The sequence below is a fragment of the Homo sapiens genome, chromosome 6 (genome assembly GCF_000001405.40).
Source record: "Homo sapiens chromosome 6, GRCh38.p14 Primary Assembly".
NCBI lineage: Eukaryota > Metazoa > Chordata > Mammalia > Primates > Hominidae > Homo > Homo sapiens.
The window spans coordinates 128,812,360-129,830,300 of NC_000006.12; the positions used below are offsets into that span (position 1 = coordinate 128,812,360).

Sequence of the window (1,017,941 nt, forward strand, 5' to 3'; positions counted from 1 at the left end):
TTAATTCTGTTCTGATCTTTGTTATTTCTTTTCTTTGCTGGTTTGGGGATTGGTTTGTTTTTGTTTCTCTAGTTCCTTGAGGTGTAACTTTAGGTTGTTTATTTGTGTTCTTTTAGACTTTTTTATATATGCATTTAATGCTATGAACTTTCCTCTTAGCACTGCTTTTGCTGTATCTCAGAGGTTTTGATAGGTTGTGTCAGTATTATCATTCAGTTCAAATAATTTTTAAATTTCATTTTGATTTTATTATTAACCCTAAGATCATTCAAGAGCAGGTTATTTAATTTCCGTGTATTTGTGTAGATCTCAGGGTTCCTTTTGGAGCTAATTTCTAGTTTTATTTTACTGTGGTCTGAGATGATACTTGATATAATTTTGATTTTATTAAATTTATTGAGACTTGTTTTGTGGCCTATTGTATGGTCTGTCTTGGAGAATGTTACATGTGCTGATGAAAAGAATGTATTCTGTATTGTTGGGTAGAATGTTTTATAAATATCTGTTAGGTCCATTTGTTCTAGGGTATAGCTGAAGTCTATTGTTTCTTTGTTGAGTTTCTGTCTTGATGACTTGTCTAGTGCTGTAAGTGGAATTTTGAAGTCACTCAATATTGTAGCATTTTACTGAGGACTTTATTTCCCATCATACCTATCATCACCTTTATTTTAGATTTAATTTTTTAAATTATAGAAAATGTAAAAATGTAATAAATGAGATAGAATGGTATAATAAATCCCCTGTATTCCTCACACAGCTTTGACAATTATCAACCCATGATCAATCTTTATTACCATATGCCATCCACCCCTGATTATCATGTCATCTGAAAATATAATCACAAAGCAATCCAAACCATTTGTAAACCAGGTTCAGGCTTTTTCCTACTCTTTTCTCCTCCCACATGACCACCGGTGTGAGTTAACATGGGTGATAGGGGATTCTGGGATGTGTGATCATGTGCCTTTTTCATGTACTTTAGCCTTATTTGGGCTTGATCCTGGATGTATTATTTCCATCTTACAGTGTATGGCTTCCAGGTCTGCCTGACTTTATGACTTAGTGGACCCAATAGTACACAGCCTATGATAGGGTTTTTGAATGGTTTTTCTTCACAATTTTAGAAGCATTTTATATGTTTGTGATATTAACTGTTTTCTGTGACAGAGATTTACTTTTCTCACTTTCTCATTTGATTTCCACTTCGTTCATGACTTTTTTGGTCTCACAGATTTTATGTAATAAAATGTATCCATCTTTCTTTCTTATAGTTTTAGAATCTGAAATTTAGAAATACATACAATTTTGGTATAATGGTTATCCTTATACTAATGCCTTTATAACATATTCTTATTCCTTCCCCGCTGCCTTTTCCCCACTATTGGCCACCGGTGTTCTACGATATTAATGAATTTAGTTATTGTATTTATTTCTTAGGGTTACCATAACAAATTACCACAAACTCAGTGGCTTAAAACAAAAGAAATTTTATTCTTTCATGGTTCTAGAGGCCAGAAGTACAAATTCCACGTGTCAGTAGGGCCATACTCCTTCCAGAGGGTTTAGGGAGATTTATTCCTTACCTCTTTTGGTTTCTGGTGGCATTTCTGGTCATTCCTTTGCTGAATAACCCCAGTCTTTTCTTTCATGATCACATTGCCTCCCGCCCTTCTCTATTCTCCTCTGTGTGCCTCTTATTCTTCTCATTGGATTTAGGGCACACTCAATCCAGGATGATCTCTTCTCAAGGTCCTTACCTTAATTACAGCTGTAAAGACTCTTTTTCCAAATTAATATTTACAGGTCCCAAAATGTGATATGGGTATCTTTTGGGTGCTGGTTTTTAACTTATCACAGTTAGTATCTGTTCTACTTCCTTCCCATACCCAATATAAAATAATTATAGTGTATGTATGCTTCCACAGAAATATAGCCATTGTGACTGTACTATTTTCTTTATAACTATCATTTAGTTTTAGGTCTATAGGTAAATATATACTTAACACTCATTCCAGAGCTCATGCTGATGGCTCCCAATTTATGTAGGTTGTTGAAACTTCTTCTCTAACAGATTTCTCCACAAGTGCTCATAGAAGCAATATTCTCTGTGCTCTTGATGTTTCTAAGAGTTGAATGCCTTTTATGCCTGTATATATTATATGTTTATAGGCATGTATGGCAGTTAGCCTGAATAGAAAATCATTGATTTACATTTTCTTGCATCATGTTTTGAAATGTTTCTTCTTTGTCTTCTGACAGAAAGTGCTAATGTCAAATAGTCTAGTAAGGGTCCAATTTCCTTTCTCTTTTAAGTGTCTTGGTATTTTGCCTAGACACTCAAACTCCCCTACATGCTTTTTTTCTTTTTCCCCAAATATAATAGTTTTCCTAAAAGTTGTCTGGATCTTTCCTGTTCTGGATCATTTGTCCATGTATACAGTGTGCCTTACAATATGTACTTTCAAGTTCTCCTTTTTTCAGGGAATTTTTGAATTGTGTTATTACTATTTCTTATTTCATGATCTTGGTTTTTATATGTTGGATCTCGCCTATCTTCCACCTATGTCTTTCATTTTCTTTTGAATCCCCACTTCATCTCTTTCTTCATTTTATGTTGATTTTTAAGCATTGGCTGCTTTCCATCTTCCTTTTCTCTGAAGTCATTATTTGTGTGTGTGTGTGTGTGTGTGTGTGTGTGTGTGTTTCCCTGCTAGTTTAGTCTTTATTTCTGAAATAATTTTCTCCTATTCATAATTCTTTCTAAGTTTTGACAGCTTTTGTTTCTCTGGTAGTCTCCATTATAGGTATGTATAATTCTATTTAAGCTGTTCGTTCATGGCTTCTAACATTTTCTTAATTTCTTTGGATTCATTTTTAAAGATTAGGTAACTGGTTTGTAGGAATGTCTTTCTAGTGGGAGATACTGTCTTCATTGTCTATGGAGACATAAACCTTCTCTTTAATCTCCATTTTATTCCAATAATTTTACATGTGATTTGACTATAATTCTTTTTATTGTTCATGCTTGAGATTCATTTTCTTGTATTCTTAGGAGAAAGGCATGGGTAATATTATATTTCCAAGGTTCATAATTTTAGATATCCTTCTTCTGTTAGCTAGGTGAAGTTTGAAAACAAATACATCCTTGTACTCTCTGAGACCTTATGGCTCTTTTCTTCCCCCCTACATCAAGTGATGTTTCTCTTTCTTTGCCCTATTGCTCACCTACTCAGTTTGATTCTACTCGCCGGCAGGTTTTCGAAGGCATATTGCTTGAGCTTTGTTTTTTGTTTTTGTTTAGTTTTAGTTTTTTAATTTTTTTACTGAGTTCAGAGGGCTCTGACTACTCCAACACCATCTGACCTTACCATGTTTTCTTAGATTGTACCTGCAAATTGAAGCCTGTTAAGTCCTTTTCTAAATCAGTTACTTGTCCAACATTTGCTTTCCACGCTTTCCAAAGCTTGGTGACTTGGGTGTTCTCTAGATCCCGTGGCTCTCAAAAGTCCTTGTGCCTTCCCTCTGCTTCCTCCTGCACAGCCAGCCAGGCTATGTGGGTCTTGTTCTTGCAGTTTATATCCTCACCTATTAGTATTTTAAGGTTTGTGAGGATAACTTACCACCCAGTATTGATGTAGAGGTTGTCCATGGTTTTTGATGGTCGTACTCCAAGTGCTCTGTCTGTTTTTATGGGAACATTAGGGAAGATAAAATGCCATACATATTAGTTTGCTAGGGTGCAAAAGCAAAGTGCCTGAGACTAGGTGGCTTAAACTCCCCATTCTGGAGGCTGGAAGTCCAAAATCAAGGTGTCAGCAGGTTAGTTCTTTCTGAGGGCTATGATAAAAGAACCTGTTCTAGGCCTCTCTACTTGGCTTGTGGAGAGTCATCTTCTTTCTTGGGGTGGACATAATTCAAACCACAACACTACATAACAACGGCTGACTTTCGATCTTTATTTTCTTATTTAATTTTTTTATTTATAAATCAAAAATTAAAGCACTTTACTTAATCCATCATATGTAGTTATAAAGTCCATAAAAGAAGATTGCTGTCTTTAAGGAGTTTGCAAACAAACAGAGGGATAGTTGTAATACTGAAATGCATGAAAAAGTTGAGTGTTGCACAGGTGCTTTAGGAGTTGAAACAAGAGAGCTCAATAAAGGTTTTTATAATCAGAAAAGGTTTTCTTTGAACTGAGAGTTGATCCAAGTGTTGAAGAATAACGGGAAGCATCTGCATAAATGAAAAGAGCATGTTTTCAAAGTGATGAAGGCCTAGATGTGCATGCCTGTAAGTTTATAGTGGGCCTTGGGAAGTAATGGGAAAATGTTGGATAGGAATGATGTAAGCAGCTTTTGGTGACCTTGAAGGTTAGGCAGAGTAGCTAAATTATCTAAGAAAGGAAACCGAAAGCTGATCAGTTTTGAGGCACGTTGTGTGTAAAACAAATTTAAGGAGAGTGTCAGCAATGTGCTTGATGGAGTCAAATTGAAATTAGTATTTTAATTTATAATATATAAAATAGGCTTATAATTTTTTTTTGAGACAGTCTCGCTCTGTTGCCCAGACTGGAGTACAGTGGCGCGATCTCAATTCACTGCAAGCTCCACCTCCTGAGTTCACACCATTCTCCTGCCTCAGCCTCCTGAGTAGCTGGGACTACAGGCACCCACCACCACACCTGGCTCATTTTTTTGTATTTTTAATAGAGATGGGGTTTCACCATGTTAGCCAGGATGGTCTCGATCTCCTGACTTTGTGATCCACCCGCCTCGGCCTCCCAAAGTGCTGAGATTACAGGTGTGAACCACCGTTCCCAGCCTACATCGTTTTTTTTTAATGCTGGTGGAAGTTAGGAAATAAAAATTAGCCTTGATAATATCCCAGAAGATTTGCACAATTGTTATCTCATCTACTATTTGCAAAAACACTTTGATGTGTGTGTTAGTGCTCATATATTACACATAACAAAATTAAGCCCAGAGAGTTGAAGCAACTTCCTCAAACACATATATTTCATACATGCTTAAGTTAAAATTTGAATCCAGGTCCTTCTGGCTTCAAAGTTCATGCTCTTCACTATCCTACACTGCTATATAAGAGGTTACTATGTTTTAGAGGTGTTATAAAATATATATTAGAGATCTGGCAATAAAATCATAGAGGAAGGGATAGGCATTTTAAAGATCTGGCAATAAAACTGTAGATGAAGGGATAGGCATGAGAAATTTGGGGGAAGGAAGATGAGTTAGAGAGCGATCATATATTTTTTGAGCTCATTTATGCATTCCATGAACCCAGCATATTGTGGCAACACATTAGTGTCTTTACAAACTTTTTTTATGAGAATGCAATGGTGAAACTTATTCTCAGTATTATGCAAGTCAGAATAGCATTCTATGATCTTTCCCCGCACCAGAGTAAAAATAATGTGCAGAAAATCAATAGTATCTAATTAATCATTCCTGAATATAATTTTCCTATATATTAAAAGAAAATATTTCATCGTCATTTTTGTTAAGTTAGTGGTCAACTGTCTCCTACTTATTGTGGGTATAATGGATAATTTTAGTATCAACTTGACTGGGTTAAAGGATATCTAGATAGCTGATAAAATACTATTTGAGGGTATGTGTATTAGTCCATTCTCACACTACTATTAAGGACTGCCAGAGACTGGGTATTTCATAAAGGAAAGAGGTTTAATTGACTTACAGTTTCACATGGCTAGGGAGGCCTCAGAAAATTTACAGCCATAGCTGAAGGGGAAGCAAACGTCTCCTTCTTCACATGATGGGAAGAAGGAGAAGAATGAGTACCCAGTGAAGGAGAAAGCCTCTTGTAAAATCATCAGTTCTCATGAGAACTAACTATCACAAGAACGTGATGTGGGAAACGGCTCCCATGAATCAATTATCTCTACCTGGTCCCTCCCATGACACATGGGGATTATGAGAACTACAATTCAAGATGAGATTTGGGTGGGGACACAGCCATACCATATCAGTATGTCTATGAAAATTTTTCCAGAAGAAATAGGTATTTAAATCAGTGGACTGAGTTAGGAAGATCACCCTCATCTAGTGTGGGCCAGCACTATCAAATTGGTTGAGGGCCCAGATAAAACAAAAAGTCAGAGGAAAGGTAAATTATTCCTGTTTCTCCTGGAACTGAGACACCTTTCTTTTCCTGCCCTTGGACATCACAACTTCAGTTTCTCTGGCCTTTGGACTCGGGACTTTTACCAGTGGCTTTCCAGTTCTCGGGACTTTGGCTTCATTCTCAGAGTTCATATTTGGTTCTCAGGTGTTTGAATTTGGACTGAGCCAAATGGCTTCTCTGGTTTTCTAGTTTGCAGAGATTATCATGGGACTTTTCAGACTCCATAACCACATGAGCCAATTCTGATATTAAATCATCTCATACATCTTTCTCTATATCCTAAGGGTACTGTTTGTTGAGAGAAATCTTACTAATACAATGGGTCTGAGAGAAGTCTATTTGATAGATGAAAAAGTACATAAAGAAAATTGAGAGGAGGAAAAGAGGAGCAGGAATCACTAGTCAAGTCTTGCTTTTTGTGGGGATAGCATTTAGCACAATAGCAATTCAATCATGGCATTTCGCCTCCCTCTTCCCCAGGTCTGGTTTCTGGTCTGTTATATTTCTATGTTCAGAATAAATATTGGACCTCCCTTAATTACATCACATTCTAAATAATTTAAGGATGTTAATGTGTTGTCTGCACAAAACAGGGACATGATATAAGGGATACTAATTCCCATGAAACATGGACAGAGTAAGAAGTTTCTTTCATTTAGTATTTTAAATTATGTTTTATATAATGTTAGAGATGAAGGAATTACATTAGTGCATTGTGATAAAATTTATATTATGTTAAATTATTTTCTGTTAAAATTATGAAATTATGTTAAAGATTAAGGAACATATATTTGAGCCTCATTAGTAGTCATTGAATGTTATTTTTAAAAATACTTTTGACATATTATACAATAAAAACTTTATAAAATTAAACTCTAACAATCAGGTGATAAAGTGAATGTATTAAGTTCATTTTTATTATAAAAATAAATTAATATACAGGAATCATGGAGATGTTGCCTTATGAAACTTTTTTTTTTTTTTAATTGAGACAGAGTCTCACTCAGTAACCCAGGTTGGAGTGCAGTGGTGCTATCTCAGCTCACTGCAACCTCTCCCTCCCAGGTTCAAGCGATTCTCATGCCTCAGCCTCCCGAGTAGCTGGGACTACAGGCACGTGTCACCACGCCAGGCTAATTTTTTGTATTTTTAGTAGAGATGGGGGTTTCACCATGTTGGCCAGGCTGGTCTCAAACTCCTGACCTCAAGTGATCCGCCTGCCTCAGCCTCCCAAAGTGCTGGGATTACAGGCAAGAGCCACAGCGCCTGGCCTGATTTTTTTTTTTAACCAAAGAACATTGATTAGAGTTCTGATTCCAGTAACGGTGAGTAACTTTTATCAAACTGACCCTCCTATTGACAACCATTACACCTCTAGTTTTAAAAAACTGTTTGAAGATATTAGAAAGCAATGAAAAGCACCAGAAACTTCATGGGATACAATCTTTTAAAGACAAGAAGTGAAGAAGGTAATACTTTTATTTAGTTGGTTTTCCCCCAAGGGTACTTCCCAATTTCCTGAGACATGTAGAGAAATAGAGGTCAAATAAAAATTTCCATTCTTACTGTATTGAAAGGACAGAGGCTGAAAAAGACAAGAGCAGACAGAAATTGAGGGGAAAGTCTCAGGAATGAGAGAGCCACAGAAAAGGGATATCCGCCGCTAAATTCTGGATACCAATTCTTCCCACACTTCTTTTAAGTCCTTCAATAATTCCTAAAATATGCACATGACCAGCAAGATTCAAAAGAATCCAAAGGAAAGCAGAGCTGGGAGGCCAAGAAAATGAGAAGAGACTTCAACACCTGCCCCTTGCTCAGGACAAAGTTTGCCATTTAAATGTTGCTAAGTTAAGTCTCTAGACCTGTGAGAGAATAAGTGTCTCTTGCTGAAGTCACCCAGTTTGTGTACTTTGTTACGGTAACCTTTGTAAACCAATATAATGAGCAAATCACATGCAGCCACATGTAACCAAGATAATAAATCATGACCAAGGGCAGTTTATTCCATAAACGCAAGATTGATTTATTATTTGAAATCATTCAATGTAATTTCACCACATCAAAAAAATTAAAGAAAAATATGATCAATAGATGCACAAAAATTATTTAATAAAATTCAACACTAATTCATAAGAAAAAAATATCCCAGCAAACTAGGAGTACACAGAAACATTCCTAACATGATTGAGGACAACTGTGAAAAACCTACAATTAACATAATATAACTCTTAGTCGTTCACTAATATATATGTTATTCAAATGAAAAACCAGACACTCATTGCTCTCAGCACTTCTAGTCAATGTTGAAAGTCCTAGCCAGAAAGTTAAACAAAAAGAATAAAAGCAGGCTATTTCAAGAGAATGAGAAGACAAAGCACAGGCTGGGAGAAAAAATTTTCAAAAGATACATCTGATTAAAAAAAAACTGTTATCCAAACTACACAAAGAGCTCTTAAAACTCAACAACAAGAAAATAAACAATTAGGTTATAAAACAGGCTAAAGACTTTAACAGAAACCTCACCAAAGAAGATATACGGATGGCAAAGAAGCATATGAAAAGATGCTCCACATTACATGTCATCAGGAAAACGCAAATTAAAACAACAATGAGCTATATAACTAGACACCTATTAGGATGGCCAAAATCCAGAAGGTTGACAACATCAAATACTGGCAAGGATGTGGAGCAACAAAAACTCTTGTTCATTGTTGGTGGGAAGGATATGGAGCAACAAAAACTCTTGTTCATTGTTGATGGGAATCCCAAATGGCATGACCACTGTGGAAGACAATCTGCCAAGTTTCTTACAACAAAACACACTCTTATCATTTGATCCAACAATTGTGATCCTTGCTCTCTACACAAAGGAGTTGAAAACTATGTTCACACAAAAACTTGCACTCGGATGTTTATAGCAGCTGTATTCATAATTGCCAAAACTTGGAAACAACCAAAATGTCCTTCAGTAGTTAAATAACTGTGGTACATCCAGACAAAGAGATATTATTAATGGGTAAAAAGAAATGAGCTATCACAACATGAAAAGACATTAAGCAAACTTAAATGTATATTATTAAGTGAAAGAAGCCAATCTGAAAAAGCTACCTACTGTGTAAGCCCAACTATATGACATTCTGTAAAAGGCAAAACTAAGGGGACAGAAAAAAAAAAAAGAAAAAAACAGGGAGTAGGGTGGCGATGGGAAAAGGGATGAAAAGGCAAAACACAGAGAATTTGGAGGGCAGTGGAAATATTCTATATGATACTGCAATTGTATTTACATATACAACCCTGGTGTAAACAACTAATTTCTGGTGATAATAATGAGTCAGTATAGGTTCATCAACTGTTAACAAATGTACCATTCTAGTGAAGGATGATGATAATGTTGAAATCTCTGTACCTTACTCTCAATTTTGCTGTGCACCTGAAACTGCTCAAAAAAATTAATTTTTTAAAAAAGTTATTTTTTTAAAAAGTAGGAAGATTAGAACGGAAGAAGTAAATTTTTTTTTGTTGAGGATGACATGACACATTGTATACATAAAAAAATTCTAAACATTGTAAAAATAAAGCAAAAACAAAAGCAAAAGCCTGCTAGAACTAATGAGTGGATTTAGTATGGTGACACAAATGCTTCCAGAAAACTGAAGAGGAAGGATTTCTGACCTATTCTTTTGAGGCCAGCATTACTTTGACAAATGTATTACTCTGATAAACCAGACAAATGCATTACAGGGAAAAAATTATAGAACAATATCCCTTGTTAATGTAGATTTTAAAATTAGTAACAGAATTGTAGCAAATCAAATATAATATATACAATTGATAAAGTGATATGAAAAAGTGGTGCTTATGACAGTAATACAAGTTTAGTTTAACATTTGAAAGTAAGAGAATATGACTCATTATATAAACAAACTAAAAAAGAAAAACCACATGCTTATCTCAATACATGCAGAAAAAAACATTTAAGAGAATCCAGCTTCTAGTACTATTAGAAACACTCAGCAGGCCGGGCGCCATGGCTCCAGATGCTTTGGGAGGTGAGGTGGGCAGATTTGCTTGAGCCCAGGAGTTCAAGACAAGCCTAGCCCAGCCCGCATGGCAAAACCCTGTCTCTAAAAAAATTGCAAAAATTAGCTGGTTGTGATGCTGTGCACCTGCAGTGCCAGCTACTTGGGAAGCTGAGGTGGGAAGATCTCTTGAGCCCAAGAAGCTGAGGTTGTGGTGAACCGAGATTGTACCACCACACTCCAGTCTGGGAGACAGAGCAAGACCCTGTCTCAACAAACAAACAAGCAAAAAAATGAACAAAACCATTCAGCAAATAGGAGTGGAAGGTATATTAGTCAATATTCTCCAGAGAAACAGAACTGATGCAGATGGATAGATAGATGAATAAACGGATGGATGCAGAAAGGCATGGATTGAGAGACATTCATTTCAAGGAATTAGTTCATTTGATTGTAGTAGTTAGCAAGTCTGAAATTCGGCAGGCTGATAGGCTGGAATTTCTGGCAAGATGTTGTGGTCTTGAGTTTGAAGGTAGTCTGGAGGCAGAAATTCTTCTTTTGGAGACCTTAGTCTTTTATCTTAAGGCCTTCAACTGACTGGATGAGGCCCATTTGCATAATGAAGAGCAGCCTACTTTACTCAGAATCTACTGATTTACATGTTAGTCACATCTGAACAACATGTTTACAGGAATATCTAGACTGGTGTTTGACAAAATAACTGGGCACCATAGCCTAGACAAGTTGACACATAAAATTAACTATCACGGAAGGGAATGTCTTCAACTTGATAAAAATCCATCTATGACAAACCTACAGTTAACCCCATATTTAATGGTGAAAGATTAAATGCTATCCCTCAAAGATGAGGAAGAAAGCAAGGATACTCTGTCTCATCATTTCTATTCAACATTGTATTGCAGATTTTAGCCAATACAACATAGCAAGCAAAAGAAATAAAAAGAATCCAGATTGGAAAAGAAGTTGTATTATTTGTAGCTGACATGATGGAAGAATATCCCATGGAACCTATAATAAGGCTACTCTAATTAACGAGGGAGTCTAGAAATGTTGCAGGATATAGGATCAATATGTAAAGTTAATTATGTTTTTACATATTAGTAATAAATAGGAAAATGGCATAAAATAATACTACTTAAAAATACTACATCAAAAATATAAACTAGGGAAGAACCTGACCAAAAAATGGACAAGACTTGTATCCTGAAAATTATAAAATATTGCCGAGGAAAATTAACAAAAAGCTAAATAAATGGAGAGACACACTGTGTTCATGAGTCAGAAGACTAAATATTGTTAAGATGTCAGTTCTCTAAGAACTGATTTACACATTCAATGAATTATATTCATGTACATGTTGCCCAAAGCTGCTTTAGCACTACAGTAGCCAATTTGAGTAGAAGTTGCCGCAAGGTATGGTATGGTCCATAAAGCCCAAATTATTTACTACCTAGCCTTTTACAGTAAAAGTTTGCTCTATTTCATTTTCCACACCGGTCCTAGATCTTTTTCTGGCTCCTTCCTGTATCACCTCCGACTTACACACCAGCATGCCAAACTTCAAACACATTTTCTAATGTACCATGCTATCTCTCATCTTCTGTTTCCTCTGAAAGATTGTAAGTTTTCTCTGAAATCTTCATGAGGAAGGGATTGTGTCTAATTTGTTTACTGGGGACTGGCATATAATATCTTCTCAGTAAGTAACTATTGAATGAATTAATATACAAATGTCAGCTTTGGACAAGATAGGTTTGGACCTAGGAAGAATGGTCAAAAAAAGCTTTTGTGAATATTATAATGTCACTTACCATTGTTCTTTTCCAAAAGAACTCTATGTCATTTCTCCTGGCTAGACTAGATTCCAATTTGAGATACAGAGTTACAGTTCTTAGAATCTAACTTATTTTTTTTAACAAATTGTGGAATCATATCACAAAGAATTCTTATATAAACATTTGTGAAATTAACCTTCCCTCTGATATAGCATTGATAGATTTCTGAATTTTATCTTTCAGAATTGCTTTCTGAACGTTTTTTCAATCCTATTTTAAATGAAAATAAAAATTAATTTATTGACTGATATGCTAACACAGGAGGTGAATTCCCTGGGCTCCTTTTTCAGACCAACCACTAACTTATTTTGTATAAAAAGTGCACATTTTTATTTGCAGCCCAGCTTCTTCCTATTTAAGGTGGTGAGAGAATTAGTTTCCACATAATTCCTTAATATGATTGTCGGGAGAATCAGCATCCCTGTAATATATTTAAGTACAACATTTGGAAGATCTCTGAGTGCCACTTCAGGGGTTATGGAGGAAGAACAGGTAGGCATCAGCAGCTGAGTAGAGAAGACAACAAAAAGTTACACTTTTGTTATGTAAGTAAATACTATCTTGATATTCAAAGTAAATAAATGAAGTGGTTTAAAGTACAAATGAAACTTGAAACTGGGTGATGGGAACAACCATATGATATTAGTAAGTGATATAGATGTGCCAAAGTTTTACCAGTGAAAGTTACAAATGGAAACTTGAATGAAAATTACTCATTCAAATCACTAGTTACCTAGTTTAACAATTGAAGGATCTTACCTGGGGCAACCACATTTCGGTGGAAGGAGAAGGGGCAATACAGCTCTGATACTATGTGTTTGGTAGTTTGGATTAAATGCATTAGGAACAACCTTAGGAAGGTAGAAGGTACAGTGAGATATCTAAACAATGAAGGGATGATATTTAGGAAGGAAAAGCAGGTTCATTATTTAGACATTACAAAGTTAAAAGGATGTTAGACATAGTGCTTTTTTAAGATAAGGATTTATGTCATAACCATGTATTGAATTATAAGGAAATTGGAAAAATCGATTGCAAAATATAGATTTTAAATTGGCTAGAAAGAATACAAAGTGACATCAGTCATGTTGCCCCAGAAAAATAATGTCCTAAAATCTCTCTTTGTATTTTTTTGGTGCAGAGCATTTGGCTTCCACCTGTGCAGGAAAAAAGGTGATGAGCAGAAGCTGCTATCATCCCTGCAGAACATTTTTGACTCAGCAGCTGAAAGTGACAGCTTAAGTTACAGAAAATTGGTGGAGATACAATTGTACAAATAAAAGTCATTTTTTTCTTTCAGAAGTTAGAGTGTATAAACTAAGAAACAGAAGTTTGCAAAGCCAAAAAAATCCAAACCTTAGAGAAGTAAGCAGAAACTGTTGACTTAGAGTAAAAAAATTAAAAAGATAGACAAAGAATGAACATATAATAGGATTACTGATGCGTTATGTTCTTTTTGGGTCATCTCATTGTTTCCAGAGACAAAGGAAAGATGTGTGAGAAAATAAGCAAAACAACAGCAATAAAAAAAAACACCCAACAACACTGCCAAAAAAGACACAAAACCCCAAATGTGAATATTTATGAAGAAAAATATTTATGAGGAAGGACAGACTTGAAATCAATCAATACATCTGAATTAAGTAATAATTTATCAAGTGATGTATGATGTTTCTTGAATTCATAAAGTACCTACCCTCAGAGGGAATGTGTCCTTAGAAGAAAAACAATAAACTCTTTAGAATTGGGTTTAGAGGATGGAACTTTATTCAAATTTGGAAAACAGAAACAGCTGTTTCTGAAGAGGTGCTATTATTAAGATAATAACAAAAAAATGTTAAAAAGCCTTTAGATATAGGAAAAAATCAATTTATTCAACATGGTTCCTTCAACATTGACAGATGACAGCATTGCCCATGGATGTTGGGTAGGGAAGTATGGTCCAGGTACTTTTCTGGACACTGGAGATTCTCAAGGAATTCACAGTGTCAGTTATTAAGTTGCTTACAGTATATTGAGAAGGAGATGTGGAAATAAAAAATACACTACCATATATTTTTGGAGAGGTATGCATAGAATACACATGAAATATTGATGAAAGAGCTCTTATGTCTCAAATTTTCAGAATGGATTCTCAATTTGCAGGCCAGAGAGAGATCTTACCTGCCTTATTTAGCACTGTATTTCCAGTTCCTAGACTACTGACTGGCACAGAAGAGTACTCAGCATTTTTTAAAAGAATGAACAAAAATTAAATCTGCCTTGGGATGTTAGGCTAAATTTTACTGTGGAGATGATGCATAAACCGATTCTATGGGAAAGACAGGAAAAGAATACATCAAGTTACTCAATGGCACAGAAGGACAAAACAGCTTGATAGTCTGGTCAACAGCCAATAGGTCTGAGTGGCTGCCAGCCTTGTTTGGGAGATGAAGTCTCTAAAGGCTGAAAAGCCTGGAGACGGGAGCAGGGGTTATCATTTTAGATAGATTAGACATGTGGAGGATACTGAAGGTTTGGTAGGGAATTCGCTGAGATAAAGGAAGGAAAGCACTTGCTTGAAATTTCTTCCTGAAAAAAATAGGTTTCAATACTGTGTTAAATCTGACTGTGGCAAGGTTTGAATGGGCACCGCAACCACAGCAGAGGAAGTTCTGAGACTTGGAAATGACAGAAGCAGTTTTGGAGGCTGGACTTTTGGTATGTATGGATTGCCTCTGGCCATGGGAAGGCAGGCCAGGAGAAATAGTTCCGAGGGTTGGACTAGAGCTACTCCATATTGTAGTATAAGTCATTTACTGTTCAATAATTCTCTTCCATTATCACACAGTGGTGATATCACCTAGTGGGGTTCATGTCTAAAGTTGTAGCCTGGTCTCAATTGATGGTAGGATATTGAGATAAAACCTTGGGATACCCTCATGGAAATCTGCAATGAAGCCATTGATGTCTTTTGTGGTTGCAGCTTGAATAAGACACTTTGGCACATTGTTTGGACATAGGAAGCACACATAAATGTTAGTTGCCTTTATCTTTCTTTGTCCTATATCATGAAAGGCAAATACTTATGATTTCCATGATCACAAACATTTGCCTTTCACTGCTCTTTATCAGTATCTGAATTTAGTGTCTGATCTTTTTTTTTTATGTAGACAACTTTTAATCTCCTTCCTCTGCTTAAAATGCTTACCTACTTTCTCTCCAACAAGTCATGTTAATCAAGTCGATTAAAACCTGAATATTATCTCTATAAGGATACCTAATATCAACCTAATCTTGTGTATTTATTTCCTGTGCTTGCTATTGGTTTTTCTTTATTCTCACCAGATCTTAACCAACACTTAAGGCCTCTAAGTTCCCATCTAGTGCAAAAAGATACCTTCAGCCCTACTGTGTTTGTTTGAATTCAAATTACTATTGCTTTTAGATCAGTACCACTCGTTAGGTTTTAATGATTTTGTGTGTTAGTGATGATGTCACCAATAGGTTGTAAACTCCTGACCATCGGGCCTTCTGTGTATTTGTATCCCTCACAATGCTAAATCCAAAGCTCAGCGTATACTCATTAAGTGCTTGCTACTTAAAGAGTCCACGTGTGGGTGGAAAAATGATTCTGAAGTCTCTCTACAGCCCTAACTCCTGCACCTTTTTGATTAATCAGAGTTGGGAGGTGCCTCTCTCACCACTCTTCTCTTCCAGACATCTTTATGACCTTTCTTTTGACATTCCACTATTTTCTCTCTGCCATCAACGATTTGCTCAGCTCTGCATCAATGAGATCTTTGTGATTATAAAATAACATGAGGTATGCATGGAAAGAATTTGTTGCATATCACTATAAATGAGATGTTGCTCATATGAGGTAATGTGATATGGCAAGCCCCAATCACTGGAATGTTCTTGGTGTATTATTGAACACAACAAAAATGGAACAGTTACACCATGCACATATGACTTTGCAAATTTATTCTCAGAAATGGTGAAGTAGAAACCCTAAATAGCTGCTTATAATTTGCTGTGTTATATATAAATACAACTAAGTGTAGACTTATCTCCAGCAACTGGTTTAGTAAACTGGTTATCAGCTATCTAAGGATCTTTGCTATTATATGAATACAAAATTTGAAAATGCTTGGTTGAACTTTTCTTTTGTGCTCCTTAAAGGTAGAAATAGTAAGCAAGAATATTGGAACATTTATGAAGAAAATAAATGTTTCACAAAAAATCTGTATAGAAAATTGGACTGTTGATATAAAATTGCTATCACTCTGAATATTTTCATATCATTATCTCAGAGTTTTTGAATATATCATTTTCTAAGTTATTCTAAACAGCAAATGGGAATCATGTACCCAGTTAATTGACAATTTAATTAGCTGAACTATGATAGTATTTTTCTGATGAGTAACTTGGAATATTAGTTAAGGCAAGCTGATGTATTGTCTGCATTTATTCTGCAGGCAGAACTGTGTTTTTACTTCTACTGACGATAAAAATTTTTTTAACCCCGATTTGTGACAAAGAAGGTAAGACAGTCATTTTTCTCTAACAATATCTGTGGTTGTTATTCCCAAGAGAAATTGCCTAAAGGCCCTCTTCTCCAGTTATAAGCTTTCTCAAAGACAAAAAAATCAGTCCCTCAAAAGCCATGAAGAGCCGTGGGCAAACTAGGCTTTTCCCAGTGGATTTTCCTATAGCATTCCAGGACTACTGCTTCAGCCGTGCCCCTCACTGCCGTTCAACTGGTTCTTATTTAGAAACTGAATAGAGTTATAAATTGTTAGGACAAGAGAGACTATTTGGAAATATTGGTGAGATCAATTTAACAGTGACAAGTATGCAGTCTATGCTCTCTCAATGCTATTTAAAATTAATTAAATGTGATGGGAGGCAGAACCCTAGAAGAAAAGAAAATCAATACAACTAGACATCTTTACTACTGTTTTTGATTGTTTGTTGGTTATTTTATAATGGCAAATGTAATGAAGTGAGGATTATATGTAGAACTTTTGTGTGTGTACTTACATACACTTTGTTACGTTAAGAGAACTGTTAGCTTCGGGGCGGTTCCAAGATGGCCAAATAGGAACAGCTCCAGTCTACAGCTCCCAGCGTGAGCAACGCAGAAGACGGGTGATTTCTGCTTTTCCAACTGAGGTACCGGGTTCATCTCACTGGAGTGGGTGTTGGACAGTGGGTGGAGGACAGTGGGTGCATCCCACCGAGTGAGAGCTGAAGCAGGGCAAGGCATCGCCTCACATGGGAAGTGCAAGGGGTCAGGGAATTCCCTTTTCTAGCCAAGGGAAGCCATGACAGACAGCACCTGGAAAATCGGGTCATTCCCACCCTAATACTGCGCTCTTCCAAGGGTCTTAGCAAACAGCACACCAGGAGATTATATCCTGCGCCTGGCTCAGAGGGTCCCATGCCCACGGAACCTTGCTCATTCTAGCACAGCAGTCTGAGATCTAACTGCAAGGTGGCAGTGAGGCCAGGAGGCGGGGGTGCCCGCCATTGCTGAGGCTTGAGTAGGTAAACAAAGTGGCTAGGAAGCTCCAACTGGGTGGAGCCCACTGCAGCTCAAGGAGGCCTGCCTGCTTCTGTAGACTCCACCTCTGGGGTCAGGGCATAGCCAAACAGAAGGCAGCAGAAACCTCTGCAGATTTAAATGTCTCTGTCTGACAGCTTTGAAGAGAGTAGTGGTTCTCCCAGCATGGAGTTTGAGATCTGAGAACGGACAGACTGCCTCCTCAAGTGGGTCCCTGACCCCGGAGTAGCCTAACTGGGAGGCACCCCCCAGTAGGGGCAGACTGACACCCCACACAGCTGGGTACCCCTCTGAGATGAAGCTTCCAGAGCAACAATCAGGCAGCAACATTTGCTGTTCAGCAATATTCACTGTTCTGCAGCCTCTGCTGCTGATACCGAGGCAAACAGGGTCTGGAGTGGACCTCCAGCAAACTCCAACAGACCTGCAGCTGAGGGTCCTGACAGTAAGAAGGAAAACTAACAAACAGAAAGGACATCCACACCAAAACCCCATCTATACATCACCATCATCAAAGACCAAAGGTAGATAAAACCACAAAGTTGGGGAAAAAACAGAGCAGAAAACTGAAAATTCTAAAAATCAGAGTGCCTCTCCCCCTCCAAAGGAACACAGCTCCTCACCAGTAATGGAGCAATGCTGGATGGAGAATGACTTTGACGAACTGAGAGAAGAAGGCTTCAGATGATCAAACTTCTCTGAGCTAAAGGAAGAAGTTTGAACCCATCGCAAAGAAGCTAAAAACCTTGAAAAAAGATTAGATGAATGGCTAACTGGAATAACCAGTGTAGAGAAGTCCTTAAATGACCTGATGGAGCTGAAAACCATGGCACAAGAACTACGTGACGAATGCACAAGCTTCAGTAACTGATTTGATCAAGTGGAAGAAAGGGTATCAGTGATTGAAGATCAAATGAATGAAATGAAGCGAGAAGAGAAGTTTAGAGAAAAAAGAGTAGAAAGAAACGAACAAAGCCTCCAAGAAATATGGGACTATGTGAAAAGACCAAATCTACGTCTGATTGGTGTACCTGAAAGTGAAGGGGAGAATGAAACCAAGTTAGAAAACACTCTGCAGGATATTATCCAGGAGAACTTACCTAACCTAGCAAGGCAGGCCAATGTTCAAATTCACGAAATACAGAGAACGCCACAGAGATACTCCTCGAGAAGAACAACTCCAAGACACATAATTGTCAGATTCACCAAAGTTGAAATGAAGGAAAAAATGTTAAGGGCAGCCAGAGAGAAAGGTCGGCTTACCCACAAAAAGAAGCCCATCAGACTAACAGTGGATCAGTCAGCAGAAACTCTACAAGCCAGAAGAGAGGGGGGGCCAATATTCAACATTCATAAAGGAAAGAATTTTCAACCCAGAATTTGATATACAGCCAAACTAAGCTTCATAAGTGAAGGAGAAATAAAATCTTTTATAGACAAGCAAATGCTGAGAGATTTTGTCACCACCAGGCCTGCCCTACAAGAGCTCCTGAAGGAAGCACTAAACATGGAAAGGAACAACCAGTACCAGCCACTGCAAAAACATGCCAAAATGTAAAGACCATCAATGTTGGAAGAAACTGCATCAACTAATGAGCAAAATAACCAGCTAACATCATAATGACAGGATCAAATTCGCACATAACAATATTAACCTTAAATGTAAATGGGCTAAATGCTCCAATTAAAAGACACAGACTGGCAAATTGGATAAAGAGTCAAGACCCATCAGTGTGCTGTATTCAGGAAACCCATCTCACATGCAGAGACACACATAGGCTCAAAATAAAGGGATGGAGGAAGATCTACCAAGGAAATGGAAAACAAAAAAAGGCAGGGGTTGCAATCCTAGTCTCTGATAAAACTGACTTTAAACTAACAAAGATCAAAAAAGACAAAAAAAGCCATTACATAATGGTAAAGGGATCAATTCAACAAGAAGAGCTAACTGTCCTAAACATATATGCACCCAATACAGGAGCACCCAGATTCATAAAACAAGTCCTTAGAGACTTACAAAGAGACTTAGATTCCCACACAATAATAATGGGAGACTTTAACACCCCACTGTCAACATTAGACAGATCAACGAGACAGAAAGTTAACAAGGATATCCAGGAATTGAACTCAGCTCTGCACCAAGCAGACCTAATAGACATCTACAGAACTCTCCACCCCATATCAACAAAATATACCTTCTTCTCAGCACCACATTGCACTTATTCCAAAATTGACCACATAGTTGGAAGTAAAGCACTCCTTAGCAAATGTAAAAGATCAGAAATTATAACAAACTGTCTCTCAGACCACAGTGCAATCAAACTAGAACTCAGGATTAAGAAACTCACTCAAAAGCTCTCATCTACATGGAAACTGAACAACCTGCTCCTGAATGACTACTGGGTACATAACGAAATGAAGGCAGAAATAAAGATGTTCTTTGAAACCAACAAGAACAAAGACACAACATACCAGAATCTCTGGGACACATTCAAAGCAGTGTGTAGAGGGAAACTTATAGCACTAAATGCCCACAAGAGAAAGCAGGAAAGATCTAAAATTGACACTCTAACATCACAATTAAAAGAACTAGAGAAGCAGGAGCAAAAACATTCAAAATCTAGCAGAAGGCAAGAAATAACTAAGATCAGAGCAGAACTGAAGGAGATAGAGACACAAAAAACTCTTCAAAAAATTAATGAATCCAGGAGCTGGTTTTTTGAAAGGATCAATAAAATTGACAGACCACTAGCAAGACTAATAAAGAAGAAAAGAGAGAAGAATGAAATAGATGCAATAAAAAATGAAAAAAGGGATATCACCACCGATCCCACAGAAATACAAACTACCATCAGAAAATACTATAAATACCTCTACACAAATAAACTAAAAAATCTAGAAGAAATGGATAAATTCCTGGACACATACAACCTCCCAAGACTAAACCAGGAAGAAGTTGAATCCCTGAATAGACCAATAACAGGATCTGTAATTGAAGCAATCATTAATAGCCTACCAACCAAGAAAAGTCCAGGACCAGATGGATTCACAGCCGAATTCTACCAGAGGTACAAGGAGGAGCTGGTACCATTCCTTCTGAAACTATTCCAATCAATAAAAAAGAGGGAATCTTCCCTAACTCATTTTATGAGGTCAGCATCATCCTGATAACAAAGCCTGGCAGAGACACAACAAAAAAAGAGAATGTTAGACCAATATCCCTGATGAACATCGATGCAAAAATCCTCAATAAAATACTGGCAAACCGAATCCAGCAGCACATCAAAAAGCTTATCCACCATGATCAAGTGGGCTTCATCCCTGGGATGCAAGGCTGGTTCAACATACACAAATCAATAAATGTAATCCAGCATATAAACAGAACCAAAGACGAAAACCACATGATTATCTCAATAGATGCAGAAAAGGCCTTTGACAAAATTCAACAACCCTTCATGCTAAAAACTCTCAATACATTTGGCATTGATGGGAGGTATCTCAAAATAATAAGAACTATTTATGACAAACCCACAGCCAATATCATACCGAATGGGCAAAAACTGGAAGAATTCCCTTTGAAAATTGGCACAAGACAGGGATGCCCTCTCTCACCACTCCTATTCAACATAGTGTTGGAAGTTCTGGCCAGGGCAATCAGGCAAAAGAAAGAAATAAAGGGTATTCAATTAGGAAAAGAGGAAGTCAAATTGTCCCTCTTTGCAGATGACATGATTGTATATGGAGAAAACCCCATCATCTCAGCCCAAAATCTCCTTAAGCTGATAAGCAACTTCAGCAAAGTCTCAGGATACAAAATCAATGTGCAGAAATCACAAGCATTCTTATACACCAATAACAGACAAACAGAGAGCCAAATCATGAGTGAACTCCTATTTACAATTGCTTCAAAGAGAATAAAATACCTAGGAATCCAACTTACAAGGGATGTGAAGGACCTCTTCAAGGAGAACTACAAACCACTGCTCAATGAAATAAAAGAGGATACAAACAAATGGAAGAACATTCCATGCTCATGGATAGGAAGAATCAATATCGTGAAAATGGCCATACTGCCCAAGGTATTTTATAGATTCAATGCCATTCCCATCAAGCTACCAATGACTTTCTTCACAGAATTGGAGAAAACTACTTTAAAGTTCATATGGAACCAAAAAAGAGCCCACATTGCCAAGACAATCCTAAGCCAAAAGAACAAAGCTGGAGGCATCACGCTACCTGACTTCAAACTACACTACAAGGCTACAGTAACCAAAACAGCATGGTACTGGTACCAAAACAGAGATATAGACCAGTGGAACAGAACACAGACCTCAGAAATAATACCACACATCTACAACCATGTGATCTTTGACAAACCTGACAAAAACAAGAAATGGGGAAAGGATTCCCTATTTAATAAATGGTGCTGGGAAAACTGGCTAGCCATATGTAGAAAGCTGAAACTGGATCCCTTCCGTACACCTTATACAAAAATCAATTCAAGATGGATTAAGACTTAAATGTTAGACATAAAACCATAAAAACCCTAGAAGAAAACCTAGGCGATCCCATTCAGGACATAGACATGAACAAAGTCTTCATGTCTAAAACACCAAAAGCAATGGCAACAAAAGCCAAAATGGACAAATGGGATCTAATTAAACTAAAGAGCTTCTGCACAGCAAAAGAAACTACCATCAGAGTGAACAGGCAACCTACAGAATGGGAGAAAATTTTTGCAATCTACTCATCTGACAAAGGGCTAAACAACAACTCAAGCAAATTTACTTGAAAGAACTCAAACAAATTTACAAGAAAAAAACAAACAACCTCATCAAAAAGTGGGCAAAGGATGTGAACAGACATTTCTCAAAAGAAGACATTGATGCAGCTAACAGACAAATGAAAAAATACTCATCATCACTGGCCATCAGAAAAATGCAAATCAAAACCACAATGAGATACCATCTCACACCATTTAGAATGGCGATCATTAAAAAGTCAGGAAACAAAAGGTGCTGGAGAGGATGTGGAGAAATAGGAACACTTTTACACTGTTGGTGGGACTGTAAACTAGTTCAACCATTGTGGAAGACAGTGTGGCGATTCCTCAAGGATCTAGAACTAGAAATACCATTTGACCTAGCCATCCCATTACTGGGTATATACCCAAAGGATTATAAATCATGCTGCTATAAAGACACATGCACATGTATGTTTATTGCAGCACTATTCACAATAGCAAAGACTTGGAACCAACCCAAATGTCCATCAATGATAGACTGGATTAAGAAAATGTGGCACATATACACCGTGGAATACTATGCAGCCATAAAAAAGGATGAGTTCATGTCCTTTGTAGGGACATGGATGAAGCTGGAAACCATCATTCTCAGCAAACTATTGCAAGGACAGAAAACCAAACACCGCATGTTCTCACTTATAGGTGGGAATTGAACAATGAGAATACTTTGACACAGGGTGGGTAACATCACACACCGGGGCCTGTCTTGGGGTAGGGGGAGGGGGGAGGGATAGCATTAGGAGATATACCTAACGTAAATGATGAGTTAATGGGTGCTGCACACCAACATGGCACATGTATACATATGTAACAAACCTGCATGTTGTGCACATGTACCCTAGAACCTAAAGTATAATAATAAAATAAATAAATAAATAAATAAATAAATAAAAAGAGAACTGTTAGCTTCAATGTAATACAGACTTACCTTTTTTTAAAGAACTACAGTCACATCACCTTGACTGTTGATGTATTTGATGAAGCCAGAAGAAAGCCTTACTAAAATGGGAGCCACAGTCTGTACGAAACATGCTAATGCTGATAATTTATTTCTACTTCCTTTGCTTTTCTTAGTCTTTCCTCAAGACTTGGACCACACTAGCCTTGAACATAAGTTAAGTTTAGAGTAAGAGTTACAGAGACATCAATCCCTCAGCCCCCATCTGGCACTGTCACAGGTGCCCCATGTCATTCTGCTCACTTAAATACTTATGTTTTCATTTACTTGTTCAAATCCTTTTTTTTTTTTTTTTTTTTAGATGGAGTTTCACTCTTGTTGCCCAGGCTGGAATGCAATGGTGCACTCTTGGCTCACTGCAACCTCTGCCTCTGGGTTCAAGCGAATTTCCTGCCTCAGGCTCCCGAGTAGCTGGGACTACAGGTGCCCACGACCAAGCCCGGCTAATTTTTTGTATTTTTAGTAGAGACGGGGTTTCACCATGTTGGCCAGGCTGGTCTTGACCTCCTGACCTCAGGTGATCCACCCCCCCTTGGCCTCCCAGAGTGCTGGGATTACAGGCATGAGTCACCATGCCCAGCCTCTTCTGGTAATCTTTTGCTGTGGCAGTTGCTTCCATTATCGTTGAGAAGCCCCTAGAGGACTGTGAGGGCCCATCCACCATGTCTATCCTTAGAATATTAATGCAAACTTATTTTTCTCACCAGTACTCACATTTTTTCCTCACCTAAATACTATCACAGAATACTGTAAATTCACAGAATTGGAAGAGATTTTCTTGATTGATTTCAGCATAACAGACCAAAAATGTGTCATTGTATTTCTCAATGATTACTGCACTTTATCTTCAGCTTTATAGTCCTTTTCACTGAGGTTACAAAGACAAAGCTAACAAAATATAAGAATTCTCTAAAAAATATTTTCAAAAATGTTGCTTTGGCACTCACGTATATGGGCCTTTTGAATCTCTCTTCAAGAAGAACTTGCTGTTTAACTGTAAGTATTGCAGTGAGCTGAGAGCCTACAGCTGTGAGCACATTCAGTATCTTTTGATCCAAGTCCATACTATTCCCAAACAGCCCCTAATCAATGACTGAGCATGGTCTGGGTAGTGGTCCTGGTACATCTGCCCAGAACAGGACTCCACTAAGGGACAATCTTTGCTCCAGAGTTCCCTGTTGAGTTGGTTGAGATTTCATCAGATCTGTATCACTGCTGAGAGATATCCCTGCCCAATCCTTCTTATAGCTCATTTTTTCCTTTTGTAAGTATGAGATTTTCTTTGTGACCACAAGCCTTTCTCTGCCAGATTCTGCTGCTTTCAACTCTTATCTTTTATGTGTATTGCCTCTCAATAAAACTCTTGACTGCCTATATTTGTCTCAGAGTCTGCTTCCCAAAGAACATAGTATTTTACCTGATTTGTTTAATGCTTAAAACGTTTGCTGTGATTTATAATCTATTCCCCTTTTAATCTCTTAAGTTCTTCAAGAAGCAAGTTTGAGACCGGGGCTTACATCTGGACAGCTTATTTGCTAAGTTATTCTAACGAACAGGAGTGGACGCTGAACAGAATGAAACAGATAATCCAAGGGTAGTTAGTCAGGTGGTCTCTGTGAGCTACTGGAGCAAAGTACTATTAAGTACCTGTTGAGGAGGTTGGTCAAACCCTTTCAGAACTGTTTGCTGGAAGAATGGAAAGAGGGAGTTGATATGACTTGGATGTCTTTCCTTACCCAAATCTCATGTTAAATTGTAATCCCCAGTGTTGGAGGAAGGACCTGGTGGAAGGTGATTGGATCGTGGGGATGAATTTCCCCCTTGCTGTTCTCATGATAGTGAGTGAGTTCTCACCAGATCTGGTTGTTTAAAAGTATGTAGCACTTCCCACTTCACTTTCTTCCTACTGCTTCTGCCATGCAGGACGTGTCTACTTCCCGTTCGCCTTCTACCATGATTGTAAGTTTCCTGAGGCCTCCCCAGCCATGCCTACTGTACAGCCTGCAGAATCGTGAGACAATCAAACCTCTTGTCTTTATAAATTACCCAGTTTCAGGTATTTCTTTCTAGTAGTGCAAGAACAGACTAATACAAGAGTGATTTTCATCACCCCCTGTCCCTCCTTGGTCAAAGGTTGCCCTTAGGGTGTTAACTCATTTGTGCTGCCTGGTTTAACCTGTGTATCCTTATATCCAAATGATTGAATGGATTCCTGCTGGCAACCCAGGAGTGGGAGAGCAGATAATCCTTTGCCAGGAAGTGAGAGAGAGGAGGAACACCTGAAGCAAGATGCTATCATTTATACCTCTGTACAGCTGTTTGCTGCATTAATGGCTAAAATTAAAAGGCAGGTCAAGAGAATATGAGGTGTGCCCCAAGAGGTACCTAATATACCTTCTTTGGAAGCTTCATTACAAATTAGGTTCAGTTTCTCTTATCTTAAGGACTTCTGGCAATTTTCCATCTTTAAGCCTCTTTTCACTGTATTAAGAAAATTTTGAATAAATAAAATTATAACAAATGATGTAATAGGACCCTACGTACCCAGCTTTAACAACTGTCAATATTCCGCCACTCTTATTTCATCAATTGCTACATCACCTTTTTGTCTGGCATATTGTAAAGCAAATCCAATGCGATATATTAATTTTTATCTATAAGAACTTTAGTATATATCTCTATTAGATAAGAACTTTAAAATCTAATCACAATATCATTGTTACACTTGGCAAAATAAATGTAATCTAATGCCAAGTTCATGTTCATTTTTTCCTTTTTCCAAAATGCTTCTTATACAGTTGCTTTATTTTCATTGAATATATAATATTGTGTGTTGTGTGTGTGTCTGTGTGTGTATACCTAACACCTCATTTATTTGTTGAAGCAACAGCAACTAGATCATGTGTTCTGTGGAATTTCCTATACTGTCTCACTGACTGTTAATGATTCCATGGTGTTTGTATAAGATACTCCTCCCTAACAGAGTTTTAAACCTGGGTATCTCAGATCGATAGAACTCAAGGAGTCTATTACTATGGATTGGACAGAAAGCATCTTTATGTTCCCTGATGACTAACAGAAATTTAGCATTTCCTTTATATTGAATGTAGGCAACCAATCACAGAAATATTAGCACTGCTATATAGGCTTCTATTTGTCACAAGTAAACAAGTAAATATTTCCATATAATATTACAGTTGTTGCAGATATCTTGAAATGCTATTTTCCTTTATTATTCTTCTATTGATTATTTTACATCAACATTTAACTGTGGATATTAGATACCCTACTAGAATATAAGTAATCAGTCTTCTTGTCCGCAATCCTCGTTAGCCAACTAGGAACCAAACCTGAGCCTAATGATTATTTATCGACAACACCGTGCCTTGGTTTGGATAGACTACATGAGAGTACTCAACTCTGTTTGTGTTATTAAAAGGCAGTCTTTTGTTACACAAGCTATGAATGTAGACTATGCAAGTTCAAATATATCTTACAGTTGAGGTAAATACCATGTTTGCTATTTAACGTAACTTTTTATTACTACAATTCGATTGTGTACTTCCAGCTCTAAGCTTTGTGAGTAGCAGAGGCTTTTCTTGTTTATCTTTTTTCTTGGGGCTTTTTGAACACTATCTATGTCATGAAACAAAAACTTTCACATACTAAAATATTAGCAGTGAAATTCGATTTCAGGAAGACTCTATATATGTGAGAAAAATCTTGGAAATTTATGTGTTGAAATGGATTCTGATGTATTTCTTTTGACAGGTCTAAATCAACTAAAAATTATTGCACCCAATCTGTGTCACTTGGAGATGAAGAAAATAAAAGGCAGCGAAAAAATATTCTTTGTTAGAAAGAATTCCATTTTACCATTTTATTTAAAAATTCATAGAAATTCTTAAGTTGTTGAAAATTATTTATCAAGTTATAGGTGGCAAGAAAACATTGGGGATTCTTATTGTACTTGTCTTTCCTTCCATATAGTTCCTAAGTGAGTAATTTTATTTCTTTAGTAAGAAAAATAAAACATGATAAAATGATGAATTATTTCTACATGATAGTAAGGTGAGTGTATATTTTATCATTTTTTCCCTGTATTGTTTAAATTTTCTCAGTATTAAAAAAAACTAAAAAACAATGACACCATTGCTACCATCAAGGAGCAATGCAATAAAGAAGAAAAGCAAGTAAAACACCAATTTGGAAAGTGTGTGACTAATGCTATGTTAGAAGGACAGACTATGTGCTATGAGAGCAGAGAGGTTGGGTGCCTAACTGATAGGAACTAGGGAACAGCTTCCCAAACGCATGGCCAGCAATTAAGAGATGAGAAGGAGTTGATGAACTGGGAACTGCAGGTTGAGTTTCTGGTGAAGGCAGTAAGAAGAGTATTTACAAAGGGAAGACAGCCAGAGAGAACATGATATTTTGGAGGAACTGGAAGGAATTTTTAATGTCTCGGGTTCAAAAGGTGTGTGAAGGAGTTGTGAGAGTGGGGGCTGGAAAGGCAGGCAAGGGTGAGATGCTGAAAGGAAGTAGATTCAACTCTCAGGAGTTTCAAGTTTATCCTGGGTGAGGGAACCCACCAGACACTTTTCATTAGGGCATAATATTACCAGGTGTAGATTGTAGAGAGATCACTGCAGGGAGACCAAATAGCTTGATCTTATAATAGGCTATTTGAGAAGTGATTGTCTGAACTAGGGAGAGAAGCAGTAGGGCATAGGGGAGGAAATCAGATGTAGGAAGTGGAAACTGTAGGACTAATTACATGTGACTGTGAGGAACAGAAAGAATAAGCAGATGACTAGGTGAGTAATTTTGAATGAACTAGGATTTTTATTATTGTTTGACAAGTGTTACTAAAGGTATGCAGTATAAATGTGACCTATTACTTTGCATATTTTTTGAAAGACTACCTTAAATATTTTAAATGTTAACCAAAACTAGATTTTGAAGAAGTTACAACTTATTAATAATTACCAAGATTTAAGTACTATAATATTAATGAGTTGCTATTTGCTACACTGTAAAATTTAGAATCCAAACGATAATGATAACTTTGCATTTTGACATCAACTGTTATTAAAATAATACCTGAAGGAAATAATTAAATGTATTTATGAGATAAGTAGCTCTTTCTCACCACATACTTTTTCAGTCATTCATTTAATGTTGAAATTCTCAGATTTGTACTGAATCTAAATCAGAGGTTCTCAAACTTTAGCCTGCATCAGGGTCACTTGAAGGCTGTTAAAACTCAGATTGCTGGCCCAGAATTGTTAATCCAACAAATTTGGAGTAGCATTTGGGAATGTGCCTTTCTCAGAAGTTCTTACTTGATGTGGAGGCTGATGGGCTAGGAACCACACTTGGAGAATCACTGTTGTAAAATGTTATGTGAATTTATTTAGTCGTTAATTCAACCATTGTATACAAATTTAGAATGAGTACCTACTATGTATCAAAACCTAGAAATAAAACAGTGGGAAAGCTACATTTTCTTTACTGGAGGTGATTATTCTGAGTGAGTGTGTAAGTTTGGTTTATATCACAAATTAATCCAGTGTTTAGCTACTACTTGCACTTTCATGTTTCTACAGTATTTTTATGTCACTCAATATTTTTCTATATGGAATGAATCAGTATTTTATTTATCAAATCAAGACAATCATACTTAAAATGAAATGTAAAGCTATTTCACTAAATCTGAAAAGTGAGATAGATCTGTAGATCTTATATTTATAAATAGTGATTAAGATACTGTGTTAGCTTACTAGGACTTTTATAACAAAATTCCACAGAGTGGTTTCAACAACAGAGACTTATTTCTCAGTTCTGAAGATGGAAAGTCTAAGATCAAGGTGTTGGCAGGACTTACCTTCTTGTAAGGCCTCTTCTCTTGGCTTGCAGATGGCTGTCTTCGTGCTGTTTTGTCACATGGCTTTTTCTCTGTGCCTGTGCCTTCCTGGTGTTTCTTTCTCATCTGATGAGGACGTGAGTCATTTTGGATTAGGGCCCCACCCTACTAGCCTCATTTTGACTTCACCCTGTCTTTGAAGGCCCTATCTCAAGTACAGTCACATGGATGAAGGTCCACGTTTATGACTTCATTTCACCTTAATTACCTCTTCAAAGGCCCTATCTCTATACACACTTACATTCTGAGGTACTGAGGGTTGGGACTTCAACATACGAATTTTGGGTAAATGCAACTCATCCCATAACAGACATTCACAGTTGTTACGAGAAAACATATCCTTGAAGTACAACTTTAAAATTGCCCCCTTTGAATTTGTATCTAAAACATTCTCTTTTCTTTTTCCTACAATCAGTCCTTCTATAGCCATATATTAAGGGCTACTACATTTCCAGGGCTACCATAGGAGCCAAGGGAATAAACAAAGCTTATTTTGCCTTCATTTTCCAAGGTTATTTCTAAATATTTATTTGTAAATTTGCCTATTAGTGAATTACAATGCATAGTCCTATAGAAGGCATATTTTGTTAAAGGATCAGTTTCTCAGAAGATCTAAAACAGTACATTTAATTTATAATGAGATTGAACTCTCATATAACTCACAATATAAACCAACCTAATCCCAGTTTGGGCTAAGGATAAATTGGATTTTCTTGATGCAAGTGGTAAAACAATTCACACAAGGTTGCTCAAAGGAAGACTCCTCTGTGAAATAACTATTTAGAGAGATGTGGACAGGGTTGAGAAAACAAATGAAATCCACTGAGGTGCACCAAGCCTAGCCATTACCACTCTTAGATCAGAAGGTTCAAAGGCAGGAAAGTCGGTATTGGAGCCTGCTGAAAACTGGAATCAATCATGGAGGAAGGGGACACACGGGGGAGCTGTAGACGGGTGGGTGAGTTAAACTACTCACAGAAATATGGCCCAAAGCAATGGAGTAGTGAAAATATAACACTTAATTTCTCCTTCTTTCTTCCCTCTCTTCCCCTGATGGTGCCTTCTTTTATTCAAATCCCATAAGAAGCCAGGCAACAAAGGAACTTGTGTAATGTAGTCCACGGGGATTGGCAAAGAAAGAAGTAGAATACGTGAAGACAGGGGAGGGCCAATGAATAACAGCAAATAAACAGTACAGAAGCTGCAGTGGGGCTGAGATTACAGTCAGCATAGCCATTCGGATATGTTATTTACAGACAAGAATATGTGTTTGTCAAGTATTGTTGGTATAAAATAAGCTTGTTGTATTCTTCTGCCTCTGAAATTGAACCACGGAGAAGACTAAGAAATATGCACAATAGATTACAAAGCCAAAAAAATAAACAATCATGAGCTAAGTCATGTACTGAGAAAAAAAAAGTGGAGGCTCAGTCCAGGAGAGATCACTGGGGGTCACAAATTTATATTTTAACAAAAATCAGTTGACCAATTTATTTAATGATGGCTTAACTGGTCTCCTGAGCTTATTATGCTCAGTGTCACGGTAACTCAATGGTTGATGTAAGATATTTTCCCAATCCTTGTGGAGGATAAGCCCTACTGGAATCTACTTCTTTGAGAACCCTTTGACAGTAAAGTCTTGGCGGTATTCTCAGAGTGACCAAGTCTTTCTATCTTTGGAAAGAGTTACACAGTTTCAGAAACTGCTAAGATAGCTGTGTGGTACTTGAGCTCTATAGGTGGATAGTGTAAATTTGTTACTTGACAAGATAAATGAATACCATAGAGTAATAGGAAATCACCAAGTTTTTTTTTTCTCTGACTTTTAAGTTCAGGGATACATGTGCAGGATGTGCAGGTTTGTTACATAGGTAAATGTGTGCCATGGCCACACAAATCATCTCATCACCTAGGTATTAAGCCCAGCATCCATTAGCTATTCTTCCTGATGCTCTCCCTTCTCCCAATCCCCACCCTCCAACAGGTCCCAGTGTTTGTTATTCTCCTCTGTGTGTCCATGTGTTCTCATCATTCAGCTCTCACTTATAAGTAAGAACATGCAGTATCTGGTTTTCTGTTCCTGCATTAGTTTGCTGAGGATAGTGGCTTCCAGCTCCATCTATGTTCCTGTGAAGGACGTGATCTTGTTCCTTTTTATGGCTACATAGTATTCCATGGCAAATACATTCTACATTTTCTTTATCCATTCTATCATTGATGGACATTTAGGTTGATCCCATGTCTTTGCTATTGTAAATTGTGCTTCAGTGAACATATGCGTGCATGTATGTTTATGATAGAATGATTTGTATTCCTTGGGGTATATACCCAGTAATGGGATTGCTGGATCAAATGGTATTTCTGCCTCTAGGTCTTCAAGGAATTGCCACACTGTCTTCCACAACAGTTGAACTAATATATACTCCCACCAACAGTGTAAAAGCATTCCTTTTTCTCCACAACCTTGCCAGCATCTGTTGTTTTTAGACTTTTTAATAATAGCCATTCTGACCAAGTATTTACATATATAAAAAAGCAAAAATTAGAAATATCTTCATAAAATATTTTTACCTCATTTATCAAAATAGTTGGAGCAATTATAAGTAAGAGAAAATCCACCATCTGATTAATTAACTCTTATCTTTGCACAGTTTCCGGGCTTTCTAAAATGCAACATATTATTGACAAAACATTCCATCTTTTAAACAAATTCTACAACTTTATCTCCTCTGACAAATATTTCTAAGTTCAATCTAACAGAACCCATAAGCACTAGAACTCATTATTTCCTTAGTGAATCATTTGGACAAATAATACATCACTGCTGGAAATAATTAGCTAAATTACTACATTTAATTCTATTCATATAATTGTTTGACATCTGCCTCTTCAAACATTTGTAGTAATTATTTTATTTTTATTTTGCTAAATTTTAAATTGGAACAGGACAGATATGTTGGGAAGAATCACACAGTGATTAATCCTGTAGGCTTGCAGTAGAGTCCACAGATTTGAGCTTTGGCTCCCTCCTTGCTAACTGTTACTTTAATGAAGCTTTTAAACTTCTACAAACTTTACTTTCTTTATCTGTAAAATGAGGAATAATAATACCTCTGCAATAATTATTATGAGGAATGCATGAAAAATATATCTTGGTCAGCAATTTAAGTATTTAAATTATTATTGCTATTGTTATTACATATAGCTAATATTATACTCATCTAAAATATCAAAATAATGATAATATTTACTTATTTATAAGTACGCAGTTTTTTGATGTTTATATCACTGGATATTATCACAAACAACACAATAAGCAACGTTCTTATACTTTAGATTGACACATTACTTAATTTAGTGTATAATATGCCTATGAATAACAGTAAATTAATATTTTAGACTTAATATTTCTTTTTTGCAATTATTGATCTTTTAGAATAATTTATTATTGGTGAATTGAGAGATAAGATTTTAATATTAAATAGTCCATCTTATAAAAAACATATAATAGCTTAGTAATTTGAGTGAAATTTTAGAGAAAATAAATTCCTAAATGTTAAGAGCTTCCTGGTTGGGCATGGTGGCTCACACCTGTAATCCCAGTACTTTAGGAGGCTGAGGTGGGAGGATCACTTGAGGCCAGGGGTTTGAGACCAGCCTGGGCAACATAGCATGACCCCATCTTTACAAAAAATAAAATAGAAAAATTATCCAGGTATGGTGGCACATGTAAGTAGTCCTAGCTACTTGGGAGGTTGAGGTGGGAAGATCACTTGAGCCCAGAAGTTTGAGGCTGCAGTGAGCTATGATTGCACCATTGCACTCCAGCCTGGGCAACAGAGTTAAGCTCTGTCTCTAGGAAACTTTTTTTAAAAAGTTTCCTCTAGTCAAATTCTGAGGCGTTCTAAAAAATCAACATTTCCATCTGTTCTTTCTATCATTAGTAAAGCAGGTGGTGTATGTAATATCCAAGGTAAAGTAAAAATCATTTGGGCTTTCAAAAACTCTAATACAAGTTTATAAGAAATTAGTACTACTCCTGCTTAGAGAAATTTTTAATGGAAGATAAATAATTATAGTCATAGATATTTTATTTTCCCCCCATAAAAATAGTGGAAGACCTTAGGCCATTTGTGCCTAATCTCATGTATTTAAAAAGTAGACCCCCAAGGAAAGATAATTCTAGAGATCAGAAATTCATATCCACAACTAGTATGCCTTGGCTTTTCTACCATACTTGACTGCATTCCTCATGTTGCACGTAACATACAGACACAGACACCCAAGAGAAAGTGGCTTAAACATTAAAGGGGATTTATTGGCTTTCATAAGTATGTAACTCTGGAAGCCCCTTGACTTTCTGAGTTGGTTTTGATTCAACAATCTAATGGTATCTTTACAGACCTAGTTTTTTTTTTGTTGTTGTTTTGTTTTTTTTGGTATTTATATTCGCCCATAGTCAGCTTTATCTTAGAGCTTTCCTCATGATGACAAAATTGCTGCAGCAATTCTAGTGTTTATAACCATACATCATCCTGAAATAAGAGTGTTTCTTTCCCAGCATTCTAAGCAAGAGTCCTAAAATTCACTTGTCAAAGTTCAGCTTCTGATTGGATCAGTTAAGATTACCTCCATACCTTTGAAGTAACCACTATGCAGGGATTCTAAATGTGCTGATTGATTTAGGTCAATCGGATGCCATGCTCTCAAGTCTAACTTTTCTTATAGTATCTGGGCTACATAGCGGAATGGTATACATACAAACTGAAATTCATAATGCTTTTAGGAAGGAGAAAGGAGTCAATAGATGCTGACTAGGTGGCCAATTAATCCACTGCAGGGACATTTTTCAAAGTCAGAAAAAAATCACAAAATTCAAAGAATCCAATCTCAGAGATTTTGCTAATATAACTCATCTTAAATTACATCTAGAAATAAATAAAAACACATCTAAAGAACATGTTTACTAATATTACAGTAATTATTTAACTTTTTTTTTCTCAAAGCGAGACTGTATTACCAAGGGTTATCTATTTTTTTTTAATGTAGATCTTACTGAAGCGTATAGGTCTTGGGATGCAAAAGTCTTAAATGACTGTAGCCAAGTGTATATTGGGCAGTGTGTTGCAATGGATTGTACTATTAGTTACATAAATTGGGTACTTAAAAACTCCTAATAAATAAATAATATGACAGATAAATCTTCTAAAAATATCCACTCCTAATGACATCTGGGAGACACTTGTCATGTGAATCCATCATGCTCAGTTCAGATACCTTTTCATCTGGAAACATGGTAATATTGGATTTCTAGATCTGGTTTAATACTGGATGGTTTAAGAATGCAAAAGTATAACATATATGAAAATTATATATGGTTTTATCTTTCCCATTTCTCTGGTGCCATCAACAACCACACCCCTATTTCAAATAGACCTCCAGGACAGACAACTGTGTATGAAGAGGGAAGGAAGAGTTAACATTCCTCTTCTGTCTTTTTGGTTTTAGCACAACCACTCTGGATGAGTTGAGGCAAAACTTCAGTTAGAAGAGGCTTGAGAATATTGGGCCAATACACAATATATATTAGTCAAGGTTCTCCAGATAGTCAGAACTAATAGATACTGAATAGAACCTATGAATATTATAAGGAATTGGCTCATGCAATTATGGAGGCTGATGAGTGCCCAGATCTGTAGGTGGCAAGCTGGAGACCCTGGAGAGCTGATGGTTTTGTTCTAGTTGAGTCTGTAGGCCTGAGAACCAGATACAGTTCTAGTATGAAGGCTAGTAGGTTTCAGACCGGGAAGATCCAGTGTTTCAATATGAGTCCGAAGGCAGGAAAAAACCTGTATCCTAACTCAAAGGCAGTCAGGCAAGAACACTTCTCTTACTCAAGAGAGCCTCAGCCTTCTTGGTCTATTCAGGACTTCAACTGATTGGGTGAGTCCACTGGGTGGGGACCCACTCACATTATAAGGAGGACAGTCTGATTTTCTTAGTCTACCTATTCAAATGTTAATCTTATCCAGAAACACCCTCATAGACACAATGATGTTTGACCAAATGTCTGGATATCTCATGAGCAAGTCAAGTTGACACATAAAATTAACCTTCACACAATATAAGCTCAGGATGGTTTATGTGAAAAGTTAACAGATGCTGTGAATTCTTCTTTAGGGACTGAACAATTCTGTTCAATTCAAATGAACAAGATATAAAGCTTTGCTCCAAATTTTTTAAGGCTTTAGAGCCAAAATTCTTCAGTTCTTTATATATTTTTATCCACATGTAATGACCTACACAGAACAAATAAACATGGGTTTGTATATGACTGCATTTGGAGGAAAGAATTAGGAGGATTAGGAGGATTAGGAGGATTAAGGATACAGAAAACGTTATTTAGCCTAGAAAGGAGTTCCAAAAAGGACACCTTGAGAATGTGCATATCTTCAGGCCAAACTATGCTTAAAACTTTCCAGAAAGTTTATTGGTGCTAATATTTCTTAAAATCCTCCAGAAGAGTAGGCTCAGACAATAATTTGAAAAAGGGAATTGCTGGTAAGTTACGCCATGCGTGAGCTGATTTACATGAAAAAGAAAGGGCTTGGCGGTAGTTTATGCTTGGTTGATGCTGGAGGTTGGAGAAGTGCAGAGAAAGACCCCCTTGACTGCATCTCAGCTTATGCACAGACAGGCAGCAGCTAATAATTGAAAGAGCCCTTTTTATAAAGGATTCCATGAAACAAGGGAGGCTTGAGCATTGTCAGTTCAGGCCTCTGGTCTGAAATGTGACCGAGAGAGAGCGGTATATTCTACTTGTTTATTTGTTTCTAAGCAACACAGCATGACATAGACATAGAGAAGACTGAAGGAAATCCAGTGTCATTTTGTTCCCTAGTGAGTTGGCAGCTTTGTAAGCAATGAGAGAGATTACCCTTATCTGGAAATAATATTTTCATGAAGGGCACACACAGCAGCAGCAGTGTGAGAGGCCACCCTCAGAGTGCTTTGGTAGAGAGCGAATTCAGGGAGATGCTGGACTAAGACCAGAGAATTGTTTGTAAGCTTATACAAGACAAAACAACAGGGGGAGAGGACTGGGTGGGGATGCGGGATATTTTTCATAGACAGATGGAGTCGTAATCCAGTGGTATTTGAGTTGTTGCTGTTAATAAGATTACTTCATATTGGCAAGGGATGTATTCAATAGCCCATTTTTTAGCTTTATGATTGCAAAAACAAAACAAACAAATATAAAAAGAGACAATTAATGAACCTCAAGGCAAAGAGTACTTGTATTTATGCTATGTATTTCAAGAGAACTCTGTTTCCTATTACATTACTTCAGCATCAGTGACTTCTAAAGTCAGTTGTAAAAAGGATTGTGGATTACTTACCTTCAGTTTAGAGGTAGTTTGATTGCCTGAGGCATGGAGAATTAAATGAATAAAGGAAGACCCAGGAGTTCTCTTTTACATTGTGGGAAGCTAGCATTTGATATGGAAACCTTTAAAGAGTAATTCTTCCGATTGGTTAACATCGTTAGAGATGAGAAATAGTTACTTATGAGAAAAACATAGAATGTTTTTGATGGGTTGGCATAAATGACTTCTCTACATGGCCCTAATTCTGATGTTTTCTGATGTTTTAGGTAGAACTCTTTTTTTAGTAAATTGCAATATGTGAGCTATACAATAGTCTTTCAACACATTTCTTGTTCTGCTTATATTAGAACTGTGGGTTTCAGGTATTCAGACAAGAACTGTGTCTGGTAAATGGATCATATTTTCTATGGAGTTACTAAAAGACACATACAGTTTTAACACTTGAGTATAAATAAATAATTGAATTTGATGGTATTTGGTTCAGACTGGTTCGTTAGACTCGGAAAGTTTTCTTTTCTCATGTTCATTGCCTCTTGACTCCATCAACTTTGTTTTAGAACTGGTTTTGACCCAAGAGAAGAAAGAGTAAGAACATTTTATTCAGTAGATTGAGGCTCAATATTATCATAATGACCATCAGTCTAGCTCTCATCTTTTACTTATTTCTGAAAATTGGAATTCTGGCTTGCTCCTGTTAATAGGATACAGGAATTAATTAAATTAACTCATTTTTCAAGGATGTGAACAAGGTCAAACTCCCTACAACAATAACAAACATTGTGGCGTCCAAGTAATTAAGTTTGAAAATGTCCTTAACTCTACTTTCTACCTCATACCTTCTATCCCATATTTAGTTGTTTATCAAGTTCTATGTTTTCAATGTTCTCGTGAACATTGATGGTGTTTTGCCCATATCCCCTTGGGTTTTCCTGTCCTTTCCACGTAAAATGACCTGATTTCCAAAGACCATTTTTGTCTAATAGCAGCCCTTGTGTTGTTGAATCCATTTTGCCCTCCTGCTACTGAATCCACTTCACAAAGTAAGAGTTGGAATGAAGAGATAAAGAATAGAGGTTCCTGGGAATTAGCATCCTTCTGGAAGGAGCCCTTAATTGCTAAGTAGCATATTGGCTCAGGGTCTGCTCTTGAGGGAACTCCAAAGTTATACACTTCTTCTCCTGTTTTTCCATAGCACTTTTCCTCTATGTTTCTTAGATTTCATTATAGAACATCTATTAGATCTAATCTCTTTTGCCTCCTCCTCTCGACTACTCCAGCAAAGGGACTTATCTCTGCATTTCCACGATCTTGGGCTAAACTTGGCTCATGATGGACCTTTAACAAATGGCTACTGAAACGAACTGGGATTATCCTTTGTGTCATTGAAATCCCTCAATCACCCTTTTTAGTCCTCTGATTCCTCTAGAATTGTGGAGTGTTTGACCCTGTGTGGACCATAAAGCTTGTCTTTCAGGGAATGGACTCTTGTGCCTGAAATTCCACCTCATGACTTTTGCCTTCTAATTGATGACAAGCTTCATTTTATTTGTTTTTCTGATTTTTGCTTTCCTGGCTAGTCTTTCAAAAAAAAAAAAAAAAAAAGAAAAAGAAGAAGAAGAAGAAAACAGAAATGAATTAAGAAGAAAGTGAATGAGAAAAAAAGAAAAGGAGAAAATAAATGAACGAAATAAGAGAGAGATTGTTGTGAGAAGGAGGGAGGAAGTAAAATGACAGGAAAATTAAAATAGAGAAGAACATTGAGAGTTCATGTTAAATGTTCTTCCTCTTTTCAATAAAGTTGGAGAGAAAATCAATTGCCGAGATAAAGAGGTAAGAAGATACAGGTTTGAGTGGAGTGGAAAAGGCTTGAGAAACCTGAAGAGGAAAACAGTGCAGATAGATAATCAGCAGTGAGGCACAGTATTGGCATTTCTTCAATCAGTAAAGAATTATGGAACACCTATTATGTATTCTGTCCCATACTGAGCATGACTGAGATAAAGAATACACATCCATTTCTTTATATCAGTATTTTCATTCTATTATTTTGACCAAGTTTATCCCCCAAAGCATCTAAATAATACTATTAGTCAAAAATATGAAAACACTTATTTAAAAAGCAAAACATATATCAAATATTTAAGCCTTGAAACTAAGCATTCCTCCATTACATATAGCTGCTACCAATGTCAGAATCTATTATTTTGCTATTTTGTTGTCCAGTAAAGAGAAAAATACCTCTGGCAATATCACTTTCTTTATTATCTTTGCTGAAGTTATCCAGAAAGCAGGATATTGAGTCATTGTCCCAAAACAGAAAAAAATACCTGCTGAGGTCTGCTCAGAGGTTTAAAATATATTCTAAAGTAAAGTATAATTTTATAACTAGAGTCTTTTGACTCAATTTCACAATTCTAAGAACTTTTAGGCCTATGGCCAAAATCTTAATCTATTGGTTCAGGTTTTAAATTCAATTGTAATCTTACATTCTTCTTCCATATGACATTTCCTTAGTGCTTTATCAGTTTTCCTCAAGAAAGAAGGCAATATTATATGTCAAAATTACTATGTACACTATTTACACTTTAAACCTTGTGCAAAGTTACTTATGCAATTATAAACAATGTACATAATAAGTAAAAGGGTGGAATTGGCATCTGACACACCTGAAATAAATTTTTTTCTGTCACTTATTAGCTGTGACCTCAAAGAAGCTATTTAATCTTGTTATATTTTAGATTCTGCTCCAAAAATGGGGTAAATGGAGTAATGTAAGAACCAAATGAATTAATAGATAGAAAACTAATAAAAAAGTGGCTGGTAATAGCACAAAGTTGATAAATGTTAACAACTTCTACTGAATATTTGCTTTTCTTTTAGTTTGTTTTAAGCTGTTCATTATGTGGTCTACTTTCCTATATACTGAGAATTTCCAACTTAAAACTCTTGGTGAGGGAGTCTACTGTCTTATATAGAAACGTAAATGGCAAGCATTTATGATGCTTTCTTGTCTTGCCTCTCTCGCAGTTAGGCTTGGAAACCAAGTGCCATGTGGCCTATACTTTGAATTGAGATAATGTTGCAAAGAAATATACACGGAAGTGAATCTGTCTTGCAGAAGAAAAAGACAGCCATAGCAGTGACAACCACCTTCCAGGGGCAGCAATAGCAGGAGTCCCAGCAGACATTTAGAATTGTTAGTGGTGCTTCCTGTGGCTTTGAATGTGTTTCAGCAGTGGCAACAGTGGCAAGAAAAGGGGCAAATTCATAGGGTATCATTTTGGCTGCTGGTCTAGCTGTGTGGCTGCTAAGCCTGGTTCTCTAACACCACTGGAATTATTTCAAAACATGCTTTTCTCTTGAATCAGCCAGGTTTAGTTTTTGTTGCTCTCAATGAAGAGCCTGGATTCATATAAAATTGGGACCAGAAATAATTGCAAGCAACAAGCCTAAGGGAAAATTAGGGATGGATGTTGGGGGGTTGAGAAGTCTGGGATTTGTTAACTGGCTTGGAGGCAGAAAAAAAATCTAGTACTAAGGGAAAGAACTTTGGTAGTCAATGGTATGTGGTACCTAAGCCACTAATTAAATTATCCCCTGTGGTCATCTACTATGAAATAACCATTCAAAGAAAGGCTGTGACAGACCCAGTGGCTATTACAGTATAGTATGAAGGGCAATTCAATTAGTATGGAAGACTTTTTTTCTGGATATATGGACATCCTAAAAAAAGAGAATGGTTTTCTCAAATTCCAAAATTCTTGGCTTAAGGCACGGACTGTCAGGGAATTTCTATGTGCATGCTGATAGAAGAAAAGATATCTATCATTTTTTGCTACACATGGCTAAGACACTGAAAACAAAATGTAAACTTGGGTTTATGTATTGCTGAATTGTGTTGAGTGAATTCATCGTTCATACTTTTATTAGTGCATGCAAAACACTGTCCAGATACAAAGATAAATTAAATAGGTCTTGCTTTTCAGTACAGAGAGGCACAAAGAACTTAATCATAGTTGTTTAATCACCCAGATGAACCCATCTGTTTTTGTTAGGATTATATTTGCCTGCAAGTAACAAAAGTCCAACTAGTATGGTATGTACCTAAACCAAGAAGCCCCGAGGTAAGAAGTGTTCAATGCTTTCAAAAGCTCTGTCGTGTCAGGGCCTATGGCTCTGTGTTTCACTTTGATGTTCCCTCCTGTCAAAGGATGGCCACTGCAATTCTTACCTCTTCATTTATGTTCAAGGTAGGGCCATGTTAAGAAAAAAGGGGCTAAATCTCTGTGTGTTGCCCCTTTTATCAAGAAAGTAAACATTTTCCAAGAAATACCATCAACCTTATGCACTTCTGCTAAGGTATCATAGTTAGAACTGAGTCATGTGTGTATGTCCACCCTGACAATAAGAAAGTATAGGAAAAAACAGGGGTTTGTCGTGATGCATTCCACTGAGCTACACACATTGCTCTCTGAATCAAAGTGAGAGTGTTAGCAAGAATGAGGTAAAGAATGAATATTAAGTTGTCAACTAATAAGGTATGCCACATTATCCTGTATTTATTTTGCCAGATTCTGAGAATATGATTGGAATACATATTTTTAGTAACTTGTAGCACCTCCATTTACTCATCAAAACCAGGGAATAAAGGTCACTATGACAGAAAGGACCAAATGCAATCTATGGTGCTTTTGTTTCCTAGCAAGATAGTAATTGAAACCAATACCCTATCCCTGGAGAAAATACCATTATCGAAGACTTGAAAGAAGCCCAAGATACAATAATTTGCCGTTCTTTGGAAAGGATCTACTGGCATGCCTCAGACCACTGATATATCCCCCACCTCCACCAAATTTCAGTGATGTGGTAGACCCCTGATTTTTCGTAGAATATATTTTCTCTCTTCTGCAGCTGGTTTTTCTCACCAAGGTTTCCAGCGTGGTTGTCTCTCATTGCTTATCTGGCTTCTTTAGCATAATGTCATTGATGTATAAGTAAACTCAGTTTTGTGCGGTATCCTGGGGCTTCAGGTCCCCTCAAACTATATTGTAAGTGTGGGTGTGAGTTAACAGAGATGAAAGACAAGCATTTAAGTGTATATGTCAGGAGTCACATCAGTGTGCTTACCTATGCTTTGGGTTTGAGGGCCTGATGAACGAGTCACTTGAGTGTTTGTATGTGTGTGTGTTATTATGGGTGTGTTTGCAAAGACAACTCTAATACAGTTACTGGTTTATTTCTAACCATTCTTTCATAAGTTATTTGGGTTTTGGATTACCATTCCTAAAGGGAACACATATTGTATTTTTAATTAGATTGGTTATTAGGCCAGCCCATACAGGCCAACTTAGTTTTGTTAGACTATGAAGTAGGTATAGTGTGATTGCACTGAGCATTTTAGGTCCTGTGACAAGGAAATCATGAACTGCAGTGGAATAAGAAAAAAGAGGCATCTTTCTGTCTTTAGGACTTTGAAAAAAAATAAAAGAATCAAAACTGTTTCTATTCAACTTCCTGGTTGATGTGTGGCACTCATCCAACTTTACTGTAAGATATAAAGGTATACACATTCCAAAATTATTGACTTTTAAAAATTAGTTTACACTAATATTTATAGCACTGTATTTGCTAGTAAATATGAAGATGCTTTACATTTGTGTTCATAAAGCGCTATTTTGGTAGGCTGGCTCTACCTATAGGTCTACCCCCAAGTTTGGTTCGCCAGACCTCTTCTGCTTTCTGCAGCTTCTTCTTTTCTCCAATTCTAAATACATAGATAATTCTGAAACTTTATCTTCTGGAGATTCCTTTGGTGGCACAGCTTGGCTTCTAAGAATTGGGACAGTGGATAAAGGTAGATGGTTAAAATTTTGGGATTATCTGTATATTGAGTTTTAGTGAAACTGAGGCCTGTTTAAAAAAATTATCTTCATTATTAAGCAGATATTGTCATTAGAAAGTCCTAGTAGTTTTATTCAGAGGCCCCCGACGCCCTAGGAGCTGCAAGAAAGCATATCACGGACCTCTGCAAGGCAAAGAGGGAAAAGGAGAGAGCTGTTCAGTGGGAAGGGCTCCAGCTGTCTTCTTTGCTTAAAGACTTTTGTGAAGCACTAGATGATATTTAATGCCCATTCCAACTCCAAAATTCAATAGCTTGATACTTACAAACTCACCACTTATCAAATCTTAATTTTTTTGAAATGTGTATATTTTGAGTATTAAAAAATATTTGGTGAATTTGAGAGAATTAAATAAAATGAATTTTAAAGTTTGATTATTTTTATTTATAATTAAAATCAGTAATAGATAAATACATTGAATTTTAGAACAAAATGAGTCTTTTTTTTACTTCCAAGGCTTGATAGATTAAAGCAGCATTAAATCCCTATTCCACCATTTCCTAGCAATGTGAACTGGAAAACTGTCTTGAACTTTTATTCTTTAATTTCCTCATCTGTAAAATGAAGATAATAATGGCATCTATCTAGTAAAAAAATTATAAGACATTTAAAAGCCTTAGGAGAGTGACTGAAAGATAGCAAGCACTCGATATAAACTATAATTTTTATTATTGCTTATAGTGAAATTATCAACTCGATATGGCTTGACCACTGAAAATTAGAATGACTAATTTATGCAATTGCAAAAAAAATAGGACATCTAGAATAGTTTGAAGTAGAAACGCAAAAAGGAAAACAGATGGGCAATATCCAGTAAGAAAATTTTGCTCGGTATTGCCCATCTGCTTCTCTCTGCCTGCATGCTTTGCAGTAATATAAATTTTCAAAGAGCCAAGTAATATAATTCTCAATATAGTTTAATTTGTGTTTGCACTTCATTGGCTACTGGCAAGGGAATGGTTAGATTCAGATTTGATGATAATGCCACATAGTCCTCGTGTTTATCCCATGAGAGGCAAAGCTGTACAAAAGATTAAAATTAGTAGGAGGCAATTATTCTCCTTATTAATCAATTCTAGACACATTTGGCAGCTTTTTTCTTGCAACAGAAGTACTATTCAAATAAAGGCGGTAGAGACTCTTTTCAAAAATGTTATTTTAATTGAAAGTGTCAAGCTCTCTTTAGTAGACCATAACTTTCTTTGCCTAAGAATGTGTTAAGATTAGTATTTTTTCATTTGAAAATTACATAGTTTTCTAAAAGCATGATCATTATTCATTTTATTATTACCTTAAAGCATGCTTCTTCACAGTGAAAATAAATAGAAGCTTATTTGATTCAGGAATTACAAAATAATGCACTTTCCGCCTAACAGGAAAAAGTTGGTATTATTTTGATTTCTTTTAATAAATGGCCATTCATGCAGATCCAGATTAGAAATTGGATGATGGTTTTCCTAAACGCAAGACTGAAATAAAGCTTCTATATTTAGTAAGTGGTTGCCAGTTTTTGCAGAAATAAAGACAGAGATTAAGTCTGTAGATTACTAGGCCACATGATCATTTTTCTGTTTTAAGAAGTCAATTCAAGCAGGCACTTGGGAATGAAAAATAAAAGACAGTAATTTTTGGTTTACTTGTACTCCTGAAGGGGAAAGTGTGCTGAAGGCTTTTCCTCTCCTTTCTCCTGGATAATTCTTAGTAGAGATAGGAATGTAGGGATAGGAAGGTAAGGATAGGAATGCTCTACTGCAATCAAAGACCCCAACTTCTCAAGGTCTAATAACAGCAAATGTTTAGATCTTATTTACACTACATGTCACTTAAAACGGCATGGGACCCAGGTACTGCCTTCTCCGGACCATTGCTAGTCTCCATGACAGAGTGGGGAAAAGCATGCTGAAGAACACAGAAGTGACAAATACCACGTTTCTTATTTCACTGGCCAAAACAAGTCACATGGCAAGCCAGGGTTCAAATCAGTGAATTGTAATGTCCCCACTGGTAGGGTCAATGAATTACCCCTTTCAGCCCTCATCGCAAATACAATTAAAAGAGACCTTGTCGAATCCTCTGCAGACCTGCATCGGAAAAGTAGGAGGAGAGAAAAATTCTAGTTGTGTTGGGTTGGTCATTTTTCTAGTGTGGGAAGAGAGAGAAAAGATCCAATAAGAAGTAAAAAAACTTAAAATTGACCTTTATCCTCTAAGCCATCCCCAAATTACTCTGGTTAAGAGTGTTTTGAGATTATATGTCCTGACATGAACAGGGTGCTTCAATTTTTTAAGGGCAATTTACTCACTAACTTAAAATTCAGGGTCTGTCAACTGATTTTCTTTCTCAATACCTCTTTTGATACATGTGTTCTTTCAGTTGAAAATTTTTGTAACACTATGCTAGTTACAATGAATCTATAAGTACTTCATAATTCTTTCTATATTTCTTGTCATAATTTTTGCCTCCATGTAGATAATGGATATATTTTGATCCTAATTGAATTATAATATGGTGTAAGGTAAAATAGGTTGGTGGGACATTTGGCTTCTAAAGAATATTGTTTGACACTTAAGATATAAATTTCAACCCTATTTTTCTCCTTCAGAGGAGTGCTGATTCAGGGAGCCATTCTACATTCTTGAACCTGTAAGTCAGTGTTAATGATGTATTTGATGTTCCATACAAGGGTTTTATCTACTGCAGAAGTTTTGTAAAACAGTACGAAAGAAAAGAATTTCCTATACAATGGTAGAAGCTGTTCTATGGCATGTGTTATCAATTATATTCATAACTAGGAGCTCATTAATTATTTTTTGAAATGTTTTTGCCTCTTTATGGCAGCCTTCTCCTAATTAAAAATTAAAATCCTCACCGACTCTTCTGGTACACTTCTGCCTTTCTCGGTTTCCTGACTGTCTTTTCTCCAGGAGAAGAGGAGAAAATTATCTGGTTCATAAACTGAGGAGTAGGAATTGGGCATGTAACGCTGTGGCTTTGCTATTTCTGATATTTGACTGCTTGCTCAGGTCCTCTGCTCCATAAATAAGTTTTCTTTGTGTGGAGCTCTGTGAAGTGGTGAGGGTGATGCTTGTAATTTCCTGGAATTGACTGCTAGTTGGTGGAAGTGCCTCACTCCGGGATTTGGTATTGAAAAGCTCTCCTGGTTACACAACAATACTGTGGTACTTTCCAACAATACGATGGCGTATACTGATTTTTTATTTCTTCTCTGTCTGGCTCCTTTGTCTATCTTTTAACAGATACTGAACTCAGGCAAAGAGAAAATTTTTCAAATCCTAAACATCCATTCCTCCTTTAACCAGTCCCGTCCTAGGTTCACTGCTACAGATTAGTCCATCCAATTTCCCTGCTACTCTTCACTAACTGAACTGGAATTGCTGGAGGTGGGTCTGGAAATATATATTTTCAGAAAACTCCATATATATTTTCATATGCTCACAGGTTAATGAAGATGTTGACATATTGATTATATGTGTTGCATATTTTTGTCAAGTTTATGTTTATGTTTTCATATTGTTTATGATTTTTGACATAAAGGTTTGAAATTTACTGATAAGGCTATTCATCTTTATATTTTTCCATTTCTATCTTCCTCTTTTCTGGGAGTTGAATATTTTCCTGTAGATTTTAGGGTTTGAATTTAAAATAGGTTATTTAAAATCACTACATGAATGCATGCAGATTGTTTAAAAAGCCCTAAATTGTACAGAAACATATTTATTAAAACACAAAAGTTGCCAATTAATAGCACTTCCAGCCTTACAGGCAACCATCAGGAACAATTTGGTATATGCAGATAGAGCTTTGTATTTCTAATTTTAATGTTAACATATATATTCCTTAATAACTTTAAAAAGTGTCTTTAATTTTGTCAGTACATAGTGGGTATATGTATTTATGAAGTACATGAGGTGTTTTGTTACAGGTATGCAATGAATAATAATCACATCGTGGAAAATTGGGTATCCATTTCCTCAAGTATTTATCCTGTGTGTTACAAACAATTCAATTATACCGTTTTAGTTATTTTTAAACATACAGTTAAATTATTATTGACTATAGTCTAACTATTTTTTTTGTATACATCAACCATCTCCATCTCCCCAACCCCCATCACCCCCTACTACCCTTCCAAGCCTCTGGTAATTATCCTTCTATTTTCTACCTCCATGACTTCAATTGTTTTGATTTTTAGGCCCATAAATAAGTGAGAACATGCAAAGTTTGTCTTTCTATGCCTGGCTTATTTCACTTAACTTAATGACCTCCAGTTCTACTCATATTGTTGCAAATGACAGGATCTCATTATTTTTTATGGATGGATAGTACTCCATTGTGTATCTGTACCACATTTTCTTTACCCATTCATCTGTCAATGCACACTTCGGTTGCTTCTAAATTTTACCTAGTATAAACCATCCTTGTATTCCTAGGATAAATCCCACTTGATCATGATGAATGATTATTTTAATGTATTGCTGAATTTGGTTTGCTAGTATTTTGTTGAGAATTTTTGCATCAGTATTAATTAGGGTTATTAGCCTGTAGTTTTATTTCTTGGAGGTGTCTTTGTCTGGTTTTCGTATGAGGGTAATACTGGCCACGTGAGAATGAGTTTGGAAGTATTACCTCTTCCTCTGTTTTTTGAAACATCTCATACATCAGTGTGATTGATATTAGTTCTTCTTTAAGTGTTTGGTAGAAACAGCAGTGAAGCCACATCGGGTCCCAGGCTTTTCTTTTTGGAGAACTTTTATGATGGCTTTATATTCTTGTTACTTGCTATTGGTCTGTTCAAGTTTTGGATTTTGTTATGGTTCAATCTGGATAGGTTGTATGTGTCTAGGAATTTATCCACTTCTATATTTTCCAATTTATTGGCATGTATTTGCTCATAGTAGCCACTACTTATCCTTTAAATTTCTGCAGTATCAGTTGTAATGTCTCCTTTTTCATTTCTGATTTTCTTTATTTGGGTCTTCTCTCTTTTTTCTTAATCTGGCTAAAGGTTTGTCAATATTGTTTTCAAAAAATCAAATTTTTGTTCATTGATTTTTTATGTTGTTTTCATTTCAAATTCATTTATTTCTGCTCTAATTTTATTATTTCTTTTCTTCTACTAATTTTGTATTTGGTTTGCTCTTGCTTTTCTAGTTCTTTAAAATTCATCATTAGGTTATTTCTTAGAAGTTTTTCTTTTTTTTTTTTTTATGTAGGCACTTACAGATATAAAGTTTCCTCTTAGTACAGCTTTCACTATATCCCATAGGTTTTGGTATGTTGTGTTTCCATTCAATTTTCTTCTTAATTTCTTCATTGACCCAATGGTCATTCCAGAACATATTGTTTAATTTCCATGTATTTGTATAGTTTCCAAAATTACTCCTGTTATTTATTTATAGTTTTACTTCATTTAAGTCAGAGGAGATGCTTGATATTATTTCATGTTTTTGATTCTTTTAAGACTTATTTGTGACCTAATTTATGGTCTATCCTTGAGAATAATTCCTGTGCTGAAGAGAAAAAATGTGTATTATGCATCCATCGGATAAAATGTTCCATAAATATATATCAGATCAATTGTTCTGTAGTACAGATTAAGTCCAATGTTTCTTTGTTTATTTTCTTTTTTGGAGATCTGTTCAATGCTTAAAGTAGGCTGTTAAAGTCTCCAGCTATTATTGTATTGGGATCTATATTTTCTCTCTTTAGTGCTAATAATGTTTGCTTTATATATCTGATTGCTCCAGAGTTGGGTGCACATATATTTAAAATCGTTATATCCTCTTGCTGAATTGATCCCTTTATAATTATATAATGACCCTTTTTGTCTCCTCTTATATAATGACCAGTTTTTATCTTGATATCTATTTTTATCTCATATAAGTATAGCTAGTCCTGCTCTTTCTTGGTTTCTATTCACATGGAATATCTTTTTCCCTCCCTTTATTTTAATTCTATGTGCTTCTTTATAGGTGAAGTGTGTTTCTTGTAGGCAACAGATCATTGGGTCTTTTTTTTTTTTATCCTTTCAGCACTCTGTCTTTTGGTTGGAGAATATAGTCCATTTACATTTAATATTGTTATTGATAAATAGGGTCTTACACCTGCCATTTTGTTATTTAGTTTCTGTTTGTTTTTCAGCCTTCTCTGCTTTCTTTCTTTCCTTCCTGACTTCCTTTAAGTCATTTTCTCTGGTGATATGCTTTCGTTTCCTTCTTTCATTTTGTGTGTCCTTTGGATGTTTTTCAATTTGAGGTTACCATAAGACTTGCAAATATTATCTTATAACCCATTATTTTAAAGTGATGAAAATTTAACTCTCATTGCCTAAACAAACATGCAAAATTAAAACTAATAAAAACTCTACACTTTAACTTCGTCCCTCCACTTTTTAGCTTTTTGTTGTTTCTCTTTATGTCTTTTTATACTATGTTTTGAAAAGTTGTTGTTGTTATTATTTTTGATTGTTTCATCATTTAGTTTTTCTACTTAAGTCAGGAAAAGTTTACACACCATAATTACAGTGTTATACTATTCTGTGTTTTTACTATTACCAGTGAGTTTTATACCACCTGATGATTTTTTTCTTGCTTATTAAGATTCTTTTCTTTCAGACTGAAGAATTCCTTTTAACATTTCTTATAGGACAGGTCTGGTGTTGATAAAATCCCTCAGTATTTGTTTTTTTGGGAAGTTCTTTATTTCTCCTTCATGTTTAAAGGATGTTTTCACTGGATATACTACTCTAGAGTACAAGGTTTTTTCTCTTAGCACTTTAAATATGTCATGCCACTCTCTCCTGGCCTGCAAGGTTTCCACTGAAAAGTCTTCTGCCAGATGTATTGGAGCTCCATTTTATGTTATTTGTTTCTTTTCTCTTGCTGCTTTTAGAAGCCTTTCTTTATTCTTGACATTTGGGAGTCTGATTATTAAATGCCTTGAGATAGCCTTTGGGTTAAATCTGCTTGGTGTTCTATAACCTTCTTGTACTTAAATGTTGTATTTTTCTCCAGGTTTGGAAAGTTCTCTGTTATTATCTCTTGGAATAAACTTCTACCCCTGTCTCTTTCTTTACTTCTTCTTTAAGTCCAATAACTCTTAGATTTGCCATTATGAGGCTATTTTCTAGATCTTAGAGACATGCTTCATTGTTTTTTATTCTTCTTTTTTTGGTACCCTCTGACTGTATTTTCAAATAGCCTCTCTTCAAGCTCACTAACTGATACAGTTTGGATATGTGTTCCTGCCCAAGTCTCATGATGAATTGTAGTCCCCACTATTGGAGGTGGAGCCTGGTGGGAGCTAATTGGATCAGACTTGTAGAGGCCTTAGGGGTCTTGCATAAGATCTGGAAGAATTATCTGGATTACCAGACAGAGACTCTTGGTTTTTTTCCCCTACTTTCTCCTAAACATAAGGAATTTTTCTCTCTGTGCTGAGCCACCTAGAACTGGGGGTGTGGTGATACAAGCACCACTGTGGCCACCAATACTGGGACTGTATAGGTTCTGACCTGAAGCACAACATAGGGCCTTATCCAAGCCCTTCCCTTCAGGGTGTCCAGTTCCCCCAGGTCCCAAGCATGTCTAGAGATGCTGTCAGGGAGCCAGGGATTGGAGTCAAAATCCTTAGCAATTTATCTAATGTTCCATTCTATTGTGGCTAAGCCGGCACTCAAGCCACAATACAAAGTCCTTCCCCCACTCCTCCCTTCCCTTTCCATAGGCAGAGGAGCTTCTTCCTGTGGCCACCACTTGTCCATGGGTTGGGGGGTTTCTGCTAGGCCACCACCAATGTTCACTTAAAGCCCAAAGGCTCTTTTGTCAGCTTCTGGTGAATGATGCCAGGCCTCGGACTCACCCTTTGGGGAGCTGGCTTTTTTTCTGGCCTAGTACAGGTCCAGAAATGCTGTCCAAGAGCCTAGGTGTGGCCTTGGGAACCCCAAGAGCCTGCTTGTTGCTCTACCCTACTGTGGCTGAGCTGGTATGTAGGGTATAACACAAAGTCCAGTTTAATTTTCTCTCTGCTTTTCTCAAACAGAAGGAGTCTTACATCATAGCCACCATAGCCGGGAATGTGCTGGGTCTCCCCTGCAACCAGGAGTTCTCAGAGCCCGTGGTCCATGGCGTTCCCTTCTGGCCCATCAAAGGGAACCCTATTCCTTGAAGGTTATATCTAGAAATGCAGTCTGGGAGCTAGGGCCAGCACTAGAAGTCTCACAACTCTGCCCAGTGCCCTATCATGCTATGGCTGAGCTGATATCTAAGATGCAAGACAAAGTCCTCTTTACTCTTTGATCTCTTCTCCTTAAGTAGAAGGAAGGAATCACTTCTATTGCTGCAAGCTGCACTGTCTGGGATTGGAGGAGGGATGGCACCAGCCCTCCCTTAGCTGTGCCAGGTAGTGTCTTCCTAGGTCGTGTGTCACCCTACTTTGCTGGCTCTAAGCCCAGCCCAGCACTAGGAGTTGCCTAGTTGTCTTTGTGTCCTAGGTTGCCTTTCACGTTTACCTAGAACCACAGAGCACTTTGTCCTGCAGTGGAGAGGTTTGCCAAGGTGTGCCAAGAAACTCAATTTCTGATGGCTGGAATGGACCGTTCCTCTCTGGCTAGTGCTGGTTCAAATGCTCTCTCCATGCACAGGCACTGGCTGAGCCCAGTATGGCTTTATTTTCCACTGTGAAAGGGCAGCACTGAGTTCAATATAAAGTCTCCCAGTTGCTGTGCTCTCTCGCCCCAAAGAACGCAGATTCTCTCTCTGTGTGCCACTGCCTCTGCAGGGAGAGATGGGGAGGGGTGGTGTGGGTGATTCAAGACTGTCTCTCCCGCCTTCCTCAATCCCTGTTTACATAATATGAAGTTAAAACCAGGTACTGTGATTGCTCACCTGATTTTTGGTTCTTCTGACAGTGCTTTCCCGTGTTCAGATAGTTGTTAAAATTTGCTGTTCCAGTGGGGGAGACAAACAGTACAGGCTTCTATTCTACCATCTTGCCTTAGTAACTTTTTAAAATTAGTATATCTTGGTGAAATTTCCATGCCTATGGAACTACTTCCTTTTGATAATGGCATAGTATTCTCTAGAAAGGAAAGACCATAATTTTTAAAATTCCCCCACTGATGGACTTGAGGTTTCCAGATATTTACTATTGCAGACACACCTTTTGCAAGTACAAGCTTTTTTCTTTGAGCTCCTAAAAAAAGAGCCTCATGTTCTTCAAATTAGTGCAATTAAGATGACATGGCATAAAATAGGATTGTGGTAGACCACTCAATACCTGTGTGCCATTGAAACTAGAGCACCAAACAAAACAGAATATGGTACTTGGGGAGATAATGTGGACTGCCCAGGCAAAAGAGCTCTTGTGTTTGGAGGCTGTCACAGTGGATATTAAAAATGTACAAAATCACTAAATGGAAATGCTGAAGAGTAGGTGCTGAAAGAGTGCAGTTGAAGAAGAGCTGTGAGCTGGATGGAGGCCCTTAACATGGGCAATGAAACCTTTGTGAGATGAAGGCTACATGAGGCTGAGGGCAGGTCATCATGGGAAGCTGGCTGCAGGCGCTGCTTCTTAATGGAGTCCTGATACTATTGAATCAGCCCAGCTGTAGGCTTTTTCCTTTTACACTGGAGGTTGTATTTCTATTCATGCTTCCTGTATTTCCTTTGGCTGGAAAAAAACCATGTATTAACCCTACACAGATTCTGTGTGATGTTTGCACCCATTATCTTATTTATGAATCAAGTACTCGTAATTCACATTAGAGAAACATGGGCTGAGGTAAAACAGACTGTATTTATGAATCGTATGTTTCTACAAGAGGAATAATTAGGACAAAGGAGATGTACGTTTTAAATGTTGTGGATTCTGCCAGATTGTTCCCCCAAACAATGATAATAATTTACAACAACAGGGTTTGAGAGTATTTTTTCTGTATGTTCATCAGCACTAGGTAGGATTAACTTTTAGATTTTGTTTGATCAATTTATTTCACCCACCAGAGTAAAAATTCATGATTAAAAAATATCTAAGTAGTTGAAAATTTTTTATGTCTTTTTTTCAATTGAATCTTCGTTCTTGTGAATTATTTATTACTATTCTTTGCCTACTTTTACACTGGCTTGCTTGCTTTCTTCTTTGTAGTTCACAGAAACTTAAAAAAAAAGTATATAAACCATGCACCCATTATATGTTGAAAAAAATTCCTCACAGACTTTGGCCTGTAACTTAACATTACATGTGGGTTATTTTCACATGAAAAAAATTTAACATTTTTATGTGAAAAATTATGCTAATTTTTCTCTGGTGGTTTGGAACTTTATGATTTGTTTAGAAAGTACTTTCCTACCCCTATATTATTCACATATTCTTTTATAATTTCCATGTAGACTTTTGAAATGCTATCATATTGTTTAAATTTGAATTTATTTGGTATTTATTTTTCTGTAAGATATGCAATAGTCACCTGTTTCCTTTTTCCCTCAATTGATACATAGTTAATGGTCATAGAGCCAACCTTCCTCCCGTAATTCATAAGGATTTTACCTACCTATAAATCTAAACATACACTATTAAATTGATTTATTTCCAAATTGCTGAAGTGTTAATGTCTTCCCTGGTTGTTCTTCTTTTTTTAATTGAAATTTTGTTTTGGCTATTTGTAACCCATTTCTCCCCTAAAAGAACTTTTTTAAGGTAACTAAGACCCTCTCCTTGAGCAAATTTTAATTAGGTTCTTATGAGCCCTCTTCTGGATAAGGCCTTGACCCTGGACTTCCATGTCTGTTCTTGCAGAGTCCAGGTTTAGCAAGAATCCTGCTAAGTCTGAGTGAATCCCGCACCCTGATATCAGATCACTCTGGCATAACTTTAGCAAGAATCCTGTTAAGTTGGTTTAGCAAGAATCTCCCTGCCCTTGATGTATCCTTTTAGTAAGTTTTCATCCACTGACCCCACAATCTACTCCTTGGCTATGAATCCCCACGTGTACTTCTTGCATTCAGAATTGAGGCCAATCTCTTTCTCCTATTGCAGCAGCCTTGACACATACAAACAGTCCTCAGTTAAGTGTTCTTATCTTTTTAACAAATGTCAGAATAATTTTTTCTTTAACAAGAATCAACTTGTCAGATTTCATAAATAATTCTAGGGTTTTAATTAGTATTGATCAATTTTGAGAATAATATATGTAATATTTGATTTTTTCTTAAGGGCACATAGTCTGTATCTCAATTTTAGCAGGTCTTGAGCTTCTTTAAAACAAAATCTGTTACATGAGTATAATTTTATTTTTATAGGTCTAGGTATGTGCATACAAATACACATGTGTGTAGTTTTAAGCTTTGACAATATCAGAAGTATGGACATAAACTTACAAAACATATTTAAACGTTCATTTAATTTTTTTACTTTTTTATTTTTGGGAATCTGAATAATACATTTTTAATTCTTTTTAGTCAATGTTTGCCATCTTCAATCAGAAAGACTAAAACAAAATTAAAAATTAAAAACTTATGATTCATTAAATTAAATGCATGTATAGGAAATGTAAACAAACTTTCAAATGGTTTTGGGGATAGGTTTGTATAATTTATAAAAAGGCACATTTCAAAGTAGATAGAGGGGAAAGGCTTTTCTTGGCATTTTATCCTGAAAATGAGACTAAAAATATAAAACAAATATTTATCTTATGAAAATAAGAGATCATTTTAACTGCTCTTATTTGTGGCATACTGAAAGAATGAAATGAGAGTGTTTTGTTGTAAATTTTTCTGGTAATGTTGTATGAAAACATGATATAAAATTATTTATTTCACATTTGGCATTTGTAACAAGGTCCTTAAACAGGTCAGTTTTACTTAAGTATGCAAGCTTGGTTTGTTAAGCACTTTGATCTTAAAATCATTCTCTTTTAAAGCATTCATCTTGTTACTATCCTTCTTCATTTTCTCTTCTTTAATTGCTAACTGGACTAATTTCAAATGATCTGGTCTGTACCTTATGTAGTTCCCAAGGTCACTTTCAATGACTTCATGCAACATTATAATTTTTGCATAATTTTCATTTTCATATTGTAATTGGTTTGTATTGTATTTTTACTGTACTATTAGAAATAATTTCTAATAATCAATAAGAGACTGACCAATAATTTAGCGTGACATGCAGGGATATGCTTCACTGAAGTTTGGGAACTAATTTTAAAATCGAGCTATTAAAATAGACTATTTTAATGTTATAATGACCTAATAATGATTTTATTTTTTTCTATCTAATCTCACAACTGTGGAAACTCAGAAAACTTTTACCCACACAATCATACCCTTTCATCACGTGAATATTATCCTGTGTTTTTTCAGTCAACTTCCTTTTTTGGGTAACTTTTATATTACGTATCTTTCCATGTTAGGGCCTAAAAATATACTTTATTCTTGTATGTGGTATATATACTTCATAGGTTTATCAACTCCCCTGTTGGTAGATATTTAGGAGACTTCTCATTTTTCACTAGTACAAAGAATACTGTGCACAGCTTCTTAAAATTATTATTATTATTATTATTATTTTGGAGGGAGCACCCAGATCATAGCTTTTTTTAGTTATATGAGAATATTTCCCGATAATAGACGTGAAATGAACTTGCTGGGTTGAGATGTTAGGTATTTTACATTTAAGCATATTTTGTCAATCTGTACTCCTCAATGTGTTTGAAAATTTTGCATTTCCATAGACAGTACATGAGCATCCCATATTATGCTTTGTCCAACTCTTGAATATTTCCAACTTCTTGTTTTTTGTTTCCAGCCTGATGGATGATGGCATTTCATTGTTTTAATTTGTGTTTTCTTACTAACTGGCAAGGGTGAGCATCTTTCTCTATGTGTATTACTCTTCCCATTTTCTCTTTTGTGAATATCCTCAACATATATTTTGCTAATTTTTTCTGTTGAATTATTTGCCTTCTCTTGTTCATTTCTAAGAATGTGATATATGTTTGAAGTACTAAGCTTCTATCTCATATACGTTACACATACTTTCTACCTGTCTGTTGCTTATCTGTTAATTTTATTTATTGTAATGTTAATATTGTTTATGGCTTTTCAATTTTGAGGTGTTAAGAAGGCTTCTCTATCTTCAACTGTATTTTCTTCTAATGTTTTTATAATTTTATATTTAACAGTTTTAACATTACCTTTAAAACTTAGCTTTAAGTTAAGTTTAGGTTCTTACTGTGCTGGAATTTTGATTTTGTGAAAAATGTGAAGCAAGGAAATCCTGTGGGCTCTATCTTTAAAATATGCCTAGTATCCATCTCTTCTCTCCACCTCAGCTACCCCCTGGTTCTAGACACCATCACAGTTACAGATTTCTGCAGTAGCCTGCTAAGTGATCATCTTTTGTCTGTACTTGTTGCCTTCAAGCTATTTTAACACAGCAGCTAGAGGTATCTTTTAAAAATGTAAAATACACTTTGGGAGGCTGGGTTGGGCAGATCATGAGATCAAGAGTTTGAGACCAGCCTGACCAACATGGTGAAACCCTGTCTCTACTAAAAATACAAAAAATTAGCCGGGCGCGGTGGCGGGCGCCTGTAGTCCCAGCTACTCGGGAGGCTGAGGCAGGAGAATGGCGTGAACCCGGGAAGCGGAGCTTGCAGTGAGCCGAGATTGCGCCACTGCAGTCCGCAGTCCGGCCTGGGCGACAGAGCGAGACTCCGTCTCAAAAAAAAAAAAAAAAAAAAAAAAAAAAAAAAAAATTAGCCAGGCATGGTGGTGCACGCTTGTAATCCCAGCTACTCAGGAGGCTGAGGCAGGAGAATCGCTTGAAACCGGGAGGTGGAGGTTGCAGTGAGCCAAGATCACACCACTGCACTCCAGCCTGGGCAACAGAGCGAGACTCTTTCTCAAAAAAAAAAAAAAAAGTAAAATAGCAATAGCTGCTGTTTTCACTCAGAGTAAAACCAGTGTGTTCATAATGGCTAACATGATCTGGCCCCATTCTCGCTGACCTGTCTCTTATCATTTTGCCCACCCTTTTCTTCATTCCTCAATGTCTTAAAGTCTGCATTGGCTTTAACTTACACACCACATCAGCTCTATGCACATATCCCGCTTTCTACGCAGAGTACTTAAGGACAACCTGCTCTGTTCCCATAGGCCTCAAGCTAGGTTGCTGCTATAACAGCTTCTTCTGCTTTAGACTGATTGGCCTGCTCTTGCTGCTGTTCCTGGTCCCTTTTTAACGTAAGAGCATAACCTTTCTTTTGCTTCTTTTTTAGGGTTCCTGTGTTGCCACTAAGTTTCAATACATGGGCAGCAGCTCTTCGCTCTTCATTTTACTAAGCACCCAAACTTGTGCAACTCAGAAGTGTGGAGGGTAATTCCTAAATGGTGAACTTTGATGAAAGGGTGATGGAGTCAGTGGATAAATTATTTTTCCCTTTTCCTCGTTTTGGAGGCAGAGTAGCTTCATGAAATTTCTGAAAATGTCTTGCATGGCTAAACAATTGGCTTACTATAAATCTGTGTCCAGCTCAATGATATTTTCCTTTATTGTCTTCTATCTAATTCCCTGCTTTACTTCATTTTTCCAGCATTCCTGCTTCTCTGGGATTGTACTTCATAATAAAGTGTTAGCACAAATGTGTTTCCTTCAGGGTCTGTTTTCTACAGCACCATGGCTAAGACACATTTCTCTGCAATGTCATACTTTCACTGAAGCTTATCCCAGCCACCCACTCCAGGCACTGCTCACCCCCACAAATCTCTTTGACTTTTTCATTTATTATTATCTAATGTATAATTTACTTAATTATTATAATTATTATTTGTATCTTCCCTCCTTCCCCATAATAAAAGCTTCAGGTTATAGAGAAACAGATATCTTTGTTTTGTTGATAGCTGTATCCCCAGCACCTAGAACAATGCTGGGCACATAGTAGGCCCTCAGTTAATATCAGTTGAATGAACTGAAATGAGGTCTGGTATTGATACTACTGATGAAGCATCACCACCATTGCCACTATAATAAATTTGAACTTATCGCTGCTTCTTTATACTATCAGATGTAAGTTATGAGGCCTGTTTGGGCAGGAGCTTCTGATTGGCAATGTTTAACACTCTTTCCCTTATCAGCTTCCAAGAAAGTGGTTTGTTTTCTGTATTGGATGACAACGCTCCTCTTTCTACCAAAAACCAAATAATAGTTGGTTTCCCAAAAGAAAGATGAGCTGAAAAAAAGAAAAAAAATTCCTTAAAGAATTGCATTAGATTTACAAATTAATTTGGAAGGACTCTTTATAACTTTGAATATTCTTATCTAAAAGTATTGAATAACCTTTTATTTATTTAGGTCATCTCTTATGTTACTTGGATGTTTTCAAAATATTGCTTTATATCTTTGCTTTATGCATTTTTTGTTATATTTATTACTAGATAGAATTTTTCAAAACTAATATGAATAGACTCTCATTTTCTAGTTGATTGTGTTTGGTATATACCACAAATGTTTTTTATTTCTATAATAACTGTGTATCTATCTTCCTTGCCATACTCATTATCATTGTTTTAAATAATTTGACATTTCTCACATTTAATTGCTCAACTTATTTGGAATTTTATGTATGACATTTAGTGAAGATCTAACTCAATTTTATTTTTCCAATTGCTCACCCAATTGTCTAAGCCATTATAGTTGATACTTCTGTTTTCTCCTCATTAATTTATGATGCAAATGAGCATATACTAAATTATTTTGTGTTTAGGCTAGCTATGTTTTTTAATTATGTCCTCCACATTCATTCCTCAACTTCATAGAGAAATCTATTCCCTTGATTGTGTGCTCTGTCCCTGGATGACTATGAAATGCTTGTATAAGAACTAAAAATAACCATCTGGACATCTCCAATGGCAATTACTTCAATACATCTAACTCACACCTGGCAGTCTTTCTCTATGTCCTATCTCAGTTATTAACACTGCCAGACGGCCAGTTGCTCCAGCCAGAAACTTTAGAATAATCCTTAAATCCCCATATCCGGTTGGTTGGGAAGTCTTGTGAATTCACTGTCCTGAACATCTCCAAAATATTTTCTCTCCTCTCCACTGACACTGCATTCATTGGAGTCCTGTCGGCTGTCAGATCTCAGCTTAAATGTTACCTCCTGGGAGAGGGTTTCCTGCCACCCTGTTAAAGAAGCCTTCATCTTACAGATACTGTTATATCACCTCGTTTCTTTCCTTTATAAATGTTCTAACAGTTTGTAATGACTCATTTAAAACTTTCTATTTTATTAATTTACTATTTATTTCTCCAATAGAATGTAAGTGCTGTGACAGTGGGCCTTGTCTATTTTGTTTTCTATAGTAACTACAGTGTCTAGTTTTTAGCGTATAGCAGGCACTATGTAATTATGTGAGAATGAATGAATGAAAGAATGAATGACACAATGCCCTTTTATTAGGTTTATTTGCTTCCACCTGTCTTAGTCATTTTCTTCCAAACAACCTCTGCACTGATAGAACTGGTTACCAAAATAGAGATCTAATCATGATAAATCTCATCTTAAAAACCCATCACTGTCTCCCTAAGTACAAGATAGATACTACCTTCCTTAGCCTATAAAAAATGATAGAACTGCTTTGAATCTACTTTAAATGAAGTTTTGAGTAGAATTGAATATATGATATTAGATCAAAATCTTAAAATTCATATTTCTGTATTAAATTCTGTATTTAGAAAAACTGAGTAGTTTTAGAGGGAAAAAAACTAACATGAGTTAATCCAGATTATGTGTATCCTTTCGTCAAAGATGTTTCCAACTTATTTTTTCTCACATATTAAATTCCTTTATTTCTATTCTCCATAGGGATTTTTTTGTTTCTATTAATTTTTTTTCTATATTTTAGAATCTTAACCCTTAAACACTATTTGTTTTTCTAGGTAGAGCTACAGAAATCCTACAGAAAATAATTGTGTTTTGAGATTAGACGGTGAGGTTGATTTCTCTTACGCCATTTTTCCTTCTACGGATAATAAGCCAGCAATGTGTGATAAAACTTTCAGTGACAAGGAAAATGTGCTGTGTTCACAAATACTGTCCACATGTGGCGTTTGAATATCTAAAATGACTAGGTGACTGAAGACTTGAATTATTAGTTTTATTTTACTTTAACTTATTTAAATTTAGCTAATCATGTGTAGCTAGTGGATACTGCATTGGACAGTGCTAAACACTCCAGGAAGAAGGCAAAAATTATCAGCCTGTTTGAAAAAGCAAGACTCAATTATCAGCTGACTATAGGAGACAACTTTTATACATAAAGATGGAGGATGAGAAAAATATGCAAAGCAAAGATTAATTATAAAAAATATAGAATGGATATATGACTATCGTGCAAATGGATTTTAGCAGAAAAAATATTACCAGAGATAAAGAGAGATATTTAATAGTGATAAAAGATCAGATTTTGAGGAAGATATAACAATAGTAATGTGTGGACACTGATAATAGAGCTTCGTCATGAGTAGAAATATTATGATGAAGAACTCTTAATCTTAAAATGATGAAAAATCTCATAAGATTGTGGTGGTTTTAAAATATATTCACACGTTTTCTGATACTCCCCCTTTGTAAGGCGGAGTAACCTAATTTCCTGTATCTTGAGTGTGATCTGTACTTATTAATCTACTTAGAGTAAACAGAACTTGATGGAAGAAGTGATGTGTGACTTCTGTAACTAAGTCACAAATGGCATTATGGATTTCTCCGTGCCCTCTTTGTCTCTCATATCACTTGCTCTAGGTAAGCCAACTGCCATGTCATAAGGACACCTAAGGACCCCTATGGTGAAGCACATGTGGCAAGAAGCTAAAGCCTCCTGCCAATGGCCATCTTAGACGTGGATCCTCTAGCCCCATTCTAGTCTTCAGATGACTGTAACCCTAGCTAACTTCTTTATTGCAACCTCATGAGAGACCCTGAGTCAGAACTACCTGAGTAAATTATTTCTGAGTTCTTGATCACAGTAACTCTCAGATAATAAGTGTTCACTTTTTTAAGCTGCTAAACTTGATAGCAATTTTTTATTAAGCAATAGATAACTAATAGAAGACATAAAAGGTGAAATAGAAATAGCCACAATTATAGTTGGAGATTTCACTGCTTATCTCTTAGTAATTGATAGAACAAATTAACAGCAAATGGTAAGTATAAAGAAAAATGCTATAAACAAACTTGACTTAATTAACCTTTATAGAACACTCCACCTAAGAAAGGCAGAATACTATTGTTTTCAAGTGAATATAGAATATTCACAGGTATAGATATACCATATCCTAGAATAAAAAACAAGTTTCAGTAAGTTAAAAAGTATTGAAATCATGCAGATTATGTTCTCTGACCATAAATAAATTAATGAGAAATTAATAACAATAAGATATTGTTATTTCTAGCAAAAATAATAATAATATTATTATCAACAATAAGATATTGTTATTTCTAGCAAAAGCTCAAAAAATTGAGTATTAACAACACACTTAAAAATAACATGTAGGTCAAAGAAGAAAACACAAAAGAAATATTTCAAGTTTTTCGTTGAATAAAAAATTTTTAATTTTCAAATTTGTGTGATACATCTAAGACTCTACATAGAGGAAAATTTAGTGCTTTAATACTTAGGAAAGAAGAACAGTCTACAGTCAATCTAAGCTTCCACCATAAGAAGCTATAATAAAACGATGAGTGAAGTAATCCCAACATAAGTAGAAGGAAGGAAATTTTAAATATTGAAGTAGAAATTGAAGATACAGAAAATTAAAAAACAATAAAATAAAAACTAGTAAAGCCAAAAGCTGATTCTTTGAAAGAATCAACAAAATTGACAAGCCTCTAGTTTGACTGATGTTAAAAAAATTGAGGAGACACAAATTACCAATATCAGGAAAAGGGGGTATCATTAAAGATCCTATAGACATTTAAAGGATAATAAAAAACTATTTTGAATAACTTTTTGCCAATAAATTTGACAACCTAAACAAAATAGATACATTCCTTAATAGGTACAAATCACTAAAACTGATATAAGAAGAAATAGAAAATCTGAATAGTAATTCTATATTTACTTAAAATATCATGATATGATTTGGCTCTGTGTTCCCACTCAAATTTCATTCTGGATTGTAGCTCCCATAATTCCCATGTGTTGTGGGAGGGGCCTGGTGTGAGATAATTGAATAATGGGGCAGTTTTGCCCATACTGTTCTTGAGATAGAGAATAAGTCTCACGAGATCTCATGATTTTACAAGGGGGAGTTTCCCTGCACAGGTGCTCTTTGCCTGCTGCCATCCATGTAAGACATGACTTGCTCCTTTTTGCCTTCTGCCATGATTGTGAGGCCTCCCCAGCCATGTGGAATTGTGAATTCATTAAACCTCTATCCTGCATAAATTACCCAGTCTCAGGTATGTCTTTATTAGCAGCATGAAAATGGACTAATACAGTAAATTGGCACCAGTAGAGTGCAGCACTGCTGAAAAGATACCTGAAAATGTGAAAATGACTTTGGAACTGGGTAACGGGCAGAGATTGGAACAGTTTGAAGGGCTCAAAAGAAGACAGGTAAATGGGGGGACGTTTGGAACTCCCTAGGGACTTGTTGAATGGCTTTGACCAAAATGCTGATAATGATACGGATGATGAAATCCAGGCTAAGGTGGTCTCAGATGAGGATGAGGAACTGCTTGTGAACTGGAGCAAAGGTGATTCTTTTATATTTTAGCAAAGAAACTGGTGGCATTTTGCTTCGCCCTAGAAATTTGTGGAACTTTGAACTTGAGAGAGATGATATAGGGTATCTGGTGGAAGAAATTTCTAGGCAGCAAAGCATTCAAGGGGTGACTTGGGTGCTGTTAAAGGCATTCAGTTTTAAAAGGGAAGCAGAGCATAAAAGTTTGGAAAATTTGCAGCCTGACAATGCAATAGAAAAGAAAATCTCATCTTCTGTGGAGAAATTCAAGCTGGCTGCAGAAATTAGCATAAGTAACAAGGAGTTGAATATTTATCACCAAGACTATGGGGAAAATGTCTCCAGGGCATGTCAGAGACATTTGCAGCAGGCTGTCCCATCACAGACTGGAAGGCCTAGGAGAAAAAAAATGGTTTGTGGGCAGGGCCCAGGGTCCCTCTGCTGTGTGAAGTCTAGGGACTTGGTGTCCTGTGTTCTGTCTGCTCCAGCTGTGACTAAAAGAGGCCAAGGTATGGCTCAGGCCATGGCTTTGAGGGTTCAAGCCCCAAGCCTTGGCAGCTTCCATGTGGTGTTGAGCCTGCCAGTGCACAGAAGTCAAGAACTAAGGTTTGGGAACCTCTGCCTAGATTTCAGAGGATGTATGGAAGCGCCTGGATGTCCAAGCAAAAGTTTGCTGTAGGGGCAGGGCACTCATGGAGAACCTCTGCTAGGGCAGAGCAGAAGGGAAATGTGGGGTCAGAGCCCCCCCACAGAATCCCTACTGGGGCACTGCCTAGTGGAGATGTGAGAAGAGGGCTGCTGTCCTCCAGACCCCAGAATGGTAGATCCACTGACAGTTTGCACTGTGTGCCTCGAAAAGCCACAGACACCCAACACTAGCCTGTGAAAGCAGCCAGGAGGGACGCTGTACCCTGCAAAGCCACAGGGGCAGAGCTGCCCAAGATCATGTGAACCCCTGCCTTCCATCAGTGTGACCTGGATGTGAGACAATCAAAGGAGTCAAAAGAGATCATTTTGGAGCTTTAAGATTTGACTGCCCCCGTGAATTTCTAGCATGGGGCCTGCAGCCCCTTTGTTTTGGCCAATTTCTCCCGTTTGGAATGGCTGTATTTTCCCAAAGCTGTACCCTCATTGTATCTAGGAAGTAACTAACTTGCTTTTGGTTTTACAGGCACATAGGTGGAAGGGACTTGCCTTGTCTCAGATAAGACTGTGGACTTTTGAGTTAATGCTGAAATGAGTTAAGAGTTTGGGGGACTGTTGGGAAGGCATGATTGGTTTTGAAAAGTGAGGACATGAGATTTGCTAGGGTCCAGGGGTGGAATGATATGGTTTGGCTCTGTGTCTGCATCCAAATCTCATCTTGAACTGTAGCTCCCATAATTCCCATGTGTTTTGGGAGGGACTAGTGGGAGATAATTGAATGATGGGATGGTTTCCCCCATACTGTTTTCGAGGTAGTAAATAAATCTCAGTCAGATCTGATGGTTTTATAAGGGGTTTCTACTTCTGCGTCTCTCTCGTTCTCTCTTGCCACTGCCATGTAAGAAGAGCTCTTCACTTTCTGCCATGATTGTGAAGCCCCACCAGCCATGTGGAACTGTGAGTCCAATAAACCTATTTTTCTTCCCAGTCCTGGGTATGTCTTTATTGGAAGCATGAAAACGGACTAATACATATTATATTTGAAATTTATAGTGAAAAACCTTTCAAAAAAGTAAACTATAGCCCAAAATGGTTTCACTGGTAAATTCTATCCAACATGATGTAGGGAAGGAATTATAGAAACCCTATATGAACTGTTTCAGGAGGAAGTATGCTCCAACTCATTATGTAAGGTCATCATAACCATGATACCCAAACCAGATAAAGATATTACAAGAAAAATTACGATAGACTGATGTCCCTTATAAATATAGAAACAAACATACTTTTTTAAATAGAAAAAGCTTTATTCAAGTATAATTGATATACAAAACACTGTACATATTTAATGTATACAATCTGATGAGCTTGGACATATACATACACTCGTGAACCAATGCCATAATCAAGGAAATAGACATGTCTATCACCTCTAAAAGTTTCCTCATGTCCCTTTCTTCTGTGTGTGTGGCAAGAACACTTCACACGAGATCTACATTATAAAATATTAAGTGCACAGGATAGTATTGTTGACTATTAGATACAACAATGCTTAACAAAATATTAATTAATCTACTCAGGTGCACTCAAAATGGGTGCACTAAAATCTTAGACTTCACCACTATACAATTCATTCATGCAACCAAAAGTCACATGTATTCCAAAAGCTTTTTGAAATAAAAAAATTATTTATTTAAGAAAAAATAGTAAATCTAAACTGGTGATATATAAAGGGATAATACATCATGACTCACTGGGGTTTATTGCAGGACCGTGAATTTGATTTAATGATGAAAATCAGTCACTATAATTCACCATATTAACCAAACAAAGAAAACAAATCATGTTTATTTAAACAGATGCAGAAAAAGCATTTACCAAAATTTAATATTATTTTGTCACAGAAACTCTCAACAAAAGAAGAGAATTCCCTCCACTTTGTACTGAGCATCTATTGAAAACCTGGAGCCATCATCATAACGGTGAACGAATGTTTTTTCCCTCTGATAAGAAATTAGGCAAAAATGTCCACTCTTACCATTTCTATTCAACTTTTTAACTGGAAGTCACAGCCAGAACCAAATAGCAAGAAAAAGTGTAAAAAGCATACAGATTGGAAAGATAGAAATAAAACTGCCTTTATTTTTGGATAGCATAATCCTATATATAATAATCCTAAAGAATCAACATATAAACTACTTACAAGTGATTTCAACAACTTTTTAGGATCCGATGTATATAACCTATATCACTTATATTACTATGAAACTAAATTTATGAAAAATTAAATTGAAAAATATTTACAATAGCACTCAAAAACTTGAAACACAAGTTAAATTTTAGAAATTATGTTGACATGTACATGAATGGGAAGCCAAGTTGGGAGGATTGCTTGAGCCCAGGAGTTTGAGACTGGCCTTGGCAACATAGTAAGACCTTGTCTCTCAAAAAAAAAAAAAAAAAAAATTAATTAGCTGGGTATGGTGGCATATGCCTATAGTTACAGATACTCAGAAGGCTGAAGTGGGAGGATTGATTGAACCCAGGAGGTTGACGCTGCAGTGAGCCATGACTGTGCCACTGCACTAGAGTCTGGGTCATATAGCGAGACTCATCTCAAGAAGAAGCGCGGTGGCTCACATCTGTAATCCCAGCACTTTGGGAGACCGAGGTGGGTGGATCACTTGAGGTCAGAAGTTCAAGACCAGCCTGGCCAACATGCTGAAAACCTGTCTCTACTAAAAATACAAAAATTAGGTAAGCCTGGTGGCACACATTTGTAATCCCAGCTACTTGGGAGGCTGAGACAAGAGGATAGCTTGAACCTAGGCCAGAGTGAGACTCTGTCTCAAAAAAAAAAAAAAAAAAAAAAAAGAAACCCAAAAGACATGTACATTCAAAACTATAAGGCACTGCTTAGAATATTAAACATGTAAATAAATGAAGACGGGCTATATTTGTGAATGGAAGTCTAAATATTGCTAAGATATCAATTATCCCACAATTTATCTGTAGGTCCAACCTCATTACAATCATGTTCCCTACTCTCCTTTTTTGGGTAGAAATTAATAAGCTGATATTTAAAATTATATGGACTTAAGAAAACTAAACATATTCTTACCATATGATCCAGGCAATTGTGCTTCTGGGTATTTACTCAAAGGAGTTGGAAACTTGTGTCCACACAAAAACCTTCACATGTGAAATATGAGAATAGTTATAATCTATAGTGACAAAATTAGATCAGCAGTTGCCTTTTTCTGGGAATGGAGGTTGGGGGATTTATTGCAAAAGGTCAGATGCTGATAGCAGTTGTATCAATAATTGTCAAAACTTGGAACCAACCAAGGTGTTTTTCATTAGATGAATGGATGAGTAAACTGTGGTACTTCAAGATAACGAAATATTTTTTCAGTGCTAAAAAGAAATGAGCTATCAAGCCATGAAAAGAGGAAACTTAAATGCATATTACTAAGTGAAAGAAACTTATCTGAAAGGCTATATATTGTATGATTCCAAATATATGACCTTTTGGAAAAGGTAAAACTAAGGGGACAGTAAAAAGATCAGTGGTTGCCAGTGTTTGGAGGTGGGGACAGGGAGGAGGCATGAATACGTGGAGCACAGAGGAATCTCAGGGCAGTAAAATTACTCTATATGATAGTGTAATGTTGGATACATGTCATTATAAATTTAATGTAATTATAAATTACATTAAAACCTAATGTAAACTATGAAATCGGAGTGATAATGATATGTCAATGTAGGTTTTCAGTTGTGACAAATATATCACTCTGATGGGGCATGTTGATAAAGGGGGAGGCTATGAATGTGTTGGGTCAGAGGTATATGGAAAATCTCTGTACCTTCTGCTCAACTTTGTTGTGAATCTAAAACAGCTCTAAACAATAGTCTATTAAAATTAAAAAATAAAATATTCAACTTCACCAATGAATAGATTTTTACCTAAATATTACATAATATGTGAAGAACCTAAAATAGTAAAGATAATTTTGTTTTGTAAAACAACATTATAGGATTTACCTTACCTAACTTTGAGGCTCACTGTAAAGCTACAGTAATAGAGACTGTGATAGTGGAATAAGGAGATATATATATATATATATATATATATATATATGCCATTATATATATATATATGCCATTATATATATATATGCCATTATATATATATATGCCATTATATATATATATGCCATTTTATATATATATATATATATATATATATATGCCAATGAAAAGAGAGTCCAAAAATAGACCCACACGTGGTCAATTGACTTTTGAAAAAAGATCCAAGGTAATTAGACGAGGAAATTATATCTTTCTCAACAAATGATGATGAAGTGAATGGATATCTACATGGAAAAAGAAAGCCCTTACCTAAGCCTCTACTTCACAGCAAACACCAAAATTTGCTGGAAATAAATCATAGACCCAACTGTAGAAGCTAAGACTATAAAATCTCTAGAAAAAAAATAAAGAAGATAATGTTCACAACTTTGGTGTAGGCAATGATTTCTGAAAGGGACAAAAAATATTAAGCATAATGAATGATTTAATAAATTGTATTTAATCAGAATTAAACACTTCTGCTCTTTGAAAGCACTCCAAATGCAAAGTCAAGCCACAGATTGAGAACAATACATATTATAGTAAATGTACTTGACAAAGGTCTTTTCTCTAGAATATGTATTTAAATCTTATTAATAATCTGGCAAACAAAGCAAAATGAGCAAAGATTTCAAGAAGAATTTCACAAAATAAGATATACAAATGACGATTAAGCACATGAAAATATGTTCAGCATCATCAAAGAAGTGCAAATGACACCACCAATGAGGTATCACCACACAAGCACTAGAATGGCTAAAATGTAACAATATTAGATGTTAATAAAGCCATAGAGCATCTGGAACTCCTATATATTGCTGTGGGAGGAATGTAAAATTATAAAACAACATTGGAAAAGAGGTTCACAGTTTTGTATAGCGCTAATTACATACCTGATAATATAACTCCTAAGACTTGATAGGAATAGAGAAATATAAACATGTCCATGCGAACACTGTGTTTAAATAATCATAGCAATTTTATTCTTCATAGCCCCAAACTGGAACAACCCAAATGTACTTTAATAGTTGAATGTATTAAAAAATTGTGATATATCCATACGATATAGAATGATAGATACTATTAGAATGATAGAATATTATTCAGAGATGAAAAGGAATGTATTACTGATATAAGCAACATGACTATACCTCCAAAACATGTTGCAAAGTGAAAGAAGCCAGACACAAAAGATTACTATTTTATTATTGTATTTACATGAAATATGAGAATAGTTATAATCTATAGTGACAAAATTAGATCAGCAGTTGCCTTTTTCTGGGAATGGAGGTTGGGGGATTTATTGCAAAAGGTCAGAAAGAAAACTTTTTGAGATTATAGAAATAGACTATGTATTGGGTACTTTGTCAGATGAGTATTTACATCTAAAAAATGTTTCAAATGAGCATATTTATTGTGTGTAAATTGTACCTTATTTAGGTTTATTTGGAAAAAATATAGCTCTAAATATACTGGTTCATTTTAATTTGGGTTAAATATTTAAGAATTTTTTCCATGTGCTGAATCAAACAAGTAGAGTTGACAGTGGAGATCATAGTCTTATTCTCAAGGCATTTTCATGTAAAATAGGAACTCAGGTAACTGCAGTAACTGCAGAAAAGCAGGTACAAATATTGATTATAAAATCCTGGGAAAATGTAAAGAGGAAGGGGATAGAGGGAACATGGTATATTTTCATTCCACAATTAGAGTTAGCAGCTGCATCATTCTGATTTTCCTTTTTATAAATATTTTTTATTATTTATTAGATTAACTAATTTGAGTTGAGGCCACAACATGGTTGAGTAAAAATAATCATTTTCCTTTTTATAAATATTCAATAAAACTTTTCCTTTTTATAAATATTTTTTATTATTTATTAGATTAACTAATTTGAGTTGAGGCCACAACGTGGTTGAGTAAAAATAATCATTCTGAGAATAGCAATAGGTTTAGAAGGTTAATTTAGGGTGCCTCTCTGCTATTAGATGTACCTGAAAAACACTTCTAGGCAAAATTAGACCAAATTAAAAACACTGGGGCTTCAATTATAATAAACTCTCAAATATAAGTTTTATTATTGTTTATTATAATAATAAATAATGTATAAGTGTGCAGACATGGGCAGACTACATTTTGCAAATTTCCACAGTAAGGTAAAAGGATTACAAAGCTTTCTGGTATAATATTAACAGAACTAAAAGACATGAATAATATTAAAGAATGGGCTTTGGCTAGTGATTTTCAATCAATTCTCTTCAAAGCAATACTCTCTTAATTTTACTGAAAGAAAATTCAACTTTAATATAATATTTAGATAAATCAATACATCTTAACTATAAAAAAGAAAACTATCTATATAAGACAATATGTATTTCAACATATAAATGCTTGGGTAAAACTTCCTTAGGAGGCAAAATAAAATAAAAGTTTGCACCTATTCTTAGATGACCCCAGTGTAATCGATGGGATGTTGATATTGTGCTGGTGACTCAAGTACCATGGGCAAGGTTGTTATCAGTGATGTGCTTCTCTGAAAGTACATCTTTACACCCATTGACAAATGGGTGTAAAATCCAAAAACACAAAGTAAATTATCTTCTCAATGTATATAGTAGATGCATCCTAGAAAAAAACAAACAAACAAACAAAAAACACACACAAAAATTTGATGTGGAAACAAACTTAAATTAGGTTTCAAATATAAGGCAAGGTTTTGTTGTTTTGTTTGTTTGTTTACTCACTACATAAATGACCAGTGGCCCATTCAGAAGTCTAAGGACAAAATATGTTGTAGGACTGTCCTGACCACTGAGGGACAGCTCACACCCTGACCCAACAGTACACTAATGCCTGCAGTACCCACCGTTCCCGGAGTAAACCAAAAGACATCCTGCGACTCACAAAATCCATTATGGAGTTGTTTTAAACCTTATGAGAACCACTGACCTAGGCCATAAAAAACAAATGAAAAAACAACAAAAACTAGGAATGGCAGTAGTTCTGTTGAGTTAAAGAGGAGAAAGAGGAGAAACCAGGACTGGAAGAGATGAAATTGTGAGTCTGGAAGGAAACTATTGCAAAGGCCTTTATTACCTTTAAGTAAATGTCTCCTAACTGAACTGAAAGCCTTCATTCTAACCATTAGTTTGGTCAGGAACATTTCAGGGACGCCAGGGTGGCTGTTTTATTTTGCACTTCCTTTACTGCCCTCCCAGCAGCCTACCTAGCAGTAAGTTCCCCAGCCTGCAGTGTCCCCAGAGGGCACCTTCCCTCGGCTAGTAACTTCTCAGACACTCTGGCCTTGGGGATGTCTTGGATCTTCTAGGTACACAGTGGCTGCACACAGTTTTGCCAGGCCTTTCTCAAGAGGTAAAAGTTCCTAGCTGTTTGCATTTCCCAGAAATAATGTTTTCCATGTGTAGGGATTTTACAGATTTCAAAGTGCTTTCATGTCAATTACTTTCTTTAATTTAAAAGAAGTTCAGATACCAGGTCAAGCTAGGAATGATCCGGTCTCAGAGGGAAGGAGCGCTCTAGGAAAGGAGGATCCTTTAATAGAGGGCCGTCCTGGGGCCGCGTGCCCATGGAAGGCGAGAGTGGAGGAGTGTCCTCTTTCTCCCCCACCCTCAGGCGGCGGCCCGGCCAAAGCCAGAGGGGGCTGTCTCCTCCTCTTCCCCAGCAGCTGCTGCTCGCTCAGCTCACAAGCCAAGGCCAGGGGACAGGGCGGCAGCGACTCCTCTGGCTCCCGAGAAGTGGATCCGGTCGCGGCCACTACGATGCCGGGAGCCGCCGGGGTCCTCCTCCTTCTGCTGCTCTCCGGAGGCCTCGGGGGCGTACAGGCGCAGCGGCCGCAGCAGCAGCGGCAGTCACAGGCACATCAGCAAAGAGGTACAGTCGAGGCATGGGCTTGGGTTGCATCCTTTGCCGGGACCGAGATTCCTCACTTCTTCCACTCTTCCGAGAGTTGCTGTCTGTGGACTGCCGTCTTGCTTCGCCTTCAGAGAGTGCGCTCTGGGGCAAGAGGAACTTGAAGCAAGTTCAAGTTCAATGCCATGAGAGCGTAGTGTAGGGGGAATTACCTAAGTCCTGCAAAAGGAACGGGGAGTGCTTTTCATTGTTCTTTAGTTTCGAAGAGGTCTTGCTATCACGATACATCCCGTAAATTGATTTCTGAAATCTTTCCAAGAGGAAAACTTTTTCCAATTGGAAAAAAAAGAATTTCTTCAAATCAGAGCCCATCCTGCAGAGAAAGGCTTCCCAAGCTGTGTGGTTCATCCTGGGACTTTATGGAGGGTAGCTGATGCATCAAAAAAAAATTATATATATATATATACACACACACACACACACACACACACACACACACATATATATATATATAAAGTTTTACAGAACTTTGTTTTCAACTTTTAAAACAGGATTTCTAAAGAAGTTATGTGGTTTTTTTTCTTTCATGGCAATGGCGCCTCCAGCCTCACCTTTTTCAAACCCACATCTTATCTTCATATCCTATTTTATTGTAGTGAAATCGTGAAATTTCTCCTTTTGCTTAAATACAGAGGAGACTTCTATGTCATGTGTACTTTAAGGCCACAGTGACTAGATATACACTTTGGAGGACTTTGGAAGATGGCTGTATTTAATGTAACTTAAATAACTTATTCTCCTCAGAGCCTCTTAGTGTTTATGTATATATAGCTCTCATTTCTGAAACTTTGGGGAGTCTTTGAAGAGTTATTTTATTATCATGAATTTTACAGGAAGCACATGTGCAGCATTGTAAGACATACTTTGTAACACATTATTTCAGCAAACAATTCTTTAAGTTGGAAAACCTGTATCAAAGTAAAAAAAAAAGAAATATTTATTATTCGGTTTTAAATATGAAAATGTTTAACCTAAGAGTACAAAATCTGTAGGTTAGAAGCTTTTAAAAGTTTTAATGAGGCTGAATCTGCTTAAGTTTTGAAGTATACTTATCCTTCTTCCAGTTAACTTCTAGCCAAGTCAATAGTTCTGATATTTGTTCTTATAATCTAGCATTTTTAGCAGTACTATTTTTTAAGGAGTAAAGAGATATCCCAAGCTCTTTCTATAATAATAACTCCCTGATTAAAATTCTTGGAATAAAAATGACCTTGCATTCACTATATAACTTTTTTCCTTCTATTTTTGCTTTTGCTTCTCTGAGAGGTAAAATGGGGCCAATATGACTTAATTAATATAATTTACGAGAGTGATTTTAAGAGTATCTCTGGCCACTTATTTTTAAAAATTCTACTTTTAACTATTAAACTTTGCTCAATTACAAGGTGTGTTTAAACAAGACATAATACTTTAATAATGTTAGGCAGCTGGGAGAAATGAGGGGCCAGGGGCACCAATCCTTATGTCCACTTGGAATGGGGCAGAAACTCAAAGCATGCAGAGTAAGGATCAAGTAAATTGTTGCTAAGAATTATCCTGAACACACACAGGATTTCTCTTTTTTCCTCTCCCTTCTTATTTACTCTCTTTTCAAATAAGGTAATATTAACTCTGATTTCTATGACCCAGGCACAAGATGAAGTGAATTCAGGAGGAAGGGTTTATACTACCATTCTGTCAAGATACCACTTAAATGCTACATACAATAAGGAATTTTATTCAAAATAGCTACAACATACAATCTACTATAGGCTGCTATAATCTGCATTCTAGTATATATTATTGTCTTTGTCATAGACCATTTACAATATATCTGGAGGTTGGCTCAAGGATAAATGACTTAAACCTGTTAATGTTGAAAGTATGTAAAATTCATGAAACTTTAAAATTGGATAGTGATTTATGATTTAAAAATGCCTTATGTACACGATCTTTATTCACCTTCAGATATTATTATTCTCAAAGGACAAATTTAGAACTTAGGCTTCCAGTAGTTGTAATTTAAGTTTACATAATAATAACTTTATTTCAACAACTAAAACACTTCCGGTATTGTTTGTGCTGAATTCCCTTTTTTATGGTTCCAAGGTTTCTTTCCATTAATTGTTTAGGCCATGTTTTCTTTTTAGTGTTGTTCCATTGAAGCAAGCCCTCTGTGAAAATCACGGGATATGAGTTTGACTGGAGAAGGGTTTTCCTGGCTATGATCAACTTTTCTGTTTTCGATTATACTAGCACTGACCTTTCTAGGCAAGCGCTAATTGTGTAGAAGTTCTATTTCCCCTTATAATTCGATACCACTTTATTAAGAATTTTTGACATGAATCAACCATTTTTAGATGTTGCAGTTGAGTTAGAAACATAACCAGACTTTTTGTTTTTTACTTTTTCTTTGAAATCTTATGTGGTTTCTATAGCATACTCGATTGTAGTATGAATAGCATTGATTCAGCAAGAATGATATTCCAAGGAAATTCTTTAGCTATATTTAAAATTGACGAAATAGAATGATGCAATCAAAATGATTCTGCATTTCAGCAAGGCAGTGTCTAAAATGTTTTCTGATATTCTTGTGAATAATATGTGGAAACTGAAGCATAATGGCAGGTAAATTGCAACTGATTGAAAAATAGTTCACAAAGAATATTGCATAGTGGATTAAGGTCAATCCGGAAAGAAGTCTCTAGCAGTGCAACAGAGGTTTTCTTATACTCAACTATCTTGGTAATGGCTTGATGGAAAATGTAAAATCCAAGCTTATCAGAACTGCATGTGGTCCAAAATTGATAGAGGTGGCTAAGCTGGTTACTAACAAGTTCAGAAATTTTAAAGGTCTCTATAGCCTTGACCATGAATGGCACCTACATGAAGTTGCTTTTATTATTCATATCCACATGTTAAAAAAAAAAAGTCCATTTGTGCTCTTCTGGAAATTAGTTACATTGTTTATATGTTTAGGAATGAATATGAAGACAGGAAGAGAAAGGCCACTCTGAATTGCAGCAAGTTCGATATGAACATATAGTGTAATATGGTGACAAAAAAGGTTGGCTCACTTTTACACAAAACTCATAGAAGCACATAGGTCTGTTGCTTAACACACATTTGGGTATTTCATTGACAAATGGGTGTAGATGCAGAGAAGGGAGAGCAGAATGGTTAAGAGTCTGAGAAGATTTTCAGAAGAGGAATGTCCCAAGTAAAATCTTTCCATCTGAACAAGGAAAGATTTAGGGAAGGCAATCATAAGGACTGTCCTCAAATTTTCAGAAGAGTCGTTATGTTAAAGAGGGACTATTCTAAAGGCTGAAGGTGGATCCATAGAAGAACATGACAAACAACCAGGTTTGAATTTTATAATATGGAGAAAATAGCTCCTCTCCTCACTTCCTCCCCATGCCATTTTGAGTTGTTCAGAAATAGCTGAATTGTGTTTGAGCAACTTGCTTCTGGAAATGACCATGCAGTGATCAGATGTACAGTTAGTGAGGGATGCTTTATGAGGGAATGCCTCTACTGAGAGGAAGTTAAGACTCATCAACTGTCTAGCCATTTGTCAGTTCTAAGATTCTAATATTATAGTCTATTGCTTTTAGAGTGCATACTTGCATTTAAATTTCTGAATTCTTAAAATGTCAAGAAAATGTTAAATATATAAAAATGTGTTTTTAAATCCCTTCTGGGATTTAAAATAAAAACATGTTTGAGACAATCCTCACACATTTTTGGCAAGAATACTTAGATATTTAGCATGGATTTTCCACATCATCGTCAATTGCACAGTTCTAAAACATCTTGTGTTATAACACGCAAGAATACTTTATAAATTACCTGAGAAATTTTCAGGGGATTCATAGTGGCCATAAACCTGGAATTAATTTTTTTAAATATTTTTCTTTGCTGCATATGTTAACTTTTTGGCTTGTTTGCCATATACTGACCTAATCATTTAGTAAAAATGATTCATAACAGATAAAATGCATGGCATTTCAACATATTCAAAATATTTATATGAACATATTCAACACTGAATATTATAGATGTGATAGAATTAATAAAATTTATATAAATTTTATATTATGTTATATTTCACATATCAATGTGTACAGATTTCTGGTCTATCTTAAGATTTTTCTACCCTAGGATTTCATGCAAACTAATGAACTGAATCTATATCAAGGGATGCTGGGGGCTGGGCAAGGTGGCTCACTCCTGTAATCGCAGCACTTTGGGAGGCCTAGGTGGGTGGATCACCTTAGGTCAGGAGTTCAAGACCAGCCTGACCAACATAACGGAAACCGTGTCTCTACTAAAAATACAAAAATTAGCCAGGCGTGGTGGCATGTGCCTGTAATCCCAGCTACTCAGGAGGCTGAGGCAGGAGAATCACTTGAACCCTGGAGGCAGAGGTTGCAGTGAGCCGAGATCGTGTCATTGCACTCCAGCCTGGGCAACAGAGGGAGACTCTATCTCAAACAAAACAAAACAAAACAAAACAAAAATTTAAAAAGATTTGCAACTTATCATCTATCCAGTTTGCAGTAGGGCCTTATTTAGCATCTAGAAACCATGTGAAAAAGATCAGGAAGAAATTATTGTAAATAATTATTGTAAATGGTTGCACAAGTGGTTTAACTTCTAATCTAGAAGATTCGGGTTTAGGATTTGTTTACAGTTGCAACTTGAGCCTCGATAGCTAAACAGGAATTTAGGCAGAAGCTCCGTTTCAGTAAATGAGAAAACAAGACAGAGTTTAGAGAAAGATAAAAGTAGATTTTCCAGGCTTAGTATATACCAAGCAGATAGAAATAAAACTAATTCTAGGCTTTCCCCATTGGTAAGACTGAATTTAGAGGTCAGAAGTTGTGAAGGAAATTGGTGGGGTTGGGCCTATATGCATTGGAATGTGGTAAATGAATGAATGTTTACAGTGAGTAAAGAAGATAAAAAAATTCCTGCTCTTGTGGAACTAATATTTAGTTGGGATGGAGATGAGCAGACAGGACTATGATGAATATATGATGAAGCAACAAAAGAACACCTATATTGTATAAAATGTAGTTGATGAAAAATGTCCTGGACAAACAAATACAACGGGGTAAGGACAGTCAGGAGTTCTAGGAATGGAGGGAGGTTGATGGCTATTTTGTTGGTAAAGGTTGGTAAAGGTTGACCTCTTTGAGAGGATCTCACTTTGGCAAACACTTGAAGATGACGTGGGAGTGATTTGTGCAGTTATCAGGGGGAAGAGTACTCTCTGTACAGGGAGCAGGCCTATGAGGATCTAAGCTTGGAGCATGGTGAGAAGGCTCAGAGGAGAAATGGGAAACTGGAACACATAGCATTGTTGACCTTAATTTTAAAGATTTTGCCTTTTTGTCTGAGTGAGATGAGGAGGCATCGGTGAGTTTTAACAGAGTTAAATAAATGAATAAAATCACAGGTTTTTTTGTCTCAAATACGCACTAATCCATGGGACTAGACCAACAGTCCAAGCATAGAATTATTTTAGATTTATCTCTTGTCCCAAACACTCCACTGATAGAACACATTTAAGTGATTCTACATTCAAGAGCATTCCACTTCAACCATCTTATCATGGTGAAGCTCAGATGTGTCTTTGTAACACTCTTTTCTTCCCTTTGGCAACTCAGTGCTATTCCATTATTCAAAATATATCAGTACCTCAGAAACAATTTGTGTGCAGGGAACTTCCGCAGCTTTTAAAAATTTTGCTCCAGTGTAGTTAGAAATATGACAGATTTTTAAGGGTAATTTTAAATAGTATGCACTTTAAAACAAAAATGAATTATTCACAATCCCACATGGACATATAGGTACTTTGGAGTTCCCTTTTTTATTATCTATTTCAATCTCAGACGCTAAAGTTTAGACACAATTGTTGAAAATGACATAGTGATGTATTGATCTGATGATTTCTTTTATGATATGAAATTTGAAATGCTACCTGTTTTACATTCAGAAACTTATTCTATGTTCTGTTTCCATTTTTGTTACTGTTTTAAGAATCACTTGTAAGCTTTAACAATAACGTTTTGGACTATAGTAATGCAATTTTGGCCTAATTTAATTCTGTCATTTAGAACAAAAAAGGTAAAAAAATTGGATAGCTTTTCCTTCTCTCTCCCTCTCTTCTCTTTCTCCCTTCCTTTCTTCCTTCCTCCCTTTCTTTATTTTCCTTTTCCCTTAGTATTCTTCCTGTGAATAAAATAAGGTAATTAAAATAGATAATTCTAACAAATATAACATTTAGGAAGATAGTAAGGCAAAACTTTACTTAAATCTTCCTTATTAAAAGCCACAGGTAATTACTATCTAAAGATAGTTTGAGACATATTTTCAGGGTGAGTTAAAGCTAAAGACATTTGCTTGTCAAAGATGTATAATATGGGTTTAAAAATGTTTTTCTCCTAAGTAATCTTGAGTGTGGATCTTAATATGGGAACTTTATGCTATTTGGATTTTATTTGGACACGTGACATTTACAAAAGATCATTGAGGATTGCCTATTAATGGGTTATTATTCATAATATCGGCCTCTGTGACATGCCTAATCTAGTTCAAACAACAAGTTAATCTATGCAAATTCCTGATGATGAAAACCTCAGGAGCTATTTAGTGCCTGGCACTTAGGAAATGTACCTTGTGCAATGTTAAGTATGTCTCTGTATGTGTAGTCCACTCAACTGACCCCCGAACTGTGTACCTCCCCAAGGCTCTTCATTTAGCTGCGTCTTGAGTGCCAGATGGTTTAGATTGGTATAATAATATGTAGTGCATTGTGAGCATTAACACATTTACTTACGTAGCAGAGCTGTTTAGTAGATTAATATAATTATCCTCAGTTTGTAGAAGGAAAATATGCCCAGCAACTTGTCAAGGACAAACAAAAATTCCAATGCTTATTTTAGAATTAGAAATTAAATTACGGTCCTGCTCTTGACTTTGTAGATGCTAACTATCACCTCTTTTGGACTTTTATATATTTATCTTTCATAAAATACCCTGAGGAAAAAAAAATCCATTTCTAAGTTATGTTAGTCTATCATATCCAGAGATTCATTTGGTATTATGGAAGAACAAAAAATAAAATGTGTAGTCTTGAAGGGTCTTTTTCATTTAAATACACACACACACACACACACACACACATGCTGCTTATTACTATGTAGACATATACACACATGTATTACTTAAAACTATGCATTAATTCAAATGCATTCATCAAATTTTAGTGTTTACATTCTTGGAACTTTGATTACTGGACACTAGGCTATAAGAAAATATTAATTGATTCTTTATTGGCTTTTCTGAAGTAACTTTACAGAAGTTACTTCAGCAAGCTAGAAACAACGGTATTTATTATACTGTATAATGAACCCTTTAAGAATAGTCAATGTGTAAATGTCAGTGAATGAAAAGAACAAGAACCAAACAGATATACCTAAGAATCAGAGCAAGATTAATCTCAAAATTCCTTCTGAAAAGATGAAAAACCTTGACATCTTCATAAAAACATTTAAAGACTTTCATTTGAAGTTGAACTCAGTTAAGACAAAAGTCTTCCAATCTCCCAGATTTTGAGAGGGTGTATTTGTGTATGTATGTGATTGCAGCACCAGTGCACATGTACCATTTACAGCCTAGCACTCACAGGACCTAATTTGTATATTTAGTATGTTTTCTGTTTGATTTTTGTTGTCTTAAGGTATTAGATTTTGTTTATCAAAATCTTTGAATAAGAAAATCTAAAAATTGAATTTCTAGAAAACTCTAGTTGCCTTGACAAATGATTATGGACCAAAGAATAAATTATAAATGAGACAATTATAATATTCCATCCAGTAGCTATACTGTTAAAATTCCAAGGTATAATCCCTTTCGAGTTGCTTGTAACTTAGAAGGTCCTATTCTATAGAAGAAATAGAGTTAGTAGAGTTTGCTGCATCAAATATATTTTTTCAAATGCCTACATATTATAGTTGACACAATTTCCTGGCTTTATTGCCTTCTGTGCAATTTTCAATTATTGGATGAGGCTGAAAGTTTGAAAGAGAATATGAAGCAGTGCAATTGTCATTTCAGTGAGCTACCTCATCTCATTGGTTTGTCGTGGTACATATGTAAAACACTGAATATAAAACATGAAACATCTAGTAAGGCCTCAATAAATGTTCATTTTCAAAATGCCTCAAAAAATGAATTAAACCTAACAACCTAACATGACATTCTCTGGCTGAAAGAAACACTCTTCTCCAACATCATGTGGTATACCAAATTCAGTTGAGACTGTTTGTGAAGGAAGGAATTTGCTTATATACTTAAACACACAAGTATTTGAATTCTAATTAGAATTTGTGCTGCAGTATTTCTTTATTCTCAACTTTATAGCTTAGCCTACAATAAAAACTCTTATCAATACGTACCTCTTTATACCTTTAGTTTCCACATACAGTACTCTTCTTTGGAGGTAACTGAATCGTAGAAAACGTATGGACTTAGGAGAAGGCTAGACTCGGATCCATAGCCAAGTCACCACTTTACTAAGATCAAAAGCCTGAGTCAACGGAGTTAAATTTTCTATTCGTAAGATAGGTTTAGGTTAGATAATAAATGTGAAAATACTTGCCAGCTAATCAGTAAATACTAGCTCTTTTCTTCTTTATTTTATGAGCATAAAACTAAAAAAAAAGATTTGCTTTGCATATAGCATATCCTTTTTGCTTAAGAACAGCAAAATATTCTAAAAATTTCTTTGAGGAGACCCTAAGAGACTATAGATGGCAAACTATTTATCTCATTGCCAAGAGATTGAATAATTCTGTCGAGGTTACACAGCAAGTCAGTAACAGAGATAAGAAGAAACACAAGTTCCTATAATTAGCTAACAGTTATGTTAGTAGCTCTGTGTGAGAAGTGATTTAAAACAGGCAACATGATGGAAATTTTTGCAATAATTTGTAGTTATTCATACTTCAAATGTGGTACAATAAACGTTTTTTCTAGGAATCTCATTGTTGAATATGTATTTATTTTGTTGATAAACTATTTTTTAAAAACTTCTTTAATACTTATAATATGTTTAGATAAATATATGGCATATAGTAAGCACTTCATAAAGGTTAGTTATTATTCTTAGTCTATGAAGTATATGTTTTCATTGACATCTGCTTGGGTAGAGATGACAATGTGGCGTGTTTGACACACAATGTAAGTTAATTTCAGCATGGCCTTCAGTGGAAAGTCTAATTGGATTGCAGAAAATCTCTCAATATAGATTGTCTTTATTTGGACTCTCCCTAATTACTATAGTAAAAAAAATTCTTGGAATACATTATTTAATACAACTCTGGATAGGGAGGATTCTTAGTGTGTCTACTTGTGTATTAAATTTTTAGTGTGTCTATTTTGTATTAAATCTACTATTAAAAAAACCACCAAAAAACAAAACCAAAAAACCTACTTCAGAAAATCATATAGTACTCTAACAAATCTCTAGAGAAAACTGCTTTTCTAAACTTGGGAACGCTGGATTTTGAAAATATTTCAGACAAAACACTTCTTAAAGGCCCGTTTACCATCAAAAAGTTTCAATCTTGCCTAACACATAATGTGCAAATATTCATTTTTTCATTCTGATACATTAGAAAAGTCACTGGATTTGTAATTGGAATTCCAAAATATAAATTTTCCCTCTAGCTCTTCCTAAAGAGATTACCTTAAACATGGATAAGTCACTTAACTATTCTGAAATTCAATTTTCCATCTAAAAAATGACAATGTAATGTTCGAATCTATTTCATGGGGTTGTTATAAGGGTTAAATAAGGCAGACCATACAAATACCATTATTAATACTATTTGTTATTATAATAAATGACAGAGTTGGTCTTAGGCATCATTGGTTATGAAGTTTTGCTCCACCCCCTTTCTTTGTTTTTTTTCCCCAGTGGCTCCTAACCATTTGTTATTAATTAATAATGTTATGTATTAATATACATATATGTATTAATAATGTTGTTAATAATGTTATGTATTAATATACTTAGTTCTCCTGTTTTCAAGGACCCATGACACATAGCTTTCAAACATGGCACAAATTATTTGTTTAGTAAACATATACATACTACTGCATAAGAAGAAAATATGGTATCTGAAAGTGTACATCAGCTTCCTACAAACAAGTAGCAAAGAGTAAGTATTCAGTGAAATTATAAAACTATCATAAAAATAGCCTAAGGGCTCTGAAACATTCTATGTCAAGATTCCTTTTTATCCTCTTAAAAATAATTGAAACTTTGATTTATGGTATATCTACTATTTGATTGTATTAAAATTAAAATTGGGAAATTTAAAAATGTTTACTAATTAATTTAAAATACCAGTAATAAAACAATTACATGTTGACAAAAAGAACATAACTTTATGAAAAATAATTTTATATCCAAAATAAAACTCTTCAATGTCTGGCTTAATAGAAGAGAACTGGATTCTCATTTCTGCCTCTGCGTTCAAATTATTACATGTTATTTTAGTTTAAATTATTTTGGTTTAAGCATATTAAGAAATATATAACAACAAACATAGATAAGCTATTGGAAAAAAGAGGAGTCTGTCAGTGCCTTTTAAGATAGCTGTAAATATTCTTTGATTCTATACCAAAACTCAGTAAGTGGTAGTTTTCAAAAGATTGGCTGCAGTGTGGTATCTGAAACTGCATCAACGATATTTTTGTACGCTTTTATATTAAAATCTACGGATCTATCTTACACCTGGAAAGAATTTTACCCATGTGTGATGTTATAGTATCATTCATAGATCATTTGGAAGATACTGATTTACTAGTTATGCAGATCAGCCACAACTTGACAGATTTTCTTATAAAATATTTTAATTACATTTTTTATGACTATTGATCTCACCAGAAAAGTCCCTAAATATTAGAAGCTGTTAATCTCACAATGGTAGAGACAAATTTTTCAGAATTTTTATTTTCATTTGTAAGTTTCTGTAGTTATTGACAAATTTTGTTATTTTTCTTGAAATAGTTACTTTATTCATTCTTAAGAAAATGTTTATCAAACAAATGAGTCTTAAAAACCATAGTTAGATCCTTTTTGTAGTACATAGGGTATTCCACGAAAAAAGTGGCTAGTTTAGCTTGCAGCTGAAAACAACTGTACAAATGCTTTTCCTCAAATCAACCATCATGCTTCAGTATACAGTTGATGTTAAAAAGATGTACCCAAGATTTAATAAATTTAATCATTGTTACTACTTCATCAAGTACATTCATCTGTGAAACTAGTTGTTTTTTTCTTCTGGGAGTGTGTGGTGGTGAAAACTAAACTGACCACTAGCATGGTTTAGTACCCCTGCCTTGATTTGTGCTAATGTACCATCAGTGTTTCCCACCACTATTGCTTTTGCACCATCAGTGCACATGTCAACACAATGAAAAGGCAGATAATAATTAAATCTTGTTACTAAAAGGATTTTTGAACTTGTGTACCTATGGATAATGTATTGTGGACTCCCAGGGATTCACAGATCTTTCTTTGAGCTCTACAGGGTTGGACTACAGTTAAGTTCCTCACTGCCTGCCTCTTCACCAATTCTACAAAATCTATAGCCATATGAAGGTAAATTTTGCAATCAGAAAAAGCCAAAACCACTTCAGTTTTTACCTCAGGTCTAGTCTAGGAGAGTGATACCATTTCTTTTTAAGGGGGAAGAAATCCAGAAAAGCTTCTTCTGTGGAAAAAGCAGGAAGTGTTAAAACCAGCCAGACATACATATAGAAATCAAAATCTCTGCCATATCATCTGCCCTTCTTAATTTCCTTTCACTTGCCCAAACTATAGTAGAGATAGTGTACTTACCCACAGTTGGACATATGATGTTATTCCTAATAGACTTAAAAAGTGAACTCATGGCGGGGCGCGGTGGCTCACGCCTGTAATCCCAGCACTTTGGGAGGCCGGGGCGGGTGGATCACGAGGTCAGGAGATCGAGACCATCCTGGCTAACATGGTGAAACCCTGTCTCTACTAAAAAAAAAAAAAAAAAAAAAAAGCAAAAATTAGCCGGGCGTGGTGGCGGGCGCTTGTAGTGCCAGGTACTCTGGAGGCTGAGGCAGGAGAATGGCGTGAATCCGGGAGGAGGAGCTTGCAGTGAGCCGAGATTGCGCCACTGCACTCCAGCTTGGGCAACAGAGCGAGACTCCGTGAACTCATGAGCAAGGTTTAGTACAAAGGAAACATACTAATATCTGTAATTCTGAATATTAGCAGAAGAGATTTTTATTCCTTGCTGAGCTCCTGAACTCACATCAGGAGGGGTCCTTTGTTCTTTTCATAGAAAGAATTCCTGTTGGAAGCACTGGATATCGTATTTCTCAAAATATGGAATTTCCTTCATTTATTTCTAGCCTTTGAAGTTTTGTGATTTCTAAAGCATTTAAAAGGTTTTGTAATGTTGAGAACCTAAAACGTGATTCTTTTCTCTGTGCCCATCTCATACCATTGTATGTGTGTCATATGATGGATCTGGTTTCTTTTTCTTATTTGTTGGGAGATGTCCAGAGACTCAAGGATCTATCCTTTGACCAAATTTTTCACTCTTCAAGGGCCTCATACTGCTCTGATTTCAGATGTATAGATATATTGCTTATCAAACACTGATGGGTCTGAACATGAGTGGTAGTAAGATATTTCCAGATTAAGTAGACAAATTGTGCAGAACTTTTTAGTATCACTATTTAAATGACTAAATTTTTGAGGTTTATGTGTATCCAGCCCAATATGTCCTCTCCTTATCTAGTATAATTTATCTTTAAAAATTAGACTGGCTTGGCATATGTCAGATTTTGTATTTAACAGACTTTTTATATATTTCTTTGTTAGGAGGTGTTCAATGTTAGACAAAGTGAACAGATTACTTTGGAATCCATGTCCTGGTCCTGCTGAATAACATGTCCTCACCCTCCTTCCATTTTTTTTTTTTTCTGCCATACACATTCCAGTAACACTGAAAGAGTTAATTGATGTGTCCCATCTTTATTGCTTTTGTAAATAGCTATAGATACACTTTATATGTAGATAATGGTATGTTTTAAAATTCTGCAAAAATAGCTTTTCAATTCTCTTTATTCTCTTTCTCAAGCTTTGATAAAATATTTTTCATTCAACTTTTAGGGACTGATTTTCTCCATAGAGTTCCTGATGTGGTGCTACTGGAGTGATGCTGAGAAAACATTATTCTAAATGTTTTTTAGAAACATTTTTTAGAAAACATCATTCACCCAGAATCTGAAATTTTATCTTTATTTATTTATTCCTTTGGATAAAACATTGCCCTCACAGGCTATTCTTTTCTAAAATGTTTGCTGTGCTGTTATTATTCACTTTAATGGAAATTAATTTATCTGCTGACCTCCTTTTTGACAGTTTAGGACTGTATTAAGTTTTCAGATCTGCTCGGTGAGAAATAGTGAAATAAAACTAGTTAACATCTATGGAATACCTAACTATGGGCCAGCACTGCTGTAAGCATGTCTCATGCCTTAATTTATCAAAGGTAGATGCTATTAATCTCATTTAACAGAAGAGAAAACTGAAATGCAAAATGTTAAGTAACTTTCCAAAAGTAAAACAACCAGTGAACTGGTAGAGACCAAGATTTGGACCTAGGTAGTTCTACTTTGTGGCCCATTCACCTACCCATGGCAGCGTGTGACCTCAACCCTGAAAGAGTACAAATTAGTAAGTAAAGGGCTTCCTTTAGTGACATACTTCAGAGGTGATTTTATTTCCCTTTTTTGTGAGATTTCCTATGAAAAGATTAACAATTTAAACAATATTTGCCATTTAGATTCAGCACTATGTCCTGATATATCAGAAGAGTCTATGAACTTTTTTTTTTTAAAGACTCCTTGGAGATAGCAATGAATGAATTCTTAACTGTGTCAGGCATGCCTGAATTTTTTGAGTCATATAAGAGTTTGTAGCACTCCTAGAATTGTTAACTTAATTGGTAAGAATGTGCTTTTTTTCTCTTTGTTGTTGTATGAAGTGTTAAACCAAAAATAATCAAGGCCCAGGGCTTTTCCTGGTCCATTAATGGATATATGACAAGTGATGGCAAAAGGATAGTTACAGTTATTAACTTAATCATTAATTGGCTCAGGGTATCCCCAAAACCGCAGTTGGAACTGAAGTGCTACAAAAATGACCATTTTGTTGTTATAGCTTTTCTTCACATAAGGAAATAAATAAGCAAAAAGAGGGAGTGTCTTATCTATTTGTTGATCAAAGATCTTGTAATTCTGCTTATGGTAACTCCCAGAGTAGAGAATATCATCCAGTTGGCCCCCTTTATGAACTTGGATTGCAATGGAAGTCCTATCGGCCAGTTTACTAGTTAACAGGAGCTGTAGTACTAGAGCTATGACTGCATCAGAAGTCCAGCAGTGTGGGCACAAAGCAGCGCAGCACTTTTGAAGTTAGACATCGAGAGTTTGAGTCCTAGATTCACACCTTGCTGGCTGAGTGCTGTTGCAATAGTGCTGTTGAGTGAGTTATTTAACTTCTTTAAACCTGATCATCCTCACCTTTAAGAGAATGAAAATAGTAGTGCCTTTTTAAGGATTAAATGGAATTAAGTATTTAATTTGTATTCAGAAGAGGATGGAATCATCATTCAAAGACTTTACAATCAGTGGTGTTTTCAGCATGGACAACTGGAGCTTTAACTTAAAAGATCTAGAAACTGGGCTTGTTGGCCACAGTTTTAGTGTGATTAGAGGTGGTCATAGGGTAGTCAAAGTTGCCACTATCCTGGTTATGGATGGTAATAGAACTGCCTATTTATTTGATGTCTTCACTTAGTTGTCTCCTAGGTCCTTCACAGCGAACATTTGCCAGGATTGAACATAGGTACTCTGCATTTCCTCAACTCTTTTCCCATCAGCTTTTCCCAACTCAGAAAATGGTACCATCATTCACCCCTTGAATCAAATTTGACATCTAGAAGTTACTATTAACTTCTCTCTTTCCTTCACCTCCCAGATTGAAATAATCAGCATGTCTGTCATCCACACCACCAGAGTTTATTCCATAAATATCCACATCTTTTTGTCCCTATTGCCTTCTAGACCACAGCACTCTTTTTTTGCCTATGCAACTTCAGCAGCCTCCCAGCTGCTCTCCCTTCTTTTCTCTTTTCCATTTTACAATCAATTTTCCATGCAATAGGCAAAGTGAACTCTGAAAATAGTAAATCAGATTAGATCTTTCCTCTGCTTAAAACCTTTCAATGCATTTCTATTATAAGAATAAATTCTAAATTCATTAGATTTTAAGTCTATTCATGACAGCTCTTGTATTTTTCTCTGATTTCAAATTATTCTCTTTTTCTGTTATTTACCAGCAACAGTAAAGACTTTTTTTCCGTCTCAAGGCCTTTGTCCTTGCTGTTCCTCTGTCCAGAGCATTGTTCCATTAGATCCCTGATGGCTGTCTCCTTCTCAATATTCCAATCTCATGTCAAATGTCACCTCTTACAGAGGCCTTTCCAGAGGACCACTTTAAATTAGCTTCTGTCAGGCACTCATCTCCCTGTTGTAATTTCTTTGAACAATTAAATGTTTATCTTGAATACCCTTGTTTATTTACTTTTCTTCTTTGTTGTTTGTCTCCCCAGACTGTTGGAATATAAATTTTGTTATAAAATGGCCTTCATCTCCAGAGCTGAGGAGATACATAAATATTTTTTATTTTGAATTAACACATGGCTGTGTTCAGGCTCTTCTGAATGTAATTCCATGGAGGAGGTCAAAATTGGATTCCTGTATGTAGTGAATCTGTCCCGTTTATGATTTTCAGTTATATAATTAGTTAGAAGACCAATCCAATCATATTTCAGATAAACCTCAAGAGCAATTGCTATGGCAGAGAACTAGAAGGGTATTTAATCAACTAGTTCCTTTTCCAAGATCTTTAGCTCTTTAACAGTTATAAATTAATAAAGTATGTTATATAATGCTAGGACTTTTTGTCTTTCATTGTTTCTGTTGCTTTATCTCCAGCTTCTAGTCTGACATATGGTAGGCACTCAAAAATTGGATGAAGAAGCAGCTCTTTTTGGACAGACCAAGAGTGTTGCCTTTTAAAACATTTTATGTGTACTTTTTCCCCCTGATCCTTTTATAGTATGAATGAATGTTTGTATAAGACATAAATTTCTACAAATACTGAAACACAGTATGGACAGATATGAGTTATTATTATTAATATCACCTAGATAATAGATAAAATATTTTAGAAAGTGAGGCTACCTTAAATTATCTTGCTTCTTGAGTTTTTTTTTTCCCCTCTAAGGATATTCCAGTAAGAGTTGAGCAGTATTTAAGCTTTGGATAAGGAATGCATATTTCTTGGCTTAGTCAGAACTTTTCTGGATGGAAGGTCTTTTTGGATGAGAATTATACTACATAAGATTAAAATGCCCATTTAAGATGTAAATTATAGGGATAAAATATAGATAACTCACATGGGGTGATTTGATTGGCATCTGTTTTCATTTTTCTTTGTTTCTTTTTAGATACCACCAAAGTCCTTCCTATTTCAGGCAAAAAGATATGTTTTAAAAACCACTCACAAGGCCTCTACAATATGTCAGATAATGCATGTGCGTGAATGTCCTTGGATGTGTATGGTCTCTTGCTTGAAGTTATCAGCCAGCAAAATGGTGAAATACTTAGAATTAATCAAACATCTGGAGGTCAAGAAACGCAGTACCTATATTCTTCTCCTTACTTTAAGAATGAAACTAATAAAAAATAAGGCGGAGCTGGCCCTTCAGCAAAGGAGGGATTTTTATTATATGAGTGAATTTGAGAGAAAGGGGGACAAGAAAAGACCTTTGAGATCAGGGCCCAGGTCTGTTTTGTTACTACTGTATCCTTACTGCATAGCACAGTGCCTGGCACCTAGCATGGTCACAGTAAAGATTGAATGATAGAAAAATAGAAAAGGAAGAGCTAACTTTTAGGAAGGAACACTTACTTCCCACTTACAGTTATTGAAAAAACTATGAAGATGGTTAACATCATGATACTGTCGGATGTAGGCAGTTACAATTTCTACTCAACGATAGAAAAAAGAACTAAAGAGAATTTACCAGGACATGAAAGAAAGGTGTAAGATCATGGATTCCTGAAACAGGATGTTCCAATTAAATATTTAAATTTAAGTGAGGATTGTAGGAGTTTAACAGCTATTTAAAATACGCCCTGCTGCTTTCCTTCCTAGGTTCTCCACACCTTCAAAGCTCATCACTTGGATAAGATTGCCTCTTTACTTTTTCCAAATCAATCTGGTTCATCCATTTTTTGCAAAAATGAAAACTCCCCTCTTTCACTAAGGTATTTGAGCCATCAAGAACACCCTCCTGTCTAGGCATGGTGGCTCACAGCTATAATCCCAGCTCTTTGGAAGGCCAAGGCAGGAGGATGGCTTGAGGCCAGGAGTTCAAGACCAGCTTAGGCAAAATAGTGAGATCCCTGCCTCTACAAAAATAAAATGAAAAAATTAGCTGCGTGTGGTGGCACATGCCAGTGGTCCCAGCTACTCAGGAGGCTGAGATGGGAAGATTACTTGAACCCGGGAGGTCGAGGCTGCAGTGACCCATGATCACACCACTGCACTTTAGCCTGGGCAACAGAGCAAGACCTTATCTAGGAACAATAAAAAATTCATTATTCATTATTTGATCCAAAACAAAAACATGTTATAGACTATCTATAGATTCAATTTTCAAAAATCCTATGCTTCTCATCTCTAAATATTGTTATAATACTGCAATTTTCAAATTAGCTTTCACCTTTAAGAAATGCTACTTTCCATATTGGAATGAATAATTAATATAGAACCAAAATGCATGTCTGGGATTTAGAAAATCTTGGGATTCTGTTTCCATCCTTGCTTATTTTTTATTAAGCTAAGTCATTCATTTTAAGAAATGATCCCCTTTACCCCAACTATAGAGGTATATACTACCTTATATACTACCATACTTAAAAGGTTAGTGAAGAGGCATAGAAAGAGTAGTGAAACAGTGAAACCTTCTAGATGCCAGATGCTATACAAATGTGAAGCATATGACACCAGCATGGTGAAAAAGGAAGCTAATTAAGACCATCAGATAGTATTTGATTTTATCTCTCCATAGAAATCATGATAACTATGTTACATAGTTACTGAAATTTAGACATTAAGTTTGTGGAATCTCTCTGACAGTTATATTAGCTAATCACTAAACAGAAATTTTAAAAGAAGTATTTAATATTAATTCTCAAGTCTTAGGAGAATATTTAGCTAATAATTCTACAGTTGACTGCAGAGTTTATTCATTATTTAATTCATAATGTCTTTTCAATCACTTTACTGTTTCTTGATTCATGAAGAATACATGCCAAGTGTATTAGTCTGTTCTCACACTGCTGTAAAGAACTGGCCAAGACTGGGCAATTTACAAAGAGGTTTAATTGACTCAGTTCCACCTGGCTGGGGAGGCCTCAGGAAACTTACAATCATGACAGAAGGGAAAGCAAACACATTCTTCTTCATGATGTCAGGAAGGAGAAGTGCAGAGCGAAGTGGGGGAAAAGCCCCTTATAAAACCATCAGACCTCATGAGACTACTCACTATCCTGAGAACAGCATGGGGGAATCACTCTCATGATCTAATCACCTTCCAGGAGGTCCCTCCCCCAACACATGGGGATTACAATTTGGATTACAATTCAAGATGAGATTTTGTGAGGACACTGAGCCAGACCATATCACTAAGAGAATAAAAATGGACACAGAATGCCACTTTCCTATTCCCTTTAAATATTTCCAGTTGAAAGTATTTCCATGACCTAGTGAGTTCTTAGAGAATTCAATCACTATTGATGTCCCAACTGGTATAATAAAAGAAGAAAACACATAATTTTGAGACAAATTCCACCTTTCTCACACTCTCAGCATATAAACACATAATCGAAGCAAGAAAAATGAGAAAAAATCAAATATATAATATGATGAAGAATTTTACACTATTCATTATGACATGTGGGGCCAAAGTGACAAAAGTAATTGGACAAAGGTAGACTCAGCAATGAGGACTTGGAAGAAATGAGCTTTCAGTCCCATTTTAAAGTAGAAGAGAAGGTAGGGTATCAAAAGTAGGGTGCGCTACGCAAAGTGGAGGGTGTTTTTGTTGTTGTTGTTTTTAGAGACAGGGTCTCCCTCTGTCACCCATCTTTGCCCACTGCAGCCTTGAACTACTGGGCTCAAGTGATCCTCCTGCCTCAGTCTCCCTCAGTGCTGGGATTACAAATGTGAGCTACCCAACACCCAATGTTTTCTTGATTGTAAAAGAAAATTGATGGTTTCTCATGTTCACCAGAGGGAAACATCCATTCATTTTATCAATGTGTTTAAAATAATTCTTACTCCTTCTTTCACTTTAAAGTGTTTAACTCATTTTTGCATTCTATTCATAAATATGACCAGTCACAACTTAGAATATGTATACTGTATTATTTCATATTAACACACACATTTTGTTCTTCTATAATAGATTTGTGTATGGTTTCATATATTAGAGTGTTAAATATTGAATTTATTGTAATTTACTTAGTGAAATACTGATGTTAACATCTAGTATGTTTATTTGAGGGATATAGGAGGCTTACAGTGAAATCATCCTTTCACCAAGATTTCTTTGTAAGACACTGTTACTGGAATTGTGCTTTGTGCATTACATTTCATTGACGTAATTTTAAACTTCCATTCTACTTCACTACAAATGGAATTTCATTATATCTGACTCCACAATAAGTGGGTTCCAGAATCGTTGACATTTAGTAGAATTACAGATCTTAGTGTCTTTGTACATTCTGTATTAAAATGCATTATGTGTGCTTTCAATTCTGTTTTAAAGAAATTGCCATTGATTTACATGGTTGTATGGAAGAGTTTTGTTTAAATGCCATTGCCTGATTTCCTGGTGGCTTTTATTTTCCTTCTGAAATCATTTACAAATATTTCTTAGGGTATTGGCTACTGTTGGTTTGAAATGAGATACAACTTATGGATTATAAATATGTTTGTGCAAATTTTCTCTAGCAGTAATTCTAAAACCTTTGTGGACATTAAGCTGTAATTGTAGCTTTCTCTTGCAAGCTTCTTTATCCTCTGCTTTATTATTCCCTTGTAGGAAATTAAGTATTTTATATAATAATGCTTAGAACATCTTTCTCTTTTAAAGAGGGAAATTAAGATAAAGAGCTTGGCAAATATAGGATCTTTCCTGGATTGTATGTTTCTGAGATTTGGTGACAGAGCGTCTGCTGTGGAGGATGGGGAAGGACGGATCTGGGCTGAAGAAGTAGACAGAGACAGTGGACTTTGGTTTTAAGAGGCCTGCTGCTGGGATCTTCTCACCCATCCCTAGCAGAGCTCAGAAGTAGGCATCCAGCTGCAGGTAATTGTGTTTTGGGCTCAAAGGAGCCCTTAGAGTGCCAGACCTAAAGAGGCAACTCCCGATAAGAGTTTCAATAGTTTTATCCATTCTAGAACCGCCATTTCCTTAAGAGTCTGAGGCCCAGGGACCAACGCCCAGGACATATATACACTTTGATAGGAGGAACATTTCAAATTCATCCAGGTCAAGATCACTCACTAGGTCTTGTGCACCTCCTCCGCCTCTTTTCTGTCTGGAGTTAGTAACCACCTCAAAAGACAGCTTTCTGACTCGTCATTATACCACCTACAGTCTTACTTTTAGCTTGGTTTGAGGGTGTCCTGTTCATTACTTACAGAAACAGATTTGGAGTGTGAATGCCCTTAACACCAGTTTTAATAAGCATTTTTAATTCTACAATAATGTGATTCAGAGAATTTTTTTTTCCTTTGTCTCTATCTCCCTAGATAGAAATATGTGGAGGTTGGATTTCCTGCTGAGTTTCTTTATTTTTTTCCTTTCTTTTTTTTTTTTTTTTTTTTAAGATGGAGTCTCACCCTGTTGCCCAGGCTGGAGTGCAATGGCGTGATCTTGGCTCACTGCAACCTCCGCCTCCCGGGTTCAAGTGATTCTCCTGCCTCAGCCTCCTGAGTAGCTGGGATTACAGGCGAGCGCCACCATGCCTGGCTAATTTATTCTTGTATTTTTAGTAGGGATGGGGTTTCACTATGTTGGCCAGGCTGGTCTCGAACTCATGACCTTGTGATCTGCCTGCCTTGGCCTCCCAAAGTTCTGGGATTACAGGTGTGAACCACAGTGCCCAGCCTTCCTGCTGAGTTTCTTAGCATTATTGCCAGGTCGGAACTTAGGCATAGTAACATGAAACATGTTCTGCATCTGAAGGCCAGAATATAATAAGCATTGTTAATTTAGTTAAAGGAAAAGGCTGCTGTTGAAGGTTAGACTTCTTGTGTATGTGTGGGAGATAACAGAATAACGTCTCTTTTCCAAGATGCATATGGTTTTCTTTTGCTTATGTGCCAATTTTAATCAATGGAGAAATTAATATGTTAAATGAAATAATTAACCATTTTATAATTTTAGTCGGATATTGGTTGACCAGTACTTATATGATGGTATAAAGTTCTAGAAACTGGATAACTTTAAAAATCTTTCCATATAATGCATTATATTCTGGGTCATAGTTTCCTATATTATAACTGCTAAACAACATAAACCAATTTTATTTTCAAAATCAATCTTTGGGGTAACTTCTACTTAGAGCCCTGACCTAATAAATGATGTACGTGTTTATTTCTGACACGTATTTTGATAATCATTTAGATTAGTCTTATTTATGTGGATATGTGTAATAAAATTTCTTTGGAAAATATGGTTTATTGAGTTTAAACCTCTTACCTCCATTTCACTTTCCTAAATTTTAACTATTTTTTTCTGTTCCATTGCAGGCATAGTACCAATTCTGTGTCAGGCATTTTATTCACTTTGTTTCAACTGTTCTTGAGATCCCGGAGGATTAGGACTATTGCAGTTATAAGTCTATAACTGAGGAAAGGAAGCTTATCTGGACAGGAAGATATTTAGAGTATGATATAAAGACAGTCTCTTTTTAAAAACAGCATTTTAAAGGTATAATTTCTTTTTTGTTTGTTTTTTTCGTTTTTTTATTTTTTATTTTTATTTTTTTCTTTTATTATTATACTTTAAGTTTTAGGGTACATGTGCACATTGTGCAGGTTAGTTACATATGTATACATGTGCCATGCTGGTGCGCTGCACCCACTAACTCGTCATCTAGCATTAGGTATATCTCCCAATGCTATCCCTCCCCACTCCCCCCACCCCACAACAGTCCCCAGAGTGTGATGTTCCCCTTCCTGTGTCCATGTGATCTCATTGTTCAATTCCCACCTATGATTGAGAACATGCGGTGTTTGGTTTTTTATTCTTGTGATAGTTTGCTGAGAATGATGATTTCCAATTTCATCCATGTCCCTACAAAGGACATGAACTCATCATTTTTTATGGCTGCATAGTATTCCATGGTGTATATGTGCCACATTTTCTTAATCCAGTCTATCGTTGTTGGACATTTGGGTTGGTTCCAAGTCTTTGCTATTGTGAATAGTGCCGCAATAAACATATGTGTGCATGTGTCTTTATAGCAGCATGATTTATAGTCCTTTGGGTATATACCCAGTAATGGGATGGCTGGGTCAAATGGTATTTCTAGTTCTAGATCCCTGAGGAATCGCCACACTGACTTCCACAATGGTTGAACTAGTTTACAGTCCCACCAACAGTGTAAAAGTGTTCCTATTTCTCCACATCCTCTCCAGCACCTGTTGTTTCCTGACTTTTTAATGACTGCCATTCTAACTGGTGTGAGATGGTATCTCATTGTGGTTTTGATTTGCATTTCTCTGATGGCCAGTGATGATGAGCATTTTTTCATGTGTTTTTTGGCTGCATAAATGTCTTCTTTTGAGAAGTGTCTGTTCATGTCCTTCGCCCACTTTTTGATGGGGTTGTTTGTTTTTTTCTTGTAAATTTGTTTGAGTTCATTGTAGATTCTGGATATTAGCCCTTTGTCAGATGAGTAGGTTGCGAAAATTTTCTCCCATTTTGTAGGTTGCCTGTTCACTCTGATGGTAGTTTCTTTTGCTGCACAGAAGCTCTTTAGTTTAATTAGATCCCATTTGTCCATTTTGGCTTTTGTTGCCATTGCTTTTGGTGTTTTAGACATGAAGTCCTTACCCATGCCTATGTCCTGAATGGTACTGCCTAGGTTTTCTTCTAGGGTTTTTATGGTTTTAGGTCTAACGTTTAAGTCTTTAATCCATCTTGAATTGATTTTTGTATAAGGTGTAAGGAAGGGATCCAGTTTCAGCTTTCTACATATGGCTAGCCAGTTTCCCCAGCACCATTTATTAAATAGGGAATCCTTTCCCCATTGCTTGTTTTTCTCAGGTTTGTCAAAGATCAGATAGTTGTAGATATGCAGTGTTATTTCTGAGGGCTCTGTTCTGTTCCATTGATCTATATCTCTGTTTTGGTACCAGTACCATGCTGTTTTGGTTACTGTAGACTTGTAGTATAGTTTGAAGTCAGGTAGTGTGATGCCTCCAGCTTTGTTCTTTTGGCTTAGGATTGACTTGGCGATGCGGGCTCTTTTTTGGTTCCATATGAACTTTAAAGTAGTTTTTTCCAATTCTGTGAAGAAAGGCATTGGTAGCTTGATGGGGATGGCATTGAATCTGTAAATTACCTTGGGCAGTATGGCCATTTTCACGATATTGATTCTTCCTACCCATGAGCATGGAATGTTCTTCCATTTGTTTGTATCCTCTTTTATTTCCTTGAGCAGTGGTTTGTAGTTCTCCTTGAAGAGGTCCTTCACATCCCTTGTAAGTTGGATTCCTAGGTATTTTATTCTCTTTGAAGCAATTGTGAATGGGAGTTCACTCATGATTTGGCTCTGTTTGTCTGTTGTTGGTGTATAAGAATGCTTGTGATTTTTGCACATTGATTTTGTATCCTGAGACTTTGCTGAAGTTGCTTATCAGCTTAAGGAGATTTTGGACTGAGACAATGGGGTTTTCTAGATATACAATCATGTCGTCTGCAAAGAGGGACAATTTGACTTCCTCTTTTCCTAATTGAATACCCTTTATTTCCTTCTCCTGCCTAATTGCCCTGGCCAGAACTTCCAACACTATATTGAATAGGAGTGGTGAGAGAGGGCATCCCTGTCTTGTGCCAGTTTTCAAAGGGAATGCTTCCAGTTTTTGCCAATTCAGTATGATATTCGCTGTGGGTTTGTCATAGATAGCTCTTATTATTTTGAAATATGTCCCATCAATACCTAATTTATTGAGAGTTTTTAGCATGAAGTGTGGTTGAATTTTGTCAACGGCCTTTTCTGCATCTATTGAGATAATCATGTGGTTTTTGTCTTTGGCCCTGTTTATATGCTGGATTACATTTACTGATTTGCGTATATTGAACCAGCCTTGCATCCCAGGGATGAAGCCCACTTGATCATGGTGGATAAGCTTTTTGATGTGCTGCTGGATTTGTTTTGCCAGTATTTTATTGAGGATTTTTGCATCAATGTTCATCAAGGATATTGGTCTAAAATTCTCTTTTTTGGTTGTGTCTCTGCCTGGCTTTGGTATCAGAATGATGCTGGCCTCATAAAATGAGTTAGGGAGGATTCCCTCTTTTTCTATTGATTGGAATAGTTTCAGAAGGAATGGTACCAGTTCCTCCTTGTACCTCTGGTAGAATTCGGCTGTGAATCCATCTGGTCCTGGACTCTTTTTGGTTGGTAAGCTATTGATTATTGTCACAATTTCAGATCCTGTTATTTGTCTATTCAGAGATTCAACTTCTTCCTGGTTTAGTCTTGGGAGAGTGTATGTGTCGAGGAATTTATCCATTTCTTCTAGATTTTCTAGTTTATTTGCGTAGAGGTGTTTATAGTATTCTCTGATGGTAGTTTGTATTTCTGTGGGATCGGTGGTGATATCCCCTTTATCATTTTTTATTGCGTCTATTTGATTCTTCTCTCTTTTTTTCTTTATTAGTCTTGCTAGCGGTCTATCAATTTTGTTGATCCTTTCAAAAAACCAGCTCCTGGATTCATTAATTTTTTGAAGGGTTTTTTGTGTCTCTATTTCCTTCAGTTCTGCTCTGATTTTAGTTATTTCTTGCCTTCTGCTAGCTTTTGAATGTGTTTGCTCTTGCTTTTCTAGTTCTTTTAATTGTGATGTTAGGGTGTCAATTTTGGATCTTTCCTGCTGTCTCTTGTGGGCATTTAGTGCTATAAATTTCCCTCTACACACTGCTTTGAATGTGTCCCAGAGATTCTGGTATGTTGTGTCTTTGTTCTTGTCGGTTTCAAAGAACATCTTTATTTCTGCCTTCATTTCGTTATGTACCCAGTAGTCATTCAGGAGCAGGTTGTTCAGTTTCCATGTAGTTGAGCAGTTTTGAGTGAGATTCTTAATCCTGAGTTCTAGTTTGATTGCACTGTGGTCTGAGAGATAGTTTGTTATAATTTCTGTTCTTTTACATTTGCTGAGGAGAGCTTTACTTCCAAGTATGTGGTCAATTTTGGAATAGGTGTGGTGTGGTGCTGAAAAAAATGTATATTCTGTTGATTTGGGGTGGAGAGTTCTGTAGATGTCTATCAGGTCCGCTTGGTGCAGAGCTGAGTTCAATTCCTGGGTATCCTTGTTGACTTTCTGTCTCGTTGATCTGTCTAGTGTTGACAGTGGGGTATTAAAGTCTCCCATTATTAATGTGTGGGAGTCTAAGTCTCTTTGTAGGTCACTCAGGACTTGCTTTATGAATCTGGGTGCTCCTGTGTTGGGTGCGTATATATTTAGGTTAGTTAGCTCTTCTTGTTGAATTGATCCCTTTACCATTATGTAATGGCCTTCTTTGTCTCTTTTGATCTTTGTTGGTTTAAAATCTGTTTTATCAGAGACTAGGATTGCAACCCCTGCCTTTTTTTGTTTTCCATTTGCTTGGTAGATCTTCCTCCATCCTTTTATTTTGAGCCTATGTGTGTCTCTGCACGTGAGATGGGTTTCCTGAATACAGCACACTGATGGGTCTTGACTCTTTATCCAATTTGCCAGTCTGTGTCTTTTAATTGGAGCATTTAGTCCATTTACATTTAAAGTTAATATTGTTATGTGTGAATTTGATCCTGTCATGATGATGTTAGCTGGTTATTTTGCTCGTTAGTTGATGCAGTTTCTTCCTAGTCTCGATGGTCTTTACATTTTGGCATGATTTTGCAGTGGCTTGTACTGGTTGTTCCTTTCCATGTTTAGTGCTTCCTTCAGGAGCTCTTTTAGGGCAGGCCTGGTGGTGACAAAATCTCTCAGCATTTGCTTGTCTGTAAAGTATTTTATTTCTCCTTCGCTTATGAAGCTTAGTTTGGCTGGATATGAAATTCTGGGTTGAAAATTCTTTTCTTTAAGAATGTTGAATATTGGCCCCCACTCTCTTCTGGCTTGTAGGGTTTCTGCCGAGAGATCTGCTGTTAGTCTGATGGGCTTCCCTTCCAGGGTAACCCGTGCTTTCTCTCTGGCTGCCCTTAACATTTTTTCCTTCATTTCAACTTTGGTGAATCTGACAATTATGTGTCTTGGAGTTGCTTTTCTCGAGAAGTATCTTTGTGGCCTTCTCTGTATTTCCTGAATCTGAACGTTGGCCTGCCTTGCTAGATTGGGGAAGTTCTCCTGGATAATATCCTGCAGAGTGTTTTCCAACTTGGTTTCATTCTCCCCGTCACTTTCAGGTACACCAATCAGACGTGGATTTGGTCTTTTCACATAGTCCCATATTTCTTGGAGGCTTTGCTCATTTCTTTTTATTCTTTTTTCTCTAAACTTCCCTTCTTGCTTCATTTCATTCATTTCGTCTTCCATTGCTGATACCCTTTCTTCCAGTTGATCGCATCGGCTCCTGAGGCTTCTGCATTCTTCACGTAGTTCTCGAGCCTTGGTTTTCAGCTCCATCAGCTCCTTTAAGCATTTCTCTGTATTGGTTATTCTAGTTATACATTCTTCTAAATTTTTTTCAAAGTTTTCAACTTCTTTGCCTTTGGTTTGAATGTCCTCCCGTAGCTCAGAGTAATTTGATCATCTGAAGCCTTCTTCTCTCAGCTCGTCAAAGTCGTTCTCCGTCTAGCTTCGTTCTGTTGTTGGTGAGGAACTGCGTTCCTTTGGAGGAGGAGAGGCGCTCTGCTTTTTAGAGTTTCCAGTTTTTCTGTTCTGTTTTTTCCCCATCTTTGTGGTTTTATCTACTTTTGGTCTTTGATGATGGTGATGTACAGATGGGTTCTTGGTGTGGATGTCCTTTCTGTTTATTAGTTTTCCTTCTAACAGACAGGACCCTCAACTGCAGGTCTGTTGGAGTACCCTGCCATGTGAGGTGTCAGTGTGCCCCTGCTGGGGGGTGCCTCCCAGTTAGGCTGCTCGGGGGTCAGGGGTCAGGGACCCACTTGAGGAGGCAGTCTGCCCGTTCTTAGATCTCCAGCTGCGTACTGGGAGAACCACTGCTCTCTTCAAAGCTGTCAGACAGGGACATTTAAGTCTGCAGAGGTTACTGCTGTCTTTTTGTTTGTCTGTGCCCTGCCCCCAGAGGTGGAGCCTACAAAGGCAGGCAGGCCTCCTTGAGCTGTGGTGGGCTACACCCAGTTCGAGCTTCCCGGCTGCTTTGTTTACCTAATCAAGCCTGGGCAATGGCAGACGCCCCTCCCCCAGCCTCGCTGCCGCCTTGCAGTTTGATCTCAGACTGCTGTGCTAGCAATCAGTGAGACTCCGTGGGCGTAGTACCTTCCCAGCCAGGTGCAGGATATAATCTCGTGGTTCGCCGTTTTTTAAGCCCGTCGGAAAGGCGCAGTATTCGGGTGGGAGTGACCAGATTTTCCAGGTGCCGCCCATCACCCCTTTCTTTGACTAGGAAAGGGAACTCCCTGACCCCTTGCGCTTCCCGAGTGAGGCAATGCCTCACCCTGCTTCGGCTCACGCACGGTGCGCGCACCCACTGACCTGCGCCCACTGTCTGGCATTCCTTAGTGAGATGAACCCGGTACCTCAGATGGAAAAGCAGAAATCACCTGTCTTCTGCGTCGCTCACGCTGGGAGCTGTAGACCGGAGCTGTTCCTATTCGGCCATCTTGGCTCCTCCCCTAAAGGTATAATTTCTATAAAATAAAGTTTTTTTACACATAAGAAATGTATGTGACATTTGACAAATATATATATACCCATATAACCGTCAGCCCAACAACAACAAAAAATAGAACATTTCTCCTTTCCCAGAAGGCCCTCACTGTTTTTTTGCTGTCTTCTTCCACAGCCCTGAAACTCTTATCTGATTAGTTTCATCTGTCTTAGAATTTCCTTTATATGAAACACCAACTAAGTACTTTTTTCTGTCTGCCTTCTTTCACCCAGTCTACTGTCTGTAAAAATCATTCATGTTTTTGCATCCATCAATATTTTGCTCCTTTTAATCGCTAACATTTTCCGTTGAATGAATGTACCTCCATTTTTATTTTATTGGCCTGTTGATGACATTAAGACTGTTTCCAGTTTTTAATTATCATGAATAAAGTTGCTATATACAAGTCATGTACAAGCTTTTTTATGGACATATGTTTTCATTTGTCATGTTTATCTGGGAGTAAAATTCCTGGGTTGCATGGAAAAAATGTTCGTTTAATTTTATAATAGACAAATTGTTTTCTAAATGAAGGCATGATCTTAGTCTAGTAATGTTTATTTACTTCTATCAACATATGTGTTTGGTAAGTTAATTTTTTGGATAATGAATGATACCGTAATGGATATTTTTTTCTCACTACTTCTTCCTTTCTCCCTCTTTTTACACAATTAAAAAACTAAAGATAAAAGTTGGCTCTATAGGGAAAGGTTTTATTTTTTACATTTCTGGCAAATTTGAGATTTCTATAAAATTCTTCATAGGTATATAAAACAGAGTAAGTATATTTTGTTTAACTTTTAAAGCAGGGTATTATTCATTTGTTAGTTGTTTAAAATCTACTATAATTATGGGTAAGGCAGTGATACAAAAGGAAGAAAAGAAAAATCCCAATTTATTCATTAAATAAGAATGTGTCAATGCATTTTGAATGAGAAGTCATTTTAAACTCCAAATACAAAGATGAGCAAGACGATTTTTTAACCTCAGGAATGGCATAGTAGGGAAAAAAGTAAGTGTATGTATATCATTAGATTCATACAGTCAGGCTGAATGTGGAAAGGGCTTTAAGAAAGTTATTAAAATTGTTTTTACATTCTGGGGAAGTAGAAACATTTCCATCTAACAGGAACAGGGCAGTTTCACAGAGGAGTTGGAATTTGGACTGAGTTTTGAACAGAAGAGAATTTCGATGGGCAGATCAGGAAAAGAGCAGTTCAGGAGGAGGGAATGGTGGGCTGTGGAGCATGGGCGACCAGAAAGGCAGATTAAGTTAAAACAGGGTTGACAAATTGGGAGAACACAGGATTAAGGGACTGGAATTTAAGTTTAGATTTGCTTTAATAAAGAAAAATGTTACTTTGTGATGAGAGAAAATAAGCTAAAAATTAAAAATTTAAAAACCAATCCACTCTGAGAGATTAATTAAAGTGAAGATGGGGTCTGCTAATGTGTTACTGAAGTGAACTGCAGAGTACAGTCACTGGCATTGATGAGTCTAGATGCTGTGAGAAAGATCATTAGCGCATTGACAATTCTAAGTAGCTGGAGACCTTTTAAACTTTCAACTTCCATATTTTTAGTAATTTTTCAAATGTGATTAATTTAGCCCATGAAAACACACCCCATCATTGATATAACCAATCATTATAATTATTTATTCGACTGGTGTACTTTGTCTCTAAATGACACATTTCTATGAAAAAAAGATCAGTTTCACTAACTCCTCAGGCTTCTGGCTGTGACTTTTCATAAATGTCTGTATGAACGTAAGCTATAACTTTGCTTCATTGTTGTTTAGATGACATTAATAATTGGTTTTACTTACTGACTATGGGCATTTTAATACAAGATTCCATTTTAAAAGTGTGTACTTGTAGCTTATTGCAACACAGTGACCAAAGACACCATATTCTTACTTCTGGAATCAATTTGTGGGCATTGTTAACAGTATCTTCACAACTGCACTAGTCAAGCAATCAGAGCTAAGCTTTCAAAGCAGATTAGAGGAAGCTTATTAGCAATAAAATATAGTCAAAATATACCAGGCATAATCATATTTTTATGTAGTGGAATTACCTCAGCACATGGAGAATCTAAATTAAATGAGTTTATAATTGAGGTTTGTGTGCAAGGGAAAAGAAAATTCGTCTGTTATGGAAACGCTCTATATTTTTTACATTATAGCCAAAGTCTTAGTTACCTTTTGAGGGTATCTGTAGGTGCCATTAAATTCAGCTATCCTCTTCTGCTGTGGGTATAAGCACATGGCAAACCCAGGCAAAAATTAGAAAAATAAAAAGGATTGTAGAGAAATGGAGATATAAAAAATTAATAAGAGAAGAGGCAAGCTAACTCCCTTATCCATTTTTTTCCTCAAGGTTATTAACAGAAATTATTTCCAACATAAATGTCCATAAATAATTTTGAAAATCTAGAAAGAAATTGCATTTCTACTTTAAAAATAGCTTTCTATGGCTGAAGGTTTGCTTCAGTTGTTTTACTGTCACAACTCCCAAAAACCAGCTGGTTCTGGGATGTCGTAACAATTTGATACTTCAAACCAATGGTTTGTGCTCATTGGCTCCCTGGTGCAAACAGGGAGATAAATGCTACTTAAATAGTAGGTGAATGTAATTTTGCACTTTAGAAAATGTCTGCATGTTTATTAGAGAAGTGAATGCTGAAATCAGCGAACAAAATGTAAAGTGAGCAACTAAGAAATACTTATAAGGGCTCACTTGTATTATTTAACTGTGTAATCCTCTATCTCATATATATGTAATACTTTCTTCAAGTTCATTATAGCTCCCGGGCCCAGTACATCCTAGTCCAGTTCCAACCATGTCTAATTTTAAAATAGCTATGCTCACTTCAAACGAAGATGTTGCTATAGCTTTATTTTATTTTATAGGCTTCAATTTTAAAGTTGTATCACCTATAGATAACAAAGACAGCTTTCATGGACACCTCAATTTAGAAGAGTCTTATAGGCACTTTGTGAGATAAACTGTAAGTGTATGTGCTAATCAGATAATTCTTTTACTAGAGACTTTAGGTGAAGATAGCAAATCTTCTAAAACAGACTGATAATTAAACTGGGTTGATCATTATTGGGTTCATTATTATCAAATTGAAATATGCTTTATTTTGTAATGTTTAAAATGTGTTCTTAAATTCAGTAGAATATTAATATTATATTATACTTTTCCATTTTTAAATCATATTAAAAATAGCAAAAATATTACTTCTTCAAAAATGCTTTATACTTCATGTATATTACTGATTTTAAGTAAAAGTACAATTAAGACAATTAGCCAGACCTATTTATGAGTAGCTCTAATTGGAGCAGCTTGTTGCTGGACCCTATTCAGTGGTAGAGATAAGGTTGAGATGGCTGAATAGTTCATCTAATTTGAAATACTTTGGTGTCACATGGACCTTTTCCTGAATACCATGGCTATGTACTCACTATTTGGCCAAATGCTGAAAATGAACATATATTTGCCTCCGTCAAAATGTTTTGTAAATGTTCACTCAGACATTGACATAAACAAGGCAGAAAGGTTAATGGATAAAAAATTCTTTTTCTTTAAAAAAATACATACACATACGAATTTTCTCTCTTTTAGTTGCTAACCTGCTTTTTAGATTAGTCCATGGTTATCTTGGAAGAGGTGTGGGAGAACAAGGTGAGAGCTAAGGAAGGAATTCTATGCAAAGCGTTTCTGATTCTCTTAGTATTTTGTGGAACAGCATGAGACATGTCTTCCAGTTGTGTAGGATAAGTACAGCCCACTGAACACTGCTTACCAGCAGTTTACCACAAGCCAGTTATAACATCAAAAACATCGGAACCCTTTCTTTTCTTCTATATTTGAATAATGATAAATGCCTTCATGCTGTGTGAGCACTATTGAAGTGTGTTTCTCTGCAGGTAAACTTGGCAGTGTCTTATATAACTACACTCGATGGGAGTATTACTTAAACAGTGTGAAATACATTGTCTGATAAAAATTGTATCACAATTTGGAATGACGTTTATGCAAGTGGATAGTCTGCCAGTTATTTTATAGTCTAAAAAAATGAACCTGTAAGGCTACAGTATAAAATCCAAGTCTTTATAGTTGTATATTTGTAGTGAAAACAACCGTGGGGGAATAATATAAGCTTAATCATTTGGTGATTAGTCTACCAACTATTAATGATGAGAGATAACCTATCTGTTCTTTATTTCTAAAATAAGATGTGTAATACAGCTAATTAGTCACTATTTTAAAAGGAATTTAAATATAGTTTTCATTGAAATTCAAATATTTAATTGCATGTGTACCTAATGCCTAATTATTTACATGTTGGCTGATGTTCTCTATTATCTAACTGCTGTGCTGTTCTTAATTGCTGCTAGTTCATCTCCGCCCATCTCCCTTGGTGATGATAGTCCTGCATTTCATGGCAATTTTCAATAGCAGTTTAATGGTCTTAAGTGGGTAGCATAATAGCCAGGTGAACAACAAAAAAAACAAAAACAAAAACAAAAAAACTATTTGGCAAATTGGGATATGAGAATTGAGGCCAAAACTTTTAGTCCTTGCCAATTTTTTTTAAAACTTCAATTATCTTGATTCATATTCCCATTTGTTGGGTTGGTAGGCACTCCAAAATAAATATAATAATCAGAGAGAACACCAACTGTAGGTACTAGTTTTAGCAACTGAAACAACTGGCGTTAAAATCACTGAGCTTCTGTTACATGAATACCTGAGTATTATGTGGCTACTTCTGAAATGGAGTATGCAGTGCTCTTATAATTGGGCATTTCAGTTGAACACTGCTTCAGTAAAGTAACTGGCATTTCAAGTCTTCCTTCTGTAGTGATTGCTTTGTCTTTATTCAATGATTGCTTTTTTAAGTTAGAATCTGGTTGCATAGTGCTCCATGGTTCTTTCCTATGCAGTGGTGTTTCTCAGTGTTGATGTGGAGAAGCCAGGAGACATCCTACAACTCTGAGAAGCATTTGATGTTGGCAGCAGTGGCTGTGAGGTTAGCCCATGAACTTAGGGCTAGAGGTGAGTCTTAACCTTCCAATTCAGCATCTTTTCCATCTGAACATTCAAGTCAAATGGGAAACCTGTTGGCCCTCCAGCTGGATCTTTCCACTGTTTTAACTGGAATGAATTGGATAAGTTATAAGGCAGATGGTAAGATTGGATCTGATGGGATGGAGTTTGGTGAAGTGGAAACTTTTAAGCATTAGGTTTGAGATAGCTAGGGAGTGTTGACCTCTCTTTCCCCCTGACATTATCCTCACATTTGTTTTTATTCCACCATATCTACCTTGATCCACCTGATTCTTTTCATTTTTTTCTTTCATTCTCTTTGTGCTGGCTTTCTTTCCTTTTTTAAAATCCCATGGTATCTCATCATCTCTTCTTGTCCTCCCATTCTACAAATAGAACATGAAATTGAAGCCTTTTTTAAAAAAAAAAAAAACTAATTACAGAATTAATATATGTTTACTATGTACTTACTACAATTAGAAACTATATATAAACAAAAAAGAGAGCTTGCCCATCAATCCACATGCAAAATTGGTTGAGTACCTTGAAGATTTGTAATAGTATATAGAGAAGAACATTATTTTTCTTAACTATTTAAAAGTGTATTCTGCATTCTCAATTAAAAGTCATTTTATCTTTTACTTTTTCTTTTATTCCTTTTTAAGCAACAAATGAATTAAATTTCCTTTGTTTTATATATGACCTATTAACCTCAATGGAGAAAGAGGCTCCCTTTGTTTGCTTCAGGACTTACATATTGTTACAGTTAGTCCTTAGGTAAATGAAATGAGAAGAGCTTCACATCAGCACTAGTTCTTCCCCATGGAATTTTAGTTTCTCCACAACCACTTTACTGAATGTGTATAATTATAAGAATTATTTCATTTTCTTACAACTTTTTCTCTTTATTTTATACTCTCACCCTATTATCTGTCCTTTTTCTTTTTTTTTTCTTTCTTTCTTTCTTTCTTTCTTTCTTTTTTTTTTTTTTTTTGAGACAGGCTCTTACTCCGTTGCCCAGGCTGAAGTGCAGTGGCAGGATCATGGCTTATTGTGCCCTTGACATCTCAGTTTCAAGTGATACTCCCACTTCAGCCTCTTCACTAGCTGGGACTACAGGCTCTTGCCACCCCACCTGGCTAATTTTTCTATTTTTTTTGTAAAGATGGTACTTTGCCATGTTGCTCAGACTGAACTCCTGGGCTCAAACAATCCTCCCCACCTCGGCCTCCCATAGTGCTAGGATTATAGGCATGAGCCACTGCACCTGGCTTTTATATTCTTAATATTTCTTGTTTCTTCTATTTATTTTCTTTACTTTAAACTCGTTGTTATAAAGTGGTATGGGTTAATCAAGAGTGATGGAAAGATTAGCTCTGTTTTTCTGTGTGTGAGTGAAAGATTTAGAAGTAAGAAAATATAATTATTCTTCTTCCCAAAGTAATGATGTTTACCAAAACACTGGTAACATTACTTTAAATTTCCTAAATTTATAATTCAATTTAGTAAAGTAGGACTTCTGAAATGGATTTTTAGATATATTGGGGAAAAACAATTCAGGATCTAAGGTAAACTTTTTAGGATGTATATATATTTGCATGCCATTCATGGTTGTGTTTATCTGAAAACCTAATACATTTTTATCATAAAAATCTACATAATTCTAAATCATCTCAAGTGAAATTAGAATTAATATAAAGAAATAAACAAATATTGGAAGTTAAAATTTTCAGATTTATTAGGTGTTAAACTGAATTTTTCGTCTTCTACTCCTATCCTCCCGTAAACACTATCTAGAAAATTGTCACCCAACCTATTGTAGAACTAAAAACCTAGTGGTCTTCCTCATCTTCATTGTCTTCATTATTTCCACTACACGAAACATTCCCTTGTAACAAATATAATATTCACAGCATTGTGCAAAAAATGTACATTTTAAATTTCTAGTATAAAATTTGATTTGTGACTCTGAGCCCCCAGTTTCCTTAGGGCAAACAATATGGGTGCTTTCAGTTAATTTTAGTCCAATCCAGTAATTTTTCAGTTACTTTTCCATTTAAAACAAGTAGTTCGAGGTTCAGCCTTCTGATCATTTTCCTGATATGGAATCTGGGAGCAGCAGGGAACATAAGTAATGTCACGGTGTCAGGATTGGGAGGTGTGCATTTTGGATCCTGATTAAATGTATCAACGTAGGTAATATATTGTGATTGTTTCAAATAGTGGAGATCAGGAATCCTTCCTGGTACAAATTCAGTTCCCCACAGTAACCTCAAAATTGACTTCAAACCTACTGACTTCAAATCTGACTCATGATGTTTCTCCTCTCCCATCACTTTTCACTGTGTTCTGCTGATCTCCATACTGTTTCCTCAATGATGGGCCCAAAAAATGCTGGAAGTTTTCTTCTATTTCTCTCTTTGAGAATCATGAGGCACTCATTGGGATTGTGGTTCTTGGATTGTTTCCCTCTTTGTATGTATTTATGTATGAGCCATATACAATCAACTGTTCTCTCAATATCAAGAGGTAGCAATTTTAAATGTTCTGTGTTTTAAACTTTAATGTATAACTTACGTCAGTCAATCCTGATAATACCACTATTCTCACTAGTCATCAACATCATTATCATCATTGTCATCATCATGTAACAATTATATAATGGTTAATATTGGCCACAAATCAATCCTAGTTCCTTAAAATCTATTAGTTGAGCCTTATGAAACTGCCCTTTTTGTCGGTTCAAATGGTGAGTAGAAGCAATTTCATATGGTTCAACTTATTATTACTTCAATTTCCTTACAGGCTTACAGCCAACACAGTGATTCAGGCCACCATCATCTCACAACTAGAAATCATCACTGTGGCCTTCTAATGGATATTCTTGCTTGCAATTTAGCCCTCCCCCATTTGTTTGTTGTACTTCAGCTAGGTTAAGCTTTATAAAACACAATAGTATTGAGCTATTCCTCTCTCTAAAATGCTGTCATGGCATCTGATTGACCTTAGTATAAAATCCAAGCTCTGTTAATGTGATTTATAAGTCATGTAGCCGTACATCCCAGTTAGTCTCTGACAGCCCTGGTTTACAACTGCTGCCCCAGCCTAATTAATAGTGGTGTTCCCTTTATTCTCAGAAGTGGACTGGTTTAGATGATGAATTACATGACCACCTTATTTATAATGTACCTCATGCTCTGCCCTGTGCAGTTCTCTCCAGCCTCATCTCTCACCACTTTTTAAATCATAAAAATGAGCTGTATCCATTCTGAATTCCTTTGGATTTATGGAATATATCACTGTCTCTTTCAGTTCAAAGCCTGTGCCCATAATGTTGTCACTGCCTAAAATATCTCTCTGTTAACCTGACTAATGCATACCAATTTTCATGCTCATTTTTCTTTTCTTTTTTTTTTTTTTGACGGAGTCCTGCTCTGTCACCCAGGCTGGAGTGCAGTGCTGCGATCTCAGCTCACTGCAACCTCCACCTCCCGGGTTCAAGCGATTCTCCTTCCTCAGCCTCTAGAGTAGCTGGGACTACAGGCGTGTGCCACCACGCCCAGCTAATTTTTGTATTTTTAGTAGAGACAGGATTTCACCATGTTGGCCATGTTGGTCTCGATCTCTCGACCTCGCAATTCGCCCGCCTCAGGCTCCCAAAGTGCTGGGATTACAGGCGTGAGCCACCGTGCCGGTCCCTCATGCTCCATTTTTATAGTTTCTCCAAGAAGCACTTTCTGACCTCTAGACTAGTTTGAATTTTCCTATTTCTGTACCCATATTGGCTCTATTCTTCCCCTAATCAAACCCTTTTCCCAATTAACCATGTTTATATCCTAGTTTATGTGCTTCCTTTTAGCATGTACCATTGTTTCTCTAGGGCCTTATAAGTATTTGTTATACAGACATTACATATATATATATATTATATATACATGTGTGTATATATATGCATATATATGCACACATGTATATGAGAGTATGTGTGTGCACATGTTGAACAAATTCATGAGACAAAATACAACTTTAGGTTGCTTTTGGACTTTGACATCTGCTCTTGACTTTTTATGTTGAGAAAGGGATGTTGAGAGTATGAAGCACTATAGCAAGGGAGAAGAAAAGAAAGAGAGACCAGAAAAGGGCTGATTATTGAATATCAAGAAAGGAACACATAGAAAACAAGTAAGAGGCTTTGAACTGACAATTTGGATGGACAACTACATTCCATTTCTGATCATCGATCCTGTCTTTGCACTATTGCTTGCACTTATCTTAGCAGGGGCACTTAAAAAGCCTGAAACGCGTATCTTGCCTGCAATGTACAAACTTATCAGAACATCTCATATAGTAACATAATTTTCAGTATAAGTATAGATAGGAATTACGTTTAAATTTGAGTAAGTATTGGACTAAGATTATCTCTCCTTTTTTAAAAGTTGGTAAGTTATGTTAAACAAAAACAAAACAATTTCTAAAATGATGACTAAAAGTAAGGGTTGTTTAAATCCATTTTATAAGATTTACTTCCAGAAGATGAAAGTGGGAAGCTGAAGTGGCATATCATTTCTAAGCTATTTTTGTAGGTTGAATTGCATCCTTCAAAAAGAAATGTTGAAGTCTTAACCCCAGGTAACTATGAATGTGACCTTATTTGCAAATAGGGTCTTTGCAAATATAATTAAGTTAAGGTGATGTCATACTGGTTTAGGGTGGACCCTGATCCAATATGACTGGTATCATAGAAGAGGGGAGGAGATACAGAAATACAGGGAGAAAGCTGTGTAAAGATGGAGGCAGAGATGGGAGTGGTGCATCCACAAGCCAAGCAATGCCAAGGAAAGAAGCATGGACATTTTTTCTTACTGTGTCTAGAAGGAACCAACTAGGCTGACATTTTGGTTTCAGAGTTACAGCCTCCTGAACTGTGAAATGAATGTCTGTTTTTTTTTTTTTTTTATTATTATTATACTTTAAGTTTTAGGGTACATGTGCACAATGTGCCGATTAGTTACATATGTATACATGTGTCATGCTTGTGCGCTGCACCCACTAACTCGTCATCTAGCATTAGGTATATCTCCCAATGCTATCCCTTCCCCCTCCCCCCACCCCACAACAGTCCCCAGAGTGTGATGTTCCCCTTCCTGTGTCCATGTGTTCTCATTGTTCAATTCCCACCTATGAGTGAGAATATGCGGTGTTTGGTTTTTTGTCCTTGTGATAGTTTACTGAGAATGATGATTTCCAGTTTCATCCATGGCCCTACAAAGCACATGAACTCATCATTTTTTATGGCTGCATAGTATTCCATGGTGTATATGTGCCACATTTTCTTAATCTAGTCTATCTTTGTTGGACATTTGGGTTGGTTCCAAGTCTTTGCTATTGTGAAAAATGCCACAATAAACATACCTGTGTATGTGTCTTTATAGCAGCATGATTTATAGTCCTTTGGGTATATACCCAGTAATGGGATGGCTGGGTCAAATGGTATTTCTAGTTCTAGATCCCTGAGGAATCGCCACACTGACTTCCACAATGGTTGAACTAGTTTACAGTCCCACCAACAGTGTAAAAGTGTTCCTATTTCTCCACATCCTCTCCAGCCCCTGTTGTTTCCTGACTTTTTAATGATTGCCATTCTAACTGGTGTGAGATGGTATCTCATTGTGGTTTTGATTTGCATTTCTCTGATGGCCAGTGATGGTGAGCATTTTTTCATGTGTCTTTTGGCTGCATAAATGTCTTCTTTTGAGAAGTGTCTGTTCATGTCCTTCGCCCACTTGTTGATGGGGTTGTTTGTTTTTTTCTTGTAAATTTGTTTGAGTTCATTGTAGATTCTGGATATTAGCCCTTTGTCAGATGAGCAGGTTGCGAAAATTTTCTCCCATTTTGTCGGTTGCCTGTTCACTCTGCTGGTAGTTTCTTTTGCTGTGCAGAAGCTCTTTAGTTTAATTAGATCCCATTTGTCCATTTTGGCTTTTGTTGCCATTGCTTTTGGTGTTTTAGACATGAAGTCTTTGCCCATGCCTATGTCCTGAATGGTAATGCCTAGGTTTTCTTCTAGTGTTTTTATGGTTTTAGGTCTAACGTTTAATTCTTTAATCCATCTTGAATTGATTTTTGTATAAGGTGTAAGGAAGGGATCCAGTTTCAGCTTTCTACATATGGCTAGCCAGTTTTCCCAGCACCATTTATTAAATAGGGAATCCTTTCCGCATTGCTTGTTTTTCTCAGGTTTGTCAAAGATCAGATAGTTGTAGATATGCGGCATTATTTCTGAGGGCTCTGTTCTGTTCCATTGATCTATATCTCTGTTTTGGTACCAGTACCATGCTGTTTTGGTTACTGTAGCCTTGTAGTATAGTTTGAAGTCAGGTAGTGTGATGCCTCCAGCTTTGTTCTTTTGGCTTAGGATTGACTTGGCGATGCGGGCTCTTTTTTGGTTCCATATGAACTTTAAAGTAGTTTTTTCCAACTCTGTGAAGAAAGTCATTGGTAGCTTGATGGGAATGGCATTGAATCTGTAAATTACCTTGGGCAGTATGGCCATTTTCACGATATTGATTCTTCCTACCCATGAGCATGGAATGTTCTTCCATTTGTTTGTATCCTCTTTTATTTCCTTGAGCAGTGGTTTGTAGTTCTCCTTGAAGAGGTCCTTCACATCCCTTGTAAGTTGGATTCCTAGGTATTTTAGAATGTCTGTTGTTTTAAGCCACCTAGTTTGTGGTCATTTATTATGGCAGTCCTAGAAAACTAAGATACCTAAATTAGGAAACAAATATAACTATATTAAAAGGGGATAGTATATCCAATATATTTAATACAGAAAGGATGAAGATATAGATAGTAGAATGATCAGAGGAATAATAATTTTTTTCCCACTGTTCTCAATATCACTGCTAATTCCTATAAGAACACAATTACTCAATCACTAATCTGCTGTAGTAGTCTGATTGATGCTAAGCCATGCTGCAGGAATGAATAAACCCCCAAATCTTAAAATCTTAGCATTATAGAGGTTTATTTCTCAATGATGCAATGACAAATACAGGTCCATCTGGTGACTCAGGGTCCCAGTTGTCCTCCGCTTATGATGTTTCCAACTCAGGAAATGCCTTTTATGGTTGCTATGGCAGAGGAAGAGAGGAGTGGGGAGCTGGCACCTAGGTCTTCAGTGCTTCAGCTAGGAAGTCATAGTCATGACTCTGCTCCACATTTTTACAATCTAAGAATAGTCAGATGCCCCTCTTAACTGCAAGGGGCTGAGAAGTGTAGGGAACACAAGAATATTTTTTGAGAGCTACTATCTCTGCTTACATATAATGGCAGAAGAAATATCCTCCTAAATCTATTAAAATCATACTATGCTCTCAAAGATTCTAGCTGCTCCCTTAATTTGATATTTTATCCCTGCTATAATTTTTACAAGCTTCTTTTCATATATATATACACACACACACATATGTATTTATGTGTGATGTATGTATACATAGCTATTACCCAAGTCTTTCCATTAACATGGTGTTATATTTGTCCTTACCAGAACTACTGACTGCTAACAACATAAAACTCTTTTCCATCCAAAATCATTCCTATTTAAACATTTATTAGTGTTCAATTCTAATACCATTCAACTGCTCATAAAGGAGAAAGAGGAAGAGAAGGAAGAGGAGGAGAAATTTTCCAGGTAAGTTTATAGAGTAAAGGAAACAACCTGCCATTTTGATTGTTTTGAGTATCAATTAAATTATCAGTTAATAATTCAAGAAAATATATCCCAGGAAAAAAAAAATCCCCTGTATAATAAACTAAAGCTTTTTTAACATCCTTCTTAATCCCTCATATGAAAAATTTATACTCCCCTCTTAGATATTAATAAAAGCTCAATGTACAGGTAGCTAGGGTGCCCCCCGTCTTCCCTGCTGGATTTGTAGGTCCTGCTCATGCAGAGGGGTTATTTCCCAGCATGTGGATGCTCTATTTGACTCCACTGTAGGCCAACCACCCCTTCTCATCAATCATGTTGCAATTATTTTTTACACAATTACGTCTTCTTTTAGAGAAGAGAATTATTTAACCAGAAATAACATCAACAAGCCTTTTACAGAATATACATGCTTAAGTTTCACACCATATTGTTGAGATATTTTAAGTGTTTAAAAAATAGTATGTGAATATATTTCGGTTGTAAAAAATTCAAAGGAAGCTTTATACCCATTAGGATGGCTGCCATAATTTTAAAAATGGAAGGTAGAAATTGGTGAGGATGTGAAGGAATTAGAAGCCTTATGCATTGTTGATGGGAATATAAAATGGTGTGACAATCATGGAAAACAGTATGGAGGGTCCTCAAAACATTACAAATAGAATTACAATAGGATCCAACAATTCCACTTCTGGGAATATGCCCCAAATAATTAAAAGCAGGGTCCTGAAAAGATATTTATACATCTCTGTCATAGTAGCATTATTTACAATGGCCAAAAGGTGGGAGAAACCTGGCTGTTGACAGACGAATAGATAAATAAAATGTTGTGCATGTATACGATGGAACATTATTCCGTCTGTAAAAGAGAGGAAATTCTGACACATGCTACCATATGAATGGACCTTGAGGACATTCTGCTAAGTGAAATATACCAGTCACAAAAAGACAAATGCTGTTATGATTCTACTTACCTAGAGTAGTCAGAATCATAGAGACAGAAAGTATAATGGTGATTACTAGCGGCTGCAGGGAGAGAGGAATAGGGAGTTATTATTTAATGAGTACCGAGTTTCAGTTTTGCAAGATGAAAAGCATTCTGGATGTGAATGGTGTTGATGGTTGCACAACAATGTGAAGGTACTAATACTACTGAACTGTATACTTAAAAATGGTTACAATGATGAATTTTATGTTATGTGTATTTTACAATACTTTAAAATAATTCAAAAGTAACATCCTCACTCCCAGTGCTCTATACAGAGAAAACCAATGTCTTTATTCTTTAGTTCTGCGTTTACATAGACACAAATTCTCACATAGCAATATATGGTTTATTCTTTGATTCATTTTTTTTTCACATAAATGCTATCTTAATGCATATCTTGTTCTGCATGTTCAACAATGTCTCAGTCTTGCCATGAGAAACGGAGCAGGGAAACTTCCTGGGCCTAAACTGAATAGGCCATTTTATTCTCTTCTCTGCCACATTCTTTGTGGTTCTGTCTCCACTGGACTGGGACTCTCCATTGGTCCTTTACCAATGAGCCATTCTATTCTCATGAAATATTCATGAGAATGTTTCACCAGATCTAGGATTTCTACATATTACTTCTAACATTTCCATATTTCTTTGCCTAAAATTTTCCATTCTATTTGAAAGTTGTGTGCCTTTTTTCTTTTTCTTTTTATCACCTACATGGGGAGGTAGAGTGTTGGCTTTCAAAGGTGAAATTGCATCTTTCCACAACTCTGAGTTTTCTGAGTTTTGAGTCTGTTCTTGACTTCTTTTAAAAAAAAACTCTTTGGTCATGGTGGCAATAGAGGTTAGAGTATGAATACCAACTCCTCTCGTTTAGGCCTCTGTTCTTTAGATATGGTCATTTTACCGCTTCAAGGATCAGAACATATCATATCCCAAATTTATAATCCCCAGAGGTAACTCAGATATGTATAATTCTTTAATAACAATCTGATTTGTTCTCAATATTTAAAGTGAACCCAAGATGAAGAGTTGGAAAGGAAATTTTTAAAACTCTAATGCTTTAGTAGGCTCTCAAACTGCTGACAGCTCAAGTGTTCTGTCTCTTTGGCAACATATAAAAATCCAGAATAACAGTTAAATATTCCACAGCTAACTATTATTTAATACTAATATTATGTCTTGGTTAATGGAAGACACCATAGACCACATTTTGAATATTTGTGCTCCTTTTTAATATTGGTAATCCTCCTTCTGAGATAAATTCAGGAAATCTGACCTTTCTCCTCAGCCCTTTTGAAATAAAGACCACTTTTCCAATTAGGAATATCTAATGTAGTGTTAAAGCTCAGAGTTGAAAAGATGTTTTAGTATTCATCAGATATAACGTTGTAGTATTATTGGTAACATTGTGAAACAAATTCCAGTACACTTCAGCTCTGCTAACAAAGATGAAATAGAGAATAAAGTAGGTGTATGCTGAATCTTATTAAGGTTGACATCCAGTTTGAATACATTCATCCTCTAAGGTATAGTTTTGGGTATAAACCATCGAGCAAGCACAAAACAGTGAAGCTGAGAGCTGCAGAACATAGAGATCTGGTGGATTCTAAAGGACTGAGAATGATCGATGGCTACTGAAATGAAGTGTGAAATGGTATCCATAGCTGATATTTGTCTTTAACTGATAAAATGGCTAAAGCATTTCCTGGTCAACACACCACTCTCCCTCCTCTCTTCTCATTCCTCTAGAACAGTGGCCTTCAAACTCTTTTCTTGATAACAAATGCACTTAAATTGGAGAATATCTCTCTTTCTAACACACACATAACAAAAATGTCATGAGATGTCTTAAATACTTAGACATTTTACATTCAGTGTACTCCAATATTTCTATTTTATATTCTTTTTTAAATACTGGTTTTGACCTATTAAATGGACTTCAAGAAATTTTTCAGTCTCATCTAGGCACACAGATTTAAATATTACTTCTATGTTAGTGACCTCTTCTGTGAGTAAGCTCCGTCTCTAACTTTCTATCTCCTTTGGATATCCTTATTCGCATATTCCTTCCAGAACGTACAACTTAACGTGGCTTAAACTTAACAGCTAAACATTCTCCCTCTGAAGTATCCCATTCTTTCCACAGTCCTCACCCACCTCCATCAAGTTATTTTCCTCCTGTTTCCAAATTTCTGCTGAGGGTCCCATCAGTCTTCCAGGTGTAAACCATTAGATTCCTACTAGATCCCTATCTTTCTTCCCGTTACTATATCAGTGAGCAAGGTCTTGATTCTATTTCGTTTTTTGTCACAATTAATTATTATTAATAGAAAATAAACACTTATTCCAGTTTCAAAGTTGTTATAATTGAAGTTGCTAATTTTAAAAAATGAATTTTAAATAATCACTTAATAATCCTTCTTTGACTAAGACAATGAAATGTGGCTTTAAAAAAAGTAATCAGCACCATTTGCTTATAGGTCTTTCAGAATTTGTTCTTAAAGTTTCTGGAACTTTCCTCTCTGTAAAGTACAGGAAATACTGAGCTACACTGGAAAGCCTCTCTGGGACAGGCAATGGGGAGTTAAGCAGTCATCATAAAGGAATCAATGTACATTCAGCATAGTGACTTGGACTACACAACAATTCCTTCTCCTCTACGGTAGCTCAAGAGAGACATGCTTCTAAGCACAGAGGTATGAGAAGTCTCAGACTGTTATTTGCTGTTAGAATTGGTCTCCCCATCTAATAACAGTAAATCTCTGGCACAGATGCTATTGGTCCTTAATGTCCTGTGATTTTAGGAAATAGTTTGGATTTAGTTTAATTTATTCAGAAATCAAACATGTTTAATTAGGTTCACTGCTCTGGCAGAGTAAGGGTATGCTGGTTTAGTATCTTTATAATATATATATAATGAGTAGGTAAATCATAGTCTTAAATCATACTTAGAATACTATATTATTTAAACCAATATCTATTTCAACAAAATGTTTATAAATAAAAACAGCTGATGAAACTAAATCCAAAGGTATGACAAAGACGACTCAGCTCTATGTTGCTTAAAGAACTTTAAAAAGCATGTGCCCATAAAGCCGTTCAAGGAGAGGGAAGGAGGTCCCCTTCTCCTTATTCTTACGATAGAATTCCTATTGGGGCTGTGCCAGAAATGAGCACTTCTAAGTATTTCAGAGAAGTCCAAAGTGTTAAAAAGTCTTTTATGCAAAAGAACGTCTTTCTGAATCAGTGAATAGTAATGCTCATCAGAATTTTCTAATAACACAAAAACAAAGCCAAGTCCATACATTTGATCAGTTGTCAAAGTAATGGGAGGTGGACTATTATGTCAACCTTAGTCAGAGCTCCTGCTGGCTTCTTTGTATACACTGTTCACCAATTTGAGTAAAGTGGACTTTGTGAGAGAATAGTGTTTGATGGCCAGGACCTCTTTTGGGCATTTCTTCCTAAGTGGAATACACAACAGATAAGGGAGTAGAGGAGGTAATACAGGGAAGCTACTCATTCCAGCTCAGAAGGAGCAGAAGGAGTTAGATGAAGCCCATATATGCATTCAAGAAGCCAATGGTATCCTCTAGCTGTGGATAGTGGCTAATGTGGTCATCCAGAATCCACACTGTGGACCGCAGCAGCGTTTTCCCGTACAGATCCAAAAACTCTGGATAGGGATTTACAGGATCCAATGGCCGGTAGATAAAATGAATGGGGATAGTTACAGAGGCAAGAGCTCCCACCCAGCGCCTTCTGAGCTTCTTCCTCTGATTGATGTACTGTAAGAGACCGTCAATGGCTAAGTTCCCGTCATTGATGCGGATCCCTGCCCACATGTCCCACAGCTCACTCTCACAGAGCCAAGTACACGGCCCAAAGACTGGGGTGAGACCTCGAGAGAATACAAAGAAGTTCATCAGTCATGTGAGGATGAGTGATAGCACACCTCCATCTTTGAGTAGCTTTTGGAGAAGGAGTGGACGGTGAGTCTCAGGAAAGATACCTCCATTTGACAGACAGACTCTTTATGGTATGCCGACCAGATCGATTCTGCTTGTACCTGTAGAGAAACTCCTGAGCGACAATTATCTCCATAGTCATGAGACTTGATCCTGCAGTTCTGGAGCCCCAGATGCCGCAAAAGCGCTTCCACGATGCTGACCTGCTCAAATATGGAATAGTGATGCGGTCTCGGTTTGTCACTGAAGCCAACGCCAAGAAATCAAGGGCAATCACCCGATGAAACCTCAAGGTCAGACCTTCCCAATTCTTGTACCAATCGTAGCTGGATATTGGAAAACGTGTAAAACCACAACTGTCTCCTGACTTCCAACCACACCCACAGAGTCTTGGTAGAAGATACGCAGTCCCTTGTAAGTGAAAAACTTGCCTGAAGACTTCCACGAGTGAAGATCAGGTGACAGCTGAGTGTATGGGATGTGCAGGTACGCAGCAAGCAGGAGCGCGGCCCACAGCCCCACCTGGACCCACCACTCCCTCATCCTGCGGAGGCGATCTTTGCGCACGGCGGCGTTATCCCACGCTGCCAGCCTCGGCGTTGCAGAGCACGGGGCGCCGTGGCGCCCGCAGCCCTGCAGGGCCGGCCGGCAGCGGGGTCTCAATCAGCAGCCCACAGCCCGCACAGGGCGGCGCCGCGCCCGGCAGCTACAGCCACTCTGACGTGCACGGCGGCACTGCGTTTGCTAGGCGCGACTGCCACAAGGGAAGTGCCCGGGTGTGCTGGTTGCCGTGGCCTCTATTTCTAAAGTATTTCTTATATTTTCCTATTTCTTTTCATTCCTACTGCTTACACCCTCATTGACTGAACTATTGCAACCGCCTCTTGAGGTGACTGAAATATTCATAGATATTGCAGTTATTCTCCTTTTGGGCATATAGTAGGATTACATTTGCTCACCCCTGAAATTAGGCATAGACACCGTCAATGAAATGTGAACAGAACTGACATGCTTTACTCTTAGATTGAATACGAGTTTTACAAGCCAGTGCATAATTCGCCATGCTATAGAGACAGATGATCTTCCAGATGGATGCCTGAGTGTAGAATATATAGATCAGTTCCCCCCACCCTTCACACATGGGCCCAAAATGTACACGGAGCAGGAGCAAGAAATACACGTCCTTGCTATCTTTGTTAGTTTAATCCACAGAGACTTTGGAGTCTGCAGTTATACAGCATCCTAGCCTGTCCTGACTGATATGATCCCTTAACTGATTTTTCTACTCAAAGTCTCTTCTCCCTCCGATTATTCTACATCACTATCATATTAATCTTTCTGAAATAGAACTCTAATTATATAAATTCCTTATGAAAATCTTTGAATATTTCCCTGTTATCTTCACTGGCTTTCAAGACCATCACAGTGTGCATCTCAACTTCCTTTTAAAACACCCACGGTTTCCCTACGTGTACACACACACTTTCTAACACGTTCGCTTTTCTGTTCCTATGATTCTAAGATGCTCTCTGCTAGTCCTGTCTAAGTGCTACCTATTCTTAAGTAACAGTTCAAATGCCAGTATCTCTATGAGGCTTTTTCTGGATCTCTGCAAAAAAAAAGGGACAAGAAACACCTTCCTCCCAAAGGAACAAAGAATGGCAATTACTTATAAGTAAGCCAGATTTTAGCAATTGGACCATTTTTGTCTTAAATATAACTAACCTGTCTCTATAGCTTACAAGGTATTCATAAATTCTTCAAACAAAAGAAATTTATCATAAAGGATACAGGTAAAAGTTCTGTGAAATTGTTTAAAAAATAACTAAATAAATGAATTCCCAAATGATTTTGAGTCTTTATTGTAGTTCTTATCACACTTTGCAGTGGCCATTTCTAGCACTTTTCAGGCAATAAATGGTCTTCTTTCACTTCCATATTATTGAAAATTCTTTTGCATAATGCCTAGCAAATATCTTAATGTTGAATATCTGAATGAATGAATGAATGAATGAACGAATGAAATTAAGGTTGCATTTTATTTTAAAACTACCGTTTTTTTCTTCAGAAATCACAACGAGGCAAATGTTGCCAATAAAATAGTTATTAAGTTAAAAAACATAAATATCTGAGAAATGAACTGAGAAAAGGAGAAATCCTTACAGGACATGAATGGTACAGGAGAATAGTACATATCAAAGGGTGAACTCTGGGTCACAGCTTGTGGGATCAGGCAAGAACATGTCTAGTCATAGTCTTTCAAATAATCTTATTAAAAATTATTTTTTCTAAGATCCACTTTTACTCTTTTCTCTGACTAATTTTATTTAGCTTTCAAGCATTTCTTTGTGGCTTCAGTTTTGACTTCAGTTTTTAAACAATTTAAACAAATAAAAATTACATTACAGAATTGTTACTTTTAAACTCTTACTTTCCACGGGGACTGTTATTGTAAAATCTGTTCTTATTCTTTTAATTTAACTCCATTATTTTGTTTTAAATGTAATGATTGTTCATTATATTTTTCTCCAACTGCTTTAAAAGCACCAATCCTTCTTTGCTGTATATGTATCAAAGTCCATAAATATTCTTTGACATTATCCTAGCCTTGAATAATAAAAGGAAAAAAACCTCTCACAACTTTTTATTCTACAAAATAATATTAAAATATGCCCCTATTTTTACTGTAAATGTAATCTTCACAGCAACAGTCAAGAGAACAAGACTGAGTCATTCTTCATCACACATTGCAAGGGCTATGTCTCCTCTGTTGTGAGGAGAATATTGCCCTGCAGCAATATTCTCACAAGTGGAGCTCTGGGTCATTGACTGCACTTTTGCTAATAAGAAATCTTCAGTAGGAGTGACTGGGCCTTGTGCAAATCTCTCCAGTAGTTTCTTCCACTAGTGACGCATTAGAGCCTCAGAATCAATCACTCAACAAGTGTTTACTGAAAGCTTACTGATACCCAGACCTTAAACTGTTACCAAACAGAATGCCAGATATGGGATATAATTCCAGCCTGAAGAGTTTATGCTCAAGACAAGACTTACATATATTACAGAGAAGCGTAACAGAGCAAATGATTAAGTTCTAAGTTTCACTGTACACCCTAAAAAAAAGGAGAAATTGATATGGAACATGAATAGTATAGGAAAATGGTCCTTAGGAAGGCCAGACATGAGAGGGTGAGCTCTAGGTGACCACCTGTAGGATCAGGAAAGAACATATCTAGTCCTGGAGTTAAGATTTCTATTTTTTCTAGATTTATAGAGGTATAATTGACAATTAAAAATTGTGTATATTCTAGATATGCATGACGATTTAATATACATATACATTGTGAAATGATTACCACAACCAAATTAATTAATACGTGTATCACCTCACATAGTTATCACTTTGTGTGTGCGTGTTTGTTTATGCATGGAGGACATTTAAGATCTGTGTTTGGAAAATTCCAAATAAACAGTACAATATTATTAACTATAGTTACTATTCTGTACATTAGATCCCTAGAACTTATTCATCTTATAACTGAAACTGTGTACCCTTTGACCCAAACCTCTCATTTACCCCAATTCCTGGCAACCACCATTCATTCCACCATTCTACTCTCTGCTTCTATGAGTTCAACTTTTTAGATTCCACATGTGAGTGAGATCATACTGTATTTGTTTTTCTATGTGTGGCTTATCTCACCTAGCACAATGCCCTTCAGGCTTATCCATGTCATTGCAAATAGCAGGATTTCCTTCTCTTTTATGGCTGAATAATATTCCTCTATCTCCCTCTCTCCCTCTCTTTCTGTGTGTGTGTGTGTGTGTGTGTGTGTGTGTGTGTCTGTGTGTCTGTGTATGTGTGTATACTATATTTACTTTATCCATTCATTCACTGATGGATACTTAGGCCATTTATTTATCTTGACTGTTGTGAATGATGCTGCTATGAACATGTGGATGCAGATATCTCCTTGAGATACTGATATCACCTTTTAAAATATATAGCTAGAAATGGGATTGCTGGGTCATATTGTAGTACTATTTTCATTTTTGGAAGAATCTCTATGCTTAATGCTGTTTTCCATAGTGGCTATGCCTATTTACATTCCCACCAAAAGTGTAGAAGGGTTTCTTTTTCTCTGTTTCCTCACCAACATGTGTTATCTTTTGTCTTTTATATAATAGCCATGCTAATAGGTATGAGGTGATATCTCACTGTGGTTTTGATTTGTATTTCCCTGATGATTAATGATGTTGAACACTTTTTAATATACCTGTTGGCCATTTGTATGTCTCTTTTTGGAAACATGTCTATTTTTTAGATATGTTTAGGTCCTTTGTCCATTTTGAAATTGGCTTATTTTGTGTTTTCTTGCTATTGAGTTGTATGAATTCCTTATATATTTTGAATATTAACTCCTGATCATATATATGGTTTGCCAATATATTATCCCATACCACAACTTGCCTTTTTATTTTGTTGATTGTATCCTCTGCTGTAGAAGTTTTTAGTTTGCTGCAGTTACACTTCTTTGTTTTTGCTTTCATTGCCTGTGCTTCGGGTGTCGTACCCCAAAAATCATGACCAAGACTGATGGCAAGGAGCCTTTTCTTTATATTTATTTTAGAAGCTTTATGGTTTCAGGTCATACATTTCAGTCTTGAATCCATTTTCAGTTGATTTTTGTATATGGAATAAGATAAACATCCAAAATCATTCTTTTGCATGTGGATATCTAGTTTCCCCAATACAGTTTATTGAAAAGACTATTTGTTCCCCATTGTGTAGTTTTAATGGCCTAGTCAAAGATTAGTTGGCCATATATTTGTGGGTTTATTTCTGGGCTATTCCGTTTCATTGGTCTATATGTCTGTTTTTATAGCACTATCACACTGTTTTGATTACCATGGCTTTGTATATAGTTTGAAATCAGGACCCATGGTGCTTCTGGCTTTGTCCTTCTTTCTTAAGATTGCTTTGGATATTTTGGGTCATTTGTGATTTCATATGAATTTTAATTATTAAAATTCTTATTCTTTTTTTTAGAACTGTTTTTTCTACATTTTCTTTCTTTTTTTCTTTCTTTTTTTTCTGAGGTGGAATTTCCCTCTTTTCGCTCAAGGTGGAGTGCAATGGTGCAATCTCAGCTCACTGCAACCTCCGTCTCCTGGGTTCAAGTGATTCTCCTGCCTCAGCCTCCTGAGTAGCTGAGATTACAGGTGCACACCACCATGCCCAGCCAATTTTATTTTTTGTATTTCTTAGTAGAGATGGGGTTTTGCTATGTTGGACAGGCTGGTCTCAAACTCCTGACCTCAGGTAATCTGCCCACCTCAGCCTCCCAAAGTGCTGGGATTACAGGCATAAGCCACTACACCCGGCCATTTTTTCTACATTTTCTAAAAAATTGCCATTGAAATGTTGAGTGACTGCATTGACTCTGTAGATCATTTTGGGTAATGTGGACATTTTAACAATATTAGTTCTTCCAATTCATGAACACAGAAAGTCTTTCCATTTATTTGTGTTGTCTTCCATTTCTTTCTTCAATGTCTTATAGTTTTCAGTGTACAGATCTTTCACCTCCTTGGTTAAATTTATTCGTATATATTTCATTATTTTTGACGCTATTGCTTTGGTTTCTTATTATTATTATACTTTGAGTTCTAGGGTACTTGTGCACAATGTGCAGGTTTGTTACATAGGTATACATGTGCCATGTTGGTTTGCCGCACCCGTCAACTCATCATTTACATTAGGTATTTATCCTAATGCTATCCCTCCCCCAGCCCCACACCCCCCCCAACAGACCCCAATGTGTAATGTTCCCCTCCCTGTGTCCATGTGTTCTCATTGTTCAACTCCCACTTATGAGTGAGAACACACACTGTTTGGTTTTCTGTCCTTGTGATATTTTGCTGAGAATGTTGGTTTCCAGCTTCATCCATGTCCCTGCAAAGGACATAAACTCATCTTTTTTATGACTCTGTAGTATTCCATGGTGTATATGTGCCACATTTTCTTTATCCAGTCTATTATTGATGGACATTTGGGTTGGTTCCAAGTCTTTGCTATTGTGAATAGTGCTGCAGTAAACATACATGTACATGTGTCTTTATAGTAGCATGATTTATAATCCTTTGGGTACTTAATTCTTTTTTGGATAATTTGTTGTTAATATAGATGCACGACTGATTTTCATATGTTGATTTCATATCCTGCAACTTTATTGAATTTCTTTATTAGCTTCTAATAGCACTTTAGATGGAGTTTAGGGTTTCCTTCATATAAGATCATGTCATCTGCAAACAGAGACAATTTACCTTCTTCCTTTCCAATTTAGATGAATGTTATATCTTTTTCTTGCCGAATTGCTCTGACTAGGACTCATAGTACTATGTTGATTGGGAGTGGTAAGACTGGGCACCTGATAAGGTTAGGCTTTATGTCCCCACCCAAATCTCATCTTCAGTTGTAACCCTCATCATCCCCATAATCCCCAAATGTCAAAGGAAACCAGATGAAGGTAATTGAATCATGGAGGCCAGTTTCCCCGATGCTTTTCTTGTGATAGTGAGTGAGTTCTCATGAGCTCTGATAGTTTTATAAGGGGCTCTTCCCCCTTCGCTTGGCACTTCTTCTTCCTGCTGCCTTGTGAGGAAGGTACCTTGCTTCCCCTTGGCCTTCTGCCACGGTTGTAAGCTTCCTGAGGTCTCCCCAGCCGTGCTGAACTGTGATTCAATTAAAACTTTTTCCTTTATAAATCACCCAGTTTCGGGCAGTTCTTTATAGCCTTGTGAAAACGACTAATACAGCACCCTTATCTTATTCCTAATCTCAGAAAAGCTTTCAACTTTTCACTATTCAGTATGACATCAGCTGTAGACTTGTCATATATGTCCTTTATTATGTTCAGATACATTTTTCTATACCTAATTTGTTGGGAGCTTTTATCATGACAGGATGTTGAATTTTTTCAAATGCTTTTTCTACATCTGAGATGATAATATGATTTTTATTCTTTATTCTGTGAAAGTGGTATACAGTAGTCCCCCTTTATGCATGGGGGATACATTCCAGGACCCCCAGAGTATGTCTGAAACTGCAGATTGTACTGACACCTACATATAGTATGCTTTTTATTCTATGTATATACCTATGAAAAAGTTTAATTTATGTTAGGCACAGCAAGAGATTAACAACAATAGAGCAATTATAACAATTTACTATAATAAGAGTTATGTGAATGTTGTCTCTCTCACTCCCCCTCAAAATATCTTATTGTATTATACTCATCTTTCTCCTTGTGATGATGTGAGATGATAAAAGGCCACCATGATTAGATGAAATATGGTGAACGACATAGGCATTGTAACATAAAGTTAGGTTATTATTGATTTTCTGATGATGCATCAGAAGGAAGACCATCTGCTTTGAGCGACCCTTGATTATTGAGCTATGACAATGTTGATGGTTGGATGCCAGGTGCATATGATATCAATGTCCAACAGGTCGGTTGTGATACAGTTTGGATACCCTAGAAAAAGGAATGGTTCATCTCCTGGGTGGGAGGAAACAGGACAGTGTAAGATTTAATCCTGCTACTCAAAATGCACAATTCAAAACTTATGAATTGTTTTTCTGAAATTTTCCACTTAATATTTTCAGACCATGATTGAGTACAGGTAACTGAAACCATGGAAAGTGAAACAAAGCATAAGTGAGAATACTATATCACATTTATCGACTCATGTATGTTGAATTATCCATTTATTCCAAGGATAAATCCCTCTTAATCATGGTGAATGTTCCTTTTGATATGCCGTTGAATTTGATTTGCTAGTATTTTTTTGAGGATTTTTATATCTGTGTTCTTCAGAGATATTGGCCTGTAATTTTCTTTATTTGTAGTGTCCTTATCTGGGTTAGCATTGTATAATAGTTACCTCATATAATGAGATTGGAAGTGTTCCCTCCAAGTGTCTGGTCTTGAACTTTTCTTTATTGGGAGATTTTTTTTTCTGATTTATTCTCCTTACTCATTATCAGGTACTCATTACCCAAATTTGTTCAGATTTTCTATTTCTTCATCATTCAGTCTTGGTCGATTCTATGTGTCTAGCCTTTATCAACTTCTTGTAGGTTATTGTATTTATTGGTGTATAATTGTTCATAGCAGTCTCTATGATCCTTTTTTATTTCTGTTGCAATGTCTCCTCTTTAATTTATAATTTTATTTAGTTGAATCCTCATTCCTTTTTTCTTAGTTTGGCTGAAGGTTTGTCAATTTTGTTTATCTTTAAAAAAACAATTCTTACTTATATTGATCTTTTCTATTCTCTTTCTAGTCACAATTTCATTTATTTATGCTCTAATATGTATTATTCCCTTCCCTTTTCTATCTTTGTCTTAGTTTTTTTTTTCCTATTTCCTTGAGGTATAAAGTTAAGTTGTTCATTTTAGATCTTTTTTTTTAATATAGGCATTTATCAATGTAAACTTCTCTCTTAGAACGTCTTTTGCTGCATCCCAGAAGTTTTGGTGTGTTGTATTGTTATTTTCATTTGTCTCAAGATACTTTTGATTTCTCTTTGGATTTCTTCTTTGACCCATTGGTCATTTTGGAGTGTGTTGCTTACTTTCCATATATCTGTGCTGGGATTAATATTTCTGACTTTTTAGCCAGGCTGCCTGTATTCTAATTACAACTTCACCACTTACAAGGTATTTAGCTTTAGGTAAGCCATTTAAACTCTCAGTGCCTCAGTCCCCTTATCTGTAAAAATGAGTAATACAGTGATATTAATAATAATAATGAGAGTATCTACCTCCCTGACTGATTGTGAAGATGAAATGAAATAGTCAGTAGAAAGTAGTTAGAATAGTTCACAGCATACAGTATTTATTATTTTTATGATTAACTAATGTTTTATGAGGTCCTTAGAGTGCTAGACACTGTTTGCATGAATTATTTTATATGATCTCACCACAACCTTATAAAAAAGTTTTTATTGTCCGATGTTTTAGACGGCGTAGTTATAGGAGTTAGTTTCAGCCACCAGTTGTATATAGAGAAGCTGCTAGGCAAACATAAGATTTTTTTAAATCTAGCACAAGGACCTGAACTTTACCACATCTGTCTCCCCTGTTGACTATCAATTCAATGCCTAGGTCCCATGAGGGAAGGGTCAAAGCATTTGATGTTAAAATGTACTTCTCAGAGGATGTCCTTCGGAGAAGTATTCTTTCTCTTACTTATGTTTTGTTAATTTTTGCTTGGTTTTGATTGTAGACATCAGTTTGTAATCAGAAATGAAGGGAAGGTCCTGGGAGTACCAACATTTAAGAGTGACCAAAAGAATGGAAGCCAGCAAAAGGGATAGAATTCTATCATCTTGACTCCCAAACCTACTCCATGTTGATAGTCTTAATCTTAGTTAATGATCCCTGCTGCTTGATCCAAAAACCTAACAATGACTTCACTCATTTCCCTCCTTCTGCACTGTTGTTACCTCTTCAGGGACAAAATTTCAATACTTTCCACTTAGACTTTCACTACTGACTTCTAACTCATCTTTTTGCTTTCTCTTATTTGGAACAGTTATTCAGCTTACCCTAAGTCCAGAGTGAATTTCCAAAAAATCAAAGGTTCTGCAACTTTTCATTTCTCTTCAATTCCAACTCAGGTTCACACGTTTATCACCTAGTGTAGAAGGGCTTTCCTCCACAGTTTTGCTTGGCAAACTCCTTTTCATCCTTCAAGACTCAACAAAATTGTTGCCTTTTCATGAAAAAGGATACTCTTCCATCCTTCTGATATTAATAATTTTTTGTTCTTGTGTCCATGATAGACTTTGTCATAATGTATTACAGTTTATCCTGGAGGAAAGCACCACAAGACCAAGAGTTTCCTTTTTTTTTTTCATCCCAATGCTTGATACATAGTAGCCATTTGATAAGTACATGTTGAATGAAAGCATGAATTTATAACATATATACCTTCACCTGACTTGGAGTTTCATAAGGAATGCAACAGCTTCCAATTCATTTACTTTCTTTTTGCTTAACAAAGTATCTGACACATAGTACAAAAGTTAAATATTATAAATAAAAGATTAATTGCACAGATATTTTTAAAGGAGACAGAAAAGATTTGAATATCCAGGAATTCCACCCAACGATGAAAGACCTATAGGCGGTTACAAGTAGGTAAGCAGAGTCCAAAATGTAGGGTCATTTTCAATGGCAGAGAGGAATAGGAGAGTCAATAAGAAGCAAATGCTCAAGGAGCTTGAGTAGAGACGGGAATAGGCATCTCTTTATTATCTTATTGGCTGATTTATACTTCTTGTAAAATAATTAGCTTAAGCTAATTATCTAAGAAACAAGAATCTCTCCTAGGCAGATTCAGTTGCCTTTCCTGGTTCTCCCTGAGTGCTCTGAGTAAGCCCCACCATTGCCTTCTAGAAAAACTTTCTTTCTTCTTTCTTGCCCACTCCCATCTGATCCCTTCACGGCATCCAGAATGATGATCCAAAAGTTTGGGTCCAAATGTGATGCAAAAGTTTACAGTGGTCTACCATGGTTCCTTTACAAAAAAAGACCAAAAATGTTCTGCCATTCTTGCTCATCATGATTTTGCCTCAGTTTTTCAAGTTATGTTTTGTTCATAATGGATTTTTTTTTGTTTGTTTTCTGAATGTGTTCTGTTCCTTCTACTGCCTTAAAAAGCCCTCATCACTGAGTCTTCCTACTACTTCCCTCACCTCCACTTACCCTACTGAATTTTCAAACTGCAAGTCAAATATTACTTCCTTAGGGGAATCTCATCAGACTGTCTCCCTAGACCACCACACCCCACCCAACAACTAGATCACATCCCTTTATTAGGGGTACTATGTTTTCAGTATAATTGCAATTATAATTATTGACCCATTGAATGAGTTGATTCATGTCCCTTCCTTCTTTATTATAAGCTTTAAGAGGGCAAAAACTATTTCTGTTTTTCTTACCATCTTTCCCTCTTTAGTGCTTCCACATTGTCTGGTACATTGCAGACATCTAATAAATATTTGTCGGAAGGAATAAATATTAGTGAGAGAATAAATGGGTAATGCATTCATGAGTGAATAAAGATTATATCATATTTTTGTGGTAAATATTTTGTTTACCTTCAATGACTGAAACAAAGAGTTCCATATCCTGAAATATGACCTGAAAGCCATGGAATGAAAGGTTTGATAAAGCTGGACGTGGTAGCTCACACCTGTGATCCCAGCATTTCTAGAGACCAGGGTGAGAGAATCGCTTGAGCTCAGAAGTTCAAGGCCAGCCTGGGTAGCACAATACCTTGTCTCTACAAAAAAAGAAACAAAATTAGTTGAGCATGGTAGTACACACCTGTAGTCCCACCTACTCCAAAGGCTGAAGTGGGAGGATTGCATGAGCCCAGGAGTTCCAGGCTGCAGCGTGCTGAGATCATGCCACTGTGCTCCAGGCTGGGTGACAGAGCAAGAGCCTGTCCCCCCCAAAATTTTTTTAAATAAGAAAGTTTTAATAAGCAGAATATTAGTTTAATTATGAATGAGAAGAGATGTATAGCATTTGTAGGGGTACAGAACCATGTATTCCATAAAGGAAGAAGTTAAGAGCAATGATGTGGAATAAGCATGGGGCTTTTAAGAACTTGTCTGAAAAGAGGATATTCTTTGGTCAATAGTTGAAAAAATAAAATAAGCCTTGCTGGAGTGGAGCAAGTCAATGGAAAGCCTTCACAGTTAGGTGGAGCATTTACACTAAATGACTTTATTTCGAACATTCAACAAACACTGACTGATTGTCTATTGGTTACCCGCCATATAATGTTAGGTGCTGGGGAAATAGAAGTAAGTAGAATGAGGTGGGGGAGGTTCACTGTGGCTCTTGGAAAGGAAAATACATAATCAAAGTTTGTGTTAGAAGGGTCAATCTGAAGGCTTTTGAAAAATGGATCTGGGATAGGGAGGATGTTTGTTGAATGAATGAATCAATCAATCCAATTAATTCAATAAACTAATCATGATTTTAGTGAGTATTCTATGAACCCTCACTTAGTTTGATTACCTTGACTGTGACATTTAACTTTGTATTTCACTACTTCTTTGCTTCTCTTACATTCAGTTAAAAATATTTTTAAAATACAATTTTCAAGGTTCAGAAACAAAAAAAATAAATGACATTCTGGAAAAAATAGATGTGCTCAGAACTAAAAAATAAAAATAATGGAGATGGTAAATATATAAGTGAGAAATATGATGATGATTTTCATTAACAAGATACACCATTAAATATATTCTCACGTGATCCAAAGTAATTTCGTTCTCTGTGCCCAGCGAGTTGGTATCTACTGATGGTGGTTTTTCAAATGCACCGTGCAGTTAGACGTCATCACTGAGACCTCAATAATAGACCTCCATCACTGAGAAGTTCAGAGGTAGAAGATGCAGGGGGACAATGTTGGCCTGCATTAATCTTAGCTTGAAAAGAGGATCTTTAGATAACACTATCTAAATTTAGCTGTGTTCAAAATGCTCCACCACAGAAGAGCAGCAAAAAGCAATCTCATTAAAACAAGCTCAGAAAACAATTCCAAGATATATGAGTAAAAGCAAACTAAACAACGGAAGCACAAATAGTATGACCTTCTCTTGACTTCTACTTGCACAGCTCTACTTATTCAAGCTCTGTTTCGGACATTAAGCTTTTTTCATAGCCATAACTTTCGTGTTTTTTCCATCATCCTGTCTATTATATTTCCCCTTTTATCTTTTATTGAGTTCTTTTAGGAGAAACTTGAAAAAAAAATCTCTATAAATGGAGGTTTTTTACTCAAGAGCTTTTAAAATAACAGTACATCACCAGATCATTTTTAAAAAGTGTTCTATTGTAGTTAAGTGAATATTTATTGAAATTTTTCTCGTCTTCCCATTGAAGACTACAGAAATCTCTTTCTTCCAGTTGAGCTCAAAAGGAAAAGCAAAAAAAGATGGACAGAAGCCAGAAATGCTGAATAAATTAGTGTCCTTTTTATTTACTTTTTAAAAACTATGAATTGGCTCATTTAAATAGATTCTAAAAGTATTTGTATGTGGGTCTGAACACTGTTGTCATGGAGATTAAAACATTTTTGTTGTTGTTGTGTACAGTGGAGATGGCAGTTTTCTTCTAGTTGATGCTTCTGTAGAATAAAAAAAAAAGTTTAGCTGAGAAAGGTAGGTCTTAATGGAATTGTTAATATGTAGTCTTATTTTGGATGACATTTTAAAATCACTTACGTATTTAATCTGTGGATTGTAGAGCATGCTGGGAAGTTATCAATTCCATTGGTACCTGCCTCAGTTGCAGTTCAGCCTTAAGTACTTACCAAAGGGAGCTCATTTGGGGTGGCAGGGGTAACCGAAAAGTGTGGGAGCTGAGGTATTGTTTGAGAGCCTGTGGGCAGTGTGACTGCTCCAATCGTAGTTTCAGTGAGGAAGAGCACCATCTGTGCAAGATTTTCTCAGATGTCCTCTATAAGACTTTCATTGTCATCAGTTCTATGTGCTCTCAAATCATTGCTTTTTCTTCTTTATTTTGCACATAAGCTATAAGCTATTTTTTAAGACATATAGGTTTTATTTCTGTGTGATCAAAAACTATGTCTCGGGCAACTTCTACTTTTTGGAATTAACAATTATTTTCTTTGTGGTCTTGTGTGTGTGTGTATATATATAAACACATACGCACAAGAAGACTGTCTCTCTGTTTGTATATATACATACACGCACATATAAATACACAGAGAGAGTGTGTGTGTATATATACACAGAGAGAGAGAGAGAGAGAGAGAGAGAGAGAGAGAGAGTCAGTCTTGCTCTGTTAACCAGCTGGGGTGCTGTGGTGCAATTATGGCTCACTGGAGCCTCCACCTCCCAGACTCAAGCAATTCTCATGCCTCAGCCTTCTGAGTGGCTGGGACTCCCAGCATTCACCACCACACCCAGTTAGTTATTGTACTTTTTTTTTTTTTGAAGAGACAGGGTTTTGCTGTGTTGCCCAAGCTGATCTTGAACTCCTGGACCTCCAGCAATTCTCCTGGCTTGGCTTCTCAATATGCTGAAATTATAGGCGTAAGCCACCTTGCCTGACCATCGTCCATATATTTTTGAAAATGACCTAGGAACAATGAGACTTTTTGAAGTTTTTTCCGTTTGCTAACTTATCAGAGAAAACTAGTGGAAATAATATCAAAAAGAAATCATCAAATGCTACCCATGGATAATGTACAAGAAAACTCAGCAAAATTATTTGGCACAGATGAAGAAGACAAGAAAAATGTCTGCTTTGTGAGAATACCATAGTAGGTCCTTCAGACAGGAGGTACTTTATTAAGAAGGAGCAATTCTCATTAATAAAGATTTAGAGAGATCACTTATAAGATGTATTTATGGCAGCAAGCTCATTTGGTACATGTATGTATGAGGGAATCAAGATCTGAAAAGATTTTCATCGGTTAGAGTGATACGTCTGTTATGATGCAATTAATTGTGATATACTGTCTACTGGAGATTTGTTCTCCAAAACCTGACAATCTAGTACTTTGTAGGAACTAATGTGTATAATCTTAGGGGGCTTAGTGGACAGAAAGTTCATTAGCCGTTGGTACTGTGATAGGGGAAAAAGCAAATGGGACCTTAAACAATATGAATAGACATGGTTTCTCAAAGAATAGTCTATGGTTCACCTGAGCACACATCACAAAGGATGCTGACAATGCACAGTTAAGGTACCCCACCTAGATTAAATGAATTAATTTTGGACTTGGGTTTAGATATTTACATTTTTATCAGGACTTCTTATGTTCACCCCAAAGTTTGCAAAATGCTCATCTAAAATAAGAAAGATGATAGGCCTGATCCATCTTCTGTTTACTAGGTTAAATCTGGAAAATATAAACCTCAGGTGCCAGACTTCAGAGGGATATAGAAAAACAATTACTTTTTGCATTAGTCCATTCTTGCATTGCTAAAATCCTAAAGACTGGATAATTTCTAAAGAAAAGATGATTAAGGCGGGATGCAGTGGCTCACGCCTGTAATCCCAGGATTTTGGGAGGCCGAGGTGAGCAGACCACGATGTCAGGAGTTCAAGACCAGCCTGGCCAACATGGTGAAACCTCGTCTCTGCTAAAAGTAGAAAAAAAAAAAAAAGAAGAAAGAAAGAAAAGACGATTAAGTGGTTCTAGATTCTACAGGCTGTACAGGAAGCACAACAGCATCTGCCTCTGGGGAGGCCTCAGGAAGCTTCCAATCATGGCAGAAGGTTAAGGAGGAGCAGGCATGCCACACTGCATAAACAGGAGCAAGAGAGAGTGGGAAGGTGCTACATACTTTAAAATGACCTCATGAGAACTCACTGTCATGAGGACAGTTCCAAGGGGGATGGTGCTAAACCACTTATGAGAAATCAGCCCCTATTCTCCAATCATCTCCCACCAGGCCCCTCCCCTAACATTGGAGATTACATTTCAATACGAGATTTGGGTAGGATCACACATCCTATATCACTTTTGGAGAAAGAGTGGAGGTAGCTCTGAAGGTTTGTTACATCACAGCATTTGAGGAATGGCTGGGGTGATGGCAAATATCATACAGAAGAGCAGGCGTAGACAAGATATACCAGTTGTTTTCAAATATCTGAGAAAATATCAGTAAGAAGAAGTATAGTCATGAGTGTGCCTCACTTGCCTAAACATTTTGATTAAAAATGCATTTTAGTAGATTTAATTATGCCTTTTTCCTCTGGTGACCATCTGTTAAAAATTTTTAAAACCTTGACCTATGAAAAAATTTGTCAGTAAGATGCATTTGTTGTACCAAACTTCTCAGTTCTGGACTTTTTAATCAGTGTAGTTGCCATCGGACTCACCCACCAGCTTGCCTGCTAATCCATCTGATCTGTGTCACTCAAATACAGCAGGCAGTGAAGAACAGCTGCTTTTTCTTATTTCATTCTCCTTCTATCTGTCATAAAATCCAGGTACCAATAACTAGGGATAAGTGTTTTACCAAGAGCAGTTATTTCAATAGCTTGAACTTAAATACCAGATTAATTTTCACAGAATAAAAATAATGTTTAGTATAAGTTTTAATAATGGCATGTAGATGAAATATTTGGACTTGGTGACTTTTAAGTTGTGGTTGCTTTTTAAATGACTTCTCTGTTTGAGGACTTTGTGTATACACATTTCCTATCACATTTGTGGTAGGAAGATTCTAAGATGACCCTCAAGATTCACAACCTCTGGGGTACACATCCTATATGATCCCCTCCTGTTGAGTGTGATTGGAGCCTGTGAATATGATGGGACATCATTCCCATGATTAGGTAACATTTTACAACAAAGTAGAAGATATAATTCGGATATAACTCAGGTGGCTAAATTAGTTTTCTTCAAGCTACTCAAAAGGAAGATTATTCTGAGGGCACCCAACTTAATCAAGTGAACTCCTAAAAGAGTGTCTAGTTCTCAGAGAGCTTTTCCTGCTCTTGAAGAAGCAAATAATCATGTGAGAAGGCCACACAGCAAGAGGCTTAGGAGGCCTCTAGAAGCTGAGAGCAGCACTGGATTGATAATCAGCAAGAAAGCACAGCTGAGCTAACATGGAGACTGCAGCCTCTCTAGGTCGACAGGAACTGATTATCAATGAATGTTGTTTTAAGTCACTACGTTTGTGATAATTTATTATACAGTAATAAAAACCAAATACAAAAGATTAAAAAGAAATCTAAGTTGAAGATATCTTAAACCGAATTGCATTTAATACACCTAACCTACTGAACATCATAGTTTAGCCTAGCCTACCTTTAACATACTCAGAACACTCACATTAGCCCACAGTTGGACAAAATTACCTGGCAACACAGTACACTGTGGAATATTGTTGGTTCACCCTCATGAACATGTGGTGGACTGGGATCCTCAGCTTGCTGCCCCTGCCCAGCATCACAGAGAGAAATGTGCTTCATATCACTAGCCTGGAAAAATATCAAAATTCAAAATTTGAAGTATGATTTATATTGACTATGTATTGCTTTGGCACTATCACAAAATCGAAAAATACGAAGTTCAACCGTCATAAATTGATGACTATCTGTACCACCAAATAGCCCATTACTCAAATCCTCAACTTTTTCTCTTCAATGTATGTGACCTCTATTTATATAGTCAATACTTCTTGATTTGAAAAAGGATTGGATGATAATAGAAGTGAAAAGTTTGAATGATTATACTCATTTTTCTTTTTCTTTATCTATAAACCAGCGCCCAGTTGGAACATTTCCATATTTTAGTTCTAAGGTTGTAAATTGCTGAAAGTTTAGGTTTTCTTATTGATGATTCTCTGCTAACATTTGATAAGTAGGTCCCATTGAATATCACAATTAATCTATTTAAGAAGGTTGAGAGATATACTGTTAAACCAAAGGGAAAATGGTAAATGAAATTACAATTTATATTTTTCCCCTAATTCATGGGCATTGAATATTAACTTAGTGGTCTGCACTTGTAGCTTGTTAATTGTTTGACATCTAGCTGAAAAGTAAAGTGTTATATCACAGATAGCTTTTCTAATTGCAAACACATCACCCTGTTTATTCATTGGTTCACTAAGCCTTAATTAGGTATCTATCCTGTACCAAATGGTATGCCAGGGGTGAGGATACAAAGATAGAATAGAACTTTTTAGTACAATGTGAAGAAAGAAACATAAAGAAATAAGACTGCTGAAGTATTTTAACTACCAGGTTTGCACGTTGACTTCTTTATGCTTCATTTGGATTTTCTGAGGCTTTAACGTTTTCCGTTTTTAAGACTAAGCTCAAGGGTCAACTCTTTCATGAAAATTAATTGCTATTTATGTTTCCATCTATAAGAAGAGTGAAATAAACAATGAAATCTAATGACACTGAAAAGTGCTTTCAATGTACTGTTGAGTGGGAAAAGCCACATTTTTAACTTGTATATTCAGTGTGATCCCAATTTTATAATTTTACTCTCAATCCATATATGTGAATATAATACATAGGAAAGAGGTTGGAAGTAATTCAATCATGAGGTTAACAAGTTTTATCTCAGATGAGATTGTGTGTGATTTTTAAAAATTATATTTATTCTACCTAATAAGCATTTATTACTTTTATAACCTGAGAGATAAACATTATTGAAAAAGAAGAGCATGGATTTAAAGCGAGGATGTGAGACTGTGGCTGTTACATATTTTTTTGGTTTGGACCTTGGTTAAGAAGGCAAAGAGGGATAGAGATTGTGGGACATAGAGGGAGACGCAGGCCTGAGGACAGTTACAGTGTTATAAAGGGAGAGGCTTAAGTATCATTATAATATGAGCAGAAATTGCAAAGAGTGAGAAGCTAAAATGGAAGGGAGACGATAAATAGCTCAGCAAGGTTTTTAGGGAAGCAGAAATGACTCAGATTTGAAATATAGGTGACAGAATTAGCCTTAAGGAGGAGAAAGAAAAGATCTTTTGAGACTATAAGAAAGGAGGTGAGAGTTGATGTAGCCATAAAAAATACAGAGATGAAAGGGTGGGGAGTTAAAAGAGCCTGTGTATGTAGCCTAAATTCTTGCTATGAACTAGAAAGCCAGGTCATTAGCCGAAATTGACAATGGGATAGGGGTGGTCTTGGGGAGGTTAAGGCTAGAAAAATCCAAGCAAAGCAGGTAACAAGAGGACTTGATTCCAGACTGTGAACAGATTTGAGGCAGGGTCAGAAAGCCACCCTGAAATTTCAGTGCTATAAACCTGTAGTGGGAACTCTATAGGAATACTAATTTCTCCCTTCATCAACAAAGATATTATACTGGTCCTGTGAAGAGGCTTAGTCACTTCCCAGTTTATGTATTTCAAGATTATATTCCTAAAACACAGAAGTTTTTCAGTTTGTTCCCTAACCTGACCCCAGTCTACCTGTTTCCATCCAAGACTATCACTACCACTTCTAAACCACCTCCAGCCACACAAAAAACACACACTATGCTTGAGTCATTCCAAATTACACACCTTCCTCTAAACATTAGTGTGAAATTAGGACATTTGGGAAATGTGATTGATATGATTTGCATGTTTGCCCCCTTCAAATCGCATGTTGAAATGGTATTCCCAGTATTGGACGTGGGGACTGGTGGGAGGTGATTGGATCATGGGGACAGATCCCTCATGAATGGTGTAGCACCATCCCCTTGGTGATAAGTGAGTTCTCCCTTAGTTCCCATGAGATCTGGTTGTTTAAAAGAAATTGGGATCTCCCCCTGCTCTCTCTTGCTCCCACTCCCTCCATGTGACATGTGTGCTCCAGCTTTATCTTCTGCCATGACTGGAAGCTTCCTGAGGCCCTCACCAGAATCAGATGTCTGCACCATGGTTCCTGTACAGCCTGCAGAACAGAGAACCAATTAAATATCTTTTCTTTATAAATTACCCAGCCTCAGATGTTTCTTAAAAGCAGTGCAAAAAATGGCTTAACACTGTGATATTTGGTATTTTCTAGTCCATTAGTGCACATCCCCCCGATGTAGGATAAATATGGTATGAATATTTGAATATTTTTATGAGTAATAATTAAGCTTATTGAATTATCACAACTCCAGTGAGATAAGTCTAATTTTAATATCATTAGAAAGGTGAAGAAGACAAGACCAGCGAGGGCTACTAATTTCTCAAGGACACGCTCATCCTCATGTGAGAGCTGGAACTCAAAACCAGACCTTGACTTTGTCAAAATGCACTTTTGGTTCCCAATCTGATATTAGGTGCAGATTCTTCTCTTCTTTAACCAAGGGCCAAATAATACAGCCACCCACCCCACCCTGCCCCAGCTCTCCTTTTAGAACCAAACTGTTGCTCTCTCACTTTAGTGAGGTGGAAGGAAGACTATTTCAAATTGACTGATGAATTAACCCTATCGAAGGTCAGAAAAATGTTAGATAACTTAAGGGGGAAAAAAAGAAAATAAATATCAAAATGTGGAAATGTTTGAAAAAGAAAGACAAGAAGGATAGGGGAAAATAGAGAAGAATAGAGAGAGAAAGGAAGAAAGAAAGGAGGAGAGAAGGGAAGGAAGGAGAATGTTTGATGAGCTTATGAAGGATGTCTCTTTGCAACTGAGTGTGAATTTAGATGGGATTACATAACATGAAACAAAATGAAAAGAAGAAAAAACAGATACATTCAGTGATTTAAAAATGGGGTAATTCTTTCTGTTTTTATTTCACAAGTCTTTTGTAACTTATTTTAGAGTTTTAAAACTTTGTAGACATATTTAAAATGTTCAATTTTCACTAAAACAATCACATTTTTAAACATAAGGGCATATATTTGGTGTGACAACCTAACATTTGCCACCAAGTGTTAAAGATGAACCAGTTTTAATTTTAACTAGACGATTTGAAACTTTTTTGATATACTTGAGAATTTGGGACTACCAAAAAACCCCTAAATATGATCCTTTATATTTTTTATTACTTCTAAAATATTTTGATTCTAAACAAATATATGTAAATACTATGTGGAGAATTTAGATACTAAAAATTTAAGTCAAATATTGTTTAAGTACTTACAATATGCCCGGGACTGTACATGATGCTAAAAGTAGCCAGATGCAATGGTTACTGACTTCGAGTGGCATCTTTTTGAAACAGAGGGCAGAAATGAATAAATCTGAGATAACATGATGTGAGCTTGTTCCATACTGGAGAATGGGGCACTCAGAGAAAAGAGTGTGTGCAACTGCAGGTGGGGAGAAGCTTTGGGTTTGGCACTCCAGGAAGATATGTTCAAAGCAGAAGGGTAAAGGGCACTGATTGTTCAAGAAAAGTGAGTAGTCTGGAAAGGGTCATTATTTCAGAAGCAACATACCAAGAAGGAGGCAGGAAAAGAGAAGACAAAACAGCAGCATGGAAGATGGGTGAGGAGCCAGGCCACGTGGGTAGAACTTGAGTATCATAATATTTCTCCATCTAAATTCTACTAGGACTAGAAGTCTTATGGACATTTTATTTACTCTACAAAGTGCCCACGTCAGTGACAGATAAAGAGTCAACATCTGGGAGTAGCTTAGGTGGGTTCCACATGGCCCAGGATTGAACCTCTTTCTCTCCCTTCTTAGCTGTTTGACCTCAGTCAAGTTATGTCACCTCTCATGCCTCTGTTTTCTTGTCTGTAAATTGGGAATAATAAGGTAATAATAAGTATTGTGAGGATTATATATACATGTATATAATAATACATCATATATAACATTAATATTTATTAACACACATATATAATCTGCACATATGTTTATTATGTATGCCCATATATATATTACATTATATATTCATGTATACATATACATGTAAGGTGCTTAACAGAGTCCCTGGTACCAAATAAGCACTGAATCAACATTAACTATTATTATTTGGTTTATCTGAAACATTCAAATGGTATAGCACTAAGGCCATGTAAAAATATCATGTATTTCAATTATTGAAACTTTTTCACATTTTTGGGTATCCAGGATAGAGAAGGGGAGGAAGGATCTAGTCACATAATATTTGAGAGTCAGCAAATTCTTTCAACAATAATGTGATTGTATTTGTCTGTGTGAGATTTCTATGATGGTCATTTTCATGGAGCCAGTCAAGCATTGACTTTGAAATTAGGCAGATATGAATTTGAAAAGTAGTTTTCCCTCCACTAGCCGTTTGACCTTGTACAAGTGACTTTAACTCATTTTTTATTATTAAAAAAATAGGGATTTTTTCTTTGTAAGATTTTTCAAGAGGATTCAATGTGGTAACAGGTATAAGTGCCTGTTAGAGGGCCTGTCATAGATAAATCCTCAATGAAGGGTAACTGTTACTAAAAGGAAGATATAAGGAGAGATATGACACTACTTCCAAATAAAAACCCTGGTTCAATATTGGAGCATGGGGACCCCCTTTAAGAGAAGCATCCTCCCAGCATAATGTCCAAAATGAAAATATTTCATTTGTAAGCATAAGAAAGGGGTCATTTTAAGTGAAATGACCGACTTATCAAGCCAGTCCACTGAACTGTAGCTTGGAGTCTGAGTTACAAAGTAATCTATAGTGATCTGAGGGAGTAATACAAACTCCAAGTTAATGACTGTAGAATAAATTCTACTGATATTTGCAGTCTAGTGTCATCAAGGCTAATTCTCCTTTAAAGAGGCAAAAGCTTCTTATTGTCCCCAAAACTGTTGATATAGTATGTAACTCAGCATGTCACAGAAATGTTGTTTATCCACTTTGGCTATTTTGTTTAAAAAAAACTTTTCTACCCTTTTTATTTATTTATTTTTAAATTTCTATATTTCATAAGTAAACCAAGCCTCAACACTCGGCATTTCAGGCCAGGTATGGTGGCTCACACAGGTGTGTGGTAATCACAGCACTTTGGGAGGCTTGTGCAGGAGGATCGCTTGAGGCCAGGAGTTCGAGGCTAACCTGTGCAACATGGGGAGACCCTGCCTCTAGAGAAAATGAAAAATAATTAGGCAGGCATAGTGGCACATGTCTGTAGTCCCTGATACTCGAGAGGCTGAGGTGGGAGAATTGCTTGAGTCCAGGAGTTTGAGGCTGCAGTGAGCCATGATCTTGCCACTGTGCTCCAGCCTGGGCAATGGAGCAAGACCCTGTCTTGAAAAAAGAAAACAAAAACAAACCATTTCAAATTCAAACATATTTTTCTGAATTAAAAAAGAAAAAATACTCTCTTTAAGTATATGAAAAAGCAAATATCTTTCCTAGAGTATATTACATTTTAACAGCTCTTGAAAATTCAGTTAAGTGGTCTAGTGCTTGTGGTAATCTGGATGTTAGCTAACAAGAATAAAAATTAATTCCATACGTTATCAACAGCAAAGAATTTTGGAGCAGCTACCATAAATAAGAAACTGCTTTAGATGCTGGAGATCTAAATTTGGTAAGATATAATTTCAGCCCTCAAGGATCTAGTTTGTTAAGAAACATAGGCATCATAACAAATAAATGTTCTTGAATTCAAAAAAAATTAAAGCTTGATTGTTCAGAAAGCAATTTCATCTATATTTAGGAGATGTTTACAGGTGTTATATTTTATAATGCAGATCTGAGTTCACTTTTTGTACAAGTAGAAGAGTCACACTTTTATATTAATAGTGATAATATTATTAACACTGTTGGATTTCTTCCATGTACTGTCCTAGATATTTTACTTATTCCTAGAATTTTATAGAATAGGTCATTTTGCTTATGTTAGCCTTCAGTTGCAGGTGATAGAAATCCAAATTGAGCATCTATTGACACCTCTATTGATCTGTCCAGGGAAGTACAGAGGAGACCTGCCTTAGCCATCTGTTGACCAGAGGACCAATCACATCAACAGGACTCTCCCCTCTCTCTTCTAAGCTTTCCTCTTTGTTGTCTTTATTTTCACTAGGGTTTTCTCTGTAAGGTGCCTAAAATGGCTACTAGTAGCTACAGGTTTAGGACCTGGTCCTTAGCAGTTTAAATCGGAGGAGGAAAAATACCTCCTGTTCTTAAAGTCCCTATTAATCTCTGTTGGCCTTGCATGGGTGATGGGCCCAACCATGTAGGAACACAGGGCAGCTTAGGTCACATTTCCATAAATATCAGAGAAGTGGTATTGCCTGATATGTATTTCATAGCTAGCAAATGACAACTGGAATTGAAGTCCATGCTTCTTCCGAGTGATCACTGTCCCTCTAATTGAGTACCTTTCAATTGAACCTGTTTCCTGGCGTTACTTTAATTTTGTGTGAAAAACTATCTTCTTGATTTTAAGTAAAAGCAATGAAAAAAGGCCCTCTAACATTTTCTGCTCACAAAAAAATTAGCTTTACAGATAGTAGACTTCATCAGTAGATACAGTCTTTAAGGAAGAAAAACATAGTTTGTATAAAATATTACTATACCCTTTACTATGTAATGTCTCCTGGATTCTATAATAATTGGTGGGCTGTGTGGTCTGCTTGCCATCTTCCAAGATGTGCCCCTTATTGAAAAAACAAAAACAAAACCTATGTCTGTAGTATGTATATTTGTGCATTTAAATGTTTGTGCCCATGGACTTGTGTGTGTGTGTGTGTGTGTGTGTGTGAATGTATGTCTATATATATATGTATGGTGTTTGTGTGAGAGGCAAAGAGAAGAGAAAAAAGAATGACGTTAGCTTATCAATATATTATAATAAAATTGTGTTGACTAGTTTCTTTATCGTTCTCTTCCAAACTGATAAAAGGACAATTTTTGGTGTGCGGTTTAAAAGAAATGAACTTTTCCCCCTATACTGAGGGCAATTTTAAAAGAAGGTAGTTTCTCAGGTGTTTCTAGTCAAAATGACAAACCTACAAAGTACATTTGCATTATTTTATGTATACTTTACTGATAGAGTCCTTTAAATGTTGAGTTCAAGCTAATTTTTCTTAATCTTCAAAAAGTTTAGGGATCAAATTGTATCCTGCAGATTTTTGTTATGCTAAATTTCATTTCATCTCTTCTTCTTTAGTTCTACAGAGAAGTTAGGTCAAGATTGTTTGAAAGTAGACTTGAGTCCAGAAACTTGTCTCTTCGACCAGTGGATTATCTACCAATTTGAAAAAATATAGCATGCATGTGGAAGAAAATGTTACTTTTGCATGTCAGCATGTTGTCATTATTATTAGAAGAACACATCTTTCAAAGAAAGGAAACATAAACTCCATAATGCTGTCTGATATTATTCTTGAAGACGGCTATCATTTTAGCTGTTATAAAACAGGAAGGAACATCATGGAGCATTAGATTATAATATCTATAGTCCCACTAGCACACCATTAAATAAAGTGAAGGTATGAATATTTAAATTAGAATTTGTTTTTTATACTATATTATGTCAGGAAGAAATTGCAAGCTCTGGAAATTCTTTGTGTCTTAGGAAAATGAGATTCTATTTTTTATAGCTCTTTAAAAAAAATACCTGCATCAGCAGACAATTGGTAACAGTCATCATATTTGGTGTTATTTAGCATTTCTCAAAAACATGGCAGTTGTTTTTATGTGGGTGTGGCATGTTGGCATTTTTACATTATCGATTCCTTGATTCAATTTCTACTCTGTGCTGACCTGTCATATGGGATAAATCTAACTACAGCAAAGCTCTGTTATTCTTCAGTACAGTACAACAGATAAGTAAGCCAGATATAATACATTTGGGTGAAAAAACTACAAAATCATAGAGGGGGATCTTTTTAAGAGCTTTTAAAACAATCTTTTGGTTTAAGGCAGAGAAGTATTCTACAATGAAACACTAGATTGCATAAGATAAGCCTGTGCCTGTTCCAACTTAATTTTCTTTGTTACTCTAAGAACTCCCCATATATATGTAAATTTCAGCAGTGTTAATGGGCTTTCTTTGGTATGTCAGAAGAAGAATGTAATTTGTGAACTAGATAAATCTATAAGGCACAGGTGTGAGCAAAAAAAAAAATAATAAGAATCACTCCTCACAAGGAAATACTAAATAACAATTATTATTGAGATGTTTCATGCATTTTTTTTATCCATAGTAGTAAGTACTACTATCTCTATAAAGAGGAAAAATTCAATCCAACAGTCATTAAAGTTGTTCTATTAAATGTAGTGATAAATCTTCAGTTTGTATTTTTAATATAAGATCTGAGGGATAATCAAAGCAAAGGCTTATGTGGATAGGGCATTTATTACATACCAGGAAATGTCCTGAACTCTTTACACATGATTCATTAATTTTCTGAATTACACTTGTAGATAGGAACTATTGTTATCCTCATTTTATAGACAAAGACACAGAGATAGAGGTTAAGTATCTTTACTGGGGCCACACAGCTAGGAATTGGCAGAACCAGGATTTAGGCACTAAAATCTGTTTATTTAACCACTAGCCTACATGGCCATTGGAAATGAATTATACAGAGATGAAAAGTTTTCGTTATAGATTCCCTCGTTGAAACTCAAAAACAGAAGGCAAAATATGTAAAAGAACTCAAAACTGAGAATATTTTTAAAAATAGAATAAAATGTCATAGAAAAAAATCACATTTAAGAGTTTCTTTCTTCTATTACTTTTACCATTGCAGTTATGGGCGTTTGGATACAGTTTGGGTTTAATAAAACCCCCAAGTTTGGTTTTTATTAAAATAAGTCAATCTATCATTGGTCAATACATCACATTTATCTCTCTTTTCTAGTAGTGTCAAATCTGAGGAGCAAATATATAGCTACTATACAAAAATCAAAGATTTAAAAGTTTTAGCATTGCATTGAGCTATTAATCATTGTAAAAACATTTTAAATGCCTCCATTTTTTAGATGATAGCTACACATTAAAGATGGGGTGTAGGTAGGGTGGTTGATCAGTGTATCTAAATAGACTATAGTATGCAAAAACATTCAGTAAAAAATGTTCCTTGAGCAAGAAGAAAAAATAAAGACAGCTGATCAAAACACATGAATTTATATGACTCAGTAATTCTTACATTATCATAAATTTCGCTACCACTTTTATGAAAGCAATTCACACAATTCACAATGTGAGGAGCAATTACCATCAAAGATACATAATAATATGCCATGTGGTATATGGAGCCACAGGATGAAGATGGCAGGTTTTCTTGGGCCATCAATTTTACTCAAGGGCATTTTAAAATAATATTTTAATATTAAAGGAAGCATATGATACTGTAGAATAAAATTTATTTGCATTTTTAAAATCTCCAACCTGACTCTTCTGTGAAATTTCAGAGCTGTGGCTGTTAAATTGGAACTATGCCACCAGACCCTGGGGTATGTCTATTTATTCTTCTCTGCCTTTAGGGAATTTTTTTAAAAAGTTCAAGAAGCCGTGAGATAATGCAGCCTTCATAGTTATTCTGTTTGTAGATTGGTAGTAAATTTTTGATACTTATTATGAATCCAAGAGTGGAGGTGAAACATAGCACTGGATATTTTTATATGTGTTGGTCTATGTCAATCAAATAGGAGAGATAAAATGATAGTCTTGTTAGTGAAAGAAAATAGGGACAATTAATGTATAATAAACTTAAAGTTACATGATATGACAGCATAGAATTAAAAATATGTCTGTCTAGTAATTTTTTTCTCCTTCGCAATTATTGCTTTCTTCATAGGCTTTTCCTATTGTTCTCTGTCAAGACACTGCAGTCTGTTTTAATCATTATCATCTACTGCTTCTATTTTACTTGTTATGTCATACAAATTCATGTTTGGTTCTCCACTAATACTGTTTCAAGAGGTCACGAAGAAGGTATTTTTTTTTTTAAAGGAACACCAAAATCGAATGATGGTATGATGGATTTTATGTGTGACTGAGCTTGTGTGGAGTGAAGAAAAATTCAAAATAAATTCCTCTCTGAGACACACTGCATGGAAATATCAAAGCAGTGCAATTCTTTCATAAATTAAAGGTTATACTCTCATTCTGTTTTGGGTCCATCCAGAAGATGATAATGTTTCGAGAGCAGCAGTTTCTCAGGACACTCTTCTGTGTTTCACTATGGTACCAAGAAATTTGCCAGGGAAAGAAATGATTTGCCTTTATTCTGTCAATATTATCAAATTAAGAATGTTTTTCCAAAAATTCTTTTAAATTATTGAGTGTTTATTATGAGTATTTATGATGTGCAAGGTGCTAGGCTAATTGCTGGTTGTATATAAAGGTATTTGGACTCCAGTACTATTCTATTTTTATTTTGTAGTCTGTGTGAATTTATAAACCACTAAATCTTACAGGTTTAATACTCAAAACTCCTCTTGTCTTCAATATACCTACCATAGACTGTAAGGGATTATTTCGAGTAGTCAGTTGGGGTTTGATATGGTGTTAATTCTTTATGCATTTACATCATTCTATCAATTTCAAGTGTGTTCTTTTATTCTTTTTCTTTTTTCTTTAATTTTTCCAGGCTGAAATAGTTATCTTTTAAAGTCTGTTCTACAGCAGCTGCTCCACCCCAGTCATTGCCTTTAGCTTTCTCTAGATTGCCATTAGGCCTTCTTGAAGTCGTGCTTATTACAGATATGTGAGGAGTGCTTTTTTTAGGGGGGGAAGGGGAGAAACAGATGTAGAATAATCCTTTTTTGTTGTTGTTTTTAACACCCTTTTCTATGATGGCCAGTGTTTCACTGATGATCTTGTTGGCTGTCTCCGTGGCTGGATGAGTTGTCTCGAAGAGCAGTTTACACTCAGTAGTGACCAGGTCCTTGAGAGCTCTTAGCTCATCATCCTTTAAGTATAGTTTGGAGTATTCTTCCCAGGCTGTACTACTTCATGCATTTTTTTTTTTTTTTTTTTTTTTGCCTATTGTATTTAGAGTTTTTCCTGAAATGAATTTCTCACTATGTATTTGACTATCAAGAAGAGTTGTATCATCTGCAAGTTTGAGGTTTCACTTGAAAATCCTATTAGCCCATACAGGGAATAATTCATTCCAGTAGGTTCTTAATAGCCCTTCCCTGTTCCCTGTTTCTAATCCATTTATTGCTCTTTAAAGATTACCATGTACTCCTTTTTCTTATTATAAAATATTGCATATTCATATTAAAATCTGGAAAATTCATAGAAGCAGAAATAAGTAATCTAATGAATCAAAAACAATGTCAAGTAGTGTTTCTTAATCATTACAATTATTTATGAATTTTGGTTTTAATTTTTCAACATTTGGTCTACTTGATGTGTGGCACACATTGTTCTATGAAATCCAAACAGTGTTATTGTAAAGTCTCTGGGCTTCTTAGAGCAAAAGTTTTAAAACCATCATTTATATGTTTAATATATTTTTATCTATTTCTAGATTTATTTTAAAGGCAGTAAAATAATCTAACAGGCTCCTGGGTACCCATGGTGTTTATTATATTATGAAGAAATAAAATATTACTCATACAGTCGAAACCCTACAATTAAATTCCTTTCCCTCCCTTCAGAGGGAACCTATTATAATGTGTGATTTGTGATCATGAATGATTTCAACTAGTTTTTCTGATATTTATATTTATTCTGCACCTTCACCCTCATCATCATCCTTACAATAGGCTTTATCTTTTGGAAATACATATAATATTGATGTGCTCTGGTTTTAATCATCACCTGCCTCTTGCCTCAGCAAGCTCTAGGTTGTATTTTAAAGGAGATTAAATATATTTTCACTGAATTTAATTGTATCTAAGTAATACCTTTCGAAGAGTCAAATAATACAGAAAAGCTCATAACAAAAAGTTGCAATTCTTCCATCCCTCCTTCACTCTCAGAGACATGACTGATCTATCTCAGCTGTTTCTTCTAGCATTTACCCCCGGATTTAAAAATAATATATTTAAACAACTATAACTTAATTTAAACATTTTAGACATTATCTCTTCCTTTCCTAGTATGGAAGACAAAGATTGAGCACTCTCATCTGACCCTCACACATTTCTGCCTACATCCTGCAACATATACTTAAAATAAATATATAATGCTAACATTGTTAAAACCATATAAATATTACTCACAGCTGAGCTCTGTGGTGCACTGTGTCTCTCTTTTCTTTTTTGTACATCGTTGCCTGGCATTAATAATTGCTTTGTTTTGAAAAATTAGTCTTAGTTTACTACATACATTTTACTAATTTTAAACTACACTTTCTGACAGAATTATTAAACTCCCTTCAGTATGTTTCATCACATTTGGAAATCTATTAATTGATGATTTTTGTTATTATTTGTGTTTCATTGTTAAGAAAACCATCCTGATGCTTTTCTCTCCCACATTTTTGTAGCTTCCTTAGAAAGAGTGAAGAAAAGGTAAATGTTTTTAATAAATTATGTGTCTGAAGATGCCTTAATTCCCCCCTCTTTTAGATATCAGCTGGCTCTAGAATTCTAGGTAGAAAGCATCTCTTCTCAGAATTTTGAAGATATTGCTTCATGGCTCTCAATTCTTCACTCACCTTACTCTATGAACCCCAGGGTCTTTACATCCCTTGAGGACTGAAGTGTGTTTCCACTTCAGGTGCTTTGCACTGGCTGGTCTTCTATCTGGAATGCTTCTCCCCAAGATATCTTCTGGCTAACTCTCTTTTCTTCTTAGAAAACTGCTAAGATTTACCATTCCCAATGAGCCGCCTCTTGTCCTTTTATTTATTTTTGCAAACTGCCCCTGCCCACTGCCATTCCTGGTCTCCCTAAACAAGTCTTAGTATTTCTTCCCTTTCTCTTTTCATGTTGAAATACACTATATAGTTTACTTATGTATTAGGTAAACTTTTTATTGCCTCTCTCTGTACTCCCCAAGCTACTTCTTGACCCTTGAAAAAATGTAGATTCCATGATCGTATAAAATTTTTATTACTTTAAAAACTTTTCTAAATTAATAAATTATAAAAAATTAATATATTCAAAGCAACTAGATGTATGCCTAAACACCTAGAAAAGTGCCTGGCGCATGTTAGAAATTAGAAAGTATTTCTTATGAACAGTTTTATGATTTTTCACATTGAAGTTGAAGAGTCTTGCCAATTTCCCCTATCTTATATATGTGATCAGATTTTTGCCTCTGTAAACTTTTAGGATTTTATCTTGACCCCAAATGTTCTGTAGTTTGATCACAATATGACCTGTGCTATGAATTTTTTGACCCGGGAAATTCATACACCTAACTTAAGGATTTTAATTTTTCATTATTAATTATTTAACAATGTGTTATTTATCTATGGAACTCTTCTTTGTTAGATATTGAATTTCATGGATTAATCCCCTAGCTTTTTGTCTTTGGTTTATTTTGATTACTCTTTTTTTTTTTTTCCTTTTTTTTTTTTGAGACAAAGTCTCGCTCTTGTCCCCCAGGCTGGAGTGCAATGGCATGATCTTGGCTCACTGCAGCCTCTGCCTCCCAGGTTCCAGCGATTCTCCGGCCTTGGCCCCACCCCGCCCCCGCCGACCCCCATGAGTAGCTGGGATTTCAGGTGCCTGCCACCAAACCCGGCTAATTTTTGTATTTTTAGTAGAGATGGGGTTTCACCATGTGGGCCAGGCTGGTCTGGAACGCCTGACCTCGGGTGATCCACCCGCCTGGTCCTCCCAAAGTGCTGGGATTACAGGCGTGAGCCACCACGCCCAGCCGATTTCTCTTTTCTTTTATTTCCTTTTCTTTATATTCTATTGTTTCCCCTGGGGAGACCTCCTCACCTTTATCTTACAACATTTTAAATATTACCATAATTTAATAATTCTTTTGTGCTTTGAGTAGTCTTTTAAAAATTAATATCTCATCCTGTTCTTGTTTTGTGCATGCCATATGTTTTGCTAGTTCTCCGAGAATATTGACTCATTTTTGAAGTTTTTAATATTATTTTTGCCTTTGTTTCCTCTGTTTTGTTTTCTTTCATGGGAGATACAAAATTTCTGGGAAAATTTTGCTGTCCAATAATGTTTAGCTGAGACACTAAAATTGTTAAATCTCTGTATGTCACGAAAGCATGTTAACTCAAATATGAACAAGGTATCATTTCATTGGAAGACTCCCAAATATCCTCTCGGTAGGCTATTTTTATGGACAGGTATTTTCCAATCTTTGTCTGCTAGCATTTTTGTTGAGAACGGAGTATGAGCTAAGGATGAGAATAATCACACTCTACAATATGTAGATTTTCACTTTTTCATTTTTAGTATGAATTCTTATCCTCACCCCTCATCCTTCACTGCATGGTAATTGGACACTTTCTTATTAAATTTCCCTAGAGAATTGTATTAGGGTTCTGTAGAGGGACAGAACTAATATGATATATATATATATATATATATATATATATATATATATATATATATATATTAGTTTATTAAGTATTAACTTATACGACTGCATATATATACATATATATATGTATATATCATGGGAGTTTATTAAGTGTTAACTTACTCGATCACAAGGTCCCACAATAGGCTGTCTGCAAGCTGAGGAGCAAGGAGAGCCAGTCTGGGTCCCAAAACTGAAGAACTTGGAGTCTGATGTTTGAGGACAGGAAGCATCCAGCAAGGGAGAAAGATGTAGACTGGGAGGCTATGCCAGTCTCTCCTTTTCACATTTTCTGCCTGCTTTATATTTGCTGGCGGCTGATTAGATTGTGCCCACCAGATTAAGGGTGGGTCTGCCTTTCCCAGCCCACTGACTCAAATGTTAATTTCCTTTGGCAACACCCTCACAGATACACCCACGATCAATACTTTGTATTCTTCAATCCAATCAAGTTGACACTTGTATTAACCATCACAAGAATAAATTCCCAGTGGTCTCTTGCCAGGTCAGCAATGGGATAGTAACGAGGTTTATAGGGTTGGCAGGGGGATCTGGATACCTAACTAAGATTTTGCAGCCTCAACACTTACTCTAGCCTTGTAAATTATTTGGTACTTAAAATTTCAGAGACATTCTGGGGATCAGCAGCTCAAATAACACTTCTTGCTGTGGTTTGCTCCTCCCCTTGGCAGACACATCCTATCCCCAGCTTCCTCTGCTCTGGGCTAGTACCACTCACTCCATCCACTTTCCTTCCATCCTATATTAATTTGTTGACACTTCTTTTCTGATGTCATCCTCTGGACCATATATATATATATATATATATATATATATATATATATATATATATACACACATACACACACACATACACATATTTATGACTTAACTCTTATTTTAGAAGATTTGTAGGTTATAATAGCATTTAAGTGTGTGTGTTCATGGTCAGGTTTAACCAAAGTCCTAGGCCTGAGTATTTCAATGTGAAGAACAAACAGAATATGATATTACTTTCATACCTCTATTTTTGATAGTCTGTGATTCTGAGCCCTATCTATGCTTTCAGTCAAATTACCAATGGTATGAAACTCTTTAATTTTGTGTGTCTCACGTTTAGAGGGTAGCTTAAGAGGTTCTTTAACTGCATGACTATTGTGAGGAGGATACTTATGAGTTGTTCTTCATTTCCATGGGGACAAGGACAATGAAAATACAGTATAATACATTCAGAGTGTTATTAGAAGTTAGGTAGTACCTTTTAATTGTTAAACAATAAAGTAATAACATTGCTCATTAGGCATGTGCTTATGAAGACAAAAAGGCCTGATTTACTGATTTAGTGATTTAGTCCAAGGCTTTGACATCCATATGATGTGGACCTCTGGGTACTAAAGAAGTCTATAAATCCCAATCACAACTGTGATTAATTACAAATATCTTATGCATGTATTTCTTTAGCTAAAGACAGAGGTAGAATCAAATAAAAATTACTCCAAGTTTACTGGCTCTATTTCTCTTCATTTGAAAACAGAATTTTCTCAAAAGGCAAAGGAAAAGTTTGTCATCCACATCTCTTATTAATGAAAGTGTAACAATCATATACTCACATTTCTCCTTCTGAATAAAACAAACTACTGATGAGAGATAAAGATAATTATTTTTAGTACCTCTGTTGTCTTTTAAATATTCCTTTTTTGGAAAAGCAAAACAAGACATGATTATATTGGGAGAAGAATGGTGACCCAAGAACTAGATGGCCTTCTTCTGGTACGGTTCTTTCACTATCTGGTGTATCTCTGAAGTGTGATCAAAGGTAACTGATCATAACTAGATAATCGTTAAAGCCCCTATCCTCCCTCCCTTTCTGTATTTTTACCTTTCTTCCCTTATTGATACTAAGACCTTGATACTAAGTTGTTCACAACTGGCCCACATTCTAGGTTGAAATGATGGTGCATGTTGGAGACAAATGTACAAATAAATACCATATGGTTATATTACTACTGTGAAAATGTATGTAGAAAATGCTGGGGTAATATGGACTATTTTCTTAATAATCTAATTTCTTACCTAGTAGACAGTCAACATTTCCAATCATGGAAATGAACTAGTGTCCACATAACTGAAATCCTTCACATCTGGCTATCTTTAGGCCCTAAATTATGTGAAATTCACTGAGTATTTTCCACAGAGTTGTTTACTGTTGTAAAATCTTAAATCAAAATGTTACATCAAAGGAAGAGTTGCATCAAAAGAACCTCAGCAAAACCTCAAAACAACCAAACACTCCACTTGTCTGTTTAAATTATTAGCAAAAGCAGCTCTGTTATCCCAGCTTCTAAGCTAACCAGACTCATCATTTTGGCCTTTCATGTATGCTTTTCCTATGGCCAAAACGTCCACAAATTACTAATAAATGCTGACAAGGAGAGAGGTTAAAACCAGGAAGCCATGCCTTTTAGCTGACAAAACATTCATTGAAATGCTATCTGGGTGAAGCACTGAGAAATTAATCATCTGAATAGTCTAAATTATAGTACATGAAGAATGCAACTTGCTAGGGAGACATACCTTCAGCATTATTCGAGGTTAATTTAAACCAACATGTAAATGTTTGTATGCTTCATGTGTGGTATCCCAAAAGGTTGTGTTTTCTCTTTTGATCTTTGAATATGCTGATCGCCTTTCATGAACAGTGGCATTCAATGCACTTTGAAAAAAACACAGTCTTTTTCTTTGAAGGTAAGTTGTAAGAAAGAGAAATCATTAAAGCCTGGAGTGCAGAATTGTTGTCGACTGAAATGGTATCAAGTGAGTTGAATGCCTCATATTTTAAAAATGGGCATGATCTCTATTATTACTAACAAAAAAATCTGCATTTTATGTGATATCTGACATGGGAAAGGGATGCTTGATGAGTAGCCAATGATGTTGAACTGGCTGTATTTTCCGACTGACTTGTTTTTCTTATGAAGGCAGCATTTTAGTAAAATTGTGTTTGTCTTTCTTTCTGATAGGCTCTAATTGAAGTTTGAAGGTTCATTACACAATGCCTGGGAATATGTTGTCAAATACAATTCACCTCTCCCACAGTGAATATTGGCATGATTTTATAGGACAGGGTACTCTAGAGCTCAGCTGTCATAATATTTGGCTCCAATTTCATTCATAATGGACAGAATATCTACAATGTTTTGAATCCCTACTTTCAAATGTCAGCACACTGGAACAAATATTAAAGAATGGGTTTGAATCTAAGTAGATGAGTATTTCCTTGAAGCAACATGTTATAGCCTAAATGTTGTTTCCTTCAATTATGTTTAAACAATGTAACCTTAAATGTTTCACAGATGTATCACTTGAAATCCAAAACACATACTACTCATCAAAGTCATCTTTATTTAAGCTTAGGAAGAAAAATAGAAATCTGAAATGTTTGCTCTTAGTCCACACACACTTCTCATCTGGCAGGACATTTCTGAATTTATTTGGGAAATTGAATATATGTCAGGTAGGTTTGGGTTGCTGGGTAAATGAGTGTACTTCAGTGTCAGGACTGTTTTTATTAACAGATTTTATAAACTGGCTTGGTAGTTTCCAGTTCTGTGGCAAGAACAATCTATCATAATAAACCTGTAACATAAAAGTACAGAATACATTCCTGTTTCAAGAGTCTGTAAGAGGAGTCCCCTCATGAACAGTTTATATGAGAGGATTATAAAATGAAGTTCAGCAGTAGCACAAGCAACTGCAGTGAATGGTGTGTTGTTAAGGTTCTTTAAATCATGAAAAAAATATACTTTCAAGGATTTATTAATCTTACTCCAAATATATATATTTTGGTAAATAGCAATTGGAAAGAAGGGTTTGTATTTCTTAGAAGCACTGAGCTGACCAATATATTGGAAAACTAAGTAAAGCAGGCCAGTGATCTCTATTCTGAGTGAAATATTTTGCTCTGTTTGACATCTGGGTGCAATGATGGCTATGTCAGTGTCACTTTATTTTTCTCTTGTGCAAGTTTGATAAAACTCTTTAAATACTAATGTGTATTTTAGAAAACACAAATTCTGTTATATTCCAGGAGGAAGGAAATTGCCTTAGGATATGAATCAGATTTGATAACATGAACTATCTTATTTAATTATTCTAAATTGAAAACATCATGAAAGATAATTGGGATTTTTCCATTTTTATTTTCCTCTTGTTTCTTGCTTATTTGAATCATTCGTTTTATTCTTCTTTCTACTTAGGCTAAGCTCTCAAAAGGAAAGGAGATGTAATTCAATGTATGTAAGTTTCTAAGTGTAGGTATTTTTCAACAAACACATAAACAATCATCGATGACATTATTACTTATGTCACATAAAAACTGTGTTTAAACAGATTAAAAATATTTTCTGGAGAGTTTTATTTATTTTACAATGTTTACAAGTGAATTGTCAAGATGTCTCCCAATATTATTTCCTTTCCAGACAGCAATCTTTAAATCCTGCTTGAGTCATCTTTTATTCCAGTTTTCCTTTTTTTGAGTGTAAAGGCAATAAATTATAACAATAAAAGACTTATACTCTTTGTCCCATAGTTTCTCTTTTCTGTTGAAATATAGCTTGCTCTTTGGAATATTAACATGTAAACCAGAGGTTTTTTTTTTTTTTTTTTTTTGAACAATCTGACTATTCTAAAACACTTTTTAGGATATCACTAATTGTCAATAAGGAATTGAGATCCACAGATAAACTTATCAGGAACAGAAAATTGTTTTGAATACATTTTTAATATTTAAATAGTCACAGATCAAAACTAAATTTTTTTTTAAAGATTCTGTTGAATAGGTAGGACTTCACATTGGATTCAACCTGGTATTTAAAATGCAAATACTTTTTGATTTCTCTTTTTGCTAAGTAATATTCTAAGAGATTAGCCATACATTTTAAAATGTTGTGACTGTTTTTGTGTTTCATGTTTGTATAAATGTAGAGATTAGACACTTGTTTAAGATCCTTAAAGATCTGAGGTAAATTATTTTTGGGAAATACAAATTTCTTTCTGTAATTTCTACCTTCTGTGAACAACTTCTTGAAGACTGTTCTGTTGCTCTTGGTTTATACGCAGGTCCCTTAAAATAACAAAATAAAAAATAAGAAACAATACATAAGGACAAAGACTGGAAATAAAAGAAAAATAATTTAAACTCAAGGGATTTTCTTGGGTAAGGCCTCAGAGAATGTTCCAGCTGTTCTTAAGAAAGACATTGTATATAAAGGCCACATTTAGCTGAATAGACTGAAAAATTCTTATTATTTGAGAAATGATTCAATTGTTGTCTCAATGCTAAATATTCATAAAAACTATCCATTCATTAATCCTTTTTAAACTGAAGTAATTAGAAAAAGCAGGTCAATGTGCAAAGAAATGGGCTTTTCTTCATCAAATGGTTAATTCTTTATTAAATGGTTATTCTTTAAAATGAGCAAAGATGAGCTCAGCAAATAAGGTACTTGTAATAATGAAAGTACTATATGCAGGAATACTGGCTTTTTGTTTTTAATCTGCAATTAGTTAATTAAATTTCATTGTAGATGTATTGCATAAAATACATTTGAAAGGCACCATTCTTCCTCATAATACAGCTAGTGAAGGTCCAAATTTCAGTGACTCAAGTGTAGGTGGGAAAAAGTCCTCACAAACTTTACGCAAATTGTTAGAAAAGCTTATGTAAACATGACTACTATGAATACAGACCAGGGATGTGCCCCAGAGTCAATGAGTTCAATTCACTTGCTGCCACAATGCTTTCAGGCCTAGGCTCTTTGCAGACAGAGAGCAGCATCAGGGAATGATTATTACCTGTGCCCAGCAGGGTTTGTTCAACTGCTAATGGTCAAGGTAGATTCAAGCCCTCTATCATTCCCAGAGACATACAAAATCAAATACTGACTTAAAGAGAAATATAAATGAAATAAGTTCTAAAAGGAAAAGAAAACAAAGAAATGTCTTTTACAAGGCACTAAAGAAAGACACAAGGGAACATTCATATAGATTATTTTATTAAATATTTATTGAGCAAAATATTTGTGCCAGGCACTGTTAGATTGGCCTCATGAGCTTTGCATGGGCACCCACTTGCTATACATCAGGCTTGGAAACATACTCCTGACCAGCATTTATGCTAGACATGATTTATGTCTCATACTGTGCTAAGGGGGTGACTAAAATCTATATTGACCAATACTTGATGAGTATATTTGACAGATGTTTAAAAGTTAACCCTGCTCAAAAATGTAACGGGATCTTTACTAATCAGGATCATAGGTTTGCATGGGTTCCTAGGAGGAAAAGAATGAGTGGGACCAGTTTATACACCAAGCATCAAAGGACTCCATTCTCACCCTAGGGAAACACGGATTTTACTGCTCAGGGGATGATGAAAATTGGATTCCGACTTTTACACCTCAGATTATTTCTATTAATTACACCTCAGATTATTTCTATTACACCTCAGATTATTATCTCAGATTATTATCTATTACACCTCAGATTATTTCTATTATTCAGTCTTAGCCGAAGATTCCCAGCCCCAGGTCCATCGTTGCTCAAGGGTAAGATCACAGACCTAGTGCCTGCATTATTTCCCTTCTGTGCAAATCGTGAGGGCCAATTTTGCTCTCTAAAAATTTGCATTAAACAGACCAATCACTAGATTCCTTCTACAGATCAAAATGCATTTATTCAATCAAACAAAAGGGAATCCATGTGAGGCAACTAAGGAAGGGCTTTCCCTCCAGTCTGGTGAGCAGTGGCTGTGGCTCTGCTGGCTCTATTTTGTGAGGTCTTTATAAATGACCACAATTAAGCTGTAGATGTACTCATGCCCTAGATGTAACCATCCGTTCTGGGGAATATGGCTTGATAAACCCATTGGTGTCTAACACTTATTCATGTCACTCATTCATTCATTCATTTATTCAAACAAATATTTTTGAGCTCTTATGAGGTGCCAGGCACTGTTCTAAGCAATGGGAAAACAGGAGTAAACAAGTCCCCATTCTTATGATGTTTTTATTTTAGAGGGGATAGGAAGAAGGAGAAAAAGCCAATGAATAAGGAAAGAAATAAATCAACAAGATAATTTCATATAATGCTAAGGATGGGAAGAAATGAAAACAGGTGTTGGAATAGATCATGGGGTGGGAGTTAATTGAAGGGGTAGTCAAGAAAGGCCCTGCTAAAGAAGTGTTGGGTTGGTTAGAGCCCAGCAAGGGACTTTTCAGCTCTGGAGATGCTTGTAGAGAAATGCAGAGGTCCTAATATGGGAATGAACATCTCATGTAGGGTATAGCTTCTCATGTTTGAGGAACAGAAACAAGGCCCTAAAGGCTCTAATATTGTGAGCCAGGATAAGGGCAGCCAGGGTAAGGGCAGATGACATCTGGAGACAGGTAGGGGCCAGGTAGGACCTTGTACTGTGTACGTAGGACCTTGTACATGTAGGAGTCAGATCACGTGGGACCTTGTGCTTCGTTTGAATTTTATTCTAAATGTTGGGAATTGATTAGATGATTTTAAAAATAATACTTTCTTAATACTGTGTCACTCTGCCTACTCTCTGAGAAACAGATCATAAGGAGACAAGGGTTGGAGGCAAGCAATGCTTCTACAGAAGACTTTGGTAGGTTCGGTTTCTATAATTTCCAAGCTCTGCAGGAGACCACTACAGCTTCCTCCTCAGTTACTCTTATTTACTTATGGGCCCAAACCCCTGAGCAGTTAAAATCTGGCATCAATAACACTATCAATTCTGGCTAACACCTTGGCCAGTGAGAAGGGTTAATATAACAGGAGGGAAGATGACAGACGGAAAACCATTTCTTTTACCTCTTTTTTGGTCTCCACAGGTTGACAATAACATGTTGTAATAATCACATGTATGCAATTTACCAGAAGTTTTGAAATCTTAGATTACCACTAACATTCCAATTTCTAAAGACAGTGGACATGAATTCCTGCAGCTCTCTGAGAATAGATTTTAGCTGTTAATATTATATTACAACTTCCTACATAGTTGTAAAAATTTAGGTTAATGATTCCTGTGAATTTATTTTTATTTTTTTGAAATGGGGTCTCACTCTGTTGCCCAGGCTGGAGTGTAGTGGTGTGATCTCAGCTCATTGCAACTTTGCCTCCCAGGCTCAAGCGATCCTCCTGCCTCAGCCACGAGAGTAGCTGGGATTACAGATTCACGCCACTACACCCAGCAAACTTTTGTATTTTTAGTAGATATGAGGTTTCACCATGTTGTCCAGGCTGTTCTCAAACTCCTGAGCTCAAGTGATCCACCCACCTAGACCTCCCAAAGTGCTGGGACTACAGGCATGAGCCACCTGTGAATTTAAAGTAAATTAATATTATGTACACAGAAGTTACAATAAAAATGCTTCTATTTGGATAAAACAAAAAAATTAAAACTACTGTAAAAGTGAAAGATACTACATACTTTAGGAACAACTGGTATTTGTATGCAAGTGGGCCTAAATCTAATGTTGTGTGAAGATCAAAGCCAAGTACAATTGTAGCTCATGTTGCAGTTATTTCGAGGTCTCAAAAGGGATAACAACAAAAATCTATAATAGAAAACAGAATCTGGGTTAAAATCAGTGGAAATAATTTTTATTTCAGAATTAAATAAATTGAGTGAAATGAAGTATCTGGCTCTTGGAGGAAAATATGGTATCTTATTCTTTAAATGTCTTTAAATTTATAAGTCATAAGCTGCAAGTCAGTAGCATCATTATGTTGATGAATTACCCAGTTTAATTCTTATAAAAATTGAAATTATCTTCTGAACTCTAAGTCATATTTTAGCCACAGGTATTTTTTTGTTTTGTTTAATCAATAATTCCTGAAAGAATGAAACTTATTCGACTTTTATTACGTGACAAGGTTTAAAAAAATTTGCTTGAATAAAACATTATGGAGTCTGAATTCAAAGCATAAAGGCAGAAAGTAAAGTATGAAGATCTTTCAAACGTCTGTCACTTTTAATAATTTTGTTCTATGTTATATGACCTACGAATGTTAAGAGTCTGTAAGAGTTTCTTCAGCTGCATTTGATTTTACCAACACCTTGTGGGTACAGTTAAGAAGATGACTTATTTGAGGCTTTATAACTGAAATTGGATATGGTTCAAACGTTCAACAGATATAAACATATTTTAATTAAGAATAAATATTTTTATAAGATTGCTGAAATGACTTCTCTCAAAAATTTATGCCGGAACATCAACAAATAAATTTGCATTACAAAATAGAAAATTCAATTGTGGAAAATCATATTCTAACTTATTCTGATGAAGTAGTTCCCTTGTCAGGAAGCTTTTTCTTAAAGTGTGTTTTATGATTTGTGATAGAATTACCATCACTAAGTCGATCATTGCCCATTGGTTAGTCTACATGTACTGCCTTTTAGTGACATGAGTTCAATTCTAATTAAGAATGAGAATAGCCTATAACTATGAACACAGATAGCTACATGTGTCTCTAGTGAGAGGTACTAGTCCTCTTTGACATTTCTCTTAAAGCGGAATTTATTTGGGGTAGTGATGGTTTTACTGGTAGCCATAGGGGAAGATAAGAAAAGGGGGCCAAGATATTCATTTCTACTGCTGGCATGTGGAATGCTCTTTTCCTGCTCCATGCCAGTCTCTCACTTGATTTAGAAAGATTTGTGCGTCCTTAGCTTTGACCATCAAGAAGAGTCCATCTCCTTTGCCTTCCTGTGCCTGGTACCTGAAAGACCTAGTGAAGACTGAAAGAAAAGTTTTTATTTTCTTACATAGTGAAAGCACTTTGAAGCATTTTGTTACACATATCTATAATTTAACATGATAATTATATTGATCATTTACAATTCTACACATTATTTTAGCAAGTAATGAACGTTCTTAAGTGCCTAGTGTTGTCATAGGTATAAATCAAGTAGGATACCTGCCCTCAAGAAAGTGTATAATTTTATGCGTAGAGATAAGAGATGAGTACTTTCGCAGAAACAAATGAATAATTATATACCAACATGGAGAACTTAAGCTCATAGGTGAATGTGGGAATATGGAGGAGAATGAAAATCATTGCCAGGTGAGTGATCAAAGAGTGCATTCTAGAAAAGGTGGTACCTGTACAGGGGTTTGGAGGATGCATTGGTATTAAATAAGAGAGAAATTAGAGGGAAGACACATCTTCCAGGCAGAGTGTCTAGAAGCAGAGCCAGCAGCAGATTTTAGTGTAAGCAATTTATTGAAAAAGTCCTCTCAGAAGATATCTATGAGATGGTAAGAAAAGCTGAAAAAGGTAGGGGAGAAAGTGGACAAAGATGTGATCTCTAAAGTTGAGCCTCAGACTGATACATGGCATGGTCTGGAGGGAAAATTGCACCACAGAAAGAGGTACCCCTTAAGGAACAGGATGCCAGGATTTTACCCCTCATATCTGTCAGTTATCGGCTACAAGTCCAAGGGGCAGGGGGAAGTGCAAGTGATGTATCTTGCTGGAAGTCTCAGGGTCAGGAGGCTCTCATTCAAAGAGGCAGGTCTCTGGAATGATGCAGCTGCAAGCCATTAGCAGCCAACCCTTGCCTCAGCTGAGAGATGGGTACCAGGATGAAAGGCCTGGTAAAGGGTTATGGCTGTGCCACCAGTGGAATTTCCTACACTGGGAATATACATGCTAGGTGCATAGAATGTTAGGTGTGAGAGGGGAGACCAGCCTGTTGGAAAGTATTCATTAATGCATATTTGTCAAGAATTCTAGCTGGTAACACTTTATTAAACATTAGATATTGCTATTTTATGTGCTTTGAAGCAATTACACTGTTTGAAAAACCTTATTTTGTAAAAAAAAATCTGTTCTATTCACTGTCTCACAGATTTAGGACAGTTTATTAATTAAGAACACTAGATTTCAAGTCAAACAGACCTGACCTTAAACCTTGACCTTGTTCTTTGCTGTATAAATGGTTTTGTATGAGTTACTTAACCACACTGAGCCTCAAATTCCCATCAGTTATATGTGGATTATAATGTCTGCCTCATGCTTGTTGTGAACATTCAATGTAATCATTCATATGAAGAAGCAATGAACACAGGGTCTGGTGCACATAAATGTTCAACAAATGATAGACATTACTTCCTTCTGGATGAGCAAAACCTTGATGCTTTCAGTAGAAGGTATTTGGAACTATGGTTGAATCTTTTCTGGGGGTATTGATGGGACTAGAGTCAGGATGAGGTGGATGAAATGCCAGGTACTTTCATCTGTATGACTTGAGAGTGTATGCATCAAATTTTGCACCCTCGAGCACCTCTCTCACCTCCACATTGAAAAAAATACATGCCAGATTAAAAAAAATGAAATTGGAAAGGATGGTTTGTAGAACTGTTAGAGCATCCATAAAACTCATTACAAAGTAAAATATATTAGTAATAAAATGATTTTAGTAATACCTCGGGAACCACTCTAATTCCAAATCATCTCTCTGTCTCTTGTAATGGCTTTCCAATATTCTTTGAAAAATATTGAGGTTATTTTAGTTATGATATTGGTACTTTGATTTGGTTTAAATATCCTTTTATTCTTGAGATATACAATTTCAACTGAATGGCAACTATGACAGAGTTGAAAATGTACAGAAAAATAAATTATAGATTAGACAACGTATTAATTTAAAAGCAGTTGCAAGCAAGTTACTATATTGCAATGAAAAAAAAGTTCCTAAAATTGGTAATTCAACTATTGCTGTCCTAATAGCTGAAGTCATTTTTATGTATGGCAATCCTAAATCAAAGCCATCATAAGATGCTGCAGACCTCTTAATAGCTTGGCTCCAGTGATAATGAGCCCAGGACATTAGAGCTCATTTGAGAGCAGGATTCATAATTTTTTTTACTGTGCAATTTTCCTACCTCTGGCTTTGTCTCAAAGACATAGCCACACATGGAGAAGGACACTGATAATAAGAGAGTTTGACATTCTTTATAATTTTTCTTTTGCCAGGATCCTTATAATCCTTGAATCAAAATGATTGAAGCAGTTATTTTTAAAAATAGAAGCTAGATTTAAAATGTATTATTTTGTGCCTCTTTTGACATTATTTTGTTTAGAGCACCTTTAAAAACTCTACTGGTGATTAAAATATTGAAACTATAACAGTATTTTTGGCATGATTTTTAAATACTTCTTTCAGCTATATACTTCTCTAACTTATTGGCTTATTATTTGATTTAATTGTCCTTAGGCAGTGTTAATTATGAGAGTTTGCCGAGTTTCTTCTTGGGAATTTGAGAATAAAGGATGCGGGAAAGAGGAGGTGGGTGGAGGATGGATATAAACTGTTTTTTCAATGTACTGAAGGCATTTCAGATTACCAGAAGAATCACAGAGACAAGGGACCATTTAGCCATAGGGTTAAACCTGTCACTTTACCTACCCCACAAATAAGTAACTATGGCAACTCACTGAAAGTGCTTAGCTACCATGGGAGTGGATGGAGTTCGTGCTTTGTGGGGACAATGCTGTGGGACCTCTATGCCCCCATCCATAAGGGACCCTGGGAATTGCCTTCTAGCAGAGAGGCCAACTCACATTTCAAATAAGTATTTTTCCCTCCTCAACTGCTTTTCTAAGCTTTGCACATTAACACTGACCTAGTGCACCATTTAAAAGTCCTAAATATATCACACAGTCGCCAGCCCAATCAAGGTGAGTGGTCAGACACCAGCATGCTGTGCACAGTATGCTAGTTGGCCTTAGAGTAATACAGGGTACACCATTTATGTCCAGTTAACCAGGTGACCCTCTAGTTGCTTTATTAAGCACAGGCTTGACTGTCAAACAGGTCACAAGGAGGACAAAAAGTGTCCTTGCATCGTATGAAAAGAGTTGCTTGAAATCACAGAATACCCTCTATTAATTGCTAAAATCCAATTTCCACCTGAAGACATGCCTCCATGACTCGTGAGAAAAATCAATTATTTAGGTAAATAGGATCTGCAACTCAAACACTCAGACCTATTAGAGTATCTAGCAGCATGCCAGGAGATAGACTGAGCTGCAAGATAAATATGGAACCATCTTGTGGAATATAAATTTCAGTTAAAGGTTTTAAGGAGTATATAATAAGGAAAGCATTGTTTTATATTAAAATGTATTCAATTATATTATGGGATGGAACTGAAAGTTCACATGCAGTTTTCAGATGTGTCCCCCAAAGTTAATATATTTCCTGGGTACTCATTCACACTCTTCTGCCAATAGTATTAATGCTTTGGGAAATGTTTGAGAAGTGTTGTTCCAGTGGAAATGAGCCTGTGGGTTCACTGATTCATTTATCCATTCATTCATTTATTCCTTCATACAGTATATAGCTTTCAAGCCACTTTTATGGACTATTTTATTAACTTTGAATATCAAAACCAATAAAATAGACTTTGTGTCTGCTTTGTGACACAATTTAATGAGTAACAATTTTTTTTTTTTTTTTGAGAAGGAGTCTCACTCTGTTGCCCAGGCTGGAGTGCAGTGGCACGATCTTGGTTCACTGCAAGCTCCGCCTCACGGGTTCACGCCATTCTCCTGCCTCGGCCTCCGGAGTAGCTGGGACTACAGGCGCCCACCACCATGCCCAGCTAATTTTTTTGTATTTTTAGTAGAGACGAGGTTTCACTGTGTTAGCCAGGATGGTCTTGATCTCCTGACCTCGTGATCCGCCTGCCTCTGCCTCCCAAAGTGCTGGGATTACAGGCCTGAGCCATCGCGCCTGGCCATGAGTAACAATTTTTAAAATAAAAATAAATAGCAAATGATGAGTAAAGTACAACAATAAATCAAACAAAATGCTATTAGGACCATATGGCAGAAAAACAACAGAATCTTAGAAGAGTTAGGGAAGACTTCCCAAAGGAAGTGGCAATTAACCTGAGATTTTTAAAGATGAGCAGGAGAATTTCAGGCAAATAAAACTTGCAGTGGGGTTGGGAGTAGGTGGATGGACCATGATATTCCAGGTGAATAATTGAGCACTTTAGCTTGGGAGGAGGGCCCTAAATGAGAAAGTATATGACCTATTTCAGGAACTGAAAGAAATTTGGAATGCTTGGAATATAAAGTGTGGGGCAAATGATGGAGGACAAAGAGGCAGCAGGGATAATATAGTTTGGCTGTGTCTCCACCCAGATCTCATCTTGAATTGCAGTTCCCACAATTCCCAAGGGTCATGGGAGGGACCTGGAGGGAGGCAATTCAATCATAGGGGCAGGTCTTTCCCATGCTTTTCTCATGATAGTGAATAAGTCTCACGAGATCTGATGATTTTATAAAGGAGAGTTCCCCTGCACATGCCCTCTTGCCTGCCACCATGTAAGACGTGACTTTGCTCTTCAAGTACTTTCTGCCATGATTGTGAGGCCTCCCCAGCCATGTGGAATTGTGAGTCAATTAAACCTCTTTCCTTTATAAATTACCCTGTCTTGGGTATTTCTTTATTAGCAGCATGAGAATGGATTAATACAAGGCATTAGAGGGAAAGAGTGGGGAGAGGTAAAGTTGAAAGACAAGCAAGAAGCAGATCATGAAACGCTTTGTGAGCCTTGTTAGTGAGTTTCAGGGAAATCCCTCTAACTGCAATGTGGAAAATGAATTGGAAAAGTCAGAAGAGGAAAATTCATTAAAAGGATGTGAAGTAATTAAAGGGATTTAGGATAATGGCCTGAACTAAGATGGTGGCAGTGGGAATGAATAATATGAATGGACTGACAGGATTTTTTTTGTATTTTGACTCAGCAGGTGTTGGTAGCATTAGATATAGAGAGTGGGGAGGAAGAAGGCTCTAGGCATGATGCTCAGATTGCTGATTTGGTTAAAGGAAGCAGAGAAAGATACATCTGGAGAGGAAACAAGAATCCCCACTTTTTGTTTTGTTTTTTCCAGTTCCTGATAGATAGCCATGCTCAAGTGTCCCAGTGGCAGTTGAGTATTTAGAGTCAAAGCTCAGGGGAGAACTCTAGCTGGTGATAATGATTTGGGAATTTTGGCATAAAAATACTCATTTGAACCCAGGGAAATGGGAGGTAACATCCAGGATAAGCTTGTAGAAGGAAGAGACTGTGTAGTAGGAACACAGGGAAAGATATCAACACCAGAGAGGAAGAGATGCTTTGCTTGAGGGTGTACTCTACATTTAAATTTTTCTCTTTGAGAGAAGAATCATGACAATAAGAAATTTGATTTATTCCATATTTCAGATTGTTTTGAAAGTGGTATGTCACTAATGAAAGGAGTGTGAAGTGAATACTGTTGACATTCCTGAGAAATGTATCTGGGGGGCCTTAAAATCTGTAAATATCATAAATATCATACGAATCCTAAGAAATTCTGGGATTTAAGGATGAGTGGGAGACTTAGGTTCTTGGTTCTGTGTTGTAAGTCATTCTCCAAGTGTAGCAGGACCATAGCACTGATGAAAATGATTTATACAGTAGTCTTATGATCCAATGCCCATGTATGAACAAAGGTTACTGTTCCTGTCTTCTAAATTGGGGTTCCCAGTGTAATACAGGAAGACTACTGTGTGCTAGTAAACAGAAAGCACAATCCACATTTGACCATATTTTCCTCGTTGGATGTGTTTATGGATATATTTTATTCTGCTTTTATCTTTCTGAGATTAATGCCTTATCTGGCCTTTTTTCCTATGAGTACCTTTGGTTATAAAGAACTTCGCATTGCTACATTATCAATTTTCAGCCTCTCTTTTTTATTTTTAATTTCTTTGCCACCTCTTCTTAATACATAATGCTCTTTCTTCCTTCGTTCCTCCCCCTCTCTGTTTCTTCCTTCCTCCTTTCTTTCTTGCTTTCTTCTTTCTTTTCTTTATTCTTTCTTTTTTTTTTTTTTTCAAGGTCTTGACGTGTTGCCCAGGCTGGAGTGCAGTAGTGAAATCATGGCTCACTGCAGCCTCAACCTCCTGGGCTCAAGCAATCCTTCCACCTCCGCACCCCCAAGCAGCTGGGACTACAGGCAAGGGCCACCATGCCCAACTAATTTATTTTTGTTTTTCATAGAGATGAGGTCTCACTATGTTGCCCAGGCTGCTCTCAAACTCCTGGGCCAAGTGATCCTTCTGCCTCAGCCTTTCAAAGTGCTGGGATTACAGACATGAGCCACCTCACCCAAACTTTTCTTTTTTTTTGAGAGATTCTTAAACTAGATTGTACTTACGATAAATGTTGACTGATTCATTACCTTCAACAGTGCTTTCAGCCTCTGATGGTTCAGAGAAATGATTGTGTATACTTTATATTTCACCTGAATCAGGTTTCGGTTGAGACAATAATTTTCTGAGTATGTCTCCACTTCACAAAATTAATTTATTTTCAACTTTTCTCTAGTTTTACCACTGTTTTGATAAATAATCTTACAGTGGAGGAAGACTTATTGAAACAATTTCATCACTTTTTTTTCTCTTGTTTGCCTCAGAGTATGGTTGATTCATTCTCTCCCTAGGTTGGAGCCATTGCAGAATCAATATTTTACTTTTAACTGACTCCAAAATATATACATTCTAGCTAAGTACTTTCAGCACTATGAGTTGTCCTTCTTTTAAAGAGAAATTTTTTTAAAATGATATCATTAAAAACAAGCCATTCCATGATTTATTGTATAAGAGAAGATAAGTACGGAGTTGTAAACCTGCAATAGAATAATACCCTGGATATCCACCTTCACTGATGAGTTTAACTGACTCATTCTTACCTGTTAACCAAATGCTTTTGAGAGTCAAAGGCAGGGTCTGAGAGGAATTATCAATGAATATTTGTAATGAATCATTGAGGTCGCTTGTGAATAGTTGAAACTTCCAATATTAAGGCTGTGTAGGCCAAGAATCTAGTTATCCTTTCAGAAATTTTTTTTTCTGACCACCTACTCTGTGCCTTAAGCAAAAGTACCTGCCCTTCTTTCTTTCTTTTTTTTTTTTTTTTTTGAGAGCATGGTGTGGTCTCGGCTCACTGCAACATTCGCCTCCCGGGTTCAAGCGATTCACTTGCCTCAGCCTCCTGAGTAGCTGGGATTACAGGCGCCTGCCACCAAGCTGGGCTAATTTTTGTATTTTTAGTAGAGACAAGGTTTCACCATGTTGGCCAGACTGGTCTTGAACTCTTGACCTCATGATCTGCATGCCTGAGCCTCCCAAAGTGCTGGGATTACAAGCGTGAGCCACCATGCCCGGTCAGTACCTGCCCTTCTCTAAAGGCACTTGCTTGCAGTCTTTGGAGGAGATAAGCTTTGATCAACTCATCAACCTAATGGCAAGTATCATTTGACTTGAGAAAAGATAAGAAACAGGGTTCTCAATAGTGTGATCTACAAGATAGACAGCAGTCAGTAGACGCTTGCTTCTCTGAGGAAGTGACTCTTGGAAGAATTAGTAAGAGCTAGGTGGGCAAATTCGGGTAAGACAGAAGGTTGAGAAAGATGTTTTCAGAGAAGGCTCCACAGGAACATAGTTCCTCTCCTGCTGTATTATGGAGAGAACATGGAGCCTTCAGAGATATAAAAATGTCATTGTGGCTGGAATGCAAAGATGAAGGGAAAGAGTTTGAATTGAGGAAGGGATCAGAGCATGCAAGGATTTAAAGATTACTTTAAGAATTTGGTGCATTATACTCATTAAATGATGTTTGCCACTTGGGTCAACAAACATTCTGTAAAGGCTTAGATAGTAAGTATTATAAATATTGCAGGTGATATGGTCTCTGTTGCAATTACTCAACTCTGCTGTTGTAAGGGAGAAGCAGATATAAACAATATGTATGTGTGAGTAGATGTTTCCATAAAGCTTTATTTACAGAAACAAGCCATGACAGTATCTGGCATATCTCCTGATCAGATAAATCCTCATGTTGCTGCCTTATTTCCCAATGTCTCCGTTTGAACTAGTGCAGGGATATTTTGGAGACTTTAGCAATGCCTAGTCAGCAAGCATCAGTGTACTTTAGACATTGAAAATCGGGTTAGGAAAAAAAAAATATGGACTGCTTTGATTTTCCTTTGAAGTAATGTCACAAGAAGAAAACAGCAAGCTGGTTCATTTGCCAAGGAAGGAAGAGCATGAAAGACAAAATGAAATGCCAGTAACTAGGTACTAGAGGAAAGGAGTGCTAAGAAAATGTTCAAAAGGGATCTTGAAAAGCAAAGATCACTTGGTAGATGAACTTGTTCAAAGTGTTCGCTAACTCACCTCTTGCAAGAACAAACTATCTTGCAAGGCTCTACTGCAACATGTCTGATACACAGCACCTGCAGTCAACAGACTCTGTAGTTGCAAAGTATTGAGTTTTGTGCTCAAGCTATAGAAGTTAATGGACTGTCATAACATTGTTCAGATGAAACCCAGCAAAGCTTAACAGACTAAGGTGGATTTTGCCTCCCCTTTTAATCCAGTGCTAATTTCTTTGAGTAATCTCAGAAAACTTTTTTATGCTAAAGTGATTCATTTATAAAGTTCTTGTCAAAACAACCAGTGTATTTAAAATATTTTGGAATTATAATACAGGACACAAATGAAAGAAGATATTTATACTAGGCAGATGGGCTAGGTTATGCTGCAATAATGAACAACCCCAAAATCTTAGTGGTTGCAAACAACAAACTTTTTTCTCCCACTCACAATACAGGTTCATCATAGTCAGCAGGGGGCTCCAGGAATCATAATTGCTGATATAGCCACCTGACAGATCAGTAACCTCAGTGTAGCTGGTGGCCATGAGAAAAGGCGATAATCATCTTTCATATCAAATATTAGAACAATGCAAGAGAAATATGGTGATTTTACTCTCTATATCAATATCACACACACTAACACTTGGTGTGCATTTTAGAATATCTTGCTGGTTCCCAGTAAATATGTCAACTTTTTGCACTATATACCGCTTGAAATGTCAATACTGCACAAATACGCGTAGTCTGCTGACAGTAACCTGCCAGGTTCTAGACTTCCATATTGATTACTGTTAGCAAAATGTGTAGGTGAAATTTTTGTAGGGTACGCACGTGACCATTCACAGAAGGCAAGAGGTTCTCTTTGGAATTTAATTTTCTGTGTGAAAAATAAATCACTTTTTTGTGTGTGTGGAACATTTCTCATGGAATAATGGGTCATATTAGGTTAAGTTTAGGAAACTGATGTTTATTGAGCTGTGCACATATCTGCTAAAGGAATTTCACATCTATAAATAAATAAGCTTATTTTTCCATGGTGTCAGAGAGATAATGAGACTTTCATATAAAACTATTTTTGCCAGCTGAAATATCATGATTGTTATTCTAATATTTCCTCCACAAAGACTTAGTGAACTGCATGTCCATTTTAGAAAGTAGGAGTAGATATTTTAATTTTTTCTTGCTTCTTGAGAACTACTATCAACAATAAAAAAAGCTTTGATTTTAACGTGTATATCTTAAGATTTCTTTTGATCAATACTAATGAAAATAAACCTGAAACGCGAATCATTGGACAAATGTGAGATTTTTCCTTTAATTTATACATTAATTGATGTAAGATAGTATTTAGAAAGTTTCAATCCTTTCCAGTTACAATTGTAATTGTCACTTACCTCAAACTAAACAAACGGACTCTTTCCCATATTTTTCTACTTGGTGAAGGACATTCTAATCATCTAGATGCCTAAGTCAGAAACCTAGGCATCATCCCTTCATTCTTTCTGTTCCTCACAGTCACACTTAATTAATTGAACGATTTTCGGTCCCTACATACTTCCTGATTTCCTCCCCTGTGCCCTACTGCTTCTCTCCCTAACTCAGATAATGATTTCTCGACTATCCTATTTTAAGATCAGGCTATTTTGTCTCCTTGCAATGATCTCTCTATAACCTAGTAATATCAAGCCCTAATGAAAAGTCTTTGGTCGGCTTCTGTCACCCAGGATAAACGTGAAACTCCTGAGAGTTGGATCTACTTCCTTTCAGCATCTCACCCTTGCCTGCACTTCTAGCCTCCACTCTCAAAACTCTTTCACACATCATTTGAACCTGAGACATTAAAAATGCCTTCCAGGGCTTGGTGCAGTGGCACACACCTGTAATCCCAGCACTTTGGGAGGCCAAGGCCAGCAGATCACTTGAGCTCAGGAGTTCGAGACCAGCCTGGGCAATATGCGAAACCCCATCTCTACCAAAAAAAAAAAAAAAAAAAAAAATTGCTGGGCTTGGTGGTTGAGCCTGTCGTCCCAGCTACTCAGGAGGCTGAGGTGGGAGGATCCCTTGAGTTCAGAAGTTCAAGGCTGCAGTGAGCAGAGATTGAGCCACTGCACTCCAGCATAGGTGACAGAGCCAGAGCCTGTCTCAAAAAGAAAATAATAATAATAATACTGCCTTCCAGTTCCTCCAAAATAACATGTCTTTCCTTGGTAAATACTCTTCTTACTGCTTTCAGCAGACATTCAACCCACAGGTCCCAGGTCGTTGACTCATTCTCATCTCTTAATTGCTAGCCAGGCCTTTGGGAAGCCGTTCTCTAGTTCCTACTCAGTTAGGCACCCAACCTCTCTGCTCTCATAGCACATAGGCTGTCCCTCTAACATAGCATGAGTCACACGCTTTCCAAACTGGTGTTTACCTGCTTGTCTTCTTTACTGCATTGCTCCTTGAGGTAGCAAGGATGTCTTCTTTATTAGCTTTTTTATACTGAGAAAATTTTAAAATACAGGAAAAGAAACATGATAAAATATATACCCACATTCCTAACTCATAGAAATAACTGTTGACATTTTGTCATGTTTTCTTTTCTTACTAGAGAAAGAAAATGAGATAAAACTAACCTGCATTTCTATCCTACTTTTCTGCCTGTCTTAGAGGCAAACACCAACACAGGTTTGTTGTCAATTTCCTTCCCATTAAAAATACTTTTACATACCTACTGTGTATCTATAGCCAACAGATCTTATATTTATGTGGTGTTTGCGTTTTTCCAATTTTAGAAATGGTTTCCTACCTTTCTTAACCTACGACTTCTGACAATTTTATTTCAAAATTATGCCAATATGTATAGATCTCAAAAACATAACATTGAGTGAATATGCCAATAGGTAGAATGTCATGTAAAGTTTAATTTTTGTCAATTTTATGAGTGAAAATTGTATATCACTGTTGTTTTTATTTACCTTTTTTTACCAGTTTTTTTCCAGTTTTGTTTTATTATTATTTTATTTTATTTTATTATACTTTAAGTTTTAGGGTACATGTGCACAATGTGCAGGTTAGTTACATATGTATACATGTGCCTGCTGGTGTGCTGCACCCATTAACTCGTCATTTAGCATTAGGTATATCTCCTAATGCTATCCCTCCCCCCTCCCCCCACCCCACCCCACAACAGTCCCCAGAGTGTGATGTTCCCCTTCTTGTGTCCATGTGTTCTCATTGTTCAATTCCCACCTATGAGTGAGAACATGCGGTGTTTGGTTTTTTGTCCTTGTGATAGTTTACTGAGAATGATGATTTCCAGTATCGTCCATGTCCCTACAAAGGACAGGAACTCATCATTTTTTTATGGCTGCATAGTATTCCATGGTGTATATGTGCCACATTTTCTTAATCCAGTCTATCATTGTTGTACATTTGGGTTGGTTCCAAGTCTTTGCTATTGTGAATAGTGCCGCAATAAACATACGTGTGCATGTGTCTTTATAGCAGCATGATTTATAGTCCTTTGGGTACATACCCAGTAATGGGATGGCTGGGTCAAAGGGTATTTCTAGTTCTAGATCCCTGAGGAATCGCCACACTGACTTCCACAATGGTTGAACTAGTTTACAGTCCCACCAACAGTGTAAAAGTGTTCCTATTTCTCCATATCCTCTCCAGCCCCTGTTGTTTCCTGACTTTTTAATGATTGCCATTCTAACTGGTGTGAGATGGTATCTCATTGTGGTTTTGGTTTGCATTTCTCTGATGGCCAGTGATGGTGAGCATTTTTTCATGTGTTTTTTGGCTGCATAAATGTCTTCTTTGATGAATAATGAGATTTAACTTTTTCCCATTGACCATTCACATGTTCCCAACTCTGAATTTCTAGTAAATTCATGTTTTTCCAGAGAATGAAAGAGTGAATGGCCACTGTCTTGAGGAAATGGGAGTATTCTAGATGCATAGTCAGGCAGTGTGATTAGTATAGTGCAAGAATGGTAGGAAAGGATGGAGAGGACAATGGGAAAACACCTTGCTAAAAAGTTTGGATTTTGTCTTCTAGTGATAGAAATGTACTGATGGTCCCTGACATGGGTAACAGCTGCTTTAGAGCTGAATTTCAAGAATCAGCTTGTGAACAATGCTTTGGAGATTAAGACAGTAGGAAGGAGAAGATTTGAAGCAGTAAAGTGATTTAGAAAACTATTTCAATGGACCAGACAAGAAATGGTAATGGCCTGAAATGAGTGGAGGGAGTGGAAATGAAGTCACATGGCTGCAGTTGCCATTTATTGGAGAAACTGAATTTCAGGGATTTGGATCAGGTCAAGGTATGTTATGCACATAAACCAAATATTAATGATATTTATTTAGTGTGCACCAGTGATATTTGTTTTTTCCTTCGCTAAACTGAAGATTAAGGCAATCAGAACCTAGTAAACATTGCTGAATTCACCATTGTATCCCCCAGTGCTAATACACAAAAAGTATACAATGAATTCTACTACCTACCTTTCGCAGTGTGGCTATCCTTGCAAATTTCACCCTTTCCCTTCCTTTCAGTCATTCTTGTTTCCCCATGCTCCATAGATCATTTAGCCACCACATCTTTTTGTGTTATTTTGTTTTCTGCAATGATGCTGGTATAATTCAGAACTACTAGCAAAATCTCATCTCTAGCTTCATGTGATATTTTCCTGCTTATAAACTACCCATATTCTTGCTGTGCTATAGTCAATATGTGTAACTCTTCTGAGGCCTCCTCATTCATTGCAGATGTTTGCAAACTTACCTCTCTTCTTAAGGGCCCATTCGTATGTACTTAAATAGGAAGATCATCAGAGACAAGTATCCACATGTGAACTCCCTTAGCTACTGTTCTTTTCTCTAAATTTCTCTTTTTCTCTGTTCAAAAAATTTCCAACTTTCAACTTTGTGGACACTTCTGGAAAAAAAGAAAGTCGTGTCTTACCAATTTTGCAGAATTGAATTACAAGTTTCTCATACTAAGACATTTTTCTATGGAAGAAACAAGGTTCTTTTGTAGAGATGAGAATTTAAATGATTTTTTTTTTTTTTTGCAATGGGAAGAGAGATTTCTCACTAGTCTTACTGGTTTTCATCTGACTTTATAGTTTAAAATTGATAGCCATTTTGATGGCAACACACATGGTTTAGTTAAATTTTACTCCGTCCTCAGTTTTCCTGAGGGAGTGTCAGCTACTGTGTTTTCTTTACAAAACAACATAAATTCCATGTATCCACCCTGGGAATCACTTCACTGCGTTGAATCTGGATAGGAAATAAAGATTCATGAATATTTCACAATTTACTAGGAACCATCACTTTCTTGCTCTTCCGTGTGGATTTTCTACTAATTAGTTACTTGGTATGTCTAAGATACGTTATTTTTATTATACAAAGACTGTATCACTTTTTATTCCTTTGATATAAATCATAATACAGTGTCTGATAAGTACAGCTTTTTAAAAACTCTTTTCATAGACTGTCTTATTCTTTTTAGATTTATGCCCATGATGTGCATGGTCCTGAATGTGGAATGGGTCTCTCTGAAGAAAAGTGGGTCAGATGGTTGCTTGTGCATATTGGAAAGAAACTGATAGCTTCCTGGTCTCTTTTGAAGGGTGCTGTTGTAAAATACAGATTAGTCAAGGTTTACAGTGCTGTTACTAGCCTGAACACTTCAAACCACCATGCAGTTTAAAACTATTCAGTGCTTATGGCAAAATTCAGGTCTTTTGATGTTGGGGCAGGAGTAGACATTTTATTGGAATGTAAGGCAAAAATAGAGATGAAAACATTGAATCATTTTTGGTGGGGGGATTGACTTACCTTAATAATAATTTTTTATACCTTTAAATCCAGAAATGTCAAGAAAATGACACACAAGAACAAAACAAAAGAAAAATTCAGTTTAGAGCCTGCTTAAAAATCTGACATTGATCTTCCAATGCCTTAAAAATGTTTTTATTATGAAAAAATTTGAACATATAAAAAATGGAAGATATGGTATAAGGAACCCTCAAGTACACATTACTTGCTTCAATAATTATCACCCATCAACTAATTTTTTTTTTCATCTGTAACCCTACCAACTGTTCTCCTTTCCCACTGGAATATTTTGAAGCAAATCATCATATCATATAATCTGTAATCTGCAAATATTTAAGTATGCATATCTAAAAGTTAGAATTCTTTTTAAAATCATAATCTCAGTATAATGACACACTAAAAAATGAACAATAATTATTTCATCCCATCAAATATTGACAAGCTATTATTCTTTTACTATATATTGGCTAGAATTTTATGTAAAGAAAAGCTTTTCACCATTGACTCTTATTTACCTACAGGTAGAATTCAAACAGGAAAGCAGATCAAATACTTGATTCTTTCTTTTTATTTCCCAGTTTTTAGAAAAAATGAGTTGGTTTACTAGTATCCTTTAATGATAACCAGTTTGCTTTTTGTATCTCTATGAACTCATAGATTTTAAATATATTTGATATGTTTCGATTCATTGCAGTTATGATTCTTTTCAATAATCAAATTGTCTCATCTTTGGTTGGTAAGAGTGTCTTCAACTTGGCTTTCTAGTCCTTTAAACTCAGTTTTCCTTAATGATTCTCATGCTTTTCAGTGTTAAGATGTGGTAGGATTGTTTTGCATATTTCCTGTCCTGGTTTTAGAAACAGTCATTTCTTGGAGGAGCCCTGGTTCCTTATAGTGAAAAAGGGTATTTCAAGACCACAGGTCGGTAGGGCTGTTCACTGTTAATATGTAGGTTGTTTCTAGGTCTTTTCAGTGGATCAGGTGGGAAATATATATTTCAAATAGAGAAAATACATTATAGTTTATTCTGACATGCCCATTTAGGAATATGAGGCTTATAGTTAAATTCATTAATTTCATATTTGTATCTTTTTTCTCATCCACTGAAAGTTTTGATTCCTAATAACTTATTTGCTCTATCATAGCTCTCTATATATCATTTCATAATAATAATAGAAATATTATCATATACAACATAGTGGCTGAAATGACTTTGAAAGATTTCTTAGCCACGATTTTATATTTATAAAGCATCCCACTAGGCATCTACAATCAAATTACCTTTTTTTAAAAAAAAATCACTTGAAAAAATTATTTTATGGTTAAGCCACCAAACAACTTCATTTGCTTCATTTGACTTTTTGCCTGAAAGTATTTTAAATATTTGTTTTATAATGATGTAAAAACTTTTACATAGTTTCAAGGTCAAATTTGCAAAATAAGTTATATTCAGAGACTAGACTCTCTAGATCCATTCATCCTGTTTTCTTCCTCACTAATGTGTAACCATTTTATTTAGGGTTATCTTTCCATTTGTTAGAAATATTATATATATAAATAGTTTGTTTAAACAGTCCGCTTAAGAATATTTTTCTAGTCTTTTGCTGCTACAAATAATCTTGCAATCAGTTGTTTTGTGCACGTGTCTTTTGCTTTTTGTCATTGCATCTTTAGGATAGTTTGTTTTTTTTTTTTTGTTTTTTTTTTTTTTTTGAGGCAGAGTCTCTCTCTGTCACCCAGGCTGGAGTGCAGTGGCAGGATCTCAGCTCACTGTAAACTCTTGCTTCCCAGGTTCAAGTGAGTCTTCTGCTTCAGCCTCCCTAGTAGCTAAGACTACAGGCGTGTGCCCCACACCTGGCTTTTCTTTTTTTCGCATTTTTGGTAGAGACGGGTTTCACCATTTTGGCGAGGCTGGTCTCAAAGTCCTGACCTTGGGATCCAACCGCCTCGGCCTCCCAAACTGCTGGGATTACAGTTGTGAGCTACCGTGCCCTGCCAGGATAGATTTCTAAAAGTGTGATTACTCAGTCAAAAGGTAAAAGTAGATAAATTTATTAGATGTTGTCAAATTCTTCTTTGGGAGTAATGCCATTTTCCAATCCTAAGATCAGCATGTGAGAATGTGTTCTGTTTCCATAGGTTCTCCAACAAATTATATTGCCAAACTTTATGTTCCAAAGCTTTGTGGGGATATGTCTGGTAGTTGATTGGGGCAGAGAAAATGAGAAAAACTTAGTATGAAGAAAAGAGTCTTAGGCTTGAAATTAAGACACAGGTTTAATTCTTGACCATTGCTGATCACTTGTTTCACCTTAGACAAGTCAGCCAACTTTTTTCATCTGCTCCACAGATCTGTGGTAAGGATTAAATGAGATGACATCCATGAAACATATGACAGAATACCTTGCCATAGTGGCTACTCAGCATGTAAGTTTTTTGTTTGTTTCTTTGAGACAGAGTCTCCCTCTGTCACCAGGCTGGAGTGCAGTGGCGAGATCTCTGCTCACTGCAACCTCTGCCTGCTGGATTCAAGTGATTCTCCTCCCAAATAGCTGGGATTACAGGCATCCGGCACCAGGCCCAGCTAATTTTTTGTATTTTTAGTAGAGACGGGGTTTCACCATGTTGGCCAGGCTGGTCTCGAACTCCTGACCTCGGGTAATCTGCTCGTCTTGGCCTCCCAAAGTGCTGGGATTATAGGCATGAACCACTGTGCCCGGCCTAGCATGTAGTTTTTAAAAGGCAAAGCAATTGAAATTTGTAAAGCATTTGGATATCTACAAAAGTTATTTGACGAGAACATACAAGGGGACATCTCTTATGGACTGGTAATTTTAGGATTGTCTACTTGATGTTAACTAAATATCCTTCCTAATGCCAAACCAACACATGGGGTAAGAATAAGTGATGCTGGACTAAAAAAAAAATTTGATTTCTCTATCAAATGTACTTTTAGGTAAAAAAAAATATGCAAAGTATAAAATATTTGTATGGGCAAATGTTTTACTAAGGGTGTTTGGGTTATTTTCTATTGAACAAAACCTGCTAAACCAGCATAAGATGCACTGAACTAAAGTGCAGCAGAGATGCTACTGTCAGCAAGAGAAGGATTCAAAGAGAGGAAGCCCAATCCGAGCATTACCTGGACAATTAAACAGTCAGTTATTGGGATTTTCACAATTCTTAGCTTTTTTAACTTTCACAATTCTTAGCTTTTTTAACTTTGAGTTTTAAAAATCATGATGGAGAGAAATTTAGTTCTTAACTTTTATTTTCTGGGCTTGATGAAGATTGAATTTCATCAGAGATGAGCTAAACAAATTAAAACTGAAGCATTTAATTTAGAAAACTCAAATTTCTTCAGCCTAAAATTGTTCATTTAAACAAGTTTGTTAGATTCTCAAATTAATAGGATACTGAATAAATATGAAATTATTCTTTCCTGGAAAGTTAAATGGAAAAACAGGACAGAATCGCTATTTTATAACTAATACATATTAAGTCAAGAAATAGTAAAGGATTATTTGTCTTCAAGAAAACATCCTGTAAAGAATGGCAATGTTGGTGGTATATAGATGTAAAATGCTTAAAAAGAATGATTATCTAGAAGATGTTATACATGTTATAATTATCTTTAAGTCTGCCTTCTCTAATTCTGTAAGTTAAACACAAATATTGATACTTTAATTTTTAAAATATTTTTAAAAGTAGCTGAAAATGGGGCTCCATCCTTCAAAGTTCTAACAATACAATTTATAGTAAAGAATATGTATGAGAAACATTTGTTCTTAGAAGTTCAGAAAAATCAAATATATAATATGAAGATAGAATAATGTAGAGAAGTTAAAGAGGAGAAAGGGGTGACTGATTCTGAATCAAGTGAGTTTTAGCTTCTTTTAAGTGAAATCATGCATGCTCCTCACATATGCTAATGTATAAAACATCAATTTATAGAATAGTATTTGAATTACCTGCCTAGGCTTTGCAAGCCTAGACCTTTGAATTTGCATTCAAATTCTTGATGTACATTTTCTAGCTGGGGGACTAGAAAGCAAGACACTTTCCTTTCAGTACCTTGGGCTCCCCATCTATTAAGTGGAGATCATTAAAATCTGCCTTGCACCGCTGTCCTAAGGATTTGAGATAAAGCATACAAAGGGCTTGGCACATAGTAGGTGCTCCTAAATGGTAACTTTATTCTTCACATCAGGCTTTGCTTATACTTATAAAAGCCAGTTTTGTAGATAATTTGCTGAATAGAACTAAGAATAGTTATAAATATTGGGTTAGTTTATTTGAGCTGCTATGATAACATACCATAAACTGGATGGATTATAAGCAAAGATAATTTATTTCTCACAGTCTGGAGGCTGGGAAGTCCAAGACCACAGCAGTGGCAAATTCAGTGTCCAGTGAGTACCTGCTTTCCTGTTTATAGACAGCACGTTTTTTTTCTGTAGCCTCGCATGATGAAAGGGAGCAAGAGGGACCTCTTTCAGACGCTGGTCACCTCCCTAAAGCCCCACCTCCTGATATCCTCACATTGGAGATTAGGTTTCAACATATGAATTTTAGGGGGACACAAACATTCATAACATAGAAAATACATATTATTTTAAAATGCTTTCTTATTCTTTATTATGACCACTATTAAAACCAAACAGAAAACTGTAGAACTAGCCAAGGTATCTTACAGAGATATGTTTCAGAGGAGTGTTTATTAGATTCTGTTGTATACACTATTTGTTTAGCTTTTTCTGTTTTTTAGGTCCTCGGCCTATGCTATTACAGAAAGAATATTACTCTCTTTTGTATTTACTATTGGTTTCCTGAGGGAAGCAATTATTTTAATTATTGATTATTTATGGTTTAATGGGGAACCATTGTATTCTAACTCACAGGAATAAAACAATAACAAATAGGATGCATGCAAAATATCTCATAAATGTGTACCTAACAAATAAAACATACATCTTCAAATACGAATATGCATTTAGAGCCTGGCTTGCTGTCTGAGGTCTTAACTTGTTCTGTGCTTCAACTCCCTATTATAATGGATGCTACACATGGAAGCTCTTGGGTCACCATTGGAGGTAATAGCGCCCTATAGAGTTTTGTGTCTGGGAAGAAGTGGACTTTGTAGTTAGGCGATTAAATATTTACCAGCTTGCCTTAAGCCAAGTACATGTTAAAGGACTATTTTGTATTATTATTTTGTTTTTAAATAGGCCCCTTTCTCTCATATTTATCTTGCCTTAATTAGGGAGTTTATTGTTTATTAAAAAGCTTTAATCTGAACTACTTTCATTGTGTGGGTGTGTGTGTGTGCTGTTTGAAACAAATGAACTAAAAATGTTTTTAATTGAGCTGCAAGTGAAGACTTGTCAATACATAAATTATACAGTATTATATATCTCTATATATGCATAAAGAGGATATTTTAATCAGCACATGTCCCTGTATTTAAAAGTTAAAAGAACCGCTCTACAGAGCTAAGAATACAGGTATTTTAATTTTTTAAATGATTATAACGGGGGAAATTCCACTGTTGTTTCTTTAGTGTTTGATGAGGGATTGTAATCTAATCAGTTTAAACGACTATAAACACAGCGATGATCATTTAAGTTGGATTTTGATTCGAAAAGTAAGTTCTTGGAATTTAGGGTATTGCACAATCTGTCCCATACAGGGGAAAAAAAAATCACCTACTTGTGATTTTTACTAATTTTTTTCCGTGAGAATAGAATCCTGCTGGGAAGCTTATTTTATTCTCTTAGATTTGCTTCCTCCTTTTTTTCCCCCTCCGGAGAACGATGACTGGTTTACAAATAGCAATTTATATCAACTGACACAGTCCTTTTTCCTTATACTGTTGATCTCAGAACTGTTCTGCAGTCCTGAAGTATGAAACACTATTGCCATTTTTTGGTACAGCCAGTGCTCTAAAAAATGTAAATGGATGAAAGCGATTCAATCTATTATGGAAGCAGAAACATCTTCCTATTTGCTTTACAAATTTTTCCGAGTAAAATGCAGTCAGGTTTGTAACATTGCATAAAAACTTGTTTTAGAATTCTTTACACTAAATTAAAGATGATAAAGCAATCTGCTTTTCATACTAAACAGTGAAGTGAAAAGCATTATTTTAAAGAAATATTTCTGTTTTGTTAGTGTACGAAATTCTGTAATAGTGGCTAACTTCTTTAGGAACCTTTTTAGGTGAAACTTATGATTGACTATGAAATCTATTCTAGGACAAAATAAAATGAGAATAGAATTATATGTCTAATTAAATGATATATCTAGGCAAACTAACCATTCAAGTTTTAATTTTTATGAAAACTTTCTATGTGCCCCTGACATCTGTACATGTGTTTAATTTCCAGTGAGCTCAAAATACTTCAAGTGATCTCATTTGAGTATTAACTAGGGAAATACATTCACAGTCCAGCAATTTTCTTTTATGTCTACATTATTTTAAATCATAGCATAGATTTTCCACTGTGCTTTATGACCAGAACACATTTATTTGCAAAGTATTTTCACTTACCTTATATTGTAGTATGTAGTATAGGACAATTGATACGGTCAACTGTTTAAAACGTCAGATGCAATGATAGAGCCTTAGCATTTATAGATGTAGCATTCACAGTTGCAACTCTTTCAGTTTCAGACATTTGTGAGGAATCTCATAGGTGTGTAATATGGTTTGAAATTTGTGAGGACAGCAATTCGTGCTCTGACTCTAGTCATTGGCGGCCAGTGAGCAAGCGCAACTGATCACCCAGTATCAACTTCACAATGTGGTTTCCACTAATCGGCACCTTATATTAATTTTTATGAAATAATAAAAACCTTATTTCATAGCAGGAGCGGGTACCCAAAAAGTAGTTAAATGGCTAATCCTTTACAGTTTTTATGTTTTTGGAAATTTGTGATCTCAAGACTATCCCTCAAGAATGTCAAGGTTTTGCTGAAGTTAAAGACATTTGTTATTCTGTGGTCAGATTATTTCAGTAGTTGAGATGTAGTCTCACATTAAGGGAGAAATCTGCAAACTAGAAATGGTTTGCAAATGGCAAGGCAAAGCATTCAAATAACTGTTACATGTGATAAAAATCTCTTTTGGGTTTCAGGATGACAAGGTACAGGGCCCAGGGACTGGCATTTAAAGAGAACTCCTATACACACACTTAAATTCAACAAAAAAGTCTGTATTCTATAATATCCAATTACCTTAATTGTGTAGTGGGGAAAATGAAGAGTTGAATTTCTGGTTAGCTAGACTAGGGTAGGAAGACACCAGCTCTTTGTTTGTTTTGTGCTTTGACATTTCAATTTTCCCGCTTGGCTTTGTCCTTCTGTCTTCCCTTGACATTGATGATTTTGTTGTAGGTACGTCACCTCCTTGAATCTACTGATATGAAGAGAAAGCTATAACTAAAGTTAAGACAATGTTAAAGTAAGGTCCAATTCTCAGTTATCTACAGGGCTATCCAAAAGAAAAATGGAAATTTCATTTAAAATAGCTGCATCTTTTAAGTAGGAATATTTTGGGCTATTATATGCCAGACTCATCACTGGTGCTATTTAATTTCTCCTCCCATCAATGAGAGCTCTCCCTGAGACACATTGTGAGATCTTTCTGAGGATGAAATCACTTAACCCCAGCAACGCCACTGATTATTTTCAGCTACAACAACCACACTTCTATGCACACACATCAATCACGCCAAAAAACATTCTGACTAAAAAGCTCAAAAGAAAATAATTAAGCATTCTCTTTTCCATATGAAGATATTACTGACCAGCAGAAAGTGGAAAAATGTATACATAATGTTTATAGATACTGACTTAACAATGAGTGAACAGTTGCGTCTCACAAATTTCAGCAGCGTTGTCTTGACAGTGGATCATGGTGCTTCTGTGTTGCTAGGCAACCCGAGGGGATGGAAAATTTAAACTCAAATTTACTTATGTATGTTAGATTTTAGACATATTATATTGAGAGTGTATTACACATGTCATTACAGGCTAGTTGTACATTTCTATTCTGTCTTTTATGTGAGTTTCTCAGTATATACATGAAAGACACTCTGCCTGTATCCTTGCTCCTCTATTTTTGAAAATTAACATAGTCCTAATATGCATTTTTATGGTTGACAGTCGTGGTATATGAGAGAAAATATGTAGCCTTTGATGTAAAAAGATTGTTTTTAAAAAAACATAAACTTTACAATATATGCTTGTGTGTGTCAGTCAGAGGGGGAGGTGGAGAGAGGCAGTGTTTCTGAAACAAGAGATCTATGAAAGAAGGGAACAGTCTGTTAGTTCCACCTGGTTCTTCTCATTTAATTACTATAATTAATATATGCAGAAGAAAAATTAATAGGGTTCTTAAATCCAGGGAGATATTAAATGTCAAAAATGTGGATATTTGAATTAAAGACTAATCAACTTGAACAATACATTATAATGTTAAAGAACTGGTAGCATATTAATTTCAAGTGAGAGTTTTAAACTTGATAACTGCAGTGGTTTTGTGAATCCAATTTTAAGAGTTAAATGTTGTGTCAATGCCATGAATCAGAGAATAGATATTTATAACAAAAGATCTGTATGAAATGATGCATAATAGATGGTGATGGCTGAAGCTGCTGAAAATTGATGGTCTAAATCAAAAGGATGGATTAGGAATCTTTGCGGAATTATTACAGACCTGTAGTTTTGTGAGAAAAGCAGAGAATGTCAAGGTCTTTTACTTCAAGGAGGATTTGAAGTATTTGGGGGTATACATTATTGCATTAGCTTAGTCAGTTTACAGCTAGCTAGACAGTGCAAACTTGTGAAGGAGGATGTTTTCAGTATATCACACTAGGATCATGGCACCAGTCCTGAAGAAATAGGGGGAACTTTTGATCTCCATCATACCATATACACACCTATGTGTGGGAATGCTAATGGGATAGAATCTGATACAGTTAGGGTCTGAAACACTACGAGTTCTTATGGTACTTTGATTCAATATTTAGTTGAGTAATTCTTGTTCACTTATTTGTATTATCCTCATTAGATTGAACCTGTATAGGTTTATCTTTGAAACTAAAGATTAAATTGAATTTAAGTTCTACTGTATTTTTTATCAAGATTATTTTTAAAATAGCTTGTATCACAGGAATCCTGAGTACATACCTAATACTATCCTCTACTGTATAGAAATTTAGTAATAATGAAAAAGTATACTCCTGGATTTGGTTTTCTGGGCAGAGAAAATTAAAAACTTTAAGCAGGTATCATGTAGAATAACATACTCAACAGATATTATTTTGTGGGTGACAATTTTTATAGACATTATATGTCAGATGAAATAGCTAATTAACATTAATTCTATTATATTTAACATAACACCCTATATACCTCGGTGAATAAAGAAGATTTCTAAAGGATGAGTTTAAGAGGTATTGATAAGGACCAGATATTTAGTAAAGAAATCCCATGATTCCCTAGATTTGTGACTCTTCAGTGACACATTTAATTAGTTAATGCTTTGTGAATCCCAGAATTCTTTGTATATACTGTGATATACCATATTTTTGTCATAGTAACAACAATTTAATTCTGATTCTCCTATAGATGAATCTCTGCGTTCTATCTTTCATGCTACTTTGAATTCGGTTTTTAAAACTGAATTTAAATATCACAGTACTTATCATATGATATTCAACAACCTGACTGTTTTCCATTTTATTTTATTTTATCAACTTTTATTTTAGAATCAGGGAGTACATGTGCAGGTATATATCACACAAGATATATTGTGTGATGCTGAGGTTTGGAGTACAAATGAATCTGTCATTCAGGTAGTGGGTATAGTACCTGATAGGCAGTTTTGTTTTGAGACAAAGTCTCACTCTGTAACCCAGGCTGGAGTGCAGTGGCACGATCTCGGCTCACTGCAACCTCCACCTCCTGGGTTCAAGCACTTCTCCTGCTTCAGCCTCCATAGTAGCTGGGATTACAGGTGCCTGCCACCACGCCTGGATAACTTTTTTGTATTTTTAGTAGAGACAGGGTTTCGCCGTGTTGGCCGGGCTGGTCTTGAACTCCTGACCTCAGGTGATCCGCCTGCCTTGGCCTTCCAAAGTGCTGGGATTACAGGCATGAACCACCGCACCTGGCCCCAGTAGGTGGTTTAAACCCTTTCTCCTTCTCTCTCTCCCCTCTGTTGTATTGCCCAGTGTCTGTTGTTCCCACTTTTATGACCTTATATTTTTCTTCTTTAAATCAGTAATTTTTTATGTTGTTAAAATCAATTTTTGCAGAGATTAGAATGTATTTGGCCTAATTTCTCATTCTTAAGTAAAACAAAATAAGGACATAATTTATAGACTTGACATATACTGATTTTTTGGTATAGATCACTAAATAAGTACTGAACTTTTTTCTTTAGGACGTTTAGAGTTTTTGACAGGTATATAGTCAAGCCCTGCTCTCTTTTACTTCCTTTTTATTCTCTCTGATGATTTGTATATGAATTCATTCTTTATTGATAGTATCAACATGACAAAACATACAAGGCCTTTGTCCTAATGGATCTTATAAATCTAATGCAGGAGGCAGACAGTAACTAAACAATATAATTGTATATGCGGTAAGTGCTATGAAGGAATTAAACAAGGTGACACAACAGAAAGTAGTTGTGTCGGGCAATTTTAGATAAAATGGCGAGTGAATGCTGTGCATGGAGGTGACATCTTGCCAGAGACAGGAGAATGAGAAAGAGTTTGGCATGTGAAGATCGGGGAAATGAGCACATGGGGCAGAGGGAGGGAAATGTGAAAAGGCATGATGGTGGGGAGTGTTTGAGGGGTGAGAGAAACTATCATCAGAGTAACAGGCAACCTACAGAATGGGAGAAAATTTTTGCAATCTATCCATCTGACAAAGGGCTAATACCCAGAATCTACAAGGAACATAAACAAATTCACAAGAAAAAGCAACCCCATCGAAAAGTGGGCAAAGGATATGAACAGACACTTCTCAAAAGAAGACATTTATGTGGCCAACAAACATATGAAAAAAAGCTCACCATCACTGGTAATTAGAGAAATGCAAATCAAAACGACAATGAGATACCAACTCATGCCAGTTAGAATGGCGATCATTAAAATGTCAGGAAACAACAGATGCTGGAGAGGATGTGGAGAAATAGGAATGCTTTTACACTGTTAGTGTGAATGTAAATTAGTTCAGACATTCTGGAAGACAGTGTGGTGATTCCTCAAGGATCTAGAACCGGAAATACCATTTGACCCAGCCATCCCATTACTGGGTATTTATCCAAAGGATTATAAATCATTCTACTATAAAGACACATGCACACGTATGTTTACTGCAGCACTATTCACAATAGCAAAGACTTGGAACCAACCCAAATGCCTATCAATGATAGACTGGATAAAGAAAATGTGGCACATATACACCATGGAACACTAGGCAGCCGTGAAAAAGGATGAGTTCATGTCCTTTGCAGGGACATGGATGAAGCTGGAAACCATCATTCTCAGCAAACTAACAGAGGAACAGAAAACCAAACACTGCATGTTCTCACTCATAAGTGGGTGTTGAACAGTGAGAACATATGGACGGACACAGGGAGGAGAACATCACACACTGGGGCCTGTTGGGGGAGGGGTGGGAGGCAAGGGGAGGGATAGCATTAGGAGAAATACCTAATGTAGATGATGGGTTGATGGCTGCAGCAAACCACCATGGCACATGTATTCCTATGTAACAAACCTGCACATTTTGCACATGTATCCCAGAACTTAAAGTAGAAAGAAAGAAAGAGAAAAGAAGAAAGAAAGAAACAAAGAGAGAGAGAGAAAGAAAGAGAAAGAAAGAAAGAAAGAACGAAAGAAAGAAAGAGAGAGAGAGAAAGGAAGAGAGGGAGGGAGGGAGGGGATGGCCAATGTGACTAGAGTGAAGTAAGAGAGGGGAAGAATAGTATTAGTCAAAGTTGAAATTGAAGACACAAACTGGCTATTCAAGACTTTATGCCTGTGATGTGGCCAGGCATGGTGGCTCACACCTGTAATTCCAGCACTTTCGGAGGCTGAGGCAGGTGGATCACTTGAGGTCAGGGGTTCCAGACCAGCCTGGCAAACATGGTGAAACCCTGTCTCTACCAAAAATGCAAAAATTGGCCAGGCATGGTGGCACATGCCTATACTCCCAGCTACTCGGGAGGCTGAGGTAGGAGAATCACTTGAACCTGGAAGGCAGAGGCTGCAGTGAGCCAAGATTGCACCATTGCACTCCAGCCTGGCCAACAGAGCGAGACTCTGTCTCAAAAGAAAAAAAAAGTTTATACCTGTAATGAGATGAGAAGTTCAGATTTTCCAGTGTGTGTTGTATAAATGAAGGACCCAATTTTCTCAGACAGAAGATAAAAGGAGTTGAGGTTCGTAACGAGGTGATTTTAAGGATGGATCATAGAATCATCAAGCCAGGAAGGAGAGAGTGAAATCAAGGAGAAGGTGATGGATAGGAGAAAGGACCCTGAGTTATTATAACAGAGTCCAAGAGTCAGAGAGCTGCACAGATGGGGTGGGATATGCCAGGTCAAGGAAAGGGCCATGGGAGTGGGTGCCTGATGCGGAGAGGAGGAAAAGAGGTCAGCGAGGAGGTAAAGAGCCTGGGCACAGTCATGTTGGTAGATTTTACAGTTACATAAGGAGAGGTAGGAAGGAAGATGGCGAACCAGAAAGTAAGTCATTAATAATGGCTGGAAGGTGGTTTTATGAGGGATGTGGATTTTCAGAGAGAAAGAGAAAACTGATTAAGAAGTAGCATCAAAGAGGAGCAAAGTTGATGCACAACCTATCTCTAGATCTTGAAGGTCTTATAGAATATTGTTTCTAAGTCAGAAGTATGATGACAGGGGGAGGAGCCAAGATGGCCGAATAGGAACAGCTCCGCTCTACAGCTCCCAGTGTGAGCGACGCAGAAGACGGTGATTTCTGCATTTCCATCTGAGGTACCGGGTTCATCTCACTAGGGAGTGCCAGACAGTGGGCGCAGGCCAGTGTGTGTGCGCACCGTGCGCGAGCCGAAGCAGGGCGAGGCATTGCCTCACCTGGGAAGCGCAAGGGGTCAGGGAGTTCCCTTTCCGAGTCAAAGAAAGGGGTGACGGACGCACCTGGAAAATCGGGTCACTCCCACCCGAATATTGCGCTTTTCAGACCGGCTTAAGAAACGGCGCACCACGAGACTATATCCCACACCTGGCTCGGAGGGTCCTACGCCCACGGAATCTCGCTGATTGCTAGCACAGCAGTCTGAGATCAAACTGCAAGGCGGCAACGAGGCTGGGGGAGGGGCGCCCGCCATTGCCCAGGCTTGCTTAGGTAAACAAAGCAGCCGGGAAGCTCGAACTGGGTGGAGCCCACCACAGCTCAAGGAGGCCTGCCTGCCTCTGTAGGCTCCACCTCTGGGGGCAGGGCACAGACAAACAAAAAGACAGCAGTAACCTCTGCAGACTTAAGTGTCCCTGTCTGACAGCTTTGAAGAGAGCAGTGGTTCTCCCAGTACGCAGCTGGAGATCTGAGAATGGGCAGACTGCCTCCTCAAGTGGGTCCCTGACTCCTGACCCCCGAGCAGCCTAACTGGGAGGCACCCCCCAGCAGGGGCACACTGACACCTCACACGGCAGGGTATTCCAACAGACCTGCAGCTGAGGGTCCTGTCTGTTAGAAGGAAAACTAACAACCAGAAAGGACATCTACACCGAAAACCCATCTGTACATCACCATCATCAAAGACCAAAAGTAGATAAAACCACAAAGATGGGGAAAAAACAGAACAGAAAAACTGGAAACTCTAAAACGCAGAGCGCCTCTCCTCCTCCAAAGGAACGCAGTTCCTCACCAGCAACAGAACAAAGCTGGATGGAGAATGATTTTGACGAGCTGAGAGAAGAAGGCTTCAGACGATCAAATTACTCTGAGCTACGGGAGGACATTCAAACCAAAGGCAAAGAAGTTGAAAACTTTGAAAAAAATTTAGAAGAATGTATAACTAGAATAACCAATACAGAGAAGTGCTTAAAGGAGCTGATGGAGCTGAAAACCAAGGCTCGAGAACTACGTGAAGAATGCAGAAGCCTCAGGAGCCGATGCGATCAACTGGAAGAAAGGGTATCAGCAATGGAAGATGAAATGAATGAAATGAAGCGAGAAGGGAAGTTTAGAGAAAAAAGAATAAAAAGAAATGAGCAAAGCCTCCAAGAAATATGGGACTATGTGAAAAGACCAAATCTACGTCTGATTGGTGTACCTGAAAGTGATGTGGAGAATGAAACCAAGTTGGAAAACACTCTGCAGGATATTATCCAGGAGAACTTCCCCAATCTAGCAAGGCAGGCCAACGTTCAGATTCAGGAAATACAGAGAACGCCACAAAGATACTCCTCGAGAAGAGCAACTCCAAGACACATAATTGTCAGATTCACCAAAGTTGAAATGAAGGAAAAAATGTTAAGGGCAGCCAGAGAGAAAGGTCGGGTTACCCTCAAAGGAAAGCCCATCAGACTAACAGCGGATCTCTCGGCAGAAACCCTACAAGCCAGAAGAGAGTGGGGGCCAATATTCAACATTCTTAAAGAAAAGAATTTTCAACCCAGAATTTCATATCCAGCCAAACTAAGCTTCATAAGTGAAGGAGAAATAAAATACTTTATAGACAAGCAAATGTTGAGAGATTTTGTCACCACCAGGCCTGCCCTAAAAGAGCTCCTGAAGGAAGCGCTAAACATGGAAAGGAACAACCGGTACCAGCCGCTGCAAAATCATGCCAAAATGTAAAGACCATCGAGACTAGGAAGAAACTGCATCAACTAATGAGCAAAATCACCAGCTAACATCATCATGACAGGATCAAATTCACACATAACAATATTAACTTTAAATATAAATGGACTAAATTCTGCAATTAAAAGACACAAACTGGCAAGTTGGATAAAGAGTCAAGACCCATCAGTGTGCTGTATTCAGGAAACCCATCTCACGTGCAGAGACACACATAGGCTCAAAATAAAAGGATGGAGGAAGATCTACCAAGCCAATGGAAAACAAAAAAAGGCAGGGGTTGCAATCCTAGTCTCTGACAAAACAGACTTTAAACCAACAAAGATCAAAAGAGACAAAGAAGGCCATTACATAATGGTAAAGGGATCAATTCAACAAGAGGAGCTAACTATCCTAAATATTTATGCACCCAATACAGGAGCACCCAGATTCATAAAGCAAGTCCTCAGTGACCTACAAAGAGACTTAGACTCCCACACATTAATAATGGGAGACTTTAACACCCCACTGTCAACATTAGACAGATCAACGAGACAGAAAGTCAACAAGGATACCCAGGAATTGAACTCAGCTCTGCACCAAGCAGACCTAATAGACATCTACAGAACTCTCCACCCCAAATCAACAGAATATACATTTTTTTCAGCACCACACCACACCTATTCCAAAATTGACCACATAGTTGGAAGTAAAGCTCTCCTCAGCAAATGTAAAAGAACAGAAATTATAACAAACTATCTCTCAGACCACAGTGCAATCAAACTAGAACTCAGGATTAAGAATCTCACTCAAAGCCGCTCAACTACATGGAAACTGAACAACCTGCTCCTGAATGACTACTGGGTACATAACGAAATGAAGGCAGAAATAAAGATGTTCTTTGAAACCAACGAGAACAAAGACACCACATACCAGAATCTCTGGGACGCATTCAAAGCAGTGTGTAGAGGGAAATTTATAGCACTAAATGCCTACAAGAGAAAGCAGGAAAGATCCAAAATTGACACCCTAACATCACAATTAAAAGAACTAGAAAAGCAAGAGCAAACACATTCAAAAGCTAGCAGAAGGCAAGAAATAACTAAAATCAGAGCAGAACTGAAGGAAATAGAGACACAAAAAACCCTTCAAAAAATCAATGAATCCAGGAGCTGGTTTTTTGAAAGGATCAACAAAATTGATAGACCGCTAGCAAGACTAATAAAGAAAAAAAGAGAGAAGAATCAAATAGACACAATAAAAAATGATAAAGGGGATATCACCACCGATCCCACAGAAATACAAACTACCATCAGAGAATACTACAAACACCTCTACGCAAATAAACTAGAAAATCTAGAAGAAATGGATACATTCCTCGACACATACACTCTCCCAAGACTAAACCAGGAAGAAGTTGAATCTCTGAATCGACCAATAACAGGCTCTGAAATTGTGGCAATAATCAATAGTTTACCAACCAAAAAGAGTCCAGGACCAGATGGATTCACAGCCGAATTCTACCAGAGGTACAAGGAGGAACTGGTACCATTCCTTCTGAAACTATTCCAATCAATAGAAAAAGAGGGAATCCTCCCTAACTCATTTTATGAGGCCAGCATCATTCTGATACCAAAGCCGGGCAGAGACACAACCAAAAAAGAGAATTTTAGACCAATATCCTTGATGAACATTGATGCAAAAATCCTCAATAAAATACTGGCAAACCGAATCCAGCAGCACATCAAAAAGCTTATCCACCATGATCAAGTGGGCTTCATCCCTGGGATGCAAGGCTGGTTCAATATACGCAAATCAATAAATGTAATCCAGCATATAAACAGAGCCAAAGACAAAAACCACATGATTATCTCAATAGATGCAGAAAAAGCCTTTGACAAAATTCAACAACCCTTCATGCTAAAAACTCTCAATAAATTAGGTATTGATGGGATGTATTTCAAAATAATAAGAGCTATCTATGACAAACCCACAGCCAATATCATACTGAATGGGCAAAAACTGGAAGCATTCCCTTTGAAAACTGGCACAAGACAGGGATGCCCTCTCTCACCGCTCCTATTCAACATAGTGTTGGAAGTTCTGGCCAGGGCAATCAGGCAGGAGAAGGAAATAAAGGGTATTCAATTAGGAAAAGAGGAAGTCAAATTGTCCCTGTTTGCAGACGACATGATTGTTTATCTAGAAAACCCCATCGTCTCAGCCCAAAATCTCCTTAAGCTGATAAGCAACTTCAGCAAAGTCTCAGGATACAAAATCAATGTACAAAAATCACAAACATTCTTATACACCAACAACAGACAAACAGAGAGCCAAATCATGGGTGAACTCCCATTCACAATTGCTTCAAAGAGAATAAAATACCTAGGAATCCAACTTACAAGGGATGTGAAGGACCTCTTCAAGGAGAACTACAAACCACTGCTCAAGGAAATAAAAGAGGAGACAAATAAATGGAAGAACATTCCATGCTCATGGGTAGGAAGAATCAATATCGTGAAAATGGCCATACTGCCCAAGGTAATTTACAGATTCAATGCCATCCCCATCAAGCTACCAATGACTTTCTTCACAGAATTGGAAAAAACTACTTTAAAGTTCATATGGAACCAAAAAAGAGCCTGCATTGCCAAGTCAATCCTAAGCCAAAAGAACAAAGCTGGAGGCATCACACTACCTGACTTCAAACTATACTACAAGGCTACAGTAACCAAAACAGCATGGTACTGGTACAAAAACAGAGATATAGATCAATGGAACAGAACAGAGCCCTCAGAAATAATGCCGCATATCTACAACTATCTGATCTTTGACAAACCTGAGAAAAACAAGCAATGGGGAAAGGATTCCCTATTTAATAAATGGTGCTGGGAAAACTGGCTAGCCATATGTAGAAAGCTGAAACTGGATCCCTTCCTTACACCTTATACAAAAATCAATTCAAGATGGATTAAAGATTTAAACGTTAAACCTAAAACCATAAAAACCCTAGAAGAAAACCTAGGCATTACCATTCAGGACATAGGCGTGGGCAAGGACTTCATGTCCAAAACACCAAAAGCAATGGCAACAAAAGACAAAATTGACAAATGGGATCTAATTAAACTAAAGAGCTTCTGCACAGCAAAAGAAACTACCATCAGAGTGAACAGGCAACCTACAACATGGGAGAAAATTTTTGCAACCTACTCATCTGACAAAGGGCTAATATCCAGAATCTACAATGAACTCAAACAAATTTACAAGAAAAAAACAAACAACCCCATCAAAAAGTGGGCGAAGGACATGAACAGACACTTCTCAAAAGAAGACATTTATGCAGCCAAAAAACACATGAAGAAATGCTCATCATCACTGGCCATCAGAGAAATGCAAATCAAAACCACTATGAGATATCATCTCACACCAGTTAGAATGGCAATCATTAAAAAGTCAGGAAACAACAGGTGCTGGAGAGGATGTGGAGAAATAGGAACACTTTTACACTGTTGGTGGGACTGTAAACTAGTTCAACCATTGTGGAAGTCAGTGTGGCGATTCCTCAGGGATCTAGAACTAGAAATACCATTTGACCCAGCCATCCCATTACTGGGTATATACCCAAATGAGTATAAATCATGCTGCTATAAAGACACATGCACACGTATGTTTATTGCGGCACTATTCACAATAGCAAAGACTTGGAACCAACCCAAATGTCCAACAATGATAGACTGGATTAAGAAAATGTGGCACATATACACCATGGAATACTATGCAGCCATAAAAAATGATGAGTTCATATCCTTTGTAGGGACATGGATGAAATTGGAAACCATCATTCTCAGTAAACTATCGCAAGAACAAAAAACCAAACACCGCATATTCTCACTCATAGGTGGGAATTGAACAATGAGATCACATGGACACAGGAAGGGGAATATCACACTCTGGGGACTGTGGTGGGGTCGGGGGAGGGGGGAGGGATAGCATTGGGAGATATACCTAATGCTAGATGACACATTAGTGGGTGCAGCGCACCAGCATGGCACATGTATACATATGTAACTAACCTGCACAATGTGCACATGTACCCTAAAACTTAGAGTATAATAATAAAAAAAAAAAAAAAAAAAAAAAAGAAGTATGATGACAAATGGTCATTTTCCTTAAAATAAAATCATATATCACTACTTACTGACTTGCACCTATATGTACTTCTGGGAAATTTAGCCAGCATGTATTTCCACAATACAGGGATAGTTTTTGTTCTGTGGACTGCTAAATGATCACAGCCTAATGTATTGCCTTCTCAGTAAACACACGTTGACTTAAATCAGTTGGGTAAATTGTAAACTCAATTCCTTACTTTGACTTTAGTTTGCAAATTAAGAATAGTGTACTTTTCTTATTTTCAGGCCTTATTTATAATTCCTAATGCTATACACTATTATGTTACAGCTTGCACTTGTATTTTGACACTTTCTAATTATTGTCAAATTATAAATACTACTAATTAATATATCCTTGATTCTTCATAATATTCTATTAACCAGCACTTAACACCTTTTTCATAAAACACTTTTCAGGATATATATATAGTTAGGGCTTGTTGACACTATTTCATCTTGATTTCAATTTATGCAATCCGAATTTTCAAGTAAAACCTCATGGAATTATCAGATTCATCACTAACTTTCAAAACTTTTATAACACATCTGCTGAGTTTTCAGACATTCATTCTGGAAAGAAAAAACATGCTGGAAAGAAAAATTTTACTTACTCTAATGTGTTTTATTTTAAATAAAAAGTCCTATAGGTTATGATTTTACTGTCCTCTTTTTTTTTCTGAAAAACATTAAGGTTTCTTTCCCAAAGCTTATTAGTTAATTGTCAGTTTTTATGTAAGCCCATGAGGTTAGACCTATATAAGGCAGTAATTTTTAATTCTCCCTCTCTTCCCACCCTTCCTTTTCTTCCCTATCTCCTTTATTTTCTTCCTTCTTCTTTATTAGTTTTTAAATATGCATATCTCTTTTTATAGGAGAAAGGATGGATAATGATTGCAGCATTCTCTGACCACTCTAATATCTCACCCTAGAAATTTTAATAAATGATTTACTAACATTCTCATCAGGCTTTTTATTATAAAATAATATCAAAGAAAACCTGCTTTTTAAAAAAATATCTTGATACTTGTATTTTACCAAATTCATGGGTATAGATAACTTTTTGATTTCTCATTACTTTCAAGTATCTTCTTCATGTAAAATTTTAATCAAATTTCAGATCCCATGCTTAACACATAAAAATTAATAAATTGATGTTGAGGGACTATCACATTATTTTATACTGAAAAGTTGTTCAATTATTCTAAAGTTCTATATATTAATCCAAAGCCGTCTCTACTTGGGGGAAAAATGTGTGTGTGTGTGTGTATGTGTGTGTATAATTTTTTGGATCTATCTATCTATGAGGATGACTGCCTTATTACAAGTTTCAGTACAATTTATATATATGGATTATATCTACATATATATTTTTTGGTTATATATATTTTTATATATATAAACGCTTGGCCATTTTGTCTATTTACCTATCTACCTATAAACTTCAGCATTTTTTGTTTGGGTAATTAATATTTTGAAGTTTTCTCTCTTGTTTTCCTTCTTGTTTGGAATGATCTGTTTGAGACTGTGTTTTTAACAAAAGTATATGTAAGTTTGATATACTTAACCTTATTTTTCGCTAAACAACAACAAGAAAGACCCCCTAATTTTGAAAAGTGTCCATCAATATCACTGTTTGGCAGTTTATCATAAAGATTCAATCAGTATACAGTAAATCTATAATTGAATAAATAATGTTAGAAGCAAATATCACAGGCTAGGATCAGCTTAAGAAATCTCCAAAATGTGAGCCTACATAATTGAGACCAAGTGACATTTCATTTGGTGTTAACATATACTATGTAAAAATGGTATTATATTTTCAGTGTTTTAATGGAAATTTTAACATGCTTTCTGATAGTTTAATATCTTTTAACTTGTGCCAATAGATTGTTTTAGCAAGAAATGAGTGATAATCTTAATTTTATTTTCTTTTACCCGATTCAAACATTCTTGCCTTGATCTTAGAGGCTGGAGAATAGGCAGCATGACCTCTCATCTCTTCCGTTCTTTCCTCAGCCTTAGTGAAGGGTGTCCCATTCACCCATTTATCCACACCATGAGCCATACTGTGGATCATCCACTCAGCCACCAACTCCTGCAGGTGCTGCCTCTTTCCAATTTTACAGCCACTGCCTTCATTCAGAATCTAAATATTTCTGCCCTTGATTTCTGAACTGCCTCTGCAGTTAGTCTTCTGCTGCCCTCTCCTCATTCCTTTCATCTGTCATTCCTGCTTAATACTCTCCTAGGGCTCTCCATCGTGTCCAGTATAAAATCGTACTGAAACTTGTAATCAGGAAGACATCCCCTTTGTAATCAGATCTCCATCACCAGTCCAACTTGGTCTTTGACCTCTTCTCACTGACATTTTATGCTCCTGTCATGCTGGACTCTGCAGTTGCTGGGCAGTGTACCCGCATGCTTTCCTGCAGGCTATCCCATCTGACTCTCTTCTCCTAAACCTCACCATATTTGCATGGGTAACATGTCCTCACCTTTTAAGAATTTCCTGAAGCTCTCCCTGACATCCTGATTCCTGAACAACCACCCCTTTGTGCTCACAAAGGTCTTTGTAGTTACATTATTTATCATACAGTGTTTCCACTGAAAGTTTAAGTGCCTGTTCCCCATCGTGGCTCCTGAGTAGCTATGCAGAGGGCGTAGGGGAAGCAATCTGGTGAAACTGGGCCAAGGAGACTTGTCTCTAAGCTACATTGGCAGAGCAATGTTTTACTTAGATTATATCTATTTAAGATGGATTTAGGGAGGCTCAGGGAGATTATTGGAGAGAGGGGAAATATGAGAGACCCTAAGCACCTCTTGGCAGCACTGCTGTGTTTCCTCTACTGTGGAGTGAGCTCCTGGAAAACAGGGACTCTGTCTGTCATCTGTGTGTTTCCTGAGCACCACATAGTGTGTGCCAGATAGATTGTATGCCTGCTACATAGTAGGCTCTTAATAAATAAGAAGTGAATTGAGGATTCTAGATGCTATTCATCTTCCCATATTAAATTGCTTTCAAAATGTAAATCCTCTGTGGCACTGAAGTCTATTTAAAATATGCTCTTCTGCCAAATAAAATGTCTCCTCCAGGTGATTTGAGGAAGACATGTGGGCTCAAATAAGATTAAACCAAACCATTGTCATGTACATGTAAATATTGCATGAGTAACTAGTCTTACATTTTCTTCACTAATGGGGATTTATTCTAAGGAACTTTTTTGTTCAGTATTTTCTGATGAAGGAATAGTCAGAAATATCAAAATCCTTCTTACTCCATTTTAGGCTGCCATTTTTTTCCTAAGAGCTGTTATACATTGAGCATACCTAAATTGCCTTTCTGAAATACAGGAACACACTGTATTGTCAGTAAAATGGTCTGTGTTGATTAGTTTGTCTTTGGGGTGTACTTGATTCATCAGATGATGGAGATCCTGCTGGCGTTTCATGCAACCTGCTATGGTATGTGGGCTTTATTGGCTTCCCAGCAGCGACACTGACACAAATTGTCAGATTTTATGGGCAGTTTTAAACCTAATGAAATACATCCTTGAGAAGCTTCCTTCACCATTTTAGTAGCTGTACAATTTGAAAGAAAAAAGTCAATGTACACCACACAGGGTAGTTCACTATTGAAATCATGGAGGACAATGACAACACGCTTATTTTGCTCTTGAACATGCTGTCATTAACTGCACAATGGGATACTGATGCTGCCTCAGAGGCTGGTATTAATCTTTGTGCCAAACCTTGCAGAAACTCTGTGTGCATTTACTGACGTAAGCATTGCTCTCCATCTCTTTGATCTTAAGATTACTCCTTTGGGGATAGAAGGTAATATAAGGCTGCTGAACTTAAAAAAAAAATGCTCAAAGTGAGTGAAGGTAAGAGATGTTCATTTTCTTCCAGTACTGAAAATTAAGAGTACAGACCCACATGCTATTATACAAGAGAAAGTAGTCCTATGACTGCTGGATAATTTACATACATTATCTAATTTATCATAACCCTGGGAGAGTGGAAATATTGCTATTCTTATTTTACTAGTGAGAGACTAAGTGATTTGCTGGTTTTTGATCCCGGGTCTACATGAATACAAAGCTACATCTTTAATTAGTTCTCTATAGGGTCTCAAAGCAGTCATTTTACTAAATTTTTGATCTTTATTAAACATAGATGCAAAAGTAATAATAATATTTCCACAAATAAAGGGATGTTAACCAAAATTAATGTTCAAGAATCCTTTCAGTGTTTCTCTACCTCTTTAAATATTCCAGAAATGGTGATACAGTCAGGAGCAATATATTGCCAGGAACTTTGGCAGGACGAGAGATTACTTTTTGGATAGAATCAGTTGCAGGAATTTTCCAAACGATTCACACAGCATCAACTTAATCTTCTGGAAAACATTTTAGGGACCACAAATACATATTGTACCCAGGATGTAGTGTACTTACTGCAGTGTGGTCTATGATTTTTCTTGGCATGCATAATTCAAAGACCCAGATAGAAATGACTGATTTTAGCACTTCTAACAATAAAACAAAAGCTCTTCTACAAGAGAATATCTTCATTCATGTTAAACATATCAATATCTCAAGTAAGTATGATGAATTTTGAGATAGGGATCATGCCATTGGGGTCTCATCTGGTGGTCATGGGGAAATGGTCCTCTTTCTTGGATATCTTTGGAGAGTATACTATTTGACTCTTTAGTCAAACTGAGGATCAGTATTTTAAAAGTCTATAAAATACTTAAGCCATCTTGTAGAAATAAATAGTCTTCCCACCCAGACCATAATCTCTGAAATAATTATTAGGAATTTTCTTTTTCTTTCAAACACTTTGGAATTATAATTTAGATTCTTTAAAAACTGAGTTTTATGACTGTTTTTTCAAAAAAGCTTCAAAATTTTGGCAAATGTTGCATTTTTTTTTCCAATTAGGATAAGTAATTCAAAAAGTCACAACATGCTTCAGCCAAAAATCCATTGTGAAAATAGAAATTAGAAATGATCTTTCAAAAAATTAAGAAATCATTTTTTGAAAAAGTGTGGAGTCATTAATTAAGTGTTTGACCTTTTGTGCCTTCTCAAATGTCCATTTTCAAAAAGACAGATGCAGTTAGAAGGAAAAGACTATGAATGTAGGTTCAGGGCCAGAGGACAAAAACTGTTGAAATTGCCTTGATATAGATTCATAGATTGCAAATGAGCACTTTTTAAAATTTAAACCCTTGAATATGGTATCTCAGGCACAGAGTGAGTTCTTTATATATACAAAATGTGATTCTTACCGCCTACCAGCTGTCTTCCGATTTCACCAGATGACCTTCCCTATAAGTTTGACACGTAACTCATAAAATGCATGGCTCTGGAGAACAATTATCATGACGGGAGTATGCTTTCTTGATTATATGGCAGGATCCTCTTTCCCACCTCTGCTTTTGAAGGATATTAAAGGTGAGATTAAAAATGCTCCAGTTGTTCTGCTTGTCTGATTGTAACAGTGAAGGAGACAAAATTGATTCTAGCTTATGGCTCAGTGTTTCAATGTTATTCTGCAGCACTTGTTTGCCAGCAGCTGTTAGGGATTATTGCAGGTTTCTTTGTCAGGAACAGTGTGGCAACAATAATAAATCAGATTTAGACTGGCTACTGAAGGGGTTTGTTTAAAAGATTTAAAAATCTCTTCAGAGTCAAAGATGTTAATTCTACCTGGTGAACCAGAATGATCCTGCATATATCTTGGGACAGACTTATATTTTCTAAATCTGGGTAATGATCATACATGCACTGAAAAGAAGACCATCTTCTCCCAGAAATATACAACACTGAAAGATTCTCTACCAAACATGCATGAAAAGATAGCAAAGGTACAATATTTCTTTAATTTGTTTCTTTCCTCTTTCGTTTAGGTGAAATAGAGGATACAGCTCTGATCATTAGAATTTCATATGGCAAACGCTCACACACATAGTGGATTTGAGGAAATCAATTTTCACTAATCTAGAAAATTCTCTCCTCAAGAGAAAAGGGATTTAAAAACTTTCATGATGTATTTAAATTCAACATATCTTTTGCCTACTTTAAATAGGGAAAAGGTGACTCTAAGGTCATAACGTGAAATTGACTTTACCCTTCCTGGTATAGAATGGCATTTCACATTGAGAAAAACTAGGGAGAAGCACTGAAGAATTAATGGGCAGTGGGGAGAGAAATGTAGTTCATTACTTTATTATTTGTCGTGGTAACACATACTTTATACAATCTATCACTCCTACTTGTCCAAATATGTGTTTCTCCTGAGGTAAAATTTCAAAAATTCTAGATGATGTTTTGGAGGTTCTGTAGAGAAGGTGAATGGTATAGAGCTAAAGCAAATCTTGTATGATTTTTTTATTTAATATGTTTACTTCCTATACCTATGTCTTTACTGTGTATACATATACACCCATATCCCTATATATTCGCGTGTTCACTTTTGATTTCAAATTTTATTTGTGAAAAAAGCAGATTTATTCTTTTTTTTCTTTGAGATGGAGTCTCGCTCTGTCACCCCCTGGCTGGAGTGCAGTGGCTTGATCTTGGCTCACTGCAACCTCAGCCTCCCAGGTTCAAGTAATTCTCCTGCCTCAGCCTCCCGAGTAGCTGGGACTAGATTTATTCTTAATCCCATTTATCCATGTGGAGAATATGTCACCCTGCTCATTTCACTTTGCAAACCGACTTACTATTCTTTGTACCTCTCTCCTTCTCTTTTTGCTCTGTCACTAATAGAGCTTTCAGCTACTAAGACACACAGGAGTCCTTTCTAGAGAGTAACTGAAATTAACCACATACATCATTTTGGTGGCAAACCTCACAGCCACCAGTCATTTATAGTACCAAGTCCCTGCTCTTTGGGTAACAGTGGATAAGAAATGCTACACAAGCTCCTTATGTGGAGAAAAGACTGTTCTCCTATTTGGAAGCCTTGTGCCCATATCCATGCCCTTTGCACATTTATCAAATAACCGTGACTTGTCCTTTATGTTTTTTCAAGCATTTGTATCATTAGGCAAGGCTCTGCCTAATGGAAGAGATTTACTCTTACTCTGTGCCCAGGTGGCTCGTCCATCTCTGGGTATTTTCAAGCATTGGAGGTGGCAATAGTGTGCTTAGCCTCAAGACTGAGCAAAGAAATGAACTTTCCAGAGATTACTCTTAAAATATCCCATTCTGAGAGCACATGTTTCTCTTAGTACTGTTTACTCCGGACTTTCAGGGTCAGTAGGCAAGCTTTTCAACAAATTTGGTTTCTTTTAAAAACTATTTTTGGTAGTTTTGTTAAATGTGTCTGGTAATTCATTTTAAGTGGAAAAGGGATGGAGATAAAGGGTAGGTAGAATTGTAAATGTCCTAAGCCTCTTTTATCATCCTATGTTTTTGATAAGTTTTATCTGGTAACAGACAAACATTGTAGAAGCAAGAAGGGGTTTAATGTTGTTAAATAAAGAAAATGTATTAAAAGAGAAAAACGAGGCACTGGGCTCTTCTACTCTTGTTTATATTCTTCACCCTTGTGTTCCTTCTACTCAGGACTCCATTGTAAATGCTCAGGATTAATTTTTTTGTCATTTGATGCAGTTCTATACTGTACCTTGTCTTTCTGCAAAGCAAAGATAATATTGTAGTTTAAAACTTGGCTATCCACCACCATGAGGGAATATGCTTCTCTTATTTTTCTGCAGAAACATTTAAAATTTCTTCAGCTATATTTTGTACTTACCTGAATTTTAAAAATAGAATATAGATAATACATTTCCCTATTTTTGTGACTCACTCACTGTTATTAATAGTTATTTTTCTAATTTGAATATTATGCTTTGTTAAGTTATTTAGAACCACTTACCCCATCTGTAAATAACCCCGAACTCCTATACTGTCATCACCTTTGTTTCTTCTAACATGTTGTAATGTAAAATCAAAATTATTAAGTTATAATTATTTATGATATAAGAAGTATTCTGTGGATAAAGTATACATTTATTTTGGATATTTAGAATAATTTTTGTTTGTTTTTGGCATAATTCCTTTTTCTTGACTATTTACAGGAAATAGCTAGTTATAGGTTTTACCTAAGTCTCATTCAAGCTAATGGATTATGCAAATAAAGTTTGCTCACTGAAGGACAAGAATATTCTGTATCTTTTTTCTGGTTCTTCAAGGTGATAGTTCATAAAGAATATGTTCCATTGACAAAGTTAGTTATGTTTTTTAGCTTATTAAACTAATTTAAGGACAAAGAAGAGAAAATAATTTTCAAACCCACTGTGCTTGGCCCTCACTAATTATGTTTTTGCCTGTGAGATACGGATTTTGGAGGCTGTATTTGCAATAAGTGACACATACACAATTTATAAATGATAAAATATAAAATATTTGTCTTAAATAGGGAGATGCTGTAATGTCTCTTTCCCCTCTTCAACGTATCATATTACAGTGATTCCTCAATGAGCAGCTGAATTTCCACCTGTTCTTGACGTATTACCTATCACCATCAGGCTATGTTATGAAACTCACTTTTAGAGATAAAGCAAATTGTCCAAATGTCACCAATTATTGAATCTAAATGTGGGCATACAGGTTTTATTTGAAGCAGTCTTTCAGCTTTTCTATATGATTACATTTTTATTTAAAAATTTTGAATAGGCTGGGTGTGGTGGCTCACGCCTGTAATCCCAGCACTTTGGGAGGCTGAGGCGGGCGGATCACGAGGTCAGGAGATCGAGACCATCCTGGCTACCACGGTGAAACCCCGTCTCTACTAAAAATCCAAAAAAAATTAGCCCGGCGTGGTGGCGGGCGCCTGTAGTCCCAGCTACTCGGGAGGCTGAGGCAGGAGAATGGCGGGAACCCGGGAGGCGGAGCCTGCAGGGAGCCGAGATCGCGCCACTGCAGTCCGGCCTGGGCGAAAGAGAGAGACTCCATCTCAAAAAAAAAAAAATTTTTTTTGAATAAATAGAATAATGTGATAGCAAATGGCTAGACAGCTATTAAGGTGGTCAAGGAAAACCCACTAAAAGAAACCAGCATAGTATTTTGTATGAGCATAGAAGGTGTGGGTTAGAGAAATCCAATGTCTCTATTTTAGAAAGAAATGTCATCAAGGTGGACAGGGACCAGAACATGTAGCACTTTGTAAGCCACGAAAGGCATTTTCATTTTATTCTTGTAGATTTTAAGTAGAGATGCAGCTTTCTTCTCACATATTTTAGAAATATTTATTTGGTTACCATATAGAGCCAGTTCTCATATAGAGAATTTATTCTCTATATGAGAATAGAGAATAAATTTGGTGCAAGAAATAAATATCGGGTGCAAGATCTAAAATAGGAAGACAGGTTATGAGGCTGTTGGATCCCCATTATAATGGCAGCTTGGATGAGATAGGTTTCATGAAAATGGGAAAAAGCAGACATGTGTGGGATGTTTTAGGCAGCTGGAATCAATAGTACTTATTAATGGCCCAGAGGTCTGGGTAGTAAAGGAAAGAGGAGAAACTTTAGATAAGGCAGTTAGAGAAGGAAAATCAAGGATAGATTCTAGATTTTTGTCTTGAGCAACTGCATGGATGGTGATGTCATTGAATGTGATGGAATAGATCGGGAGGGGTGCAAGATTTTTCATGGAGGGAAGGCCAGAGAAGAAACAGTTCTGCTATAGCCATACTGAATTTTAGGCACCTTTTAGACATCTAAATAGAACTATTGATTTAATATTTGGATATGTAAGTCTCATCTGTATGCCATCTGTTCTGGCTATCTTACATTCGGATCCTGTGTATTTTTTACACTGGCCTGGAAAAGCTGGCAAAACCTAGAACTGCATTTGTCCCCTCTGCGTTTATACCATTTCAGTTGACAGGTCTAATTTTAAGTTCCACCTTTTCATAATTGATTATTCATTTGTACACAAGTATTTGTTGAGTACCAGAAATAGCATTTAGTCATTTCAAGCTTTAGTTTTTCATCATCCTATTCTCCAGATTTCAGCAGCATCAGAAGCCATATAAACACTGCCTTCGGATGGCCCTTAGATGGCCACCAAGATCCCCTAGTTACATTTTCTGTGTACAAAGCAGAAGAAAGATGTCCTTCATTCTGTACACAGTGTGCTACACTGTGGTTTAGTTTATTATTAAAGAGCATAATTAAAAGAAAAAATATGCTATTTAGGTTTGGATTACTAATTTTAAGTTTAAATGCCTTTATATCATATTTCTTTGAAGCTAGACATGTATTCAAACCTCAGCTCCCCCAATAATTAGATATTTGAACATGGTGGAAATAGTGAACCTATCATCTTTAAAACAAAGGATATAAAATCTAATAGAGTGGATAACATGATTATAATAAAGATATAAAGATTATAAAATATTAAAAGTTCAATATTGTCATTAGACTCTAATCAATAATGAGTATATCACGTATTATATTTTGACATGAAGAACTATTTAGCCTTAGAGCTTTGAAATATAACTAAGAAATCTATTAAAATAAATTAAATAGAATATATTCCAAAGTAACTAATGTTTTCCCATATTAACTCAGAATAACTTTGTCTGAAATTAAACTGAATATATATCATTTATAGATACAAGCATAGAGTTTAAATTCAGGTAATCTTATTTGGATGTACAAACCGTGAATAGAGACATTAAGGAAAAGTAGTCATAATTAATTATATCGAATCTTCAGAGTTCACACCATTCCTCTTCCTAAAAACACATACAGGTTTAGGCTGATCAAGATATCAATGTCTGCTCTGAGATCATCAAAGTAATGCGTCCATTCTAAGAAGCACTAGTGGCATATATGATCACGGTAGAAGAGCAAGAAAAGGAGCCCTCACTTAGAACCCCATAAGACAGGAAAGATACAGCATCAACCTCTCCTCTCCAGTTTATCTGTGTTATGGATTGTAAGAGTGTTTTGAAATAATATTTTACTTAGTAAAGTAATATCCACAAGCATTTCACCATGAAAAACATTAAACATTTTAAGTATATAATATGAAATATACCATCTCTGATGATTATTTTTATTGACCATATTCTTGCCAACTCTAAGGTACTCTAACACTAGAATTTTAAACTTGTTATATTTGTTACTTTGGTACGAATGTCAAAGAAAGGTATTACCTGTAAGTATTAGAGCATTCCTCATTGTTCCTAAACAAAGAATTTCTTTTTATGTAGTCTGCACTAGGAATTGGAAATGATGCACATAAAATACAGCTTTTTAATCTGTGAGATTGTTTATGCATCTTAGGTTTGCTTAGTTTTGCAAATGCGTGCATTTAAAATCACCATTTGTATTTTGAACTCTTCTGGCTTTTAACTGTAGTGGAAATTTGGATTGAAGACAATGGAAACCGTGAGGTACAATATATAAACTTGCATCCAACCGAGAAAAACCACTACTCTTATCTGCACTTCAATCAGCAGGAGGTTCTTTTTCAGTTTGTTTAGAAAAAGTAGGGCCTGTCATCTGCATGGCATACAATCTTTACAAAGAAATTTTCTTTTGCCCTTTGTGTTTTAACTACTGAGTGCTGCAGAAACTTCTGTCTAACTGCAAAACAGTTTAAGGTATCATCTATGACAATGTTAAAAGTAAAACCCAATCAAAGTTTATATTATCATGCATAATAGACCAAGCACCATTATCTGAATACCAAACGGGGCCAAATAATTCTCTATGATTCAGATGAGACATAAAAGTGCTTTAAAAACAAGTATGTGGTAAAAATCACTTTGGAAAACCTTTGGCATTATCTAATGAAATTAATATGTGCCTACTCTATGATGTTGCAATTCAACTTGTAAGCATATACTCAAGAGAAATAGGTGCACATGTGTACAAAGACATATTCAAGAATGCTCATAACAGCACTATTAATAATATCTAAAGCTGGAAATAACCAAATGACATCGCTATTGGCATGAATAAATATTTCATAGTATCATAATATTAGGAATACTATAAAGCAGTAAAAATGAACAAACAACTGTTATACCCAACAGCACGGGTGAACCCTTAAACATAATCTTAAGGAAAAGAAATTAGACATAAAAGAGTATACAGTGCCTGATTCCATTCATATAACATTCAAAAATAGATGCAATTCAACTTTCATGCTAGATAGAAGTCAGGATACTAGTTATCTTTGGAAAGGGTAGAGATAGGGAGGATTCTTAGTATGGGCAATATTCTCTTTTGATCTATATGATGGTTACATAGGTTTTTATATGTAGGTTATTAAAATAATATACTGATAATATGATCATACATTGAGGTTTTTATTTATTACAATAAGTTGAGATTATTCAAAGGTACATTTGTTCATTTTTCTATACATATATACATTATATATTACATATACATATATATACCAATTTTTAAAATGTTCTAAGAGAAAGAAAAGCTCAATAAATAAAAACACCCCATTTCCTTGTCACTAGAGATGAATTACTATTATGTTCAAATCGTATATACAGCATATTTTTTATATATGTATCTAAAATATGCTGAATAAGCAAATCAACAACTACATCTAGACTTCTGCATCGCAAACCAGAACTACATTTAAATGCATTTTATCTCACACTTAAAGAATTAAAATAAAACTCTTTTCTGAACAATCTTCCAATATATTGACCATAAGTAAATGTAATATGAGTCAATTATTTTAACCGTTTTGTAACTCAATGTCTGTTGGATTTATCTTGATTTTTATAAAGTTCAGCAATTCAATTTCCACATTTTCTTTTGTTTCTATTTTTGTGAGGCACTATAGTTTTTATGTAATAAATGTTACTGATATGGCCTCCTACTTAGAAAATGTTATTCATGAGAGTATATTGATTTTAGCAAAATTTACATATTTACATATGTACATCCACAGGTTTGCATATGTAAAAATATAGATTATTTACTTACTATTGAAAAAGTGTATTATGGAAGATAAAAGGTTTTCATCTCTGTCAGATACGACAGGTGAACTTTGGTAACATAAGGCCTAGCAAAGTTTTATTGATCTTACATATATATATATATAAAATGGTTTTTCATAATTTCATGGGATGCATCATCCAAGAGAATGATCACAGTGATACTAATTACTGCCATTGACTAGCCACCTGCCACATGCCAGACACATGGTGACATGGCTGATGATAACATGTGATAGGTGTTTCCCAAGAGAGTCCCTTTAAACAAGGTTTTTTTCCTGTCTTCATATTGATGAAGTGTTTTTTCTAACGCCATTATTTCATTTATTCTATGAAAGACAAAATTGGCATTTTAAAAGTAGAACACGGTCTTTTGATACCTGTCATCTGAGATACCCAAAGGATTTTTTTTTTAAGTTAGCATCAAGGGTAAATAATAACAAATGAAGTTATTTTATGTTAGATCTTGTAGGTCTAAATATATGCACAGCAATATTTAACATCCTGAAATCAGAAATTTTGTTTCTGATGGCATCTCTTTCCATTATGTGATTTGAAACATTTTAGGGATATTTTCCTGTCTACTTTGCATGGAAAAAACTACAGACTTTGTCAAATCTAGTTGCCTTGGAAGAAGAATGAATAAGAGGAGATGTGTTAAACAATACAAAATATTTTTGCTATTTCAAGTTTGAATTGATTTTGAAATAATAGTTTCAGGCTAAATAATAAACTGTCTTTTTAGGAAACAAAAGAAGTATTTTAGAAAAAGACATTAAAAAGACTTTATTAAAATAGAGGACATGATGATCTTGTTTGTTGCTTTAAGCAGTTTATGTAGTAACTTTAAGGTGGTAGAAAGTGTCAGGAAATCAATTTGAAGGCAAATCTTCACATATGAAAAGAATCAGAAATGTTAACTCAGGTCTTAAATAAAAAGGAAGAATTAATATGATATATTAAAAGTGATACGAAAGTCAAAGGAAAGATTGATGAGACTTATTAATATGAAATGAGGTTTCTTCAATAAATATGTAAGTACAAAAAAGTTAAATTGTATTAAGAAACTTGAGATTTAAAAAAAAAAAAAAGCGAAGTATTTAAACTACCCCTCTTGAGCTCCCAGCCACATTCCTCTTAGTTGTCTAATAATAACACTTCTTGGCTATTTCACTGGATATTTCTAAATGATAGGGTCCTATTCATATATCTCAACTTGTCAATTTTTAATATCATCAATTGACATTCCTTTTTTAGAAATCATGACTTAGCTACTTATACTCCATCTTCAGTGCTTATCCTTCTAATGTAATACTATCATAATTTTATTTAAATACTATATGTCTTTTATGACGTAAATATTGTCTAATACTAAAACATCTACTATTCCATGTTTCTGTGTTTTATCTTAAGAGGTTAATTTTATTTGTTTATTTTTCCTGGGTCTTTAGCTTTTCTTGTATTCTTGTCCTATTTGCCATTATTATATTATTTTCCCACTAACATTTCAAAATATTAGTTATTCTAAATAGTCTGACTTTTCTTTAGAGTTCTTCACTCAAAGTCCTCTATGTTCTGCCTGAATTAGGATTGATTATTCCCTATGCCCACTGTACTGTTTTTCTACATTGGATCTACCTTGTCAGGGATCCACACCTTCCTCTTTCTTGGTTTACTTTCTCATTTTGCTGGAGCACATCCTCAAATGGCTTCTTAAGAAATATTACATGGGCAGTGAATTTTCTGAGTCCTTCCAGTTTAACTCATTGCAATATACAAAATGGCAGGCCCATTCAATTTATATACTTATTCCTTCAAGTTTTGGTAATTTATCTGCATTATTATTAAATAATATATTAATATATTACTTAAAATATAAATTAAAACATAAATTCCTTCTAATTTCTCCAGTCTACTTTTTTGAAACTCCCATGAGTCAAATTTTTACCTTGTTGTATTGGTGATTGATATTATCATTTCTCTCATATTTTCAGTATTTTTTTGTTTCTCTTTTGTGGGTGATGCCTTCAACTTTTTTGTCCAAGAGTCATATTAAAACTTTATTTTAAAAGATTTGTATTTTTCCCTTTTTAATATTATTCTATTTTTCTTCTTGAATCTCTTCAAAAATATTAATTAGCAGTTTGCTTTTAAAAATATTATCAGTTTTTTAAATAAGCATTTGTCCTCCAGATTTTTTCCCCTGTTTAATGTTGATTCTTCTTTTCCATGAGGGACTATTTACGCAACAATCTACATAATCTTTATTCCCTACTAACATTTAACTGTGATATCCTAAAATGGCCTGATTGAGGAACTGATTGAGATGATTAAGAGCTCTGTAGCAGGGCGCAGTGGCTCACGCCTGTAATCCTAGCACTTCTGTGAGGCTGAGGCAGGCAGATCACCTGAGGTCAGGAGTTCGAGACCAGCCTGGCCAACATGGCGAAACCCTGGTCTCTACTAAAAGTACCAAAATCAGCCAGGTGTGGTGGCAGGCACCTGTAATCCCAGCTACTCAGGAGGCTGAGGCAGGAGAATTGCTAAAAACTTGGGAGGCAAGAGTTGCAGTGAGCTGAGATCGCACCACTGCACTCCAGCCTGGGCGACAAGAGCAAGACTCCATCTCAAAAAGAAAAAAAAAGAAAAAAAAAAAAAAAAAGAAGTCTGTGTATAGGGCAGGACGAAAGGTGATTTGGTAGAAAGCTAGCTGTTTTGCCAGGCAGCATTAAATGTAAGAATGTGCAGATTTTTTCCTCTGGGATCCTGTCATTTCTCCAGAATGGTAATCTCCATACTTATTCCTGGAGGAGAGGTGGTTACAAGTATTCTGGGGCCACAACTATTCTTGGCCTTTTGTCTACCCCTGAAGTTTCCATCACTGGAATAAACTGGACAGTTAGACAGATTAACATGAGAAAAGGCATACACATTCATTACACGCACATGTACCTGGAAGGCAACAAAGTATGAGACTTAAAGAGGGGCCAGATGGTTGAAATTTAGATAGCATCTGGAGATACGGAAGGAAGGAAATAAGGACTTAAAGTCTCTTAGTAGGTGGTGGCAACAAGCTGTGGGAGTGTGAGGAGAGGAACTGCATGGCAAGCAAAGGTTGTCATATCATGAAGATAAAGTCTCTAAGGTAGCAATCCTCAGAAGAACACGTGAAAAGGTGTCCCAGGCGTGGTGTCCCGGGAGTTTCCTCTCCTGAGATAGGATTTAATCTTCTCTAGTTCATGTAGATTCCAGGGAAGGGGTTCATGACAATTACATTCCTTCTGGAGGAACTTCCCTTAGATAAGGGGGAACTTCAGAGAAAGCCTCTCCCTGTGCTTGAGGAGAGGCAGAGGGGCGAGAGATGGGAGTGGAAGGCAAGTCAGAGAGAACTTGGTTCTAAGGTGGCTTCTTTAGTCCAAAGTGCTCAGCTCCTCAAAGCGCCATACTTTGGAGTACTATTTTCTGAGCCCTAACAGCCACAAATGGAAGAAGTATTCCCCTGTACAGAAAAGTTTGCATTACTTTTGTCAGATTATGTCTCTTAATATAATCACATTTTATGAATAAGTTTTATTTCACTTAACAGATTTATTTATTTTTTAAAACCACAACTTTAATTCCCAAGTAACTCTTAGAAGTTTCTCCTTTTTGGATTTTCATTTTGATGTTTAGTAGGCTTAAATTCCAGTGTTTAACACAACCCCCAGCTTTTGAGTCACAGTTTATTTCATTATAGTAGACCCCTGATTGCCAAATTACAATATCTTATGAACCGGGCAAAATGTTGACTTATTTAGGACATTATGTTACCTATTTATTCCAAAATATTTCATTTGAAAATCAGCTACATTCCCATGTAGACTTTTCTTTATACAAAAGTTAAAATAATTACAGAAAGGTAAATTATTCTGATGCTAAAATTAGCCTTTCATTGATTTCAAGTAGATTGTAATTGGCTAGGATCAAATACATGCTTTATGTAATACAGTTTATTTCTTAAACTGATACAGAAAGTGCACATAATTCTGGAAGTAAAAATGTTCAAAAGCTAAGAAGCTCTCATGTTATTTTTCTTCAATTTGCTACAAACATATATAGAGTGTAGTTATTTTCTAGCCATAAGAATTAGCAGAAGCTTTGGAGAGAAAAGGTAGGAGACTGAATGCCCTGAGCATCCCTTTGAATAGCTCAGGCAAGAAGAGGTGCTATTATCCCAGGAGGAGACTGTAAGTGACGTTTGTGTAATTCAAGTATGTCCTGCCTGGATAAGGACTTGTGGGTAAGGAAACAGAGTAGTAAATAGCCAAAGGGAAGAAAGTCAGAAAAGCTTGCTGTGTTCCTCCACTTAAATATATGTTATTTCTTTAGGGACTGCAGGTTTTACAAAGAGATGAAGACTAATTCGGAATGCTACTTACCTCTGTTTCCAAAAGAAAAAGACTCCTCCAGAATGTGGTTTTAAGTAGGCCATGGACCAAAAGTAGGCCACAAGGCATGGCAGGCAGCTTTATGAACTTCAAGGTTCTAGGAAATTTCATCCATTGGAGAGTTCTCCAGTGCTTTAAACAATATTAGAAAGAAAACAGCGGTACAAATCAACCATGCTAGTAAAAATCTCTCCTGCAAGACATTACTGAGTGGTGAAGACTAAGTGGTTTTGCCATTGTTGTTGTATTGTTGGTTGGATGGTTTGCCTTGGATATTTGCTTGCTTCTTTTTTGTTGATTTTTAGCATATAAATAAAATTTATAAGCCCAACAAAAGAAAAGAAAGCAATCTTTCAAGAGGCTTTAAGATAACATCATACATTTTCGAGGTTTTTAAGGCTGAGATTCTATTTTGTTTTACTTAAAAGGAATGTTACAATGCTGTTAACGTTTTTGCTTATTCTACATTTTTGCTTATTCATGAAACTCGGGAGAAATTCTGTCTATTGGCAGGCTCTCATTGTGTATTCATCACCACACTAACCACTCATTTACTCCGAAATTAAGTGCTCAGTGATATGCATGTTATAAATTCATTCTCAGTTGCAAAATTTTCTTGGTGCTTAAGAAATTGTACTTTAATCGCTTTTAGCCAAAAAGTTTAGCAAAAATAGTACTTTGACATAGTACTGACAGCCTGTGCTTAGATTTTGATAAATGTGGACAAAATCAATAGATAGATGCATAAGGAGTGCCCAGATAAAATCATCATACTTCAAAAGCTTTTTCTAACATAACTCACAGCTGTAGACTTTTCCTTTCAATAATAAGCAAAAACAATTTTCATAGCTACAAACCGCCGACACAACTTTCTATTTAAAGAGGACTTCTTTGCAGGAGGCAGAATAATAACTCAACAAAATAAATAGAATCTCTAATTTCAAAATACTATTATCCCCAAAAGTAATGGGAATTTTAAAAATTATTTAGTGTTTCCAGTTTAGATATTTAAGAACACCACTCACATCTACATGCCAAATAAATTGACTCCACCCTCCACCCGTTATATCAGGGCCCCACTCCATCCATTGTCTTTTTTCTTAGTTATATCTTGATATGTCACCCTATTAGTTTTTTCCTTGCAGCATTTCACTTGCTTCTTGCTTTTTTTAAACAAAAATTTATGCACTACCCTCCCTGCATCCATGTTCCTGCTGCCTCATATTCATTCATTCTTCAGCTGGTGGCAATCAGCATTCAGTTTCTCTCCATAAAACTGTTATTAAATCCAATAAGCCTTTCATTTCTGAATCAAGTGAAGATTTTTCTCTATCTTTGCTGAATTCTTTATGGCATTTAACATGTCTTTTCACTCCATCTTTCTTTGGGGACTCTCTTCCATGACTTCTAAGACAACACTTTTTAATTCTCTTCCACCATTTTAGGTTTGTCTTTGTAGGTAACCTTTATAGATTCTTCTGTGTAATCCTTACATACCAATGTTCTGAATTCCATTCTGCTCCTCTTTTTCCATTCCATAGAGTCTGATTGTGTACTTGCAAACACTTCCATGGTATCTATTTCAAGTGTATTTTGAAAAGTCTAACATCTAGGCTTTCAACTTGATCTGTTGTACTTTCTGTATTCTATACCTGAGTGTCAGCAAAGACGCCTGGGAGCTGTCTTTGAGTCTTCCTTCTCTCTTACCTCCATATTTAATGGATTACCATTCTCATTGATTTTACCTTCTTAATTTCTCTTAAATTGATTTTCTTTCTCTATACCTAATGTTAGTACCTTTCCGCCATGTTTCTATCTGGTTTACATTGCTGGAACAGCACCTGATTTGCTATCTTGTTCTTAGTCTTGCCATCCCAACTTAGTCCATTCCTCTGATGTCTTTTCCTTTATACAGTTATCATACCATTTATCAATTTGCATTATATATCTGATTTTATTTACTTATAAGTCATGTTCTTTGTTAGCTCATTAGGTACCAATTTTATATCAATATTATTTTTCTGTTTGTCATTCAGTCCATTTTTGTTGTTGTTGTTTTGGTTTGGTTTTAGAGACGAGGCAGGTGAATAGGTATAGACTGAATGCTCCTAAGCTAGATGATAATGACCAAATGATTACTGAGACAGGGATGAGCGATGGTCAGTGAAATTGAAAGGATATTTTAGCAGCTGCTTTAACAAGTATCTGGGAAAAGTCCGGTCTCTTCCTTGCATTTCTGAACGTTAATTTGTATTAAAAGCAGCATGACTCAGAAATTTTATATAAAACTCAAATAAACCTTAGAATTGGATCTTATCGAGTATTGTGTTATACAGAGAATATGGAGAATATGTGGGATAAATGAGTCAAATGGTATGTTAAAAAAAAAAGTAGGAAGCATGATAGACTCAATTCTTAATTCCTAGAGGAAACAGAGTTATGTCCAAGGAACATATTCAACCCAATCACTGTACAGCTGTAGCTTTTTCTTTTCTTTCTTTTTTTTTTTTTTTTTTTTTGAGACAGTCTCAGTCCATTGCCCAGGCTGGTGTGCAATGGCATGATCTCAGCTCACTGCAACCTCTGCCTCCCAGGTTAAAACAATTCTCCTGCCTCAGCCTCCCAAGTAGCTGGGATTACAGGCACCTGCCACCATGCCAGCTAATTTTTATTTTATTTTTTTGTATTTTTAGTAGAGACGGGACTTCACCATGTTGGCCAGCCTGGTCTCAAACCCCTGACCTCAGGTGATCCTCCCACCTTGGCCTCCCAAAGTGCTGGGATTACAGGCATGAGCCACCGTGCCTGGCCAATTTTTCTAAATAAATTAATATGATGATGATAATGGTATATCCAAATAGCTACCCAGTTTTTGATTAGGCAGAAGTATGCTTATGGTCAGTCAGAGTAAAAAGTGAGACCAGCATGGTGGCATGCACATGTAATCCCAGCTACTTGGGAGGCGGAGACAGGAGGACCCTTTGAGCTTAGGAGTCTGAGGTTATAGCACACTATGATTATGCCTATGAATAGCCACTGCACTCCAGCCTGGGCAGTGTAGCAAGACCCTATCTCTGAAAAAAGAATCAAAGGCCTTAAGAAATATTTTATTTTTACCTCAGAAAATTTAAAAATTAACTTAGAGCTAAATAGTTTGGGTTTCATTATGTGTAGAAATGAATCTTGCAACAGTAACAGTTTCCCATTACACATTATAAGTGTCTGTTTTGAGTAAATTTGTTGAGGAGTCTAATTTAGTTTGAATCACTGGGAAAAGACACAATTGAGGTTTTATAAAATGTAAAAAATCAAATGAACTCTGTACTTCCACTTTTTTACATAAAGTACATCTTCCACTTCTAGTTACAAAAAATTTTTTTTTTCTCACTTGAGTCGTTTATCTGTAGTAAGTAAATTTGGGAAAAGTGCAAGTATTCATATACATTGTTTTGCATTTAAAAGAAAAGTGATAATGTTCAAACCCATGCTATTTACAAAAATCAAAAGCTCAAATCATGAATTCTGTTTGTGTTAAGGATTTAAAAAAATAGTGGCGTGAGAATGGTTATTGCTCTTCAATAAAGATAGAGATACCACGTTTTGCTTTAACATATCTAGAGGCAACTTTTTCATCGATAGCTTTATTAGTAGGTCAAGGAGAAATCATACCTAAGTAGAAAGGTCCGTGGAGAAAAGAGACAAACCATATCAGAGTTAAAATTAAATTGAAAAAATTTAAATCAAGGAAACCATTTTCACTTCTTTCGATATGATGTGCAAAATCATGCATTTTAAATGGGAAATGGGAAATTTCATAGCTTCTTAGCAATGATGTGAGCTCTGTGGTCTGGGTGGATGCAGGGCATGTGGGTGCTTTTGCTCATTTAAGGAAATTGCATTTGAAACATTCTCAATACATTATGTAGCCACAAGAAAATTTATAGTGATTTCTTTTTGGTGGAACAAAGTATATGCTCTTTTCCAGCTCAGGATCCTTTTCCAGTCTTCCTACACTTAACAGCCAGTACAAACTTAGTCCATAGAACGTATTTGTTGTGCACAGACCTGCACAAACACACACACATGCAAGGTTTCACGAATCAGGTATGTATTTTGTGTATGTGTCAAACTTAGCCATCAACTGGAATTTGTGTTTTAGTTTGGATGCTGATTTACCTCATCAGTAAAATGCCCTTCACTTACTCTCCCTAGACATAGACTATTTTCCGTAAAATATGTTAGTGATTTCATATTTAATGTGATATGGAATAGAATGAGAGGTTGTGTGAAATTAAAATCATGATATCAATTATCTTTCTGTCATGCAGAATAAAATAAGTGTTTTGACAAGATATAAAAAATATTTATGGTAATTAAGTACATTCATACTGTATCAGCTAAATTTGTAGAATATTGATTTCTGTATTAAATTATGTAACATTTTAATTAAAATAAATATATTGTCGAGTTGTGAGCAGCACAGTGGTAAGAATATTTTGCATGAAGATGGTTACATAAATATGCACTAAAATTGAGTCTAACTGCAAAAAAATGAATGCAGTAGCTACACATTTAGAAAGAAGTTCTAAGAATAAAGCAGTTTACAAACAAATAGTATATATACATGTATATGCTTTGTTAGAAGAAAGAGAATTTATTGTGAGTGGGATACTTTAACTCTTTCAGATGTTAAGGATTCTATTTCCCAAATAACTTCATTCATGTAAGAAGTATATTTCATGTGAGTCAGGTTTTATTCTCTAGGTGTTTTCTAATGTGGGAAAGTGAAATACAAGGGTTTGAAATGGTTCTGGGGATGCAGTCTTTCCTGTCAGATTCCAGCAGATGCTGATATAATTTAATATTCGTGGAAGACAGGGCAAATATAGAATAGCATCAAATTGATTTTGCAGAGTTTTCAAGCCAGATGTCCCTTGGCATTTACATGGAAGAAGTCTACTGTGTACCAAGTTGCATATTTTTGTGTGTAAGTTCTCAGCCATGGTATGTAGTCATTGGTGTTTTGACAGCCATCTGCTCAGACCTTTATTTCTCTGTTCAGCCATAACTAAAATTGAACATTTTTCAAATGTTCCAGGTAGTTTCAATTTTAAGATAACAGAAAACTAGTATTCAATGGTTAAAAAGAAAAAAAGCAATACCTATCTTTGGCTTAGTAATAACCCCTAAATTGAAAGTTAATTTCTTATAAATAGCAGTGCAAAATGAACAAACTTTGAGAACAGAGGCCTCACCTTATTATCAAATGAGTTTGTTTTAATCATGTGGAAGGCTCTCAGCTAGACACTGAGGAAGTTATAGAAATGGGTAATTCCAAGGTGAATGTTCCAAGGATAGCTATGTCTTATACATAACAAGCACTTCATCATTATTTGCTGAATGAATGCGTATGTTAGAATCCATATGTAATAGCTTGTCCATTTGCACATATTTTCACCCCACTGATAGTTTTTAATATGTGGAGGTACACATACATATCTCTGTGTTTTTTGTGGGTGAGATATGTAGGCTAACATGTCGTAAGTGAATGAAACTGTGTTTGATAAGAACTGTCAAGTGTTGACTATGCACCTATTGGTGTGCTAGACATTCTGAAGATTCAGAAGAAGTATACAACATTATTTCTAATGTTATGATTACATCTACAGACAAAGAATCAAACAATGATTCTTTTTAATGGTAACTTGTGTTTTTTAATGTTAAAGATATGGGCCAAATGATAAAGAACAGGAAAAGATGAGTTTTTTTCTCTATCAGAAGGATAGATTTTGAGCTAATCTTGAAAGAAATACTAAATTTAGACTTATGGAGAATAATTTAGGAAAGCAATTGAACACTACCCAGGGGAGGTGGGAAGTGAGATGCTGTGTTCAGAGTGAGATAAGGAAATAATTTGACCAGAGCATGGGATTTTAATTGAGAATATTAAGAGATAAAATTATAATAAATGTAGGGAAGGTGTATCAGAGTGAGATTATGATATACTATACTTGAAATATCTAAATGAAGTATTTATGTTTACTCTAAAAGTCAAGTGAGAGAGATTCTGGAGTGAGACAAGAATGTGAGGAATGGGGACTTCTGTGGAGTTTAATCTATAGTAATGCACATGAATCTGATAAATTATTATAATCTTTGCTTTTAGTAGAAATGGGGATTTAGAGTACATCAGTACAGGTGGCGAAAAATGTGAATTTAAAACATATTTTGAAAAACAAGGATAAGAATTAGTGTTTAAAAGCTAAAAGAGAAGAATTTGTGTCAGCTGCAAAATAAAGTAAATACACATACACATACACTACATACATGCTCATAATTTAAATTATGAACTATTTTATCACACTCTGCTGTGTAAGTTTTTCTAACTCATATTGTATATCAGCCATGTTGTATTCTTGCATTAATTAATGTATTCATTAAATATGTCTTCAGTACTTTTTTGGGTCCAGCATTACATTAGGCAGATATATTATTCAGCAAGTTTTCAATTTAGTTCAGGGAAAGAGGGATGATAAATATTATTATGAGTGTTTAGAAATATTAAGAACCCGAATCCATTTATCAGTTTCATAACAATGATTTTCAAGCTTGTTTCATTTCTCACAGGGTAGACAAAGACAAAATATATATCTCATAAAAGTAATAATCTACCAGGCATGTTTGTTGTAGCCAAGCAAATATATAGAATTCTAAAAATATTGTTTATAGCTCTTGTTTCAACATGCTTGGGACAAGTTAATGTTTACAGTTTTGTGAGTGAATGAATCTATATACTGAAAACATTTCATTCAATAAGTTGACCTTCTTGAGGTTTGAATAAATTTTGGAGCCTGAGGGAATCAATATGGTTTTTAAGTTGATCTCCTAGGTATGTCTAAGTTTAAGTTCTTAATATAATTATCAACCCTTTATTATTTTAATATTTCATTACATTAATTATCTTTTGGAATATTTTCACTGATCAGTAACTTCTAGTCATAAGCCGTTCTGGTACCAATCATCAAATTTCATATTTGTAAGAAAAAATGACTAGCCTTTGGCTGTCTTGACATGCCCAAATCCACCAAGTATATATCTCACTTCCAAAATAGTCTCAGGATATGTTTTCTAGATATGATCTTAGATGATGGAGTGTATTGTTAAATTAACAAGTAGTATAAAAATAGACAAAATATTATTAAAAATACAAGGAGAAAGGAATATGTTAGAAACAAGTAAGAAGTTCCATATGGAAAACTGATAAGCAATTTTTTAGAAGCAAAAATCTCATGACGCTAAAACAAGATGATGAAGAAATTACTCTGTGTGCAAGTGTGGAGAAAAATAGCTTGTGATACCATAGTGATCTTAGAGCTCATTATACATCAGCAATGAAGAGCTTTAACTACCATGCAATTAAAATACTAGAGAGTATAAATAAGATTGTACCATGTGTATGTGGCAGCATATAAAAACTCAGAAGTGGAAGGAATTTTAGTCAAGTGTTACTCTTGAAAAAGCAAACGGATTAGGAATATTTAATTGGAGAACAACATAGACACCTTCTGTAATATTATTCAAGTAAGAATGTCTCATTTTGGACATCTTACTTATAGTCAGATTGATTCTCAAAACACTTTTTAAATGTCTAGAAATATTTACAATGGTATTTATCCTGAGAAATGCTAAAAAAAATTAGAAAATGTAAAGGTGACTGAAGTTAGGAAATAACATAAAATTGGTAATGATGAGCAATTTTCTTAATGGCTGTTCATAACTGGAAAAAAACAGATATGCTCCGAAATATATGAATTGTGAGATAAACTGCAGTAAAAGACCCCAAGAAATTGAGGGAAACTATGGAAATGATTGTAGCAAGTGGTAGCAAGCTATTTTTGTTTGCATTTTGAAAGCAGTTTTTAGAAATTTCTAATTTTGAAAATCTTAAATTGATTTTTAGGAATTCTGGGGCTACTTTTTTCTCAGACCTCTAGGGCAACCAATTGTAGAGACTTCCCCCTTCTGTTAATTGACTCAGATCTGCTTACATATTAAAGGCCACCTCTGGTTCTCAGCTGGAAAAAAGAGTTCCTCCCTTTTGAAACAGTTGACTCAGAATCAGTTCCTTCCTTTCAGATCCTTATCTTTAATTACTTTGTCTTCTAACCTGGGGTCCTAATCTTTGCCTAGGAATTTAAAGTAAAGATTGGCCGAATCTTATTTCTCTTGACTTGTATCTACCTTTACTTTAGCTCACCCTCTGGGCGTGGCCTCTAGCCAGTCTCACTTTGAGTATCTTTGAAACTCTCTCCTTATTGTCAACCCCTTACTTTGATTATTTTTTTTAATTTAATGTTTCCAATGTAGAAATACATCTCAAAAATTATGCAGAAGTTCTATCATATAATGTTCTTGCATGGGTCTGAAGCTCTTTGAAGGCAAGGGTCCTTGACTATGTTGTTCATTGTTGTGTAATTACTGCCTAGATGAGTACTTGGAAAGGTGGAGTGATTCAATGAATATGTGTTGCATATAGTTTAAGAAGAACTGGGACTGGAATTAGAAACACATGTTCCGTCTTTAGCAAATCACCCATCATTACTAATCTTCCATTATTTTATCTATGATATTGAGCAAGTAATGCCTATCCCATCTATATTATAGCTTTGTTGGAAGACTCAAGGGATAAAGTGAAAATGCTTTGTAGAGTTCAGTGCTACACATTTATTATGGTCAATGAACTGCATTACCCAAACCAACATTAATTGTACATAACATGTGACAAAGAAAGGCTTATGGTTTTGGAGTTTGTTTATTTTAGAAGACCAGATAAACTAGAACAAATATTTTCCATGAAGAAGTTTTTTTTCGTGTTAGAACTCATGTGATTAAATTGATTCACAAAATTTGAGGTCATTTATTAATTTTATGAATATTTTACTGAGCACCTATATGATGTCAGTGACTCTAATTGTCTCTGAAAATAAAAAGATTAATAAATCATGGCTTCTGCCTTCAAGGAACTTAGAGTTTAGTGGTTATAGAATGTTGGTTTAAAAAAAATGGCAAAAATAAAATTCTGACAAAAACTCATAATATCTGAGAGTTTATATGTGCTTGCTAAATGAAAAGAATTATTAGCAATACTATGCTGAATGACTGTAAAATGCTGACTTTTTACTTGAAATATTTACAAGAGGAAACAGAATATTTGTGGGTTTCCCTGCATATTTATGTGTGTGTTCAAACAGCTGCTAGAGAACAAAGTGTTTTGCTATAAACACTGTCAAATCTCACTGTGAAAAAAATTTGTCTATAAAACAAGTATTTTCATAGATATACTAAAGCTGCATAGAATTTGCTTTTATAGCATAAAACAGAATTAGATGCTTGAGTCAGCTATGAAATACTTTTTCATGCAACACTCATTCTAATTCTTTACACTATGCATTAGGCTGAGGCCTGGTGTAATTTGAAAGTGATAATGCAATAGAGAAATTCCAGAAGCTGGGGGTGGGGGGAATAGACTGGATATTGCAAAATGCATCAGTTAGTCAATCAAACTCCTAATTTATCAACCAAACCAACCTAATCCCATAGAGAATTCAAAGTGACTCACGAAAAGACACACAAAAGAAGAAATGTTTTGTTTATTTTCCAAGATGGAAAATGTAAACTATCCAGAGGACAGTGGTATGGGTTTAGAAAGACAATTCACACAATAAATTTTAAGGAAATAATGGTTTTAGTCTTTGATGCTAACATTATTTCTGGGCTTCCAAGTCACTAAAACAATACATACATCTTTTTAAAATGTTATTTTTGTTGTGTTGTTTGGTTTTGTGTTTTAGTCTTTTTATTTTCTGACAAAAGAAAGTTTGCCATGTCTCCAGAACAGGCACACAATTTATGTACTAAATCCTGATATGAATTTCTTTTCTTTTCTTTTCTTTTTTTTTGAAATGGAGTCTTACTCTGTTGCCCAGGCTGGAGTACAGTGGCACGATCTCTGCAACCTCTACCTCCTGGGTTCAAAATGATTCTCCTGCCTTATCCTCCCGAGTAGCTGGGATTACAGGCATACACTACCATGCCTGGCCAATTTTTGTATTTTTAGTAGAGACAGGGTTTGGCCATGTTGGCCAGGCTGGTCTTGAACTCCTACTCAGGTGATCCTCCTGCCTCGGCCTCCCAAAGTGCTGGGATTACAGGCGTGAGCCACCAGGCCCATCCTCTGATATGAATTTCTTATTGGAGAATCCCTTTATGTGTCCAGCCCTGTGGTAGGCTCTGAGAATATAGTAATGAACAAGGTAAACAAAACATACATAGTCTCTCCCATCATGAAGCTTACGTTCCAGCAAGGAAGCTAGACCTTCAATAGATAATTATCATTTAAAATTATACCTTGTAATCAGTGCTATGCAAGAAAAATAAGGCAGAATTAGGGGCTGTAATGAAGGACCTGTTTACAAAGCATTAGGAAAGCCCTCATGGAGGAAATAAGACAAGGAAGAAACACTTGTGAACAATAGGAAGGTATGTGAAGTGAAGGAGCGTTAAGGAACAGAGATTTCTAGACAAGCCCTAAGCAAGGAAAAAGCAGAGCTTTATTCTAGAATCGGACTAAAGGCAGTATTCGTTGAATGTGATCAGAGGACATTGTAAGCCAGGATAATCATTTTGAATTTTAACCTAGGTACAATTATGATCTATTTTTAAGAAGACTGACTTGATCAGATTTGAATCTTAAGAAAACTCATTATGTAAAAAAAGGGCTAAAGAAAGGATAAGGGTAGTCAGCAGGCCATTCAGGAGGCTATTGCAGATGTCCAGATGTTACAAATGCTTGTGACTTGGCCCCAAGTATTGGCAATGACCCTGGAGAGAAGCAGATGGATCTGATATTTATTTCGGAGTTAGCATAATATGAAATGATGCAATGGCATCAATAACGACTCCCGGTTTTCTCTATGAGACACTGGGTGGGTAAACTAAGATGTGTTGAGCTTGAGAGAATTCAGGAGTAGCTAAATCTGGGTGTCCCTTCGGGTGGGGATTAGAACGCTGAAAACCACGAACTCTACTTTGGAGAGTAATATTAAATTTGTGATGTTCCTGAGACGTCTAAAAAAATGGAGATTTAACCAGGCATTTGGATATATAGCTCTATACTTTCAGAAAGATACCTGGTCTGGAGATATAACTTGGGAGTTATTGACTCTACAGATGGTGTGTAAATGGGTTGGAAGTGGGTAAGATTTGGGGAAGAGAAGAATGAAATAAGAAAATGATCCAGGATTAAGCCCTGAGGAACGATAATAGTTACTGATAAAAAAAAAAAAAGAAAAGAATGAAGTAAATGAATGTGACTTTTCTGTTTCATTTTTTCTAAGTCTTTTAAGCCAGAGAAAACATAATGTGGAACAGTGTTTTTATGTGTGTTTTATCACTAGAGATAAGAAATTGTCAAGCTGTCCTTAAGGACCAGGGAGGGCCCATGGGGAACAGCATCTTTCCTGATGCTGTTGTATTCATCAAAGCATAGATGAGTCTCTTCTGATATTTTTGTTTGAGGAACATGAATATAAGCTCATGCTCCTAGCATAGCAATTAGTTTAGAGATTTATCATTGTTTTATTTTTATTTTTTGAATTATTAACTGCAGACAAAGCCCTAAATTTTTTTTGTTTTCTATATCACAAGTACCTTTTTTTGGTTTAAGGTTCTAAATTTCATTTTCCGTGACTTGAAACTGTTTTGCACTTCCTCTCCTTGCTTTATATTTTGAGTTTACACACTAACCTGCCAAAGAGACATCTAGTTTATAGGCTTGATTTTGGAAGAAAGACAGAAGAGAGCAGATACTGAACATATGTTCCGCTGATATTGATGAAGTGAGGTTGGAAGAAGCTTGGAAGCAGTCTATTTCTCTCCAACTGCCACCCCCTCTATGAATATTTTGGGTACCCTTATGCTGGAACATTCCAAATAAGTGCCCCAGCTATGGGTTTTTTTTTTTTCTCATAATGATTCTGAAAGCCTTTGGGATGATTTAGGATTGTTCTACAAGTGGAACATAAACCAAAACAAAGCAGTTCGTGGACTCTAATTTTAAATGGGTGATGGATGAGATTTCAATGCAAATTGTAAAGACTGAAAATGATGTGACCAGAGAAGGGACCCCTAGATAGTAAGTACTCAATAAATGACAGAAGCAGGGTATAGTATGAACCTGTTTCTTGGGAAAATAGACTTGAAGTTAGACAAGAATCTATTTAATCAAACTCTAGATATGATGTTTTGCTAACTTTTGTTTTTTGTTGCTTTGGTTTTTTGGAGTTTTTTTGCACTTCAAGAAGTCTTTTTGATCTGAGGTAGTGTAGTCAACTCTAATTTATTAAGCATGAAGTGATTGGTTACAGGTATTTTAACAAGTATTTGGAGGAGTTTGGGGAAGTTGAAGTACGAACACATTATTTGAAGTCACTGTTACAGAGGTGCACTATTTTGTCCTTCCTGATGTAGCCATTAGTGTTCCTACAAGAAATCTGGATTATCATGACAGTTTTTTTTTCTTTTTTCCTTTTTCTTTTTTTAATTTTAGATTTAGGGGATACATGTGTGGGTTTGTGACATGGGTATATTGTGTAATGGTGAGGTTTGGGCTTCTACTGAACCCATCACCCAAATGGTGAACATTGTATTCAGTCAGTAATTTTTCAGTCCTCATTCCTCTCCCAGCCTCTTCCCTTTTGTATTCCTGGGTGTCTATTATTTCCATCTTTGTTTCCATGTGTATCCATTGTTTAGCTCCCACTTAGAAGTGAAAATGTCATATTCAATTTTCTGCTTCTGAGTTATTTCACTTAGGATAATGGCCTCCAGCTCCATCCATGTTGCTGCAAAGGACATGATTTCATTATTTTTTATGGCTGCACAGTATTCCATGGTGTTCATATACCACACCACATTTTCTTTGTCCAACCAACACATAGATTGTTGAGCACATAGATTGAGTCCATGACTTTGCTATTGTGAATAGTGCTGCAACAAACACACAAATGTAGGTGTCTTTTTGATATAGTTAGTTCTTTTCCTTTGGGTAGATACCCAGTAATGGGATTGCTATATCAAATAGTAGTTCTCTTTTTTGTTCTTTAAGAACTCTCCATATTGATTTCCATAGGGGTTGAACTAATTTACATTCCCACCAGCAGCGTATAAGCATTCCCTTTTCTCTGCAACCTCACCGATATCTAATATTTTTTGACTTTTTAATACTAGCTATTCTAATTTGTATGACTTGGTATCTCATTGTGGTTTTAATTTGCATCTCCCTGATGATTAGTGATACTGAGCATTTTTTCATTTGCTTTTTGGCCACTTGTATGTCTTTTTCTTTTCTTTTCTTTTCTTTTTTTTTTTTTTAGAAGTGTCTGTTAATTTCCTTTGCCCACTTTTAATGGAGCTATTTGTTTTTTTCTTGTTGATTTAAGTTTCTTATAGTTTCTGGATATTAGTCATTTGTCAGATGCACAGTTAGCAAATATTTTCTGTCATTCTGCAGTTGTCTGTTTATTTTGTTAATTGTTTATTTTGCTGTGCAAACGCCGTTTAGTTTAATTAAGTCCCATTTGTTCATTTTTTTTTTTTTTTGCATTTGCTTTTGCAATTAGTCTTAGTCATTAATTCTTTACCTAGGCCAATGTCGAGAATAATTTTTCCTAGGTTTTCTTTTTATGGTTTCAGGTCTTGCATTTAAGTCTTTAATTGATCTTGAGTTAATTTTTGTATATGGTGACACATAGGGTCCAGTTTCATTCTTCCGCTAGCCAGTTATTAAATAGGGTGTCCTTTCCCCATTGCTTATTTTTATTGACTTTGTCGAAGATTAGTTGTAGGAATATGGATTTATTTTTGCATTCTCTATTTTGTCTCATTGCCTTATGTGCCATTTTTATACCATTACCATGCTGTTTTAGTTACTATAGCCTCATAGTCTCAGAGCATAGTGTGAAGTCAGGTGATGTGATGCCCCCAGCGTTGATCTTTTTGCTTAGAATTGCTTTGGTTATTTGGGCTCCTTTTTGTTTCCATATTAATTTTAGAATTGTTTTTTCTAATTCTGTGAAAAATGACATTGGTAATTTGATAGGGATTGCACTGAATCTGTAGATTGTTTTGGGTAGCATAGTCATTTTAATGATATTGATTCTTTCTATCCATGAGCATGGAATGTTTTTCCATTTGTCCATGTCATTTATGATTTCTTTCCTCAGTGTTTTGAAGAAATCATAATCAATTCCTGGTAGAGATCTTTTACCTCCTTGGTTAAATGTATTCCTAGGTATTTCACTTTTAATAGTTATTTTCTTATGTATGTCTAAATTTTAATCACAGCAAATTTATGGTGTAATCCTATCTTAATTAGATGGATGATGTCCTTTGTTGGGAATTTAATAAAATCTAATACTGCTTAGCTGGACCAAGTGGATAAGATGACATTTGAATCCATAGTGGACCTTGTAGCCCTTCTTTTATTTGGGTATCTACTATATAGAGAAAACATTGGTATTCTATAAACATGCCTAAGATCCATTGGAGTATGTATGGTTAGCTCTGTTTATTTTCTTTTTGGTTACAATAAAAATACTTAACATTTTCACTGTAACCTGTTTGGAAGGAAGAGAGTAAGCAATTTTAAAAATTAATTCAACAGAGAAACATGTACTACTTTTTCTGATTAAAAAAAAAAAGAAGAAGAAGAAAAGAGCCCACAGCAGCTCAGAAGCCTCCAAAAATACTCTTTTATTTTAGAAGCTGAAAAGGGCAGATCTAACTAATGGTACAAGACAAATTGAAAGTCCTATAAACAGGAATAGAATACTTACTCTCTTTGGTTTTGTTTGCTTCTGAACAACTGGATTCAACCTTCTTTCTTTCCCCCCAGCTCTTAGGCATTGTTGTGTCAGGACAGCTATGGTTCAAATTGGGCTGATTTTCCAGTTCTATTAAACCCTTCATCTGCATCGTGGATCAAATACATTAACTAGCTGTCTGCAGTGCACAGCTGGAAATCATTCTCTTCCACATTTTGCTTTGTGCCATTTTTGTTTTATACCAATATGCTCTGACACACCCACATAGCTCAGGATTTCAGCAGTCAATTATCTCCTTTTCTTCCTTGATAGGTCTTAGAACATTTTAAATTGGTGTATTCTCTTTTGTCTTTTAAATATTGAATCACTTGCAAACATCTCTGCTTGCATGAATATTTTTCAAAATGCTCCATAGACCTAGAAGCTGAAATGGAAAGTTAGAATCATTCAAACACAAATTTTGATTTTATTCCTTTGAGAGATGGTAGGTGATTGGCATGAAATAGCAGGATAAATATTGTCTACCAAAAGTAAGATGAGAGAGAGAGGAAGACAGAGAGACAGAGACAGAAAGGATAAGGATCAGCCATGTATTATTGTAAACAGTATATGATATCTTAGAGATTATTTTAAAATGAATATATTGAAGTGAATTGTTGCATTGACTGAATGGCTTTTCCATAGAAAGACTCCAGCTATCATCAGTTATCAATTACATTATTGGTGGTCTTTACAAACTTGACTATAAATGTTGAGACATTTTTCGAGAAATACATACACATGTGTGTGTATGTGTGTGTATAAGTATCTATTGGTATCTCCGCATGTTAGTTAAAAATATAATAATATGCCAAGTACGGACAATGAAGACAGCTACTCCACAATATTCATTTAATTTAATTTTTTTTTTTTTTTTTGAGACGGAGTCTCGCTCTGTCGCCCAGGCTGGATGGAGTGCAGTGGCGCGATCTCTGCTCACTGCAAGCTCCGCCTCCCAGGTTCACGCCATTCTCCCGCCTCAGCCTCCCGAGTAGCTGCAACTACAGGTGCTTGCCACCACACCTGGCTAATTTTTTGTATTTTTAGTAGAGACAGGGTTTCACCGTGTTAGCCAGGATGGTCTTGATCTCCTGACCTCGTGATCTGCCCACCTTGGCCTCCCAAAGTGTAGTTTAATATTTAAGCTGATAAAACAAGAAAATATATTTAAAAAATTTTTGCTAGACTACATTAGAAAGATTTTCTTTAAAGATGTGAGCTAGATAGAGGTCATTTTAAAATGATGATTTATCAAATTTTACACAGTTAAAGATAGTGAAAATAAAGAGCACATTAAAAAATAACTAGATGGAAATTTTCACTGTGAAACAGAATTTCTGAAGTGACACGGTGTTCACTTCTGATCATGGTCATTGTACAACCATTGAGTCTTTGTATAATTGCTGTGAGTAGTGTCACTACCATTTTCCCTTCACTTTTTTTCTATAGATATTTAAATGAAGCAACTGTATACATATTTATTCATTTTGTCAGTTATAATCAAGTTATTCTATCCTAATCTTTCTATCTTCACTCTGTGTGTGAGTCTGTGTGTACATAACATGTGATATTTATATCCATCTTCCTTCTTGATCATGAGCAACAGGAACCACCAATACTATTTTACTTAAGCTGAAATACATTTGAAATATACCATATAACTTGCAGAGTTGATGGGAAAATTTGAAAACCAGGGTGAGAAGATGGCAGACATCAAGGTCATCCCTAGGTTTTGATACCTGTACAGAATAGTCATTGCTTACTGCTGCCGCCATCACTACTTTCTCTTTCATTCCTCTGATATGACTATCTCTACTCCTATCATTATCTGATTTTCCTTATCTCTCTAGTCTGTGCTTCACATGCTTAATATTCAAATTCCTAGGCCAAAGTCACATGTACATGCCCTAACTGCTATAGGGTAGGGAGAAGAAAGGTCTCCTCTATTTACATTTCCTTGGCAGGAGGTAGGACACTGCATACCCTCAATAGTAGACACAATGCCAATTACTCAAGAAAAGAAATGGAGGATGAATGTTGGACAGCCAAGAAATGATGAAGGTCTGCCACATTTTTCATATAGGTTGGCTTTTTCTTTGAATGTTTTCACTTAGCTAGTGTACCAAAACAGTTCTACATTTCCACCAAATTAAAGGTCTGATTAGTTTAATGCCCTTCATTTGCCATATTTTTCTCAAGAAAGATTATACAGTGCATGAACTCATTCTTATTCAGTAAATTTAAATTTGAGTGGCATTATATTCCAACTAGTGCTATCCATGCCCTCAGTAATTTTATAGACTTGAGAGCCACCGTAAAAAATACTAAAGTTACAGTATGATGAGGGTTCTACTAAATATCAACTAAGTAATATACGGACACCAAGAAAGAAACAGAAAATTCTGTGTGGCAAAGTCAGAAAACACTTTCACAGAGCAGGGAATATTTGAGCTATGAAAGATGAACATGCAACAAAAAGGGAGAACATTCTTTGTTGAAGGGACAAGATAATGTCATCACAAAGCATTTTCAAAATGCCTGCTATATTTGTAAATAGGAAGAGATCAGTTCACTAGATGTATAAGAAGGCATGAAGGAGGATAGCAACAGATGAGTTCAGACAGGTAGAAAGCAGGCCTGATTATAAATGTTTAGATCACCAAGGAGTTTGTCTACGACACTACAGGTGACAGGCAACTCACAAAAGTCTTTAAAAAAGAAAGTGAGTTTTAGGGAAGATAATTTCAACAACAATGGGGAAGATTAATGGGAGTAGAGTCACGCAGGAAGACTAGGAAGGGCAGTGGTGCTCAACCTGTTTGGCACCAGGGACCAGTTTTGTGGAAGACAATTTTTCCATTGACAGGGATAGGGGTGGATGGTTTCAGGATGAAACTGTTCCACCTCAGATCATCAGCCATTAGATTCTTATAAGTAGCTCACAACCTAGATCCCTCGCATGCACAGTTCACAATATGGTTCACGTTCCTGTGAGAGTCTAATGCTGTTGCTTATCTGACAGGAGGCAGAGCTCAGGTGGTAATGCTTGTTTGCCAGCCACTCACTTCCTGCTGTGCAGCCCTGTTCCTAACAGGCCACAGGCTGGTACTGGTCTGCAGCCCTGGGGTTGGGGACCCCGGGTTAGGATGCTACTGTAATAAATGTAAAGTAAGGTTAGGATATCTGAATATAAATGTTGATGTGTTTGTGTGGCGGGGAGCGGTGTGTGTAGCTGAATTTGAGGTAGAGACAAAAAGTAATTAAACTGGAAGCAGAAATCTTAGAATGGGGAAAAGTAAGGCATATTTGTTCACAAAGTATCTTTTAACATTTTCTGGTTTCTGTGGAGTCACATTTTATTAATGCTGGTTGACATTTATCTACCTAGAAAAAAATGACAGAAATTTCAGGAACAAAGGTGACTATGAATTAGGTACCAATATTTTTGTGGATGATCTTCATGAAGTCAGCCAATAATGGAGATGAGTATGTGGAAAGGATGGATTATTTGGACTTTTTGAAAAGAAGTTATTGGGTGAACATGATGGCTCATGCCTGTAATCTCAACAGTTTGGGAGGTTGAGGTGGGAGGATCACTTGAGGCCAGGAGTTTGAGATAAACTTGGGCAACAGAGCAAGATCCATCTTTACAATAATTAAAAAAAAAATAGAAATTAGCTGTATGTGATGGCTTGCACCTGTAGTTCTAGCTACTCAGGATGCTCAGGCAAGAGGATCACTTGAGCCTAGGAGGCAGAGGCTTCAGTGTGCCATGATCATGCCACTGCACTCCAGCCTGGGCAACAAGAGTGAGACCCTGTCTTAAAAAAATTAAACAAATTAAAAAGAAATGAAGTTATTGAGTGACAGTTAAAGAAACTGATTTGCAAGTGGCCTTCAGGAGGCAGAAGAAGGCTACTTGTCTTTCCCCAGTGATTTTATGAATCCATTGAGGAGATCTGCAGAAGTGTTGTCACTGCTGGAGAAAACCAAGGCTTCACTTGCAAAAAGGAGTACTTTCTTAAAACTGAGAAATTTGGAAATATATCATAGGACTTGTAAAGCTATGATGGAAGTTAGCCCATGAGTGTGTTTACAGAAGGCAGAGCTAGATGGCATAAGACTCAGGGATGATGCAGGAGGTGATAAATATTTTTGTTTAGAGTAGTGAGAAGAGTGAAACACAGTAGATCTTTAATAATAAAATTTTCACTCATTTGGAATTATGAAAATTGTGTTTGAAAACCAGCTGTGCCATTTAAATTCTGGGTATATGTTTCTTCATTTGTAAAATTCAAGTTTGAACTAGGCTTCTTTGAACTAAATTCTTCTTGCCACCAGACAACAACCTTCTTCTTCATCACCTAGAGGAACATTGCCTGAAGCCTAAGGAAGCAGCCTTCCCTGTGCCACACAGAAGACCCCTTAATTGTTCAATGAATTTCTCATTGACTTGTGTAGTGCTTCAAAAGAAAACACTTACACATCAAACATGATTCTAAGTCAAAGTTCTTCATTTATATGAGATTAAAGAACTGGAAAACTGTACAAGAGAAATAGTCACCTGCTGATTGCAGGCCTGTGGGTTTCTTGGAAAAACTCAGCAATTTTGCTTATCCAGGACTATCTTTTTGCCCAGTTCCTCTGATTCTGAAGGAAGTTGAAAAGATAGTTTTCCTTTGCTGTATCCAACATCCTTTTCTACATTTGATTTAAGAAATGTCAATTTAACTTTTTATTGATACTGATATTGAAAATACATAAAATCCAAAGAATGAGATAAATCTTACATATGTGTCATATTTCTATAGATTTTTTTGACCAACATTTTATTTTGAAAATTTTCATGCACTTGGTAAGGTTGAAAGAATCATACAGTGAACACTATGTACTCGAAATCTAGATTCTAAAATTAGGCCAAGCATAGTGGCTGATGCCTGTAATCCCAGGGATTTGGGAGGCTGAGGTGGGAGCATTGCCTGAGGGCAGGATTTTAAGACCAGCATGGGCAACATAGTGAGACCATGTCTCTACCAAAAAAAAGTAAGGCCAGCACGGTGCTGCATGCCTGTAGTTACAGCTACTCAGGAAGCTGAGGCAGGAGGATTGCTTGAGCCCAGGAGTTCAAGGTTACAGTGAAGTATTATAATCATGCTATTGCACTCCAACCTGGGCAACAGAATGAGACCCTGTCTCAAAAAAAAAAAAAATAGTTAATGCCAGGCGTGGTGACTCATGCCTGTAATCCTAACACTTTCAGAGGCTGAGGCAGGTGGATCAGTTGAGGTCAGGAGTTCAAAACCAGCCTGGCTGATATGGCAAAACCCCGTCTCTACTAAAAATACAAAAATTAGCTGGGCGTGGTGGCAGGCTCCTGTAATCCCAGCTACTCGGGAGGCTGAGGCAGGAGAATCACTTGAACCTGAGAGGCGGAGGTTGCAGTGAGTTGGGATCATACTACTGCACTCCATCCTGGGCAACAGAGCGAGACTCCATGTCAATAATAGTAATAATAATAATGATAAATTAATTTAACATGTTTGAGTAGGGAGGAGATATGTGCTTTATCACATATCTATCCATCTGAACATATCTACCCATAAATCCATTTTATCTTTTAATATACTGCAAACCTCATTCCTATACACATGATCATGAATATCATTAACTGGAGTTAAATACTGCTAATTTTTTTCAAGCTCAAATTTATCTACATTGAAATGCATAAATTATCACCCCGTGTAACATTCACTCACTGAATGTAATATTTAATTAACAAATACATACACCATTATAATACAAACTGCTATCAAGAATATTATCATCATCCCAGAAATTTTCTTTATGCCTCTTCCCAGTCAGTCTCTGCCCCCAAGCTCCCAAAGGCAACCATTTTTCCTGTTTTATTTTCCTAAAAGATTAGGTATGTTTAAAAAGATCATATAAATGAATAATAGAGTATCCACTCTTTGGTGTAAACTTATATTATGTGGCATAATCCTTTTTGGAGTCATCAGCATTGTTGTGTGTATCAGTAATTTGTTCCATTTTTATGTTGAATAGTATTTCATTGTTTAAATACACCACAGTTTTTGTATCATTTCCCCCATTCATGGAAACCTAAGGTGTTTCCAGGTTTGGCTATTATGATAAAAACTTCTATGAACATTTTTGTTTAGGTCTTTTTAAGGACATGTAATGTCATTTATCTTGGATATGTACCTAACAGGGGAAAATTTGAAGGACTTTTATATTTATTAAAAACTACCTGTTTTCTAAAAGGGTTGTGCTAATTTACATTCCCAACAGCAATGCAGCAGACTTTTGATTGTTCTACAAACTTTTTAATATTTGATGTTGTCAATCTTTTTAATATAATGCCATTTAATCTAAAACATGAGAACTTTGTCAATATATAGGTCCAGTTACTGTGATCTCTCACCCACCATTTCTTTATTATAGTTGTCATATATATTCTATTTACAAACATATGCAATGATGTGATTTTTTGCCTTAAATATTAATATGCATTTAAAAGAATTTAACAGGGAAAAAGTCTATTGACATCAAATGTACTTATACTGTCTTTTATCATCTCCAATTTTCTATTAATCACATGTAGTGGATTTTTTTTTCATTCTAGATACTGTGTTACATTTTTCAGTCACAGAATTTATATTCAATATTTTTTGTTGTTACCATTTCTTTTTTGCTACAAGAATTTTCGTATGTGTGTATGTCCTTGAGTATAGTTTAAAAGCTGCTTGAAGATGCTTGTTTGCTTATTCCAACATCTGGTTGATCTCAGTACAATCTCCGTTGATTGCTTTTTCTCATAAGTATGAGTTACTTTTTATTGCTTCCTTGTATGTCTAGTATTTTTTTTTAATTGCAACCTGGATGTCATGAATAATAGCACATTGTAGAAACTCTGGGTTTTGTTATGTTCCTCTGAAGAGCACTCACCCATTCTTTTTTGTTGTCGCATCAGTTGGTTAACTTGACTGGGCTCAAAGTCCCAACTTTTTTCTTTCCTGTAGAGTGCAGAACCTAAAATCTCTGTTCAGTTTTTCAGCCCTAGCTGGGCTACTTGGAATCTGACTAGGGCAGGTGTAGGTCTGGCATCAGTGAGCAATTTGGACAGAGTTTATGCACAGATTGAGGCTCCCTTTCTGTGGACCTCTCTTTACACCTGCTGTGGCTATTTTTAGTTTTGTTCACTAGTTCTTCAAGCCAGTAAAACTGTGGGTTTCTATTTGAGTTTTAGCCATTCTGGAGCTCATCCAGTGCCTTTTCCTTCTAAGTATTCATAGTCTTCCTGGCTTACCTGTTCTTAGGTGCACTCCAGATATCTGGTGTTTGCTGTGTGTATATATATATATATACACACACATATACATACACACACCAAATATATACACAGAATTTATAGCTGTTATCTCTGGGAGCTTTGCTCCAATAAAAGCTACTTCACAATTATTAAAAATAGAACCTCCATAAGTAGATTTTAAAATGTTTCTGCCATTTGAAACCAAAAAGTGGGATTTTGAGAATGTAGATCATCAAAATCATGCCAACATGTGTGAACATACTACATTATTTGAGAAAGCAAATATGGTATAAACACATCCAAATAAAAACAGTGGAAGTTAGGTGATTTTTTTCAAATGTTTGCCATATTGTAGCAGAATTTCAGTTTTTCAAATTTTCACATGATATACACTTAGCCTTTTTCTAGATATCCTATTACCATATATATATATATACACTATAGAACAGAATATATTATTCTATATATAATATGAATATTCTAATCTCTAATAAAATACATAGTATAAACAGAATATTGTTTGATTTTTGTTCAGACATTGTTCCTTATAACCAGAACTCCAACTAAACTTATTTAGTCTAGTGCTATTCAGAAAAAAAATGTCAATCATAGTTGTATGGATAATGATCACTGGCTTTTATGTCATTAACATTACAGGACCTTAAGTTGAGTTAAGAAGATGTAAGTCAATACTCTCTAAAGGTTCATCAGCTATTTATAGTTAATTTACACTCCTAATGTTTACATAATCTTAACCAAGTAACACATATTGAATATGGAAATAAATATTGCCCTGGTGCTTTTGAATGGGAATAAGTAGGCACAGCATAATAGATTTAACATATAATGAAAATGGGTTGCAATCTATAATAAGACATGCTGAAGATTCAATAAAAGCTCAGATATTGATTCATTCTTCAAATTGGTCATTCATTAGCAACTAATTGGAGACCTTTGCTGACCAATATGCTTAACCGATTTTTAAAAATAAACAGCAAAATAGCAATGAAATTTCATAAAGCAACTATTCCCTGACCATAAAACAAGGCAATTAAATTGTGCAAAGGTTAATTTTGAGCACATAATCAGTAACTGTAATAGAAACAAATCAAAGAAAAGAATTGAAAGATCCTAAATGTAAATTTTATTAGTGTCTTTAGTTTTATGGTTAGAAAACTCTATGAAGCAACAATGGCATGGTGAGGGATAAGTTATTTGTTTTATTAAAGATTTAAATAAGCTTTACCAAGGACCAGATTTTGGTTCTACTTTAGGCCCTGACAAGAAGTCTTGTAAGCTTTTTAAAGAGCTCACTTCAAATCATAGTTATCAATCTTACTAATTCATAACTTTGTACATATCATTTATCTTCTCTGAGCTGCACTTCCTTCATTTTTATAAAGTGGAAAGAATTAATAAAATTTATACAATGGGTTATATGGGAATTAAATAATATGAAGAATATAGAATAGCTTCAGAATCAATGTTTCTTGTACTCTGTAATCCCTTTGTAGCTGTATGCTTTTGCTCTCTTTATTTATTTAATTATGTGGGATAATTGGTACATAATCCAATTCTATATTTTCTGAACATACAACATAAAGAAAATACTTTATCCCTGGTCTCTTTTCTTGGCTTCCTCCCATGATTGCTGAGGCCTGGGAAAGTACAGGCCTGGCCTGCTCCAATCAGGTCTTTCAGGGCAGACCAAAGCAGGGCACAGGGAGTCTTACCCATACCTGCAAAACAGGAATGAGGCCATGGTCAGGGTCAGAACTAGTCAGTGCTGAGGGAGGAGGCAAAAATCCGAGAGAAAAAGTGACAATGCCCTGGTGAAGTTTTAGAAATGTTAGCACCTGCCTGAGATGGCTTTTGTGTAAGTAAGCTGGCTGTCTTTGAAGGGGGCAGATGGAGCTAGACTGCTTAAACTCATCATATAAGCGAGCAAGAGAAGTATAATTTTGCTCTCCTTTAAACAGAATTCCCAGCATGTCTCTTTGTTCTTACTACTTATTTTTCTATACTGTAAATTAAATTTTTAAAGAACTGGAGAAAAGTCCACTAAAACAAATTACTAACAGTGACAAATAAGCAGTGCTTTATGTTAATATGTAAGTGCACCATTGTATTAGTCCATTCTCATGCTACTAATAAAGACATACCCAAGACTGGATAATTTATAGAGAAAAATAGGTTTAATAGACTCACAGTTCCACATGGCTGGGGAGGTCTCACAATCATGGTGGAAGGCAAAGAAGTAACAAAGGCAGGTCTTACATGGTGGCAGGCAAGAGAGCATGTGCAGGGGAACTGCACTTTATAAAATCGCCAGATATTATGAGACTTATTTACTATCACGAGAACAGCATGAGAAAAACCTGCCCTCATGATTCAAATACCTCCCAACGTGTCCCTCCCACAACACATGGGGATTACAGGCGCTACAATTCAAGATGAGATTTGGGTAGGGACACAGCCAAACCATATCCACCATTATGTTTATTCAATGTGTAACCTATATGTATCTGTATCTATAGCCACATCTATATCCAGACAATTACATAATCTTATATGTTGAAACAATTACAGATTCAAGTACTCTGACTCACTCATCATTTACATAAGCTTTCAGCAGAGAGACCATACTTATATGCCATTCCCTCTGCCTGATATGTTTGTTTTTTCTTTCTTCATTTTCCCTAACAGATAAACTTCTATTTCTCCTTGAAAATTCAGCTCAAGATTACTTCCCATGATAAGCCCATCTTAGTAATATTTTTATTCTCAGATCCTTTACTGTCTGGCATAATATGTGCTCAAAACATATTTGATGAAGGAATAGTTGTACCGTTAAATGCAAAATGGTGATGAATGACAAAATAGAAAGATATACAGACAAACTTTATTTAATCGCATATCATTTATTAACCTAGAAAATAAAATGTCTAAGATAGATAATGGCGTGGAGACCATCTAATTATTTTTAAATTTGTAACCTGACAAACGTCACAAAATTGTTAGGAAGTTTTCACTAAGGCTTATATCATGGAAAAGATAAAAAAAAATAAGGTAAAAACTTTTAAATGGTACTCTACTTTTTATAAAACATTACATTTTCTAATGAAATAAATAATACTTTATGAATGTTTAATATTTCTCTAACCAACAATTACATTAGCTTTCCTTATGTCACACTGACAGAATGTCTCATTGTGTTGGGGCCAGAGAGCACAGAGATGAGGGGGGAATAAATGTATCAGGAACAATAAATGAGATAGTGATTAAGTGAAAAAGTAAGTACCATTGGCAAATCAGGAAAAATTGGGAACCTCAACTTTCAGCTGAAGAAAAACACAAGGCAGGAGGCCAGATGAGAGTTGGGGGTCACTATTTTGGAGGAACAGGATTAAGGGATTTTTAAAGACATATGTATAAGGAGGGAGAAAAGAAAGAAAAGATTCTTTGGGGGCAGCTCTTTGGGAGATCTTAAGAATGACTGAGACAAGAACTGAGTTGTCACTTGATCTTTTGAATTCATTTACCTGTGGAATTTTTTGGAGTGATTACAATAAAGATTTAAACTATTTATAATTGCAATTTTTACTGTACTATTATCTTTTTTTAACAGAAAAGAAAACTTAATAGTCAATACATACTCTAATAATCAAATATTATAAAAATCTTCCTAATTTACTTTCTTTTTTAATTTTTTGTTTCTTTCAATGCAATTCTAAGGCCAACCAGGTCCGCAAGGTAGCACTAGATCTATGCTGGTTTCATAAAACATTGTAGATGCCATTCAGTAGAGTGATTAAGAGGATAGACTCTGGAGCCAGATTGCTTTGGTTCAAATCATAGCTCTGCTACTTGCTAGCTGTAATCAGGAGCGAGTTACTTAACACCTCTCTGCCTTCTTAATAAAATAGAGATAATAGTGGTATGAAGCTCATGTGGATGTTTTGTGTAGCAAATCATTGTAGGAACAGTGTCTGACAATAGTGCTTGGCACATTGCAAACATTCAACGATGCTGGCTATTATGATTATAATTATTATTATTATATGCAGATGATACAGACAAACATTTATGAGTCCAATATTTATAATCTAATTATTCGTTTATTTTACAAATACATTGAGTGCCTACTCTGTCCCTACTATGTGCCAAGCTTTGAGGATAAGGCAGAAAATACAAATTCAAGATCTAGAGATCTTGGTAAAAAAGGCAGAAAACACAAACTCAAGATCTAGGGATCTCAGTAAAATATCAAGCCATGAGATTTAGTCAGGAAGGTTTCTTTTTTCTTTTCTTTCTTTCTTTCTTTCTTTCTTTCTTTCTTTCTTTCTTTCTTTCTTTCTTTCCTTCCTTCCTTCCTTCCTTCCTTCCTTCCTTCCTTCCTTCCTTCCTTTCTTTCTTTCTCTCTCTCTCTCTCTTTCTTTCTCCTTCCTTCTTTGCTTCCTTCCTTCCTTTCTCTCTCTCTCTCTCTCTCTCTCTTTCTTGACAGAGTCTTCCTCTGTCTCCCAGGCTGGAGTGCAGTGATGTGATCTCAGCTCACTGCAACCTCCACCTCCCGGGCTCAAGCAATTCTCCTGCCTCAGGTTTCCAAGTAGCTGGGATTACAGATGCCCACCACCACGCCCTGCTAATTTTTGTATTTTTAGTAGAGACAGGGTTTCACCATGTTGGCCAGACTGGTCTTGAACTCCTGACCTCAAGTGATCCGCCCACCTCAGCCTCCCAAAGTGCTGGGATTACAGGCGTGAGTCACCACACCCGGCGAGGAATGACTTTCTATCAGAAGTTGAATTGATATAGACCTACTTGGCACATATATAGAGCTGAAACAACCTAGATGGTCGGCATATTTTCTCCATAAATAGAGTCAAATTATCTGTAATTTCAAATGTACTTTCTCCAAGAACAGATTTTTCAGTTAAAGAGTGGCTTTTGATGAGTGACTTTGCTATACTGTTATTGAAAAAGGGTCTATAATATGCAAATGCTAGACATGTATGAAGCACAATTGACATTAACTTACAGGAAGAAAAGAGACTGAATTTGGTTCTCAGAGGGAATAAAAAAATCTCCCCAGCCCTACACTTAGATGGACCTCTGAGATCGTATCTATGAAAGTTAAAAACTTCTATTATATCTAAGACATAATTACTGGTGTATGATCATGGACCACTATAATGGCTTGTTTCTGGCAATATATTGCTTTATTATATTGCTGGATGGCATGGAAAGCAGTAAAAATTGGTATTCCAAAGTAAACATTATCTATCTTCTCTAGTCTGGGATAAAGAAGTTTTAATAATTATTTACACTGAAGGATAATTAGAGCATGAAATGACCATGAAAAAATATATTTGCATAGTTGTGCAGAAACATTAACATGCAATTATGTCTTGATACTAGATATAAAATATCTGAAATGGAAGATGGAAGATTTAGTGGGATCTTTTACCAATAACTTCAACAGAAGATTTGTGTTTTAGAATGTGTCCTAGAGACAGGACCTTCTTCCTAGCTAAATATTAGAGATAAAAAATTAAAAAGAGGCTTAAAGTCCATACTTAAGACCCAGAAAGAAAAATAGTATTCTTTTGATAACACATAGTATTTATGTAGTATACTGAATTGTCAGGTATTTATCATTAATTATCTCATGTTGGGTTACTTTAATGCTCCGAAAAATATTTTATCTCAATTGCTTTTAAAATGTATCAAAATCCTAACTTTGTTTCTGGTCTACACACCTTCATTTGTCCATCTTTTTCAGGTTTATTCCCTGCTGTCCTGAATCTTGCTTCTAATGCTCTTATCACGACCAATGCAACATGTGGAGAAAAAGGACCTGAAATGTACTGCAAATTGGTAGAACATGTCCCTGGGCAGCCTGTGAGGAACCCGCAGTGTCGAATCTGCAATCAAAACAGCAGCAATCCAAACCGTATGTATTTTAGTGTGTAGGTGTGTGGCGCTGGGTAGGATCTATAATTGTGAGATGTTGAGGCCAAGTTGCATTAAATTCAAGGGTTTGTAATACTAAGAATTCCTAGAATTCTTTTTACCATTAAGAGCTTCTTCCTGGCCCCTCTCTGTCATTCAGCAAACATTATTGGAGTTCCTGCTATGTGCTAAGTACAGTGATTGGAGATGATTCGCCAGCTGAAGGCCTGTGGCAGTCATTGGGTTTACTAACTCCAGATACCAAAGTGGTTTCTGAGGGTGTGGTTATTAACTCAGGCTGTCATCATTCATTGGTAATTTATGTGCCAGATATTGTGCCTGAGATCCAGGAGGAATAAGGTAGGATATCGTCTTTGAGCTACTGATATATAGTGTGGTAAGTACAAAGGAAAGAATGAGCACAGCGTTCTGCAGAAGAGAGAGGATGGCCACAAAGGCTTGGTGTAAGTAAAGGCTTGCCAGAAGGAGCGATATCCAAGCTGATGACCAAGGACATGAGCTAAACAAGGGTATGAGATAAACAGGTAAAGAGGTGAGGGAGGGGAAGAGGAGAAGTCATGCCAGGAAGAGAAATCAGAATTAGACAGAAAATCCTAGTTACTCGGGGAGCTACAAGTAGGAATGACTAGAACTGAAAGTGCCAAAGGGCAGAGAGTAGAGATGAGACTAGAGCAAAAGGCTGGAGCCAGATTATGAAGGCATTTAACAACCACAGGAGAAGTGATTTAGGGAGAGGCACCATGTAAAGCCCTCTTTCCAGCCTCTATGAACCACAGTGATACCTCAGACTCATTGATGTATTTATTCAACAGGCCTTTGAACACCTCCTACTAGCAAAGCATTGTATTGGAGCATAATGTTAAATTACACATAACCCCTGATTCAGAGGACCTAGAGGGGAAATAGAGGCAAAAGAAAAGTAAATTCAGTGCTAAAATAACATGAATGCTCCATGTAGATGCTAAAGTCATCTAAAGATTTCTGGCTAAGAAATCTTTATATCTATATATCTCTATCTGTATCTATCTTTCTGACATGCCTTCTTCTCTTCTCCTCGCTTACCTCTCTCTCTCTGTATATATATAATATATATATAAAATATATATAGCAGGTAGATATATACTTATATGTAATCTACATAAAGGTAAAAATATATATTATTTATATTTATTTATATTATTTTTAATGAACAGATATATTATTTTATTTTTATTTTGTTTTTGAGGCAGAATCTCACTCTGTCACCCAGGCTGGAGTGCAGTGGTGCGATCTCAGCTCACTGCAACCGCCATCTCCCGGGTTCAAGCAATTCTCCTGCCTCAGCCTCCCGAGTAGCTGGATTACAGGCACGTGACACCATGCCTGGCTATTTTTTGTATTTCAAGTAGAAATGGGGTTTTACCATGTTGGCCAGGCTGGTCTCAAACTCCTGACCTCAAGTGATCACCCGCTTCAGCCTCCCAATAGATATATTTTTTGTTAATATTATTTCATATATAATATATTAAAAGGTAGATATATATTATATGTAGAGAGATATATTTTACATATCTATAGATCGATCTATAGATATCTATATCTATAGATCGATCTATAGATATCTATATCTATAGATAGATATATAGAGGCCAGAAAGTAAATGAATTGATGGATTATTAGTTTCAGGTTCATTAGGCAAGATGATAAAGCCTGATGGAGGGAAACCACCATTGGTTCAGAGACTGGTGGCCTTGAAAATTTCATGAAGAATATGAGAAAGCCCAGGGGCATGAACGGAGTTGTGGGGAGGAGGTGCGAGTGTGTAGATGTGTGTTTAGGATGGGCTGTGCAGACGGGGAGAATTAGAGAGATAAAATATGTAAAACCATAAGTGTGTGTATATGTATGCAGGTATATATATATATATGTAGAGAGAGAGAGAGAAAGGAGGTAATAACGTGAATACTTAATGCCAAGTGAGGTGAACTATGATGGGGGTAAAGCTTCACAATTATATTATTTTAAAATTTGCTTAGTATTTCTTCTCCTTTTTTTTTTTTTTTTTTTAGGCAGAGTTTCGCTCTGTCGCCCAGGCTGCAGTGCAGTGGCGCGATCTCGGCTCACTGCAAGCTCCGCCTCCCGGGTTCACGCCATTCTCTTGCCTCAGCCTCCCCAGCAGCTGGGACTGCAGGCGCACGTTGCCACGCCCGGCTAATTCTTTTTTTTTTTTTTTTGTATTTTTAGTTGAGACGGGGTTTCACCGTGTTAGCTAGCACGGTCTCAATCTCCTGATCTCGTGATATGCCCGCCTCGGCCTCCCAAAGTGCTGGGATTACAGGCGTGAGCCACCGCGCCCGGCCTTTTCTCTGTCTTTTTAAATAGACCTTATTTTTAGAGCAGTTTGAGGTTCACAGCAAAATTAAGAGGAAAGTACAGAAATTCCCCATATTTCCCCCGCCCCAACACATGCGTGGACTTCTCCATTACCAAAATCCCCCTCCAGAGTGCTACATTTGTTACAGTCCATGAACCTACATTGACAACAGCATCACCCAAACTTCATAGACTGCATTAGGGTTTACTTTTGGTGGTGTACCTTTTATGGGTTTGGACAAACTTATAATGATATATATCTACCATTAGAGTATCACGCAAAGTAGTTTCATTGCTCTTTTTTTTTTAAATTATAAAATGTATAAAATGAGAGCTTTTTCTCACAATTTACATTTTTTATCCCAAAAAGAAAATTGAAAGGCATTGTGCCTTTTTTCTTGGAGCTGGTTAAAGAGAGGCATGCATAGTCCCCTCATTATATAATTTAGGAATGCAGAAAACATTACTATATTTCAGCAATTGACACTTGTTTGATTAAAATTAGTGGTCGTGTGTATCACAGAATATCAGAAAACATGTTAAGACACCAAAGAAGGCAACCACCAGAAACCTTTCCTATTAATGACTCTGGTTAATTTCTTTCTTTTTTGTTTTGTTTTGTTTTGTTTTATTTTGAGACGGAGTTTTGCTCTTGTTGCCCAGGCTGGAGTGCAATGGCACGACCTCGGCTCACCGCAACCTCCGCCTCCCGGGTTCAAGAGATTCTTCTGCCTCAGCCTCCTGAGAGGCATGCGCCACCATGCCCGGCTAATTTTGTATTTTTAGTAGAGACGAGGTTTCTCCATGTTGGTTAGGCTGGTCCCGAACTCCAGACCTCAGTTGATCCAACTGCCTCGGCCTCCCAAAGTGCTGGGATTACAGACATGAGCCACTGCGCCCGGCCGACTCTGGTGAATTTCTCGGATGTAAGTTGTTATGGTATGTGTGTAGGAGTGGGGAGTATAGTTGCATACCCATGTGTTTGCTAGCTCTTGTATAGAATGTAAGAGGAAAGGACATATGTCAGAGCCCTTTGCTTTTATGTAAAAGCCAAGGGAGTTCAGGTAAATGGAGTCAAGGCAATAAAGGGAAACAGATTTCAAGGGAAAAAAATCAGGAAAATGAGGCATTAGGTATGTGATGAAGGAAAGAATTTTTAGGAAGAAAAAGTAACAGTTTTAAATGCTTCGAAGATAATTGAGTAAGAAAAGCATAAAATAGGTTTCCCTTGCTTTTGACAACATGGCCATCCATTGAACACCTTTCTAAAGTACTCAGCAGATTCATAGTGGCAAGAGGCACACTGAAGAGGTAATAAATGAATGATGAAGAAGAAGAGGGGACTATAGAAATATTCTGTCAAGTATCCTTGATGTGAAAGAGAATGAAGGACAGAGGAGGTTGTGGAGTTGCAAAGGTTTTCAAAGATAAGAGACATTTGAGTTGGTTTAGATGCTTGGGGGGAAAGGCAGGGAAGTTGAAGACCAAGTGGTGGTGGGCATGGTGTCTCTCTAGAAGTAAAAACATATGGGTCATTAAGCATAGGCAAAAACCTTATATTAGAAGATACATACTTTTAACTCACCAAATCAGAAAGAAGAAAGAATGAATAGCAGCAGTCAGCAGAAAGTGTTGGGAGAAATTTCTTATTTGATGATCTTGATTTCTTCATTAAGATGTAAATCTGGGTTACCTGCTGAGGAAAGAAGCAAACATTTAGATTATGAGCCTCTCAGGGGAATAGGAGGGGATCACTGAGCCGTAATCAGAATAAAGTGGCAATTCCATATGGAGTAAAATAAAGAATCAAACGTGTGGACTGATACTCTTGGAGCATTACAGGGAAAGTAGAATGGAAAGAGAAGATGGCAAGAAAATTGAAGAAAAGGTCAGAAAGTAAATGAATTGATGGATTATTAGTTTCAGGTTCATTAGGCAAGATGACAAAGCCTGATGGAGGGAAACTACCATTGGTTCAGGGACTGGTGGCCTTGAAAATTTCATAGAGAATGTGAGAAAGCCCAGGGGCATGAACGGAGTTGTGGGGAGGAGGTGCGAGTGTGTAGACGTGTATTTAGGATGGACTGTGCAGACAGGGAGAATTAGAGAGATAAAATATGTAAAACCATAAGTGTGTGTATATGTATGCAGGTATATACATATACTTATGTATTTATTAAATATTTAAATTAAACATGAAATATATGATATGTAATATAATATACTTATATAATATTAAATAAATTTATATAAATAATATACACATATAAGTATAAATATTATGTATATATAATAATATGTACCTATGTGTATATAATATTTACACTAGAAAGGCAAGAAATAAGAAAATGTATCCAATCATAAAAATGGGATGGAGGAATGATGCAAAGATTGGGGTAGAAAATAATTTAGTTCTCCACTCAATTATTTTTATTCTTGGCTGGAAAAATGGATGAGATGCATTGTCAGATTGAGTCCAAAAGCTATTCTGTCTTTCACCCTCTTGAAAGTTCTACATTCAGAGTATCTTTTGTCTCGTGGAAGATAAATATATTCAGCCAATACTATCCATGTTTTCACATTGAAACCAAAAATGAATCAATTATTTCAGTAAAGCAAGGTGTATATAAGTTATGATTTGTATTTCCCCATTTTTATTTACCTGTAGTGTTTTCTAAACCAGTCACAGTCTGGATTTACTTTACATTATTATTATTTATTATTATTATTATTATTATTATTATTATTTGAGATGGAGTCTCACTCTGTCACCCGGGCTGGAGTGCAGTGGCACAATCTTGGCTCACTGCAACCTTCGCCTCCCAGGTTCAAGCGATTCTCAAGCCTCAGCCTCCTGAGTAGCTGGGACTACACGCGTGTGCCACTGCGTCTGGCTAATTTTTTTGTATTTTTAGTAGAGATGGAGTTTCACCGTGTTGGCCAGGCTGGTCTTGAACTCTCGACTTCACATGATCTACCTGCCTTGGCCTCCCAAAGTGCTGGGATTACAGGTGTGAGCCACCGCGCCTGGCCTGCATGATTATTTTTAAATGACCAGATTCATTCCACATTTCCAGATTATGCTTTGATACTAGAAATTTAGAAAGAATAAAACCCCACAAGAATAAAAATCTAGCAATCAACTGCATGAATATATTTTAGTAAAAGTTGGAGCAACAGATGATAAAATTCCACAAATTCAGTGAACTCTGAGAATAAATATGGAAGGTCCGCAGTTAATTATCCTGCAAAGAAAACGAACCTTGAACTTTCTGTTAATAGACTTTGCTTCCCAATTAAAAGCTAGCAGTTTGAAAGGTTTACCTCATCAGCGATTCCCTATCCAGTTTTCAGATGCAGTTAGCCCTTGGATTGACTTGCATATTTATCCCTGTTGAGGATGTTATACGTTTCTATCTCCTTTTAAATAAGGGAACTTTGCCAACAATTCGTCAGTATTTGCAAATTAATTATGATTAAACTTTCATAATAGGGATTATGGTTAATTGTTGATTCATCTCCCAGTCCTCCTTTTTGTGACTAATTCTCTTATCAGTTTGACCTGAGGTGGCAGATACCACAATTTCCTATTAGACAACTTCTCTCACAATTACCTAAGAGCCATGAATTTGATTTAGAAATGGGGTTGTATGTGTGTGTTTTTCTATCACATATTAAACGCACAATCTGTAAAAAAGATTCAGGAGGATGTTTGGGAAATGTTTTCTGTGATATTTATTTTTCTTCAGAAGAAGTGCCAACAATATTTCATTTATGGTTTTGATTCCCCATATGCCAATTTCAGCACCCTCTTATTTCACCAGGGTCATTTATTTGGTATTTAGTTATGCTTCTGATATTTGCTGTCATCATAAAGACCTGACATCTTCCCTAGCTTCAAAAGAACAATTTGACTAATGCTAACATTTAAATATATTCAGAAATTTTACTTTTCATTAATGAGACAGGAAGCCTCATCTCTATGGACTGCTAACATGATGATTTGGTGGAAAATAAAGTCCAGCCAGCTGTTAAGTTGAATTAAAAAATTTACCAATAATAATGGAATATTTTTGCCCTGTCTTGTACAGTCATATTAAGATTTGCAATATGAATATCCATATCTGGAATAGGACTATAATACCATAAATAGCTTAAAACATAGTCTTCATGTTTTCAGTAAATGTTATGACAGTGTATTATATATTAATTATAAATTAATATGTAATACAAATCTTCACAAATCTGAAAATGCCAAATTTAGTGAATATTCAGCTTTTTAAATTTTGAAATGGAGTCTCACTCTGTCACCTAGGCTGGAGTGCAATGGCGTGATCTTGGCTCACTGCAACCTCTACCTCCTGGGTTCAAGTGATTCTCCTGCCTCAGCCTCCCAAGTAGCTGGGAATACAGGCACCCGCCACCATGCCTGTGCTATTTTTTTTTTTTTTTCATAGAGATGGGGTTTCACTGTGTTGGCCAGGCTGGTCTTGAACTCCTGACCTCAGGTGATCTGCCCACCTCAGCCTCCCAAAGTGCTGGGATTACAGGTGTGAGCCACTGCACCTGGCCAATATTCAGCTTTTAATAAAATTTTTCTTTTAAAGATGATTTTACTTTCTATCAGATTCCTATTGCATTGAGGACTTAGTTTTGCTTTATTTTTATTGTTTTTTCAAATGTTTTACCAAGTACAACTTGTCTCTAAGATTCAAAACAGTGTACATTTTGAATAGATGTATCATTTATTTTATGTATATGCATAATAATGGTTAGAATGCTCACAGTTATACTGTTCATCAGTAACCCTGTGAATACAGGGTTCACATCCAAGATGTTCTCACTGGTCCGTGGCAAAGTAAGAAAATGAGAACAACTTTCCACATTTTTCATAAAAATAGAAAGGATACAATTTAAATAATTGTCCTCCATTTTGATATTATGGGTTTTAAAAACTAATGATGGTTTTTAAATGCCCTTTGTTTCATGAAATAATAATGATGCTTTATTAAATGATAGAAATATATTGGAGGTTATTATTACTTGGAAAAACTAAGAGCTAGAACTCCTATATCAATTTCACAAATCGATCACACATTTATTTTTAATTTCATATTTTTTCTCTGAAAATTATGAATCTGGAAACCACTGCTGTGAGCGGAATTTTGTTATTCCTAGATCAGAGATGACACATAATGTTGAATGATTTGTCTGTGGTCAGTTACGTACTAAGTGGTGGAGCCAGGAGGAATATCAGCTACCCGTGTGCCAGCACCTCATGGTCCCCCTCTCATCACCATTATTATTAGAATACATGGCTAGATTGCAATATTAGGTAGGCAAATTGAGAGTCCATGTTTGTTCCTCATAGCAATGTGATTTGTTCCTTATGTGAGGTATTCCTTCAAATTTAAAAAGGATTGTGTTCTAATCTAAAAGGTCATTCATAAGCCACTCATTCGAAACATCTTCCCAGATACTTAGTTTTATGAAATTCTCAAGACTGACACCCCAAAGCATCCTTAATCTATAATAAACACAGGAGTACAGGGAAGCTCACCTCCACTTTGTTTACATTTCTATGGGCAAATGTGCCGACTTTCTAGTGAGATGTGAGGAATTTAAGTGCCCTTACTGCAGCCTTGGGAATAGAAACAGGATCATCAACAGCCTCCACTCCTGCCATCCTCACCCATGCATGAGCAAGGCCTGTTTAGAGAGGGAGAAAGAAAAAGACCTTATATTACTTGGAAAATGAGAAGCAAAGATTTTAGACAAGAACCAATGACTGGGAACCAAAATGCAATGAGGGCTTGGCAGCCCAGGAGTAGTGGCTGCTGTTGTGAGACACATGGAGCTAAAATGGGAGAGATGAGAAACTGTGAGCTTTGAGGATTGTAAGAAGGAAGGGAGCTGCAACAAAGGTCACAGGTCTGTGGGGTTGCCACGCCTCCTATTTTCTATCTCTAATCTCCCTTTTGATTTTCACAATTGGTCCTGTTCTTATATGTCTGGGTGAAAGTAAGGGAAGATCTGTGGTTTTTGGTAGGATAGAGTTTCATGTGCCATCATCTCCTTCCTTGCCATTATTGTAAAGATTCCTCCACTAGAGTTAGTGATGATGGCAACAGACAAATGCCGGATGAGAGGTTTGGGTTATCTCTCATATTATTAAATAGTGATAGAAAATTGGCAAGTTAAAGACTGGCCGCAAAAAGCTTCTGTAAGGGCCAAGGGAAAACTTCTCTTTTGCCCTCTGAAGGTTTGCTGAAAAATCAACTGAAAAAAGTTAGCTTGGTAGGTGAAAGGCATACAAAATGTATTTTAACATGCATAGCATGGAAGAATCACAGGAGGATGATTACCCAATAACCCAATAGGAGCATAGATGTAGATATACCCTTCTTCACGGGGGAGGGAAGATGGGGAAAATATGGCAATTTGGAAAATAGTAAATGATTTTTTAGGGGAATTCAAGAACCTACAATGGCCTGGGACAAAGTCTGTTGGGCCCACAGAGCAGATAGTGGTTTGTAACAAAAGTCTGTTCAGGTGTGCCGACAGACTTCAGTCTCTCTTCATGTGAAATGAGTTAAATTAATGAAAACTTAAGCAAGAGGGCCAGAGGAAACTTTTCCTCCTGGTGGGATCAGACTGTAAGTAGATACGGGAGTATCAGAGTAAAACTTATTTCAGCATTTGCTGGTCTCCAAGAGCCTTTAATTTAAAATAATCAGCATACCAGCATGCTATATTTTCGGGTATTGGTTTCTGAGCCTCAATATCTCATAGAATGAATTTAACAGCATTTTATGTTAAAACCAGATATATATTGGACTCCCTACGTCTTAATAATAATGAATGTGTCAGAAGGGCAAGTGTTCAAGTGTATTTCAACCACAAGTCAGGATTTTATGTTTCTGTTAACAAGGTTGATGGCATACTAGAGCTGTCTCAATAGTTAGTTGTTGCTTTTTTGAATGATTGACAAGTCAATTAGATTTTAACATTATATCTTTACACTTAATTTCTGTAGTTACCTTTAAAATTGCCCATTTTGGTTAATGGCCAGAGTGCTGACCAGCTCATTCCCCTGCAGCCTAAGCATTTAAACATTTCCTGCTACCTTGTATGGTGCTATGAGACAGCTGTCATTGAAGAAATTCTGTTGAGAATCTGAATTACTCTCCTTCTGTATTATTTTAATGTTTGATATTCACATGATGGTTGTTTTAACCATTTTTTTTTACTTTAAAGAAAAAGCTATAAACTAGTTATATGATCTTTTCTTCTTCCTTTCATATGATGCTGCTAACTCAATAGAGAGACACCCGATTACAAATGCTATTGATGGAAAGAACACTTGGTGGCAGAGTCCCAGTATTAAGAATGGAATCGAATACCATTATGTGACAATTACCCTGGATTTACAGCAGGTATAGTTCCTCTTTTTTTGTCATTTCCACTTTTGAAATTGCATTTTACATTTGCTATTTGTTTAGTTAGTGGTTTGTGGGTGAAAGGATACTCTTTCTTATCACTCTCCATTGTTTTCTTGATAAGATGAACAAAGGGTCCTATTCATATAGCGTATTGTTATTTACGAGTATTCAGCATTTAATTATAAAGCACAATTCAAATGGAAGCACGTGAAGAGCTTAGAAATGAATTAGGTGCTAACTCTGTTTTAGCTAGCTGGACTTAATGATGAAAATATGGATCAATAAAATTTTACATAACAAAAATATAATAGTATCATTTTTAACTTTTAAAATAATACATTGCTCCCACTGTGCTGATGGTGTGTGCACTTAAAGGTTCTTGGATAACAAGGCTCTTGAGCAAATTGCCTCTCATTACTGAGAGCTGAGAAAGTTTTGACAGTTGCTTTCAAGTTAAACTTGGGTGACTAAATGAAGTAACAAGCTTTGTAGTTATACAAAATTGATGCCGGAAGTTGTTCAAGTTTGTCTTGCATAGGCCTGGGTGCCTTCTATGCTTAATCTCTTTCTTCCTTCTCTTCACAATATTCAGGTCAGGCTGAAGTTATTAATCAGGAATCGCCAGCACCTCAAATTATTTAGGCTTGCAATTAGGATGGAAAGTGGACAAATGCCACATTCCATCCTATTTGTATGCCTAAATAATGTGCAGGGGTGATGGTCAGGATAGTTAATGACAGACACCATACACTGTAAAGGTCATGGTTTTTATAAGTTATCACTGTGTGGGGAAGCCCCCAGCCAGTGGGCCAGATCAGCACAAGACATTTTCCTAATGGATGCCATTTGCCACCAGCATGAGTACAATCTCCCTCCTCCAGTGTCTAGGTTCATTTTGGTGAGGGCTGCATATATTCAAGAGCCACAGAAAGCTGGCTGGAGCAAACAAGCTGGTGGATTGCACGGTAGACCTGCCTTCCACCCATATGGGCCTCCTCGGGATATGAGGAACTGGTGGCGGCAGGGGCTCAGTGCTGCAGCTTATATCACCAAATGGCATGGACTTATTTCTACCCTCACTAATATACAGCAGCTGAATGTCAGTCCTGAGTTAATAATATTTCTCAGGAAGTCTCAGAGCACTATCAGAGAATGGCAGGGCAAGCTACCACACTGATCAATCATGCTTTAGGAAAATTAATCCTGTGCATGAATCCCCTGGGGATCTTAGCCTCAAAATGGACTGCATACCACTCCTGATAAAGACAACTTTGTCCTTTATTGGTCACAAGAGTTCTCCCCCTTCATGTGATCATTGAAAGTCTAGTCTCCCAATCAAGAGTGAGTCTGCTGTGCATTGACTCAGGTCATCTCCAGGGACAGGCAATCAATAAATAATGATGCTTTATTGTTCTGGTTTATTCTCCATTTATTCTTTTAGATTGCACATAGAACAATGGGGTCAATTATTAATATAATTTGCACAAATCACTTATAGTACTCTTTGAGCTGAACAGCAATATTATTTACCTGTTATCAAACATGGCAGCATTTTTCCCCTCCTAATTTACAACTGGATGGCGCAACCACAAGTTTTTACTAAATCATTTCTAACTTGCCTGTTTTTATCAATTCAGCAAGTCAAAGAGTTTACCTGAAAGCCTATTTTTCAGTGATGTCATTGATATTTTCCTAAATTTACTTTGCATACTCACTCATCCATTCCCACACAGTATCTTAAGAATTATGTGGATTTGTCGTTCTGTTTTCTCTTCCTCCCATTTAGTTTAATGGAGGTAAGATGAGTGAATATGCCAAGACATATTTTATGCTTCATTCATCATAACAAAGTGCCAGAATTCTGTATATAACCCAGGTCTACCTGACTCCAAAGTCTGAAATTCACCAAGTGGAATTGGTACAGAGCATATGTGTTCAAATTGTCCCATATTCCAGGATGGTGTCCATCCATATCCTTATTTATTCCAGCTTTCTATTTCCTGAAAATCAACCTACTGTGTGTGTAGAAGAAGGGGAATTCAAGTAATCTCTAAAAATGTAATAAATCCTTATTTCTACTTGACTCAAGATTTTAATTTAGTCAGTTATTTAGTGATGTGAAAAGTTAAACAGGTTTTGTAATCAAGTTTCGTGATGGAACTTCTCAGACAAGAAAGAGCTTCAGACTTCCAATTTGGCCTCAGGCTTTGGAATAACAAACTGTGAGACATGTTTATAATACTTATTCAGCTATGGATGGTATATTGTACTGCACTGGCAACAGAGAAAATGTGGACATTCTTATTATGTAACTCCTCACAATAATCCTGAATAAACCAGCTAATATTAATATTCCTATTGCATAGTTGAAGAACACTGTGCTTTAGAAAAGTTCAGTGACTTGGCCTTCTTTCTAAAGCTTATTATGGGCAGGGCTGGGGCAACATGAATAGTCTGAATCCAGACCCAAATACACTATCTTTTCTAATGGGTATCTGAAGACATAATCCTAGGGAGCTCAGGATAATTTTTATTATATATTTTCAAGGGCTCCAAATGTAGTTCAGGTTCAAGAAATATTGCACTATCTTCTCCTGGCTTCTATGGGATAATATAGCCAACAACCTGTTTCGTTATAAAGCAGGGGACTAGAACCCTCATTTTCTAGTATACTCTAGTGTGCCTCTAAAATGGCAAAGCTTCTGTCTTTTCTACCTACCGCATGAAGGATTAATAGGTTATTCAAAATAAGATGAGCTATTATCCAACTGGGATTAAAAGGCAGTAAAATTATAATGAATAGGTAAATATCACTAAATGTTTGTTTGTCATTTATTCAGCAAGAGACTTGACCATTTATTAGTTCTTCTTTTGTATAAATTTCAACAAGTGCCAGTATTGTTGTTGATAAATGCTTGGCTCCTCTGTGACACATTTTCATAAATTAGTATCTTAAACATAACAGAAACGATTGCATTTATTTGATTAAATCACTATAGATTACAGTGGGTTTTTTTTTTTTTTTTTTTACATTTTAACATTCAAGATAAGCACTAGAAAAAATAGCAATTTGTTTGGAAGAAAGTAGCTACTTATTTTATAAGTAGATTGTTCTTAGATACGTATTACTAAGGGATTATTAACTTTTCTCATTCTATTTACTCATAGCATATTTTGAGCAAGTGATTTAATCATGCTGTGCCTCAACTTCTAGATTAGCAGACTAAATATTACAATATCTTGGCAAGAAAATTAAAGTAATGATAATGGCAATATAGCAACTAAATTCCATCTCACAATTACAGCTATTAAAAGGATCTAGAGTCAGCATGAACTTAAAGAAAAGCTTAACTGTTCCAGTGACGTGTATATAAAAACTCAATATAATTGCGAACAAAAATATACAACAATTTAAAGGAGACAGTAATAGGGACTCAAACGTTAATAAGATGTCTAAAACATTCTATTTTAGTCTTTTTCCTACCAGATTTCACCAGAATATGTCATTATGTCTGATTTTATTTATTTCTTTTAAAATCTAGCCATTATCTCCGTCATGCCCTTTGATTTGTTTCAGAAGAAAGCTGATTGGCAGGCGGGGTAAAACAGAGGGAGGCAGCTTTTCAGTAGACTTTTCAAACACATATTGAGGTGATACTCACTCCTGGCTAATCCAGGAATGCCATTAATTAGTTAAGCTCATGTCTTAACTAGGAGTCTTCTCCTCAATAAGCAATTCACTTCTCTTCCTGGTCTATCCCTCAAAACTAAGAATGCGTTTACCAAACAAGATTATCTTACAGCTACAGAGATCACACTCCACATATTCTTAACCTAAATATTTTATTCACTGATCTTGCAGAGAAAAATTTGTTTGGACAAGTTAACAGTTTTAACTGGAATTTATGTTTTAGGAGGAGGATAAACTACTATTTCTATGCAAATATTACTATACTTTTAGAATCCATGTGAATAGTATAAAATGATTTTTCTCTAAAGCCTAGAATCATTAATGTAATGGTTAAACATTTCTGCAATAATAAAACATAAAATACGTGGAAATACTTTATATATTCAAGTTTTAACAATCATTTAAACATATTAAAGGTGATCCAATTTTCAGTCTTGAAGGAAGGTCATTATTCTTTCATGTCAATTCTTTCCTCATGCTCTTCTTACTGATTCCTGATTACTGATTAAAGGATGTGTTGTACAAGGAGGGAATTTTGGAAAATTCACAAATACATGGAAATTAAACAACATACTCCCAAACAACCAATGGATAAAGAAAAAATTAAAAGAGAAATTTAAAAATAACTTGAGACAAATGAGAATGGACACACTAACACTGATAAGAAGAAGCAAAAGCAGTTCTAAGAAGAAAGGCTATAGTAATAAATACCTACGTCAAAAAGAAGAAAGATCTAAAATTAACAACCTAAGGTTACATTTCAAGAAAGCAAAAAAAAAAAAAAATGAAGAAAAGATAAAAGAAAGAACAAACTAGGCCTAGAAGTAGCAGAAAGAAGGAAATAATAAAGGTCTGGGTAGAAATAAATGAAATAGAGACTAGGGAAACAATGGAAGAGATTAGCAAAACTGTCACTTGGGTTTTGGAAAATATAAGCTAAATTGACAAAAGTTTAGCTAAACTTTCTAAGAAAAAAGATCAGAATTGAAAGAGGAGACATTACTACTGATACTTCAGAAATACAAAGGATCATAAGTGACTACTCTCAACAATTATATGCCAACAAACTGGATAACCTAGAAAAAATGGAAAAATTCCTAGACCTACTAACACTGAATCATGAAGAAATAGATAACATGAGCAGATCAATGAAGAGTAAGGAGATTGAATCAGGAATAAGAAATACCCTATCAAAGAAAAGCCCAGAACCTGATGGTTTTACTGCTGAATTCTACCAAACATTTAAGGAACTAATACCAATCCTTCTCAAAATCCTCCAAATAACTGAAGATGAGGGAGTACTTCCAAACTTATTTTATGAGGCCAGCCATTAGCCTGATACCAAAGCCAAAGACACTGCAAGAAAAGTACATTACAGATCAATATTTTTGATGAACATAGATGCAAAACTCCTCAAGAAAATACTAACAAACCAAATTCAGCAGCACATTAAAAGGATCATTCACTGTGATCAAGTGGGATCACTACCAGGGATGCCATGGTTTAACCTTTGCAAATCTATAAATGTGATACCTTACATTAGTAGAATGAAGGACAAAAATCATATGATCATCTCAATAGATGCAGAAAAAGCATTTGACAAAATTCAACATTGTTTAATGATAAAAGCTGTCAACAAATTAGCTATAGAAGGAATGTACGTCAACATAATAAAGACTGTATATGACACATCCTCAGCTAACATCATACTCAATAGTGAAAAGCTGAAAGGTTTTTCTCTAAGATCAGGAATAAGACAAGGATACCCACTTGCACCACTTCTATTTGGCATAATACTGGAAGACCTAGCCAGAGAAATCAGGCAAAAAAAGAAATAAAATTGTCATCAAAATTGAAAAAGAAAAAGGTAAAGTGTCTCTTTTTGCAGATGACATAATCTTACATATAGAAAACCCTGACTCCACCAAAATAACTGTTAGAACTAATAAACAAATTCTGTAAATTAGCAGGATACAAAATCAATATACTAAAATTAGCAACATTTCCATAAACTAACGAGGAACTATCTTTAAAAAAATCAATAAAATAATCCCATTCACCATAGCTAAAAGAAAAATAAAAAATTTGGTAATAAATTTAACCAAGAGGATTGCTATGATTTGGCTCTGTGTCCCCACCCAAATTTCATCTTGAATTGTACTCCAATAATTCCCATGTGTTGTGGGAGGGACCTGGTGGGAGATGGCTGAATCATGGGAGTGTTTTCCCCCATGCTGTTGTCGTGGTAGTGAAAAGTCTCATGAGATCTGGTAGTTTTATCAGGGGTTTCCGCTTTTGCATTTTCCTCATTCTCTCCTTGCCTGCTGCCATCCATGTAAGACAGGACTCCTCCTTACCTTCCACCATGATTGTGAGGCTTCCCCAGCCACATGGAACTATAAGTCCAATTAAACCTCTTTCTTTTGTAAATTGCCCAGTCTCAGGTTTTTTTTTTTTTTTTTTTTTTTTTGAGACGCAGTCTCGCTCTGTCGCCCAGGCTGGAGTGCAGTGGCGGGATCTCGGCTCACTGCAAGCTCCGCCTCCCGGGTTCATGCCATTCTCCTGCCTCAGCCTCCCAAGTAGCTGGGACTACAGGCGCCCGCCACTACGCCCGGCTAATTTTTTGTATTTTTAGTAGAGACGGGGTTTCACCGTTTTAGCCGGGATGGTCTCGATCTCCTGACCTCGTGATCCGCCCGCCTCGGCCTCCCAAAGTGCTGGGATTACAGGCGTGAGCCACCGCGCCCGGCCTCAGGTATGTCTTTATCAGCAGTGTAAAAACAGACTAATACAGAGATGAAAGACTGGTACACTGAAAACTGTAAAACAGTGATGAAATAAATTGAAGACACAAATAAATGGGAAAACATCCTGTGTTTTGTGGAATAACTAATATTATTAAAATGTCCATACTACTCAATGTGATCCACAGATTCAGTGCAATTCTTGTCAAAATTCCAATGACGTTTTTCACAGAAATAAAAATAAATCCTAAATATTTTATGGAACCACAAAAGGTGCTAAAGCAATCTTGAGCAAAAAGAACAAAGCTGGAAGCATCACACTATCTGACTTTAAAATATACTACAAAGCTGTAGTAATCAAAACAGTATGCTGCTAACTTAAAAACAGATACATAGACCAACAGAATAGAATAGGAGCCCAGAAATAAATCTAAGCATTTATGGTCAATTGATTTTTGACAAAGATGCCAAGAACACACAATGGGATTGAACTGTCTGTCCAGTGAAGGGTGTTTGGAGCAGTAGATGTCCACATGCAGAAGAATGAGTATAGACCCTTATCTCATGCCATATAAAAAATCCATTCAAATTCTAAATGAATTAAAGACTGAAACTGTAAAACTACTGAAAGAAAACACAGGGGAAAAGTTCCATGACATTGGTCTGGGCAATGATTTTTTAAAGATATAAACCCCAAAGCACAGGAAACACAATAAAACATAGACAAATGAGATTACATTAAACTGAAACACATCTGGATAACCAGGGAAACAATCAACATGGCTGCTCTTCAAATCACTGAATTTATTTTGTTGGTACTATTTGGGTCACTGCTAAATTGGTGAATACCAAACTAACACAGAAGAGATTATAATATACATGTTCCAAATGTAGATTATACCTTACCTGAGTATACCTTAAGTACAACAGAATATAGTTAAAATCACAGTTCTTTACCTGTTTTAATTGTATATAGATTTTTAAGATCATTTGTTCAGTATCACAAGTAGAATCTGTGGTTAATTAGAAAATATATTTTCCCTTTAAATGAATTTGTGCTGACTTTTAAAATTATTAATAAAGGTGACAGCTAGCTTTGGTGTCTATATTGAAGAAAATGTTCATCCTAATTGGTTTCCGTTTGTCTACCCTTTGGTCTGCTTTCAACACAGCAGTCACAGCAATCTCATTAGTACAGATCACATAACACTTTCCACTAAAAGTGGAAATCTTATTAGTACAGATCACACAACACTTTCCACTAAAAGTCTCTACTGGTTTTCCATCACATTCAGTGGGAAAAGCACAATGACCCACAAGGCCTTAAGGACCTTTTCCTCACCTCTTTTCATCTCTGGCCTCATCTGATCTCTCTTCCTCAGTTGCCCAGCTGGTCATCCCGCTATGTCTTGAACACTCACACCTGCCTCAGGGCCTTTGCACTTGATATTTCTTATGTCTAGAATTATTTTCTTCAATTTCAATGTAGCTTGTTTCCTCACCTCCTTTTGGTTTTTATTCAAGTGTTACCTTCTCAACAAGGGCCTCCTTGACAACTCTATTTAAAATTGCAGCTCCCAGCCTGTCCACTTCCTAAACCACTTTCCTGCTTTATTTTTCTCCATAAAATATATCACCATCTAACTTACTATGTACATGTTACTGTTCAGTTGAATATTTATCTTTCTAAATGCAATTTTTTTGTGCGTGGAGCTATTTGTTGTTGTAATCATTGCTTTCTAAGCACTTAGAATAGTGCACAACATATAGGAAGCATTCAATGTGTTTGTATTAAGTTAATAAATGACTGAATGAATAACTAGTACAAACCACCAATCCATAATTTAAGAATCTTATTGAATCTGAGAATTAAAGGATTAAGTGATTTCACTGTGCTTCTTATGATAAAACACACTGCACTTTTTCTAATTATGAAATTTCCTTTAAGGTTGAATGGCATTGTTTTAGTCTATTTGGGCTATTATAACAAAGTACCAGATGAGGTGGCTTATAAACTGCAGCAATTTATTTCTCATAGTTCTGGAGGCTTGACGTCCAAGATCAAAGCACTGGCAGATTCAATGTCTGGTGAGGGTCTGCTTCCTGGTTCATAGATGGCCTTCTTCTTGCTGTAGCCTCACATGGCAGAAGGGGCAAATAAGCTTTCTGGGGTTTCATTTATAAGGGTACTAATTCCATTCTTGGGGGCTCTGTCCTCATGACCTAATTACCTCCCCAATCCCCATCACCTAATACCATCACATTAGGGGTTAGGATTTCAACATATGAATTTTAGGGGAACAGAAACATTCAGTCTATAGAAAGCGTGAAGTAAATTTTCTTCCAGTTCCTATGCATGTTCTTACTCTGCTTTTAAGCGTATTCTAAATTTCAGTTGTATCTGTCACTATGTGACTTTACCACACTTACAGCTTTATTTAGGAAAAGAGATGTTAATTATTTTAACTCTTCTTTTGTAACAGAGAAGTCTGGGACTGTCATTTTTTGTTTTTTGCTTGACATTGTATTTTTTCCTCATAGAACAAAAGTTAGTATAAAAGAAAGGGAAAAAAGGCCATACAATGATGCTGTTTAAACAAGAGTGTAAATGTAGGATATGTATTTTGATCTAAAATGTTGATAAACCAAATTCTAGCAATACCATGAAAATGTAAACATTTTGGAGACCCAGATCCTATTTCAAATAGAGTCAAGATGACTGCCCTAGAAAATGCTTCTTGAAGTCATGGAATAAATTAGATGATTGTTTATTTAAAAAAAAAGAACAATAATACATAGGAGATCTGTTAAAAAATCTGTGAGGAAAGAGCTGTTAAAATGTTGAAACCACATGAATTCTGTTATGGAAAGTCTGAACAAGACTTTCTAAAATAGATTGAATGTGGGCAGTTTTCACAGCTGCCTGATGACTTCCACACACAAAACATCCACATTTCATCCTTTTGGTGGAATACTGTGTATTTTCCAATTTTATTCTTAGAGTTTAATTTTTTACTTACATATTATGCTTATGTATATCATATTTGTTATATATATTATATATAACTAATATACAATTATATTATTTATTTAAAAATAAGGAATTAAAAACAATTATATTATTTGTTTTTAAATAAGGAATTACAAAATAATGAAGAGACCGTATTTATTATAGATCTTGAAACTGTGACTAAAAACCCCATGCACAGAGAAAATTCTTGAGTCAAATGGCTTCATTGATGAATAGAAGTTAGAATACTGGTTATTGTTACAAGGAGAGGGAAGATAATGACTGGGAGAGGGTATGAGGAAAGTTTCATTTCTTATTTTTGATTATATAATTGTACAATAATAATGTGTTAGTACATAGAACTAATATAATTGTAAATAAGTGTGTTTATATATAATAAAATATACAAAATATAGATAATATATTGTATAATGTATAATTATATACAATATAATAAAAATGTGATAAATAATATTGTATAATATATAATTATATACAATTATATTAATTATATGTACTAATGTATTAGCTATATGTATTTATATGTACCTATATATAAGACTTTTTCTAGAAATTGACTACATATTTGAATTGTGAGACAGCATGTATGTTTTGATTCATAGATAAGATATGTTTCCAATATTACCCATATCTCTAAAATACAAACATGGCAAAAAAAGGCTGGAGTGAGACTAAGGAGAAAGGAGGAGCTATAAGTGTGCCCAGATTCCATTTCTTTACCTATGACTTATGCGTTGGTACATTTACCTTAGGTAACTTGTCCCACTTTTATGCTCTTCAATTTGGTCTAGTGTAAAATGGAGCAAATAGGCCCACTTCCTTATTACGAGGCATATTATAAGGATAAAGTGATGTGTTATAGGCAAAGAGCATAGCACACTGCTGCACTTTAGGTGATACTCAGAAAATATTACTTTTGGTCTTCCACATTGAAAATAATGGTGAATGGAGAATAAATGGGCTAAGTTGTAATGTGAAAAATGGAAAATAACAAAACAAAAGCTCAAAAATGCTTTAATTACTGGATATTGAAATGATACCTATGAGGTTCACTTTGTATATCACCTAAGAATATTATTTTACTCAATATATTTTTAGCACTTTATGGACATTAATATTTCTATGGAGAAAGCTTAAAAAGTGTCACTTGTGCATTGAAACTCTTTTGTAACAGCTTCTTTACTCTTCTGTTGTTGTCATGATATCCTCCAGATTACTTAAATTTTTAACCAAGAAGTAACCTTACTTATTACTAGTATGCTCTTTCCTTAAAAGCTTTTCTGATTTATGTTATTTTAATTATATCAATCTTGTTATTATGTACAGTTTTTAATTATTTTAATAATTTCAACCTTTCTGCAACTTTCCATTTTAGATATGTCTCATTAATGGCATATAGTGAAGTTTTGACGTTTTGTCTAGTTTGGCAGTGTTGGTCTTTTAATGAAACATGCATTTTCAGTGGATCTGTGTGTATCTAAGTGAAGCATGTACACAGAAAAGGTGACAAATAAAAGTCTGAGAGAATTTTTGCTAAATGAACCTTCCCAAGTAACTACTACTGAGACAAAAATAACCAGCAACCCAGAAACTTCCCTCATGCCTTTTCCAATCACTATCTTGCCTTCTCCCCTAATAGTAACCAGTATTCTAACTTGTATTCACCAGTGAAGCCATTTGATCTAGGAGTTTTCTCTGTGCATGGGTTTTAGTCACAGATTCCATATCTATAATAAATGTGGGACTCACTGGAGTTTTCATTTCTTATATTTTCAGTTTAGTTGAGTTGGGCTTTTCAAGAAATTGATCCACTTACCTAATTTTTCAAATATATCGACATGAGTTGTTAGTGATATTATCATCTTTTAATTTACAATGATCTGTAGTGATGCCCTTTTTTTATTCCAGATATTGTTGTGTAACCTTTGTTTTTCCTTTACAGCTTTAATAGGTCTTCATAATTTCATTAGTCTTTTTCAAATAGCCAGTTTTGGGCTTGATTGATTTTCTCTATCGTGAAATTGTTATATTGTATTGAATCCTGCTCTTATATGTCTTGTTTTTTACTTCTCGTTATTTTTTATTTTAGTTTACTACATTTTCTTAGCTTCTTGAAATGGATACCTATGTTATTAATATTTCAGTTCTTTTTTCCTAATATATTTATTAACGCCTACAATTTGCCTCTACATAGGGCTTTAGTTGCCTCCTACAAGTTTGATATATTGTATTTTTCATTATCATTTATTTTAAAATATATTCTAATTTTCATAGTAAATTTTTCTGTGGCCTCTGAGTTATATAGAAGTGAAGTGCTTAATTTCTGAACAATTGAGTATTTTTCTAATCGTTTTGTTTTTGTTGTTATTCCTTTCCTCACTAATTCCACTATGGTCAGTGTATTTTCAATTCTTTGAGACTAAACTTTTTGAGACTTGTTTTTATCCAACATATGGCAGTGACTTGAAAACAATGTGGACCAGTTGCCCTGGCTCACTCCTGTAATCCCAGCACTTTGGGAGGCCAAGGCAGGCGGATGGCTTGAGCCCAGAAGTTCAAGACCAGTGTGGGCAACGTGGTGAAACCTCATCTCTACCAAACAAAACAAAACAAAACAAAACAAAACCCCAAAACAAATTAGCTGGGTGTGTGCCTGTAGTCCCAGCTATTCTGGAGTCTGAGGTGGGAGAATCACTTCAACCCAGGAGGTAGAGGTTGTGGTGAGCCGAGATTACGCCACTGCACTCCAGCCTGGGTGACAGAGCTGGACATCAGACCCTGTCTAAAAAAAAGCAAAGAAAAGAATGCAGATTCTATAGTTGTTGGTTGCAGTACTACAAATATATCAGTGAGTTATATTTATATATATTGATACTTTTAAATTAGAGACATACAAATTTAGGATTATTAAATTTAATAATTTAAATTTTGTATTAACTCTTTTGTATTAACCACCTTTTTAATACTACTGCCAGCAGTACTTCTATCTTTAGAGTGTACTTTTGTATGTAGATTCACTAGCTTCCTTTTTTCTCTGTGTTTGCGTGATATAGGTTTTCTCATATGTTGAGTGTACTTATATTTAAGGTGTATCTTCTGTGAGCAGCATAAATTTGAATTGTTTATTTAACTAATCTGATAATCTTTTCCTTTAAATTGGATACTTAATTCATTTACATTTAGTGTTACTATACTGATATATGGGTTCAAATTACCATATTCTCATCTGTTTTCTGTTTGTCTTATCTTTTGCTAATTTTTCTTCCTCATAACTTTCTTACTTTTGGAATACTGAAGGTTTTTCCCTATTTAATTATTCCATTTCTTCTTTCATTAGCTTGTCTTCTGTGAAGTCTTTTATTACTCATACTAATTACCATAAATATGGTAACTTGCGTCCTTCATTTATCAGAACTTTGTAATATTTTACCTCAGTCCCACCTCCCCATCAGATTTAATTCTATAGTTCTCATATGTTTAATTCTATGTATATATTAAACTCCATAGGAAGTAATTGTTACCATCATAAACATGCAGTTTTCATCTAATTTTAAACACCTTTAACTTTTTTGTTTATTTTTTGTTAGTATACTTTGTTTATTTATTTATTTCTGTTAGTAAACTTCCATCAAGAAAGTATCCCATTTCTTTTCTGCCTTTTTTAAATGAAAGCCTGCTAGTGATAAATCTCTCATCTTTTGTTTGTTTTTTCACTTTTCTTTACTTTTGAGACTTATTTTCCACCAAGTATAAAGTAGAATTTCTTGCCTGGTTGGAATTTTGTTTTGTTTTGTTTTTTTCCAGCACTCTAAATATATCCTATCATTATTACTTGTTTTTCATTATTTCTATCATGAAGTAAGCGGAAAGTCTTATTGCTGGTTCTTGGAAACAAGATCATTTTTCCTTTCACTCCATTGAAGGCTATTTTTTTTAATTTTGCTTTTGGTGTTCAGGGGTTTACCACAATGTACTTAGGAATGATTTTATTGGTATTAATACTATTTGGGATTCAAAAGCTTCTAGATTCTGTGGATCAATGTCTTTCACCAATTTGGTAAAATTCTTAGCCGATATTTTCTCGAATGTTGTTACTGTCCATTCTTTCTCTCCACTCTCCCTGAGACTTCAGTCACATCCCTGCTAGACCGTTTGCCGTGCTCATTATGTATTCTATGGCTTCTTTTCATTTGTCTTCTCTTCTTTTGAGGTTTCTCAGTCTGTACATTTTCTGGGTGACCTGTTGTTTGGTATAAATAATCCCTTTTTTCTGCTGGATTCAATCTTCTATTACATACATTTACTGGATTTTTAATTTTTGTATTTTTATTTTTTAGTTTTAGAATATCCATTTGATACTTTAAAAAAATTAGACTCCAAATATCTCTCCACTTAGTCATCTGGAACATATTAATAACAGTTATTTTAAATTATATGTCTGATAACTCTGACGTTGGAAACAACTGGGAGTCTGTTTCTATTGTCTTTTCATGCATTCCTGTTTTATGACAAGCTTGGTCGTTTTTGATTAAATAATGTATGTGTCTGAAAATGTATAAAAATTCTGGAAGATGTTATTTTTCTCTTAAAATGATTTATTTTCATTCTGTCAAGAGTTAGTGTAGAGGCAAGTTGCTTTGCTTCAGTCAGCAACTCAAATGTTTTGTAGCTTAGTTAGAGATTCTGATGGTTGTTTCTAGTTTACTCTTAGTTCTAGGGATAGACTTTCAGGACTCCAGTGGAAACCCCGACTTGTTTACCACACTCTTTCCTTCTTGGCTGACTCTTAACTCCAAAGTTTGTCTTCCCAACTCTGGGAGACTTCCCAAGGATCTTCTTAGTTTTTCACTTCTCATGAGTTCATTTTTGCATGATGTTTATCTTCTGGCTCCTTCACCACTTAGAAATTGGCAAATCTCTTGAAGGCAAAAGCTGTGAAGAATGTAGGTCTCATTTCTCTATGAATTATGGTCCCTCACATCCTAGCTGACTTCATAGCCCTGAATTCTAATGTTTATCTTCTTATCCTGTGAGATTGCTGAACACACTAAGATGTAGCTTTCTCTATAACCTCCTATTCAACTGTCAGCAAATCAATAAAAGTACCCTGAGAGGAAAATGGCTAGCTTACCTTAATTTGCTTCCCTTTACTTAAGTCTGGCTGCCTTGGTTGCTTGCTGATGCCTTCAAACTGCTGTTTTTAGTATTTTATCCAGCTTTTATGGTTGTTGTCTTTGAGAGAAAATGGAAAGGGAAAAAATATTTATTTTATTTACAGTTTTAAAAACAAAAATCAGCATATTATCTGATAAAATTATTATTGCTTTTTGTGAATTTAAGGAATGTTCTGAATTATTGCTTCAATATTAAAACAATAATTATTGGAACATTTTGATGGATTATGAAGAAAGAATATGTAAAATTGGGATCGTGTGGAAAATCTGGTATGCATGAAATTGGCATATAAAGTAGGCCTAAACAAAGCAGGTGCTATTCTTAGTAAGAAGCTTCATGCCCCTTATGGCATATCTGCCCTGAATAATACATAAAGAAAATAATTTAACAATATGCGTTTGAAAAATATTTGTTGAGCAACTACTGTTTTTTAAGCAGTGTTCTAAGCCTGTAGGTCTGTCCATGAAGGAGACAGGAGTCCTTGCATTCCAGGGTTTTCAAGTAAACAATTTAGAATAGTGCAAGTTCATGAAAAAAAAAGCATAAGATTATAATAAGATTATAGACGGTGATGAAAGAGCTAATTTACATGTATGTTCTATGTATGCATTTTTCAGGAAGTGATATTTGAGCTGAGAATTAAAAACCAGAAAATACCAGTCATAGAAAAATCTGGGTAGAGTTTATTACCAGCAGGAATAAATGTGGGGTGCTGAGGAAAGGAAAGAAGGCCAATGTGGCTGGAACCTAGTGATCAAGAGCAAAGGTGGCATGAGATGCTGTCACGGAGGTCTCCAGGTCTTCTTAGCTCCTGAAGGGAGTAGTCAGTCATGATAAACAGTTTATATTGAATTCTGGGTATAATGAGAAACCCGCAGTGGTATTTAAGCAGGTGTAACATGATTTCCTTTATCTCATTAGAAGTAACATTCTGCTAAATGGAGAATGATTATAGTGAGATAAGTGTGAAAACTAGGTGGCAGTCAGGAAACCATAGTACTTTTTTAGCAAAGAGATGATGGTAACTTGGAATAGAGTGGTAGTAGCAGAGAGAAGTGGCAGGCTGAGATTTATCTGGAGTTCGGCATCACCCGAATTGATGGTGGAACAAATGTGGAGAGTGGGGCCAAAATGTTGACTCCTAGGAGTTTGGCCTGAAGAAATTTTCCTGAAATAGTATGGATTAAAGGAGGAGCAGAATGGAGATACTGGGTGGCAATTAAGGGTCTGTTTTAACGTGTTATCTTTGAAGCATTCGAGTGGTGCCAGGCATGGTGGCTCACTCCTGTAAGCCCAGCACTTTGGGAGGTTGAGGTGGGAGGATTGCTTAAGCCCAGGTATTCGAGACCAGCAACCAGCCCGGGCAACAAAGTGAGACCCCTATCTCTACAAAAAAAAGCAAAAAATTAGCCAGGCATAGTAGTCCCAGCTACTCAGGAGGTTGAGGCAGGAGAATCACTTGGGTCCAGGAGGTCAAGGCTGCAGTGAGCCATATTCATGTCTCTGCACTCCAGCCTGGGAGACAGAGCAAGACGCTGTCTCAAAACAAAACAAAAAAATTATTCAAGTGGAAATATTAAAGGGACAATTGGATTTATGAGTCTGGAGTTGAGTGATGTGCACTGGGAAAGAGACTGTACTTAACAGTAAAGGCCTGTTTAAGATCATTTAGAAAGCAGGTATAGAGATAAAAAGAGGGCCTATAATTGAATCCTAGGCACTTCAAATTTAAAGGTGGTAAGATCAAATACATCAAGAAAGAGGGAATCTTCAGCTATGGCAATGCAGATGCTGTGAGGTACAAATTAAACCACTCAGGTCTTGGAAATACCTAAACATAGGGGGAAAAAACACCTAAATTGTAATGAGTATATGTGTGTATATATATATAAATATATATAATATATTATATATAATATATAATACATATATAATATATCTTATATATTATATATAAATATATATATATAATATATATAAAATTAGAGAATCTTTAATAAGAGGTGAATGGCTCCAAACACAGATTTAATTTGGAAGCTCCCACCCTAGCAATACCTACTGGTGTTCATTTTATTTATGTAAACACACAAATGTTGACTATGTAATTTTTCAATTAAGGAAATAGCCAATAAAATTGTGTGGAAAAAAGATAGCGGTAGCAGATAATAACATCTTTTACTTACTAAAGAGATTGTGTCTAAATATTAAAAGTAATACATTCCCTTGTCAAAACACTTCATTTTTGTTTGTTTTCACAAATATTTTAATGTGGATTTTGAGTCAAATTTTCTGTAGGAAGGTCATGGTAGATTAATGTCAAATTAGCTGAAACAATAAACACAATGAAAAGAAAAATCAGCCTTGTAAGACAGTACAACTAAGGAGATCAGTTTAAAACACTAATGAGGAGTTGCCTCTCAGCACTGGGTCATTATGATTATACTAATATAATAAGTTAGGTTCAGGTTAGAAAGCAAAGATGAATAATCTTCAAAAGGCACAGTAAATAGTCAATTTAGTTGTCTACCTTCATAATATTTACTATTTCCATACTAAAAGCTTACAGTTGTGGGCTAGAATATATGATATTCACGTAATAATATTTAAATTGAATTTCATTTTTTTGCTTCTTCATTATCCTTACCTCTACCCTCCTCAATAAATTCATCTCAAATGATAAGATTTTCCATCCATCATTGTGAAGAATAATTTATTTACTTAATGATTCTGGAAATATGGGAATGTTTATAAAACGAAATACAAAAATTAAGAAATGGAGTGGGCAAGTAAAAAGACATTTTCCCACTGATTTTAGAATATACTCAAGAAAATTAAACTAGTGACAAAATAGATTTATTTAACTTATAAGCTAATTCATAAATTAATGGCAAAATTTATCACAGTATACATAACTGAGACTTTGCAGATTTTTTTGTAAATAGATAACATTCTGATACAATTAACAGATCTCCATCAGCTGCATTAGATTTCAAGTTGCCCTGCTACCACTGTATATATGCACATAGATAAATATGTATATGTAGTGCAACACAGATGAGAAGATATAAAGTTGTTTTATTTTGTTCGAATATGTATTACAGAGAACCCTATGTGCTGTATAGCACCTTATATATCTTTCTTTTAAGAGAACCTCATAGGACTTCCAAATTCTTCACTGAAATAGCTCCTACTTCTTATATTACCTTTCGATATGTCAGAAAGATTCTTTTTCTGGAAGCTGTTGTTCTCATCCACATCATTGCACAGGCTGACAATCAAGACACTATTTCTCACTTTCTTTAAAACTAAATCAGGATTTGAGGGAGTGGAGGGATGACTAGGCAGAGCAAAAGGATTTTTAAGGCAGTGAAAATACTCTGTAGGATAGTATAATGATGGGTACATGTCCAAACCCGCAGGACGTGCAAGGCCAAGAGTGAAGCCGAATGTAAACTATAGGCTTTGGGTAATTTTGACGTGTCAATGTCATTTCATCAGTCATTACAAATGTACTACTCTACTGGGGGATAGTGATAATAGGGGAGGTTATATGTTTATGGGGGCAGTGAGCGTATGGGAAATCTCTGTATTTTTTTTTTTTTCTTTTTTGAGACAAAGTCTTGCTGTGTCGCTCAGACTGGAGTGCAGTGGCACAATGTCGGCTCACTGCAGCCTCCGCCTCTAGCATTCAAGCGATTCTCCTGCCTCGGCTTCCTGAGTACCTGGAACTACAGGTGCGCGCCACTATACCCCGCTAATTTTTGTGTTTTTAGTAGAGACAAGGTTTCACCATGTTGCCCAGGCTGGTCTTGAACTCCTGACCTTAAGTGGTCTGCCCATGTCAGCCTCCCAAAGTGCTAGGATTACAGGTATGAGCCACTGCACCTGGCCAAAATCTCTGTATCTTCCTTTCAATTTTGCTTTGAACCTAAAATTCTCCCTAAAAAATAAAATATTAAAAAATAAAAGAAACTCTATGTACCCTACTGACTCTTTGTCAAAGATTATCTATTTTTTTTCTCAACTCATGCAATGTTTAACACTTTGGACCATATTATCACTTATGGTTAGCCTCTTATAATATGGTATGGCTATTTTTTTAAAAAGTCATGGTAAAATGACATAACAAACAATTTTTTATCTTAGCCACTTTTAAGTGTACATTGTTGTGCAACCATCATCACCATTCAGCTCTACAATGCTTTTCATCTTGTAAAATTTGAAATACTGCACCCATTAAATAATAACTCCCCATTCTCTCTCCCCCAGTCCCTGGCAAACACTATTCTACCTTCTGTCTCTATAAATTTGATCATTCTGGGCACGTCATATAAGTGGAACCACACAGTATTTGTCCTTTTGTAACTGGCTTATTTCATTCAACATAGTGTCTTCGAGATTCTTCCACGTTGTAGCATATATCAGAGTTTCCTTCATTTTTAAGGCTGAATAATATTCCAATGTCTATGTATAAGTAGACTCACACACACGTACATATATGGCACATTTTTTGTCCATTAATCCATTGATGAACACAGGTTAATTCCACCTTCTGGCTATTGTTCTTAATGCTATGAACATGGGCATATGGGCTTCAATCTTTAAGGTTTCAGTTACTCATGGTAAACTGAAGTCTGAAAATATTACATACAAAAACATTTTAAGAGAGAGAGAGGGAGAAGCTACATTCACATAACTTTTATTATATTATATTGTTGTATTTTTTATTAGTTATTGTTGTTAAATCTCTTACTGTGCCTATTTTATAAATTAAACTTCATCAAAGATGTGTGTGTATAGAAAAATACATTGTATATATGGGCTTCACGCATTGAATGAGGGTCTTAGGATGTATCCCCTGAGGATAAGGAGGGACTACTATAATTCTACTGTTAATTCTTTGAGGAACCACTATATTGTTTTCCATAGTGGCTGCACCATTTTACATTCCCATCGGCCATACACAAGGATTCTAATTTCTCCACACCCTTGCCAACACTTCTTTTTCTGTTTTTTTTTTTTTCTTTTTAAATAGTTAGCATCAAATGCGTATGAAGTGGTGGTGGTTCATATTTTCAGTCATCGTTTCCCAGTATTTCTTGAGACAATTTTGAAATATTGTAAGAGATATAAAATAACTTTGATGTTGGAAAGAATAGCAGTGAAGAATGCCCATGTAAAATTTGAGAATCTTGAAACATGACAGATACAACATTGCATTAAAGGAAATTAAATCCTGGACAATTTTGCTTAGCTTGTAAGTACATATACAACACATATACAAATACATGTACCTATAAGTACATATAAAATATATCCTTTCTAAATTTGGCTATATTGTCAGATACCTGAGAAAATTATTATCTTTATAGCCTCTGTGATATGTCGCCAATGCAAGGCCCATGAAAACTCAAAAAGAGTCAGTTAGTAAATGAACTCTTTTATTATTTGTATAAATTATAGTTTTTATAATTTAAATGTAACATATGAATACTTGTGTCTGGAATTACAATAGACACATTTTTATCTCCAGAGAGTTACTACTGGCACTTTTTGAAATCCTGTTTTGTCCTAGACACTGGACAAAATATTTTACATAAATTATCTTATAGAACTTTTCAACTCCGTAAGAAAGATACTATTATAATTAGTACATTTTGTATCACAGAAATTAAACAACTTCCTCAAAATGACACAGTTAGAAAACAATAGAGCACAAGATGAATCCAGTTCTTTCTGATGTCAAAGCCTGCCGTGTATACTCCAGATGACCTGAACCTTAGAGTAACTAAAAGCATCAGGGCTTCTCTGATATATAATTGTGAGAATCTCACTAAAAACAAGATTAAATTACTACAGAGGAGTCTTAGAATTTAAAACTCTAAAAAGTGAAACTTAGGATTTACCAAAAATGTTTCTAACTTCTCATATACATGTATGGATGTAACCTGAAATGCTGGGTTGATTATTGAAATGTCCATATGAACTTACAAATTTACCAGAAAAAAATCAAACTACCCCATCAAAAAGTGGGCAAAGGATATGAAGAGACACTTCTCAAAAGAAGACATTTATGCAGCCAACAGACACATGAAAAAATGCTCGTCATCACTGGCCTTCAGAGAAATGCAAATCAAAACCACAAAGAGATACCATCCCACACCAGTTAGAATGGCGATCATTAAAAAGTCAGGAAACAACAGGTGCTGGAGAGGATGTGGAGAAATAGGAATGCTTTTACACCGTTGGCGGGACTGTAAACTAGTTAAACCATTGTGGAAGACAGTGTGGCGATTCCTCAAGGATCTAGAACTAGAAATACCATTTGACCCAGCCATCCCATTACTGGGTATATACCCAAAGGATTATAAATCATGCTGCTATAAAGACACATGCACACATATGTTTATTGTGGCACTATTCACAATAGCAAAGACTTGGAACCAACCCAAATGTCCATCAATGATAGACTGGTTTAAGAAAATGTGGCACATATATACCATGGAATACTATGTAGCCATAAAAAATGAAGAGTTCATGTCCTTTGTAGGGATATGGATGAAGCTGGAAACCATCATTCTCAGCAAACTATAGCAAGGACAGGAAACCAAACACCGCATGTTCTCACTCATAGGTGGGAAACGAACAATGAGAACACTTGGACACAGGGTGGGTAACATCACACACCGGGGCCTGTTGTGGGGTGGGGTGAGGGGGGAGGGATAGCATTAGGAGATACACCTAATGTAAATGACGAGTTAATGGATGCAGCACACCAACATGGCACATGTATACATATGTAACAAACCTGCACATTGTGCACATGTATCCTATAACTTAAAGCATAATAATAAAAAAAGAAACTTAAAAAAAATGAAATGTCCGTATATTTTCTTGATTTTTTCCAAATGTTTTGAAGAAAGTTTTTGTATTATTAAATGCTATTCATTGGTCAATTTAAGTAATCTTCTTTTAAGAAATCATTCAGAAATTGTAGGTCCTTGATCGTAATTCTTTTTGGGTAATTTCAATTGCAATAGGTTAAACACTGTGCTGGAAGATTTGAGAAAGATTATCATTGGTCCATTTTGTCAAAATCATTTCCAGAAGTTTAAGTCCTTTTTTCTTCATTTTTAGTGTGATTCATTGATTTTCCTAAGGAAGAACATTTAACTTCTCTCAGTATTCACAAGGAATACCTGCTTGAATGTTTAAGTACCAACAGAGGATTTAAAGTTCTTATTACTTATGAGCATTAAATGAATTCAATACTCCAAATTTTATAGAAGAAGCATTTCTGAAGATAGAAAATAAGGATAATTTTTAAACACAAGAAATCACATGCTTTTCATATCATTATCAATGTGGAAAATGCTAAAACAACTTGCTATTAAAAACCATTTATCAGAAACTTGTTTAATTAATATGTCAAATATCTGGGTTTTTAAATCATGTATAACAATCAAAATATTCCTAAAAACATATTGAGAACTTTAACAAAACATTTTACAGTTGGAATGAAATTAGTACTGGATGATTGGATTAAAAGCCAGTAGAAATTATATATTATCCTATTTAAATGTAGGACTATATAAGTTATTGGTAATCCTTTTTCGTAATTTTATTACTTTTTCCAGTACCTAAGTGGATACTGGTGACTGGTATATAATAAGTAACCAATGAATAGATATTGAATAATGCATTGCTTTGCTCAATTTTCTCATCTCTGAGCTTTCCTGTCTGTGCTACTGCAACATTACTTTCTTAATTATATTCTCTCACTCCACTGCAATAATATTACAGATGTTATTCCCTGATTAAGAATAGTATAAATTGACAATCCAACCCCTCAAATGAAATTTTTTGGTGATCCAAACGTTTTAAACATCCAATAAAGATATAACATGCTAGTTCTCTAGTAGGCACCCATTTCCAGGTTTCCAAACGTTTCAACAAAAACATTTATATATTTCTCTATTGATTGCATAATGTGGAGATTCTGTTTTGAGAATGCACATAAAGTATATTATATTCTGAACTGTAACAAAATGAGACTCTAATTTATTCACAGTCCTTTTTAAATTTGTCTGTATTTTTGTTTTCCTGAGAAAAATCTTATCTTTATAGCCTCTCTGGATATTGAATATCTTGAGACTAGCTTTAATTCTCTTGATTTTTATTAAAACTTCTAATTCCAACTTTATTCGTGAACTACATGCTTATATAAAAGTACGTTTCATCAAACAGCTTTCTCTTTATCTCTTTAAAATCATTACCTTTTATTATTTTCAGTATGCTTTAATGCTTTAAAATTTTATTCTTGAAACATTTGGTTTTTCCATTGCTACTTTCCTATTGATTGTTTTCCTCATATGTATCTTGAGATTTTAGTCTAGGTTTTATAACAAGCATAGCTATATTTACAGATATTTTTTCTATAAAGTTTTCAATATAGATTCTGATTTTTTTATCTTATAAAAAATAGTTAACACCATTAACGTTTGGATTTATTTCTGTCTAGTTCTCCTCTGCTCACACACACACACACACACACACACGTGTACACACAAATACATATATATAAAATGGGCAGCACACTAATAAAGATAAAAATAAACTTTATAAAGTTTTACATTTTGTAACTGGATATTATATTGTGAACATCCCCATGTAACTGTGTAGTATTTGAAACTTAGTTATTTAAAAATTAAATTGCAAATGTATGATCTTATAGACTATTTTCCTGCTTCCAAGACTTCTTTGGAACTGTGGACTCCCTGAAATGCCAGGGTAACATAAGCGAGACAGAACAGCTAGCAGAACCTCAGGGAATACCACTGACTTTATGGTGTCAGCCAGTATCATGAGAGCCCACAATGTTGCCTTTCAAACCAAGTGATACATTTCTATCAATAATTAAATAAATTTGAAAGTACACTGCCATTGCATTTGCAATCTTCTTTCTTTGTTCTTTATTCATTGCAATAATAAAAACAAACAAACAAAAAACAACACCAAATCAAATGACTGTTGATGGGGGAATTATAAGAATAGATGGGAGTGAAGACCCAAGCTGACTTTACCTCCAACTCAAAGATTTTTGTCCACTAATCTAATTTCTCTTTCTCTCTGTGTTTGTTAAAAGTTTCAAAGTAGATGTAGGTTCTCTTGCCAAGTTGATACTCGTGTTCTTTCCTTTTCAAGATTACATAAAAAGTATAGCTTAGATCCAACGTATCAACCTGGAATAGGTGAAAATATCACTATTGATTATAACTAGTATTTAACGAGGCTTAATATGGACCAAACACTGATCTAGGTATTTCACATGTATTATGTTTTGTAATCCTCACAACTTTATGAAGGAAGTATATGTGTGAGAAAAGATACACACGATTAGATTTTGAGAGCCAGTGCAAACTGCACCGCAGGTGTATTGCCTGTTCAAATTTTTCTTTACCACTCTATATTAACACCTAAGTTAAAGGCCGGCACAATAAGCAATGTGTTGCTTGATAATATTTGTAAAACAAATGGATTAGTGAACAAGTTAATATGTCACTCTGTGGTCTTTAAAATATATATGGAAATGCAGAATATTAAAATCTGCAATACATATTTTGAAAAACAAAGGTGAGAGTAATGCTAGCCAAAGCAGGTTTGACTGCAGGCACAACTGTCCTTCCCACTCTTCTTAATTGAAGAGTCACCTCAATCCCCATTTGAATGTTCTCTTTTCAACCTCCTAAAAAGATTACTGAGAATGTAGATATTTAAATGTATTCTGTTCATCTTTAAATAATTTCATTTATGTTTAAGCTGCAAAAATTGATCTGAAGTTAGTCTGGTATATTGTGTACTTTAAGCATGTGATACATTTCTAAAATGTTGTTCATGTCAAGAATATCTACAATTCAAATCATGACCTTCTTTTGGCTTGTATTCTAATTTTGAAGTTTCTGACCTAGACACAAAAATGATTAACTGAAGAATTTTAATAGTTGTACTGTTGTTCTTCACTTCTATCAGTGATGATATTTGATAGTGTAATATGCTGAGCAGGCAAACAATGAAAAAGTCCCCTCCATGCAAAATGTATGTAAAATCAGCTTTCAATAAGTGAACAGTATTTACTACCTGCTGTTCCTTTTCACCATTTGCAGTACCATTCTTAGACTCACTGCAGGCATAAACCCTGGGATAAGGAAAAGTTAAGCCTCCATTCTTCATACCTCTAATAAGGCTTTGCCAATGGCTGCAATCATTTTACAACCATCCACTTATGTTTAGGTTTAACAGAGTCTTGGCTTCATAATGAAATACTTCATTAAAGTATTTTTATGATATCTGTTTACACATATGTTCATAGTAGAATTACATGGTGTTCTGTTATCCAGTCTTTGCCATTCACATGGACTCAGTTTATAGTGTCTGGTTATGCTACTGAAGATCTTCCTGCTTTACCATTTGCTGTTAAGTAATTGTAGTCAGACAGACTGCCCAGGAAGCCCCATGGACTCAGTTTTATCCCTTGGGTATCACAAATGAGGAAGAGTTTGATTCCATATTGGTGAAATACTACTTCTGTTTCCTAAAGATATGTTGTTTTCTAAGATTTGCTTCTAGATTTTGTGATTAAATGTTTTATTGGACAGGGATTTAAGAATCAGAATTTCATGACATTTTGTCCTACTTTAAATGGAAATGTCTATAGACTTTTCTAGTGAAGGCTTTTACAAATGTTAAGGGATGATTGAATGCTCACAGCAGGACACATGGCATTACAGAAAGTCTCCAAAATTATTCATCCTTTTGGGGACAACTATAACCATGATTTTTTGTGACACTCATAACCTGTTGAATTGGAAAAATATTAATGTTAGAAATCTGTTCTCATGTCACTTTTAAAATTCTTCTCCTTTTTTGCCTCCTGTAGCATGAGTCCTAGTTTGATTAAACTAGACACTTGATTTTCTCCAATGGTAACATGTTTTTAAAAAAGGACTTTTACTCTGTTGGAACCAATTAGGCCAATGTGAGGAACTTTGGAAGGAACATGAGCAGCCAAACTTGCTAACAGCAAAACGTATTTTTCTGAAGGCAGCATGAAAAGGACGGAGGAGTTCTCTAAGGACTGTGAGTTCCACGGGTCCTTTTGAGCTTCAGAAATCCAGCTCTCAGCACTTCATAAATCATTTCTGACCTGATGTCACTGAAGTTGTATTATTATGTGGTTAGTATAAAATTCAGAAAAATTGGGAGAAAATACAAGGAGAAGAATTTGCAGGGTGATTGTTGTAAGATTTTTATCATGTCCTCTTAAAAATGGTAGCTTTTCAGAAACTTTTGTTAACTGCTTTGCATTCCATCTTGAGAAAATGTCTGTATAGTTAGATGAGCATCATCTCCTCTCCTTGTTTTTAAATCACATCCAAAATGACATCAGGCTTGCAGCCGTCTCATTTTTTCCTTTTATTTACACTCTTCACACTTCATTGGCAATTGAGGTCACCACTTTAAAATTTAGGGTGAAGGCTAAAGACCAGCTTGACAAACTGTTGGCGGAATGCTCTCTTTTGCAAGTCTTCGTTTTGAAGAAAGAATGTGTGATTTAGAAATATTTAAGATTGTCATTTTGGTAGAACTTCTCATCTATCAATGCAGGGTGCAGCATCCCTATTTATTAATGTTGTGTTGGTTAGATATGTTCACCCATTAGGTACGTGCAGAGGTACCTGAAACCATCTGAGAGGTGGTATCCCATTTTTCATAATCTATTCAATTGAACTTTAAAAATAACTGAGCATCTTTTATATACAAGACATTAACAGACATTTATATTCTATGGTATCTACTGCTAGCAACTTATAACAGTTTTGGTGGTAAAATAAAGGCAAACTTGCTTCATAACAAAACAAAATTAAATTATCAAAAAGAAATGCTCAGTTGTTAATTTAAAATATAAAATGAGACATGAGAATAACCTTAGGTTAGAAATTCAGATGTAGAAAATATCTGTATAAAGAAGTTAGTTGAAATACTCATAGGCATGAAAGGTATTTTGCAAAAAGCAAAAGTAGGCAAAACTGGATCTATGAAGTTGCTCCATAATGTACTAGTCAGGTGAAGTAGCACAAATTACCTAGTGTATCAGTTTTCTTTTGTTAACACAACATATTACCACAAACTTAATGGCTTAAAACCTCACAAATTTATCTCACAGTTTAATAGGTTAGTAGTCTGACACAAGTCTCACTGAGCTAAAGTCCAGGTGTGGGTAGTATTGCATTTCTTTCTGGAGGCTCTAAGGTAGAATTCATTTTCTAAAATTCATTCATTTAGGATAGAAGCTGAAAGAATCAGTTTCTACAGGCTACCTGCATCCTTTGGCTCATGACCCCTTCCTCCATCTTCAAAGCCAGGAACAGGTTGAATCCTTCGTTGTACCACCCTAACCTCTTCTTTTGCCTCCCTCTTATACTTTTCAGGACCCTTATGATTACATTGAGCCCAGTGGATTATCCAGGGTGATCCTTTCATCTCAAGGTCTTTAACTGAATCATATCTACAAAGTTCCCTTTGCCATAAAAAGGGTCATATTCACAGGTTCCAAGAATTAAATATAGACGTCTTTGAGGGACCACTGTTTACTCTACCATAACTAGCCTATCTCATTTCAATTTTCTAATCAGTTACTACCTGTCTCTTAGAGTTCTTGTTAGCAGAAACAAATTTCTGTGTAATAAAGTGCCTGGCAAAAAGTAGGTCCTAAATAAAATGTTATTTTCCCCAAGGGAAAGATTATTAGGAATTATAACATTGGGACACACCTTTGTTTAAAAAGCTCTAATTAACAAGAACCACAGCAGGGGCGCACATACAGGGGTTGGAGAGAAATTCAGTTAGTGCTGTCTTCTGGACACTCCTTCTATCTTCATTCTCTCCTCTGCCATTGTTAACCTTCCATTTTAGGCAAGGAGCTGTATTAGGAAAATGTGGTTTCCTTTTATTAAAAGAAAATCTCTAAATTATTAATAGATATTACTTTTCCAAAGAAAATTTCAGAAAGGAGAAGAACAACATAATCAAAATCTGTGGACACTTTAAAGATAAGGATGATGGAGAAAGACTGAATTTTGCAAGCAGGTTATAATAACTCCTGAGAGTGATTGTAATAGGGTGATTAGGTCATGCATGGACTACAAGGGATCAAGTAGAAAAGGAGTGGTAAAGTAGTAAACAGCAGAGGGTACAGGCTACTCTTAAGAAAGTCCCTAGAGAAGGATAAGAAAATGGGGCAATACATAAGCTTGGAAATAGATGATGATATTTCTTTTTTTTTTAATTTAATTTTATTTATTTATTTTTTTTATTAATCATTCTTGGGTGTTTCTCACAGAGGGGGATTTGGCAGGGTCACGGGACAATAGTGGAGGGAAGGTCAGCAGATAAACAAGTGAACAAAGGTCTCTGGTTTTCCTAGGCAGAGGACCCTGCGGCCTTCCGCCGTGTTTGTGTCCCTGGGTACTTGAGATCAGGGAGTCCTGATGACTCTTAACGCGCATGCTGCCTTAAAGCATCTGTTTAACAAAGCACATCTTGTACCGCCCTTAATCCATTCAACCCTGAGTGGACACAGCACATGTTTCAGAGAGCACGGGGTTGGGAGTAAGGTCATAGATCAACAGCATCCCAAGGCAGAAGAATCTTTCTTAGTACAGAACAAAATGGAGTCTCCTATGTCTACTTCTTTCTACACAGACACAGCAACAATCTGATTTCTCTATCTTTTCCCCACATTTCCCCCTTTTCTATTCCACAAAACCACCATCATCATCATGGCCCGTTCTCAATGAGCTGCTGGGTACACCTCCCAGATGGGGTGGCGGCTGGGCAGAGGGGCTCCTCACTTCCCAGAAGGGGTGGCCGGTAGAGGCGCCCCCCACCTCCCTCCCAGACGGGGTGGCTGGCCAGGCGGGGGCTGCCCCCTACCTCCCTCCTGGACGGGGCGGCTGGCAGGGTGGGGGCTGCCCCCACCTCCCTCCCGGACGGGGTGGCTGCCGGGCGGAGACGCTCCTCACTTCCCAGATGGGGTAGCTGCCGGGCGGAGGGGCTCCTCACTTCTCAGACGGGGCGGCTGCCGGGCGGAGGGGTTCCTCACTTCTCAGATGGGGCGGCTGCCGGGCAGAGGGGCTCCTCACTTCTCAGACGCAGCGGCCGGGCAGAGACGCTCCTCACTTCCTAGACGGGATGGCGGTCCGGAAGAGGCACTCCTCACTTCCCAGACTGGGTAGCCAGGCAGAGGGGCTCCTTACATCCCAGACGATGGGCGGCCAGGCAGAGACGCTCCTCACTTCCCAGACGGGGTGGCGGCCGGGCAGAGGCTGCAAACTCGGCACTTTGGGAGGCCAAGGCAGGCGGCTGGGAGGTGGAGGTTGTAGCTAGCCGAGATCACACCACTGCACTCCAGCCTGGGCAACATTGAGCACTGAGTGAACGAGACTCCGTCTGCAATCTCGGCACCTCGGGAGGCCGAGGCTGGCAGATCACTCGCGGTTAGGAGCTGGAGACCAGCCCGGTAGATGATGATATTTCATTTGCAATAGCTAAAATTGACTAAGTGTTAAGTGACTCTGATCTGTTGAAAGAATTCATGAACCAAGATCAGAAACTTTCTTCTGTCTTTGATTTGTTATTCTACTCTGTTAACATTATACTTCTAACACTTCCCATCACTACAAATCTTTGCTATTAGTCCCCAAATGCTTTGAACTAGAGTGATTCATTTATGTGTGTAATGTCATAAATTGGAGAATGTGTAGGTTCATCTTACCTTGGTAAATACAGAAGCACAAAAAACAAAGGCAATGCCAGGTATTTCTCCAGGGTGAATAAATTTTAGAAGGCAAATTTAAACTGTCATATTTCTGATTGCCTGTGATTCACACCATTGTTGTACTCTGTGACAGTTTCATTGAAAGGACTGTCATGTTCCATGAGGAACTCAGCCTACCTGCTCTTTTACCAGTAGCTGGTGGGAAAGCCATGCTGTGCCAATGACTTATTCACAGGAGGCAGGTCAATCTTTTGAAACCACAGATTGTTTCAAATGAGAGAAAAATATGTGAGAAGAGAATAGATGTCAAGGGTAGTGCTAAAGACAAGGAAAATGCTTGCCTGGGTTTTCCCTGCAGCTGACGTTGTTAAAAATGATAGCAACTTAATGAAGCATGGCGTACTAAATGCATTAATAAGCTGAGGGAGGACCTTATTCATTCCAATTTGGACTCTGCTCACTCGTGTTACTCGTTTTCTTAAGACTGGACTAAAATTGTGAGACCTTATGGGCCAACGATACCCTTTAGAGCTGATAATTAATTTGAAAGAATTATTAAAGCATATTTCTTGAGCTAAGAATGCAGTGTATTCACAGTAAGAGGCAGAGTTAACCATTTATCAAGATAATTAAGAAAATGCATTAAATGTTTGCTCCGTAAGAGCAAGCACTAAATTACCAGTAGTAGTAATATTATTATGTGAAAGGGAATCAATAGTTTGTTTACTAAAATGAGATGCATTAGCAAGCTTTTTTATTCTGATATAAAAATTTTCAAATATACACAAAAGTATAGAGAATACCGTGGACTCAAATGTACCCAACACCCATCCATAAGTATTAACTCAGGACCCCTCTTGTATCAGTTTTCAACCCATCCACATCCTACTCCACCCCTCCAGATTATTGGGAAGCAAATTCCATATGTATTACTCGCTTTGTAACTACTTCATTATGTATCTCTGAAGGATAAGACTCTTTTATAAAGGAAACCATTGTCACATCTAAAAATTAATACTATTATACTGATTCTTTAATATTAACAAATATTTACTCAGTATTCAAATTCATCACACCTGCTTCCAAGTTTTTTAAAAACAGTTGAATCAGGATTCACAAGAAGTCACATACTGCATTTGTTCGATATATCTAGGTCTCTCAATCAATAACATTTTAACTTCCTTGCAACTTATTTTTTTGAAGAAACCACGTTGTGTGTCCAGTAGTGTTTCTTACATCCTGCATTTTGCTACTTAGGGTTCCTGTAGTACTGTTTGCATATTTCTCTACTACTATATTTCCTGAAAACTGATAGATAAATTTAGAGAGTTACTCTGATTCAGGGTTCATATTTTTGGCACAACCACTTTATAGATTGTGCTATGTGCTTCCATCACACTGCAGAAAATATCTGGGTGTCTCTTTTTTGGGGATGTTTCTGGTCATTGATCAGCATTAATGGCCACAGGTCCATCATTTTATGGGGGCTCCCTTCATAGTAAACTGCACAGTAAACTATACACAGTGAACCTTGTGGTAAACTGTAGCATCCTGTGTACTATAGCAATTTACTCCATGTTGCTTTTTTCATTTAACAATAAATCCCGCCATTCATTGCTCTTCCATCTCAGGGTTTTCTTGCTTATTATTGCTTGTTAAAATTCTTCCAAATCACATTTATAATCAAGTCGTTCAGCACTAAGGAAAAAAAATAACATTTTCATGAAAAAATGAAATTGCATTACATTTATATATTCTCTTAGGGACATTGAAAATAAGTCTTGCTATTTTTCAGAGCTAGACTTTGAGATTTGCTTTTTTGCAGAGTGAGATAGAGAAGTCCTTCAAATACTGTCCCTTGAAGAGTTAGGCATTGATTTAAACCCTTTTGAAAAACAATTTCAACAAATAATTGAAAATGTTCTCTTCAAAGTATTATCATTAGTCATCCAGTTAGATTATTATTATTAGGAATTCTGAGGTGGTGGAATAATTCATTTTCCAATGTGTTAACTTCTCATGAGTTTAATGTGAGTATAAAAAGTCTGTTTTAACTGAGGGCAGAGTATTCCTTTTTCTCTTATAATACAGGAGCCAGTTACAACACAGGAGGTGAAATGGCCTGTTTGCTTACCTGCAACTTCAGGAATTTCATGCTTAGCAATTAATTGCAGTACACACTTGTGGGGGTAGGGGTAGGAGGTTGGATAAGTGGGTTGCACTTAATAATTCAGTGACAATTACAAATCGTTTCACTATATGTGAAAGTATTTGAAGTAAATTTACCTGAAGATAGAAAATATGGGTGGGCAAGCTCCTCCTGAACTCCCCACCACATTATTCTAGGTTTATTGAAGTAAATGTAAACTTATAAGGGGACATAAAACTCACACAGAAAATAATAATTAGACATATTTCCACATTAATGTTTTTAAGTTTAAAACATCATTTAAAAATTTTATCACTGATGCTTGACTTAAACAAGTCCACTTATAGCATTGTCAGAATCTGTATAAGTATCTCTTCAGGGAATTTTTAAGATGAGAGTGAACAATTTTCTGAGATTGCCTACACATTTTTGTTACACAGTAAGAGCCAGGTTCTATGTGGCTTAGGTGGGGATGGGGCTTTGAGTGAATCCTCTGTTGTACACAGACTTAATACATTCTCCATTTCAGCCCACTTTTCACCTCTGTTTTCATCAGACCTACCTCGGTGAGGTTCTAGACTTCTGCCCTGCTGCAGCTACTCAGTACTTTAGGCCATGACCTCCGCTCTCCTTCCTCAGCAACTCACCACAGACCTTCCAGAAAAATGTTAAACCCTTCTCATCCTTTTCTTGTTATTGGTTTCTATTTTCTTTCTTTCTTTTTTCTTTAGCGTCACAGGGGAAGAGCTGATAATTGTATTGGCTATATGTATCAACTCAAACAGAGAGACATTACCTGCAGTTCTATAAAGATTCCCAGATTATTCCAATGGGTATTAAGCTTGAAAACATGATGTCTATGATCCTTTCTGGTTCTGATATTGTATAACTCTCATCACTTAATGAAAGCCACCGTTCCTATTTGGATAAATAAGAGAATTGAAAAACGCACTATTAGAACTGAGAGTACAGATGAGCTTTCCAAATATATTAGAGATGGCATCACAGTACATGGAAATGTTAAAATCCATAACATGGGCAAGAGCACATACTAGAAAAGTGCAGAACCTCTTTAGAAGTGAAGCATTTTCGTTCCATGCACATCAATTTGCTATAGGAGTTCAGGGACAAATAGCAATATGGGAAGGAGGCGGAGCTCAACATTGAGCAGAAATTAGACACATGCTGTTCTCTTGAGAGATTAAGAAAGAATAAATAGAAGAGAGTAAGTCAGGTCCTATGAGAAGGATAAAGCATTGTCTTCCATAGAGAGTGACCTTCATTAATATTTTTTACGGCTTTTGTGGAGATCAGCCTAAGGAAACAGAAGTCCTATGGCCTTATTACATCATTACAGAATCACACTTTGGCTGGGTCTCTTAACTGTGTAACAGTGGTGCTCAAAAGTCTCTGTAAATCTCCAAAACACAATACTCTTTAGTAGCATTTCTTAGATTTGTGATTCTTCTGGGGACAAAGGATCTGGGATACAATGGGTTCCCGAGTGCAGTGGTGTGATCTCGGCTCACTGCAACCTCCGCCTTCCGATTTTCAAGCGATTCTCCTGCCTCAGCTTCCGGAGTAGCTGGGATTACAGGCGCCCACCACCACCCCCGACTAATTTTTTTTTTTTGTATTTTTTAGTAGAGACGGAGTTTCACCATATTGGCCAGGCTGGTCTCGAACTCCTGACATCGTGATCCGCCTGCCCCAGCCTCCCAAAGTGCTGGGATTACAGGCGTGAGCCACCGTGCCCGGCCGAGGATTTTTTTTTTTTTTTAAATCAAGACTTAGCAATGCATGTTCTAGAAACTGATTCTGGTTTTCAGACTTAACTAACATGGGTATAGGTGAGCTAAGATATTAAGCTGCAGGGAAGGGTCTAGAGTAGCTAGAGTTCCTGGGCTGCTCACTTCAAGCTATGAGGTCTCCTGAACACTGGTAAAAACCCCAGTGCTGTACAAATATCATTTTATCTTAGCCATGATGTTCAAGATTGGAAAGCATAACTCTATGTGATGATCATTGTCCGTTGCTTATTATTTTGAGACTAAAGGATTCTTAAGAAAGACCCTATTCTCCATTTCCACACTAAATGAGATCAAGTTCTTAATACTCTTCTTATTATAGGAGGAACATCTAATTCAATGCTACATCAGTAATTAAATGATATTTTGTTAGGTGACATGCAAATGAGTAACAAATGGAATATGAAATAGAAAGTTCCCTTTGTTATGTAAATTGTCAAACACTTGATATTGTTTTTAAAGTTATTTGGGATTTTTTTAAGACACCAAGTTTGTAACAAGTGCCCTTCAACAGAAAAGACACTTGGATATCATGAGATGTTCTCTTAGGTTCCTCAAAGCCTAGCAGTCATAGCATTTTAATACTTACTAGTGGGGAGTCTGCCTTCCCTGCTGCACACCAGAACAGACTGGGGTGGGGGTTAATCATCTGGAAATGAGGTATTATAACTACTGATTTTGAAGAGTCTTTATAATGAAAACAAGACACAGTTAATAAAAGTAGCATAGAAAACATTAGAGAGTTATTTTATTAGGGCCATTAAATATTTGGAGTACAGTACTTAGAAAATCACTGTTAAAATTGTTACAGTTACTCTCTGAAGCCTGCTAAGAATACTGCTATTTATTACATTTTTAATAATGCTATTCACTACATTTTAAAAGTTTACTCAAAAACTACATGACTTTCAAGTCATTTAAGAAGTCCAAAAGAAATTCCATGCCAACAAATTTAATTAATTTTGCATGGAATGTGAAAGAACCCATAGAAAATAAATGAAAGAGGGATATTGTTTTGAAATGGGACTCATTCAGTCTTCTGTAAGGCGGTGACTGCTTTTCCGTGTCACTGCTGGCAGTTATGTTGAATTATAGAAAGAGTCTGTGGGGTCTCTAGTAGAACTTCTCTTCGTGGATTATTTTTATCTATTATTCCAGAGCCAACACAGGAGCTATGAAGTCATAAATCCACATTGTAGCTGCATGAGAACTTGGCCTTATCACATATTTGCATACTCAGTGCTTTCTAAGCAAAGTTCTTTATCCATAACCTTAGTGTAGTCTTATTTTTCTTAGTGGGTACCTGTGATCTCTAATATGCTTTGCTATCTCTCTTTTTGTTTTATATCTTTAAAAAAATCTCTATGTTTTTATTTTTTCTGGAAGGAAACAGGCTCACTTGGAATATTTACCTAGATTCTCTCTTTCACAAGAACACGCAGTATTTTGTATTCATTATCTCATTATCTCTTCCCTGGTTGTGTCTTTAGAAAAGAAACAATGGATAACAGAGGGTAAAAGAGTTTCAGTAATTTTCTCAGCTCACAGAGACCTAATAGGACAAATACTCCAGGAACGTATGCCTTAGTTCCTGCAGATGACAATATATGCTAACTGGGATTCAAGCTCTAACAAACAGGCAAGACCAATGTCAAACTAATAACCATAACGTGGAAGCACATTACAGTGATTTTGGCTATCCAACTAAATGTAATAAATATCAAATGCCCACCATTTCAGAAGAATTATAATAAGGAATATAGCATCTTTAACCCATTTCTCATTTGCCTGAAGAATACTTGCAGACAGCATTTGTGGCTTAATGTTTACCCTGAGATAACTTGTGGCTTACTGTCCTAACCTTATCCCCAAAGTTTGCCATGAAATATCTCACTTTTATTATTATTTTTGCATAGGTCTAGCATATTGACTTTGGAAACAAAAGACATCATTCTATTTGTAGCATTCTGTGTTTGATAGTAGTATTTCCATATACAAAATATAGTAATTATTGATTGCTGAAATCAAATCCTAGAAAATACAGCATTCCTATATAAAAAATTATTAAATTCTGATCATCATATACATTTCTGTTACATTAGGATTAGAGATAAGTTTTATTTAGAAATAACTCTAAGAAACGTTTTTATATTTTATTTTCACATTGAAAATAAGTCAGATTTGCTTCAGCCTCAAAAAATGTGTTTATGTAAAATTAAATGAGAGCTGGCAGTGAGCTGTACATTTTTTTTCCTAATGGGACATGGGTTATGGGTTAAAGATGTACAAGCTGGCCGGGCACGGTGGCTCATGCCTGTAATCCCAACACTTTGTGAGGCTGAGGCAAGTGGATCACCTGAGGTTAGGAGTTTGAGACCAGCCTTACCAATATGGTGAAACTCCATCTCTACTAAATACAAAAAAAAAAAAAAAAAAAATTAGCCAGGCGCAGTGGCACCTGCCTGTAATCCAGCTACTTGGGAGGCTGAGGCAGGAGAATTGCTTGAACCTGGGAGGCAGAGGTTGCAGTGAGCCAAGCTTGCGCCATTGCACTCCATCCTGGACAACAGAGCAGGACGCAGTCTGGAAAAAAAAAAAAAGTGTAAAAGCTAGAGGCCCTGGCCTCCACAAGCCCACAATTTAGTTATTCTTCTTCTTTATGATTTTAAGACCTTGTCAGGAATACTTTGGGATTATCAGTAGTTAGGACCAAGATATTTCATATTTTATAGCAGAGACAACTCTATCTGTGCATTTTATAAGATTAATCCATTGGTATGTTTCTTGTTGAATTTCTATATAAAGACATTCTACGTGATGAGTTGTTCAATATGAACTGTCTAAAAAACAATTCCTTATGAATAATACCTAAAAATGCATAAGTAGCAAATATCTTTTATAGTGGTTGATGTAACATATTCTATGTTGTTCCTACTTTTGCCCTTTCTCTGTTACTTATTTTACTTTGTCTTTATTTTAAAGATAATTTTATTTAAAAGTAAAACATTTATGTTCATACAAAAAATATAGCAGAATACGGGATGGAAAATAAAAGTCCTCCTCTTTTCTTGACTCCTAAAGGTGGCAGCTTTAATATGTTCACATAATTCCTCTCCCAAAATGTCTTGGCATATTCAAGCAGTTACAGGCACATACATAGATATGTGTGTCTATCTGCAGTTATACCTATCTATATGCCTTTGTAAATATAAATTCATCAGTATTTCTCACCTGCAGTGATACTCAATAAAACAGAATGCTCAAAGCCCAGACCCCTCAGGACAAATATCTTGGCTGTCCTTGCTATGCTGGGGTCAATCAGATGGTCTCAGGGGAGAGGAGGCATTTGGGAGGTTGGGCAGCAGTGATTTGTCAACAAGTACAGAAGCATTTCAGTATTTTATCCACTAGTTGTTCCACAACTGTGCCTAAAAGGCTAATACTAACCCTACTTTGACTCATTCGATGGGTGATTTCCCCTCCATGGCTCTCAAGCATGCATGCATTCAAGTAAACATCTTGAAGGAATAGCATCAGAGCCACCTGTATTACCGCATTCCATACCAAATTTTTATATTTTTAAATCTAGTCCCTTAGGGTATACCATAGATCCTATACACGTATGCATGAGTTACCATGTCAAAACTATGAAGCAGATAAAATTTGTTTCTAGAGCATCCCTTTCAGGATTCCCTCTGTAGCTCAGCAGTCCTGTTAATCACATTGTAGTGAGCCTGTCCTCCCAATTGTGCCCCACCAGTGACCTCATCCACTTAGAGCTTAGAGCTGCCAAGCTCTCATACCTCATAGCATTTACTAGTCAAGAACATATCATACTGTTTTATTATTATAGCACTTTTCATTTGTCTCATTATTACAATATATTAACAACACATTGATGGTGGAATAGTAATTTAAACTAATTCATATCTGTCTTTCTACCTAGAACATTGTACATAAATGTCATTCCATAATGTTTCTTCACTATTCTTTTGGACTACATTGGTAAAGACACAGATATGCACTACCACAAAACATCTAGAATATTTCTTTTTTTACGTCTTCAAATTCTATATAAATTTGTAAATAGAGCATTGCCACATTCCTCTCCATTGTCACTCTGTTAACAGTAACAATACCTCTTTATTTCACCCCTTTTCTTGCATGTTTACCTTTTGTAAAGAGAAGGTACAGAAACCCTTCATTTAATGTGTTTCAGGTTCAATCCGTTGTCTTCATAACACTGGAATTTCTCCTCCATTATTTTCTATTTGGGGATGTAAAGGAATGGACATTTATTGAGGATTTACTGCCACAATGCTAGAACCACAATCTGAACATAGGAATGTGTTTATGTTGTTTTTGCTGTACCATACTAACTGCCTCTAAATGGCACTTTTTTGAGGATTATGTGATATAAGTAAACAAGTTTTCTAAACTATCAAGCACTATTCACACTGGGAATTTCTAGCTTGTATTTTACAGTCTTTAACACAGTAAGGTGAGTAAATTGGTATGTACTATTAATAAATGTTTTAGGTGGTAATAATTATAATGGAACTTTAAACATCAGGTGAAATGTTGCCAATGAGTTGTTACTAAAATCCAGTCTTAATCCATTTCTTTTAAAGCCATGGTTGTCAAAACAAAACATCACTTCTTAGCAAAAAATTATTAGATATGAACCTGTAATAGTAAAATCATTTCAGAGAACATTATAAGATTATAGAATAAAATCTGAAATAAAATCTACTGTAGCATTTAGACTTATATTTGACATAAAATGATGAGAATATTTGGGAATTCAATGTTATTGTTGTTGTTATACTTCCCTAGGTGTTCCAGATCGCGTATGTGATTGTGAAGGCAGCTAACTCCCCCCGGCCTGGAAACTGGATTTTGGAACGCTCTCTTGATGATGTTGAATACAAGCCCTGGCAGTATCATGCTGTGACAGACACGGAGTGCCTAACGCTTTACAATATTTATCCCCGCACTGGGCCACCGTCATATGCCAAAGATGATGAGGTCATCTGCACTTCATTTTACTCCAAGATACACCCCTTAGAAAATGGAGAGGTAAGATGAGAAAACTCACCATTTAAGCACATTTGATACGGTGAAATAGGCCTGTCAGAAAGACCTGAATATATCAGTAATTAATGTCAGGGAGATTTTAAAATAGGATTTAGCAAAAGTACATTTAAATGAGTTATTAAATAAAAAAGAAAAACCTGAGGTGATTAGAATTTTAACTACCTTCATGTGTCTCCCATCTCCAGTAAAGATCAGAGAAGAGGAAATAGGTTTAATCTGGAAAGTCAATGATTAATTTTACATATAAAGAGACTTTCTCAACAATGAGGATTGCTAATGATTAGAGAAGGATTGGAGACCTTAAAGGTGGCCTTACATTTGAGTGTACTTTGGTCTGAAGATGGAGACAAAAGAAATGAATTTGTGAAGAAATGTAATCCACATGAAAGACCCAAATGAAAAGTAATTCTTTCAATCTTTTGATGTTTTTCTGCTGTCACCACATAGGGCTACAGTGGGGTTTCTTCCCTGGGTCAGGCTTTGTGGAACAGTAATGTGCAGGAAGTCTTAGGTTCTCAGTGATGTGCAAGCTAGGTTACGTGCTTAGTTCAAATATGTTCTTCTCCAGTGTCTGTCATCCTGTGGTTAAGATTTTAGATTCATTCATTGATTTTAAGCCACATATTCTAACCATGGCTTCAGTTGTTATTAGTTTATTAGTTGTATGTGGGGGCGGGGAGGTTTTTTTTTTGTTTTTTTTTTTTTTGTTTTCTGGCTTAGTTGTGTGTTCTTGATCCAGTTACTTAAATTCTCTGCACCTCAGTTTCATCGCCCATAAATCAGGAATAATAATAGTTCTTACCTCATATAATTGTCAAGAGGATTAAATGCATTATTGTATTTAAAGCATTAGAACAATGCTGAAATGCACACTAAGTACTCTGTGCTATTTTTATTGTTTTGTTGCCATTAAGGAAATAATAACCATTACTACTATTATTTTTATTATTATCCTTAGTCTTCTCTCAAATACCCAAACTTTGACTTAGTGACTCTCTTGAATTATTCAATATTTCTTTAGTATGTTTCCCTGACTTGTCTCCCTTTAGTATATGTGACCCACCTCCTTTCATGCTACCTAATTATGTATATCTCCATTGATACTCATGTCTGATATTCTCTCCCACATAGTCCAAACATCTGAAGCTAGTATCATCATTTATATTTACATTTTCAGAAAACCCATATTCACATTCTATCATGCCCACCCCAGCCAATCTAGGGTTATCTCTCAACACTTCTAGGGAAAATTAGGGTTTTGGCATAAATCTGTCAGACCCTCATTAGGCACTATTTTTATATTAATGTATACCAGTGCTTCACTATATTTTAAATTCCATGTTCAAAAATACCAGTTTTGGGGAAAAACATTCCAAATGGTACTCTCAGCAGAAATCTCAATCTGCCAAATGACAAGGACTCAAATGCAGTGAGTCAAACAGCTGTTCAACCTGCTTTGTGCCTAGAGGCATCCAATTCCTGGCCAGTTTGGCCTGAGGATATGGGAGTAGGGAGTGCAGAAAGAGTTTTGAGTTGAATTTTTATTATTTTTTATCCTAGATTCAGTTTACATAAGACTAATAATTCTCAAACAATTTAAGACTATTCTATACCTTTAAAAATGATTCAATTCAGAAATTTATTAAGCAATATAAAATACACTTCGGCAGGTATGTAACATGCGTGTCACAAGCATATACCCTACCCATTCTCTCCCTTCATTAATAATGGTTCTCCATTCCTTAAACCAAGTCAGCCTGCCAATATGAAACAAAAGACATGTTTATTAGTTAATTAGTTAGTTTCTTTAATTGGCTATATTGTTTTCACTCCTAAACAACACTTACTAAAAACTGCTTATTGATGGTAACTATTAGGAGCAACTGACTGAACTGTCTCTGTGACATGTTTCCTTACGTCTATTTGTCACTCATGGGGAAGTGAATGAAATAAGGAACAGAAAGTAATTCAAAATATTTGCCATAGAATGATAAGACTGAAGAATAAGAATTAAATTCAGACCTCTCCTAGGCTATCTATTCATTTTATATAGCTTACTTTGTGGAATATGTTACTTTTTTGAATAGACAGGTGATATCCTCCAAGACTCTCAGCTCAATGATAATATAACTGAAATAATAATTGAGGTCTCTGATTCTCAGGTAAATATTTCATCCATAATCTGGTAAGGATTAAAAGTTGACTTTTAAAAGTTGACAATCGCTAAACTTAAAAATGGTTCAGAGGAGATACAATATTGCTGGATCTAATGTAAGTAGAAAGAATCCTAATTCTGATATATCATGGCATAGAAAAAGACACAAGGAATTAGAAGACCTGGATTCTGGTACTGGTTCCAGTTATTTGTGGGACCTTGGTCAAATGATTTAATCTCTCTGGGATTAAATTTCTTTAATAGATGAATTAGTTCAATGCCCAGATTGTTCTAAGGCAGCATGGTATTTTCTAAAATAATATAGCTTTGGCTATCATACAACATTTGAGGATATTCTAAAAGTTTTGGATACTTTTCTCTAACATTATCCAGACAAAGTAGCTGTGGAATAAATCTCACTCGTCAGCTTTAGTTTTAAAATTATGTACTTTCACATAATCCCTGGAATACAATTATTAATTGTTTATGTTCAAAACTTTACAGAGAAGTGACAGTCAAATAAGAGAAACAAACATATAAACCAGTAAATAAAACATGATTGCATAAGTACTGTAACAGTAGTGTATACAGAGAGCAATAAATCTCCCCCTGCTTGAGTGGAAGGAGGCACATTGAGAAGATAACTTCTCAGAATATGGGAAAACCAGCAACAACTCTTATCTCAAAAGTCTCAAAGCCAATATGCAAATTCATCTCCAATAATGCCTATGTGTTAAACTCGGTACATACAGAATTTACCTCCATTGTTGAGGGATATTGTTATCAGATGTAGAATTCTAGGTTTGCAGTTATTTTCTTTTGGCACATTTTATTGTTTTCTGATTTCCATTGCTTATGTAGAGAATGCAGCTATCCGATTACTATCTTTTGGAGTGACTTTTCTCTGATTTATTTAAATATTTTTTTCTTTGTTCTTCAGTAGTTTTACTATGATGCTTCAGATCTTCACTGCCCACTACAATAGCCACTAGCCATATGTGGTAATTCAAATTTAAATTTCAGTTAATCAAAATTAAATTAAAATTCCATTTCCCCATTACACTAGCCACATTTCAAGTACTCAGTAGCCACATGGGACTAGCAGCCACCACACTGGATTGGGCAGAAAGCAACACTGCCATTATTGCACAAAGTTCTGTTGGGCAATGCTACTTTAGATTGTACCTTTTTATTTTCTACATATCTGCAAAGTGATGTCTTTCATCAGTTCAGAAAACTGTTCAGTCATTACCTCTCTAAATATTGCTTCTTCCGCATTCCCTCTGCTCTATGATTCTAATTAAAAATGACTTGGAACTTTTTACTGTATACACTATGTATTTTAAACTCTCTTCTTTAGTTTTCATCCTTTTGTCTTTCTGTATCTTCATTCTAGGTATTTTCTTCTGGATTACTTCTAGTTCATTAATTCTCTTCTCAGCTATGTAAATATTGCTATTAAAGTTATTCATAGGATTCTTAATTTCATATATTTTTCAGTTTCTAAATTTCTCTGGTTCATTTTCTTTTTTTCTTTCTTTCTTTTTTTTTTTTTTTTGAGACCGAGTCTCGCTCTGTCACCCAGGCTGGAGTGCAGTGGCGCCATCTCAGCTCACTGTAACCTCCGCCTCCCGGGTTCCCGGGTTCAAGTGGTTCTCCTGCCTCAGCCTCCTGAGTAGCTGGGATTACAGGCGCGTGCCACCATGTCCACTTGATTTTTGTGTTTTCAGTACAGACAGGGTTTCACCATGTTGGTCAGGATGGTCTCGATCTCTTGACCTCATGATCTGCCCACCTTGGCCTCCCAAAGTGCTAGGATTACAGGCATGAGCCACTGTGCCCAGCCTGGTTCATTTTCAAATAGAAGTTGTTTCTCATTTTACATTGAAATTTTATATTTATAGTAAAATTTTAATTTAATAATATGATTTATTCTAAAATTTTCAATATTCTATTTTTAATCTCCTTGAGCATAAAGTAAAAATTATCTTTAAAAGTTTTTGTCTGATAATTCTAATATATGGCCTTTTTGGATATATTTTATTTTCTGTTTCATCTGCTGATTCTTTTTATGCTGTCTTACATTCTTGTGTGCCTGATTATCTTTGTATAACAGAAGTTGTATTTGAAAGAGAATGTGTAGAAATAATTTGAGAGCTAGTATATTGTCTTCATCCTGTGTGAACTTTCTGATGCTACTGCCAGGCAATGGAAATCTGGATCATCTTAATTCAATTTTAGGGATTCAAATTTCTGGGACATTCAGATGATTCAAAGCATTGCTATAACCCAGTGACAGCTGCTTTAATTCCAGTATACGCTCATTCCCATGCTGCTTATCTTTGGAGTCCAAGCCAGCGTGTGTGGGAATTACGAAAGTCCCACCCATGCAGTCCTGGAATCCAACTTTTGTCCTCCTAATACAGCAGGGCTGTCAAAAGAGCTGCTCAGTCTCTCAGCCATGTGTCTGGACAGGAAAATGCTCACAGGACAAAAGCTGTCACAACGTACCAATCACCTGTCTAGACATCTCTTTTGTCCTTGATGTTGAGAAGGTTATCTTCACTCTCTTGATAGCTCTCACATGGCTTTAAACATATGTTTTTGTATATTTATCCAGTTTGTCTAGTTGTTGTCATTGAGAGTGTTGACTCTTACTGTATAATCTACCATAAATAGAAGCGAAGTTGCACATGCATTTAATTTTTTTTATTTTGGAATTATGTTAAGTTTACACACATGTATGAAGATTATAGAGAATCCTCACATTCCCTCATCCAGCTATCCCTAGGAATAATATCTTAAATAATGACAATGCACATGTTAAAACTAAGAAGTTAGCATTGATACATTATTGTTATCTAAACCACAGACCTTATTCAGGTTTCATTCATTTTACCAATTTCATTTTTTCTCTTCTGGGATCCAATTCAGGTACTATTTTGCATTTAGTCACTGATCTGTGACAGTTTTAAGAGATATTTTAAGAAATATTTTAAGAGATATTTAGAGATATTTTATAGACTATTATTCAGTTTGGGTTTGCCTGATGTTTTTTCATGGTTAAACTGGGCTTCTGGATTTTGGGAACCAATACTACAGAGGAAACAGTTTCTCATTGCATCAATCATTTTTTATTAATATATGCATATTTTTTTCTTTTTTATTGGTTTATGGGGCTTGTGCTTCTATTAATAGGTAGATTTTTAAAATGTTTTTAATTTTTATGGTTACATAGTAGGTGTATATATTTTAGATAGATTTTTAACGTGGACAGCAGTATCTAAATATTTACTGTGATTTGTAATGTATATTTTTCACTAAGCATTGAATGGTCATTTTCTTCCAGACCTTCAAAATATTCCTTAAATATGTCAGAAATAAGAAAAACAAGTCCCTCCCTCTCTGCCTTCCTCCCTTCCTTCCTTCCTTCCTTTTTTTTCTTTCTTCTTTACAAACAGGTTCTCATTGTGTTGATCAGGCTAGAGTCCAGTGGCATGATTATAGCTCACTGCAGGCTCAAACTCCTAGGCTCAAGAAATCTTCCTACCTAAAAAATCAGCCTCCAGCTAATTTTTTAAAATTTTTTTGTAGAGACAGGGTCTTGCTATGTTGCCCAGGCCGTTCTCAAACTCCTGGCCTCAAGTGATCTTTCCACCTTAGTCTTCTAAAGTTACAGTCTTCTGAGATTACAGACATGAACCACCATGCCTGGCCCAGAGGAATTTTTAAGGCCCACCCATGTAACAAGGCATTATGAAATAAACATGTCTCAATTGTTACACACTAGTTAGACAACAATGTTCATGTTTTAGGCTTAGAACATTAATAGGAAATAGTTTTCTTGTGACTAATGCCAAATCCACTGAGTCTAAAGTTTATTACATTTCCACTTGTCTAAAGAATTTTTGAGACATGTGCCAAAATCTTTAGAACATTAGAGCTGAAAGATACCTTAGGTAAATTTCTCATCAATCTATTAAAGGATATTCAAGCCCCCAATTTCAGCCTCTGTATCCAAACTTCAATACTGCCCTATGTTCATATCATCACTGGAGAGGTCTGGCCTTTCCTTATGGCCTCTTTAATCTTAATTGCATCATCTCTGATGTTTTATTTGGCTTTGTTTGTTACTCCAGTTACTCCCACCTGTTTCCCTTCATGGTTTGGTTTGGCCCCTTCTCTGCCCTCCACTCCACATTGATTTCAAGAGATCAACAAATGTTAGAGAACTGGGTTCAACTACTACCAAGAAAGAGCTTAACCCTGAAACCTAGCATCCTAGGCCTGCACCCAAAGGGAGAAGAGAAGCTTATTCTGAGCTATGAGATAATCGTAAGGTATCAAGTCTCAGGGCCTGGCAAAGGAGGGATAATGGAGGATATAGGCAAGATAATAATATGACTGGGTATGTCGTTATCCAGGCTGCAAATAGAAGGAGGCTTTGAGCAAAAGCCTTAAAACAGTTTTATTTTAGAAGGGCAATTTTCTATCATCAATGCCAAGAGAAGGCTCAGCAGGGACCCTACTTTGTCCTGCTTTGAGCAAATGATACTGAGCTCCCTAATAGGAGTTGCAGGGTATGAAGCAACAGACTGCAGGGGCCTCCATTACTTTGAGGCCAACCACAGGGTAGAGCTCTTGTGGGAACAGCTACATAACATGCATGTCCAGCAGTGCCCCAGGGAACCAAGCCATCGAGAGCTACTATCACAGCCCAAGTGCTGCCTCTGCAGAAAGCAGTAGCCCAGATGCTATTGAGAACTGCTTACAAGAACTGCCACTTGGAAGCACCCTGAGAACTTGGCTTTACTTGGAAATCACCTAGGAGCATTTGAAAAATAGCTACTCCTGAGACCAGAACTTTTAATTCATTATATTTGTCAGAGGCTCATTAAGCCCTATGTATATTTTAAACAAGTACTCTTGGTGATTCTTATGTCTGTATTCCTGGCTTAATGTTCAGCTATTTCCAGCCTTTTAAACCCTGTAGGAGAACAGGGCACCAGTTATTTAGGGAAAGAATATTGGTCATTCTAACTACTTCCAACTGAAGAAAGAGACTAACTTTTTCTGTCAACAAATGTGATAGGTTTTGGTGGACTGAGTCTCTTGGCAGGTTTGAGTTGAGCAAATAAACTTCGAACTAAAACTAGGTTATTGATGGTCAAAGGGGTATCTGAGAGAAGAATCACAGTAATAATATTGAGGAGGACGAACTTTCTAGATGGCACTGCTTTAGAGATCCTAGAATTAAAATTATAATATTTTTCTGTTGTATGAGACTTTTCCCTTTCTTTGACTCACATTATTGCTTTTAATTTATTTGGATTGTCACTAGACTGCTAGCTAAATATTCGTGGTTACCATAGTGATTTTGCTTCCATTTCCTCATACAGAGGCCTTTAAGTTATTTACATATGATTTCCTTTCCTTCTTACCACCACCTTCTCACTCTCCTGGACTGCAGCTCAATGGAACTTAGATTCACTTTGATTCTGCTTTGAAACATGGCAGGCTTGTATAAAAATCCCTGGAGAAACCATCATTAAATCTTGAAGACACTTTTTTTTTTTTTTGTAAACTGTATGTAGAGCTTTGATATTATTTTGATTTCCTATGTGACAGAATTTTATATATACAGACAGAATATTTTTCTTCCTCTTTTCATCATCTGACATTATGGTGGTCCTTAGAATTGCAAATACAGGAGAAGGAAGACACAAACCCAAGACTGTATTAAAAAATGTTTCAGAAATTCTCCTTTGATATAACATTGTTAAGGTTATAACATGATTTTGCATGTGAGTTTGTATGGAAATGAGGGAATGGAAATGAAGACCTAGCCTTTCTCAATTACCCTTGCAATTGTTCCTTTAGGGAGAAACAGCGGAGTATTACTAATTTGTATTGGTTTTCAATAGAAATTTAGGTAAATAATTATTTGGGGTTTCAGGCTTCCTTTCTCTAAAAATAATTCTTTTTAGACCAATGTGGGGCCAATCAGTACCTGGAGCAACAATATTAAAGTACCTCCTTACAGTGAGGTTTATATGGAGTCCTCTAAAAAATGAAATGTTTCAACTCTGGTTGGAATACACAGAGCAGCTGAAATATTTTGAAATGACACACACATAAAATACATAATTTATTTAAGGTAATTTATTGTTACATTTTAAAAATACATCTTTTTAATAAAATAAAGATAAAATTAAGAGGATTATATTCCTCCTTTTTCTTTGTTGATCAGTTACTAGACTCCCTTACTCCTCCAAAAAAAAAAAAAAATATATATATATATACAATGCCCAGAAAGTATCCACAAATCCCTGTTAAATTAATGCAGTATTGTTGAAAAACAAAGATGGCCAGAGAAACTGAATGAGAATGGAATCCTGAGGAGAAAACACCAATATTTAAGAGACCTGGTTCTCTCAGTGTTGTGGAACAGGATCCACTGATATGGAACAGAAGGGTAAGCTTCTGTTAAGCTAGGTAAGGAAGCTTAGGGTTGTGAAAGAAGGTACAAAGACACTGCACACTGACTTTTGGGGAATTACCTGGATTTGGCTTTCAGGTAGCTCTGCCAAGGATTAACAATAGGGTTCAGAAAGAAGAGTAAACCATCTAATATGTGCCCCAGCCAGTTTACGTGGTTATAATAACGATCAAATTAGATTTTTATGGCAAAACTCTCTTTAACCTCTACGATATGATAGTATTTCCAGCCTTTTTATTCTCAAGGTTCAGTAGCTAACATTGGCTTAAGCCCACTCCTAACTATGAAATGACTGAGCTGGCTCAGCCTGGAATGAGAGTGGGGAGCATGAGAGGGACACAGCCATACCACATGAGGCCATGGCTAGGGAAGGCAGAGGCTACTGAACAAGACTGAAGGAATAAGCAAAGCAAAAAACCACAAGCTTGCTGAAGTTGGAGGACCAGAAGGAATAGGTGAGGGTCTCAGTGCTAATGTAGGGTTAATCCAGGGCCAAGTAGACAAAAATAATAATAAAACCACAACAATAATAATAATAATAAATGATGGCTAGCATTTGTTGCACATTTATTTTATGGAGGGTGTTAATCTAAGAAATTTCCCATGTATAAATTCATATATACTAATACTTGTCGCATTTTACAGTTGAGAAACAGGTATTACAGAGAGGTCAAATAACTTTCCCAGGGTTCCACAGCTAGTAATTTTTGGAGCTGTGATTTGAATTCAGTGTATTCTCAGAGCACCAGAAAGGTACAAAGCTAAAAGTTTCCTTCTGTGTCTGGGGTTTCCTGGAAAATCTGCTCTGCCCTATAAGCTCAGGAGTCCCCCCTCCTAGCAGTTCCTGCTGAAGCTCTATGTGAGATTGCACAGACCTGAGTTTGAGCTGCTGCTTATTTTTTATTTTGGGGTTTTAGTATTTTCATGTTTTAGGTTAAAAAAATTCTTTACCTTTTAGCTTTGATGAATTACTTCATTTTTATATCTAATAGGTTTTTTTAACCTTCACTTTAATTGATTTCTTAACCTCTTTATCTTGCTCATTTTTTAATCTTTTTAATGATTTTAAAATGCTGATTTTAATAATTTTATCTTGGCATATTTATATTTATCAGTTTTTCTGCTTCAAGCTTTATTCTGGCAAATGATGTATATTTATATTTCTTTTGTGTTGTTTTTTAAATATTTTTTATTTTTGTTTCTGGAATTTAATGTATGTCAGTTGTGCAATAGACTTGTTAGAATTTTGTTTGCTTTAATAATTTTTAAAGTGACTTTTTGCATTACTTTTGATCATTTTACTCTTAGCTTATTTTGAGCTTTTGATGTCTAAATATAACTTTGTTTGTCTAGTGTTTTAGTGTCTTTAGTCATTGCTTCTACATGGCAATAGGAAATATGACCATAAAAACCTCAGTGAAAGTAACCCACATTTAGAGAAGGCTTGTATTCCTTAATCCCGCCCCTCTACACACCCCACCCATTCAACCCATCTGTAGCCTCCCTTTCAGCTGTTCTTAAAAGACCTTCCCTTTTAAGGGAACTTACATTTTCCCTTCAATACTAAATCCCAAAAGCTAATAGCAATACAGAAGATCCACTGACCAACATTTCTTCCCAAGACAATAATAGTAACTTATATGCATAATTGTTAAAGCAATTTTAAGATTTTGTTTTGTTTTTTGCTATCCAAGTTCCTAAGACATGTTATTCCTCTAAAAGTTTACTATATGAAATGATTGACTAATGGTTGAACAAATACTATAAACACATAAGGAAGGTGATATGGGTTTTACTCACAGAAGATTCCTCAAAACGCATACCTGATTTGGTTTTAATAAGGATCACATTACAGGAGATCCAATAGAAGCTACTTAAAAAGTGTTTTAGAAAATGTTTTTAAATATTAATTTGCATCCATTATAACATTACTATTTGAATTTAACTTCCTTCCAATATACCTGTAGAATGAGCTATTGAGTTTAACTTCTTTCCAGGCATGGTTATGGAGCCTGCTAGTGTGTGGGTGTCCCGGGGCCACACCGTATTAAATAGGCTAGTGATAAAATGGATAGGACAAGATTTCTCATCAGGAACATTTTTAAACACAGAATCTGTTGATTCTGTGTTGGGGGCAGAGGCTGGGAGAAATAGGGAGATATTAGTCAATGCATTACTTTTATAAGTGGGCAACAGAACCCATGTTGTGTGGTCAAAGTACTGCAGAACTTCTCAAGCATTGTACACGTTTCAGTTTTTGACTACGACTTTAATGGTCCACAAGAAAGGCCTCTAAGAATCTTTTTCGTGTCCATTTCTATAAGAGAGAACATAATGCTGTGTTAGACATAGTTGAGATCCATTATAATAATGTCACTACATTTTGAAATAAAATTCTGAAATGCCTTAATACATAAATCCTTTTATGAAGTCTTTAAAATTGGCTGCTAAAACCAATAAAATTATATTTTTGGAACATAGTTAACCACTTTGTGCACATAAGTGAGGCTGTAGAAACTAGGGTTTTTAAATGACTTAAAAGATATATATTTCTCCAAACTATAGGTAATTATATCAATATTACTTTGACAGAGATATAGTAATTCTCCATCTTATAGTAAAATTTATGAAAACATTAAGTAAACCAACAGGTAAATACATTTTTGGTCAAACAAAACTTTAAAAATTATGTTTTTCTTTTATTTGGCTCAAGCTAATTCTTTCTGTTATTTTTATTATTAATTGACTACTCAGGTAAAATTCTATCTGAATTGAATTGACATCATTGATCCCATTGTCAGAAAAGACAGCCCTCTATCCCATTCAATTTATTAAACTGCTAATCTTCTGGACTTTTCTTCAAAGCTTGTCAGTTTTGATCCAAAAAAACTTCAGATTTCATTGTGTGGACCTGTTACTTCTTGTGTGAAAAACAGTATGGTTTCATGGAATCCACTCTTGGCCATTGTTAATATTGTACAGATAGGCACACAAGCATTTAAATATGCTAGCACCTTATTGCAAAAAAAAAAAAGTTCTACTTATATTCATTGCAATTTATTATAGAAAATGTTTTCTGAACTGAAAATTATAAACTGTTGTCAATAATTCAGGTCCCAATTCTGAAGTGTATTGAGATTACCAAACTGTGAAGCAGGAACAATATTTATTCTCTACATAAAGAAAGAAAAGAACTATTAAATGAACTTGATATTATAAGAAGCACTTCAGGTTGTCAAAACTCATATTATGACATCTATAATCTGGCCTAAAATCACAAGCAAACATTCCATGATGGAATGGCAGATCATGCTAGATTTGCTGGTTATTATCAGTTTTATTTTACGTTACCTAAGTAGAATTTAAGCCTTTCAGTTAAAATATGACTCCCAAGCAAAAGGAAGAGGATTAATGGATTAACTATTGTTTGTGTTATCAATAATATTGGCAATAACTATTTGTCTATGGTGCTGTGTCAGTTACAAGGCACTCTGCCATGCATTCTTCCATCTGATCCTCACCAAAGCCTTGGAGATGCTTCAAGCCAAAATTGTTATTATTCTCATTTTACAGATGGAGGTGAAGGAACTGATTTGAGGTCACACTGTGGTAAATGTTCAACACTAATCTCTGGTCCAGGTCCAGTCCAGATCTTCTGATGGCAAACCTTATAATCATTCCACTTCATAAATGGAACACTTAGGTCCAATCAGTCATTTTCTAAATGTGTATTTACTGTTGGTCACAAGAGTTTGTGTGACACTGTGTGGATAATTAAATGCCATCCACCATCTCTACTCGGAAAAACCCAAGGGTGTGTCAGTTAATCAGTCTTAACAGGAAAGATAATGTACTATTATCATTATGGCAAAAGTACACTTGAAAATACAACAAAGGATATTGAAGCTATTAAAATAAGCTTCTTATCCTTAGGGAAACTATTTCAACACTAGAGCTATCATCAAAAGTCCTTGAGACAAGTAACCCAGGAGTGGAATGGTTATGATTACACTTTATAAGCAAACTTAAAAAGATATCAGGAGCTGCTTTACTAGGCCCCTGCTATGAAGTGAAAACTGGAGAAAAATCTACAGCAAAGCATTCTAGCCTGAGGATGTGTACTATTTTGCAACACAGCAGACTGACTACAGCCAAATATTTTCATTGGAAAAATGTAAATGAAAAATGTTGCTCAATTCTGCTACCTGGGTAGTACATAAGACATGTAATTTAAATTCTAATCAGGGATAACAAAAATCCTATGATACTTATTTTGCAAAGGAAAATGGCAGTCCTGGCAAGGTTATAAGTTAGAAAATTATATTTTCTTTGTGTAAATTTGTTCTTTAGCTTCATTCAGTAATCAGAATTATTTATTTCCTTATTCAAATTGTAAGTGCCTTCTAAACCCGAGCCTACTACTATTATGTTGAGCCATGGGAAATTGCCAATATTTGACTATTTTAGTCCATTAAAATGCAGTTTCATATGGTTTAAACTAATATGTGCCAAAGCATGAATAGAAATACTTGCAGGAATACTGTCCTAAGTATAACCTCAGATGCACACAGTATTTTAGCAAAAGTATCAATGGGAAATCAGGCAAGTCCTTTCACTGAAACAATTTATAAGTATAATAATTTATTTTGTGAAGGCCTTTTCTTTACCAAATTAGTAATATGGTGAATATTAAACTAAACCTGAGTCATACTACATTTGTTTTTAAATTTTGTAGGGAAGGGGGGAATAGCAAATAATATTTTATGCTAGTAATCAGGCATTATATCAGTTGTTGTAAGGAACTACATGAAAGTTGGTGGTATACAGGTTACCAGTAGTAAGTTTGGGAACTGTGTTGTTTTGGCTCACAGAATATAAAGCGTGTATGTATATACCTGTGTTTCCACATAGACACACTCTGTTACCCTTATATGTATTGTATAATCACATGTGTAGATGTTCATTGTATCTGGAGTGACAGTTGACACCTTTTAGGGGCATTTTACATGTTTTAAAACCTGACATCCACTTACAGCACTTATCTACTACTCTCTTCAGGATAAACTACCTTTATTGCAAGACTTTTGCTAAAAATTCTTAGATTATGTCAAGGGAAAAAAATCCTCTATTGCTTTTTAAAGAAAAAATTATCAGAATGATTTAATTTTGTGTTATTTTTTATCTCCACATTAGTTTGTTATTTCAGTGGTTATTTCAGTTAAAGACATTTTTCTCTTCCATTATTTCAATTTGTTACATTGTATCCATTTATCTCATAGAAAGATAAACTTTTGTGTTGAATTAGCTGTGGAAGACCAGCTCACACATTAATCACTACTAAGCAAATGCGTTACAAAAAAGAGAGGACAACAAAAATGAGCTGGAATACAGTTTCAGTTCAACCACCAAACGATTTGATATCATGAATAAATTTCTTGGGTATATGTAGCCAGTAAGTAGACCTCAACATTTAGCTATTTTTTTCAATAAATAAATATTGAGCACTGTCTTTATGGCAAACACTGTCTTAGGTGCAGGGGATAATGGACATTATGCTTTTGGGGGATTAGATAAGAGAGGAAATAAGTCAGAGAAAAGATCTCTAGCACAGAAAAGTCTGGTTACAAGATTACAGAGAGAGAGAGAAAAAAAAAACTGTAGTGACTTGTCTAGGGAACTGTGTGGTTGCCACATAGAAAATGTGGAAGGGAGTGATGGGAGACAGGCTATGTTCCTAGCAATTGCCTTGACTCACCATAATTATTTCACCTACTGAATAACTGAATAAATTGAGTAGAGAGGCTGCTTGTACCAAACTGTAAAACAGTTTCAGGATGAGAAAATTACATTTTAAACATACACTTAGGGAAAACAAAAACAAAAACAAAACACCTGCCTTGCAGAAACATGTCATAGAAACAGATTTTAGGCAGAATTATTTCCCTGTACAACAATTGTGATTAAGTAAATGTTAAAATAAAAAGAAGGATGTTTAGCAGCATAAGGAATAGAAACATTTGGAGTTTTAGCTTTAGCTTATACAATGCATCCTGTTTTATAATTGTTTTCCAACAATGTTTACATAATGGGAGGGTCACTCTTTAACATGAGGGGCTCTGTCACTAGAATTGCAGTGTGTTAGCCCCTCATTTTCTCCAGTGTTTTTGTAAATCTTTCCATTGACAATCTTTTAATAATTTCCAAAACAATCGGGGGTAATGTTCGAATTCTAAGTTCTTGTCATAAATGAATCAATCCAGTTGGCAGGAGATGGATGTAGTCTTTTTGCTGGTGTTCCGTGCTAAGAAAAGCACACACATTTTTCTTGAGAGTATGGCTAGCCGAAAAGCATCTGAGAATTGATGGAATCCTAAGGCAGACAGAAACGCCAAAAGTCAAGTAACTGGTTTTGTCTCCAGCACTTACAGTTTGTTGTCTGGGTGCCATGACATACCCTCTACTAGTTAATTCCATTAAGCAACATGGGCCATTTAAATATAGGCAAAACAACAACAAAACAAAGCAAACAAGTAAAAACTCTGTGACCACAGAAAGAGCCTGTAACATAGACAGAAGACTACAAATAGTGTTCTTAGAAGATAAATCATTAAGACAGTAGCAAAATGAGAAGGAATAGTGTCCTGGGCAACATAAAGTGTGTGTACCCTTCTACCTGCACAAACACTCAACTGAAATTTGCCAAGGCTCACTAGTGTCTTTGAGGCACCCTAGAGAGGGGAGGCTAGAAATAACCATCATCCTCAGCTGTTCCATGGTAAGGCCCTACACTAGGACTCAGAGGAGAGATAGTTTGGAACATTTTATCCCTATCAGTGGAAAATAGCACAGTTGGTGCCTAACTTCCTTTCGTTGAAAATAACACAGGTAATTTTTTAGCCAAATGAGATTTTTATCAAAAAAGCAAGCAAAGGCAGAATGTGAAAAGGAGCTGATATCAGTAATTCCAAGGATACTAAAATTTGTTTTAAATAATAAAGAAATAGCATCTTCAGGCCCTTTAGACTTTGGACTCCAAAATTGGATGCAGATCAAATAGGATATTTATATATTAAAAAATCCCAAGAGAACTTGTACAGCATAAGGTAAATACAAATCAAGGTTGAACAGGTATAAAATAATTAGGTCAAGAGCAATCAGCAAAATATATGCAGAACCAAACAATACTTTGATATTCTGGTCTGGAAAGAGAATTTGGGGTTATTCTGAAAAATACTGTCACTACAACTCTGTCCAGAACCCACAGCTGCAGAAATGAGTAAACAAGTCATCTTATTAGAAGACTGCAAGGTTAAAGAACAGCTAAAGATTCAAAACTAAATGACATTCTTGTTAGTTCCCATTGATACGATTATAACTCACACAATTCCCTAAAGGAAAACTACAAAAAGGATGTTTCTTGAGATAGGAATACAAATAAACTTTTGCTTGTTTGTTTGTTTTGTTTTAAATCCAGTGATAAGAATGAATGTTTTCTGTATTTGCTTTTTTTAAAAAAACTCTATATTTTATGTGCAGACATTTAACATAAAATCTTTTCCCAATGTCTTTCTTAGATGATTAGGTAGTTGAAAGACGCTACTGTTTACGAGGCATTGCTAAAAGCTTTTGGGTTCCATGAGGGAGAGGGCCATGACCTACTCCTTTGTACATTTCCCCACTCCTCCGTTTACATCACATAAACATATATGTATGGTCTTCCATGCAGTCAGCCAAATCAGACAAATCATGCCTAGGAGTTGAAAGTGGGAACTGATTTGTCTAGTTTGAATATTCTGATTAGTGAACTAGCTAGCTTAGAATTTTGTGGTATTTGCATATGTCATTCATTTATGTACTACAGCTACACCTAAATCCCAGAAAAATCGGTAACAAAATAACCTATTATTCTAGATTTAAATTTTAAAATCCACATAAGAATATTAATAACACAAATTATTTGTATGACAATGACTTCTATTTTTTTCATTTCACCCTCAGAGATCTATATACTTCCTCTATCCAAAAACAACACAGAAGCAAAATGTTACAGAGACACCAGAATGTTGCCCAGAAAACCATGCATTAATTACTCAAGCCAGGAAATTCCCAATTTTGCAACTCTATTTTATCATTTAAGAGAGATCTTTCCACATGTGTGTTCTAAAAAAGAACAGAGAAATAACCAGTCCTCTGTAACTTAGCAAAAATACAAATTGGTGTTTCCACTTTGATTTCTCTTTTTGAAATAAATTTTCAGCTTGACTTTCTTTTGCCTCGGGTATTCTGGATTATCATTTTGTAGCATCTGGATAATTTTACATTAACATCTGGAGTTGAGGGTCTTTTTATTTGTCGGATGCATATAGAATACTTCTGTAAGAAATGTATTTTCCCAGCTGCTGTTTATTCATTTTAAAGAGACATGGTTAAGTAAGTCTAACAGCCTCCTTAGGAAATTCAATTCCTAAATTCCTTAGGAAACACAAACCATGTTTAATCTGAAGTCCTGCCAGTCTGTTTTCTCTCCTACCAGCTTTTCCCATGGCAGAAATGGTTGAGATCTGTACAGAAGGAGGACTTTAGTCTGGTAACAGGTGGTGTTGCTGAGTGCAAGGGCCTTTGAAATCAGGCCTGGTTTGGAATCTTGGTCCAGCAATCAATAGCTGTGTAATCTTAGGTAACTCTTTGAAGTTTAGTTTCCGCATCTAAGAATGAGGAAGTATAAATACATATCTGCCCACGTTGGTTGTATTAAATGAGATAATTTACATAACACATCCGACTAAGGTGCAGATGTAATAAATGACAGCTGTTATTATCATTTATTTCAGCACGTTGCAGAAAGCAACTTACAATTTCTTCTTTTCCTGACCTCCTAGGGCTTTTATGCATGCAATTAGCAATTTGGGATTTGCACAAGGTTTTTCCAGAGTACAAGATTTTTGAGAGCTGTGACTGAATCTTATTCTTTAGAAACTTGCTCTTTGAGTGGAGGAAAAGGAAGAAACTAAGTTGACTAATGACATTATAAAAGCAGGTAGAGAATCATTTCTTTCTGAGCTTCTGTAGCACAGGCTATGAAGTGTGCTAGTAAAGTAAATACAATTTTAAGCAAAGTTTCAGAAATCACCATAATAAAATAAAGTCTGTAAGTCCCAGCTATTAAACTGGCAGGGACCTACATTCATTAAATTAAATGCAATGTGCAATGTTGTTCGAAAGTTGTTCAAAATGTTTTTAGAATTTTTCTTGGAGTTGATTGCTTTTATAATGATGACTTCACGTCTTGACTCTCAGTGATTTTGTTTGTCTCCTTAGCCCCAAAATTATTCACCTTAAAAGATGAAATTTGGTAATATTAAGACAGTCAAAGGAATGTCCTGAAGTTCTGATCACAGCTATGAATAGTTCTAAAATCTTCTAAATATTTTTGGGATATGTATAGAACCAAGATGATTTGTGTGAAGGGTTTTTCCATTCACTTAGTTGTATTATATTTTAATATAATTGTTTAAAAAAGATTCATGTTATAGTCACAGATTAAAAGGCAGTTTTTAAAGGAGATGAATTAACAGTTTCAGAGAAACAATTTTAATAACATGCATTTTATACATTTATTTATTCTGAAAACAGTAATTTTCAATATACTATTTTCTTATAACCACTTTAAAGAAATTAAGGACTTGCAGGTTGTCTGGTTTTTTACTATTTTTCTTATCCATAGCAAGGTTGGTGCTCAATAATACTAGATGAGCAACTGAATGAAGAGATGACAAAAATAAATGAATTTATTACCACTGCATGTTAAAGAAGTGTACTTTTTTATGCTTGTCTTTGAGAAAAGTGTCAAGGTGGCATACATGACAAAACACAACTTTAAAATGACAACAAAAAATTAAAATTTCACTGAACAAAATAAAATAAAAGAAAAATGCATACTAGCTGCTCATCTGGGATGAGTTAGTTATTGCAATTCAACTTGTAATTTAATGCAGAATTTTCAGACAATTAGGGCCAAAAAAGAAAATGTTAAATTAGCTAGTGTCTGACAAAGAAGAAAGCTTTCAAACTTTCAAGACGAACATTTTATTAGCAATGAATTCTCAGAGCAAATTTAATGCAGTCCTTATGTAAGGATGTCAGATAGAAAAAAGTAAAAGGATTTCAAGCATCACTAGTGCAAAGGACAATATTACTTGCTTATTTCTGCAGTGTAACAAAGATGAAGATATTCTCTTAAATTTTTTACTCAATGATGATTCATGTGTCTCTGAGAAACTAAGATAATATGATTTAATTCTGTGCTTTTGGGATAGTCTAACTTAATTCATGAAGGAGTACAGGGGATGGGCGCTTTGTGTGTCCACTTTGTTTGTCACTCTCAAATGTCAGATGTGCAGGCAAATTCTCAGAGTTAAATTACTTGACAGGAACTTAAGCATCCGTATTTGTTGCCAGGTAGTCTTCTGTGTGGTTAAAGTACAGAATGTACTCCTACAAAAGCAGAGAGGCGGCCCGTTGCCACACAAAAGTGTTTTTTCAGATGGCTTATGGTTAGAACCAATATATTTTTCTAGCATACAGTTTGAGTGATAATAGCTCACATTCCCCGATCACATGCCTTGTGCCAAGTACCATTCTAAATGCCTTGCATCTTGTAACTCATTAAACCTTTACAGTAACCTCATGCAATGTACACTCTTGTTGTTCCCATTTTGCAAATAAGAAAACTGATGGGCAATATTACCTTGCCCAAGTTTATACAGCTGGTAAGTGGCAGAGTCAGGATTTGAACCCAGGCTGATGGTATAGTCTGCGTGCTCAGCCACAATCATGAACTTACCCTCAAACTGCCTGTGTTTGCATAATCATGTGGATACTACAGGATAGATTCTTTAGACTCATCTTATGTAGGAGGAATAGTGACATGAACCATCATAAGAGGAGCATTAACTAAACTTTGCTTGTCTTACCCATGAAAGAACATCAGTGTGACTCCCTGCCAAATATCTGATAATGAAAAGAAATGCATTGTGATCAGCAAGATAAAATGAAGAAAATAAAAATGTACACTGAAATAGCTGAACGAATGAATTAACAACCTATTTTATAGCATTGTGCTGGAGAAGAATGCTCATCTTACAGAGGTGATTGTGTCTAATAAAAACTGCACTGGATTTGAAGTAAAAAATAAAAAACAAAAACTGGATCTAATTTCCAATTCTATCACTCGTAGTCTCTGTAACCTCCTAGTCTCTTTCACTGGGATCTTAGATGTGCCTTCTTAGAAGCTAAATTTTCTTATCTGTGAGTTGGTTTACGATTCCTTCTTCCTCTATCCACTCACTTTATTGTGATATCAAAATAAGATAGCATATGTGCATATCCTTGGAGATTTTAAAGCTATCTGAAAATGTGCCATATTTAAACATACTGAACATAGTTAAAAGACATGCATCTGATTAATGTAAAAACTATACCAATTTATTGTAGTCCACTTGGAAAGACAAGTAGCTTACTTAAAGATCTATTTTGTTGCATTTAAAGTTGGAAATGAACCTGATATAAATCTCTTCCCAACTACTGTGATCCTGTCTTTAATACAACTTTAATAGACTGGAACATATGCCAAGAGTATACAGTCAGAATCTCTCTAAGAATCAAAGACTGATGAGAAACCTCTGAAAGCTGTGAAAAGTGTGTTATTGTTTTTAATTGCTTCCCTAAAGAATGAGAGAAGGCAAAGCTGGGACCCTAGTGGTATTGATGGGCTGTTGCTCCTTATCCATGATGTGTAAGAGTGAGGAACTAAGTCTGAAAACTTTTTAAGGGGAAAATAGCAGTATAGCATACTGAAAGTTTTGTTGTAATATTTAAAAATGCCAATTAAAAAATAGTGCAAAATTGTATAACGCAATTATATGAGAATTGTTTTGGGATCAGCGGTCCAAAGACAAAGAAAGTCCCCTCTTCTCTCCATGTTCTTTTCACTGCTAGCAGCAATTAACATTTGGCATATATCCTCCTAGATTTCATTTTTTATGCATAAGTGAAGACATATCAATAAAATGTGTTCTTGTTATATTACATAGTTCTTGTTTTAACACAAGTGGAATTATCCTCTACATGGTGTTTATGATTTGTTTTTGCACTTATGAGGTTGTGTTTAAAATGTTGTACATTTTTTTAATTTTAGCATTGGTAAATTTACTTTGTTTTTATTTTAACATAGTATTCCACTGAAATGTAATTATACTGCAAATTATTTATCATATCTCCACTGACGGTCCTTCAGGTTATTTCTAACTTTTCTTGATTATAAGCAATGTTGTAATGACTATCTTGTACAAGTATGTTTATACTCTTCCATTAATACTTATGTAAATAAATCTGATAAGGGAAATTGTAGGCTAAAGCATATATTATACATTTTATTTTATTTTTTATTAATTAATTAATTAATTATTTATTTATTTTTGAGACGGAGTCTCGATCTGTCGCCCAGGCTGGACTGCAGTGGCTCGATCTTGGCTCACTGCAAGCTCCGCCTCCCGGGTTCACGCCATTCTCCTGCCTCAGCCTCCTGAGTAGCTGGAACTACAGGCGCCCGCCACCACGCCTGGCTAATTTTTTTGTATTTTTAGTACAGACGGGGTTTCACCGTGTTAGCCAGGATGGTCTCGATCTTCTGACCTCGTGATCTGCCCACCTCGGCCTCTTAAAGTGCTGAGATTACAGGCGTGAGCCACTGCTCCCGGCCCACATTTTATTTTTGATATGCACTGGCACAAAATTGTGTGAAGAACCAATTAATAAATATGTCTAAGGAATATAGTTTCCATTGTTTTAATTATCAAAAAATTATCACTTACATGGGCTCTAGTTATACCCATGATATGACCAATTTAAGAAACTTGAAAATATAATTTCTAGCACGTGTATACTAATGCGAGATAGAGAAGTTTTATTTACAACCAGAAATTGTTGGGTCCATAAAAGAAACAAATATGTCTAGAACATTTTAAAGTTGCCAGAGCAGATTTCAAGATATTCCAGCCTGAGTCCCTCAGATATGTATTTTGGTGATTGTAAAAATATCAAAAGAAATTATTTGTGTCCGAAAGTCACAATATGCGTGAGTCATCAACACAATAAGATAAGGCTAAAATTGAGTTTCAGATATTTTGGGATTTCTGAAAAAAATTTATAAAAATCCATAATGTAATCATTTGTAAAATTTTAAAGTTTATCATTACGAAAAGGAAAGTCAAAATCAAATGAAATAAAACAAGCTTTGTTCCATGGGATAGTGTCAGTCATAAAGACTTACTAGTTAGGTGCTAATTCATTTTGAGCTTACAGGGTTTTATCAGGATCAGACTAAGTAAAAATGTATAATTATTTTATAAATAAAAATGTTTTGGGGTTTCAGATTTAAAAATCAAGAGTAAGAAGTTTTACAATATTTACTAAAGATTACGATTAGTATACCACAAAACATCTGAACTTTAGATATTATTTATATGACCTTAAAAGTCAGACCTTTCCCTGCCAATGACTTAACTTCTGTCTTTAGTGCTATTTTGTTTGAAGGCTTATTTATCTGCTATGAAGTGATTTTTCTACGACTTTCTACATGTCTCTTCACATTGGGTTAGGAAATCTTCAAGGAAATTAATATCCTCGGGTATACACAACCTTTTGCTGTGGTATTTGCTCTGACATGGAACAAAGGCAAAAGATACGGGAAAATGTAGAAGTGGGCATTATAGAAGAATCCAAATGTGTCTAATGTCTTCTTCATACTAATTCCTTCTAGCCTTTATTTAAAAAATAGCTTCTGAATTGCAAGGATATTTTTAAGCCACATGAATCAGTATGCCCCTTCAGCTGGACTTTTCAAGGAGCCTGTGAATGCTGAAATGATTAACATTATGTGAAGCTAAATTGCACTGAACCGTGGAACCATGTGGTGTGGCAATAGTGGGTGGGGAGACATATTAGTCTAGAGGTCCCTGCTGAGCAAAAGACAAAGACCTCCTTCTCCATTGTCCCGCACTGATGGTGGGCTTGGGATGTATTTTCAGAAATAATTATTTGCAGGGAACTTATAAAAACAAATGAATCACCCTCATCACTGTGCTTGTTCCGTTTTGGGATGTTTGTCTACTAGACTTTCTAAATTGGGAGATTTAGAAATTCAGTAAGAAAGATATTTAAAAAAATTTTTTGAGGTCCTCAGTGTCTTCTGCAAGTACACTTTCAATTTTTATTACAGACAGACTCTCTTGATGCTGTTGTTTACCATTGCATTTTTATTTAACTTGAATATTTTAATTTAGCATGAGTCATTCCCATGGATTAGCAACTTTGTATGCTAGCATATCTAGTTGTATCTTCTGTGTGTTTTCAATGGTGTGTCTGCTACTCCAAAGATCTTCCTGAATTTTACATATTAGAAGTGGCATAGCCTCATGACACTTTATATCAAGCAGGAAGTTCTGGAAGATGATGCTAACAAATACCTCAAATCTGGAAATTGTAGGCTTTAGAAAAATAAAGTCATCTTGTTAGTGAATCTCTATATTAGACTTTCTAATACCTTATAAACAGGTTTTCAGAAATTAATTATATTTATAGCCTCGAGAAACTAGGGAAAAAGCTGGATCTCAAAGACATTATTACAAAGCAGTAGTAAATTATAAACAATATATTTTGAATTCATAATTAAAATTAACGAGTCAATTTTCTGAGGCATTGACCTATTAAAGATTTATGAGTTACCTAAAATCCCAAATCTTCCCTGAGGTAATAGCTTCAGTTGAGATAAAGGGAAGGTATCTTATTTGTCGCTTCACTGCAGGAAAAAATAAAATTTGTGATTATGACTCATTATCATGATGCCTATTGCAAAATTACAGCTCACTCTTAAAATTATGTGAAAAAAGATCATTAAATGTTTTAGACATTTCTTAAAACTTATAAGCAAAACTTTCAAGTTTTTTAAACTGATTTACTGGTTGTATATGTAGCTAATTGACTATGAAAACTTGAAGCTTAACTCTTTGTAGACCTTCCATCATACCATTGCTTTATAAATTATTACCAGAATATTGAAGGAAATAAACTTTTTTCTAACCATATTTATGCAATCAATATTTATTAGGTAGTTTTTGAGAAAATCTTATATGAGAACTTATTCCTTGTATACCAAATGTTTCATGGAACACCACCAGCATAGACATTTTTGTTTACTCTGTGCAACTGGATTTCGTTCTGGGGAGCTTCAATTTGTACATGAGCTCATTTTCACAAACCATCTTACCGATACTTAGAGTCCAAAGTGAAATTCAGGAACTATGGCCCAGCAAGCTTTCATGTGCTATTCTTTGCTTCATGACTTTGGAAATCTATGGGAGACCCTGTATCACTAGACAGAATACTGAAAAGCAGGATTACATATGAAGTTTACCATCTGATTTTTTTCCTAAGGGTTTTTACATGAACGTTTATTCCTTGTCTTTTTGTGTGGATTCAGCAATCTCCAGGTTTACTGAACAGGGGTTGTGAAGGGCAGTTGTTCACAACTGAGCTCATTCCCACTGTGTTGATATACTCCGGTTCCCCCACATAGCTCCACCCCGCTAACTCCCAACCTCATGCATAGCTCCACCACACTATTGGGCTTGAATCTAGGCTCTGCCACTTTCTAGCTGGTTCCTGAGCAAGTTCTTTAACCTCTCTGAGCCTGTTTCCTCATCCACAAAAAGGATGAAGAACAAAAAGGACGAGGCAATACCTTCTTAACACTGATAATTAAATAAGATAAGCTTAAATTATAAAATCAGCACAGAGGGAATGTAAATTGGTTCAACCATTATGGAAGGAAAAAAGTAGGAAGGTTCCTCAAAAAATTCAAAATGGGACTGCGAGGCCGGGTGTGGTGGCTCAAGCCTGTAATCTCAGCACTTTGGGAGGCTGAGGCAGGCAGAGCATTTTGAGGTCAGGAGTTCGAGAGCAGCCTGGCCAACATGGTGAAACCCTGTCTCTACTAAAAAACATCCAAAAATTAGCCAGGCATAGTGGTGCACGTCTGTAATCCCAGCTACTTGGGAGGCTGAGGCAGAAGAATTGTGTGAACCGGGCAGGCAGAGGTTGCAGTGAACTGAGATGGTGCCACTGCACTTCAGCCTGAGCGATAGAGTAAGACTCTGTCTCAAAAAAAAAAAAAAAGGAACTACCATATGATCCAGCCTTCTCACACATATATATATGTGTGTGAGATATATATATATATATATTCAAAGCAATTGAAATCAGGATCTCAAAGAGATATCTGCATTTCCGTATTCATTTTAGCATTATTCACAATAGTCAAGATATGGAAGCAACCTAAATATCTGTTGACAGATGAATAAATAAGGAAAATGTGGTATATACATACAATAGGATATTACTTAGCCTTAGAAAAAGAAGGAAATCCTGCCATTTCAGGCAATGTGGACAACATGAAGGACATTATGTTAAGTGAAGTAAGCCAGGAGTGGAAGGACAAATATTACATGATATCATTTATATAAGGAAACTAAAATAGTCAAAACTCAGAAACATGAGAGTAGAATGGTAGTTACCAGGGTCTGGGTTGGAGGGGGAAACAGGAAAGTATTAGTGAAAGGATAAAAAGTTTTATTTATACAAGATGAATTAAGTCCTCGAGATCTACTGTACCGCATAGTGCCTAGACTTAACATTACTGTATCGTATGCTTGAAATTTTCCTAACAAAGTCAATCTTACAAATGTTCTTATCACAAAATAATAATAATAAAGAGAGTGAGAGAAAACTTTTGGAGGTTATTGATATATATGTGGCAGAGACGGTGGTGATGGTTTCGCTGGTGCATACTTATCTCCAAACTCATTAGGTTGTATACATCAAATACGTAAGGCTTTTTGTATGTCAATCAACCTCAACATGTTTTTTTTAAAGCAGTATAGAAATACCTATTTTTTAAAATTATTACAACTGAAAGCCTTCTAACTTGTGGTGTTTTCTTGAAATAATAATCGTATCTTGGTTAATAGTTGAGATCTAAAAGCTTAGGCCTAAATTCAGATAGAAAGCTTGGCACATCTGTTGTAAGTTTTGAAACCAGGTGCACAGACCATCTTTGTTCCAGACGATCTTCTCAGGGATGTTTGTAAAGTGAACAGCCTTGGAAGGTAGAGATGATGTCCCCCTGGGAAGCAAAGGGTAGGTTTACTCATAGCTTGGGAAGAGAGAGATGGTGTCTCCCTCCAGATGAGGGGAATATATTTACCACCCATAAGAAAAGATTTGAACCCATTAAGCTGAGGGTTCCTCTTCTGTAACACCACCCACTGTGAGTGGAGGCATCAGCTGGCCTGCTTTCTATCTCTCTGCAGGAAGTAGAGCCCAGGCAACTGGCACCAAATATGCCAAAGCTTATGCTGCTTCCTGGGCTGTGAGTAATAAAGTCCCTTTTCCCTCTTTTAGAAGTCTCATATGTTCTGTCAGCAGCCACCAAGCTGTGTCAGGCTAAATTGCTGTCTTGCAAGTAGAATAAAATCCCAGACCCTTTGCAATCTTTTTCATAAAAAAAATTTTAAATACCATATATTTACCGCATACAGTTCAGAATTATTTATTAATAGTATATTCACAGAGTTGTGCAACCACCACCACAATCCAATTTTAGATCATTTCAACAACTCAAAAAGAAACCTTGTACACGTTAAGTGTCATTCCTGTACCCACTCCCTGAAAATCTGCTTGCTCTAGCTGTGTTGGATTGATGTCAGAACACAGGAGGGAAGGGCAAATGCAAGGGAGCAGGTAAGAGGCTTTCACAGCAACTCGGGACAAATGATAGTGGCTTGGAGCAGGGTAGCAGCATGAAAGTAGTGAGAAGTGGCGGAATAGAAGATACATTTTCAAAGTGGAACCAATAGTATTTCCTGACCAATTGGCTCTGCCAAGAGGATGTGCTGATCAATTTTCCGTGAGGTGTGAGAATGAGATGGCTGAGGGATGAGTCCATGGTTTTGGCATGAGCAAAGGGAAGGATTGAGTTGCTTTGAAATGAGTTGGGGAAGACTGTGGGCATAGCAGGTTTTGACAGAGAAGAATAGGAGTTCAGCATTGCATATGTTAACTGAAAATGTCTATTAGACATTTTGGTGAAGCTGAATAGATAGTGTATAGTATTCTGGAATTCAGATGAGAAATGCTGCTTAAAGATACGAATTAGAGAATTTAAAATCATGAGACTGCATAATATCACCCAGGAAGTACAAGAAGACCTAGAAAAGTAACAGTCTGAGAACTGAGCTCTAAGGAACATCTACCTTTAGAGGTCAGAGAGATGAAGTAGAGCTTGTAAAACCAAGGAGCAAGCACACACAGTTTTGGACACAGAGATTTCCCATAAGAGCATTGCAAACGTTACATATTCTCTTTGTTGGATGTGAAAATAATCTTTTGGGAAATGTGTGCTTAGACCTTGATGTGATGCATAGGGACAAATTTCTAATTCTATTTGCTTCCTAAGAAAATGAAATGTTACTAAATAAACAGCGTCAGGGCAAGGAGTCCAGGTCCATAAAGAAAAACTTGCACAGCATGGTGAATAAAATTAATAATGGTGTATTGCAGATTTTAAAATTGCTAAAAGAGTAAATTTCAAATGCTCTCATCATAAAAAATATTAGTATTTGAGGGAATGGGTATGTTACTAGCTTAATTGAATTATTCCACATTGCATTCATATATTATAACATCACTTTGTACCCCATAAATTTACATAATTAGAAATTGTCAATTTACAATAAAAAATAAAAAGCCATCAAAAAACGCCAGGCAAAAATATGTGATATACTTATACCCATATTTAAACCTACACCATAAATTATATTTAAATTTATAATTCTGCCTGCTGCTGTTTTCAGTAATTAATATCATTAAGAAAGCACAGGTTAAATCAAATTTCAACACAGTATCATTTCAGTATAAAATCTCATATTTTGAATAAAACAAACATATCTTTACACATTATTAAATGAACTACGCTGACAAATTTTGTTTCTTTTTTTGAGAACCAGAAAAACAATTATACTTAGATGGGCCATCTAAAATGTCCTTCCAGCTTGTGGAGTAGGTTGTGTTTGTTTTTCAATGAACATCTGTTTGACAAATTGAAATGCTAATTATGATTTATCATTTCCATGACATCAAATATCCAGATAGTAATAAACGTTGATGACTAACTATATTTTTCAGTTTCAGCCAGATGTTTGGCATCACGTAAGATACCACCTTAGTTTTACATAAAAATAAAATGTTTCTTGAGTCTGGCTTATCATAATGGGGAGGAAACTAATATGAATGAAGCAGAATGGTTCATTTTTTTTCTCAATGTGTACAATTCTACTGGTAAGACTTTTACAATATCATAAATAAAATTGTACTTTAAAATAAGTGTCTTTCAAACTTTTACAAATACAAAGAAAGCCAGAATCAAAACCCAATTTTGAATATCAAGTGTTAAATATGAATATCAGAAACTGAATATATCATCAATACAAATTTTAAAAAAAATAAGTTTGTAAATTCAGAGTTTATCCCTCAGATGTTATTTCAAGCATATATCATAGTGACATATCCTTGAATATATATTTAAGATCCGATAGGGACTGGGCACAGTTGCTCACACCAGCATTTTGGGAGGCTGAGGCAGATGGATTGCTTGAGCTCAGGAGTTTGAGACCAGAATGGGCAACATGGTGAAACGCCACCAGAAAAAATGCAAAATTAGCAAAGTGCGGTGGTGTGCACCTGTAGTCCCAGCGACTTCGGAGGTTGAGCTGGGAGGATTGCTTGAGCCTGGTAGGCAGAGGTTGCAGTAAGCTGAGACTGTGCTACTGCACTTCAGCCTGGATGACACAGGCAGACCCTGTCTCAAAAGAAAAAAAGAAAAATCTGATATGATAATTTAGAATATGGGTCCTCAGGGCCATAAAACAGCATATGCTAGTTTGTTGGCTTTTACTCACCATGCTGTGCACTAAAAGTAAAAAAATATAAAGTAAAGCCCATTCTTTTAACTGAGATTTTGTGCCCTTTGACATAATCTCTCCATTCCCACAGCCCTCAGCCTCTGTAACTTCTATTTCACTCACTCCTTCTAAGAATTTGATTGTTTTACATTTCACATGCAAGGGAGAACATGTAATCTTTCCAAATGACAGAATTTTCTTTTTTAAAGCTAAATAGTATTTCATCGTGTATGTGTACGACGTTTTCTTTATCCATTCATCTGTTGATGGACAGGTTGATTTCAAAATGTGGCTAATGTGAAGTGCTGCAGTGAACATGGGAGTGCAGATATCTTTTCGGCAAAACTGATTTCACATCTTTTGGGTAAATACCTGGAAGTGAGATTGCTAGATCGCATCGTGATTCTACTTTTAGTTGTTTTGGAAAACTCCATGTAGTTTTCCATAATGGCTGTACTAATTTACATTCCCACCAACAGTGTACAAGGATTCTGTTTTTTCCATATTCTCGCCAACATTTGTTATCTTCTTTTTGATATTACCTATTCTGACAGGTGTGAGATGATATCTCATTGTAATTTTAATTTGCATTTCCCTAATGATTAGTGATTTTTTCATTTATCTCTTGGCCATTTGTTAGTCTTCTTTTGAGCAATGTCTATTCAGCTTCCTTGCTCATTTTTAATTTTTTTTTCTTCCTCTTAAGTTGATGGAACTCTTTATATATTTGTGGATATTAACTTTTTATTGAATATATGGCTTACAAATATTTTCTCCACATTCATAGTTTGTCTCTTCACATTGTTGCTTCCTTTGTTGTGCAGAAGCTTTTTAGTTTGATATGACCCAATTTGTTTGTTTTTACTTTTGTGGCCTATACTTTGGGGGTCAAATTCAAAACATTATTACCCAGATCAATGTCATATACTTTCTCCCCTGTGTTTTCTTCTAGCAATTTGGAGTTGCTGGCCTTATACTTAAGGCTTTAATTCATTTCGAATTGAGTTTTGTATATGATGTGAAATAAGGGGCCAATTTTATTCTTCTGCATGTGGATACCTAGTTTCCCCAACACCATTCATTGAACAGACTATCCTTTTCTCATTGTGTATTCTTAGCATCTTTGTCAAAAATAAATTGGTTGTACATGCATAAGTTGATTTCTGGGCTATTATGCTGCATTGACCTATATTTCTTTTTTGCCAGTACCATGCTATTTTAATTAATACTACAATAGCTTTGTAGTATTGTTTGAAGTCAAGTAGTGTGATATCTTTATTTTTGTTTTGTTTGCTCATGATGATTTTGACTGTTCTTGGTTTGTTGTGGTTCCGTGCGATTTTAAAATTGTTTTTTCTATATCTGAAAAATGACATCAAAATCTTGATAGTGGTTGCACTGAAATCTGTAGATTGCTTTGGGTATTATGAACATTTTAACAATATTAAATTCTTCCAATCCATGAACACAGGATATCTTTCCATTTATTCATGCCTTCTTCAATTTCTTTCATCAACATTTTACAGTTTGCAGTGTATGCAGATCTTTTCAACTCCTTGGTTAAATTTATTCCTAAGCATTTAATCTTTTTTATAGCTATTGTAAATGGGATTTTTTAACTCCAAGTATATTTCATAGATGGCATTGATACAGTAAAATCCTTTATTCTGTAAATGGCATTTATATAGTAAAATCTTTTCCATGGTGAATGATTATTAGTCTTAAGTGAAATACAAAGATTTGATTTTATAAGTGAAATATTTCTTAAGTAAACTATCCTTGGCTGCCAGTTTCTTTCTTAAAAGTTTAATATTTCCCAGCAACTTCCTGTGGTTGACTCTTAAGGATACTGAAGCTGAAAGGAGCCCAGCAATTCTGGGTGATGGAGGAAATACGTGGCCAGGCTCTGCTGTCCGTATCTTCCTCAATTTTCAACTTGAATTTTATACTTCTACTCTGACCTTTAATTTTTGTGATCTAATTTCCTTTTCCCCAATAATATTTGTTTTTGAACTAGTCTTCCTCATGCCATTTAAAGAAAAATTTCAGGAATAAGGAAAAACACAGGAGTATTAAAATGGAGAAACATCAATATTGTTATAAACAGAGCACCCCAAAATAATTATTTTGAAAGAGATGCACTCATTTGAATTTATAAACTCTGGAATGCTTATTTTAAAATTAACTAATGTGTTAACCTACATACAAATTTGTATTTTTACTTGAAGGAAAAGCAGCATTGCTGGTAGTGCACATGTGCTTCTGTACATACAGATTGTACACATTGAGGATGATGTTTATGCCATAAGAGAATCATTTCCTCTCTTTTTATCAGGGCCATTACATCATTTCTCAAATAGACCACTGTTAGGAAGTAGGGATATATAAGTATAAGGGAGGAGACTCAAGTAAAACCAGAGTGGTGCATATCCTACAAATTGAGAATAAGGCATATTTTATCTTTTAAAATAACATATTTTGGCCGGGCGCGGTGGCTCACGCCTGTAATCCCAGCACTTTGGGAGGCCGAGGCGGGCGGATCACGAGGTCAGGAGATCGAGACCATCCCGGCTAAAACGGTGAAACCCCGTCTCTACTAAAAATACAAAAAATTAGCCAGGCGTAGTGGCGGGCGCCTGTAGTCCCAGCTACTTGGGAGGCTGAGGCAGGAGAATGGCGTGAACCCGGGAGGCGGAGCTTGCAGTGAGCCGAGATCCCGCCACTGCACTCCAGCCTGGGCGACAGAGCGAGATTCCGTCTCAAAAAAAAAAAAAAAAAAAATAACATATTTTAGAGACTCAGTAAAATAATTTTAAAGGGGCAGAAGTACAGATGTAGCTGTTAGGAGGAAGCATTATTTCAGCTACAGCACATTATTGGAGGATAGGAAGAGCATATGGTATTCCAGTGAAAGAGCTTAATTATAATAGAGCAGAAAGGATTAGAAACAGAAAAGAAGGTGGATTATCAGGAATAAAGTCAAAGAAGGGACTGAATATTGATCAGATTTTCAGAAAAACCTGCAAACAAACCCCACCACATACTAGCACTAGTCATAGGACTGAGATTTGTCAAAGCTAGCTCTCTTCTGGTGCACTCTGGTTCACTGTGAATATAAGTGGGCCATAGAGTGTGACCATTGTGGTCTCTGGCCCTAGGCCATGGAGTGAGATAATTGAGACAAGAGAAGTCTGTATATCATCTCTCCACATAAGCAATAGAGCTGATTGGGCTGCCTGTAAACAAGATTTTAGAGACTCACTTTTCTTTTTCTTAAAAGACTGCCACACTTAGCCATCTGATATGGAATGGCATCTCCTCTTAATGAGCCTGTGTCTTTATTTGCACCTTATCAAACTGGGAGATACTGAAGATGGCAGTGATGCTGATAGTGGTGAGACATGGAAGATGTAGAGGAAACCTACAAAGAAGCCTGAGATAGGAGAGAAAGGGTAATTTTTAGAAGTAGATTGGGAGAACTGCATTCTGGGCAATAAATATTCACTGGACTTACAGCGTATTCCTTTTTTTAAGGAACCAAGTTCACAGTTGTTAGAACTACAAGAGCACAACATTACATAATCATGACATCAAATAAGCATAAAAATAATGCTTATTTTTAATTTTTACAGGTGCCATTTTATAAACTATCTCTATAAAGAGATTAATGTTAGCTTCTTGTTTTGGAAATAAGATAATGGGAGGGAAGGATAAATGAAACAGTTTTGTTGCCATCTCTCATTGTGAGCCAGTTTAGAAATGAAAACAAACAAACAAAACAACTCTTAAGCCCAACAGCAACATTCATTATAATTTTCCTAATTACACTCCCTTTTCTTTTTGCTAAGAAAGAACGGTTGTATTTTTGTCCTTAATAGAAAAGGGAACAGTGCCTAAACAACCTATTATAAATTCTTCTGGGAAAGCATATTACAAATAATTGAAAACAACCCTGATTCTGTGAACTTGGCAGCAAATGTATAAAAGAAAGCAATTCAGCCCTGGCCCCTGGATGATTGATTAAATGTTTTATTCTTTTTACCTTTCATTCATGCTGTGTTTGTCAAGAGGAAAGAGAAAAGGAATGTTGTGAAATGAAGTCCACTTTAGACAAATAACTTACAATAATGATCAGTGACTTCTCATCAGCTGTTTATTCATTTTTCTTGAGTTGTAATATTTCTTAATATTAGCTATCCTGCATGGACCCGACAGAAAATAAGGTCCTGAGTTTTAGCTTGTCCCCAACTCCCTGCCAGCTAACCATCAACACAAGCTGTATCTGAGCTTCTTTGAGGGCATGGCCCTGCAGCTCCCTGTGGTCAGTTATTAGTCTGAGTCCAGCAAAGGAACAAGAACACTGTGTGCTTGCTAAATCTACAGAAAACTTCATCTTCTGGTTGTGTGGGAGGAGAGGTCCCTTTGTGTACTCTGTTTCTTTGAAGGAACTAGGGATCTGTTGGTGCTGTACAGATGTCGAGGTGCACAGAGCCAACATCCTACAAAACTAGTAAATAGATGATTAGGATCCAACTCTGTACAGAATAATGGTAGGAACCTAAACCTTGGGGTACTGTTTACTTGTATCAAAATTGTTGTTGTCCTATAAGCCATGTAAAATTAACTACAAATCTCCTCAATGAAACACTTTCTTAGAACTTTGATATTTTTAAATGATATCTCACCATCTGTGTACATCACAATGTTGAGCTACAAATGTGGTGGCTCTAACAAAATTTTAAGTATGAAGTCAGATGTATAGAGGATCCCTTCTCCATCACGTTCTTCTGTTTTTCATTTCCCGCTTCTCACAAACTACTCCCCAGATGTCAATAATTCTACAATCTCCTCTTCCTACAACCTTCGTGTTGGTCCTTAGTCGTCTACTCTGATCTCAACCGCAAAAGTCAGGGGATGAGACTATAGGCCATCCCCAGAGCAACAGCCTCAGCACCTCAGCACAGATCTGGAGGGGATTTGAGCTAGAAAGAACTCTGACCTTACTCTTTTTTTTTTTTTTTTGAGACAGAGTCTCGCTCTGTCACCCAGGCTGGAGTGCAGTGGCACAATCTCGGCTCACTGCAAGCTCCACCTCCCGGGTTCATGCCATTCTCCCACCTCAGCCTCCTGAGTAGCTAGGACTACAGGCGCCCGCCACCACGCCTGGCTAATTTTTTGTATTTTTAGTAGAGACGGGGTTTCACTGTGTTAGCCAGGATGGTCTCGATCTCCTGACCTCGTGATCGGCCCGCCTCGGCCTCCCAAAGTGCTGGGATTACAGGCGTGAGCCACCGCACCAGCCTCTGACCTTACTCTTAATTGCTTGCATGAAAATTGGATATGGATAAGAATGCAAACCCAAGAACATGTCCTGCTTTCCTTGATGCACATTCTCCTATTGATGTTCAGTGACCTTAGCATTTCCAGAAGCACCTCTTTATTGTGGATGGAAACTTACTTATTCATGTTGTCTCAGGCTGTCCAGGTTGGTAACAGGTAACTGCTATAAAGGGTGGAGCACATCCTGCTAAATGGAGAGATCCAGTGTCATTTACATTTTTTTTAACTCTTTCAAGGGTAATGGCAACTAACAATAGTTTCTCCTGTGTGCTAGATATTGTTCTAATCATTTTACATAAATTATTTCTTTTAATCCACCAAACAGCACTATAAGATAGATATTATTTTTATTTACCTTTGTTAGAGAAAACTGAGGTATAGAGAGATTAAGTAAATTGTCTAAATTCACACAGATAGTAAGTGGAGGAGCCAGAATTTGAACACAAGCAATTTGTCTCCAACAAATTTGATCTTAAACTATGGTTAACTCTCTGAACACACACACAAACACACATACGTACATGCAATCACACAAAGTATCAGGCACATGGGGATAGACAATATTAGAAAAGCATATACATACAAACATCCTTACAGTTGTACACATAGACTCAGGTTTATAAACCCACTGAAGTGAAGACTCATCATTTATGAAAATATACAATTTTGTTCTGCAAAATAATTTAATTTTTTAAAATTCCTTGTGCAATGAGAAAAGATCAGAGAGGCCTACAGTTTCCTTTTACAGAGCTAGGCCAGGGGCTGTATTTAGAGTAATTGAACACATGATTTTACTTGAATGCGGAGAAACTTGACCAACTGTGAATATGCAATTTCACTCTACAGATGAAATAAAATTAAACGGGGCAAAAGTAAAGAAGAATGGAGACTAGGTAAAGTGATGGAAAGAGACACCAAAAAATTAGTCATGTGAAAGCAAAACTAAGAGGAGAGGGAAAGGTGGCAAAAGAAGGGAACATTCAGAGAATGTTGATATATTGAGAGGTGAGAATAGGGAGTTGGTAGGCAAGTGTCAGAGTGTGGGAGGATGGTGACAGTCACTAGGAACTCCAGTTTGCATACACACAATGTTAAGAACATTAGAAATTAGCTAGCCAATGGAATGCTCAGTCTTGAAGAGCTTGTGTCTCTGCTTAAACTCCTGTATGCATTAGTATGATTCCATAAATTTAAAGTCTCTGACATCTTGAGTTTTAAGCTTTCTGAACATTAAATCAGTGGAGGCTGCTAGTAGCTATCCTGAAATGCTGCTTCTATACATATGAGTAAAAATCCAAATTAATGTATTTATACAGCTTTTCATTTGTGTACTCGTAAAATACACACACACACAGAGACAATTCAACACACACACACACACGCGCACACACAATTCAACTTTTCTCTGAAGAACCTTTGAGTCAGAGAATGAGAATGAAGGAGACTGAATTTCTCTTTTAAGTTCCTGTCTAGGTTTTGTTCCAATCTAATGACACAGGATCTGGCACTGTATTTAGACCTCCTGCTCCAAGATTTTATTTTTATTTTAAACAAGTGTTCCCACACGGGGACTGAAAACAAAACAGGAAAATGTTGCTTAAGTTTTCCTTTGAGCTGCTGTTATCTGACTTTCAAGTGTACTGATTGTTCCGTCTCACCAATGTAGGTCATTGTACTCTCAGTTACTTTGTTTTCTATCGGAACTTTCTCTAGCAGCTCTCCACATTAAGGGAGATCATGTTATTTCACATATTTATTTTTGTTATTAACATATTTTCTTCATCTCCCTATAATTTGAGGTTTTAGCACTTTCTTCTTTGTAGAATTTACCATAAAGCATACGTATTTTTGAAAACTAGGGAATAGCTTTTACTTACTAAAGTACTTAAGTACTAAACCTATCATAACCAATTTCATTTATTAAGATGTTAGTAAGACTTTAGGAGTTGTTGGTTCTTTTCCGGAGAATAATGCTTTAGCCCAGCAGTCCCCAACCTTTTTGGTACCAGGGATTGGTTTTGTGGAAGACAGTTTTTCCATGGAATTGACAGGGGGGATGGGGAGTGGGGATGGGTTTCCAGATGAAACTGTTTTACCTCATATCATCAAGCATTAGTTAGAGTCTCATAAGGAGCCTGCAAGCTAGGTCCCTCACATGCACAGTTTACAATAGGGCTTGTGCTCCTTTGAGAACCTAATGCCACAGCTGCTGATCTGACAGGAGGTGGAGCTCAGACACCTCCTTCTGTGCAGCCTGGTTCCTAACAGGCCACAGATAGTACTGGTCCATGGCCCAGCAGTTGGGGACCCCTGCTTTAGCCCTCAACTCTTAGGCATGTTTCAGTTCTGATTTTGGTCAGCATAGAGCTTTCCTTCTATTTACCAGGAGGGTCTCTACTGATATGGATCAATGGCAGGAGGTGATATTGGGTCTGGAACTATCCTTTGGCTTAGTGACATTTGTACTCTAATCTGCCTCACTCCTGCCCCTTCTCAGGGGACCTGGGCACCGTCGGATCCCATGACAGGTCCTACATGGTGACCTAGGGCACGGTAAAAAGTCTACCCCAGGAAGCCTAGAATGGATAGAATACAAATTCATCCAACACAAATTCATGAAGAAAAGCCAAGATCTGCAGAAAATCAAACAGTAAAGACTATTCCAGAAGAGCAACAGGAGGACGATAAAGAGGAGATGGAGTTAAAATACTGGGTCTGTCATAGACAGGATTGGAATGGAATCCCAAATCAGATGATAGAATGAAGGGAAGGTACATGGAATAGACTCTCACTAGTGGTGAGCTTTCGGTCACTACAAGTCTTCAAAAGGGGCCTAGATGACCAGTTCTTTTTCATCCAACAAATGCTTATTGAACCCTTCCTCTGTGGGTAGTGATGGGCACATTCAGTGAATTCAGACTGGAATCGAACACATTGTAACCATTAAATGAGTTAATCTTATATGAGTTCATACATACAGATCACATGCAAGAGTGTCTCATATCCAGTAAGTTTGCAAGAATAACTACTATTGTTTTTGTGTACAAGATCTTGTGTATTGTAATTTCTGAAATAGCAATGAGGTTGGAATACATGACTAATGATTTTATCCTCTTATGATATCTCTGGTTGGGGCACACCCAAAACAAAATTTGGAGCAATGCAAATGTTCGAGGAGAGTGAGAGAACTTCCTTCTGGTGTTTTTCTCTAATGACTTGCTCTGAAGCTACTCCTCTTAGATTCTTTCCTAGCTGTGTATTCCTATATAGTCTTAGCTTAACAGCACAAAGATTTAACAGTGGTGTCTGCATTTGATAAAATGTAAATGAGAAGCTCCCAAAAGAGATTGAGAAGCTCTATTTTGACAACTCTTCTTTTATCTGTGTAATTATTATATACTTTAACTGAAGAAAGAAAAACACAAAGATAAATACAATATTTCAACTTCGAGTACTTTTTAAAAATTATTTGAAAGCATTTAAAAATAGATGTAAAATGAACTCCTGTATGTCAAATTCCTTTCAGAGAAAAAAAAAAGTGAGAGGGAAGGGGGAAATTTGCATTTAGTAATTTTTTTTGTTTTTTTGAAAATTTCAGGCACTTAGTAATCACTGTTCCTTTTGTACGTCATGCCCAATGGGAACGATACCAGGATCTTTCACTCAATTCTGTGGATTACAGGTCACCCACCTGGGCATGTTTCAGATGAAACTAACCTAAGCTCATCTTGAGTAAGGGGCTTAGAAGTAAATGCTTTGTTGGTTGCTTTGAGTTGTACAAAGCAGGACGACCACCAGAGGCTTTCTAAGAAAAAGAATCATAGAGACTTTGATAAAATTGGAACTCCTAAAGCAGCTAAGGCTTTGCTTCTATTTTTGATCATTTTTAAAAAGTTAGTTCTTCTGGTGTTTGGTAGTTCCATAGTAGTTAGAAAGCACTGCCACATGAAATCTGCTATTGGTAGAAAAAGAAAATGTTACAGCCAACTCTGATACAACATGAGAGAGAGACAGAGAGAGAGAGAGAAGGGAGAGAAGAGACATGTTCTTCTTTGACCAGCAGGAAAAAAAAAAAAGCTGCACAAACCTTTTAACTAGTTTCACTAGCAGAAAAGAAAAATAAAAATATAAAATAGCAAATAATCTTTAAAGAAAACTGATTTTCTTATTATGCTGAAATTTATTAAAGACTGTTGTGTTGACTGAAGAATATGTTTAAATATTTTGTGGAAGGCAAAGCTTTCATTCAGGAATGACAAGTGCAAGGACTGTAATTCTAAAGAAATTAAAGAAAAGAAGAATGGCAATTTAAGTTCAGGGACAATTGGAATCAAGCAGTAATGATTTACAGCTTTTTAAAATTTTCAGGCACTTAGTGGTCAGTGTTCCTTTTATGCGTTATGACCAGTGGGAAGGATACCAGGATCTTCCATTCAGTTATTATGGGTTACAGGTCACCCATCCGTGACCTGTGGTCACAGTGTTAGGTATCGAAAGCATAATACCTTCTTATCTAAGAAGGAAAGACCTGTTAAGTCTAAGCTTAGGGGTAGAGTTGTCAACGATACAGTCATATTTGTTGAACAGTTCAAGTTGCCATTTCTTGTATTCTTGGAAGAGGTAAGTTAAAGAAGGTTGTGCACAGTTCTTGACATTTTATTATTACAGCACTACCTTTCAAGCCACTCAGTAGTCATCGGACATGTAAGAGTGGTTGTTCTATTTGGTCGTGTAAATTTCTAGTGACAGTAGGAAAAAAAAAAAAGACCTTTATTAAAGACCTTCCAAACTAATTCAGTGCCCTACATGCTGCATGAAAATGAGGACTTTCCAGTTCTGAGTAGAAGGAATATTAAGGCACCTGAAGGGACAAATCCATTTATAAAATTATTTTTCTTTTTGTGATAAAAATATAAATGGCTCTGCTAGTATACTAAAAAATATAAATGGCTCTACTAGTATATTTAATAATCCTTCATTGATTTACCTAAACGTATGAAGATACCCATATAATATTTTTAAAAATAAGTTATTGTAGCTCTAAAATAATTTATTAGACTAGAATAAATAAATTTATACTAGAATTTATGATGAACAGTCAATAAATGGAATTAAAAATATAGGTAAAATACAGTTAAAATATATACAAATTTTAAGTGATACATGCAATGCACAAATTGTAAATGTTTGATTGAGGAAAGAGCTAATTCATTGGAAGCTCTAGTCCAGTCTATAGTATTTGGGGACTGCTATTGATATGTTCATTCAACAAATAATTACTGATAATATAGTATGTACTGAAATCATTATGCTAAACACTGAGGGTTTACAATAAATAAGAAAATGTATAACCTCATTGAACTTAAATCTAGTAGCAGACACAAGCAAGTAAATTGGCAATAAAAATAGGGGGAGTCAAGGGAGTTTGGATAAATTATAGAAGAAGCTCCTAGACAGTCCATGGAGGTATTTGTGGGAGGATGGAATTGGCAACACAGCTGAGATTTTAAAGATATATAAAGTACATCTGTGTAAATGGCAAGCAGTGAGAACACAGAAAAGGTGTTTGAGGAAAGGGCCTAAAGATAAGATAGACCATGACACAGAAAGGAAAGTAAAAATGATTCAGTGACCATCTAGTAGATATCCAATACATATATTTGAGTGAATGAGTGATAGACTGACTATATGAATGGGAAATATTGAAATATAAAGAGGAAGGCCAGAGATAAAGCTCTGAAAGGTAAGCATATATTTTAAGACTTCAGAGTACCTAATTTTCTGAATATGCAAATGAGCAGTATTAGAATTAATAAAAATAACCCTAAAAATGAGAACTCTTGGTTGGAGAAAATAACAAAATATGAAGTAAAGGAAAATTGACAGAATACTTCAAAAACTGTGCCTGATATAATTGGAAATAATGCCTGGAAACAGATTGAGTCCATAATCCTGTATGTGTTCATTAAGGCCAGGAAGATTCTTGGTAAGGAAATGTCTAGTCTGAAAGGTCTAAAGATTTTATTAATCTGTATAATAAATTATATCTTATGAAACTCTTGTCATTTATCCAGTATATTTGAATTACCCGTGCATTACTGTTTCATATATTCATGGTACTTTCATATTTTATAACATTTAAAAATATTTCAATATTCCATTGATTTGAATAAGATTCTTTAAATTACAGTGAAAGCTTTCTGATAAGGTATGGTAAGATTATTTTTCAGTAATTATGCTGATACATATAATAAAGCTACTGACAATTCATAAAGATGATAATACACTTAGTACAAACTGAGCTTCAATGGGATTACTAAATGAGTATGTGAGGACAGAGCAGAGGAAAAGGCCAAGGGTTGAGCACTGTGGTGCTCTATTATGAGAAAGTTAGGAAGGATTAAAGTTGGCACTGAAGGGGATTGAGAAGGAGTAGCTGAAGCGGTAGAAGGAAAACAAGAACAGTGTGTCCTGGAAGTCAGTGGAGTAATCACTTGTCTCAAATGCTGCTAATAGGTCAAATATGGTGAGAACTGAGAACTGGACATTTCATTTAGTAATGTGAAGGACGTTGGTGACTTTCCCAAGAGCAGTTTCAGTGGAATGGAGGAAGACCAATGGAATAATAGGAGCATTGTGGAGGAATAAACCAAAATGTACCTATTTACCATCCAGAGCCAGACTCAGAGCCTTTACTCTGTGCTAGAAACACAATGACCAATTGTTGCATTGTTCCCTTTCCTTGAGCTTTCTACAGCTCACCTCGCTTCTTCAAACATGTACAATCAGACCTCTGAATCTGTGGATTCCACATCCATGGATTCAACTGACTGCAGAAGAAAAATGTTAGAAAAAAATCTGCATCTGTACCGAACATGTGCAGACTTTTTTCTTGTCATTATTCCCTAAATAATATGGTATAACAACTATTTACATAGCCTTTACATTGTATTGGGTATTTAAAGTAATGTAGATGTGATTTAAATAATTTTGAAATATGTGTATAGGTTATATGCACATACTATGCCATTTCATTTCAAGGACTTGAGCATCCTCAGATTTTGATATCCACAGGAGGTCCTGGAACCAATCCCCACAAATCCCCTGAAACTATAACTGATGAGGGGTGATGGTACTTCTTTTTTTACACAGTCAAAATAAAAGAGATTAGGCTTGTTTTTGTTATTTCTCCCCAAATAATGCCATATTGAGCATGACTGGATTTAAGAGGTCCCCAGATGTCTCAGCCACTCATTTACATAAAAATTCTTTGTCCATATCTGTACATCCTTAATCTCAAGCTACACATATGGATTTACTGTTCTGTCTCCTGGTGTCAGCTTACTTTCAATTTGTTTTACCTGTTTCATTGGCACACTTGTAGAGATTGATAATACAAAAATGTTTTAGGAGAGAGCATACCACACATCAAGTTGTCAACTTCATCCACTTCTGCTACTTATTTCAAAGTTTCTGATACTTATTCATGATCTTTCAGTAGCCTTCATTCTCCCATCCATCCATTCACTCAAGAAACTTGTATTGTTAGGGAATGTATTAGAATTATAGCTCTTCAAGCTTTCCAAAACAAATGTAGCAACATAAATAGACAAGCATAATAATGGAAAATCGTCTATACGAGAAATCTAATTATTTTAGGCACAAATCATTTTTTAAAATGTATTCTAAAATAAAAATGCCATTGAGGCACAGAGGTCTTACTAATCTGTAAAGCAAACATGATTTATATAGTATGCTTACATTAGTAAATCAGGATTATTTGGGTGAACAGAGTATAATATTGATATAGTTATTTGGTTATAAAAAGAGATGTTTCTGATAAGGTTTCCCCCCCTTTATTTGCCTTGGAAAACAAATTTCAAAGAAGAGTGTCATTTTAAACTCTAAAAAACCAGTTGATAACCATAGTCTGATATTTGCAGTTGGAATGAATTCCTGTGACAGCATGAACATACACCCACCAACATGTCTGTAATAGAAACCACTTTGGAAGACACTAGAGGCTGCCACAGATTTCTCAGGTCCTCACAGCAAGACAGTGGTGGTCTTGGGGATGGATACATTTCATCTTCCTTGAAGACAGATACCACCCTCTGGCTGTCACCCCATAGGAAATCAGGAAGTATGCTAAGCTATCCAGTGGACTTGGAATTACACTGTGCTGTGCTAGTGGAAATATCCTATCCAACATTATGATTTATTTTGAAGGAGAAAGGAAAAAAAAATACACACAAAACGGTGGAAGGAAGCTGCACACAACATCGCCAAACAGCTGGCTTGTTTTATATCCCAGAAACAGCTTGGGACTAACTATATTCACAAGATCTCTTGGCAGAGTAGCTTGATGAAAATACCAAAGCTGTGAGAAGTGTTCTTTTGCTGAATCCTTCATGTAGCTATCACACGGTTTATTAACCTAAATGAGAATATGTACACCTTTTTTCCAAAAAGGTCCTTTGTATGTTTAAGTGAGAAACTTACTGATTCTTCATACGGCACAAACATGATTCACCACAGCATTCACACCAAATAAACTCTAATAATGTTCAGAAACTATAATCCTAGACATGTAGCGATTTCCTCCTTTCTTTCAAGTAGTATTTTTGGGGACAGTCAAGAGAGAATTTGATAGAAATGTAAGCCTGAGTTCAATGGCACTGGTGACTTTTTTAGGTGCCAAGGTTAATCTCAGAGGGAAATTAGTTTTAATGGCTTCATCCATATATTTATCCATTCTTTTAACATTTAACTCTAACCTCCTTAAGCCAAAAATATAACTCAATTCTAAACACATTTCTGGCTCACCTGCTAGGTGCCAGAAATGCGGATCTTGAGGAATATACAAGATCTGCTTCACTCTTTTAGAATCCCTGCATTAGAGAGGATTCAGTATTTTCAGATTCATATTTTAGAAGACATTGCATTCTATTCCTTACTAAGCATCCCAGGTAGATTCAATTAGGTGGAACATATTCATATTTTTATCATGAGGCATTTTGAGTCTATTCTTTGTGACACCAGAATTAGTTTCTCATCTCAGAGTTTGCTGTATTTCTCTGGTGACTCAAGTAGTTTATTGGCAGTCAGTTTGTAAAAGGCTCCCTGGGATTATCTAAATGCAGGACGTTAGGAATGGAAATATGTATCATTGCCTCTCCTGTCAAAAAATGTAATTAACACACATGATATATCATCTTACAAAGTGGATGAAAATTCCAGTGGGTGACCTTGAGTCACAGCTCCTCAGTGCACACACTGTCCTGTACCCAAGCATCTCCCAGATAGCACAGAACTCCCACTTCCTGCATCCCTGTACCTTTAGCACTGTGTGCATGTTTGTGTGTGTATGTGTGTGTGAGTGTGAGTGTGTATGTGTATTTTCAGTTCAAAATCTACCACTCAATTTCACTTTCTTTAACAATTTTGGTTTGGTTCAATTTGTTGCATAGGTAATAATAATCCATTTACAGAATACAAAAATAGTGTAAGTATGTGCTTCTTCCTATCTGTATGTTGAGAGATTCCTCATTCTTTTTTATGGTTGCAGATAATTCATTATGCAGATATACAATTTATTTAACCAGTCCCATATTGATGGATATTAGGTTATTTCCAGTCCTTTGATGTGACCAAAAAAGATTATAATAAAAAATGCTGAAAGAATAATATTGTCTTTGTCAGTTTGGGCGGCCATAAGAAAGTTCCATAGACTAGGTGGGTTGTAAACAAGAGAAATTTATTTCCCCACAGTACTGGAGGCTGAAAATCTGAGATCAGGGTGTCCGCATGGTTATGCTTTGGTGAGGACTGTTTCGGGGCTTGCAGACTGCTGACTTCTTGTAGCCTCACATGGTTGAAAGAGAGCTAGCTAGCTCTCTGGCCTCTTTTTATTAGGTCACTAATCTCATTCAGGAGGGCTCCACCCTCAGGATCTAATTACCTACCAAACGCCTTGCCCCCAAATATCATCACATTTGGGATTAGGGTTTCAACATATGAATTTTAGTAGGGGGGAGGCAAACATTCAGTCCATTAGCCATATTCAGTTCACCTGTAATATAGTATCTGTATTATTTTATGTCTGTAGAATAATTCCTAGAAGTGGAATTGCTAGCTCAGAATTACTGTGTGTTTCTAATTTTGATAGTTACTGCTCAATTGACTTTCTTGAAATTTGTATCATTTTACAGTTATACCTGTAAATGTAAGAGGTATGTATCTACTCTCTTAGTCTAACCATCAGAGAGTATTACCAATATTTGTGGGGTTTGCCAACCTGAAAAAATGGGAAGTTTATCAGTGTGTTTTTAATTAACATTTATCCTATTATGAGGGAGGATCAGTATCTTATAAACTTTTAACAGTCATTTTAATTTTCTTTTCTTTGAATAGGGCCCTCATATATTTGTGCATTTTGTTATGGTGTTGGTGCATTTCTTTATTGATTTACAAGAGTTCTTTGAGTATTAGGAACATCCTTCCTTTATCCGTGCCAACAGTACCTTTTATTTTGTCACACAGTTTATTCTTCATCAGAATTCTTTGCTCTTGAGAAGTCCCTGTGAGAGCCTGCCAGCCTTCTACACCTTTGGAGGGCAGTTTGTTGGCAATTTCTCAATTTTTCTTTCACATAGAAAATGATCTGACTGAATTTTATTTCTCTTGATGTCAACTGTGCTGAATTATTGTCTTAAAAAATTCACCATTCCATTCAGGTTTAACATATTTTTTAGAGTGTGATTTTCATAGGGTATGTTACATTCTTGATGAATTTTTATCTTCTTGACCTATTAATTACTAAAAAAAAAAATACAGATAACGACAACCTAAAACAACCTATTGAAATATCTCACTGTGATGATAGATTTGTCTAGTTTTCCTTGTAATTTTTGTTCTCCATATTTTAAGGCTATATAATGTGATGTTTTCAAGTACAGAATTATTTTAAGTTCCTAATGGGTTCCTTTTTTAATCTGATATTTTATAACTTTTTCCCCAAGTTTTCTGGTTTCCCACCATACCCCAGATTCTTAAGTAATTTAGGGCACAATAATTTTCAGAGAAAGAATGATTAAGAATTTATGGAAATCTTAGGAAGGTCGAATTGACGCAGTGCCTTGGAAGAGAGAAATATAGGTAGTTGAAGTATAAGGAGAAATGCCTATGATATAAACAAACAAATTGCATGTACATGTATTAAGAAGACTATAACATATATCAGTTACTTCACTAGATGCCAGTGCATAGGCATGTACCTGAATCTGCGTAACTAATTGGGAGAATGGGAAGTTAACTTTATTTTTCCAAGAAAAAGAAACAAAATCAATATTTAAATTTTGGAAAACATAATTGTTAAATTATTTTTCATATTGTGTAGATTCACATCTCTTTAATCAATGGGAGACCAAGTGCCGATGATCCTTCTCCAGAACTGCTAGAATTTACCTCCGCTCGCTATATTCGCCTGAGATTTCAGAGGATCCGCACACTGAATGCTGACTTGATGATGTTTGCTCACAAAGACCCAAGAGAAATTGACCCCATTGTCACCAGAAGAGTAAGTTATGATGAATCATATTAGAGCCTACAAATGATATCCCACTTATCTTTTTGTCTGTTAAATACTTTAAAAATGTTTTCAGTGATTTGTAGGAGTGGTTATTATCAAATTTTTATTTTAGAATTGTAGATTATTATTATTATTATTATTTGAAATTTGACAGACTTTCCTTTGTTCAGATCCAAGCTGTGCCGCTTATTACATGTGTAACATTTATCAAACATTTTAGCCTTCTCAAACTTTAATTTCTTCTTTTGTAAAATGAGAATCACAATGTCTACTTAATAATCTTATTTTTCAGAATAAAATTAGCCTTTGTCACCTTAGGGGATCTATACTACTATTATAATTGGCTTTGGCGAGTTACTACTGGAAGTGCAGGGGCTTTGAAACATTTTTTTGCCACCACTGAGCCAGTATACACACATGCACACATACAGAGAGCAGTATGTCTTAAACCTTAATGTGTATGGGATTAGCCAGTGATCTTGTGGAAATATAGGTTATGATTCAGTAGGGCAGAGCTGAGACGCTGCACTTCAAAAACTTTCCAGGTGATGCTGATGTTGCCGGTTTGTGGGCCATCAAATAATTTGGTTTTATGCTTGATTAATGAATCACAAGCCATAGTTTTAAAAATGCAGTGCTATAGGAGAAAACTGATTCTACATACTGTTTTATTTTCCTTTACAAATAAAATATTAGGGGAAAAAGTTTAAAGCATCTTTTCAAAAGCTTTTTGAACACAAGAGCTAACAGAAGTGCTGTCTTCCAGTGTTAAACAGGAATTTGTGGGATTACAAGATAGATGATCAACCCAGATTGCTATGAGTGATAACCGTGCTTCCTCCTGTCTACCTTCTACCATATTCACTGGTTTATGGCACCTCCCACATATGCTGCTACACAACCAAGGCATTATTACCAGGGAAGTCAATTCAGCCATAACTCTATAAAGTAAACTCCTGTGAATAGAGTATCTACTGTATGACTAGAGGTATAGCTAAGAAAAAAGACTATAGGGAGAAATTAATATTGTAGGACAAAGCATTTAATTCTAGAATGATCCCACTAAGGTAAGACCACCGTCATCGGTTGCAAAATTGCTGAATCACTAGGGTTAATAGTTACAGATCCTAAATACTCCTCACATGTTTTCTTTCCTCGTTACTTAACTTCCCACACCCAACCTCTCCATCATCACAAGATAACTTTTAAGGCTTTAGTTAGTCCCATGCAACATATGTCAGATGTTTTAGTGCCCTGTATTTTCCAAACTTGAAATAATTTCCCCTTGTATTATACCTCAACATATTGTAAATTGTCTCATGCAAAACTAATCATTATTTTATAGCAATGTTTGGATTTTTCACTTGTTTAAGAAAACATTTTCAATTCTAATTTTGGCGGGACTTAAAAATATACACCAAGGAAGACTGGTGTGAAATTGGAGTGAAATTTAATCTTTCTTGACAGTATGTCTATCAGAGAAAAAAAATCAATGAAAATAAATTAGTGTTCTTTCTATCATCTCTTGCAGGAGGTAGAGTGGGGGTTGGGGTACACATCTATTATTTATAACTTTATCGTACATGAGTCTTTAAAATAATGCAGTATAAGTCAACATATAAATATGTTTTTTGAAAGTACTCAAGTTCAATAAACACTCATTTAAATATATAAAAATAAGATAGCAAATTTCAGCTCTTCTTCATGACTCAAAAGCAAAGCATTATACATTTATATTTAAAATAGATTTCCCAGTTTTAAAAGCATTTACAAATACTACTGTATCAGCTTTTTAAGCAAATATCTCTATTTGTGTCTATATTATTAAGTGATGAGGTTAAATGGAAAAAATATTTTTATACTATCCAAACTCCCTAGCCAGTTCCATTAGTTCAAGGTCTAGGTATATCAAATAAGATAACATAACAAAAATATTTTCAAAGACACTATATGTATGTAACAAAAACAAATAGAAGGAAAAAGAAACAAAGAAGTAAATTGGAAAAAGGGGATTCTTAGTCAAGGAACTCAGATATGTGTCCACCTACATATTCTAGCTAAATCTGTTTTTTTTGTGTGTGTGTATAATTGGAATAATAGAACTATCTAACGCTAAGATGATTATTTGAATATGATAATGTAAAGTGCTCTGACAATTATAAAATGTTATATACACATTAATTAAAATTTTAAAAATAGTCTAGCCTCCATAATTATCCTTAAAAAATAGCTGGGTAGATTAAAATAATTAGTAACATAGCTCTATGTTAACTTCATATACAAAGGTAATTGTATGGACTATATTACATAGTAATATAAAAATGCAAATGTTCTGCACAATAAACTTACAGTTAATGACTTTTTAATTTTCTTCTTAATATGGTTAAGGAATATATTGTTATGAGCACAATTTCTACCCAGATTTTGTTGGTTCTTTTCAAATCCATCAAGTAAAACAGTGTGCGTATGATTTGTGAATACTGCAGTTGCTATAATCACAATAAAAGAGGGTTTCTTGCAAGAAACTATGTAAAACAACTTTTATGAAGAATAGCTGTCCTTAGCCCCAGATAAAAACTACTGTCAGCCACAGGTACTCTAGCATGGACTTGGTGCTGACTGGGAAAAAGATATTTCTAAAATGCCCAACTAGCTTAAATTAAAGGCCACTCTTCCTTTGGGCTAAGATCACAGTGCTAAGAGTTACTTTGTCAGTTTTGTGAGTCCTCACTTGTCCTCAAGAAACACAAATGTCCTTCAAACTAAGGATAAAAGCAGAAAATAAAGTTTTTACTGAATGTCCCCTTTTGTTACTTTGACCTTGCAGTCATCTTAACAGGATTTCTCTCTGGATTGCTTTTTGCAGTATTACTACTCGGTCAAGGATATTTCAGTTGGAGGGATGTGCATCTGCTATGGTCATGCCAGGGCTTGTCCACTTGATCCAGCGACAAATGTATGTATATTTATAGGATGCTTAGGCAAAATGAAGCCCTGAGCTGTAAAATGTTTCATGACAGTCTTTGCTGACAGAGAACGCTGTAAATGGGAGTCAGGTCCCCACTTAGACAGTGTAACAGAAATCCATGCCAGGGTGAAATAAGAGCTGGCAGTTAGGATGATAGACTTTGAAATCAGCCATCACAGTATAAGAAAACAGATTAGTTTTTCCTTTTTTTTTTTTTTTTTCAAAAAGGCTCCAAACTGGTCTATTTTGAAATCTCTCTAGCTATGACAGCCTGCCTCATGATATAGCTTTAGAGAACGCCTGCCATCAATCAACCTGACCATTTCTTTTAAAGTTTCTAATCAAAAAATTAATGCAAATGAGTAAAAAAATGTGCAGGGAAGTAAATATATAAGTGACAATGGAACAGGAGGATAAAATAGGGCAGGGGCAATAAGGGGGTGGAGGGGGTGGAGTGGGTGAGAGAGTCAAGAGAGTACTGATAGTGGCAAGCCGGAAAATGCCAGAATGCTTTTTGATAGAATTTTTTCATTAATGACAATGAATTAAGTGAACATAACCTAAAGGAGAAGATGAATGAGCATCTATTTTTCCTGTCATAGACAAACTGGTGAAATTCAAACTCATCTCCTGTATAGTATATGGAAAAATACATTGAATAGTAAGATCAGTGAATGTAAATCGGGCCACAGATTTTTTTTCTCAAATATTGTAATGCAAATGACATTATACTCAAAGCTAGTTTTCTGATGATTGGATTATAATGTTATCTCCTAGGAAGATTAAAGTACACTAACATATTTTTATGGGCAAAGCTGCAGTGCTGCTTTCTGCCTGGTATGGGTGCTTTCTTCTTTTTTTTGTTTTCCATTTTTTAAAATTTTACTTTAAATCCTGGATACTCGTGCACAACATGCAGGTTTGTTACATAGGTAAATGTGTGTCATGGTCATTTGCTGCCCCTATCAACCCATCACCTAGGCATAATTTTCCACAGGCTTTACAGAGTCCCTTTGTCTCACTGGCTTTCTGCATTTTAAAAATCCCTTTACTGTTATTTTATTTGGAGGAAGTGAAAAAATGCATATGCCACCATAGAATACTACGCTGCCATAAAAAGGAATGAGATCATGTCCTTTGCAGGGACATGGATGAAGCTGGAAACCATGGTCCTCAGGAAACTAACACAGGAACAGAAAACCAAACACTATATGTTCTCACTCATAAATGAGAGCTAAACAATGAGAACACATGGACTCAAGGAGGGGAACAACACACACCAGGGCCTATCAGATGGAGGGAGGCAAAGGGAGGGAGAACATCAGGACAGACAGCTAATGCATGCAGGGTGCTTTCTATCAGGTGTACAGATGATCAGTGTTTCCCAGGCTTTAAAAGTCCACAAGACAGGCTTGGAAGGCCAATTCCAGGTGGTAAATTGAGACTGTATTCAGAGCATGCACAGACAGGAGATTTAGTCCTAGAGACATTAGATTTCTGGTTTACCTGCACCCCTAGAGGCCTAGGAATCAACTCCCTCCTTCTTGCCATATCCAAAAATATTAACAACATTTTGAGGGGAGCCTTAAAACAAGCTAATCGACCCCCAAAAAACACATAGATCCCAGGCATCAGAGAAGGAGAATTCAGTCTTCAAGACCACTCCCAGCTGGGCCTTCCTGCTTTCTTCTGAGCCTAAACCCAGTGATTAAAGAACCAGCCTGGACTTCCTTAAGGTGATGTTGATCAAATATACCCACTTCAAGCCTGGCACCACTTTCTTCCCAGGCTGGCTAGTTTTACATTTTAGTACACAGTCCAGATGTTTTCTCTTTTCTTCATAGTACCTTTAGAGAGAGGCTTCCTTTATGGTTCTAAATGAGGCTAAAATTTGTGCTTCCTCCCTCTTTTTGACTAGAAATCTCGCTGTGAGTGTGAGCATAACACATGTGGCGATAGCTGTGATCAGTGCTGTCCAGGATTCCATCAGAAACCCTGGAGAGCTGGAACTTTTCTAACTAAAACTGAATGTGAAGGTATGTTCTTTAGAAGCCAACAAAATATGTCATTCTTCCTTTCCAAGAAAAAAAGCCAGTAATGAAAAATAGTGAAATGGCTGGTTATGCAAATGTGTCAACAAATACTCATTTATATTATCACTTCGAAGACAACCCATATGTCTAGCTTTTCCTAAAGGGAAATATCTAAGAAATGTAGCAGATGACTTTATAGCCTAATAGTGACAACTGGTCTTTTTAGGTGACAGGTATCATGGAGAAACCTGTGTTTCTGGAGATTTTCTCAACCCAAGAAAAGACCTAAAAATAGTCTTGGGCTGAACTGCAAACCTAAACTAGTATGAAGTCCAATTCAACTGAATGCAAATATTAATATTACAGTAAATCAGCCCTAACCACATTTTTTTCAGCTCACTAAGTATATATGGCCTTCAAAAACAGCTTGATAGACATTTTAAATTAATACCAACACTATATATCCTTTGAATAACAAATTAACTCAACTCACATTTATCATGTACAATGTGTCAGACATGACAGGTCTTTAAAACTATTGAATCATAACACACCTTAATCACAAAATGTTCCCCACCTATAAGATATAAAGTCGGCCTTCCATATCCATGGTTTCTCCATCCATGGGTCTAACCAACTGCAGATCAAAAATGTTTGAAAAAAAGTTGCATCTGTACTGAACTTGTAAAGACCTTTTTCTTATTATTATTTCCTAAGCAATATAACAACTATTTATATAGCATTTACATTTTGTTAGGTATTATAAGTAATCTAGAGATGATCTAAAGTGTACAGGAGGATGTGCATAGGCTGTATGCAAGTACTATGCCACTGTATAACAGGAACTTGAGTATCCTTGAATCTTGGTGTTTGAGGGAGGTCCTGGAACCATTCCCATGGATATTGAGGGATGGCTGTATTTTCTTTTTAGTTTGAGATTCTGCATATATGCTATTAGCTCTCCTTATTTTCTGCACTCACTTCATTTGCTTTTGGATTTGTGTCTGCCTGTTTATAAAGATATTATGGATTAGAAATCTCCCATTATTACAAAAGCATATCTGGAGGCATGAGCCACCATTGGATCATCACTCACCATGCATGGTAGGGGACCATTGGAAGCCCAGCCTTTTGTTTCCTTCAACTACTTCCAGCCATGTTCTGGCTAATCCCTTAGTTCTCCACAGCTTCTCCATAGAGAACAGACATTTGTTCTTAATAGTGACTTTAAATGTAATGCCACCCAGGGATGTTTGCTCTCGAGCTCCTTTAAATTTTAATTAAATTTCTCTTCTGTTTGTAGAATATCAGTAATCATAAGTGGGAGCAGCACTTGAAGGTAGGGGTCTTCCTGTTGCCACTGACATGCCTTCACACAGTGATAATTGTGTAATGTTAAGTGGCTCTGCAAAATCCTTTACCACTCTTTACTTGTGTTTCTACGTTTAAATACAAAACAAAAACAATCGAGCAACTTGTTAGCAATAGAGGTAGACTAAGCAAGGCAAGACATTTCAAACTGCTACTGTACACATTTTTAAAATAGTGGAATTGTGAAACACTTTTTTTCTTTCCCTGTAGGGAAGAGGGGAGGTCGTATTTCCAAACTGAAAAACAAACATTTTAAAAACGCAGAAATTCAAGATGGGGATCTTAGCCATAAAGCCATACATAAAAATCACACTTTCAGCAATGAGTACATTCCTGAAAGCTTAAGTAAAAATTTTCTTTTCCAAGTTGAATCATATTCCAATCACCTTAATATTTAGAAAAATCCTTCCATGACATGACAAATCCCTCCATAAAATGAATAATCACATTCTAATTCATTTGAGTTTAATTTGGATTTTCATCAATCTAGCTTACATAAGGCAAGATAATATCTCTAAAAAGCATAGAATATTCATTCAGTTGCTGAGCCTTTACTAAACAACAGTTTCATATGATATATCTTGGACATTCTGTGAAATAGTAAGTTGCTGATGATAGAGAAAAAACATGGCTTTGTGATCAGTTACTAGCCATATTCTTGAAGGTTACAGACAGAGCGGGGTAGGCTGCAGCCTACAGACAGAAAGTGGGGCTGTAGGTGTAGGGTCCTGGCTGCACAGAGTGTGTGATGGACCGTTTATTTGGCATCAGGGTTTTACATATAGTAGCTCATAGTTCTAAACACTCTTGACAACACGAATTCTAAATAGTGTGAGAATAAGTCTATGTTACTTTATGTTTTCCTCTGCTTATACTGGCAGCAGAAGTTTTGACTGTTTTTTGAAATACACTATTACAACAAAGCTTTTAAGAATTCATAGCCAGGTCCAGTGGCATGCTCCTATAATCCCAGCTACTGGAAAGAAGCTATGGTGGGAGGATCTCTTGAGCCCAGGAGTTTGAGGCCAGCCTGGGCCACATAGTGAGACCCTGTCTGTATCACTCCGTTTTCACACTGCTGTAAAGATACTACCCGAGACTGGGTAATTTATAAAGGAAAGAGGTTTAGTTGACTCACCCTTCTGCATGGCTAGGAGGCCTCAGGAAACTTATGATCAAAGGGGAAGAGGGAGCAGGCACATCTTACATGGTACAGGAGAGAGAGGAGAAAGTGAATGGGGAAGAGCCCCTTATAAAACCATCAGATCTTGTACGAACTCACTCACTATCATGAGGACAGCATGGGGGAGCTGCCCCCTTGATCCAGTCTCCTCCCTCCCTCCATACGTGGAGATTACAATTTCAAATGAGATTTGGGTGGGGACACAGAGCCAAACCATATCACTGTCTTTCTGAAGAAAAAAAAGGAATTCTTGTATGTTGCCCTAAAGATATAAAACTGCTTACAATGCCTAGTGATTTGTATTGATTACTATGTGTTCCCTAAAGTTTGAAACTCTCCATTAACATAGCAAAACTACTATATTCTAAATCAAATGTCAGCAGGTTGGGAAAGGTATTTACAACAAACATGACAAGGGGATAATAACCTTTCTATATTAAGAGATCTTACATATCAATAAGAAAAAAGTTAACCTGTTAGAAAGATCAAAACAGGTATTCCTCAGAAATGACATATAACTTTGTAAAAAGATAATGACACTCATAATGAAGGAAGTATCAATTAAAACAATGACATATTATTTTTCACCTATCAAAGTGTTTATTCTTCTACTCAACAAATATTTGAATGCTTATTATGTCCAGGAATTGTATTCAAGGGTTGATAACACACAAGGTTGGTGGCTATGGAGAAAGTGTTTTATCATATCTACTAGAGGAAAAGTCATTTGTCATAGCGTTCCTGGAGGGGAATTTTTTAAGCGATTAAAATTTAAATTTTACATATCCTTTGACTAGAAATTATGCTTCCAGGAATTTACCCTATAGATATATTCATATAGATGTACAGGCATATTATCATGATCCTCGTCATTATTATACAAGTGCTACCACTACTGCTACTAACATTTATTGAGCTCAGTATTTAGTATGTTTCAGGCATTCTGCTAAGCATTCTCAAAACATGTATGAGACAAGTACTAAAGTGATGCTAGGACTCGAGTTTTTGCCTCAAAGTCACTCAACTGGCAAATAGGAAACTTTTCTAACATTAGAGCGCCTCCCTCCACCCGGCATCCTTGTCCTCCCAGTATGTGTGTGGTGTTATTTGTAAAGGGAGAAACATGGAAACTGTGTAACTGTTCATTAATAGGGACCTGATAAATACCTTCATTCAAGTAGTACCCTGTGTACCCTTAGGGGATACACATGCTAATATGGAAAGGGCTCCATGATTTACTGTTAGTAAAAAGAACCGGTTCTAAACAGTATACAAATGCCCCTTCCCTTTTGTAGAATAAATAAAAAGATTGAGCTGTATGCATACAAGCACACCTACACACACACACACACACGTGGAAATAAATGTAAGTACTCCTAAGAAACTCAACATGTCAGGTAGGAAGGAGACTGCATCGATATATTTCCCTGGTTCTATCCTAATATAAATTCTTCATATTTAGAAGAGTCTTACCCAATCCTTTCTGGAGAAAGTGATTTTTCACTTCTTGGAATTCTTCTAATGTAACATGAAAAAGACAAGGAGGAAGAAAAGAAGAAAAATCAATTGCTAACTTCTTTATAAGACATTACGCTAATGATTTCACATGCATTATCTCACTTGTGCTTTTAAATATCCCAATCTAGTAATTACTATTGACCACTCCATGTATTATATGGAAACTGAGCCTTCGTGAAATTAAGAAGTTTCCAATGTCATATGACTGCTAAGTAGAGGAGAGCACACCCACATCCAAGACAGTTGGTTGCAAAATAGCATGATCTTAGCCACCAGTAAACTAGCTCTCGGTTTGTCTTAATTCCTTGGCACCTGCCATGTATCTTATTTCATTCACCGGGTAGGATGTGAAGAGATTCTGGCAGTCTTTAGCAGTGCAGACTCTGGAGTCTGGCTTCAGAGGTTGGTTTCCAATACTGATTAGAATATCTTTTACACGTTATTTCACTTCTCTGGACTCAGGTTTCTAGTATACAAAAATAGGTTAATAATAATAATACCTAATTCCTAAAAGCATTTTTGAGGATTAAAATCAGTAGCAACAAATATGGAGCATTTAGAACAGTGTCTGGCATTGAGAAAACCTATGTTTTAGTTGTTATTAGTATTAAAAGAAAGGAATTATATTATACATACTTTTCTTTACCCACAGGCTCTAATACAGAAATTTCCATATGGTAGTAATTCATTACAGATTACCTAGCTGTTAATCATTCAGTGCCATCATTGAATAATTTATTATTTGTTATAATAGGAAATTGTAAGTTGAACCATATAAAATTGCACGTTAGTCAAAACCAAATATTGGCAATTGCATATGATTGAGCTTAATTTATATGTTTTAATCATTTCAAATTCTATTAAAATGTGTGAATTTATTAATACCTCCAATACATCCAGATACTTTCTGGATATGTTTGTGTGTGTGTACGCTAAATGTAATTTCCCGTATGGTATAAAAGTCTAGGCCGGGGGCAGTGGCTCACGCCTGTAATTCCAGCACTTTGAGAGGCTGAGGCGGGTGGATCATGGGTCAAGAGTTCAAGACCAGCCTGGCCAACATGGTGAAGCCCCATCTCTACTAAAAATACAGAAATTAGCTGGGTGTGGTGGTGCATGCCTGTTGTCCCCAGCTACTCGGGAGGCTGAGACAGGAGGATTGCTTGAACCTGGAAGGCAGAGGTTGCAGTGAGCCGAGATCGTGCCACTCTGCACTCCAGCCTGGGCGACAGAGTGAGACTCTGTCTCAAAAAAAAAATCTATTATGTATAACAGAAATGATTTTTAAATGTATCTGAAATCAAATTGATGTTTATTAATTTATTTTTCCTTAATGCAGCATGCAATTGTCATGGAAAAGCTGAAGAATGCTATTATGATGAAAATGTTGCCAGAAGAAATCTGAGTTTGAATATACGTGGAAAGTACATTGGAGGGGGTGTCTGCATTAATTGTACCCAAAACACTGCTGGTATAAACTGCGAGACATGTACTGATGGCTTCTTCAGACCCAAAGGGGTAAAGTATGCTTTTTCTTTCATAAAGAGTTATTTTTTTGCTTTTTCATACAAAAATGTTTTATACAAAAAAATAATAATTTTGAAAGCTTCTGTAAACAGTTGAACTTCAAATTAAAAGGTAAGTAGGAACATTTCGTAGTTGAAACTGACCTAAATCTTTGAGGATGTAAGATAAAACTTTTCCATCACTCCAGAAAGTTTTATCATGGCTCCTTCCAGTCAAGGAGTGGACCCCTAGGCAAACTCTGTTCTGATTTTTAGAACGTAAATTAGTTGTGCCTCTTAGAGAATTTCATAAAAATGAAATCATACAGTACATACTAGTGAGTCTTTTTTCACTCGACATAATATGTTAAGATTTATCCATGTTGTTTGTGCATCAGTAGTTCTTTTTCTTTTGAAAGAAATTGCTGAGTAGTATTTCTCTGCACGAACATATCAAAATTTTAAATCCATTCTCCTGTTGATAGAAATTAGGATCATTTCCAGTTTTAGCTTAGCTCCTACAAATAATTTTATACTAGTTATTTTATAGTCATATTTTTATTTACCTTGTGTAAATACTTAGGAATAGAAAGCTTTTTTCATAGGATAGGTAGATGCTTAACTTTATAAGAAACCGTCAACATTTTGCCAAATTAGTAATAATGTATAAAATGTTCACCAAAAAGTTATATGAGTTTCAGTCATTCTATATCATCTCTAATATTTGATGTTGACTATCTTTTTGGATTTTAGTCATCTAGTGGGTGTGAAATGGCATCTGATTATGGATTTAATTTTAATCGTAAGGGCTTATTGACCATTCCTGTATCTTCTCTTATGAAGTAGATGTTCAAAGTCTAAATATTTTTTTATCCTAAAAACCAAAATTTTAACTTATAGAGCTATTACCCATATCAAGTAAATGTTTGTGTGTGGTGTGAATAAGTAACCAGATTTATATGGTTAACCTGAAGTTCTAGCACCATTTGTTGAAAAATCAATTGATCATATTACATGGATCAATTTCTAGAACCTCAGTTATCTATTTTTCCTAGCATCTATTTTTCCCTCTGCGTGCTAATACCATACTATCTTCATTGCTTTAGTAAGTCTAGAATTTAGGTAATATAATGTACCAACTTTATTTTTTATTTTCAAGATTGTCTATAGTAGGGGCTTTTTTGTGTGTGTTTCTATACAATTTTAGAATCAACTTGTCAATTACAGAAAATATTAGGATTATTGCTTAGACTCTATATACAAATATGGAAAATGGAGCTTGAGGAGATGTTGGTCAAAGAATATAAAATTTCAGTTAGATAGTAGGAATACATTGAAGATATTTATTGTACAGCATGGTGACTGTAGTTAATAACAATGTATTTACTCTTAAAAAATGCTGAGAGTAGATTTTAAGTGTTCTCACCAAAAAAATTGATAATTATGTTAGGTAATATGTTAATTAGCTTGATATAACCATTTCACAATTTGTATATATATAATATATATATACAATGATATTCAAAATATCATGTCACACATGATAAATATATACAATTTTGTCAAAAAGGAAATTAAACTTTAAAAGCAAACAAGTATTGAGGAAAATAACATCATAATAATATTGAATCATTTAACCAATGAACATAGCATATCTCTCCATTTATTTCTATCTTCTTTATTCATGTCAGTGTTCCAGTACAGAGATCTTGCATGTCTTTTGTTAAATTAATCTTTAGAATTTTGCTTTGCATGACTGTAAAAAAAATTTTTAAATAATTTTCCAATTATTTAATGTAATTGTTAAAGAATTTTGAATATTGACTTTATGCCCTATAGCCATCCTTAATTTCTTTTTTTTTTTTTAAATAACTTCCCTTTTAAAAGTTACTGAGAATAAAGAATACAGAACATGGTTATAGGCACTTACATTGCTATCAAATGCAGGAATTCACTTCAATAAGAAGTGCTTTCTCTGTAAGCATGGTTCATGGCAATAGAAGCTCCAACTTAGGAGAGGATGTTTTCCGTGACAAAAATAATAACAACAAAAAAAATGGTGGTTGAAGGAAAACAGTCCAAATTTACAGATGCTTTAAACTTCTTTTGGCCTTGGCATCAGCTTTCATGTTAAAAAATAAAGCTGGTGGGGAAGCTATCTCACTTGCAAAGTAAATGGCTTGTATGAGATTGGCGAATCTTGGTCAGATATTGCATTTTTAAAGCACAAAACCACCGGCCACCAATATCTTCCTGTGCATGCATATAAATTATTTTCTTCTAATTCAAATGGCAACAGAGGAATCCTGGCGTGCATGTGCATGGAGACACACACACATCACTAAGGAGACAGGACAAACTATCATAAACTAAGCAGTATCCCAAACACATCATCATCTATAGGCTGTTTTACAAAGGTGGAATACAAACGAACTGAATGTCTCAGGTAAAAGGCAAAGTCTATTTCTCCAACTCTGCTGCACTCATTTATCTTCTTAAGGCTTTCACAGAAAGCACCGTTTTATGAACAGGCAATTCAGTACCCAGAGCTTGACTGGAGACACTAATCAGGATTGAAGTCTTGATGCAGTTCATAAAAACCCATTTAAAAAAAGGCATCAAAAACCACATTTAAAATAAAGTTGTCCATATATAAAGAATGAAGTGTTTAGAAGTTCCCAGCTTGTATCCTAATAAGAGTACTGAAAGGTTTAATATTAGCAGCCTGTGAACACGTAGTGAAGAAAGAGTCTGAGAACCAAGTTAACATCCTTATTCCACTCTAATTCCACCCATGCCATGGGTAAAAACAGTTCTTGCAGTCTAGAGTTTCTCCTCCGATGGTTTAACCGTCAGATTTTTACATCTTGGGATTCAACCATCTTGGCAAGCGTCTTCTTAATTCTCAACGCTGTGAGTCTGGGGGCTGGATTGTGGGCCCAGCATTCTGACATTAGCTTCAAAACTGCTCGTAGACATTCATCACTGTTCCACCGATTAGACACAATTGGCCGCAAACGTTTGACACACACAACCTCACGCATATCTTCGTATGACGGATCACTCGGTACCATGTTATAATATGGCAATTGGTAGTCTTCCACGATCCCTCCTGTGATACAACGACGAGCCATCTCCCAAATGATTAGGCCGAAGCTGTAGATATCAGCCATGATGTAGGGCTGGAAGTGGTTTTTGTTCAGGCTTTCGTCCAGCACTTCTGGAGCCAGGTAGCGTTTGGTGCCCACCCTGGTATTCAAGGGCACATCAACTTCATTTGTGTCACTGTTGAATTTAACAGCAAGGCCCAGGTCAGCAATGCAGCAACTCCCATTTTTCTTGATGAGGATGTTTTTGCTCTTTAGGTCTCGATGAGCAATTGCGGGCTTTCCTTGGGTGCCATACGTTTCTGTGTGCAGGTGGCACAGACCACAGGCAGCTGAATAAGCCAATTTAAGCAGGGCTCTGGTGTCCAGCGTAGCACATTTCAGGAAGTCATAGAGAGATCCATTTTCATGGTAATCAGTAATCAAATAGAGCTGAGTCCAGGAACCTGTACCTTTAATATCTGCCGCTATGAAACCAAGTATGTTTTCATGGCGCATTAGCACAGTTTGGTAGATTTCTGTTTCTCGAAACCAGCTGGCTTCTTCAGTGGTAAAGAATACTTTCACCGCCACTCTTTCGCCATGCCATTTGCCCATCCGTACTTCTCCATATCGGCCTTTACCAACTTGCCGGACCATCTGAATCTGTTTGGCAATAGTTCGCTGAACCAATAAAGGTAGTCCAGACCCACTACCAGAACTTTGTGACTGGTCAATAAGGTCTTTTAGTGATTTTCCAACTGGAATAAATGCTTCATCCTGTTCCAAATCACGATTGTAACGACGTCTGCTTGAGATGCTCTTGCAATAATGTTTGTAACAAAAGCAGCTGGAGAAGATGATCATAGCAATTATGCAGACAGCCATAGAAATGAGCAAAACCAGCCATCGAATGCTGCCATCAAAAAACGGACCTATGACAACAGGGGGCATGTGGGTTGCAAATACTGGTTACATAAATTGGTCCGACAACATTCTATTGTCCGGCGTAGCTGGGCTTTTGGAGAATCTTTGCACTGAAAATCAGATCCTTCATATTTCATACACCCTGAAGCTAATGTGGTTTCTCCCTGGTCATCTTCTTCTATGATGGCAAAGCAACGTCCATTAGTTATGCATGTGTTATTAATAGCATCATCTGGGCAGTGCCCTCAGCAATAGCACTTGAAAAAAGGCAAGGTATCCTCTGGTGCTAAGGTTACTCCATTTTCTGACTTTTTCTGGTCGGAGTCTGATTTCATCCCAGTGCCGTGGAGCATACTATCCAGATTCTGTCCTTGAACACGAGAAATGATGAACAAATAGGCTCCCAATAATCTGATGTAAATGTATAGCTGAGTCATTGTTCAATTGTAATGTTTCCTGTGTACTGTCACCTTTAGTAATTGGTCTTGCTACTTCACCAATTTAAATGACTGTCATTCAGTGAGATTTTCTTGTAAAAGATCGCAAGCACTTGACAATGACTTCAACTCCCACTGCTTTCTTACGACTCCTCCAAGATGTGGCTAGATAAAACTGTACTTCCGATTTTCTCCAAACAGCTTTGACCTATGCTTCCATCTCATGAATTCCAAGACAGTATTAAACTGATGCATATTTTCATAAGTCGCTCCCGGCGTCTCTTCCCGGGCTCCTTGCCAGCGTGCCGAGGCGCAGGCAGGGTGATGGAGGCGCCCCGGCCGGGAGGATCTGCCGGGGAGAGCGGCTTTCCTCATCGATTCGGGAGCACCCACCATGCTTAATTTCTTTATTAATTCTAGTAGTTTTAAACTACATGCTTTAGAAACGTACACATAAACAATCATTTTACCTGCAAGTACATTCAGGCTTACTTCTTCCTTTGCAATCTTTATGCCAAGGTTAACTAAAAATGGCGAGAGCTGACATCTTCACTTTGTTCTGAATTTTAAAGGGAAACCTAATATTTCACTATGGAGTATGATGTGAACTGCATATTTTTTTATGGACACCCTTTATCAGATTCAGTAGGTCCCCTACTATTCCTAAGTTGCAGAGAGTTTTTATAACAAAATGGTTTTGCATTTTGTCATATGCTTTTCGAAACCTACTGAAATGAACATAAGGATTTTCTCCTTTATTCTGTTAACGGGGACAATTTATGCAAATTGAATTTTAAAATATGAAGGCAGCTTTGCATTTGTGAATTAATCTCCATTTGGTTATGATATATTATCATTTTTATATATTGGATGATTCAATTGACTAATGTTTGGTTAAGAATTTTGACATCCTCTCATAAAATATATTGGTCTATAATTTTATTTTCTTATAATGTTTTTGTCAGGTTTTTTATTGGGGTATACTGGCATCAACAAATGATCGGGGAAATGCACTTCCTCTTCTGTTTTCTAAAGTAACTTCAGATTAAAATTAATTCTCTTTAAAATGCTTGATAAAATTTCCTAGTGAAACTATCTGAGTCTCTAGTTTTCTTCGTGCATTGTATTGGCTATTTTTTATTAGACATAGGGTTAGATAGGTTTTGTATTAATATCTTTAGGGAGGGTCAATTTTTGATATATTGTATTTTTCAAGTAATTTGTTCAATTCATCTAAATTGTCAAATCATTGGCAATTGGCAGTTTTAAAAATTGCCTTATTATCTTCTTGAAGTCTATAGCATCTATATAGATATCCCCTGTGTAATTTTTAAAATGATTAAGTTGTGCTTTTCTCCTTTTATTGATCACTTATGTTAGGGGTTTATCAATTTTCCTAATCTTTTCCAAAAAAACTTCTGCCTTTTTATTTTTTGTGTTTTTATTGATTCTGTTCTATTTATTATATTATTCATTTGACCTGTTTTGGTTTTAAATTTCATTTTCTTTTTCTACCTATCAATTTGGAAAGTTAAATTATGATTTTACACCTTTCTTCTTTTATCATATAAACTTTTAAATATAGATTTCCTTCTAGCAGTTCTTTAGCTGTTTCTCATGAATTCAGGAATGCTTTATGTTCATTGTCATTTATTTAACATAACTTCTAATTTCTCTTGTGATTTATTTTTTGTTAATTTCCAAATATTTGAGCTTTATTAAATATTATATTTTTGATTTCTACACTGGATGTTTATGATCTGAGAACATACTCTCTAAGATGTCAAACTTTAGAAGTTTATTGAAATTTAACTTATGGCTCAGTGCATGGTCTCTCTTGGCAAACAAATAAATGTGGATTTTTCCAATCTGCGATTATGGATTCCTACCTTTCTTTCATTTTTTTCAGTATTTCTTCCTGTTCTTTGAAGCACTGTTATGAGGCACATACATATTTAGAATATTTTGAATCTTTAGATTTTTATATCTTATAAATTAATATTTTGATAACTGTGAAGATCTCCACTTAATCTCAGATATCACTTTTTGTCCTAAAGTCTACTTTATTTTTTATTAACATTGCCACAGCAGTTTTCATATGCTTACTCTGTATGGTATGTTTTTTCTGATTTTGTTTAACTTTCAACCTATCTTTATTTTCATTTAAAAGATTTCTTATAAAGAGTAAAATAGATGGATTTTTTATCCTGACAATTACTGTGTGTTTAGTCCCTAAATTTAATATAGTTAATAATATGATTGGGTTTTGCTATTTGTTTCCCATTTGTGTCACAAAATTTTTGTTCCCATTCTTCCTTTTCTGTCTACTTTTATGTTAAACAAATATTTTTCAGTATTCCATTTTATTTCCTTTATTATCTTTTTAGCAGTACCTCTTTGTATAATTTTCCATTCCAACTTTTATTTTAGGTTCAGGTAGTACATGGGTAAATTATGTGTCATGGGATTTGGTGTACAGATTATTTTGTCACCCAGATAATAAGCATAATAAAATTTTCAATCTTCACCCCCCTCCCACCCTTTTCAAGCAGGCCCTGGTGTCTATTGTTGCCTTCTTTGTGTCCATGTGTACTCAATGTTTAGCTCCACTCATAAGAGAGAACATGCAGTATCTGGTTTTCTATTCTTGCATTAATTCACTTAGGATAATGGCCTTCTGCTCCATCCATGTTGCTTCAAAGGACATGATTTTATTCTTTTTTATGGCTGTGTAGTATTCCATGGTGTATATGTACTACATTTTCTTTATTCAGTCCACCAATGATGGTACCTAGGTTGATTCCATGTCTTTGTTATTGTGAATAGGGCTGCAATGAACATAGGCATGCATGTGGCTTTATGATAGAATGATATATATTCCTTTGGGCATATACGCAGTAATGGGATTGCTGAGTTGAGTGCTAGTTCTGTTTTAAGTTTTTTGAGAAATCTCCCAACGGCTTCCCACAGTGTCTGAACTAATTTACTTTCCCACCAGCAGTGTATAAGTGTTCCCTTTCTCTGCAACCTCACCAGTATCTGTTATTTTTGACTTTCAGTAATAGCCGTTCTGACCAGTGTGAGATGGTAGTATTTTAAGCTCATGATATAGTGATATAGTCCTATCTTTTGGACTATTGTTTTCATATATTGCACATAATTTGTAAGCCAGCAATACAATGTTGTCATTTTTGTTTGAAGTCACAAAACTATGAAAACAATCTTAAAGAAATGAAAAGAAGGAAAAAAATTTACATTAACCATACCTTTCCCATTTTCCATACTCTGTGGTTCTAGCTTATATATATTGCCCTCCTGCTTGAAAAATTTCCTTTAACATTTTTTTTTTGGTAGTGCAGAGCTGCTGGTGACAAATTTTCTCAACTTCCCTTTATCTGAAAATGTCTTTAATCTACTTTCATTATTGAAGGATATTTTCCACATAGTTACAGAGGTGTGTGTTTTCTTCTTTGTTTAGCACTTTAAAGATGTGGCACCATTATTTTCTGGATTTCATTCATCCTTATGACAACATAGCCATTATTTGTTTCTTTGTTCTATATATATATATCTTTAATTCACTAGATGATTTCAAAAATTTTTTTATATCTGCCTTTTGACACTTATACCATGTATGATAAAACTTTGGCCCGTAGACCAAATCTGACTCATGGCCTATATTTGTATGATCTGTAAGCAAAGGATGTTTTTACATTTGTAAAGGTTTGTTAAAAGGAGAAGTAGAAGAAGGGGAGAATGAAGAGAACTAGGAGGGGGGGGAAGAAGAGGAGGAAGAATGAAGAGAGTCTTTATATGGCTTATTTTACTATCTGGCCCTTTACAGAAAAGTTTTCCAACCTCAGAGTTAAATAAACTATGATGTGTCTATGTTTGGCTTTCAAGCTTACCTTGCTTGATTCACAAAGCTTCTAGGAACTATAAATTGAGATTTTATTCCACATTTAGGAAATTTTAGGCTATTTTTTTTATTTTTACTTATTTTTTTTAGGCTTTTGTTTAAAACCTGTTTTTTGACCAGTGTTTTTCCTTCTCTTTCTAGGACTCCAGCTGCATGTGTGCTAGGGCGTTCATTGTATCTGAGGCAGTGCTAAGTAATTTTTTTTCTTTCTCCGTTCTTTAGATTGGATCATTTCCATTCATCTGTCATTATACTTTGGTCTACATATAATGTATCTTTAATTTACTAGCTGATTTTAAAATATTCTCATTAGGCCGGGCACAGTGGTTCACCCCAGGAATCCCAGTACTTTGGAAGGCCGAAGCAGGCAAGTCGCTTGCGGTCAGGAGTTTAAGACCAACCTGGCCAACATGGTGAAACCCTGTCTCTATTAAAAATACAAAATTTAGCCAGGCATGGTGGCAGGCACCTGTAATATCACCTACTCAGGAGACTGAGGCAGGAGAATAGCTTGAACCCAGGAAGTGAGGTTGCAGTGGGTCAAGCTTGCACCAGTGCACTTCAGCCTGGGCAAGAGAGCGAGACCCTATCTCAAAAATAAATACAAATAAATAAATAAATAAATTCTCATTATATTTACTTTTAACAATAGTATCATGTTTGAGAAAACTTTGGCCTGTAGACCAAATCCTGGCCTATGGCCAGATGACTACAAAAGTAGTCATTAGGTTGACTACTCTTCCTCCTATCATCTCTACCTGATGTTAAGCATATCCAGTGAATTATTAAATTGAGGTATTTTACTTTTCAGCTTTCTGGAGTTCTTATGTTCCTTACAGCTTCCATTTCTCTGAAATACTCCATACCTTCACTCATTATAAACATTGTTTCCTTTATATTCTCGGACATATTTACAGAACTTACGTTGACTTCCTTGTATGCTAATTTCAATATCTGGGTCACCTCAGGATCTGCTTTTATCAACTTCTTTTTTTAATAAGGTCAACATTTTCCTGTTTCTTTCCTGTATATCTAATACAGTAGTCCTCCTTTATTCACAGAGGATATGTTCCAGGAACCCCAGTTGATACCTGAAATCACAGATAGTACCAAACCTATATATACTATGTTTTTTCTATCTGATACCTGTGATGGGACTAAGTGACTAACAGGAGGGTAGTGTCTATACAGCATAGATATGCTGGACAAGGGGATGATTCATATCCCTGGTGCGACAGAGCAAGATGGCCCGAGATTTCACCACACTATTCAAAATGACATGCAAATTAAAACTTTTCAATTATTTATTTCTGGAGTTTTCCATTTAATATTTTCGAACTGTGGTTAACCATGATAACTGAAACCTCAGACAGCAAAACTACAGATGAGGTGAGGACTACTGTAATTTATCATCTCTACAGGACATTTCGGAGAATACAATGCAGACACTGGTTTCTGTTATGTTCCTCTGAAGAGTTTGAATTGGTTCTAATTAGTAATAAACTTGCTGAGTGATCACCATGAAGTCATGAAAGTTTACTTTCATACTTTGTTAGGACAGATTAGTGGAAAACTCCAGGTATTCATCAAACATTTCTAATGTAGTTAACTTAAAGTCTGAATTCTCTTTACTTTATGGTTGGTAGCACCTGAAAACTCTTCTCACCTTGTTCAGTTTCCAGCGGTTGCTTTCCACTGAATTTCCTAGAATCTCCTGAGTGAATATACAATAAAGGGATCAGTTAAGGCTGGGAAGGGTATTGTTATGCAAATTTTGTGAATTGCAGTTTAACAGCTAAAGAATTTATCTCTATGATGTTCATAAAATTATTGTCTTAAAATTTGATTTTAGATTTTTCCACTTAATGACATTTAATTTATATGTGTATATAAAATATGCCTTACCTATTCTGTGCACAGTCCCAACTTCATAATGGGGGAATGAATGAATGTATCTTAAACAAATGATGATTTTGAAACTGACCTGTGAACTTAGTTAATTGAGATTCAGTGAGGTATATAAATAAGTCTAATTTTAACACTCTGATTTATAGTAGCAAACAAGTTTTCATTTGTAAATTAAGCCTAGATATATATACATATGAACTATATTGAATAGGTGGGCATTTCTTGGGCAAATAATTTAGTTTTTTTTTTTTTTCCTATTACATCTGGAAAATAAATCTTGTATATACAGTATATGAACACAGTGTAGTTTTGTTTAAGTAAACTAGCTTTGTTGATATACTATGTATACAAGATAAAAAGGAATAAAACATGAAAATATCAATAAGTATTGAATCTAAGTAACAAATATATAGGAATTTATTATTCTATTATCTTTACTTTTGTGTAAGCATGTAAAAGAACTGGATTTTAGAAATTATAAACATGTATTAAAGGTAATTCTTATAGTTTTCTCAATAATTTGCTGCTCTGTATTATTAAAACTACTTTGTCTATAAAAGTTTGCTGAAGTGAAAAATATTGCTGTTTCTATTACACTTCGTTAAATTCATTTTAATATTTTTGTTAGGTATCTCCAAATTATCCAAGGCCATGCCAGCCATGTCATTGCGATCCAATTGGTTCCTTAAATGAAGTCTGTGTCAAGGATGAGAAACATGCTCGACGAGGTGAGAGCTGCAGCAGAATGTCACTGCTCTGATAAAAGGACAACTAAAAGCCAAATATGATTATTTTCAGAAGAATATTTTGCAGTAAATGTTATTCATGTAATAAATTTATTCTTTAATCTATCAGTGTATTAGCGTTCCCTCCAGGAAGTAGTTTTTAAACTCATCTCAATAATTACTTTCATGTTTAATTATAATGTTTTCATAGCAAGAAGAGTTGAATTATGTATTTTGAGATACACACACACACATACACAGAGATAAAGAAAGAGAGAGAGTCAATCACAAATCTGTGGTATATGTAATTTTTTCATATCGTGTTATTTATTAGATTGTTTGTAGCTTCTATGAGTTCTAGCATGAAATGCCAGCGTTCACTGAGGAATGTGTGTGCTGTAGTGGGAAAAGCAAATAGAAGAACTCACACACTGAGATGTAGGCAATAATATAGAAAGCAAGAAGTGTTCATAAAGGACTAAGAAGGTAGTAGTCATGAATTAATGAACAGAAAGAGGCTGACACTAATTTAAGCTAAAGCCTTCCTTTGAGGAATGAAATTCATGAACTCCAAACATTAAGAAATCAAATGCCAACATAACTCCTTGATATAAAAGCGTTTGGGAGCTACTTCCAGGGCAGTTGCTCGCCAAGTTTAAGTAGGAAATTCATAGAATGCACTGGGACGCTTCTTCTCTAGAAAGACTAAAATTAATCAAGGCTACAATGTAGTGTTTTTTTCCCTAATGACTTTAGCGTTAAAAGACCAGCAATGTTTCTTAGGTACAATTCTTGTTACCTGCTTTCTTTATAAAACTGTAGGATTATCAATCTGAGCATTACATGTAGACTAAATTTTGAAATATTAAAAAACGGATACGTTTTGATAGTCGAATGATGAATTACTGAGCTCACTTTTCGTTTTAAGCCTTTTCTCTTTGTGTTTACAAGTAAATCACAATGTTGTTTTCATTAATATCATTTAACTCTTCCCTACCCCTTTTTGAGTAATGAGTATATGATCACAGAATAAAAATGGAAAAGTAGAAAAATAAATATACAATTCAGTGGTAATTCAGGAGAGATACCACTATTAACATTTTCATATATTTCTGTCATAATGCATACAAAAATTTCTGATATTGCTCCTCTTAACTTTATGTGATGAGTTTCCCCAAAAATCTATGAAAACTTTCTCTGAAGTCTGGCTTCAGCACCTAAATAACACATTATTATATGGTCGTGCCATAATTATTTACCCTCTCAACTTTATATGGACATTAAGATTGTTTCAAATTTTTGTTTATTTTAACCAATCCTTTAATAATACTTATTCCATATAATTACTTTTCAATTATTGTAAAAACAATACATAGTAAAATAAATTCTTAATAGTAAAGAAATAAAATAATAAGTGTCCTCTTCAACCTATTTATCCCAGTCTTACTTCCAAATTTAAAAATATTGAGCCTTTTTTCCGATTCAGTTTTTATTTTTTTTAATTATACTTTAAGTTTTAGGGTACATGTGCACAATGTGCAGGTTAGTTACATATGTATACATGTGCCATGCTGGTGCACTGCACCCACTAACTCGTCATCTAGCATTAGGTATATCTCCCAATGCTATCCCTCCCCCCTCCCCCCACCCCACAACAGTCCCCAGAGTGTGATATTCCCCTTCCTGTGTCCATGTGATAGCATTGTTCAATTCCCACCTATGAGTGAGAATATGTGGTGTTTGGTTTTTTGTTCTTGCAATCGTTTACTGAGAATGATGTTTTCCAATTTCATCCATGTCCCTACAAAGGACATGAACTCATCATTTTTTATGGCTGCATAGTATTCCATGGTGTATAAGTGCCACATTTTCTTAATCCAGTCTATCATTGTTGGACATTTGGGTTGGTTCCAAGTCTTTGCTATTGTGGATAATGCCGCAATAAACATACGTGTGCATGTGTCTTCATAGCAGCATGATTTACAGTCCTTTGGGTATATACCCAGTAATGGGATGGCTGGGTCAAAGGGTATTTCCAGTTCTAGATCCCTGAGGAATGGCCACACTGACTTCCACAATGGTTGAACTAGTTTACAGTCCCACCAACAGTGTGTAAAAGTGTTCCTATTTCTCCACATCCTCTCCAGCACCTGTTGTTTCCTGACTTTTTAATGATTGCCATTCTAACTGGTGTGAGATGGTATCTCATTGTGGTTTTGATTTGCATTTCTCTGATGGCCAGTGATGATGAGCATTTTTTCATGTGTTTTTTGGCTGCATAAATGTCTTCTTTTGAGAAGTGTCTGTTCATGTCCTTCGCCCACTTGTTGATGGGGTTGTTTGTTTTTTTCTTGTAAATTTGTTTGAGTTCATTGTAGATTCTGGATATTAGCCCTTTGTCAGATGAGTAGGTTGCAAAAATTTTCTCCCATTTTGTAGGTTGCCTGTTCACTCTGATGGTAGTTTCTTTTGCTGTGCAGAAGCTCTTTAGTTTAATTAGATCCCATTTGTCAATTTTGTCTTTTGTTGCCATTGCTTTTGGTGTTTTAGACATGAAGTCCTTGCCCATGCCTATGTCCTGAATGGTACTGCCTAGGTTTTCTTCTAGGGTTTTTATGGTTTTAGGTCTAACGTTTAAGTCTTTAATCCATCTTGAATTGATTTTTGTATAAGGTGTAAGGAAGGGATCCAGTTTCAGCTTTCTACATATGGCTAGCCAGTTCTCCCAGCACCATTTATTAAACAGGGAATCCTTTCCCCATTGCTTGTTTTTCTCAGGTTTGTCAAAGATCAGGTAGTTGTACATATGCGGCGTTATTTCTGAGGGCTCTGTTCTGTTCCATTGATCTATATCTCTGTTTTGGTACCAGTACCATGCTGTTTTGGTTACTGTAGACTTGTAGTATAGTTTGAAGTCAGGTAGTGTGATGCCTCCAGCTTTGTTCTTTTGGCTTAGGATTGACTTGGCGATGCGGGCTCTTTTTTGGTTCCATATGAACTTTAAAGTAGTTTTTTCCAATTCTGTGAAGAAAGGCATTGGTAGCTTGATGGGGATGGCATTGAATCTGTAAATTACCTTGGGCAGTATGGCCATTTTCACGATATTGATTCTTCCTACCCATGAGCATGGAATGTTCTTCCATTTGTTTGTATCCTCTTTTATTTCCTTGAGCAGTGGTTTGTAGTTCTCCTTGAAGAGGTCCTTCACATCCCTTGTAAGTTGGATTCCTAGGTATTTTATTCTCTTTGAAGCAATTGTGAATGGGAGTTCACTCATGATTTGGCTCTCTGTTTGTTGTTGTTGTATAAGAATGCTTGTGACTTTTGTACATTGATTTTGTATCCTGAGACTTTGCTGAAGTTGCTTATCAGCTTAAGGAGATTTTGGACTGAGACAATGGGGTTTTCTAGATATACAATCATGTCGTCTGCAAACGGGGACAATTTGACTTCCTCTTTTCCTAATTGAATACCCTTTATTTCCTTCTCCTGCCTAATTGCCCTGGCCAGAACTTCCAACACTATGTTGAATAGGAGCGGTGAGAGAGGGCATCCCTGTCTTGTGCCAGTTTTCAAAGGGAATGCTTCCAGTTTTTGCCCATTCTGTATGATACTGGCTGTGGGTTTGTCATAGATAGCTCTTAATATTTTGAATTACGTCCCATCAATACCTAATTTATTGAGAGTTTTTAGCATGAAGGGTTGTTGAATTTTGTCAAAGGCTTTTTCTGCATCTATTGAGATAATCATGTGGTTTTTGTCTTTGGCTCTGTTTATATGCTGGATTACATTTATTGATTTGTGTATATTGAACCAGCCTTGCATCCCAGGGATGAAGCCTACTTGATCATGGTGGATAAGCTTTTTGATGTGCTGCTGGATTCGTTTTGCCAGTATTTTACTGAGGATTTTTGCATCAATGTTCATCAAGGATATTGGTCTAAAATTCTCTTTTTTGGTTGTGTCTCTGCCTGGCTTTGGTATCAGAATGATGCTGGCCTCATAAAATGAGTTAGGGAGGATTCCCTCTTTTTCTATTGATTGGAATAGTTTCAGAAGGAATGGTACCAGTTCCTCCTTGTACCTCTGGTAGAATTCGGCTGTGAATCCATCTGGTCCTGGACTCTTTTTGGTTGGTAAGCTATTGATTATTGCCACAATTTCAGATCCTGTTATTGGTCTATTCAGAGATTCAACTTCTTCCTGGTTTAGTCTTGGGAGAGTGTATGTGTCGAGGAATTTATCCATTTCTTCTAGATTTTCTAGTTTATTTGCATAGAGGTGTTTGTAGTATTCTCTGATTTTAGTTTGTATTTCTGTGGGATCCGTGGTGATATCCCCTTTATCATTTTTTATTGCATCTATTAGATTCTTCTCTCTTTTTTTCTTTATTAGTCTTGCTAGCGGTCTATCAATTTTGTTGACCCTTTCAAAAAACCAGCTCCTGGATTCATTAATTTTTTGAAGGGTTTTTTGTGTCTCTATTTCCTTCAGTTCTGCTCTGATTTTAGTTATTTCTTGCCTTCTGCTAGCTTTTGAATGTGTTTGCTCCTGCTTTTCTAGTTCTTTTAATTGTGATGTTAGGGTGTCAATTTTGGATCTTTCCTGCTTTCTCTTGTGGGCATTTAGTGCTATAAATTTCCCTCTACACACTGCTTTGAATGCGTCCCAGAGATTCTGGTATGTTGTGTCTTTGTTCTCATGGGTTTCAAAGAACATCTTTATTTCTGCCTTCATTTCGTTATGTACCCAGTAGTCATTCAGGAGCAGGTTGTTCAGTTTCCATGTAGTTGAGCAGTTTTGAGTGAGATTCTTAATCCTGAGTTCTAGTTTGATTGCACTGTGGTCTGAGAGATAGTTTGTTATAATTTCTGTTCTTTTACATTTGCTGAGGAGAGCTTTACTTCCAAGTATGTGGTCAATTTTGGAATAGGTGTGGTGTGGTGCTGAAAAAAATGTATATTCTGTTGATTTGGGGTGGAGAGTTCTGTAGATGTTTATTAGGTCCGCTTGGTGCAGAGCTGTGTTCAATTCCTGGGTATCCTTGTTGACTTCTTGTTGACTTTCTGTCTCGTTGATCTGTCTAATGTTGACAGTGGGGTGTTAAAGTCTCCCATTATTAATGTGTGGGAGTCTAAGTCTCTTTGTAGGTCACTCAGGACTTGCTTTATGAATCTGGGTGCTCCTGTATTGGGTGCATATATATTTAGGATAGTTAGCTCTTCTTGTTGAATTGATCCCTTTACCATTATGTAATGGCCTTCTTTGTCTCTTTTGATGTTTGTTGGTTTAAAGTCTGTTTTATCAGAGACTAGGATTGCAACCCCTGCCTTTTTTTGTTTTCCATTTGCTTGGTAGATCTTCCTCCATCCTTTTATTTTGAGCCTATGTGTGTCTCTGCACATGAGATGGGTTTCCTGAATACGGAACACTGATGGGTCTTGACTCTTTATCCAATTTGCCAGTCTGTGTCTTTTAATTGGAGCATTTAGTCCATTTACATTTAAAGTTAATATTGTTATGTGTGAATTTGATCCTGTCATGATGATGTTAGCTGGTTATTTTGCTCGTTAGTTGATGCAGTTTCTTCCTAGCATCGATGGTCTTTACAATTTGGCATGCTTTTGCAGTGGCTGGTACTGGTTGTTCCTTTCCATGTTTAGTGCTTCCTTCAGGAGCTCTTTTAGGGCAGGACTGGTGGTGACAAAATCTCTCAGCATTTGCTTGTCTGTAAAGTATTTTATTTCTCCTTCGCTTATGAAGCTTAGTTTGGCTGGATATGAAATTCTGGGTTGAAAATTCTTTTCTTTAAGAATGTTGAATATTGGCCCCCACTCTCTTCCGGCTTGTAGAGTTTCTGCCGAGCGATCTGCTGTTAGTCTGATGGGCTTCCCTTTGAGGGTAACCCGACCTTTCTCTCTGGCTGCCCTTAACATTTTTTCCTTCATTTCAGCTTTGGTGAATCTGACAATTATGTGTCTTGGAGTTGCTCTTCTCGAGGAGTATCTTTGTGGCGTTCTCTGTATTTCCTGAATCTGAACGTTGGCCTGCCTTGCTAGATTGGGGAAGTTCTCCTGGATAATATCCTGCAGAGTGTTTTCCAACTTGGTTCCATTCTCCCCATCACTTTCAGGTACACCAATCAGACGTAGATTTGGTCTTTTCACATAGTCCCATATTTCTTGGAGGCTTTGCTCATTTCTTTTTATTCTTTTTTCTCTAAACTTCCCTTCTCACTTCATTTCATTCATTTCATCTTCCATTGCTGATACCCTTTCTTCCAGTTGATCGCATCGGCTCCTGAGGCTTCTGCATTCTTCACGTAGTTCTCGAGCCTTGGTTTTCAGCTCCATCAGCTCCTTTAAGCACTTCTCTGTATTGGTTATTCTAGTTATACATTCTTCTACATTTTTTTCAAAGTTTTCAACTTCTTTGCCTTTGGTTTGAATGTCCTCCCGTAGCTCAGAGTAATTTGATCGTCTGAAGCCTTCTTCTCTCAGCTCGTCAAAGTCGTTCTCCATCCAGCTTTGTTCCGTTGCTGGTGAGGAACTGCGTTCCTTTGGAGGAGGAGAGGCACTCTGCTTTTTAGAGTTTCCAGTTTTTCTGTTCTGTTTTTTCCCCATCTTTGTGGTTTTATCTACTTTTGGTCTTTGATGATGGTGATGTACAGATGGGTTTTTCGTGTGGATGTCCTTTCTGTTTGTTAGTTTTCCTTCTAACAGACAGGAACCTCAGCTGCAGGTCTGTTGCAATACCCTGCCGTGTGAGGTGTCAGTGTGCCCCTGCTGGGGGGTGCCTCCCAGTTACGCTGCTCAGGGGTCAGGGGTCAGGGACCCACTTGAGGAGGCAGTCTGCCCGTTCTTAGATCTCCAGCTGCGTGCTGGGAGAACCACTGCTCTCTTCAAAGCTGTCAGAGGGACATTTAAGTCTGCAGAGGTTACTGCTGTCTTTTTGTTTGTCTGTGCCCTGCCCCCAGAGGTGGAGCCTACAGAGGCAGGCAGGCCTCCTTGAGCTGTGGTGGGCTCCACCCAGTTGGAGCTTCCCAGCTGCTTTGTTTACCTAATCAAGCCTGGGCAATGGCGGCGCCCCTCCCCCAGCCTCGCTGCTGCCTTGCAGTTTGATCTCAGACTGCTGTGCTAGCAATCAGCGAGACTCCATGGGCGTAGGACCCTCCAAGCCAGGTGCAGGATATAATCTCATGGTTCACCGTTTTTTAAGCCCGTCGGAAAAGCGCAGTATTCCGGTGGGAGTGACCCGATTTTCCAGGTGCCGTCCGTCACCCCTTTCTGTGACTCGGAAAGGGAACTCCCTGACCCCTTGCGCTTCCCAAGTGAGGCAATGCCTCGCCCTGCTTCGGCTCGCGCAGGGTGCGCGCACCCACTGACCTGCGCCCACTGTCTGGCATTCCCTAGTGAGATGAACCCGGTACCTCAGATGGAAATGCAGAAATCACCGTCTTCTGCGTCGCTCACGCTGGGAGCTGTAGACCGGAGCTGTTCCTATTGGGCCATGTTGGCTCCTCTCCCCGATTCAGTTTTTTAGTGAGTTACCTTTAGTATCTAAATAATATTCTTATCAGTACTTTTATCACCATTACATATTGCCTATTGACTCTCCGTCTTGAAAGGTGAAGAAATGTATCATTCACAACACCTCCCTCCTTCATTCCACCATCCATACATTTTTATTATGTGTTTCTTCTACGATATCTTTATCATGTTCAAGAGAGCTTACATGTCTATTTCATCAATGACTACATTTAGACTTTCTCTTGAGGTCCTACTATATAAGATGTGATAAAGACTATCATCCCTACATTCTTCACCACTTGTCAGTGTCTGTCAATTACATATCTTTGAAATCTTTTCAAAGATTTTCACAGTTACATTCAGCTCTGGACCAATAATTAATGCTTATAATTCAAAAATAGAAATATAATAATCAAGATTGTAATACTGTAATTAGATACATATTATTTGATACAGGCTCGAATTGCAAAATTGGACACATATTTGTAGGTCATTTTTATCTTCATGCTTGCTCTGATAACTTATTTAGGAAAGAGTGTAAGATGTGGTCTCATGGTTTGCACTTCTTCATCAGATTACATAACCAGATAGTAGAAAAGGATATTTTAGTGTATTACTGGCATTCATTTGATTACGAGGGAAATACGATGTATTTCTTCTCTGATTTTTCTTTTAGTTTTCTTCATTTTCTTTTAGTAGAAGGAAGTTTTCTCCCTTGTAGATTTGTAAGAGCACTTTAAATATTAAAAACAGTGATAGTATATCATTTTTTAATAATCAGTTTTCAGATTTGCTTTGTGTCTCACTACTGTTGATAATTTCTAGTGCACAAACTTCAAAAATTTTATGTAATCAGCTGTCAAAGTTCAGGTAAAATTCTTTACTTATAATAATGATACCAACCCATGATTATTATATATTTTGATTTTTTTGTGTATTTCTTACATGCTTTATAATCCTAGAACTCTCATCTATCCCAAGATTAGAAAAATGTATTTGTTTTCTTCATTTGTATGATTTCATTTTATAATACTTAATTTTTTATTCCATCTAGAATTTATTTTGTTATATTTCATAAGGAAATTTTCAAACTACATTTTGTTTTCCAATACTCTTTTTTACTCATCTACATTTAATATTACTTTCAGCTCTTTAGACATATTAAATATATTTATTTTATTTTCGGAATCTGTTAGAAGCACTCTGTTATTGAGTCTGAGTCTGCATTTTTATTTCTCTTCTAACTCTTATTCATATGGACTTCATTTTCTTATGTTTCGTAAGTGTGTGTGTGTGTGTGTGTGTATGTGTGTGTTTTGTGGATGTATGCGTGCATATGTATTTCTTAGTTTATTCTTTCAGAAGCCTTGAATTTACATGAAGTTATGTGATAATGACCTACCTTATATAGGACCTAGAATTTTTTGTTGTTCTTCTGTAAAACCATGCTCCCTGAACTGTAGTCTAGTCATCAGAATTTGCCAGTCAACTCCAGGAAAGACATTGTTTTAAAGAATGACGTAAGCTTTCTAGAAGTCAATTTTGTAGTTTCTCATCTCCAAGGGGTTTCTTTATTTCTTGCCAGCGCAACGATTCTGTTATCTGCCATCTGTCTTTCGATCTATCTACCTACCTACCTACCTACCTACCTATCTATTTTTCTACGTTTAATTTTATTCTGTATCTTCAACTGTTCTGAACAGGAGGGGTTTTTTGGACATCTAGTCTACAATACTTCCAGAAATAAAAGTTAAGATAGACATTGTTTAATACATGAAGTACTTCTACATTTAGCCTCAATTTCTGGAAATTTTAACATCAGAAATAATGTTAAACTATTTAATGCCTTTGCAAACTTTATTAAAATTATCAGATTTATTTCCCATTTGGTCTATTGGGTAATCTATTAGAAACGAACTTACTAATATCAAACAATATTTATTTTACCAGAGTATGTTCTACTTGGACATCATAGAGGATCCTTTTAATGTACTTTAGGATTCAGTTTGGTGTTTTGCTCATCTGGATTCATAAGTTAATTGCCTGTGACTCAGACACCCACCAGTTGTGCTCCTTTGGCAAATCACTTAATTTCTCCATGCCTTAGTTACCTCATCTGTGAAACAGGAAAAATAATAGTGTCTATCTCATATAGATGTTTTGAGTACTAACTGAATTAACCCCTGTGTTTTGTGTAATGCTAAGTATAATGACTACCATAAGATAAGTGCTATTTGAGTCTTAGAAGTTTTGTTTATTTGGGGTTATCATTTGCATTTGGGTATCAAGTTAGAATTTGCTTCATAAATTGAATTACATAGCTCTCCATTTTTATATGACCATAAGAGTTTCAAGTTTTGAAAACAGTCTGTAAAAATTAACTAGCATTACAGAAAACCAAACACCGCATGTTCTTACTCGTAAGTGGGAGTTGAACAATGAGAACACATGAACACAGACAGGGGAACATCACATGCCAGGGCCTGTCAGTGGGTGGGGGTCTAGGGGAGGAACAGCATTAGGAGAAATACCTAATGTAGATGACAGGTCGATGGCTGCAGCAAACCACCATGGCACGTGCATACCTATGTGACAAACCTGGATGTTCTGCACATGTATTCCAGAACTTAAAGTATAATAATAAAAAAAATTAACTATCATTAAAACATGTTTGTGGTAGTTCTTTGATAATTTGTCCTCTTTTGATACCCTTGATTAGCTTTGTTTACCGTTTCCTTTTGCTTGCTTTTCTTTTTTTCAAATCTCTTTACTTCCTGTGGTGTTTATATTTTCTCTTTTTTATACTTAAATGAATTAAATTTTAATTTATCTATTTTTAAAATAATGGACTATTTAAGCCTATAAGTTTACTTTTGGGTACAGTTTTTCCATACTCAACAAAAATTAAGTTCCTTTTTTACTGCTATTATATTCTACCTAGATAGCTATTTATTTTTAATTGAAGTCTTGATTTTCTCTTTAACCCAAGAGTTATTAAAGAGAAATATTTAGGCATTAATTTTTAGAACAGTTGAATTTTGCATAAAATTCTCTCATCATGTTTGATATTCAGAACTAATTTAATCTTAATTTTTGTGGCATTTGATACACATCTAAAAGTAGTAATTTATGTTAAGAAAATAAGCCTTAGATAATTTCTGCTTTGATAATTGAGTATTTTTTATAGTCAATCACAAACTATGGTAAATATTTAGTTATATACCACATAATATGTAATTTGATATTATTAGATTATTCAAATTTTCTGTTTTTTCTTACTTCATCTGTAAATACTTAAGATGAGTAAGTTAGCATCATTTTCAGCCATTGACTTTTAAAGTTTTTATTTCCAATATATTTTGTTGTCCACATATTTTTGTACTGATAATTAGTGCTTATTTGAAGCATAAACATAATAATTTAAATCATGTTTTTATTATATTTTTATCAATGTAAAATGAGAGCTTGCCTTACTGAACCTAGTTTATTTGAGTTCTACTTTGGCCCTATTTAATATTTCACAACTTTTTTTTCTTTTCCATACGCTTTCTTGACACACATTCATTTTCTTTTACTTGTAATATTTTATTTGCAATATTCCTGTTCATTTTGTTTATCTCTTGTGCACATTACATGTTTATGTTTTTAATAAGAACAGTAAGACTGCTTAACTCATTAGTATGTATTTAGTATGCATTTCTGACACTAATTCTGTCATTCTGCTTTTTGCTTTCTCTCCCTAATGTTTCCTTGCCTTTTTTTCCCTCCTCCTTTCTTCTTTCTGATGGACTATATATATTACTGATTTGCTTTTATCTTTCTCCAGATTTTGAAGGTCTGTTAGTTGTATTCATTCATCCTGTATTATTTCTATTTTTTAATCAAAGACATGAATAAACATTGTGTTTTGTATTTCTGTATGTTAAAAAAGTAAATTTAAACTTTTCATTCCCCTCATCTATTGCTTCTTATCCCCAAAATATCAATTCCAATGAACACCTTTATTTTCTTTAGTAATACTGCCAGTGGCATGTTCTTAGAGTATCATTGTTAAACTGTTATTTTAAGTAATATGTCTTTATTCCCAAGGCTACTTTGCACCTGTAATAGTCTGGTGGAGCAGGCTTGTTCCGTGAGCCACTAGTTTTGCATTTGTTACTGCTTATTCTTCTCAATGTAGCATCATCAGCATTAGCGTTTGTGGAAATTTCTCCTTGGTCATTGTTTTCTATAGCCATAGTTTGGTAGATGCTTTGAGATTTCATCTTTCTTGTTTACATTTTTAATATTTCTATTGACACTTAGAAGATGCTATGTTCACGTAATCATAGAAAGCTTTTAATTAAACCCTCTACTCTTTGGTTTTAACTTTTCTTTATTGATATATATAAAAAATCTATTTTTGTGTCAAAATAGCATTTTAAAGGTTACTGTCATTAAAACTTTAACAACTAAATTATGTACTTGTTTTAGAAATGTTGATATGTGGCTCATCTTTCTTTAGGTTTGGCACCTGGATCCTGTCATTGCAAAACTGGTTTTGGAGGTGTGAGCTGTGATCGGTGTGCCAGGGGCTACACTGGCTACCCGGACTGCAAAGCCTGTAACTGCAGTGGGTTAGGGAGCAAAAATGAGGATCCTTGTTTTGGCCCCTGTATCTGCAAGGTACATTGTTTATTCCAGTAATGTCCCACTGTCAAGACAGAAGGTTATTTTTCTTGGCTTCTCTGTTGATTTCCTTGGCATTAAGCAATTTTAATGACTTCTGGAAGTATCCATAATCTATTCTACGTGTGGTGACCCACCAGGTTCACTGTAGCAGGATGTTTATAAGGCACTTATCTAAAAGCCTACAAATGCACGGAGGATAAACCACGTTTAAAGGCTTGTTATTTTATAACAAAAACACTTTCACCCCATTGCCCAACTAGTGTGTTAATTTAAAAATATACGGCACTAGAAATAGCAACCCTTTAAAACTAAAGTGCATTCAAATCTACCTTTGCATCTAATTCAGTAATGAATTCTGTCAAGGGTTTTATTCTGAATTTTTAAATAATCTTCTAAAGTTTGAACCCAGATAAGCCTTAAAATACTCATTATATTCAAATTTTTCTGTTCAATTATAAAAAAGTACAAAGCCCTAATGGAATTAATTAAAGGCTCAATATTTTCTTCCAAGATTACTTTTAGAAATGCAACTTTATTTGTTGTACATGCTCACCTAATAACAAATCATGTTAACACCAAGGGATGCATTACCTCTGCAGCTTATAAACATTATGAAGCATACAGGCATGCACAAGTGAAAAATGAAAAGACTGATTTACTTTACCTATAGTAATGAGTTCTATAACATTCTGACCAGACGGTGTATAACTACATTAGCTGAGAGAATGAACCATTCTTTGAAAAAGTTAGCATACCATACTTATGTAAAAATGAAAGTTACTACTTTTTTCTTTATTTTCAATTAAAGAGGGACCCTTATTAAAAATATTTTTATTAACCTGTTAGTCTTATCTTGGCAGCTATAAAATATTATATAGTTATATTTGGTACATGTGAGCATATGTGTACATATACAACCATTAAGCCATAATATAAGTAGTAAATATTAGTTTTAATGAAGTGTTTATGAATTGGGACAAGAATGTCTGGAAATATCAAGCTAAATATAATAATAATAGTTACATAATAGGTATATGTTACATCAGGGGCAATTTAGGTTCCTATTTTGAACTACTGAAATAATAAAACTCCTGTGGACACAGTAAGCAGAAAAGTCCACAAGCCCATAGTAAAAAGTTGCCATGTCCTGGAATGTAGTAAATTTTCTAATCTATTACATTTCATTCCAATATTATCTGAAATGAAAAATTGCTTGAGTTGACCAAGATTGTGTAGCAGTGTGTGAGTGATTGCTTGCTTAAGGACACCTCCCCTCTCCATCTTGTATGTCTCTGTGGGCAATCCTGCAGGCTCTTAGTGCATCTTCTCTAGTATTTATCAAAACATGTCTTGTGTGTGCTTTATTCTCTTTTCAAAACTCCACAGAAATCTCTAACCTTTACCACTTGCTCAAATAAAGGACAGTCAAAACTAAGCTTAAAATGGAAAAGAAACCTCCTGAGTTTCTAGAATATATAAAATCAAACAGGGAAGAAAAACAAGTGCTTTTCTACACCTACCACTCATACAGTGGTGATGTCTGGTATTTGCAAGGAAAGGGAGTAATAAGCGAGTTAATTTTCTTTGGTAAATATAGCGAGAAAGGCTGGAGCAAGAGAGCTGTAGTGATTAGCAGGGCTCCAAGGGAAAGCCCCTTGAGCTACTTACTGCCTGCTCTCAGCCGAACTCAATATTGTACTGAGAATTATTATAATCCTAATAAGAAAGATGCCTCCTGTGTAGACACTTGAAGCTCTACACAGACAATTAAAATGCAACAATAAACAGCAATTAAGAAATCATAAAAGAGAATGAAAATTAAGTAAATAGCATTATTAAAATAAATGCCTTTCTACCATGTGATATCTTAAATAGAAAACTGTAAGTTCTTATAAACTAAATTGTTTCAGGATTAAAAACTTGCAGAAAGCAAGTTTCATAAAACATCTACATAATTATAAAAATCACAAATTATATGCATATAACATGAATTACATCACAGAATTATATATCACAATAATATCACAATATGCCACGATGAGTTATATCAAAATGTGCATGCAATGTACTACAATTAAGTGCCTACAGTCTCTTGTTTAAAAAATAATTAATAACCTAGCATTTCAACAAAATATGCATACAATTTAAATACTGAAAAGACACTTAGTGTAGTGTATTTAAATACTGAAAAGACACTTAGTGTAGTGTATTTAAATACTGAAAAGACACTTAATGTAACAGTTCATACTGTTTCACAAAAACATGATTTGACATAGATATGTCAACTGATTGTAAAAACAGCATGGATCAAAATGCTGCTTAAGAAGCAAAATTTTATTGAAAGACTAAAATATTGGAGATATAAATTCAAATTAAATGACAGGTTTTTAGCAGAAGGGGAAGAATATATACATAAGTGTCCATATATTTCTATCCAAGTTAGTAACTTTAAATAAGTATTTATCTGTAAATAGAAATAATATAAATCACATATGAAATAATGTGTATATAAGTATTCATCTCCAAAATGCTTATTAACCTTAAACATTTGTACCTTTATTCTCTTATACTATAACATATGAGTTTTTAAATAGTTTTTTTTTATCAGAAAGAAATATCTTACTGAAGTGTGAAGACATTTTTAAAAAGAGCTTCATTAGGAAGTCTTGGGCCTAATTGTTTTTTGTTTTATAAATTTTAAATGACTGCTCTGTGATGAGCCCATTTCAGTTGAGGCTGTATTATTTTTCCTGTGGGTAAAATGACATACTGAGCTGATATGGACATCACTTCTCCCACTTTTGCTATTTTAAAAATACAGATATGCTGCATAAACATAGCAAATAGATTTATAAACATTTAGATTCAAGAAAGAAAGGGAAATTCCTAGATGTCAGACCAAAGAGGGAAATCTAAGTTAAGCATAAGCAAAAGCTCAAGCTAAACTGAGCAACTGGGGTCATGGGGTGGAGGGTGGGAGACAAGTCTTAGTTCTAAGATCAGGGCTAAAGTTTGGAGTTTTAATGCCCTCACTAGGACTTGACACTAGGATTTGGACCCACAGACGGAAATTGCAGCTGAACTCCCTGAAGCAGGGACACTAGAAATGCTTTCAGACAGTGAAATGGGGGCTAGAAAATTCTTCCTGCAAGCCTACAGAGGCAGCTAGAAAATTTTTCTCTTAGGGGCTCTGGGTGGGTAAAAGTTACTACCTTGTGTAGGACCGAATCCCCAAACCTGTGTGCCACGTGGGAATGGGATACATTTTTATTCTCCCCTTATGTGCTGGCATTCTTCAACAAGTCAAGGAAATGATATTCCCATAGGAAAAATAATACAGCCTCAACTGAAAATGATCTCATCACAAAGCAAGTAAAGTACACAAAAGGAAAATAACTACAAAAGGAAACCAGTAGCCACAAAAATGAGGATATTTGTACACAAAGAACTAGAAAGGGTAGTCTGAAATAAATTTGTATTCATAAAAATCTGTGATCATATTCTTATCACATAAATCATAAAAATATGTTTAAAATGTACAATTATAAAAGCATGATTAGAAGATTGAAGAATAAACAAAGAAGGAATAGAAAAAAGTAATATAAAATAGACGCTATATTAAAATTCAAAAGTAACCAGGTTTGGAAAAGAAACATGTATAATTTACTTCCAGAAATGAAAAAAATATGCAGTCATTGAAATTAAAAATTCAATGATTGGGTTAAACAAGAGATGAGAAACTGCAGGATAGAAAATCAGAAATATAGGCCTGAAAAAATTACCTATAAATTGACATAGGGAAGTAAATAAATATGATGCTAACTGACTCACAGAATTGTAAAATTGAACAGAAGTTTAGCAGAAGTTGCCAAAGAAGAGATTAGAAGAAGTTGAGGGAAACAATATTCAAAAAAATAATGAAGGAGAGAAGAATGATCATGAGTTAAAAACTATTATAAATCCTCAGTTTGAGGATGATAAAAAATAAGTCTACCCCTAGTAGAAAACCTGTCAACCAGCAAGACAAAGAGAAAAATATTAAAACTGGGGGCAAATATCTTTATTGTGAGTGTTTACCACTCACAGTCCAACTTCATGGAAAGAATATTAAATAATATATGTCCTTTAGTAAGAATATTGAACCCATAAGACAGTTTCACTAGATTATAGTCCAGAAGAATCAATCTATAAAAAGCAGTAGTATTTCTATATGTCAGTGACAAGCAAATAAAAAATGTAATAAAAATACTTAGAATAGCAAGAAAAACTTCATGATACCTAAAAATAAGTGTTTGTAAAATTGAGATAATTTTTAAAGGTTATTGAAGAACATAAAATTCTAAATGAGGAGACAGCTGAGGATCACCAAGTACCAGTGAAAATCTGTGAAATTTGAAATGTTTACCATTTCTATTAATAGAGTTAATTAGTACCACAATTTAGGAGGGCAATATGGTATTATCTAGTATCTTTGAAGGTGATAAAACCCTGTCAACCAGCAATTCCACATCCAAACATTTACCCCAAAAAACTCTTACAATGTATAGAGAAAAACCATCTAAAATGTGCTCAACGTAAATGTACTTACTATGATGAAAATGAGAAAAATAAATAGCAAAAATAAATTGTAGTGTTTCCTTTAATCTGATAAAAGAAACAGTTAAAGTGGTTGAAATAGATCTTCATGTATAAACCATGATAAATTTCAGAAACTTCAGGTGGAAAAAACAATGTCATTATGGTATTATTTATATCAAGTTGTAAAACATAAAACAATGCTACATTGTTTGTGAATACATATATTATAATTAAAAAATTTAAATACACTTGTAGGGTAAGTACTAATTTCAGAATAGTAGTTACCTCTAGAGAAACAGGAAAGGGAATAAAACAGAAGTGAAATGAGATTCATTTGTATCTAAGTATCATTGCTTTAAAAATATATCTGAGGCAAATATAAAATATAAATATTTTGTTACCTCTAGGTTGCATGGGTAATGCATGTTATATGTGCTTTTTGAATGTCTTAATATAATTTCTAATTTAAAATTTCTTTAATTGAATGTAAAAAAGAATTCCAGATTTAAAAAGAGGAGAATGAAATTTTTAATACAATGTCAACTACATTATTACATTTTACACATAAGATTTTCTCTTCAACAATGATGTTAATGAATATTATCATCATTATATTTCAAAATGTGAAAGCAGTGCTAGCTCAAGACACTCAAATGTTTATAATATTTTTGCATTGTTAAAAATGTTGAAATTTCTCTCACGAATTACAAGAGGCAAGTCAATCTCAGATATATGACAAGTCATTGACTATAAGTGCTGTCTGACTCTCAGTATTTGTTTATTTCAAGTACCATATGCTAGAAATTGGCTCTTTTGCAGTTTGGTGTCATATTATTTATGCAAAATCAGTTGGTATGTAGAATCTCACACATAATATAAATTGACATTGATCTAGTTAGGAACATGTGCTTTTATTTTTATCAAAGTCTTATAATAGAAAGATAAATAGTGAAGTAGAAGACTAGAAATCAAAGTCTGTATTTTCATCTTGTTTTGCTTTGTTTTTATTGCATTTTCCATTAAGTCCTTACAGGCCCACGAGACTATGTGATCTGGCCTTGGCTTACCTCTCCAGAATGTTCTTGAGTTTCAGTCACTGTTTTTCAGCTTTGCTTAAATTTCTTGAGTCTCTTAGTTGTTTGTAGCATCTGGAATTTTATAAGTTCTATTCAGATTTCTTGGGATACCTCATTTCTAGCCCTATTCCTTTGCTTAGCCAGGCATTTTTAATGGCTCGGCTTAACTTCAACTTTCTCAGGAAAGCTGCCCCTGCATCCTCAAGTCATATCATTCTCATGGCATAATCACTTTTCAAACCTTTTTCTTTTCTTTTATGATCTCATAATGAGTAATTCTGTTTTATGTCTATCTTACCTCTGGTGATGATATGGACCCTATATATTTTCTTTACCATTGCACAATAAGAAGATAACACAATGACTCATACAAAAGAAAGAAGGAAGGAAGAGAACTAAAATCTCGTGAAGCTTTGACAGTCATTTAGCCTTTCCGATTCTGTTTTATAATCTATGAAATGGTGTTATTGAATCTTTTCTGCCTCTCAGTAGGTATAATTATCACACTGAAGCCCTGTACAAGTATAAAGTATAACCATAAATACCTACTGGATTACTTTTTGTTGTTGTTTATATTGCTTTTCCCAAGTAGAGATAAGTTTCTGTTCTTTTTCCCTGAAAGGATTTTTATGGTGTGTTAACATTTTTATTGGTTTTGGATTTCCCTCTTCTTTTTCATTTGTGTACAGGAATGGTCACTTCATTAACTTGTAGACTTGATTCCTGGGCATTTTTACAAATGGACTTCAATGTGTACATTTAATCCTGAATCTAAATTACAGATGTAGAATTTTTGGCATAAAAGGTTCATGCATGAATGAATTTATCTCTTGCAACCCCTACAGTTCAAATAATATTATGTTAGTCAATTTTTTACATGGACAGACTCTCTCCTTGACCAAATTTTGGAAAGTCTTCTCTGAGTCCTCTTTTTGATGAGGCCTCATCGTTGACCCTTGTCCTCAAACCTAGCTTGGTTAAAGCAAGAATTCTGCTAAGTCAGTGTGTTAAGAACACCTTACCCTTGATATCTGATCCCTCTGGCCTGTCTTCAACAAGAATCCTGTTAATTTGGTTTAGCAAGAATCCCCCCTACCTACCCCTGATGTCTCCTCTTAATGATTGTTCGCCCCTGATCCTTGCTCGTGGCTATAAATCTCTACCCTTTTCCTTGGCACTGAATCCCTACTTGTTCATGTTGTATTGGGAATGGAGGCTAGTTCTTTACTAAGGTTGCTTTTTCTCTATTGCCATAGTTTCTCACTGAAGCCTATTTTCATCGTTTTAACTACTGTCCAGCTCTGGTTCTCTTTCACAATATTAAAAGCTGAACTTGTGAAAATTGAGAACTAATGTTTATGTATTTCCTTCTCCCTCCCTAACCCATCAACTATTATCTAGCCTTGGAAAAGTGTGTTTTAGGAGTAAGTCCTCAACAAATACTGCTAATTAACTAATTATCCTTCTTTTGTTAACTTATTTTAATACTAGGATGCATTAGTCTAAAGGTCATAACAGAAGAAAACCTGTAATTAACTACAAACTACCAAAAAACCAAGCATGACTGAGAAATTCCTGAAGCAATTATCACACAAAAAAAATAACTTAAATGTCACTGGAGCTATTCCTGGTAACTTTGTCAGTAGTACTCCCAGCTGACTAACAATCACAGTTCAATATGTACTGCTGAAGTTGTACCTAGTTTATAAAGCAGTAGCTTCTATGAGAAAGAATACAAGAAAACTACGGTGACTATTTCTCCAGAGAAAAACTGTACTGAGGAAACTATAGCAAAAAGAAAATTGATGTCAACACAATAGTATCTCACTTCAAGAAATCAAAAACAAAAGAACTTAGTAAAATTTTTCTAATTCAACTTTGTTTTTAAAGGGAAAAGAGAACTAAAGAAAAAAAAGACAGCCATGATTTTTTGTAGCGTAGGCCACAACATTGAGCTATGTTCAAAGGAAATAGATGTCTAAAGCACACATTTCTTCCTAAAAGAATGAAAATTGGTTCTTTGGGAACAAAAATATCATATTGATTTTATGTAAAGGCAAACATTCACATGGTGCATCTGTACATAAAATATATCTGGAGTATTAAAGTTTCATGGTGGGGATGATTATGAAAAAATGACTATATAGGCTCCATAGGGACATGATGATAAAAAATAGATTAAGTAGATTGAAAACACTAGTCTAAAGTGAAGTGATGTGTTTTAATATCATAATATGTGAGAATATAAAAGTATTTACGTATGGATTATTTACAATGGAAAAATGACTATTATAGTTCATATTTCATTTTATTAATGTAATTGATTAGAATAATGGTATAGAAATAGCAAAAGCAGAATATTTGGTTTTAAGAAAATATGGTGATATAAGGGAATGAATATTAATTTCTAGAGTGGAAGTCTGTAGCGTTCTAGAAATTACCGTGTTTTATAGGCTGTAGTGTGAAAATTATCATTAAATACGCAAATTGAAAAGAATCACTAATGGACTCTATACAAATAAAGTGTTAAAATGAATTTATTGGATCAATAGGAGCTTCCCAGTAGGAATGCTGAGAGGTTTAATAGATTAGACTCCATTTTGTTTAGATTAACAGTTAAAACAACTTTAAAAATTTTTATTAAATTATGTTTTTGCAACCATTGAAGTATAGATAAACAAAAAAAGAAAAAAATTAATTATATGTTAATAACTTTTTAAAATTCATCAGTACAAATAAATTATAGAATCATAAAGGAAAATAGAAATCTCATGATGATTAAAATAACATTCAGTCTGGAAGGTACAAAACTTTTACCTTCATCATTCGATATTTAGGTTCAATTATATTCCCATCTATGCTTTAGGGACTGAATTGGATGGTGGTAATAAGGTATAATATATGGTCTGTGCCAATCTTATGGATGGCAAGAAAAGAACAAAATTATGGTTTTACTGTGTGTATTTATTTATTTATTTATTTCAATAAATGCCCTTTAGTAGATATTTTTACATCTGGAGACATTCTCACATCTGGAAGAGGACACTGCAACAGTAGCCTATTTTAATCTTGTCATGAAAATCTTGGGATACATCTTTTTTGCTCAACTCCCTGGTTTTTCTGTCTTATTTTTTTCTTCGGGGCATAGTGGACACTGGTGATGAATTTGGTGTCAGATCCAGAACATGTTGTCTGTACCCCTCTTACAGCAGTGATTTTCTTCCACCTTGTAATATAATTATCTGAAGTCCGCCTCATCAGAAAGTACATAGGGAAACTATCGTGACTCTATTTCTCCAAGTAGAAACTGTGCTAAGGGAACTAAAGCAAAAAAGAAAATTCCTACTTCCTTTGCTATAATCCTCTTGAGGGCATTTTTATATTCCCTGTGATATCTCATATGTCTTGTATATAGTAGTTCAGCTATGAGTTGATGAACGAATAATATAAAGAATAAAGCAACGATAAGAAATAATGAGCAGAGCATTTATTAATAATTTGATATTGATAACAGAGGAAGTTAAATTATTCAAAGAGCTCAACCATAAAGCAGATGGCTTCACTTTCAAGCTGGGAATCAAAAAACTTTAAGTGCTAGAATATTCATGTCAAGAGGATCTTCCAAGAATAAGCCAGGAATGCAATTAGGGGCTGACTCATGGATGACAATGGTCGATGAGTCACAAAGAAATTTTGAAAAAACAATGATGTCCCTGGGGACACATAGAAAGAATTGGAACTAGACTGTCAAGATCATATATATTAACAAGCTAATAGAAGGCGGGAAATTTTGGTCTCTATGAAAATGTGCACAAAAGTCCCAGAACACTATACTTCTGTGTTTGAACTGTGCTACTCTAAATTATATAAAATATACTCTATAATGTAGTAAAGAAAGATTTCTTTATGCCAATGTCTCACATTTTATAGACATTTTACCTGCTACTGTCAACTTAAGTTACTCAAGTATAGTTCTGTTGATTTATCTCCTAATGAACAACCGCTAATGACTTACCAATTCCTAAGGAATATCTCTTAGGATGGACTTTCTGAGGGCAGGGCCCTGGATCTCAAGTACCAAGTGAAGTTCTAGCATACAGGAAGTATTAAATACAGGCTGAGTATCCCTTATCCAAAATGCTTGAGACCAGAAATGTTTCCGATTTGGTATTTTTTCGGATTTTGGAATATTTGCAGAATACATACTGGCTGATCATTCCTAATCAGAAAATCCAAAATCTGAAATGCTCTAGTGAACATTCCATTTGAGCATCATATAGGTGCCCCCAAAGTTTCAAATTTTGAAACATTTAAGATTTTGGATTTTCTGATTAGGGATGCTCAACCTGCACATTTGTCTTGAAAAATAAATAATGAATAAACCTCCAACTTTTAAAATGAATTCTTGTTCCCAATGTCTTTGCTAACATCGGTCTCTCATTCTATCTATGTCCACAAGTTGAATTTTTAAACCATGCTTCAAGGATCAGGTCAAACTCCACTCCTGTCATAAAGCTTCCTTAAGCCTTATAGCAAAAATTAGTGCTTCCTCTATGTTCCCGTAATTATTTATTTCTCAGATGCACTTACCATATTCCACCTTGCATTATAGTTGATTGTGAGTATATCTTTTTACCCAACTAGATATTGGCCTTTAAAGACAGACTTATTTAAAGACAGACCTTGACTTATTTATCTTCATAGTGCCTAGAATTCCTACCCTAATGTGTTGCTTCAGGTTATTAAATAAAATTGAATGTGAAATTATTTAATCATATTTTTTCAAGGTCATTTTACTAGGCTAAAATGGAGCTAAGGAAAATGTAGCTAATGTCTGCAAATTTCTAATTGTTGAACTTAGTCTGAATCTCAGAATAGTGGCATTATAAGCTTTCAAATTAGAGTAAATGAAAAGTAGATTAGACCAAGCGCATAAGAACACAGTATACAGAACAGCTGTACTGTGTCCTCAACGGGATAAACTAAATCATAATTACAGATATGTTTCATCTTTCTTGCCTTTATACTCTTTTGAAGATGCTCTCAACTTCAGTGCTTTGGGGATTTATTTGTCACTGTAAGTCTGAAATTAGTTTGATTAGTTTTGCTGATATCTATCATTTCAAAATGTCTGAAATCTGCCTTAAAAAGTAAGCTGGCACAAATCTTGGGGCAGTGCTTATTAAGGTTCCCACATAGAAGTGGCTGAGTTTGTAAATGAGTCATAGAAATTCAGTATCAAAAAGTTAATTTAAAACAAATTATTCTCTTGGATATAAGGAGGACTGCTTTGTTTATTCTTAAATTTTTCTCCTTACTTCTTCATGCTATTTTTCTCTTCTCTTCTGATTTTCCTTATATGTTCTCAGATTTTATCATCCCTATCTTCTGCTCAATCTGGGTTTGTTTAAAGTGTTTTTATTCAGCTCGTACTATGCGTATAGCACTTTGCTATGCATGAAAAACATGACTGCCAAGAGATTTATTTGAACTTAATAAATTTTATGAAGCTAATGCTCAGTGCTGTACCAGGAACCATGTTATTTTCTCAGACTATAAAGTTAGTAAGACAGAATTTCTACCTCTGAATAGATTATGGTAGATAGCTAGAGAGAACAATCTTTGAGCAATACTTTTTTGTGGTTGTGATAGGGTAATGTATACAGGGCCACGAAAACTACATGGAGAGAGAAGTTAGTTGTCCAAGGGAATTTTTTAAAAAGCCTCAGTATTGATAATAAGGGAATTCAAGGAAGAGGGGAAATGTAGAGAAAATGCGTATGTAGGGAATATTACAAATCTGTTTCCTGGAAAGCAGGATGCCTTCCTTTAGAATTATTAGTTAAGATTAACCACTCTTTAAATTGAGAGATTATATCCTTCCCTGTTTTTCATTATATGGTCAGCTTTCACTGGCCTGAGTCCACATTTTAAGCTCAACTATATACAAATAATTTTTCAGTATACTGAGAGTAGGATTAATGAAACCAGTCTGGAGAGCAGTCACAGAATGAGAATAGATCTTTCCCATAGTATCACTATGTGACTAACTGATTGTACTGATGTGTTACAGAAAACACTGTAAAAAGTTAACCAGAGGAAAACTTTGCTTTCTACTTTATCTGATCTTTACCCCAGTTTCTCTACCTGTCAAATTCCTATGCTTGCCTCAAATGTACATATTTTTAATCTGAAATGTGAAAAGTATTTATAACTGGTGTAATATCAATGTTCTATTATACATCCATGCATTAATGTCTTTAATTTTACCATGAAATTAAATGAAGTACCTCAATAACAGAACAGTGAACTTTAAATGAAGTAGCTCAATAACAGAACAGTGAACCTAACTGGCCCCATTTTAGTCAATCTAATGCATTCCTGCACAGGTATTTATCATGACATTTACTCTACACTCAACCTACATGAAGATCAACATAGTCACTTTTACGAGAGTAGATTTGCATCCATCCAATAATCTTTCTCACCAGTGTAATTAGAAAGGATACAGCTTAACACATAGCTTTTGAGCAGATTTTTAAAAATATCATTATACGTTAAATATAGTTGAGAGGGTAAAATGAAGAATGTACAGTTAATATTTTCCTTATACAGACATGGACGCAGCTCATAATGTTGAAGGATACCTCTGTTGCTGATACATCTCTTTATTTGCAGGAAAATGTTGAAGGAGGAGACTGTAGTCGTTGCAAATCCGGCTTCTTCAATTTGCAAGAGGATAATTGGAAAGGCTGCGATGAGTGTTTCTGTTCAGGGGTTTCAAACAGATGTCAGAGTTCCTACTGGACCTATGGCAAAGTAAGCAAGCACCATTTGGTTCTGTTTGCTGCCCCAGCAGCCTTCTTTGTTGCTTTCATCGTTGTTCTTTTGTATGAACAGTTTCTGATAGTGAACTTCTACATAAAGTTACAGGAAGAAGTAATGGAATTTTCTTCAAATGCTGTTGTGTATTTTTGCTCAAAGCCTTTGAGGTTGTATTTGTAATATTGTGTAGACTGGAATTTCTTAGAATAGGTAGACATAGTCTTTTTAGTGTCCATGATTACTCTATGAAACAATAATGCAATTAAGGTTTCAACTCCAAGGGTGCATGATTTAAGAGAGAAAACACTACATTGTGATATGAATTATATTTTCCATTACTAGTATGTTCGTATGCAAGTTGAGAAAAACTCTGTATCATCTGTATACATAATACATATTATCCACCAACGCTTTAGTTACTATTTGATGTTGCCTAGGCTCTTTCATTATTAAAAGGGGACATTAAATATAGGCAATACCTTCATTCTGAGTTGGTTTGAAAAATTATTACTTAAACTATTTAATAGCAACTGAAATTTTCTTTCTTTAACGTAAATGTGTTTACCTTTCTAACTTCACTGCCTACACTACCCACTGCCTTTTCAAATCTGTGCAAAGAGCATGTTGTCTCCCTATACAGAAAAGTGTCAGAGGAAAATGGGACCTTCTGGGAATTTCACACAGCCTGTGTGGCTGGACTTAAGAGTGCAGAATGGTAGGAAATGGGCTGGAGAGAGAAAGAAGTCTAGACGGGGGAATGAGAATCTAGAACTTATAGGGTTGAATATACTAAGAATTTGAGATATTTTACTTGGAGTGTCATTGAAGAAATTTAAGCTAAAGACTGACATTATCAGAGTTGTGTTTTATAAAGACTACTATTTAGATAAACTATTTCCTAAACACTTCTTCCTTTCAACTTTAATCAGTGAACTAATCCTGAACAGAGCTATAAAATATTTTCTCTGCCTGCAGTGCTTTTAAGTCAAGCCTCATATTATGAAATATTATCTATACGTTATCAACTGTATTGCTTTCAGAGCAGACTTCAAAGAATCAACCACAGATGGACATCTAGTCTAACTTCCTCTTTTGTTTATAAAGTCCCACCCCACCCTCCAGACTGCCCCACTGATAGATCAAAGTTTCATAGCCAGCCAAGGGGCAGAGCTGGTACTCAAGCTTTGATCATCAGATGCTAGAGACACAGAATCCCATTCAACTGTCTTACAATGCCTCAAGGGTGACGTTAGAAAGGGAAGAAATGCAAGGAATATATTACTTGTTGTCCAGAAAGTCAACAGGTTGTACCTGGTTTCTATTTCTCATTTAACTAAGGGAATTGCAGTGATTCCACAGCTTTGGGATAAGCAGAGTCAAATAGTCTATGAAGAAATTTTAAAAAATATTTCAGCCACATAGAGTCACCCTTAGCATTCTGCTTCCCATCACCCACAACATGAAGCAGCTCATGCATGTCTAGTAGGTTCCTGGTAGCTGGTACCCTAAGCCCTCAGTAATCAGTGTTTTGTCCTGACTAGGTAGGATGCTTTAAATTAGAGGTGTAGCTGTAGGCCTGACCTTGGCTGAAGCATAAAGATGTAAAAACAAATCATTATGCATTCCCAGATTCCTCCTTTAAGGTTCCTTCCATTTCTGGGCCAGGGATCTAGGCTGTAGGTCCCCACAGCACTTCTGACCCTATCTGAAGGAATACATACAGTATTGCCAGGTGTTGTCATAGCACCAAGGCTGGTGGGTTCAAATATCCTTAAGCCTCAAAGTAGAAATTTTAAAAAGTGGGAGGGGTGGAAATACTGAATGAAACACCACCTTTCAGGTACTTGCATAGTTTCTTTCTTTTTCCCTCTGCATTACAAATACATACGCAATACTTTTTCAGGTTGTTTTTTCCAAAAGCAACAATAAACTACTAGTGGAGTAAAAAATACGGAACTGAAAGTCCAACTGTTTGATTAAGTGTATGTTATAACCATTGTATGACTTTGAGTGAATTTCTATTTTTAAGAAAGTGGTATTTGGAACCACAATTTTTTAAAAAGCATAGGTTCAATGAAAACAGATTATTATAGAATACCTTGGAAACTCCTAGAAACATCAAGGAAAAAAAATAAACAATGGAAGCCTATGTGAGTACATATAATATGTCTAATGATATTCATAATGCTCAGGTTTTTTTCTAAATGTTTGTGGTTTGGTTTTTTTTGTTTTTAATTTCCAAAAGTGGACACGACCAGGAACATGAAAGAGAAAAGCAGCTGATAGATATTTTTTAAAAATTAATGATGACTGTGTGTTTTCTCTAAGATACAAGATATGAGTGGCTGGTATCTGACTGACCTTCCTGGCCGCATTCGAGTGGCTCCCCAGCAGGACGACTTGGACTCACCTCAGCAGATCAGCATCAGTAACGCGGAGGCCCGGCAAGCCCTGCCGCACAGCTACTACTGGAGCGCGCCGGCTCCCTATCTGGGAAACAAAGTAAGTCCACGCTTGCTTCCCGCTATTCTGCTTTAACTGACTGATCGTGAGAATGGGTTTTAGTTGGTAATTCTTTTAAAGAAAGACAAAATCAAATACACACTGAATTGGATTGCCAGAACCAGCTAAATCACATTGAGTTGGGCGTTTCTTCCATGTTGCACAAGACCTTAAAGAGCCACGGCATCCTTAATATGCAACTTTGTATAGCTGATGTTCTATGTAAACTTTTTGAATGGGCAAATAAATTAATGAAGCCGCTAGTGTATTTTCGTAAAGCAAATTATAGGTATTGGAAGAAACTGTGTTGTGTTTATGTGAAAAGAGCTGTTTTCTGGAGTTGTCTGTGGTGGGATACTTACTAAAGTTTTTCTCATCGGTTTCTATTTCATTTCAAAACTGATACTCAGGAGATTTACTTTTCCTTCTACCTGATATGAATGTTAATTGGAAAAGAAATGTATTACATAACTAATTAAATGCTTGCCATGAGGCTTATGTAAACAACATATTTGCTGGAGCTCAGGCAGAAACTACCCTAAAAGTGCCAGATTGGAAGCACGTTTGTTTTAAAGCCCACACATATGTAAAAACATACACAGATAAACAAATGTAGCAGCCTCAGAAATACAGGCTTATTTTTTTCTGTTGTGGATTACTTCTATCTAGATAGATATCCTGGGGTTTAGAATTTTATTTTATCTTGCCTAATACTTTGTTGGAAACAAAATTTGGTGACTTATTTATAAACGTGAATACTTGCTTGTTCTGTGAAAGTTAATACCTTCTCAGCTGATAGTTAAAATACCTGATCACACCAGAAGGTGTGATGGGAAAATCCCTTCCTAAATTAATGTTGTTTAAGCCTAGTTTACACCTAACAAAATATAGCATTATTTATGAAGAAATCATAATTGATTAAGCAAATAAAAGTATGTTTATAGTCAGTGGTTTTCTTGCATGACATGTGAGTATTGAAATAGAAAAACTTAGTATCTCATATGCTACTCAGTGAATGGGAACTGGTGGTGTTGGCTGGTTGAAACACTTTTAACTTATGGCCAGTTTCTTATATTTAACAGAACTCTGAATGCTATTACAAAAAATGTGTAAATGTCTAAAAGACATTTTCAATGAACATGTATTTTAAGAGACAGAGTATGTTGCATAAAATTCAATAGCTGTAAAATAAAAATCGAATTAAACTTTTATTTGCAAGGCCCTTTACAGCAAGAAGTCATTTTATCCTATTCTATTTAGGAAACTCTGGTATTCCCAAAAGAACAAAACAGCACATAAGACTTGAATTTCTACTGCTTAAAATTGCCAAAAAAATATAAAAATATACTGTCAATTTAAAAAAAAAACAACTGAGAGCTCCAAGAAGAGCCTTAGGTCAAAATTGGATGAATTTCAGAGGCCTTATTTCTTATATGATGGCAACACTTAATTAAAGTAGCTTATAATAGAAATATTCTTTACCAGATTTTCCATCCTTTCTTCTTTGGTCATATGCATTTTTTTTTCTGTTGGCTGACAATCAAACTGACAGAAGGAAAGCAAGCAAATGGAATATTCGGTAGAATCAGAACAAAGAATTTGGACATCCCATTAGTAGTTGTTGGTTCCCGAAGATAACTTCCCTTATCCTGGCTGAAATATTTTTCTTATAACCCACAGTGAAGCTCTTCATATTCCCCTACCGATCATTTTCACATCAAAACACTGTTCTTGCCTGTACTGCCGTTTCCATTCAGTGAACAAAATAACATTAACAGGGTGTGCAAATTGTTTGAATACGGAGGACATTTTTAATGTAACGTGGAAGCCCTTGGTGGTTTACTGTCAGGCATCTCAGTATGAATGAAACAATTTGCCTTAATAACTGAACCATGTAAATTTTTGATACTACAATAATACTGCAAGCTCTCAGAAATTACCACAGTACATCTTAACTGTCATGTCACATCACGTAAATTATAGTCATGATGACATGCTTAGCTTGGTTGATTTAATATCTTGCTAAGGAAGTGGAAAATTGTAGGGCCTTGTTGGTAAATTCAATAAAGCCACTTTTCTAAATAGTTGAGGCTAAATTCTTTACCAGTAATTGCTGTTCGAATCAGAACCATTGCCAGAATCTGACAGAAATAGCGTATCAAGATACAAGTGCATCTGCTTAAATATTGAATTTTATTTACATCCATGACCAGGAGTCTATGGTACATAATCCTTCCTCTGCTTTTTTAGTGTTATTTCCTAATTGGAAAAAATTATGAGATGCTATTAGCTTTTCCTAAATATTTATATACAGACTTTCAAACATTTTCCAAGTTGCTTGGTTATAAGGCTTCTTCTAACAGAAGGGCGATATGCTGTGCATGTTCTCTTATAATGGAGATGCCACATGCTGTTATTCTTTTTTTAGGAGCCTAATCCCAAATAATAAAAGTGGCTCACATGGGACACATTTTTGCTAACATGGATGTCTGCCTGGTTGTAATAAAACTCAAGAATACTAGCCAATTTAGCAAAGGAGTGCTTTGTATCCTGTGAAACATTTTTCACATTTTTACTGTTTTGGAATAATGAAGTATAAGTAAGTGATTATAAGTGTATGTGTGGATAATGGATGAGGCCTAGGAAAACTTAGCACGTTTTTATACTTTCTATTTTTGAAATTCCCACAGTCTCAGCTAGGAGTTGTTCCTCCAATTTTTTCCCCTATGTACCAGTGAATATTTGGCACAACTGGCAGAATCAAGTGTTAATTTTCCCGCCTCGTTCTTGATAGTCAAAGAGAATTAAATCAGGCACCCACAGGGCTATCCTAGGTGCATTTCATTTTCAAAATGCTTGGCAAATGTTAATGCTTGGTTTTAGGGCATTTGTTTAAGCAACTAGGCAGCAGTGGAAAGAGCTAGAGGACAAAGAATCCTGCTGGTTTGCTGCAGGCTACAGCTATTCAGAAACAGTTTGGGAATTTCAGAGTTGGGATAATTTACTGCCCTAGTAAACTAAGTGCTACTGGAACATTGCAACAGTCATTTGCTTAAGGTTGCCCTAGTGGTCTGAAATAGTTGAGGCAGCTTCCAAAAGCAATTCTCTTTGCATCTGTAAAGTTCTGGGAGAAGCTAGCTTGGCTTGTCTGCTGTTCCTGCATTACCATTAAGGTTTGAAATTCTCTCTCTGAATATTATTAAATTAATCTTATGTGATTTGTTCTTTACCAAAACCTGCTTATTTTCTACAGCATTATGCTATCTTTCTGTTTCTAGCTTAGAGAAGCCTTTAAATTTGTTCATATAGTTGCCAAGAATACCTATAGTCTAGTTTAAGATGCACATTAGGAGAGTCTGCTGACATAATAGCATCTGGCTTCTAAAAGTAATCTCTGGTAAACTCTTTTGTTTTGTTGTTCTTGCTTGACTTTCCATTCTACTTCACGGATCTCAAATTAAAGCTATAGATTTGAAGAAGGAAACTGATATTTGAGATTTGTAGGACAGGGTAGATCTCATCATATAAAAGAAGCTCAACAAATACCTTGTAATTGATGCTACATGCTTAACACAAACAAACAAAACTCTAAGAAATTGTTTTTTTTAGGTTGCTCAGAAATGCCCATTGAGTTGGATTTGTGGGAGTTGAAAGATGAATTCTGTCTTGCTTTACAAAATAATTAAAAACTCGCTAACAAATATGTTCCACTCTCCTTTGAGCAGCATATTTTGTGACTTCTTTGCTCCATAGTCCTCAAAATTATTCAGAAGTGGAGTTCAAACCCCTCCTCGCCATCCATAACTTCCTCCTATTTAAATCTTGGATTAAATGGGTTAGTTAAGAAGATCATTATGCAAGTGAAGAATGGTATGGCTATAAAAGTAAATAGGATAAATCAACTGTGGTTGATTTTTTATTCCATAAATCAGATCCCATCAAGACTAACTTGGCAATGGAGTAGAACCAGGAAGAAGGTTTGCTGCCTAGAATAAACTGAATGAATTTGTAAACCAAAAATAAAATTCTAAGACCCCTGACTGAACGGACCCCCTTCTTGGCCAAGGGAATCCCAAAGAAACCTAAAGAAACCTGAACATCATGGGAAGGGACGATTACACATTCCTCATTATACCCTGCTCCCTTTGGAGTTTAGACACCACAGACCAACAGTAACATTAAAACAGAGATTTTAAAACTGACTAGACAGACACTTTACAGCAACAAGATACCAAATTCTAACCTCACTCTGGTATAGCATAACATAACAGATAGCAGGCCCTAAAAGAAATCAAAGTATTTTATACCAAAATATATTTATTTGACATATTCTGAAATGACCTTGCAAAGCTGTCTCTTGGGGAAATTTGCATTCTATAGAGAATCTCCTTCCCTTACTAAGTCTTTTCTGGAGAGTCAGATACCTTTTAAGGTCTGGCAAGAGACATTCACCATCAGCCTGCTACTTTACCCTACTACCTTGAGGCTTCATCTACATGACAAGAACCGTGGCTTCCACAACCCACTCTCTTAACTCAAGCTGACTTCAACTGTTCAGGCAGAATTTTACTCTTTCGACCAATTGCCAGTCAGAAAATCTTTGAATCCATCAATGACTTGGAAGCCCCCACCTCGCTTCAAGATGTCCTACTTTTCTGGGCCGAACCAATGTGTAACTTAGTACTGGTGTATGTCTTTGCCTGCAACTTTCGTCTCCCTAAAATATATAACGCCAAGCTGTAACCCAGTCATCTTTGGCACATATTCTCAGGACCTCCTAAGGCTGTGTCACAGGCCATGGTCCTTAACCTTGCCAAATAAACCTCTAAATTGATTGAGACCTGTTTCTGATACTTTTTGGTTTACAAATTGTTAAGGATAAATGAGAAAATAAGTATTAAAAAACAAAAAAAATCAAGGACTCATTTATTTCCCATAGCTATGATAGAATCTGCTGTGTAAAAGTAACACAAATGCAGGAGCTCAAGGTCAAACATAGAAACCTCTGTCTTACATATCCGTCATAACATTCTCTTGACGTTTTTCCTAATTAAATTTATAAAGCATTAGTTCTAATGTTAAAAATTGTTATATAAAAAGCATTTTAATATTCACATGCATCTGTCTACAGTGTTTTACATTTTGTTTATAATTCGTCAACTGAATGAATACTAGATAGGAGAATGTTCCATTTAATAAAAACTCTTGAGAAAAATAAAATAGCTTACTTAACAGTAATTTCAATGTGAGTTGGTTTGTGATGTGGTTGGCAACAAAACTTACGTAATCTAGGGCTACATTGGCAGGAATTTACTGGTCAGGACAAAGGAGGTAGTGTTTATACAGATTCTGCACAAAACGCATGTCACCTAATATTATTATTAAATATTATTAAATATTATTAATATTTAGCTTACTTGTGAATTTCTCTTTTTATCTTTGTTAATATACATGACCCAAGTCATCAGCTAATAAACCAAGAAATCCAAATTAGGAAGAAATAGAGCCAGGATTACAATCCAGATGTGTCTATAGCCCATTCCAGTTAAGCATTTTTTCAATCAGTTAAGTTTATTAGTTCTTGCAAGGCATTGATCTTTGGAATAGAGATGCTGAAGCAGCTTATTCAAAAGAAAGGGAACGACAAAGATATGAATTTATAAAAATACAAATGAATGAGATGAATAACAAATGTCAATAGAGGGGACACAAATCCAACAAGTTTTTTAAATGGTTTCAAAGCTCTGGCAAGATTAATCAAGCAAAACGTGGGTAAAACACAAATAAACAATTTTAGAAATGTAAAAATGGGCATAACTGCAATTACTTCAAAAATAAACAAATAAGGAAGTATCAGAAAATAAACAAATTAAGAGTATTATGAAAATTTACACACAATAAGAATACAATTTAGAAAAAGGAATATCCTTCTAGGAAAATGCAACTTAAAAAAACTGACTCAAAGAAAAAAAATCTATAATGTCAGATAAACATTAAAGTAATTGAATCAGCAGTCAAATAAACCTTCCAATGAAGTTAACTCCAAGCCTATTGATTTGCAAGTAATATCAATCAAAATTCAAAAATTTTTAAAAATGCAAAATTATACAAACTTTCCAGAGAATAGAACAACTGGGACGTACTCCTCACATAATTTTATGTGGCTTGATATAAAATCTTGACAAGAGGACTATGAAGAAGAAAACCCCTACCCAAAGTCACTCATGAACGTAGATGAAAATATCCTAAATAAAATATTAACAACCCAAATCCATCAGTTTATAAAAATAGTCAGGCTAAATTGGCCAAGTGGATTTTATCATCCGTGTTTGAGGTTACTTTAAAATTAGAAAACCAGTTTAAGTAATTGACCATATTGACTGATTAAAAGAGAAAAAAATCAATTATCTCAATAGACACAGAAAAAGAAATGGGTAAAATTAAACATTCTTCATGTCTGAAAAATTTTGAAAACTAGAATTGGAAAAGCACTTTAACTGATGAAGGCTATCTACATAAAAATCAATAGCAAATATCTTATTTAATATAAAATGTTCAAAGTATTGTTTAAGATCACAAACATGAAACAATTCTCACTATAACGACTCCCACTTAACATTGTGCTAGAAGATGTGGACAGTGCAGTAGATAGGAAATAAAATATATAGGGATCAGAAAGGAAGAAATAAAACTCACTTATAGATGATATACTTATCTGCTTGTAAAATCAAGAGAATCTACAGACAAATTCTTAATCAGTGAGTCAATAAGGAGACTATATGCAAAATTAATATACAAAAGTCAATCATGTTTCTTTATATCAACAACACTTTTCAAAAAAAATTTTTAAGAGGCCATGTATAATAGCAATACATATAAATAGTACCAAGGATTAAATTTGTAGGGAAAAGCCAATGGCCAAGAATAATCAAAAGAAATTATAGATGGGGTGCGATGGCTCACATATGTAATCCCAGCACTTTGGGAGGCCAAGGTAGGTGGATCACCTGAGGTCAGAAGTTCGAGACCACCCTGGCCAACATGGCAAAACCCTGTCTCTACTAAAAATACAAAAATTAGCCAGGTGTGGTGACAAACGCCTGCAATCCCAGCTACTCGGGAGGCTGATGCAAGAGAATTGCTTGGACCCAGGAGGCAGAGGCTGCAGTGAGCCAAGATTGGGTCACTGCACTCCAGCCTGGGGCATAGAGCGAGACCCTCTCCAAAAATATATATATACACGTGTATATGTGTACACGTATATATATGTGTATATATATACGTGTACACATATACACGTGTATATATATATACGTGTACACATATACATGTGTATATATACATGTACACATATACATGTGTATATATATACGTGTACACATATACATGTGTATATATATACGTGTACACATATACATGTGTATATATATACGTGTACACATATACATGTGTGTATATATATACGTGTACACATATACATATACACGTATATGTGTACACATATACATATACACGTGTATGTGTACACATATACATGTGTATATACATGTACACATATACATATACGTGTATATGTGTACACATATACATATATGTATATATATACATGTACACATATACATGTATATATATGTGTATGTACACATATATATGTGTGTGTATATGCATATATGTATATATGTGAGTGTGTGTATATATATATATTTAGAAATTCTAAAGGAAAGAAGTGGGGCTTTTTGGAAAGGGATTAGGTCATGAGGGTTCTAATCTCCATGAATGGAATTAATGCCCTTATGAAAATCTTATCTGATATAAAGAGTTAGGACTTACTTTAAAAGATATAATGACTAAGGCAAAATGCTATCAGTGTGAAAATAAACCAATAGACCTGAAAAAATAGCCCATAGATATCACATACATAGATGAATACTTAACTTTTATTGAAATAGGCATTGCAGATCAATGACAATGGGATAGACCCTATACAGTAAATGGTCTGGTACCACTGATTATCTAGAGAAAAAAAATAAAATTTCTGCATCCTTACTCCACATTATACATAAAAATAAACTCCCCTTGAAACAAATCATAAATTTTCAAAAATTATGCTAAAGACAAACCTTTATAAAGACAACACATTGAGATTTCTGCTCCTGACCATAATTGAATAATAGTATCTAGATTTCCTTATCTACCTTAAACAACAACAAAGCCTGAGGGGGAAAAAATGTGGAACAACAGTTTTTAGACACTCTTCCACAGATAGCATAAAACTGTGATCTCTGAAAAAGAGAAACAAATGGGGTGAGGTTTACAATTGCCCCAAGATTATTGCCTGGGGACAGTCTCCAGGGTGAAGTGCATTGGTATATTGAGAAAAAAGCCAAACACAGCCTGGCCTTGCCAAATTGAAAGACAGAGGTTAGGGTTCATGGAGGCCAAGGCAGCTAGCATTTGTGAGGCAGCATACAAGGGAAGAGGAACCTGACCTGCACAGAGAGAGAGACGAGGAGAGAGCTGCAGCTATCTGCAAAGAGAAACCGGAGTACTGAGTTGCAAATATGTGAAAGAAAACTACCTAAGGCTAATGAAAGAATCACTAAAAAGTAGTAAGAGAAACAATTCCTGAGCTGATACAGGGCTGCTAATAGTTTATTTTCCTAACACCCAAAGTGGAATGTCTTCATAAGAGGGACTAAATTAGCTCCAAACTACAAGCTACTCTAGGTTCACCCCAACAAATCTTGAAAACAGCCTTAAAAGAAGTCAACTTATTCCAAATAAATTAACTGCATGCCAGAACAAAGTCCAATACTATTTAATTACAACAAAATCCAGCACTCAACAATGTAAAATTCATGATGTTTGGCATCAAATCAAAAACTACCAGGTACATAAACAAGCAGAGCATATAAGCCACTACCAGGAGGAAAATCAATCAATGGAAACAGAACCCCAAATGGCAAGAAAATCATGTCAAGATATATCAGAATCAAATTATTAAAAAGACAGATAACTGGAAAATTGTAAAAGCAATCAGAAAAAAACTAACATGGCCAGGCGCGGTGGCTCATGCCTGTAATCCCAGCACTTTGGGAGGCCAAGGCAGGTGGATCACGAGGTCAGGAGTTCAAGACCAGCCTGGCCAATATGGTGAAACCCCATCTCTACTAAAAATACAAAAATTAGCTGGGCATGGTGGTGCACACCTGTAGTCCCAGCTGCTCAGGAGGCTGAGGCAGGAGAATCACTTGAACCTGGGAGGCGATGGTTTCAGTGAGCCGAGATCATACCACTGCACTCCAGCCTAAGCAACAGAGCGAGAGTCTGTCTCAAAAAAAAAAAAAAAAAAAAAAGAAAAGAAAAGAAAACACAACAGGTGCAGAGGAACAAAGATAAGGAAGAATAGTTTCTTGTCAGACCCTATATGCTATGGTCCAAATGTTGGTGTCCCCCTAAAACTTATATGCTGGAACCTAATGCCTAATGTGATAGTATTTAGAGGTGGGGCTTTTGGGGGAGTGATTAAGTCATGAGGGCTCTAATCTCCATGAATGGGATTAACATCCTTACAAAAGAGGTTGAGGATGCTGCCTTGCCCTTTCCTTTACGTGAAGGGGCAGCAAGGAGGTACCACCTTGGAAGCAGAGAGCAAGCCCTCACCACACATCAAATCTGCTGATGCCTGGATCTTGGATTTCCTAGTCTCCAGCACTGTGAGCAGTATATTTTTAATGCTTAAAAACTACCTAGTCCCTGTTATTTTGTTGTAGCAGCCTGAATGCATCAGTACACTTTGCAAGCCAGAATACAATACAGAGATATGTTAAAGTATTAGGAAAAAACAACGCAAGCAATCAAATGAACAAAACAAATACTATCAGTCTATAATTCTTTACCAGGCAAAAATGTCTTCCAAAACTGAAGAAAAAACAAAGATTGTTTCAGAGAAATAGAAGTTGAAAGAATGTGTCACAGACTGATGTACACAAGAAGAAATGTAGAAAGTTCTTCAGGCAAAAGAAAAATGTTACCAGATGGAAATTTACTCCTACAAATAGAAATTAAGTGTATCAAACAGGTGAATAGCAATGCTTTGTCACTAGTGCTAGCTGTCACAAGACCTCTAGCCAGTCATGTTTTCAGCTGTAGGGCCTAACACCATGGTTAAGGAATGGTTACCTAAATACACAAACTTAAAGTAGAACTTCAAATACTTCCTGTATAAAATTTTCCCTCTGAAGTTTTAAAAAGAAAGACTGGGTTGTAAGAAGAGTATAAAAAAGGCTTGCTTCTCCAGCTCTCATTTCTCATTTCAAACTTAAAGAAAGAAAACCAGCACCAATTTGAAAGTGTTTCAATAAACTCTCAATGTAAAACTTCACGTTGTTTTCTGTAGCTTTTCAGTAACTTCTTACACTCATGTTCTATGTGCGGCTCAGTGGGGAACTATCTGTATCCAGTGGATTGTTGGTTCTGACACACTAGCCTACGTGCATATGGGGCAACCCCCAACATGCTGGCCCCTGCCACTTGCAATAGATCAGACCCACCCCTTGTGGTTGAGTGAGGCAGTATTATGTCAATTCTAAACCTGGCATTTTGTTTACTGTTGTTGAGTGTTGTTGGTAGTGGGAGAAGAAAATAGGTCACAGACAGTGTGAAGACACAAGGAGAAGACAGCCATCTACAAGCTAAGGAGAGAGGGCTGCAACAGCTTAATTCCTTGTAGTGTTCATAAAGAACCAATCCTGCTGACAGCTTGATCTCACATAGCAAAATAATACATGACTTTTTTTCCTCCTTGATTTCCATGAGAATTGGGTGAAAGCTATTACTCATATAAGCGGATGACCTGATTCTCTCATTTTTGTGGTTACCTTTGATTAGTGTTTTGGTCTTTATGCGTTTCACAGACCTGATTCAAATGCTGGATCTCTGCTTTATTAGCTTTGTGATCTTGGACATATCCCTTAATCTAGTTGAGCCAGATTCTCATTATCTGCAAAATGAGGCTTCTAGCACCCCTCAGAATTGTACAAAGCTCTCGAAAATGTCCTTAGCACACAGAAGCTGTCCGATAAATGCCAATTGCTTTATGAATTTCTGTAGTTGTATGCTGCAGTAATTTATTTTGGAGATCTTCCTTATATCAGTAAAAGACGTTTGTTAAAAAACACTTTGTCACCTGTCTGACATAGTATCTGGTGGTAGTAAGGATAAGACATCATTAAAAATAAAAATTGACAATCAGAGAGAGTTAATTTTAGCAAGTACGTAGATTATATGCCTTTAATGGCAGCTTTGCAGCAAAGTGCAAAACATAAATAAATCAGTTAACCAGATTTGTGAAATACCCGCAGAGTGTTTTAGACTTTATTTTGAAGGTGCCAAATTAGAGCTAACATGCATCGCTTCATGTCTTCCCAAGAAAATTACATGACAAATATCTATCTCTGCTTCACTGACAACCTGGCAGTGAAAGGGATTTGAGGTTTGTGCCCATCAGTAACTAATTAGAGAAGTAAATGTTATAACTAGTCAGTATTCTGTGGCTACAATGTGGCAAGTTAAAATAATATCCTTAAGGTGGGCGCTAACGCAATATGACTGGTATCCTTATGAAAAAAAAAAAAAAGGACAATTTGGAGATAAACACACCGACAGGGTAAACACCATGTGAACATGATGATGGCCATTCACAAGCAAAGGAGAGAGGCCTGGAACAGATTCCTCTTAGCCCTCAAAGGGAACTAACCCTGCCGATACCTTGATTTCAGACTTGTAGCCTCTAGAACTGTGAAACAATACATTTCTGTTGTATAAGCCACCCAGTCTATGGTATTTTATTATGGCAGCCCTAGCAAACCAATACAAATCATAAAACATCAATTATTTTTAAAATCTCATAATTTTCATTCTTGTTATATATATATAAAACAAATAAAAGGTGACTCTCTCTAATGTATAAAGAAGTTAAAGAAATTGATAACAGAAAGGCCAGCAGTCCAACAGAAATGAATGAGCAGTTTATAGAGAAGGAAATTTAAATGGCTCTTAAATGTATGAAACGGTACTCAACCCGACTCATAGTATGCTAACTACACTGAGAAATCATTGTCTTCTAACATATAGGAAAGTCAACCAAATGAATAACACATGCCATTCCTGTGGCTTCTTCAGGAACAAAGGTCCTCCTAAATTGGTAGTGTGAATATACATTGATGCAATCCAAAAAAAAAATCCAAAGTTATAGCTGGGCAGGGTGGCTCATGCCTGTAATCCCAGCACTTTGGGAGGCTGAGGCAGATGGATCACGACGTCAGGAGATGGAGACCATCCTGGTTAACATGGTGAAACCCCGTCTCTACTAAAAAAAATACAAAAAATTAGCTGGACCTAGTGGCACACGCCTGTAGTCCCAGCTACTTGAGAGGCTGAGGCAGGAGAATCGCTTGAATCCAGGAGGCAGAGGTTGCAGTGAGCAGAGATCATGCCACTACACTCCAGCCTGGGTGACAGAGCAAGGGATTCCATCTCAAAAAAAAAAGAAAAAAGAAAAAAAAATCCAAAGTTATAAATGCACAGTCTTACATACTTCTCTTCTGGGAATTTATTCTGTAAGTATATATATATATATACACACACACACACACACACACACACACACACACACACACGTGTGTGAAATGACATATATGCAAAGTGATTCATTCCAGAAATGTTTGTAATTGTCACCACAAAGCTGCCAATCACTGAGAGACTGATTAAATGAGTTTTGGTACACTCGTGCCATCAAACACTATAAAATTATTAAAAAAGGAAGGAAGATTTTTGTATAATAATATGGAATGATCCAAGGTGTATTTTAAATAAATTAAACTTAGGAGGCCAGGTGCACTGGCTCACGCCTGTAATCCCAACACTTTTGGTGGTTGAGACAGGCAGATCACTGGAGACCAGGAGTTCAAGACCAGCCTGGCCAACATGGTGAAACCCCACTCTACTAAAAATACAAAAATTAGCGGGTGTGGTGGTGTGTGCATGTAGTCCCCACTACCAGGGAGGCTGAGGCATGAGAATCACCTGAACTCCGGAGGCGGAGATTGCAGTGAGCTGAAATTGTGCCACTGCACTCCAGCCTGGGTGACAGACTGAGACTCCATCTCAAAAAAAAAAGAAAGGAAAAGAAAAAAAGGAAGGGAAGGGAAGGGAAAGGAAAGGAAAGGAGGAAGGAAGGGAGGGAGGGAGGGAGGAAGGAAGGAAGGAAGGAAGGAAGGAAGGAAGGAAGGAAGGAAGGAAGGAAGGAAGGAAATTAAACCTAGGAACAAAGTAGTTTATCTATCTAATCTATATGTATGACTACTATTTGTCTTTTAAAGTGGAGAAACGAATATGTCCTTGTAATTATAAGGTGACTTAGCTATTTAGAGTCACATCTAGCATTTGCATCAAGGTGAGTTTGTCTCAAAAGCTCTGTTCTAGTGCCCCACTCAAGAACAGATATTGTCAAATTTGTAAAAGATATTTTAACTGGAATAGACTTGATTTTTATTGCTGATTTAATCTATTACAAACTATTGCTTTTCTATTCTAAGCTGTTGTAAAAATTATTGCTTTAATATGATCACTTAATAAGCATTAAATGCCCCAATCCTATCTGCTAAAAATTGTTTGGCATGTTTAATTGATCACAAGGATTTGAATAGCACTCTTATCTTTTCAAGTATCTTCAAGAAATTCTTATTTTCAGCAGGGCATGTTGAGGAAACATAAAGCTTACATTTTTTATTCCTGATGTCTTCTCATCACTTCCAACAGTAGCCACTGAGTCAAAGCAGTTGCTCTCTTTCCTTACTTTTTCTAAAGCTCTCCCTCTATATTAGCTGTGTCTGAGATTGCAGGCAGTTAAAATCCAACATTTGGCACACTGAAAAAGGGGCTATGTGATAGGGCCTCCAACTGAAATGTGATGAATTATTAAACAGGTAGTTTGTTGGGTGATTGAAAATTACCTGTGAAAGAGTGCTTATCTCCTTGAGGCACATCGAAAGCTGACGGAATTGAGCCAATTAGACTGACTGTCTCTTCAATGAGTTGTGACCTATCAATGGTAATAGCTTATTATGATGATAAATGAACCCATCTCTCAAACTGAAGCCTGAGTACACACTTCAGCAGTTGCCTTGAATCATGAGGCCATTGCCTCTCAACTTCAGATCGACAGCAGTGACAGCCACAGGAGCAGAGAGCATGCATGACTAGACACAGATGATTGTTTTACTCAGATGAATATATTTACAGCTATTTCCAAAGAAACGGGCCCTTCTTTTGCATTGTGTATTCGTATCTGAAATAGTTACCATATGACGTTTCCTTCATTAGGAAGAGAACCCCTCCCTGGCTGTAGCATTCTGAAATAACTGGATTTTGAAGGTCTTTTTTTTTTCTTCACTTTTTGTTTATTGTTTACAATGTTTTAATTTCTCATTCTTGTGAGTAATAACTCAACTCCTGGTTAAGTAAAATTTCAGAATAAAAATATTGTTTTATAGTAAAGATGCTTGTAATATCAAAACAAGTATGTTTTTAAAAAATTAATTTCATCCTATTACATTTCACATTTTATATTTGATGTGGGTTGGAGGAGCCCCTTAGAGATTCTTTTTTCTTTGTAGAGAAGTTTTGTAGAGATCAATAGTGTAAGAATCATACAAGTGTAAATAGTTTTGTTTCCTTTTAATTTTTCAAAATATTTGAAAATTCTTTAAGTAGTTACTGAAATTTGGTAAGTTCCATGTGCTGCTATATTGATACATTTTGTTTTAGAAGAATTAGGAGCAAAAGGGTTATTTTTATAATGAAATACAATCTTCCAGTTCCTAATAAGTATTAGACACCTGTTAGCTGCCAACTTCCCAAAAATACCCCTGAGAAAAAAAAAAACCTGTTGGTCAAGAAAGTTCACGAAGTTATTACAGTAAACAAGAACATCACCTTGATATTCTTAGTAATGTCTCAGAAGGTGAGGGTCAGGGGAAGATATTTACAGGCTTTAGGGAAAAGGCTGGTTGATTTCAAGGCAAATCTTGAGTGAGAGGGAACTGGTTGGGATTCTGCAGGGTTTATTATATAATAGTTTTGGATTTGTCACCAGAGTGAACAAACATTGAAGAACATGTTATGAGTCTATAAGGAAGTTAGCTTAGATGGATCACAGAGCAGACAAGGTTTTCTTGGAGATTGCTCACAGCATTCTTAAAATAGGGGGTGGACATTTTTCTTACTCCCAGCATTATTTAGCACAGGAAAGGAAATTGTGTTAGCGTTAGAAGAAATTGTGTTTGCTTTAGTTCTTACAGACAATATATTTACTTAATCTTCTGTGACACTGTTTCTTAATGTATAAAATGAAAATAATATGAATACCTACTTTATAGTGTTATTTTGAGGGTTAAATGAGTTAACACATATGCAGTACTCAAGATGGTGTCTGAAAATGATAAGCATTTGGTATTAGCTATTATTATTAACTCCAACTGGGCTTAATTTGAGGTCAGGCATTATTTTGTTGAAATTTTAGAAAGACTCCCCTCACACATAAACAGACAGAAAGAGAGAGAGGAAGAAAGAAGAAAAGAGAGAGATAGAGAGAGGCAGAAAGAGAAAAAGAAAGAAAGAGAGAAAGAAAAGGAAGAGAAAGAAAGAAAGAGAAAGAAAGAGAAAGAAAGGAGGAAGGAAAGAAGAGAGGGAGAAAGAATGGAAGAAAGAAAGAAAGAAGAAAGAAAGAAGGAAGGAAGAGAGGGAGAAAGAAAGAGAAAGAGAAGGAAAGAAAGAAAAAGGAAGGAAGGAAGGAAAAGGGAGGGAGGGAGGGAAGGAAGGAGGGAGGGAGGAAGGAAGGAAGAGGAAGCAGGGAGGGCAAGGAAAGGAAAACAATGGAAAGAATAAAGAAATAAATGCAGCAGGAAAGGAAAAAGAATAGGAAGAATTTGCTCATATCTGTCTAATTTTTAGGGTATTTTGATATACAAAGTAACTGACTGTCAGGACCTGTCTTAGAGATGATCTGGTAGGACAGTAAATGGCTTTTCTTTCCAGTTTTCATCTGGGACTGGGTTTGAAGTGATCATCAGCCTCAGTGTTCTGGAAATAAGTCATTTATAATGAAATGGAACTGGAAATAACCCACAGACAAAAAGCTTTGCAAGCCATTGAAGTTCCCCTAGGCCATTTACTGCCTTAAGCTCGTTTTTACTCATACTGCAGGAAAAAAAAGAGTGAGTAGGGAGGTGGTGTTCTTATATCACATAATTTTAAATTAAGATGTGATGGTTTTATATAAAAGCAAAAATGCTTTATTTTGCTTTTTTTGTTCAAGACAAGTACAGGGATGAAATGTAAATATGTTAATATCTAATCTTAAGTCTGCTCTTGATCCGAAACTCTTTTGAAACTTTACCTAGAAAATGATAGAGCAATTTAATGTGTCTCACAATCTAGCAGAGATTTGGAGGGTGATGGATAGAATAAGGGCTTAACACAAGAAATAATTTCTGTTGTACAAAGCTCATGAGCTTCATGCATGGTGAAAGATATTTAGGCTAAAGAAAATGTTAACTATGCAGGGAATGAAACTCGTGACAGCTTGATCCCATAAAACTCAGCAAGGATGAGGTTTGACTCTGCATCCCTGATTTATATAGTACAGTATGTTTATTTAAAGGAGATAAGCCAGGTTAAGGGGTTCAGCAAAACTGTTAAATTAACTCCTTTAAAAATCTAGTTATTGCTATGAAAGTCTCTCAAGTGCGGTGCTCAGGCTTTTTTGCATCAGTCATCTGGAGTCTTTATTTAAAATGTTTATTATTGGCCGGGCGCGGTGGCTCACGCCTGTAATCCCAGCACTTTGGGAGGCTGAGGCGGGCGGATAACGAGGTCAGGAGATCGAGACCATCCTGGCTAACACGATGAAATCCCATCTCTACTAAATATACATAAAAATTAGCCAGGCAGGGTAGCGGGCACCTGTAATCCCAGCTACTCGGGAGGCTGAGGCAGGAGAATGACGTGAAGCCGGGAGGTGGAGCTTGCAGTGAGCCGTGATCGCGCCACTGCACTCCAGCCCGGGCGACAGAGCGAGACTCCATCTCAAAAAAAAAAAAAAAAAAAAAATTTTTACTATTGACCCTTACTCTGGATTCACTTATCCAGAAGATCTGGGGAAATCTACGTTTTTAATCAGCTCCCCAAGTGATTATTTACCCATAAGAATTTGGGGGGCACTCTTTTATGACTACTTTTTTAAATTACTGATGATTAATTATCTGCAGATAGTTCCCTAGACTTTGACTTTCCAAGGCTTTAAAAAAACAAACAAACAAAAAAACCTGCAGTATGCTTTTAGTCTGAATTCAGGGATTGACTTTCTTATCCAATAGTCTATCCTGTACAAGGGAACCCTAAAATAACCTCGTTAGCCACCACCAAAGACTATGTAAATACAAATTTATTTATCAATCTCATTAGAAACCGAACCACGCATGTGCACGCACACACACACACACACACCACACCAACCACACATTTACATTGGAATAAAATGAATCTTAGAAAGCAGCTATTTTTAAAGAAACAGGAAGTCTAACATGTACTGCCATTAATTTGGAATGGGAGAGAAAGGAGACTTGGCAGAACCAGAATATTGCGTGAGGATTGAAGATAGCTTCAGATTCTAGAAGAGTTTCTAGCTCTTTCTGAATATGTGTTAACAGTTTCGCTGTTTGAGCTCTGCTACCCACTAGCCAGTTATAAACACAGGTAAGACCCTTAACTTCACAGGGCCTGTTGGGAAGAGGTTATAATTTTTTAGCAACAGAACCTGTTTTTCAAACAAAATCCTAATTAGAACACCCAAAAACAAACAAAATAAAGGATTCAAATGGGTGACATGGCCAGTCCTGGTTACAGTATGAGACAGATGCCGGTTACGGTGGGCAACAGAACAGATGCTGGCTACAGTGGTCGACAGAGTTCATTTTAGTTCAAGCAGAAGGTAGGGCTGGTGCTTGTTACAGTGGCCAGTAGGCCTGGTTTCTGGTTATAGCACATGGCAGAGTTAGGAGCTCTACCTACATTATGTCCCCACGGCCTCATCTGTGGTTTCCCCATAAGAAAACTACCTTTTGGGAAAACATGATACAAACAGATCAGGTGAATTAGAAGGTCTCCTGCAGATTTAAAATTTTATGAATATAATGCCAAATATAATCTTACACTCAGTTGACTACTAATAATAAATAACCCTACAAAATATGGTAAAGTGACTCCATGACAACAATTGAAAAGAAAATAATTGCACTCAGCTGAGCTATTGTCCATATCTAGATGCACTGATGATACACAAACCCAGCCACAGAAAATGTGGCATGTGTCAGAGCAAAGCAACTAGAATGATTCAAGACACTGAACAGCCAGTGTTCAAGCTACGTAATTTCTTACCTATATTACAGGAAAAAACCATCTAACTCTTTTTCTACCTCCAACCTCCCTCCTCTGAAATGTTATTCACATACCTGGTGGAGAAGAATCTTTATAAAACTCAAATTTGATTACCTTAGTCCTCTGCTTAAAATTTCAGTGTCTTTCAATGAAAGCTCAGAGACCATTCTGGACTTATAACTCCCTTGCAGCTCAGAAGGGACCCGTGGTCCAGTAATTAAAATGCCCGTGGTAAGTGTTCAATGCTCTCTCATGCTTTTCTTCTCACAATGTCCCTTCAGTACGGGATTTCTTTCTACCATTTTCCTGAGTAATTACCTTCTAGTCATCATTCAAAAAGCATTTAAGCATTGAATTCTATAGGAAATGTTTCTAATCACCCTATCCCCCAGCTCTGGCTGAGTTAGGCCTTCTCTGCACAATTCCCATGAAAGCACCTACCACCCAGCAGGCAGAAATATCCCTCTTTGACTTTCTCACTAAACTGCAAATTCCTGGTGAGTGACAACTGGATTCTATTCTTCTTCTAACCTCTAGAACCTAGCAGATTGCTTTGGAGACCTTAGGAACTTAATAATTCTTTGTTGAGTGAATAAAGGGATGCTTTTTGTGGACAGCAGTTATTTCTGTTTACACAAAAGATAAGAGAAAATACAGGTAAAATTATCCTAAATTTTAAAAAATTTGAAACTTACAAAAAGTGTTGGATTTAAGTTCCTTTGTCTGTCTGGATTTCCGAAATATTTTTAAAAGATTTTTTCTGGGATCATTTAAGGCCTCATCTGTTCAGAACCAAGGGGAGGACCGAAATAGTATGCCAAATTCTTTTCCAGCCCTCAAATTTTATGAGCCTGAGTTGCATTGTGTGGGTAAAAGTCTTGTGCTCTGTGGATCAGGAGGAAGTTAGATGTTTTGGATATTTACATAGAAACAAAGAATTTGAAGACTGGAAAGAACTTGAGCAGGACTCTATTAAATGTGTTTTGTGTGAGATGGTTTTCACCCTGTGTTCTTGTGGTTCCTCCATGCTAGGGGCAGGAGGTAGGATGGAGCAGATAGGGAGTCTCTTTTCCTCTTAAACCGGATGTTTTTTTTAAAATCAGTTTTATATGTTGAGAGTCCATGGAATGGAATGTGGAAACTGAGACCCTGAAAGATTAAGTCACTTGAACAAAGATATACAGCTTCTCCAGAGACCAGGCAGACACTAGGTTTATGATTTCCTGACTTCCACTGCAGATCTCTTACCATTTTTCTATGAGAGTCATAAAAAAAGAATCAGCTATTTACTTTCTAGTCAAGGTGGGTTAAAATCAAGCCACTTGTTTTCAAACATCGATTTCGGGTTCATGCCATCAAATTAAAAAATTCACTTAACTGAGTTTAATTTGCTTTCACTTAGGAAGCAGCTGCCTTTCAAGATAATAAAATAAACAGATACAATAATATTTGGTCAGCTGTGGCTTTTAATTTAAATGTTTGATTTAATGTTGTTTAGTTTGCTGGATTCCAAAATATTCTCTGCAAGAGAAGCATACACATTCTAAAGCATTTCAAATGTTTATTATGATGTCCTAGAGGTGGCTGTCTTTCTGTTGCTGTGCATACCCTGAGCAGACTTGACATTGCTTTGGAAGCACATATTTTCTGATAGACATATTACTCTCATAATCTAAAATTTTTCAGAAGTGACAAAAGTGGGGTTGACCATTTTCTTCTTCGCTGTCTCCATGATTTTGCTTTTTCCAAGATGTCATGTAGTTAGAATCATACAATGTGTTGTCTTTTCAGGTTGGCTTTTTTCACTTAGCAATATGCCTGTAAGGTTCCGCCATGTCTTTTCTTGCCTTGATAATTCATTTCTTTTTAGCTCTGAATACTATTTTGTTGTCTGGATATAACCACAGTTGAATTATCCATTTACCTCCTGAAAAACATCCTGCTTGCTACCATGTTCTGGCAATATGAATCAAGCTGCTATAAACACTTATGTGATAAGTCTTGTGTGGATATAAATATTCAACTTATTTGGGTAAATACCAAAGAGTGCAATTACTGGATCATATGGTCAGAGCATGCTAGTTTTGTAATAAACTGCCAAACTATCTTCCAATATGGTTGTATAATTTTGCATTCTCACCAGCAATGAACAAGAGTTCCTGTTTCTCCACATTCTCACCAGCATTTCATATTGTCAATGTTTTAGACATCAGCTATTCTAATAGATATGTAGTGGTATATCGTTGTTTTAATTTGAAATTCTCTAATGATGTAAGATGATGAGCATGTTTTCATGTGCTTATTTTCCATCTGTATATAAGCTTTGCTGAGGTATCTGTTTAGATTTTTTCCAATTTTTAAATTTATTTTCTTGTTGTTGAGATTTAAGAGTTCTTTGTATGTTTTGGACCATATCAGGTATATCTTTTGCAAATATTTTCTTGCAAATGGTAGTTTCTCTTATTCTCTTCACAGTGTCTTTCACAGAGAAGATGATTTTTAATTTTAATAAAATCTAAAATGAATTTTTATTTCATGGATCTTGACTTTAGTGTTATATATAAAGAGTTACTGCAAACTCAGGGTTATTTAGATTTTCTTCTATGTTATCTTCCAAGAGTCATAGTTTTGCATTTTATATGATCCATTTTGAGGTCTATGATCCATTTTGTGTTAATTTTTGTGAGGGTCTATATCTGCATTTATGTATTTTTTCACAAGTTATCTCAGTCAATTTTCTGTTGCTATAACAGAATACCTGAGACTAGGTAATTTATAAAGGAGAGAGTTCTATTTAGCTTGTGATCCTGGGAGCTTGACTAGGAGATCCAAGTTAGGACAGGTGCATTTGGTCAAGTTCTGGTGAGAGTCTTGTGCTGCATCTTAACATGGTGGAGAAGTGGAAGAAAAAGTGGGCATGTGCAAAATGACCAAACACAAGAGGGAGCCTTCCTTTTTAACAACCCACCCTCGAGGTAGCTAATCCAGTCCTACAAGAGCAAGAACTCACTCTAAGAAAGGTATTAATTCCTTTTTAAAAACCTAATCACCTCTCCAAGGCACCACCTCTCAACATCACCCCATTAGGAACCAAACCTCACTATGGATTTTGATTGTGACAAACCATATTCTAACCATAACACAAATGATGTCCAGTTTTTCTAGTGCCATTTGTTGAAAACACTTTCCTTTCTTCATTGAATTCCCTTTGCTCCTTTGTGAAAGATCAGATGGCCATATTCATGCGGGTGTATTTCTGGGCTGGCTATTCTGTTCCATTGATCTAAGTGACTTTTTTCTGACCAGTACTATATTGTCTTGATAACTATAGTTTTATACTAAGTCTTGAAGTTGGGTAGTGTTAGCTTTACAAGTTTGTTCAATATTATTTAATGATGTGTTGGCTGTTCTTGGTCTTTCCTCTCCATATAAATTTTAGAATCAGTGTGTTGATATCCAAAAAATAACTTGCTGGGATTTTGACTGGGATTACCTTGAATCTACACAAATTGGGAAGAACTGACATCCTACCTTGAGTCTTCCTATTTATGGACATGGAATACCTCTCCATTTATTTAATTTTTCTTTGATTTCTTTCACTGGAGTTTTATAGTTTTCCTCATATAGATTTTGTACATAATTTGTTAGATTTATATTGAAGTGTTTTGTGGAGCATGCTAGTATAAATGGTCTTGTGTTTTTAACTTCACATTCCAATTTTCTTTGCTAATATATAGGAAAGCAATTGACTTTTATACCACCTTTTTCTTCAGACAGATGGAATCAAGTGACTTAGAAATTGGCTTTGTTGCTCTGCCTGAGTATCTTGAAAATTCTCATCTTCCTTCTGAGAACCATAACCTACATATCTCAAGGTTATAGATAAAATGCTACCTACAAAATCCTTGTAATGCTTACAGTCTAAAAGACTAAATAAGGCCTCAAGAGATTATTCAAAATCAGAGTTGTTGATTCCCAGTAGAGTCATAAAGGGCTATGTTATGTTAGCTGCAATTCTAATCCTATATCAAAGCTTCTGACTTCCACTCCCCCATATCTAAGGAGGTTTCCCTCAACAGTTGAAAAATAACTGCAGATACTGCTTTGCCATCCCATGCCACAAAAATGCATTTCTGAAGGATGCTGCAGAGAGATATATATTTCTTAAGCCCAGCTCATATCTATTTCTCAAGGCTGTGTGATATCATAGAATGAATGATGGAGTCAAATAAATAAATATTTATTTATTTATTTATCAGTCAAATAAATCTGATTTAATTTTTTAGAACTTAACATTTAGTAGCTGTGAGATCTTACAGAGATTTCTTCACCTTGTATCCTTTGTCACTTTATCTATAAAATGGAGAGTGTAAATACTACTTCTTAGAGTTATCATGATTCTTTAATCTAATAACTCATGAGACACTGGATATGTAATAGGAACTGAATAATTCTTAACCCCCTTGCTTTCCCTTGACATTTCCAGAAAATAAAACTTGATTGAGTATCTAAGATTATATAACAGATCCCACTAGACTAAGTGAATCTGAGGGAAGATGTATTTGTCACTTTTCTTCTCTTCTTTGGTTTTTAAAAAGTATCATTAGAAATAGAATCAGTAACTATAAACAAATTTCTGTGTACTGATCCAGTATTAACAGAGAAAATAATGGTTGACTGTGCCTTACTGTGCAAGGCAAAAATGAGCTCAAGATATTATCAAAGTCATGAATCAGAAAGAGAATTTCGTTTTACAAATGATGGATAGCCACAAAACAACTAGGACATACAATCTCTGATTACACAACTGCAGTCTATAGCTACATTCTGCAGATTAAACACCACAGTAGAGATGGAAACTTTATTGTTTATATTTTATGAAAACTGTTCTCTTTTGTTTTTATGTCAGTTTGAGAGTAGAAGAATATCCTTGAGGGCAAAACATGCCTTTCATACATTAGAGCTGCCTAGAGCATAGTCTGGCACATTATATAAATATTAAATAATTCCTATAATTAAACTGATGTTCTTTGGAATGAGGATGGAGACACATAGTTATCTGAATTGCCTTAAGCTAGTTTTGCAATAAGTAGATTTTTACTATTCTAGAATATGTAATGAATGAATCATGCTATGTTACAAGTAAGTATTAATTAATGGTTGAAGTACAAAAACATCTTCCTTGAATTATATGATAATCTACATCACAGTGAAAGGAATTTATCATGACAAATGCTAGTCAATGTTGAATCACAGAGGGCTATATGAGATCCATTTTCATTCTTAAAGAAAATTATTATATCTTTTTATTAATATGGTGGATATTTACTCAGTAAATAATAAAGAAAACTAATATGAAGTGCAATTTGTAATATTCTATTTATGATGCATGATTTTTGTTGCACAATTAGAAAATACTTAAGTTCTTGAGAATAGTTGGAAAGGGTTGTAATGATCAGAAACACATATTATACCTAAACATGTATTAAGACCTTGTTTTAAAAATTAGATCTTGGAGCAAGAAGGTAAGCTGTATCATTACGTTCTTAGAATACAGGGTTGGGCGTGGGGGCTCATGCCTGTAATCCCAGCATTTTGGGAGGCTGAGGCGGGTGGATCACGAGGTCAGGAGATCAAGACCATCCTGGCCAACATGACGAAACCCTGTCTGTACTAAAAATACAAAAATTACCTGGGTATGGTGGCGTGTGCCTGTAATCCCAGCTACTTGGGAGGCTGAGGCAGGAGAATCGCTTGAACCCAGGAGGCGGAGGTTGCAGTGAGCTGAGATCGTGCCTCTGCACTCCAGCCTGGTGACAGAGCGAGACTCCATCTCAAAAAAAAAATAATAATAATAATAAGGGTAAATACAAGGAGTGTGTTTTGAATACAAAATATCTATTTTTAGAATCTCAAACCCATGAGTTACTTTCTTCCATATATAAGTCCCAACATGTTTTCTATAATCAGTCTATGTCTATTAGATGTGTAATTATATTAATTATGTAAATGCACATGAATACCAAATTATTTGGTTAATCTTCGAATTTCTTTTAGCAATTATATACTCTCCTCCAGGTTAGATTGAGCTTTCCCTTCAACTCAGAGAAATCAGTGTCAACAGGCTACCTTCTGTAAGACTACCAGAGAGCTATGCATTACTCTGTACAAAGGATATTTCTCCTATAAATAGTGCTTTCAATAGAGAAAATCTGTTATCATGTTGTCAGTAAATTCAAATATTTTCTCTTTTGGAATACTCTGTTCCTATTAAAACAAGAGCTGTTTCCTTCTTTGAAACAAGTTATTTATATTTATGTGGTTAAGATATCCTATCTTAAACCATAAGACCTTTTTGAATACTTCACATACAGAAAAATGAAAAAAATTAAACAAATATCAGAGTTGCTGGGAACCCCAGGATATAATCTACTGTGGATAGTCATTCATAGACAAAGACACCTCCTATTTATAGGCTTGGGACAGTTCAGCTTCTCCAACTTGAAGAGAGTTTTGAAGATCAAATACAAATGGGTCTTGTGAAGTTTCAAAAAATGTTTCTCAAAGTCCTTTGAGAAAAATAAACTTGGGCCTGTAGCCAATAGTTTGTATTCCAGGCTTTTAAAAAAAATTCAAATACAGAAACATCAGATTTTCATTGCCATAGGGGTCATGACATCTTTTAACATAAGTGCAGAAACTATCTGTAATGAATCAAAACTTAAATCAGATGACATTAAGACCAGCTTTGCTATTACCACAGATGGCATCACAATTAACTTTTAATATATCAAAAATGTGAGTGTACTCATATATTATCAGTCATTTGATCATGATATTCCAACATTAACATCTCAGTGTATTGTGAAAATGATTCATTTGTACAATATTTTTCTTCTTCTAGACTTTTAATTTCTTGAAGGAAGGAACGCATTTTACTCATCTTGTAGTGACCCTCCCTGTACATGTTGCCTGAGACATAATAACTATTCAAAAATGTTTACAGTATTCAATGAAATTATATAAATCTTGGTTTAAAAAGCTTGATATACAATGAAACATACTTGGGCAAATTATAAAGCTGTTCCTGAGAATGAGCTAATACATATTTAGTTGTTAAAATTCTGAGGGGAAAATGTAAATTAGATGTGAACTACCTCTACAATATAAGATAGCAGTAGGCTGTAAGTTAAAATAATCATTTTTCTCATTTTTCAGTAACATTCATTAAATGCCTGATACAATTCTGTACTTTCTGAAAATTGACTATAATAAAGAAATCCTGGCCATTATAAAATTGTCATCCACTCATAGGTAGAATAAATGAGAGAATTATGGTGATCTAAATATAGAAAGCATTTAAATTAGAGAACAGCTGAAATTGTGCTTCTAAAACATTTCAGTGTTGTTCATTTTCTATATGTTATATTGAAAAAAGTAATATGGAAATGTAATGTTTTCATTTGCAGATGCTTAAATTTAGATACATGTTTAATACTGTAATCATTTTGATCAAACAGCAGCTATTATTTATTATTCAATATTTATATGTAAAACCTGAAACTTTCATCTACCTTAATGATGGTATTGTGATAAAAGTACCCATGTATCACCAAGATTTGCCAATTCTTTTTATTCCTTAAAGAATATCTGACAATTTGCTGGTTTGTATAAGTTTGAGTTAAGACACCGTAATAATGTCCTGCAGTATATATGTCAAAATACATGGGTCAAAAAGACACTCTAAAATAGCAGTCTCCAAGAACCCAGGAAGTATGTGATCCATAGGAGTGTACATATTTTATTTTCTTTAAAAAATAAGACAGACACTTCTCAAAAGAAGACATTTATGCAGCCAAAAAACACATGAAAAAATGCTCACCATCACTGGCCATCAGAGAAATGCAAATCAAAACCACAATGAGATACCATCTCACACCAATTAGAATGGCAGTCATTAAAAAGTCAGGAAACAACAGATGCTGGAGAGGATGTGGAGAAATAGGAACACTTTTACACTGTTGGTGGGACTGTAAACTAGTTTAACCATTGTGGAAGTCAGTGTGGTGATTCCTCAGGGATCTAGAACTTGAAATACCATTTGACCCAGCCATCCCATTACTGGGTATGTACCCAAAGGACTATAAATCATGCTGCTATAAAGACACATGCACACGTATGTTTATTGTGGCACTATTCACAATAGCAAAGACTTGGAACCAACCCAAATGTCCAACAATGATAGACTGGATTAAGAAAATGTGGCACATATACACCATGGAATACTATGCAGCCATAAAAAATGATGAGTTCATGTCCTTTGTAGGGACATGGATGAAATTGGAAATCATCATTCTCAGTAAACTATCACAAGGACAAAAAAACAAACACCACATGTTCTCACTCATAGGTGGGAATTGAACAATGAGAACACATGGACACAGGAAGGGGAACATCACACTCTGGGGACTGTTGTGGGGTGGGGGGGAGGGGGGAGAGATAGCATTAGGAGATGCTAAATGACGAGTTAATGGGTGCAGCACACCAGCATGGCACATGTATACATATGTAACTAACTGGCACATGGTGCACATGTACCCTAAAACTTAAAGTATAATAATAATAAAATAAAAATAAAATAAAATAAGACCATTAAAAAAAAGTTCATCGTATGGATTGACACTGGGCTGCTCCCTGGTGGAGTACCAGCTCAAGATGTTTTGAGGAAAAAATTTGCATTTACCAAGTGGGAGGATTTATAGTGGTGATTTCACTTGTTCATTGATTTAGACATATGAAATATTATATTTTTTGCACAACTAAGTTGGCTTTCAGATTATATGACCATATTTTTAACTAAATGAAGCTTTGCTGAATAAATACATGACTTAATATATTCCTTCAAAAAACATATAGTGAAATAATATTAACTACACAAAGATAAGCAATGAGCAAAAAAACACTAGTGCTTACCACTGCTCTTGGTAAGAGCTTTCCTTCAGGCACAAAATGAGATAAAAGTAATGACAAGGTAAAACTGGATGAAAATTGGTCAACAAGTGAGGAATTAACTGCCTTGCAAAAGCAGTTTTTATTATACAGAAACCATTTTGAAAGCAGTTATTCAGAAAGTTTCTATCAGTATATGATTTGTAGCTCAAATTATTGTTGGTCTATCAATCACAAATACTATTTTCTGCATAATATAGCTAGAAAATATAATTATCTAACTTATTTTTAAAGTCTTCTAAACATGAAGTTTCAGTGAGCTTTGAAGCTTTTTGTTAAATATGTTAAAATGTCATACTTTCCAAATAGTTTCCAATTATAACCAATTAGCATCAGAAAATTTATTAGCCAAATTTCACCAAGAACCTAATTTGTGAGAGAATTGAAAAATGAGTACCATAATTTAGTATGCTCAGCCACTGATGTAATGCTTATAATGGGACCTGTGTATTTTTTGTCTGTGCTGTATCTCTTTTCAGCTGTGAAAACTATTATTACTAAGTATTAAAACAAACTGAGGGCAAGGCACGGTGGCTCATGCCCGTATTCCCAGCACTGTGGGAGGCCGAGGAGGGTGGATCACTTCAGATCAGGAGTTCAAGACCAGCCTTGCCAACGCGGTGAAACCCTGTCTCTACTAAAAATACAAAAATTAGCCGGGCATGGTGGCACATGCCTGTAATCCCAGCTACTCGTGAGGCTGAGGCAGGAGAATCGCTTGAACCTGGGAGACAAGAGGTTGCAGTGAGCCAAGATCACACCACTGCACTCCAGCCTGGGAGACAGAGCAAGACTCCATCTCAAAAAAAAAATAAAAATTAAAAAAAAAGCCTGAACCTAGAAACGGACCTACAAATGTCAATACTTAGTAATATTTTTAATTATTAAGCCAAGATTTCCAAAAATAAGAAAAGCATAATTGATTATACTGGTTTCTTTTTTTTTTTTTTTCATTTGGAACATATAATTGAGAAAGCTTTAGTATCAAGCATATGTAAAGACTCATAAAATAATAAGGAAAGGCCAAACTGCCTGATAGACCAAAAAAAAAAAAATCAACAATAAACATTTTACAGAGGAGAAACAGAGAAACATATACAGCTAAAAACATATGGAAGGATCTTGAGTCTTATAGCAATATTGATGAGCAAATCAATATGTAGAATAGCAAATCAGTATCATTATCAAAGAGATAATGGATATCTCTTTATACTCAATTTATTGGCAATAATTAAGAATTTAAACTACAGAAATATTGAAAAGTATTTGAATCAACCAGATTTCTTATATAGTGCTAATATAAATTGGTTAACCACTTGACATTATCTTTTAAAGTTTAATATTCACACACCCTATGACCCAACAATTTTCTAGATGTATATACTAAAGGAAATTATTACATTTGTGCACCCAGATAAACACATAAAAGTGTTCATAAAAGTACTGTTTATATTAAGAAGAGCCGACAGCAGATGCCTATCCAGAGGTAAACAAATTGTAATATATCTGGAATAACTTGTTGCAATGAAAATAAATGAACTACAGGTATACGTGATAATATGATGCTTAGTGATAGGTTCTCAGATGATCACAGCATGATGGTCTTTATAAGCAATAACATTTTTGAGCAAACATATATTTGCTGAAATTATCTTTTTAAAAATGTAAGAAAATAATATAAACACAAAATTCAGCATGTCAGGGTTATGCTGCAGGGTAACGGGGTGGTGAGGATTGTATAGATAGTTGCAAACATTGCTCATGTTCAACTTCTTGGGTTGGGTAGTTGGCTTTTATCACTAACAAAGTAATAAGCCAGGGAATACAATGGGTAAATGAAAAAATAAAATAGAGTCACGATTAGACCAATGATGATAGTATATCATAAATCAAGTCTTCTCATCTTTAAAATGGAATTAGTAGGAGTACTTAGCTTCCTAGGGTTGTTATGAAGGTTGAAATTCTTAGAATAATGCCTGGTACATAGCATTTTTTTTTTTAAGTTAAGTTCTAGGGTACATGTGCACAATGTGCAGGTTTGTTATGTATGTGTACATGTGCCATGTTGGTGTGCTGCATCCATTAACTCGTTATTTACGTTAGGTATATCTCCTAATGCTATCCCTCCCCCCTCCCCCCACCCTACGACAGGCCCCGGTGTGTGATGTTCCCCTTCCTGTGTCCAAGTGTTTTCATTGTTCAGTTCCCACCTATGAGTGAGAATATGCGATGTTTAGTTTGTTGTCCTTGTGATAGTTTGCTGAGAATGATGGTTTCTAGCTTCATCCATGTCCCTACAAAGGACGTGAACTCATCCTTTTTTATGGCTGCATAGTATTCCATGGTGTATACATGCCACATTTTCTTAATCCAGTCTATCATTGATGGACATTTGGGTTGGTTCCAAGTCTTTGCTATTATGAATAGTGCCGCAATAAACATACATGTGCATGTGTCTTTATAGCAGCATGATTTATAATCCTTTGGGTATATACCCAGTAATGGGATGACTGGGTCAAATGGTATTTCTAGTTCTAGATCCTTGAGGAATCGCCCCACTGTCTTCCACAATGGTTGAACTAGTTTACAATCCCACCAACAGTGTAAAAGTGTTCCTATTTCTCCACATCCTCTCCAGCACCTGTTGTTTCCAGACTTTTTAATGATCACCAGTCTAACTGGTGTAGGATGGTATCTCATTGTGGTTTTGATTTGCATTTCTCTGATGGCCAGTGATGATGAGCATTTTTTCATGTGTCTGCTGGCTGCATCAGTGTCTTCTTTTGAGAAGTGTCTGTTCATATCCTTTGCCCAATTTTGATGGGGTTATTTGTTTTTTTCTTGTAAGTTTGTTTGAGTTCTTTGTAGATTCTGGATATTAGCCCTTTGTCAGATGAGTAGATTGCAAAAATCTTCTCCCATTCTGTAGGTTGCCTGTTCACTCTGATGGTAGTTTCTTTTGCTGTGCAGAAGCTCTTTAGTTTAATTAGATCCCATTTGTCAACTTTGGCTTTTGTTGCCCTTGCTTTTCGTGTTTTAGACAAAAAGTCCTTACCCATGCCTATGTCCTCAATGGTATTGCCTAGGTTTTCTTCTAGGGTTTTTATGGTTTTATGTCTAACATTTAAGTCTTTAATCCATCTTGAATTAATTTTTGTATAAGGTGTAAGGAAGGGATCCAGTTTCAGCTTTCTACATATGGCTAGCCAGTTTTCCCAGCACCATTTATTAAATAGGGAATCCATTCCCCATTGCTTGTTTTTGTCAGGTTTGTCAAAGATCAGATGGTTGTAGATGTGTGGTATTATTTCTGAGGGCTCTATTCTGTTCCATTGATCTACATCTCTCTTTTGGTACCAGTACCATGCTGTTTTGGTTACTGTAGCCTTGTAGTATAGTTTGAAGTCAGGTAGCATGATGCCTCCAGCTTTGTTCTTTTGGCTTAGGATTGACTTGGGAATGTGGGCTCTTTTTTGGTTCCATATGAACTTTAAAGTAGTTTTTTTTCCAATTCTGTGAAGAAAGTCACTGGTAGCTTGATAGGGATGGCATTGAATCTATGAATTACCTTGGGCAGTATGGCCATTTTCACGATATTGATTCTTCCTATCCATAAGCATGGAATGTTCTTCCATTTGTTTGTGTCCTCTTTTATTTTGTTGAGCAGTAATTTGCAGTTCTCCTTGAAGAGGTCCTTCACATCCCTTGTAAGTTGGATTCCTAGGTATTTTATTCTCTTTGAAGCAATTGTGAATAGGAGTTCACTCATGATTTGGCTCTCTGATTGTCTGTTGTTAGTGTATAAGAATGCTTGTGATTTTTCTACATTGATTTTGTATCCTGAGACTTTGGTGAAGTTGCTTATCAGCTTTAGGAGATTTTGGGCTGAGACAATGGGGTTTTCTAAATATACAATTATGTCATCTGCAAACAGGGACAATTTGACTACCTCTTTTCCTAATTAAATACCCTTCATTACTTTCTCCTGCCTGATTGCCCTGGCCAGAACTTCCAACACTATGTTGAATAGGAGTGGTGAGAGAGGGCATCCCTGTCTTGTGCCAGTTTTCAAAGGGAATGCTTCCAGTTTTTGCCCATTCAGTATGATATTGGCTGTGGGTTTGTCATAGATAGCTCTTATTATTTTGAGATACATCCCATCAATACCTAATTTATTGAGAGTTTTTGGCATGAAGGGCTGTTGAATTTTGTCAAAGGCCTTTTCTGCATTTATTGAGATAATCATGTGGTTTTTGTTTATATGCTGGATTACGTTTATTGATTTGTGTATGTTGAACCAGCCTTGCATCCCGTGGATGAAGCCCACTTGATCGTGGTGGATAAGCTTTTTGATGTGCTGCTGCATTCAGTTTGCCATTATTTTATTGAGGATTTTTGCATTGATGTTCATCAGGGATATTAGTCAAAAATTCTCTTTTTTGTTGTGTCTCTGCCAGGCTTTTGTATCAGGAGGATGCTGGCCTCATCAAATGAGTTAGAGAGGATTCCCTCTTTTTCTATTGATTGGAATAGTTTCAGAAGGAATGGTACCACCTCCTCCTTGTACCTCTGGTAGAATTCGGCTGTGAATCCATCTGGTCCTGGACTTTTTTTGGTTGGTAGGCTATTAATTATTGCCTCAATTTCAGAGCCTGTTATTGGTCTATTCAGAGATTCAACTTCTTCCTTGTTTAGTATTGGGAGGGTGTATGTGTCCAGGAATCTATCCATTTCTTCAAGATTTTCTAGTTTATTTGCATAGAGGTGTTTATAGTATTCTCTGATGGTAGTTTGTATTTCTGTGGGATCGGTGGTGATATCCCCTTTATCATTTTTTATTGCATCTATTTGATTCTTCTCTCTTTTCTTCTTTATTAGTCTTGCTAGCAGTCTATCAATTTTGTTGATCTTTTCAAAAAATCATCTCCTGGATTCACTGATTTGTTGAAGGGTTTTTTGTGACTCTATCTCCTTCAGTTCTGCTCTGATCTTAGTTATTTCTTGCCTTCTGCTAGCTTTTGAGTGTGTTTGCTCTTGCTTCTCTAGTTCTTTTAATTGTGATGTTAGGGTGTCAATTTTGGATCTTTCCTGCTTTCTCTTGTGGGCATTTAGTGCTATAAATTTCCCTCTACACACTGCTTTAAATGTGTCCCAGAGATTCTGGTATGTTGTATCTTTGTTCTCATTAGTTTCAAAGAACATCTTTATTCCAGCCTTCATTTCGTTATATACCCAGTAGTCATTCAGGAACAGGTTGTTCAGTTTCCATGTAGTTGAGCCGTTTTCAGTGAGTTTCTTAATCCTGAGTTCTAGTTTGATTGCACTGTGGTCTGAGAGACAGTTTGTTATAATTTCTGATCTTTTACATTTGCTGAGGAGTGCTTTACTTCCAACTATGTGGTCAATTTTGGAATAAGTGTGATGTGGTGCTGAGCAGAATGTATATTCTGTTGATTTGGGGTGGAGAGTTCTGCAAATGTCTATTAGGTCCACTTGGTGCAGAGCTGAGTTCAATTCCTGGATATCCTTGTTACCTTTCTGTCTCGTTGATCTGTCTAATGTTGACAGTGGGGTGTTAAAGTCTCCCATTATTATTGTGTGGGAGTCTAAGTCTCTTTGTAGGTCTCTAAGGACTTGCTTTATGAATCTGAGTGCTCCTGTATTGGGTGCATATATATTTAGGATAGTTAGCTCTTCTTGTTGAATTGATCCCTTTACCATTATGTAATGGCCTTCTTTGTCTCTTTTGATCTTTGTTGGTTTAATGTCTGTTTTATCAGAGACTAGGTTTGCAACCCCTGCCTTTTTTTGTTTTCTATTTCCTTGGTAGATCTTCCTCCATCCCTTTATTTTGAGCCTGTGTGTGTCTCTGCACATGAGATGGGTCTCTTGAATACAGCACACTGATGGGTCTTGAGTCTTTATCCAATTTGCCAGTCTGTGTCTTTTAATTAGAGCATTTAGCCCATTTACGTTTAAGGTTAATATTATGTGTGAATATGATCCTGTCATTATGATGTTAGCTGGTTATTTTGCTCGTTAGTTGTTTCAGTTTCTTCCTAGCATCGATGGTCTTTACAATTTGGCATGTTTTTGCAGTGGCTGGTACTGGTTGTTCCTTTCCATGTTTAGCACTTCCTTCAGGAGCTCTTTTAGGGCAGGCCTGGTGGTGACAAAATCTCTCAGCATTTGCTTGTCTGTAAAGTATTTTATTTCTCCTTCACTTATGAAGCTTAGTTTGGCTGGATATGAAATTCTGGGTTGAAAATTCTTTTCTTTAAGAATGTTGAATATTGGCCCCCACTCTCTTCCGGCTTGTAGAGTTTCTGCCGAGCGATCTGCTGTTAGTCTGATGGGCTTCCCTTTGAGGGTAACCCGACCTTTCTCTCTGGCTGCCCTTAACATTTTTTCCTTCATTTCAACTTTGGTGAATCTGACAATTATGTGTCTTGAAGTTGCTCTTCTCGAGGAGTATCTTTGTGGCATTCTCTGTGTTTCCTGAATTTGAATGTTGGCCTGCCTTGCTAGGTTGGGGAAGTTCTCCTGGATAATATCCTGCAGAATGTTTTCCAACTTGGTTCCATTCTCCCCGCCACTTTCATGTACCCAATCAGGCATAGATTTGGTCTTTTCACATAGTCCCATATTTCTTGGAGGCTTTGTTCGTTTCCTTTTACTCTTTTTTCTCTAAACTTCTCTTCTCACTTCATTTCATTCATTTGATCTTCAATCACTGATACCCTTTCTTCCAGTTGATCGAATCAGCTCCTGAGGCTTGTGCATTTGTCAGGTACTTCTCGTGCCATAGTTTTCAGCTCCATCAGGTCATTTAAGGACTTCTCTACACTGGTTATTCTAGGTAGCCATTTGTCCTATCTTTTTTCAAGGTTTTTAGCTTCTTTGTGATGGGTTCGAACTTCCTCCTTTAGCTCAGAGAAGTTTGATCGTCTGAAGCCTTCTTCTCTCAACTCCTCAAAGTCATTCTCCATCCAGCTTTGTTCCATTGCTGGCAAGGAGCTTCATTCCTTTGGAGGAGGAGAGGCGCTCTGATTTTTAGAGTTTTCAGCTTCTCTGCTCTGTTTTTTCCCCATCTTTGTGGTTTTATCTACCTTTGGTCTTTGATGATGATGTACGGATGGGGTTTTGGTGTGGGTGTCCTTTCTATTTGTTAGTTTTCCTTCTTACAGTCAGGACCCTCAGCTGCAGGTCTGTTGGAGTTTGCTGGAGGTCCACTCCAGACCCTGTTTGCCTGGGTATCAGCAGCGGAGGCTGCAGAACAGCAGATATTGCTGAACAGCAAATGTTGCCGCCTGATCGTTCCTCTGGAAGCTTCGTCTCAGAGGGGTACTCGGCCGTGTGGGATGTCAGTCTGCCCCTACTGGGTGGTGCCTCACAGTTAGGCTATTCAGGGCTCAGGGATCCACTTGAGGAGGCAGTCTGTTCATTCTCAGATCTCAAACTCCATGCTGGGAGAACCACTACTCTCTTCAAAGCTGTCAGACAGGGACATTTAAGTCTGCAGAGGTTTCTGCTGTCTTTTGTTCGGCTATGTCCTACTCCCAGAGGTGGAGTCTACAGAGGCAGGCAGGCATCCTTGAGCTGCAGTGGGCTTCACCCAGTTCAAGCTTCCCAGCCACAGTTTGTTTGCCTACTCAAGCCTCGGCAATGGCGGGCGCCCCTCTCCCAACCTTGCTGCCACCTTGCAGTTCAGTCTCAGACTGCTGGGCTAGCAATGAACAAGGCTCCGTAGGCATGGGACCCTCCGAGCCAGGTGTGGGATATAATCTCCTGGTGTGCCGTTTGCTAAGACCATTGGAAAAGCGTGGTATTAGGGTGGGAGTGACCCGATTTTCCAGGTGCCGTCTGTCACAGCTTCCCTTGGCTAGGAAAGGGAATTTCCTGACCCCTTGTGCTTCCCGGGTGAGGTGATGCCTCGCCCTGCTTTGGCTGACACTTGATGGGCTGCAACCACTGTCCTGCACCCACTGTCAGACAAGCCCCAGTGAGGTGAACCTGGTACCTCAATTGGAAATGTGGAAGTCACCCATATTCTGTGTCGCTCATGCTGGGAGCTGTAGACTGGAGCTGTTCCTATTCCAATTATACTGGTTTCTAAAAAAGATTGTAATATATTGTTGAGAGTGAAGGGAGTTTTATATCAATAATTAAATTATTTTAAAATATTGTTTATTTCATTTCTCATACTTCAAATTACTTATTTACATTTTAATAATATATTAGTATCATAACACATGTGTATAATACAGCTAGAAAGAGAGAGCATATATACCCTGAAGGCATTTTTAATTATAATATTGTAAAACCAAACTCTAAAGACTCCTGTTCTAGGTAATTGATTAGTCCAGTAAATGTAGGCATAAGAAAAATGTATGAAATAGATGACGTTAATCTTTCATGCACAATAACACCTTTCTCCAGCTGTGGCTCTAACTGTCCTGATGGATTCTTTACTGCTCTCAGCTAATCCATTATATGGTTTTAGACATCCAGGATAGACACTGAAAGGAATAACTATTACAAAAGTAATTTTAAGAGGAGCATTTGATTGACTGATGCTCCTCTTATGTATTCATTGTGTGTATGTATTGAATTTGTGTATTCATTGTATGTATTCAATATTCAATGTATGTATTCATTGATCCTGCATATACTTGATGATTTGATTGGTGGTTTGATTCCAGTTATATTAACTTGCCAGAAACTTTCTAGTTTCCAAACAGTGAATACAACTTAGACCTCATGAAGCTTACATTCTAGTTAGAAGAGAGAATATTAATTAGATAAGCACATAAAATATACATGTGTTAGATAGTGATAAATGACAAGAAAAAAAGTAGAGCATGGAGGGCCTAGGAAGGATGATAGTGGTTGAATAGACTTTAATTTTATATAGAATATTAGGTCAGAGATCTGAAGGTGACTAGGAAAAAGTTATGTGGGTATCTGGAGCAAGAGCATCTTAGGACAAAGAGAAAGTAAGTGAAAAGGCCCTAAGATATGAATGTGGCTGGCATGTTCAAAGACCCTCAAGGATGGGGTAAGAGTGGGGAAGAGTTGAAGGATATGGGGAAGGGGAAAATATCGTAGGTCTTTGGCACACTGTAGTTAATGTCTTCACATTTTTCTTGCAATGCAATGAGAAACACAGACATGTAATGATCTGAGTTATGTTTTAATAGGGTTAGTATGATTGTTACTTTGAGAGTTGGTTGAATGAGGACAAACAGATAGACCAGTTAAGAGACTTGGCATTCATCCAGTCATTAGCTGTGAAGTCTTGGACCACAGTGATAATGGTGAAAATGATCAAGTGTGGTTTGATTCCAGATACATTTTGAAGGTAATGCTGAAAAGATATGCTAATAGTTTGGCTGTGGAACATGAAAGAAAGAGGAGTTGAGGATTATTTCCCAACTATGGACCTGAGCAACTAAAAGACTTGTCATTGATTTAGATGGGGAAGACTGTGGTAAAAACAAATTTTTTACAGGAGATCATGAACTCAGCTTAGCTAATTATATAAAGTTAGAGATGCCTATTATATATCGAGGTGTAAATGTTAAAGTGATAGCTAGTATACAAGTCTGAAGTTCATTGGGTCAGGAACATCTGAACTGAAGATGTAAAATGTTTGAATCATCAATCCATATGTCATTTAAACCAGAAGACTAGATGTGATAACCAAGAAAATGAATAACGAGACAAAATATGAGATCTAAGGATTGGGCCCTATAGCACCCCAACATTTAGAGGTTAGGAAACTGAGGACGAACTAGAAAGGAGACTAAGAATCAGTGACCAAAAAAGTAGAAGGAAAACCACAGAAGTCATGTATTGAAAGTCATTTGAATGAATCAAGTGATCAACTTTGTCAGATACTGTTGATGGGCCAAATAAGGTAAGAAATGAGAATTGACCATTGGATATAGCAATGCATTCGACCAATGACCTTGAGAAGAGTATTTCAGTGGAATGAAGGGCAACATGGAAACTAGAGTGGATTTAAGAGAGAATAAGAAGAAAGAATATGGAGATAGCAAGTGTAGACTTGTCTTTTTCTAGAAAGAAAATAAGGGCATAGATACTTTTATGGGATGTGGAATGGTGCTGGGACATGTGGAAGTCTCTTCTATTGGTCTGTATATTCTTAGAAAATAGAAAATAATTGAGTATGAGAACATGGGAGGAAAATGCTGAAGATTCAAGGAGAAAAGAGAAAGTATGAAAAAGTATCCAGGAACATAGCAAAGAACATGGACCAGACAGCATTAGGGATCTATGTGAGTTTAGTAATCATGAATTTGAAGCAAGGTCAGTCAACAGGTACTATGAGTTTCTTCAGATGTATCCAGCTCAGCAGTTGCAGGTACAGAGAAGATAGAGGTTAGATTTAACTGACGTTGTGGTTAAGCCAAGTGAATACAGTAAAACTAGAGATTAAAATAATTGACCATGGAATCTAAGACAGTGATGAGAAACCCTCAAGCTACAGCGATTTCCCATTGTCTCCCTAAATGCTATTAGTACTGTAGCCAAGACAAGTCTTTCTTTTATAGGACTATACAAGGCCTTAGAGGATATTTAGTATCCTTGGCCTAAAGGATAAAGGTAAAGTGGTACAGTACACATTTAGTGTGCTGTACACTAAATATCAGTAGCACTTTGCCACAAATTAAAGGAACAGTATATAATCCTTGACAGTGCTTTAACTCCATTGCATTTCCTTCTTTTTTAGAATGGAATTTTTTTCTATATGTTCCCCAAAGCAAGGCTAGTTTATATAACATTAAATTACTTATGCAAATGCAAAAATTAATCTGAACATCTATTTATTATATCTAGCACAAAACATAGAAACAAAGAAGGCATAGGTTATTATTTTGAAATTATGCTTTACTGAACACATAGGAATTGCTACCAATCGTTTAAATAGTTGCCTTATTTCTTAGACAAATAGTAACTGAAATGTATGGAGCATTCATGCATATATTTGGAATGTATTAAGTGTTCATGTGTATACCTGGCGCAGAGTTAATTGTTTTGCCTGCATTATCTGATTTGATTTTCCCACAGTGCCATGAAGTATGAATTATCATTATCACTATTATATAGTAAACAGTATAAAAATGTGTCTATGACTTGGAGAATGGAAAAATGTTTTACAATATTACATTCTGGTTGTTCACTTCCCTTCCATTCATGTTGACATTGAATTGTTCTAGGCTGCTAAGGCAGCACTGTCAGAAGCCACGTTTTTTCTAGGCATACACACACTTTATTCCTTTGTCCTTTAGTTCCTTAAACTACCCATGCACTTTCCTCCTCTTTCTTTTTACATTGATGATTAAAATAGTGAGCCTGAATTTTTTTAAATAAAAACCAACTAAGTTTTTTATTATTTATTATTTGGAGGAACATATGCCCTCCAAAATATCATTTAGTGCATCTTAGACATAAAACAATTTAACTGCTTGAAGAAAATGTCCAGCTTCTGAAATGGCATGCCATTAGATATTAGTGACATTTGTTTATAAACAAATAAATGTCTTCAACCTCTATGTAGTTACTATCAATATAGCCATGCAATATATATGGAGTTCCAAATACCTTTCAAAAAGTAATGTTGATACAGTAGTGATCACTTATGTCCTTTTGATTGAAACTGCATTATACGAAGTTCTTTCCTTTCAGCACAATAACCTGAAAAATATAGCTGTCTATTTAAAGAAGACATTTTCTTGTTTGGCAGAATATTATCATCATACAGCATATGTACAATATGGTCCTAATTTGTGTCGATATGTGCTAGGCTTAGAAAACTCACTTTAAGTTTTACTAAATTTATTTTGGAGTTTAACTCTTACTTTTGACATGATTTATATTCTAAGGAGATCTCAGCTTCTTCCTGCTTAAATGACATTACATAGATAGAAAGGTATATATTCTTATTATAGCAGTGTCTGCCAGGGCTGCAGTCCTGTTGTTAGAAGGCTGTCAGAATTTTAAATGTAAGCCTTCCTTTCCCAGGTGTTATAATTTAATCTTCTAACTCCTATTAATTTCTGAAGACTGTGGGGCCATCCTATATCTTAGAACAAAATATAGATACGTACATTCCTGATTTTTTTCTCCATATTTACCTTCCCCCAAATGTTTTAATTTTATTATTTCAAAATTATAATAATAGCAATGGATTTCAAATTAAAATTCTGGCTAGTGAATCCCTCAGGTATTTCTTTATATTGACTGATTTGTATGTTGTAGGCTAAATAATGCCCTCCTCCAAGATACCCATAGCTGAATTTCCAGAACCTGTAAATATGTTCCCTCTTACATGGCAAAAGGGACTTTGCAAATGTGACTAAGTTTAAGAACCTTAAGGTGGGAAGATGATCCTGCGTTATCCAGGTGGACCGAATCCAGTCACATGAGACCTTAAAAGTAGAAGAGGGGGTCAGAGTGATGAAACAATGGAAGAAGAGGAAGGAGAAGTTTGAAGCATGAAAAATATTTCATTCATCATTTCTGGCTTTAAAGATGGAGAGTCCCTTGAACCAAGGAATGTGAATGACCTCTAGAACCTGGAAAAGAGCATTGGCTGACAAACAGCAAGGAAATGGGAACCTCAGTTCCACAACCACAAGAAATGAATTCTGCCAACAACCTGAATGAACAAGGAGATAGATTCTCCTCTAGAGCCACCAGAAAGGAATGTATCCATGCCGACACCATCATTTTAGTCATTTTAGCTAAAGGAGACCCATATTGGAATATTCGCCTACAGAACTGTATTCCAACAAGGATGCATATGTTGGAATATTCACCTACAGAACCATGAGATAATATATTTGTGTTGCTTTCAATTGCTAAGTTTGTTACGGTAGCAATAGGAAACTAATGCAATGTACAGTTGACCCTTGCACAATGCAGGGATTAGGGATGCTGACCTCTACACAGTTGAAAATTTGTTTATAATTTTTAGCTCCCTAAAAACATAACTACTAAGAGTCTACTGTTGAACAGAAGCCTTACTGATAACATAAGCAATTTATTAACATATTTTGTATTTCATATGTATATATGCTGTATTCTTATAATAAAGTGTGTTAGAGAGAAAAGAAAATACTAAGAAAATCATAAGGAAGATAAAATATATTTGTGTTAATCAAGTGAAAGTTGATCATCTTAAAGGTCTTCATCTGCATCATCTTCATGTTGAAAAGGCTAAGGAGGAGGAAGAAGAGGAGGGGTTGGTCTTGCTGTCTCAGGGGAGGCAGAGACAGAAGAAAATCCGCGTATAAATGGACCGGACTTGCACAGTTCAAACCTGTGTTGTTCAGGTGTCAACTGTATATGAAGGCTTTCTTCTTTAAACAGAAAGGAAGTATTTTGTGCCCAAGATTTGGAGAAAGCAATGGGATAAAAATATCATAGAGATTTTATGGTATTTGTCCTTTTTTTCCTTTTCCCCTTCACTAAGGGTCTTGAAAAACTGGTCTGAAACTCCGCTCCAGTAGAGCAAAAAGAAGAACTGAAAGTTAAGAAGATATTTTTGTGAAAAATGTTGTGAGACAAATTTTGACACAGGGTTGAGGAACTCTTTTTTTCCGCATCTGACCAAGGGCAGGCTTGATATCCTGAAGGTTAAGAGCGGCTTTGCCTGAAGCAAAGTTCTCACTATGGGAAGTTGCAGCCGAGTAGTGAAGAGTTATCTTGATGGGAGGCCGGAACAAATTTGCTTTGGAGACGTAAAGGGAACTAAGAACTATTCTTACTGGACTCCAATATGAGACTTTATTTCTATCCATTGGTTTGCAAGGCCTGGAGATATATGCATTAGATAAAAAGACTGTATTTGTAATTAGAAAAGCCTCCAGTAATTAATGTCCAAATATGCAACCAATTTAAATGATGTCTACATAATACCACACATAGATGAAAATCCAAAAAGTCAAACATTCATTATAATAATTCTTCCAATCTAGTTGTTGTTATATAGAAGCCCCTCAGAGGGCACCCCATTTTGCTGAATTTCTTGAGTTTTTTACTTATATCACAGAATCAGGATGTTCAAAGTATAACAAAGATGAGAAGTAAGTTGAAAAAAGAATTATTAGTGATATTTCTTCTACCATATACATGTTATCTTGGAATTGGAATTTTTTCATAATAAGAAATCCATTAGCATAAATACAGTTTAAATTGAATAAGTAAATTTCATTAAAAACAAAATATTTATTTGGGGGTACATTTTATAAATAGCTGCAAAATCAAAACTGCATTTTTGAAATGTAAGCCATATTGATGCTAGTAAGTCAATATGCTCATTATCAATTGTGTATGTACTTTTATGTTATTTAGAAAATTTAATTACACGTACGGTGTTTCAAGTATTCAATAGATAAACCACCTAGGAATATAACAGGGGGCATAAAACATATTATCGACTCTGTGTCTTTATGAAACTAGATAAAGCAAAGAAAAATCTGTCAATTACTCAGCCAGTTTCATCTTAGTAGCCTACTGTAAATTGAGGTCTATGTTTTTGAGTGAATGAAATCTAGTAAATTAAGTTCACCAGGTCTTATTCTAGTTTATTTTAGATGGAAATGTATGATTTTTAAAAGTGGGAGTAAAATCTTACACATATTTCTGAAATGTTAAGAAGATAATTTTATAATTCAAACCTGTACAAGAACTTAGTTTGCCTATCTGAGCAAATTTTACATTCACTAGTGAATGCCCATGTGAAAGACAAGCAGGAAACTTCCAGGGGCCAAGGGGCTTAGAACCAACTGAACTGGTACAAAATAAACATTAGGTATTTCAGTACGTAGAGTTTGTGGACAAAAAGAATAGGCTCTTACCAATTACTATGCTACTAGAATATCCAATTTTGCTTTTACCAAGCCTTAGTGAAAAGTGAATGAATTCTAACAAGAAGACTCAAAGACACTGGTGCTCCCCCTGTGTCTCCCTTCACTTATTCTGCATGGTCAGCACCTCTTCAAAAGACCAATAATAATGGTCCCCTACAAGAAGTATACAATTGCTCCTCTGATGTGAAAGCATATGAAGAAAATAAGTGTCCAAAGCTGCATAAATATTTGCACCCCTTTGAGAGTATGAGAAAGTGTGTGTTTTATGTTGTGATTGATAGGACAACTTTCATGGCCCACTTTGAACTCTTAGCAGGAACTTTGGAATGTCCTGAGGGTCTGTCTGCCTTTGTATGGCAGGAACTCTGTTTTCTTAGAAAATAGTAAAGAACAGTTTGTACTCCTTTGTTCTAAAGGGTACCTATAGTTTATGGGAATTGGGGAACTTAGTAGAAAAATCACCAACGCTCTCATGTTTCTCATAAAAAATGCTCAGCTTTATTTGGAAACTTTGGCCATTGTTTTCTTTTTCTTCTTTCTTCTTCTCCTTCCTCTTTTGGGTTAAAAAGGCCACAGTCTGACCTACTTATATGTGTGATGAAATGTGCAGACTCTGCCAAGGCTATTTATTCTAATGATTTATCTACTCAAGATAAAAAGAAATAAAGTGAAGACAAATCTGAAATACTGTGCAATGTACTTACTTGAAAGCAGTAAGTTCTCATGTTAGAAAATTTCCCTATTAAGCAAGAAATCTTGAACACTTCATTAAAGTCATATGATCTGATTTTTATTATCATTTAAGTCAGGGAATTTTAGAACTAAATGTGTCAATTATAAAACTGTACATATGTATAGCCTCCAAAATGTGTTAAACATTAGTTCATATGAATCTCAAAATACTGTAACACAGTAAAATGAGCAAGAAAATTTTTGAAATTTGCACAGTAGAGACGATGCTGTTAATGTTCACCGAGGTAAATAATTTGTCCAAAGTTCTATTTCTGTGAGATACTCAACTGAGACATAATCTCAGCTTTTTTCACTTTCATATTCTATATTTTGGTTTTCATTTTGTTCTTAAGAAACAAGTATTTTTAAAATGAAACATCTGGTTTCGGCAGTGCTGGCTAATGCTCAGAACTCCCTTCCCTTGTTTTCTTCAATGTCACCCTTCTATAAAAACCTCTGAATATCTGAATACGTTTTAAGAGCACCCCTTATAAAACACTTTTTGCTTTGTTATGTTTCATTTTGCAGGTGCCAAAGTCACAAATATTTCACCTCATTCAGATATTCCAGGTAGTAAGGCTGATATTTTTATGAGTCATTTCATCTGACAAAATTAATTTAAGAATAAATAACATTGAAATAGTAAGTAGCATGTATTTTGGACTTAACTCTTATTTTCCCTATTTCTATTCTTCCATGTTTTAATAGATTAATATATACTCATGTGTATATATGTACATGCACACTCACACACATATAAGTATATATATATTTATTTTTCCTCATCTTATACAAGTGGAAACATACTATACACATTATAAGAGCACAGTATAATTTTTATGTAATATAATTTGAAGTTAATTCCATATTGGATAGTTTCTTCATTATATGTGTAAGTATATGTAATATATCATATGTATCTATGATTGTGTATTTCATTGAATGAATGCACTCAAACGTGTTCAGCAATCAGCACAGAGGTTAAACATTGACTCTAGTACTAGACTGTGAAGGTTCAAATCCTGCTTTCACCACCTGCCATCTTTGTAACCTTGAACAAGTTATGTAAGTACTCAATGCTTCAATTCCCTCATCTTTAAAATCAATGTAACAGTTATAAGATTCTTACCACATAAGGTTGTGTGTGGTGTTTTGAGAATGTAATGAATGAACATATCCAAAGCCACATTGTAGAGTGCTTAGCACTTGCAAAGCATAATGTCAGTGTGAGTTGTCATTTCCATCATCATTTTTAACATGTTTAATTGCAACCCCTATTGATGGACGTACGGACATTTTCAATATTTTTTACTACAAACGTTGTTATACATTGTTTTTCTGTTGTTGTTGTTGTTGTTGTTGGAGATGGAGTCTTGCTCTATCACCCAGGCTGGAGTGCAGTGGTGTGATCTCGGCTCACTGCAACCTCCACCTCCCGGGTTCAAGTGATTCTCTGCCTCAGCCTCCCGAGTAGCTGGGATTACAGGTGCTTGCCACCATGCCCAGCTAATTTTTGTATTTTTAGTAGAGACAGGGTTTCACCATCTTGGCCAGGCTGGTCTTGAACTCCTGAACTCATGAGTCACCCTTCTCAGCCTCCCAAAGTGCTGGGATTGCAAGCGTGTTTCAGTGAATAGCCATGTGCCCAGCTGTTTCTCACATGCACCCTTATAACTGTGGGATAAATCTCTGAAGGTGAAACTGCTATGTCAAAGTATATATGCATTTATAATTTTAACAGATATTGCCAAATTGAACCCATATATTTTAGACATGCTACCACCAATGCATGAGAGTACTTGTTTCCCTAAACCCCTCTCTAATAGAGTATATTATCAAACTTTTGGGTCTTTGGCAATCCAATGGGTGAAAAATGACATTTTGGGCTGGGTGTGGTGGCTCACGCCTGTAATCTCACCACTTTGGGAGGCTGAGGCAGGCGAATCCCTGAGGCCATGAGTTCGAGACCTGCCTGGCCAACATGGTGAAACCCTGTGTTTACTAAAAATACAAAAAAAAAAAAAAAGCCAGGCATGGTGGTGCACACCTATAATTCCAGCTACTTGGGAGGCTGAGGCATGAGAATCACTTAATTGCTTGAACCTGGGAGACAGAGGTTGCAGTGAGCCAAGATAGTGCCATTGCACTCCAGACTGGGCAACAGAGCAAGACTCCATCTCAAAAAAAAAAAAAGGAAGAGAGACAATTATATTTTTTTCCACACAAGCATTTAAAATCTAATTCAAAAATCTATTCTGAACTTACTGAATCCCAAGAATAATTAGGAGAGGAAAAGAAATAATGTTTAAATAAATTCTATCTGCCTGTTACTATAGAACATGAAGAATGGGTTCTGTGTTCCTCTTATGAATTTCTTTTTAAAACCCTTCAAAGTAGGTATTTTCATGCCCTTTTAGACATAACATAACGTATAATTCAGAGTTGAATTAATTTTCCCAAAATCACACAGCAAATATATAGACTACAATTAGAAAGTGGGTAAGTCTCATTCTTAAACATATACTTTTGCATTATAGTCACATGAAACCACTGAGCGTGTTCATGTGTGTGTGTGTGTGTGTGTGAGAGAGAGAGAGAGAGAGAGAGAGAGAAAGCCCAAGAGTGAGAGTTTGTCTTGAGGAGAAGTGTTTAAAAGGAATATATAAATCAAGGATGCACTATAGTATCACCAAAGTAACAGTGTGAACTTGAACAATTTAACCTCTTAGAGCCACGATTGCTCCATCTATACAATAGAATAATAATAATAAACCTACATTATACAATTTCCGGAGATTAAATGAGGATAAAGAGTACTTTTGAAATTCTAAAGTTCCATGAAAATGTTAGCTTTGATTACATATGGTTCAGCAATTGGGTCTCCTTATTTTTTGAGATCTACCTTTTTTTTTTGTATTATCTGTAGCTTGCTAAAATAACATACCAGATGTTTTTGTTTTCAAATTTTAAAAATCCAGATCATACTGATTTGTTGCCATGGTATAGTAGTCAGAGAATCTTGCTCTGGGCAGTTACAATATTTTGGAGATTGTTTTACATAATAGCAACAATAACAGGAACAATGATAACTGCTAACTTGTTTACATTTACAAAATGTCAAATACTATTCTAGATTATTCAATTGAATCATCACAACAACGCTATGAGGTAGTTACTGTTATATTGTTTTGATTTCCCTGATGGAGACTTGACACAAAGAGAGACTAAGTAATTCACTCCTGTCACACACAGCTAAAAAGTGGCAGAGCTGAGTGTTTTGCCCCAGGTAGTCCAGTTCTAGAACTGTACTCTTTTCCACTATGCTATACCATCTTCCTAATACTATCTGTACAAGAAATTTTCTCCTAATGAAATGTATTGCTGTACCCTATATAAGCTTTAGCTCTAAAATTGCAGAGCAGGAAGCAGGTGGATAAAGCTAATTGCTATTCTATTACCCTACAATAGAAATTTCAGTGGACTAACTCTAATATTTAAATAACCCACTGTTAATAAACTGGCATGGTGCAATTGCATGTTTCCCAGTGAGATCAGATCTAGTCCAATGTCTCAGCAGATATAGGAATTCCTTTTCTATCACCCCAGACAGGTGGATCTCTACTCATGTATCTTCAGAGAAATGGATACCCTACAAAGCAGCACATTCCATTTTCAACAGCTCTAGATATTATTTTATTTATTTATTTTAGATGAAGTTCTGCTGTGTTGTCCAAGCTGGTCTCAAACCCCTGGGCTCAAGCAATCCTCCTGCCTCAGCCTCCCAAGTAGCTGGAATTATAGTTGTGTGCCACTGCATCTAGCTCCAGATTTTAGAAGTTAATTCTTACACAGGGTTTTCTGGAGGGACAGAACTAATAGGATTGATGTATATATGAAGGGGAGTTTGTTAGGAGAATTGGCTCACATGATCACAAGGTGAAGTCCCACAATAGGCCATCTGCAAGCTGAGTAGCAAGAAAGCCAGTTCGATTCCCAGAACCTCAAAATTAGGGAAGCCAGCGGTGCAGCCTTCAGTCTGTGGCCGAAGGCCCGAGAGCCCGTGGCAAATTACTGGTGTAAGTGCAAGGGTCCAAAAGCTGAAAAACTTGGAATCTGATGTTCAAGGGCAGGAAGCATCCGGCATAGGAGAAAGATGAAGACTAGAAGACTGCGCAATTCTAGACCTTCCACGTTCTCCTGCCTGCTTTATCCTAGCCACGCTGGCAGCTGATTAAATGGTGCCTACCCAGAATGAGGGTGGTTCTGTCTTTCCCAGCCCTCTGACTCAAATGTTAATCTCCTTTGGCAACACCCTCACAGACACACTCAGGTACAATACTTTGCATACTTCAGTCAAGTAGACAGTCAATATTAATCACCACATTCTCCAACGCTTTCTCATACAGGTTCTATTTCTCCACTATGAACAGTGAGATTTTTTTTCTGGTATACTTGATAGGCCTTCAAATGTTCCAAGAAAACAATCATGCTTTTCCTAAGTCTTCTCTTTTTAAATACTCCCATTACCTTTCCAAACCTTTTGTTCAGCTGTTGGGACCATCAACATCCTGGTCACACCTCTATGGATGAAGTCTAATTTGTCAACTACTCTCTTAAATGGTGGTGTCATGAATTGATCACAGTGCTCTGGATGTGCTCTGACTAGCTATGACTGCTCCTGGATCGCCGTTTCCTTTAATCTATACACTATGTGTCTTCCTAATACAGAGAGTATGTTGTTTGCCTATATATCATAACAAATTGAAAATGCATTTATAACTTATAAAGTATATATTACTAGGTGCTAGAATTTACACTATTATCCTAATATACAGAAGCTGGGAAAAGTAATGCCATAGAGTTGATTTATGTGTGTAAATGTCTAAGTGACTTAAATATTGATTTTTCTCCTTCAACTGCAGATCAAACTTCCCAAACACTAAAGCTTCCTTATTTTAAAACAAATGCATTTGTGGTTCACCAGTCTGCAGTACAGTAAGCTTTTTATAGGTAAGCTCAAATCACAGAAAAGCTCAAATAGATACATCTCCTTTAGCCTATTTTTAGGACTGATAAAGCTAAGAACAGAGAAACCAATAAAGACATATTTTAATGATGGCAGGGTATCTCATGGGGTAGTACAAATTTATCCCAGTTTTTTATGCCTTCTCTATGTGTAATACATTGAAGTGATATATGGTGTTGAATGTGATTAAAATTCAGCAGATACTTATGCAAGATCTACTATCTATAAGATGCTTATGCAAAATTCCATAGGGAAACATTAAGACGTGAATAAAATCTGAATTGGGCCATCACTATGATCTCTCCCCAAAACGTGGGATTTTCAAGTGCATTTAGAATTATGAAATAAACCACTAGGTTTTTAGTGTGAAATGTTTACAGTATTTTAATTTTGAAAACTATACTTATTAAAACAGTATGACAACATTTATTGAATACATGTTATGTGCTAGGTACCAAGTGGGGAGTTTTATGTTTATTTTCTCATTTCATCCTAAGAGCAAACTTCGGAGGTAGGTGTGATTCGTCTCATTTTAGTGAAAATTCACTGATGCTCTGAAAGCAAAATTAACTTTCCCAAGGGCCTTGTAGTGCTTAAAGGCAGAATCAAAATCCACAACCAGCTCTGGAAAATCTCCAGAAATGAGCTTAATTTTTTGTGTGATTTATATATGACTCCAATATTAACAGACATGTCAAACAACTAACACAACCCTTTACCTGTTTATTTTGGAAGAAGACACTTAAAATGTATTTTATTACCCTGTTGATTCTCCTCTGGAGTGTGACTTAGTATCCATTGCACCTTTGGGATTCTTATCTTCTAAAATTCACAACCACTTTCTACTGCTGTAAGAAAGAATCACCTGCAGAGTTCACGAATGAGGGAAGAGTGAAAAGGGAATAGTGGCAGATCAATACCACTTGGCATCACATCAAAATAGTATTCCAAGGTTGGTGTTCTGGCTTCTGCTTTTCTGGGAAATACGTTGTCTGCTATTTCAAAATGCCCTCCATCTGAATAATGTAACCTGAAATTCATTCAACTCATATTTAGCACTTTAGGCCATATCCAGGGTTGTGGAAGGTGTACGTAAGCAATGAGGATTGCCTACAAGGCAAGATGAGAACTCTGTTTTCTATACTTTCTATTGTTCCTCCCTTTGCAACAGAAGTAGAAAGGGCCATACCATAGCCATCTACTGTCCAACATGATGAATATCCTTAAAGACAAAATCTTTAAGCAGTAAGTGAAAGGTTAACTACAATTCTCATTTAAAAAGAAAATTGCATTGCTGATATCTCTTTGTTACATAAATTTTCCACAAGGATTATACATTTTCTTTTTATTCATTTGTTATCTATTTGACAATAGCAAGCCTGTTTCTCTTTAGCTTAAAGGAACTTGGATTAAAATTTTTTCTGTTATTTTAATCAGCATTGATGTTGTATATTATGAGCGTGTGGCTTTTTGTTTTCTTGGCAGAGACCTTGAAAAAATTTTGAACCCTAGTCAATAAGAAATCTCTGTATTAATATAAAACTATAACTTATGGTTTATTTGATTAGATCAATGTTTAATTATGGATAACATGTATTTTTTGCACTGAATATTTACACACAAATTAATCTAGCCCATAGTAAAAGTGCTAATGGAATGTTTCATCCAAACATAAGTTAGTAAATGGAAAACAAACAGCTGTTGCAAAGACCCTGTTTTTGGGTCTGGGCCTAACAGCACGAAGCACTTCAGAGAATTTCACCACTACCATTTACTCACATCTGTTGAGATTGTACTATTTCAACTCAAGATTTGATCAGTGTATGTCATAAAGTAACAAGTAGTACGCTAAGTCAGAAAACTTAAAGGAAACATTAAATACTCATTTCCTATATGGAATGTTGCCTTTCTAAGCACATCATCTTCTTCTATGTGATGTTTTGCAAATCTATTCATAGGAGATTTATATTTTCAAGTGTGCTCAAATGGATCTGTGTTGGGGAAAGATACGTGAAATAAGAAAATAAAAGCTAATCCATTTGTTTTAAAATTTTGTCTGCCTACCACATTTTGTTGGACTTCTTGTTATATGAGAACTCCTAATTGTCTGGTTTTCAATTGCAGCCAAAAGCATTCTTACCTGATCAAACTCTTCAAATTCTATTTACTTTGAATTATAGCTGAGTACATGGAAAGTATAATTGGGCCTTACTTTGTTACACAGCAGACAAAACATATGCTCAAGATAGGTCAGTGCTATTCCAGTGAATAAACATTTTAACAAAAATTTGTATGAGAAATTCATGTTGGCCTCTCATTCCTCTCTATATGCCTTTCACAGTTACTCTTTTTCCCCTTGCCAATCAAAACACTATAATGAATATCTCTTGGCCTTAACGATAAGAAACACTGTATATAAATATTGTCTAGGCTGTATTTTATGAGAATGTGGAGTTATATGAAATGTAGGAAGAAAAAATATGAGTGAGTAATCCTGTGAGCAGTGGACGGGCTGAGCTTCTAGGACACTGATAAGCAATCAGTGTTAGTTACACTTGAGGCAGTATCTCTGGTGGTCTGTTCCAGAACTATGTCCTTGACTCTGTCACATTCATACTTTTCATCACTACTTTTTATACTTCTGCAATTTAGGTCACCCAATACAGGTTATCTTATCAGGTTAAACTGATTGTAGTGGTCACATTGAAAAAGAAAAAAAAAATCCCAAATTCAGGACTTTTCCCAACCAGTTCTAATTAATGCACGTGTGAAAGGACATAGTTATTGTGAAAAGAAATGCTATCAAAACAGTCTAATGGCTACAAGAAGAAAAAGAAAAGAAGAAGAAGAAGGAGGAGGAAGAGGAGAAGGAGATGAAGAAGAAAGCTAAGGAGAAGATGGGTAACAGGAAAAAAAGAGGGCAGGAAAAGCAGATAGGAAGGAAAAAAAAGGTGGAAGAGAGAAATGAATGCAGGCAGGCAGGATGTTTTCCTCGAGGTTTTTTATTTATATCCCCTGGACTGCATAACTCAGTTTATTCCCTTCTAAACCAACTTTTCTAGAATGTGTTGTCTCTGTTCGACACCTACAACTCTGGTTCATTTTCTATGCATTAAGGATGATGTAACTTTAAAACCTCTCATGTAAATTCTGCCTGTTTTCTAATTCTACAATCCTCTTGTTTATGTTCTATTCTAATAATTATCGAGCTTTTAAAGAAGAGAAATCTGTTCTTAACTCAAATTTATACATACACTGAAGGAAATAACAAAACCTTGAAGTAAAACACTGTTTCTATGATAAAAGAGAGCTCTACAAATAGATGCATGAATAAACACTTCTATGGGAGGGATACCTTTTCAGAGTTTAAGGCTCGCGGGCTTTGGGATCTAAGAAGATGAATCGCTTGCCCTGTTTGTGATCCTAAATGGAAATTGACAGATATGTTTAATTTATCCTGCTCAGTATTATAAAGCCTTTTTCTCATTTGATTTTTGTGTATCCCTCCTGAAATATTTGCTCTGGTAAGCAAAAGCAAATATTAGGTTTTACACTCCATTTAGTGAAATAACAGTGATGATAATCTGACATCAGAGAACCAAATGTTCCAGGCTTATTTCATGAAAAGGATTTCCTCTCCAGAAACATTATCCTCAATAGGTTATCCCATCCTTCATTCCTCAATTCATATTTCTTGAGATTGAGAGGGAAAAAAAAAGAGGCCAGACCACAAGTAGCCTACTGCTAAATTCTTTTATGAAGCTTAGTTTTATGAATTACCTTTTAGCCTTCTCCAGTCATGTGGGAAAACTTTCCTGCCTCATTAAATCTTTAATGCAATGTGCACCATGCACACTGTATTGTTATTTGTGACATTAGGTTATATATTGCATAGTAACTATAATATTACTTGCAAACAAGCTGGTTTTTCCCCCTGAAGGTAGAATTAAAACAGGTACTCATGGGAAACAGCTACTTGTGTTCTTCTTTTCTTAATGGGGTGAAGCTGAAGAACAGGAAAGTGAATGGCTTAGCCTAGAACCATCTCCAGGAATGGAGGTAAATTTTTTCCTGCAGTGCCTTCTCAATTTGATATCTGAATCTCCCTGAAGAGAATTTGCCTTAGTAGATATGGAGAAAGAGGGAAAAGGCCAAGCCTTTGGAGACCCTTATGAAATGGAATGAACCGCTCTCACTAAATTCACTTTCTCTTTGTATTGAAAAGAGATATAATTTTCATCCCTAGTAAATATAGTCGAATCCATCCAGTAATATAAGAATTGCCTCAAAGTGAACTAAAATTGCACTTACTCCTACCTGTGGAAAACCATATTTCTCTAGCCAAGAGAACAATGACAGATTAGTTCCTAAATAGCAGGAGAAAATGAAATGTTCTATTGGCTGAACACACAGTGCTCTGTAAAATCAGAGAAATCAATATTGTCCCCAAAATGAACTAATTTGAAAGTCTCAAAGATGTTCAATTTTATGAAAGACTCGTAAAATTAATAAATGAGTCTGCAAAGTCCAAAAATGTGGAAAATTACAGTTATTTGCAGTACGTATAACTTACCAAGACCACTTATATTTTGTTAGAATTTTTCAATGAATGTTAATGGATGAATTTTTTTATATAGAGTTCTCCCTGTTTGGAATCTTTTAGTTCCCTTATTTACTGTGGTTGCCACTGACTCTGCATCAGGCTTTGGAAATATCACTAAAAAACTGTTTTTTCTTTAGTCTTCTTACTAGTCAAATATCAGCTAAACAAACAAAGAAAATAAGTGTTTGAATGGTCAGAGAACTATAAGAATGAGAATTCTGGCAGGAAAATTCATTTTTAAAAATCCAAGTAACAGAATGGATAAATATAAAAAGAGGCTAGATCAGACATACCCAGACATTCTCAGTTCAGAATGTTCATAGCGTATTCATAATTTTTTCATAGTGCCTCCTTGACCAACAGAAATAAGCCACAGTTCTATTTCTTAAGTAGTTAGTGCCAAACAACTTAATAAATATTCATGTTTTAACAACCTAGCAATTGTTTAAAAAGAAAATGGACAGAAAATAATAATTTTTTTCATAAATAACCAGAATCACTTACTGATGGGATGTGGTACCTTTGGGGTAGTATATACCTTCTCAAACTTGAGTATCAGATTGGATAATGCTATCCTTATTTCCTTTTCCACATTGACTTTTGTGCAGTTCTTGCTTTTAATTACAGTCTCTTCTGAAAACCTTTCTTAATAAAGATATAAAGTGGCCTAAAGTACAAGTAAGCAGAAACATGGCTCAAAATGTTGAGAACATTCTTAAGTGGAATATAGCATGTTCTAAGGTTTCAACTTGTGAACCACCTTGAATTAGTTATTGCAGTGCCCAACAGATATTTAGTATTGCTGTGTGTCCTTCAAATGTTTACAATATTCCACTGTGCCTTTGTGAGTTCACTGCAGCACCCTGGGGCACCTCTACACACAGTTTGTGAACACAGGGGTAGATAGATCCTAGAGGCATTGAAACTACACGGAAACTTGAATGACGTTAGGGATCCCAGAGCCACTGGGGAATCTTCATTAGGGAAGTGCAACAACATATGAAATAGCTCATTAAACTTTCCCTATCAAAAAAACTGAAGTCAGAGAGATGAATTCAGATGCTTGATGAGAACCTACTTGGTAATGGATTTGAAGGAGAGAGTAAACGTTAGGATACTGAAGGGATTCTAAGAGAGTGCAGAAGCGAGGGCAAGGAGGCACAAAACGAAGGCGGCACCTGGAACATGGAGGAGTGGACAGATGGAGAAGAGGCAGAGAATTCTTTATCTAAAGCAAGAGGAAAGGGCAACGTATACTCAGAATATTCTCAAAGCTTTTTCCCTGAATAATAGCATCCTTCAGAAAAGAAGTCTTGTAACTGACTCATTGCAAAGTCTCTTACACAATGGTATGTACTCTTTGGGGAAGACACAACTGGAAACAACACCAGGAAAAGCTTGATTTTACAGCTTATGGAAAGATTGTGGAGTTGAAGGAAAAATAGAAGGAAAGAAATTTTAAAAAGAATAAGTTAATATTCCTAGGGGTGCATCCTCTAAATTGCAGAGTGATATCTTAAGCAATCCTTTTAAGAATTACTTAAGAGCCTGAGCGTGGTGGCTCACACCTGTAATCCCAGCACTTTGGGAGACGGAGGTGAGTAGATTGCTTGAGGTTAGGAGTTCAAGACCAGCCTGGCCAACATGGCGAAATCCCATCTCTACAAAAAATACAAAAAATTATGCAGTCATGATGGCACACACCTGTAGTCCCAGATACTCGGGAGGCTGAGGCACAAGAACTGCTTAAGCCTGGGAGGAGGAGGTTGCAGTGAGCTAAGATGGTGCCACTCCACATCAGCCTGAATGACAGAGCAAGACTCTAGGTCAAAAAATAAAGAAAGACAGAATTACTTAAGTAAGTACTTGACTAACTGGTTATATAAATGTGATCATAAACGCATACCTTTAGGGTAAATGAAAAAGACATTGATTCTAATATTGTGTAAATGGGTAACTGTGGCTTGGGAAAAAAACATCTAGTAACAGTATCCTGAAAATTGTTTAAATGGTCCGTGTTTCACACAACTTAAATGGAAGTAAAACAGCTTCGCTCATGACAATTTTCAGGCAATTCAAAATACGTTGTAATAATGGCAAACATGAGTATCAGAGATACACAAAAGAGTTTAGAAAAAAATCATTTTATGAAATATGAGCTAAAACAATGTTTTACTATTATCGCTATTATTATTAGCCCTCAGCAGAATAGGGTAAATTATTTCTATTCCTTAGTTCATGTTTTATATTATCGCTGACCTGCATGAGGAGCCCCTATTTTTCTGCGTATTTATTTGTTCCTCTTTTCCCCCTTCCCACCTCTAATTCCTCTCTCATAGTATTTTAGTTTATGTCAGGGATCCCCAACTCCCGGGCTATACAGGTCTGTGGCCTGTTAAGAATTGGGCGGCACAACAGGAGGTAAGCATCAGGCAAGTGAGCATCACTGCCTGAGCTCTACCGCCTGTCAGATCAGCGGTGGTATTAGATTCTCACAGGAGCAGGAACCTTATTGTGAACTGCGCATGCGAGGGATCTAGGCTGCACGCTCCTTATGAGAATCTAATGCCCGATGATCTGATGTGGAACAGTTTTATCCCAAAACCCCTCCTCTGTGTCCATGGAAAAATTGTCTTCCACGAAACCCATGCCTGATGCCAAAAAGGTGGGGAGTGCTGCAAGTTTCCATTATATGTGACTTTATTATAAATAGGTATGAAAAACACATTAGCAAATCAAGTATCATAGGTGATCTTTTTCTACTTCATCTATAGTCGTAACAGCTTTGACATTCAAATTATACACACTTTGACTCTTTTTATTGACAAAATGGAAAATTATCCTTAATTCAAAATGTATTTTATTTGAGCATATGTGGTGATTTCATATATTAAGTTGATATTTTTCTTTCCTTTTTAGAGAAGCCATATTCAAGAAAAATAGCATGTAATTCAAATTTTAAATAATCAAAATAGATTTGAAAGCTCAAAATTTTGGAACATTATAGGCCTATGTCCCAATATTCTTCCCAAACCTCCTTTCAAACGTATTTATTAATTTAGAAAATTCTAAATAGTTCAGTCCTTGTTTGAAATATATACAACATAAAACTTTTTTTTCTCCTGCCTTTCTAGAATCCTTTTATTGAGAAAATGTGTAGCTGATCTGAAGAAGCATGCTGTGTGAAATTTTGAATGTTTATCTTAATAGAACCTAAAATCTTCCACATAGGTTCACCCCTCATTACTCACAATAATGCCAAGTGCTGTAGTCCAGGCAGATATTTATTATTTTATATGTGAAAAGACATTCGAATAAGGCCATTTCTCAGTGGATTAGGGGAATCAGAGTTTTCTGAATTTAAGTTCCTTATAGAGCCCCATGTAATGAGCTCTTAGAAGACATTGCAGAGCTGCAATTTAAAATCCTGTTTAATCAGCCGTAGCGAGCTATGTGCCATTCTCTGTGGAACACTAAGAGGAATCAGGGTTCTTCCTCCTCCATCCAGTACATTCCCAACCAGGAATTGCTGTCTGGTCAGGGTTGGACGTGAAAGGCCATAGAGAGCCAACCCTGCGAAGCCAAGTCTCTGCATGTCAGCACAGAGCAAGCAGCAGAATACAGATCATCAGCTTTGTTTTATGAATATCTCTATTTACAGTGCTGGAGTGGAATTTTAAAAAAAGGATTGCAGCATTTGCATTGAATCTGTCACTCACAGCTTCAATTTTGATTCCTGTCCTATAAATGATCTTGCTTTCCTATTTTTTTCTGAATTTCTACAAGGTGACTGTCAATGTCAGAAAATGTAAACCTCAAGTGTACATTGCATGGGGCTTGGCATGTATATTAGAAAGAAAGAAGTTTGCTTAATGAAAAGAGGATAATATTTATTCAAACTAAGCCTATTTAATTGCACAGAGGAAAGTATACCTTCTTTGCCTGTTTTGTTTGAATTTTAATATAAAATAAAATTTGCTGCTAACCTTTTGTTTTTCTTTGACCAATAACATTTCTCAGCTTAGTGTATGGGCTATGTAAAGTGCCTGTCAAATGGAGGGATGTCTTTGTTGAAAGAATCCAGACTCACAGAAAGTGAGTGACTTTCTGGTCAGATGGTTAGAACTCTCCCAATTTTGACAAAGATCGTTCTCTGTTTGGGATTTGTAAAGCTCAAACTGTAGACTAAGATGATGACAGGAGGATCTGCTGTTTGGCTTCATGGAACTTAACCTATTTCAGCAAGCCTGCAATACTGGGGAAAATAATACATATATTTATGTTTATGTCAGGCTTGCAGTTGATGGGTAAGGTTCATAAAAGGTTACTCCTAAATAAATGCCTATCATTCCCACTCCGTACTCCAGTGATTTCTGCGTCTTGCAAATACTGCCCTATAGAACAATAAAATTCGTATACAACAGTAAGTAAAATATGATTTAATAGCCCATCTCCTATCCCGTAATGATTATGCATCTTCTGTCTTGTAGCTCCCAGCAGTAGGAGGACAGTTGACATTTACCATATCATATGACCTTGAAGAAGAGGAAGAAGATACAGAACGTGTTCTCCAGCTTATGATTATCTTAGAGGTAGAGTACTGAGAGCATGTTCACCCGTGTTACTTCCTGATGTTACTTAAGGTTACCAGTACTGTATTTTTTACCTGCCTGGTTTGACACTGACTTACAGGACTACTAAAAAAAAATATACCTTAGGAGATTTTTGTGCCACTCTTTTGTTTCACTCTGAGACATATCTAGAAGATTGAGTATATTTGTTGGGTTTGAATGATAAAGGAGAACTTTAGACCAGACTTGAAATTAAATTTCAAACATAAGGACCATATTTCCAAAATTTAAATATTATGAAAGTGTTTAGGTACATGCTAATTTACATGGTTGTGTTTTTCCTGTTTTCTCTTGCTTCCAGATAGATTTTATTGTCTACTCCCTTGTTTATATTAGATAAAATAAAATGAAACAGGAAACTTGTTTATTTAGCTATAGTTAAATCTTGACTTCAGAATCCTGTTTTAGGTAAGAAAGGTACAGGAGAAACTGCTTTCAAGATTTGAAGGGCCATAGGCAACTTCAAAATGCTCAAAGCCTGAAGTTTCCTTAGAGGCTCTCTGCCACCCTTTCTTATCATATCCATTCTTTCCAATAATGTATCTCCTCCCCTTGACACTGATACGTATTCAGAGGCACACACATACATGCATGTTCATTATTCCAAATGGGTAGATGTTAATTTAGCACCAGGCTCTGTTGTTTCCTGTCTTGAAACTTTCATGCATGTGAATCTATGACAAAATGAAAAATTCTTTTCTCAAAATGGACATTTTCCAGTATTGGATGAAGTGGTCTGCTCTCTCTCTTTCTGTCTCTCTCTTTCTCTCTCTCTCTGTCTCTCTCTTTCTCTCTCTCTCTCTCTCTCTCTCTCTCTCTCTCTCTATATATATATATATATATATATATATATGGCAACTAGATGTATACTTTGGAATTCCTTTAAGGTGAAAAGAGTTCTCTAAATGTAAAGTGTTGAGTGAAATTATTTAGCATTCATGTGAATGAACTAAGACAAGAAGGATTACCTAAGTGTCATAGGTCATTCAATATACTCCTTAGATGCCATTGTCCTATTTTGAGAATTAGACTGCAGTCTTTTTTGTTGTTTGTTTTTTCCCATGTAGTAAGTTCCTTTAAAATAATAGCTTAATTCAGTTTTAAGTTTCTTTCCCTATTGTTCTACACAACCCACATCCATCTACAGTTTGAAATATGTAACTTTCGTGCACTTTTTTCAATTCAAGGTGTTTGTAATCACATATATGTTTATGAGTTGTCAGGTAGCTATTATTTTAGTTAACAGGGAACTAAGGTCATGCCAAACCAAGAAGCATATGCTTCATAATGCATTTGGCTAAGGCTAATATTGAAATTGCATTGCCTTCCCTTCATGTATACCACAAATATATTCCCTGAATGACAGGGAAAGCCAACCTGAAAATAAAAGTCTACTAAGGCCGGGTGTGGTGGCTCATGTCTGTAATCCTAGCACTTTGGGAGGCTGAGGCAGGTGGATCACCTGATGTCAGGAGTTTGAGACCAGACTGGCCAACATGGCAAAACCCCCGCCTCTTCTACAAATGCAAAAAATTAGCCAGGCTTGGTGGCAGGCGCCTGTAATCTCAGCTATTATGGAGGCTGAGGCATGAGAATCGCTTGAACCTGGGAGGCACAGGTGGCAGCGAGCCGAGATCGCGCCGTTGCACTCCAGCCTGGGGGATAGAGCGAGACTCTGTCTCCAAAAAAAAATAAATAAATAAAAAATAAACATAAATTTTTAAAGTTAAAAGTCTATTGAGGGTGGAGGATACAAATATAGATATGTTTGACACTTTTGTACCCTCTTTTCAGTTTTACTCTTTTTTATTTCTTTTTTTTCCCCCTTTAGGGTAATGACTTGAGCATCAGCACAGCCCAAGATGAGGTGTACCTGCACCCATCTGAAGAACATACTAATGTATTGTTACTTAAAGAAGAATCATTTACCATACATGGCACACATTTTCCAGTCCGTAGAAAGGAATTTATGACAGTGCTTGCGAATTTGAAGAGAGTCCTCCTACAAATCACATACAGCTTTGGGATGGATGCCATCTTCAGGTAAAATCAAGAACTGCAGCTCCAACGTTCACACATTTACTTTGGGGCCAAGGTGCAGGAGCCGCCCCAGGAGTGAATTTTTTAAGGCACCTAGGATTTGCTGTCTTCAAAGAGCAGATAAGAACGGAGCCCTAGTTTTCTGAAAGATTTTTCTCTTAAACCTTTACAGTTTTAAATATGCAGAATAAATTTGTCTCGGTTTTTATTATTATTGATGATTCTTTCACAATTGTCAGAACATGTGATCAATAACGATTCCTATATTGAGAAATGTTATATTGGAAAATAAAGTCTCCTTTATGATGGCTCATAGCGTGGGAAGCTAAAAAGATATAAATTCCAGGGCACCCCTATTTGGAAAGTGGTTTTTAAAATATTTCCTTCCAGTAGTTGTTAACTAGTTTCTGGCTTAATAGTATATAGATTGTAATAAGAAAAGTAAGTCTTTTCATTTAAGTGACCACCCATCTCACTATAAAACACTTTAAGACTATAACAGCCATATGGTATAAAGGAAAGAATATGAACTTTGGAGCCAAACTGAATAGAAATTCAATAAGCTTTATTGCTTATTTTATGTGTGACCTTTGGCAAGTGATTAAGCCTTGAGGAACGTTTCTTTTCAGTGTAAAGTGGATATAGTAATGCCTACTTTTCAGGGTCTTTGTTAACATGATATGTGATCATTAGGAAAGTACTCATCACCTAGAACACTTTCAGTTTTTTTCTTGTTCTCCCCGCCCCCTTTTTTTAAAAGAGTGAACTACCTGACTTGAACCAAATATGCTCGGGTCTGATTAACTGCTGTAAGGCGGCTTTGTTTTTTTTATTTTTAAAACAATGACATTTTTATCTGACAGAATTTTAACTTCAACTGTGTCTGAATGAGCTCTTTACGCTTCTCGTTTTCTACTCTAATAATAAATAACACAAGGTGTCATAGGAACTTCCTTCTAAATCAGGTTAAGTTAGACATTCAAATGTGACCCCAGCCTGACAACCCGGTATACCTTTAATGAAAGCAATGTCTCCAATATTGGAGTTTTTATTGCTGACACCACCACCTCTCACCTCCCTGTCCCTCATCATTTCCCTGTGCTGCCTAGTTTGCCTTTCACTGGTAATATTTCAACTTAGTCTAATCATCATTACCATTTCCCAAAGGAGAGAACTGCAGAATCATAAACAGAACCATTGCCAAACAATGTACCTCTTTTGCATAGGCAATTCTTCTAGAAGCTGGGTTAAAATGCCATGGAGATGAGAAGCAGCACTTAGGAATTAATTATGTTTTTCACATTTAGCAAATAGAGGTTGTCATGATGTTTAAACAGTACAAAGAAATGAGTCCTCCAGCTTTCAAAATGAATGACAACCAAATTGACAAAAAAAGTGTCTGGGGGGCTTATATATTTTTGTCAGCATTGCTTTTCAGGCTAGTTAATACAAAGACATTTCCCCCTGATTTATGTTGGACAGTTTCAGTGTCTACCCGTCTTAAAATCACTGGTTTCATTTGCAGTCTTCTGAGGTTTCGCCATACAGGAGGAATGCATTCACAGCGCGGCTCTGTGAAATGACACAAGAGCTAATCCAAGTAGGTGGCTACTTTCTGTCACCTACATTACCTAAAGCACTGTGGTTCAATAAGTAAAAGCCAATGTCAAATTTGAAACTCCTACCCACTCAGGTGAGCTGAAAGTCGGCATGAATCTGGAGTCAGTCAGTAAGCTTGTTATATTTTATCTTTGATCTACTAGTAGATTGAGTCATATTTGTAAAACATCACTTGAATTGATTTCAACTTGTCTTGCACAGTAGGCTTTCGACTTGGTATACTGTTTGTGTACAAGCACAAGTAAATTGAAGCTCAACAAAAATTCATATTCAGACTTATTTACAGTGGATTTACTTCCATGGCAGTTCTTTCAGCAAATGGGCTTAGGTTCCTCCAGTTAGTTATATGATTAGATGGAATTGTATAACAGAAGGAGAACTGGACTGCGGGTCAAGAATTTTGACTTTTGTTTTCAACTCAGCTATTTAATAGTTGTAAACATAAGTATGGCTTTGACCTCTTTGGACTTCAATCACTTCATCTGTAAAATAAGGAGGAGGACAATTGCTCTGCCAGCTTCAAAAAGTCACCGCAAGAATTGAATTAGAGAGCTGCAAAAGCACTTGGCTAGTGGTAACCCAGCACACAAATATGAAGCATTTCTATCTTATCTACTTCATCCCAAAGGATCACATTTTCTCCAAATACCATTAAGACTTAGAGACCTCTAAAGAAAGGCACATACTGGCATTTCCATACATATGACAGTTCTTACTATCATTTTTATCCAGAATGCTGAGACCCATTAGATAAAATTAATTTATTTTCTTCTCGCTGTCTTCACTAGGAAGATGAAGGCACAAGTAGAAAACTCTTCATTCTTCTTTTAAGAATATAAGAGAAATCAACCTAACTGAACTGTGCATCTTTCACCTTTAAATTATCCAAGACTTGGATTTAGTAACATCCTTGGTCTTTAAATCAAGAAAGGCTTTTATGAAGCACCTATATTAGATATAGAACTCTGCACAAAGTGTATTTTCCTCTAACTTTACAGTAGACATTAGTAGAGTTCACCAAATTTCCAATCTCATCTATAGGGGATATTGCATTTCTCTAATCCTGGAGGGTAGATGTGTCACATGACTTGGTTTAGCCAATGAAATGTGGTAGAAATGATGTATTTTTTTTTTTCCTGAGGTAAACATTGAATTTCCAATGTGAGACTCTCTGCAGCTTACTCAGCAATCAGAAGATTAAAAAACAGCCTGGGGCCGGGCACGGTGGCTCATGCCTGTAATCCCAGCAATTTGGGAGGCTGAGGCAGGCAGATCACGAGGTCAGTTGTTCGAGACCAGCCTGACCAACATGGTGAAACCCCATCTCTACTAAAAATACCAAAATTAGCCAGACATGGTGGCACGTGTCAGTAATCCCAGCTACTCAGGAGGCTGAGGCAGTAGAATCACTTGAACCCGGGATGTGGAGGTTGCAGTGAGCCGAGATCGCGCCATTGCACTCCAGCCTGGGTGACAGAGGGAGACTCTGTCTCAAAAAAAAAAAAAAAAAAAAAAAAAAAAAAGCCTGGAATACTGATTTAGCACACAGAGGTCAGCTGCCCTAACAGTCACCCAGGCCTGTAGAGGATTTTACATGAGTAAGCCTTTGTTTTCTGTTAAGCCATTGAGATTTTGGAGTTGTTACCACAGCATAACCGAGTCCATCGTGACTTCATCACGATATAACTCATGAGTATTGCTTGAAAATAAATACAGAATCTTTTCAAGGCAAGATATTTTTACACAACTTTTAGTGTAAATTTTGCGGTTTGGGATCAAAAAAGATTATACAGAATTTATATAATAAATAATCTAGAAAAATTCCTTTGTAAACAAAGGAGTCTTTGATAATCATAGAAATAGTATTGATAGGTACACAGTATACCTCTGCCTTCTGAAGTTAATGATTTGGGTAACTACATTTTGAAGACATTTTACTGATAACACTAGGACTTAAAAAGATTTTTGCAGCTCACTTGGCATCCGGCCATTGGTAAGAGGTGCAGCCAACATTTTACCCTACGTTTCCTTCCCATTATCTTTGACTACCTCCCAATGCTATTCCATAAGTGTTGGATTCGTTCAGTCTGCAAATATTTACTGAGCACCTTCCATGATTATCTCTGTAAATCTCAGTTCCTCTTGTATACAATGGCAGAAACAATGTCTAAATTTCAATTGGCAATTAAGTGAAAACATAATGTATGTTAAGCACCTGAAATAGTATCTAACATATGTTGGGAGGCAATGCAGGGTAACAAGGAGATCTTTGGTTTTGGAGTCATGCTTGGGTTTGAATCTATGCTGCACCCTTTGCTAATGGTATTATGTTGGACAAGGCTCTTTACTCCTCTGAGCCTCAGATTCTTCATTTGTAAATGTGAATAGACATGGGTTGTTACATTGTTTATTGATACTTAAATGAAATGTCTTTCCAGCCTGTATCATAGTACACAGAAAATAGTAGACAGTAAGTAGTAACTATTAAAAAGCAGTCATTCTAGGCTAGGCTATAAGGATACAAAGGTGGACAAATGATCATTCAGTTCAAAGAAGGCATTGTACAGTAGAGAAGACAGATATACATATACATACTGTACATTTATGATAATATAAATAGTGCAGAAGAAGTGTGCACAATGCATATAAATAGTGCAGAAGAAGTGTGCGCAGTGCATACTGGTAGAACTAAGAAGGAAGCAATGAATTCTTGTGTTAGCATTTAATACACTTTTAATAAATAGCTGCAAAAGTATCAGTTTCTGTCAGTTACTGCTCTTACTCGATGTGGGATTGAAAATGTTTAAAGAAAATATCTTGCTATATATATATAAAAAACAAATTATATAGCATATATATATATATATATATATATATATATATATATAGTGGGTAGAAAAAAGACAATTGTAACATCAAGGGTATTTTTGTTGTTTTAAAGTGTCATGTTTTGTGCTGGTTGTTTTAGTGTAATATAGCATATCTTACTCTGGTGGGAAATGTAGTAAAACAAAAATATTGAGAACAATCTTTAAGGCAGCACCAAGACAACGTTTCTGAAATAGTTCCAATATTATTCATAGTGGCTTGTATAATTATGTCCTCTCTCTTCATCCATCATCTTTTCTGTATTTTCAAGGCATAAAAATAAGAGGGAAGAGTCAGCTAAAGCATTTGACTTAGTTGACAATTCTTTGATAGCTCATGCATCTCTAAAATTTAGTACTATATTATTGCCAACATTATGTATTTAAATGAATGCAGCTTGATATCAAGAGAATGACCATACTGAAGGGGAAAAAAAAATAAACTGCAGCCTTCTTCATGAGTAACACTTGAAACTGTTAAACACATTAAAATCCCATTTAACAAATAGCAGAACCTAATGAACATTGGGATTGCTCAGTGAGTACTAATGTGGAATATTACTGGGAAAGATGTTTGAGTGTTGAAGTTTCTCATAGCTCAGAATGGTTACACAGATTAAGGAGAGGAATGTCTGTTGTTCAAAAGACAAATGAAATTTGTCAGTTCACTGAAAATATTTTTGTTTTTGTATCTTTTTTAAAACTGTTTCTTAAAGTAGTCAACTGCTCATTCTTCTATTTTGAAATTTCCAGAACTCTTTGTTTAAGTTTTGCATGTCAATTTTATATGAGAAATTCTTGGACTGTATCTAGATACAGTTAATCAATCTGCTGTTTAGTAAATTGTGGTGATCTATTGTATGATAATCAACTAGTGTATCAACCATGAAATCATCTAATTCTGAAATTAAAAGGATCAGAATTATAGGTTTATCAAGTGACAGTCCATTAATTCCAGGCAGTTAGATTTCACAATACATTCAGGCGAGTTCTGGTCTCTGGCCTCAAGTTCTAATGATAACAGTTTCCATTTATCTTCTATGTCAAATCAAACAAGTAATTTGTCTTTTACTTTTCTGATTTTATTCATCTGAAATGTGGCTAGTAGTCTTTATTGTATCCTTTGCCATGGAGTTTGTTAGTCATTGTTTGTAATAGAACTGTTTTCCATTCATCTATTCATTTATTATTTAAGTATTTAGTCAGTTACTTTTGTATACATTTATCTGTCTATCTACCCATCCGTCCACCCATCCATCCATCCATCCATTCATCAATTCACCCATTCGACAAAAGTCTACTGAACATGAACATGTATGGAGATGATCATCCTGCATATATAGATGGCAAGATAGGTTTCTGTTCTCAAGGAGTAGCCCATAAGCTCATGCCAACATAAGTACTGGCTTTAGTAACTCTTCAAAACCCCGTTGTGTTAAGGAGACTTATCAGGCCCAGAAATTCTGTTTCTAGATATATATCCAAAAGAACTGAAAATAGGTATTATGTGTTCATGAATATGAATAGCAATATTATTTATGATAGCTCGAAGGTAGAAACAATCCAAATATTCATCAACTGATGAATGAATAAACAAAATGTGGCATGTACATGCAGTGAACATTAGTCATTAAAAGGAATGAAATACTGATACATGCTGCAATGAAGTTATCTAGAATAGGTAACTTCATAGCAACAAAAGCAGATTGTTAGTTTACAGGGGTTAGAGGAAGAGGGGAAAAGAGAATGACTGCCTAATGGATTCTGGGTTTTCTTTTGGGCTGATAAAATGTCTTAGAATTAGATATATGTCGTAGTTGCACAACATTGTAAATGTACTAAATCACAGAATTGTACAATTTATTTTTTAAATTTTAAATAGGTTTGAAAATTTTCATCCTACCCCAAATGTCAAAGTTCCTCTCTATGTACAACTTGAAATGCTTAATTTTATATGATGTGAATTTCATCTAAACTAATGACAAGAAAAGTAAATGCCTGTGACACTGCATTTTTCATTGACAGGGTTCCTCAGTGAGGGGGGAAAAAAGCATTTAATGATTTTCAAATGACACATGTAACCTAAACACTATAGGACAGTGATATTTGCCTAATCTAGAACCTTCTACCAGGTTGTCCAAGATGTGCCCCTAGAGAATATAGCACTCAATTAATAGTGTTGGATGAGTTTATTTACAGGTAAAGATAATTGCCTTGTGTTTAGAGGGTGCCATCTGGCACTCAGCAGCCAGGATGATTCCATCCAACTGCCTATATCTGGTGATTTCAGGGTTAATTTCCTTTTCTGCTTCCTGATCATATATGAGCTCATACATATTCAAAAGTACTGTCAAGTGTCTAGGATTAGCAAAGTGGGGGTAAAAGCAATGAAAATTTTAGAAATCTATTGCTGAAAAGCTTACAATTTGGATAAAGATCATCACTTTTGAAGATATGTTTACACCTTGTAATGAGCCTTTTAGCTTTGCTCTCTGGCTTGATTCCCAAATTCCCAGCATTGATTCCCAAATCTAACAAGTTATTTGGTAATTGTGAATCACTGATCAACAAAAATCTACCATCACTCCTGAGAAAGGAACTGAAAAATGCAGGCCATAGCGAGAATCAGTTGCTTCTTTCTTATGGTTACAAGATGCCATATCATATGCTATAAAATGTCTATCGGTAATTTTTAAAACTGTGATTATTATGAGTCAATAGTAGTCATTTAATTATGTGCTCTTAGAGTTTATTTAAAATTTATTTTCATGCACTAAAATGATTTGGAGATACAAATAGTGAAAAGTATATTTCTTGTAATGTTTTGTAGTAATTTTTATTTGGTTTCAACAGTCAATGAAAATAGGTTAATAAAATGTCTAGTATTTCATAATAACCTACTGTGTGTTACATATTATACCAAGAAGTTTATATTCATTTCCTTTTAAATCAAGCTCATGGTGTATGGACTATTATATTATCTCCATTGTATAGAAGAAAAAATTGAGGCCTAGAAAGAATAAGTTATTTTCTTCTAGGCCACAAGGCTGGTAAATATCAGAGACAGGATATAAATCTTGGTCTATTTGACTCACAAAACTGTATTCTTAATAATTAAGCTTTTAAGATGTCCTTTTACACAAAAATAGGAAAAGCAAGTAAGATACCAATAACATTTATTTAAAATGTGAATGCATAGTAAGAAAAGAAATATGTGTGTGACAGCATTTTTTTCCAATTTTCCATTTGGCCAAACCAGCTTTTCTCTAAAATAATGAGTTATGCCAAATCACTCTGCTAAAATCACCAGATTGTACAAAAGTACCAATAAAATGAAGGCCATAGATACAGAGAACAATGGATTTAATTTAGGCCAAAAACAAATTCCAGAGATCATTCTAAGTCAGTCAACTGAGCACTTTGAGAAAGTTTAGCTTATACCAACTACAAACAAGCAGATTTATCTCTAAGAAAAAGAAAACAAAATTGTTTCCATCTTTTATTTCAATTTAAAAGCTAAGATGGAATATTAATATTGCCTACTTCTGCTTTCCTTGTTTAAGCACTAAAAGAAATCAAGCAGTCATTGGAATGTTTTCTTTTTTAAAAGACCCTTTAACTATATGATTTTAAAAATGTCTGTCTCCAAAAAATGAAAATCAAAACACATAGCCAAGAGCCAAGAGACGAGGAAGAACATTCTCATATCTTTTCAGCATTTGGAGGTGGTGGTGATTGTGAGCACTTTAGACTGAGCCAACTTGACCTAATATGACAAAGGACCAGAGCTTTTGGTTATGGTATTCATCAGCTTCCTTTCTCAGCATGCATAATTGGCTTATATTTATGTCATTGTTGCTGTACGATTCCTACAGCTGTATAATACCTAAGAACTTTACTTATTCACCATCTCTTTTTTCCTCTGCCATAGGTTGAGCTCTGTTAACCTTGAATCCGCTGTCTCCTATCCTACTGATGGAAGCATTGCAGCAGCTGTAGAAGTGTGTCAGTGCCCACCAGGGTATACTGGCTCCTCTTGTGAAGTAAGCTTGCAAGAATGTATCCTTAGTGCTTTCAAAGTTCCCTCAACATTGCTTTCAATAACCTATTCTAATAAGAGCTGTTTTTTTTCTATCAATAATTACACAAATAATGTGTATCACTTAAAAACAAAACTTGAATATCTACCAAAAGCTGTGGCTTTCAATTAGAGTATTAACCACATAATTTCATTTTGTAACTCTTTCTCTCTGAGATATTTTGCCTATAACTGAAAATCTGATGTTTCTGTCTTTGCTACATATTTGATCTATTGTATGCTGGATGGTAGCAGAATAGCACTTCAAAATATTTTCTCTTCATTTTCATCATAATGTTATCCAAAATTTAGCACTCTATTTTTTTTTTACTTTTCTCTCATTTTTTAATTCTGTATCACACTTTTCCTCTACTTCATTTCTAAGAATACAACCAAATCACAATCATCTGAAGCATATAATCTTCAGAATGTCAAGAATATAATATATGGAAAAAATACCTTGATATAGAAAACTGCCTACAGGTCTTTGATTTGTTTAGCACCTAATGTTTGAGATATTTATTGTTGTCTCAATATCCTAGATTTATAATAAGATTAATGGTTCTTACTTAATACCGCAGTGTGTCATCCTAAGGTAACAATTTTTATTTGCTTCTGTGTATTTTCTTTTACACAGAAAACTGGTGTGAAACTGGTTTTACTTGAAACCTGGTCAAAAAATGTGAACACTATTTCCTTGACAGAGCGCATGGCTAGCAGATAAATAGGAGCTTAGTTTCTTTAAAATGGTGCCTTTAAGGAATCATTTGAGTGTACTGAGATGTTCCACTTCAGAACACTACCTCATTATGCCATTTATAGAAATACTCTAGGCATTGCTTTGTCAGTTCTCTCGTACTTTTAAAATAATGCATACATCTAGAGATACGCATTATAGTCATATTCATGACAGCTGTGTTTCCTTTAACTGAGCTCAGATTCACCTTTCTAGAAATAAAACTAGATATAACTTATAGAAGTACTTGCTTTTCCAAAATTCATGTAGATGAGAGAAAAATAATTATGGATATCAATTAGCTATGTCAACCCAAATTTGATTTTACATATAAAATACACAATGTATTTGATGAAACAAGAGCCTTTTGCTCTTGATTCCAAACTATTTGAACTTTTAAGATCCTCTCTCAATTGGCATAATAAATAACTTAATTCTACTCTTGTTTTAAGGCTTGTTTCCACATACTTTGTTCTCATCCTTTGCATTATCTTTTATACAAATTCTAAGTGCCCACTGAATATAAAATTACTTGAATATTACAATTGCTTAATTGGCTATGCTTTTAGTCTCTTCCTTCTCTCCTTCAAAAATATTTTCAATACATTCTAGATATGTTTGATAAATTCTGTAAATTTACCTGTATAAATTATTAATAAGTACATACAACATAATCCCTGTCCTATCTGTTTAGGGAGACAATAAATATCTATGAAAAATGGGATCTCAGCACTGTATAATTAAGGGAGAGGTATGTGCTACAGAACATACATGCAATAATCATTCAAAGGGATGAGCTACTGCAGTGGAGAGAGATGCAAAGTGTCCTGGAGTGGAGAAATCTTAAATTGGATGCTAAATAATGGTAACAGATAGATAGAAGCATTTGAGTGTGAAAAAAAAAGGAGAGATAATAAAAGCTTCCTGTATCTGTCACACAATAATTGTTTGATAAATAAAATTACTTTGTAATCCATAAAAGAACTTAATTGAATCAAGAGACAATGAATTTTGGAACTTTGGATTTTCTCTCTGACTTCTTCATTTCTTCTACTCTCTAAAATTCATTTTTTCCTTATCAAAACTTTCTGTCCCTAAATTCACTATTATTCAGTCCTATCCTTTCATTATTTCATTTGCTTTTCAATTAAGTGTAGTTTGTAAGGCCAGTCATTCTAGCCTTGTTATCACTAATATCCTGGGATCCCTTAAAAGCTGAGTAAACGCCAAAGACCATTAATGTCTTAATTCCAGCTTGCTGAGAACCTCTGGCCAAAAAAGGATCAAATGACTCCATTGTAGACATTCTCTTTTACTTCATTTGGGGCCATAGTGTTGATTCAGGATCTTTTTTCTCATTTCTACTTGACTTCTTGTGAAGTGTTCTGCAGTTAAATCTTTCAAAAATTTTCTTACTTTCATAGTGCTGTCATCATAGATTTCACTTGACAGATGAGACAGGGGATATACTATTAAAAAGAGTGTTATGCAATCTCAGTTTCTTCTTCCATGAAATGAAAATAATATTAACCACCTCATAGAATTGTTTGTTTGTTCGTACTTTCATTTAGCTGACTAGTATTTGATGAGCGTGTATTTTGAGACAAACAAGACCCTACACAGGGAAAATAGTGCCATTAACAATACAGATATTGTCCCTGTCCCCAAGGACGTTGCACTGAGTGGTGGCATTAACGATATGCCAGAAAGCAAATAGAAATAAACGTGACAAATTCTATGAAGGAAATAAACAGGGTGAAATAAACAGGGTTCTATGATAAAGTTACTGCAAGTGGTTGTATGAAGGTTAGAAAGTCTACTTTGTAAAAGTTTGTCAGGAAAGGCTTCCTGAGGTGGTGACAGCTAAATCGAGTGTTGAAGAATGAGAGGGACAACGATGTAAAACCAGCTGCTAAGGAAGCAGCATAGATCGTGGAGTCTGTAAGGACTGGAAAGAAGGAGCGTGGCTGGAGCCTTGTAAGCAAGGGGAAAAGTGGGACAAGAAGTGATTGGAAAAGCAAGGCCATGAGGAGATTTGCACATATGATAAGAAATGAGCATTTTATTCTCATGGCATGGAACATCATTACAAGCCTTTCAGCAGAGTAGTGGAGTAGTGTAATCTGATTTACATTTTTGGGTTTTGGGGTGTTTTTTGTTGTTTGAGACAGGGTCTTGCTCTGTCACCTAGGCTGGAGTGCAGTGATGCTGTCATAGCTTGCTGCAGCCTCAAACTCCTGAGCTCAAGTGATCCTCCTGCCTCAGCCTCCTGAGTAGCTGGGACTACAGGTGTATACCACCATGCCCAGCTATTTTTTTTTGTTTGTTTTAATAGAGACAAGATCTCAATATGTTGCACAGGCTGATCTCGAACTCCTGAGCTCAAGCAATCCTCCCACCTCAGCCTCCCAAAGTTCTGGGGTTACAGGCATGGGCCAACGCACCCAGCCTGAGTTACATTTTTTTGAAGAAGGCATTATGGCTACAGTAGGAAGAATGTGTCTTAGGAGGGCATGAATAATAGGAAGGAGAAGGGTTAATATGTAGTTGCAGTGGAACACAGCAATGACAGTAGTTGCTGTTAGGATCATGGCAGGGAATATAAAAAGAGTTAGCATATTCTATATATATTTTGATAGTAGAACAAATAGGACTTACTGATTCGAGACTGTATGTCAGGGGAGAGATTAAAGAAATAAAGAGTTTAAGAATGAGTCATAGATGACCAGTTTGAATGATTGATCAGTTGGTTGTGGTGTCATTTACTGAGCTGAGGAATAGTTGGTGTGTGTGGGGGGGTGGGGGCATGGAATCCATAGTCCAGTTTAGAAATTTTCGATTTGAAAACGCTGTGAAGTGTAAATGTCAATGTGTATTTATAATATTCAGGTCTTAAATTCAGCATGTCTGTCTGGTCTAGAGATATGTTTTTGGAAGGCGTCATAAACTATGGAACTGAATAAAATTACCCAGGAGAAAGTGCAATTGATTTAAAAAAGAGAGAAAAATAGCCCAGCCCAAGCCCTGAGGAGCTCCTGACGTTAAGAAGCAGGGTCAAAGCAGAGGAGACAGCAAAGAAATATGCTAGAAATTTGGGAAGTGTGATGTCATGAAGTTGAGAAAAGAAATTGTGGGAGGAAAAGGAGTCAGCTAGGCCCAAGGCTGATGAAAGGTTGGATAAAATGCAATTGCAGAATTGTCCATCGAATTTGGCTGCATGGAATTTGGTGACAAGGACAAGAGCAGTTTTAATTGAGAGGTGGTGACACAAAACAGATTAGAATGGAATGAAGTGTGAAAAAGAGGTGAGGAATATAATACTTGTTAAGAGTAGTGTTACTGAAAAGAAAAACATAGATGACTAGAAAAGTTATATGAGGCTAAGAGGACAGTTTTGTCATTTGTGTTTTGTTTATTTTTGATGGAGACACTAGATCATATTTTTTTGTGCTGATAGTAATGACCCAGTAGAAGGGAAAGTTATTACTAATCCATCAGAGAGAGTGAATATTGAGAAGATAACAGATGCTGGAATCAGATGACAAGTGGAGTAATATTTCTTTAGGAGGAAGGACCCCACATTCCCCACATCACTTGTTTGGAATGGGAATATGGCAACAAGGTTTGGAGATATATGCTTAGATCTCTGGACTTGTTAGTGCAAAGGCAGCTTTAATTTTTTTCTGTGAGTAATAAGTTAAAATCACTGGCTAAAAGAGAGGTGTAAGGAGTTGGGAAGTTTGAAGAAAGAAGACGTGGTATGAGTACTGCATTTGCAGAGTATTAAAACAAAACAAAAAAACTTATTAAGGAAAACTTCATGAATATCTGTCTGAAAACAGTAGATTAGTTCTCTCCCTTTTCTCAACATCCTTAATTTCTACCCCCTTATGAATATGTAGCTTCACCAGCTTTTAAAAATGTATATTACAGAAGGAAATCACTTCTATAATGAATCTAGGGAGGCAAAAAATGTAATGGGGAGAAATGGGAAGGGATTTAATTGGGAGAAATGGAAACGGAACAGGATAGAAATTTGACAATTTTGGGTTGGTTGTGGGGGTTGAAAAATGAGAACACATGGACACAGGGAGGGGAACATTATACACTGGGGCCTGTCGGAGGGTGGGGGGCTAGGGGAAGGATAGCATTAGGAGAAATATCTAATGTAGATGATGGGTTGATGGGTTCAGGAAACCACCATGGCACGTGTATACCTATGTAACAAACCTGCACGTTCTGCACATGTATCCCAGAACTTAAAGTATAATAATAATTTTGAAAACAAATTTGACACTTTTTTTGGTACTGTTCAAATTAAGGGGAAAGTTCATTTTATTTTATTTTCAGATATAAAGTATCAGTACATAAATTTTTTTATGTGTTCATTATTGATGTTCAAATTTGAGAGTCCTCATATCCTGAGGCAGAAGGAACATTTCCACGGAGCATAACACAATTCTATATCCTTTATTACTTCAGTGGTTTCTCTTCTGTTTTCTTTTTCAACTGGAAAAGAAGGGCTTTTCATGATATATGATGTTGTACTCGACCATCCAGAAATATAGTAAATAACCCACAAGATGCAATTTCACTGGAGGGTGATCATAAGCTCTTAGAGGGCAGCAGTATTTGCCTCATGCTTATTTTGCATCTCATCCATTTTGTAGTAATCCCCACAGATGGAAAACTTAATTAAGGATGATGGGGAACTTAGAGCAGGCACTGACACAGGGAATCTAAGACTAAAATACCCTGTTTTAATCAGAATTCAGTTTTTATATAATAAAGTGTTTCACATTTTAAACAAGGAATGAAAAATACAAGCAAAGTTACAGAAGAATGCCATAAAATAAGCTATCAAGAATGTGAGAAATAAATCATAAACTTTTTGTGTAAATTTGAGAAAGCATAATAGGATGGAGGAAATTTAGCATGAAATACATGAATTATATATGTGTAGAAATTAGCTGTGTATGTGGTCAAATATAAGTGTGGGTGCTGCCTTTCTTCCAAATCATGTCAAAGATTTTCTGGAAATGATGACGTTAAGGGCAATTAGTATATGGGCAAGTGAACACATTCCAGAGAATCAAAATTGCTTGGGATGACATCGGGTACTCTCTTAGGCTAAGACTATATGATGAGTCCTTTTATATCAGCTGCCTTTTTTACAGTACTTTTTCTTCTACTTTCCTGTCTGTGCTTTTTTCTTTGAGACTGTCACATTTCAATTCTTTATATCTCTGCTTTATTTTACCATTTCAGAAGAAACACCAAGCTAATGCTTCCTCTAATCTCATACCTGCCAATAACACTAAGGTCAGTGCAAAGCCCCAGTGTCAGGAGGAATAGCTCTGTTGCAATGTTTCAATAATGGCAATGCTTTGACAAGCACATTTGATGAGTTTCCTACCTGTTATTTTCTGTTATCAGAAAACAAACACAAACAAACAAAAACACCTTTTTGTTTTAATCTCCAAGACTGACTAAAGCCTTATCTTTCTCTCAGTCTTGTTGGCCTAGGCACAGGCGAGTTAACGGCACTATTTTTGGTGGCATCTGTGAGCCATGTCAGTGCTTTGGTCATGCGGAGTCCTGTGATGACGTCACTGGAGAATGCCTGGTAAGTGCTCTCTTCTTTGGGGATGCTGATTGACAAGGCTGAAATCACCTCGACAGATGCTACAATTCAGCTACTACCCTGGGGACCTTAAACACTTGAGTCAAGAAGTGCTTTGACAAAGATCTTTGTATTGAACTGAATTGGAACTGAGAATGCTCTTTCATATGTGATCTCCCTAATGAATATGAGGAAGTGTTTATTCATATTAAATCAAGAATTAAATTAGAATCAGATATATTTTTATAAGGCATAACTTCTGATTGGAAGTATAACTACCATGAATATATATGGTTTCACTTTCTTCCATAAATCTATGAAAAGTACAGTGTACTTTTAAAATAGAAAATAATTTATATCCCCATAATATGAAAAGTGTAAAATATAACCTTTATAGTAAACATAATTAAGTTTTCTTCATGTTGAAAATGAAAACATACTACATATTTTTATTTAAAATGTTCATAATTTAACTAAATGCATAGTGTCATTTGTAGATTAAAAATAAAAACAATATGTAATACATATTCACCAGAGCTGCTTCTCCTTTGCAATTAAGTCTAAGCTTTAACCAGAAAATAGGCTTTACAAAGTGCAAAGCACTTTCCATCCTGCTAAGAAACCTTAGGATTGGAGAATTACACTGAATAGACCATTCTGATTAACTCAAGGGCACATTAGTTTTATATTGTCTGACATGGCATGAAGCTTGAAACAACACTTCTCCTTTCATTAGTCTTGCAGAAACACAATTTAAAATGGTGCCAATTAAGGAGGATATTATACTCTCATTTCCCTGAAGAATTTAAGGCGGATTCTGTTACCTGTAATTCTTAATGTTCTATCTTTCTCTTGCTCATTTTCCCCCATTTCTCTTCTACTTAAAAGCTTCTGGGAAAAATCCAAAATGAAAATTCAGGGCTTTTGTTTCAGTGTAATTTGGCATTTAGGTTTGTTGATGCTCTTTCCCTTTTCTCTATATAAGATTTTGTTTAATTGCATTGCATTATGAAGCATGAGAGCCTTAATTTGTGGATCAGTGGATTTTTGAAATGACATTTTTATGAATAGAAAGACTAAGTGATTTTCATTTTAATTATGCCATAAGTCTTTTAAAATGTACTTTGGGAAAAATATTGGGTTACCTTTAAACACTTCACTAACATGCAGTAGGAAATAATACTCAGCCCAAAACTGACATGGAATTGTTTTACTTACCCTAAGAAGACAAAAATAAGTATGTCATAATACCAAACTCATGATGTTCCATATAGTCATATTTCATGAATTCATTAGGATAAAATCAAATCAAATTTTCATGCTGAATTCATTAGGATGAAAGCAAATTAGTCCATTTGTTGATGTGATATTTCTAAAACTAGAAGCCTTTTTTAACTAATAAAACAGTGTCATTCAGCATAATTTTGAGAGAAGGAAGGGAGAGAACAGACCCTACTAATGATGCCTAGTTTACTGATTTTGTTTCATGAACAGGGAGATAGGAGGTCTCCTTCAAATAACAGAGCGATCTTGAGGAAACAGTGGACATCTTGATGATAAAGACAGAATCTGGTGTTTCCTGAATTTTCCATCATAGCTAGTAAATAGGTGATCATGTAGGATATACTGACTTTCAAGTGCCCTTTCTCCAAAATTGTATTGATAACTAAGTGCTGATATTCCATTTTGAGTATATGGGTTCTGATACAATACACAAAGAGGAGAATATTTGAATGTTGCTCATCAAGGGCATTCTTACTGTTCAGCTGACCCTGCATTTTAGCTTCTTGTTTATTTTTCATGGTTTTAACCCAGCATTAAGTAGCATGGTTTTTAGCATGAAAAATAAATTTATAAATTTATAAAGCTTAACTTGCTTTAAAATTTGATTATAAATTATCTGAAAAATATTTTTGGCACCAGAACAAAATCTAAACTTCTGCAATAGTGTAGGTCTATATTTAAAAGACATTTTAACTCAAAGTCCATTTGAAGTAAGCCAGGAAGTATTCAATGTCACATGGGAAGATTTCATGCTTGCTTCTTCTCATAGTTCTTGTGGTATGTAATGTGAGCAAAATTTTGTAAAGCACTTTCGTAACAGGACACCTGTAAAAATAACCAATCCATCAGAGTGAAGCTTCCATCTTTTTTTTTTTTTTATTTCCATTATATAGGTTGTCTGATGCAGTTTTCTGGTTTCCACTACAAAAATACTTGAGTTTTAAGATGATTTTTATTTGATGAAACGTGACATTAGAAAATGTAAGAACTACATGTTATTTGTCTTTTAAATCAATAATTGGAAATAAAAAACCCTCTCAATTATGCAAGATTTTCAGTTGAATGTTAGAAATACCATTTTCAACATGTTTAAGGCAAAATTAATTTTTGATTCAATTTTTTAAAACCCTTAAGTATTTGAAGACATAATTTTAGTTGTATCAGTGAGATAACATGCAAATAATTTTACAAAAAAACAAGCAATTCTTCAGTAATAGCTTAGTTTAGCTAAACTTAAAAATTGAAAGGAAGTAAAACAAAAATCAAATCGGGGAAAAAATCTTTCTTCAAATGGATCCATGTTTTGCACATTAAATCCCAATATACTGCATTATTAAGGCAACTATTCATAGTGAAGCTGACCTTAATGCTATCTTTTAAAAAGTTTTGTTAAAAATAAATTTGAGAAAGAATTTTAAATAACTTAGAGAAAAGCCTGTTTTCAAATATCACCAGTTACTACAGAAATACATATCCACATTTAGTTGATGAAATTGGCACGTGATGTTTAAAATTTTTCAATTTTCTCCATGTTTAATTATGAGTCAAGCAAGCTTCTCACAGATGTAATACAGTAGTGCATTGTCCAAACCATCAGAGTCCACTGAGGCCAAAATTCATGTCTGAGCTAAGAGGCCATAGCCCCGGAGGATTTCTATGATTAGCCACAGTTCCCATTAAATCAGCAATTTCAAGCTGAACAATTGATTTTTACCTAGAATCAGCTACAATTTCCATTAAACATATGTTATTAGTGCTCTATGACTACACACACACACACACACACACACACACACACACACACACACACACACACGCAATATCATGTATTTTCTTAAGGAAAATAAAGAAAAAATGAAGTAAGATTTGCATAATGAAAAACATTAAAATGAATTTCAATCATCTTTTTGTAAGTATGCATATGCTGAAACTACTGTGTTGTTTATAAGCTAGATATTAAATTAACTTTCAATGCTATTTCTCTGCTGTAAAATTGACCATTTAACATGGAAAAATTATTCTTGCTGGCAGGGAGCAGACTAATGACTTCGTAGACCTATTTTTGGCAACATGTTGATCCCTGACACCAAAATAATAAACTCTGATGCTCATTTCTTTCTCAGAACTGTAAGGATCACACAGGTGGCCCATATTGTGATAAATGTCTTCCTGGTTTCTATGGCGAGCCTACTAAAGGAACCTCTGAAGACTGTCAACCCTGTGCCTGTCCACTCAATATCCCATCCAATAAGTAAGTAACAAACTTACCCCATGAATAAGCTCAGCATCCATTTCTGCAAGTACACTTTTCATAGCAAATATACACTTCCTTTTATCCCATGTAAATAAATAATAAACACAGACATGAATTTTTTCAGGAAAATTATATGAATTTTTTCAAACCTAAGATATTTAAAACTATGAGGATTTCTAAGAATTTGTAATTTTTTTAGCTCTAGTTTTGGTGATTTAATTTCTAAGAGTAGAACTCAAATAGAATTTCTACACCAATTCCAAAGAACATAAATATTTTATACAAACACATACATGTGCATGCATGTACACACCTACACACAGACACATACCCATCTTCATACCTTAATAAAAGGATATAAATACAGCTAATTTGGGTTCTACCCATACACTATTTTTTTGTGAATCTTGGGCAAGTCGTAAACCTCTCAAAAAGTAAAATGAAGGGACTGATTTAACTGACTTTTAAGTACCCATTCTATCCCTTCTTTTTAGAAAAATTCGTTGTTCACCTAGAACAACCACCTCTTAGAGCAGATTTAAAAAAACAAACAACAACAAGAAAGAACACTTGACTTCCTCATTTCCTTACCTTTTAGAGGAATGCTATATCCAGCTGCTTGAATTCACATTCCCTCAGGGCAGCCTCTCTCAGTAAACAGCTAAGCACACCCCAACCAAAAATGTTGTTTTGTTTTTAAATTGGGATACTTTTTTTTTTTTTTTTTTTTTTTGAGACAGAGTCTCGCTCTGTTGCCCAGGCTAGAGTGCAGTGGTGCAATCTTGGCTCACTGCAAGCTCTGCCTCCCGGGTTCAAGCCATTCTCCTGCCTCAGCTGGACTACAGGCTGTGTTGAATAAAAATCAACAATTTTTACTCAAAAGTGATTATAAATAACTATACTTTTAAATAAAAGGAAATTATTTTCTGAAGAACTCTCTTAAAGGTGAGCTTAGTGCTTAATAAGGTTCATATCGTATTGTACACTTTCCAGCTATCTCTAGGCACTGTGACAACACTGACAGAGCAAAAATTTTCAATGATCTTTAAGGGAAATCTGTCAGCTATAGTCTTTTAATGTGTAGATGTGATCAAGTAGGTCATACTTCAAACTCTTACCCAGAATGCGCCTAATTAAAATGGTCTTTTGTTAGATTCAATGAATACTATAAGCTAAAGACTTTGAGATAATTCTAACATTAAGTTTAAATGTTCTCCTTGAAACTGTGCTTCCTACTGTTAATCCACATGAAATGCTTATCCTCCCAATGACCTTCTTTACTCAGAATTTTTTACCTTACTCATTGTTTGGAAAAGAAGAGAAAGCACTACTATTTAATAAAAGCAGACTACTATATTCTAGGCCAAACACTGTATTTGGTATTATTTCACCTTCAACTATAACTCAGTAAGGTAGATATTATTATCCTCATTGTATAGATTAAGAAATGAAGGCCATTAGTAGAAAAATGGCATTATGATGCCAATTCTGGAGCCAGACTCTTTGGTTTAAATGCTGGGTTCCATACTTTCCAGCTGTGCCACTTTAGGCAAGTCACTGAAACTCTCTGTGCCTCAATTTTGTCATCATTAGTTATAATAGGACTCTCATAGGGTTGATGTGGGAAAGACATAATTAAAATGTGTAAACCACCTAAACTGTGACTGGATATGATGAACCCAATCTAAGAGCTGATTGTTATTAACCTGCTCAGAGTCATAAAGTATTAAAGTATCAGAGTTGGAATTTTAGTTTTAAAATCCATGTGCTTTCCAAATCTCTACGGTCTACAATGAAGACTTCTTTAAAAAAAAATACACACTGCATTTTAAGTGATAACACTAAAAGCAGTAATTAATTCATTGGATAAGTCAATTTATCTAGCAAGGTTTTGAGAAAATAAGACATTGGTTTAATGCAGGGGTCCTCAACCATCTATAGCCTGTTAGGAACCGGGCTGCCTAGCAGGAAGTGAGTGGTTGGCATTACCACCTGAGCTCAGCCTCCTAACAGATCAGGCAGGCATTAGATTCTCATAGAAGCTCAAACCCTATTGCGAACTGCACCTGCGAGGGATCTAGCTTGTATGCTCCTTATGAGAGTCTAACTGATGCCTGATGATCTGACGTGGAACAGTTTTATCCCAAACTCCTCCCCTGCATCTGTGGAAAAATTGTCTCCAACAAAAGAAGTACCTGGTGCCAAAAATTTTGGGGACCACTGGTTAATGTATGTTAGTGATCAGAACATTTCCAGGGCCTAAGGCATGAGCCTGAATGGGCTCAAAACTGAAGATTCTTTAACAACCAAGGATGTTAGAGAAGAGGAAGAAGGCAAGAGAGAAACCTGTTGGAAAATAATTACTATAGGAGAACAAATGAAATATATTCCTTCATAATTAAAGGCTACTCAAGCCTATGATAGTCATAACATGACACAAAACCTGCACTTTGGTATATATGCGAAGGGTTAGATCACCCAATGGAAGACCTACTTGTTTGCCATGGCTGAATGGCATTCTCTTAACCATCTTCATTTACATGAAACTCATTGTTCACGACTAACTTGCATTTGAGGAAAGCAGAAGTATTGCATCTGGCCACTCGTATTGCATCTCCTTCTCAGCCAAGATGTCATGAGCATTAGCACCACTATCAATCCAGCAGAGCTGGCTGCCCATTGCATCATGTGAATTCCAGCTGAATACATATTAGAATTATATAATTGATTGAGTATGCAAACCCTATGGATTTACCCTCAAGTCTGACCAACATTACTATAAATGCAGAGGAAACATTAGGGAGATAATTTTGCTTGGATAATTATAGGCATTCATGACCCATTGTTGTCTCTTTATTTGTTGTGCATTTACTTGGATAATGGGTTCTAATTGTTGTTCCTGAAAAAGAAAGAAAGTCTGCAAGCATTAAAACACAATCCATCAGTGCCAAAGGGATTGGGTTTCCAGTGTCCAATAATATTATTTCCTAAAAGATGTATATTCTAATTTGGTATAATTACGTTGATCCTGATTTTTAAAAATGCATATAACACAGTGATAACAATACCAGTAACACCAAGTATTTAATGATTCTTTCATTTTCAAAATGTTTTCACTTAGAGTAAGCAATTAATAATTATTAGTAAATATTAATAATTACCAAATTATCAAATATTAATATAAAATATTAAAATTAGCAAATTACTAAATAATAATTTTACTTCTAGCAGTAGAATTGGGACTAGAATAGCAATTTATTTTAAATTCCAGCTTTCAATGTGGTATTTTAACAAGTAGAAAGAGAGGGCAGTGATAATTCACTTAGTTTATAAATCCTAGAAGTTTTGTGAGAGGGTTATAATGTCTTTTACATTTAAAACAATTTTACATTTAAAACAATTTTACATTTAAAACAACTAGAAAATTATCATGGTTTAGTTGCACAACTGTGATGAGAAAAATCCATTTTCATCTAACAACCTGAAATGTTTAAAAAAAAAATCACTAAACAAGACACTTAATGACCTAGGGAAACTATCCTTTTTAAAAATATTTTATAAAAAACATTACTGTTATAATGTGAGCTAGAAACTCTGAGATATGAATTGAATATTTGCATACAATCCTGAAGACGAGATTTTAATTTCCACAGGTTATTCAGAGAAAAAAAAAAAGGGAGCTAAAGGTTGACGCAACCTTCATGGGAAGTCTAAAGCTTAGTGATAGTTTTACCTTGGTGATTTATCTATTTAATCCCTGGTCATAAATCTTATAGATCACAAGCATTTTGGCTCCAAATTTCTTAGATAATATTGCTAAATAAATCAAATATGTAAGAAGATAGAGATAGATTGGTATAATTATTATGATGTATGAATACAGAGAAGCATATAATATTTAAATTATACATATATATCAACTTCATCAACTATTTATGGTGATCACTATGCTTGGCCTTCTCATCTTGTTGATGTATATATTCTAGCTATAGGTTGTAACTAGGCAGTAAAAGTTATCTGGAGAGAAGCAAATAACAATGTAACTATTTCGAATGTTTATATTCTTTAATTTCTGGCATCACATAGCTTATAGGTTAAATAAAATATGAAAGAGACATGTGAATCTCTGCCTTTGAATACTTAGGATGTGTTTGAATATATAATATTATTGAAGTTGTTATAGATTTTCATCAGTTATATAATAAAATATATTATTGGCACAAGGCTGGACAGAGATAGGACCTCAATAAGTTCTATCTACTAATATCACTGTAAATACTACTGGTTTGTGTGGGTCAGGAATGCTGAAATTTAAGTTTTTGAAAGAATGAAACTCAAATTTGAGTTGACCTTTGGGCTCACTCAAGAGATCATATTGAATGCACGTTGTTAAAATTAATATAGAGAAATGTATTCCAAGACAATAGGTAAATTTAAGGAAACAATCAATTCAGCCATATTCTCTAGAAAATTGAGAATGCTCTAGATGTTTTAGTGCTCTTTCCTACACATTGTTTTATGTGCACATGGGAGATTATGATGGGTCTTCCTGGTTCCATATGCCAAAGGAAAAAACTAAAGTTCAGAGAAATTAAGTGCCTTGATAGTGATTATACAGCTTGCTTGTGGCAGAACCAATATTGGAACTCATATATTTTGACTCACCTCTCTGTGCTTCTTCCAATGGGGCTACAGTAATAGAAACAATTACAGAAACATTGAAAAGAAGCAAAAAAAAATCAATAGAATTTAATGTCAGACAAACTGTAAATGTTCACTGTAAAAATCAGTAAATCTTCACTGTTTGGCAAGAGTTATGTTAATTATGCTACATAGTTACAGTTATATTAACAGCTATGTTAATATAAGGGACTAGAGCAGGATGAGAAAACTGCAGATTTAATTCTTTAACTATTAACTAAATACCTTTCACGTTAAATCAACATATCTTATTTTGTTTAAAAATTTGTAAAAAAAAAAAAAAAGGCAAAGTTTTTTAAAAAATTAATAAGTCGTATCTATAATTTATTATGGCAATATGCTTTCATACTTTTTCAGTATAAAAGGGTTTATCAAATCAATCATATTATTCCATTTTGCAGAATGGGAAACAGGTTTAGAGAAATATATCGTTCAAAGACATACTTAGAAAATAAATCAAGTCTAATTAAGAAATGCAATTGTGGAGATTAAATCAGATTTCATAGTACTTAAAGGTAATTAAAGAAATAAGTGTTTGCTTAATGATTCTCCTGAGAATAAGTAGGAGAGATCATTGAACTGAAGAAGAAAATACTTAGAAACTTCAGAAATTTATGACGCTAACACCAAAATCATGAAGTAAATGAATTTTTTCTTTTTCTCCTCTTCCTCTCAGTCCCTGCCCCTTTTCAGTTATGTGTGAATATTCTCATTACCCTCATCTCCAGCTTCTCCACTGACATTGTGTAGCCACTCAAAATGGTTTCTCTTATCCTACCCAACTGTTCAAGATAATAATTAGTTGAAAGGAGTCCTGATCCCCTGTTGTGTATGCAAATACAGAACATGCCCTGATTTTCTAACCCTAATGATGGAAGTTTTAATTTTATACCCATGATTAAAGGAGTGCTTGTTTTATATCACATACAATCCCAAGAAGCAATTCATTATATTTTATTTCAAATGCATGACAGTTAAAGACACACAAAATATTCTCACACATTGACTTAATATGTGTTTAATTTTATTTTAGAGTATTGGATTAACTCTCTGTGGGAGCATTTAACGTTAGAACTGAATTTCAGGACCCACAGAAGGACCCACAGAAGAAGTTTCCCTAATGTCTGATAATCAGGAATTGTTGAGCTTCTATTGAGCAATTGTTTTGCTTTTGGCTTCTGGCTGCTCTGAATCATTTACCTGTTGATTGTTCCCTTTTGCATTAGCTGTGAAAAACCTCAAAGCCAAATGTTGATCCACCCTTATCAAATGAACATATGTTATAACATGCATTTTGAATTCTAAATACACCCTTAAGTTTATCTTTTTTTTAGTATTTTTTTCTCTTTAACCTTGCTTTATTCTTAATGCACATATTTTGACAGATAGAATTAAATTCTTTTTAGAACAAGGTTAATTGTTTCTCTATGTATGCATTCACATACATAAACATATATAGATTGTTGACATAGTCACATGTATACACATGTATGTACACATATATATGCATACATATATACATGCTTATAAGTAGATTATAAAAATAAAAGTATATATTCAGCCATTAAGAGGGATTATTTTCATGTCCAGCTTTTTATTGGTTATCCCAATAACAGCTTCCCCTCCTCCCCTATTTGTGGAAAATGCCCGCTGCTCTTGGCTTTCTTGTGTTTCCTGTGGCGTGGTTTGGATAATCCGGGATGAAGAACATTTTCTGCTGGTGTGGAGCTAGCCAAATAGAGTTAAATGACATAATCTTGGAATCACTTGAGGTCAATGATGATCTCACAATTTCCTCTTTGTGTCACGGAACAATTAGCTTCATGTCTTGGCCAAAATTAGTGCTAAGTGACTGCATTTGCCAAGGCAAATTCTGTAGATGTTTTTTATTGTGCATGTTTATTTCTCACTCTAATTTTATTTTTGTTGTTGAATGCCATCTTCTGCCATAGCTGTAACTGCAATTACAGCAATAAGAGAGTGAATCTTCAGTTTATGTTGTTGAAAGAATATCAAAGCACAAATACAGATATATTTTATGAGAAAGTTTTATTTGGATGCGTTATGTCGAGTATCTATATTACTAGAAACTTAAACTTACTTAATTCTTACCAGTAGGTTTCAATGACAATTGGTTATAGGAAGAAGAGAATATCACATTAAGAATCTAAAGTCCTAGATCCCATACTAAATTCTCCTGGAAATTTTGTATATGACCTTGGTTAAGAAAAACTGTGCCTGCCCTAACCAGCTCATAGGATTTTGTGAAAATGTGATAAAATTGTAAAAGTATTCTGAACTGTAAGGAGCTAGTCAAATTTAACATATTTTTATTGCCTAATTTTTTTCTCGAAAAAGTGTTGATTTTTGTCAGTGAGCACCTTTTACTTATGTTGGTTTTAACTGACATGTGAGTGTATTTAAGAATCTGAAATCTATTTTATGAATAGCTTTAAAGTGTCAAGGCCAGGTGCAATGGCTCATGCCTGTAATCCTAGCACTTTGGGAGGCCAAGGCAGGTGGATCACTTGAGGTCAGGAGTTCAAGACCAGCCCGGCCAATATGGTGAGACCCCATTTCTACTAAAAATACAAAAATGGGCCAGGCCTGGTAGCACCTGCCTGCAATCCCAGCTACTCAGGAGGCTGAGACACTAGAATCGCTTGAACCCAGTAGGCAGGGGTTTCAGTGAGCCAAGATTGCACCACTGCACTCCAGTCTGGGCAACAGAGCAAGACTCTGTCTCAAATAAAATAAAATAAAATATTTTTAAAAATGTCAGAAGCCTTGTCAACCACCATTGACAAGAGTTATGATAAACTGATTTAGGATTATAAAAAACAATTGGTATGGTTTTCTTTCAATCAGTGTAGTCCCACAGAGGTGGGAAACCCAGTGCTTCTGGTTGGAGTCAGTTTCTCAGTAGATGATGAGATAGTTACAGAATGCCAATTTTCAAAGAAGACATATATATGCTACAGAGATGCAGTTCTCACTTTTATGTCTGAAAACAGTAACAGCAAATCACCGGATGTGGATGAGAGGAAATCCTTTTTTTTTATTTTATTTTAACCTGTGCATCTTCAGTGCAATCACAATCCCGTCAAGAAAATCACCCATAGTGAACTGTCTTTGGGTCATGCGTAGCAAAGTACAGGATGCTTTATAAAAGGAGATTCTTTACTCGCAGTGCACACGCTGGGTATGTCTTGTCTGCTGTTCATCACAGCTACCAGAACTCCTTAATGTGGAATCTTTGATCCAGATAATATTTATAAATTCAAAGCATCCCAGACCAGCCTTTATCTCCTTGACCCAGCAGATTCATTTAGACTTTCCACTGAGTTGAAATGTTTAAAATGATAGACTTACCTGGTCCTAATACCTTGCTAGTATCCCAAAAATAGGAAGAACTATTAAATCTTTACAGAACTACCCTGAGTTAAGCCAGAGAAATACTATTCAGAAATAGTGTTCATGATCTGATCTGCACCAAAGTTAAGAAAGTATTTCAAAGTAATTCAAGTGTCAGGAGCAGGATCAAATCAGGACTTGGAATGTTTAATTTGTTGTTATGTCTTTAATTCATTTAGCCATCAAGCAAGTCTCTATTGAATTGCCCTGTCATATATAATAGAAAACAAATCTACTTAGGGAAAACATAATAAGAGAAAGATTAATTGAGGGCATTTCCCTTTAAAACGGTAGCGCAACAGACCTTACAGAATTCAAAATGGTTGATGGCCCTTCAGAGAGCCAGTCGAGAACGCATTACCGTGTGTCAATCTTGGGGTAGGGGTTCATGTATGAGAGGTGCCTCTCACAAGGCAAAGAAGCATGGCTGGAGTGAAACATGTTGCTGAAAGCTAAAGCTAGCACCTGAGTTCTCTGTTGGTTCTTCATCTGGTGTTCAGCTCTATTGCTTCAGACCCAAATTAGAAATATGTGCAAAGAGAGAAGTGAATTTTGAAACATGCCAGAGGGTATGAGATGGCAAGGTTGCTTTTGTTTGGTTAGGTTTATGATAAGTTTAGGTAGAATATGCACACTTGATCTCTTCTGAAAGCTTTCCTGAGGATTCCATCAGTGTGAGGGCATACCTGCAAGGAAGCACATGCCGCAGCCTGCACACAGGCACGCCCCACTATGGCAGTAGCTGAAGAAGGAAGCACTGCCACCACCACTACCACATACTGAGATTTCCAAAATCACTAACAAATTTCTCCAGGCTGCTTCAAATTCAGAGGGATTTGGCTACAGAAGAAAGTATGTGAGGCTGCATATGTGCCAGGCCTGGAGGAATTTCTAAAAAGCAGCTATACATTTCCACTTGTTACTGATGATCACTACTCAGAGCAGTCGAAAGTCAGTTAATAACATGTCACAGGGATACTGCTCTCCACTGGGCTATATTCACGTCTGCAGAAATAGCAATGTCATTTCATCCTCCATTGGCCAGACCCTAATCTCTGTCTCTGGGGTGAGAATGACCAGCCTGTACTCTTTTGTCAGAGCAGTAGTGGAGAGAGAGAAATGAGAAAATGCTAATGACTTTGTGTATGTCCTTCTTCCTTGTCCCTGTTTTCCGCAACAACATCAACATAGCTTTAGCCCAACGTGCCATTTAGACCGGAGTCTTGGATTGATCTGTGATGGATGCCCTGTCGGGTACACAGGACCACGCTGTGAGAGGTAAGAGTATACTACACTGTCTTGCAAAATGATTTCTACCTTGGGAGTTATAAAACCGCAGATACAATCATCCTTTGCATCATCCTTTGGAGAAAAAAGGCCACACTCAATGAGGTGAAATAAAGTTTCTCAACGCACTTGTCAAACAAATGCATTATATTTTTGTAATTTATTTATTTTTCAGAAATTGCTTCATAAATCTTCATTCACTCAGAGAATATCTGATTAATGTTTTAATCTTAAAGGTTAAGTATTAACCTACAATCTTTGTAGAAAGCATTGCTCAAGTGGAAAGTCATGCACTTTAAGATTTATCTTACTGTCTGTGTAGGCACCATTTATTTTTCATAATTAGCTTTTTGTCCTTAAAATGTAGCTTAAATGCATAGTTCATAGTTCAGCAAGTGGTTCATAATTTACTTTAAATATACTTGAAAATAGAAACAAAATGTAATTTATTATCATGATTTATATCCTCTTCTAATTGCTCCTAAACCAGTATTTTAATTCCTGTTGATTTTACTGGGTTGCTTTGCAGCAGAAACAAGAGTATTATTTTATGTAATTTGTGTGATTATATTTCCTTCTGAAATGTTTTTGAAGAAATAATTCTTCTATATATTCAGCCTCAGCATAAAAGTGATACAAACTTCCCCCTTGACATCATTGCCAAAAACAAAAACCTCCCTCTGGTTTCAGCACTGGAAATAGTCCCTGCTGCCACCCTTCCTGGGAGGGAGGGGTGCAAAGGAAGTGACCTACTTTCACTCATCATCACTGAGGCTAACCCTGAAGAGGGCTGTTTCTGCCCGTCTTTTCCTGTCATCTTGGCAGCTATCACCCCTGTTTCAACCAGGATGCATAAAATTAATGAAGCAGGAGCCTATCACCCAGAGAGAATTTAGCTAGCAACTAGCAGTCTGTGGACAAAGTGCCAATGACAGTTCCTAGCAGCAACAAGTACTATTTGTGAGTATGGAAGCATCTGTAAATTAGGAATGAAAGAAAAAAAAATGAAACAAGCAGCATTTATTTGCAATCAAGAAACTAGATATCTTTAATTGTGTGTGTGTGTCTGTGTGTGTGTTTAAAGAAAGGCATGTGCATATTACTTACTATAATAGGAGAACATATCATTGCCAAGACAGATTTACATCAAGTGCCTAAACCCCCCAGTTCACTACAGGCAACCTTTTTTTAGCAACTGGAAAATGACAGCTGCTCTGTCATACAAGGCTATTAAATCCACTTATCTAGGTGAGCATAATCTCTGATGTACTTATATTGCTTTGCTTTATGTACTATACTCCCTATACATGTTAGACAATAGTTTCTGAACCATCTATAATTTAAAACCCTACATTTTATTTAACAAACATCTGTTTAGCAACTACCATGTGCTGGGTACAAGGCTAGACATTGGATATAAATAGATGCATTTTCCCATCCTTGCCCTCAGCACCTCACATCTTTCTTTAATGCAAGTGAGGATGGTTGCTTGTATTCTTGGGAGAATTCCATTTGAATAGTAAAAATCACCAAGGAGAGAAATACCTGACAGAAAGTATGATTTCCTGTCTAAAATCTGTATTAATCTGATTCAGAAGATGGCAACATGCATATGCAGTGTAATGAATGGCATATTTTATCTCCAGCTCAAGTTTTTCCACAGTTGATACCATATTTTTCTAGCCAGAATTTAGATTAGGGTTTTCCAGGAATATTTAAGATTTATAATTTCATTGTATTTATGTAAGCCAAAAGAACACCTTAGATAGATCTAAAATATGAGGGAAACATTTTTTGTTTGAGATGTGCCTGTTGAAGTAGAAGAGAGGGAAGATAAGGGTCAGGGTAAGGAGGAGATACTGGTTGCATTAAAAATCTTGTAATCAAAACCATTCTGTAAGTGATTTGTGTGATCAGCTTATGCACATCATCTAAATAAGACCAGAATTTAAAAACTAAATCAACATTTCCCAAATTGTAGATGTTCCTGGAATAAAGAATTCTGTGATCACATGAGTTTGGGAAGCATCCATTTGCATGTTAAAAGTTCTGGCATGTCCTACAGTGTGTAATTAAGAAATCTGTTCAATTTGTTTAGCTCAGCATTTCCTAAACTTATGTGGCCATAAACCCTCTGCTTTAACTATATAGCAAGAATATATCTCAGACTACAGCTCAGGTGGGACAAGAGTTATAACTTTATAGTCTTTATCACAATTTAATTTCTATTTTGAGACCCCTTTCTCTATATGTGGGAACTGTGAGGTCTTAGAAACATAATCTGAGCCCATTTCAAGTTGTTTTCTTCTCCTCTCTCCCAGCTAGAATCAAAGTTCTATTAAGCTTACCTAGTACCAAAGGCCTTATATGCAAGGGTAGAGGGGAGGGTATAATGTCTGTGTGTATATGTTGAGCAAGGGGACATGTGATAGGGCCAGCCAGTACTGAGTATTTCACCCAAGCATGTTTCTGCTGACCTATCCCTTTTTCTCCGTCCTCCTAATTACCTTTCCTTTCAGGTCTAGAAAGTCTCTCAACTACTTTCATTCCATTCTTAGAGGCACAGGAATCATTCAGCTTCTTTCATTCCATGCTAAGACCCACCAACATCTCTACCATCATCATTTTTCCATCTGCCTTTCCAAATCCATCCCATTTTCTATTTGAAAAAGGATGAGCTACATTTGTGGAACTGGTGGCTTTCAGAGCTCGGGGTCTGGCAGATTCCTATGTCTCTGCCTTTTGCCCTGTCAAATCCCTTCATTCAAACATGTAGCACAAGATGGCCTTGCTTCTTGAATCGAGGGGGTGAAGAGAAACAGTGAACAGGGGAATGGCCAAACAAGATACAACAAAACATGGATTGGTATTCTGTCACAAGTTGAACACTAGTTACAGCTTGGAAAACATTCACTTAGGGCCAAAACACCACTATTTTTGAGGTATCACTGCTTTGCTGGGGAATGATTTAAACAAAGGAAAAAAAAGAGTCAGAGAGTGAGGGGAGAAGGTATTCATGATGATACCTTTGCTAAGATTCTAGACTTTTATCATCTGGACAAGAGGAGAACAAAAATAACAAAGAGACAGAATCTTGAAGGGCTAAAAGAGATTAAGTAAGCAATTGGAATATCAAGAGCAATTAAAAAGACTGTTGAGCTAAAAGTGAGTCAAATGCTGAGGATACCTGCCTGATCGGACACTAAGTTACTTTCAGAATAAGTTTGTAACCTCAGCAACATGTCATACATTATGGAGAAGGCATTTCAAAAAGGCAGGCAAGTTCATCTGGTGGATTCTATAGGACAACATGAAACTTAATGGGATACATAGACTTCTTAAGCCCTCCCCGCTCCCCAGCTGGCAAATTTTTAACAACTTCTCCTTAAGTGATGAGAGAGGGGTCAAAAGCCAGGACTAATCTCACAATTGCCACTGAAAATGTGGAAGGTGTTTGAATCTAATTGCTTAATATTTTGAAAATTCATCTACAGTTTTATCCTCAAGATTCATACTAGATATCAAAGAAATTCCTTTTTGTATCTTAAATTTCAGTTCCAAAATCCCATTTAGATTTTGTCTGCTTCAGAATGTCTGAATTCGAATCAAGTCTAATCACCCCTCTGCTTACTATGCTCATGGGACCTTCTATTCACTTGTGAGTCTCCTTGTGCCTTTGGGTCCTGAATGCAGAGCATGGGCTACAGAAATAACAGAGGAGGGGCAGTTATACCTACCTGTAGTACTGTTAGCAAAATTGTGACTCCAGTTGAGGTGTCAAGAGGCCACTCATATGTGGTTGTGCAGTTTGTACACTGCACAAAGGCACTCAGGGAAGGGGAAGATTGAGGGCTTGAATCCAGTTTACCCTCTTCTTTTCCATGAAGTCCCTGGGTGTCTAGTCTGTTTACTTTTTCTGCATATGTCTAGAAAGGACAATTTCTTCCAACTTGTAAAAGGCACCATGTGAGCAGGGAAACACCCTCAGTCTTTTGCTGATTATGTCAAATGGGAGGAAGTAAGAACACAGCATTACAGCCACGCCTCTTTATACAGCAGCCACCCTCTTCTGTGCCTTTGCCAATACTGTTCCCTCTGCCTGGAAGATTGCAGCCCTTTCACTCCTCCATCCGAGACTAACTAATCCCTGTTCAGCTCCCAAAAGTCAGCACTATCATCCTGAAAATGTCCTTGATTGGGCCTAATCTGAGTTGGTTGCCCTTTTGTGTGCTGCCATAATAGCATTTGCATATCTCCAGTTGTTCTACTGCTACGTTTTAAAATGTGTGTTCATTCTCCATGGACTGTAGTGTGAAGACTGTACCTTATTTGTATTAGTACCGTGTAAAAGTGCTCAGCTGATTTTTTTTAATGGGTTGGGAGAAACCAGAGCTTTTCTAATTTGCTTGGCTAGATTAAGCCAGCATTATATTGTTTCATTGTTTTCAGTGTATAGATAATAGAAATGTAGGCCGTGATTTTAGCCAAAAGTTGCTGAAAAAATGATGGGGCAGAATGAGACAAAAGTCTCATCAGTGTGGTTGCTTTCTTCTCATTGTTGCTTGTCTGCACGTCCGCTCTTTTTCTACCTCTCCCTCTCTCTCTTCCTCTCTCCCTCCCTCCCTCTAACATTGTTCCTAAATTATCAATAGCAGCAAGTGTAACAAATAACTGCATGTGTTATCTGGAGTCTTATTTACATTTAAACGGCCCTTTTTCAAAATATTGCAATTTGATTTGAAAAAGTTAACAGATGTGGAAAGGAACAATGCCTTTGTTATGTCAAGATATCCGTTTCTAGCAAGGCATTCATTCGATAAACTATTTTTAAAAATGCACTCATTCTGCCTTGCATATGAAAATGAGAGGGCTTGACATTTCACATTACAATTATTTTTGGTGGAGTGAAAAACCAAAGGACTGTGATTTAAACTAATTTTAATTAGGTGAATCCAACTTGATCAGACTCTAACACACTATTTTTATTAATAAAAGTTATATGATTAGCAGTATTATATTCTCTGACCCTCAAATTACTTTTTAATTCCTAACGGAACACCTTCAGAAATCTCTAATACTGTTCTCTGTATAGAAACACACACCCATACACCAGTAATGTGCTGAAGTGTTGCAGAAAATAGTCCCACTTTCAGTAACATGGCATATGAATTTTCTATCACGTATATTCACAAATTTTCCTTACACGTCCTGCAAGAAAAAATAAATAAAAGACAGATGCTTCTTTAGTTATTCTATTTAATTATAGTTATTTTCCTCCTGAAATGAGTTTTTTTATTATGGAGAATTTCAGTCTTATTAATTGCTATCTAAGTTAAGAAAAATTCCCAGATCTCGTTATATAAAGCTATCTCTCCAAAGGGCAGTAACTCATCTTGAGGAAAGTGAGCTGAAAATAATAGGTTTTCGTTTGCTGTGATAATGATCATTGTATATCCTTATTCCAGTGGCACAAAGTCACTCTCTTAGTGGTAAACAAAATGAGATGTGAATATATGTGGATGTGATCATAAGCTCTGAATATTAAATAAGACAAGAAGAATCAGGTTAAAATTCAAAAGAATCTCCTTCTTATCTTTATCAAATGCCTCTCTTGAAGGGATTTTGGGGGAATTTTGTGCACTCAAATTTTATTGCATATTTTATAATACAGAATTAACAAACAATTATATCTGTGGTTGGCAATATTCTTCTAAGCAGTATTTATACAACTCATAAGTGTATAAAATCTTTTGTGAATATAAGTAATTTCATTTTAAAAATTATGATAAAACATCAAATCTATGAATTATAGTACCTAAGTACCTATACATTTTCTAGAAAACTTAGAATCATCAATGTATCTGCACCAAATTAATGGCTCTGCCCCAGAATTGGGATTTGTTAAAGTACTCTCAATATAATGTACTGGATTTAAACCATTTTTATTTCAAATGGTAGAGAGCCTTTCTCTAAATAATGACTGCATATCTGTGAGTAGATGAGCATAAAAGTGGTGTACTACTGAGGAAATTATATTCTCCCACATTGTTTTTGATCCCCTTCAATTTTGACACTTGCTGCAAAAGACTTTATCTTGGTAAGATGGCAAAGATAACAGAGCTAGCCTGACCATAAGATTCAGATGCCCTGTTCTGTTTCTCCTTTGGCAAATGTGGCTTAGTATAAAGTGTGAGCAAATGTCATTGAAAGAGAAGACAGAGCAGAATATAAATAGGCGCTGCCTATAAGGACGTTTCTGCACACCTGTAGCAGTAAGTTGCATTTTAAAACATAACATTTAGGTCAGAGAAAATTTGCTGCTATCGTTTTTAAAAATCTTCTTTGCCATGCCCTATAAACAAACTTTTGTTTTTCCAATAATATAATATATTATATAAATAGTTTTATATTATATTATATTTATATAATATATATAATAATATATAATATATTATATTTATATAATATATATAATAATATATAATATATTATATTTATATAATATATATAATAATATATAATATATTATATTTATATAATATATATAATAATATATAATATATTATATAATATATTATATAATATATAATAATATATAATATATTATATAATATATAATAATATATAATATATTATATAATATATAATAATATATAATATATTATATAATATATAATAATATATAATATATTATATAATATATAATAATATATAATATATTATATAATATATAATAATATATAATATATTATATAATATATAATATAAATAGTTTTTGGTAAGAAAGAAAGAGCAGGAGACAAAGAAAGAAAGAAACAGAGAGGAAGGAAGGAAGGAAGGGAGGAAAGAGGGAAGGAGGGAGAGAGGGAGGGAGGGAGGGAGGAAGGAAGGAAGCAAGGAAGGAAGGAAGGGAGGAAAGAGGGAGGGAGGGAAGGAGGGAAGGAGGGAGGAAGGAAGGAAGAGAGAGAGAGAAAGAAAGGAAGAAAGGGAGAAAGACCTGGAGTTTGCTAATAGAGTTGGCAGGCACAGTTCAGTATCACCTTATGGCATATTCCTATAATATGCAGGCATGCTTTCTCAGACTTCCCTTTAGTAAAGCCTTCAATGAAAATTTGCCTCTGAATTCATATGCAAATACATACAAATAGATTATTAATTCAGATATACCCACAGCTCCCATCCAATTAATAAGAATCTTCTGAGTCACAGTTTCTAGTTAATAAATTCTGAACTCTTATTACTGAATTTCCTTGCGAGCCTGTTTCCTCATAACAAGTTCTGGCTGCAACAACAACAAAAAATGTGAACCTTACATATTTGTAGAGAAAATAACCAATTGGAGTAGAGACATATGATGTGTTGTACTACAAAGGCTTTCCAACATGGACCTGGATTCCTCCAGAGTGCCAGCAGCAGATTCTTATTATGCTTTGGTCTCATTTTCAGTGCCAGTGACAAGATTATATATTTTTTTCGGGCTGAAATCTAATTACTAGTGGGCTGGCAGGATATCATCTTGTATCTACACTGCAGTTGTAGAAAAACATTTTTTTAATCACGTTGCGTTTGAGAAAAGGAACACTTAAAAGGAAAATCCATCATCCTGGGAGAAGGGGAGAATGAAAAATATGTAAACATTGCCCCAACTGAGGTCCCCCCAAAGGCTCACTGATGAAATTTCTTGCCTTAGGTGTGCAGAAGGCTATTTTGGACAACCCTCTGTACCTGGAGGATCATGTCAGCCATGCCAATGCAATGACAACCTTGACTTCTCCATCCCTGGCAGCTGTGACAGCTTGTCTGGCTCCTGTCTGATATGTAAACCAGGTACAACAGGCCGGTACTGTGAGCTCTGTGCTGATGGATATTTTGGAGATGCAGTTGATGCGAAGAACTGTCAGCGTAAGTCCTGAACTATTGATGCCCCTGACAGAATTGATGTATTGTACCTCAAAGTAGCTGATGAGTTCTTGAGTGTGGATTGAAGAGTAGGAAATTATGTGGAATACATGGTTGATAGATGCATAGAATATACAGAGTCTGCATATTCCAGAACATTTCCTTGTACTAACTAATAGAGTAAATACCTTTAAAATTGCTGTGGTATTGAAGCATCACTGTTTTCCAAATGATAAACATGTTTTTATTTACATGCGGAAGGAAGATTTTTTTAATGAACTTATGTCCACAGCAGGAAAGAAGAATTTGCATATTAGATAGACACCATGTATCCATTTTTTTATCTCAATTCTAATCACTTGCTTTAAATAATTTTTTCTGCCCATGATATTTCAGTAGTAGCCATCAGAAGGTGTTAATCAGTTATGCTTTCATATGTTAACTTTACAGTGTCGTATTTTGTAATAGGTATAAAATTCTGCCAATATTTTCGCACACAGGCATTTGTCATTGTTGAATGATTAACCTCATTTTAGTTTCATAATAGTCATTTAAGGACTATTTCTAGAATGCTCTTTCAGTGTTTTCCTTCCACAAAATTAGCTACTCTAGGGCTTCATCCATATTAGTATAATACATTTCTCCCCTCTTTACCTTTTTTGCTGTATTAATACTACATAGAATTTCCAAATCCTTAATGTCAGTGGGATTAGAATATGAAGGCGGATCTTGTTGCAGAAGATCAAATGGAAAGTGAATCCAATGTTAGCATTTGGCCATCATCAGCTTCATTTACTATCATAATGTTTAAGCAGAGTAGGTTATGAGACCAGCCTATCCATTCATTTCTGTCAAATTTATGTGAGAGACTCTTCCAATTATTCAGGTGGGTCCCAGGACATGCAGAATTATAGAAACCACTGTAAATGTAGCCTATTATCAACTCTACTGTAAGCACCAAAGACCCAGTAGGGTACCCTATTTCATTAAGAAATGTGTCTCTCTCATCACAGGTTTAGAAGATGAGTTCTAGCTTTTTGTTATTTAATAATGATAATTCATTGAATCAAAACCAAATCACTTTCTGGACCAACTGGCAGCTGTTAATATAACCTGTAAATTGATCTTTTTTTAAAGCAAAATTTCCAACAGCTCAGTGCCTTTAAACACTGGATTCCTGACAAATGTATAAAATCATAGAAAGCCTAAGAAATTCTTCCTTTCCCACAGATCATCTAGGATCTACATTTTCTAGCTGTGTGCTCCTGAGCAAGATATTTGACCTCCTTGAGACACAGTTTTCTAGTCTACAAAGAGAGTCATGAATTTTCTGTGGGGACTAAAGGATTTGGCACATAGAGGGTATCCAGTGAGTTCCCAAGTCCTGGAGATGCTCACACATGGTAGCTGTCTTTGGTAGCAGTGCTCATAGTAGCTGTGCATATCAGTTGTTCACCAGTGAATTCTAAGGCTAAGTTAGTCATTTACTGACATTTTATCCTGTCTTCCAATAACCCCCACCCCCATAAAGTTAGGGATATTATTCCACTAATTTTATTATGGTAATTTATTGTGGGATTATTTTATTATGGTAATTAATTATTATTTTATTATGGTAATTAATTATTGTAGAAAATTATTATGGGATTATTTTATTATGGTAATTTATTATGGGATCCATGGCATGAAGTCTTAAGAACATAAAAAAGAATGTGAGAATAAAAACATTTTGACCATTACCAGTTTTCATACTACTTGCCGTGAGTATAGATGTGATTATAATTTTTAATGCTCTTTGCCATATAATCACAATTAAAAGTATAAGAAGCACATTTATTACTTATTTTTATAATTTTTCATGGATACAATATCACTTCTATGCATAAGTGGTAAAACCTCAAGGAAAGAAAGTTCCTGGAAATACATTATTTTGGTTACCTATAGATTTGTTCAAGAAAAGTACACCACTACAAAGAAATATATTTTGCATTTTAAATTTGTGTATATCGTTGGTGTCATATTTTTCCATTAAAATGACACTTTAGCAAAACTTTATACTGCTTTGTTGTTTTTACGATAACATTAATTAATTACCATCATATTTATGGTAAATTTAATTTTGTAGTTTACACTCCAAGAAAAAGTGACTCCTAAAGTCTAAATAATTTGATATTTTAAAAATGTATGATATGCATAAGAAACTTTCATAAAATAATAAAAGTATATACAAATTCGATAAATCAGATGAAAATGGATATTTAAAGGAAAAATTTTCAGCCTTTCCTTGTATTTCAGCTATAGACTATCCGTAGGCTCTTTCAGTTTCTCAATGGCCCTTACTCTAGTATCCCCTTGGCAGACACTGAAGACAAACTTTGCTGGAAGATAAATTAAGCAGTTTTTAGAAAAGCAGTTCTTTTGTTTGTTTATTTGTTTGTTTTTTAAAAGGAGAACCTAGAGCCAGGAGAATAAAATATTAGCATAGGCTGATAGAGTACCTGTTTATAGCTTAATTTTAGGTTGTGTTCAAATCAAAATATTCAGAAATTTAACAAAATCATCTATGAGTAGCCTAAATTCCCATGTCATCTCCTCCTTGTATTTTTATTCTGATATAAATGCAATTATATGTACCATTAAAAATATAGGGTACATAGTAAACAATTAATTACTATTCTATTTGTGAAAAGGTCACTTAAGCTTTAGACTGATTTACTCTACGTTTTAGAATAACCTCAGACAGCTTTATAACAAAGCAAAAAAGACAAAAGATTACTTAAATGAAATATGTTTTGTATGTTTGGAGATAGCATATAAACTGTAAAATAAAAGTGATTCTTAAATGTTATAATGCTATAGTCTTAAGATACTTGAAATGATGTTTTTGTTGTCTTTTAAACTTCTGAATCTTAAAAAAGGCATAAATATTTCACCTCAAACCATTTTTTAAACTTAACACAAAACCGGCACACAGTAAATCATTAAATCAAAAAAACTAACTAAATTTTTCTAGATTAATAGTAACATTAAAATTTTGCCAGGGGTGCTATTAATTTTGAAAATTCCTCAAAATTATTTTAGTTCTAAAGTCAGTATGCATTACTTACAATGGGATAATAGTATTTTAAGTGTTACCCTGATGTATCTGTAAAGAACTAAAACAGCGTTACACCTTGAGTCAAGAACTCCAAGTTCCTGTCACGTTCTGGACTCACCTATATGACACAGCAGGCATGTGGACTTGTATAAGCTATGGCTTCTTTGAATTTCAGTGTCTTCATGCTCAAAATTGGAATGATGATGATGACATTAATATTTTAATGGCATATGATGGGCCAGACATGATGCTAAAGCCTTTATGTGAATTATCCCTACAGCTTGTAGAGTTGTTATAGGGATTAAATGATAGAATGCCTAACAGGGCACTTAACAAATCAGAAAACATTCTGTTACTGAACTTAGGCGTCCATGTTACCATGTGGGGTATATTATTATTTAACAAGCCTATTAAGACTATTAGAAAGTTTTCCTGATCACAGGTCTCTCTTCTCTTTGCAGCCTGTCGCTGTAATGCCGGTGGCTCTTTCTCTGAGGTTTGCCACAGTCAAACTGGACAGTGTGAGTGCAGAGCCAACGTTCAGGGTCAGAGATGTGACAAATGCAAGGTAAGGAGTAGAGGCTGACCCATAAATTACTTTCTCCTTACAGATTTTCACTGGCTTTTCATGACATGTTTTGTATACCTTCGTATATTAAAAGGAAGGTTTGGGATTATCTAATTCTACAATTGAAATGACTGTGATCAGTGAAAAGTTTTTTTCAAACTAGAACAAAATTCATTGTACATTACCATTTGACCTTAAACATTTTTTTTTGGCAGTGAATGTGTATTATATTCGCTTTAATTCAGACATTTCTGAAACAAATAGCAGGCGAATTTAATCTTAATCTGTGGAGATACTCTTTCCTTTGCCTTTACATTTTTGGCAGAATAAAATGTTACTCTTGGGGCTGGGCGCGGTGGCTCATGCCTGTAATCCCAGCACTTTGGGAGGCCAAGGCAGGTGGATCACGAGGTCAGGAGTTCAAGAACAGCCTGGCCAAGATGGTGAAACACCATCTCTGCTAAAAACTACAAAAATCAGCCAGGCACGGTGGCAGGTGCCTGTAATCCCAGCTACTCAGGAGGCTGAGGCGGGAGAATCGCTTGAACCTGGGTGGCAGAGGTTGCAGTGAGCCGAGATAGTGCCACTGCACTCCAGCCTGGGCGACCGAGTGAGACTCCATCTCAAAAAACAAAACAAACCAAAATGTTACTCCCTTTGCTTTTTAGCAAACACCTTCTTCTAGTTCCATCATTTAAAAGCTACTTCCTGTGAGCAGTCTACCTAATGGAAGTTTCAGTAGAGAAGTTAATCAAGATATTTTTAAAGATGCATTATTTTGCTAAAACAAAATATTCAATTAAAATACAGCATGTTGTTCTCAGTCCCTGAACATACCGATTGCCCTGCTTTCAGTATGGCAAGCAACTTCAGATTCCTCCATGAGGGTGGACAGATTTGCTCTAGCGCTTTCACAAAAATACATTGTATTTGTGATAAAGACAGCTAAGCAGAAGCAAGCATTTCTCCGATGTCAAACTGGCCTTACTGTAGGAAGTTTGAAAATATCATCTGCTTCTGTCTCTTGAATAATATCATTGCTCTGTTTTGTTTTTATTTTATTTTATGGTTGGTTTTTAAAGCCCAATATGTGGCGGGATCCAGAGAAGCGATTCTGTGTGCTATGTGACTGCGATCCCGTTGGCTCTGTGTCACCGCAATGTGATATTACAGGAAGATGTGTCTGTAAATCAGGCTTCGTAGGGAAACAGTGCAACCTCGGCAGGCAGGTGCACCAACAGGAGGAGCAGCCGCGGAGAGCGCAACGGGTGCTGGGTTCTCCTCAGAGGTGGGCTATCGGCAGCTCCAGCGGGTGCCCTCGGGGAGCCTATCGGGCCCCAGCTCCGGTAATCCCAGAGGCGCTGCATGGCTCATGCCTCTGCATGTTGTGTTCTGTGTGCTGTGGCTGAAGTTCCCTGGTGGCATTTTACCAAATAACAGTTGCTAAGTGTGCAAATTGCAAATGCAAAGATTAGACAATTCCTAATTGAACCCTTGCCCTTTTAAAAATAACCATCCGTATGCTTTAAAAAGCATATTCAAGTTCATAGGGTCATAAAACTTTCAATTAACCAAACTTTCAATTAACCATGAATATGTGGAAATCAAATAAAAATCTACTTGAGAGAACCTATAATCTTAGAAATGGAAGAGACTTCAGGCAACCTTTGGGGAAAGCTAACTTTAATAAATGAACAAATGAAGGAAAATCTAGCAGAGAAATTGATTTGTCCAAGAAAACTCAGCCCATTTATCAGGCATTTCATCATAATTAAGAATTTTGTTAATTTCCACATCAATTGTGCTTATGTGTACAACAAATGCAAGAAACACATTTTCACACACTATAAATGGACAAATACCCAAAACGGGGAAAGTTGTTTCTAATTACAAAAGTGTGGTTCTCATATCACAGGACAAAACAAAACAAATGCTGGGGAAGAAGGAAGAGAGGGAGGGAGGGAAGAAGAGGTCCCAGGCTGAGCTGCAGAAGAGTAGGAGACAAGACTTACCAGTATAGAGTCAGGACCTGTAGAGAATTGAGGATAGGGCATAGAAGAAGGAGAGATGGAAATAAAAAGTAAAGAAGAAGAAGTAAAAAACAATTCATGGTTTTATTTCTTGGCTCATTATCACACATTTTTTAAAAAACAAATTTTGATGTCAGACTGCCTTAGATCAAATCCTGGCCTCATTACTTCCTAGCTATAAATTCCTTGAATCTTTCTGTAATTCAGCTTCTTCATCTGTAGTAAGATCCACTTCAGAGGGTTTATGTCTGCTTACGTACTCCAAGAAGCAAATGCCAAGAGGTTTCCTGGGGGAAAGGCCAACGAAGCATGAAGTGGGAGACAGCATAGCCTTCTGCTGCAATGGGGTTCTGACTCCCGGGAAAACACAGAAAGAAAGACTGGGTAGGAAAAGCCTTGTTTGGTGCATTTTGTCAAATCTTAAATTCTTGGCCAAGCCAATGGGATATACCCAAGCAAATTTTACCCACTAAAGGAATCCTGAATTGGTCAGGGAGGTTCTAGTATCTTACAGTAATCAGCCTGAGAGAAGGATACTCTTGTGGAAGCTCATCTTAATTCATTCAGAGTGCTATAAGAGCATAACATAGACTAAGTGGCATGTAAACAATGGAAATTCATTTCTCACGATTCTAGAGGCTGGGAAGTACAAGATCCAGGTGCTGGCAGATTTCCTATCTAGTGAGGGCCCTCTTTCTCTAGACAGTCATTTACCCACTGGAACCTCACTTGGGGGAGGAAACTCTCTGAGGCCTCTTTTATAAGTGCAGTGATCCCATTCATGAGAGCTCCATTCTCATGACCTAATCACCTCCCAAAGGCCCCACCTCCTGTCTATACCACCACCTTGAGGGTTAAGATTTCTACATATGAATTTTGGGGGACATAAACATTCAGTCCATTACAGAGCACCTCTGATGGGTCCAAAAGACAAGAAACTGGAGGCTTTCAGTCAGTAAAATTCCACACTGTAGGTTGTCTTGCAGGTAGATCGGATGAGGCGCCTCCAAGGCTGTCTCAGGGTAGCAGTGAGAACAGTGCATCAGGCAGGAGCATAGAGAGTTTTTAGTAAATGTTAGGCCTGATTACTATTATTATTACCAATGTTGTTAAATGAAGAAATGTTTAAAATAATTTTTTTTCAAAAACAAATGCATACATTTACAATAAAAGAAAAAGATAATAACTGATTAAAATGTCTCCTAAATATAAATTTAGCAGAAAGTCAACGTTCATTCAAGCCCTACATATCTTACAGTACTATTGTATGAAGCAGGGTTTTGTCCCGAGACTATTTTTTCCTCTGCAGCAGTATGTGTGAGAGCTGAGAGCTCAGACTCTGGAGCCAACCTAGCTGATCTGGAATCTTGACTCCACAATTGGTTAGCTCATGACCTTAGGCAACTTACTTAACCTTTCTGTGCCTCAGTTTCACCACTCAATAAAAAAGTGGTGAGAATGACAACTCTCTGCCAGGGTTGTCCTGAGGAGTAAATGAGTACATATTTGTAAAGAGTTTAGATTTGTAAAGGGTTTAGAATTGTGCTTTGCAAAAAGGAAGCACAATATATGAATGCTAGTTCTTATTACCCCGAGAGAGACACATTTATGGGAACCTATACAGTTTCTCACTGGGTCTGGATAGCCACTCTCTCCCATATTTATTTTACCTCATTAATCTCAATTACTGACCATGAATGTCTGCTCCTTAAGTTTGTTTACTAGTGGGGTTTTCTTTAGCCTTTGAAACAAATTTTTGAACAAATTTGTAAACATTTTATTACTGAAATTTGGTAGTATTTATTTTGCTACAACTTAGCCTTTAAAGCTACATTATTTAAATATTTGAAAAGTGAGGTAGAACCGTTTCTTCTTGTATATTTCCTTACATAATCGACTTTGGAATTTTTAAAATGATAGCTATAATTTGGAATCTCATTTGATATTTGATTGATTTAAAGGGGTGTACACACACCCCTTTAATGAGTAAATCAATATGAGAGTGTGGATATATAGATGTAAATATATATGAGTAAATGTATATATATATGAGTGTGTATATATATGTGTTTATACATATATCGGCATAGATATATGAGTGAAGACAATTTCTGAAATAAAGATGAATACAAAGTATTATTTCTATGACTCAGATATTTTTCAATACCGTTTTAATATATTATGTTTAGTCTTTTTGTCTATGTATTTCTGTTTCTGTTTGTGTGTCTGGTGGTATGGGTATGTAATTGAAATTTACATAGTATTTATATAGTTTCATATTTTTGTTTAATTTCTATTTCATGCTATATCCTAAGCATATTTATATCATTAAAACTGCTTCAAAACAGGATTTTAATTCTTGCATATTATTTCATAATGTGGATGTCATCATTTAATTTATTCAACAATTTTTATAACATTGTACAGTTAAGTGCCTGCATAGTTATTCACCATGATAAATAATATTGTAATAGGCATGCTTTTGCTTTAATAATATTCCAATTTCTGATTATTTCTCTAAGCCAGGTATCTAAAATTTTACATGAATTTCTTTTACTAATAATGATATTATATGGTTAGTTTTTTTTATATAGGTGAATTTAATTTCAAAGTCATGTCATCTGTTGGAACTGTTACATGCTTTTTTCTTTAATCATATACCACAATCTGAATTAGAACTAGAAATAAAAATAAAACCAACAGTAAATGTAAAGATGAGAATGATCGTCAAACTCAGTCAACCCATTTTACATTTTAAAAATAAAACTATTCTTAGCTACGGTCATTTTAAAAATCTAATTTTCAGTGTGATTTCACTTTTATAACTTATTTTTAAAACTACTAACAATAATATCTAAAATATATAATGAGGCTTATTAATTTCTCTTTGGGTGGCTCACGTTAAGTGGCAAGATTTTTTTTTACCAAGAAGCAATTATTAAGTCTAATTTTCCAAAATAAGAATTATTTTTACAAAGAAGTAATTACCGAGAATAATTTTCCAGATTAAAATATCATAATAATGTGACATGCTTTATATTTTTAAAAAATAACCCTGAAGTATTTTAAGCAGGATAGATGATTTTCATTTTTCTGCTCGGAGTGATTTTTTAATCCATCAGCATTTTCTAACGTTTCATTTTAAGCCTGATAACATGCATTTCAAGAAAGTCAGCCGAAGCTGGTAATGCAAACTTGACCGTAAAAGATGATTTGTTATAGATAGATAAGAGATATGCATATGAATAACTCATCAGAGAATGAAAGTTTACTTACCTGATCTGGTGCTTTAATACGTGTTCTCACTAATCAATTTCAATTGTTAGAATGAAACCTAAGAAATCAAATGTTTGTTGAACCAATTATTTGATCAGTGTAAGCATAACCTGAAAATTATATTTATAATGTGAACACTATAGCAATGATTAAAAGTATTTATGGATATGTGACAAAATTCTATCAAATATTAGGGCAAAAAGGATTATTTTAACTTTAGGCTGCTGGTCAATAATGTTGAAAGTATTTTTACCAAGTAGGAGTCCATAGATCTGAAAGTAATCAATTCAGATTACTAAAAATGAAGAAGTAAAATTTTAAATTAAGACTAGAAATACCACCTATAGGTCCTTTCCATATTGCTATTGAAATCTTGAGAAGTACTGGGACAGGCTGGTGAAAATACAACAGACAGTAAAGGAAGCGCCTAATTCTGCAGTTAATTTTGATAAAATTTCAGAATAATTGAACTTTTCTCTTTGGATATCATAGAAAAGGTCCATTTGATTGAATGAAAACCCAATTGTCATAACATCAGTGAGGAATCCTGATAACTCCTAAGTTCCTCTGTTCCCACCTGATCTTTGGTATTGTGCATCTTGCTTCACTTCGAGTTAACTGATTTAAATTTAATTTTTCTCTCCTCTTCCATTGCCAGGCTGGGACCTTTGGCCTACAATCAGCAAGGGGCTGTGTTCCCTGCAACTGCAATTCTTTTGGGTCTAAGTCATTCGACTGTGAAGAGAGTGGACAATGTTGGTGCCAACCTGGAGTCACAGGGAAGAAATGTGACCGCTGTGCCCACGGCTATTTCAACTTCCAAGAAGGAGGCTGCACAGGTCTGTAAATATGACTTAAGTCCTACATATTCACTCTGATAGTTTTAGGGTCTGACTTCTGTAACAGTTTGTTCTTTTAAAGGAAGCACAGATTGATACAACGTATTTAACATAATGAGTAATGTCTACTTATTTTTACGTTACTTAAAAAATGAAATACATGTCAGTTTGAAACACTGCCTTAATAACTGTGTGCAAGTACTCAGTAAAAATCAGCAGATGCTCGTTTGGTTGTGTCCCTCCCTGTCTGTGACTTTGATTCAGCCAGTCACTCAAACACTGCTACGGCTTGAAAGTTAAATGTTCGATTTTTCTGGTACCAGTCTTATCTTAGTTTAAGCTCAAACCCCACGCCAATGCATTTCAACTTTCCCTTTTTCCTATTGCAAAATTGGTATCCGGATCAAGAAAAGTCAAGGTGTTTTTTTTTTCCTGGTACCCCAAAAACATCTTTTCATCTACTTTTGGCTGCCTTGAAAACTATGATGTTCTAAGAGAGAAATAGGTTGGCTCTAGATATTTAGTTCATCAAAAAATGCAGGCAGAGGTTTCTAACCATGATTCCCTCAAGCAGTATTCTTATACATCCAGCCACAGCCTTCACCCAAATCATGAGCTAAGAAAATATCACTTAGCATTCTGCAGATGAAAGTAAAGAGTGAACATTAGCCTTGATTTATATGCTGCTAATTTCGAACTGACCCTTATTCCAACAATCACTAGTTTGAATATTACCTTTGTTTACTAATGTCATGGATTCAACCTGGATAATGCTCACATACTCTCAGCACCATGGTAAGATTTTAAAACATTGTTATTCACTGTTGTGGCAAATTTAAGTAGGAAGCAGTAGGAATAATATTTAAAACTATTTAAAGAACCAATATCTTTCAGACATTCTCCAGCACTTTAGATATGTGGATTTTACCATAAATTAAGCCATGATAAGTTATTCTAATTGATAAGTTATTCTAATTGATAAGTTATTCTAAATGATAAGTTTATAATTGTAGATCCTCTAAGAATCTGTATATCTCTAAGCCAATATCTGTATAACTTAAAAATTATAAAGCTGTATTTTAAAATATACTCTGTTCTTTAAATCCAAAGCTCACTGACATTTTTACTTAATATGAATTAATGAGGTAGTATTATACATTTAAATACATATAGTAACAAATTATAAATGAGACCAAGAATATTATTTTAAATTATAGAAAGATGACAGCATTTAATAAATGCAGACCTACTAGCATTCTGGCCCAAAGAAACACCATAGAAAAAAAAAAGCACAAAACAGGAAGAATAGTAATATGACTGAGGACATGACTTGCACAAAATAGCCTGGATTTGTCTAAATGGCTCCTTCAGTAACTAGTTCTGGGACCTTGACTGAGTAATTTTGTTTCATTTTCCATCTGCAAAATTCATCTATTAAATTAAGATAATAATAGTATCTACCACACATGGTTTTTGTTACAATTAGTTGAGTTAGCGGCTATAAAATATTTAGAGTAATGCCTAGCATGTAAGTGCTATGGAAGCATTTATCATTATTATTATTATCTTTATTAGTTTTATTAATTGTGTTATACATTGTGCTTTGGCACAGGAAAACTAGCTAATTACTCAGGTTTTCTTTCTATTTAGTGTTATGATTCCGCTGAAGAACTACTTAAGATAATTTCTATTTGCAAGTAATGATTTGCACTGTCCCATGACATTTTTTAGCATATAAATTTAAACATAATGGTAACTATTTTTCTTCTTAATGAAGGACACATCTAAAATAAATCATTTGGCTTAAAATTAGCAACAACAGTAATAACCAAAACAGCAATGACTAACATTTATTTAGTGTTTACTCGGTGTAAAGTATTTTTCTAAACACCTTCCACAGCTGGTGTGTAATGCTGTGAGCAATGAATATTGTCATTTCATAAAAAGTGAATTTAGTCAAATATTCTAAATATATTCAGTGAAAATGATTTAGTCATCATATAACCAATTAAAAGTTTACTCATAACATTAGTCTTCCATTTGAATTCAAGTATTTGGGTTTCTTCCCTCACTTACATTTCTTTGACATGAAACGCTGCACTAGAAATATTCTTAGTAGCTGGGTCAACTGCCGCTATGTGGCATGCATTCCTTGTCTTGGATGGCTTTGAAGATATTCTCAAACATTATTTTTGCAATCTTTGAAAAAGTACAAAAGGTAGATAACTTTGTACCCTTTGAATATTGCATGATAGCAACAAAAATGAAAAATCTATAGAAAAAAGTCAGGTGGTAAATAAAAATCGAAAGTATCTTTATATATAAACAGTGTCCATAATTCAACCATTTTAAAGTATTTGCAAAATTGGATTATTCTGTTGTGTGCGTTTCTAACTATATACATGATGTACCGAATTTAAGAAGCTTATTAAGCTTATTGGTTTTTACTGCAGATCGGGCTCATCAAGGAAAAACTAATCCGTACAGCATAAACAAATTAGAAATGAACTTAAAATAAATATACAAACAAAATAGTAAACTTTGTAGTACCCGAATATAAGGTGTTACAGTTAACATGGAATCTGATAACACCAATTCTTTCCTTTCTTAAACTTCATAGGAAAGCTAAAAATACTTTAACTTTTGAAATTAATAAATGAAATACATCTTATATTTATTGAACAGCTCCTTTCTGAAATACATTGTACTATAATATAAAAGATGAATGAAGTAAGTTTTTATTTCCAAATATCCTTAAGTGTAGAACTGAAAAGAAAATAAGACAAACCAACACAATATAAAACTCAACACTTTGTGTCAAATTTTTACTATTTTTCCCCTTCTTTGTTTTCCCTCTTATACCGGTGAAGCTTGTGAATGTTCTCATCTGGGTAATAATTGTGACCCAAAGACTGGGCGATGCATTTGCCCTCCCAATACCATTGGAGAGAAATGTTCTAAATGTGCACCCAATACCTGGGGCCACAGCATTACCACTGGTTGTAAGGTGAGTGAACCACTTTTTTGCTCTGATAATTTTTTGGAGAGATTTTTGTTTTGTAGAGCTCTGTAATTGGGCATTTCAAAATTCAATATTACATCACAAAATAATGTAGAAGTATTACTATAATGTGATTACAGATATTAATCAATATCTTACAGTTTACTTGTAGGAAAGATGATGAAGTAAATATACATTTATGCAGCTGAACACTTGAAATCTACAAGAGGGGTAAAAAGAACAAAAATTCTGTAATAATACCAGAAAAGAGCTATAACCTCATACCTAGGCACAAGGACATACATGTGCAAAGTATGAGGATATGAGGAACTAATTAATTTTCCAAAAATCTATAGAAATTGCCCCTGAATTATGACTAGGTTTTAGGTTTCAGGAAGTAGTTGAGATCATTCTGAAGAGTCATTTTAACAACATTTAGCTTGGAAAATAATCATTTTTTCCCATTGGTAGACCATAGAAATTGACATGGCCAGAGTCATGTTCAGAGAGATCTATCTAGCATCAGCAGGGATGGTAACAATTTATAAGGCTGTTGAAGAAATATTAATAAGAGATGCCAAAAGCCTGGACCCAGTCAATGAGCGTCAGTGAAGATATATAGGGCGCGAGTTACATTTTAGAACTCAGGCTGATACAGCCTGGTGAATTCATTGATTTGGGGAATAAGAAAGAGAAGACTTAGGATGACTCCTAGGTTTTGCTTTGCAATGGAGTAGATGATAATAAGTACCATGTGCAGCTATAGGAATTATAGGAGGAGGAGCAAGTTCAGGAAGGAAAGATAATCACTTTGCATTTTTATCAGCTTTTTGTGAGGTATTAATAAAATAAAATTCACCCATTTATAGTAATGAATTTTAACCAATGATTACAGTGGTGTAATCATCCCTTGTGCCCCATTGCAGTGAAGTCCCCATCACCCCCCATGTGCCTACTGTTTTGCCTTCTAGCATTATAATTTTCCAATTTCTACAACTTCTGAAAAATAGAATCGTAGTCTGTTTTTTTGAGGGGGGGTTTGTTTGTTTCTTTGTTTGGCTTCCTTCACTTGGTGTTACGTTTTTGTAATTCATCCATATTGTTGCATGTATCAGCAGTTTGTTCTAAAAATTGCTTAATAATATTCCATTTGTGTAATGTACAGTGACTTGCTTACCTGTTTACCATTTAATGGGTGTTTGGGTCATTTCTAGTTTGGGGTTACAATTTTGCTGTGAACATTAGCATACAAGTCAAAAGCATATTTATGGACAAATGTTTTCTCTTTTTTTTCTTAAGAACACTCCACATCTTTGCCAACTCTTGGACTTTTAACCCTTTTTTAATTTTAAGAATTCTGATGCATGTGTATTTCTCTTGTTTGCATTTATTTAATGCCCAGTAATGTTGGGAATCCTTTCATTTATTTATTTGTCATTTATACATCTTTTTTGAAGTGTTTACAAAGCTTATGCCCATTTCTATTTTGAGTTGTTTGTTTCCTTAGTAATGCATTGCAAGGATTATTTATATATTCTGGATACATGTTCTTTAACGTATGTTAAAGCTTGCTTTTCATATAGATTGCTTTTTACCTAGTTTCATCATCTAATCTTTATAAACACTAGCTTATTATCTTTTTCTTCTATAGTCCATACTTTTTATGTTCTACCCAAGAAAGACAAGGTCCAAAGATTTCTCTCCCATGTTTTCTTCAAGAAGTTTTAGAGTTTTAGCTCTTAAATGTAGGTTTGGATTCCATTTTGAATATTAATTTTTCTATATATCAGGTAATGGTCAGAGCTCACTTTTTATGGATACCCAATTTTTCAAACATTATTTGTTGAAAAGACTATCCTTTTTCCCATTGAATTACTTTGACTCCTTTGTCAAAATCTATCAACTATATATATGTTTATGCATTTCTGGACTCTTTTCTGCTTCACCGATCTATTCTTATGTTAATACTAGTTAATATGTTAATTATTGTAGCTTTCCAGCAAGTCATAAAATCAGGTATTGTAAATTCCTCAACCTCATTCATCGTTTCCAATACCTTTTGAGTACTTTAGCTCCTTTACATTTCCACATAACTTTTAAATTTAGCATGTCAATTCTTTACCAAAAAGCCTGCTAGGATTTGGCTGAAATTATATTGAATTGATAGATCAATTTGGGAAGAATTGACAGCTTAAAAGTATTAGATATCCCAGTGTATGAACATGGCATAACTCTGCATTTTTTTAGGTTGTTATAATTTTTTCTCAGAAATGTTTGTAGTTTTTGATGTGCAAGCTTTGCATATATATTGTTAAATGTATCCGTTTCATATTTTTTATCAAAAGCAAATGCTGTGTTCCATTTCAGTTTTAAATTGCTTGTTACTAGAATAGAAAAATACAATTATTTTTATACCTTATCCTTCTATACTGTAATCTTGCTAAACTTATTAGTTCTAGTTTCTTTTTGGTCCATTTAGTGAGATTTTCTTGTAGATAATCATGTCATCTGCAAAGAGAGATTTACTTCCTTTCTAATCTGTGTAACTTCTGTGGCATTTTCTTGTCCTATTGTAGTAAACTATTGACTAGAAGTGGTGGAAGCAAATATCCTTGCCTTGTTCCTTAGTTTAAGTGGAAAGCATTGTCTTTTATAATTGAAAATGATGTTGGCTATATTTTACCTGTAGGTGCTTTTTATTGTTTTGAGGATGCCCCCTCGTGTTTTTAGTTTGCTAAGAGCTTTTATCAAGAATATGTGTTCAATTTTGTTAAATGACTTTTCTGCATCTATTGAGATGACCATATGATATTTCTTTTTAAGCTGTTAATATGACAGATTATACTGATTGATTTTCAACATATCAATCCAGTCTTACAATCCTCAGATTAATCCTGCTTGGCCATGGGGATTATCCTTTTAAAATTATGTTGAATCCTGTTTGCTAGCATTTTCTTAATGATTTTGGATCTACGTTTATAAGAAATATTGGTATGAACTTATTTTTCTTGTAGCGTTGTCGTCGGGATGAGGTACTGCAAGCTTCATGAAATGGATTCAGAAGTATTCCCTCCTCATAATTTATAAAAGCGTTTTCACAATCAATGAGGTAGAAAACAGAAATACTTTAGAGGAACCCAAAAGCTCACTATTTGAAAAGATCAGTAAAGTTGGTAATATTCTAGAAAGGTTAATCAAGAAAAAAGAGAGAAGAAACAAGCAATCAAAATCACAAATAAAAGGGGGACATCACTATAGATCCTATAGACATTAAGATAATAATATGGTAGTAATAGGAACAAGTTTTGCCTAATAAATGTGATAACTTGCATGAAAAGAACATTCCTTCTTTTGCTTACTTTGAGTTTAATTTTCTCTTGTGTTCCAAGTTTTTTTGTTTTTTGTTTTTTGTTTTTGAGACGGAGTCTTGCTCTGACCCCCAGGCTCGAGTGCAGTGGCAGATCTTGGCTCACTGCCAGCTCCGCCTCCCGGGTTCACGCCATTCTCCTGCCTCAGCCTCCTGAGTAGCTGGGACTACAGGTGCCCGCCACTACGCCCGGCTAATTTTTTGTATTTTTAGTAGAGACGGGGTTTCACCGCGTTAGCCAGGATGGTCTCGATCTCCTGACCTCGTGATCCGCCAGCCTCAGCCTCCCAAAATGCTAGGATTACAGGCGTGAGCCACCGTGCCCGGCCAATTGTGTTCCAAGTTTCTTAAGGTGAAACCTTAGATCATTGATTTGTAATCCTTTTTCTCTAATATGGGCATTTGATACATTTTTTTCCAGAAACTACTTTGTTTGCACTCCACATATTTTGATATGCTGTGTTTTAATTTTCACTTGGTTTAATATAATCTTTAATTTATTTTGGGGATAATGTTTAGTTTCTAAATATTTGGGGAATTTTCAAGGTATCGTTACTGTTACTAGTATCTAGTTTAATTCTAAATTGTTCTGAGAACATAATCTGCATTATTTCAGACCTTTTGAAAATTATTGAGATTTGTTTTATGGCCCGGAATAGTGTTCAGTTTGTTTATTATAACATGTGCACTTGAAAATAATGTGTATTCTGGAGTTGTTGGATGAAAACTTCTATATAGGTCAATTATCCTTAACGGTTTTTAGATCTACATGTTCTCTCAGTTACTGAGAGTGTTGGACTATAACTTTGTCCGTTTCTTCTTTCACTTCTCTCAGGTTTTATTCACATGTATTTTTGAGCAGTGATACTAGGTGCATGAACATTTAGGATTGCTATGTCTTTTTGAAAAGTTGGTGCCTTTTGACATTGTGAAATGTCTCTCTTTATTCCTAGTAACATTCCTTGTTCAGAAGTGTACTTTTTCTGATATTTATATAGCTATTGCAACTTTCTTTTTAATGGTGTTTGTGTGGTATATATTTTTCACACCATCATCTATTTCATCTCCCTTTTTAGTATTTTAATGTGTGCCTTTTTTTTTTTTATTCTGAGACAGGGTCTTACTCCATTGCCCAGGCTAGAGTGCAGTGGTGTGATCTCAGCTCACTGCACCCTCCACCTTCTGGGCTCAAGAAATCCTCTCACCTCAGCCTCCAGAGTAGCTGGGACTACAGGCGCATGCCACCATGCTTGGCTAATTTTTAAGTTTTTTGTAGAAATGAGATCTCACTATATTGCCCATGCTTGTCTCAAAGTCCTGTGCTCAAGTGATCCTGCAAAATTCTGGGATTACAGGTGTATACCACCATGCCTAGCTTAATGTGTGTGTGTGTGAGAGAGAGACAGAGAGAGAGAGTGTGTGTGTGTGTAAATAACATATATTCAGATCTTTATTTTTCAACGAATCTTAATAATTTGGCCTTTTAATTTGAGGAGTTAAATCATTTCCACTTAATGTAAATATTGGTATGATTGGATTAAGCCTGCACTTTGCTATTTGCTTTTGCTTGCCTTATCTGCTCTTGCCTTTTTTTTTTCCTTATTGTCCTGCCTTCTTTTGCATTAATTTGTATAACATCTTCTCTTGACTTTTGGATTATTAAATATACCTATTCATTTTATTTCTTTGGTTTTGTCTAGGAATATACATCTTTAACTTTCCAGAATGTACATTAAAATAATATTATACCACTTTACATTTAGCGTAAGAACCTTACAACAGGAAACCTCCAGTCCCCTTTCCTATCCTTTGTACTATATTGTCATATATTTTTACTTCTATATATTATACATCTGACAATATAAGCTTACGATTTTGATTTCAATAGTCAATTATCTTTTTAAACAAGAAAATTTCTCCTATAACTCTTTTTCCTTGTGTATATCAATTTTAATGCTTTAAATTCCTTTGTGTACATTAAAATTTTCATTTCATATCATTTTTCTTCTTCCATTAACTACTTCCTAATCTTTATCATTTTATTCCTGTTGTTTCAGGTCTGCTGACAATAATTTTTTCCTTTTTTTTTTTTTTTTTTTTGTTCCAGAAAGGTGTTTTTTTTTTTTCCGAAGATGTTTTTGCAGAGTATGTAATCCTAAATACTGGTTTGCAGCAATTTAATTATGCTTTTTGTTTTCTTTTTGTGTGTTTAATAATTATTTTTTCATGGGATTAGTTAGATCTGTTGGCCCTGTAGGATTATAGTTTTCATCAAATTTGGAAATGAAAGTTGTCAGCCATTATATCTTTAAATATTTTTTTGTTCTTCATTCTTATTGTCTCTTTCTGGAAATCATTTTTTGTATGTTGGGCCAATTGATATTTTCCCCCATCTCACTGAGGTTCTTATTTTTTTAATTATTTTTGTATCTGTATTTTTTATTTCTGATAGTTTCTATTGTTAAGTGTCCAAAGTCACTGATTTTTTAATGCAGCCTAACCTGTTTTTAATCCAATTGAGTCTATTTTTTATTTTAAACATTGTATTTTTTTATCTTTTAAATTTCCTTTTGGACATTGTATATCTTTTATTTCTCTACTATACTCACATTTTTTCATTTATTCTTGAAAATATAATGTTTATAAACATTAGCATTTTTAAAATGGTCATCTGCAAATTCCATCTTTTTTATTGCAGGACTATTCCTACTGACTGACTTTTCTCCTGTTTCTGAGTCATATTTTCTTGATTCTTTACATGCCTGATAATTTTTATTTGGATGCCAGACATTATATACTTTTCATTGTTGTGTATTGGATTTTATTGTATTTCTTTAAAGAATGTTGAACTTTATGCTGGCAAACAGTTTAGGTAGTCACGGGTCACTTGGATTCTTTTGAAGCTTGCTTTTGAGTTTTGTTAGGGAAGGTGCAGCAGAACAGTCTGAAAGCCCTTCTACTAAGCTGTGAAACTTCTGAGAATACTACCTAGTTGGTTACTATGTCTCTTTACTCTGGCTGTTGAAAATATGGCTTATTCCAAGCTTTCTCTGGGCTGTAAGAATTTTTGCAGCCTAGGGTTTTCCAATGCCATTTTCCTTCATCCCATGCATGCACCTATCAGCATTCAGTCAATGACTCAAGAGAACGCTTCTGCACATCTCTGGAATTACCTTTCTATCTAACTTCTTTCTTTTTGAACACGTATTCTATTTGCCATCATAAGTTTCAGCAGCCTCGGCTTCCTCAAACTCCACTCTTTGTCTCTCAACTCAGCTATAATGCGGGCTTTGGGTTTACCCTCTCTGTGTTGCAGCCTAGAAATTGCCTCTGTACACTGCTTCATGTTTTTTTCCTTCTCTCAGAAATCACAGTCCTGTGCTTCCTATAATTCAATATCTAAAAACAATTGTTTCTTGGTTTGTATTTTTATTTTAGTTGGTTGTGTACTTTAACAGCTTAACAAAGAAGAATAAATACTGTAAAAACTAAGAAGAGGCTGTTCAAAAGAAGAATATTCTTCAGTGCCTAATGCAACACAAAGGTCAAGTAGGATTAGTGCTGAAGTTGTTCATTAAATTGAAGAGCAATAATAAGGGCATTTTTTTATGTTAGTGGGAGTCGTTCCAATTGATTCCACTGGGTTGTGAAATATTGGAACGTGATGACCAAGTGTGGTCCTGTTTGACCCTATAGCAGTACCCTATAGAGATGTAAACTTTTTTTCCTGCTGAGTTAGCACAGATGAAATAATAGACTCTAACCACCTTCACATGTATGATAAAACATTTGAACCTGGTCTAGAATATGCTGACCTAGAGGAAAACAAGCATATTGATGATTCTTCAAGGAAGTTCAGATGTCTGACTTCAATTAGACATGTGATTAGAAAAAATAAAAACTGGACAGGACATTCATTTTTCTATTGTCAATAGCATTATTAAGTTTAAAATGCAAGAGAGCTACATTTTTAGAAAGAAATCAAAAACTCCTCAGAATTTCAAAGTGTTCTTATGAATATGAACAATGCTATAAGTGTCTATGACTGACTTTTGCATTTTCAGCTTCAAATCCAAGCATCCACCATATCACTTGGACTCAGGAGTAAGCCCTAGGGAAACTTACAAGAGTTCCGTTTTATCCACAGAATGCTATGATATAGCCAAACTCTAATTAAACTCTTGAAATTGAAGTTGATACCTCATGTTCAAGATATAAATCAGGATAAAATACATTCCAAGTTTCTATGAAAACGTAGTTATATGTTTAGTACTATCATTTTTACTGATCATTAGATAATTACTCTGTTGACTAAAGTTGACTGAATTTTTTGATTACTTTAAAATCACCATCAAAAGTCTAGACTTCTGAATCGAGAAATACTTCACCATTATGAAGAATTACAAAAAAAAACAAAACTCATAGAGCCTGTATCAGACAATTCTTGCATTGCTATAAAGAAATACCTGAGACTGATTATAAGAAAACTGGTTTAATGGGCTCACAGTTCTGGAGGGTGTACAGGAAGCATAGCGGCATCTGTTTCTGGTGAAGGCCTCAGGAAGCTTCCAGTCATGATGGAAGGCCAAGCAAGGACAGACTTCCACATGGCAGGATCAGGAGAAAAGCAGGGATGCCATGCATTTAAACAACCAGATCTTGCCGGTAGGAACTCATGGTCACAAGGACAGCACCAAGCCCTGAGGGATCAGCCCCCATGATCCAAACACCTCCCACCAGGCTCCACCTCCAACACTGGGGATTATATTTTAACACGAGAATTAGTGGGGACATATCCAACTGTATCAGAGACCTCTCAAGTAATTTATTTATGAGCATGTGTTTTACTGTTTTTAAAACTGGGATGACTTTAATTTAAATGAACAGTGATTTGAGATTTATAGCTTCCCTTTCTTTGTGTCATGGATAATTTCTCTGTGCTAAGGTGTGAGCATACACATCATTTGGGCTGTTATTGAAGTAGAATACGAAGCCTGCCTTCTTTCACTAGCAGGGGAATAGTGAGTAAATTCTCTATTGCTAAACAAATATTACCTCTATTTATGATTTAAATTTGATGATGGCCATAGTGCTATCTAAACACATGGTTAATGGTCTGGTTTATTCTCCACTATAACTTCCTGAATAAACTTCCTGATTTGGAAAGGTCCCAATGTCTATTTGTACTGTCAACAATTTTGTAAAAATTCATGCTTTGGTTTTATACAATTATTTGGATAACTTCATATTTTAGTTAAAGATAAAGATGCCTCACAGGATAATTTAAATTTATTATTTGATTATAGTTTTGATAACATGATTTTCTATTAATACCCGATTATGGCCTATTTTGTTTAAGTGAGTTAATACATACTCAAAGCAGTTGGCAAAGAAAAACTATGTAAGTGAATATGTAAGACATCCTAATTTTGAAATTTGATTCTACATCTGATGTTCTTTAAGTTACTTGGCGGTGAGGTTAGTGGGTTATTCTATGCCTTGGAAGCTTTGTCCATATTTATAATATACAAATAATCACATTTTAGATCTTTGGGTTTAAAATATCTTCTAGAAGCCGCCCTTATTGCAGCCTTTCTACTGATTAGCAATAATTAGATAGAAAAATACTTACCTATAAAGACAAGAAATAAAGCTAATCCTGATAATCATTTTTTTTTTTTTTTGAGACGGAGTCTCGCTCTGTCACCCAGGCTGGAGTGCAGTGGCGCGATCTCGGCTCACTGCAAGCTCCGCCTCCCGGGTTCACGCCATTCTCCTGCCTCAGCCTCCCGAGTAGCTGGGACTACAGGCGCCCGCTACCACGCCCGGCTAATTTTTTGTATTTTTAGTAGAGACGGGGTTTCACCGTGTTAGCCAGGATGGTCTCGATCTCCTGACCTCGTGATCCGCCCGCCTCGGCCTCCCAAAGTGCTGGGATTACAGGCGTGAGCCACCGCGCCCGGCCGATAATCATTTTAATAACAGAATCTGGGAAGATTTTTAACCAAATATTTGGGCATGAAAGACAATAGAGGAGGAACTGGTGATCTTGGAAATGATAATCTCATAAGCAAACTACTGTTAGCAGGAACAGAAACATAATACTCCTGGTAATGGTGGATATAAGAATTAAGCTGAGGAGGGAAAGTGTGAGATACACAGTGAGATGCAGCCAGACTTGGATCTAGGAGTTTGGCCAGGTGCTATGCATATGACTTTACCACTGGGCTGTAGATCTGAGAAGGATAATAGAACAGCACCAAAAAGAGTTAAGTCACAAAGTGCATACACCATATGGTGGCAAACTCAGACAGAGAGAGGTGATACCCTTTGTAATGCCAAGTCATGCTCTGCTTGGGAGACAGAAACTACACTGGTTTTTTAAACAGTGAAATGGAATTGTTAACTGGTAAAAGGTGGTTGGTTACTAAAAAAGGATAAAAGAAAGCTATAAGGTGTCCCGAGTACAGGTACAGAAGAGCAGCTACTCCCTCTAGGCTGAGGGAGGAAAGACAGTGAAGGAGTTAAGGGCTAAGAGAGGGCATGCTCCTTCTCCCCACTTGCAGCAAAGCTGAGGTTCAGAAATCTTTCAAGAGGGCGTTGCTGTCATAGGAATGTACAGCCTATGGATGGTCAAACAAAACCAAAAACAAACACGTCGGAGTTTGTAGGCAAATGCATGTCTGTAGAAGCTGCCCACCGTTCTTGGAGGATAGGAGCACGCTGGGCTACTGAGAAGCCGACTTCAAGGTCAGAGCGTGTGTGCAGACCAAAGCTAGTCAGAAGGGTGCCTATGGAGAGACAATGTGCCCTCCCAACTAAAGGCACACCTGGGATTCTTTCTGGGCCACTGGGCTCCCGTGCTAAATAATACAAAAATAATGATGAAGATTCTTTTTTTTTTTTTAGACAGAGCCTTGCTCTGTCGCCTAGGCTGGAGTGCAGTGGCGCGATCTCGGCTCACTGCAAGCTGCACCTCCTGGGTTCACGCCATTCTCCTGCCTCAGCCTCAGGAGTAGCTGGGACTACAGGCGTCCGCCACCACGCCCGGCTAATTTTTTGTGTTTTTAATAGAGACAGGGTTTCACCATGTTAGCCAGGACGGTCTCAATCTCCTGACCTTGTGATCCGCCCTCCTCGGCCTCCCAAAGTGCTGGGATTACAGGCATGAGCCACCGCGCCCGGCCTAATGAAGAACCAGAACTCAGCTTGGAAGTGTGGTGGGCCGCCATTATGGACTTATTGGGTCCTTCCAAGGCCTCTATTGACTAAGCCTATCATTCTGCCACCGGATACGGAGAAATGTCTACGGGGTCTACCTACTGTATCACAAAGCAGGGTGAATTTGGAGCTCAGAAACAGTAGATGTATAATTGGCACAGCTGGTCCCTGAAATGACTTATTCCAAGATCCTAAATGACATTTTAGAAATTCACTTGGCATTTTTATTAAATTGCAAGAAGATATGAGCTCTGTAAATCAAGAGCAGAAACCTTTAAAAGGATAATGTAAGACAAAAAGACAAATGGATAAGCAGAAATTAAAGATGAGAGAAATAAAATTATTCAAAAGAAGTTAAGATTGCAATAGGGTAATGAAAATAAGCATTGGTGGTATGTGTATACAATAAAACTTTTCCTGTAAAACAGGAGCTGTGAAAGTAGGATACCAATTTGAGAGGTAAATACAGCAAGAAATGTAAAACAAAGGAAAATGATTGCAGAAGACATTAGGATATTATAGATTTGGCAGAGAGAACAGAGTGATGTACTTTAAGAATTATAGATGATCCTGAAAAAGAAAATTGATTAATTAGAACAGATGTAAAAATCAAAAACAAATCTGAAGAAGAAACAGTACTGAATCAAAACACAATTATGTTCCCAAACTGAAAGAACTATGTTCCAGTAAGTTGATGGAAAAAAAAAAAACAAACCCAAGCTTCAGAAAATTCTAGCAAAAATATGAATTATGTAAATAAAGAGAAAATCGTGTATACATCTTGGGCGAAGAAAAACGTTACTAACAGAGACCTCAAATCAGAATTGTATGCAAGAATAAATGCCAAAAAACAATATACTAGATGTTACTTCTCTTCAAGCTCTCCTTGGATTCCCCAAGTCTAGTCTGATGCCCTTTGTATGTTCACATAGCATTTTGGACTTCTCCTATTATATAATGCTTATTCTATCATGTTATGCTAACATATTTACTTGTCTCCCTCTACTAGACCGTAAGGTATGTCTCCAAATAAATGTTTAAATGCTACAATTATGAGATAATAAGGTAAAATAACTTTGTCTAAAATTTAATCTTTGAGACAAAGCAGTTGGAAAAAACCCATACCCAGCCCCTCTCTACCTCAGAAAGAGAGAAGACACATTTTCTTTCTAATTCACATAGCATTATGGTTTCTGGACGATCATATATTTCCATAAATGCAGGAAGCAATTTTAATGTTTATGTTCACTGATGTTTCCCAAGTGACTAAACTAGAATAGTACAAAGCCTATAACAGATACATGATTAATATGTGTTTAATGGAAGCATAGAAACATTAGAATTAAAATTTTAAGATATTTCCCATAAAGTTGTGTTAATGGTTGCTGTTTTTATCTCCTCTATAGGCTTGTAACTGCAGCACAGTGGGATCCTTGGATTTCCAATGCAATGTAAATACAGGCCAATGCAACTGTCATCCAAAATTCTCTGGTGCAAAATGTACAGAGTGCAGTCGAGGTCACTGGAACTACCCTCGCTGCAATCTCTGTGACTGCTTCCTCCCTGGGACAGATGCCACAACCTGTGATTCAGAGACTAAAAAATGCTCCTGTAGTGATCAAACTGGGCAGTGCACTTGTAAGGTATGTGCTGCTGACATGCAGCTAGGGAAAACCTCCCTCAATTCTGTTTCCATTGCTCAGTTTTAACTTCATTCAGTGTTTGTTATACCTGCTTCATTAAGCTAAACAAACAGATGGACAAAATCTCATTGCCAGACATGGAGTTTTCATTGATATGCATTTGTTGGCATACCGATAAACACTGCTTTTCTAGAGCTTATTTTCAACCCAAACCCACCTTTTTTTCTAGTTGGTGGAGATGATCTATTTTCAATGGTATAGTGATTTTTTAAAAAATATATTAGATTTGCTTCGATAAGGACAATCTGGGAGGGGTGGCAGGGAAGACAGTTCTTTTAAGCATCATCAGAGAAAATCACAGCTAAATAATAAGGCTTATAAAAACCATTTCTCCAAAAATTAATCTGCAATCGCTGTATACTAGAAAATATATTTACTGCTGTGGAAGTTTAGTAAAATTTCAACACATATAAACGCTGTCATTACAAACAGTGACTATGTGCAAATTTCAGCCCTCATTAATATGGTTAAATGATGTAGAAAAAGAGCCAATTAAAAAGGTAAAAAGGATTTTTCCCCTCAGATAGTTCTGAAAAATCAATTCCAGGATAAATGCAGTTTAAACTGTGTCAGAGGTATCTTTTCAAGATAAAATCTATGCAAAAAGGGACAGAGGAAACAGGAAGATAAAATCTGGGTAGTGGTTGTTAAAATGGCCTTGAGAATTGAGGAAAATGGCAGTTTCTACCATCAAGGGCTTCGGCCAATACCGAGTACAATGCTGCATTCTTATATCTCGCAATTATGATCATATATTTAATACATGTTATGTGTGTATATATATTACAATAATTATATAAATTGATATTTTAACCTGCTGCCTATTTCTTACAGCTTACAATAGCACCACTGTTTAAGACTCAATGTTTTTATGTTGCTTTTGAAATTTTCATGAGTCTTTCATATTGCTCAGAGCAGAACTGTAGAAAATGTACCACTTACATTTAAGAAACAATGTACAGGCCGGGCGTGGTGGCTCACGCCTGTAATCCCACCACTTTGGGAGGCCGAGGCGGGCGGATCACGAGGTCAGGAGATCGAGACAATCCTGGCTAACACGGTGAAACCCCGTCTCTACTAAAAATACAAAAATTAGCTGGGCGCGGTGGCGGGCGCCTGTAGTCCCATCTACTCGGAAGGCTGAGGCCGGAGAATGGTGTGAACCTGGGAGGCGGAGCTTGCAGTGAGCAGAGATAGCGCCACTGCACTCTGGCCTGGGCGAAAGAGCGAGACTCCGTCTCAAAAAAAAAAAAAAAAAAAAAGTACAATACCTTTAGTCTTATATCTATTTAAAAATAAAGCATTTTTAAAAGATCCATGAACTCCTAACAATGAGGTTAACTACATGTGCCATTTGAGATGTGAGTCTAATACTCAGTGTTCTTCTGTTTTGTTTTAAATTTTTTAAAAAGAGTATGCTCCCGTTATGCATTCTCAGGGTGATTTCTCCCCTAACTTTGCCGTTATAAACTCTGAGGGTCTCTTGTCTTTCCTCAGGTGAATGTGGAAGGCATCCACTGTGACAGATGCCGGCCTGGCAAATTCGGACTCGATGCCAAGAATCCACTTGGCTGCAGCAGCTGCTATTGCTTCGGCACTACTACCCAGTGCTCTGAAGCAAAAGGACTGATCCGGACGTGGGTGAGTAGGGAACTGCTGAGCCATGTAATGGTATAATGTTAGTTCCTGCTGGTGTCTTTTAGTCAGGCACTGAGGGGTAGTAGAAAATGGCAAAACATTTAAGTAACCTTTTCCTCTGTGAACATTTAGGAACAGCAAAGGGGTCACGTGCCATTAGAGAGTTGGAGTAAATGCCTTTCTTATTTGTTCTTAAAAGTAGTTCACTTATTGATAAGGAAATAGATGCCAAGTGAAAAAGAGGAACCTTGTCCGGGAAGCATTATGTTTTGAGATGGGAAGAGTGAGGGCACCAGAGCATGAATGTTGATATGAGCTAACACACCAATGAGAACCAGGACTTGTCACACATTCATTCCAACCAACCTTAGGCAATCATGATTTTTGGAGTGAAAACATGTTCATTTTTCATTTTCCTTTAACTCTTTCTACATTTAGATTCAATTTGTGTTAGTGTGAAAGGCTCCAGTGTCCACAGATATTGTGGCTTTCACTATGTGAATTAGTCAAAAAGATTTACGTCCTGCCATGCTTGCCCACTGCGTGTGAGTTCTGTTGCTTGTGAGAACATCATCAGAATGGGTATAGGAACTGCAGATAGACATGCAGTTCGTAACTTAGTTTTAAAGAAATGTCCAAAGCGTAAATTCAGCCTTCTGCTGTATTTTGACCCCTTGCAGGTGACTCTGAAGGCTGAGCAGACCATTCTACCCCTGGTAGATGAGGCTCTGCAGCACACGACCACCAAGGGCATTGTTTTTCAACATCCAGAGATTGTTGCCCACATGGACCTGATGAGAGAAGATCTCCATTTGGAACCTTTTTATTGGAAACTTCCAGAACAATTTGAAGGAAAGAAGGTAAGCACAAGAACTTTAATGTCAAGTGAGAACAAGATAAAATCTTTTTAGAATCACACCATTTGGAGATTTATCCAATTCCTCATTCTTCTTTTTATTTTGTCAGTTGATGGCCTATGGGGGCAAACTCAAGTATGCAATCTATTTCGAGGCTCGGGAAGAAACAGGTTTCTCTACATATAATCCTCAAGTGATCATTCGAGGTGGGACACCTACTCATGCTAGAATTATCGTCAGGCATATGGCTGCTCCTCTGATTGGCCAATTGACAAGGCATGAAATTGAAATGACAGAGGTAAAGTTAGTCATTGTTTGGTGCAAAGATACCAATCAATGGTTTTGCATTCAGTTTTGTCATAGTGATTTCTCTTCTTGTTAACAGAAAGAATGGAAATATTATGGGGATGATCCTCGAGTCCATAGAACTGTGACCCGAGAAGACTTCTTGGATATACTATATGATATTCATTACATTCTTATCAAAGCTACTTATGGAAATTTCATGCGACAAAGCAGGTAAACTCTAATAGAAAATATTCAAGCTCTTATTTTAGAGTCTGTAAGGAAGGTTATTGACCTACAGATATCAGATAAGAAAGATTGGAAAGTGATTGGTTTTGCAGTATAATGATAGAAGATAAACCATGGAGGCTTCCCTGTGACCTGGAAGAAGCTACTACCATTCATCAGAAAAGAAAAATAGCATGAGAAACACGTTAAAGGGAAAAAAAAATATGGAATTCACTGCAGACATAGTGAGTTTAAGATGCCAGTCATAAATTCAAGAGATCATATACTGTAGATCAGGTAAAATTAACTGTTGTGGTATAAATGGATTATAAAAGTGCTGAGAAAGTGACCTCTTCACCCATCAGGGGAACCAGGCAGGGCCAAGTTGGTCCAGTCTCCTCCAACTGTGAGCATTCTAATCTGTTCACCCCAGTGTGCCATACAATGTTGTCATTTTCCCTATGCATCATGTTGAGAAATGATTCTGAATCACTTTGAAAAAAATCACACAGAACAGCAAGAATGAATGCAATGTTGTCGAACCTACATGATGGGAATACTTCAAGGGAGTATTCCGTGTTTTCTTATGACCAAAATTGGCCAACTGAAATGAGGCTTGTTGGGTCTGACACTTAGGACCACACTGGTAACATTCATGATACCGGTCTCAGTGTCCTGGGGCAGAATTAATCTCAAGCTTTTAAAGAAAGAATGTGACACATGAGCCCAATATTATGAGTGTAAACTATTATTTTCCATGAATATAATTGTAAAAAGAAGGAATAACATATTGTCAAAAGTAAAAAGATGATTGTTTAATTTGAAAGAGTATGTTTACAGAACATGGGAATGGATTAGTAATGAGGAAAATATTGAAATATAAAATAAAGAGAGAATAACTAATAGAGGAACCAGGAGACTTCCACATCATGGACCCTCATGGTCATATTCTTTGAGTAGACGGTTCACCTTATCCAATGGGATAAAATGAGAAATCATACAGATTTAGGTAAGTTTCATACCATGGAGGCAGAAAGTTGAACTGAGTTCATATAGGAGACCTCAATTTCTCTTTCATGTCAGTCTCTGTTACATTCTATGAGAATATAGAATCGATATATGTTTGTAAATAGTCTTATATAATAAATTATTAGACCTGCCTAGGAAAGCAAAACAGAAAAATTATGAAGTCTCTCAATGGCCAACTAATGAATATAAAAATACTATTTTTCAAATGTTTATACTGGAATAAGCACACAAGACAGCAGAAAACCTTTTATTTCATGCAGAAGATCCATAATGCTTTTCTGATTGATGTAGAGACTTTTAGTAAAAGAGTAAATTAAGGACCAAAATTCACTTTTATATATGTATTCCTTGGGTTTCCTTTTGATATTTCTCACTATAACAGGAGATTATTTTTATATGAAATAATAAAAAAAATATACTTAAAAAACGCTGTTATCTATACTGTTAATTATTTTAGAATATCACATGTAAATTAGGTGGCAGAAGCCATAGCAGATTTGCATGTCTTAGAAAATAGCAGGTAATTTCGTGAGTTTGCAAATAGATTATTTTGCAAATGGTTCTGTACTGCAGTAAAAGAGTTTGGTAGTAAACAGAACATCTTGTTAGTGGAACTGATAGAAACAATATTGTCATTCATCTTTAATTATACTTTCTTTGCTTCTCTCACACCAATTTCACCTTCCTACACTGTGACACTTTGTCTTTTTTTTTTTTCCCGCCCTATGTCTTTTTCTTTTGTCACACTGTTTTACATACCTCACCAAATGAGATCTTTTGGTTTAAGTGACCGTTTTTTTGAAACTTTAGAATACATTTTTCCTAATCTCAGTAAAAACTGGGGTCATAGTCTCACAATGCTAAGAACAAATAAAGCTGTCATCAGCATTTGATTTTGTAAGGCAGTGGAATTGTGGCAAAGGTTTTTAAAAGGTTTGAATAGTCCCCCTAAAGTAATTAAAATAACCTTGTATCTTTATTTATTCAATTATAAATTTAAATCTCAAAAGCAGAGAGTTTAAGAGTTTATATTCTGTTTGAGGTTTGAACTTTGTACATTGTATCAGTGCTGGCATTATCTTTTTTCTTTGCTTTTGTTTCCTTTTATAAAGTTTAATTTAAGGAAATAGCAACTTTTGCATTTCAGTAGTTATTTAAATGGAAGCTGGAGTTTGGCCAAATCCCTGATGCAATCAAAGCCATTGCTCTCTAATCCCCTGAAAAAAAAAATGGTGTATTGCAGAAATATTTGTTGTTGCTGCCATTCAAGCTTCACTTGATTTGTAAACACTTGCGGGTCTGTTATGTGCATTCATGTGCAAGAGAAAGGAGAATGAAGCCAGTAGCTCCTCGGGCTATAAAATTCCATGGAGATGCCAATGCAAAGTTACCTTCTTACTCCCACAGAGAGCCCAGAGAACATAAGGGAGAAGTTTTTCTTGCAGAAGGGGAGTGGTTTGCTTACAGCTCACCACCACTGTGTGTACTTACAGGGAGCAGAGAGTGAAACCTGAATTTTAATTGAATGTGTGTTTCATCAAGACCAATCTTCAGAGTGCAGATTACAATGCTAGCAAAGAACATGCATTCATAATTCAGTTTCAATAAAACCTACCTATGCTTGTTATAAAGTTTATGACTCAAACTCCTTAAACTCCTGGAGGTAACTTTTATTTGAAGCAAAACTATTCATTGTCACATTTTAAAGTTTATTTCCCAAACATGTTTGTGTTACCAGTTAGTCCATCATAAAATAGTCCCAGTTTATGGACTACATTTATTTTTTAATGAAAAGGGTATTAATATGTTATTTTCAATTATGATTTTCTTTTCAATTATAATGACTATTTCACCATCAGAAAAGGTGAGTTAAGTTACTTGAAGGAATTATTTAATAAAGTTAAGAAAATATTATTTTGAAACATTATCCTCAGAAAGAAATCAATATTATTAGATTATGCGTGATCATTATTTTCTAGGTGGTTTTCTAAAGTTCCTGAAAGGTCATTCAGAGCATTGGGAAGAAGAAATTTGGGATAGTAGTAAATTCAAAGCAATTTCACCAGTGCCTGTACGAAATAATTGAATGGGGAATGACCTTGGGTTGTCTGTTTGCAAGAATATAAATGTCTAATTAATTGGCCGTGTCTACCTGAAGCCACTCACATTTTAAAAAGTGGGGGGAATATCTTTATAATAACTTTTCAACAGGATATCAGACATCCAATATACTAAACTTCTTATGATTTATGTGAATATTTTGCTAATATGTACTCTTAACATTTGAGGAAGCAAAAATGCAATATTAGGATTTGGTACATGAGCCCCAGAAATTTAAACAGCTTCAAAACAATGTTAATTATCTTGATTTAATCATCCCACAACTTATCTATGTATCAAAATATCACATTGTTTAAATAAATATAGTTGACCCTTGAACAACATGGTGGTTAGGAGCATCAACCCCACCTCATGCAGTCAGAAATCCACATATAACTTTTGATACCTTCAAAACTTAACTACTAATAGCCTCCTGTTGAACAGAAGCCATACTGATAACATAGTAGATTAACATATATTTGTGTGGGTATTATATATTGTATTCTTATAATAAAGTGAGCTAGAGAAAAGAAAATGTTATTAAGAAAGTAATAAGGGCTGGGCTCAGTGGCTCATGCCTGTAATCCCAGCACTTCGGGAGGCCAAAGCAGGCAGATCACTTGAGGTCAACAGTTCAAGACCAGCCTGGCCAACATGATGAAACCCAGTTTCTACTAAAAATACAATAATTAGCTGGGCGTGGTGTTGCACACCTGTAATCCCAGCTACTCAGGAGGCTGAGGCAGGAGAATCACTTGAACCTGGTAGGCGGAGGTTGTAGTGAGCCAAGATTATGCCACTACACTCCAGCCTGGGTGACAGAGTGAGACTCTGTCTCAAATAAATAAATAAATAAATAAATAAAAAGAAAAAAAAAAAGAAAAGAATAGGAAGAGCAAATATATTAAGTGGAAGTGGATCATTGTAAAGGTCTTCATCCTCGTTGTCTTCATTTTGAGCAGACTAAAGAGGAGGAGGAAGAAGAGGAGGGATTGGTCCTGCTATCTCTGGGTAGCAGACGTGGAAGAAAATCCCCGTACAAGTGAACCCATGCAGTTCAAGCCCATATTGTTCAAGGGTCAACTTATGTACAATTATTATTTGTCAATTAAAAACAAAAAGACAATAGAACATACTTGAGGTTGACAAAAACGTGAGAAGGATATTGCTGTAGGATTGATTGTTTACTAGGTGATCTTAACTGACTGTCATAGTAATCTAAGTACATTCTCGCTGTTTCTAGGATTTCTGAAATCTCAATGGAGGTAGCTGAACAAGGACGTGGAACAACAATGACTCCTCCAGCTGACTTGATTGAAAAATGTGATTGTCCCCTGGGCTATTCTGGCCTGTCCTGTGAGGTAAGCTACCTCCTACTAACCTGCTTAATCTCAAGTCACTTCAGGAGCTAAATGGAAATACTCCCAGAAGTACCTTTACTGCATACATATTCTTAATCTATTTTATTTAATCTTCCACTCACAGTGTGAGACACAGTGGCAAGAGGATAATGTTATTGATATTTAGTACAAATCATACCTGAAGGGAAATAGTTGATCAAAAATTTAAAGATTTGTGAAAATATTTAACAATCAGGAATTAAGAATGTTTTAATAAGCCTATTTATTATAGCTGATCTATTTTCTTGGACCACTTCTGAAGAGTTAGAGACATTTAAACTGCAATGATTAGGAGATAGGATTATACTGGGTTTTGAAAATATTTTTATATAGAACACGACAAAACTTGTACACTAAATAGCAGGCTGTTCCCTTTAACATAAGCTTCTCAGGGAAACATATCTTTGTTCCAACAGTGCTGCTATGAGTCATTACAGTTATAAAACTATCTTTTTTTTTTACATTTTAAAAGTAATTTTAAAACTGCTTTTCAATAAACTTGCTGAGATATTCTCTTGTCTGCCTTCAAGATTGTCAAATTTCTTAGGATCTAATTTCTATAATTGTGAAATATTAATAGGAACAGTACGACTTAAGGGAGGTGGAATGAATAGATGAGAAACTGGCCTGGGTTTGAATCTCGACTTCACCATACAGTAAGCCTGAGACCCTGCACTGGGTGCTACACCTCTTTAGGCTTTAGCAGGTAAACACCAAGTCCCTGAGTAACTACCACTACACTTTCACCTCTCCCGCAGACCCCACAGTCTGAAGCCTGGCATGCATGGGGCCTCCAGGACTGCTCCAGCCCTACAGCTGGGATTCTTTCTCATTAGTCAGGCTGGCTGGTGCTCACAGCATACCAGTTAGATATTATTAAATCTCCCTCACCTACAGCCTGAGTCTTATGAAGACTAAATGAGCTGTTAATGTTAAGGATTCATCACAGCACCTGGTGTGTAGATGATGTAAGTTTTGATGGTTAATATTATTATTAATGTAATCACTAGTTATATACCCATGTATTGATTCAGTTATAAATAATTTTATACATCTTATTTTGTAAATAGGATTTGAGAAGTTGTATTAAGTATGGTACATGAGACAGATGATTCCACTAGGTCAAAACTGAAGTGCAACTTAAAAATAATGAGTATACATTTCTTGAGAGGGACATGGCATCATGAAAAGAAAAAGGAATTTGGTTTCAGTGAATCCTACCTAGCTGCACTACTTGGACAGGTTACTTGCTCTGTTTTTGCTAAATCTTGGGTTTTTACCTATACATCCTAAGGATTGATTTAAATGGAAACGTATGTGTGAAAATCCCTTTACAAACTGACATGCCATTCAGCTTAGTTACCATCACATGGATTCCATATAGTTCAAGGAAAAAGTTTATAAAATAACTGCAACTGTTTTGTGACACATGCTTAAAATGATTTTCTACTCTTTCCTGTGACTTCTCTGAAGGGCAATATTTATTTACATGTGTCCATTTTGAGCTAATAAATAATCAAGTAATCCATCTCCTTATTAAATTGTATTTCCTACATCTATTTATACACACACTAGTAAACTTATACTGGTAAGCACTGCTTATACAGTAAGCACTGCTCTTTCCAATATACATATGTACACATAGTGTATGGGTGAAAACTGAGACTGTGTGGCACATATGAAATGAGTGACCTTTCCAGTGAGCATTGAAGATTTTAAAATGGAGGACAGAAAGAATGTGAGATTTTTCTAGACAAGAGATGGAATTTCCTTTATCCCAGGTAGCGTTTGGTTTTACTTTTAACTGTGTGCACTTGATCAATGCTCTTAATTGCTGTAGACCTTCGTTATTATATAGCTATCCAATCTATAAAATGACAGATTGAGTTGAAGTTCTAAAATTCTCTGATTCTGCAATATTATTTTGCTATAGAAAATATTCTGTAAGTAGTCAAGGTTGACCTTTAGATATCTTGAAGAGAAGGTTATTACAGCTATATTTTTCTGCATTTATTTGAAATAATACTGTTCACTTGTGAACAAAAATGTTAGTAGAATAGCAAATTATTTTCATGCAACCAACCTTCCATTCTGGATTTAAAATGTTAAAAACCTTTCTTCATATGATTGATAGACTTTTTGAATAGTACATTCAAATACATGCTTTCCCATTAATTTGAGTCATTTTCCATCATTATATGAAAATGTAAATGAGCACAAATAAAACAAATGATAAATGAAAATCAAGAAAAACTAAGAATATGTACAAATTGTCATCTGCATTAGTGGCTTCACCGTCCCATGACTTTCACTTAAGCATCTATTTACAGACAGTAATTGCAGTAATATCTTAGTAGAGAGATTACAGAGATAAAGACCTATCTCTCATAATAATGTACCTGAAGTGTTTTCCACAACCCATGGCCTCTAATCCATTATACCTCTTATTTATAATTCATCTTGATTCCTAAGTGTAATTACCCAGGCATAAAATCTTATCATCAAAGCAAGAGCTAAGGGCAGTTTTGAAATAATACATCCCATTCCAGTAACATATGCTTTGGGTCATGAATACACAAAGCAGTTCCTCTACAATATTTTTACAAAATGTATAGTATTCTAGAGACATCTGCATCTACAGGCTATTTTATTTCATGTTTTTATCCACAATATGGTTGCAAGTAAACAAAATTAAGTATCAGTTACTGCTAAAATATAGCCAGTTGTAAAGACTCTTAGCCTTTGCTTGTTACCTGCACTGTTATGACAGTGCAGGCCTGGTCATTAAAAATGTTAGTTTTAGAAATGCCTAATTATTATAATTTACTATTTGCAGAAGGGGCCAGATTACCTTCAGGAGTCAAACAAAGGACACCATTTCCTCACCAGATTTCTTGGTGTTGGAGCCATTGAGTTTGTTATACTTTATTTAACCTGTCTTTGAGTGACATTAAATATAGGTTATTGCCCAAACTGACCTAAACTGAGCTTTATGCAGTTGAAAGGTTATATGCAGGTACCATTCTTACTTATGACTTTCTTTCTTAAATATGGAAAATATTCAGCCTTGCGTGTGCAGCTCTCTGCAGTAATACGGAAATCAGAAATTTGTCAATGATCTCTAGGTCATGTTTTGATAGTTTCAGCTTCTATCCTGTCTTCCCATATTTTAAAAGGGCTTTAGGCTTGCAGTTGAATGGCCGGTGTCTATTGGATCGCCACTCAGAAGCTGTCCCTTGTGGCTATTAAAACTGATTTTTTTAAATCTCCAAATAATTTATACCTATCGTCAACACATAAAGCCCAAAAGGCAAAATGTGAAAATAGTCTTAGCTACTTACATATGCACACATCTATCCTTTATCACTTCTGTTGCACACCAGAGACCCAAAGTCTCTGTTTTCATGTACAGACAAGTGTTGAGGAACATGGCATGGGTAAGTTATGTTATAATTTTGTTTACAAATATAACCTAAAACAATCATGGTATCTTTATTTTTAGTTTATTTCCAGCAAACATAGAAAAAACTATTTGAGATAGAGAAACCTATTGATTTATGTATGACAATTATTAAACATGCTTTATCTCAAGTAATCCTCAGATCCACCCTATGAAAAGCAGAACCTACCATTGATTGAGTGCTTACTATCTCCTGTACACTTCCTAATACAGTTACACCAACATCATCGACTATAATTTATGATCCCCATTTTACGGGTGAGAGAATTGAGGCCCATGATCACACACCTACACAGCAATTCAAACCTCAATGAATCTGTTTCCAAAACCTAGGTAAACTTGTACTCAACTATTATATTATGCAGTCATGTGCTGCTTAACGACAGGGATACGTTCTGAGAAATGTGTCGTTAGGTGATCTCCTCATTGTGCAAACATCATAGAGTGTACATACACAAACCTAAATGGTGTAGCCTACTACACACCTAGGCTACATGGGATAGCCTGTTGCTCCTAGGCTACAGACCTGCACAGCATGTTATTGGTACTGAATACAGTAGGCAATTGTAACATAATGGTAAGTATTTGCATATCTAAACATATTTAAACATAGCAAAGGTACATTAAAAATATAGTTTTATAATCTTATGGGACCACTGTCGTACACATGGTCCTATCATTGACCAAAATGTCATTATGCAGCAGCACATGACTGTACAATATTCCTACATTCCAGGTGAGGAAACCAAGGCACACAGTATTCAGAACCTTACTACATACAAAGTGGTGAAACAGGAATTAAACTCGGGTCTGCCTGATTGCAAAATCCATGCAAAGATACAAGATAGAGTGTTTTTATGAGCTCCAGCACAAGCATCTATTTTTATTACTAAACTCTGAAGAAAGAAAGGAGCGCAGTGTGCAGCCCTGAGCCTAGGATAGGATAGGTCTCTACAGTCTGCTTCATTCTCTCCTCTCTACCCTCCCACATTTTTGTGTAAATTTAATCTAATTTTTTGATGAAACAATATATTATGAAAATAAATTAAAGATAGACGAGAGCAGAAGAAAATTGAGCCATGAATAATTTCAACAGTGGGGAAGAGAACTTTGGAAAAGTTTAAATTAGAGTAGAAATGGGTAAGAGGAGCTCAGGAAAGTATTTATTTGCTTTTCTTTAATTCCCCATTGTGTTCCAGAAAGGATTTTAGATGGGACTCAAAAAGTAACTTTTTTGCTTCCAATTCCAACATAATCATTCTCACAAACTTTTGTCTCAGTTCACCAAGAGGAAAAACATTCAATATTGACAAACACCCTAAAAATTATTTAAATTGAAAGAATAGTGCAAAATAATCAAGGAAAAGAGAGAATTTCTGTTTTTTTTTTTAAAAAAAACAGCACGTTTTAAGTTTCTAATCTTTGCGTTGTCAAATACTCTCTCTCTCTCTTTTGCTACCTCATAGAAATTTAATCCATCAGGATACGAAATAAATCAAAACTAATCTAAAATGTTAAAACTGAAAGACACTTTAGAAGTCATCTGAGTTAACCTACTCATTTGTGGGATGAGGAAACTGGGTCTCAAAGTAACTTGCCCATATCTCTCAGACAAAACTAACATAAAATCAAGGCTTCCCTATTCATTCCTTTTATAGTACCAAGGAGTGGTATGCACTTTTTATGTATTTATTTATTTTTTTGAGATGGAGTCTCGCTTTGTCACTCAGGCTGGAGTGCAGTGGCCAGATCTCAGCTTACTGCAACCTCCACTTCCCAGGTTCAAGCGATGCTCGTGCCTCAGCCTCCAGAGTAGTTGGGACTACAGACACGCATCACCACGCCTGGCTAATTTTTGTATTTTTAGTCAAGACATGGTTTCACCATGTTGGCCAGGCTGGTCTGGAACTCCTGACCTCAAGTAATCCAGCCACCTCAGCCTCCCAAAATGCTGGGATTACAGGCGTGAGCCACCATGTCTCGCCTTTTCCATGTGCCCTTTTAAATGCACACATACACAACAGAGAATAAGGAGCTTGCCAGTGACGCTGCGCTCTAATTGTCTGTTAGACTTTTCTAAGAGTTTTAAAACAAACTCGGGCCTCAACTCTCCCCCAGAGGAATTGACTCCACCTCCTCTAGGGCTGGACCGGACCACAGACTCCCACTATGGGCGCTTGTCTATTGTGTCAGGCTGCCTGTCGGGGAAAACCACAGTAATAGGAAAAATGTGTTGTGCGTTAGAGTAGACTTCACCTTAGGGCTCGCCTTCACATTTGGACCTACAACGCTAAACTGTACAATTCCTCGATGAGGAGTATTACTTCTTGTGTTTCTTTTTCTTCTAAGATTTATTTTAAACTTTTGTTTGAGCTTCAAGGAAACTTCCTCTCAATTTGTGTGATTTTTTACACAAATTTTTACAGACAGTAATTACAGTAATAACTTAGTAGAGAGATTACAGAGATAAAGTCCTATCTCTCATAGTAACACACATGCATGCACCTAGCAAGTATGTCAATAACACAACAATTTTATATATATATAATTTTATATACATATTTATATATTATATATATTTTATATATTATATATATAATTTATATATATAATATATAATTTATATATTATATATATATAATTAATATATATATTCAAGGATGAAATCCATGCACAGAAAATCCAGTTTTATTCAGTGGTCAGCTTGCTAAAGAATTGGAATAACCCACACTATGAACCACTTTTAAATAGATCTTGGTTTATTTCTTCAGTTATGCTTAAACTAATTCTTCAACCATCATTTCCAGGACTTATTCAATAATAATGGCAAAAATGAACCTTGCTTTTTAAATAATATGTATAAACTTTATTAAATTATATGATTATGTCCACCATAAGACAAATAAGACTCAAAATAGTTTGAATACTATTCTCAGTTTTATCAGCTTGCTCAAAGTTGGGACATTATTAAATCTCATTAGAATTTATTTTAGGCTGTGATAAAAGCAGAGAGTCTCTTGATTAAGTGCTTAATTGAAGTACTTTTGCATTATCCAAATCAAAATAAACAAGGAGGGTGCTAGCTATTAAGCTAGATCTTTTTAAGGAGCTTCTTTGTATATTTGTCTCTGGACTGTCTAGGCCAGAACCAAAGGGATGTGGAGGTACTAGAAAGTTCTTAATCTGATATTTTTTCTGGCTTAGTCAGCAATCACTTTTCTTTCATCAATGGGCATAAGATTTTTAAGTGAAAAAAAAAAATTCTACTTAACCAAGGTGGTAAAATAGTCCCCTTGTAATTCTCCATGGGATTTGAAAAACTGACTCCTACCTTTTATTCATAAATCAAGCAATGTCTGCAGCTATGCATGAGGAGAGGACTGAGCCTGAAACACAAGACGGTTTTCATCTTCGTGCCAGAGCTGTGGACTACCTTCCAGAAAGCCAGAGATGTTTGTTGATACATTTTCATAATAAACCCAAATGAAGATGGAAGTCTTGATTTTGCATATGTCAGCTTCACTAGAAGTTTTCTGTTTGCTTTCAGATTTTTATTGCAAAAAGAAAAAAATTATATCAGGGAAAGATAAATTTTATTGGTGGTCTAATAGTCGCAAGACATGTACAGCTTTTATTATTTTGGATTTCTTACTTTTATAGTCTTTAAATTATATCAGTATAAATAATGCATCCATAACACTTTTTATTTAGTTTTTTGCTGTGTTTCATTGGACATTTGCTAGTTATCCATCAAGCACAGTAAAAGCAGATTTTAGGTGTTAAAGACATTGGAATTATCTTTATTCCATATGACAATGTTATTTAAAAACAAACATCTTTTTCAAGAAAAATACTCTTTGGAGCTTTTTCAGGCTGAATTGTATCTACAAATAAAAGCTTTCCTTGGTTAAAATCTGATTACACATGGATGCCGCCCGAACACCTTGGAGACCAGGAAGAAATACACATTAAGTATCAAAATCGGCACTTGCGTTTGTAAGTGATGTTGCCCCTGCCGCAGGTGGGGGAAGGCCAGTCTGTCTTTGCAGCCACTGAAGAGCTCAAGCGTTGCTAATGCAGTATTTCTAACTTTGCTGTCCTAATTGGCTTCCTTTTCTTTCAGGCATGCTTGCCGGGATTTTATCGACTGCGTTCTCAACCAGGTGGCCGCACCCCTGGACCAACCCTGGGCACCTGTGTTCCATGTCAATGTAATGGACACAGCAGCCTGTGTGACCCTGAAACATCGATATGCCAGGTAGTCCTCTGAGCCTTCCTTGAACAAGGTCCATGTGCTCATTCCTCTTTACACATGCTCAGCATCTGCATGCAGAGGCCAGCTAAACTGTAAGGGAATGCAACTGTGTGTGTGAAATAAAATATGTAAGGGAAAAAGATATTCACAGATTCTGCATTTTAAAAAGTAAGGAAAAAATAACTGGGAGAACCACTGAGCATGTCAAGAAATAGAATTTTAGCAGCATCTTAGAAGAGCACCAGAAGACATACCTATTTAAAAATTATGTGTGCCTTTTTTTCTGATTATTTTCTTATAAATAAACTTTCTATAAAATTTGGAAATTACAGAAAAGAATTAAGAAGAAAAAATTCACCCAAAATGCAACATAACATTTTAATGTTTTAAGTATTTCCCACCAATTTTTACATGTGTTTATGAATAAGATTTATATAACACCATGGATGCAGTTTTATGTCTTGTCCTTTACATTTTTACCTATCATGAGGTTGTATTATGTTGTTAGATATTATTTAAAATCTTTACGATCTTTGTTTGGATGTCCCATAATTTACCCATTTCCCTTAGAATTGAGGTAGCTCTTATTTTTTTATGTTTCTGCTGGCACCCTGCACTCTCTACCACCATCTGCATTAGAACAATCAGAACAATCATGTGTTCCACCCTTTTTATCGTAGTCACTGTAAGAAATTCAGGTTGCCCCTGTCACCACTTGTCCCTCAAGCTGTAATCTGCCCACAGCTCATCTTTGTTAAGCCCATCTCCCACCTCTGCTCACCTTCTGAAACCATTCTACTGAGCCTTGTGGAACTCATGGTCAAAACAGGCAAAATACCCCGCAGAATCCTCCTCTTCCCTCAGTGTTCTCTTCATCATGCTCTGACTGAAACCCAACTCTCACTTTGCATGCTGCTACCCCGGCAGCCCTCTTAAGGAGTAGCCATCACCTTTTTGTTTTTTTTTTCCCCTGAGATGCTGACTCACTCTGTCGTGCAGGCTGGAGGGCAGTGGCGATCCTGGCTCACTGCAACCTCCGACTCCCGGGTTCAAGTGATTCTCATGCCTCAGCCTCCTGAGTAGCTGGGACTACAGGCTCACGCCACCACACCTGGATATTTTTTTTATTTTTAGTAGAGACGGGGTTTCACCATGTTGTCTAGGCTGGTCTCGAACTCCTAACCTCAGGTAATCCACCCACCTTGGCCTCCCAAAGTGCTGGGATTACAGGCATGAGCCACCATGCCCAGCTGCAGTCGCCATCACTTTCTTTCACTCCCTTCATTCCCCTGAGTCTGAAGGTGGGGGCAGGTTTTCCTGCTCCTCGCTGCCAGTTTCATATTATCCATCCTCCTCTACATCAGGGTCCACAACCCCTGGGCCACAGGAGGATATTGGTCCGTGGCCTTTTAGAAACCAGACCACACAGCAGGAGGCAAGCAGCAGGCAAAGGAGCAAGCGCAGCTTCATTAGCATTTACAGCTGCTCCTCATTCCTGGTATTACTGTACTGCCTGAGCTCCACCTCCTGTCAGATCAGAGACAGCATTAGATTCTCATAGGAGCACAAACCCTATTGTGAACTGCACATGTGAGGGATCTAGGTTGTGCGCTCCTGAGAATCTAATGCCTGATGATCAATGATCTGTCACTGTCTCCCATCACCCCAAGATGGGACTATCTAGTTGCAGGAAAACAAGCTTAGGGCTTCCACTGATTCTATGTTATGGTGAGTTGTATAATTATTTCATTATATATTACAATGTAATAATAATAGATAGTAATAATAATAATAGATAATAAAGTGCACAGTAAATATAACATGCTTGCATCATCACAAAACCATCCCCCAATCCTAGTCCATGGAAAAATTGCCTTCCATGAAACCAGTCCCTGGTGCCAAAAACATTGGAGACGCTGCTCTACAGCACCCAGCTTTGACTCTCATGCTTCCCTCTATGTGCCCCCTCTCCATCTGCTTGTCGAAGTCACCTACTAACCTTTAAATACCCCACATCATTCCTTGCTGATTTTCCCTGTCTAATTGTCATTTTCCCTAGCACTACTCCTGTCATCATTCTTAGTGATTTTAATGTCCATGAACTTAACTCTTCCATACTCTTCACTTTCAGTTTCTTGTGCCTCTCTGGTCTCCATTTGAAGCGTTTTTTTGTTGTTGTTTGGTTTTTGTTTTTTTTTTTTTTTTTCCCACTGTGTCGTTTCTCTCTAGTTCACTTCTTCTAAATACTTCCACTTCAATGTGTGTAATCTCACAATTGATGCACACACTTTTTTCTTGTTCCTTATCTCATGCTTTCACTGTAGTAACCAGCTTAATAGTCATGATCTTTCATTGGTATTACTGCTTTGCAACGCTCATTTCCCTGGCTACTCCTTTACTTATTTTTTACTCAAGTGAACTCCAACACTGTGAGAATCCTACCATCTCCTCCATACCTGCACCTTCTTTTTTTTTTTGAGACGGAGTCTTGCTCTGTCACCCAGGCTGGAGTGCAGTGACGCGATCTCAGCTCACTGCAAGCTCCGCCTCTCAGGTTCAAGCCATTCTCCTGCCTCAGCCTCCTGAGTAGCTGGAACTACAGGTGCCCACCACCATGCCCGGCTTCTTTTTTTGTATTTTTAATAGAGACGGGGTTTCACTGTGTTAGCCAGGATGGACTCGATCTCCTGACCTCATGATCCATGATTCGCCTCCTTCGGCCTCCCAAAGTGCTGGGACTACAGGCGTAAGCCACTGCGCCCGGCCACCTGCACCTTCTAAGCTGAACGTGGCTGTAGAAAAAGACAATTGTGCCATCTAATCTCACCTTAAATTCATGATCCCTCTCTTCAAATGGACCCTTTGTGCTGCTCTGCAATCATGCCACTTTTCTCTCATCCTTTTTCTTTTCCACATTCCTAGGTGATTATTTCATACCTCCCCCTCCATCCTCAAGCCTAAACCTCTCCTCTCACCCCCTCCCATCCTTACCCTCAGTTGATGGTGTTGCCTCTTATTTCATTGAGAATTTAGAAGCTGTCAGAAGAGAGGTAACAAGCTCCCACTACTGCATGCACCCACTTTTCTGCATCTGTGCCCAATTATTATGACTCTTTTCTATTACTTTGGATGAATTATTCTTGTTTCCAGAAAAGATCACATCTTCCCCCTATGTTCTCAATTCTACCCCTCTCCCGCTTGATGACATCACTCTGGCTAATCTCTCCTCCTTCTTATATTGTCACTTTTTTTTTCCATCTTAAAAGCAAAAACAAACTCTCCTGACTCATTTCCTTTCTAAGTAACCACTTCATTCTTCTCCTTCCATACAATGGAGAGCTGTCTATCCCGTCTATAATTTCTCTTCATCCATTCTCCTTTGAATTACTAAAAACAGGCTATCACCTCCTCTTCTATACTGGATTCAATGGCTAATCTACAGCCACCAGTGTTCACCTTACTATATCTAACAGCCATGTTTGCCACTGTGAATCACCCCATTCTTCTTGAAACCCTTTGCTCAATTTGCTTTCCAGCCCATGGCATTCTGGAGATGTTCAAATTCCATAGTGGCTCCTTCTCAGCTTTCTTCATTACTCTGAAATCTACATAGTGGTATTCCTGGGACTCAATCCTTGGAGCAATTTGTTTCTCTAACTACATTCATTCAGATGGTGATCTTACCCAGGCATGTGGCTTTCTGTACTGAGATATTTTGATATTGACATCCCACAGTATTTACTATTAAGTTTATGATTTAATTTTATATCCACTCATTACTATGGTGTGGGGAGGTAATTTTTCTGCAGATATGTATTACCACTGTAAAGAAACATTTACTGATTAATATTTCCTTTTCCCCTTGATACATTATTGTATCTGAACATACACAAATTTATTTCATCCATATTAAGATATGTTTCAGTATAATCCATTTTGTTTTACTTACCTTTTAGCTCTTATTACAATGTTCTGCTTACCTTCATTTTATGTTAACATATCTGTAAAGCAAGGTCCTTTATTTCTCTTCTCTTCTAATTAACTAGATGCTCTTACATATTCTTCCAGCTGACACTTTTATGCACTATTTTAATCTCTTCCACAAATTTTAATTACAATCAAAATTACTGGAATTTTGATTGTAATTAAATTAGCCTATTTGTAAAGAATTGCTATATTTACACTAGTCACTCTTCTCTCTTCAGATATTTTATGTCTTACAGTAAACTGTTTTAAGGTTGTCTATATCAAGCACGCATTTCTCATATAAAAATTCTTTCTATGTATCTTACATTTTCATTTTAATGGTAGTAAACATTACCTGTTTTGTTTCAACATAGTAAATGTACTAACTGGTCATTATTGGTAAACCTTAACTATTAGAATAGGTGTTTTTACATGTATTTGATATCCAATAACTTTTATTTTAGTTCTAGAAGTTTATCAGTTGATTCAGTTATTGTTAAGTTTACCATTTTTTTTTTTTTTTTTTTTTTTTTTTGAGAGGGAGTCTTGCTCTGTCACCCAGGCTAGAGGGCAGTGGTGCTATCATGGCTCACTGCAACCTCCACCTCCCAGGTTCAAGCGATTTTCCTGCCTCAGCCTCCTGAGTAGCTGGGATTACAGGCACCTGCCACCATAACTGGCTAATTTTTGCATTTTAGTAGAGATGGGGTTTCACCATTTTAGCCAGGCTGATTTCAAACTCCTGACCTCAAGTGATCTGCCTGCCTCGGCCTCCCAAAGTTCAGGGATTACAGGCATGAACCACCAAACCTGGCCTATAATACTATTATTTGCAAATATTATAATTGTGCTTTCACTTGTCAAAAGCTATATCTGTTATAATAATAATTTCATGTTTTTAAATTGTCTCCCAAAATAATAAGCTTTCTATTTTATTACTGATTTTAATATGATTGCCTTAAGTCTTTCACCATTAAGTATGATGCTGATGGTTAGTATAAGAAAAACATTTCTTGTCATGTTACGAAAACTGCTTTCTATTCCTAGCTTCTTAAAGATATCCTCTTTCAATCAGGATAAGATATTTAAATTACTCATATGCTTAATTGTGGAGAGTGGAGTGGGAATGTAGATGCATTTAAGAGGTGATCATATATAGGTTTTTCACCTTAAACAGAACCATAAATGATATTATTGACTAAATAAATAACTTAATATTAGCCATCCATGAATTCCAGAAATAATTACTATCTTGCTTTAGTATGCTATTTTTTCATCAACTGCTTGCCTGACAAATTCAATAGGCAATTTGAGAGGAAGGGGTTAATCTATACACATTCTTAAGCAAGAATTAAATGTATATGTCTTATGCAATCTTCACTGGCATTTTTAGCACAGTTATATTTGCTTTATATGATTAATTTAGAAGCATTTATAAATAATGCAGTTTAATTTCAATTTTGTTAGGATTAAAATTACCGTCTTTATACTGTCCTCTTTTGACCAATTGACTATTATGACTATTTTTGTTCTCTAAGAATTCTAAAAGCATGTCTATTTTCTGAGGAATCCCTAGATGAAGTAAAAAATAAATACTTCCATTAAACAAACACAGCTGGTATAAACCGTTATGCTCCAAATTTTTATATTTTCTTTCATGGAACTCACAACTTTTGAATTTAGGCAACTCTGTTCATCTTTGAAATGGCCTCATGAGGCAAATAAGAAATAGCTGTTATTACTCCCACACAGTAAGTGAGGAAACTGAAGCATACTGATTTCTCTTTTATGTGCAATATGGCTCTCAGTTTCATATCATATCCATTATACAGTGCAATGCCCTCTACCTTGGTATAGTGGCAAGCATGAACTCTGCAGTCAGAGTGCCTTGATTCAAATCCTGGCTTCACCCCTTACTGGTAGTGTGAGCCTACTCAATTTATTTAACCTGAATGAGGTCTTAGTTTCTTCATTTATATAATGAAAACAATAATAGTGGCTACTCACAGAGTTTTTGTAAGGATTTGATGAAATACTCAATAAAAGGCTTAGAACATTACTTAGTGCATGGTACGCTTCATAAAAGCAATTATGATAATGATGATCATAAAGATGATAATTACCATACACATTATCTACCATTTATAGTCGAAGAACCAATCAGTTGATAATTAATCAAAAAATAAGTAAAAAAAATTCATGTCTAGCGCTATGCTAGATTTTCTTACTGTCTCAGTCCATTTCGGATGTTGTAACAAAATATCATAAACTGGGTAGCTTATAAATAACAGAAACTTATTTCCCACAGTTCTGAAGGCTGGGAAGTCCAAGATCAAGTCTCCAGCAAAGTCAGTGTCTGGGGAAGGCTTCTTTCCTGGTCATAGCTGACCCCTTCTTTCTTTGTCTTCACGTGTTGGAAGGCACTAGATAGCTCTCTGGGGTCTCTTTTGTAAAGGCCCTAATCCCACTCATGAGGCTCCAGCCTCATGATGTAATCACCTCCCAAAGGCCCCATCTCCTATTACTATCACACTGGGAGACAGGATTTCAACATACAAATTTTTGGAGAACACAGTTGTTCAGGCCATAGCAAGCCTTAACCCCCAACATGATGATATTTGGAGATGGGCACTCACTTATCTTGTTTTTCTTTATCTTCACACCTTTCCCTGAAAATATAAAGTGCATAGGAAAGAAAACTGTAGAAAGCTTTATAGACTAAATATTTTAAAGAAACCCAGATCACCTTGTAACTATGCTCTTCATCATACCTAATGATACTTGCAAGATAATTGTTGCTTCATCCTAGGCATTAATAAATCCTGTACATAGGCATGTTATTATGAATAGCTCAGTGACATTGCTCCTTAAGAAAAAAAATTTTTTTGAAGACTAAAACCTATGTAATACTGAGTCCAAGGGGATAGCGGGAGGTAAGTGAACTAACAGTAACTAGTACACACACATAGGTAGTAAGTAGGTAGATAGATAGATAGATAGATAGATAGATAGATAGATAGATACAGAAGGAAGATATTTTCATTTAATCATTGCTACACCCTGTAGTCAGATTATTTCTCCTATTTTTTTTTTCACATGGGAATATTGAAGACTTAGCTAGCTCAAACAACTTTTTAAAGATAAAATAATTTGTGGAAATATTATTTTCACTCTATCATAATTCTTATTTTAAAAAGAAAATAATAAAAATAAATCTCTATAACTGATCATTGCTGTTGCCTGAAACATTTAACCAATTACCTCTATCTTCAGTAAATAGACAGATTTGTAACTAGAATTCACTATTTTTTGTTTTGTAAACCTTATTTAATCTACCTAACAACCTTGCCAGAATAGAGATTGTTAGCATTATACTAAGTTCTGGAAATTAATGCTAAGAAAATGTAAGCAACCTATAAAGCCTTGAACAAAAAGTATTAGAAGCAGGTTTCAAATCCACCACAAACTGCGTTCTCCAGACGGCAAGAGAGTGTAAACACTCTCTGCTGATTAAATGAGTTTGATTTTACAAGCTCAAGTGAATTATATCTTAGAGTCGGGACAGAATCTGCAAAAGTGACTAGGGGTCATGTATGGAAAACACTTGAGAAATTGTGAGAACATAAAATTTGTCGCAGGATAGTAAGCAATAAAACATCTTTCCAGGTTTTATAAAGGAAAATAAAATGTAGGAAACTGATTGTCATCTCCAGTGAAACTTAAGTATTGCTTACTTAACAAATATCTGTCAACTGTGGAAAAAATAAACAGTGCTCATTAGGAATCAGAATAGGTTCACTTTGTCAGAGGCAATGGCTCATGCCTGTAATCCTAGCACTTTTGGAGGCCAAGAGCGGAGGATCCAGGAGTTCGAGACCAGCATGGTCAACAAAGGCCCTGTGTCTACAAAAAATTAAAAATTAAAAAAAAGAATAGGTTCATTCAAAATAACACATATCAAACTAAGTGCTAGGTTTACTGTATATATAATATCTGAAAACCTAGTTTTCTAAATCCCAGTAAAATATCAAGTTTATCAGACAATGTGATACATCATATCTCAAATTCAGCAAAAAATAATAACTGCTATTATGTGTCCAAAACTGTGTATGTACCAGGACCAAAACAGGTCACTGTACAGAGATTTTCTCATTTATTGTTACAATAAACTTATGAGATAGACAAGATTATTTCTTCTTTTATTGTTGATGAACTGATGCTAGAGAAATTAAATAACTTGCTTAAGTCATAAAACAGCAGAGGCCATATCCATGTTTCAAATGCTGGTTTGTTTAAATAGATGTTTGATGAGCTATTTCATAGTATCCTTGTGCACAAGATTGAAAATATGAGCCAGATGTTAGCCAGCTGATAGGTTGATGGGCATATACGTTGCTAAAAAAATGTGACCCAGAGTACACTCTAGTGATATCTCCAATGATGAGGCGTAAGCTTTGTATTTGACCTTGTTGTGTTCAAAATATCTGTAAATGCTTTGGATGATATCTATCAAATATTCAGATAATATAAAGCTGAAAGTATTATCTAATGTGTTGGATGGTGGGAAAATATCCTGACAGATGATACTATGAATTACAGTTAACAAGATGAGATTAATAGAAAAGATTTGAACTCAGGTAAGCTCACTTGTTTGTTCATTCCTGTGGCATCTGTTAATTATGTTTCCAACATGCAGGTCTATGGCCTATGGTAGATAGTAAGAATATGAAGACTGCATGGGTCTTGCCCTCTAGGAGCTTATTCTCTAGTTTAGGGGAAAGAACAGAGGAAATGACACATATTAGCAATTCATGTGAAGTAAGAGTCCTTACTTGATTGCAGATTCACTAGGTGCCAACACAGGGCATTGCTATTTGTATAAGATCCAAATCAAGGGAGGAAGTACATTTAATATATTTGCAAGTCACAGCTAGAGACTTATAATCTACTATATTTTGAAAGAAACCCTGAGTAAGATTGCTAAATGTTTAGCTTGAAACAAAGATTTAGGAAGTAATAGTATTCTTAGATATTTGAGGACCTTCCCTAGGAAAAGGGAATTAGACTTAATTTTCATAGCTTCAGAAGGCAGAACTTGGATCACTCACTGAAAATTAGAATGCATCAAATTTTTATTCACCGTAAGGAAAAACTTCACAGCTTATGCAAGACGAAAAAAGCTGTCTTATAAGAATTCATGCATTTAATGATATCTCAAGGAAAGTATAGAAGGCATTCCTGTATGGCAAGAAGGTTAGATTAAGTAATTTCTCACCTTAGGCCTGAGATACTATAATATTAATGTTATAGTCATTTGATTTTGTAGAAGGAATATATACCAACAGTTTTCCAGTGTGCAAAAAAAAACTTAACAAATCTAATATATTCTGATGTATTATTGAAGAGATACTAGCACATACCACTCTTGAGAATATAATTAAACTTCTCATTAGGCATCCAAAATATAGGAATTTCCCCTAATGGCTAATTTTTATATAAGAAAAAATACTATGTACACTATTTCAAAGCAGACAGAAAAGTCATATGAAAAGGGTATGTCAAAAAAGTTTCAAAAAGAGGCTCCTGATTTATGTGTTGTGTGTTTGTGGACCTAACCAGGACATTTGATTCAATTAACCAAGTTTAGTATGTCAGCAACCCTCTGAAAGATTGAGAAGATTGACTGTCCAGAGAATATTACAATATTTGCTTTCTCTGTTGAAGAAATTATGTAGACTTACAGGTATAAGAGAAACAAAATCATATTTTTGAATCTCTTATTTTTAGTAATGATTATTGGCTTTAAGGATTTTAATTCAGTTACTAATGTTATATTTAGGTTACATAAAATAATTCATTATGCAATTATTTTACTGCAAAAGCAAAAGGCTGAAAATTATTGTTGAAGATCCCATGTATTTTTGGCACATTCATCTCTATAAAATAAGTTCTTAAAACACTCCCCAGTTAACACTTATTCATCAGCATGACACCTTGCTGAATGACTTGAAATTATAATTCATAGATAATTATTTTATCTTGGAGCCATTATCTCTCATAATGCTACTGTTAAATATGGAATGGCTCTTTTATTGCTTAAAAATGGTGGTTCCTTTGGATGGTTGAATAAAAGAGGATTATGGCACTTAAATCAATGGCAAAATATGACAAATCATTTTGCCCTGCTAACCACTTTTCTGCAATGACACTTGAAATTTGGGCTTTTTCATCTGAAAAAGCCTGACCAGTTTCATCTATACTTCCTGGAACATGCATTCATTCATTCAGTCATTCAAAATAGTCATCGAATGCCTCCCATGTTTGATGAACTAAAAGGAGCATTTAAGCCAGTTTTAGGTCATCGGGGAATGTTTCTCAGAGAAAGTGACATTTAAAATGAGAGCTGAAATGAATAAGTGCTAGCCTGATATACACTGTAGAGCTAAGGATTTGCAAATGAAAAGTCCCAGCAGTGATAAAGAGTATCCGCATAATTTGAGAATTTCAGATGGCCCCATGTGGCTACGGCATTATATGCAAAGAAAGCAGTGGCTACAGCTACATATGGAGGGGTAAGCACAGTGGTGGTGAAGGCGGGGGTGGGGGTGGCAGGTAATGAAGCTCTTCCTTGCCATGCTAATGATTTGTTATTCATCCTGACTGCATTTGGGAGCTAGTGTAGGCTTTCAAGCAAGAGAAGGTCATGGTTTGATATGTTCATAGGATGATCACTCTGCAGTGTGGAGAAATCACCAGATAAGAAAATATGGAGACAGGATCTTTAGCTAAAAGGCTATTCTAATAATCCAAATAAAATATGACAGTGGCCAGATGAAAATAGTAGCAACAAGAAAGTCAAGAAACAGAGAGTAATAGACTCATGGAACTGATGATCTAATGGATACCTCGGATAAGAGAGGCCTCTAGGTTGCTGACCTTGGCAATTGAGTGAATGACAGTGACCTCAGATGAAACGAGAAATACAGGAGTATTACAAGGTTTAGCAAGAGATGAACTTCATTGTTGTCATTTCAAATTTAAGACGCTTCTGTGTTATACAATATTTATTCAAGAAGCAATTAGAAGCAGAAGTCTGGAACCCATTAGAGATATCCAGGCTGAATACATAAAATACAGAGTTTTGGGCACACCATTAACTGAAGTCATAGTAATGGATGAAATCACCAAGGTAAATGTGGAGGAGAAAAAAGAGATGAGGACCAAAGTTAGAATTAAGGGCGTCAATTATATTGAACAGAAAGGGAAGGAAGAGTCGATAAAGGAGAATTCGAGTAGCCGCAGAAGTAGGAGAAACATCAACTGGCTTACTCTTAAAGAAGCCATGGGGGCTGGGCACGGCAGCTCCCGCCTGTAATCCCAACACTTTGGGAGGCCAGGGCAGGCAGATCACGGGGTCAAGAGATGGAGACGATCCTGGCCAGCATGGTGAAACCCCGTCTTTACTGAAAATACGAAAATTAACTGGGCATGGTTACGCATGCCTGTAATCTCAGCTACTCAGGAGGCTGAGGCAGGAGAATCGCTTGAACCTGGGAGGCAGAGGTTGCAGTGAGCTGAGATGGTGCCACTGCACTCCAGCCTGACTACAGAGCGAGACTGTCTCAAAAAAAAAAAAAAGAAAGAAAGAAAAAGAAAGAAAGAAACCATGGGAAGAGAGTATCCAGAAATATCTATCAATGGCTACAGAAAACCTACATATGAGGCCTGATGATTGTAAGTTTTGCTTTAGCAACAAAGATCTTATGGGTCATCCTGGTATTATGTTTAATGGTGAAACCAGAAGCCTGTTTAAAGGGAGAATGGGAGATGAAGAAGTAGAGACCAGGAATGTAAACAATGTCTTTTTAAAAGCTTATCGAAAATAGGATAGAAATTGTCAAGCAATTTGAGACCTCACAGATTTTTTTTTTAAGACAGGAAAGGCTTGACCAATTTCAAATATTAATGAGAATGAGCCTGCAAAGGAGGGAATAAAGATGGTGGAGAAAATGGGGAGGCAGGAGGAAAGGAAACCAATTTAGGAGTGGAGTAGCTTCAGACAAAGGACGGAAACAAATGTCAAAGGGATGGAAAATAATGTGGCAATATACTGAATTGTTTGCCAGGAAACCAAGGGAGCATCCAAATTAGAGCTTTCTTATCTCTTAAAGTAGGGTAAGGTGTAGAAGTAGAAGATTTGAGATTGGCTGGGCACGTTGGGAGGCTGAGGTGGGTGGATCACCTGAGGTCAGGAGTTCAAGACCAGCCTGGCCAACATGGTGAAACCCCATCTCTACTAAAAATACAAAAAATTAGCCTGGCGTGGTGGTATGTGCCTGTAGTACCAGCTACTCGGGAAGGTGAGGCAGGAGAATCCCTTTATTCAGGAGGCAGAGGTTGCAGTGAGCCAAGATGGTGCCACTGCACTCCAGCCTGGGCGACAGAGCTCTGTCTCAAAAAAAAAAAAAAAAAAAAAAGAGAAAAAGAAAAGAAAAGAAAAGAAAAGACTTGTACCTTGTCATATTGGAAAACCAGATTCATTTCACATTGTTATAAAATCTGTAAATGTCACAATATAATTTCAAATATAACACCAAAAATGTAAAAAATAAATGATCTAAAATTCACTGTGGCAATGTCATAGTTTCACTGCAAGAAATAGCATAAACTCTCAAAAAGAGTTAATAGAAGTTTTAAACAAACATTAATTCCATGGCAATATCTGTGGTGGAAATGACGTCAGCTATTGTTTGTTGTGAATTGCCACACATTCCCTACCAACAATTGTCTGGCCATTAGAAGACACATGAAACATAAATACATTCTTCTTGATTGACTAAATGAAGCAGAGCCCAGTCTATGGGATATCATCCAAGTTCAAGCTGGCGGCTTCGTGGCTCCAGCTGAGATTATCAGGAAGTCAATTCACTAACATGTCCATCTAGTTTGTAACTGACTTTTTTGTTTCTCAACTTTTCTTTCGATATTGTTTATAAGATGTAAGTCACTATTTTGACCACTCCAAATCCTGTCTTATAAAATCCAGCTAAAATTCAATTCCAAATTCCCTTCTTCCTTTTTCTCAACTCTCAAATGCAAGGATCGCATTCCCACAAGATAACATTCAATGTTGCATTCTTGCTGCCATGTTTATTTTTTGTCAGGTGGTTTTTTTAAATTATTATTTTCCCAAAGTCTAAGTAAATTTCTAGAAGGTAGGATGTTCTTTCATTGCCTGTTTCAGTGCATTCCATGTAGCTCTTCCTAACTCCTTATTGCATAATTGATTATTGTGTTAAATATAATTCTGCTTCATGAAAATTTTAATTTGAAGCTATTTGCACACTATTCTGAAGCTATTCTCATTTCTTTGTGGAAAGGTGTTAAAGGGTATCACCCCAATGTCTCTTATTATGCAAGCATAAGAAAGAAGATATCGATCTGAGATTGCTAGTTTTAGATTGACTCCTCTGTATTTATGAAGAACCACCTACATCTATGCTTTCCACCTTGAGGTGGTTTCAGAAAGCCCACTAGTGGGCATGTGCCAAGGCCACAGTATTTGTAGCACCTTTTTCTAACATCTCATAGAGCTAAAACCTGGGATATGAAGAAACATAAATGCCTAGAAGAAATAATAAATTTTAGAGACTCGAAGTCTATTCCCCAATTTAGAGTAGGAGAAAAATTTACATAGAGATTGATTCAGGGAAAAGAGAATAGCAACTCTTATTGTCAGTGTAGCTACGATAGCACAGTATTAGTTTCTCAAATCAAAGAGTTCCTTTAAAAATATTTATATCAAAGACTGAGTTCTCTGTCAGTGATAAAGTGTGTGTGTGAGTGTGTGTGTGTAAGAAAGTATATGTGTTCATAGACACACATTCATAGCTAGGGACTGTATGATAAATTACATTCTAACTATCACTAAATTAAAAACAAACTTCTTCTCCCTTTTCCTTTACAGAATTGTCAACATCACACTGCTGGTGACTTCTGTGAACGATGTGCTCTTGGATACTATGGAATTGTCAAGGGATTGCCAAATGACTGTCAGCAATGTGCCTGCCCTCTGATTTCTTCCAGTAACAAGTAAGATTGAGAAATATAACCATATTTCCCAATCAGAAACGCCATCTGTCTAGCACATGGGCTGTCTATGATTTGGCTATTTTTTCCATGTAGACAAAAATCTCAATTTAAGATAGAGATATTTTTAATAATATAGAAACATGACAAAAGTGAGTATATAATGCTCTATGGTTCATTTTTCCTTTGAAACTCTGTCCCAAGTAAATAATACTTATTAATTAAAATTGAAGTACCAATATTAATGTAAGACATATTTATAAAACAAATGATATATATATACAAATATGCATGGTTTCATAAATATACCAGTCTAATGCTTGCATATAGCTCTGCCCATAATATCATCTATGAAGGATTGTTCGGGTGCATATTATATAATTTTTGTGGCTGTTTCCATTTATTTTATGTGTTTAATTCAAGATTGGGAAATAATTATCAAGAAAACATTGAAAAATTGTACAATTAAAGCAGGTGACTTATTGTTATGCTCCAAAAAATGTCATCTCCCGGAATCACAGCCTCCTTTTTCTTAAGATGGTCTGAGCTTGGTACCATGGAAACACAGCCCTAAGAAGAAACAAAAGCTGGAATATCTTATTTCAGTGCTGTCTGAACATTCTGCACTGGTTTATACATTGATGAAAACCCTAGGTGTTTTCATTTACCTTTTTGCCCACACTACCTGCACTTTCTGTTAAGTGATTTATAGACTTCAGTAAGGCAGGGTAGTTTTACTCTAAGAATTTGCTTTTGAAAATAATGTATGGCAGTTTGTTCAGAATTAGAATTCTGGACACTTTATCTTGAGTGTTAAACAGCCACAGAGCAATTTGGACAATGTGATCTTTGCACCTGTGCCTACTCACTTTCTTCTTAATCTTCGGCTTTGTGTGCATTCTGAAAACATTTCCTGTAAATCATCTCCTTTTCCTCTGAAAGCTCCTCTTTTTTGTTGGCTGGAATCACAAGCCTTTTACAGGGTGTCAAATGTCAATTTTTAGGTAAGCTGGATATTGAAGAGGATAATATACATGGTCTTATTGTTCATCCAGGGACCAAGTAGTATGTGTATGAAAAATAACATTATTTTTGTCTCTCTTTCCCTAATTTCTCCTTGATGCCCCGATTTATTTAATTGTTTTAAAAAGTAAGCCATTTGGATTAGAAAAATTTAATAATTAATTGATAATTCCCTGGTGAGTACACTATAATAAAAGCTACAGGAGATATACAAGAGAAGCATGCCATTTTTTGGAGGAGCTCACTGTAAAACCTGTGTGTTAAGGGGTATCAACTTAAATGTAAAGAAAATTCAAAGGCACAAAACACCACACTTAATACTGGAAGCTTCAAGAACATATGAAAAGAAATAGTAGCATGTATAATGGGTCTTAAACAATTAATTTCAGGATTTTCACTGGTGGGAATAGTAGGAAATTATATGGGCAAATGCTTACAAAATACAAGGCATGTGCAAAACCTAATAAGTAACAGAATTTGGAACATGGCGTTCAGACACAATTTCATGATCACAGATGAAAATGAATGGGAGAATAAAGACCATATTGTAGAAATCCTTAAATACCAGTCTAAGAAATAGTTATTTAATTTTCTATGTAATAAGGAAACACTACAAGTTTTTATTTTGAAAAAAAGGTTAATATGATTATGGCCACATTTTAGGAAAACTATTATCATAGAATTGAGTATAATGAATTGAAACAGGCAAATGAGAAAAGCATAGAGACCAATTAAAAGGCTAGTATACTAGCATGGGCAAAAGATAATTAGAACCAGAAGTAGGTAATAGTAATAAGAATGGAGACAAAGGAATGAATGTGAGAAAATGGTTTAATACAGCTTTACAGATTCGGAAACTAATTAGATGTGAGGGGTGAGGGTCCGGGCAGAAGTTGAAGACAGGTTTTTAGGCAGGTTACCCCCAAAAATGGTGGTGCTATTAACTGAAATGGAGAAACCAGGAGAGAGCCGTTAGAGAAGAAAGATAATTTATGTTTCAAATAGGTTCAGATTGATAGAACATATCTGTCTGAATGGAAATATGCAAATAGCTGCAGGAAATGGAAATCTGAAAATTGCAGGAGCAGATGAAGGAAGAGATATGTTAATAAGTGAATTAAAGTTGGATAAGATTTCCCAGGCTAATGTTATCCAAGGCGAGTATATAGAAAGAATGAAAGACAGGACTTTATGTTGGGAAAGGAGAAAAAGAAGAGCCAAGGCAGGAGCAGTCAGAAGAGAGGGAACCCAGGCGGCACTGCCATTGACACCAAGGGAGAGAAGAGCAGTGAACAGCATCAGTTGCTGCTCTCACAAGGGAGACCCAATGAATATGGTGGCAATTGACTATTGTAATTGAGCAAATAAATGGGCTTGCCGCCTGAAGCACATAGAAGCCAATAACGTTGGCACTGGCTTCGGAGAAAAGAAAGGCTTTACTGCAAAATTGTTCAGCAAGGAGACAAGAGTCAGGTTCAAATCTGTCTCCCTAATTTGGGATATGGGGAAGGTTGCAAGGGGTCAGAAGGCAAGGCAAAGGATTTAGAAATGCTGGCTTGGCAGAGTCTGATTGGAGGGCTTCAAATTTGATCACTTACAGTAAGGTATATTGAGGCAGATTTTAGCCCTGGATCTTCTGGGCCAATGGACCCCTCATTTCTGAAGGAGTTCCAATGTCCAGGTTTTGATTTTGTCCCTGTCTTGTTGGTTCAAGGGGAGGAATAGTTGGTTCCTGGTGTTGTTAGAGGTCAAAATTTTTCTATTGAACATGCCTGGGCTACATGACTTGCAGCTTTTGGCTCTGTTATACCTAAAAGGTAACTTGACATTTTGTTATCAACAGGGTAGGCCCGGTTTTGGTTGGTCCTGTAGTTACACTCTCAGAGTCATTGATGAATTTTGACCATCAATAATGAAAGCAGAATTTGAATTTACAGTTTTAAGAAATTTCAAGAATAAAATGATAGAATACTACCCTGATTGGTTAGCAGGATCAATAACAGGGTGTGTTTTCATTTTTGTTTCATTGTTGTTTTATATGATTTGTATAATTTGAGTAAATTTTTATGCAAAAGACCCTGAAAGAATCAAAATATCAAATTAAAATGGCAAGTTCAGTGGCTTTCAAACTTTATTGATTGCATCCACTGTAAGATACACTTTTTTATATCATAAGCCAGAAACACACAAAAACTTGTGTGTGTAGATATCTAAATATATGTATTATACACCATGCCATTTATTTAATTTTGTTATTTTACATTTTTAGAAAAAAAATTTTAGCCAAAACCTACTCAATGGATTTCATGAGTCACTTATATCACCATCTAAAGCTTGGGACGTATTAGGCTAATTAACAAAGTGAAGACCTATAAATTGTGAGAAGAGAAGAATTAAAATGTGAAGCAAAGAAACCAGCCAGGGCAAAGAAAAGAGGCACTTCTCCCCAAGACATAAAAACAGATTCTGAGGAATAGATGGAGGAGGCTGAGATATCTCAATTTATGACTTCAATCTGTGCAGTCAGTGAGAAATATGGAGGCATGATGAGTGATTACTGACTCATTTCCACGGCATTAGTTCAAGTCCTCATTATCTCTTACCAAAACAAATATGGTAGAAATTTAACTCTTATGACGGAGTGGCAGTGCTCACACACCCTTAGAAGTTTCCAGTGCCTTCCCAAGGAAAGATCAGACTCTTTGAGCATTAGAAACCCTCTGTAATCTGACTACCTTTCCAGGCTCCAAGCCCTCAACTCCATTCTATATAATGCCAAGTTTGGCATTTCTTGCACTTATCTAGACATCATTAGCAGTCTGCTCTTGCTATTCCCTCAGACAATCCCTGTGAAATCTAATTTATTTTTAAAGGCATTTTTCAAACCCTACCTCTGCCACAAAACCTATCCATAGCACAGAATGTATTTTGTACATTTTATATACAACGAACACATTTTACTATACAGAATTATTTCAATCATTCTTTCAGGAGATGAACATTTACTAAGCATATACTTCATCCCAACACTATGAATAAAAGATAAAAGATATGTGTCCTGTCCTGTATGTGTACATATCTGTGTCTCACACAGAATTGTAAATTCTTTGAAGGTAAACATAATGTCTTATTTCTTTCTTTATTCAAGAAAAAGTTAATGAGGGCCCAACTCAATGCTAGGCATGGCTCTTCGTACTGGGAATATATAAGTGAACAAAACGGCCTGTGTTTCCTAGCCTTCTGGAGCTTGTATTTTTTATAAGAGAGTAAGATAAAGAAATAGATATATAATGTAATATCAGGTAATGACAAGTACTACCAGGAGAAATAAAGGAGACTCAAGGAACTTAGAGTGATGAAGGTATGATTTTAGATGAGGTGGTCCATGATCTTCACAAACAGATGAGACTTGTGCAGAAATGTGAATGGTGTGAGCCATGTGAATACCTGCAGGAAGAACAGTCCCCTCAGAGAAAAAAGTCACTGCACTGGCCCTGAGACAGACCCATGCTTGGCAGATAACAGGAGGCCAGGGTGGTTGGAACAGAGTGAATGAGAAGAGGGGGCTAGGAGATGAAGTCAGCAAAGCTCTAATGAATATCTAACTCTCCTGAGGGCTAAAAATCTTCCAGTGGCAAGAGGTGGCTTGGTACAGGATAATCCAGTGGTGTTATTGATGGAAGCACCAGCAGCATTTGCAGATAGGAGATAAGTGGAGTGTGAGAGAGGAGACACGGTTGACACCATGGTTTTTGGCAGAGCAAATGGAAACATGGAGTGGCTGTTGACTGGGATGGGGAAAATTAGGGAAAGGTCTGGTGTATTTTTGGAGGGGGAGAAACTTACTTTTAGATCTGCGAAGGTAGGCACAATATTTAAATCCCTTAGGACTAAGTGAGATCATTCAGAGGAGAGAGGAGAAGGGAACAGAAATCAGAAAACTGAATTGTGAAGCACGTTAAGAGATCAAGGACATGCCATAGATCCAACAAAGGAAACTGAAAAGGAACAACCAATGAACTGGGATAAAAACCAGAAGGAAATGGTTTCCAGGAAGCCCATTTATCTCTGCAGTGTCCATAGGAGATGACACAGAGAGCAAGCTCTGTAAATTTTAAAAATTCTGTTGAGGGGAGTTTGGAATTAGCAGCCATAGGGAAATGTAAAAGATGGTCACCATGAGAAAAGCACAAGGATTTCTGAGTAGCCCTGCAGACAAAATGATAATTGAGAGAAGATTAGGGAGTTGTGAACAGAAAGAATAAACTCAAGCTTCAAGTGAGATGGAATCCCTACTCCCTCCAGAAGACCTTTTATGTGATATAAGGAAACAGTGCAATCCACCATAATATCATAATTTGAAAAAAATTGTATCAACTATTCAAGAATTACTACATTCCTATACAGTAAACACTTTATTATTTTTTTATTGACATTTCATTATTTTACTATAACGAAATGTAATTTAATCATACTGGCTCTTTAGAGTTTCTCTTGAAATGTCTAAAATCTGTTTCTTAGAGCCCATATATGTATAAGAGTGTGTGTGTGTGTTCGCGTATGCGTGCATGTGCGTGAGTGTGCATGCACAGATGCAGTCAGTATCAGGCTTTAAATGAATGAGCTAAAAATTTGGCAGAGTGTGTCAGTTATAAGTTTATTTTTTGTGAAGGCAAAAATAAATTTGTTGGATAATGCGTTTGTGAGTAGTAGATCAATTTGTTCACATATTTTGCAAAAGTTAGAGCTTATTACTCATTCATGTACTATTGATGTAACGCATTAGAAGACAGTTAACATTAGGTCCTAATGGCACCTGACCAAAAGGAGCTGTGGGCCTGGCCTATACACCTTATTGCCTGTTTTCAGCATCAACTGATTTAGTGAAGCAGCAAAAAGAAAAATGGTGTGTGCAGCATTATCTTTCTGCCACAGATACATGTTTTTAATTTCCAAGTTTCCAATGCATCATTCAGTTTTATCTAACGGGAATGCAGCTGAGAGAAGTTTGTAACAACCCAAAACTACATGCTAATATAGTTTAGTTTTCAAGTCTTGTGGAGTCTTTTTTTTTTTAATGGAATAAGATCATCAGAAATCCAGGAGCAAGACAGACTGGCTGTGGTCTACCAGCATTGTAGTAAAAACATTGGGGAAGTTTTATAAGACCTAATTATTAGAAAATACCATAAAATAGTCATTTTCATAGAAAAAGCTTTCCCTTTCCTCACACTGAATCACATTACTTTGTGTTCAAGGTAAAATGTAGTTTGAAATCTGGATGTAAATTAGAAAAGATATTATTTTATTCCAAGTGAAACATGTATTCACACTTCACGTCTTGAAGCACCAGTGGCCATTTGGGCTGAGTTTTCAAGAAAAAAAATTTATATAGATTTTATGCCCTTTTTTTAACCTAAGAGATATTAAGTAATAGCTATTCCACTATCAGACAATGTGCATAAATTCTAGTCAGATTTTTCTTTTGATTAGTGAACAATAGGACAATTTTGCTGGATGTTTAGTATATTCATGGCTGTCACATCATTATTAAATTCCAGAATATTAACATGCTTTGTGTGATGCATTTTTAATCCATCATAAACCAAACAATATATATTTGTTTACTGTTATTAATGGTTTTTCATTGTGACGTCCTAGCCTTAAATAAGAACTTCAGCAATAATTATAAAGATGGCATTTATTACTACCTAAAAGTATGTCCCAATAACCTTGATCATGGATAGGAATACTATTTTATAAAATAAATGGATTAAACTTTTTTTGCAATCCTTTTCTTTCTGATTCAGTTTCAGCCCCTCTTGTGTCGCAGAAGGACTTGACGACTACCGCTGCACGGCTTGTCCACGGGGATATGAAGGCCAGTACTGTGAAAGGTACCAACAGCCATGAAACGTACAGAGTAATGATATGTAGGGACTATATGGTAAAGGGTCACAATAGGAAAACATTCATTATTTGAAGAACTTCAATATTTGCATATCCTTTAGAAGTTTAAATTACAATGCTTTCAAAACCACTTGTGTATCTTAGAATTTGTCCAAAGAAAGTTGTTTATTTCCACCGTATGTTTAGACTTTATCAAAGATTCCAAACTATTTACAATTATCTAACTTATGCTTTAGTATATATATATATATAATTTTATATGTAAATATAACATTTCATAAGAATAAATCAATTTTCAAAAGCTTAGCAGTAGTTACTACTAATAAGAAACTGGCTACACTTTTCTTATTTTAATGCACTGGAAAATATTGTCTGGAAGTAACTGAATTCACGTCATTGTTCTGAACACTATGACTACACCAGCAAGTGTATACATAACTCAAAATATAAATAGTATCAAGAATTTTTAATTAGTACCCAGACAATAAAGTATTTGTTATTCAGTTTTCCTTTTCAATAGGCAAACAATATTATTTAAATGTTTTCTCTTACCATATTGCTTATGAAATCTCATAATGCATGTATACAGCTGTTAAATTGAATTCTCAGTGTAATCCAAATGGTAAATTAAGGAGTACAGTTCCAAACTGATTGTCTAGAAAAGTTGCAATTAATATCTTCCAGATATATATTTTCTGTAAGATCAGTATCCTGGATATTCAAACTTGTCACCACCACTTTTGGTATATTTTAGATATTATCTTTAATGTAACAGAGAGTTACTAATGTTAACTACTAACATTATACACACATGATAGTTTTAGCATAATTGATAGCAGTATAAAAGTTTTAGAAAGATCCATAGACTTCGCTCAATTCCAACAGTTCAGCTACATTCCATTTTCCTCATCTATAATCTCAGGAATCATTGATAGGCCACCTACTTTACACTAATATTGTGACAATAAGTGTGTAAAGGACACTGTTGGTGCCCTGCCTAGGCACCTACACTGAAGCCTTCTCTCCAACAGAAGAGGCAGAAAGGCCTGAATGTTTACCCGCCCTTCCTGCAGTGGCCCATGACTAACCAGCGTGAGAGTACAAAAGTCCAGCTCTTTGGCCCCTAAGTGGAACAAGTTTTGAGATCTTATTTTATGCTCCAGAGCACTCCATGGAATCAGGCTAAGACTGGGACATCACCTGAAATCATACCCTTGATTAGAGCTTTTCTTTTCCATGTCCTGCTTCACCCACTCCTTTGCTAGATTCTCCTAGGAACACTTAAATGGTAAGCTTCTTTGTAAATATAAACTAATACTAATTATCAGCATCCACTTAAGAGTCTTGTTTTATATAACCAGCAACAGCTGTATTAATCATGGCAATAAGTAACTAAATAATTAGGGTTAAGCTTTATAAATCCCAATGCAATTTTTATACATTTGTAAAATATATTTCTAAATAAATCCGTATGTGGTAACTCTAAACACAGTATCCAATATTTGCATATATATAAAACAGTGGATTCACAATTTCCATACCAACAGAAATTAGCAGCAATTAAATAACTCATAGCAACACCAAATCTAAAAATATTTCCATTTGTTCTGAAGATATATACATCTTTTGGATATAGATATAGGTGATACAAGTACATACTTGTTAATACCCACCAGTGAGCTTTGGTATTCATGGTTAGACTAATATTTATTTCCTGTACCTTTAAACACCAGTAGGATGGTGACTAAAAGCATCGCTGGACACCAAAAAGATTATCTACAGTAATTCATGAAAAAAAAATTATGATATAGCTACATTTATACACTGTAGTTACCATTTTCTACAAAAGCATGTGTATAGAATAGGCTAGAAGGGTACACTAAAATAACAATTATTGTGTTAAAGCAGAATGATTACAGAAAATTTATTTGTTAATATCCAGTAGTATTTAATCGATAAAAGCTGTCAGTTTGTGTAGCATAGAGATGAGCAGGGCCATACAGTATCAAATGTGAGTGACTTAAAGTGTTTTTCCAGTCCTCAAACATTGTTATAGCTTTGCATTCATCATCTCTAACATATAAATGATCAGGTTATATTTCTCTGAAAAATTGCTTTATTCAGCTATATTAAACCAAAGTTCTTGGTTAAATTTTTATTGTAACCTTCCAAATAAATTTGTTCCAGTGCTGAGAGCTTCTTAAATCATTTAAATCATCTTTCGACCTGCTCAGACTGATCAGGTTAGGTCTAAAACTGCTTAAATTTCTTGAGTATCCCTGTAATATAGAAACCTCTCCTCATACTTTATTTTCAATACTCTTGTAATAAACTCTTTGAACATTTAATCAATCTGAATCTGCTTAGAATACAATTATTTTACCTATAAATGTTAAGAAGCCATTTAAGTGGACTTACTTAAATGCTACTTTCAGTATTTGTACTCTTTCATTGAAAAAAATAATCAAAAACATGAATGTATAAAAGCCTAATGTCACAAATCGTTTTCTTCATGTTTTGCCTTTTCTAACCAGCACAGGGTGAATTAACTTTCACAGTCAGCCATGCAGATTTCACAGTCTCAGGCAGCTAAAGATGGTCTATGATTATCTTGCCAGTATTTATAGCTTTTGGCTCCAATCCCCTACTGTCTCTCAACTTCCTCACATACTTGCCTGTTGAACAAAAATTCTAACTGTTTGTTATATTTACACTGACCATATATAAAACTTGTTGTCCAATCTGGGACACTATATTAAAAACAGGCAGTGTTTTTAGCAATTAAGCCAAAACAACAGGTAATAGGAAATTGTCCTGGGCAAACCAGAATGTATGGCCCTGCTAGCATTGTGTAAAGTTACCAAACTTCCAGTGTCATAACACGGAGTGAAATACACTTAGGTGAATGGATGCATAGATACGTGGAAGAGTCAATTAATGGACTGCATTTAGGGTTCATCCAGTTGGATTCTCTTTCTACTTTTCCAAATCAGTGTTATATATTTTGTTTGCATATCATTAACCCACTTCCACAGATACACATGAAAAATCCATCTTGAGGAAGATATGGCAAAAAGAAAAGATGAATAAAAGTAAACAGAAAATCTGAGTAGCCTATTGCCACTTAACTTGCCTCTTTTGCCTCATTGGTAAAATTAATGGGTTGTATTATTTGGTTATTTTGAGATCTGAAATTCATGAGTATAGGGAAGCCCAGAAGTCAATATAGAATTGCACTCATCTCTAATTATACAAGAGGACTTAACAAAAAAGTTTATGATCTAGAGCAGTCACAGACAAACTATGACCCACAGGCCAAATTTGGCCCATTTCTGATTCTGTATGGCACTCAATTAAGAACTGTTGTTACAGGTCAGCATTTACAATCAATTTGATGACAGGAGGCACTAAGTTATAACCCAAATGAAGGATAATTTCAAACCTCAGGAAGAATCCAATTCTTCTCATTAGTAGCCTGATATTACAAAGTAATTTAACATTATTATTATTATTATTATTAATGTTTTCAATTCCATCAACAACAGCAGAATGCTTTAGAATTTTATTTCTTTTTCACGGCATAATCTTGATTTTTCCTATGTCCTGCAAAGCCTACTGTTTACTATCTGACCCTTTACAGGAAAAGTTAACTAATGTATGGACTCTTGCTATCAGTTTTGTTGCATCAAAACAAAAGACCACACACAACAATGTGGAGACATGACTTGCTATTAACCTCTTTTGCTTTGTCACTGTTTCAATTCAGGTGTGCCCCTGGCTATACTGGCAGTCCAGGCAACCCTGGAGGCTCCTGCCAAGAATGTGAGTGTGATCCCTATGGCTCACTGCCTGTGCCCTGTGACCCTGTCACAGGATTCTGCACGTGCCGACCTGGAGCCACGGGAAGGAAGTGTGACGGCTGCAAGCACTGGCATGCACGCGAGGGCTGGGAGTGTGTTTGTACGTATACTAACTTTGCTGTTAGTTTTGGAGGCCTTGATTCCAGTTCTGTCTCATTTCCAATGAGAAAGAGTGACTCTCCCCGCCCGCCTTTTTTTTTTTTTTTGCAATAGTTATACTCTTCATTCTTTCTGACACTATCTATCCACCTTCTGCTGTTCACCTGCTGATTGCGTGTCCATCCTGCTGAGCCAAGAACAGCTGAGAAAATCCTCAGTGTGCTTTAGTCAGTTCATTGAAAGACCTACAATGAAGCTCCTGGAGGCATTTTATTTGATTTGTCCATCTCAGGGTTTACAGTTTTGCCTCAAGTTGGCATTGCCTTTGTGACAGATTAAAGATGTGAGTGTATTAAAAAATTTAGAATCCTCCTGAATTTGTAATCGACTGGACAGATACTTTAAGCCTTGAATGACAACTGATGTTTCTTTTCCCAGCTTTTATGAAAATCCATGGGCATACTGCTTCATAATTTTCTCTTGAACTACAAAACCCGTAAGCAGTAACAATGAAGTCAAGTATTTTTACTCACGTACAGTAAGTGGAGAGCAGTTTGCTCTCTTGCTGTCTCTCTTTTTTCTTACTGATTCTGGATTCGCTAGTGCCATATTGAAAGTACATTGAAATCAGTAGCTAAATATAATTCTTGGATCTTGCATACATTCAAATCCAAAATAGGTTATTTATAAATTTAAGGAAGGAGTGCTCTTCTATAGTATTCTTTTCCTCAAGGAAATTTATTTTAGCACCTTTTATTTCAACATTTACCTATTGTAATAGTATTTGTGCATGTCAACATTTCTTGTTTTAGCATATTGTTTGAGTCTAAATCTTAATAGTATCTTAAATAGAAGAATTTTTGTTTATGTTCTAGTTTTATAAGAGTTAACCTCAGAAGCTAAAGCTGGATTAAAAAATACACCAAAAAGTTAAGACTGGGTGTTATTTGGGAAAATAGATTTTAAAATCATTTTTTCTTTGTATTTTAACCATCTTTAATGAAAATGTATTACACTGAAAATAAATGTGAAGGTAGGTGAGAGGGGAGAGATTAAATGTACTGTCAAATACATTTATATTGTCATATTTAGTTGATAGTATATACACACTAATTCTTCCCAAGTATAATGATATATTTTAATGATAATTAAAGAAGTAGACTATCAAAGTATTTTATAATATTGCTTTCAAGTCAAATAAATTATTAACATGCACATAATTAACTAGATAATATATAGATATTCTTAATGTAAACAGTCCTTGAATTATTAATCATCACTTTTATTAACTATCCAGAAGCAAACTTGAAATAAAAAGATCATATTAATGTTAAGCACAAAAATTAAACAATAGTACATTAAAATCTGGGGTAGATAATATAATGGGATTATTTGGGGAACATTTCTTTTAAAGAGAATTGGCATTCTGCCCATCAACAACAATGGCTTTTTCATTTATTGTTGATGATCAATACTTTTTTAACATTTTGAATACATTTATCATTAGAAATCGTAATTCATCTTTTCCCTATCACATATGTGGGTTTCTAATCTCCACTTGTCCCATGTGATATTAAGAAAAGGGCCAATCCTCCAGTTACAAAGCTACACCAGTTTTATAATTCTTATTTGCTTTATTCTTGCCCCACAAGGAAATGTATTTACAGGGGTTATACATGGTATTTAGTTCAGTTGCTGGACTGGAAGTGTTTATATTCTTTTTAAAAGAATAGCAGTTTTTATTCCAGAAAAAAATATTAAATTATAGGATTGTTTTTGATATCTAGACTCTTTTGCTAAAGCACAGTTAATTATCTTATAATTATGCTGTATAGATTTTCCATATACTGCTCTTAAGCATTAGTGATTTCCACTTACTTCTAGGAATGTTTTCTCTTCACCTTTCACTAAACTAACTCTAAGAATTGTTACACAGAGTATCTTTAGACTTTTCATCTTTTCTCTTCTTCTAAAATTTCTCCCGTTATGGAAAAATATGCCATGATTCTATGATCTTGGCCTTTCCCAGGATTCGGTTTCTACTTCTACTCCTAGTTTTGAAATCAGATAAAATAAGACACAAGTGAGGATGTAATTCTGACTTATTCTCAATTTTCCTTTTAATATATTTCTGTATCCTTAAGCTAAATTAGTGCAAGAGACCAAAAAATGGATTCACCTGGGGTGTTTGATCTGCAGGACCTGTTTTAGCACATGTAATCATGGTGGAATTGCATAAGGCCTGGGGGTGAGAGTAAGGGAGGTAGCTTGGCTCTAGCAAGAGAATTTAGATGTAGTAAGAGAAATGTCTGCAGTGCTTGTTGTTAGTATAGTACTGACTACAGGAAATAAACTTTCTCCTATTGCTTAGAATAAGTAAACACTCAGTTTAGTAGCATGTATTGTACAAGAGTTAATTTTGCTTCCTTTAGTTACTTCCCTGGGAAATATAATTTAGACTGATCCACATCATGGATTTGTGTATTTCAAAAACAGAAAAGAAAAGAAAGAGAGACAGAAATGCATGATAAATGACCTAAGCCTGATCATTGTGTGATCTCAGGTAATTTGCATATTGGTGAAAGGAATCTATACACTCACTGTAAATTTAGTTTAGGCTCTTATTTCTCAAAGTATATAAAATTCTGCTGAAGAGATCAGGCAAAACAAAGCCAATGCAGGAACTGTGAAAGGACTTCCCTTGGACACCTTGGTCCCTAAAAGATACTTATAGCTTCCAGGGACAGTTGCCAGTGACCCCTGGATTTTACTGGATCCAAAATGGAATTTTTTGCAGCACACAGGCCTTTTATATGTGGATTTTCACTACTATCATGAAGAATGTATACAAATAATCTGTGTCCACGTTAGGAACCTATTTAGACATCACAGTCTCTCATAGTTAGTGACCTAAATTCAGCCCCACCATGCAGAGTCAGTTCCTGAGCATAACTAAGCAATTTATTCACCTTCAAATTCCAGGCATTCTCTAAAGTCCCTTTTACCACACAGGGTTCATCATAATAGTAATTTTATTTAAAGGCTCACCTTGACTGAGAACTTACCATTTGCCAGGCACTATATTAAGCATTTTACACGTGGTTCTTTCATTCTTGTAACATTCCCATTCCTTATCATCCCCACTGTGTGATAAGAGAACTGAATTTAGGTAGGTTAAGTCATTTTCTCAGTGACTTTTCAGTAGATCCGTGATTTGAGCATGGGTCAGTCTTACAAATCTTATTTTCTTAACCTCTATGCTGGCTACTGATAAACAGAGAAAGCAAACGTGGTTTAGCCAGTATATTCAACATTAATGAATTCAGCCCTTTATTCATTTACTGCTTCCATGTTTAGAGCCCATTCTACCTCGATTAAAAATAAATATAAAACGAGCTAAAATTACAAAATGAGAAATTTTAAGTGTATGTAATCTCAGTAATGACATTTATTTTCTGCTAATCATTGAGACTCCTCTAAGATTTAAAACATTATGGCATTTATGGTAGATTCCTTTTCATCAGAGATTGTCAAGTAGAGACTGTCTTCTATGCAGAAGAAAAGATACTAGCTGGGTGCCCAGATTAACTTCACAGCCTCTTTTTTTCTAAAAGGAATTATTTGGGACAGCTTTACAATGTTATGTAAGTTGGTGAGTTCTGAAGAGATATTTTATTAATTTCCCAAATTAAGATTTCTTCTTGATAAGTTAATACAAATCCATCCTCCTCTTTCAACTGTCATTCATAGTTCACATGTCATTTTATAAAATGAGAACAACTAACCTGCCTTCAAGAAACTTAAAAATGAACAAAGAAGCCATTATTTGCTTAACAGTAAAGTTTAGTATTTTGAAACACAAAACTTGGATTTGTTCATATCCTATTTTCTGTAAACTCATATCATTAACACAGAATAACCCATGTGATGTTTAAAATAGATTATGAGTGGCATAGTAAAATGTATTACTCTCCTAGAGAACAGAAATTAAAATTAGTATCTGTTGGCAAGATATTACTTCATAAAAATTGCCTGAAATAGCATTTTATAAATATCAAATTGGTGTTGCCTATTTTTAATCACTGCATAGTGGGGTTTTTGGGATATATCAGCTTTTATTATTTATAGTCACAATTTACTTAAATTCTAACATATATTTATTTAAAATAAAACATACACTTTGCTTGCCAATTTGCAAAAGTGATCATGAACTATGTTTTCTACTTGCAACCTGAGATAAGCCTAGCTAAATGTGGTAATTTTCCTTAACTCTGTAAAATTGGCAACTTCCAACCACTTGGTGAAACCGGAAGTCTGAAGTTTTATCCTATCTTGATCTACAGAGATATAATCAACATTGTCGTTTTTAATAGCCAGTTGCCACCAAAGATCTGATCACAATAATGCAGAGACCTTTATATATTATCACTAGAACACTGTTGTACATTTATAATCAAAAATGATTAATAATGGCAGTGATTGCCCCCTATATATGGGAGCAGAAACAAAATAGAATGTGGTTATCACTGTAATGAAAACAGGACTTACTATTCTGAAAAATGATGATAAACATCAGTTGATCTCCAGATGCTGATTACTGATCTAACACTTTGCTTGTTGTACCCCCTAAATGTCATCCTCTCTCTGCTCGTACTCACTGCTCAAGTAAGTTCTTATTTGAAAGGACAGTAAGTATGTCATAGTTTTCTGTAGTCTAAGCTGTGTCATGTTGTTCACATCCAGGTGTTAGGCAATCTATAAAACATCTTCTGTTCACCTTGTTTGCACCTTCTACTCATTTGTTTTGTTAGTAAAAGATATTTGAGTTTCTTGTTGTCAACCTTAGCATTGGTCCAGGCTAACAATGTGTGGAATGGCAACTATCACCGTGATTCTAGATGATTTTCCTAGTTGTTAGAGATCAGTCTCAGTGGTTTGTATATTATTGAGGAAGCTGTTCTGCTAGCTGATTAAGGAGTTGCACAGTTGAATTATCGTATAGAGACAGCTGATCACTGTTGCCTTTGTTTTCAGCAAGTTTTATTTGAAGAGTAAACTAAACTCTACTTTGATTGCAATTTCTACTCTGGCAAGGCTCAGGAGGTTTTATTGACCTTGAAAGACAAACTAAAATCACATAATCTTAAAGTTGGAAGAAATAAGTAAACTAGCCTAGCCTTCTCTTTTTCTGTGACATCCACAAAACAGACAGCATCCTAATGCAAGGAAGCATGGTGTTATGAAGTGGCTACAGAAGGTTTGAAACCTAGCTTGCAATTTGTGTGACATTATTTAATTTCCTAAACCTCATTTTCATCCTCTGTAAAATGGATGTAAAATGCTACATACATGTATGTGAAGTATCTAAGCATAATAGGTGCTCAATAAATTCTAGGCATTGTTATCATCATTGTTATTATGTGACCATTTTTTTCCCCAAAGACCTGATGTTTTGTGCAACGCATCAGTTTCTGATGAAATATTTTCTTTAGTTTAGGCTGACTTTCAGTTTCCTGTTACTATCTCTAATTCTAGGTTCTTCAAGTCACTGAAAACCACTTTTATGGCCACCTTACATTTCTCCTGTCTTTAAGCCCTTCACATGCATTATTTATAGATTCATAAACACTCTGGTTGTGACTATTTTTCTCATCTGTAAAATGAGGATATGAATGGTACTTACCTCATAGAATTGCTTTAAATATTAAGTGAGATAATGATGGCAAAGTATAATACATTGCCAGTCATGTAGTGACTGTTGTGTAGATAAAAACTATTATCCCATTATTATTTATAGTACTTTCAAAGTTTCCATTAGTGTTTTGAAGAGTTACACCATCTTTGAACCACATTGAACTTGTTTTCCCATGTATTATATATAGAATTTTATTTAATATATATAAAACACATATATCAATATTTAATATATAAAAATATATAAAATATATACATATAAAACACATATCATAAAACATATATATAAAACATAAATATCGTTACTTGGTATGTCGACAAATTCATCAGTCTCAGCTGAGGTCTACAGCTTTCCTCTCTATTCAAAGAAATGACAGGTTAAAAGGTCTTCTTAATGACTCTGGAATCAAATTTTTATTTGAGAAGATATTTATTTTAAAATAGAATGACTAAATACATCTTAATAAGCCCTAAATATATGCTAATGTAAAAGTTTCTTTTTGAAGGGGAAAAAGGGAAGTGAGAAATAGAAAATTCAGATCCAGGGAACCGTCAATGGCATTCATCTAGGAGAGTTAATTTAACATACACACATTAACACATAATTTTATCTTTTGTTAAAAATGTGTATTTACTCATTTTATTCCTATTTGATTAGAGCAGAGAATTTATGTATCGCTACCTAAAATTGGTTAATAGCTTTCGCCCTTTCAAAAATACTCAGTGTCCTCATTTTAGCTTCAGCTTCTTTGGTTTGGATGCAGTGTGTGATTTTTTTTGTGACAGTAAGCCAGTAGTTATTATGCATGGGGAATCCTGGTAGAAATGCAGTATTTTGTGCTAATTGCTAACAGAAAGATCTGTAATACTGGCTGCATGATTTGCCCCTTACATGTGCCCAGCCATAACAATCTGAATTTAGTACTGTGTTTGTTAATATTAGACACAAATTTATCCTGACACTTTTATAGGCAAAGCCTCGGAAACATTTAGTCATGTAAAATATAATCATGGTCTTGAAATATTTGCTTTTGCTCCTGTGCATTTTAGGCAGGATTTCACTTTGTAACCTTATTAGTATTGCTGAATTTGGAGAATGGTTTGGAAAGGTTCTTTGAGGTCCTGATTGTAAGATAGGTGTTCATTTACACTGAGCCATTACTGCACTTTATCAAAGAACAGTTGTTTACAGAATGTGAATATTCCATGTCTCTACACACTCTTCAGATTTTCCCTATGATAGTAAATTACATTTGGTTTTAATTTGCATTCCATTTCCAATGTTTGTTGCCAGACACTTTGGACTTTTTGAGGGCAAATAAAAGTAGCTTCTGGTGTAAGTGAAATATTTTGTGTCAGAATAAAATAGCAAACCATTATGTAAAGGGCACTTTCCCCATGTGTTTACCTTATAACTTCATGAGCTAGACTTGTACAGAAGCTTTGAAAAAATCCCCATGGCTGTCATATTCATAAGTCTCTCTGACCCATTCAGACAGATGTTAGTATATTGCTTGGAGCGTACTATAAAACTTACCTTTCACTTATGGAAATGTGCTTGTACTTTGTTCCCCAAAAAGCAAATACAGATACCATAAGACATGGGATAATAATAAACCTTTGGACACAGAAACATAAAATGGAATGTATGAGCCCTTGAAAGAGCAATTAAATACATTTTCATTTCAACAGCTGAAGATGAGGAACCAAAACAGATGGGCAGGGGATAGAATAAATGAGAGAAAAATCAGTATTCATCATGCCTCTTGGCATTCTAGTACACCGTAGCATATTACAGTACATCAGCTCTAGTTCTGCATTCTGGTCCCTGATTTATTCTTGTATGAAGTAAAAACTGAGAAAACGATAGGTACTTTCCTTGGAAATTTCTGGAACCATCTAGTAAGGAGTATCTAGCCATCCTGTTATCAACAAACTGATTCAATTCCTTCTTGGAAATAGGTAGGTTATATATTATTAAATAAATTAAAGAATAATTTAATGTTTGCTATCAAAGGCACACACTGCCCTAAAAAGCATGGTGAAACATCCTATTATCATTACCAAGTATCTTTAAAGATCTTGGAGGTGAAAAAAGAGCAAATTGCTTGCTTGCATCCTAGGAACATCTGCCCAAAATACATCTTCACTAGAGGTCAAATGGAACTTTTAAAACAATGATGAACTTGGGCTCAGTGAGAGAAGAACCTTCCTATTCTTCATAATTCCTAATAAAATTATAATTGTTACTACTGCTGTTTTTAACCTATGAATTGCAGCTTGAAAGTCTCTGATCTGAATCACATGTGCAAAACTTGAAAAAGTGTGTCAGTTATCGATTGTATCAGTTATACATTCCAAAGTTTAGTAGCTTAAAACAACAAGTGCATACACTCTCATGATTCTGTAGGTTGGCAATTTGGGCTGAGCTCAGTTGGACAGATCTTCCACTGTCACGCCTAGGGGCTCCCAGATGGCCTCAAGCCCAAATTGGGGCCTCAACTGCCCTTTCCTCTCTCACGTTGCCTCCCTTCCTCAAGGAGGCTAACCTGGGATTGTTCTGAAGGCAGCAGGGGTCCAAGAGTGTGAAAGCAGAAAGTGCAAATTTCAATATGTTGCTCTGCCACATTCTGTTGGTCAGAGTATGTTGCAAAGCTAACCCAGATTCAAGGGGAAGGGAAGTAGACTTCACATCTTAATGTGAGGTGTGGCAAAGAAGTATTAACAGTAACCTTTTTTTTTTTTTTTTTTTGAGATGGAGTCTCACTCTGTTTCCCAGGCTGAAGTGCAGTGGCATGATCTAGGCTCACTGCAGCCTCTACCTCCTGGGTTCAAGTGATACTCCTCCCTCAGCCTCCCGAGTAGCGGGACTAGAGGCACATGCCACCACACCTGGCTAATTTTTGTATTTTTAGTAGAGATGGGGTTTCACCATGTTGGCCAGGCTGGTCTCAAACTTCTCACCTCAAGTGATCTGCCCATCTCAAGCCTCCCATACTGCTTGGATTACAGGCCTGAGCCACCACACCCAGCCAGTAGTAACCATTTTTAATTGTCCCCAGAAATGATCATCGCTTTGATCTGTCAGTCATGGTGTTCTTTCCTCCTAAAGTTTTGTGCTGATTTTCTTCCCGTCCATCTCTCCCTTTCCTGAGTCAAAACTGAAATCCTTCAGGCAGGTATCTGAATAGTCATTCTTGTTGATCGGACAGTCTCTGCCTCTGCAATCACAAGATAGTTCTCTTTCTGTCTCTAAACCATTGTTTTTAATGTATTCTCCTGTTCCTCACACATCTGTGAGGTTTTCTATCTTGTTCTCACATTCAGAAGTTTTCTTCCGGCCAACCCCAACCTCTTCCCTCTTCCCCTCTTCCCCTCTCTCTTCTCTCCTAACATTCTACCTCCCTGATCTTCTCACTATTTCATGTACTTGGGCACATGCCATGCTCAAACATTAACCCTTGCCATTCTCTTTGTCCAAAGTGTTTTGATACCCTTCTCTCACAAAAATATTAGCCCACAAATATTTACTGAATATTAACTGTGTACAAGACCCTTTCCTAGGCACCATAACCAAGGTGTTTAAGGTCCCTTCTTTAACGAGGAAGAAAGAATATATAAATAAATTAAGTAATAATGTAGCCCAAACAGGCATAAGTGTTAAGAAAGCAAAGGAAATGCAGTAGTGACTGGCGCAGGGTATAGGGCTGGGGGTGGTGGGGAGTTTCAGGTAACAGTAATTTTAGAATCATCAGGGACTTGCTCTCTGAAAAAGTGACACTTGAGCACTTGACCTGAACACCTAGGAACCAGGTGGGAGAAGACCAAGGGAGAAGAATTCTAGGTAGAGAAGACAGCAAGCAAAAGGACCTCTTCCAAATCCTTGCTCCCTTGAAGATTGAGCATCCCTATAATTTATCACCTGGTCCAGTGGTTTTATCCTTTGGCTACATGGTTTTTCAATTACTGGAATATTTTTAAAATACAGTGGTTCACGCCTATGATCCCAGCACTTGGGGAAGCTGAGGTGGGAGGATCACTTGAGGCCAGGAGTCTGACATCAGCCAGGGCAACACAGCAAGACCCCATCTCTATGTTAAAAAACTAGCTGGATGTGGTGGCATGTGCCTGTAGTCTCAACCACTCGGGAGGCTGAGGCAGGAGGATCACTTTAGCCCAGGAGTTTGAGGCCGCAGTGAGTCATGATCACACCACTGTACTCCAGCATGGGTGGCAGAGCAAGACCCTGTCTCAGAAAAAAATAAAAATAGAAATACTGATGGTTAGACCTTACCACAGACCCATCAAAAATCATATTCTGTGGTGGTGAGGAGGGAAAGAGCCCAGGCATCTGTATTTTATAAATGTTCATGTGATTCCAATGGGCAGCCAAAGGTGAGAACCACTGATCCACACCAATGTTGTCACATTCTAATGTGCAGAGATAATGTGGGACGCAGATTCTGATTTCCTAGATCTGGGGTAGAGCCCGATTATACATTTCTAATAAGCTTCCAGGTGGTGCCAAAACTGTTGGTCTGATTGCTACTCAAAGTGTGGTGCACAGACCAACAGTAGCAATATCACCTGGGAGCTTGTTAGAAAAGCACATTCTCAGTCAGAGACTAAGAGAAACCAGGTGATCAAATCACCTCCTGATTCAGAAATACTAGGGGGTGTGGACCAGCCCTCTAGGATTTCCGAAAGTCCTACTGGTGGTTCTGAGGCCCACTAAAGCTTGAGAACCAGACTGTGGATCTTGGTGTTTAGACACAGTCAATTTGGCACTTAACTGAGTTCTATGTTGTGTTTTCTCTAATTGTTTAATGTGGACAAGTCTGTTGAAGTTTGCATTGAACGGGGCTATGAAGCCAAAATAATCTTTTACTTGGTTTCCATGCAGTGCAAATTTGGTTTCATTCTGGCTAGGAGAAGAGTAAGAGATATAGCCCTAGTTCCAGACTTCTGCTCTGGCCTCCAAAGCCTCTTTGTTCATTCAGCTTGTGAAGCATCAGGAGCTTGCAAAGCCCCTGCAGGTGACGCTCTACAGTTGTCACCTGCAAGAAGCTGCAGGTGTCACCTGCAAGAAGCTGATTTATTAAAAGCCCTGCCAGGGCAGTTTAATCCCTGTGAAGTGATATTGTAACTCACCTCTAGCTGCTGTCCTATCAAAAAATCACTCTCCGTCCTCCTTCTCTTTGTTTACAAGCACCAGTTAATGGTTTTCTCTCCATTAAGCAGCTCAGGGGACTGCTGTTTAGAGACCTAATTGAATTCTTGCCAAGTTTGGGCATGATCCAGAGCTGCTCCAATTCTCGGTATTTTCCATGCTATGTATTTTCCCCTATTCTAACATGTATATAGCATTGATACCTCTATCTGCAGAATGTAAGAAATTGTAACTGTATACATGAGAGTATATTATAAATGCAGTAGTTCCTGCTCCTTGGCGTGCAGATACACCTCATTACTCTGCAATGCAAAACTAAAAATATACATGTTTTTTAAATCTGCTAAAAGATTCAATATATGTTAATTTTGGAAATTATACGACTATTTATGAGATCTATTCCATAATGAAGAGTCAACAATCCATTTGTCTCTCTACCAATTCTACCACCTATCCTGGCCCCTACCACCAAATTTGAATAGCACCTCTTTGATGGCCAAAAATATTATGGTGAGTGTATTAGTCCATTTTCGTATTGCTATAAAGAAATGCCTGAAGCTCGGCAATTTGTAAAGAAAAGAGGTATAATTGGCTCATGGTTCCATCAGGCTGTACAGGAAGCATGGCTGGGGTGGCCTCAGGGAACTTTCACTCATGGCAGAAGGCAAAGCTGGAGCAGGCATCTTCACACAGGCAGAGCAGGAGGAAGTGGGGGCTGGAGGTGGCACACACTTTTAAATAACCAGGTCTTATGAGAACTCTGTCATGAGAACATCACTAGGGCGGTGGTGCTAAGCCATTAAAACCACTCCAGTGATTCAATACCTCCCACGAGGCCCCATATCCAGTATTGGGGATGACATTTCAATATGAGATTTGGATGGGGACACAGATCCAAACCATATCTGGTAGAATATTAGCATTCTTGGCTACTTAAAGAATATAGTTTTTCTAGCCTTTAGCAATTATTTATCTATAAGACTGAAAGAGGTTAATCATCAAAGTAGGGATTTGTGAGACTGCATCTAATCATGGGTGGTAATAGACTGAAGGGATAAAGAGGAACAGTTGGCAAATAAATAAGTCAATAAATATTATCATAAGAAAACACTATAGAAAGAAAAGTTATTTTTATTTTGACTTTTTATTTTATTTTTTGGGGGGTGGAGTCTCAGTCTGTCGCCCAGGCTGGAGTGCAGTGGTGCAATCTTGGCTCACTGCAACCTCCGCCTCCCAGTTTCAAGTGATTCTCCTGCCTCAGCCTTCTGGGTAGCTGAGACTACAGGGGCCCGCCACCACGCCTGGCTAATTTTTGTATTTTTAGTAGAGACAGGGTTTCACCATGTTGGTCAGGCTGGTCTTGAACTCCTGACCTCAGGTGATCCACCCACCTCGGCCTCTCAAAGTGTTGGGATTACAGGCATGAGCCACCACACCCGGCCTTCTTTAGACTTTTTTTTTTTTTAATTATTCTACTCAATAGATACCAAGCTAAAAATTTATATACTTTTTGAATGTGTAATACATAAAGCATGTGGAGGTCAAATTACTATGACTTTCTCCAGTGCAATCTAATGGAGCACCACACATTTAGACTCTGGAGCATGTTTTATTCCCTGTGGACAGGTTCCTTTCGATTGCTCATGTAGGGATTTAGGGGGTACTTTTAATGTTATATTCTATGCCTTAAAGGAAATCTTCAATACTTGTGCAATACACTTTTTCTCCCCAAATCTATTTGCTCCTCCTCTTTGGTCCCTCAGTTTATATTATCGCCTCTATTTCAGGTTCTGGGCGACATGCATATCTGTTCTTTTGTTGTTGTTCTTATCTTTCCTCAACCATCATCCATTTGATAGCATTAATATTCTGAGATGAGTAGTTTCATCTTCCATGGAATTATTCTTGGACCATAAAATATTTCATAGCTGAATTCTTTGAACATCTGCCTGGGATGTTTAGCAGAAGTAACTACTCTTTGTCACTTCTCTTTCACAGTTTGTGGAGATGAGTGCACTGGCCTTCTTCTCGGTGACTTGGCTCGCCTGGAGCAGATGGTCATGAGCATCAACCTCACTGGTCCGCTGCCTGCGCCATATAAAATGCTGTATGGTCTTGAAAATATGACTCAGGAGCTAAAGGTAGGTTGGTGCAGTCACAAGCAAGGGCCAGGGACAAGGTGACAGAAGCTTCACAAGCGGTATTGGCTGTAATTGGTAAATGTTCTTCCCACAGCCCCAAATCAAGGGACACAACTGTTAGGGAAATTCAGAGACTTTCTTAACCAGTGTTTTTCAAACTCAAGAACTATAATATACAGATTTCTATTAAGGGAAAAGAGTCTCATGTACCCCCCAGTGTCTGGCCTAAATCAGTTTTATTATGTCACTTAAATATGTGCAAACATAAAATCAGGTATAAACTCTTTATACTTATAGCTCTATAAAATTAAAACAAATTAATCCTTACAAAACCAATAAAATTCAAATTAAAAACATTAATATAAAGTAACATGATTTTGGCTGAATGGAAATTGCTGCTTGCAACAAGAATAGGATATTGACTATTTTCACACAGTTCTTCCACCAGAGATGATGTGGTAACTCATTTCTCCTACCTTACCACATTTGAACCAGAGAGCCCCCTACAAAGGGTCCTGAAATGAATGTGAGCATCACTTGACAAGTTTATGTGACTAACGTGCTCAGTCTGCCATAGGCTCAAACACACAGGCAAATGTAGGCACTGAGATCAGGTGGCCATATTCATCTCTCAGGTGCCTAGCCTGGGATCCAGAAATGCTTACATTAATATTTAAGGTTATCATCAAAATGAAAACACATGATTAGAATCTTGTACTAAAGAGCTAGAACTAGTAGACCTTTAAAAGTTCTTCAACAAGCACCAGTTTGATAAACACTGTTCTAAATTGTGGTTAAAGCTTTTGGTAGTTAACGAGGTAGGAGAAAACATTAAAGAAATTGGGGTTGTTTCACCTGATGGAAAAAGATGAAAGGTGTCAACTTACTATCAGTCAATTATCAGATATTTATTAAGAAATTATAGAATACCTCAGCATTGCACTTGGTTCCCTGGGGATTTCATGACTCTTTTAATATCTTCACTACCCTTAGGAAATGTAGATTCTATGTGCTTTAAAAATAATCATTAAACAATAATCAAGCAATTAGCAAGAATACATAATGACCATGTGTTTTACAAACATTCAAAGTACATTAGCGCACAGAGACTGGAGAAATCAGTAAGATTCAGGGTAACCAGAGAATGTACCATTACTGAGAGTATAATTTCTGTTGGAATTTGAAGTGTAGACACAATTTTAGTAGAGAAGTATTTGTTGCTTTAGAGGAAGGCATCTAAGATTTATTCACTACACATTGGTAGATATTCTTTTAGGAAATATATTCTTTAATTCTGACCATAACCTTTAAGGTAAGTATTATTATCCCTATTTTCCAGAAGAAGAAACCAATAATGATGATAACAAGAATAACTAACATTTATTGAAAAGCTAGGCAATTGACTGAAGTCTTAAATGGATTACCATACATAGCTTTTACAGAAACTCCAAGAAATAGGAAAGAAGTTGTCATGGTCTGAATATTTACATCTCCCCAAATTTATATGTTGAAAGTCTGTCACAGTCCATTGGAGCTGCTGTGACAAATACCATAAACTGATTAGCTTATAAACAATAGAAATATATCTCTCACAGTTCTGAGGCTGGGAAGCCCAAGATCAAGGTACCAGCAATGTTCAATGTCTAGTGAAGGCCTGTTCCTCACAGAGGGTGACTTCTTGCTATGACCCCACATTTAATTCATTTAATATCTGGATACTGAGGAAAAGGATAGCTAGCTCTCTGGGGTCTCTTTAATAAGGGCACTAATCCCAATCATGAAGGCTACATTCTCATGACTCAATCACTTCCCAAAGGCTCCACCTCCTAATATCATCACATTGGGAACTAGGATGTCAACACATGGATATTAGAAGGACACAAACATTCTGCCTTCTGCCGTGTGAGGACACAGGGAGAAGGCAGCTGTGCTTAACAGAGCCATGTGAGCAGAGGCAGTGGTGTGAATTAGATCTGTCTGGCAGATATTAAAAGTCAGACCTGCTAGTGAAAGATAAGGCTGGAGACTTCAGTGAGGCAGGGTGATATGATGGACAACCTTGAAAGCCAGGCAGAGGAACCTGAGTTTACCTTGTGGTCCTGGTATTCAGGGAAGTGAAGAGTTTTAATGAAAAGAATGCCGATCAGTTATTTTCCTTGTATATGGAGAGAATACAGAAAAATAAATTAAACTAGAAAAGCAAACATTTTAGTTGAACATGAAACATTTTAAAACTAATACTTAAGCAATGGATGATGAAGTAAAGAGGATCCTATAGAAGAGGCTCCAATTTGTGAACATCTTCTAAGCCAAGGGATTCAGTGACCCATCCACTTCTGGCTGGATATTGATCCAGATGACCTGGATTATCCTTAAATTCTAGTCTTTCTTGATTTTTTATTTTGTTCTTCTTCCATCATTCACTTGACATTTGTATACTGAGGATCACCTTCTGGTATTATAAAAACTTAAGTTATTTCACCTCTTTGCTCAATTTCTTTAACTATGTCAGTGCTCCCCAAGCTTCAGCCAAAGACCATCAAGGACACACATGTGATGGAACAAAGTGGGATTTATTAACTTGTTGCAACAAGGGGCACTGAACACCATGGGGGAATTGTGGGCTGTCTCAATAAGAAGGTGTTAGGAATAACTTCTAGTATTTGAGGCTGTGCTAGATAACTTAAGGTTAGCACTCAACTGGGTGCTATTCAGAAGTGGGAGTAATTCTGTGAGTATTTTGTGAATCCTATCTAGAGGGAAGGAAGAACAGAGGGAGGATAAAGCTATGATTAATAAGGAGGCAGTGTTCATTCATATTAGCCAGGAAATGGGAGGTTGGGGTAGTTTTGTGGTCTACACAAAACCCGCTATGGTTTTGTCTGCGCTTAGACATTACAGGGTAGTCTCTTTTTTTCTGTTTCATTCATCACTGGTTCAGAGTGACCTTGTCTAATTTAGTGTCCTATGAGATTATTTATGTTCCATAGGAAAAAAATATGGCCCTGCTGTTAGGCCAGTTCCTAGCAACACCGAGGACAGGCCAGTTAGTTAGCGCCTAGCCAGGTCTCTATGTTAAGGCCTGCCGTTCTCTTTTTTACCTGTGATCTGTGTCTCTGTTAATTGGAATGGGAGCCTTAAATGGGCCAGGCAAGGAGTTTATCTTAACTCTACCCCTTACTGACTGTGTGATCTCGTGCACATTTTTAACTGTCTTCAAGACAGTTTGCTCTTTCATGAAATGGAATAATGCTTACCCCCCATAGAGCTGTTGTGAAAATTAAATGAAAAAACAAAACATAAAAAGCCTGGCACATAGTAATTTCTCAATAAGTCACTGCAATTTTTATTATTTGCCTGAATATTTGGCATGACACTCAATGTGTAAGTGCCCAGTTGAAATAGTTTCCTTATCTTTTCTTTGAAGGTGAGAAGGCTAAGTTCCTTTTATATACAAAAATGTGTTCTGTCGAACACTATCACTGCAAGGCCATTTACTAAAAATGTTTATGGGATGGAATCTTTTTCAGCACTTGCTGTCACCTCAGCGGGCCCCAGAGAGGCTTATTCAGCTGGCAGAGGGCAATCTGAATACACTCGTGACCGAAATGAACGAGCTGCTGACCAGGGTAAGGTGGCAAAATTATGAATCTTCTGAAAGCAGATAGATTATGTCAATGAAGGAAAATTACTTCAAAGTTCTGAAATGCAAATCACCTTCTTCCTAATTCCCAATTTGGTATATAAAATAGATGTATTCTGACTTGCTAATTCTGCTTCAAATCAAATCATAGAAATCAGTAGCACGCAGAAAAATTGGGGATACCTGGAAATTGTCAATGGCTAAAAAGTCCAGAATGACAGTGTATTTTGAGAACTTTATTCAGTAGCCTCCGTGGTAAAGTTTGTATCTGTTCTGATTTCCAAAAGCACTATCTTTGATTGTGTAAAGAGAAAGAAAAACAAATGAAAATGCTTGTGGTCTCTTTCATCTCATCGTGGGATTTTTGCATTAGTATAGAAATACAGTGTAAATCAGTCTTTCCACACAAAAGAGGAAATCTTCTCTATTGTGAGACTCCAAAGTGCTTAAGACACTTTTTAAAGTCAGAATGTAAAGTCCATGTTGCATTTATCAGGCTTTTTAAAGAATTGGAAATTTTAAATTTTCAAAACTGCGATGGTATTAAAAACTTTTTGCAGTTAGAGAATGAAGAAAACAACATAAAGCCCGCCATCTTGTGGCCAGAAATATGCATGAAGCTAGAAACGGGGCTGCAAAGTACGGATTTAATTTGATTATCTAAGAGCTTTAAATGATAAAGAGTATTGGAGCTAGAAGGTTCCTGGGGATTATCGAGTCCACTTTGTATTTTAAAGAAGAGCTGCCTCGGGCCATGACAGTGAAACGAATTAACAATGGCCATACAATTTGCTAAACTCAGGGACTTAAGCTGGACCCAGTCTCAAGATTCCCACTGGCCCAGTACTTTTTCTACATAGCCTGCTGTCGGTTTAGGAAAATATCCACAGGAAAATCAAATAGGCTTCTGAGCACATAATGCTAAACAACGGCCCTGATGTTACAATAGCATACTAAACACTTTTTCAGAATCTCATAGCAACAATATAGAATGTACAGATACAACACGGAGTTTCTTGCCAAATGTATGTAGACATTAGATTAAATTGAGTGCATTTATCTCATATTAATTTAATATGAAATAATTCATATTTGTTATAAATAAGAATTTTCTAACAGGTCATGGTAGAATAAATCAATTTAACAAGCACACATAAATGTTCATAACATACAAAGCCTAAGTTACGTGTTGGCAGATGAAAAATATGAATGAGGCTCAATCTGTCTTCAAAGAACTTTGAGATGTGTGTGTGTGTGTGTGTGTGTGTGTGTGTGTACATCAGCATTTAAGTGTATGGAGGACCATATTAGACAACTGCATGCAGGTATATAATAAAACATGAAATAAAATAAAGTCGGAAGAAATTCTGGAGAAATATTTAATAATAGAATAATTTCATCTGCTTAGGGGTAATTAGAAAAAATTTCATGTAATAAATGGCATTTCATTCATTCATTCACTTAACTAATACTTTTTGGGAGTCTCTCATGTTCTAGGAATTATGACACTGGGGATAGAAGTGTGAGCAAAACTGCGCAGTCCTTGCCCTCATTGGCTTAGTATAGTCTAATGATCTGACGTTAGAGACACAAAAAGTATTTCTTTTTTTTTTTTTTTTTGAGACAGAGTCTTGCTCTGTCGCCGAGGCTGGAGTGCAGTGGTGCGATCTTGGCTCACTGCAACCTCCGCCTCCCGGGTTCAAGTGATTTTCCTGCCTCAGCCTCCCAAGTAGCTGGGATTACAGGTGTGTGCCACCACACCTGGCTAATTTTTTTTGTATTTTTAGTAGAGACGGGTTTCACCATGTTCGTCAGGCTGGTCTTGAACTCCTGACCTTGTGATTCGCCTGCCTTGGCCTCCCAAAATGCTGGGATTACAGGCATGAGCCACCGCACCTGGCCACAAGAAGTATTTCATTAAGAGTGTCAGATCTTTATTATGTCTCAACCTATACTCTTTACCCTTTCCAGCAGATTGTCTCATGCTATGTTTTTTAAACAGACTTTATTTTTTAGAACAGCTTAAAGTTCAAAGAAAAATTGAGTGTAAAGTTCAGAGTGTTCTCATATCTACTCCCTGCCCCCACAACCTTCCCCACCAGAATGGTACATTTATTATAGTCGATAAACCTAAGTTGACACCTCCTCATCACCCAAAGTCCATAGTTTACATTAGGGTTCCCTCTTGGTATTGTACATTCTATGGGTTTGGAAAAATGCATTATGACATGTGTCCACCGTTGTTGTAAAATATAGAAAAGTTTTACTGCCCGAAAACTCCTCTATGCTTCACCTATTCATACCTCCCTCTTCCTTGACCCCTGGCAACCACTCATATTTTTACTACATCCATAGTTTTGCCTTTTTTGGAATATATAGCTGGAATCATACAGTGTGGTACTTTTTCATATTAGCTTCTTTCCCTTGGTAATATACACTTAAGGTTTCTCCATATTTTTTCATGACTTTATAGCTCATTTCTTTGTAGTGTTGAATAATATTTCATTGTTTAGACATATCACTGTTTACTTATTCATTCCCCTACTGAAGGACATCTTGGTTGCTTCCAAATTTTGGCAGCATGAATCAAGTTGCTGTAAACATCTTTGTGCAGACTTTTGTGTGGACTTAAGTTTTCAACCTATTTGGGTGAATATAAAGGAGCATGATTGCTGGATGGTATGGTAAGAGTATATTTAGTTTTGAAAGAAATTACCAAAATGTATTCCAAATGGTCTTTTCTATTTTGCATTCCCACCGGCAATAAATGAGAGTTTCTGTTGCTCCACATCCTCAATAGCATTTGGTGTTTTTAGTGTTTGGATTTTGTCATTCTAATAAGTGTGTATGGTATCTCATTCTTGTTTTAGTTTGCAATTCCTTAATGACATATGATGTCGAGCATCTTTTCATATGCTTATTTGCCATCTGTATATCTTCTTTGGTAAGGTGTCTATTTAGGTCTTTTTCCATTTTTTCATTGGGTTGTTTTCTTGTCGAATTCAGAGTTTTTTGTATATTTTGGGTAATAGTCCTTTATCAGATATGTCTTTTGCCATTATTTGCTTCCCCTCTGTGGCTTGTCTTGTTCTCTTGAGAAGTGTCTTTCACAGAGCAGAAGTTTTTAATTGTAACGAAGCCCAGCTTATCAATTAGGTTTCTCCTTGTTGAGCCTTTGGTGTTGTATCTAAAGACTCATTGCCATATCCACGGTCATCTAGATTTTCTCCTATGCTATCTTCTAGGAGCGTTACAGTTTTGCATTTTACACTTAGGTCTATAATCCATTTTTAGTTAATTCCAATACTATTTTAAAATAAACTTTTTACTTTACAGTAGTTTTAGATTTCAAAAAACTTGCAAAGAGAGTACCAAGAGCCTTCACATACTCCATTCCCAGTCTCCCCATTGTTAACATCTTACATTAGCATGGTACATGTGTCATATACATGTTATATACATGTGTCATATACATATTAGCTCATATACATGAGCTAATAATATTGAAATATTACCATTAACCCAAGACTGTATTCATATTTTTTCAGTGTTTACTGAATGTTTTTTTACTGTTTCAGGATCCCATGCAGGATACTACATTACATTTAGCCATTGTGTCTTCTTAGGGTTCCTCTAGACTGTGACGACACTGTCAAAAATACTGTAACAGTGTTTCTGATGACTTTGAGAGTTTGGACAGGTTCATGTGTTTGGTAAGCTGTCCCTCAATTGGGGTTTGCCTCATATCTTTCTCATGATTAGAATGGAATTATGAGTTTTTGTGGGAAAAACTTCAGAGGTAAAGTACCATTTTCATCACATCAAGAACCCATGTGACCAATATGACTTATTACTGTGGATATTGACCCTGATCACCTGACTAACATAGTGTTTGCCAGATTTTTCCACTGTAAAGTTACTCTTTTATGCCCTTTTCATACTCTAATACTATTTTTATCTGCCCATTCTTCAGATTCAGTAACATAAAAGGCGCAGAAATAGGACTACTGAAAGCAAAGATCACTTTGATGGGTTGAGAAGGGGGAGGAAATGTAAATACTCATTAATTACTTTTTTCCTACCATATTTATAATTACAAATATATCTTCCATGCAGACCATAAATACTCAAGTCAACATGACCAATTCTCTCTTTCCCTGTGGTCAAGCTGCATGACAATCAAAAGGTGAATTAATACAGATGGAATTATAATTAGAGAGTTAGATGGTTTCATTATCCAAAATCAGGCTAAGCACGCTAATGCCTCTATCTCAGAGTCATGAATGATCCTGCAGTTGTGACCAGGGTATGAGAAATGCAGTGGCCACAACTTCCAATTACCCATGACTACATTAGAGGAGACAGTGCTCTAGACTAGGACTGCACATTGGAATTACCAGGAGCCCTATCTCACACCCATAGGTTGTGATGCAGTTGGTCTGGGGTAGAGTCAGACCACTGGGATATTCAAGAACTCCCCAGATTATACTGATAAAGAATTACTGTGATCCTGTAGTTACCTAATAGCTAAGACTCTCTTCCCTCTGGAAAATGCCTTAATTGGTACTGCCAATCTTTTTTTTTTTTTTTTAAACAGAGTTTCACCCTTGTTGTCCAGGCTGGAGTACAATGGTGTGAACTCAGCTCACTGCAACCTCCACCTCCTAGGTTCAAGCAATTCTCCTGCTTCAGCCTCCCAAGTAGCTGGGATTGCAGGCACCTGCTACCATGCCCAGCTAATTTTTTTTTTTTTTTTTTTAAGTAGAGACAGGGTTTCATCATGTTGGCCAGGCTGGTCTCGAACCCCTGACCTCGGGTGATCCACCCGCCTCAGCCTCCCAAAGTGCTGGGATTACAGGCGTGAGCCACCATGCCCAGCACTACTGCCAATCTTTGTTATGCTCCTTTTTCTCTGCTTGGTTGGCTCACCAGTCACTTGATACAGTCTTTAGATTTAAGAGCACATGTCAAGGTTGATCCTGCATGACTGCTGTAGGAGCTACCCTCTCTTCTTTAAGGGCTTTTATATTTTATACTCATTGTTTTTAAATGGAGAAATCTAATTCCCTAATATCCCTGGGTAAAGAAGACATTATTCCACCCAAGAACTCATATTTAAAATGTATTTTGATATATTTTAATTCATGTATAAATATAAAGTAAAAAAATTACATAATCATATATCTCTTTCAATGCATTTTGATTTGTTGCCATTTTATTTTACTCACTGGAAGAACCCAAGTTCCTCACATATGAGAATCATGTTTAACATATTCAAACTGCCCTACAGTATGTGTGAAATATTAAGATGCTTTTTGATGATGACTCTACTTACCTCTATAGCTATTGTCCTTAGCTCCTTTCTTTTTTCAGAGCCAAAATTTTTTAAAGACTTGGAGACAAGTCTGTATTTATTTCTCACTCCACTGCTGCCTGGATTTTCACTCCCAGCCCACTACTGAAACTGTTTTTATAAGATAACCAATGACAATCTGGTAACTAAATCCACTGGATACTTATTAATTTTACTTGAAATCTCTGCAGCTTTGATCTTTCCTTCCTTCTTAACATACTGTCCTCTCTCTGTTTTTCTCTTAATTCTCCAACCTTTCATTCTAAGGCTCTTCCTCTCATCATCCCTTCAAAGTCGGTGTTCCTTGGGGACTAGGCCTCAGTCCATGTTTTCCCTCACTGTATAACACTTTCTTTGGTCTTCAATTGCCATGTACAAGCTGTTAATTCATAAATCTATATTTTCAAGGCTGACTTCATTCTCATGCTTTGGTCCTATGTGCCTTACTATGGATTGGACATCTCAAACTAAACTCATCATTTCCTCTTAAAGCCCATTATTTCTCCTGTGTAGAACATCTCAGTGTTTTATCCGCCAGTATATGCCCAGTCTCCCAAAGAGAAATTAGCAGGTTGCCCTTCACTCTACTCCCTCTTTCATCCTTCATCAAATTCAGTTTCCTTCTATGGTGACTCTTTGTAAGCCTTATCCAACTCTAACCTGTTGTTATTTATATGGCAGAGTGAACATTCTAAATTGCAGATCCTATCATGTCATTCTCTTCCTTAAATTGTACTATGGCTTTCCACTTTTTTCAGGATGACATACAGTGCTCTCCCACCATGATCTAATCTCTGCTTCTCTCTCATCTCTCCCCACTACTCATGGTCTGGTCATCTGGACCCCTACGGATTGAGGGTATAAGCCAGAAACCTACAAATTTTCTTTGGTGCCTCTTTCTTCCTCATGATGCTCCTGCTTATCCAATTCATTACCACACACTGGGCTTCCACTTGTGTGTATGGCATTCATCTCTACTACCCCACTCTCATCCAATCTCATATTGTGTAGTTTGGGATTACCACATTTGTTTTTTAGCTGGTCTCTCTGCTTTTACTCTTGTTCTCCTCCAAATCTGTTCTCCGTAACGTAGCCAGAATGAATGTTTGCTATTCCAAATGTGAATACGTCATCGCAGTGCTTACAAACTCTTCCCCTGACTTCCCTTAGGCTCGTAGGATAAAGACCAAAATTCTCCCCTTGGCCACATCTCCCATCACTTGTGCCCCTGGCCATCTGCACTCCAGCCATACTGTCCCCCAGCCACTTTGTCCCACCACAAAGCATTGCCACACATTTCTTTATTTTGCCTTAAAGGTAATCTACCTCTCCCTACATTTTGTTAATTTCTGTTAACTCCAATTTACCTTTCAAATCTCAGCTCGTGAAAGCCCTCTGTGCCATCGCAGGGGTTCCAAGATTCCTCCTGTGCTTATCTTATACCACTATTTTTCCTCTAGTTTGTAGTTATAAATTTATCTACATGATCATTTGACAAATAACTATATAGTCCACCAGACTATAGACTCCAAATGGGCAAGAAACCTTTTTGTTTCTTACCACAGTATCACCAATATTGTACACATAATAGGTGTTAAGTCAATATTTGTTTAATTAATTGTGAATGATTTTAAAAGCATTTGAACAACAAGATGGAAATGTAGACAAACCCAAAATAAACATTTATTTTGCACTCTTTAAAATGTGTTAAAATCAGGCATATATTTATAATTATATTGTTGAATATTTTGTTTTCATTGATAAACACCTCTTAACTATTTATATTCTGTAAGGGGAGAATGCTATGTAGTAGATTGAACTGTATAAAATATTAAAATTTTGTTTCACTTATATTGTATTTTATTGCCTATTGAATATCAAATTTAATGAAAATGAAACATTTCCAAAAGGATGAAACTAGTTTTTAAACGATTTAAGTGCCAATATTATAAGTTTACAAGATTTTATTTATAGTTTTTAAAAGATTTCAACTGCTAACAGTGTTTTTTATTTCTCCTTTTATATTTTTAAAAGATATATATATAATATAAAACAAGTCATATCTTTTTGGTTTGGAACTTTTAAAATTGGCACGTGAAATATTTAGGAAGAAATTCCACATGGAACTGGCTCATTGTCATTCCACGGGGTCAGCTGGTTGCTCCTTCTTTCCTTGTGTGTTGTTGGTCCTTATGGCTTGCCTGATGAGTGCTTCACTACCACTTAGACATATGGAGCTGGTAATATTGGAAGATGACCCTTGAGAGTATCATATAAATGATTTGATCTGAAATCTAATTTTAGCAGGAAACCATATGAGTCCACAAATGCAAAGGTAGACAGTATCTAAGCAATGTTATCTATTCAGTAGTTAGGTTTGCTCCATTAGATTCTAGTTTTAACATAAAGAAGGCAGAAAATGAAACACACTGGTCATATCCAACCAAGAAAATTATGTGCAGATTTTAAGAGGCACAGTAGAACTGCTTGAGCTAAAGCAGGAAAGTAACAGCTACATTGTTCAGAAGTAAATTAACGTGTGCCTAATGGTAATGCATGCTGCCTAGACATAAATACTCTAAAAAACAAAACAAGAAAAAATAGAAAAAGAAATGGGAAAAAAAAAACCTAGTTGAGTGAATGTCAACATAAAAGAAAAGGTAATCAAAGGCAAGAGAGATACAAGATACTGTGTAAGGCATCATTTACAAAGGAACACTGTAAAGATTGCAGAATAGAGGTAAGAGAATGTTAAAATAAGAAAATCCAAGATAGAGAATGAAAGGAAGATTGTACAACATATTAGGATAAATGAGAAGTTATTTGTCAAATACTCAAAGGACAAGATAATAGTGAATAAGAAGAAGGATGACTAAGAGATGGAGATGGTAATTTAATAAAACACAGAAAGAGCCAAACTGAATCAGACAGATAGTTCCTATCATGTAGTATTTAGCATTCATTCATAACATTATCAATAGCCTGTCCTGGGTGAGATTGATTTTTGTGAATTTTGCTTTGGCAGTGATACCACTATCTATCACCACTACCCATAGGTGATAGTGCATTTGTCATAGGCTTCTTTATGAAGTCTCTCGTGGGTATTTTTGACCAGGGTGAATCTTCAACTTAATTACTGTGTAATGAGACATGATTTTTAAAAATATATCTAGATGATGTTCTGATATGATTTTGAAATGTGTTAATTGACTGAAAGTCAAAACTTATATACTTAAAGTATACATTAACTGGAGCAGTGTCCTCCACTCACCTAGAATACTCCAGTTTTTCATGTATTTTACTACTCTTTCTGGATGTTAGCCAAACACAAAATAGTGTTGGGTACAAACAAAATATAAGTCTGTGAGACAAAAAAAAAGTGTATTTCATCTCCAATTCCCTGTACATGTAAGTTCAGATAAGTTACTTAACCTCCTCATACCTTCCTTTTCACCTGTGTAAAAAGAGGGATGATGCCTTCTATATATCTCTAAATTCAGGAAGAGTAAGTGAGACACACGAGAGTGCTGTAAGCCTTTGCAAACATGTATATAAATTTGGCATAACTATTCACAATAGCAAAGACATGGAATCAACCTAAGTGCCCATCAATAATAGACTGGCTAAAGAAAATGTGGTACATACACACCATGGAATACTATGCAGCCATAAAAAAGAATGAGTTCATGTCCTTTGCAGGGACATGGATGGAGCTGGAGGACATTACCCTTAGCAAACTAACACAGGAACAGAAAATCAAATACTGTATGTCCCACTTATAAATGGGAGTTAAATGATGAGAACACATAGACATGTAGAAGGGAACAATGTTCACTGGGGCCTACCAGAGGGCGGAGGATGGGAAGGATGAGAGGATGGAGAGGATTAGGAAGAATAACTTATGGGCACTGGGCTTAATACCTGGGTGATGAAATAATCTGTGCAACAAACCCCATTATGCATGGGTTTTTTTTTTTTAACCTGTGTAACAAATCTGCACATCCTGCACATGTATCCCTGAACTTAAAAGTTAAAAAAATATAAAAAATACAAGTAATTCTGAGGTACAGATGAGCCTGACTGTGTAACTCATCCTTTAGCATGCTAACCCGCATTAAGTTGATGCTTTTGGTGCCGGGAACCTCACGTCTCCTCCTCTTCTGGAATAGCCTAGAGAGGAAGCTCTTCTTCTGTGTTTAGAGGGAAGGTATCTCCTTCAGTAAGCACTGTGCTGGCCCTGAAGAGTCTTCCTACCCTCTTCCTGCCCCCTACTGCCACTCCCACCCCACCAGCGTGGAACTTCGTGTGTATTCAAAGGTCCAGTTTGAATTACTGTGAGGCCAGTGGCTAGAAAGCAGTGTAGTTGGGACTGGAGATTCACATGCCTGGCTCTTCTCCCAAGCTTCAACTGTAGCTCTTGAGCAGCAGCTTCCTCTGAGCTTCTAAAAAATGCCCAGAAAATTGCCCAGCCAACCACATTTCCTGGCAAGCATAGCACCAGGCATATGGTCAGTTTGAGTGCTATTAGATAGGCTTTAGAACTTCCAAGGGATCATTGGTTTGATTGTCATTGTATCCACCAATCACCCAACATCTATGACCCACGACAATTTGCCAGACACTATGCTTGGCACTCTGAGGAATAAAAAGAGTAAGACAGATCCCTAGCCTTTTCTAATCTATCTATCTAATGGAGATATGGCAAAGCACCTAACAAAGTCACTACCCATTAGAGTTGTGAATAGTGGTAATAATAATTATTTTTGAAAATCTAAGAAAAGAGAGCATGTGCTAGAATAGGTAAGGAGGGCTTCACTGAGAAGATGGAGTTGGAATTGAATCTCGAAAGCTGGATTTGTTTTGGATAAGTAGAGAAGAGTTAAGAAGCAAAAGTATGAACAAAATCTTTTTTTGAGAATGTTCCAAAAGGAAGTAGGCAAGAAGAATGGTAATAAGGTTGGCAAGATTGGTTAGGAAAATTGTTTTTTAGTCCTGTATATAACAACTTTAGAGAATATTTACTATAAGTTAGGCATCATACTAGGAGCTGGATATATGATAAACAAAACAGACCAAGTTCTCACCCCCTTAGAGCTTACCTTACAGTTGGAGAGGTTGTCAATAAATAGGTGAGCCAATTACTAAGTAATTCTCAAATCCATGGTGCTATGAAGGAAACGTCCTGCTGCAGGAAGTGTGGAAACCTAGGTAGCACCCTGGGAATGGCCACGCTAAGGAGAAGCACTTAAACTGAAAGCTGATGGGTAACAAGGACCCAGTCTTTACAGGTGTTGAGGAGAAGCTCATTCTAGGTAAAGACAATGGGATACAAGAAGGTGCTAAGAAGGGATGAGTTTTGCATATTTAATATACTAAAACTATGCCAGGGAGGTTGATTGCATAGGGTCTTAGTGCTAATTGTTTTAACTTCTTTCTTATCATGGAGTTTGTAGGATTCTTGACAATTTAGTATTGAAGTAATCATATAATCAATACTAAGAATAAAATGCATGTGAATGATGACTCTTACACATTACTACGTAAATGAAATAACCTGTACAACAGATCATAAGCCAGAGGAAGTTAAGACAATGAATATGATCTTGATCATCCAGAATTTAAAAGAGACAGTGTATGATATACATTTACTTTTTAAAATTTAGACACTTTGAGTTATAAATAAGAATTGGTCCACTTGGTGTGAAATTATGATCTTTTGGTAATACAGAAAATATATTGATGAAGAAAAAGAATATATTTTAAGTTTAAATTATAATGTACATTTTCTGTACCATAAGAGACACTAGTGGTATTGATACATTAATCCGTAAGGTAAGATATTGGAAGATGACCAAAATATAGATCAAGTTCCTTATTATGGTGTTCAGTAATATGTGAAAGTAAGAGTGGTACCATAAAGTTCAGTCAAGTCTAGACTAGAAAAATATCCAAAGCAGTTTAGACTACGAACATCTTTTTTTTTCTTTTCTTTTCTTTTTTTTTGAGACAGAGGCTCGCTCTGTCGCCAGGCTGGAGTGCAGTGGCGTGATCTCGGCTCACTGCCAAGCTGTTGACCTTAGTTAGTGATTCAGAAGTAACATTTAAATAATTGGGTATGAGTATGTGTGTGTGTATGTGAATGTGTTTATGTATATGTGTCTGTGTGTAAAAAGTTATTTGACCCATCAGACCTTTGAGTGCAAACACGTGCAGGAAGCCAAGTTTAAGGAAATTAATGGAACATAATTACAACACTCACCAGAAAAGCAAGGATTTGAGTAACCTAGGGACTGGATGCACAGTTTATCCCAAAAAAATTTTTAAATCCAAAAGTGAAAATAATTCCATTATTAATGTTTTAGAAGAATAAATCCAGAGCATTATAATACTTTGGTTAATACTCTCCAAATTATTGTGTATATGTACTGCAAATTATACAGAAAAAAATTTTAATTTTCCAATGGATTCTTATCCTTTCATCCTTTCATTTGTGATGTTAACACTTGCAGGATGAGAAGTTAGATGATAATAGTTGGACTTTATATTCCTTCATTTGTGCAAAACCTTGAAAACTTTCATAAATTAAACCTCTTGCTGCCCTTGGAAAATCACAAAATGCAGTACAATTCCTCTAGCGTCTTTTACCATGTTCTGTGCTGGCCAGACATTTAGTTCTATTTAAAATCCACTTACGTATATTTTAAATATTAATTCTCTGGCCATGCCTAGTATGCAAGCACTCTGGTACAAGATTCTAGAGTGTTAATATGCTGCCAACTTGGACCTTATTCAAAACTATATTGAGACAGTTTGTGATTCTCTAATTCATTATCTGTAGTTAGACTATCCATATCTTTTTAGTAAAAGAGAAGAAGGCTTATATATTAGCATATGCAACACATAGAAAAATGAAGTATAAACCTTTCAGGGTACTCTAAACCTTGTAATTTTTAAAGAAACAATGTTATACACACACCATTTTTGTTTGACTAAATATGGTATATTTTAACCGTGAACACGTTGAATGCATTCCAGTGTGTCAAATGATATTTTAAATGTAAATAGAGGTGAATGTGCCTGAGAATACTCTTTGGGAGGTGGGGCTGTTTTGGGGTTCTGTTTTACTTTGCTGACACTGCTGCATGATTCTGTGATTAACAAGCATATTTCTGGTGCTATCATATGGAAAAGTTAGCATTTATTCTCCCTTAACATTTTATTGGCATCTTTGATGTGTTATAAAACAGGCATTTACTACTGAGTAGCTAAGCATTTCTCCCTCTTTGTTTCTTTAATTAACGTATTGATCTAAAACAAATCTATAGGATCAAGCTTATTGAGGCAGACAGCCTGTTTGTCTCTCAAGAGATCATTGCTGCACTCCACACACTTTTTCAGTAAATAAAATATGGACAAAACTGCAACATGTGGAGGCTGAAGATTCCATTAAGGACTTTTGGCATCTGTACCTTAAAGATATTTCAAAAATAATTGTGCTTTATTGCTTCTTCTCTGCCATAGCATATAACAAGCGTTTTTTAAAAGACCAAATACAGCTCTCTGATTTCCATTTAATGGAAGAAGTAATAAAGTTTAATTGTATACGTGAGCATGGGGCATCATTTGCAATACATCTGATCAATAATTCATCGATTGCCGTTGGCTCAAAGTAATATTTGAAAGAAAATGCAGCCAGTGGGAGCTTATCTAGCTGTAGCTTCATCATCTCTATTAATTATGTGTTTCCCGAATTTGGATCATTAGGCTACCAAAGTGACAGCAGATGGCGAGCAGACCGGACAGGATGCTGAGAGGACCAACACAAGAGCAAAGTCCCTGGGAGAATTCATTAAGGAGCTTGCCCGGGATGCAGAAGGTATTAGAAAGAATCACATTTTAATCATCATTTCTCCCAACAGAAAAACACAGAAAGGGATGACACAGGACTGGAATTTCTCTTGTTATAAGTGACATCTGTAAAATCAAAGGTAGAGTTTCAAAAAGTAGTGTGGTTAAGATATTCAAGGGTATTATCTGCTGAGAACCTGTGACCTGCAGTGTTAAATTAGCGACAATAGTGAATTAGCGACAATGAGGGCAGAATAGCAGTAAATTCTTGTAACATGGCTATTATAATTACATAAGAATAGGCAACTTTTGTTTTGTTATTGTTTTTATTTGAAAGTATTTAAAGTATTTTTCATTTTCAAGCAAGCTAATGTCATCATTCCACTTGATACATTAAAGCAGCACTTTAGTTTCTCCAAATGGCTTTTCAAATACTGGGGACTGGTTTTTAATGAACATCTGTTGCTTGGGATTTGGATGTGCTACTTTATGAGAAGCTCTGGTGCATTTAGCTCACAATTCTCTAGGAGTTAGTTCTTGCCATCTACTAACATGAATGAGAAAGTGGAAGCCATTTTTTGGCAAAAGCCCAAATTAAGAAACTTAAAGAATACAGATAATGCCCCATCCGCACTCGCCCCCCAAAAAAACCTAGTCCTTAAATATCTGTTAAAATATAATAAACGTGCATGCATGTTTAGAAATTGGGAAAAATGCTTTTTGTTGTTTTTTGCTTGAAGCAGTAAAACATTTTTCTTGCTCTGCAATATTATGCATTTTAGATACTTTGCTTCATAATGTAGCCAAATAAATAAGGATGTGAGATCAACTTCAAGGCAGATTCTGACTGATAATTCTTAGGCATCACTGGCCAAGAAGAGACAAACTCCCAAATGTTCACCACTGCAAGAAGCAACAGGGTTTTAATTTGAGAGCTAATTTGAGGCAAAGGTGTGAGGTTCTGAAACAGAAATTATTTCTGCCAGAAAAATCTCAGTTAATTCATTGTGGTTTATCCTCTGCTAGATGAAGCTGTTGTACTTTCCCTAGTATTATTTTCCATTAATGCTACTTGAAGTGTCCCCCTCCAACCCAAAACAACAACAACAACAAATCCCACTGCAGGTAGAGCACCTTCACTCTGAGCGGATCCCCAAAGGCCCTAGTCAATGCTCCAGGAACTTTCCTTTTCTTTCCATTGACATTTCAAACACCCAACACCTAGCAGCCCATCCTGGGGACTCATTTTCAATTTGTTTCAATCAAACACTGGTATGAGAATAAATGCTAGCATATGTTTTAGTAGATCCTATTATCAACACTGCTTACTTTGTTCTCTGCAATGAACCTTCCATCTCCCACCAAAGAGAGATGCATATTCATGGTTACCTCTTTGGTCAATATGAATATTTGCTTCTTCTGGGTGCCTAGGGCCTCTAGGTACTATTTGTACAATTTGTGGACCAACAGGGGTAGACTGGAGATGGAGATTTATCCCAGGCTTGCTCACCACCCCAAATCCCACGTCTATACACCAGAGAAAGGATTACCCATCACCAAAGGTGTCTCTCGTTCCCTAAATTATGCATAGATCAGGTGGTCTGATTGTGTCTGTCCAGATAGGGCACCCTTTTCTAATTTATGTGAAGTGCCATGTGGGATAGCTATACTTTAGGGAAATAAGAACACCACTCACTTTTGCCTGCAGGCACTATTTGGTAGAATTAATCCAACTGTTAAAATTGAATGAAAGGTCAAATTTAAATTGTACCAGAGCAACACTAAATGTTCATTGAGATGTAATACAAAGCTTGGCAGTTTAATGGAGAAAAAAAGAGAAAGTGGGGGAAGGAAGGGAGGGGAGGGAAGGAAGAGAGGGGAGGGAGGAAAAAGGAAGGAAGGGAGGGAGGGAGGAGAGGGAAGGAAGGGAGGGGAGGGAGGGGAGGGAGGGAGGAAGGAACAGAGGGAGGAAAGGGGAAGGGAGAGAGGAAAGAAGGAAGGGAAAGGAGGGAGGAAGGAAGAAAGGAAATGGAAAGAAGGAAGGAAAGAGGAAGGGGGGGAAAGAAGGAAGGGAAAGGAGGGAGGGAGGAAGAAAAGAAGAAAAGGGAAGGAAGGAAGGAAGGAAGGAAGGGGAAATAAGAAAGGGAGGGACGGAAGGAAGGACTCACCAAAGGCTTTAAAGTAGGTTATACTGTATATCCACACCTCTTTTTCTCTCTCTCTAAACTATAATAATGAGGGATAACCATCAGTACTTTTACATTTTTGTTTGTCAGTTGTAATAAATTGCTGTGGGAAAAGTAAATGCTTCAGACTGACATTTATCTATTTCAGCTTTATGTTTGGATAGATGTACTATTCATCCTATCTTTCATTATGAGTCATGACCTCGTTATAGATAATCACCTTCTATTCATCTAAGGCATTCTTATCTCACTATAATTTTATAATATCTACCGTGCTATGACTCCTGATTAGTTCATAAATAAACTGTTTTATTCCACGCATTATTAGAATTAATGAGTGGACATAGGTAAACCCATTAGTGTTTATTTCCTGACATACAATAGGACTTAATCAATGATAGACACCTTTCCTTCCTGTTTCTCAGATCAGAGTATTACTTTCTATTCTTAATAAATTTACCCATCAGAGGATTTTGTTTTCAGTCTTAGTATGAAAACAGTTTTGCTTCTCCTGAGGAATTTTTACTTACCTTTATAGATACTGTATGCCTCTTAAGAATCCTATTTGTATTCCCTGCTACGCGTAGTCTACTAAGATGCTTAGTAGTGGACTTAGGATGCACTGCATTGAACGTTATGGCATGGTTTTCTGTCTACTAATTCTTTCCCTAATTTATACAACTTTTTTTTTTACCTGTAGTGCTATTTCCTTTTATTTTAATTTTATCTGATATTAGGATTTTTAAAAAATTACCTAAATCCTCCTTTGAATTAAGTTGGAAATAAATAAGTAAATTCCAAAGATACATCTTTTACAATCATTTTCAATACTGTGGGAAAGAAAATATATTGAAGTGATAGTGCATACTTTTGAATAAGAGATGAAAAACACATTCATCTTTAAGAATGCTCAGAGAAGTTCCAGATCCTATTTATACATAGGATCTGGAACTATATATATGTATATAAACATAAAACTGTATGTTTATATATGTCTATAAAGAGTGAAACAGACTTCTATTAAAATGATGCTTCCTTTCCTTTTTTGGTGGGGGAGATTTCTAAGAAAATCATATTGCCTAGCAAGTGATAGATGCCTATGAGAGAAATGGAAAATGACAGCATTTTAAAATTTAACTTTCAGTAGAAAAATAATGGAAATAAAAATTAAACTAGACAGTTCACCATACAAAAATAATGTTAAATGAGGGTAAGTAAAGCGCAGTGAAATAATCTGGAAAATAACTATAAAACTTTAAAACACTAATAATAAATAAATGTTATCCAAATTAAACTGGCAAGTTTTAATGGGCCATGTGTAATTTATCTGTGTCCCGATGAGGCCATATTTTTCTCCAAAACCCATATCTAAAATTTGTTTTTCATAATGAAGATAAAGTAGCACACATACCAAAAACCCATTTGAAAGATGCTCTCATTTAATCCAAAAAGATACTGAAGGCCCATGTCCATTTTGGGGAGCTTGTATTTTTTTTACATAACATGGGTTGCAACAAAAAGCTGGCCATGGAATAGCAGTTTATTCCATAAGCAGCCAATATATTTGCTAAAATGTTTGTTCTTTTGGTCCTAACCACATTGAAATCTTCTGGGACTATTTCAATAACAGTAATTGCAACAATTGATAATATCCAACTGGAAAAAAAAAAACAACCTCATGACTGAGCTGCACAGTGATGTCCTATAGAAACTTTATGGGGTATGTGTTATATGTTTTGATGTTTTTCTTTTTTTTATTCTCATGTTTTTATTTTCCTTTTTACTTTAAGTTCTGGGATGCATGCACAGAATGTTCAGGTTTGTTGCATAGGTATACCTGTGCCATGGTGGTTTGCTGCACCTATCAACCCATCAAAAGAAGACATTTATGCAGCCAACAAACATATGAAAAAAGCTCATCACCACTGATCATTAGAGAAATGCAAGTCAAAACCACAATGAGATAACATATGACACCAGTCAGATTGGTAATTATTAAAAAGTCAGGAAACAATAGATGCTGGCAAGGCTGTGGAGAAGTAGAAACACTTTTACACTGTTGGTGGGAATGTAAATTAGTTTAACCATTGTGGAAGACAGTGTGGCGATTCCTCAAGGATCCAGAACCAGAAATACCATTTGACCCAGCAACCCCATAACTGGGTATATACCCAAAGGAATATAAATCATTCTACTCTAAAGACACATATACAGTATGTTTATTGCAACACTATTTATGCAAAGAGATGGAACCAACCCAAATGCCCATCAATGATAGATTAGGTAAAGAAAATGTGGTACATATACACCATGGAATACTATGCAGCCATAAAAAAGAATGATATCATGTCCTTTGCAGGGATATGGATGAAGCTGAAAGCTTCAGCATCCTCAGCAAACTAATCCAGGAATGGAAAACCAAACACCACATGTTCTCGCTCATAAGTGGGAGTTGAACAGTGAGAACACATGGACAAGGAGGGGAACAACACACACTGGAGTCTATTGGGGGTTGTGGGGAGAGGAAAAGGAAAGCATTAGGACAAATAGTTAATGCATGAGGGGCTTTAAAACCTAGATGATGGGCTGGGCGTGGTGGCTCACTCCTGTAATCCCAGTACTTTGAGAGGCCAAGGCAGGCAGATCACCTGAGGTCAGGCGTTCAAGACCAGCCTGGCCAACATGGCAAAACCCCATCTCTACTAAAAATACAAAAATCAGCTGGGCACGGTGGCATGCGCTATAATTCCAGCTACTCGGGAGGCTGAGACAGTAGAATCGCTTGAACCCAGGAGGTGCGGTCGCAGTGAGCAGAAATTGTGCCACTGCACTCCAGCCTGGGCAACAGAGCAAGACTCCATCTCAAAAAAAAAAAAACAAAAACAAACAAACAAAAAACTGGTTGACGGGTTGATAGGTGCAGCAAACCACCATGGCATATGTATTCCTATGTAACAAAGCTTGCTTTCTTAATACATGATCATTTTGCTAAAGTCATTTTTGTGCACCTTAATGATTGCTTCTTGTTTACAAATGGTTTTAATTTAAAGAAATTATGTATGCCATCCAAAAGATACAGCCATATTTGCCTTTTCCCTTTCTCTATCTGTTGTCATTCTTTTTCCACCAGATTCTTCTCTGCAGAAGTTTAGCTTTGAGACCAGAGCACAAGAGAAATAGTGAGACTCTGTCTCTCATTTTTCCCTTCCTCTATACTGCCTAGGCCCAGAATCTAAATTAGATCAAATTTCAAAAGATATTTCTTATGAAAGCTGATTTATACACGCACACACACACACGCGCGCACACACACATATTCATTTAACAAAGAAAAAACATACAGCTTTAGCAGGTTGGGAAGTGGCATTTATTAATATCATCTTCATTTTAAAAAGTGAGTACAAATTATATCAGTAGTTACTTACATGCTACAATTGGTTAAAGTCAGCTATACAGATAGCATGCACTCAGACTAAAGGATGAGATAGTACCATAGGTAGAGCCAAATCTGCTACTGCTTTCTTGAAATCTAAGAAGCAGAAAGCTTCTTACATTTAATCATTGGTACTCTGGAAGGCTTCCCACCTAGTTTGCTGGACCAGGGAGCTTTCAAACTAATCAGCCTATGGTTACTGTGATTCTGTAACAAAATTGAGACACAGCCTAGGTGATGTATCTTACTGACAATAGTGGTGAAATATTGGGAGGATTCTTTGGCATATGTCAAGGTATAACTGTTAGGCAGTGGGTCAAGAAAGAGCCACCCTCACTAACTTCTAGGAATACAGCACCTGACAATAACTTCTACCACAGGGCTAGGAATGGCCATATTTGTTCTTTAAGACATGTGATTCAAATATTTCTGCTAATTAAACCATGGCTGTCTTAGCCCATTTGGGCTGCTATAATGAAAATATCATAGATTTTGTGCCTTATAACTGAAATGCATTTCTCATTTGTGAAGGCTGAGAGGTCCAAGATCAAGGTGCTGGCTGGTTTGGTGCCTGGTAAGGAGCTGCTTCCTGGTTCAGAGATGGCTGTCTCCTTGTTATAGTTTCATGTGGTAGAAAGGGCAAGGGGGTTATCTGGCATCCCTTTTATAAGAGCACTAATTTCATTCTTGCCCTTATGACCTAATCTCCTCTCAAAGGCTCTGTATTAATCTCTTCTCACGCTGCTATAAAGAACTACCTGAGACTGGGTAACTTATGAAGAAAAGACGTATAAATTGACCACAGTTCTGCAGGCTTAACAAGAAGCATGACTAGGAGGCCTCAGGAAATTTACGATCATGGCAGAAGGCAAAGGGAAAGCAAGGACCTTCTTCACATAGTGGCAGGAAAGAGAGAGAATGAAAGGGGAAGTGCCACATACCTTCGAACAACCTGATCTTGTGAGAATTTATTCACTATCACAAGAACAGCAAGGGGGGAGGTTTGCTCCCATGATTCAGTCACCACCCACCAGGCCCCTCCCTCAACATGTGGGTATTACAACTTGAGATGAGATTTGAGGTGGTCGGTGGGGGGACACAGAGAAAAACCATATCAGGCTCTGCCTCCAAATACCATCACATTGGGAATTAGGTTTCAACATATGAATTTGAGGAGAACATAAACATTCAATCTACAGCATTGGCTATCAGGGTTAAAGTACTGACTACAGGAACTTTTAAACCAAAGACATATATAACGAAAAAAGAATTATAAAGATGCATTGTGGAAAGGGTATATTAGACATTGAAACTCAATTCTTTCTACTATCCCAGTGTTTCTCAAGCTCTAGGGTACATCAGAAGCTCTGAGAAGGCTTGTTAAAGCCCAGATTGCTGGTCCTCACCCCCAGAATTTCTGAGTCTGTAGGTTTGTGGCAGGGCCTGAGAATCTGCATTTCTAATGGGCTCCAAGGTGGTGATGCTGCTGCTGCTTATAGGGGACCACATTTTAGAACCACTGTACTGACCCACCTTCTCACATACCCCTCTGCCTGCTCTGCTTGTCCTGACTATGTACACCTGTTTCAGGAGCTCTGCCCAGTGCAAAACTCTCTCCAAGAATAGAAATTAATTTTCAGGAATCTCTATGTCATAAGGAGATCTTCGGATACACCCTTGAATGGTAGAAAATGCCTCTTGGCCAACCGAGACCCCTCATTCTAGGAGTTTTCAAAGGTAATATTATAGAAATAAGTATTCAGCTGACAAAAGAGTTTGAGAAAACATCTCTCTTAAATTCACCAAAAAAATGTCCTATAGAACACACTCCAGGAAACTTTAGTCTAAAACTAATAATATAACTGTGTAAATGTTTCAATTCACCATTTTAAACTTTTATTTGACGTAGAATTCTTTTCTCAAATGAAATCCTGCCCAGAACATCAGCCTATAAAGCAGACTCTTGGCAGAATAGACATCATTTGTAGAAAACCTGAAGCACCTGGAGAATCCTACGATTCCAAGGAGTACAGTTTGAAACCCCATTTAATGCATAATAAACACAGACCCTTGTGAAGGATGCTATTGCTGGAAAGTGTCCTTGAAGCCTAATTTATAACCCTTCTCCTAGAAGGGTTATAAGTCTAGACCAGTGCTTCTTTCTTCACTCCTTTAAAAAATGAACACAGGAGAACTATGTGGAAATACAAGGGCAGGTTCATTTTCAGAGATCTCATCACTGAGTGTATTTCCACACTCAGTATTTTTAAACTGACTGATAGCCACTGCTATGACTATCTTATCAGCAATGCAGAGCTTGCGTTTCCAGCCTCCAAGTGTTATGCTACAGGTCACTGTTTTTTTTAAACTCTTACCTGAGTATGCTTCGACCTACTTCTTTATTTTAATTCTTTCTTTCTTTTGAGGTTAGAAACACCATGCTTTAATTGCTGTAACCCCCAAAAGAAATATAATATTGAGAAACATATTACATTTCCCTGTTTGTTACTGATTGTTGTCTTAACTGCCTCTGTGGTTCCCAGCAGGAACACTCACGGCAAAATACTCTTCATTTGGAGATGGTGGTGCCCAGCAGATGCTGAATACCATGTTTTCATGTGGCATGTTTGTTTACTAATTTACAAAATTTGTTTTACCCCCTGCAGCTGTAAATGAAAAAGCTATAAAACTAAATGAAACTCTAGGAACTCGAGACGAGGCCTTTGAGAGAAATTTGGAAGGGCTTCAGAAAGAGATTGACCAGATGATTAAAGAACTGAGGAGGAAAAATCTAGAGACACAAAAGGAAATTGCTGAAGATGAGTTGGTGTGAGTAGATGAGTTATTATTTTTTCTTTTGACAAACTGAGATTTCCAGATAATTTACAGTTTTCTAAATTTTTATCACACGTATAAGTAAAAGATGCTTTGTTTTTCCAACCTGGAGATATTTGCTATGTTATCTATCATCTATCTATCTATCTATCTATCTATTTATCTATCTACCATCTATTATTTATTCATTTACTTATTTAATTGTACTTTACCATTGTTCCAAAATGAATCAAAAGCATGTTCTTGCCTACATATAATCAAGTAAATGATCTTTTCTGGTGCTGCTCCTTCTGTAATTAGGCTAATGAGTTTGTTTTGTTAATCATCTGCATTAGGGACTTTTGGACTATCAGTTGATTTTTGTTTTAATAAAAATACCTTTGGATAAACAAAGTTATGACTTTACCATTCATATATTGGCCAACCTATACATTTTATCATCTTAAGAAATGCTGAAAAGAAAAGTCATCAAATAATAAACACCTAATACTTTCAAATAAGAGTTGCGAATATGAGGGTTGGGAAAAGTGATAGTGATTTTACCCATGCTAAAGAACTTTTATGATAACGCACTCAATAAAATAGATACATCTCTACATTCATAGTCAGCTAACTTCAAAGTGGTAGTATTACTAATACTTAAATAATTTATACTAAACCAGCAATATCAGCACACCAGAGAACTTGTTAAAAATACAGATTGTCAGACCCCCTCCCAGACCTCCTGAATCAGAAACTTTGGGGATGGGACCCAGCAAACCATGTATTAACAAGCCCTTCAGGGGATTATGAGGCATGTTAGTTTGAGAATTACTGTCTTTCAAGTATTTAGAGTTTCTTAATGACTCGAAAATTATCACTTTAGAAAAACTAGGTAAGTTAAATCCAAAAACTTCCAGATCAATCAGTTGGAAGAAAAAGAAACATAGATTAAAATTATGCTAGTCTACTAGCATGACAATGACCTAGAATTCTGTTCACAGTTTCTGAGCAAACATAACAATATTCATCATTACATTCAAAGTAATAGAGAAAAGGTCTCAGTACAATGAAACAAGTGGATTGTTTGATTTTGGTATGTGAAGTGAATCTTAAAACTCATTTCATCAATCAGATTCCTAGAATGACATGATTCAAAATGTTATTTTACTTACAAATTTAAAAGGTTTCTTAAAAATCTGTTTCGCTTTTATTTTAATTAATTATAAATGGTCTCAGGTACCAGTTTTCAACTTGATTTAGCACACAGTGAATCTATTTTACATGTTTTCTTATTTTCTCATTCTTTTCATGTTAGCATCTCTTTGTAACATGGTTTAATACCAATAAACCCTAAGGCAGTGACATGAGCTCATTGTCTATTATTGGGCTGGGGGTGGTTACAGAGCTGCAGAAGCCCTTCTGAAAAAAGTGAAGAAGCTGTTTGGAGAGTCCCGGGGGGAAAATGAAGAAATGGAGAAGGATCTCCGGGAAAAACTGGCTGACTACAAAAACAAAGTTGATGATGCTTGGGACCTTTTGAGAGAAGCCACAGATAAAATCAGAGAAGCTAATCGCCTATTTGCAGTAAATCAGAAAAACATGACTGCATTGGAGGTGAGTCTTAGGGGCACTTTTATCTTAATCTCAGAAGGTTGGGGACTGCGGGGGCAGTGTTGAACATGGCTGGACTATTCAAGTTGATGCACATTTACAAAAGTCAAGAGTGACAACTCTGAAAGGGGGCTTCTAAGAAACAGAACAAGAAATGACTTTTTTTTGTTTTTGTTTTGTTTTTAATGACCAGTTACCATCGCCCAAAGAATCAAATAAAATTTTGATAAATTAAACTGTTGAAGATATTTAAGAACACTGTGATACAGTGGAAGAAGTTCTTTACAGGGAGTCAGGCGACCTTGGTCTCAATGACAACTGTGCCACTATCTAGACATACAAATTGGGCAAGTCAATTAATCTGTAAGCATCAGTTCCCCAAATCTACAATAAGTGCATTATACTATAGCATACATATAGGGTATCTTCAAATATTCATATCATATTATTTTGCAGCTTTCCCAAACTAATTCACAAATCTTGTTCAGAGATCTTGCTGCCAAAAATCATAGAAGTTCCCTACACTTTCAAATTCAATCTGAGCACATGACAAATAGCTCAATGAATTGAGACCAGAGCTTGGAAAAATTTTGGTTCCTCTTTTTCTATGCGCTGTGTTCTATGCAAATGATCTTTTAGAAGGAACTAACATGAATAGATCAGGTCTGCGTTATTTTCTCCTCCTTTTCCACACAGATAACAGTTACTTCTCAACTCAAGAAATTATGGGCAGCCTCTATCTTTTTAAGAGTTCTGATGGAACTAGAACTAAAACAGATTCCTCCATTATTTTTTCTTCTTTTTTTTCCAATTTCTTTCTTAATCTTAACATAGTAAATTATCACTTTTCCTAAGAGTAAACTCAGCACATATAACAGCAGCACCCTGTATGTGATATTAATATTTAAACAACAACAACTTTCTCCCCAGAGACAAATTTACCTTTGCTGTTTTCAAAGTATCTGACTCCAACAGGTCAGAAAACAGCAGCAGACCTATACATCTTCTAACACATAATTTCACCGTCAACAGTAACTCAGCACCCTCTGGCATATAGTATGTATGTAGAAATGTTTGTTGAATGACAGTAACAATTGAATACAATCAACCAGGATTTTTTAAATCTATTCATTTCTATTTTCCTTTAGATTAAGTAGTAAGAGGAAGAATTACATTTTTTTAATATATTTTATTTCCGTGTCCCTCTTCTGGGACTTAGCCTTGTCATTCTGGTAGAATATTGAAGAGGCTTACTTTTTTTCTTCACTGATGCACCTAACCAATTTGGAGTCTACTGACATGCTAGCAGTATTCCAGAAATACTGCTGTGAGGCAGGATGCTGGGCCACTGTCCTGTCACAGGCTCCAGCATGATTCACCCTGCTCGGTGACACACCAGCCGTGTGACTTACCCGAAGGTGCACCTGTCTATTTTATGGCAACCGTTTGATAAATGAAAATTACCTGTGTGGAAAGCATAGTAAGTATTTGAGAAATATTTCAAGAAGAGTTATATGGCACAGTCAATAGTACCTTTAGCTATTCGTTTCTTTTAGTGATGTTTAAAACCAGAAGTCATCATTCTTGGGCACCCCTACAAATACCTGGAGCTTATGTATAGTCGGTATTGAAATTCTGAGTGGTCCTGTTTGGATTTTCCTTGTATGTGCCACGTTTAACTAAAGACTTGTTTAAAAGTTACTGGATAAAATAGATAAACTAACTGAATCAATATGAATAAGGCATAGATTATTTATGGTTGCTTAAACCAAATAAATAATTTGGTTGCTGCCAAAATGGCTGAAAATCACATGGGGTGTTTGTTAAGCCAACAGGTTTCATGGGCTCCCACCTAGAGAGTCTGTGTAGGCTGCTCTGGGGTTTGGCCCCATGTGTACATTCTAACACTCTCCCTGGGCTAATCTGATGCCTATACAGGTTCGAGGAAAACTGACACATTGCATCTATTTGATTGAATAATAAGCTGCATTTTAAATAAATAACTCCCTTATAACTGTGTCCACAATGAAGGTAACACAATTAATACCCAACTCAAAAACTTTTTATTTATTTTAAGGTGGCATGTAATTTTCTTTTTAAAAATTTTATCAAGCCTCTAATTCATTCAGGAAACGTGCTAGACACCAAAATTGATTGTGTCAGTGATGAGCCCCCTTAGAGCAGCAGCCTCAGCGTAACCTAGCAACTTGTCAAAAAGACAAATTCTTGGACCCCATCCCTAAATGACCAACTCAGAAACTCTGAGAATGGGGCCCAGAAATCCGTGTTTTAAAAATTCCTCCAGTGATTAAGATGCAGCTTCAAGGTTGAGAACCACGGGTATAAACACTAAAACACCATCTCTGATTACTTCAAGTAACTTGTATTTAGTGGGAGGTACACATAAGCAAACCACTCCATACGCTACCATAATTATCACAGGCGTAAGCAAAGGAGGGAGTCTAAGTCACCCCTGAGTTTAGGAAGAGCTTTGTAGAGGCCCTGACACTTGTGCTAGATCCTAAAGGATAAGCACTGGGTCACAGAAGAATAAAGAGAAGAACATTTCAGAAACTGGGAAAAACATATACAAAGGCATGGAGGAAAGAAAATGACATTTTGGGGGAAAGTTCAGTGGTTTGATAGGCTTGGAAAGAAGACTGCATGTGAACGACTGAAGGGATAGAAAGAAAGAGAAGATAGGCAGAGTGCAGACCTTCAGTTATAAGAGAATCGCATTGTGAGACTAAGCTAAGGAATTGGTTTTTATCCTGAGAGCCATAGGAAGCAATTGAAATATTGCAGTCATGGGTTAAAATAAAATGTTGCAGAATTTGAGTGGCTCACTTAAACTGAATAAATGGTTTTTTATCGGAAAATAGTGTGATATTAGGCTAGAAAAGTAGGCTGGGATAATATTTATCTACATATCTGTCAGGTACCTACCATATCAAGGTACTGTTGGTAACCAGGGTATTTGAGGTTGAATAGAAATGATTCCTGGCCTCAAAGAATTTACAACCTCCTGAAAAATTCAGACATGTCAACCTTTCACTCTACATAATACTATGATAATATTGACTGGGAGATTCAGCAAAAGTTTCACAAAAATAACAGCATCATAGCAGAAGTGGAGAGGAATTGGAAGAAAGACAGAGCAACAGGAACCCCAGCCAGAGCTTTGGAAGTGTAAGGTGATCTTAGGAAGTGTCCAGTACAGCAGAAAAACTTTCAAAAGCTACGTAAAAATCTGTAGCAGAGAAGGCTCTGGAATTTGGAGCCAGATCATAGAAGGCTTTGGATGCAGCCAACTAGATGGTGATGGAGTTGGAAAGGCATTTCCAGCAGTGGAGAGAGGGCTAAGGGAACTGGGGACGTCATGGGAAGAAAAGAGAAGACAAATATTTCAGTGAAGCAAAATAATATGTATTGAGCAGTCTATCCCCAAATCTACCATTATATCCTTGCCAAAGAAGGCAGTGCGGATCAAGTAAAGAGTAAGTTGCTACATAAAGAATACACAGGCCAGCCTGAGCAACATGGTGACACCCTATCTCTATAGAAAAATACAAAAATTAGTCGGGCATGGTGGTGCATGCCTGTGGTCCCAGCTACTTGGAGGCTGAGGTGGGAGGATTGCTTGAGCCCAGAAGTTTGAGCCTGCAGTGAGCTGTGATCATGCCACAGCACTCCAGCCTGGATGACAGTGAGACAATGAGACAGTGAGACAGTGTCTCAAAAAAAAAAAAAAAGAAAAAGAAAATAAAAGAAAACAATAATAGACAGGAAGATAGCTTTTGCAGGTTCCTGAAGAATCTACCACACCAACACACCAAAAAAAAAGAAAGAAAGAAAAAGAAAGTGTCCAATTTGCAAAGCTCTGGAATAAATAAAGATCTAATTAATTACAAGTTAAAAGTAGAAATATAATCAACCTTCATATCCAAACAATAATTGAGCAATTATACTTATGCCATACTTTTTGTAGAATAATTCTCCCTATACATAGGCCTTCTTTCTGTTTCTTAAATACTCTAAGTTTCCTATCTTAGGTATTTTATATGCTACATCATTTTCTATCTGTGCCTCTCTTTGTTTTTATTGTACTCATCTAATCTTTCTTTAAGAATATATTATACATTAATTTACTCATTCATTTTATCTCTCCTCCACACAAGCCATGAGGAACATGTGTTCTTCCTCACATCCCCCAATCCTAGAACAGTATCTAGCAAAGGCAAAACAGATTGTTTTCCGTGAATAAATAAAGTGCCATAGAACAAACCCAGATACTCTATACTTTTGTCAATATTTGTGAGCTCCAAATTTCCATCTTTTCTCGGTTCAAAGCTAGAACCCATCAGTATCTAATCTGAAAACAAGACACCTCTAAAATTTATTTAACCTCATCCCAGCACTCTGGGAGGCTGAGGCAGGAGGATCATGAGGTCAGGAGATCGAGACCATCCTGGCTAACATGGTGAAACCCCATCTCTACTGAAAATGAAAATTAAAAAAAAATACAAAAATAAAAAAAATTAGCCAGGCGTGGTGGCAGGCACCTGCAGTCCCTACTCGGGAGGCTGAGGCAGGAGAATGGTGTGAACCTGGGAGGCAGAGCTTGCAGTGAGCCAAGATTGCTCCACTGCACTCCAGCCTGGGCGACAGAGTGAGACTCCGTCTCAGAAAAAAAAAAAAAAAAAAAAAAAAATTATTTAACCTCTTGATCATCATTTCTGATTGAGTATGCTAAGAAGCACATTTTGATCTTTGCTTTTACAAAAGATTCTAACTCACTACTTTATTGAAATCAAAATATATATAGCTCTTCAATTAACACACGTGTGGAAATATCTTCCCTGTTTCCAGTGGCACAGCATTTTAAATTACCTTGATCCATTAATTCAAACAAGCCATGTTGTAAAAGATTCTTGTGTTTCTGTACATGCTATACTTTAAGTCAGCTCATACAAAAGCTAAGGGCTAAAATTGGCAGTTGTGTAAAAGAATGTTAGACCCTTGGAAGATAAGATATGACTTGTAATCAGGGAGATTGTAATCAGGGACATTGGGACTCTTCCCACATTTGTTGTCTGTGAAGAGTGAATGACATATCAAAACTTCCCCTGAATTAGTGATGGGAGTAGCTGAATGAGCCAAGTGTCAGCAGCACAAGTCCCAGGAATGGACTTCATTTTCTTTTTTCTTTCTTTTCTTTTCTTTTTTTTTTTTTTTTTTTTGAGACAGAGTTTCGCTCTTGTCACCCAGGCTGGATTGCAATGGTGCAATCTTGGCTCACTTTAACCTCCACCTCTCAGGTCAAGTGATTCTCCTGCCTCAGCCTCCCAAGTAGCTGAGATTACAGGCATGCACCACCACACCCAGCTAATTTTGTATTTTTAGTAGAGACGAGGTTTCACCATGTTGGCCAGGCTGGTCTCGGACTCCTGACCTCAGGTGATCCACCTGCCTTGGCCTCCCAAAGTGCTGGGATAACAGGCATGAGCCACCGTGCCTGACCCATTTTTATTTATTTATTAAAAAATATTTATTGAGGAAACTCATCTACATACTAGAGATAGTGATATATAAAACTGTCTTTATGGAATTTGTGTTACAGTGCAGGAGACAGTCACTAAGTCAATAAATAAGCATAAGCTACGACCATAAAGTCTGGATGCACGGGCTGATAAACATAAGTTGTTTACTGATATGTAATAAATGGTATGTTGCATGATATTGCATAATAGATTCAATGTGTTGTCCTTCATTAACAATGTGTAGTTCAACAGGCTGTGCCTTTCTGCTAGTCCCTGTACATGTATCTGTGATGCATTGGTATTTCTGATTTTTATTACCTAATCTTTGTTTTTAGCAACTCCCGGCAAAAGTAATCAAGACGAATCAATCTATATAAAAAAGAAAATAATATTGTCTATGTTTCTACCACTCTGTAGAATATAATTCAGATAAATGGGTTCTAAGAAGAACAAAATAAGGTAATTATAATAGTTAAAATTACAGTGTTACTGGGTGCCAGGCAGTGTTCTAAGCTAATTCTTCTCCAATTTTACAATGTCTATCAATCATGTGGGGTTCTTGTTAAAGTGCAGATTCTGAGTCAGTAGTTCCCAGGAATGGATTGAGATTATGCATTTCTAATGAGCTTCCAGGTGACGCTGATGCTGCTGGTGAATGGGCTGCACATTGAGTAGGGAGGGACTAAACATTTTGTATGAAGGTAAATTACTTCCTTAAGGTTTCATAGCTTGGGAGTGAGCAGAGCTGTGATCCCAAACCAGAAGGGCTGTCACTTGGATGTAGCTTTTAATCACTGTGCCCTAGTACATAGAGAATGATTGAGACAAGGATAGGTGCTATTTTAGATAGGTAATCAGAGGAGTGGCTATTACCAGAATGGAGGGAGGACACAAGCCAAAGAGTAGGAAGAGCACATAGTGGGAATATCTGCAAGTGCAAAGGCTTAGAGGCAGGAACTAGTTGTATGTACCTGGCAACATACTGAATTGGTCGGTGAAGGGAAGGAAAGAAGGGTATGAAATTAGCACTAGCTCAGTGCAAATTTTAAAACTGTGATTTCTATAATAGAAGAGATAGTATTTTCGTAGTCAAGGACCCAGGATCTATCATTAAGTAGACAGGGGTTTAAATCTTAATCACACTGTACTATGTGACCTTAAAGGAATCATTTAATATCTTAGTTCATCTGAGCTGCTATAGCAAGAGACCAAAAACTGAGTGGCTTATATGCAATCAAAACTTATTTCTTATGGTTCTGGAGGCTGGGAAATCCATGATCAAAGTATTGGCAGATTTGGTGTCTGATGAGGGACCACTTTCTGGTTCATAGACACCGTTTTCACTGTGTCCTCACATGGTAAAAGGATGAACAAGCTCCTTCAGGTCTTTTTTATAAGGGCAGTAATCCCGTTTATGAAGTCTCTGCTTCATGACCTGGTCACCTCCAAAGGCCCCACTTCCTAATCCTATCACCTTGAGGATTAGGATTTCAACATATGAATTTTCAGGGGACACAGACATTCAGGCCACTGCCCTTTACTTATTCAATTTCCCACTTATGTAAAAAGTGATCAACATGGGATCCAAAGATTGGAATAACAAAATGCTTACAAACTGTCTGGCACATATTGAGATCTAAATGAATTAGCATTATTGTCTATAGAAAAAAACTATAAGTGGTCAAAGCTTAAAATTATAATTGATGCAGTTAAATCTGTAGGTAGAATGGTGATTTCAGGAATAGGAATGAATCAGAAGTATAAAGAATAAAATAAGTAAAAAATAGACCCCAAATGGAGAAATAGCAATATTTGTCTCTCACTGATTTTACTCTTCTAGGCCAGGATTGAGTTTCATGTACTTTTGAGACAAGCTATATGTTCCAAAGAAAAATTATAATCTATTCTCTCATGAAACAGTCCATTAGGTTGATTCTTCCATGTGATGGTTTCTCTATTTCTTAAAAAGTATTTTCCCTAAGTTTCCTTAAAAATCTCACTTCAAATTTCACAGAACTCCCATTGAATACATCTGCTTATGTTTATGCTCACAAAGTACTCATTTGTATATAGATTCTAGAATTCAATATGTAGTACCAATATAACTATTCAGCACTTATATTTTAGTTAGAAATGGATGCTCCATCTTTCTTTAAAAGTAGTTTTAATTCCTTAACTAGTATCGCATAACTTTTCTTCGCTTGGATGACTTTCTCACAATGAGAAGAAGAAATAACCTGTACAAGCCTCTACATAGAAGAACTCTTCAAGGACTGGCTAAGTAGTTTATATTTTTCTCATCTAGCCACATTTCAACATGATGTACCTTTTTTGCTAAGCTTTTATTCAAACAGCTCAGGAAAGTCAGGAATACAAGGGGTAGGATTTTATGAAAATGCAATTTTGATGTCTTGTTCATAATGGTCTACAGAAAAAGAAGGAGGCTGTTGAAAGCGGCAAACGACAAATTGAGAACACTTTAAAAGAGGGCAATGACATACTCGATGAAGCCAACCGTCTTGCAGATGAAATCAACTCCATCATAGACGTGAGTATTGGGTAAAACTCAAAAGAGAGATGATAATGAATAAATGGGAGCCGATGAGAAAGCTCAGTAATAGAAGCAAATACTAGTACTTGTTTTCTTGTGGAGATAAAATTATTTTTGCATTATTCTACTGTGACCATGCCTATCTATTGGTGACAACTGGAATATCACTTTGTTCTCCCAATGGACATGAGTGTTTGTGTAAGTGTACTCACACATTCACACATATCTGTTTTTGTCCACAGCGATGAAGGACATTTCTTGTTCCTAGAGCAGCACTTACAATCTGCTTCAATATTTATATAACATTAGTTAAAAGACAAATGTAAATTTACAAACAGGCTTTTAACATGTAATGTCTAATGCATTACATAGAGTGATATGTGGTCATAGAAATGCAAATGGCCTAAGAGATCCTAATGACATGTATACCTATGAAGTGGCATTGTTTAAATAGATAGGCTTTTCTTGGTCTAAGTTGGTTTCTTAAATTTCCTAGTCTATTCCATTAAATAATGACTTTAATTCTCTATTCTTTTTGCTATGTTAGTAAGTTTGAAGTTTCATTTTAAAACTAAACATGTGGGCCAGGCACGGTGGCTCATGCCTGTAATCCCAGCACTTTGGGAGGCCGAGGTGGGCAGACTGCCTGAGCTCGGGAGTTCAAAACCAGCCTGGGCAACATGGCGAAACCCCGTCTCTATTAAATATTCAAAAAATTAGCTGGGTGTGGTGGTGGGCACCTGTAATCCCAGCTACTCAGGAGGCTGAGGCAGGAGAATTGCTTGAACCAGGGAGGCAGAGGTTGCAGTGAGCTGAGATCGCACCACTGCATTCCAGCCTGGGTGACAGAGCAAGACTCTGTCTCAAAAAAAAAAAAAAAAAAACTAAACTAAACGTGTAGTTATGTCTCATAGAGAAATTAGTAAAAGAGAGGAGGCTTGAATTCACTTGCTTAAAATGCCCTCTTCTCTACATATCAGTATGTTGAAGACATCCAAACTAAATTGCCACCTATGTCTGAGGAGCTTAATGATAAAATAGATGACCTCTCCCAAGAAATAAAGGACAGGAAGCTTGCTGAGAAGGTGTCCCAGGCTGAGAGCCACGCAGCTCAGTTGAATGACTCATCTGCTGTCCTTGATGGGTATGTCATTTGTTTTTGGAAATGTTTGTGTATTTTGATGCTTGTCCAAAGGTTTTGACTAGCATAAATAGTAGAGAATCATTTTCAAATCCTGATTTCTGTTAATTATGAACACACTAGCTATATGGCCTTTCTGTGGATAGGCTTAATTAGGAGGGTCTGGGCAAAGCTTTGCTACAGCAGCATCAAAAGTCTGATTTACAAGTAGACTCAAATATGGCTTAGTAGGAAGTGAACATAGCCCTAGGCTACACTTAGAAAAAATTATTTTCTGTTCTTTATTAAAAAGCACAGTGGTTGCCTTATTAGCATTTTAAATAACATATATGAAAATACATTCTGTTTCAAATTTCAGTTTCATGTTTCTAATGGAATCAAAACAATTTATTGTTAAAAGGATGGCTTTTGAAAATTTGGCCCCATACGTAGTCTTTAAGTCTTTTTTATTTTTCCTCTTTTAAGCTCCAGGGAGACATTACATTTTCTCCTGTAAAATAGCAGCTTATTCTAGCTGGGATTATTACAAAGGTCATAGGAGGGAGAGTAAAGAGGGAAGTATACATTTGACTTACAAACAGCCTTCTGTGTATAACTGATATGCTTTTCCTACAATTTTGGGATTGTCGTAATTTAATAGCGGTGCTATTAGCCCCAAGAATAATTTGCCCAGATAAATCTACATCACATGCAAAGCTTTGTTCTCATACTTAATACTTACTGTTATAAAGAAAAAATGCTAATGTTTGAAGACCTTGGACAATATATGAACTATCATTTTATTTTATGTCAAACTTTTGCCACTTTATAATGAAGGGTGGGTGGCAGATGAAACACAAAGCTAGGTATCATCAGATCCAGGCTCTAAGTCCTTACTTGGGGACATATTGGTCATTTGGCCTGAAACAGGCCATTTAACCTTCTGAAATTCACTTGGTCTCTTCTGGGAAGTGCACCTACCCCAGAAAGATTTTGTGAAATTAATTCCAGTAATGTAGTACAAGTGCTCTGAATCTCACAGCATGCTTCACAAATAAGGTGAAGAATTGTCTCATATCACACACCTGCTAGAGCACCTGGTTGCAGAGACTTTTGGAGGATGCTATGGGTATTTAAGATATGTTGGTAGTATTTCATAGCTGAATTATTAGAAATATAAGTTTAGGTTATAGAAAACTATAGGACAATATAATAAGTAGATACTTCACTATTATTTGGAATTGTCATAGATATATTGGCCATGATCATTTGGAAGCCAGATTTCATATAATTAGGACGTTCTTCATTTGAGTACCATTGAGTGCCCTGACATTCCTTTTTTGAATCATCCCACCAGAATCCTTGATGAGGCTAAAAACATCTCCTTCAATGCCACTGCAGCCTTCAAAGCTTACAGCAATATTAAGGACTATATTGATGAAGCTGAGAAAGTTGCCAAAGAAGCCAAAGATCTTGCACATGAAGCTACAAAACTGGTAAGAAACAAATGGCACATGTGCTGGGAATGGAAGTCAACCTTTTTGAATTTTTCAAATGTAAGTCAGTCTGGAAAATCCCAGTAAATTGGTATATTTGTTTTGGGTTATTTTTGAAGACCTCTTTTAAAATTTGCCTAAAATAAATTCTCGGTATGCTATAATTATAGCAGAACTCTTTTCTCAGTCACCCACTACCACTGTTAGGGTCTTAAAATTATCTCAGAAACCAAGCAAGTTTGTGCTACCAACTCACAAAATAAAACAGGCAAAGACAACACTCTGGATAGGGAATTTTATCACCATTATCTCAAATGGCATTAGTAAAAAAGAAAAAAAAGTAACCATTGTATATAATCACACACAAATTGGTTACATATGAAGTTTGGCTATAAAATTCACTTTTTAATAAAAACATACTGGATCATATGCTTCTAAACAATTTATACCATGTTTATGAATTAATGAATTTTTATGAATTTTTGAATTAAAAAGCTCTTAACCTTTGGCTACAATCATTGTTCGTAATACATTTGGAACAAGTATTTTAGAGTTTGGGCATTCCAAGTTCTATCACATTATTTGAATGCCTTCAATGGTGACAAATCTTTATGCTTTAGATGTAAAGCAACATTTTGTACATGAGTTGTGTGATAGTAAGTTGGTAGTACTATTTCAGGTTAAAAAAATCTCATAGGAATCATCCTGAATAAAATGTTCAGAACCATCATTTATTTATTTTGTTTCACATAGAACCTACCAAACACATGAGAATTTTTTGGGGGAGAAATCTGATTGGACATTTGACTGTGAGTGAAATACACATAAGCAGTGGTGTTAAAGAAACTGATCAATATTTTCTTTGCTTCAGTGTTGGGCAAAAATACTTTCTAGGATTTAGGGGATATTAGAGATATCCCCTAAATGAACCAGTCTTAGCAGGTTCATTTTGTGATCATAATGAAACATCATATTCTATGAGCAATTTGTACTGTTTTTGGTTTCTCTTGAGTGAGCCCTACTAATGCCATATGTTCTGTTGACTTCTTATTCAAAATAGTGGCATGATCATTGCAGAAGCATTTCTATGTTCAGTTATCCTTTCAGAATGAATCTACTTTTCAAATCTAAACTAAATTTTAATCCATCTTCTGTTAGATAATTTTCTATTTTAAAGACCCTAATTTCAAGTTCACCATTTTCATTTCACCTGTTTTATTGTATGATTATTTTCAGCACCTAAAATGGTGCCTGGCAAATAGTAGGCACTTATAAATGAATGAGTGTATTTTTTCATTATAATTGACACCTTTTATGCCTGTTCATAATCTTTTATACCAATAAAAATTTGCTGTAGTAATTGCTTCATCCTTATAAATTTCTTGTAACATTTTATGATAAGGAGGTGTTTAATTTTACCCTAATTTAATACCTTTAGGAAAAATCATTTTTTGCCAACATGAAGTGTGCACTTACTTCTTACCACCCATGCTTATACATGGTAGGCTAACCAACCTCAAACAGAGAGTGATGGTGAGTTGTAATGCATTACACCATGTCTGCTGTTATCATTATTCCTTCTCTCTTTCCACAATCATTTAAAAATAATTAAATGTCTGAAAAATTACAAAATAAGTGCTATAGAGAATCAGTGATTTATTAAATGACTATTGGATAAGAAAAAGAAGACAATCTGTCCCAGAAATTTTGTTGGAATGTTTTTCATGAACAGAATGAATAAAATTTTAGTTTAATAGATCAGTATAATATAGTTCTACTTTGCTGGAAAAGAAATATATTTGAAAAGCATTACGTTGAGTAATTATCTAGATAGGACTAACATCCCATAAATATAAGATCTGATATAAAAGCTATAGCTCAACAGAGAAGAATGAGATTAAATGTATTATTAAGTATAGAAGAGTTCAAAGCTTAACAATACAGAAGAGTCCTCTACTCCTTTGAGTCTAGCCCTATAAAGAAGGAAGAATGTTTTCAATAACTTAAAAGGAAAAACAAAGAAACAATTTATACATTTGCAGGAGAAAAGGAAAAGGTCAAGTAGTAGAGCAACCAACGACCACTATGAAGAAAGTGGAGGTCAGACAATTTGAGAAGAAAAAAAGCATTGAAAATACCATAAGAAAAGAAACAAAGAAATGATAGAAATAACCTCCAAGCATAATTAAGACAATGTTTAAAATCAACTTTGATTTTTTAAAAATTTACTTGTCTTCCTATATATAAACACACATAGACAATCAAGAATCACACTGAAAGGAAAATATGAGTGAGAAGGAAGTGGATCCTTTATAAGCAGGAGAAAGCTAATACGATTTGTTTGTACTGCAGTATTATTTTGTAAAGAGTAATAGCTACTTGTCTTGCATAACTAATTTCTTTAAATATCAGAATGAAATGTTATTTTAAGAATTTAGACATCATGAAATAACAAATGCTATTTTTCTATTGGTGTCGGGTGAGGAAAGTACTATAAAGCATTTGTTTTCCTACATATAATCACCAAGAAAATATCTCATTTAGTACTTCTCTAGAGGGTGCAAGGAAAACAGAAAGGAGATATGTCACTCATAAAATGGAATAAAAATGGAATATGGACATCAGTAATTTTTTCTCATCTTAGTTGCTTTGATCCTATAAGAGACTCTAAAATAACAGAGAATTAGATGTTTTTAAAACATTTCCAGGTCATAGTAAACTCAAAGCCTACATTATCTATCAGATCAGATTTTTAAAATTGATGAATGTATTAATGTTCTCTAGAAGGACAGAACTAATAGGATAGATGTATACAAGAAGGGGGGTTTACTAAGGAATATTGACCCACGCCATCACAAGATGAAGTCCCACAATAGGCCATCTGCAAGCTGAGGAGCAGGGAAGCCAGCCCGAGTCCCAAAACCTCAAAAGTAGGGAAGCTGACAGTGCAGCCTTCAGTCTGTGGTTAAAGGCCTGACAGCCCCTGGCAAACCCCTGGTGTAAGTCCAGGAATCCAAAAGCTGAAGAACTTGGAGTGTGATGTTCAAGGGCAGGAAGTATCCAGCATGGGTGAAAGATGAAGGCTGGAAGAGTCAGAAGATCTACTCTTTCCACTTTCTTCTGCCTGCTTTTATTCTAGCCACACTGGCAGCTTATTAGATGGTGCCCACCCACATTGAGGGTGGGTCTGCCTCTTCCAGTCCAGTGACTCAAATTTTAATCTCCTTTGGCAACACCCTCACAGAGACACCCAGGAACAATACTTTGCATCGTTCAATCCAATCAAGCTGATACTCAATATTAGTCATCACAAGTCCACCCCTTGTCAACTTGAACCCATACACATCTCCTGAAATCATACATAATCTCCAAATAAAGACAATAATAACATCATAATTATACCTAACATAATACAGCTATCCCTTGTACAATCAGAAGCACACTAATCCTTAACCTAAATGCTATTACATAAAGTTAACAACACTTAAATGCTGATATGAAGTCAATAAATTTTATGTCACATGATAAAGGAAAAAGAAAGCAAATGAAGATATTTTCCTAGTACAAGTGTATACATGCACAAACATATTCTTAACAGAATAAGGAGGAAATATATGACAATTACAGTCTTCATTTCTGCAACTGGCCACGTGGTTGTAGCTGGTATTGATGACTACCTTCTTCTACTAACCATTATGTATTCCCTTTGCCTTCTGCAAGCACCTCAGCGGGTCATGGCTTTTTACCTGGTGGGGTGACCCAAACCTTTATTCTGGAAGGACCTGTGCCATTTGTAGTCCTGTCTGGATTGGGTTGGATTGGGTTGTTGTAGTTTCCCATTGACCTTAAACACAGAGGATGGTAATATTAAGAGATGCCCTATGGGATCTCCTGTATTCCATGCATGCTCTTCCTTGCCTTCATTGTGGAATAGTAGACTGATTTCACCTTGATATTCTGGGTCAATTACCCAGCCAACACTGAAACCCCCTTCTTAGCCTGTTGACTTGGAGGTAGGAGGGCCCCAATTGGCCAGGTGGTAATCTTAACTTCCAGTTTAATGGAATCATTGTTGTATCCCTTGGTGACAGCATTCTTCCCTCTGGAACTAAGATGTCTAGGCCAGCAGAACATAATGTTGTGGGAACAGGAAGCAAAATTTTGCTAGTGGGTCACTAGTGGTGATGGTGAGTGGTGCCACTTCCGCTTCCACCCCTTGATTCTGGGACACGTGAACACTGGCTATGGGAGAAACAGTACCATATTTTGGACACTGATTCAAGGCATACACAGCCTTCTGGAGAACTTTGCCCCAGTCCGGCAAAGTATTGTCACCTAGTTGGCATTGTAATTATGACTTCAAAAGGGCATTCCACAATTCTATCAATCCACCTGCTTCAGGATGATGGGAAACATGATAAGACCAGTGAATTCCATGAGCATGAGCCCAGTGCTGCACTTCTTTAGCTGTAAAGTGAGTGCCTTGTTCAGAGGCAATGCTGTGTGGAATACCATGACAGCGAATAAGGCATTCTGGGAGTTCACGGATGGTACTCTTGGCAGAAACATTGGGCGTAGGATGGGCAAATCCATATCCAGAATAAGTGCCTATTCCATTGAGGACAAACCTCTGCCTTTGCATGATGGAAGAGGTCTGATATAATCAACCTGCCACCAAGAAGCTGGCTGATCACCCTGAGGAAGGATGCCAGACGGAGGGCTCAGTGTTGGTTTCTGCTGCTGGCAAATTGGGCACTCAGCGGTGGCTATAGTCAGGTCAGTCCATGTTGCTGAGCCTATGCATAACCTCCATTCCTGCCACCATGGCCACTTTGTTCATGAGCCCATTGAGCGATGACAGGGTGGCTGGGGAAAGAGGCTGAGTGGTGTACACAGAATGAGTCATCCTATCCACTTGATTATTAAAATCCTCCTCAGCTGAGGTCACCCGTTGGTGAGCACTCACATAGGATACAAATATCTTCACAGTTTTTGACCACTCAGAGAGGTCCATCCACATACCTCTTCCCCAGATTACTTTGCCACCAATTTTTTAATCATGCTTCTTCCAAGTCCCTGACCATCCAGCCAAACCATTGGCTACAGCACATTAATTAGTATATAATTACACATCTGGCCATTTCTTCTTCCAAGCAAGTGCACAACCAGGTGCCCTGCTCAAAATTCTGCCCCCTGGGAAGACTTCCCTTTGCTACTGTCCTTCAGGGATGTCCTAGAAAGGGGCTGTAGTGCTGCAGCTGTCCACTTTTGGGTGCTACCTGCATATCTTGCAGAATCATCTGTGAACCAGGCCCTAGTCTTCTCTGCCTCTGTCAACTGATCATGGGGAACTCCCTGTGAGGCCATCAGTGCAGGCTTGGGGAGAGAAGGCAGGGTGGCAGGAGTGGAGGCCATGGGCGTTTGAGCCACTTCCTCATGCAACTGACTTGTGCCTTTAGGACTGGCTCGAGCCTGATCATGTATATACCACTTACAGTTGATGATGGAAGGCTGCTGTGTATGCCCAACTTTATGGCTAGATGGGTCAGAAAGCATCCAGTTCATGAAAGGCAGTTTAGGTTGCATGGTGACTTGATGACCTACAGTCAAACATTCAGTTTCTACCAAAGCCCAGTAACAGGCCAAGAGTTGTCTCTCAAATGGAGAGTAGTGATCTGCAGAAGATGGCAGGGCCTTGCTCCAAAATCCTAGAGGCTTCCACCTCTAGGAGTCACCTATGGGAGCCTGCCAAAGGCTTCAAACAGGATCCCTGTCTGCCATTGACACCTCAAGGACTATTGGATCTGCTAGGTCATACGGCCCAATCGGCAGAGCAGTTTGCACAGCAGTCTGGACTTGTTGCAGAGCCCACTTAAAATTGGCAGCCTTTCAGGTCACTCAATAAATGGGCCCATTTTAACACACCCAGGAACAATGCTTTGCATCCTTCAATACAATCAAGTTGGCACTCAGTATTAACCATCACAGTGAATGAATAGATTTTCTATGACGTTGACTCCTTGGAATGACCACCAGAGGCAATAAGCACACTCTCAGTGACACGAGGATATGAGGCCCTCCTCTGCCCATTTACACTGGAAATGTCTTAGATGTCTTAGTGCTTTTCAATCAGGTATATCCAAACAACAAACAAACAAATAAAATAAGACTAATGCAGAATGAATTCCATAGTTCAGATTCTTCAAGATAATGGAAAATTATCACATAATCTCCACCTGTTTTGAAACATTATCTTCTTTCCTTCCTTTCCTCCCTTTCTCCCTTTCTCTAAGTCAGTGGAATAGTCTAGTTTAACTTTGATGTAGAAAATTTAGGCAGTCCTCAACCTCTCTAGGTATGCTGAATTAAAAAAAAAAAAGAATGACATTTTTAATTCCCATGGCAAATGGAGTTCTCCTCTTTCTTCTGTTCCTCTTCTTCACCTTGCAATGACTGTCATTTTGTAAAACTTTCTCTCTGTCTCTGTCTCTCTTACTCACACATACACTCACAATGTTCCTTAATATCTTCTAATCCTGAATTTCCTTTCTCAATTTGTTTAGTTAGATCTTCACTAGAAATAAGTATTAGAAATTGGGAAAAGTTTATACTGGTTGTATTAGGGTTCTCCAAATAAACAGAACTATTAGGAGATGGATAGATAGATAGATACATTGATTGATAGATGACAGATAGATGAATGGATGGATAGGTGGATAATAGGCTGGTAGATGATAGATGGATGATAGACAGATTAGATAGATAGATAGATAGATAGATAGATAGATAGATAGATAATAGATTAGATGATAGACAGAAAGAATAAGAGATTTATTATGAAGAATTGGCTTACGTGATTATGGAGGCTGCAAAGTCCCAGTATCTGTGAGCTGCAGATCCATGATATAGTTCACTTTGAGTCCAAAGGCCAGAGAATCACGGGAGCTGATGGTACAAACCACAGTTCAAGAACTAGAGAGAAAATGAGATGAGATGTCCCAGCTCAATCTGTAAGGCAGAAAAGAAGGGAAGGAATTCCTCCTTTCTTTGCTTTTTGTTCTATTCAGCCCTCAAGAGATTGGGTGATGCACAGCAATATTGAGGAGGGCAATCTCTTTTACTGTCATCCAGAAACACCCTCACAGACACACCCGGAAATAATGTTTAATTTAGGTGCCCATGGCCAGTCAAGTTGACACATACAATTTACAATGACACTGGCCTTCAACTCCAGTGCACAATGTGGTCTTCCTCTTTATTCTCCAAATTCAAGTTCTCTTACTTGCTACAGTTGTCCATATTTCTTGGGAACCATCATTCTAAAAAATGTTGACCAGGCCTTTCTTAGGCATTTCTAGGAAAAATAATATAAAATACAGAATAAAGTGAGGGGAGTTCAGATATAATGCATTTCTCATAGAAAAAATGATAGTGGGATGGTTAGTAAAGAACTGTGCTGTGTAAGCAAGATGTAAGCTTTAAACAAAGTGAAGAAAAGGGGAGAAGCCTAGAAAAAATAACATTATACAGAAAGAGAATATTCTTAAATATGTCAACTTCTCTTATAGCAAATTTCCCAGTGTTCATTCCTAATACAAGGAGAGTAAAAACTCCATAGAAACCTCAAAAAGAGCTTTTTCTTGCAATGGGGTTAGGTGTCTAAGGAATAAACAGGACTTTTGAAACTTTACTCTTATGTGACAGATCAGTGAGGAGGAAACACGCTGATAAGAAGCACTGAACTACTACAAATACGCTTCATTTGCTATAAATACACTTCATTCACTGAACTATAATAAAATTCACTTCAAAAGGAATGTGAACAAAATGAAAGAACTTGGATATAAAGGGGCAAAAGTGAACAAAAAGATAGAAAATGTGTACAAATCTAAGTAAGCATTATGGAAAGCATAATGATAATAATTATTAAATATGTGGAATTAAAAACAAAGTGGAACTAAAACACAAGAGACTAATAAAATGGAAAATGGGGCAGGTAGTCAGTTATTTAATAAAAGTTTTTAATATTCTTGAATTCTGGGGAGGAAAGCAAAAAGCTAATTAACTTTAGTTTTCACTAAGAATATGTATTAAACATTGAAAAAAAATCTGGAAAAATAAAATTGACAATATTCGAGTTCTCCAGAGAAACAGAACAAATTGGAAGTGTATATATACACAGATATATTATATATTTTAAAGAATTGACTCATGAGATTGTGGGGTCTGGCTGCAGGGAATAGGTGAATATTGCCGTCTTGAATCCAAAGGCAGTTTGGAGGCAGAATTTCTTCTTCTTCAGGGGACCTCAGTAATTCTTCTTAAGGCCTCTGACTGTTGGATGAGGTTCCCCAACATCATGGAGGGTGACCTGCTTTACTCAAAGTCTACTGACTGAAACGTTAATCACATCTAAAAAATACATTCACAGCAACATCTAGACTGCTGTTTTACCAAAAACCAAGTACCATAGCCTAGCCAAGTGGATATAAATTAACGATCACAAACAGCTAAACATTCCAAACAAGCAGACAGAGAGAGAAAAAAATAAAGAAATGTGAAGGGGAGGAGAATTTTCAATCAATTCTGGAAAAGACAAAAAAAGAGAAAAAGAGAAACAAATCATAAATATAAAATATAATGGAATTAAATCCATATACAACAATCAGGGTAATTATCACCAGCTGCCTCAAGAAATAACCCCTGAAATCTCACATGATGGACATAATTCAAGTTTATGTCTCACATCACAACACAATGTGAGTTATACCACCTTTTGCATCTTGTAGTGACACCATACAGTGTAGCCTCCAAGGCAGGGAAGAGAAAAAATGAAGAGACATGTAGGCCCCTACCATACTGGCTCATGAAGCCTGGACCACGTCTGGTCTGAGTCATTGACCAGAAGTAGCCGTGTGCCCCAAGCTAACTGTAAGGGAGGTCTGGAAAAGTAGGAGGCACATAGGATATTTGATGAGCACTAACTATCTCTGCTTCAGGTTGTCTTCATAATAAATGCAAACATTAAAATTGACAGGTTACTATGATTTTCATATTGGATTAAAATGTCTAAAACAAAGGGATTCGTCTATGTATGACTTACACAAATACTGCAAATCTTAGGGGAACAGAAAGACTGAAAATGAGAGATAAGATACACTATGCAAACTCTAACCAGAAGAAAGCTGGTATGCTACCATTAATAGCAATCAAAAAGACTTTAATTTTTTTAAAAGAATTATTAAGGACAAAGAAAGTGATCATGATAGAATAAAAGGAACAAGGAAAACTAAAAAATTATGAGCCTGCAAGGTCATAATAACAAAGCCTATGGATAAATAAAGATAAATATATCAGAATGAGAACATTTTCATATATATAATAGGGAATGATTTTACCATATCTCTCTTAAAAAGTGATAGATCAAGCAAAGAGACACAGATTTTAAAAGTACCTTACACAAGATAACTTAATGGCCTTATAGAACTCTATGTCAACTAGATAATTAATTCTACATGCCCCATTCGATGAAGTAACTCATGAAACAAACAAAGGACCACAACCTAGATCATAAAGCAAGTATCAGCAAATCCTAATGATCCAATAGCATCTAGACTACATCCTCTTATCATAATGCAATACAATTAGAAATTGGTACAAAACAATTGACAAAAAGTTTTAAAATAAAAAACATACTTCAAAGTAATCCATGGCTTGAGAAAAAAACACAGTTTAAATTTACGAAGTATTTAATAACAGAATGGAAATAAAATTTCACCTCAAAATTTGTGTGTGCAAATAAAGTGGTACCAACAGGAAAATGTACAGTTTGGAATGCAGATATTAGGCAAGGGTAAGAACTGATACTAATTATCTAAGGTTTCTGCTCAAGATGTTTAAAAAAGTACACAGAAAGAAATAAAAATAAAAGCAGAAATTAATGACCTAAGGAAAGGCATTAGACAGGGTTGACAAAACAGCAAGTTGATTCTTAGAATAAACTAGCAAATAAACAGAAGACAAGAACAATTAAGCAAAGAGAGACAACACAAATGAATAGGATCAAGAATGAAAAGGGGATCATAACTGTAGATACATTATAGATTGAAAAATAAAAATGGATATATTGGAGGATATGCGCAATTTTATTCAAACACATTTGAATACTTAGGTGAAGTAAACAGTAAGTTTAGAGCAAAATTTACTCAAAAAGAAATAGTACACCTGAGAACTATAACCGTTAAATAAATTGCATCAGTAGTTAATACAACAAAATAACAATATGTACAAAAATGTAAAGGACCCATTATGCAATTTGTTCCCAAGAATGGAAAAAGAAGAAAAATTTCCTCAGCTTATTTTATGAGGCTGATACAATCTTGATGGCAAGCCCTACAGAGGACAGTACTACAAAGAAAAACTATAGGCCAGTTATTTAAATAGAGAAGCTACAAATGAAATATTATAAAACCCAGTTCAAATGTACATATTTTAAAGATCTGTAAATATACAGTAAAACATTAACATTTGCCAGATACAGATGATGGGAATAGAGGTGTCTGTATTAATTTCTAATCGTATCTATCTTATTTCCTACTTAAATAGTTTAATTAAAATGAACCTCAGAGGAGATAGAAAATCTGTCCTGCAATAAAATCTGTTCTAAAATAATAAAGAAAATAGGTCTAAAATGGGTCTGGAAATGAAACAACAACCCTCATCCTTTACACCAGCAAGAAGTTCTAAATTTCTTTCTTTTTCTAAATTCATGATGCATACATGTTTTAATTTCTTTTAAATGATCAGAGGCTGATAATTGCAAGCAACAATCCCCTAACCTAACTTTTCTCTCAACTAAGCTCACAGCTCCAGGATCAACAATTCCAAATCTTTCAAATATTCTTCTTTTACTACATCTCTTAGTAATATTATTGTGCCATCACGTATTTCATTAAGTGGGGCATTATCTATTTAATTACTGCTATGATGAAGGAGATGTAGTTCACTTACAGAATATCACATCACATTTTCCCACCCTTCAGTTTCCCAATATAGGTACATTACTGTGCTTAGATTCTTCATTTTTAACCTAATATACTGAGAGCATTATTTCCTGTATAAATGATAGACTCTGCACTCTTTAAGATGAAGCTATTTATGTCCTCATTCTTCCCTTTAGCTTCCTTTTTTCCTCGTCCTCTCAGCTTCTACCTCTTTAACTTTGATATTGTGATGGTCAATAACATTTACATTTTATCTATAACCATAATTGTGCCATGGCAGAATACAGAAGTCCCTTCTCTGAAGACATTTTATTCCTTAAAGGACTCCCTTTGATTTTTTTTCAGTGGGCCATTTGATGCTTGATTGCCAGTTGCTCTGTGCAGAAGAGAAGGGGTATTTTATTCCATAAAATAACTTGCAGTGAATTATTCCTTTTTATTTTCACAACTGACTCTCATTCTCTACCTTACCTGTTCTTTCTGAGGCCTGGCCTTCTCCAAATTTTTTCTATCTCCTTGCTGGCATATACCCTATAGTGCAAGTTGTGGGTACAATAACTGCAAAAGATTGAGGAGCAGGAACTATCTAAATAACCATGGTGGCTGGGTGCAGTGACTCATGCCGGTAATCCCAGCACTTTGGGAGGCTGAGGTGGGAAGATTGCTTGAGCCCAGGAGTTTGAGACCAGCCTGGACAACATGGCGAAACCCCATCTCTACTAAAAATACAAAAATTAGCCAGGCATGGTGACACATGCCTGTAATCCAGGCTACTCAGGAGGCTGAGGTGGGAGGATCCCCTGAGCCTGGGAAGTCAAGGCTGCAGTGAGCCAAGATCATGCCACTGCACTCCAGCCTGCGTGACAGAGCAAGACCTTATCTCACAAAAAAGAAAATAAAAGGCCCATGGTGGTGTGGCTAGGAAAGAGTGCCAACCCTGTCCAAAGGGAAGCTTTCTTTGCTGAAATTATACACTTTCTTTCTTTTTTTTTTTTTTTTTTTTTGAGACGGAGTCTCGCTCTGTCGCCCAGGCTGGAGTGCAGTGGCGGGATCTCGGCTCACTGCAAGCTCCGCCTCCCGGGTTCACGCCATTCTCCTGCCTCAGCCTCCCAAGTAGCTGGGACTACAGGCGCCCGCCACTACGCCCGGCTAATTTTTTTGTATTTTTAGTAGAGACGGGGTTTCACCGTTTTAGCCGGGATGGTCTCGATCTCCTGACCTCGTGATCCGCCCGCCCAAAGTGCTGGGATTACAGGCGTGAGCCACCGCGCCCGGCCGAAATTATACACTTTCTTTGATCAACTTCTTTTTACTCCGTCATAGTTTTATTCCCCACCAATCTCCCCCGGACAGTCACTCCATTTTACTTAGTCTCTTGGTACTATTCTCAGAATTCAAATTTTAAATTAATTAATCTGTATTTCTGAAGAGCTGTTTGTTTTCTTACTGTATATTTTGCTTTCTCCATGGGAAAGATATGCTTGGGAGCCTCATGCAGTCTTGGTGGGAGTTATGTAACCACTGGGCCAGATATGTCAGGGCACACAGCATGGTGAGCCATTCCCTGGCCAGTTCCATCGCCCAGAGCCAGACCCTTTGGGCCCTACACAGACTGCACAGCCCCAGCATGTGGGGGCTTGTATAAGGGAAGTTCTGATGTCACAGGATCCTTGGGGTGTTTCTTCACCAGCTGGAAACCTCTGTGGCCAGTGGCACCTTTGCCTGAGTTTTGCTGAGGTCCACTGGGCACATTCCGCCCACTCAGCCTGGCAGGCTACACTTGGCTCACACTACCACTACTGGGCTGGATCCCACACCTGCCAAGGGTGATTCAGGGCAGAGTGGCGAGGGGTGTGTGAGTGAGCGTGGGCTCCAGCCACTGTGCACAGCTAAGCGTGCCAGCTGCAGTGGGCTGGGCAGCTCCAGGTCCTGGCTCTATGTGAGGCTGTGGCTGAACCAGACATACTACAATTGGCTTCCACCACTGGTACCAGGGAATGCGGTGGCACCCAGGAGCTTGGAGATGCCAGGAACCACAGAGTCTGAAAGAGGGTCTCACAGCCCTGGCTCAGGGAGTCCATAGGTCTCAGCTCCCCAAAAGGCCACAGCCCTTCTCTCCTGCTCATTGCTGTCAACATGGTGAGCTGGGGAAGGGGGTGTGTTTCAACCCTGTTTGTGTTGTAGCTCTCTCATTTCCACCATTTGCGGGGGGGTCCCAAGTTCTTGTCCCACATCCTGGAAGAATGAGGTTTGCAGACAACTGGAGGGTTAGCAAGGTGAAGAGGTGCTTTATTGAGTGACAGTGCAACTCTCAGGAGGCCTGAAATGGGTAGCTCCGTTCCACAGGCAGGTAATTCCAGCATCTGTGCAGCACCCTCAACAGAGGTGAGACACACAGTGGGTAGCTCCTATCCACAGGTAGATCATCCTGTTGTCTGCCCACGTCTGGCTGAGTCCGGGGTTTTTTATGGGCCTCAGAGGGGAGGAAGTGTATGCTGATTGGTCCATGGGTGGCCATGAGCTGGCCCAAAAAAAGCACCATAAGTTCTCACTCCAGTTTGTGGAACCGACAGTCCAGCCCCCTTCCTTCAGGCAGTCCCTGGCTTGAAGGTGGAGCTTCACTGAGGGCCCACCCCTTTCCACCCAGGAACCTGTATGCCTCCTGCCACCACCAACCTGCCATCCACGGCGCCCACTGGCACCCAGGCTGTTCATGCCTAGGGTCACCTTCAGGCCCATGCAGAGCCACCCTCAACTCCCCCTTGGCCTCCCTAATGTGCTCCTTGGCACCCAAAATCCAGAAGGGGCCAAGATAGTAGGGGGCTAGAGTGTCAGTGCTGCCCCGAGCATATGCACACCTGGCTGGGTTGCAACAGCCTCAGCTTTGCTCTGAAATCAGCCTGGGTGCCGGGAACAGTGAGAGACCAGGAAGAAGGAGCGGGCACTTCTGAGCCTGTAGGGGAAGAGAGGTGGCTGAGGGCACAGGGATGCCTGGGTCCACAGCTGGCTGGGTGGCTGCAGCTGCACCCAGTAGGGCAGGGTTCCCCCACCTTCAACTCGGAAGGGGACATGGCTCCCACTTGTTCCTGGCTCCCACCAGCTCTGTGGAGCACAAAGCCAGACAGGCTGACACTGCCATTACTGAGACCCTCTTGCTCTCAGAAGAGTTTTCATCGCCTGCTCCCTCTGTTTTCACTGCTTGGTGACTGTGGTGTTTTGTTTTGTTCCTATTTCCTTTTCTCAGAAAAGAAAGTCTTTAGAATTAAAATTTAAGCTGACAATAGATCCCCTCTCCCCAGGGAGCAGAAATATGGATATCCCTAAAGGTCTTGAGTGTTTCGGTCTTTCACTATTTTATACTCAATATTCCATGATTTTTATCTAGATATGCCTGGTGGACAACAGGTGATCGCCAAATATAGGTTGTCCCTCCCATCTCCAAATTCTGATGCTAGAAATCAGGAATGGCTATGATAGTCCAGATTTTCAGAATTGATAAGATATTTATATTACCCTAAGAGATACGGAAGTTGAACAGAATAAAAAAATTCAAAATAAAAGTAAATAAAATTACTTTCTTTCCCTGTTTAGTTTGAGATCATGTGTAAATATCAGTGAACGTGATGTCATATAGGATTTTTTTTTATTGATCAGAATTAGGTTCAAGTTGTGTTCTGGAAACTTCTAATTAAATTGAGGGAAGATGCTAGCAGGCCAGAATTTGGGAATTAGATGATCTGGCTCCAAATTCAATACATATTGTCTATGTAATTAGCTGTGTCACCTAATGTACCAATAATGCCTTTTCAAGAAACACTGTGCAGTCTGTTCTGATTCCTCCATTGGCTTAATTCCTATAATAAATATAGTTTCCAAAGTTTATAACTTAATTTTCAGAATTTATTTATTTTAATTGACAGATAAAAGTGGTATATATTTATCATGTACAACATGATGCTTTGAAATAAGTATACATTGTGGAATGGCTAAATCGAGGTATTTAAAAATATGCACTACCTCACATACTGGTCATTTTTCTGTGTTGAGAACACTTAAAATCTACTCTCTTAGCAAAGCCATGCTGGCTTTAGTGATTTTTTTTTTTGTACATGATACTCTCATTTGGGTCAATAATTTTTTTAAAAGTCTATTGGAAGCAGAGAAATAAATTTTTTGACCCAGCCTTAGATGTATTTAAAAGTTCAGGGCATAAAATGATAGATGTCTCAGGGTTTGTGTCATCAGTCGGAAACACAGAACTCTTTTGAACAATGCCACAATGCAATCTAAGTTTGATCTAATTTTCTTCAAGACAATAATGCTCTTGGTGCCATCCTACCTGCTCTTTATGATTTCTACCCGTAGGTAGAATAATCAAGAGGTGAGATTGATGTTGTTTTTGATTCTGGACATTAACTAGAGGGAAAATTCGAAGCCCTCTAAGAATGGTATCTAACTTAATAGACACCTCTCCATTACCTTTACTCAAAACTAAGACTCTTTGTGGTATGGGCCCACCCCACCTCTAGTAGCCAGCTGCTAGTCCAGTGTCTGTCTCACTGAAGCAGTCTAGTGGTACACATAGGTACTGAGCAATTATGTCTGTCATGCTGTAATTGAGGAAAACCATCCTTACTTCATTTTATATTTTTGAATGCTCCCTTGATTGTCCTTCTTGGTGTTCCCATAAAGCTAAAAATTCACACTCACGAATTTTAAATTATCATGAGCAATTTGGGGGATTTCCTATTTTATCACTGAGTCTCCTTTGAGTGCTCAGCTGCTTTCAATCTTGACAGATACTCATCTGACCCATCTACCACCCTTAGGGTATGCTATGCGATGCCAGGGACCTACAGCCTTTTAAGAGATTTTTGACCAAAGCCGTCTCTTTGGGGTGTTTCTTGACTCATTTTTTACTCATTATTTAATTTTAATAACCTATAGTACTTAAAAATGTACAGTACTATATAAAGCACCTTAAAAATTGATGCATGGTGATTTTCTTATTTTAAAATTGTGTATGATTTTTTAAATTATTATAAAAGCAGCTTATGTCTATTATAGAAAATAGGAAATACAGAAAAGCAAGAAGAAGAAAATATAAAATGTGCATACGAGTAATTACTTTTGTAATATCATTGTATATCTACTCATATCTTTTCCTATGCAAATAGTTTTTCTACAAATGGGTGATATTTATATAACTGTTTCATAACTTACTATGGGAATGAACATCACATACGTATTTTAAAAAATATTCTCAAAAATATATTTTTAAAATGTATATTGAACTAGATTCTGAGAATTTACATCATTATTATAGTAAGAACATTATCCTTGATTTTGATTCATAGTCTAACATACCAAACTCTAAATTTCTTCTGTTACTCACTTTACATAAACACATTGCAGCCAGTCACCAACCCTTACATATATCCCTGCACAGTTTGAGCAGTTTTCTTTATTGAAAATATTTTTAATTTAAAATCATTTTAAGTTTTATATTATCTTGGCACATTAACCCCTGTGGAAATGTGTAAGACTTCTCTTCTAAAATAAATTATTTCATAAAGAGAGAGAGTAATAGAATAAGTCATAAACCATGCTGATGAATTTTTAGTTACTACTGTCTTTAAAAAGTAAACAAAAAAACAGAAAATAAATATTTTACATCTTTTACAGCCAACTCTTTCAATGAGTTCAAAAATTTCATCTCTAATAAAAAAGTAATTTGGGGAACATTTAGGAAAAAAGCAAAATATATAAAGCAATGTAAACAATAACTTTTAAACTTGCTTGTTTAGAAAATCACTGGGGTACAGGTTAGTCAGCCTGATAAACTCTAACTTGCCTTCACACCTCCCTCCTCCAGCAGAGCCTCCTCTGACAGCCAAACATCTAGGCATTTCTGTGTTCCATTATGGTAATGATTGTCTTTTTTTATAAGTGACTATATTTGTTTGTCTTTCCTCTTCCCTCCACTCCAGTTCCATTAGGGAAGGCATAGTCTTTCCATTTTGAATATTTGGTGCTTGAGATAAATAAAAAGTTTTGTTGGGTAAATAAATCAATTCACTTATCTATTAATCAATGGCAGTATGCTTTAGCAAGAGTAATTATGAATATCTAATAAGTAGTAGGAAGAGGAAAACTAACATGTATTAAAATGCAATTACATGCCAAGTCATCTGTTGAATCCTAACAGACTTTATAATTTCATTTTTTCCTGCTATAATGACGTTTTAAATTATCTCACATTTTCTTAAACAATTATTAACTAATAAAAACATACAGCAACTTACATAAAAATAGACTCTGTTTTGCATGATATAGTTGAAATTTTTATATAACTTGTATATCCATATGTATGAATATATATATATGTACACAGACTCAGAAAGAGAATACCAAGAATTTATTGTTTAAAAAAAAAAACCTCTAAAAAGCAAGAAACAAAATATCTTGCAACTCAAAGAATCTCATTTATATTTCACATATGCTGTAGACACAGCTCAGGAACTCAGATGTGATGCTTATGAATATGTATAAAGTATAATTAGCTTAGAAAATGCTGCTTCATCACCTGTCCTGATATTGTTGATGTGCTTCAATAACTTACCAAGCAATGCTGGAAAAGGTTCTCTCCAAATTCCAGTGAGTTGAAACGGTGCTTTTCACCCATAACATGTTAGTGTTTTCCATTCCCTTATCATGTGAAAAGCCTGTCCTTTAAACCCAGATTGCTGGCAGACTGCTTGTAACTGACAGTTGTATGCCATAAGCTCTTTACTTTAATATTTTAGAGAGCTTCTTGAAACATTGAGGCATGTCTTTTCCTCCAAATCTCTTGATTTTTAACCTCTCAATTCCACGGTGCTTGCATGAGGTGACTATTCTCTTTTCTCTGGCCTATACTATTACAATAACCAATTGATGGCTCCTTTTTTCCCACACAGCTGCCCAATTCATCTTCTTGGACTACAGCTCTGATCACACTCTCCTACTCAGAAACTTTCAAGGCCTCCAAATTGCTCATTGCCCAGTTTCCTTACTCGCACATTCAAACCTTCCAGAAATTGACTCTGACCTGTCTAATAGCCTTACTTCTCCACATTGCCCTTGACGAACCCTACAAACTTAGGGAGCTGAAATACTCGCTCTCACATCCACACATCAAAAGTCCCTGCCTGCCTCCCTGCCTTTCCTTATACTATTTCTACTATATCTTCTACATTCCTGTATATACTACCTGTCTCCTTTCATCTGAGCAAGGAATGGTTGACTAAGGATCCAGGAAGAAATCACTGACTTCCTAAAAAGCAGGGAAAAAAAAATTGCCTGGAAGCAAAGAGCAGGTGATATTCAGAAATGCAAGAAGATAGAAAATTAGCAACACGGAGGTCTGTATCAGTACATAGCCTTCAGTCAGGGCTGTCATGTTTCTGGATGAAGGTGCAAGAGCCAGTGGAAAATCAATACATTGATAATCATCCAGCCAGACTAATCAGAAAAAAATCAGAAAAGTCACCAACTACCAATATCAGGAATACAAGAGGTGAAATCACTACAACTTCTGCAGATAGTAAAGGATGTTAAGAGGATATTATGAACAATTTTATGGCAATAATTCAACAATTTGGATAAAAAGGGCAAATTCTTTGAAAATCACAAACTACCAAAACTCACAGATAAATAATCTGAATAGTTCTATATTCATTAGAGAATTTAATTTGTAGTTCAAAACCTTCACACACACAAATTCAGTTCCAGATGACTTTACTTGTGAATTCCACCAAATATTTAATGAAGAAATAATAAACTCTTTCAGAAAATTGAAGAGGAGAAAATACATCCAACCTCATTCTACGAGGCCAGTATTACTCTGATACCAATGGCAGACAAAGATAGTTTTTAAAAAAGAAAATTATATTATATAACAATATCCCTCCATGAACATAGATGTAAAAGTTCATGGCAAAGTTATAACAAATCAAATCTAATGATTTACTCAAAGGATTATACATGATCACTAAATGATATTAATGCCAGGATGTAAGATTGGTTTAATATTTGAAATTAGTCAGTGTAATTTACCATATAGCAAACTAAAAAGCAAACTATATAATCACCTCAATTGATACAGCAAAGGCATTTGACAAAATGCGTCTATTTTTTTTTAAAAACTGCCTACTAAGAGTAGGGGAACTTCACTACCTGATCACTATAAAAACCTATTTTTTAAAAAAACCTAACAGCTAAAATCATACTTAGCACAAGACTAAGATTAGGAAGAAGGCAAGGATATCTGCTTCCATTACTTCCATTTAACATTGTACTAGAGAGACTAACCAGTACAAGGGGCAAGAAAAAGGAAATAAATGGCATCCAGATTGAAAAATAAGTACAAATGTTTTTATTCACAGATACTATAGAAGTCTAAGCATAAAATCCTGGTGGTTCATGCCTGTAACCCTAGTGCTTTAGGAGGCTGAGGCAGGTGGATTGCTTGAGGCCAAGAGTTTGAGACTAGCTGGGCAACATAGCAAGACCTCATCTCTACAACCAAAAAAAAAGTTTAAAAAGCATAAAATAAAATGCTATCTATTAAAAAAAAGTTACTAGAACTAATAAGTGAGCTTACCAATGTTATAAGGTACAACATCTATATGTGAAAATCAGTCATTTCAAAGACTGGCAAGGATACGTTGGAAGTTGAAATTAAAAGGTTACAGTTTACAATAGCATTAAAAATGTAAAAGACCCCCTACACTGAATACTCTGGAGATAAATAAAAGAAAATCTAAATAAATCAAGAGATATACCATGTTCATAGATCAGAAGATTCAATATTCCTATAATCCTAGTTTATACATATTGACCTACACATTCAATGCAATCCCAGTAAAAATCCTAGCAAGGTTTTTTCCTAAAAATTTACAGATATGTTTTACAATTCATATGGAATTGGAAAGGAGAAAAATGTTGGAAAGGTTATACTACCTGACTTCAATACTTACTACCAAGCTATGGTAATCAGAGAATGTGGTGTTGGTATCAATATTGACAAATAGATTATTAGAATAGATTAAAGAGTCCAGATATAGATCCAGACATGTATGGTCAAATGATTTATGACAAAAATACAAAAGCAATACAAGGTATATTTAACAAATTCTACTAGAGGAATTGAATATCCATGAACAACAACAAAAAAAATGAACTTCAGTCTGTATCTTGCACCATATTCCAAAATTAACTCAAAAGAGATGCTAGACCTAACTGTAAAACATAAAAATATAAAACATCTAAAAATATATAAGAAAAATCTTTGTGATCTTGGGTAAAGCAAAGATTCTTAGATACACCACCAAAAGCATATCCTCAAAAGGAAAACAAAATTAACAACTTAAATTTCATCAAAATTGAGAACTTCTTCCCTTCAAAAAAAAAAAAGCACTTTTAAGAAAATGAAAAGATAACTACAAACTAGTAGAATATATTTCCAAATTACATATCTGATAAAGGACCCATATCCAGATTATTCATATGTATCATTCAAAACTCAAAAATAAGAGCAAATAACCCAAGAAAATTTGAACAAAAGATTTAAACAGGTCACCAAAGAAGGTGGAAAATAAGCATGTGAAAAGATGCTCAATGTTATTAGTCATAAGGAAAACACAAAGCAAAACCAAAATGATGACCAGTTAGAATGTCTAAAATTTTAAAAGACAGGTTATACCAAGTATCAACAAAGATGTAGGCACATGCAGCTCTCATACACTGGTGATGGGAATATAAATAGTTCAGATACTTTAGAAAACAGGTTGATAATTTCTTAAAAACGTAAACATAAATTACCATATGATCCAGCCATTCTGCTTCTGTGTATTTACTCCAAGATAAATGATGGCATATGTTCACCCAAAAATTTGTACACAGATGTGTACATATCCCTATGATGAAATAATTACCAATAAAAAGGATCAAATATGGATACACACACAACATAGATAAATGTTGAAACTATGTTGAGTGAAAGAAGCCAGACAAAAAGAGAGTACATGCAGAATGTTTCCATTTGTATAAAATTCTATGAAATGCAAACCTACAGTGATGGAAAGCAGATCAGTATTTGTCTGGGGACAGAGGGAAGAGAAGGAAGGATAGAAGAAAGAGATTCAAAAGAAATGATGGATATATTCTCTACCATGGTTGTGGTAATGGTCTCATGGGTGTACATATTCAAAACTTATCCAATTGTAAATTGGTTTGCATGGTTTATTTATGCCAGTTTTAACTCAATAAAAGTATTAAACAGTATTAGTCATCTCTGGTCATAGTCCCTCCACAATTTCCACAACTTAGATTTTAGCCTCTTTCACTGTTGTTTGGGCCATCTTCCTCTTTTCTCTCTTACCAATTCCATTTATTTTCTTTTTTAAATTCTTTTTACTTTTTTTTAATTTTTGAAACTTGTATTTTAGGTTCAAAGGTACATGTGCAGGTTTTTTATATAGGTAAACTCTTGTCATGGAGGTTTGTTGTATAGATTTCATCACGCAGGAACTAAGTCTACTACCCAATAGTTATTTTTCTCTGTTTCTCTCCCTCCTCCCACTAGCTACCCTCAAGTAGGCCTCGGTGTATGTTGTTCTCCCCTTTGTGTCCATATGTTCTCATCATTTAGCTCCCACTTATAAATGAGAACATGCTGTATTTGATTTTCTGTTCCTGCATTAGTTTGCTAAGAATAATGGCCTCCAACTCCATCCATGTTCCTGCAAAGGACATGATTGCATTCGTTTTATGACTGCATAGTATTCCATGGTGTATATGTACCACATTTTATTTATCCAGTCTGCCGCTGATGCTATTCCTTATTTTCTTATGCTCAGCAAATCAACCTTTTCTCTCCACTTTAATCCTGTGCCTCACTTTGCACACCTGAAGTTAGCTTTAAAATTATGACTTTTAAATGCTTGTCAGATTACATTCTTACAAAAAGGTATTCACACTCCAAGGCACTGGGGAAAGCTGTTTTCTTTTTTTGTCTAGTTTCATCTAGTACTATAAATGGCCTATATTATCTTGACAATTCAGGATTGTATTATCATCCTTGGTTATTTTACCACAATAAGGTTGGCATCTACTGAGACCTACTTTACCTCTATACATTTTATCCCTTTCCAAATTGACTCAGACTCCTGAGCTTCAAAAATTCCTCTCTCCACTTTTTAGAGTTTTCTCTTCTCTTTGCTCATTGTCGGACAGATTGTCAGCTGTCACTTCTGCTGTTTTCATGTGTTTGTTTAGAGAATCTTCACACATTCTTTCATTGTAATTTCCTGTCTCTAAATTGTTTTGATTCAGAAAACCTATAACCAAGGGAGTAAAAATGACGTGTAAATTTGGAACAAATATAGAATCTGAGTGGGTAACCTGAGGCTTACTTCGTGAGTTAAAGTACATTGCATCTGTGTCATTAATTTTGACACTCTTTTTTTTTTTTCCAAGATGAATGACACTTATGTGATGTTACTGTATCTAATTCCCAAGAGAACTGTAGCAATGAGAATTCCTGTTTTTCCCAGCAGAAAACATCATCAGTTTTCTGGAGAATAATTTGCCAAGGTTGTCTTTTGCAAGAACTATGTTCAGTGTTCTTTTTTATTTATGTAGATGTTTCCAATATATCTTTTTGTAGATATGATAGCATTGTACAATCAATCTGTTCTATGAGCAATCAATTATTTACCTGAAAGCTGTTAGAATAATACATTAAAATAAATTTGACCACAGCCATACCAAGTTCTGTAATCTTTTCTAGTTTAATGTTCAAATAATGTGACTGATAAAAATAATGTAACTAAGGCAGTCCAGATGCCTTTAACGAGTGTTATGTCTGTGATAATCTGAGTTCAGATTTATATCTTCAACAGTAAGTATTTAGCACTCTCCAACCCTTCTTGCACTTGCAATACTTTTCCAATTTAAAATTTACACATAAGATCCTGTTTGATTTATCTCTTGGTATATATGAATTATGTAATGATTGCTGAGGAGCAAACACTATTAAAATGGGTAACTAGACATTCAAGTTAAACATTCCTTTTCCCATATCATTCTATTAACTTTGTGTCACCTTTTTTAATCTGAGTCTAAACAAATATATCTTTGCTTGGAGATAATTGTGGCTCAGAGATTGTCATTTAGAAGATTGTGTTTTGCCATACCGCTTTAAGATGCATTTTTTAAAAGAAGCAGTGTTCTTTCTCATTTCAGCACTTGGGAGATACAGGAAATGCTCCCCTCTCAGTCCACAACTAGAGTGAAATTTGCTTAAGGATAAAGTCAGGGGATGTGTTTAGTTCTTAATTTGCTTGACTTCTGTAGCACGTCATAATGCTGCTCAGTTATGTCCTTACAACACCGCCAGTTATCATGCATCGAGTCACTTCTGCATCTCTTAATTTCCATAGTGTTATGCTCTCCTAATTTCTCCTTTTCCTCTGTGGAATGCCAGTCACCTTGCCAGCTCCACTTTCTCTGCCTACTCCCTAAACATTGAAGTTCCTAAGAACTCTGTTCTAGATCTTCTTCTCATACCGTAATAAACAGTCTCCTAACTTTAACTACCGAATATGTGCTAATAATTTACAATTCTATATCTGCAGCCCAGAGCTCTTTCCTAAAGGCAAACTCTGTGTACCAACTGCCTTCTGGATCCCTCCACTCCATTATTCTATGGTTTTAGATGTATGACATTTGTTTTTCTGTCCACAGGCAACAGGTCCTCGGGGTTTATTAAAGGAAGATGCCAAAGGCTGTCTTCAGAAAAGCTTCAGGATTCTTAACGAAGCCAAGAAGTTAGCAAATGATGTAAAAGGTCAGTGTGGCCATAGTTTTTATTATATTCCAGTTAATCGGGTTGTTACTGATAAGATATTCTATCACACTATTGGAGAATGTAATTTCTTTAGCATGATTTTTGTGATGATTCTATAATCTATTTAATGCAAGTAAACTTTCTCACTAGTTTTACAAAATGTTGTCTACCTATCTCACTTCAAGTAGGGTAATATCTCATAATTTGTAAGTCTTATTTCTATAGCATCACTTCACCTATATCTAATGTATAGTAACTTTTAGTGTAATAAGTTTTTAAGAGTATCAAACCCAGGCCAGCCATAGTGGCTCACACCTGTGATTCTAGTGCTTAGGGAGGCCGAGGCAGGAGGATCCCTTGGTGCCAAGAATTTGAGACCAGCCGGGGAAACATAGCAAGATCCTGTCTCTACAAAACATTTTTTAAAAATTTAGTCAGGTGTAGCAGCGTGAGCACATAGGCATAGCTACTTGGAAGGCTGAGCCAGGAGGATCGCTTTAGCCCAGGGGCGTGAAGTTACCGTGAGTTGTGATCACACTACTGTACACCAGCCTGGGTAACAGAGTAAGATCCTGTCTCTAAAAAGAAAAACAAAATTAAATACATTTTTCTTTTTCTGAGATGAAGTCTCGCTCTGTCAACCAGGCTGGAGTGCAGTGGTGCGATCTTGGCTCACTGCAGCCTCTGTCTCCCAGGTTCAAGTGATTGTCCTGCCTCATATCTGGGATTACAGGTGCATGCCACCACACCTGGCTAATCTTTGCATTTTGAGTAGAGACAGGGTTTCACCATGTTGACCAGGCTGGTCTTGAACTCCTGACCTCAAGTGATCCTCCCGCCTCGGCCTCCCAAAGTGCTGAGATTACAGATGTGAGCCACCGTGCCCGGCCCTAAATACATTTTTCTTGTATTTTATTTCTGATTCAGGAATCAAAATGCACAAAATATCTACTGCCATATTATGGGTTTTATGTTAAGAATATATCATTAAACATGGCTGCTCTCTATATGAGCCATTACAATTATTATTTTATGCACTTATCTCTTGTCTCCCATTTGAATTGCCACCTGTTTCTCTCTTCAGTTTCATTCCCTACCATTTTCTGTCTCATATCTGTCTCCCTACCCTTACCTAAGTATTCATAATTCCTCCCAAACATGCTACTATTCCAAGCCTTCATGTTTTCAGTATTATTTCTTCCCCTTGGAATGCCCCATCCTTCACCTCTCTTCTTTGCCTAACTGCTTTCTTCCAGACCTTCAGGATTTAGTTCAAATGCCATCATTTCCAGGAAACCTAACACCTCATCTGATTTACATGCCCCCTCTCTGGTATAGTTTTCTCATAGGCTTGTCAAACCACCACAATCATGGACTAATTAATATTCCATCTTCTTTTACAATTTTTAAAACTTTTTTATTGATGCATAACAGATGTATAAATTTTTGGCATTCCATCTTCTTGAGGAAAGACATGGGGTTTTGCTAACTGTGTATTTCTAGTATGCATAATAGTGACTAGCTCAAATGAGGAAATACTTATTTTTTACAATAAATGGTGTTGGCTTATCTTACTTATCTTAGAAAGAGAAGAGGTTTTAAAATCATTTATATTTGGCATGTTTTGGTCTCAGTAGAAGCTGATATGAAATTACAAGTTCTATCTCGATTATAAGTAAAATTTTAATAGTACAATTCTTCAGGCTGTGTATTACAGGTGAAATAAAACTCCCTACACACATAATTCTGCTCAGCAGGTACCTCTTATTACAATCTGAAGAATGACTGTAAGAAGCCAAAACCTGTGTTCCTATTGGACAAATGGACTCAATCCCGTGACTTTGCGGTCACTCCTTCCTATCTCATACCCTTGCCCAGGGCTGGGAATAGGGAGGAAGGGAGCGAGGTGATTCATGCAAGTGCAAGAACCAATCCTGTCTTTAAGATTTTAATAATACCAGGGCCGTGCCCTCGCCTCTATTTCCCCACAAACACTGGTATTATAAAAATGAAGAAAGAATTTTATTTTCAGCCATTTTTTTTCCAAGAGAAAAAGAAATCTAAAGACAAGCATTGTAGGAAGGGTTAGGAGACAGAAATGTTCATTAGTTTAAATTTATTTTTTTTGTAGTTCAGGTAGTACATTATTTAAAGTAATGAAAACCCACAAACTACTCAAGTAATAATTCCTCTAGAAAACCAAGCCAAGGCTATGACGGAGATGGGAATGTTTTCTTGCTACATTATGACATTTCTCTGATTTGTGGCCAATTACGGAGGTTATAAAATGGCTGTTAATCAGGGAAATGCCATATATTACTACCAGGAACTGCTGAAATAGGCCCTACAGAGCAAAACTCTTGACAGCAGCTATTAAAATAGAGATTTAGTCATTTCTCTCTCTATGGTGCCTGGAGTTAGAAGGAATAAAAATGGTGAGGCCAGTATACCCTCCATATTTCTAATTTGTTGCTTGGTTCAATTCAGTACAGTTCAGTTAGTTTGTGAGCTTCAGTCATGAATGACTTAGTACTGCTCCCTGCCATTTTTATGCTGTCCTTGCCTTGAGGGAATCTGAACTTGCCGGGAGCAATTTGTTTTGCTTTTTAATTTTTGAATATACATCTGTTAAAAGTAAATTTGCCCTTGTGTGAGTTTGAGATTTGAAGCCTGTCTACATTGCACTGATCGAATGTTTGTGGAGATAAAAAGTATTTTGTTGATGGATATGAGGCTTGGTACAAATTGATGACTGAAAGAGTGAAAAGATGAATTAGTACCACCAGGTGAATGAACACTGCTTTGCAGATAGACAAGAAATTTTTTAAGGCCGGGCGCAGTGGCTCATGCCCTGTAATTCCAGCATTTTGGGAGGCCGAGGCAGGCAGAGAAGTGGGAGAATAACTTGAGCCCAGGAGGCAGAGGTTGCAGTGAGCCAAGATCGCTCCATTGCACTCTAGCCTGGGTGACAGAGTGAGAGCCTGTCTCAAATAATAATTAATTAATTAATAATAAAAATTTAAAATAATTTTTTTCAGTAAAATGCCAACTTCATTTTCTCATGGAATGTGTACGAGGCAAGGAAGAAGTAGACCTTGGTTTATTAAAAGTTTGAGAATATTAAGATTTTAAAATTATACATCTTACCTTATATTGACTAACTTTTCAGTTTTATTTCCTTCTTAATTTATCCCCAATTTTTGTCTTTGCCCAAGATAAATGAAATTATTTAATTACTTAGAAAAATAATAGGTAACATGTTGGCCAGGTGCGGTGGCTCGCACCTGTAATCCTAACACTTCGGGAGACCGAGGTGGGCAGATCACCTGAGGTAAGGAGTTTGAGACCAGCATGGCCAGCGTGGTGAAACCCTGTCTCTACTAAAAACGCAAAAATTAGCTGGGCATGGTGGTGGGTGCCTGTAATCCCAGCTACTCAGGAGGCTGAGGTAGGAGAATTGCTGGAACCCAGGATACGGAGGTTACAGTGAGCTGAGATTGCGCCACTGCACTTCAGCCTGGGCAACAGAGTGAGACTCTATCTAAAAAAAAAAAAAAAAAACTAGGTAACATACCTATAAAATAGATAACACAGGAAATAAAAAGACCTATTCCCTGGAGATCTATGACAGCTCATTTTAAAGGAGGCGGTTTGTCTCATAGCACTGTAGCCTGTGGTATATAATTACAGTTAACCCTTGACCAATGCAGGGGTTGGAGAGCATGGACCCCTGCACAGTTGAAAATCCATGTATAACATTAGACTCTTCATAAACTTCATAACTAAACTTCATAACATAAACTTTATAAACTAAAAAAAGAATCTATTCCCAAGCCCAAATAATGAATCAGTGCATTGCTTGACATATGGTGCTGTCCCACACAGAGAACAGTATGAAACATTATTCCAATCATTAAGTTTTATCAAACCAGTTGAAGCCTTCCTTCTATACAGTGGTCCTCCAAACACTCAGTCATTCCGTTCAGACAAGTGGGTCTTGAAGATTCTGAGATCATGGATGTAATACACTTGCAAACGCTAACCTGTTGAGATTCTGTGTTATTATTTTATATTTTAAAAATAAGAGAATAAACTGGAATACTGCAGTGCTGCTAAACCAAAGTATGATATAGGAGTGCAATTGTGACTAAGGGATCCTTTTATTATTAAAGATATACTCCTTTTGAATTTGCATATTACCCTTTGCCTGAATCAGCCTTTCCATAGCAGGCATGCAAAAGACAAGCAAAATCTGCTCTATTGACCACAATTTTAGACTAAAAGGATGAAATTAAGCCTGGGTCCCCTGGCCTACTGTGGTCTGGAGAACAAAGCAGTCTTTTCCAGGTGAAATTGCTGATCCCTCATACAAAGTTTTGATTCCTCCTTTAGAGTGTGAATGGTGGAAATAAAAAAATAAAACCAGGGTGGACTTCCATTAGAGAAAAAACAATAAGTGGCAAAATAGTGGCAAATATAGAGGGGCAGGTTCTATTGGAAAGATTATCCCTAAGAGCGAGACGTAGCTTGTCATATCCAACCCCACCATGTGAGTAGAGGACAAGAAACAAACATTCAGAACACTCCTGTATATCATCTCAGCAAGAGACAAAGGCCTGTGCAATAAAAATGGGGCTTAGAGCTAAAAACTTATCTGGGCTTTGTTGTGTGTTCAGAATCAGAGTCTGAGATTCTATGGCGTTTTTTGCAAGTAAGTTAATTTAGACCAGAAATAAACAGAAATGCCTTCAAGAGACTTACAGATAACATAAAGGGATGGTGGGGCCTGTGTTAAACCAAAGACTATTTGTCTTATTTAAAGGTATTCAAACTCAATTTTCTTGCTGGGCAAAAGAAAACAAGCCTGCAAGCCCACAGTCACCATGTCCTAGAGGAGCCAAATGCAGGTGTTGATGTCTGGTGGTTTTAGTTTTTCATTCCACTGGCTGCAGAGGGGACTCCCTTTTATCCCAATATCCTGAATCTTTGCAGAACCTGCTACCAGACAAGTACACCTTCCCTCCTTTCCTGAAGCTCCTACTATGACCCCCTAGTGGGAGGAAGAGCATATGCAAGCATGGTGCTTATTGCGAACAAGATCTAATTTCTTACTTTCAGATCAGAAGAGGGTTTCTCCATAACCTGACTCCCTGTGAAACAGTCATCTCTGAGGTTCCCATATGTGGTCACTCTAGTATGTATGTCTGTCTGTGCAGAATAAGTAATCAGATATACAGCACATCCCAAACTTGTGACAGCTACTAGGGAAAGGGAAGCACAGGAGTAACAATCATGAAAGAAGGCTAGAAATATAAAGGTTCAGGAAATGATACCGTTCCGAATCATTGTCACCAAATTCAATGATTGCCTGCATAATGCAGAAAATTGGAGGGATTTTTTCTAAGAAGTACAAAGATTGGGTGTAGCAACCTTATCAAATCAATTTGCTGGAGACCTAGGAGAGAAATACAGTTGTAGATTTCAACTTCTATTCTTCCTCACTCGGGTGCTCTTCTTTCCTACCCAGGTCTCAAGATCCTGCACTGGGTATTTAGGTTGACTTAGGGGACAGGGTCTTTAGAAATCTCAAGAAGCCAAAATCTGAACACAGTCACTTATGCCTGTAATCCCAGGTCCTTTCAAAAGTAATCACATTTCCATGAATTTCACCCTTGTGAATGGGGCATTCTTTCAGGGCATTTATTTGTGCCCTATTCATATTAATAAAAAATAAAAATTCCATTTGAGAAACTCAACTGGATGGAATTTGAATAGTCAAATTAAACATTTCCATTAAAATTTATAAAAATCGTCCCGATATTTAGTTGAAAAGTGAGGAATATATACATAGGTATACATATGTTTAGGAAATATAAAAACGAAATAAACTTAGGTTCTGGACCAAGTAATTTAAATAAAAAAGGAATAAAGTCATAAATAGCATTATTATAATAAAAACTGGTAAAACACACCAGGACAATTTTCAAACCAATGTCAGTGTGTTACCTTTTACTTACTGCCTATGGTAAATCCAGCACTTTCTCATACATCTCCCAGTTTATTTCTCATATCAGTCACATGAAGGAAGATGTTTTCTTTATTTGCCATATGTAAAAAGGGACAGAAATGACATTTGAACCCACATCTTCCAACTCTGTGTCCTATAGTGATTTCATTGTACCAGACTAGATTTCAGAGAAATACTGTGTAGCAGTTTTATTTTGAGATCGTACATAGTTAGTTCTAATATAACTAAGCCCTAATTTATATTTAGCATCATGTCAGAAACATGATAAACAAGAGTAACTGCTCATTATTAATGCAAGTGACTTGCAACTCTGCCCTGCGATTTTTATTCTGGATATATCTATCTTGTGCCATTTCAATGGGCATGTGACAAAGGAAAATTACACTGTCATTGTGTTCCCAGTCGACCCTTGCTACTCTGCTGCTTCCATTCCCTCATTGTGAGTCCTGCTTTTGCCAAACTAATTCTAGCACATTTTTCTTCTACTCTATGAGGAGGAGATGAGAAAGGGAGAGCCAGACTTAAAGACGTATGTGTGTGTAGCCTTTGAGTTTTGGTGGATGTGATCTTTAGAGAGAAAGTAGAATGACTAGGCTTCTGTTATTGGGTTTGAGAGCTGAAGGAATAAGGAGAGGGAATCTAGAAAATAAAACTATGGATTATAAATTAAATCTTCTTCTTATTCTCCAGAAATCACAAGTAAAAAAATTCAGTTGGATTTTCTTTTAACTATCGATAATTCTATGTCTTCACCCTTGTTACAATTCAAACTGAATCACAAGAGTTCTTTCTTACTTTTAGTTATGGATACACTATGCCTCCTCTGTCTTTTATTTAAAATCAGCCCAGGAGTGCTTATTTTTCTAGGTTTTCCTCGCTATTATTTTGTAAGTTCCATTTTGAAATCTGCAATTCTTCTCTGAATAGCTTCTACTCATCTAATTCTATCACCAAAGCTACAAAATGTTTAGATGTAGTTCAAGAAATTCCAGAAACTACTTTAGAAAAAGGTGATCAGCGTAAGAAAGGGCAAATTAATAAGGATCAGAGTCAAGCAGCTGAAACATTAAAAAAAAATCAGAACAGGGTTGGAATATACACATTGTAACTTGCTAGTACAAAAAAAAAATGCAGAGAATCAAAATTAGCGCTTTGGAACTTGAGAGGCAGCAGTAAAAATATTCTTCAGGTCAGTCTTCTGAATAATTGGCCCAGTTGTTCAGCCAGCATTTTGCTATCAGAATGCAGAAAGTGGTATAAACCCAGGGATACCCTTCAAATTAATGATCTTTCTCACCATACATGAATATCTTGCTTGCCAGAACATTTGAATGCTCCATTATTTTAAAAACTAAATCCAATCAAGAAGCTAAGAAATGAAATTTCTACAGTTCCATTTTCTTAAGTGTTGAAGACTTTCAAGCTAATATCAAAAGAGCAGCCCTTTATTCTCAAAGAATTTGTATAGATATCACAGTCATAATCAGACTGGCTTTATTTCAGAGAGTATGCTTTTGGTAGCCTATCCAAAGATTTTATTTTAGTATAAACAGTAAAAATAACAGAAGTATTATAAGAAAGATGAATTGTGATTGACAGAGGAGAAAATCCAATTACTTGGAAAGTATATTTTGTGGGCTTAGAATTGAAAATAATAATATATTAGTGACTGAACTAGACATATTGATGTTTTAGAGCCGTGCTTTGCTGGAATATTTTATGCTTTGTTTTTCAGTGATGTCAGGTCTTTGGCTTGGAATTTAACAACAGACACTTTAAACAATGTTATGTGCTTATATTAGTATAATCTGTAGTATAACAGAAGTTTAAGGTGTCTGCCTATAAAACCCTTTATATGAAGTGGAGTGAATCATTAATTAATATGTCCCGTACTCTTCTTCACATCCAGACACCGATAGTTCAGAATCCTCCATCTATCCACCTTTCCCTTTGCTATTCTTCACAGATGCAGGCCAACAAAGATGAGGATAGTTCTCCAGCTGCCCATGGCCTGCACAGTTCCTCTAATGAGCCACATGCACAACCTCTGAGAGGGGTGTGCACACAGTCAAATCAAGACTGCTGTAGCTCTATTCTTTGGGGCGTATTCTCTCCCACCTGCCTTCTCTGGGTACCAGGAAAGTGATGAAAATCAGTCTTGGTGTTGACAAATAACATGAAGATAGCAAATAACATTCTTCCCCAGTTAGGTGGTTTAAGTTTTTTAAAACATTGAAAAACAGAAATATATGCACACAGAAAGCAATTTAGCCAGCACAACCGGGTATAAAATGAGAAGTTTTAGTACATTGTCCCTCACGGCACTATTAACTGCCTCATTCATTCCCAGTTTCTACCCACTATTAATTACTGTAAAGGTTTTTGGCATGTTCTTCTCTACCCAGCTCCCACCAGCCCCTACCATGCCAAATGCTTGTATATGTGTCAGCATATATATGGTGCATCTTGCTTATTTTCATGGAAAGGTCTTAAGGTTTATTTCACATCCATATCCGCTCATCTACTTCTTTTTATAGATTGCACCTGTACCATTGTATGAACATGCTGTGTGGATATAAACAGCACTTTAATCTTATTAGGGTATTTTTATTCCCCCCTCCTTTTTTTTATTACAAATGAAGAGCTAATGAGTATCCCCAAAGATAAATCTTTTACAGGTATATTGAAGGGTAAATTTCTATCAGTAGAATTGCCAAACCAAATACATGTCTATTTAAAATTCTAATAAACTTATTAACTTGCTCTTCAAACAATGGAATCAATCTGCACGTCCACTAGCACTCTTGTGAACACTTGGCATTATCATACATTTAATTTTCCCCAATCTCAAAAATAAGAAATGACATCTTACTGTTGCTTAGTTTTACAGTTCTTTATGATAATCTTGAGTGCTTTTTACGAATTTCATAAATGATTATGTATGTTTATTTTATTGTGAACTACGTATTCTTATATTTTCCTCATTATCCTTAAAAATATGGAACACTTTGCATATTTGCCTGCCAGTTTTGCACATAGACAATGCTATTCTACTCTGAATAATTACAACTTGGTTATATATGTTGCTTAGGTGAGGCTTCTCTGATTTCTGTAACTGTGACCAATTTCTTTAAGACAACAAAGGAGAAAATGAGAGGAAGACAAAGGAAAGGAGGAGGACAGGAAGAAAAGGTTGAGGGTGATGGTGGGAGGAGCATTGCTACCCAAAATGCTCTACTAATCCCTAGTTTTGACTATCAATCCTTGGTAGAATGCAGTAGTTAGCATTGTTTATGGAATGGGACTATGTGGATTTGAATACCACCACTGCCATTTATTAACCATGCAAGCTTAGGAAATTTACTCAACTTCTCTAAGTCTCAATTTCCTCATTTGTAAATTGGAGATAATAGTAGTATATACATCATCATATACATCATACATCAATGTTATTGTAAGGATTAAGTAAAACAACCCACTGAAACTGAAGAACACTAAATGCGTGTAACATACACATTCAATGCTTGTCAGGCATTACTCTTACTAAATACTTGTCCATCCTATCCAGGAGGGACTAGAACAACTTCTCTTTCTTGGTCCTTTCTCAGTGGTCCTCCTCACTTGGGGACTCTGTCTTGTATTTACATGTTGCATTTCTGTGGAGCTAATTTAAACAATTAGTACGCATGTCCCAAAACAATTTTTATGGCATAAGAAACTATTAAAAATTTACCTAAAAAATGAGCTGTTGTATCCAGTCAAGAGAGGTAAATAATATTGTGGGAAGTATAGGATTTTTCATATTTTGTTTTTTCAATTTGAATTTTCACTAATAAATGATGTAAGAAAAAGAAGACAGATGAACTCCATTTCAGTCTTAAGATATATTTGCAGTTTAATGCATACCTGAGTAAGATTTCTAAACTTATATCAACAGATTGGATCTTTATTTTCTTTCCCCTTAATGATTTCAAATTTTACTCTTTATATTGTTGTACTCGAATTTAAACTGCTTAGTTACTATTACAATATAAATTAATCTAAAGTTTAGAGAATATTAAAAACTAGTGGAAAGCAGCTAGAAAACTTATATATGTAATATTAAATTATCTCTAGCAAATGGCATTTTTGAATATTAAAGATAACATTGCTAAAGTATCAAGAGAAAAAAACTATATAAAATTTATTGGACCCAATTTGTAAAAATATTGTTTTCTTTATGAGAAAAATGACTATTATCAGATATGTGCTAAATGTTGTTTTTCCATTTCTTTAATGTGTATTTTTGTCCAAATAAATATTAACAAATATTATTATACTGAAGTTGGAGGATTCTGCTAAACAATCATATCTGAGATTTTGAAAATCTAATCCAATGATTCATTTTGGTAATAAAAGTTTTTAAATAAGTGGAATCAATGGGAGTGATAACAAGAGGGCATAATTACAAATGGAATAAAAGACTAATTCTTTGGAGGTTTCTTCTCTATAGGAAGATATCAAATTAAGTCAGATAAAGATCAGATACCAAGAAGAAAATGTCATTGTTCAACATGTAGAAGCATCCAATAATTCAATGATAATAAAAACACATATTTTTAAAATATGATTGGAAATATATTTATGTATAGATGCCAATAAATTAAATACATTTTCTTGCTTTTAATTAATTTTATATTAAAATAACCTGAAATTGCACATCCAAGTATAAGCTCAGGGATGATAAAACTTATTTAATCCTTTTTTTTGTTTTTTATTCGCAGAAAATGAAGACCATCTAAATGGCTTAAAAACCAGGATAGAAAATGCTGATGCTAGAAATGGGGATCTCTTGAGAACTTTGAATGACACTTTGGGAAAGTTATCAGCTATTCCAAATGGTAAGCATTCAGGACACTACCAACTGTGTCAGTTGACCTGAAGTTTTGAAGACTGTTGTTAACTTTTACCATTTTTTTCTAAGATTATTCTGGTACTATTATCTGGAAATTAGATACTGTTTTTCTTACTCATGAATTCTTCTTTGTGAGAATGAGAAACTAAACCATACTTTGCATTATGGTATTTTTTATCTTTTATTGCCTTTAGCCAGTATCCTTAGGAATGTGTTACAGAAAGGAAGATATAGACATCTTATTATTATAAAACTCATCCTTCAGTATTGGCAGGGGATTGGTTCCAGGACCCCCCCCCACAGATATCAAAATTCTTGAATACTCAAGTCCCTTTTATAAAATGGCATAGTATTTGCATATAACCTATGCATAGCCTCCCATATACTTTAATCCCTAGATCATTTATAATACCTAATATAATGTAAATGCTATGTAAATTCTTACAGTGTATTGTTTATGAAATAATGACAAGAAAAAAGTTTGTCCATGTTCAGTACAGACACAACCATTTTTTCCCCTAAATATCCAAATATCCAACTCTCCAAGGTTGGTTGAATTTACAGATACAGAGCCCACTGACACAGAGGGACAACTGTATTGTCTTCTGTGTTTCAGCCCAAGAAATCGTGTATTAGTGAAATAGAATAAATCACATAGACACTAATCTCTAAAATACTGATGTACCACCACAAAGACACAGTTTATTAAAGTACCTGCAGTAATAGGTGATAGCCCACTGCATTCTCTCTTGATAAAATTCAATTTCTTTAACTATTCCAACTTTCAAAAACATTAGTGGTCAAACCATGTCTGTAATATCTTTCTACCTATTAGAACTGCTGGAAATTTTTGCATGGTATTAGTTCCTGAAAGCACACGTTATTTTAAAGATACTACTTTTACTATTTTTATATTGTTAAAGCATGATATAATAACAACAAAGATTATAAACACTTATTGAGTACTTAATATACTTATGTTAAGTGTATGTAATCCTCATACCAATTGGAGCAAAAACATTTGCTTCATTTGCTTGCATCAATTGGTCATATATATATATATATATATATATCTATCTCAATTGGTTATATAGATAACATAAGTATAGATAACATAGGTAACATTCAGAATAGTCACTTCACTACTTTAAGAGCTAATTAGGTATTCATACAGATACAGAACCTACTGACACAGAAGGACAACTTGTCTTCTGTGTATAACATAAGTTAGCACTAACACTTAACATCAGTTAAGATACTGTTATTATCCCCACTTTACAGGTGAGAAACAGACAGAGGATACTGAAGGCCATTGTTAAAAGTGGCACAGAGGAAACTTAAACCCCACAGTTTGATTTCAGAGCCTATGATCTTAACCACTAACCTATACACACTAGTAGTCATCTATAGGTACAATATACAAATTAGGATCAGGAGACAAATGCACATATTTATACAACACAGTTAATATTAAAATCTCGGTGGTTTTTACTTTTTTAACGTTTAAAAACCTGAGTAACTTTTCAGATTTTCATGTCCCTTTTTCAGTAGTAAGTATATAGAAAATTTCCAATGCTGAAAACAAGTATAAATGCATGGCCTAACATACCTGAAAATGTTTCTCTATCCTAAAATGAAAATACGTTAGTTTCCCTCCAACCCCCACCCCAACCCCTGCCCTGCTTTGGAAATGCAGATTAAATCTTAAGCCTCGTTTTCATGAAGCTCATGTGGATAAATTTATCTCGTGAATAAGTTCAGCAGCAAATCACAATATGATCTTATACAATGAACATTTAGAATAGTCACGTCACTACTTTAAGAGCTAATCAGGTATTCATAGCAAAAGTCCCTGAGAAAATTTAATTTACCTAAAAAAATTTGCTTCATTTGCTACACCTGAATGAGACAAAGTTCAGCCTTTTCCCTTTGTAAATGTGTCCGAGGTCAGCCAGCCACAGCCTCGCTTTGTCAAGCATGGATTAAGCCACTAACTCCACACCCTTTGTTTTGTTTTTCATACCCTCATCTGCTGACAGATACAGCTGCTAAACTGCAAGCTGTTAAGGACAAAGCCAGACAAGCCAACGACACAGCTAAAGATGTACTGGCACAGATTACAGAGCTCCACCAGAACCTCGATGGCCTGAAGAAGAATTACAATAAACTAGCAGACAGCGTCGCCAAAACGAATGCTGTGGTTAAAGATCCTTCCAAGAACAGTAAGATCTCCTTTTTCATTGTGATGATGTCATTTATTTCCTCTCACTGTAAAAGTATCCCAGACCTGTAAATGCTCGAGTTGGAAAGACCCTCATGGTGGTGTAGTCTGCCTTCCTTCTTTCATAGATTGGCCTCAGAAATTGAGTGTCATGCAGTTCCAAAGCTGGAATCCAAGTCTTCTAGCTCTGCCCCGGTGCTTTTTTCCTCTGAAATTTTTCCAGTTGAGAAGAGATTAGGAATTCTCAAGGTGTGCCTAACATTCAGCAGAGAGATGCAAAACACTTTTTAATCCGTGTGTGTAATTAAAAACACAGTTGTACTTGGGTAATTATATCCTCAGAACTGGCGAAGTGTCATGGAACATAGAGGTTAAGGGGCACGTTCATGAACAGACTTGTTAGAACAGGATATGAAAATGATATCAACTTGAAATGCATTAAAATTTGAAAATCTTGATATTTTATTATTTAGATTCCAGTTACATCACATTTCTGGGAAATAAAAATAAAGCATTTATCTAGTTTCTAAAGACTATTCACATCTCTTATATATTATATAAAATTATATTGACTTAAGGATTTACTGAGAAAACCTGAGAGAAAATATCATAACTTATATTATTAGTTAAATATAGTCAAAATATTAAGATTTTAAAATGCATTTTTCCTTTTCCGTCAAATGATACAAGGCTATATTGGGCCAGGTACAGTGGTTAACACCTGTAATCTTTGCACTTTGGGAGCCTGAGGCGAGAGGATCACTTGAGCCTAGGAATTCGAGACCAGCCTGGGCACCATAGCAAGACCCCATCTTTACAAAAAATTTAAAAAATAGCCAGGCATGGTAGTGACATTGCACCTGTGTTCCCAGCCACTTGGGAGTCTGAGGCTGGAGGATCCCTTGAACCCAGAAGGGTGAGGCTGCAGTGAGCTGTGATCACGCCACTGCACTCCAGCCTGGGTGGCAGATTGAGATGCTGTCTCAAAAAAAAAAAAGGGGGTTATCTTGGTATCCTTGTTACATGGTTTCACCAAAGGAGATGCTTGGGTAATCTGTGCTTTTCACTTTCAAGAGACTAGCCCTCTTTATATGCCAACATTTTTGGGGGGGTATCAAAATATTTGGAGTATAAAAACAAAAGCACTGTAATTGGTATTATATGCCATAAAATTCAAATGCTGTTTGAGTGGGGAATGGAGCCTGATTTCAGCATCCTAGCCTCAAATCAAATCCTATGGATGCTATGATATAATAGACATTATTAATACGACTCCTTCATGAGCAAGGAAGAGTACAAACACATATAACATAAACTTCAGAGCCAGGGTGAAAAAGGGGAGATAAAAACATTTTTTAAAATTTTTTAATGTAAGCCCAGAAATGGCTTCTCTTGTAGCTCAAAGTTTACATAATAACTTCTTATGATTTATGCCAAATCACAATATTCCCACTAAAAATGAATGAAAACAAAATTTTAATCAAATATTACTATCTCTGCTGCTTACTTCATAATTTAAGATATATTTTTAACTTTTATTTTAAGTTCAGGCGTATAAGTGCAGGTTTGTTACATAGGTAAACCTGTGTCATGGGGGTTTGTTTTATGAATTATTTATTTCATCACGCATGTATTAAGCCTAGTACCCATTAGTTATTTTTCCTGACCCTCTCCCTCCTCCTGCTCTCCACCCTCCAAAAGAATTCCATTCTATTTTAGATTGATTCTCAACTGGTAGTGGCCTTTTGTCATATCTCTGTTTTAATCCTATCCTCTATTATGAGAAATAGTTAATTATCTATAAATATTAATTAAATTGGGTCTGTTTTCTATCTTACTAAAACATAGAAATAATTTTTAAAATACAAATAGTGGCCACTAAATTATATATTTTGTGTACTTTTATTTGATAACAATTGCTTCAGTTAAAATGGGGTGCATTTATAATTAGTACCTGTTATGAAAAATACCATTTTTAGTCACTACTTTATAATATTTATAGAAAATACTTCCTCATGAATTTATAATTTTTTTTTGTTTTGCTTCCATGTGAAATTGCCTGCAGAAATCAGTACGTATATGTTTACTTATATACCTTTTAGTAACGCTCATGCTTCATTGCCTATTGCAAAAAGTTTCAGCTTTGCATGTACTATATTTTGGTTTTGCTTTAAACATTGCGTAGCTATTCTTTCCACTGTTACAGTATTAATGGTAGATGCGTAAAAGGAATCTTCCTTTATAAAAAGGTCATATGTGGATAAAGGTGATATAAAATGTTTTTAATAGTGTTATAAAAAGTTTGGTCAGGCGAAGTGGCTCATACTCTAACCCCAGAAATTTGGGAGGTCAAGGTGGGAGGATCACTTGAGGCCAGAAGTTTGAGATCAGCCTGGGAAACATAGCAAGACTCTATCTCTACAAAAAGGAAAAATGAGTGAAATATCTGTATGATAGCCACATAAAAGTGGAAAACTGAATTTCTCTATAGAATTAACTAGATTATGCTGTTTCTGATAACACAAATTCACCCCAACACACGAATGACTTAATTGCAAGAGGATTAAAATAGATAAGGTCTACACTGTTGTTGTTTTTACCCACTGAAGCTCACTTTTTCCTCTCCTTGTAATTATTCTCAACTTCTGTAGAATTATATTTGGAGAAACACATAATAAAACTAGGTCTTAACAAATGAACAACTACTGGGATATCAAAATGTTCTCTCTTAAACATCCCACAGTTTAAATTGAAAGTCAAGAAAAACTAAAAAAATAGCTACAAAAAATAATAACAAGAATAACAAAATTTAATATATCACTATTTGAAAAATATGACCAAGAGTGTCCTCAGCGGAAAATGAGAGCAACTACATTACTAAACCATCATTGAAATAACAATTCTAAACAATCAACTTTGCTGACTTTAGAAAAAGCAGAGTTAACTTAAAGAATGAAAAAGATGGAAAAATTAATGAATTTGAAGACAGAAAATATTAGACCTGATAAATCAAAAAGGTGACTCCTTAGGAATATAGATTAAAAATTAAGTGATTGTCAAGTTTCATCAAGAAAAATAAAGGACAAATAGGCAAAGCTCTAAAAGAGGTATCACTAGACAAGGGAGGAAATTTAACACATAAGAGATCACTTGGAAAAACTTCAACTGCTCCGGAGAATAGAGGAAAAAGAGGGGAGAAGAGGAACTTCCAAGTTCCATTTTGAAACATTTGGCAAAAACTTCTGAGAACTTGTGAATAAAAGGGTCTGTAATTTGCCTAAGTCTAAGTAGTCTTTAACTACTTTTGCTCTTTCTCATTAATCTAAATCTAAATCATTTTGCCTCAGTTTTAGAATAATTTGTAGAATGTCAGAATAACAATGGAGAATTAAAGGAAGGGAAAAATGAACAAACGGTTTATTAAAAGCATACAAAATAAAGGGATCACTGTGTTTATGCTATCTGTATGATGATATAACAAACATTTCTATCCAGATAACATGCATTTCAGGAAGAAAATACTGCACTCAGTTCTTGATATAGCAAATCTATTAGTTAAATTTAATAATAGACCTATGTTCTTTTTAAATGCCGCTAACAGCATAAGTCATACTTATGAGTTCAAAATACCTACTTTAAAACCTAATTTTAAAAAAATGATAATTTACTTCCCTTTGAGCACATGTGATTCGTTCCTGAGGGTTAGTTCTCAGTGGTTGTATGTCAGCCGCAAAGCAGATCATTCAGAGTCTAACACAGCATGTAGCCTTGAACCTTAAGCAGTTTAACTTTTTCATCAGAGTCACAGTGACAGAAAGTTGAACAATACACACTTAATCAGATAATAAATGACATAGTGTGGATGAGACTGCCAGCATCCCAGCAATAGAATAAGTGGTTTACCACGTGGCATAGGCCCTCCCTTGAAAAGCACATACTGAAAGTCTATGGATCAGTGATGACCTTCAACTATTTTAGGGTTGAAACTTTGAAATTGCCAATATGTAACCCTTTATTTTTTTTAACCTACAAAAACAGCTGTTTAATATAGGTCAACCTAATATGTAACACAGGGTAATCAACTATTCTTCAAAATGAAATTGAACTGCACCATGAAAGATTTAATTAAATGTAGGCCTTTAGTCTAAGGGTTTTTCAACATCAAAATGTTCTTCAAAAGACATTTTGATAGCTTCTCTCTTTAAGATGTGCAAAAAAAGACGGTGAGAAAAAGAAAGAAAACCAATTTTGTGTAAAAACCCTGATTTAAATACAGTTCTGGCTTGGACAGACTAGGTGACATTTTAAAGATGCTTTCATTTCCTTGCTTCTGTGACTAAAGTTCTATTCTGTAAAGGTTAACTTTTTGGCTGAAGTTAGAAATTAAGCATTGAATTAAGTTCTTCATATTCTCTACCTTCAATGCTAATTTTTACCTTAATCAAAAAGAAAAAGTGGTGGCCCTCTGTCCTAACATCTACTCCCCTGGCCTGCTTGAGTCTCAACTAAAATATTGACATTTGCCATCACACATTTTGCTTTAGCTGTTATGGCCATGCTTTGTCACATTAATAAGATGAAATTGTTTGGTTAAGCATACTGCTATTCTAATTCTGTGTGTGCACGTGTGTGCATGCATATACATGCACACTAATTTTGTTCTATGCAGTTGCCGATGCAGATGCCACTGTCAAAAATTTAGAACAGGAAGCTGACCGGCTAATAGATAAACTCAAACCCATCAAGGAACTTGAGGATAACCTAAAGAAAAACATCTCTGAGATAAAGGAATTGATAAACCAAGCTCGGAAACAAGCCAATTCTGTAAGTTCTTTTTATCGTCAGTATCAGTAACTGATTGTAATTGTTGGATTATTCATAGAGGGAATGTCTTTCCCCAGGATTCCCCGTTGAATGATCTTGGGTCCTTTTCCTTTAACTCGAAGCGATTTGGGGTAGGAGGGGTTGGAGTGGGGGAGAGGTTAGTTTTGTTTTGTTTGTAAATTTCAAAAGACATTTCATGAGAATGATAATCACCACTTATTGTTTTAAAACTGGGAATTCTGGTATATTCTATTACTATTTGCATAGAATAATACAAATAGCAAGAAAGAAAACCTTATTATTGTATACTAAAAAGCCATGGATGAGAGTACCTTCCTCTTGCTAAAAACAAACCAAAAAAAAAGGCCAACTAATGGGGTTATGGCAGGAATGAAGGAACAATATACAGAATAAGAGCAAAGAGAAACAAACATTTTACATATATATTCTTTTGTCTGGTATAAACAACAATAAAAATGGCTTTGGTTATACTTTTTACATTTATTTTTTGTTTTGGAGTAGATAGGAAATAGCTGATTTGTCTCAAAATTTTGCTCTTTACTTACCCAATTAGAAGTTTACTAGGATAGAAACAGAGCTTTCTAGAAGGTAGCATGCTAATGAGCCAGGGCAGAGTTGCTAAGTGGCAACGTGAAACTTTAGTCAAAGGAAGGAAGTAAGGGAAGGGGAGGAGAGGGGAGGGGAGGGGAGGGGAGGCGAGGGGAGGGGAGGGGAGGGGAGGGGAGGGGAGGGGAGGGGTGGTAGAAAGAAAGAAGGAAGGGCAGTTTTCTTGTTTGAACAAGAAAGGCTTGAACTCAAACCTTTTTAGATACCTCAGTTTTCCATGTCAAAAATTCTGTTTTTTGAACAACTTTGGAACTAGGATGATCAGAAAAGCCCTTTCTTAGTTCATCAGTTTATATTTTTAGTAGTATTTAAGAATACGATGCTCCAGTAACAGCATATTCTTTTTCCTCCTTATTCACATCTAACACTTCTAAACAACTCCAAGACAGTAAGTTCAAGGTGAACATTGAAAAGGAATTCACGACTGACTGAAAAAAAACCTAGAAAACAACAAAAAGATTAGTGAAGATGATGTTACATAAGATCAGAGTAGTAAATCAGTGAAAAGATCTGAGAAAACATATATTCAGCTAGAATATGAAAGCCAGGCAGTATCGTTGACATGTGATCATTATGTATGTAAAGCACAAGATTAAAAGAAACCAGATGTTACTTCAAGGTTTGAAGTTTTATGTAAGATTTAGCCAACATGGAAAAAGCCTCTACTATGTTCAGTGTTACTTTCCGTAAGGTACACAAAGACGAATAAAGGAGTTCTTTCACTCACAAAGTTTATAAAATAGTAGGGAAAATAAAATATGTACACGTACCTTGTCACACAATGCAGAATGTTATGCCACATTATAGAAGCCGTGAGAAGTGACATAAAAGTTCTAGAAAGAACAATCACCTCTAGTAGGGCCTGAAGATTTCCTGAAGGGAAGGATTTGAGCCAGGCATTGAGGTGGGATAGTGCTGGGGAGTTGGGGGTGGAGTCAGGTAACAGGGAGAGTATTCTGAGAAGAGGGAATGACTTAAACCAAGGCAGTGGGAGAAGGAAGTTTTAGGGTCCATTTAGGAAAAAGAAGTCCAGTTTGCCCAGAGTAATTGATAAAGGAAACACATAACCAGAAAGATCAACAGAGGCCAGGTCTCGTCAGGCCTTCAATAATCAGTTAAGCAATTTCATTTAACAACACTGGTACTTGGGATAAGCCTCACTGGTTAGGATAAGCTGAAAGCTTTGAGCATGGAACACAGTATAATCAGAGCTGTGCTTTTTAAATATAAATCCAGAAGCAGTGTATGGGGTAGATGAAAGAAAGAAGAATGAAGGACCCAACTATAGCTGTGGCAAGAGAAAAGAAGAACGTGATGTACCACTCCTATATTTTGCAATGTTAACTTGGAAGAAGCAATAAGAGTAAATATTATTTTGTGAATCTCACATTTAGCCACATTTTCTGACTTAGTCATCAAGTGGAGAAATCTAGACATTTTTATTATTTCTTCATTGTAAAGATTTCTGAGTGCTTTTCCCCTCCTCACAAAACGGTGAAATTCAGACATGTAAGCATATAAAACCTGTCTTAAAGTACAAAATAAAAGAAAAGTATAGGCTGGGCATGGTGGCTCAAGCCTGTCATCCCAACACTTTGGGAGGCTGAGGCAGGCAGATTGCATGAACTCAGGAGTTTGAGACCAGCCTGGGCCATGTCACAAAACCACATCTCTACAAAAAATTGAAAAATTACCTGGGCATGGTACATGCCTATAGTCCCAGCTACTTGGGGAGATGAGGTGGGAGGATCACTTGCTCTGGAGGATGAGGCTGCAGTGAGCCATGTTTGCACCATGGCACTCCAGCCTGGGTGGCAAATAGAAACCCTGTCCCCCCCCAAAAAAAAAGAGAAGAAAAAAAGAAAGGTACAAAAGTAACGTTAAGAAAAAGTAATCATTGTCCATGCATTTCAAAGAAATTCCCAATCAGTTTTGGAAATGGAATTACAACACAATGCCTTATTTTTTGTAAGACGTTAGAAATATGCAAGTAGCCAATTTTTTTCCAAATGAGTTTTGTACTAAATGAATATTACATTTTCTGATTTGTAAATATGGATATCTGGATATGACCTTAACACATACTTGACATGACCAAAACATTAAAGACATTTATTTTAAAGTAGCTTTCTCTGGGTTTGTTGATTCTGAAATTGAGTGGCTGATACTCCTTTAAATGAATGACCTACTTACTGGATGAAAAATGCAGTGAAAATCCAATAGATATAATAATGGGATACTCAATAATGTTTGAGTTCATCATGATTAACTGGTAAATAATGTTGCAGTATTGAAATGCCTTAAAGATACTTAATGCTTAGTGATTTTTCTTTAGATGTCTTACTAAGGATCTGCATTAGAAATAACAATAATTGATAGAGCCAAACATTCTAAAAGGATGTTTGAATTTCAGAAATTTCTTTCCTCTTACAAGAGTGACATATCCTAAAGATTTCTTCTAGAGATACAGTATTTTGATTTACCTGATTTCTTCTAGAGATATAGTATTTTGATTTACCTGATTTCTTCTAGAGATACAGTATTTTGATTTACCTGTTTTAAGTTGTTTAAAAGAAATACCTATAACTGAAAATCAAAACAGAAAGTATTCAAAAGGAAAAGACTACTGATTATGTACTGGCTGTCAACAGTTTGGGCTAAGTGAATGTTTCAGTTTCTGAGAGTATATTCAAAACCAGAAAACAGAAAGCAGGTAATCCAAGAGTATTTTCTATATGAATGTGTGAGAGCTGGGCAATAGATTACTGTCTAGTCCACTTCATGCTGCTGTGACAGAGTATTACAGACTGGGTAATTTATAAAGAAAATAAATTTATTCTCACAGTTCTGGAGACTGGGAAGTCCAAGATCAAGATGCTGGCAGGTTAGGGACCTGTTTTTATGCTTCCAAGATGGCACTTTGAATGCTCAGGAGAGGAGGAACATTGTGCCCTCACATGGCAGAAGAGCAAGAGAGAGAGAGCTCTCACCCCTGTAAGCCTTTTTAATAGTGGCATCAATTCATTCATGAGGACAGAGCCCTCATGACCGAAACACTTCCCAAAAGGCCCCCCTCCCAACACTGTTGCACTGAGGATTAAATTTCAAGCAAATGAATTTTGTTGGACACATTCAAGCCATAGCAGTTACTCTGTAGGATTAATTGCCGGCATATTGGGTATAACAACATCATTTTGCTTCAAGAATCATATTTGTTAGATATGTATTCTATACAATAGATTGGTTGTAACCTCTAGTGACATTAGATACTCAGTTTTAAAATGGCTTCTCTCTTAGACTTGGAGTTCTCAGAGCAGTTAGATTTTAGTGCTGCTGCTCTGTCTGCTACACTTTTTTTTTTTTTTTTTTTTTTGAGATGGAATCTCACTCTGTGGCCAGGCTGGAGTGCAGTGGAGCAATCTCAGCTCACTGCAGCCTCCGCCTCCCAGGTTCAAGCAATTCTCCTGCCTCAGCCTCCTGAGTAGCTGGGACTACAGGCACATGTCACCACGCCCAGCTAATTGTTTTTGTATTTTTAGTTGATACAGGGCTTCACCATGTTGGCCAGGATTGTCTCAATCTCTTGACCTCGTGATCCGCCTGCCTTGGCCTCCCAAAGTTCTGGGATTACAGGCGTGAGCCACTGCACCCGGCTCTGTCTGTTACACTTTGGCAACCCCCTTTTCAACACACTAATCATGGAATCCCGTTTTTTTTTTTTTACCAGGCTTACCTAAGCAATGACTGAAATTCATTCTGTGACCAAATGATCACATATTACATTTATATTGAGTCATCTCTTCTCTAAATAATAACTGAGGGATATTATTCAATTGTGTTGTTTGTTTTGTTTTGTTTTGTTTTGTTTTGTTTTGTTTTGTTTTGTTTTGACATGGAGTCTCACTTTGTCACCCAGGCTGGAGTACAGTGGCACGATCTCAGCTCACTGCAACCTCTGCCTCTTGGGTTCAAGCAATTCTCCTGACTCAGCCTCCTGAGTAGCTGGGACTACAGGCACATGCCACCACCATGGCCGGCTAATTTTTGTATTTTTAGTAGAGACAGGGTTTCACCATGTTGGCCAGGATGGTCTGGATCTCCTGACCTCATGATCCGCCCATCTCAGCCTCCCAAAGTGCTGGGATTACAGATGTGAGCCATCACACCCAGCCTCAACTGTGTTTTTTAAACAAAACTGATTTATTAGGAATTAAACTAGCCATAATACAGCCATAGGGCCAAGCTATAAAGCATTTATTAAATAAAAATGAAGTAAACTACATACAGTCGCTTTGACTACTAATTCAGCCCCATTCAGAATTGGATATGATTGTCTGCCAGGGATAACGCACTATGCTATTCAGTTCTACTCATGAATTCCAGTCAGATCTTGATTTCTTGTTCACTTTGATCCTCTTATGATGTCAATGGTACGTATAGCCTGCCTCAGATATTAAATTTTCTCAATGCCAAGGTCTTCTCTGATAATGATTTTGGTTCACTTTCAGCAGCTTGCTAAAAAATCACTATATCTGACACCCTTTCCTGAACATTAAAAATATCTGAAGACCATATTTTTCCCACCTGCCCTCTACTGTGCTGTCTTTCTCTTGCTTCTCTCTTTTTATCTCTAATCCCTTGGATGACCCTTGGTATAGCTGCCATTGTATCACAGAACACCCTTTGCCAAGTCCCATTGCTCATCTGCTTTGCCATATTAACATCCAAGTAAAAATTGTACATTTCCTACCTCCATTGTTTTGCAATTCATTTTCACTCACCTACTCTCAACACTGTATGTAGAAGGGAAATTCCATGATTTGTGAAGCAGGAACTAACTTCCCAACTGAAAACCACCCTATCCAGAAGACTGTCTCCCTAGGACACAGAACAAACACTCTGAGGACCATAGTTGGCCCTGAGTCCTGCACCCAGCAGTTGGCAGGCTGGCCCCACCTTTTTGGGGAAGGCAAGAATAAGAAAGTGGTTTAAGCAGTAGGCTTCCTGGAATGTCCAGCCCCAGGCCACCACACTCAGGCCTCCAGCAGTCACCCTCCTCTGGGTGGTGGAGGAAACAGCCCCTGTTTCTCTCCAGAACACAGTGTCCTCTTCATGGAGATACAATTTGATTAGCAGATCAGGTGAGGCAACAACAATAAACAAATAAATGACTTATGCGGTCTGTGGGAGACGTAACAGATCTTCTGTATCCCCAGAAGGTCTCAAATCTATATGAATTTACCTATTGCAAAAATCCCTCTTTAGCCTTCTCTTTTGAATCCAACCAATTTGGCACCCAACCTTTGCAGTATACTTGCATGACCCTTGGAGAAGGGCCACAGTTCTGCCCATACTCAAACACAAATGAGGCTCTTGGAGACACCTCCTGGTGTCATGATCATATGGAGGCTGTTTTGGTTTCTAGGCTATCTTGTTGGGAGTCTGCACAGCCCTTTCATGGAGGTAATGATGATGCTAGTTGGTTTTCTTCCAAATGTGCAAATTACATGAGTAGCACAAAATGCTAGAAGAAATGAAAAAATGGAAATTCACTGCTAGTGAAGGCCAAGAGGGCATTTGAACAAATGGCAAAGAGAGATTTTACATCTTCCCCTCTCTCTGCCTCCTTCTGGAGCGCTATCAATGAACAAAGTTACAGATTCTCTCTGAGTCCAAGCAACTATTTTGCTATCCTGAAAGTAACCCTTTGATGGTGATTTTCCATCTGACCCTACAGAAATTAAATCAAATAATCAACTAGTGTTATTTATGATTGAAGGAAGGCTCTCTAAATATAAGTAAAAATTGGTATGAACAGTATTACTCTATTCATATAGGCATTCCTTTTTTAGCAATTTATAGTAATTTTTAAGGTATTATTCAAAAGAAAAGGGAGCTGTTAAATACATTAATAGTGATAGCCATTGGAAATTATTTCCATTTCATTTCCTGACAACTTCATGAAAAGGTACAATTTATTCTGAAATGTATGTTCTGAGTAGAATGATTAATATTCTTCTTATTGTTAGAACATCTAGAACAAAATCTATTTGTCCTCTTTCAACTGTAAGAGTATAGGAGGGTTGGTAATTTCCTCTTGAAAACTAAAAGAAAAATAGTTTCTTAGTTTAAGTGATACCAAAACCGCTGAAATTTCAATTGTAAAATTTCATTAAACAACCTTAATGAAGGTCATTCTCATTAGCTCCATGTAAAATCACCTGCCTAAAACGTTCCCATATTGATAATGGAGAAATGTATGACGTTAGAAGTTTGTTAGTTGCATGCTTCAAAAAATAGTATGCTAACAAGACATGGAACTGTGAACAGCTCATAGTCAAAATTCTAGTGGAAAACTGCTCTTCTGTGCCCTCATTAATGAGTATAATGGTGTCTGCATATGGGTGTTTAATGATAGTATTTGATGATAGAAAATAACTTCAAAGAAGAAACGATGATGGCTTTGTGGTTGTATGGAAGCTACTTCAAACTTTCTGAGAGATTTACTCTTGGTTCTTTGTATCTTGTTTTTTTTAAAGATCAAAGTATCTGTGTCTTCAGGAGGTGACTGCATTCGAACATACAAACCAGAAATCAAGAAAGGAAGTTACAATAATATTGTTGTCAACGTAAAGACAGCTGTTGCTGATAACCTCCTCTTTTATCTTGGAAGTGCCAAATTTGTAAGTCTAATATTCAACTTTTCATTAGGCTGCTGTATGTGTATAGCTAGAGGTTAATCTGAAAATGTATAGAATCCCCAAATGTATATGGTCCCCAAATGGTCTAACGTAGGCTTTCAGATTTGAAAACCTCAACGTCTTACCTTACAAAATTCTGAAGAGTCAAATTAAGTTAGAAGGCAAATGAAAGGAAGAAAACTACAGTGTTTAGTCACATTTACTTTCATTTGTCAGTATACCATCATTTCTGTTAAATTATACTTTCAGATCCAGTGATTTAAGAATGCTAATGAGAATAAAGCTATTTTATTTACTTCTTATTTATTTATCTTATTTACTGTTCAAACTAAATTACAATAAACTCTTCCGTTAATGAAATGAAAATAGCAAAGTGTGTACTATTTTTTTTACCAATGGAAACTCTTCTAACTTGTGTTGAATTTATGACCTGAACTGAAATAACACAGATTATATCTACAAAAGCCCACCCATAAAGTTCTAATTTCTTCCATTTGAACTATTTGACTTTGCATGCATGGGGATTTTCCAAAATGAATATGACTTCTTAACAAATCATTCATGGCATAAGTCAATATTTGCCATTTGGGTAAGGAATTCTGGGTCAATTTGGGAAATAAAATCATAGCTGCCCCCTCAAAAATGTCAGTGTCCTTGGTGAAAATAATAATGGATTCTGAATTTAAATATTTGTTTTTATCTTTACCACAAGTATCAGAGTGAGAAAGGCTTTGGTCTCAAAATTAGACTTAATTTGAATTGGTAAAATTAACAAACATGCCTGAGCATTATGGACTTTTTTTTTTTTTGCTTTAAGGATATAAAAATAAAATATTATTTTAATAATGTATAATAATAAATAATATTATTTGACAAGTATTATCATGAAGCTCCTAATCATTTCACATGTCTGCAAATGGCGCTTATTGAAAAACACTCTGCTGGTCTCCTCTTTAAAGGTGCTTTATATCTGATATCTCTTGTTTTTGTATTTCTCTGAACTAGATTGACTTTCTGGCTATAGAAATGCGTAAAGGCAAAGTCAGCTTCCTCTGGGATGTTGGATCTGGAGTTGGACGTGTAGAGTACCCAGATTTGACTATTGATGACTCATATTGGTACCGTATCGTAGCATCAAGGTAACCAACTTAATAAAGATTAAGATAATTAAATGATAGAATTTTGAAGTAGTTTCCCAGTTTATAAGAAAACTCCTATTTCCATTTCAATAAGGTAACTGTGTATGCATGTAAACACATGTGTATGAATTTTATACATGTCTGGGAGTGGGTATGTTTGTCATACTTCTTAGGAACTGACAAACCTTCCAGGTATTGACCAGAGGAACAACTCCATTTCTGACCCCTTCATCTTGTGTCTGGTAGGAATTTGGGGGTGTCGCTGTTTCAGGCTTCCTATTTTGCCTGAAGAAAGTACTGCCACTTATTCTTATGCAATACAAGCCAAAGCATAAGAGCACCATTATTGCTTGTCTTTGTTGTACACAGCTCCTCCTTTAGTCTACATAGCCACCATAGAAAAATGCAGTTTCAAAACACTGAAATTCTTATGTAACATACCAGGTCCACCCTACTTAAAATGGGAAGTAACTGAGAACTGATTCAGTTATTCTATCTTTGGAGCTTTAATGCAATTATCAACATCTAGTACCATATAGATTACTTATAGAACTATCCCTGTCTTCAGCACTTCCCTCCCATTTTCTCTTCTTGTTTTCCCAATTCTCAACTCCCTGTTAAACCCAAAGCAGCTAACAGTTGAAAGGTATGGTTAAGGGCCTAGGGCTAGACATGAAGCTGATCAGAGACAGAGAAGACTTAAAGAACTGGTTAATTGTTGACTCTGGGTGATACATAGAGTTTCATGCTGTTTGTAGATACTTAATTTTTTCCATAATAAAAAGTTTAAAAGAAAGAGCCATGTGCAATGGCATGTGCTGTAGTCCCAGCTACTTGGGAGGCTGAGGCAGGAGGATCACTTCAGCCCAGGAATTCAAGGCTGTGGTCCATGATGATCATGCCTGTGAATAACCACTGCAGTCCAGCCTGGGCAACATAGCAAGACTTCATCTCTTAAAAAAAAAAGTTATAAAAAAAAATGAGAAGCAATATTTTTAGTTCTTTTTAAGGAAGTTTTTCAGCAAAAGTGTGTGTGCATGTGTGAGAGAGAGTGACAGAGTGCTTGCGTGTTTGGTGGTGTTGAGGGAATTAAGTACTTAACCGGGTTTAAGGACATTTATACTCATAAAGTGCAGTTCTTCTTTCAGAAAAGATACATTCTGTTAAAGAAGGTGAACCTTATTTGATAAATTCATTCTTTTGTTACCATGTATTTCACTTAACATTGCATCCTCAAAGAAAAAAGATTACCAAAGTGAGACAGCAGTCAGGGAAATATGACATCGAAGTTTTGTTATGACTGCTTGTCTCAAAAGAGAGACCAGATTTTCATATTTAACAGCTCATGGAAATCAATCACTTAAAAAAGAAAATGAAATAAAATGATAATAGCTTTCAAAATTCTGTTAATTGAATTTAAAAATGAACTTCTATGCAATTTGTACACTGAAATCTGAAGGGTGGATATTGTACTGTATACATTAGTATGCTGTGCCAAACAATAAAAGATATACCATTCTAGGAAGACTACTTCAACAAACTGGGATCCAAGATATTATAAAGAATTTTAGGAGAAATCATGCAGCTTATGATATGAAAGGGTGGCTCATTTGGGGTCCACTAGCTGAATTAAATTAGACAAAATGCTGAATAAAGTAATATAAACTTGCATAAATTGTATGTGTTGGTAAATAGTAAATTATTATGTAAGCCATAGGAAAAAGGCTTTCCACTTAACCAATAGCAATTCCATCAGTTAACTGCTGCTGTGTCATTTCATGTCAATGAACACACACAGAATCAGGACCTGGTGCTCACTGGTTCTGGTTGAAACTGATGTAAGTGTTGAGCCAAGATCAGACTCTGAGTATTGATTCGAGATCTAATGAATTTGGAATGTTAGAAACTAAACAGCCAGTTTTCTCTTAAATTCTTAAAAACAAGTCTCCGCATTTTATATCTTTTAAATCTGGAATTACCAGAAATGTGATGCATATTTCATTTTCTGTATGTTCCTCCCCTTCACTTCAACACGTACCCTTGAAGAACTGGGAGAAATGGAACTATTTCTGTGAGAGCCCTGGATGGACCCAAAGCCAGCATTGTGCCCAGCACACACCATTCGACGTCTCCTCCAGGGTACACGATTCTAGATGTGGATGCAAATGCAATGCTGTTTGTTGGTGGCCTGACTGGGAAATTAAAGGTAATGTGTTCATCCTCCTCCTGTTTATTTCATCTTTGTTGACATCTCCTGACATAATTACTTCAGGAGAAGGTATGATAAAGCTCTGTAAAACTTGATCACGTTTTACTTAACTTGCATTTATGAAAACATGAATTTACTTTGAGTAAGAATTTTCTTCTTTGACGATTCAACCTGGAAACACAATATTTTTAAGCCTATGTGTATTTATTTAAACAGCTGTTGTTTTGTCTTTATCTGTGGCATCAGTTTTTTGTATATTCTTGTTTTAGTTGCCTCAAGAGCAAAGTGTTTTTTAAGTATACCTCATCTTCTGAATCGATTTATGATTTATAGATATGAAGTGCTATAAAGTTCATACTCACATCTAATTAAAAGATTTATGAATACTTTGGGAAATATCACAGGAGCTATAAGCTTTCAAAACATGATCTGGTTTTTAAAGTTCTCAAGTTGCTCTTATTCTTATAGGATGATGCACTTAATATTCATAATTGCTTCATGACAGTCCTTGCGCATTTCAAATTGCAGAATGCCTGCCTTTTAAAGAAGCTTGTGTTGATTAAATGGAATTAGGTGTTGGGAAACCACTATGGGTGAGATGCAGGAGCACAACCAAATATAATGGATAATCCTGGGCTTGTCAGAATCATCCTGAGTTGAGATTAGTCAGAAAATGTGAAAAGCCAGGGTGACCCCAAATTTATGAGGACTCAACCTTCATATAGAATGAGGTTATTTTATTTACTTTGAGTACGAGATGTGACTCTAAAGTATGAGAATTTATTCCAAAACCACACGCTGAAGTTATCCTCGTTTCTTAGAACTTCATATAAATGTATATGGTACATAGTAATATATAGTCATATTATCAACTTTCTCTCCTTCACAGATAGATAAATATAGGGATAGCACACAGTAGTACAAAAGCCATGAATTTTGAAATCAAATCCAGGTTGGATTTCCTCCTCTTCCACTTGCTAAAATATAACCTTAGACAAGTCACTTAACCCCTTGGGCTTTGGTTATCTCAACTAGAAAAGAATGATAAAAATATCTACCTTGCTTGCATATTGTAGGATACAATAATACATTTTTTAATATTCTTATAACTCTTCCTATATGCTAAGTAATGTTCTCAGTAATTTACATGAATTAACTTGTTTAATTTTTACAACAACCCCAAAAAGTATGTCTTAGTCCATTAGGGCTGCTATAAGAAAAATACCATGAAACTGGGTAGTTTATAAATAAACAAACATTTATTTCTCACAATTCTTGAAGCTAAGAAGTCTGAGATCAAGGTACTGGCAGATTTGGTGTTTAGTGAGAGCCAGTTTTTCATAGAAGGAGGCTTCTTGCTGTTCTCACATAGTAGAAAGAGTGAACAAGCTCCTTTGGACCTATTTTATAAGGGCACTAATTTCATTCATGAAGGCCCTGCCCCTCACCATCTAAAACTCACCTCTCAAATGCCCTGCCTGCTAATACCATCACTTTGGCGGGTAGGATTTTAACATAAGAATTTTGAGAGGGACACAGACATTCACACTATAGCAAGGCAGATACTAATATTCTCATTCTGTAGTTAAGGAATCTGAAGAAGAGAGATGTTAAATGTCTTGACCATGGTCACACAGTAATTAGCAGAGCTGGGATTTGAACATAGGTTAATAGGCACAGTGGTCTTCACTCTCAACATCTTGCTTCACTGCCACAATGAATAGTGAGACACACACTACCATAGAGTGTGTGTATAAAATATATGGCAAATAGCTGAGATGTGGTAGTCACACCTTAAATTGTACCTTAATAATTATTATGCAAATGTAATTGGCACAAAAACAGTATTCTATCAGTCTCAGAAAAAGAAAGAAAACATGAACAAATGAAATCTATAGCAAACCTTAGGAAATCATTTTGGCCAAGAATTTCAAGACTACTGCCACACCAGAATATGAACCAAAAGCTGAAAACAACTAAATGAACTTGCTCATGAGAATTCAAATGAGCAGGAAAATCTCTCAAATATAGCTTTTCAGGATGCAAGAAGAAGCAAAAAGCAAGCAGAATTCACAAGTAGGATAATCAATCTCTAGAAAATTAAGAGGTTCAGAGTGATGACAGAGCATTGCAAGGACGACTCCAATGTGCAAGTCAGGGGCTCCGATCAACAATCTTTCTATGCGGCTGTGCAATACATGGTCACAGCAGTGGGAAATGTACATGTTGATGGGTTTAACCTAAAACCATAGCAGTAGGCTATACCATAGAGCCTAGGTGTGTAGTAGGCTATACCATCTAGATTTGTGCAAGTACTGTACAGTCTATGCTTTTAACTATTCAGTAACTGATTTTACTATTTAAAATTTTAACTATTCAGTAACTGTTTTCTTATGTGTGTTCTAAAAACCAAATGAGTCAATGCATGTTTTTCCCAGATAATCTGAGTAAATATGGGTTCACTTTGGCACAGAGTTTTTAAAGTTGTAGGCACCAGAATATAATACAGTCATGTGTCACTCAATGACAAGAATACATTCTGAGAAAGTTGGAATTAGGCAATTTCCTCAATGTGCAAACATCATAAAGTGTACAGTACTTGCACAAATCTAGATGGTACAGCCTACTACACACCTAGGCTTTATGGTATAGCCTACTGCTCCAAGGCTAGAGCCTGTACAGCATGTTCCTCCACTGAATGCTGTAGGCAGTTGTAACTCAATGGTAAGTATTTGTGTACCTAAACATAAACAAGGTACAGTAAAAATACAGTATTATAATTTTATGGAAGCACCATCATATATGTGATCTGTCATTTACCAAAACATTTGTAATGTGTCAATGCCAAAACAGTTGTTTCAATTTACAACAAACTTCTCTAGGAGGGACCAGGTCATTCTCTTTCTTCATGATTGTGTATCAAGCCTAAGACTTTTCCTGTGAAAATGACACCAGGATTGAATTTGATCAGATTATTTGTCGATTCTCTATTTGACTCCAGGCCCTGTGCTGTGTATACAAGCAAACGACACCAATGTGGTCTCATTTCCTACAAAGTTGCTTACTTTTTCTTTATTCCCTTGAACTCGAAATCTTCTTGGCTGTGAACAGAAATTTAAAAATTTACAGCAGCACTACCATAGAGTGATTTATACAAGTGCTTTTAAAAAATCTCTTCTATGTCATCAGCATGTCCCCTTTCTTCTGATCTCAGGGGAAAAAGCTTTGTGTATGCATGGCCCAAATTTGCCCAAAGAAAATTATGTAGGAGCACTAGCATTTATTGAACACCTTCTGTATATCAGGCACTGAGATTGGTGTCATAAATAAATTATCTAACTTTATTCTCACAAAAATTCCACATTACAGACAAAAGAATAGAATTGTGGAGAAGGTCAGCAGCTCACCTAAAGTTAGAAGCTAGGAAGTGTTTATTTACTGATGATGAAAACTGGTATAGCAAAAAGTAATCAGCATTCGTGGATTAAATAGTTGAGCTTTTCCCCTGTTGTTGACTCATCCTGTAGTAGCTCTAAGGATACGGACAGACTATGATGAAAAGATGAATATGTACATATGCCAAAATATCAGAAAGAATGGATAATGATAACTTTAGTTTCTGCTGATAATAACTCTCATGGATAAACCAAGATTATTTGTGAAATTCCAAATTCTAGCAAATAACGGTATTTCTTTCTGCAGAAGGCTGATGCTGTACGTGTGATTACATTCACTGGCTGCATGGGAGAAACATACTTTGACAACAAACCTATAGGTTTGTGGAATTTCCGAGAAAAAGAAGGTGACTGCAAAGGATGCACTGTCAGGTTAGTTGAGATGAGAACTCTCCCAGGGTCTGTCCTGTGCATAATAAAAGCTTCGATTTTATTGCATAATATTCTATTATCATGTGGATGATGTGGAGCAGGTTTGAAAGGATTATACTCAGAGGTGGAATTACCACAAAACTAATGAATCTTCAAGTCCCTGCCTGCATTTGCACAGGCATTTTTCAAGGCCCTGGGAGGTATACTAGCAGTACATTTGCATAGTCATATGTTTTTATAAAATTTGCAAAGGTAAGAGATTTTGGCTACAATCAGTTAAGTTTCCACTCCAATGTTCTTTCATGTCGAGGGGTTTTTTTGTGTCTGTGAGTACCTCATTGTTATAATTTTTTTTTCCTAAAGAGAGCTTTCCCCAAACTGATTAAGTTTCAGGTCTTGCTGAGCATGAATTCACTATATTTATGTTTATAACAAAATTAGAACCCCAGCCTAGGTTTTATCTCTTACAGGATTTTTTTTTAATTGACACATAGGATCCTACAAGTGCTTCAACTGGAAACCTATGGGATTTAATGATTCTGCTTCAAGAGAGAAGGAGAACAAGGGGCCGAGATAGTCCAGGAGGAAAGTTCCTAATACATGACCTCAATTATAAGATAGAGGGTAGAATGAATAGGAATTTGAAAATATTTAACATCCTATCATACTAAGCATGTGTAGAGAATAAACACTTTTATATAAAAATGAATACAGGATATAAAATATTTAGCTATAAGTAGAGGATTTCTCAGCATAAAAATCTTAGAGCCCACTTATCACCCAAGCCTAAAGCAATTTTGTTAAATTAAAACTATAAAACATACTTTAAATACCTGCAAAGTTAACATGTCATAACAGCAACTCAAAAACCATTAAGTGCTAAGGAGTTTGTGTTATTTTCCATTTAAAGGATATACATACGTTTCTAGGACCCAAATCCTAGCAAAGTACACTTCACATTTCTTTCTCTACATCTCTAGAGTTTCATAGAAGAAAGTAGCCCCAAAATGTTATCCCTCTAAAAGTCTTAACTTCCAACTCTTTGTTTCTTTTTGACATCATGGACTTGTCAACATGAAATTGAGGATAGTTTGAAAGCGTGACCCATTCATTGTTTAAAATGGTTTTGTCAATAATCTTAAACAAAATTTAACATGGAAGGTTGTCTGTAAAATTCTTTCAATACATGAAAGACAGTGAAGCCCACATTAATATTCTGCTACTCACAAACCAACACCAACTTTTCCCTAAGCGTTTCTTTGGTAAACTTCTAAGTAGGATTTTCAAAAGCCTATTATCAACAACAAAACATCTAAGGCATTTAAATATCCATTCAGCAGTGCATGTCATGTGAAACTGTAACATCACTAATTATCAATTCTGCAAAGATTTTGCACTTCAACACATAAAGTATTATGCTAATTTATGATTATAAGAGTATTCCTATGTATACGTAGGGTGTTTTGTAGGTTGCAGAGATTCACGTTTACAACTTCTCCTGATGCTAGAATGAATACAGCCTAGTCCTAGCCATGAAAAGACATCACCAGGAAGGGAGGAAAAAACAAATACTAAAATAGTTCAAATATCAGGCATAATAAAAGTCCCTTTAAAAAGGCACATTTGGAGTATACTACAATTACCCACATCAGATTAAGGGCATCATGATCTGCTTCACAGAGGAGGTGACATTTGAAATGGTCTTGACCTGAGGTAAGAGTCCAAAAAGAGGAGATAGCAGAAGAAATGTGAAGAACATTCTAATTCCTGAAACCAGTAAGAGCAAAGGGAGGAAGAGTGGGAAGCCGGAGTGTTTTTAGAAAAGAACAAGTGTGAATTCACTCATACAAGATTGGCAAATGGGAGAATGATTCGGGTAAGATGCAGTGGCCACATAGGTTCATACACACTTCTTCCCAGCATAATCATGTTTTTTTTTCTACCCTATAACGGTAGCTGAATCCAAAGTAAACCAACATAGCTGAAGACACCAACCTCAAAGTACTGTGCCACAACACAGCCTGTACACAGTGTGCATTCACCCATATGCCTGCCTTCAGCTTGATTTAGCCAAGCACTCTATCTCGGAAATGTTCGTGGCCCACGTCTTTTCCGTCATTGTGCATTTTTGCCCCATCGCTAACACTTGGCAGTGTCAGCCCTTTCTTATACCCCTTGTCATCAAACTATATTCACATTTTCCTTTTAAGGTGAAGTGATATGTATACTGAAATAATCCTATATTTTTTAATGTTTTAGTGTATCTTTTTGAGCTGTGCTAATACTTTGATCAGGATTGTTATTGTTTTGTGAGTTCTCTAATTACACACTTGTGTAAGTTTTTAGCAGGTCAGCCCCAACCCTATTTTCCCATAAGCCCTGTTATTTGTAAGAATAATTTTTATAGAACTCCTGGTGTTTGTTTGTTTGTTTGTTTGTTTATTTGTTGCTTTCAGGAAAACACTTATCACATTTGAACATAAAGAGCAATCATTCCTACTAAAGAGCAGGAGTGATTTCATGGAGAAGATGTAAAAGTGAGGCTAAAAGAGGTAGACTAAGAAAATGTCATAAAGACCTTAGAATGTCAGTTTTAGAAATTTGCATTTATTCAATAGTCAGTAGAAGAGATAAAATTGTTGTTATGCTTTAGAAAGAGTAATCTGTCAAAGATATTTTTAAAAGTGTATCTTATTTTTCTCATGCTTCTAAAATTCACATTAAGATTAAAGTAAGGGGAAAAATCTGCTGCAAGTAAAATTTAGTTAGCTGAGCATTGAAATGGTGATATTTTAATAGACTTAGCCCCAATATTCACCTAGAACGTAGCTGCTCCAAAATAGCATAATTAATCTATACTAACTTTACCAGACATCAAGGTTCAAAAGAGAAACAAAAGGCAAATTAAGAAGCCTAGCATTTATTAATTATGAAAGAATAGGGGCTTTTTTAGTAAATGCATTCAGAATGAATAGGATAACTCTATTCTATTCTATGTCGAAATATTATAGAGTGTACCTGGAAGGACTCATATTATTTCTCATCCCATAGTCACCAATTCAAAGCCAGACTTACCTTGTTTCTCCTAGTGTTTTCTAATGAATTAAATGAACTGGGGGGATCTACAGCTCTGTGTTTAGCCACTCCCAGTCCACAACTCTTTCCCGCAGGTATCTCCACAATCGCAGTAACATCAGACAGATAGGTAGGTAGATAGACAGATACATAAAAATAGCCTCATGTTTGGAAAAAATATTTTAAATGTATTCACAAGACTTATCTTAGATATTCATTAATTATGCATCCAATATTGATTAAACATATATTCTCTGTGAGGCAATTTGCTATACTAAAATCTTTGTCATCCTACAAACATCAACTGGATTCTAGGATCCAAGTACTGTATTGTATGTACTAGATGTTTTGAGTTTGTGCCTGACATAGGACCTAGCCCATAATCTCTTAGATGGTCTCATGAAATTTACATTCTAGTGAAGGAGACAGAAGAAACCATAAAAATAAATACAGGCCTCCTTAATCGTCTGAATCTAATTTGTTCCAGAAAAATTTGTTGGAAGGCAAATATTCAGAGTAGGATCCTATATATAAGAAATGTAATAATGTATTCTCAGCCCATCCAGAAACCCCGCCCCTTTGCCCAAATACCACTAAGACACCCTTAAGCATCAATATAACTATCTACTACCAAGTGCTTTTACAAAACATAAAGCACTTAAAAAAACTAATGACTTAGTTATTGCACACCTCATGAAAGGTGAGAGGTGGTTTTTACTTATTCTAGCACGGTGGCAGTAGAGATGGAGATAAGTGGAAGGAATGAAGATGTATTTAGGGTATTTCCTGCCCTACAACAGCCTATAGTCTCATTGCTATTCAGTGATGCATTGAATAATGACAGACTGAATAGATATGATCTGATTCATGTGAAATGTCTCTCTTCTCAGTCCTCAGGTGGAAGATAGTGAGGGGACTATTCAATTTGATGGAGAAGGTTATGCATTGGTCAGCCGTCCCATTCGCTGGTACCCCAACATCTCCACTGTCATGTTCAAGTTCAGAACATTTTCTTCGAGTGCTCTTCTGATGTATCTTGCCACACGAGACCTGGTAAAGATCATATGCATAGCAGAGTTTCCGTGACTAAAATGCGTTTGCTTCTTTTATCAGTTATTGGTAAAATCATCAGTTATTGGTAAAATTATCAGTTATTTTCTAAAAAGCCTGGGATGATTGTCTGGCAGCCAAGAATGGGTGATACAGATAGTGCTTATATATTTTCAATAATAACTTTAATCACAGATACAATTTAATTACTATTTATTTTCAATACAACTCCCCACATAATCCTTTAAGCAATACATCCGGTAATAATTTTTCCCAGCATGGAGCCATACAGCAGCAAAATGCTTCCTTAATCTTCTTTCAGAGACCTGAGTTGAAAAGGTGATTATAAGTATTCTTTGGCCTCATTTTTTTCTGGTCAGTATTTCTTACTGAATTCTTTCTGGGAACATACCTTTTGGTTCACTTAATATGTTTTCAAATGAACTCACATTTTACGACTGTAATAAAAGGATATGTCTTAGAAATTTTGTTGTGACCATGTGCATCATAATATCACAGCCACAAAAATTCAGAAAATAGTAACACCAATTCTATTTTCAAAATGGATTTCTGCAACAGAGTGACATATTCAGCAATTTAGCCACAAGACCCTAACATAAACCACACAAGAAAAGTGAACACTCATATACTTCTCTGTGTATCTAACCACTGGGGTATGTTTACTCTATTAATAGAGAGATTTCATGAGTGTGGAGCTCACTGATGGGCACATAAAAGTCAGTTACGATCTGGGCTCAGGAATGGCTTCCGTTGTCAGCAATCAAAACCATAATGATGGGAAATGGAAATCATTCACTCTGTCAAGAATTCAAAAACAAGGTGAGTTTTTACAGTAATAATGCAATATAGGCCTTAATCATGAAATCCAAAGTGCACATGTACCTGATCAAGAGGAAGGCTCCGTCTATAATTTTAGCTACTCACGAGTTCAGTGAAAAATTTATACAGTCATTTTTTTGGCTTAGATTATAGGTGATTTGGGTTAGACATGACTGATTGAAGAGCCAAATGCTTCTCTATCATTTTCTTTTGAAACTGAGAGCTTAATTTGAAAGCATAAAACTGTCTTACAACTTGCAAAATTATATCCTGTAATATGTTTGAAAAATGTTGGGTGCTTTTCTTTTCTCCCTATTTTGTCAAGATGTTTCCTTTAAAGTGGCCCACAGTGGAATCTATAGGAGTGGTAGGGCATAGTTATCAGTTCTTTGCTCATTTAAATTGCCAAACATTTGTATGCCTGCAAGTAAATAATTGATCAATAGTAACATGACATGTTTATGATTCGGGGACATTTTAAAACACTTTCACAAACATTGTTTTATCTGATCACATAAGCAGGTATTTTGTTCCAGTGTTAGAGAAAGTAAAATATACACTCAAACTTTTATGTGGTCACAGACATATATATAAAAGATCTCACAACCAAGACAGAAATCCAAGTCTATTAATTCTGAGTGTAGTGCTATTGCTTTTTAAGTATATAATTGCTCTAATTCTGTGTAGTATGGCATTACCAATATCTGCAAATGAGACTTTGTTACTTCTGCTAATATAAATAGACTCAATTAATGTTGCCAATGCCAGTGTGACATTTCATGAAAATTTACGTTTAAATTTAAATTTGTACCGTCTTTCATTTCTGCATTTAATACATATCTGCCAGGCACCTTCTAAGTACCATGTAAGAACTAAATGAAGTTCTAAGTTCTTGCCTTCAAGGAACTTGCATCGAACTGGGGAGATAGACAAGTATCAATGGTTAGAGGATAGAGAGCTAATTGCTGTGATAGAGATGTATGTAGCCAGCGAGCAATCTCAGAAGAGAGACACTTGAGTCAAACAGAGAGGTCAGTTTCCACTGGAGTGACCCTGAGGCACAAGCTGGATGAGGAGTTAGCTGGATGAAAAGCATGTATGGACATTTCAGAGTAGTGAAAGTTGTGTGAAAGCCTGGAGTCATCAGAGAGAATAACACATCCTTTTCCAGCTGCATTTCCAACAGGAAACTCTAGAGAAACCTCTCATATGGGACAAAAACTGGCTTTGCAATTCTTTATTTTGGAGTGCTGCTGCATACATTGTTCCTGTGTAAGAGAGGCACAATGCACATTTGCATGTCAGAAGCTCTGTGTAGTTAGTTGTTCAGTAAGAAGAATGTTTAGCTGTTTAACCCAGCATTTCCCAAATTTCTTTAATCAGAGAAATCCTTCCATTCCTGTAATACTAGCATTCTGCTGAACACACTTTGGGGAATGCTTTAGTAACTACAAGTGAATCCATAGCCTACACGAATGAATGTTGGCAGGAAATTATCAGTAGGGGCCAAGAGATAACAGAACCAGTGCATAAGGGGACATATGAGCTAAGTGAGTGAGTTTCAGCTTTATCCTGAAAGCCATAGGGATACCGAGAACTCTAAGAGTTTTAAGAAAGGGTGTGATATCATAAGACTTGTGCTTTAGTAAAGTTTCTTTAGCAGCAGTTTGGAGATATGTAACAATTTAGGATGCTACGGAGTCTGGTGAGCCTAGTGTCTCCCCACCAACTTCTCTTCTATAGTAGTAGAATAACAGATTTGAAGAAAGAAGGAGAAGATGGATATGCATTATAAAAGAAAAAAAGACAACCTAAATGTCCATCAACAGATGACTGAGAAAAGAAAATGTGGTATATATACACCACAGAATACTATGCAGCCATAAAAAAAGAAGGAAATCATGTCTTTTGCAGCAACAGGAATGGACCTGGAGGTCATTATCCTAAGTGACATAACCCAGAAACAGAAAATCCAATACCATATGTTCTCACTTACAAGGCGAGAAGCTAAACAATGGATACACGAAGACGTGAAGATGGAAACAATAGACACTGGGGACTCCAAAAGGGGGGAGGGAGGAGAAGGGGTGAAGATTTAAAAATCGCCTGTTGGGTACAGTGTTCACTGTGTGGGTGATGGGTCCACTAGAAGCCCAAACTTCACTCTTATGCAATATATCCATGAAACAAACCTTCATATGCACCACCTGGATCTAAAATTGTGAAATAATAAAAATAAAAATAAAGACATTCGGAACACTAAGCTGAATTGGCTAATGCTATAAACTCTAAAGATAGTAATATGCTTGGTAGATGTACGGTATAACAAACAGGGATAAAATGATTCAACAACTTAGGAGAACAATTTTTATAAATGGTCATCTTGGAAACGCTAATTTCCATAATCAGTCTGCTATCTCAACTTTTATTCTATCCATTAAAACAAATAAACAAAAGATCTGTGCTCTGAATCAATATTAGTCAAAGGTCAAGTTACAGAATCATATAAATGTGAAAGTAGTTAAAAATATGTTTTAGGTTTACTGTAACTACAGCATTCCATCAATTCAGAAAGTTCTTCCCCCAATAGGTCTAATTTTTCCAGATTTTACTAGAGCTACTAACTGTTACTGTTACTACTCTGTGGTCCAGAAATCAGAAAGAATTTTCCTTTATCCCAGCCTACTCAGTATCTTCTGTGACATTTCTGGTTTCTAGTTCAATCCCTTTGACACAGTTGGCTGATACCTTCTCATTTATAAGTCTTCTCCTTGGCTTTCAAATTGACTCTAGACTCACATTGCTTTTTGCCTTTCTGAATACTCCTGTCAAATGCACCAAGCAGTCATTCTCACTTTTATTTTGGGTATTAATGACATGAATCATTCTCCTTACTTCTCTATTGTATCTCTATGGTATCACCGTTAAAAAGAAATTAAGCCCTATGAGGTTTAGTTGTTCAGAATTTTGATTCTTAAATTAGACTGGGAACTTCTACCTTCTGCCCATGGTTGTTACCCATTCTCTATTATCTCTGGTGTCTCACCACAAATTTCTCAAGTTAAACAGGTGAAATTTTTTATTATAATAAAACTATAGCTGTTCTGTTTTTCCACATGTCTTCTCATATATCCAATATATTTTCTCTAATACTTTTAAAGTATTTTATTACTATAGCAGGTCAGTTAATATGTATTAATTTTTCCTTATAAAAAGAAAAGCATCGAAGCTGCAATGGAAAAAGCAAATGTTATAAACAAATAATTCACAAAAGAAAAATGCAAACTTCTTACATAAAGTTGAAAAATGCAATCTCAATAGATGACAAGCATATGGTCATTGACTTGCAGTAGCAATATCCAAAGATCACACTTAAAGCAGTAAAATCTAAATTTAAAAGGAAAAGAAGAAAGGCTTGGCAAAATAACCTTACTACCTGCTTTGATAAGATTAGCTCTTACAGGACACATTTATTAAATACCAACTATGCATCAGATGCTGTGCTGCATCAGTGAAGATGCATACGGTTCCTACCCTTGAGTAACTTACCTGCTGCACAAGTAGCAAATTACTGTATCTGTTTAGGATACAGTAAACACCAAGGGAGACATATGGAGGGAGAGAAATAAGGCACTAACTGAGCCCTAAGTCCTTTTTTAGTTGAGGGGGTAGGAGGGGTGGAAGCAGTTGCAGGCGATCCAGGCCAAAAAGCATCATATGAAAAGATAAACATGTATAAAAACATGAATTATTTGGGCAGCTGTTGTAATCAGTTTGAATTATTGGAGTTTAAATTTCAAAAGAGTGATAGAAGATAACGCTGGGCATGTTGGCAAGGGCCAGATCACAGGAAGCTGTTTAAACTGTGTTGAGGAGTTTGCATTTCATCTTGATGAACTTGATTTTAAGTAGAGATGTGACAGGGTAATTTCAATTTAAGTATATTACTCGAGGTGTCAGTGTGGAAGACATATTGTCAGAAGACCAAACTGAAGACAAAGCGAACAATTGGATTCAATAATAGTCTAGGCAGGAGGTAAATTATGCTTGAAGTAAGAGATGCAGTGGGAATTGACATCAAAGAAATGCAGAATAAATCCACCATGTGATACCATTACACAGCTATTAGAATGACTAAAATTAAAAAGACTGACCATACTCAGTACTGGCAGAAGGTGGAGACACTGGAACTCATACACTGCTGCTGAGGATATAAAGTGGCATAACATTGGAAGAGGTTGGCCATTTCTTAAAAGACTAAATATACATCTACCATACAAACCAATCATTTCACTCCTAATTATTCACCCAGGACACAAGAAAGCATATTTTTTATAGAAAGACTTGTACCAAAATGCTCACATTACTTTTATCTGTGTTACTCAAAAACTGAAAACAAATCACATATCCATCGACAGGTAAATAGATATACATAAATTGTGGTATACTCATACAATGGAATACTAGCAATAAAATACTCAGCAATAAAAAATAAAGTATTAATATAGATACAAAATGGATGAATATCCAAATAGGCAGACAAAAAAGGCAAATTTAGGCAGACACAAAAAAATACATTTGTATAAAATTACATAGAAAATGTAAACTAATCTATAGTCACAGAAAGCAGACGGATGCTACTTGTGAATGGTATATGTACGAAAAGGCAAAAAGGAGGGATTACAAATGAGCATAAAGAAACTTCTGGGGTGATGGATGTGTTCATTGAGTGTGGTGGTGGTTCTGCAGGTGTATACAATTACATGTTACAAACATGGTTTAAATTATAGCATGTTAATTATTCCTCAGTAAAACTGTTTTAAAAATAGGACAGATATTAGAGGTATTTAGGAGAAGAAATTAGTGAAGCTGTTGATTGATTAGATGTGGTGAGGAGAAAGTCAGGATGACTCTCTAGTTTAGTAGATTGGGTGGGGGGGTCATAAGACCAACAAAAAAAAGTAAGTTAAGTAATACAGATTTGGGAGTTAGATGATAATTATTTTGATTTGGAATGTTTAGCTTAAAGTACGCAAGGAAAATATAGATGATGGTGTCTCACCTGTTGAATGTGGACTTTTAGGCAAAAATCAGGTCCAAGCATACATACATTTAAGTCATCAATACATTGTAAGTAGATATAAACTTGAGTTTGCCCAGATGGCTAAAACCTGAGATGTGGGCAAAGGAAGGGATATTATAAAACATCAACATTTTAGAAGTGTTCAAAAATAGACCCCAGGGTAGGAGATTGAGAATGAAAGGTAAAAGAAGCCAGAGAGCTTGACATTATGGAAGCCAGAAGAAATTTCCTATAGGGAAGGAAATGCTAACAGCATTAAATATTGCACAAACATGAATTCAGATAAAGTTTAAAAGAACTCCACTGAGTTTGGGTATAGGCAGGTCCCTGAGGACTTTAGCAAGACCAGAGATGACAGAGTAGTGGGAGAGGAATTGAAATAAGGCTCCAGCAATGTGGATGATTGCTCCTTTTCAGTGACCAGATTATTTGTTTTATATGAATTATTCTCAACTAGTTGGCAAGAGCACTGTCTCTTGAAATTCAAGTACAGTCCTTCAGGAGTGTTCCCCATCTTTCTTGAGTCAGTTACAGAACCACAGTCCCTGACAGAAGTGTGCCCTATCCCCTAAATGCATCAAGTAGGATGCAAAGTTGAGAACACTCAATTAGATTTTCAGTGGATCAAGAAAGAGAACAAAAGAATAATAGCCAAAGTAAAAACACTTAGCTTATAACAACTCAGCATTGATTATAAAATATTTCTTAAGTCCCTACTCTGTGTCTATTATTTAATAAAATCCTTATTTCCCTACCTACTTATAAATCACATCTGAACTCATCAACTGTGAAATTTTGTGTCAATAGCCTACTTTTCTATTTTGTAAAGAAAAGAAATAGGGTAAGAAATAAAAGCAAGCATTAGCATTTACTAGCATTTCCTGGTAGAACCCACTTCATCGCTATCACTCATGAAGGATAGAGTAAAGCACTCCCTTTAAGTCAGTAAAAATATGCCATCCTGTCTCTCTGCCAGTTACCTTTTGGGCCAGTGAATTTCAATTCAATTGTGTTGCTGCTCTTTAATCATGTTTTCTTAGAATGATTTCTAAAAATGCATATATTCATTCATGGATAAGGAGGAAAACCACCTCCAGTCACTGGCTTGCCTGTGATAGAGAGGCAGAATCTCATTTTCAGACACCATTAAAATACCCACCAAGTCTGTAGAAAGAGACTATTTTCATCTTCCAGTCAACAGCCCCATATGAAAATACCTTTGCCGATCTAGATAAAAAGGAATGTATATGAAAAAGTCTTGAAAACAGTTTTATAAATCTATTTTCTTTTAGCCCCCAGTCCAGTCAAGGAGATATATGTGTATGAAACTAATTATGTATATAAAAATAATAAAATAGGTGTGTGAAAGTAATTCAATTTTAAAATCTTAACTTGCTAGCTATATTTAATAGGACAATTATTCTTTTAGGTATTTTTCTTGTTTGTTTTTACAAAAGTCTGGTTTGAGGTGTCCATTGGTATGTGTATTTTAGTCCTTTTTTAATAAGGCAATTGTGTTTGATTTTATTGAAGACACATCTTTTTGAAATGATAGGGCTATAAACTTCAAGGGAATTTTGGAATTTGATGTTTCTCTCTGTTTTCCAAAGAACACTGATTCTGAAAGATGATGAGTTGAGTGAAAATAATAGTATTTCGTGGTCAAATAAATTTGGGAAATACTTTTTGCTCTATGTCCTTCTCTAGGAACATTGCATTGCATATTAGCATGCTGAAAGATCTGGGCAGCTATAAAATTAAGAAGATACATGTTTAACTTTGTATAACCCAGTATTTGTCATATTTATTTGAGCCAGGAACATCCAAGAAACTAGCATCCTAAAGAATAAACATTTAGAAATTCCCTTATAACCCACTGGTTCAAATGCCCATTTTCAAACCCTTGCTTATTCAGATCCTACATCAGACAAAGGTTTAGAGGCCAAATCTATCATCTTACGGGACTGATGTCAATACGCATCAAGGATGCATATGAAGTAGTTAAAGGCTAGATCTAAGGACATGTGGTAGAAAAGCATGTAATTCAGAAAAAGCCTAGCTTGACCCCTAAGAAGGGGGCGGTAGTGAGAGGGATCAATGAGATAAGGAGTTCCTGTCTGCTTTCTAAACAATGCAGTTTGAACAGAGAAGTGCCTCATCTTTCCTTTTTTCCATCTATTTCTGAATTCTTATCTTCATCACATTAAAAATACCTTGAGAGACCCAAAAGAAAAGCAAGAAGGCATGAGGACTGTACCTCTGTCACAACACTTAGCATCCTGGTCTAAAATGTAATTTACAGTGTACCTGGATCTCACCACTTCCTTGTACAACATCCCCTTCCACTTCCATGTACAATCATATTTTACAACAGTGACACTTTGCAGATGAGTCTAAATCCCAGTAGTTCCTGTGGATAGTAAAACTTACAGAAAGAGCCATAGATTAGGCATATTTCTAATTAATTATCTGATTCCTAATTAGATATCTTTGTTATTTAGCATTTTTAACCTTGCTTTATTTTCTAACTACTTATCTAGATTATAGAAAACTACATCAAATGGATCTTTGATGTTCAGTTATAGTTATCTCTTTTATCTTCATTGGTTTGCCTTCACTGGTGTTCAAGCTATTATTTTCATGCTCTTTGGGGGATAGTTTAATAATGTATTTTATTGATGTTATTTCTGTAATTATTAAATTGCTAAATATAGTGCAAGTGCTTGAGAAAGTCAATGTTAATTCTCGAATTAAACCAAATTTGTCTTGAAGTATTAATGATGATATAGATGTGGTTGATATTGCTCAAATAAAATGTTAAACTTTCTTTCTCCTTTACAGCCAATATATCAATTGTAGATATAGATACTAATCAGGAGGAGAATATAGCAACTTCGTCTTCTGGAAACAACTTTGGTCTTGACTTGAAAGCAGATGACAAAATATATTTTGGTGGCCTGCCAACGCTGAGAAACTTGAGGTAATTTAGTTTATATGTAAAGCTAAGGATTAAGTTTTAATTAAATGACCACTATGCTCACTAGAGTTCTGAAGTTTAATTACAATAAGAATGTCATATAACCCTTGGTTGCAGAAAGGCCTAATCAAAAACATCATGTTGCATGTTAGAACAACACCAGGATTTAGAAACCAAAGGACTAATTTGACATCTTTGTTGAAGAGATGGATTGGAGTCGCTGTTTCCTTTATATGCACCTGCTGAAAAGAATTATGAAAGTAATTAAAGGTAGAAGCCAGAGTTGAATGTGGATCTTGTAATTGCTGTTCTCCTTCTACATTCACTGGAGATAATGGCACTCTGACATTGCTTAGTGTTCCGAAAATTAGTCAGTGTTCCAGGATGCTATGAGTATAACCTATTTTATTGCTAAGCATTAGCATCATAATGGCGTGTTGGAGCTTTCCCATATGCCTAATACAAGAACTATATTAGTTGTTCTCATGCCCATGCCAACATTTTTTTTTAATTTCACATATGCTTTTTAGCTAGCAGTATGGGGAGACACATTTGCTTCCTAATTTAGTTAGTTCAAAAAATAAAGTAACTAAAAAATGTCAGAAAATACTCACGTGCTGTGTAGTTAATTTACTGCTCATTATAAAACATAACATAGTCTATAAGGATGGTACTTGGTGCTCAATAAATGTTAATTACACTCTAATTAGAATGGGATTAATTGATTTGGTTAAACCGTAAGAGTTTATTACAGACTACCATGTTTTTAATTTTTTGTTTTGTTTAATTAGTTTGGTATTTTTTAAAGGGTATAAAAGTTCTGTCCAGGTGTTTCTACTCCAAAAAGACAGATTATGTTTGGAAAAATCCCAGAATAGCTGAAAAGTGTGATGGTCAGTTATTTTCACATTTCTAAACGAGCAGTGAAAGTTCAGTCTCATTCTATGACAGCTAGTGTGCAGGCTGAAATTTCTTCTCCCCAAATCTAAACTCATAGATGAAGCAACTGTCTAATTATCTGATGAGCTTCATGGTGCAAATAAATTGGCTCTGCATTCATTGTAATGTATTTGTGTTAGAAAAATAAATTTAAAGTGTCAAGTCAGAAAAACATTACAAATCAAATTTAAATAGTACCACAGTTATTACCTAGAAATTCATTTGCCAGTCATTCACCAAAAGTTTGTTGAGTATCTACTATGTGACAGGCTCCATACCAAATACTAGGAATCCAGTGGTTGTTCAAATCTAAGATTTGCTTTACAAGATCATTAACCATATATTATTGAGTGAATTAAATACAGCCAAACCTAAGGTTATTCAAATCTAGCTTCATTTATTCTAGTGATGATTTTAATTATCATAAAATAATTTTTAGGAATTATCTATAAAGGTGTGCCTGTTAAATTCTATAAAATCTGTTAAAATCTGAATCTGTTAAATGAATCTTTATCACTAAAATGTTTTTACTTTCATGATACAGCATTGCATAATTACAGTATACTATTTCCATGGTGTGGCACATTATTTCAAAACAGCCATTAGAGGTATATTTGTGATTGATAAAGGAACCAAACATTCATAGTTACCTGTTATTTTGCCTGCAGACAGGTTCTCAGTATGACAAAGTGCAAAAGATGTGGTAAACATAAATTATTTTTACATGCATTGTTAAGCTCAAGCTGTTTGAGAGGCAATATTTATAAGCCATTCATGAACACTACAGAATAGTGACATTGTACATTTTCCCATTTATTAGATTGATAAGAACAAGTACTTTAAATTCATATTTCAAAGTAAAAATTTTCCAAGCTGATATTGTGAGCTACGGTCATATTTTGATTCTAATTTCACTGCCGTCAAGGGTATAAGTCTATTTTTAGTTCTATTGGGGCTTTTGCATTTCTTTCCTTTGTAGATCCCTGTGAAATGATTTTTTAAAGATTTATGATTAAAGTTTATTGTTTTACTAAATGAAAATGTAATTATAAGTAAATTGTTTTTATTTTTGTTTTTTTTTTCCTCTTTCCCGTTATCTAGTATGAAAGCAAGGTAAAATTTAAATTTATGCATGCCTTCTTCGAGTGCATGGGTTGGGTAAATGTGGCTTCTTAGATAAAGCAGCCGTGCAGAAGCAGAGCAACACCAGTACAGCTTTGTTCATAGTATGTTTCACGAGCAAGCCGTGCATTCTGTGAGAGTTCTCCTGCTGCCCCTTGCTGGCCGACATTCTGCTGCTTACCCACCATCAGTTGGGCTGCAATTTGAGTTGTCTCACCAGCAGTGATGAGATTTGCTCTGCTCACTTGTTCAACCATCTGCACACAGTGCCCCTGGTGACCAGCAGCACACACTCAAAAGGCAGCTGGTCAATTTCTGGTACACAGTCTAGTTCTGGGAAACACGGTAAAGTGGTCTCTTGAGTTGAACCCCGGGCCCTGGCCTCCCTAGTGCCATGCTGTCTGCTGAAGAATCAAACTGTGCTCTCACATGCTTACCACTGCCTTCTTGCTTTTTGCAGGCCTGCAGATATGCAAACATTTACACAGCCTTTGCACCTCTTGTCAAAGCTGTTTATCTATTGACATGTTTATTTAAAACTAGCTATGGTGCCAGATGAAGGAATCTCTGGAAATACTATATTTAAAATAAGTATTTGCGTTAATAGTAAAGAAGTGTGAGATAGTTCTCCTAGCTTCTCAGGAGCATTTTAATTCTTACTAGCATTAGCATAAAAGCTGTGAGCAATGGGCCTCCATAAATGGCTGAACAAACCTCAGAGATGTGCAGGGCTGGTATCCTCTGGCTAGAGCTAAAAGCCTGGTGTTTTGGCATTTCAGAGCCCAGCTGTGCCAGATTTCTGGAAAGAAGATAATAAAGCCGAACTGATCCAAGAAATTTTTAAAACCGAGGCTAGATTTTTAATAAGAGAAATAGAATATACAGAAATGAAAGTAGGGAAAAATAAACCATGCGTTTTATCATGATACAGTTGTAAGACCACTAGTTGTGCTACATTTGCTGAGATGGCTAAAAAGCGAAGGCTGGCTTTCATGGAAATATATGTTAATAAAATTCTGGGATGGCACTGTGTAGGTTTGTAATTTTGCCTTTGAGTGGTGACCCTCAAGAAACAGGGACCCGTGGTTACCATTGAGTCCAGTCACCTTATGTGACTATTTATCCCCTGTAATTGTCCTAATATTGAGGTTGCTAAATCATATTTTGGAATGGTTCTTTGTGTTTCCATGAAACAATAAACTATATAACTTGTAGGAGTGATTTACTTTAGTAACAAGACCTCTGAAAAAAATGGTGATAAGTCAGTCTTTCCATAAAGGAAAATATGGAAGCAAGTGAACACTGTTAATGAAATTCACCTTCTCTGTGCATTATGCAAGAAAAATATAAGCAGAATTCTCACCCTACAGTTGGGCATGTTCTTTATAACAACCAGCTGACTGACTGAACGAAAAGAAAACCTTGGGAACAAGGAAAAATTATCAATGAAAATAAAGAAGTTCCAGAAAGGAGTGCGGGGGTGGAAACAGACAGACACCTGACATGAAATAAATCACCTGATATACACTGCCAAGGTCTAATTTGTTTTTCCACCTGTTTTTCCTCATGCCATGTGTTTTTCATTAAGATAAAAAAAGGAACTTGGCATCATGGGACAATGAGGAGAGAATTAATCATCACCCTATCAACTACAATATATTGATGCCGACTGGACAGTTTTTACCGATGCTGATTACCACCACATAAAGAATTATCTTTTTCACTTCTATATACCTTCACTATTCAAAATAGTAGCCACAAGTCACAGTAGCTATTTAATTGTAAATTAAATCAAATTAAATAACAATAAATATTCAGTTTCTCATTGAGACAAGCTACATTTCAAGTCCTAATAGCCACATGTGGCTAGTAACTACTGATTTGGACAGTGCAGAAAACAGACAATATCCATCATCACAGGAAGTTCTGTGGAATAGCACTGTTATAATTAAAGAAGTATCATCATCACTGACATTCTGATAGCCTTTGTTTGTTGAGCACTTACTGTGTGCAGTGCTATTCCTTAATTTATTAAACCTTTGCAATTTGATTATGTAGGTACTATGATTATTATTATCATGCCCATTTCACATATAAGAACACTGAGTCTTGGAGAACTTAGATCACTTGCAACATCTGGACTCAAGGGCAAGGACTTCATTTCCTAATCTGCTGGCACACTTGCCCCATTTTATGAAGTAGTATGCAAAAGTAAACATTCAAGTGTAGTTTGAGTATAAAAGTCATTTTTCAATTTTATTGAAAAAATAAAATGTATGGGTTTTTGCATTTGGTTGCTTTATTTTGTTATTGTTCTAATGTAGAATACAGACTTTGGGGTCAATCTGTAAACTAAATTAATCTGTTAAAAAAAAACATTTTTTTATTTTGAGACAGGGATCTCACTCTGTAGCCCAGGCTGGAGTGCAGTGGCACAACCATAATTCACTGCAGCCTTGGCCTCCTGGGCTCAAAAGATCCTCTCTCCTCAGCATCTCCAAGTAACTGGGACTCCAGGCACACACCAACATGCCCAGCTACTTTTTTTGGAGGGGAGGGCAAAGACAGGGTCTCACTCTGTTGCCTCAGGCTGGTCTTGTCTTGAACTCGTGGCCTCAAGCGATCCTCCCTCTTCGGCCTCCCAAAATGCAGGGATTACAGGAATGAGCCACTACACTCGGCCAGTAAACCTAATTTTTAAACATCTGTTTTTTAGACTATATAATCCAAAAGAATGTTTCTTGGACTTTGTTTTACTTAAAAGCCTTAAAGAGATATGTAATATTATCTTATTTTTTAGCTATCTCCCAAGAAAAAGCCTCAAATAAAAAAAAATCTTTTTCAAAATAAATAAACGTTTTCAGATTTTTTTTTCTAACTTTTGAGCAAGGTTTTTAAAAACTTTTTGGTATATAGTTTGTTTATGCTGCCTATGCAATTATCTTCTCTTTGGTGAAAAAAATAAAACTTATTTCATTACACATATAAAGCATCAATAAGAAGTCAGTTAATTCCTGTACCTCATGTTTAAATGCTGTGGGTGAGATTATTGCTAAAGGGGAGAAGGACTACAAAAAGACTCCTTCTGCAGGATAACATGAACATCCATTTAGACCAACCAGTAGACAATGGAAACCAGAGTTTGCTGGGTACACGTGTGCACAGTTTGATAGACATGTGCCTGCATGTGTCTGCTCCACAAGGCTTCCTTCCCATAGTCAGAGACTACACTACCATCACCCTAATGATATTGCTTTTGCTTTTCATTTGACTATTCAATAGGCCAGAAGTAAATCTGAAGAAATATTCCGGCTGCCTCAAAGATATTGAAATTTCAAGAACTCCGTACAATATACTCAGTAGTCCCGATTATGTTGGTGTTACCAAAGGATGTTCCCTGGAGGTTGGTCTGTTTTTGATAGTTCTCTAAACACATTTATATCAGATTTCACTTACTTAGTGTGGCTGCTCCTACAAGGATCAGTCTTTTGTTAATATATTTTACTTTTCTACTGATCCTACTCTTAAACGATAAAGCAAGATTAAAGCATTCTCTAAATTACCATGATAAAAAATGGTATTATGAAGTCCTAGAATTGTGATCCAATTTTCCAAATGTATAGCTCTTTATAGCACATATCATTAATACTAATCTCTTTTCTGTTTTTCTCTTTTTTTCCAACACTACTTTTCCCTTTTCCTTATTTTTGTCATCCATTTTAAATTTATTTTACTTTTATGTGTTGTATATAGCTTTATTAGCAACCTTACATTTTTTCTGGAACCATTGAAGTTTACACAAGTAGCAAGTAGTAATTTACACCGTAGCCATTAGTGCATAGTCTGTTGTCTACAAACTTGAAGTCTAGCCCCCTTGTCTTTGAAATAACATAGACTGGGACCTGTGGCAATCAACTCTGCAAAGACTTGTGTTTGACATGCCTGCAAAGTCCTTTGTTAGCTGATATCCTCAGTAACTCTTCTTTGATGCTAAAGCATCCTAGCATTCCCCTATTTTCGTTTAACTATTTTGCACTGTTTCTTCAGTTGACACTGACCCATATGTGAGAAAGACCCCGGCCATAGCTCTACTCTCTTAAAATATCCATAAGCAAGAGTCAATAGTCAACAGCAAATATTAGCAAGAATTTTATAGAAACTCAATAGTGATCAGCTTGTTTTTAAAATGAAAACGTTAAATATGTCATTCTCATACATTTTTAATTATCCTATCATAATACAATTATTCATTTTGTCTGCTGCTTCTAATCAAAATTATCTTAAACCACTCCAATAGAATTAGGGAAATGAAGGGAAAATGTGGGTAAAGAAAAAAGTAAATCCACCACTTGAATGATGAGGTTTAAAGACTGGAACAGAACTTTCAGGATCTTCATTGTTCATAGCTACAGGCTCCAATTTGGAATTGGCCATAGACACCCACTCTGAGAAGTTTGGGAATAAGAAAAGAGAAAACACATTAAGAACTAAAACTGTAAGGACCCATACTGGCTTCTTAAAGGAAGTTTTACTGAGAATTTTAATCTTCAAAGCCTAACTCTCATTCACATTCAAAAGATATATACATGAGGATGGAAACTGTCCGGAAAATGAATAGCCTCTGCACGTGGAAATTATGATTCCCTAAAGGCACTTTGCAGTAACCAGGAATTATTTTGCAACTAAAATATGAGGCAGAAATTTGATGTGGATAAATATTGAAAAGTCTGCACAGTAGTTTTATCTGAACTATCTAAAACTCCATGATTTGAAAATTGGAATAGAAAACAGATTATACATTTTACCAGCTCTTGTGTCATTTAACTGGTCTTGAAACACTGTGGGAGGAAAATAGCCTACATTAAAGGATTCTTTGCTTTTACTCCTACAAAATCTAGGACTTTAAAAATGAATATTTTAAGCACTTTAAATTCCTAACTACATGGGCTTGCTTAAATAAATACTAGCAAATTCATAAAGTAGAAAGTCCTCCTGCCATTAAAAGTGACTATCTACATTTACTGAGAGAGTGATATCTTCCACATATGTAAGAAAAAAAAGTCATTAGGAATGAACATGTCTATCAAGATTCATTTTAAATACAGGGAGGAGGAGAGAGGAAGATGGCAAGGTTGTGAAAGAGTGAATGAATGAATGAATGAATGAATTATAGAAAGCTATATGCTTCTGCACAGCTTTGAGATTGAGATGGGGAGCTGATTTTCTCCCTTTTGCACCTTATTTACATTTCTACTTGAAATGTAACTGTTTTAATTTTATACTGAGCAAGGACAATGGTATTACTTTAATATTGAGAAAAAACTAGACTATGCGATGTTTGTTTTATTTATTTTTAAGGTTTGGTCTTATCACTGGGGAAAAATGCAGACACAGATAATGGTCATACCCATCTGTAAAACATAAACAATTAAGTGATAGAGTTTATTCAAGAGATATTCGTTACAGTGTTTTCAAAGGAAACTTAGGGACAATCTCCCTAGACATGTACCTGCTTGTGTGTCAGTTTGACTTAAATCTTTGGTTTAAACAACAACAACAAAAAAAGGTACCTAACAGTGATAATCTTCTATATTTAAAATCAAAAGCTCTAGAATAAAAGTAGAGGCTATAATTCTGATTTTAACAAAAACTGCTCAGAAGATTTGAAGTTATCATATAACTAGAAATAATATTTCTTCAACTGCTCTTAAACTTTCCATGTTTTCCTGCTTTCTAAACCTATGATGTATTTCATAATCACATTAATTGCATCGAGGAGGGTGAGTGAGATGGAGAACTTATTTAAATTTTCATTTCTAATGGTTTCTACTCTTCTTTTCCTTTACTCACAGAATGTTTACACAGTTAGCTTTCCTAAGCCTGGTTTTGTGGAGCTCTCCCCTGTGCCAATTGATGTAGGAACAGAAATCAACCTGTCATTCAGCACCAAGAATGAGTCCGGCATCATTCTTTTGGGAAGTGGAGGGACACCAGCACCACCTAGGAGAAAACGAAGGCAGACTGGACAGGTACCCTCACACCTAGCTGATAATGCATTTTCCCTAATGCTTATATAAAGCAGTTAACTTACTTTTGTATTTTTAGTTTCGTATCATTTATTTCTGCTCTCATCTTGGCTAGCAAGGACTGAACATTCCATATTTCCATGCTGGCCTCCTATTTCACTCACATCATCTCCCCAGGACAATTGTCTTCTCTAGGATGTTCCTGTTGATCAATTGTAGGTGCAAAGTCACCCTCATATTTGCACCTATATTTCCTATGGGTTTAACATATGCATATGTAAAGAGGACAGCTTAAAATATATTCACATTATCTTAATTTCTACTGTCTCCAAGTCCGACTCCTTACCAAATCTGTAGACAGTCAGCTTCGGTCCCTTAAATTTAAATGTAAATTCCTCTAAGATCATTTTCCCAGTTGCACAAGCTGAAGTAATAGTCTTTTGGGCCTGACTCATCCCATCCTCTCTGGACACAAAGAAGGGCAGAAAATGGATCTGGGAGAAAGCAAGTAGAACACAACCAACACAGACAGGGACAATTTTATCCCAATAGCATTCAAGGATGTTAAAGCCTAAAGAATGTCAACCAGCCGGGTGTAGTGGCCCATGTCTGTAATCCCAGCACTTTGGCAGGTCAAAGCAGGAGGATCGTTTGAGCCCAGGAGTTTGAAACTAGGCTAGGCAGCATGATAAGACCCTTTCTCTACAAAAAATGTTTAAAAATTAAATGGGCATGGTCGTGCACAACTGTGATTCCAGCTATTCAGGACTGCTATTCAGCTGTTCACGCCACCACACTCTAGCCTGGATGACAGAGTGAGACTCTGTCTCAAAACTTTTTTTAAAAAAGAGTATCAATTTTGCAAGGACATAAACTTTAGTATCTATATCCCCTGTCCATTTGATTCTGTTAAAAGCAATCCCTCAACTGCCCAGATTTAAGCATCATACCTCTTATTGCCTTGGTATTCTTTAATATCTTCAATCACATTTTTTAAAACGTAATTTTCCATTTAATCTAGTTTTTCTCAATGAAAGGGTTCATAGGAATTATTTTGTCTGCCATGACCAAAAGAACACAATGCTTTACAAATATATCCTTAAGTATGCACATACCCTTGTAAACCAGATCATGTTATTTGTGATTACGTGTTTTAAAAATCAATTTTAGTATGTAACATTTAGTGATCAATCATATTATGTAACAAATCTTATTTATTTTTCTAAAAAATACAAAGCCCACACAAAATATTCACAAAGAGAACCCAAAGATGTATAACCACGAGTAACTTGGATTATTTCAGGAATGCAGAAGTGGTTTAATGTTAGAAAATCAAAATATCAGCCAGGCACAGTGGCTCACGCCTGTAATCCCAGCACTTTGGGAGGCCAAGGTGGGTAGATCACAAGGTCAGGATTTCGAGACCAGCCTGGCCAACATAGTGAAATCCTGTCTAATTTGTATACTAAAAATACAAAAAATTAGCCAGGCATGGTAGCAGGTGCCTATAATCCCAGTTACTTGGGAGGCTGAGGCAGGAGAATTGCTTGAACCTGGGAGGCCGAGGTTGCAGTGAGCCGAGATTGTGCCATTGCACTCCAGCCTGCGCGACAATGTGAGACTCCGACTCGAAAAAAAAAAAAAAAGAAAAAGAAAAAAAAGAAAATCTAAAAATAATATAATCTTGTCAATAGATAGTAAAAACATTTGGTAAAATTTAACAGTCATTCATGATTTTTAAAAAATACTTAAGTAAACTAAGAGGAAGGAACTTCCTTAGCCATCTATAAAAAAAAAACTATAACAAGTATTCCTGATTTAAAAAAAAGACATTATAAACATTTGCTATAAAATCAAGCCCAAGAAACAGATGACTATTTTGACTGCACTGATCTTAGCTAGCATAGTAAGAAAAGAACAAGTAAATATAGCACAAGAACAAGAATAAGAACAAATATATAATTTAAGAATCATTATAACAAAATAGACATAAAGCCCATATGGAGAAAATTATAAAATTTCATTGAATGATACCAAAGTATTTCTCAATGATTATAGTCAATAAATTGGTATAGTCAACATGTTAATGAAGATATTAAAGACTCAATATTAAAAATATGTCATTTCTCCCCAAAATGATATGTAGATTCAATTATAATAAAAATATCACCTTATTTTTCTGTGAATCATGACAGCTTATTCTAAAATTTATATCAAAGATGAAATTCCTAGAATAGAAGAATAGCGTAGTTGGGGCTGTTCCACCAGATATCAGCACATTAGAAGGTAAAGTTTTGTATTGTGGAGCTATCATGTTAATTCATGTATAACTGTGCAAATAGGAAAGAATTGAGAACCCTGAAAATACACAAGCATAGATGGAAACAGCATTTGACAATAAGTGGCATTGCATTTCATTTAAAAAAGACAACAGTGAACTGTTCAGTGAATGATTTCAGGGCAATTGGTTATTCATATGGAAAAGATGAAACTAAATTTCTTTTTCATATCAAACCAAAAAATAAATTCACAATAAATTAAAGTCTTAAATATGGAAGGACAAAAATCTTTAAAATTCTTAGAAGAAAATATACCAGGATTAAATTTTGACCTTCGGGAAAAGAACACTTGATTGAACAAAACAAGATTATGAGTGGAACTGCATTAAAATTAAACTCTTTGGTCATCAAACAACACAAAACACAAGCCTCAGTCTGGAAATGTACAGTATATATAATCTACAGGGAATACAGTCCTTGTCCCCAAAAGGGGAAAAGCTCACTGCAGTTTATAATGGGATATCGAAACCATACTGGTTGTTATAGTATTAGAAAGAACAGTATTGGAAAGATGTGAATCAAAGAGTGCCCTTGATCACTGCTGGTAGAAAAAGTAAATTTCTAAAGTCACTTTGGAAAACAATTTGGCACTATCTCCTGAAGTTGAACATGTGCATACTCTCTACAAGCCAGCAATTCCACTCCTGGGTACAGACCCAGATTTTTGCACATGGGCATAATAAGACATGTACAAGAATGTTTATAGAAGTATTCTTTATAATAGCAGAGAAACTAGAAACAACCCAAGTGTTCATCAGCTGGAGAACAGAGAGGCAAACTGTGGCACTTTTGCATAATGGGATATCAAGGAATAAGAAAAAGGAATAAATTATAACTAAATATAACAACATAATAAATAGAAAATAAATAAAAATGAAAAATGTGCTATATGGTACCATTTTTGTAGATTTCTCATACAAGTAGCACTAAACAACATATTGTTTACAGACACATGTGAATTTCAAAAATATTTTTTAAAAGTAAGGTAATGATAAACATAAAATCCACATTTGTGGTTACCTCTGAGATGGAGAAGCAAGGAGATGGTATTAGAAAGAAACTCATAAGAGATGCAATGGTATTGTTTCTGAAATTTGGTGGTAGATTTACAGGTATTCATGTTATTATACAGTGTTAACGCAGCTTCATCGTTTACATGTATATCACTCATATTGTGAAGAATATATCAAATAGTCGTAATAAAAATATTTTTGAAGAGTAGAGGGAGAAAAGTGTTATTTTATTTCATTTCTTACTACACATAATAAGCACTAAATAAATATAAAATACAAATGCCCTCGTCAATTTTTTTGTTTATCTTGAAAAATAAACTTTTTTCTCATATTGCAAATGATAAGCTAGTTATAATAAGAATACCAGATCAAATATTCTGAAATAGATTTCCACTAAAGGATACTTGATTCCTTCATCATTGCCAGATATTTAAACACTACCTACTGGCTCCAAATTTCTCCTCTTCAAGATAAAAGAAATGAATGTGAATCACCAGCTTTCAGGATAGTGCTTAAAATAAAACAGATTCCTATTAAAACAATTACAATAAGAAAACACTATGTAGTATAGTATAAAGTAAGTTAAAATGACATTTTAATGTTTTAACATTTTAATAACTCATATCTACTTTATAAAATATCATAGTATATGCTATCTGAAGGAGGAACCAATGTTAAATAGTATAAGTCTGTTAGACATAATTAGATTTAGATTCAGTGCTGGTTAAATTGACAAGTTTTATATTTCAAAGCTAACGGTTTTGATACCCATAGAGTTATTTGTGATTCCTTTCTGCTAAATGGGTTTGATATGGCAAACCATCCATGAGCTAAGGAATTTTTAATTGAGTAGTTTGTGTTTTCCCTTTGACAGATGGTGAGCACTTATCCAGATCCTCAAAATGTTCTGTGGTGGACACGTAACTACATACATGATTTAGTAAATTATTGGAACATGATGATGTTTGATGGAATCTGTCTCTACCACCATAGATGACTCATGGAGAACTGAGCCATCACTGTGTGGCAGGTGCCCCCATACTCCACAAGAAAGGGAGAGCACGTGGCATCAGCTCTAGGGACAAGGACTGCATTCAGGCTCCCTGGGGTTCATGATGGGATATCAAAACCACACTGGTTGCTATAGTAACAGTAGCAAGAAGAAAGCAGGCATGCTTGTGGATGAAAAATTATCTTCCTTCTTTCTAAATGTGGGAGGCAGGTTACATGTTTGTGATAGCGATCTATTCTACCAGCTCAGAGAACAAATTGAAGTCTAAATACTCAGAATGCCACAAGGTTGGGAGTCAGGCCTGATTCTCAGAAGCTAGCTGTCCACTTGTGAATATAAGGGAGAGGGATTTTGTTGACACCCTTTGTCTCCTGATGGGTTTTATAAGTTAGAGGACCAACGCAAGCACAGCTGTTACTTTCAGCATCACAAATCTGCTTTGCAGAGAACTGCTATATTAATATATCCACTTTCCAGATCATCTCACAAGCAAAAATGGTAAATGATTAGAAAGATATTTCCAGCTGTTTTCAAAACCGTTTGAGAAAATAAAGTCTTAATTTCTCAGGTAAGATCTCAGAGCAGACGAACCTGTGGTTCTGCCAGGGAATCTCTAAAGCTAAGCCATAAATGAGACTTCTGTTTAATCTTCAATAACCACTTGCTGTTGCAGGCCTATTATGCAATACTCCTCAACAGGGGCCGTCTGGAAGTGCATCTCTCCACAGGGGCACGAACAATGAGGAAAATTGTGATCAGACCAGAGCCGAATCTGTTTCATGATGGAAGAGAACATTCCGTTCATGTAGAGCGAACTAGAGGGTAACAATAGCACTAAAATATTTATTATTGTAACTCAGGTGAACTTCCTTTGCTAGCATCGGTATCTATCAGTATCTGCCTGAACCTCTGTGTGTGTGGACCTACTATGCATTGCAAAAGGATACCGTAGCTTAATTCCCTCTTCTTTACTTTTCATACTTCGGGAACCTCATTTGCCTCAGCCCTTAGGAGTTCTACCCTTAACATTTTTATTCGTGCAGTTATCTCCACCTTTGGAAAAACCAAATGCATTTTCTGAAGCTATAAATAAGAAAAATCCCTCCCTCTGCCCCTCTTAAATATTACCTCCTCAAATAAGGTATGCACACAGCAAAACTCACAAATCAGCTCCACTGGAGCCAGCAGGCTTTGGCGGTTTCTATCTCATTCAGGTTCCAAAGCAGTTATGGCAGCTGCTTAGCTGTCACAGATACAGAGTGTGGCAGCAGCTGCAGGACCTATTGAGCCTATTAAGTGCATATCTTGTCCCTGTCCCCCTTCCCAAGGTTTGCAGGGTCCCTGCAGAGTGGCTTTCTGAGGGAACAGAATCAAGGGAGGGGAGGAAAATGACTGCTGCCCTGAGCCTGGCCACCTTTTTACAAATCTACCAGAGTGCTTGCCCCAGCCCTGGGCCAGGGAATTGGCTTTACTCATGCACAAACTGATGACTTTCTTTAGAATGCTGCAATACTTTATACTTACTTTATTAGGAAAGTCATCTGTATTTTTCATCAAAATATTGTATGACAACTCAGAGAGATAATTAGTTTAGAAGGACAATTAGAGAAAAAAGAAACAGAAGCCCAGAGACTTCAGGGGTTCAGACCTCCAAGCCAGCAATCCATTTATCAGACTGAAGACATAGAAAAGAACTGGAAATCCAATTTGATGAGGCCTCAAAACACAGAGGATACTTTTAAATGCAACGAGTATGAATATGTAGCAGTAGTTCAGCCAAGCCAATACTATCCTGCAGTGAAAGACCTACATTTACTAATTATCCTCTTGGGGAAAACATTTAGATAAGCAATAAAGATTTCTTACCTTCTAAGTAAACAACAAAGCTTTCCTCAGTTTTTATTATTATTATTATTAGGTAGAGGATTAGGCTGTAGGATGAATTGATACAAAGCGTTCATGCAGAATGGCTACTGAGACGTTTAGAAACCATGATCGAGACAAATGAGGGATCATTTATTTGGACAAACTGAGAACTTTTACTAATCTAACAGCCAGATATTGTAGTCATGGTCTCTGAGGAGAAATGCAAACTGAATGCTCTCATTTGAATCTTAGAATGCTTTAGAATCCTGGTTTCACATGTCTTCTAGATTAGATGTTAGGCCCTTTGACAAACTTTAATCCTTTTCATTGCGGAAAGGACTTTTTAAAAGATTTAAACTTTAGCCGGGCGTGGTGGCTCACACCTGTAATCCCAGCACTTTGGGAGGCCAAGGCAGGTGGATCATGAGGTCAGGAGTTCGAGACCAGCCTGGCCAATATGGTGAAACCCCGTCTCTACTAAAAATGCAAAAACATTAGCCAGACATGGTGGTAGGCGCCTGTAATCACAGCTACTCTGGAGGCTGAGGCAGGAGAAATGCTTAAACCAGGGGGACAGAGGTTTCAGTGAGCCGAGATCGCACCACTGCACTCCAGCCTGGGCAACAGAGCAAGACTCCAACTCGGAAAAAACAAAACAAAACAAAAACATTTAAACTTTAAGGAATTTCAATAAGTAACTGCAGATTTGAGAAATTAGTTTACCGAAATCACTCAAAATGTGTTATTTTGTTGAGAAAGAATTCTGGAATTCCCAAATGCATTACACTATTGTACCACTATGCCACTATGTCCTTTTAACAGGTGCTTCTTCAAGAAGGGCATTTTATTATGCCAACTTCACAGCTGTTGACCATCAATCCAACCTTTATTTGATTAAGCTCAGTATATAGTACATCACTGGAAACCAGTCATTTAGTTAATTGGCCATATAAACGAACAGTTTTGCCATTCATTGTTAATTACAGGATAATATATGACATATTAGTGTGTAGTCACTGAACTCTGTGCCAAAACAGTAATACATTTGCTACCATAATGGCTCATTCGGCACTCTAAGGTTAAAATGCAATCTACTCTATAAGCAAGTGCCACATTAAACTGATTGACCAGAGATCGCAAGTGACCATGAGAACTTCACCCAGAAAAAATTTTTAATGCTTTATATGCCTATTCTATGGCATGATTTGTGTCACATACTAGACAAAGATGATTTGTTTTCATTGTTCTGAATGTATGTGAGATCTGTAATAACATCCTTTCATCACAGATGAGAAAATATTAACTAACCTGCCCAAAATCATGTACTACAAATAACAGGACCAGGTATTAAATGAGATGATATATTTGACTTAAATACCTCCATCTATGCACAGCCAATAGATTATTCTTACATTTTTGTGTGACCATAAAGGTTTATATTACTAAATGTTGATTATGATGTATGATTATTAATTTGGAGATATTTGCATTATCCCAACACTTTTCAGATTTTCAGACTATGCATGTCAGTCATCATTTCTTTTCCTAAAATCCTGGACAAAATGATAGCTTTAATACCGCCTCACAAAATAATTGGATTTTCACCAAACTGGGGGCCAAGCTTCTCAAGAAGCTCCTTCTCCCTTGTCCTCTGCCTCTCTTTACTCCTCCTCCCTCATTCTCTCTCCCTTCCACCCCTTCATCTGGAAAAATCTCCCTTTAGTCACTTTGGTATCTAATTTCTTGGCACTCCAGTGACCTCTGCCTCCTATATCTGCTTTGTCCTCTGATCCTTCTCCTGGCATCCGCCTTGGTGGCCAGCAGTTCTTACTGGACAAAAACATCAAACCCTAAGAGCCTGAAGTAGTTACTTAAGCAAATAGGACAAGCAACTGAACTGAGTTTTTCTTCTGGGAAAGCTTTCTTCACACAGGTACAGAAATAGGCTAAAGGTCAGGAAGTAGGGTGAGATATTTTAGGAGTCATTTGGGGTTTCCAGAATGAGATAAAGATTTTAACACTGAACCCTAAATATTTTCTTTCTTAACATCCAAAGTATGTTCAAACAGAAAAAAGATTAGATTCTATTTATTATGTAAATTACAAACATTAGGACACATTTCTCTTAATATCTTCTTCCACGTATGCAATCCAACTGATATGGTTTTAAAAAAAATCTTAAACCCACATTCCAAACAAATAAGAAATAGGGTATAAGTAATCAAGTAATTATGAAACTCTAAGAATCAGCCACTGAAACTGTAAAAAAAAAAAATAAAGCTGACCTATTACAATACTAAAGTAATACAAAGTTTAATGTACCTTTTTGCACATAGCAGGCCTCAGTAAAAAGCTGTTAAATAAATACTTTTTAAAAATGGAAAACACACCAGAATCATAATGGACATATTGGCAATGTCCTTCTCAATAAAAACTAAAGAAATGATCTAGATTTGATGTTCCTAAAAGGTAAAATAGGAGCAGGATTTAGCTGTAGTTTTCTAGCAATGCCCTTTTTAAGTAATACAGCCTCAGGGCAATCCCTTAATTAATATTTTCCGCTGTTTGAAGTAGGTATTTTTATCTCCATCTTATAAATGAATGAAATGGACCTGAGCATGATTAAATAACTTGCCCAAGGTCACACAGCTAGTAAGCTTCCACACTAGTACTTAATTCCAGTATGTTCCTCCTGAAAGCCCACACTCATTCTCCATCACCACCCTGTGAATTGGTTTAAAAAAAATAAGGGTCACTATGATGGTCCTTGTGGCAGAACCACACTACAGAGAGAGGCTACACCAGAAAGAGGAAGGCCTCTAGCTTTTTAAAATTCTAATCAAGAACAGAGATTTACTCTCCTTGGACAATCTTTAACAGAGGCTTATATCCTTCATTAAAACCTTAGAAGCCCTGTGATATCATGTTGCTAAGAAGAGGCTGCTTTCAGCTAAAGGGGAAAAAGAGTGTAGGGGAGGGGCTTCTCAGTGAGTCACACATACCCGGAAGTGAGTGGTTTTCTGAAATTCTCGTCTCAGGAAACCACCGACACTCTTAGCAAGGAAGCTGAACCTCCTGGGTTTTGCCAACACATTTTTCCATAGTTTGGTAAAGAAAGAAACCTCAAAAGTATGTCATTTCCCCCTATTTTCTCTTTGAAACTAAATTTTACCGGTCCCTTCTTCACCCCCTTAACAGTGACGTTTTTGAGCCACAGCGAAATCCATTTTTTGTCCCTTTCTCTTACTTTTGAATTATCTTACTTGTAAAGTGCCAATTCAGAGCATCTTTACCCTGGCTTATTGTTTTTTCCAGTTCTACATGTGGTTTTACTTCTTTATAAAGTCAAGTAAGAGGGTACTTTAGGACTGAGGTTTCCATCCAAGTACTCCGGTTTTCTCTCCAGATATGAAGTAAGTTTTCAGTAATCCATTCATGATCCCCAGGCTAGTGACTAATGCTTATGACTAATAGCACCATGATGACTGTTAAGACCGAAACTCAAAACTTGCTTCCGGAACAAAAGAGAAAATGCCTTTGGTCATTTTCATCAGAACTCTTTGTCTCCTTCTGATTCTTGGCCCAGGGATCCAAGGATTGTTGTAAATAAGTAGCATGAGGTTCTCAATTAGCAGTGTGTGAGTTCTCTCTCATAAGCAAATTAGGAAAATTAATGAAACAGCCACTAAGGAAAATCATTGCAAGGAACAATTAGCAGGGTGTCCTTGCCTGCCTCTTCTATTCAAAAGCCATCAGCTACATTCTTTATAAAAGGTGCTTTAAGTGTTTGCTGTTGATTCCTGCAATCTAAGCTCTCAGGAGCATGGTTTGTTCCCTAGCAAGAAGATAATAGCCAGCACAACCCAAGGAAGACCCCATGCTTTGCTAAACCTGCCAACCCTTATACGGTTAGACATTACTGCACACTGCAGAAGCCTCAGTTCTCACAGGCTCATGTGTTGGGCTGCACAGCGCTGTTGTCAGCTCTACAAGAGGCTAATGTTGCAGTGCGCCATGACCTGGTTTCAGTAAACTTTCAGGAAGAGTGAACGAGGGAGTCATGGAACGAGATCCTGAGAACAGCGTTTGCTTAGTGTAGAATTCCTAAGCATCCAATTTTGGCTCCCTTAAAAGCTATGGTTGAGAGGGGTGAAGGGTGGCAGGAAAGAATTTGATTTCCAACTGTATTGAATCAGATGTGACTTATACTTGTTTATTTTTAATATTTTATCAGCATCTTTACAGTTCAAGTGGATGAAAACAGAAGATACATGCAAAACCTGACAGTTGAACAGCCTATCGAAGTTAAAAAGCTTTTCGTTGGGGGTGCTCCACCTGAATTTCAACCTTCCCCACTCAGAAATATTCCTCCTTTTGAAGGCTGCATATGGAATCTTGTTATTAACTCTGTGTAAGTGGATCTCCTCATTACTACTACTAATTTTTTATTTTTATTTCTTGCTATTAGGGGTCCCAATGCATCTACATTGTCTACAGCTATGCAGGGGAGGAGGGAAACAATGAGGATCTTCAACTTAGACTGAGAAAAGCACACTAATGGACTTAAAAAGGCATGCGGGGATTGGGCTTAATTGTAAGGAAGCAAAAAAACGAAAATAAAAAAATCTTATTTATTACATTCTATTAGCCCCATGGACTTTGCAAGGCCTGTGTCCTTCAAAAATGCTGACATTGGTCGCTGTGCCCATCAGAAACTCCGTGAAGATGAAGATGGAGCAGCTCCAGCTGAAATAGTTATCCAGCCTGAGCCAGTTCCCACCCCAGCCTTTCCTACGCCCACCCCAGTTCTGACACATGTAAGTGTTTATATTATCCCCATTGCTTTCTAATTTTTACCCAGTATTCTGAGTCATTTCAGAAGGAAGATTATTCAGGATATCTAGTACACTCTGATATTAGAATTGAAAGAAATATAACCTATCTAAACCTATTCTTACATCTTCATTGAATGACTTACCTATATTTCCATCTTCAATTTTGTTTACAAAACAGTACATTTTCAGTTGAAATGTTGGAAAACACAGAAATATCCAGAATCATGAATAAAAGACACTTATAATACCATGACAGAGGCAACCATGTTGGTTTCCAGGCCCTTTTATCTGCATAGTAGATGTCCTACCTTGTATACAATTTGGTGTCCTGTTTTTAGAAACTAGTAATACACCACTAAAACTGTTTCTAGGCCAGGCGCGGTGGCTCACGCCTGTAATCCTAGCACTTTGGGAGGCCAAGGCAGGCAGATTGCCTGAGCTCAGGAGTTCGAGACCAGCCTGGGCAACCACGGTGAAACCCCGTCTCTTCTAAAATACAAAAAAATAGCCTGGCATGGCGGTGTGCACCTGTAGTCCCAGCTACTCAGTAGGCTGAGGCAGGAGAATCGCTTGAACCCAGGAGGCGGAGGTTGCAGTGAGCCGAGATCACGCCACTGTACTCCAGCCTGGGCAACAGAGCGAGACTCCATCTCCAAAAAATAAAAATAAATAAATAAATAAAAACTGTATCTAAACATCATATAAATGTGTATGTCTAATATGATTTTATGTTAAGTATATATACACACAGAGACACACAACTATTTTATAGTATTGGAGGTCATATAGCCTTGATTAGAGCATGGGCTCAAGTCAGACTGCTGGTATTCAAATCCCAGCACTGTAACCGACCATCTGTGTGAATTTGGGAAAGCTACCTGTCCAATCTATTTCTCAGTTTCCCATCCAAGTACTAACCGGGCCCAACCCTGCTTAGCTTTTGAGATCAGAAAAGATCGGATGCTTTCAGGGTGATTTGGCCATAGACTATTTCTGTTTCCTCATCTGTCAAATGAGGATATTAACAGCACAGACATCAAAGACTTTGTATCAGAGTTTTAAAAGATAATGTTTGTTCAATGACTCACATATACTGAACGTTTAATAAATGGCATAAGTACTATGTAGTAATGATAATAATGAGTACTTTCACCAGCCCAGGGCTAAACAATTTTCATTCAATATTATATGTAATTCTCATAACGGCTCTGTAAAATATAGTCTTTCTACTTTTAGTCGAGTTAATAAGAATTAGCTATCTTAAGCAACCAACCCACTCACACCACTAGTAAAAGGCAGAGTAAGAATTTTATTCTAGCGAGTCAGACTCCAAAGTCTGACTCCTTATCTCTGGAACACTCTGCCTTTCCAATTTATTCTACTTTTAATAGACCATGGTAGGCTATTGAGAGTGTTTCCAGTTTTTCACTATTAGAAACTATACTCTGATGAGCTCCTCTATGCATCAAGCTTTTTCATTATTTCCAGTTATTCTTAAAATAGATAAGTAGTTAGGAAATTATAAGGCCAAAAGATGAATATGTCTAAGGTTTTCAATACACATACCTGAATTGTTTCTTCCACAGGCTATGCCAATTTACATTCTTATCACCAATACAACAAAGATGGTCACAGTCACTACACTCTTTACAGCTCATGTGTTGTGGTTATATTCCATACCAGTAATGGGTGGGCAATGTTGTCTTGAGTGCAGATCTTGAAAACTCTTGAATATCTCATTCTCTTCCTTAGTGTCCACGATGGAATTGGTTGAGCAATGTGCTCCTTGCACTAGAAATAGTTATTCAATGAGAGGCCAGATAACCATCATTCAAGAAAACTGGTTATTTACTCCAAGCATCCTTTCATCCTTTGTAAAATAGAGATATTTCATCTATCTTGCCTACAACATAGAGTTATGAAAAATCAAATGGGATAATGTATGCGGAAGTTATCTGAAAACTGGAAAAAGCATACCCACATAGACACTCTGAGGAATCCCTGCATTTAGTGAATAACTACTATGTGTCCAGTACTCTGCCAGGCATTTCATATCTGTTATTTCATTTTATTCCCACCCTATTGTTTTATTTACATTTATTTATATTGCCAGAAGTATTATATTTCACAAAGGAAAATACCTAAGATCACACAGCTAGCAAGTGGAAAGCTGTCAGTCATGGGGGGTTAGTTCCAGGAGTTGATTTCATCCTAAAGCATTCCTGAGATCTGCCACATGGATTTCAGAATGTTTCCTCAGCTCTTTCATAATTCAGCCACAGGTTAGATCTTTGCTTAGCAAAGGTAAGGTTAATGATCCTCCTCTTCACCCTCATATACCTGAAAATCATGTGTTTCTCAGACTCATAAACATGTTTTCAGTTGAAGAATTAGAAAACATCATGAGTTGAATAAACTTTTTTGACCTTGGATCCTAATGTCCACTTATAAAAATGTTTCTAGGAGAAAACAGCCTAATTTCTAAATGACTAACTTAAAATTATAAACTAAAATTGGCAAGAGCCCTAAAGATCATCTGGTCCAATCACCATCTTAATGCATGGGTTCCTTTTACATGATACTTACAGCCTTTGCTTGAACATTTCATTGACAAGATTTTCCAGTGTTATGACAAGGCAGGCTCGAGTTGTTAGAAAGCCATCGGTTACATTAAGTTAAAACTGAGTCCCTAAAACTTCTATGTAATGATTGTATTTCTATAGGCAAACACATTACATTTATGTGTCCTCTGTCTAACATCCCTTCAATAATTTGAAAATAGCTAAGTCTTCTCCTTCCCTAGGCTAACCATTTCCCTAGCTTAGGTATTCTTTGTATTATCTCATTTCTAATTACTATCCCCTCCATGATCAGTATTCTTAAATTTGAAATATTCCCTTCATAATATGGCACCTACTGCTCAAAAGGAAGTCACCAGCTCAGGGGACAGTGTGACCCCTCCCTCCCTTAATTGTTACCATATTTCTATTAATGCACCTAAGAATGTTTTAATGTTTTTAATAGATATATCATGCTACTAATTCCAAATCGGGTACCATATTCAATCAAGCAGAACCTCATGGACCTTCTTCTCTACCACTAGAACATCCTCCAGGCAGGTCTCTCAGCCTGTGCTGGTTTGGATTTTTAGGGATAACCCTGCCAGCCTCCATGGATCACCTTACTTTTCTAAGTACTTACACAAACTGCATTTTATAGGGCCTCTCAAGCACATTTTTCTGTGGTATTTAGAGATCACACTTTTTCCTTTTTTCTCAAAATAAAGATACTTGCCCATCTGGGAATGGAGATTTTTACTCATTTAAGGTTCTTTTTTTTTTTTATAACCTTCTGTTCTAATTTCGATTTCCATTTCCTCTCAGCAGTGTATGTTTTAACTTTTCCGAAAACAGAGCATTCCACTTAGTAGATGAGACAGAAGCAAAAAGTTGAGTAGCATGCCAAATTGGTTGGTTTAGAAAGAATCACAGAACATTAGAGCTAGAAGACACCCTAAAGATTCCAACTCTTAACTTGCACATGAGGAAAGAAAGCCCTCAAACTTACAGCATGGCCCAGGGGGTTACACACATGAGCGATAGTTGGCACTAAAACCCAGATATCTAAATTCCAACTGCTATTTCACCTTCTTTTTGTTTGTTTGTTTGTTTGTCTGTTTTTTGAGATGGAGTTTCACTCTTGCTACCCAGGCTGGAGTGTAATGTCACAATCTCGTCTCACTGCAACCTCCACCTCCTGGGTTCAAGCAATTCTCCTGCTTCAGCCTCCCGAGTAGCTGGGATTACGGGCATGCACCACCACTCTTGGCTAATTTTGTATTTTTAGTAGAGACGGGATTTCTCCATGTTGGTCAGGCTGGTCTCGAACTGCCAACTTCAGGTGGTCTGCCCACCTCAGCCTCCCAAAGTGCTGGGATTACAGGCATGAGACACTGCGCCCGGCCTATTTCCCCTTCTTTTGCACATTATAATTAGTTATGACTGTGTGGTCAGAATTAGATTTTTTAGAACTTTCCATCTCTATTAATTGTATTATATTTTAGAAATCAGATCATGAAGCCACACATATCTTCTGTTTTAATTTGTTTCCTTTCTTATGTTCTTTTTGTGTGTGTAGGGGGAAAAGGGTGTCTTCTTTTTAAAGGTTACTAAAAGTTAAAAGTTTTACAGTTTATTTTGTAACAAATATTTATTAAGCACCTACTAAGTGCAAAGATGAATACGATATTATCATTGCTAGTCAGAGAAAAAGAGGGAGAGTTGCTTTTTCTGCCATAGCCCTCCCACTTTTATTCCATGAATTCTGGCAGGTTACTTGTCCCTTCTAAATGTAAAATAATTAATGGACAAATAAGGATAATAATATCTTCCTTCTAGGATTACTATTATGAGGGAATAAGTTATACATTTTATGCAAAGCACCTAGCACCATGCTTGGCTCAAAGTAACATTCCATCTCTCTATTTATTCTTTTGTTAGTTTAACTTTAACTTCTGTGTTTCTTTAACTTAATTATTCTAGTTAGTTTAACTTTTCACATTTTTAGGGTGGGTGGCAGGTGCTGGAAAAAAAGGGATGTGGTGAGTATTCAATTTTTAAGCAATTCCAAACCCTTTTATTGGTTTGATATGTAATGATGATATATACATTGTAATGATGTGGTTATTAAATAAGTCCTCTATAATTTTCACTTCTCACCATTTTCCATTTTTGTATCAGAATTTAGATTCTTTATTTTTTTTTTCTTGCTCTGTCACCCAGGCTGGTGTGCAGTGGCGCAATCATGGCTTACTGCAGCCTTAACCTCCCAGGCTCAGGCGATCCTCATGCCTCAGCCTCCTGAGTAGCTGGGACTGCAGGTGCATTCCACCATGCCCGGCTAATTTTTGTATTTTTAATAGAGATGGGATTTCACCATGTTGGCCAGGCTGGTCTCGAACTCTTGGGAAGTGATCCACCTGCCTCAGCCTGCCAAAGTGTTGAGATTACAGGCATAAGCCACCACGCCTGGCCCAGAATTTAGCTTTTTAAGAGTTGTTATTTAAGAACTAAGACTTAAAAGTTAACTCCTGAAGTGAGAACTGCCTATTTATGAGCTCCATATTTGTGCTAGCACAGTTGACAGAAAAGATCTATTCTCAGTGCCCTTCTTTTTCTTCTTTACACCCATCACACCCAATCCTGCCAGCAACTTACAGCATGAGGACAACATTCACTATACTACAGGGCAATGTAAGGGTGTCTTGAGAAAGCCCTGCCTTGTGAAATGGATTATGTCAATCTTATGATTAATTCATGTTGAACACGCTAGATTAAAGAGCATTTCATGCATATTATCTCATTTGATATTATGGTAGCTTGTCTTCTCTTTATACTTCTCTCTTATTCTTTAGCCCATCGAGAGCTAGAGAAAACATTTCTACATGTTCTATTTGTGGATATTTTTCATGGAGGATGGCAGGAGGTAGAGGTAGATAAGAGGCTGAACTTCAAGTATTACAGAAATTTGTTGACATGTGGAAACGTGACAAGTTCTCTGCAAGTATGTGCACTGTTTAGACCAAGTCTTTTTAACAAGGATAGCCTGTGTGGATTTGTAGATAATGAGCTGGCTGCATTCTTTTACTTGAATTTTATTGAAGAGTTCAGCCGTAAACCTCACAGTTTAAAATGTGAAAACTAAGAAAAACAATACAAGTAGCCATGGAGAATTCCTGTACTGATGAGCTCTCTTTGGGATTTGGGGAAAAGAAGTGAGCACAGAAGGAAAGAATAGAGGAAAGGAAAGCGATTTCCCTAGCAGCTTTAGTGCTACACCTTTAAGACCTAAGTACAGTCAAGGCCAAAGGATAAACTGATTGGATACTGATATGTATTTAAAGAGAAAACATACATTTTCCACTTATCAAGGAATCCTTGTTTAGACATTAATGTATAAATATTACTGTAAATGCCCAAGACCCACCAAAAGAGCTTAAGTGCAGTGTTAACAATAATTCAGTTTCTCAATAAACATCTTGAGTAGGGCTTTTATATTTTAGAAGAAGATTAAAGTCAGTGCTATAAAAAGTATCTTCCACTTATTCATCCATAAAGAAAATCATGACAAATAAGCACCAGATGTGATTTTAGCCCACATTTATTAGAGAAATTAATTATTGACTCATGAAAGAAGAAAATTATGCAATTTCTATGATGATTCATTGTTTGGTGCTTTCAAGAACAAAGATGCCAGTTTTGATAAATGTAATATAAATCTCTGCTCAGGACCCAGGAAATTCAAGAGATGCTTATCAACGAATCATACGCACTCCTGAATCTAAGAACTCATTTCCAAATGTCAGCCACCAATCTGCAGTTAGTTAGAAAAGACCATTGCTTTATTCTGACCTGAAGTTAAATGAGTGACAGTGTGGGGGTGAAAACGTTTTGGCCCCGTTACCAATTTGGTGCACTATCTACTTCCCTAAACAAGGCTTTGGGAGCATGGCTTCCTCCATAATTATTCCCAACCACATCACTGCTCTAATCAACAGGTGCACCACCACGCGAGACTCCCCACCCAAGTCCTGTCTGCCTACAACTTGTAACCTGCCAAGCAAAGGCAAATGAAAAACAAGCGTATCTGTCCTCCTTTCATATCCCATTTTCCCCATTATCTATTTCTAGTACTTTAAAAAGTCCCCACAAGGTGGCAGAATTGTAACACGTTGAGATTGATGAGCCTCTACTGAGACTGTGAATTTTTTTTTTTATTATTATTGTTGTTTTAACACATTTGAGAGATTAGTGCGTCCAAAACAACACAGGTAAAGCATCACATCCATAGAGATGAGGACGCCTTCAAGTATACACTAGCTTAGAAAAGGATGATTCATCTTGCAATGACCATTCTTTAAAAGTTCCTTAAAATTACCTCATTAGATCTTTTCTCTTACCCTTTTTTCTTAGCTTAGATTTCAGTGGCAAGCAGAGTTGAAAACATCATCCTTAGTGACAAGATCATTTTATTTCTGAGCAAAGCACAGGGCAGTTTCTATTCCATCTCACTTGTTCCCCCTTTAAAATGCTAGAAGGAAAAAAGAAGCTTGAGCAGCTGGATGAGCAGCTCCACCCACTGTGGGACATGAGGCAGAAGGAAGAGAAGAGGAAGCAACACCGGGCAAAGCAATAAACTGGTGCTGCCCTGAACACATCATGTTTTTTTTCTTTTTGAGACAGGTTCTTGCTCTACTGTCCAGGTTGGAGTGCAGTGATGCAATCATAGCTCACTCTAACCTTGAACTCCTAGGCTCAAGTGATTCTCCTGCCTTGGCCTCCCGAGTAGCTGGGGCTTTCAGCATGCAACAACATGCCCAGCTAATTTTTTATTTTTTTAATTTTTTTGTTGTTGTTGTTCTTTTGGAGAGACAGAGGGGGGCAGGGGTCCTCACTTTGTTGCCCAGGCTGGTCTCAAACTACTAGCCTCAAGCGATCTTCCTGCCTCGGCTTTCCAAATGCTGGGATTAAAAACATGAGCCACCACGCCCATCCCTTACACCCATCAGACTTGGTTTCAGTTTACCCAAGGAAAAGTGATGCAAGGAAGACACCCTTTAACCAAGCAAGGGGGAGGTCGAGATTTGTACAAAACACTACCAAATTAGAGGGTGGGGAATTTTTGTCCCATTTAAATCCTAAGGTACATATTTTTAAAAACCCTCTTACACCAGCACTTCTCAGTCCTTTTCCAACTGCCAGTTTAATAAAGGAAGGTGATAGAAGTTTTATTAAAACAGTATCCATCCTGTTGCAAATCAATGATTGATAGTAAACATCACCTTGGATGTCCTTAAAAACAAAGGACTATACACCATAATGGCTTTAAACTTTGAGGTTACATGTTAGAGTGATCAGTTTGGTACAACTCTTTTCCATAACATTGGCTCATCTGAGAATACCGTTTTATTAAGCACTGCTTCTGCCTGCTTCTTGAGGGCTGCCCGTTGCAGAAACGGAGGATCTAATCCAGGAGGTGTTCTTCTTCCTAAATTTCAAGTGGATGTAACCTGTAATGATTCTTAAAAGAACTTTGACAAAGTCCCTGTCCTTTTCTGGTCAAAGGTTTTTTTCTAAAATGGCTTGACCAGTGCCTTGTCCATCTAGAAAATCTCATAGTATACAACGAAACAACAACAAAATAAAAACAAACCAAAAAACTGCTGCTTAGCTCAGGACCAGTTTTGGATACACCTGTCCAGTCTACCAGCAATCCAAAAGTTCCCCATAACATACAGCTGCTACCGGGAGTGTACAACTGCCACCTTGAAAATTTTTTAAATTTTAATAGAGAAGTTATATTGACATTTACATATAGTAATTAGACGAGTGACTGTAACCGCAATAATATGGACATAACCCACTGGTGGTTCTCTTTTAAGCTACATGTAATTGTTTCCTAATTCCTCAGCATCCATCCACCTTTCTTAATCCCTCAATTTTCAGAGCTGAGGGTGTAAAGATGTTTCAGTGAAATTCTGCCCCCAGTGGACTCACAGCAGATAGGATTATCTTAGTGATTTCTGAGGAAGACTGCAAGCTGCGTGTGTTTATCGAGACGGTCCTCTGTCCGGGAAATATCGTGAGAGGCTGATAAAAGATCCCAATTCTATTAATAGAAGTATTCATGACTGAGATCTTAAGCTACAGAGGCCTTTCCATTCGGGCTCTTTTTGCAGGCAGCGTAATAAGAAAGGTGCCACATGCTGCCTCTAAAAGAGGCCATTCAGCTGTGCGAATGAATAGCATTTTCCTGTCCTACCCACGGGGTTTTGCATAGCTGTGTGAATTTCGGCCACAGTCTGCTCTTTATAACTGACCATCTCCTGGGAAGCAAGAAGGGAAATACTTCCATGAAGACCAATTTTACGGCATTTCAAAACACTTTAAGCCTTTTACCTGCTGTGGCAGAGTGCTTCGTTTGACTAAGATCAAGAGAAAAGAGAACAAGGCTTTTCCTCATCAAGTAAAAATTTCCTGTGTGCTGATGAGTCATCTCTGAGGTACACTCTTTGGGAAGAACACTGTGCATCAAAAGCCTGCCTTGGGCTGCTTGAGAACCTCTGCTGAGTCAGCACTCACTGGGGCAGCGGCCCAGCCAGAGCTATTAAGTGCAGATCTTAAAAACAGATGTGTTGGTGAGAGTGTGCAGGTTATTTTCTCATGTACTGCATGTTCTAAGAGATGTCATAAGCAGCCTGTATATCGACCTATCTTGTGAAAATAGAGAACAGGGAAAGGAATTGTGGCTTTGGTAATTTAAGGAGCCTTGATTATTTATGGAGCTGTGTGTTATGGTAGCCAAATGTGATCTACTCAGCCAGGACTGCTGTATGCTTTGCAAGGCCCAGTGCAAAATGGAAAATGCAGGGCCCCTCACTGAAAAATTATTAAGAATTTCAAGATGGTGACAGCAGAGCATTAAACCATGTGACTGCACAGCCCCGCACCTAGCTCTCCCCCTCAGCACCCTAGGAAGCTGATCTTTGAACAGTGGCAGTTGAAATGGTGTATGGTGGGTTACATTTTTAAAATGTGCTGGGTTGCCTAGCAACTGGCAAGGGCCTGAATGGGCTGACGTGCAGGTTTAGATACACCATCTTGAAAGTCTACATTCATGGAAACCTTCTAGTGGACTGATAATTTTCAAGAAAAAGTAATATAGTGGGAGATGGAAATGGGGAGGGCAAGAAAAAACACATTTTGCTACTCTTATAACCCAAGTGGCTAGCTTGTCATTTTCCCTGTTCGATCTTCTAAGAATAGAGCTCTTCATATGTGAAGGAAAAATGAAAGGGAAATTCCAGTTTTCTCAGAAATATACATAAATTTTTAGAGGATAATGAAACTATGAGTTAATCAATAAATATGTCTGAGCACATTCCTTTAGCCATTCCAGGGTGTGATATGAGAAAACTGATTCACACGCACTGAGCACTCAATAATAAGTACTTACTATGCAGTAGACTACAGAGATGAATAATGTAGTTTTTATTCTTAAAGAATTACGCTAATATGTAAGAAACAATTAGACAGCATCATTACCTTTTTAAAGAACAGTCCATAATCTCCTGTTTTTCTCTCCTGGGTATTTTACAGGGTCCTTGTGCTGCAGAATCAGAACCAGCTCTTTTGATAGGGAGCAAGCAGTTCGGGCTTTCAAGAAACAGTCACATTGCAATTGCATTTGATGACACCAAAGTTAAAAACCGGTATGTATCATCCTGAGACACTGGGAAAGAACCGATAAATGAAGAACTGAGTATTTGTGTTTAATCAAGTTGAATCTACTACACTTATTAATTAATGAAGTTAGCTTTTCTTTTATTCACTGAGTACAATAGAGAATAGAATTTTATTTGTCTGAGCCTGAGGAGCCCAATTTAGGAAATCAGTAGCCTGATAAAGTCCTCATCTCTGAGAAGGTTTTACTCTCCTTTATGAAAATGCAGCCACGATCTGATACCGCTCTATTTTAGCATGAGAATGCTGTTATTTTTCTGTTTGACTTTGCATGCTTTTGTTTCACAGTCTCACAATTGAGTTGGAAGTAAGAACCGAAGCTGAATCCGGCTTGCTTTTTTACATGGCTCGCATCAATCATGCTGATTTTGCAACAGTTCAGCTGAGAAATGGATTGCCCTACTTCAGCTATGACTTGGGGAGTGGGGACACCCACACCATGATCCCCACCAAAATCAATGATGGCCAGTGGCACAAGGTAATAGTCCCCTGGATATTGGCAGTACCCTAAGGGAATTACTGAGTGGCAGCCATCAGCATTCTCCTGGTGCCAGTATATTTTGCCAGGGCAGACACTGACTCTGGCAGAAGCTAAAAATAAAATAAGTGCCATATACAACTACCACAATCTTGGAAAATGTGCTCAGACCTGTGTAGGTTTGCATTTGACCACTGGCATGCCTCATCATGGTTCCATCACTGCTATATGGCTGTGGTTTTCAAACATCTACCCATAAACTGAGGCCAGGTGGCTGAAGACATTTCCACTGCTCTAAGTGAGAAACGTAGAACAGAGTGTGTTCACCATCAAGCTCGATGTATTCAATTTTAAGGAATAATATTTATTCTGAGATTATATTATAGCATTTTTATGGTGGCTAAAAGGCCTTTCTATTATGAAATAGTATTTGCCAAAAGCAAAAGTTGGCAACACTAAAATGGGTCCCAAGACTCCCCACCTAACCACACAGTGGTCTGTGAAAACCAGGAATCCAGGAATCTCTGGTTGATCGTGTTTAAAGGGCTCTAAGGTATCATTTCTACTGACAGTTATTTGGAACAACTTTAAAAACGTTGGCCTTACACCCAGAAACTGGTACTATTATGGGCACAGAAGGCTCATTTGCCAGCTTACTGTCCTCTTTGGCATGACTGCAAATAGATAATATACTGCCTGATTAAAACAAAATCTCAACATTTGTCTCTGCACCTGCGATAGCCTATTAAAGCAAAGCTTCCCTAGGTAGACCAATAAAATTTTTAATTTTCAGAGTACGATATTATTAGATGTTAGATTTGGTTAATGTTAACATACTTTGACTTGTCATATTCTAGAAAGCCAAAGAACCTTAAAAAACGCGAAGCCAACCAATTTGTTATCATGGAAATAAGAAAAGGAATCTTCATTTTTGCTGGGAGCTTATGACTAGCAAATACAGATCCAAATGAAGGAGCTCTCATTAAGAGTTCTTCCATCTCTAGCTAATAGAATAATAAATATGACATTTGAGAAAAAGACATATTGTTGAACCACAATGAGGCTGGGATTAAGAAAGGGAACTTAAATACTATAATTAGTCAAATTAATAACGGATTTTATTTTTGATGGTTTTTAAAAATTACTTCCCAAACCAGAATAGATATGTGTAAAATGAAGTGTGAAATTACTCTAATCCTGACCCAGACTCATTTTTAAACCATCATGGTACTTTAGCATTTCACAGGCTTTCATGCTCCTTTACCTAAATTCAGACTCAAGGTTTTTATACTCCAGCCAGTCTTTACACCCCTTATTTCATTCTGTCTCAGAAGATAATTCACTCCACCGCCCTAAATTTCAGCCTCAGTCACTTCTCTATCTTACTCCCCCACTTTGTACTCATCAGGTTCTGCAGAAAGTAGTGCAGCTTATTTGTGCCACTCTTTCTTTAATTCTGCACAAGAAGGGCCTGTTAGGCAAAGGGATGTAGCGTATCTGAAATTGTGTTGGGAGCCCAGGCTCTTTGCTCAATCAAACTAATGCACTTTTAAAACTGTGCATGAATTTTGCTACCCACTTAATTTATGAAAGTGCTATTAGTCTGCAGGGTTCCTTACAACATTCCTCCCTCTCCACACATATCCACATTTGGCAATCTACCGAGGAGACTTCGACCTAAAACTGACCCAGGAAAATTTGGTATTCTTTTGGTGATAGTAGTCATGGAAAAGACAGAATTTGAGATATTCTGTAAAATGGGTTTAACTTTCCCATATATAATGGGCTTAGCGCATACTAAGCACTGTGTACATTGTTTCAATTTTTCTTGGTAACATCGTTAGAGTCCTTATGTCTTATACTCTGCATATGTGAAATTTGTTCAGGATTGGCATTAATGACTCCTTTCTTTTTTGTAGATTAAGATAATGAGAAGTAAGCAAGAAGGAATTCTTTATGTAGATGGGGCTTCCAACAGAACCATCAGTCCCAAAAAAGCCGACATCCTGGATGTCGTGGGAATGCTGTATGTTGGTGGGTTACCCATCAACTACACTACCCGAAGAATTGGTCCAGTAAATATCTGATTTCTTCTTTATTACTTAAATATATGGCTGATTCATTTATTGATATATTTTGACTTATTAGGTCACATGGGCCCATGAAAACTGATAGGTGAATAGGAAGTCATCTTTTCTGATAAGGGACAGAAGGGTTTGTTGTTTATTTGTTTGTTTGTTTGTTTTGAGACAGAGTCTCGCTCTGTCGCCCAGGCTGGAGTGCAGTGGTGCGATCTTGGCTCACTGCAAGCTCTCCCTCCCGGGTTCACGCCATTCTCCTGCCTCAGCCTCCCTAGTAGCTGGGACTACAGGTGCCTACCACCACGCCTGGCTAATTTTTTGTACTTTTAATAGAGACGGGGTGTACTTTTAATAGAGACGGGGGGTTTCACTGTGTTAGCCAGGATGGTCTCAATCTCCTGACCTCATGATCCGCCTGCCTCGGCCTCCCAAAGTGCTGGGATTACAGGCCTGAGCCACCTCGCCCAGCTGACAGAAGGTTTTTTAGATAGATTAGATTATGAGAGACAATGCCACGGAACACTGAGTGGGGAACCTGGAGCCAAACTGTCTTGGTTTGAATACCTATTTAACTATTGACTAGCTGTGTGTTTTGGAGCAAGTTAATCTTTTTTAACAAAGATTTCTCTTTTGCAAAACAGGGTAATGATAATACTAAACAAAAAGGATTGCATAAAGATTAAATGAGGTAATTTATTTAAAGTGATTGGGTTGGGCATGGTGGCTCACACCTGTAATCCCAGCACTTTGGGAGGCCAAGGCAGGCAGATCACTTGAGACCAGGAGTTCAAGATGAGCCTGGCCATCATAGCAAAACCCTGTCTCTACAAAAATACAAAAAGTTAGCCAGGTGTGGTGGTGTGTGTCTGTAGTCCCAGCTACTTTGGAGGCTGAGGCAAGAGAATCACTTGAACCCGAGGGTCAGAGGTTGCAGTGAGCTGTAATAGCACCACTGCATTCCAGCCTGGGCAACAGAGCGAGACCCTGTCTCAAAAAAATAAATAAATAAATAAATAAAAATAAAAATAAAGTGATTGGAAGAGTAGCAGGCATATAAAAAGCACTGAAAGATGAAAATGATGGTATGTATTCATGGTGTTTCAGGCATAGAGATTTAGCAAATATTGAGAGGTGCAGTAGTTACAGTACAGTTATCCAATTTTGGATTCAGAATTTAAAGCCCTCACAGTTTTGTAAATCAATATTCACAAAATAATTTTTTATTAGACCGTGTATCCTAGTTTGCTTTGGAAAGTGTTACTCTGAGAGAAGCACGGGGGATTGATTGGTGCTTTTAGAGAACACACTAGATACAAATGTGATACATTTCTATACTCAAATTAGAACACATGATAATGTAGATTTGTTCATTCATCAAAGACAATCACCCATTATAGTTGTAATTCTCAGTATTTGGCTTCTCTTGTGGATGATCAGTATTACTTTTCTTTCATAGGTATTGGATATGCTTTTTAGGTCTATCAAAAACTAAAGTCTCTGAAGTGACACTGGTACAAGCAATTCACTTGAATTTCTAAAAACAGATAAAATATAATGGACCAGAGTGTGATTGAGTTACTTCTAAATTCCTTGAACCCCCAATGTTTCATGCAAACTTTCAAGTTTTATGCATATTTGCATTTTCTTAGGGGAGGGTCTGCTGCTTTCATTAGATATTCAAAAGGAAGAAGCACTGAACCAAACCTAATTACCTTTTCAAATAGAAATTGAACATAGGCTATGACAAAATGGGTATATAGTAAGGTTAATAAACTATTAATAGAAACATAAAATCAGGAACGTAAGAGACCAATTAAAACTTATGATACCAACATGGGGCCCATAGCTCTGTCAAACCAATGGAGACATAGTGTGCAGTATTTAGACTATGAGAACAGTCATATTCCAGGATAGACACATCCAAGTTGAGAAGCACAACACAGGATTTTCTGCATCCATGCCAGGAGGCCTGGTGGTAACAGAGAACCCAGGCAGCTTTGGGGGATATCCCATCCTAAGACAACTGGATAACTACACACATAGAGCACCCTGCAAATGACTGTATTCTACATAAAGGCAAAGTTCTGCTAAAACCTGACATTTGTTTCTTCTGATCTGAATGTTTAGGTGACCTATAGCATTGATGGCTGCGTCAGGAATCTCCACATGGCAGAGGCCCCTGCCGATCTGGAACAACCCACCTCCAGCTTCCATGTTGGGACATGTTTTGCAAATGCTCAGAGGGGAACATATTTTGACGGAACCGGTTTTGCCAAAGCAGGTAAGGCTCTTTCATTTCCTTCCTGTTGATTATTAACTAGATACAAATACTAACTTCTTGCTAGTACCAAATAATAAAAGTTCCTAGAGTCCTAAACTAGTATCCTTTATTTAAGCCAAAAAGAAACTTATGGAAGTAATTTCAAAAATGCCTCTTAAAAATTCATGTATCTGATCCTGATAAGAATTAATAGAAGAAATAAAGTAAAAGGTCTATTTAGAGAATTTATTCCATCTCCTTCACTGGAGGTTAAGAACAGCAAAATAAATAATTTTGCAAGAACACTCATATGTTTATACTATGTTGTTTTTCTACCTTCCAGTTTCTGGAGATGAGATATGATTTTTTTCTTCAATTCCCTGCAAGGCTGTATTTCATAATCTCCTCCCCATCAACACACACCCATACACACAATGCACACCCATGTCTGTTTCTTGTTGATAGTGACAATGACTGGCATCTTTCCTGGCTTTCTCCACTCCGTTTCTAATGAACATTTCCAGTATGGTTTTATATCACTGGTCATGAAGGTACAGTTAGGAAAAAGAAATAGGAAATAACCTCTACATAATAATTTTTTAATCCTTTAATTTTTAATTTTTGTGGGTACACAGTGGGTGTATATATTTATGGGTGACCTGAGATATTTTGATGTAGGCATGCAATGCATAATAATCATATCAGGGTAAATGGGGTATCCATCACCTCAAACATGTATCCTTTATGTTTCAAACAATCTGATTATACTCTTTTAGTTATTTTTAAATGTACAATTATTTTTTTTTTTTTACTGTAGTTACCCTTGTGCTAGCAAATACTAAATCTTATTCAAACTATTTTTGTATCATTAACCATCCCTACTCCTCCCTGCCACTAACCTTCCCAACCTCTGGTAACTATCCTTCTACTTTCTATCTATCTCCATGAGTTGAATTGCTTTAATTTTTAGCTCCCACAGATAAGTGAGAACATGTGATGTTTGCCTTTGTGTGCCTGGCTTATTTCACTTAACATAATGACCTCAAGAACCACCCATGTTGTTGCAGATGATAGGATCTCATTCTTTTTTATGGCTTATTCATATCCAGTATGTATATGTACCACACTTTCTTTATCCGTTCATCTGCTGATGGACACTTAGGTGGCTTCCAAATCTATTGTAACTAGTGCTGCAATAAACGTGGGAGTGCAGATATCTCTTCAATATTCTTTTGGGTATATATCTAAGAGTGGAATTGATGGATCATATGGTAGCTCTATTTTTGGTGTTTTGAGGAACCTCCAAACTGTTCTGCATAGCAGTTGCACTAGTTTACGTTCCCACCAACAGTGTACAAGGGTTCTCTTTTCTCCACATCCTCGTCAGCATTTGTTATTGCCTGTCTTTTGGATAAAAGCCATTTTAACTTGGGTGAGATGATAGCTCATTGTAGTTTTGATTTGCATTTCTCTGATGATCAGTGATGTTGAGCCCCTTTTGATATACCTGTTTTTCATCTGAATATCTTCTTTTGAGAAATGTCTATCCAAATCTTGTACCCATTTTTAAATAGGATTATTAGATTTTTTTCCTATAGAATTGTTTGAATTCCTTTTATATTCTGGTTATTAATCCCTTCTCAGATGGGTAGTTTGCAAATATTTTATCCCATTCTGTGGGTTGTCACTTCACTTTGTTGATTGTTTACTTTGCTGTGCAGAAGCTTTTTAACTTGATGTGATCCCATTTGTCTATTTTTACTTTGGTTGCCTGTGCTTGTGGGTATTACTCAGGAAGTCTTTGCCCATTTCAATGTCCTGGAGAATTTCCCCAATGTTTTATTGTAATAGTTTCATAGTTGGATCTCTTAGATTCAAGTCTCTAATCCACTTTGATTTGATTTTTGTATATGGCGAGAGATAGGGATCTAGTTTCATTCTTCCGCATATGAATATCCAGTTTTCCCTGCACCATTTATTGAAGAGACTGTCCTTTCCCTAATGTATGTTCTTAGAACCTTTATGGAAAATGAGTTCACTGTAGATGTATGGATTTATTTCTGGCTTCTCTATCCTGTTCCACTGGTCTATGTGCCTATTTTTATGCCAGTACTATGCCGTTTGGCTTACTATAGTTCTGTGGTATAATTTGAAGTCCGGTAATGTAATTCTTCCAATTTTGTTCCTTTTGCATAGGATAGCTGTGGCTATTCTGGGTTTCATATGAATTTTAGGAATTTTTTCTATTTCTGTGAAGAATCTCATTGGTATTTTAATAGGGATTATATTAAATCTGCAGATTGCTCTGGGTAGTATGGACATTTTAACAATATTGATTCTTCCAATCCATTAACATGGAATATCTTATTTTTGTGCCCTCTTGAATTTCTTGCATCATTGTTTTATAGTTTTTATTGTACTTTCCTCTAAGATCTGGAACACGACAAGGATGCCCACTCTCACCACTGTTATTCAACATAGTATTGGAAGTCCTAGCTAGAGCAGTCAGACAAGAGAAAAAAGTAAACGGCATCCAAGGAAGAAGTCAAATTATCCTTGTTTGCAAATGATATGATTTTGTATTTGGAAAAGCCTAAAGACCCCACCAAAAAACCATTAGAACTGATAAATTCAGTAAAGCTGCAGGATACAAAGTCAACATACAAAAATCAGTAACATTTCTATATGCCAACAGCAAACAATCAGAAAAAGAAATCAAGAAAGTAATTCCATTTACAGTAGCTACAAATAAAATAAAATACTAAGGAATTAACCAAATAAGTGAAAGGTCTCTACAATGAAAACTGCATAATAATTTTTAAAATCTGCAATTAATGTACTTTAAGATAGAATATTCAGTCCCGTGGTATCATAGAAATACGTGTATGTTCATTAGAAATAAACTAATAAGCACATAATATGTGGAGATTATGATGGGAAACAGAAATAAGTAACATAGTTCTTTCTATCAAGAATATATTATCAACTGGTAAGAAATTGAAAGAAGGCAAGTAAAAATGATTAAAGACAAAAAAAGCACAGTTCTGTAGATACTTAGAAAAAAAGATTAATTTTGTTTGGGGGATATCAGGAAACGTTTCATGGAGGAATCAGCATTTGAGCAAGGCTTCAGGTGATTTTAACACTCCCATACAAAGTAGTGGGTGATAGAAGAGTAGGACCCTCCACCAAAATATAGGTAGGAAACCCCACCTACAGGGAAGCAGAAAACAGAAAAACACAGGATATGTTAAATATTGAAACGTTACAGGTTATGCTGAACCCCGAATTCCATGTGCTATGAAAGTCTAAAAGCTTCCCCCAAGATTTCTGCAAATTCACAGATGGCTGGCATTCTCTTAGTCAAATTTTATGACAAGTTTCAGCTTCAGCTTTTGCACTTAATGGATTGACTTGCCATCCTGCCTGGGCTCTTATAATTCTGGATCAAACAAAACCAGAAAATTACTCACTTCCTCTGTTTCTAATGTCCCTTGCCATCCCCTGAACACACAGTGTAATACAATTTACATAAGACTTGGGTGGTCAGAAGAGATCACTTCACTGGAAAACATACAATTCATCTTAACCTTTGACATCTTTGTTCTTAAAAGTTTTCCAGCGACCCAATCACTGGGGCTTTTTTTTGGCCTCTTCATTCCTTCTGTCCTCAGCCGAACTTCCTCATGTCATTCCTCTCTTCTCCTTACTTCTCCCTTTCTGTTTTATTTTGCAGAGCAATTCAGCTTCTTCTACCCTTTACTTTATTTTTTCGTTTATTTCCAGAAGGGGTGTCACTATGTTGCCCAGGCGCAACTGGCTAGCTTTTATTCATAAAATCTGCTATAAACCCACCTTTGCCAATCCAAACCCATCAAGGTTCTCAGTAGAACAAAAGTCTTTCATGTAACAGCTACCATCCTTCATTGCAGACAGCCGTGGCTACACATAGCATTTATTTCTTGCCTAATAAATAGAAGACTTGGAGAAAATTCCCCTGAGTATTTCTCTGATACTCAGTTCAGTTGGTGTGGTCTAGACAGATCTTAACATATCACTTTGTTCCTAAGTGATGTATCTATCTTAAATACTTGCTCAAAGATTAAAAAAAAAATCAAAGAGTCAAATATGGAAAATCATAGAGGAAAGAATTAACTGGATGAACAAGATAAGTCTATTTATGTCCCAGAAGCTTCCCATCAACATTGTACTTACAGTTTCTCTCTTTATTAATAAAATGTGTGGCAACTTTTGAAACCTTTCAGATGATTGTGGCACCATTTAGTGTGCCCCACTAAAACTTTACTGAAAAATAACTGAAATGTTTTTCTTTACCCAACAGAGAGACTTCTAAGATAATAATACCTGACAGTGAGATTCTTTAAGTCAATCTCAGTGTGTATCCATTTATTCAAATAATACATAGTAAACCCTCATGTTGTGCCAGATACTTTGGTAAGCACAGGGATAAAATGGTGAAAAATATAGACAATGCCCCTGATCTCATAGCACATACATTCTAAAAGGGAAGGTAGCCCAGAAAATAAGCAATAACTAACTATGGAGTGTGTTACATGATGCAGTGGTGGAAGATAGGCCAGGCAGGATCTGAAACTTATAGCCCTCATTAGAATTAGCTAGCATTTGAATTGAAATATAATAAAAAGTCATGCATTGTACACGTTTGAATTAACAATCCCCATCCTCTAATCCAAAATATTTTAAAATCTTCATTTTACAGTTGGTGGATTCAAAGTGGGATTGGACCTTCTTGTAGAATTTGAATTCCGCACAACTACAACGACTGGAGTTCTTCTGGGGATCAGTAGTCAAAAAATGGATGGAATGGGTATTGAAATGATTGATGAAAAGGTGAGTGTCAGCAATGCAAACATTTCTGATTTCTTCATGATATTGTTGATGTGTAGATATCATCCATGTGTGGGAAACTCGAATATTTTGAAGCCCGGCTGTATTCTTTGTTGGGAGAAAGCTAAATTGTATGTTTTCATCCTTCTGGATTACTTCAATTTGTGTATGTTTTCAGCATGTTGTAGGCCAGTATAAATTTTAAATGCATTAATTGTACAGCAAGCCAATCGTGTTGACTAATAATGAACCAAATAGTTTGAGATCTCGAGTTCTTACTGTGTTGCTATAAACACACTCTTATTCTCCTCTTAAGGAACACACAGTCTATGAGACTATGGACTCCAGTGGGAGAAAAGGCAGAGAGGTGGATCATCTAAAATTAGTCTGCCTCTTTTAACAGGCTAGGCATCTCTTAGAAGCCAAGGTAGCCAACTGACGCATCAGTTTCTCAATTTGTTTAAAAAAGCATCCAGCTACCATTTCAAAAAACAGCAAATTTATAAAAGTAGTGTGTCAGTTTGATAATAATTGATAATCAAATTCTAAACACCTCTTTCAGCCCTGCATTAAGACAACTTTGCACTATAGGCAGCAGGTAAACAGAGAAGGGAAAACAAGAAATTTCACAAGTTTTCTATTTGGTTATTAAATAGGAATCGTACTTCAACTCAGTTCACGTTTCCACCCTTAGTGTTGCCTCCCAAGAAGAAAAATCACACAGTGACCTAAAATAGTTTTTTCTTGCTTTCTTCCTCTTTCTGCTCAATTTTCAAACTGTCCTCCAACAAAGGTAATATAGGAAAAAAGATCCACCAGCTTAGAGGTAAAAAGGAGTGAACAAATAAGTAACACTCAATAGTTTTACCAAATTTTCAAACATACTTTTACTACATCTTTTTCAAGTAACATGCTCTTAAGGGCAGTTACCATCGATATGTCACTATCATGTGCGTTTCTCACCAAGCTCCTTTTACATGCAAAAGCCTGTTATGCAAACTCCACCCAATATAGTAAACATTTCATTAATAATTACATCAATAGAGTTTACAAACTTTTCACCTATTTACTTGCATTTTTAATCTTTCTTCTTAAGACTTCATTTCTTTTCTTTTACCTTGTCGAATGTCTTGCCAAACTGACTAATGTTTTTAGTGTTTCAATATGTTTCGTTTCTTCACCAGCTTCAAAAGAATTCTGTCATCTCAAATTTCAGGGGCTTTTCCACATTACTAAAAACAGATTTTTCTCATTTAGACCAGAACTTCTAGTCTAAGTTCTTCATTGTTAGGAATTTAACTGGCCTTCTGGCTCAGGTCTTTGGCACCTGTGACATGAAACGGGCTCCAAAATGTAATTTATGTAACTCTCAATCTTGTATATAAAATGAAATCCATGAAGGAAAAAAATATAATTAAAACATCAAAAGTTTAAAATTTAAAAAATCCTTTACTTTGAATTTGTAAACCAAATTAATGAGTCACTTTAAACAATATCTTTTAAGAAAATTTTATAAGGTTCAGTCAGAACTCTCACATTCTAAAAAGACGTGAGGTAGAATTTTTCCCTGTGTACACTAGGTCCTTTTCTTGTCACCTGGCCTCAAATTTTTCTGAAAGCAGAATTATTACCAGCTTTACGTATCTTGCCTATTAACTCCCAACAATGCCCCAAAGCAAAGAGCATAATTTGTGGCTCCTGGTGATTAGATTTATACTTTAATTTGTCAAGTTTTAAAATTTTTTTCAATATGCCCAGTTACATCCATTTCAAATGATTCTGGCTGATGTCTTTCCTAGAGACCTGATCATTTGTATGTGTGAACCATCATGATACTTCTTTAATGAAACCATCTGTGACTGTTCTATTTCCTACTTTCCAGTTGATGTTTCATGTGGACAATGGTGCGGGCAGATTCACTGCTGTCTATGATGCTGGGGTTCCAGGGCATTTGTGTGATGGACAATGGCATAAAGTCACTGCCAACAAGATCAAACACCGCATTGAGCTCACAGTCGATGGGAACCAGGTGGAAGCCCAAAGCCCAAACCCAGCATCTACATCAGCTGACACAAATGACCCTGTGTTTGTTGGAGGCTTCCCAGGTGAGTGTTGGCTACCCCAGCAACAATTTCTTTGCTCTCTTATGTTACTGGTTTTGAAAACATTTATATTTACGTGTGTCTAAGAATGTGTGCTTATGTGTACTTGCTTCCTAGCTTTAGAATCTGCTTAGAATCTGCACCTTACCTAAAATTTCCAGTGTGTAAAATGAACATATTACTTATATAAACCACATGGGACTGAACTTTTCATGAGAGCCCCCAAAGTTTCCTTCGTGGAGAGATTGAAGCTGGAGGAAATGAATTTGGCTTATAAAAGATATGAGGCATTTAACAGCAATTGGAGCCAAACTTGGTGTTCTTTCTGATTTTTTTAAAATTAATATACCAGAGGAATCAATCATAAAATGTTATGGAACTTATTTCCTCAAGTTCTGGAAATCATTGGGTTAAACATAGCTAATTTCCCCCTTATGTTATTATAGAGTTTATATTTATATTACAAAGAAACGCAAGCAATAAATCCTCATTCAGAATCCTTCTCTAGCACATTAAATATAGCATGTGAACTGTAGAGATTTACCTAAAGTGCCCATAAACAAGAGTGGCCAACTTGATGAGAAGTAAGCCAAGTGCCTCTTAATAAGTACTGTAATAACATAGCCTCCTGGAATGGTCTTTCATCATTTTGTCAAGAGGAACTTTTATCCCTGTTTATATAAAGCTCCTTTGCTAAATGAAACAAGCAAAATGTATATTCAGCAATTGTTGACAGAGCAATGTTGATAGAAATGCAATGGGGGCCCAACGACAGCTCCTCTTTCCAAAGTGGCTTCTGTGTTTTAAAAAGATCTTTTGCTTCAATCAGGATAAATTCCAAGATATTATGAAGGAGGTAATGTACTTCTCCATTCAGTCTATGATAATGGGATCCTAATTAACACCTAGTAGGCCTACTGAAACAAGCACCTCTATAATAAGAGGAAGATTCTACATGAATATCCAACCTACTTAACCTTTAGGGATTTATTTTTACAATGTAAGAAAGTGATAAAGTCACCTTCAAAAAGTTCTAAGTAAGTCAGTACTTAAAAGTATTTGATCAATTGCTTTGTTTCATGAAGTAACATTTTACAATTTTAAGTCACAACTATAAATTTGTTCATCCCAAACCAAGTTATTTCATGTCTTAAGATGTATAATTCTAGATGTTTTCATATGTTATAACTATTAAAAAGTTGAGGCTGGACATGGTGGCTCATGCCTGTAATCCCAACACTTTGGAATTACACTTTGGGCATAGATGGGGAGATCTCTTGAGCCCAGGAGTTGGAGAGCAGCCTGGGCAACACGGCGAAGGGAGGATCGCTTGAGCCCAGGAGGTTGAGGCTGCAGTAAGCCTTGATTGCGCCATTGCACTCCAGCCTGGGCAACAGAGCAAGAACCTGTCTCAAAAAATTTTAAGTTGATCTTTCTTTCTCTACAATTCTATTAGTAAGGCTAAAAACAAAACCACTAACTTTGCATAAAACAGCATTCCAATTTAATCTCAAGCTAACAGTTGACTTTGAAACATGCTCTTAATATTTGGTGCAGGACATTTCAAAGCTGAGCCCTCTTGCATTGCCTTTTTCAGATGACCTCAAGCAGTTTGGCCTAACAACCAGTATTCCGTTCCGAGGTTGCATCAGATCCCTGAAGCTCACCAAAGGCACAGGCAAGCCACTGGAGGTTAATTTTGCCAAGGCCCTGGAACTGAGGGGCGTTCAACCTGTATCATGCCCAGCCAACTAATAAAAATAAGTGTAACCCCAGGAAGAGTCTGTCAAAACAAGTATATCAAGTAAAACAAACAAATATATTTTACCTATATATGTTAATTAAACTAATTTGTGCATGTACATAGAATTCTTTCTGTATTCAGATGGTGCTAATTCAGACTCCAGACTGAATTTTAATTCAAGTTCTTTCTCAAGTCTATAAATAATATTAAACTGATTATTTCATTCTAAATAATTGCCTGTTTTGTGTGATTTTAAGGATAAAAGGTAACTGGCCATAAATTGTTGAGTTTGCAACATGCCCTCCAGTCATCTCAAGGAAAGAGTTCAGATGTAATTTATGGAGGCAATTTTTTTTAACTTATTCCTATCAATACTTCTTCTTTCTTTTATCATCCTTTACCATGTATGACAGCTTTGGCCTTCTGTCCAAGCCACTGACAGCAAGTGAATTTGGCATGTGTGATTGGGAGGAAATCAGTTCCCTTACTCTATTTATGAAAGAATTATTAGCAAATCATTGTCCTGACCCAAGTTCATTATTAGAGAGTTTAACTAGCCGTATGAGTGAATAGCTTTTTATGCTGAAGGTAGAGGGTATAGACCAGATTCAGGCCAGAAAGCTTAATTACTTGATTTTCTTATTTGATAATGATTTATGGGCTTTGGGGAGATGCCAAAACCAAGCTTATGAATGACAACCAAGCACACATTTGATACTACAGTACTAAGAAAGATTTGGGGCTCTCTAAGCCTACAGTGAATATCACAATTTACACCTAGGTGGAGAGGAATAATGCTGAAATGCATTTGTACTTATCAGGAAACAATAAACCAGAAACTTAAAAGGCATACTTCATTGAGTCTTTTGGAGCTGTAATTTGACCTAACAAATTCATTTTCTATAAACGTTCTGTGTTTTGTTCTCCTTTAACCCATGATTTCAGTCATCTTCAAAGAGCTCTGTGAGAAGACTGGCCTTGATTTTATTCACCAGCTTAAAAAGGAAACGTTTCATTTGCCATCTTTAGTAGACAATGGTTGCAGTCTAATAATTCAGAACATGTAAAAGAACAGGAAACTCCTTTCTCCTATGGAAATTTTAGCAACAAAGAATAATCCTCTCTGACAATGTTGTTATCCACTAGGGGAAGGAAGGTGCTGTTTCCAATTGAGGTGATGGCTGACATACTCACTATTTCACCACCGTCCTGTTGCTTAATACAATTTGTACACACAACTTTATTCTACAGAAGCAATTCTCAAGCTTAGCTCAGTGTTTTTAAAAAACTGCCTATGCTTTAGAAAAGTGCCTAGGGAGTTTTTAAAAATCTAGTACCTGGTCCAGTGATTCTGATTTTGTCTAGGACATAGCCAGAGCATAATGATTTTTTTTTTTTTTGAGACAGGGTCTCATGTTGTCACCCAGGCAGGAGTGCAATGGCACCATCTTGGCTCACTGCAGCCTCAACCTCCCCAGTTCAAGTGATCCTCCTGCCTCACTCCCCAAGTAGCTGGGACTACAGGTGGGCACCACCACACCCAGCTAATTTTTATATTTTTAGTAGAGATGGGTTTCACCATGTTGCCCAGGCTGGTCTCGAACTCCTGAGCTCAAGAAATCTGCCTGCCTCAGCCTCCCAAAGTGCTAGGATTACTGGCATGAACCACTGTGCCCAGTCAAGCATGAGGATTCTTAAAAACATTCCCAGGCAATTCTAATGTGTTGTCAAGGATGAACCTAAGAAAAATAAGCAATAGGGAAAGGATTCCCTATTTAATAAATGGTGCTGGGAAAACTGGCAAGCCATAAGTAGAAAGCTGAAACTGGATCCCTTCCTTACACCTTATACAAAAATTAATTCAAGATGGATTAAAGACTTAAACGTTAGACCTAAAACCATACAAACCCTAGAAGAAAACCTAGGCATTACCATTCAGGACATAGGCATGGGCAAGGACTTCATGTCTAAAACACCAAAAGCAATGGCAACAAAAGCCAAAATTGACAAATGGGATCTAATTAAACTAAAGAGCTTCTGCACAGCAAAAGAAACTACCAGCAGAGCGAACAGGCAACCTACAGAATGGGAGAAAATTTTCGCAACCTACTCATCTGACAAAGGGCTAATATCCAGAATCTACAATGAACTCAAACAAATTTACAAGAAAAAAACAACCCCATCAAAAAGTGGGCAAAGGATATGAACAGACACTTCTCAGAAGGAGACATTTATGCAGCCAAAAGACACATGAAAAAATGCTCATCATCACTGGCCATCAGAGAAATGCAAATCAAAACCACAATGAGATACCATCTCACACCAGTTAGAATGGCAATCATTAAAAAGTCAGGAAACAACAGGTGCTGGAGAGGATGTGGAGAAATAGGAACACTTTTACACTGTTGGTGGGACTGTAAACTAGTTCAACCATTGTGGAAGTCAGTGTGGCCATTCCTCAGGGATCTAGAACTAGAAATACCATTTGACCCAGCCATCCCATTACTGGGTATATACCCAAAGGACTATAAATCATGCTGCTATAAAGACACATGCACATGTATGTTTATTGCGGCACTATTCACAATAGCAAAGACTTGGAACCAACCCAAATGTCCAACAATGATAGACTGGATTAAGCAAATGTGGCACATATACACCATGGAATAGTATGCATAAAAAATGAAGAGTTCATGTCCTTTGTAGGGACATGGATGAAACTGGAAATCATCATTCTCAGTAAACTATCACAAGGACAAAAAACCAAACAACGCATGTTCTCACTCATAGATGGGAATTGAACAATGAGAACACATGGACACAGGAAGGGGAACATCACACTCTGGGGACTGTTTTGGGGTGGGGGGAGGGGGGAGGGATAGCATTAGGAGATAGATATACCTAATGTTAAATGATGAGTTAATGGGTGCAGCACACCAGCATGGCACATGTATACATATGTAACTAACCGGCACATTGTGCACATGTACCCTTAAACTTAAAGTATAATAATAATAAAAAAAAGAAAAAAAAAGGATGAGAAGCACTATTCTAAAAAGAAACATTATCCTCCATGCCAACAAAGAGTTTTATAGTCATTTGAGAATTCTACTATTAGCTTTGTCTTGGCAATTTCCACACCCATTAAAAATAATAATATTATAGGCCAGGTGCAGTAGTTCACACCTGTAATCCCAGCACTTTGGTCGCTCAGGCAGGAGGATCAGTGGAACCCAGGAGTTTGAGACCAGCCTGGGCAACATAGGGAGACCCTGTCTCTACCAAAAATTTAAAAATTAGCCAGGCATAGTGGCATGCACCTATAGTCCTAGCTACTCCAGGAGGTTGATGCAGGAAGATTGCTTGAGCCTGGGAGGTCAAAGCTCCAGTGAGCTGATGATTATACCACTGCACTCCAGCCTGGGCAACAGAGCAAGACCCTGTCTCAAATGAAAGAAATATCTTTTTATATCAAATATTGAATCTAGTGAATTTAATATATAAAACATTGAATCTAGTGAATATCTTTTAACCAAACTTTAAGAAATAAAACTTTTTGAAAACCAATGTGTTTTAAAAGTGGAAACATACATCTGCACTAAACGCTGACATGACTTTTTGGGCTTAATCTGGACACTGAGTGGGATAAACAGGAATAAAGATGTTGGGTTCCTTAGATTAAAAGCTAAAGCCTTTCTTTCTTGAGTCCTGCACAGAAAGATATGTAACAAAACGGAAAGCAAAGGCAGTTAAATTGGCACTCCTATCAGAATAAAGTCCTGCCTCAGTCAATTTGTAGGTAGATGCCTTAGAATGATAGAATGATAGAACTGGAAGTGAATTGAGATCAGCGAATACAGTGATTCTCAAGTCTAGCTAGATGTTTAAAGTGCTTTGGGTGCTTAAAAAATCTACATTTGGGCTGGGCACAGCAGCTCACGCCTGTAATCCCAACACTCTGGGAGGCCAAGGCAGGAGGATCACTTAAGCCCAGGAGTTTGAGACCAGCCTGAGCCACACAGTGAGACCTTAGCTCTAAAAAAAAAAAAAAAAAAAAAAAAAAAAAAAAAAAAAAAAAAAAATTAGCCTGGTGTGTTGGTGGTGCATGCCTGTGTGGTCCCGACTATTTGGGAAGCTGAGGTGGGAGGTTCACTTGAGCAGGGTAGGTTAAGGCTGCAGTGAGCCAGTGATCGTGACACTATGCTACAGCCTGGGCAACAAAGCAATATCCTGTCTCAAAAAAGAAAAAAAAAATTGACATCTGGGTGTCACCCCAGCCCAATTAAACTATAATCTCTGGGTAGGGCCCAGGCATTGGCATTTTTTAAAAATCCCCACTTGATTCAAATGTGAAACCAAGACTGAAAACCCCTGGGCTCCTGTCACCTCCACATTTTATGGGGAGGAACTAGAAGGAACTCAAGGATATTTTGATAACTGTGCTCAAAGTCCCACCTTAGTAAAGTTTCCCAATGTAGTCCAGACAGTTGCATCTGGATCCAAGCAGAATTCACTGAATTAGGTTTGGACAAAACTTGTCCCATGCAAAATTCATACTCCAGAGTGACCCATGAATTTGGATAACCAAAAATTGTCCACATTTTAAGGTCAGAAATAAGGACATTTTGGTTGGGCACGGTGGCTCACGCCTGTAATCCCAGCACTTTGGGAGGCTGAAGCAGGTGGACCACCTGAGGTCAGGAGTTCAAGACCAGCCTGGCCAACATGGTGAAACCCCATCTCTACTAACAATACAAAAATTAACCAGGTGTGGTGGCAGGCACCTGTAATCTCAGCTACTCGGGAGGCTGAGGCAGGAGAATCGCTTGAACCCAAGAGGCGGAGGTTGCAGTGAGCCAAGATCGTGCCACTGCACTCCAGCCTGGGCGACAGAGTGACAATCTGTCTCAAAAATAAATAAATAAATAATAAATAAGGACGTTTTATGAAAGGGAAAAGTTTCTTCTCTAGTATTTTTTAATTAATTTCTGACCTCAAAAATCAAATTAGTTCTTATCCCAAAACAAGATAAAATATTTCCTCTACCCAACCTTGTCCCCTCAATGATTTCCTCACCTCCTGCCACCCACAGCAATTATGAAGAAAGCAGAAGACTTTTCACTTATTTTCCAAACACCCACTCCTACCAGGTTGTCAGCCTTCTTCTTTAAAAAGGTGCTTTGCACTTTAGAAGAAAAACATTTGTGAGGGGACTTTTATTGAAGTTACCATGGTGAACACCACTGACTAAAGAACAGAGCAGATTTCAGCCCCAAAGCACCAGAACACTGGCAGACACTTAAGGCTTCAATTAGCGCTTTAAAAAAAGTCATCACTATTTTCTCCCACTTTGATTTAACCTATTGTCCCCAACTACAGAACTCTTCTAGGTTTCCTACTTAATGACAGAGGAAAAGAGGACTTTGACAAATTGAAAATCTCTTGATGTTATATGAATTATTTGCTGAATTATTTTGTGTATAATATAATCTATGATTAACATGAAAACAAAACACAATATCGTAATCCATTTTTGCAAACCCTGAGTAGTCTTTTTTACTACCACTTGCAAAGGGTATGACTTAACTGCTAATGCCAGTTTTTAATCTCATTTTTAAAGTCTTTTAATCTCAGTTAAATTAAGAGAGATATAAAAACATATGCACTTTTTTCCTTTGCTCAACTGAGATTAATACATACCTCACACCCAAAGTGAACCTGGAGGGAAGCAATGCCCCAGGCTGGACCCTAAGTTCCAACATGATTTAGGAATCTTGTCATGCAGGGTGGTGGCTCAGACTCATTCTTTTGGCCTTTGTGCCAGTTACCTAACTGAGCATGATGTTTGTGCCATTATTGATATGAGGGTGTTATGGGCTGAACTGTGTCCCCACAAAACTCATGTGTCAGAGTTCGAAACCGCAGTACTTCAAAAAGTGACTCTATTTGGAGACAGGACCTTTAAAGAGGTAATTAAGGTGAAATGAGGTCACATGGATGGGCTCTGATTCAATATGACTGATGTAAGAATTTGAGAAGAGATTAGGACACAGATAGGCATAGAGAGAAAACCACGTGAAGGTGAAGAGAGATGACGGCCATCCACAAGCCAAAGAGAGAAGCCTCCAGAAGAAACTGACCTTTCCAACACCTTGATCTCAAACTTCTAGCCTCCGGAATTGTGAAAAAATAAATCTCCATTGTTTATGCCACCCAGTCTGTGTTGCTTCATAACGATGGCTCCAGAAAACTAATATGGAGTGTTTCTTCACTAAAAAAATACAAATAATAATATTTTAAAATTTTAAAGTATCAGCACATTTCAGGTTCTCTAAAGAGTGACATATAGATCATAGAAATCCATTATTTTGAACAGTGACCATTATCACTTATATAATGATTAGAAAAATTTTGAGAATAAAAAAATAAAGGCACATTCATAACATGCTTAAGAAAGTTGTTTTATATATTCTTGGGGATATTAGAAATAGCTACATTCAGTTACAAATCAGAGAATTAATACCATCACTTTTTGAATGTTTTGGTAGAATGGGCTCTCTTGAGAGCTAGTTTTGTATCTTCAGGTTTGAAGAACGGCTCATTCACCCTTGGACAAATTAAGGCCCTGTTTTATTTAGAAAAGTTATCTCCCTGAAGCACTACACTTCTGCAGGAATGCACCTAGAGATAGAAAAGGTGGTAGCAGTAGAAGAAGTGAGAAATGGTTAGACACTGATTTATTTTGAAGGTTGAGTTAGGCTATTTTTGCATCACTATAAGTAAATATATGAGGCTGGGTAATTTATAAAGGAAAGAGGTTTAATTGGCTCACAGTTCTGCAGGCTGTACAAGAAGCATGGTGCCAACATCTGCTCGGCTTCTGCTGAGGGCTTCGGGAAGCTTACAATCACGATGTAAGGCGACAGGAAGCCAACCCATCACATGGCGAGAATGGGGAGCAAGAGAGAGAGAAGACGGAGGTCTCAGACTCTTAAACAACCAGATCTCCATGAACTAACTGAGCAAGAGCTCACGTATCACCAACGGGGTGGTACTAAAGCATGCGTGATGGATCTGCCCCCATGATCCAATCACCTCCCATGAGGCCCCACCTTCAACATTGCAAATCACATTTCAACATGAGATTTGAAGGGGACAAACGTCCAAAGCATATCAAAGGTGGACTAGTGCTTCCTGTAGGATCGCCTATGGAGTGCGACAAAATAAGGTACTGATAACTTGTGATCATCTGGAAGGATAGAGTAGGTATTACTGGGGGATGTGAGTGGAGTAGGCTTTTTATGGAAAACATAACACAGAATTTAGTTTTAGACATGTTTAATTTAAACTCCCCAGTAGGTATCTAAGTGCATCATGCCACAGGCAGTTGAACATAAGGGTCTTCAAGAAAAAGATCCAAACTACAGATATAAACATGGGAATTATGAGAATATTGATGTTATTTATAACCACAAGACTGAGCGAGATCACTAAGGGAGTGAGTGTAGAGGGAGGACTATGGATACACTACCACATTAAGAGTATTAAGAGTATGGGTATAAGAAACATTATTCAGAACTTAGAAATAGGCAAAATAAATGTCTGGATATTCTTTCAGTGCAGTACTTACCAGGCTTCTCTTTCTATCAACTGGTCTGTTTTACAACTCCATACGGGCAAAGGTTAACTTGTAGGTTTTTGTCTAGCAGGGATGCAAACAAGTTCTTTCTGGCGGAGAGATAACCCCAAAGGTAACAGTTTTGTATCGAGAAATCTTATCCTAATATTCTTTTATGAAATGTGTGAGAGTGTGTGTGTGTGCATGTGTGTGTATGTGTGTGTGTGTAGCTTCTCAAATTCTTATACAAGTTTTAACATTTTATGGGTTCCCTCATGGATTAAGTTAAATAAAATCTTTGACATGAGTTCACACTATCTTTGCCTGAGAGTCATAAATTTTTTAACTTTGAAAACTGGGAAAAAGGGAAAAGGAGTAACCAGCTGAATTTGCCCAGGTTAATTCAAAACTAAAAACCAGTTCACACAATGTTTTTATTTATGATTGAATTTTCTAAACATGCCAACCTTATGTTTCCACTGCTACATTTCTTATGAAGTAATGCTAAGGAGGGAAAAAGCTTAAGCTTAAGAGAAGAATTTTGGCTTTTTATTTCACTTTTATGGGCAATTACCCTCTCCTGTTAGCCTCAGCTTCTAGACACACACACACACACACACACACACACACACACACACACACATCCAGTCATCTGTTTAGTAATGTTGGAGCCAAGAACAGATTACCTGTAGCCAAATACACCACTGATTTTTATATTTCTTTACAGAAGTGTAGACTGACTTTGACACTCAAACTCTTGAATAATAATAAAGGATTGAAAAAACAGAATTTTTAAATCATTTTGTTACTTTTGAATTACATAGGACAAAACAAGAGTTTTAAGTAAAAAAAATTATGTCAGCATATTATTTAAGATCATTTTATGTAATTAATTTATATAATACCTAAAGTCTATTATCTTACAGGTAACTTAAATAAAATTATTGACTTCAACATCATAAAAGAAATATCTGAACAGACTTTCACCGAATTTGGAGAACGTGTTTTGGATTAGCTGAATTAAAATGCAAACTATACAACACTATGGGATTCATTGGGGCACCCTAATGGGCACCTCAGGGAGATGGGCAATCATCCCTGAAACTGAAGTATCCACATTAGAAACTGTTAACTGCTTATGGAGGAAAATACACCACACATATTAACACATGGTGAACAGAAAAGAAACACAATATCAAGTACGAGTTTCAAATCAAAATTCACCAAGCAGATGCTACAAATTTTAGGTGCTGATGAGTCATTGTGCTATATTTTGCACTGGCAACTCTGTAGAATATGTTCCAGGGTTAGAACTACCAAGGACTCATTTAAATAAACAAATGATGGTTCATACATCTTTCAAGAGGTGTAGAATAGGCCAGTTAACTTCTTTGTACATAAACAGATGGAGATGGAGGACAGAAGGGTAGAAGGATGGGAGGAAGAGGCAGAAAGAAAGAGATATTTAGGCTTTTCCCATTTTAAAGGTGATAGTCCCTTTCATTTAAATATGTAAATAAAAGAAAATGTATTTATAAATTACTTTTGTTTGGTCTTATACCAAATGAATATTAATATTTTCATTGACATTTTAACAATGTGTTGTGGAATCAAAAATGGACCAAAACTAACTTCATGATCTGATGTTTGTAATTCTTATATTTTTATTCCTTAAAATATCAATTGGATTATTTAGATACTCTTCATTTTTTGATTCTTAATGATAATTAAAATAAATGTTTACACTACTATGTATAGACACTTCTCAAAAATAACACATTGTTGCTATGAAGTGTTTAGTCCCAGTAAATAAAATATAAACTGAATACAATTTAAAATTTTATTTTCTTTTATAAGTTGGTTTTTAATGTATTAGTGGTAATCATGATGCCTCATATAATGAGATGAATGTAAATTATGGATCTGGTGAGGGAGCTGAATGTAAATTATGGATCTGGTGAGGCAGATGTGCAGAAATTACTTCATAACAGTCAAAACAATCAAGGTGTTCATCATCACTGTGTTGGGTAGTTAACAAAATGAGTAACTGAATCATATAATTTATCTGGTTTTCATTAATTGGCATGCATACTCACTTGATGTGCTTCCAGTGGGCTCTAAACAGTGCAGCTATTAAGTGGAAACTCTTAATAATTTTATTTTGTATAATGCTCTTTTAGATGGAAATAGACATATTTGCCATTTTTGCCTTACAAAGACAAGAATTCTCTTGAACACAATCATAAACCCTGGATGTACAATATCACTAGTGAGAAAGTACAGTTTAGCAATAATTTTCAAATGGTATGTTGAGACATGTCAGTGGGTCATAAGATCAAATTACAGATTTGTAAAAGAGCAACTTTTATAACATAGTAGGATGGAAGAAAATGAATAGAATAGAACACAATAACAACACCAAAGTGCACTGTACAGAGGAAGTATTGTTTCGTGAAACTTGTTTTCTATATGAATATGTTTCTGTGAGTATACACACTGGGTCATAATGTAAAATGTATTTCTTTCTATGGTTATAATTTTTTAAAGTTGAAGTAGAGGATATCACAAAATATGGGAAAATAAAATGGGGGAAAAAGAAAGGGATCAATAAGGAAATTATTTCTTCGGGGAGATTAGAATAACAAATTTGTAAAACGTATAGACTAACCCAATAAAATCGGCTTAGTAATGTAATATAGACCATAAAGCTGTACTCTCAAACCTCACTAGGATGTTCCATTAAAAAGTGTAGCTTAATGAAGACCCCCCAATTGTGATGACTCTGACTCTAGCAGATAGCAAGGGCTTCAGTTGAATCCAAAAACTCATCTCTGAAAAGAACAGAAAAAATGTGGTAACAATAAAGAAGAGTCATGGGAGAACAAAGTTATTGAAGGAATAATGGAACAGGAATATAATGGAAACTAAAGACAACCAGATCCAGCACAGTAAAACTAGGAGTTCTTTTTTTGAATTAAAACATTGCCAAAATCTCATTTCCTTAGCAGACTCTGAAGAGTAGAGCCCCCATAAAAGAATTTTTTAAAGGCAAATAAAATACAAAGAAAGATTTGTTCAGATCGACCTTTGGGTTAAGAATAAGACATTTCTTAAGATCCAATTGTAAAAATCACATTCAGACATAAACTCACAAAAATGTATGCAGCAATTGTAGTAGCTCATGCATAATTATAATACTGGATAAAATAATATACTATTTTGTATGGGTTCTTAAAAAAATCTTTTTAAGGTGAAAGAAAGGTACATTTCTTGAATGTTTTGCACTGTAGAAGACAACTGCCTCAAATCTATTCTCTTTACTTCTGGAAAGAGTTCCTTATATTTTCTTCTCTTTTTTTTTTTTTTTTTTTTTTTTTGAGATGTAGTTTCTCTCTTGTTGCCCAGGCTGGAGTGAAATGGCACAATCTCGGCTCACCGCAACCTCCACCTCCTGGGTTCAAGTGATTCTCCTGTCTCAGCCTCCCTAGCAGCTGGGATTACAGGCATGTGCCACCATGCCTGACTAATTTTTGTACTTTTAGTAGAGACGGGGTTTCTCCATGTTGGTCAGGCTGGTCTCGAACTCCCGACCTCAGGTGATCTGCCTGCCTCAGCCTCCCAAAATGCTGGGATTACAGGCATGAGCCACCCTTAGGGACCTATTCCTTTCACCATCCCTATGCCAGAACTGGATGCTAGTAATCCAATAAGTGAATTCCATTCCGCCTCCTGCCTACAATGCTTGAGGTGATAAGGAATCTAATCAGAGCCAGTGAAGTTTTTGGTAAGGCTAGTTTGAAATGATGCACCCCTCTCCTGAGCTAAAGCATAGTGTGCATAAGGATGTGACAGTTGGAACTGTTGTATCTGATTTGCTACTAAGTAGGGAGAGCCCAGATCTGCCAAAAGACCATGGGATGCATCCTGAGGATGAAGATGACATTGCAAAAGGCAGAATGGAGAAACTACATCTCCGGTAAAACCTCATCTGAAGCCTGTCATAACTCCGCCCTTTTCACCTACGTGCACCAGGATAGTTATTGTGTTGTTAAAGCCAATATTGGAGTTTCCTCTCACTTGCAATATTCGGTTCTAACTGATAGATCTGCGAGCCATGTGCCAGGCCCTGTACTGTGCCTAGCAGACACAATTTTCTAGTAAATGCCCTCAACAGTCCTTTGTGACAGCACTGTTATCAACCCCATTTTAGATATGAAAAAACAGAGGCTTAAAACAATTAAGTGACTTGTCCAAAGTCACCAAGCCAGGAGGTCCTGAAAACATACATTTTAAATTTAAAACATTCTCATTAGGTTCAATACTTTCCAAAAGTAAAATCCTATATTACTTTTCTAACTTTTCAATTATTTTAAAAACTAGAACTTGCAGGATAAAGGTTAAGTAGTGATTGGGAGCCCAGTGCTGTTCTCATCGAGAAGAGAGGTAAAACCAACGTTCCTGACCTTTCTTTCCATGTACACGCAGTTAAATCCTAAAATATACAGGCCCTCTTGAGACAAGAAGTGTATCTTGTCCACAGTTCTTTAGTTTGTAAGCAAAATCTTCAAGCCAGGCAAAGCAACCCAAGGGTGTTTATTACCAAAATATCGGGGTTTTTCATGGAACCCAAAGGAAAAACAGAGAAGCCTGAGATCCTAAGGACATGCAGTCAAGGCCTGAAACTATCAGGGCTCGTGGCAGCTATTCTACCTCCATCTTTGCTTCCTTCCCATTGTGTTTCTGCTTCAGTCTTCTCTCTCTCCAGATGGGATGCCTGGCTTTGGCTGCATGGAAATAGACAATCTCTGATTACAACAGTTATTTTCAAGGGGTCTATGGAGAAGAACCAGCTGCTCTTTATTCAAATTTTAAATTCCCTAAGAAGGAAGCATGATTGGCTGGACATGAATCAAGTGTTGACCTCTTGTGATCCGTGCACTACTGCAGGATCAGGTGGCACGAATAACCACTCTCAAGTGGCTGAGAGGTGAGGTGATCCTGGAGAGGAGGAGATCGGCTACACAGAAATCCAAAAAGCTGTTTGACTATAGGATTAGCATTAAAACAAACCAAGACAAAGTCGGAGCTAAATTCAGGATGCACAGAAGTTCAGGGGAGAAGGAATTCTGTGGGGCTGTCAGGTAAGGGTTTGAGTCCCCAGGGAAACTTGAACTTGGTCATAAGAGATTTGGGAAGAAGAAGGGAAGGTAATCCAAATAGGGAAATCTGACACCTGAACAACAGAACGTGATCTGATGAATGAATGAAAGAATCATTTTTTAAATAAAATATGTAACAACAGAAGGAGACATTGAAAAAAACAATGAATTGACATGTTAAAAGTGGAGCTTTTTTTATATCCCTAAAGAGGTAGTAAGAATTATGTGGTGTCTCTTCGAATTCTTCCAAAAAGACAAGACGATAAATGAATTTCTTGACTAAGTGCTGGTTTTGAAGTGAAAGCTTTATCACCACAACTAAAAAATATTAGTCATTGATTAAATAATAATGAGTTTTTTAAATCTTTCTTCTTTCTCCCCCCGGCTTCTAAACAACCCCATCTGCCTGATAGATCGATATAAATTTAAAGGCCTAGTGTTTACTCAGAATGTTTGGTTTGTGTGTCTATTGCAGTACACGTAGTGCAAATATGAAAAAAATATCTAATTTTCTTAATAGAAAGTCTATAATTGATTCAATCTAATGTATTTCTGAAAGATTAATAAAGCTGCTTTTCCTCAAGACAATAAGACAAACATTAAACAAAAACTTCTCTCAGGAGTGAATGGTAACCCCAGTGACCTCCTTCTCATGATCTGCAAGCACTTTATAAATAAACACATCCAAGTGGGATGTGATGGTTGGATCCACAGTCATTTCTCCTGAACTAAACTAGATTGCTTTCCCACTCGAGTGTAATAAAAATGTAAAATTCAAATAATGACCTTTATTTATGCTTTCTAGATCAAACATTATGATTCTCAGAAATGATTTTTCAATTAATTCTAAAACAAGGTTATTAATATTAGTAGCTTGATAAATTATAAAATGCCTCTTTCTTTTCCTCTGTCTTCTCCCTTTTTCTTTGCCTCTCCATTATGTCACTCTCTTGTTTAAAAAAAAAATCTAATCTTGGTGAACGCCTGATTGAGATCAATAGACATGGCTATGAAAAATGAGAACAAGAAAAGTTATCACTCATCTTTCATCTGGCACCTAAGCTTGAGAGCCTCTTATATGTAATGCACTGATTAGGTGCTGGAGACACAATGTTGAATAATTAAGACAGAATCCCTTGTCTCTTCTCTTCCTCTGGGATAGGCAGGTAAGTAGAGCAGTGAATAAAATAGAACTTTGTTGGGAGTGCTGTAAAGGAAACAAGGGACTAAAACAGAGAGAAATGGGAAAACCAACTTTAGAATGTGTGCTCAGGAAAGCCTTGTCTCATTTTAGGTGATATCTGAATGGTATCTCATTTTAGACATCATTTGGGTGATACCTAAAATGAGAAGAAGCCAATTATCTGAAAAGTATGTTCATGTTTGTGGGCAAGGCAGGGTGTCATCCCTCAGAAGGCAGTTTGAGCAGAACTAGAACATGCAGACTCTGAGCTGGGACAGGATAGATGTCTTCTAGGAAGCAGAAGAAGATCAGTGTGGCCAGAGGTTAACAAGCCAGTGGAAGGATGGCATGAACTCAGCTGGACAGAGGTTCAGGGCCACATCATGCAGGGTTTTATGCGTTATGGGGATGAATTTGGGTATGGGTTTTAAGAGCAATGAGAAGCCACTGAAAAGATGTAATCACAGGGCCTGATTCAGTTTCTGTTGCTGCTACCTGAATACAGGATTGGAAGGGCACGAGAGCAAAAGCAGAAAGACCCCTCAAGTAATTGTGGCAAAAAGGTGATAGTGGCCTGGACTACAGTGTGTTTGCAGAAATATAGAGAAGAGGATACATTAAAGAATATTTTGAAGACGGAGCTAGACCTAAGATGGATTGGGTGCAGGGGAGGTATCTGAGGAATAGGCAAGGAAGGAGATTTCAAGGACAACTTTTAGATTCGGGACTCGAATGATCATGTAGATGATGAAGATGTTATTTATAAGACTAACGAAAACTAGGGAGGTGAGAGGAGAGTAACAACTAGGATGCTTTGGGCTACAGAAAGTCCAGGCTTAATGTGCTTTAAATCTTATGAAAATATGTCATTTAACATAACTAAGAGGTACATAGCAGTGCAGGATCCAAGTGCTGGACTTTAGGGCTCTGAGTCCACTGTTCTGTGGTTCTCTTAACTCTGCCCTGTTCAGTAGGGGTCTATCCTCAGGCACAACAGCTGCGACACTTTCACGTATCAATACATTTTTAGACAGAAGTGGCCATCTTGACCACTGTCTCCTTCCTATAAGTGAAGAAAGATTTTCTAAAAGTTTTGCAGAAGTCTTTACTCAGTTCTTATTTGCAGAATATAACTATCCCCAACCAACTGTATGCAGGAAAAAAAGAGATCTTCATATTTTCTTGTATCAATAAGGATATTTTTCCCAAACTGAAGATAGAATTCTCTTCCCAAAATATGTTAGGAAATTGCAAATAATAAAATAAAATCAGGATTTAGGTATTTACCCAAATGTATTAAAAATGTATGTCCACTGAAAAACCTGCACACGGATGTTTATAGCAGCATTATTAATAATTGCCAAATTGAGAGCATCCAAGATGTCCTTCAATAGGTGAATGAACAAACAGTGGTATATCCATATAATGGAATATTATTCAGTGATAAAAAGAAATAAGCTATCATGCAATGAGAAGACATGGAGGAAACCTAAACGTACATTTCTCCTTTTTTTAACCATCTAGCTTAAAATGTGATACATGCATGTTTCTAAGTGAAAGAAGCCACTCTGAAAAGACAACATACTGACATTCTGAAAAAGGGCAAAGCTATAAAGACATTAAAAGGAATACTGGTCTCCAAGGGACCAGTGGGGAAGAAGGGGAGAAATGAGTAAGCAGAGCACGGAGGATTTTTAGGGCAGTGCAACTATTCTGCATGATACTGCCATGGTGGATACATGACATTATGCATTGGTCAAAATCCACTCTGTACAACACAAACAGTGAAACTTAATGTAAACTATGGACTTTAGTTAATCATAATTTATCAATATTGGTTCATCAGTTGTTACAAATGTACCGCACTAATGTAAGTTAATGCTGAAATAGAGGAAACTCTGTAGGGGTTGGCAGTGGAGAGGAGTTTATGGTTTCTGCTCAATTTGTCTGTAAACCTACAATTTGTTTTGAGACAGAGTCTCACTCCATCACCCATGCTGGAGTGCAGTGATGCAATCTTGGCTCACTGCAATCTCTGCCTCCCGGGTTCAAGTGCTTCTTGTGCCTCAGCCTTCCTAGTGGTTGGAACTACAGGTGTGTCCCACCACACCTGACTAATTTTTGTACTATTTGTAGAGACAGAGTTCCACCACCTTGGCCAGGCTGGTCTCAACTCTTGGCCTCAAGTGATCCACCTGCCTTGGCCTGACAAAGTGCCGGGATTACAGGTGTGAGCCACCATGCCCAGCCCCTACAATTACTTTAAAAAAAATAGTCTATTAAAATAAAATCAGGACTCTGCCAACAAGAAATACAAGATAAACAGAGTTGCATAGGTGGCTAATGATGTCTACAATGGGTGAGGGAAAGAACTAGTTTCTTTTTAAACATCTTGAATTTGAAGTGTGAAGTATCATGTCGAATGTGTCAGGTAGGCAGTCAAATGTGTGAATCTGACACTCAAATGATAGGCCTGGGCAAGAGATATAAATTTTGAAGGCGAGGGGTCAAAAATTCATGGGAATTAGTAGGACCTCTGTATTAGTCCATTCTCATGCTGCTATGAAGAAATACCTGAGACTGGGTAATTTATAAATAAAAGAGATTTGATTGACTCACAGTTTCTTATGGCTGGGGAGGCCTCAGGAAACTTATAATCATGGCTGAAGGCACCTCTTCCCAGGGCAGCAGGAGAGAGAATGAGTGCAAACAGGGGAAACATCAGACACTTATAAAACCATCAGATTCTCACGAGACTCACTCATTATCACGAAAACAGCATGGGGGAAACTGCCCCCATGATCCAATTACCTCTACCTGGTCCCGCCCATGACACGTGGGGATTATTATAATTCAAGGTGAGATTTGGGTAGGGACACAGAGCCAAACCATATTAACCTTCTAGGGAGAGAGAGAAAAACAGACGGTTCCAGGACCAGGTTTGAGAAACTGTGGCAGGAGGACAGGGTCTGGAGTCAGGGAACCCAGGCTGATTCACGCTGACTACCTAGAACTAAATGAAAAGGAAAACCCCACCTCTGCACAACCAACTAACAAAAGAATCAGAGCTTACTCCCTTTGCAACCCACCCCCGACCTTTTTTCTGCCTTGGAGATGAAAAATTAAAGTACCTCTGATTGGTCCCTTCCTGCAACCAATCAGACTGGTCATAGGCCAAGTCTTCATGTGTAACTTTGTAACTTCACTTCAGCCTCTGATTGGTCACCTTCTACAACCTATTAGACTGGTTGCAGGCCACTACTTCATTTACATAGGGTGTAAACCAAGTAACCAATGGGAAACCTCTAGAGGGTATTTAAACCCCAGAAAATTCTGTAATAGGCTTTCTTGAGCCGCTTGCTGGAGCACACTCCTGCTCTGTGGCGTGTACTTTTGTTTCAATAAATCTGGGTTGGTTTATGCATTTTGTCTAATTCTGTGTTCAAAACACCAAGAACCTGGACACCTTCTACCAGTAACAGAACTACCACATTCAGAGGTTGAACTTGAAGGTGATGTCAATGAAGGAGAATGAGAAGGAGCAGGCAATGAGATTTTAGGAAAATGTGATGTCAAGAAAGCTAAGAGAGGAGAGTGCTTCAGGACACAGGGAGTGTCAAATCTTATATTACTTCTGTTTAGTGTTTTAGTTCTATTAAACTAACCATAATTGGTTGTTGATGGGGTTTTTTTAGTTTTTGGGTTTTTGTTTGTTTGCTTGCTTGTTTTTGTGGACAATACTTATTTTGGTTTAATTCCTTTTTTTGCTTACTGTCCTTTCTTGAATTCCACGCCTTCCATCTGGCTTATTTTGTTTGTTTTTTGTTTTGTTTTGCTCAGGAATTAGATAAATAACTCATTTAGTGAGGGTGAGCTTCTTGGTTTGTAAGTGTCAGAAAATATGTTTGTTCAGCTCTTAATCTTGAGTGATTGTTTTGGGTATAAAATTCTAGGTGGACATTTTCCTTCAGCATTTGATGATACGATTACATTGTCTTTCTACATCAATTAACGCTAATAAAAAGCCTACTTTTATTTTGATTAGTATCTTTATAGGTTTTCTTTCTTTGGTAGTTTTTAAGAGTTTCTCTTTGTTTATGATAATCTGTAATTTCACTACGATGTATTTAGGTGAAGATTTTGGTTTTGCACTATTCAGAACTTAATGTACTTTTTTCAACTTAAGATTTAAGTCTTGCAATTTGAGAAAATTTTCTAACATATCTCTTTAAATATTGTCTCTTCCAAATTTTTTTATTCTCATTTGAATCTTAGTTAACTTAAATTGGAGCTTCTCATTTTATCTTCCATGCGTCAACCTGTCTTTCATACTTCCCGAGACAGATCCAGGTTTTTTGGGACCTGCAGTTTAGACAATCTGGGAGTCTTTATGGACTCCCAGAAAAGATCTGGGAAAGGATACAAAAGTATGAGTAGAAAATTAGATATGAAGTACATATTTCTTTAGAATGAGAAAAGTAAATCACACAAATTGTAAATTGAAACAAAACAAACAAATTCTACAAACATAATAAACTCCAGAAAAATATTGTAATATGTATATTAACTACTGGAATACCTCCATAATAGTTTTATTCTTCTTCGTCTTTGGGTGCATATTTTCCTGTGACAATAATTATGTAATATATTTTTCAATTGAGGGAATGAAAAATATTTAATCTCTCCTCTAGCTTGGTTATTACTGACAGTTTTTTTTAGTGCCACAAGTCATCATTGGTCAAAAAATGTGCATGGACTCTTCAGTGCTATCTAACATAAGAAAAGTATGACAGAAGCCAAGTGGAATGAAAAAATTCTGCAGTCTTCATCAATTGCAGTTAAAAATCTCACTTTGCAAATTCTTTTAGCAACATATAACAATATAAACACACTGCTAAGGAGGAGCATATGCTGAAGGGTCTATGCAATTGAGAGGCCTAGAGCTTAAGCATCATTACTTCATTATAAATCTGGTAAATCAGTCTCTGTATATTTCCTGTTTCTTTATTTCTTTCTGCTGTATTCTTATTTCTTCAATTCTATTTTGCATTTCATTAATTCTCTTTTCGATGAAGTTAGTCTACCATTTAGCCCATCTATTGACTTTTTCACTTCAATGACTTTTTTTAAATCTCTGAAATTGTTTTTTCTTTTTCATGCCTTCCTATCATTTTCAAAAAATAATATCTATTATTCAGTTTATTCTTCCTATATTCTAAACATTTTAAAGATACTGATATTTTAATTTATCCTAAGTTGCTCTATTATCTGTAATTCCAGTCATTGGAATGCTTCCAATCATTATAGGGGCAAACAATCACAGGGTAGTAGACTGCCTTGGTGTTTTGTAGTTTTGATTGTGTGCTAATTATGATGACAGTCTTACATGTGCCCTGGCTTATGAAGGCATCTCCATGGAGCACTCTTCTGTTTATCTTTATGAATACAGCCCAGATCTGACACTTTATCATACACAGGGCCTGCAGTTTTGACACCATCTTTGCACTAGTATTAAAATCCCATCCCCTTATTGAAAACAGATGTAAGATAATTTGCTCATTCAGGAAATAGCAGATTTAGGAGGATAAATATTGTTATTTTTCCATGGATAGAGGTAGAAGTTGATACCACTCACCAACACAAACACACATAGAACTGGAAAGATGGTCACTAGCAGCTCCCAGTATCAATTTCCAACAGCTTTATGACTGGAGAGAGAAATAAACTTCTATCTTCCAGTTTCGGTTTGCAAATTCCAGTGTACAATGCTCCTCTTGAATGTGGTATTCAGAACCAAATGGCCTGATGTGAGCCAAACATCATTAAAAAAATAATAACTCTTATTCCATTGAGATCAACATTCTAATTCTGTTTACATGATTGCAGAGTTTTCTTGCAGCTACTGGCTGATGTTTTTAATCACCTGTTATTTTTCACATGTGGACACAAGTACTCAACATAGGAATCCTCCATTCTGTAATTGTATGATTAATTTTTTACACCCAAATTTAGGGATTATATGTATCCCTTTTACATTTAATCTTACAACTTTCCCCACATAATATCCAAGGTTTTTTTTAGAATATTTATTCTACCATCTGGGTGAACAGATGGATGGATGGATAAAACATCTAACATTACTCCACTCAGTAGAGCTGACTGTTTTACAGTCAGCAGTGCTGTTCTAAAACTATTTCAAGCTCTGGATCCTGCTTCTATTATTTCCCTATCATTGCCCCACTTTCTCACTTTTTTTTGGATATTGCAAGCAGCCACCACTAGCAGCCAAGGAAATTGCAACTGAAGAGAAAAGCTTATCATGAAGAAATAGTAATTTGTGAAGTGGTACCCCAGTGGCCTGGATTATTAAAGGCTCCCAATGAGCCCAACTCCCTTTGGAGGAGCAGTTTATGCAGTAGGAGAAGCTGATTTAACACATTTGTGATTCTGTAACCCCTCCTGGTACTGGGTATGCTATCACCAACTCTGCTAAGTGATCAAGTTTCATGGCACATGTAATGATAGCACAGCGGGACTTCAGTAAACAACAAAAATTAAGAGGTAGCTAGAGAAAGCAAACAATTATGGAAGAGAAGACTTAAGGATGGGGAGAGTTGGCTGCTAAAGGCAGAAAATTCTTCCTGTTTCAGGCTTAAGTTTAGGGAAACATAAATACGGTAGTCTATTGTACAACTGTCCAATCAGAATGGGTTTTGGCCACTATCAGCCTGGGAATGTTTGTAACAAGCAATTTTAAGAGTTATTTGGCTGATTATTAGTCCCTGAAACCATTCTGTCATTCTGTGCTAAATAATAATAGTAATAATCATAATAATAATTTCAAATTCTTTCACACAATGATCTTTTAAAAACTCAGCACACTCTGATTCCTAGCAAAATATTATTTGATAAGGGATATGGCATCGTATTACTAATCTCTCAAAAGCTCTTGAGGGATATCATGTTATCCCATTGGATATCTCTGACTATAGTCTTGGTTAAATGAATGATCTCCCTAGAGATGATGAGTCTAACAGGTATAAAAGACTTGATTCTTTTATTAAGTGATTATTTTTCTCAAAATTGTAAAGTCCTCTGTGTGTATATTTAAACCCTAGAATTGATTGTATTTCCCCTTATATAACTCCCCTAAAGAAAAAATGTCTATAAACCTATCAGAGTTCTCTTTTGGGAGATCTTCACTCGTGTTAATGTTTCTGCCATGCCTCCAAAAGCTCCCTTCCACATTCCAAATTTTCCCTTCATTGTATCTTCATTTTTTATTGACGTATTCATAGAAGGAAAATCTGTTTCTTGGTTTTCTGGTGGTGTGCTTAACCCATATTTTCTTTCAATAAAGTGAATATGTATAATGAGACATTATTATAGATTTTAAAATGCTGACAGCACCACAAATATCATAAAATCCAGAAAATAACAAAATAATTAACTGCTTGGCAATCACCATAATCCTTTTGCTGTTGTCGTTGTTGTTGTTACCTACACTTTTTTTTGTTGTTTTTTGTTTGTAAAATACATGTAGCAGAAAATGTATCATACTTTAAAATGCTAAAGATTAGCATTTGTGATTCACTATATGCTGATTGTTTTGAAAAGCTCCTTCATGGGTCCTATTTCATGTTTGAAAGATGCTAGCCAAAATCCCTCCTAAGCAAAGAGGAAATTGCTTCTTCTTCCTTGATTCTGGATTGTCTTCTTCATCCTCTTCAGGAATAGAGAAAGCAAGGAGGCTGGGCAAGTCAGTGAATCCCAATTCCCATGTAGCTGTCGGCTGCAGCCCTGACAAAGCCTCTGCAATGTCTCTCCTAGGGGACTTAGCTGAGCAGTGCCTGAGCTGTGCAGCCCCACCTTGGTAGCAAACATCTTCATGTGCTGATTTCTTGTCAGGGTAATGATTGCCCAGGATGGTGATTTCTTGTACAGGGTCACTGTTGTGTTTCGTGAATATGTGAGTATGTTGGAGCGGGGTGTTGGAGGAAAGATCTTTAGCTCAGCAAACAACAAATCAGCAAATCTACCAAAGTCTCAGTCTCTGCCCCAAGATAACGAAAAAGTATAAATTCTGGTTTGATTTTAATTGACTAGAATTAGATTTAAAAAGACAGATTTCAGTTTTTCTGTGTTAAGACTAAGTGCCTTTTCATTTATGTTGTTTGTTAAGTAATATACACAGAAAATAAACACAGATGAAAACTACGCTGACCTAAATAACTATTTGCCTTGTCTTCTTCAGATGTAATTTGAAAGCCTGGATAAAGAAAATAAAGTTCCTTAGGGTTTCATGTGATTACAAAGGAAACACTCCAGAAAACTAAAATGGCAAATATATTTAAGGTAATTCTCAGTGAATAGACTTGGGTTGCCACGATCCATTTTATTATTGCTTTTCTAAATTGCTTTCTTACCGTTCTCTGCCAGAGCCTCAGATCAATCTCTAGGAACTGTTGCGAGAACTTGTCCAATGTAATGACACCTGGCACAGAGCTGTAATTATTTTACGTGCAGGGCATGTTATGCTGTGCACTAGGTCTTTCGCTTCATTAAAAGACTTTGAGTCTCATAGTAGGCTTTAAGCACAAAAGAGGGCATCATACAGCAAATGTTTTAGTTTAAGTAGAATTTCTCCAGAAAGCAAGGAGCACAAGGTCATGGGCATTTGGGAAATGAGAGGTGGTGGGGAGGCATGTAGAGCACAGCATGTGTTATTGATTTATTGCCTCTCAGCTCCAAATCCTCCTTTCTTTCCATGGAGCTGAATTCTGTAAATACCTTCCCATCACCAGCTGGCCCAATGTTCAGCTCTGTGAGTGGAGGAGCACTGGAGGAAAGAGTATTTTCTCTTGCTCTGCTGTACTCACCTTGCTGGGCTCCTGCAGATGGTGCAGTTGTTTCAACAGTGCCTAGGGTCCAGCAGCAAGTGCTCCCACCTGTGGCAGCTTCCCCAGCATACCCTTGGGATCTGAAGTGCCTCACTGCGGCCAGCTTTCCAGCACTCTCGTTTTGGGCAGCTTCCTAGGGGAAGGTCCACTCCAGTTCTCTGCACACTTCCCTGAGGAAGCTTCATAATAGAGTATTAGTGAGCATGGTTTCTCCCCCAAAACAGTTTCCCCAGCTTCCCACAGTCTGTAGAGTTCTGAGGCACAGCACCTTCATGAGGACAGCTTCCCTCGAACTCCAGGGGGAGGATTTCCAGCAAGTCCCACCAGAGCGGTGCCACAGTGAACTGCTCCATGCCCCTCCACAGTTGGTATCTCAGCCCCTGGAGGAGTGGCCTTTTTCTTGGGTGCTCTATCCCAGCCCCAGGGTTGTGGCTCTCCCTATGTCTACTGTTCTTTACTTGTTTGCATTCTCCATGCCTCTATTAGCCGATTCCTCATTACTGAAATCCCCTATTAGTTATTTATGTTAAACTTTCTCTATTTTTATGTGATTTCTGTCTCCTGTTGGACTCTGACTGATAGAACCCCTCAGTGACAAAGAAGAGAGAAAGGTTCTCAGTGCTTCACAGAAAGAAATGCTGCTTTTCCCCTGAGCATTTCTGTTCCATTTACCCATCTTCCTAACAACACCCTCCCTGCTCTCTGTGCTTGGTCATCAATGGCTTAACCCCATTGAATATTCTTCCCATAAAGGTCTCCTACTTCCCTCACTCCCAATTTCCCCAAATCTGTGCCTGTCTTAGACAAAATCTTCGGGGGATGAGTAAGAAAAATCACTTTAATTTCTTCATGAAATGTACCAAAGTAAAACCTGCACCTTGACCTTTAAGAAAATTCCCAACTTTATATTCTGTAACAGATACTTGAATAAGACTCTGACTTGATCAATATTGCAAACTGCCAAGTTTGTGAAAGTTCCTGAAAATCATGCTGAGAAACAGCAGAAATTTGTTCATAATATGAAGGTCAGTTGAGAATTTCTGAATTGCATTGGACAGGATCAGAGCCACGATGGCCTGGTTTGACACTATAATCTGTCTCAACCATGGCACACAGAAAATCGGTGTTCATTATATAATTTTCCAGTGCATGACCAGAGTAGTGACAAATTTACTTCCCATGATGATTATAAATAAAAGGAATGCACTGTAAGTGCAAGTTAGAGATGCTGAAATATACATTACACTTACTTCTTTGATCTGATTCCTCTACTGGCCTTTATCCTCTTGGCCCAAATAGACATGTGCTCCAATTATTTCTCTAGGTGTAGGTAAATTTAATCTCACCTACAAAAACAAAGATTCATTTGAAAAATTAGCATCTGAGCATAAAATATGAAACAAACAATGGACTTTTGTCCAATAACAGAAATACATGACCAGATTCCATTTCACAAGCATGCTGCAAAGTACAGAGCTATTCATTTTATATCTGAAACCCATTCATTTAAGAATACAACGTAAAACCCAGTTCCCAAAACCTGCATAAATATTGTACTGAGGCTCAGCCTAGGTAGTGCTTGGCCTTGCAACTTTCATTTTGATATACATTATGGTCTGTTCACCTCTTCAATTAGTCTCAGAGGTGAAAGACATAGAGGATTTTTCTCTTGAAGCACTATGAATCTCAGAGGGTATAGTAGCGGAAGGGTTTTAGGGGGTGGAACAGGGTGAGAGCTGAATGGGGCCCATATAGGGTATGTGCAGAGTGTCGTGTGGATTCGAGTGCTAAAGATGAGGATGGCCTTGGGGTCTGGGGCCTCTGGAGGTAATCAGCATATATAGAGATGAATGACACCATGATATTAATCCTGGCCGACCCTAGTCAGATAGCAGAAACAAGACTTTGGGTGCTGAGGAGTAGAGAAGTCAAAATATAGAAAATGCTAGAAAAAGAACTTAACAAAGATAAATGTGGAGAGTGGGATGAGTGGTGCAGAGGACTGCTATTTTTTTTAAGCCATTAATTTGTTAAAAAGTAAAATGGTCTGAAAGGCATCATTTTGATAATAATTTTAAAAACTAATTTTGAGCCACAGATAAAGATCCAATGAAGCCTCTCAAACCCCGCCAACATCTCTGAAAGCCTAAGGCCCTGAAACTATGAGTTACAGTCCTTGTTACATTCCAAATGTTTATCTAAAACCCAGACCTGCCTCTCAGTCTCCTATCCCACATATCCAAATGCCTTTTCAACATATCTACTTGTATGTCTAATAGGAACTTCAAATTTTATATGTCCAGAACCCAAATCCTGATCTTTTTCTCCCTATTATCACCAAAACTAAAACTAAAACAAACTCCTCCATAGAAGTTATACATAACCAAATTGCTCAGATCATTTCATTGCATAATTCCCTCCAAATCATTTGCCTCCTCTCGCTTTGTTTGTGGTCTTATGTTTTTTATGCTTTTTAAATTTTTTTGACAAAATACATGTAACATAAAATTTATGATTAACATTTTTAAGTGTATACTTCAGTAGTATTAACTACATTCACATTGTTGTGCAACCATAACCATTATCCATCTCCAGAACTCTTTTCATCTTGCAAATCTGAAACTCTGTACCCCTTAAACAACAAATACCTGGCAACCACCACCTAATTTCTGTCTCTATGAATTTAAATACTCTAGGTATCTCATATAAGTGGAACCATACAGAATGCATCCTTTTGTGACTGGCTTATTTCACTTAACATATTGTCCTCAAGGTTCATCCATGTATCAGAATTTCCTTCCTTTTTAAGGCTGAATAATATTGCATTGTATGTATACACCACATTTTGTTTATCCATTCATCTGTCAAAGGACACTTGTAATGCCTCCATCTTTGGCTATTTGAATAATGCTCTTCTAAACACAAGTGTACAAATATCTGTCTGAGACTCTTCTTTTAATTCTTTTGGATATATACCCAGAAGTGAAATGGTTGGATCAAATTGTTTGGTGTATTCTTTGGCAAAACTAGAACCCTGGTCAAATTCTCTCTCTCTCTCTCTCTTTCCCCGCCCCTACCTGCCCCCGTCTCTCACTCTCTCTCTCTCTCTCTCTGTGCCTAATTTAACCCTGCACTCCTACAGCTGTTCATGGCAGCAGAAGAAACAAAAACATTAAATTCTCTCAATTCACAACTAAAAACTAGTATGACCAACCACCCTGGTTTGCCCAGGACTATTCCATTTTTAGCACTGAAAGTCTAAATCCCAGAAAACCCATGAATTCCAAGCAAACTGGGACAGTGTGTCACCCTACCAGAAACGTGAAACAGGCCTTGATCGCACCTTGCAATCAATTGTACTTTCCTAGGCCTTTTATCCTCCTACTCCCTCCATCTCCCCAATCCTTTCCCTGATAACCACCATTCCACCCTCTGCTACTATGAGTTAAACACTTTAACTTTTTGAATTTCTACATATATGTGAGATCATGTTGTATTTGTCATTTCATTCACACCTTCTACTCACTCCTTAAGCCTCCAGCACATCTCCTCTCCTCACAACTGATTATCTTGATTCCTATTCCAATGATTAAACAGAAGCATCCAGAAATTAACTTTCTGATTCCTACCACCATCTACCCACTTGCCATGGTCTATACCCACAATCTTTGACTTCCCTTCTAGTACCTATCTGTAAATCATCCATTTACCTAGAGAGGAACTCTCCGTGTTCCTCTCTAAAGCCACTTCCTTGTTTTGTGAACTACATCCCATTCCTTCTCATCTACTGAAGAAACTCTCTGTAGCAATTATCCCCTCATTTTAAACATCAATTTCTCCTTTACTGGGTTATTTCCAAAAACAATAAAATATTCCGTTATTACTCCTATGATTAAAAAAAAAAAAAGAAAAACAACCCCACTTCCCGTCAGCTGTTAGACCATATCTCTAATCTTCTTTACAAGCAAAACTCTCTGAAAGCATTTTCACATATTTTCTCCAATTCTTCTCCTTTCAGTCTCTCTTAAACCCTCTTGAACCTAGGTTTTTGTTCCCTACCATGATATTAAATCTGCTCTTGTCAAAATCACCAATGATCTTTATGTTGCTAAATTCAATGATTGATTTTCAGCCCTCTTGTTACTTGTTAATAACATTTGGTAAGTTAGATGAGTTACATCTGATAGGTTGATATACTTGGTCAGTCCTTGTTATCTAATACATTGCTGGGTCTTCATCCTGTCTCCTCATTTCCTTTTCTTCTCTTTCTTGACTTCTGAAAATCTGGTGTGCTCTATATCTGTTTTTGGCCCTTATCTCTTTTAGATTCATACTTTTCAAGAAAAAGTTTTTAATTTTAAAAAATTGAAAAAAGAGTAGATATTTATGGTGTACATGATGTTTGAAAACATACATATGTATATGTAGTGGAATGGCTAAATCAACCTAATTAACATATGTATTATCTCACATATTTGTGATGATAAAATCTTTTTCATCAATTTTCAAGCATATAATACATTGTTATTTTTGTACAATAGATTTCTTGAACTTGTTCCTCCTGTCTAACCAAAATTTTGTAAGCTTTGATGAACATCTCCCCAATCCCTTCCCAGCCAACCCCTGGTAACCACTATTCGACCCTCTGCTACTACGAGTTAAACATTTTAACTTTTTGAATTTCTACATATATGTGAGATCATGTTGTATTTGTCATTTCATTCTTGGCTCATTTCACTTAAATAGTGTTCTTTAGGTTCATCCATGTTGTCACAAATAGCAGAATTTTCTGTTTGTAAGGCTGTATAGTATTCCACTGTGTATATATCCCACATTTTCTTTATCCACTCATCCACTGATGGACACTTGGGGTGATTCCATATCTTTATCTTGGCTATAGTGAATTGTGCTACAATGAACATGTGAGTGCTGGTGTCTCTTCAACATACTGATCTCATTTCCTTTGGATATATGCCCAGTAATGGGATTGCTGGATCACATGGTAGTTCTATTTTTAATTTTTTGAGAAACCTCAATACCAGTTTCCATAATGACTTTGTGACTCCCACCAACAGCGTGCAAGGGTTCCCTCTCCTCCACATCCTCACCCACACTCGTTACCTTTTGTCTTTTTGATAACAGTCATTCTAACAGCTGTAAGGTGATAGTTCACTGTGGTTTTAATTTGTATCTCTCTGATGATTAGTCATGTTGAAGATTTCTTCTATATCTGCTGGCCATTTGTATGTCTTCTTTTGAAAGATGTCTATTGATGGGGTTCAGGACATAATACCTCAAAATATGACACGTTGGCATTTTGAAACCACCCTTACAAGGCTGATGAGAATTATAAGCCAAGATTTCAGCAGAATTATAGTTAGGCATTAACCAGGGTGCATTGGTGAACCTAGATCCACTTTCTTACAGCTGCTGACTAAGAATCTACGTAGAGCATGCTGACCCGGCTCCTGCATTGTTCCCATAGATAAGATTTGTGATATAAAATTATAAAACCTTTTGTACTCAATAATTGCTTAAGGTATTTTTCGTTTTTATTTTATTTTTTATTTTTTATTGAGACGGAGTCTCGCTCTGCTCTCCAAGCTGTTCAAGCCATTCTCTTGTATCAGCCTTCTGGGTAGCAGGGATTACAGATGCGCGCCACCCATGGCTGGCTAATTTTTGTATTTTTTAGTAGAGACGGGGTTTTGCCACCTTAGCCAGGTTGGTCTCGAACTCCTGACCTCAAGTGATCTTGCCTCGACCTCCTAGAGGGCTGGATTACAGGCGTGAGCCACCACACTCAGCCAAGAATTGCGTAAGGTATTTTTAAATCCTTAATTCCAGCAGAATGGCTGATGCTAACCAGTCTGAAGACTCCCCTTACAAGGGAACTGACAGCACAAGAATGCGGTTTCTATATCACCCTGTCCGATGATTTCACATCTCACTTCTTGACCAACTGGCAATCCCCACACTTCAGCCTATTACCCATCCAGACCCCTTAAAACCCCTACCCTCAAACCTCTTGGGAAGGTAGATTTGAGGTTTCTTCTTGTCAAGCTGCCCTACAATTATTAAACTTTTTTTCTGTTGCAACCCCTGGTGTCTCGGTATATTTACTCACTGTGCATTAAGCAATGAACCTATTACAGTTACAATTTGAGAAAACAGCAGAAGCAGGAAGGTCTCTCTGACTGTCTCCCACCCTCCTGCCCTGAATAAGGCCTTCATTCCAGAGGCACCCATCCTATACACAGAGAAAAGGAATGTTCTTATCTCTGAAGACATACAGAAACAGAGAAGAATCTGAACAAACAGGCCTTGTTAAGTTTCTCCTAGTTTATTACCATTAGATCATACCCCTTTTATCCAATTATACTTCTCTGTAGCTATCTGCTTTTTCATCAAATTTAGCATAAAAATACACATTCTCTGTTTCTTTGGGAGTTTATTTCCAAAGGCTCCCAAGTCACATAAAACTTATTTTAAATAAATTTGTAATTTTTAAATTAATCTGTCTTTTGTTATAGGAGCCACAATCATGTACCTTGTGATGAGTAAGGAAAATATATTTCTTTTCCTTTACTGTTCAGGGTTTTTGCCCATTTTTAAGTGGAGTTATTTATTTTCTTGCTATTGTGTTGTCTGAGTTCTTTATATATTTAGTATATTAATCCCATTTCAGACATATCATTTGCAGATATTTTCTCCCATTCCAAAGGTTGTCTTTTCACTCTGTTGATTGTTTCCTTTGCTGTGCAGAAGAATTTTTAATTTGATCTGATCCCATTTGTCTATTTTTGCTTTTGTTACCTAACCTTTTGTTAGGCATTATTTGATCCACACTCATTCTTTTGGTGATCACACCCAGCTTCCTGCCTTTAAAGATGCTGACTGCCCTCAAATTTATATCTCCAACCCAAACCTCTCTCCTGAACTTCAGCTTCACACACTTTAGTTGCCTAACTAGTATCTCCACTTGGAAGTTAGACATCTTAAATATATCCCAAAACTGAAATTTACAATCTTTATTATCTCATTCCAAGCTTTTTCTCCCTAAAGGCTTCCCTATCATAAATGATGGTAAATGTATATTTTCAGTCTCTCAAGCCAAAATATTTGGAACCATCCTTGAGTCTTATATATTTCTTTCACAGTTTATATCCAAATTATCAGAAAATGCTATTTGGTCTACCTTCAAAATACACCATGTTGCAGTTGGTGTTTTGCTGGTGTTTCTGCTGTTCAGTAAGGGGTGGCTGTGACATTTTCCTGGCAGTTTTTCTGCTTCCACTTGGGTAATTTCAAAATAACAGAAAAACAGAGCAAGCTAATGAATCAAAGGGTATAGCATGGGTGTGATACTCTAATTGCTTCTAAGAATTTCCTTTTCTTCCAAGAAGTTTTGCTTAGAAACACATACACGTAGCTGAAAAAAGATGAAAAGTAAAGTAAGACTATAGCTCTGGTACAATGGTTTAATATGTTCTGTACAGGGTCTATCACATTCAGTGCTTAATGACTACTCACTGACACAAATAATACTATATTACATCTATATAGTGGCTTTCTATGCGCCCAGTGTTGTTATATGCATCTCATTCAACACACTTACTCTTTACAACAATCCTACCAAACACTGAAGTCCTTGAGGGCAGAGAGTGCTTTGCATCCCCAGACACTAGCAAAGGGCCTGGCGCTCAGTGACTGTCCAGGAAATGTTTGTTGAAGGGGTTGACTCACTGACATAGGCTTATTATCCTCGTTTTACAGCTGATAAAATAAGACTCAAAGAGATAGAATGACTTGTTCAATATCACCATGCTAATAACTGGGAGTCAGCCATCTTCTAATTCCCAAGTAAGTGTTCTCCACAATAATCACAAGCTATAATTACTTCGGAATGAGTTATGGCATCTCTGTAAAGCAGGATATAACACATTAGAGTAATAATCTAACACAGTATGATTGCTAAAGTTTTAGTGCAGATCTCTGCTACAAAAGCAAAGCTAAACGTTGGGGCAATATTTTGCCAGAGATCTTAGTTATTTGCTTTTGCAACAAAGAGTCCACACAATGAGAGAATGCTATGGGGCTTCCAGAAAGATGGTCATCTCACCTCTATTTGAATACTGCTCCCGGACAGCCCACTCAATATTGGAATTCTTTACTGTTAGAAAGATATTTCTTATTTAATATAACAAATATCTACTGAATTTCTACTGTCACTGAATCAAAGCTAGGTCTACTCACTCAGTGCAATACAGTGCACTGAAGCCAAACATCCACAGAGAGGTTTTACAGCAAGAGAAAGGAGGGTGTTTACTTGCAGGACACCAAAAAAGGAGAATCAGGAAGCTCATGCTTAAGACTCAACCTCCCTGGTGATTTACAAGCAAGGGTTTTGAAAGGCAGGGGTATATTTAAGGAAAGCAGAAGTTAAAGGCAAAATCATGAATCAATACATGGAGGTTATACACTGATTTGGCCTAAAAAGGCTGGATATCTTGAAGTGGAGGCTTACAGATCATAGGGAGATTCAAAGATTCTCTGAATCGCTGTTGGTTAAAGAAGAGAAACTTTGTCTAAAAACTTGGGGTCAGCAGAAATGAATGTTAGTGTCTGGCCTGTGGGAATGACTTTCTCCAGGCCTCTCAGGAAGAAATTTAGGACATAGAACCGCCATCGGAGTTCAGTCCTCAGTTCCCCCTTATCTGAGGTCTATGTGCCGGCAGATGGCATTGTCTATTTGGTGGGGTCTAGGTTTCTGAAAAACAACTCAAGGACATATGTTAAGATGTTATCTTTAGTTTCTACAGAAAAACAAACATCTTGTGACTCTAACTTCCTTGGCTATTTTCTTAAGTTATTATTACTTGCTTGCTTATCAGGTTGCCTATTTCCTTCTCAAGGATGGGCAGGTGCTGAAACTTTCCTTGAAGGAACTCAAGATTGTCCTTTATTTCTGTGCTTGGCGGTTGAGGGAGCAGCAGGCCCCCAAGAGTGGTGGCTGCTCTAACTACTATCAGTCGTTTGGAGTTTTCTACTCCATATGTTTAATATTTGTCTGCCTCCCTACCCTACTCCACCTACCTTTTTAAATCTCTGAAGACTACTATCATACCTACTCTAAGTAGCCCCATTCCTTCCTTCTGGGTTATTTGCAACCATGTTTCATGTGACATCATGTCCATATTTCTCATCATCCTGGTCCTCATGCTCTGAATAAAAATTAGATTATCACGAGTCCTCTTAAAATGTACTTAGCATAACTTAATATAATTCCTCAGGATAATTTGAAAATGCAGGATTTAGAGGCTAGGTCTTCTCTTGCTTGACTCTCCCTAACTTTAGTTGACAGAATTTCAAATAATTGCCTTTTTTTCCCAAATGTATTGCTTCATGTAGAGTATACTAAATGTATGTTCAGCTAAAGAACAATTTTTTCAATTCACAGAAACTTTTGCCCAGAGAGCTGCACCAAGCCTGTGTACTCACAATTTTTTAAAGATTCTAATAAACAACTTCATAATTTTCTTGAAGTTCATCTTCATTGTTTCTGTATAGCTTTTGACATTGAAGGCTAAACACACCGAGTTTGCAGGCCAATTTTACCTAAACAGTAATTCTTCCTCAACCACAGGTAAAGTCCTGGGCTTGGGCTATTCTTACCTTAGCAGCTCTTGGTAAACTATGCATTTCTCAGCCCATCCTTGAAATCTCATGTCCCACAGGATTTGCTGTAGTCCCCTAAGTAGGACCCATTGGACAGAAGCACTTTCCCCACAAGCCCTCCTGAAATCAGCATTTGCATTACTGGGTTTGACCTTAGTTTTCTGATTGCTAGCCACCTCTGGATAAGTGCTTGACCTGATTTTCTTTATGTTTAGCTATTGGCCAGGGTCATGTTCTAACTGGGTAGAACACTTGGCATCTCAACTTCATTCTGTCACCTTCTATATGAAAATTTCACTGGCTCTGTTCTGCCCACCAGATTGGACTACCGTAGATATTGATAGCTGCTCAATCAAGCTGAGGTTCACAGTATCCTTTTGGACAGGTATCTGGACTGCATGTCTTCCTTTTCTAAGAGTGGCCTTACAGCTGGATCAAGTCCCCTAAGTCCTGGCTTCATCCCAAGTTCTAGCCTCCATCTCTCCTAATCTGCCTGTGTACATCTATGATTTCAGCAAGCTTCAGTCCAAAACCAAGCCTGCTAAAACTCCTGTAATAATCTTTCACTTGAACTTGTCTCTCATAAACAGTTGTCCACACTTTGTTGATTTGATAAGCTTATTTTTTTCTCCACTCAACTTGTGAACAACACAACAAAAAATGTTGTTCAGTCTTTTCCAGTACAAGAAGAAAGAAAAAAAAAAAAGGTTGACTTGAGCTATGTCAGCCTGTGTGAGGCTTCTCTCTAGTTTTTAAAACAATCACCAATCAAAACTGTTTGGGTAAGGTTGCTTAAGCATACTATAATTGAATTCACATTTTACAATCTTATAGTGGAAACAAGAAAGATGTAGTCAAATATTTGCCTAATTTAATGCTATTTCAAGGACAGTCTCTTAATCCACTAATCCTAGTTTAAAAAGAGAAGAAAGTTGAGATTTATTTGGCCTGTGTTCTTCCTAGTGAACCTATTTTAGTCCCTCATACACATGCTTACCGATTTATAGTTATTGCAACTACAAACAGATGGAAACAGCCTGGGATTAGTTAAATAGTGGCAAGAGATGACTCCTACAGGTAACAGGTTCCCTTGACAGAGAATCACAGCACCTTTTTTAAGACCGTTTTGAAGTATGTTCCTTAAGTAGTTTAATAAATAAACAACAAGGGTAATGTAGAATTTTTAAACAGAGTTTTACATCTTCTCTCAGAATGAAAAGAAAGACGAATTTTGGCATTTGTCAGACCTGGTTTCAACCTACAACTAGACAGCTACATGACCTGAAGGTCTTTAATTTTGAATTTCCCTGTGTGTCAATGAGAGCATAGTATCTTACAGCTTGATTGCCAGGATTAAACTAAAATGTAAAGCAACTAATATGTAAGAATTTAATAAAGGTAAAATCCCTTTCTCTTCATTCTCTTCTAAATGTTAATCTAAAGTTTCTTATACAATTAATTTTCCTCTTTAAGATTTAGTTTCCTGTTCTATATAACAGAACAAAACTTTTATAAAACATATTGTCACCATTATCTCCTTTCAATATCTTCCAACTTACCCTAAGTGAATACTAGTTTCCAACTTTCTTCAGCCATATAGAAACATGGGAAAAATTAGTAAAATAGGTATATTCTCCCCAGTTACTAAAAGGGTAATGAAGTGCTCATACTAATGCTTTTGAGAATATCCTATTTTATTTAGATTGGGTATATGTGATTATATTAAATAAACAGTATTCTTTTAAAACACGTAGACCTTGCACATAACTCTCCATATTTGGGGGTGGAAGGTGGGCTTTCCGAATGTTCCCCTCTCCACCAGCCCATTTCTCCCAGGCTGCTCTCTTTAATGGGTTATTCCTGTCACACATGACTAAACTACCTGACATCGCCATTTTTTTCACATGGAAGCATCTAGTTAAATCTGCTACTCCTGCTGCCATTTAGGGGATATTGTTTCATCTCCACCTATATGTGTACCTTATTTAAAAAAACATTGTTTTCGTTTTCCAACTACTGTCTGCAGTCATCCTCTGATGCCTTCCACATAGTGGGGACTCAGCAATCAGGACCAGCTTATTCTCTCCTGGACCTTTTGCTCCCCAAAATCTCCCCTATTTTTTCAGTGCTCTCAGGTGGTCCCACACTTGATGCTTCTAAAGCCAAAGTCTCATTCGTGGCAACAAATAACCAAGCAAACCCCATGCCGTGTCAGCCAGCCAGGGCACCCAAATTGTCTTCTTCAATGGCCATGGCATGACTTTCCAGGTTCAACCAATCTCAAGGCAGCTTTGGAACAATCAAGAAACACTTATGCCCTAGGTTCCAACTAATATGTGGGAGGCAAGCACACAAGAAATTAGAAAGAAATTGCCAAAGAGTATACTATTTACAATTATTTTCTTTATGTTACATTTTATACAACCTTACAGAGCTTTGTAACGGCTAGAATGTCTAACAAGCCCAGAAAATATCCTCTACCTCCTCTCTTACCTTGAGCTGACATTTTTTAAAAACAAGTAATCAATTGAAAGACTCTCGAGTACCTAAAAGAAGCAGGGAAAGAACTGGAAGCCCTGTGTTTGAGTCAAATTCAAAATTTGCTTAATGACCTTGGGTAAATTGCTTTGCCTCTTTGAGTCTGTTTCCTCATCTATAAATGAGAATGACATTATCTTCTTCCTAAGACTATTGTGAGGGATAAATGAGAGTATATTTGAAAGGATTTCAGAAAATATAAAGTGCCAAACATATGGTAAGTGCTATCATCCAATTGCAGCCAAATAACAGAGTAGAACCACTCATCAGATGAGGGGGAAGCTACAAAATGTGCAATTTGGATCAGCGCATGAATTTCATTCCCCAAACCACAAAATTATCATCCCTGCTTCAAGTCACCATACTGGTCTCTCACATCTTATAGAATGTGTATTTTCAAAAACAATGGGTAGAGATTTCCAGGGCTCTGGAAAATGGAACTGTTAGCCCTGGGAGTTTCAGAAGAGAAATACAAATATTGATCTTAAAATAAGCTCATTATGTGGCATTTTGTTAGTGTTGACTAGAGAAATAACAAAAAGATTTGATGTAAATGTGATTTAATCTCTCATGGAGAATTAATGTCTTCTCATATGTAGACATAGATAATTTTCTAAGGTAAACTATATTTTTCCTACTTACTTTGCAATCATTTCTACCATATTTCCTAATCGCCCCTCACCTCCTCCACTCTAATCCTATGGGAAAGCCTTTGCCCATCCCTGTCTGTTCGTTTGCCTTATCAGTTTGCCATCTACTTGTTGTCAACCCCCAAATACATATCTCCAGCACAGACCCCTCTCTTGATGGACAGACTTTGATTTCTGACTGCCACTCAATGCCTCTACTTAAATGTCAAACACATCTCAAATTGAACTCCTGATCTGTGCTCTCTCTCTCTGTACCCATAGTTTTCTCCGTCTTAGTTAATGGGTACTCATTTTCCAGTTGGTTAGACCAAACACTTTAGAGTCACATTTCCACACTCATTCTATCAGGAAACCTTATTAGCCCTACTCTTCAAAACAAATACCAGTCTAACCACTTCTCACTGATGCTACAGCTACCATTTTCGTCATAGCCACCAACATCTATTGCATAGGATACACAATAGCCTTTTGAAACTTACATCAGTATATGCCATGGCTCTGCTCAAACCCCTCCAGTGGTAACCCACAGTACTCCAGGGAGAGCCTGACAAGAGCTGGTTCTACTGGTACCTCTATGACCTCATTATCCTATTCTTCTACCCCAACTCACGCTGCCTCAGCCACACTGGCCTTTTTACTGTTCTGTGAATATCCAGGCACATTCCCTTCTTATGACCTCTGTACTAGTTTTTTTATCTGCCTGGTGAATGCCCTAAGAGATCCATATAGCTAACTCCTTCACATTGCTCACTTTCTGAAGGAGGCCTGCACTGACCATCCTATTTAAAATTGCAATTCCCCTCCCTGGCACTACAGATCCATCGTATCTTCTTCTTATTCTTTTTTTAATCTTCTCTAAATGTATAGTACTAATAACTCCAATATGGTCTTTATTTTTTTTTCTGTCTTTCTGTATACAAAAATAAAACCACAAGGACAATGTCTCAGATAGAGTACCTGGCACTCAGAAGATATTTGTTAAATAAATGACTTCAGTCTCTCGGTTTTCTAGAATCTTGAAAGTTGGGTCATGGCATGTATTTGTTTCCTATTGCTATTCTAACAAGTGACAAGTAATTTTGTGTCATAAAACAAGATAAATTTATCCTCCTACAATTCTAAAGATTGGAAGTCTAAAATAAGGTTTTCAGCAGGATGTCCTCCTTCTGGGGACTTCAGATCTCTGTTTCTTTGCCTTTTTCAGTGCTAGAGATTCCCTGTACTCCTTGGCTCATAGTCCCTTCTTATCACTCCACCTTCTTGCTTCTGTTGCCATATTTCCTACTACTCTTACTCTGATCTCCTGCCTCCCTCTTAAAGTATCTTAAAGAAGCAGTAAATGGTTGAGGTGATTAGGGCCATTAGTAGGGCCATTATTAGAGCCATTAGACTTGTGATTACATCAGGCCCACACAGATAATCCAGGATAACTTTCCCATCTCAAGATCCTTAATTTATTCACACCTGCAAAATCCCTTTTGCCATATAAAATAACATTCACAAGTCCCAGGACTTAGGACTTGAACATCTTTTGGGTGGAAGGATAATATTCAACCTACCAGGTTGAATATGAGAAACAGCTAAAACTACAACAGCTGAACAGATGTGAATGAAACTACTACAAAACTATATTTGCCAGTGGAGCAGGCACAATAAGGAATAGCCAAATTGGGGTTCAAGCTTTATTCAAATAACTTGGGAGACAAATAATATAATTTATATTTAGGCACCTACTGGAGATAGAAAGAAAACCAGTAGATTTGGGTTACAGAAGTTTTGATCAAAGAGCTAAGAGACAAGAGTGAGAACTTGGTCCAGGGTGAAACACGGCAATTCTCCTAAGCCACATAAAGGATTTTGGACTTGGTTCTAAGGGAAATTGGAAACCACTGACAGGGCTTACATAGGAAAGTGGCCTAATAAGACATACATTTTGAAACATATCACTCTTGCAATAATGTGGGAAAAGAGTGAAGAGCAAGAGAATATGTGAAAAGACCACTTGGGAGAATGATGCAGTAGTCAAGGTGATAGAAGCTTGCTATTGTATTGAGTCTTAGTTTCCTCTCTGTCAAATGAAGATCACATTATTATCAGCCTCACCTAGCTTTTGCAATGATTCAGTAAGAATACACATAAATCACCATGTTGGGTACATAAACAGTGCTGGCTACTGGCATTGTAACTCTGTGTTATCTATTCCTAATACAAAATTACAGAGCTACTGCTTAAAAGGAAATAAGGTATTGATTATATCTAAAACAAGGTATTTAAAAACCGATAAAACATTGACCTAAGCACAACAGGATAAGAAGCTACCCTCTGCACTGTCTGATTAGGTTGAGAAAATAGGTCTTTCCACACCTCTTGCTAAATTAGTAAGAGACGACAGCGAGCTCAGAGGGAACTTTGGGCCCTGGATGTTAGTAACAGGGAAACAGGGAGAAACAAAATCACCACAGTGACATTTGGTTGCCAAAGATGCAATATTATGAAAATGAACAATGTTGAGGGTCTCAGAAGTGCTTTTTCTTGTGTCTCCAAGCAATGAGGTCGAATAGTATTGAGTATAGGAATAGACTTGGGCATGGCAAGTGAGCTCAAGTTGTGGCTCTATCATTTACTAGGCTTACCATTGGGAAAGTAATGTAAACTCTCTGAGCTTCAGTTACCACTTCTGAAATTAAGATAACAACAGAAATATATTACATAATGACTTTTCATCAGAATTTAATGAGAAAATGCTTGCAAAGTGCTAACACAGTGCATGACACAAAGTACTCAAATAGTTGTTATTATATTATTTATGCTGTAGCCTTTTTTTCTTATATGTTGTTCAGTCCACTATCTTTCAAGAAATTGTGAAATAGCATCCTGAAAGTTAAGGGAGGCAGAAAAGAGACCAGAAAGGAAGCAGCAGAGAGAATACTAGGGTCAATATCAAGTCATCTTTACCAAGCAGAGAACACACTCGCCTATGATTCAAGCAAGGATGGGGAATTGTGTTGCAGTCGAAGTGTGTCAGCAAAGAGCAGACTAAGAGCCAGCAAGGGAAGATATAGGTCAGAGCCAAGGGGAAGACAGAATGACAGTATCGACAAGAAGAGGTCATCTCCTGGAGTGTCCGGCTTACTGTCGCCAGGAATCCAACAGCCCACAGGAGGAGGAGGAGGATAAACGAGAACACCGGGCATACTCTTGAACTGCAGCTGCCTTCTCTGAAAATACAGGCACATTAACTCTCCTTAGATGAAAAGGGGAAAGAAACTCTGTTTGCAGTCTTTTCCAGAGAGGATTGAGTGCCTCCTATTGGAGTGCGAAAAAGAACCACTTAAAACAAGACGCTGTTGTCAACAAATAAAATTAGGAAGACAAATCTCATCAGATACTATCAAGACTAAGAGAGACTAGTACTTCTGAGCTTTCCAATAGATTTGGACTGCCAAGGTTTATAAGTTGCATATGGCTAGGAAAATAAAATAGGTAATCTAATTTTCCAAAAGCCAAGGGAGTGTGAGTCAAAGATAAGAAAAGAAGGCTTACATAAATAAGCCTCCTCAGGAGGAGAATGGGAGAGTTGCCTAATCCACATTCTTCCCTTTTGATGTCCCATGAACTCAGGCTGAGAAGAACACATTTAATGCTATGGGAAGGAAGAACTTGGATTTTTGTCTCAGCAAAGTACGTAGAACAGGCACTTTGAATAGCTGCCATAAGATGAATTTAGAAATTTTCAGAACTATAAAGTATAAGATGTCTTCAGCAAACTAGATATGATTGGTTACAGGTTATGCCCATACAAAAAAACATTTCAATGGCTCCCCATTGCCTAATGATTACAAGATCCTCCCCCTGGTTTTGAAAAAATCTTCCCTTTCTCTGTTCAGTCCCTATGGTGGGATAAGGAAACCCTGAGTGTCCCAAGTGCCATTTCACCTGTGTGTGAAGACTGACAAGAGGATGCCCAGTCCAAATTCTAAATTCCCAAGAAAAAAGGACCGTCCATCTCAAGGCAAGCATCCACTCTTGGTCCAATTACACATAGTGAGCCCCACACCACAAACATGGCTCCCAGAACATGTGCAATGGGGAAAGGAAACTGTGGATTTGTTAGAGATCCTAAAGTGTGTCCAGATTACTTTTCCCTCTCTTTATCTCCTGATTGCTACACTCGATCACATTAGACCTGTTGGAAAAATAAATGACACAGGACTTCAAGGCCAAGGTTTGGAAAATGGTCAGTATATGTGCTTAGGCTCATAAATCTTAACTTATATTGTACCTTCCTAAGCTTAAAGGGCATGGCTCTTAGTAAAAGTGACAAAATCACACCAAGGTGGGGATGTTCAGGGTGCAGGTTCTCTGGTATGTGCTGGCTCCTTACCAGGGAACAGGTGTAGATGCCAGTGCACATGTCATGGAAGCCTGGCACTGGGGTATTTCGAGTCTCTTTTAAATCTATGTCACTTTGAAATGATAGTGTTATTACCTTAAAAAGATCATCAGTGCCATATGGTTGAATTAGTCTCAGTTGATTTTTGCCTAAGTCTCACGCCTGTAGCTACAGAATAGCACCTAGTTCTCATAGATGAGTGATCATTCGTCTGCAGAGCCACAGGGCCCAGGAGGTACTGAGCATGACAGACTTGGCCATGGCCTGTCACACAGGTCCCACTCAGTGCCCCCACAGAAAGAAGCCTCTTCCTTATCCTTCCAAGTGGTGCAGTATCTCCCTTCTTCCCATCACTAGAACACTGGGGTTTTGTCTCCCGGATTAGGTTGTAAACATTACGGCACTGCTTTGCTGTCAGTTTGAATCCTGGCTCAGCCACTTAACCATGTGACCTGGGAGAGAGAGTTGCCAACTGAGAAAAAGGAAATAAAAATATCACCCTCTTAGGTGTGCTGTGAAAATTAAAAGGCAATGTATATAAAGCACATAACATGCTGCCTGGTACAAAGGAACTGCCCAATAAAGGCAAATAACATCAATATTATTTTTTGAGAGAAGAGTCAGTATCTTACTGCTATTTGCATGCAATGCCTGTACCTAAGTACAAAAACAATTAATTAAATAGAAAAATGGCCACTCCAGGACAATGCCTCCAGCCACCTGACACAGAGACTTGCCAAATGCCTAACGTGAAGACACAGCATTGGCAGGTTGCTAGACTTGCCTATCTTCTTTGAATCCCTCTTTGGTTGCTAGACTTGCCTGAGTTTTTCAAATCCCTTTAGAATCCTACCTATCTGTGGATGCTAGACTTGCCTCTGTGGTTGCTAGATTTGCTTGTCTTCTTTGAATCCCTTTAGAATCCTATCTATCACATGTGGGTAAGTTCTAGGAGTGTATTAGCCACAAATATCCACTGAGCACCTATTATGTGCGAATTACTGGCTTTTAAACATTGGAGACACCTGATGAGAAAAAAAAAGACCCTGTTCTCAAGGTGCCAACCATCTCATTCCTGAATGCATTATCTACTTTAACTCTTAATGTTCACCTCGTGTTCACTAATTCAAAAATTTACACAATTCCATGGTTTGCAATGATTTCAGATTTTCCAGCTGAAGCAGCAGCATCTTTTCCAGTTGACAGCATCCCTCAGGCCACCACTGTCAGCCCTACTCTTGCTCTGGTTCTATTACAACAGCATCAGGGCCACTGCTGTCATCATAACTAACATTCACAAATGATGGGTACAATTTACAAAGTATTTTGTGTAAATTATCTCATTTATTGTATCCAGATGGGATACGTATGGGTTGCTTTACCATAGCTCTATACAGCACAGTCTCTGCTCGTTTTTAGCATCTTTTTAAATAAGCCTAGATGCTCAGTTTTCTTTTTGTCCACAACAGGTCACTGAGTCTTTGTCTTTATGTAACAATTTATATGTTATCCACCAAGCTTCTCTTCTAGGTTCAGACTCAGGGTAACACATTTTGTGTTTGAAATTTTGTGTTTCTCCCAAATCGATGGCTTTGTACTTACCATCCTTTGAAGGTCATCTGCTACCTTTGCACCCATTCAGAGTTTGTCATTCTTACAGTCCGAAGTCAGATCCCAAAGCATCTTCATTCTGAAATGATCTTATGCTGCCCTAGGAAGGAAAGTTTCTTATTTTTATTAATTTTTATCAACTAAACATGTATCTTAGTCATAACATTTAAAATCTTAGTCATTACATTTCTCTACCTACAGAATTCGTTTTCCTTATTTTCTTCTGTGGGTAGTTTCCTATTAAATGAGTCTGACAGAGCCATAGAAGTTGCACATGTACCAGGATATATTTTGGTGTAAAAGTTTGAGAAATAATTTTAAAATCTCAAACACATCTATCAGTTTCCCTCTACCTCAATTCTTCTTCACTCTCACTCAGGATGATGCAATACTGCTCCATGGTGAATTACCATGGCCATTCTGGTGGGTCAGTGCTCATGCCACATTAGTGATTGAAATTTGACTATCACTCATGTGTCCATAAGTTTATGTGTATACAATCACTTCAAAGAGAATAAAATACCTAGGAATCCAACTTACAAGGGATGTGAAGGACCTCTTGAAGGAGAACTACAAACCACTGCTCAATGAAATAAAAGAGGATACAAACAAATGGAAGAACATTCCATGCCCAGGGGTAGGAAGAATCAATATCGTGAAAATGGCCATACTGCCCAAGGTAATTTATAGATTCAACGCCACCCCCATCAAGCTACCAATGACTTTCTTCACAGAATTGGAAAAAACTACTTTAAAGTTCATATGAAACCAAAAAAGAGCCCACATCGCCAAGTCAATCCTAAGCCAAAAGAACAAAGCTGGAGGCATCATGCTACCTGACTTCAAACTATACTACAAGGCTACAGTAACCAAAACAGCATGGTACTGGTACCAAAACAGAGATATAGATCAATGGAACAGAACAGAGCTCTCAGAAATAATGCCACATATCTACAACCATCTGATCTTTGACAAACCTGACAAAAACAAGAGATGGGGAAAGGATTCCCTATTTAATAAATGGTGCTGGGAAAACTGGCTGGCCATATGTAGAAAGCTGAAACTGGATCCCTTCCTTACACCTTATACAAAAATTAATTCAAGATGGTTAAAGACTTAAATCTTAGACCTAAAACCATAAAAACCCTAGAAGAAAACCTAGGCAATACCATTCAGGACATAGGCATGGGCAAGGACTTCATGTCTAAAACACCAAAAGCAATGGCAACAAAAGCCAAAATTGACAAATGGGATCTAATTAAACTAAAGAGCTTCTGCACAGCAAAGGAAACTATCAGCAGAGTGAACAGGCAACCTACAAAATGGGAGAAAGTATTTGCAACCTACTCATCTGACAAAGGGCTAATATCCAGAATCTACAATGAACTCAAACAAATTTACAAGAAAAAAACAAACAACCCTATCAAAAAGTGGGCAAAGCATATGAACAGACACTTCTCAAAAGAAGATATTTATGCAGCCCAAAAATAGATGAAAAAATGCTCATTATCACTGGCCATCAGCGAAATGCAAATCAAAACCACAATGAGATACCATCTCACACCAGTTAGAATGGCGATCATTAAAAAGTCAGGAAACAACAGGTGCTGGAGAGGATGTGGAGAAATAGGAACACTTTTACACTGTTGGCGGGACTGTAAACTAGTTCAACCATTGTGGAAGTCAGTGTGGCCATTCCTCAGGGATCTAGAACTAGAAATACCATTTGACCCAGCCATCCCATTACTGGGTATATACCCAAAGGATTATAAATCATGCTGCTATAAAGACACATGCACACATATGTTTATTGCGGCACTATTCACAATAGCAAAGACTTGGAACCAACCCAAATGTCCAACAATGATAGACTGGATTAAGTAAATGTGGCACATATACACCATGGAATACTATGCAGCCATAAAAAATGAAGAGTTCATGTCCTTTGTAGGGACATGGATGAAACTGGAAACCATCATTCTCAGCAAACTATCGCAAGGACAAAAAACCATACACCGCATGTTCTCACTCACTGGTGGGAATTGAACAATGAGAACACATGGACACAGGAAGGGGAACATCACACTCTGGGGACTGTTGTGGGGTCGGGGGATGGGGGAGGGATAGCATTAGGAGATATACCTAATGCTAAATGACGAGTTAATGGGTGCAGCACAACAACATGGCACATGTATACATATGTAACAAACCTGCACATTGTGCACATGTACCCTAAAACTTAAAGTATAATAATAATAAAATTAAATTAAAAAAAAAACAAAACAAAAAAACAGAAACAAAAAAATAAATAAAACAAACTTGAATGGAAAAAAAGGTTTATGTGTATATATTTTGACATAAATAGACCATTTTTAAATATCATTTAACTTCTTAGGGAAAAAAAACTGATATGAAATCTCAAGTTAAAAATGGCTAAAAGAAAATTCTATTTGCCTAGTAATTCCTATGCATAAATCAACATGTTCAAGGAGAGGATGAGGATCAACATTATTTGTAACTATACCAACTTTCCAAGGACAAATAGTTCATAATTTCTAAGGAAGCCTTCTATAGTAATCATCTCAGGCTACCATAACAGAATGCCAAATGGATGATTTAAACAACAGAAATTGATCCTCACAGTTGTGGAGACTAGGAAGCATGAGATAAAGGTGCTGGATAATTCAGTTCCTGGTGAGGACTCTTTCCCTGGCTTGCAGACAGCTGCCTTCTTACTTTACCTTTCCTCCTTGATGCATACACATTAAGAAGAAGGGAGATCTCTCTTTCTTCCCATCATAAGGCCACTAATTCATGATGAAATCTTGCATATTAAAAAGAAAAGCCACTAGTCCTAAGAGACCCACCCTTATAACCTCACCTAACCCTAATTATCTCCCAAAGCCCTCATTTCCAAATTAACAAATGAATATTGGGGAAATAAAAACAGTTCATAACACCTTCTTTATTGAATAATAATCTCTCAGCTCAGAAGAACTCTGGAACACCAAGGCAAAAAAAAAAGGCAGCATTATGTTAAAATAAAAACATTTAAAGTCAAATTGGAAGAAATATTTATCATTGTAATAACAATGCTGCTGAGTTTGGTTGACTTATACATTATTTACTGCGGGCCAGGTGCTCTTCTATAACATTTCTATTCTCTATTATACATACTCATTCAATGTGCAAATATGATAAATCTAAGGGTCCTAAATATACAGTTTATATATTTGTTATAGAGTATATATAACTAGTACTGTAACAGAGAAACAAATAATATAAAAAGATATCTCCCCTGGTTTTATGAATTCACTAACAAACATATGAGACATTATTAGCCTCATTAGTTATCCATGAAATGCAAATTAAAACAGCAAAATGTCATTTCTTCACCCATGAAATTAATGAATATTAAAGAAAATGATGGTGAGAAGACATTGAGATTATCACTCAACTGTCATTGATGGAAGTATAAATTAGTATGACTTTCCTAAAAAGCAATTTGACAATATATGCAACAAGAGCTTTACAGATTTTTCTCCTCATCAAGCCAGTAATCATTTTCTGGCATACTTCTCAGAAATTAAAAAATGAATGATTGTAACAGCTGGGTAATAAATCCTTATATAAGTCAGATTGTTTCAAAAAATACAAAGAAGGACCTAATAATTTTGAGACAGAGATCTATGTTTTTTTTTTTTGGCATATAATGAACTTTTTAAAAATTCAAAAAACTGAGTATCTCTGAGTATCACTAAAATAATTGCAATTTACATTTGATTGTGAAAAAGTTTCTTGGTGTCTACACACATATAATTGAGAAAGAGGACTAAATTGATGCTGAATTTATTAGGAATAACATCTATCCAGTGATAACTAAATTTTTTAAAAACTGAAACCCTTTCTCAGAACCTAATTTTCAATAAAACTTAAATGTTTTATTAGCTTTATCAAAATATGTGATATATTTTTGTTTCATCAACAATAACTTCAACATATATACTTATTTTGCTGTAGAGAAACACAATTGCTTTGTATCATTGAATACATTACTTTAGGATAAACTTCTAAGGAAGAAAGTCTAATAAAAATAGGAGTTCAAGGGGAAAAAACGTAGAAGTTCTTGCTATTAATGATGAGCTTCCATGCATTTTTAAAAACAGACAACAGGGTATCAAATCACTATGGTATTGATGTTATTCTTGAAATAATTTAAAGTATTAGAATGTCCTTTGCAATTATTTAAACTTAGGATGAAAAATGTTAGATTTTAATGAAAAAAATATTCAAGATAATACATCCTTGTAATAATCACTTTAGGGGACATGTAAGTGGAAAACTTTGAAGAACATTATTATAGTGTACTTGGTGTATTGTTTGCCATCCAATAATTAGGATTTGGAATCAAAGCCTTCTGTAACACTTGTCCTAAGTCTTGTTTTACAGGGCGTCATATTTTTCAATGCATCTAGTATATGTTCCTTGGGTTTTGCTATATAAATTATAGTAGGCAGAGCAAAACTCTTATTATATGTGGAGTGAGAATCAGGGTAGCAGCTCCCAACCAAGGATATTTTCAAAAAAGCTGCTAATATGGAACAAGCTTTAGTGTCTCAGAGTTATCAGCCCTTCTTTAACACCAGCTCCCAAACACGCTTAATTTAAAATCATTTGATTTAAATGTGGAAAAGTTTCTTCAAGGTAAAAATCATAAAAAGAAAATTTAAATTACTGGTCTTCCTTAAGGACTGGCAAAATTCTTGGAGAAGGAGGCTTTTTCACCTTTAACCCAATTTTCTTCAGAAGTTACTCTGAGTGATCTTTTAGATACTTTAGCACAGTCAGTTTTCTTCAAAAGTTAATCATTGTAATATTTTAGATAAGAGGAACCAAGAAGCTCTTGAATTAACTAAAAATAGAAATACAGATAGTTCAGATATTAGAAATTAGATGTGAAAACTATTTTATGATCAAGTTTCCCTCTGCAAAATATCCAACTGGGGAAAAAAAGCCTTGAGAAACCTTATTCCTCTGCCTTTTCCCCCAACAATCCCAACTAAATTCATAGTTCCCAATTCCTATTTACATGTTGGCTTATGGCAATAGGCATCTGTTCCCATCACTCCAAAATACTCTAGACCTGCTCTCTAGGTCAGCCCTGAACTTATAGACTTCAGCTCCAGTGGTTTCTACTTAACTTTCATCTGGTTCACTTCTCTCAATTATTTGACATAGTTGATCATTTCCTTTTTGTTAAACCTGCTGTCAACCCTGACATCTGTGATTTTTACTCTTCTGACACTACTACTATGGTTTGAACTGTTCCTTCTAAGGTATCTCTCCCTTTATGCATCCTGTAAGTGGAGAAAGGCATTCCTCAAAGTTGTTCTTAGCCCTCTCTTGGCCCTTCGCTCTCAATGGACCATTTGTTTTGCTTCTATGGCTTTAAATATCACCACCCTGCAAAGTATTTTCTAAATATACATTTTCAAAGAAATCTTACCTAAAAGATGTCTCAGTTCTAACTGTTCAGCTTCTTCAACACTGTAAGCTCAACATATCCTCATCTTCTCTCCTTTCACACCCATAATACTTACCCCTCTCTTGCCCCAATCCCTTCATTTCAAATCAGTACTTCTCCCAGTTCTGGGAGTCAGTGAAAAGCACCATCATCTTCTAAACGTCTTTAAACTCCGCTCCCTCACTTCTCTCCATCCAATGGAATCATCAAATCCTTTTGACCTCATTCTGCAACATCTGTCTGCCCCGTTCTCACTTTTCACTGCCACAACCCTAATTCTGAGCCTCATCATTTCTGACCTGATCTAGTCTTCAATATTCTAACTGCACTTCCAGCTTAAGTACCACTATCTCCATTAACAATTACCCAACTAACAGTGTCCTTTCTCTATCTTCCCATTACATTTTACCCATACAATCAGTTGTACCCATATTCTGCTTCCCTCAAATCAAAGCCCATTTGCTAGGGATACATTCCCCATTAATCCTATTCACAAATCTAAATCCAATCTCCTTGTGGAAATGCACATACAATTGATTTTTACATCATCGCAACCTAACTTGTGGTATAGCACATAGCAGGCACTAAAATGCTAAGAAAAACAAATGGATAGCCATTTTTCTTTCAGAAAATTTAGAGTATTCCTTATCAAAATAACATTGTCTAATGAACTCGGTATACTTTGATGTATTATCTAGTTACACCTAACAGTTTCTTAAGAATAAAGAATCTTAATTCCTTTTTTTTTTGTATTTTTAATTTTTTTTGAGACTAAGTTTCACTCTTGTCGCCCAGACTGGAGTGCAATGGTGCAGTCTCGGCTCACTGCAACTTCCGCCTCCCAGGTTCAAGCAATTCTCCTGCCTCAGCCTCCCAAGTAGCTGGGATTACAGGTGCACACCACTATGCCCAGCTAATTTTTGTATTTTTAGTAGAGATGGGGTTTCACCATATTGGCCAGGTTGGTCTTGAACTCCTGACCTCCAGCGATCTACCCACCTCAGCCTTCCAAAGTGCTGAGATTACAGGCATGAGCCACCATGCCCGGCTCCTTCCCTCTTCTTAATATCATAATTAGCATGAGGATGAATGAAGCACGTCCTAGAACATGTTTCAGGATTCTTCGACAAGTGGAGATGCACAATCTCTTATTTAATTCTTCATGTTCTCAGTAAAACTCCTTTTGTTTTTTCCAAATATTTGACAAAAAAGTAACAAATATAAGAAGTCATGTTTACTTGCCAACATAATTTTAGTCTCCCTGATTCTGTTACTAAGTATGGATCTCCAAAATAATGCCTTAAAGACATAAACAAGATAGGGCACACAGCTCCCCACATCTCTTGCCTAAGACATTACATTCCTTAAAAAATAAATGAACTTGGTCCTTACCTGTTCTTACACATAAAATCATGCCTGCCAAAATCAACAATTATGCCCCCGCAAACTATAACCAAATATACTCTTAGGCCCAAATTTTAATATAATTTTATACATGCTGGATCTTCACTCCCTACATAAAAACTATAATTTAAGCTGCATTAAAAAAGTCTAACAAAACGTATCTCTAGACAATTTTTCCAAAATATAATCCTCAATAAGACTCTAAATAAATTTTAATTCTTTAAACATCTAGTATTTGTTTAGTCAACAATACAAACTGGGTGATACAAGCAACCAAAGCTAAGACACCCCAAGATTTTCCCCATTGAAATGAGAGTTGTGAAGGCACAAGTAATGATTAAATCACTCCCTTTTTGTGATTGTAACAAAGCTACACTCAGGTGAAAGAAAAATGTAACTGATTGACTGCTCAGAATTGGGCCACTGTCTGTGACTCTCCTTACGAACTTCCCTCCAGGGGAAATTCCTTGTTCACTTTGGCCCTTGCTGGAGGGGAAGGTGACTTGCAGCAGAGATTACACGAAAGCTGTTATTTTGTAAAGGTTACAGGAGATGCAACAAGAGGCAGCGCTGAGCTACCCAGGTGCAGCGAGAGGAGAACATCAAAAGAGGAGTAAAGATAGCACAGAGTGGAGCTGCTTTCTCTGTAGCTTATCTGAGCTCCTTCAGTTGAGAAATCAAGACTTGCAATCTCAAGATAAAAAGCTTGCTTGTGACAAAGCCAGTGTTTCTTGACTAAGTTGGAAGTACCATAGAAGCAGTTTTTCTTGCAACCAATCTATTTCTCTATACAGTATGCAGCTACATGTGAAAATAACTCATGAAACTCTTCCAAGAAACCTTAAGGACTTGAAGAAATGCTTGTATGGAAGGAGGGGGTTCTAATGTTTCATCTGGAATCCTTTCTACCAGAGCCAACCGACTGCATACACAACTTTAGGACACAAGTGAAAAAGAGAAGCTGGATGCCAAGTCCAGATTCCAAGATATGAGGCCAAGTGAAATGGGAGGGAAATTATTATTGCCACTTAATATGTATTAAATACAACATTTGAGAGATCACAGACCCAGAAACACCAGGGCAAGGAATTGGAACTTCTGCCAGCAGGAGCAGCTAACGCCAACTGAAAGAGCCCAGGATTGTCCCAAGAGTGAACAATGTATCAAGACAGAAAATGAACTGGATAAGAGTTTTACTTCCTAGACCTTCTGGTCTGAAATGCAGGGAGAGAACTCTGTCTTTATGCCAGTTTATTTAACTTAAATGAAACAAATAATATTCAAAGTTGAGCTGAGCTCACAGAAGTAGAAAAAAGATGTTCTCACAAAATTATTTCTATGCCCTACAGTGGCACCGATACTCCAAGGAAGAGTTACTAGCACTGATTTCCAGGTGAGATAGTGTGGCACTGGAACCAGAACTCCAAATGAGATCAAGAGGGACATTCCATAAATATCCAGTAAATGACTCCTAACTTGGGGAAAGGAATGTTCATGGGGGATGCTATCAGAATTACCCTTCAAGGGAGGGCTGGTTATTTCTAAATATAGGTGCTGCCCACTCTTCCACCATTCTCTCATCTGTTTATTAGGATCTATTACTGATAGGTCTGTTACATCTTTTCTCTGTATTGATGAGAAAAATAGAATATGGCAGAATTTTATATATATATGTATATATATATATATATATATATTTTTTTAGACGGAGTCTCACTCTGTTGCCAGGCTAGACTGCACTGGTGCCATCTCAGCTCACTGCAACCTCCAACTCCCTGGTTCAAGCAATTCTCCTGCCTCAGCCCCCTGAGTGGCTGGGATTACAGGCACACACCACCACGCTCAGCTACTTTTTGTATTTTTAGTAGAGACGGGGTTTCACCATGTTGGCCAGGATGGTCTTGATCTCCTGACCTTGTGATCCGCCCACGTTGGCCTCCCAAAGTGCTGGGATTAAAGGCGTGAGCCACTGCGCCGGGCCTAGAATAATATGTTTTAAAATTATTAAGGTACAGCTCTGATAATATTGAGCATAATAACAAGTAATAAAAATACATTTATCAAATCCCATCAGGCAAGTATGCTGCTGAGCCCTTTGTATGGTTGTTTAATTCTAGTAAGCTGCTAAGAATATTCCTATTATTATCTTTATCCAAAGTATAAAATGAGGCCCAGGTAAGTAACTTGTCCAAGATCACATTCGTTAATCCAGGTAGTCTGGCTCCAGTATCCATATCATCTCTTCTCAAAATATTACTTAAATTTGAAAAAAAAAATGCTTAAAATTAAAAAAACTCTTTTGCCCAGCATCAAAGGCCCTATGTAAAGCACTTCCAACTCTTTCTTCTGCTAGTGCCTTATTTGCTCCCTTGTGTGTAGGAGAGCTCCTTATAAGTGCTGTCCATACTCACAGTCCCCAATTCTCATTCTCTTAACCCCGCTATAAGCATCCTTATCACTTTACCAAAACTGGTAAGTCTACTAAGGTCTACTAAGACCTCCACATAGGTAAAGCCAGTGGTTAACTTCTGCCCTTTAACTCATTTGAACTATAAGTAGTATCTGATACTACAATCACGCCCCCTGCAGTTGGCTTCTGGGACACCACTGTCTCTCAGTTATCTATAAGGTTACTTATTTTCAACGTCTTTGCTAGTTCTTTCTTTTCTAACCACTAATGTTGGGTAGCTCCAGGACCGAGTTCTCGGTAACTTTATTTATTATACCCAGACTCACTCCCTTGGTGATCTCATGCAAGGTCATGGTTTAAAAGTCCATATGCATGCTGATGAATCCAGCCCAGACTTCTCTCCTTAATGCCTGCTCATGTAACTGCCTACAAAATATTGCCACTTGGATATCTAACAGGCACTTCAAATCCCATACATCCATGACTGAACTCCTGAATCCCTGCTAACAGTACCTGATTTACCTCCACTTCCCTATTTCTCTTGTTGGAAAATCCATCCTTGCAATGGCTCAAGTCAAAAGTCTTATGGTTATCCTTGATTAAAAATCCTCTCGTATCAGAAAAAATCCTACAGGCTCTACCTTCAAAAATATATCTAGAATCTGGGTACTTATCACTCCACAGTTACTGCCCTCACCAACAGTGCCCTGTTTCACTCTCAGAAATGTCCTGATTTGAACAATAATCGCCCTAACACAAAGCCCTCCATGATCTCACTCCCCATGATTGTGTTACTTCTCTGCCCTGCCCTGTTACTATCACCGGCCCTGAGTCCACTCCAGCCACACAACCTTTGGTAACAGGCACATATCTGCTTTGCACCTTTGTTCTAGTTGTTTTCTTTGCATAGAATATTCTTCCAGGTATCTACATGGCAAGTTCCTTGAAGACTTGCTTCCAGTCTTTGCTTAGTTGTTAATTATTCAACGAGACTTCTTGTGGAATGCTGCAATGACCCTATCCCTCCACATCTTGTCCTATTTGCTCTGCTCATCTTTTTTGTCTCCATTGTACTTACCACCTTTCAATATGCTATAGAATTTTATTTGCTCATTAATATTTCATTATCAGTCTCCCTCCACTAGAATGTAAGGGCTTTTTGTTACTTTGTTCACTGATGCATCTCAAGGGTAGAACATGTCTGGCATATATGTAGGTGCCCAATAAATATTTGTTGAATGAACACATATACACTAAAAAGTCACAGTTCACAGTGGCTGGCAAGGTGGCCAAATAGGAACAGCTCCTGTCTGCAGCTCCCAGCAAGATCGGCATAGAAGGCAGGTGATTTCTGCATTTTCAACTGAGGTACCCTACTCATCTCATTGGGACTGGTTAGACAGTGGTACAGCCCATGGAGGCTGAGCTGAAGCAGGGTGAGGCGTTGCCTCACCCAGGAAGTGTAAGGGGTCAGGGAACTCCCTCCCCTAGCCAAGGTAAGCTGTGAGGGACTGTGCCGTGAGGAACAGTGCATTCCGGCCCAGATACTATGCTTTTCCCAGGGTCTCCACAACCCACAGACCAGGAGATTCCCTCAGGTGCCTACACCACCAGGGACCTGGGTTTCAAGCACAAAACCGGGCGGCTATTTGGGCAGACACCGAGCTAGCTGCAGTTTTTTTTTTTTCCGTACCCCAGTGATGCCTGGAACGCCAGTAAGACAGAACCGTTCATTCACCTGGAAAGGGGGCTGAAGCCAGGGAGCCAAGTGTTCTAGCTCAGTGGATTTCACCCCCACAAAGCCCAGCAAGCTAAGATTCAGTGGCTTGAAATTCTTGCTGCCAGAACAGCAGTCTGAAGTCGACCTGGGAGGCTCGAGCTTGGTGGGAGGAGGGGAGTCTGCCATTTCTGAGGCTTGAGTAGGCTGTTTTCCCCTTACAGTGTATACAAAGCTGCTGGGAAGTTCTAACTGGGTGAAGCCCACCACAGCTCGGCAAAGCCACCGTAGCCAGCCTACCTCTCTAGATTCCTCCTCTCTGGGCTGGGCATCTCTGACAGAAAGGCAGTAGCCCTATAAAACTCCCACCCCCATGGGACAGAGCACCTGGGGGAAGGGGCAGCTGTGGGCGCAGCTTCAGCAGACTTAAACATTCCTGCCTGCCAGCTCTGGAGAGAGCAGTGGATCTCCCAGCACAGCACTCTAGCTCTGCTAAGGGACAGACTGCCTCCTCAAGTGGGTCCCTGACTCCTGTGCCTCTTGACTGGGAGACACCTCCCAGCAGGGGTTGACAGACACCTCATACAAGAGAGCTCTGGCTGGCATCTGGTGGGTGCCCCTCTGGGATGAAGCTTCCAGAAGAAGGAACAGGCAGCAATCTCTGCTGTTCTGTAGCCTCTTCTGGTGACACCCAGGCAAACAGGGTCTGGAATGGACCTCCAGAAAACAGCAGCAGACCTGCAGCAGAGGGGCCTGACTGCTGGAAGGAAAACTAACAAACAGAAAGGAACAGCTTCATCAACATCAACAAAAAGGACGTTCACACAAAAACCCCATCCGAAGGCCACCAACATCAAAGACAAAAGGTAGATAAATCCACAAGGATGAGAAAAAAACAGCACAAAAGGGCTGAAAATTCCAAAAACCAGAACACCTCTTTTCCTCCAAAGGATCACAACTCCTCACAAACAAGGGAACAAAACTGGATGGAGAATGAGTTTGATGAATTGACAGAAGTAGGCTTCAGAAGGTGGGTAATCACAAACTCCTCCAATCTAAAGGAGCATGTCTTAACCCCACGCAAGGAAGCGAGAACCTTGAAAAAAAGTTAGAGGAATTGCTAACTAGAATAACGAACTTAAAGAAGAACATAAATGACCTGACGGAGCTGAAAAACACAGCACAAGAACTTCATGAAGCATACACAAGTATCAATAGCAGAATCGATCAAGTGGAAGAAAGGATATCAGAGATTGAAGATCAACTTAATGAAATAAAGAGTGAAGACAAGATTAGAGAAAAAAAGGATGAAAAGGAACAAACAAAGCCTCTAAGAAATATGGGACTATGTGAAAAGACCAAAAAGAAAACCTACATTTGACTGGTATACCTGAAAGGGACAGGGAGAATGGAACCAAGTTGGAAAACACAGTTCAAGATATTATCCAGCAGAACTTCCCCAGCCTAGCAAGGCAGGCCAACATTCAAATTCAGAAAATACAGAGAACGCCATGAAGATACTCCTCAAGAAGAGCAACCCAGAACACATAATTGTCAGACTCACCAGGGTTGAAATGAAGGAAAAATCTTAAGGGCAGCCAGAGAGAAAGGTCGGGTTACCCTCAAAGGGAAGCCCATCAGACTAACAGCAGATCTCTCTGCAGAAAACATACAAGCCAGAAGAGAGTGGGTGCCAATATTCAACATTATTAAAGGAAAGAATTTTCAACCCAGAATTTCATATCCAGCCAAACTAAGCTTCATAAGCGAAGGAGAAATAAAACCCTTTACAGACGAATAAATGCTGAGAGAGTTTGTCACCACCAGGCCTGCCTTACAAGAGCTCCTGAATATGGAAAGGAAAAACTGGTACCAGCCACTGCAAAACATACCAAATTTTAATGACCATTGACACTATGAAGAAACTGCATCAATGAATGGGCAGAATAATCAGCTATCATCATAATGGCAGGATCAAATTCATACATAACAATATTAACCTTAAATGTAAATGGGCTAAATTCCCCAATTAAAAGACACAGACTGGCAAATTGGATAAAGAGTCAAAACCCATCAGTGTGCTGTATTCAGGAGACCCATCGCACATGCAAAGACACACACAGGCTCAAAATAAAGGGATGGAGGAATATTTACCAAGCAAATAGAAAGCAAAAAAAAAAAAAAAAAAAAAAGCAGGGGTTGCAATCCTAGTCTCTGACAAAACGAACCAACGAGGATTTAAATAAATGCAAAGAAGGGCATTACATAACAGTAAAGGGATCAATTCAACAAGAAGAGCTAACCATCCTAAATATATATGTACACAATACAGGACCACCCAGATTCATAAAGCAAGTTCTTAGATACCTACCAATAGACTTAGACTCTAACACAATAATAGTGGGATACTTTAACACCCCACTGTCAATATTAGATCAATGAGACAGAAAATTAACAAGGATATTCAGGACTTGAACTCAGCTCTGGACCAAGTGGACCTAATAGACATCTACAGAGCTCTCCACCCTAAATCAACAGAATATACATTCTTCTCAGCACATTGCACTTATTCTAAAATTGACCACATAATTGGAAGTAAGACCCTTCTCAGCAAATGCAAAATAACTGAAATCATAACCAATAGTCTCTCAGACTACAGTGCAATCAAATTAGAACTCAGGATTAAGAAACTCACTCAAAACCACACAACTACATGGAAACTGAACAATCTGCTCCTGAATGACTACTGGGCAAATAACGAAATTAAAGCAGAAATAAGTAAGTTATTTGAAATCAATGAGAACAATGACACAACACACCAGAATCTCTGGGACACAGCTAAAGCAGTGTTTAGAGGGAAATTTATAGCACTAAATGCCCACTGGAGAAAACAGGAGAAATCTAAAATCGACACCCTACCATCACAATTAAAAGAACTAGAGAAGCAAGAGCAAACAAAATTCAAAAGCTAGCAGAAGACAAGAAATAACTAAGATCAGAGCAGAACTGAAAGAGATAGAGACATGAAAAACCCTTCAAAAATCAATGAATCCAGGAGCTGTTTTTTTTTTTGAAAAGATTAACAAAATAGATAGACCACTAGCCAGACTACTAAAGAAAAAAGAAGAATCAAATAGACACAATAAAAAATGATGAAGGGGATATCACCACTGATTCCACAGAAATACAAACTACCATCAGAGAATACTGTAAACACCTCCACACAAATAAACTAGAAAATCTAGAAGAAATGGATAAATTCCTGGACACATGCACCCTCCCAAGACTAAACCAGGAAGAAGTCGAATCCCTGAATAGACCAATAACAAGTTCTGAAATTGACACAGTAATTAATAGGCTACCAACCAAAAAAAGCTCAGTACCAGATGGATTCACAGCCAAATTCTACAAGAGCTAAAAAGAGGAGCTGGTACTATTCCTTCTGAAACTATTCCAAACAATAGAAAAAGAGGGACTCCTCCCTAACTCATTTTATGAGGCTAGCATCATCCTAATACCAAAACCTGGCAGAGACACAACAACAAAATAAAATTTCAGGCCAATACCCTGATGAACATCGATGTGAAAGTCCTCAATAAAATACTGGCAAACTGAATCCAGCAGCACATCAAAAAGCTTATCCACCACGATCAAGTTGGCTTCATCCCTGGGATGCAAGTCTGCTTCAACATCCACAAATCAATAAACATAATCCATCACATAAACAGAACCAATGACAAAATCCACATGATTATCACAATAGATTCAGAAAAGGCCTTTGATAAAATTCAGCACACCTTCATGCTAAAAACTCTCAATAAACTAGGTATTGATGGAACATATCTCAAAATAATAAGAGCCATTTATGAGAAACCCACAGCCAATATCATATTGAATAGGCAAAAGCTGGAAGCATTCCCTTTGAAAACCAGCATAAGACAAGGATGTCCTCTCTCATCACCCTATTCAACATAATATTGGAAGTTCTGGCCAGGGCAATCAGGCAAGAGAAAGAAATAAAGCGTATTTAAATAGGAAGAGAGGAAGTCAAATTGTCTCTGTTTGCAGATGACATGATTGTATATTTAGAAAACCCCATCATCTCAGCCCAAAATATCCTTAAGCTGATAAGCAACTTCAACAAAGTCTCAGGATACAAAATCAGTGTGCAAAAATCACAAGCATTCCTATACACCAATAATAGACAAACAGAGAGCCAAATCATGAGTGAACTCCCATTCACAATTGCTATAAACAGAATAAAATACCTAGGAATACAACTTACAAGGGATATGAAGGACCTCATCAAGGACAACTACAAACCACTGCTCACAGAAATAAGAGAGGACACAAACAAATGGAAAAACATCCCATGCTCACGGATAGGAAGAATCAATATCGTGAAAATGGCCATACTGCCCAAAGTAATTTATAGATTCAATGCTATCCCCATCAAGCTATCATTGACTTTCTTCACAGAATTGGAAAAAAATAATTTAAATTTCATATGAAACCAACAAAGAGCGCGTATAGCCAAGACAATCCTAAGCAAAAAGAACAAAGCTGGAGACGTCATGCTACCTGACTTCAAACTGTACTACAAGTCTACAGTAACCAAAACAGCATGGTACTGGTACCAAAACAGATATATAGACCAATGAAACAGAACAGAGGCATCAGAAATAACGCCACACATCTACAACCATCTGATCTTTGACAAACCTGACAAAAACAAGCAATGGGGAAAGGGTTCCTTATTTAATAGCGTTGGGAAAACTGGCTAGCCATATGCAGAAAACTGAAACTGGACGCCTACCTTACACCTTATACAAAAATTAACTCGATGGATTAAAGACTTAAATATAAGATCTAAAACCATAAAAACTGTAGAGGAAAGCCTAGGAAATACCATTTAGGACATAGGCATGGGTGAAGACTTCATGACTAAAACACCAAAAGCAATGGCAATAAAAGCCAAAATGGACAAATGGGATCTAATTAAACTAAAGAGCTTCTGCACAGCAAAAGAAACTACCATCAGAGTAAACAGACAACCTACAGAATGGGAGAAAATTTTTGCAGTCTATCCATCTGACAAAGGGCTAACATCCAGAATCTTCAAGGAACTTAAACAAATTTACAAGAAAAAATCAACCCCATCAAAAAGTGGGTGAAGGATATGAACAGACACTTCTCAAAAGAAGACATTTATGCAGCCAACAAACATGAAAAAAAGCTCATCATCACTGGTCATTAGAGAATTGCAAATCAAAACCACAATGAGATACCATCTCATGCCAGTTAGAATGGTGATCGTTAAGAAGTCAGGGAACAACAGATGCTAGAGAGGATGTGGAGAAATAGGAACACTTTACACTGTTGGTGGGAGTGTAAATTAGTTCAACCATTGTGGAAGACGGTGTGGTGATTCCTCAAGGATCTGGAAGCAGAAATACCATTTGACCCAGCAATCCCGTTACTGGCTATATGCCCAAAGGATTATAAACCATTCTACTATAAAGACACATGCACACGTGTGTTTACTGCAGCACTGTTCACAATAGCAAAGACTTGGAACCAACACAAATGCCCATCAATGATAGACTGGATAAAGAAAATGTGGCACATATACACCATGGAATACTATGCAGCCATAAAAAAGGATGAGTTCATGTCCTTTGCAGGGACATGGATAAAGCTGAAAACCATCATTCTCAGCAAACTAACACAGGAACAGAAAACCAAACACCGCATGTTCTCACTCGTAAGTGGGAATTGAATAACGAGAACACATGGAGACAGGGAGTGGAACATCACACACCAGCGCCTGTCAGAGGTTGGGGGGCTAGGGAAGGGATAGCATTAGGAGAAATACCTAATGTATATGACAGGTTGATGGGTGCAGCAAAACACCATGGCACATATATACCTGTGTAACAAACCTGCACGTTCTGCACATGTATCCCAGAACTTAAACTATATTAAAAAAAAAAAAAGTTAATTATGCCTTCTTATCTTAGACATCCCTTCACTTACTTTCCCGGTTCACTGCCTTCCTTCTTGTCATAATCGTTCTGCTTGAAATGGACGTTGTGAAAAGCCTAATTTCAGCTTAGAAAAATGTCCTCTTCTACCGCCCTTCCCATTCAATGGATTAAGGATAAAAGCAGACAAACAGATTGAACATAGAAACTCTGAAATTATTTACAATTTCAGAATCGGTAATCAAAGCAAGAGCTCCACAGTGTTCTTACCTAGCTGCCTTGCAGATGCCTGGCACTGAGTCTTAGCAACTTCCCTATGAACTCGGGTTCATTTTAAAAACTTCCCGTAGTTTCGATTCAAAGGAATGCCTGACCAATACTGCCACCTACTGATGAGTAGGTGAGAAATCAGGACAATCAGATGGAGAGTCCAAACCAGTTTAATGAAAACGAAGACAGACAATAATGAAAAATTCCTTGAAGTCGGTAAAATAATCTGCCTTTCCCAGAGAGTACTAGTAAGGAATTTACATCGAATCCTACAGCAGCATTAAGCAAAGATTGTGTAAGTGCAAAGAATTACAATGACCTCTGATACAGTCTGGCTCTGTGTCTCCACCCGAATCTTATCTTGAATTGTAATCTGAATTGTAATCCCCATATGTTGGGGGAAGGATCTTGTGGGAAGTGACTGAATCATGGGGGCAGTTCCCCGTGCTGTTCTTGTGATTGTGAGTTCTCACAAGATCTAATGGTTTTGTGAGGGGCTTTTCCCCGCTTCACCCTGTGCTTCTCATCCTTCTCCTTCCTGGCACCATGTGAAGGACATGTTTGCTTACCCTTCTGCCATGACTGTAAGTTTCCTGAGGCCTCCCCAGCCATGTAAGTCAATTAAACCTCTTTATAACTCACCCAGTCTCAGGTATTTCTTCCTAGCAGTGTGAGAACAGATTAATGAAGCCTCTTTCAGAAAAGAGCATCACCAACGTTACCAGGACAACCAGTCCTCCTTTAAGAATTCAAATGTTTTAAACTCAAGGCAAATATATTTATTTTTATTTTGTCTCATACACACACAGAAAAACAAATAAAAATCTAGCCTGAGATTTAAAACTCACTAAGGAAAAAAAATCACAGCAAAAGCAGTAGGTTAACATCAGGATATTTATATTCAAGGCTCTATGGTATCAAGTTTTTTTTCTCTTTAGAGCCAGGCATGGTGGCATGCACCTGTGGTCCTAGCTACTCACGAGGCTGAGGCAGGAGGTTTGCTTGAGCCCCAGTGCTTGAGGCTGCAGTTAGCCGCGAATGCACTGCTGTACTCCAATCTGGAAAACAGAGCAAGACCCTGTCTCTAAAAAATTTGAGATTTTTTAAAGTCCATATTTTTTTGTTATTTAAACGTGATATTATTCAACATTGATGAACTTGGGTCGTGAGTTCTAAAAGGGATTCAAAATAAAATGGCATTTTCACTTTTTTAAAATTAAGATACTTTTTCATGATCAAAAATATGTTGTGTCTCCCTCCTGACCCTCCTTTTCAGGTAGGTAGCAAACGTTGCGAAATTTAGTTGGCATATGCTTCAGACAACCTTTTACTTAAATCATTATCCTCACTGCTATCTTTTTTTTTGAAGTTGTATACTCCTAAAATGTTTTAAGCACTTAATTTTTCTTTTATATTATTAATTGTTTTCAACCCACTAATAAGTACCATTTTGCTAATTGGGAAATTAATACATATTGTCAAAGAAACAGACTAAACTGTATTTTGAAAATCCTGAAGAATAAAAATTTGTAAAAGGAAAAAAACTAAAGACGAAAACATATTTACATCTCTGACATCTTCCTACTTTAAAAATTACAAAGAAAATAGAAAATAGAGGTGACTTTTAATAACAAAAAAGTCCATTTCTCAATATTAATAAAAAAAAAGCAAAAATACTCATAAACACATAGGATTAAAAGTAATGATTCCAAGAGAAGATAATTTAGAAAAAGGCATTTAATTACAAAATTTTCTTTTAAATAAAAAAGCAATGGCACGAATCACCACAAAATCATTTAAGTGATCATATCCACAGGCTGTTCTTGTAATTATATGCTAAAAATTTATGACTGTTCTCATTAACAGCATTCCCCCCCTTCATTAGAGACATCAAGAGCTTCTGAGAATGTGTAGTTTTTCCTAAAGTACTACTAAAAGTATCATGAACACCGTTTGTGCAGCATTCATTTACATCACCTTTTATTTACTATATTCTAAACTCATAAAATATTTAACATTTCTCTACTTCATTTCTTATTTACAGTACAGAGGCTCATCTCTTGTCACAATATGGTTTGTGCATTAAAATCCCTGGGAATAGTACTTTCAAGAACATTTTAATAAATTGACTCCGATTATTTAAAATAAGAACACAAACAAAAGCTTTTTCACCCAGAAGAATAATTCTTCCAGTAGACTTATTCAGGACTTAAAAAAAAAAATCCCTCTTTAAGTAAAATACATTCTTCAACCATTACTGGATTATACTATCATGCATATTTATAATGCTAATAATGACAACACGTAAAGCCAGCTATGACTTTTAAAATTCCATTTAGAAGAGTACAGTAGACAGAAAGTGCTTTGGCTTTCACTCTCTTGTTATCCATAATCCAATTATTATTTCACATGGGTATATTTTATTTATTCTTAGTATATAAGTATTTAATGGTTCAGTAATAACTGGCAGCTTCTGACAGTCCTATTTTCTTGGTCGCTGATACGGTTCTGTGAACATAAGTCAGATGAACTGAAAAAAAATGCAAATCACTTCCTGTGATACAGCAGGAAAAGGTGGAATGTTATTATTTGAGCAAATGATTCAAAGAGATGAATACTAACATTCTGTCGTGACAGGAATACTGTGAAATTAGGTATGTTTTAATGTGCTGTCTTCACAACTTGCCATACCTGGTATTTGTTATCTTTTTGGTCAAAAAGCAAACCTAACTGGGAAAGGGTAGATGTGAGGAGGTAATAGAGGTGAGAGAGCATATATTACAGTATATATGATTTTAGGAGAAAAGAATGGGAAGAGAAGACATTTCCACATATTAAAAAAAAAAACTATGTCACATCTGGACACATTTCACAGAGCATATGAAAACTGCCCACAAACTAATTAAGCCTCTTTACTCTCACTCCAGAAATTTTTTTTCTAATAATAACATTAATAATAATTAATATAATTCTGGCAGCAGCACAAATCTATGACTTTTTAAGGCTTAAGAGAGTCATTTTTAAATACTTGGGTACAACTGAATAATATGAGTCCTGCCATTTCTTTTATTTACACTCTTGACTCAGCAAGAATTATGACAGAAGTCCACATGGTTATCTGCAGCTTGTTAAGTCTTCTACAATGGCTTTGACTTTATAACCCACTCAGCATTTGGGTTAAGCTGATATAAATCCTTCATGTAAGTGTCATCATCAAGGCAGCGTTCCCCTGTTAAAATAGATGTTGTGTCAGTTTAATACAGCAGGTAGATTGGTATGCAATTTTAAACTTAAGCTTAATTATTTAACTCTTAAGTCTTGGACTTCAAAATACTTATTCTACTTTGGGAGGCCGAGGTGGGCAGATTGGTTGAGATCAGGAGTTTGAGGCCAGCCTGGGCAACATAATGAAACCCCATCTCTACAAAAAATACAAAAATTAGCTAGGCATGGTGGCTTGCACCTGTAGTCCCAGCTACTCAGGGGGCTGAGGTGGGAGGATGGCTTGAGCTCAGGAGGTGGAGGTTGCAGTGAGCTGAGATTGCGCCACTGCACTTCAGCCTGGGTGACAGAGGCAGACACTGTCTCCAAAACAAAACAAATAATAATAATAAAAAAAAAACTTCTCATTCTTTCCTGTTTCTCAAAATATTGTAAGAATTGGCCAACAATTGGAAAAATAAATTTGGTAGTCTTTCTCCAAATGAATAGGTTTCAAATTAATTTAGGAAGCTGAAAATACTTTGTATGATAGGCTTTTAAATAGTTCCTTAAAAGCTTAATCATCTTATTAGGAGGGGCAATGGTTTTGAATCCACCTAAGAAACTACACTTAATTCCCAAGATCTAAAAGGAAAATAAGAAATCAAATCTATTAATATTTAAATAACCTTTACTAATAGAGTTAACAATTCCAGGTTTCTAGTGTCATGGCCTATTTAAGAATAAACCTTCACATTCCTATATTTAACTTTTAATATTTACTAACATTTTTAATTCCCACAAAAACACCCTACAAAATTTATTGCAAAATTATTTTTAATTACTATTTTGAACTTAACATGATTTCATTTATTTCTTAATAATTTTACCCTTACCATTTCCAAGAGTCAAAAAAGAAAAAAAGATTATTTTAAATTTTTAAAAAGAGATGGTTAAGACTCACTGATAATTACAAAAGGGTAAAATATAAAACATGGTCAAAGTTAATTCATTCCATTTTTTAAATTACTAATGTGAATTTGAGTGTGTGTGCATGTGTATAAAATTTAGCAGGAAATCAACTATGGCAAAAGTAAATCTGCTTTTACTAAAAATATCTAATACTGTACTATAATAAAGTGTTATCTTAGCCTTATATAAGCTCAACTACTTCCTTTACTATGTGACATGAGTATATTACAAAGAAGAGAGTTTTGAAAAACTTGCATCATTAACCATTCCAGGAGTTATTCTTACTGTATAGGGAACTTGCCTTTGCTGAAATTGAACATAGATGGGCATTTGTACAGGCGCTCAAACAGAGCCTGAAGAGAAAGGTCAAACCATTAAAGAAATCCACAATATTCAGCAACTTATCTAAAGCATGGTATATTTTACTTCTAATTTCCTGTTCTTCCTCCAAAGACATAAATAATAACCACTGGCAATATCAAAACAGCATATAAAATGTAAAGAGAAAAAAAAGTGCTTACCAATATTTCCTCCAATTTCATACAAAAAAACTTCTCCTTTCTTGAGAGTCTGGGCAACCCCACTATGAGGGACAAAACAAACCGATTAGTTGTATCATCAAACAGCTTGCAAGTAAATCACTTTAACGTGCTTGGGGAATTCTGGCTGGTATGGAAAATTCATAACTTAGACACACTGTAATTATCTACACGTTTGTATTTTCCCATCTGTTAAATGTACCCAATAGGTAATAAAAGTATCACACCTGTAAATTAAAATAAACAAATGGAATTATACATCTGAAGGCAAAGTAGTAAACCAGTATCTAAATTTGTAAAATTCAAAAGAAAAGTTAATGTAACATTTCCGCTGCCAATCAAATTATTAATATGATTATCCACTTTGTATACAAGCCAAAATGGTCCTCATAAAACTATTAAATGTTTCCACTTTAGTTTTCACATTACTCTTATTCAATAAGTATTTATCATGGGTTTGCTGTGCTGACAACTCCAGTAGTGTGCAAGATGCATGTGAAGAATAAGACATGCTTCTGACTGGGTGTGAAGGCTCATGCCTGTAATCCCAGCACTTTGGGAGGCCAAAGCAGGTAGATCGCTTGAGCCCAGTCTGGGCAACATGGCAAAACCCCATTTCTACCCAAAATACAAAAAATTTAGCCGTGCATGGTGGTGAGTGTCTGTGATCCTAGCTACTCGGGAGGCTGAGGTGGGAGGACTGCTTGAGCCCAGGAGATGGATGTTGCAGTGAGCTGAGATTGTGCCACTGCACTCCAGCCTGGGTGACAGAATGAGATCCTGTCTCCAAAAAGAAAAAAAAAAGAATAAGCCATTCTCTTCTGTCAGTTGTGCAAATGAGGGCAGCACAGACCCTCAGAGTGGAAGCAAATTATGTCATTATCTTTCTGTAAAAGAATTACCTGAGAAACCTGCTAAAAATTCAGATGGAGAGCTCTAGAAACTCAGATTTAACTGGTCTAGGATAAAGCCCAAGAAACTGCTTTTCAAATGCTCTATAGTGGATTCTGAAGCATGGCAAGGTTAGTGGACCACTAAGATAAGGCCCTGAAGACACACTCTCTGGAACTGAGAAGAGAAAATCAGGTCTGACTTGTATTCAAGCCATTAGGAAGAGCATGGTACAGCAGCAGCGCTCCTCACCACCCATGGAATGGCTCATCTGGTTCTCCTCCTTTCTCTCCCTGCCCTGTGTCCCTGGCACACTGGACAGTCAGGGCTCTCTGGGCCCTCACGCTATGTTCCACCTGCTGCACTGCATCTGATCCACTTTGTTTCCAACTACAGTGTAGGTTTATCTTTTAAATTAAATAATTTAATCATTATTATTTTTGTTTTTAATCTAGTACATAACACAATCAACTACTATAGGTCTAAAGAGAGTCCCTATTTCTGTGAAAACCAAATTGAATGTTTCAGGAGACTTGATTTAAAGAAAAACATCTAGTTAGATATTGCTGTCAGACTGATTCTCAAGTACCTGTGTTCTACTTTAAAGAAACAGGAACTAGATTTCCTGGTATATTCAGATTTTTGCGTAATGCTAATCAACAAATTCATCGTTAAAGGCAACAATCCTTTACCAAAGAATGAATGAACGTGCGATTTATTATACATATATTGTATATCATTCATATGTCCATTGGCTTCAGTTGACGAGGTGGGGGAGAAAAAGAATGGAAGGATATAGAGTTTCTACCTGCCCCAGCACAGGTGGAATACAAATGGAAGAAGCACAGGAATGTGGTGGAAGAAATATATAAACATTTACTCAGAATTTCACTTACTATGCGGCCCAGACAGACAGTGCTATATGCTGCATGGTCATTTTCCTAGTTAATTACAATAATAGATGCTATTCTGGTCCATTCTTACAAATGAGGAACTTGATACTTAAAGAGATGATAAAAACTAACTGAAGGTGAAACAGAAATAGTTAGCTTTGAAATCCAGATTACATCCCCAAGCATAAGGAAAGGGGCTGAGGACTGGGGGCGGAAGTGAGGTAAATGGAGAAGTTTACCAGACTTCCATCTAGGTGGAGAAGGAATAGGAGGAAGAGCGGGATGAAGATACCCTGCTCTGGGGGTAGCAAATGCTTATTTAATACAAACACCACAAGCAGAAAATCCAAATTTGTCAGACGATAGTTGTCACAAGTTGGTGCTTTCTATAACAATATGACTATGATTGTTTTCATGCTATACCTTAAATATTAAAGTCACAGTTGAATGTGGGGTACAGCTTCATAGTCTCATATTATTAGCAAGTAGAGGAACAAAAGTACAGACTAAATTGAGCACTTGGGTCCTGAAAGTAAATGTAAATTAACTGTGTCTGGCTGGAAAGAGCTGCTTATATCTGAAGTCTGGCCAGGTCTTCAGGTACACGTTCTGGGAGAGAATGAGAGCATGGCTGGTGGGAAGAATGGCAAAAGTTAGTATCTACTAAGTCAAGGTAGGGAGCAGAGAGGATGTGGATTGACTTTGCAGAAACTGCAAGACACTATAGGGAGCAAAGACATCTGAGATCTTCCAAGTGCCCTCAGGACATAATCTCCAAAAACACATCTACTCTCAGTCTCTGCACTAGTGGTTCCCAGATCTATGATGCTCTGTAGATCCTCCAGCCAGTGTGGAGAATGGTTAAGGGACTACCTTTGGAGGGAAACCACAGATTTAGAATTCCAGCTCTACCACCTATGAAAAATGTGTGACCTTGTAAATCTCTGTTTTCTTATCAGTGAAGCAGACGTAATAATAGCACTTACTTCAGAGTGCTGTTCTGAGGGAAGTTTACACTGGCTTATTGAAGCCTAGATATTACCAATAAGCCTCTCTCTCATTTCATCACCATCTGTTAGCTGCACAGATTCATCCTTTCTCCCAATTTATAAACCCTATGGGAAGGTACTTTAAAATATATGTTTATACCTCCCCTTCCAATTATGGTACTAGAAGTATTTAACATGTTTCTGTTCTGTTTAAGGCCTTGTGCTTTAGCAGAAAGCTTGATTGAAGCCCCCAAATGTTAGAATGAGGAGATTAAATTCAATGAAAGACCAAGACAGAGTATTCGTAAACTGAGATGCCAATGCCCTGGATGTCCCTCTGTTTTTAAACATTTAGTTTATTTCAGTGACTGAAAATGAGGCTGGAGGAGGCATGAAAACATGACTTCAGCTAAAAGAAAGAATTCAAAGGGCAAAACCTGAAAATACAATATACTTGTTAGGATCTCTAAAATATAAGAAGACACTGCAAAGTGTTCTGGAAAGGGCATACTCTAATATAGTGAGAGGGATGCTAGCAGCTTTCAAATGACTCTCCCTGCCCCATCAACCCCAAAATATAGATGAAGGACCTGTTGTCCTTAATGAGGATGGTATGTTCTCCCCTTGAGACTTCAGCGCTCAAAGGCCTGGTTTTCCTCTTTCAATTCTTTATGGTTTGTTTTTAAATTTGACCATTTTGAAATCCATTATATTTCATAGAAAAAGTTGTGTCTTTTCTTTATTTTAATGCCACTGCATCCTAATTAGTAATTTTCCTTACAGCCTACAAACAGTAATTAACCTCCAATCAACATATCCTGGAAAGAATACTGAGTGGTCTCGCTTGGCAAGCCCATCACAGGCCCAGTGAAGGAACACTCAGAAATCCTGCTTGAATCAGGCTCAATCTGAACACAAGCCACATCAAATGAACTAAACTCATTCCAACAGTCTAATGGTTAAGTCTGCTGTTCTCTTCTGCTGGGAAGACAATATTTTTAAGCATTTCATACTACCCCACAATTAAAACAAAAAAAAAAAAAAGGAAGAAGAAGCAGCAGCGAAGGCGAGAGAGAGAGAGCAAGTGACTTATGCCATGGCATAATTAACACAAAACAGGCCTCTACCTTTCTTGGCTGAGAAACCTGGCAAGTACATCACTGGCTTTTAGTTCTTCAGTTAGCTGTATTGCCATGGAAACTTTCGAAAGATGGGGAGCTTGCACTCGAATCACTCCCTGAGGAACGTCAGCCTGCAAAGCAATAATGACACTGGAACAAAGCTGGCAGCAGCTGGAACGTGTAACTCTACAATGCATTATATAGTAAGTGTGCTTAACTACTACGCATTTTACTTCACTACATAAAAACCTTAACTACTGTATAATGTAATTTGCAAAATTACATCAAACCTCAAATATCCTCTTAATGGTGATAGGGGAACTTTATAATGCCTGTGCAGTAATGCTTAATTATTTTTAAAGATGTAAAGAATGACAGCAATAACCATTACTGCCATATTAAGTGCTGATTTCTGAGTATTATCTACTAGAGGGTGCTTCTTCATGTAGCAATTTATGAAATTGAATCAGAAAGAAGTTACTCTGTGTGCTACTGCAGTATGTACATTTGAAAAATCTTCCTGGACATTCACAAAATTTCACAAAATTTTTTTGTCTCTGAATGTTTTATAAAAAAGAAACATACTTTTCTATTTTTATTGTCTGTTCCCCATTTGGTTAATGAGCTCATGCTTTTTGGCTATACACTTTGAACTTACGATGACCCCTTTCTAAATCTTTTGCCCATGGATGTGAAAAACATTTTATGGATTCGAGGATACCAGTGAAAGTTTATGAGGTTTGTAATACCAAAATGTCAGCTATAGCGTTAGAAATATTAGTCTTAATTAATTCCTAAAGGGTTTTGCTAAAATAAATACTATTATTTATAACCATTATGACTTAGACCTTAGAATAAACAGCACGCACAAATCATGTTCAAAAGATAATGCTTTAAATAATACAAATACCCTGTTCAATTGAACCAAAATTTATTAAGCATCTACTGAGTACCAGATATTGTACTAGGTTTACTTACCCAGTAATAAATAAGAAATAAGTCCTTTACTGCATAACTTTGTGCCCACAATATCATGTCCTTTTTTTTTTTTTTTTAATGTACATGGTCTTGAATTGTTTTTTTAAAAAATAAACATCTCAGGAGTTTGAGACTAGCCTGGCCAACATGGCGAAACCCTGTTTGTACTAAAAATACAAAAATTAGCTGGGTGTGGTGGTGCCCCACCTGTAATCCCAGCTACTCGGGAGGCTGAGGTAGGAGAATTGCTTGAACCCAGGAGGCAGAGGTTGCAGTGAGCTGAGACGCACTCCAGCCTGGGAGACAGAGTGAGACTCCATCTCAAAAATAAATAAATAAATAAAAATAAAATAAAATAAACATTGAGCAGAGATATACAACAGATGCCACTAATTTGATTTCTTTCAAAGTTCAACACAAATAATATACCTTTAGAATCAGGCTCTATAAAAATGTAGGTACCCTAAAAGATTTAATATTGCTTCTCAGTAATATCAGAGATTTAGTGTGGGAATAACAAGGAAAAGAAGCAACACGATATAAGACTGTACAGTGAGTATGGGATTGTGGAAGACCACAGACTGCAAACAACAGCTAGACCTGCAAAGGTATCACAAAGGACCTGACCATCAACCTCAGAAATCCTGCTGCAGAGTGGGTGGTGCCCCACCTGCCTCCTTCCTCTGACCAGTCAGTGAAGGGCCACAGAACACATTACTCCAAACCTGAACAAAAATGGACAAAGCCTTCCAGGGCCTTACACTCATGACTTTGCTGGGCTAACCTTGGTCATAGCATCCTCCTCTACCTTCTGTTGCAGGACATATTATGCTCAATTCAATCTGTGAAGGACAACCTAATTCCAACCTCCCAATTCCAAGCCCCCAATTCCAACCTGTGCCCACACCCCTCAATTCCTGCTTCATCTTTCCATCCAGCCTGAATCCTTGGCTTGGTTTTTTGACTTATTGATACTTCAGTCTATGACCTTGACCTCATCCCTAAGATACAAGTATAATTTCCCTTTGTCCTTGATTCTGTGACAGGCTTTATTTTCACTTAGAACACTTTGGAACACATGCTGCTTCTTGCAATGGATGGGGCATTTCATGTGGTACAAAGCAGTTATTAAATCAATGGTGTAACATACAACTCAGTGACTCCATGAACTTCTCCCTTGGGTTTGAACTCTAGGTTATTTCCCACTATGGCCATTTAAGCTGTTCACATGGCCTCACCTATTTGTTGCCTCATAGGAGGTGGAAAATAATCAGTAGCATGAACACCTTTAACATTAGACTGAAAATTGTAATAGCAACATCTGAAGCACTGAGACTGTGCTCATAAAACCCTAATCCACCTTGTCTACTCAGTAAGCACAACAATATTGGTATTTTGGATTCTGTTAGTTTATCACTATTATTATGACTATTGTTTTACTTATAAAACAATAGTAAATAAATATTATTTACTATTGTGGAGGGACTTGAACGGCAGGCTAGAGTTTACAGATAGCCATGCACTTTATATTGAGGTTAAAAGTTAGGAAATCCTGGTTAAGTCATAGTGTCAAATATCCTTATATACAGGTTTATCAGGGACAGAAATTGTTCCCAGAATCACATCTTACCCAGCCCTAGAAGAAGGCAGCCAAATCTGCACTGACATTTAAAGTGAAGATGACTGGATTAAGTTTTTATATACAGAAAGTCCATAATAAATGAGTTGCAAAACCAAAATGATTGAGAAAATAATATATTACCATAAAGAGTTCAGGGATATGGCAATCTTAGTCAGCTCCTGGCCTTTTCCCCCACTATTTCTTGTAGAACCTTCTACTGTTTGGATAAAAAGGCCCAGCAGCACTCCAAGCTTTCCTATCTTTGTGTACGTTCTACTCCCCCTCCCAAATATCTCTCTGCTAACCATTTTCAAGGCTCAGCTCAAATACCTCAAACTCCATGGAACCTTCCATGCTCCACAGAGTCAAAAGGAATCTCTTCATTCCGCTGACTCTCCTTCATAAGGGTCCTACTATATGACCTGTATTCTGGTTGTATGCCACATATCTGACTCATATCTGTAGCCACCCATCAATGTTTATTGATTAAATGAATCATTCAAAATTACTTATTTTTTGTTCATTTTTACTAACAATGATAACATAAACAAAGTAAAATGTCTCTAGAATAAAAGAAAGTATGCCAAGGGGTATTTCCTTAATGGCAAAAACTCATCTTAGGAACAATGTCTAAAAGAAACAAGTTAAGGTGCCTCTATCCACCATATGGTATTCCCTCCACTACCAAGAAAAGACAGGAAGGGAAAGAAAGCAGAGAAAAGGAATTAAGTGTGTTACAAGAGATAATTCAGTCACTTACTTCTGTAGAGAGCCAAAGAGAAAAGCCAGAGTTACTAACATTAGCATGTATCTACTTGGGGATGTAGTCTCTTTTCCCCTCCAACACATCTCATGAAGAGCTGAATGTATTAGTCTCTTCTCGTGCTGCTATGAAGAAATACCCAAGACTAGGTAATTTATAAAGAAAAGAGGTTTAATTGATTCATAGCTCCTCATGGCTAGGGAGGCCTCAGGAAACTTACAATCATGGCAGAAGGCACCTCTTCACAGGACAGCAGGAGAGAGAAATGTCAAGCAAAGGGGGAAAAGCCCCTTATAAAACCATCAGATCTCATGAGAACTCACTCACTATCACAAGAACAGCAGCATAAGGGTTACCACCCCCATGATTCAATTACCTCCTACCAGGTGCCTCCCACAACACATGGGGATTATGGGAACTAGAATTCAAGATGAGATTTGGGTGGGGACACAGCCAAACCATATCATTCCATCCCCAGCCTTCCAAAATCTCATGTCCTCACATTTCAAAACATAATCATGCCTTTCCAACAGTCCCCCAAAGTCTTAACTCATTCCAGCATTTACCCAAAAGTCCAAGTCCAAGGCCTCATCTGAGACAAGGCAAGTCTCTTCCACCTATGAGCCTGCAAAATCAAAATCAAGTTAGTTACTTCCCAGATACAATGGGGGTACAGGCATTGAGCAAATGCACCCATTCCAAATGGGAGAAACTTGCCAAAACAAGGGGGCTACAGGCCCCACACAAGTCCGAAATCCAACAGGGAAGTCACCAAATCTTTTTTTTTTTTTTGCAATGGAGTCTTGCTTTTTCACCCAGGCTGGAGTGTAGTGGTGTGATCTCAGCTCACTACAACCTCTGCCTCCTGGGTTCAAGCGATTCTCCTGCCTCATCCTCCCGAGTAGCTGAGATTATAGGTGTGTGCCACCATGCCCAGTTAATTTTTGTATTTTAAATAGAGATGGGGTTTCACCATGTTGGCTGCTGGTCTTGAACCCCTGACCTCAAGTGATCCACCCGCCTTGGCCTCCCAGAGTGCTGGGATAACAGGCATGAGCCACCATGCCCAGCCTAACCAAATATTAAAGTTCTAAAATGATCTTCTTTGACTCCATGTCTCACATTCAGGTCATGCTGATACAAGAGGTAGGCTCTAACAGCCTTGGGCAGCTCTGCCCCTGTGGCTTTGCAGGGTACAGACCCCCTCCCGGCTGCTTTCACAGGCTGATGTTGAGTGTCTGCAGCCTTTCCAGGCACATAGCAACAGCTGTCAGCAGATCTACCATCCTGGGGTCTGAAGGACAATGGCCCTCCTCTTATAGCTCCACTAGGCAGTGTCCCAGTGGGGACTCTGTGTGGGGGCTCCAACCCCACATCTCCCTTCTGCACTGCCTTAGCAGCAGTTCTCCATGAGGGTTCTGCCCCTGCAGCAAATTTTGCCTGGACATCCAGGCATTTCTATACATCCTCTAAAATCTAGGCGGAGGTTCCCAAACCTCAATTCTTGACTTCTGTGTACCTACAGACTAAACACCACATGTAAACTTGCCAGGCTTGGGGTTTGCACCCTCTGAAGTAATGGCCCGAGCTGTACCTTGGCCCCTTTTAGCCATGGCTGGAGCTGAAGCAGCTGGGATTCAGGGCACCATGTCCTGAGGCTGTGTAGAGCAGGGGAGCCCTGGGCCTGGCACAGCAAACCAGTTCTCCCTCCTAGCCCTCCCTCTGTGATGGGAAGGGCTGCCTTGAAGGTCTCTGACATGCCTTGTAGACATTTTTCCCATTGTCTTGGTGATTAACATTTAGCTCCTTGTTACTTCTGCAAATTTCTGCAGTGGGATTGAACTTCTTCCCAGAAAATGGGTTTTTCTTTTCTATCACATTGTCAGGCTGCAAATTTTCCAAACTTTTATGTTCTGCTTCCCCTTCAATGCTTTGCCGCTTAGAAATTTCTTCCACCAGATACCCTAAATCATCTCTCTCAAGTTCAAAGTTCCACAGATCTCTAGGGCAGAGTCAAATTGCCACCAGTTTCTTTGCTAAAGTATAGCAAGAATCACCCTTATTCCAGTTGCCAACAAGTTCCTCATCTCCATCTGTGACCACCTCAGCATGGACTTTTTTGTCCACAACACTATCAGCATTTTGGTCAAAGCCATTCAATGAGTCTCTAGGAAGTTCCAAACTTTCCCACGTCTTCCTGTCTTCTGAGTCCTCCAAGTCTCTAGTTCCAAACTCTTTCACATTTTCTTATCTTCTTCTGAGCCCTCCAAACGGTTCCAACCTCTGCCTGTTACCCAGTTCCAAAATCACTTCCACATTTTCAGGTATCTTTATAGCAGCACCCCACTCTATCGGTACCAATATCTGTATTAGTCGTGGTTCTTGAAAAGGACAGAACTCATAGCATAGATGAGTTTATTAAGGAGTATTGACTCACACGATCACAAGGTGAAGTCCCACAATAGGCCATCTGCAAGCTGAGGAGCAAGGAAGCCAGTTCGAGTCCCAAAACCTCAAAAGTGGGGAAGCTGACAGTGCAGCCTTCAGTCTGTGGCTGAAGGTCAGACAGCCCCTGGTAAACCATTGGTGTAAGTCCAAGGGTCCAAACATTGAAGAACTTGGAGTCCAATGTTCCAGAGCAGGAAGCATCCAGCCAGGAAAAAGATGAAGGCCAGAGGACTCAGCAAGTCTGTTCTTTCCACTTTCTTCTGCCTGCTTTTATTCTAGCCATGCTGGCAGCTGATTAGATGGTGCCCACCAAGCCTCTCCCAGTCCATTGACCCAAATATTAATCTTCTTTGGCAACACCCTCACAGACACACCCAGGAACAATATTTTGCATCCTTTAATCCAATCAAGTTGACCCTCAATATTGAGTGACAACTTAATGCTTTCTAAATGAGCTCAGGTACCATAGCTTTGGGGAGTATGACCATGCCATGCTTCCTTATGAAATGAGGTGTTGAGTTCAGGGTGGTAAAAGGACTTGCACAGAAAGCACCACATCTGACCCAGGAATCTAGGATCTTTCTGATAGTTAAGAGTTTTAATAGAGAGTCCCAAGATACTAGCTTCTGGGGGCAATTGGGAGTTTTCACGTATATGTGTAATGTTAGGTAATTGACATATTATGGGGTACACAGGCTGGTTTTTGCCAAGATGGGAAGCAGCATGAGTACTCTCCTACAGATTCCTTCTGGCTATGAAATAAAAACATTTCCCACATCCCTTTCCCTCAATGAGCAGAGGATGAGGTTAAGCCACCTTTGAGCTCAGCAAGAACCCTTCCCAAGCTACAAACGGTAGTCATTTTGACTCATTTCACAAAGAGCTGGAATATCAATATCCTTGGAAAGCATTTCATTAAACCAACAATGGTACATGGTTTTCATTAAACCTTCCTAGGCTGACATTCTCTGACCACTAGAGAACCTGTATTCTACGGCAGGGAGAGAGAGTGTGTGTGTGGTTTGTGTGTCTATGGGATATGAACATTTCTCAGCTTGTTTATTTCTGTAGTGATTCATCCCATCCAAATTCTTACAACAATACAGAGATTGAGAGTTTGACTCAATATGGATATACAATGCTCTTTATCCCTGAAGAAGAAACGAGTTTAACCAGTATATATAATGGTAAAGCTAAAGAGTTAAAGTTGTTTCTGGGAAGTTTTTGCTGGATATCTTGACAAGGAAGGCCAAATGATATTTACAAAGATGATAAACAATAAATTATGCCAAAGCCATCATTTAAATGGTGTATGAAAACCACTATTAAGTACTAGAATCATGCTGTATCGAATACTGAAGTTATTACTATACTAATTACATTGAGTTGCCAAGCTTTGAAAAGATACAACATGCCTGATCGTTAAGCCAGTCTGTTCTTAACTTGAGCCATAATAATAACTGAATCTGTACACAGTATGATCTTTATAACCCTTCTCTTTCACATGTTTTAATCTAAAATTGTCACTCTGTCTCCTGCTTTTTTTTCCCATTGAGATAGGGGAGGAGCGTGCTTGTGAACTGCAGTTATGTGAGGTACAGCAGGACTGGAGAAGGGCAGTATTTGACTAACACTCCATCAAAGAAAAGTCACAAAGGATTTTACAACTTCAAGAGTGTTAATTTCTTATGCATGCTAAGATTATTAAAATAGAGAAAATGACCTCATATGGTCTTCACATGTTTTACATATTGAACTGAAGTTTATATTTCTAAACCTGATTTTATTATTATCTGGTTAAATAACAATTTTAGCATTTTTTCATAAGGTATCTAAAAACACTGCATTGCTCATATTTTTGCACTCTAGAGATTAGAAATTTAATGTCAGACCGGTAAAAGAGGTCTCTTTCTTTTTCATTAAAAGCTAATTTAAATGTAAAGCTGACATTTTTTATGCTACAGAAAACCCTTTTTATCTTCAAAAGGGCAAATTGGAAATACAGCTTTTTCAAAAAGAAGGCCAGATATAACACATATTTTAGAAAATTAAACAGGGACATTTTAGCAAGGTATCTTAAACTAAAATGGTATATTCATCACCCTAGTCTGAACTGACAATACTGGGAAGTGGTGATATAAAAGGAATTCGCTACTATCTTGAACTATGTGCTAATTATAATTGGATCTTTGTTATCCAAATGCCTTAAACTTTTATCCAACTCACAGATTCAGAGGATTTTAAAGAAAGGCTTAAAATAACTTCCATAGTTAATAAGAATTTAATTTCCAATGACATAAGTTCTAATATTTTTTTTTAATGTGGTATTTTTATGCAGTATTAAAAATCAGGGAATGTCATAAAAAGAAATAAGATTTTGTGCTTGATATTGTAATCTGATTTTCCACTTGGGTCCCCAAGTAAATCCAGCCACTATTTCCAGACCTAAAGCAGATGCTTGAAACAATACCTGCAACAATGCTTTGCAGCAAGAACTGTTAAATGAAATCAGAGATGCAATTCTAAACAGAGTTGTGCATAAAGGCACGCAACCCTGGCCACAAACAACTCAGCATCTACACCGCACTGCTGCCAATGCCAGGATTCTTCCAGTGGTAGCAACAGATTTCTTTTTCACATCCATAGCCCTACACTTTAAAATGTGACAACATTATTCTGGAACTTTCAGCAAGTCACGTAAGCTCTCTAAAGCTTGAGTTCCTCCCTGGTAAATTAAGGGTGTGATACTAGCATGTCCCAAGTTAACACTAACATTAACCCTATGAGAGAAAGCCTTTTGTTTCCTTGACCTATGAGGTCAGAAGTGGTGAGCAGCATGGCATTTTGGACAGAATCTCATACAGCCACTCTGTACCCTCACTCTCATAAATGAACAGCCTCCCTTTGAGAGGTGAGCTTGAATGGCAGAAGAAACATCATACAAACCTAAGTCACAATAACCCTGAGGCCTGGATGAGTCAACAAATCACAACCAATTGTTCATCAAAGCTGCCCCCTACATTCTTAGTAGGCAGAGATGCAATCTGAGGTAATTATAAGATATCCTTTAAAATTCTAAAAGGAAAAAACATGTGGGAGACAGGATGCAACAAGATCAGAAAAATGTGTTCGATTGTTGATGATAAAGGTTTTGGGGGGCTCATGTACTATTCTTTCTACTCGTATGTGTTTAAAAAGTTTCATGATAAAATTAAATATACATATGCATACACACACACAAACACACCAATAGGAAGAGGGAATTACCCTTCCAGCTTTTAGACGATACACACGCCCAAGTCCTGCCCTGGGAGAGTCTGACTCAGTGGGTCTAGCGAGTCACCCAATCACGGTTTGCTTTTTGTTTTGTTCTAAAATAATATTACCAGGCCAGGTGCAGTGGCTTACACCTGTAATCTCAGGTGTGAAAGGCTGAGGAGGGAGGATCGCTTCATGCCAGGAGTTCGAGACCAGCCTGTGTAACGTAGCAAGACCCTGTCTCTACAAAATAGTTTAAAAATTAACCAGGCATGGTGATGCATGCCTGTAGTCCCAGCTACTCATGAGGCTGAGGTGGGAGGATCCCTTGAGCCTGCAACTTTGAGGTTACAATGAGCCATGATTGCACCATTGCACTTCAGCCTGGGTGAAAAAGCAAGACCTTATCTCCAAAAATAAACAAACCTTTAAAAAATTAAATATTACAGATGCCACTATTGTGAACTTCTGGTTAAACACCATTAACCTGATCCTACCCTATCATTTTATAAAAGAAACTGAAGCCCACAGAGGTAAAATGACTTGTCACACTCACTCGTGGCAGAGCTGGGGCTATATCCTCAGGCCACATGACTTCTGAGGTGTATGTGTGGGTGTAGATGTGTGTGTTATCAATCCCGACAAGTTAAAGCCTATCAGAAAATGATTATTATTAATGGTCTACAATTTTCTTATTTTTCCTCCAACTGTTTCTTCCTACTATAATTAATGGATAAGACATACTAGTATTTAAGAACATCTACATTTGGACCAAACACTCAGTATGCTGTAGTCACTAAAAACATTTGCCTCATGAGGTAAATTGAGTACATCTTAAAACCTGGCTCAAATTATTAATTAACTAGTGTAGTCTAGCACGTCTTAATAATACAAATGCCCAATTATAAACGGTTAGTTTTAATAGCATACAAAATTATTATTTTTTTAACAGGGGTGTCACTGTTTTACCCAGGCTGGCATCTAACTCTTAGGCTCAAGTGATCCTCCTGTTCAGCCTCCCAAGTAGCTGGGACTACAGGTGCATGCCACTGCATTGAGTCAAAGCCTCTTAAAAATATTACCTTGAAGAATGTTTATGATCTATAGTCTCTTTCACTCTCCAATCCCTGGCAATCTAGCTTTTTCCATAAATTACCATTGACAATGCTTTGGGGAAAGTAATAATTAACCTTCAAATTCAAAAACCTTTGTTCAGTGTTAACCTTACTCAGTCTCTCTGCAGCATTTGGCACTACTAACCAAGCTCTTTTTACTTACTTTACTCTTCCTGCCTGGGCTTCAGAGAAAATATACATCCTTCAACTTTCTCTTACTTCCTATTATTTCCTAGCCTCCTTCACCAGCTCTTCTTGAATGGCCCATACTTAAACATTGGAATCCCCTAGAGATCTCTCTTTGTCTCTTTATTTTCTTACTCCATATATCCACCTTGTGTAATATGAACCACTCTATGACTTCAACAACAATCTCTAGGCTAATCCCAAAGGTGTGCCTCCAATGCTGGATGCTCCTTGAAATTCAGGCCCCTGTAGCCGACTCACACAGGCACGTTAACCCAAAGTGTCAAAAACTCACTTTTAAGTCTGTCCCCCTTTTGCTTGATGCTAAAGTCACCCAAGGCCAAATTTGGCAAGTCATTCTAGATTCCCTTCTTCTTCCACATTCTTCACATCCAACCAGTATCCACATGTTGCAGGGTTCCTATTGGCTCACATTCTAAACTTCTTTCGATTCTCAACTGGGCCTTGGCTCTAGCCCAGGACCATTTTAAGAACTACATATAAAACATATTTTATAACAGCAGTAATCCATGTTCATTGTATTACCACCCATAAGCCCAGAGTTTTGGTATATATCCTTCTTAGAGTCCTTCTGTGATCTATGGAGAAACAGAGAATAATGGTGAAGAGTCCATGGATTTAAAGTCATATAGATTTGGTTTCAAATTCCAGCTCCACTAATTCCTATCTAGATAACCTTAGTAACTTTAAGATTGCTAATTCTCACTTTCCTCATCTGAAAAAAATTAGACAATAATACACCCCAATTAGACTACCATAAATATTACGAGACAATATTTGTAAAATGTTTAGCATTGTGTCTGACCTCTGCAAAGCATTAAAATCATAGCTATTACCCCCTAAAAATATAGCACTACACCATTCACTGACTCGTAACTTCTTTTATCACATAGTAACATATTACGAATCTCTTCAATGTCAAGATACACATTTGTACACTTTCATGGTATTTCGCTGTATAGATATGCCATAATGTATTTAACTAGCCACCTCTGTTCTTTTGGATTATCTCTAATTTTGGTCAGTGTAAGAAAATGGCAATGAACTTAACCATAAATATTTGCATGTTCATGCTATTACTCTCTTTGGAGGAATATCTGAGTCCAGTGAAGAGCATGGCTTTCAGGACTTTGCCACATGCTGCTGTTCTCTGGAAGAACTCTACCAATTTATATACTCCCATCAACAAGGAAATTACCTACCATCTCCTACCTACCCTCCAATCTTACACTCCCTCAAATCTTTCCTTCACCTTTCAGCAGTTCCCTGTCATGCACAGAATAGAAACTTTGCTATCAATCTCTCTTAAGGCTCACTCCTGCTTTCCCTCTGCCCCTGTCTCTCTATGCACCTAAGTGGCCAGTTAGTATGACCTGATTTTCTCTCCAAACATTTCAAATATCCCCACTTAAATGTCCAATAGACATCATACTCAATATGTCCTAAATTGAAATCATGAAATTGAAAGCAATACCATCCTTCCAATTTCTCAGGCCAAAAATCAGAGTCATTTTTGACCTCTTTTGTTCTCCTACATGATTTCCATCAGGAAATCTCAATGGCTCTAACTTCAAAACAAAATCCAGAATCCAACCATTTCTCCACTTTCCGATGCTGATACCCTGGTCTGAACCACCATTATCTCTTACCTGGATTACAAGAACCTCCCAAATGATCTCCCTATTTTTCTTTGCTCCCTTTTAGTCTATTCTCAACACAACAGCCTAAGGAATCATTTTAAAACATAGTATAGATTTTCAAGCCTTTGCTTCAAACCCCCATTTCACTCAGAGTAAATCCAAATTTCTAATGATGGTCTATCTACAAGGCCCTATGCAATCTTGCCCCATTGCCCCTCTGACCTCATTTCACACTACCGTTCCCTCTGCTGGCTTCACTCCAGCTACACTCACTCCTTAAGGTAAGTTCCTGTCTTAAGGTTTTTTCACAGACTATTCTTTCTGCCTGGACTGAGTTTCCTGAGATATACACACAACTCAACTCCCTGCCCTTCTTCTTGTCTTTGCTTAAATGAATAATATCCAGACCATCTCAACTTAATAGTGCCAGGGGATCTCCTTCCCAATTCCCCTTGTTCTGTTGTTTTTATTACTTTTGGAGGATAAATCACATACTAACACATTATATGAATTACTTCCTAGATTTACTTTTATTTTTAGAATTTAAGCTCTGGAAGAGCAGTGATCTTTGTATGTTTTGTCCAATAATTTATATTTCAAGTACCCAGTAATTCCTGGCACACAGTAGGCACATATCAAGTAACTGTTTAACAAATGACAAAAGCTACCCCCAGGCAATTTCATGCCCTATAGTTTCATATTGCATATTTAAATGATTTGGAGGAGAGTCAAGAAACTACAGCAACCAGACAGAATGAAGGAGGGGGCATGGCTTACAGCAAAGTAGATGGTCCATGTTCCATGCAAAAGGAACGGCTCCTACTCAAATCCAGGGAATTGCTACCCTGATGGAAAGCAGGCCTCTTACTGCCAGAAGATGAGGGATGCCCCAACATCCATTTGTCATTAAGACGGTGGTTCAAACTTTCACATTAAATGTTTTAGCTTTAGAATTCTGGCAGTTGCCAGTTGGAAGCAACATGCAAAAAACTCTTGTTACTTAGTAACTTACCACATATCCACAGTATTTGAACTTAGCTTGCACCTCTACTTGTTCTGTAATTGCTTTGTGTGTCTATTTACTCTCCCTAATAAAATGGCATAATTTTTTTTTTAAATTTTGGCTATTGATTAGAATTTTTTTTTTTTTTTGAGATGAAGTCTCACTCTGTCACCCAAACTGGAGTGCAGTGGCGCAATCTTGGCTCACTGCCTCCCAGGTTCAAGCGATTCTCCTGCCTTAGCTTCTCAAGTAGCTGGACTACAGGTGTGTGCTACCACGTCCAGCCAATTTTTATATTTTTAGCAGAGATGAGGTTCCACTGTCTTGGCCAGGCTGGAGATGAGAATTTTTCTACCAAAATGACAGGCCAAACAGACCTCCACCATGGGCTGTGATGTCAGAAAGCTTCCACTGCAGGTTAGATGGCTCTTCTCTAGTGACACCTGAACAACACTGATTTATTTTTCACATCTCAGCTTGACTCCCCAGTGAAGCCTCTCTCATGCTTACTTCCTGTTTTGTAGATTACGGTACCCTGGTCAGGCTTCAATCACATACCTCTGAGCTACATCCCTTCTATATGCCTTCTCCTGGCTCCTCGAGGGTGAGCACCCAGCTCCCTGACTCCCTGGGAACACCTAACATAAAGTGGGGGCCTAGCACCAAGGTGGCAATAGCATTTTGTTGATGAGTAACTGAATTTCACATAAGGAAAGAAAAAAAAAAACTCAAAGAGGTAAAGTTACAGCTAATATGTGATGAAACTGATATTTAAATCCCAAGCTTTAAAATGACAATACAGTTTTTAAATAGTACAGAGATCATTCTCAGACCAGATCATGTCTAACTATGCCAAAGTGCAAACTAAAGAAGTTAATGCTTTTTTTTCCATAAATGACAAAATTACTAAAATATTCCATTTCCAAAAAGTAAACGTTTCAGTTTTTCTAAATATTATTTAAAAGGTACACCCCAAATGTTTCCTTAAGTAGATCCTGAGCTTCAGAATATCACAGCTAAATGCCCTATAAAAAGACAAGACTATAAAGTCACTTAATATGAATAAGAAGGGCTACAAAACAGACTTAATTCACATATTTACAATGGTCTTAGAGGTAACAGAACATTCTAAAGTTAACCAAATGCCAAAAAAAAAGGCTTTCTAAAAGCCTTTAGGATAATATCAAGGCCTTTCTAAAAAAATAAGCATATTTACAACTTCTCTTTATGTTTTTAAAGATATTTAAAACTTGATTTAAAATGTTTTACAATGCCAAGAAAGTATCATTTTTTAAGAGTGAGAGCTATAAATAAATCTAAGAGAAAAACTTCGTTTTTATGATTACTGGATCCATAAGCAGGCCAAAACCGAAAATTCAGACAAAGGCAGATAACTGCATTTTCACATTATTCCACAAGATGTCAGCATGTAACTGAACAACTTCAATGGTGGTGGTAGTAGGGAGGAGGTGGATTCACTTAAATAGAACAATAGAAACCCTTTCATTTCATGAACTTACGCTACAGCTTTGGTAACTTACTTCATAAATGTATATCCATGTATATTTTATTATTGTAAACCCAGTTCTTAATATACTCTTACAGTAGTTTATAAATACAGATATTTAGGTATTTCTTTTTTGAAACATCTTAATTTTTTTCTTTCCAATTTAGCTCTCAAAATTCTTCTGATCAAATTGAGAACCTTCAAATACTTATTAAAGTCCAGGAATAATCCTAGGCACAACACAAACATTAACCTATTTGTCCATCTGGATTAGTTATTTTTCCCCATTCTACAGATGAGAAAAATTTAGAAAAAAATGTCAGTGGTTCACATGATGTTATTTACTCACTATAGATTATATATTCAGTAGGCGACTAGAGTCTCCGCACGAGAGGTAGAGGTAGGGGTAGGGGTGTAGGGGTGTGTGTGTGTGTGTGTGTTCAGTCTTGTCTTGATATCTTCCTTTGTTCCCCATTAACAACTCACATGCTGAGTCACCAACACCTGACCAACTGTCAATACTGATCATTAGCAGCAGTAGTAGGAAGACAGTTACTGATGTCTTTCACTTACAAGTAGCACCACAGCCTAATAAGTGGCAGAAAGTCATACTATGAAAACATTAAATAAAAAATTTTGGTATTAAAAAAATACTTAAGATCTGAATAAATACATATCTCCACTATTTTCTTACATCATTTGTACTCTTATCTTGCTTTTCATATTTTTCTCGGTCATAAGCCATTTTCTTCAGCAATTTCTTCATGGCTCTTTTATCCTTTTTATGATTTTCCGTGTTTTGCTTCCTCACTTGGTTTACAATAAACTTGGGAATCTATAGAGAAAAGGAATTAAGCTTAGAGAGGAAAAAGAAATGCCACCATTTTAAACTACAAAAAAAAATTATATTTTTTTAAATTTCAAAAACAGTAAAGAGTTTCTCTTTTTGATAAGACTGCCATTTTACATGCACTATTCATTAAATCTGTGAAAAGAAAATACTTCATATTATTCACTTACCAGGTGTACAGGGCATCCACGTGGTATAATTTGCCACCCACTGTGGAAGGTTCCAAAAGAGGCTTTGTGAAGTTCAAGGACATAGTGGCCGTTTTCTATGCCAGACTGGAGACCCCCTGAGGTGACGAGCAGTAGAAGCCACCTCCGTAGGTCTTTCCTTTTGCAGCCTCCTACCTACAGCCCTGCTAGCTAACCTCAAGTCCCCTTCTAATAACCAGCTAGCCGCTGCTGTCATGAGAGAAAGAACTCCCCAAGAAACAAGAGCTGATAGGTAGCTAGCAAAAATCCAGAACAAATTTATCCTAAGAAATCACATTAGCAAAAACAAAATATTTTAAGGTATCAAAATGTAACCATGAAATAATTTTGACATTTCAAACATTGAGATTTAATAAATGGACATTAATTTTTTATTAAAAAAACACATTTGAAATCATCTACATCAGTTGTCTTTTTATGGATTATAAAAATAAAGACTTCAGGATCTAAATATCATCACTCTGTCTTTTTAACAAATTAATGTTTGGAAGCTCCTCAAATAAGAGATTGAAATATTCAATATTATAATTTTGCTTGGAATTCCTTTAGGTCATTTTTTCCTAAATGCTTATAAGATGCCTCCTGAAAAATTATAAATTTCATTGGAAAATGAGCACCTAATCAACGAAGCCTCTCATCCACTTCCATCCTCTGATAAGCTGTCAAAACAAGCTCAAAATAAGTGTAAAACAGAGGAAACCATTTTTGAAGATGTTCTCAGTTAATAAGGGTACAAAATGCATGCATCCCTTTCAATAAAGGGTCTATGAAAAAGAACTGAATAATCTGAAACCAAGATAGCATGGGCTTTTAAAAATACAGCAGGCCTAAACACTGAGAAATGGGAAAATAGGCAGAAGTAAATAAAAAGTACTTCTTACAAGGCATGTTTTGACATAATTTTAAAACAGAAATTCACAGGGCCCTCCTTACCTATATGAATAAAATGTTTTTAATATTTTCTGCACTCACAAATTTTAAATGTAAATTAATAAAGCTAATAACAAACATGCAATTTGTTTTTTAAACTACTAAGACCAAAGCATATGATATATACTTACTGTCCACAGAAGTTTTTGGTACTTAATCAATAAGTGCATGGTATTTGCTGTCCCAGCTGCCATTACAAATTCTCGCTGTTCACTGGACTTCAATCCCAATGCATGACACATAAAGAGATTCGGGGCCATGACCATTGCTACATTCATGACTGTCATTTTATTTTTTTCTTTATTATCTATTACTCTTTGGAGAAATTCAAGAAGGGCCTGAAACAGAAATGACTCTTTGAGATTTGTGTCATATATGAAGATAAAAGATTAAAGCACTGTAGCATATGCAATTTTTATTTCATTGAAAAAACAAGTTGTGTATAAGCACAGTCAACTAATCACATCCAGCAGGCCCTGTTACCAAAGCTTCTCCATTTGGTTGATGCTCCCTGAGATGGAAATTTGCTTCTACTAAGGACCATGGTGCTGGGGAATGAAGCAGAGATGGCACATAGCTGAACTAGGGAGCAGAGAGAGGAGTGGGGAAGTGTCAGACCTCTGGCCTATGGGAGTCATGGAGAGCTGAAAAGTAATGTAAAACATCATACAAACATTTGCTTATTTCAGGAAATGCTGTACTTTCCTATGTAGAGATTTTTAAAAATTCCCTCAAAAAGGGTCATTCAACTTCAGTCTCATTTCTTTAAGGCAATCAATATCTGGCTGATGTGGAACTTATAAAGAATGAGCCAGGCACTGGGTATGGTGGTGCATACCTGTAGTCCCAGGCACTGGGCATGGTGGTGTACACCTGTAGTCCCAGATCGGTGGGAGGATCATCTGAGCTTAGGAGTCTGAGTCCAGCCTAGGCAACAGAGAGAAACCCTCTCTCAAAAAAGGAAAAGAGAAGAGAAGAGAAGAGAGAAAAGAGAAAAGAGAAAAGAGAGAAGAGAGAAAAGAGAGAAGAAAAGAGAAAAGAAAAGAGAAAAGAAAAGAGAGGTGAGGGAATATTGTGATAGAGAAAGCGGGGAAATGAGGAAAGACCAAAGAGAATCTTTCTTTTTTTTTTTTTTGAGACCAGGTCTCACTCTGTTGCCCAGGCTGGTGTGCAGTGAGAGATCATAGCTCACTACAGCCTCAAACTCCTCGGCTCAAGTGATCCTCCTGCCTCAGTCTCCAGAGTAGCTGGGACCACAGGTGCATGCCACCATGCCTGGCTAATTTTTTTGATTTTTCATAGAGGCAAATTCTCGCAATGTTGCCCAGGCTGGTCTTGAACTCTTGAGTTCAAGAAACACTTCCACCTCATCCTTCCAAAGTGCTAGGATTACACAGGTGTAAGCCACCATACCCAGCTGAGAATTTTTTTTAAAATGAATGAAAAGAAACTTTTCATCAGAACAGGTTAGGTTATGCTCAGCTTGATGCCACGTACACCCACCCCTATTGCAGACACTCATTGTCCTCTGAAACTACCTTCTCCAAAAGGCAAATGCAGCTGAGGTCACCCTACTCTAACATGACTTAAGGCTTCAGATTTTTCTTTTGCCTTCTTCTTTTGTTCTAGAACAACAGTAACTATAACTGCACAGGTATTCAATGTTCTCTATGAATGAGGCAGTTTATGAAGCACGATAGAGATTACTTAATCCTAACTTGGAGACAGATGCTGTAATTACCTCCATTTTACAGATCAGAAAACAATGTTTGGAGAATGTAAGTAACTTCCTGGTGGTCATACAGCTAACAAATCCTGAGAAAGAATTTAATTACAGGTCTATCTGGCTTTTGTTTCTAAATTCTTAACTATTAAAAGAATCATTTTTTCAGAGTTAGCCTAAAATCCCTACCCTAAAAAGGCCAAATATACTATACTAAAATGGAAAAAGGAAAAAAAGTATCTATCTTCCAAAGAATTTCTGGAAAAAAAAATTCCTGTAAGTGCTAACAGGTTGCTTTTGAATCAAGTATAACTGCTATATAGACCTTGAAACTTTGAAACAAATTAAGGACAGAGCTTTAATATCTAACAATGAGATTTATGTATCTAATTTCTAGTACAGTGCTCAGGAAGTTAAATTGTAATCCAAGCATAAAGTTATATAAAACAACATGTTCTCAAATGAGGACAAAAGATTAATTGAAGTTTGGAAAAAATATTTAATTTTGTTCCACAGAGACCAGAATAATTGTTCAGGGACCAGTGTATCTCTTTCTTTATGAGCATAAATTACAGACATTAGGTAATAAACCGTTTTAATTGTGGTGTGCATATGTAATAACGTTACTCAAAATACTACTATCAGAATACTAGAGAATAAGAGAGAGAGTTGACATAAAATTAACGAGATGTTAGCCCAGCCCTTGCTGAAGGAACTGCAGAATTTTCTATCTGAACCTTCAGAATTTCCCCTTTATATATATATATATATAATTTCAATAGTTTTTGGGATATAGGTGGTTTTTGCTTACATGGGTAAGTTCTTTTGCGGTGATTTCTAAGATTTTGGTGTGCCTGTCACCTGGGCAGTGTATAAGCTACCCAATATGCAGTCTTTTATCTCTCACCCTTCTCCTACGCTTCCACCGAGTTCCAAAAGTCCAGTGTATCATTCTTATGCCTTTGCATCCTCATAGCTTAGCTCCTACTTATAAGTGAGAACATGCAATATTTGGTTTCTCATTCCTGCTTTACTTCACTTAGAATAATGGCTTCCGGTTCCATCCAAGTTGTTGCAGAGGCCATTATTTCATGCTGTCTTATGGCTGAGTAGTATTACATGGTGTATGTGTGTATGTGTGTGTGTCTGTGTGTATCTATCACATTTTCTTTATACACTCATGAGAACTTCTCCTGTTTCAAAAAATATTTACTTTATCACTGGCCTGGTGGTATCAATCACCGGGTTCACTCTCTGAAAAGCCAGGTTTGAGTACCAGCACAATTACTTAGTAGCTGGGTATGATGTTACATCTTTACATACCTCTGCTCTTTAAAGTTTTCTGATTTGTAAAATGGGAGTACTTATCTCTCAGCCTGGAAGGATTGAAACAATGTATATAATGAGCTTCTTAAAACTACAAAAAAGATAAATGTCAAGAATTATATTAACATGGATCCCCTCTTGCTATCTTAAAATCAGTCTTCACTATTGTTCCAAGTCAAAGGTAGGTGTGATCATTGGTCCAAATGCACCATAATTCAAAGTGAAAAGTAACTGTAGTTAAGCAGCTTGCCCAAACACACCTGTCACTTTACTACCACACCAAGATGTGGTATTTAACATGGTGCCTCCTAACCCTTAGACTTGCTGTAGCAATATTCCAAACAACCATGCACATGATTCTGTCCTTCAGATGACAACTGAAGGCGTGCTGCTAGCACTGGATAAGTCAGGGAATTTTGCGTTAGACTTCCTGAAATTATATTGCATTGGAGTTTCCCTTCCCTTTTACAGAACTAAATTTATGGCTTATTCTTTGCACATATGGCATTCTTGTTCAAATGTTCTATTATTAAAGTTCTAGTTTGAAACCTTCAGCAGAGCTGGCTAATTAAGTCACTAAAGCTTAAGTAAACATGTAAAATTACTTGTTTGCATCTTCCAGTTTTTTACCAAAAATAGTACTCCCCCCCCCCTTAATTATAAAATTATCTTTCCGATAGCCTCATACACAAAATGTAAGAACTATCCTATAATTTTAAAACTATTTTTTAACAGAATTTTTAAAAGAATATGCCTGGGACTTTGAGGGCAAAGCCCGAAGAAGAGTTCCAGCTCAGCCACACCCAAAGCAGCCATATTGAATTGAATGCTTCCTCCTACAACTACTTGAACTCATTTGAATGTAGGGGTATCTTAAGTAAATCATAAGTTTTCCAGTACCCACTGCACACTGGGCATTGATAGGGTCGTCAATGAGTAAGAAAAAGATGTTCCTCCCTATTTCTGAGTAGTTGAAGCCCTGTGTCGGGAGCACTGCTGACAAGCTGAGGACATGTTAGATCGTCAGCCCCACTTTGTCCTGGGCCATATGTCCCTGTCTCAGCCACAATCTACACACACTTACACAGTAGCCCTGGGCACACACTCTTTGAATATAACCCTTTCTGAGTTGACCTCTGTCTCAAAAGCAAATTGAAATAAAACCTAATGCTGTCTTCTGGGTTATTCATTTGACAACCAGTGAAGCAAAAGGCTTTTTTTCTGATTTAGGAAAGGGAATAACCCTTTGGAAGTTCTCCTGTAGCGGACGTAGCGTTTTACCTCCAGTAATCCCCATAAGCTGCTTCATCAAGAAAAGTTGAGTATTAATATTCATTCCATGGGCATTAAAGAACTATCACTCATGCAGTTACAATTCAAGGAGTTTTAATGAATTACAGGAAAAAAATTCCAAGATGTACCAACTAGTAAATTTGTTTTCTTAACTTGAAAGCTCTTGTCATGAGATTTCATCTTAAATAGAAAAAAATGAAGAGGGTAAAGAAGCCCTTTACCCATATAAAAAATATTTTTAAGGCAAGGGAAAAACTTAAGATAATACTTTTACTAAGTTAATTTTTTTTCCTTTTTCTAAGAGTTTATAATTAAACCTTTTACAACTACTCTATAAACTCTGCTGTTAAGGAAAATAAATCAGTGTGGCACAATCCCTGATTATAAGAGCTTCTGACAACACTTAAAGTAGATGATATTAAGTTATATAAACATTAGAGCAAATCACTTCAAAATGGTGATATAAATCAGAAACTCCGGATGAACCCTTAGAGAAATAATTAGAATTTGTTTGAGTTGGTCTATCTTTTGGCTAACAATTGTGTCAAATCACCATTATGACTCACTTCAAAATCTACCATTTCAAACTACAAACTGTCATATCTTTAGGTAGTAGTGGGTTATATTTGATAAAACTTAGGATTTTTGTTTTAAACATTTATATTTTACCTTACTGCTACCTGCTTATTAAATATAATTTGATAAATGCAAAAAAAAGAAATAAGAAGGAGAAAAAAAACAAAAAACCACCCACGTTTCCATTAACCGACGAACCTCAATCGTCTGGTTTGGAAGAAGAAATGTTACAGTGAAAATTAAAAAAAACAAAAACTTAATAACATTAGTAACATAACAACCTCATAAAGAGTTAAAGGCTTTCACCCTCTGTCCTTAAAAGTAGGCTTTTTCTTTATAGACTTTTATGACCATGTCCAAGATACACATCTTATTGTTTTGCCACAAATAATGAAAAATTACTGTGCTTACTTCTAAGGGATATTTAATGTAAATTAACCAAGCTGACCTTCAGTGTGTCCCTGTTTGCATCAGGTAGGAGGATGACAAGAAGGTTCAAAGCCTGTAGTTGCTGCTTCTTGGTTGGAAGATCTGCAGACAAATTAAATAAATCTGAACTCTTTTCTTCAGTGAACATTTTCCTTTACTTTATTTTTTCACTTTTTAAGAAAAAAGTTATTTGGCATAAACATGACTGTAAAATGTAAGACACAACGACTGAGCTGCAAGCCTTGTTGAGAGTGTGTTTGTGGGAGATCAGCAGAAGCAGCTGCTGTTAGGAGCTTCCTCTCTCTCAGAATGCTCACTTCCAACTGTGATCATATGACGTGCGGCCTTATGTTTGCAGACACACAACAGTGCTTTGGAAATAATTTTAACTTCTGCGTGATAATTATTCCCCAATGAAAAGACATAGAGGATTGGACCTTCCATGATACAGTATCAGGGTGCGTCCGTAACAGTGGTTTGTTTCTTTTAATGGCGAGTGAACAAATGCATGGTAAGAGTCCATCAGTTCCAACAGGAATATGTAAAATAGGGCCTGGAACACAATAGGTGCTTATAAATGCCTGTGGAATAAATTAGAAAACGAAGCAGCAGCTCAACAGTCTAAGAGGTGCATTATTATCATTGATGTTATCATTTTCAGCAGCCCTTACCCCATTTAAGTAATACTCATGGATATTTAGAATCATTCCAGCATTTCTTTTTCAGCAATAAATTTGGTCCTTTAATCCATATCCAGGAAATGTATGCAACGTAGCACAATTTAAACATTAAAAAATATTTCCCACAGAAGGTAATTTATTCTATTTAAAGAAGAAACATGTTAAGAAAAAAATACTTTAAACAGAAGAGATTTCAGTTCCGTCTCTCCTAGAAATTCTGAAGAAATGTCATGATACGAGATGACTCATGAAACCATCTCAATATTGTATGTGTTAAGAATAGCCTGGTACAGTTCTGGTTGAAACTGTAGCTCACCGCAATTTATTCTTTTTTTTTTTTTGAGTCAGAGTCTCACTCTGTCTCCCAGGCTGGAGTACAGTGGTGTGATTTTGGCTCACTGCAACCTCCACCTCTCAGGTTCAAGTGATTCTCTGCCTCAGCCTCCCGGATAGCAGGGATCACAGGTGCGCACCACTATGCCTGGCTAATTTTTGTATTTTTAGTAGAAATGGGATTTCACCATATTGGCCAGGTTGGTCTTGAACTCCTGACCTCAAGTGATCTGCCCGCCTCAGCCTCCCAAAGTGCTGGGAGCTCACCATAATTATTAATAGTGCCCCTTTTCATTCTTATAAGTGTCCCTGTTTAAAAGATAAAGATACAGTTACTTGAAGGCAGTGATGGCATTTTTACTTTTCTTCATGGCCTCTAGGTGTAAAATGGATAATTAGGCCAGTAGATAAACCTTATAAGATCTAGGTTCACTGGAAAAAGAATCGAGAACTATTAGAGACACTAATGTGTAGCTTGCCCAAGACGACAAAATGGCAGTACATAAGAAGCAGCTTGTGACCTTCCACCAATGAGGCAGCAAAATGCTTTGCTCCACACTTCTGCATGACAACCTCAGAATTTAATTTTTCAAGAAATGCTCAGAGACCCTACCACTTCTCCTTGTGCTTTTATGATAACTGTTCATCCACAGCTTCTCCAGTAAGTGTTGCTTTTTAACACTTGGCAAGAAAATTGTATCAGAGATCTTATGTGACTCATTCTATTATAAGAGAAACATGAAGTTTCCAGGTTTTAACACTGAAATATATTGTATTGCTTAAATGTCGTGCAATTAATCTGTACCCAAAGAGAACATTCTGTTATCTGTTTACTCAGGAATGCATATTTATAAGAAAAACAGAAAACAATGCATGGCAGCTGAGCACCCACTGACATCAGTTGAGTCAATATGTCCACCCAAATACGTCTGGTTGCGTTCTTTGTGATGCCAAATGTCATTAAAACAATTAACATAGATGGCACCAGCAGAAGGACTGCTTCAAAGAGGGATAGCACTTACTCTGGACAGCCTGAAAGGCTTTGAGATACTCCACACTGAGCAGTGGCTGGGGCAACTCCCGAATGAAGAGCTTCAGCAGGCTGGCGGCATCATGCTGTTTGACACTTTCCCAATTAAAAGTCCCTTCATAAAACTTTGCTTCTAGTTCTTGGCAAAGATTCTGATAGGCACGAAAAAAAAAAAAAAAAAAAAAAGAAGCAGCTAGAAGTGCATTTTTTTTCTTGCTGAGAGTATGACACATTTTCACTTTCAAGAGACTCTGCTCTTTAGACAAGACAAATCAGACTACCAAAAGTCAATATTTCTTTTACTCAGAAAAAAAACTACTCCTCTCCTCTAATCCAAATGTACTTTACCAACAAAAAACTGTACCTAAGGCCAAAAAACATTTTAAAATTTATACTTTTTCCTGGACATTCCACAAACTGTAAGTAATAAAGTTTTAATTAAGAGACTGGTTAAAATAATTGTTCCATTTGGGGGCTTCATCTACATATTATAAATCTTCGTTAAATTAAGAAAAAAATCATTAAAAAAGAAGTATATGTTTTAAATTTAGAAGTATATTACATAAAAAAATACATAATCAGTCTCTGGGACTAAAACAGAAGGCTACCTCTGATTAGTCACCTACGGGAAATGGAAAACCCAATTTTATAGTAAACGAGGCAAGAAAATACATCAATATACCTGTCTTTAATGCACAGCCATCCTGCTGCCAGCTGCAAAAAACAGTCTGAGTCCATGCAGAATTAGAAATATCTAGTTCACTTACCTCAGAACTCTACAAAATTTGTCAGGCAAATTATTACTAATAAATCAATTGAGTTTTGTAATTACTATTTTTTGTATACTTCTTTACTATATATAAATCCTATCACGTTAAAAACCATCACAAGTTTCTGTCACTTTCCTCTGTTACATGAAACCATTCTCCCAAAGTATGTTCTTTGTTTTCTTGTAAGGCAAATTACCACATTTTCTCTTCCTAACACAACAACCATTCTCTACCCCCAATTATTTTTGTAATTGATGAAATAGGTGAAGGGGAGTGGCAAAGACAGAAAAAGAAATAGAGAGGAGGGAAGAGGGAGTGAGAAAAGGAGGAAGAGGAAAAAAAAAAGAGGAGGGAGGAAAAGATAGAAAAAGGGAGTGGGAGATAGGGAGGGAAGGAAGAGGAGAGAGAGGGGGCATGGAGGGAAAGAATGAGGGGGGAAAGAATGAGCAGGGAAAGAATGAGGGAGGAAAGGACAACAGAGGAAGATCCAGAGAAGAGAGGCAGAAAAAATGGAGGGAGAGGGAGAGAGAATAGTACAGAGAAATTTGGTGGGGCCAGGGGGAAAAGAGACAACCAACATTTTTGCATATTATCTTTTAAATTATTTATAATGGACCAGCTGCTGCATAATTTGGCATATGACAACAGGCTGGGTTGAAGAGTTGAGCCAGCTGAATCCACTTAATTGGCCTTCTTAGAAATTACACTTAGTTAAACTTGTCCTTCTGCCAGCCTTCTCGTTGCAAAGTAAAATCTGCATTATATTCACTATTCTGTACTGAAGTAAATGTATTTTTGCCTCCTGTGAGCTGGCCATTGCAGTCTGCTAGTGAGGGCCCGAGTGCTTTGAACTCGGTGAATTGAGGACTATCTTGCCAATGTGGGTAATATGAAGTTATGTTTGTTACCTGTTTCTGAGGAATTATATCTTTGTTAGTGAATGTACTTAAAAGAACTCGTCTCAGAATCACACAATGTCCACTAGTGGCAAACGTGCTATAGGTGTTACATGAAGTGAGACAATGACAAGCTATGAAACTTACAAACACCACAGTTTCAGGGAGCTCTAAGTACCAGACACCAAACCCAGGGGACACAAGTGGAAAATTATGATCAGAATATATCAGGTTACTCGAATCCTATTAAAATGAGATCACTATGTAGTAAGAGCCAAGGAGGCCGAAACTGGTGTCCTAAATCAAGGCAACTTATCAAAAAAAGCAGGTGATGCAAACTGTGAAATGTATAAAGAGTAATTCCAATCCTGGCAACACCACAGCCCATTAGAAGCAGGCCAGGACAGTGTGCACTCCCCAAGAAACACTTAGTCCTGATCCAGCTCTAACGATTTCATAAAGAATGGGGTTATGAAAATGAAGAGAGATTCTCTCTCTTTTCTCCTATTTTCTCTTGGATTTTCAAATTCAGGAAGACAATGTATTGGATGTGGGCAGTGGTTACTTGTGCTATCTCAGTGCAGAGCTAAAGGTGAATTTGGAAGATAGGGTAAAAGTTAGTAGTTAATGGCTGCTTCCAGATACAGCTACAATTCCAAGTATGAGTCCCCTTTACATTTAAATCCCCTGAGGGGATATGCAGTATGCATCCCCTGTAGGGTAATTCCATCTTTATCATGCATTCATTGGAAGCTTTATCCCCCAGGCCAAAAAGTGAGGCACAAAGATGACAGCAGGAGGACACGTGGTACCCTGGAACAGTGGGAAGGAACTGTCATCCAGAGAGAAGAAAAGGCAAGGGAGAAGGGATGGCTCAAATTGGGAAGTCTAGGAATTATTCTTTCACCAGCCAGACTCAGGCTACCCTGGATGCAGCAAGACAGGGAACTGTGTGAATCAGGAAGGTGGTTGAGAGTGTCTCGTCTGGCCGGCTCACTAAGACTAATTATGCATAGGATGTCAAGGTCCCCCATCTGCAGGAGTCTATGATCCTGGCCTTTTTCTTTTTTTTTTCTTTTGAGACGAAGTCTCGCACTGTTGCCCGGGCTGGAGTGCAATGGTGCGATCTTGGCTCACTGCAACCTCTGCCTCCCAGGTTCAAGCGATTCTCCTGCCTCAGCCTCCTGAGTAGCTGGGATTACAGGTGCCCAACACCATGCCTGGATAATTTTTTGTATTTTTAGTAGAGACAGTGTTTCACTATTTTGGCCAGGCTGGTCTCAAACTTCTGACCTCGTGATCCGCCCACCTTGGCCTCCCAAAGTGTTTTTTCTTTTATTTTTAAGAAACAGGGTCTTATTGCTCTGTCACCCAGGCTGGAGTGCAGTGGGACAATGACAGCTCACTGCCACATGGGACTCCTGGGTTCAGGCAATCCTCTCCACTCAGCTTCCTGAGTAGCTGGAACTCCAGGTGACCACCACAATGCCTGGCTAATTTTTTAAAATTATTTTTTGTAGAGACAGGGTCTCACTTTGTTGCCCAAGGTGGTCTTGAATTCCTAACCTCAAGCAATCCTCCCGCCTTGGCCTCCCAAAGTGCTAGGATTACAGGTGTGAACCACCACGCCCGGCCCTGACTTCCGTAAACTCAATTGCTACTACTCATCCTGGCTAAATCTATCACAACTATCCCCACGCCATTAATATTTTAACTCATCACATTCTTTTGTCATAGTATTATTATAGGTAATATGGTGATTTTGAAAACAAAACAAAACAAAAAACTTAGCAAAAACCAGAAGGGACTGTAGAAAAACTAAACTGAATGGTAAAAGGTTTTATTGTTTTATTTTATCTACTTTACTAACAATGGAAAAAAGGGGTAGAGAGGACAAGTTAGCTTTTAAAATGCATAAGTGTAAATAAACAATAAAATGTTTACATTAGTAGAACCCAGAGATTACCTTGATTCTAATGGCAGCTCCAGGGATCCGTAAGAGGCCTTCTGTTTCCAAACCTCTCTCTTCAATTCGAGAAATCAGCTGTGCATAAACAGAGAAACATTCTAATTTCCGTATTTGTAACAGGTACAATTCCGAATTTAACATCTGTTTCACATATAAATAAAACTGATTACAATGACATGTAAACTGGATTTTATGAGGTTTTGAATGCTATTTTACTACCACTGTCCTTCAAAACAATAAGTCCAGAAACTTTTGTTATAATTTAGAAAAAGTTGGGCCTTATGCTACTTTATAACAGAAGTGTGTAATTTCACACAACAGCTGTGGTACTCCAAACAAACAGAATAAAGATGTTCACTGTTTAAAAGCAACTAAGAACATCTATTTATTCTGCTTTTCCAGAAACCTACATTCTGCAATCAAATAAATCTTATGAAAATCTAGCATTTGCATATTTACATCTCATTTTTAGCTTGTTCCAAGAAAGAATTATTTATGACATGCAGAAAAAAGACTGTTTGCAAATATTCATTTTTAAGTCTTTGGTGTTAAACAAAGAAAAATGTCCTTGTATATGGCCTCTAAGTCATACCTGATGCCCAATGAATACGCTGATCTAACTCCAGATTCCCACAAAAAGCATTTTTTTGTTTTTGTTTTTTAAAAAGGCAGAAACCCGCAAAAAGAAGGCAAATGGAGAAATTACAATGACTACTGGAGGCTAAGAAGACAATAAGAGTGGTCAGATTCTTGATAACGTGATCTTCTTGGAGTAGGCATTCCCTGAGCAGTACACAAAGGCCGTATAAAACATATTCTATTTTAAGAAAATCAGTTTTCCTGTCCTCAGTTTGAATATAAGGCATTTCCTAGCATCATATAGGTTTTCCTCCCTGGCACCCACTCTCATTTCACAATTGCCTTCCCTGCTTTATAAAAGACAGACCTATTCTTCACTCATCCACAGTCTTACTATAATATTCTCTGCATGCCCTAAGGCATAAAATCTTCTAGAGTATCAAAAGAATGTAAAAAAAAAAATTTTCAGGGAAGCCTCCTTTAATGATTAAACAAGGCTCTATAAACTACCTGGAGCTTACTGTTTTTCCCTTGCACATAAAAGTGTCTGTTAGGAGCAAAGCATCATAAATGAGGTATTTTGACCTTTGTCTGGATATTCTGAAGTTAGATATATTGTAGTATGTGGACACTGGAAGAGATGTCAACTTTTCTTTAAACACTTCACCTCTTCTATTCCTGGGTTATATTATGGCCAAAGATGCACTGATATTGAGGAAGTCAGTAAGAACTAAGCATAGCAGTCTCAAAATTCTCCTAAGGATTTATTATTAGGAAAAGAGAAGCATCTTTGATCAGTCAAAGCAGTACAGGATTTTTAAAAATTCATCTGGAGTAGGCCGGGCATGGTGGCTCACCCCTGTAATCCCAGCACTTTGGGAGGGCGAGGCGGGCGGATCACAAGGTCAGGAGATCGAGACCATCCTTGTTAACATGGTGAAACCCCGTCTCTACTAAAAATACAAAAAATTAGCCAGGCGTGGTGGCAGGTGCCTGTGATCCCAGCTACTTGGGAGGCTGAGGCAGGAGAATGGTGTGAACCCCAGAGGCGGAGCTTGCAGTGAGCCAAGATCGCAACAGTGCACTCCAGCCTGGGCGACAGAGCGAGACTCTGTCTCAAAAAAAAAAAAAAAAAGAAAAGAAAAAAAATTTCTGGAATATTTTCCAAGACCACATTTTTCAAGTAACACTGGATAAAATCCCATAGCAAAAATTTTAGGCGAATTATTTTAGATCAGATGGGCGTTATTCAAAATAAAGCATTTAAAACCTAATGTAACCAATATTCAATGTATAGCCAATTTTCATTTTATTTGATCTTATAAAATGTTTAAAATGTTTCTAGTCCTATTAACAAAAAGTACAATTGTATGCTAGCTGCTGGAGCAAATTAGTTTTCAGCAATATATGCCTTTCACTTTCATTAAGTACACAGGAAAAAGTGATTGTGACTTCTAAATAACTGAATGAGCGTAATTTCTGCATTTTAATATTTGAGTCCTTTTCATTATTCTCTAAGGCTAAAAACCAGCACCCAATAGAGTTACGTACATATATCGTCAGAAGGAATGCCATGTGTTTTCTTATATATCTCACTGAAAATAACATTTTTAGCTACATTATATTGCATTATTAAAATATAAATAATACTTTATAGCATTCCTTTTATTATCAGGATTAAAATAGAGATGAAAAATAACTATATTGACTCATACATTTTAATGATGCTGTTACTAATGTATCTATGTTCTGTAATTTATCAGTAATTTTCATAGCATTTCTCAAAATATATATTACATACTTATGTGAATTGAAAAATGAAATGAAAACACAGACTCTTTGACACAAAGTATGGCTGAGTTGGCTGATTCATTTGACAGTGAAAACACTAGATTTGATAATTAGGTTATAAGACAGACTTTTTTCATAGATTAAAATTAACAATATTTCTATTTCCCTCATCCTTCTGAGAACACAAGGTTTAAACAATGTACCTCTGAGTAAAATAATATAACAGGTACAGGTTCATAGATATTAGATAAGCTTTGTTAGTGTCCTTTTCGGGTATATAAGCTCAAAAATTAAATTATAGTCCTCTAAAGACTGGTAATGAATCTTCTTGCAAATCAGTCGTTTCTAATTTTTTCCATTTTACAAAATACAGATATGACCTAATTGAGTTGTCAGCTGATAAATCAAAACTTTTTTTGTGATAGATCACTGTGATTTTTTGCTTATAATTCACAAGGGATGCAAACAGATGAGTGTTATCTACAAGTAAACTTTTTATATGCTCCTTTATTTTTTATAGAAACAAAAATACTTTAGGGCCATTATCCAATCCTTCAAATAGATAAGACAGCCAGAGTCTGCAGAATGTTAAGGGACCAAAAATGTAAAATAACCAACTAAATAAATTTAAAAAAAAAACTTCAAGAGAAAATGACAAAGGAAGATTTTTCTTAATAGACTGGATGCAATCCTCAGCCGGATCACGTGGCATCACTGAACCTCCACAGAAACTGAAGCTCACTGTATTTCTGTGGTGTGATGGTGAATTTTGTGTGCCAATTTGGCTAGGCCATAGCGCCCAGGTGTTCAGTCAAACAGCAGTCTACATGTTGCAGTGACAGATTTTTTTTTTTTTTTTTTTTTGGTTGTCACAGTAGACTGTGAATAATGAAAATTATTTAATACTCTCTATAATGTAGTGGGCCTCATCCAAACAGTTGAAGGCCTAAAAGATTTTGGTTTCCCAAAGAAGCGGCAATTTTGCTTCAAGACTGCAACAAAGAAACACTGCCTAAGTTTCAGCCTGCAGAGTTTGGACTCAAGATGGTAGCATCAACTCTTGCCTGAGCTTCCAGTCTGCTAGCCTGCTCTACATATTTCAGACTTGTGAGCCCCACAATTGTGTGAGCCAATTAAAAAAAAACAAATCTCTTCCTCTCACTCTAAATATATCCTATTGCTTCTGTTTCTCTGGAGAACTTTGACTAATACCCCAGGAAAGGATGCTGCTGAGATCCCTGCTTTGTATAGGCTTTGGTGTATAGTAAATTGCAACTGCTACTGACAGAAGAATTTGAATATGTAGCCTGTATTTGTCAGCCTCCTCCTGTTAATCACAGGTACTGCTGACAGCTCTCCATAGATACATGTTCTGCATGCAGTGGCTAAAAGAGGCTGATGGGTGGGATCAACTGTATAGAACAAAGTTTGTCAGGAGAAATAATGAGATGCAGGTTTGAATGTAGTGGTAGATATGAGGGGAAAAAAGCACCAAAGGTTAGTAGGTAAGACGGAATTAATTGACTGGTTTGGAAGAGGGGAAGAATAAGTGCCAAGTAGATTGAGCCTTAGTACTGGATGAGTTTGCTGAGCCAATTAACTGCAAATCAATTTCTACTGTCCCAAGAAATTTCAGAAACGGTGATATGCCTGGGCTGCTGCAAAGAATCTACGGCTTGGGTAGTTCACAACTGAGTTGACCTGTCTTCCTCACTGTGCATTCCCTAGCTTTTCTCAAATGTAATCTGTATTTCTGAACAATGATGGCTCAGAGGTTGGACGGAAATTTTTATATTGCCACAGATAATCCCCTTATGAATAACTGAGTGTTGACTACACAAGTGACTTAACAGTTTAGCAATCATTTTCTAATTCTACTTTATGGTTTCTTTGCCTACTTTGGAAATAGGCACTGGTAAATTAAATTGGACATCCTCACTGTAAATAGAAAAGCTGAGGAAATATACACAGGCATGAAATATTCATGAGGATGCAATTCCCTAGAAATTTATAAGCAGTTCCCACTCCTATGTATTATAGAATTGAAATCTCAATTATACAAAGCCAGCTAATATAAGACAGGAAAATGACGCCAGGTAATCACAGTTACAGTAATAACACAGAAAGCATCACCATGAATATAAAACTTATGAGCCCTTGAAACCAATTTGCTTCCTGAATAGAAAATCAAAGTACAAAACATGACAGTATATGAATTGGAAAACTGTATTATAATAATATGAATACAAAAACCACTATTAGCTTAAGTATGTTCTCTCTATGCTGACCAATCCAAGCCTACCTACTTTTTGAAAGATCAAGGGTATTCGCATTCCTGGTACTTTCCTCTGATCTTGTTCTAATAGCGCTGTCAATGGAACGCAAAAAAGACCAGAATCTGCAAGAAAAAAAATGAAATTTCCTCACTTTTGTCAATCTATAAAATATTAATATAAAAATGTTAAAGCATAAGATTTCTGATACTGTCGATCAGACAACTATTTATTTAGCAACTACTAAGTGAATGACAGCATCTCAACATTATATATATGGTGGCCAATAGTAAAATCCTGGCCCTGCCTTATAGAGGAATGTAGCAAGGAAAGACAACTAAACAAATGATTGCAAATAATTACCAACATAATTAGAAAAGTGCAAACTGCTGCATAAGAGAAACAGAGGGCTGTGAGAGCATGCAAAATATCCAAATAATTTACTAAATGTAATCAAATTAAAAATTCTTACTTAAAAGCAAATATTGGCCAGGTGCAGTGGCTTATGTCTATAACCCCAGCACTTTGGGAAGCCAAGGTGGGAGGATTGCTTGAGCCCAGGAGTTCAAGACCAGCCTAAGCCTGGGCAACATAGCAAGACTTTATCTTTATGAAAAATAAAAAAAAATTAGGCAGGTATGATGGCAGGCTCCTATAGTCCCAGCTACTTGGGGGGCTGAGGTTGGAGGATAGCTTGAGCCTGGGAGGTTGAGGCTACGGTGAGCCGTCACTGCACCACTGCACTGTAGCCTCAGTGACAGAGCTGTCACCGTTTTTATCACCAAAAAAAGCAAATATCATTCATCTTTTCCATATTAAATAGACATTGAACACTTTACAATACAGCAAAATACAAATATTTGCTTTCTAAGAAATCAGACAAGATCATGATCTTGTTCTACAAATGTTTCTCTTTAGAAAATAGATACTTGCTACTCTTAAATTTAACTTTGTGATTGTATATACTTAGAAATAGCTCCAGAAAAAAATGATGGTAATAATTTACAATTTTTCTAAATTAAAATCATAGCCTTGAGTCTGGTATGAACATGGCTTCGACCAACACCTCCACCCTGCCCCCATCACTGAGTGGACGGTTAGCACCAAAGTGATAACTTTTTCCTTTATGACGTACATCAGCATGGAAATGAAAATCATCTGTGAACATGAAAAAGGGGATTATCTTGTGGTATGAGGACAGACATTGGATATTGTGACACTTAATCGAGATGCCATTCAAAAGAACGCCAGTAACCCAGTAAATAACTTTTCAGTTTGGGAATTCGGAAAAGATGCAATCTCAAGGATGCCAAGGGTCTAGGGTATAACATAAAATCAGTATCTTGGATAAGACAAACAGGTATTAAATAAAAATGGAAAGAAAGTCTATTAACAGTGATAGCCTTGATATAAACAACTTAACGTTTCTTTGCCAGGATGCAATTCTAAAACATAAGAATTAAAAAAAAAAACTCTTAGCCACTTTAAAAATCTTGGGCACTGAACCACAACTGTTTAAATTGTATTTCTATTTTACGTTTGGAGAAGGCTTTGTGTAAGCTAAAATACTCAAAGGAACTAAGCACAGAATGAGGTCTTCTGGGGCCCAGCATGACAGGACCAGAAGGGAAGGTACACTTCAGTCCTACAGAGTAATTGCCTCTAAAACCTAAATCAGGTGAATACTTGTCTTTGTGAATGTTACCACAGCAATTCAATAATCCTCATTCTTGGTTTCTCTTTAGGAGATACTTCTAAGGTTAAACAAGAGGACAAAGATTCCTAAGGTAAAGCCTTGTCAACAGAGAATTATGTGGATTTCAATACCAATAAATTACTGGAGAAACAAAAACTGAAGAGGTATCTGTTCTCTATTATATCATTAAAAATAAACTGTTTATTTAATGGGTAAAGCAAGGTACTTACAAAAAAAACAAAAAAAAAAAACCACTCCATATTTCCATGATGAGTACAATCTAGTGGTATTGTTTTGTCACAATGGTGGTATTTTCTTAATAGGGGAAAGAATGTCTTTGCAAAATAGGTAAAATTAGAATGTCCAGGAACAAAGGGGCAGACTACTAACTAGCCCATTTATTTGCTATCCAATGAATAACCAAAAGTAGTCACTTAGAATCAACTGTCTTAAAGTCATTTTTCAAGATCTGATTCTGGAAATAAATAAATATGTGTACCAAATATGTATCTTTTTAAATATATAGTTTTTAAAGGAGAAAGCAAATGAGTTAAGAGTCCTTGCTTCAGAATTTCCTTCTATGAGAATTAAATTCTTTGACTATGCCTTTATTCTCTATAGTCTAGGACACAGTGTATCTCTATCGTTATAAAACTTTTGAAGGCAACATCTTAGAATATAAACTTTAGATGTATTCAAGTGTTGGTTTATTTTGCAGGTGTTTTCCCTGTCTCCCAGAAATACTGCAAAAAAGCCAAGTCCATCCTTGCTATTTTAGAAATAAATCCAAGGGTTTATCATTTCATGATTACCTTTTGTTTTGATTTTCACAGCTTTTTGTTGTTTCAGCTCAATACCCAATACATCATAGAGGGCAGTCAGCTCAATTAGGGCTAAATGGCAAACTTTCTTCATGTCCTGGGGTGCGAGGTCACCAATCCTTGTGGTACCCGTTTTGTCTTTTGGCAATCTGAAACTCTAAAATAAACATCATTAATATAGTAAAAGCTTACAGTACCTAACCTCCATTGTAATGCAGGAAGGAAAAACCAACTACAGAAAGAAGTTATACTCAGAATAAGTGATAAGAAAAGCCACAGAATTTCTCCAGTCAGAATGAAGAGTGATCCTGTCATGATGACGACCCCTAAAGCTGTGGAGGGTTCGGGAGTCAACTTCCAAAGTCTGACAGACAACGGGAACAGACCGCAAACTCGGAGTATTAATACCAGTGGCTCAGAGGACAAGAGAGACAGTGAACCAGGAGAAAAAGACTTCTAGTTAAGTGACCTTCAGAAAAGGATGGCTAGAAGTCAAGCACAATCCATGAGGGGGAAGGGGAAGAAGAGGTGGGAAGGGAAGGGGAGAAGGAAGGGGAGAGAGAGGGGGAGGGGAGGGGGAAAAGAAAGAGGAGGGGGAAAGAAAGAAGGAGGGGGAGGGGAAAAGGGGAAGAAAAGGGGGAGGGGAGGACAGGGGGAGGGAAAAGGGGGAGGGAAAAGGGGGAGGGAAAGGGGGAGGGAAAGGGGGAGGGGAAAAGGGGGAGGTGAGGGAAAAAGAAGAGGAAAAAGGGGAGGAAAAGGGGGAGGGGAGGGAGGGGGAGGGGGAGGGGGAAACGGGGACAGTGAAGGGGAAGGGAAGGGGGAGGGAAAAGGAGATGAGAAGGGGAGAGAGAAAAGGAAGGGGAGTGGGCAAGGGGAGAGGGAAAAGGAAGGGGAGCAGGGAAGGGGAGAGGGAAAATGAAGGGGAGGGGACGGGAAGGGGATGGGGGAGGGGGAGGGGGAAACAGAGGAAGATGACATGAAGAAGACAAGTAGGGGGGAGAGAAAGAGGAATACTAGCCATGAGTGTATGCTTAGAACATGCCAGGTACCCTTCACATACACTTATGTATCTTTTAATTGTCACAAAAGCCAAGTAAGATTGGTCCAGAAAGGCTACAGCCCATTGGGGTAAGAGGGACACAGGGGAAACGAAGAGCATGGACTTCAGAGCTTACCAGTCACCTATCTACTTACTAGTTGTGTGACTTATGGCAATGGCTTAACCTTTACTTCTGTAAAATGGGAGATGGAGGGGGAGGGAAAGGAGGAGAAGGGCAACAAAAAGAAGAGGATGGGCCACTGAATTCAGAGGGCTATTGTGAGATTTAGTGCCCAGCACTGCCCAAGTGCTTTTATGTGGTTGCTACTGCAGGTTGAGTACACCTCATCCAAACTGCTTGAGACCAGAAGTGCTCTGGATTTCAGATTTTGAAATATTTGTATATACACAATGAGACATCTTGGGATGGGTCCCAAGTCTAAACACAAAATTCATTTATGTTTCATATACACATAGCCTGAAGGCAATTTTACAAAATATTTTAACTAATTTGAATGAAACTAATTTTGTGTTAAGTACTTATGTGTGGGATTTTTCACTTGTGGCATCATGCCAGTGCTCAAAAAGGTTCTGATTTTGGAACATTTAGGATTTTGGATTTTTGGATTAGGGATACTCAACTTGTATATTACTTTCACTGCTGAATAAAGTGGGACTAAGATGTTGCTTCATAATCACAAGCACATGGTGTGTTTTTCTGCCTTTCTCAAATATCATCTTTTAATATTAAACACATTAAACATCAGAAAGCAAACCACAAGATAAAAAGGCAAATTTCACTAGTGTGTACATTTAATACAAATTACAATTCCATTGTGTTTACCTATTACTAAAACTGATCATTCTCTTACAGTTTGGGTTTACCTTTGAATTTTTCATTTAATTCAATTGCTGATTAGCTGATTTTACTGCATCTATTTTATTCCCTTTGCTTTGGTACTTCTTGCGTCTTATCATTAACACTTCATCGTCTAAATGCTAGGGCAAAAGACATGTCCTAAAGCAGTAATTCTCAAAGTGTAGTCCAGGGACCATTGGGGGTATCCAATATCCTTCCAAAAAGTTCAGAACTATTTTAATAATTAGTAATGAGGCATTATTTTGCCTTTTACACTCTCATTCTCTCGTGAGTATAGTTTTCCAGATGTAAATGAGTGCTACTGCAACAGACTGAATGCAAACGTAAATATGATAATCCAGCTGACTTCAACTAAAGCCAGACATTACAGACTCACTAAAATTAAAACCATGATACACTTAATTTTCTTTAGAAAATATGGCTATTTTCCATTTTGAGAAAAAGATATTTATGTTAACTATAATATTGTTATATTAAATGGATTAATATTTTTTCAATTTCTCAATTTTATTTTCAGATATGGTAAGTGTCCATAGGTATAACCCACATAAACAGAAGGTTTTTGAGGCCCTTAATAATTTTTAAGTGTATGAAGGAGTTGTGAGATGAAAATGTTGGAGTCAGTCTCCTACAGCAACTCGTAAAACCTATGACTTTTAGTAAGTGAGAAACTAATTCCCTTTAAGCAAACTCAATTCAAAAGAGAGCCTTCAAGTCCACTGTAAGAGGAAAGGGGTCTTTCTTAACCGTTCGTAATGTGTTTTTTTTCCTAGGAGAACATCAAATAAACAGCAATGGACATCACTGAAGATGGGGCCTAAGCAAATTTCCAGCAGGGGGCAGGATGGCCTCCATGGGGCACTGCACAGGGCTCAAGAGAGTGGAGTCAGACTACAGGTGGCAAATGCTGTTTCCATCACTTACTATGTGACCTTTGGCAAACAATGTCCCCTTCTGTGCCTTAGCCTCCTCATCTGTAGAATGAGAACAACTGAACCTAACTTACAAGGTTGTGGCGAAGATCAAATGATAAATAGCACTCAAAAAGTATTACATATTATATTTTTTTCATGGAGCTTTTAAAATAATATCAACATTTCATGGTCTTCCTTTATTCTTATGTGTCATGGCAAGGTAAGAAAAAAATGATAATAATAATTATCTTATCGAAAAACAGTTCATTTAATCCTTCAAAAGTCCTAATAAGAATTATTACAGCATCTTCTAGGTGGGGAAACTGAGACTCAGTTAAGTGCCTTAAACATGGCCACAAAGCCAGTGATGTCATGAAGATGCAAATTCAGTTCTCCTAAATCGTAAGTTTTGTAACCATTCTGTTCTACTCCATTTTTCCCATCCACCAGAGTAGGCAGGGAGATATCTAGGTTGATAGGTGTTGATGTGGTACTGTGAGCCCCTCAAGGAGAGGAGCCACTTCTTAATCACTTCCGTAACGCTGTTGTACCACAGACCTGACACACTATGGGTGGTCTGTCATGGTCCACTAAATGAATGGAGACACACATCCTACAGGGAGGCGAGCATAGAATCAAACTCAATGAGGTGGAGGGCCATTGGCTTCGTGTTCCCCTGATTTTCTGTGATTTCTACTGAGTTTTCCTTTTTAAAAATCACACAAAACTGGTCACATTTTTCCCATGTTTGGTCCTATATTTCTGCTAATTGCTTCATTTTCTGAATGCTGAACCAACCATATTTACCTTTTTTTTAAGCCCTAAATGTTTCATTAAAATCAGTTGCTTTGGGTCTAATAAGTCAAACACATGTAATACAGCCGTTTAAAGCATTACCCAAGGTAAATGTTTACAGAATCCTGAAATATTATTAATTCAAACATTTGATTTACCTAGCGATATATGTCATGAGCTTATTTATTTATTTAAACATTGTGCTTAATGAAGGAGTTAGTTCTTTATCCCAATGTTTAATTCATAGCAGCAGCTTTAAATATTTATGAAGTTTCCTGTCGTTTTTTGTTTAGTTAATAGACTGAATGGTTCAGTTCATTGGCTAAGAGAAAGCAGTGAAATTTCAGCAAGAGAAAAGTTCTCTACCTCTTGAAAAATGTGTTTAAAGAAAATAAGACTGGGCATGGTGGCTCACACCTGTAATCCCAGCAATCTGGGAGACTGAGGCAGGTAGATCACCTAAGGTCAGGAGTTCGAGACCAGCCTGACCAACATGGTGAAACCCCATCTCTACTAAAAATACAAAAACTAGCCGGGCGTGGTGGCAGGTGCCTGTAATCCTAGTTACTCAGGAGGCTGAGGAAGGAGAATCACTTGAGCCCAGGAGGTGGATGTTGCAGTGAGCCGAGATCGCGCCATTGCACTCTAGCCTGGGCAACAAGAGTGAAACTCCATCTCAAAACAAAAAAAAAAAAAAAAAAAAAGGAAAAAGAAAAGAATAAAAATTTTCAAAAAAAAATGTAAGGTCATTGATTCCCTTGTGTTACCATAAATTAACTAGGTAGCTTTCCCTGGCGTGTTGCTCTTTTGTAGGATTTGCATGAGGGGCCCCTTAGGCATTTCATCACTAATAATAAACTTGACTTTTTTACTCATCAGATCACTCTAGCTTTGACTTGGAAAGCAAGAGAAAGGATTCAAAAGCTTAGTCATTAATGTCAAGCCTCAGCATGTCAAGTTACCTCTCTAACATGTTTCCATGTATGAAAAATAGGGGTGTCTACCTCCTAGAGGTCATCTAATAAATAATTACAGAGCATAATTTCTGAGATATAACATGTATACACTAAGTAGCTAAATTTTCAAACTAAAGCAAATTAAAGGTTATAAAACCTGATCTCCAAATTTAAGAGGAGAAATTTGAATCCACGATGAGAGATCATAAAGAATTGACAAAGGTTGCTCGATGCTGTGAGGAAAAGGAAGTGAATATGAAATGAGGTCAACAGAGAACAATGTATTACATAAAGCCTACTGCTTATTTACAGAAGTAGAGGAGCATGGAACAGAAATGGAACTTAAGGTTTTATCTACTTAGACACCTGCCTCAGAGTAGTGAATACAAATCTTACTTTTTCAACCATGGGAAAGACTTGTAGAAATTTAACAATGAGTCCATACCTTCTAGAAGACAAACGGACTAAAAAAGAGTTTCTATAGATGAGTATATGCATATTTGCATAAAAAAATACATGGACAGATTAACAATAATGTCTAAAGCATGCAACCTAAATCAAAGGTGATTTCATATATTTATTTGATCTAATATAAGTTCACGATCAGGAAAGACTGAACAGGAAAACTGATCTTGAGCTAGTCTCTGAAGAATAGATTAAAGTTTCCTTGGCAAATATGGAACAACAGAGGGGTAGAAATGGAGAGGTCATTTTAAACTTTGGGCACAACTTGAATATAATTAAGAAGGTAGGTGAAGGTAAATTAGTTAAACAGAGAAGAAAATGGCAGAGGGAGTTTTGTTTTGAAAGCTCTCAAGTGGAGATGAATTATATTTCATTCCACTGTTTGAGTCAACAACTTAAAAGCCAACAATGACTTCATTTTGTTTAATTAGATTCTACTGTCCTTCAATTTAAAACCTTTCCATATTTTGTGATGAAGACTGTCACTTTGAAAACATACTTATTGGCCAGGCACAGTGGCTCATACCTGTAATCCCAGCACTTTGGGAGGCTGAGGCAGGCGGATCACAAGGTCAGGAGTTCGAGACCAGCCTGGCCAACGTGGTGAAGCCCCGTCTCTACTAAAAATATAAAAAATTAGCCAGGCATGGTGGCATGTGCCTGCAATCCCTGCTACTCGGGAGGCTGAGGCAGGAGACTCACTTAAACCCAGGAGGTGGAGGTTGCAGTGAGCCAAGATGGTGCCTGGGTGACAGAGCGAGATTCCATCTCGAGAAAAACAAAAAACAAACACACACAAAAAACCATACTTTTCCTGAGGATAGTCTGGCAGAGTGGATCATCATTTTAGGCCACACTTGCATACTCTTTTACTTTTCCCATTAGGTATAAACACAGATTTTCAAAAATATACAAGAAGGCCAGGCACAGTGGCTCATGCCTGTAATCCTAGTGTTTTGGAAGGCTGAGGTGGGTGGATCACCTGAGGAGAGGAGTTCAAGACAAGCCTGGCCAAGATGGTGAAACCCCATCTCTACCAAAAATACAAAAATCAGCCGGGCGTGGTGGTGGGCACCTATAATCCCAGCTCTTTGGGAGGCTGAGGCAGGAGAATTGCTTGTATCCAGGAGGCGGAGGTTGCAGTGAGCTGAGATCACACCATTGCACTCCAGCCTGGGTGACAAGAGTGAAACTCCATTTCAAAAATATATATATATATGATATATATTTATATATAATATATATTATATATGATATATATTTATATAATATATATGATATATGATATATATTTATATAATATATATGATTGATATATATTTATATATAATATATATGATATATGATATATGATATATATTATATATTATATAGATATATATTATATATGATATATATTATATATTATATAGATATATATTATATATGATATATTATATATTATATATGATATATATTTATATGTAATATATATGATATATGATATATGATATATATTTATATGTAATATATATGATATATGATATATATTTATATGTAATATATATGATATATGATATATATTTATATGTAATATATATGATATATGATATATATTTATATGTAATATATATTATGTATATTTATATATATTATATATTATATATTTATACATATGTATTATATATTATATATAATATATATTATATATAATATATATTTTATATTATATATTATATATAATATATATTTTATATTATATATTATATATAATATATATTTTATATATCATATATATTATAACTATACATTATATATTATATATATTTATTATATATTATATATCATTATACATTATATATTATATATTTATATATTATATATTATTATATATTTATATATTATATATATTTATATTATATATTTATATATTATATATATTTATATTATATTATATATATTTATATATTATATATTTATATATTATATATTTATATATTATATATATTTATTATATATTTATATATTATATATTTATATATTATATATATTTATATATATAATATATATTTTTATATTATATATTATATATTTATATATTATATATTATACATTTATATATTATATATTATATTTATATATTATATATTATATATTTATATATTATATATTATATATTTATATATTATATATTATAGATATTTATATATTATATATTATATATTTATATATTATATATTTATATATTATATATATTTATATTATATATCAAATATATATCAAATATATATATCAAATATAGCTATCTATATATATACACACACACATATATATACACATATACACACACACACACACACACACACACACACACACACACACATATATAGAAGAAAAGCCTGGAAACAATTCAGATGTCCGCCATAGGGGGACTGACTCAATAAATTATGATACATCTGTACAATGGAGTACAATGTATCTAATAAAAAGAAGTGAGAAATATTTCTCTATACTACTATGGTATGATTTCCACAATACACCACTAAGTCAACAAAACAAAAATCAAGGTGGAAGAAACTGTGCATAGTGAGCTACCAGTTACCTAGGAGCAGAAGGATAAACCATGATATTAAAAGGAAAGAAAGTTTGCCACTAAGAGGAGGGATTGAATAGGTTGGTAGCTGAAGGATAAAAGCTAGATTTTTAATACACTTTGTTTTTCGACTTTACTATTGGACTATATAAGTATTTTACATACTTATAAGCCAAAATGAAATTTCAAGAAAAGCAATCTCTAAAAATTGAAAATAAAATAAAGCAAATTAACCAAACCAGGTATGCAGCTGATGGCTTAACGATACAAAGAGTAACAATCCTAAGCAACCTAAAACACAATAATTTTACTGTATAAAATCCCTTTTAGGATGTACCCCCAAAACACACACACATACACACACACACACACACACACACACAGACAAATAGAAAAAAAAAGAAAAACAAGTTTAAACCATTTCTAGTAATCATATTGTTGATGGTAGTATTAGCATATTCTGAGAATGCTGTGCATTAACTTAGGATGAAGCAAACATGCAATTATGTGATATTCTAAATATATCATCTGCCATTTCCTGAGAACTACAATTCACAGCATGGAAGACAGAAGATGCTCATGTACGTCTGTCCTCTGAAAAGGCTCAAAAGTAATGACCAGCTCAGAGAAATGAACACTTCTAGAGTCCTGATCATAGTCACAAAAGTCTATTTCTACTAAACGGAATCAGAGTTTCCTGCAGAAACATATCAGTCTAGGTCTGGAACAGAAAATATACCAGACAAGCCTGTAAAATCTTGTCCAGGATCACATCAAATATGTGTAAATCCATGAGTTAAGACTATTTTTACAAATATATATAATTCCGTGAGTTAAGACTATATTTTACAAAGCAAATTAAAACATTAATTGGTCACAGGTGAAAACTGTTAATAAGTCAACAATTTCTGAAAACAAATAGAAAGTAAAAATGACCACTTTCAGAAGGTTGTTCTCAAAGAAATATCCAAATTAATAAATAAAAAGAAAATATTAGATCATAATTTTGTAACCGTTAATAAATTAATGGATCCAGGTATTGATCAGCAACAGCTGCTACATTGACAAAAAAGAAAGCAAACAGATATTATGAGCTTCCCAACAGAAAACATACAATCACATATCTGACGTAGTCTTGACTCCCCCCCAAAAAAGTGAAACTGAATCTGATCAATTTAAAGTCAACTAATTAATAAGAAACAAAAGAACATATTAAACTACACCAGGGGAATAGTCAGAGGGGGAAACTCTCCACAATTTAATAACCACGTTTCTTTAATAAATTAATGAGGAGGGAGGAAGGAAAAATAGAGAGAGGAAGGGATAGAGGGAAAGGAAGAAAGAAGGAAGGAAGGAAAGAGAGAGAGGGAGAGAGAAAGAAACAGAGAAGGAGATTTAAGAATTCTTAAAAGATGTATTAACTAATTGCAATACAACACATGACCCTTATTTGGATCCTGACTCAAACTGTATAAAAAGATTATAAAATTATGTGATACAATTTGAAATTTGAACACTGCTTAGATATTTGAAATTAAAAATTCTTAGCATTTTTGGTACAATAATGGTTATATGGTTAGGAGTTTTAAAATCCCCTCTTTGTCTTTTAGAAATATAGATGATAAAATATAATTCAGAGATGTATTTCAAAATAACACAGAATAGGGAACTGGGTGGGGGTATGAATAGGTCAGGATTGGCCATGGGCTAATGAATGTTGGGGCTGAGTGCTAAGTATTTGGGGGTTCAGAATACCATTTTTTTAACTTTTGCCTGTGTGAAATTCTGCATAATAAATGTATTTTTTAGAAAATGCAAGATATTCAGTAGCAATGAGAACATTCACTACACAGAGCTTGGTTTCTAAATACAATTTGCTGCTAAAAAGTACCAGAGCTTCTTGGAGAAATGGATGCTTTCAAGTCTGCAGGGAGAAAATTACAAAGAGAGCCTGGAACATCTTGTGCTAGAAACTGAAGAAGCAATTACGGAAGACTGTGTCAGCCAGTAAGTGTAGAAGGAATAATAGAATTTTAAAATAGCCATTTCTTAAGCACCAGGTTAGTTGTTGTTTCAGGCAAAGTTACAAATGGATGGTGAAACCACTGGGCAATAGGCTTTATTGACATATAAGATATTTGCCCAGTCTCAAGGATGACAAATTATTATTAATTGCACATAGGAAAGGTATCTTTTTATAATGGGGAGATCTAGTGAACATCTCTCCTTAGACAAGTTGGTGACCAAACTTCTATCACCAATAAAGGGACCATCTGATACCATGCATCTCTTCTGATGATGCAATCGAAGGCATAAACATCCTCCATGCAGTAAATGTGGCTAAAAATGTATAACTTGAATCCAGTCCTGAGGAAACAATCAGAAAACTGATTTGGACTCTTTGATAATATTGAAGAAAAGCAGGAGACTAACCTAGATTCAAGAAAACCAAACAGACCTGACAACAAATACAGTATATGACTCTTGCTTGGAACCCAAATGGGAGTGGAAAAGAGAGAAGCTATAAAGAACAATATTGTGACAATCGGGGAAGTTTTGATATGACTGTATATTAAATATGATTATCACTTCAGCTTAAATTTCTTAAGAATTAAACTTTAAAAAAGTACATATAGATAGATATAGAAAAGAAAAAGAGGTTATAAAATATTAATAACTGTTGAATTGATCTATGAAGGCCAAATGGTGTTTGCCATACTATTCTTTCAACTTTTCCGTGGGTTCTACATTTTTAAAATAAAAAGCTGATGAAAAATATATCCTGAGCCAGGTGTGATGGCTCATCCCTGTAATCCCAAGACTTTGGGAGGCTGAGGTGGGAGGATTGCTGGAGCCCAGGAGTTTGAGATAAGCCTGGGCAACGTAGTGAGGCCTCATCTTTCTCTCTGTCTGTCTGTCTCTCTCTCTCTCTATATATATATATATGTGTGTGTGCGTGTGTGTGTATGTATATGTGTGTGTGTATATATATGTATATGTACATATATGTATATTTATAAAGAGTGTACTACGTACAGGTAATGTGGCATCATCGCCTTTGCTCTTCTGGATTTTCTCCTTGGAGCTCTCTTTCTGATTGAGTGCTTGCTCGGCAAATGATACCTCCAGGTTGATGTCTGTTTCAGGGGCAGGCGTCTCCTCAGGTGGGATCAGCTTCTCTTCACCAACAAGGTTAGATGCCTCGTCTAGGGGCCCGGGGGGAAAGAACCCAATTCATATGCTTTATTTATTTTTTAAAAAAAATTCTAATGCATTCGCTACATAAAAACATTTGGGAAGAGTACTATTTTCTCTAGGCAATACTTAGCCGTTATTTTAATACTAAAGAGTATACTCAAGAATCCTATCAATGGTGCATGGGAAGTGGGCAGGGAGACTGTGGTGACTAGCAATCCATAGTTCAATTGTGCAGTCTTTGAGACCACAATCCTCAAACTGGGTTCCAATTCCAAAACATTGCTGGAAGATAGTAAACTTTTAATAAAAAACCTCAAAAGGTTTTGAAGTATTAATTGTTGTTTTATTCTACACTGAGAAACTAAAAGCAAAAAAAGAAGGAGGTGATGAGCAGTAATCTCTTGTAAAGCTAGTAATTTACCATTTAATTAATTTCCTCTGAGTGGATCAGTTTCCTGGAATAAACTTCTTCCACACCCTGCATTTACTTTCTGGAATATTACCTACCTATCATAGTAAAAATTCCAAAACAAGAGTTAGTGCCAAAAAGTGATCACTATGCGAGTCAGGTCAGGACGTACCTGGTACAGGAATGGTTGGGTTTGCACCTGATCATGTCAAAAAGTATAAAAGTTCCTACAACTGTAAATACCAGTCAAATAATTTTCACATATTTACATCAAGATTTCAAGGATATAGTAAGTTTAACTTTGTTTTGGCTTTTTTGGCTTGTTGTTAACCCTCCAGAAAGGAATTTACATTTAAAAATCTCTTTGCTGAAAACACCAGGTTTAAGCTTTGGAGAAGATACTTCTAAATTTGATTATTTGGTAAATTTTTTGTTTTAATGCAATTAACAGAAAAAAACCTAAAGCCAAGAACCAAGATTACTGATTTTCTCACTGTTGACCTTTGAATCATAGTAAGAAGCTCTGAATTACAAAATACATCTATGCAGTGTAGACACATGCTTATAACAGGCTCACATACGAACACAACAAAGTGATGGAAGCTAAAGTTAATTTAAAAATTTAATAGATAAATGTCATAAATACATATATTAAGAGTCTGCAGTTCAGAAAAATAATGTTTATATTCATTTACATTAAAAATGAAAATGCCTGTTTTAATCAAAATCAAGTTTAGAAGTAAATATGAATCTAGTCTTATTCAGTCCCATTCAATATGCAGAGTAGACTTCCCAGGCATGAGACCTGTGCAGCCACACAGGGCTCCAGGCTCAGGAGGGTTCCACACTTGGTTTAATGCTCTGCTGTTACATCCTGAAATGTAAATAAGAGGCCCTATATGTGCAGTTTGTCCCTGACCTTGCAAATTACACAGCTGGTCCTGATGGAATCTCACAGTTAAGAAAGTAAGAATTTACCTGTGCCAATTCCAAAACTAAGAATACATTTAAAGCCCGTTGATATTATTAGTATTCATCTGCTGCCATGTATATTTATGTTTCTCAACAGCCTGTGACCATTTTTTAAATTAGAATACCTATACCTTTTGATGATTAATTTTTTAAAGTATCAACATGAATATCAAAGCACAACTTTAATTTTATTTTCCCTCTGGTTTATTCTCTTTTATGTTTTACTGTGACTATGTACACTGGTTTCCTAGGAAACTATTCTAAGAGGAAAAAAATGATTAGCCATTTTCTTAAATTAGAAGCTACCTTTCTAGCAGCTGAGTAGTTGTGGGCAAGAATTTCAAAACTACTCTTTCTTCTCACCACCTCCATGTCAGGGTTACAATAAATACCCCCACACTCACACCCACACCAACGGACTATGCCGAATGTAAAGCTGAGTAATTATAATTAAGGTAGTACACATTTAACACACACATTTCCTTCAAAAGCAATGCAAAAAAAAAATACCGCATATCAAAGTTCTAGTTAAAATAGAAAATCAAGTTGAAGCACAGCACAGAAAAAAACAGTTTCAGGGTTGAAGAGGGGTACTGCTACAAGAAATGGATGATTACTTGGCTAATAAGTGATGTTTTAATTACCTACTCTCAATAAGAACAGAATGCTGAGATCAACCTTTTGGCTCTTAAGGTCCTAAAATAAATAAAATTTCTGTCATCTAGTCTCTTTTTAAGTGCACAATAGCACTGGGTTACAAACATTTTGCAAATCTCCCTTAAGTTTTTCAGTTGTCCAAAATATCCTGAAATGCCTTAAAAAATTTTTTTTAACCACCTGACTTTAAGATTCAATTGCTTCTATTTTAAAAAAAAAAAAAGATTTTTCTTTCCTCTGTAGAAATTCAAAAGAAAATAAGAAGCTATACATATCAATATAAAAGTTTAAAAAATTATTGGGGCATTATTAATATTTCTAAATGTATTATTAAATATTGGGCCTTTAATAGAGTTTATGATTGAATGAAAAATGAACATATTACAGTGAATTAATTTGGAATGTGACAACCCTTGCAACTATAAAACTTAACAACCTTTTCATTTAGAATAAGTATCATTGGCGGAACATGTTTAAAAACTCAAGTGTGGGGAAAACATTTAAAAGAGACTATGTCACCCATGCCTTCAAATTTTAATCAGAAACAGCCCCACTTTTGAACCTGAGACAATGTTTCCATGCATTTCATCCTGAACTTTCCAATGTTTGGCTTACACTGGTTAATTCACTGGCTAGTGAAAGAGCATGGCATTGCCCAGAACAGGTGCAATAGGGAATACTCAGTGACTTGGATGGCATCACACATTCTCTTGTTATTCTGATTGGAGGATCTATGCCCACTATGTAGCATTCCAGCAAAAGCAGATGTAAATCAAGCAGCAAGTTTGTCACATTTCACTTGCCTGCTGCAAGCCAGGCAGGAAAGTGCTCACATTATGAACTTGTCTTCCAGAACTTTTGTTGATATAGCCTACATCATGATCCCTGGCAAGGGAGGAAAACACCAAGAAAAGGACAATGTTTTCCTCAGCATCCATTCACCAACTGCCAGTCACTCTTCCCCAGAGCCCAAAACATATTGACATTGGCACAAAAAACCCATCTGTCTCTCCTGATGACCCAGCTCTCTAGCAGGCAGGGTAGCTATGCCAGCTTGCTTGCCACTTCAGCATCTGCAGGTACATAGATCTGAGAAAACACCTAGTGATTTCATTCAGATATAATGCATACAACTGAAGAAACATCCACAGAATAATAAAAAGCAAGTATTTTTATAAATATATATGCATGTATATACATGTGCATGCATATTATCTTTAAGGCAGGGGTGCCAGAGAGAAGTTCTGAGGAAAGTATGGAAGGAAAAGATCCCATATGATCTTGAGTAATGTAGGATTTTTATAGGAATGTTGGGAACACTCCTCAGTCCTCCACAGTTTACCTAATACCCCTCCCACTACTACTTCCAAACCAAATGCAACACTATTAATGGCATGAACACTCCAGTTGCTAAATTTTAGGAACATAAACTTAAATCACCTTTGTTTTAGTTTGTTAAATAACAATTAAGGACTACATTTTTAAGCTTAAATCTATTAACTTCACTTAGAATATTTTCCCTTTCTGTAAACAAATGAAATAGCTATAAATTCTCTCTTAGTAAGTACTAATAAAGCCTTAATAGTAACTTTTGGCTGGGCATGGTGGCTCACACCTGTAATCCCTGCACTTTGGGAGGCCCAGGCAGGCAGATCATTTGAGGTCAGGAGTTCAAGACCAGCCTCGCCAACATGGTGAAACCCTGTCTCTACTTAAAAAAAAAAAAAAAAAAATTAGCTGGGCATGGTGGCACATGCCTGTAATCCCAGCTACTGGGAAGGCTGAGGCAGGAGGATCACTTGAATCTGGGAGGCAGAGGTTGCAGTGAGCCAAGACGACGCCACTGCACTCTAGCCTGGGAGACAGAGCAAGACTCCACCTCAAAAAAAAAAAAAAAAAAGTTACTTTCTTCCATACCTCGAGTTTCTAATTCAAATCTGAAATAACAAATGTTAGCAGAGAAACATGAAAAGTAGAATTATAATCAATTGCCCATAAAAATCTTAACTATTTTAAAAAGTTTTCCTACAATATCTAAAAAATTACCCCATATATGAATTAGGAGCTTGTGATTTAAGAACGATGCTGCAAGTTTGTTGGCTCAGGGACTAGCTGTGTTGCATTGGAAAGTGGCTTCACAGCTCTAAGCCTCAGTTCACTCATCTGTAAAATGGGTTAAGAACAATAACCATTACATGGTTTTCAAGTGTATTAAATGAGGTAAACATCTCCTGATAGCATCTGGCACATGATAAGCACTCAGGAAGATACGTATACGCATTTTGAATCAGAAAATAGGAATACACATTAAAAGAAAATTGAAGGCCAGCTATATGCTCAGCCTCACATAATGATCCACTTGAGACCTTACATTAACATTTTAATAGAATTTGCTTACTAGAATTGAAGGTAATGTTTTATAAGACTGTAACTGTTATACTAATTAAAGGGCGGAAAAAAAAAAAAACAAGAGAACAGGTTCAACATACCATCTCTTCCTTGGTATTTGTTTTCATTTGTTCTAAGTGACTGCGATTCAGTGCCACCTGGAGCCTAAACATAGAAAACAGGCCATTTAGTCATCTCCAACTCAAAACCAGAGAAAATGGTACTGTAAATAATTTTGTTATTAATCTTTAGAGTACAAGACATGTACTCAGAATTATAACAATCACAGTGAAAAAGGGGCACTAAGATAATAATCAACAAGCAATCATCCAAAAAATATTTTATTACCTACAACTTGTAAGAGACAATAGTAGGCCCAGTGGGAAATATTAAAAAAGTCACGAGTGGGTCCCTGTCATCAAGAATGCTACTATGGAGGGGAGGAGAAAGGACAAACATGTTAAAAAATTAGTAGTAGCTATTAATTGACAAATGGATAAGCAAAATGTGGTCTATCTGTACAGTGGAATATTATTTGGCTATAAACAGAAATGAAGTATTGATACATGCTGCAACATAAAGAAACCTTGAAAATACTATGCTAAGTGAAAGGAACCAGTCACAAAGAGCCACATATTCTATGATTCCATTTATAGCAACTGACCATAATATGCAAACCACAGAGACACAAAGCTGACTAATGGTCACCTAAGAGTAGGGAGGGAAAGATGGGGAAGGTCTGTTAATGGATACAGGCTTTCTTTTGGAGACAATAAAAATGTGCTAAAACTGATTGTAGTGATAGTTGCACAACTGTGAGTATGCTACAAAACACTGAATTGTGCACTTTAAGTGGGTGAATTATATGGTATGTGAATTATATCTCAATCATGCTGTTATAAAACTATAAAAGTACATGTCCCTAATAAAACAGAAATTCTTCAAGTTAAAAAAAAAAAAGCAAGAAATAAATGTGAGATAAGTAACTAAATTACCAAACCAGCAATAAGACCTAAAACATCTGAAGGAATTCCTGTTTTCAAGGGGTCGGGGCAGTGACGCCCAAGGAACGGGGCCTTCCAAAGGTTTATGGAGATGGTAAACCATGGCCGACTCTGCTCAGCAGTAAATGTGGCCAGAGAGTACTTCCTCCTTTCCAGGTAAGGCTTCAGAAGGAATTCAGAGGTCAGGAAGAAGAGTCTGGATCAACCACAGAAAGAGGTCTATTCAAATTATTTTAATAATATTGATAATTCTACTGTATTTTATCTCAGACAGAAAGTGGCCATTGTAGTCTCACCACACATTTCACCTCAAGCTGTTGTCCACGAAGGACTTCATCCTCCACCTGAAGTCTAAAAAGAGCCTAGAAAAGCACTAGGCTAGGGACGTCTAGGCTATTAATGCACCACTTAGAGATGGGGAAAACCCAGGAAAGTGTTACAGTGACTACCAAGTCACAGAAGTGGTACGTGGGTACCCAGCATCACTTTAATCCCCTGAAGCACAGAGCAGTCCCATTCTCCTTCCCTCCTCCCACAAGCCGGCAGAGGCTGGCCCTGCATGGCACAATGAGCAGAGTGATTCCAGTCTCACAAAAGAACACATATTTTGGAGCATGTGGTCGGAATTATTTTCCTTAGCAATTGAAGATGGCAGTACAGATGGTGTTCATTTCTGCATTATATTTCCTAGTGTCAGCAAGGCCTTCATGAGGAAGCATTTAACATGGAAGAGCTGAATATACACTCACTCAAAAGTAGAAGAACTGCAAGTGAAGATGGCTGGCCCAAGTTTGCTTGAGGCATGGGGGAGATAAAGCACTTTTCTAATGGGTGGCAGTGTTTCAATTAAAGGCATGCAGTGTAAGCAAGTTAACATTATTTTAATTTCCTTTTGCTAGTTCTCTCTTAATGACTCCATCAGATGATACAATCCACCAATTACCTTGGACTCAAACCATGTGGTTGTGACACTGCCAGAAACTTGCTGGAAAAATGTTGTTTCTAGCACCAAGTAGCAACATCCTCTTGGAGACTGGCAGAAATCCCACAATTTATATTTTGCTTAGGCTCAGCTCTCTATTCCCTCCCCCTTTTCACTTCCTCTTAACTCCCTTAGTGAGGGTTCTCCAATTGGGAAGAAAATGTCATAATACTAAATTTCCTTACCATTCATTTTTCTTCAGCTGGAAACCAGTCCAGTCCTTTAACACAAGTGGATATCCCAAATAACCACTGGGTGGTAAGCAAGTGCTTAACTTAAGCAAGTGCCTGGAGCAATTTAATGACCCCAAAACTCCTGTAAGATGGACTGGACTTGATTCGAAATTGGTCATGCAAAGAGAGTAGCAATCTGCAGCTAGAAGGGCTTTCTTGCAAGAATAAAATGTCTACAAAAAGCAAAAGAGTGTCTACATGACAGGAAGATACCTTAAATATAAACCCTTTCATTCCTTTTTTAACATAAATAATCGTTCAATTTTTGTTATCTTTTATAGTGTAAATAGAATCTCATATTCAGGATGCTTAATGTCAGAATCATGTACAAAATGCAAATATACCAGGATAGAGACTGGTTAAAAGCATGTACTTCAAAGTCAAACAAATTTGGGTTTACTATCTACAGGACACTGAGCAAGTTACTTAAAATCTGGCCAGGTGCGGTGGCTCACACCTGTAATCCCAGCACTTTGGGAGGCTGAGGCAAGCAGATCACCTGAGATCAGGAGTTCAAGACCAGCCTGGCCAACATGGCGAGACCTTGTCTCTACTAAAAGTACAAAAAATTAGCTGGGCATGGTGGCGTGCGCCTGTAGTCCCAGCTACTCCGAGGCTGAGGCAGGAGAATTGCTTGAACCTGGGAGGGGGAGGTTGCAGTGAGCCGAGATTGCACTCAAGCCAGAATGTAAATCAACTTTGACCTCAAGAACACCATCTAGATCCGCTGATTTTTTACCTTTTTTCTGGCAGCAAGACTTTTTTGATGAAAGAAACAAGGATCATTTATATTCTCTGTAAGCTCCTGATGCCCTTACAGGTAAGTAATAGGCAATCCACCAACTGGCTTATTTGAGTAGCACTGATCTGAGCCACACAGTTCTTGTACTGTTTTGTTGTTGTTGTTGTTGTTGTTGTTTTTTGAGATGGAGTCTCACTTTGTCACCCAGCCTGGAGTGCGGTGGCATGAACACAGCTCACTGCAGCCTCGACCTCCAGGGCTCAAGCAATCCTCTGGCCTCAGCCCCGCAAGTAGCTGGGTCTACAGGCACATGCCACCGCACCCAGCTAATTCTTGCGCTTTTTGTAGAGATTGGGTTTTGCTATGTTGCCCAGGCTGGTCTCGAACTCTCCAGTCTCAGCCTCCCAAAGTGCTGGGATAACAGCTGTGAGCCACCACACCCAGCCTCTCAAACTTTTATCATGCCTTCTCTGATACCTCCCTTCATTCATCAATCCCACAGTCTCTACCAGACCCCACAGCTTTTATTAACAAGTTAATCACCTAGACAAATATTTACTCAATCTTTTGTGTGCTGTCACTGTGCTAAGGCTAGACACCTTAAAGTTTAACCTAAAGCTGCCTCCTTACATATCTTCCGTTCATCCTAAAGGGTTTCTCTGTATATAGTGAACTCTAACCTAACTGGATGTGTAAACAGACTGTAACCTACTTGTGTCAATCACCAAATTTTGACCAATCAAAGGTGGCCAACTGTTCAAACCATATTCAAAAAAGGCAAACACAAAGCTGTAACCAATCTCGCTGTTTCTGTACCTCACTTCCATTTTCTGTAGATCACTTTCCTTTCCCTGTCCATAAATCTTCTTTGACCACACGGTAGCACTGGAGTCTCTCTGAATGTGCTGTGATTCTGGGGGCTGCCCAATTTGCAAATCATTCTTTACCCAATTAAATTCTGTTAAATTTAATTTGTCTAAGGTCTTTCTTTTAACACCACAAAGGAGAAGTTACTTCATGTCTCAAAGTTCCTGCTTTGTAATTCAGCTGCAATTAGCTCCCTCACATTCTACTTCATCCATCCCCAAACCAGTCTAGGGAAAAATCAAATATTCCTACAAGCATTAATAGATAGGGAAGAATACCCTAATCCTACTTTTCTCTAAGTAACTGTTGGTAGTCATGTTGTCTGAGAAGCTGTCCCTGTCACCCCTAGTGGAGTTAAAGTCACTTGTAATGCTCCAAGGACACCCTCTTCTCCTAATACATGGATTATCATGCTGAATTTTAACTAGCTTTGTTTTCTGCCCCATCAGTATAACTTCCAGAAAGGCAGGAAGCAAGTCTCTCTTGTTTCCTGCAAGCATAGAGCTTTGGTGCCTGGCATAGAATAGGTGATCATTACGTTTTTAATCATTTGAATTAAACCAGATTGATCCAATTAATTGTAAGCAATTATTCCTTTGCCTTAACATCAAAAAAGAAAACCTACTGTTTCTTTTGATTCTCTCTGTTGAGCAAATATGTCTCTGACGTCAGGAATCTGGTACTGTTTGTTTTTTTTCCTCAAGGTCTGGGAGACCGTCTCTACTCGCTTCTGAACTGCTGCTGCCTGGGTCCGCGTCAATGTTGATAAAAACACAATGCTTTCCTGTGGATCTCCAGCAGACTCTCCGAAGAGATTGGATAAACCGGCCTCTTTAAGCCACTCTTCTTCCAATTCTCCCTCTAAGACAGTAGAGAAAAGTGGTACTTAAATCACAAAATATAACAACCTTTACATTTTTTAAGCTGTTAAAAATTCTTACTAAAACTCTTCTATTGTAACCAAACCACAGTGCTAAGAATCATTATCTAAAACTTGGACAACTGCCATACACTCCAGCCACAATGACATCAAATTTTAGATTGATTTCATATATACTCAATTAAAATTTTTAAATGACTTCACATGTAATTAACCTCTATAACTTCCCTGCAGATTAACCCAGAGGATGATACTGTTCCCCTTCCAGAGATAAGCAAAGAATAAAAAGATAACTTACTTCCATCAAGTTACAGAAGGAAGTCAATGCTGGGGCTATATATTAAGCCCAGTTTCTTGGCTTAAATTCAGTACTACCTCAGAGTCCAACACTAATTTATGGAAAGCCTTGTTTTCTCTGTTCACTGTAGCTGACAGGAAGTGCAGCAAAGAAGTTAACAGCATCAGAACATTGGGAACTAATCAATTTCAAATTAATTTTTCTAATCTTCCAAGTCAGCACATCAGATTATGTATTTTTACAATGTTTTTTTAAAAGCACAATATATCCAGCAAAAAAAACTTATATAGGAAGATAATCAAACAACAATCAATTCAAAACACTGAAAGCAGGAAATATTCATGCAAATATTGTGTAAGATCTAATGAAAGTTATTTAAAAGCAGAAGGATAATTAGAATGGATTCTTTCCAACCATCATATTTATAGAGGAAAATAAAAGCGATGAATTGGGACACAAAAGACCTGGATCTGTACCCCATTTCTGCAACTTGATAGCCAAGTCTCTTTGGAAAAGTCACTTAGCCTCAAGTTGACTCTGTTTTCTGATCTGTAAACTAAAGCACACCTCCTTCCAGCTATGCCATAACCAAAGGTGAGAATGTTATATGGAAGGAGCTTTGAAAAGCCCTGAGATAGACTGTATCACATGGTATAGCACCTAGTCCTACCTGTCTGTCTTTCTATACTATATAAACTTCTTGACGGCAGAAATCAAGTATTAATAACTTTGACTTCAAGAGACATAAGCCAGTGCTAGGCACTGTGCACACCAGACAACAAAAACAGTTTACTAGCATAAAAAGTAAGTCAGCAAGGCCGGGCATGGTGGCTCAGGCTTGTAATCCCAGCACTTTGGGAAGCTGAGGTGGGTGGATCACTTGAGGTCAGGAGTTCGAGACCAGCCTGGCCAACATGGTGAAACCCCCTCTCTACAAAAAATACAAAAATTAGCTGGGCATGGTAGTACATGCCTGTAATCCCAGCTACTAGGGAGGCTGAGGCAAGAGAATCTCTTGAACCTGGGAGGCAGAGGTTGCAATGAACCGAGATTGTGCCACTGTACTCCAGCCTGGGCGACAGAGTGAGACTGTCTCAAAAAAAAAAAAAAAAAAAAAACAAACAAAAGTCAGCCATTATTATTTATGCTTTTAAAGTAGAACTCAGTATTGGTGTATAAAACCAGATTGCCAGAAAAAAAACCTGATATTGTTACACAACAAGGAAAATAAACAAGATTACTATGTAGAGTCATTTTTTCCATTAAAAAGTAGAAGTAAAACTTAAACAATTTAAAGTCTAAGAAAAGGTGTGGGCATGTAGAAAACATTCCCAATCTTCTTGATGATCACATAGTGCATAATAATCAATGACTCTAATTAGTGTTGGAGACTTATCAAACAGCTAATGACATACTTCTATGTATCAGGCTTAAACGCTGCTTTCTCAAACATATTCTCTCCTTATTCAGCAGACTAGTATGCTACTTCCATCTTGAAACATGGAGAAAGAAAGGGTGAGAGATACTATTAATTATCACAAATAAGCTTGACTTTATTGCTATCATATTTGGGAAACAATGAGAGAAAAATAACAAGAAGTTAAAGAATAAGTTAACCGTAGTGTTTTTAGATCTAAGAAATTAAATTAAGAAAAAACCCCAAGTCTTCTTTTTAAATTAATGTTGGTAGATTTTTCAAGCAATGTGTAGCCAAGGAAAAAAATCTTATTTATATAGATTTTGCTAGTTAATTAGATCCTAAGTCATTTAGTTAAGAAGTCATTGTGTTGAGAAGGAAGTCTCTATTAGTGGATCACAAAGCACTGATTGGGGCTCTCACATTTTGGCATTTATACATCAACTTATATAAACATACTTACAAATGTATAGATGGCACAAGGCATAGAAAGAAAGCTAATACAACAGACAAGAGAATTGGACATGAAAAACTTAGCAACTGCTTGAATTTCAGAGATTAAAAGAAACGGTACAAAAAAACTTTAAAGTTTTACATGTTTCTCCCAGAATATCAAATATTATAGCAGAGAATGGGAAATATGGCTGGAAAGTGACTCTACAGAAATTATGCACCAAATACAAGAAAGAAGTAAATATGGAAGCTAAAAACAGTAATGCCACCATCTACTGTCCAACTCTATATTTTTAGATTAGTTGGCTAAACATGAGCCGTTGCATCCAATCTGGAGAAGTATACTTTGAATGACAAAATAGCCAGGACCACAACAGGTCTTTGAAAACCACCCACAAAAATTGGTTTATGTGAATTTTCTTTCTAGAAATGTCTTGGCTAGGAACAAGATAAATATTCTCAAGTATATGAAAGGCTATCATGTAAAAATAGAAGAGCCTTCTTCTGTTCGTCCCAAAGGCATAACTACAGCAAGAGAGTCAAAGTTAGAGGACAGCAGATTATAAATCAATAAAACAAAGATCAAAAGAACTCAAGCTGACTGACCACTGGAAAAACAGTCTCACTGCAAAGCAGTGCTCTATCACCATCTGCACTCACTAGAGACCAAATGACAATGTGGCTACCACATCACAGAAGAAATTTAAAGGGAGGTTAGATGGTTTCAAAGATGAAGTCTAACTCTAAAAAGCTATGATACAGTGAGCTTAGCCAACAACATTCCAGCCATATCTATGACTAAGCTAACTTACTTATGCCACTTGTATCTGGCAGTTGCATCCATAAATCTGCCTCAAACAAGTATTTTTCAAGTTGAAAGGCAGTATCTTTTTTTGGTGGTCCTAGCTTTAATTTTTTTTTTGTTCTCTTCCTTTCTATGCATTCATTTCCTATAAATACATATACAAACAACAAAAGCTTTATTTAGTTAGTTATTACCATCAGGCTCTTTGACAACAACCACCTCTTGATCTTCTTGGCTGTTTTCACTAGATTTCTTGATGTTTTCTAGTTCTATCCAATAGTCTTCCATAGATAGTTCATCCAAAGAATCCTGGGAAATTGATCGATCAAATGGAGGCTTCTCCATAACTTTGATGGTGGTGCTTTCCTGGTTCATAGTGTACTGGCCATATCTGCGACTGTAAATTCAAAAGAACCCATGGTTTATTTTAGTACAAAAGGAAGCAGTATAATTTCTAAGACATCACAGCAACAAGCTGGAGAATTTATTAACTCCTTAAGTTATCCTTAATAAAACTAAAGGAATATATATTTTGGAACAGTTTACTATGGATTATAATATGCTTGTAGAATAAACAGTTTCATGCTCCACAGAAAAGTATGGGGAAGTACAAATAGCAACATGGTAAATTATTTTTCCATTTACATTAAATGAAGACTCATTTTTCAAATATATTTTTTAGCGACAAGGTCTTGCTCTGTTGCCAAGGTTTGAGTGCACCAATGTGACCATAGCTCACTTTAATTCCAAATTACTGGGCTCAAGTGATCTTCCCACCTCAGTCTCCTGAGGAGCTACTACTACAGGTATATACCATATTGCCCAGCTAATTTTTTTTTTTTTGGCAGACATGGGGTCTTGCTGTGTTGCCCAGGTTGGTCTGAAACTCCTGGCCTCAAATGATCCTCAACTGATCCTCCCACCTCAACCTCCCAAAGCACTGAGATTAAAGGCATGAGCCACCACACCCAGGCATAAGACTCATTTAAACCTGAAACTTTGTTTTTAAAAAGCAACACATTAAATCTTGATTACAGACTATTAATTGGGAATGAATTTTATATAATTCTTGTGTTTATCATTTATATTCATAAACCAAACTTAGTCAACTCTTATACAGCAAATATCTTCAACCGATGAAGCACTATTTGAATTTCCATTTTATTTTTGAAATCAAAATATAAATAGGATGATTTAAGTTTGCTGTTATAATCTACTGTAGAAAGAAATTTCTAATCTTTATTTATAAATGGACCCATGATTTATATGTATTAAAAATTCAAAACTGGGGTACAAACTCATTTATTAGCAATTCTGAATAGCTTGGAATTACCTCAAACATTTCTCTCTCAGATATTATCTATGAAGAATAAATTGAATAAATAAGAGTATTTGTATAACTTCAAGTAAACAATGTTTTTTGTTATAATTCATATCTTACCTACTTCTAAAATTGAATTAAAGGAGCTTATAATAAAAACCTATATATAATAAAATAATTTTTTGTTTTATTATTATTTATAGAGAAGACCATGCCCGATTCCTTAAAAGAAGAAATTTTTCAGCTTTGATGCCTTTCCTTTATATACGGTTGATATGGTTTGGCTATGTCCCCACCCAAATCTCATCTTGAATTGTAGTACCCATAAGCCCCATGAGTCCTGGGGGGACCCAACAGGAGGTAATTTAATCATGGGGGCAGTTACTTTCATGCTGTTCTCGTGATAGTGAGTGAGTTGTCATGAGATCTGATGGTTTCATAAGGGGCTTTTCCCCTTTTGGCTTGTTACTTCTCCTTGTTGCCATCATGTGAATAAGGGTGTGTTTGCCTCCCTTTCTGCCATGATTTAAGTTTCCTGAGGCTTCCCCAGCCATACTGAACTGTGAGTCAATTAAACCTCTTCCCTTTACAAATTACCCAGTCTCAGGTATGTCTTTACAAGCAGCGTGAGAATGGACTAACAATAAATTTTTTTAAAGAATACAATTTGAGTGAGGACAATAGTTGAATAACTGTTTTGCTATTCTAATTTTCAGATTGCTTCTCTCAAGAAGGACTTCCAGGAAGTAATTCTTTGTTTGCCAGATTGGTTTTACTTACTGTACATATTGAAAATAATTTTAAAATTACAACAAAATAATAGTGTGTGAACATTCACATTTAAACTAACCTTTCCCAAAATTGTTTAAAATAGTAGGATTTTAATAGTACATAAGGGAGAGGGTCACTAAACTCTGGGCGAATCTATCCAGCAGCTTAATTCCAACTGGTTAGAAAAAGGCAAGGAACTTAATTGTTTATTGCTGCAAATAAATGCAGTATAACTGAGCACTTAGCTTTAATATGCTAATAAGCCAGTTTTATTCCTTTAAAGATGATTCTTCCTGCCTTGATTACAAACTTTATTAATGCTGGTTGCATACATGAATAAACAATCACTATACTCTCTCCCCAGTAGCAACCTTGGGGTGGCGATGGGTGGGAATTAGGACAGGGGCCAACAAGCCTAAGTCTAGACATGTTTGTGAATCTCTTTCCTTAAGTCTCCATTGTTCATTGTTTGCCTTCTTCATCCCTTAATTCAAGGGGTACTTCCTCCTTCCCTGGCCTCAATCGTCCTGTTTACATCTCTGTATTCCACCTGGGTCCCCATATCCGGCCCCAATGGCCACTACATAGCCAGTATTTTTCTTGTAGAGTTTTCACTCCTGATTCTTAAATTAACATGTAAATGAGAAAGTCATCCCTCTCTTAAAAATAAAAAATATATATTTTTAAATTTCTGGTTCAGCAGCTCAACTTATCTGTATTGTTCATATTCCTTACTTCTGCCTTACCAGGATAGCTAATGTTAATTTACAGATGACTGCCAGCTTCATTTTTCGTATTGCATGTCAAATAGACAGATGCCTTATCCTTTTGTTTTCTCTCTCATAGTGTGAAATTGACCACCTTACTTCTGTCTCCTTTAACTCTTACCCCCCTGTGAGACCACAATAAGTACTGTAAACTGTGTGAAGTATAATGACTAACGCCAAATAATTGGGTTTATCTGCTCAAGGGAAAAAGGTGCAGTTGAACTAGAAGTACATTAAGCCTTTCACTCCTGAAGGAATGTGTTTATTCTGGCAAGAATTTTCCAGTAAATTTCCATTAAGATAGCATGTGCAGAAAAATGCAAGGTCATTGAGTAACACCATTGTTACATAAATACACCATCTATATCAAGCCTTGCTTTCAAAACATGCATAAAGCAAAAATTGAATAGCTTAGTGCTGATGAATTGACTCAATATTTTGACTTTAATAAGATTCAGAAGCTGAATAGGTTTGTGATAACCTAAAAATACTGAGTCATGGAAAAGAGGAATTTTCTTTTTCTTTTGTCTGTATTTTTTTTTGATCACTGGTAAATACTGCAAGAACACATTTTCATTTTTAAATAAGAGGGGATGAGGAGTGGGAAGGAGACAGCCATTCAGTAATAGACTACCCTCCTTGGTCAACCTGCCACGTATTTTTTAATTTGTCTAAAAATGTAAGTGAACATTCCTTCAGTTTACATCAATGAACATGTTGTGTTACTTCTTTTCTTTGTAGAATATATTCTACTTTTGTACTTCAGACAGGCAGTGACTAAAAGTCTGGACCTTCCTAAAACTGTTCTGCTAAGAGGCCAGTTAACTAGTTTCCTCTTTTCTGTTTTTAGGAGTATGTTATATGATATCATGTTCATTCTGCAAATGGGGTTCAAAAACATAAAGCAACATCTGCTAGATGTAATGAAGTACAGAGCAGAAATATTTTATATTTCCAAAAGATCCAAGTTGACACATGGTGTTGAAATCAAAGAAACACACAGTTTATACCACAGGCAACTACCAGTGACCCCTCCCTGACTTTCTAGCAAGCAATTATTCCAAGTTCCTTCCTCCTCCCTCTCCCTCCAGAATTCTGTGTGCTAATCGTGCCATGGATATGCTTCAGAAGCTCCCGCATTTCTCACCTTTTACAAGTATAATGACAGAACTAGACGCTGTCCTCTAAAGGAAGTTGCCAGAGTTGCTCTATAAAGAATCGCTTCCTAGCTTGCTGTACAAGTCACGCTCTTTCCAATACACCAGAGTATAATCATTTTGCCTTTTTTTACCATGAACACTCACATCACAAGCAAATATTCACTTTACAGATCCTGATGGGCCTTCCTGGAATCTTCTTTTCCATCTTGCTAGCATGTCCTCCATGCTCTGTTTACAAAAATGAGGGCTTTGTTTTGTTGTATTTTCCCAAGGTATATGCTATCCCATTTTCCCGTGATACATTTTCCACCTGGTCAGTGAATTTCAAAGGCACTGATATCATTCAGGGTATGAGTAATAATGCCTGTTATTTATTTTGTCATAGCAAATATTAAACTGGTCTGACATTTTTTCTTTACAAAGAGGTGGGGGTTGCCATTGATTATACTGAGGTCAGCTAGAAGATTGATGATTTATTCTGCTATCAATGCAGTCAGCTCAGTCAGCAAAATGAAATGGAAACATATGGAACTGGGAGTCTAAGTACCAAATGATTCCAGCTCTACTTAACTGCAATCTTTGGTAAATCACTCACTTTCTCTACTCCTCACTTTTCCTATCTAAAAAATGGGAAGAATAACAATGGCCTTGCTTGCTTTGTTTGTTGTGAAAATTCTTACTGAAGTGCCTCATAGGTAACCATGAAAAAGGTCCCCTAGGTAAATTTGTGCTGTACTAACTGCCCCTCCCACTGTTTAATAAGGTCTAGAGGAATCACATATCCTCTAGAATATTCTCAAGCTTTGTGGTCTCAGGACTCCTTTACACACTTAAGATTGTTCTAAGACCCTCAAAGAGCTTTGGCTTATGTAGGCGATATCTACTGATATTTATAATATTAAACGCAGAAACAAAATATTTTAAATGCTATTCACTTAAGAATAAACATCTTCACATAGATAACATTAAAAAGGCCATTTTTCAAATAAAAATAGTGAGATGAGTAGCACTGTTTTATATTTTTGAAACTGCCTTTAATGTCAAGCTTAATAGAAGACATCTGGATTCTTACATCTGCTTCTGCGTTCAATCTTTTACAATATTACAGTTCATGTCGTCTCTGGGAAACTCCACTGTATTCTCATGAGAGAGTGAGAGTGAAAGAGGCAAATAACATCTTAGCGTTATTATGAAAACAGTTTTACTCTCCTAGACACCTGAAAGGGTCTGGAGAGCCTCAGGTGTTCCCAGACCACGCTTTGAAAACCACTGTTTTAAGAATTCTCAAAAACAACACATAATGGGTCTGAAAATGCACGTTTCAATTCTATGGGCAAAACTCCAGAAAGCCCTCTGAGAGAAACAGACTTGCTTTCCTAGTGACTGGACTTATTTCTTTGTTTTTGTTTAGTTCTGTATCTTTTCACAAAAACTGGGACTTATTCCAATATATCCATATTTAATTTATACTATAATGACAAAGAATTAAAATGTCTTTAAAAAAAACCCCTCCCTTGCCAATACTGTTAATCATTTGCTGGTGTCCATTATGTGTAAGGGGCAGAAGTTCTCTCTGGGCATCCCCTTTTGGCCAGTATATTTGAAAATTGCCTTAATGTGCCTTTGTCATCCCTACCCTCTACCTAAAACTCCTTCAGGGCAGATTTATTTGTAAGTAGGATGTTTCTTCTGAGTTCATATATTTAACTATCTGGTCCAATTTCTACCTTGTGTTCCCTACCCTGTTTAAAGTCCTATCGTGATGCTTTCTATCCAGTCTGTCTCCTGCTTCTGACCCTTCGAGGCATTTTTGTGCCCCAAAGTCAGCTTTCTTGAAGACCTCTGATCCTAGCACCTGTTTTGTTTTGTTTTCTTATAAGATCCTTTCTAAAAACGATATACTTTCTTTCATGTTCCCTATCCCACTTTTATTTCCATGCAGGACAAGAAGTGACTGAGTTGGGATATACATACAGTATAAGACAGAAGAATAAAATTTATTTTTGTTTTGGCTTCGTTCTGTTTTAATGTGTAAAAAAAAAAAAGGCAGTGGGGTGGGGGTTCTTCCTCAGATCATGACATATAAACCATAATGACTAAGAATATTTTAGAAGAAGCCATATGTATTGAAGTGTAAACATTAGAATGCTATTGCACCTCAGAGATTTAAACCTATCCCATTATTTTCTAGATGAGATAATGAGGCCTCAAGGTTAAATCTTCCCCAATTTTACCCAGCAAAGGGGTGATAGAATCGAGATTAATGCCCTCATTTCTTCTTCAGTGGTCACTTTAATATGTCAAACAGACTAAAAAGGATAGGATTTACTTTGTTTTCCCCAGATGCATCAATCTTTCTGAGTTTGTATTGCGTATAGCCAAGGCAAAAGTAATCTTGTTGACACAGTCTATAATTTGCACTTTCAAATGACCATTACATTTATCAAGAAAAAAATACATTTAAAAATCAAACCATATTTTTTTAAAAAGGATGAGAATTCTTTTCCAATGCACTTTTTTTTTTAATTTTTCAATTTTTTTGGTTTTTTGAGATGGGGTCTCGCTGTGTCTCCCAGGCTGAAGTGCAGTCCACAATCATAGCTCACTGCAGCCTCAAGCTCCTGGGCTCAAGCGATCCTCCCAACTTAGCCTCCCTGAGTAGGTGGGACTACAGGCACACACCACTTCACCTGGCTAACTTTTTGTAGAGACAGAGTCTCCTTGTATTGCCAAGGCTGGTCTGGAACTCCTGGCCTCAGGCAATCCTCCTGTCTTAGCCTCCCAAAGTGTTGGGATTACAGGTGTAAGCCACTGTGCCTGTCCAGTGCACTTTCTAAAATATGGTTTGTGGCCAGGCACAGTGGCTTACACTTGTAATCCCACCACTTTGGGAGGCTGAGGTGGGAAGAGTGCTTGAGCCCAGAAGTTCAAGACCAGCCTGGGCAACTAATAAGACACACATCTCTATTTAAAAAAAAAAAATTGTGTCATGCTGGGCATAACTTTAAATATTCTGTTTTTTAAGAAACTTTGTTTTGTAAATTTTGAAATTTTAAAATTTAATACTGTGTCTTTACATTATCTCTATGTTAGAAAAAAAAAGCATGTTTCTCATGTGTAGATTTATCTCTTTCATTTCAGCAGCGATATTAAAGAACTACTGTAATCACTATCATGGTGAGATGGTAAAGCTATTAATACTGTGTAATGGCCTTGTCCATCAGAATATGCTGAATTTGAATGACTATGAAGAGCTGCAGCCTACAAATGACCCAAGTCATTTTTACCCCTTCGAAGAGAATGCCTACTGTTGTTTAGCTGAAAGCAGTCATTATTAGAAGTGGCTCTGACATCCAGGAAGAAAGAACACTGATAATGCCTGAAGGCAGTAAGAAGTTGATTAGAAAGCAATACCACATCACTCGCCCCACACACACCCATGCAACCATCAGAACCCAGAGAAAGAATCTAATCTCTTCTATCTGACTCAAATGCTATAGTCTTAAGGATGTACTGAATTTCACAGAAACTTACTTCTTTTCCTCTTTGCATATCTTACCCTTTTCATTTTGGGAAAAAAATGAAATTTACTTATTTCTTTCAGCTTTCCTTTTCTTTAAAAATAAAAGTCGCGGCCAGGTGCGGTGACTCACGCCTGTAATCCCAGCACTTCGGGAGGCCGAGGCGGGCAAATCACGAGGTCAGGAGATTGAGATCAGCCTGGCCAACAGGGCGAAACCTCGTCTCTATTAAAAATACAAAAATTAGCTGGGTGTAGTGGCGCACGCCTGTAGTCCCAGCTACTCTGGAGGCTGAGGCAGGAGAATTGCTGGAACCCGGGAGGCAGAGGTTGCAGTGAGCCAAGATCATGCCACTGCACTCCAGCCTGGCAACAGAGCAAGTCTCTGTCTCCAAAAAAAAAAAAAAAAAAAAAAAAAGTCACTTAACATCTTGTATAGTGCTTTATAGTTTTTCAGTGTTCACCCACTTCTTGCTTTGTTTTTTGCTACTCACTTTTGACAGTGGGTAGAAAAGAAAAAAAAAAAATCCTCAGCAGAACAATAAGCAAATGACCTGATTATCCTGTTTATGTCACATTACCTAAGCAAAACTGAGAAGACAAGCCCATTAATGACACTGTTAAGAACTAGCTTTGGAAACTTGGCTTTATCACTTCTAGAGAAATATATGACACAACCAATTCATAGGTGCTGGGTTTTTTGTTTGTTATTTATCGTTGCGGCTTTCACTCTACTTCGTCTTCTTTTTTTTTGTTTTTTTTTTTTTTGGAGACGGAGTTCCACTCTTGTTGTCCAGGCTGTAGTGCAATGGCGTGATCTCGGCTCACCACAACCTCCACCTCCCGGGTTCAAGTTATTCTCCTGCCTCAGTCTCCCGAGTAGCTGGGATTACACACATGTGCCACCACACCTGGCTAATTTTTTTTTTTTTTTTGTATTTTTAGTAGAGACAGGGTTTCTCCATGTTGGTCAGGCTGGTCTCGAACTCCCGACCTCAGGTGATCTGCCCACCTAGGCCTCCCAAAGTGCTGAGATCACAGGCGTGAGTCACTGCACCTTGCCTCACTCTACTTCTTGACATCACTAAAAGAATAGGGACATAGTAACCACCACCAGGTCTTGTAGAAAAAAGGGAGGGAAGGCCTAGAACGAAACGAATATGGGAAAGGCAGGAGACAGCCGAGGCAGGTTTCAAAAATTCACTTCCTTTTTAGATACAGACACAAGGAACATATACGGGAAAATAGTAGACTATCACTGGCCAGACATAGGTTTCTTGCTTTAGAGCTCTGGTTCTGGGTAGAAGTGAGATCTTCTTTGTTCCTGAGCTTGCCAAATCTCTCAGGAAGCAGTTTTTCCTCCTCCATTGGAGATACAACTCAACAAGTAGCCAAATGGGAACCTAGGATTTTAATGTCAAAATCATCTTCCAAGACAAGGATGAAGGTATCTGTAGTGGGACTTTGACATAAAAATCTCAGGATCTTGGAACATTAGTTCAAAGCATATCCACTTCATTCTATTATCTGTCACCATGACTTGCATCCACCTGATACCCTGGACCTGATGTTCTTTCTCCAGGACCCTCTATCTTTTTCTTGTTCTGCCCAGCTGTAGAGCCACCTGGAAATTAAACACCAGTAGCTACCTTGCACTTGGAGCATAGGCTCTCCAGTTTGATCTGTTTTCCAGCTGTCATTACTCAATTTCATATCTCAGTACCTTTCTCTGTGGGGCTGGAATAAGCTTGCTTCTGCAGCCTCCCCGCATTCCTTACCACATCCTACGCTGTGATGATCTGCTTGTGCGTGTGTCCCCACCATTAAATTATGTGTTCCTTGGGGGCAAGAATCTATGTTTCTTTTTTCTTTTTTTTCCTCTTAGTATCCCTGGCTTCGAGCAAACTGCCATAGCAGATGTTGGTGAACTGTTCAATTATTAAAGTACTACTGCCTCTAAAATAATTTCTAAGGCATTTCTTATTTAATTGCACAAAACTACAAAGAAGTAAGAGAGGGATGAAAAGCAGATAGTAAAGAAATCAGTCATTAGGAAACTCTAAAATTAATAAGGTAAATGTTCTATGTCTCCATGATGTTACTTGTGGATGTTTAGTCTACAAGTAGGTTTCCTAAAGGAAACAGAAACATACAAAAGGAAGGGCTGTGGTTGCATATGAGATTGTAACTAATATTAAATTACAAACAAGTTTCGGCTCAGAGTTTTTTTAAGCACACATTCCATAATTCCATTCATCACTTTAATCTTTAAAACAAATAAATATTTACTGAATGCCTTACTCTCTGGTTGGGTGCCTTATCACAGATGTTGCTTTAACCAAGCTCTTCAAACATTTAGTGTGAGGTAGATGACAAAAGACACCAGCACCAGTGATGGGTGGAATTTTCCAGTTCCTCACTGAACTAGTGGCCCAGACAACTCTTTCCAGCATAGGCCTCCAGGTCATGGCCTTTACTTCAGGATTGTCCCTAACACTCCTCAGGCCCTGCGGTGGTTCACCATTCCTTCTTCAGTAAGAATTTCATCTCCTCTCTGCCACTGTTATCCACTCGTTCTCCAGTCATCCCCTGCTCAATTAATTCCTGAGATTTAGACCAATAATTTGAGGTTAACATCTATAGCTCCTTGCTCTGGCCTAAATGCTACTTATTCCCCACCAAATTCATATACTGAAATCCTAACTCTCAAGGAGATGCTATTAGAAAAATGGAACCCTTAGGGAGGGGATTCATGCTCTTATAAAGGAGGCCCCAGATGGCAGCCTCGCCTCTTCCACAATGTGAAGGACATGGTGAGAAGGTGCCATCCGTGAGAAAGCCAGCCCTTCCAGACACCCAATCCACCAGCCCTTTGATCTTGAACTTTCCAGTTTCTGAAACTGTGAGAAATACATTTCTGTTGTTTATAGGCCACCTAGTTGATGGCATTTTGTTACAACAGCACAGACAGACTGAGACACCCTTCCTGGCATCCCTGCCCCTCCCCTGGTCTGTTTCTGAAGTTCTCCAGGGTTTGCCTGAAGCCCCCTCGCAGTCCATTATTAAAGTTGTTCTTTCCCAAGATGGAGGCCAGCTTCCTCAGAACAACTGTCTAGTACTCAGTTCTTGTTTCACAGCAATCATGTAGCTTCAGAGGTAGTGATCACATCTAAATTTTTGTCAACCTTTACCCATTCATTTTTATTGTTCTCGCCAAATCAAATTCTTCACCTTTTCAGTTTCAAAGCTGTGCTCCTGTTTCCTTTCTGAGAAATCTATCAAGTCCTGAAGACATTTTCAGGGATGAAATGAAGAAAGATTCACTAGTGAAGATTAAAGGTTTTTCCACCTCCCCTCATATTCTTGAACTGGTCATTCAAAATTCCCCCATCATAATTTCTATTAGTTCAGAATCTCATCACTACAGTTTGCCAACACACCTTAAACATGCAATACAGATAAATTTACGCCAAGATACAAATTCCCTCACATATAAGACTTAATATGCTTCAAGATCTGGGATCCAAGAAAAGTATTTAAATATCATCCAGGAATTTCATTCTGGCTGCTGACTCACTACAGATTTATAAATTATAATGCTCTGATATCCCTTCAGTTCATAAAAAGTTGCTATTGATTCATAATACCTGTCATGAAATAAGCACTAACAAAATACTTGTTGACATAACACAAAATTATAAACAATGTTTTGAAATTTAATGTTAGAATAGTACTGAATATAATCGTGGTTTTCCTTATTTCCTATAGCAAATATATTGCCCTTCAGTAGGACTTTCATATAACTTTCTATGCTAATAAAAACATCAACACAAGGCAATGGTGAATTTAAAAAAAAATCTGATAATAACGAAAGCTACATACACACCATATTATGAAAGAGACATGGGCATTATTATTAAACTCTTCTCAGTTCTTTGTGATTATCCACTGCAATAAGGTAGAGAAATCATCTCATATCTCAATGAGAGTAGGGGAGTATAAAACCAACATTCCACCAGCCAGCAAAAGAAAAAACACAGACAAACACTGGATGAAAATATTAAAAGTGAAAGGAGATTTGTGTTTATGTTAGAAAATATAAATGGAGAAGATATTTATAAAGTAATGTTGGTAAATAGTAATAGAACAATTAAAAACAGCAGCACTTCCGTGGTAAATACCTAGATAGGAAAAAAGAAAACTGCTTCCTTTATGCTATAACTGTAATTTTATGAGTAGCTCAAAATCAACTTCAAACATTACAATGCTCCACTGGTAAGTATAGAAGGCCGGGAAGTGTTTTTATATGCAAGGTACTAAAAGTCAGCTCTACTAGGGGGACAGAGAGGATGGAGAAATAACTTCCAGCCAAGCAAATAATTTAGCCAAGCTTAGAAACAATTCATTTATGTTTTCTACTAAATGTCTTCAGCAGTCAGTAACAAAGTAGAATATGTGAATACTACTACAAAACAATCTTTCTTAAGTGAGATTATCTAAAGCCACTTTTTTCTTAGCATGTTTGAAATGCTGAGCCCATGACAGATGTGAATGCAAGCAGCCTAAAAGATACATGAAATATAAAACAAGAACTAAAGACAATTTCCACATGCAAAAAGCTACTTGTGGGTTAGGGCAGGGAATTTAACCTTAACATTTGAAGAAAAAAAAAAAATCCGACTCACCAGCCTGGGCAACATAGTGAGACATTGTCTCTACAAAAAATAAAACAATTAGCCAGGCACAGTGGCATGTGACTGTAGTCCCAGCTACTCAGGAGGCTGAGGTGAGAGGATCCCTTGAGCCCAGAACTTCAAGGCTACAGTGAGCTATGATCATATCACAGCCCTTCAGCCTGGGTGACAGAGCGAGACCCTGTCTGGAAAAACATACACACACACACCTCACAAAAACAAGCATTTTCAGTAAAAGCCACTGAGCTTTGTTTAGAGGATAGGAACAGAGCTCATAGGGCAGTGAGGCCTAACATGAATATGAGGGACGGACAAAGGTTTTACAGGAAGGGATTGTGGGAACCTGAAAAAGGTGAGGGGAGGAGAGGTAGACGGTAGAGAAAAACACTTTTAATAAGGAAACACAGTTAATGCCATTCTTGTGCAATGCCACATCATCTAGCACAATATGGGCATACTGAGCTCCAGCAAATGCCACCCACAGACACATCAAATTCTAGGCGGATTAAACCCCAGAAGCTGGAAGTTTATGACCCTGTCCTAGCTTAATTTCTGTCCTGATCCTTAAGAAATATCTCTACTTTCCAACCCTTAGTCTCGGGCTCATTACCAGGCTTACACTAGCCTACTGCTTACCTATTTTTCACATGGAGTAGCAAAATTCCCACTTAACCAAAAGCAATATGGCATCAGGTTCCAAAATGTCATTCCCTGTGGGGATCTGAAACAGCTGAAGAAGAGCGTAAGTAGTTCATGGCCTCAAGCGTTGCCCCGCTAGCTACAGCCAACGCTGTCTTGGCACTCTATAGAAAGCTGATTCTGTATCAGTGTCCCATTCAAGGACTTCCGCCTCTAGTCTTCCATTTCCATCCCTCTGGTTCTCCTCTACTTTTCCCATCGCTACACACCTGGATCCTCCTCTCTGCCCAGTTCCTATAAAGAAATGATCCAAGTTGACTGATTTCTACTTCTCCCCAAAATGCTGTCTGCTACATCACTTTCCTGAGCCCTAAATTCTGCACCGGCCAAGGCTCCCAGGACCTCGACTGAACCTCAGCAGAGGTCTGAGCTACCCATGCCCCTGCTTGTCAGGAAAGAGAGGTGGAAGAAAGAACTGTTGTGTCAGAAATCCATCACTTCAGAAGAGATTAGTTAATGAGCTATTGAACGGAAAGGAGAGGCTCGGCCGGGTGCGGTGGCTCACGCCTGTAAGCCCAGCACTTTGGGAGGCCAAGGCGGGCAGATCACCTGAGCTCAGGAGTTCGAGACCAGCCTGACCAACATGGAGAAACCCCATCTCTACTAAAATACAAAATTAGCCAGGTGTGGTGGTGCATGCCTGTAATCCCAGCTACTCGGGAGGCTGAGGCAGGAGAATTGCTTGAACCTGGGAGATGGAGGTTGCGGTGAGCTGAGATCATGCCATTGCACTCCAGCCTGGGTGACAAGAGCAAAACTCTCTCAAAAAAAAAAAAAAAAAAAAAAAAGAAAAGAAAAGAAAAGAAAAGAAAACAGAGCCTGTAGAGACCATAAAGTTATAAAAGATGATGAAAGGATTAAGAGCATGTAATATCCTCCAGGGCAGAAGTCAGTATTTATGCTGTATCACAGCCATGGAAGCCAGTGTAGATGACAGCATCAAAAATAGAACTTCCTTTACCATCTTGCCAGAATAAGTCTACAGAAAGATCAAGGTTGTCAGATACTCTAAGGTAAAGATCAAAGACTTAGAACTTTTTCTTGTTCTTTTTTTTTTAACTCAGGTGTTTGAGGGCCAATTGTTAAAGGCTCTTACCTCATGAATGACTTCAGTTATTTGCAAAAGCCAGTTCCGTAAAGTAAAATGCAGTTTTTATAAGACAAATATTGTTAAACTCTAAACAAACTTTCATACGCCAACCAATCTAATAGAGAAATGCTAATTTCTTAATGCAATAGTTTTATGAATACAGTTTTACTGGACAATGCCTACATTTATTCATTGGTCTTCTCTCATTACAGATATTAATCAGAATTATGCACTTAGGTTTTATTATAAAAATCATTGCAGTTATGGTTTTAAAAAGAACTTCACCCACATAATATACATTTTCCATTTCAAGTAACACAGGAGACACTGAAAAAAACAGTGAAACTGGAATGAAGTCAATGATTCAATGTTTTGATGGAGTGATACTATAGAACTTGAGTTCTTGCTTGTTAATAATAAACAGATCACTAAAGCTGTGATTCACACATTCATTCAACAACTACTGACTCCCTATTAATTGCAAGGCAACTATACATGCTGATGTTTGAAGTCCAAAGAAGCACAGGGCTTTACCACTGATCTCTGAATCTACATTTTGATAGAGGAGATAAAATATGTAGGGAAACAGTAATACAGGGCAGCCTGGCTTCACACCATATGAGTGGGACAAACAACAGGTGTTGCAGTGCTCACTGCTAGTTAAACATAGGCAAGGACAAGATGCCAAAAAGTGCTTAAAAATGTCAGTAGCACAGTAGGCCAGGTGCGGTGGCTCATGCCTGTAATCCCAGCACTTTGGGAGGCCCAGGCGGTGGATCACGAGGTCAGGAGTTCAAGACCAGCTAGGCCAATATGGTGAAACCCCGTCTCTACTAAAAATACAAAAGTTAGCTGGGCATGGTGGTACGCGCCTATAATCCCAGCTACTTGGGAAGCTGAGGCAGAAGAATCGCTTGAAGAACCCGGGAGGCGGAGGTTGCAGTGAGCCGAGATCGCACCACTGCACTCCAGCCTGGGCGACAAAGCGAGATTCCGTCTCAAAAAAATAATAAAAAATAAAAAATAAAAAAAAATATCAATAGCACAGTAAGAGGAGGTGAGAAGGGAGATTCCAGTCTTTTGCTATGCCTCATTTTAATTTAATAAAGCTCTCCCAGAGCCAACAGTGTCTTGTTTGATTCAATTTTATTTCCCTCTAACTTAAGCCCATTTCCTCTGAGCAAATAAAGAAGTAATCAGTGTCCTCTTTATATTAATCCCCTCCTGGGAAAAGTTTAAGGCAGTCCTTTATCATACCTTGAGTTGGCCAATGAGTTTTACTCCTTTACTTTTTTCCCCTGTATTTTAAAAAGCAATGTCTTATAAATACAACCTGAAGTACACATTCTTATTGACATCCAAATCATGAAGTACCTACAGATAATAGCATATCATCTTTGTTCTGAAATTTTTCCATTGGGCCTTTTTCAGATTGGCTCTTACTCTGCAAATGAAAGCTCCAAGTTGACATTAATTTTATAAACAGGTACATATTTAGGCCCAGGTGGGAAGTCCTTGGCACAGATACCAAAGTTAAAAGCCTAATCATAAATGTTTTTTGCTTCCTGAGGAAATTAGCACTGTTATTAATTGCTTTCCATGGTTCTTGTTTCTTTTTAAGAAAGGCTTTGCTGATCATTTGCATTAATATTATGCTAATAAAAGGGGATAGTAACTAGTTTAGTCTCTTCAGTAGTAACTACTGATCAAAGAGAGGTAATTTGCATGTTTTCTTAATTGGAGTGAGCTGGCATTTTACACACTCATTGTCACCATTTTTGAAATTAAAAAAAAAAAAAAAACAACTTAATACATGTTGGGCCAGACTGGACAGGAGCAATTTCTCCAATGGAATCATCTAAACTCAAGTATTTCAAGAGACATTTTGCTTCTAAGCATGAATCCCAAATGACAAGGATGAGTATTCAAACACAGGGCAACCATCTGCATCGCAAAATACATTTCAGTTCCTCTCTGCAGAAGGAATTCATTTACTGTGGAAGGCCATTCACTTCCACTTCTGAGTGCTTATTCCTCAAAAAGCTTCCAAGTACTGTGAGAACAATGATTAAAAGAGGATCTTTCCATCTGTGCTGCATTAGGCTGCAACACAGACCCTCCTGCAGAAACAGTTTTTGCATAATTCATTATGCCATTTTAAACCCTAATCAGTGAATTGCAATAAGCGATGGAGTATGCATGACAGAAAAGAGACCGACATTTATTAGCTGCCTCCTAAGCATTCACCTAATCCTTACTTTGGGCTATTGCTCCATGAATCATAGTATACGGTCACTCATCTTATCTCCAATAGGTTCTTATTCCCACCTGAAGTGTTGTCATCATTTTTAGCCCATACTAATGTTTCCAGAAAAAGTGTTTCTTACACCATTATCACTGTATAGTGTGGGAAGGAACTACTACTGGAAGAGAGAAGGTGGCATATCTTCAGGTCTACTGTTCACCGTGTGAGCATGGCTGATACATCCTACAAGAAACATCCTACAAAAGGAATGACAATATCTTGTCTCTTCTCCTTCTAAAAAATCATATAGCACTAACTTGTTAGTAGTGATTTTTCACCTATAAAGCCATAATTTCACCTGCCACTTTGCCTTGGAAGTGGCAAGCAAGGACCTCTCTGGGTCCCAACTTACACCTCAACCACAGAATCTTTGTCTTGATTTTGTTATTTGGAGATCTGTTTAAGGATGCACTGGAAAAGAATTTTATGATTACAAAAAAATTAAAATAAAATTGCCTTAGGCACCTCAAATGGAAAAAAAAAAAACATAAAAGTGATAGAATCCTTAAGCTTTAAACACTGAAAAACTGATTAAGCAGAAGGTATCAATGATGGCATGCAATGTGTATAATTTTAAATCAGCAAAATTAGTGAGAAACTGTGTGGACATCAGGGTTGAGGATGCAGACAAATCTTACGCTAAAATTTTTCACTTTCCATTTCTAATCCCCTAGGTCATGGTAAAAAGAAAAACAATATATTTTGAGTTTTCTATTTATAGGTAACAGTAACATCTGACATATGATAAAGTTCTTCAGTTTGGTGATTCAGTAAGAATCAAGAGAATCATCTCAAAAACACAACTTGAACTGAGTTCACTGGTAGAGTCTTCACTGAAACAAATTTAAAGTCAGTAACTCATAAGAATTGAAAACAACTAAACATCACTTTATGGAATCTTAAAAAGCACAATTGTGGGGGTAATGGGAAACCTTCCGGAGGTGCTTCAAATATGAGAAATAAATTGATATTTTAGAACAGTGCTGGCCAATAGAAATAAAAGGTGAGGACGAAAGTTATTTAATTTTTTTTTAGTAACTACATTTACAAAAGTGAAAAGCAGATCAAATTAATGTTAATTTTAACCCACGCAATATACACCAAATATCATCACTGCAACATGTAATAAATATGGCAATTATTAATGAAATCCTTTTTATTCCATTCTATGTCTTTGAAATCCTGCACATAATTTGCACTTCCATCATAACTAAATTTGGAGCAGACAGTCCAAGTGTTCAATGACCACAGGTTGCTGATGACTACTGTCTTGACAGGGTAGCTTTAGAATGAATGAGGCAGTAGGCAGGTTCTCCTCGTAGAGCCCAGCAGAGACAATTGCTGTCATTCCTTCTCACTGCTAACATGTACAAGTTAATGCCTGTTTATCTACAAAACATTTATTTTCTCATTGACTCAGCAAATATTCAGAGAAAACCTACTTTATTCCACACTATGCCAAACTGTGGAACGCAGGTGTACTTCAGACAAGATAGGCCTAGAATTTTTTTTATTTTATTTTATTTTATTTTTTATTTTGAGGCAGAGTCTCACTGTCACCCAGGCTGGAGTGCAATGACACAATCTCGGCTTACTTCAACCTCCACCTCCTGGGTTCAAGTGATTCTCCTGCCTCAGCCTCTGTAGTAGCCAGGATTACAGGCACTCGCCACCACACCCTAGCTAATCTTTTTTGTATTTTTAGTAGAGATGGGGTTTCGGCATGTCGGCCAGGCTGGTCTTGAACTCTTGGTCTCCCAAAGTACTGGGATTATAGGTGTGAGCCACCATGCCCGGCCTGGGCCTAGAATTTAGAAGGCAACAAAGACATGTGCAACTCCATATCCTAAGTGGTAAGTGCTATGGAAGCACATATTAGGGAAGTCACAAGCTCTAGTGAAGGGATCCGTTGAAGGCTCCACAGAAGAGTGACATGAGCCGGAGGTTGAGTAGGAGTCTACCAGGTAGAACGTGATGAGAAAGGCCTTCAAGGCATGGCAACCACACAAGCAAAGACAGAGTAGCAAGCATGGACAGTGGGTTTAGAGAACCGTGAGTGCGGTGATGTAGACAGACTGCATTCATTTTCAGGGAGGTACAACCCCCTGGGGGAGGGAGAAGGCACCAGATAGGGGGTTGGGGTTGGAGGGAATAAGGCTGCCGCCAAATCCTGCAGGACCTTGCTTGTCAAATTAAGAACCCTGGAATGCAGGCAGTACGACAATGGAAAGTTTTTAAACAAGCAAATGTCACTATCAAATTCCTGTTTTAGAAAGATAATTCTGAGAAGGCACATCCTGAGACAGCCTGGGGCCAAGATGCTGTGGCGTAAACAGATCGCTGAGCGATGATAAGGTCCTGAATCCAAAGGGCATTGGTAGAAACAAAAGTGAAAGGACACATTCAAGAAGCTTTTCCCAAAGAGAATGCCTGGGTGACCAATTAGATAAAGTAGATGAAGGAAACAGAAGAAACAAAGATGATTCCACAGTTTGTTCTTGGACAGGAGGGTAGATGGCAAAGTCATTAACTGAGAAAGTGAAGATAGGAAAAAAAAGAGCAGGTTTGGCAGAGAATGTGACACCCTCAGTTTGGACCTGCTGAATCTGAGGTATGTTGGAGACCCTTGCTACCTAAATGTGCTCCACGGACCAGCGGCACCAGGCATCAAGCTTGCCAAAAAGGCAGAATCTTAGGCCCCACTCCAGATTTGTTGGATTCAAATCTGCATTTTAACAAAATCCCAAGGTGACGCCTGTGCACAGTCAAAATAGACAAGAACTGATCTAGACATCTGGAAGTCTAGGTTGTGCCCATGAAAGAGTTACTGGCTGGAGATAATTTTGGAATAATTAGCATATCCATGAGGGTTAAAATGATAGGAGTGAAAGAGCTCAACGAAAACAAATTTAGGATGAAAGAATCTGTGTGTGGTGTGAGGGAGTATGCATGTTTGGAATTGAAATAAAGAATCATCATAAAGGTCTACAATGACTTTCTTGTTAAGTACATTAAAAACGGAACCAAGAAGAAAAGGAAGAGGAGGAGGAGAAAAAGAGGACACAAAACCTTTAAAAAAAAAAAAAAAAACCAAAAGAATCACAATGGTGAATTAACATTAAAGCTATAAAGAACTTCTTTTTATGATTAAGACAAACTCGTATTAATGTTCCTTAATAGTCAGGGATGCTAGGCAACAAAAATTTGATACGAGTGGAAGCAGAAATAAATGGAAACTATAAAAAAGAAGTGGAAGCAGCCAGGTGTGGTGGCACACACCTGTAGTCCTAGCTTCTGGGGAAGCTGACGCAGGAAGATTGCATGAGCCTAGGAGTTCAAGTCCAGCCTGTGCAAGAATCTTAAAAAAAAAAAAAAAAAAAAAGTGGGATACAAAATATGGATAATTTGTTTAATAATAATTTGTAAAAAAGTTAATATATGGGATGATGAATATAAAAATATTAACAGTGGTTTGCCTTGATAATAGGATTATACTTTGTTCATTCTACTTTACTGTTTCTTTCCCCCTATTTAATAAATATCCACCCTTTTTCTCTTTAAATGAAAAAAAAAAAAAAGACACTATTTGCTGGGGTGGGGGAATCAGAAGGCCTGGATTCTTGGCTAGTTTTACCAAGCAGCTAACTGACTTCAGGCAAGTCATTTCACCTCTGCATGCCACAGTCTCCTCCGCTGTATAATGAGGGGCTTGAGAACAAGATGTTCTCTTCTAAGAAGATTTCCAGCTGTGACTTTCTATGAACCAAATTGGCAGCAAGGTGAGATTCATGTGATGTCTCTAAACTCTCCCTTGACAACACCACAAATAACGTGCAGGGTATCCGTTCGGCCCTCCACCCTCAGCCCATCCCAGTCTCTTCATCCCACCAGCTCACCCAGCGAACAATTTTCCTGGAGTTTTGTTCAGAACCCAACAGCTGTTTAGAGCTGGTTTCAAGTCCACCAAGCAGTCATCTGTGTCCTCTGTTTCCCAGGTGACACTGTTGTCACTACCTGGTGTTGCCACACACACACACACACACAGAACACAAAGCCCCTGAAACCAAGGGCCCCTCCCAAGATCCACGCAAGCTGCAGCTCTCTGAGGCATAATACTCTCTGAAGGCTCCATGCTAGATGCCAAATGATTAAAAACCATTGTGCATAATTACCATTCCATGTAAAAAGCCTTAAAATATATCTTTAATGGTTTTACTGCAGGTCACAGAAGCAAAGGCAGGAATAGCAAGCTGTGCTCTTTTATGTGGGAGGATAGCGCACATGAATACAAATATGGCAGAAGATGAAAGTACAGCAGACAAGGACAGGCTGCTCTTTCAGCAGTGACAGCAACCCAGTGTGAAGGGCCCATCAGGGCATGGTGCCTGCTTCTCAGCTCCTTGGAACAAATACTCAGTGTAAACACACTCTCTCCTTTTGAAGTGGGTGCAATTTGTCTATTGTCATCCTCTTGCCTTAAATTATGCTCCACTATGGATCTGGAGAGGTGTTTTTGTTCTTCTAGTGCAGAAGTCCTTCACATTAGCCCGTGAACACTACTAAAGCAGTTCTTCTCCTGTAATACATGCTTCCCTCTACAGCAAAGTTGTAGTCAGATGGCCTCCTTCGAGTGATACTGAATGCCCATGTGAAGCCTTCTTTCTGTTTCACTGTGCAAGGATTCACAAGCATGACCTTGTAGCCACAGGCAAAGTTAGCTGTTTGGTTAAAATCAGGGTACCTACAGCTCACATTGATACAAGATTCACTGCTCTCTATGCCTTAATTAATTGGTACTGCTTAAATATAGAGAGGCACATTAGGCTAAACTGAATGTGTAAGTGAGGAACAGTACTGATTAAGCCTGCCACCTCTTAATTCCAACACATCTCAATTCCTAATAAGAAACTTAAAAGCCTAAAATCTGCCAGAAAAAGAGAATTATCATGCATTTGAAATGTAAATGTTAATTAAAATTTTATTATTTATGCTGCCCAGTTGCTTCACTGTAAGAATTAAATTTAATAATTTGTCAGGGGCAATTATCACAATAACGAGACTACCAGGCAGTTGTCATTATAACCCCCCATTTTAAGGATGAGGAAACTGAGGCTTAGAGAAAATCAACATCGCCAGGAAGGTGAAGATGCAACCCAGGCCATGTGGCCACAAAACCCATGCTCAAGACTCTGTATGATAAATGCCTCTGAAATCTGTCCCCAGCAAGGGTAACACAAGCTGTGACAGGGTTTAGAGCTGAAACGACCCTAGAGATCACTAAGTCCAGTCATTCTCAACCTATCTAAGCTTCACAGCTGACTCATCTGAAGAAGAGCAGCAAATACACTGTGATTATCAATGTGCTCAAAGACATATGTGATAGATACGAATGATCCAGTCCCTATCTTGCTCTGACAACACAGGCTTTTTCTTTTTTTCTAGAGATGAAGATAAAAAACAAGGTTCAAGTCTGGTATAAAATCCTCTGCATCCTGTTTCCTACGCCCCAATAATTAAGTCCAGTCCTTAATTACTCAAATGTGAATATGGCAGAACAGAAAAATTGGGTGCTTTGCCCAGTAACATCCAGGTAGTTAATAGCTGCACCAAACATCTAAAAAGGTCTCCTGACTCCCAGTCAGGAAACAGCATAACCAAGTATCCTCCATTAGGACAGATTGTATCGTGACAGAGGAAACACATTACTCTTCAACTTTATCACCAGGGTAATAAAGACAGGCAATAAATACTCTTTTATTGTTAATTATTTTCACTCTGTGAACTTTGACAGTCCAACCCACTAATCTTTTGGCTAAAGAACAATTAGCCACAATGATAGCACTTCACATATTCTCCACCATATCCACACGTACTGAAATCTCCTTTGGAAAGAGCTGTTCATACTAAGATTTTAGCAATCGCAAACTGAAGTCCACCAGGGTGACCTGGCAGCCAGAAGTGTTTTGTTTGGCCAGCAGGGTGTTTCAAACATTTTTAAATTGGTTTACCATGTTTTTTTCTTGTAACATGTTTCTCTGAGCAGGCAGCAGGTGTGGTGGGGCTGGCCCCTTTGAACAGGTTATCTACCTCCCAGTTTGGCACAGCCCCCACCAATCCCATCTGAAAGCTATGCTATCTATGGGTCCCTGTGGGCCTCTGGGTTTGCAGCCTCTGCTTTACTGCGTTAATATTATGGGATTAAAATGGCATGACTCATTATCTCGAACCCATCACCAATGATTGGCATCTGAATTCTGCACCAAATAGGGCTTGCTTTATCAAGACAGCAATAAACATAGCAGGGGATGGGGAGATAGGACTGAACTGATGACCAGGTAGGTTGATTGTGGTCCTTCCTTTATCAGTAAATAGCAGTATTACTTTGATCAAGTCACCTACCCTCAATGGATCATGGTTATTTCCTCATTTGTAAAATAGGAAAGTTAGACTGGCTACTTAAGGTTTTTTTTTTTCAACTTTGAAATCCCATGAGATGTTTCTTACCCAAATTGTGTACAAATAGAGGAATTTTCCCAGGAATAGAGATGTTAGTAAAGAGTGGAACCTGAGAAATGTGGTGTCTTAGGAGTCACCTAGACTAGAATTTGCAACTTGGTTTCATCATTTTCCATGAGATCAAAGGCAAGTTATCTAAAACTCTCAGAGCCTCAGTTTCCTCACCTTCATTCATTTACTCAAGATTGAAGTAAATGAATTTGAGCATCTACTATGTATCAGATACACTCTAAATGCTGGGGATTTAGTAGTGAACAAAACAGTCCGTGGTCTGATGAAACTTACACATTCTAGTGGCAAGGAGACAAAAAGTAAACACAAAGATGTATAACCAGTCAGGTGGTGAGAAGTGCTATGAAAATAAATTAGGTGGGTTAAGAGGATGGGTGGGTAGCAGGGAGCAGTTTATTATAGATGGAAGAGAAGACCTCTCTGATGACACTTGAGCAGAGACCTGAATGAAATGGGGGAAGGGGATAGCGGGCAGGGAGTTTCAGCCATGCAGATATCCGGGTATAGACTGTTCTAGGTGAATAGTTATTATTGAAAATTTGATGATGTGAGAAGCAGAACTCTGACAGAGCCTTTAGCACTTTTTAGAAGTGTGATAAGTTCCTTTCCTCCCACCTCTTCATTCCCCACTTTCCCTCTTCTATGCCTGTTTGTCTTTAGGATCTACTCTCTGCCTTTACATCAGCCCCAAACACAATACAGCAAAGTAGAACAAGGGTTTAATTCCACATTCTAACCAATGACAATCTACATCTGTCAAATCCTATTTTTAATAATCAAGTAAAAAGGCTGGTGCAGTGGCTCACGCCTGTAATCCCAGCACTTTGGGAGCCTGAGGCGGGTAGATCGCTTTGAGCTCACAAGTTCGAGACCAGCATGGGTAACATGATGAAACCCCATCTCTACTAAAAATACAAAAAAAAATTAGCCAGGTGTGGTGGTGCATGCCTGTAGTCACAGCTACTCAGGAGGCTGAGGTGGGAGGATGGCTTGAGCCCAGGAGGCAGTGGTTGCAATGAGCCAAGATCGTGCCACTGCCCTCCAGCCTGGGCAATAGAGCCAGATCCTGTCTCCAAAAAAATAAATAAATAAATAAAAAATAATCAAGTAAGAGAGCCAAGTCTTGCCTCCACTATGTTCTGCGAAAGAACCTTTCATAATAAAATGCTCTAAAATACAAACAGGTAGTTAATAACAACATAGAGCAGAGCAGAAGAGGTTAAGATCACAGTCTCCCTATCAGAAAAGCCTGGATCATATCCCAGCTTTGTTTGCTGCCTGCATGACCTTGATTAAATTGCTTAACCTCTCTGAACCTCGGTTTTTTCACCTGTGAATGAGAGACCAATAATGTTACCTCTTTTCAGAGTTCAGGAGAAACTTGAATGAGATACGTACATAAAACACATGCAATTTTCTTGGCACAGAGGAAAGTGCTCAATGATGTGCATCTCTTTCTATCAGGACTTTTAATTACAAGCTACAGAAATCAACTCTGATATCTTTGCCTGCTGCTAGTCTACTGGCAAAATAAATACATTAAAAATATAAATTAAAATAGAAAAAAATTAACTCTGATGAAACCAAGCAGAAGAGAATTTTATTAAAAGCTTACTAGGTGGCTCCCAGAATGTCCAAAAGCCAGGAATAATGCCTCAGATCACGCCATGGACTGATCCAGGAGCACCAGGGAGCAGCAGATGATGATGCTCACACCAGCAATGCCTGTAGCAATTGACACTGCCCTCTTTTTCTGTGGAAAAGAGGGTTATTCTGCCTCCCAGCAAAGCTCCGAAAGTAGAGAACTCCCCACACCAGAATGAGCGCTCAGATGCTGGGCAGCCAAAAGAACGGCAAGTGTCTAGCCACACCACTAATGCAATACAGTCCTCCTCCCTCCATATAATGGGGATTGGCTTCAGGGCTCCCTGTGGATACCAAGCCCTGTGGATGCTCAAGTCACTGAGTTGGCCCTCTGTTTCTGTGGGTTCTTATTCACAGGGCCAATGGTATACAGTATCCTCATCAAACCACCTTTGGAGCACCTACTAGTTGCTCATGCTACTTCCGTCACCAAGAATGCCCCTGGCCCTCTCCACACCGTTCAGCCACATCCTGGAGGCCCCCACTCTGGGATGCCTTCAACCTGACTCCAGGGCCTGCCTCCACCCTTCCCCAGCTACTTCTCTTGCAAAGTATCCTATTATAAACTGATTTACATCCTGACTATACCTGCACATACAGACACCAATGCTTCTTAGAAGTAGAGATCAAAAACAAGTGTATATACAGTTGTAAATACCACATCCTGGTTTACTAAACATTTCTGTGTATATCTCATCCCACAAATAAGGTTACAAGTCTTAGTTGATTGGGAACACCATTCTTTTCTCCTGTACCTGTTAAAAGCTATTTCCTATTCTTTGTTGATGCTTAATAGCACTTCCTTTAAATCTGGGATGAAGCATAGATTTTTTATACAGAGGGTCAAATGTCTAATTCATCTACAAATACTCCTTTGTTAAAAAAAAATTCAAAGTCTTATATGGAATGAGAAAAGTAATCAGTCAATATTGTTTCACAATATTGAAGCACTTACAAATTATAATACATTTTCATTTTATAAACTCATTTTTTTTAATCTAAAGGGAGTAAAAATATCTTCCCACTCTGGGAAGTAGGGGAACCTACACTGCCCCAATTTTACTAAGAAAAAAATATATTTTTTTTTCCCATGGAATAATATCCCCATCTTGTGGGCACTGTTGTTCAATGTTTTCAAAAATCTTAGCAACATTTTTAGAACAGTGACATCTCTTAATACTTCTCAGGGATAGATAGAATTGAACTACAACCCCTATTTGGCCCATAAGCCAAAAGTTCCCTGTATCTTTAATAAATGCTTTCTGCACAAAGCATTCAAAAATTTAATATAATCAAAATCTATAATGAGTCAGGCATCAACCAGGTCTATATCAAAAGAAAAATATATATGTGTGTGTGTGTGTGTGTGTGTGTGTGTGTGTGTGTTGTGTATGTGGATATATATGCATATATATCTTTAGATTCACGGGTACCTAAAGAGAATTCCTGCCGTGAAAGGATTCTCTACTCACATGAGTAATAAACTCATTCAGGAAACATATATTGAGATCCAAAGTGTCTAGTAAGGCATTGGCTATTCCCTTCAGGTCAGGATTTGCCAAGCAGAAGGCAATACATACATGGAGGGCAAGGAGAAACTGACAAGAAATTCACTGGTTCCCAGCAGGCTCTTGGCCAAGGACAGGAGTCTGATAATATCTGCCTGGGCTCTTGGCCAAGAGGAGGAAGGTTACTGAGCATTTAGAAATATGCATGCACAAAAGAATTGAAAATCAAGAAGGGAGAGGAGGGTTATGAAACAATGAAACAATGGAAAAGCAAGGGAAGAAAGCATCAGTGGTATCTTTTTCATCAAAGGAAAGGAAAGACATGCACATCTATCAAAAGGAAGTAAAATGGAAGTGAGGAAAGAGGCTGACAATAGTTTCCAACTCTTTCTCCCTCTGTATGTCAAATGCCCCTTGGATATGCAAGTAAATCTGCAACTTCAAGATACCATAGATATGTAAAGTTCCCTAGTCAGCTACCTGCCATCCATTTGGAATTATCGTGTAACAAGCTTATCTGGTCTTGTTTATATTAATTTCCCTCATTCAAATAGTTCTTCTCTAGAGATAATGTTTCCCAAGCCAGGACATGATATAAACCCACTATTTCTGGCCATATTTATTTCAGATGACCTTTTTCATTGAAGAAGGGTATCAGTGCATGGAGCACATGTGCAATATAAATACAGCATCCTCAACCCCTAGTCCCCAAACCATCAATTTACCCAAATAATCACACACACACACACACACACACACACACACACACACAGACACACACACCATTAAAAACAGTCTATGGACTCAGTACATTTCAACATCTCCAAAATCTCTTTTAAATCTTTCTAAACCATAAGTCAGTCCCAGGGCAGCCTGGTCCATCTGGTCCCGATTCTTCAGCCTGATGTTCAAGACTCTATGAGCTCTGCCCAGCTTTTCTCCATTCCTCGTCGGGTTCCTCTCCCACTTCTCCCTTCAAGTCCCCCACTATGGCCAAACAGTACCAGCTGCCGGAGCCCACCAGGCACTTTTCCTACCCCAGAAGCCTTGCCTGTACCGTCCCCTTCTGTCTGACACCCTCCACACTTCCCTAACGCCCACACTGCAGTGAACGTCCTCCACTCGATCTCTAAACGTCTACCATGTTGTGCACTGCTCTTCTCCAACACTCACTGAATGACTCCACAATTATGATGAGACCCCTTTAGTGATAGTCTGAGGCTGCAGGGAGAATTGCAGGTTTTGAAGTCCAACAACCTTGCTGCTGACTGGACACAGAACTCTGGGTATAATATCTAACCTCTTTGAACACTTGTTTCCTTATTTGTAAAATGAAAGAACAATACCTATCATCTTGCATGGCTGTTAAGAGGACTAGAAATATTCACATAAAGGGCCAAATAGGACTGCCTCAACTCCAGAGAAATAAAACAATTACGCGGTGTCTGTAGGACAGGCTGTGTGCTCAGTGAAAACAGAGCCAGGCACTACTCTCCTCTGTGGTCTCCGTACTCCAACTGCTGTGCTTGGCATCTAACACGCACTTTTTTTTTTTTTTCTTGAGACGGAGTCTCGCTCTCTCGCCCAGGCTGGAGTGCAATGGCGAGGTCACGGCTCACTGCAAGCTCCGCCTCCCGGGTTCACGCCATTCTCCTGCCTCAGCCTCCCGAGTAGCTGGGACTACAGGCGCCCGCCACCATGCCAGGCTAATTTTTTTGTATTTTTAGTAGAGACGGGGTTTCACCATGTTAGCCAGGATGGTCTCGATCTCCTGATCTTGTAATCCGCCCACCTCGGCTTCCCAAAGTGCTGGGATTACAGGCGTGAGCCACCGCGCCCGGCCCTAACATGCACTTTTTAAAGTCAGGAAAAATAGGCCAGGCGCGGTGGCTCATGCCTGTAATCCCAGCACTTTGGGAGGACAAGGCGGGCTGATCACCTGAGGTCGGGAGTTCAAGACCAGCCTGACCAACACGGAGAAACCCCGTCTCTATTAAAAATACAAAATTAGCTGGGCATGGTGGCACATGCTTGTAATCCCAGATACTTGGGAGGCTGAGGCAGGAGAATCGCTTGAACCCAGGAGGCGAAGTTTGCAGTGAGCCGAGATCATGCCACTGCACTCCAGCCTGGGGAACAAGAGTGAAACGTCTCAAAAAAAAAAATAAATAAATTCAGGAAAAATAACTAAAATAATATAGATCAAAATGTTAATGAAGCTATATTCAAGCAATGGTTTTATAGGCAATTTATTGTTTTATTTGTACTTTTCAGTATTGCCTTAATTTTCTAGAGTGAACAAATATTATAAAAGTTATGCTAAATATATTCACTATGACACCATAATTTTGGCACACTATAATCCCTGTTACACATTGCAAGTAGAAATTACATCAACTTTGTATCTATTTATCTCTTATACTTTGTATAATTTTTCTCCTCAGGCACTTATGCTTGCATAAAGCTACTTTGCTGGACTGAAATAAAGACAGTTTTTATTAAAATTCCCCTTAAATTCAACTCCAAAACACCTCCTCAGAATTTTATTTGTGACTACAGTGTGTGCTAATTTGGTTATCAGGTTCAAGCTTTCTCTGGTCTAAATTCAACTTTTTTAAAAAAGGAAATAAACCTAAGAGAGCTTACATTATCACTTCATGGATATCTCATTATTTTGACATTCCCACTTTCTTATATGGTAGGTGTCTACAGTCACCTGGAGTTTTAGTATTTTAAATATTCTTCAATATATTGTGCAAAGTTAACGAAGTGGAAGATGGAGAAATTCTCTATTTCAGAACTGAGTGGCAACAATGTGCCCATTAAAATGAAAAGGAAGATCACATATCACAGGTAACGTTTTTCCTGCATTCTGGTAGAGAATATTCACACCGAGGATGGAGGGTGGTACCCTCTCATAATTTAAAAGCAAAACAAACTGCCTGAAGAGAAGGCTACGTTGGTGGACAGTTAAATTATTTGAAAAGTCTCTTATACCACCTACTTCGCATCAAAAGGAGACTCATTCAGATTCACCAAAAGTATGTGAAGTCGTAACTCTTTTTTTTTTTTTTTTTACTGCCTCCCCCCACCAAGACTTTCTCAGCCTACTCCCCTCCTCTAGGAGCTGCCAAATCACAATGCTCTGCTCCCCTATTCTCACCTGCTGGCATCAGCAGGAACCCAGCTCCCCGTCAAGACCCCCTCAGGTTCCTCCCCTCCACACAGATCTCTACTTCCTCAGGCCTTCCTGGAGTCCCAAGAAGTAGCTGACTTTTACCCAATTCCCAATCTGATGTCAGTTTTTAACACTTCCCAGTACTAAGCCCTTCCCAAGATAGAAAACCTACCTCTTCAAATCATAACATTTGCAGTTACAGTATCTTAGAGATGTCAGGAGTTAGAAGCCATGGACACCCTCTAGTTCAGTGGCTGTCAACCTTAACACACTTGTCTTTAACCTAATACCTATTTTATAATCTTCACCTTTATGATTCTGAAGTAAAGTTCAAGTAATTTATCTATACATAATCCTGTGTGTATGCATATGCCCTTTATGATAATATTAAGGAGAAATAAAGGAAAATAATTTAAAATAGGTTTCTCAATATGTGCCTGGACACTAACAGACATAAAATGAAGTGGTCAACTGTTTATTATATTTACCTATAGAATGAGTTCACATTTGGAAAAAAATAAGATCAGAAAACATTCTGCATGAGAAATACAAAAATTAAAAGGATAAAGGGACACGTGTGTTCATCTTCACAAATGAAGATGTGAATTAGGGCCAGGCGCAGTGGCTTATGCCTATAACCTCAGTGCTTTGGGAGGCTAAAGTGGGAAGACTGCTTGAGCCTGGGGGTTCAAGATCAGCCTGGGCAACAAAGCAAGACCTCATCTCTATAAAAAAAAATTAAAAATTACCCAGGTGCAGTGATGTGAGCCTATAGTTCTATTAATAGCTACTCGGGAGGCTGAGGTGGGAGGATTGCTTGAGCCCAGGAGCTAGAGGCTACAGTGAGCTATGATCGTTTACCTGCACTCCAGCCTGGGTAAACAGAGTAAGACTCTGTCTCTAAAAATAAAAAATAAAAAACTTGAGTTAGATTAAGCAGAGGTGAGACTGACTTGTACATGACATCTTCTCAGGAATGCCAAATAGGTCATTCTAGACACCAGACAATTCTTTGTTTGGCAAGTCTGTCCTGAAATTGTAGAATGTCTAACACAGCTGGAACCTGCCCTGCAAATGATGGGACAACATAAAACACCCCCACAAATTCTCAAAATACCCTTTAGAGGGCACTACTGAGAAGTACTGATCTAGTTCACCCCATTTTGCCTCTGAGAACACAGAAGTTCGGAGAGGTTAAGTGATTACAACACTCACAGCAGGAACAGGTCACAAACCATGACAAAGTGGGTTCCAGAAACCAGTCTCATATCACCACCCACACGTACACGCGCACACACACACGCTTCCTCTCCCCTTTCTTCTACTCCTGGCTCAGATTTTTCATCTATGTCCTCTGCAATCATCGCCATTCAAATTTAACCGTCTGTGTCCCTCTGACCCCACCCATCCCAGGTTCTTCTGAATTGTGTGTGCCAACCTTACTCTCCACGGTACATCAAGTCTCACTAATGTGGCCACAACCTTGGCCTTAACTCAGATCACAAAGATCTCTAACTTAGCACAGCCTCCTCACTGTCTCTGGGACCTTCCAGTTCCATCCCTTTATGTCAGTTCCTTCCTTCCCACTCCCAACTCAGCACCCAAGAGAACTCATTCAGCATTGCTCCCTCAACATTACCCATTATGTGTAACATGGGTCTTGGTTGACACCCACTGTTGGCTTTTTCCTTAGTCCTTACTACACAGAAGTGTGACGTATATTAAGTTCCATATCTACACAGGCTTGCAATACTTCCTACTCACCAAACACAGTACGATTCTATTCAGTGTAGTTCTAGTTGTTTAAACATTTTTTTCCAATGGCTGTCCCCAGTATGCTGAGCTAATGCCTAATTCAATCAACCTATAGGAAACAACTTTGCTTTTATAATAATTAGGCAATAAATAATGAGGATGCTCCTTCCAATAATGTCTTTGTTCATGCTCTATGGCTAAGAAGAATGCCCTCTTTCTCAAAAAACATATTTCCTTCAAAATCTGGTTCTTGTTAATATCCTCAGTAAAGCTTTCAAGACCTTAGCACATATTAATCTCTGAATTCTCAACTTATTAACAACGACAGACTTTCAGAGAAGAAAGAAATCTACAGATTACCTAGTCAAGTCATTTTATTTTACAGATGGAGAAACTGGAACTCAGAGAAGGGAGCAAGCAGTCTCCAGTGATATAACCAGTTGTCTGCAGAGAAAGCTGAAACATGGGTCTCTCCACTTCCTGCCCAGTTTCTTTTGAATACACCAATGACTCATTTCATAGCATTTACAGACCTTTCAAAAGATCAGAATTGTTTTTCTTTAAAAATATGCTTCTGCATAAATTTTAGAAAGATAAGTCTATTATGCTTCACAATGTCCTTCATCTAGTGCTTAAAAATGGAAATATTTTTGTTTGCTACGTATTTTCATACTACATGGAAATTAATACAAATATCCAGTTCCTATTTCCCTTGTTAATTTCTTTCTCATTTTTTTTTCCCCAAGTCAAAAGCCATCTGCAGCTTGCTTCCCAGGACAAAATAGTCATGCCAAAAAAAAAAAAAAAGTCTTAAATAGAGTAGCCAAATCAATGTCCCAAATGAAGGTTAAGTTGTACAGCATTTTGGTTTCAAACCAGGTTTATTTTAAAAGTGTTTTTTCTCTTTATAGGAAGGATAGAGTAAAGGAAATCACATTTCTAAGTGTGCCTGCATGCCTTAACTATTAGTCAACAATGATTCATACATTTTTAAGCTCTTATCTGTCTCAATGAAACTTCTCAGATCTCAACTATTTATATGGTAAATGCCTTGAATGATCAGAATGATCAGATTCAATTATTTCTATTCTTTTCATGCACTTATTTTTACCATTTGCTTCTTAAATTAATGTACATCAGTTAACTCTTTTTAATGGTATCTGCAGAAAAGACCACAGTCAAAAATCCAAAATAACAACTCATTTCACCAACTTTGAAAATCTGATATTTCTATTCTTTTAGGTTATTTTATAATATATTTTAAATACAACTGCAATGCAGAAAAGGAAGTAGATATATTATCTCAAATCTTCTAAACTGAGTGACAAAATAGAGAAAGTTTCAAAAGTACTGGCTCAAATTTCACTGCCTTAATCTCTAGGCCCACAGAGTAATACATACACACACACATACACACACTCCTCCTCTTTGAAAAAGATAGAAACTGATTTGTTTTAAGCTTCTTCCCAACTCTACCTCTCCCCATCACTAAGGAAATATATTTTATTATAGTATTTTATAAACTGTCTTAAAATTTCAATTAACAATTTTTATCTACATGAAAAGTATTCATTAAAATTCTCATTATTATAACCACCTGGTATTGAAGAAACAAGTGTAAGATGTTAGCAAGGAAGGAGGCACACAGGAAGATTTGTAATACATGTCCACAACTTTAAAAAAGACACCATAGGCTGCCTGCCTGGTTCCATCATTAATTGTGAAATCTTGAATGTCACTTAATCTTTCTGGCCTCCTTCCTTCCTTGAAAACCAAGGGAGAATATGAACATGGTATCCGTTTAAACTTTAAAATTCTATGGTTCTAGGACACTACAAAAAATGTACTGAATTATTTTTCTGTGACACGACTGATTAAACAGCTTATATAAACAGTCAGCTCTCCACGTCCATGAGTTCCACATCTGTGGATTCAGCCAACCATGGATCAAAAATATTCAGGAAAAATAAATATCCCACAAAGTTCCAAAGAGCAAAACTTAAATGTGCTGTGCACTGAGTATTATGTTGAATCTATGCAAGTAAAGTGATGTATGGGTAGTGTATTAGGTATTATAAATAATCTAGAGATGATCTAAACTATACAGGAGGATGTGCATATGTTATACTACACCATTTTATATTGGGAACTTGAGCATCTGTGAATTTTGGTGTCCTCAGGGGTTCCTGGAATCAATCCCCCATGGATACCAAGTGAGGACTGTTTATGTTTAGTTAGCCCCTCAGCAGAGGCCCTCCCCAAGAGTTAAATTATAAATCCCTGATGTTTGTGACATCAGTTCGCTATCACATATTAAGTGTGGCCAACTGAATCTATGATTATTTCACAAATTTCATTTTTATAAGGTGTCGCCTCCATTCTTCATTTTAAAAATTTTGACAAAATTGCTAAAGAGCAAAACAGCCATGAGGGAACACAATAATAATGAAATGATACCAGCAGCTTACACTTACTGAGCTCTTACCATCTGCCAGCGACTCTTAAACATCTGCACAGGTATTTTTGCGTTTACTCCTTACAATCTTGCCATTCCAATGTGTCAGTTGAGAAACAGAAGGACAAGTGGTGAAATAACGTGGCCAATGTCACATTGTAAGTGGGAGATCTGGACTTAGACCCCAGGCAATCCACCTTCAGTTCACTCAGGTGGCTAACCCCCTCACCTGGGAGTCTCTAATTAAGAGGTTGAGTGGCGGGAGGCTGAGGCAGGAGAATGGCGGGAACCCGGGAGGCAGAGCTTGCAGTGAACCGAGACCGCGCCACTGCACTCCAGCCTGGGCAACAGAGCGAGACTCCATCTCAAAAAAAAAAAAAAAAAAGAGGTTGAGTGGCAATAGGTGGACGTTAGTTCAATCTCACACTGATGAGCTACATAACCCTAACACCCATTTTTCACATCTGCAAGGTGTGGGCGGGTGTTGGAGGAGCCTTCACATTCCATTATCTGGCAATGTCATCTGGAAAGCCCACAAAAGCATTTACCACAGACATCTAAAAAAGATGGATACTTCTCTCTGGAACATCTCTTGCAGCACAGCCACCTGCCTTTTCCCTGCTTAGTATAAATGGACCTAAGAGCAAGGAAACAGCTGGGTTCCCAGCCCTAAGACATTATGAGAGAGTATCTCAGAGGGAATAAGAAATAGAGACTTAATTGTTTTTCCTTGTTCCTAGAGATGCAGGTAATAAATTCCCCTCCATACGTCCCTATGTCTACCTGAGCTGTCAATCAAATAGCTACCATTTTTAGACCAATTCCTACACCAAGTTTAGCCAAGAGCCACTTCACTCCACCGTACTCCACCCCACCCTCCTCCATTCTTGTCCGCAATTGGAGGAGCAATTGAATCACATGTAAGGACTGATCAATAAGGGGCCACTGGGTCATTTTAAATGGCAGCTCTTATTTCTGCTCAATGTTTAAAACAGATCCACCCAAAAAACCTGGTTGGTGCCATTGCGGCCAGGCACTTGATCCATTATATCAAGTGTCAGACTCTGATTCTTTCCTGGCTATGTTCCAGAAGAGGCTACTGAATGGTAAGAAAGGTGGGAGAGAATGAGGAGAGCTGCTAACTGGCCAAGCTTCCTCACATCTTATGCAGTTGGTCAGTATTCCTTTAATAGATGGGAAAGTAGTAATCTGTAGCAAAAGTAGTCAATGTCTTCTAACGAGGGAAAGTGGTAAGGACTGTTATTTCTGCTTTCTAACCACCCACAAAGGTTAAATTACCCTAATGAGTTGCAGAGGGGGGGCAACAGGTCCAATAACACCATTAGAACCTACATCACAGGGTCAGTCTATTCAAGGGGGTTTAAGGTATTCAGAAACTGAATCTTCACTAGTATATGAAACCATCAAACTGTCCAAAAATCAACTGTAGGTGGTTTATGAGCCCTCACACCCCTGGCATCTCCACAGTTAGAGCTCACATGGAAAACATTCCTTTCCCATCCTGAAGATGGAATGGAAAGACTCAATCTACTCATGGAGCTTAATATTATACCCCTTATAGAGCTTCACTTTTAAATGTTACAATAATACTCTTTAAAGCGCCTGCAAAGTGTGATGCATTGAGCAAGCACTCACTGCATAACACTCATCAGGGATTCTAGGTTCTGTTCCTTCCATCACCAGTTAGACACGAGCTCCCCAACTAGTCACTTTACCGCTCCAACCTGCATTTCCTTGGGTGTGGAAAAAAAAAGTTATACCAAACGAGACTCAAAGTCCCTTAAACACAAAAATCTATAACTGCAAGGTAAAAGTAATATCCTTGAAAATTATCAATCAGTGGTTTATCTGAAAACAGATGAAAAATTTTTTGTCCTCTTTTTTTTTTTTTTTTTTTTTTTTTTTTTTTTTAAGGAAGGAAAATAGAGGATTCCGGGACAGTAACACCGCTGAATTTTTGTATCACTAAGCCTAGATAAGATAAATGGCAATGCCAGATCTAAAACGTAAATTCAGGGAGACTGTCAGAGTCCTGTGCCAAAGGTCAAGTTTAAATAAAAAGTTGCTTATGTTGGCCGGGCGCGGTGGCTCACGCCTGTAATCCCAGCACTTTGGGAGGCCGAAGCAGGCGGATCACGAGGTCAGGAGGATCGAGACCACCCTGGCTAACACGGTGAAACCCCGTCTCTACTAAAATTACAAAAAATTAGCCAGGTGCGGTGGCGGACGCCTGTAGTCTCAGCTACTGAAGAGGCTGAGGCAGGAGAATGGCGTGAACCCGGGAGGCGGAGCTTGCAGTGAGCCGAGATCGCACCACTGCAGTCCGGCCCTGGCGAAAGAGCGAGACTCCGTCTCAAAAAAAAAAAAAAATTGCTTTTGTTGACTAATATACCTCCATCTACCCTTCTTTCCTTGTTCATAATAATTACACTAACTTATGGTTATGGGTAGCTAGTTTTAGCCAGTTTGGTGCACTCTCACTTTCACTGAGTATACCAATTTAAAGTTCTGACTCTAGAAGAAATGAGACACTGTTTTAAAGCATTTAGATTGTATCTCTTGGTTATATTTGTGTGTGCTATTCAACAAACTCCAGGAAATGTCCTTATTGATGTTTACAGAACATTCAATGAAAGACGTAAAATAACAATGGCTACACTATTTCTCAGAATTCTGTTATCATTAAGGTACCTTGAAAAGCTGGTTGGCTCTTTCCCACACATCCCCAACCCTCTTGTCTTTTATTATAGCAACACTGTTCACAAGTCACTTCTTCCTATCATCATTTTTCCTTGTCCTTGCACAGAAACCTTTGCTCCCAAACTTCAGCACTCCCACCACTGGCTGGTATTTAAGCTTCCCATACAGCAATAATATTACCACCAAAGCTATGAGTAATTTTAATGTGGGAAAGGGAAAGGAAATGCAAGATAGCAATACTTGAAAGGTAAAAAACAAAACTTGCCTATGAGTATCATCCATATTTTCTTTATCAGCTCTGCCTTACATTTCTACCAAAGTAGAATTGTCCTTGTTGTTGTCAGATAACAGAGAGATGATTACATGCACACAAGTTATACCAGCTCAGCCTGGGGAAGGTGCAAACTTCAAGTGTGTGTTATTTCACACCATGCCCCATTGAACCCCAGAGGTCTGTAAGGTAGGCCCTTTTGGGTCTCCGATCAATATTTACACAAAACATGAAATAAAATTCCCCCTTACATCTCTGAGCACATATCTGAACTTAAATGCATTATGGATTAGAAAGTTGCAGTTCTCTATTGATCTCTTTTCCAAATCCATGCTGATACAACATTTGTGCTCAAGAAAAGCTGTACAGGCAAAAATATTGCTCAAACATATACAACACACTCAACGGATGCCTGGCAAAGTGCAGGAGCCGCTGGCATCTGTACTTATGGAGATATAGCAACCAAATACATTGTAATTTGGAAACAAAACCATGTAAAAGGTATCTGGGGGAAAATTGTGGAAATTTTAATATGGCCTTCATATTAGACCATAATTATCTTTGGTGTGATAATGGTACAGTGCAGTGGTTCTCAAACTTGCCTGCACATTAGAATCACCTGGGAGCTTCACCAAAAACAAACAAACAAAAAATACGTATGCCTGTGACTCATGCAGGGATTGAGATTAATTTATCTGGAGTGTGATCTGAGCTTTGTAGTATTAAATTTTTCTAAATTTAAAACTTCAAATATAGACATAAGATTTACATGTATTCATTAACCCATTGTAAAAATTTCTAAGTGCTTAAATTTTTCAAAATAAAAAGTTGAGGAAACAATATTAACCATCTTGCTCATGTGATCATCTTAGACAAGATACTATCTTAGGTACAAAATTCAGCATATCACAAACAGAAAACTACTTTCAGATGATAGGAAATGTTTAGGAATTCACTAAGTAGCTTAATAAACTGTAGAATAAACTCTTTTGGCTTCAATGCTTATTTTTTAATGTTTTTAAAAGTTGAAGTCCAGTGCCTTACTTACATTATTCTGAATATCAATTGTCTCTATAGAATACTGTAGGCATAGGATCCATTTGGGTTTTATCTCTACTGACCCTAAAAACACACTTTAAAGTACATTTTAAAATAAATCCTTACTATTCATCTGATTTGTCCTAATTTGCCACTTTCTCTTAAGAGATACAACAAAAATGTTCCAATTAATATTGATTCTTCAATCAGTCTAAACTAGTGCCATCTGTCATCTGGACAGTTATTATTCATAGCAAAACTGTAGTTATTATTCATTATTTATCTATCACCAACTTGATATTTTTCCCTGGCAAGAACATAAAAAGAATAGGGAGAAACATAGCCGGAAAAGCAGATTGGAGTCCTGATTTCTAAAATGTTCATACTTAAGCATGTACTCATTTGGAAAATATTTATTGAGAACCTACTACATGCCAAGTAATGTGGATACAATTATACACAAGCCAAACACGATCCCAGATTTATAGTTATGTTGGGAATACAGACAAACACACATGACACGATTAGAGGGCTGCTTTTGGAAAGTTAATCTGACCATCAGAATTCAACTAAGCCTGGCTTGTAGTAAAAGCTGATATTACATGTAAGTAAACAACAGGGTGTTCTTTCATGAAAATTAAGTTTGGTGGTAGGGTCCTCCTGAACAAGTTGCTTTCCATTTCGTTTTTATTTCTCTTCCCTCCTGCATTGGTTTCATGTGGCTGCTATAACAAATTACCAAAATTTGGTGGCTTAAAACAAATGAAATCTATTCTCTAAAAGTCTGGAGACTAGAAATTTAAAAGCAGGATCACTGGGCTGAAATCCTGGTGTCAGCAAGGCAGCACTCCCTCCGAAGCCTCTAGGGATCCAGTCCTTGCCTCTTCCAGTGTCTATCTGGCAGTACCAGCATTTCCTTGCCGTGGCCACATGACTTCAATCTCCGCCTCCATCTTTACATGCTTCTCCTCTGCATATCAAATCTCCCTCTGCCACCTAAAAGGATACTTGTAATTGCATTTAGGACCCAACTGGATAATCCAGGATAATTTCCCATCTCAAGATCTTAACTTAATCACATCTGCAAAGACCCTTTTTCCAAATAAGTTCACATTCACAACTTCTGTGAATTAGGACCTTTTTAAAAATTTTTGGAAGCCACTATCAGACAATCATACCTACACAGAAAGCCTAAGAATGAAAAAGGGTAATAAGAAAAAAAATACAAATTTACTAAGCCAGAGCATTTACAGTTCTGCTCCAAACATATCTGAAGAGTTTTTCTGCTTCTGAATAGGTCCCCAAAAGCAAGGTTCTCTACTCCTAAGTTATTTAAGGCGTTTAAGGTGAGAATTTAATTAAATTATACTGGGAAGTACCATACAAATTAAAACTAATATTATACCTCTTTTCTCCCCCTCTCCTTCCTCCTCAATAATAACCTCAAATTTCCTTTCGAACAGCTCCTGTAACTTTTACTGACCCATTTCAGAACTCTGGCTTGACACTGCACTGTATTAATCCTGGGAGAAAGAGCCCAAGAAAGCTCAGCAAGCAGCCCCCTACACAGGGCCAGTTCTCAGGAGCCTTTAGGATCAGAGGTAAATCTGGGCAAGGCCGAAGCCTGGTCTGGTGGTACCCTGGAGCCAGATCGTTTCCAGAACTGGAAGAGTAACATGGCATTCATCCAGGGGACATGCTCCTTATAGTTGCTTTTCCTTAACTGAAAAAGGAATTCTTGGCTAGAGAGCCTAAAAGCCTAAAGGCAAAATTATATGGATAACCCAGAGAGTATGTATGGACCTCAGGGCTCCAAGGAAAACAGTGAGGAGGCATTATGACTTTGTACTTCAGCAATGACAGCAGTGGAGGATGGGCCAAATCTCTGCCTTCCCGATAAACCCTTTGAGTAGAACTGTAACACAGCCCACCATAATCCTGACTCGCCTCCTTCTCTAGTTTCCTGGACATGGAGAATTGCTGCCATTCTAGAATCCACTTGCCAAGATCCTTAATCAGAAGTTTTTTTTGCTGTTGTTGTTGTTTTTTGAGACGAAGTCTTACTCTGTTGCCCAAGCTGGAGTGCAGTAGCACAATCGCGGCTCACTGTAACCTCCACCTCCCGAGTTCAAGTGATTCTCCTGCCTCAGCCTCCTGAGTAGCTGGGACTACAGGCACGCACTGCCATGTCCAGCTAATTTTTGTATTTTTGGTAGAGACAGGGTTTTACTATGTTGGCCAGGCTCGTCTTGAACTCCTAACCTCGTGATCCGCCTGCCTCGGCCTCCCAAAGTGCTGGGATTACAGGCGTGAGCCACCGCGCCCAGCTAGAAGTATTTCTTAACATTGTTAATACTTAACAGTGTCCTCCAAAAAAGAAAACATCCTGAGGTAGAAAACCTACATATAAATCAATAATTCAATGACTGCTTGTATATAAGCCCCATCTACTTTCTTCTCTCTCCAGATCTGAATTAGTATACAAATTCAATCTTCAGCCTCTTAAGCAAGAATAAAAATACCACATCATATACTATGATGCCATTACAAATATATTCCCATTTTATTTGAGCTATTAACTTTTTTTTGCTTGTATAAACAGAATAAATAATTCATTTCATGGCTTAAAACATAGCAACATGAAGGCAAATGCAAAATAAATAGCAAATCAAAATCCGTGAAATACTAGACAAGGGTTGTCTGATGTAGGGTAAGCACTGTGAGACAGTCCAAAGACAACACATTGCATTTCACTTTGTTTTCAAAGAACATGGTGACCAAGTTCACAGGTTAGGCAATCCATTATCCCTTCTTCTTCATTTATTGGCTTGCCTTCACCTAGCAGAAGTTTCAGGCAGCTACACAAAAAGTCTATTGTTTCCTCTCTGCTGTATCTCATCAAGTAATGTCCTTTCACTCCAGTGAAAAGCCTATACTCTTACTGAGCTCATCTTAGCTTATTAAATTTATAATTTAACAACTGTGCCAACACACTGTAATTACAGAATCATTATGTGGTTTTTACATACAATTATTTTTTAAAGGAAGGCTCACTGGAGATTCAGTTTATGAAAGCAGATATTACGTCAATCCCCTTCATACATACTGAAGAAAAGCTCCTTCACCTCCTACTACCCACCCTAACCCCCGGTTTTGGCTAAACCAAGGAAAGGACAATATTGGTGTCTGTTAAGTATGAAGACATGCCAGGGTCACAGAAGAAATAACTCCAGCTTTGGAACATAAAACAACCCACGCCTTTCTCTTTGCCAAGCCAGAATCCTGACATGACCACTTCTGAAGCCCCCTTGCCTCATTTCCCCGTGTTCTGAGGCTAGCTTCCCTCTCTGGCAGACCCCCAGAACAATACATGAGGTCTTACAGGCAAGTAGTCCTACAGATCCAAGAGGAATCAAAGCATAGCTGTCACCCACACAGGATGCAAATGGCATCTCCTCATGGACAACTGGGTGCCATTATCTGTAGATGGTTACTGAAACACAGACTTCTGACATTAGTGTTAGTCGAATTCTAAAGTTTGATCTGGTAAAAATAAACTAAAACCCTAGAGACACAAAGCAACATTCTTATGTCCCAAAGCATCATCACATAATTAGCAAACATTTATTGACTGTCCACAGCCTGCCTGGCATTAACTAGATGTTGAGATTCAGGAATAAAGAAAACAACATGTTTAATGCCTTGATGAGTTTATAGTCTAAGATGGATAGAGTAACTGGACACACAGCTGAGAATAAACAAGGGACTGAACAATAAAACACAATAAGAATTTTTTTGAGAAAACTGCACACATAATGCATTTTAATCAAGGTAAACCATATAATACATTTTAATCAAAAGACATAGCTTGATAATATTACTATATTCTATTGATTGTTCTATTTCTTTCTTTCTCGTTCTGTTTCTCCTTTCTGTTTTTACCACCATGGTTATTCACAGACTTATATACTTCAGGAAAAAAAAAGTGAGAAATGTGTTTTGTTTTTTCTTTTTTTTTTTTTGTTTTTTTTTTTGTTTTTTTTGAGACGGAGTCTCGCTGTGTCACCCAGGCTGGACTGCAGTGGCGTGATCTCGGCTCACTGCAAGCTCCACCTCCCAGGTTCACACCATTCTCCTGCCTCAGCCTCCCGAGTAGCTGGGACTACAGGCACTCGCCACCACGCCCGGCTAACTTTTTGTATTTTTAGTAGAGACCGGGTTTCACCATGTTAGCCAGGATGGTCTCGATATCCTGACCTCGTGATCTGCCCAATTCAGCCTCCCAAAGTGCTGGGATTACAGGCGTGAGCCACCACGCCCGGCCTTGTTTTTTCTTTTAATTTGAGGTGGAAGGAACCAGCACAGGGTTGTTGGTTTTTTTATCTGCCAAGTACGGGCTTTTTTTCCCGTAGAAATGAAAAACTATATCTACTTGCATTAGCTTCATTTCATTAAAACATTGATCACACGTTAATAATTTGTGATCAAATTCATTTACGTATAAACAACCAATATCAGATCCTTTCATATTTTGATTAGCAGTATGAATTACAGAGCGGAATGATAACAAGTCAGAGAAGAAAAAAGCCCTGATGAGTCAAAAATGTAATGGAAAATAGAGGTTGGAGATGGCAAAATCTTTCCTTATTTCACAATTTTCTCTGGGGCCAGCCCAATTTACCTTTCACAACAATGCAATAACAAAGCAGCAAGGTGTATCTCTGCCTTGCACAAAGTGGATATGGTGAATGAGAACACCATCAAGAATCATAAAATGATGTGGGCATACCTGGAAAGTAACGTGGAGGTGTAACCACGGCGGGGGGGAGTTCTGCTAAGAAAGGAAAGGTGAGAAAACACTTGGGAGAAAATGGCTTTTGAAAATGTGAATTGAAAAGAGAAGGAGCTCAAAGCCAAGAAACTGACACTGACAGCGCGAGATGATTGAAGTGCAGATTAGGATTGAGTTGGGGCGTTGAAAAATAAAGTACAGATCTGAAAAATCTTGGAGAGAAAAAAATAACAAAGCTTAGTAAGAGCTCCTTGAGCAGGCCTGGGGAGAGAGATGTCAGTGATGACTCAGATGTCAGGAGTGGCAAGGCAGGCCAGCTGCAGGACTGCCAGTGACAGGAGGAAGTAGGAGAGGAAATGATGCATGCGATAGCTAAGAAACACTATAAATGGCTACATATCTGTGGTTTCTCCAGCAAAAATGCATGTGCAAAACGTTCTGTATTCAGTACCCTAGTTAAAATATAACTGTGGGGAGAGCAACAGATTAACTACACAAACTGTTGCTTTAAGATAGCATGCCTAGGAATGTGCATGGGAAAAAAATACTGAGGCAAAATAAAATTCAATTGTGGTTAGCTCTAGAGTAGTATTATATTAATAATATAAGTGACTTTTGCCTCCTCTTTTGTGCTGCTATTTTTCTAAATTTTCTCTATTGAGAATGTTGTCTTGTAGGGCAAAGTTTTGAAAGTTCCTAAGTGAACATGTTAGAATGCTGTGTGTTAGTTTGTAAATTTCATGGAAACACATACACACCAGAACGCATCCACCAACATTAGGTGTCATGGAGCCTGCGGCACACAGAGGGTCCTCCAAAACAGCATTAATATATCCGTAGAAGTCCATGGGAATCATCGTAGTTGGCCATCTGGTGACTTTCACGTGTTTAGCATATAATCAGAAGTACACAGATTGACCATACTTTACCCAAATCATGAAAGCCAAGAAATTTGTCTAATAAATAAATTACTTAACCCGAAGCCTAATACTACCCCAAGGAATTTTTCAGTAAGATCTGTGAAATGCCCTCTAGAATCAGAGAAGATATCAGCACTAAGATATTTGAGTATTAAATACAGTGTTTCATGATCCTAGAAAAGTGGAATGGGTACTTCCAAAGTAAACTGGGCAAATCCAATATGCAAGGTCACTGAAATAGAGAAACGTCATTACTGCTTTCTCAGACTCCGGCGGTGGACACTGGACACAGCGTAGTAATTAACAGGACAGCCTCTGGAACCAGGCTGCCAGGGTTTCAAAGCAGCTCCACCACATTCCTAGCATGTCACCTTGAGCAAGTTTTCTTCACTTTTGGGCCTCGGTTTCCCCAACTATAAAATAGAGACCATAACTATACCTACTCTCATAGAATCATGAAATATAGGGCTGGGCACAGTGGCTCACATGTGTAATCCCAGTACTTTGGGAGACCGAGGTGGGCGGATCAATTGAGGTCAAGAGTTCAAGACCAGCCTGGCCAACATGGTAAAAACTCATCTCTACTAAAAATGCAAAAATTAGCCAGGCATGGTGGCAGGCACCTGTAATCCCAGCTACTTGGGAGGCTGAGCTAGGAGAATCACTTAAACCTGGGAGCCAGGGGTTGCAGTGAGCTGAGATCACACCACTGCACTCCACCCTGGGCCAACAGAGCAAGACTCCGTCTAAAAAAAAAAAATTGTGAAATATAAATGAGTCAATATTCAAATATAGGATATTATAAAGCACACAATACCAGGCAAATTGAAGGTACTGTATAAAGGTTATTGTTACATATTTTTCATTAAAAAGAGATGTCAAAAAAGCCCAGCCTTCTCAAAAATTCTATTCAGACTTAAATGCAACCATTAAATGTGCTGATCACGGTGATCACTTGATAGTTTTTTCCATATTCAAAAATACAAGGCAGCTTTTTTTTTTCCTCTCCCACTTCCTCTTATTTTCCCCTCTGATCTACACACAAAAATGAATTTAGTTAATACTTGAGTTCCCAGAAGTGAGAAGTCCAGATGGTTTTCTCCCTACTCAAGCCCTCCTCTAGGAAACGAAGAAGTCTTTTTGCAACAACCCTGCCTGTATGTTGGCAACAACTTTCAAAATCAAAAGCAAGTTGACCCCACTGTAAAAGAAAAATGCTTCTTCAGCCCTTACATTGCCGGGGGCGGGCGGAGGGGCAGAAAAATCAGAAAAGAAAAGGAAAAGTCTGTGCTAAAGGAAAATTAAATAAATTTGGGTTTTTGCAAAAGACCCTAACACCGAGCTCTCCCGTGATGCAGCACAGCTTCTCGGAACCCAACTCTTACTATTTCCTCGGATCCCCTCTCTGGATAAAGGTTCTTTTCCCAGCAGGGCCGTTCATTTGCATGGTAAGTACCAACATAGTGTAAAATATGAACTCCCACGCTCCCAAACCCTCCTACCATGGCTGCCCTGTGTTCCTCAGCCACTTTCTCCTTTGCACTGTCCCCTACAGGCTGGGCTGCTCATCTCCTAGTGAGCTTGCCTTCCCAGCCATTCCCATAAGACTCTCTGCACATTCTACAAGTGATGTTCAGGGAGCATCTGAAAGCTTACCTCACCTCCAAATCTCACCAATCAGAGGAGCCTCCAGCCTACCACTCCACCAGTAAGATATGAGGATAGAGGTTCCCTGCGCAGGTAAGCTGGCAAAGACCAGACGCTTACCCAGAGCTGCCTTGGCTCCTCACAGGGCACCGACTTCTTCAAAGTTCAGTCTCTTCCCTAGGATACTGAGAAAGCCACCCACCTGGATATTCCAGAGAAATATGGGCTGAACTTCCAGAATCCTCAGATTTGCAACTATAGAAGTGTTTAAGTGTTACAAGTTATAAGTTATATGGATTTGTCTTTCTCCAGATTGATATATTTTTCAGGAGTCAGGGGAGTCATCCCGTCATCTTTCACTGAATTCCCTCCCTAATAAAACCTTTTTTTTTTTTTTTTTTTGAGATGGAGTCTCGCTCTCGTGGCCCAGGCCGGTGTGCAATGGCGCGATCTCGGATCACTGCAACCTCCACCTCCTAGGTTCAAGCGATCCTCCTGCCTCAGCCTCCGGAGTAGTTGGGATTACAGGCACCGGCCACCACACCTGGCTAATTTTTTTTTCTTTTTTTTTTCTTTTTTTTTTTTTTTTTTGTATTTTTGTAGAGACGAGGTTTCACCATGTTGGCCAGGCTAGTCTCAAACTCCTAACCTCAGGTTATTCACACAACTCAGCCTCCGAAAGCTCTGGGATTACAGGCGTGAGTCACTGCGCCTGGCCATAAAACCATTCTTTGCAAGCACAGTTTCATCCCTTTGAGATGACAGTTGGCTACAGATGTTGAACAGGTATGCAGGGACCAGTTTCTATGCACCCCACCTTTAGGACTTGCAACTCTAGTTCACGGGTCTCAGAGAAGTTGTAAGTTACCAGTTTCCAACATTCCAAATTACTGCAAATGCCAGAAACTACAAATGTTTGGAAATGCCAAGAGTCTGAGGATCTACTGACACAGCATATAGCTGAAACCTCACCCACATAGTGTTAAGAAAGCGTTTCCTGCCTGTCTGGGGCTGACAAACCACAACAACCCTTTTCTTCTTCCTCAGGCACCAAGCAGGACTCATCAGGACACCTGGGCTCAGGCTCAAACCCTATCAAAGCAGGGCTGTACTGAGGACGCACCTTCATTCTCTTCCCAGAACAAGTGAAGGAAATAGGAGAGGATCTTTGCTCTAGGAAAGCAGGCTTCAGACAGGAAGTGGCAACAATTCATACAAGGTGCCATTCTTTCCTCTAACCCACACCTTAACCTGTGTTGACCATCTCCCTCTCTCATCACAATATCTCTAGATTCTTCCACATACTTATTGAAAACTATGTTCATGACACGACAGAGGAGGTAACTGTCTCAGATAGCATAAGAAGTTCAATAGTAACCAAACATTTTTTTTTAAGTTATTTCCAGTGGGCCTGTGTGCTTTAGCTCACTTAAATCTTCACAACACCACTGAGGCACAGAGATGTTTTGTAACTCACCCACGGTCAGTTAACCAATAAGGGTAGATCTGAGATACAAAACCATGCCATCTCGTCATCGAGAGCTCCCTCTTCCCACTACAGTGTCAATCCATCAGAACAGTTCCAGTTCAGTAGACCCAGTGATCCATGATGGAGCAATTGGGTATTCTGAAGAGTGGGCAGTTCACAAGCAGACATGGATGAAAAGAAATCCCAATTCTTCAGTCAAGATTGACCTTTAAGACTTTCCACAAAGTGGCCTCAACCTCTCGTTCCAGTCTTTTCTTCTCCTCCCCAAGAGCCACGTCAGCATCCTTACATATCAGCTCCCTTCCAAACTTCTCTCTCTTCAGAATGTATTTACCTTTTTCCCCTAAAACCCAATCCTATCCAACTGCTCCAGCAAGATGAAACCTGAAACTTTCTCTGATCTTCTTAGTTGGATGTAAGACGTCATTCTTCTGTAAACACCTATAGCAAGGTTTAAAAATGATGTAACATTATAATAATTATAACTTCCAGTCCTGTAACACAGATATGACAGTGCTTATCATCCTTAGTAGAAAACATGGGATAGTACATAAAGCACCTGTTAACAAACTCCAAGGAGTTACCACAGCACAGTTTTTAAAAAACACGTCTTATCAGCTGGGTGCCGTGGCTCATGCCTGTAGTCCCAGCACTTTGGGAGGCCGAGGCGGGTGGATCACCTGAGGTCAGGAGTTCAAGACCAGCCTGACCAACATGGTGAAATTCTGTCTCTACTAAAAGTACAAAATTAGCCAAGCATGGTGGCACATGCCTGTAATCCCAGCTACTTGGGAGGCTTAGGCAGGAGAATCACTTGAACCCAAGAGGCAGAGGTTGCAGTGAGCCGAGATCGCACCATTGCCCTCCAGCCTGGGCAACAAGAATGAAACTCCAAGTCAAAAAAAAAAAATATGCCTTATCATTGGTAGCTACTACACTGGCTAATGAAATCCAAATATAGCTGCTACCAGTGACAATGATTCCATATTTTGGAGATTCAATAGACTGATGCTAAGAGCACTGCATCTAACTATTGTCTAATATAAAAACTTCTATTTTCTTCCTGTCTCCTTGAGAATCTCAATGTCACAGAGCCAACAAGAGGCAAATTCTAAGTAATTCTTTAGCATGCAAAACGTATGTGCTATTACTCTTCTTTGTCTGGAATTTATTAAACAAGCAGAATCAAGGGAGCAAATCTGAAATTTCTGGAGGAATAAATGGGTGCTGCCACTAATGATCATCTCTGAGGCCTTGTCAGGCATTTGGGAACAAACTTACCAGTCTCCAGCCTGAAAGACACCAAGGAGAAACCTGACAGCTGAGAAGCTCTGATTTCCCTCTCACATGAGGATAAGAGAAACCAGCATGTATTATTTTTTTGGTTGCTTGGATGGTTTTGTTTTTTGTCTTTTTTGAGACTAAGTCTCACTCTGTCACCCAAGCTAGAGTGCAGTAGCGTGATCTCGGCTCACTGCAATCTCTGCCTCCCGGGTCAAGCAACTCTCCTGCCTCCACCTCCAGAGTAGCTTGGATTATGGGCATGCACCTTCATGAACGGCTAATTTTTGTATTTTTGGTAGAGACAGGGTTTCACCATGTTGGCCAAGCTGGTCTCCAACTCCTAGCCTCAAATGATCTGCCCACCTCAGCCTCCCAAAGTGCTGAAATGGGCATGTATTGTTTTTTAACTACCCCAAGAAGGAGAAACAGGCATACATTGCTGTGAATTTGAAAACTTCACCAGAGTACTTTCCTCAAGAATACAGGAATAAGAATCCACTTAAACATTATAGGTTCGCATTAAAATGCCCTTTCAGCATAATTGCAGGAATCCTTGTGAGTGTGTAAGCAGAATACATATATATTGACACCTTTCTGTTCCTCTATTTCATCACTCAGAAAAGGCACGCATTTGCTTTTCACAGAAACCTGGAAAACAGCATTCCTGGAAAAACGATTCTTTGTGTACCTCCCACACTCCTGGCATCCAGCCTTCAAATTTCCATTCTGAATTCCAAAACTACAAAGAGGTTTGGCCATGTAAGTAAACTTGTCATCTAATTTCTAAAGAAGGCTGATTCATTTTTAAGTAATTACATCTATTTAAATTATGAGTCTTATGTTAATCTTATGTTAATAAGCAGACATATAAGCACTTTGGCCAAACAGTCCGTTTATAATGTTTTATTCATTACAAAATCAACATAAATGTTCTGCCCATGTAAACGTGTGTGTGTGTGTGTGTGTATGTGGTGTGTGTGTAATGATTTGTATGGAAACTGTAAGTAAAAATGCACCAACAATGTATTCATAATACTTATATTATCTTCACATACATGCAGTGCCTAAAGTGTAACCGTTCACAAAAATGAATAAAACCACTGCTGAACTAAATATATGTTTATCAGAGAGAAACCTACAAATGCTATGCTTAAGATAGTGACAATTAATATCTGATGTGGCTTAAACAAAAGTGGTAGATTATTACCCTCATCTCAAGTCATCAATTATTACATACAACATATAACTTCTCCAAATGCAAAATGATTCATGTTGCAAATACAATAAAACATAACAATTCAGAGACTAAAGAGAGTTGATTGTCTACATTACTCACAAGTACAATTTTAGAATCTATAGATAAGGTTCATTTTCAAACAAATAATATTTCATTTACTTTTTCCCAATATGTAATGCAAATAAAATATTAAATACTATAAATATTCACTTTGAAGATATTCAGGATTAGAGGATACATATCAATAATACAGCATATATAGATTTCTAGCATTTCATATTCCTCCCCGTGAAAAGAAAAACATTTCATACTATAATTTCACCAGCTTAATAACGTATGTCACAATCTAGAAGATTCATGTGAGACCAAATAAATTTTATATGCTTTCACAATTTCAAATATTCACAATATTTCACAACATCTGAATAAAGCAAAATTTATATGCTTTCAAAGATTTTCTTAAAATCTTTGAAATTGAAAATTCATTTCAATGCTATCATTACTTATTCAATACAAACTACCTTTGAATTGTATTTTTTAAATGCTACTCGAATGCAAAATCACCCCATAACAATTGTTTTGCATCTCAATAATTTATATATTGGGCTCAATATAAGCTGATCCTTTGAGTAATACAATGCATGTAATATTATTGCACAAAATCCTCACAATTCAACTGGTTATTCAATCATTAATTTAGTCCACTAATACAAATGAGATGGGGAAGAAGCAGGTAGTATGTTTATGGGGGAAGGAAGGAAGTGAATGACCCCCAAACAGTCACCTCCAACATAAACACACACTTTCCCTAACCTTATGCCTTGATAAAGACTACACAGACTTTGGCCCCAGTTCTCACCAGCATGGGGCCCTTAGAAGCCTAGAGAACTCCACTTACAGAAAAAGAAAACTAGTACTCGGGGGTGGGAAAATATTGAATCATGCAGAAATGCTTTAGCATCTCCATGGAAAGATCTATCTTAATCTAAAAAGAATTCTGTGCACTTTAACATTTTGCTGAGTAAGCAGTTTTTTCCTAATAAAATTCACTTCCAATCATTTCTTCAAGATGCTTAGATTATTACGATTTCAGGTAGAAATTTGAAGAGTGGCTCTCTCTAAGCGTTAAAACTTACTGGCCAAGGGTTCACAGAACAAAGTTTTGTAAGTGACATTCTGTATTCGAGCGCTATCAATTAAAATTTTTTAAAAGTATACCTAAACAAGTGCTTCTCGGGCCACCTAACCAGGAAGCATAATCTCGGAGGTGTGAACTACCCAACAATGGCAATAAACAAAAGGTCTCTGGCTGATACTACATTCACATAATTGTGGAAGTCCTCACCCACCCACTGCCCAATCTGTTTTCTGGTTCCCAAAAGGCTTCTGAGGGGCAACATCTACTCCTCCCTGCAGCCATGTGCTCCAGGAAGTGCTATGTCCATGCATCTGACATCCCCGTTCCTGCTCAGCCCACACTGGCTTCTCCAGTCCTTGGCTGTTCTTGCAAGCCACCTCCATTGCCAGGAGTGCCTCAGGCAGTATCCTCTCAGGGGCCACCTGGGCTTGGCCTGGGGCTTCCTCAGCACTGACACAGCCAGCACCTCTGCAAAGTGACAGAGGAGGAGCAACTGCCCTTTCCTTCCATAATTGTTCTCCTCTTCCAGGCCCCTGCCCATTTTTCTGTTCCTGGCCCTGAAACCCAAAGACCCCCTCTTTCTTTGAATGACAACCTCTGGGCCTACTGGCCTAAGTCAAAGGCTGGGCAGCCTGGGCATTTCTGTGGATTTTGTTTTCAGTATCTTGTGAAATGTTTTACTCTTTACAAAATGCATGCTTCCTTCCTTTCCTCTCCTCAAAGGCAGGCTGTCCAGGGAGTTAAGCTCGCCTGAGCAGACCCTTTTCTCAAGAATATTCCATCATGCCTGGGTCCCCAGTAACACAGAGTTCATTCATATTTTCCTTCCCTCTCCTTGTCCTCCCTGCACTAGGTTGGCTGACTTTGGAAGATCCCTCCATACAAACCATTTGCCTGGGTACGGAGAAATGATATCATGTCAAGGTGGTTAAACAGGCACAGAATTTTAGGGGATAAATATGAAAGCATACAGACAAAAACATACAGACATCACCCACAGAACTCTACAGGGAAAAGGCAGCATGGGATGGCATCCTAGGAAAGCAGCAACAGTTTGAGTGGACACAGAATTCTATTTTTGCCAAGATTTGTAATTTGTGGCAGCAGGACATTTATGGGAACATGTCATACAGGGACACCTTGGCCTGGAAATCATCTATTTATAAAACAGGTCTAGGTTTAGGACCAAGAATAAGGCAATCCCCGTACCTTTGGCTTCCTGAGAACTTTCAAATTACTTCGCCTAAAAATGGAGAAGCTCCTCAAAGAGCTGCAGTGAGTTGATCACTTGGCTAATATTTATAAACCAAGAAAATCCACATGCTATGAAAAAGATCCATGACTAAAAGATTATTACAAGTATATTCTCTCCCACCAGCCAGCCCTCATTCATCACCTTCTCAAATATCCAGTAATTTAATCAAAGGCACTTTTGAACCACCAAATAGGTCATTTTATTTTAGAACCTTTGGGTCTGTGGTAGGCCAAGACTTTAATGTCCTTCTGTCCCCCTGAAATATATAAATGGCTTTACTACATGAAAAAGAGCTGTTCATCGGTAACTGTGAGAACTCCAAGCTGTTTCACACCCAAAGAGAATTGTCACTTGGATTTCAGTGGAAAGTTCTCATGCAACAGCAAGGGTACTGAAACAATCTAGATTGTTGGGGAAGACCTGGAGATAAGGAGACTCACAGTCATCTTACTATACTATTTCTAAGGTTAAGAAGATCTGATTCTTCATCTTCTAAAGAAAAATACAACCATTAATGCCAGCAGTGATGGTGGTGGTGGCAGTGGTGTTCTCAAAGCATATCTTGTTTCTGTGTCATGCTGGTTCCGGAAGACTTTTAATGCATCTATGGAGTTTCCAGTTTTCAAATGATTACTAATGGGGAGAGAAGAAGGCCCCAGCCTAGGGCTTTCTCTTCTGCTCTATCTACAGGAATTCTTACCTCCCCCTTGGTTCCTGTGGCCCCCACTACAGCCATGGCCCACCCCAAATGCTGCTAGGAAGAGCCAGACCACAGCCTGCCATAGAAAATGTCCTCCCTGTGAACTGAGGCCCCACTGCCACTCAGACACAGGCACACTGAAGAGAGAAAAACAATAACTGCACTGACTGTACACCTCTCAGTACAATGAAAATGACTGAGGTTCAAACCAAAGCTGATCTACATACAGGTCATGTCATCTGGGACCAGTTATTTCATGTACCTGAGTTTTAAGATGAGGATAATAATTCTCATCTTATGAGGATTAAACAAATTCCATCTTAAAGTACTTAGAATTAGAGAGTGCTCAATATATATTTTTCTTTTCTGTGATGATACAATTTGCCCCAGTTATACGAACAGCTGACCATGAAATGCCAGTCGACGTCAAGGCGGCACAAAATTATTTACTAAATGGCAGAATTTTGTAGAAGTATTTACTACTTCATTGTAGTAAATAGCATCTTGGCGCCTGAAAGCAGTTAAGGTGATTTCCCAAAGTACCTATTTTACTACCAGTGAATTGCCTAGAATCCAGACTGGCATAACTTTCTCCAAATACCAAAGGGAGTAGAGCTTTTATTACAAAAACAAACACAAACTACCAGACAGGCAAACATTCCCTTGTACTTTTAACTTGCTCTGTATACACTTGAAGAAATAGCATTCGGTTCACAAAAGATAGAAACAAAATAATTTTTCTGAATGGCACATTGGTAAAGACCCTGACAACAAATTGCCTAGGTCTAAATCTCAGCCGTGCCAATAGCAGTGTGACCTTGGGCAAGTTACTTTACCTCTGTGCTTCTGTTTCATCATCAGTAAAATGAGGATAATACCACCAGCCTGAATGGGTTGCTATGAGGATTAAATGAGGTAAGATAGCCTCTCCAACTCAGTGGCAGTGATCCTTACCTAAAAATCAATTTTCTGCAAGAAAACACTGAAACTGTGCCACTTTTAAGTGGAAAAACTTGTAACACATCTACCAAGATACTCAACCAGTTTCTAAAACATACACAACAAAACTCCCATGTCGAATAAAGAAACTATCATGTTGGAATACAAAACGCTTAAAATGCTATTAACTGAAGACCAGTTAGTAAGATTATGAGTTGCTTCTAGGCAGTGACAGTGGCATATATCCTCTTAGCTGACACTGTGTATTGTTTTCAACATGTCACTTGAGATATTTCCCCCACATTTAGGTTAAAATGTTTTATTGGGTTTGAAGACATAAATATTAATTTTCTCTATAGAAGATATTAAGTAAAAAATGTTTTGCTGAAAGACTTGTGTTCTATGAAGCTTAAGTATTAAAAAGAAATATTCTTACTATGGAAATACATTCACCAAGGTGGAGATTCTGCAAAGCTTGTCAATATCTGTAAAGCATATGGTAGCAAGCACAAGAAAGACAGCTACAAAAAATTAACAACTGCGACTATTACAAAAAAGCCTAAAATATCTGACTAATTCCAAAATGTACAATTTTTAACATTTTTCTACATATAAAGCGACAGCCATGTTTGGGAATTTCACAAATTGTGCTCCCTGGAACAATGGTAATAACTATTCTGAAAAAAAAAATAATGGCTTCTAGGTCAAAAAAAATTTGGAATATGCTACTTGCTACAAAGTCTCTGCATCTCTCTTTTAGAGATTCAAAATATTCACCAGGATATTATATGTTACAAGAAGTCCTGCAGTAAACTATTTTTTTTTCCCAGAAACTCATCGCTTGCTAACTGCAGTAAACTTTGTTTACACCAAATATTGAACCACAAAACTCTTTTTAATGGAACACCTGTTAACAGTGTCCAACACACAATTTTGAAACAGGGATCTAAACCCAATTTATGGAAGAAATTTTGCTTTAAGTGGATTAACAAAGTATTAGTCTCTCCTGAGATGTGTAAATAGCTATAAGAATGGGCCTTTCATTTTAAGAGCTGCTACCCTGGACTTTGCCTTCAAGCCTCAGGCTTCAAGCTAAGTTTAAAAGGGGATTAGTCTTTTTCCTCTCCCTGCAAAATGGAGATGACACAATTTTCAATCTATAACATAGGGGATGGGAAAATTAGTGAAGGTTTATTTCCCTAAATTACACTAAAATCTTAGCAATTCAGTGATCTGACAAAGCATCCCATCATTTCTACAGACAAATGATTTAAATTTATGCATTAAGTCCCCACAAAAACAGTGGCAGTCCTAAGCTGAAGATACAAAGTATTTTAAAGAAATATAAACGTGTTCTTATCTGAAAGTACTGTTAAAAGAAAGTTCCCTCATTTAAGGGAAAAACATTGTCCACCACCCGCCCCACCCACCTACAGCTCAGAGGGCTTCCTAGTCACGTATCCTCTCCCTTTCTTTGAAGTGTGGCAAAAAGCAAATAGATTTTAGTAATAAGTATAGTGAGGTGAAAGTTTCTAAAAAAGAAAGAAAGGAAATCCTACACTGATGCTATTTAAGTATGTGAAGTCTCAATGATAACAGTTATTAGATGACTGCTAAATGTAACTACTGTACTGGGATTAGAAAAACCAAGTAACTTAAATACTGGCAATTAATTTTTGTATAGCCTCTGGGATGTTTTTCACAGGTAACATGTGATCTCAAAAAAATAGTACTCTAAAATACTGCATCTGTGTCCCATAGTCCCTTAGAGTAAATATCACTGGATGTAAACAAACAAGGGCCTTTGGCAACTTGGCTGCCAACAAATGAAGGCAGCAGCTTAATTTATTACACTACACAGAATAATAGCTAACTAACATTTCACAAGAACTTCCTATAGACCCTGTTAGGTACTTTAAAAGAGTGTCTCGTTTCTCAGTACTCTATTCTTCCCAAATTCAAACTGGCATTTGTGTCTAAAATCTAAATTTACATACTTTTTGGAAAACATTTTTGAGAATCAAGCATAATTTTTAGCAGGGGAAAAAAAGACTGTATAATAAAGTGTCCTGCAAACAATAAATACCCAATCCTTCGAAAATATCAAGTATCAATCAATTCACAAATATTGTTGAGTTCTATTATATATGGGGAATTGAATCTATATAGTGCTTAGGATAAAGAATAATACCGGGCCCCTGCATGAGGCATTTATGTTCGTGATGAACGAAAAGATTATCCAATATAAAGTTACCAACAAAGCAAGGCTAAGAGATAAATGCACATAGGATACGCATTTATATACAGATGGAGATTTTAAAGTCAAGCTCCAGGGTAAGGGGATTCTGTATAAGAGAAGCAAGCAAGAAGATCAGGAAAGGCAGGTAAGGCCAGATACAAAGAGACTAGAATGACATCTGGGTAGCTTTTCACCAAAGATAACCACAATCAACTCCTTCCCCTCCCTCTGTGTGCAAGCCATTCCCTCATTGAGAAGTGTATCCTATTCCTCCATCCTCTCGAATCTAGGTTGGCCTATGATTAATTGGCCAATAGAACACAGCCAAGTGACAATGAGTAACTTCTGAGGTCATGAGAAGCCTGGTAGCTTCCTCCTGGACTTCTCGAAATCCTCGCTCTGGGGTAAACCTGCAAGAATGTCAGAAGTCTGATTACCTGGCTACTGCTGTACTCTCAGGGAGCCCAAGCCATCCAGAAAATGCAGGAGGAGAAATGCAGGAGATAACCAACCAGCACAAGTGCCAAACAAAGGTGTACATGAAGAAGGCTCTGACGACCCCATCTTGCATGATAAAGCCCAAGAAAGAACTTGATTGTGATCCTCCAGAATCAGAAAAGAAAACTGGTATTTTTAGCCCCTAAGTTTTGGAATGGTATGTTTCACAGAAACAGACAACTGAAACCACCACCTTCTCCTTCAGGATAGGGGTCACACACTGGTAGTGCCTGGGTCAGATCCATCCTGCAGATGGGATTTTTTTTTTTTTTTAGTCAGTATTTTGGAAATTCTAGCTAACATTTTCTACCAAAACCCACATTTTTCTGAGGCCTGCAATTTCTAGTCATCCACTTCATTCATTTACTACCTGTCAGGCCTCTATTGATTCTTCTGTAAATAAACCTTGTTCTAAGAAAATAACAGGAGACAAAGGATTAATAATGCACTTATACAATTGCCTAAATATATCCAGTGTGATGACACTGTGTGATTACACTATAATAGAAAATAATTCAGAAATGCTGTAATTCCAAAGAAATTCAGTCTGGAAACATTAAAATACATCCCCATTTTCAATAATAAATAAAAAATTAACAACCAATAATTTATCTTTAAAAAAGACACTATATACATTTATTCCTAAGTTCACCTAAAAATATTCCATCAGATGATATACCATAACTTTGTATTATTTGGACAATGAGAAATAACAGGCACACACTTAGTAACCTTAGTAAAAACATTAATTATAGAATACGTTGATCGAGTTACATGTTTCTAGCCCACCTATAAATAGCCTGAGTTGCTTTCAACTTTCAGTTACCAACTTACCTTTTCTTACTCAAACTTAATCTCAATTACTCAACTACAAATTCTTTGAAAGTTTTATTCCTCAAAAGAAAGAACCATGCAAGACTTCCTAAATATGATACTAAAAAAGTTGTTTTAGAACCCAATTGAGATGCACTGCAAACTCCTTCAGAGCAGGAATTTGTACACTTATTTTTTTCTAGGCTTATCATTTGTACCTAGCAAAGACCTTCACTGTTGTTTAAACATGTATTCATTTTCAAAAAATAATTTAAAATTTAAGATATCCCATGTTTACATGTCCTTAAAGCCTTTCTGAGTTACCCAAATCTCTAAATATGATTTTAATTTTATGCTGTTCAATCAATAATTCCTATTATTTTCCTCAAATATAGATGGTATCTGACAGTCATTAGCATTCAGAAATAAGCCAGATCTCTACAGCCAAACCACCAAAATTTCAAAATTCTTGTTAGTGTGAATTGCAAGATTTTTCTACAGAATTCTAATTTTATAGCAGCATGGTGTTAAAGCACTTTTTTTTTTTTTTTTGGGTTGGGAGGGGAACGTAGTCTTGCTCTTTCACCCAGGCTGGAGTGCAGTAACGAGATCTTGGCTAACTGCAACCTCCATTTCAGGGTTCAAGCCATTCTCCTGCCTCAGCCTCCCGAGTAGCGTGTACCACCACGCCCAGTTTTTTTTTTTTTTTTTTTTGAGACGGAGTTTTGTTCTTGTCACCCAAGCTGGAGTGCAATGGCAATCTCGGCTCACTGCAACCTCCGCCTAATGGGTTCAAGTAATTCTCCTGCCTCAGCCTCCCGAGTAGCTGGGATTACAGGCATGCACCACCATGCCAGACTAATTTTTTTATTTTTAGTAGAGACGGGGTTTCGCCACGTTGGCCAGGCTGGTCTTGAATCACTGACCTCAGGTGATCCACCCACCTTGGCATCCCAAAGTGCTGGGATTACAGGCATGAGCCACACGCCCGGCCTAAGGCCTGGCTAATTTTTGTATTTTTAGTAGAGATAGGGTTTCACCATATTGGCCAGGCTGGTCTCGAACTCCTGACCTTGCAATCCACCAACCTCGGCCTCCCAAAGTGCTGGGATTCACAGGCATGAGCCACCACACCCAGCCGAAGCACTTCTTACTTTACTAAATTAATTACATTATACAGCTATAATCTGATTCATCTAAAGTCACAAGAATGTATGTCATTTTCCACCTTCCTAAATACTCCCAAATCAATGACAAATGTAGACAAGTACATAATCCCTAATAGAAGACAGGCACATGTTTAGGAGACAAAGGCATATTTATTGGAGTATACAAAGCTCCCAGGTGCCTGGGGAAGGACATTGTACTAAAGTAAGATAAAACTAGAAGCAGAAAAAAATCAGAACTTTTACATCTCAGATCACAAAAGTCTGGAGAGGCAACAAAGAAACAACAGAAACCCCCAACTTAGTTGAAGATTTTATTTGGGTTGGAAAAGTTTATTTCCAAACCTGTAGTTGGGAACTTGGAATCCATTTTCCTACAGCAATGGTGCTACAAATAAATGCTGTTTTAAGTTTTCTGGCTAGTAAAAAGAAATTAATCCATAATATGGTAGAATTATAGAATGAATATCTCCATGGAATTTAAATATCATTTTTGCTATTTCTCCCCTAGGAAAAATGGCTTCTGCATTTCTAATTGCATACAGCTCTATCCTCCCCTCTACTTCATCCTTTCGCTAGTTACGTCCACACCCACCAAAAAAGTCCCCAGTCTCTTAGAGGTGGAAGCAAAGCAGCCTGCTTTTATGAGCCTTTTGTAAGCAGGAACTACTGTGTTGATAAGAACTTGAAATGCAAGTGTAGGGAGGAACTGGAGAACTGACTAGGAGGACATAGCTTCCTAGCCTACAGCCTGGAGCATGTAAGCAAGTTTATTATGTATTCTATAGATGAGGAGAAAGACTAACAGTACAGTTTTCAAATTTTTGTACTAAATGGGAAGGAGATGGGGCACAGAGCTTAAGAAGAACTGGGTGAAGGGAACACATCCCCCAGATCTCTGCCACAGATATACATTCAGCTGAACTCTGCCCCATGAAACATCACTTCTTGGTTATGAGAACAGCCTAATCAAGAACAGCTGTTTTATATAAATAAATTTTAAGGGCACAAATGTATAACAATTATTCTTTTCTCAAATACTTAGCTATAATGATACATTGGTACTTTTACCTGCAAGTATTGAGATAACCTAAAGTCAATTTGCTCTTTGAGGAACAGGTGCAAATAACTTTTCCTTGCTCTACACTAGATGATTTTCCATCTTATTAAGAGTAACAAACACTCTGCAACTTTATAGCTACCCAAACTGAAGCATTAAAGGTATTCAAAACAGTCACCTGGGCCTAACAAGAGTTCAATACCTTTAAACACTTTTTTAGGGTACTTTTTGGATATTAAATGTAGTATTGAAATAATGTGAGCTATTTATATAACTTATCCCACTATTAGTTTTAAAATAAAGGCATTATACTGCATATGCATTAGAAGCAAACATTCATTTCCCAAATGACTTACAAATTAATCACAACAATGCTTTCCTATACTATTTCCAAATTAATTCACCAACAGGTAACAGTCTGACTGCCCTTTATCATCATCGAAAACACGTACTTTATGTCAAGCACTCATGTAAGTATGTTACATATGTTGACTCAGTCAATCCTTAAAATAAGTCTTGAGTTAGGTATTATTATTCCCAGTGTGCAGAAGGAAACAAAAAAATTGAGGCCCTGAAACATTAAATAGCCCAGAGTCACAAGCTGCTACATGAAAGAAGCAGGACTTCAACCCAGGCAATCTAGCTCCAAAATCTGTGTATGCAATCACTACGCCTCCTCCCACTTACACTCATTCATTCATTCAATCTTTTAGTAACTACCTAAAGTGAACTAAGCACTTTGCCAAGGCTTAGGTATAAAGGAACACCCCTCCCTTAAAAAAAAAAAAAAGACAGGCAAAGTTCTCACCCTCAATGAACTTACATCTGAGTATATAATAAAAAAGTAAAATTCAAATTAAACTCAAAAGTTTACTATGACAACTCTGGTTAAGTGAAATGAAGTGAAATGTCTGGGGAAATTTTAAGATACTGTACAGAAAAGGATTTAGTAATAATGTTCATCTGCATAATTTTTTAACATTCTCAAACGTTACACATTTGATCTTCATGATTAACTTTGCGAAGCAGGAAGGGCATCATTACACGATATGATTTCATAAATGAGGAAACAGATAAATGTGTCATGTCCTAAATATCTTAGCAAAGATGCCACATCCTTTGTCCAGGAATCTCACTACCCACAGACCCTGCTTTTCTAAAAAGATCCAGAACAAGCCAGATCATAAGCTGCCTGGGGTTGTACTATGGCCTGTTCAAAAAGATTAACTGGAAAAATCTGATGTCCTTTCAAAAATGTGAAATTAAGGCCGGGCGCGGTGGCTCACGCCTATAATCCCCACACTTTGGGAGGCTGAGGTGGGCAGATCGTGAGGTCAGGAGTTCGAGAACAGCCTGACTAACATGGTGAAACCCCATCTCTACTAAAAATACAAAAATTAGCCAGGCGTAGTGGCAGGTGCCTGTAATCTCAGCTACTCAGGAGGCTGAGGCAGGAGAATCACTTGAACCTGGGAGGTGGAGGTTGCAGTGGGCTGAGATCATGCCACTGCACTCCAGCCTGGGTGACAGAGCGAGATTCCATCTCAAATAAAAAAAAACAAAAAACAAAAAACTGAAATTAGGAAATAAAGAGATGGGTCAGTTAGCTATGAAATGTAAGATGACTCAGGAGGTAACCAGGCTGGGCATCCATCAGGAGCCAAAAGCTCAAGCTGAAATGATGAGATTAGAAAGCCAGTGGGTAGAAAAGAATTGAGAGTCTCCAAGAGAACAGAAATGCCATGAGTGTCCCCATATGACCAGCTGCTGAGGGAAGAAGAGATGCCTCCTTTCCCTATGACCCAGATCCCTGTAACAAACCTCATTTCCCATAAGGAAACCTCAGTGTTCTTTGCAGCCAAAAGGCAACTACCAAATGCATATGAAAAGGAGATGAGGTTTCATACTCTCTTTCAACACAGAAATTCAGATACTTAGTGGACTTAAGTATGGAAAAAAACTACAGGTAGTAACTGGTCACACGGGTCTCCATGGTTTCTGTTTATTTCTTGCAAAAAAAAGGATAAACTTGGCCAGCTCACAGCAACAAACATGGAAGTCAAAAGAATGTGCCTTCAGAAAGATCTAGACATCCCTTCCGTTCCTCCTGCCCTAATCCATGCCCAATACCCTGACTCATCCCCACTCTCCTCAAATAATGAGAGTTCTTATTCTCTATCCCTTTTTTATCGAAAGAAAATAGAAAAGCCCATTAAATATCAACTGAATAAAACATTTAGAACAAACCATCTCTCTCAAAATATTCGTATGAAATGAAAGGGTGGGCACAGGACAGAGGGCACCTACAGCAGGGTTCAGGAGAGGATTGTTGTCATACCTGGTCTAGCAACCCCAAACCTACAGAGTGATCCATGCTGTTAGTGACTCCCACTGAGACCCACAGCCTACAGGCCTCATCACAGTGACACCACTAGGATGATGACAGAGCTTTCTCAGGGCTCTTGGACAGAACAGAATCAAGAAGAGGCAGGAGGGCCAGGCACAGTGGCTCACGCCTGTAATCCCAGCACTTTGGGAGGCCTAGGCGGGTGGATCACCTGAGGTCAGGAGTTCGAGACCAGCCTGGCCAACATGGCAAAACCCCGTCTCTACTGAAAACACAAAAATTAGACGGGTGTGGTGGCGCACGCCTGTAATCCCAGCTACTGGGGAAGCTAAGGCAGGAGAATTGCTTCAACCCAGGAGACAGAAATTGCAGTGAGCCGAGATTGCGCCATGCACTGCAGCCTGGTGACAGAGCGAGACTCCATCTCCAAAACAAAAAAAAAAAGAAGAAGAAAAAGAGGCAGGAGAAAGAAGACAGCCACAGGGCATGGACCTCACAGATTCATGAGCAAGGAGTAGAGGGAACTATCCCTGTGGCCAGGGACAGCCTTGGCCTCTAGGGTGCTGGGTTCTTTTTCTAATTTGTGAGACAGATGTTTACAGCCAGTGGGGAATTAAAACAGAAGAGTGAAACAGATAATTTGTTCTGGCAATGAGTCCAATTATCAAAAACGAGTTAAGCCTAACACCCATGCAGTCCAGTAGCAATCATGTGCATCATTAAATGCATCAATTGTTACGAGTCTTTATTGCTTCAACACTTGTAGAAGTATGATAAATAATAACAGAACTCAAAATATTAGAAAATTCATAAAATATGAAAGCAAGCCCCACTTAGAAGAGACAAGGCAGCACAGTGCAATCGTACAATGCAGAAGTAATAAATGTGCCGTGGACAACAAAGCAAATGTTCAACAAGTTTCTCTAGGAAGGTGTGGGTGGGGATGGTTCTGATAATCTCTAAATCCTTATATTCGAAAGGCATAAACTTAATTAAAAGTTCTATGAAGATAATATAACTTTAATAGGCCCACAAAAATCACAGGTCTCGTCAATGAGAGGAATCAAAAGGCAAATATCACATGTCTGTGAATGAACCTAAGACTTCCCCAGTTGGACACCGGGTGCAACCTCTAATAATTCAAGAAGAAACTATGGATAGGGTTTTTAAACCACAGTGAAGAAAATGCCTTTACAAAGGACTCTTATGTCATGAAATTGAAGAAGAGATTGATCTGGAAAACAATTATCCCCATGGACAGGTTTAAATCCATTTAGTCACTAAATTCTATGAAATTAGAATGAGGAAATACGCTTTAGAAGCTAAGGTTAGAAAAAATAAAATTTAAATATTACACAATTGCATTATAAAAACTCATTACCATCCCTTTTTTTCAACAACAAAAAAATATATATATATGATCAGGTAATAATACACTAATTCAGAATGAAGAAACTTTTTAAATGGTATACTACATAGGTTTTTAAAATCCTGTGAAGATTCATGTAAAAACACTGAACTAATCAAGACAGCCAGCCATGTTCTTACTTTAATGTTTATCTCAAAAAGATATTTCTCAAAACTGAGCTTCAGGCCAGGCGTGAGGGCTCACACCTATAATCCTAGCACTCTGGGAGGGCGAGGCAGGCGGATCACTTGAGGTCAGGAGTTCAAGACCAGCCTGGCCAACATGGTGAAACCCCATCTTCACTAAATATACAAAAATTAGCCAGGCATGGTAGCAGGCACCTGTAATCCCAGCTACTGGGGAGCCTGAGGCATGAGAATCGCTTGAACCTGGGAGGTGGAGGCTGCAGTGTGCCAAGATGACCCCACTGCACTCCAACCTGGGTGACACAGCGAGACTCAGTATCTGAAAACAAAAAACAAACAAAAAAAAACTGAGCTTCATGTCTCGCTCAACTTACCCCAGCCCCCTTATGCCCCTCTGCAAGTCCTCCCTATCTAAATTAATGATCACTTTAACATTACAAGTTTCTTAGGGCAAAAACCTTGAATCTTCAGGTATTCTCATTTGTCCATCTCCTACAGGCCCTAATGTCAAAAGATTCCACTGCTCACCCCGTTCATTACTAAAACAACTGAAACCCTGGCCCAAACCACCACTGCCTTAACCTATTAAGCAGTACCACTGCTTCTACACTCTATAATCAATATAACAGCCAGAGGGACCTTTTAAATGTGCTCTCTTCCTCCACTGCTCAAAACCCACTCCCTCAATGGCTTCCCATCTTACTTTCAGCAAAAACTCAAGTCCTCAAATGTTCTATAAGGTTATCAACTCCCACCTTGCTTTCTTCTTCCTCCCTCCTCCTTATCCTGACCCCTGCAGTCATGCAGGGCTCTTTGCTCTCTGGGTGCTTGGTTTCAGACTTACTCTATCTAGGCTTATGGCTTCTACACTCTCTACCCACTATCTGCCTTAAAAACTCTTCTTCTAATTCTTGCCCCCAGATATTTTGGGGCTCACCTGTCACCTGCTCAGGTCTTTATTTTCCCCTCCAGGCTACCCTCCCTGCACCCAGATGTTTGTCTGGTTTATTTCCCCCCATTACAACCCCAGTATTTAAACAATTGCCTGACACACAGTAAGAGAGAGCTCTTATATGTGGAATGACTGAATGATTATGCTTGCAGAACCAAGGAATGGGTGAGACATGAACAAGTCAAGAACTGAGATAAGCTTATAAAGATGATAGTCCTCTTCCATTTGGCATGCTGGGCAGTAGTAGTTCTTAAAGCAGAGGAAGGAAGCATGGAGACAGGAGTGAGTCCAGCTGCCAAAAGAGGATCCACCCACATTCTATCTTGCCATAGAGTCAATATTTGCAGACCTCAATGCCCATCAATACCCCCCAAGAAAGGCCTGGTATAGGCAATTGTTACCAGTTCAAATCATAAATGGTGCTATGGATCAGGATGATATTTCCAAGGTCTTTCAAACTTCAAAGGCCTAAACTTTTACATTATGGTTCATTCTCAAATATGTCATTTTTTAAGCATATGGATAATGCCCATGTTTCTTAACACATGACAAAATAATATTCAGAAAAACGCTTCTGAAACAAGGGAGAATATTCTATATCCTGCAAAACTCAATCCTTTCTTTCCTTTTCTTTACCTAGTATTAAGGAAAGTAGCAGCTAGCTACAAACCAGACACTCTTCTATGGGCTTGACAGAGGTCATCCCACTCAGTTGTCTTAATCAGGTGAGTAATATTATGAAGTTCAATTTATGGGTAGAGAGATAACTCCTCCAAGGTCACACTGCTAATGAATGAGAGAGCTGGGATATGACCCCAGACAGGTTGGCCCCAGAACCCAGGGTTTCTGGGTTTATGTCACCCCTGTGTAGTGCCTCTTGTTTCTGCCTACCCAATACCAATGGCAAGTTGGGTCAACAAGACCTTACATGATGAATGCCATACATTTATTCAGAGAAGGCATAAAAATATCTCACTCATCAGTCCATTCAGTTAGCTAAGGAATTAAAAGGCCCAATAAAAAAGGTTACTTGACATTCATATTAAAATATTAGCAAAAAATATGCAAAGCAAACAACCATTTCTCTTAAAATGGGAAGGTAAGAGAGAACAGTAAGAATAGACAAAACACAATATTCTTCGAAAAAATTCTTTTCAAAACTAAATATTAAGAAGCCTGCTTGAAAAACAAGTAAACAAAGTCTTATAAATATAGCTACTCATAAAAAGTGGTTTCCTTTGGAAACATTCAACTGTGTACAAGTCGGCCATGACAACTAATGTTAACATATTTCTTCAAATCCTCATGTTTTGAGGAGGAAACATACAAAAGAAAAACAGGATTCTATAAAGGGAGAGGCTCTAACCAGGAGTGGGAGGAATTCCTTAATCTGACATTCAATGACTGTTTTCTGATAAAGAGGGATAATGGAATGGAGAAAATTTAGCTAACAAATTACTTCCAAAAATATTAATTCCCTACTATCTCAGCTTTTCAAAAGACCAAATGGTAATAAAAAAGGACATGGAGCCGGGTGCAGTGGCTCATGCCTGTAATCTCGGCACTTTGGGAGGATGAGGTGGGCAGATCATCTGAGGTCAGGAGTTCGAGACCAGCCTGGTCAACATGGTGAAACCCCGTCTCTACTAAAAATACAAAAATTAGCCAGGGGTGGTGGCACTCGCCTGTAATCCCAGCTGCTTGGGAGGCTGAAGCAGGAGAATCACTTGAGCCTGGAGACGGAGGTTGCAGTGAGCCCAGATCGTGCCACGGCATTCCAGCCTGGGTGACAGAGTAAGACTCTGTCTCAAAAAAAAAAAAAAAAAAAAAAGACTTGGTATGGCTAGGCTAAAAATCAAACACTTTCAGGCTGGGCGCAGTGGCTCATGCCTGTAATCCCAGCACTTTGGGGGGCCAAGGTGGGCAGATCACCTGAAGTCGGGAGTTCGAGACCAGCCTGACCAACATGGAGAAACCCCGACTCCACTAAAAAAAAAAAATACAAAATTAGCCAGGCGTGGTGGTGCATGCCTGTGGTCCCAGCTACTATAGAGGCTGAGGCAGGAGAATAGCTTGAACCTGGGAGGCAGAGGTTGTGGTGAGCCAAGAGTGCGCCATTGTGCTCCAGCCTGAGCAACAAGAACAAAACTCCATCTCGAAAAAAAAAAGGAAACAATTTTCAATAAATACGCTAAGTCATACACATATGTATAAATGGCATTATAAAGACATGAATTCATCTCATGAACTAAATATTGGATTAAATATTTCAAAGAACATATTACTTACAGACAAAATCTTGTGATAAGAAAAGTTATACTTCCGTGCTATCTTCTATAATTTTTAAATGGGTAGGAGGAAATGCAGAATCTAATTTAGCTTTTATTTTTTATTTATTTATTTATTTTTTGAGACAGGGTCTCACTCCCTCACCCAGGCTGGAGTGCAGTGGCGTGATCTCAGCTCACTGCAATCTCTGCTCCACCAGCCTCAAGTGATCCTCACACTTCAGCCTCCTGAGTAGCTGGGACCACGGGCATGCACTACCATTTCTAGTTTGTTTGTGGTTTCTTGTTTTTTTTTTTTTTTTTGTATTTTTGGTAGAGCTGTGGGGGCGGGGGTCTTTTTTTTGCCCAGGCTGGTCTCTAACTCCTGAGCTCAAGCAATCCACCCACCTCAGCTTCCCAAAGTGCTGAGATGACAGGTGTGAGCCATCACACCCAGCCTAATGTAGCCTTTTTAAGAGTTTTGTTTTGTTTTTACTTTTTGGAGAACTTCTTTAAATAGGCATCAACCATCAACCTTGCACCTTGGAGCAGCTTCCCAGGGCTTAAAACAACACCTGACCAACCCAGCCAAAGCCAAAGCCAAAGTCCAGTTCACCGCCCCGAAACCACTATCACCATTCTTAGGTGGTCACCGAGGACCCCATCCCACCTTCAAATCCTCCTTCCTTCTATCCATCCCCTCCCCCATAGCAATTACAGTATCTCAATCCTTTCAGGCTAAACAGGGTATCTCCCAAAACAACAACAAGTTTATCTGATTCGTTAGCCCTTAAGGGTAAAAGCCATTGAAAACTAGCCCTACTCCCTCCTTCCTCCCTGCCCTCAAACCAGGCTCCCATCTTCTCCGGTCAATATCAGGAACGATCCCTAGAACTAATTCAGTGGTGGGAAGTTGGGTCTGGTATGGGCAGGCTACGTGACAGCCAGCAAAGGAGCTCACCTGGAGCTGTGGCCCCACACAGGGCACTTGCCGTGTGGGCAGCTGCCCACCCTGCCACCTTAGTGCCTCTTGGTTCTGCTTCAGCCTAGGCAGAGAATGATCTGATCCTCTCTTATTCTCTCAACCCACTCAAGTATGGGCCACCCACACTGCAAACACAGAATAATGAGTCTCCAGAACTGGAGATGCAGCCCCAGACAAAGGCCTAGAACTCCAGACCTTCCAAAAACTTAACTAATCCCTGGGGTTTGAGTCCTACGTGAAAATGAGAGGTTAGGACTCAGTCCTTAAGGTCCTTTCCATTCTCACAATCAAGATCCAAGATTCAGCTCAGGTCCTCAGGCCATTCAGCCTAAAGTCGGAGAATGTCCTGAGCTTGTATAATTTTGGCAATTTTGACTGACATGTGGAATCCAAGTTATGGCTGGGTATGGGGTTGGTGTTGCAGGCTGCTTTACTGCTTAATGATTACTAATACATTACAGAAAAATGGATGAAAACACTTCAAGATCTCTTGATTTAATGATTTAACATTAAGTCATTTAAAATGATGGAAAATGAAATGGTAACACAGCTAAGGCACAAGCACCAAATCTTTTTTATCTTTGGAAATGAATTCATTCAATGAAATACATACTGTGGATGCTATGTGAGAAACAGTTCCCGTCAGCTGGGAGTCTAACACTGAGTATTACAGCCATTCCTTTGATTTTTCTCCCTCCCTCATATTTGGAGATTTTAAAACAAATGAAAGGCAGCATTATTTCAGCTTAAGGCACAGGCATAAGTCACATAAGAACAAAGAAGGTTTTATTATCACATTAAGCATTGAGGAGGAAATGTGCTTACCGATAACTAATTTAGTGTTCTAGGCTATTAGGTTAGTATTTGCTTCTTGCAATCTTCTAGGCCAATATTTACTATTTATATCTTGATGGAGGTAAAAATGTTCAGCTAGTGAGAAGGTCATTAAGGAGAGAAAGAAAAAAAAAAGCCCTTGGAAAATGGAACAAAGTACACAGATAGGGAGAAAGGTACCCTTTGCGCCTCAGTGGTCTATAGAACATTTGCCCTCTCTGCCTATAAAGTGATTTAACATTAACCACATTTCACTCCAGCAGCAGAGTGCTATCTCCTGACAAAAACTCCTTTTTGAAAGCCTGGGGGAAAAAAAATCCACATACACAAAAGAATGTGAAACATATTGCCACAGGCCAGTGTCTTGGGCTTTTTGCCTAAGAGGTTTGCTTTCAGCAAAGAGAGGGGGGAAAAAAAACACTCTAACAACAACAGCTTGTACAGTACAGTGAACAGCCTCCCTGCTTTTTGGCAGACTTTCCCAGCGAACAGTTCCAGTGGCAGTGCCTTGAGCCCATTCAAGAATTCCATTTCATAGGAAAGGAAGTGTTTCAGATAGACCTATTTGATCTTTCAGCATGTGCAAATGCACCTGCTAAATAGCTAGTCTGACAGCCCATATAGCCCTCTCCCCAGTTCCTTCTTCTCTGTCTTCACCAGTAATCATATGGGTTATTTCAGACTTGGACTAGGTGAGATGAAAAGTACATAAAAATCACGCCAAACGTTGCTACTGCTGCTGCACGAGCTCAGGCTCGACGTGCAGATGGAATTCCCTTCTCCCCACGCCAACTTCCCTGTCACTTTCTTCCTGGAGCAGGTAAGAGGGTTTTGTTTTGTTTTCAGCTTCCGAAGGCTTACCTCGAGGTGGCTTCCTCCCCTGCCTTTGCATGGCTGTTCCCGACGGTCTGGTCCTTGCCGCTGGGGTGGTAGGCTGTTAGTACCACTCCCTGGGAACTGGAGAGCCAGCTCATGGTGAGAGAAGGGACATACTTTCTGCGATCCTGACACAGAGAAGGGGAAAGAAGTTCCTGTCTCGCCTGGCAACTCGCTCATTAGCATTGGCCAGCTCCTCCCCGCAGGCTGGCGATTCACACGGGGAGGGGCGGGGTCTGTCCAGGGAAGGGCTTCCTGCCTCTCCAATTAGAAGCTGCAACTCACAGCATGGTTTCAACTCTGGACAATTGCACTCTGGGCGGCTTTGGTTAAAGGAGGCGAAGGGTGGAAGCGACGGGTTGCACCCACCCCCAAGTTAGTCTGATCAGATTAAACTGCCAGAACGTATATTCAACTCATCACTGTAACTACAAGCCGTCTTACTTAGGAAACCATGAGTTGCTGCCAAGGCTTTTTTTTTTCCCTCCCCAATTCCTCTATCTTATAATTTCTGCTACTTAATGTAACATGAGTAAAGGCATTTCTTAACCCCTTCATGTTCAGCGTTAAAATTAGCCATAGTAAAAAACAACGAACCCGCGGCAAAACTCTGCAATCCAGACGACGAGAAAGGCTTGATCCTTGTGTCCGGTTAAAAATGCCCTCATAAAAATTGTGTGTCCTGGAATGTCGTCGTCTTTCACATAAAGCCAATCTCAAATATACGTCTTGTTTTAGCAAAATATTTTTCAGCACCAAAAAGGGATAGACCTACCAATGCTCTGTTAAGTGTTATTGCTGAGAACAAGAGAAGTCCCTGCCATTTGTTGAGCACCTACTATATGCCAAGCTCTCATGGACGGGGGTTTCACATGTATTATCTCATTCCATTCAATTCTCTCTCTCTCACACACACACACACACCGTACAAGATAGGTATCACTATCATCTGTGTTATACATAACACAAGGAAAGTAAGGCTGAGGGACGAGTTAAGTAACTTCACTAAGATAACACAGTTGCTAGTGCCAGAAGCTGGATTTGAACAGAATTCTAGGCTACATTCCTTTTATTTTTCACCAGTATGCTCTTCTTTGTTTTGCAGATTAAGAAACAAGATCAAAATTATCATAAACACAAAAGACAGCTCTGTTCTTTCTCCCCATCTCCCCTCCAAAAAAAAAAATCACTTTTTTGGTTTGTTTTTGAATCAGGGTCTCACTCTGTCACCCAGGCTGGAGTACAGTGGTGATTGTAACTCACTGCAGCCTCAACCTCCCAGGCTCAAGAAATCCTCCAGCCTCAGCCTCCCCAATAGCTAAGACCACAGGCATGCACTACCACGCCCAGCTAATTTTTTTATGCTTTGTGGAGAGGGAGGGTCTCACTGTGTTGCCCAGGCTGGTCTTGAACTCCTGGGCTCAAGCAATCCTCTTGGCTCAAGCTCCCAAAGTATTGAGATTACAGGCATGAGCCACCACGCCTGGCTTCTACTCTGACATACCCAGTAGTCTGAAGGTTTTTTTAGATTTTTATGATTCATTCAACTCTCTAGAATTCCTCTTGAACAAGTTTCCAATTCCATCATTACATAAACTTATTGCTTATACCTTATCATTATTTAAAACAGTCATGAAAAATAATTTCTTCCTCCTTACATACTCTAGAAGTATCTGAAATTTATTTTTGAACCCTCTTTCTTATAATTTACAAAAGTCTTCCTTAAAAGGAATTTATATCTTCCTCCCTCCCCCCTGCACAACTGCTCAACCTTCCCATTTCCACTTCCATAGGACTTTACTTGCTGTCTCCTTTTTATCCCCATGACCTCAACCACCTCTGGATCCTATAATGCAGTCTTAGCTCCAATATTACAACAGCCCTTTTAGCTCATCTCCCTGTCACCTCCTTTAAATTGCTTTGACATTATGATCACACCCTGGCACTCATGATCCCTCTCCTCGCTTAAAAACCTTCATTGGCTCTCTATTGCTAACAGAGCCAGTTCCAGGCTTTTGAGCAGATCACTGGGCATTCCTGCTACCTTATACATACAAGTCTTTCCATCTGCTAGACACAATCTTTTCAGGTCCTACTATGATTCTTTTCTCTTCATCTGACAGCTAACTTAAATTTTGTACCTACTGAGCCTTCAGTAAACACTGAATGGAGGAAAACCTGAATGAATTGAAAGTATCCTTTAAAACTCTACTAAATTTTTTTTTTTTTTTGAGACAGAGTTTCGCTCTTGTTGCCCAGGCTGGAGTGCAATGGCATGATCTCGGCTCACCACAATCTCCACCTCCCAGGTTCAAGCGATTCTCCTGCCTCAGTCTCCCGAGTAGCTGGGATTACAGGCATGTGTCACGACGCTGGCTAATTTTGTATTTTTAGTAGAGACTGGGTTTCTCCATGTTGGTCAGGCTGGTCTTGAACTCCCGAACTCAGGTGATCCGCCCACCTCGGCCTCCCAAAGTGCTGGGATTACAGGCATGAGCCACCGCGCCCGGCCAACTCTACTAAATCTTTATATTAAAATTGGTAATATTAGATAAGCGGTTCCCATGCACATACCAGTGCTAACCTATGAGGAAATGTTCATCAGTTCAGGCAAAACAAAAACTATAAAGAGAGGGAGGCAAAGATTAAAGTAAATTAGAATATATGTGTTTTGTCTTTTCAGTGTCCTTACATGGAAAAAATGTTAATAACCAGCTCATCCACCCCTCCTTTTTTATGTAGCTACTCTGAAATGCAAACATATGGGAATCACTATCTTATACAATTATTGATGGTAATCACTACATTATCTTTTGGAAATTCTTTTCTGTTTCCCTCCCACCTTTTTCTCCCCCCTTACTTCCCTCTACCTCCCTTTTTATTATCTTCCTTTTTTTTCTAGTTTTCCTTCTTCCTTTGCTATGTCTTTAGCCTGTCAATGTCATCCATGCCCATTGGCAGCCACGGGCACTGCATCTCTCATGTGACAGTTTGCGATGAAGATTTTGTCCAGTTATAGCCAAAACAATTATTTAGTTATATTTTTGCCTAATTATGGTCTTTTCACTTGTTTAATAACAAATCACAATGTACAGGTTGAAATGTAATTGTTTTACAATGTCAAAATAATATTTGGGTTTGCAATATCCACCGTTTTTAATTTCTGTGAGGCAGAAAACCAAATGTGATACAAATTGATTTACATAGCTTAGTACATAAAATTTGAATCCTTCTAATTTAGCTCTCAAATACCTGAAAATCCTCTGAGCTTTTTCTCCTTTCCTCCCACCAAGCCCTGTTGCTACTGGTCGAAGGGTATTACCTATCACAGGCAGAGAGCTGGTAGGACTGTGGCCTGGTGTTCATAGCCTCAGATACATGCTCAAGTAGATTAAAAACAGTTTTCAGAATTTTCCCATGTCATCAAAGAAGCAAACCTAACTACCAGTGTGGTCTCTTAAAAAGCTGTTCTTTGGGAGGCCAAGGTAGGTGGATCACCTGAGGTCAGGAGCTCAGGACCAGCCTGGCCAACATGGTGAAACCCCGTCTCTACTAAAAAATACAAAAATTAGCCGGGTGGCGTGGTGGTGGGCACCTGTAATCCCAGCTACTCAGGAGGCTGAGACAGGAGAATTGCTTGAACCCAGGAGGCGGAGGTTGCAGTGAGCCGAGATCATACCACTGCACTCCAGCCTGGGAGACAGAGCGAGACTCCGTCTCAAAAAAAAAAAAAAAAAAGAAAAAGAAAAAAAGAAAAACAACGACAAAAACAAAAACAAAAAAAAAAACCTGTTCTTATTTCACACTGTAAACTGTACTAAGGTTTAGCTCATGTCCATCCCTTATACCATTATCGCTCTTTTGCAGAGACAAATATTATGAAAAAAAACAAAACACTTTTTTACTCCTTTCCGCAACCATTTTAAACACACACTGAGAACCTCATGACCTTGAAGATGTTAATATTCCCAGCTATTGAGTGCGTGCCAAACACTTTCCTGTTATGAAACATCTTAAAAAGTAATTAACAACATCAAGACAGTTTAAACATTCATTTCATTCATTCTGTTTAAATGAGGTGTACTAGATGACACAGGAAAGGAAAAGGAAGCGGTAATTTATGTACCCAAATAGGTTGTTAAAAATAGGGTGAAGATGGTACTGCAGTCTCTGACAATTTGACACCCATGTTCAAAAACAATGAAAAAATTTTTCTTCAGTTCAGTGCTAGTGGTAGCAAAGAGTTTATTAGCTGGTTTTTATATGTTGATTTAGGAGCCTATTTAGTATTAGAAGGAATTGTATTAGAAGAGTGCCATGCAATGGAATCAGCATATAATTTATCAAATTTTTCCTGAATTGGTCTAGTTCTCTTAAAAAAAAAAAAAGAATTAAAGGAGAATATGTACACACAATCTCTATATGATGATGAAAATCTACATAGGGACAAAAGCCATGTGAAAATGACCTTCCAAATGGTAAAATTAAACCCAATTTTCAATATTATAACAAGAACTTGAATAAATTAATCAACTGTGAAGTTAAAGTTTTACATAGGTGATAAAGGCTAGACATATGAAGCAGGATTGACTAATGAAGAGGAAGAGTTCTTAACATCCCTTACCTCATGTTTTATCAGGACCTCGTAGGAATAGTTCTTGTCAGCTTACAAAGTTAGCTACCTCTGTGCTAGGGTACTATGACTGAAAATTATTCCATATACAGAATCTCAAACTATTTCCTTGGGAATTACACTCATTGTTATTAATTCTGTCTCTGGAACAACAAGAAATAACCCTTTTCCCTTTCTCTGGACAGCTCTAAAAATGTCTACGTTATTCTCAAAGTTATTTTCTTAACTGCTCCTCCTGCGAGAAAATACTAGCCATGCTTGGGATAATTTGTAACTGCTATTGCCAGAGGCTAATTTAGGCTTTTCGGCAATCATTTAGAAAAGATGTTTCTTACAAATAGTTTATTACCAATAAATAACAATAGCTAATATTGAGTCCTTACTCTTCGCTAGACATGGTATACATGGTCTATCATTTAATCATCACAATCACCACCAGGGATAGAAATTGGAATTACGCTCACTTTAGAGATGAGGAATATGAGGTCATCCAGTTAGTAGGTGGCAGAACCAGGACATGTAAACCTGGGTTTATGTGACCTTGGAGCCTGAGCTCTTAAGCATTATAAAGGTTACAGCAGTCCTAGAATTGACATCATTTTATTTCTGAAAAGAATCATATGAATAACAAAGTTAAATAATCTACAGCAAACCTAAGGTCCTTAATCAAATGGAATATTGATATAAATACAATGCTATGGAGATTTACACTCAATTCTTTTCTGGTACTTTGAAACTTGTTTTTTTATGTCAAATTATTGGGGTAGTGTGGCATAATATATACACTAGTCTAAAAGGTCATCATCATTGTGCCATCATATCTAAAATTGTTTCCACTGATAGAAGTGAAAAAAAGTACTCTGATCACTATGATTATGAATTTTTTTTTCTTAAAAAAGCAGATTCGATGTGCGGAACCCAAAGCTTATAGAATTTGTTAGCTATGGAGCCTTGGATGAGGCCTTATGCAAGAGCCAGACTCTGAAGATTCAATCTCATTTAACTTCATGAGAAATCTGCCCTTCATATCAAAACTAGCCTAAGCTGGAAATTATCCAAGAAAAAGTGCCATGACCCTAAATTTTCTTTTGGTTTTCTCTTCATTGACAACTAGAATGGAGATACATGTTGCAAACACTTGCAACTGGAATGATGAAGTATATTCTGGAGGCTAATACGTACTGGAAAAGTAGAATTTTGTTTATGAATATAAGGTTCAATTTTAAAAGTCTACAATTGTATCAATATTAGATTTGTCAAATACAAAAATCCTTGTCCTGCAGTGGATTACAAATGATGCTTATCCCCTTGTTATGTAAAAGCAGCCACTGTGAGTGGGGAAGAATGGTGAAGCTGCAGATCTAAGGAAAGGGATGAGTTGATTCATGGCTTGGAGAAAAAGAAAAATGGAAGGAAGCCATGTTTCTTTTTTTTTTTTTTTTTTTTTTTTTGAGACGGAGTCTCTCGCTCTGTCGCCCAGGCTGGAGTGCAGTGGTGCAGTCTCAGCTCACTGCAACCTCCACCTCCCAGGTTCAAGTGATGCTCCTGCCTCAGCCTCCCGAGTAGCTGGGACTACAGGCATGTGCCACCACACCTGGCTAATTTTGTATTTTTAGTAGAGACAGGGTTTCGCTGTGTTGGCCAGGCTGGTCTCAAACTCCTGACCTCAGTTGATCCGGCTTCCTTGGCCTCCCAAAGTGCTGGGATTACAGGCGTGAGCCACCGCGCCCGGCCTTTTTTTATTAATGGTGGTTATCCACTCCAAAATGAAGGCAGTACTTCTAATGTTTTAAAGTAGTCCCTGGAGTATTATATTTTTTTATCAAAATACTTGATAAAACTGCACAAATGTCATTAAATAATAATTTCTATATTCTGAGCCCATTGGGGAATTTTCAGTCCTAGAAATGTCCTCAAAAATGGCAAAGCTTTCTGCTTCCCTTCTTGAAAGTAGAGGGGAAGAAATGGTGAAGCAAAGTTTTTCTGGAAAAAAGGAATCCTAGTACCCTACTTACAAATGGAGCATCTTAAATATTCACTAGTGTACTTGCTTTTCTGGTGAAGAGATGAGATTCACATATCATCATGGATCATTGCCCTCTACAAGTGCACAAATTAGTAGCAAGAACAACTATTTTAGGGCCATGTAAGTTATCAGTATCATCAGAACTTGGGCCTTAATTACTAATATCTTAAAATGGAGTATTAAGAAACAATAGAAAAATATTAGTATTCTCTTTTATGACAAAGCTTCATTAGTTTTCTAGAGTATATCTAGATATATGTGACTGTATTTCACAGAAAAGTTTTAGTTTTTCAGAGAAAAGGAAAACACACCCTCAAGATAATTTCAAAGAGGAATTTAATGGGCATGGGAGGTGGCTTATTTAACAGTAATTTTTTTCTGGTCAATTGAATGATTAAATATTTTCATTCTTAAAGATTCAGAACATGCAGAGTTGTTTTGCACAAGCAGCCACTGTGTCAGCAGAGATTGGAAACAAATACTAGCCAAAATTTTTTTAATGCCACAATTGAATGCTGGCACAGAAAGGGACAAATTCTTAATGTCTCTGCAAGCAAAAATCTCCAGAAACTGAATATAACTTTTTTTCAAATTTGCTTTTACTCAGATAAATGGGAAAGTAACAATTCCTGGCTTCCTGACATGACTTCAACTCCGGGCCTTGTGAAGATTCTAGATGAGTCAGCCTTGATCTGTGTCTAGCAGAGCAAGTTACACAAATTCTTCTTTTTTTTTTTTTTTGACACAGGGTCTCACTCTTGTCACCAAGCTGGAGTGCAGTGGCACAATCAAAGCTGATTGTAACCTTGAACTCCTGGACTCAAGTGATCCTCCCACTTCGGCCTCCTGAATAGCTGGGACTGCAGACATGTGCCACCACGCCCATCTAATTTTTATTTTTTTAAAGACAGGGACTCGCCCGTTTCTCAGGCTGGTCTTGAACTCCTTATTTATTTATTATTTATTTATATCAAGTGATCCTGCCTCAGTCTCCCTGAGTAGCTAGTATTTCAGGCAGAAGCAACCATGCACAGCAGGTTATATGAATTCTAATTTCCTCTGCTACTATATATAGACCTCTGGGAACCAAGGTTTTCAGGAATTATTGTTAGCAAAATGAAAGCAAAATAAATTATATATTTAAAAAATATATAGTCAGGTGTAGTGGCTCACTCTTGTAATCCTAGCACTTTGGGAGGCCAAGGCAGGAGGATTGTTTGAGCTCAGGAGTTTGAGACCAGCCTGGACAACATAGCAAGACCTTGTCTCTACAAAAAAATATATATATTCTATATTATATATAATATATAAAATACATATTCTATATTATATATAATATATAAAATACATATTCTATATTATATATAATATATAAAATACATATTCTATATTATATATAATATATAAAATACATATTCTATATTATATGTAATATATAAAATACATATTCTATATTATATGTAATATATAAAATACATATTCTATATTATATGTAATATATAAAATACATATTATATATTATATGTAATATATAAAATACATATTCTATATTATATGTAATATATAAAATACATATTATATATTATATATAATATATAAAATACATATTATATATTATATATAATATATAAAATACATATTATATATTATATATAACATATAAAATACATATTATATATTATATATAATATATAAAATACATATTATATATTATATATATATAAAATACATATTATATATTATATATAATATATAAAATACATATTATATATTATATATAATATATAAAATACATCTTATATATCATATATAATATATAAAATACATATTATATATTATATATAATATATAAAATACATATTATATATTATATATATTATATATTATATATATTATATATTATATATATTATATATATATATTTTTTGAGCTCAGGAGTTTGAGACCAGCCTGGACAACATAGCAAGACCTTGTCTCTACAAAAAAAAAAATATATATATATATATTACATATATATTATATTATAATTATATATATATGTAACGTTAGCTAGGCAACGTGGCGTGCACCTGTAGTCCCAGCTATTCAGGAGGCTGAGGAGAAAAGATCCCTTGAGCCCAGGGGGTCAAGCTGCAGTGAGCCATGATCAAGCCACTGCATTCCAGCCTGGGTGAGAGAGCAAGATCTTGTCTCAAAAACTAAAACTAATATGTGTGTGTATATATATATATATGTGTGTGTGTGTGTGTGTATATATATATATGTATATATGTGTGTATATATGCATATAAGTGTGTATATATATTCACACATTATTTTGTGGAAAAATAGAATCTTATTAAAATTTATTTGGGGAAGAATTTACCTTGTCTCTTATATGACCATTATGACCATTGGGGATTTTTGTTTCCAGAAATAACCATTATTTTTTTTCATATAAGTGAGCTATAGGTAAACAAATTTTGTACTGTATCCCCTCAATTTTAAGAAACAGATTTTAACATATTCAAAATTAGTATATACCTTAAAATCATTCAGATTATTTGATACGGTGGCAAGACTTATTTCCCAAAAATCAATTGACTTGACTCATCTTACAATTAATAGAAAGCTAAAATGAAGAAATAATGTACTCTGTCTCTGGCAAGTTTTGGTGTAATTTACTTACCTACCTCATTGGGTATAAAGTATTTGCTTCATTGGTTATATATTCTTTATGCAAAAATAAATTTCTAGTAAAATAAGTAAATCACATCCAAAATTTTGAGTATCGTTCATGATATGTTTTTTTGGAGCAAAGATCCGTAATTTTCAACTGATTCCGTGCCTTCAGAAAAGATTGACAATCACTGTGTAGATATTACTGTAAAGGCTTTTCACCCAAATGCCCCATACCTTACTCTAATTGAGAAAGATCTCTTTATATAATATCCTAGCACCAAAATGGTTTGTACTCCTGAAATATGCTCTGCAAATAGCTGGAAAGGTTATTTTCCCTAATTCTATTTAATAATTTGGCTAGCTGGTTCGTTACAATGGCTCAAAGAACACAGCTATAATCACAAGGACCTTGGCCTTCTGAAATTTTAAAACAGAGACTTAAAATTACAGGGCTGAGGTTGTCCAGAGTTTATATGTAGTCCAAATATCTTTTTTCATAGAAACAGCTGCTAAGGAAACAAAGGTTAGGCAACAGCTGGTCAGGCAAATGGTTACAGAGCCAAGACTGTAAGATTTGAGGAAAACTCCATACCCTGAAACCAAAACGCTTTCTTACAGTGTAAATTGCTCCAGTTCAGAGACTGCCTCAACACCCAGTCCCTGGCTCTATCAAAATAACTATTATAAGAACTGATGCCAAAGCCTTAAGAATCACTCATAAATAACGTCTTCAAAATTTCTATTCCACCCCGCCCCACACACCACCAAAAAAAAAAAAAAAACCACACCAAAAACTCAGAAGACTGTCTATACTTCAAACAGTGAAAAAAATCAAATTCCACTACAGAGAGTAAAAAATATATTATTTTCCATCAACCCGTCTTCCCAGTAACTATGTTTCATTTTTGGTATTTTTCTTTAAAAGTCTATAAGATACATTTTTTTTTTTTTTTTTTTTTTTTTGAGATGGAGTCTTGCTCTGTCACCCAGGCTAGAGTGCAGTGGCGCGATCTCGGCTCACTGCAAGCTCCGCCTCCCGGGTTCACGCCATTCTCCTGCCTCAGCCTCCCGAGTAGCTGGGAATACAGGCGCCCGCCACCGCGTCCGGCTAATTTTTTTTTGTATTTTTAGTAGAGACGGGGTTTCACTATGTTAGCCAGGATGGTCTCGATCTCCTGACCTCGTGATCCGCCCACCTCGGCCTCCCAAAGTGCTGGGATTACAGGCGTGAGCCACCGCGCCCAGCTTCCTTTTTCAATAAAACTACATTTTTAATACAGATATGTCATATTCCTACAAGTAAGGATTAATAACAATAAACATAATAAAATTCTGTCTAGCCATCATCCTTCTAAGGACATCACAATACATTTTATACATAGAGAGAATACCTCTAAACACTGCAGATTAGATATATTCATCAAAAAAAAAAAGCTTTAATCACAATTGGCATGAGAGTGAAGAAAAGCAGGGAGAGAGTGCCTTGGTGTGACAAAGGTAGATCATTGAAGTAGTTTTAATATTTTTTCCAGAAGGTGACTATAACCTTCCAAGTGTTTGAGATTAAATCATACTCTGTGATGTTCTGGGAAATTTATATCACTATAAATTATCAAGCATTCAAATCAAGGCAGTAGAGCCACATTTGGGGTCACAAAAATGAGACATATATCAGAATTCTCCTTACTATGTCTGCCAGGCTCAAAAGTAATACTTGTCTTAACCTTACAAAGATCATCAAAATAAAACTGTAGTGGGCAAATGAATACATCAGTTGGAGAAAACAAAGTGAAATAGGCAGAGGCCTTCATGATTTCATTTCTTTCAAGATAGACTGCCTTTACAGTATTTTATGCAGTCTATTGGGAGCATTCATGTATTAGAGGCATATAAAAAAGAAATTCAGTAGAGTCACCATCAAACATTTAAAAAAGAGACTTGTTCAAAGGTTTCAGTCCAGAGCAGAAATTCTACCATCTCAGTGTGAACAAGAAGCACAAAATGATCCTGTCTGAGACTCCTCAGCTCATCCAAGAGCAGGTACCAGGCACCAGCAATGGTCTCCTCCGGTGTTTTGAGGGGGACAAGTAGACCTGCCTCCAATAAAATAATTCCCTATCAATCTGCAGTTCCACCATCAAAGTCACATATGGGGTTATATTGCAGAGTCACTGATTCACTTCAATCAAATAGTTGTAAGAAGAATAGATGAATCAGATACAACAATCGGGCCCCCAGGTGTTTATATTCAGTTAGGATGGACACATGTGTGCCTATTTATGACATCAAGCATTAAATCATAAATGCAAAAATAAGTATACTCTATTGCTAAGTGGACCTTTAGTTGTAAATATTTCCAAAATCTATTAAAGTTTAACAATTAAAGTAGTGGGCATATGTGATTTTCCCGTAAGTTTTCTGTATTCAACACTTATTATAACTAGAGAAAATGCTAGTAAACATACATCAGGTACTAACGTACTATATCTTGAATTAGGGTGGGTAGAGCAGGGCTGTTCATAAGGAGGGGGAACAAAAGAAGCCAAGGCTGACTGCTGACACTAGGTCAAGGTATGTTCACAAAGTGCTGTGAAGCATGCAGGATGGGGAAGGGGAGGCAGGATAGGGAGATCCGCCATAGAAATAGATAAATTTCTACCAGATGTTAAGGGACATCCAGTGCTTTGCAAGTATTTCATCTATATTCCATAGCAGTGGGGAATAATCCAAGGTAACCGAGAGAGATAGCAACATAATCAGATCTACACAAAGAGAAAACACAGTGGTGGCTGTGAATAAATAGCCAGGAACAGGAGGAAAAGATGGCTAGGAGGTTGCCACGGTGAGCATATCAGTAAGGAGGCTGCAATGATAGGACAACAGGGGCAGATCCATCTCTGCTTCATCATCTCCCCCAGCACGTGCTACACACAGCAGGGCCAATGCAAAGACACACTGCAGCAATAGAATCTTCAGAACCTCATAGATATGTGGAAGTGGGAATGAAAGAGGGAATCCAAAACTATCCTATGGATTTTACGCTAGATGAATGGAGATGTCTAACAAATGGTTAGAAGACAGACTCTGATAGTCCCCCACAATAGGAAGGCCTCGGGCATACAGTTTTGAAGTGTGTGGCAGAAGTCAGTAGGTGAGGAAACAGTGTTGAAAACTCTCTTTTCATAATTGAGGTTCCATTTATTTATTTTTTATTTTTATTTTTTGAGATGGAGTCTCACTCTGTCGCCCAGGATGGAGTGCAGTGGTGCGATCTTGGCTCAATGCAAGCTCCGCCTCCTGGGTTCACACCATTCTCCTGCCTCAGCCTCCCCAGTAGCTGGGACTACAGGCGCCTGCCACCGCGCCTGGCTAATGTTTTTTTTATTTTTTTTATTTTTTTATTTTATTTTCAGTAGAGATGGGTTTCACTGTGTTAGCCAGGATGGTCTTGATCTCCTGACCTCGTGACCTGCCCGCCTCGGCCTCCTAAAGTGCTGGAATTATAGGTGTGAGCCACTGCTCCTGGCCCATAATTGAGGTTTTTGATCTCTAGGCAGCCTTCCCCAAGAGAACTAGTTGTCCAAAGGATTTTTTCTGTGTCTGCCTTATTCACGAGTGCTGCATTTACCCATTTCCCAGGGATGCTTAATTTCTACACTGGGAGCCCACATAGGTGCTTTAAACTTCAAAACTTCAGGGAAGTTTTTCATTAAGGATACAGGGTTTAAGGGCAGAGCAAAGGAGGGTGGAGAAGATAGATCAGAAAGGTGAACTTACTAAGCATCAAGTTTTAGACACTCGCTGAGCTCTTTAAGATATTTTTTCTCTCTTAATCCCCCATTTGACAACAGAGGGATGATGATACTTCAAGGTGTGTCAGTGACTTGGTTGCCCAAGATGGTATAGCCAGCCTTTGGTAGAGGCTGGAAGGAGGCCAGGCTCACTTGGAAGTCTAACTGCAACTTCCAGGAACAGGCATCCATATCATCTTCATTTAGGTTTGAGGACTTTTTTTTTGTTTTTTTTTTTTTTTTTCTGAGACGGAGTCTCACTCTGTCACCCAGGCTGCAGTGCAGTGGCACAATCTCAGCTCACTGCAATCTCTGCCTCCTGGGTTCAAGCGATTCTCCTACCTCAGCCTCCTGAATAGCTGGGATTACAGACATGTGCCACCATGCCCGGCTAAGTTTTGTATTTTTAGTAGAGACAGGGTTTCACTACGTTAGTCAGGCTGGTCTCGAACTCCTGACCTCGTGATCCGCCCGCCTCGGCCTCCCAAAGTGCTGGGATTACAGGCGTGAGCCACCGTGCCTGGCCTGGACATTTGATATTACTGAAATAAGTTTATTTCTTTGTTACTTGATCCATTTGCAACCTAAATAAAATGTGATTACTAAACAGAAAAAAAATGCTAAAGCTAAAAAAGGTCATAATTGAAGATTTTCCAGGTAGACCATGAAAATATAAAAGCAATTTCCACAGGAAATTACCAGTGATTCCACCCTGGATGTTTAAGGCCTGAAGGTCTAATACGTACTGTCTATTGCTCTATAACAATATAATACTGATAACTTGCTTTGCTTTTGGGTTGACACTATGGTCTGAGGTTTTAGTATTGATCTTTAATTTTCAATCCATCCTCATAGTTTTGCTCTATCCAAGCAAAAGAATAGTATGAATTGATTTATGGATCACAGTTTTTTTGAACATTTGCTTTATATGACCTCAAACCAATTTTCTGTGAACAATGAAAGGAGGAAAACATCTGCTCAAAAAATGCTAGGCCAGGTGAATAATATCCTTCCCCCCTCTTCCTTTTCCTCTTCTTTAAATAGAGGCCCATCCTTGTTTACAGGATGAGGGCAAGAGGTAAAATCCTTTCCAAAAAGGATGTAGTGTATGACATTGTTTATTAAGTTATTCTGTAAAACTGCTACATTGGCTGCCCAAGGAGATTTATTCAACATAAGAGTAGCTAAGCTCTCACCTATGTCAATAGATACCTGTGAGAGGCCTAATGGAACTCTAGGAAATATTGGAAAAAACAAAGGCTCTGAGGAGGTCTCTCTCTTAACTCACTCATGCCACTAAACTTCTGTTTCTGAATCCATAAAATGGAAATGCATGTTCCTACCTACCAGGGCTGTTCTAAGGTACAAATAAGCTTGTTGAGGGGGTACAGAAGAACAGGCTTTCATTGAATTTTGTTCATTGAATGTCTGCATAGTGCCGAAGCCTAATATGGAATGCTTTATTCCCATCATATAGACGAGAACAGTGCAACTCAAAGATTAACAGCAGGACAAGCTCTTTGCTCAAATTGCTTAGATTAAAAAAAGAAAAAAAGCAGAGCTAGGATTCAGAATAAAATCTCTTTGATTCAAAAATTCATGCTTTTCCCATTATTCTTTCCTATATATAAAGCACCATATAAGATGAGCTTAGTTTTGTTATTATTAGTTTACCAAATCTAAGAAATCAATCACTTGTTAGACCCACCATTCATTATTTTGCCAACAGCTTGTAAAGAAAAAAAAAAAAAACCACTGCCAATAATATTATGAACCAACTGTAAGGTTGCACTGCAATTTCAGAGAAGTTTAAATGTGAATGAAACAAATATAATCTTAGAATCAATGGGAGACAGAAACAGAGTGCCCAAGTAGAACCAATTTTTAAATTTCATAAAGTTACAAACTTGGTTCTTTTAAGGCTTACCAGGTCTTTCAAATCTTTAATAAAGGATAGAGATAGAGCCATTTATTCAGTCAACATTGTATACCTACTCTGTGTGTAGCATTGTCTCAACCTTCAAGGACAGCAGATATACCAAAAAATAGCTCTGGATATGACGATAGAAGACTGCAAAGATAAGAGGGTACACAAAGCATGGAGTAGTTATTTATCCCAGGGACAGAACAAGCTGTCAATTTTTTCATGGCAAACACAAAGGTCAAGTTAGTTGCAGGCAGTCACTTACCACCTCATCATCTTTGTTACACACAAGTAACTGACGTCAAATGCAAAGCATCAATTTTATTATGAAAGCCCCTACCCTGGATTCATCTGTTTATCCTTTGTCACCTTTAGGAAGGTTTGTCACCTTTCCGACTGGCACAGAAGTCTTTGTAATGGGACATGGGTTATTGGAACCTGCCCAGGCCTGGATTCCTCCAGACTTTGCACATCACCACCTGTACCCGTCACGTTCCTTGGCTTGGTTTTTGGGCTCCTGGAAAGACTCTGGGATTGTCCCTTGGCTGACCTGCACCTTAGCATTTTCACTGAAACAGTCCTGCTGGGATGAGTTTCTGTCTTCTAGGAGTACACCTGAAGACCTAAACAAACCCCAGAGACCACCTGCTATGCCCTGGATCACTTGGCAATGACTCAGTTTACATCCTTTAAGTTTCTGTTTTGCACCAATCAATGAATTTATTGTAGCCTGAAAGACATGTGTTAGAAACACAGTCATTCATTTCCGAATATCAAAGCCACTTACTTGTCACGTTAATTGATTCAGCACACTTCAAGTTAATTAATAAAAGAAGAAAATCCCTAACTATCTTTTGATAGTTGTGGATTGTCTCTTAACTCTCTATTTCCTGGATTAACATGAGGGTTGCCAAATTAGCTCTAAAATATCACCCATGGCATAAATATTGCCAATTCATTTGTTTATTGTTCTATGAGAATGTGTTCCTTGTCTACGCAGTTTATTCATTCAGCAAATACTTTTGGCATGTACCTACTAGTGAAAGGCACTGTGATACTCACAGTGATGGTAATATATTGATGAATAAGATGGAATAATGAACTTGCAAAAAGCTAGTGGGCTCAGATTTTTAAATCCTTGAGCTGAAAACAATATGCATTTATTAAAATGTCAATTATATGCTATTCTGTACTATTTTTCATTTCTGTTTTCTGAAATAGTTTCTACCCCATTGCCTCTGTTTGACAAATGAGGAAACTGAAAGATTAGTCAGAGAGATTAAACAATTTGCCAGAGATAAAGCCAACAGTGCTTAGATTTGAACCCAGGTCTCTTGACTCTAAATCAATCATCTGACTTTTTACTAAAACATGCTGCTCATGACATCTGTTCAAAAAGGGGTATTATGGTATAGTTAGACGTTCCAGGCTCAGGCAGATTTGTGTTGTGTTGGTTGTCATTAATGAAACCTTAGAGAACAACTTAGCAGCTAGAGCTACAGTATTTCAAATGCTAGTCTTTCAACTAACAAACAAGACACCTTTGTTTGTTTACGTTTGACCAAGGAAATATCATGGATCTATATTGTATTCATATAAGTGTCCATAGATTCATTGGAATTCATTATAATGAATTCCAGGTCCATAACAAAGGATTGTTCCAAAGGTGACCCACTCTTAAGTTGAAATAACATTTGGTCCCAATAACTAAATCCCCCTGGACTGGAGTCCACTAAGTAGCAAAGCACTTGCCAGCTTGCTTACTTTCAGAGTACTCTCTGTACTCTGTCTCACCATAAGAGGGGTATGAGGCTGTTCTTTTAGCTATTTTTAGTTAAACATGCACTGCTAAAACACATACAATAGCCTAACATTTTAAAAAAGTGACAGCCTTCATTTCTCATGGGAAAGAACTGGTTATTAATTTAGATCTCCCTTAGACACTCTCTAGAAAGGCCCAATTACCTGAAGTATGAAAAACACTTCAAGGTATGACACCTATAACATGTTGACATGGAATGTGTCTCACTCTTTATTCTACTATTGTGCTATACTGAAGTTATTTATACTTCCGATAACCCCCTTTCCTCTGCTGTGCACACACATACACATATGCACACAGACTCCATAGGATTCTGTTTCCTGAGGGCAGGAAGTTCCATCCATTTCCCTACTCTCAATATGCCATCTGGCACACAGTCATTCATTAGCATTTGTTGAGCAAATATGCCGAAGTGCCAAAGTAAAAGCCACTGATCTGCCCAAGGACACGAGTAAATGCCTCGAGAGCTCTGCATCCCCACAAAGGAGGTGGATGGGTCAGTGTCAATCCTGAGAACAGCAAAATCAAGAAATAAGGTAGCTTTAAATCCTTGCTAGAATAGTTATCTGGTTAATAAATGCTGGAAGTCTGTGGTAAGAATAAGCTGTTGCACTGAATCAGTTATTAATACAACCCTATATCACCTGTGAAGGAAAAGTAACATCAACTATAAATTCTGAAATTGCAAGGAAAAATAATCATTTTCACTCTATGCTTTTACCTCCCCTCTCCTAAAGAAACCAGAACCACTGTCAGATTAGCAATGACTGATTTCTCAATAGTCACAACCTGTCTTTATCTTATTGAGCTTCAGAATACATGATAAAATTGCACCAAGAGAAGAATATGAAGTCCTTGATTCTCTACAGCACAGCATTAAACCACTACTTTAATCACTAATCAACAACCATAATTTAGCCTAATTATAAATTACAAGTATCTAATTTTAGAAGATCTTTGCTTTATAAATCCTAGACACTGGAGACATTATTAACTTAGCTCCTTGAAATTATTCCAGGGCCGGAAACATCCCTTGTACATTCTTGCTGCATGTATCTGGTCTAGAAACAGACCTGTAATCAGGATCTTTTCTTCAGGTTTCTAGGGGTCAGAGCAGCCATCTATTTGGTATGAGTTGAGCATCTCTGAGAAGGCAATTATATGCCACCCACCCAAATCTCTCTTCTCCTTATACTTGAAATATCCCCTTGGGCCTCAGATTTTATTTTAATCGCTCCCCCAAGGTACTGGTCCCAGGAAATGTGGTAAATTCAAGCCCTTATCAATGTAACAAAGACGCGAGTCAAGGAGATCCCTGAAATGGGAAAAGAAATCCCAGAAAGGAAGGGACTAATTTGTCCCAGAATATACACACGTGCATGGAGAACATAAGCCTTTTGCTTGTAGCTTTGAACTACCACCAACTATGTTTCTGTTGGGTGTTGAACATTTTCAACTAGAACTGGGACAACCGAAGTATTATCTTTACCAGGTGTAACTACTGGCATAAAAAAAGAAAGGCAAAAACCACTGTGGTCCTTCAAGATGTGATGGGCCAGTGACATCGCGCTGAATTTTCTGATTTGTAAAATGAGGGGTTGTGCTGCTCCTGGGGACCCCCGCACACCTTTAAGCTCCCACATGATGGGTCTATGGTATATATCTATGGCGCAAATTTCACTGGCAGTGTGATGGACCACACTTTGTACATGGGCAGGTCATATAGGTATGATGATGACAGTCGCCAACTGATTCAAAGAACAGTGTCCCAAAACTCCTGACCTCTGGAGATACTGGACAGTCAAGAGTACTAAGCAGCAAAACAAATGGGGGAAAAATGTTTGCTCCCCTGGCCTCCTACTCCTTGAGCGGCCTTCTATAGGAAATTGCAAATCATTGAGAAAGCTACAGGGGGCTAGGCACAGCGGCTCACGCCTGTAATCCCAGCACTTTGGGAGGCCGAGGCGGGCAGATCACGAGGTGAGGAGATGGAGACCATCCTGGCTAACATGGTGAAATCTCGTCTCTACTAAAAATACAAAAAAAATTAGCCAGACATGGTGGCGGGCGCCTGTAGTCCCAGCTACTTAGGAGGCTGAGGCAGGAGAACGGCGTGAACCCGGGAGGCAGAGCTTGCAGTGAGCCGAGATCGCACCACTGCACTCCAGCCTGGGCGACAGAGCGAGACTCCATCTCAAAAAAAAAAAAAAAAAAAAAAAGAAAGAAAGAAAGCTACAGGGTAGCAGCTTTAGCAAGTGAATGCTAGTAACTTTTTTTTACCCTGAAAATCGCACAGTGGTGCTGATGATTAGTCATTCCTGATCATCACATGATGCTGAACTTCATGAAGTACAACGGCTAATGTGTATGGTCTTCCCGTTAAGACAGAGGCAGCCTAGTAGAGACTTGGCTTTGGAAAAGGAAGCTAGTATTAGGAGTTTATCTTTACTGTTTAGAGTTGACTTTATCTCAAAGGATGTCAGCAGCATATATCATGTGACAGCGGATCAGTCACGACACCTCATCTAAATGCAGTCATCATAGTACGTGGTCTTCCCACTGCCTTGCCTACCGTCCATAAAAAGAGGGTCACTCTAGTCCCTGACAGCCATGCCTTCATACCATCCACCTCCAGCCAGAACTAATAATTCAGGGGTAGCAGTGTGAAAAAGACCAGCAGCTTCAGGAATTTTGGGTTCCAGAACTGATATGGATACTAATTAGCTCTGTGCAAGTTAACTTTTCTCTGTCTCCATGTCCTAAACAATGAAAGGGCTGATTAGACCATATGAGCTCTCAGCTCCCTTCCATCTTCAGTGATTCTTTGATAATAATATAAGTTATCCAAATGGTATCATTTATTATGATTGCTTACTGTGTGCCACGCACCATACTAAGTGCTTTTCATTTATCATCTATTTTAATCCTTGCAAAAAGAGAGGAAAATGACATTATCCTCACTTTATAGATTAAAAACTGGCCGGGCGCAGTGGCTCACGCCTGTAATCCCAACACTTTGGGAGGCCGAGTCAGGCGGATCACGAGGTCAAGAGATCGATCGAGACCATCCTGACTAACATGGTGAAACCCCGTCTCTACTAAAAATACAAAAATTAGCTGGGCCTGGTGGTGCGTGCTTGTAATCCCAGCTACTTGAAAGGCTCAGGCAGGAGAATCGCTTAAACACAGGAGGCGGAGGTTGCAGTGAGCCGAGATTGCGCCACTGCACTCCAGCCTGGTGACAGAGCAAGACTCCATCTCAAAAACAAACAAACAAAAAACCTTAAGACTCAAAAATGGAGTTTACAGAGTTCTTCCCTGCTTATACCTTTCAGTCAAAGGGTGTTCTTTGTTTAAAAATCACACACAAATTCAGTGAGACAACAACAAAAATTCACGTAAAACCAGACCGAATATGAAATAGTATTATTCTAACAATTCTATTTTATCAACTGATGACTTCACTTTTTACTCTGCTTTTTTAAACTGCCAAATCAAGTGAATAGATTCATTATTTTAAACACAGTGTTGCATAAATCTAGATGATTCCTCTGACAAACCTCTAAGAAGGTGTATGACAATGATACGCAGGTACTGAAATCAAAAGCAGCTTTAGGAAAACTAATCTTCCGTATCTAGGGCCTCGTGTTAAAAATGCCTTCGTCAGGGGTGACTCCACTTCAGTGCCAAATGTCTGTCATTCACCTGCCACTTCCATCAAGTATTAATATGAAAAAAGGCAACGTTTTTACCTGTTATAATGAGGTGAACTTTTAGCTTTAATTTGATTGCCACCTGCTGGCTAAAAGACACAACCTTCCTTCCGCAGCAAAAACTGCTTGGTAACTCAGAAGGATAAATGCAAACAAATGAAATTCATATCATTAGCAAAGCCAGCGCTCACTTCTACCAGGTTGTCTTCTAAAAGGAAGGGAACTAATATTTAATGTGTCTATTGTATGTCAGGTGCTATGCTAGGTGCTTCAGATTACTATATTATTACATTTAATCAGTTCCAAACCATGTGACATACCACCATTTTGAAGAAGGAAAAACAAGCAACTGCCTTCACATCACACAAACAAAAAGCAGCAACAATCCGAAACTAGGTCTCACCTAGACAACTTTTCTTCATCATCAGCATATCCTCATTCCATGATTCCATGATTCCACCCTACCATGGGATGCCCTAGTAATCTCATGCTATCCAGAAAATATTGGTGAGCTGAGGCTAAGAAGCAGAGCTATAATTCACTGTAGAGTCACAAAGCCTTCCTGATATTTCACAGGGAAGCAGAGGCAGGCCAGATAAATACCTCAAAACATTAGCAGGGAGAGCCAGCAACAATTAGTCAAAGGTAGAACGAGAAGACTGTGAAAGTCATCAACAGAAGCAACATAAGGGGATGAGAAAAAAGACTTGAATAATTACAAACCTTCAGTCCTTTAGCAAAAACAAAAACAAAAAAAAGAAAATAAGGAGTGTTGGGTATTTTTCTTTGGTCCATTTAGGAAAGACTCATCTGCTCACCCATCTCCTGGGGGTCCCTGGGTACTGGTGCTGTGTAGCACACACATGGCCCAGCGCCTGGCCACCAAGAGCTCACCATCTTGTTGGCCAGGCAAATATAAAGGAAGGCTTTCGTGCTAGAGGTGCTCAGAGCCCCTCTCTCACTCTTATCTACCATCTCCTTTTGTCTTTGAGAGCCTTTACCACTGAAAAAACAACGGCTAGTGTTTGAGTGATAACTTTGTGCCGGACACTGTTCTAAGCACTTTAATATATTAACTTAATCTTCACACAATGGTAAGAGATAACTGGTATCTTTAATCTCTCTTCCATAGATAGGAGGGTAAGCAACTTGCCTGAGATCACACAGATCTCTTAAGCTATGGAACCAGTGTTCAAATCTAGGCACTTTGAGGCACTTTGTTTCACAATTCATATCTTTAAAAAATAGTTTACGTGGCCTCTCAGAGAATCATGATCGCCTTGGTTTCGCAGAGGAAGACTAGGAACAGAAAGATCAAGTGATTTATCATATGTTGTACAGTTTAGAAGCCAGCAAGGCCACAAGTGGAACTAATTCTCCAACGATTTGTCAGTCCAGTTATCTATTATTACTATCATGTTGCTTCTGAAAATAAGAATAATGACACAACAAGCAGAAAGAACATACACATGCTAAGGACATGCTAAGGAAGTTCAGGGTCAGGTTGTTGGGAACAGAATCTGCAGTAGTAATGATGGTGGAATGTGCTTATTCCAGCAAGGCTGCTGGAGGTTGGGAGTTACCTCCAGACCCAGCCCATCAGGCTGAGAACCCTCTGTTATCTTGGAGGCCAGCTCTACTCCACAGAGAGGCCTGGCACGAAGAAACAATTCTGTTAGTGAGAAGTGATTAATTAGACATCACAGATAACCCCTGTACTTGGAGGAAGCATGTGAACTTCCATTTATATGGTTTATCAAATTAGAATGATCATCAACTTCTGGGGCAAATTCAAATGTCAGCTTTATGTTCTAGCGTCAATTGGAAAGAGAATAAAATTACAATCCACTCCAAACACCACTACTCTGAAAGTAACACCCACACAAAATCATATCCTCAGATGAAATTTTACTTGGAAGTTTTAGGAGGAATAATTATCATTTAACAATCATTTTTCACTTTGTCTAAGACCACGATAATTGGGGAATATAGTTATAACTAGCATTTACCACCAATCAAAATATTGACACCGAAGGCAGTGTTTAATGAGATAGATCAGGAATTTAACCGGTCCAGAATTAAGGACAGAAAATCACAAACTGATGATCACCAGTGAGTAGACCTAAAGGAATTTGATGAGTGTTTCTACCTTGATTACATGTATTCAATTTCATAGGACACTAAAGCTTGTATTGCACTATAGTTTAAAAATTTTTTTCCACCATATAATGTGTACGTGTTTTCCTTTATGAGGGCTATTGGAGGAAGGGGAAAAAATGCAAGTAGAGAAAGGAAAAAAGTAGGATGGAAAATGTAGGAGATTCCACAGAGAATTTTATAATAATTATAATATTCATTGTTATAAAATACTTTATAATCATTGCCAATAGCTTGAAGATACTTATATCCTGCTCTGCCCCTGAGCTAAATAAACTGAATTTGAGCTTTAGTGTAACATTTCAAGAAAAATATGTATCTAGAGAGGATAATCAGAATGGTATGAAATTCTCAAAATATATATGAGAAAAAGTGGAAAGAAACAGGAATGCTTGCCTTTGAGAAGGAAAAAACCATTCGGAAATAATAATAGCAAACATTTACTGAATGTGTTTTATATACCAGACATGGTGCTATGCAATTTACATGTATTATCTCATTTAATCCTTACAACAACCACATAAGGTAAGTATTATTGCAATTTACAGATGAAGAACTGAGGATTAGAAATACTCACTCTCATCCAAGATCATGAGTTCACAAATGGGGAAGGTAAAACCTACCGGCAGGTCTGCCTTATGTAAAAGCCTAGCATCTCATTCAATCTGCTGTATGGCTGCAATGTAAGAAACAATTGCCCAGCCTGTATTGTAGAGACCGTGTTGATAGACAGGTTCTAGTACCACTGCTGCCACCACCTGGGAATATGACTTTAGGTAAATTATCATCTCAATACATTGCTGTCCCCTCATCTACAAAGCAGCAGTTTGGATGATCATTAAAGATTTTTATTACTTAGATTCTATAACTCCAAATATTTGAAAATGTATTGAATAGGAAATGAATGAATTTTGTTGCTCCAGATGGCAGAATCAGAAGAAATGGGCTTATACAGAAACTGATTGTCTATAACACATGGATTTTTCTGGCACTTCTATAGAATAAAATGGAACAGAGAAACATACAGAATAAGAGAATCAATAAAAATATAAGTCCCAAACTCTTTCAATGTTAAATACATTTACATTTTAGCGGTATTTTCATATATTTCCTAATAATGGTATAGTAGAACCAAAAATTTACCCTGAATTCAAATTTTACAAAATAAAATTCTAAAATTATATTCTGTGCACCTTCTAATTATTTTCCTATCTTTGAGGCAGTGACTTTCAAAAAAATTAAATTCTGAATATCTTAAATGCTAAAATGATTTTAGTAATTTGAGGCAGTTAAAATGTAATTTTGCAGTGCTAATGAAAAGTGTTTTAAAACATCTATAATCTACCAAAAAAACATGTTGACATATTTGTCAGAATAATCCATTCTAAAATATAAATGTTTTAGATGAATTTAATTATTTTTCTTTCAAACTAAGGCTACGGTAAATAAAATTTAAGATATTGAGAGAAAATCCATATCGTCTAGCCATTCTACTCTAAAAATTAACTTATTACTTCTATGGGGATGATTTGCAGTCTTGATTTCTGTTCTCAATTTCTCTCCATTTAATGCTAGGTCTTGCATTTCTGGCTACCTGCTGGATATCTCTGCTGGGCATCCCTTCAACATCTCAACTCTGAATGCACATCTTGCCAGCCTGTGGAAATTACAGAAAGGTGTCCCTAAAAGAACTTTATGAAATGTCAGCAATGAGCAGTCCTCAGTATCTCATCCAATGTAACCTGAAGAGCAGACCAACTATCAAGCCAGCAGGACCATGCCAGTAGGACTGGTTTATAATCCCACTGGGTTAACATATCCAATGAAAGATCATGTGGATCTGAAAAGAAGCATAGCCAAGACAGGAAAAGCAGATACATGCATGGGAAATGGCGGCATCTCTCCAAATGAGAGGCCAAGGACCTTACCAGCTTGACATGGACACTGACTAGACCTCATTATTGAGAGAAATATCCCAAGTCTATTCTATCTGGCAACCCTTGTTTTTGCTTACAAACTTGTTTTTTTCTCATAACATGGCTTCGCATGTTCTGCCCAAAAGTAGACATAGTACTATGCAAACCAGCCAAACTCAAGAATTTCAGGCCAGGCGCAGTGGCTCACGCCTATAATCCCAGCACTTTGGGAGGCCGAGGCAGACAGATCACCTGAGGTCAGGAGTTCAAGACCAGCCTGGCCAACATGGCGAAACCCCGTCTGTATTAAAAATACAAAAATTAGCTGGGCGTGGTGGTGCACGCCTGTAATCCCAGCTACTCGGGAGGCTGAGGCAGGAGAATTGCTGGAGCCCAGGAGGTGGAGATTGCAGTGAGCCGAGATCACACCATTGCACTGCAGCCTGGGCGACAAAGCGCGACTCCATTTCAAAAAAAAAAAAAAAAAAAAAAGGAATTTCACCTTTCTGTGTCACTGGTCCCTGATAATGTATCAATAAAATGGCTTCTAACTTACTTGACAGAGGATGAATTGGCCATGCCCACCCGAATACTCCTGTCCTTGACAAGTCAAATATAATACAAGAAACATGTACGAAACAGAAATACAGCTCTGTGATTTATCACAATGCAAATTCAAGTAAACACGTCCCGAATTAAGAAATAAGATACTCAGGCCCAGAAACCTTGCATGCCCACTCCACTTGCTTTTCTATGTCTACCCCTACTATCTGAACTTAACATGCTAACCAATTCTTTGCCTTTTTTTTTTGTAGAGTTGCCACCTACGCACACACCCGTAAAACTGAAACTCATGTTTTATCTGTTAAGTTTTCTGTAAATGTAAAGATACAATATGTATTCTCTACTGCCTGGCTTTCTTTTGCTTCTAATTACGCTCATAAGATCCATCCATACTGTTCAGACTATTCAGATAACTGGAGTTTATTCATTCTCATTGCTTCATAGTGCTCTACGGATAGAACACAATTTATCTACTCTACTGCAGAAGCTAGGGCTGTTTGTGGTTTGTTGTTTATTATTATTACTTTTTTTTTTTGCGACGGAGTTTCACTCTTGTTGCCCAGGCTGGAGTGCAAAGGTGTGATCTCAGCTCACTGCAACCTCTGCCTCCTGAGTTCAAATGATTCTCTTGCCTCAGCCTCCTGAGTATCTGGGATTATAGGCACCCACCACCATGCCCAGCTAATTTTTGTATTTTTAGTAGAGACGGGGTTTCACCATGTTGTCCAGGCTGGTCTCAAATTCCTGACCTGAGGAGATTCACCCACCATGACCTCCCAAAGTGCTGGGATTACAGGTATGAGCCACCATGCCCAGCCCTGCAGTTTTTATCCATACAGATAATGTGCTATGAATACTCTTGTATGTCTCTTGGTTCACTTGTGAACACATTTCAACTGAGTACATACGCAGGAGTTGAACTGCCATGTCATAAGGTCTGCATATCTGCAACTTTAGCAGATAATGCCAAACAGTTCTCCAAAGGGATTGGACCTATATATTATCTCAGCAGCACAGGAGAGGTCCTGCTCTTCCATACCACTGTCAACACTTGGCATTGTCAGTCTTTTGAATTTTAGCCAATGCAATGGTTAATACTGAGTGTCAATTTGATTGTATATATGTATATATTCTATTAGTTCTGTTCCTCTAGAGAACCCTGACTAATACGGATTCAACCTGTTGGGTGGAAAAACTTAAAATCACAAATAGAGTTAATTTTATCAAACACTACATGCATCTATTTAGACAATCAAGTTTTTTCATTTGTTCTGTTAATGTGCTAAGTTATATTTTTTTAATGTTAAACCAATGTTATATTTCTAGATTAAGCCCAATTTGGTTGTTACATATTATTTTTTCATATGTTACCAGAGTTGGAATGTATTTTGTTAGTGACTTTTGCATCTAGCTTCATAAATAAGAGAGGAATGTATGCTGTGATACAAAGAACAGTGCTCACCCCCCCTCAAAAAATGTCCAGATCCTAATCCTTAGAACCTGTGAATACATTATATTCTACAACAAAGGGATGTTAAGGTTGCCAATTAGCTGACCATGAAATCTGGAGTGCCCCAGATTAGCCAAGTGGTCCAAGGTAATCAGAAGAGCCTTGAAAAGTGGAAGGAGGAAGAAGAGGAGGCCAGAACGATGCAATGTAATAAGGACTAGGCTGCTGTTGGCTTTTTAGATAGAGGAAGAGTTTTCACAGCTAATGAATGCTGGCAGCTTCCAGAAGCTAGAAAGGGCAAGAATTCTCCCCTAGAGCTTCCAGAAAAAAATGCAGCCCTCCTGACACATTGATTTTAGCCTAGTGAGACTTGCATGGATTTCTAACTTATAGAATTGTAAGATAATACATTCATATTGTTTTAAGTCATAAAGTTTGTTGTGATTTGTCATAGCTGCAAGAGAAAACTATGACATGTGCTTAAGTGGCAATTCTACCAAAAAAGTAAGGAATTCTCAATTTCTTGTAATAACCTTCTCAGTGTTTGATATCAAGATTATTCTGGTTTCCTTTAAAAATGCTGAGCATTCCCTCTTTTTCTACTATTTCAAAGAGTTTGAAAAACACTCATTTTTTAGTGTTTTGTAGAATTCATCAATGCGGGCATTTGGGCCAAGGGTGTTCCTAAGTAAAGGTTTTAATTATGAACTCAACTTATTTAATAGTTACGGGATGATTCCAGCGTTCTATTTTTTCTTACATCAGTTTTGTTAGTTTATATTTACTAGGAATTCATTAATTTCAACTAAATTTTCAAACATATCAGTATGAAGTTTTCATGATATCCCCTTACCTAATGTCTAAGATTTATAGGGATGTCATGTTTTCTTCTTTGAGATTAGTATTTGTGACTTCCCTTTTTCTTAATCTTAGTTTCACCAAAAGGTTATTTGTTCTTTTAAAGAATTTGCTTTTAGAATATATGATTGTCCTTTATTATATTTTTTCATGTCATTTCTTTTTTCCCCTCTATTTTTAACTAAATTTGCTGGTCTTTTTACTTTCTCCTATCATATGCTCAGCTCACTGATATTTAGACTTTCTTCTAACATACAGTCATACATTTCCTTCTAAACGGGGCTTAGGCTTGGCTAATTCATCTTACAAATATTAATCAATATTATGTGCTGAAAATATCAAAATATTTTATAATTCTAGATTCGATTCAAAGGCTACTGGATGCCAGTTATGTCTTTATTTCCAATCATGTGGGTTTTCTCTAAGTCTCCATTTATTGATTTGTAGCTTATTTGAAATTTGATCTCCAAGATATTCTGTAGGATTTCAATCCTTTGAAGTTTGTTCAGACTTTTTTTGACCCAGTATATAGCCTATTTTAATAAATGTTTTACATATGCTGAAAAGAAGGTATATGCTCAGTTGTCAAGTTCTATGTGCTCATCAAGTCACATTTGCTAAGTGATGTTCAAATCAAACTAATCATGCTGTTCAAATTTTCCACATCTTTGGGGGTTTGCTTTACCTTGCTTATTCTATTAGTTCCTCAGAGTAGTACGTTAAAAATCCCTCACTATGGTTAAAGATTTATTTCTCCTTGTAGTTCCATAAATTTTATGTGGCAGTTATTTCTTATTGCAAATTAATGAACTGACATTCTGGTCTTTACTTCAGCCTTCCATGAGTGTAATTTAGATACAGTGACTCAGACTCTGAAGGTATCATGGCCTCTGGATCCCCACAAATGTTTCTGGGTCAAGGATTCTCAAACTTTATACCCTGAACCCCCTTTGTCAGTCTGGGGAAATTGGTAGACACTAAGTTTTTAAATGCATAAAATAATCAAGATAACCATTTCAAAGGAGTTAACTTCATCTGTTATCAATATGTTAAAAATAATTGTGATATTGTAACACATGAGTTTCTTTACTGTTACATTCAATAACAAGATCAAATGGTAGTTCTCATGACCTCTATAATTTCAAATTAGTTATAAGCACAAATAGCTTTAAGATATTTGCAACAACTGCTCTGTGATATGAAAATATCTGTGATCTCCACTGGTGACAAAGTAACAGATTTCTGCTAATACTACTATGGTTTATGGCCTACATTCTTTTTTTCTTTTTTTTTGGACAGGGTCTCACTCTCTAGGCCAGCCTGAAGTGCAGTGGCATGATCAACAACTCACTGCAGCCTCCACCTCCTCAGCTTGATTGATCCTCCCACCTCAACCTCCTGAGTAGCAGGAACTATAGGCACATGCTATCATAACTAATTTTCGTATTTTTCGTAAAGACGAGGTTTTGCCATGTTGCCCAGGCTGGTCTTCAACTCCTGGGATAAAGCAATCTACCTGCTTCAGACTCTGAAAGTGCCAGGAATACAGGCGTGACCCATCGTGCCTGGCCTTTACAGCCTATATTCTTAAAGAAATATTCAATTTGAGACAGTGAAAATAAATATGCAATTTTGTTTCTGTCCATGTTCACAGGCACCCTCAGTTTTATCTGTTAAGAGGTTCATGTTCATGGACAATAGACTAACAACTTCTGCTTCAGGTTGTCAAATCAGAGATAAACCTTTTAGGTTTTTTAAGTTTAGGTTTTAATTTTTTTTTTCTTTCTGAGACAGGGTCTTGCTCTGTTGCCCAGGCTGATGGACAGGAACATAATCACAGCTCACTGCAGCCTTGACCTCCTGGGCTCAAGGGATCCTCCCACCTCAGCCTCCCAAGTAAAGACAGAGAGTCCCTATGTTGCCCAGGCTGGTTTCAAACTCCTGGGCTCAAGCGATCCTCCTGCCTCAGCCTCCCAAAGTGTTGGGATAATAGGCATGAGCTACTGTATTTGGCCAAATCAACCTTTTATAAAGTTCTCTAATGGTGTTCTCACCTCTAGTTTGCTAGCTCCTGTTTATTCCATTCTCATTCAGTATTTTCTTCCCCCTTCCTCATTCTTGCCATTTATTATTCTTTAGTTTATAATAAAAATAAATTCCTAGTCTTTCTCCTATTTAAGTGTTGTTTTCTACCAACTCTGCTATTTTAGTTAATGATACAATCATTTTCTTAAGGAATAGGATTGTTACCTTCTCCAAATACAAATAGTAATCTATTCCTCTTATATTCCTCTTATTGCATTTATTGTATTGTGTTTTGCATTATATTGTATACCAGCCATATCGACATTATTAGATAACAAATTTGTTTAGAGCTTTACTCAACTATTTCATGAGTATGAATGCAATAGATGTTCCATAAACATTTGTTGAAATTATGTAATTTTGTATCTAAAAACTCTTACCTTTTAATTGTGTTCATCCTTTAGAGATCAATTGAGTGAATAAAAAATTGACATTTCATTTTTATTGTTTTAATCTCTTTTCTTTAGAAAAATCTAAATCTAGATAAGATCTCGATTTTATTTATGTTAACTCAATTCTGGAAAGCTGCCAAATGCCCATTTATAGAAAAACTGACAAACTGTGGTATTTTCATACAATCAGCAATAAAAAAATTAGCTTGATACAAGAAACAATACAGGTGAACCTCAAAAACATCACAATAAGAAACAAAACAGATATACATACTTAAAAGCCAGACACAAAAGCACACATGTATTTCATTTTAAATGAAGTTCAATAGCAGACTAAAATAATCTATGGTGATAGAAATCAGGATAGGAGGATATGGGAGCAGGACTTGGCTGAAAAGGGCACAGGAGAACTGTCTAGGATGATGGACATGTGCTTTTTCTTGATCTAGGTTGGTGGTTACACAGGTGTACACATTTGTGCACATTCACTGATGTCTACATTTTACTGTAGATAAATTATGCCTTAATAAAGTTAAACACTAAAGAAAATATGCTGGCCAGCCACAGTGGCTCATGCCTATAATCCCAGCACTTTGGGAGGCTGACGCAGAAAGATCACTTGAGCCCACGAGTTACAAGACCAGCCTGGGCAACATAGGGAGACCTTGTCTCTACAAAAATAAAAAATAAAAAATTAGCCAAGTGTGGTAACACACGCCTATGGTCCCAGCTACTTGGGACGATTGCTTGATCGCAGGAGGTCAGGGTGGCAGTGAGCAGAGATTATGCCACTGTACTCTAGTCTGGGCAACAGAGTGAGACCCTGTCTCAAAAAGAGATGAACAAAAAGATAAAAAGCTGCAGCATATAGAAGAAAGTCTACTACTAGGCATTATTCTAAGAACTGAAGATATAGCACTAAACAAAACACTGGGATATGAAAGAGAAAAAAATAATAGTATATTGTGATTGTAAACTTCTTTTGACCAGAGCAAAATATATGCCTAGTAACATAATTTGAATTGCAACCTTCCAGAAGCATTCCTTCATGCTGGTTTCCCATTTTTATTACAGTTTAATGTCTTTATTAATACATTTTTATAATACACAAGCAGTTAAGTATTCATTGTAAAAAATATATATAGGAAATCCAAATAAGCATGAAGAAAATTAATTCTCCATAATCCCACCACAGAGGATATGTTTTTATATTGTCTAAATAAATTATTTGTTCTACTATTGGACTATGTCCAATAGTAACAAAGGTTTTTAACTATAAATTTCAAGATCCTTTCAACATTGAAAATATTCCATTCTTCGCCTGTAATCCCAGCAATTTGGAAGGCCAAGGTAGGAGGACTGCTTAAGCTCAGGACTTTGAGACCAGCCTGGGCAATGTAGTGAGACCCTATCTCTTTTTTAAATTAAAAAAAAATCCATTCTAATTGATTCATCAGCCATTAAAAAAACAAACTTAAAACAAGAAACAGCTAGGATATGTTTTATTTACAGCATTTCACAATAAAGGGAGTATGGATCTATGTGACATTTGTACATTTAGTACATATTTTAATGTGATTGAAACTAAGTCTGAGGAGACTATATAGGCTTAAGAATCCTTGACTTCAGTCACTGGATATCATCAGGATTTTTGGAAATGTTTAACACATTAAAAACATTCATAACCTTATAGAGAGGATGGGGTGAAAGTAGATCCAGAGTCTTAAGAGTAAAATGTTTTAATGGGTCGCCAAGGCTTGCAGCAACACTTCCAATGAGGGTGGAAGGAGTGGTTAATTGTTCTGCGGTCAGTGCATTTAGGAAACAGTTCATGTGTTTTCTCACCCTAGGAAAATCGGGAATACACATAGTAAAGTGATGCTCTCAGAAGTCCTACAGCCAGAAAGAAAGCTTGTTTTTATTGAACATTCCCTCAAACTTATTTGGCTGTCCAAACTGCTCTCTCTCCTCCTACTCCCATCTTAAGTGACAACTGGGAACATCTCAAAGGATACGCTTCGGAAACATCAGTGTATCAGGGGCACCAGGTCCATCCTGAAGTTCCCAGCTGCCCTCTAGCCTGCCCGCCATCTTCTTCTACACACACACACCAGAGCACCACCACTGAAAACCCACTGCCACTCACCATTGACACCCTGGTGGCTCCAAATGCTACCCCTTGGGACGTGCTATTTGCTCAGTGTGACTAGTCTGCTCCCACTTAGGCCTCCCAGCTGGTAAATGCCTTCTCACTCTTCACCAAGTTCTGGTAAAACTTGCTCGTCTCTGCTAGAGAGGCTTAGACATTTTACATTCCAGTTTTCTAGACTTCCATTTTACATTCCAGTTTTCACCCTTCTAGACATTTCCACAATATATTATAATTGATTGTCTTCTTGTGTAACACCCTACACACAAGTCTAAAGGTAAGATCCCTAGATGGTAGGTCGTTTTCCTTTTTTTACTAAGGTAGACTGTCAGATAAGAGAGTCTTAAATATTGTTAAATTAATGAATCAATGAACAGTAAATTATGATACGAGCTCTTTTCAGGGAGGGAAAGCAAAATGAAATAGCAGATTAAGGTGCCTTGCTATATTCTTATTTCATCAACTAACATATGGTGTTCAAAGTCTTATTAAAAGTGTATTTCTGAGTAACCTCAGATCTCTCCATTTATTATCCAGTGAAAAAACATCTGTCAGTAATGGGTTATCCTGTAAAAAAATTAAAAAGGCTGGGTGTGGTAGCTCACACCTGTAATCCCAGCACTCTAGGGAGCCAAGGCGGGTGGATCACCTGAAGTCAGGAGTTCAAGATCAGCCTGGCCAACATGGTGAAACCCCATGTCTACAAAAATACAAAAATTAGCCAGATGTGGTGGCACATGCCTGTAATCCCAGCTACTTGGGAGGCTGAGGCAGCAGAATCGCTTGAACCCAGGAGGCAGAGGCTGCAGTGAGCCGAGATTGTGCCACTGCACTCCAGCCTGGGCAACAGAGCGAGACTCTGTCTCAAAATAATAAAAAAAAAAAAAGAAAAAAAAGGACTAAATATCACTGAATATACATTTTAAAATGGGTAAAATTATGTTTCATATTATGTATATTTTACCACAATAAAAAAGCAAATAGAAACAAGAATTATTTTCTAATTGTTATGGGAGAGGGAAACATACTTAGTAAACTAATACAATACCTACAATTTTTTAACCAATTTCTTTGAATGGACAATTTTTAAATGTGTTGAGCTGAAATTGAAAACAAATCTAAGGGTAGAAACAAAGCAAGTGAAATGAAGTTATGAAAGCATAGATCCATGTTTTTATTATAAAATGAAACCACAAAGAGCCCCTTAATTAGAGAAAACAGAGAGCTATTACTGTAAATGACATCCCCATTAGTACTACTTAAATGGCAAGGGACAGCTTACAGCTCACGTGTGACTATGAAGTTAACTGGTTTTACAATAAAACACATTCTAACACTGTCTAAGAACTGTCTATGAGTGAGATTTTTATGTGGTTCATAAGCTTATTCCAAAAGACATCCCGGTATAGGGGTTCCTAGGGTACTTTGACATCTGAGGGACAAGTTGTAATAACAGATCCTTGAGCCCTTTACTCATAAATTTTCTTCAAAGGGGATAATGTTTCTGCTTTGATTTAGACTAATCAGCAGTGACTTTATAGGCAAACTGCTTCTTTATTTTGGAACTTTAATCAAAAGCTCTAGTCTTTATAATATATACAGAAAAAGCAACTACATTTAAACTCAGTCCATCATTCACGTGACTTATAGATATACAGATCAAACACATTCTGCTTCTTTTATTTTTGCCATTCTCAAAAATAAAGCACTTCTTAAATTGCTTTAACTAAGATTTTCCAGGTTTCCTTTATATATTATGTAACGTGTAACTCTGAGGAAAAAAATCATCAGTGAAGAAATAGTTAATCATATAAAAAAAAGTGCCAGCCCAACCACAGAAACAACACTTTCCTAGAAATAGTCAAAGCATACCAGATAAAGAGCAGTAACAACTTTCTAAAAACAAATTCCCGAATTTTCTGTGCACCTCTTGTAGTTATTTTTCTTAATCAAATGTGAAAAAGATAAGGGAAAAAAGTATTATCCATTGACTCTGATGATGTGGTGGCAAACAATAAGGTTAGTATTTTCTGTCACCTTTTTCTTGAGATGAGGCTAGGAATCCCTGTACTTTTTAATCCCCAGTATCTGCCATAGGCCACATGGAGTTAATGGATTTATTTTTTCCACTACTTCTTGTAGACAGATAATCCAGGATCATAAAATAGAAGAAACCAGTTCACACAGACTGAGTGCAGCCAAGTGGCCATCAGCTTCTTCCTGTTCCACTTCACTGAGCAATTACTGAACAGACGAGCTGTACAGACTCTAAATGAACATCGTCACTACCTCTCACTTGTTTTTTGCTTCTGACCTCTTTAAAGGTTCGGACAAAGTAGGTACATTTTGTAGAAACCTAAATAACTTATGAGAGGAGTACAAAGTAAAAGCTAGTTATCAATTCTGCATGGCCTGCCATGCCCTTTCACCATCCTGGGGACATAACTTCCCCCCAAATGATTCCAGTATCAAATACCATTATTTTGTTGCTACTTGATCTACTTCTAAGGCCTAGTGTTTAGACCTTGACATATAGCTTTGTCAAACAAAGCTTCCATCCTCCCCACTCTGCAGCTTCTCTCCCTAGTCCCATGACCCTCTCTCTCTCCACGGAATTCTACACTTGAATCTCTGACTCATCCCTTTGTGTTTTCCCAGAGTTGACACTTGATCTGCTTGGGCTGTGGTCCCAGCCCATCCCTTACAACTTAGCTAACTTTCCCTATACTTGTCTTCAGAGATGCTGGACTTACGATATCAACCAACCTGCTCTCTAGCTGACCAAATTCCAGACACTGGCACCCCGGGCCTGCTACTTCACTGTAATTTGTAGACTGCATACTCGATACAATAAAGAGTATGAAGTTATTATGTTGGTGCAAAAGTAATTGCGGTTTTCATTACTTTTGATGGCAAAAACCGCAATTACTTTTGCACCAATCTAATATTTGGCAGTAATGCCCAAGCTATTTGGGGAGGTGGGAGAAGGGACACATTTGCACAGCTAAAGACTAAGACTTGATAATAAGAACTCTGATTCAAAAACGAGACATATATCAAGGGAAAAACTACATCTTGTCAGCACAATGTGAAACATGCAAGAGGCTTCAGAGAACTGTAATATGTGACACATCGAATAAGCTTACCTCAAAATATAAGTGAAGAGAAAGGTATCAGAACATCCTTTAAAGTACATTATATGCAAAGTTAGTAAGAGTAAGTTTGGCCATTTTCAACAAATCCTTTTTTTCCCACATAACCACAGATATAAAAGAATCTCTGGATAATATTACAGGAGTAATAGTGGAGGAGACACAGAAAAGCACGTGCAGTCTCTACCATCCAGGTACAAATAGCAGGAAACAATTATGTATATAATAAAAGTTTTCCCAACCCTCTGTAAAACCCACAACAGAAGCAGAATGTTGGAAACTTGCAGGCTTCTATCTAGGTTGGGGGAGCTTTTCTCTGGTTATATATGTTTACCAAGAATTGGCAAGCTATTAGCTAGTTGGACCTATTATTCCAATCAGATAAATTTTATATCAAACTGATGAAATGAGTTCAAAAAGAATGGCTTCTATAAAAACAAACGTGAATGCCACATGAATCCTTCAAAAGGCAGGTTGCCAAGAAAAACTGCAGTTGAATTAGGAGAGAGCTAGACAGCTATAAAAAAACTAGAGAGAAATTTATAAAAATCTAGAATTCGGCCGGGCATGGTGGCTCACACCTGTAATCCCAGCACTTTGGGAGGCTGAGGTGGGCGGGTCACCTGAGGTCAAGAATTAGAGACCAGCCTGGCCAACATGGTGGAACCCTGTCTCTGCTAAAAATACAAAAACTAGCCAGGTGTGGTGGTGCATGCCTGTAATCCCAGCTACTTGGGAGGCTGAGGCAGGAGAATTGCTTGTACCTGGGAGGCGGAGGTTGCAGTGAGCCAAGATCGCGCCATCACACTCCAGCCTGGGGGAGAAGAGTGAGACTTCATCTCCAAAAAAAAAAAAAAAAAAATTAAAAAAAATTAAAAAAAATTAAAATCTAGAATTCTACTGTGATGGCAAAAGAGGTTTTAAACTATAGTACTATATGGTTTTTATTATTTATAGAACAATACAACTCAAAATACATTTATGTCCTTATGTTTCCATATGTTATATGAGCATGGGGAAAGACACAAAGAGGTATACACCAAGTTGTAAGTATGGATTTCCTATTTTTGTACTATTGTTTGGAAAGTGGCTATGGAGACAAGGTGAGGGGGAAAAGACTGAATGTGAGAAAAAAATTACACAATAAATAACATCATAAAGATAACCGTGAAAGGATGATTATTGAAATATCAGTGGTAGTTATTGTTGAACAATTTTAATTTCATACATTTCACCGTTTGTATATTTTACAATGAACATTATTTTATATAATCATAAGAAAAGGAAGCTGATTTTCATTTTGAATTTTTTTAATATAAAAAGAGTGAGAACAGAAACCATGAGATTAACTTTTGGGGGAAAGCGGGGAATCAATGCCCAGATATTGCAGGAAAATTACTTTTGATCTTTGCTGACAGAGTACCTACCATTATACCAGACAGGAAAGACTATAGTGAACAATCTCTATCATTTAATTTTCTGAATCTTATGTTCCATACTTCAGGGAACGAAGGGATCAGTCGTTTCAAACCTCATGCTCAGCTTTTAGCAGGACATTTTCTTGTCCACGTTTACCTGCAGTATTTTAGTAGAAAATTAACATTGCCTGTTTATAACTAGAGCCCATAGACTTATTTATAATTCTAAGTCAACTTGTCTTCTGGTGGATTTTCAATATTTAACTCTGGGCCAGTGCATCATTCAAGCATTGCCTATCACACGTTATAATTTAATTGAAAGAGCAATGCACTCATTATCCTTTGACTTCCCAATAGATGCAGAACATCCGATTGGAAGGTGCTTTGTGTTAATTGCAAGGGATAGGGGACTTTGACATTAAGTTCTAATGATGCATTTCCATGTAGATAGGGAAAACAAATTCTAAGGACATCTTGATTCTTTTAAAAGTTGACTTAAAAGAAAAAATGCAATAGGGAACAAATTCTAAAAGAAAAATAACAACTTTGCTACAGTGCAAACTACTAACTCAAAACATCTGGGACCAGTGATAAGAATCCAGCTCCAAGCTGGACACAGTGGCTCATGCCTATAATCCCAGCACTTTGGGAGGCCAAGGCGGGAGGATTGCTTGAGGCCAGGAGTTTGAGACCAACCTGGACAACAAAATGAGACCCCATCTCTACAAAGAAAAGTCCCCAAAAAAGAATTCAGGTCTACTTATGGTGTCATAACAATTCTTTGGAGATTTTAGGACGTGAACATATATGTATTTTTTTAACCCTTTTTAACATTTTTTCCTTTCCAATACATCTCAACCTTTAAACAGTACTACTCAGAAAAATCTACACACCTCAATCTATTCCTTCTTCTCTATGAATTGTTAGGCTAGAATAGCCGCTACCATTTAGGTGTATGGTATCTTCCGTACATCAGGTTCTTCACCCATTAGGTTGGTGCAAAAGTAATTGCGGTTTTTGCCATTACTTTCAATGGCAAAAACCGCAATTACTTTTGCACCAACCAAATAATATTAACTCATATATGGGGGAATGAAGGCTCACAGAAATTACCTAACTTGCCATGTTTCTATACAAATAGGAAGTGATAAAACTGCAATTCAGATACATCTCACCCTGGATTCTGGGTGAGAGCAGGTACAATATACTCAAGACAGGGGCACACCAATGCCTCCACTTTTGCTATTGGCTCAATTGGTCAAAAGCTACCTTAGGAGTAATTTTATAAGATTAGGTTTACTCAAAGTAAAAAAAAAAAAAAAAAAAAAAAAAAGTATGAAATTAATCTCTACTAATCTGGAACCACTGCGTAAAAAAGTGAAGTCCTAGAAAATAAATACATTTTTAACAGTTTTTTAGAAGATCAGGTTTACTTTGGAGGGATTCCAGCACCTTAGTTGTGTTCCAGAACTGTTTGTCTCCAAATTTCTCCAGGAAGGTCAAGAGAAAAAAAAATTTATTCTAAAGCTACTGCAGGGTAGCATCAATTTTCTGGGTTCCCTGCAAAAAACCACTTCCATTCATTCTGAGTTAAAAGGACCATAACTAGGGAGAAGCCCTCCTGATGTGGCCTTTAGGTTCATACCAGACTATTAGGGAAACTGGTTCATGAAAACACTCCCAGCGGTAGGAATCCGGGTACACCTTGATGCAGCTGCCTTTGGCTGATGCAAGAGTCCTGACAGACACTGATCTGGCCTGTTTCGCTTCCTGGCTCTTCTCATCCTGTCTTAATAATTCATTTGGTTTTACTTTCACTTACACACAAACACCCACACCACACCAGTGTATCACTAGGAGTTGTTATTAGTATACTTAATACAAATGTCAAGAGCACGTATTCTGAGCTCATCCAAAAATGGAAATGTCTTTTTCTGTGAAGAAAATATGGCTAATTCCACAAATTTTTCTTTTTCTCCTAAAAGTAACAATTAGATTGTTTAGATGCTGTATACTCTGTAACATACAAAACCAGACCTTTAAATCTCATGTCAAAAGCAGAAATCAAACACACAAAAATCAGTGAATTTATTAGCAGGATGGCATAGTTTGCAAATTACCTGCTTTCCATTTTTCTTCTCTACATCTAGTTACCGTAAAAACAGGCAATGCGGCATGGTAGAAGGATTCTGAACTTGACCATCAGGAGCCCTGGAGTCTAGGTCTGGCTCTCCCACTAAACTGTCATTGTGCTACCATGGGCGAGGGCCTTAACTTCTCTGGCCTTAGTTTCTTGATATGGGAAACAGGAGGAAAGATGAACAACCAGCTTCTAAGATGCCTTGCAGACTAATCCCCTCGTTGGAGACTAGTGATCCCACCTTTGACAATGCTTCCCTACTTTAACCTTTCACTTGAACTGTGAACTTTCATTATCATTGCCCAACACCTCCATTAGAGAAAACAATCACTTGGTTACAAGACTGACCAAACATCTGCTCTAATCTTGCAAAAAAAGAACTGAAGAAGCAGGAGAAATGGAGCACTACCACCTTTTGTGCGAAATGAAACTTGTGGTTATTTGATGCTGCTGACAAAGGACATTATTACACTATTTGGAATTACAAATTAGGCTAGAGGTAGTGTTAGATATTAAGCAGGTTCTATTTCATGGTAATTAACAAGGATAGAAAACGACATGCTAAATCACATCAGAAATGTCTTTTGGCTGTTTTTCTTAGGTACGCCAGGAAGAACTTGAGTCACTTTTATTGCTTTTCTTATTCCTGTGCTCCTGAAGGGAGAGGGGAACAGGCAGAAGAATATTAGTCATCTGCAATTAATTACTCACTGAATTTTCTAAGCCATGATCATCTTTCCTTTTGAGCTTTCATCTAAGTATCTTTAAGAACTTCTGAGTATTAATTATGACAACACTGTCTTGAAATAATTTTTGGCTTTGATTAAAAATTATGTGTCCTACTTTTAGTTACTCTCTTCAGGTGTGGAGCCTAAGGAATCCCAGAAGGTTAGAGTTTGGAAAGATGTTGAAGTACATCCGGACCGATCCCCCTCACATTTTACAGTTTTTGAGACTAGAGAGGTTAAGAGACTTGCCCGATTTCACCCAGCTAATCAAGAGACAGATTTAGCCTAGAATGAACCACATCCTGTTCTCCAAGGCCTCATTTGAGCTTGTGCCAAAATAACATATTTCATAATAGTCTTGTAACCACTCACCTCCTAAGTTACTTTAAAAAAGTAATTTATGGATAACTTCCTCAGACACAAGGCCAGCATGTAGGTGGAAATGCCTGCTGCCATTTAAAGATGATCTGAGGACTTACGTGAAACATATTTCCCTTCCTGAAATTTTCAGTATTTGTGATATAGGCTAAAATTCGGGCAATCAAGATTAGGTTAATTATCTCTACATGGCAAGTTATTTTGGAGATGAATGAGATGAACTGTGTTCAAATGCAAGAAAGCAGCCCCTAAACCTTAAAAAGTCCACTTTATCTAGCTAGTAACATTAAAACATTAAAACCTGGGTTCAAGCATTATGCCATCTGTGAGGGATAGCAAAAACAGGTGAAATAGCTTCTTTTCTTAATGTCACCTACAGTACCTAAGTTTCTCTAGGGCCACTGAGCGGTGTGGGAACGACATAAAAGAATGATTGTGGGTGAGAAAGAAACAGGAAATCACTGAGGGGGTGCCTAAAGAATATTTCTTATTAATTCACAATATGGCAGAGGTCCAGCCTTCAAATGCAATGCTTATCTCAAGGGAACACCACACTGACATAGTTCAAAGTTGGGCCTTGAGAATCAGAACAGGCTCCTCCACTTGACACTCATGAGACCCTGGGCTTGTTATTTCACCTCCTTAAGCCTCAGTTTTCTCATCCATAAAGTGGGATAACTGCCCCCCACCACAGAACTGTTGGGAGAATTAAATGAGATAATATATAAACAATGGTGATGTTAGTCATCAGAAAGTAGTACTCAATAAATACACTCAAACTTGCTTCAAGACAATTGGCCCATCTTTACTCCAAGTGGCTGTTAATGGTTTATGTTGTTGTGAAGCACAGAGATACTCATGGAGCATTCTTTTCATGATGCTATTTTTCTTCTCCCCTAAAAAGCTGTTTTAAAATATATATATATTTTTGTATGTGTGTATATGAGAGACAGGGTCTCACTCTTTTGCCCAGGCTGGAGTACAATGCATGACCATGGCTCACTGCAGCCTTGACCTCCCTGGTCTCAAGCGATCCTCCCATCTCAGCCTCCTGAGTAGTTGGGACCACAAGTACATGCCATTTCTTGATTTTTTGTAAAGACAGGGTTCTCCCTATGTTGCCCAGGCTGGTCTTGAGCATCTGGGCTCAAGCAGTCCTCCTGCCTCAGCCTCAAAAAGTGCTGGGATTACGGGAGTGAGCCACTGCACCTGGCCTAAAATGAATTTTTTGTTTGAAGGAATGAGACTTCAACTAATCCTTCTGACCACCATTATTTTTTTTTTCTCTAGAGACATACAGAAAATGCGGTGAAATTGTATTGACCTGGGTCATATTAGAGCATCTAATCTGAATACTTCATTCTTTGTCTCTACCTTGTATATCCTTCTTTTGTTTTCTACCTTTTGTTTGTTGCTTCTTACTCTGCCTCACTTGGCTCTCTTCCTCAAAGGAGGCACAGGTGATAAAAAGTGAAAAAAGTTATGAATAATAGTTGAAAATACAAAAAAATTACATTAGAGCCCAAAGTCTGGGAGCTTCATGACCTAAAAAACAAAGACCTCTAGAGAATACATCTGTCTGCTTTTTGGTGATTTTTTTTGTGCATTGTATAATGTCACAAGCCTGCGTTTCTGAAAACAAATTTTAATCCAAAAAAAGCACAGAAATTCATTTTATAGAGCTCATAAAACTATCCCTTGAGTCTATCATCTTTTTCAACTACTCAATTTACTTTATTTTTGCTATGATTAGGGCCAGAGTCATTTAGTAGAAATGATGCCAGGAGGTCTGTTTGGTGAATGTTCTGCCAAACATAAAGAGTTGGCATTCTGCTCAGACTTTTCAAAGGAGGACTCCAAGTGGGAGATAAGGCAGAATTTTACACTGGAAAAATATAAGGTCAGGTATTCCTTACGTTAGGTATCAGTAGCCTAAAATCAATTATTCACTTCAGAAAATACATTCTATCACAAATTGAAATGAAGGTTACATGTATCCTACAAATGTCCCCATCTCTTTTGTTCTTGCGCGCCATCTAGTGTTATTTAGGGGAATACTTAGCTACAATTCTCACGCCCAATCCGGGCTGGAAAGAAGGCCTTAGTCTGGAGAGCGATCAACTAGTCCAATACCCTGCCTTCGTTTTTCATTGAAAGCCGAGTCACTGCTTTCCAGAGGTGAAACAGATAATCACCGATCATTCTGAAATTAGATTTTATTCTGGGATACTGGGAACAGTCTCCGTTATACCCTGCTGACTCACTTTATTGCTCATAATCATCATTTACCAAGTGTTTCAGCAGCACAGAATTGAGATATACACAGTGCTCATTAAAGAAAATTAAATATTACAGTGACTTCAAAATTAGACAAATAACTGATTTGGTACAAGGTATATACTTTATTCAGACTCAGAATGAGTTCGTTCAGACTCAATAACACCTGCAATAATCACCTATAAAATGGGCATCATTGTATATATTACCACCAACATAATCTATCTTAGGGGGTTATTATGGGGGGGGGGAAGAATTTTCAAAGTCCCTAGTAGAGTTTATGATCCACAGAAGCAATTAATGACAGCCGTTTTTAATACTGAACAAGTATTCCTATAAAATGGAGTTCTCAGAAGCCAACACTCCATTGGATCAGCACCCACCAGGATAAATCAGATATGGTCTTGTGCAATTACTAGAGTATTCTTTCTTCCAACAGTTCTTCCCCCATGATGTATGCAGTACAGTGGAATGGGTGACCGCAGTGGCTCTAGTGCTCACAGGTAGAGCTATATAGACCCCAGCTCCTCCACTTACCAGCCAAGTGACCTTAGACTTTCCACTTGACTTCTCTTCAGTGTAGTTTCAGTTTCTGTCAAATAGGGATAGTGATAATACCTATGTCACTGATTTTTGCGAGGATTAATGTGTTGCTGTGTGTACCTGGCACCTAGCAAGTGCTATATGATTAAGTTGTCGTTTAAGTATTAGCTGGAATTTAAAGCAAATAAAAGCTGTTTACAGGCTGGGTGTGGTAGCTCATGTCTACAATCCCAGCACTTTGGGAGGCAGAGGCAGGAGGCACTTGAGGCACTTGAGGCCAGGAGTTCAAGACCAGCCTGGGCAACATAGGGAGACCTCGTCTTTCCAAAAAAAATGCAAAAAAAAAACAAAAAAAAAAAAAAAGGAAAACGTAGCCTGTAGCACCAGCTACTGGAGGGACTGAGGGGGCTGAGGCAGGAGGATTGTTTGAGTGAGCCCAGGAGTTTGAGTTTATAGTCAGCTATGATCAGCCATTGCACTCTATCCTGGGCACCAGAGCAAGACCCTGTCTCTCTGAAAAAAAAAAAGAAAGAAAACATTATTTGGTACAAGTACTAATAACACTGTTGTAAAGGTAAGTGATATTTAACAAAACCTAAATTTTCGAGAAAAAGGCTGCTACAATACATAGGTTGGTGTTTCTAATATACATTGTTAAAAATGTCACCTTGAAAGATCTTTTAAATAGAAGCATTTTTATTTTAAACAATACTAATTTTATCTGATTTCTTCTTCTCTGCCCCCCTACTGTGCTACATGCTTGTGGTTATTATGTAACTTAATTCCTATGACCACACTCTGAGGGAGGAGAGCCTGACCATTTTTCCAGACTGTACAGATGAGGAACTGAAGCCTTAGAGAAATTAAGGAACTTACTCAAGTTCAGAACTGGTACATATAGGTGAAAAACACAAACAGGCTCCAAATCCAGGAATGTTTATAACTGCTATGTTAAATGCCCTCTCCACTTATAAATGGTTGACGCGATGTCCTGTAAATGCTTAAACATAAGATAATCCCTAGCTCCTATAGCAAATACCTTAACTTCTCTAAGCCTCCATTTTCCTTAGATGTAAAAGGAGATTCAGTGGATCAGATGGTCCAAGATGCTGAAAACTCTAGAATTTAAAGCAAATATTTTTACTTCATAAGTCTGATTGGTAAATCTAGGAATTTACTTATTTAGAATTTAAAAATAAGTCTATTGTCTTAATTTGTCTTAATTCATTTGGGCTGCCATAAAAATATATCATGAATTAAATGGCTTATAAAAAGAAATTTCTCACAGTTCTGGAGGCTGGAAAGTCCATGATCAAGGCAGATTCGGTGTCTGGTGAGGGCCCACTTTCTGGATCATAGATGGTACCCTCTTACTTTATATTCACATGATAGAAGGACTAGCTAGCTCTCTGGAGTCTCTTTTATAAGGGCATGAATCCCAATAATGAGGGCTCTGCCCTTGTGACCTAATCACTTCCCAAAGATATCACCTCCTAATACCATCTCCTTGGGGGTTAGGATTTCAACATAGGAATTTTTGGGGGGATGCAAATATTCAGACCATAACAGGATTGTTCTACTGGATTCTCTAATTCATATTCTAACAATTATAAATCACCTATATCAGTATGAGAAATTGTTAGATTTGGTATTATCTAATTCAAAATTTGAAAAGTATAAGGATATTTATCCTTATGTAAATAACATCACAGTATCACAATATGCAATTCATTACATTTGTATTTAAACACACAAAAATCAGACAACTTGCTGGTTAATTTTCTCTTACTTTGTTAATTTTCTCTTATTCTGTAATATTTAAACATTTTATATTAAAAATACTATCACTTTAATTACTTATTAGCCAGTCTCAATTTATTTTAGTAAGTGTAAAAAAAAGGGGAAATGTACCACAAGTCAACCTAGGTATTAGCAACACTAAACATCGTTGGCATTTTGTTTTTATTTTCTTCAAGTCAACCAAACACGTATAACAAATAGGAAGATAGTAATATTGGCACAATCTTACATTCTTTAGCATTCAATTAACACATATGCAACAGTTGGAAGGGATTACTTGCTATTATGGTACTGACATAATAGACAGCACTGAATTCAGTCTTGGGCCCCATAAATTATCCTATACAGCCAAGCCTGCAATGGTCTGGCCAAGAATGTGAATTTGGTAGTGGCTGCCAAGATATGGGAACTGAGCTCTTAACAAATGAGCACATTAGGGTAGTAGTGACACTTAATGTAGAAGGAAGATATCCCCACATTTCTGGCCATTCATTGTAAGGTTCATAATCTTTCACATACACTACTTGCATTCTCTTCATAGGACTCAGAACTCTGACATATTTATTTATTCCCTAATTTTTAGTTTATAAATAATAATTGTGTATATCCATTGTACACAATAGATATATATGTGGAATACATGTGGAATAGCTGAATTAATATATACATTATCGCACATATTTTTGTGGTGAGAACACTGAAAATCTACTCCTAGCAATTTTCAGTAACTCAATACATTGTTATTAACTATAGTCACCAAGTTGTACAATAGATCTCTTCAACTTATTCTTCTTATCTAACTGAAATGTTGTGTCCTTTGAGCAATACCTACCTCCCCAATCCTGCCCACCAACTCCTAGGCCCTTGGTAACTACCATTCTACCCTCTACTTATGAATCTGAGTTTTTTTAGATTCTTCATTGAAGTGACATCATGTAGTATTTGTCTTTCTGTGCCTGGATTATTTCATGTAACATAATGTCCTCTGGGTTCATCCATGTTGTCCCAAATGACAGGATTTCTTCTGCTTTAAGGCTCAACAGTATTCCACTGGGTATATACACACCATATTTTCTTTATCCATTTATCCATTGGGAGACACTAAGGTTGATTCTATTTGTTGGCTATTGTGAATAATGCTGCAATAAACATGGGAATAGAGATATCTTTTTGACATACTGATTTTATTTCCTTTGAATATATCCCTGGTGGTAGGATTGCTGGATAACATAGCTCCATTTTTAATTTTTAAAACAGAATCTCCAAACTGTTTTTCATAATGACTGTACTAATTTACATGACAACCATGATGTGTTTATTAATCATCTATCAAAATTCAGGTTCCATAACAGGAGGAATTAACCTGTCTTAACCTGTATACCTAGCATATGACCTAGTAAATAACCTGCATACCTAGTGTCTAGAAGAATAGTACCTAACACATTAGAGTTGTGCAGGATGTATTTACTGAGTAATGAATGAGATCGTGCAAGTGGTTAAAAATAAATTACTTTCTCTGTCTGGATAAATTTTATTGCTAACACCTTGTTCATAGTTATTGTCCTTTCTACCTCTCCACCACTAAGATGAATCTCCTCCTACCTCCATTTACAAGTGTATCTTGATCTGAAACCTCTTCTAGACAATGACGGACAATGATTGTTTGGTATCCAGCAACCTAACCTGCTCCTGAGCTTGGCGGATGTTTGCCCTCATGCACACACTCTTCCTTCTGCGCAAAAGGCATTTCAGGGTGATTCTACCTCTCCTTCTGAAATTTCCTGTCTTCTCATAGAGCAGATGCTCTCATTTGGCAACATGAACTGTGCACATCTCCATCATGCTTAGAGTTACAAGTTTCCTTATGGATTGAGAGACTTGTGTCTCATAAGCATCTTTACCTCTCATTAGGAGATACATACAATGTGCACCATGACAGGTGTCAGATGTCCTCCTACCCTGAATCTTTGCTTTCTGAATGAAAACCTGGGTGTCATTCGGTACTGTGAGATGGACAAGCCCACATCCACAACTTGCTTCAGATGTCACCCTCACCACACCCCTCCAGCCCCTGCACAAACCTATAGTAGGTCTGGCAAGGCCCACATCTAAACTGCACATGAAGGTACCAGGCTTACCATCAGGCTTTTCTACAACGCCTCTGTTTCCCTCCATTTGGAGGTAGATCCCATTGTGCTAAATCTGTGAGGAGGGCACCAGATGGCAACAAGCTGACACTTTATGCTGTAGCATAGTTCCTAAGACCAACCTTGACCTCATACTTTGGGAGTTTGTGAGCACAAGGTACACGAAGTATCATATCCCTTTGATGGGGAATGAGCCATTAGACAAATGGTAGCCCTGTTGCTATCATACTGGATCACCCTAGACTTGGATTATCATACTTCTTAGCCTGGCTATCCCCCCACCGTATCCTAAATTTCGCTTGAGATCATTTGAAATAGGCCTTTTTCTTGACAACTTTGACAAATCCCACCTTACCCCAAAGAAATCTATATCTAGGCACAGACCAGCGGGCCTTGTAGAGCTCTATGGGAAAAGACTGTCATTCAGGCACAGGCTCAGTAGTACCTAAGGTGCCTTTAAAATACAGATTCCTGAGCTCCAGTCTCAAGAAATTTTGATTCAGGAAGATTCAGGTGAGGCCTGAGAATCTATATTCTTCAAAAGTTCATTTACTACTGGCACTTCCACCCAACCATCACTCAACTCTCCACCTCATTATGTCTGAAGTATATTCATGTTAGGAGCTCATTGACCTAAACTGCACACCTATGAGCAATGCAGAAAGCTTCATCTTGTTCTCAGAATAAGGAAGGACCCATTCATTCATTCATTCATTTGTGCATTAGACATGCTAAAAATCTATAGCGAAATCAATAATAAAATACAGTTCCTTTGGGCAGGACTGACTACATAATTTATAGGGTACAGTGAAAAATAAAAATGTGAAGCCCCTTGTCCAATAACTTTTTTTTTTTTTTTTTTTTTAAGAGACAGAGTCTCACTCTGTTGCCCAAGCTGGAGTGCTGTGGCGTGATCTCAGTTCACTGCAACCTCTGCCTCCTGGGTTCAAGTGATTCTCTCACCTCAACCTCCCAAGTAGCTGGGATTACAGGCATGTCCCACCACATCCAGCTGATTTTTGTATTTTCAGTAGAGATGGGGTTTCACCATGTTGGGCAGGCTGGTCTCGAACTCCTGACCTCAGGTGATCCTCACACCTTAGCCTCCCAAAGTGCTGGGATTACAGGTGTGAGCAACTATGCCCAGGGAAATTAAGATGCCTTTTCCCCCATAAAATAGGGCTCAAGAAATATTAAGAATTTCAGGACAGCAACAGCAGAGCATTAAACCAAGCATGGGGCCCATCTGACCTTGGGCAAAGCATGTTCATTTTGAGAATCCACTTATCTAAACTACATTCCTAGGAGCAATAGAAAAGACAAGAAGTCCTTCATTTTGCTCTCAGAACAAGGAGATCTCTTAGAACTATGTCCATAATGCTGGCCCAGCCTGTGTAGGAAGAAGGAATCTAGAACATTCCCACCTGAGAAATGAAATTCCACTAGCAGGCAAAAAGTGATGAGCCAATAAAAAAAAAATTAATGATCATTAAGAAACAGTCTCCATCTCAATCAATTCTCCTAGTTGAACTAGAGTTTGTACTTCTAATGAGTATGCTTAAAATAACAACAACAGAATAATAAATTAGCATTCTCCATTACTTTGCGGTTTTCCCAGGTACAATAGCTTTCTAGAAGCTATAACAATAAATCCTTAGAAATAAAATTCCCTCTTTTTTGAGCTGACCAGGGGATATGCAGGTGATATCCATGAAAAGGAAAGAACAACAGGTCTTCATTTCTACTTAACTCACAATAGCTTCTAATATCCTTTCTAATCTTAATAATACGCAAAAGAAGTATGAAAAATTTCACTGAAGACAGCCAGGTTGAAACTCGAATTAATCCAAAGACACTTAATAAATGAGCTCTTTCATACTACAGAACATTATTCTTGTTAAGCCATTTGTCAAATTCATATGCCAACATTTCACATTAGTAATCATCGTGATTCTATAATACAGAATTATGTAGTTTAAGAAGTTGATGGCTATTTTGTTGTATGGATTTGGGGATCTATAAACCCAAGTCTTGGTATTTATTCCTATCCTTTTAAGATTAAAGAATTAAAAAAAATAAAGGATGCATGCCAAAAGCGTGACAGAAATGCTTGCTCTTCATAAACACAGTGCTTAACAGTTTTTTGTATGGATCATGATTGCTGAGGTTATTATATTAGCTGCCAAAGTGCCAAAGGCTTGGTTCTTCTACATTTACTGTTTCATTGTTGTTTTGCCTTATTTGTATTCAGACATAATACTTGGCTTCAGAACATTATAAATAGCAATCAACAAAATTAAAATGAGCACAGCCAGCATACAGTATGTTGAAACTGTGGTAGAGGGGAAACAAGTTCTCTAAACAAAAGCACACACAGAGTAATAAGGGCTTTATAATGTTTAAAAGGTACCTTACCCAGATATTAAGGGATGTTTTCTCCTTGCACACAGAATAGGAAGAGCCAGGAAAGATAACCTCCCTAGCGCCGCAGCCATTTCTAGACGGCACTTGTACATTTAAGTTTCTTGCTCTGACACCATGTAAGAGTAGCAAAATGTGAGGCCTTCACATGTGACTGTGCGGTCAAAAGAAAATCTCACTGACTTTCAAGGAAAAGTAGAAAAGGGAAGTATCAGGTATAGAATCACAATTTTACACACTGAAAACAAATTTACAAACGAATGCAGTACTTGTCAAATTTAATAAAGAAAAATAATTTTGCTGAATTGAACACTATACTTTTTGGACTATATACTTTTATTGCAGTCCACTGACAAATGTAATATCCATTCGATAACAAAATTCCAGTTTATAGATTTTCTGAATACTGATAATATAACAAAACCTGTGTCGAGTTGTTGTTTCGAACTTATCAAAACATCTCATACATACCTTAACCAGCAAAGCCTATATGATAGTTCTATAAACCATGACAGGGAAGTATCTTCAGAATCATTCTTTTAAAAATACATTCAAGTCCTGGGACTTCCAAAGTGGTGAGCCTGGGGTAAGGGCCAAGCATGGTCTTAAAATAATTTTAAAACTCTCTGGGTGATTCTGAAACACAGCTAAGGCTCAGAACACTGTTGCAGACAAATGGTTCTCAAAGTGTGGTCCCTAGACCAGACACGTCTGGGAACATGTTCCAAATGCAACTTTTGCAGCTCTTCCCACACATACTAAATTAGAAACTCACTGTGGAGAAGGAGGAGTTTAACAAGCCCTCCATGGAATTCTGATTCAACTTTGAGAATCGCTGTTTAGAGATGAGTTAGGTCAAAATCATCTGTCTTATAATTACTAAAACAAAGCTACCAGAACTTCAGATTTTCTTAGATAGTTTCTATATTCATCATACAAATCAAAATCAATCTTAGACATTTACTACTCCATATAAGGGCCTAACAGCTGCTACTTTGGAAATGTTTCTACAGGCAATCACTTTTAGGATCTTAGCCTCCAGCTCTTTCTCGGGGTTAGAGCAGAGGTCAGCAAACTTTTTCTGTTAGGGTTAGATAGAAAATGTCTTCAGCTTTGCAGACCACACGGTCTCTGCCACAAACAAGTGTCATATACAATACATATGTGAATGGGTGTGGCTATGTTCCAATAAAACTTTATTTACAAAAGCAGGTGTCCGGCCAGATTTGGCCCAAGGGCTGTAGTTCTTAGAAACTCCTGGATTTAAGAAATGATGATAGACTCATCGGGAATGCAAAACAAAACACAACATACCACTCCTCACCCATGAAGGCACACTCTTCTATGAGCACAAAACTTATCCAATCTGGAAGGACAGACTTCCTTCCAGATGAAGGACAGACTAAGGGAAAGGAGAGAAGGAGAAAGTGGTTCATTTACTCACTTATCCACATGGTGAACATTAAGTGCACACTAATGTTTGGAACCAAACACCAAAGCCCTACCCTCACAGACCCAAGTTTAATGGAAGAAAAATATAGATTGGAGATGAATAAAAAAAAACAATGCTTTAATATTGATCAAATTGTTCTGAGAGTGTAGGGTTGATTGACAAGATCTGAAGTAGCCATGAAACAGGTCACATTAGGCCTGGATCTTCAGGAATGAAGAGGATGATGCCTCTTGGAAAAAAGGGAGAAAAGTATTCCATGGGGAGACACCAAGTGCAGAGGCACAAAGCTCAGGATTAATACATTCAAGGAACAAAGAGAAGATCAACATAGCTGGACTACAGGTGACAATGGTGAGAGAGGGGAGTCATAGGCAAATTGGAAAATAGGGAAATTGGAACATAGGCAAATCGGGATGTACCTTGTCTAAGAAGTCTGAAGTTTATGTGGATATGCAGTATTGTAAAAGCTGGAGACTGTCATAATCAAAACCTGTAGGAAAAAACACCCAATAGATCATTCTGGCTGTAGCATAAAGGACCAGATAGAGCACTGTAACTTCCTACAATATTAATTGACCAAATATAGGTCAACCTAAATAACAGAGAGAGGCTCTCTAAAAAAAGAAAGATATTTTAGAATGGAGCATTGCAACAGGAATACACTGCCATGGTAAACCATGTTTATATTCAGGGAGGTAAAGAAAGACAAAGTTTTAAAAGAAAGAATGAGGATTACATAATTGCTTTGACATAATTATCCTTGGCTACAAAGATCAATAACAAGGGTGATGCCAGTCTAAGTTTGAACTGGCAGTTGCTGGGCAGATGTCCTTGCAGAGGTATTTTTTGTAGAAGGTTTTAATGGCCTTTGTGCAAACTTGTGATTTCTTTGGTCTTTTGTAACTTTTTTTTTTAAATCAGGCATACAAGCATGAGAACCTTCCCTTCACAGCCTTCTGCAATGCTTAACAGACCCAGTGAAAGATAGAAGTTGATTGAACCAAAGTAGCGACTGGTAGAATGGATGAGAGGAAAAGTTTTACAAGGCTTTTCTGAACTTGCATAGACATACTTTCCTACTGGATGGAAGAGAAAGAGCTAAAAAAGATTCTCCTTGATCATTTGGGAGACTTTAGAAAAGGTCAGCCTTAACTGAGACAGGAAATACAGCAGGAGGAGCAAGCTTGGATTACAAATATAAACCCTATTCTGTTATCAGTATGCTGAATTTCAGATGTCTGGGGACAGATAAAGAAGTGGTCTTAAATGTTTATTTCATAAAGTAACTTGCATGAAATCACTCTAAAAGCTTGGAAATAGAATGCAAACCCTACTAGTATTTTTAATAATCAAGTTATTACACACCTATTAAATGGAACGTATTTGAAACCAGAGTAAGAGGTCAAATGAATACATTCTTAGAGAGTTATAAGGAGACTACTGCAAGATTTCTCCCTTCTATGTTTTAAGTAGCCCCTGTCTGGGGGCCTGGAGGAAGCCCACTTTCTCCTTTACTGATAAGTACTTCTGGAAAGATGAAGACCTATGAGCAAAACAACAACAACAAAAAATTTGGTCCTCTCAGCCTTTGGACCTCTTTTGGTCTACTCCAAGTCAGAGTGGTCCTCCCAAGTTCAGCCTCTTCCTAGTCTATCTCTAGTGAAAAGACGCCAATGTCATGAGAGTACTAATACCCATGTCTCTGCTAAAGCAGGATAGTGAACAAGCACAACTTATATAGAAGGTCAAAGGGGAAAATTCAGCCTTCCTAACTGCAAGGAATGTAGTGCTAACAATTTAGGTTGTGAAAGGAGTTGGTTAATTGAGAAAAACAGACACCACATATCACAGAGCCCAGCATCTGGCGTGCAGTAAAATATTCAATAAATAAATGAAGTGACTCTGTGGCACATACACTCACTTTCTCATCCAGTCTTAGAGCAGACATTTTCCAGTTTATTTAAGCCAGAAGAGATGTTTTGTCAGAATAAACCAGTTTCTCGGAAAATGACAACACTGGTGTCAAAAAGGGTTCACAGGACAGGTACCAAAAATATTACCTGTAAGTTCGGGTGCTAAGACTATAGAATACTTCATTCCTTTTGAAGACAGATCCCTGTATTTTCTAAGTTTTCTGTAGGATACCAAAAATATTACAGCAATTAAGTTTGGGTGGAGGGGTTATGATTTCATTTCTTTGGGGACATGTCTGTGTATTTTCTAGGTTTTCTACAATGAAAGTACATTATGTTTGTAATTAAAAATAAAACATAATTTAGAGAAGGAGGTCTATGTGCTGGCTTCCACCTCCACTACTACCTCCTTAGTGCAAGTTACCAATGTCTCCTGTCTACAGCAATGACCTCTTTCCTGATCTCCCAGCTTTCCCTGTTGACATTCTCCACATAGCAGCCATAGTGCTCCTTTAAAATGCATCCTCCAGTGGCTTCCACTGCACTTTAAAAATTCAGTCTCTATAGCCCTTGCCTATCTTTTTAAACTTATCTCCTTCCTCCCCATCTCCCCCACACCCTAGTCCCTACCTCACTCCCACCCCCATACTCCATTCCTGCCATTACCCCCCCCCCACACACACCCCCTCCGGTCTGACCACACTACTATATATCCATTGCTAGAGCAAACCAAGCAACCAGAAACATGTCCCCAGACTTCAGCTCCATTCCAGGTTCAAATCATACATCATTTCCTCAGAGAGGGCTTCCCTCAGTGCCCTACCAGAGGTCACACTCTATACTATTTCTTTGTCTGCTCTTCATAGCACTAAGAAATGCAAATATACAGATTCCAACTGGACTTTCACATTTGATAAGGTGTCTGCCATGGCCCTCACTTAACCTCCATTGCTGAGCTACTTGGCAGAAACAATATCACAGAGAAACAATACAAGGCTCTGCCTCAAACTTCAATATGTGTCTGTGTTCTCAAATTGTATTCCTAGCAGTGACAATCTGAAAGTCACTGGCTGGGCTAGAAGCTAACTATACCCTTGAAGATGACACAGAATCCCTGGAACTTGGGGCATGAATATATCAATCCTAGAACTAATTTCATTTTTCTGGCATCTTGCCTAGACTACACATAGTTAATGTTTGAGTATTTCCAGTTCTCTGTAGGTACAATTATCTTTTCATTAAATTGCTAAAACCAAAGCTAGGAATCATTTAAGTAATGGAAAATTCCTTTATTACATCAAAACCAATCAGTGATTAGCACTAGGACTGAAACCTATCATGCTATACAAATATAGCTGAATAGCTATTTTTAGACTGTTATAAATTTGATGGAGGGAATAACTGAGAAAGTTCTCTATTTGATGGTGATGATGATGATGATAATGATGATTATTTAGAGACAGGGTCTTGCTCTGTCATCGAGGCTGGAGTGCAATGGCAAGATCATAGCTCACTGCGGCTTGGAACTCCTGGGCTCCAGGGATCCTCCCGCCTCAGCCTCCTAAGTAGCTAGTACTACAGGCATGTGCCATCACATTGGGCTAATTTTTTAAATTTTTTGTAGATGGGATCTATATAGCCCAGGATGGTATCAAACTCCTGGCCTCAAGCCATCCTCCCAGCTTGGTCTCCCAAGTAGCTGAGACTACAGGTGTGAGCCGTCACACCCTATAGTGATGAACCCTATAGTTCATCAATACACTGAATATCTATATTTATGTTATTTTGTTATAGTAGGTATAATTTATAGGAAAAATAATATATAACTTTTATAGTAAGATAAAAACATTTCTGATCATGTAGCCATCTACTGAATGTTCTTGGGATATATGCTGGTCCCAGTTTTGAGAATAAACAAGCTATATAGCTGAACTATGTTCAGATCCTAAGCACTAGCTGAGTCCATCTCTAAAATAGTAGTAGAGAAATAAAGAGGCACACAAAAGTTCTTAATGAAGCAAAAGGCAGGGAAAACACATTAGAACAGAAGTTCTAGGACTATTTGATTGTTAAAAGGGAATTCATTATATTTCAACCATGTGCTTCACAGACTAACTGCCTCTAAGGGAGCTTATAAAATCTCAGTTATTTTCTAACTGATATGGAAGAGACATGGAGGGTGGATAGTGGGGTCTGGGACAGATTAGGGACACAATATGCGATGGCCCCACCACAATTCTCACCCCTTAAAATGGGAAATATAATGACTTGCCCTGGAATAGTTTTACTCCTCATTGTGTCACAGTTGGGTGACAGAGGAAAGAGGGAGAGAAAGGAACAGAAAGTCTCTCTCATATTCAGATGCAGAAATCACTTTTTCCTGTTTTCTTCTTATGACTGATCATTACGGCACTACTCTGGGTCACTGCTGAGTGTGGTACTCAGCATTAGAACACATTTTATGTCTAACTAGAATAGGAATGATCATCGCTGGTTGGGGACTTACCATCTCAGACAATGAGACCAGCACAGACAAGGGAATGGAAGACAGGTTTTCCTCAGTAAAATCCTGGGGCTTTGAGAGCTTCTGAGATGGGCACTTCTTACGTTAATTTCACTAAGGGACACCTGGGTGGGACCTGAGTGGCTAGCAGCATGAACAGGCAAAGATCAGAGGTCAAACTATTAACACCAGAGAACTCAGACAGCTTTTGTCTTCCCATAAGTCCACTGAGGGCTCAGGAAGTGGAGTGCTACTAATCATGCTGGGGTGTTGACACACAAAAAAGGAAGAAATGGGTTTCTCCAAGCTTCTGGGTAAGTAATCAGACTTCAAAGAACTTCATCCCTTTTGTAGAACAAAGCTTGTTGACTGTATGTGGGTTCTAGTCCCTACAGAACAAACTAGAAATAGGAATTTCTAGCCCTATACAAGCTTGACCCCTCACCCTTTCTTACTAGGGGATGTGTCCTCAGGTTTGTCCCCTTCTAGCTTTGTTAGAATTTCCTGACTGGTTCCAATCATCTTTAACTCTTTTCAGGGCTAAGACGCACCTCCCTTGCCTTATGTACCTGCCTGAATTTCATATATCAGGCACACCTTCATAGACCTGTGCAGATCTGCCACGGCAAGCTACGGAAATCAGCAAGTACATCAGCGAAGGCTTGGATTACCAGTTATAAGGCAAATTTTGAACATATTTTACAGTTTGTCTATAAAGATACTGTCACTCATTCATGGTTAAATGGGCCTGCCAGGGTATGCGTCACAAATACTAAATTATGTTTAAAAGAAGGCTTTAAAAGCAATCAACTATCCAGAAATTCCAACTTTTTTTTCCAGTGAAGTATTCACCACTCAACAAGTATTTCCTTGTCTTTTTTCTTCCTCTGCATCACTGAAAGATTTTTATTCTTTTTATTTTTGTTTTGATAAGGAAAAATCCTTTGATGCCTCAGAGAAAGAATACAGTTATTATTTTAAATGAGTTGTTTTTAGTAAGTGTATATTTGAGCATGAAACAAGTCTAATACCAAACTAGGAAAAAGACATTTTTCTGCCCCATTTGATTATAGTTGCTAAATGTTAGACAATACTTGTAGACCTACTACTATCTTATTAACTTGGGATTTACTTGGAAAAGTGCTTTCTCTTAAAACTGCTAAATCTGTGAGGATGGCAAATTAATAGCAATGGAAATTGTAGCTATGATTACATGACATTTTGGACAGGTTTTCTTTGGTGGCACAGAGTTAGATATGTTTATGCAGCTGCTCTTGGCTTCAGTTCCTACAGACCCCTCTTTTGCTTTTTTTCTTTTATATGAGGAGCCATATGAAGATGTTGACTTTCCACAATTTCTATCAAAAATGTTATTTTGCAAACACAAAACTACACTTTGAAAATGTTTCTTTACTTTTAAACCAATGCCTGATTGGAGAAGCCATCCTTTTCAGCACCCAAAAATGACGAGTACTAATTTTAAATTTTTGTTTAAACTTGTGTCTCCTATTTATTCCAAGAGTAAACCCTGAACACGTTTGGGGTTGTGTTGTTTTTTCTTAACAAATAACCAGATAATCATAGTGCGACTATTTCCTCTACTCAGTGTAAGTTCAACGCTGACCAAGGTTGATGTGAATGTCAAGATTAGTTTTTCTCTCTTGGCTGTAACTGAAATCACAATCATCTCGAAAAGGCTATTATGATTATCAGTTTACCTACAAGCATAATGTACCTTTTACAAGAATATCCCAGGAATTATTTTTTAAAAGAGAAAAGAAAGTACCCCTAACCTCATCTTGCAAATGGAGACTTAAATGTTAGGCTCAAGGCAAAATTCTACCAAGTAAATTTTAGAGGCAAGACAGACAGGTTAGTAAGAACACTAATGCTTGTCTTTAACCCCAACCTGAAAAGATTTTTTAAAAATCACACAAAAAGTCCTCTTCCCCAGTCTTCCTTAAGAACAAACTAGTAGAGTGAGGGCAAGGCTAGTTTAAAGACCTTTCCCAGCTGTATATTTCAAAGCTGATATGCGTTGCAAAGAGAAAAGCATGCAAAGATGCTCTCCTTACCGGAGGTGAAAGCATTGTGCCAGCTCTGTCACTACTATAACCATCTTCCGCAAGTGGAGAGCAGGGAACGCCAGGGTCCCAAGAAGTGACGAAAAGCGATAATTAGATCTCCTGCAAGAATCTTCCCTAAGCACTTTCTTCCGTGACACACCTACTTTGTGGCATCTACGCGCTCTTCACGGCTAACCACAATCCTGTCATTTCGGCTTATTCATCCAGCAGCTGCCGGAAGGACCGGGCTGAAGCGTGGCCACGAGGAGGGGGATACCCGTGCGAGCGCTGAGCCGGCAGAGCGGCTGCAGCCCACGGGCTCCTCGGACCCCCGCTGCTGCGCCGCTGCAGCTGACCGTGCGAAAGCCGCATGTTATTGGGTAGAGATCAGCTTTCCAGGAACAGGCATCAGCTGTGCACGAGCCCGGCAGCATCTCGAGACAAGTGCTAGCCGGTGTTGGTGCAAACCAAAGCTTGCTATGTGCTCAGAAAGCGGCCCCAGCTACTGAGCATGCTCGGCTTCTTCCCAGCTGCTGTTATCAGAGCCCCTTAACTGTTGACTTCTGTTGATTTGAGAAAGGGAGAATGAAGGAGTGGGCACGAGGGTGCGATTCGGTGAAGGAAATACCTTAAATTTGGAAATGATCTCTTCCGTATCCCCGCGCCCCTTCCCCACCGCAAAAATAAAATTTAAAAAACAGAGTAAGGATACACTGCTCTGCACTTAGGAAATTTTTTATTGATAGGATGATAGAGATGTTTGAAACCTACCAGCAGCTTTTAGTCTTTAGCTTTCTCCCTGCCCAATTAAGTTGCCTCCGGGATCAAGCTTGTGGTGTAAACTGCGAAAGGGTTTAATCCTAACAGATCACTGTTCCTCGAGGATTAAGTACAGAATTGCCTTGTGTTTGAAGATCTAGGCAATGTGCCACAAATTAATTATCTCTGTACCATCATAATCTGCCTCCTACTAGACAACAACTTTCTTAAATATTTTATAAAGTAATTGTGCTAGTTTTGAAATGGAAATGTTAACCTATATTATAACATACATCTTAAAATTTAAGTCTTCCAGATGGTAAGCAAAATGCAAGCAAAGAATGCCTGGCTGATTCATGACTGTAAACATAAATCTTTTCTTGGGGGCTTGGTGGACGGCCAGTACTCCATAAATGTTCCCGTGACGATGAATTGGTGAACTGATGGGTTAGATCATCTGTTAGTGGCGCTTACAGGAAAGCTGAAGTTCTTGAATTTGCTATGGACCCCTATACTAACTCTTGACCTTCTCAGCTATTTTGGGCTGGTCAATTATTTGAAGATAGAAATACACTATACATTAGGTGTGCAATACGTAAGCAAATGGCTTTTAGGTGCTATTTACATTTTATTATTTTTCTTATGCCTCCTTTTCTTCTTTTTTCGGCCCCCTAAAATGCTACTTTCCAAGTTGAGCCTCATTCAGAGCACGCCGTCTCAGCTACTACTGAAACCAGCAACATTAACTCTCCATGGTTTGCAGATAACAAAATTATTTCATTTTGAAAAACTTTTAGCCAGTCATCTCTGCCAAGTATGTGGAGGGTTAATCTGAGAGGCTTTCACAGCTGAAAGCTGGGCCTGTGAGAGCCCACACAGGACACAGGTGAGGGGAAGTCAGGTATTGAATCCCTAGCAGGTGTCTGGCCTGGCCCATGAATCCAGTTCCTTGGGGCAGGAAAGTCCTCTCTTTCTTCCCTTTTTCTCTGCCCCATCCTGTGGCTCTTTTATTTGTTTTTTTTGAGATAGGGCCTTGCTCCGTTGCCCAGGCTGGAGTGCAGTGGCACAAACACAGCTGAGACAAGTGCTAGCTGGTGCAGTGTCAACCTCCCGGGCTCAAGCAATCTTCCTACCTCTGCCTCCCAAGTAGCTGGGACTACAGGCACACACCACTATTCTGGGCTGATTTTTTTTTTTTTTTTTTGTAAAGATGGAGTCTCACCATATTGCCCAGGCTGATCTCAAACTCTTGGGCTCAAGCGATCCTCTCTCCTTGACCTCCCAAAGCACTGGGATTACAGGTGTGAACCATTTATACCTAGCCTTCTTTCTGTCCTTTTAGGACTCAAGTGCTACCTGAGTACATCCTGACTCCAGAGCAGGCCCACTCTGGCTCCCCTTCTCTGTAGCTTTTCAGTGATACTTTCTTCATTGTCTTTAGTTGAATCATACCCCACCATACCAGCAGCTTTGAATTTCTTAAGGGTAGAGACAATGCTGGTTTTTTGGATCTCTATGTATAATTGTACATATATAATTACAATTATAATTGTATAATTGTATACATCTGTGCAGTTACTGGTTTTCACATGTTGTCAATATTACATGGAGACACAGGAGGAAGTCCTTCTATTGTAATGACCACTTAGAAAATGGACAGAGTTAGTCTAGGGACATTTCTTAAAGGAAGTGATTGCAGGAGGAGAAAGAACCTTCTCAGTATAACCAAATCAAAGATTTCATAACTGGAAAGGAAGATGCAGACCTGCTAAGAGCAGATAACTAAGGTGGGGCTGTTTTATAGGTTTTAATCCCTACTTCTCTGTCCCGAACAAAAATAGAAACAGAAGTGGGGAGACACAACTGCTCCTGCTATGGGCCCCATGGACTCATTCAAATTCATAGCAGAGATTCCTTATTCCATCTACCTCATTTACCATCTGCCATTTTTTTCTTGCTATTTATTATATTGCAATGAACCTGGTTCTGAAGGGTTGCCCAAGGTGTTCTAATCACCAAAGCCAAGAATTTCTCAGTTTTGATGACAAAAATCATAATTATCACTTATTTGCACCTTATTCTCTGCCAAGCACCACTAAAATCTTTACAACTATCACATTTAATTACCACATGAAGCATTTTTAGCAGCATTTATCACAATCTTACATTTTGAATTTATAGTATACAATAATGTGTTTGCTAACATCCAAACCATACAGGCACACAAACAATAATTGGTAATGGATAAGGACAGAGAATATTATCTTTAGCTGCTGATGAAACCAAGGCTTTGAGAGCCCAAGGTAAGATAGCTAATAGGTGGAGCACGATATGAATTCCATCCTGTTTGGTGCCAAAGTTCAACAGTCCTTAACCAGTCTAAATTATAGCCTTGCTCCACAAGAGTAACTTTTCCAAGAAAATATGGCTAAAGTTGAAGGCAGGGGCCAATTCCAAGTTGACTTGATATCACTGGGGCTCAGAAACCAATACTTCAAAATATAGCACTTCAACATGCTGAACCGAAAGAGCCTCAAGGTCTGACCTTTCCCACCCCACCTCTAACCATCTCTCCCAAAGCACAGGATGGATCTGAAGTTCCTTTATCTGTTTAACATCCAGATCCATCAAGGAGAATAGTGGGTTTTTTTTATTTCCACCTCCCCACCCACTGCCCGCGTAAGACCAAAACTGTAAACACACCTGAACAGACCCATCGCAAGATAATGTCTGCCTCCTAAGATCATTCCGATTCCAAAGTGAACTATTTACAGGTTAATTTCTGTCCTCAGAGTCATTCATTCTCCCTCTGATACAGTTTGGCTCTGTGTCCTCATCCAAATCTCATCTTGAATTATAATCCCCATGTGTCGAGGGAGGGAAGTGATTGGATCATGGGGGCTGTTTTCTTTCCCCCATGCTTTCTCGTGATAGTGAGTTCTCACAAGATCTGATGGTTTTATAAGCGTCTGGCATTTTCCCTGCTTGCACTTCTCTCTCCTGCCACCATGTAAAGAAGACCCTTGCTTCTCCTTCATCTTCCACCATGATTGTAAGTTTCCTAAGGCCACCCCAGCCATGTGGAACTGAGAGTCAATTAAGCCTCTTTTCTTTATAAATTACCCAGTCTCAGGGAGTACCTTTATAGCAGTGTCAGAACTAATACACTCTAGTAATCCTATTGCCTCTTAACAGAATTCCTCTTCATCCTGTTCCCATAACCAATTTTGTCAGGGTGGTATATAAGCTTTGAAACCCATTGGATAGTATGTAATCAAGCTGTGGTTCTCCTGTGTACATGTTAATAAATTCTGGATGCCTCTTCTCCAACTAATCTGCCTTCCTTTAGTTGATTTTTTTTTTTTTTTTAGTGAACCTTCATGGGCAAAGGGTCTGTTTTCTCTTGGCCCCTACAATGCCAAACCTGGGCTTAAACTCTGCTATTCTGTCCCACTCCTCTACAAAATTCTTTCCTCTTTTGAATTCCTTGACGTCACACTTTTCTAATTCTATGCCTTTCTTGTTTTTCCAAAAAAGTTAAGGTTTCCTTCCCATTCATTCATTCATCTCATTGTTGCTACTTGTAACAATAGTTATCACTTCTTGTGACTTCTGCATTTCTGTCTAACCAGTCACCCTGTTTTAATTTCTTACTCTTCAATCCTTCTTCCAAAAAAACCCCAAAGTCTCCTAAAATTTCATTTACCATTACAATTGAGAAATAAAAATAAAATTCTAAGTCATCCAGCTGACTTAATGGACCCCCCCTCTTGGCCAAGGGGACCCCAAAGAAACCTTGAAAACTGAGTTTCCAGCCATGATGGGATGGGAGGTCAGACACCTTGTTATATCCCCTCCCTCACTAACTGCCATTAGGCTTTCATCCCTAAGGGTGAAAAAGAAGCCAGCCCTCTCAAAAGACTCTACCACTGATATCAGCCAAATGCCTGGAGCTGCCCTTTGTGGTTTCCACAAAACAACAGACTAGCATGTCTTCCTGATAAGAGACAACCATCTATAGAGTGGTCTGGCCAGTCTACAGAGGATGCACGATGAGGGTTTTGATGTTCTCTGCTTCACCTTTTGACATCAGAGGGCCAGAAACTCTACGCTCGGATCACGCTAATGCTGCCATTTTTTGTAGATGGGACCCATGAAGAGGCATGAAGCTCAACTGGATATGCACATTCTTCTCCTTTCATAAGTATTCGTGACTCCTATGGTTTATTGAATATATTTATATTGAATATATTTGCTCACCCCACCCAGCATAAACTCCTTTTCCCTTTGCCCCTCCCTCAAGTATTTGTCTCCAGCTCCTGACCAGAGGCTACACTTCCCAGCCTGTCAGAATGGCCACCTGCAGGCTACAGCCCTTTATGAAAACTAAAGCTCTCCTTTCTAAATTTACAAACCTCATCATTCTTCAGCTGACACAGTGGACATTGTTGATTGTCTTGAGAGAGTTGGCTTTTCTTCTAATAGATCCCAAATTAAGAGTCTTTATCTGTTCATATCCCCAAACAGTCCATTTGCTCCTGGAAAAGTTCACTAGTCTGATTCTCATTGATCTAATAGCAACGCCAAACTCTTGCCATTCATTGGTTAAGGAATGGGTATGTAAACCAATTTTAACTGATGAAAAGGCCAGGAAAGTTTGTGGCAGGCTTCAGAAAGCTTCTTCCCTTTTCTTTAGTGGATTTCTGAGATTCCCTCTTATGTCTTACATTTAAACAAGGAAGTGTACAGCCCCTAACACTACTAGAAACCATCTTTACACCTTGAAAAGAAGTCAACATTGTACAAAGTGAAGAGCAGAGATTTAAAAAAGGGCTACTGGTGATACCATTAAATTGATCTACCCACCCAAATGCCTACCTCATCTCTTGATTTGTTGGATTGTGAGCCAATAGAATCTGCTTAGAACCACTTGAATTGGGTTTTCTACTTACAGTCACAAAGCCTCTTGTCTGAGATATGCATTTTTTTCTTTCCTATTCAAAATGCTGAAATGATTAGGAATAAACTAAATTTTGTGGTATAGCATTTGAGAGTTTGTTCCTGGCCCCTTCTGTCTTGGAAAATTTGTCTCCCATTATATTCTGCTATGCACTTGACACTCTGGACATGCTTGGCTGCTTGATCTCACCATGTCATTTGCTATCCCACAGGCCCCTGCTTGTCCTGTATTTTCTCCTACTGAAATTCAACTCTTCAAGATCTAGAGTAAAAGATACTTCCCTCTGAGATAGATTTTCAAAATTAGTATTGCTTCTTTTTATATATTCATACATGTTGCTTGTACTTGTGTGTGTAAATCTGGGTCCTCCAGGAGCCAGAGCAGCCAGGATGGAATTAAACTGCAGCAATGATGTCTGAGGAAATGTGTGGGAGAGAACATGAAGACAGCCAAGGGAGGCTGGGGGAACTATCAGACTATAATGCAGTGAAGAAGAGAGAAAAGGGAAAGAAGCTGGATGCAGTATAGTTATCAGGAAAGTTCAGCAAGGGTGGTGGTAAATCCTCAAGCCAGCCTTTCTTCAGAAGAGTCTGGCTTCTTCCAGAAACAGGCTGCCCTAGTATGGCTGCCACTCTCAGTCGTTGGCTGGGAGCAGGCTACAGGAAGCTTGGTTTCAGTATAAAAGCTGTGATGCCTGTCATGAGGGGACCTTGTTCACTCCCTGCAGCTTTATACTCCCTGCAGCTTTACACTACCTGCAGCTGGAGGGTAGGAAGGTACTTGCTCATGGCTGCCATACTCTTTATTTATTACTCGTTCAGCCTGTCCTAAATTCTACATGTTATTTACATGAATCTCTTCCCTGCTGGATATAAACTCCTTAAGGGCAGGACCTGGATTCATTTTTTTGTCCCACTGTGTGTTTTCCATAGTATGATTCCAGTAGACTGCTGCTGTGTTACTGAAGTGCATTCTGGAATATATTGCCTCAGACCTCTATATTTGCAATTCCTTAAAAAAAGAATAGGAATAATACACCCCCTAAAGTCAATGAGAACTTGCTTTCATAAGATGTAAGATATTGTTCCATGATTAATAGTTTTAAAAAGTTTAATTCAGTCATACTCACCTGTCTTCTCCTACAGATCAATGTGTCTCCACAAAGAAGTTTGATTTTGAAATTTCAGCATTGATGAAGTAGTGAAGTAGAGCATTTGCTGATTAATACCCAATTTTTCACAAATTTAATCCCCAAGGCAAGTGGATGATTAAACTTGGAGTTAAATTTATAATGCACTTTAGTTTGGGCTGGAGAAAATTATTTCAGACTGGTATGATACACTCTACTATTTCTTCAACATTCATTTTTAGGCGACATGAAAGTGGATCTTTCAGGTACATTTTTTTCAGATAAAAGGAAGATTAATAGTGGTCACTGAGGAATAAAGGAGATTAGAAAAATCTGTGATTATTTAAGGTATAATATGCATTATTAAGCAAGGAGGAAAAGCACATAAATACAGGTATTTTGTCACTTCATTATACTTTGTAATGTTCTATGTACTATCAATTTAGGGTCAATCAATTTATCTATGGTTAAGATATAATAAATAGTGCTTGTATAAGTAATGGTCCAATAACGAGACAGAAACCACACAGTAATTTGAAAAGAGAATGCTTAATATAAAGAATCATTAACTATTTACAGAGAAAATTACAAAAAGGGAATAAAGATAAATTCAAGAATACCCCAAGACTGAGTGAGTTTACCCAAGGAAGGAGGCCCTCTCCAACACTGGGACTCAGAGCTCTTTGGTGTGGTTGCTGTCCCCTGGATGGTGGAGAAGTTCACTGGGTTGCCCAGGCCAGAGCTGGTCCACAATCTGCAGGCTGATAATCACAAGCTGCAAGTCTCCTGCTGAGGTGCTCATGGGCTAAGCTAGTAGGCAGGACACTGCCTTCTGGGATGCTGATGAGATTTTGTGGGGAGCTACCTGCTGGGCTGCTGTTGAACTGGCTGCGAAGAAGCTGGCTGGGTACTGACTGGAATCACCAGAAAACCAGAGTCACCTGCAAGAGGTTTTGTTGAACTGTCTGGGCACCCACAGAACTCACCAGAATCTACCTGCAGCAGTGTGCCACTGAACATACTGATGTGAAGCTAGCTGGGGTGACTGTAGAGCTCATCCAGAAGCTGCTGCTAGGAGAATGAGATGCCTGGAGAGCCTGCTAAGATGACTGCAGCCCTCCCCTGGAAACTGCCTTGGGAAGTACTGCTGTATCTCATTCATTACTGGAAAGCCTGCTGGAGCACTTTTGGAACCACTGCAAGACTTCTACAGCGGTGCTGCTGAAACTCCCTGGAAGTGAGCGCCACTGGGTGTCCTGAATGCCAGTCCAGCGCTGCAGAAGCAAGAATGCTGGAATAAAAACACCGGAACCAGGAAGAGACATCCCATCCTCCCGCAGTGTCCCTCTAGCGCCCTCTACTGACAATGCCTAGCATCATGCCTGCTGGCAAGAGGAATGCTTCTTCAGTGTCAGGCGATAAAAGAATGGATTTGGAGCTGAGAGGTAATAAATTGATAACTGACACAGTCCTTTTGTCAAAATCACAACTTTGTATTAAAATGCTCTCTTTCTCACTTGTCTCTTCCATTAGTAGGTGATATGTGTTTCAAAAGTGAGGATACTTTTTATATTTCATGTGTAACACAGCTCCTGGCACATATTATGTATTTACCAAACATTTGTGAAAATGTTGTACTGAATACATAAATATTGCTTCCTGTGCTAAAAGATTCACTTGGTCTGAGAGCACTAGGTCTGTACAAATTAGATGGCATAAAGGGAAGCTGTTGTTTTCATTGTTTGTACATAGAAGAAAAATGGCAGCAGTGGTGATTGACACATAGCACACCTGTAGAGTCACTATTTTCTAAAAGTGGGATTTTTTTCAGTCACTAGGAATTTCAGTTAGGGTTGAATGATTGGAAATCCTCCATAAATCTCTAGGGGAAAAAATTCTCCTTTATTGAGCAGCAGTACATTCTACTCAGAAATGTACTGTGAAAATGAAAAAAGCAGTTATACTAGTAAGCTGAATGATGTCCATTTCACACAAACTTTAATAACATGGAAAAATGAAACAAAATAAAAACTACTGGAATATATAACAAAAGTTTATTGTGCTTAAATATATATCAACAAGACCCGTTTCTTCGACATTTTGATTTAAGGACTGAATTTATGTTGAAGGTTGAATTACTTGAATGAGTTTGGGAGTTGAAGAATAGAGAGATGAAATTATTTAGTCAATATCAAGCATCAAATAAATGCCTCAAGTAGATAGAATAAGAATAAAAGAGAAAGACAGGGAGATTTATTTTAAGGAATTGGCTCACACAATTGTGGGGCATGACAAGTCTGAATTTTGCAGGGCAGGCTTGCAGGCCAGAGACTCATACCTAATATCTCAATTTGGAGGCAGAATTCCTTCTCCCTTGGGAGACTTCAGTGTTGTTGTTGTTGTTGTTTTTCTTTGTTTCTTTTTTGAGATAGGGTCTTGCTCTGTGGCCCAGGCTGGAGTGCAGTGGCGCAATCTTGGCTCACTACAGCCTCAAACCTCCTGGGCCCAAGTGAACCTCCCACCTCAGCCCCCTCGAGTAGCCGGTACCACAGGTGTGTACCACTACACACAGCTAATTTTGCTTATTTTTTGTAGAGACGAGGTCTCACTATGTTGCCCAGGCTTGTCTCCAACTCCTGGGCTTGAGTGATCCTTCTACCTTGGCTTCCCAAAGTGCTATTACAGGCGTGAGTCACTGTGCACAGCTAGTGTTTTTTCCTTAAGGCCTTCAACTGATTGGATGAGGCCCACTCACATTATAGAAAGGTAATATGTTTTACTCAAAGTCTATGACTGGTTTAAATGTTAATCATATCTAAAAAGAAAAATCTAGATTGATGACTGAATGTCTGGGGACCATAACCTAGCCAAGCTGACACATAAAATTAATCATCACAGCATCTAACTTCATTTGCAAAATCACCTTAGCAATGAAAACACCAAAAGCTGACAAAGATAATTGAGACAGAGAGAAACTATTAGCGCAGTGTATTAGTCTGTTCTCACATTGCTATAAAGAACTATCTGAGAATATATAATTTATAAAGAAAAGAGATTTAATTGATTCACACAGTTCTGCAGACTTTACAGGAAGTATGGCTAGAGGTAGGCCTCAGGAAACTTATGATTATGGTGGGAGGCAAAGGGGAAGCAGGCACATCTAACAAGGCTGAAGAAGGAGGAGGAGAGTGAAGGGGGAGGTGCTACACACTTTTAAACACCCAGCTCTCATGAGAACTCACTATCACAAGAACAGCAAGGGGGAACTCTACCCCCTTGATCCAATCACCTCCCACCAGGCCCCTCCTCCAAAATTGGGGATTACAATTAGATATGAGATTTGGGCAGGGATAAAAATTCAAATCATATCATGCAGAAATAATAAAGGAAATAGTAACATATAGAATTTAACAAAGCATTACTGGTATAAAATATTATGACCAAGTGGAGTTCATTGGATGAATGAAAAATTGGGTCAATATTAGGAAATATGTTTAAATCCCTACATAGATTGAAAGATTAAATGGAAATTGAACATGTAATTATCATAGCAGAAGCTTAGCAGAACCATTTTTCTGGCCAGAGGAATTGAGAAAAGGGAACTTTAGGAGTCTGAGAATGTGGGGGAATCCCTGAAATGAGAGAGCTGGGCAAGAGAATTCTCTAACTATACAAAAAAATCTGACACAAGCCCCCACTTATAGCTTATCTCTGCATGTGCAGAACATACCCAAAGAAGCACAGCAAAGGCTTTGGGAATGGAACTATGATATAAAACAGGGACAAATTCACAGACTGGCCCATGCACAGGGTGGATTCATACAGCATAGCACAGCTTTGAGAAATGAACTTACAGTGGAACCATAGTCTAAGATGGAACTTTTAGTCTGAACATTGACTGATTGCTGACATCAGTTAACATTCTCCACAGGAGTTTAACAGGACCGAGTCTCACAATATAATATTCAAAATGCCTGTGATAAAATACAAATGTATGAAAAGTATCACAAAAATCTAACCAATTAAAGTAAATGTTCATCTACAGATGCCAACTCTGAGATGACAAGATGCTAGAGTAACTGGACAAAGCCCACTATTCAGGAATCAAATAGACTGAAGTGTTGATGTACTCAATAGAGTGGCTAAATCTCAGTTGCACGTGTTAAGTGAAATAAGCTAGACTAAGAAGGGTACATTCTGTATGATTCCACTTATATGGCATTCCAGAAAAGACAAAACTACAGAGATGGTGATCTGTTAAATCAGTGGATGTTTACAGTTAGGCATGAGGGGAGGGACAGACTACCATAAGAGTCACAATGGAATCTGGGGGGCAATGAAAAGTTCTGTATCTTGATGTTGGTGTGATTACATGACTACCTGCATTTGTCCAAACTCAGAATGTACAGCAAGCCAGGTGTGGCAGCACATGCCTGCAGTCCCAGCTATTTGGGAGGCTGAGATGGGAGAATCGCTTGAGCCCAGGTGTTCGAGGTTGCAGTGAGCTGTGATCACACCACTGCACTCGTGGTGACAGAGTGAGACTCTGTCTCTAAGAAATAAAATAATAATTTTTAAAACTTAGAGTTTATAACAAATAGAGTGAATTTACTTTATGTAAATTTAAAAAGAAATATTAATAATTTTTTTAATTACTCTCTTTCATGCTTCTGAAGAATGATTGAACTCTATTGATGCATCTCCCATCTTACATATTAATATTGTGGCAGCATTTTCATATTCCCTTGTTTTTATAGCTGCAAACCAGTCATCACATGTATTATTATTTTATACCTTTAATCTTTTGTTTTTAAGATTTATCAAGATGTAAAAAGTTCTTTTCTACTCCTTGCATCTCATTTCTTCCTGAAATTAATGTTCTCCTCCCTGAAGTACCTTTCTTAATAATTCACTCAGCTCCATTTGTAATTTCTCTCATGTTTTTTTTATCTTAATAGCCATTCATTTTGACCTGACATTTGAATGATAGTTTATCTGGGTATAAAATCTGGTTTCTCAGTTATTTTCTCTGAATATTTTGAATATATTATTTCACTGTCTTTTCACTGGTATTGATGCTGTTTATAAGTCATTATTTTGCCACATTGTTTAACATCTTCTCTCTGATAGTCAGTCATTTATCTAAGTGTGTACGTAGTTTTGCTATCCTGTTGAGTACTTGATTTGACTTATGAATGTTGGGTTCTATCTTTATTAAATTCTGAAAACTTCTATTTTATGTCATTTATAAAATTTTCCTCTTTTCTATTTTCTCTAATGTCTTCTTATGTAAAACCAGTTATATGTATGTTGAACTTTCTCATTCTGTCTTTCATGTCTTTTCATTTTTCTCTCACATTACCTATTTTTTATATTGTGTTGCTTTCATCTTCTCAGTACAATTTACCAATTCACTAGTTCTATTTATAAATATAATCATATGTTTAATCTATTCAATATTTTAAAAATTCTAGTGACTATAGATTTATTTTCTACAAATCCATTTCTTTTTGTTCTTAAAATTACCTGGTAACTTTCATAGTGATTTATACCTTTCTCATATTCTTGTTTATTTAGTTTATACTACTTTAATTATTTAAACATAATCATTTTATAGTTTGTGCCTGATAATCTTATTCTTGATGTTATTCTTGGGGTTTAATCATATCGTTTTTTTTCTCTGCTGACTCTTTTTGTGGTGCATTGTTTCCTGTGTGTTTTAGAATTGTAGATTATAAACTTATCTTCCCAGGACTTTATAGTGTGAATCCTATGTAATGTGATTTGACATACCACAGGATTCTAATTAATCCAAGAATAAAATTTATGTTAACGTATACAGTTACCAGACTACAGAGATGATGGAAATTCAAACCTGAAACCTGTGTAATTGGGTTCATGATCATAAATTTATAAGAAATGTTTTTCTTTCTTGATTTTTTTCAACCACAGCCCTGGCTAAGACTAAAAGTTTTCCTCATCACCTACCTGTGCTACGGACAGATAATTTTTAGTCTACTCTTCTCTATGTATGTGTATAACTTCAATTGCTTATCTTTCTATAGACCCAGTTCCTTACATGCTATCTCAGCATGAAATTATGTTCAGTTAATTTCCAAGCCTCTAGTTTATCAAGATTCACATGACCCTCTCAGAAGACTGAAGTATCAACTCACCCTTAATCTTGTTGTGTACAGTTCTCTTTACATGTTTGTCTTCTGGAGATTTCTCTCACTTTTTTGTTAGGATAGCTATGTATTTTTAAATTATATATGCTATCTTTTATCCATCACTTCTATGTATTTTTATATGAAAGATTTTTAGTTTATGTAGACTGCCCTATTTTCAGAAAACCTTCAACTTCCTTTTTACATTATATTTAAATATATTAATTTGCCTACATTTTTATAAACACAAAATATTTGATATTAATTTTGAAGGCATTTTAATGGCTTCAGCTCAGGACAAAAATTACATAACATGGCCAATAAATGGTTCATGTTAAAAGACTAAAATCCTAATCACAGGTTAATAAACAATGTAGTCATCTAGAATTTTTACAACCAATTTGAAGAAAACACTGAATACAGAAATGGTCAATAGGATAATTGCATAAATAACTTGTCTTGGGATAATTGTGTAAGTAACTTTTCTTCACAGGCAAAATCTCTTACTAATAGATCCTAATTCTAGCAAGAAAATTGACATAGGATTTTGAACATCTACTGTACAAATTAATGGTTTTGGATGTTTGCTGTTCATCAATTCTTAGAGACATAAAATGATTTAGCACAATGTTGGCAGGCCTGCACGGAAATGAGTAAATTCTTTTATGGCTGATAGTAATATAAATTGGTGCCATTTTTTCTAAAAAGCAAAAGGGAAGTATGTAACAAGATCTTGAAAATATATTTGTATCATTTGACAAAAAGAATTCTACTTTTGTGTATACAGCTTTCCTTTTTATTCATCTGTTTTTTTCTTCCTTTGTTCATTGACCAACAGTATTTAGGAAGCTGTTTGTATGGCAAACATTATGATTATTCTGTGGATAAAAAGATAATTCAGATATGTTTCTTTCCCTTGAGAAACCACAGACCTAACTGTGTAACTCACTTCTCCTCCTACTTTCACACTCCCACCCTGTTCCCCAAAGACATGCATTATCTACAAATATATGTTAAAACTTGATAGTTTATTACGGCCATTTTTTTTCACATAAGCTCCTTCAATATTAATACAAAGAAATATAATGGTAACATGAATAGTGAATATGTCAGTCTACTTCTTCTATGAGGGAGTAATACAGTCCACAATTAACCTCTAACCATAGATATCTAAATAATGGAAAACTAAGAAATATCTTTTAGTATTTATTTTTCATTTAAACATATATATTCATTGATTATAACATGATATTTTGAATATGTATACCTTGTGGAATGGCTAAATCAAGCTAATTAACAAACTGTCATTTTTTTTATGGTGAGAACACTTTAAATCTACTCCCTTAGCAATTTTCAAGAATGTAATGCATTGTTATTAACTATAGTCACCACATTGGACAATAGGGGAAAAACTATTTTTCAACATTGGAGAACATGCCACACAGGACTGTGAATTCTGAGGTGAAAATATTGATATTAGACCTCCCATCACCTACACTTTCTGCCCAGAGGCAATTCTTTATAGTGTAGATAGGAAAACCTAAACAGTCTGACAATTATTCTGAGTTGAATAGACCAGTGTCGAAGATATAAAAAGATTAACCAACTAGAATTCATGGGGCAGATTACCCAAAAATCACAGGTACATGGATAAAATGTCCAGAAATCTAAGTATGGAACCCTTGACTTTTTACCTAAATACCAAAGTGTTTTTACATAGAGTGAATACTCCATAAGCCCAGACAAAAACAGCTTTCAAGAAATGAATAATTACTTACGACTTGTAAAACAAAATTTCCAGAGTTCACAGAGCCAGGAATTAAGCACTCACAATCCAAGTAGAGAGATCTCATTGAAGACATGAGGCTTGAAGGAGCTTCATTTCAAACTTACAATAATGACTACTCTAGACACAACTTAAAAGAGCTTAAATGGCCAGGTGTGGTGGCTCACGCCTGTAATCCCAGCACTTTGGGAGATTGAGGCGGGCGGATCACCTGAGGTCGGGAGTTCAAGACCAGCCTGAACAACATGGAGATTACAGGCGTGAGCCACCGAGCCCAAGATTGTGCCATTGCACTCCAGCCTGGGCGACAAGAGCGAAACTCCGTCTAAAAAAAAAAAAAAAAGCTTAAAAACAAATCTCAAAGGCAATATGCTAATCAAAAGAAACTTGATTGCTTTCCAGAAAATAACTAGAGTATTTTAAAATACAAAATCCAGCAGTCGACAACGTAAAATTCACAACATTTAGCATCCCATCAAAGCTCACTAGATATGAAGAAGGGAAATGTAACTCACAATCATGAGAAAAAAAATCAGTTACGAAAGAAATGACAGATGATGAAATTTGCAGAAAATGATGTTAAAATATCTATTATAAATATGGTACATGTGCTCAAATATGTGAAAGATAGTAGAATCATGATGAGGAGAGAAATTAAAGTATATAAAAAAATGGAACGTAGCTCCTAAAGATGAAAAACACAAAATCTGAAATGAAAAAGACACTAGAGGGGGTGAACAGTATATTAGACACTGCAAAAAAAATAAAAGGTTAGTGAACTTGAAAACCTAGCAACAGAATCTATTCAAAATGAAGTACAGAGACAAAAGACAGAAAATAGTAAACAGAGCAGAGTAACATGTGGAACAGTATGAATCAGGCTAAACACGTAATTAGAGTCCCCGAAAGAAGAAAGCAGACAGAAAAACAAAATCACTAAAAATGTAATTTAAATGCAGAGGAAAAATTGTACTACTAACTAGAATCTTTACTCAGTGAAAATAGGTTTCAAAAATGGAGGTCATTCTTCCACAGTTCAGGTCTCTGAAAAACTTCCATCTCCCACTGAAAGTTGTAGTCTAAGAGTGAAGCCATCACATACAAGGACTTCAGGGCTAACTGTAAAGTCAGTCTGAACACTTGCATTAGTTGATCTTATTTATTATCACAAGCCTGAAAACACACAGCTCTAGAAAAGGTGGCCTCCTTATGCACATATATAATTTTTAAAAAGGAGAAGGCACTTTGTGAGGCTGAAGCAGGAGGATCACTTGAAGCCAGGAGTTGAAGACCAGCCTGGACAATAAAGCAAGACTCTGTCTCTACAGAAATAAAAATTAAAAATAAAAAAGAGTGCAATAGAAAAGGGAACAATCAGCACAAAGAGGGCTGAAATGTGCAACAAAAGTCAGCACAATGAAAATGATGAATAATGAGCCCTAGAATTCAAAGAGATGGGGTACCAGTTTTCATTACATTCTGAACAACACATTAAAAATGAACTATTTTTAAAAATAAAAGTGAGGGAAAAAGAAAAGGAATGTCAACCCATTGATTGAGCCCTTCATTTTCTCTTAAAATTGTTTTTGATACATAATAGTTGCATGTATTTGTGGGGTACATGTGATAGTTTGATACATGGATACAACGTGTAATGTTCAAATCAGAGTGAGATATCCATCACCTCAAACATTTATCATTTCTTTGTGTTGGGAACATTTCCAATCTTCTCTTTGAGCTATTTTGAAATATACAATGAATTATTATTAACTATAGTAACCCTATTATACTACTGAACACTACAACTTAATCCTTCTATCTAACTGTTTTTTTGTATCCATTAACCAATCCCCATTTGTTCTTGATAAAGTTGAATCAAATCTTTTGTGAACACACATTCTCAGGTCTTTTGGGATATGATTATCAGCAATTCTCTGACCTTCAAAGAGAAATCTGAGTGAATTCACTGGAACTCCCAACACTGGCAGTATACTTCTCTGGGTTTCCTGAGATGTGTTGCCATTTCCACTTTGAAGTGAATCTTACGGCTATCTGACTTTAATGTATTCTCCTTCCTTCTTATTCCCCAACTCCTCGGTTAAAGAATTTGTCTCCTGGTCAGACAAGGTGATGGTGGCTTCATTCAGTGGTCTCCTCTGAACAGTAGGTACCAGCCTAGGATACACAGAACCTTGCTCCAGGGTTTACAAATCCACCTCTCTTCCTCACAGCACAATCAGGAAAACACCCTTTTTAGGTGGGCACAAAGACCCAACCTAAGCTAATGAATCTCTTTGTGCTGGGTGTTTGAATCTGCTGTGGAGATACAATAGGTAGGAAAGGAAGTAGAGTGACTCATTTCAGATATAGGTGTGCATGAGTTTCCACTAAAATGTACTACTGGTACCTGTTCCCAGGAGTATGTAGGCTCTCTTCATTGGGTACTTTGCAGGTATGTTCTTCTTGTAGTCTAAAAACATGCCAATTTCCAAAAAAAAAAAAAAAAAAAAAAAAAAAAGTGAGAATGGGGTAGCCTCTTAACTAAAAATAAGATAATACTATTTGTTAAAAATCTAAGATGTAAAACAGGCCATATACACAATCTGTAATTATAACATCTCTACAAAGTTTATATTATGATATTCCTTATGGCAGAATGCAAATACTTAATCCCTTTTGCACCAAGAGTCTTATGATTCTCTCTCCCTCTCTCCCTATCTGACTTGCTGTTCATTCTATGATTTTGTCCCTGTGTCTCTCAGTTTCATGTCTCCTGACTCAGAAGTATGGCACATCTTTGTATTTTGTCTTGTATTTTGTCTTTAGTATTTTGTCTTGACTTATTCATAGATACTCCTTAATATTGCCCCTCCCAGGTCAGACTAGCCCTTTGCTATATTTTTTTCTGACTGCAAGAGGCATTTGTTCATTCAATAAACATCCATTAAGCCCCCACAGAATTCTAACTCAGCAGTGAGAAAAGTAGATCTATGGACAGTACAGTGCTTATAACATTTCAGAACGAGTGCTTCTCCTCTGGCCAAAGCCAAAGTCTATTAGTGAGCTTGATTAACTCCTTCACCTTAAGTCAGCAAGAAAAGATGTAGCAGAATAGCATAAGTGAGGCAGATGACTTCAGTGACAGCTGATCTGAGCACATGCTTTGGTTAAATTCTAACTTTATAAATATTTATTGAGCATCTAGGCAGAAGCCGGGAATGGGAGTATGGTGGTGAATAAGGTAGACAAGATCTAGACCTTACTGGAACATACACTTCAGTAAGGCACATGGACATTGAATTAGTGGGTGATGAAAATCTTGTAAGTTGAAATGAAGGGCACTTAGCCTAGTGAAGAGTGAGGGAAGATGATTCCAGGCAGAGGAAATAAAACTCACGATGACTCAGAATTAAGAAAGAGTTTGGAATACTGGGTGAACTGAGGGTGGATGGAGGTGGTGGTCTGGAACAGGGATAATGGGTTGGCGGGGGGGTGGTAAACAGGTGGAAAGGTAAGCTTGATACTGAACTGGGAGCCTCTGGGGTCTTGTTAAGAATTTAATTTATCTTGAAAAACAAGGGAATCTTTAAAGAATTTAAAGAATTTTAAGCAGGTGAGTAACATGATTAGATTTACATTCCTAACCTAACACAGTGGATAAAATAAGCAGAATAGGACACTTTTGTTCAAATATGGCAGATGGAACGTGTACACCTCTAACTGCTCCCCCAGTCCTTTCTAAAATAGCAGTAAAGGTATTTTTTAAGAAAGCAGAAATCCTAAATGACAAGGAGAAGAGGAAAAGTGATCCCATCAATAAGATTTTGGAAGCTGGAGAGCAGATGGCCAAGTGGTAAAGGATTTAACAGGCCCAAGAAAACCAAACCAACAGTGGAAAAGCAGAGAACCAACCTGATTTATACATTAGAATCCCCCAAAGCTCAGCAGCTGCTGCCACCAGCTGCTTCTAAATGTAGACATGACAGGGTCCAAGGAAAGCAACAGAGTCAGGAGCATTGGTCTAATGTCTGTTTAAGAAGCAGTCAGTCTCTGTTCCATGTAGCTGGGCCACTGTGTTTCACTCATCCTGGGGAAAGGCTGAAGGCTTATTCTCTGGAAAGGAGGTTTCTGGACTAGAGGACACCCAAGCATGGCCAAGAAGAAGGAGTAAGATAGATGTTGTCAACAGACCGGTACTGAGACCTGGCAACTTAATTCTCCACTCCTGGACAGCTAAAAGCCAAGCTTTTGTTCATAAGGCAAGAATGTGGAATGATCTCCTTTAAAGAACCTTTTCAGCTCAGAAGAAATGTCCTAAAAATACTAACATCAGAGGCTCCACAGCTGCTGTTATGGCAAATGATTTTATTGTTATGAAAGTATTTAGTGAGATTTTATTTTCCCCCAAATAGGTTCCTTTAAATAATGTTATATTAAAATTTATATTAATAATTATAATTTAGTTTGCCTTTTAACATTTATATGTCATTTTGAATATTTTAGAATATAACTTTTTTGAAAATATATAAACAAAATTTTAATTTACATATTTCATGAAAATACAGTCATTTCATATTCAATGAAGTTAAGCTCACTTTAAATATAATTGCATTTTATTTCTTAATCCTTTAGTAAGAATGAGTTTAAATTGAGAAATAGAAAATATAAAAGTAGAGCTCAGGGGAAAACTAAAAAGCATAAGGAAATAAATGTTCAATGGGGCAGTCTGCTTAAGTTATTAAAAACTGGAAACAACAAAAATAAGATTTATACTGAGCATGACCCATATAAAAATTGCAAACCGGCCTGGGCATGGTGAGTCACACTTTTGTAAACAGGGCCTGAGCGTGGTGAGTTACACTTGTAATCCCAGCACTTTGGGAGGCTGAGGCAGGAGGATCTCTTGAGCCCAGGAGTTCCAGACCAGCCTGGGCAACAAAGTGAGACCTTGCCTCTAGAAAAAAATTTTTAAAAATTAGCTGGGCATGACGATGCAAGCCTGTGGTCCTAGCTACTTGGGAGGCTGAGACGGGAGGATCGCTTGGGCTCAGGAGGTCAAGGCTGCAGTGATTATGCCACTGCACTCCCGCCTGGATGACAGAGTTAGACCCTGTCTCAAAAAAACCCCACAAAATTGTAAACAAGATATTACATATTCTTTATTGTAATACATAAAGATTTAATTACTGACCAAAATAATGAAAATGAAAAAAATTATTTTTATCAAGTCCACAACTTAAGTCAAATGAAATCCCTGCAATTTTATATAAATAAAGATTTAATGAAGATATTACTGTAAGAGATGGCCAAAATCGCAACATAAGTGACAGACATATGCTGAAAATAAAATAAAAAATACGTTATAACTATGTTTAAACTTTGTACAATTATTGTTTCACTCCCAAATATACTTACAGTGGCTTTTTCTTTTTTTTTTTTGAGACAGGGTCTCACTCTGCCCATGCTGGATTGCAGTGGCACGATCACAGCTCACTGCAGCCTCAACCCCCCAAGGCTCAAGTGATCCTCCCACCTCAGCCTACCGACTAGCCGGGACTACAGGCACATGCCACTATGCCCAGCTAATTTCGTTTATTTTTTGTAGCGACAGGTCTTACTATATTGCCCAAGGTGATCTTGAACTCCTGGACTCAGGCAATCCTCCAGCCTCACCCTCCCAAAGTGCTGGGATTACAGGCATGAGCCACTGCACCTGGCCATATATTGTGACTTTTATTAACAATTTCATTTACTATTCCTCAGCTAAGCGGCTTCACCAAATGTAAATTAATTAAAAAGTCTAAGAACTACACTGACCTAATTTGACATTAATGTTAATAGAATACAAATCGTGAGAAAATCCTAATTTTAACATAAGTAGTATTTTTTAATTTTTAAGTGTTTAGTTATTAGATGGCATTTTGGCCTCTGTTTATACTCTCTCACAGACCATCTAGTAGTTAGCAATGGACTTGAGACTGGTCAACAGTTGCTAAATCAGAACCCATTAACTTAACCAGGTGTGGACTCATTAACTTAACCGGAGGATACTGTAGACCTGATAACCACCCTTAATACTTCACTGGGATCATTTGGCAAGCAATAATGCAAGCAAATTAACCTGAAGTGATTCAGCTAGGGTGAAAGAAATCAGAGAGAAAGGATGCATGAAAGGAAGATGGTTTCTAAATCACTGGTTCACATCAGAATCACCTTCACGAAACATTGAATAGAGTAGACAGGGCTAATAAAATTTTTCACCCAGAAAAGGTTTGGCCAAATAGTTTCCAGACTATTTGCAAAACTGGAGTGGTAATGAGTTGCTGGTTTACTTTTGTTATTATTTTTTTCTTAAAAAATAGTGATTCTAATGTGTGGAAGCAATTGCAATAAAATACTCTAGATATGACTTAGTGGCATCATCTTCTCATTGAAAAAATACCCCAACCTCATCTTATCTGCAATGGAAATAGAGTATTTCTTTAGTGCATATAATGAAAAAAATTACAACTGTCAGAAATGATAGCCTAGACTACTTGAAGAAAGCTTCCCTTAAAGCTGTAAATCACCAGTGTTAGCACAATTGAGTAAATTTCCTTTTCCTTCCTTTTTTATTCTTCTCCCTGTCTATATTTCCCCTCCTCTTTATTTCTTTAATTGTCCGCCTTATAAGTGTTTCCCCACGTTGACATTTTGAGTAATGCTTCTCATTAAAAATTTAAAAATATTTTCACATTTTTGAACATATGAAGCATCAAAAATATGTGGCCTTTGTGATATAATTCTTTAGATTTGTGACAGATTTGGGAAGAAGATATTTTTAGTTTTGACATTTGAGAAAGTTTTTACCTGTATTAAAACATATGTTATAGTCTTCATTAGGATTCCTATTTGAGCACAAAAAAATATCTGCAAGAAAACGCAAATAGCAGCAACAGTGAAGAGCACTGGCTTAGGTCAAACAGACTTCAATTTAATCTGAGCTCCCCCTTTGCCAGCTGTGGGACATAAAACAACTGGCTTAACCTTCACTCGTCTAAATGTCGTCATCTGCCAAATGGGTGTAATAGTAGCTCCTATCTCCTAGAGATGTGAGAATAAATTAATCTGTGTGAAATCCTTGGAATTGTGTGAGGCACACAGACAAGCTTGTGGATGTTATTATTGATCCCACTGTTATTATTATTATTCATTATTTTTAACTGACTCTGATTTACTTTTATAAAATAAAATAATACATGCCTGATATGGTTTGGCTGTGTGCCCACCCAAATATCATCTTGAATTATAGCTCCCATAAATCCCATGTGTTGTGGGAGGGACCCGCTTGGAGATAATTGAATCATGAGGGCAGTTTCCCCCATACTCTTTGTGGTAGTGAGTAAGTCTCACGAGATCTGCTGATTTTATAAGGGTTTTCCCCTTTTGCTTGGCTCTCATTCTCTCTTGACTGCCATCATGTAAGATGTGCCTTTGTTCTTCCCTCAACTTCCGTCATGATTGTGAGACCTCCCCAGCCATGTGGAACTGTGAGTCCATTAAACTTCTATTTCTTTATAAATTACCCAGTCTTGGATATGTCTTTATCAGCAGTGTGAAAACAGACTAATACAATGCTCACAATAGAAAAATGTAGATTGTAAAGAAGCACAAAATAGAGTCTTCTTCTGACTGCTACCACCCACCTCTCTGTTAATGGCTCTTATGTATCGTCTCTCAAATTATTTTAGGAACCAGCTTATATATGATCCTTTCTGAAGCTTCATGCAGAGCAATCAGACCTTGCCCTCTGTTTGCACTTTTGTCACTTAACATTTATCTTGAATGGCTTTCTCTATCCACACATCTACATCACTCTCATTCTTTATAATAACTGTATCATATTCCATTGTATACATGTACTACAATTTATATAAACATCCTTTTGCAGTTTTTTTTTTTTTGCAATTATGTCTGTTAGGAAATGTCCTAATGTAGTATAATTTCTGGATTAAACTATGTGTATTTTCTACTTTGGTATATTTTGCTGAATTACCCTCCCAAAAAGTTTGCATTAATTTACTACAGTGGTATTTAATGCATTTGGGTATGGCTCTGAAAACATGTATGTAAATGATCTGTTTGAAATAGATTTTTAAATTAAATTCACTAGGGATATGATTTGCTTTAGCAGGGTTCATGACCCTTTGTGATAAGTTTTGAAAGATGTAGATTCTCATTTTTCTGATGATGTGCATTCAAGAAAGTGCTGAGGTGTACACATTTTTAGAGGAAGCATGTCTTTGGGAGACTGAACAATGGCCAGCCAATAATGTTCACAACCCAATCCTTTGATTTCAGCCCAGTGAAACTCACACCAGACTTCTGACCTCCAGAGCTAAGATTATAAATGTGTGTTGTTTTAAGTCACTAAGTTTATGGTAATTTGCTACAGCAGCAGTAGGAGACAAACCATTCATGTATCCCAGATGAAGATTCAGCTATGTGGGCACATGCCCTCTGTAAGAATGTATGAGAGCACAGCTTTAGAAAACCAAAAGCTGGCCAGGTGCAGTGGCTCATGCCTGTAATCCCGGTACTTTGGGAAGCTGAGGCAGGAGGATCACTTAAGGCCAGGAGTTCGACACCAGCCAGGCCAATATGGTGAAAGCCCATCTCTACCAAAAATACAAAAATTAGCTGGGCATGGAGGTGCATGCCTGTAATCCCAGCTACTCAGGCAGCTGTGGCAGGAGAATCACTTGAACCTAGGAGGTGCAGTAAGCCAAATTGGTGCCACTGCACTCCAGCCTGGGTGACCGAGCTAGACTCCATCTCAAAAAACAAACAACAACCACAAAACCCAGAAAACCAAAAACCTTTAGTACACAAAGTAGAAAAACATTGAACCGGTCACATTTGGAGCAATACAACAGACCTGGAGGTCAGGATACTAAGCAAAATAAGCCAGACATGGAAAGACAAATACTGTATGATTTCACTTCTATGCAGAATCTAAAATAGTCAAACTCATAGAAGCAGAGACTGGGTGGTTCCCAGAGGCTGAAGGCAAGAAGGGGTAAATGGGGAAGTGTTGGTCAAAGTGTACAAAGTTTCAGCTATGCAAGATAGATAAGTTCTGGAGCTCTTCTGTACAAGATAGGGTCTATAATTGACAATATTACATAGTATACTTAAAAATGTTCTAGAAGGATATATCTCACATTAAATTCTCTTACCACAAAAGGAACAACAAACTAACAAAAAGTAAAATGAACAGGAGGAAATTTTGTAGGCAGTAAATAAGTTTGTTGCATTGCTTATTGGTAATGGTTTCAGGGGTATATCCTTATCTCCAAACACATCAAGTTATATACATTAAAAATCTACAACTTTTTGCCTGTAGTCCCAGTTACTGAGGAAGCTGAGGCAGAAGGATCACTTGAGCCCAAGAGTTCAAGGCTGCAGTAAGCTATGATAGCGCCACTGCACTCCAGCCTGGGCAACAAAGCAAGACTGTTTCCAAAAGAAAAAAGAAAAAAATTTACAACTTTTTGTTATGTCAATCATATATCAATAAAGTGGTTTAGAAAGTGTTGAGCAGGCCACTCCAGCTCCCCATCCTCCACTGCCCTAGACTCCAAGTGTCTCCATGGAGCACCCAGTGTTCCAAGAAGCAGATTGAAAACTATTCCTTCAGTAAATGAAACAAGCTTTCCTTTAAAATTTGAGCATGTATTAGTAAATCTGATCTTAAAAACAAACATTTATTTTCACTTGGTAAATTTGTTTTTGTTTTTGTCTTTGAGACAGTCTCGTTCTGTCACCAAGGCTGGAGTGCAGCAGCAAAATCGTAACTCACTGCAGCCTGGATCTCCTAGGCTCAGGTGACCCTCCCACCTTAGCCTCCTGAGTAGCTGCAACTGTGGGTGCATGCCACCACACTCGTCTAATTTTTTATATATGTATATTTTTTAGTAGAGATGAGGTCTTGCTATGTTGTCCAGGCTGGTTTCAAGCTCCCAGGCTCAAGCAATTCTCTTGCCTCAGCCTCCCAAAATACTGGGATTACAGGCATGAGCCACCATGCCCAGCTTTGGTAAGTATTTTTTTTTTTTTAACTTGGTAAGTACTATTTTTTTTTTCTATTTTCAGGGACGCTATACTGTGCTAGGCTCTGCAACACAGCAGTATACAAGACACACTTACTCTCCCTCCCCCAACCCCACACCTCCCCACCCCCGCCCCAGCACAGGTTAAAGTGCAGTAAGGAATGTAGCCAATTCCAATGTAACGTGACAAATGTTTTGATTGATAGGGAAAGAGTAGGGAAAGATTAAAGTGCAATAAGGAATGTAGCCAATTCCAGTGTAACATGACAAATGTTTTGATTGATAGGGAAAGAGTAGGGAGCTGTGCAGATGAACAGAACGGGTACTGTCCATGGTCTCATGTGAGGAGCAGGTTAACAGAGATCTTCCTGAAGATGTCCAAGCTGAGAACAAGCAGAGTGACCCAGCCTAGAATGACCCAGTGCAGGCATAGAGGAAGGGACTGGGTAAAAGAAAGAGGGTGGAATGCAGATAATTATTCCCACTGAAAGAACAGCATTTCCAAAAACTTAAAAGTGAGAGTCGGGTAAATTTGGAGAACCAGAAGCAGTTTGGCATGGCTGAAGCACAGAATGCCACGGTAAAATGGAAGAAAGTGAGGCTGAAGCTTCTGAGGGGCCTTGCTGTTTCTATAAAGGTACTTCCGGTTTATCATCTTGTCCAGGCAGCCCTGTAGGTCTGGGGTGGAGCCTCCTTTGCATTTTGAAGAATTACTCTGGCCAGAATGAGGAGGACAGATGAGAAGGAGGAGTACTGGAGGTGGGACGAGCAGTGAGGGGGCTACTGCAGGAATCAAAGCTCATCTTGGTGGATCTAGACACAAGGGAATGACTGGAAGAGAGGTTTAGGTCACACGCTTGGCAGGGCCTGGTGATGAGTGGATATATAGGGAATGTGGCAGGAAGAGAGAAATTCAAAAAAGACACCCGGATTCTTGTCAGGTAACCTAGGAAACTTCTATCCTAGAAGCTGAGTTTGAGAACTTGGAGGAGGGTATTCTCTCAGAGAGGTCCAGTAAATCGATGCATAAATAGATCTGAAGGCCCAGAAATTAATTTGGGATGGAGCTAGAGACTTACAAATTACAATTCATTCCTGTTATACTTGTTACAAGCATAACAAGTGTAATGTAACAAGTTATGCCTGGTAAGTGTAGAGCAAAGCATGGTGGCTCATGCCTATAATCTCAGTACTTTGGGAGGCCAAGGAAGGAAGATCACTTGAGCCCAGGGGTTTGAGACCATCACGGGCAACATAGTGAGACCCCGTATCTATCAAAAAAAAATTAGCTGCTGTGGTGGTGCACACCTGCGGTCCCAGCTACTGGGAAAGCTGAGGCAGGAGGCTTAGTTGAGCCTAGGAGGTTGAGGTTGCAATGAGCCATGATCATGCCACTGTACTCCAGCCTGGGTGACAGAGCCACACCCTGTCTCAAAACAACAACGACAAAAGCAAAGACAGTGAATTAAATTACCTAGGGAGAGGGTGTAGAATGGGAAGAGAGTTTAGGACAGAATTCTGGGGAAACCAAAGAATAAAGGACTAAAGGAAGAGAAGCCACCGTGAGGCCGAAGAGGAGCAGCTGCCAGGGAGGAGGAAAGGCAGTCCAGTGTGAGGAAGTGGTTAGCAGAGCCAGATGCGGTGCCGTGGAGGGTTAAATATGATGATCACAGAAAACGTCTCTTGAATGTAGTACAGAAGGAGGTCTTGATCTTCACTCAAATAGTTCCAATAGTGTGATGGGGGCAGAAGGGTGACCACGAGATTTGAAAGTGACTGGGAACTGAGATCTGGTGATAAGGGATGCAATTCAGAGCACAGGTGGAAGCACTAACCTCAAATGAGGGAAGGGAAATGCTCAACTGTAAGAGAAGGAAAAGAGGAAAAGATGGGTGCATTTATATTTTCATTAAGAAAAGATTTTGGCAAGACTTCAAATATTAGAGAATGACCCTCTGATATCCAAATTATAAGAAAGTGCAATTTGCATTCTTTTTTATTTTTATTTTGTTGAGATGGGGTCTCACTCTCTCGTCCAGACTGGAGTACAGTGGTGCGATCTCAGCTCACTGCAACCTCCACCTCCCAGGCTCAAGCGATCCTTCCACCTCAGCCTCCCAATTAGCTGGGATGACAGGTGCATGCCACCACGCCTGGCTAATTTTTTGCATTTTTGGTAAAGGGGTTTTTGCCATGTTGCCCAGGCTGGAGCAATTCGAATTCTTGAGTTGTCTTATATGACAGAGACAGGACCGACAAAGATTAATTTTGGCTTTACCTAAGGAGGAATTTGTTAATAATTATAGCTACTAAAATTGAATGCTTGTGTTAGTAAATTGCGAGTTCCCTGTCACTGGTATGACTGAAATAGAGGCAGTAGCTTCTTTAAGAAAGAGTAAAGAGTAAAATGGGGATGGCAGGGTTGGAGGTTGGAAAACAGAGGATTAACCACATGCTTTCTAATGTCCCTTTCTGTCCTTGACATTCAACCCTGCAAACTACAGCAAGCATGTTATGTATTGAGTCTCATCCCTCTTGATTCCTTTTGGCTGGTGGTTAACATTTCATCCTGCAGATCCAGCCTTCAGATCCAGAAGCAGTCCCAAATATTTCAGAACTAAAAACTGCATAGTCTCCAGGGTGGGGACTGGAATTAGGCCTCTGACCCTTGCTTAGTTTCCAGAGTGTCTGAGTTGAGCCTTGGGACTCCCTGGATGCCCACAACACTGCAGCTTTCCTCCAAATCACCACAAGTGCCCATTCCAAGTGGCGTTGTCTCACTTATTGTTGAGCACCTGCTATGTTCCAGATGCTGTGCTAAATGCTAAATATATGATGATGAAAGCACATTCCATGAGGACACGATTTTTGTCTAAAAACAGTTCACTGATGTATCCCCAGCACCTAAAATGGTGCCTGGTACAATGCAAGTCTTGATAAGTATTTTTTCAATGAATGCCACAGACTGTCTTCTCGAATCCAGTGTACAAGACAAGCATATACACTGACGACTGCAGTATAACATGGCAAGTACTGTTATGGAAGCTCATAGGAAGCACAGAAGGGGAATACTTCCTTAGCCTGGGGATTTTTTTTTTTTGGTATTTTGGTTCCCAACTAGCATTGGAGCACAAGCCTGAATCAAAATCTGCCTGCTGACTTGCCAGCCTTTGCCACACTTGTCTACCCATAAAGCAGAACCATGTCACTCTACCTTAAACCAGTAGCTTCAGTCAAGGCACTCATCTTAGGTCCCTTGGGACCCCTCTGCCATTGAGGCACTGCCACCATCATGACCACGAGTGGATATTGCTCCTGACCAGAGAGGTAGGCACTCATACCTACCAGGTCAGATCACACCTACCAGGTCAGAGTCCTTAGAGAGATGAATGCCAGTCTCAATTGCAACATATTAGACATTGTATCTTTGACAGCTGGCTGAGCTCTTAGAGGGCAAGGCACATTGCCAGGAGAATGCCTCTAGCACCAGCCACACTCCTGCCCCTGTGCTGCCCGCCTTAGAGTCCCAGTATGGTTCACAGGATGTTCAAACAAGTTCTCTAGGAATTAACAATCCAGCCACTAGCCCAGCTCATTTGCTTTCTAGCATGTGTTACTAGGAACACTGAAGTGTCATCATAAAGAGAGGGACGTGGTGGTAGGAGCATGAGCTTGAGACCCAGACAGCTTCTTTGCCTCCTTTGTATGACTTTGGGCAAGTCACCTTAATTCTCTGGTTCCCCATCTCTCCCTTCTTTTTTATTTTTTCCCTATTTTGACATATCAAATATGCAACATACAGAAAAGTTGCAAGAATAGTAAAAAGAATTCCCAGAAACCCTTCATCCAGATTCCCAAAATGGCAACTGTTTCTGCAATTGCTTCATCCTTTCCTCAGTCACTATCTGTGGGTGCTTGTGTGCACATATACCATGCATCTCAATTTTTTTCTGAACCACTTAAGAATAGGTTGCAGACACCCTCTTTCCCCTACATACTTCAATATGTATTTATAAAAACAAGGAATTCCTCAAGTAACCAGAGTACAGTTTTCAAAATAGAAAATTAACATTGAAACAGATACTATTATTTAATCTACAGACCTGTTAAGGTGTTGTCAATGTTTCAGAAATGTCCCTTATAGCAAAAGAAAATCCCAGATCATGCATTTCATTCAGTTGTCATGTTCTTTTTTTTTTTCCCCCCCACTCTTCTGCTGAAAGAGAAAGTTGTCATGTTTTTAAAGACTCCTTTAATCTGGAACATTTTCTGAGTCTTTCTTTGAATTTCATGATATTGGCATTTTTATAAAGTATAGCACAGTGATTTTGTAGAATGCCTGTAAGTTTGGGTTTGTCTGATGTACCCTCAAGAGTATATTCAGAGGCTGGGCGCGGTGGCTCACGCTTGTAATCCCAGCACTTTGGGAGAACATGGCGGGTGGATCATGAGGTCAGGAGATAGAGACCATCCTCACTAACACGGTGAAACCCCATCTCTACTAAAAATACAAAAAATTAGCCAGGCTTGGTGGCAGATGCCTGTAATCCTAGCTACTGGGAGGCTGAGGCAGGAGAATCACTTGAACCTGGGAGGCAGAAGTTGCAGCAAGTCAAGATCGCATCATTGCTCACCAGCCCAGGAGACAGTGGGAGACTTCATCCCCACAAAAAAGAATAGATTTAGATTATTCACTTTTGGCAGAATGACACAGAGGTGTTGCTGAGCTCTTCTCAGTGCATTGTGTAAGAGGTATGTATTAGTTCGTTTTCACACTGCTATAAAGAAATACCTGAGACTGGGTAATTTCTAAAGGAAAGAGGTTTAATTGACTGTGGTTCCACATGGCTGGGGAGACCTCAGGAAACTTACAATCATGGCAGAAGGTGAAGGAGAAGCAAGCACCTTCTTCACAAGGCAGCAGGAGAGAGAAGAGCGAAGGAGGAACTTCCAAACACTTATAAAACCATCTGGTCTCATAAGAACTCACTCAAAATCATGAGAACAGCATGGAGGTAACCGCCCCCATGACCTAATCACCTCCCACCTGGTCGCTCCCTTGACACATGTGGATTTTGGGGATTACAATTCGAGATGAGATTTGGGTTGGGGCACAGAGCCAAACTATATCAAGGTATATGCTGCTGGTTAGTCCCATTGCTAGTAATGTTAACTTTGACTATTTTCTAATGTGGTGTTCTGCAGTTTTCTCAACTGCTATATTTTACCCTTTGTATTTAAAGAAAGATCTTGTGGGGATGCCCATTACTCCTTAAACAAGATGAATCAGTTATTATACTGGCTGGCAAAGGTTGATTTTTATAATTCCAACACTCTTTCTAGATGTATGAGTTGGCAGTCCCTTGTAAGAAAGAGTTTACCTTGTCCCCCAATTGGCTTGTTTTACTCGAGACTCATGAAGTTTAATTTACTAATAGAGTAAAATCCTTTAATTTACTATTTTTATTTTGATACTCAAATTGTCCCTGGTTTTGCCAATGGGAGCCCCTTCGAGCTAGCTCTTTCATATTTTTGGTATGTCCTCATCATCCTTTGGTATGATGAAATGTCCCAGGTTTATCTTATTCTTTCTGTAAACTACCCCTGCTTAGCCATTTTTATTTTCAGAGAAACCTGGCTGTTTTTAGTGAAGAATGGTATTTAGAAAACAAGATCTAGTGCTAAGAGGTGAACCCCATTGTTAGTGGGATTTCATTTTTTTCTAGGTACTCTCAGAGGACAGACCTGAGTGGGAAGGAGAAGGGGGAGTCATGGAGTTGGGGGAGAGAGAGACAGAATATATACATACATACATATACATATATACATACATATATATGTATGTACATACATGTGTAGGTCTGTATATGTGTGTGTGTCTTTGTGCGCAGTATATATACAGATAACATATACATATACATACATATATTCTGTACATACACGTGTATGTGTATATATTCTGTCTATATACATACATATATGTATATATTTTGTACATACATGTGTATGAATATATATTCTATCTACTGTATACATATACACAGATATGTTTGTATGTGCATATTCTATCTACTTTGTATATATGTGTATACAGATATGCATATATGTATGTATATATTCTCTCTCTACTGTTTGTATATATTCTGTCTATATATACTGTGCAGTTATATGCACAGAGGCACACACACACATATACAGACCTACACATATCTATATCCATTTGTACCAATTTGTCTATGTCCCCATGAGTCACACTGATATCTACAATTCTAGTCCCCTCTTCAGATTATCGCTATCTTCTCCAACAGTGAGAATTCTGGATCCCAATATCAACAATGTACGAATTTATTTATTTGTTCAATTCTAGAATATACAAGTAGTTCCAGAATTACTAACCTATATTTCTGGATAAAAAAGAGGTCTACTAATTGGAGTTCAATATTTGTTTAGAGGTCTTTTTGCCTTTAGCCTGAAGGCAAGTAATCTAGGTATTGTGTTCAACATTTGCTTGAGTTAATTTTTTCTCCCTTCTTGAGTGTGATTATTTTATTCATTTGATTTATGTAGATCAATTCATTTGTTTCCAATTGTATTTAGTTTTAGGCTATCCTCCCCTTCTTTGTGGGTTTTTACATTTTTATTTATTTATTTATTTGAATGTGAGAAACAGTAATATTATGGGTTAAATTGTGTCCCACCTCCCATCCCCTAATTCATTATTGAATTCCTAAGCCGCAGTACTTCAGGACTCACCCTTATTTGGAAATAGGGTAGCTGCAGGGGTAATCAAATAAGTTAAGATGAAGTCATCCTGGAGTAGGTGGGTCAATATGACTGGTGGGACACCAGTATTACTGGTGTTCTTATAAAAAGGGAGAATTTGGACCCAGAGACATCCATACAGGGAGAACATCATGTGAACTGGTGTTACGCTGCTATGGGCCCGGGAAATACCAGAAGCTAAGAGAGAGGCCTGGAACACATTCTTCCTAGTGCCTTCGGAGGAAGCATGGCCCTGCCAGTGCCTGGATGCAGACTTCTAGGCTCCAGAACTATGAGGCCACAAATTTCTGCTGTTTATGCCACTTAGTCTGTGGTACTTTGTTATGACAGCCCTAAAAACCTAATACGATTAATATAGTTCCAGAAGTCAGGTCTATAAAAAGAAGGTGTATTCAGAGAAATGACCCTTTCCGATTGTTTTCTTTACTTTCTACCCAACTCTCACCATGCCCAGTAGCAACCGATATCTTTATCTTAGTCTCTGATTTTTTCTTCTTGAGTTTCTTTTCACTCAAGCTTATAGTTCAATGTATATGTTTTTATTTTTTTCTGGAAATCACTCTATATTACTTCCCACAGATCTTATTCATTCTTTTGTATGGCTCCATAGTAGTCCATTTTGTAGATATGGCATTTTGTGTGTACATTGTGGGGAAATCCATTTTGTGTGTAGACGTGTCCACTTTGAAGAATAGTTTCTTCAACTATTCTCCTATGTGTGGGCATTTAGGCATTTTCAATGCAAACAATGCTGCAATGAATAACCTTGTGCATTTATATTTTTGTATTGGCGAGGGTATGTCTTTAGAGTAGATTTCTAGAAGTGGGATTCTTTGATCAAAAGGTAAATACATGTGTAGTTTTTTAGGTATTGTGAAATTCTCCTCAAGAAGGCTGCATTCCCTTTAGCAACATATGAGAGTTCCTGTTTTTCCATAGCCTAACAAATAGAGTGTGTTATGTATTTTTAAATGTTTCCTAATCTAATAATAAATGACATATCAGTGTAGTTTTAATTTGCATTTTTCTTATCATGAGTGAAGTTAAACCTTTTTTCATCCATTTTTATACCCTTTTGCGAATTGTTTCTACATTTCCTTACATTTTTCATTTGGATTTTTAAAATCTTTTCACTCTCAATTTTGAAGAATGTTCTATATATTACAGAAGTTCACCCTTTTTCTGTGTGATAGAAGTGTTTTCATCCAGTAAGTCAGTGGCTTTTTTGACTTTGTTTATGATGCTTTTCGCTGTCTAGATTTTCTTTTTCATTTTTACATAGTTAAAATCATCCTTTTTTTTTTTTAAATTACGTCCAGATTTGGAGAATCCATTAGGCCTTTTCCAGCTTAAAGAGTAATTTATCCAGATTTCCTTATTGTACTTGATGGTTTCTTTTCTTTTTTTTTTTTTTTTTTTTTAACAATAGGTTCTTTATCTGTTTGGGGTTTATTCTTTTCTGTCAGGTGAGTTATATATCTGATGTTATCTTTTTTTCAAATGGCTACCAGTTGCCCCAGAACCATTTATTAAAATTCATTCTTTGCCTTTTTGATGTAAGATGCTCCCTTTATCATATACTAAAGTTTCAAATATGCTTGGATTTCTTTCTGGACTTTTGTTCTATTCAACCTATCTGTCAACATCTACTAGTAATATGCTTTTTTCATTATAGAGGCTTTATAATATGTTTTCTTTCTTGTTTTTTTTTTTAGAATAGAATGAGGCAAGTATGTTTTAATATCTAGTAGAGCTAGTATTCCCTCAAAGCTTTTTTAAAAGTGTTTTTCTGGATATTCTTGCATGTTTATTTTTCCATATGAAGTTTGCAAAATTTTTTAGTGATATTGCATTAAATTTATAAATTTGCTTAAAGGAATGACATCCTCATTTTTGTGATGTTGAGTCTTCCAATCCAAAAATAAGGATGTTTTTCTGTTTGTTCAAGTCTATTTTTATATCTTTCAAGAGTGTTTAAAGTTTTGCACTATAGATTTTGTACACTAATTGTTAAATTTATTTCTAAGTACTTTATCTTCTTTGTTGCTAATGTTAATGGGGCTTTGTCTGCTCTGTGTTCTCCAACTGATTATCCTTTATGTAAATGATTGCAGCCTGCCCACACCTCCGAGGCTGGCCCTGTGGACCAGTTGGCCTTATTTCTTCAGTGGAAATCTAGTCACTATGATGTGGTAGTTGGCGTGTTGTCACCTTGCTATAACCATAAACTTCAAAATGTGATAAGCAGCTGGCTGATCATTGGATACAACATCCTGCATTAAGTCAACGTGTGCTTGTCAAATTCATAATAGATGCCCATGGCTGCTAAGGGCCTGTGGAAGACCAGGAGGATCCCTACTACTCAACATCACAAATCCAGCTTTGAATCAGGAAATTGAGGCATTCAGTCTTTCTGAAGACACTTCATCAGGGTTCGCTGAGGACCGAGTTGTCAGTGTGAGTTTCCAACTTCTCTACACGATCCTTATTACCAGTCTTGGGGTGTTCTACAATGCCAATGATGTGGGTTTCCAGAGGAACGTCGCTCTCAAGCTTTCTCAGGCAGAACGGGAAGAGGCCCCCTTCATTGTTCACTAGAGTCCTCCAAGCCATGGTGTGCAGGTGAACAAGTTGTGTACAAGCACATGGAACAATTCATCTTACCAGAGAGCTTTGAAGGTACAATTGTATGGGAGAGTGAAGACCTCCACAACTTTGTGTTAAGAAATCTTCACAAAGTGACACTGAATATGGAGGGGGGATTCTTGGAGTCATTACAGCTGGGGAGGGTGCATTGCCTCATGAATTATTGGAAGGTATGGAGGGAGTTGGAGTGGTTTTAGATGCCTTATTGAAGGAGGAAAACATCATCTATGATGATATTGTTTTTGTGGATGTTGTCAACACTCATTGAAATATACCTGCAAAATTATTGAACTTTATAGATGGACTATGGAAACAACCAACTTTGATTTGTTGCTAAAGACAGATGATGACTGTTACATAGGCTTGAAAGCTGTATTTAATAGAATTTCTCAAAAGAATCTGAATAGGTCTAATTTTGTTGGGGATATTTCAGACTGAATTGGGTAGTTGACAGAACCAGGAAGTGGCAGGAGTTGGAGCACCCTGGTCATGCTTACCCTGCCTTTGCATGTGGGTCGGGGTATGTGATCTCCAGGGACATCATCAACTGGCTGGCAGGCAACTCCAGGAGGTTATAGACCTGTATGTCTATGTATGCGTAAGCACTTGGATGGCAGCCACAGGACCTAACAGTTACCAGCACAGCATGTGACTGTGTGAGAAGACTTGTCAGACAGGAATATTGTCTTCCCCACAGTATTCTCCGCAGGAGCTGACAGAACTGTGGAAACTGAAGGAATTCTGTGGTGATCCTTGTCAATCTGAAGCAAGATAACAGGATTTGAATTAGCAGTGTCTAAACTCGGGGTAGCTGATATGGTTTGGCTGTATCCCCACCCAAATCTCATCTTGAATTGTAACTCCCACATTTCCCACATATCATGGGAGGAACCTGGTGGGAGGTAATCAGATCATAGGGGCAGGTCTTTCCCGTGCTGTTCTCGTAATAGTGAATAAGTCTCACAAGATCTGATGGTTTTAAAAATGGGAGCTTCCCTGCATAAGCTCTCTCTCTCTCTTTCTCTGCTGTCATCCATGTAAGACACGGCTTGCTCCTCCTTGCCGTCCACCATGATTGTGAGGCTTGTCCAGCCACATGGAACTGTAAGTCCATCAAACCTCTTTCTTTTGTTAAATGCTCTGTCTTGGGTATGTTTTTATCAGGAGTCAGTTGGTACCAGTAGAATGGGGTGCTGTTGAAAAGATACCTGAGACTGTGGAAGCAACTTTGTAACTGGGTAACAGGCAGAGATTGGAACAGTTTGGAGTGCTTAGAAGAAGACAGGAAAATGTAGGAAAGTTTGGAACTCCCTAGAGACTTGTTGAATGGCTTTGACAAAAATGCTGATAATAATGTGGACAATGAAATCCAGGCTGAGGTGGTCTTGGATGGAGATGAGGAACTTGTTGGAAGGTGGAGCAAAGGTGACTCTTGTTATGTTTTCGAAAAGAAACTGGTGGCATTTTGTCCCTGCCCTACAGATTTGTGGAAACTTGACAGAGATGATTTAGGGTATGTGGTGGAAAAAATTTCTAAGCAGCAAAGCATTCAAGATGTGACTTGGATGCTCTTAAAGGCATTCCATTTTATAAGGGAAGCAGAGCATAAAAGTTCAAAAAATTGGCAGCCTGACAATGTGATAGAAAAGCAAATCCCATTTTCTGAGGAGAAATTCAAGCTGGCTGCAGAAATTTGTACAAGTAATGAAGAGCTGAATGTTAATCCTCAAGACAATGGGGAAAATGCCTCCAGGGCATGTCAGAGGTCTTCATGGCAGCCCCTCCCATCACTGGCCAGGAGGCCCAGGAGGTAAAAATTGTTTTGTGGCCAAGCCCAGGGTCCCCATGCTGTGTGCAGTCTAGGAACTTGGTGGCCTGTGTCCCAGCTGCTCCAGCCATGACTAAAAGGGACAAAGACATGGTTCAGGCTGTGGCTTCAGAGGGTGCTAGCCCCAAGCCTTGGCAGCTTCCATGTGGTGTGGAGCCTGCAGGTATACAGAAGTCAAGAATTGAGGTTTGGGCAGCTCTGCCTAGATTTCAGAGGATGTATGGAAATGCCAGGATGCCCAGGCAGAAGTTTGCTGCAGGGGTGGGGCCCTAATGTAGAACCTCTGCTAGGGCAGTGCAGAAGGGAAATGTGGGGTCAGAGCCCCGACATAGAGTCCCTACTGGGGCACTGTCTAGTGGAGCTGTGAGAAGAGGGTCACCATCCTCCAGATCCCAGAATGGTAGATCCACAGACAGCTTGCATCATGCACCTGGAAAAGTTGCGGACACTCAATGCCAACCCATGAAAGCAGCCAGGAGAAGGGCTATACCCTGCAAAGCCACAGGGGTGGAGCTGCCTAGGGCCATAGAAACCCACCTCTTGCATAGCATGACCTGGATGTGAGACACGGAGCCAAAGGAGATCATTTTGGAGCTTTAAGATTTGTCTGCCCCATTGGATTTCAGACTTGCATGGGGCCTGTAGCCCTTTGTTTTGGCCAATTTCTCCCATTTGGAATGGCTGTATTTACCCCATGCCTATACCCCCATTGTATCTAGGAAGTAACTAACTCATTTTTGATTTTACAGGCCCATAGGTGGAAAGGATTTGCCTTGTCTCAGATAAGACATTGGACTGTGGACTTTTGAGTTAATGCTGAAATCAGTTAAGACTTTGGAGGACTGTTGGAAAGGCATGATTGGTTTTGCAATGTAAAAAGGACATGAGATTTTGGAGGGGCCAGGGGCAGAGTGATAGTGGATATGGTTTGGCTGTGTCCTCACCCAAATCTTATCTTGAATTGTAATTCCCTCAATTCCCACATGTTGTAGGAGGAACCTGGTGGGAGGTAGCTGAATCACGGGAGCAGGTCTTTCCCATGCTGTTCTCATGATAGTGAATGAGTCTCACAAGATCTGATGGTTTTAAAAACAGGAGTTTCCCTGCACAAGCTCTCTCTTTCTTTGCTTGCTGCCATCCATGTCAGATGTGGCTTGCTCCCCCTTGCCTTCTGCCATGATTGTGAGGCTTACCCAGCCATGTGGAACTGTAAGTCCATTAAACTTCTTTCTTTTGTAAATTGCCCAGTCTCGGATATATCTTTATCAGCAATGTGAAAACGGACTAATACAATAGGCAAATGATCATCCAAGTGTAACTCTGAGGAACCCCAAGGTTTAGCAATAGGTTTATGGTCTTTTGAGAGAGTTCTAGACTGGCACTTTCACCTGGAATCAATGTGTTTCTTAATGTTTGCACAAATTTCCTTTTCAAAAATCAACTGATATTGTAGCATAAGAAAAGTTTTTATGTATCTATTGGAAGATGATTTGAAAAACACTAAATTGTTTTATAAAAGAAAAAATATTTCTAAAAATAAAAAAATTGCTGTTGATTTCTGTATGTCAATTTAATAGCCTGCAATATTATAAAGTTTTTGATTGAGGTTGCCATTGATTTCCTAAGATTCTCCAGGTATATGGTACATCTGCAAATAGAAAAATTTTATTTCTTCTTTTCAATTCTCCTGGCTCTAATTGATTTCTTTTGTCTGACTGCGTTGGCTGACATTGCCAGTAGAATGTTGAGAATAGTGAAAGTAGTGGCCATCCTTGCATTGTGCCTCTTATTCAGTGTTTTCTCATTAAGTAAGGCACTGGCTTTAAGACTAAGGAATATGTATATCTTATCATGTTAAAAATGTATGCAACAATTCTTATTTTCTTGAGTTTTTTTTTAAATCAGAAGAGGGTATTGATTTTTTTCAAAGGCTTTTTTCAGCATTTATGGAGATAATCATACTATTTTTCTTCTTTAAAATTTCAACATGGCATATTATACTAATGAATTTTCTATTTTTGAAGCAAGCTTGCATTCCTGAGGTAAATTCTACTTGGTCATGCTGTATTTTTTAAAATGTGAAGTTGGATTCTTTTTGCTAATATTTAGAATTTTTCCAACAATAAGTGATACTGGGCTGCAATTTTCTCTTTTTGTACTGTCTATACCAGGGTGAAGTGTTAATTTTATAGTTGCTTCATGAAAAATGAGGATGTTTTCCTTCATTTTCAATTGTCTGTAACATGTAACAAGAGAGCGTTGGGACTATCTGATCTCTGAAGATTTGGTAGTGATTTTCAGTCTCTCTAGCACAAAATGGGAACAATTATAATATTTCCTTCTAGGGAGTTGTCAGAACAATTCAGTTGATGGACTTGGAAGTGCTTTACAAACAGCACATCTCTTGTCATGTGTTGATTACTGTAACAGAGGCAAGAACAAAATGTAGTGCAGAATGGGTAATTAAATCACTCTCAATTTGGAAAAAGATAGATACTGAGAAGGTTTCATAGCAATTATCTTTTAGTTCAGTTTTGAATGAGGAGCAGGATTTTACTGACCCAAGAAGTAAATATTCCAGATTAAAGAAAAAGCTTCAGTGGAGATATTTAAGCTTATGATTGCAAAATTTACCATATCCATGTAGTGATGTCCAGTTGACACTTTGACATAAATTTATTTCTTTGATTCTTCGAGGATAGTAGGTGATATGGTTTGGCGTTATCCCCATCCAAATCTCATCTTGAATTGTAACTCCCAGAATTCCCACCTGTCAAGGGAGGAACCTGGTGGGAGGTGACTGAATTATGAGTATGGGTCTTTCATGAGCTGTTCTTGTGATAGTGAATGAGTCTCACAAGATCTGATGGTGTTAAAAATGACAGTTTCCCTGCACAATCTCTCTCTTTGCCTGCTGCCATTCATGTAAGATGTGACTTGCTCCTCATTGCATTCCACCATAGTTGTGAGGCCTCCCCAGCCATGTGGAACTGTAAGTCCATTAAACCTCTTTCTATTACAGATTGTGCAGTATCAGGTATGTCTTTATCAGTAGTATGAAAACAGACTAATACAGTAGGATAGATATTATCCCCATCTTAAGGTCAGAGAGGGCAATGACTTCACAAGTAAGTAACAGATCCTAGCACAGACACAGAGAGTAGGTGCTTGATAAATATTTGGAGCATTTTCTACTGATACAAAACCACAATTGATTTTGTTTCATTTACCCTTCCTTCTGTTCCTGTCTTATTTTTGTGTATTATGCAATTAAACATTTATTACCAATGGTTAGTGTTGTTTTGCATGATCACATACTGGCCATTCATTACTTCATTTATGTATCTTTTATCTTCACAACTAAACTATAGGTAAAATTGTGATACACTTTGATAGATAAAGTAGACATTTGTTGCTCGAACTCCTCGTTGACAGAGACCTAATTTTTATTCTTGCATTCTGCTTCTTCAAAGAGCTCATGGGTTTCAAGGGAAGCTGACACTGTCTTCCACCCTTCCACTCTCTAGTCACAGGTGAGCTCAGATTGTCTCAACACTAACCAACACATTCCACTGCTCTGGTATGGTGATGGGCAGAGGATCCAGTGTGAGCCAGTAACAACAGAACTTTTTGGGAAAGACACATCCTTGCCCTTTTTTCATTGGCTCTAACAAGAAACATGAGGAACCAGACAGAAAATACATGAGGTGAAACCTGCCCCAAATGGAGCTCCTACAGGGGAGCAGATAGAAAAATAGACATAAACCAAATCTTTTTAAAAATTTTTATTATACTTTAAGTTCAGGGTACATGTGCACAACATGCAGGTTTGTTACATAGGTATACATAGGCCATGTTGGCTTGCTGCACCCATCAACTCATCGTTTACATTAGGTATTTCTCCTAATGCTATCCCTCCCCCAGGCCCCCACTCCCAGACATGCCCTGGTGTGTGTGTGATGTTCCCCACCCTGTGTCCATGTGTTCTCATTGTTCAATTCCCACCTGTGAGTGAGAACATGCAGTGTTTGGTTTTCTGTCCTTGTAATAGTATGCTGAGAATGATGGTTCCCAGTGTCATCCATGTCCCTGCAAAGGACAGGAACTCATCCTTTTTTATGGCTGCATAGTATTCCATGGTGTATATGTGCCACATTTTCTTAATCCAGTCTATCATTGATGGACATTTGGATTGGTTCCAAGTCTTTGCTATTGTGAATAGTGCCACAATAAACATACGTGTGTGTGTGTCTTTATAGTAGCATGATTTATAATCTTTTGGGTATATACCCAGTAATGGGATTGCTGGGTTAAATGGTATTTTTAGCTCTAGATCCTTGAGGAATTTCCACATTATCTTCTACAATGGTTGAACTAGTTTACACTCCCACCAACAGTGTAAAAGTGTTCCTATTTTTCCACATCCTCTCCAGCATCTGTTGTTTCCTGACTTTTTAATGATTGCCATTCTAACTAGCGTGAGATGGTATCTCATTGTGGTTTTGGTTTGCATTTCTTTAATGACCAGTGATGATGAGCATTTTTTCATGTGTCTGTTGGCTGCATAAATGTCTTCTTTTGAGAAATGTCTGTTCATATCCTTTGCCAACTTTTTGATGGAGTTTTTCTTTTTTCTTGTAAATTTGTTTAAGTTCTTTGTAGATTCTGGATATTAGCCTTGTAAGATGGATAGATTGCAAAAATTCTCTCCCATTCTGTAGGTTGCCTGTTCACTCTGATGGTGCTGTGCAGAAGCTCTTTAGTTTAATTAGATCCCTTTTGTCTATTTTGGCTTTTGTTACCATTGCTTTTGGGGTTTTAGTCATGAAGTCTTTGCCCATGCCTATGTCCTGAATGGTATTGCCTAGGTTTTCTTCTAGGGTTTTTATGGTGTTAGGTCTTACATTTAAGTCTTTAATCCATCTTGAGTTAATTTTTGTATAAGGTGTAAGGAAGCGATCCAGTTTTAGCTTTCTGCATATGGCTAGCCAGTTTTCCTAGCACTATTTATTAAATAGGGAATCCTTTCCCCATTTCTTGTTTTTGTCAGGTTTGTCAAAGATCACATGGTTGTAGATGTGTGGTGTTGTTCCTGAAGCCTCTGTTCTGTTCCATTGGTCTATATCTCTGTTTTGGTACCAGTACCATGCTGTTTTGGTTACTGTAGCCTTGTAGTATAGTTTGAAGTCAGGTAGCATGATGCCTCCAGCTTTGTTCTTTTTGCTTAGGATTGTCTTGGCTATGTGGGCTCTTTTTTGGTTCCATATGAACTTTAGAGTAGTTTTTTCCAATTCTGTGAAGAAAGTCATTGGTAGCTTGATGGGGATGGCATTGAATCTATAAATTACTTTGGGCAGTATGGCCATTTTCATGATATTGATTCTTCCTATCCATGAGCATGGAATGTTCTTCCATTTGTTTGTGTCTTCTTTTATTTCATTGAGCGGTGGTCTGTAGTTCTCCTTGAAGAGGTCCTTCACATTCCTTGTAAGTTGGATTCCTAGGTATTTTATTCTCTTTGAAGCAATTGTGAATGGGAGTTCACTCATGATTTGGCTCTCTGTTTCTCTGTTATTGGTGTATAGGAATGCTTGTGATTTTTCCATGTTGATTTTATATGCTGAGACTTTGCTGAAATTGCTTATCAGGTAGGCTGAGACGATAGGGTTTTCTAAATATACAATCATGTCATCTGCAAACAGGTACAATTTGACTTCCTCTTTTCCTAACTAAATACTCTTTATTTCTTTCTCCTGACTGATTGCCCTGGCCAGAACTTCCAACACTATGTTGAATAGGAGTGGTGAGAGAGAGCATCCTTGTCTTGTGCCGGTTTTCAAAGGTACTGCTTTCAGTTTTTGCCCATTCAGTAAGATATTGGCTGTGGGTTTGTCATAAATAGCTCTTATTATTTTGAGACATGCTCCATCAATACCTAGTTTATTGAGAGTTTTTAGCATGAAGGGCTGTTGAATTTTGTTGAAGGCCTTTTCTGCATCTATTGAGATAATCATGTGGTTTTTTTCGTTGGTTCTGTTTATGTGTTGGATTATGTTTATTGATTTGAGTACGTTGAACCAGGCTTGCATCCCAGGGATGAAGCCAACTTGATTGTGGTGGATAAGCTTTTTGACGTGCTGCTGTATTCGGTTTATCAGTATTTTATTGAGGATTTTCGCATTGATGTTCATCAGTGATATTGGTCTAAAATTCTCTTTTTTTGTTGTGTCTCTGCCAAGCTTTGGTATCAGGATGATGCTGGCTTCATAGAATGAGTTAGGAAGAGTTCCCTCTTTTTCTATTGATTGGAATAGTTTCAGAGGGAATGGTACCAGCTCCTCTTTGTACCTCTGGTAGAATTCGACTGTGAATCCATCTGGTCCTGGACTTTTTTTTGGGTGGTAGGCTATTAATTATTGCCTCAATTTCAGAACCTGTTATTGGTCTATTCAGAGATTCAACTTCTTCCTGGTTTAGTCTTGGGAGGCTGTATGTGTCCAGGAATTTATCCATTTCTTCGAGATTTTCTAGTTTATTTGCCTAGAGGTGTTCATAGTATTCTCTGATGGTAGTTTGTATTTCTGTGGGATCGGTGGTGATATTCCCTTTATCATTTTTTATTGCATGTATTTGATTCTTCTCTCTTTTCTTCTTTATTAGTCTTGCTAGCGGTCTGTCTATTTTGTTGATCTTCTCAAAAAACCAGCTCCTGGATTCACTGATTTTTTTAAAGGGTTTTTCGTGTCTCTATCTCCGTCAGTTCTGCTCTGATCTTAGTTATTTCTTGCCTCCTGCTAGCTTTTGAATGTATTTGCTCTTGCTTCTCTAGTTCTTTTAATTGTGATGTTAGGGTGTCAATTTTAGATCTTTCCTGCTTTCTCTTGTGGGCATTTGGTGCTATAAATTTCCCTCTACACACTGCTTTAAATGTGTCGCAGAGATTCTGATACATTGTGTCTTTGTTCTCATTAGTTTCAAAGAACATCTTTATTTCTGCCTTCATTTCGTTATGTACCCAGTAGTCATTCAGGAGCAGGTTGTTCAGTTTCCATGTAGTTGTGAGGTTTTGAGTGAGTTTCTTAATCCTGAGTTCTAATTTGATTGCACTGTGGTCTGAGAGACAGTTTGTTGTGATTTCTATTCTTTTACATTTGCTGAGGAGTGTTTTACTACCAATTATGTGGTCAATTTTAGAATAAGTATAATGTGATGCTGAGAAGAATGTATATTCTGTTGATTTGGGGTGTAGAATTCTGTAGATGTCTATTAGGTCTGCCTGGTGCAGAGCTGAGTTCAAATCCTGGATATCCTTGTTAACCTTCTGTCTCATTGATCTAATATTGACAGTGGGGTGTTAAATTCTCCTGTTATTATTGTGTGGGAGAGTAAGTCTCTTTGTACGTCTCTAAGAACTTGCTTTATGAATCTGGGTTCTCCTGTATTGGGCACATATATATTTAGGATAGTTAGCTCTTCTTGTTGAATTGATCCCTTTACCATTCATTACGTAATGTCCTTCTTTGTCTCTTTTGATCTTTGTTGGTTTAAAGTCTGTTTTATCAGAGACTAGGATTGCAACCCCTGCTTTTTTTTTGCTTTCTATTTGCTTGGTAGATCTTCCTCCATCCCTTTATTTTGAGCCTATGTGCGTCTCTACACATGAGATTGGTCTCCTGAATACAGCACACTGATGGGTCTTGCCTTTCTCCAATTTGCCACTCTGTGTCTTTTAATTGGGGTATTTAGCCCATTTACATTTAAGGTTAATATTATTATGTGTGAATTTGATCATGTCAGTATGATACTAGCTGGTTATTTTGCCCGTTAATTGATGCAGTTTCTTCATAGCATCAATGGTCTTTACAATTTGGCATGTTTTTGCAGGGGCTGGTACCAGTTTTTCCTTTCCATGTTTGGTGCCTCCTTCAGCAGCTCTTGTAAGGCAGGCCTCATGGTGACAAAATCTCTCAGCATTTTCTTGTCGGTAAAAGATATTATTTCTCTTTCACTTATGAAGCTTAGTTTGGGCTGGATATGAAATTGTGGGTTGAAAATTCTTTTCTGTAAGAATGTTGAATACTGGCCCCCACTCTCTTCTGGCTTGTAGGGTTTCTGCCAAGAGATCCACTGTTAACCTGATGGATTAACCTGACCTTTCTCTCTGGCTGCCCTTAACATTTTTTCCTTCATTTCAACCTTGGTGAATCTGACAATTATGTGTCTTGGGGTTGCTCTTCTCAAGGAGTATCTTTGTGGTGTTCTCTGTATTTCCTGAATTTGCACGTTGGCCTGCCTTGCTAGGTTGGGGAAGTTCTCCTGGATAATATCCTGAAGATTGTTTTCTAACTTGGTTCCATTCTCCCCATCACTTTCAGGTACACCCATCAAACGTAGATTTGGTCTTTTCACATCGTTGCATATTTCTTGGAGGCTTTGTTCATTTCTTTTTACTCTTTTTTCTCTAATCTTGTCTTCTCACTTTAGACATAAACCAAATCTTCAGCCACCATTTTAAGCTGCACCTAAAGCCAGCAGACTTACTTTTCAAGCACAGAAGCCAATAAATAGCTTTATTCTCAAAATCAGTTTCTGCCATTTTCAACCAAAGGCTTTAAAACTAACACAATAAAATAGACATGCTGTATATATCTGATATATCTCATTAATAGTAAGGAAGCAGGCAAATAATCATGTACTGAGTTTTTGTGAGAATATAAATGTAGTACAGTGTAGCCATTCATTTCTTCATTCAATACACACTTACTAAGCATCTACAATGCCACTGGGTGACAGTTTTTCATGCAGAAAAATATATGTGAACTACCATTAATATTTTTATTAATGTAAAATAAATGTGCCATTAGTGTTTTAAGATTTTTAGAGCTTTCTATGAATGATAATTTATTCATTCATTCTCTCAATTCAACAAAAATATTTTCAGCACTTACCATGTGCTAGTCTGATATTTCTCAGAGATGCTTCCCCTTGTGATTAACAGAACTCATTTGTAGAAAAGCATGTTAATGACTATGATAATGAACGCACATTACCAGTCCAAATTACAAAACCAGAACTTTGTACCACTTGCCCAATCTTGTTTACTATATTAATAGAACCATGAAAAGAAAAATAAACATTAAGTTTTTATATATTTATCAAATTAGATTTAGTTTTGATTTTGTTAAGTGGTAAGAAAAATAGCAGATTCTTTTAACATCATTATATTCCTTTGATATACAAATATATCCTGTAAAAGTTGAAGTATATTTAAGCCTGACTTCATAAGATCAAGTATATTGCTCAACAGAGCATTTGTCCTCACAGCACAAAAGAACTATGCAATACTGACTGAGCTTCAGAAAATGAATCTCACCCATGTTTACTTTATATAGTTTGATATATAATCCATCTTATTTGTACCACAACATTTTGAAGCTACATTTAGAACTGAAATTTCTAAAGATGAGATTCTTCGGTGAGTTTATAACTTTAGTTAACTCTTCAAATTATAATAGATACCTACAAATTGTCATTTTGTTACACTAGTTTGATCAGTCATTAAGTTCACAAGCAGCATTAGAAATGTTCTTTAAAATAGGCTGCCTCAATCCAGGACTTTGGGAGGCTGAGGCAGGATGATCACTTGAGCCCAGGAGTTTGAGACCAGCCTAGGCAATGTAATGAGACTCTGTCTTTATAAAAGATGTTAAAAAATTAGCCAGGAAATGTGGAATGCCTGTAGTCCCAGCTACTAGGGAAGCTAAGGTGGGAAAATCGCTTGAGCCCAGGAGATTGAGGCTGCAGTGAGCCATAATCGCACCACTGCACTACAGCCTGAGTGACAGCAAGACCCTGTCAAAAAATAAAATATAGTAAAATAAAGTGAAAAACAGGCTGCCTGATTCTTCGATTTGTACATTCCACTGCCATAAATGGATATTTCTATTTGAAAATCCTACTGTCAGCTCAAAAGCAGCATGCCCAGTGCTTAATCTTTCTCTGTTCCATTCCCAGCCATTCTCACCTTGCACCCCAGGCCATTCGTATCATGAATTTGATGCACATCACTGTATCAGTCGTGCCATACATCTATGTACCCATATATAATATATAGTAATATTTATGTACATGTTAAAATATCCATACAGAGATAAACATGTGTTTTGATTTTTTTCACCAACATATTTTTGAGATATATCATGTTCACTTACAACTCCTTATTAATTTCTTTTAAGGGCTATATAGTACTTCACCTATTGATTCGTTTTTAAAATCTACCTCATATCAATGGACATTTATGTTGCTCTAATGTATCTCTATTAGAAACAATGCTGTAATGTACATTTTTGTACTAGTGTCCTTGTGCATGTGTTTCTCTGGGGTATTGACCTATAAGTTGACTTGCTGGTTATGGGATACCACAGAGGCGCAGTTACTAGATACTGCTTTCCAAAGACAGGCTAATTTAGCAGTGTTTGAACATTCTCTTTTCTTCACGTTCTTGACATTTAGTAGTTTCATCTGCATTTTCAACTTGAAATTCCTTAATCTCAAGCTACCTTTGACAAGTCCCCAAAATATCTGCAAGATAATTTGATGTGCCCCTAGATGCCTCAGCAGTGTTTGGCTAATTTCTACTAAAACTCTTTGCTACAAGACACCTTCATGACACACAGTCAATTTTAATGAACTAAAGATTCTAATTCCATATTCAACTGCTAAACTTCCTCTCAGAATCCCATCACCAAATTTTGGCAAATACTTTCAGTCCAATATCATAAATCTAGTCACTACAGAACTTTAGTTAGGCTTGTACAACCTTTTGTGTAAGCCCCCAAAGGTCATTCTCCATGGAGTACAATTAACAGAACAATGAAGAGGAATACGTATTGGCCAGGATGTGGGAACACAATCACTTTTACGTATTTCTGATGGGAGTACAAATTGATTGCTATATAAGCTTTGGTGTACCGTTGACCACATCTAGTAAAACAAAAAATACACGTTGATTGTATTGAGTTTTTATTTCAGCCAAATTCATTTGGTAAAAAGCAGTATTTTATAATTATGGAAAATTAACTTTTCTTCACAGGCATATTGGCATTTTGTATTTCTTTTTTAATATAATTTCTAGTTTGTATCCTTTGTTAACTTTTCTGTTAGGCTGTTTGTATTTCCTTATTCATGTGTAACAGTACTTTCTATATTCAGGATGCTATTATTTCATATAATTTTTTGTGTATTTATATAAATTGCAAGTAGCTTCACACTGTATTGCTTGTCTTTGAACTTTGGTTATGATGTCTTTGTTCTTTTTGGTCTGAAACTTTCTTCTTCTTATAAAATATTGCTTAATCTTTTAAAAAGTTTATGTTCCTAATCCACTCGTAATTTTATTGTATTTTATTTTATTTTTGAGATGGAGTCTTCCTCTGTCGCCAGGCTGGAGTGCAGTGGCCCAATCTTGGCTCACTGCAACCTCTACCTCCCGGGTTCAAGCGATTCCCCTGCCTCAGCCTCCTGAGTAGTTGGGACTACAGGTGCAGGCCACCACACCCGGCTAATTTTTTGTATTTTTGGTAGAGACGGGGTTTCATCATGTTGGCCAGATGGTCTTGATCTCCTGACCTCGTGATCCGCCTGCTTCAGCCTCCCAAAGTGCTGGATTACTGGTGTGAGCCACCTCGCCCGGCCACTTGTAAGTTTTTAATGATGTAAAGAACCCTAATTTATATTTTCCATATGGAAAGTCACTTATCGAATAATATATATTTTCTCTACCAATTTTTAATATTACCACTGTCTTTACACTAAGTTCCAGAACCTGCTTGGGTTTGTGCATACTTTATTCTGTTCCATTGATCTATTTATCTTTTCCAAAACCAAGATCACAATATTTTAATTACTGTAGCTTAATACTAAATCTTGACATCACGTGAGGCAAATCCTTCCCCTGAACTCCTTTGAAAATTACCTGGACTATTCTTGGACTTCTACTTAAATATCAATTTTAGAATTAGTTTGGTAGATTTTTTTCATTGAAAAAATATTGATTTAAGAAATTAATTCACAGAGAATTGACTTCACAACATTACATCTCCTAGTCTATGGACATCTGCAATTATTCAGTGACTTTTTAACATATTTCAACATAGTTTAACAAGTTTTCCACATATAATTGCTTAGTTTTATCATGATAATTTAAGATTTTGTTGCTAATTTAAGTAAGATCTTTATTTGTTTGGGATATTTTCTAATTATTTATTAAAAAGGGACACTATTAAATTTTGTGTGCTTATCTTATTTCCCAAAACTTTTCTATATTATTTCATTGATTTTAATTAGATAGTTATTTATTTTTATTTTATATGTCATGTCATCATATACTCTTTCAATAATAGCCTATTAACCCTTTATTTGTTATTTTATCTCTTATTCAATTGGTTAAGATTTTCAACAGAATATTGAATCATGGGCAAGAGATGTTAGCTTTACTTATTTTGTTATTGACACTATTATTTACAAATCAGTGAGTGACCATTAAATGTATAGTTTACATTAGGATTTTATACCAGATAAATAGATTTTATTTTGTGTTTAGAATGAATTTTTTTAAAAAAAACATGAATCTTGAGGTGTCTGTTATTTTCTTCTTTTTATAATGAGCAGTTTTCTTCTTTAATCTGTTATATGTTGACTTGTATTGAGAGACTGTCAAATGCTAAACTATTTTTATATCCTTAAGATAAAGTTTATGATAATGAGTTAACATTTTTAAAAGTACACAGTTTGGATTCATTTGGAAATATTTCATTTTTTATATTTTTTAAATATATCATTATAAGTTATGTTGGTCTATTATTTTATTCTCACTTACATTTGTCAAATTTTGGTATCAATGTTAGGCCAAACTTGAAAACTAATTAGACAACTTTTTCTCTTTTTCTATTATGATAGAGATTACCTGGTCCTTAATCATTTCATACAATTTACAATCTGAACCAGATGTGCTTTAGGGAAAAGATTTTTTATTTTTACTACCAAATTAAGTTCCCCTAATAATTATTAATTACTTAGACTTTCTAATATTCTATTATTAAAAAAAATTGTCTATTTTATCAAAATCTCAATTTTTAATTATATGACTCTAAAATCCTCTACTTCATCTGAATTATATCTACTATTTTATTCCAAACATTGTTTGTTTACATTTTTTCTTTTTCTTGGTCAGCAGTGGCACTTTCCACACAAGGTAGGGGTTTGACAGGTCTGGAAATATGAATTTATTTTAATGCCACTTTGCTTTCATATTAAGAGATTTTGGTTTATTCACTATAAATTTACACTAAGTCTATTAGCTTCCTTTAAGGAAATAATTATAAACACCAGACTTTCTGTTTTATTAACCAAATTCAGTGTCAGCAAGGCCAAATTCTCACCTGATCATGGGGAGGTTGGGACGCAGAGGGTCAGGAGAAAGCAGAGTCAGTCCCCAGATATTTTTGGACAATATATTTGCCTCAAGTTGACTAGCATTCTGAATAGTGCCTTTTCCTCCATTGGATAACTTTTTATATCTGGTTGTTTTTAAAGATTTTTATCTTTATCAGCATTCTTCCTCAATTTCTGTATGTCTTGATCAGGTTTAGGTTCTTTCATTAATCTGACTTGACATTTGGTACACCCTTTAACCTGGAAACACATATGCCTCTGTAGTTTCAGAAACCCTTCAGCTATTACATCCACATATTTTCTCTTCTTTATTTTTACTGGCACCCTGATTAAATGGGTGTTGAAGCTTCTCAATCTAGCTTCCATGTTTCAACTTATCTATATTTTCCATCTCTTTTTCTGTAGTGAATTCTGAGTTTCTCAATTCTTTTTTCATGTCATTAATCTTTTTCTTCAGCCATATTTAGACAACTAATTATCTTGTCCACTTAGCTTTTTATAGCAATGACTATATTTTTCATTTCCATGATTTCTAAATCTGTTGCTTTTGTATGATTACCAACTGTTCTCACTGAAGAAATGGTGTTTCCTATTTTTCTGTTTGAGGGAAAATATGGACTATGTATATATTTGTTTTAAAATTGCTGCCTTCTTTTTCTCTCTGTGGTTGAAATTCTTCCATATCTTGAATATGCTCTCTTCCATAGAGGTATGTTTGCTCAATTGATTTGTCATTTTTGGAAGAACTATGTTGTGTAAAAAAAATGTTGTGCATGTTGTGCTCTGATTTGTGGCTTTGTGTTTTCCTTGGACCGTATCTCTGTGTTACATAGGTCAGACCAAGTCTTTCATTAGAGCTTTTTGAGATGGCTCTTCTTCGTTGAGAGGGATGGGGGTGGTATCGCATCAGAGAGAGGCAAGGGGACACCCCTTAGGGACTCCTTTCCCAGGAGGCCACATCTGAGATCTCACTACTTCCTGTATACTCTTATTTCCTTCCAAACTATGTGGCTCCTTGAAAATTGAAAGCCCTTTATTCACGTTAGGTCCTTGGGGAATTGCCAGGTAACACTCAGGGCTGGGACCTGGGGTGATGGGAATGGGAGGAGTTAGATCAGCCCCTCCACAGGACTGAGGCAGGGAGGCAGGTCAAGGCCATTCAGAGACTCTCTGCTCACAGCAGCACCTAGGAGGTCCCCACATTCTAGATAAAGTGATGCTGTTGAGATGAGAGGCAATTGGATTTATATGAAATCTTCCTGTGACCTTTGCCTGTGACATTTGCCTGAGACCTTTGGTCTGAGGGGAGTTTGCTTAAAGCTCTGCTCCTGGAGATAATGTTCTCTTTTGTGAGTGATAGCTTCCAGGTGGCTGAGATCTGCTGCTAGCTTTAGCACAAAGCTTCCTGGCCTTTGGCAAGACCAAAAGCGGGCATTACACTACCTTCCAAGGAATAATCTTTCCTGAACACTTGGCACACAAGGATGGAGGAAAATGAGGTGAGAGAAGAAGCCAAAGGATTAGAACAATTCCGTAGTGAAAGGATGCTAACAGTAGGGGCAGAAACCTCACCATAGTTCTTTGTGCCAATCTATAAACAAATACTTGTGTCTCAATTACTCAGTTGTACAATGGCATGCTATACTTATTCAGTGCTTACCATACTGTACCATACTATGGTTATCAAAAAAACTTCTAAGTTTTTCAGAGGGCACCAAGTAGTAATTTTTCTGCCTAAGGCCAATCTCTCATTTTATCTGCATCCTAGTCATTTTGTGACAGCAGCTTCCTAGAAAGAGATGCTGATGATTCATAACCAGGTACTACTGATATGCTCATTAGAAGACTTGCTAACTACTTTAAATTTGATAGAAAATTAACCGCAAGTCTAACTCAATAACTCCTATATAAATCTTAATTTACTACATTTTTTCAGTGTTGAATAAAAGAATGAAAACCTGTAATCTTCAGAGAATAAAAGCACAGCAAATTAAGAAAAGACTGTAAAACATTTTGGGGGGAAGGACAAGGGGTAACTATTATAGGATGAAATATATTTGACATTATCTTCTGGAAATGACCACTTAAAACCTAATTCATTCTCAGGGTTACTGAAAATCATAAGTTATTTTCATGTTCTCAAACTATTCAAGATATAGAATGGTGCTCGATGGTGAAAGCCATTGTGACCATAAAAATAGTCATATAACATAGTAGGCATCACTACAGCCAATTGCCACTTATCCTTTTTCCTTGATGCCATTAACCCAACTGGTTGCTGATGGTTTGGAACACACTGCCATTTAATACTCCACTTAGACTGTACACATAGTGTTAGTTCCAGGAGACAACTGGGAGGCCTATAAAGGAAAGGGAAAGAGGAGCTGGATTGTAAGATTAAATATTTCTGAGATTGTTTCTGGTTTGTTTTTAAAGCATGGCCAGCACAGTTTCACATTTAAGACCCACTGATACTAAACACTTACGAAAGAGGGGAAAAAAACAACTTTCAGTCCTAGCTGCAAGGTAGAAGTTAATTTTTAAAAAATTGTTATTATTATTATTTTTCGAGACAGGGTCTTGCTCTGTCACCCAGGCTGGAGTGCAGTGGCTTGATTTTGGCTCACTGCAACCTCCACCTCCCTGGTTCAAGCAATTCTGCTGCCTCAGCCTCCTGAGTAGCTGGGATTGCAGGTGTGCGCCACGATGCCTGGCTAATTTTTGTATTTTTAATAGAGATGGGGTTTCACCACGTTGGCCAGGATGATCTCAAACTCCTGACCTCAAATGATCTGCCGACTTCAGCCTCCCAAAGTGTTGGGATTACAGGCGTGAGCCACCATGCCCAGCCACATTTTTTTTTTAATATGAAAGGAAAGACACCAACACATTGTACATTACTGCACAATGTACACATAGCCTTTATGCACGATGTCTCTGAGATTTGTGTACTTTTTCTTTTGGAATGTCCTGAGTTCTGGAAAGCTGGAATGGTGTTCATTCCTAGTCCCACTTGGGTTTTTGCCCATTTGATTGTCCTCTGGTGAATGTTATCCATGGCAGACAATGACTTTTTACAAGCCACTTTGAGATTGCTCAAGTGCTTGTGTGTCCATGCTACCCCATGCTATGGAATGGACTCTGCCCCCACACCAAGACAGTGTCCAGTTGGGGCATCTCCATCTGGATTCTTTTCTGTCACTGTGTAACTGATGGATTTTTTCCCTCTCATTTTCCACCGCAATCACAAACAGTAAGTAGGTGCCCAGAGAAGAGGGAGATTAGATCTAGCGTTGACCACGGAAGGAAGCACGTTGATTACCGCCGATGCTTCTTCTCTGGGGTGGATCTTTCTGCCCTTAAAAACTCAGCCTCGAGCTCAGCCTGATTGGGAATTCTAATATCTGCAGATGCTACTATCTTTTCCTTGTAAAATGACAAGGAGATCCTCTAGATCTGCATTGGCAAATGCAGTAGCCACTGGTTTAAATTTAAATTAAATTAAATTAAAAATTCAGTTCCTCAGTCAAGTAGCCACATTTCAAGAGCTCAATAGCCACATGTAGCTAGTGGATACTGTGTAACACAGCACAGATATAGAACATTTTTATCATTGCAGAAAGTGCTATTGGATAGAACTGTTCTGCAACATACATAGAATATTTCCATTTCAGCAGCAAAATTTGGCGCTGAGAAGATACTTGATATCTTTTGATAAGGTGACTATCTTAGAAGGTCCTTTGGGATATGACAAAGTGATACCCTGAAGGAACAAGATTGGAGAACAAAGGATAGTTGTTCTTCCGTCAGCTAAGGATTTTGCTTTGATTACCTGTGTAAGTTAGCTGTGGTCTGAATCTGATTGGCTTGGAACATACAGGTGTTTTTTAGAGGCTGTGTAGAGAGAAGGCAAGGAAGGGAAAAGAGATCTGGCAATTAGCGGCTAGGGGAGAGAGCCAGGATGTCTAATGAAGGGATAAAGCAGTATGCTTTGTCAAGTGCAATGCAATCCCTCCTCTATCTCCCCCGAAAAACCTTGTGTAAAATATTCTTTACTCACTAATTAGTTGAAAATTTAAAATGTTGTTTTTGCTGAGTCTGCTCTCAAAAGGAGTATTGGGAATGTACAATGTGTCCAATTACATTGGGTTTAAACATTTTACTCCCTTGCTACTTAGTATCTTCTTTCTCCAAGGCAATCTGTGCATGTCTTTTCCTTAGGACATTAAAGACTTTTGATTGGCAGAATCAGCTCAATGATCAGTCCCTTCCCAGGTGTGCCAGTGTTTGACATTTCCCTGGAGTCTTCCAGTTTGCAACTAATTTGATGGATTATAGCTGACTGCTTTGAAGCAAGGAAAAATGAATTTGTTTTTTCTCCTTATTTAACAAATATGTATTGCACACTTGATATGTAACAGACAGTGTTTTAGAAGTTGGTTATATAGCAGTGAACAAAATCATATTCCTGCCCTCAAATAGCTTAAATCTCTTCTCCTTTTGTGCCCTATCATCTACCCAAAAACAGCTAGTTACAGATACGACAATTACTAGATACACTGCTTTACCTGTTACACTTGAGCATGCTAAACATTATTTAATTTAAAGATTACCATTCATTTGTAAGGTAAGGTAAAAAGATTCATCTGGATCACACAGTTATTAAGAGATAGGGGTAGGGTTCCAACACAAACTTTCCCCTTTCTCTCTTCCCTTTTCCGCCTCTTGAGACATTATATGCGTAGGTGAACCAAAGATGGGAGGTGGGAGAAAAATCAGATGTGTCCTTTGCTTTTATATTTCCCATAGTGCCTAGCATGATATCCCAGAACCTAGCAAAATTGTCTGACATGTAGGAGGCATTCAATAAATATTTGTTGGCTGGTTAAATAAATAGCTACATAAATGGATGGGAAAATGGCATCGTGTGCAGTGTAGGCATTTAATCCATATTTGTTGTTAAAGGCTACTCCAGAAGTAGGATAAAATTAAATTCTCCTGAATTAGATTTGGCTTACTAACCACCTTCATTTAGGTTTCAATTATGCAAATCAGTTTTTTGCAACAACTTAGGAGTTGGTATTTTTTTCATAAAATATAATTATTAGATGCATATTAATAGTGTAAAATAATAATTCTTAATGTTGGAAGGATATAATAAAGTGGGTATGCTCAAACTTCTGAGGGGAGAATAAATAAGTACAACCTTTCTGAAAACCAATTTGAAAATATTTTTCAATAATTAAAAAATTGTCACACCATATGACCTAATAATTCTACTTCTAGTGATCCATTTAAAAGAAATATCCAAGAATGCAAATGAAGACCTATCTAAGGTCTATCTACTTAATGTGAGGAAAAAAAGCCAAAAAATTCAAGCATCAATATTAAGGACTAAATAAATTATAATATTTATAGTATAGAAAAATGTACAGCCATTCGAATTATCTTTAATAACCTGTTTAGAATATAATGTTAAGTTTTAGAGAAGCAGAATTTAAAACTATAGTATAATCCAAAGTATTCAAATAATGCACACATACATACACATATACACACACACACAAATGTTGGCTGAGATTATCTCGACTCTGAATTGTAAGATTATGAGTTATCTTGGTTTTCTTCTTTTTGCATTTTTTTTGTTTTTAAACAATAAAGAACATAATACTGTGGTAATCTCTAAGGGTGTTAATGTACAAAAATATACAGGCATAATAAAGAAATACAAACTCAGTTTTAGACAATGAAATGTTATATCAACTTTTAAAATATTGTTTAGATTAACAGTTTGATATTTTAAAAAGGTGTCATTTAAAATACTTAGTTGAAATAATATTTTTGGTTTGTTTAATTATTGGGTATGTGGGAATGGTGGTGGTGAATATTTTTCACTAAGAAGAAAGTCAAGTGGTAATTAACTGTTTTTTAGGATGTATTTGAGCCTCATTTACTGAACTACCAAAAACATTTACAGAATAAAATAAAATGTAAAAGAAACAGCTAAGTAAGAAATAATAAATGGAAAAGTTGTAATTTTATTGTCCTCTATTACAAATGTGAAATATTCCCACATTTTTTCATATTTTATGAGAACTGTTTATACAGTTGAAAGTTTCTATAGAAGAATTACATTATCTTCATATGAACCATATTGTATTTTCTTCCTTTTTTGACAATTTTTACCAAAGCTATATCTATGGATGCTTTGTTATGCATTTACTTACCTAGCAATTCATGTTTCTAAAGTGTATAAAGCAACAACATTGAGAAGTGCTTTTGTTCTTCTGTTAGATATTTGTCATAAACAAACTTCCCTATCTCGTAATATACATATTTGCAATTTTATAGGATAATCTCTACAGCTTTAGTGATACTAAAGAGCTTTAGAATTTATCAGTTCAGCTATTAAGGTAAATTGGTTGAACAAAACCCATAAAATTTTAGATGGGAATCTGATCTTTATATTGCAAACGTGAAAATAGTTCTCATATATATTTGGGATTATTATCAGCAAAAGAAAATATACTGTTCATTCATTTGGGACATAATTTTTTTAAGTAAAACATTATTAAAGGAGTATATAAATGGATTTAAATATAAAATAACACCATGGTATCATAACTTTAAAGCATATTTGTGAAGAAGTTATGCATAACATAAAAGTATTATCCTTCTTGAAAATATGAAAATATTAATCCTAAAAATATGCATCAAAATACTGGGTAGCATTCTACCAACTTATGCTTTTATATGAGACACTGGAAAAGTTAGTTAAATAAACGTTACTCTTGGCCTTTGAGAAGGTTTTATTTATCATTTAAAGCAATAAAAACTAAAGTGAATATTTAGTTGATATGTTTGATATACAATATTTTTTGCTAAAATATGCATTCTAATTGAATTTTTAATTTTTTTGTGTCAGGAGATGTCATCAAATAGACAATGGTAATCATTTTAATGAGTAAAAGAGGAAAACCACAGATTACTCCTACGATCAGAAGAAATAAAATGAAGGAGTAACACAATAGTAATTACCTGAGCAGATGGATTTCTAATCCTTGAGATAAACATGCTAATTAAGCTACACTACAGAATGACAAGATATTAAGGTCTTCTGAGTCTGGAGAGATTGTTATTCTAATTTACCAGTAGAACTTAATTCTCATTATATTAAAAAGTGCTTAATCAACCAAATCTTTTTTAATTAACAAATATATTTAGGCAGTTTTAGTATTTCTGTAAATTTCTTCCAAGGGTGTGAGTTTTACAGGGGCACACTTCCTCATCAGTATATTCATGGTTTTTTTTTTTTACTGTCTGTACTTTGCACAGAGCAGAATTGAGTTTTCTTGTCTCTCTAGCAAGGCACTTTTTCCTGTGTGCTGTCAATGGGGGTTTTAATTGCAGAATCAAAGCTCATATTGCGGGCACTTTCATAGCTACCCTATGCTGCCTTCCTTAAAAGATAAAAAATCTTTGTTAGTAATTGGAACTCATAGCCCCTTGACTGATCAGGTGAGCTCCAGGTTTTGTTACTTCCATGGCCAAACATTTTAGAAGAAATTAACTGGAAGAATGGGAATAATGGATGGGATACAAAAGTTTGTGTGATAAGTAATGTGAGAAAGAAGCAAAGGAGCCAGTGCCATATTTTCATGCTTACATGTACATGGTAAGTTTACGTTTTCTAAACTAGTAACTGATCAATACATTGCAGTTTTTGGATGGACACATAAAATACATAAAATCAGCATGACATTTCTTATTGGGAGAATGAATGCCTTTGTGGAAGAAATGCATTTTTAGGGCAAAAAGACTCAGGAAAAAAATCTAGGCAATGGCTTAGTTTAGTTTCTCATTTGGGTGGGTGCGTGTTTGAGGGAGTGTTACTTTCCTGTCCCTTTTCTTATGCTTATATTTTAGTTGTAACCATAATAGGAACTTATTTTATATCAGGAGATACTTTAACTTATTAAAATGTGGTAAATATTTAATACAGTTATAAATACTTATCTCAGTTTACATCCAATTCAACAAGCATTTATTGCATAATAACGATATTTTTAAAAACATAGGACTGGTTATACAGAGCTATACCAACTTAACAAAATATGATCCCAATCGCTTAGACCCTTGCTACTCAAAGTATGGTCCAAGCACTGGCATTTCTTGGGAATTGTTAGAAATACAGAATCTTAGGCCCCAATTCCTGCCATGTGAACCAAGATCTGCATTGTAACAATATCCTCAGATAAATCAAATACACATTAAATTTTGAAAAGCACTGTGTTAGAAGACCACAGCCTAAAAAAGGGAAGTAATTTCATAAGAAATACTCTAACAGAGAACAAATACCAGAGGTCAATCAAAGAACATAATTCTGGCTTCAGGGATTCACAGTAGTTTTGAATCTGCCCCTTACTACATTATACTTTCCACAAGATACATCAGCAGCTTCTAAAGCATGCCTCTGGTCAAATACATTTGAGAAACAGTGCATAATGTACACTATAGCTTAGAGATGGCTTGTTCATAATAGTAAGTTAAAGATTTTAGCCAGGCATGATGGCAGGTGCCTGTTGTCCCCGTTACTCAAGAGGCTGAGGCAGGAAGATTGCATGAGCCCGGGAGTTGGAGGCTGCAGTGAGCTTTGATTATACTACTGCACTCCAACCTGGGTGAAAAAGTGAGATCCTGTCTCAAAACAAGTAAATAAACATTTGGAGAAATCCTGAAATAAATAAATCTGTTTTACTTAAACCCAGGATTTCACAAATAAACATGAAACTGTTTTTTCCTTTGCACAGCAATATTACATCGTTGAGAACCAGCCTTTTATGGAACACACTTTGAGAGACACTGCATGTTATGAGTTTGCAACGTTTTGCTTATGAAGTTTTTTACTAGAGTTGTTCTGCACTCCATTAGCTTTTTGCCTTTTTATGGTGAATATATTTAACCTTGAATATAAGTTTGAGCAAATAATAAAATTTAGCTCTGACACAATGTATGTAATATTATAGAAATTCTGAGGCAAATTAATTCAACTGTTCTGTTAAAAATTATCCAGATCTGGATAGATAAAGTTGTCTTTGAACAAATAGTATGCTAAAGTCTGGCCTCCACATATCATTGAAATTAAGCCGGATCCTGCAAGTAAATGAAAGGGAAGTTTTGGTTAACTATCAATAATGAATAATTCATTAGTGAGATTATGAATAAGAACAATTGTCATGACTAAAATAATGTTTCTGAAACTGACATAGCATTTGAAATAGAATAGTTTATAGATTCAGCTAAGACAGGGTAGGTATATAGTCTGAGGATGGTAAATTGTTGCAATTTAAAACTTCCTTCAGGGAATAGGTGCATGGTTCTGTCAAATGATAGTAAGGAGTTCTTAAAACTCAGAAATCAAAGGCAATGGAGTCAAAGCACATGCCAAGGAATTCACGATTCTCAATTCTTTTAGCTCTTCAATCTGCCTTTTGTTTGTGTTGTGGTTGTTTAGAATACATTTTTTTCTAAAGTGCTTTCCCTCTAATTATAAAAGGAAAGCGTGTCCACTAACCTGGGAAATATTTCAAGTATAGAAAATATATTTTAAAAAACAGAATCTCACCTCCCTGAGATTCTAAACTATTTGGTTTTATGAAAATGTCTTTAGTTCTGATTTCATTGGCCCAGTGATTCTTGTTTGTTTTAAAATATTGATCTGGCCTTACACAGTTTTCATAAATCTGCTGTTCTTTGTGTGACAGTAACAGTATAACTCCCATAAAGGTAAAGTTTCCTGAGTTAAGAACTCTGACAGGACTGCACAACTTCCTCACACAAAGACACATGTCCAGAGTGAGACCATGAGATAGAATTTCCCAAATGTGTAGCCACTGTTCTCTTACATTTAAATTTTTCACTCAAAGGAAAAAAAAAAAAGCCTAACTCAAATGTCACACTGCAACTTTTTTTTTTTTTTTTTTTGAGATGGAGTCTTGCTCTGTTGCCCAGGCTGGAGTGCAGTGGCATCATCTTGGCTCACTGCAACCTCCGCCTCCTGGGTTTAAGTGATTCTCCTGCCTCAGCCCCCTGAGTAGCTAGGATTACAGGTGCATGCCACCATGCCTGACTAATTTTTGTATTTTTAGTAGAGACGGATTTTGCCATGTTGGCCAGGCTGGTCTCGAACTCCTGACCACAAGTGATCCACCTGCCTAGGCCTCCTGAAGTGCTGGGATTACAGGTGAGAGCCACCACGCCTGGCCACAGCAACTGTCTTCTGAGTAATCCAACCAAAATTATTGAAGAAAAATAGTAATCCAACTCTTTTAGCAAATTGAATTGGCCATTCCATTATACCTAACTTGACTCTTCTTGGCATCAAGGTGGCATATGCCATGTGACTGAGCTGGCTAAGGCACGGTAAATTCTGTGATATTACAAATAAAATCCAAAAGTTGTAAGTTCTTATTTTTGGAGAGAAAACGTCATTTCACTTATGCTCATAGCATTTCTTTCAGTACCTTTTCTGATTTATTAAAAATTTACATCTGAAAGACATACAAAATAAAACCTCAGTACTTTCTACATGTGTTTTCTGTACACACTAAATAATACTGGAGGAAATTACACATCTAAGACTTAACAGACATGCAAGGTAATTGGAGAATTAAACTCTAGTGAAGGAGTCAATAAGTAACATAAATAATACTAGTACTCTAAACATATAATGTGACTAGATAGTGTGATCATTGTGGTCAGTATCTGGCTTAAGCTAAACAAAAAGCTTTAGAAAAGTTCATTTTCACTTGGTTAATTTCCTTACTGGGTACATGGTTGATGAATTCAGTTCAATTTGTAAGAAAAAAATGTAATTTCTTCTTGTACAACTACCATAAAGACAGTGATGTCATACATGAAGAAAAGTGAAGGTGTCACAAATATATCCAGTGTATTATTCTCTGTAATTTTAGAATGATAAAGCTTTTGAAGTCTTTTGGTTTAATTACCTGACCCACATAAAAATATTTCCCCCATCTTTATATATAAATATATATTTATATTATATAACTATTATGTAATATGCATATATTTATCATGTTATATATAATTATATACAACACACATATATATATAATTATTTACAACAGGCAATTGTCTACATCCTTTTGGGAACCTCCCATGGTGAAGATTGAACAGCTTTCCTTGATAGTCCACTGGAGTATGTTCTCTGTCAGGACCCCAAATATACATTACAAATTTATATAAGATACAAATATATAATATATATAATATATAATATACAAATTTGTGTAATATACAAATTATATCATTACATGCCAGGAAAATCTCTGCTCCTTAATTTTATCTCATTTAATTCTCTCCATACTGACACAACAAATATTTATTAATGCTCTGTTATGTGCCAGGCACGGCACTGAGGACTGAATATTTTATTATGGACATTTTAGCTCTTAAAAGATTTTTTTAACACTTAAAAATGAAAGTTAAGCCATTCCATAATTTTCCTTTCAAAAGGTTAAGCAACATTTGCTATCTTCCAGTTGAGTTTAGAAACAACTCCTTTGACCATTTGTATGTTCTTTCCCAAGTCATGTCTTGTATGTTTGCCTCTGTGTGCTTTGAAAGCAAAAGTCACAGAACTAGAAAGCAACAGGGAAGTCCTACTATGGCTTGTGATACTAACCGATCAGTCTATCTTCTTTTCCGTTTCTTTTTACTCTTCACATTGTCTAAATGGTGTTCTCAGTTTCTGTAAGCTCTGCTCTTAACCCTGTATATTCTTTATTTTAGAGTGTGTACCCGCTATAGAGGCAGTATCCATCACATCAGTGCAGTAGCAGCTTCAGGATTCTATGTAGAAGTGTCTCTGTGTGGCCATCTATGCTGAAGGAAAGGCTAGTTAGAGGACACACCTTAGTGACTCCGAAAATGCTCCTAAATTATCCAATTCTATAAGCTTCGGTTTTTACATTTGCTAAATTGGAAAACAATACTTATCTCACAGGACTGTAATAAAGGTTAGTGAGATAAATGCAATGTCCCTGGCTTATATTATGCATATCAATGAATGGTAAGTACTATTAATATTGTGTAGGCCATTAAAATTGAGAGGCAGTTCCAGAATATGTTTGGGTATGCATGCTGTTGTCAGAACAGATTGAAGATATTATATAAGATTATTGCCAAATCAATGAGTGATTTAAAAAAAGATTCTATGACCTTTATATTTGAAAGCCAGATGCAACAGATTTAGAACTAAATGGTTTTCATATTTGACAAATGTTGAAATCTGTTTAGAAGCATAGAAGCATCCAACTTTCCTTTACGTTAACTTTTGTTTACTTTTTTATTTTTTAGAGATGGGGTCTCACTCTGTTGCCCAGGCTGGAGTGCAGTGGTGTCATCATAGCTCACTGCAGCCTCAAACTCCTGGGCTCAAGAGATCCTCCCACCTCAGCCTCCCAGGTAGCTTGGATTACTGGCATGAGCCACCATGCCAGGCCTGTGTAGCAGTTTATTAACACAAATAACTGTTAATATTGAAATGTTCTGTTTCTCTCCTAAATTTCTAATTACTGTCACACAATATGATTAAGGAAGAAAATAAGTAAAAGTGTGTGTAATCTCGTCTCCTGTATGTTTGCTATTTTGTATCTTGATTTTCCTATTTCGTAAAATAGAATTCTATGGAAAACATAATCCAATTTAGATTGGATTTCTTAAAAGTAAGACTGAGCTAAATGTGGTTGGCTACTTCAATTCTAGAAAATGATGATTTTAAAAAACAACAGGGGAGATTAAAGTTAGACACCTTGAAGAACTTCTCAATTGTTAAGAACTTGAAAATACTATAAAGACATAAAATTTATTGACTTTGTTTCAACTTATGGGTTGTATAAAGGAATAAAAAGGCTCAGAACAATGTCTGCGCTATTGCTGCTCCAAGTATGGTCTCTGGACTAGCAGTGCTGGAATAACCTGGGCCCTACCCAGACTCACTGCCTTTTTACAAGATCTTTAGGTGACTTGCACGCATTATGTACATTACAATTTGATAAATTCTGCTCTGAGATATACTTCTAGGCTCTTTGTATTACTGTGGGAAAAAAGCGTGGAGGCTAATTTATCTTTGTATATTCTTATGTTCCTAGTTCTTTACCTGGAAGCTCTTTTCATACTTTGCTAGTTTCAATACACACTCATTTTTGTTGTTGTTTCCCCTTCCTTCATCATAATTTTGTCTTCATTGAAGTATGGCTTGAGTCTTGACTATTTCACTTGAATTCTTCTACAGAGGGCAGTTCCCTCTAGTGATCTATAAATCAGGTTTCAACCTCTTTGTCCTACTGAAAATTCAACCTTTTGAGGATCCATAAATATTATGAGAGGGCTTATTTAGATAAGTTGTATACAATAAGAAGTTAGAGAAAATTGTGTTTTGGGACATAGGAATAAATAAAATATAGTCCCATAATAAGATGTGAGAGCATGAAGCTTTGTGAATAGATGAGGAAATGTCAGAGAAGGAAAGAAGAGGAACTGTATTGTTTGGCATCA

The 1,017,941-nt window shown here is 36.7% G+C and overlaps 2 protein-coding genes, 2 long non-coding RNA genes and 5 pseudogenes across 19 annotated transcripts, besides 23 other annotated features; 2 read left to right on the forward strand and 7 right to left on the reverse strand.

Annotated features, from left to right (window-relative positions):
* Positions 28,822 to 30,021: an enhancer, noted in NCBI's record as "CDK7 strongly-dependent group 2 enhancer chr6:129162326-129163525 (GRCh37/hg19 assembly coordinates)". NCBI's record gives its function as "activates an origin of replication core promoter dependent on BRD2, BRD4, P300/CBP, MED14 and CDK7 cofactors, with strong dependence on CDK7, by STARR-seq in HCT116 cells {active_cell/tissue: HCT116}" and the evidence as "EXISTENCE:reporter gene assay evidence [ECO:0000049][PMID:35650434]".
* On the forward strand, positions 70,779 to 704,207 carry LAMA2 (laminin subunit alpha 2). 2 transcript variants are annotated; one of them, NM_000426.4, is made up of 65 exons: positions 70,779 to 70,998; positions 237,559 to 237,729; positions 247,425 to 247,537; positions 285,814 to 286,056; positions 331,542 to 331,721; positions 334,600 to 334,689; positions 336,620 to 336,737; positions 342,146 to 342,324; positions 353,217 to 353,316; positions 365,347 to 365,507; positions 377,846 to 377,986; positions 380,321 to 380,494; positions 437,753 to 437,854; positions 439,725 to 439,936; positions 448,352 to 448,463; positions 454,747 to 454,860; positions 458,265 to 458,392; positions 467,702 to 467,788; positions 475,488 to 475,699; positions 479,255 to 479,361; positions 485,326 to 485,506; positions 488,377 to 488,513; positions 500,502 to 500,738; positions 502,296 to 502,439; positions 503,117 to 503,296; positions 503,403 to 503,591; positions 503,679 to 503,812; positions 508,179 to 508,296; positions 515,919 to 516,053; positions 529,984 to 530,108; positions 536,939 to 537,025; positions 540,805 to 540,998; positions 553,860 to 554,002; positions 557,533 to 557,631; positions 570,763 to 570,874; positions 579,132 to 579,294; positions 580,686 to 580,896; positions 588,865 to 588,981; positions 589,965 to 590,128; positions 591,462 to 591,600; positions 615,393 to 615,495; positions 626,287 to 626,403; positions 628,457 to 628,639; positions 630,704 to 630,709; positions 633,308 to 633,462; positions 640,629 to 640,772; positions 641,796 to 641,929; positions 643,976 to 644,135; positions 647,841 to 647,965; positions 651,931 to 652,093; positions 652,786 to 652,930; positions 660,855 to 660,993; positions 663,031 to 663,042; positions 666,334 to 666,454; positions 668,904 to 669,080; positions 674,115 to 674,263; positions 679,542 to 679,718; positions 679,956 to 680,124; positions 690,300 to 690,412; positions 690,732 to 690,921; positions 692,841 to 692,996; positions 695,130 to 695,283; positions 700,004 to 700,134; positions 702,014 to 702,236; positions 703,831 to 704,207. In NM_000426.4, the coding sequence occupies exons 1-65, from the start codon at positions 70,887 to 70,889 to the stop codon at positions 703,986 to 703,988; spliced, it is 9,369 nt and encodes a 3,122-aa protein (NP_000417.3). In that variant the 5' UTR covers positions 70,779 to 70,886; the 3' UTR covers positions 703,989 to 704,207. The 2 variants fall into 2 exon arrangements, with proteins under 2 accessions (NP_000417.3, NP_001073291.2); NM_001079823.2 differs by lacking the exon at positions 663,031 to 663,042.
* On the reverse strand, positions 115,397 to 117,857 carry MESTP1 (mesoderm specific transcript pseudogene 1; annotated as a pseudogene).
* Positions 344,967 to 346,961, reverse strand: BMPR1AP1 (bone morphogenetic protein receptor type 1A pseudogene 1; annotated as a pseudogene).
* Positions 359,708 to 360,422: an enhancer, noted in NCBI's record as "NANOG-H3K27ac-H3K4me1 hESC enhancer chr6:129493212-129493926 (GRCh37/hg19 assembly coordinates)". NCBI's record gives its function as "activates a minimal SCP1, AML or CMV promoter by ChIP-STARR-seq in primed H9 embryonic stem cells {active_cell/tissue: H9 hESC(primed)}" and the evidence as "EXISTENCE:reporter gene assay evidence [ECO:0000049][PMID:30033119]".
* Positions 360,423 to 361,136: an enhancer, noted in NCBI's record as "NANOG-H3K27ac-H3K4me1 hESC enhancer chr6:129493927-129494640 (GRCh37/hg19 assembly coordinates)". NCBI's record gives its function as "activates a minimal SCP1, AML or CMV promoter by ChIP-STARR-seq in primed H9 embryonic stem cells {active_cell/tissue: H9 hESC(primed)}" and the evidence as "EXISTENCE:reporter gene assay evidence [ECO:0000049][PMID:30033119]".
* Positions 427,614 to 427,823: a silencer, noted in NCBI's record as "fragment chr6:129561118-129561327 (GRCh37/hg19 assembly coordinates)". NCBI's record gives its function as "represses an EF-1alpha promoter that drives an FKBP-Casp9 reporter gene in an ReSE screen in K562 erythroleukemia cells {active_cell/tissue: K562}" and the evidence as "EXISTENCE:reporter gene assay evidence [ECO:0000049][PMID:32094911]".
* Positions 439,289 to 439,493: a silencer, noted in NCBI's record as "fragment chr6:129572793-129572997 (GRCh37/hg19 assembly coordinates)". NCBI's record gives its function as "represses an EF-1alpha promoter that drives an FKBP-Casp9 reporter gene in an ReSE screen in HepG2 liver carcinoma cells {active_cell/tissue: HepG2}" and the evidence as "EXISTENCE:reporter gene assay evidence [ECO:0000049][PMID:32094911]".
* Positions 558,132 to 558,641: an enhancer, noted in NCBI's record as "NANOG hESC enhancer chr6:129691636-129692145 (GRCh37/hg19 assembly coordinates)". NCBI's record gives its function as "activates a minimal SCP1, AML or CMV promoter by ChIP-STARR-seq in naive H9 embryonic stem cells {active_cell/tissue: H9 hESC(naive)}" and the evidence as "EXISTENCE:reporter gene assay evidence [ECO:0000049][PMID:30033119]".
* On the reverse strand, positions 624,516 to 624,621 carry RNU6-861P (RNA, U6 small nuclear 861, pseudogene; annotated as a pseudogene).
* Positions 628,244 to 628,849: an enhancer, noted in NCBI's record as "NANOG hESC enhancer chr6:129761748-129762353 (GRCh37/hg19 assembly coordinates)". NCBI's record gives its function as "activates a minimal SCP1, AML or CMV promoter by ChIP-STARR-seq in naive H9 embryonic stem cells {active_cell/tissue: H9 hESC(naive)}" and the evidence as "EXISTENCE:reporter gene assay evidence [ECO:0000049][PMID:30033119]".
* Positions 628,385 to 628,679: a silencer, noted in NCBI's record as "tiled region #661; HepG2 Repressive non-DNase unmatched - State 20:ReprD". NCBI's record gives its function as "represses a minimal TATA promoter and a strong SV40 promoter by Sharpr-MPRA in HepG2 cells {active_cell/tissue: HepG2}" and the evidence as "EXISTENCE:reporter gene assay evidence [ECO:0000049][PMID:27701403]".
* Positions 667,254 to 674,115, reverse strand: LOC124901401 (uncharacterized). The gene is made up of 2 exons (XR_007059767.1): positions 669,424 to 674,115; positions 667,254 to 669,331 (listed from the first exon to the last, which is right to left on the reverse strand). It is a non-coding gene; the product is annotated as an uncharacterized LOC124901401 (long non-coding RNA).
* Positions 678,213 to 679,412: an enhancer, noted in NCBI's record as "P300/CBP strongly-dependent group 1 enhancer chr6:129811717-129812916 (GRCh37/hg19 assembly coordinates)". NCBI's record gives its function as "activates an origin of replication core promoter dependent on BRD2, BRD4, P300/CBP, MED14 and CDK7 cofactors, with strong dependence on P300/CBP, by STARR-seq in HCT116 cells {active_cell/tissue: HCT116}" and the evidence as "EXISTENCE:reporter gene assay evidence [ECO:0000049][PMID:35650434]".
* Positions 680,123 to 757,207, reverse strand: LOC102723409 (uncharacterized). 15 transcript variants are annotated; one of them, XR_007059756.1, is made up of 11 exons: positions 740,183 to 745,691; positions 734,036 to 734,269; positions 728,088 to 728,183; positions 726,817 to 727,016; positions 716,306 to 716,379; positions 714,264 to 714,426; positions 711,608 to 711,705; positions 710,810 to 710,877; positions 710,118 to 710,248; positions 690,246 to 690,432; positions 680,123 to 681,933 (listed from the first exon to the last, which is right to left on the reverse strand). It is a non-coding gene; the product is annotated as an uncharacterized LOC102723409 (long non-coding RNA). The 15 variants fall into 15 exon arrangements; XR_007059761.1 differs by lacking the exon at positions 680,123 to 681,933 and adding an exon at positions 685,594 to 688,188 and having other exon boundaries at positions 714,318 to 714,426; XR_007059757.1 differs by lacking the exon at positions 680,123 to 681,933 and adding an exon at positions 685,594 to 688,188.
* Positions 689,350 to 690,549: an enhancer, noted in NCBI's record as "CDK7 strongly-dependent group 2 enhancer chr6:129822854-129824053 (GRCh37/hg19 assembly coordinates)". NCBI's record gives its function as "activates an origin of replication core promoter dependent on BRD2, BRD4, P300/CBP, MED14 and CDK7 cofactors, with strong dependence on CDK7, by STARR-seq in HCT116 cells {active_cell/tissue: HCT116}" and the evidence as "EXISTENCE:reporter gene assay evidence [ECO:0000049][PMID:35650434]".
* Positions 757,208 to 763,772: 6,565 nt separating the features above from the next.
* On the reverse strand, positions 763,773 to 897,818 carry ARHGAP18 (Rho GTPase activating protein 18). Its single transcript, NM_033515.3, has 15 exons — positions 897,665 to 897,818; positions 829,457 to 829,659; positions 826,035 to 826,270; positions 821,683 to 821,746; positions 816,994 to 817,163; positions 806,328 to 806,493; positions 803,853 to 803,944; positions 799,174 to 799,251; positions 795,534 to 795,693; positions 793,518 to 793,600; positions 788,283 to 788,489; positions 786,857 to 786,997; positions 771,629 to 771,753; positions 767,711 to 767,772; positions 763,773 to 766,245 (listed from the first exon to the last, which is right to left on the reverse strand). Exons 1-15 carry the CDS (start codon positions 897,775 to 897,777, stop codon positions 766,154 to 766,156), a joined length of 1,992 nt encoding a protein of 663 aa, NP_277050.2. The 5' UTR covers positions 897,778 to 897,818; the 3' UTR covers positions 763,773 to 766,153.
* Positions 786,505 to 786,799: an enhancer, noted in NCBI's record as "tiled region #13537; K562 Activating DNase matched - State 14:Gen5'". NCBI's record gives its function as "activates a minimal TATA promoter and a strong SV40 promoter by Sharpr-MPRA in K562 cells {active_cell/tissue: K562}" and the evidence as "EXISTENCE:reporter gene assay evidence [ECO:0000049][PMID:27701403]".
* Positions 807,371 to 807,571: a silencer, noted in NCBI's record as "peak6120 fragment used in MPRA reporter construct". NCBI's record gives its function as "represses an SCP1 promoter by STARR-seq MPRAs in K562 erythroleukemia cells {active_cell/tissue: K562}" and the evidence as "EXISTENCE:reporter gene assay evidence [ECO:0000049][PMID:32103011]".
* Positions 834,803 to 834,882: an enhancer, noted in NCBI's record as "active region_25044". NCBI's record gives its function as "activates an Ori minimal core promoter by ATAC-STARR-seq in GM12878 lymphoblastoid cells {active_cell/tissue: GM12878}" and the evidence as "EXISTENCE:reporter gene assay evidence [ECO:0000049][PMID:35858748]".
* Positions 850,141 to 850,210: an enhancer, noted in NCBI's record as "active region_25045". NCBI's record gives its function as "activates an Ori minimal core promoter by ATAC-STARR-seq in GM12878 lymphoblastoid cells {active_cell/tissue: GM12878}" and the evidence as "EXISTENCE:reporter gene assay evidence [ECO:0000049][PMID:35858748]".
* Positions 850,241 to 850,290: an enhancer, noted in NCBI's record as "active region_25046". NCBI's record gives its function as "activates an Ori minimal core promoter by ATAC-STARR-seq in GM12878 lymphoblastoid cells {active_cell/tissue: GM12878}" and the evidence as "EXISTENCE:reporter gene assay evidence [ECO:0000049][PMID:35858748]".
* Positions 850,311 to 850,390: a silencer, noted in NCBI's record as "silent region_17532". NCBI's record gives its function as "represses an Ori minimal core promoter by ATAC-STARR-seq in GM12878 lymphoblastoid cells {active_cell/tissue: GM12878}" and the evidence as "EXISTENCE:reporter gene assay evidence [ECO:0000049][PMID:35858748]".
* Positions 860,573 to 860,712: a silencer, noted in NCBI's record as "silent region_17533". NCBI's record gives its function as "represses an Ori minimal core promoter by ATAC-STARR-seq in GM12878 lymphoblastoid cells {active_cell/tissue: GM12878}" and the evidence as "EXISTENCE:reporter gene assay evidence [ECO:0000049][PMID:35858748]".
* Positions 871,685 to 871,979: an enhancer, noted in NCBI's record as "tiled region #14599; K562 Activating DNase unmatched - State 5:Enh". NCBI's record gives its function as "activates a minimal TATA promoter and a strong SV40 promoter by Sharpr-MPRA in K562 cells {active_cell/tissue: K562}" and the evidence as "EXISTENCE:reporter gene assay evidence [ECO:0000049][PMID:27701403]".
* Positions 892,256 to 892,335: an enhancer, noted in NCBI's record as "active region_25047". NCBI's record gives its function as "activates an Ori minimal core promoter by ATAC-STARR-seq in GM12878 lymphoblastoid cells {active_cell/tissue: GM12878}" and the evidence as "EXISTENCE:reporter gene assay evidence [ECO:0000049][PMID:35858748]".
* Positions 892,356 to 892,415: an enhancer, noted in NCBI's record as "active region_25048". NCBI's record gives its function as "activates an Ori minimal core promoter by ATAC-STARR-seq in GM12878 lymphoblastoid cells {active_cell/tissue: GM12878}" and the evidence as "EXISTENCE:reporter gene assay evidence [ECO:0000049][PMID:35858748]".
* Positions 898,092 to 898,171: a silencer, noted in NCBI's record as "silent region_17534". NCBI's record gives its function as "represses an Ori minimal core promoter by ATAC-STARR-seq in GM12878 lymphoblastoid cells {active_cell/tissue: GM12878}" and the evidence as "EXISTENCE:reporter gene assay evidence [ECO:0000049][PMID:35858748]".
* Positions 935,998 to 936,297: an enhancer, noted in NCBI's record as "active region_25049". NCBI's record gives its function as "activates an Ori minimal core promoter by ATAC-STARR-seq in GM12878 lymphoblastoid cells {active_cell/tissue: GM12878}" and the evidence as "EXISTENCE:reporter gene assay evidence [ECO:0000049][PMID:35858748]".
* Positions 943,974 to 944,753, reverse strand: RPL5P21 (ribosomal protein L5 pseudogene 21; annotated as a pseudogene).
* Positions 956,326 to 956,495: an enhancer, noted in NCBI's record as "experimental_89620 CRE fragment used in MPRA reporter constructs". NCBI's record gives its function as "activates a minimal promoter by MPRAs in K562 erythroleukemia cells, with activity observed for the non-introgressed 6:130089915 variant allele {active_cell/tissue: K562}" and the evidence as "EXISTENCE:reporter gene assay evidence [ECO:0000049][PMID:34662402]".
* Positions 981,665 to 989,292, forward strand: B3GALNT2P1 (beta-1,3-N-acetylgalactosaminyltransferase 2 pseudogene 1; annotated as a pseudogene).

Bases quoted from the DNA above. Each gene is read 5' to 3' on its own strand.
- LAMA2 (NM_000426.4), top strand. From the start codon at position 70,887: ATGCCGGGAGCCGCCGGGGTCCTCCTCCTTCTGCTGCTCTCCGGAGGC. The intron at 530,109-536,938 runs GTAAGATTGAGA...TTTCTGATTCAG, and splicing joins CTGATTTCTTCCAGTAACAA to TTTCAGCCCCTCTTGTGTCG. The intron at 579,295-580,685 runs GTGAGTAGATGA...GGGTGGTTACAG, and splicing joins ATTGCTGAAGATGAGTTGGT to AGCTGCAGAAGCCCTTCTGA.
- ARHGAP18 (NM_033515.3), bottom strand. From the start codon at position 897,777: ATGAGCTGGCTCTCCAGTTCCCAGGGAGTGGTACTAACAGCCTACCAC. The intron at 795,694-799,173 runs GTAATCTCTGGG...CGTGCCTATCAG, and splicing joins GAGCTGCCATTAGAATCAAG to AATCTTTGCCAAGAACTAGA. The intron at 788,490-793,517 runs GTCAGCTTGGTT...TTTCTGTTTCAG, and splicing joins CAAACAGGGACACACTGAAG to GCCCTTCTTGAATTTCTCCA.